The 1044553-nt window shown below is 42.8% G+C and overlaps 4 protein-coding genes across 6 annotated transcripts; 1 reads left to right on the top strand and 3 right to left on the bottom strand.

Moving 5' to 3' along the window:
- Positions 1 to 159468: 159468 nt before the first annotated feature.
- TXNDC9 (thioredoxin domain containing 9) lies at positions 159469 to 184141 on the bottom strand. Its single transcript, XM_082246558.1, has 5 exons — positions 184024 to 184141; positions 172478 to 172668; positions 170160 to 170278; positions 165995 to 166249; positions 159469 to 159609 (listed from the first exon to the last, which is right to left on the bottom strand). Exons 2-5 carry the CDS (start codon positions 172664 to 172666, stop codon positions 159492 to 159494), a joined length of 681 nt encoding a protein of 226 aa, XP_082102684.1. The 5' UTR covers positions 172667 to 172668; positions 184024 to 184141; the 3' UTR covers positions 159469 to 159491.
- A 281-nt stretch (positions 184142 to 184422) lies between these two features.
- Positions 184423 to 279261, top strand: EIF5B (eukaryotic translation initiation factor 5B). 2 transcript variants are annotated; one of them, XM_082244629.1, is made up of 25 exons: positions 184423 to 184706; positions 200200 to 200316; positions 206257 to 206338; positions 212760 to 213411; positions 213537 to 213754; positions 218574 to 218724; positions 221196 to 221294; positions 222630 to 222719; positions 228497 to 228553; positions 233646 to 233711; positions 244001 to 244299; positions 249198 to 249305; positions 252417 to 252527; positions 254289 to 254356; positions 255529 to 255670; positions 255790 to 255921; positions 256063 to 256245; positions 256331 to 256492; positions 256915 to 257046; positions 257145 to 257276; positions 267793 to 267869; positions 271051 to 271215; positions 274908 to 275046; positions 277898 to 278059; positions 278466 to 279261. In XM_082244629.1, exons 1-25 carry the CDS (start codon positions 184672 to 184674, stop codon positions 278571 to 278573), a joined length of 3687 nt encoding a protein of 1228 aa, XP_082100755.1. In that variant the 5' UTR covers positions 184423 to 184671; the 3' UTR covers positions 278574 to 279261. The 2 variants fall into 2 exon arrangements, with proteins under 2 accessions (XP_082100755.1, XP_082100754.1); XM_082244628.1 differs by lacking the exons at positions 184423 to 184706; positions 200200 to 200316; positions 206257 to 206338; positions 228497 to 228553 and having other exon boundaries at positions 212796 to 213411.
- Positions 279262 to 300835: 21574 nt separating this feature from the next.
- On the bottom strand, positions 300836 to 420390 carry REV1 (REV1 DNA directed polymerase). The gene is made up of 23 exons (XM_082247162.1): positions 420141 to 420390; positions 412967 to 413030; positions 410608 to 410740; positions 392834 to 393002; positions 385139 to 385291; positions 380927 to 381597; positions 376531 to 376635; positions 371197 to 371319; positions 367724 to 367901; positions 359235 to 359363; positions 352871 to 353025; positions 351955 to 352074; positions 348185 to 348405; positions 340691 to 340863; positions 333067 to 333169; positions 332323 to 332485; positions 321513 to 321709; positions 317137 to 317364; positions 316561 to 316675; positions 314663 to 314880; positions 312444 to 312591; positions 310429 to 310531; positions 300836 to 301245 (listed from the first exon to the last, which is right to left on the bottom strand). Exons 2-23 carry the CDS (start codon positions 413021 to 413023, stop codon positions 301134 to 301136), a joined length of 3774 nt encoding a protein of 1257 aa, XP_082103288.1. The 5' UTR covers positions 413024 to 413030; positions 420141 to 420390; the 3' UTR covers positions 300836 to 301133.
- A 57675-nt stretch (positions 420391 to 478065) lies between these two features.
- AFF3 (ALF transcription elongation factor 3) lies at positions 478066 to 1016681 on the bottom strand. Of its 2 annotated transcripts, none has more exons than XM_082245997.1 (19): positions 1016457 to 1016681; positions 847215 to 847335; positions 845925 to 846725; positions 649527 to 649563; positions 617781 to 617832; positions 580299 to 580350; positions 558153 to 558193; positions 531938 to 532109; positions 527575 to 528594; positions 523859 to 523974; positions 521803 to 521995; positions 519240 to 519373; positions 514710 to 514773; positions 509633 to 509769; positions 499385 to 499456; positions 494708 to 494801; positions 492020 to 492069; positions 489368 to 489567; positions 478066 to 478357 (listed from the first exon to the last, which is right to left on the bottom strand). In XM_082245997.1, exons 1-19 carry the CDS (start codon positions 1016507 to 1016509, stop codon positions 478233 to 478235), a joined length of 3534 nt encoding a protein of 1177 aa, XP_082102123.1. In that variant the 5' UTR covers positions 1016510 to 1016681; the 3' UTR covers positions 478066 to 478232. The 2 variants fall into 2 exon arrangements, with proteins under 2 accessions (XP_082102123.1, XP_082102124.1); XM_082245998.1 differs by having other exon boundaries at positions 521803 to 521842.
- Between the last annotated feature and the right edge of the window lie 27872 nt (positions 1016682 to 1044553).

Genomic DNA, 1044553 nt, shown 5'->3' with positions numbered 1-1044553 from the left:
GCATCTGCCAGAGGAACCTGTGATCTTGCCACAAACCTCAGTATACTGCTGTGGAGCCGAACTTGTTAAAGGCGCTGCAAGTAGGACTGTGCAAACAGAACAGTCTTGAAGATGGATACCACCAGACTCAGAACCTGTATGCAAAATGGGAGAGAGAACTATTTGTGAGACAGCACAAAATAATTTTCTATGTGCTGAGAAGGAAGGACCTTGTCTGCGTCGAGGCTCCTTCCCTTTCCAAGACTATGGAAGGAACGTACTCACAAATAAACTGCAGCCCATGGACTAACTGGCCCTTTAAATCAACATAAGCAGTGGGAACCTGCTCATCCCCCAGGCCCTGGTCCAAAAGCTTGGCCCATTCAGTTAGGGTCTGAGACACCAGGGCTGAAGCAAAGATTTTGTGCAATGTCGAAACCAGCAATAGTTAACATGGTAAACATGCTGTGTGCCACAGCCTCCGCTTTCCTGTCAGCCAGGTCCTTAAAGGATGGGGATTCCTAGCTTTGTTCAACCTGGAAACAGGAGGGTTCACCACTGGTGACTCCTCGAAAGGGTAACATACAGCAAAACGTTTGGGGGCCAAAAAGGGTAATTTTGGTTGTTCCTATTCCTTACAGAATAGCCTGTCAAAATAAGGCACATAAAGGAAACACATTTGGAGTGTGAGGTGACTTATGCGTACCAAAAGACACATCAGCTGCATCCTCCATTTTTAAAGTCTCACGCACTGCAGTGATAAGTGCGTCTACCAGCTGCTGCGACCATGGAGGAATCATCCTCACTATCTGATAGATCTGGGGGTGTGATATTAAGCCCCCTTAATGGGCCACATCCACGGCGGCATCAGGCTCAGAATCAAATGAGACAGACTGAGCAGGGAAAGGCGGGGGATGCTTCCTCCTGGGCCTTTGCCCACATTCCACCCAGGACACTAAGGACTGCAAGACCACCATCAGTGCAACCATGGAAACCTGAGGTTCCGAGGAATCTGCCACCTCCATAAGGGGGTCAGTGGGGGAGATGTGACCCTGAGGCTCCATAAGAAAAGGAAGACCTTGCAGTGCAAACACAATCTTTTGGCATCACTAAAGGTTCTCCCCAAGGCTCAGGGTACCTATCAGCAGAGAGAGATAACAGGGACCCCAAGGACTCGATCGGAGGAGCACAGAGAATTTGGACCCAGCATCACCATGGACTTCATCCTGTTCATGTGTCCCGGGCACAGGAAGAAGAAACTGAGGAGGAAACTGAGGAGGAAAAGGAGAAGCTTTGGCATACCCTCGAGGCATAGGTCATCTCCAGCATCTCCCGGACTAAGGGAAAATGGACCCGGTAACATCATTGGGCTACACAAACATGGCCGCCAGCTGGAGACCAGCCAGACTAAGGGAAAATGGCTCCTGTGACATCATCGGGCTAAACAAACATGGCCGCCAACCAGGGACCAGCCAGACTAAGGGAAAATGGCCCCCGTGACATAGGGCTACATAAACATGGCCACCAACCGGAGACCAACCAGACTAAGGGAAAATGGCCGCAATCAGCTACAGCATGCTGCCAGGATCTTCCCTGTGCCCTCTGCAATGCTGCACTCTCTGCCAGGGGACCCCCACCTGAAGGTAGGACACACGTTAGGGGAGACTCCGCTTTGCACTCTGCACCAGTCTCTGCACTGGAACCCCCCCTGCACTATATCCACACTGCAAATAGTGGGGCATGCACCTAGGGGTCTCCTACACTGGGACCCCTCCAGACTACCAGGGCAGGACACACTATCCCAGGGCCCTTACAGAGTGGGGAAAGTGGGGGAGACCCCAGGGGTCTCCATTGCATCCTCTGCCCTGGGACCCCCACCAGACCCAAGGTCTAGACAGGGGGGAAAGGAAGCCCAGCTCACTAAGGGATTTTTAAGGATGGAAGGGGGGAACCTGCAGGAAGGTCTGACCATCCCTGGATGTTACCTGCATCCACCCCAAGAAAAATGCCAAAAGGGGTGAGGGGACTGTATTTACATTTCCATGGTGTGGGCAATGGCCAAGGGACCGCTGTGACTCAGACCCAAGCCCGGTCATATGCGACCCTGCAAGACGTTTAACCCATGGGACAGCCTCTGTCTGTGAGGCTATGTCATGGCTGACCTAGTGCGTAGCTGCAGTCTGCACGCGCTCGCTGGCTGGGCTGGGGGGACCACTGGATGTCGCACAGCCCTGCAGTTGACTGTAGATCTCCCGAGAGAAAAAAAACAAAAAAAATTGCTATGGCCAGAGATCCCAGCCAGGAGCCTAGGTCCTTACTCCTGACTAGATCAGTGGCGGAGCTAGACTTTTAAAACAGGGGTGGCAAAGGGGTGGCAAGGTATTATTTTGGGGGGTCAATATACATGCGTGTGTGTATATGTATGTATATATATATATATATATATAGAATATATATATATCTATATAGAATATATATATATATATATATATATATATTGTGAGGGATTAGCTCGGTGGTAGGCGTGGATGACCCCTTGGGGGGTGCGTTTTCCCAGAGAGGTAGCCGACAAGTGCTTGCAAACAAACAGTGTGGTTTATTAAATGGTGTTTTCTTCACCAGGCTGTATGCAGCAAAACATCCAAAATAAAATAAAACAGAAAATAAATCCTTGCCTCTGTGGGCGGCTACCTTCTCACAACTGGAACCTGCCTAAGTGTCTGTCTCCAACCTACCGTCGGGCAGACTTCCTTGTCCTCCAGCGGACACTCAATAGTCCTTTTATAATAGCTTCACAGGGCAACACAGTCCTTTGTTTCTTTCACATCAACAGTTCGTCTTCTCACCTTTGAGACGTATTCACCCTTGGTTACCGTCCCAGGCACACATCACTCCGGGGGGTCTTCTCCCAGGCCCACACATCCTGTCGGGAGGCACACGCTGACTGTCCTCCTGCTCCCAGCCCACATGGCTTCAGGATGCAGCTTCTGGAGGCAGCAAACAACAGGAATTTCTCTGAACAAATTATAGAGCCTTAACTCCCTCATTCTGAACAGGTGAAGGCCTTTCAACTTCCTGCTGGCTAGCTCTGTAGCCAACACCCTAAATTAATTAATGGACTTCTCAATCAGGTGGAAATGTATCTTCTTCCTGTGACTACATTCCCAGATTTAGCTGACTTCCTGTCACATACCCCCCCCTCTTGTTTCAACCCTAGGGTTGGGACACATATTTCCAGGCACGCATGTGTCAGGCACTGCTGACTCACTGATAAGCCTCCTATTATCCTCAAGCTTCCGGATGAAACTGTTTTGTCATCTTCATTGACGGATTTCTCATAAATGCCACACAGTTTGTCTCTCATCTCATATACACATTCTTCAACTGCATTTTTGGCATCATTTTGCTCCTTCTCGTTTCTGTCATCTTCATTGACAGCTTTCTCATAAATGTCAGACAGCTTGTCCCTCATAACCGTCTGTCCAATCCACCATGGAGGACCGTGATCCATAGGCAACTCAATTGGGCTAGTCTTAATGTCTTCAACATTCTTAAGACGCCTCTCTCTGCAATCCATAAATGTTTTCCACAGAACTTTGAGAACCTTTGCTTCACTAAGCTTTGTTCCAAGTAGGGACTCTTGACATCCCTCTGTGACTTGAGTTGCCTCTCCATACAGCTGTACACAATCATTGACTTTTTGTTGTAAAAGGGAATGATCTTCCTTCTTGAGCTTTGCTTGCTCTAAGATGCTGTGCAGAGGATTTTCCAATTGAGACAACAGGCTGTCACACATTTCTTCAAAGTGACCCCTGTTCCTTTTCCCAGAGATATCAATATCATTCAAACATTTCATATTCATAGGCAGATCTGAAGCATTTGCACTCATCAACTTCTTAAACTTTTCGCCCTCCTGAGCGAGTCGCAGTAAAGGCCTACTACTTGATTTGATATTCAGTTTATATTTCTTGCCAAACTCTTCACAGAAGTAGCCAACCAGAACATCATCAACTTTCCTTCCACCAACATAGGGGTCAAAGGCAACAACACAGTTGAACCCAGCGATCTGGGTGGTATCCATTATAGACCTCCTCTCTGCATCAGTGAAGAAGCATGGAACTGCAACACATTCTTTTACAGGTTTCTTCAATGCACTTTCTGCTGAACTATTTGACCGCTCAAGGTCACCTAGTTCTTTTTCTCTATCTGAATTCCACATGGAATGCATCTCAAGATCACGATCAAACTTCTGCCACCCGTCTTTCACCAGTTCCATTTTGGAAACACTCCCTGAAAGGCACTTATTCATTTGCTTCACGTTTTCACCAACAGCCTTAGTTTTCTCCACTAGGTTTTCAGCCTGAACTGAGAAATCACCACATTTCTTACTCAGCTCCTTTGTTTGCTGAAGCTCTAATGATACATTTTCCAATGCTTGAAGTTTTTGAAGGAACGGTTTATTCCAAAGGGGTGATTCAAGCCACGTGTCATCACATTTCTGAGGCTCACTCAGGACAGACCCCAAAACACTGATCCTTTTAAAAACTGCATCAGGCACACTATCCCCTCTTTGGGACAGATCCTCTGTTGCCTGGAATTCCTCTTCCAGTTCCTGCAACGGAATCTTCATCTCTTCTACTTGCTGTTCTAAGGCTCGTTTAGACTTTTCTAGCTCCTGAACGCTTTTCTCAACCTCATCCTTGTAGCTGACCACATGTTCCATCTCTGTACATAGCTGCTTGTTAACTCTTTCTAGTTCAGCCTTGGACTCTAGAGCTTCCTCCAAAGAGCGAGCCAAGAACAGGGCTTTGCTCTCGTTATCACGCGCCTCCGCTTCTGCGCGGTCGCGTTCTTCTGCATATTTTGCAGACACAGTCTTCTCTTCACCAAGCATCTGATCAAACTTCTTTTTCACATCTTCAACACACTGTAATGAAGCAACGCTTTCTTCCATGCGTTTTTTCATATCCGCTATCTGAGCTTGCAATGTTGCGACTTGCTCTGATAGGTTTTTCTTTGCTTCCGCCTCCTCTTTTAATTGTTCCAGGAAGCCATTTTTCTCATCTTCCATTTGTTTGAGCTTTGTGCTAAAACTCAGCCTTTGACACCTCTCTTCCTGTAAGAGTTCCTGCGTGTCTTGCAGCTGCGATTCCAAGATAGAAAAATCTTCCGCAATTTCTCTAGATTTGCTGTCTGCTTGAGAAAGCTGATTTGTAACATTGTCCAACTCAACCTGCAGTCGGTTTGCCTTCTCTGACAGCTTAGCACACAATCGGTCACCTTCTGACACCTTGACTTGCGATTCCAGAAGCTGTGCCTCTACTTTTTCCCTCTTATGTTCACAATCTTCTTTTCCCTGCATAAGAGCCTTCACCTCATTGGCTAGCATCTGGGAATAAGAATGTAATTCTGCCACACAGGCTTCTTTCTCCTTTAACTGCTGCTGGACACGTTGGGCTTCCCCTTTCCAACTTTCACAGTCCGCACGCCATTCATCTACCACATTGCTTAAAGTAGTGAGCTCATACACAGTACTCAGTAATTTAGCCTCTCTTTCACTTTTCTCTTTGTCGCTGAGAGACAATGTCGCTTCCAGAGCAACATTCTGTTCCTGCGACTCCTGCAGGTCTATTTTTGTAGCTCCCAAAGACTGAAGACTTTTTTCCAGCTGATTACGCAACTCCAACATATCAGCCATACTTTGCTTCTGCAAAGTCTGAATTTCAATTTCCTTTTCCATGAGGATGGTATCTTTCTCCTTTATAGTGTCTTGACATTTTTGCAACTCGACCAAAAGAAGAGCAGTGGATTCTTCCCACTGTAACACATGAGACTTGAGTAGTTCATTCATTTCCTGCAAGTTTCTATGCTCCATTTTAAGCAATTCCAAGGCTTGTTCCTTTTCTTCCATTTTCCGTTGCAAGGCATCCAACTCAGCCCTGCACACATACTCGGTTTCCTCCAAACCGATGGCCTCCATTGGCTGCTGGCGTCTCTGTTTCCAGCCTGCCATGCTCTCTTGATGAGCCTTTTGTTGAGCTGCAAAGCTCTGCTGAAAATCCGCATTTGCCTGCTGTTGAGCTGCATTTGCTTGCTGTTGAGCTGCATTTGATATAATCAGATGTTTCAACATCTCCTCCATTTTGAGTTTACTTTTCATCTGAGCACACTGCGTCTCCATAGCAGTTTCATCAGTGTTGCTAGGGACAACAACCTTCCTCTTTAGTAGACTCTCTTTAGGCATGGATGGGGCTGGTTCAGACGGCAACATCCCCTCCATCCATAGAATCCGGTCTCTCATTTCATCTATCTTTGCATTTTTCAGGCGTTTGGACCGCCCCATCTTCAATAACTCCACAAACAAATTTTTCACAGTCCAGCAAACAATTTTCAGACCACTGTCTCTTCAACACATGTAGTTTTTCTCTCTCTTGCAGGATCTCTTTTCCTGCACACACAGTTTGTGCAGTCACTTGCACCAGACACAACAAAGTTCATCAAATAATTTTGAGACCGCTGTCTCTTTAAAACACTTTTTTTTTTTTTTTTTTTTCTGTCAGGATCTTCTCTCCTGCACACATAGATTGTGCAATCTCATGCACCAGACAAAGTTCATCAAACATATGCACTCCATTGCAGGGATCTCTGCTTATGCCCACTGCATACCTCCACCATATGTGAGGGATTAGCTCGGTGGTAGGCGTGGATGACCCCTTGGGGGGTGCGTTTTCCCAGAGAGGTAGCCGACAAGTGCTTGCAAACAAACAGTGTGGTTTATTAAATGGTGTTTTCTTCACCAGGCTGTATGCAGCAAAACATCCAAAATAAAATAAAACAGAAAATAAATCCTTGCCTCTGTGGGCGGCTACCTTCTCACAACTGGAACCTGCCTAAGTGTCTGTCTCCAACCTACCGTCGGGCAGACTTCCTTGTCCTCCAGCGGACACTCAATAGTCCTTTTATAATAGCTTCACAGGGCAACACAGTCCTTTGTTTCTTTCACATCAACAGTTCGTCTTCTCACCTTTGAGACGTATTCACCCTTGGTTACCGTCCCAGGCACACATCACTCCGGGGGGTCTTCTCCCAGGCCCACACATCCTGTCGGGAGGCACACGCTGACTGTCCTCCTGCTCCCAGCCCACATGGCTTCAGGATGCAGCTTCTGGAGGCAGCAAACAACAGGAATTTCTCTGAACAAATTATAGAGCCTTAACTCCCTCATTCTGAACAGGTGAAGGCCTTTCAACTTCCTGCTGGCTAGCTCTGTAGCCAACACCCTAAATTAATTAATGGACTTCTCAATCAGGTGGAAATGTATCTTCTTCCTGTGACTACATTCCCAGATTTAGCTGACTTCCTGTCACAATATATATATATATATATATATATATACACACACACACATATACATATACACACACACACATATACACACACACACATATACATATACACACACTTTTTATAAATAAATGTAAACAAACATTCTAAGCGGTATTAAAACATTTTTAATTAAATCAACAATTATCAAAGTAAACATTATTCTTTTAAGGCCGCACACCGATCACAGGGCTCTGCTCTAAAGGGGGATCTATGGCATATATCCCCCTTTACAGCAGGCTAGGGCAGGTCACCCATAGATCCTCCTTTACAGCAGGCCAGGGTGAGGTGAGGTCCCCTATATAGATCCCCACTAACAGCAGGCCAGGGTCCTCCCCCAGACAGTCCCTCTCAGTCTCTGCACCGACAGGATTGGGTTCGGGAGCTGAGCAGCCAGGGGCAGAAAGCAGCAGACACAGCGGCGGCGGCCATGGCAGAAGCACTGCACGAGGGTGATTAGGGTGTGCCTAGGCACACCCCGTGCGCACGCCTATGAGTAGGGCTGCACAATATTGCCCCCCATCAATGTAGGGACCAGCATGCCCCCCCCATCAATTGACGATGTAGTAACCAGCATCCCAACCCATCAATGTAGTGAATTTGCATCGCATTCGGACACAACTCACACAGGAACCTTTTTTGGGTCCGCAGCAGAATCAGATCTCATGGGTGTTCACACCTATGCGATCCGATTCATGTCCAAACTGACAGTTCGCACTGCGATATGCCAACTGATCTGGGGGGGGGGTCATTAACTTTATATTGACACCCCCAGTGTTTCGCATATGGCAGTGTGAACTGTCTTAGAGTTGAATGTGATGTGGGAACCCGCAGTGGATTTGCAGGGTTCCCGCATCGCATATGTGTGGACCGAGACTAATTGATTATGTTTTTGTAGGGGGGTAAGTGCACTTTGTACAAAATGACTTTATTACCTCAGCTATGTACATGCTAATGAAACATTTAGTGCTGATTCACACTGGTGCGATGGAAGACATTGCATGTGATTCGGGGCGCACTGCTATGCAAATCACATGCAATGTCTTTGCGATGCGAATTCAGCCATACAGATTGTATGGCTGAATTCGCATCGCATTTGGACCAAAGTCATGCAGGACCCTTTTTTTGGTCTGCACCAACATCAGATTGCATGGGTGTTCACATCTAATGCGATCCGATTCCTGTCAGAATTGACAGTTCACACTGCGATATGCAAACTAATCTGGGGGTATCGTTACCTTTGTATTGACACTCCCAGCGATTCGCATATGGCAGTGTGAACTGTCTGCGAGTCGGGTGCAATGCGGGAACCCGCAGTGGATTTTCAGGAGGAGTTATGGTTTCCTTTCCAAGTGTCGGTTCACATTGATTGCACATTGGTGTGATGCGGTAACCCCGCAAATCCACTGCGGGTTCCCGCATTGCACCCGACTCGCAGACAGTTCACACTGCCATATGCGAATCGCTGGGGGTGTCAATGCAAAGGTAACGATACCCCCAGATTAATTCACATATTGCAGTGCAAACTGTCAGTTCAGGCAGGAATGGAATCGCATAGGTGTGAACACCCACGCGATCTGATTCTGGGGCCTGCATGATCCAAATGCAATGCAAATTCAGCCATGCAATCTGTACAATCTGTATGGCTGAATTCGCATTGCAAAGACATCGCATGTGATTTGCACAGCAGTGTGGTGCGAATCACATGCAATGTCTTCCATTGCACCAGTGTAAATCTAAGTGTCTGTAAAAAAAAAAAGTTGAAGTCCTGGAAGCATTAGACATGTATTTACATCTCTGTTTTCAGTCAAGAAATCAACTTCGAACACCACAATTCCTGCCAGTGACAAAAATGTTTTACACTGTCTGACCTGCTGCTGCTGCTCTGGCTCTGCACACAGGTCAGGGTGGTTGGGGGATGGGTGGCTGGCTGGCTGGCTCCTCCGTGACCTCTTCCATTCTCTTCACTCTGCACTCTCTCTGTCTGCAGCATCCGACGATCTCCTGGCTGTCCCCCACGGCATGGATGTGTGGCCCCGCCCCCTCAGCTGAATTCTTCAGGGAGGAGAGGTGGCCGGAGCGCCTGTCACTATTATCATCCCCACAGCTCCAATAAAGCACTCTGATCCCGGCCAGCACCTGACTCTTCTCCTATAGCCGCATCCACCGCCGGCAAGGATCCATTCTTCACTGCATTATTGGAGCACAGATGTCCTCCATTCTGCAGTGCGAGCTGTGTGGGCACCTCCAGGGACAGACTGCTGAGACTCTTATGGGGCCCCCCCTCTGACGCCGCACGAATGGTCAGTCCGCCCCTGCACACAGTCACAGAGAACTTGCTGTACAGCTTGTTCAGCTAATGTTATGGGCATAAGCGAGCGCGAGCGGGGTGGCAACAGGAGTGGCAAGGATGTTGTCTGGGGTGTCAATTGCCACCCCAGCTAGCCCTCTGGCTCCGCCACTGGACTAGATAGGTTAAAACGGATTACCTAGAGCAGGGACGGGGGTTATATACCAAGCTGAGGACGGCCCATGGGTGTAGCCAGGTGTTTTTTGTTCTGCCTAGTCCTACTCCTGGAGGAGGCAATATAACCCAGCAGTTATGATTTATGGAGCGCTGTGTCCATCGATGAATGAAAGAGAAATCTCCTTTAGTGTTTCTTCCTCTGTTATGATAGTCTGCAGTGCTTTGATTATCTTCCGTATCCCTTTTAGTGGTTTGTGGTTACTTGAGGTACATTGTTGTTTTTTTCTCTTTATATTGCAGGAGAGTTGGGGAGCATTTAAAGCAACAGTTATGCTTGTTCTGATGGTTTTGTTGCTGTAAAGGATGGAAGGATTCTGCTAGTACTCTGAGATGTTTATGTCCGTCGTATGAGACCGAGCATATGCGTTGGTATCATGTGGCCTAGCTCTAAATGATAGCTGGTTTAGTGTGTGCCAGTGAGTTTTCTGTATATTTAGGTCTCCAGTTTGTCATCCCTAAAGGATACTGTGGCATCTAGGAAATGTACACAGCAGAATAACCCTCCCTCATCCTCCCTAGCAGAGAATTCCTCCCCACAAGCAGTCCTCCACACGCAGAAAAATTACACAACATCAAAGAGCTCTTTCCCAAAAGAACACACAAACCCCCACAATAGAATCTCTCCCTCTAGCATAGAGCGACTCCCGCCACTTTTAACCCCTGACAGCAGGAACATGCCCTCCCCAGCAAAGGGCTACTCTACACAAGAATCCTTAACCACAGCAGCATAACCCCACTCAGCAAAGATTTCCTGCCCTCAAGACCCCCTCATACTGCAGAAATACCACCCCAACAAAGAGCTCTTCCTCATAAGATCCTTTAGAGCAGAAATCACCCCCTGAGCAAACCGGTCCTCCCCCACCCCAAACAGAATAGCCCCCTAGCAAAGAGCTCTGCCCTACACTAATCACCCCTTTCCCCAGGAAAGTGCTACTCCCCACAAAAATACCACCACAGCAGAATTACCAGCACCTTTCCAGCACAAAGAGTTCCTCCCCACAAAAACTCCCCAACACGGTGCAAAATCACAACCACCCCCACTCTCCACCAGAAGCACAAACCTCCTACAGCAGAACCATTGCCCTTCTACAAAGAGCTACACCCCACAAAAACACCCCACCCCCACACACACACACACACAAACACACCTTCCACAGCATAGTCACTGTAGGCCACGAGATTATTTTTTGGCAGGAGGACAACCCCAGCCTGGGGTTTTCACCAGCCAGAGGAACATCTCGATGTCTCAAGACTGTGCTTCGGCACCTGGATGGTTTATGGTTAATTTTAAATGGGTCTCTATCTGAGATTGCTAAAAAATGTTCTTCTATTCAGGTTGTCTCTATGTACCTATTGTTTCTCATGCAAATGGTTGGCCTAATCTTTTATCTGTCCCTACTGACGTTTTTGCACCTATTGCTTTGCCAGTTAGTTCTTTCGCAGTTTCTGTTAATCATACTATCAGTTCCCTTGTCACTGTGCCAGATCCTTTAGTGGTGCCTAACAATAATGGTATTAGTAAACCGGGAACATGTTTTAAAGAAGTTTGGTCCTGTTATATTTCCTCATTAAGTTTTCACTTACCTCTTTCAGGTAAAGAAAAAATGTGGTAAGGCGGATTTGTAGCTGTGCTGCCTTTACTTCTTTCTTCTAAGGAATTTTTTTAAAGAATGCAGGCACCAAACCTATTAGTGAAAACTTATATTTTGTCTTCTATATTGTCATCAAATAAAGTTGGTTGAGGCGGCCAAAGATAAAAGGTGAAATGAGCAATTATGTTAATAATACACTTAGTATACAGAATAATGCCCGAACTATAAACCACTAGCGCTAAACTATCAAGAATGCACTGATGATGGCTGTGCTAGGCCTAAAACCCTTTGGTAAGCACTGTCAGGAGTTGAGAGGTCAAGAATGGGTATAGAGAGATATAGGGGATGCTGCGTGACAGGGGCAGTCCTTGAGATGTTTCTTCTGTCGGCTGTACATTGGGGCCCTTTAACCACTTTAGCCCCAGCCGCGGCAGATGTACTGCGGCAGGCTGGCTCTTGCAGGCAAAGTCCCGTACATGTATGGTGCTCACCTGGGAGGAGCTAGGGGGCGAGCGCGCGCCGCTGCCGGCATGCTCCTGTCCCCGCGCTCCAGCCCCGCTTGTCAGCTGGGGAGCCAGTGCGTGCGACAGGCGGCTCTGATGGCCGCTGGCCACTCGTGATCTCTCCCCGATGACAGAGAAAGACAGACGGCTGATGTAAACACAGTCGTCCGTCATTCTCCCTGAGATGATCACAGAGACCATGGGATCCTGCTATATAGGATCGTATGTCTCTATGGTCATCTCACAAGCCCAACCCCCCCCCCCCCCCACAGTTGGAATCACTCCCCTAGGCTTACATTTAACACCTTGATCACCCACAGGGTTAACCCCTTCACTGCCAGTGTTATTATTACAGTAACAGTGCATATTTGTAGCACTGATTACTGTAGTAATGTCACTGGTACCCCCAAAATGTCACAAATGTCAGGGGTCCGATCTGTCTGCCACAATGTCGCAGTCCCGCTAAAAATCGCAGATTGCCGTCATTACTAGTAAAAAAAAAAGAAAAACAATAAAAATGACATAAATCTTTCTCATAATTAGTAAACGCAATTACTTTTGCGCAAACCGATCAAAATACGCTTATTGCGGTTTTTTTTTTTTTACCAAAAATATGTAACAGAGAACAAATTGGCCTAAAATGTTAAAAAATTTTGATATTTACATTTTTTTTTTGGGAATGTTATATAGCAGAATGTGAAAAACATATATTTTTTTTTTTTTTCAAAGTTGTCGCTCTTTTTTTGTTTATAGCGCAAAAAATAAAAATCTCAGAGCTGATCAAATACCACCAAGAAAGCTCTATTTGTGGGAAAAAAAGGGGCATCAATTTTGTTTGGGTAAAGCGTTGCACGACCGCGCAATTGTCCGTTAAAGTCATGCAGTGCCGAGTCGCAAAATAGGGCCTGGTCTTTAAGCAGCAAAATCTTCCAGTCTTAAAGTGGTTAAGAAGCATTGGTGCACTTGATGAGGATGATGAACCTGCATGTAGCTAAGAATTTCTATAAAGATGGTATAGTCTTTGCAAAGATGCAAGGTAGATGTAGGACAAGTACAAGGTAAAGGTGCTTCAGCTGTAATGACAGTTCAGTATAGTGGTGGTATGGACTTTTTAAGGGTGCAGTATAGGTCTGAGATAAATGCATTATGAGCTAGATGTACTGGGCATTCTGCTCTCAGCACCTCAGTCCTTGCTAGTAGTGTAAGCGGTGGGCTGATAGCCCTCTCACCTGTCCCCAGGGTACAGCTGTAGACGTTCGCAGCAGAAGGGGTCCCCTCAGTCTATTCCTGAAGCCTCTGGCAAACAGCAGTGTGAGCGGGTGGTAGATTAATACTCCAGCCTCTCTGGGTTTGGGTTGCAGGTGCTGCCAGTGTGGCCAATGATGTATTTGTCAGTGTCTAGTAACTAGCATCAGTTAGTGCCAAAGTGCCTACCACACTATCGCAGGTACACTATAAGTCATTGATCAATGCTATCAAGCACTTGTGTTTAGCTTCCCCACCAAGTGTAGTGCCAGAATAATTTTTCTGATCACTGCTACATTGTTCACAAAACCACAGTGTTAGCAAGATTAGATCTGATCTATGCTAACACTATCAGTTAATTTTATTTCTAGCATGCAAGCAGTCCCTGGAGCCAGGAGCTCTTTTTCCCATAGTCGCCAATTGGTACCTGTAAAGTTAGTGCCCAAAATGTCCAAAGAACAATAGTGGAAAGGCCTACAGGATTCTGAGCATGACAAATGAGAGCAAAGGGGATTCTCCACTGTCAGAATATAACCCTGTAGAAATCAGTGGCACCTTGATAGCTAGCTCAGACGATTGTGAAGAGATCCCTACTAAAGTCAGACATACCTGACCCCATGTTGCTGAGGTGCTAAAAACGCATGGTTATGCCCATATGCAGCAGGGCACAAGTACTAGCACTGTGCTACTTTTTGGTCATCTGGTAAGCACCAGAGGTGTAGTACACCCTGGCCAGGGCCGTCTTAAATATTGTTTGGACCCTGGGCAAACATTTTCTTGGGCCCCAGCCCGGCACCAACCAATACCCCCCCCCCCCCCAGTCCCCAGAATGCAATTTTGCTCTCCGTCTGGTCTGAGGCATACAGTAAATGTCAGCTAGACTCAAAATCAGTTTGCTGCAGCAGATCAGGCAGCAGTTGAGATTGGTTTCAGAGGTTACAGCACACACACGGATCATTGATTAGTTGTTAGAGATTACAACACAACATTTCTGCTCGCTGGCTGGTTGCTAAAGGTTACTTCACATCCTTACCATTCACCTATTAATTGCTAGAGGTTACTGCACATCATTAACGCTCACCCATTGGTTGCTAGAAGTTATGAACATCTTTACTGCTCACTGATTGGTTGCTAGAGGCTACTGCACATCATTACTGCTCACCCTTTGGTTGCTAGAGATTACTGCACACCTTTATCACTCCCTCTCACTGATTGGTTGCTAGAGGTTACTGCCCATCATTACCACATGCTGATTGGTTGCTAGAGGTTACTGCACATCATTATTGCTCAGCTATTGTTTGCTAGAGTTTACTGCAAAACCTTACTGCTCCCATTCACTGATTGTTTGCTATAGGTCACTGCACACAATTACCGCTCACTGATTGGTTCCTAGAGGTTAATTCACATCATTACTGCTAACCTTTTGGTTGCTAGAGGTTACTGCACATCATGTCCGCTCCCTGATTGGCTGCTAGTGGTTACAGCACATCATTATTGCTCACCCATTGTTAGCTAGAGGTTATGGCAAAACCTTACTGCTCCTGCTCACTGTTTGGTTGCTAGAGGTTACTGCACATCAATACCACTCACTGATTGGTTGCTACAGGTTACTGCACATAATTACTGCTCACATATTGGTTGCTAGATGTTAGTGCACATCATTACTGCTCACTGATTGGTTCCTAGAGGTTACAGCACATAATACTGCTCACTGGTTGCTAGAGGTTACTGCTCATTATTACCACTCACGGATTGGTTGCCAGAGGTTACTACACATAATTACCACTCACTGGTTGCTAGAGGTTACTGCACATCATTATTGCTCTCTGATTGGTTGCTCGAGATTGCCTCACATCATTACTGTTAACCGATTGATTGCTACAGGTTACTACACATAATTACTGCTCACTGATTGATTGCTAGATGAATTATGCTACAAACTCACACAGCAGTTGCTTTGCCAGACTAGAAGTGTTGTCTTGCACTGCAGCAGAATTTAACATGTGGCAGAAAAGATGAGGCTAATGATGTCAACCAGCATTACATTCAAAACAGTACTGTCAATGAGCATAGCAAGCAGAGAGGCAAAGATATGTGACTTTAGCAGCTAAAGCAATGAAAGTTCAACTCAGCAGAGCAAACTAGCTCATTCAAATTGCTAATTACAGAACATAGCAGCTGACTGCTCATCCATGCCAACCAGTGTGTGAACATACAGGCATTCCCAGTTATGTTAATAGCAAGCAAACGTCAGTTCCAGCAAGCACATGTTCTGTTTCAGATTGTAAATTTCCCACCACTTTTCTTATCTTTGCTGCCTTAGGAATGTCATTATCTCCTCTATGTGATCCTCCCTCATTCGTTCTCTGCCTCACTCGTTCTCTGCCACTGCTTGTCAGCATGTCTCTCCACTCGGCCAGCTCTGCTGTCAGGCATGGACACCTCCGATCACTGCTTCCCTTTCCCTTTAGCTACAGCTGCATGTGACAGGGAGTAATTGTTTGGATGTTAGGCCCCACAACAATGACAGGACCCAGGGCAGTTTCCCCATTTGCCCCTCCTTACAGACGGCCCTGATCCTGGCCATTTAGACAGCACTTTAGTATTTCATGGTAAAGTGGTGAGTGCAAGCAGTGCAGTACATGCTGGTGAAGTGGCTAGTCCTAGTAGTGTATTGCAACTGCAGCCACCAAGAATTTGAGGTCAAGCCCGTAGAGCCTATAGTAACCTTCCAGAGGTGCTTGCAAACCCTAACTGGCTGTTCAGCTTTTCTTCACCGAAGACCTCCTGTAATTTTGATTGTGGACCAAAGTAATATTTATAATCAACAGTACATCGCCGACAACCCAAATTCATAACTTACCAGGCCATTCATCACAGTTTTTTAATTTAAAACTTTTTGGGGTCTAACCTTTAACATGGACATTACAAAAAGAATGAAGTGCGGTCATATTGTTCCACAACTCGATCCATCATATGCCTGTGTTCTCTGCATCAATACCAGGAAAAAGATATGAGACAATAACGTGTTTTATATATTTCAGTGGCAATACCCCTATACCCTGGGTGACCCTGACTATGATAGGCTCCACAAAATTCAATCCCTCATAAATTACCTGTTCCAGAAATTTGCATATGTGGGGAAAAATGCCAAGTTTTTATTGCCAGGTCCCCTTGTTGGAAAGAGCTCTCCCCACTTTGTTCTACGATGGGTATCTCAAAACAGGAAGCAAGGAGATTGTACCATAGGGGACAAGCAGCAACAAAACCTCACAGAGATTCCAGTCCTTCCTGGTTATAGAAAAACGAAGTTTTAGTTGGAGTTATGTTTTACACTTGAAGAATCTGAATAAATATTCATAAAATCAATCAAAAAGTTCAGTGAATGTCACGAACAGCATATAGTGACACTGCAAAACAGAGCAATGAAACCTTGAACTAATATCCATCCAATAGTAAAGTAGAAAATGAAAAGCCCCTCTGCAATCACCTCGGTGTATACAGAAGTCTCTAACCAAAATGTACATGATCACCAGAAATCTTTGTGAACACACACTCGCAAACCGCTCCAATAATGCCCATCTTTTCTTTGAAGGAAGAAAACTTCTCATTTTTTTTTAAACATATTTTTATTAAAGTTTTTTCCTTACAAAAAAAAAAACAATAACAAACATAGAAACTGATAACATTGCAGATTGACAAGATAGAGCTCACCAAATAAAGTAAAGGAATTGTCACCAATCCAAATGGAGGAGCAAGGCAGCCTACGAGGGAGGAGGGGATAATAAGAAGGCAAGATTTTATACCTGGTCCCCTGAGGGGCCCAGGTGATGACCATAAGCTGCGTCTTATAAGAAAAAGTATTACTCAGTAATCTAAATCAAAATATAAACTTAGCAATATAGATAAAATTACCATTTTCTCTCGGAAGAGGCTAGGGGGAGAAAACCTATTATAACTAGAGACCTGAAAATCTAGTTCAGTGCAAGTAAAACAACCTATGCTCTAGACATGTACAATGGAGATATCAAACTGAGAAGAACAAAGAGGCCTGAAGTCTTCGGTTAATTTACAAGTAATTAAAGCGGAGTTCCGGGCACAGAAATGATTTTTCAACAAACATACCCCCGGGACAGTCAGGGCTAGTACATTCCACAATGGCTAGCCTCTGATCTGTCCCGGTTCGCACTTACCTTTTAGAAGAAATACTTACTTATAAAATTTCTTCCACAGCGTTTCCATCTCTCTTGTGGGCAGCTGAAGCCGGCGCAGTCCTCTTCTGCATCTTCTTCCGCTTCTTCTTCTCCCAGAATGCGCCTGCACCGGCCCCTCTCGTCACTTCCAGTGCAGCGCCGCATTCCTAAACAGCTTCTGGGCATGCCCAGAAGCTGTTTAGCAGGGGAATGCGGCGTCGCCCGGAAGTGACGAGCGGGGCCGGTGCCGTCGCATTGATTCCTGGGAGCGATGACGTTCAGCTCCCAGGAATCATCGCGAGACAGGAAGTGACGGCCGAGCCGCGGCGCTGAGGGAGGAAGTACACTGAGGTGAGTATTTACGATCTTCAATTACAAGGTGAGTTTTAAAAAAAAAAAAACCTAACTATCCAATTCCTTTTCAGGTGATGTCGAACTAGCGGACGGGCACAAAAAATATCGATTTTGTGCCCGGAACTCCGCTTTAAGAGAAAAGGGTAGAAGGAAAGTAGGGAGGAGGGGGTAAAGGGTGCGAGAGATAGGGCAAATCACTCCTCCCGACTTTTTTGAAGTGTACCGAGAGAGTTGGAGGTATCAGCCTTTTGGTATCAATCCATGTAGTGGAAAGAAGACATAAGTGCAATTATTTCCGTGCTGGAGAAAGAATGCTCAATAAAATTCTGCAAACGAGAAAAAATCTTTTGAGTGGGAGCATAGTTTTGGATTTCGGTGTCCAATTTTTCCTTGAATAAAATATCTGTTAAGTCTTTGCGTACCATAGAAACCGTGGGGGGGAGTTGAAACAATCCAAGTTTTCATAATGGCCCTCCTGGCAGCAAGTAAGCATATGTGAGTCCAAGGTGAATTAGTAGCCGTGTCATGTCGGTAACGGGAGTTAGGTTGGGGAGGTTCTCACAGCTGAAGAGGTAGAGGAGAGGGGACTTGCGAGTTGGTGTTGGTAAGATAGATGGAGATTTGGTCCCAAAAGTCCGCAATGGGTGGGCATTCCCAAAGCCTGTGTAGAAACAAGGGTTTATGAAGGCCACACTTAGGACATTGGAGATGAAAAGGTCTGTTTTCTTCCGACGAGGTAAACGGGGCATAGGCTCTGTGTAAAATTTTAAATTGAGTTTCCCTCCAAGATTCATTGATCATATGTTTGCAAGTCCTGAGGTATCCTTGAATAATCTGCTCATTTATAAGAGGGTTGGGGAAGTTTTTACTCCACAAGGTTGTGAGTTTTTTTCCAGGAGAAGAAGACTGGTGTAGCAGGAGACGTTTGTAAACATCAGAGATGGAGTAAGAGCATAGTTGAATAAGATCATCAAGAAAGGAAGAAGAAAATCTCGTGGGCTTGGATGGGCAGTTTGACTGAACAAAGGCAATGGACTGATTATAGTAAAATCTATAGCGGTATAGTAAATTGAATTTCATCATAATCTCTGAAAATGGAAGAGGACTTCCCGAAACAGGGTTAAACCATTGCACAGCAAGTATGAGTGAATAGTCCTTCCAAAGATTATAGGCTGAGTAAGTAGAGCTTTGAGGAAACATGGGGTGACCATGTATGGGGAGGAATCTTGACACAAAAGGTGAAAGCTTGAGCTTTTTTCCTAATCTCTCTCCAGGTGATAACTGTGTCTCTGAAAAGTACGTTGCTACGGAGATGTGAAGGTAGTGAGGACCAAGAAGAGTGAAGTAGGCCGTTAATTGTGTACGGGGACACGCAGTCCATTTCTAGTTGTAAATTTGTATATTTTGAAGAAGAAAGCCGGTCTAGACAATATCTAGTTAAACAAGCGAAGTTATACAATCGAATGTTTGAGGGACCTGCACCACCTTTGCTCCTGGGAAGACATAATTTCAAGAGGCATATATGGGACCTGCCGCCGTCCCAGAGAAAAGATTTAAAGGATTTATTTCGGGCTTGAATATCCTTGTGTTTCAAAAGTAACGGTAATGTCTGAAGTGGATACAGCAGCCGTGGGAAAGTAACCATTTTAATAAGATGGCATCTCCCGAGGAGCGAAAGGGGCAGGGATCTCTAGGTCTCTAGTTCTTTCTTTATTTTAGCAAACAAAGGGGGGTAGTTAAGCTTATGAATAGAAGAGGGATCCCTGCCAATTTTAATTCCAAGGTAGGTAATAGATTGGGTGGCAATAGAAAGTGAAGAGGCAAAGTCAGTAGAGGAGCTGGGAGTCAGAGGAAGTACCTCGCTTTTGTCATAGTTCATCCTTAAGCCAGAGCAGCGTATGAATATGTCCAAATCACTTTTAAGTTGGGTTATGTCTTGTTTCAAGTTGGAGGTAAAAATCAGCATGTCGTCCGCAAAAAGGGCAATACGGACGTCATGGGTACCTATGGGAATACGGTGTAGGGGAGAGACTTGGGCCAGATATCGGGACAGTGGCTCTATAGCCAAATTGAAAAGGAAGCGTGACAGGGGGCATCTCTGTCTAGTTCCTTTATGTAATGGGAAGGACTCTGACAGGAAGGACAAAGTAAGAAGGGAGGCCTTAGGAGAGGAGTACATGTTATGAAGGAAGCGGATGAAGTTCCCTGAGAAGCCCAATTTTGCAAGGACCAGGAAAAGCCATTCGAAGCTGACATTATCGAATGTCTTTTCTGCATCCAGGGTGATAATGGCAAGATCCTCTAAGGGGTGGGTCTGAGCGTATGACAAAGCTAAAAGTACCTTCCTAATATTAGAGGTAGCCGAGCGACCCTTGACAAAGCCAGACTGGGCATCCGAAATTAGCGGTGGGAGTTTCTGAAAGTTGCAGGGCTATGATCTTGGAAAGTATTTTACTGTCAACATTCAGTAAGGAAACGGGGCGGTAAGAGCCTGGCAATGTAGTATATTTGCCCTTTTTGCCAATTAGTTTAAGGTAAGCCTGTTCCCCAGTAGGTAACCTCCTGTTTTCTTCCCACATGCAGGTGAAAACCGAGGATAGCAAAGGCATAATGTCAGGAGGCATAATTTTGTAGAAATCCATAGAAAGGCCATCCGGTCCCCGTGCCTTATTGGGGGAGGATGATTTAGCGACTAACTCAATTTCGGCTTGTGTGGTGGGGGAGTTTAACATACAGTGACTTGTGAAAGTATTCAGCCCCCTTGAACTTTGCGACCTTTTGCCACATTTCAGGCTTCAAACATAAAGATATAAAACTGTAATTTTTTGTGAAGAATCAACAACAAGTGGGACACAATCATGAAGTGGAACTAAATTTATTGGATATTTCAAACTTTGTTAACAAATAAAAAACTGAAAAATTGGGCGTGCAAAATTATTCAGCCCCTTTACTTTCAGTGCAGCAAACTCTCTCCAGAAGTTCAGTGAGGATCTCTGAATGATCCAATGTTGACCTAAATGACTAATGATGATAAATAGAATCCACCTGTGTGTAATCAAGTCTCCGTATAAATGCACCTGCACTGTGATAGTCTCAGAGGTCCGTTTAAAGCGCATCATGAAGAACAAGGAACACACCAGGAAGGTCCGAGATACTGTTGTGGAGAAGTTTAAAGCCGGATTTGGATGCAAAAAGATTTCCCAAGCTTTAAACATCCCAAGGAGCACTGTGCAAGCGATAATATTGAAATGGAAGGAGTATCAGACCACTGCAAATCTACGAAGACCTGGCCGTCTCTCTAAACTTTCAGCTCATACAAGGAGAAGACTGATCAGAGTTGCAGCCAAGAGGCCCATGATCACTCTGGATGAACTGCAGAGATCTACAGCTGAGGTGGGAGACTCTGTCCATAGGACAACAATCAGTCGTATACTGCACAAATCTGGCCATTATGGAAGAGTGGCAAAGATATAAAGATATAAAGATATCCATAAAAAGTGTCATTTGCCACAAGCCACCTGGGAGACACACCAAACATGTGGAAGAAGGTGCTCTGGTCAGATGAAACCAAAATCAAACTTTTTGGCAACAATGCAAAATGTTATGTTTGGCGTAAAAGTAACACAGCTCATCACCCTGAACACACCATCCCCACTGTCAAACATGGTGGTGGCAGCATCATGGTTTGGGCCTGCTTTTCTTCAGCAGGGACAGGAAAGATGGTTAAAATTGATGGGAAGATGGATGGAGCCAAATACAGGACCATTCTGGAAGAAAACCTGATGGAGTCTGCAAAAGACCTGAGACTGGGAGGAGATTTGTCTTACAACAAGACAATGATCCAAAACATAAAGCAAAATCTACAAGGGAATGGTTCACAAATAAACATATCCAGGAGTTAGAATGGCCAGGTCAAAGTCCAGACCTGAATCCAATCGAGAATCTGTGGAAAGAACTGAAAACTGCTGTTCACAAACGCTCTCCATCCAACCTCACTGAGCTTGAGCTGTTTTGCAAGGAGGAATGCGCAAAAATTTCAGTCTCTCGATGTGCAAAACTGATAGAGACATACCCCAAGCGACTTACAGCTGTAATCGCAGCAAAAGGTGGCGCTACAAAGTATTAACTTAAGGGGGCTGAATAATTTTGCACGCCCAATTTTTCAGTTTTTTATTTGTTAAAAAAGTTTGAAATATCCAATAAATTTCGTTCCACTTCATGATTGTGTCCCACTTGTTGTTGATTCTTCACAAAAAAATACAGTTTTATATCTTTATGTTACATAGTTACATATAGTTACATAGTAGGTGAGGTTGAATAAAGACAATAGTCCATCTAGTTCAACCTGTGTAGGTATGTGTGGCTGTAATCATCTCACATACCCCTGAATGTTCTGATCCTTGAGATGTAAGTCTAAGAGTCTTTTGAAAGCCACCATACTACCCGCAGAAACCACCTCTTGTGGTAGAGAATTCCACAATCTTGTTGCCCTAACAGTAAAGAATCCCCCGCGTTGCCTGAGGTTAAAACGCTTCTCCTCTAATCGCATTGTATGCCCTCGAGTCCTCATGCAATCCCTTCGAATGAACAGCTTTTTTTCTAAGCTAGGATCCCCATTAAGATATTTATAAATTGCTATCATGTCCCCCCTCAGACGTCTCTTCTCCAGGGAGAATAAATCGAGCGATTGTAGACGCTCTTCATAGTCAAGGTCCTCCAATCCCCTAATTAGTTTAGTTGCCCTTCTCTGGACTCTCTCCAGCTCCAACACATCCCTCCTGAGGACTGGCGACCAGAACTGGACGGAATACTCCAGATGCGGTCGGACCAGAGTTTTATAAAGTGGAAGGATTATAGTCTTATCTCTGGAATGCATCCCTTTCTTTATGCATGCTAATATTCTGTTGGCTTTGGAAGCTGCCGCTTGACATTGCATGCTGTTTCCTAATCTATCATCAACCAAGACTCCCAGATCCTTCTCCATTTTTGATTCCCCCAAGGGCTCCCCTCCTAACGTGTATTGTGTTTTTATGTGTAGCGGGGTTAAACATGCCTAAAGACACTGTTTGATATGTGGGAAGGAACTAGGCTCCCTCTAGTGGTAGCTGCATGGAATTTCCCGGGCTGTGACTTCCTTTTCACAAGATGAAGAAACTACATCTCCCAGGCTGCTTTGCAAGATCCAGGAACTAGGCTCCCTCTAGTGGTAGCTGCATGGAATTTCCCGGGCTGTGACTTCCTTTTCACAAGATGAAGAAACTACATCTCCCAGGCTGCTTTGCAAGATCCAGGGTGCACGGCTGCACCGCACGGCACTATGGGGGAGGTTATTTAAAGGAAGAGAGAAGCGCGCGAAGGGGGGGGGGCCTTTCTGCGCTGGACTCTGAGGAACCAGCGAGCGAGAGTGAAGGACTGACACTGGATATTGGGCCAGAGCCTTTTAGCCTGGAGGGACGACGTGGAACCGTCCCATCTCAAGCACGAGGCACATTCCTGGAGGTCATACTGCTGTTTGCCGAGACCGGAAGTCATCCGCCAGAAGGACCCCGCGCGGCTGGCATATAGCCAAAGGACTGAGACCGCAGTGGAAGCGCGCGAAGGAGAAACTTCTGTTGGTGAGAGGGCACATGCCCAATAACTGACTTTATCTGCTGAAGAGACAGTTTTATCTACAGATAGCGGTAGCGCAGCAGGAGGTGATAAAACCCCGGGGTTTATCACCATACTCTCTCAGGAGACTCATAGACAAACAATAAGGTCTGTAAAGGAGTCGCCAGAGGCTTATCTCTCTCGCAGAAGTTATTGCTCAGTTACGCAGACACCCTGCGGTGACAACTAACAGCTCGTTGTTTTTTCTCTCTTGATCTTTATTCCTAATCTGGATTACAAATGAGCTCTATTCAATAACCTTGCTAGCGAAGATCAACAAGAAAGAAGAGAACTCTGGGGGAGGGACTCAGATAGGCCCACCTACCTGGTACTGTGTCTAGCTTTAATGCAGGAGGAGTGTGGGGGTATTCTTTTACCTTTTTAAAGCTGTTTTAAATAACCTTTTATGGACTTGTATTGTATTGTATTGTATCTCCCCTATTCAATTTGATACATAGTAAACTAAGTTTGGTTAATTACAATCTTGTGCGTTGTTCCATTGTGTCACCCAGAAGGACTACTATTCAAGAAGGTAACAAGGTATTGTTGCATAGTGAAGTATTGTATTCCAACCTGTGTATCTATTTGATAGTCCAGTCCTATTCTGGGTCAGTTGTGCCTGAGGAGGGATCGAGCCAATTTGATTGGGTTGTTAGGCAGGGTGTAGACCCAATAATATAATCAGCAGCTCCTGCGGGGGTGGTGCTACACGTGGGGGCTCGTCCGGGATTTCTACAGTCCTGCAATACAACCCTCTCAGCCATAGAATCCCCTCCCACGCAGAAATGGATCCTGTCGCTGCTGCTGAGTGGTGCAAGGAAGAGAATGTCATAGTGGAAAATGGCCTGGTGGTTGAAATCAAGGGAGAAGCCTGGACTGAAGAAAAGCTCCTCCCTGTTTTGAGGGCACTATCCACAGACAGGAAATTTTGGGTGATTGACATGAAAACTGACACCACTGTCCCACACACGTATGCACTGTGTGAGTGGAGGAAGGGGGTCCCTGATTATTTCAACGGAAACAGTGTAAAAACTACTGACCAAACAGAACTTTTCCTGATACATCCAGGAGTTCCTATTGCGGGTCCCTCATCCACCACCCCTGGGGTATCCAGCCAAGAAAAAGGTGTCCAAGAAGGGCATCCTGAGTCATCACCTTTGTCGACTTTTAGCTCAGAACTGTGTGCTGTTCTTGGGGAGATTGTGGCAAAATGTAGTAGGGACTCCTCGAGCTATTTGATGACTGGATATAGGAAGCTCCGGACATTCTCTGGGAAACAGCCTGTGCCTTCAGCAGAAGATGGGTTCGAAGAGTGGTTAGATACCGCCACTCAGGCTTTGGAGGAATGGGAGGTACCAGAACAGCACAAGAAGCAGAGAATCACAGAGAGTTTAAGGGGACCTGCATTAGAGGCTGTACGTAATCTAAAGCTTAGCAAGAAGAACTGCACTGCACAGGATTATTTGGACATTCTGCAAGATGTGTTTGGTCGGACGGAGAACGCGGCTGAACTTCTCTACCAGTTGGACCACTGTTATCAAGAAGAGGGGGAGAAGTTGTCCGAATTCATTAAACGTCTGGATAGGATTATCCACCAGATTCTGTTAAAGAAAGGAATAGACCACCGGAAAATAGATGAGACTCGTGCACGACAGGTTCTGAAAGGGGCTCAACCTTTAGATCCCATTGCCATACTGTTACGAACTCGTCGAGATGGCGGCATTCTAGAATACCCCGATCTGATTCGAATGGTCAGAGAGGAAGAGGTTATGTTGGACAACAAGAAGAAAAGTCGGCAGTTTGACTCAACTGCCCGGGTTGGAGTGATAAGTGTGGAAGAGGGTGACTCTCAAGTTGAACTTCTAAAGACCCAAGTGTCTCAGTTGATAGAAATGGTGTCCATCCTGACTGGTCAGGTATCCACTCTACCCAAGGGGAGTATATCGGAGAGGCCAGATGAACCTGTTAGTCTCAGCACAGATCCAGAGCCACGGCCTGCAAGATTGTTAACTTGTTTCAACTGCGGGGGAGTTGGGCATGTTAGAAGGGTATGTCCCAGCTCAGGAAATGCTGCCGCGAAACCTCGCGAGCCAGCGGGAAACTTCAGAGGACACCGGTGAAGGAGTCAACCGGGTGTCCGCCAGTCTTAAGGGACTCCAGAAGTGGTGCAGGATCAGGGAAACTGAGTCAGGGGGTCAGACCCAAATATAATACCCCCAGTTCTAGACTCCGGGTTACTGAGGGAAGGAAAGTCAATGCACACCGGGTTCAGCGGGGGCCCAGATCAAGGAAGAAAAAGGAGAAGAGGGCCAGGGTACAGAGAACTGAATCAGACAACCAGGCTACATCAAGAGAATTCCCAACTAACTTGGTCGGGCCCTCCCCAGTGGTCTCGGTTCAGGTGGAAGGAATTTACACAAGAGCCCTCCTTGACATAGGGGCCCAGGTGACTCTTTTGTATAGAGACTTCTATGATAAATATCTTACCCATCTACCTTTGCAGAAGTTGGAAGATCTGGAGATATGGGGTATTGGGACCCAAAGTTTTCCCTATGACGGGTATCTGCCAATCAAGTTGACCTTTGATCCATCAGTGGCTGGTGAAGCGGAAACCTTCGACACCTTAGCGGTGGTCTGTCCTCGTCCACCAGGGGCCAACAAAAGCTCTCTCATCGTAGGAACAAACACTGACCTGGTAAGGCGCCTTCTGATACAACTGGTCCAGGGACAAGATGCACAGGCGCCAAGGATCCATCCCATGCTACGGCAGGCCTACCAACGATTAGTATTGGAGCAAGAGACCCCCGCAGAAGGAGTTGGACGACTCTGGAAGCTGGATAGAGCAGAAAAGGTCTTACAGCCAGGAGAGGTGGCCTGTTTTAAGGCTTCTGTTAAACTCACATGGCAACAGCCGGGTCCCTTTATTATCTTTGAATCAGGTCAAAAGGAGAGACAGAGAGGGATAGAAGTGATCCCTGAGGTGATCCCTTTGAAGGTGTTACAGGAAAACCGTGGAAGGGTTTTAGTGAGTGTCAGAAACACCTCTATTACACCAGTGAAGGTACCGGCCAGAGTGCTCCTGGGCCAAGTCAACCCGGCTACCCCAGTTGCCCCCATTGATTTCAAAGAAAAGGAACAGGGTGAAGCGGTTATAGAGGAGCTTTGCTCTGGAAACGCTGCCCTCCCGCCGGAATGGGTGAAGAGGGCCAAGGCACAACTTGCTCGATGTAGGGAAATATTCTCTAAGGACGAGTTTGACGTGGGATGTGCCAGGAGCGCTACTCATAAGATCCGCCTGAGTGAGGACAAGCCTTTCAGGGAGAGAGTCCGGCGAGTCCCCTTAGGTGACTTAGAAGATCTACGTCAACAGCTGGCAGAGCTCAAAAAGATCGGGATTATCCGAGAATCCAGGAGCCCGTATGCTTCCCCGATAGTGGTAGTCCGGAAGAAAAATGGATCTTTGAGGCTTTGTATCGACTACCGAACGCTGAACAGAAGAACCATCCCAGACCAGTATACCACTCCTCGAATCGAAGATGCCCTACAGAGTCTGTCAGGGGCGAAGTGGTTCAGTGTGATGGACTTAAAGAGTGGGTATTATCAGATCCCCATGCACCCTGAAGATCGGGAGAAAACAGCCTTCATCACCCCTGTGGGGTTCTTTGAGTTCAATCGCATGCCTCAGGGGTTGTCCGGGGCCCCTGCTACCTTCCAAAGGCTGATGGAGAGGACCGTTGGAGATATGAATTTGATAGAGGTACTGGTATACTTGGATGATGTTATCGTGTTTGGCAGAACTTTAGAAGAACATGAGGAGAGGTTGGAAAAGGTCTTGAAGAGGCTACATGAAGAAGGTCTGAAACTTTCTCCTGAGAAGTGCCAATTCTATCAGTCCTCGGTCCATTACCTGGGCCATATCGTGTCTGAAGAAGGGGTGGCCACTGACCCGGACAAGCTGGATGCTGTTGCTTCCTGGCCGAGACCCACAAATGTGACCGAACTCCGGTCATTCTTGGGCTTTTGCTCCTATTACAGGAGGTTTGTGGAGGGGTTCGCCCAGATTGCCCGACCCCTAAATGAGCTCCTGAAGAATGAAGAAGATGATGTCCCTGAGTTGGTAAAGCCGGCGAAGTCCACCATAGGCCCCCGGAAGGCTAAGGAATCCATCCAGGATCAGTGGACCCCGGAATGCGAAGGGGCCTTTGTCCAGCTGAAGGAAACCCTAACCACTGCCCCTGTGTTGGCCTATGCGGACCCCACAAAACCATATGAACTGCATGTTGATGCCAGCCGAGATGGGCTGGGGGGGGTACTTTATCAGGAGCATGAGGGTCATCTGCGACCTGTTGCCTATGTGAGCAGAAGCCTATTGCCTGCTGAAAGGAATTATCCTACTCACAAACTTGAATTCTTGGCCTTGAAGTGGGCAGTGGTTGACAAATTGAAAGACTACCTGTACGGAGCTGAATTCATTGTCAAGACAGATAATAATCCCCTCACCTATCTGTTGACTACGGCCAAGCTGGATGCAACAGGACATCGATGGTTGGCTGCCCTCTCTAGCTTCAATTTTAGCCTGAAGTATCGGCCAGGAATCGGAAATAGGGATGCAGATGCCCTATCCAGAAGGTTGCATGTTCCACAGGAACCTGCGGAAGAATGGACTCATTTGGCTCCAGAAGGGGTGCGTGCCCTATATCAGGGAACTGAATTTCGATCCCGAGGAGGGTCAAGAGCAGAAGAGATTGGGGTTTCGGCTATCGGAGTACCCAAATGCTACTGCCAGGTGACCCAAGTTGAAGGGGAGGGTTTGCCCCGGCTGTCCAAAAGGGACTTGCGGAAGGAGCAGTTGGAAGACCCTTTGGGAAAACTTCTCTTGGAAGCTCTGGAGATCCAGAGCCCTGAGTTGCTTCTAACTGACTCCCCTCAGGGGGCCCGTCTGTTGCATAGAGAGTGGACCCGGTTACAGATCAGAGAAGGAGTGGCCTACCGGAGAGGTCCATCTGAAGATCTGGAGGAGAAGTGGCAACTGTTCTTACCAGCTAAATACAGAGAGGGAGTTCTGGCCGCTCTTCATGATAATCATGGCCATCTGGGGCCCGAAAGAACCTTTCAGCTTGTCAGGGACAGGTTCTACTGGCCTTGTATGAGGGCCGAAGTTGAAGGATACTGTCATTCTTGTGTCCGGTGTATACAGAGGAAGACTCTGCCACGTCAAGCAGCCCCAATGGGCCATCTACAAAGTCAGGGACCCATGGAGCTGGTGTGCATTGATTTCCTTTGCTTAGAGCCTGATCTGAGTGGCCAGGGGAATGTCCTTGTGGTAACAGACCATTTTACCAGATATGCTCAAGCATTCCCAACAAGGGATCAGAAGGCCTCAACGGTAGCCAAAGTTCTTGTAGAGAAGTTCTTTGTACATTATGGGTTACCACAACGCCTCCATTCTGATCAGGGAAGGGACTTTGAAAGCAGACTGATCAAGAGACTGTTAGATATGTTAGGCATTCAAAAGACTAGAACCACTCCCTACCATCCACAGGGGGATGCCCAGCCTGAACGATTTAACAGGACTCTTTTGGATATGTTGGGGACTTTGAGCTCAGAGAAGAAACAGCATTGGGGCAAGCACGTAGCTGCCATTGTGCATGCCTACAACAGCACTGTCAGTGATGCTACTGGATATTCCCCTTATCGGCTGATGTTTGGAAGGGAGGCTCGGTTGCCAGTGGATTTGGCCTTTGGCATTTCGCCTGATCATACCTCTTCAGCATCGCATAGAGGATATGTGGACCGACTGCGGAAGAGTCTGAAAGCGGCCTATGACAAGGCTCAGGCCACATCTGATCAACGTGGACTGCGGAATAAAAAAAATTTCGACCTAAAAGTTCGGATCCATGACCTGCAACCAGGGGACAGGGTTTTGTTGAGAAACTTGGGTGTCCCGGGAAAACACAAGTTGGCAGACCGCTGGAAGTCCCAACCTTATGTTATCTGCAAGCAACTGCCAAACCTTCCTGTGTACCAAATTCGGCCTGAAGGAAGTGTGGGTCCATTGAAGGCTTGGCATCGGAACCATTTGCTGCCTCTCTCTGAAGCGGTTCGTATGCCCCCTGTGGAAGACTTGTCAGAGGCCCCTTCGACTTCTCGCCGGTCCAGACCAGTTACCAGATCTCAGACGACGCTCCCAGATGAGGGAGAGGGAAGTTCTCCATCTGAAGATTTGGAAGATGAAGAGGAGGTACCCGACTGGTTGTGGTCATCTCAGTTGCCAGAACCCACACCTGCCTCCCTGTCTTCATCTGACTTGGCTGATAGAGGAGCCCTTCGGGCAGAAGCCCCTGAATTCATACCCTTTCATATGCTTCCAGAAGAAGCAGCTGAGGATGAAGATCCTGAGGAGGAGGTTGCACCCTTCTCTGAAGAAGAACTGACCTCTCTTGAACCATCAGGTTCCTCTGTGTTGGAACATGAGGAGGGGGACATTGAAGAATCCTCAGAAGTGCCTGATCCTAGCACCTCTGAGAGCATGCCTCCACGGGAACAGAGGGAAAGGAGAGTCATTCACCCACCTAAGAGACTGACCTATGATCAATTGGGTGAATGTTCGGAAGAAGCTGTTTTTACCTCCAAAAGATCTCCTGACCAGCCTAGTTCCTCCACTGTAGATTTGGTGGGGGACAACCCTAGCTCACCCCCAGGCACAACTGTACAAGCCACCCAAGTTTTGGGGGGTCTGTGAGAGATCATGAGAACAAAGTATTGAAGTAGAAAACGTTTGCATTTAAGTTTGTACATAAGGATATTGGGTTTGGCCATTATAATAAGCACAGTTTTTGATGTTCACAATTTGGTTTACTTTGTGAGTTAATGTTTGCGCACATTTTGTTGCTCTGACCTCACTATATGTTTTTTTCTCTTTCTCACCTTTTGATGTTTTTTTTTCAACACAAACTTTAAGATGTAAGTGTTTAAGAAATTGCAAAGGCACATGTGCTTTTTAAAGGAGCACTATATAAAAGCACTAGAAATCAGCACTATATTAACACTGTAGAAATCACTTATTTGTTTATTAATTGCACTTTATCGTTTTACTGTTGCACTGCTATTAGAATACAAAATTGGATGTATTCAGATTGACTTATTTCAGCAAAATGTTAATGTTTTTGTTGTATAATGCCAACCTATGCACTAGGGTACATACTGTTGACCTCTTTGGGGACCAAAGTTTCTCAAGTGGGGGGAGTGTGTAGCGGGGTTAAACATGCCTAAAGACACTGTTTGATATGTGGGAAGGAACTAGGCTCCCTCTAGTGGTAGCTGCATGGAATTTCCCGGGCTGTGACTTCCTTTTCACAAGATGAAGAAACTACATCTCCCAGGCTGCTTTGCAAGATCCAGGAACTAGGCTCCCTCTAGTGGTAGCTGCATGGAATTTCCCGGGCTGTGACTTCCTTTTCACAAGATGAAGAAACTACATCTCCCAGGCTGCTTTGCAAGATCCAGGGTGCACGGCTGCACCGCACGGCACTATGGGGGAGGTTATTTAAAGGAAGAGAGAAGCGCGCGAAGGGGGGGGGGGCCTTTCTGCGCTGGACTCTGAGGAACCAGCGAGCGAGAGTGAAGGACTGACACTGGATATTGGGCCAGAGCCTTTTAGCCTGGAGGGACGACGTGGAACCGTCCCATCTCAAGCACGAGGCACATTCCTGGAGGTCATACTGCTGTTTGCCGAGACCGGAAGTCATCCGCCAGAAGGACCCCGCGCGGCTGGCATATAGCCAAAGGACTGAGACCGCAGTGGAAGCGCGCGAAGGAGAAACTTCTGTTGGTGAGAGGGCACATGCCCAATAACTGACTTTATCTGCTGAAGAGACAGTTTTATCTACAGATAGCGGTAGCGCAGCAGGAGGTGATAAAACCCCGGGGTTTATCACCATACTCTCTCAGGAGACTCATAGACAAACAATAAGGTCTGTAAAGGAGTCGCCAGAGGCTTATCTCTCTCGCAGAAGTTATTGCTCAGTTACGCAGACACCCTGCGGTGACAACTAACAGCTCGTTGTTTTTTCTCTCTTGATCTTTATTCCTAATCTGGATTACAAATGAGCTCTATTCAATAACCTTGCTAGCGAAGATCAACAAGAAAGAAGAGAACTCTGGGGGAGGGACTCAGATAGGCCCACCTACCTGGTACTGTGTCTAGCTTTAATGCAGGAGGAGTGTGGGGGTATTCTTTTACCTTTTTAAAGCTGTTTTAAATAACCTTTTATGGACTTGTATTGTATTGTATTGTATCTCCCCTATTCAATTTGATACATAGTAAACTAAGTTTGGTTAATTACAATCTTGTGCGTTGTTCCATTGTGTCACCCAGAAGGACTACTATTCAAGAAGGTAACAAGGTATTGTTGCATAGTGAAGTATTGTATTCCAACCTGTGTATCTATTTGATAGTCCAGTCCTATTCTGGGTCAGTTGTGCCTGAGGAGGGATCGAGCCAATTTGATTGGGTTGTTAGGCAGGGTGTAGACCCAATAATATAATCAGCAGCTCCTGCGGGGGTGGTGCTACATATGTTTTTAGTCCCCAAGTGCAAAACCTTACACTTCTCCACGTTAAACCTCATTTGCCATGTCGTTGCCCACTCTGTTATTTTGTCCAGGTCATTCTGTAGGATATCTGCTTCATGTTGTGAAGTTATTGCCCTGCCCAATTTTGTGTCATCTGCAAAAACTGATATCGAACTACTGATCCCGACCTCAATGTTGTTTATGAATAAATTGAACAAGGTTGGTCCCAAGACTGAGCCTTGGGGGACCCCGCTTACCACCTCAGACCAGTCTGAGTATGCGCTGTTTATTACTACCCTTTGGACACGCCTTTTTAGCCAGTTCCGTATCCAAGAGCAAACCCTGCTATCGATACCTGCAGACCTTCTTTTATAAATTAAGCGCTTGTGGGGAACTGTATCAAACGCCTTAGCGAAATCCAAGTACACCACATCCACTGGTCTCCCCCTATCTAGCTCACAGCTCACCTCCTCGTAGAATGTTAGGAGATTGGTTTGACAAGAACGCCCATTTGTAAACCCGTGCTGATTACTGCTGATGATGTTGTTGTCCTTAGCAAACTCTACGATATAGTCCCTTATCATCCCCTCCAGAAGTTTACATACTACTGATGTCAAACTGACAGGCCTATAATTTCCCGGGATATGCCTCTGGCCCTTTTTGAATATTGGAATCACGTTAGCTTTCTTCCAATCCCCTGGTACATCTCCTGTCCTAATACTGTCAGCAAAGATCAGGAACAGTGGTCTCGATATAACTTTACTGAGTTCCTTGAGTACTCTCGGATGTATGCCATCCGGTCCTGGTGATTTGTTTGTGTTAAGTTTATCCAGCCTTTCCCTGATTTCCCCCTCTGTTAGCCATGGTGGCAAGTCCTGTTTATTACTACTAACCATACAGTCATGGTCAGTTTACCCCTCCTTTTCCTGTGTAAAGACTGATGAGAAAAAAGCATTCAGCACGGTTGCTTTTTCAGTGTCCTCTGTAACCATCCTCCCATCATTGTTAATTATGTGTGCAATATGCTCTGCCTTAGTTTTTTTGCTGTTGATATATTTAAAGAATTTCTTTGGGTTTTTTTTTACTATCCTCTGCTATTTGTCTCTCAAAGTTGATTTTAGCCATCTTGATTTCTTGTTTACTTTTCTTATTTGCCTCCTTGTATTGCTCGAAAGCCGATACTGTGCCCTCTAATTTATACTTCTTGAAGGCCAATTTTTTCCCCCTAATAAGTTTTTTGACGCTACAGTTTAGCCAGCCAGGTTTGGCTTTGTCTCTTCTAAATTTATTTCCCATAGGAATGCACTGCAAGGTGCCTTTGCCTAATATGTTCCTAAAGCATTCCCATTTTTCCTCTGTGGTCAGGGATCCCAGGGTTTGGTCCCAGTTTACCCTTTCCATCATTGAGTACAATTTTGGAAAGTTTGCCCTTCTGAAGTTTAGGGTTCTTATGTTCCCCACTTGCCTTGTTATATTGTTATTTACACTAAATGTGATCATCCTGTGATAGCTAGAGCCCAGGTTGTCCTGGACTCCTACCTATGTTTGAAAATGGAAAACGGTTGAATCCTATCACTCAGTACCCAGTGCAAGTGGCCATCATCCCGGTAATTAAAAACAAAGAAGAGGGGTATCCCCAATGGTTTGGGACTATATATGCCACTAATGCACTGAAACAATTTTGACAAAAACACTGTGTATATTGTGACAGGAAGTCAGGTAAATCTGTGGATGTTGTCACAGACAGGAGATACACTTCTGCTTGGGTTAGACAATTCACCAATTACTATAGGGTGTCGGCTGAAAAGGTAGCCAGGACGGCTTAAGGAAGTTGAAAGGCCTTCAGCTGTTCGGAATGAGGAAGTTAAAGCCTCTATAATTTGTCCAAAGGAAGTCTAAGGATTGCTGCCTCCTGACGCTGTGTGAGCTGGGGAGAGGAGGACAGTCAGATGTGTGCCCCCTGAAGCTGTGTGAGCATGGGAAAGACCTCCTGAAGCGATGTGCGCTGAGGAGGGTGAAGAGTGTGAAGAGAAAAACCAATGGATCGTTTCTATGTGAAAAGAAACCAATGGACATTTCCTGTGTGAAGGGGAAATTAATTAAGACTGAAGACTACTCTAGGTGAGGTCTTGGACTATTTCTATGTGAAAAGAAATAAATGAACTGTTTGCTATGTGAAGAGACAAGCAAAGGAATGTCCTCTATGTGAAGAGAAAAGGGACATGTTCAATGGACATTTGTTGTGTGAAGAGAAAAAACATGGACTATTGAGTGTCTGCTGTAGGATCAGCAAAGTTTGCCAGACAGTAGGTTGGAGACAGACTCCGTAGGTAGGTTCCTGTATGTGAGAAGGTAGCCGCCCACAGTGGCAAGGATTTATTTTGTGTTTTATTTTATTTTGGATGTTTTTGACGCTTGCACTTGTGTGAAGAAAATTGCATGAATAAACCAAACTGTTGTTTGCAAGCACTTCTCGACTATCTCCTTGTGTAACGAACCCCCCCAAGGGGTCATCCACGCCCGCCACCGAGCTAATCCCTCACAATATATAAAAACGTATCAATTTTATTACAAAAAGAAAATCAAAAAACATACACGTTGAACATTAGTGTATACCCAACAATCTGGATATACATGGAATTAAAATATGCATGCAATAACAGATGAACAGTGATCCAGAATTGGTCCTGTGTGGTACTTAATGAGCATCTGGGTCAGTATGAAATGTTTGGAATTAGACAATTGGACAACACAATATGAATGTGGTTATATTATGTGATAAGACGTTAACTTACCTGTCATGTATATGCCTGGAGGTAAAAATACCATATAGGAAACAGGAACATAAAATAAGAAAATTTTTTTTTCCATGCGTAGTAAAATGTGCACCCCTGAATAGACATGCAATGGTGCCCGAAGGGGATGTAAATCCTATGCATGAAAAAGGTGAAAGTGATAGGAGGCTTAACCATACGTGAATGTGAAAGGAAGGGAAGTGGAAGAGGAAACGACTGTATAGAGTTACTCAAACACCTGTAGGTTGAGACTTCCGGGGCGGCACAGGTACAAATAAGACTATAATGGTCACAAAATATTTCTATCCCCTATTGTGGCGTAGTTAAATCAATATCATACTGTCTTGGCTATCCACTTAAGGGTGCCATAAAAGTGCCTACGAAGTTACAACCAAAACAGAGTGCAGGTATCATTAAATTGACAATGAAGTATGTGTACCGCATTCTAAGAGAAAAATGCCTGATTCTCATCAGAGGTTTAGCAGTGAAATACAGAGCCCAAGGTGATATTGAGAGAGATATAGTCATAAAAGTCTCTAGTTGAAAGAGTAAAGTGTCGTGACCACCAGCCTCCACTCACCAGTTCCGCTATACAGTGACAAAAGGCAGTAAAGTTATGATGCATAAGTGAGAAGATAGTACTGTCCTGCGTCTTTTGCTGTTTGGGATATGGCAGCCTCTGCAAACATTCAGGATGTGTTGCCAAATATAAGGCGTCTCGTGGGACGCCCGCGCATGTGCAATACAAGTATAATACCTATAACCATCCGGACCTGGACCAATAGGATCCCTTGCAGTTTGAGCGCAGGACCCGCCCCCACCGAAAGGGGAGGTTGGCGCTGCGCTCCAACGGCACCGACGCAGGAAGTGGCAGCGTAACCAACCCGCCCGGAAGTCACTAGGATCCCCGGTTGGGTGGGTATTGCGGCCAAACAAGGGGGGACGTCCGATTGGACGGCGCCCCCTACCTGAGCCGGGGGAACTCACAAGTCAGGGCGAGAAACCACCAGAAACGAGCAGAAATATGCCAGAAGAACAAGAAGAAACATAACAAACATAGAAATAAAACGAGAAAGGGTAACGTAGGGGCTATTGTTTATGCCTGGAGGCTTTATAGCATCCAGGTCCAGTATCCATCATGTTTCCCTTTGTAATAGGATTTTGTTCCAATCCTCACCACGGGGGTTGGGGTGGACTCTATCCAATACAAAGAATTTAGGTCTAGAAAAGTGGCTTCCATGTGTGTCGCGTACGTGTCTCCCCAGAGGGAGGTCCGGGTTGCATTTACGCATACTGGTGACATGCTTATAGATACGTTTGTGAAAGGGAAGCTTGGTTTTTCCAATGTAATAACTGCCACAAGGGCATACAAGACAGTACACTATCCCTGCCATTTTGCAATTTGCAAAATGGGAGGGTTTGAATGGCTTGTCGTTGGGAAGTCTGATGTTTTTTGAGGTGTCTATAAACTGACAGTAATTACAACCGCCACAAGTAAAGGTACCGAACCTTTTACATGGGTCCTTTCTAAATCTACCCACAAATTGGCTTTGTGTCAGATAATTTCTCAAAGATTTGGATTTCCTATAGGTTATGGCTGGCTTTTCCATGACGTGGAGGCTAATGTCAGGATCAATAAGAAGTAGATGCCAGTATTTTTGAATGGTTTTATAAACCAATTGATGTTGATCTGTATATTCTAAGATTATTCGGGGGATGGTGGGTTCTCTCTTAGATTTTATGGATTTGGTTTTATTGCCAAAAAGTAGCTCCTGTCGGGTGTGTGAATTTGCACGGTTAAAAGCCTTTCTAAGGCAAGTTTTTGAATAACCGCGGAGCAGAAGACGTTGTTTAAGGTTTTGTGCTTCAACTTTAAATTGGGAATCGTCATAGCAGTTCCTCCTAATTCGGAGGTACTGACTGTATGGTATTGAACGAATGAGTGGTGAGGGATGTGAACTGGTGGCATGGAGGATAGTATTAGCTGATGTGGGCTTTTGATAAAGTGATGTTTTAATACTGCCTCGGGATTCTTTGGTGATTGTTATGTCCAAAAAATTCACTGAGTATTCATCAGATGTCATCGTGAATTTCAAATTGAAGGTATTATTATTGAGATGTGTCATAAATTCAAGAAGTTGATCACCTGAACCGTTCCATATCAGCAGGACATCATCAATATAGCGGTGCCATGACAATATGTGTCTGGTCCACGGACCCAAGGAGTCGTCCGAAAAAATATGGCGTTCCCACTCCCCCAGGTACAGGTTGGCGTAGGACGGGGCACATGTTGTCCCCATCGCTACTCCCTGTACCTGGAGGTAGTGGGAACCGTCAAATGAAAGAATGTTGTGAGTAAGAATGAACTCTAAACTCCGAATAATAAAATCATTCATAGTATCCTGGGAAAGATCAGACTGGGACAGAATGTAGTAGATAGAACGGATGCCCTGTTGGTGTGGTATCGAACTGTAGAGAGCCTCTACATCAATAGCCACCAACAGGGCATCCGGGGGGATAACTAAGGATTCCAAGATTTGAAGCAAGTGGATCGTATCTTTCACATACGATGGTAAGTTTTCTACGTATGGTCTCAATTTGGAATCTACTAGTTTGCTCAAATTCTCTGAAATACTTCCACAACCCGATACTATGGCGCGACCCGGAGGTTTCTTAGGGTTTTTATGTATCTTGGGCAAACTGTAGAAAGTTGGGACCACCGGATGTTGAGTTCTTATAAAATCCCAAGTCGGCTTGTCCAGGATATTATGTAAATAGGCATGATCCACCAACGAATAAAACTCCAAATTGAATTTGTTAATCAATTCTTTTGATATAGGTTTGTACCATTCCTTATTTCGCAAAATCAGATGACACATCTCTCTATATTGAGTATTAGTGAGGATAACAATATTACCCCCCTTGTCTGATGCTTTTAAGGTGAGGTCATACTGTTCAACTAATGATTTTAAGGCAATCTTCTCGGCTGAGGATAGATTGGACCTAATGGGTGTTAATCTAAGTTTCTGTATCTCCTGAGTGGTTAAGGTGACAAATGCTGCCAAATTGGGATTTGTATTAAGAGGGGGGAATTTATCTGACTTTTTGTAAAAAGTTTGACATTTATCAGCAGTAGACAGATCCTTCGGTGTATCATCAAAGTTTAATAAGGAATCTAAATCGATATTGTCAATTAGGTCCCCGTGATCTTGTACCTCCAATAGAGTCAAAAGGTTGTCTAATGCTTCGTCTTGTTCAGATTTGCGTATAGGGGGCGGTGGAACTTCTGTTTTTTTATTATTCTTGCCTTGGGCATATTGCGATTGCAATAAAACCTTTCTCGCAAAAAGGTGCAAATCTTTAATGATTGAAAATTTGTCCGCCTTTTTATGTGGACAAAAACTAAAGCCTTTAGACAGGAGAGATAGTTGGCTAGGAGTGGTCGGGTTGTCCGTTAAATTGATGACATCGCACGATGCCTCAAGATCCACCGTTGATGGGATCGCATTAACAGGTATAGTTGTATTTTCCAATGTATAGGAAGGAGTGATAGTGTGAGAATTCGTCGTCATCACTCCTGATCCGTTGGCTCTAAAAAACCGTCCGAATCTTCATTATCGGATATTCCTGTATCTATTTGTACTGATGTCGGGATTTGGCGTTTAGTTTGTTTAGGAGTAGGTTCTGCCAAATTTGGCCTATTGCGAAGCTGTCGTATATTTTGGCATTAGTGGAGGATAAAGGGGGACGTGTAGATTGTGTGCCTTCTGCCATGTGTTTTTTAGAGGGGTTTTTTCCGTTAGTATTTGGTGATGTACGTTTCGTTTTTTGTGATTGCCTGGGAATATCTTGTTTGTAGGATGACGACGAAATTGACGAGTTCAAAGATGAATTTGATCCAAATTGGTCTCTTGAGGGTCGTAGACCCCTCTGATTTGGATATCCCTGTCTTTGTGACCATCTATACGCTTGACGGTCACGAAACGCCATACTATCTCTGCAGATTTTGCGCTCTTTTTTACTAATATTCTCGCTTATTGTTTTGTCTAATTGAATTTTTATATTACTCTCCAAGTTTTTTTATCTTGGAGATTCCTGGAAGGGTATTAGCTTTTCATATATTTTATCGATTTTGAGATCAAGACTTTTAATGCGTTTATGATACTCTTCGATTAATAGAGACATCATATTTTTAGAGCATGGCAAAAACAGAGGGGATTGTGGGACTTTGAATGAGTACAGCTAGATATATATGTATGTATAATTGTATTTATGTCATGAATGACCAATGAAATCCCGAATAGGGGACCCATAATGAACTGACATTAAATATATAGTTCATAATTAATAAAATGGCATAAATAGATATAAATGATACATCATATATATGATTGATATAGGTAAGAATAAATGCAGTAATAATATATTCAAAATCATTGTTAATAGATAACAGATTTATTGTGACAACGGATTCTCTGTAGGTACACAATCTTTTAATATACATACATTACTAAGACCCAGAAAATGGGGACCTACAGAGGGCTGACACATGGTTCACATATTAAATTCAAAATTCATAACCTAAAATATAACATGTATCGATACCAATACCAGGTCATATAAAATTCACATAGACACAAACACATTGATAACATCTCCAGAATGATTATTCATAAGAAGCAGATAAAATATGAGAATATATTCTTTGTAGATACATAATCTTTCATTATGGCGGGCTTATAAATGATGACTGAGTAATTGTAGGCTTGACGCGTTTCATGGACCTCCGTCCACTCATCAGGAGCATAAGAACTAAATTGTGTGTTTGGAAATATAAATTTGGATTGTATAAAAATTATGATATGAACAAGGGGGAGGAAGAAATAGATATCAGAGTATACATGGAGTGAACACTACCTTGAGTAGTGTCATGTCTCCAAAAATCCAATCCTAGAGAGGAGGCACAGGGCTGAGCCGAGAGATGCCTGACCCGGGGCTGAGGCATGGACAGCATCCAATAGAATGGGGATGAGCAGCAAAAGAGTGAGAACCCCATGTGAGGGTGAAAGAACAGTAGATGACCAGGGAGTTTTTTCCACGCGTAGTAAAATGTGCACCCCTGAATAGACATGTAATGGTGCCCCAAGGGGATGTAAATCCTATGCATGAAAAAGGTGAAAGTGATAGGAGGCTTAACCATACGTGAATGTGAAAGGAAGGGAAGTGGAAGAGGAAACGACTGTATAGAGTTACTCAAACACCTGTAGATTGAGACTTCTGGGGCGGCACAGGTAGTTAAATCAATATCATACTGTCTTGGCTATCCACTTAAGGGTGCCATAAAAGTGCCTACGAAGTTACAACCAAAACAGAGTGCAGGTATCATTAAATTGACAATGAAGTATGTGTACCGCATTCTAAGAGAAAAATGCCTGATTCTCATCAGAGGTTTAGCAGTGAAATACAGAGCCAAAGGTGATATTGAGTGAGATATAGTCATAAAAGTCTCTAGTTGAAAGAGTAAAGTGTCGTGACCACCAGCCTCCACTCCAGAACCAGAACCGCTATACAGTGACAAAAGGCAGTAAAGTTATGATGCATAAGTGAGAAGATAGGGGGAGCTCACAAGTCAGGGCAAGAAACCACCAGAAAAGAGCAGAAATATGCCAGAAGAACAAGAAGTAACATAACAAACATAGAAATAAAACGAGAAAGGGTAACGTAGGGGCTAGTGTCATGTCCTAATGCCTAGCATAAATCGGACTGATCAGGGATTCAAGGACTATCATCGATCCCAAACCTGAATTGACAAGTGGACTCCATTTAGTGGTATCTTAAGAGTCTTCGGTATTACATCAAAAGGCTTAAACGCAAAACACACATGAGTATATGAACACATTCTACAGTCACATCCATATATAATTAAATATATGAGCACATTTTGTAGCCATCTCCATTTAATACATAGCAATAGCCAGTCAACATAGCTAGTCTTATTAGTACCTGTGCCATCCCGGAAGTCTCAACCTACAGGTGTTTGAGTAACTCTATACAGTCGTTTCCTCTTCCACTTCCCTTCCTTTCACATTCACGTATGGTTAAGCCTCCTATCACTTTCACCTTTTTCATGTATAGGATTTACATCCCCTTGGGGCACCATTGCACGTCTATTCAGGGGTGCACATTTTACTACGCATGGAAAAATCATTTTTCTTATTTTATGTTCCTGTTTCCTATACGGTATTTTTACCTCCAGGCATACCCTAAGTCTTGGACTAATACTCCCTTTATACTTTGCTGACCTCTAGTCATGAGAAATACGTATACATGACAGGTATGTTAACGTCTTATCACATAATATAACCACATTCATATTGTGTTGTCCAATTGACTAATTCCAAACATTTCATACTGACCCAGATACTCATTAAGGACCACACAGGACCAATTCTGGATCACTGTGGTGCCCACAGTCCTGCCGGTTACCATCAACTCTCTACACTATTTTCTTCCCCATTGAACCATATATATGGGAGATTTGGCATTCCCTCCTTCGGTTTTATACAGTTTTAACCAACAGACCAGCTATCCTTCTAGAAGGACTCCCTTTGGTATGTACAGTCACTCTATAAACTATTGACATTGTTTTGAGAAATGGGATTCTCCCTGAATATGTCTTTATCTATATTATACTAAATAGAATGTATCTATATAGGTACTACTTAATGTATTGAACTCTGGTTGACCCCTGAATAAGGGTGCTACACCCGAAACGCGTAGGGTCTGGTCCGGTTCTCTCCAACAAGGGTCCTTAGGAGTCTTCGGTACAGAAACTGGTCTGTTATTGCATGCATATTTTAATTCCATGTATATCCAGATTGTTGGGTATACACTAATGTTCAACGTGTATGTTTTTTGATTTTCTTTTTGTAATAAAATTGATACGTTTTTATATATACACACTGTTTTTGTCAAAATTGTTTCAGTGCATTAGTGGCATATATAATCCCAAACCATTGGGGGTACCCCTCTTCTTTGTATGTTTGAAAATGTGGCAAAAGGTTGAAAAGTTTAAGGGGGCCGAAATACTTTCGCAAAGCACTGTAAATAAGTATATATGCAAGTATAAAGAAACAATATACACAAATTTCCCCAAAGTCCTTATAAAGCTGAAGAAGGAGAGGGAGGAAACCAATCTAGATCCTCCAGTCACCAATGTGCATAGTGGGGAAGGCATGAAATCACCCAGTAGTAACAGCCAAAACTACCAAAAGCCAAAACTACCAGAAAGTCTGACCCTCCTGTTACAGAGCGGTCAAACAGCGCTAGAACATTCAGGAAGCACTTGACATGAAAGATCCCTCTCAGTTCCTCCAGCCTGTAATGACTCCCAGAGTCTTAAATCCCAGGACAATTTAGAAGAAAAACACAAGCCTGAACCACTCTGAAGCTCAAACCGGAATGATACCACCTCAGAAGGACAAAAGCAGGCCAATGGTGTAGTATGTACAAACAGGCGACTTTATTAAAAAAGTATTGCACTTACATAAAATTAGACTCAAAAGGCATGTAAAGTAAAAACCGCTGTGTAGAGAAAGCGTGCTGCACATCAGAGTGCCCGATCCGCCTTACACGTATCATTATACACTTGACATCATCAGAGACGTGGCCGTCGGATGTAAGCACACATTATAAAGCCCCCGGCCCGGAAAGGACACACCCGGAAGTAGTCTACTCCTGCGCTCGACCTAGCCCAGAGCAGCAACCAGCTAAACCGGAAGTGTCAGTCACTTAAGCAAACACAACCCAATATGCTAGAGCCGATCCTTGGCCAGAGAAAACACTAATGGGGCCACAAATCTTACAATCTAAAACATAGCACATCCCAAAACTCAAATACATAAAATGAATTACTATGAATATGGGCACACATTAGGGAAAAAAGCACAATCCGATATGCTGGAGCCAGACATGGGTAAAAGAAGAACGCTAATGGGGACACAAATATTATAGAATGAAACGTAATTCCAAAGCTCATATACATGAAATAAATTAATATACATAAAAAACAATGCCCTACATGCGGCCAGGCTCAAAGAATAGCAAACAGACAAGCCGGAAGTGGCGGTCAATTAAGCCCGCACCACCAATCGATATGCCTGTACCAAATATGAGCCCAAAAAAGAAAACATTAGTGGGGCCACAAAATAAAAATATAGGACATAATTGCAAAACATAAATGTACTTTAAAGCATACATAAAACTAATTCATATGCACCAATCTATATCCTGCGCACAACCAGGCTCAAAAAAAAGAAAAGAAAAGAAAAAAAGGGCCGGATATGGGCAGTTGTAACGCTCCTGAGTTTTTGTAGTAGGCTGGATTTGCAGCTGCAGAATCTCCACTCAGTAGTCATGTAGAGATGTGTTGAATAACCAGATCCAACTCTCCAGACTCATCACTGTGGGCCTGTCAGCTTCAGCATACAGATATACACACACTCAATAAGATGTTCCTGGAGTGATAGGATGTATATGATAGTATGAAGGTGATGTGCTGAAGGGACAGGTGTGAACAGTGACAGAGATGGTAAGCACTTGATAGTAATGTTCAGGAGAGTATTAGATGGTAATAGGTAGAATGCAGATAGGTTAGTAATCGAGTATGGTAACAGGTGGTAAGGACAGCAGATGACAAATACAGGATAGGCTAACCCAGTGCAAGGATAGATGGTAGTAGACTCAAGAGCTAGCAATCTATGTAACAGTGCAGATGATAGAATTAGTATGCATAGATAGTAACAGTCCTTAATGTGCAGCGGTAGATAGTGTAAGTTAGTTTATGGAGGATTCCCCTGTGGGGTACTTATCACTAGTAAGGTTAGTAGTAGAGGGTTCCAGTAGTGAGAGAGTGATCCGGTAGCGAGATACGGGGATCAGTAGCGAGGTTCCCGTCTGTTCCAGGTAAAAGCAAATAGCTGGAGGTTCCGGCAGCAAGACAAGCTTGTAAGCATGTAGACACACAGGCACATTGAACGAACAACGTGAGAGAGAACGCCGGCGATTGAAATAGCCGCTCTGCGGCGCTCGGCGATGACGTCATCCGTCTTAAAGGTGTATGCGTTCCACCTAACTAGAAAGGTGGGACGCATATTGAAAGGAAATGGAAATTAAGGGTACCAGAGGTACCAGAATCTTACAGTACCCCCCCTTAAGGCCGGCTCCGGAAGGCCTATAGCACTGGTTTCTCTGGGTATTTCGAGTGAAACCTTCGTATAAGCCTAGGTGCGTGAACATCAGAGGTATCCAACCAGGTGTCGTCTTGGGGTCCATAGTTCTTCCATCTTATGAGATACTGGAGTCTTCCTCTGTGGATACGAGAATCCAAAATCTCCTTAATCTCATATTCTTCTCCGCCTTCAACTTGTACTGGAGGTGGAGGCAAGATGGTAGGCCTTATTCCTTGATTAGGAACATGGGGTTTCAGTAGCGACACATGGAAGATGGGATGTATTTTGAGATCTGCCGGTAAGGTGAGCTGTACTGCAGCTTTTCCAATGAGTTTTTTAATTGGGAAGGGTCCCAGAAATAAAGGTCCAAGCTTTTTGCTAGGGATCTTTAACCTTAAATTTTTTGTCGATAGCCAAACGAGGTCCCCAATAGCATACTGAGGAGAAGGTCTTCTACGAAGGTCGTAGTACCTTTTTTGTTGACTATGAGTGTGTGAGATAGTGGTATTAAGTAAACCCAGAGAGTCTTTTATTTGGGTAAGATAGTCCGAGGCTACTGGGTTACTTGATGCTAGGATGCGTGGTGGAAGAAGTGTGGGATTAAACCCATAGTTCAAGTAGAACGGACTTTGCTTAGTAGTACTGTGGGTTGCGTTGTTATAAGCAAATTCCGCCAGAGGGAGAAGGTCCACCCAATCATCCTGTAGGTATGATGTGTAGCAACGCAGATATTGTTCTATACACTGGTTGACTCTTTCAGTCTGTCCGTTGGTCTGAGGGTGGTAGGGAGAAGTGAGCTTTCGCTCAATCCGTAATATTTGACAAAGAGCTTGCCAAAATTTGGAGATGAACTGTGAACCACGGTCGGATTAAAGAGTCTTTGGAATTCCATGTAATTTGAACACATGTTTCATCAGTAGTTCCGCTGTTTGTTTAGATGAAGGTAGTCTACGAATAGCGATGAAATGTGCCATCTTTGTCAGGTGGTCCACTGACACTAGAATGGTATTAAATCCTTTAGAAGGTGGTAGTTCTACTATAAAGTCTAAGGACACAACTTCCCATGGAACCTGGGGTATTGGTAGACTGCAGAGTAGACCAGATGGTTTTGTAGTGTCAATTTTGGACCTTGCACAGATGTCACATGAAGAAACAAATTTTTGTACAGACGTCTTCATATCAGGCCACCAAAACTGCCTGGTAAGCAAATTAAGGGTTTTGGTCATACCCATATGTCCTGCCATGGGCACATCATGTGATAACTCCAAGATCTTGGTGCGCACAGTAGGGGGTATGTAGAGTTTGTCGTTGTAATAGAGGAAGCCTTCTGCATCAGTACTTAGTTGTGGTGGAGGTGAATCCAATCCTATACTGTGCAAAATCTCTTCCTTCAGGGAACAAACAACACCAATAATACGTTCATAGGGTATTATAGGAATAGAAGGGATTTCGGCGCAGTTATCTTCGGTTAATCGTGATAGCGCATCCGCTTTTTTATTTTTGTCTGCAGGCGTGTAGGTCACTAGGAAGTTGAATCTTAGGAAGAATAATGACCATCGTACCTGCCGGTGGGAAAGAGTTTTGTTAGTCTGGAGGTATTGAAGGTTTTTATGATCTGTATATATGAGTATTGGTAATTGGGTACCTTCAAGTAGATGTCGCCAATTCTCCAGTGCCAGTTTTATGGCAAGCAACTCCTTTTCACCCACTGGGTAATTCACCTCTGGGCTGCTTAGTGATTTTGAAAAGAAAGCAACTGGGTGGAGTGGTGAAGTATTTGTTGGTCGTTGGGAGAGAACTGCTTCTACTGCCATATTTGACGCATCTACCTCCAGAATATATTGGAGGGATGGGTCTGGATGGCGTAGTATGGGAGCAGAAGTAAAGCTTGATTTTAACAAGCGGAAAGCTCGATTTGCTTCTTCTGACCATTTGAATGGTTTTTTTATACTTGTAAGTTGTGTGAGAGGTCTCACAATAGCAGAGAAGTTCTTGATGAACTTCCTATAGAAGTTTGAAAATCCAAGGAATCGCTGTAATGCCTTACGAGTTGTTGGTATAGGCCAATCCAGAATACAGGATATCTTGCTCATATCCATCTTAATTCCGGTTTTGGATATGATGTATCCTAGGAATAATATTTCTTCTTTATGAAATAGGCATTTTTTTAATTTCACGTATAGATTGTGTGCGAGTAATCTGGATAACACAAGTCTTACATGTTTTATATGTTCAGACAGAGATCGAGAATAGATAAGTATATCGTCCAGATATACTACAACACAGACATCAAGTAAGTCTCTAAAGATGTAGTTTATGAACCTCTGGAAAGCTGCGGGAGCATTACACAACCCGAATGGCATCACAAGATATTCGAATAATCCGTATCTGGTTCTGAATGCTGTTTTCCACTCATCTCCGTCACGGATTCGGATTAGGTTGTATGCCCCTTTTAGGTCCAATTTAGAGAAGTAAGTAGCCCCACGCACTTGTTCAATGAGTTCAGGGATGAGCGGTAAAGGATAGCGATCCTTTATCGTAATCGTATTTAATTGCCTATAATCGATAATAGGCCTAAGACTTGAATCCTTATTGCGGACAAAGAAAAGTCCTGCAGCTGTGGAAGAAGTAGAGGGTCTGATGAACCCTTTTGTCAAATTCTCATCCAAGTATTCCTTGAGATGAGAAAGTTCGTCCTGTGAAAGAGGATAAACATGACCGAAAGGCAATTTGCTGAATCATAATCCCTATGGGGAGGCAACACTTGAGCATTTTTTTCAAGGAATACTTCGGACAGATCCTGATAGCATAGTGGTGCAATCTCATCTGACACCACAGACAGGATCTTTCCACAAGATGGGAGGTTACACGTAATCTCACAATAGTGAGAAGGGAAAGCCAAAGTCCGTTTTTTCCAATCTATGATTGGTTGATGTGTGTGTAACCAGGGGAGTCCCAAAATAATGGAAAAATGGGGTGAAGCTAGTATATCAAAAGTGGTGGTCTCCATATGAGACTCGTTAGCAGTGACAAGGAGTGCTTGTGTCTGGTTGGAGATTGGACCAGAAGATAGTGGAATACCGTTAATGAAACTAACAGAAACAGGTTTAGGTTTTGAAATAATAGGTATTTAATTTAAGGTAACAAAACGTGTATCAATATAGTTTCCACAAGATCCTGTGTCGATCATAGCCTTGGTGGTAATCCTAGTCTGGTCCCACTGTAATGTTAAATGGACAAAGAGATAGGGGTTAGAAAAGGAAGTCGTTAAACCTCCTAGCAAGACATGTGAACACTCACCCTCTTTTTTGCAGACAAGGGGACAGACGCTTATCAAATGATCCGGGGATGCGCAGTATATGCAGAGGTTTCTGGATCTTCTTCTGGCTCGTTCAGTAGTTGATAAAGGTGGGCGTATGGTTCCTACCTCCACAGGAGTAGGGTCAATGGCCGAAATCCGAGAAGGACTAGACAATGGCATTCCCATTTTCTCAGCCTTTCTTTCTCGCAGTCGCCTGTCGATGTTGATACTAAGTTGTATTAAGGCATCCAAGGTGCCAGGTAAATCCGCTCGGGCGAGCTCGTCTTTAACAGCTTCTGACAACCCGAGTCTGAATTGAGTTCGCAGAGATGTATCATTCCACCCTGAATCAAGGGTCCATCTTTTGAACTCTGCTACAAAGTCTTCTACAGGTCTCCTTCCTTGTTTTAAAGCCCTCAATTGAATATCAGCAGTACTCTGCCTATTGGGGTCTTCATATAAACTAGCGAGTTCCGCTAGGAATAAAGAATAGGAGTTGAGAAGTTGATCATTTTTCTCAAAGAGAGAGTCTTCCCAGGCCCGTGGATCACCCGTTAAGTATGAAATAACGGTACAGACTTTAATTTGATCAGTAGGGTATGTACGAGGTTTTAACAAAAAAAGCAATTGACATGCGTTTTTGAATTCACTAAATTTTTTCCGATCACCTGTAAACACTAGAGGAGGGTTTATTTTAGGTTCAGGGGGCTGAGCAGCAGTAAGCCGTGAAAGACGGGTTACCTGCTGTGTCAGAGTCTGATTTTCTTCTTTTACTTCAGTAAGAGCCGGTATTAATGCATTTACTTGTTGTGTTAATTGTGTCACTTGAGTGGGTAATTCTGCTGAATCCATTTTTTGGGTTCGTTCAATCTGTAACGCTCCTGCGTTTTTGTAGTAGGCTGGATTTGCAGCTGCAGAATCTCCACTCAGTAGTCATGTAGAGATGTGTTGAATAACCAGATCCAACTCTCCAGACTCATCACTGTGGGCCTGTCAGCTTCAGCATACAGATATACACACACTCAATAAGATGTTCCTGGAGTGATAGGATGTATATGATAGTATGAAGGTGATGTGCTGAAGGGACAGGTGTGAACAGTGACAGAGATAGTAAGCACTTGATAGTAATGTTCAGGAGAGTATTAGATGGTAATAGGTAGAATGCAGATAGGTTAGTAATCGAGTATGGTAACAGGTGGTAAGGACAGCAGATGACAAATACAGGATAGGCTAACCCAGTGCAAGGATAGATGGTAGTAGACTCAAGAGCTAGCAATCTATGTAACAGTGCAGATGATAGAATTAGTATGCATAGATAGTAACAGTCCTTAATGTGCAGAGGTAGATAGTGTAAGTTAGTTTATGGAGGATTCCCCTGTGGGGTACTTATCACTAGTAAGGTTAGTAGTAGAGGGGTCCAGTAGTGAGAGAGTGATCCGGTAGCGAGATACGGGGATCAGTAGCGAGGTTCCGGTCTGTTCCAGGTAAAAGCAAATAGCTGGAGGTTCCGGCAGCAAGACAAGCTTGTAAGCATGTAGACACACAGGCACATTGAACGAACAACGTGAGAGAGAACGCCGGCGGTTGAAATAGCCGCTCTGCGGCGCTCGGCGATGACGTCATCCGTCTTAAAGGTGTATGCGTTCCACCTAACTAGAAAGGTGGGGCGCATATTGAAAGGAAATGGAAATTAAGGGTACCAGAGGTACCAGAATCTTACAGCAGTAAGACATTAATGAAGCCACTAAACAGTGGAACAGGGCATCATTTAAACAGAAAATGAAAAGTATAATATAAATGGCAATCATCAAAAAACCTAAAGTAAAAATAAAGTCTCTAAAAAAGACATAATGATCGGATAAATAAAACATAAGCTGCCAGATCAACTTATTAACTGCTTGCCGACCGCCACAAGTTCATATACTGCGGCGGTCAGCCCCGGCCAGGCAAAGTGACGTATGGGTACGTCACTCGCCTGCAAGCCAATAGGGAGCGAGTGCGCTCCGCCGGGGGGGGGGCGCTTCCACCCCCGCTCGCTCACTGTGATCCCCGTGCGTGTGACCGGCGGACCCGATGTCCGCCGGTCACTCGCAATAGTCTGTTACAGAGGGAGAAAGGCAGGCGGCTAATGTAAACAAAGCCGCCTTTCATTCTCCCTTGTGTAACAGCAGAGATCATACGGTCCTGCTATGTAGGATCGTAGATCTCTGCTGTTACATGAAAAGCCACATCCCTGCACAGTAAGAAGCACACCCCTAGGGACACACTTAGCCACTGCATCACTAATAAAGTTAACCCCTTCCCTGCCAGTGTCATTTTTACAGTAACAGTGCATATGTATAGCACTGATTACTGTGGTAATGTCACTGGTACCCCCAAAAGTGTCAAAAATGTCAGTCAACGGTCTGATCTGTCCGCTGCAATGTTGCAGTCCTGCAAAAAAAATTGCAGATTGCCGCCATTACTCGTTAAAAAAAAACAATAAAAATGACAAAAATATTTCCCTTAGTTAGTAAACGCAATAACTTTTGCGCAAACCAATCAAAATAGGCTTATTGCGATTTTTTTTTACCAAACATATGTAGCAGAAAACAAATTGGCCTAAAATGTTAAAAAATTTTGATTTTTACATTTTTTTGGGGGAATTTCATATAAAAAATTGTGAAAAATATTGTTACTTTTGCAAAATTGTCGCTCTTTTTTTGTTTATAGCGCATGATCAAAAAATCGCACAGGTGATCAAATACCACCAAAAGAAAGCTCTGTTTGTGGGGGAAAAAAAGGATGTCAATTTCATTTGGGTACAGCATCGCACGACCGCGCAATTGTCCGTTAAAATCACGCAGTGCCGAATCGCAAAATACCCCCTGGTCAGGAAGGGGGTAAAATCTTCCGGGGCTTAAGTGGTTAATGGGACAATTTACATCCCACTCTACGTTCATATCCCATGGAGAGTAAGTCTTCATATCCTATATCCAGCGGGTTTCTAATTTAGAAATTTCCTGCCGGACATGACTCCCTCTCCAGTGGGGGTTGAACTTGTCAATAGCCCAAACCTTGGTGCCAGCACCTGGCGTAATGCTTGGACACAATGTGATTGGGAAAACCTCTTCTAATGTTCCCAAGGTGTTCATTGACTCTCACAGTCAAAGTCCTAATAGTGTGACCTATATATTGTAGGCCGCATGGACATTGAAGGAGATATACCACGTTGGTAGAAGAACAGCTGATAAAAGACTTTATCGCATAAACCTTGGAGGTGGTGGTTGACCGAACTTCACAAAATCTCCTACCAGACAAAGCATTTACCACACACCTCCTACAAGGAAAAAAAAACAGTGAGATTATGAAAGAAAGACACATGATTAGGCTTATCCAAAACATTCAGAGCGATCTGTAAATGCAGAGGTTGAACCCCTCCAAAGACCACTGGAGGAGTCTCAGGCAATCGGGGGCCCAACACCCCATCATTCCTGAGAACTCCCCAATGCTTCTTAAAAATGTGTTTTACATCCCAATATTGTTTGAAATAAGTGGTAATAAAGGAGAAACTGAAACGGTCGGAATCAACAGGGATCTTAGGTTCACTCAACAGAGTGGATCTATCCCATTCTCCCACCTCACCAATAATAGAGTCCAATAACGTCTCATTGTACCCCTTATCCACAAACCTATTTTTTAGCATTAACGCTTGTTTGAAGTAGTCGTCCCTCTCAGAACAGTTGCGGCGCAACCTTAAAAATTGGCTCTTAGGAACAGAGCCCAACCAAGAGGGATGATGACAACTCCCTTGTTCAATAAAACCATTGCGGTCAGTGGTCTTGAAATGAGTACTTGTTACGATAGTGCCATCCCTAACTTCTATATTGAGGTAAAGGAAGTTGATATTTACATCACTATTCACTAACCTCATGTTGTAATTTTATCCCCAATCAATTAACATTAAGGTCCTCAATAAAGTCATCCAGAGATGCCCTGTCATCGTCCCAAAGGAGGTGGACGTCATCAATGTAACACCGCCAAAAGACCAATTGGGGTCTATGGCGGCCATAGATGACATCCTCCTCCCATTTGGCCATAAACAGGTTTGCCATGCTTGGCGCAAACTTTGCGCCCATGTCGACTCCTCTATTTTGCAAATAGTAGGAGCCGCCAAACTAAAATAATTGTGCTGCATGGCAAACAGCAACAAAGACAAAATTAACTGGTGCTGTGCTGGTATAATGGAATTATTCCTACCTAAAAATGACTCCACTGCACCGTGCCCATGTTCGTGGAAAATAATAATGGCAATTACCAGATGAGAGATGCTGCATGAATTGGAGGCACAGGCTGAGAAACTCTGCTGAGCAAAGGGACCCAGCAGCACTGATCCAGGCTATCTTCCTTCACTTGACTGCCTGGTCACTTGGGCTCATGGAACATCCTTTGGTTTTAGCACTAGGGAGCTCAACTGTCCACATCCAATTGTGCTGGCCCTCTTATGCATGAGCCCATCAGCCCCATAAAGTAACCAGCACTTGGTCCTTATGCGCTGTGCTATTGCCTTGGAGACAGGGACCAACAATGTCAGGGGCAGGACAGTAACCCTGGTTGTTTGGCCACTGGTAGTTCTGCCACTGGTCCACAGTGGGAGGATTCCCCCATCCACCTGGAATGTGTAGATGGGGGAGTTGGATCCTATATTTTTTTATTAAAAATTAAAAAAAAAAAGTGATTAATGCATGTGCTGCCTAAGCGCTAAGGCCAGCCATAGATAGCCTTTTGAATCTTGGCAGGTTCAGCAGGAACTGGCTGAGATTTGAACCATGTATGGGCACAACTTGGGTACAACCAGCCTGGTGAATTGTCTTTTGATTTTTGCTAGCGGTTGCTATAGCTGCTAGTGATAATCACTGTTTGTCGGGAGTAGACAATCGCTCGGCAGGAGGGATTCCCCTGTCCGCAGTGTCTGTGTTGACGGTGAAATCGTGCAAATTTCTTTCCTGCAGCCTGTGGCTGCAGGAAAGAAATTTTCACCTTTTGGATCTCTTACACCTGAACACACTCTCGCACGCCTGAACATACTCTTATAAGTTGTGCACACAAAATATATAGAACGTAAATGGTGCCGTGCTCCTATATGCAAATTGCCCTATATCTATTATCCCATAAGTATATAATTATTAAGAATGTCATCAGAATATAGGTCTCCCTTGTGTCAAATGTAAACAAAACATCAAAAATGTCCAAAAAAATTTAAATCAAAGCTTTCCGAATGTCCCTTAAAAGAGAAGTATGGGGGTTTTTTTTATAGCTTATACCTGTTCTGTGTGAGCTGCAAATATCTAAACATCTTTTCAGCCCCCTCAGAATTGCACCCTTTCTGTTAAAATCGAGATAAATACCTGTAGGAGGGGCTACAGACTTTCCTACTGCATCATACCGACAATGGGAGTCTGGATCCACCCACTTTCCTGTCATCTGCTTGATTGACGTCGGCTCTCTGCTCACTCCTGACTCACTCAAGACTTCACAGAGCACGGCTGCTCTCCCCCTCCCTTCTTATCAAGCAGTTCTTATATACAGAAGAATCCAGCAGAGATAGCAGCACTTCAGTAAGAGAGGTAAGAGAAGTCACTGACAGTGCTGTGTATAAGAAACGACTCTACATTTCTACTAATATCCCAGTGAAAATCATTGTTTTTAAAGCAAAATGCACATATGCTATACTGTTTTAGTAAAATGAAATAAAATCAGAGCTAACATTGTGAATTAATCCTTTTATTGAATATCTCAATTTTTGTATCAAACAGGAAAATCTTCCATTCATTTTATAGTTTTATAGCAGAAAGTAAAAAAATATTGTTTTTTTTTCAAAGTTGTTAGTCGTTTTCTGTTTCTAGAAAATAAAATAAAATAAAAACCGCACAATTAAATTAACGCTATGCCGTATCACAAAAGAATGGCCTGGCCAGGAAGGGGGGTAAATCTTCCAGTGCTAAAGTGGTTAAAATAAATTTCCAGGCTCACAGCTGCAGACATCTCAAGTCTCCCGCAAGTTACGGGAGTCTCCCGCATTTTGCCCTGCACTCACGGAAACCCGCGAGCAGATAGCTATACAGTTTACACACACATGCAGGCTATTTGTATATACAGTGTGCATATGAAGGCTTTGTGTAAACAATGATCCCCTCTAGGCTGTATCTCTGCGTACACAGTGTATATTCCAGGCTGTTTTTAAAATAAATCTATAACAAGTGTGTGCTGTGTGGAGAGCGGGAGGTATGTGTGTTGTCTCAGACTCCCGGTGTTCTGTCAGAATACCATACCCTATCAGAATTCCATACCTCCATCATTTCCAGTTGCGGATCAGCTGTGGATTCATCATGAATCAGCTGTAGCCACGTCACAAGTTCTACTGCGCTTGTGCAGAATAGGTAGGGCATTTTGATAACATAGTAAGGGTCAGGCAAAAGTCCTAGTGTGCATACGCACCAACGGGTCGGGCAGCGGGATCTCTGATAACAAACATCCACCCGATCTCCATGGCCCACACTGTTCTGACCCGACACTGCACCGACCCGACAATCCGATCTCCATTCCCCACACTGCGCTGACCCGACAATTAGACAGTGGGCGTGCGCGTGTGGGTAGGGAATAGAATTGTCCCATTGTCGGCTCGGCGCAGTGTATGCCATGGAGATCGGATGGATGTTATAAGAGATGCCACTACCCAATCCGTTGGTGCGCACACGCAGTAGGACTTTGCCTCACCCCCCACCCCCTTACGATGTTATCAAAATTCCCTACCTATTCCGCGCATGTGCACTGCGCCGTAGGAAGTGTGACGCGACTACAGCTGGTGCATGACGAACCTGCACCGGAAATGACGTAGGTAGGGAAATCTGATGGGGTAGGGTTTTCTGATAGAACACCAGCAGTAGATTAGAAGGCACATTGTTTACCATCTGGCCAGGCAGCTTCTGTTTCCTGTGTGAGGTCATATTGCTATGGAAACAGAACCATGTGACCAACATGCTCGTTCACAGCACAGCCACGTCTTCCCAGGGAGGAGGGACAGAGACAAGGGGTGTGTTGCTGAAGATGTATACACCCCCTATGAACTTTTAACCACTTTAAGACCAGGCCTTTTTTTTGACACTTGGTGTTTACAAGCTAAAATCATTTTTTTTGCTAGAAAACTACTTAGAACCCCCAAACATTATTTTTTCTATATATTTTTATATTTTTATATTTTTTTTTCTGAGACCCTATAGAAAAAAATGGAGATTGTTGCAATATTTTTTATCACACCATATTTGCGCAGCAGTCTTCCAAACGCAATTTTTTTGGAAAAAATTCACTTTTTTAATTAAAAAATAAGAAAACAGTAAAGTTAGCCCAATTTTTTCCCATAATGTGAAAGATAATGTTACGCCGAGTAAATAGATACCCAACATGTCATGCTTCAAAATTGCGCACGCTCGCGGAATGGCGACCAACTTTGGTACTTAAAAATTCCCATAGGCGACACTTCTAGGGCTCAAATTATTGCTCTCGCTCTAATAATCGCGGCGATACCTCACGTGTGGTTTGAACACCGTTTACATATGTGGGAGGGACTTGCGTATGCGTTCGCTTCTGCGTGTGAGCTAACGGCGACAGGGCGCTTTAATTTTTTTTTTCCCCTATTTATTTTACTTATTATTTTTGATTTTTACAGTTTTTTTTTAAAAAAAATTGATAATTTTATTCCTATTACAAGGAATGTAAACATTCCTTGTAATAGAAATAGCCATGACAGGACCTTTTTATTGTGAGATCTGGGGTCAAAAAGTCCTCAGATCTCACAAGTACACAAAAAAAGAAGAAAAAAAGAATGGTTTACAAAAAATCAGCTCTTTAAGCCAGTTGCTAGGCAACGACGTTTGGCGTCACTCCGGTCCTCCAAGACCATCAAATCGAGGGAGGGCCATCTTGCCCTCACTCGACTTCCTGTCTAAGAAGATCCGGGACTGGATCATTTTCCCCGCTGCCAGCGAGTTCCGGTAAGCGGGGAAAAGGACCGGGACCCGGCGGGAGGAGGGGGGCACCTCTTCCTCCGCACCGTAAGGGTGATTCGGCGGCGAATCTGCCGATGGGACCACCCTTACCTGACAGCTGTTCGCCTGCTGTTTTTAAAAATACCGGGGTTATGGCAGCAGATAGCGTCAAAGTGATGATGTACATCTGCGGTGTGTGGCCGGTAAGTGGTTAAACAGCAAATGGACAGTTTTTGGGAGCTACAGGAAAGATCAAGTGGACATTCTGCAAAAACAAAAGCAGGTAGGAAAGAAAGAACAACTGATTTGTGATCAGTGTAATATGTGCTAGCTATTTAACCCATCTTATACTTCTCCTGTAATGTCAATCATAAATAACAAAATCCAGCCAATGTCATGTGCAATACAATCCTCAAAAATCCCTAAGCCCACTTTGTGCAAACAAAACTTTCAAGCAGTGTGAATATCCTTTCACTAGATGTTCCCTCACCTGGGGGAATGTGGTCAAGATAAGCCTTTTTCCCACTGCAGGAGATCTTTTGATGCTATTCCAATAGGTAACACAGGATGATCCCTTTGTTCCTAAAATGTATTCTCCACTGAGCCAGAGTAAAAAAATAAAAATAAAAAATAAAGAGTATGACAAAAGACTAAACATAGTGCTCAATCCTTAAAAACCATGCATCCTTATTAACCACTAAAGGACCAAGCCCATTTCTGACACATGTTGTTTACAAGTTAAAATCAGTATTTTTTGCTAGAAAATTACTTAGAACGCCCAAACATTATATATATATATATATATATATATATATATATTTTTTTTTTTTTAGCAAAGATTCTGGAGATTAAAATGGCGGTCGTTGCAATATTTTCTGCCACGCGATATTTGCACAGCGGTCTTTCAAACGCCATTTAAAAAAAAATTTCACTGCATTTAAAAAAAACTAAACCATAAAATTAGTCCATATTTTTGTATAGTGTGAAACATAATGTCACGCCGAGTAAATAGATACCTAACATGTTACGGTCTAAAATTGCGCACACCCGCGGAATGAAGACAAACTACGGTCAATAAAAATCTCCATAGGCGATGCTTTAAAACTTTTTAACAGTTACAGTGGGGATTGAAAGTTTGGGCACCCCAGGTAAAAATTTGTATTAATGTGCATAAAGAAGCCAAGGAAAGATGGAAAAATCTCCAAAAGGCATCAAATTGCAGATTAGACATTCTTAAAATATGTCAATAAAAGTTAGATTTTATTTCCATCATTGACACTTTCAAAATTACAGAAAACAAAAAAATGGCATCTGCAAAAGTTTGGGCACCCTGCAGAATTTATAGCATGCACTGCCCCCTTTGCAAGGCTGAGATCTGCCAGTGCATGGATTGTTCTCAATCATCATCTGGGAAGACCAGGTGATGTTAATCTCAAAGGTTTTAAATGCCCAGACTCATCTAACCTTGCCCCAACAATCAGCACCATGCGATCTTCTAAGTAGTTGTCTAGAAAACTGAAACTGAAAATAGTTGACGCTCACAAAGCTGGAGAAGTCTATAAGAACATAGCAAAGCATTTTCAGATGTCAATATCCTCTGTTCGGAATGTAATTAAGAAATGGCAGTCATCAGGAACAGTGGAAGTTAAAGCAAGAGCTGGAAGACCAAGAAAAATATCAGACAGAACAGCTCGCAGGATTGTGAGAAAAACAATTCAAAACCCACGTTTGACTGCACGATCCCTCCAGAAAGATCTGGCAGACACTGGAGTTGTGGTACACTATTCCACTATAAAGAGATACTTGTACAAATATGGTCTTCATGGAAGAGTCATCAGAAGAAAACCTCTTCTACGTCCTCACCACAAAAATCAGCGTTTGAACTTTGCAAATGAACATATAGACAAGCCTGATGCATTTTGGAAACAAGTTCTGTGGACCGATGAGGTTAAAATGGAACTTTTTGGCCGGAATGAGCAAAGGTACGTTTGGAGAAGAAGGGGCACAGAATTTAATGAAATTAACCTCTGTCCAATTGTTAAGCATGGGGTTGGATCAATCATGTTTTGGGGTTGTATTGCAGCCAGTGGCACAGGGAACACCTCACAAGTAGAAGGAAAAATGGATTCAATAAAATTTCAGTAAATTTTGGATGGTAACTTGATGCCATCTGTGAAAAAGCTGAAGTTAAAGAGAGGATGGCTTCTACAAATGGATAATGATCCTAAACACACCTCGAAATCCAAGGGGGATTACATCAAGAGGTGTAAACTGAAGATTTTGCCATGGCCTTCACAATCTCCTAACCTCAACATAATTGAAAATCTATGGATAGACCTTAAAAGAGCAGTGTGTGACAGACAGCCCTGGAACTTGAAGACTTTTGTAAGGAAGAATGGGCAAAGATACCTCAAACAAGAATTGAAAGACTCTTGGCTGGCTACAAAAAGCGTTTACAAGCTGTGATATTTGCCAAAGGGGGCAGTACAAGATATTAACTTTGCAGGGTGCCCAAACTTTTGCAGACGTCATTTTTTTGTTTTCTGTTATTTTGAAAGTGTAAATGATGGAAATAAAATCTAACTTTTGTTGACATATTATAAGAATGTCTAATCTGTAATTCGATGCCTTTTGGAGATTTTTCCATCTTTCCTTGGCTTCTTTATGCACAGTAATACAAATGTTTACCTGGGGTGCCCAAACTTTCGATCCCCACTGTACCAGGTTAGAGTTACAGAGTAGCTCTTTTTTTTTTAATTATTGCTCCTGCTCTGGCGATTGCGGCAATACCTCACATGTGTGGTTTGAACAGCGATTGCATTTGCGGGCACGACTTCCGTATACGTTTTCTTTCATGCACGATCTCCCGGCGACGGGGGCTCTTAAAATGTTTTTTTTCCTATTTATTTTATTTATTTTTTACATTTCAGCCCAGGTTTTTTAAAAAAAAAATCTGATCACTTTTATGGCAGTCACAAGCAATGTAAACATCCCTTGTGACAGCAATAGGCAGTGATAGTTACTCTATATGGAGGGATCAGGGGTCTAAAAGACCCTAGACCCCTCCACTGCACTTGACTGTATTTAAAATGCTGAAAATTGCATTTTTGAATACTGTCACTTTTTAAATTCAGCGCCTCAGCCGCCAAGTGACGTTATGGACGCCGCTTCTGGGTTACATCATCGGAGACCCAATGTTAAGATATATGACATTTTGTTTATATGCCCTTATACAGCTTATCCATTGATCTACAGTCATATGAATATGTTGTCTGTTTGTTAACCAGGAAGTGTTTAAATAAAGTTGCACTCACTAAAGAAAAAAAAAAAGAGAGAAAAGAGGCAGCAGAGACTGCAGTGTGTGTTCCTGAGAAAACTAAAGCATGGTGCCTGTGTGAGTTTGTCCTCCATCAAAGATCTGCTATAATCCGGTTATCCTATCTCTTAAGTAAAAAATGGCAACAGGTTATGGGCCCAGGAGAGAGGGAACAAGCCGATGGAACAGGCTGCTTTTCGATGGAGATGAGAAAAATTTTGAGCTGTGGGAGACAAAATTCCTAGGCCATCTGCACTTGATGAATCTTGAAGAAACAATTCTGCAAGAACCATCAGAAGGAGCAGACCCTGTGCAAGATAGGAATAAGAATGAGGAAGCTTATGCTGAGTTAATACAATTCCTGGATGATAAAAGTCTATCTCTTATAATGAGAGAAGCAACTGATAATGGAAGAAAAGCGCTGAAAATCCTGAGAGATCATTATGCTGGCCAAGGTAAGCCACGTATCATAAATTTATACACAGAACTAACATCTCTTCAGAAGTCTGAATGTGAAAGTGTCACAGACTATATCATACGCACAGAAACAGCGATTACAGCACTTAGAAATGCAGGAGAGACCCTCAGTGATGGACTGTTAGTCGCTATGATTCTTAAAGGCCTGCCTGAATCATTCAAACCATTTGCAATCCACATAACACAAGGTATAGAAGATATGACTTTTACTGACTTTAAAACCCAGTTAAGGATTTTTGAGGACACTGAAAAATATCACAGCAGCACAAGCACTGATAATGTAATGAAGATCAGCACCCCTGTTGTACCAACAAGGGAGAAAGACATCATTGTCTGCTACAGTTGTCATCAGAAAGGTCACAAAGCCAATGCATGTCCATGCAGAATGAATAAAAGGAAGACACAGTGGTGTAATTATTGTAAGAGCTCCACTCACAGTGAGACATTGTGCAGACGAAAAGCACGAGACAATGTAAAGCATGTAGTGGATGATACAGAACAAACATTTTCTTTTAAAATAAGCGAAGACCAGTTAAGCAATCCCAAAGCAAAAAGCCTGATGGTAGATGCAGGAGCAACATCGCATATTATCACAGACATCAAGAAATTTAAAAGATTTGACACCTCGTTTAGGCCAGAGAAACACTACATGGAGTTGGCAGATGGGAAAAGAACTTCCGGTGTAGCACTCAAGAGAGGCGACGTTGAGGTGTACCTAATGGACAGTAAGGGAAGACAAAGGAGGACATTGCTACAAAACGCATTGTTTATCCCCACATATCCACAAGACATTTTCTCTGTTGAAGCAGCAACAAGAAATGGGGCGTCTGTTGAATTCAGACAAGATGACAGTATTCTGGCCCATAAGAATGGTACAAAATTTGTTATAAAGAAATACAACAGGCTTTACTATTTGAACACCTATAAGGGATGCGATGACAGTTGTTACGGTTGTTATGATATTCAGACATGGCATGAAATCCTAGGCCATTGTAATTACGATGATATCTTGAAACTACAGAAACTAGTAGATGGAATGAAGATCCAAGGTAAGGTTGACAAGTCCAACCTGAATTGTGAGATTTGTATCCAAGGAAAATTTGCTCAGAGTAGAAACAGGGAGCCTGACACCCGTTCAAAATACCCACTTGAACTAGTACACACAGATTTAACAGGTCCTATAGAGCCAGTTGCAAAGGATGGATTCAAATACGTCATAGGATTCACTGATGATTATTCTGGTGCAGTGTTTGTATACTTTCTGAAAAACAAGAGTGACACAGTTCTAGCCACAGAGAAGTTTATCGCTGATACTGCCCCCTATGGGATCATCAAGAGAATGAGGTCAGACAATGGTACCGAATTCACATCGAATGACTTCCAGTCACTACTCATAAAGAAGAGCATAAGACATGAGACTTCAGCACCTTATTCACCACATCAAAATGGAACAGCTGAAAGAAACTGGAGAACACTGATAGAGATGGCAAGATGTATGCTAATAGAGAGCAAAGTACCAAAAGAGTTATGGACATATGCAGTGATGACAGCAGCTATGATTCGAAATAGATGTTTTAACAATCGTTTGAAGCAAACGTCATACAACATACTGACAGGGAAGAAACCAGACTTTTCAAAAATGAAGATTTTTGGGTCAGAATGTTTTGCATACAAACACGATAAGAAAAAGCTGGATCCAAAATGCACAAAAGGAATTTTTGTAAGATATGACAAAAATAGTCCCTCTTACCTAGTGTATTACCCTGAAACTGGCAAAGTCTTCAAGCACAGACTAGTAAAATTCATTGAAAAGGATGTAATCGAGAAACAAACTCAGACTGAGCTGTTGGACAATAATGATGATTTCTATGAGGAAAGGAGGGTAATTCCTGTATCAGGTCCAATGACTAATGAGACCCCAGATTTTTTAGAGGAGATTGTAGAGGACAAAGATGAAGACCATGGTACAAGATACCCTACAAGAAATAGAAAAACTCCTCAGTATTTAAATGACTATTTACTAGAATCTGTTGGTGATGATCAGATACTGATGAACATAGATTACTGCTATAGAGTACATGATGTACCTCAGACCTTCAGAGAAGCTATGGAAACACCCCAGTCACAAAGTTGGTTAAATGCAATGAAAGATGAGATGGAGTCACTAAAGGAGAATGATACCTTCAAATTGACCACACTACCAGAAGGCAAACATTCAGTGGGGGGTAGATGGATTTATGCAATAAAAAGCAATGCAAATGGAGCTGAAACGTACAAAGCCAGATTTGTGGCAAAAGGCTATAATCAAGTAAAGGGAACCGACTACATGGAAACTTTTTCTCCAACTGCAAATTTTACTTCATTACGCATTTTGATGCAAATGGCAGCACAATATGATTTAATCTTGCATCAAATGGATGTGAAGACAGCTTACTTGCATGCCCCAATTGATTTTGATATATATATAGACCAACCAGAAGGTTTTGAGATCACACAAATAATAAGATGACACAAATAAAAAGCTAGTTCTCAAACTTAAAAAAGTCACTGTATGGTCTTAAGCAATCGGGAAGAAACTGGAACAAGATGCTACATGATTATCTATGTTCAAATGCATTTATACAAAATCCTGTAGACCATTGTGTATATGTCAAACAGAACAGAGATGGACAAGCAATATTACTAATATGGGTGGATGATCTCATCATTGCTGCAAGCAATGAAAAACTACTCAATGATGTGAAGTCAACACTAGCGACAAAATTCAAAATGAAGGATCTTGGAAAACTGAGCTATTTTTTGGGCATTGATTTTAGACAGACTAGTGAAACGGTGAAGATGGGGAACTGACAACCTGTATGCAGGAACACTGACCAATACTGTGCAGATGCACACTGACCACCAATGTAAGGGGGCACACTGAGAAACTAATGTTATATGTAGTCCTGACCCCCACACTCTACACACCATATAGTGCTGCCCTCTTCACTCTATATACTGTGTTGTTTGTTGCACAAAAGAAGGGTGCACATTGACTGCTAAACTGCTGGGGGGTTTAATATTGTGCGATGTTTGGGGCTTATTTTTGTGCAATGCTGGGGATAAATTAATGTGCTGGAGATCAATTAGTGTGCTGTGCTCAAGGGTTTATTATTGTGCGTGCTGGGGGTTTATTATTGTGCCATACCATTAATGGGTGTGACATGCTGAGGGTTAACTACTGTGCAATACTGGGAGTTAATTACTGTGCTATACTGGGGATTAAGCATTGAACCATGGCCTGGTCAATAAACTTCTACAGTATGTTATACAGGGGGTTAATTATTGTGGTATTTTGGAAGTTGTTGTGTTGGGGTTATTGCTGAACCTGACACAAGCTGGGGTTATTTATTGCCCCACGTGGGCCTATTTTATTCCCACAGTCTCCACACGTGCATGGTAGGTGTAGGCAAAGCTCCCCCTTGTGCTTCAAGCATTGGCACTCCCCCCACAAAAAAAAAATTGTCTCGACCAGCCCCTGCCAGATCACCAGATGAAAAAAGAAGAAAGCTTTAAAAAAAAAAAAAAAAAAAAGAAAACAAATGCAGCCATTGCATATCTAAGAATTGGTAAGCTGCAATATAATACATGTTTGCTTTTGGGTTTAATTCTACTTTATACAAGTACATGGCAATCGAAACACATATAAGAAATATGAAATTTTGGGGGTAACATACACTTTAAACTTACCATTCGCCATAGATCTAAAAGGTCTGGGGGGAGGTTCTTATTTTGACATATGAATTTTCAAAATTGCCTCCCATTTATATTTTACAAGAGTGATGGATTGGTGCCAACATTTTGACCACTACTTTTTTGTAAAGCTCTGACCTAGTATACTTGTAAGCTTGCAGTTCTAGCGCGAAAGGAATCTTAACCCCACCCCCACACCACCACCAGTATACCCCCATCGCCTCTCTTCCATATCCTCGGGAACCCTAATTTCCCTTCTGGATTACAGGATAATCATTCCACCTCTTCTGCGGCAGAAACCAATATTCTGCTGTTATGCTATGCACTTTCCCAAACTCTACCTGGATAACTGACCAGATCTTGCATAAACTAGATTTCTCTTCTTTAGGTTCACTGCACTTCCTCAAAGTAGCTAATAAACTTAAATCCTTGCCCACTGCTTCACATCCATTTTGAACTACTGGTCTCCTAGACTGGTGGGACATTTTTCCTCTAATAACTATAAGCTGCTGATCACAAGGAAACTTTCCAGGCCTCGTCTGAGTTTTGCTACACCTATGTGAGAAGGAGCTCCAATACTTTCCCCAGAGTCACACACCAAATCTTGAAGAGTCCTTTATCAGCAATAGGTATCAGGAACCCATTAAGGTTTCTGTAGACTTTTGCCACCCATTAATGAAGTGAAAAAAAAACTCCCGCATTTAGACACAGCAATATGTTTTGCACAAACTAAGCAGCTTGGTTAAAGTGGAACTAATCCCTCTTATCTTTTACAGCCAGGGAAGCTGTAATCTACTCTGTTTTTTATCTGCCATTGCCATGGTGCTGTAGATGTGATCAGTTTTGAAAACAAGACATCTGACGACTTGACAGTTCCATTGAGAGCAGAAACAAATGGTATAGTTATCACCAGGGCTGCTGATAACTGGGTACAACTGGTCATCTTGTACAGGGCCCAGCCCCTCTCAGCTCAAAAGGGGTCCCAGGCAGCTGGCAAACCCAACTGCAGCGTCTAATCTACATTCTGTTTCACAGCCTCTTGTCATTCTCTCACAGAGAGACTCTGCTCTGAATGTAAGCTGCACTCCCACTCACTCCACAAGTTTGAATCCTTGTAACTTAGATATTTTACCCCAATGGCGTATCATCCATGTGGGCCCACTGTGCTCAGACCCACACCACACTGCACACATGGAGAAGGCTGGAAGGCTGTCACCACCTGGCTGCTGAGAGAGCTCAGCACCATACCAAAACCGGTCAGATAACAGACATACACTTGTTCTGGGTCACAATGCCTCCCCAGGCCTGAGTTGTAGACAAAGCCCCGCCTCTCCTCTCCTGATGACCAATCAAAGTGGCAACAGAATTGAGCAGCAGCGATGGCAGACAGGAAGAAAAAGTGATGGGGAAAGAAAGGACTGTCCATTAATTGCTGAGAGGGGCAGTCAGGGAACGGAGCCCTTTACTTTAAGTGCCCAAGGTTACCCCAGGTCTTTTACAATCCTTGCAATATCCCCCGGCACAATAAAAACCACGCCAGCTCTTTGCTACAGCACACTAAGCGTGTAGGCAGGTTCCTACTAGCTGGGTCATTGTTAGATAGAGATTCTTGGCTGCCCACATGGGGAAGGATTAATACTGGATCTGCTAGTTTCCCAGGCTTTTTGGGTTCTGCCCTCCACCATGTCCAGCATATAAATTAGATGGAAGGCTAGGCTAAGGGAACCTACCTGCTAAGGGATTTGCCACTAATGGACTTCTGCCTGCAAAGGCAGCACAGGAATATCTAGTGAGGGATTTAAATGCCCTTGACTGTACTGTTGCAGCCTGCAAACTTGCAGTAAAGTTTTGTTAACTGTTTCTGAGCCTGGTCTGAAGTTATTCAAAATGCATGGTTGTACATGGTGTATCTGAAGAACAGGGCCTGCAAAGCACACTGGATACAAGAGGAAGGCCACCACAAAGAGTTTATTCGGCAGGGCAGTTGGAGCAGGAGAGTAGACTCTCCCATCCTTTTCGTTCTCACCTTAGAACCCTTTCTCCACAGCATTAGGCACAATCCAGACATTCGAGGTGTGAGTTCCCCCAACAAAGAATACAAACTAGCTGCTTTTGAAGACACCATTCTACTCTTTCTCACAGAACCACACACCTCACTACCTACCCTACTGCCCCCTCAGACAGTTACCCAATGTCAGGAAATGTTTCCCTTCCACTGGAAAGACGATGCAATAACATATCTAGGCATCCAACTCCTCACCATTTAAAAGTCTTATACCCCAAGAACTATCTACCCATACTGCAAAACCTTACAAATAATTTTAAAAGATGGAATAAACCCATCTTTTACTGGTTTGGCAGAGCAGCCATTTTACAGATGAACGCTCTCCCTTGCTTTACTTTATGCTCTACAAGCAGTGCCAACCCATATCCCCACAGCCTTCTTCCGAAATTACAAAAGTTTATGCACCAAATTCCTCTGGGGAAACCGTAGACCTAGAGTTAGCTACTCTCAACTCTCTCTACCCAAAGACAAGGGTGGGATAGGTTTGCCAGACCTTAGGAATCATTACCATGCCTGCCACCTCTCCAGGATACTAGCTTGGAATATACAAGGACTGGGTTGACCTCAAGTCATCCTCACTTCCCCTACACTCGAAACCCTGGATACTCCCGAAACACATCCCAACTGAAATTTGCCTTCATCCCCTAATTGGACCCACCATTTGATGCTTTAGTGATGTCTGCAGATCCACGTCCCTATCTCCTATACCTGGTCAGCTCACCCCTCTCCGCCTCAACCCAGACTTCCCCCCTGGTATGCACCAACACTTCTTGTATGACAGCTGGCCACACAGAAGTGTATTAGTATATCAATTCTTTACACAAGGCAGATTCTTAACATGAGAAAACCTCCTATCAAGTAGGGATTGACCCTCTACCTCACTGTGGAACTACACTCTACTCTCACACTACATCCGCTTGTTGGATAGAAAATGCAACGTTCAAATAAAATTCACGATTCCTCCTAGAGACACAGTTCCCTATCCAACATCTAATTCTTTTTACAGCAACCACCAGCCCCTATTTCTAATTTTGAGAGGGAAGGAGATTTGGACTTCCAGATCCCCCTTCGCTCACCTCTACCAACCACCTTTCTTACCCCCCTTTTATTTCTTCCTTTTTTTCTCTCCTACCCCCCCCCCCCCCATCCCTGTCCCTTCTCCCTGTACCTTCTCCCAATAGTATCTACCTCTCAATTCTCCTTTCTTTCAACTCCTTACTCATCATGCAGAGAGACTTTCTTACTCATCTCACTTAAATCTTTTGACAAATACAAGATCCACATACTAAACCCCAACAACCCTAGCAACAACTTACTCATTACCACACTTATTCCAAGCTACCCTTTGGGTAATCCTAAACACCCAAAGCGAGTACCTCAATACACCTAATAATCAATCAGAAATCAAGATAACTGATCCTGGGATGATAACGACCCTAAAGAGTCACCTTAAGATCCATCTCAGGCAGGCCCGGACTGGCCATAGGGCAGACCAGGCATTTGCCCAGTGGGCCGGGGCCACCCGCTCCATGGCTGGTTGATAATCAGGCCGCACAGCGGGAGGTAACCGGTGGCCGCGGTCTGGAGGGGGCTGACACAGGCCGCGGCCGCCGCTTTCCTACCACTGTGTGGCTATGCCTGTGTCTCCTCTGGCTGCAGGGCTGAGCTGTGTATCTCTCTCACACAACTCAGCCTCAGAGCCTTCGCTGACAGTTCCCTCTCCTGTCTCTGCAGGGACGCGAGAGGGGAGAGAGAGCTCGTCTGCTCCTCCCGCCCCTCTCCTCCTGGGTCTGCCTCTCCCACACTCCCCAGGGAAGTTTAAACCCAGAGGAGAAGATCTGTAGACAGCCAGTGCCCGAGCCTCAAACCTGGGGTGAGTAAGCTCACCCTCTTTCCTGCCTCAGTATATAAAACTAATGTAAGGGGGGCTCTGTGCGGACTTTAATGTAAGGGGGCCCCTGTGCAGACTCTAATGTAAGGAGGCCCCTGTGCAGACTCTGATGTAAGGGGGCCTCTGTGCGGACTCTGATGTAAGGGGGCCTCTGTGCGGACTCTGATGTAAGGGGGCCTCTGTGCGGACTCTGATGTAAGGGGGCCTCTGTGCGGACTCTGATGTAAGAGGGCCTCTGTGCGGACTCTGATGTAAGGGGGCCTCTGTGCAGACTCTGATGTAAGGGGGCCTCTGTGCGGACTCTGATGTAAGGGGGCCTCTGTGCGGACTCTGATGTAAGAGGGCCTCTGTGCGGACTCTGATGTAAGGGGGCCTCTGATGTAAGGGGGCCTCTGTGCGGACTCTGATGTAAGGGGGCCATCTGCACAGTAAGCAGAGATTAAAAGGGGGACATGATTCCTAGGGGCACTGTAATCATTACAGTGCACCTTTACAGTGCAGTCCCCTTTATATCACAGTATCCCCTGTACACTAGAGGACCTACTCTGAATATCCTGTCACCAGCCGCCCCCTGCAAATCCCCCCGGATCCCTGGAAAAATTGGCTGCCTAGCCTAAAATGCCCGGGCCTATTTTTTTGTCCCAGTCTGGGCCTGATCTCAGGACACATGGGATATTAGTGATAGATCCTAATTATATAACTTGTTTTGAATTTCTTTACGACAAGCTATTATCTCTTTTAGGCTACCTCTCTAATTACGTTCTGCCTGTTATATGCAGTTAATATATATATATACCTCTTTTGTATACTGCTTATGTTTGTGAAGATAATGACCCACATCTTCTCACCATTTATTTTAGGTTTCTGTATTATAATAATAACAAAAATGCAGCGCTAAATATAAAAATAATCTTAAGTGCAATGGCAAAAATTTCATCCAACAGAATGAGAAAACATAACAAAGTGTATAAAAAGTGACTAAAGTCCCAAAAAATAGTGAAAGTCCAAGAAAGGCTAAATCCAAAGGAGTAGTTGTGATATCAATCCTTCCTTCCTGTGACACCCAGGGAATGTGTGAAGTGGGGACACCACAGTACACCAGTGTAGGAAGCAGCTTACCAAAGCGCAGTGGCTACTCAAATAAATGAGAAAGCCTCACCAAGTGAAACATATCACATAGATCTCATGGACTCCAAGAAACCATAGGTAGCGCCGTGGAATGGTTAATTCCTCAAGGTAGCTCCGATGTAAGGGGGCCTCTGTGCGGACTCTGATGTAAGGGGGCCTCTGTGCGGACTCTGATGTAAGGGGGCCTCTGATGTAAGGGGGCCTCTGTGCGGACTCTGATGTAAGGGGGCCTCTGATGTAAGGGGGCCTCTGTGCGGACTCTGATGTAAGGGGGCCATCTGCACAGCAAGCAGAGATTAAAAGGGGGGACATGATTCCTAGGGGCACTGTAATCATTAGGGGCACTCTAATTACGTTCTGCCTGTTATATGCAGTTAATATATACTGTATACCTCTTTTGTATACTGCTTATGTTTGTGAAGATAATGACCCACATCTTCTCACCATTTATTTTAGGTTTCTGTATTACTCTATATTATACTTGTCCTTCTTTACTTTCAATAAAAATCTTATGGGAAAAAAAACAAGTTCCTAGTACCTGCATCAGGCCAAAGCCATTGTTATGGTCACCCCCAACCATTTTTCAGAATGCTTCCTCCACGTGATTCCCAGGTCATAATACCAGCAATTATAGATGGATCATTATGAAAGAATTTTACTCTTGTATTTGTTAATGCGTCCTTTTTTTGGCCAGCCTTTTCGAAGCCTCCACTCCTTCATAACAATGAAAAGATGAAAAGATGTCAGTAATTATTTTATTGATATTGAAAATACAATGAAAACCTAATAAAGCAAAATATTGGTAAAATATAGCAGAATAAATCAGCACAGCTCTTTTAAGCACTTTGTAGCAATGGCAGTGACTGTGCATGTTAAGTAACAGGACATTTCACAAGTGTTGAAAATGTTTGCTATAATTACATAATAGAAATAGTGTCAACACTTTTTACTCTTTGACAGAGCGATTAAGAGTTAGTAGCTCTGTCTGAATGTTATTGCTCTCTGGGTCACCAGTAGGGAGTTACTTTAATGTAACTGTCCTATCTGTGCTAGTAAGGCAATCCTTATCTAGTTTTAAACTTCATGCTGTCGCTTAACCTTTTAACCCTTCAGTTACTTAAAGCGGAGTTCCGGCCTCGGGGGTCAATTTGAGCTAAAAATACCCCCGGGACAGTCAGGGCTAGTACATTCCATAATGGATAGCCTCTGAACTGTCCCGGGTCGCACTTACCTGTAAGGTAAGAAGAAATACTTATCTTGAAAATTTCTTCTCCAGCACTGCCATCTCAGTTGTGGGCAGCTGAAGCCGCAGCGTCCCTCTTCCGTGTCCTCTTCCGTGTCCTCTTCGTGATGTCAGGGTCCCACAATGCACTGCACCGGCCCCGCTCGTCACTTCCGGTGCAGGCGCAGCATCCCTGCACAGCTTCTGGGCATGGCCAGAAGCTGTTTAGCAGTGAATACCGTGCCTGCACCGGAAGTGACGTGCGGGGCCGGTGCAGGCGCATTGATTCCTGGGAGCAATGACGTTCAGCTCCCAGGAATCATTGCAAACTGGAAGTGACGGCACGGGCCGCGGCCGCAGAGGGAGGAAGTGGAAGGAAGGTGAGTATATTTTCTTCTATAATAAGGTAAGTGACCAAAAAAAAAAATCGTCATTATCCATTTCTTTTTCAGATTCGCCTTAGCAAGCGGATGGCCCAAAATCGATTTTATCGATTTTGAGGCCGGAACTCCGCTTTAAGGTTAAAATCTGGAAAACTTAAAAGTCATCCCTTGCAGTGAGACTTGTTAAAGTAGATTTACTAACTCAATCCACAGCTCCCCCATACTGCTAGACCAGTCCCTGCAGTGTCTTCTCCCCTACAATCCAGTAGTCTAATGTCCTGACATCATCAAGTCCAAATTAGGGTTCATAGCCTTGCACAAAATGTGATGACACCAAGAGGCAGCCCACCCCTAGACTAAACAAGCAATTGAACCTTGAAATGTGGGTGTAGACCCACTGCAAGGGATAATTTTCAGGTTTCCCAGAGCTGGGCTTTAATTTCATATAATATATTCACTGTACAAGATAAAGCAGAAAAGTTGATGTGAAACTCCAGCCAAGAAATAGACAGCTGAGGTGTGCAGGGCTAGGGACCCCGGTAATCCCTGAAGACCATGGGGAACTGTTAGATTTTTAAAGAAAGATTATTTATTTGTAAAATTTTATAACAGACTCTTGCTAAATGTGTTTTTTTTTCAGAATTTTCAGGGGGTTTTTGGGGTTTTTTTTTTTTAGAAAAAATAAAAAAGCCAGTGGTGATTAAATACCACCAAAAGAAAGCTCTCTTCATTAAAAATTCATATGGATATAGTGTTGTATTCAAAGTGTGACAGCGGTGAAAGTTGAAAATTGGCCTGGGCAAGAAGGTAAAAGTGCCTGGTACTGAAGTAGTTAAGAAAGCAATTGTTCTCTTTACCGAAACAAAGAGGAAGCTCAAATCCTCACTGATGGCTTCAGCCATTGTTTTAAACTTCCTGTTTTTACTAGTACATTTTGTAATATGGTGAAAAAAGCCCCTAAAATCTGTTGTTAAAAGTAAGCATATTGTTACTGAAAAAAGTAAAGTAAACAAAAACATATAGTAACAGCTTTATCAGATTTTAGTTTGCTTCCTATTGCTTTGGAAACTTTTAATTCACTTGGGTTTTATTTGATGGATTCTATTTCTCCGATATAGGGTTTCCTATGGTTTGTTCATGATCTTGTTCCTATTTTGAGTCTTTTGGTAGTTTTCTGTAATCGGTTTTCGTTTATTAGTCTGGTTTTGATTGTGTGGCTCATAAGTCAGGTGATTTTTTTCGTCTGTCTGTAAGTTCTCCTGGTTTACCTTAAATTGTTAAAATTATTCTGTCATTTTTGTACACTTTTCGATGTGTCCTTAGAATTGGAAAAGATGGTCTTTCCTGCCGTTTCTTTGGATTTTCTGGGTATCAGTTTTCATACATCATCCATGGAATTTAAATTGCCAGATTAAAAAATTGACAGATTGAAGTACCTTATCTCTCTCTTTCTTAGAAGGAAAAAAGTATCAGTAAAAGAATTAAAGTCAAATTTGGTCCTATTAGTGCCGGTTCACACGTATGCGCTTGTACTGTGAATGCGTTGCGTTCTAAAAAGTCTACAATCGCATGTATTTCCAAAATACATTGTATTCGTGATGGTCGTTCACATCTATGCGTGGCGATTCAGATACGAATGTGATGCGATGCTAAAATGGGTCTTGTGCGAGTTTACAGCGCTGCGTTGCGAATTTAGTCTCCATAGACATGAATGTAAATCGGTCTGAACTCGCATATACAGTTCAGATATGTGCAAATTATGTGTACAGTTTTTCCCCTCAGCTCCACCCCTCCTTACTTCCTATTTCCTGTCCATGTGCCATCCACAAACATCTTGGAAACATGGCCCCCAGACGTATTGGCATTGATAATGAGGAGCTGATCAGGCTTGTCCGTGCCAGGCCGTATATATATGGGACAGCCGTATAGCAGAGTACAAAAACAATGCCCTGAAGAAAAGAGGGTGGGAAGAGATCTGTACAAGCCTGAATGAAGACTGGAATGGATTCACACCCCAACTGCAGAAACATAAAGGTAAGAAGATATGTTCTATGGCAGGGGCGTAACTACAGGGGTTGCAGGGGGTGCAATTGCAACCGGGCCCCATGCTCCAGGGGGCCTGCGCAGCTCCCCTGTACACCTGGATAGGAGGGGCAGTGGGGGCAGCATTTAGAGAAATCACTGTCCTCCTTTTTCCTCCTGTAGCTGCAGGAGGAAAATGAAGGAGATTGGTTCCTCTGTATGCTGCCCCCACCACTCCCCCCATCCAGTTCACTTGTGTTCTGCTGTCTTTGCAGGACTTGTAAAAGGGTCCCGCTGTGGGACCATAATAAAGGGCCCCGCAACGAGAGTAAAGGTTCCAAAGATCAGTGGGAAGAGACCCAGGCTTGAAGGGAAGGGCCCCAGCCAGGGGTCCGGGGTCATGGTTTCTTGCACCGGGGCCCTGAAGGTTCTAGTTACGCCTCTGTTCTATGGTACCTGTGTGCAGGGCCACTGATAGGGGGGGACCACCAGCCCTCTTGTAGGGGGCCCGAGCACACAGGGGGGCCCACACAGAGAGGAAGATTAGTGATGGACAACAAATACAGAAATCTTCCTCCAGCACCTGAATCTGATCTGTCCCTCTCCCTGCTATCAGCTTTTATCTGTTGAGAAAGAGACAGTTGTCCCTCACTAATCCCCCACTAATCCCCCTGCCTTGTGTGAGCCCCCATCCCAGCACTTATCTCTGCTCAGGAGTTTATTTGTAAATTGTAACTTTGTTTCTCTCTGATCACTGAGCTCCAACTGCCCAGCCTGTATATTTTTCTCATCTCATCTTCTTTTTTATTTAACATAGTTTTTTTTTTTAGATTTAGCAGGAATTATGCAAGTTATGTTATATTTGTGTCTGCTAATAGCGATTTTGTTGTAATTTTAGCTAAATATATCTTTAATATTTTCTTGGGGGGGCCCTGCCAGGTAGTCTGTACGGGGCCCCGCGACTTCTAACAACGGCCCTGCATGTGTGTATATACTGTATTTATCCCAGACCAGAAATGTTTCATCCCACTGACCACCAATGTAAGTGGCATTCTGCCCATTGACCATGTAATGCATGCTCACATGGGCGACCGCAAAGGGGGGAACATTCCCTGGCCTGCTCTGATCTATAGGTCCTGGTAGATCTATGGGGGCTCTAAAGGGGGATCTATGGGGGCCCTGGTGTGAGGGGGGATCTATGAGGGCCCTGGTCTAAAGGGGGATCTATGGGGGCCCTTGTCTAAAGGGGAATCTATGGGGGCCCTGGTGTGAAGGGGGATCTATGGGGGCCCTTGTCTAAAGGGGGATCACACAGAGCCCCCTTACATCAGAGACCCCCAACACAGAGCCCCCCCTTACATCAGAGACCCCCAACACAGATCCCCCTTTACATCAGAGACCCCCAACACAGAGCCCCCCTTACATCAGAGACCGCCTTACATCAGAGACCCCCACACAGAGCCCCCCTTACATTTGTTGCAGGAGAGAGAGCTTACTTACCAGGGAGGAGGAGAGGAGGGAACTGTCAGCGGCGGTGTGTGAGATACACAGCTCAGCCATGCAGCTATAGGAGACCGAGGCACAGCCACAAAGCGGGAGGTAAGCGGCGGCCCCGGCCTGTGTTAACCCTGTCCAGGCTGTGGTCGCCGCTTACCTCTCTCTGTGCAGCCTGATCATCTGCGAGCTGTGATGGCTGCACGGCGCCCCTGTTGCCCATGGCGCCCTGTGCAGCCGCACAGCTCGCACACCCCAAAGGCCGGCCCTGCATATGACGTCCTGAGAATTCAGTGGTTATACTGGGAGGGTGCCTGCCAACGCTACCCTGTAAAGCTGTACAGCCACTCGATCACTTCTATAGGCAGCTTCCCCCCTCCCCTGCTGCCTTTCTCTGGATTTCTAGTCCAATTGGGGAGCCTGGGACTGCTCCCACTGGTGGCATTGGCTGCATTACACAGAGAGAGACAAATTGACACTTTCTGTGACCCCAGAAACTGAAAAAGTGACAAGGATTTCATCACTTCTGGTTTCGGTGCTTTGTTTATCCCGCCATTAACGGCCCGAGGAGCAGCCCATCAGACTGATCTGTGCCTGATCAGCTGCATTGGAGGCCAGAGGAGAGATCTGGGGTCTAATAGACCCCATATCTCCCCATAAAGAGTACCTGTAACGACCCATGCTATCACAAGGGATGTTGTTCATACCCTGTTACATATTTACATACATAGTCTGGTTGAAAAAGGCACAAAAAAGGCATCCAGTTACACCAATAGAAGGGGAAAAAATTATACAATCCTATATACACAATCCTTTACCCATAATTGATTCAGGGGAAGTCAAAAACCCAATAAAGCATGATTTAATTTGCTCCAGCAGGGGAAAAAATCCTTTCTAATCACCACCAGAGGCAATTAGATATTCCCTGGAATAACTGTACCTAAAGTTAAACATTAGTATTCAGTTATATTATGTGTATCTAGAAAAGAATCCAGGCCTTTTTTAAAACAATGTACTGAGCTAGCCAGAACCAACTCTTGATGGAGTCTTTTGCACATTTTCACAGCTCTTACTGTGAAGAAACCTTTCCTTATTTGAAGATTAAATCTCTTTTCCTCCTGACGTAAAGAGCTCCCCCTTGTCCCCTGTGATGACCTTAAAGTAAATAACTCAAAACCATGTTCACTTTTTGGACCACTTATGTATTTATAAATGTTGATCATATCCCCTTTTAACCTCCTCTTTTCAAGAGAAAATAAATTCAGTTCAGCTAATCTTTCCTCATGGTTGAGCTCCTCCATGCCTCGTATTAGTTTGGTTGCCCTTCTCTGCACCTTCTCCAGTTCCTCTTTTGTGAACTGGTGCCCAAAAGTGAACTGCATATTCTAGATGAGGTATTATGAATGATTTGTACAGGGGCAAAATGATGTCCCTCTCTCTATTGTGATAGCAAAAAAGTTAATTAAAAAAAAAAGGGACAGTGTAAAAAAAAAGTTTAAAATAATATAAATAATATTATTAAAGAAATTGTAAAGTGCCCCCGCCCCCTAGTGCTTACGTGCAAATGTGAATGCATACTCAAGTCCTGAATGCATATGTAAATGGTGATCACACCACACATGTAGGTATTGTGGCATACGTCGGAGCAAGAGCAATAATTTAAGCTCCAGACCTCCTGTGTAACTATAAACCAGTAACCTGTAAAGGCATTTAAAACATCACCTATGGAGGTTTTTAGGTACCGTAGTTTGGCACCGCTCCATGGGCGTAAGCATTTTTAAAGTGTGACATGCTAGTTATCTATTTACTCAGCATAACATCAGCTTTTATATTTTACCAAAAACTGTGTATTACATTGTGTTTGTGTGCACTGGAATTCATTAAAAAATTGCGATTGGAAAACCCGCTGTGCAAATACTGTGTGACATAAAAATTGCAACACCCATCATTTTATTCTCTAGGGTCTCTGCTAAAAAATATATGTTTGGGGGTTCTAAGTAATTTTCTACTAAAAAAATGTAGATTTTTACATATATGTGAGAAGTGTCATTGATTTGCTAGACCATATGAAAAAACAATCTGGGCTTTTGTTTGTTTTTTCGTTTCAATGGTTTTTATTGAAGGTTTTCAGAAGAACATACAATGAAATAACAAACAGTAGCATGTCTTTACCAATTGTCCAGCTGATATCAAAGGAAGAAAATAACACAAAAAAAAAAATTTGGTTTGCAAGCCCCCAATACATACTAAACATTTTTCCTGAGACATCGAAGAAAGCTCCTCTAGCTATACAAAACTTTCCAATTTTTTTAAGGATTGGTATTTACGCTATGTAAACTGTGATTTTCACATAAAATGTAATAAGGTACCACAAACTCTCATTGTCGAGCAAGAAAACAAGTAACAGCAATTCGTGTCAGTATCCCATCTCCAGGACAGGTGGCGCTAGCATGCGCAAGCTCAGCAATTGGGAGTACCCAGTAAGGATACCTACTGAGTAGTAGAGTAAAGAAAAGAAGGAAAAGGAAAAGAGTAGAGATAGAAGGGGAAAAATAAGAAAGTGGACCAGACCCCCCTCCCCGAACCCCACGCTCCCAGGACCCAGGCTTCTGGCTACAAGTCTAAGAGGTACCAGTGAGATTTATGAGCCATGGCTCTTACACTTTATCAAACATATTCATTTTATCATTCAGTATTGCAGACATACGTTCTGTAGTATGGTAAGCAACGGGTTAAGTTGCTGTCTGCAAAATGTTACAATTATGTATATGTCTGGGAGCTGGGTGTGGCTGAAGTTAGTTGCATGCGTGATGTTCAGTGAATAAAGAAGCAACCTGTACAGCCTGGTCTGTGTTAATACACTACACGTTCATTCACCATAATCCAAGATAGTTTGTGCCTGAGCTGTTCGAATGGCAGGGCAGGAGACCTCCAGGACCTTACTATTGTAATTTTCGCAGCCGTAAATATAAACGTGATAAGTCATCTCTGGGCCTTCGTGGCAGTCTCCACCTTGGGACCCAGCAGGGCCTGCTGTGGGTATTTGGTCAAATTAATTTGGGTGAGAGTGTAAATAAAATTATACACCCTAATCCAATAGCGCCGTACCTTGTGGCAGGGGCGGACGTACAGGGGTCGCCATGGCAACCGGGCCCCATGCTGCAGGGGGCCTGAGAGGGCCCCCTGTATGTATAGAGAGGAGGAGCGGCAACCGCAGCTGAGACCGGAGCTCCCCGATCCTCCCGAGAGAGCTGATCGTGATCACATTAGAAACAATGGAAAGTGAAAGCAGAGTGTGTGCTTTGCTCTCTGCCTCCCCCTACAGTGCAATACCCGGCAGGAAGTTACAGGAAGTTACAGGAAGGTACAGTCCGTTTTTAAAAAGGCTTTCTGTATGTATGTGCATTTATGTATGTATGTAATTTATGTATGTATGTGTGTGTGTGTATGTATGTGTGTGCTTATATGTGTGTGCATATGTGCATCTATATATGTATGTGTGTGCATGTATGTATGTGTGTTTATATGTGTGTGGATATATGTACTTATGTGTGCTTATTTAAGGGTACATGCCAGTTGTGTGGGGGACACTTATCAACTAGGAAGCAATGTGTGGTGTGCTTGTCATCTGGGAGGCGTTGCGTGTGCGGGCACCAATCCTGGGGGGGTGCTCTGAGTGGGGAGCTTGTCAACTGTGGAGTGCTGTGTGTGGGGTGCTCATTATCTGTGTGTGGGTTGCTTGTTATATGAGGGGGGCTATGTGTGGGTAACACGTATCAGCTGGGAGATGCCTGTCAGCTTTTTGGGACACATCAACTGGGAAGTGTATGCTGCTTATATATATATATATATGTATGCATTTATATGTGTGTGTGTATATGTGCTTATACATGAGTATGTATATGTGTGTGTATGTGTGTACATGTGCGTTTATGTGTGTGTGTGCACATTACTTTTAATCCTGACCCATATATGTGTACAATCAGAAGTAATTTTTTTTCCAGCTTGTTCATAGTAACAGCAAGAAAATGCTATTCCTCTGAAAAGCGATCCATACTCATATCACTTTTCAGAGGCATTTGACAGGCAGTGAAAAGGCAATATCTTGCTTCCTCACCGCCTGTTTTACCCCCTAATGCAGGGGTGGGGAACCTGCGGCCCGCACAATCATTGTGTCCGCAACCTCCCCCCCCGTGCCGCTGAGCCTGCGTATGCCAGCGGAGCTGTCAGAAGCAGCCGATGGCTCCGTCCTGACAGTGTGAGTCACAGAAAAGCTTCAGAAAAGGGTGGACCCGGGACACAGAGCAGTGCGCCCGAGCCAAAATTCACTATTGTCACACGGATCCTCCTCTTAGCCAATCAGGAAGCGGGTCCAAGACCCACTTCCTGATTGGCTGAAAGGCAAACACATGCCATTGGTCGAGGAGGAAGCGGGAGGACTCGAGGAGAAGCCGCCGCTACAGGTAAGTGCACTGGCTTTCTGCATTGAAAGGGGGCACGCTGTGGTCAGTCTGCATTGAAAGGGGGCACGCTGTGGTCAGTCTGCATGGAAAGGGGGCACGCAGTGGTCAGTCTGCGTTGAAAGGGGGCACGCTGTGGTCATTCTGCATTGAAAGGGGGCACGAACATTGCACTTGCGACCGGCCCTTGCGTTCCGCCACCAGGCTGGGAGGGAAGGGCCCCGTCCGGGGGGGCCTTTATGGTTTCTTGCATCGGGGCCCTGAAGGTTCTAGTTACACCACTGCCTTGTGGCATTTCCACCAGATATGGTACATCGTTCCTTCCTGACCACGGAAATACAACGGAGACGCACCAGGCACATAGGTAGCCAGCCGCGCCGGCACCACATACCACCGTAGAAGCACTTTGTAGTTTGCTTCAATGATGGAAGTATTAAATAATGATCTCAAGGCCTCCTGCGTCATAAGTTGCCAATCGTCCAGCTCAATTCTTTCCTGAAGATCAACCTCCCACTTCACCATATGTCAACTTAGCAGAAGAGTCCGTCAATATATTATACAGCTCAGAAATATGACTTTTAGTCTTATCGAACTTTCGACATAAAAATTCCATGGGGACATTGTCGCTATATCTGAACATTGTGACATGGTGCGCAGGAAGTGCGTGATTTGAGTAAAGCGGAAGGATTCAGACATAGGCATAGCATACTTCTCAATTAATTTCTGTCTTGATAAGATACCCCTATGATCACAAAAATCAGCTATTCGCATAAAACTTTTGTTGGTCCACCATTGGAATGCTCTGGGGGAGAGGCCCGGGGGGAACCCGCCGTTATTGAGTATAGGAGCCAAGGGGGTATGGAGCAATTTAAAGTTATGAGTTTTCGACAATCTATCCCAGGTGGCCAGCGAATGAGATCTGGGCTGGGCATAAAATCGGGGGAACGTTCCTTAGGCGGAAGCCATAGAATATGGGAAACCACTCCGTCAGGGATTGTGCGTGCCTCCATCTGCATCCAAATAGTATGAGGTAGGGTAGAGTGAAACTTTGCCAATTGAGCCAATTGTGTAGCGTAGTAATACTTCAACAGATCTGGCACTCCCAGACCGCCCTGTCTCCTTGGTGCAAACAACGTGCGTCTATTGACCCTAGGCCTCTTTTTCCCCCAGATAAAGGATAACATTTTACCTTAAAATGCCTGTACTGCAGATCTGCTCAGAGCTATTGGTAAGGTGCAAACAAATACAACACTCGTGGGAGAACATTCATCTTTATCGAGTGTAGTCTGCCAAACCACGAGGGAGAGTGAAGCAGCCATCTATCCATGTCAGCTATTAAACAAGTGAAAAGTGGTGGGTAATTTCTGGAGTATAGTGTGTGTAAGGACGGTGTCAAATGAATTCCCAAGTAGGGAAGGGCTTCAGACTGCCAAATAAAATTATAGGATTGTTTTAGGGTAGAGACCGTTGTCTCATCAAGAGATACATTAATTGCCTGTGATTTAGCTTGATTTGTTTTCAAGCCTATCATTGAAAACGTTTTAAGCAGTGCAAAAAAGGTTGGTAAGGGTCATGATCGGTGAAGAGACCAGCGCCAAAATATCATCTGCAAATAGGATGCACTTGTGCTCCCTCTCCCCGCAGAGCATGCCCTTAATATCATTAGAGGTACAGATTTTGATTGCCAGCGGTTCCAATGCTAGGACAAAAAGAAGAGGGGATATTGGGCAGCCCTGGCGAGTGCCTCTTAGGATGGGTATGGGGCCTGAGGTGTATCCCTTCATCATAAGTGCGGCTGTGGGGGAACTATAAAGTGTCCTAAGTAATGTAAGGAACTGAGGGCGGAATCCATAACGCGTCAACACATCGAATAGGTAATCCCACGATAGGGAGTTGTTATGGACATTTTTCTACTCACCTCACTTATCCACTTAATAATCAGTCTAATAAATCTGATAAGTGATCATAACTCTTTTTGCCTATAAAATAATCTTGCCAATGTTGTTGGGGCTATTACTATTAGAATAAATAATGAATGATAACTGCTAAAAAATAAAGATCTTATTTATTTTACAGAAAATAAACTTTAGATGAATCAGTTATGACATAGATGATAAAATCTTAAGAAACAGTGATCTTTACAAATAGTGTTGCAAATGGACAAAGTCACACAGAACCATACACAAGACAAAGGATACATTACAAGATATAGGTTACCCCACACACACAGAATTTCTACGTTACCATCTTGTGTCTTAGTCAGCCTTCAATGCAATAGAGAGAGAATGAGACCCCAGCTGGCCTTTTTATTGACCACAACTATTCACCAAGGTAAAGACACTCCCTTTAGAGTGGGGGGGGGGGGAGAGGGGGTTTTCATAGAATACAGAGTCATCTAAGTCAGGTCTTTCCTGTTCCTTCCCCCCACCAAATGGTCAGCTTAAAGAATGTTAATTAGGTTTTTGGTTCCCCCTCACATCCCCCGCAACTCTTCCAAGTGATTGCCTTCAAGACAGTTCTGATGCTTTCTTGTACAAAAAAGTTCAATATATATTGTTCATTTCAGCTTAGGAATATTAGAATTCAATAATTCTATCACATTTCCCCCTGAAGTTCATTCTTTGAACTTAAAAATTTTGTACCCACCCACAACAGCCCAGAAGGCCCAACCCCCCCACCACCACCACTGCGGCCTCCACTTCTTTTCTTGAACACGACGAAACTCTTTATCTGTTCTTATGAACACATCAACATAGACTTGAGACTGAAAAGTCATAGAAATCCTGGTGTCTCTGAGAACTCACATCCGGACCATGAGTGCATGTGCAACGATGTTTACTCACTCCTCTGCCTTGGAAGAGTGGAACTCCAACATCGATGGCGGGATCCTGGCATCTTTTAACCCCGTAACAGGGGAATGTTGTGTGATGTTTGCAAAGATTGGATCAGCCCGCGAGATGGCACTTTTCAACATGGTTAAGGAAAGTTCAGTCTTGCACCTTTGTCTCAAGCTATGGCATGGTGGTAGTTGTTGCTTCTTCAGGTGGTGGTAGGGAAGGCCTCCGGACAGTTGTGCATGAATACAAAAAGAAAAGAGTTTATGTCAGAACACAGTTATGGGGGGGATCAAGATTGTTGCAGTTGTGTGGCCATTAAGGATTATTAATGTTAACAGGTAAAGCTAAGGTTAAAGCAGTAGGGAGGTTGAGGGATGTAAAATATAAGACCTGGATTTATAGGGATACTCTTTTTTCATTGGTTGTTAAATATGGTTCTGTGGGTTCCCACCGGACTCTTGAAGCTGAGTCGGGAAGAATGTTATAATTCATAACAAATAATTATATGGCTGGTGCCTTAGTTACATTATCTAAGAGAATAGAAGATAGAAATCAAAAGAACAACTTAGAATATTAAACTAGGATAGGGAAGAAAGATAGGTAAGTAATGAAAAATTTGTAAAAGGAATGAAGGGAAGAAAGATAGATAAGTAATAAAAATGAGCAGAAAGGATAATACAAATAAAAATGAAAAAAAAAAATGAAAAATATAAAAATTAAAAAAAAAATATAAAAACTACAGATTTTATGCTGTTCCAACTAAGATTTTTATTTACCACCTTCAACTTTGGATAGTTACAGAGCATTTAATCTGTATTAAAAGAAAAAAAAGAAATTCACTAATACATAGTTGCCCTGAAATCTATTGTTGACTGCACTGAAAAAGGAGAAAAAAACAAAAAGCATTGCAGCAACTACTTTACAAAAAGGGCAACTCCTCTCCCACACTAGTGATCAGCAGTACGAATTTGCAGGTCAGGTACACAGTAAGGAGAGATTAACAAAAAGTTGATCAAAAGAAACGTTTAGAATTTAGGTAAACCTGACTGCACTTAATTACTCCAATTTAGAGGCTTCTCCCGAAAAACAAAAATTCAAAAATGTAGTTTGTTTTTCCTGTAACTTTATATTGTTTTAGGGTCCTCTATTAAATTCGCACAATACCCCACATCGGTCTCCTAATAGTTACCCAAATCAGGACAGCAACAGGGTGGAGTTCACTAAAGCTGTCGCCCTAGGACTGTATATGCCCATTAAAAAAAGTAACCTGAGATATTTGGATTAATCTATTTTGATCTCAAGATATCACCCAAATCATCCACTCTGCTCCTCTTAAGGCATCCTGATCTCCAGCTCCCATGTTACCTCCTCCCAGGCTCACTATCAGGACTGCTCCAGAATCTATAGAAGTCCATACTCCAGTATGTCCAGCCAGCTCCTACCCTCGTCCACCACTAGGTGATCCCTGAAAACTAATTTATTCAGGGAAGCCTACTCTGCTTCCACCAAGAACTTTACCTCAGCCAACTCCATCAGATCATTTCCCCCTGCAGCTATTATCTTTTTTGTACAACCGCCTCCCCTTGGATCATTAACCCTTTAAGTAGGGCCCTTCTAATAATGAATGGCAGAAACTGTGGGCGCTATTCAAATCCTGTTGCCCAAAGTCTAACTACCAAACTTTTAACTCTGCCCCAAATCTCAAAGGAAGTTTCTGTAGGTGTAAAGGGGTGTCATGTTTGATATAAAGTATTTTCTCTGGGGTAATAGGGGTACGTCCCAGTGTTCCTGCTATATCCATGCCAAGGACAAGAGAAGATGTGCAATAGATCCCCGAGGTAGTGTACCCCGCTGAGTATAATTTAACCTGATGCTGAACACGTGCATCATTAGACATTTGATAGCAGCACCAGTGCCCTGGTCTCAAATAATTTTAACTTTGTTTAGGACAGGTTGGGACAATACCTTGGCATCTATGATACATGACCCCTTCCTTTTCCAGAATTGCTGACTCATGATTCTGTCTTATTTCCTTTGACACAACACAACACTTTCCTTTCTCCGGCACCCGTCAATATCAATCATTTGAGGTTTTCCAGACTCATAAACCATCAGAACATAATGGACTCTGGGGTGTAACACTGTAGAGTCGGATAGGATAGTACCCAAATTGACCAAGGTCTACGCACTATGTGCAGTCCCTGCAAACAGGGACGAGAACGGTGCAAATCTGGTTTTGACAGCCATGGAACGGAGTCATCCACCAATCCATATGACTCATAGTAAACTTGGATACTACCCCCACCTGCCTGTCTTTACAAAGTGGAAATTGTCCCACTAAGGAAGAGGTAAACACTTTTCCTGGGTCCTGGAACACCTCTCATTGTACCTGGGTGCTGGACAGAGTAAGTGGGATTTCCTAACCCCTCCACCAACATGTAGCTCCAGACTCTCCAATGTGTTCCTGAGTACCTTCCAGTCAATATTGTTTAAAGCACCCAGTGCCATGCCTCCAGCTCCTGCAGTCTCCATTAAGCCTCTTTAACCTAACTATGGAAATAGTCTGAATACCCGGATTGAAATGAACCTTCCAACATGTACATCTGATTCTTTACAAAGGCTGCACACCTTGTGACCCGTTTGTCAATCCGGTAATCAGACAATGTTATCCTTCACCCATACAACATAAACTGCGTACACTATTCAGATAGGACTCACATGGACTGCAGGAGCATAGTACAGCACTGGGGCACTGGTCTTACTGGCATGCAGGACACGGAATACTAGTTAAGGTACACAAGGAGTCTAGGACAGGAAGGACATCTATGGGCACCAACTGAGGAGAATACAGCATGCCCACACATAACAAAAGTGAGGGCCCTTTGAACGGCCAAGGCACAAAGTCCAAAGCTGGCAACACACCATACAATTCGCATACAATTTTCCCATACAATACTTCTTCAGAGTCACCAAAACCATACAATATGAGGCCAGACCTAAACACTCTCAAATTGGATGCAACCAGGCCGGCCCTTGTACCACATATCCAAAGGTAAATCTAAAGGAAACTGAACAACAAAAAATTGCATAATGTGTATCCAGCTCAAGGAACTTCTGCTACTGGGCACAAACGACCAATATCGAAAAGCCACATAAAAACAAACAGGAAACTTTAAGAGCAGATAGTTGCATGGTGTCACTGGGCAGGAAATATCCTTGAAATACACTTGGGGACACACAGAGAGACTGCTAGGAAGACAAAATTACATTAGCCCTGAGGCAATGAGCTAAGTTTGAAAAGAAAGGACTGGCTGGGTGTGTAACTAATTCAATTAACAGCAGGGTGTGAACCAGTCGTAAACACAATTATATCAGGTATAACAGCAGACCCTTACAAGTTTGGGCATAGAGGAAACATATCTGTAACAGATCTATTCAAACTCTGGACAATTCCAAAATACCCTTACCAATAAATGCAGTAACACTGACAGAGATTCATAACACTTCTTCAACCTAATATAGGTGTTTAGAGTGACAATTATCCACTGCAGTCCTAATCAAATTCTCATCTATAGAACCTAAGTAAGACTGAAGATGACCAATCATATTGTCAGAGGAAATAGGGGATAGCAGACTTTAACTAGTTGGTTTTGCTTATCAGTTTAGGAAAGAAACTCATTAATACCAGGGCTCTACATATGTCGGATCAGAACATACACCACACAAGGTCTAGAACCAAGCACAGCCAAACGAACCAACATCAGAAGCCCCATCTAAATAAACCTAAAAAGAAAATTAAATTTTTATATCAAGTTGTCTCTGAAGGCTGTGATCTCCTTTGGTTCTGAAAACCATGAAACCCAATTATCGAATCTGAAGGATAAAACACCAATAAAAGTTAGAAGTACAAATAAACATTACATTTCTTTTTTCTTCCTCCTAAAAATAAACCGATGGTTAGGTACATGTGACAAAAAATTAGCATATGAAACACACAATTATACAATACATTACATTCCATAAAGAAAGACTTAAACATTTTTCCTAAGTTGTTTTGGAACAGTGCACTTTTTCAAAAACCAAAAATTGTTGAGCTCAAACTAATTACCACGTGGATTTTGTTTATGGTATACCATTAATTCCCCAAAAAAAAATTTTCACCATGGTCAAAAATGAGCAGCTCGTAAAAAAAAAAAATATTTAGGTGGTACCATGTATTCACAAATCACAATACCTTCCCACAATGACACTCTTTAGAACTGTCTCTCTGGAAAACAAAACACATGTTAGTGAATACACATCTCAATTCACTATTACAGAAATTTCACTTTAATGAATTACCAGGCAATTTGCATGACAATACACTCACAGATCTGACTAGAAAGGAGGGGGGTCAGTGGGCTGTCAGCAGCTGTGATAACAAACTTCAGAGCACACAACATATATAGTTCATGTATTTCACAGACCAAACTTATTCTCACAATTATGTTAAAGACAACTTCTAGACACCACAAATACCGGCATGTTTTCTATAATAACCTGTACGTCTTCCTTTCAATTCCTTAAAATCTGTTTGGTAAGTTTGAAATTCTTTCAAAGACCCATCCCGAATCATTTCCTCATTCTCATCCTGTATGGACGCGTTCTCTAATTTAGGATTTTGGAATGGGACCCATGATCTAGGCTGTTCATACTTATTACACCTAGGCCATGTTGCAAAGCGCGCGGAGTACACTTCAAAATCACGTCTCGTTGTCCTATATGGATTTTGTTTCACTACTTTTTCAATGGGACGTGATAGACAGAATCGAGCTATGTGGCCAAATAGTCCACATACATAACATTTTATCTTCTCTAAAGTTGTACAGCGTCTCTTAACATCAGGCTTTGTTTTAGATGACTGAGAATGTTCGATGGCTATGACTGGAATGGCTCCAACTGGATTAGAAGATTTTTCAAATACTTTACAAGATATAGGGGCAATTTTGTGAGAACTCCTACCTTCCATGGATTTATCCCTATTGGTACAAACATTAGGTGTGGGTGTCTCACTAAATTCGGACATAACCAAATCAGTTGCTTTGTTATCCACTCTTTTTGAAGACTGAGCAAGCTGCTCCTGGCAGCTGACAGATAATGATTTTACTTCACTTTCAGCATCCTTCAGTCTTTTTACCAGCTGATGAACTTCTTCCTGTAATCTCTGGTTTTCTATTACTAGGTGGCGGTAGCTAGCATCAGAATTTGACTTAGAAACTTCTAAAGTACTGATGTTACTTTTGGCTATTTCTAGAGCGTCTTTTAGGGACGTGTTTTGCCTTTTCAAATGTTCATGTTGTACAATGCAGATCCTTTGGTGTTTCTGTCACTCCCAATCAGCTATATTCCTTTCAATAGCAGTTGCAAGTGACAACAAGGAAGAGAGGGGCTTATCTCTCCAGTCTGGATTTGCAGTCATCAATTTTTCCCTGATTTTTCCTCTCAACCCAGTAATGAAGCTGTGTATCAAAACAGGTGATAGGGCACTGTTAGTGATGTCCCCACCAGCCGATTCCACGACTTGTTTAAAGTGATTGTAGTACGTCATACAATCTTCCTTTGGTCCTTGGGTCACTCCTGACACCTTGGTCCAAGACTGGGGAGGATAGACTGTTTTAATCATTTGTGCCAACTGCTTAGTGAGTACACATCCTTGATGACTGGAGTCAACATATAGGGTCTTTGGAATATTAGTTTTACTAAGGATTTCATCAAAGTCCCCGTCTCCACAAACCCTCTTCATTATTTGAAGCATATCACCCCAATTTGCATTGTAGCTTGCCTGGATGTCTAGCAGCTCTTTCGCAAATTTAATGGGATCAGTCCTTGGATGGGGGATAACACTCAGAAATCCCTTCATCTCACAGGGAGTCCAAGGTATGTGATGTGTCATCTTTCCAGTGGATCTCCCAATATAATCATAAATGACCTGCTCTCTTACAGGATAGACAGATATGTCATCTGAAAAAGATATTACCTGTTGATTGGTCTTTTGGGGTTGTGCCACAGAATTCCAATAGGACTGAGAAAGATTGTTGCTGCCAGGTGGTGGCACTTTATCTAACTGAAAAGCGTCTTGAAGGGTGGCATTAACAGTTCCAGGGTATACAGGTGTGCCCACATTGGGTGTTACCATTTCCCTGTTAGATTGACACGACACAGGTCCTTGCTGTGGAGTACCAGTCAATCTAGGGCATAAAGGTACATAGGCAGTGTACCCAGTACCAGAACTGCCAGTGTTGCTTTCAGCAGCAGCATTGCTCTTTACCTGCTGTCTAGGGGAGAATGCTGGCTTGCAGTCAGTAAATGGAGGATTACTGTATTCAGAAGGTTCTTCCATCAGAGGGGAAGAAAGTACCCCTTCTGACAGTAAATGATCTTTGGTACTGGGGAGACTGTTCTCCCTTAGTGTCAGCATTCCGTTCCCCTGTCTTGCTGCGCTGTCTCTCTTCTTTTGTTTCAGTGCTTCACAGAAAGAGTCTTTCTGTGATTCATCTAGGGTTTTAACTGGGGTGTCAAATTTAGCAGCAAGTTGTGGCTTTCTCTTCTTATCTGCTGAAAGATGACAATTCATATCATTTTTTGAGTATTTTTCTAACAAGGACCGGGCGATTGCATAAGGCCCTAATCCTGACAAATCCTCATCTTCCCCCTGTTCATAACTGCCACAACTTTGGGGTTGTGACTTGTGTGACAATTTCTGCTTGTCCCTACATTGAAGTGTTGCTTGGAAAGATTTCTCTTTAAATCCCAAAGCAAAAACATTCCCTTCCTCTGCCCTGTTCAATGATTCTAGCATCCATATACTCCAAGCATCTCTTTCATTTGGGCGTGTCATCTTTTTGTAATGAGCATAACACAGCTCCCCCCATGCTTTAACCTTAAATGTACCTCTTTTATAATACTTCTTCCTAGTCCAGCGATCCCAATCTTGAATATATTTTACAACCCAAGGCCCATATTTATCAATCATCTCTTCCTTCGGGGTCAAGTGGTAGGGTTCACCGCGGTTAGACGCCCTCTTTGAAGCGATTTTATTACCCATCCTTACGGATTATGGACCCTGAATTGATTTCCCAACCTTAAGCGGTTGCCCCCCAGAGGTAGCTAATCTCTGGCCAATGATTGGGTTGACAGGTACCGCCCCTGTCACCGTTGCTGCCTTTTTCACTACTTGTCAATATAGAATATTTCCTATGCTGACTATAATCCTTCAAAGTTAGCCTGGAGATTCCTGAACTTCCTGTGAGTTCAAATCCCCCCGTGGACTTTTCTGAAGTATTCCAAAAAAATGCTAAATGTATGACTATTATTTTGGTTATCTCAAGAAAGGTTAGCATAACCCTTTGAGTGCTTGGAGTACATAGGGTAGTTAATAAGGGCACAATTATTTGCAAAACGATTTGTGGCAGTTACAATATATTCAGTGTGACTTAGGCTGGCCACACATGTTCAACTTTCTTGTACAATTCTATTTTAATTATACTGTTCATATCAGTCTCATCAGGGTATTAGTACAGACAAAAAGGTAAAAAGAAATGAAAGTTCTTTAAGAGCTTGCTAGAGCTCCTCACACAACAGGGCACCATCTGTTATGGACATTTTTCTACTCACCTCACTTATCCACTTAATAATCAGTCTAATAAATCTGATAAGTGATCATAACTCTTTTTGCCTATAAAATAATCTTGCCAATGTTGTTGGGGCTATTACTATTAGAATAAATAATGAATGATAACTGCTAAAAAATAAAGATCTTATTTATTTTACAGAAAATAAACTTTAGATGAATCAATTATGACATAGATGATAAAATCTTAAGAAACAGTGATCTTTACAAATAGTGTTGCAAATGGACAAAGTCACACAGAACCATACACAAGACAAAGGATACATTACAAGATATAGGTTACCCCACACACACAGAATTTCTACGTTACCATCTTGTGTCTTAGTCAGCCTTCAATGCAATAGAGAGAGAATGAGACCCCAGCTGGCCTTTTTATTGACCACAACTATTCACCAAGGTAAAGACACTCCCTTTAGAGTGGGGGGGGGGGGGAGAGGGGGTTTTCATAGAATACAGAGTCATCTAAGTCAGGTCTTTCCTGTTCCTCCCCCCCACCAAATGGTCAGCTTAAAGAATGTTAATTAGGTTTTTGGTTCCCCCTCACATCCTCCGCAACTCTTCCAAGTGATTGCCTTCAAGACAGTTCTGATGCTTTCTTGTACAAAAAAGTTCAATATATATTGTTCATTTCAGCTTAGGAATATTAGAATTCAATAATTCTATCACAGAGTCAAAACCCTTATGTATATCTAAGGACAAAAGCAATACCTTACGGGGGCCCCCTCCATCCCAGTTAGAATGTATCGCTGAAATGACATCTATCACTCTTCTAGTTTGGTCCGACGCTTGGCTTCCTGGAACGAAGCCTGCCTGGTCAGGGTGTACATAGCGTGCCAAAAAAAGAGCACAATCTAGTCGCCATAATCTTGGCCAAGATCCTTAGGTCAGAATTTATTAAGGAGATAGTTTTCGCAACTGCCGTGGTCCTTGCCAGATTTCGGGTCGGGAGGACATGTATATATGCTGCATTTTCCTGAACTGGAAGAGCCCCACCCTGGCGGATTGCATTAAAAAAGGTGTAGAGGTGTGGGGATAGAACCTCCTGAAATATGCTATAATATAAGCCGTAAACCCATCGGGTCCAGGTGCTTTGGAGGGGTGTAAACTTTTAATTGCCTGTTCAATCCCCAATTCCGTGATATCCTCGTTCATAAGATCTACGTGGGATTTCACCAAAGTGAGCAAGGAAATATCCTCCAAAAATTTGCCAGCCATCTCCTTATTGTACTGGGTTGGTGTACAATAAAGTTTAGTATAGAAGTCAGTAAATTCTATTCGGGATTGCGGGACAGATTACCATTACAGTACGTAAGCAAAGTTTGGGCAGCGCATAGGGACGAGGGACCAACTTTCTGGCCAGTAGCGTGGTAGGTTTATCTCCCATAATACCTATGCCATTACCATCTTATACGTTTCTCTGCCTGCGTCGCATTATCGTGCTATCCCGGTTTTGCTTTAGCCTAGCCGATACCTGTATAAGCTTGCCGCATATAGTAGCTAAATGGGCCGTCCAATTGATAATGGGGGACGTATCAGTCCAGCGATTCTCTTGAAAAACCATTTTGATTTCCGTTTTCAGCTCCTGAAGGATCAAAGGATCATTCAAGAGGGTATCGTTAAGCCACCACGGGGATGGGCGCGATTTTGTCCACATATCAGAGAGAGTTATCTAGACTGGGGAGTGGTCAGACCACGGGGTCACTAAAATTTTTGCCGAGGTCACATAGGGAGATAACGCGGAGCACACAAAAACGTGATCTATCCGGGAATAGGTGCTGTGCATTTCAGAGTAATATGTATAGTCCTTGTGAGAAGGGTTGAGTTCCTTCCAAGCGTCTAATAGGTCCCAGTCTTGCAGAAGGCGAGCAAGCTTGTTTCCCTTCTTGGGTAAATGTTTAAGCCTGAATTTGCCCAGGATGGATTCATCTAACGTCTGTTCAAGGGGCAGGTTGTTATCACCCCCCAGTATCAGCTGTCCCTGCGCCTTGGAGAGCAGCGTCGCCAGCATATTATGGAAAAATTCCAGCTGTCCCGAGTTGGGGGTATAGTAAGAGATAAGAGAAATCAACTGATCATTAATGTGGCCTACAGCCATAGTTGTGCACAGCCTATTGAATTAGGGTGTGCACCTCAAAGCTCAAACACATACATGTGTATATATACTGAGGGTGTCAGTAGAGCAGTGGACGCTGTCAGTAGGAAAGAGAGTGGTGTCAGGGCAGTGGATGGTGTCAGTAGTTTTTATTTTTTATTATATCTTACAATTTTAGTATTTTTTATAAAATTGTAGGAGCCATTAGGGGGCTTTTGCTGAAATATCAGGGGTTCAAACAGGGGGGATCTGCTCCACACAAGGTTATTAGGGTGTGCCCAGGCATACCTGGCACACCCTGTGCGCACGCCTATGCCTACAGCCATTAAATACCTACCCTCCTTGTCCTTGACTATCGTGACCGGTGTGAATGGCACCTTGCGGGAGAAGCATATGGCTACACCCCATTTCTTCTCACTCCCCGAGGATAGATAAAACTGGGGATATCGAGCGGTGAGATATCTAGGGGCCGAGGTTCTGGAAAAATGGGTCTCCTGTAATAGTAATATATCTGCTTTTTGTTTGTGATAATATAGAAAGGCCTTTGTTCTCTTAGAGGGGGGGGGGGGTTTAAACACTGCACATTATGTGAAATTATAGAGTACCTAGTGGAGCAGACTGTTGACATGGGGGTTTGGCAGAGTACACTCACCTGAATATGGAGAATAGTGTCTCAGTGTCCAGAGGCGGGAGACCAGCCATGCCCAGGATCCAGGAACAACGCGGTGGGGCCGGAGCGCAGGGCCAAGGTCCAAGAAAAGAAAAGACATAATGAAAGATTAGATAGAGAGTGCATAGAACCAAGAGGGTAAATATCTCTTGCGGTCAAGACAACATGTAACATCAAGTAATAACAAAAATGGGATTTAGTTTTTCCCAGTTCCCAATTCTGGGGTCGCCAACGTGAGGTTGCCCTCATCACAGGATAAGAGCAAGGTCACTGGAGTGGCACGTGGTTCCACCTAGGCCTTCAGCTAAAAATGTGTAAACAGGCAAAAGGACCGGGGACAGACACCCAGTTTAACCATGTGTATTGTAGGAGAGCAACTCCGCCGCCAGGGCGCCCCAACCAAGCCCACCACCCGTAAACTTCAGGCGATAGGCCACGGCCCAGGCCCCCCGGACTACAATTTAACTGTGACACTTAAAAACTTAGAAACTTAGAAACTCAGAAGCCTCGCTCCCCCCCACCCCAAAAGGGGTGGAAGAGGGCAGCCAAGGCAGCCGCCAAGTTTGATGTAGTCAGTGCAAGTATTATGGTCAAGTACCAATTTTCGTTCTGAGCAGGTGCGCCCAGAATGAAGGGATGGTCACTGTCCCAATCCCACCTTCCTTCCTCAGCCCCTGTCAAGCTTGTGACAGCGGGCAGGGTGTAACAAAAATTGGACAGAAAAAGTAAAGGCGTAGGAATCAGTTCCTCTTTGGGAATTATTTTGATTGTTCCTAGTGGACGGTGACCCCCACTGGGACCAGATGGGAGACAATGGGCAGTCCGTTTGTACCATGTGGATTCCTCTTTTGTTTGTTTTTTAACCACTTGACCCCCAGGCCAACTCTGACATTTTTGAAATACATGTAAAAATCTGCATTTTTTGTTACAAAATTACTAAGGTACCCCCCTGAAGAATAAAATGGTGAGTGTTGCAATTTTTTTTTTGTCACATAATATTTGGAGTGGTTTTTTTTAACGCAAATTTTCAGAAAAAAAAAAAACTTTAATGAATTTTAGTGAACACAAACACAATATAATACCCATTTTTTGGTAACATATGAAAGGTGATATTACACTGAGTAAAAAGATACCTAACGTGTCACTGGTGAAGTCACGTGACTTTGACGTAACGCGTAGGGCATGGACGGAGGTTACCGGAAGTGACGCTTGTCACGGATAGGAACAGAACGCTCCTGAGATTCTACTGGATGTTTTCAGATAAACTGAGTTTATACTGCACTTTCTTTAATAAATGGTAATACAAATTACACTATGAAAGTATCCTTTTGTACCCCCATGATTATATGGTGCTAAGTGATCTGAGCAGCCTTGGAGAAGAACAGCCAGTAATAGGGCTAACACAGGACAGGAAAAACACATGCTGAGGACATCTAGTGGCAGAAAAGATTATGACTAGGGTTGAGCGAACACGGACTGTATTATTCGTGTTCGTACCGAATAATTGGATTTTTTTTACCCGAACACGGACACGAACACTTTACTGTATATTCGGGGTAAAAATCTGTGTTCGGTCGTTTTATTTCCGGGTTTTGCATGCTTTGGCGTGCTTTTCATGGCGGGCTTTCAACAGCCAATCAACAAGCGTTTAACTGGTGTGCCTAAGCCATCCCAGCCATGCCTACAAATGTATCAGTAGCTGTGATTGGCCGTCTGAAGCATGTGACCAAGTCTTAGAGGCAGCGCCGCTACGGCGTCATTCTGCTGCTTAGATCAGGGAGAGAGCACACATCAACGTGCTGGCTGCTGATTAGGGACAGACAGGAAAAAAAAAAACATTTGTGTCCGGATAGAATTGAGGGACAGGTCGGAGTGTGTTAGGCAGGGCGAGTTGTAGGCATTTTAGGGAGAGAGTCTGCTGATTTTTAGGGAAAGTGTGTTCTACAAACTACAATCGACATTGCTGTGTGGGGTGGGGTCTGCAGTCCCGATCTACGATCTTATAAATCCTGTTAGGGATAGAGTCTGCTGATTTTTAGGGAAAGTGTGTTCTACAAACTACAATCGATATTGCTGTGTGGGGTGGGGTCTGCAGTCCCGATCTACGATCTTATAAATCCTGTTAGGGATAGAGTCTGCTGATTTTTAGGGAAAGTGTGTTCTACAAACTACAATCGATATTGCTGTGTGGTGTGGGATAGGAGATAGGCAGGTGTCAGTGATCCACATCCATTTTGCTGTGTGTGGGCTGCAGTGAACACAATCTTTTTGGGGTGCAGTGAACACAATCTTTGTGGGGTACAGTGAACACAATCTTTGTGGGGTGCAGTGAACACAATCTTTTTGGGGTGCAGTGAACACAATCTTTGTGGGGTACAGTGAACACAATCTTTGTGGGGTGCAGTGAACACAATCTTTTTGGGGTGCAGTGAACAAAATCCTTTTGGGGTGCAGTGAACACAATCTTTTTGGGGTGCAGTGAACGCAATCTTTTTGGGGTGCAGTGATCGCAATCTTTTTGGGGTGCAGTGAACGCAATCTTTTTGGGGTACAGTGAACACAATCTTTTTGGGGTGCAGTGAACACAATCTTTTTTGCCCACTGAGGAGGAGGGAGAAAAGTCTTTTTCTATCAGTCACTGTGTGCAGCATTTTTCCTTCAGCTGTGCTGTGCTGAGTGACTGATCATACACTGCTGTGTTCAGTTCACATGTGCCAATATTGAGTGGTTTCAAAAATCATACACTTTTTTTCTATTCCACTATTCAATATACAGCCTTGGGTTAAAAAAAATTAAGTTGTGGCCTGCAGCAGAACTGAATGATATTTGGGGTTTTTGGGGTTCATCTCATACTTCTGAAGATTTGAGGGTGCTGCCTGTTCCATACTCCCCCCTACTCCTCATCCAGCCTTTTAGGGGTACAAACAATAGTAATTGGGGCCTAGTGTGGTTGTGTACGTGTGATATACATACACTTTTTTTGATCATATTTTCTATTCCGCTATTTAATCAAAAACCTTTGGGGATCAGTTAAATTGGGGGATAGTCTGTGTTGGTACGTGTGGGAGAGATCCACCTTTCCAAGTTTTTGGGGTTCATCTCATACTTCTGAAGATTTGAGGGTGCTGCCTGTTCCATACTCCCCCCTACTCCTCATCCAGCCTTTTAGGGGTACAAACAATAGTAATTGGGGCCTAGTGTGGTTGTGTACGTGTGATATACATACACTTTTTTTGTTCATATTTTCTATTCCGCTATTTAATCAAAAACCTTTGGGGATCAGTTAAATTGGGGGATAGTCTGTGTTGGTACGTGTGGGAGATATCCACCTTTCCAAGTTTTTGGGGTTCATCTCATACTTCTGAAGATTTGAGGTTGCTGCCTGTTCCATACTCCCCCCTACTCCTCATCCAGCCTTTTAGGGGTACAAACAATAGTAATTGGGGCCTAGTGTGGTTGTGTACGTGTGATATACAAACACTTTTTTTGATCATATTTTCTATTCCGCTATTTAATCAAAAACCTTTGGGGATCAGTTAAATTGGGGGATAGTCTGTGTTGGTACGTGTGGGAGAGATCCACCTTTCCAAGTTTTTGGGGTTCATCTCATACTTCTGAAGATTTGAGGGTGCTGCCTGTTCCATACTCCCCCTTACTCCTCATCCAGCCTTTTAGGGGTACAAACAATAGTAATTGGGGCCTAGTGTGGTTGTGTACGTGTGATATACATACACTTTTTTTGATCATATTTTCTATTCCGCTATTTAATCAAAAACCTTTTGGGATCAGTTAAATTGGGGGATAGTCTGTGTTGGTACGTGTGGGAGAGATCCCCCTTTCCAAGTTTTTGGGGTTCATCTCATACTTCTGAAGATTTGAGGGTGCTGCCTGTTCCATACTTCCCCCTACTCCTCATCCAGCCTTTTAGGGGTACAAACAATAGTAATTGGGGCCTAGTGTGGTTGTGTACGTGTGATATACATACACTTTTTTTGATCATATTTTCTATTCCGCTATTTAATCAAAAACCTTTGGGGATCAGTTAAATTGGGGGATAGTCTGTGTTGGTACGTGTGGGAGAGATCCACCTTTCCTAGTTTTTGGGGTTCATCTCATACTTCTGAAGATTTGAGGGTGCTGCCTGTTCCATACTCCCCCCTACTCCTCATCCAGCCTTTTAGGGGTACAAACAATAGTAATTGGGGCCTAGTGTGGTTGTGTACGTGTGATATACATACACTTTTTTTGATCATATTTTCTATTCCGCTATTTAATCAAAAACCTTAGGGGATCAGTTAAATTGGGGGATAGTCTGTGTTGGTACGTGTGGGAGAGATCCACCTTTCCAAGTTTTTAGGGTTCATCTCATACTTCTGAAGATTTGAGGGTGCTGCCTGTTCCATACTCCCCCTACTCCTCATCCAGCCTTTTAGGGGTACAAACAATAGTAATTGGGGCCTAGTGTGGCTGTGTACGTGTGATATACATACACTTTTTTATCATATTTTCTATTCTGCTATTTAATCAAAAACCTTTGGGGATCAGTTAAATTGGGGGATAGTCTGTGTTGGTACGTGTGAGATCCACCTTTCCAAGTTTTTGGGGTTCATCTCATACTTCTGAAGATTTGAGGGTGCTGCCTGTTCCATACTCCTCCTACTCCTCATCCTGCCTTTAGGGGTACAAACAATAGTAATTGGGGCCTAGTCTGCTTCTGTACGTGTGAGATACATACACTTTTTTTGATCATATTTCCTATTCCGCTATTCAATAAAAACCTTTGGGGATCAATTAAATTGCGGGATAGTCTGTGTTGGTACGTGTGAGATCCACCTTTCCAAGTTTTTGGGGTTCATCTCATACTTCTGAAGATTTGAGGGTGCTGCCTGTTCCATACTCCTCCTACTCCTCATCCTGCCTTTAGGGGTACAAACAATAGTAATTGGGGCCTAGTGTGGTTGTGTACGTGTGAGATACATACACTTTTTTTGATCATATTTCCTATTCCGCTATTCAATAAAAACCTTTGGGGATCAATTAAATTGCGGGATAGTCTGTGTTGGTACGTGTGAGATCCACCTTTGCAAGTTTTTGGGGTTCATCTCATACTTCTGAAGATTTGAGGGTGCTGCCTGTTCCAAACTCCTCCTACTCCTCATCCTGCCTTTAGGGGTACAAACAATAGTAATTGGGGCCTAGTGTGGTTGTGTACGTGTGATATACATACACTTTTTTTTGGATCATATTTTCTATTCCGCTATTTAATCAAAACCTTTGGGTATAAACAATTAAATTGCGTGATAGTCTGTGTCGGTACGTGTGAGATACACCTTTCCAATTTTTGGGGCGCATCTCATACTGCCGAGGATTTGAGGGTGCTTCAGTCTGCCTCCTGCCTGTTCCGAACTCCTCCTACTCCTCATCCTGCCTTTAGGGTACAAAAAATTGTAATTGGGGCCTAGTTTGTGTTTGTACGTGTGAGATACACCGTTTTGTAAAATTTGTCCTATTCCGCTATTCAATATACACCCTGTTTGAGTGTAAAAAATTAAATTGCGGGATAGTCTGTAACGGTACATGTGAGATACACCGTTTTAAATTTGTTTGGCGCATCTCCTTCTACCGCCGAGGATTGCAGGGCGCTTCAGTTTGCCTCCTGTTCCCAACTCCTCCTACTCCTCTTCCTCATCCTGCCTTTAGAGTACATAAAATTGTAATCGGGGCCTAGTCTGTGTTTGTACGTGTGAGATACACCGTATTATAACATTTTTTCTATTCCGCTATTCAATATACACCCTTTTAGAGTGTAAGAAAATTAAATTACGGCATAGTCTGTATCGGTACGTGTGAGATACACCTTTTAAATTTGTTTGGCGCATCTCCTTCCACCGCCAAGGATGGCAGGGCGCTTCAGTTTGCCTCCTGTTCCCAACTCCTCCTACTCCTCTTCCTCATCCTCCCTTTAGGGTACAAAAAATTTGAATCGGGGCCTAGTCTGTGTTTGTACGTGTGAGATACACCGTTTTTTTATCCTTTTTCCTATTCCGCTATTCAATATACACCCTTTTGGGGTAAAAAAACATTAAATTGCGGCATAGTTTGCATATTTGACTGTGAGATACATCCGTGCGATACTGTTGTTGTTTTGTTCCGCTATTCAATAAACACCTTTCTAGGGCAAGATCATAAATTACAGAAATATGAGGAGACCATCAAATAGGGGCCGTGGCCTGGGTCGTGGTGCTGCTGGTAGAGCTCCTGTTGCAAGGAGAGGACGTGGTCGATCTGTGCCAGCTACACGCACAAGTGAAACACCTTCCACAAGTGTGAGTAGGCGACAGAACCTGCATCAGTATTTGGTAGGGCATCATGCGCCTCTAGACGTGATGAGGCCTGAAGAAGTACAGGCGATAGTAGATTGGGTTGCTGACAGTGCCTCCGGTTCCTTCACAGTGTCTCCCACCCAGTCTACTGCAGAAAGGTCAGAGTTGGCACCTGCAGCCAATGTCCAACCGTCTTTCACCACACCCCCTTGGAAATCAGGCAAGCAGTCTGAGCCCCAATCCATACAGCAGTCTCTTCTTCTTTTTGAGGACTCTGTCAGCAGGGTTTCCCAGGGCCATCCACCTAGCCCTGCCCCAGAAGTTGAAGAGATTGAGTGCAGCGATGCCCAACCACTTATTTCTCAAGATGAGTACATGCAAGGACCATCGCAGCACGTCTCCGATGATGACGAAACGCAGGTGCCAACTGCTGTGGCGTTCAGCATTGTGGAGACCGACAAGGAGGGCAGGGGTGAAGACTGGGTGGAAGATGATGTGGAGGACGATGAGGTCCTCGACCCCACATGGAATGAAGGACATGCAGGTGACCTGAGTAGTTTGGAGGAAGAGGCGGTGGTCGCACAGAGCCACCAGCACAGCAGAAGAGGGAGCAGGGTGCATAAGCGGAGCGGCCGTGCCCTAGACACTACGCCCGCTACTGCCCAATGCAGCAAGGGAACGAGCGCACCAAAGTCAGCTCAAAGGAGTTCTCTAGCGTGGAAGTTCTTTAGAAAATGTGCTGATGACAGGACACGAGTGGTTTGCACCCTGTGCAATCAGAGCCTGAAGCGAGGCATAAACCTTCTCAACCTGAGCACAACCTGCATGATCAGGCATCTAAGTGCAAAGCACGAGCTGCAGTGGAGTAGACACCTTCAAAACCAAGAAACGTCTCTGGCTCATCCTGCTTTCTCTTCTGCTGCAGTCTCGGCCGCTCCAGCCACATCTGTAGTGATACCGGCACCTGCCACCCCGCAAACAGAGGATCTGTCAGCAACACCACCACCTGGGTCACCAACCATCTCCACAAAGTCCCGTGGAAGCGTTCAGCTTTCCATCTCCCAAACACTTGAGAGGAAGAGGAAGTACCCCCCTACCCACCCGCGATCCCTGGCCCTGAATGCCAGCATTTCAAAATTCTTGGCCTTTGAAATGCTGTCATTCCATCTGGTGGAGACGCACAGTTTTAAAAACCTTATGTCGGTGGCTGTCCCACAGTACGTCGTGCCCAGCCGCCACTACTTTTCCAGGCAAGCCATCCCTTCCCTGCACAACCAAGTGGGGGAAAAAATCAGGTGTGCACTGCGCAACGCCATCTCTGGCAAGGTCCACCTAACTACCGATACGTGGACCAGTAAGCACGGTCAGGGGCGTTATATCTCCCTAACGGCACACTGGGTAAATGCAGTGGCGGATGGGCCTGAGGCGGATAGCAATTTGGCGCATGTCCTTCCACCACCGAGGATTGCAGGGCGCTTCAGTTTGCCTCCTGTTCCTAACTCCTCCTACTCCACTTCCTCATCCTCTACCGCCTCCTCATCCGGACAGCGTAACACCTTCACCACCAACTTCAGCACGGCCAGGGGTAAACGACAGCAGGCAGTTTAAAACTTGCCTGTTTGGGGGACAAACCACACACCGCGCAGGAGTTGTGGAGGAGCATGGAACAGCAGACAAATGAGTGGTTGCTGCCAGCGAGCCTCAAGCCCGGCCTGGTGGTGTGCGATAACGGGCGAAATCTCATAGCAGCTCTGGGCCTAGCCGGTTTGACGCACATCCCTTGCCAGGCGCATGTGCTGAATTTGGTGGTGCAGAGGTTCCTTAAAAACGACCCCGATATGTCAGAGCTGCTGCAGAAAGTGCGGGCCATCTGTGCGCACTTTCGGCGTTCTCACCCTGCTGCTGCTCGCCTGTCAGCGCTGCAGCGTAACTTCGGCCTTCCCGCTCACCGCCTCATATGTGACGTGCCCACAAGGTGGAACTCCACCTTGCACATGCTGCAGACTGTGCGAGCAGCAGCAGGCCATAGTGGAGTTTCAGCTGCAGCACGCACGCGTGAGTCGCTCTGCGGAACAGCACCACTTCACCACCAATAACTGGGCCTCCATGCGAAACCTGTGTGCCTTGTTGCGCTGTTTTGAGTACTCCACCAACATGGCCAGTGCCGATGACGCCGTTCTCAGCTTAACTATCCCACTTCTATGCCTCCTTGAAAAAACAATTTGGGCGATGATGGAAGAGGATGTGGCACAGGATGAGGAGGAGGAGGAGGAGGAGGAGGAGGAGGATGAGGAGGTAACATTTCCAAGGCTTTCAGGGCAGTCATTCGCAAGGGGCTCCTAGGGTGGGTTCCTGCACACACAAACGCCAGGGACACAATTGTCCAGCAGGGGCACAGTTCTGGAGGATGAGGAGGATGAGGAGGAGGAGCTGGAGGAGGAGATGGAATCATGTTCACAGCAGGGTGGCACCCAGGCCAGCTCATGGCCATCACTGGTGCGTGGCTGGGGGGATACAGAGGACACGGACGATACACCTCCCACAGAGGACAGCCTTTCGTTGCCTCTGGGCAGCCTGGCCCACATGAGCGATTACATGCTGCAGTGTCTCCACAACGACCACCGAGTTGCCCACATTCTAACTTGTGCTGATTACTGGGTGGCCACGCTGCTGGATCCCCATTACAAGGACAACGTACCGTCCTTAATTCACTCACTGGAGCGCGATCGCAAGATGCGAGAGTACAAGCGCACGCTGGTAGACGCCATGCTGCTGGCATTCCCACCTGACAGCGGGGCCACAGTGGAAGCACAAGGCAGAGGAGGAGGAGGAGGAGGAAGAAGTCGCCAACGCAACCAGGGCACCGCCAGCACCTCAGAAGGCAGGGTTAGCATGGCCGAAATGTGGAAAAGCTTTGTCAGCACGCCACAACAAACAGCAGCACCAGCAGCTCAGATGGAACGTCTTAGCAGGAGGCAGCATTTTACCAACATGGTGGAGCAGTATGTGTGCACACACCTAGACGTACTAAATGAGGGGTCTGCCCCCTTCAACTTCTGGGTCTCCAAGTTGGGCACATGGCCTGAGCTTGCCCTTTACGCCTTGGAGGTGCTGGCGTGCCCTGCAGCCAGTGTATTATCTGAACGGGTATTTAGCACGGCTGGGGGCGTTATCACAGACAAGCGCAGCCGCCTGTCCAGAGAAAATGTGGACAAGCTCACGTTCATTAAAATGAGCCAGGCATGGATCCCACGGGACTTTTCCGTACCTTGTGCAGAATAGCGATGGATACCGACCTTACCCAGCCATTGTTCTATGTTTGCTCTTTCTCACTATTTTGGGGTGTACCCTCATTTAAAATTTGTGAAAAGAAGCAGTGTTGGCTACCTCGTCCTCCTCAGGGCCAGATTAACGTAGGGGCTATTGGAGCTGCAGCTCCAGGCCCCTACCTTTATATAGGCCCCGGGTTGGCCATATTCACTGTTACCGCTCTTCTGTCACTTGTAAACACAGAAGTCTGGCTTCTATGCTCGCTTCCCCAGGCAGCTCCCTCAGAACCTCCCCACACAGCACGAAGGCCGGACAAGGAGGGACAGTTGCCGATGCATGGATGTGTTTATGGGCTTCAGAGACAGCATCCCATGTTGAATTAGGCATGCATGGCTGCACCCCTCCTCCTCTGGGTGCATGCAAAGGCATGGCCCTTAAGGCCCTTCAAAATCCTCAGCACCAAGCCCATGATGCTCTTAATCCGGCCCTGGTCCTCCTCCACCGCTTTTTCCACCTACACCGCCCATAGGTGTGCGCAGCCTATTGCATTAGGGTGTGCACCCCAAAGTTTAAATACACATGCATGTGTTTGCCTACATGTACATGGCCCCGATACATTACTCTCCCTGCTGGCAAAGAGAAATGGAGCAGAGCAGGTCCGAGGGAGATCTTTCCCATCTCCTCACTGCCAAACAGAGCGATAATGCTATGTGCCCTAGGTGATTAGGGTGTGCCCATGTACACCCGGCACACCCTGTGCACACGCCTATGACACCGCCACATCCACCACCACCTCAACCTCCCTCCTACTCCATATGGGCCTCGTCCTTCAGAGATGAAGAACATTGTTTTATTTTTCTGTTTTTTTTTTTGTTGTTTTAAGTTATTTCCCTATCCACATTTGTTTGCAGAGCACTTGCCATGCTCTTAACTACGTTTTGCTGCCATTTGCAGCACTCTAGCCCTTTCCATTTGTGTTTTAGAGCCATTTTAGTGCCTGAAAGTTCGGGTCCCCATTGACTTCAATGGGGTTCGGTGTCCGGGAAAAGTTCGGCAAAAGTCCGGGACACGGACCCGGACTTTTTTTTAAAGTTCGGCCGAACCCGCCGAACACGGACATCCAGGTGTCTGCTCAACTCTAATTATGACCACTCTAATGATGGGCTAATAATATATGCATTTCTCAAAACATATTGAGGTGAGAAGTTAGAGAGCACAGCTAGGTGCATGCAGAGGTTGAAGAGCACTCTATAAAAATTGTCTCCACACACCGGTGTATGGGATCCACTTAAATGAGCATGAAGGATGTGTCCACATTCAAATTACTATATTTATTAATTTTGTTTTTTTGCATTTATTATTTATTGGAGTTTGCAATGTCTGCACGGTGCACTTTTCAGATGTAAAGGGACACGTTTGTCACACATCAAGGATTTGTTCAATATTGTTTTAATTACATTTATTGTGTTGCAATTTCTAATATTTTTACACTTTGGCACTTTACATGAATTTGTTATGAATACCTTTTTTCATATTTATTGTGATTGAAGTTTATGCCCAATTATTTAGCAATCAGGCTTAATGCACTGTATTCATTGTTGGGATATTGCACTTTTACTGGAAGGTACCATATATATATTGATTGATTTAAGGGTAGCGTAACACTTTCACTCAGTATCTGTATTATGTCAAACTTACCTTAAAACGTAGCCTTCCAGTGACAAGCTGTCACCGCTGACAAGGCTTCCATCTTCACCCGGTCTTCCGGATTCGCAGACTCCGGCTGTGTGCGCGGGAGCCACCGTTTACGGCACAGGACTCTGAAGGAATGGCCCCGGCGGCTGATTTGTCAGAGCGCATGCGCCAGTAATGTCACCTGCTGCATGTACCGTAAATATCTCCTAAACAGTGCACTAATTTCCTCTCGTGGGATTATTTACAATATGAGCTAACACAAATGGGATGACTTTGGAGATGCCATTATGATTTGAATTCAGGCATCCCCCTCAGCCTTAGTTAAGTATGCTGGGGGTTTTTTCCAGACACCATTCTCAATTTTTTTTAGAGGCAATAGACAGGGATGTCTCCTCTCCTCAGCCCTGCTAACTTTGGCCTTGTAACCTTTATCTCTGGTCCTTCGAGATAATCCCAATATAGCAGAAGTCCAATACGCAAGAACTCATTATAAGGTGAATTTATTCGCAGATGATATTCGCCCTCCTAGTCCTTAACAGCCCACTTACCACACTTCCAAATTTCAAAGTACTTTACAGCAGTTTTATGATATATTAAGACTTCAGATTAACCCTTTCAAAATGACAGCCTCAAACCTTTCTTTCCCCGCCAATCTGATCTTTTGCCTTCAATCACATTTTCCCTATCGCTTGGCGATCTCATCTTTATATTACTTAGAGATGACGTTAACTCCAATTTACATATCCTTATTTGTGGCTAACTACTACCCTCTATTAGGCTCCTTAACTTATCTCATGCAGTCCTAACAATATCCTTAACTTTTATTGATAAGTGATTGATAGGGGGGCCTTGTATGTTTCCTGAAGGGAAGCCCATGATAGAAAAGTGCAGGTGGTTAGGAAATGCTGTACTCATGTAAAGCTGTGAGAGGTCCACCGTGCCCAAGGTTGTTCCATTTCTGGAAGAAATAATGGGTTATTTGGGAGAGTTCCTGGATGTGATCTGCGGTGGACGTTTTTACCTTAAGCTCCGGTTATCCTGCTCAAATCCTCTGTCATCCTTGTGAGTACAAGCCCAGGGTCGGCATTATTTACCCCGGTGGTTCGCCTGTCACTTCCGCAGCATGCTCCAAATCCACATGCAGAGCCGCCAGTGGAGGCTTCAGCGGAGAGAGCAGCCGTCCTCCTCTTCTTACACACGTGCCCGGCGCCATCTTGATGTGTCGGCTGGTAGCAACTCTGATATTCTCCCCTGTAACTTGTCAGTGCTCCTGTAGCATGCTCTGATGCCATCCTGGAGCCCTTACCTGAGGCTCTCGCAAACCGAATAGCCATCACCAGCCCCCCCCCCCCCCCCTCCATGGACACGTGGTCTGAAGCTGACCTGTTGGCCAAGTTAAGAGCACTGCTGGCTGAAATAAGGATAGAGACTGCTGCGACATATACTACAGCAGCGCCAGCCCCAGCAGCCAAGAATGGGACCACAATGATCCTGGCAGTCATAGAGCACAGTAAGACCTCTTAATTGATGCACATCGATCACCTGGCAGAGGAGTGCAATCTTATCCGGAGTAATCTGGACAAGATCTGGGGCTGACTAAAGTGGGGTACACACTAGTAGAAAATCTGCCGAAATTCCCGTTCAAGGTAAAATCATCCGATTTGAGGCTAGTGTGTACACAACTTTCAGCAGCCGATGCCAACATTTTCAATGAAAAAAAAGGAGAGACAAACACCAAAATATTTATCGTCCGTCCCCAGACGACCAATTTTCGTTTAATGTGTATGCAGTACGTCCGCGAAAAATCGGATACGAAAGACCGCTCATGATCTGAAGTTGCTGAAGACCCGGAAGTCTAGGAACAAATGTCCCAAAAAAAAGAAAAAAAAAATTGGCCGAGAAATTTTGTGAACATTATGCACTGTCAACTAAAAACAGTTATGACCGCTGAGCATGAGAGAGAAAAATCGGAGGATATTTAGTCTGATTTTCATCAAGTATGTATGGGCCTTAACAGACTGAAACTTGCATCTCTGCCAATGAAGATCTAATAGCCACCCACACCTCTACAATGGCAGATCTGCATCGCACGGTAGATGCCCTAGCAGCCAAATCAGACGCAAAAATCATCTGAGATGCAACAACATGAGGATCCTGGGGCTTCCTGAAGGCAAAGAGGGCGATGCACCAGCAGAGCTTGCGGAATCCTTTTTCAAGGAGCTGTTATGTCTCACTGAGGTGTGAGCAACATATGCAGTAGAACATGCTCATCGTGTGACTACTGGATGCCACACATTCCAGGTAATAATCCTTGCCACTTCCTGGTTAGATTTCTCAACTACCGGGATCGGGACAAAACCCTTTCTGAAGCAAAGAAACACCCCACGCTGTCCTACTGCAATACATCTATATTCCTATTTCCCGACTATTCAGCGGAGCTGCAGAGGAAGAAGAAGACCTTCAATGACACCTGTTGCCGCCTTTGGGAGAAGTATGCTCTATCCCAGCCACCTCTGAATTCAACATTCTGGATCTGCCTGATTCTTCAAATCCACTGCTGAGGCAGATGCATGGCACTTTACCTTGTGGTAAGCCCACCAGCTTCTTCTTTCTCCACTTGTTTTGGCTACAAGAGGACTGCATTTGAGACTCTCTCAGTGTGTGTTACCGACACTGCATTAAGTGAGACACCCTGACACTCAAGTTTCACTGCACATACCAGCATGTTGGTCGGGTCTCCCTCTTCACTGGGTGTGGAAGCCTGTCCACGCCTGTGGATGCCTCGGAGGGAAGGGGTCGGGGTTGTGATATCCTAAAGCCCTGTACACACGTTCAGATAATCGGACGACTTATCGTTCGCATTTTGTTGCATGACACTAACATCGAATTCAACAATGCGTACAAACTGTATGATTTTTGTCGTACAATTCGGGAAAAGCTTCCTGGTTGCTTAACTACGTATCAGATGGTGCAAAACAAAAACAATGGCAGCCAGGCTTTTTCTGTGCTATTTTAGTGTTTCTGATCATGCGCGGTCTTTGTCGATCAATTTTTAGCGGACGCATAGTGTACTGATGAAACGATTGTCGTTCGCGGGGCTATCGTAAGTTTTCCTGTTTGTCCCTTTGGATTTTGTTGGACCAACTGTCGTGATCAGCTGTCGAAAGCTGTGTACTAACGATCAGATTATCGTGCGATCAGGTCGAAAGCGAGTTTTATCGTACGATTATCGGAACGTTTATACGGGGGATAAGTGTGGTACAGTTTACACATTATTGCAGTGCCTGGACCCAGTTATTTCTTCCACTGCTGCTGATCTTTGGCCTGAGATTCAGGAAGGGTGCTTATTTGTCAATGCTTCCCATACTGGAGCTCAATTGGGCGCTTATATTATACCAAGTTTGCTTAGTTTAAAGAAGTGGACCTTGTTGAAGTGTTCTGGGATTTAAAACTGACTAGCCAGTTATGTTGGGGTAATAGCTATGTAGCACTGCCCCTAGGGAGCTGCTGAGATTGGATTCCCCTGGGTTACCCATAGCAACAGTCTGTTAATTTATCACTTTAAGTCCTTGGCTCAGTCAATGAACAGTCCAGGGGATTGGTTTTTTTTTTGTGTTTTATTTGGAACTGGGATGGGAGGGGGGATGAGTGGGATACTCCAACTTAGGAACTATGCACAAATCCTGAGGACAACTAGCTGTATTGGGTGCGGCAAGGCTGCTGCTTCACCTTGCCACTGAAGTGAAGATAAAGAAAGTGAACTCTGTTTTAGGTTACTCTTCAGGGTCTAACTTGGCACTCCCTTTCTTACTTGCTGTTGTGTGCTAGCTCCTGTCCACTGACTCTCACCGGAGTGGTCCCCTTCCTGGGCAGACACCTGTCAAGCTCCCTGGTACTCACGGAAACTGTTTTTCCTCAGGTTGCTCTGCCACTTGCTCCACAGTCAGTATCCTCTTGATCTCCTGGCTCAGCACCACACTTCTGGTCCACTAGGCCGACTGCCTGTGACCACTTTCCACACTGACAGGAGGAGAGACAGCCGTCACCCTCCTCCTGGGACCTGGCTTCCCGCCCAAAGATGCCCTGTCACATGTGCCCTTGGCTTTTATGACCTATCCCAGGATGCACCACTGTTGTGCCCACCCACTGGGACAGCCACAAAAGCCTGTGTGTCACTGGCTGGGTTTCCTCCACTGCCCAACAGGCTCCCCTATTGGATACAGTGGGGACACTCCCTCAGACCAGGTGAAATCACACATGGAAACATTCAACAGGCCTAACCATCGATCAGGCTCTCCTGATAAGCAGGCAGAGCAAAAACTATGCTTTTCCTAGCACCTATCTAGAAGGGTGCTACATCCACCCCCCACCAAAAATGAGCCATGTCCCCATTGGCTCTGGGGCAGCCGCCCCCTACAAAAATCCCTACTGGAAAAACTTAGGAGTATCCCACAAACCTGGAAAGGGGGAAAAGGGAAAAAAATGAATATACATGAATAATTTATGTAGAAAAATATAAATATTTGGTCTGTACATATATGATACAATTTAGGGTGCATTTAATGCAATGCACCCCCCACCAAGCAAAACTTTGCTTAGGTGGGTAAACAACCCCCCCCCCCCCCCAACTAACTACCTCTAGTAGATCTAGGCAATCTGAAAAGGAAGAAAGAAAATTAGACACTTATGCATGTACATAGAAACCACATGTCGAACTGATTGTTTTCAGAGAAGACCCTCCCCGCAGGGGCGGTCTTCTCATCCAGCATCTCTGACTACACAGTACAATAAATCTTGACACGACGCCCAGCACCATTCTTCCAAGATTATCCTGGGCCCTGTCACTAACTATCTATCACTTAGTCCAAGAAGATGGGTGCTTGCAGCATCTCCTTTACTGCAACGTTCAGCACCGTTTCTTCTTCCCAAACAGACTTGGTTGCCGGAGCCTGGACAACCCATAGTCCTGCAAGGGTCAGGAGTAATTTCTTCAGGGGTCCCTGGCACCAGGGCACCCCCTAACAAAAATTCCCAGGATGCTCCGCCCACTCCCTCAGGCTGTCACCCACAGAATTCCGCTATCGGCCCGTTGGTCCTAAAGTAGTCCCATTGGAACTCTAAGAAGATTTGTAATCCAAGATCCCAGCCCGATGGCTCAAAGGATCTCCCGAAAAGCATGTGATAGTTTTTTTTCCCTTTCTCCTGAGAGGGTCAGCACTCTGATGTAAGCCCACTAGCCAGTGGCAGCTGGTGATTTCCCTCAACCCCTTCTGCTAGGATAGAAGGGGAGGGGGGGGTGATAGGAATAGGGTCTAAGCCCCAGTAACAACTGTAGCTTGTCAGTTAGTAGATATAGGCTAGCCAGCCTCAATTGGACGTAGCATGTCCTTTTCAGCAATAAAAGTCTGGATGGGGAATTCGCACCATCTTCCCTTCCTTTTCCTGAATCCTGATCGACCTGGCCTGGCCAGATCCCTCTGGGTGGCGGACCTCCACCTAGTCCAAGTAGATGGCCCACCCGTGGTTCCACTGCGTTTTTTCAGATAAGAACGTTTTCCATCCTGGACTGGTTACGATGTGGCTTGGGGATACAGAGGAAGTCCCATATAGTTTCATCACACCAGGACTCTCTTTTAGCCTCTATCTCTAGCATGACCTCCCATGGAGCATAGGGATAGTCATACCCATACTCTAAGGCCACCTTCCTCTGTATCCACCTCTGCATCCTGGAAAATCTGGGAAGGCTCTTCCGATTACCTCTCCCAGCTGGAGAATATGGGGTCTCCTCTCTTTTGATGAAGGAGGCGTCAGCCTCATTTTGATCCTAAGCCCGGGCATAGTTTTTAGGTGGGGTTAGGTCTGGGACCGGATTAGCATAGGCCTCACAGAACCCCCGATTCCTGGCACACTCTCCTCGCAACACAGAATCCCTAGTCTCCTCATCAGGTGTATCAAGACTGGCTGAACTGCTCCGATCTTCGGACCCACAGTCCCACGCAGTCTCCTCCTCTGACTTCCAAACATCCAATCCCAAAGGACCCAAACCGTTGTTGGAAGCTGGGAGGCCCCACATCAATGGCCCCAACCTCTTTGTCACTGCTCACACCTCCACATGCAGCCCCGGTCACCACTGGCCATTTTCTCCCTTCTGCCTGTAGAGCAGACTTGATCTCTGCTGCTGCAGCTTTTGATGCACCAGGTGGCCGCTCCCCGACCCGCACTACCTGCATGTACCCTGGCTTGGACACTCGGGCCTCCTTCCACTTGCAACCTGGACCACTAACAGTTTGCATGGACTACAGATGCATTAATAGCCTCAGCACTCCTCTTCCTCGGCCCATGTAAGGCCCCGACTCTGCAGCCAACAGGGCGTGAGTGACCCAGGTCTCCCAGGATACATTCAACCTTCTGGGCTGACCTCCACTCTCTTCAGCCCGCAGCAGTAGATTGCCGCAATGCCCGCACTGGCCCCACACTTGCATGCGCATGGTCACATTCAGACACTGAGGACATACCAGGCCCAAATGCTCCATGCCTCCTCCGGTGCACAATGCCAGGCACCATCCGCACCCCTGTATCCCACAGGGTGGATGTCTTCGGCTCTCCGGTCTGCTCCGCAGGTTCTCCGCCACCCCGTGGGACAGCCTCTACTGCGCTTCAGCTCTCTCCGGTACTCGCCATCTTGCTCCTCCACACACGTGTCTCCCTCTCAGCCCCACCCGGCTTCGGAAGTAATTTATGGACTTTCCCTCCTTCTCCGGATTGGCTGTGTGTGAGCGGCGTTCCTGCCCACAACTCTGGACTGGTGGTGGCTCCTCCTGCTAGGCAGAACTTTCCAACGCGCTTTCCTGGGCGGTACAGTAACCCTTCTGATGCCGCTCCATCTCAGCTCAGCCTGCATGGAATTTACTGTAAAGTGGACCATGCTTCTCTGCTTGCACGCATCCGCCACTCTTACTTGTACCAGGGCTCCAACTGCGCCTCCATCACTGAGCAGGCTGACCCTCTTTGCTAGTCTATAAAATTGTACCGCTGTCAGATGCACAGCCAACATTTCTCTTCTTAGCACTTGTACAAGCAACTCACCATACTGTATTTGAAAAATGTCCCACTGTCATTAAATGTATAGTCAACAGATTTCTGTACAGCATCCATTTTACCACTATTCTGGAAGAATATCCCGCTGTCATTGGATGCACGGTCAACGTTTTCCTGCATAGCTCTGGCACACACATGGCCCCCGGTACACTGATCCACGTGTCCTGGGCCGCCATTTTCTCCGTCCCCACTTGCACCATTTACTGTTAAGCAGGCACAGTCCATTTCCACAGTAAGATGCATTTCGCCCGCTCTCCAGCACATCACTTGAGCAGACAATTTGCGATTCTGACAGAAATTCTTTTGTTGCCACGGGCAACCATTATTGTGCATTTGACTCTTCATCCCACTCTCCCTATCTCCTGTAGAGCAGGCCTCACACTTCTCTTGAGCAGTAGAACACAGTTCTTGAGAGAAAAATGAAATTTTCACAAATTTTCTTCAGCCGTTGCCATTAGCAACCATTCTGGTAACCCAGGGCAATATCCTGGATGAGCCCCCAAATGTAGCACTGCCCCCTAGGGAGCTGCTGACATTGGATTCCCCTGGGTTACCCATAGCAACAGTCTTTTAATTTATCACTTTAAGTCCTTGGCTCAGTCAATGAACAGTCCAGGGGATTTGTTTTTTTTGTGTTTTATTTGAAACTGGGATGGGAGAAGGGATGAGTGGGATACTCCAACTTAGGAACTATGCACAAATCCTGAGTACAACTAGCTGTAGTGTGTGTGGCAAGGTCGCTGCTTTACCTTGCCACTGAAGTGAAGATAAAGAATGTTTTAGGTTACTCTTCAGGGTCTAACTTGGCACCCCCTTTCTTAATTGCTGTGTGTGCTAGCTCCTGTCCACTGACTCTCACTGGAGTGTAGCCCCTTCCTGGGCAGACCCCTGTCAAGCTCCCTGGTACTCACGGAAACTGTTTTTCCTCAGGTTAATCTGCCACTTGCTCCACAGTCAGTATCCTCTGGACCTCCTGGCTCAGCACCACATTAGGCCGACTGCCTGTGACCACTTTCCACACTGACAGGAGGAGAGACAGCCGTCACCCTTCTCCTGTTTTCCTGGCTTCCTGCCCAAAAACGCCCTGTCACATGTGCCCTTGGCTTTTATGACCTATCCCAGGATGCACCACTATTGTGCCCACCCACTGGGACAGCCACAAAAGCCTGTGTGTCACTGGCTGGGTTTCCTCCACTGTCCAACAGGCTCCCCTATTGGATACAGTGGGGACACTCCCTCAGACCAGGTGAATCACACATGGACACATGCAACAGGTCTAACTATCGATCAGGCTCTCCTGATAAGCAGGCAGAGCAAAAACTATGCTTTTCCTAGCACCTATCTAGGAGGGTGCTACAGCTAGTTGGCAGAGAGTTTGTTGGGGTAATAGCTAGTTGGCAGGGAGTTAATATGGTGTTTTTACAATTTAGAGTCACATGGTAACCCTGTACAACTGTCTTACATTTACTAATTTTCTCTCTTATATTGTACTCAGTTTTGTGGCATAGTGTATTGTGTGGCATGGCAGCCCCATCTACTGACCTTCCCTGGTACTACCTGCCTGCCAAGGCTCTCCTTCTTCTCCTGACGTTTGTCATTTTTAAATCTTATCCTTGTGTTATTTCTACAATTAAGTAAGGCACTGAAACTGGTCTCATGGAATGTGCGGGAGCTTAACAATGAATTAAAATGTGCCCTAATGTTTAGGTACCCCAATACACACAAATTGCACATCCTTTTCCTACAGAAAACCCATTTACTGGGTAACAAGATCTTGTCCTTTCCGTAGAGCTTGGGTCCAGCAGGCCATTCATGCAATATATTTCAGTTATGCCATTCTTAACAAATCTCTTTCTTACAAGGTGATTTGTGTCTCCATAGACCTGGGAAAAAGATATATTATCCTGTTGTTAGATGTGAGTTATGTACGCCTAGCTCTCATCAATGTGTATGATCCACCCCCTTTTCTTCTGAAATTTTGTACACTATTCAGGGGAGTCTGGGGATCCTTCAAGTTGCGATGGCAATTTGGGCTGGGGATTTCAACTCTATTCTGTAGCCGGCCCTGGACTCCTCGAATCGTCAAAGGAATCCTTCCATAGACCTTGTGCATTGGGCCCAAATCTTTAATTTTACAGAGGTATAGCGATTTACACCCTCAAATAAAATGTACTCCTATTTCTCCTCTACCCATTGGTCCGGGTCTCACATTGATTTGTTATTTTTCTCCTGAGTGGCTTTGGGTCTGATGCGATTGGCTGCTTGCTTTTCAGCCGGCATTTCAGATCATGCCCCGCTGGAGCCGAATGTTGATATGAGGGGCTGCTGAACACTAAAGTACAGGAAGTGGTGTTTAAAAGTGGTGCCCGGTCTTGGGAATTAAACAAAGGTTCTGCCTCCCCTCAAATGGTCTGGGATGCCTTCAAGGCTCATGTATGTGGCCAGTATGTAAAACAGGGCGGGAAGATTTTGAAGTGCAAATTGTTAGATAGAACAAAATTAAGCTAGTGCTGCCTAGGCATTTGCCACCTCCCCATCAGGTTGAGCTGGCCCATGCCCATAGGGAGCTCTCTCTTCACTACACCTTACTCACCCATGATGAATGCAATCCGGGCTGGGAAAGTGTTTGAGGCTGGGGCCAAAATGGCAGATTGTTAGCTAATTTGGTGGCTGAATCTCTAGAACAAACAGTAATTTCTGAAGAGAACTCCAGCTCAGGGACTCCGATATCCGATCCCTCCCTGATTTCACGAGAATATCATATTTATTCATTTTATATTTATTTTATATAGACTTATATATACAAAATATTTTTATATTTAGAGACATCTTTCGCCCTGCTACCATTGGCAAATTCTTCTACTCTACACATCCCAGCCCTCCTTGCCAAGTGTGTGGCGTGCATTGCCTCGTCTGCCCGCCCTGTGTTCCTTCAGCTCCCGTGGGAGACATTCCAGGCCCTGTTTCTTCTCCCAGTGTCAGCAACCATTTCACCATCATGTAAGTTTTGGGGACTTTTAGGGCTTTGCCTCCTCTTTTTTCCCCCTTTCCCTCCCAGTCTTCATTTATCCTCATCTGCCATCTCCTTACATATATATTTTTTATAGATCAGACATCTACTCCTGATGAAGTGGCACAGACAGTCCACGATACGCGTCGAGTTATTTGATGTTGTGACTATATCTATATATTTTCATGCTGTTTATTATTAAGGATTTTGGATGCTGTAATTTCACATACTCCATTACTCCAGGATTTGCCATTTTTGGTTTTATAGAATACTGGAACTGGGAATTCTTACCATTTTTTACCCTGTCCATGCAATATGTCTACATCTTACATTCCATGTTATGGTTTTTATCTGTATGTACATGTTAATAAAATGTATTATTTTTCCCTGTAAGCCGTGTCATGTCTCTCACTCAAAGTCCCGCCCTCTCTCCTTATTTCTATGATTAGGGATGGAGACTTTAAATGAGACGCACGATGGGAGTGTCGTGCGTCTCATTTAAAGTCCCACCTCCCCCCTCCATATGATTTCACAAGAATTTCAATTTTATTTTACTTCCTTGTATTCATTTATTCCTCTACTCACCCTATCCTGCTACATGCCTTGCAGCAACTCTCCAAAGCCTTTCTGCTGACGAGGCCCTAGAGCTGCATAAAACTATTTCTGTCCCTAAAATAGAACAGGCCATTTAGGCTCCCCCTCCCAATAAGCTGCCTGGGCCAATGGGTTACCAGGTGACTGGTACAAACTTTATTTAAAGGATTAACTTCCAGACTTCTGTCACGGAACCATGAACCAGACGTACAACAACAGATAAGTGAAAATAAGAAGGCTTTATTGAAAATCAAGCTGTAAAGCAAAAGTCCAAACGGATGGCGAAACCGAGGCAGAGTCCTTGCGAAGCCAGAGGTCAGGAACCAGGAGGGTAGTCAGACGAAGCCGGGATCAGGAACCAGCAGGGTAGTCAGACGAAGCCAGGATCAGGAACCAGCAGGGTAGTCAGACGAAGCCAGGATCAGGAACCAGCAGGGTAGTCAGACGAAGCCAGGATCAGGAACCAGCAGGGTAGTCAGACGAAGCCAGGATCAGGGACCAGAAGCAGCAGCAGTCTTAGAAGCATGTGAACACAGGAGGACCAAGCAGGGAACTGAAGCCACAGACCTCCTATATATATGAGCTAGGCATCCAGCTCCTCCCAGTGGGAAGGAGGAGCCGCAGGGTGGGAGGCTACAAGAAACCCAGAAACCAAGATGGCCGCCAGCACATGTCAAACGAAGGAGAACAGCAAGAAGGTAAGACCATGACAGTACCTCCCCCTCAAGGGCCCCTCCTCCGCGGAGTAAAGAACGGTTTCTGAGGGAAGCGTGCGTGGAAGGCTCGGAGCAAGGCAGGAGCATGGACATCTGCGGAGGGAACCCAGGAACGCTCCTCTGGACCATAACCACGCCAATGAACCAAAAACTGCACCCGACCGCGGACCAGGCATGAGTCCAGGATATTGCTCACCTCATACTCCTCGCGATTGCCCACTTGGACCGGATGGGGCCGAGGAACCGAGGAAGTGAAACGATTACACACCAGTGGCTTCAACAGGGAGACATGAAACACGTTGGAGATCAGCATGCCAGGAGGAAGCGCAAGGGCATAGGCTACCGGGTTTACCCTGCGAAGCACTCGGAAGGGACCAACAAAGCGAGGCGCTAGCTTGGGAGTGGGCACTCGAAGGTTGAGGTTGCGGGTGGACAACCATACACGGTCTCCGGCCTGGTAGGAAGGAGCAGGCGCTCGTCTGCGATCAGCCTGGAGTCTCTGGCGCTGCGCAGAGACCTCAAGGGACCTCTGGATCTGTACCCAAGAAGCACGTAGGACGGAAAGGTGATCCTCCACAGCCGGAATATCCTGGGGAGAGAATACCTCCGGTAACACGGCAGGTTGGAACCCATAATTGGCCATGAAGGGAGACGTCCCAGAGGAAGAGTTCACCGCCGTGTTCCTGGCAAACTCAGCCCAAGGCAGGAGGTCAACCCAATTGTCTTGGTGATCGGAGACATAGCAACGAAGGAATTGTTCCAAGGCCTGATTGGATCGTTCTGCGGCCCCATTGGACTGAGGGTGGTAGGCCGAGGAGAAGGAGAGATGAATCCCCAACTGGGAGCAAAAGGCGCGCCAGAACCTGGACACAAACTGACTCCCCCGATCCGACACAATCTCCTTGGGCAAACCGTGCAACCGGAAGACCTCCCTGGCAAAAATCGTGGCCAACTCCTGTGCAGAGGGTAACTTCTTGAGAGGAACACAGTGGCACATTTTGGAAAATCGATCCACAATCATGAGAATGACCGTATGGCCTCGGGATGCAGGGAGGTCCACAATGAAATCCATCCCCAGGTGTGACCATGGGCGCTCCCCGGTGGCTATGGGTTGCAGAAGGCCCAACGGAAGGTGCCGAGGGGACTTACTCTGGGCACAAACGGAGCATGCCGCTACATATGCGGCGATGTCGGAACGTAGGGAAGGCCACCAGAACAGACGTGAAACAGCCCAGGACAGCTGATTCTTTCCAGGATGCCCCGCGGTCTTGGAGTTACGGTAGGTCAAAATCTGCTCACCCAGGGGAGAGGTCAGGCTGGTGCGAATGGCGGCCAGGATCTGATTCGGAGGTATGACCGAAGTCGGAATCGACTCCTCCCTGGACAGGTCGGAGTACTGCCGTGATAAGGCATCCGCCCTGATGTTCTTGGAACCGGGTAGGTAGGAGACCACGTAATTAAAACGTGACAAGAACAGAGCCCATCTGGCCTGACGTGGTGTCTCTTGGCCTCAGAAAGGTAGGTCAGATTCTTGTGGTCCGTCAGGATGAGGACCGGAACCACCGAACCCTCGAGCAAGTGCCTCCATTCTTTAAGGGCCTGCACGATGGCCAATAACTCCCTGTCACCAATCTGATAGTTGCACTCCGCGGAAGACAGTTTACGGGAGTAAAACCCACAAGGAAGCAGAGGACCCTCTGGTGTTCTACGCTGAGACAGAAGGGCGCCTACTCCCGTCTCAGACGCGTCCACCTCGAGGACAAAGGGCAACCCAGGGTTGGGATGCGACAGAATCGGAGCCGACACAAAGGCGGACTTTAGAGCCTCAAAAGCTCGGATGGCCTCGAGCGGCCAGACCTGGGAATTACTGCCCTTCCTGGTCAGATCCGTGAGAGGCTTGGCTAGCATGGAAAAGTCCCTGATGAACTTCCGATAATAATTGGCGAAGCCCAAAAAGCGCATTCAGGGTTGAATGCGGTGAAATTCGCATTTCTCAAGCTTACCGAACAGCTTGTTCTCTCGTAACCGTTGCAACACTCGTCTGACATCCAGAATGTGGGTCTCCATGGATTCAGAATATACCAAGATGTCATCCAAATAGACCACCACACACTGCTGCAACAGGTCACGGGAAACATCGTTAATGAATTCCTGAAAGACTGCGGGCGCATTGCACAACCCAAAGGGCATAACCAAGGATTCATAATGACCGGTCCTGGTGTTAAACGCAGTCTTCCACTCATCGCCCGCCTTGATCCTTACGAGGTTATATGCCGCCCTCAGGTCGAGTTTGGTAAAGACCGTGGCCCCTTTAAGGCGATCGAACAGCTCGGAAATCAAGGGTATCGGGTAAGCGTTCTTGATCGTGATGCGATTGAGACCCCTGTAATCGATGCAAGGCCTCAACTCACCGCCCCTCTTTTTCACAAAGAAAAATCCAGCCCCTGCCGGGGACGAGGATTTGCGAATGTGTCCGCGTGAAAGCGCCTCCTTCACGTACTCCTCCATGGCCTCATTCTCCGCTACCGACAGTGGATAGACCTTGCCACGAGGAGGAACGGCACCAGGTTGTAACTCGATGGCACAATCGTATGGGCGGTGCGGAGGTAGGGCAACCGCGCGCACCTTATCGAATACATCCCAGTACTCCTCGTATTCAGGAGGCAACAGAGAGTCCGAGGAAGTACACAGCAACTTGACAGGCCCATGGATGCAACTAGCCCCACACTGCGGTGACCACGAGAGGATCTCGGCTGATCTCCAATCGAAATTCGGATTATGCTTCTGGAGCCAGGGGTACCCCAAGACCACCGAGTAGTGTGGAGACGAAATAACCTGGAAGCGGACCGACTCTCTGTGAATGGCACCAATGGCTATCCCCACTGGAAGGGTCTCATGAGTCACGTGTGGCGGCAGAAGGGGTCTGCCGTCTATCGCCTCAAGAGCCAGTGGAGAACCTCGGGCCTGCAGAGGAATGGAATTGGCGGCAGCGAACACACTATCAATGAACAAACCACCAGCACCAGAGTCCACCAACGCCTGGGTCGTCACTGAGCCCCCGACCCAGGAGAGGACAACAGTGATCAGTGGTTTGTCAACACGGGAAACCGGGGACGAGGAGACTCCACCCAAGATCTGCCCCCGACAGGATCTCAGGTGCGAGCGTTTCCCGGGCGGTTCGGACATGCCAACCGAAAATGCCCACCGAGACCACAGTACATGCATCGACCCTCGCGTCTTCGGAGTACCCTCTCCCCCTCGGACAGGCGAGCAAAGCCCAGCTGCATGGGTTCACCCCCAGCCAAGTCATCCCCAGGAGGTGTGGGAGGAGAGGGAGGCACGGGTGGGACAGCAAAGGTAGGCGCCAATCTGTTAGGAGGCCTCCGCAGACTCCCCTGAGTCTGGTGTCAATCAAAATCAAGAAAGAAATAAGAGACTCGAGCTCCACTGGTAGGTCCTTAGCTGCAACCTCATCCTTCAAGGCATCCGAGAGACCATGAGAGAAAGCAGCGACCAGAGCCTCATTATTCCAGCCCACCTCTGCTGCCAGGGTACGAAACTCAATGGCGTATTCAGCTACGGATCGTGAACCCTGTCTGATGGACATAAGGAGCTTCGCAGCAGAGGCAGCACGAGCCGGCACATCGAATACCCTCCGAAGAGAAGCAACAAAACCGGAAAACTCGGCAACCACCGGATTGTTGTTCTCCCATAAAGGGCTGGCCCAGCCCAAGGCCTTGTCCGAGAGCAGTGAAATTAAGAAGCCCACCTTTGATCTCTCAGTAGGAAAGGCATGTGGCAGCAACTCGAAATAAATGCCCACCTGGTTAAGGAAACCTCGGCACTGAGTTTGCTCTCCCCCAAAGCGCTGTGGAAGGGGGGCAGAACCGGTCATACCCCGAAACACCGCAGGCGCAACAACAGGTGTCGGGGTAGACTCTGGCGCAACAACCGGAGCGGCAGTAGGAGCGGGCCCAGGAGCGACAACCGACCCATCGGCAACGGGAGCGAAATGAGCCGTGCGTTCAAGCAGGGTTTGCAACGCCACGGCGAACCGACCCAACAGGTGATCCTGCTGATCAGGTCTGGCAACCAGCGTGGGTAGCGAGGATGGCCCTGTACCGTCAGAATTCATGGCTTGGTCCTAATGTCACGGAACCATGAACCAGACGTACAACAACAGATAAGTGAAAATAAGAAGGCTTTATTGAAAATCAAGCTGTAAAGCAAAAGTCCAAACGGATGGCGAAACCGAGGCAGAGTCCTTGCGAAGCCAGAGGTCAGGAACCAGGAGGGTAGTCAGACGAAGCCGGGATCAGGAACCAGCAGGGTAGTCAGACGAAGCCAGGATCAGGAACCAGCAGGGTAGTCAGACGAAGCCAGGATCAGGAACCAGCAGGGTAGTCAGACGAAGCCAGGATCAGGAACCAGCAGGGTAGTCAGACGAAGCCAGGATCAGGGACCAGAAGCAGCAGCAGTCTTAGAAGCATGTGAACACAGGAGGACCAAGCAGGGAACTGAAGCCACAGACCTCCTATATATATGAGCTAGGCATCCAGCTCCTCCCAGTGGGAAGGAGGAGCCGCAGGGTGGGAGGCTACAAGAAACCCAGAAACCAAGATGGCCGCCAGCACATGTCAAACGAAGGAGAACAGCAAGAAGGTAAGACCATGACAACTTCACAAGGTGTTTTAGGAATGTTTTGACATGCAATCAATGCCTCCCTCCTTCTCTCAAGCACATAGACTGTATTGCTTTTTCCCAAGCCTGCCAAGGACCCTACACTGTGTGCATCCTATAGGACTATATCCTTTATCAATTACAACATCAAAATTCTTGCTAAGGTGTTAGCTACCAGGTTGGTAAATGTCCTCCCTTACTTATTCAGTATAGACCAAACCAGTTTCATACCGGTCAAGTCAACGGATATTAACTTACACAGAGTAATGACGCACTTGTAGCTCCCTATCTCTGCTTCCTCTACCATGGTACTAGTATTTTTAGGCATAAAGAAGGCATTTGACTGGGCCTGCATGGAAACGGTCTTGGAAGTTATAGGGTTAGGGCCAAACCTTTGCAGCTGGGTTAAAACTCTATACCAGGCCCTGTTGGCAAAAATTAAGCTTGGAGGGTATCTCTCCAAACCCTTTTCTATAGGCCGGGGAATGAGGCAGGGTTGCCCCCTATCTCCCTCCTTAATTGCAAACCTGATGGAGCCTATAGCCCAAGCCATGTAAAACTCAGTTGATATTATAGGTATTGGAGACATCGATGACTTAGTTTTATTTTTTATTTTTTTCGATGACTTTGTTGTATTTTTAAATTACCCTGGTCCCTCCCTAAAGGCTGCCCTGGATTTAATTACATCATTTCATCCACTCTCCGGTTTAAAAGTAAACTGGGAAAAATCCATTATACTCCCATTGATGAGCATAAGCAAGTGGCAGCGGACCCTTCTCTACCCCTTAAATGAACCTCAGTTGCAAAGTATTTGTGCATAGCGATAGCGCCTAAGGTTACTACTGCTCTCTTACTTTTTTTCCCCAACTTCAATCAGTGAAAGAAAGGTTGAAAAGATGGAGCAATCTTCCCTTGTCACTTGTAGGAAAATCCAATCTTAATAAAATGAAATTGCTTCCTTTTCTTTATATATGTCCTACGTCACACCCCGCTGTGGATACCACGGAAATATTTTAAACAATTTGACTCAGCTATGCTCTCCATTTTGTGGGGCTCTTCCCAACCTAGATTAAAATCAAAGGTGCCCCAGAGGCCCGGGACCCAAGAGGGTTTGGCCTGTCTAGACCTTCATGCATATATCATCATATTCATGCTGCCCTACTCACTCATGCCCTATAACTGGATGATAGCAGGCGAAACTAATGCTGCTGTCGTTCTGAAAGATGCATTTCTAAGGTCTTACAAAGCACTTCATAACCTGTGTGATGGTATGCGAGCTGAGGTAGTAGATAATCGGTATATTTCATCTCGCATACCTTCTGTAGTGAGAGACTGAACTGGAATCTGGCCTGGGTTTTTCCAGCCTCTGTGACAGGCTAGGTTCCAGTCCGGAGATTGTGGGTCATCTGAGTCCATGCTCAGGTGGCCTTTAAATGAACAGGAAGAGAGCACAAGAATGCTCTGGCCTGAGACTCAGAAGGGAATCTGAGAGAGGAGCTCTGTTTGGACTTTAAAATAAAAGGTTTGCTTTACCACATGTTTTGTGGGTGATGGGGACCAGCCCCAGACCGTATAGTGAGGAAGTCTACTGTATAGTTTGGCGCCGGACGGCAAGGATTTACTTTACTGTTTTGTTGTTTTTTTTCATATTTGCAAACTTCTGCTAAATAAAGCTGGCAACCCACCAGACTTTAAAGAAATTACCTGCATGCTGGCCTCATTTTCCTGGAAAAGGTGATCCCTGTGAGCTAAGCTCTCACACGTGGTGGACTCAGCGGGCATATTCTAAAGATGGAGGAAATGTTAAAGGCCCTGCTACAGGCCAATGCAGCTCAGCGGGAAAACAAATGCCAAATCGCAGAGGCTGCTACAGCACAAATGGAGGCCGCTGCAGCACAACAGGCGACCCAGCTGGAGATGAATCGGCAGTTCGCAGAGGCTCTGCTGGAGTTGAAAAAAGGGTTTGCATCTCCTGTGCCAACTGAACCAAAATTGGTATGTGCCTCGTACCACCTGCAGAAGATGACACCGGCTGATGATGTCGAAGCATACCTGGCGACTTTTGAGAGGGTCGCTGTCCGTGAAAGTTGGCCAAATGAACAGTGGGCGGGTCTGTTTGCCCTGTTTCTGACTGGATAACTGCAAAAAGCGTATTTTGACCTGGACTCGGATAAGGCCCAGGACTATGAGACTCTGAAGAAGGAGATACTCGCACACATAGGTGTCACCATGGCAGTCCGGGCCCAGCACGTGCATCAGTGGACCTACTCCAGCAGCAATCCACCGCATTCTCAAATGTTCAACCTGGTCCACTTCACCAAAAAGTGGTTGCAACCAGAGACCTTGACGGGCCCCCAGATTGTGGAGCATGTGGTAATGGACCTGTACCTGCGTGCGCTCCCTGCTGCTCTGAGGAAGTGGGTCGGACAGGGGGACCCCAAAACTGCAGCCCCATTGGTGGATCTAGTGGAGAGGTACAGTGCTACTGAGGACTTGGTAAACCCGTCTACGCCCCACTTCAGTGTGTCTAGGGGTGCAAGATCGCCCAGTGGTTCTGGTAAAGCTGGTCCAGGGTTCAAGTGAATGGCGAAACTAGATAAGACTGTTGTTACAGCTAATGAGACTGGAGGCTCTAGGCCTGGAGACTGGCCAAAGACGCCAGGAAGGTCTTTGGGACCCTTAAGAGGACTGGGGGTAGAGCACATAGTGTTTCCGCTGCCATGCCCTAGGGCATATTGCTGCAAACTGTCCTATAAATGATGAACCTATGCAATGCGATTTTGCTTATAGGAAAAGACGCATATCTCTATTTGCACAGGTCGCATATAGAGCATCATGTCAGAGTCGCATTGAAAAACAAATGTGTGTTATTGCAGTGGATGGAAAGCCGCTTACAGCCCTGCTAGACTCTGGAAGTGTGGTGACCCTTGTCAGAAATGATTGTTTAAATCCCACAAAACTACATCCCAGAACTGTTGTGGGGTCATTTGCATCCATGGGGACACTCGGGACTACCAGACAGCGGTGGTTGAGGTTGATATGCCTTGGGGCAGTGTGACCCATTCAGTGGGGGTGGTGCCTTCACTGCTTCATGAAGCTTTAGTGGGGAGGGATTTCCCCCATTTTTGGAGGTTGTGGGAGAGAAAGGGGAGGCTGGTGGATAGAGCTCCATCTGCTGAGGTAGAACAGCTACTGGTTCCCAAACCCTTCCACAGGGTGATCCTAGACCTGACCCATGGTCATGTAATGGGGGGACATCTCGGTATCGAAAAGACCAGGGAGAGAATCACCCAGAGATTTTTCTGGTCTGGGTTGCATGCAGATATCAGGGAGTACTGTGAATCATGCCCTGAGTGCCAAAGGTCTGTACCGTTGCCCCATTTTTGCAGTCCCCTTGTCCCTCTACCAATCATCAAGGTTCCTTTTGAGAGGATTGGCATGGACCTGGTGGGGCTGGTAGTGAAGTCTGCCCAGGGCCACCAACACATTCTGGCAATCCTTGACTATGCGACATGCTATCCTGAGGCCATACCCTTGCATAACACCTCCGCTAAGGCCATCGCCAAGGAGTTAGTCTGGGTGTTTAGTAGAGTGGGAATCCCAAAAGAGGTTCTAACCAATCAGGGCGCCCCATTTTTGTCCAGGATTACCAAGGAACTGTGTAGATTATACAAAATCTCCCATCTCCGTACCTCTGTCTACCACCCCCAAAGATGTTTTGGTTGAAAGATTTAATAAAAACCTTGAAAAGCATACTAAAAAAAAGTGGTTGACAAAGATGGGAGAAATTGGGATTTTTTTGCTCCCATATCATATGTTTCCCATACGAGAGGTTCCGCAAACATCCACAGGTTATTCTCACTTTGAGCTCTTGTATGGTAGACATCCCAGGGTGCTGCTGGATGTCACCAAAGAAACGTGGGAAGGTGAGGCCACCCCATATAGAAGCGTCATAGAGCTTGTCTCCCTGATGCAAGATAGAATCGCTGCGGTCCTGCCACTGGTGCGATAACATATGGAGTGAGCCCAGGAGGCCCAAAGGAGGGTCTATGATCGGGGGGCCAAGGTCTGTGCTTTCACCCCCGGGGACAGAGTGTTGATACTGGTTCCTACGGTTGAGAGTAAGTTCCTAGCCAAGTGGCAGGGTCCCTTTGAAGTTATCGAAAGGGTAGGAGAGGTCAACTGTAAAGTCTACCAACCAGGGAAAAAGAAACCACAACAAATTTATTATGTGAATCTCTTAAAGCCCTGAAAGGACAGAGAGAATTTATTGGCCGCATCCCCGGCCCCAGCAGACCACATACCGGTGACACCTGACGTCCCCATAACAGATTCCCTGTCTGTGGCACAACAAAATGACGTTAGAGGGTTTGTGTTCAAAAATAGACTTTTTCTCCCCCTTACCCAGACTGACCAACGTGATCCAGCATGATATAGTGATAGAACCAGGGGGTCGCGTAAATTTAAAACCATATAGAATCCCAGAGGCCAGGCGGGAGGCAGTTGCAAAGGAAATCAAAAATATGTTAGAGTTGGACGTGATAGAAGAGTCTCACAGTGAGTGGTCGAGCCCCATAGTAATGGTCCCAAAACCTGATGGCACTATCAGGTTTTGTAATGATTTTAGGAAACTCAACAGTGTGTCCAAGTTCGATGCATACCCGATGCCTTGGGTCGACGAACATGTGGACAGGTTGGGTTAGGCCCGCTACATAACAACCCTAGATCAGACGAAAGGCTATTGGCAAATACCCCTAACTGAATTGGCCAAGAAGACTGCCTTTTCCACTCCTGAAGGCTCGTTTCAATACAAGCGGATGCCTTTCGGTCTGCATGGGGCCCCTGAGTCATTCCAACGAATGATGGACAAAACTTTGAGACCACATCGCCCATACGCAGCCGCTTATTTGGACAATGTGGTCATCCACAGCCCAGATTGGGATTCGCACCTGCCCCGAGTACAAGCAGTGGTAGATTCTCTTAGGGAAGCAGGTCTCACGGCCAACCCAAAAAAGTGTGCCATAGGCCTGGAGGAGGCCAAATACCATGGGTTTGTTATTGGTCAGGGACTGGTCAAGCCTCAGACCAATAAGATTGAGGCAACTCAAAAGTTGCCCCAACCGGTAAATAAAAAACAAGTTCGGGCCTTCCTAGGCATTACGGGGTATTACCGACGGTTTATACCCAACTTTGCCACCATTGCCACCCCTCTGACCGACCTAACGAAGGGTAGAGGGTCGGTCATGGTCAAATGGAATCCTGAAGCGGAGGAGGCGTTTCAGAAGTTAAAGCAGGCCCTTTGTGTACTACCGGTGCTGGTGACCCCGGACTTCACAAAGGAGTTTGTGGTACAGAAAGACGCCTACGAGGTGGGCCTAGGTGCTGTACTATCCCAAAACAGAGGTGGTGAGGAGCACCCAGTTGTATACCTGAGCCAAAAACTAAACAAGCATGAAAAAAAACTATGCTATTTTTGAGAAGGAGTGTCTCGCTATTAAATGGGCTTTGGACTCCCTGAAGTATTACTTTTTGGGGAGGTCATTTAAGTTGGTCATTGACCATGCTCCCCTAAAGTGGATGTGTGACAACAGGGAGAAAAATGGCCGCGTGACAAGATGGTTCCTGGCTCTACAGCCCTTTAAATTTACAGTAGGGCATAGGCCGGGCAAGCTCCAAAACAATGCAGATGCCCTCTCCCGCATGCACTGTATGCTTGGGTCAATTGCTCAATCGCAAGCGCTTGAGCAGAGGTGAGGTAGTAGATAATCTGTATATTTCACCTCGCATACGTTCTGCAGTGAGAGACTGAACCGGAATTTACATGAACAGGAAGAGAGCCTGAGACTCAGAAGGGAATCTGAGAGAGGAGCTCTGTTTGGACTTTAAACCGTATAGTGAGGAAGTCTACTGTATAGTTTAGCGCTGGACGGCAAGGATTTACTTTACTGTTTTGTTGTTTTTATTCATATTTGCAAACCTCTGCTAAATAAAGCTGGCAACCCAGCAGACTTTAAAGAAATTACCTGCATGCTGGCCTTATTTTCCTGGAAAAGGTGATCCCTGTGAGCTAATCTCCCACACCTGTTACACCGGAAGCCTCAGTACTGCTTTACATTACTTAATGAAGTCGCTTTTTAAGGCCTGGCTTCTTCTGAACCATACAGCTACTAATCAGTGGTCCCCCCCATAGCCCTTTTATGGTACAATCCTTTTCTGCCAGTTTTTAAGCTTTCAGGACCCTATGGTTTGGACTAGCAAGGGGATCAAATACCTTAACCAGATTTGTGAAAATGGTGCTCTCAGGACGTTTGACTCTCTAAAGGCTCATCTTGCCCTACCAAACTACCATCTATTCTGCTATCTCCAACTGCGGCACACTTTTCAAATACAATTTCAAGGTCACCCGCTCACCTTTGCGGAAACTGGCTTAGAGAGCATGCTGTGGGACAATGCTTTGGGAAAACCTTTATCTACAATATAAAAAGCTCTCCTTCCATCTATCCGTGTTGGCCTTGATACAGCGGGTTAAATAAGTATTGAACACGTCACCATTTTTCTAGGTAAATATATTCTAAAGGTGCTATTGACATGACATTTTCACCACATGTTGGTAACAACCCATGCAAACCATGCATACAAATAAACCAAAACCAATAAGTTAAAAAATTAAGGTATGTGTAATCGAATGGAATGACACTGGGAAAAAGTATTGAACACGCTAACTAAAATGTAATACTTCGTACAAAATCCTTTGTTAGTAATTACAGCTTCAAGTTTGTCTCCTGTATGGAGAAACTAGTCGCATGCATTGCTCAGGTGATTTAAGCCCATTCTTCCACACAGTCTTCAAATCTTCCGTGGACCTCTTCTATGAACTCTGATCTTTAGTTATTTCCATAGATTTTCTATTGGATTCAAGTCAGCTTATTGGCTGGGCCATTCTAGCAGCTTTATTTTATTTGAAACCAGTTGAGAGTTTCCTTGGCTTTGTGTTTGAAATCATTGTCTTGCTGAAATGTTCACCCTTGTTTCATCTTCATCATCTTGGTAGAAAGTAGCAGATTTTTATCAAGAATGTCAGGGTACATTTTTCTTTCATCCTTCCGTCAATGACATGAAGTTTGCTAGTACCGTATTCTGAAAAACAGCCCCCCACCATGATCTACCCACCTCCAAGCTTTACTGTTGGTATGGTGTTTTTGGGCATATGTGCAGTGCAATTTGACCTCCAAACATAGTGTGTATTATGGCATCCAAAAAGTTACATTTTGGAGTCATCTGAGCAGACTATATGTTCCCAGTACAGACAGGCTTGTCTAAATGTTGTGCAGCAAACTTTAAATGAACTTCAATATGCTTTTTCTTCAGCCACGGACTCTTGCGTGGTGAGCGTGCATACAGGCCATGGTAGTTGAGAGCATTACTTATTGTTTTCTATGAAACAATTGTACCTGATAATTCCAACTCTTTCTGAAGTTCTTCACAAGTGGTCCTTGGCTCTTGGACAACTCTTCTGATTCTTATTTTCACTCCTCTATCAGACATCTTGTGAGGATCAAAAGAACAGTGTAGCGCCAGATCAATAAACGTGCATAAATAAAATATATCCCAATATATTAATCAAAGCAATAATGTGATCTGTGCAAAAAGTGTATATATATCAGCACCTTTGCAAAACCAAAAAAACACAAAACCTTCATATACCAAGTGTGTAATCAAAATGATATATCACTCAGTAGTGCACAGCTTAAACAAATAAACAAAATCCTGTGATCAAAAAGCAAAGTCCTTCACATAAATTCCATGTGTGGTAGATATAAATAGACACCTCCGTGCAAATGTGCAATCCCTCCACCTTCAATCGTGGTCTCTCAACTTGTATAAAGACCCAAGAGTCACCCAGGGTCTAAACCAGCATTGTACCCACACTGGGGGGTTGAAAAGGAGATACCGCTCCACAGGGAGAAGGGGATTCATAATTCCTTAAATCGATATCTGTAGACTCAACCCCTACCGGGGAAGTCAACGCTGTAAGAGCCCTGACGTAACGTGTATAGGGGGCGGAGCCTACATGCCGATCATCGCATCTCTTCCTTCTTCCTGTAAATACACAAGCCTGCCTATGCATGCAATGCTGCGTGCTATTGAATGTCAGTGCGGCCAGTTTCTTGAAAAAAATTCCTTGCATATCGCTACAGAGAGCACTAGATTTTCCTTTATTTTTTCTATGGTTTATGTGGCTGGATATGCAGGGCACTCTGCGGGCAGAAGTAATCGCCACCAAAAAGGCAACCTTCTAGGATAAAGAAAGTGGAGAAATCTCCCTAATGTTCTCAAAAGGAGGCTTTTGAAGAACAGACAAAACCAGATTGAGATCCCACAGAGGCAACGGGGATCTCCTCGGGGGAGCCAAATGATGTACCCCCTGAATAAAAGTGCGAATCAAGGCATTAGCAGCCAACAGACGTTGTAAAAAAAATAGCCAAAGCCAACACTTGGCCCTTGATAGTGCCCAAGGCCAACCCGCTGCTCAACCCCTTTTTGTAAAAAGGCCAAAACCCTAGCTATAGAAAACAAGCAAGGGTGCAGCTTCAGTGATTCACACCATGAAATGTACGATTTCCACATACGATGGTAAATCTTCTGAGAAGTCGCCTTCCTGGCCTTCAACAGGGTAGGGATCACAGATTCTGAGAGACCCCTATCTCTCAACACCTGCCCCTCAATAGCCATGCCGTTAAAGCCAGCGACCGTGAAGCAGGATGGAATATCGGTCCCTGGGACAGCAGATCCTCCCTCAAAAGGAAGTCTCCACGGAGGATCGGCAACCATTTTTACGAGGTCTGCGTACCAAGGCCGATGAGGTCAGTCTAGAGCCACCAGAATGACCGGAATTCCTTCCACTGCCACCTGGTGGAGAAATCTTGGCAAGAGTTTTATCGGAGGGAAGGCATGGATCAACCAATACTGGCTTCAAGGAGCCACCAAGGCGTCTGTTGCGTCGGCCAGAGGATCCCGAGAGCTGTCCATAAACCTCTGGACTTTTTTGTTGAGGCGAGACGCAAACAGGGCTACCTCCGGAGTTCCCCACCGGACACAGAGAAGATGAAACACCTCCGGATGAAGGGACAATTCCCCTTGATCCAGCACGTGATGACTCAAGTAATCCGCTTGCCAATTCTCCACATCCGGAATGTAGACTGCGGAAAGAGCCGGAACATTGTCTTCCACCCATACCATAATCTTGGCCACCTCCTTGGCTACCAGTACACTCTTGGTGTCCTCTGATGATTGATGTAAGCCACAGCTGTGGTATTGTCCGATTGGATCCGAACCGGAGAATCGCGTAGTCAATTCGTCCAGTGGATAAGGGAAAGCTTGAATGCTCTGAGCTCCAGAATATTGATCGGTAAGAAAGACTCCTCTGTTGACCAGGTCCCCTGGGCACAGAGCTTCCCCAGCACTCCACCCCAGCCTGACAGGCTGGCGTCCGTGGTGACAACCATCCAAAACAGTGGTAGGAAGGACTTGCCCTGACACAATGCTGGCGACTAGATCCACCAGGAGAGAGCAGACCTCGTGAGTCGTATCATTTTGTCTAAAGACTGCGGATCCCAGTTCCATTTGGCAAGAATCTCCTTTTCCAGAGGTCTCGAGTGAGACTGAGCAAACGGAACCGCCTCGAAAGTTGAAACCATCAGACTTCGGGCTCTCAGGCAACTTCTGAAGTTTTTCCAGGGGAAGAAAGACCCTCGCTAAGGCGGAATCTAGAGTCAGCCCCAGATAATCCAACCTCGCTGAAGGCGTCAGAGTAGATTTTTTTGAAATTGATAGTCCACCCGAATTCCTGAAGGGTCTGAACTGTAATCGACAGGTCGCCCAACAGAGCAGAGTGAGAGTCCGCTCTCAATAGGAGGTGGTCCAGATATCCCAGGATCACAATCCTTTTTTGGCGCAACAAAGCCGATACCAGAGTCAGTACCTTGGTAAAGAGCGGAGGCAAGACCAAAGGGTAACGCCACAAATTGAAAATTCTCCTCTGCCACCACAAAGCAGAGAAATCACTGTTCTACTCCTTCACTAGGCAGAAACAAACTGGTATGCTGGAGCAGGGTGTGTTGGGTTATGCCTATAGGGACAGCCCCCATATTCGTGGTAAACTGTTTTTTCCTGCCTAGTACTACTCCTGTAGGGGGCAGCATAACCCAATGGTCTAAGAAGCATAAGAGCTGCGTCTGTCAATGGACGATAGAAAAATGTAAGTTTATAACTGATAGTAAGTTATGTGAGTCTGTATATGGGTCGGGTTACTGAAGGGCAGGCTGGATGACTCTACAGTGCAGGTCTCTGGTACCTCCCCCTGGATCTAGAGGCTTGTAGAAGCTTCTGGAAGTTAGTGGGTGGAGTCTAGGAGGTCCTGATCTGCATACTTAGGGAAGTCTAACCAAGCCCCAGGCAAAATGTCCTGGCAGGGTGGATGGCTCAGCCCCTAAATATGGGGAAGCCTAGCCAGCAGGGGAGTCAGTTGGAAAATGGAATGCTGAGGAGGCTGTCGGTGGCCCAGGAGGGGATCCCTGGGTCTAGGGGTGTCTCTGCCTCCAGGCTGGGGTTCCAGCTGGCTTGTAAGAATCCTTTCAGCATCCGGTTTGAGAATGAATCTTGCCTAAAAGCAGATGAGAGCAAGGAGGACAAAGTGAGTGCATCAGCACACCCAGGGATTCGCAAGGGGAAAGACTGCCATATGTTGCAAGCTTTCAAGGGACAGCGCTGTGCTTAACCCTTTATCCCTTGCCCTGGGAAATTTTCAGAGCAGCCGAGTGGACTAGGAGACAAGCAGCCAGAAGGGCTGGTAGTACCTGTATGCGGTGGAGCTGGCAGGAGTTCTACAAGAGGAGAGGATATACCCCTGCATGCAGTTTTGCAACATTCTTAACATTTTTCAAAATGGGCTAAGAGCTTCTGGTCTGTAAGAGACTTTGCCACTGATCCAAAGAGACTGGGGAATTCTAGCAAGGAGAGCAGTCCATGAACTTTTCTCTTGACATAGGAAGGAAGTTTGTCCTCATCTGTTTTTCTTTAAGTCAAGTTGAACATCCCATAGTCCCCACACTATATCCAAGTTATTTTTCCCAATAAACCAACAAAAACAACCTGGATATCTTGTGTCTGCATGCAAGTTGGAAATGCATGTTATCTGGCTGTGCAGGATTAGGGGGAGCCAGTAACCAGCGGCTCCTGCGGGGGTAGCGCTACATACGATTTTCCTTTTGATTTACCAAAACCATATAAACATGAGGTCAAACCTAAACACTTTCAATTTGCATGCAATCAGGCAGGCCCCTGCACTACATAGTTGAAGGTAAATCTAAAAGAAATTGAACAAGAAAACTGTAAAGCCAGCTTTAGGCAAAATTATAATTTTAATCACGTTAATGCAACCTATCAATAAAAGGTAAGGCTATTGCCAGGACTGTATGAGATAAGTTAGGGAGCTTAATAGAGGGTAGTAGTTAACCCCAAATAAGGATGAGTAAATTGGGGTTAATCTAATCCCCAAGTAATCTAAAGATGAGGTCGCCCAGCGATAGGGAAAATTTGATTGAAGCCACAAGACCAGATCGGCGGGGAGAAAAAGGTTTGAGGCTGACGTTTTAAAAGGGGTTATTCGAAGTCTTGAAATTTCAGAAAACTGCTGTAAAGTACTTTGTAAATTTGGAAGTGTGGTAAGTGGGTTGGTAAGAATGAGGAGGGCATTATCTGTGAATAAATTCACCTTGTAATGAGTTCTTGCATATTGGACTCCTGCTACAACCACTGGCAAAAATTATGGAATCACCACTCTTGGAAAATGTGTATTCAATTGTTTAATTGTGTAGAAAAAAAAAAATAATCACAGACATGCCTCAAAACTATTTTCATTTAACATTCCAACCTTCTGTCTTTAAGAAACCCTTAAAAATAGAAAACTGTAGTCTATTGCAGTGGTTCTCAAATCCGGTCCTCGGGACCCACTAACAGGCCAGATTTTAAGTATTACCTTGGGGGATGCAGACTAGAATACTGCAATCACTGAGAAGCAAATGAGATCACCTGTGATGTAATTTAGTTATCTTGCAAACCTGGCCTGTTGGTGGGTCCCGAGGACCGGATTTGAGAACCACTGGTCTATTGCAACTGCTTTTACAGATCAAGCAGAGGAAAAAAATTCGGAATCACTAAATCCTGAGGAAAATATTATGGAATTCACAAAATGAGGTTGAAGGATTGTAAGAGGTGCATGAAAGTCAGCCAGCCCCCAGTTTGATGTACTCACCTTCCAGTCTGTCACCAACCAAATAAGACCTGTCTCTTGGTACAAAGAACAGGGGTTTAGTTGACACACATTTGCAAACGCATGTGAAAGCTGCAGAGCCACGTCACGGCACCCTGTTTAAATCTGCAGTCCTACACTCTTAATTTAGTGTCCTCACACTGGAGGCACATGGCCGCTAATGGGTGGATGGGGAACAGGTGAGAGGGAGACAGCCCAACCTCCCCCAACCCATCCCCATGCACGACTGGCTATTGTCTCAAAAAGTTCAAATAATTAGGTTAAAATATAACCATGGTGCAAACTGGAGAAGACCAGCTGAAAAGCATTACACCTCCATCCCCTTGGTGGATGCAGTATATGGATAGGAAGGGATTTTATATATGGGGCATGGCCTGTAAAGCACACTGCCTTTGAAATCCCTTATTTCCTTTGGGACTTTATATGAGACAAGCAGGTCATGCTATTGGTCTCCATCCCTGTATACGGAAAACACTAGGGTCAAATCAAAAACTGCATCCACCAAAAACGCACGAAAATCGCACGGTGGGACTTTAGATGAGGCACCAAGCTGTAAGCAAGGCGTCTCCATCCCTGGTTGCTTTAAACATAATGGACTAGGTGGGACTTTAGATGAGACCCAAGCTGGTGTTGCCCGGCGTCTCCATACCTATAACAAAACACAAAATGAGGTTGAAGGATTGTAAGAGGTGCATGAAAGTCAGCCAGCCCCCAGTTTGATGTACTCACCTTCCAGTCTGTCACCAACCAAATAAGACCTGTCTCTTGGTACAAAGAACAGGGGTTTAGTTGACACACATTTGCAAACGCATGTGAAAGCTGCAGAGCCACGTCACGGCACCCTGTTTAAATCTGCAGTCCTACACTCTTAATTTAGTGTCCTCACACTGGAGGCACATGGCCGCTAATGGGTGGATGGGGAACAGGTGAGAGGGAGACAGCCCAACCTCCCCCAACCCATCCCCATGCACGACTGGCTATTGTCTCAAAAAGTTCAAATAATTAGGTTAAAATATAACCATGGTGCAAACTGGAGAAGACCAGCTGAAAAGCATTACACCTCCATCCCCTTGGTGGATGCAGTATATGGATAGGAAGGGATTTTATATATGGGGCATGGCCAGTAAAGCACACTGCCTTTGAAATCCCTTATTTCCTTTGGGACTTTATATGAGACAAGCAGGTCATGCTATTGGTCTCCATCCCTGTATACGGAAAACACTAGGGTCAAATCAAAAACTGCATCCACCAAAAACGCACGAAAATCGCACGGTGGGACTTTAGATGAGGCACCAAGCTGTAAGCAAGGCGTCTCCATCCCTGGTTGCTTTAAACATAATGGACTAGGTGGGACTTTAGATGAGACCCAAGCTGGTGTTGCCCGGCGTCTCCATCCCTATAACAAAACACAAAATGAGGTTGAAGGATTGTAAGAGGTGCATGAAAGTCAGCCAGCCCCCAGTTTGATGTACTCACCTTCCAGTCTGTCACCAACCAAATAAGACCTGTCTCTTGGTACAAAGAACAGGGGTTTAGTTGACACACATTTGCAAACGCATGTGAAAGCTGCAGAGCCACGTCACGGCACCCTGTTTAAATCTGCAGTCCTACACTCTTAATTTAGTGTCCTCACACTGGAGGCACATGGCCGCTAATGGGTGGATGGGGAACAGGTGAGAGGGAGACAGCCCAACCTCCCCCAACCCATCCCCATGCACGACTGGCTATTGTCTCAAAAAGTTCAAATAATTAGGTTAAAATATAACCATGGTGCAAACTGGAGAAGACCAGCTGAAAAGCATTACACCTCCATCCCCTTGGTGGATGCAGTATATGGATAGGAAGGGATTTTATATATGGGGCATGGCCTGTAAAGCACACTGCCTTTGAAATCCCTTATTTCCTTTGGGACTTTATATGAGACAAGCAGGTCATGCTATTGGTCTCCATCCCTGTATACGGAAAACACTAGGGTCAAATCAAAAACTGCATCCACCAAAAACGCACGAAAATCGCACGGTGGGACTTTAGATGAGGCACCAAGCTGTAAGCAAGGCGTCTCCATCCCTGGTTGCTTTAAACATAATGGACTAGGTGGGACTTTAGATGAGACCCAAGCTGGTGTTGCCCGGCGTCTCCATCCCTATAACAAAACACAAAATGAGGTTGAAGGATTGTAAGAGGTGCATGAAAGTCAGCCAGCCCCCAGTTTGATGTACTCACCTTCCAGTCTGTCACCAACCAAATAAGACCTGTCTCTTGGTACAAAGAACAGGGGTTTAGTTGACACACATTTGCAAACGCATGTGAAAGCTGCAGAGCCACGTCACGGCACCCTGTTTAAATCTGCAGTCCTACACTCTTAATTTAGTGTCCTCACACTGGAGGCACATGGCCGCTAATGGGTGGATGGGGAACAGGTGAGAGGGAGACAGCCCAACCTCCCCCAACCCATCCCCATGCACGACTGGCTATTGTCTCAAAAAGTTCAAATAATTAGGTTAAAATATAACCATGGTGCAAACTGGAGAAGACCAGCTGAAAAGCATTACACCTCCATCCCCTTGGTGGATGCAGTATATGGATAGGAAGGGATTTTATATATGGGGCATGGCCTGTAAAGCACACTGCCTTTGAAATCCCTTATTTCCTTTGGGACTTTATATGAGACAAGCAGGTCATGCTATTGGTCTCCATCCCTGTATACGGAAAACACTAGGGTCAAATCAAAAACTGCATCCACCAAAAACGCACGAAAATCGCACGGTGGGACTTTAGATGAGGCACCAAGCTGTTCCCCATCCACCCATTAGCGGCCATGTGCCTCCAGTGTGAGGACACTAAATTAAGAGTGTAGGACTGCAGATTTAAACAGGGTGCCGTGACGTGGCTCTGCAGCTTTCACATGCGTTTGCAAATGTGTGTCAACTAAACCCCTGTTCTTTGTACCAAGAGACAGGTCTTATTTGGTTGGTGACAGACTGGAAGGTGAGTACATCAAACTGGGGGCTGGCTGACTTTCATGCACCTCTTACAATCCTTCAACCTCATTTTGTGTTTTGTTATAGGGATGGAGACGCCGGGCAACACCAGCTTGGGTCTCATCTAAAGTCCCACCTAGTCCATTATGTTTAAAGCAACCAGGGATGGAGACGCCTTGCTTACAGCTTGGTGCCTCATCTAAAGTCCCACCGTGCGATTTTCGTGCGTTTTTGGTGGATGCAGTTTTTGATTTGACCCTAGTGTTTTCCGTATACAGGGATGGAGACCAATAGCATGACCTGCTTGTCTCATATAAAGTCCCAAAGGAAATAAGGGATTTCAAAGGCAGTGTGCTTTACAGGCCATGCCCCATATATAAAATCCCTTCCTATCCATATACTGCATCCACCAAGGGGATGGAGGTGTAATGCTTTTCAGCTGGTCTTCTCCAGTTTGCACCATGGTTATATTTTAACCTAATTATTTGAACTTTTTGAGACAATAGCCAGTCGTGCATGGGGATGGGTTGGGGGAGGTTGGGCTGTCTCCCTCTCACCTGTTCCCCATCCACCCATTAGCGGCCATGTGCCTCCAGTGTGAGGACACTAAATTAAGAGTGTAGGACTGCAGATTTAAACAGGGTGCCGTGACGTGGCTCTGCAGCTTTCACATGCGTTTGCAAATGTGTGTCAACTAAACCCCTGTTCTTTGTACCAAGAGACAGGTCTTATTTGGTTGGTGACAGACTGGAAGGTGAGTACATCAAACTGGGGGCTGGCTGACTTTCATGCACCTCTTACAATCCTTCAACCTCATTTTGTGTTTTGTTATAGGGATGGAGACGCCGGGCAACACCAGCTTGGGTCTCATCTAAAGTCCCACCTAGTCCATTATGTTTAAAGCAACCAGGGATGGAGACGCCTTGCTTACAGCTTGGTGCCTCATCTAAAGTCCCACCGTGCGATTTTCGTGCGTTTTTGGTGGATGCAGTTTTTGATTTGACCCTAGTGTTTTCCGTATACAGGGATGGAGACCAATAGCATGACCTGCTTGTCTCATATAAAGTCCCAAAGGAAATAAGGGATTTCAAAGGCAGTGTGCTTTACAGGCCATGCCCCATATATAAAATCCCTTCCTATCCATATACTGCATCCACCAAGGGGATGGAGGTGTAATGCTTTTCAGCTGGTCTTCTCCAGTTTGCACCATGGTTATATTTTAACCTAATTATTTGAACTTTTTGAGACAATAGCCAGTCGTGCATGGGGATGGGTTGGGGGAGGTTGGGCTGTCTCCCTCTCACCTGTTCCCCATCCACCCATTAGCGGCCATGTGCCTCCAGTGTGAGGACACTAAATTAAGAGTGTAGGACTGCAGATTTAAACAGGGTGCCGTGACGTGGCTCTGCAGCTTTCACATGCGTTTGCAAATGTGTGTCAACTAAACCCCTGTTCTTTGTACCAAGAGACAGGTCTTATTTGGTTGGTGACAGACTGGAAGGTGAGTACATCAAACTGGGGGCTGGCTGACTTTCATGCACCTCTTACAATCCTTCAACCTCATTTTGTGTTTTGTTATAGGGATGGAGACGCCGGGCAACACCAGCTTGGGTCTCATCTAAAGTCCCACCTAGTCCATTATGTTTAAAATATTATGGAATTACCATGTACTTTGCAGTTCTAAAACTAACATCTGCATCAGATTACATCTGCTAATACGTTGGAAGTTAAAAAAGAGTGCTTGCGCATCTTGGCGAGTTGTTTTACCACCCTGATTGACAAGAATCATGGCTCCAACACGAGAGATGTCAGTTGAAACAAAACTGAGAAAATTATAAAACTTCTTCAAGAATGTAAATCTTTACGGAATGTTGCAAAAGATGTTGGTTGTTCCCAGTCAGCTGTGTCTAAAATCTTGACCAAGTACAAATTAAATGGGAAGGTTTTAAAGGGAAGTGTTCTGGTAGACCAAGGAAGACATCAAAGTGTCAAGATAGAAAACTTAAAGCAATATGCCTTGAAAACAGAAAATGGACAACAAAACAAATGAGGAACAAATGGTCAGAAACTGGAGTCAATGTCTGTGACTGAACTGTAAGACATTGCCTAAAGGAAATGAGATTAACATAGAGAAAAGCCAAAAGAAAACCATCATTAACCACTTTACCACCGGAGGATTTTCCTGCTTTACGTCCCGGACACTTTTTGCAACTTGGCACTGCGTGACTAACTGACAATTGCGCGGTCATGCAACGCTGTACACAAACGGAATTTACGTCCTTTTTTTTCCCCACAAACAGAGCTTCCTTTTGGTGGTATTTGATCACCTCTGCGCTTTTCATTTTTTGCGATATTAATAAAAAAAGAGCGAAAATCTTGCGAAAAAATTGACATTTTCCACTTTGACAGTTAAAAAATATCCAATATATTCAATTTTTGTCATATATTTAGGCCAAAATGTATTTAGCTACATGTCTTTGACAAAAAAATCCTCAATGAGCATATTTTTAACCACTTTAAGACTGGAAGATTTTACCCCATTCCTGACCAGGCTATATTTTGCGATTTGGCACTGCGCTACTTTACCGGACAATTGCGCTGTCTTGCGACGCTGTACCCAAATTAAATTTATGTCCTCTTTTCCCCACAAATAGAGCTTTCTTTTGGTGGTATTTGATCACCTGTGCGATTTTTAATTTTTGAAAAAAGAGTGACAATTTTGAAAAAAAAAAAAATATATATATTTTTTACATTCTGATGTAGCGCCACCTTTTGCTGCGATTACAGCTGTAAGTCGCTTGGGGTATGTCTCTATCAGTTTTGCACATCAAGAGACTGAAATTTTTGCCCATTCCTCCTTGCAAAACAGCTCGAGCTCAGTGAGGTTGGATGGAGAGCGTTTGTGAACAGCAGTTTTCAGTTCTTTCCACAGATTCTCGATTGGATTCAGGTCTGGACTTTGACTTGGCCATTCTAACACCTGGATATGTTTATTTGTGAACCATTCCATTGTAGATTTTGCTTTATGTTTTGGATCATTGTCTTGTTGGAAGACAAATCTCCGCCCCAGTCTCAGGTCTTTTGCAGACTCCATCAGGTTTTCTTCCAGAATGGTCCTGTATTTGGCTCCATCCATCTTCCCATCAATTTTAACCAGAAAACAGAAAAAAGAATAAGTTATTACCTGATAACTCCCTTTCCAGGAATCCTCCAGGACGGTCACATGAGAGAGATGGCTCCTCCTCCTACAGGAAACACAAGCATAGTTAAGTTTAAAAGGCCACCTCCCAGGCTGCCCCACAGTTGTAAAAAGATGAACTGGCCTGCTTAAGCGACTAGCTCAAACTATAATTTCTAAGCATACAATTTGTTAATAGGGTGGGGGTCCACCGTCCTGGAGGATTCCTGGAAAGGGAGTTATCAGGTAATAACTTATTCTTTCCCAAGTCATCCTCCAGGACGGTCACATGAGACCCCAACGATGCATACCTAGGGTGGGACTACTGCCTGGAGCACTTTGTGACCGAAGGATAGATCCTGGGCGGAGACCAGGTCGACCCTGTAATGTTTGACAAATGTCAAATCATTTGACCAAGTGGCTGCTTTGCAGATTTGCTCTGCTGAAGCCCCAGCCTTTTCTGCCCAAGATGTAGATATTGCTCGGGTGGAATGTGCCTTGATGCCGGCTGGTAGACTTTTGTTTTGTCCTGTGTAGGCGGTGTGGATAGCCATCCTGATCCACCTGGCTATGGATGATTTAGAGGGTGCTTCACCTTTCTGAGTACCTCCAAAAAGGACTAATAGGTTAGCCGATTTCCTGATTTCTCTGGTGGCTTCTATGTAATGCAAGATACACCTCTTGACATCCAGGGTAGAAAAAACTTCCTCACCTGGTGAGGTTGGATTTTGACAGAATGATGGAAGGACTACTTCTTGTGTCCGATGGAAATCGGATGATACCTTCGGAAGGAAAAGAGGATCCGTCCTCAAGATTAGTTTGTCCGGAAAGATCTTTAGGAAAGGCTCCTTCATGGAGAGAGCCTGAAGGTCACTCACCCTTCTGGCTGATGTAATTGCCATGAGAAATGCCGCTTTCAGAGGAAGATTCTTCAAGTTAGATTCTTCCAATGGTTCGAAAGGGGCTTTGGTGAGTGCCTGTAGTACCAGTGTTAGGTCCCATGGGGCCAAGCTAAGATTTTTGCAAGGCCTGGATCTTTGTATGGATTTGAAGAATCTCTTCACTAAAAGGATCTTCTCCTATAGGTTTTTCCAGAAAAATCGACAGAGCTGCTGCCTGTACTTTAAGGGTATTTACAGCCAGACCCTTGTCTGCTCCGTCTAAGAAAAATTCTAGCACCGTGCTAATGTCTTTTAGATTTTTGTTGCCGGGCTCCATCTTAAGTCTGTACGTCTTCCATATCTTGTTGTAGATCCTCCTGGTTACAGGTTTTCTGCTCTGGAGCAGTACTTCCGTGACTCTTGTAGAGAGTCCTTTATTTAATAGTATGCTCCGTTCAGGATCCATGCTGCTAGATGTAACGTCTGACTGGAAGGGTGATGTGCTCCCTTTTGGGCCAGAAGGTCTTCCTGAGCTGGCAACATCCAGGGTTCCTCTTCCGCCATTTTCCACAATGGGGTGAACCATGCTCGTTTTGGCCAGAAAGGTGCCACTAGGATTACCCTCGTCCGCTCTTGATGGATTTTCCTGATTGTCCTCAGAATCAGTTGTATCGGGGGAAACGCATACGCCAGGCGAAAGCTCCAGGAAAAAGCTAGGGCATCTATGCCCAGTGCATCTCTTTCCTTGTGTAGGGAAAAAAATGACCTTACTTTTCTGTTGTTCACTGTGGCGAACAGGTCCACCTCTGGTGTGCCCCACTTCTGTACCAGCAGATTGAAAACCTGCTGATTTAGTTCCCACTCTGCTGGATCCAGGTGCTTCCGGCTCAGTAGATCTGCCAGTACATTTACTGATCCCTTTATGTGCACTGCCGAAATGGATAAGAGGTTTGCTTCCGCTTCTGATAGGATGTCCTGCGCTATTCTCATCAGGTGCTTTGAGCGTGTACCACCTTGGTGGTTGATGTAAGAAACTGTTGTCATGTTGTCCGACTGGATTTGGACATGTTTCCCTTTTGCCTCTTGTTGGAATCTGATCAGTGCCTCTCTTACAGCCGCCAGTTCCCTCATGTTTGAGGAAACTTCCTCCCCAGAGTGGCACCAGGTTCCTTGTCTCACCTGGTGTCCTATGTGGGCTCCCCAGCCGAAGAGGCTTGCGTCTGTCGTTATCCTTACCTGTACTGTAGGCATCCAGAGTCTCCCTTGAGATAGTAAACCCTTTTTTAGCCACCAGGTTAGCGACTTTTTTACCACTGGTGGGATCTTTATTAAATCATCCAGTTCTGAGGTCTTCCCGTTCCAGTGACTCAAAAGATGTCTCTGTAGGGGTCTCATGTGAAACTGAGCCCACTGCACTGCAGGGATGGCTGAGGACATGAGGCCTAGGACCACCATAGTTTCTCTTCTTGATATCCGGCGTAAATCTATTAGGCATCTCGTAGCTTCTTGAAGCTTCACAATCTTGTTCTCTGGTAACAGGATTTTTTGTGTCACTGTGTTGATTCGGTAACCCAGGAACACTGTTTCTTGTGAAGGGACTCTGTTTGATTTCTGGGTGTTGATCACCCACCCCAGTGATGTTAGGAAGTCCTCTGTTCTGAGATTTCCCAACACTTCTGCCTCTGATTTGCCGTATATCAGGAAATCGTCCAAGTAGGGAATAATCTGGACCCCTTTTACTCGGAGCACCTGAACCACCTCTGCCATGATCTTGGTAAAGATTCTTGGTGCCGAGGAGATTCCAAATGGGAGTGCCTGGAACTGGAATAGACGTACCTTTGATCCCAGCTTGGTTGCGAACCTCAGAAACTTCTGATGTTTTATGTGTATGGGCACATGTAAGTAAGCGTCTTGGAGATCTAATGTTACTAAGAAGGCATCTTCGGGAAGTAGTGTCCTCACTGAGAAGATGGACTCCATCTTGAACCTCCTGTACCTTACTCTTCGGTTGAGGTCCTTGAGGTTCAGAATTAGGCGATGTTTGCCTGAAGGTTTTGGCCTTAAAAAGACTCTGGAGAAAAACCCTTCCCCTTGATGCGCTAAGGGTATCTCCTTTATTACCTCCTCTTGTAGCAGGTTTGATATGGACATTTCCCAATCTTCCTTTGCCGGTGATGTTCCTGGTAGGGAGGTTACCCGAAATTTGTGAGGAGGGTTTGTCACAAACTCTATCTTGTACCCTTCCTTGATGATATTTACTATGAAACGATTGGTGCAGAATTCTTCCCATTGGAGGAAGAAGAATCTCAGTTTCCCCCTACCGGCCGTCTGGCGTCACTGTGGCTTGCTGACGTTGCTGCTGTTATTCGGGAAGGGGTTGTTTGGTCTACCCTTGCCTTTATTGTATACCCACTTCCTCTGGGTATTGGGTTTTCCCCCCTTGGGTTGTGTGTCGCTTCTCGTGCGACGAAAAAACTTCTTCTGTTTTTCCTTCTTCTTGGCGGGGAATCCTTTTGATTTGTCTGCTGACCTTTCCAGGACCTTATCCAGTTCCTGGCCAAAAAGTAGCTTCCCATCGAAGGGGATACCGCATAACTTATTCCTAGACGCGTAGTCCCCCTCCCAGGTCTTGAGCCAGAGGGCTCTTCTTGCAGAATTTACTAGGCCCGTAGTTCTGGCTGCAATTCGTACTCCTTCTGCTGCTGCTTCTGCCATGTAGGCCACCCCTTTCTCTATCAAGAGGAGGGAATTCTGTGCCTCTTCGCTCCCCGGTACCCTTTCCAGCTGTCCCCTTAGCTGTTCCAGCCAAAAGGACACATTCCTAGCCACGCAGGTATTGGCCATACTAGGCTGAAAGGATGCTGCCCCAGCCTCATAGGCCCTCCGAAGTGTCACGTCGATCTTCTTATCCATCGGATCTTTTAAGTGGCCCATGTCATCGAAAGACAGGTCCGACTTTTTTGACACTTTGGCTAGTGGAGCGTAGATTTTTGGGCATTTGGCCCAAACCTCTACTGCATCGTCAAAGGGGAATCTCTTTTTCATAGCCTTCGGGAAAAAAAGTTTGTTTTCAGGACATTCCCATTCCTTCTTGATGATCCCTTCCAGGGAATGGTGGACTGGAAAGGTACGAGTCTTCGGCACCTGAAGTCCTCTGTATAGTCGGTCTCTTACCGATCTTGTTTCTTCCTCTTCTTGTAGGTCTTCTGTTACATATATTGCTTTTAGAAGTTCCTCCGTCTCTTCCGTTGGGAATAGGTGTCTAGTCACCTTTTCTTGAACCCCGCTGTCATGCCCTTCTGAATCTGAGCTGTCTCCCCCGGGGAGTTCTCCTTCCTCATCTTGGGAGTCTGAATCTGAGGATTCTTCTACTGGCCTAGCGACTGTTTGGATCCTTGTCGTTTTTACGCGGTATCCTGACGTGGATGGTTGGTCTGCCTGTTTCATCCCATCTATGGAAGACTGTAGTGATTTTAGTGTGGATGTGACTTCTTTCTTGAAATCAAGGAAATCTTTCCCCAGCGGCTTGGATTCTTCACTAACAACTTTCTTAATGCACTTGGGGCATAGTAGTTTGTTTGAATCCGTTGGGATTTTTGTCCCGCAGATGCGGCAGTATTTCTTCTTAGGCTTCGCCGATGTGTCAATAGTCTCTGCGGGTTTGAGCTGTAGAAGGAGAGAGCAGAGAGAGACATAAAGCCCATTATTGCCCATCCTTCTGGAGTGCCTACACCCTCACCCTTTTCCCCCTTAAAAAGGGGCCTACCACCGACTCCCCCTATTCCCCCCACTTGGAGAAACCAAGAGGCTCCCCCCCCCCGTAGAGATTTTTTTTTTTTTGGGGGGGGGGGACCCCGGTGTGGGTGATGGAGTTGCCCCCTGCTCTTTCTCTTCCCTCCACTTACCATACTCAGGCTGGGGCCACAAGCAACCGCCTCTGGTAGTAGGGACTGGTCCTCCGCCATTAGGACCGCCTGGAGGGAAGGAGTCCTGCAGCAGCCTGACGTGACAAAGTATAGCCCGCTTGTATGAGTGAATTGGCGCCTTTTTAAACCAAATTTCCCGCCAGGGACTCGTTTGGCGCTTTTTCCCTCATTTCCTGCGCTTTTTCCCACTTCTAAAATGGCCGCCGCCCTACTTCCGGTGGCGGCGCCATTTTAGTTGCGTCACTTCCGCCGCGACGCTGGCTGCTGCAATATGCGCTGGTTACTCCACCGGGAGCCCAGCGTGGAAAAGACCTCTCTTAAGGGTATGGCGTGCGGCTCAGTACGGCCTCCGGCTGGCTGCATGGTCCCCTCATAGGTCGGCTTCTCCTCAGTCCCCTTGGAGCAAGGTAAGCTATTAAGGCAGGATCTCTGGAAATCACCTGACCTCAGGTCTCCAGCTGTGTGTCTGCCCCAACAAGGAAGAGAGAGAAGGGGGTATCTTCCTGACCCCCTCCTCCCCCTAGGAAGTCCTCCTCCTTCGCCCCTATTACTGGCACCAGCCTGCCTGATAGTCTTATCGGCCCAAGCTGGTGGAAAGAGGAGGTATCCCAGGACGCCTGCCCAGGATAGGGGAAATAAAATAACAAACAGGGGATGTTTTAGGGACCATGCTTGCATAAGCAGGACAGGAAACACAAGAACTGTGGGGCAGCCTGGGAGGCGGCCTTTTAAACTTAACTATGCTTGTGTTTCCTGTAGGAGGAGGAGCCATCTCTCTCATGTGACCGTCCTGGAGGATGACTTGGGAAAACAAGGTTACAGTGGGCTAAAGAAAAGCAATCATGGACTGTGAATGACTGGATGAAAGTGATATTCAGAGATGAATCACAAATCTGCATTGGGCAGGGTAATGATGCTGGAACTTTTGTTTGGTGCTGTTCCAATGAAATGTATGAAGACGACTGCCTGAAAAAACATGCACATTTCCACAATCATTGATGATATGGGGCTGCATGTCAGATAAAGGTACAGGGGAGATGACAGTCAACCTTCAATAAATGCACAAGTTTACATTGAGATTTTAGAAACTTTTCTTATTCAATTAGTTGAAAGGATGTTTGGTGATGATGACATCATTTTTCAGGATTGTAGTGCATCTTGCCATAGGGCAAAAGCCATGAAAACTTTCCTTCAAGAAAGACATAATGTCAATGGCATGGCCTACAAATAGTCCGGACCTTAATCCAGTTGAAAATCTATGGTGGAAATGAAAGAAAATGGTCCCTGGGCAGGCTTTAACCTGCAAAGCTGATCTCCCAACTGCAAAAAGAAAATGATGGACCCGGATTGATGAAGAATACTGTTTGTTGATAGGTAAATCCATGCCCCAGAGAATTCAAGCTGTTATGAAAGCCAGAGGTGGGGCAACAAAGTACTAGTAGTGTACTGTAGTGTTTATTTTTAATGATTCCATAATATTTTCCTCAGAACTGATTCCATATTGTTTTTCCTCTTTGCGATTGACTACAGTTTCCTTTCTTTTTTCTTTAAGTGTTTCCTAAAGCCAGACGGTTGGAATGGTTAAGGAAAATAGTTTTGAGGCATGTCTGTATTTATTTATTTTTTTCTACACATTTGAACAATTGAATGAACATGTAGCTGGGATCGGACTACCACATTATACACACACACATACATATATCTGAATGTTTATCGTTATTGTTGAAATTGCCAGTATGCCCCTTTAAGACTGCTTTCAGATGAAGATCGGCCTCTCACAGGAAGTGGAAGAACTGAATTGTGGGAGATATAGTTCTGTACTGGGAACAGACTGTTATCTGGATTTCCAAAGGAACTGTACTCCCAGGGAGCATTGGGGAAGTGAAGGACCATGGGAGAGCCTATAAACCCATCTGCTTCAGTGTGCATGCACTCTTGCTTCCGGGACCCAGTGAGTGCAGACCAGTCTGTGGAGTGCTTATAGACACTGTCAGTGGTTGAGGCCTAGTACACATGGCCTAGCCCGAGTGCGGAGCTCGTCCTCAGCGTAGCAGATGCTGATAGTTACACGGTGATGTCTGAAGGGGAAGCGAGTGGAGGCCAGACAGACTGACTGCGGCAGCCAAGTACCAATCGCTCCCAGACGCAGGAGCGTGGGAGGGCACATCGCCTGTGTTGCTGGATCCTCACATATGGACATCAGAGAACGGAAGGGTGCCTGTGTGAAATCATAACCGCAAGTATAATCCTTTTTTCCATCAACACACTGACCGCAGACAGCATTGCATTTATCACTTCTTTGGGATTACAAATATCACATTGGACAGTGATAAGAGCTCCAACTGCCAGCAAAGACTTAGCAAGGCCTTGCTAGGAGAAGGGGTTTAATATCTGTTGTGCCTTAAAGGGGACATGTCTAAATTACTTTATTGCTATTAGTTAGAACAACTACAGTTTTAGCATAATTCTAAGTTCTTTCTCTAAGTAATAGTCATAACAGTGCTATAAATGTTAACAGTTATTGTTCACATCCCTATCAAACTGTGTTACTATTGGTCTTTGATATTCTCTATTTGCTATTTACACCTATCTTCATATCATTCTGTTGAATTTCACTGGCTTGGTGGGATTCGACTGACTGATAGAGGTATATCTGTCTATCTCAAAGTCATACCTGTTTATCTCAAAGCTACACCTGTTTATCCTTTAAGTAAAATAGCAAAACGTTATCTCATTTGTGTCAGTGTGTTCTTGAAAAGTATATCTGCCATGTCTGAACCTAAAGTGTCAGGTGGGTTGGACTGTTCGCAGGGTCAGGGGAGTGCTGAGGAACACCCATTAACCAGTAGCCCTCAAGGGGGCAGTGCTACAAACATTATCCATGAGTGACGATTCCATACTTTTTCCAGGGGTTGTATTTTGGGATTATCTCAGGAGGACCAAAGCTAAAGGTTCCAAGGCCAAAATGAGGAGGGCTGGGGAGAGGGGACATCCCTGTCTTGTGCCTCTAAAAATCGAGAATGGTGTGGGGGAGGGGGGGGGGGAAGCCAGCATACTTAACTGAGGCCGAGGAGGATGCTTTAATCCCAGTCATAATGGCATCCCCTCTTGTGTTAGCTCATATTGTAAATAATCCCACAAGCGGAAATCAAATGTCTTGTAGATGTCCTGTCATCGAAGAAAGCCAAGTACACTGCTAATAAAAATTAAAGGAACACTTTTTACTCAGAGCAATTAAGTAATTTAAACTGGGATATTGATCTGGTCAGATAAGTAGCAGAGGGGTCATGAATCCGTTTCAGCTGCTTTGGTGTTAAGAAAGTAACAGGTGCACTAGATGGGCAACAATGAGACAATGTCCAAAACACAAATGGTTTTACATTTAGAGGCCACTGAAATTTTTTTCCCTACTCTTTTTTTCTGACTGTTTTTCACTAGTTTTGCATTTGGCTAGGGTCAGTGTCACTACTGGTAGCATGAAGCCATACCTGGACCTTATAGAGGTTGCAGAGGCAGGTAAACCCCTCCAGAATGGCACATCAATATGTGCCATTGCCAGAAGGTTTGCTGTGTCTCCCAGTAGTCTCAAGAGCATGGATGTGACTCCAGGAGACAGGCAGTTACTCTAATGCCCCATACACACGTGCAGATTATCTGCAGACTTTTGTCTGCAGACTTACCAAAACCATATAATATGAGGTCACACCTAAACACTTTCAATTTGTATGCAATCCGGCAGGCCCTTGCACTACATAGAAAAGGTAAGTCTGCAGATAATCTGCACGTGTGTATGGGGCATAAGAGAGCTGGATAGAGCCATAGAGGATCCTTAGCCCACCAGCAGGACCAGTATCTGCTCCTTTGTGCAAGGAGGAACAGGATTAGTACTGCCAGAGCCCTACAAAATGACCTCCAGCAGGCCACTGGTGTGAATGTCCCTGACCAAACAATGAGAAACAGACTTCATAAAGGTGGGCTGAAGTCCTTGAGTGAGCCCTGTGCTCACTGCCCAGCACCGTGGATCTCGATTGGCATTTGCCATTGAACACCAGAACTGGCAGGTTTGCCACTGGCACCCTGTGCTTTTCACAGATGAGAACAGGTTCACCCTGAGCACATGTGACAGACGTGAAAGCGTCTGGAGAAGCCATGGAGAACATTATGCTGCCTGTAACATCATTCAGCATGACCGCTTTGGTGATGGGTCAGTGATGGTCTGGGGAGGCATATCCATGGAGGGACGCACAGATCTCTACAGGATGGACAATGGCACCCTGTCTGCCATTAGGTATCGGGATGAAATCCTTGGACCCATTGTCAGGCTCTGCTTTGGTGCAGTGGGTCCTTGGTTCCTCCTGATGCACGACAATGCCCGGCCTCATGTGGCTAGAGTATGCAGCCAGTTCCTGGAGGATAAAGGAATTTATACCATTGAATGGACCCCACGCTTGCCTGACCTAAATAAAATAGAACCCCCCCCTGGAACATTATGTTTCGGTACATTAGACACCGCCAGGTTGCACCTGTCTGTTCAGGAGCTCAGTGATGCCCTGGTCCGGATCTGGAATGAAATACCCCAGGACACCATCCATCCTCTCATTAGGAGGATGCACTGACGTTGTCAGGCATGCATACAAGCATATGGGGGCCATACAAACTACCGAGTACCATTTTAAGTTGCTACAATGACATTTCAGCAAAATGGACTAGGCTGCTGCATAATTTTTTCACTTTGATTTTTGGGATGTCTTTGAATTCAGCCATTTTTTAGGTTAATAATTTTAATTGCCATCAAAAGATGTGGCATTCTTTGCCTTCATAACACATTACCCAGTCCATATAAGTAGAGATATCCAGCATATTTTTTCCCATTGAGATCTGATGTGTCTTAAAAGTGTTCCTTTAATTTTTTTTTTTTTTGAGCAGTGTATTTTACAGTGGTTCAAGATGTGGCTTAGGTGAAAAACGTTGGGACTATTGTCTCCAGCCTGCGGAGTTGGAACAAACCCCACCTGGTCTCTATGTATTAGGAGAGGGAGATATCTGTTGCTTTGAGTACTCAGGACTTTCCGCAGAATCTTCAGGTCCACATTCAAAAGAGATAGTCACACCAACAATAGTCACATAATGAGCTAATAAAGGGATGATGGGTAATGGCAGCAACAGATGTCAAAAATGGTGCAACACGCTTTGTCAAGTATAATATAGAAATGTTTTTTGAAGGAAAATTCCAAAATTAATGCAACTGTAGTTGTGCTGTTACACAGTTAATATTCTCATTATTGTAGCTGCAATTTACAATAATATATTCTGTGATTTATTTACCATGTATTTTTCTATGGGTAGGTATTTGCTGCCCCTTCTGGCCTTCTTTGGTAATGCTCTTGTTTCTCCTGTGAGCATGATACATCATTTCCTTGTATGTAAACTCCACCCCCTGCTCTTGCTGTATTTCCTGTGTCATAGCTGCTTGCATTTACCTCATGTAACAGGGATTCTTGTATTCCACATGCTAAGCTAAGGAAAGCATCATCTTTTGACCGCATGATACTGAAATCCATTCATTCTGCTGTATTCCTGTTGTGTGATGTTCAGAATAAACCAGCTTTTGGATGAAACCAGTATCGGTGAGTTCAGCTATCTGAGGAGGATTGTCCGCAGTGACCGTATCTGCTTATACAGGCCAGGCACAGAGGTCTCACGAGGGTTAGGTCACTATCACAACAATCCGAGTCAGAATACTTAGTGCAAGACAATGGCAAACCCAAAGGAGTAAAGGTGACTCACAAGAAAGTATCCAGCTGATTCACTGTTGAAGGGATGAAACCAACCAGGAAGGTGCAATAGTGCAGGCGGCTGTGCTGTAATCCAAGCCGTAGCGAGGGTTGTGGAGGGTGGCCTGGTGAGACACAGATCGGAAGGCCAAACTCACATGGTGCCAGGGGGGAGAAAGGCAGGAGAGATAAAAAGCGATGTTGGGTGTCTCCCTGGCCGGGCGTGGGGCCCCTCTGCGATGGATACACAACAGAAAGAGAGCCGGACATGACAACAGACTCTCAGAGGAAGCAGTCCAGAACGAGGAAAGAGCCACTGGCAGTTGATAGCTTGAATCGCTGATGGAATGCAGATAGAAAGGGGGGAAGCAGAAGGGAATTGCTGCGGTCATCTGTTTTCCTGACAACGCATTTCAGGCGAGGTCCTTCCTCAGGTCAGTGATAAGCACAACAGATGAGGTTTAAATAGGGGCTGGCGTGGGCGATATGCCATTTTCTTAAAGAAGCCACAGCTCCTATTCATAAAATGGATATATAAAAGAAGGTGATGTAAAAAATGATATATATATATATATATACATACACACACACACACACACCTGCTGCACAGTCCTGATTGGTTATGCTGATGCCAATGAAAAAAAAAACATCTGTAATGGTATATTGAAAATCAAAATATATGACACAATATAAATGATAAATAAAAATAATTACTAAAAGGAATAACTCATCAGTAAGTAAATAAAAAAAAAAAAAGGGGGGGGGGGGGTAAGGAGGAAAATAATATTAAGCATAGTGAAGGAATTAGCTCACAATCCAAGAACCAATAGCACAAGTACAGAGGCATCTAAACAAAAAGGGGCAGAGGGGCCAGAGACTTTAGGATGCTGTGCACCTCCAGCTCCTCCTTGAGCTCCATCAGGGTTAAAGACGCTAATTTGTAGATTCAAAAGGATTTTTATCTGCATAATAGGAAAAATCTCTCGTTGGTTGTACGGGAGCCTAAAGGTAGGAATTCTATGGCTGCTATCCTATGAGTCCGAATGTCCTTAGCATAATGGATCAAAAAATGGCTAGGAAGTTATGTTTTGGGCAACCATTTTCTATGAGGCGCCAATGTTCTCCTATGCGTTTCCACAAGGTACGCATGGTGTGCCCTACATACAAAAGGTTGCAAGGACATTTGAGTAAATAAATGACATATTCAGAGGAGCAGGTTATGAATTAATTGCTTAATGTCACAATTGTTCCCTGTTCTATCTGTAAAAGGACTGGCCATGTTGAATGAACTGGGATGTTAAACACCCTCGTTTCCTACATTGAAACATGCCAGTTCTATTGTCAAATTAAGATCAGATGTCCATGCTTCTCTCTACCCTTGAGCTTTTAGGTTTGCTGGGAACGATGAGGTTTTTAACCGCAAGTGTTTTCCTTAAAAGTCACCTGAGGCACTGGGGGAAGAGTGGGCCCTAGTTTCAGATCCATTTTTAGTATGTGCCAATGTTTCTTTATTACCTTAATAGTGGATATGTATTTACAATTGAATTCTGTTACAAATCTAAATTCATTTTTATTTGGTCTGTCACCCTTCTTTGAGGATGAGGGGCCCTGCAGAATTTTTCATAGGCCAGATTCAGAGGGATACCCTTTCTGTATGAATTTGTTTTTTAATAACAGACATTGTCATATTCCTCCTGTTTCGCACAATCTTTACAAAGCCATTGGAATTGACCACTGGCGATGTTTTTTTATCCAGGAGGGGTGGTGCCAGCTGGTGTAGTGTAAATATGAGTTTCCATCCATAGGCTTACAATAATTCTTGGTGTAAATAGATCCATTCTCATGGAAAAGTTCTAGATGCAAGAAGACCAAGCTATTCCGATCCATTTTTGTATTTTCTTTGACATTCAAAAGAGAGACTGTCCTAAATGCCTGGGGATCAAATGCCACATCTGACATTTTAGGTTTCATATTGATATGAGCCCTAAAGACAATCTCCAGCTTTTCCTCCCCAAAACAACAGATGCAATCATGCATGGGAATTAATCACTGTCACTTTTTTGTGTGTCACTTACCTCATTTAGCTGTACCTTGCTGGATGTTGTGCCTGTGATGTCATTCCTTCTCAAGGCTGTTTTTAAAAGTGATCTTTTGCTATTCCTGAAACTACAAATCCCATGATCCTTTGAACCTCTGTAGCTTCAGGACTGGCTATAGGCCTGGAAGTTAATTTGGATGGATTTCAGAGTTACTGTGGGCATTCATGGGGGTGATGAAAGGGGAGTAATGAATCGTGTTACCTCCACCCACACTCCATTCATCTCTACAGTGAGTAGTGTGCTGTTTAGCAGGTAGGGAACAAGCAGGAGCTGTACCCTAACAAGCCATCTCCTGGACAAGACATATGCAATCACAGACAAAGGGCACACAATAAGACAGCTCACATGCTCAGGTTTTTTTTCTGGTCAGATTACATTATTTTTATTTTTTTTTAACAAAGAAACCACAAATTCTCTTTTATTATTTAATTTGTTACAGATTGAATTTTCACTTCTTTCTGCAACTGTCTCATGTGAGACTGAGCAAAGGGGACCGATTCGAAGGTCGAGACCATCAGACCCAGGGCCCTCATGCAAGCCTGCAATGAGGACTGATCGGTCTCCATCAGCATCCGGACCGCCATTTGCAACTTCCGAAGCTTGTCCAAGGGAAGGAAGACCCTCGCCAGAGCAGAGTCAAGGGTCAGACCCAGATAAGTGACCCACACGGACGGTGTCAGGACAGATTTGTCTAAATTGATCGTCTACCCAAATTCTTGAAGGGTCTGAATGGTGATGGACACGTTGTCCAGCAGATCTGAATGGGAGACTGCTCGCAACAGGATATTGTCCAGATAACCCACAATAAAGATACCTCGTCGACACAACAAGGCCAGGACAGGACAGGGGCTAGGACCTTGGTAAACACACTGGGAGCTGAGGCGAGACCAAAGGGTAACGCCACAAATTGAAAGTGCTCCTCTGCCACCACAAAGCAGAGGAATCGATGTCCTTCGAATATGGGAACATGAGATACACATCCTTGATATCGATGGAGGCCAGAAAATCCCCCTGATTCATTCAATGATGCCACCACTGACCGAATGAACCCCCTTCGAAACTTCTGCACCCGCACAAAGTGGTTCAGATCCTTGAGGTTCAGGATTGGACACACTTTTCCCTCCTTCCTTGGCACTAAACAGGTTTGAATTGAGCTTCAGAGTGTTCCTGCGGAGGAACTGGCACAATCACCCCTTGAGCCAGGAGATCTCGCACAGCCTCCCGCAGATCCTTCAAATGCTCTGGAGACAGGTGAAGATTTGACTGAAAAAACCTGTCCCCTGGCCGGAACCAGAATTCGATCTCTCGGAACAAATCAGTTCACTAACCAAATTGTCCTGAATTAATGAAGGCCAGGGTTCCTGAAAGAAGTGCAGACGTTCCCCCCCCCCCCTCACCCCTGAGACGGGTGGGGGCGCCCCTTCGTGCTGAAGAGAACTTGTCTGCAGCACAAGACTGACTGGCTTTGGGATTGCCCCAAGACTTATTAGCTCCTCCAGAAGTTCTGAACAGCTTACCTTTTTCTTGCGTCCCGGAGGCACAAAAAAAAAAAAAAGTTTATGAGCAGAAAAAGAGACCCTGCTTAGGTGTTTTACACACCCCCCCCCCCCTCCCAAGTACTGTACGATCTCAGACAAACAGTCCACCTTCCTCTTCCAGCAGCATGGAAAGAAGAAAGGAAATACATGCCCAGGAAGTGATATCGCTTGAGAAAGGTCACACTACCAACATAGCACAAGGGCTACACAAACATGGATGCCCATAAAAAAAAAAAATCACATTGCCCACGGCGAGCCATGCGGTGAGGGATCGACACATGGAGGCCTCAGGAACCACAACAGGGACCAGCAAGCCCAAGGACCAAGGTACCATGTCAAAAAAAAAAAAAAAACTGAGACCGGAAAAAAGGAAAACTAGGTCATCTCCTTCTCTAGGCAGTAAACAAACTGATGTGCTGGGCTCTGGCGGTGGGGGGTTATGTCTGGAGGGACAGCCCCGTGGGCGTGTACATGCAAAAATTTTTTTCCTGCCTAGACCTGGTAGGAGGAAGCATAAACCCACTCAGCTCATGGACATGAGGCTGCGTCTGTCGATGGAGGATAGAGAAATTGTATTTTTGTCTTACAGTAAAATCTTTTTCTCTGAAGTTCATTGACGGACGCAGTCTGTTCTTCATAACAGTAGGGTTATACTGCCCCCTACAGGAGTAGAACACTAGGCAGAAACAGTTCTGGCTATGCCTATGGGCAGTCCCAGGGGGTATACCCCCTCTCCCGGCTATAGGATGTCAGTTTTGTATAAAAGCAGTGTCAGAGAAAACAATACCAACCCAACTCAAAATAGAGGTCCGGATATTGTGTCCGTCAATGAACTTCAAAGAAAAGTATTTTACGGTAAGACAAAAATCCAAATTTTCTCTATCCTTCATTGATAGACGCAGTCTCTGTTCTTCATAACAGTAGGGACATACCAAAAGCAGTGCCTTAAAGATGAGGGGTAGAAACAGCAGAAAATAATTTCCCAAGGCTGAAACATAGCCAAACAGGCAACATACAATTCATCAGATAAACAAAATGAGACCCACCGGAAAAAAACATTAAACACCCTCAAGGGAGACTAAAACACCCTTAAACAGCAGCCTGCAAAACTTTGCGGCGAAAGGAGGCATCTGCAGATGCCAGCACATCCACCTTATGAAACTATGTAAAAAAAAAAAAAAAAAAAAAAAAAAAAAAAAAAAAAAAAGGTATGGACGACCAGGTAGCCGCCTTACAAACCTGAACCACAGATGCCTGGTGGCGAAAGGCCCAGGAAGCACTAAGCACCCGAGTAGAAAGCGCCTTAACAGGGAAAGGTGGAACCTGACCCTTAGTTGAATAAGCCTGCACAACCGTCTGTCTGATCCATCTGGAAATAGTCGCAGCAGACGCACGTAGCCCTTTCCTTGGTCCATCTGTGAGTACAAAGAGCGAATCCAGCTTCCAAAAAGATTAAGTAGTCACCAAGTACACCGATTGCCCGAACCACATCCGAAGTATGTAGTGCAAATTCCTTGGGATGTTGAGGCTTAGGACACAAGGAAGGCAACACAATGTCCTCATTTAACTGGAAACTATAAACCACCTTCGGAAGGAAGGATGGATCTGGACGAAGCAGCACTTTAGCCCTGTGAACAACGCCTCCAGTTCCGACAGCCTGCACGCAGAAGTAATAGCCACCAAGACAGCCACCTTCTGGGATAAGGTAAGCAGGGGAATCGCCCAAATATTTTCAAAGGGAGGCTTCTGGAGAACAGACAACAGCAAATTAAGGTCCCAAGGTGGCAACGGAGGTCGCAACGGAAGTTGCACCGGCAGTGCCAAGTGTCGCACCCCCTGGATAAAGTTACGCACCAGGGAATGGGTGCCTAGTGGCCTCTGGAAGAAAATTGCCAAGGCCAAGACCTGACCCTTGATAGTACTCAAGGCCAATTTTGATCAACTCCCCGTTGAAGGAAGGCCAAGATCCAAGACACTGAGTAAGAGCGAGTGGGAACCCCAATAGACACACCACGCAATATACAACTTCCACGTACGATGATAAATCTTCCTAGAAGTCGATTTTCTCGCTTTAAGCAGAGTGGGAATCACTGAAGCAGACTATCCCCTGTCCTTCAGCACCTGGCTTTCAACAGCCAAGCCAGCGACTAAAGTAGGAGGAAGATCGGCCCTTGAGACAGTAGATCCTCCCTGAGAGGAAGTCTCCAAGGAACGTCTGCCCTGACCAGCTCGGCGTACCAAGCTCAGCGAGGCCAGTCCAGAGCCACAAGGATGACCGAAATCCCTTCCGCCTCGATCCTCCGTAGTCATCTTGGCAGCAACTTGATGGGGGAAAAGCATAAATCATCTGATACGGACCCCATGGGTCCTGAGATTGGGCCACAAACCTCTGCAATTTCCTCTTGATCCGAGATGCCAATAGATCTACTTCTGGAGTGCCCCAATGGAGGCACAACTGCTGGAACACCTCCAGGTGAAGAGACCATTCCCCTGGATCCAAGGTCTGCCGACTGAGGTAATCCGCCCGCTTGCCAATTTTGAACTTCTGGAATGTGACCGTCGGAAAGAGCTGGAACAGAGCGTTCGGCCCATGGAAGGATTCTCACCACCTCCAAGGCCGCAAGGACACTCTTGGTGTCCCCTTGGGGATTGACATAAGCCACAGCCGTGGCATTGTCTAATTGAATGCGCACTGGATAGCCTTGAAGGTACTTCGTCTAGTGGACTAGGCAAAGCAATGATCGCTCTCAGCTCCAGAACATTGATCGGTAACCTGGATTCCTCCAGAGACCCCTTGAGCAGAAAGCTTGCATAGAACACCTCCCCACCCGAACAGACTGGCATCCATGGTGATCACTGTCCAATATAGGGGGAGGAAGGATTTTCCTAGATTGAGCGGTAGGGACCGAAGCCACCATATCAGGGACCCCCTTGGTCCCCTGGCTCAGCTGGATCTGGTTGTCCGGGGAATTTGGATTTTTGTTTAATTTGAGAAGGATTTCCTTCTGGAGGATTCTCGTGTAGAATTGAACGAAAGGGACCACCTCGAAGGACGACACCATCAGTCCCAGAACTCTCATACAAGTCCGAAGGGATGACCATTTGCTGGACAGCAATAGCTGAATCGAAGTCGGAGCTTTTGACGTTTTTCTGGAGGAAGAAACACCCTGGCTGAGAACGAATCCAAAGTCAGGCCCAGATAGTCCAGTCTCATGGAAGGAACCAGGGATGACTTCTAAAGATTCAGAATCCACCCAAACTCCTCCAGAGTTCTCATGGTGATCGCCAAGTTTGTCAACAGCACCGTGGGAGACTCTGCGCGGAGAAGTAGATTGTCCTGGTAACCCAAGACAGATATCCCTCGCTGGCATAACGCCGCCAGGACCGAAGCCAACACCTTTGTGAAGACCCAAGGAGCAAAGGCGAGACCAAAGGGCAACGCCACAGATAGTAATCCTCTCCTACGGCAAAACGGAGAAACCGTATCAAAATGTGAAGGTAGGCATCTTTGATGTCTATGGAGGCCAGGAAATCTGCCTGATGTAGGGAAGCCACCACTGTGCGAATGGATTCCATCTTGAATTTCTGAACTCGCACAAAGCAATTCAGTGCCTTTAGGTACAGGATTGGACGCACCTTGCCTTCCTTCCTGGGGACCGTAAACAGGTTTGAGTAAAAGCCCTGAAAATGTTCCAAAGACAGAACCTGAACTATTATTCCTTGTTGTAACAGGTTCTGTACTGCCCCAAAGAGCCTATAAGTGATCCGGGGACAGTCGTACATTGGAAGGGAAAAACCTTACCGGCAGGTAAAAAACTCGATCTTGTAACCAGACCGTATCACCTCGTGAACCCACTTTGTCTTGTATACGGGATAGCCACAGGTCTGGGAACAAGGAAAGACGTCCCTCCACCCCAGATACGGGTGAGGGCACACCTTCATGCCGAAGGGGTCTTATCCGCAGGTCTGGAGAAACCAGATTTGTTTGCCAGACCAGGGTTGCTTGGAGCCACCTGAGGAGGCTTGAAGGACTTCGATCCTTTATCACTTGGTCCCTAAGGGATGAAAAAAAAAAAAAACCTGTGCGCTGAAAGGAGGGACCCCCGTATAGGACAAGAGTCCTTACCCTTGTTAGCCTGTGAGAGAAAGGTACTCTTAGCCCCCGTTAAGACCTTTGATAATGTCATCAAGGGTAGCCCCAAACAGGCGATCACCTTGAAAAGGTAGATCAGTCAAGGCCTTCGAGGTCTGATCCGCAGACCAGCATTTTAGCCAAAGTATACGCCGGAGGACCCCTGCCGAAAGCGACAGTCGGGCCAATATCGGAGCTGCATCCAGCGAGGCATTGCAAACAAATTGCAGCCCCTGGTCCTTAAGCTCCACAAAGGCAGGGCGAGTTGTACCCCCTCCAGGTCACGGCGTAGTAACTTAGCCCATTCAGTCAAGGTTTGTGACAAAAGGGCAATAGTAAACACTGGTCTTAGTGCAGACCCCGCCAGGGAGTACATATTGCGGGCCACAGACTCCACCTTCCTATCTGCCGGATCCTTAAAAAGGACAGGGAATCCTTCACTGGGATCATCGTAGCTTTATTCAGTCTGGGGACCGGAGGGTCCACCATAGGTGGCACAGTCCACTTTTTAATAAATTACTTCTCAAATGGGTAGTGTCTAGCTATCCCCTTATGCCCCCCCAGGGAACACTTTGGGCAGTCCCATTCTATTTTGACCAGGTTTTCAAAACCCCCAGCCTCCTGGACAGGATCGACAGGAAGGGGGCCCTGAAAGTGACTGGTGAATCCCCCCCCCCCCGATCGATTGTGCGGTCGCCGGCGGCGCAACACCAAATTTAACACACCTGCTCCCCATTCACACCTTAGACCTTGTAACACTACCGAGTCACATGACACCAGGGAGGGAAATTTGCCAATTTGGACATTTTCACTTAGGGGTGTACTCCCTTTTGTTGCCAACGGTTTAGACATTAATGGCTGGGTTGTTTTGAGGTGACAGCAAAGTTAAACTGTTATATAAGCTGTACACTCACTAATTTACATTGTAGCAAAGTGTAATTTCTTCAGTGTTGTCACATGAAGATAAAAAAAATTTACAAAAAATTTGAGGGGTATACTTACTTTTGTGAGATACTGTGAATATATAATTTTTTATTATGTTTGGGGATTCCAAGTAATTTTCTAGCAAAAAAAAAAAAATACAGATTTTAAACTTGTAAGCAACACATGCCAGAAAAAAGGCCTGATCTTTAACTGGTATTTAACCAATACGAACTCTCGCGCCGTCAGGATAAACCACTACATGTTTCGTGATAACTCACGTCCTCTGGGGGTTGGTCCTAGGATATCACAAAACATGTAGTGGTTTAATCCTGACGGCGCGAGAGTTCGTATTGGTCCCTGGTGTTTAGTTAGATGGATCATCAGCGTTAGCTCTCCACCATACTGCCAGGTGACCCACGATCCGAGGAGGAATATTCTGCAGGAACGCTGCGGCTGCATATCATTGTTTGTTCCGCTGACATATGAGGTTTTTACATGTGAGTGCATCCCTTTTTATTTATTAAAGTAATACATTGGTAATGCACTATGGGAGTGTTTCCCCTTTTTATTTCCATGGTTATACACTGAAAAACCCTGTGACCTATGATTGGTTGTGCCCGGAGAGAGTGACCTATGCTCCTGCCTGGCCATTCCACTACATTGGAGGATCTCTCTTTCATATGAGCGTTCAGCCACCTATAATCTAGTGGCAAGAGCTATTTGGTAAAGCCCCGTACACACAACGAATTTCCGCCAACCCGTCGTCCGTCTTTTGTCCAGAGTGTGTGTCTGTTGGTTGGAATGTGCTCTAGACTGCACATGAATTTTCCCACACGACAGAATTCTACTTCAGGAGTGATGTCATGTGTTGGATTGCTTTCTATGTGTTCTTTCATCTCTGAGCATGCCTAGTCTTGCTCATAAGATTTTTCCCCATCGAAATCTGTACTAATGAGACGAAAATCGGACGTGTTTTGACGGTCGACAAAAATTATATAGCCTGCACACCAGGATTTTTTCGGCCGAAAAGTCGGAGTTGGTTGTCGGAAGCAAGTTGTTTGTTTGGAGCTTTTCCGGTCCTGGGAATCTGTTTCAGCCAACACCTTCCTTTGTGGACTTTTTTTAGTGTTAATTTTTTGAACTGCACATGTTAACATCATACTTTGATTAAGTATAGGTATTTGTCGTTCATAATTTAGCGCTACACCATTCTGTTTTTTATTTAGAACTTGTACTATTGTTTCAGGTGTTAGCTGCTTCTCCCTAAAGTGTTTTTTCTGTTTTTATATACTTTTGTTTACACTAATGGTGTAAAAATTCAGCACAACCACAAGGTTTTACCTCTCCCCACCCACTCCCCCTATATTTATTTCAAATAGCATAATTGAAGATTTAAAACCACTATCAAGATCATCATTTTTCTTAGGACCAATTTCCATTGGATGCATTTTACCTTGTGAGTGTGGTCCATGTCCAGAAAGTGCACCAAACCCACAGAATCTAAGTCTATGGCTCGGTGTAGCTAACCTTCAGGAAAGCTGCAGGTGCAGTGCACTGTATCTGTGGATCAGTGTGAAAGCAGCCTAATGGTTAACCCTTTAATAGGTGCTAATTTGCCCATTACAAAAGCTATTAGTCCCAGGGTATGTGTTTAATATACTGACCTTCTTGCAGCTGCTGCTGGGATCACTCTCCAGGCTGCTAGAAAGGATTAAGAATCCTCTGTAGCACTAGCTTCACGATACAAAAATCGGAAGGAAAATGTCATCCGACGAACGATCTGCCGATTTTCGGATTGTTCGTATGGTGCTTTCAACAGCCAATTACGAATTTTCGGACAAAAACTGGATGTGCAGGATGTGGATGTAAAATTTTTATTGTACGTCAACACAACGTCCGATTTGTTTCATTAGTACAGTTTTGGTCCGAAAAAAAAAAAAAAAAAAAAAAAAAAAAATCGTAAGAGCAAGACTAGGCATGCTCAGAAACTAAAGAACACAAAAAACAATTCAACACAAGACATCACTTCTGGAGTTGAATTCGGTCATACGGGAATTTTTGTATGAAAGTAACCTCTTCACTTTCAACATGAGACTAGCATGCAACAAGAAACGGACGACAGATCATTCGATAATCTGATTGTGTGTACGAGGCTTAAGTGTGGCTTCAGGTCCCTCCTCAGCCGCCTGCCCTTTCCACTGCACCCTGAAGCTCTGGGATGGGGGGGGGGGGGGGGGGGTTGGCAAGCCCAGATTGCAATCAATGGATTGCCAACCTCTGGGCATGAGCTTCCCTGGTGTGAAGTCGCTGGCCACATCAGAAGGCTCTGTGGGCCATGGGTTGAGCACTCCTGCTTTGCTCTAACCCAGTGATGGCTAACCTTGGCACCCCAGATGTTTTGTAACTACATTTCCTATGATGCTCATGCACTCAGTGTAGTTGAGCATCATGGGAAATGTAGCTCCAAAACATCTGGGGTGCCAGGGTGCCAAGGGTCACCATCACTGCTCTAACCAAAAACGGAAAAAGTGATTTGTTACATATACATGCTACAGTTAAAAGAAATACAAGCATGCTTTTGATTTCTGGATTTCAATGTTTATTATTTCAAATCTGTAGAAAAAAAAAAAAAAGCTGTAGTTCATCATAAACCTCCAAAGTTCATGCAAGTGCAATGCAAGGTGGCATTAGGGACTAGTAAGGGCTGCTACTGCTGTAAGCATTTTGCTTCAGGACACCTAAAAAAGTACCTGCATTTTATGCACCGCAGAGGCATTCATTTTATTAGCTGAACTAACATTGCCTGTCCATTCAAAACCCTAAAGACCGCAATACAGAATAAGATAACACACCTCATACCACAATAGACTAGCAACTTCTCCAGGTAAAGAATAGTCTTAGGCAGTGTTGCTCATGGCAACCACACTATCCCTTTATTCTTTCCAGTGCAGGGCAGAAAAGTCAATGAAGAATCTGACTGGTTACTCGGGTCAACAGATATTCCCCAAGTCCAGGTTTAAAACCTGTGTTTGATGAATAGTACTATCAGATAGTAGCCCAGCTCAGAAAGGGTCTGCTTTCCAGGTGCTTTGCTGACATTTAAAGCCCCACTTCGGCAAACGTAAAATTTCTCCCTTGTATGGGGTTGTGCCTACACTGCAAGGGTAAGACGCTTGTTTAGTCGGGGGGGGGGGGTGTGGGAGCACTTTTACTTACTAGATCCTCCTCTCCCCCAACAACCTCCCGTGCTCCGGCCATGAAAGAGTGTAATCATGTCCAATGCAGGGCACATTTTAGCTGTCATACATAAAATGTCTCTGTTGGCTGTATAAAACAAAAAAAAAAAAATATGTTTTACACTGAAGGATCGTAGTCAGTTTAGAACAAATTTTCAATGTGTTTTCAAGTGCTGTTCTCAAAGAAATGTTACATTTACAAAGCAGATGAAGTCTGAAAAAACAGAGATGAGTGCTTCTAAAATCCCAGTGATGGGGATAATCATTGCTGGGAAGGCGCAGTCAGGGATTTCAACAACCTAGTCATCATCAGAGTCAGAATCATACATCTTTCCTCGTATAGTTTTCTTCTCCAGTTTTGTGAATTGGGTGCCACATTTCTTCTGACTTTTAAATGGAGGATCCATTAGATTTCCACTAAAAATAAAAAATAGAAGAAAAGCAAATCCTATTTGTTATAAATCTGTGAAGCAGAAAATGGACAATTATTAGAGCAAACATCTAGCAGGCCAAGGGCCCACTCAAATATATTTGTTGAATGAACATGCAATGCATAAAAGACACCCACCATTTATTTAAATGAAGCGAACACACCAGAACACAACCAAAATTGGACCTGTACCACTTTGCATGGCATATGCATTATTGTGTATTGGAATGTGTTACAACTCAGGAGCATAGAATAAATAAATTATTTATATATATATATATATATATATATATATATATATATATACACACACACACACACACATACATATACATATATACCATATACACACACATACACACACTACAGAACAAAAGTTTGGACACCTTCTCATTCAAAGAGTTTTCTTATTTTCATGACTATAAAAATTGTAGAGTCACACTTCAAGAGGTAGTCGCCTGAAATGGTTTTCACTTCACAGGTGTGCCCTGTCAGGTTTAATAAGTGTGATTTCTTGCCTTATAAATGGGGTTGGGACCATCAGTTGTGTTGTGCAGAAGTCAGGTGGATACACAGCTGATAGTCCTACTGAATAGACTGTTAGAATTTGTATTATGGCAAAAAAAAAGCAGCCAAGTACAGGAAAATGAGTGGCCATCATTACTTTAAGAAATGAAAGTCAGTCTGAAAAATTGGGAAAACTTTGAAAGTGTCCCCAAGTGCAGTCACAAAAACCATCAAGCGCTACAAAGAAACTGGCTCACATGCAGACCTCCCCAGGAAAGGAAGACCAAGAGTCACCTTTGCTGCGGAGGATAAGTTCATCCGAGTCACCAGCCTCAGAAATCGCAGGTTAACAGCTCAGATTGGAGACCAGGTCAATGGCACACGGAGTTCTAGCAGCAGACACATCTCTAGAACAACTGTTAAGAGGAGACTGTGTGAATCAGGCCTTCATGGTAGAATATCTGCTAGGAAACCACTGCTAAAGAAAGGCAACAAGCAGAAGAGACTTGTTTGGGCTAAAGAACACAAGGAATGGACATTAGACCAGTGGAAATCTGTGCTTTTGGTCTGATGAGTCCAAATTTGAGATCTTTGGTTCCAACCACCGTGTCTTTGTGCGACGCAGAAAAGGTGAACGGATGTACTCTACATGACTGGTTCCCACTGTGAAGCATGGAGGAGGAGGTGTGATGGTATGGGGGTGCTTTGCTGGTGACACTGTTGGGGATTTATTCAAAATTGAAGGCATACTGAACCAGCATGGCTACCACAGCATCTATTCCATCCGGTTTGCGTTTAGTTGGACCATCATTTATTTTTCAACAGGACAATGACCCCAAACACACCTCCAGGCTGTGTAAGGGCTATTTGACCAAGAAGGAGAGTGATGGGGTGCTGCGCCAGATGACCTGGCCTCTGTCACCGGACATGAACCCAATTGAGATGGTGTGGGGTGAGCTGGACCGCAGAGTGAAGGCAAAAGGGCCAACAAGTGCTAAAGCATCTCTGGGAACTCCTTCAAGACTGTTGGAAGACCATTTCAGGCGACAACCTCTTGAAGTGTGACTCTACAATTTTCATAGTCATGAAAATAAAGAAAAAAAAAACTCTTTAATGAGGGGTGTCCAAACTTTTGGTCTGTACTAATATATATATACATATACATACATATACATATACACACACACATATATACATACATACATGATGATAGGGATGTCCCAAGGCAATGAATATAAAATGAGGGCAACAAGTCAACTGGCCCAAACAACCAAACCAGAATAGGTTATTACCTCATGCTGCAGCCTGCAAAACACATCGACTAAAGATAGCCTCTGTGGCGCAAACATCCACTTGGGAATACTTCATAAAATGTATAGACCGAAGACCAGGTAGCTGCTTTAAAAAAAAAAAAAGGCTTAAGCTACCAAAGCTTAATGACGAATATTCCAGGAGGTAAAGATGGGTGCAATTTTTCCTTTTAAGCCATAACCTTGAGAAATAAGCTGACTGGTCCATCAAAATATGGTAGATTTGGAAGCTGCATGATCCTTTTTTGGAGCCTCAGGAAACCGAGGTAATCCAACTATTGAATAGCAGCAGTCAAGAAACCAGTACTAAGTTGAGGTCCCAGGGAGTCAATGGAGTCTTAACCGGTGAAACACACTCAAAAGCGCCTTGTACAAAGGCAGGGGGAAGCCAGAATACAGCCAATAACATTGTAATAGATAATAAAATAAGCTGCGCTGTGTTAAAAATATGCAGCTAAAATGTGGTATACCAAACCAGCATGAAACATCTATAAAAACAAAAAGTGTAGCGCACTAGCAACAATTAATGTCTGTAAACCGTTATAGAAATTGAAGTCCAAAAAGACGATCATGTATATCAAATCCACCCACGAAGATACATTAATGGATCACTCGGGAGACACCGCCACCACCAGAGAGATTGAAAACTCACAAAATGTTGTTGCTACCACTACAGTAGCACATGAGCCTTACACGTAATATGCCAAGATCAACTCTGGATGCCAATGGAAGAAGTGAACCACAGGTGAACCACAACAGTATCCAGCTGGAAGCTCAAACAGAGCCCATAAGTGGGATCATTGTATAGTAGGTTTATTGAGGCACATCATATACATTGAATTAAAAAGCAAACATTCAGAAGGACTTGCATAGAACGCTGCTGGCGACCTGGAATCGGACAGAATCAGGGACGTCAAGTGCCAATTACATACTTGGATGGTGAAAACCCTCTAGATACATTGTTGTGCTGAGGTTTAACGACAATGGGGAAACCAAAAACTATGCCCTCCTGTCCCATGCCACCAAGGTTTGAGGGACCAGGAACTAAACTGAGAAAATGGAACCGCCTGAAAAGGAAGCAACTATCTTCCCCAGAACCCTCATGCAAAAGCAAATCAAGGGACTGGTTAGAGTTTTGAGCAAGTCCTTTTGATTAAGACATTTATCCAGATGGACGATTACGCTCTCCTGACATTGTCCAGAACAGGCCCAGAAAAGACAGACTTCTGGAGATGGATGGAGTGTGCATCATGTGAGACACACATACGAGCCCAGGAAACCAGATCTTGGTGGACACTGGGAGCCGTAGACAGGCCAAATGGCAGGGTGTTAAATGGAAGTGGTGGTCTTTAACCGCAAATGGTAGAAACCTTTGGCAACGTGAAAAAATTGGAATGTGAGAGGGAGGCCATCACTGACCGGACAAATTACATCCTGAACTTCTGTACCCTTAAAAACGTTAAGTCTCTTAAGATCCAAGATGGGGCTACATCAGCGTTTGGTTTTGAAACCATGAAGTTCAGGCAGGTAGAAACCAAGAAAATCTTTATCCTCTGGAACAGGATAGGAGATAACCGAGAGTTTGAAAGGGGGGTGGATTTTTTTTGTGGAGAAAAAAAAATAAATAAAATATGGAAGCATGAGGCATGGAACTCCTCAACCCCTACATCCCCTCGTCTCTGCCATCAGCGAGACATGGCCTGCTGAAAGGCAATTCAATAAGAGCGACACTGGCAGTAAGAACCAGTGTGCTGGTTACCCCAAGAGGAGAATTTTCTGCCACTGCCCCCACCACAAGATTGGGTGGGGTGTGCTAGAGCCCCGTGCTGCTACCAGCAGGGCTACTTCAGGACACACTTACCATTCCTGCTGCAGGACCCAAGGGGGTCCGATCTTTACACCTTGCAGTGGGCTTTGCCACAAAGGGCCCTCAGGAATTCGACTCTGCAGCTGAGGATCACTGCCCTGGACCCTACCAGCCTCCAAGGCAGTATATCATTCCACAGAGTCCAATGGCAATGTTACAGACTGTCTGTGTGTCCAGAGTGTAGAAAAACCGTAGGCAAGATGATTGAAAAGCCAGTCTCCTAATCCCAGCTGGAAGTGATGAGAAGTAATTTTTGTGCAGAGAGCTGCACAGATACAGCCATCACCAAAGACACTAGCAAAAAACTGAAGGCATGCCTAAGCGGGAGTCACCATGACTAGGAGGGGATTTCCTGTCTTTTTTGTCAGTGTACGATCACCTGAAGGTGGCAACATAACCCTTTCATGGATATGAAGATGATCTGTGTACTGTGATGTACAATAAAGAAAATTCCCCTTCCAGAAAAGTAAAAAAAATTTGTATGCAATAAAACTGTTCCCCATTTAGTAGATACGGTTGGAAAAGTCACAGGTCCACCCAGTCCAACCTGTTTGTGTGCGTTTGTTTTCTCTGCATGTTGTGCTCATTGAACGCAATAACCTTTTGTATCATTGCATTAAAAACATTTAACACTGCCATTTTTTTGTGTGCCAAAAAAAAAAAAAAAAAAAAAAAAAAAAGGAGGACTATACTTCTCATCTACAATAGCCATTTTAAACCAACGCTGACCAAACTAGGTTAAATGTACACAGAGTCTGAACAGAAAAAGTTATGCAGTGTTTAGCAATAGTCTTTCCAATACATCTCCACTTGATGGCAGTGTTCTGATATACTGTATTCTAAAAACGGAGGTGAAATAAGCCTAAGGGTCCTTTCACACGGTCCGCCTCCGTAGGTGGATCCATGCTGCTCAGCAGGGGATCGTAAACACAGATCCCCCGCTCAGCAGGAAGGTGTCAGCAGGAAGGTGACAGCTCCCTCTCCGCTCTGTGTGCGGAGAGGGAGGTGTCAGAGCCCCATGCACCCCTATGGGGGAATCGGATGAGAGCGGACCGCCTGTCAGTTCTCATCCGATTCGATCCGCTGGACGGATGGAGAATAGGGTTGTCCGGATTTCACGGACAGGATCGGATGCGGATGGCAGCGGACATGTCTCCGCTGACATCCGCTGCCCTATAGGGATGCATGGAGCATCCGATCAGATCCGCAAAAAAAAAAAAAAAAAAAAAACAAACTGACAGGCGGATCTGATCGGAGCGATCGTGTGAAAGGACTCTAAAGTACAATAATCAGGCCTTATCATATGAAAGGATAAGTTCACCTTTGGAACACGTATATAGGGTGCGACATATTCAAGCTCATTCTCTTCTCACCCTCCCCCCACTTCCCATGACAGTGGTCAGGGGATCCTCAATTCTCTCCCCTGCAGCTGCTGTCACTTAAAAAAAAAAATATAAAAATAAAAAAAATATGCTTCTCCAATTTAACAAAGGCAAACTATTTAATAGAGTTAAGCAATTGAAAGGAGATTTACTTAACAGATACAAAATCTCACACATGGGTGTAAATCCAGGAATACGCAAAAGTGTTCCAAGATGAGATCTCTGCACAAGTTTTCATGCATGACATATTCCCACATACAATTATTCATTAATATGGACAGCTGTATGTTGCAGCTACTTCGCGGAGGCACAAATATGAGCCCATATGTACAAGGCCTTACCAGATTTGACCTTACCTTTTCCCTATCAAATGGAAAGGTACAGAGGGTTTTTTTTTTTTTTTTTTTTAAACTTGTGTACCATGTTCCGATCTGATTTTATCATTACACTTATTACCATTTGCAGTATTTAAACCTGAGCATGTTTTCACAGGAGGAAATGAGGATTGCCTGTTTATACCTGGGGTCTACCACAAACACACATTGACCTCTATGAATGCAAAGTGAGGTTAAATGAAAACTTCCTCTTGGATACCTAGGCTAGTTTTCCTTTGAATAATAAAATACCATTTTGTCAAATTTTAATAAAATACTTTTGCAGTAAAAAATATATCCAAAATAGTGTTTTCTATAAGAAATATTAATAATTTAGTTTATTAAGCTTAGTTATGTAGCACGAGGCTGTATTTTTTGCAATAATTAAATTTTTGGTAAACTTATTCAATGAATCCCAAGTTCTGCAAGCTGAGATAACATGCACTGCATTCATACAGTCACACGAACTACCAGAAAGAATGAGTCCTTACATTTAGAGAGCCCCTGTCATTTCAGATCCATCATGGCAGCGCCTGTTAGCTGGCATCCACTCACCTGCTGCCGCCATGACCCTCACCTTGTTATGTCACTGCCACATCACCAGCCTTCCCATTAAAGTAAATCAACAGCAGGTTAGAGGAGGAGCCGCTGAGGGACAGATGACAGTTGCCCTTTAAAAATGATTTAAATCAAAACCACCCTATTACCATTTACCACCAAAAGGCAACCCAATTTATCCTGAAACAAAAAAACAAGTATTTTACCTGGATACACCAAGTAGTTGTGAAATGTACAGTTTTACTGACACATGCCAAATTTACAAAATGGGGTTCAAGATTTGTTTTACCTTCAGGCAATAGGGGTTAAAAAAGCACTATAACCATATGAAATATCAAGCGTATTATTTGAAGAAAACAAAACAAGTAAATTACCTGTAGTTAATAATATCACCACAGCCGAGTCTCCACTCTAAAGTCTCTGTGGTGAATTCATCTGTATTCCCTAAATCAGTAAAACCAACCACATAATCTCTGGTCTTCCCATCTTTTACCAGGGCAAGAGTTGGGATGACTTTTATACGCAGTCTCTCACACAGGAACGGAGCTTTCTCCACATTCAGTTTCAAGAACTTGGTTTCAACGTGTTTCTTAGCCAGCAATGCAAGATGCTTGTCCAGTACTTTACATCTGTTTACAAGGGAAAAAAAAAAAATCATCAAAGTATAATACCAAAGTATCAATTCTAAAATTATATCCATTTATACTCTAAATAAAACACAGATAGCATTATTTGTAAAGTAACAGTTTGCACAATATTATGCTAGTTGCAATCAGCTTGTTTCAAAAGGGCCACTAAGGGACTTATGCATCAGTGTGTCCTTGTTAACCACTTGCTGATCGCCCAATAGCAGTTCTACTGCTACAGGGCGGCAGCTGTGCGCAATATACATACATACATATATATATATATATATATATATATATACATACATACATACATACATACATACATACACACACACACATTATATATATATATATATATATATATATATATATATATATATATATATATATATATATATATATATATATATATATATATATATATATATATATATATATATATATATATACATACATATATACATACACACACACACACACACACACACACACACACTGTTCCAAATTATTATGCAAATTCTATTTAAGTCTCACAAAGATAAACCACTTTACCGCTGCTCACTGAGCCTCTACTGCGGCAAAGTGGCGCGATAACGTCTGGCGACGTAGGTCTATGTCGTCAGACGTTATCGCGCCACTTTGCCGCAGTAGAGGCTCAGTGAGCAGACCTACGTCGCCAGACATACCCCTCTCTCGGCGACGCGCGCACACTGCTGGAGGCTCGCTCCCGCTGTATTCAGTCACAGCGGGAGTAGGGCCAGGGGAGGAACGGCGGTGATCACCGCCGCTCTTCCCCGGTCGTCGGGGAATCGAGTGTGGAGATCCGGCCGCTTGTGTAAACAAAGCGGGCGGATCTCCTAAGTGACAGGAAGGGTCAGATTGCAGGATTCAGCAAAGCTGAACCTGCGATCTGTCCCTGTGTCACTCAGTCACCTCCCCCCACACACGTTAGTAAGCACCAGGCATACATTAACCCCTTGATCACCAATAAAAATTAACCCCTTCCCTGCCAGTGTCATTTTTACAGTAACAGTGCATATGTATAGCACTGATTACTGTAGTGATGTCACTGGTACCCCCAAAAGTGTCAGAAATATCAGTCAAGGGTCCGATCTGTCCGCCGCAGTCCCGAGAAAAAAAAAAAAAGACAAAAATCTTTCCCCAAGTTAGTAAATGCAATAACTTTTGCGCAAACCAATCAAAATACGCTTATTGCCATTTTTTTCACCAAAAATATGTAGCAGAAAACAAATTGGCCTAGAATGATAAAAATTCTGATTTTTACATTTTTATTTGGGGGGAATTTCATATAAAAAAAAAGGGAAAAATATTGTTATTATTTCAAAATTGTCGCTCTTTTTTTGTTTATAGCACAAAAAAAAAAAAAAAAAAAAAAAAAAAAATACAGGTGATCAAATACCACCAAAAGAAAGCTCTGTTTGTGGGAAAAAAGGACGTAAATTTCGTTTGGGTACGGCATTGCACCGCGCAATTGTTAAAGTCGCACAGTGCCGAATTGCAAAAAGTGGCCTGGACGTAAGACAGCAAAATCCTCCGGTGGTAAAGTGGTTAAATATTTTGTTTTCAGTTTAACGCCTGGATGGCATTGTGTCTCAGGGCTCTTTTAATCACTGAAAATTTCGGACATCTGATAAATAGCCAGGTGAGCCCAGTTTAAGGAAAAACTACTAAAGGGTGTTCCACATTGTTAAGCAGAGCACCATTTTCATGCAATATGGGGAAGAAAAAGGATCTCTCTGCTGCTGAAAAGAGTGAAATAGTTTAATACCTTGGATGAGGTATGAAAACAGATATTTCACAAAAAGCGTGATCATCGCACTATTAAGAGATTTGTGGCTGATTCAGAGCACAGACGGGTTCGTACAGATAAAGGCACATTGAGGAAGATTTCTGCCACATCCATGCATCGGATCAAGAGAGCAGCTGCTAAGATACCATTACATAGCAGCAAACAGATATTGAACTGCTGGTGCCTCTGGAGTTCCACGGACATCAAGGTGTAGAGTCCTCCAGAGTCTTGTAACTGTGCCTAAACCTACTATTCGGCCACCACTAACCAATGCTCACAAGCAGAAACGGCTGCATTGGGCAGAAAAATAAATGAAGACTAATTTCCAAACAGTCCTGTTCATTGATGAGTGCCGTGCAAACCCTGGATGGTCGGTGGACCCTGTTCCAACAAGGCTGCGACGTCAGCAAGGCAGTGGTGAAGTCATGTTTTGGGCTGGAATCATGGGAAGAGAGCCGTCAGCCCCTTTAGGATCCCCAAAGGTGTAAAGATGAACTCTGCAAAGTATGTGGAGTTTCTGACTGACCACTTTCTTACCTGGTACAGAAGGAAGAACTATGCTTTCCGTAATAAAATCATCTTTATGCATGACAATGCACCATCTCATGCTGCAAAGAATACCTCTGCATTAATGGCTGCTATGGGGAGAGAAAGTCAAGGTGTGGCCTCCATCCTCCCCTGACCTCAATCCTATTGAGAACCTTTGGAGCATCCTCAAGCAAAAGATCTAGGAGGGTAGGAGGTAGTTTACATCCAAACAGCAGCTCTAGGAGGCTATTCTGACATCTTGCAAACAAATTCAAGCAGAAAATGTCCAAAAACTCAAGTTCAATGGATGCAAAGCTGCTATCAAATAAGGGGTCCCATGTTAAAATGTAACGTGACCGGTTAAAATGTTTAAAAAGTTAAAATGTTGTTATAAAAGTTTGATTGAAATAGCTTTTGATTTCAGTAAATTTGCTGCAAACACAACAAATGACAATTTTCAGTTCTTTACAACCTACAAAGTGTTTTAAAACCGACGGTGCATAATAATTTGGAACAGTGCATTGTAAGTTTATATCTTTAAAAATAAAAAAAAATACTGTTATTAGGTTTGTTCAATAAAATATGAATTGTACTCTTAATAGTTAATAACATGTGAATTATGCTGACTTTTTAATTTACTTCAATTGTTTAGGTAAATGAGAAAGACATTTGCATACGAATTTGGAACAGGGTGTATAGTATGTATAATAGATCTATCTATCTATCTATCTATCTATCTATCTATCTATCTATATCTATATCAATGAGAGTGAACAGCACTCAGCCGTCAATTAGTGCAGAGCAATCAAGCCGTCCCATAGGGCCATATATAAAGAAAAAGTCAAAAGGGATTGCTGCACATAAAAGTTTTATTAGACAAGTTCAATCAAACAAATACAAATGTTTGTCAGAAAATGCCCATAATTACGCCTGCAGGGAGTGCGTAGGCAGGCTGCTTCTGCTCTGATTATTCACAGCAGGAGCTGATCTGAGGGTGCCAGGCACTATGTGGCCGGGACCCGACCAGAGTTTCAGAACAGAGCACTGCCTAAACACGGAGGGGCAAGAACTAAAATCCATCTCTTCCAAGTAAAAGCAGCACATACTGTAAAAAATAAAATTAAAACAAAAATAAAAACTGACTAGGCACACCCCACCCTTTAATCACCCTAGATATTTAATCACTTCCCAGCCAGTGTCATTAGTACAGTGACTGTGCATATTTTTAGCACTGTTCAATGTATTATGTAACTGGTTCCCGCAGTCTCAGTACTAAAGCAAGAGAGGGCAAAATTAGTCACAATTCTGCAGAGAAACCAATCAGCTTCCAGGTTTTATTACTAAAAGCATAATTAAACAAGCTGAGGTTAGCAGATAGGTTTCTCTGCAGAAATTGTGAATATTTACAGCTCTAGCTTCAGTAAATAAACCCCTTGGTTTTCGATAATCCGCTGCAATATCGCACTCCTGCTTTAAAAGTCACTGATCACTGCCATTACTAGTATAAAAAAATAAAATATAAGTAAATCTACATGCACATTGAGTACATCAGCAGTAATCTCTGTACAATACCTGAACGTAGAGTCCTTGTAAAAGTGACAGACAACATTTTTACTTTCTTTCACTTCTTGGAAGAAATCTCTCTCACTGGGTATTTCTCTGTATTCACCATGCCCTTTGGACATCCATTCCTGAAGTACAAAGGTATATACAATAAATAAGCCCCAAGCTGTATCAGTATGCAACATAAAGCTAAGGAAGCACATGTGGATCAGTTATTTGATGGTGTCACAGTTTGGTTGAGAGCACAAGCAACTATGACCGTTATAATTCAAGGCTTCCCTAAACGTAATTGTTTTGGAAAAGAGTTAATCAATGGGTTTAGGTTTTGCTTTAGCCCCGGTTCACACTTATGCGAGTGCGGGGTTCGCATGTAATGTCGGAGCGCACTGCTCCTTCATTACATGCGATCGGCTGTGTGGTGCGAGTTTAGCCATAAACTTTGTATGGCTAAATTCGCACCCGCACCAAACTCGCACAGGACCCTTTTTGGCAGCCGCATCAGGATCGGATCGCACAGCGGTTCACAGTTGTGCGATCCGATCCTGTGCAAACTGCAAGATAGCACTGCGATATGCGATCAAACTGGGGGTGCCATTAAGATTACATTGACACCCCCAGCGTATCGCATATGGCAGTGTGAACTGCCGGGGGTGCGTGTGCGATGGGGGAACAGGCTGCGGATTCGCAGCCTTCCCGCATCGCATAAGTGTGAACCGGACCTTAAAGACGGTCTTGTCTCTGCTGACACCCGCTGCCCCATAGGGATGCATGGAGCATACGATCAGGTCCGCCTGAAAAACTGACAGGCGGATCGGATCACCAGTGTGAAAGGGGCCCAACTTATTTCTTGAGACACCAACAAGCCAGGAAAGAATACCTCCCAAATTACCCCTTTTTGGAAAGTAGGCATTCCAAGGTATTTAGTAAGAGGCTTGGTGAGTTTTTTAAGTTGTAATTTTTTTCCCACAATTCTTTGCAAAAATGAAGATTTCTCCCCCATAAAAATTGTCTTTATTACCAAGTTTATTCTCACACACTGTTAGAGCTGCACGACTAATCTAAAAAAAAAAAATAAATAAAAAAAGTAGAAGAGCCTCAAATGTTTATCGACATTGCCATATTAACACAATGTATCATTTCGTTCTTTTAGATGGGGCGATCCGACTTACCGGGGCGACCTCACAGGTCGCGGTGCAGCTCGCACCGCGACCTCGGAGCGGCCGGCACGGACTTCATAACATTGAAGTCAATGCAGGTCGCCCCAAAGAAGCTCCGGACCCTTTTTCTAAATCGGAGCGACTTGTGTTGCTCCTATTAGAACGGGTCCACAGCTTCTCTATGGCAGGCGACCTACGACGACCTGTCAGGCGGCCAGGTCGCCCCAGTGTGAACGGGGTCTAAGAGGAATGAACTTCCGTCTGTAAATTAGGTCCTCTTAAAGACTAAGCCTTTTTCTGACACTTGTTGCTTAAAAGTAAAAATTTGTATTTTTTGCTAGAAAATTACTTAGAACACCCAAACATTATATATTTTTTAGCAGAGACCCTAGAGAATAAAACGGCAGTCGTTGCAATATTTTATGTCACACGGTATTTGCACAGTGGTCATTATACGCCCTTCCAGAATAAGCTGACCACGCTGTAGCCGTCATTTGGCTATGGCCCAGTAAACAAATGTTTAAAGTAGCTGTTATCTGTGGAGGAGTGCCTTTCTACAGACTACGCAAGACACAGGCATGCTGTGCTCTTGCACAGCATGCCTGTATTAACAGCGGAATGACAAGGCGTAAACTGAAATCGACCATGCTAGCATGGATCGGCAGCCATGCTAGCATTGTCCGTTTACTCACAGTATGGGCACAAGCAGGATCAACATGGTAATCAACATGGACAGGACGCATAAAAATAGCAACCTTACAAAAGCATATTATATTGCTTTAATGAAGCAGTAACATTTTTAGGTTCTGACCACAGAACAGTTTTCAACTTTGCAACAGACCATTTTAAATGAGCTTTGGCCCAGAGAAGATGGCAGCGTTTCCGGATAAGGTTCAAATATGGCTTCTTTGTATGATAGGGCTTTACCTTGTATTTCTGGATGGCACAGTGAACTATGTTCACAGTGACTTTTGGAATAAAATACTGGTTTATTATATTTGCAAAATCACTGCATTCTGTTTTAGTGTAAATTTTACACAGCATCCCAACTTATTTGGAATCGTGACCGTATGTTTGTAAATTGAGATATTTGTACAACTAAACATTAACTAAATGACAAAGGATTCCCATGCACGGAGGGCTAGTTCCTGTATAGTCAAAGTCGAGTACCTGTTTTTGCTGCTGGGCCTTCTTTAAAGCTTCTAGTCGCTTTTCCTTTAGCTTCTCCATCTCATCGTCATCTAACTTATCTAGCTTTTCCAACTGAGCATCCAGCTGTTCTTCCATCATCTTGGCAGTCTGCATCAACTGATTCTCCATGACTTTTGCATACATCCCCACAGAAGTGTCAGCTGCCATGTCTAAAACAAACAAAAAGAAAAAATACTAGATTTTTTATGGCTTCTAATCAGGGCTGGCGCAATACATAGTGCTGCCTGGGTCCAAGATTAAAATGTTGCCCCCCCCCCCCCCCCCAAAAAAAAAAAAAATTAGAAATTATATATACTGTTTTCTTCTTCCATAACTCACCACCAGACCGGTCCACCAAACACCTACTGTCTGTCCTCAGTTCTGTCACTACTATGTCTGCCGCAAGCACCGTCCTAGAAGAACCAGCCTGCCCTGCGAAAGATGGAGTGCGCTGATGTTTGACGTCATTGCGCACACCACAATCACGCGAGGAAAGCTCCCAGGAGGAGACGCTCCGCCTCCTCATACTCATTGCACTACAGGTGGCAGCATGAGATGGGGAAATGCCGCCTGTAAACGCGCCGCAAACTGATGACAAAAAAATACTGCATAAAAATCTTGGGTGTCAATTTGTTGCCCCTTTTAAAGTTTTGCCTGGGTCCAATGGACCCAGCGGGACCCATGGTAGGGCCGGCCCTGCCTCTAATTGGTGTAACTGTCAATTTGCATAAAGTAAAGTAACCAGGGCAAGTACTGAAACATACAAGAGACTACAGTATATTGAAAATGACTAGACTAGTATTATTGGTGCTCTCTTTACAGTTCATAGGAATTTCTTAAAGCTAAATTAAAGTTCCAAACAACTGAAGAACTGGCACTAATAGATTATTGTAGCACAACAGGTTTTGAAATTGGAGGAAAGAAAAGTGTCTGTGTAGGCGGTAATAAATATAAAAACCTATGTGGCTCACAGGCCAAAGTTGGAAAGGCCATCACTAAAAAAAGAGCTTTTAAAAAATATAAAAATGAAGGAACACTATCGTTTAAATGTTACAAAGAATAGAACAGCATATGTAAAAAGGAAATCAAAACGACAGATTGCAAAAGATAGGACAAACCACAAAAAAATATTCAAATATAATATTAGTAATAAGGTCAGGTTTGAACACGTAGGCCCTGTACAAGATAATCTAGAATGGGTGACTGGGGACAAAGAGAATGCACATTTTTTAAACACCTTCTTCAGCACTGTGTATACAAGGTCATGGAGGGGCCTTGTTCATAATGGGTGTGGTATTAAAGCCCCAAATGAACCACTATAGCTCAAAATGGATATGGTCCAGAAATATTAAGACAGAATAAAAAGGAGAATAAAGCACCTGAACAGATGGCATACACCCACAGATCCTAAAATAATTGAGCTCTGTTTCAAAGCCATTGTTTCTAATTTTTAAGGACTCTTTGATTGGATAGTACCACTGGATTGGCGTAGGGCCAATGTGGTGCCTATATTTAATAAGGGATTAAAGTCTTTACCAAGTAACTATAGACCTGTCAGTTTAACTATAGGTTGGGAAGATACTGGAGAGTTATTTAAAAGACCACAGATGAGTTCTTGCTAGAAAAAAAATAGTTTAAGCAACAGACAGCATGGACTCCTGAAAGACAGAAGTTGTCAGACAAATCTGATTTTTATGAGGTGGTAAGTAAAACCTTGGGAGAGAGGGGTGGCCGTGGACATGGTATACTTGGATTTTGCAAAATCGTTGACACAGTTCCCCACACACAGCTAATGTGTAAGGTAAAAGTATACAGGCCTGGAAAGATCAGTTTGCAATGGATAGAAAACTGGCTAAAAGACCGTATTAAGATTCTTGCCCTGAGTGGTCTAAGGTGATCAGTGGTGTACCCCAAGGTTCAGCATTGGGACCCTTATTTTTTTATTATCCTTATAACTGATATAGGATCTGGGATTAAAAGTACCATTTCAGTCTTTGCAAATGACACAAAGCTATGCAGTGGAATAACGTCCTCACATGAGGTCTCCAATTTACAAGCCAACCTTAAGGGCTCTTTCACACAGGCGGACCGTTCAGGTGCTCCTGTCAGTTTTTTTGGCGGATCTGAATGGTCCGCTGACATCCGATCCAATCAGTCAAATCGGTCCAGCGGATCAGATCACATTTATTTTTATTTTATTTATTTCAGGTACTTATATAGCGCTGTCAATTTACGCAGCACTTTTACATATACATTACACATTCACATCAGTCCCTGCCCTCAAGGAGTGTACAATCTAAGGTCCCTAACTTACATACATACATACATACATACATACATACACAGTAGGGCCAATTTTATACAGGATCCAATTAACCTACCAGCATGTCTTTGGAGTGTGGGAGAAAACCGGAGTACCCTGAGGAAACCCACGCAGGCACAGGGAGAACATGCAAACTCCAGGCAGGTAGTGTCGTGGTTGGGATTCGAACTAGCTACCCTCTCGCTGCTAGGTGAAAGTGCTAACCACTACACCACTGTGCCGCCCAGTGACGACGGTCTGTTCCCATCCGATTCCCCCCTAGAGATGTATGGGGCTCTGACAGCCGTGTCTTCGCACACAGTGCGGAGAACAGCTGTCATTCTCCTGCTCAGCGGGGGATCGGCGGATGGATCCCCCGCTGAGAAAAACGGAGTCCGTCCGACGGATGGAGTGTGTGAAAGGGGCCTAATGCACCGTTTAACCACAAATCTCAGAAATAAGCCTGGTTTTCAAGTTAAAATCTAGTTAACTAAATTTAGTAAGTTTTCTTGCTGGAAAATTACTTCGAAACCCCAAAACACTTTAGCAGAGACCCTAGAGAATAAAATGGTGGTAGTTGCAATATTTTAGGTCACACTATTTGTGCAGCGGTCTGTCAAACGCAATTTGTTTTTTTTATTTTTTATTCGAGTGTATTTTTTTCCAACAAACACACAACAGTGAGGTTAGCCCATTTTTTTTTTGTGTAATGTGAAAAAGATGATGTTATGAGTAAATAGATACCCAACATGTGAGGCTTTAAAAATGCGCACAATTCTGGAATGGCAACAAACTACAATACTTAAAGTGGCAGTTACCCCTCTGGAAACAAAAAAAAAAAAACAAAAAAAACATGGCTGATCCTGTCACTTCCTGTGTCCCCCTCTGTGTGCTAACCACGATGATGATCATGGCTAATGACCCCTGCTCACAGTGGTCTCCCTGCATGCCTCCGTCATCCGCTGTGTCTCCACTCTGTCCCCTCCCATCCCTGCCTGTCAGCTCGGGAGGCTGTCCGCCCCACTGCCAGCCTCTCTATTTTAAGCTCCCATCCTGCACTGTATAAGTGTTTGATAGAAACAAAAGCATCTACCTTTTTGTGCTGTATCTTCAGGCCGGTCATGTGACTCCTGGCCGCTCCGATCAAGGGTTAAACCGGGAGGGGCTGAGCGGCTAGCTTGGTGGTCACGCGACTCCCGGCTGATGTCAAGAGGGAGAGCGCGGCTCCTGCTGTAGCCCTGGATTGTAGTAGCAGAGCAACCAGGAGTCACGTGACCGGCCTGAAGATACTTCACAAAAAAAGTATTGAGGCTTCTTTTCTTACAAACACATATATACAGTGCAGGATGGGAGCTTGAAAGAGGGGCTGGCAGCAAAGCATAATTTAGGGTTACCCTTTAAAAATTTAACGATTGCCGTTTAGATTTACAGAGGAGGTCTTGCACTTGAATTATTGCTTTCGCTCTAACAATCGCGGTGATATCACACGTGTGATTTGAACAGTTTACATTTGCAGGCGCAAGTTTAGTATGCATTTTCTTTGGCGCGTAAGCACCGAGGGATGGGGTGCTTTAACCATTTCTTGTTTAGTAGTTAAAAAACAGTATTTTTTTGCTAGAAAATTACTTCGAACCCCCAAACATTTTTTTTTTTTTTTTAAAACAGAGACCATAGAGAACAAAATGGAGATTGTTGCAATACTTTTGTCACACAAAAAAATTGAAAAAAATATAATTTTTGGAATTAAAAAAAAGAAAACCATAAAGTTAGCCAATTTTTTTTCTAGAATGTGAAAAAAAAAATGTTACGCTGAGTAAATAGATACCCAACATGTCATGCTTCAAATTGCGCACGCTCGTAGAATGGCGACAAACATTGGTACTTAAAAATATCTCCATAGGCGACAATAAAAAGGTCTTAAAGTTACCAGTTTGGAGTTAGAGGAATACATGCACAGAACATGAACCCCCTCTGATGGGATTTTTTAGGGCAGGAATCAAAACTAGCCAATTACAAATTTTATTACACGTATCTTAGAAGAACGTGACAATGTATAATCAAATAAAAGCTATAGGCTGCAGCAAAACAACCAATTCTACATGTTTTTATTCATGCGGTTATTCTCTATTGTTGTATGGCTCTAACCGGCCAGTATGAATAGACAAGATAAACCTACTTAGTTTGATGTAATATATGGATTGTACTTTGAACCTGATTACATCATCTTTTTTATAGAACAGAATTAACCACTTGTCGACCGCCGCAAGTACATATACTGCGGCGGTCAGCCCCTCCTGGGAAAAGTGACATATCAGTACGTCGCTCGCCCACGAGCCTCTAGGGGGCAAGCGCACACCGCAGGAGGCACGCACCCGCCCCAGCTCGTTACCCGGGCATCCCCGTGCGAGTGACCGGCGGCTCCAATGTCCGCCGGCCACCCGCTATCTCCCGCTGGAGAGGTAGAAAGGCAGGCGGCTGATGTAAACACAGCCACCTGTCATTCTCCCTGGTGTAACTGCAGAGACTATACGATCCTGCTATGTAGGATCGTATGTCTCTGTGGTTACATCACAAGCCACGCCCCTTGACAGTTAGAATCACGCCCCTAGGGATGTTCTTAACCTCTTGATCACTAATAAAGTTAACCCCTTCCCTGCCAGTGTCATTTTTACAGTAACAGTGCATATTTATAGCACTGATTACTGTAGTAATGTACCCCTAAAAGTGTCAAAAATGTCAGTCAGGGGTCCGATCTATCCGCTGCAATGTCGCAGTCCCGCAAAAAAAAAAAAAAATAAATATCGCAGATCGCCGCCATTACTAGTTAAAAAAAAAAATAAAAAATTACAAATCTTTCCCGTAGTTAGTAAGCGCAATAACTTTGCGCAAACCAAAATACGCTTATTGCAATTTTTTTTTACCAAAAATATGTAGCAGAAAACAAGTTGGCCTAAAATGTTTTTTTACATTTTTTTTTGAGAATTTCATATAAAAAAAAAAGTGAAAAATATTGTTATTTTTTCAAAATTGTCACCCTTTATGTTTATAGCGCAAAAAGTAAAAAATAAATAAAATAAATAAAAAAATCGCACAGGTGATCAAATACCACCAAGAGAAAGCTCTGTTTGTGGGGGAAAAAAAAAAAAAAGGACGTCAATTTCATTTGGGTACAGCGTCGCACGACCGCGCAATTGTCCGTTAAAGTCACGCAGTGCCGAATCGCAAAAAAAGCCCTGGTCTTTGAGCAGCCAAATCCTCCGGGGCTTAAGTGGTTAATGCACCATGTAACCTTATACCCCTGAAGAAAAAAAAAGTTGCGGTGGATGTATATCATTACAGTGGATTGTGGATACGTTTGTACAACAATTTGTATCACAACCGCATTTTTTTTTTTTTTTTTGATTATACATTGACACCTTCTTCTAAGATACAGGTCTTAAAAATTTGTATTTAACTGGTTTTGATTCATGCCCTAAAAAATCCCATCAGAGGGGGGCTTGTGTGCATGTATTCCAGACTCACAGGGATGTGGGCATCACTTTCACAATTCAGCAGTGGTTTGTAATATAGTTAGAGGGGGTCTAGGGCTAGAATTATTGCTCTCGCTCCAATGATCACTGCGATACCTTACGTGAGGTTTTAACACCGTTTACATGTGGGCGCGACTTGTGCATGCCTTTAAAACGGTAGTATACTCAGCACTTCGATATCCGTAAATCCAATCTAAGACAGTAACATGTCATTTGCAATCAAATAGCATGTAATCAATTACACATTTTCCTTACAATTGTAATTTCTTCCGTTCCTGTCTGTATTTTCTTGTGTTGTGCGCCGCCATCCTTGCTGTGGTTTCCGTCTGCTGAGCATTGCAGTATTTCCGCCCACATTATGTGTAGTGTTCGTAAATCCCGCGCATGCGCAGTAGACGCCGAAACCAAGCCTCGTTTTGGGTTCATAACCATTTTTGACAGCCACTATCGCCCTTCTGCACAATTGCTCACCTCTCTCTGAGTCTCGCATGAGCACCGGGGCTGACGTCCAGCAGAGGAAATGACGCAGCCCCGGCATGGACCCTGCATTATTCCAAGAGCATCATTAGCTTGCCAGAAAATCAGGGTAAAATGAGCATGTGCGGGTGACGTCATTGACCCGAACGAAATATAAAGAGAACGGCAGACGTGACAGGCAGGAGAAAAGGTTAATGATGGCATACGGACAAATATGATTTATATTGTGCAAAGTACAGAAAATGAGTATACTACCGCTTTAAGGCCATTCGGAGGGCGATGTATGACGTTGCTTTGGTACTCCAAGACCATAGAGTTTATGGCTCCCACTTGACTTCCTGCCTGGGTCATGGACGGACCGGATCGTTTTCCCCACTACCGACAGCTCCGGAAAGTGAGGAAATTGGCCGGGAAGCAGCGTTATCTTTCCTGCCACCCATAAAGTTGATCTCGTGGCGAATCCGCCACTGGGACCGCTTTTATGTGAAAGAGGACTGTCCGCCCTGTAAGAAAATACCAGGGTGGTACAACCACTTACAAGTACGTGATTTCGCGACAAGTGGATAATTGGGCAACTATGTGGCAAATGAGGTTTAATGTTGATAAATGTAAAGTTATGCACTTGGGGGCGAAGAATATGCATGCATCATACACACTAGGGGGAAAATCAATGGTGGAGAAGGATCTGGGTTTTTTGGTAGATCATAAGCTTAATAGCATGCAATGTCAAGCTATGGTTTCCAAAGCAAGCAAATTCCTCTCTCGTATTGAGAGGACTCCAGGAGAGATCATTTTGCCCCTGTACAAATTAGTAAGACCTCATCTGGAATATGCAGTTCAGTTTTGGGAACCAGTTCATAAAAAGAATATTCGGGAATTGGAGAAAGTGCACAGAAGGGCAACCAAACTGATCAGAGGCATGGAGGAGCTCAGCTATGAGGAAAGTTTAGAGGAACTGAATTTATTCTATTAAGAGGATATGACCACTTGCCTTATTGTTGTCTGAGCCCCCGATTGGACAGAATGAATCTCCCTTTCGTCCCGTTTGCCATTATCACCAAAAGTTAACGTAAAGAGTCCAAACATTTGGGTTGCATCCAGAACAGGGAGCAAGGGAAAATCTTCCAATAGGGACACTAGTGATTTTCGATTCCCTCACTTTGGAAGGGTTTCCTCTCACTTTGTTTTGTCTATGGGAAAAATGAAGGAAATTCCTCCCAGTGGGGGAGGTGGCAAAGAAAAAAAACAGACAGGGGTTATAACCCTCCCTTTCGGTATTCAAATTAGGGGGGGGGGGGGGAAGTTTTACCTTTAGTTCTATTTTGAAGTGCTACTTAATGCTATCTTAGCCTTTTTTATTCCTTCCTGCATCCTCTGCATTAGGGTAAATATCACCCTAGTCCCTTTCTGTTCCCATGCTGTATACAGCTGCGAGTTCTTGTCACTGTTGCCAGCTACAGGACGGTTTGTGTAGCTTCCCCCTTTTTCCAGGTTGTAGAGTAGGCTACTGAGGTCTGCTGTTGATTACACTGTTGGGAGGAGGGAGCAGACCTGTAGCTTTGTGGGCCCTTTGTCAATGAACACATACAGCACTGGCTGGGAGGGCGTCTCCTAGCAGCTGCCTAGCTAAAGAGACACCCAGAAACAGACGGGGAGTGAGCAGCCCAAGCCCCACCGCCAGAGAATAAAATAGGCAGTTTTAATAAAGAAGATTCATCATGTCATACAAGTTTGGACCTAATAAAGGGTTTATATCACTAAGTGTATATAACTAACAGTATGAATTAAGTGTATTCAGAACAGTGCTATTAATGGCCATACACTAGCCAAAAAAATTGTTTGAAGATCTGTCATTCGGTCCCTCCATTCATTTGTTTTTTTGTCCAGTTAAGGGGCAAAAATAGAAAAATCGGTTTTAACTTTCCAGAGCTGAAAAATTGAACAGTTTGGAAAATTCTGCCAAACTAACGATAAATTGAAAGGTTAATGGGTTTCCCAACCAAACTGTTCGCACTAGGCATATGTGACAAAATGAATGAAAAACTGATTGATGTGTGTCCATTGAACAATTTATCGATCAAAATTCGGTCATTACATGGTGGCACGATCGTCTGCTCTCACGGCTGAGTGTTCGTTTTTTGAAAACGAGTTTGAACAATTTTATAGTGTATGGCCAGCATAAGTAACCTTTAAATAGCCTTTGGGGCTCCACAGAACTCAAGCCTGCTGTGTTGATAGGCTTTGACTTGAATCAAATCTCAAGTAGTCAGAGCCAAGTGGTCAGTAAGGCCCCTTTCACATGGGCTTTCCGATCCGGTCCACCTGTCAGTTTTTCAGGTGGACCTGATCGGATGCTCCATGCAGCCCTATGGAGCAGCGGATATCAGTGGAGACAGATATCTCTGCTGATACCTACTGCTATCCGGACAGATGGAAACCCCATCTTCCATCCGTCTGGAGCATCGGATAAAAATGGACAGGCGGTCCGGTCTCATCCACTCTCCCATAGAGGAGAGTGGGGCTCTGACAGCTCCGTCTCTGCAAAGTAAGCGGAGACAGACCTGTCATCCGCCTGCTCAGCAGATCGAACCCCGGTGAGCACAACAGAACCCGCCATGTGAAAGGGGCCAAATGGTGGAGACCTCAAATTCCTCAACTGTAAGGGCCGGGACTGTGTTTAAAGGCTAGTGGAGCTCTGTATAGACAGCACATATGGAGAGTTTGGAGCCTTTGAAATACATTTTAGCAATATTATTTTGCACACTTAAAGTGGAACTTTAGTCAGAATATTAAGTCCTGCTAGATCACTTCAGGCTGGCTCTACTAGATTCACTTCAGGCTGGCTCCTTTTTCAGATGTAACAATGTAAAACATTAAAAAGTGCCCATACTGTTTAAAATCCAGTAATACACCATATCACCCTGCTCTGCACATGCTCAGTTGCTCTCCATTTGTCACCACTTTTAGACACTTGCTAAATTTGTAGAGGCCGATCTGCTGACAGCTTAAGGCCCCTTTCACACCTAGCAAGCCGTCGGCGGACTCCATTTTTCTAAGCGGGGAATCGATTTGCCGATCCCCCGCTGAGCAGGCGGATGGCAGCTCTGTCTCTGCGCTGTGTGCGGAGACAGCTGTCAGGTCCCCGCTGGTCTCTATGGGGGAATTGGATGAGAACAGACCGTCTGTCCATTCTCATCCGATCGACGGATGGAAAATAGGGTTTCCATCCGTCCAGATTTGACGGATCGGATGTCAGCGGACATGTCTCCGCTGACATCCGATGCCCCATAAAGATGCATGGGCGTCCATTCAGATCCGCCAAAAAAATGGACAGGGGGATCTGAACGGTCCGCTCGTGTGAAAGGGGCCTTAGAGTCCTTTCACACGAGTACTCCGATCAGATCCGCCTGTCAGTCTTTTAGGCGGATCTGATCGGATCCTCCATGCATCCCTATGGGGCAGTGGATGTCAGCGGAGACATGTCCACTGACACCCGCTGCCATCCGCATCCGATCCTGTCCGTGAAATCAGGATGGATGGAAACCCTATTTTCCATCCGTCCAGGGGATTGGATGAGAGAAGACAGGCGGTCCGTTCTTATCCAATTCCCCATAGAGAGCAGCGGGGCTCCGACGCCTCCCTCTCCGCACACAGAGCGGAGAGGGAGCTGTCACCTTCCTGCTCAGCGGGTATCAGTGTATCAATCCCCTGCTGAGCAGCACGGATCCGCCAACGGAGGTGGACCATGTGAAAGAAGCCTAAAGCAGAATTAAACCCTTCTATACTTTACAACAGAAGAGGCTTGTGTTTTATCTGCAACTGCCATGATGCTGCACGTGATCAGTTATGACACCAGCCATTTGATGGTTTGACAGTTTGAAGACACAAGCAAATGTGACAGTTACTTTCCTGGAATTTCGGGATTACTGTTTTTTGAAACCATTAGTTTGATTAGTTTAATTCCCCTGTGATTTACTACAAGGGATCTGGGCTTCAGCAAAATGGCAGCCTCCAGCAAGAAGAAACAGGAGCAATGCATTTACATCACTCACTAATTTTGGTAGCATAATTATTGCTGTGGAATATATGTTCCTTGCTAAAGAAGATATTCAGGAGGCATACTATATGTCCCTGAATGCATACTGCCCTAAACAGAAGTACCACTTGATACTGTCTTTCAGCCCCTCATTGACTTTGATAGGATGAAGGTGGCAGGGCCGGCCGGTGTTCTGCCAAAAACTCCAATGACATTATTTCCGGTAAGTGTATGCCAGGAATAATTGGCGATTTGGACCACTTGGTGTTTTCATAGAACATTGGCAGCATTTACACGCCGGTAGATGCTAGAATTAGTGCAGATTGTTAGTCCAACCGCTAGCAACAAAAAACATGGCCGCCTCCAAAGCAGCGACAACTAGTGGGCGGACAAACAATCTGCACTAATTATCGCATCTACGGGAGTGTATAGGCTGCTGATGTTCTGTGAAAACACCAAGTGGTGGAAATCTCCAATTCTTCCTGGTGTACGCTCTCCGGAAGTAACGTCGTTGGAGAATTTGGCAAGATGGAGTTTTTAGCAGAACACCGGTGCACTGGTCCCTTTCAGGATCATAAAAATGCAGGATGTGAGGCACGGGGGCTAACCACCCAGCACATTTCAGGCCTAAAGCGGACCATACATTATACAATTTTTTTTATTTAGATTTACCATCAACTATGTAGTGGAAAGGCCTGTCCGATTGCGTAGAAATTGAAAGTGTTTAGGTTTGACCTCATATTATATGGTTTTGGTTAATCTAAAAAGGTTAAAAAAAAAAAAAAAAAAAATGTATGGGCAGCCTAAGGATTGGTGAACTCCAATACACAGTGCCTGTTGCAATGTTTATCATTGGGAGGCCTAAGCCTGCTTAGAACCCCATTGTCCCTTCTTCTAGCTCTGATAGGGTGTGGTGGTCACACCCCAAACTATGGCAGTGCCAATAACAATTCCCCAGTCACCACACTGGCAGACGAATGTAGTAATTTAGGAACAGACCCTTACAGAAAACACAAGGCAGGCCTCGAATGGCGATAGAGTCATCGTAGGCAGCAGCCCCGTACACAGCTGGGATTCAGAAACAAAGCGAGTGTGTGGGGCTGCTCAGGCCTAATGGCGCACAGTGCTAGGCATCCCACCTCCCCCTATAGTGTACCCACACCACCCTGTACCCCATTACCTGCTCTCGGCTCCGCACAACCACTCCCACCAACACAGCACTGTCACGACAACCAAACCGTTCAAACTGCGTACTTGCAAAGACCTCACTGACGTTTCCCACGTGATCTTACATTGGCTCCCCCTATAGGTAATAGCTCACGCGCCGCCATTTTTGTTACTGGCAAATCCTGAGATTTGTTTTTACTTTCTAGAGAGTATTCATTAAATTAACGGTTTTAACTGTACGCATCGATATACAGTTAAATTTTGATTTTAAAAGTAGCTGCAGGCACTGCTGCAATGATTCCTCCTGCAAGAGTACACGTGTGACGGCCATGTTGGTACACCCTAGGGATGCGCACGGACCCGTCATGCAATTTATAAATTCCTCACGCCCTCCATAAACGTAAACAAACTCCGTGTATCCGCTATGCAGTAAATGCGCTGTATTAAAATTTCCACTGCTTCAAATGCATCGCGGTGCGCAATAAACTCATGCCTTTTACTGTTCGCCATTGGCCAAGCATGGCCCCAGGCTGATGACGTCACGCCAGGTTGCCGGGTCATGCACATGCGTTGTGCAAGAATTGGAGAGGCTTGTGGCCACCGTATGCAGCGAGGTGAGAGAGAACCGGGACACAGCGGATCTTGAGCGGACATTGTCATCATGGGGAAGAAACAGAAGGGCAAGTCTGAGGAGAGGTGAGAGCCTGCAGCCGTACATACAGGATCTGCCCTTATCCTGGGATATGTCAGTGAGGGCAAGGCAGAGGCCTAGGAGCTTCGTCCGCCAGCTGTTCATACCATGCAAGAGACACCTTGCTCCTCTGCACTGCCCAGAGGAGATCCCTGTGTCCCCTCTGTATGGCATGGGGGCAGGGGCCTGAGACACCCATCGCTATATGTTCCTGTCCTGAGAGAGGTCTCCTGCATTACCCAGAGGAGATCCCTGTGTCCCCTCAGTATGGAATGGGGGCAGGGGGCTGAGACACCTACTCTAGATGTTCCTGCCCTGAAAAAGGTTTCCTGCACTAGCCAGAGGAGATCCCTGTGTCCCCTCTGTATGGGATGGGGGCAGGGGCCTGAGACACCCATCGCTAGATGTTCCTGTCCTGAGAGAGGTCTCCTGCATTACCCAGAGGAGGTTCCTGTGTCCCCTCAGTATGGAATGGGGGCAGGGGGCTGGGACACCTACTCTAGATGTTCCTGCCCTGAAAAAGGTTTCCTGCACTTCCCAGAGGAGATCCATGTGTCCCCTCTGTATGGGATGGGGGCTGAGACACCCATCGCTAGATGTTCCTGTCCTGAGAGAGGTTTCTTGCACTAGGGAGCTAAATTATCCATCACCAGATGTTCATATCTTGAGAGAGGTCCCGTGCAATACTCAGAAGAGATCCTGTGTCCCCTCTGTTTGGAGTGGGGTCAGGGGGCTGAGACACCCATCACCAGATGTTCATATCCTGAGAGAGGTCCCCTGCACTACCCAGAGGAGATCCCTGTGTCCCCTCTATGGAATGTAGGCAGGGGGCTGAGACCCCCATCACCAGATGTTCATATCCTGAGAGAGGTCCTACCCAGAGGAGATTCCTGTGTCTCCTCTGTATGGAATGGGGGCAGGGTCCTGAGACCCCCATCACTAGATGTTCATATCCTGAGAGAGGTCCCCTGCACTACCCAGAGGAGATCTCTGTCTCCTCTCTGTATGTAAAGAGGGTAGGGGCTAAGACACCCATCACTAGATGTTCCTGTCCTGAGAGAAGTCCCCCGCACTACTCAGAGGAGGTCCCTGTGTCCCCTGTATATAGAATGGGAGCAGGGGGCTGAGACACCCACACTAGATGTTCCTGTCCTGAAAGAGGTTCCCTGCACTACCCAGAGGAGATCCCTGTGTCGCAGGGGGCTGAGACACCCATCACCAGATGTTTAGATCCCGAGAGAGGTCCCCTGCACTGCCCAGAAGAAATTCCTATGTCTCCTCTGTAAAAATGGGGGCAGAAGGAGGAGACCCCCATCACCAGATGTTCAGATCCTGAGAGAGATCCCCTGCATTATCCAGAGGTGATCCCTGTTTCCCCTCTATGAAATGTGGGCAGGGGGCTGAGACACCCATCACCAGATGTTCATATTCTGAGAGGTCCTCTGCACTACAGAGGGGATCCCTGTGTCCCTTCTGTATGGAATCGTGGCAGAGGGCTGGGACACCCATCACTAGATGTTCATATCCTGAAAGAGGGGCCCTGCACTACCCATAGGAGATTCCTGTGTCGGCTCTATATGGAATGGGCGCAGGGGCCTGAGACCCCAATCTCAAGAGGTTCCTGTCCTGAGAGAGGTACCCTTAACTATAGAGAGGAGATCCCTGTGTCCCTTCTGTATAGAATGAGGGTAGAGGGCTGAGACACTCATAACTAGAGGCTCGTATCCTTAGAGAGGTTCCCTGCACTACCCAGAGGAGATCCCTGTATCTCTTCTGTATAGAATGGGGGTAGGGAGTGAAGACCCCCATCACTAGATGTTCCTATCCTCATAGAGGTCCCCTGCACTACCAAGAGGAAATGGCTGTGTCCTCTGTATGGAATGGGGGCATGGGGCTGAGACCCCTATCACCAGATGCTCATATCCTGAGAGAGGTCCTCTACACTACCAAGAGGAGATCCCTGTATGGAATAGGGGCAGGGGGCTGAGACACCCATCACTAGATGTTCATTTTCTGAGAGAGGTTCCCTGCACTAGCCAGAGGAGATCCCTGTGTCCCCCTCTGTATGGAATGGGGGCAGGGGACTAAGACACCCATCACTAGATGTTCATTTTCTGAGAGAGGTTCCCTGCACTAGCCAGAGGAGATCCCTGTGTCCCCTCTGCATGGAATGGGGGTGGTGGCAGGGGGCTGAGACACCCATCACTAGATGTTCATTTTCTGAGAGAGGTTCCCTGCAATAGCCAGAGGAGATCCCTGTGTCCCCTCTGCATGGAATGGGGGTGGTGGCAGGGGGCTGAGATACCCATCACTAGATGTTTGTGTCCTGAGAGAGGTCGCCTGCACTACTCAGTGGAGATCCCTGTGTCCTCTCTGTAGGGAATAAGAGCAGGGTGCTGAGATTCTTCAAACCTCTGAAAGAGACAACCATGCTCCCTGTACTGCCCAAAGTGGATAAAAATCTATGAATTTTTTTTTTTTAAATCAAACAAATCTGTTTTTTTTTTAATTATTTAAATTGGATTTTTTTTTTTTTTTTTATCCAATGTATTTTAATAAAATGCATTGGATTTAGTTTATTCAGCATGAAACTGAGCTTAGTTATGTAGCATGAGGCTGTATATTCTACAATATTTAAATTTTTTGGTAAACTCATTTAATGATTTCAAGCTCTGCAAGCTAAAATAACATGCACTGCATTGATGCATTCACACAATTTCACACTAATTACAAGCAAGAATGACTCCTTACGTTTAAGGAGCACCTGTCATTTCAGATCCATGATGGCTGCGCCTGTTAATGGGCATCCACTCACTGGCTGCCGCCACGTCCCTCACCTTGTGTCACTGCCGCATCACCAGCCATCACATTAAAGTGAATGGGATTGTCTGTAAATCAACAGGGAGCAAGAGGAGGAGGCCATGCAGGACGGAGATGACAGTTGCTCATTAAAAATTAGGATTTAAATCAAGGTGATTTAAATCAAGCCTTTTGGCTAGTGATTTAAAGTGGAGTTCCACCCAAAAGTGGAACTTCCGCTTTAAATATTCCTAACCCCCTGACATGCCACATTTGGCATGACATTTTTTTTGGGGGGGGGAGCGGGTACCTAGTTTTGACAGGTACCCGCTCCCACTTCTGTTCGGAGCGCCACAGCACCCTGAGTGGAAGTTCTCCTCTCCCCCTCCCTCCCTGCAATCTTCTGGGACATGTCAGAGGTCCCAGAAGATTGCCGGCCAATCAAGACGCGCAGCGCAACTCGCACCCGACTGTGAAGCCGCAAACTGTCACAGCTGGGTGCCCACACCAGTGATGCTGGCACCGCCGAGACCAGAGGGAGAGGATCGAAGCTTCGGGCGGCCGCATCGCTGGACCCTGGGACAGGTGAGTGTGTGTTTAATATAAGTCAGCAGCTACACTTTTTGTCTAGTAGCTGCTGACTTTTAATGGACACAGAAGAGGCTGGAACTCTGTTTTAAATTGACTTGATTTAAATCAAATCCACCCTGCCCCTCTATGTAATTGGGCATAGGGTAAGACACCTATCACAGTTATTTATACCCTCTGATCAGTGCACCCTGATCTTTTCCACTGCCCAGAGGGGATCTCTGTGTTGCCTTTGTTTGTAATGGGGCAGGGGAGTTAGACAGCTATCACCAACTCAATACTCTGAGAGATACCCTGGTTCCCTTCCCTGTCTTGAAGAGATCTTTATGTCGCCTCTGTATAAAAGGAGGGCAAGGTTTAAGACCCTTATTACCAGCTGTTCAAAAAGATAGACACCCTGGTTCCCTGCACTTCCCAGATGAGATCACTGTGTCACCTTTTGATGTAATAAGGGCAGGGGGCTAAGACAGGCATCACCGACTTTTTATATTGTGAGAGAGATATCCTGAATTCCTCCACTGCCTAGAGAAGATCCCTGTGTCGCTTCTGTATGTGAGCAGGGGCTAAGTCAGGGCTTAACAAATCTCAGGTGCCAGGTCACCACGACGACCGGAAATGGCATCCTGGTGCCTGTGCTTTTGTCTGGCCATTCACTTTTGGCACCAGGCATGAGCAATTACTATGGCCCAATGCCAGGACTGTCTTTAACACAGCACTTGCTCTGGGCCCAGTCATTGTGGTGGGGCCCATAGCAACTGCCCGCAAATTGGGGGCCCCATCATGTAGCATCCACAACCAGGTCCGGTCACACAAAAGTTGGGCAGCTGTGCTGTGCTGTACCTGTATTCCCCAGCCAGCAGAGAGGGGGCAGGGTCGGGGTCGGGAGCGTCACTGATGCTATGACCCGGGCCCATGCAGCCTGTATGCTCGGGCCTCAGGAGGTCACGGGGTAGAAGCTGAAATCGGAGTGGGAGTTGCAGCTGGCTGCGCCGAAGGCTCGCGTATGGTAAGCATGGCTGGCCAGAAGTCTAAGACCAGGCAGGTGACAGTCCTCCCCATTGCACCAAAATATATCCAAAACCTTTGGAACGTACTGCACTTGGCTTAGTGTTTCTCACATGAGAATGCCCTCCAAAAAAAAAAAAAAAAAATATATATATATATATATATATATATATATATATATATATTAAATTAAATCTGTTTGGAGAAGTATAAGAACAAGGTTTTTATTGATAAAATCCACATGGCCAGAAATTTGGCTTTTGGTACATGCATCCCATTGGCTGTCCTGCTAGAGAAATTTACCATCTGCTGCAGTTTTTTCAGACAGTGTGGCTCTTTATTTGAATGGTTAAGCTGGTCATTGTTGTGGGTTGTTGCTAGCTTTCCTGATACACCCATACACAGTTCTGTGCATTGCATATGAGCTGGACATTGGCTTTTTAAACCGTACTGGTTTTTGTTTTGTCACAGGATGCAGTGCAAGCAGAAGTTTCCCTAGCCTGCCAGGCAACAATATTTTCTGCAGTTTTTTGTGGATTTTATTACAGTGGTGCTTGTTACTTACACTAGTTGTAGAACAAAGTAATGTAAACATTTTGGCTTTCCTTAAAGTGAAACTAAAGGTAAAAAAATCTGTATTTTAGCTGTCCCAAAGGATTTGACATTTTGTGTAAAAGACCAGCAGAGCAGACTCATTTATTATTATTTTTTGTTAAAAGGTGAACTAATCAAATCCTTTAAATGACCAGTGAATTCTATAAGCATGTCAAAAAGGTCTGAAAAGAGCCCCCAAAATTTGATGCGCAAATTCTGGATTGGAAGTGGCAAAAAAGCATGCTACTGATCAGGGGTCGACCGATTATCCGTACGGCCGGTTATTGGGGGCTAATATTCAAATTTTTTAAATAATAGGCATCGTTTACAACCTCACCGATGTTACCGATATTGGTCTCCCCCTGCCGCGGGGACCATCTTTTTGGGGTCCACTATTTCATCGGGCCCGATAGAAGCCTGGACTCAGAAGGTTTGCAGTGCACTGCAGGCCCAGTGCACAGAGGTAGTTTTTGGGTATTCTCTCTCCCTTTCTTTTGCCCAGTCCGCGGAGGCCTGCAAACGTTCAGACAGTCTGACTGAGTCCTGGCTGCTTCTACCCAGATAGGGCAAAGGTCACCACCTCCTTAGCCTCGGACAGTGCATGCCATGGAACAACGAAACTGGACCAGAGAGGACACGCCAGCTAGCAGCCAGGCGGCCCACCCTCAGCAGGTATTCCAGCCACCCAGAGCAGGTAGGGGGGAAGTGCGATACAGGAGCTGCTATTGCTGGCTTCTTTTTCAAAAGGCTAGTTGCCTGGCTGTTCTGCTAATTTGCTAGCTTTACTACTTTCTTAGTTACCAGCCTGGAATAGGTTTCCAGAACAGAAAAGTCCTAATCCAGATCAGTAAGCCAAACTATTCAAGTAAGAGGGGCAGCATGATAGCAACACAAATAACATTTCCATAAGGAAAAGTCAGCAATGGCAGTCTGTATTTCTGGCATGACAGGTTTCTTTTGAGTTATAAGATTTCTAGTAATTACAATCCGGAGACACCCAAACAAATCCTGAGATTTAAATTGCAGGTCATAAAAGAAATATGTACTCTGCTGTTACTGACCTCATTTTAAACATGCTAGTTGCCTGGCTGCCACGCTGATGGATTTACACCAATGTTTTTCAAATCACTAAGCTAAAACAAGTGAAGAGATAAGGATTTCAGAATTTCACACTGATGCGCTTTTGATGCGTTCCCATTGACATACAATAGAAAGTGCCTTTTTGGTAAGCTTTTGAAAAGCTACACGCATGCAGCATAGAGAAGTATTCAAAGTGCTGTGCACCTGCAGTATAAACAGTTAAGCCTCGTACACACGCACCGATTGTTGGCCGTAAATTTTCGGCCAACGTCCAATCGGCCGATTGTCAGCTTGTTAGTATGATGCTTCCGACAACCGACTGCGACTTTTCGGCCAAACACATTCTGGTGTGCATGCTATAAAATTTTTGTTGGCCGTCAGCAGAACAGCCGATTGTTCCTCAGTCAGTACAGATTTTGGCCGACAAAAATGTGATGAGCAAGACTGGGCATGCTCAGTGAAGAAAAAACACATGGAAAGTAAACCAGAACATGACAGTTCTGCAGTTGGTTGTTGTTGGCCGACAAAATTCGTGTGCAGTTTAGAGCACATTTCAACCAACACAACAACACTGGACAAAAGACGGCCGATCGGTCGGCCTACAATCGGTGCGTGTGTACGGGGCTTTACATAGAATTTAATAGGGTATAGTTTTCATACCCTTTTGTCGCCCTGAAAAAGCACAGCAAAAGCGCACCTGTGTAAGTAACTTGTCTCCTAGGTTATTCTGTGACTCAGAAATATTGAATCTAAACACAGCCAGGCAACAAACCTTTTCAGAAGGGGGATTCTATGGCTGTCCTACATATTTCTCTCTTGACAGGTGGGCTTTAATTTAGGAATTTGACTCAATTATATTCTCCTCTGAAATACTGTTATTGTACAAAGGAGGTCCTATCACATTTTAACCACTTCTGGACCAGAAGGATTTGCCCCCTTCCTGACCAGGCCATATTTTGCGATTCGGCACTGCGTTACCTTAACGGACAATTGCGCGGTCGTTTGCAGGAAAGAAATTTGCACTGCGTATGCCTTACGCCTCATGCACACTGGATTTTGAGCTGATCTCCCCTGCATAATAGCCTTTGTCCATGCACACATATACTTTTAGCAATGTTTAGAGGCAGGGGAAAAAATCCACTGCCAGTGTGTCCAGAAGCAGCAGAGTTTTGGCAGAAAAAACGCTTGACAGTGCTAAACTCGCCTAAATGCTAGTTGTGTTTAGTGCTTGAGTGTTAATCCATTTCAGGTGGCCAGAATAAATAATATTCTGGCCACTAAAATGAATAAACGCGCAAGCTCTTGACACCTGTAAACGTGCCTAAATGCTTTAGATACTTTTACAAGTGTCAGGCTTTTTTTTTTTTTTTTTCAGAAAAAAAGGAAATACAAGATTTGGAGAAGGTTGAGGGCAATAGAAAGTAATTATGTAAATACTTGAATGGAATTTTCAAAACCCGAGTGTAGTGGCACTTTATTCATGCTGTTACTGGGTGAGTAATGCAGTTGGTTGTGTAGGTTGTCTTGCATCCTTACACGCAACCACCACCCAAAACTGTTTCATCTTTGTTGTAGCTGCAAGAGAAATCATGTGTTGGCTTGATATACAGGTGCATCTCATAAAATTAGAATATCATCAAAAAGTTATTTTATTTCAGTAATTCAATTCAAAAAGTGAAACTTCTATATTTAGATGCATTACACACAGTGATATATTTCAAGCATTTCTTTCTTTTAATCTTGATTATGGCTTACAGCTAGTGAAAACCCAATATTACTTGAGACCAATAGGAAAAAAAGGATTTTTGATGCAGAAATGTTGGCTTACTGAAAAGTATGTCCATGTACAGTATAGTATGCACTCCATACTTGGTCGGGGCTCCTTTTGCATTAATTACTGCATCAATGAGGCATGGCATGGAGTCGATCAGCCTGTGGAACTGCTGAGGTGTTATGAAGCCCAGGTTGCTTTGATAGCGGCCTCAAGCTTGTCTACATTGTTGGGTCTGGTGTCTCATCTTCCTCTTGACAATACCCCACAGATTCTCTATGGGGTTTAAGTCAGGCGAGTTTGCTGGTCAGTTAAGCACAGTGATACCATGATCATTAAACCAGGTATTGGTACTTCTGGCAGTGTGGGCAGGTGCCAAGTCCGCCAAGTCCTGCTGAAAAATGAAATCGGCATCTCTAAAAAAGCTGGTCAGCAGAGGGAAGCATGAAGTGCTCTAGAATTTCCTGCTAGAGGGCTGCGCTGACTTTGGACTTAATAAAACCCAGCAGACCAACACCAGCAGATGACATGACTCTCCAAATCATCACTGATTGGAAACTTCACACTGGACCTAATTCTACTTGTATTCTGTGCCTCTCCACTCTTCCTCCCTTCTCTGGGACCTTTATTTCCAAATGAAATGCAAAATTTTCCACAGTCCAGGACTTGGCACCTGCCCACACTGCCAAAAGTACCAATGCCTGGTTTATTGATCATGGTATCACTGTGCTTGATTAGTCGGCAAACTCCCCTGACCTAAACCCCATAGAGAATCTGTGGGGTATTGTCAAGAGGAAGATGAGACACCAGACCCAACAATGCAGATGAGCTGAAGGCCGATATCAAAGAAACCTGGGCTTCCATAACACCTCAGCAGTGCCACAGGCTGATCGCCTTAATGACATGCCGCATTGATGCAGTAATTCATGTGAGAGGAGCCCAGACTAAGTATTGAGTGCATACTGTACACTAAATGGGCATACTTTTCAGTAAGCCAACATTTCTCTATTAAAAATCCTTTTTTTTTTTTTTTTTTATTGGTCTTATGTGATATTCTAATCTTTTTAACTAGCTGTAAGCCATAATTCTTAAATTAAAAATAAAATAAATGCTTGAAATGGATCACTGTGTGTAATGAAACCTATGAGTTTCACTTTTTGAATTGAATTACTCAAATAAATTAACTTTTTGATGATATTTTAATTTTATGAGATGCACCTGTATATCACATGCACTCCAGCAGTGAGATGTCACAAATTCTGATTGATTTCTCCATAGTAGAGTACTAAAAGATCACTGGGAAAACTGATGGTTTGTTTATGGTTTTGTGGGGAAGTGAAGACACAAACTGTTGAACAGAGGTCTCGCTGTTTGTACCTCTGAACGATGAAATCCCTCTTTCAGGGCTCCAATCTAGGAGTGCCCATCCAAAGCCAGTTCACATATATTATAGCAAAGGAAAAGCCCTTCTTTCCCTGTGTAGCACCTCCCCTTTTTTTTGTGTGTTTGGTTTTTGTTTTTCCTGCAGAGTATGCAGTGTGTGCGTAACTATTTTGCTGAGGCACATGTAATTATTGCACGGTTTTCTTAGCACTTACAATCCATTTTCTCATGGTATGGAAACACTTTACTCTTCAGATAACCCATCATGCACCACTCTGAAACATACAGGAGTACGATGATAAGGGTACCTTCCTGTAATTGGAGAAAAACCCTGGAAAGACAATGTATACCGATTACTGATATGTGCGATTGCCAAAGCTGTCCTGTTTTGGATATTTCCCTTGTGCTTATTTGCAAAATTATATATTTTGTAGTACTCCTATAACCATTACATCCAATTTCTTATGCTTATTTACTTGATTGCTCATTTAGCAGAGACCCTAAATCCTAAAATGGCGATCGTTTTATGTCACACCGTATTTGTGCCGCGGTCTTTGGGCCTTTTTTTTTTCTATTCAAAAATGCACTTTAATGAATTGCAAATAAACCAAAACACAATTGTTTGCCCCCCTGCCACATTTGCCATGTAATTTCTTTGGAGGGGGGAGCGGGTGCCTAGTTTTGACAGGTACCCACTAAAGCTGCATGATTATTTGTTAAAAAAAATGTAGTATCTCGATTCACCCCCTCAGGATCTTGAGGCCCTGTTCACACCTGAGTGTATTTTAGCTCATAAACGCTCATCTCTGAAGTCTCAAAACGCCCAACAAGCAAAATCCCATTCATTTCAATAGCCCCTGTTCACATATGAGCGTTTTGTCAAGCAAAATGCCTGAAGCTCAAAGTATATGAGCTTCTTTACTTGGTAGATTACAAGCATTTTTGTTAGATGTCAATGCCTGCCTCCAAACACCTGCAAAAAACGCCTGAAAACAATACGCTCAAGTGTGAATGGAGCCTAAAACGGCAAGTTCTCGATTCATACTCGCAGCTGTCAAAAAAAAAAAAAAAAAAAATGAGCCTCCGGCAAATGTTTATCAACACTGTTAAGGCTGCGAGATAACTATAAACACAGTGCTTTACAATGTATCATTTCCTTCTTTTAGATCAAAGGAATGAACTTCCCTCTGGAAGGCTCGTTTCACACTGGGGCGGCTTCAAAGTCGCCAAGCTCTGAAGCCGCCCCGAGCAGTGTGACTTCAGCGTGGCTTGCAAACGACTTCTCTAATAGAAGTCAATGCAAGCCACTCCGAGGTCGCCCCCAAGTGGTGCGGGAACCTTTTTCTAAGTCGGAGCCACTTGAGTCACTACGATTAGAACGGTTCCATTGCACTGAATGGAGCACGACTTGTCAGGCAGTAAAATCGCCTGACAAGTTGCCCCACCGGGACTAAGTGAGCTCAGTTTAAAGTGTTTGTTACCCTAAAAAAAAAAAAAAATCCTGGGTGTCTCCCGGCGACCACGTGACCGCTCGGCTCTCTCTCTCCTCTCCTCTCTTCCCCTCCTCCCCGGCTGACGTCAGCTGCAGTGCTCAGGCCCCAGCCCACTGAAGCTGGCAGCTTGGCAGAGAAGAGAGGCGAGGGATCCACTGATCGCTAGAAGCCGCTGTGATATAGGTACAGATCTGCATATTATTTCTATAAGAAAGGCACAGAAGCACTTAGTGTTATATTACAGAGAAGATTCAATTATTTTGTAGTAGTGACTTAACAACCACTTTACCTCTTAACTGCTTGCCGACCGCCCGCCGCAGATGTACTGCGGCAGGCAGCGGCTCCCAGGCAAATTGCCGTACATGTATGGTGCTCGCTCTGGGGAGTCTAGGGGGCGAGCGTGCGCTCCCGCCCCCGCTCGTCTGCGGGGAAGTCGATGCGTTTGTCAGGCGGCTCCGATTGCTGCCTGACACCCGCAATCGTTCCCCCGCTAAGAGAGGAGGATGGTTGGCTGTTGTAAACACAGCCGACTGTCCTTCTCCCTGGGATGATCACAGAGCCCCTGTGATCCTTCTATATAGGATCGCAGGTCTCTATGGTCATTTCACAAGCCACTCTCCTAGGCTCACATTTAACCTCTTGATCACCAACAATGTTAACCCCTTCCCTGCCAATGGCATTATTACAGTAGCAGTGCATATTTTTAGCACTGATTACTGTAGTAATGTCACTGGTACCCCCAAAAGTGTCAAAAATGTCAGTAAGGGGTCCGATCTGTCCCCTGCAGTGTTGCAGTCCCGCAAAAAAATGCAGATCGCCGCCATTACTAGTAAAAAAAAAAAAAACAATAAAAATTACGGAAATCTTTCCCATAGTTAGTAGACACGATAAAGTTTGTGCGAACCAATCAAAATACGCTCATTGCGATTTTTATTTTTTTTTTCTTTTTTTTTTTTTTTTTTACCAAAAATATGTAGCAGAAAACAAATTGTTCTAAAATGTAAAAAAAAATAGATTTTTAATTTTTTTTTCTTGGGGAATGTCATATAGCAGAATGTGAAAAATATTATTTTTTTTGTTTATAGCGCAAAAAATAAAAATCGCACAGGTGATCAAATACCACCAAAAGAAAGCTCTGTTTGTTTGAAAAAGGACGTAAATTTTGTTTGGATACAGCATTGCATGACCGCACAATTGTCAGTTAAAGTAATGCAGTGCTGAATCGCAAAATAGGGCCTGGTCAGGAAGGGGGGTAAAATCTTCCGGGGCTGAAGTGGTTAAAGACTAAGCCTTTTTTTTTTTTTACACTTGTTGCTTACAAGTTAAAATCAGTATTTTTGCTAGAAAATTACTTAGAACCTCTAAACGTTATATATGACTCTAGAGAATAAAATGGCAATCGCTGCAATCTTTACATCTTTTATGTCACACTGTTTTTTGCGCAGAAGTCTTTCAAATGCAGTTTTTTGGGACAAAATACACTTTTTAATGAATTTAAAAAACCTAATGAGTAAAGTTAGCCCCTATTTTTTTGTATCATGTAAAAGATGATGTTACGCCGAGAATCATAATCTTTGTTCTAAGCAAAAAAAATAGTGATTCTCATTTTATCTAGAATCGTGCAGCTCTAGTACCCGCTCCCCCTTCCTCCCTGCAATCTTCTGGGACACATCACAGGTCATCCCAGAAGACTGGAGCTCTGCCTTTAATTATTATTGGACATCTAAGAGAGAAATTCCAAGACACTCTGATCATCCTGTAAAAATGCACTGATGGTCTCCCAATTACTTTTGGACCAGCCAGTTCTTTGGATGCAGGATTCAAAATGATGCATACAGTTTACTGCATATACCTACTTTTATTTTTATTTTTTTTTAATTTATTGAATTTCTATGGTAAGGTTTGCTGTCATGCATTATCGTGCTGCATTTTCTATCAAAAGCTTCTGAACGCATGTTAACTCATCAGAAAACAGACTTTTCCGGTCATTGCATTTCCCAGATGACTAGCGCCATTATTTCTTTTAACCATTTACAAAGTTTACAATACATCCGTTCTGTAGCATCTGTAAGGAACAAAGTGTAAGTGGGTACAATATGTATTTTTATTTTGGAAGTGAAGCCCGCAGAGCATTGCAACTGCGATCAGTGTGTTGTGGGTGCAATGCACAGGCTCGTGCATTGTTTACATCCCAGCTCCAGGTCTGTATCAAGGTATAGGGCTAGAGAAAATTCTGTATGAACTACGATTGCAGTGACGTTACCAACCTGATTTGGTGTGCTCTGCTGAGTCCCCTTTAGTGTCCATTCACATTGATCCAACTTGTCAGGCGACTTGTCAGCCTGACAAGTCGCGGTCCTCACGCTCCCTCTGTGTAGTACAGGAGCCGTTCTAATAGGAGCGACACAAGTCGCTCCGACTTAGAAAAAGGGTCCTGTACTACTTTGGGGGACCTGGAGGCGACTTGCATAGACATTCATGTTATGAAGTCAGTGCAAGTCGCGCTGCACGCGACTTCACAGGTCGCCCCCTAAGTCGGAGCGACCTAATGTGAACGGGGGCTTACTGCAGTGACAGATGGGGGCTATTGGTATTTTTGTGTTTTTTTTTTTTTTCCCCCTCTTTATGCATGTTGGTAGTTCCTTTTTATATGTATTTTACACTCCTGACAAAGCTCTTGTTTCTTTTTGGGAGCACTTTTTTGGAATTGGATTATGGGGCTAAAGATGGTTTAATGGAGAGGGAGTTTTGAGAACTCCTAGATATATGATGGTCTTATGTTAGCAGTTCAGTTGCTTTGTATGGAGTGATCGCAGAAAATAGGGAGGCTCATTTTGCAGACTCCAGCTTTTGATCTGCTGCTAGACACTTCCATCGCCAAGTGGTTATTTATTATTGAGGTTTCACATTATACAGTAAATAGAGTAAATGAAGAGTAGCCATTGTTTTGAAATAATTGGGCAAAATGTGCTTCTAGTCCATGGCTTTTACATTTCATAAAAAGTCCTTTTACATAAAGGTTAAGTTTTATACCGATAACTTTTGGCGTGTAGGGAAATGCACCCTCGTTCTGTAGTAAAAGAAAATTGCCATGATGGAATATATTGTATAGATGCATTAGGGCTTATGTTAATCTCTGTGACTGGATGACATTATTGTACAGGTAGAGGGAGCACAGGGGACAAGAAGTACCCTGTGATTTTGGTAAGGCGTGCTTTTTTTTGGACATAGTGTAAGTTTCCATGCTTTTTGTTGTTCCCTAAATTTGGGTGTAAAATAAAACCTGGTCCAAAAGGTGGACTATGACTTTAAAAGAGAACTATGGGGAAAAAAAAACCCTTTTATACTCGTCTAGGTGGATGTTGTATTGATCTGATGCTGCATATGTCCCCTGCTAGCTCCACAGTGAGAACTAAGCAATTAAACACCGTTCTAGCTCAGTTCTCCCCTCCTGCGCTGAGCGGAGAGCCTTGACTGTCCGTCACCGTCTCTCTGCTCTGCTCCTCTAGCGTGAACTGGAGTGCTGGGCTGTGGAGGGTTGGGAAGGGCTGGTTCAGGCTCCCAGCGGATCGCTGAGAGGTTGAGACAGGTGCTGGTTTCAAGCATCTGGGTGGATCCTGACCATATGGTTGGGATCCTTCCCAAGCTTGGATTGGCTATGTGACAGTCTTAGCTCGCTGCCAGCTGAAAATGGGTCACAGAAGCGCTGAACGAACTGCACTCCTGTGACCTACAGAAGTACCGCCAAAAAAGCTTTGGCTATATTTCTCCTTTAACGATTGGGTAACAGTCACCTATGTTGCAGTCAAGTGTATTTCTGATATGTATATGCCAATGTCCAGGGAGACTGAATTTGACTGGATAACGAGGTTGTCAATGATTGTCAGCCACCTAATTCTCTAAACCGCTGGTTCCCAACATCCAGTCAAGGCTTGTAACTCTATCATGCTCACAATTAAAAACCTGGCATAGGTTCCAACCTTTTTTTCATGGCTATCCATCTTGTTTAGTTATGCCACATGTAGATGGCAAGGGCCTGCTGCAGTGGGGTTCTACTACCTTTTTTAAAATGACCCTCTAAGCAACAGATGAGGTACAGCTGGGAAATCTATGTAAGCTGACAGTATGGGAAGTTCCCTGTGGCTGACTCAATCTCTTGCAACCTTCTGGAATGCTATATAAACATATGAGGGGCTGTACTTCCTTGTCAGAGGCTGATCAGCAGATCAGTGCAGTCACCAGCAGCATTGCAGAAGCTTTTACAGGTATTTCCCTTGTCTTGTATCTCATCATTGTCAATCGTACAGGCTGTACTACACTGTGAGAAATATCCTATTTCCATGACCAGTATATTGACTTGGAAAGGATATAGGAACACTTGTGCTTATTTGAATTGCATTTTAAATATGTATTGTTTTTATGTTGGTAGAATACTTAATATTCCTTGTTCTATAGTTCCAGATACTTTGTATGCACTTAAATGTCTCTTTATGTAAAATGATGTGTATTTCTTTTCAGAATACTGAAGTTCTCATTTATTTTAGCTATGAGGTATCATGAGATGACAAATTTTTGTTTTTTGAAAATCAAAATAGATGGTTGGCTTGCTACTGAATGCATTCGATCTGCAATCTGCAACATGTTTAGTTATTTCCCTGTGAATTACAAACACTTGGAAGTACTGAATGTGTGGTTTGATGCAAAAGCTTGCTGGGGGAACTTCAGTTTACTTGATTTTTATTTATTTATTTATTTTTGCACTCATTTTTGTTTTTCTTTTAAAAGTGCAAAGGACGACGTTGATCTTGATGCTCTTGCTGCAGAGATAGAGGGAGCTGGAGCTTCCAAGGACCAAAAAGTCAAAGGGAAAAAAAAGAAAGACCGGAAAAAGCAAGAATTTGAGTAAGTATCTCATTATCAGTAGTTTTATATCTGCAAATGCAGAAATGCAAACAATGCCATATTGTGTATCTAAAGCCCAAATGTGTCTTGTTTTTGTTTTTTTTATACATTAGAATGTATTTAAACAGATTTTGTATTCCTTTTGTATTGCTTAGAAGGGAAATCTTCTAATGACATCTGTCTAAAGTTGGCCAAACACTGATTGATTGAAATTTTGGCTGATTGAGCAGGGGCAGGCTGATTTTTGATAAGCGTGCAGGCACGCTTAGGATTATACATGTGCATCTCATAAAAATTAGAATATCATCAAAAAGTTGGCTCATTTCAGTAATTGAATTCTTTTAACCACTTGCCGACTGCCTAACGCCGATCTACGTCGGCAGTCAGCCCCTCACAGGCAAAGTGACGTAGGGCTACGTCACTAGCTTGTGAGGGTCTAGGGAGCGAGCGCGCGCCCCCGGAGGCGCGCTCCCGCGTGGTCACGGACCCCCCGCGTGTGACCAGCGGACCCGATGTCCGCCGGTCACTCGGCGATCGGCGCGGGAGAGGGAGAATGTCAGGCAGCTTGTGTAAACAAGCCACCTGTCATTCTCCTCGCTGTAAAGACACTGATCACACGGATCTAGTATGTAGATCCGTTGATCAGTGTCCTTACAGCTCAAGCCACAGCCAATCACAGTAGAAAGCACGCCCCTAGGGACACACACAGCCCCTCCCTCCCAAATAAAGTTAACCCCTTCACTACCAGTCTATTTTTACAGTAACAGTGCATATATATAGCACTGATTACTGTAGAAATGTCACTGGTAACCCCAAAAGTGTCACAAATGTCAGTCAAGGGTCCGATCTGTCCGCCCCAATGTCGCAGTACCGCAAAAAAAATCGCAGATCGCCGCCATTACGCGTTAAAAAAAAAAAAAACCAACAAAAATGACAAAAATCTTTCCCTTTGTTAGTAAACGCTATAACTTTTGCGCAAACCAATCAAAATACGCTTTTTGCGATTTTTTTTTTTTTTTTTTTTTTTTTTTTTTTTTTTTTTTTTTTTTTTTTTTACCAAACATAGGTAGCATAAAACAAATTGGCCGAAAATGTTAAAAAATTTTGATTTTTTACATTTTTTTTTTGGGGAAATTTCATATAAAAAAATGTGAAAAATATTGCTATTTTTGCAAAATTGACGCTCTTTTTTTGTTTATAGCGCGTGATCAAAAAATCGCACAGGTGATCAAATACCACCAAAAGAAAGCTCTGTTTGTGGGAAAAAAAGGACGCCAAATTTGTTTAGGTACAGCGTTGCACGACCGCGCAATTGTCCGTTAAAGTCACGCAGTGCCGAATCGCAAAATACCCCCTGGTCGGAATGGGGGTAAAATCTTCCGGGGCTTAAGTGGTTAATTTTAATGCTTATAGCTTACAGCTAGTGAAAACCCAAAATTCATTATCTCAGAAAATTAGAATATTACATTTAGTATAGAAATGTTGGCATAGTAGTGAAAAATATGTCCATGTACAGTATAGTATGCACTTTATAAATACTTGGGGGCTCCTTTTGCATGAATTACTGCATCAATGCGGCGTGGAATGGAGGTAATCGGCCTGCGGCACTGCTGAGGTGTTATGAAAGGCCAGGTTGCTTTGATGGTGACCTTCAGCTCGTCTGCATTGTTGGATCTGGTGTCTTTCATCAACCTCTTGACAATACACCACAGATTCTCTATGGGGTTTAGGTCACACAGGCTTGCTGCCCAATCAAGCACAGAGATGCCATGATCATTAAACCAGGTATTGGTACTTTTGGCAGTGTGGGCAGGTGCCAAGTCCTACTGGAAAATGAAATCAGCATCTCCATGAAGCTGGTCAGTAGAGAGAAGCATGAAGTGCTCTAGGATTTCCTGGTAGAGGGCTGCGCTGATTTTTGGACTTGCTAAAACACAGCGGACCAACACCAGCAGATGACATGGCTCCCCAAATCATAAGTGACTGTGGAAACCTCACACTGGACTTCATGCAACTTGGATTCTGTGCCTCTATACACCTTCCAGACTCTGGGACCTTGATTTCCAAGTGAAATGCTAACTTTTCCACAGTCAGTGATGATTTGGGGAGCCATGTCATCTGCTGGTGTTGGTCCACTGTGTTTTACCAAGTGCAAAGTCAACACAGCCCTCTAGCAGGAAATTCTAGAGCACTTCATGCTTCCCTCTGCTGACTAGCTTTTTGGAGATGCTGATTTCATTTTCCAGCAGGACTTGACACCTGCCTACACGGCCAAAAGTACCAATACCTGGTTTAATGATCATTGTATCACTGTACTTGATTGGCCGGCAAACTCACCTGACCTAAACCCCATAGGAAATCTGTGGGGTATTGTCAAGAGGAAGATGAGACACCAGACCTAACAATGCACACGAGATTAGGGCTGCTATCGGAGCAACCTGAGCTTCCATAACATCTCAGCAGTGCAACAGGCTGATTGCCTGCATGCCATGCCATGCCACATTGATGGCAGTAATTCATGCAAAAGGAGCCCCAACAAAGTATTGAGTGCATACTATACTGTACATAGACATACTTTACAATAAGCCAACATTTTTGTATTGAAAATAATTTTTTTTGTATTGGTCTTATGTAATTTATTTTTCTGAGATCCTAAATTTTGGATTTAAACTAGCTATAAGCCATAATCGTCAAAATTAAAAGAAAGAAATGCTTGAAATACACTATATTGTTAAAAGTATTGGGAGACCTGCCTTTTACACGCACATGAACTTTAATGGCATCCCAGTCTTAGTCTGTAGGGTTCATTATTGTGTTGGCTCATCCTTTGCCGCTATAACTGCTTCAACTCTTCTGGGAAGGCTGCCCACAAGATTTAGGAGTGTGTCTATGGGAACGTTTGACCATTCTTCCAGAAGTACATTTGTGAAGTCAGGCACTGATGTTGGAGAGAAGGCCTTGCTTGCAGTCTCCGCTCTAAGTCATCCCAAAGGTGTTCTGTTGGGCTGAGGTCAGGACTCTGTGCAGGCCAGCTAAGTTCCTCCACCCCACACTTGCTCATCCATGTATTTTTGGACCTTGCTTTGTGCACTGCTCCAAATCCTTTGGTGGAGAGGGGATTATGGCATGGGGTTGTTGTTCAGGGGTTGGGCTTGGCCCCTTAGTTCCAGTGAAGGGAACTCTTAAGGTGTTGTCATACCAAGACATTTTGGACAACTTTGTGGGAACAGTTTGGGTAGGGCCCCTTCTTGTTCCAACGTGACTGCGCACCAGTGCACAAAGCAAGGTCCATAAAGATATGGATGAGCGAGTTTGGGATGGAGGATGAATTCGAGCGGAGACTGTGAGCCAGGCTTTCTCATCCAACATCAGTGCCTGACTTCACAAATGCGCTTCTGGAAGAATGGTCAAACATTCCCATAGACACGCTCCTAAACCTTGTGGACAGCCTTCCCAGAAGAGTTGAAGTTTTTTTAGCTGCAAAGTGTGGGCAAACGCAGTATTGAACCCTACAGACTAAGACTGGGATGCCATTACAGTTCATGTGCGTGTAAAGGCAGGCGTCACAAGACTTTTGACAATATAGTGTATATCACACTATGGGGTTGATTTATTAAAACTGGAGAGTGCAAAATCTGGTGCAGCTGTGCATGCCAATCCGCTTCTAACTTCAGCTTGTTCAATTCAAGCTTTGACAACAAAATCTGGAAGCTGTTTAGTTTTCTATGCAGAACTGCACCAGATTTTGCACTCTCCAGTTTTAGTAAATCAGCTCCTGTGTGTAACACGTCTACATAAAATAGGAGTTTTACTTTTTTAATTCAATTACATAAATAAATTTTTACTTTTTGATGATATTCTAATTTTATGAGATGCCCCTGTATATAGTAGGTTCAGTAGTTATGTAGTTATGCTCGGGGGCATTTTAGTACTCTCTGTGCACTCTGGGGCCTATGTACGGGCGTACTGTTGCCCCGCTCCGGCTGGACATACCACAAAACTTTTTTCTCATATTGTATTTTTATACCCAACGGTCACTAACTGTCCTCCCATAGCTCATCAGCTGCAATTCTTGAACACGTGATTGTGTTGTATACCAGGTTTTGACACTATTGTGACCCATTACAGATCACCAACAATTGATTTTTTCTGTACTGTTGTACCAGGAGGGCTCTCTATAAGGGGGGAAAGGGATGGGGAGAGAATAGTGTAGCAGGTTTTTATTAGTAGAAAAAGTTAAAATACAACGCTTGTGCACTCACAGACATTGCTGGTGTTAAGCATTGATACAAGCTCCATGCAAGTCATCCCTTTCGAATCCAGTCCACACCAGAGCCACTGACAGAAGCACAGTGAAGCCAGGGCAGGATTCCAAGTAAGCCGTCACTTGAGTTTCCTTTGACCGCTTGCTTGAAATCCTTCCCTGCTTTAGCAGAACTCCTCCGCCAGATCCTGCACTTTTCAGTGCAGCCACAGAGAAGTTCTTCTGTGCTCTTCCTAGTCCCCCATCTTAGCAGTCTGCAGCATAGAGGTAGACAGAACTCCTTGTACAGATCTTGCTCCTCCCTGTTCAGCTGCGGAACCCCCTCGTCTCTGCCTCCACTGGACGTGCATCATCTGCTACAGGAGTGAAATGGTTTCCATGCTGATCTGCACCTGTCCTTCACAGCTTAAGTCTTAAGTTATCACTAAAACCAGTAATAATCGAATGCGGAGGCAATTATTTCATATTATAAAGAGTAGATACATTTATATAGTCTTACCGATACAACCGACCCTTGCGGGCAACCATAATGCGGCCTGCGGTGAAATTCAGTTTGACACCCCTGTTCTAGATAATTAAAAGGAGTTGCACCTAATCACACACGGACCCTGGGGACATTTATGAAGTAAATTAGCAACACAAGTAGTTGCAAATCAGGCAGCCTCTCCTTTAGCAAAGTCTGTGTGACATGTTTTCAGATGTGTGCGTCAGTATCCCTGGACAGGTAAGTGTGACAGTTTCCAATGTTCAAAGAACAGAGGCATAATTAAAGGACAAGTTTACCATTGGGAATATGTTACATGTTCCACCCGTTTTTAGGGTGGAACATGTAACATGTTCCCAATACTGCAGCGACTGCCTGATCCCCACACTCTGTGACAGTAATACGGTGATAAGCTCCCTGTACTAGTGTGGGTGTGCGGGACTCCGCGCACATGGCCACATTAATTAATTCACAGAGCTCTGTGTGTGAATGAACTACAAGCCCTAACATCCTTTGCGGCTATCCGCTTGTAGTGCTCAATGGGCTATCACGGCACTATGGAGTGCTGTGGTAGTTTATTGATTCTTCCTGTCAGATTATATCTGCTTACCCGTACGGTATGTGTGGGCACACAGATACTCTGACAGATCTGGAGGAGACCTGCATGGCTGCAGTGCTTTACAAAAAAATTAAAAAAATGCTAATTTTTTTTTTTTTTTCCCTGCAAAAAAATGTGCATTTATTATATTTTTTCTAAAAAGTGAACTGATCATTTAAATAATGGTCAAGGTGAGATTTTATTTAGTCGTGAGTGCTACTTAAAAGCAGAAATAGGAAGATTTTTTAACTTGTAATCCTTGTAATGAATCTGTCTTGCCCTGCTCCTATTTAGCATTACCCTGAGACAGGATTGATAAATGTCTCCCATTGTTTTTAAGGTGTTTTTAGATTTTTCTCTTTGGGAATTAGAGTTAACCAAAAAGATATGCATACTTGTTAATCGTATACAGTATGTGGCAGTAACTATTTATTAGCTTATGTTTTCTTAACAAAATTAACATTATTACTGGGCGTAAATTCCAAGTCCTGGGATAGGGTCCAAGCTGCTAAAACGTTAAATTGGCATGTGTTGGCGGTAGGTTTAAAAAGTAATTAGCAAAACCATTTACTAACACTTTTTTTTATTTTGTAGTGAAGACGATATTTTGAAAGAGTTGGAAGAACTATCCTTGGAAACTCAAGGAGGGAAAACCAATAAGGACTCTGTACCTAAGGTATGTTATCTGTAAAACTACTCTGCATGCTCCATATTTTTCTTTGTCATCTCAATAGTTTTTTAGATTAAGGCAATCCTTCCTGGAAGAGTACCCATAACATTCTGAAACTGTAGCATCCAAATGTATTTTTGAATGTATAATAACATGCTTTGTGCTCCCTTATTATTCTAAAGCGGAGTTCCACCCAAAAGTGGACTTCCCGCTTAAATGCTCCCCCCCCCCCCCTCCGGTGCCACATTTGGCACCTTTCAGGGAGGAGTGTTTTTGACAGGTGCCCTTCACCCGTATTCAGGGTGTAACCTGTTACTAAAACAGCAGCCCCAGTTGTGATAGCAGGTGGGGGACCTTCTCTCTGAAACCGTTGTCACAAGTTAAAAGGAGCAAGGGTGTGCCTGTTCCTCCCCTCAGCTTCATCATTTATTTACAGTTCTGTGAATGAGATAACTGCAACTACTGTCAACCATTGTAGATGACTGTAGTTCTCAATGAACTATGAGGGGGCTGGTGAGCGCTCTAGTAGTTCATTGATTCTACCTGACATTCAGTAACTGCCTGCTCATATGAGGTACAGGCTGACAGCTACACTGACAGTCCTGCAGAAGCTTGACACTACACCTACAATCTACTGATCGCTTGTGCAATGCTTTGCCGGCTTCTAATAAAAAATGATAAAAATTATAAACACTTTTTTTTTTTTTTTTTTTTACCTACAAAAAGATTATTTTTATTATTTTTTAATCTAAGGTTAACTTATTTAATGTGAATCTTATGCTACAATCAAAATGCCCATAAAAGGGTTTTTTGCAAAGAAGGTGATATAATGCCTAATCACCCTTGCTTCTGAATGCTGCTGTAATGCAGAGACCTTGTCTGCTGAAGTTTGTTCACAAACCCACACTTCCCAAGTGCTGATCACCTGGTCCCCTGCAGCACTTGGTTGTTCCTCCTGCCACCTCTATACCATTACAGGACGCCGTAGTGGCATAGAGGTCTGAGGGGTGAATCACTTAGTGCAGTGGTGGAGGGCTAGTATTCTAATACTCATGAAAATGTTGGTTTTTGAAGGGATTATTTATTATATTCTTTGTGGGGAACTCCTCTATCTGCATTTTTAACCACTTCCCACCCAAGGACGTACCCATATGTCCTCGGGTTTCGGTGGTTTGCACCTACAGGCATTATCCCAGTATCGTTGTTTGCAGCCGGCGATCCCCTTTCAGGCAGAAGTGATCCGTCTGGCTAATTAGCCATTCAAACACTTCTGTGGAAGGGGGTCCCACCTCCCTAATGCCTCCGCCGCCTCTTCTGGGCTCTCTCGGGTCCTGACTGGAAGCGATGCGGCCGGCAGCGATGGCTGCCTGGACAGAGAGAGAGGAACTGACGTCGTTCCCCTCTCTCTGTCTCTCGGTCCCCCCTGTAAACCGGGAGCAACAAGTATTCGTCACTTCTGGTTCTGCCCCTTTGTTTACCTGGCCGCCAGCGGCCAAAGAATTAGTCGATCGGACCAATCTCAGTCTGATCGGTGGTATGGGGGGTTGGAGGAGAGATTTGGGGTCTATTAGATCCCAAATCTCTCCATAAAGAGGATCTGTCACGCCCTATGCTATCACAAGGGATGTTGTTCATCCTTTGTGATAGCAATAAAGTTTGTACAGAAAATAAATGTATAAAAAAAAAAAAAATGAAAGCGCCCTCTTCCCACTGTGCTTATGCGCGAACGCATAAGTTACTCCCACACGCATTTGAAAGCGATGATCTCACCACACGTGAAGTATTGTCGCGAATGTCAGAGCGAGAGCAATAATTGTAGCACCAGACCTCCTGTGCAACTTTAAACTGGTAATCTGTAAAGGCATTTAAAGTGTCGCCTATGTAGAATTTTAAGCACCGTAGTTTGCGCCATTCCACGGCCAGACGCAGTTTTAAAGCATGACATGTTGGGTATCTATTTATTTGGTTTAACATCATCAGTCACATTATACAAAAAAAAAATGGGCTAACTTTACTGTTTTTTTTTTTTTTTTTTTTTTTTTTTTTTATTATTCATGAATGTGTTTTTTCTTATTCTGTCACTGACAGACACAGCTTAATTCTTCAGACCATTGTATTATACTGTCACTCTTCAGGAGTAGGACTAGGTGGAAACCTCTTTGGTTATGCCCCTGGGGCAGTCCCAGAGGGTATACCATCACTTCCTGCTGTAGGACTTCCAGTTTTTTCTGCCTAGTCAAGACTAAGGACCTGACTCTCTGCTGGGATCGGTGGTCCTATCATTGTTTCCTATTTAAATGGAATTTTTTACTTTTTTTCTTCCTGTGTGAACTACAATCAACTGTTCCTGTGAGACGGCAGCCCTGAAGTCACTAGTAGCCAAAGTAGATATGGCCCTGCAAAGGAGACTTGGCAAGAAGCACCCCCCACCTTCACCTGGATACTCTGCTTGTTCAGATTCTGAGGTGGATTTGGCCACTGCGGACGAGAGTCAGCCCACTGGGTCTGCGTCCACGCACACTGAGTGCTCTAATAGTGAGGATGAGTCCTCTTCCTCTGCAGCCGCTCAGTAAAAAGCGCTTGTGGAGGCCTTGATTGTATCAGTGCAGGAAACTTAAAAGTTGGAGCACTCAGCTGCTGCTGAGTCGACGACGCCGGTGCAATTTGGCACCCACAAATCTTCAAAGGTAAATACGTTTTTTCCCTTTCCTGCCTATTTTGACGAGATTGTCACTAGTCAGTGGGGTTCCCCTAAACGCATGGTTGAAATACCTAAGCGTTTTGCAAGAAGATACTATTCCCTTGAGTAATCTCTTCTGAAGAAACGGACGGTTCCACCTTCAGTGGACTCTCAGGTTTCCAGGCTGAATAAGGCCACACTTTTGCCGGTGGAAGAGGTCTTTAAGGACCCCATGGACAAAAAAGCTGAGGCTCTAGTCCGGGTACCTTTTCACTGTGGCTTGTTCAATTTTAGGACCGGTGTTTTGCTATAACCTTGGTATCCCAGACAACGGAATGGGCTAAGGTTTTGCACCAGGATCTGGGGGGAAGTCAACATCCTGAGCTGGCAGACCTTGCGGATCAGTTGATCCAAGGGTTACAGTATATTTGTGATGCATCACTGGATGCAGCCCCTGGCCGGCAGGATTTCTGTGATGGCGGTGATCCTTCACCGCATGATCTGGTTGAAGTACTGGTCGCTTGACCAGGCTTCTAAAAAGGTACTGACTGATCTTCCCTTTTGCAGGTGACTGTTTGTTCGGTGCCTCTATGGAAGAGATCATTAGCTTACAGGTGGCAAGAGTACCTTGCTTCCACATGCTGCTAAGGGCAAGGAACCTCACCATAAGCGGGATCCCTTCTTTTCAACTCACAAGTGGCCCTTTCGTCCGGCTGGCTAGGAAAAGGGTCCAAGATCCACCTGTAACTTTGCGGGAGGCTCCAAGAGACCCTGGAATGATAAGTCCAAAGCGGGCACTCCTGGTTCCGCAGGCAAGCCTTCCCCTGCCTGAAGGGATGCCCTCACCCGCGTCTGGGGTGGGGGGGGGGGGCAGTCTTCGCTTCTTTCCGCATCTGTGGACCTTGCTCATTCATCACAAACTGCTTCGGTGCTGTTAGAAGATTGGGTTTCGGTCCTTGCCTCCGGCAAGGTTCTTTCCTTCCAACTTACGCCTGTTTCCAGAGAGGCTACAGGGCCTTTACGGAGCAGTGCAGGACCTGTTAGTACAAGGAGTTATTGTGCCGGTTCCAGATCCGGAACGTTTCCAGGGTTTTTATTCAAATCTGTTCACAATTCCTAGGAAGGAAGGCAAGGTTTGTCCGATCTTAGATCTCAAGGCTCTGAACTACTTTGTGCAGGTTCAGAAATTTTAGATGGAATCCATCCGCACAGTAGTAGCTTTTTTTCATCAAGGAGATCTGATGGCTTCTATTGATCTCAAGGACGCTTACCTTAATATGCCAATAATGTCGGGCATCAGCGTTTTCTTCATTTTGCCGTGGGCGAGGAGCACTTTCAATTCATGGTGTTACCCTTTGGTCTCGCTTCATCTCCTCCAGTGTTTACAAAGATTTTGGCCCCAGTTCTGGCCTTGTTACGGCAGAAGGAGATCGTGGTATTGGGTTACCTGAATGATCTGCTTCTGCATGCAGAGTCTTCCTCGGCTCTAGAAGCTGACTTGGAGGTTACGGTGCGAACTCTGCAGGAGTTCGGGTGGACACTAAATTTTCAGCAATCGGCTCTGCCTCTGACCACAAAGCTGGACTACTTGGGTCTGACGCTGGACTCGGCGTCAGCCCAGCTGTTTCTTCCTCAAACAGAACTGCTGAAACTACAGGAGGCTGTTCGGCTCCTGTTGTCCAACCATCAATCATTACTCAGGACTTGCATGCAAGTGCTGGGTCTGATAGTCTCCACCTTCGAGGCAGTTCCGTTTGCGCAGTTCACACCAGACCTTTACAAAGGGAGATTCTGATCAAATGGAACAAGGATCCGCTGTCATTGGACAGTCTGATTCGATCGAGTCTGGGTTCGAGGGAGTATCTCCTATGCTGGTTTCTATCCCCGACCTTCGTCTGGGAAAATCTTTTCTTCCCCTGTATTGGACTGTAATTGCCATGGATGCCAGTCTGCCCAGATAGGGAAGTGTCTTGGGAGTGTGTCTGGACTTGGGAGGAGTCCAGGATGCTGATTAACATTCTGGATATTTGGGCGATCAGACTTTCTCGGTGGACGGATCGTCTGCAGGGGCGCCCTGTGCGAATACAATTGGACAATGCTGTGGCATATGTCAATCATCAAGGGGGCACAAAGAGTGCCCTGGCGGCCCGGGAAGTGGCCGGCATCTTGAGGTGGGCAGAATGATATGTTCCAGGCCTCTATGCTATGCACATTGCGGGGGTGGAGCGGACTATCTCAGTCGGCAGACGTTGGGCCCGGGAGAACGATCTCTTCACCCAGAGGTTTTCCATCAAATTTGTCGCTCCTTTTCGGTGTCTCGCCTGTTGGAGTTTCTACAATTGGGTGTAGATCAATGTTTAGCCCTGGACACCAAGTGCCAGATTTCCGACTTGGCCATTTTTTTCCGAAGGCCATTGGCGGCAAAGTCTTCGGTTCACACTTTTGTGCAGGAAGTTTGCCACCTGACTCCCCTGGTACGATCCCTGGTACCTCTGTGGGATCTCAAATTTGGTTCTGTCGGTGCTTCAAAAGCCTCCCTTTGAAAATGTTCATGAAATTCCTCTGCTCGCTCTGTTGCAGAAGGGGGCTTTTTTAGTGGCTATTACTTCCGCATGTCTCGTGTCAGAGGTGGCTGCCTTGTCCGGTCAGTCACCTTACTTGGTGATTCATAGGGACAAAGTGGTGTTACGACCCTGTCAGGCGTTCCTTCCTAAGGTTGTCTTAGGGTTTCACTTGAACATTGACTTGACATTGTGCTATTGTCTCTATTTCCTAAGCCTAAACATCCTAAGGAAATTGCCTTATATTCCTTAGATGTGGTACGGGCGATCTGGGTTTACCTGGCGGTGACTGAACCGGATAGGAAATCCGATTCTTTGTTCTTACGGATGTACCTCGTAAAGGGCAGGCCGCATCTGCTGCGACCATTTCTAAGTAGATCATGCAGACAGTGGTGCAGGCCTACTCCATTAAGGGTAAAGGTTCCTCCTTTTCCCTGTTTAAGCACATTCTACGAGGGCGCTTAGTGCCTCCTTGGCCTTCCGTGATCAGGCGTCAGTGGTTCAGGTGTGCAAGGCGGCTACGTGGTCGTCTGTACACACATTCACAAAGTTCTATAAGGTGGATGTACTTGCATCTTCGGATGCAGCGTTTGGCCGCAAAATTTTGCAGGCTGCGGTTGCGGAGGCTTCTTGAGGGTGTACATTTTTCCTGGTGGTGAGCTCCAGTTGTTCCTAGTTGAACTCCTGTTGTAACCTGGTTGGCTATGTTAAGCCTTGTTGGGAATTCTGTGTTTGCTGTGTTTTTTCCCACCCCTCATGATGACACTGCTTTGGGACATCCCAATGGTCTGAAGAATTGAAGCTGTGTCTGTCAGTGAACGAAAGAGAACTGGATTTTTGTCTTGCCATAAAATCCTTTTCTCTGAGGTTCACTGACAGACACAGCACCCGCCCCTCTTTTGTGGTTGAGTTATTTGTTCTTCTGACACTGCTTGTTACAAACTGAAAGTCCTACAGCAGGAAGTGATGACATAAAAAATTGAAACAAACACCATTTTATTCTATAGGGTCTCTGCTACAAAACATACAATGTTTGGGGGTTCTAAGTAATTTTCTAACAAAAAAAAGTAGATTTTTACATGTAGGAGCGTAGTGTCCGAATAGGCTTGGGAAGGAGGTGGGTAATTTTATCAACAGTTGCTTGATATATTTTTGACATGTACATGTTTTTTTTTTTTTTTTCTAGGAGCCAGAAACTGAAGATTTTGAAGCTTTTGCAAAGCAGGATAAGAAAAAGAAAAGCCAGAAAGCTAAGAAAGCCAGTGTTGAGGACGATGATGATGAAAATAGCGACGATATGGAAAGCAAAAATTCAAAGCCCAGAAAACCAGAAAAAAACCTCAAAAATCTCTCAGACAGTGATGATGATAATGATGATGAAAGCTTTAATAAGACATCTAAGAAAGGCAGGGGCAAAAACGAGGCCACTAATAGAAAAGGCCGCATTGCAGAAGAAGCTATGGATCGTGGTAAGGAGAAAGCAGACATCCCTGAGGATAGTGATGAGGATTCAGATGAGTTCAGTCAGGGTAAGAAAGGCAAAAAGAAAGAACAGAAGCCCAAGCCTGCTCCTAAAGTAGAAAGTGAGGAGGAAGAGGGGGAGTTCAAAATGAAGACCGCAGCTCAAAAAAAGGCTGAAAAGAAGGAACGTGATCGTAAGAAAAAAGAGGAGGAAAAGGCCAAGCAGAGGAAACAAAAGGAGAAAGATGAAACTGAGGGAGTTAAGAAAGAACCTGTAAAGGCTGAGGTTCCTGACAAAAAGCTAGATGATGTGGCAGCTCCCCCAAAGGACAAAAAAGCAGTAGCAGAAGAAGAGGCAGTGGCTGACGTGGACGAAGGTAATGGTGGTTTGCATGCCTTGTGTTGGATAAGTACTGCAACATATTGCAATATTTTTTGTTTCCTTTCTATTGGCTTCCAGTTAATGTTAAGTACAAAACTAAGCAATGCATTTGTTTTTCAGATGATGATGGTGATAAAAAGAAAAAGGACAAAAAGAAGAAAAAAGGTGAGAAGGAAGAAAAACCGAAAGATAAGAAAAAGAAGGGTCCTAGTTTGGCCACAGTGAAGGTCATGCAGGAAGCTTTGGCTAAACTGAAAGAAGAGGAGGAGAGGCTTAAGAGAGAAGAAGAGGAGAGAATTAAAAGACTAGAAGAGCTGGAAGCCAAGCGCGTTGAAGAGGTACTCATATTGTCACTCCTAACATATGGTATTTAGCAGATTTGTTTATTTTGCTGCAGAAACGTTTTCTCTGTCGTTCATTGATGGACACAGCTCCTGATTCTTCTTAACCATTGGGTTATACTGCCCCTTACAGGAGTAGGACACTAGGCAGGAAAAAGCTTGACTACGCCTATGGGCAGTCCCAGGGGGGGGTATTCCCCCATACTCAGTTTTTTTTCTGCCTAGTCAGGAGTAAGAACCTAGTTCCTTGCTGGGATCTCTGGTCCTGGTAGTTGTTTTCCTTTTAAATTGATTTTTTCTTATCAACTGCGGGACTGGGCGACGGACTGGGTAATCTAGATCCAAAGGGTCCCCCCATTCTGGGTAGCGAGTGTGTGGAGGCCTCAGCTCCGCGCCAGGTCCTTTGCGACATAGCCCCACTGGACGGGGGGGCTGGCCTGCAAGTTAAAAGTCTAGAGAGGTTGCATACAACCCGGCCTCGGCCTGAGTTCCTCCTGGCCAGCAGCCACTCATATTCCAATGGAGCATTGGTCTGTCAGGAGCACACCCTGTTCCTGGTATGGTAAGTAGCTGTCCCCCCTCCACCCTTGGAGGTTTTTGGGGTGGATGTGGGCCCCTCCCTAAGATGGTGGGACCCCCGAGTCCCCCCCCACCGCCCTCTAAAAATTTGGTGGTCTCTAAGGGGGCTATTTCCCCCCCTTTTTTTTTTTTTTTTTTAAGGTGGTCCATTTGTAGACCCTGGGTCAGCTTCTCCCTTGCGGGATTGCAGTTGGCGGCCCTCCCCTGATTGGTATGTTTTTCCGAGTGACCTTTAGTATATAGCGTCCACCGCCCTCCCCTGCTTTATCTGTCCATCAGATCCTGAGTCTGTTTCGGCTTCCACAGACGCGAGTCACCCTACTGGGTCTGCATCCACGCACCTTGAGTACTCAGACAGTGAGAAGGTTTCCTCTGCTCCTCTAGCCGTACATGAAAAATCGCTGGTAAATGCACTGATAACATTTTAAACCTGGTGAAGATGCTGCGTCAGAGACGCCGGTCCCTTTTGGCACCACAGGTCCTCCACTATGGCAGGGGTATTCCCCTTTCCCGCTTACTTTGACAGCATTGTCGCATAACGGTGGGGTTGTCCGAAACGCACCCTAAGCGTTTTGCTAAGCGGTATCCTTATAAGGATTCCCTGCTTAAAAAAGTGGACGGTCCCACTTGTAGTGGACTCGCTGGTTTCTAGGTTAAATAAAGCCACCTTAATTCTGATTGAGGAGTCCTTGGCCTTTAAGGATCCGGTTGATCGGAGAGTGGAGGCTCTGGCCCGCCATATGTTTCACTATGGCTGGTTTGGCTTAGGCTGGTATTTACTATTGCCCTGGTGGGCTAAACTTTTATGCTGGACCTGGAGGGGAAACAGCTCCCCCCTGCCTTTGCAGAGCTGGCAGATCAGTTGATCCAGTGGCTACAGTTTATCTGTGATGCGGCTCCTTTTGATTTTATGCCTCTTTGGATGTGGCTCCTCTGATTGCGAGGTTGTCTGTCTCAGCAGTGGTCCTTCAGCGTCTTATCTGGCTGACAATTCTGGTCAGTGGACCAGACTTCTAAGAAGGCCTTATCTGATCTCCCCTTTGTGGGGGATCACCTGTTTGGAGATTCGTTGGATGACATTAAGGGTCTCAAAGGGGGGAAGAGTACTCTTCTTCCGCAGGCTACGGAGGGCAAGGAGCCCCGTCGTAGACGTGGGCCATTCTTCTTGGCTCCTAAGAGGCCTTTTTCCTCCCTCCAGGGATAAAAGTCCTTCAGGGCCTCCCCGGTAGGTTCCAAGAGGACCTGGTCTGGCAAGCCACGAGCGGACTCTTCCAGACCTGTGGACATGGCTTCCTCTGCATGAAGGGGCGCCCTCACCCGTATCGGGGGTGGGGGGGCGTTTTCGCTGATTTCCAGATCAGTGCACCTCTCTGGTACAGGTCAAGTGGGTCCACAAAGTAATTTGGTCCAGCAACAAGATCAAGAGATTTGTGGAATGGTCTCTGGATCCTCTGGCCGAAGCCGCAGATGCATTAGTGGCTCCTTGGCGTCAGTATCGTCTTATTTATGCCTTTCCCCCTCTTAAACTTCTGCCAAGACTCCTGTGCAGGATCAAGGCAACAAGGGATTCCGGTCTTTTTGGTGGCTCCAGGCTGGCCTTGCCGATCTGGTACGGCTGGTCGCCGATGCTCCTTGAAGACTTCCTCTCAGGAAAGATCTGCTGTCTCAATGACCAATCTTCCATCCTGCTTTACATTTGCTGGTTTTAGCAGCTTGGCTGTTGAAAGCCAGGTGCTGAAGGATAGAGGTTTGTCTGAATTGGTGATTCCTACGATGTTAAAGGTAAGAAAATCTACCTCCTAGGAAGATCTACCATTGTATTTGGAAGATGTTGCGTGGTGTGAGACTTTTGGGGTTCTCCCTCGCTCCTTTTCGGTGGCTCAGATCTTGGCTTTCTTCCAAGGAAGCGCCTGGTCTTGAGTACCATCAAGGGCCAGGTTTCGGCCTTGCTGGTTCTCTTTCAATGTCCATTGGCCACACTTTCCTTGGTGTGTACCTTTATCCAGGGAGCTCCAGGGAACATCAAATGGCTGTAGTCATAACTGATCACATGCGCAGCATCATAACGGTTGCAAATGAAACAAAGGCTGAGATGGCAGCTTCCTGGGCTAAAAAAGATAGGAGGATTTAGTTCTGCTTTAAGGCCCACCTGCCATTCTGCCGTAAATGTGTTACACTGGGGGAAATAGGCTGTCACTAAGCTGTAAGTGGAGGTTAACTGTTGCTGAAGTAAGAATGTTTGTTTAAAGTGGTTGTAACCTTACAAAACCACTCACTGCCAGCCGCTCTTTTTTATCCAGCAATAACACAGTGTGTTTGTTAAAAAAGAGGCCTCTAAATACCTTGCCTCTAAATACCTTTTTTCTATCGTTCACTGACAGACACAGCTCCTGATCATCTTAACCATTGGGTTATACTGCCCCCTACAGGAGTAGAACACTAGGCAGAAAAAAAGCTTGACTACCCCTATGGGCAGTACCAGGGAATATACTCCCACTCTCAGCTATAGGCACTCAGTTTTTTTTCTGCCTAGTCAGGAGTAAGGACCTAGTTCCTTGCTGGGATCTTCGGTCCTGGCAATTTGTTTTCTTTTTTTATTGGATTTTTCTATTTTTCCTGTGAAAATCTACAGTCAACTGCTGGACTAGGCAACGGGCTGGATATTTTTTAAAATCCAGTTATCACCCCAGTCTGGCCTGCGAGCACGCGCAGGCCTCAGCTCCGCGTTAGGCCGGCCGCGACATAACCCCACTGCACGGGGGCTGGCTTGCGAGTTAAACGTCTCGTGAGGTCGCATACGACCTGACCTCGGCCTGAGTCACAGCATTCCTCCTGGCCGACCGCTCCCCATTTTGATGGAGAGGAGGTTCTATCTGGAGCCATGCCCACCCTGTTCCTCATATGGTAAGTAGCTGTCCCCCCCCCCCCCTCTCCCCTAGACAGAGGGGGGGGGGCGTGGGCCCCTCCTCTGGACGGTCAGACCCCCAGGCTCTCCTTCCCATGCAGCGTCCCCCCCCTCTCTTGATGGTCCCTGTGGACACTTCGCCCCTCATCTGCCTACCCCCCCATTCCCCAGGTGCCTGGATGATCAAATTTTGGGAGCAGGCTGTACTTGGTGGGGGCTCCTGCCAGGGCCCCCCTTCCTGCTGGGGTCCTTTTTCAGGGCTCTTGGGATCCCTCCTGGGCCCCAGGTAGCCGCATGGGGCCACAATTTTCTTGTAGCCTGTGTGCTGTAGATTCAACGGCCATATTTGTGTAGCCTTGGTGGCCATTTTCTAGTGGTTTCTCTTGCAAATAGCGGCAGAAATGACTGTCAAGCGCTTCCTTATCCCCTGGTGCTGATTCCTGGATCTTTCTCTTCCTGATTGTCGCATGTGTGTGCAGATAGCCTGGTGCTGTGGTGCCTGATCGTTGGGTGGGGAGTCTGGTGGGGTCCTCTCCCTCTCTTCTATAGCCTTGGTCCTCAACCCTGGTCCTCAGGGCCAGGTTTGCAAGATAACTGAAATACATCCCAGGTGATATAATTTGCTGCTCAGTGATTGCAGTACTCTAGTCTGCATCTCCCCAGGGTAATACTTAAAATCTGGCCTGTTAGTGGGCCCTGAGGACCGGAGTTGAGGACCACTGTTCTATAGGATTGGTTGGTGCTCTGTGCCTGGTGACCTGTAGCAGTGTTTTTTACACTTTTTTTTTTTTTGTGGGTTCCCCTTTTTCACTCATGGAAAAAGGGGAACCCTAGTGTCCTACTCCTGTAGGGGGCAGTATAACCCATCTGTCTAGAAGATCAGGAGCTGTGTCCGTCAATGAACATCAGAGAAATGATTTTACGGTAAGACAAAAATCCCATATTTTCAGATATCTTCAGGCCAGTCACGTGACTCCCAGCCACTCTCCTACTCTTGATCTATGGGCTACAGTGGGATGGGCCAAGATCACCTCATGATGTCAGCCATGGAGGTCACGTTACCGCTGTGCTGTCTGCTCAGCCCATTCTGTGGTAGCCCTTAGATGGGGGGGAGGAGAGCGGCTGGGAGTCACATGACTCGCCTGAAGATATGCATATTACATATAAAAGTTTCAAGCCTGCTTGCTTATGTAAGGTGCAGTTACCTCATAATGTCAGCTTTGTTTTGTCTGCTTTAAACTGATGAAAGGTGAAATCTTGTTTCTATGCATTGCTGCGCTAAGCACTGTGAGAAATACAATTTGATGATTCCTTGCAATTGCTGTCTGTCAGGAACGACTGGAGCAAGAAAGGAAAGAAAAGAAGAAGCAGAAAGAGAAGGAAAGAAAAGAGCGTTTAAAAAAAGAAGGGAAGCTGCTGACAAAATCGCAGAAAGATGCCCGGGCTCGTGCCATGGCTACTCTGAATTTCCTTCAAGCACAGGGTGTGTATAATTGCTGTGTGTAATTCTGACAAAACATTTTTTTTTTTCTTTAAGATTTGAATAGAGTACTTTTAGCTAGGGATAGACTGATAATCGGCAAGGCACTTTCCCCGATATATCGGTATCGGCCCCGGATATTTTTGTGACGTCATTCTGCCCTCTTAGGCCGCCTCCCTCTCCTTGGGACAGCCTTGTCTGGAGTCGGGACTAGTCTCGCGGGAGTGTATCACAGCCATACACCCACCCACAGCAGCCCGGTGCCAGCCAGCCACAGGCACTGTACCAGCGAGCCAGCCAGCCCACCCACAGGCCCTGTACAAGTCAGCCAGCCACCCACAGGCCCTGTACAAGTCAGCCAGCCACCCACAGGCCCTGTACCAGCCAGACACCCGCCACAGGGTGCCAGCAAGCCAGCCATTAAGCATTAAACAAAAATTAACATGTTCAGTACCAGATTTGTGTCAAAAATTTGTCTTTATTTTTCAAAACTATAAATGTACAAAATATCGGCCCATATTGGCCGATACCGATACGTTGTGACCAGAATATCGGTCTATCCCTACTTTTAGCAGTAGTTTTATTTGGTCACCATCAGGACAATTTCCCCTAACTTCCTGTGTAGTCACCAAGATAGCAAGCGAACTTAACCACTTAGCCACCGCCCCCCTGCAATGTACCGTGGAGGTGCGGCCGCTGTAGGCAAAGGATTTACCTGTACGTCCCTGGTTTAGGGCGCGTGTTAGCAAGTCACGACCAATGAATCATGGTTGGGGCCTGCTGATCGGCTGTGTATGTTCATTCACAGCCCAGAGCTCTGTGTTGACATTCAACACAGAGCTCTGTACACAGGGTAAAGCAGGGATGAGAAACTTGGAGATCAGTTAGTGAAAGCAGCACACTGTACACACATTACACATAGTTCAAAACCCCTTAATCTCCATAGATGTTAACCCCCTTCCCAGCCAGTGTCATTAATACAGTGACTGTGTATAGTATTGTCACTGGTGATGTCAGCGGCAGTTAGTTCCCACTAGAGTCCTATAGTGTCAGATCGCCCACCACACTATCGCAGTCCTGTTATTTATAAGTCGTTGATCAACGCATTAGTAGTAGAAAAAAAAATTCCAGTATCCCATAATTTGTCGACACTATATCTTTTCAGGCAAGCCAATCAATATAAACTTATTGTACATTTTTTTTTCAAAAACGTACCAGAATACATCTTGGTCAAAATTTATGAAGAAATGTGATTTTTTTTTTTTTTTTTTTTTACTGCTTCTATACCAAGCCAATTCTGGCATTCCTCTCCTGCATGTAAATATCATTTTTTTGCTAGAAAATTACTCAGAACCCCCAAACCTATTATATATACATTTAGCAGCGATCCTAGGGAATAAAATGGCAGTCTTTGCAATTTTTTTTATGTCACACAGTATTTGCACAGCAATTTTTCAAACATAATTTTTTCGTAAAAAAACAAACACTAATGTTAGCTCAATTTTTTTATAATGTGAAAGATGATGTTATGCCGAGTAAACAGATACATGTCACACGTTAAAATTACGCTTCGTGGAATGGCGCCAAACTTAAACAGTACTTAAAAATCTCCATAGGCTATGCTTTAAAATTTTTTACAGGTTACCAGTTTAGGTCTGTTTGCAGCGATACCTCACGTGTGGTTTGAACATTGATTACATATGCGGACGCGACTTATGTATATGTTTACTTCTGCATGCAAACACGAGGGGACGGGGCCGCTTTAATTTTTACCTTTTTACACCTTCCTTTTTTTTTTTTTTTTTGATCACTTTTTTTTTTTATGTAAACATCCCTTGTCATAGGAATAGGGCATGACAGGTCCTCTTTACAGCAAGATCTGGGGTCTCTAAGTCCCCAGATCTTGGCTCTAGGCTGAAAAACCTGAGATAAAAAAAAAAAAAAAACAAAAAAAAACTATCTTCGCTTCCCACCTAAAAAAAAAAATGGCAGTTTTTACATCAAAACGTATCATAACATTGCGCCCGCCCTCCGAAGGTAATAGCGATGACCGGGGATCATTCAGATATCTCCACTGAAAGCCCAGGATGTCCTATGATATCCAGGGGTATAAAAGTGGTTGAAAACATTTTTTTTTTTTTTTTTATTAGATATGTTTTATAACATAAAGTAAAAATATTAATTTTATTTATTTATTTATTTATTTTTATTTTCTTTCTAAATTTTTGGTCTTATTTTGTTTAAATCGCAAAAAAACAAAAAAAAAAACCCAGTGGTGATCAGATACCAGCGAGAGAAAGCTCTATAGCTTTTTGTGAAAAACTATTTTATATAAATTTTGTTTGGGTACAGCGTTGCATGATCGCGGATGTGTGTATCTACTGTTCACTTCTTAAAACCTTTTCTTTCTACAGACCTGGATTCTTTAGCAAATGAGGTCCTGTGCTTGTTTTACCCTTACTTTGTTTTAACAGGGGTTGAAGTGCCATCTAAGGACGCTCTGCCAAGGAAGAAGCCTGTTTATGAAGACAAAAAGAAAAAGAAGCCACAGCAGCAGACACCTAATAAAGAAGGTAAACCTTATTTGTTCAGTTGCCATATTAGGGCATATATGCACTCACCAGCCACTTTTAGGTACACCTTGCTAGTACTGGGTTTGACCCCCTTTTGCCTTCAGAACGACCTTAATTCTTCGTGGCTTAGATTCAACAAGGTGTTGGAAACATTCCTCAGAGATTTTGGTTCATATTGACATGATAGAATCGCGCAGTTGCTGCAGATTTGTTGTCTGCGCATCCATGACAAGAGTCCTTCAGTTCCACCACATCCCAAAGGTGCTCTATTGGATTGAGAGCTGGTGACTGTGGAGGCCATTGGAGTACAGTGACCTCATTGTCATGTTAAAAAAAACAGTGGTGAGATGATTTGAGCTTTGTGACATGGTGCATTATAATGCTGGAAGGAGCCATCAGAAGATGGGTACACTGTAGTCAATACTTAGGTAGGCCGTGGTGTTTAAACGATGCTCAATTGGTACTGAGGGGCCCAAAGTGTGCCAAGAAAACATCCCCTACACCATTACACCACCAGCCCAACTGCTGCTCACTGGATATTTTCTCTTTTTCATGACATTCTCTGTAAACCCTAGAGATGGTTGTGTGTGAAAATCAGATCATGAGTTTTTGAAATACTCAGACCAGCCTGTCTGGCACCAACAACCATGCCATGTTCAAAGTCACTTAAATCCCCTTTCTTCCCCGATCTGATGCTCGGTTTGAGCTTCAGCAATTCATCTCCACCACGTCTAGATGCCTAAATGCATTGAGTTGCTGCCATATGATTGACTGATTAGCAGTTTGTGTTACCAAGCAATTGAACAGGTGTACCTAATAGAGTGGCCGGTGAGTGTAGACTGTAGGTGCTAATAGTCTGTCAGAACATACTGGCTCACCTTCTGCATCCTACACATAAAAATGTTATAAGACCTCCTGGTTATGCGGCAATCATTTTTGGCTTACACTCCTCAATTCCTGTCAAAGTGTTATCCAAATCTCATGTTGTGGAAGAGTCAGTTGTGTGTGGTGAATGCGGGTTTTTGTGGACCTTGGATGCACCCCAGACAATTTCCGCAATGTAGAACATAATGCAAAGACCTCTAATTAATCTGGAGAGTCCTGTGTGAGACACACAAATAGTACAATTTTAGTACATATAAATATACACAAATCGTATGTTTACAAGTAATAAACTGATGTTCATAATGATAGCAATATAAAATTTTAGGTCTGACGCTACTCCAATGTATTTAAATGTGAATTCCATTTATTTTTTCACTTCAGTAGTATAGTTCCTTCTTAATTCTTAAAAGGATTGGAATGTAAATGGTAAACTGTCCTTATTCCATTCAGAGCCAATAGAGGCAAGCTCTCCAGTCGAAGAAGTTGCCGAATCTCCAGTGCCAGAGAAAGAGGAGACACTGTTGCCAGCAGAGCCTGTTGGTAAGTATTGCATCATTTTGTCCGGGAGGAGAAAAACAAAAAAGTATCTCCCATAGCCTGCTGGTAATTATTTTACCATGGGCATTATAAAGTGAGAAGCACTGCAAAGGATTGCAGCCTTTGAGCAAAAAAAAGTATCGCTTAAGCCACACTTCGCTGCTAGTCCACTGTAAAAGAGTATGTGGCAGTCTCAGTCTCAGCCTGGGGTAGTGGCCTGGTTGGAGCCCTAGCTAAGACTGCCACATACTCCTTTACAGTGGACTGCGATGTGCGACTTATGGGATACACTTTTTTTGCTACATGGTGATGTTTGGAGCTGAGATGAGCTCTGTTACCGGCCAACGCTCCCAGCATTTGGGCGGCACAGTGGTGTAGTGGTTAGCACTTTCACCTAGCAGCAAGAGGATCACTGGTTCGAATCCCAAACACGACACTACCTGCCTGGAGTTTGTATGTTCTCCCTGTGCCTGCGTGGGTTTCCTCTGGGTACTCCGGTTTCCTCCCACACTCCAAAGACATGCTGGTAGGTTAATTGGATCCTGTATAAAAAAAAAAAAAATAGCCCTACTGTGTATGTATGTGAGTTAGGGACCTTAGATGGGGGCAGGGACTGATGTGAATGTACAATGTACATGTAAAGCACTGTGTAAATTGACAGCGCTATAGAAGTACCTGAAATAAATAAATAAATTAGATGAGGACCCACCATAAGCCCTTAGCGCCGCCTATACTTTTAATTTTATTACAGCCATTGAGTTCCTTAGCTTGCTTGCAGTTGCTTCATATGACTTGTGAAATTTTCATTTGTCATTAGTGGAGGACAGCTTGTGATGAAACGTAGGTAGCTCGAGGCTCGTAAGCTAAAGCAGGGGGCCAAAGCTAAAGCAGGGGGCCAATCATGTGTATCTGATGCCCTGCAAATTTGTTTCATACTGTAACATATTTTCTCTTTCGTTCATTGACGGACAGCTCCTTATCTTCTTGACAGTTGAAATATGCTGCCCCCTACAGGAGTAGGACACTAGGCAGGAAAAAAACTTGACTATGCCTATGGGGCAGTCCAGGAGTGTATACTTCCACTCTCAGCTAAAGGAATTCAGTTTTTTTCTGTCTAGTTAGGAGTAAGGACCTAGTTCCTTGCTGGGATCTCTGGTCCTGGCAATTTTTTTCCTTTTCATTGGATTTCCTGCATGTATTGGTGCACATTTATACTGATTGAATACAGTTTTATTACGTTGATTTACAGATTGTTTTATGAATGAGGTGATTTTAGGAAGCACTCAGCACTTTTTATGAGCACTATTATGTGTGTGTCACATTAGAGATCGTATACTCACTTTGATGAAATATTATTTTTCCATTGATTTATTTATTTATTGGATCAGTAACTTGAAGCACATAGCACTTTTTCAACAGAAATTATCTTTTATAAACACCTCCCAAGGAGACACCACAGACCTATTTTATTCAGAATTTTCTAGTCACGTTCATCACAAGCACCTGACATTGGTTTTATTTATTTAATGTTTTTTATACACATTTATTTTTTATACACCTTTTTTTCACCTTAAAGCGCATCACGCTTGTTTAACTGTTGAGTATCAGTATCGGTGGTGCAGCATTAAGGAAATCCACAATACCCTTGACAGCGCAGGAACCACATACACCTTTTGTTATATTACACCCTACAAAATCTCGGTCACTGTGGGTCTTCAGGTCCCCCCTCCCTGCGTGAGGTTATGAGCTGGCTTTTGCCACATGCTCATAAGGGGGGCTTATTGGAGTTGCTGCTGACTGGGTTCTACCTGGTGCGCAACAGGGGGTTGAGCAGGTATCCCCGCTACCCTTGGGGGTTGGTGACTAGGACATGGATGTCCTCTGGGCTCCCTGCTGCAGTTGTTGGGCTGGGGGAGCGGATGGTTTGGCATCAGATGCCCAAACAGAGGGTAGTGGCTTTAGCCACTCTCACTGGGGCTGCCCCACATAGCTCCCGACCAGTAGGCCGCAAAGCCGCGGCCTAAATTTTGGGCCGGATCCGGCTGCATGAGGCGCGGACCTGTTGAAAGCCAGGTGCTGAAAGATAGGGGCTTGTCTGAATCAGTGATTCCTACACTGTTCAAGGCTAGAAATTCTACTCCTAGGAAGATCTATCATCGTACTTGGAAGGCGTACATTGCATGGTGTGAGTCTCTTGGGGTTCTCCCTCGCTCCTTTTCGGTGGCTCCAACCTTGGCTTCCCTCCAGTGGGGGGTTGAGCAGCTCCTGGCCTTAAGTATCATCAAGGGCCAGGTTTCGGCCTTGGTGGTTTTCTTTCTACATCAATTGGCCACACATTCCTTGGTGCGCACCTTTATCCAGGGAGTTCGACACTTGGCTCCTCCAGTTCTAGTCTCCATTGCCGCTGTGGGGCCTCAATTTGGTGCTCTCTGTTCTTCAGAAGCCTCCCTTTGAAAGTCTTCAGGAGGTTCCCCTGCTTACGTTGTACCAGAAGGTGGCTTTTTTGGTGGCTATTCGCGCAGGGTGTCGGAGCTGGCGGCGTTGTCTTGTTGTTCACCTTACCTGGTGGTTCACAGAGATGAGGTGTTTTTTTTTCTTCCCTCTCCGTCGTTCCTTCCAAAGGTCGTCTCTGATTTCTATTTGAATGAGGACTTTGTGTTGCCTTCCCTATGTCCCAGGCCTAAACATCTGAAGGAAATTGCCTTGCATTCCCTGTATGTGTTTCGGCCAATCGGGGTGTACCTGGCAGCGATGCAGTCTCTTTGGAAGTCAGACTCACTATTTGTACTCACTGATGGACCTCAAAGCTTGGCTGCTTCTGCTCCGACCATTTCCAGATGGATCAGACAGACGGTGATTCAGGCCTATTAAATTAATGGTCAGGTTCCTCCTTTCCCTGTTATGGTGCACTCTACTGTGGCGATTAGTGCCTCCTGGGCCTTTTCGTCTTCAGGCATCAGTGCTGCAGGTTTACAGGGCGGCCACCTGGTCATCTGTGCACACTTTCACAAAGTTTTATAAGGTGTCGGCATCTGTGGATGCTTCCTTTGGCCACAAGGTTTTGGAAAAGTCCTAGCAGGAAACACGATGCGCCCTTTTAACAGCGAACAGTGGGGTAAAGGCTTCTTTCCCAAATAGATCCAGTAGCCATTTCTCGACAATTTCTGTGGGGTCATGACTTTCCACCTTTTCTGGCAGCCCCACTATGCGAACATTGTTTTGTCTAAGACGATTTTCACTATCCTTTTTTTTTTTTCACCTGTGCCTGTGCAGGTTTCAGCAATCAGTGGAGGTATTTTGTTCTCAAGATCACTGATGTGGCCTTCAGCAGCAGCTGTTCTTTCTCTTATCTTCTGGAGGTCTTGTGGCAGCAGTGACACCTCCTCTGTCAGCCTCCTCCTAAGTGCTCCTTGACTAAGTTAACTGAAGCAGTGCAATGCTGTACAGCTTGTAAGATTTGACTTGGGGTAGGTTATACTTCTCCCTCTATCATATCTGCAGTGCCTGTCTGCTGATCACTGTCGGGGAGAGACATGTTGTCAAGCTCAGTCCCATGTTCTGTCTCTATACACTGGGATGGGTCAGCTTCTTCCTCCTGGGCTGCAGAGGAGCCTTGCCCCTGCACCTCTGATTTTTTTTTTGTATATAGTAGAGCATGTCTCTGGGGGCATCTTTTTATGACCCTTACCCGCTTTGTTGCCTGTGTCTTTGTGCTTCTCAGAGCCTAATGGTGTTCCTTTGGGCAGTGCATGTGGAATCTCTAGGGCTGTCCCTTCTTGGGTCATCATAGCTCAGATCTGGTCAAGAGTGGTGTCAATGGATTCCTCTGACTACGCTGAAGAGAATGATATCCATATCGCCCGTGCCAATGTCCAGAGGCAGGATTGGTAGCAGGATATTTAGTCAGCAGCTCTGTGAGGATGTTCCACTCGCGTGTCCAGCCTGGCCACGCCCCCCGTACTGTAACAGATAAGTTTGTTGTTTTACCATCCCTAGCCATTCCATAAAGAAGCAAAATTAAAATTCTGCAAGTAGGAAGTGCATGCATCAATTATACATCTAGAACATTGCTTTTTACAGCTGTATCCCTAGCAGTTGGAGCTTTGTGGCAAACCAACCCCCGTATTCCTATGAGCAATTAGTAGAATCGGCTATCCCACTGGCCAAAGAATGTGCAAGAGGCTTGGAAGGAGAAGACAATTTTTGCCATTAACAGGAAATTCCTAAACTTTGCTTGCCAGAATGGCCTGGGATTCTGCTGTAAAAGCAGTCTTTTGGAGGGTGTTGAGGTATAAGCAGACTTTTCTCTGTGCCTGCAGCAAGGTGTTTTGTCTCCTGACCGATTCTGTTTAAATTGGCACAAAGCTCAAGCTGTGTTTGAATTGAAGGAAAGGCAATTTTGAAGTTATCACTTGTCTTCTGGTAAGTTATCTTCTAACTACTAACAGTCTGCAAATTTTGAAAAAATGTGACTTACCAAAAAATGTATCTTGATTATTGAACTTCTAATGATTACTGCAATTTCATCTAGATGGATCATTACATCGCTTTCTTACACAGCTTGTAAAGGTGTTTTTTTAGATGGGTTATATCAGCGTCTCCAGCCTGTGGCCCTTTGCTTGCTTTTATCAATCCCTTGGGGCACTATTCCATCCACTGACACCAACAATGGGGCATCATTATTGTTGCTGACACCAACAATGAGGCACTATTCTTCCAACTGACACCCTTCAAAAGGGCACAATTCCTTCCATTGACACCAACGAAGGGGCACAATTCCTTCCATTGACACCAACGAAGGGGTGCACAATTCCTTCCATTGACACCAACGAAGGGGTGCACAATTCCTTCCATTGACACCAATGAAGGGGTGCACAATTCCTTCCATTGACACCAACGAAGGGGCACAATTCCTTCCATTGACACCAACGAAGGGGCACAATTCCTTCCATTGACACCAACGAAGGGGTGCACAATTCCTTCCATTGACACCAACGAAGGGGTGCACAATTCCTTCCATTGACACCAACGAAGGGGCACGATTCCTTCCATTGACGCCAACGATGGGGCACAATTCCTTCCATTGACGCCAACGATGGGGCACAATTCCTTCCATTGACGCCAACGATGGGGCACAATTCCTTCCATTGACGCCAACGATGGGGCACAATTCCTTCCATTGACGCCAACGATGGGGCACAATTCCTTCCATTGACGCCAACGATGGGGCGCAATTCCTTCCATTGACGCCAACGATGGGGCACAATTCCTTCCATTGACGCCAACGATGGGGCACAATTCCTTCCATTGACGCCAACGATGGGGCACAATTCCTTCCATTGACGCCAACGATGGGGCACAATTCCTTCCATTGACGCCAACGATGGGGCACAATTCCTTCCATTGACGCCAACGATGGGGCACAATTCCTTCCATTGACGCCAACGATGGGGCACGATTCCTTCCATTGACGCCAACGTTGGGGCACGATTCCTTCCATTGACGCCAACGTTGGGGCACGATTCCTTCCATTGACACCAACGAAGGGGCACAAGTCCTCCCACTGATACCATTGATATGGCACTGGACACCAGGACATTTTCTACTCCCTATGACCCTAGTCTGGCCCCCCCAAAGTTTGAAGAAACAGTAAATTTGTTTTTTGTTTAGAAAGTTTGGGGACCCCTGGTTTATATACTTATGTATATTATGTTTGTTGTGTGTAAGTAAAGTGTAATGCTATGTGTTATTTCTGGCTACATCTGAAATATTCTTCACAGACTTTACAGAGACACTTTGTGCGGCTGACATAAATCAGGATAGTGACACAGATAAAGGTACTTAGTTGTAGGCTATTGCATGGCCGTGTGTTTTGCTAAGGTTTTGAAGAGGTTTGCTGTAAGCTTTGCTTGCATTAGCTTACGAAATTTTAGCTTTTGGCTCCAGTTTAGATATCTTATAGTGCTCTAGTAGGTAAGTGAGTGAGTTGCAGTGTGTTCTAAATAATGTAGGCTTGCATCTTGGATTTGTTTGATGCTATGTAGTCATTTTGTGTGAAGTTTTTAGAATATGACCTTTATATGCCTATTATAAATGCTTTGGTTCTTTTTCAGGCATTTTAATACTTGTCAAATTTAGACAAGTAATACTAGACAAATTTAGAAAATTATTTTCTTAACAAAATACATTGTAAAAAAAGAAAGTCTCTTAACATTCGACTGCCAATGGCTAATGCAGTTATATTTTTGCAGGGTTAGTACATTACTTTTTGCTGAACTTGCACATGGACAGCTTTTTTTCTATACTGCAAATTAAATGTAAATATAACAAGAATGGTTATATATTCTATATTTGTTCTGCAATACTATTATTGTATTGACTGAAAAAGCGCCAGTGAATGCTCCATCTTTTACAGACACTACAACTCTTTTCATGCCTGAAAGATAGCAGTTTTATTCTGTGTGCATTATTGTTTGGTTTGATTAAAGCTTTATTGTGCACAAAAGCTTTTATTTGGACACTCTAGAACCTAAATCTTTAGTCCATTGTTTTGTCATATTAAACTGTTTCTAGGTTGAAAAAAGAAAACGGCCTATCTACTTCTAGATGGGGAAACCCTGTAAATGTATTATAATGATTAAGAGAACCTATCAGTATTGAAACAAGGGGGCTACCATTTGAAGGCTTGCTTATGAATTAAGTCACTGACCAGAACAAGTATATATGTATACAATATGCCTGGCATCCGAACACCTGATATGCTTCTTCCCAGGTCACCAAGAAGTGAACAAAGGATAACAGCCCAGGTTCATGCACCTTAATAATAACAAAAAAGTATGGCCAAAGCTTTTTTGGCTGGGGCTTTAGTGAGTGCGGGAGGGGCAGGGCAGAGAGTGGTGACTGACAGTCACTGCTCTCTGCTCTGTGAAGTTCCTGGCAGGGGACAACTGCATCCATATAGGTGAGTATGCATGTTTTGCTTTTTTGTCTTTATTTCCCACACTTCTCCTCCAAAGGAACTCAGTGATGGCAGCTCCCATGTTTCTTTTCTGGCAGGTTCCTTTGGAAAATCAGGGCCACATTGTTTTTTCTCCAATGCAGAAGATGGAACAAATAGAAACCCCAATTATATAATGGCTTCAAATGTATTTTATTGTATTACGTCTCCACTAACATAACGGGTATATATTAGGGATGCACCAAAATGAAATTCTTGGCCGAAGCCGAATAATAATGAAATGCTTGGCCGAAGGCCGAATACCGAACGCGGTGTTTCCCTTTTTTTCCATTTATTTTGCCAATTTTTTCACCATTACAATAATTAAATGGTAAAAATTTGCTTTTTACTATTTTGTGTTGCTTTTCAGATAAATAAATCAAATAACAAAAATACAATTTCAAAATATTTATTTAACACTGAACATTTTTGAACATTCCAGCAAATATTATACAAACAAAGCACAATATAACTTAAAATAAATAAATTAGTAAAAGAAAAAAAAAAAATTTCTGCCATCTTTGAAGCCCTTTTCTTGAATAGCCTACGTTAGGCCTATAACTGACTGCTGAAAGAATGTAACTCTGTATGTCTACAACAACAAATGTGCATTGAATAGTGCAAAAACTGTGGATGAACCCAAAACAAATGAATAACTGTCCTAGACATAAGCCTACTTAGCCTACTTCTTCAGGAAAAGTGTCAGGTTCTTCTTTATGAAAAGTAGTTTCTCTGCTTTCTCACATGAAAGTCGGTTCCTCTTCTCATCGATGACATGAGATGCAGCACTAAACAGTCTCTCATTGTCGGTGCTTGTGCATGGAGCAGACAAGTACCTGCAGAATAGTTGAAAATTTTATTGCAGTTTTCTGACAGTTGCTCATTTCAAAACGAACAATGTCTCCCATACAAGTAGCCTACCTGCGTGCTATCTGTGCCAAGTCGGGAAAGCGGCCTTGATTGGTCCTCCAAAATTCGAGAGGGTTATTACTCCTGGGTATGGGGACTTCTGAGAGATACCCATCTAACTGTTGAGCGGTCGAGCTTGTCCTCTGTCTTGCAAATGGGTTATTCTCTTGGAGGATCTCATCGAACATGTCAGACAGCGAGACTGTGCGCGGCTCATCTGTAGTACGAGCCCGTTTACTCTCTGCGCTGTTTTCATCTCCTGCGCTGTGCATCACCTGACCGTCTCCATCACCTAGCGGCTTTCCCAAATCCAACTCGGCCTGGATCATTTCTCGTGTGCGCATCTTTTTCCCCACATCCAAGTAATGATCTTTATATCGTGGATCAAGCACAGTCGCGATGCAGTACAGGGGTTCTGAGTCCGCCTGACTAAATCGTGTGCTGACAGCTTCTAAGAGCGCACTTTTAGTTGTTTTCACTCCTTGGTCTGTTTCAGCCTCTTTGTTTAAAAGACGCTTTAATGCTGCAAGTAAGGGTATGACGTCTGCCACAGATGCATCAGATGAGCTTATCTCTTTTGTTATCTGCTCAAAGGGGGCGAGAAGAGAGATAACGTTCTCGATTAACACCCACTGGTGTGCGGTGAATGTCGCGGGCAGGTCATGATCTGCTATGTATGTAGCCAAGACTCGCTTTTGCGCAAAAAGGCTTTCCAGCATATAATATGTACTGTTCCACCTTGTGCTCACATCTTGTTGGAAACGTTTTTGTGGCATTCCGAACTGTTCTTGGATAGATTGTAGGCGCGCATAGGCAAGCGGTGAATGTTTAAAATGGCCAACAATTTTCCTGCCTATCACTATCACATCTGCTATACTGCGCTGACTCAACAATCCCTCGTTGACCGCCAGTTGAATTGTGTGTGCCATACACCGTATGCCTTTCAGATTGCTATCTTCCATGGCTTTAGCCATATTTCTTGCGTTGTCACTGACTACCGCATGCACTTTAGATCGGTCGATACGACAAGTGTCAAACATGTTGGCGAACGCCTCGGATATGGCTACAGCTGTATGGGACCCTCTAAACTCTTGTGAGTGAAGCACAATCTTTTGTAGCTTGAAATCTGTGTCGATCCACTGCGCAGTTAAACTCAGCATACTAGTGGGGCTCACATCCGAGCTCCAAATATCAGTCGTGAAGCTGAGGGCTGCAATATCTGTGGCCAAAAGCTCATGGACGTTAGTTGAAACGACGTTATACATCTCAGGTAAGCACACGTCTGAGAAATGCCGTCTACTAGGGATGGTGTAACGGGGCTCAATATGGTCTATAAGCCTGCGAAATCCAACATCCTCTACAACAGAATGGTTGATCATCCAATGCAATGAATTCCATTATCCTTTTAGTAATACCTTTTAGCTTTGGCACTGTCATTGGCAAACTTTTTTGCCTTTTCTAAGAAGTCAGCCACAGATGGAGTGGGTGTCCTAGGACTGGGAGCTACTTTTCTTTTTGCTGCTGCTGTTGCCGTAGCCGCCACCGTGTCTTTCTCGTACTCTGCATGATGTTCGGGGTGTCTTGATTTTAAGTGATAAATTAAACTTGAAGTGCTGTACGTTTTTGCAGATGCACCCCCTCTGGACAATTCAGCAGAACAATGTCTGCAAACGGCCGTTTTTGCCTCTTTCTCTGACACTTTAAAGTGCTTCCACACTGCTGACATGTTTGCTGCATAAAGCGCGCGCCTCTCACTCTACGCGGGTTATTTGATTGCGTCAGTGCCCTGATTACATTGCTGTGTCCCCGGCGGCTGTCGGCTCCCCCTCCTTCCTCACACTGCAGTGTCTGTGTGAGGAAGGAGCGCCGGCGATGAGAGATGATCTCATATGTTTACATATGAGATCATCTCTCATTGGACGGCTTGATCACGTGGTGAATGGCCGCTGTGATTGGCCATTCACCACGATCTGTGATCGGCCGTGTCCAAGGGACACGGCCGACACAGATTCTCCCCGATGCGCGCTCGCGGGAGCGCGTGGGCAGAGTCTTTCTGGGAGGCCGTTTAAAAACGGCCTCCCGAAAATTCAAGTCCGCGCTGCAGCCGTATATAGGCTGTAGCGCGGATGGAAGGGAGTTAAAAACTTCATTGTTCGGCAAAATTTATTCGGCCTATTTACTTATTCTTTATTTTTTTGGCTATTTTCGGCCGAATAATTTCGGTTGCCGAACATTCGGTGCATCGCTAGTATATATAAATGTGATTTATAGAAGGAAGAAAAATGTTTGCTCTTTTACAGGTACCCATTTTCTAGATACAAAGGTGGGGATAGATGTGTGTACTTCTTGATGACCTTTTGGGAAAAGGTGTACTATTTAATTATTCTTGCACCTAGGGTGTAGAGTAATAAAGTAAGGGCCCCATACATCCATTGTATTTGATTAATACCCTGGTAAGAGGTTGGATTAAAAAAGTATTTCCACATCTTTGGTCTCTTTGATATTGCTTATCTAGTGTAGGCTCTATCTAATACCAACTTTGGGTACCAGTTTAGTACTCGTACAGTATATATTACTATTGTTTTTTTTTTTAGTCTGACTTTTTAGGGCTTGTGCTTTTTTTTTTTTTTTTTCTTTTAGCACCTGCTTGGTTAAAACAGTTTCATTGTAGCGGAATTTATCAGTGTTGGCTCGCTATAGACTTTACACGTGTTGTATGGAAATAAGGGTACTCTTAGTTTTTGAAAGAGGGAAAATATACTGCCACAGGATTAAGGAGGCTTGCCATGTCAGGACAGACTTAATCTTCTATATATATATATATATATATATATATATATATATATATATATATATATATTTATATTTTCATTACGATTAACTTTTCCTACCAGCAGATGAGTTAAAAGTTAAAAAGGATGTATTTGGCTTTTATGTTTTTTGTTTCCTTTTAATTGCTTGGATTAAGCCCAGTTCCGTTTTATACTATGTTTCTAATTTATTGATGTCTTTAAAATCTTTAGAAGCAGAGGAGGATGCTGGAGTGGATGACTGGGAAGCAAGAGTCAGTGATGAAGAAAACGAGAAAGGTTCGTGTTTAATTTGCACTAACATTAATGATGTTCTACATGGATTTGCTGTGTGCGCTAATATTTATCATGTCACTGGATATGTAAGACAAGGGTCTTAAAAATATTCTTAAGTCTACAATGTGCGTGGGGAAACTGATTTAGCCATTAGACGTGCAGAGTGCGCATAGAACTGAGATGGCAAACTTTTTAAACAAAAATACGTATTTCTCAAGTCTTTGCAACAGTGGCGCAGTTGACTCTTACCCAGCCAATGTACATAAACCGCCTCCCACCCAGCCAATGTACATAAACAGCCAGGTCGGAGCTTCCCTGTTCAGAGTCAACACATCCATAAGTCCTTCAGACTGCTGCGATTGGCCCTCCCGATCATCCCGATATCTCTGTGTTCACTCCCCCCACTGAGCTCAGCGAGAGCTCAGTTGGGGGGGGGGGGGGGGCATGCCGCAGCCTGTGACAGCTCTTTGTGTAACTGATGATTTTAGTGTTCAGTTACGCAGAGATGACACATATTGCAGCCATCCCCAAACAGTACACCAAGCACCACTGTTCCTTTCCCGGTGCACACCTGTGCCAGCGTCCCGGTGCACATCTGTGCCAGCGTCCGCCGGTGGACGATCAACATCTGTCAGTGTAGCAGTGTTCCACCAATAAATAAGTAAAAAATTCAAAGCACCCCTGTCTCTCCGTGCTCACGTGCGATAACGAACCCACACGTTGGTTCTGTACACGTACGTAAATGTCAGTCGCACCACGCATGAGGTATTGCTGTGAACGTCAGAGCGAGAGCGATCATTTTAGCACCGGACCTCCTGTGTAACTCCAAACTGGTAACCAATAAATGCTTATCCCTATAGAGATTTTTATATACCAAAGTTTGACATTATTTTACAAGTGTGCATAATTTTAAAGTGACATGTTTTTTTATCTATTTACCCGGCGCAACACCATATTTTATATTTTACCAAAAATTTGTCTTTGTGTGCACTGAATTTCATTAAATTGTATTTATGAGTTACAGTGTGTAAAATTGCTTTAAAAAAAATGCTGCGCAAATACCGTGTGACATAGAAATGAGCAAAACACACCATTTTATTCTCTAGGGCCTCTGCTACAAATATATATAATATATATAATGTTTGGTGTTTCTAATTCATTTTCAAGAAAAAATAGAGTTTTACTTGCGTCAGGAGAAGGCCTGGTCTTAAAGTGGAGAATGCCTGAAGGTACTCCTTGGAATTTGGGCCTCTCTTATTCTAGGCTGTGAAAAAGTCTCATGTGATATAGCCATACTCAGGAGGAGTGGCAGAATGTGATTTGGAGTGTAGTTGCAAGTGTGTCTATGCCGTGTGTGAGAAATAACTTGTTATGATGTTTTTGGGGAAAAAAAAACAACCTAATTTTATTTAATTTCTTAATTTTCTAAAGAATTGTGGGGAAAAAACAAATGATAGGCCATCAGAACATCGGGTGTGCTTAACCACTTGCCTACTGGGCACTTATACCCCCTTCCTGCCCAGGCCAATTTTCAGCTTTCAGCGCTCTCACGCTTTGAATGACAATTGCGCGGTCATGCTACACTGTACCCATATGAAATTTTTATCATTTTTTTCACACAAATAGAGCTTTCTTTTGGTGGTATTTAATCACCTCTGGCTTTTTTCTTACAAAAAAAAAGGAAAAAGACAGAAAATTTTGAAAAAAAAATTTTTTTCTTCTCTGTCGCTCATTGACAGGCGTAGTCTTCGTTGATACTAACAACTCGGGTTATGCTGCCCTCTACAGGAGTAGGACTAGACAGGAAAGAAAACATTCTGGCCACACCTTAGGGGCAGTCCCAGAGGGTATATCCTCTTTCTCTGCTACAGCAAATCAGTTTTTTTCTGTCTAGTTAGGAGTAAGGACCTAGATGCCTTGCTAGGATCTTCGGTCCTGGCAGGATTTTTTTCTTAGAAAGATTTTTTAGACAGCTTTTTTTCTCCAGTGTTCCTGTGAGATCTTCAAGCAAGAAAGCTGAACTGGGCTACGGGCTGGATGTTGAGATCCAGGGGTCACCCCAGTTCAGCCTACGAGCGCGTGCAGGCCATAGCTCCGCTCTGGGTCGGCCGCGACATAGTCCCACTGGACGGGGACTGACCCTGCGAGTTAAACGTCTCGCTTAAACGCCAATGACCATGAGTCACGGCGTCCATATTGGTCGACAGCCCTCCCACCCCGGTGGAGAGGGGTACTGTCAGGAGTTGGCGCCCGCCTGGTTCCGGTATGGTGAGTAGTATGTTCCCCCTTTTCCCTCTGACGGGTTTGTGGTGAACGCGGGCCCCTCTCTGAAATGGTAAGGATGGGTCTCCCCTCTATCCTATAACATGTCACAGATCCCCCTATTTGAGTGTGATTTTTGTGAACAAGAAACCAGGAGGCTTGGTTTGGGAGCTGACAATCTAATGTCATTTCAAAACTGTAAAGATGACTGAAGTCAGTGGCAGTACTAGAATATTACTGTGATAGTATAAGGTATCCTACCTGTCAGAAGTGTTCACAGGGCGATGTCTATACATGTATACTGCAGTCCAGATCGCATTCCTCCAGCAAAGGCAGATGCCTTCCGACGGCCCACGGACCGCATACGGCCCGCCAGGGTCCGGTACCGCCGGCCAGGCTGATCACCATTAGGGTAAAGGTTTGTGGGGCCGAGATACTCCCGCAGGCCGCCAGACACGCCGTTATCCTGTACAGGCCGCCGCCATTGTCTGGCAGATCGCACGAGGCCGTCATATTGGCGTAGCCTCGTGTCTCCAGCATGGGGGCGGCCATGTTTGAGGTGACCCAAACACCTCGTGGAGCTAGGGGAGGCACCGGAAGGTGTGCAGAGGGGCGGAGCCGCCTCCCTTTTTTCCCGGGAAGCCAGCCAAAAGACTTCCTGTCTGTTCTAGACAGTGCTGTAACAGGTTGCATTTGAAACTCTGCTAATACATAAGAAAAGTCCAGGCGCTGCTCCCAAAGGACGGTCCCTGGATATGGAACCAACCGACCAATCCGGTCACCTCTAAATGGCCAATAAGTGGTGACTGACCAGGGCTGCCCACCCTAAACATGGGATGAGATCATGAGTAGGTGAAGTAGAAAACAGAGGGTGGCGCTCACTGGCGTCAGTGAATGAGTGCTCTATGGGAGACTATGGAATGTCTCTATAAATGATGTTTATTGAAAACATAACAAATCATAAATGGATAAATGATAAAAGATGATAAAAATTGCCACTACAGCCCCAACATTCCTGACATTCCTAAGTCTCCTAGGATTGCTGTGGGATCAAGGAGAATGTATAAGTTCCAATTAGACCTAGAGTGATGATGACATCCCTCTTGGTGACAACAGGCTGGCAATAAATACCTCGGATGCCGCTCGAGCGCTGATGACAGGCTCAGAGGGGGACACTGTGCGCGGCCGCCGCACGGTCCCGCAGTTGCTGACAGTCCGCCTGTGTGCTGATGTCCGATTCCTCCGTTGCTTCCGTGGTAGCTGGAAGTGACGTGGGGATTGCGTGACCGGAAGTGACGAAGGTCTATAGACAGGAAGTCGGGGCCGATCGCGGATGTAAACAGACTTGCTTTCCAATTGCCGCAACTACATGTTTCGCGCCCTGCGCTTTGTCAAGTTCGCCACCCTCTGTTTTCTACTTCACCTGCATTTGAAACTCTGAGCATCAAGTGGTGAGTAGGGATGCACCGAATATTCGGCGGCCGAACATTATTCGGCCGAAAATAGAAAAAATAGCACTTTCGGTATTCGGCCGAATAAGTCAAAAGGCCGAATAATTTTGTGCCGAACAATAGGGCTGAACGATAGTCGATATGATATCGACTATCGTTCTGTGGCCGTAGGCGATATTCATATCGCCGAGGTCACGATATTTACAGGGGGAAGGGACTCGGAGGAGGACAGGAGGACTCACAGACTTCCGTGAAGCCGGGACACTTCAGCGGTGAGCATACATCCATTACTCACTCGTGCACTGCAGCCCGCCCCACACATTCAGTGAGTCTTACTCTCCTCCCTAGTTTTTTCAATGGCACATTCAGGAAGCCAATCACGCCGTGATTAGCTGCACAGCGAACCAATCACGCGTGCCTGCACACCTGATTGGTTCCGCTGTGCCGCTACTCACGGCGTGATTGGCTTCCTGAATGTGCCATTGAAAAAACTAGGGAGGAGAGTAAGACTCACTGAATGTGTGGGGCGGGCTGCAGTGCACGAGTGAGTAATGTATGTATGCGGCTGTGCTCCTTTCCAGGCTCCTACTAGTCAACCTCCAGCTTCCTACTACCACCACTATGAGAGACTGTCACTATAATCTGATCGAGTCCACACTGACACTGACTGACTGTCACTGAGTAATTGATGTTACCACATTAACCCTGACCTGCCCAGTGCCCTGTATCTGCAATTCAAATTTACAAGGCTGCCTGCATGCTTCCTGATTTCCATTCCCAGCATCCTTCCCAATCCCTACAGTGTCACTAACAGTAACCCTATGGTAAAAGGCTGCAGTGTGCACTGAATCCCATTCCCTACAGTAACATTTAGGGAGAGAGAGAGACATGAGAGGACAAGAGAGAGAGAGAGAGAGACATGAGAGGACAAGAGAGAGAGAGTGAGAGGACAAGAGAGAGAGACACACGAGAGGACAAGAGAGAGGACAAAAAATTGGCAAAATAAATGGAAAAAATGCGAAACACCGCGTTCGGTATTCGGCCTTCGGCCAAACATTTCATTATTATTCGGCTTCGGCCAAGAATTTCATTTCGGTGCATCCCTAGTGGTGAGCCTTGGGGTCTATCTCTCTCTCTCTCGCTCTGTAGGGGTCCCTAAGCAGGTAACACTGAGGGGCATTGTGGCGCTGGGGGTCTGAAAAAAAAAAAAATAAGTTTTATTTTTGTTGGCAATTGATTTTTTTCGGTTAGTATCTGGAATTGTCATGGACCCTGCCACACAGGTACCCCCACCTGTTTCCCTCGAGGGGGCCGCGGAACCCGCCAGTGCACAGAGTATGGATGCATTTACAGCAGTTTTGGAGTCTTTGGTGGCTCGGGTGGAGACGGCCTGTCAGGAACGGGGGTCAAGAAAGCGACCCCCGCCTACCCCTATATCATCTGAGACTTCAGATTCAGATTCTGAGATGGTCATTGCAGCTGCAGGTCCCTCTGCAGGGGCTGTTGTCTCAGGTAAAGTTCCCTCAGACAGTGAGGAGGACGTTCATGCTTCCGCCATAGCACAAGAAGAAGCATTGGTGGACGCACTAGTTGTGGCGGTTCGGGAAACCTTAAGACTTGAGGTTTTACCGGCAGAGGCAACTGAAATGGAAATTCCCTTTGGTACTAGCAAACCCACCAAGACGGTGAAGGTTTTTCCTTTACCCAAGTGTTTTGGTAATAAGATTAAAGAGGAATGGGATCATTCAAAGCGTACCTTTACTATTTCCAAGCGCATTGCTAGACGCTATCCGTTTGAGGAATCCCTCATTAAGAAATGGACGGTACCACCAGTGGTGGATCCACCTATTTCCAGACTGAATAAAGCCACGGTTATTCCGGTGGAGGACGCTTCGTCCTTTAAGGATTCGGTGGATCGGAAGGTAGAAGCGGAGTCCCGCACTATCTTTTCCCTGATAGGGTCAGCCTTTAGACCAGTAATTGTCATTGGTCTAGTTTCTCAAACATTAACGGAATGGGCGAGATTGGTGCGCCAGGACCTGAAGGGGAAAGGTATCCCCCAGGCAACATCTGATTTGATGGAACAGATTATACAAGGACTACAGTTTGTCTGTGACGCAGCCTTGGATGCCACCCCCCTATTAGGGCATGCATCTATGTCAGCGGTAATCCTCAGACGTGTGCTGTGGTTAAAATGCTGGTCAGCGGACCTAGGTTCCAAAAAGACCTTTGCGAATCTCCCCTTTCAGGGGAATCGCCTATTTGGGGCCACCCTAGATGAGATCATTAAGGATGCCACTGGGGGCAAAAGCACTTTTTTTTGCCACAGGCTGCTAAAGCTAAAGGACCTCGTAACAAGCGTGGACCTTTCTTTGCCGCCCATAAAGGGTTCGTTCGCTCTGCTGGAGCAAGCAGGAAGGGCAAAACCCCTCTAGGAGGGTTCAAGAAGCGCTGGTCGGACAAACAAAAGACCGACTCAGCCAAACCTGAAGCTAAGGCTTACACAGCCTGAAGGTGCGCCCCCACCCGGCTTGAGGGTGGGGGGACGTCTTCACCGGTATTCAGAGCACTAGATCGAGCATCGATCACTGCTACCGGTGCGATTCTTCCCTTCCAACATTTAAGTACTACAGGGAGCGGTAGTTACCGTTCCCTGAACAGATCTTTTCCAAAGATTAGTCTCAGTTCCCCACAGGAATCGGATCCGGTTGAGCAGACAGACCAAGGAGCCTCTAGCCGGGTGACTTCGGTCTCCAATGTTCAACCAGGAGAAATCATCACTCCTGATAGGAATCAGGTGTCGGATAAATGTGTGGGAACAGAGAACGATCAGACTTTGTCGGATTGCCTGGGCCAGGTAGCTCTAGGGCAGCCTGGTTCGGATCCAGTCAGGCAATATCAGGGTGATGACTTAGGTCAATCACCAAGGATTTCACCATCTGTGTCTTCTTCAGAGCATCCCGGAGGCGCGGAGATTGGTAACGCGCGCCCACGATCCTCCAGTGGACGCAGCAGACGCGCTGAACGGCCTGTTAAGGCAGTGTCAGCTATTAGAGGTATTCCCTCCTCTCAGATTGCTGCTGAGATTTCTCCGCAGGATGGAGATGGAGGGAACTCCAGTTATCCTGGAAATTCTAAGCTAGCCTCGTCAAGCCGGTCAGGCCGACTTGGACATGCTAGTCGCGAACGCTCCTTGGGAACTCTCAGGGAGGGTCTGCGGTCTCAAGGACCGATCTTCCATTGTGCTTTACAGTCGCTGGTTTTAATGGCCTGGCCATTGAGACCCAGGTACTGAAGGACAGAGGGTTGTCAGCTTCAGTTATTCCTACTCTAATTAAGGCAAGGAAAGCGACTTCCAGCAAGGTCTATTATCGCACATGGAAGACTTATATCGCGTGGTGCGAATCTTTGGGATTTCCTCCACGTACCTATTCGGTGACCCGAATATTGGCTTTTCTGCAAAAGGGGGTTGAGCAGAAACTATCCTTGAGCACCATCAAGGGTCAGGTTTCAGCATTAGCAATCTTCTTTCAGAAGCCCTTGGCTACTCATTCCTTGGTGCGGAATTTCATTCAGGGGGTGCGGCACCTGGCTCCACCAGTCCGCGCGCCCTTACCGCCCTGGGATCTTAATTTGGTTTTGTCGGTTCTGCAGAAACCTCCCTTTGAAAACATCAGGGAGATTCCCTTGCTTACTTTATCCCAGAAGGTGGCCTTCTTGGTGGCTATCACTTCTGCATGCAGGGTGTCAGAACTGGCTGCATTGTCATGCCAGTCCCCATATTTAGTGGTTCATAGGGATAAGGTAGTTCTTCATCCGAAGCCATCCTTTCTTCCAAAGGTGGTTTCAGACTTTCATCTGAATGAAGATATTGTGCTACCTTCCTTGTGTCCTCAGCCCAATCATCATCGGAAACATGCGTTGCATTCCTTGGATGTGGTTCGGGCAATCGGGGTATACCTGAAGGCTACGGAATCGTTCCGTGAAACGGATTCACTTTTTGTGATCACGGATGGCCCCAGAAAGGGGTTGCCTGCATCTGCCGCGACTATCTCCAAATGGATTAGACAGACGGTGGTACAGGCTTATTCTATTAGGGGTCGGAATCCTCCGTTCCCTGTTAAGGCGCACTCCACTTGAGCGCTCAGTACTTCCTGGGCCTTCCGCCATCAGGCGTCAGTGGTCCAGGTATGTAAGGCGGCCACCTGGTCGTCGGTACATACCTTTACAAAATTTTATAAAATTGATGTGATGGCATCGGCGGATGCCTCATTTGGCCGCAAGGTTTTGCAGGCCGCAATTTGAGGAGACCGGTGGTCTACCTCGAGGGTTTTTTTCTGTTGGAATTTCTGTTGAGTCTCATCTTTGATTGATGAGCCTTGAGAACTTCTAGTTGGCACCGGTTGGGCCTTCTAGATTGGATTTTTGATTTCCATTTTCCCACCCCTCATTTGTGGTACTGCTTTGGGACGTCCCGAGTTGTGTTGAATCAACGAGGACTACGTCTGTCAATGAGCGACAGAGAAAAATGGATTTTTGTAAAATCTTACCGTAAAATCCTTTTCTCTTAAGCTCAGTTGGGTTGGGTTAAATTCTCTAAACACTGCTTTGTGACATAACTGATTTGCTGTAGCAGAGAGAGAGAGAGGATATACCCTCTGGGACTGCCCCTAAGGTGTGGCCAGAATGTTTTCTTTCCTGTCTAGTCCTACTCCTGTAGAGGGCAGCATAACCCGAGTTGTTAGTATCAACGAGGACTACGTCTGTCAATGAGCTTAAGAGTAAAGGATTTTACGGTAAGATTTTACAAAAATCCATTTATTTTCTGTGAGTAAATTTTTAAAATAAATACATTTTTCTCCTTCACTGATGTGCGCTGATGAGGCGGCACTGATAGGCTGCACTGATGGGGTTGCACTTATGGGCACTGATGAGGAGGTACTAATATCCCGCACTGCTGGGCACTGAGAGGTGGAACTGAGAGGCGGCACTGAGTGGCGGTACTGATGGGTGGCACTGATGGATACTGACGGGTGGCACTGATCAGCACTGATGGGCAACACCATCAGTGCCCACACTCAGTGCCCATAGTGCTGCTAGTCAGTGCCCATCAGTGCCTAGATGAGCAGGCACTGACTGGCAGCACTATGGGCACTGATGGGGGGCACTGTGGGCAGTTGTGGCATCTTATTCCCCTCTTCTGTAATCAGGGTACTGGTGATCAGTGCCCTGATTACATTCCTGTGTCTCCCCTTAGAGATGATCTCCTATGTTTACATATGAGATCATCTCTCATTGCACGGTCCGATCACGTGGTAAATGGTCGCTGTGATTGGCCATTCACCATGATCTGTGATTGGCTGTGTCCAAGGGACACGGCCAACACAGATTTTCCCTGATGCGCGCTTGCTGGAGCGCGCGGGGAGCCTGTCTCTGGGAGGCCGTATAAAGACGGCCTCCCGGAAATTAGAGTCCGCGCTGTAGCCGTACTTCGGCTATAGCACGGACCGGAAGCGGTTAATATTCAATGATTGGCACCATGACTTGTAGTCTTTCGCATAAAATAAATAATACAACCTGATTTGGATTATTTTTATCAAGGAAATGTAGCCGTACAAATTTTGGTCAAAATTTTATGAAGAAAATGTACTTATTTGCAAAATTTTATAACCGAACCCAAGAAAAACAATTTTTTTTTTCAAAATTTGGTCTTTTTTTTAATTTTTTTTTTAGCGCAAAGAATAAAAAAACCCAGTGATGATTAAATACCACCAAAAGAAATCTCTATTTGTGTGGAAAAAAATGAAAACATTTCATATGGGTACAGTGTTGCATGACTGAGTAATTATTCAAAGCACAACAGCACTGAAAGCTGAAAATTAGTCTGGGCAGGAAGGGGGTGAAATTGCCCAATATTGAGGTGGTTAAAATATCTGCAAGTACAAAAAAATACATTTTGATCCTCCTAGAAATCCAGTGTACACCTGTTTTTTGAGCTGACAACAGGGTGTCTTTTCTGCACCAAATTCCAATCTACGTTATCAGCACTCCCTGCTAGATCACAGCACTTCACCTCTTGCCCAGCCCTCTCTGTCGCACTGCACTTACATACATTGTTTTCTTTTACAGCTAAAAAAATGCTGCCTCGACTTCCAAGAGCCTGCCCACACACTGTGTGTTGGAAAAGGGCTCTTAAGAGATTTAGCCTGGGGTGAGCAACAGCATACTGTGTATACAGATAGAGCTCTATGGAAATGTAGTTCTGGGGGTGTTCCAGCTTCAGGCCACTGCAAGAACTTATCAAGCCTGGTGAGAATATCAAAGGGAGCTGCTCTGGCTAAAGGAACAAGATGACAAAACATATTTAATGCTGGGACGTTTTCAAGAGGGATAAAGGGAGGTTTAGCATTCAATTCGAATAACGCAGGACATGCGCTTTAAAGTAGTGATGATCAGTGCCAGACTGTAACGTTCGTCTGAGTGACACCCCCCCCCCCCCCCCCCCAACAAGGACCTCATTGAACAGAATGTGCAGATATCTGGCTTAATGGTTCTATCTGTTGTTGTTGTGCTCTTTAGACACAAAGAAAGTCCACATAGAAGTCCAGGAAAAAACGAATGACGAGGAAGATGATGACGAGGATGATGAAGATGAGGATGATGAGGCAGAAACTGAAGATGATGAAGAGGAAGAAGAAGGGCAGAGCAGTGAGGATGAGAAATCTTCAGATGAAAAGCCAGTAGAATCTCCGCCTGTGGCTTCCAAACCAGCAGAGAAGAGGCCAGTAAAAGAACAGAGTTCAGATTCGGAGTCTGAATCTGATGATGATCGCACCAAAGAGGAGCGGGCGTATGATAAAGCCAAAAGGAGAATTGAGGTGCTTTATATATTTTTCCTAATCAATGCCTAGCAGAAGCCTTTTTTCTTTCCCTATAAAAATTGCAGCATGCAATCACATTTTGAATTATCTTCATGTTTAGTGTAAAGCTGTGAAGATGGAAATATAGGAACAAAAATTGAGGTCTTATTTTGAAAGGTGCAGGCATTCGCATCTTTGCTTCATTATCAAGTAAATCACTGACCAGACTTTTCAGAATTTAATGACTACAGTGCATTGCGAAAGTATTCGGCCCCCTTGAACTTTGCGACCTTTTGCCACATTTCAGGCTACAAACATAAAGATTTAAAAATGTAATTTTTTTTGAAGAATCAACAAAAACACAATAAGGAAGTGGAAGGAAATTTATTGGATATTTCAAGCTTTTTTAACAAATAAAAAACTGAAAAATGCAAAATTATTCAGCCCCCTTAAGTTAATACTTTGTAGCGCCACCTTTTGCTGCGATTACAGCTGTAAGTCGCTTGGGGTATGTCTCTATCAGTTTTGCACATCGAGAGACTGAAATCTTCTGCCCATTCCTCCTTGCAAAACAGCTCGAGCTCAGTGAGGTTGGATGGAGAGCGTTTGTGAACAGCAGTTTTCAGTTCTTTCCACAGATTCTCGATTGGATTCAGGCCTGGACTTTGACTTGGCCATTCTAACACCTGGATATGTTTATTTGTGAACCATTCCATTGTAGATTTTGCTTTATGTTTTGAATCATTGTCTTGTTGGAAGACAAATCTCCGTCCCAGTCTCAGGTCTTTTGCAGACTCCATCAGGTTTTCTTCCAGAATGGTCCTGTATTTGGCTCCATCCATCTTCCCATCAATTTTAACCATCTTCCCTGTCCCTGCTGAAGAAAAGCAGGCCCAAACCATGATGCTGCCACCACCATGTTTGATAGTGGGGATGGTGTATTCAGGGTGATGAGCTGTGTTGCTTTTACGCCAAACATAACGTTTTGCGTTGTTGCCAAAAAGTTTGATTTTGGTTTCATCTGACCAGAGCACCTTCTTCCACATGTTTGGTGTGTCTCCCAGGTGACTTGTGGCAAACTTTAAACGACACTTTTTATGGATATCTTTAAGAAATGGCTTTCTTCTTGCCACTCTTCCATAAAGGCCAGATTTGTGCAGTTTGCAACTGATTGTTGTCCTATGGACAGAGTCTCCCACCTCAGCTGTAGATCTCTGCAGTTCATCCAGAGTGATCATGGGCCTCTTGGCTGCATCTCTGATCAGCCTTCTCCTTGTATGAGCTGAAAGTTTAGAGGGACGGCCAGGTCTTTGTAGATTTGCAGTGGTCTGATACTCCTTCCATTTCAATATTATCGCTTGCACAGTGCTCCTTGGGATGTTCAAAGTTTGGGAAATCTTTTTGTATCAAAATCCCAGCTTTAAACTTCTCCACAACAGTATCTCGGACCTGCCTGGTGTGTTCCTTGTTCTTCATGATGCTCTCTGCTCTTTAAACGGACCTCTGAGACTATCACAGTGCAGGTGCATTTATACGGAGACTTGATTACACACAGGTGGATTCTATTTATCATCATTAGTCATTTAGGTCAACATTGGATCATTCAGAGATCCTCACTGAACTTCTGGAGAGAGTTTGCTGCACTGAAAGTAAAGGGGCTGAATTTTGCACGCCCATTTTTTCAGTTTTTTATTTAACAAAATTTGAAATATCCAATAAATTTCGTTCCACTTCATGATTGTGTCCCACTTGTTGTTGATTCTTCACAAAAAAATTACAGTTTTATATCTTTATGTTTGAAGCCTGAAATGTGGCAAAAGGTCGCAAAGGGGGCCGAATACTTTCGCAATGCACTGTATATGTTTGCTTTAGCTACTGTCTAGATAGAATCAGGATGGCAGCGCCAGCATATATCTGCAAAAAACTTTTGAAACCAGTTAAGCAATTGCAACAATTGATATACAGTGCCTTGAAAAAAGTATTCATACCACTTGAAATTTTCCACATTTTGTCATGTTGCAAACCGAAACATAAATGTATTTTATGTGATAGACCAACACAGTGACACATAACTGTGAGATAAAATACATTTACATTTTTAGTTGTAACATGACAAAATGTGGAACATTTCAAGGGGTATGAATACCATTTCAAGGCACTATACAGTATATGTATGTTCTCACAGGTTCACTTTAAAGTGACCCTTAACAATATCCTTATTCTTCAAAAATAATCTGTACACATGAAGTACTTAATGTCCCTGTAATCTATTTTTCCATAAAATTGTTTCTTACTATGCTTTTCGGCCTCCTTGTAACTTCCCCTGTGGATGTTACACAGCTCCCAAACCTCTCCTTTTCCCGCTTCTGTTTGTGTACTACATTCAGTGTACCTTAGTTGTCGTCATGTGCACTGTTCTAGAGAGGCTACAAACTCCCTAATTTTATAGTACCCAGTTCATTTCAGGAGCGAGCTAGAGAGGGTGGCTATGTTCCAATGTATACAGTGGGACCATGGAGAACAAACGTAGCCTCCCTCTATCAGGAAGTCAGATCACGACCGCAAAAAAAAAAGAAAAAAAAAAACCTCTGGATATGATGCTGAGCACGTGCAACTTGTTTGGTCGACCATGGCGAGGCCTGTTCTGAGTGCAACCTGTCCTGGTAAACAGCTGTATGGTCTTGGCCACCGTGTTGCAGCCCAGTTTCAGGGTCTTGGCAATCTTCTTGTAGCCTAGACCATTTTTATGTAGAGCAACAATTTTTTTCAGATCCTCAGAGTTCTTTGCCATGAGGTGCCATGTTGAACTTCCAGTGACCAGTATGAGAGAGTGAGAGCAATAACACCAAATCTAACACACCTGTTCCCCATTCACACCTGAGACCTTGTAACACTAACAAATCACATGACACCAGGGAGGGAAAATGGCTTATTGGCCCAATTTGGACATTGTCACTTAGGGGTGAACTCCCTTTTGTTGCCAGTGGTTTAGACATTAATGGCTGTGTGTTATTTTGAGGGGACAGCAAATTTACACTGTTATACAAGCTATACACTCACTACTTTACATTGTAGCAAAGTGTTATTTCTTCTGTGTTGTCACATGAAACAATATAATAAAATATTCACAAAAATGTGAGTGGTGTACTCACGTTTGTGAAATACTGTATATACTGTAACTGTAACCCAACCTAAACTACTTAAGCTGTGTGCATATGAAATAGGTAGGTAGATATATAAATAATACAGGTAGATATATATATATATATATATAATATAATATATACAAGTGCATCTCCTTACAGCGTAATATATTTCAAACATTTCTTTCTTTTATTTTGATAATTATGGCTTACAGCTACTGAAAACCCAAAAGTCAGCGTATCAGAAAATTAGAATATTACATAAGACCAAAAAAAAAAAAAAAAAAGATTTTTAATACAGAAATGGCTTACTGAAAATTATGCCCATGTACAGTATAGTAGTATAGTATGCATACTTAGTCGTGGCTCCTTTTGCATGAATTACTGAATCAATGCGGCGTGGCATGGCGGTGATCAGCCTGCGGCACTGCTGAGGTGTTATGGAAGCCCAGGTTTCTTTGATAGCGGCCTTAGGCTCGTCTGCATTGTTAGGTCTGGTGTCTCTCATCTTCCTCTTGACAATATCCCACAGATTCTCTATGGGGTTTAGGTCAGGTGAATTTTCTAGCCAATCGAGCACAGTGATACCATGATCATTAAACCAGGTATTGGTACTTTTGGCAGTGTGGGCAGGTGCCAAGTCCTGCTGGAAAATTAAATCCGCATTTTCATAAAGCTGGTGAGCAGAGGGAAGCATGAAGTCCTCTACAATTTCCTGGTAGAGGTCTGAGCTGACTTTGGACTTGATAAAACTGTGGAAACTTGACCCTGGACCTCATGCAACTTGAATTCTGTGCCTCTCCACTCTTCCTCCAGACTATGATCTTGATTTCCAAATTAGATGCAAAATTTTCCAGTTTGTAATGATTTAGGGAGCCATGTTCTCTGCTGGTGATGGTCCACTGTGTTTTATCACATCCCAAGTCAACGCAGCCCTCTAGCAGGAAATTCTAGAGCACTTCATGCTTCCCTCTGCTTACCGGCTTTTTGGAGATGCTGATTTCTTTTTACAGCAGGACTTGGCACCTGCCTACACTACCAAAAGTGCCAATTCCTGGTTTAATGATCATGGTATCACTGTGCTTGATTGGCCAGCAAACTAGCCTGACCTAAACCCCATAGAGAATCTATGGGGTATTGTCAAGAGGAAGATGAGACACCAGACCCAACAATGCAGATGAGCTGAAGGCCTCTGTCAAAGCAACCTGGCCTTCCATAACACTTAAGCAGTGCCACAGGCTGATTGCCTTTTATGCCACGCCACATTGATGCAGTAATTCATTCAAAAAGAGCCCCGACCAAGCATTGAGTGCATACTATACTGTACATGAACATACTTTTCTGTAAGCCAACATTTCTGTATTAAGTTTTTTTTTTTTTCTGTTCTTATGTAATATTCAAATTTTCTGAGATACTGAATTTTGGGTTTTCAAAAGCTGTAAGCCATAATCATCAAAATAAAAGAAAGAAATGCTTGAAATCTATCACTCTGTGTAAACCATCTATATAAAATATGAGTTTTGCTTTTTGAATTGAACAACTGAAATAGTTTTATTTTTTTGATATCTCTCTTGATATAATCTGCATAAGTTGCTTTGTGATGTGATTTCGTTAGTTTCAGATACTATTACTAAAGCGCTGCAGTGTGTTTAGGCATAGGTGTTAATTATAAGAACCTTGCTTGCATTTGGCCAGTAAACGTGTTCCTAGAAGTAATCAGCAGTTCGCCAAATGTAACTCATAATTTTGTCGAATCATATTTTTCCCTTTTAGAAACGACGTATCGAAAACCAGAAAACTATAAATTTTCAAGTCCTGCGTGCACCTGTGATATGTGTGCTTGGCCACGTAGATACTGGAAAGACCAAAATTCTAGACAAGGTATACACAATACACATCTCTGCATTTCTGTTTTATGAAACCATTATGAAAGTGACTTTTTTTTTTTTTTTTTATAAATTCTTTATTTTTTTTTAATAGAAACTGTATCACCATTCACATCCATTACAATTCAAACAGTACAGTGCAAGTTATTTGTAGAGCCCATATATCGCACTCCTATTTAAACATCTGTTCCTAATTACAACATTCTGTTGGACTTGTGCCACGTTCGCTGGTGGGCAACCCCATTTCTCGCGGTTTTAGAACCATATTAAACTCAAGGAACTGGTCCAAACTCGCTTTCAGTTTTGGATATGGGATAGGAAGTGAAGAAAAATCTCTCCAATGGGACACAGATGCCAACAAATTGTCTGGAGTTATAACCCTTCTTTACTAAATCCAAAATGAACAAACATTTTCCTTTAGTTCTACTTTAATGTACATCTAAATGCAAATGATGCTGCCTGAAAGACCCTTCATGTCCTAGGGTGACAATGCATACTTGCTGTATTAATATCTTATTCAGAAGCAGCGTTGTCACCCTAGGCTACTCTCCTGATTTTCACTAAAAATACCTCCCCCCTGTCCTCATGCTGTTTTTTTGTTTGCCAGAAGATAGCTGGGAAAGCAGATATCTTTGTTTTCAGATCCCAGTTCAATCCACAGGAAGTTACAGGGACACTAGAATTCTAGCAGGATCAGCGGTAACCTTTCTGTTCTTGCTGAAATTGTGCTTAGCATAAAAAAAAACACAATGCAATACAGCCACAATCTATGGACTGCAGTTTATAATTTGGCTTTAGGTTCCATGCACACTGAGCTTAAAAAAAAAAAAAAAAAAAAAAAAAGCCAATTCCCTTTGCAGAAAGAAACGCTCATAAAGAGCACTTTTGTACAGAGTTTAGGCGAGTTTAGCATTTTTTTTCTGCCAGAAAGCTTCAATCAAAAACGCAAACCAGAAGAGTTTTTTTTTTCCTGCCAGTAAATGCTGTGCACAAAATATGCTTGTTATCGTTCAAAAACCCCAAAAAGGCAAAACTTCTATAGAAGCAGCCATTTTTTTTTTTTTTTAAGCCAGTATGCGTAGAGCCTTAAAGTGATATTAAAATACTAGCTCCCCGCCCACCGTTAAAGGCGGAACGGTGCGGTTCTCGTTCTGGGAGGACGTCCTATTATGGCGCTCCTAGGACACAGCGTGACACTGATCTTGGTAAGAGCCAATGACGTGGCTCTTTACCTATGTGATCGGCTGTGTCCAATCACAGCCGGTCACATGTAAATGAGGAAGTTCCGTTTATCAGAGTGTGTGGCGAGGAGAGCCGATCAGCGGATCCTCCTCAAAGGGGAGCCCAGGACAGGTAATCAGGGCACTGATCATTCGTGCCCTGATTACAGTAAAGAATAAACGTGCACATCATTGACACCAATCAGTGCCCACCAGTGACCTCAATCAGTGCCCATTAGTGATGCCAGTCAGTGCCCAGCAGTGCCTGCTCATCTGTGCTGCCTGTCAGTTCTCATCTGTGCCATCTATCAGTGCCCATCAGTGCGGCATATTGGTGTCTCCATCAGTTTTACCTCATTACTGCTAATCAGTGCAGCCTATCAGTGCAGCCCCATTAGTGCACATCAGTGAAGGAGAAAAAATACTTATTTACAAAATTTACTGAATGAAACTTTGTCTTTTTTTTTTTTTGATAAAAAATAAAAAACCCAGTGGTGATTAAATACCACCAAAAAAAGCTCTATGTGTGCGAAAAAATATGATAAAAATTAATTAATTAAAAATTTGGGTACAGCATTGCATGACTACGCAATTGGTATTCAAAGTGTAAAAGCTGAAAATTGGCCTGGGCAGGAAGGGGGTGAAAGTGCCCTGTATCGAAGTAAAGGTTAAATTATTATTTTTGTTTTAAATAACAAACTTCTTATACTTGCCTACTCCGTGCAATAGTTTTGCACAGAGCAGCCCCAATCCTGCTTCTCTTGGGTCTCTCTCTGGCACTCCTGGCTCCTCCTTTTCTCCGAGTGCCCCGATAGCAACCCACTTACTATGGGAGGCACTCCTGCATGCTCACTCCAGTGCCCTGCTCTGTGTCATTAAGACACAGAACTGAGCTCAGCCCTGCTCCCTGCTCTCTCTCCTCATTGGCTTACTGGCTGTGATTGACAACAGCCTGAGCCAATGGCTCCTGCTGCTGTGTCTCAGCCAATGAGGAGGCAGAGACCTAGGAGAGCAGCTGCTCTCGTGCTGTGGATCGGGTAAGTATTAGGAGGAGCATGTAGGTAAGAAAAACCTTTAACCTTTACAACCACTTTAAGATTACACAAATTGCATCATTGATTTCTACTTGTGCTTGACAAGTGTTTTTTTTTTTTTTTCATTTTTTTATCTGCTTAAGAGAGAGCTTTCTGCAAAGTAAAGGATTAATATTTTCCCTTTCTGCTACCCGATGGCTGTAGCAGCTCCAATGGCTTAAACCCCTTTAGTACACTTTTGGGTGTGTTGCATGCTGGTCCTATGATCAGGTCTTCAGCTCATACTTCCCTGCTGTGTCCTTTTAGCTCCTGTTCACACCTGAGCTTTTTTCAGGTTGTAAAACGCTCATCTCTGAAGTCACAAAATGCCCAACAAGCAAAATTCTATTTGTTTCAATGGGCCCTGTTCACATACGTGCGTTTTGTCGCCTGAAGCTCAAAAGGGTAAATGAGCTTTTTTTTTTTTTTTTTTTGGTAGATTATAATCGTTTTTGTTAGATGCCTGCCTCCAAACCTGCGAAAAATGCCTGAAAAACGCCCAGGTGTGAATGGAACCTCAGTGATGTAAGAATCTTAGGAAAAGAGTCTAATGTAAGGGTCTTGGGTCCTTAGCGTGCAGAGGGGGTTTCTGATGCTGCAGATTGTTTAGCTGATGGAGCTCTTGAATGCAGTGGGTTTTGGTGGTCGGAAGGGCAAGTAATAACCTAAAGAGGGAGAGTAAATTTAGCAGATTTAAAAAAAGTGACACCCTTTTTAATGTCTGCCACCTTTTTTTGCTTGTCATTTTGATGTGCGTTATCCTTCTTAGTATTTTCGGTTAATTTTTTTTTTTTTTCCATTTTCTTTGAAAAGCTGCGTCATACGCATGTACAAGACAGTGAAGCTGGTGGGATCACTCAGCAAATTGGAGCAACAAATGTCCCTCTGGATGCTCTAAAGGAACAGACTAAAATGGTCAAAAATGTAAGTATCGCTTTGGTATAAGACATGGATTTGTTAGTGGTTGCATTCTTAAGCTGGATACACACTATCCAACTTTTGTGGTTAGATTTCCCTTTTCTGTGTAGTGCAAGGGCCTGCCAGATTGCATACAAATTGAAAGTGTTCAGGTTTGACCTCATATTATATGGTTTTGGTAAATCCAAAGGAAAAAGTCTTCAGAAAATCTTATAGTGTGTATGGCCCATTATTCTCTGACGCTGACTAGATTTGAGGCAAAAGTAACGCCTTGGAGTATAAGCCTTTTTCTGACATTTGTTGCTTGCCTTGTTGCTTGCAAGTTAAAATCAGTATTTTTTGCTAGAAAATTAATTAGAACCCCCAAACATTTTATTTATATATTTATTTTTTAAACAGAGACCCTAGAGAATAAAATGGCGATCGTTGCAATATTTTATGTCACACGATATTTGCGCAGCAGTCTTTTAAATGCAATTTTTGGTAAGAAATCCACTTTCTTGAATTAAAAAAAAAAAACAAAATGGTAAAGTTAGCCCAATTTTTTTGGTATAATTTGAAACATAATGCTACCCGAGTAAATAGATGCCTAACATTTCATGCTTTAAAATTATGCACCCTCGTGGAATGGTCACAAACGACGGTACTTAAAAATCTCCATAGGTGATGCTTTAAAACATTTTTAATGTTTACCTGTCTAGAGCTAGAGGAGTTAATGCTGGAATTATTGCTCTTGCTGTAACGATCGTGGCGATACCTCACGTGTGGTTTGAACACGTTAACATATGCGGGCACGACTTGGGTATGCGTTCACTTCTGCGCACGAGCACGGAGGGACAGGACGCTTTCAATTATTTTTTTTCCCTTAATTTTATTTTTACACTATTTAAAAAAATTTCTATTGCTGTCACAAGGAATGGAAACATCCCTTGTGATAGTATTAGGCAGTGACAGGTGCTCTTTACGGAGGGATCTGGGGTCTAAAAGACCCCAAATCCCTCCTTTGCACTTAAAAGCATTCAAAATGCCAAGTTTGGCTGTTTTGAATGTTGTCTTTTTTTTTTTTTAAATCTGGCGCCTTTAAGGCTCCAGTACTCGGAAGTGATGTCATGACATCGCTTCCGGGTTTTTACATCGGAGACCCGATCAGAGCCGAATCTGGTTTTGTTTCTTCGGGCCAGCCGCGGACGTGCCTGCTGGTCTCCCGGGGGGGACTTAGGGGAAAGCTGACTGTCGGCTCTAAACAACGATACTGGGGTGATGCCGAGAGTCCGGAGTCCGAGGCTGCATATTTGCGTTCTGTCGGCGTTAAGGGGGGACTTGCAAGAAAGCCGACTGTCGGCTCTAAACAATGATATTGGGGTGATGCCTCTAGTCCGAGGTCCGAGAGTCCGGAGTCCAAGGCTGCATATTTGCATTCTGTCGGCGTTAAGGGGTTAAAGTCTTAAAGATTACGACATAAATCAGAGACTTTCAATACATACAAACATAATTATAGTGTTACACCTGCACATTTCCTGGTCAGTAGTCCATTCTGCTGAAGTGGAGCTTGCCTTTCTGAACATATTGGGAGACATTTCAGGACTTTGCTATGCAGTGAATCTGCACTTTTTTTAAAAGTTTTTTTTTGGATGATTTATATCGAAGTGGCTAGGAACATTTTGAGACTGGATATTGTTGGCAGTGGTGGAGAGGTTACTTATGATATTGATGTGTTTTATCAGATGTTTTTATCAGTGTGCTCATAGTTGTTGATATTTAATTCAGTTTGACAGGGAGAACATAAAAATTCCAGGAATGCTGATCATTGACACTCCCGGTCACGAGTCTTTCAGGTATTTCTTAGTATACTCTTAGTAGCCATTTAAAAATAAATCTTTACCATGTAGTTCAGTATGTTCTTGTAATAATGACCTTGATGCTGCTTATGTATTTGGAACTTATCTGTTTGGGATAGGTTTAAATCAATCCTTTGCTTTGGCCAAACAGGAACAGCAACAGTTTTACTTACCTACTGCCCTCTTGGATTTGTAATTGGGGTTGTAACAAACAAAAGGAACTGGTTTCTCTCATGTGCCATTCACTCCACCCCAGTAGCTGCTTATGCTTACCTTTCCTTTTCTACTCCACCACTCTGCTTACAGGAGAAGAAGCCCTGTGTAAGCTCCAAGTCACCCTGATTAAAAATTATACAGGGTTAAAGAATAAATAAGCCAAACATTTTATATTCCTGATATGTGCCTGAAAATACCTGGTGTTCTGGCCAGGCCCTCTGCTTTCCTGTCAATAACTGACCACACTAGACATGTGAGCACATGGTGGTCAGTTTCCTGGCTGTGCTGGGATATCGGCCTGCTTCTCTCCAATAATCAGACTTATGCTAAGGGCACACACACACACACACACGCTCACACACACATTCATTGGCAAGACCAGTGTACTGATGTTTCTCATCCTCCAGCTCTCACATAATGAACAAAGATTGTGATCATTTAAAAAAAAAAGAGGGGGAAAAAGGTATTTATAATTTTTTTTATAGCTATACACAAATGTGTTGCCCTTCATTTCTATTTTAAACGGAATGGGTTGTTTTACAAGGTGAGTGTTTACACATACTTTAGGCACTCTCTTCCCACCACTACGTGACAGCGTTGGTGATTGAATGTTTAGGTACCTAGCACTACATTGTAGGAGGAAGGTGAGCAAGTCACATGTCCACACAGCGTATTTCTCTTTGCTTTGGGTAACTTTACGAGCGCTGTGGGAGCGATGGAAAAGTAAGTATAAACCAACTTGGGGAGGATGGAGGAGTGCAGTTAAGAAAACCTGCTGCTTTGCCTTGCTTGACCAAAGCACAGGTCCCTGCAGCTAAACGTTCATGAGAGTTATATCTTCATGGTAAAATGTATAACATAGTTGCGTTGTGTGTGAATGTTTGCTGATCTTGCTGAGAAAATGTGGTGACCATTCCTTTCCTGAGTATAGTTTTCTAATTATTATTCCCTAGTAACCTGAGGAACCGTGGAAGCTCACTGTGTGATATTGCCATCCTTGTGGTAGATATCATGCATGGGCTGGAGCCACAGACCATTGAATCTTTAAATTTACTGAAGAATAAGAAGTGTCCTTTCATCGTGGCTTTAAACAAAGTAAGGACTATTCTTATGTTTTTTTTATTTCTGTCTGTTTGATATAAAGTATGTCTATATACTTGTTGATATAAAACAAAATTATAATTACTCTGCCCTTGTGCGTTGAATGCCCTCAGGTTGACAGATTATATGACTGGAAGAAGAGTCCAGAGACTGATGTTGCTGCCACATTAAAGAAACAAAAGAAAAATACAAAAGATGAGTTTGAAGAGCGTACCAAGGCCATCATTGTTGAATTTGCACAACAGGTAACAACTTCTCTGCTTTACAGAGTTTATGAAAATGATCTAGCTGTTTTTCTTGGTAATACATTTGCATGCACAAGTGATGCTATGTAGCTAGGTTATAAATATAGCCTCATATCTTTTTGTCATTGTGTTTTAATGAAGGGCTTGAACGCAGCTTTGTTTTTTGAGAATAAAGACCCCCGCACGTTTGTGTCTCTGGTTCCTACCTCTGCTCATACTGGAGATGGTATGGGGAATCTGATCCACCTTCTGGTGGAGCTCACACAGACCATGCTTAGTAAAAGACTGGCTCATTCAGAAGAGCTGAGAGCCCAAGTAATGGAGGTAAGGGGCACATAAAATTATACCATGGTTCCTCACATTGCTTTTTTTTTTCCCCACTGAATGATTTATTTCACTCTTTCTCCAGGTTAAAGCGTTGCCAGGCATGGGGACAACCATTGATGTCATCCTTATCAATGGTCGACTAAAAGAAGGTGACACTGTTATTATTCCAGGTGTGGAGGGGCCAATTGTAACACAAATCCGTGGTCTTCTTCTGCCTCCTCCAATGAAAGAGTTGCGAGTAAAGGTAAACTGTCTGAGATCTTTGCTTTGGTCAGTTCTAGATTTTTCCTGTAATTAAGTGGGTACAGTAAACCCCCCTCCATTGCGGGGGTTACATTCCGGACCCAGCCGCGAAAAGTGAAAATCCGCGAAATAGAAAAACCCTATTAAAATGCATTGTAGGCATGTTTTTTTTACTGTCACTGTACGTGTAAAAGCATTTTAAGGTCTTTAAACACACTTTTAAAACAATAGAAACTCATTTCAACACATAAAAGATACTTAGAGACATAGCAAGAGCTATGAAAAACACAAAAATATTTCATTTTTAATGATTTATATAGTAAAATAACATTACAAAAAAAAACGCAAAAACTGAACCGCGATGGAGCGGGGGTTTACTGTAATGCAATGAGTGTAGCTAAAACTTTTCCTTCCCACATTTAGAATCAATATGAGAAACATAAAGAAGTGCCGGCAGCTCAGGGAGTGAAGATCCTCGGTAAGGACTTGGAGAAAGCATTGGCTGGTTTACCGCTGTTGGTTGCTCACAAGGAAGATGAAATCCCAGTGCTGAGAGTAAGTTGTAAATTACATTTTTTTAAATATACAGTTAACCGATGTGGGTTGCCTGGCATCTCATATTGATTCAATTTATATTTCTGCTTATTTTTTAGGATGAGCTCATCCATGAGTTGAAACAGACTTTAAATGCCATCAAGTTGGAAGAAAAAGGTGTTTATGTGCAAGCATCTACACTGGGCTCTTTGGAGGCCCTGCTTGAATTTCTGAAGACCTCAGAAGTGCCAGTAAGTGTCACATCTTTTTATTCCTTACATGACTGTTATTTTAGTCTGATGAGAGTTTAGTGAATTGATTTAATTATAGTTGGTTTATATACTTGTCTATAGTAAGCTTTTTGGCCCATTTTACGTTTCTGTCGGATGCATTTGTTTTAAATATTTTCTTGTATCTTTCCTTGCTTCCTTGAGGTGCTCAAAAATTCTGTTACAGTCTTGTTATTCTGCCATGCACAGGTGGTTAGGACATTGGCAGATTAGCTCTGAATCTCTGCCTTGTCTGCGGTCTGCATTGTTTCAGGGGCACAATCATCCTCCTTCCTTTGTGTCAAGGCAGGAATTCTTTGCAACCATTTCTGGACTGTGAGATCAACTCTCTGGAGTTCTCACAAGACATTGCTTGGGATGCAGATGTGTGGGCACTCTTCTTTCCATCCTCCACTTTTGCTGGAGGATGAGACCTAGGATGAAGAAAGAGGAGGAGAAATAAGTGGAATCCCTTGAGGATCAGGAATCTTCTGTAGATATATCCTCTCAGGAGGAATCTCTGGGTCCAGGTTTGTCTCAGACACATAGGCCACAGTGAGCTTCCTGACAGTTGCAACACACTGAACCTAAAGTGATAATAAAAACTAAAACTTAAAAAAAAAAAAAAAAATGTTTACTAGCCGTCTGTGTCTAATGATATTGCACAAAGCGGTCCCCTGCCTCCTTCCGAGTGCATCCCTAGCAAGCAGGTGCGCTCCTGAGTCAGGCTGTGTGCATCCATAGATGCACAGACCGTGGCCCAGTCATATCCCCTGCTTCCACAGGATTTGACTGACAGCAGCAGGGTCCTATGGTTCCAGCTGCCTCAGTCCCTGTGACCAGAGGAAGAGGGGAGAGAAGAGATGCAGCATTGCACACTTCTCTCAGTGTATCTGGTGAATCCTGGAAGAGAGCAGGGCTGCAGCCAGGGCCAACGCTGGAGAGGAAGTGGAAGTGCAGAAAAAGTAGCGGAACTGTTTTTACCTTAATACATTAAGGTAAAAAACATTTTGACTTTCTAACCACTTTAAGTTGCTGCTTCCTGAATCTTCTTTTCCAAAATTGCCTGGTGTTGTGTCCTGGTGGCTGCCAAAAAAATTTCAAAGCCTTTTCAGTCCACTCTCACTTGCAGGAAATGTACTTATGTTGATTAGACTAACCCGGAGAAGGTTTTTTTGTCACCAAAATAGTTTGCTCATCCGTATTCCATGGAGGGAGAATTCTCCAAAAATTTGGCGTTTGCTGTCTGTTAACAAGAACCCAGTGGATAATGTCCCAGTCACTACATTTGCAACGAATTAGAGGTAGCCCTCTTTAAGGTGTAATTCTCTCCAGTGTAGTGGCTCTGCACCCGGCAGTGGCTGCTGTAGGAGCGTGCCAAGACTAAGGTTTGGGTAAAGCAGATGGTCCAATCCAGAGAATCTGATCCGGAAGATCCGGCCCTATCACAGCTACTGGATGATTTTCTGAGAGTGTCTCAGGTGCCTTGGAGGATCCCATAAAGCCGCTTGCATAAGTGGGGCACTATGTCTGTCCACATGAGAAGGATCCTGTGGCTTAAGTGTTGGTTTACAGAACATCTCTATAAGAAGTGGGGAAGAGTACTCTCTCACCTCTGAGGAAGATGAAGGATACAGCGCAGAAGCTGGTAATGCCTTCAGAGTCCGAGAGGACTTTCATATGCAACCAGTCCTCGGCCTCCAAATAAAGGCCCGCATTCCAATTTCATAAGAATTAAAGCCCCCAAGCCCTCCAGTCACTGGAGCCACATCCTCCTCTCTGTGTAGGGATGCCCCCACTCAATGGCATTTGTGGCTGTTTGGATTGAGGAGATCTGGGTCTGCAGCATGGTATCCAGAAGATACAAGTTGGAATTTAGCTGCTTTTCCCCTTCTCACTTTATCCGACCTTAAGTTCCATGAAAATGAGTCTTTTTCAATGTGGCCCTAGAAAATTTGGTTAATCTGGGATTTCCTGGCATCATTCGAAACTAAGGATGCCAACCTACACATCCAGTCCCGCCATCAGTTTCTGCACTTGCAGTGGAGGATCACCAATAACAACCTTTTTGTATTTATCCTTTGGCCTGCCCACAGGGTGTTACCTGCAGCTCTGCAGTTGCTTAGAACCTGAGGTTTTCCCACAATGGGATAGCTGGATGACGTGCTCCTATGAGAGCAATTGAATGGAAGACTGATGAAAAAATGTCCAGATAACAGAACAAGCACTGGAGAGGTTTGGCTGGGTGTGAAACCATCTGAAGTCGGCCTTAGTGCCAACCCAACTCCTTGAATATTTCAAGTTTAATCTTGATTATGTCTCAGATAGGGTTACTGCTGCTGCAGGGAAAGTGCTAGTCTCTTTGAGCCCAGGTGGAGTCTCTAAGGACATTGGATGGTTCCTCAATTTGAACATGCGTGAAAGTGCTGGGGAAGATGGTAGTTGCCTTCGAGGCAGTCCCCTGTGCACAGTTTCACTGCAGAGCTCTGCAGCTTAATGTCCTCACACTATGGCACAAGAATTGGGAGTCCCTGGATCATCCAATGCATCTGACTTATAAGATCAGAGCATTTCTGGAATGGTGGAAATCCGTGCTGATGTTTGAGGTAGGTTAATCCTTCCTTCCAATGAAGTGAAATGTCTTGATGGCGGATGCCAGCCAGTCAGGGAAGTGTTCTAGAGAACCTCTTGGTCCAGGGAATGTATTTCTCAGAGGAGCAGAAGTTGCTGATCCAACATGCTTTGGGCGGTTCAGCTGGCCCTCTCACGCTGGTCAGTCTGCCTTTTAAGGGTATGGTGACATATATCAACAGTCAAGGAGGAACTAGAAGTCACTCTCCTTAGGAAGAAGCAGACCTGATCTTTTCTTGTACATAACTTCATGTTCTGGCCCTTTCAGCAGGCGGACTTTAACTGTCAGCAGCTGAATTTGGGGAAAGGAGCTCATCTCTGAGGTATTCGAAGAGATTTGCTGTGGAAGGCGATGTTGGATGTGGATTTCTGGGTGTCCAGTTTCAACAACAAACTGAACAAATTTGTGTACTGCACCATGAATCTTCTGGCCATTGGGGTGGATGCACTGGTGACTTCTGGAATCTGTTTTCTCTGATCCATGGCTTATACAAGATACATTTGGAGAGCCTTCTGGTAATCTTAATTGCTGTGGCCTGGCCAAGAAGAACATGGTATGCAAATGTATACGTCTTGGCAACCGAGCTGCAGACTCGTCCCAAATCAGCTAGGCCTGTTGTCTCATGTTTCTGATATTCCATCTTGCCTGACAGGCATTGGCTTTGACAGCGTCCTGAGAGACCGGAACATTTAAGGCTCTGTGATTCCTACGCTTCTCAGGACTAGAAAGCAACCTCCAGGAAGGTGTACCATAGTACTTGGAAAACGTACTATTCATGTGCAATTTATAAGTTACATCCCTAACAGTGTGTAGTGAAGTTGATTCTATATTTTCTCCAGTCTGGTCTGGAGATGTCCTTGGCTTTGACTACCATCAGGAGATACATCTCAGCCTTGGCTATGTTTTTTTGAGACCTGTTGTCTCATTCCTTCCCAAACTTCACTTGGATTATTCTTCTTGTGTGAGCTTCTCTGTCTGTGGGACCTTAACTTGGTCTTGCTGTCTTCTTGCTTTGAATCACTCTGAAAGAATCCCTTGCGATTCCTATGCGCAGGAGCGTCAAGTGTTTTGGCTCACAATGTCTCAGAGTAGGATGCGCTTTCCTGTAAGGAACCATATACATGGTTCTTTATCAAGATACTGGTGTTGAGGCCTCAATCCTCTCTCTCATCTAAGGTGGTTTCCTAATTTCACTTGAAACTTCTTAACCACTTGCCGACCGCTGCAAGAACATATACTGCGGCGGTCAGCCCTGTGCAGGCAAAGTGACGTATGGGTACGTCACTCGCCCGCGAGCCAATAGGGGGCGGGCTTCCGCCCCCGCTCGCTCATGGGCATACCCGCGCGAGTGACCGGCGGTTCCGATGTCCGCCGGTCACTCGCAATCTCCCGCTGGAGAGGGAGAAAGGCAGGCGGCTGATGTAAACAAAGCCGCCTGTCATTCTCCCTGATGTAACAGCAGAGATCATACGATCCTGCTATGTATCCCTTTACAGTTAGAAGCACGCCCCTAGGGAGTCTAATAAAGTTAACCCCTTCCCTGCCAGTGTCATTTTTACAGTAACAGTGCATATGTATAGCACTGATTACTGTAGTAATGTCACTGGTCCCCCCCAAAAGTGTCAAAAATGTCAGTCAAGGGTCCGATCTGTCCGCTGCAAAGTCGCAGTCCCACAAAAAAATTGCAGATCGCCGCCATTACTAGTTAAAAAAAAAAAACAATAAAAATGACATAAATCTTTCCCGTAGTTAGTAAACGCAATAACTTTTGCGCAAACCAATCAAAATATGCTTATTGCGATTTTTTTTTTTTTTCACCAAAAAATATGTAGCGGAAAACAAATTGGCCTAAAATGTTAAATTTTGATTTTTAAATTTTTTTTTTAGGGGGAATTTCATATAGAAAAATATGAAAAATATTGTTATTTTTTCAAAATTGTCGCTCTTTTTTTGTTTATAGCGCAAAAAGTAAAAATCGCACAGGTGATCAAATACCACCAAAATAAAGCTCTGTTTGTGGAAAAAAAAGGACGTCAATTTCATTTGGGTACATCGTCGCACGACCGCGCAATTGTCCGTTAAAGTCACGCAGTGCCGAATCGCAAAATAGGCCCTGGTCTTCGAGCAGCCAAATCCTCCGGGACTTAAGTGGTTAAGCACCCAAAAGAGAAGGGGCTTCATACTTTGAATGTCGAAAAAAGGTGTACAAGAACGTAAAAACCTTCAGCCTTTAGAACCACTTTAAGAGGTCCTATAGGGACAACAAACAGGGAATCAGACTGTTGAAACAAAGCCATAGATTTTAGATAAATGTGAACAGCTCAAACGACATTCAAAGTATAACCAGATCAAATAAAGTAGTGCTGCTTTCACATATGCAAAAACATCTAGTAAAAAATACATAAACAGTGCTCAATAAAGTGCTAGTGCATTAAATTAAGTCCATAAGTTCCATCAAAATTGCCAGTGCTTGATGAGTCTTCTGGTGAATTCAGAGTGCCACTCCGTGCCCCCTCCTGAAATCCCCACTCCCCAACAGTATGATTCAAACCAGCATGTAAAGCCAAGTATATGAATATGACTCCCCTCCTTCTCCGATCTCCGGGTTCCCTGCAAGATGTATTTACGGAAATAATTGATAGGTTCCCATAGCGTGATGTTGTCTCATTTATTTAAAGGTTAAAAAGCAAGTACACTTACAATTTTAAAAGCAATTCCAAGCTAAATGAATGTGGTGCATGCTCCTGCAGCGTGCGTTCCAAATACCGGATCTGATGTCACTCTGTGGTCCCTCATGTTACGTGTTACGCCCCTCCCACTGGGCGTCTTCAGAAACTAGAGACACTTGTGACTCGCTCCTTCTTATACCCAAGTCCCCTCCCACTACACCCAACCTCTTCTACTACTACTACTAAGTCATTTCCTGTTTGTGGTCTGTCAACATTTCCTGTTCTCAACAGGAATTCTTGCAATCTTTGCATAAAGGTGAAGAACCTTCTGTGTGCGACCCCCCCCCCCCCCCCATCCTTATCTGAGCCCCCTCCCATCAGCGAAGTTCATGATAGCCTCGGTTGTATAAGGAACTTTCCCATCCTCCATTGGCTTTGAGACAATCACAGCCAATGAGCGGAGAACAGGGACGGGCTGAGCCATGGCTTTATATGTCTTATGGACACAGAGCTCGGGCGCTAGCACACAGCGGTGCATCCAGGGCAAGCGGCTTTATTTGGGGGCACTGCTCGAGGGGGAGGAACCAGGTGCTCTGGCAGGGGACCTGAAAAGAAGAGAATCGGGGTTGCTCCATGCAGTCATTGCACAGAGCAGTAAGTATAACATGTTTGTTGTTAAACAAGTTTTAGTATCGCTTTAAGGGTCAGGCTGCTTCTAAATTTACTATTTCGTTCATTGACGGACACAGCTCCTGAACTTCTTAACCATTGGGCTATACTCAAAATTCAAAATGACCAGCGCTATGGTTATAACTGTTAGGCGTAAGCTGCCACCAACCTACCCCTGGAGGACCGGGGGTCAAAAAATGGGTAATAGGTGTTGTTGGTGTATGGCTCTGCCTTTTCAAACTGACAATGGGTGCACTGAGAAATGCTAAATTTAGTGTTAGTTACCAATAAATATATAAACTTAGTATATTTTAAGAGAGCATACACATAAAGTAAATATAAATATATAAATATAAAGTGCACCGTGCTTTGGACCAAAATAAGAGTGCATATAGTATCTTTGTGAAGTGCTTAGTGCAAAAATTAAAACTAACCGTACCAGTGTTTTATAAACTTTATTATTGGAAAAGTGCTTATATAGTGCAAATGGTACATATAAAAGTGAAAGTTTCGTGAAGACCTCTATGTGGAGGTGCTATAAGTGCATAATATTCAAGTTCTACTCAAAAGTGTGAAAATATATGTATATGTACCCCAGGTGGGGGTTAAAATATTTGTGAAAAAAGGTATAAAGTGCTGATATTTTTCTAGCCCAATCGTGATTGGCAGTTGCCGCCGGTGTGTGGTTACCGGTTGCTGTGGGGGTGCTGATGGTGCCTATACCTGTGGCCCCCCAACAGGTATGCACTCACCCTTAAATTTCCCCTTAGAGATAGGGGTGCTGGCTGTATGTAATCACAGGTCCTGGGGCTGTCCTGGTATGGTAATGGGATCAGCTGTAGGTTCCTCCCTGGACACCTCCACATAACACCTCCACATAGAGGTCTTCACGAAACTTTCACTTTTATATGTACCATTTGCACTATATAAGCACTTTACCAATAATAAAGTTTATAAAACACTGGTACTGATAGTTTTAATTTTTACACTACTCAGCACTTCACACAGATACTATATGCACTCTTATGCTGGTCCAAAGCACGGTGCACTTTATATTTATATTTACTTTATGTGTATGCTCTCCTAAAATATACTAAGTGTATATATTTATTGGTAACTAACACTAAATATAGCATTTCTCAGTGCACCTATTGTCAGTTTGAAAAGGCAGCGCCATACACCAACAACACCTATTACCCATTGGGCTATACTGCCCCTAAAGGAGTAGGACACTAAAAGTCTGGCTACGCCAATGGGCAGTCCCAGGGGGTATACTCCCTCTCTCTGCTATAGGTATTCTAGTCAGGAGTAAGGACCTAGTTCCTTGCTGGGATCTCTGGTCCTTGCAATTTTTTCTCTTTGGATAGAATTTTTTTCTCCTGTTTTTTTTTTTTCCTGTGAGATCTACAATCAACTGCTGGACTGAGTGACGGGTTGGATAATCTAGATCCAGTGGTCACCCTAGTCTTGCCAGCGAGCGCGTGCAGGCCTCAGCTCCGCACTAGGTCGCAACATAGCCCCACCAGACGGGGGCTGGTCTGCGTGGTAAATGCCTCGCGAGGTTGCATACGACCGGGTCTCGGCCCGAGTCGCAGCATTCCTCCTGGCCCGACAGCTTCTCCATTTTGATGGGGAGGAGGTTCTGTCTGAAGCGATGCCCGTCTGGTTCCCTGGTATGGTAAGTGACTGTCCCCCCCCCTCTCCCACTGGATGGTTTTGGGGTGGACCTGGGCCCCTCCATGAGACGGTCGGACCCCTTGGTTCCCCTCCTTCCCGTTAGGCACCCCCCTCATCGGTCTAGTGGTCCCTGTGGGCCATATCGCCCCCCATTCGCCTCCCCCCCCCTCCTTTACTGATGCTGGGGCAGTTGGGTGGCCTGGTCCACCGTCTGGGGTGGTGGAAGGGTGCTGTGCTGGCAATGGGGGGGGGGGGGGGGGAAGGATGCGATCAGCTGTGGTGGGGGCTCTTACCAGAAGCCCCCCCCCCTTCCTGCTGGTCCCACTTTCTGAGGCCTAGGGATTCCTCCTGGGAGCCTCGTGCTGCCATTTTGCTGTAGCCTGTGTGCTCAATGCGGTGTAGTCTGGCGGCCATTTTGCGGTGGTTTACCATTAAAAATAGCAGCACCCATGACAGTGGAGCCCTGTCAGTGGCAATTTTGGTGATGGGAGCCCCTCCCCACCCCCTGGTGCTGACTCCTGGATCTTTTCATTTCCTGATCGCTGCACTTGGAGTGCAGAATATCCTGGTAGCTGCAGGTGCCTGTCTCTGCTGGGTGGTGAGTCTGGTGGGGTTTATAAGGCGGGGGGGGGGGGGGACTGAAGATACTCTTTTAATCCAAAGTCAGAATGGATAGACCCTCTTAAAGGGGGATCCCTTCATTACTGGGGGCAGGCTCTTATGATGAGCGATTGGAGCAAATGTTTGATGCCATGTGCTTTAGGCATGATGGCATGTTGCAATCATCACTGATGTCCACACAAATTGGGCACTCTTGCTGTGTTTTTGGGACACTGATGATGGGTCAAAGGAACATCTGACTCAGTTGCCCTTCGAGGGACATTGTCTTATTGGCACACTCCTCCTGCCTTAACACAAAAGGTCTGTGGAATTGTTGGGGAAACCTCCATCCTTACTCCATCTTCTATTGCAGTCTTCGCACTTAGGCACTCAGTGCTTGCTTCTCGCTCAGATTCTGGGGTTCACAGACAGATTTTCTCCAGTCCCTCTAGTAACTAGTAAGGTACACAACCAGTAAGGCCAAACACCTGAACAGAACCTCTTCCTCAGTTGTCCCTCAATAGTCGGTTGATAGAACTCTTCCCAAGGGTGTAGCTTTCTAGTCCTGTTTTTAACCCAAATAGGGTCAAGACCTTTGGTTCCCCTCGTCAGGAACTTGCCTATAAGACTGTTACCCCTTTTGAACTTGTACCCCTCCTTAATGAAGAGTTTTCAGTGTTTGAGTAGTGTTAGTACCTTAATGATATTTACTCTTCAGTCCTCTCACTCTTCTGAGTGAACCCTGGACTCACAAGATTGACAGGAATCAACTCATTTGCTGGTGTGTTTCTGCCCATTTAACAAAAACCCAGAAGTACCTGCTCTAAGTAGTGGACCTCATGTCCATCCTTGTGCTTTTTTCTGCCGGCCCCATTGTGGGAAACCCTCCCTGAAGATGCTGTTTTGTTCAGGACTCTCGCAGTCTGAATCCTAGTGTTGGACGTCTCCTTACACCTGCAAGTTTTCTTTGGAAATAAAGTTCATTCAGTCTGATGTGCTCCTCCCAATGATGCAAGCATATTAGATGTCAGAGACTTTTGAGCCCAATCCACAGTGGTGTTTGCCTGCAAAGTTGTAGCTGACTGTCTTATGGACTCGGCAACACAGAACACACACAGAGGGTGGCTAGGTCCCGCCCCCCACTCCCTCCTTACTGGCTGTGATTGACAGCAGAAGGAGCCAATAGCTCCTACTGCTGTGTCTGAGCCAATGAGAAGAGAACCTCTGCATTTGTGCACATCACTGGATTGAGATCAGGCTTAGGTAAGTGTTTTGGGCGGTTGCTTGCAGAAGGTATTTTTTTACCTTAACGCAGAGAATGAATTTGGTAAAAAGACCTTCTGTCTATAAAACGAGTGTAAGTAATTAAGTTACTGTAAGTAAGCTCCTTTGACCTTCAATAGATTAAAAAAAAAAAGTACAAAATCCTATTTTAATTACATTTTTTTGTGTGCTTTTTAATGTATGTTGGTCCTGCATGCAATATTTGTGTGCGATTTTCAAGGAGTAGGGGGCTTTTTTGATTTTGTATGTGCTAAGTTCTATGTAAAGTTTAGGTGATATATGTAGTGCTTTTACTCTGCTACAGTGTTTTTTTTTTTTAAATGCATGGCACAAGAACCCATTGATGATAACCCCACTGTAGAAAACAAAGGTATAAATCTTACCCTGCTGCTTGGGTGCAGTTCAAAGTGTCTAATAGCAATATGGAAGCTGCCTTTATCTACTTGATTCTCATTTTGATCCTGACTTCACAACCTAGTGAGTGGTTGTCCTGGAGCAAGCATGCAACCACTGAAATCTGAAATGTGTGAACAGTTGTCAAACATACTTGCTCCGGGTCAGAGACTCCCTAGGCAGGTTCAGTAGTAACAGGATGACAGTCCTTGAAACTGCACCTTTACAAACCAAGCAAGTGCAGCCCTCTATATATCTGTCAAATGCAGATTCTGTTTAGAATGGTGGAAATCTTGCCTAAAGTACAGGAGTATAAGCTAGGCAGGAGAACTTACTATAGGTGTGCAAGTTTTTTTTTATTTATTAATGGTTCTCTGCTGCTGTTCTGAGCTAAAAGAGCGAGGCTTAAAATGTGGGTTGATAATGATTATTAAAATCCCACTTTATGCTAAAGTGACAGCCAGGTGGATACAGTAAATGTGCAAGTAAAAGTTTCCTAGTTTCTCAATTTTTGTATTTCTTCTTCACATACATGCCATGTGCCATCTGACTTATTTTTTTTTTATTCCTTTAGTATGCTGGAATTAATATCGGACCCGTTCATAAAAAGGATGTTATGAAGGCTTCTGTGATGTTAGAGCATGATCCTCAGTGAGTACCTTGTTGTTTGCATCAGCCGTATGTTTACCAGTACGTTCAGCTTCCGAGATGTGCAAGTTGTTAGCCGTGCAAGTCAGAACATGGAGAAATTCACTGATCATTGTAGCTGGCAAAAACTGGGAAATGTGGAACTATTTGGAAATATGTGTGTGTGACTGCTGTTTGTGGATATATTTTTATTTCTACTGCACTTCATTTAGGGATGCTACTCTGTTAGTTTTAGATGTAAATGCAAATTGAAATCTGGTGAATGCGTTTTCATTTAAAAAAAAAAAAAAAAAGTTTTATAAGTAAATACTTGTATTAATCATACAGTACAGAACTCAAGAACTGATTCTTAGACCATGGGCTAAACGCCGCTATCTTCAGGTGATTGGACACTGGAAAATCTATTGCTATGACCACCTCCCAGTGTTTTCATATAATTCTGCCTACTCTGAGTTGCCAGTTTTTTGCTAGTTTCCTTAGGTGATGGACCTTCTCCAACAGTGTGTGTCTTGTTGAAGATTTTTCTGTTTTTAACCAGATTTCCTTTCCTCCTTTTGTTTGCCATTTCTATCAAGATCTGACTGCTTATTGCTTATGGCTCACTAGCAGTTTCCTGATAGGTTGCCTGCGTGCCTCCTAGGGCATGCAGTGGTGTTATCAGTTGTCAGTACCAGGCCACTGTGATTGGCTCAGGTACCATGTGATCATTGTGTCCAATCACAGTGATCACATGTCCACTAAGCAACTGTCATGAATGGAATCTCCACCAGTCCCCAGTGTCCCTGATCGCCGCCTCCACCAGTCCCCAGTGTCCCTGATCGCCGCCTCCACCAGTCCCCAGTTTCCCTGATCGCCGCCTCCACCAGTCCCCAGTTTCCCTGATCGCCGCCTCCACCAGTCCCCAGTGTCCCTGATCGCCGCCTCCACCAGTCCCATTACCACCATAAGGACTTGTTTACATACTGTTCAGGTCGCTCCTCCCAGAGCATTTGACAGGCAGTGAAAAGGCTTTGTATCGTCTCCTCACTACTTAATTTAAACCCTTGGACCCAGCACTTCATTTGAATGAGCCACGATCGCTGGGTGGTGATTGACAGGTGGTAAAACAGCAGCTCAACTCTTGTTTTACTCTCCCCAACCTTTCATGTAAATGAGCCCTGATGGTGCATCCAGTCACAGTTCTCCGATCATCACCACACCAACCACAGTGTCGCCAAACTGATGTAGCTAGAATCTGTGTTCCTGAATGCCACCACACCAGACCAATGCAGCAAGCAATAGTTTTTCTGACCACCGCCACACCAGTTCCAGTAACACCAGACCAGTGCATGGCAGCAACATTGTTCTTTGTCACCACCACACAAGCCGCAGTGTCACCACATCAGTGTAAGCCAGCAATAGTGTCTCTGATTGCTAACACACTAGTCACTGGTGTCACCAGATCAGTGTAGCCTGCAACCGTATTCCTGATCTTTGCCACACCAGTGTAGTGTTATCTCTGCCTGCTACCTTTACTAACCCTGCCCTGATTATTGACCACATTTATACCGGTGTCTGCCTGCACAGGTGTTCTGTGCATCCGCTTGCTGGAAGTCTTATTCATGTCAATTGCTGCATGGATACAGCCACTGCTCCCAGTGTGACGTGGGTGCCAGTGTGTGTGTCCCCGCATGCAGACAGTGTGCCTTTGGGGACACACACCCACACAGTGGGAGCAGCTGCTGTGTCCCAGTTAACATGAATGCCTGCACAAAGTTGCTCAGAATACCTGTGCATTCTATGTGGGCGCAAACAGTCCTTCCCACGGGCGTGCACTTAAGTATGCTCATGTGAAAGAGGCCTTACATGTGCAGCCGAATGCAGACTATTTTTTTTTTAACAGTGATATGCAATGAAATTTACCTCACTGCTATTTTCTTTCAGTGCATATCTATGGGAAAGGTCTGACTTTATAAAAGAAAAACATTATTATTAAAAATACAAGTCATTTCCTTTTTCACGTGTGTGTATATATATAAATAAAAAAAAAAAAAACAGAAAAAGGATATCGGACTGTACAGGCCAGAAAAAAGAGCATACATCCAATTAGTAAAAATGTTATGTTTATTAAATATCAAACATTAAAAATCAGACAAAGGTGTCAATGCATCCATTTGTACTTAAAAAAAAAAAAAAAAAAGGTATAAATGGATGCGTTGGCACCGTTGTCTGATTTTGAATGTTTGACATTTATTAAACATAACATTTTTACTAATTGGATGTATGCTCCTTTTTCTGGCCTGTACAGTCCGATATCCTTTTTCCCATTCTTTTTACTTGTATACATTATGGATTATGGCCATATATGTTACACTAACTTCCAAATGTGCGTATGTATGTGTGTATATGTGTGTGTGTGTATGTGTGTATATTAGGAATCGACTGATTATCGGCAAGGCTGATATATCGAGGGCCGATATGCACTTTCCCCGATATATTGGAATCGGCCCTGGAGGTTACCGATATTGCAGATATTGTCGTGACGTCATTGCGTATGTTGCGCTGTGCACTGGAAAAGCTTCTGCCTTCTTAGGCTGCCTCCCTCAGCCTCGTCTGGAGTCAGGGAGTCTCGGGAGAGTGAGTGTACAGTGCTGTGTACACAGAGCACAGTGTGTTTAATACAGCTGCCTGGTGCCAGCCAGCCACCCACACACCCACAGGCCTGTACCAGCCAGCCAGCCACAGGCCCTGCCTGTACCAGCTAGCCAGGCACAGGCCCTGGGCCTGTACCAGCCAGACACCCACCCACCACAGCATGCCAGCCACCCACCACAGGTTGCCAGCCACCCACCTAAAATATTAATAAACAAACATGAACATGTTCAGTAACAGATTTGTGTCGGAAATTGTGTGTGTTTTGCAAAACTTTAAATGTTCAAAATATCGGACCATATCGACCGATGCAATTATGCAATGGCCAAAATATCGGCAACGACGGTCGATCCCTAGTGTGTGTGTATGTATGTGTGTATGTGTATATATATATATATATATGTGTGTGTATATGTATGTATGTATGTATATATATATATATATATATATATATATATATATATATATATATATAGTGTGTGTCTCAAAGAACATTCTGTAGTTGGCTGGCAGTTTACACTTGACACATGTTAATATCTCCTTTTTTCTTTAGGTATGCTGTCATTCTAGCTTTCGATGTGCGCATTGAGAGAGAAGCTCAGGAAATGGCGGATAGTTTAGGTGTGCGGATATTTAGTGCTGAAATCATCTACCACTTGTTTGACGCCTTTACAAAATACAGGCAGGATTACAAGAAACAGAAGCAGGAAGAGTTCAAGTGAGTGATATGTCTGCTGTTAAAGCATACTTTAGAAAGATTCAACTGTTAAGGACTAACATTCATTGTACTATTACCACCACTGCATTCTGTGTTCTATGAGCGTGTATATATGTGGCACATTTAGTGCACTGTAGGCATAATTACATACATCTTCTGCACACAAATGAAAGTTTCAGTACACTGTGTCAGTCCTGCTTGCACTATTTTCTTCCTGTAACATGCTCTGACATTTCCCGCTTATGTACAGGAGGTGCAGTCTTGCAGCCAAGGTACACAAGTACTAAGCATTCAATTGCAGTAGAACACAGGCATATGTAAATAAGGTAGACTAGCGGCCTCAAAGCAGCTAATCTGTCTCTAAATTAAATTTTCTGTGCTGCAGCAGCAAAGTTACTTATTATTCTGATTACTGTGGACAAAACAAATGCGTTTCTACAGTTTTTTTAAATTGGCCTCATGGGACTTCATAAATGTTTATAGGAATAAACATAGAGGTTGCTTAGCTTGGCAAATAAGCGCTCTAACTATACAAGGAATCTATACTGATTTATTTGTTTCTTCTTCTAAATATGTTTGCTAAATATATACTATGTTTGTGTATATGTACAGTATCTCACAAAAGTGAGTACACCCCTCCACATTTTTGTAAATATTTTATTAAATCTTTTCATGTGACAACACTGAAGAAATGACACTTTGCTACAATGTAAAGTAGCGAGTATACAGCTTGTATAACCGTGCCAATTTGCTGTCCCCTCAAAATAACTCAACACACAGCCATTAATGTCTAAACTGCTGGCAACAAAAGTTAGTACACCCCTAAGTGACAATGTCCAAATTGGGCCCAGGGTGTCAATATTTTGTGTATGAGGGATGTGAGTGCAGCGCTGCTTTAAAATTATAAATCTATAAATATATATAAAACATATAGAATTGTGCAATAACTTATTACATCTGTGGTGATCTTCAAAGGAATAATATGAAGTGTACAATCATAAAAATCTAATATTTATACACAATGTGTTCCAAATAAATAAATATATAAATAATTGTCCATAAATAAATCTTTCCAGAATGCTGTGACTTTTTCCGATATTCATAAAGTGCTTGAGTGTTCAAAATGTGCAATAAGCGGGGTTTCCCCCTTAAGATGTCTGCTTACCATCAACTGGATGTAATCAGGCATGGAATAAAGGCTTTACACTCTGTTTTTCAATTGGTGAGTGAGGAATATTAGCTGGAACCTCAAGATTCATCGCCCCCGTATCCTCAAAAAGAGAAGCTTTTCATGGTGAAGTTTGTTTTAAACAACACATTTATTGGGTACATGGCGGGGATTTATACTCACAAACAACAAAATAAAACAAGCAGAGAGCGGCTCGGTGGTGTGCTGCTCCCGCAGCATACGATCCTCCGGCCGGGGATCACGTGGTACTCGCTCTACCTATCGCTAGACGCGTTTCGCTGTGACACACAGCTTCATCTGTGTCACAGCGAAACGCGTCTAGCGATAGGTAGAGCGAGTACCACGTGATCCCCGGCCGGAGGATCGTATGCTGCGGGAGCAGCACACCACCGAGCCGCGCTCTGCTTGTTTTATTTTGTTGTTTGTGAGTATAAATCCCCGCCATGTACCCAATAAATGTGTTGTTTAAAACAAACTTCACCATGAAAAGCTTCTCTTTTTGAGGATACGGGGGCGATGAATCTTGAGGTTCCAGCTAATATTCCTCACTCACCAATTGAAAAACAGAGTGTAAAGCCTTTATTCCATGCCTGATTACATCCAGTTGATGGTAAGCAGACATCTTAAGGGGGAAACCCCGCTTATTGCACATTTTGAACACTCAAGCACTTTATGAATATCGGAAAAAGTCACAGCATTCTGGAAAGATTTATTTATGGACAATTATTTATATATTTATTTATTTGGAACACATTGTGTATAAATATTAGATTTTTATGATTGTACACTTCATATTATTCCTTTGAAGATCACCACAGATGTAATAAGTTATTGCACAATTCTATATGTTTTATATATATTTATAGATTTATAATTTTAAAGCAGCGCTGCACTCACATCCCTCATTTTTAAAAGAGCACCAGCACTTTTCACTGCAGCTAGCAGCTTGATGCACAGTACTTTATTTTAATATCCGTAAGCGCAGGGCCCCTTAGTTATACAAATATTTTGTGTAGCCACCATTATTTTCCAGGACTACCTTAACACTCTTGGGCATGGAGTTCACCAGAGCTTCACAGGTTGCCACTGGAGTCCTCTTCCACTCCTCCACGACGAATTCATGGAGCTGGCGGGTGTTAGACCATGTGCTCCTCCCGTTTGAGGATGCACCACAGATGCTCAATAGGCTTTATATCTGGAGACATGCTTGGCCAGTCCATCACCTTTACTCCCAGCTTCTTTAACAAGGCAGTGGTCGTCTTGGAGGTGTGTTTGGGGTCGTTGTCATGTTGAAATACTGCCTTGTGGCCCAGTCTCCGAAGGGAGGGGGGGGGGGATAATGCTCTGCTTCAGTATGTCACAGTACATGTTGGCAATTATGGTTCACTCAATGAACTGTAGCTCCCCAGTACCGGCAGCCCTTATGCAGCCCCAGACCATGACACTCCCACCACCATGCTTGATTGTAGGCAAGACACATTTGTCTTTGTACTCCTCACCTGGTTGCCGCCACACACGCTTGACATCATCTGATCCAAATAAGTTTATCGTGGTCTCATCAGAACACAGGACATGGTTCCAGTAATCCATGTCCTTAGTCTGCTTCTCTTTAGCAAACTGTTTGCAGGCTTTCTTGTGCATCATCTTTAGAAGAGGCTTCCTTCTGGGACGACAGCCATGCAGACCAGTTTGATACAGTGTGCGGCGTATGGTCTGAGCACTGACAGGCTGACCCCCCTCCCCTTCAACCTCTGCAGCAGTCGTACCTCTATTTCCCAAATACAACCTCTGGATATGATGCTGAGCATGTGCACTCATTTTCCTTGGTCCACCATGGCGAGGCCTGTTCTGAGTGGAATCTGTCCTGTTTAACCGCTGTTTGGTCCTGGCCACCATGCTGTAGCTCGGTTTCAGGGTCTTGGCGATCTTATATCCTAGGCCATCTTAATGTAGAGCAACAATTGTTTTTTTTTTTTTTCAGATCCTCAGTTCTTTGCCATAAGGGGCCATGTTGAACTTCCAGTGACCAGTATGAAAGAGTGAGAGTGATAACACCAAATTTAACACACCTGCTCCAAATTCACACCTGAGACCTTGTAACACGGGCGAGTCGCATGACACCGGGGAGGGAAAATGACTAATTGGGCCCGATTTAGACATTTTCACTTAGGGGTGTACTCACTTTTGTTGCCAGCGGTTTAGAGATTGGCTGTGTGTTGATTTAAGGGGACAGCAAATTTACACTGTTATACAAGCTGTACACTCACTACTTTACATTGTAGCAAAGTGTCATTTCTTCAGTGTTGTCACATGAAAAGATATAAAATATTTACAAAAATGTGAGGGTTGTTCTTACTTTTGTGAGACACTGTGTGTGTGTGTGTGTGTGTGTGTGTGTGTGTGTGTGTGTATATGTATATGTATATATATATATATATATATATAATATATTCATTCTGCATTTGACTATATAAAACAAAAACTTTTTTTGCTTTAATTTTAGGCACATAGCTGTGTTTCCATGTAAAATTAGAATTCTTCCTCAATTTGTTTTTAATTCCCGAGATCCCATTGTCATGGGAGTGATTATAGAAGCTGGACAAGTCAAACAAGGAACACCAATATGTGTGCCAACTAAAGGTGTAAGTATCAACCGTTTTGTCACTTTTCATTGATTTTTTTTTTTTTTTTGTGTAAATCTACGGATGTATTTATGGCTGCATCACGTACATTTTATTGAATTTCATTTGAGCAAAATATTAGGGGCAGTCTTTAAGTGAGCATGTTTTTTTGAGACAAACCATGCCTTCTGCCTATATTAGTCATTTGGGACATCATAAATCAACAATTGGGAATCTGCTGTAACTGTAAAGGCTGTAGTGCCTTTAGTAGTAGTTAAAAATTGCATATTGAAATATTTAGAACATAAGAACGATAGATTTATTTACTTATTACAAATATTTATATAGCGTTCTCAATTTACGCAGGGCTTTACATCTATATTGTACATTCACACCAGTCCCTACTCTCAAGGAGCTTACAATCAAAGGTCCCGAAGTCGCATTCATACATACACATACTAGGGCCAATTACCATACTAGACTGTCTTTGGGGTATGGGGGTAAGCTGGCGGTAACCCACGCAGCCACAGGCAGAACATGCAAACTTCAAGCAGTTAGTATCGTGGTTGGGATTCAACTGACAACTCTAGTACTGCCAAGCGGAAGTTCTAACCACTAAGCTACTGTGTCAGCCTGTGCTCGTGTTGCATATGACATAGTATATTCCTTTTGCACACCATACTGGAATCAACCATGTGATTAAAAGGGTGCCGAAACAACTCCTGACTGGTCTCGGTGTACAGCATGGATGGAATACATTGCCAGCACACAGACTCTATTCTTATATAATGCCATGGAAAAGCAGTGTTTCTGGACCGCACAGGGACCCTTCTTCAGGCATGGGAAAAACAAGCTTGTTGGTGTTGGCAATGTATTTCATTTATCTGTGGTGCGCATGAGTCACTTTAGTAGTAATTATTCTGTGTTTTGAACATGAGCAATGCATAATATTGTGGCTAACCTGAATTTAAAGCATCAGAACACTGCATGTATTAGCATAGTTAGTATCTTTGTTTTACAAGAGAGTAATTATTCCTTAACCACTTTACAACCGGAGGATTTTGCTGTCTTCCGTCCAGGCCACTTTTTGCGATTCGGCGCTGTGCGACTTCAACTGACAATTGCGCGGTCGTGCGACGCCGTACCCAAACGAAATTTACGTCCTTTTTTTCCCACAAACAGAGCTTTCTTTTGGTGGTATTTGATCACCTGTGCGATTTTTACTTTTTGCGCTATAAACAAAAAAAGAGCGTTTATTTTGAAAAAATAACAATATTTTTAACATTTTTTTATATGAAATTCCCCCCAAAAAAGATGTAAAAACCAATTTTTTTAAAAATTTTTGGCCAATTTGTTTTATGCTACATATGTTTGGTAAAAAAAATCGCAATAAGCGTATTTTGATTGGTTTGCGCAAAAGTTATTGCGTTTACTAACAAAGGGAAAGATTTCTGTCATTTTTGGTGTTTTTTTTTTAACGCGTAATGGCGGCGATCTGCGATTTTTTTTGCGGGACTGCGACATTGCGGCGGACAGACCGGACCCCTGACTGACATTTTTGACACTTTTGGGGGTACCAGTGACATTACTGCAGTAATCAGTGCTATAAATATGCACTGTTACTGTAAAAATGACACTGGCAGGGAAGGGGTTAATTTTATTGGAGAGGGAGGGGTTAATGTATGCCTGGTGCTTACTGACGTGTAGGGGGGGAGGTGACTGAGTGATTCATGGACAGATCGGATGTCCAGCTATGCTGAACAGTCCGATCTGTCACTCCCTGTCACTATGGAGATCCGCCCGCTGTGTTTACACACAGCGGGCGGATCTCCAGACTCGATCCCCGACGATCGGGTAAGAGCAGCGGCGATCGCCGCTGCTCCTCCCCTGGCCCGACTCCCGCTGTGAATGAAAACAGCGGGAGCGAGCCTCCGGCGGCGCGCAAGCGCCGCCCAGAAGGGGGAGTGTCCAGTCACGTTAATACTACGTGACTGGACGATAACGAACCACTCTGCCGCAGTAGTATTACTGTGAGCGGTTGCAGAGTGGTTAAAGGGATTGTAAAGGCAGAAGGTTTTTTTTTTTTTTTTTTTTTTTTTTTTTTTTTTAATCTTGCATTTTATGCATTAAGATAAAAAAAACCTTCTGTGTACAGCAGCCCCCCTAATACTTACCTGAGCCCATCTTTATCCAGTGATTTTGCAGGAGTGTCTCAGCTGCCCCAGATGCCCCTTCTCATTGGCTGAGACAACAGCGCGGCGCAATTGGCTCCCGGTGCTGTCAATCAGTCAGCCAATCAGGAGAGGGGGGGCGGGACCAGGTCGCGGCTCCATGTCTGAATGGACACAGGGAGCTGTGACTTTGCTCGGGTGCCCCCATAGCAAGCTGCTTGCTGTGGGGTGGGGGGGGGGGGGGCGGAGCTCAACAGGAGGGAGGGGCCAGGAGCACCGAAGAGAGACCCGAGAAGAGGAGTATCTTGCTCACTCTGTGCAAACCAACTGCACACAGCAGGTAAATACAATATGTTTGTTGTTTAAGAAAAAAAAAGAGAGACTTTACAATCGCTTTAAGTCATTGAAGAGGAATATGCAAAGATTCCCTGTCTGCATGAACCCTTTACTCAATTTATGGACTATTGCACACCTGTTAGTTAATTTGTACAATATCCCCATTCAATAGCACTCTGAGGCTCTAATTTATTAAAGCCTAGAAAAAAGTCTGTTTCACCTTCTAGTGAACCAAACAAAGGTGTTTTATTGTTGAATAGCCTTTACATGTAGAAATAGGAGACTGTACACCATAAGCACATCCTTCGTGTGATAGAAGTCTAATGTACTCTGAAAAATGTATGTGACGCATCTTGTACTTTCAGTTTGTAGACATTGGCATCATAACTAGTATTGAAATCAACCACAAATCTGTAGATGTGGCAAAAAAGGGCCAAGAAGTGTGTATCAAAATAGAGCCGATCCCTGGAGAGTCTCCGAAAATGTTTGGCCGACACTTTGAGGCAACAGACCATCTTGTAAGCAAGGTGAGTAATTTGCCACTTAAGGAATAAAAAAAGTTTCTGTAGTTGTCTTATTTAGGCTTTACCTGTATTGAGAGACGTACAGTGGCTGTTTATTGAGTGACTGTCCCCAGCTTCTGTACTACGTATAACTGACCTGGAACAACAATGGCTCAACCAAAGTTAGAGTGAAGCCATATCTCCTGACTGATTTCGTAAATCGCCACAATTATTGTGCGGAAGTGGGAACGGGTATCTGGTTTTGACAGGTATCTGCTCCCCCTCCCAAAAAAAGTGCCAAATGTGGCAGTGGAGGGTGTGAACAAGCGGAGCTTCCATTTTTTGGGTGGAGCTCCACTTTAGGTTATGAATTCCTGTTAAACTATAAAGGCAATGTCTTTTTCAAATTCTTGTTTTGCTTTTGTTTTAGATCAACCGGCAATCAATTGATGCTTTGAAAAACTGGTTTAGAGATGAAATGCAGAAATCAGACTGGCAACTCATAGTGGAATTGAAAAAAGTGTTTGAAATCATATAATGCTTTTAAATGCTGGAACTTGCTTCAGCTGATGTTATCATTTTGTAAAGAAACGAAGATGGAAGAGGGGAGAAACCAAGGATTGAACCTGTGGTTTGGAAGAAAAAAAAAGTAGTTTTAAATTGTTTTCCATGGGAAACCAAGAATTTACACTGGTTTGACAGTGCTCAGTTTTACACCCCCCCCCCCCCCCCCAACCACACACAGTTCCAATGTGCCTGCCCACTATCTTTCCACAACACTCAGATAACTGGCTTCTGTTTTAAACAATTGGCTCAGTTTTTTTACTTGCAAGATTCGCACTGCAGCATTTGACTTTGCTGCGTTCAATTCTGGTTCACTTTAATGTAAAAACAATGAATTTAATGCATTATTTATGCAGTTTGTTTGCCCCGGCACTGTACGTGTTCATTGTTCCCTTGTGCCTACAGATTTTTTTTTTTTTAATATTCGTAATGAAATTTCTCTTTCTGCTTTATGTAAAGCTATGATGTAAATTGTGGTTTGGGCAGCATTTTGGTTGAGACCACAAAGATCCAATGTAATCATCACACAGAGCCAGAAATAAAGTAAATGGACAATGTTATTTGTCTTGATATAATTGGATGTAATTTTAATCATTATGTGCAGCATTCATTGGGGCTTACTTTTGGTCATGTAACAATAAATCTATTTTATGTGCATTTAACTTCAATGAGTAAAAACAGCCCATTCATTTTCTCCAAGCAATACTACAGTATGTGCGCTGAATATGGCATAAGACAGGTTATAACATAGTTGTGTTTAACTGCTAAGATAATACTGCACCCCAGTACCCTGTAAAGTGGCCACATTGTTGCGTATATGTATATATATATATATATATATATATATATATATATATATATATATATATATATATAACACCAATACATTTTCATACTGTCATTTCTTAAAGCGGAGTTCCGGGCACAAAAACTATATTTTTTTTTTTTTTTTTTGTGCCCCTCCGCTAGGTATGCCTCACCTGAAAAGGAATTGGATAGTTATTTTTTTTTTTTTTTTATACTTACCTTGCAATTGAAGATCGAAGATACTCACCTCAGAGTACTTCCTCCCTCGGAGCCGAGGCTCACCCCGTCACTTCCTGCCTCGCTATGATTCCTGGGAGCTGAACGTCACAACTCCCAGGAATCAATGCGCCGCACCGGCCCCGCTCGTCATTTCCGGGCGACGCCGCATTCCCCTGCTAAACAGCTTCTGGGCATGCCCAGAAGCTGTGGAGGAATGCCGCGCCGGAAGTGACGAGAGGGGCCGGTGCGGCGCATTCTGGGACAAGAAGAGGCGGAAGAAGACACAGAAGAGGACCGCGCCGGCTTCAGCTGCCCACAAGAGAGATGGAAACGCTGTGGAAGAAATTTTCTAAGTAAGTATTTCTTCTTGCAGGTAAGTGCGAACCGGGACAGATCAGAGGCTAGCCATTGTGGAATGTGCTAGCCCTGACTGTCCCGGGGGTATGTTTATTAAAAAATGACATCTGTGCCCGGAACTCCGCTTTAAAGAAGTTGTAAACCTCAGAAATTAAAAAAAAAAAAAAAAAAAACGAACACCTGAAAGACAAAGACATAATGAGCTAGTATGCATCGCATACTAGCTCATTATGAAATACTTACCTTAGAACGAAGCCCTGCAGTGCCGACCGCTCAACTGTCTCATGGGTGACCTGTTCGGTCGCCCTTCTTCCGAGTTTGCAGCATCCGGCCATCTGTGCGTGAGCCGATGGTCACGGCACGCACGAGGCTCTGAAGGAACGGCATGTGCGGCCGTTCCTTCAGAGCACATGCACCAGTGATGTCACTGGCTGCATGCAAAGTAAATATCTCCTAAATGGTATAAGTTGCAGAGGAGGGTTTACTTCCTCTTTAAGGTTTCAGGTCTGTATCGGGGGTCTTCATTCAGTGGCTTTGGAACATTATGTCTCTAATGCTGCAGGTATTCAACTAAACAGGTATTGAGACAGTTGAAGATGAACTGATTTGTAAATATAAAAGCAAATATTTCTTTCTAGTCCATTGAGGGACATGGGAAGTCTTTTACCTTCCAATTATACTACCATCTATAGGATTGGACATTAAAGTGTTACTAAACCCACAACAGTAAAGTCCGTCTGTATATGCCGTTAAGCATGCTTGGTATACTCCCTGTGGAACCTAAGGGGTTAATCCTCTGCAGTGTGTAAAAAGGCTGATGGTCCGGTCTTTTCTGATCCTCCCCTTCTTTGAATGCCCCCAATAGATCTGCCAATAGAGCAGAGCTCTAGGAGGCACTCTGCGCATGCTCAGTTTGGTGTGTATTGCTAGAGTTTTTTTTTTTTTTGGAGGGTGCATGTGATCAGCACAGGGCCAATCAGCACTGTCCAGACAGAGAGGGTTTAGGGGTCCTGCAGCCTCATAGGAAAATGAAAACTCCTCCTACAAGCTTTAACAAGTGCTCACCTGGACACTTATAGAAGTCACAAGACTGCTATATACTGCTGATGGGAAAAGGTATTTAGCAGTTTATATTTACAAAAAAAATTGCATTTTAATGCTCTGTGTACTGTGGGAGGCCAGATATAGTTTATGCAGGGTCCTGGGTTTAGTAACACTTTAACAAATTAACTATAGGTATTGAGAGCATGATCATGAATACATAGGGAAGGGAACTCTGTCCCTGAAAGCACTCCCAAGATCCAGGTTTTATTGGTACAATGAAAATCCTACTACTGAATTGTATATCCCAGGACTCAGAATTAATATTCATTACTACATAGATTATGCTGCCACCTTCAGGTGAATAGACACTATCTGGAAAACAAATGCAGGCATCCCCTCCTAGCTCAGCTAAACCTCAGTTTCTCTATCATTCATTAACAAATGCAGCTTCATATCTTCTTAGCCATTGGGCTATGTTCCACCCATCAAGAATAGGACACTATGCAGGAAAAAGCTTTCACCACACTATTGGACTGTCCCTGCAGGCATAACCCCACACACTCTGCTATAGCCCTTAGTTTGTTTCTGCCTAGTTTAGGAGTAGGACCTAGTTCCTTGCTGGGACTTCGGTCTTAGCTGTAATTTTTTTGGAACCTTTTTTTTGTACTTTATTCTTTAAGTAGAGTTCCTGGAGAACTACAAGCATCAGCTGGCTGGGTTTCGGACTGGATAATCGAGATCCTTAAGGTCTCCCAGCCTGGCCAGCAAACGTGAGCAGGTTATAGCCCAGCACTAGGCCTCGCCTCGACAGAGCCCCAATGGATGGGGACGAGCCCCCGAGTGGACCATCCCACTGGGGCGGCGCAAATGACCTGGAGTGCCCCGAGTCACAGCGTACCCCTTGGCTAGCACACCCCCATCCTGGGTGGGATGTGGTCTGTTTGGAGTGGCGCCCACCTGATTCCGTGGTATGGTGAGTAAGTGTCCCCCCATTTCTCTGGCTGTCTCGGGGTGGATGTGGGCCCCCTCTATGGAATAGTTGGACCCTCAGGCATTCTCGGTTCCTCTGGCCTCTCCGGTATACCAAGCCCCCTCCCCTTAGCTGTCCCTCCCCCCATACATTTGGGGGGCTGATATATTGTGGCAGTTCTGCAGGGGGGGGGCCTGGACCATCCGATGCCTTTTATTTGCTGACCCCCCCCCCCCCCGGGGGGTCCTGGATACTGCATGGCGTGCCGTGAGGGCCGCCATTTTGCTGTAGACTTGCCCTGCATTGATGCCAGAATCCCTCGTAATATATGGGCAGCCATTTTCTAAATCTTCCTCAAAGGAATGCATGGGGCGGCAATTTTCTTGTGGTCCACAGTGCAGGACAGCATAGAGCAGGCATCAGACACTCTAGGCATGACCCAGGTGCTTTCACTTCCTGCGTCAGGTCGTTCTTTCTGCTGTACAGATCGTTCCTGCAAGCCTCCTGATCGGTTTGGTAACGTTTTTTTAATGTCTCTTGTGGGTTTCCTCACACACACTGCTACCAGACTATGTTAGGCAGTGTTTGGATCCTCCCTGGATGAGTTGATAAAATGCCTTACTGGTGGGAAGAGTACTCTTCTTCAATTCTCCAAGGGCAAGGCACCACGTGCTAGACAGGGGCCTTTTACTGCTCATAAGCAGCTTTTTCGTACCTTCGGGTCGCAAGAAAAAGGAAAGCCATTCAGGTCTTCTTGGAGTTCCAAGAAGACATGGTCAGGTAAACCGAAGACAGGCCAGTCCGGATCTGCAGACAAATCGGACAGGTTCTTCCTGTACAATCTGCGCATATCGCCAGACTGTTTATCGGATCTCCGAGCGACGGTGCAAGACCTGCTGTCACAAAGGGTGATTGGAACATTTTCAAGGGTTTTATTCAAACCGGTTTACTGTGCCCAGGAAGGAAGGCAAAGTGCGTCCAATCCTGGACCTTAAGGCTTTGAACTTTTTTGTGTGGGTACAGAGCTTTTGTAATGGATTCCATTCGCATGGTAGTGGTGTCCCTACACCAGGGAGACTTTTTGGCCTCCATAGATATCAAGGATGCATATCTACACATTCCTATCTTCGCTGGACACCAGTGTTTTCCCTGCTTCGCTATATGAGAGGAGCATTATTAATTTGCGGCGTTACCCTTTGGTCTCGCCCCCGCCCCCCAGGGTCTTTACCAAGGTGCTGTCTCCGGTGTTGGCATTACTGCGCCAACAGGGGAGTTCGGTACTGGGGTACCTGGACGAGGTAGAGGGCAGACTCTCACCCTGTTGGACGACTTGACTGTCACTGTCCAAACTCCGCAAGAGTTTGGTTGTAATCTCAATTTCAACAGGGTTCGTACGGTCATGAAAATCCTGGAAAAGTCATGGGATTTTGACATGACACTTTCCAGGCCTGGAAAAGTCCTGGAAAATTAGTAAAATTACTAAGTTTTGGAAAAGTCATGGAAAAGTGTTGTGCAACTATTTATTTTTGTCTTGGGGCCCCCTGTATTCTGTGGGAGCGGGGGACAGTAAGTGGACTATTTTCTCTGTTTCGGGTTTAGGCGGATTAATCTGCCGCAGCGCACAGCTGAAGCCTGATCACTGGTCTCTTCAATATGAATAGACCGTGACAGGCTGCGGCGGATTGATCCGCTGAAACGAAGAAATCGAGCATTTACTGTCCCGCTCTCAGGGACGTACCAGCGAGGGGGGGCGCGTGCACTGGGGGGTGTCAGGCCGGTGTCCACGGGGCCGCCCGCATCTGTGTGAAGGAGGTCAGTGAGAATGTCAGTGAGGACTGGAGTCTCGTGTGGAATGTCAGTGAGGACTGGAGTCTCGTGTGCTGGATAGGAGGGGGGTGGGATGGGATAGCTGCATAGAGAGGAATTGAACTTTCATATTCCTCATGTCGCTGAGTGTTGTTACTCCTCCTCTCAGAAGCTGCACTAGTAATTAGTGATGTCCGGTTCATGAACGAATCGTTCTTTTGAATCGATTCTTTTCAGTGAACTGGAGGACTCGGTGGTTCTTCCTGAACGAGTCGGTATGTAACAGTTCAGTATTCAGTGAAGGAGAGCTGCTCTGGGTTGATGGTAATATGATCCTAGAGTGAGGAGCTCAGCTCCTCCCTCTAACCAATCGGCGTCTCCCAGGCCAGCACACTGAAGATCCGGCCAGAAACAAGCTTGTATTGAACCGTTCAGGGAGAAGAGTGGAATCATTTCACTGATTAGTTCAGTACAGCAGTTACTAAATCAAAAGAATGGAAACCTATGAGTCGGTCTCTGTTAGCACAGTACACTAAGAACCGTTCATCACCAGCAGCACATACAGCTGTATAAATCAAAAGCAGATTCTGTGCATGTGAACTGCATTCTGATGGGCAAACTTCACAGTTAACATTGCCAGCTATCAGATCTGTCCGGTTTTTACAGTGCATGCATAGCAATAAAAGTCTAATCTTATTACTGTGGCCGAAGTACCCACACACAGTAGTAAAATCTGATCGTTATTCCTGTGCATAATCTGTAAAACCGGACAGATCTGATAGCTGGCAATGTTAACTGTGAAGTTTGCCCATCAGAATGCAGTTCACATGCACAGAAACCTGCTTTAAATGTATACAGCTGTCACCTGAAGTCCTGAACATGAGAATGCTGTCTAATCTGACAAAGTTTATTGTGTCTGACATACCGTAGGCTTGAGACACCTCTGAGAAGCCAAGAAGGAGTTAAATAAAAAAAAAAACATCCCCAGAGAGCTGCCAAACCTATGAGTCACTCCTCTGATTCAGCTCATTAGAATAGAGTTGAGTTGGAGCTTCAGTTCACTTGCTTGTCAGTAGACTCAGCAAGTGAACCGAAGATTCGATTCAATGAATCGGTTCATTTCAGTGAGTGACTCGAAATGAACCGATTCACTTCAAAGAGTCGAACTTCCCATCACTACTAGGCATATGGAAAGTTCAATTCATCTATATGCAGCTGCCCCATCCCCCTCCTATACAACTTCCTTTGCTGGCCCCCCTAAGTGCTCTTTTAGCCCCCTCCGTGCTCCTTAGTCTGGCTCCCCCAGTGATAGTGCTCCACTATATACACTGTGCTGGACCTTCTATTCCCTACACTGCTCCACTATATACACTGCTGAACATTATATTCCCCATACTGCTCTGCTGTATACACTGTGCTGGAAAACCTATTTTTTACTGTACATATGCTTTTTTTTTTTTTTACTATGCCCCACTGTATACACTGTGCTGGATCTTATATTCCCCTTACTGCTCCGCTGTATACAATGTGCTGGAATTAATAGTTTTCACACTGCTCCAATATTTACACTGTGCTAAACCTTACATTTATTTTAGTAAAAATATGCTGGGTGTGACATGGATTTTCTTCTTATTTAACGTGTATACATAGACATTTCATGAAACTTTAGGTCATGAATATTTACGTGAAGTCATGGAAAAGTCATGAAAAAGTCATGGAATTTTATTGGTTAAAATGTGTATGAACCCTGTTTCAAGAAACCTGCCTTGACACCTTCAATGAGACTGGATTATCTGGGCCTGACTCTGTATTCTGCTTTGGCGAGAGTTTTTCTTCCCCCGGACAAGTTGCAAAAATTGCAAGGGGGTGATCCGGTTGTTAGCAAACTGTACTCTCTGCGGACTTGCATGCGGGCCTTGGGTCTGATGGTAGTAACCTTTGAGGCGATTCAGTTTGTTCAGTTCCACACAAGACCCTTACAAAAGGAGATTCTCCTGAAATGGGACAAGGATCCAAAATCCTTGGATACTTTGATTCGGTTGAGCCGCAACACCAAGTCTGCTCTTCTGTGGTGGCTTCACTCGTCAGCACGTCCTTCCTGCAGTTGTATTGGACGGTAGTAACCACGGACGCCAGCCTGTCAGCTGGGGAGGAGTGCTGGTAGAGCCTTGCACCCAGGGGTCCTGGACGGTGGAAGAGTCCAAGCTGCCAATAAATATCTTGGAGCTCAGAGCGATAAAGCTTTGCCGGAGTAATTGGACGGCTCGTATGCAAGGTTGCCCGGTTCGGATTCATTTGGACAATGCCACGGCCGTGGCATACATCAATCATCAAGGGGGCACCAAGAGTGTCTTGGCGGCAATCCTGGATTGGGCTACAAATTTTTTTTCCAGCCCTTTCCGCCGTGCATATCCCAGGAGTGGATAACTGGCAGGCAGATTACCTGAGTCGTCAGGTGCTGGATCAGGGGGAGTGGTCCCTGCACCTCCTGTGTGTCCGGTGGGGCACACCTGATGTTGACTTTGGGCACTATCAAAGGCCAAGTGTCGGCTTTGGCTGTGTTTTTCCAACGTCCTTTAGCTACGCATGTCCTGATTCATACTTTTATTTAGGGAGTGCGTCATCTGGCGCCTCCGAGGCGATCCCCGTTACCTCCTTGGGATCGGATTTTGGTATTGTCGGTTCTTCAAAAACCTCCTTTTGAGAACATTAGGGAGATTCCTCTGCTTACATCATCTCTGAAGGTTGCCTTTTTGGTGGCTATCACTTCTGTTCGCAGGGTGTCGGAACTGGCGGCGTCATCTTGCCATTCGCCATATTTGGTGGGCCACAGAGATGTAGTGGTACTTCGACCTAATCAGTCGTTTCTTTCTAAGGTGGTTTCTGATTTCCATTTAAATGAAGACATTGTGCTGCCTTCACTCTGTCCTAAGCCCAAGCATCCCAAGGAAATTGATTTGCATTTTTTGGATGTGGTCTGGGCAATTAGTTTACCTGGCGGCTACTGAATCTTTCAGGAAATTAGACTCTCATTTTGTCCTTACCGAAGGACCTCAAAAAGGATTGGCTGCGTCTGCTGCGACCATATCCAGATGGATAAGGCAGACAGTGGTTCAGGCTTATTCACTGATGGGTCAAGTTCTTTCTTTCCCTGCGAAGGCGCATTCTACTAGAGCCTCTTATGCTTTTCGCCATCTTGCGTCAGTGATGCAAGTTTGCAAGGCGGCAGATTGGTCGTTGTGCACACGTTTACAAAATTCTACAAAGTAGATGTGTTGGCATCTTCGGATGCCTCTTTTGGCAAGGCTTTGCAGGCTGCTGTGTAAATGAACTTTTTTTTTTTTTTTTTCTCTTTTGAGGGTGTATGTTTTTTCAAGGTGAGCTCCAGTTAATCCTGGTTGAGCTCCTTGTTGGCTATGTTTAGCCTTTGGGGAATTACGTTGTTTTTCCCCACCTTTCATGACAATACTGCTTTGGGATGTCCCAATGGCTAGGAAGATATGAAGCTGCGTCTTTCAATGAATGATGGAGAAAACTGGATTTTTGACTTTTCTCTGAAGTTCATTGACAGACACAGCACCCGCCCCTCTCATGAGTGAAATGGGGTTATTGTCTTCTAAACACTGCTTGCAGCGAAACTAAGGGCTGTAGCAGAGTGTGTGGGGTTATAACTGCAGGGACAGTCCCATAGGCGTGGTGAAAGCTTTTTCCTGCCTAGTCTCCTATTCCTGAGGGGAGGAACATAACCCAATGGCTAAGAACATATGAAGCTGTGTCTGTCAATGAACTTCAGAGAAAATAATTTTACGATAACTCAAAAATCTATTTTTTTGTGCTGGTATCTTAGGGTAATGGGTGCTTCCTGAATCTCTCGGAGGATCTCTTGTTTTATGGGACTTTGCTCCTGCATCTCCAGGACCATTCTTTGCACCTTTTCCAGGCAGATGTGTTTGTGTTTTTTTTTTTTTTTTTTTTTAAGGTCTGTCACTATGTCCAGCAGGCCAAAAATGTCTGCATACAGGAGTGGAGATGGCCTGTAAGTCTCCCTTTTAGCATTGGATCCTGCAGGCTGTAACCTTGAGCCCTGGTTCACATTAATGCAATGCTAGAAATGCACAAGATAAGGTGCAATACTATTCAATATCTTCAAAAGTGCTCTCATGCAAAGGAAAAATGTTGTGACTTTCTACTTCCACCAGGTGTCACATCTAGGTGCTCTGGACTCTCACCTTAATGAGGTGTATATTGCGCCTATTATCTATCACTTGGTCTCCGATTCGATAGTTGAGGGTTTTTTTTTAAAACCGTTCCGATATCCTGTTATGACCACGGGTGTTTCCTGTCTTGTCCGTGTCTGGGGGGTTATATGCTTTCTAGCGTCCTTGACTTCTTAACGTACCTCGGGCTCAGTAAGCACAAAGGGGCATCATGGTGTAGTATATCAAACCAGTTTATTGTTAAAAAAATAGAGCTGCACTTACATTTAGCAGGTCTTTTGTATGCCAAGATAATACAAATACAGCGTTGGGAGCGCTTCGCTCCGATCTCCAACGTCACTTCCGGTAGTCTGGCGGCTCCTCCTACGCGTTACGTCACATCACGTGACTTCCTCAGGGAGTCTCCCTGAGGAAGTCACGTGATGTGACGTAACGCGTAGGAGGAGCCGCCAGACTACCGGAAGTGACGTTGGAGATCGGAGCGAAGCGCTCCCAACGCTGAGGAAGTCACGTGATGTGACGTAACGCGTAGGAGGAGCCGCCAGACTACCGGAAGTGACGTTGGAGATCGGAGCGAAGCGCTCCCAACGCTGTATTTGTATTATCTTGGCATACAAAAGACCTGCTAAATGTAAGTGCAGCTCTATTTTTTTAACAATAAACTGGTTTGATATACTACACCATGATGCCCCTTTGTGCTTACTGAGCCCGAGGTACGTTAAGAAGTCAAGGACGCTAGAAAGCATATAACCCCCCAGACACGGACAAGACAGGAAACACCCGTGGTCATAACAGGATATCGGAACGGTTTTAAAAAAAAACCCTCAACTATCGAATCGGAGACCAAGTGATAGATAATAGGCGCAATATACACCTCATTAAGGTGAGAGTCCAGAGCACCTAGATGTGACACCTGGTGGAAGTAGAAAGTCACAACATTTTTCCTTTGCATGAGAGCACTTTTGAAGATATTGAATAGTATTGCACCTTATCGTTTGGATTTATATATATGGACATTATGAAACACAGTATTGTATTAATTTTTATTGAAGAAAGCACAGAGCACCTTTGATTGATTTTGAAGAAATATTTATATTGAGTCAATTGGATAGTTATTCATTTTATTTGGAACATAAGCACTCAGCACTTTTTGATATATATAGAGACATATTGGAACCATTTAATTATTTATTTTGTATTATATGTAATCACGGTATATTTTAAGTGACTCACTATTTTTCAGCCAAATAAGAACACAGTTTTATTCAAGGATTATATACTGACTCACAATAGTTTATTAGGCACTTGTATTTTCACTTCTGAAGCGCGCCACAAATACAAATTAATTTTACCTATATAAACTGGTTTCTGGTACCAGCACCGTGGGGCTGCAGTAAGAAGGAAAAAATACACCACCTCAGATAGCGCAGGAACCACCCATACATTTTAAGAAATGCACAAGAGTTTCTGCGTTTCTTTGCATCACATTGCAAAGCAATCGCATGGCATCCATGCGATCTGCAGAGGTCGATGTTCTCTTAATGACACCCCGAAACAAGAGCGCAAAATGCAGTGCGATTGCCAGAATTGCATCGCATGGGTGTGAGCACCCATGCGATGCGATTCAGGTGCAGGGAGAAAAAAGGGTCCTGCAACATTTTGGTGAAGATGCGATTTCAGCCATACCAAATGTATGGCTGAAAACGCACTGCACAGACATTGCATGTGATGTGCACCGGAATGCAGTGCGATTCTTGTGCGAATCACGTGGTGTTTTCCATGCACCAGTGTGAACCTAGGTTCAATGTACAGTTTACCTAGTGATTTTGTTGACAAGGTGCTTTACAGATCCATGGCAGTAATTATTTAGGAAGGTGGAGTCAAGTCTCTGCGGGGTGCGCTGCCATAATGGGTGAAGTTTTGGCTTACTGCAGCAGGGACTGGTGAGTGCCTCTTTTGGAGTTGTGTTTGCCCCCCACTCCTTTGCAGTGTCCCTTCTTTGTTGTGTGTATGTGGTGCAGCATGGCATGGAATCTGTTGTTTTTTTTTTCCCTCTCTATGGGAGCGATATTTAGACTGGCTGCGTAACTGGGTGTGCTACTGCGCATGCATGAGCGCACCGTCTTGTGTCACTTCTCTGGGCTTTACTGCCCACATTGTTTAACAGCATCCATCCCAGCCATCCTGACTTTCACAACTGCTGACTGTGCTATATTCTTGTCACAGGAACACAACACGTAAAAGGGCACTTGTATTTTTGGAGGGTGCTGCCACTTTTAGTGCTTTGGCATAGGCCGACACTACTCTCAGCTGAGAGGACACTTCCCACTGGGTTACAGACCTATTATCCCTTGACAAGCAATGGCTTCTTACAAGCAGAGAGATGGGAAGTAGGGCAGTGGGGGTTCCCTAATTCTCTTGTTAGGTATGTAGTTTCTCTTGTAATGGCTCCTCTCTGGGTCAGATGAGGTTTGAATCCCTGCCCTTAGCTGGTATCTGCACCATTTCAGGGGCTCAATCTTCCACTTCCTTTGAGTTAAGGGAGGAATCCTCTACAGTCATTTCTGGGCTGAGAGATCAGCTGTCAGGAGTTCTCAATACCTTGGTGTGCAAATGTGGGTGCTATCCTTTTCCTACTTCCTTTTTGGCTGGGGGAGGAAGATTTGGAGGAAATGATTCTGGAAGAGGAAGGGAAGGCTGTTGAGAAGCAGGAATCCTCCATAGATAAACAAATTCCATGTGGAATCTCAGTGTCCAAGCGTGTCTCAGGCACAGAAGGCCACGGTGGACTTACTGGTGGATGTGAGTTAACTTGGTTTTGCCAGTGTTGCAGTCTTCTCGTTTTTGAATGTCTCTTAACAAATTCCCTTGTAGCTACTTACACACAAGGTTGTATTTTAATGGCTAGTACCATGGCTCACAGGGTTTCAGAGGTGGCTGTGCTTTCCTGCAAAGAATCTTTCCTGGTCCTTTTATCAGGATGAGGTGGTATTGAGACATCAATCCTCCTTTTTTGCCTAAGGTGGTTTCTTAATTTCAGGACATTGTGTTTCCACTCCTTTATCATACTCTTAGGAATGTGGTTCAGGCTGAATTTTTTAAAAAGTACGACTTTTGACAAATTCTGTTTGCTCTGCCTGAAGGACCTCATATGTCAGACTGCCCTAAATCGTATATGCCTGGAAAAAAGGCAGACAAACCTACCTAGAATTGGTGGATTTTGAAGCAAAGTTCTCTTTTCCAGCCATGTTGCAATGGTTGGGATTCAACCCTAGTGCTGCCAGGCAGAAGTGCCTTATGCCGGAAGCTGGCATCAGATGAGGCCACAATGCATGCCTTGTGTTCTAGGAGGATGGATGTTTTTTCTTTTTTTGCTCTACTGTGTTAAAAAAAAAAAAAACGAACCTATTTTTGCCAGCAACATTTTTTTTAAGTTTTTCTTTTTTTTCTTCTAAACACTCTTCTCTACACGGCGGCTTAAATTGATCAATCCGATTGTAGTTATCTGGCTTGGTTGTGCTCAGCTTGGCTTTTGGAATGCCATGTCCAGGCCCCGTTGGACTGGATGTTGCTAAGATAGCCTGGAAGTGACCTTCTGCATTGGGTGTTTTCCAGACTCCGTTCTGGTGAAAAGTGAGTCAGGAATGCTTTTCAGATCCAGAGTTGTTGGCGTTGCTCTGTCTCTGAAGATAATTTGTAAAAAGGCAGATTGGGCCAACCTCAGGGATGCTACCTGAAGTGCACAGGTTGCTGGGTGCCTTTTTTAAAATTACTAATTTCCTAGCAGTTTCCACCACAGAAGGGGTTTGTACTGTGGAACTGAGCATGGACACCATCCCAGGGATAGACCATTGCACGCTCTTTCCTGCTATACAGTGTTGCGAAACATCTCCCTGCTGTCATGTGATTGCAACATGTCTGTAGACAGGGGTGGACGGGGAAGACAGTTACGCTGCACTGGGTGTCCCCCAGCTCACACTATATTATTGGTTCCGGTGCTACTTTCAGCACACCTACTGACATGGCCAATGACGGCAGCCTGGAATGCTGCTGTCCTCTGCTTACAGAGTCCATTATATTGTTGCAGTCGTCCATAGCTCTGTTGGGTGTGACCAGCTCTCCTGCACTCTTGGCTGAAGATTTTACTACAACCATGCAAGAGTTTTTTTCTTATGGTAATGGAAAAACTGAATTTTTGTAAAATCTTACTGTAAAATTCCTTTCTCTGTCGCTCATTGACAGACGCAGTCCTCTTTGATTAATATCAAATTGGGTTATACTGCCCTCTACAGGAGTAGGACACTAGGCAGAAGAAAACGTTCTGGCCACACCTTAGGGGCAGTCCCAGAGGGTATATGCTCTCTCTCTCTGCTACAGGATGTCAGTTTTTTTCTGTCTAGTCATGAGTAAGGTCCTAAGTTCCTTGCTGGGATCTTTGGTCCGGGCAAGATTTTTTTAGACAAATTCTTTTTAGTTAGCTTTTTTTCTCCAGTTGTTCCTGTGTGATCTTCAAGCAAAGATGCCGGATCTGGGCGATGGGCTGGATATTGAGGTCCAGTGGTCACCCCAGCCGGCCTACAAGCGCGTGCAGATTCCAGCTTCGCGCTGGATCGGCCGCGACACATTTTAACAATTATGCTGGAGCTGGGCGACGGGCTGGATGTTGAGATCCAGTGGTCACCCCAGTCAGCTTACGAGTGCGTGCAGGCCCTAGCTCCGCGCTGGGTCGGCCTGCGACATAGTCCCGCTGGACGGGGACTGGCCCTGCGAGTTAAACGTCTTGCCAGGACGCCTACGACCAGTCGGAAACTGAGTCATGGCGTCCGTATTGGTCGACAGCCCCCCCACCTCGGTGAAGAGGGGTTCTGTTAGGAGTGGGTGCCCGCCGGTTCCGGTATGGTGAGTAGAATGTTCCCCCTCCCCCCCCTGTCGGGTTTTGGGATGGATACGGGCCCCTCTGTGGATGGTCGGACCCTCTTGATCCTAGGGTTCCCCTTCTATCCTATGACATGTTTCACAGATCTCCCTCTTGATAGTGTGATTTGGTGAATAAGAGATACACTCCAGGAGGCTTGGTTTGGGAGCTGACTATCTGATAGTCACTGTAAAGAACTGGCGCTGTAAGAGAAGGAAGCCATGACTGGGGTCAAGGATGGAGACAGGGGCTGGCTTTACTAGTTGTAATAGTCATGTAAAAGGGTGATATAATCAAGCACCTACCCAATGCATAGTGATGCAGCTACATGGACTACCGCCATCCTCCCGCAGGTCGCACGGCACAAGCCGCTGCTATCCTTCCGCAGGCCGCACGATTCAGCAGGCCGCCGCCATCCTCCCGCAGGCTGCACGAGATCCACAGGCCGCCGCCCTCCTGCCGCAGGCCGCACGGATCCCGCAGGCCGCCGCCATCCTCCCGCAAGCCACACGAGATCCGCAGGCCACCGCCCTCCTTCCGCAGGATGCACAGATCCCGTAGGCCGCTACCATCCTCCCGCAGGCCGCCTGAGTTAGCCGCCATCTTTGCGCAGGCCGCCATTTTGGCGTAGCCTGGTGTCTCCTGCATGGGGGCGGCCATGTTTGATATGCCCAGCTACCTCGAGGAGTAGCAGTGGGAGCGCCGGAAGGTGTGTAAAGGGGCGGAGCCGCCTCCTTTACCCGGGAAAACTATTCACAAGACTGCCTGTTCTGCAAAGGACAGCGCTGAGAGCAGTTTGGTAGAAGCTTCTGTGCATCAGGTGGTGAGCCCTTGGGGTCTCTCTCTGTGGGGGTCCAAAGCAGGTAACGCTGAGGGGCGCTGTTGCGCTCGGGGGTTACACATAAAAAAAAAAAAGTTTTTTTTTTTTCTTTTGCAATCTTTGTTTGCTGGCAAGTGTTCCTGGATTAGTCATGGACCCTGCCACACATGTATCCCCACCTGATCCCCTCGAGGTGGCCGCAGGACCCTCCAGTTCCCCACTTACTATTGATGCATTGTCAGCGGTTTTGGAGTCTTTTGTATCCCGGGTGGAGGTGGCCTGTCAGGGACGGGGAACAAAGAAGCGACCCCCGCCTACCCCTATTTCATCTGACACTTCAGATACAGATTCTGAGCCTGTCACTGCAGCTGCAGGTCCCTCTTCTGGGGCTTGTGTCTCGGGTACGGTCTCCTCAGACAGTGGGGAGGAAGTTTCTGCCTCCGCCATAGCACAAGAAGAAGCGTTGGTGGATGCACTAGTTGTGTCTGTCCGATAAACCTTAAGTCTTTAGGTTACACCGGCAGAGGTAGCTGATACTGAAATTCCTTTTGGTACTACCAAGATGGTGAGGGTGTTTCCCTTGCCCAAATGTTTTGGTAATATAATTAAAGAGGAATAGGGTCGTCCAAAACGAACCCCTGGTATTTCCAAACGCATTGCTAGGCGTTATCCGTTTGAGGAATCCCTCCTTAAAAAATGGACAGTACCACCATTGGTGGATTCACCAATTTCCAGACTAAATAAAGCTACGGTTATCCCATTGGAGGACGCTCCGTCCTTTAGGGATCCGGTGGATCGTAAGGTGGAAGCCGTGTCCCGCTCCATCTTTTCCCTGATCGGGTCAGCCTTTAGGCCAGTGATTGCAATTGGGTTGGTTTCACAAACATTGACAGAATGGACCAAGTTGTTACGCCGGGATTTGGTGGGGAGAAGCATCCCCCCGGCAGTATCAGACTTGCTGGAGCAGATGATACAAGGGCTACAGTTTGTCTGTGACGCCGCTCTGGACGCCACTCCATTGTTGGGGCGTGCATCGATTTCAGCAGTGGTCCTCAGGCGTGTGCTGTGGTTAAAGTGCTGGTCGGCGGATCAAGGTTCCAAAAAAGCTTTGGCTAATCTCCCCTTTCAGGGGAATCGCCTATTTGGGGCCACCTTGGATGAGATTATCAAGGATCTCACTGGGGGCAAGAGCACTTTTTTGCCACAGAATACTAGGGGTAAAGGACCTCGTCAGAGACGGGGGCCTTCCTTTTCCGCTCATAAAAAGTTTTTTCGCTCCGCTGGGGCGGGCGATAAGGCAAAGCCCCTTCAGGAGGATTCAAGGGGCGCTGGTCGCGTAAACAGAAGTCCAGCTCTTCCAGAGCTGAAGATAAGACTACTAAAGCCTGAAGGTGCGCCCCCACCCATATCTGGGGTGGGGGGTCGTCTTCACCGGTTTCCGGATCCATGGCTTTCCAGAATCCCGGACAAATGGGTTCGCGAAGATACAAGATCGAGTTTCGATCACTTCCACCGGGGCGATTCTTCCCTTCCAATATCCGACTATCCCCGGATCGCTTAGAAGCTTTGTGGGGGGCAGTAACGGATTTGATGCAACAAGGAGTGGTGGTCCACGTTCCTTGGACAGAGCGTTTTCAGGGGTTCTATTCGAACCTATTCACAATACCCAGAAAAGAGGGCAAGGTGCGTCCAATTCTGGACTTAAGAGCACTCAATCTTTTTGTCAGGGTACAAAAATTCAAAATGGAGTCCATTCGCACAGTAGCGGCCTCCCTACATCAGGGGGATTTTCTGGCGTCCATAGACATCAAAGATGCCTATCCTCACATTCCCATTTACGCAGGACATCAGCGTTTCCTGCGTTTTTCCGTAGAAGAGAACCATTATCAGTTTGCGGCGTTACCCTTTGGTCTCGCCTCGGCTCCCCGGGTCTTCACAAAGGTGTTAGCCCCAGTTTTGGCGCTGTTGCGACAGCGAGGCACATCGATTCTAGGATACCTAGACGATCTTTTGCTTCGTGCGGAGTCTCCGCAGACTCTGTTGCTAAACTTGGAGATCACCATGATCTCTTTACAAGAGTTTGGGTGGCTGGTGAACCTGCAGAAGTCATCTCTGGTTCCCACCAGGAGGCTGTAATATCTGGGTCAAATTTTAGACACATCCCTGGCAAAAGTGTTTCTCCCTGCGGAGAAACTCCAGAAGATTCAATCAACTATTCAGTTGTTACTGTCCGTCAACTGGCCTTCCCTTCGGACTTGCATGAGGGTCCTGGGACTGATGGTGGCCTCCTTCGAGGCAGTACCATTTGCCCAGTCCCATACCCGAATCCTTCAAAAGGAGATTCTTCTCAAATGGAACCGGAATCCCGATTCCCTGGACAATCGGATCCGACTGAGCGAGCGGACCAGGGAGTCTCTGGTCTGGTGGCTTCGGTCTCCGATGCTCAGCCAGGGGAAGTCATTTCTTCCAATATACTGGATGATTGTCACCACGGATGCCAGTCTATCCGGGTGGGGAGGAATTTTCGGCAAATTATCTGCTCAGGGGCTCTGGTCCCTGGAAGAGTCCAGGTTACCGATAAATGTATTGGAACTGAGAGCGATCAGACTTTGTCTGATTCATTGGCCCGGGGCAGCCCGGTGCGGATCCAGTCGGGCAATGCCACAGCAGTGGCTTACGTCAATCACCAGGGGGGCACCAAGAGTGTCCTGGTGACCATAGAAGTGGCCCGCATTCTTCGTTGAGCGGAACGATTTGTTCCAGCTCTCTCCGCGGTATTCATTCCGGGGGTGGAGAATTGGCAGGCAGATTATCTCAGCCGTCAGATTCTGGATCAAGGGGAATGGTCTCTTCATCCAGAGGTATTCCACCAACTGTGCCTTCATTGGGGCACCCCGAATGGGGATCTGTTGGCATCTCGGCTCAACAGGAACGTGCGGAGGTTTGTAGCTCGCTCCTGCGATCCTCTAGCAGACGCGCTGGTCGCCCTGTGGGGGCAGTATCAGCTACTGTATGCCTTCCCTCCTCTCAAGTTGCTGCCGAAACTTCTTCGCAGGATAGAGGTGGAGGGAATCCCAGTTATCCTGGTAGCTCCGGACTGGCCTCGTGGGGCCTGGTACGCCGACCTGATCAGGCTGGTCGCAGACGTTCCTTGGCGACTTCCTCTCAGGGAGGATCTGCTGTCGCAGGGACCGATCTTCCATCCTGCTTTACGATCGCTGGCTTTAACGGCCTGGCTATTGAGACCCAGGTGCTGAAGGACAAAGGATTGTCAGCTTCAGTTATTCCTACTCTAATTAAAGCAAGGAAAGCGACTTCCAGAAAAGTCTATCATCGCACATGGAAGTCTTATATCGCGTGGTGTGAATCCCTTGGCTTCCCTCCACGTTCTTACTCGGTGGACCGAATATTGGCCTTTCTGCAAAAGGGGGTTGAGCAAAGACTGTCCTTGAGCACCATCAAGGGTCAGGTTTCAGCGTTAGCAATCTTCTTTCAGAAGCCTCTGGCTACTCATTCCTTGATGTAGAGTTTCATCCAGGGAGAGCGGCACCTGGCTCCGCCCGTGCGTGCACCCTTGCCACCCTCGGATCTTAATTTGGTGTTGTCGGTTCTTCAGAAACCTCCCTTTGAAAATATCAGGGAGATTCCCTTGGTTACTTTATCCCAGAAGGTGGCCTTCTTAGTGGCTATCACTTCTGCACGCAGGGTGTCAGAACTGGCGGCATTATCCTGTCGTTCCCCATATCTGGTGGTTCATAAGGATAAGGTGGTTCTTCGTCCGAATCCATCCTTCCTTCCTAAAGTGGTTTCAGAGTTTCATCTGAATGAGGATATTGTGTTACCTTCCCTGTGTCCTAAGCCCAGCCATCCTTGGGAGTTTGCATTAAACTCCCTGGATGTGGTTTCGGGCGATCAGGGTACACTTGACTACTACGAACTCGTTTCGTAAGACGTTATCACTTTTTGTGATCACGGATGGCCCTAGTAAGGGGTTGCCTGGTTCTGCCACGACCATCTCTAGATGGATCAGACAGACGGTGGTACAGGCTTATTCTATTAAGGGTCGGATTCCTCTGTTCCGTGTTAAGGCGCACTCCACTCGGGCGCTTAGTGCTTCCTGGGCCTTCCGCCATCAGGCGTCAGTGGTTCAGGTTTGCAAGGCGACTACCTGGTCGTCGGTTCATACCTTTACAAAATTGTATAAGGTTGATGTGCTGGCATCGGCGGATGCCTCTTTTGGCCGCAAGGTTCCTGCAGGCCGCTGTTTGAGGAGACCGTTGGTCTACCTCGAGGGTTTGTTGGGTTTTTCACTTGGGTCTCATCTTTTTGCTCGATGAGTCCTTAATGCTTCTGGTTGGCTCCGGTTGGGCCTTCTGGATTGGATTTTGATTTCCGTTATCTCACCCCTCATTTGTGGCACTGCTTTGGGACGTCCCAATTTGATATTAATCAAAGAGGACTGCGTCTGTCAATGAGCGACAGAGAAAAATGGATTTTTGTAAGAACTTATCGTAAAATCCTTTTCTCTTAAGCTCATTGACAGACGCAGTACCTTCCCCTCTATTTTTGAGTTGGGTTGGGTTAAAGTCTCTGACACTGCTTTGTGACATAACTGACATCCTGTAGCAGAGAGAGAGGATATACCCTCTGGGACTGCCCCTAAGGTGTGGCCAGAACGTTTTCTTCTGCCTAGTGTCCTACTCCTGTAGAGGGCAGTATAACCCAATTTGATATTAATCAAAGAGGACTGCATCTGTCAATGAGCTTAAGAGAAAAGGATTTTACGGTAAGTTCTTACGAAAATCAATTTTTCTCTGAGTCCTCTGACAGTCGCCGCCCACTCATTCAGTCTTCACCAATGGGTATTGACCTCTTATCCATAGGAGCAAGCTAGGAATAAGACTTGTTAGAAATAAAGCAATTTACATACCTGTAGGGGGCTGTCCCACTGGTCCAATACCCCCCTGCTATCTGTATTCCCAACTCAATTTGGTAGCAAGCAGTTAAAGTCCAAAAGAACCTCACTAGAGGGGCAGGGGTGGCGACTGTCAGAGGACTCAGAGAAAGGAATTTTACAAAAATTCAGTTTTCTCTTGTGTCCTCTGACAGTCGCCACCCACTCATTCAGTCTTCACCAATGTGATGTCCCAAAGCAGAGTAGACATCAGGGGTGGGAAGCGCAACTGTCACAAAGGCAACGCAGCACCCAGGTCAGAGAAAGGAACCTTATCTGAGCAGAAAAGTTAAAAACTCTGGGTAACAGAAAAGCTCAACTGGAGCAAACAAAGGGGAAAACAACCCCAACAGACAGGGACAGGCAACGTCCTGTCCCCATCAAGGTACTGCCACACACAGAACTTTGCGGCCAACGGAGGCATCTGCTGATGCCAAAACATCAAGTTTGTAGAATTTGGAAAAGGTGTGCACGGACGACCAAGTCGCTGCCTTGCACACCTGGGCCACCGAAGCCTGATGTCGGAAAGCCCAGAACCCACTCACTGCTTTGTTAGAGTGCGCCTTGACAGGGAAGGGCGGTACCCGTTCCCTAATTGAATAGGCCTGTACAATCGTCTGTCTGATCCATTTTGAAATGGTTGCCACAGACGCAGCCATACCCTTCCGAGGGCCCTCGGGAAGGATGAAGAGAGAATCCAACTTCCTGAAGGATTCAGTAGACGACGGGTACACCCTGATCGCCCGGACTACATCCAAGGAATGCAAAGCAAACTCCTTAGGATGCTTAGGATTCACACAGTGAAGGCAAGACAATATCGTCGTTAAGGTGAAAATCTGAAACCACCTTAGGAAGGAAAGATTGGTTAGGTCGCAAGACCACCTTATCCCTATGAACCACCAGGTAAGGGGATTGGCAGGACAGAGCCGCCAACTCTGACACTCTGCGGGCCTATGTGATCGCCATCAGAAAGGCAACCTTTCGTGACAGCACAGGCAGAGGAATCTCCCTGATGATCTCAAAGGGAGGATGTTTCAAAACGGACAGGACCAAATTCAGGTCCCAAGGAGGTAAAGGTGCTCTCCTAGGAGGAGCCAAATGATGCACCCCCTGAATAAAGGTGCGTATCAAAGAGTTTGCCGCCGGAAAAGGATTGCCAGTGCCGACAACTGACCCTTAATTGTGGTCAGCGCAAGACGCTGGTCCACACCAGTCTGCAGGAAGGCCAGTACCCTCGCCACCGAAAAGGAGTGAGGATGGATGCCCCTGGACTCACACCAGGCAAAAATAAGCCTTCCAAGTACGGTAATAGATCTTACCGGACGAGGCCTTCCTAGCCTTGAGCAGGGTAGGAATGACCACCGATGAGAGACCTCGATCTCTCAAGACCTGGCTTTCAACAGCCACGCCGTTAAAGCCAGCGACCGTAAAGCAGGATAGAAGATCGGCCCCTGAGACAGCAGATCGTCCCGTAACGGGAGCCGCCAGGGAGGCTCAACGGACCAGTTGCATGATGTCCGCGTACCAAGACCGGCGCGGCCAGTCCGGGGCCACCAGAATCACCAACTTCGGTTCCGAGACCAACCTGCGAAGGAACCTGGACAACAACTGAATCGGGGGAAGGCATAAATCAGGCGATACTGATTCCAAGGCACCACCAGCGCATCCGAGGCGTCCGCGCAGGAACAAATAAAAATCTAATAGTGCAAGAAAACACTTTTGTATAAAATAAAGTAATAAAAAACAGAAGAAATGCTGAGACTGTAGCCCCAGCACAGGGATAGCCTATCTTACTCCTAACTAGGCAGAAGACAAACTGAGTTGGGAATGCTGATAGCAGGGGGGGTATTGGACCAGTGGGACAGCCCCCTACAGGTGTGTCTATGTAAATTGCTTTATTTCTAACAAGTCTTATTCCTAGCTTGCTCCTATGGATAAGAGGTCAATACCCATTGGTGAAGACTGAATGAGTGGGCGGCGACTGTCAGAGGACGTTAAGAAAAAACAGATTTCATTATTTAAATAGAGCAGTGCATCTGCACCAGCCTTATATCCGCTACTAATATTCTACAGAAGATTATTAAAACACAAATAATGCATTTTAGAATAATGAAAAACCACCAGAAATGTAAATCAGTTATTTCTTTATTAAACAACTGTGAACACATCACTGTAAAAATCCATAAAACTCTTATAAACAAACATTTTTCAAATAGTCTATACTACAATAAAAGAATCTGGAACACAAATATTTACATGCAATACTGACAAGTTTGGCACTTGAGAAATAAAATGTACAAAAATTATTTATTAAAAGAAATGTAAAATGATTGAAGCTTTAAAATCATGCGTTTTGCAAATACTTAACAAGCACTTATGGTACAGGTAGGCAGGGGATGCCAGGCTCCTCTGCCAAGGATGAGGATCAAACAACTTTTAATGTGCTTCCATATGTCTGCTGTAAAACCACCTGGACATTGTCCAGAATAAAGTCAAATGCCATATTCCAAACAGACTCCACAGACTGCTGCATTAACCTGGAATGAAAAACATTATGGTAGCATAAGTGACAAACTCGGGATCCTTGGTGTGAGTAAAAAATAGCAGTGCACAGTATTGGGCTTTTTGTGTTTAAATCCCAATTTTTTTACATTACAAGTGTATTTCCACTATATAGCAACAGCTCTTAAAGAAATATGACAGGAGTGATGTTATAAATAAAGGATACAAATAGCTGCCTGGAGTTGGGTTGGCACCCATGAACATACAACTCTAGTGGTAGGTGCTAAAACTGACAAAATCTACCAACAACTGTGTAGTGGGAGAAGTCTACCCAAGTAGATGTAATTTAAAGAGGTGGCATTAGAAAGGCCCTCAAAATAAAAAGATGCTGAATTCACATTGTTCCCTGTGCTTGCAGCACACGTGGCAAAGCATGAAGCCAGCCTTACCCTTATTTGATTTAATATCCAAACCCTTCTGCTTTGATTCTGTGCAAAAGTCTCGCTAGAAGTTGCAGCAGAGGAAAGGCATAGATTAGGCGATACTGTTGGATGCACTTTAAGACAACCAAGGATTTCTCTCAGTTAAATAACTCCTGATAGATTTCTACCTCACCGTTCAACCAAAACAAAAACCAACCACAACACGTCGGCAGGGCCGCTGATAAGCTAGTACTACCGGCCCTGTTGTACCGGGCCCGGTGTACTGAGCTCTGCAGGGGGGCCCGGGCAACCTCACAGTCAGTGCAGAATTTTGAAAAAACTGACTTTCTAAATTACACCCCGCTTAGGGGGGATTATTATTACTATTTTCTGGCCCCCTCTATGGTGATCTGTGTTGGTGAGAGTGGAGGGACTTTTTTCATTTTCGGGTGCATGCGCAGTGCAGTGCATTCCATGCCCGGTCTACATGTCCCAGCTGTAAAGTCCCAGCTGGTGGAGTGATCTTCCTTCACTCCGCTCTCCACTCAGTAATCAGACTCTGTGTGAGAGAGATGGAGAGCGAGAGGCAGGCAGCTGACCGCATCTAGGAGGAGAGGGAAAGCTCTCAATGTCCCGCCTTATCTTTTTCCCCGCCGTTGCCCTGGAAATACAGACTCGTGTATGTGTGAGCCAATTCCAGCCAAGCACACAGCAGCTCAGCCTGACAGTCTATTGATATAGGCTTGCAGTACCTCTCCTCGCCATTAGTAGCCGCTGTACAGAAGGGGGACTTTTTTACCAAGCAGGTATAGGCTTCAAGTTCTGAATAGAAGCATTGCCTATGCACATGTCGGTGGCTAAAACACTCCAGGTCTGCCCTCAGCACGTACTGTCAGCATAAGAGAATATGGAAGAAGATGGTGTGAAGGTAACTGTACAGTAATAGAGATGAGATGTTTGGCCACAGAGTTGTCATGAGAGAAGGGGGCCATATTTCAGGCAGTATTTTGTTGAGGGGGGAAGGGGACATTGGAGGCAGTGCTGTGTCCATTCATTCCTAGAAGATGATCCCTGGTAACTGGACATTCACCCTTTTATTGCTGGCAGATGAATTTGAAATGTGTGATTAACCCTTTGTTTGCAGAAGATCTCCGTTTTGGAAGTCATGATTATTAACCATTTCATTGCTAGCAGATTCCTGGTGGAAATGTACATTTACCCCTTTAATAGCTAGATTAAAGGGTTATTCATGTATTTCCACAAGGGATCTGCTGTCAAAAAAAAAAGGGTTAATCGTGCTTCTATCAGGTATCTGACAGCAAAGAAATAGTTAAACATGTCTTTAGCCACCAGGGATCTTATTAGCCTAAGATCCCTGGTGACTAGAGCCATGATTAACCTTATTATTGCTAGAAGATCCTTCCTGGCCTGGTGGCTGGACATGATTAACTATTTAATTGCTGTCAGATCACTGATGGAAGCACATGATTAACCACTTTACGTCCGCTCACAGTAATACTACTGCGGCAGAGTGGCTCGTTATCGTCTGACGACGTAGTATTAACGTCGTCAGACACTCCCCCTTCTGGGCGGCACTTGCGCGCCGCCGGAGGCTCGCTCCCGCTGTTTTCATTCACAGCGGGAGTCGGGCCAGGGGAGGAGCAGCGGCGATCGCCGCTGCTCTGCCCCGATCGCCGGGGATCTAGTGTGGAGATCCGCCCGCCTGTGTAAACACAAGTGGACGGATCTCCATAGTGACAGGGAGTGACAGATCGGACTGTTCAGCATAGCTGGACATCCGATCTGTCCATGACTCACTCAGTCACCTCCCCCCCTACACGTCAGTAAGCACCAGGCATACATTAACCCCTCCCTCTCCAATAAAATTAACCCCTTCCCTGCCAGTGTCATTTTTACAGTAAGAGTGCATATATATATATATATATAGCACTGATTACTGCAGTAATGTCACTGGTACCCCCAAAAGTGTCAAAAATGTCAGTCAAGGGTCCGATCTGTCCGCCGCAATGTCGCAGTCCCACAAAAAAAATCGCAGATCGCCGCCATTACGCGTTAAAAAAAAAAACACCAAAAATGACAGAAATCTTTCCCTTTGTTAGTAAACGCAATAACTTTTGCGCAAACCAATCAAAATACGCTTATTGCGATTTTTTTTTACCAAACATAGGTAGCAGAAAACAAATTGGCCAAAAATTTTTTAAAAAATTGGTTTTTACATCTTTTTTGGGGGGAATTTCATATAAAAAAAATGTTAAAAATATTGTTATTTTTTCAAAATAAACGCTCTTTTTTTGTTTATAGCGCAAAAAGTAAAAATCGCACAGGTGATCAAATACCACCAAAAGAAAGCTCTGTTTGTGGGAAAAAAAGGACGTAAATTTCGTTTGGGTACGGCGTCGAACGACCGCGCAATTGTCGGTTGAAGTCGCACAGCGCCGAATCGCAAAAAGTGGCCTGGACGGAAGACAGCAAAATCCTCCGGTGGTAAAGTGGTTAAACTTCTTGTAGGACCACATCCATAATAAATGATGTCCCGCCCCTAATTAAAGTACATGCTATGCCTACAGCAGCTCTATGGAAACAGTGAAAAAAAGGTGTCCCTAAAAACTTTTTTGGAATATTGGCAACTATGGAATTACTGCACTGCACATTACTATATCACCATCTATAACACACACACACAGGCAGCAGTCAGCAGGTTCACTGTCGCAGTGTGTCACATAGCATGGCTGTTTGGTCATAAGTTAACAAGGTCAGCAACCAACAGCCAATGCTATGTGACACACTGTGACAGAGAACCTGCTGACTGCTGCCTGTGTGTTATCATAATGCTGATAATCTTAACCTGCCAGTGTTGCTGTCTGTTATCAAGGCTTCTTTCACAAGGGGCGGAATCCGCTTGTTTAACGGGGGATCTGTCGGCTAATCCCTCAATGAGCAATGTGGGCAGATGACAGGTCCATGTCCACTCAGCTTATGCAGAGCCGACACTGACACAGCCTGGTCTGCTCTAAGGATGGCTGGTGTAAGCAAACTGGCTGTCTGTATACACCCAACTGTCATCCAATCTGATCCACTAGAGGGGAACAGATCCCCTTCCATTTTGGTTAGCTGATCAGATTGGAGGTAGGTGGGTGTAAATGGACACAAGTTAATTTAGATCCTTCGCTCTATAGTAGTGAATGGAGGGTCAGAGCAGGACCGCCTGTAAAATGGACAGGCAGACCTGATTAGACCTGTTGTGTGAACCCAACCCTAACATTTTCCCTTTAACTGCTTGCCGCACGTCCTCAGTGCATTTTCTGCCGAAGGGTGGTACAACAGGCAGGCTGGATGACATACATGTACGTCATCCAGCCTGTTCCAGGTTAGGGACACGTATGCGTGTGCCTGCTGCTAATCCACTCTATCATTGGCTACAGCCAAATTTTGTAAGCAGGTCCTGGCCAAAGATTTAGGGCGGAGACATGCTGATCAGCTGTATCCAATCACAGTACAATGTCCTGTGTTTACAAACACAGGGCTTCATACACAGATCAGTAATCTGGCTATTTCTTGCAGGGAGAAAAAAAACAGCCAGATCTGTTAGTAAAAGCAGCACATGTTGCACACATGACACTGGTTAGGCACACAGTTAACCCCTTCATTGCCCCTTGATGTTAACCCAGCCATTGGCATTAATATAGTGTACACTATACAGTAATTTAGCTGATCGCTGTTTTGGTGTCACTATTGATGTAAGTGTCAGTTAAGCCAGCCATAGATTATTACAATCTTGCCCAGGTTAGCAGGGACTGGCTAAGGCAGGCTGATTGTACCCAAGTAATAGGTCGACATGGGTACAACCTGCCTGCCTGATTTTTAAATACGATTATGGTTTACGATTATTGTTTCAAGGTGGGGTCTAGGGAGGGGGCCAGGGGTGGGGTTAAGGGTGGGGCTGAAGGGGGCCCCATCAGGTAGGCTGTACGGGGCTCCATGATTTCTATCAGCAGCCCTGCACGTCGGATACACTGCCTTCCCCACTCCATAAAAACCAAGCATCCCAGAACTGATTAACATTCTTAACCACTTAAGCCCCAGAGGATTTGGCTGCTCAAAGACCAGGCCCTATTTAGCGATTCGGTACTGCGTGACTTTAACGGACAATTGCGCGGTTGTGCGATGTTTCCCCACAAACAGAGCTTTCTTTTGGTGGTGTTTGATCACCAGTGCGACTTTTACTTTTTGCGCTGTAAACAAAAAAAGAGCGACAATTTTGAAAAAATAACAATAAAAAAAAATAACAATTTTTTTATATGAAATTCTCAAAAATAAAAAAAATGTAAAAATCTAAATTTTTTTAAATTTTTTAACATTTTAGGCCAATTTGTTTTCTGCTACATATTTTTGCATCAGTACCTAGTTTACTAACTACGGGAAAGATTTATGTCATTTTCATTGTTTTTTTTTAAACTAGTAATGGCGGCGATCTGCGATTTTTTTTTTTTTTTTTTTTTTGCGGGACTGCGACATTGCGGCGGACAGATCGGACCCCAGAGTGACATTTTGGGGGTACCAGTGACATTACTACAGTAATCAGTGCTATACATATGCACTGTTACTGTAAAAATGACACTGGCAGGGAAGGCTTTAACTTTATTAGTAATCAAGGGGTTAAGTGTGTCCCTAGGGGCGTGATTCTAACTGTCAAGGGGCGTGGCTTGTTAGATCATAACAGACATACAATCCTACATAGCAGGATCGCATAGCCTCTGTTATTATCTAAGGGAGAATGACGGACGGCTGTGTTTACATCAGTCGTCTGCCTTTCTCCCTCTCCTGCGTGAGATCGCGAGTGACCGGCGGACATCGGAGCCGCCGGTCACTTGCGCGGGGATGTCAGGGACCAAGCGGGGGCAGGAGTGCACCTCCGGTGGCGCGCGCTTGCCCCCTAGAGGCTCGTGGGCGAGTGACATACCCCTACATCACTTTGCCCAGGAGGGGCTGACCGCCGCCGTATATACGGCGGTCGGCAAGTGGTTAAGGGGGTTATACTTTTAACTTTCAATGTAGGTTATGATACCTAATCCTACTCCCGCAAAATGACTTCAAGAGGGAGCAAGAGATGCAAATTCCCTCTCTCTCTCCCCCTTTCCCCCTACCAAACCCTTGTCAACAAATACTTAAAAGGATTGCCAAAGGTATAATTGATTTAATGCTGTCGACATTTCATACCAACATAATTTCATCGCCATATAAAAACTAAATAACAGACAATCATACCTATCCATTCTTTGAGACATATCCCCCATGGAGACCTATAATTCACCATACTGTTTTATGCTCCTGTCTAAAAGTCTCCTCCGGGGACCCAAGACTCGATAGTAGGGATGTAACGATATCAAAATCTCACGGTACGATACAATTTCGATATTGACCTCACGGTACGATATTTATTGCGATATTGTGGAAAAGCTCATGGTATTTTTAAATAGCTCATGATAGTGTTTGTGATGATAATAGCGAAAAAATACCGACATTTATTCTGCTTTTGCCAGTCAACAGGCAATTTATTGTTGTATTTATGGATCCATGACAACATAAAACACTGATCACATAGTGCTTTTAAAGTGCAAGTTGTAGTCAGGATCATCAATATTCTGTATAGTAATATTTGGTTGCATAACTGATTCTTCTGTGCAATGTTCAAGTTAAGAAGCAGCTAGAACAATTGTAAACAAACAATAGGCAATTCCCTTTAAGTGCAAACAAAGATCAAGTTAAGTCAGGTTTAAATGTGCAAGGCAAATAAAGGCAGCCTTTTAAAACTGGTATTTAGGAACATAACTTAAACGTAAATAAAATAGTCCGTCAAAAAGCCTTTAAAAAAAACACTGACCTATCATTTAGCTTATGTTCACGTTTTTCATCAGAAAGATCAAAATATCTACATTGCAAGAAAAAAAAAAAAAAACGGTTAAAAAAATCCTTAAACTCTGGTCTATGTAGTTAACAATGATTTGTTCCGCGGGACTGTGTTTATTCCTCTTACTTTTTGACGGACACCTGTCCTTTTAATATTGTAACCCAACCACGACGATATTGAGACACGACCACGACGATACGATATCGCGATATCGTTACATCCCTACTCGATAGTAGGAAGAAGTGCATCGTAATAACAGAGGGAGTACCAACATACCTGCTCAATGTTATCTCAGGTTCCCCGTTAAGATATTCCCCATCTTACTCCAACATACTACAGTATACCCTCTAGGATCTCAAAACCCCCATAAATGGTTTCCATGAGTTGCATCACTAAACAACGTATCTGGCAGTTCGTTAATTTTTCTTTGGTTTAATAGTTGTATTTCTATAGACCCAAACACCTGCATACCAGAAGACTGTTCTTGTATACTACACTTTTTATGTTGTACATTGTACCTTCTTTTACTCAAAAATTAAAACGTTTTGGGGGAAAAAAAAAAGATTAGACGATACTGGTCCCAAGGGGCCACCGGAGCGTCTACCAGAGGATCCTGAGACCTGGCTACAAACCTCTGAGCCTTCTGGTTGATGCGCGAGGCCAACAGGTCCACATCGGGGGTCTCCCCACTGGAGACAGTTGTTGAAACATCTCCAGGTGAAGAGACCATTCACCTGGACTTAGGGCCTGCCGACTGAGGTAATCCACCTGCCAATTTTACACCCCTGGAATATGCACAGCAGAGAGGGCTGGAACATATCCTTCTGCCTACCTTAGAAAGCCGGCCACTTCCTTGGATGCTAGGGGTGCCCCCTTGATGATTGACATATGCCCTAGTGGCATTGTCCGATTGAATCCTTACCGGACACCCCTGTGGACGATCCATCCACTGGGACAGGCGAAGCCTGATCGCCCGAATTTCCAGGATGTTGATCGGCCGACTGGACTCCTTGGGCTGATTCCTTGTCCAGGACACCTCCCCATGCGGACAGGCTGTCGTCTGTGGAGACCACCATCCAATACAGTGGAAGAAAGACTTCCCCTATCAAAGCGCCGGGGAGCGAAGCCACCAGATCAGGGAACCTCTTGTACCCCGGCTCAACAGGATCAGATTGTCTAGGGACCGTGGGTTCTTGTCCCATTTGGCCAGAATCTCCTTTTGCAGTTGTCTGGTATGGAACTGAGCAAATGGAACCGCCTCGAAGGAGGAGACTATCAGGCCCAGCACTTGCATGCAAGTCCTGAGAGATGACCGGCGATTGGATAACGGGACCCAAATCGCATGCTGAAATTTCAGCAGTTTTGCTTCTGGAAGAAACACCCGAGCTGAGGCTGAATCCAGAGTCAGACCCAGGTAGTCCAGCTTGTTGGAGGGAGTCAGAGCTGATTTTTGAAAATTCAGAATCCAGCCAAACTCTTGCAGAGTTTGCACCGTGATGTCCAAATCGTCCTTCAGGACAGAAAGACTCTCGCTTGCAGAAGTCGATCGTTCCAGGTAACCCAGTACTGCAATCCCCCCTCTGCCTGAGGAAGGCTAACACCAGGGCCAACACTTTTGTGAACACCCGAAGAGCTGAGGCAAGACCAAAGGGTAACGCCACAAATTGATAGTGCTCCTTGCCTACGGCAAAGCGAAGGAAACGGTGATGCCCGACATCCCATATTGGGATAAGAAGGTAAGTGTCCTTGATATTGATAGAGGCCAGAAAATCCCCTTGAGTCAGTGAGGCCATTACAGTACGAATGGACTCCATTTTGAATTTGTGAACCCGCACAACGTGGTTCAGAGCCTTGAGGTTCAAGATTGGATGGACCTTGCCCTCCTTCCTGTGAACAGTAAAAAGGTTTGATTTAAACCCCTGGAAACTTTCCGACTCTAGGACTGGTGCAATGACCCCTCCAAAGAACCTTGCCAGGGGACCAAAACTCGATCTTCTAACTGGACTGGATCGACTCACGGACCCATCTGTCTTGAATGAAAGAGTTCCACGGTTTAGAGGAGGTCTTGTCTGTAAAGACCTGCAATAGACCACCAAGACAGGGAGGAACACTGACTGGGAGGGAGGGAAGCTTGGGGATGGGATTATGTGTTTGCCTAACAAAAGTAGAGTTACTCAAATAATAATTTGAAAATAAGATGATAAAGTGTAGAGCATTTTGTAGAGAATTTACAGAGGACTTAAAGTCATTGTAAAGTCTCGTTTAAAAAAAAAAAAAACAATAAAAAACATGTTATACTTTCCTCCTCTGTGCCGTTGGTTTTGCACAGAGCAGCCCAGATCCTCCTCTTTTTGGGTCCCGCTTCGTCTTTCCTGGCCCCTCACTCCTGTCGAGTGTCCCCACAGCAAGCAGCTTGGTATGGGGGCACCCCAGCAGAGCTGCAGCTCCGTGTGTCCATTCAGACACAGAGGTGCCATTTGGCCCTGCCCCCTCTGTCCTGATTGGCTGGCTGACTTTGATTGACAGCCAAAAGCACTGCGGTTGTATCTCAGCCAATCAGGAGGGAGAGTATCAAATGGCCGACTCGTGGACATCTCTGCAGAGAGATGGGGCTCAGGTAAGTATTAGAGGGTGCTGGGGCGGCTGCTACACACAGAAGACATTTTATCTTAATGTGTACAATGCATTAAGATAAAAAAAAAACCTTCTGACTTTACAACTCCTTTAAGTTGTTGAAGGCTTGTAGTGGGTATAAATGAATCATGTCAACACAAATACTAAGTCACACATTCTAGTTCTACATTGTGATCATAACAGTTACATTAACCAACTTGGTGTACACTGTGTTTAAATAGGAGACAAGGTACCTTTTCATGTATTTCATGACCAAATCTAGTTTCTCCAAGTCTTTTTCTTCTATTAGATCAGTGCAATATTTCACCACTTGTAATATATCTTCTTCCATAGGATCTGCAGAAAAATAAGCGAGAGGAAAAACAAAAGATTGAAGCCATAATTTCAATTAGTGAGAATAACACTTCAGATTCAAAGCATAGTTGGCTATAGCCAAACAGAAATCTGACTAAAACAGGCAGCGAGGGATCTGCACACCTACTCTGACTTGCCCAATTGAAAAACTTAGTGCTTCCTTCAGTTGGAAGAATTTGTTATTGCCCCATAGGGAAGCCTCACAAGTCAATATTTTAAAGGTGTACTTATCCCAAACTACTTTTAAGGTAATAACTATAGGCCACAAAACTATTAAAATCACAGCTTTTACAGATGACCTGCTTTTATATACAATATATCTACGATGACTGGACTTAAAAAATGGGCCACAACTTTCTCTCAGCTTCAAGTGGATACCCTTTTAATATTATGTTTATCCAGGAAAACAATCAAAGCCAGGATACAGAGTAAAATGATGCCCCATTGGGGCTACACATCCCCATATGGACATGGTCTTATAGGCCTAAGTTCTTTTTCTAGCTGCTTGAAATGTGGAAAGTTATACGCAGATCTGTTTCATGCTTTCCCCTTCCTCCAATTGCTAGATCTTTGTTTTGCTTTACTGGCCAAATGTCATGGCCATCTTCATTGTCAACTCCATCCCCATACCAAAAACCTTAAACCATAATTTGTAAGAGATTAATTGGAATAGAGTTCCAGTCAATAGAAAATACAGCTCTAATTACCCCCAAAAAAGCACAGCTCAGCAAATGGACTTATTTTACTGCAGAGGGATATTCCTCTTTGCAGAGCTCCTTAAAATCTTTGCAGCACCCAACATAATTTCCTGAATTCCATAGGCTACCCTGCAAGAGCCCTCTGCCTACACATCATCCCTGGGCAGGCTTTTTTTTGAGGAGCTGTGGGTGGTGACAGAGGAACAGAGATATTCTGTCATAAGAACACCCTTTCAGGCAAACATCCCTTATCCTTGTGCTGCACTTTGTCTATATGGATATGCCAGAAATGTAAATGAATTCAGTGGCACTGAGGGACACATAACCAAATGTATAACTGTCAGTCCTGACATTCGTGGAGCCACTTGTCAGATCCCGAAGTACTAGGTAATGATGAATTGAGAAAAAGGCAAATCTAAGACATTTTGCAGTTTGAAACCCAGAGCTGGAATGTGCTCCTTCTATTTGATAACTGAAATAACATTAGACTAAAGGTGTGTGAATGATGACAGAACATAAAACACATACATTCATTCCACATCTTTGGCTGACATTTGTTGGATATCAAGAAAAGGAAAGAGAAGATTACAGATAATAGAAAAGGAATGGGTGTAGTTGTAGAGGGATGGGGAGTGATCAGTGTGGGACATTACATTGTCAGAGGAGTCCACTTTAGAGAGTGGGCAGTCTAGGGGGACAGGAAGATACCTCTTTTAGTTAACCTTTTATATTGGGAATGGGGAAGATTTAAACCCAGTTTACCTTAAACATGCAGAGTGAGACGAGTGGATAAAGGAGATCCCCTTACAAAAACAGGGATTAAAGTTCTATTTCTCCAATACATAGGAAAGGTAGGCTGACGAGACCGTTTTGTATATATCAGCATGGAACACATTGCTCAGATTTCTAGGAGCATAAGTAAGAAGAGTCAGTGTATGTATGTTGATTGCCTACTGTGTGGGAATAAAACAGACCTGGTCCTTATGTATTCAAAGTTCCCTAGATCAGTGTTATATCGATTTAAATAATAATAAACTATTAAACAATGTAAGCGTACAATGTCCCCACACTATGTGTTCTGCAGTATATTAATGAATCAGGTGTTATTGCATCTAATCAAGTAACCATAACCAACATGTTCATTCCACACTAACACAAGAAATCAGTGTATATTTTTTAGATTTGGCAGCATATACCAGCAATTGTAGTTATCCACTCTTTTAGCAGGGTTTTCACATCATTGAACTCAATGGCACCAGCCAAGTTGGGTGCTTTTGCTCGGTGGGGATTGCATCCTTCTGTCAGGGATCCTTGGGCATTTGACGTTGTGGGACATAATTCAACCTGAGAAATTAAATATATGTTGATGCTTAGATTTCTGATAATGAAAGGTGTTGCTAGGCCACAAAAGCAAAGCAAAGACACACATTGGTGGGAATAAACAAAGTTCTGCATGTACAGTGCTTGCATGACTCTTCTAAACTTACATGAAGAGGATGCTGGTCCTAATTAACCAATTTGCCGTGAGGGCATACATGGACATCCTCCCATGAATCCTTCTGACTCAGCTGATCACAGATCCGGGTAAAGGGCCAATTACAGCGGCCCTTTACCACACTGACAGCATCAGGAGAGGAGAAGAGAGCCAATAACCGGCTTGTGTTAAAGGGACATCTACCCTGATAATCAGGGTGTCCTGACTATCAGTGCAGTACCAACAGTGCCCATCAGTGCAGCCTCATCAGAGGACATCGGTGAAGGAGAAAAATTACCCGTTTGCAAAATTTTGCAACAAACTATGAAAATGTTTTGGTTTTTTTTTTCAAAATTTTGTCTTTTTTCGCTTGTTTAGCAAAAAAATAAAAAACCCAGTGGCGATTAAATACCACTAGAAAAAAAAGCTCTGTTAGTGTGAAAAAAATTATAACAATTTCATATTGTTACAGTGTTGCACGACCAGGCAACTGTCATTCAAACTGTGACTGAAGCGCTGAAAGCTGAAAATTGGCCTGGGCAGGAGGAGCGTAAAATTATCTAGTAGGCAAGTGGTTAACAAAGGGGTGCAAGGAGTGATCAGTTCTCTGTTCTGTGGTTGTGACAGGTATAGCAAAGCTCTGATCTCTCTGCACTGTTATATCTGTCCTGTTAATTCCTCAGATTGTGTGTGCACAAGGTATATCAGATAGAATACTCTAAACTCCCTCATTCCAATCTGTTACTACAGGAACAGCATCAGAGCACATCTATATTGGAGGGTGTAAAAGGCATAGTTATTAAAGTAGATGCAATCTATTTCTAATTAAGCTTTAACATGTTAATATGATTTCAAAAGTTATTTTCAATATTTTTAAATATGCAGATTTCATTAAAATAATACCTGGCTATACTACCTTAAAAGTTCAAGCACTTCCTATTATAGGCTGACAAGCCTTTGCTGGAGTGAGTGTTCAGAAAGTGGCTGCAAAGAGGCTGCAGGAGTTCAGCAACACAGAAATGCAACAAAGGATGAAAAAAAGGTAAAAAAAGTATTGTTTAAAACAAAAAAGGCAATTTATTATACACAGTGCATAGAGAAAACTAAATGTAATTCAGTTAGGATTTTACATGTACTTTCATGTACTTTAACACTGTCATTTTCAAAACCCTCTAATATAGATGTTTGCCACCAGCTATAAAGTATGTTGTCACCACTGTGCAGAGTACAGGTGTCTACTGCTGTGCCCATCATGTTAGGAATAGTGTGTACTATAAGCTCCATTACTACCTGCAACTCCTCCAGGGTCAAAGGACTGCAGTGAGTGTCACAGAAAACCCGATACAGGTGGTCCCCGGGTTACAAACAAGATAGGGTCTGTAGATTTGTTCTTCAGTTGAATTTGTTTGTAAGTCAAAACAGGTATATTTTGTAAGTGTAGCTCCTGCCAAAATAATAATTGTTATGTTTTTTTGGATAGCATAGGGAAGGGTTAATACCCCTGTACCATTTTTTTGCTGTCTGTGCCCCTGTTCAGAAGATTTCACCTCGCTTTCTGTCCTTATGACAATTGGATTTTGAAAATGTTGGTTTGTTGTGGAAACAACTATTGGTAATAAAGCTTCAGTGGAGAAACATTCTGCCCATTGAAACTCTTACAAGAGTGAATTTCCCTTCCTAGGTCTAGATTTTCTCTCACTTCCTGTTGTCTCCCTCCGTTTATAAGTACAAGTCGTTTGTAAGTCAGATTTTTGTAACCCGGGGACCGCCTGTATAAGGAAAATAGGGAATATGCAATCACGCTAAATATATATCTGCTACATTAGGAAGTTGGTAGGCAATCAATGTTATATTTAGGATAAATGACCAAATGCCTTTACAGATTCATCTTTATAAGGAAAGAAAAAATGCACTTAAAAGCAAGCTCATTGTCTGGGTTACCTGAGATTGCCCAGGATGTATGGCTTCTTGCTTTAGGGTCCCATCTTTAAGCTTCTGTGGGCTCAAACTATATCCAAAGTTTTTAGCTGGGCTACCAAAGAGCTTATTCTTCAAGGGACTCTGTATCTTCTTTACAGGACTTCCTAGATTTTTCTTTCTACTTTTTTTCTTTGACTTCAAAGGAGGCCGTTTTAACTGCAGCAAAGGATTTTTTGGAACTGAAAAATACAGAAATATTACCCCAATGTTAAAATGATTTAAAATATAAGTAATGTCCATATATTTGTGCTATAATGTTTCAAGCCTTTTACTAAAATATGTAATTCACTTGACACAATCAGTCTTTTTTTAAAAAAAATCAGCCATACGGGCTAATTCCTCATTAGTGTAAATCTGAGTTTTGTATTCAGGACGTGCTCTGCCCTGCCTCCGCCCCGCCTCCTCTCAGTGAGCTCAGTAAGGATATAATGCTTTCAGTCCTTTCCATTGGTAATAGTCGTTTTAAAGGGGATTACATAGATCTAAAGTTACTTTAATCACAAATGCAGCATAAAACAATACTTTTTACCTGCCTCTAGAAAGTGTTCATGGTTTGATTTCTGAAGCAATTGAAAGAACGTTTTTTTTTTTCCACAATACTGCAAACCATGTGTTCACTTCCCTTCTCTAGAATATTAGCCCATAGATTTTTTTTTTTTTTTTGTTTAACAAGCTGGCTGAACAAAAAATAACTGAAAGATCCTCACATGGACACCAGTGATGTGGATAAAAGGACCTCCCGCGCTATGCTGTTGTATTGTGACAGCAGGGACTTCCCCTTCTTGTCAGAATACACTGATCAGCGCTGCAGCAGCTGATTGAATGCTGGTTTACCAGCAGGACCATCCGACAGAAGCCGTTTCTGTTGAACAGGTGTAAACACATACTAAAATTCGTCCGGTTCCTGCTGAATTGGCCGAATTTCGATACATGTAAACTTCGCTTTTTTTTAACTAAGCTAATGGTTAGTGACAAAGATGGGATATAAACATTTCTAGCAAGACAGAAACATTATAATCGAGGCACAGCTAATCACAAAAGGCAGATACTAAAAAGGTAAAGAAGGGCTGATACATAAGCCTTGGTAAAAGGTAGTGTTGTGCCGTTTTCTGCCCGGAAAGGTGATTTTTACAACCAAAAAGTCTTAAAGCGATTGTTATTTTTTAACAAAAAAAAAAAAAATGAGACTTTACAAACATGTTATACTTACCTGCCCTGTGTATTGGTTTTGCACAGAGCAGCCCAGATCCTCCTCTTCTGGGGTCCCTCCCTCCTGTTGAGTGCCCCCACAGCAAGGAGCTTGGTATGGGGGCACCTGAGCCGAGCCACAGCTCTGTGTGTCCATTCAGACATGGAACCCCAGCCCGGCCCTTCCCCCTTTTCTCTCTCCATTGGCTGACTGACTTTGATTGACAGCAGCAGGAGCCAATAGTGCCGTGTTGCAGTCTTAGCCAATGAGGAGGAAAGTCTCAGGCAGTCAAGACACTGCTGCAACATTGCTGGATCGAAATAGGGCTAAGGTTGGGGGGGGCTGCTGCACACAGAAGGCTTTTTATCTTAATGCACAGAATGCATTAAGGTAATAAAACCTTCTCCCTGTACAACCACTTTAAGAATAGCAGTGCTAAAAATGTCTAATCAATCATGCCTACAAATCTCTACAAATACATGAATAAAATCTTCAATTTAATTTCCATGACATTAGTCTGTGGAGTCTGTAAGAAACATTTACTGCACAAAAAAGGAGGAACTGAAGGTATACAAGGAGGAATACAATGCGTTACAGTCAGTGAGTAAAGTGTCCAACCTGGTGGAAGAAGAATCTTTACAACATTGCCTTTTATTAAGTGATGCCTTACCAAGTACAGAGTTTGTACCAACATTACTGTCTGACTGCCTGTTCCTTTGACCATAAGCCGCTCTTAACTCTTCCTGAAGATCAGCAGGCAGAGCAGCAAACACTTCTGGATCTACCTGTTAGAACAAATGACACAACTTAATTACATGCAATCAATAAACCCAATACAAAAAAATAAAGTGGCAATGACAGAATGGTAAGTTTTTTAAAGACGAGAAAAAAAAAAAGTGTTGCTTTTTCATTTTTCTAACCTGGACTGCAGGGATGAAAGGGACAATTTGTTTAGTTGCTATGGAGAACACATTTGTTTTTTTTAGATACTGTATCTGATGACCATTAGCATTTATCAAGAACCATCATACAGTATTTAGACATGAATTCACAAAAAAATGTATAAAATTTGGAGAAGGGCAGAACAACCCTGTCCAAAAGGGGTTTAAATCTAAGCATGGAGACATAGGTACCTGTGTATTGCTAAATCACACAGTTAGCTCCCTGTTCATCTGCCTGATGAAATCACCTATAGGGTCCAATAAAATTATTAACTATTCTTGTAGTTGGAAAGGTCAGCCCTCACCTCTGAAAAAGCTGGTAAGGCAATGACATTAATGCCTTCCTCTTCTCCTTGCTCTGACAACTGTGGAATCTGTAAAAGGACAGTTGCCACTGGCTGCTGCTCAGTGCTGGTTTCATCTGAGGCCTCTCTCTTGCTCTCAGCAGAAGGTGGCCTTTGCTGTGCAGCAAATGTCTGCTCCACCTGTTCCCTAATATCTGGAGGTAGAGCTTCCAAGACAGATGGGTCAATCTGCAAAAGAAACATCATCATTGACTAGAAAAACATGTCAAACTATTCAAATCAACAAGCCACACAAAGTTACAATAGGAAAATATTGCCCTATATACACTGCTCAAAATTAAAGGAACACATTTTAATCAGAGTATAGCATCAAGTCAATTAAATTCCTGGAATAATGATCTGGTCAGTTAAGTAGCAGATGGGGTTGTTAATCAGTTTTAGCTGCTTTGGTGTCAATAAAATTAACAACAGGTGCACTAGTTGGGCAACAATGAGAACCTCCAATGGTTTTACAGGTAGCGGCCACTGCCATTTTTTCCCTACTCATCTTTTCTGACTGTTTTTCACGAGTTTTGAATTTGGCTAGGGTCAGTGTCACTACTAATTGTAGCATGAGGCGATACCTGGACCCTATAGAGGTTGTACAGACAGTCCAACTCCTCCAGGATGGCACATCAATATGTGCCATTGCCAGAAGGTTTGCTGTGTCTCCCAGCACAGTCTCAAGAGCATGGAGGATATTCTGGACAGGGCCATAGAAAGTCCTTAACCCATCAGCACAACCGGTATATGCTACTTTGTGCAAGGAGGAACAGGATGAGCACTGACAGAGCCCTAAAAAACTCCAGCAGGCCATTGGTGTGAATGTCTCTGACCAAACAATCAGAAAGACTTCTTGAGGGTGGCCTGAGGGCCCGACATCCTCTAGTGGGTTCTGTGTTCGCTGCCTGGCACTGTGGCGCTTGATTGGCATTTGCCATTGAACACCAGAATTGGCAGGTCTGCCACTGGTGCCCTGTGCTTTTCACAGATGAGAGCAGGTTTACCCTGTGCACATGTGACAGACGTGAAAGGATATGGAGAAGCCGTGGTGAATGTTATGCTGCCTGTAATATTGTTCAGCATGACCGATTTTGTGGTGAGTCAGTGATGGTCTGGGGAGGCATATCCATGGAGGGACCCATAGACCTCTACACACTAGACAATGGCACCGTGACTGCCATTAGGTATAGGATGGAATCCTTGGACCCATTGTCAGACCCTATGCTGGTGCAGTGGGTCCTGGGTTCCTCCTGGTGCACGACAATACCTGGCCTCATGTGGTGAGAGTTTGCAAGCCACTTCCTGGAGGAAGAAGGAGTTGATGCCATTGAATGGCCCCCACACTGGCCTGACCTAAATCCAATAAAACACCTCTGGAACAATATGTTTTGGTTCATCCAACGCTGCCAGGTTGCACCTCAGTCTGTTTAGGAGCTCAGTGATGCCCTGGTCCAGATCTGCGAGGAAAAACCCCAGGACAACATGCATTTTCTCATTAGGAGCATGCCCAAACGTTGTCAGGCATGCATACAAGCACATGGGGGCCATACAAACTACTGAGTACCATTTTGAGTTGCTGAAATAAAATTTCAGCAAAATGGACTAGCCTGCTGCATCATTTTTCACTTTGATTTTCGGGGTGTCTTTGAATTCAGCCCTCTGTAGGTTGATCATTTTCATTTCCATCAAATGATGTGGCATACTTTTGTTCCCAACACATTACCCAGTCCATATCAGTATAGATATCCTGCATATTTTACCTATTGAGATCTGATGTGTTTTCAAAGTGTTCCTTTAATTTTTTTTAGCAGTGTATATTCTATCCTATTGTTAAAGGCAAAATAGCATCAGCACTGGGAAGCACACATATCATTGTAATTCACAATGATATGCTGCTCAGAGAAATGGAAAGTGAAGTGGTGTTGGTCCACCTGGCATTAGCAGAATCAACCCTGACAAACACCAAAATTAAGGATACTCTTTCCCACATATATTTGCAAGTGCTAGCATTACAATGATCAGGTAATATGTAAAGCTAACATGGATTGCCTTATCTCTCCCTTTTGTTTTTTTTTTTTTTCAAATCAAATAAAATTTAATGAACGTTTACCATGGTTTACAAACCACTTACAAAAGTTACTATTAGTACAAATACAAACAATTGCTGGTAGAATTCAAAAGGGTATAAATGGATGAGAGAAAGATTGTTACTTATGAATATTGTATCCTTAAAGGACAATTACCATGATAATAAAGGCATAACTATACAGAAAGAAAGGATCTTGCGTCATGTTTAACATTGTTTAAGCTGTGTATATCTAACATGTCATCTAACATTTCTACAGTGTATGTTGAGACACTAATGTCTCAACATACACTGGATAACATGAACAAGGGACAAGCATTATAAGACTGCCACGGTCTTATTTATGGTAAGAAGATTTGGAAATATCTGCAGTTGGTGTTGTATCAATTCAATCGCCAATCTAAGATTGGTGTTGTAGGTGCTATACCGTAAGTGCTGAGCCAATCACCCCATATTTTCTAAACTTGATAAGACGACAATGTTTGGTATAGGACTGCCTTATCTTATTTGCTTTGTTCTCACTCTTTGTTAATACATAAGCATTCAAGCAGGTCTCCTACTGTCACTTCAATCAGTATATTAAGTATATTTGCTGCAGACAATACTTGTTGATAATACTAGGGCTGTATTTGATTATATTGCCATGCTGTTAAATTGCAAGACCTAAAATAAAAACAAATCAATCCACCCAAAACCTACATTTCTATTTCTAAACAATGCTGGAGAGTTAAACCACCAGATAGTTTCTAAATATGATATCTTATAATGGTCAGGAACACCCAACACTCCCAGGTGGAAAGTAACCGATTCAGGAATTGCAGTAGGGAAATCTCACCATTGGAGTACATAAGTCGTATAAGAAGCCAGGGACTGATTCAGCCCACCAGGCACCACCTGTAATTAAATGATAACTTTTGGATGACCTGGCCCTTTAAAATTTAACAAAACTGTTTTTATTAGTTTTGCATCATTATACAAAATGTTCCTTTTCATTTACAGGTAAAAGGGTACAGCATCTTTTACAAATACAGTATGTTGCCATGGAAATAGTATTTGTAAATTACATTTTAAGACTGTACATAAGTATTAGAAAATGTAAAGTATTTAACAAAAATAAACAATGAAACAATATATTTGTTGGATTTTGAGTAAGAAATAATTGGTGTTTTCGATTGAGGAAAGTACACACAATAGAAGGAAATGCTTTGTTCATTTTTCATGTTAGTGGTTTACAACCACTTTAAAGCTGATCTCCAGGTTTCCTGGCACTTTAAATAGTTTGTTTGGACCAAGCCGGTCCAAACAAACCATTTCTTTCACTAAGTGTTGCACTAGCTTCAGCTACATACAGTACACACACAGTGCTGGGTTTTGGCTGTGAGGCAGAGACTTACCGTCTCACACCCGGAACAAAATAGGAGTCGGTCTGAGCATCGCTCAGCCGCTCATAGTGAACTTTGTATTCTTTGAATAAATATAAAGCTTCCTCTGATTGGCGGAGAGGCAGGCTGATGGCATTGCGCCCTATGATTCAGCTTTTTACAGAATACACAGCTGCCAATAAATGGCTGCGCGCCGCTTGGACCGACTCTTATTTTGTTCCAGGTGTGAGACAGGGAAGTTTCTGTCTCACAGCCAGAACCCAGCACTGTGTACTGTATGTAGCTGAAGCTACATAGAGTTTATACCATGTGTAGATCCAGTGCAGCACTTAGTTAAGGTAATAGTTTGCTTGGACCAGCGTGGTCCAAACAAACTAACTGAAGTGAGAGGAAACAGAGATCAGCTTTAAGGTTTCGGTGGGGTTGAGGGGTATGATTTCTAAATCTCCACCAAGCTTTACATTGGTGATAAAATCAGAATTGGTTGTTCTTTCTATGCTATCAGTTTCTCAGAAGTATCCTTCTACTAAAGAAGTACAGACACATTGAGAATTGTGTTTTTTTCCCATTTACTTTTTAGGTAGGATTAGCAGCCATTAAATAATAAGCAATTATTGAACAATAATTATATGGGAAGATTTCCAAACTGATATTTAGTATGGCAAATTTTGAGGATTATTTTTTTAATGTATTCAGAAATACAGGATAGTATAAATAAACCATTTCTTTAAATGCAATCACTGAAACATAAGGATGACCATAGCATATCTAATATAGCCCAAACAAAAGATAACACAAATAAAAAGCAAATGAGAAAAAAATCATTAGCGAAAGATAACAGTAGCATTGTGGAATAAATCACCAACCTGAGAAGGGGATGGAACTTCAATAGTGAAATTAACTCTTGATTTAACACTAAAAGGAGTGTGCAGGCCATTCTTTTTCACAGGGGAAGATGCTTTGCTGGTACATGGATCTTGGCTGGAAGCGTCACTCTTAGAAGTAATGGAAGTACATGTTCCAAATGCTGATGAAATCTGAACATCCAAAGCCGCAACAAAAACTGTATAATTAAATGAAAAAACAGGTAATATATAAGAAGAGCCATGTAAACACATTTCTGTAGAATATGTGCATCTGTAAACAGGTAAAAGTTTTGTGGCAATATTAAAATGACCTATTGTGCTCAATTTATAAAAACATAGATACAGTGGATATAAAAAGTCTACACACCCCTGTTAAAATGTCATGTTTCTGTGATGTAAAAAAATGACACAAAGATAAATAATTTCAGAACTTTTTCCAAACTAAAATATTGTGGTTGCATACGTGTGCACACCCTCCTATAACTGCGGATGTAGCTGTGTTCAGAATAAGGCAATCACATTTAAACTCATGTTAAATAGGAGTCAGTACACTCCTGCCATCATTTAAAGTGCCCCTGATTTACCCCAAATAAAGTTCAGCTGTTCTAGGTCTTTCCTGACATGTTCCAAGTCGCAAAAACAATGGTCGGCAGAGAGCTTCCAAAGCATCAGAAGATTATCATTGTAAAGGGTATCAGTCAGGAGAAGGATACAAAAGAATTTCCAAGGTATTACATATCATGGAACACAGTGAAGACAGTTCTCATAAAGTGAAGAAAATATGGGACAACAGTGACATTATCAAAAACTGGACGTCACCCCAAAATTGATAAAAAATTGATAAAAAGACAAGAAGAAAACTGGTCAAGGAGGCTGTCAAGAGCCCTACAGAAACAATAAAGGAGCTGCAGGAATATCTGGCTGTGTGGTACATGTGACAACAATCTCCCGTATTCATCATATGTCTGGGCTATGGGGTAGAGTGACAAGACGGAAGCCTTTTCTTACAAAGATAAACATCCAAGCCCAGCTAGATTTTGCAAAAACACATCTGAAGTCTCCCAAAAGCATGTGGGAAAATAATGGTCTGATGAAACCAAGGTTGAACTTTTTGGCCATAATTCCAAAAGATAGGGTTGGCACAAAAACAACACTGCACATCACCAAAAGAACACCATACCCACAGTGAAGCATGGTGGTGACAGTATCATACTTTGGGGCTGTTTTTCTTCACCTGGAACAGGGGCCTTAGTCAAGGTAGAGGGAATTACGAACAGTTCCAAATACCAGTTAATATTGGCACAAAACCTTCAGGCTTCTGCTAGAAAGCAGAACATGAAGAGGAAGTTCATCTTTCAGCATGACAACGTCCCAAAGCATACATCCAAATCAACAAAGGAATGACTTCACCAGAAGAAGATTAAAGTTTTGGAATGGCCCCTGCCAGATTTCAGACTTGAATCCAATTGAAAATCTGTGGGGTGATTTGAAGAGGGCTGTGCACAGGAGATTTTCTCGCAATCTGACAGATTTGGAGTGTTTTTGCAAAGAAGAGTGGGCAAATATTGCCAAGTCAAGATGTGCCATGCTGATAGACTCATACCCAAAAAACTGAGTGCTGTAATAAAATCAAAAAGGTGCTTCAACTAAGTATTAGTTTAAGGGTGTGCACACGTATGCAACCATATTATTTTATTTTTTATTTTTACTTCCCTTCACCAAAAATATTTCAGTTTGTTGTTCAACTGAGTTGTACAGTTTATAGGTCACATTAAAAGGTAGAAAAAGTTTGAAATAATTTATCTTTGCCTCATTTTTACATCACAGAAACCTGACATTTTAACAGGGGTGTGTAGACTTTTCATATCCACTGTACATGCTCAGCATTATCCTGCCAGTAACTCAATGAATCAGTTTCAGAAGATTTCAGTATAAATGTGAACTGCTAAACTTTTTGGCAATTATTTTAATGTATGTTGAAAGAACATACACAAACTGTAAAGTAAATGTTAACTGATGTGTACAGCCTCAGAAAATGACACAACATATTGGGGGACTTATGTAAAATAAATAAGAGGTGATCAAAGAAAGTCCATGAAAAGTCAAAGGGACTTAGGAAAGGGGTGGGTCGCCTGGAAACATGTTGCATGATCTGCCTGCTCCCTAACTCTTTGTAGTGCTCCACCATGTCTGTATGGATCTCTGTGCACCAATGCTGGCTTTGTCAGTGACAGCCAGCCAATGCGAAGATTCAGATTTTAGCTGAGCTTTTCACGTTGCGGTCTCCCCTAAAGCCTTGTGACTGGAGCTATTGCAAGGTTTCCTTCTGTGACTTGCCAGTTAATCTTAATGTTGGCATCTGCAGTTTTTACATGTATATGGTTAATAATTTTACTTTGCAATAAAAACATGTTCAGTTTCACTGATATCCTGCAAGGGTTAATTGCTCCATTACGGTATATCTAGGGGAATAAAAGGAAATATACTTACCTGATCCTTCGCTCCTCCTCGCAGCTAGACTGGTGCCCGCAGCTTTGTGATCCCCACACTCTAGCAGTTTAGAGTCCTGGTAACATCTGGACCCGAGCAGGGTCCATAGCCCCGCTCTGGGCATGAGGATGCAGAGGAACAATCAACCAATGGATTGTAGGGGGAGTGCTGTCCGCTGAGGGAGTGGGGGAGCAGAGGATCAATTAAAACGGTTTTTCCTCTCCACACAAAATAGGTTATACGCCTTTGCAATGCGGGCACAGCCCCACTGCAAGGAATAATTGTTTGTATCTTGGGCTTTAACCAATTCAGCTCTCACACCTGGTGGACCATATGGACCAGAAAAATGTTTACATTTATGCTAGGAGCCTGTTTATTGTGCAACAACCCTGGCATTACTTAGGGTAACAAACGAGGCTTTATTTTTGTGATATGGTCTTGCAAAAATAGGAATTTTGGCTTATCTGTAAATTGTGCACACTTAAATTACCCCAGCCACTCTTATTTATAAGCAAGCAATAAGGAGTGCCCAAGACACAGGGATGTATGCTGTACTGTACACCATGGCAAGTAAATATTCCTATTATCTTATTTGTTCGGTACAGGATACAGGACTTGTTTTCTTAGACCATGGGACATGCCCAAACAATAAACTGAAAAGACATAAGTCCATCTAGTTCAACTTGTAGAATAAACAAGTAGAAAAACTCCAAATACACAATCCTATACAGGTTTACAGGGTTACAAATATCGGACTTACAAACGACTCCTACTTACAAATGGAGGGAGACAACAGGAAGTGAGGAGAAATCTAGCCCTAGGAAGGGAAATTCCCTCCTGTAAGAGTTCTCATGGGAAAAAGGTGTCTCCACTGAAGCTTTATCACTAATCCTTGTTTCCACAACAACCCACAATTTTCAAAATCCAGGGACAGAAAGGGAGGTGAAATCTTCTGAACAGGGGCACAGACAGCAAAACAGGGGTACAGGGGTGTTAACCCTTCCCTATGCTATCCAAAAAACTTAAAAATTATTATTTTGGCTGGAGCTAAACTTAAACAAATGTACCTGTCCCTACTTACAAACAAATTTGACTTAAGAACAAACCTACAGACCCAATCTTGTTTGTAACTCGGGGACTGCCTGTAGCCACAGTGGATACAGAGAAGGGTAAAAAAAATATCAAGTATGATCCAATTTGCTACAGCCAAAAAAAAAAAAAAAAAAAACCCTTACTGATGCCCCTATTCCCTAGATCAACTGCTCCTGGTGTTACTACCTATAAAACTTAACATCAAGTCTTATGGCTGTTACTGTGAACCCACCTTTCCATATTTGGAGGTTAAATCTCTTTTCCTTGAAGCATAAAGAGTACCTCCTTGTCCTCTGTAATGACCTAAAAGTGAATAACTCAATGCTAAGTTGACTATTTAGACCACTTATGTATTGATACAGTGACAAGAAAAAGTATGTGAACCCCTTGGAATTAACTTGTTTCCTGCAGTAATTTGTCATAAATATGTCGGATGTCTGCCCACTAAGCTGCATAGAGTGCTGCACAATGTGGAAGCCCCCATGGAGGGACGCACAGACCTCTACAGGCTATGCAATGGCACCCTGACTGCCATTAGGTATCGGGATGAAATCCTTGGACCTATTGTCAGACCCAAAGCTGGTACAGTGGGTTCTGGGTTCCTCCTGGTGCACAACAATGCCCAGCCTCAAGTGGGGAGAGTATGCAGCCAGTTTCTGGAAGATGAAGGAATACCATTGAATGGCCCCCACAACCGCCTAACCTAAACCCAATAGAACACCTATGGGACATTATGTTTCGGTCCATCTGACGCCACCAGGTTGCATCTTAGTCCATTCAGGAGCTCATTGATGCCCTGGTTCAGATCTGGGAGGAAATACCCCAGGACATTATCCGTTGTCTCATTAGGAGCATGGCCCAACAGTGTCAGGCATGCATTAAAACATGTGGGGGCCATACAAACTACTGAGTACCATTCTGAGTTGCTGCAATGAAATTTCAGCAAAATTTACTAGCCTGGCGCATGATTTTTTCAGTGTAAACATAAACAAAAAAGAGAGGGCGCACCAGCCTAGCGCATTATCCTCAGTAAGCTTTTATTAATAAATAGTTAAAAGTATCTACTCACAAACAAGTGATGTAAATCAGCATATTAGATCCGACTGACAACGTCCATAATGTCCATAATGTTGGAGTCCACTGTCTAAGTCCAGGGAATTGGCTAACGCGTTTCGAGGTAGGACCTCTTCCTCAGAGCCTAGGGGCCATAACTGGACCCATGGTATATATACCCAAAGTCTTTCAAATTAACCTCAAGATTGGGGGAGGGAGTACCTACCCGGTAGGTGTGGCCACGTAGGTGTCATTGACAAGAGCCCGATGTTCATTGAGTTGTCAGTATATACAGACGATAAACAATAATAATAATTATTGCAACAATTCCATGCATAAAAAAATGACAATACCCTACATCGGTGTGCACATAACTTAAAAAACATATATAAAACACGTATAAAGCATGTATGACATGTATGAGACAATAATGGATGGTTGCTTTTAAACTACATAAGTTTTACATAGTGTTAGCAGCTGTATTTGTATCATTCATTAGCATTGATATAGACAAATCTATACCATAGAGTGTTTTGTACAGAACATGCTTATCCAAGGAAGGGAAGAGGAGGGAGGGGGGAGGAGGAAAAGGTTTGCTACTAATCGGTGGTAAAAAATAACAAATAACAATTAAACAAATAACAATTAAAAATTAGGAAAAAGGCATCCATGAAAACAGCCTTAACCACCTCCCACCCAGCCACTGCACATATACGGCCGGGTGGGAGTCTCGTCCTGATCGGCCGTTCTGGAACATCCTTCAGAAGGAGCGAGATTGCGCCGCCACGGGCACGCGCAGCAGCACGATCTCGATGTGCCTGTGTCCCTCAGACACAGAGCAACAAGATGCAGGAGGAGGGCCCTGTGATTGGCCCTCCTGATCACATGATGGCTGTGTCCAATCACAGCCGTCAAGTAATGTAAACACAGCCGTTGTAACGGCTTCGATCTCTTCTCCTCCTGACAGATCCTGTCAGTGAGGAGAAGAAGAGAGGATCTGTACTGCAGCCGGGGGGATCAGTGAGTATTTCTAATTACTCACTGATCACAGGGGGGTCTGTGCTGGTAATCAGAACATTGATTACCAGTGCAGCCCTGGGGGGGGGGGGGGGGGGGGGGTCTGCAACTAGAGCCACCAGGGATGCCCACTCATGACCACCAGGGATGCCCACCCCACCCATAACCACCAGGGATGCCCACCATGGCCACCAGGGATGGCAAACAGGGCTCAGAGAGCCTGCCAGTGGTGCCCTCCCTATCAGTGCTGCCCACCAATGCCATCTATCAGTGCTGCCCACCAGTGCCCATTATTGCCATCTATCAGTGCCGCCCACCAGTGCTGCCTCAGTACCCATCAGTGCCGCCCATCAGTGCCGATCAGTGCTGCCCATCAGTGCCACCTATCAGTGCCCATCAGCGCTGCCGATGCCTATCAGTGCCCACCAATGCTGCATATCAGTGCTATCTATCAGTGCCACATATTAGTGCCCATCAGTGCTGCAGATTAGTGCTACCTATCAGTGCCCATCAGAGCTGCATATCAGTGCCACCCCATCAGTGCCTGTCAGTGCGGCGTCATCAGTGCTCATCAGTGCAGGAAAAAAACGTATATTTACAAAATTTTATAACCTAAACAAAAAACTTTTTTTTTTTTTCAAACTTTTCGGTCTTTTATTATTTGTGCACCAAAAAAGAAAAAACCTGGCGGTAATCAAATACCACCAAAAGAAAGCTCTATTTGTGGGGGAAAAATGACACAAATTTGGTTTAGGTGCAGTGTTGCATGACCGCGTAATTGTCATTCAAAATGGTCTGAGAAGGAAGGGGGTTTAAGTGCCCAGTATTGAGGTAGTTAAATAGCTTTACTCCTACAGCGTGTAGCCTTTGATTACCGGCAGGAATTCAATGGTTACTCGCCACTATATGGCACATGGATGGGTATAAGTATATGTGTATGTGTGGGGAAACAATGTAGATAATGTTATAAAAAGAGAAAAAGGTGATTTGCAGATTGGCTCAATAGACTGTTGTGCTATGTGCACCAACCGATGACCGAATATCGTGGTGCCCAGTGTCCCTCTGTTCGATAACCGGGGGGGGGGGAGAGAGGAGTGGAACGCACGCCATCCAACCTAGAAGGACCGTGTGTTCCAGCTGCGTGACGTCAGTTCCACCGGCAGGAACTGACACATCTGATGACGCTCCCGGAGGAGATGTGCATACCAAGAGGGAGATGTTTACCTAACGTGCATTGGACCCGCCTCCACTGGATGTACGTCACTCCCTCTTCCCATTCTCAGCCATCAGAGCTAACATAACTAGATCTCTGCCCAGCTAAAAATATTGTCTGTAGCAAACCCTAGTCCCCCAATCCTAGTGTGGGAGTTAAATTAAATGTATTATTATTTTTTACCACTGATTAGTAGCAAACCCTTTTCCTCCTCCCCCCTCCCTCCTCTTCCCTTCCTTGGATAAGCATGTTCTGTACAAAACACTCTATGGTATAGATTCGTCTATGTCAATGCTAATGAATGATACAAATACAGCTGCTAACACTATGTAAAACTTATGTAGTTTGAAAGCAACCATCCATTATTGTCTCATACATATCATACATGCTTTATACATGTTTTATATATGTTTTTTAAGTTATGTGCACACCGATGTAGGGTATTGTCATTTTTTATGCATGGAATTGTTGCAATAATTATTATTATTTTTATTGTTTATCGTCTGTATATACTGACAACTCAATGAACATCGGGCTCTTGTCAATTACACCTACGTGGCCACACCTACCGGGTAGGTACTCCCTCCCCCAATCTTGAGGTTAATTTGAAAGACTTTGGGTATATATACCATGGGTCCAGTTATGGCCCCTAGGCTCTGAGGAAGAGGTCCTACCTCGAAACGCGTTAGCCAATTCCCTGGACTTAGACAGTGGACTCCAACATTATGGACATTATGGACGTTGTCAGTCGGATCTAATATGCTGATTTACATCACTTGTTTGTGAGTAGATACTTTTAACTATTTATTAATAAAAGCCTACTGAGGATAATGCGCTAGGCTGGTGCGCCCTCTCTTTTTTGTTTATGTTTACAGTGATTAGTTGACCACCCCGGTCGTAGAGGGCAGCAAGGTCTAGCCATTTGGGGATGCCAAGTGAAAGTCCTGTGACAGAGGGTGTTCGAGAACCAAGTTCTGAGCGCAGGAGCAAGGTGCCAAGCAGCACATAATTTTCTTTTGGGCATGATTTTTTCACTTTGATTTTCGGGGTGTCTTTGAATTCAGTCTGTAGGTTGATAATTTTCATGTCCATAAAACAATGTGGCATACTTTCATTTCTAACACATTACCCAGTCCATATCAGTATAGATATCTAGCGTGATAATTTTCCTCATTGAGATCTGAGGTGTTTTCAAAGTGTATATTGTTTCCATATGTGTACATATGGAAGCACATGGGAATGTCTAAGAGAACGGTGAGCTCATTTACCCCTAGGGTTATTCTGCTCCAGTAGGGTTGGAAACATAGCTTATAATTATACACGAGTATGCTTGGTCTTATCTTATTTATCGATCTGTGTGTTCTGCTCTAATTATCCTTTAGGTTTTGTGTCATAATGGCAATTTATATTTATACATAGATAATTGGGATCTATGTCTTTTTATCTCAGGAAGAATTCTGTGGCTTGGCCCTATGGCTAATATGTCATGTTGATTTTATTGTATGTGGTAAATTTAGGTGGGTATTGGAGCTGTGCCTAAACTTTCTCACTCCGACCCCCCCACCCCATTTTTTTCCTTGTTTTTGAGGAATATGACAGATGTTATTGTTTCGTAATATACATATTATGATATATACAGTTTTTTTTGGTTGTATTGCATTGTATTTCTGTTGTAATTGTCGTTGAAGAATGAAACATTGGCTGTATATATAAAAAGGATACATATGTGGATCTGGATCAAGCAAGCTATTTGCGAAACATGTCAATCCAAAACACCACACAGAAACTATTTGCGTATACTAAACGTATTTCTGTGAATTATTCAAATCAGATCATTTTTAAAATCATGTTTTAATTGTACAATAGTTTTGTTTATATATGTATATGGCCTATTTGTGGAACATTTAAAGTCCCATACTCTTCTCCCCTGCGCCATATGGTTGGAGGGAATTATACTATTGGATCTGACCACTTCCCCCAACACCCTTATAGGGTTGAATGCTGCAGTGCTACACCTGGCCACAAACTGATCTACAAACATATTTTCTTGACGGCTGAGCATATAGCAAGATCGGCTAATTTTCCAAAATCGATAATAAGGGGGTGTTTTGTGGTCGTTGGGGTTTTCCACTTTTCTATTTTTTTATGGCATTTAACCAGCCAGTCAAAAGCCAGCCAAACTGCAATAAAATACTGGATCGAAGATGCCTGAAATCTTTAAAACTCTTAGATTAATGCACCCTTTACAGTCAGGTCCATAAATATTGGGACATTGACACAATTCTAATCTTTTTGGCTCTATACACCACCACAATGGATTTGAAATGAAACAAACAAGATGTGATTTGACTGCAGACTTTCAGGTTTAATTTGAGGGTATTTACATCCAAATCAGGTGAACATTGTAGGAATTACAACAGTTTGTATATGTGCCTCCCACTTTTTAAGGGACCAAAAGTAATGGGACAGATTAACAATCATAAATCAAACTTTCACTTTTTAATACTTGGTTGCAAATCCTTTGCAGCCAATTACAGCCTGAAGTCTGGAACGCATAGACATCACCAGATATCACCAGACGCTGGGTTTCATCCCTTGGGATGCTCTGCCAGGCCTCTACTGCAACTGTCTTCAGTTCCTGCTGGTTCTTGGGGCATTTTCCCTTTAGTTTTGTCTTCAGCAAGTGAAATGCATGCTCAATCGGATTCAGGTCAGGTGATTGACTTGGCCATTGCATAACATTCAACTTCTTTCCCTTAAAAAACTATTTGGTTGCTTTTGCAGTATGCTTCGGGTCATTGTCCATCTGCACTGCGAAGCGCCGTCCAATTAGTTCTGAAGCATTTGGCTGAATATGAGCAGATAATATTGCCTGAAACATTCATAATTCATCCTGCTGCTTTTGTCAGCAGCCACATCATCAATAAATACAAGAGAACCAGTTCCATTGACAGCCATACATGCCCACGCCATGACACCACCCCCACCATGCTTCACTGATGAGGTGGTATGCTTTGGATCATGATCAGTTCCTTTTCATCTCCATACTCTTCTCTTCCCATCACTCTGGTACAAGTTGATCTTGGTCTCATCTGTCCATAGGATGTTGGTCCAGAACTGTGAAGGCTTTTTTAGAAGTTGTTTGGCAAACTCTAATCTGGCCTTCCTGTTTTTGAGGTTCACCAATGGTTTACATCGTGTGGTGAACCCTCTGTATTCACTCTGGTGAAGTCTTCTCTTGATTGTTGACTTTGACACACATACACTTACCTCCTGGAGAGTGTTCTTGATCTGGCCAACTGTTGTGAAGGGTGTTTTCTTCACCAGGGAAAGAATTCTTTGGTCATCTACCACAGTTGTTTTCCGTGGTCTTCCGGGTCTTTTGGTGTTGCTGAGCTCACCGATGTGTTCGTTCCTTTAAGGATGTTCCAAACAGTTGATTTGGCCACACCTAATGTGTTTGCTATCTCTCTGATGGGTTTGTTTTGTTTTTTTCAGCCTAATGCTGGCTTGCTTCACTTATAGTGTCAGCTCTTTGGATCTCATATTGAGAGTTGACAGCAACAGATTCCAAATGCAAATAGCACACTTGAAATGAACTCTGGACCTTTTATATGCTACTTCTAAATGGGATAATGAGGGAATAACACACACCTGACCATGGAACAGCTGAGCAGCCAATTGTCCAATTATTTTTGGTCCCTTAAAGAGTGGGAGACACATATACAAACGGTTGTAATTCCTGCACCTTATTTGGATGTAAATAGCCTCAAATTAAAGCTGAAAGTCTGCAGTTAAAGCACATCTTGTTTGTGTCATTTCAAATCCATTGTGGTGGTGTATAGAGCCAAAAAGATTAGAATTGTGTCGATGTCCCAATATTTATGGTCCTGACTGTATAAACAATATACATTATTACATAGCACATGTCATGTACTAGATTACCTGTCTTATTCTCAGGTAGTTCTTCAGCGGGATTCTTTTTCCTCTGATCACGAAACATGTCAATAAGTGAGCGGGACCCTCCTGGCTTCAATCCAGATTTAAGTGGCGAAGGACTAAAATTAGATATGTGCGCTGGAACCAACTGGTGCATCTGAAGTCCCACCTTATTTAAAACCGAAAGCACACAAATAACAACTGACAATTTCTTCCCCACAAAAGAGTACATATTCTGAAATGTTTCACATTTTGAAATTGTTTTGGGGAAGAGCATGCATGCAGCAGATGAACATGGCTACCTAGAGACTCTGCTCTGTGCCACTTAGGCACTTATTCCCCAATTACAGGATCCTCTGAACCTACACAAATGGACATTATCATGACAGACAACATGATGAAACCCTGAGACATGAACTGCCTGCAAAAATTTAATTTAAAGCAGCATTCTACAGGTTTCTCCAATCTGACGTTGCCAAGATGGTGCCAGAACCCTGGACAATGGGCAAAATTACAATGCTCTCCTCCCCCGATTCAGTTTCTTCTGCACAAATTTATATTGATCGTATGTGAAGAAATATCAACAGCCTCCCATATGCTTTCAGCTGAATTTCTTCGTGACACAGAAGAACTGAGCCATCAAACTAGCTCTCTAACACCATATGAACAACACCATGATAGAATGACATTTTGTATAGCAATGTGAAACAGTATTATAGCAAATGAAATGATGTTGTTCACTCTACTTACCCCCCTCATATCTGATACATTCAACTTTATTGAATGAAACATTTTTAGAACTTCTTTTCCAAATACTTTGGCATTATCTGTTGCTTGTTCTAGGGTTGCTGTCCTGTACAAAAAAAAAAAAAATTTTTTACCCATTATCAAATCAACACAATATAAATTGTACCACACAATCAAAAGAAGATCTGAGATAAAATAACAACTTGTAAGGGTCAATTTTATAATAGACCAGGTTTTATTTAAAAATATGCGTGTTAAAAGTGGTTATCATGTACTTGTATAAAACGAGTATGCTTTTCCCCATTGCTTCATTTGTGTGAAATACTTGGTATTGCTGCCAGTCCCCCTGCTTTCCTTTTTCAAACTGATCAAACCAGGCATGGAAGCACATCTATCCCAGCATGGTCATTTTTCTTCCATTCTACCTGGGAGCACAGCCTGCCTGTAATCCAATGGGCACACTTGTGCTGACACACCCCTTGGACAGCTCCTCACTAGAAAGATTAGTGTACTCCTGTTTCTCTGCCTCCGGCTGCTATGTCACCCCTCCCCTGTAGTATCTACCTCTCTACAGCTCTCTCATCCGCTATGCAGCTGAGAACAGAGGTCATGTGATCACTTGCTAATACCGGTATATACATACACACACACACACACAAATGTTTTGCCCTGCAATTCTATTTTAAACTGAATAGGTTGTTTTGCCAAGGGAAGGGTATATGCATATACCCTAAATCATTTTTTGAGAATAAATGGATTAAGAGGTTTCTGATAGCATGTTGCATATGAACTGGGGACTATAATAATTTAAGTACTACACAGATAAGGAATTCATTTTGTGGATCTTTTGCTGAGTTTACAAACTGCTATGTTTCTGAAAAAAAAAATAGATTTTTGGCCCTGGAATCTTGTTCCTGTTTTTAAACCCCTGACAAAAACAATTACACTGAAGGGATTTAACCAATTCAACACCAGACCACTTCTGACATGTCTCACATAAATGTAAAAATTACTTAGAATCCCCAAATATTATATATTAGACCCCAGATCTCTCCTCTGCTCTTCAAAATAGCTGATCAAACCAAGATCGTTTTGATCAGAACAAGACGGTAATGGCTGGTTTACATGAGGCCGAAACCTAAAGTGACTAAATCCTCATTGCTTCTGGTTTCTGACATTACACAGTTGGGGGGGGGGAACAAAACCAGTTCCTCTGACTCTGTCCCAAGAGTTGGATGCCACCAATCGCATTCTTACTGGGCTCCCTGATTGCATGGGTGAGCCTGGTAAAGGCTGTAATGGGAGGGGCATGGGACCCCCCTCTCCGTCGCCTGTAAAAGTAATCCAGCAGCTTCCTAGCCACTAGAATTACTTTTACATTAACCACTTTAGCCCCGGTAGATTTGGCTGCTCAATGACCAAGCCACTTTTTTCAACTTGGCACTGCATGACTTTAACTGACAATTGCGCGGTCATGCAATGCTGTACCCAAATGAAATTTACGTCCTTTTTTTCCCACAAACTGAGCTTTCTTTTGGTGGTATTTGATCACCTCTGCACTTTTTTATTTTTTGCGATAATAAAAAAAGAGCAAACATTTTGTAAAAAATTTACATTTTCTACTTTGACAGTTAAAAAATAGCCAATATATTAAATTTTTGTCATATATTTAGGCCAAAATGTATTTAGCTACATGTCTTAGACAAGAAAATTCTCAATGAGCGTATTTTTATCCACTTTAAGACCGGAAGATTTTACCCCCTTCCTAACCAGGCCATATTTTGCGATTCGGCACTGTGTTACTTTAACGGACAATTGCACGGTTGTGCAACGCTGTACTCAAATGAAATTTTTGGCCTTTTTTTCCCCCCACAAATAGAGCTTTCTTTTGGTGGTATTTGATCACCTGTGCGATTATTAATTTTTTTTTTTTTTTTTAAAAGAGCGCCAATTAGTTTTTTGCTACATATTTTTGGTAAAAAAAAAAAAGAAAAGAAAAAAATCGCAATAAGCATATTTTGATTGGTTTACCAAACGTTATCGCGTTTACTAACTACGGGAAAGATTTGTCATTTTTATTGTTTTTTTTACTAGTAATGGCGGGGATCTGCGATTTTTTTCCGGGACTGTGACATTGCGGCAGACAAATCGGACCCCTAACTGACATTTTTGACACTTTTGGTGGGACCAGTGACATTACTACAGTAATCAGAGCTACAAATATGCACTGTTACTGTAATAATGACACTGGCAGGGAAGGGGTTAACACTGTTGGTGATCAAGGGGTTAAATGTATGCCTCATGCTTACTGATGTGTGTGGGGGGGGGGGGGGGGGTTCTGTGACAGAGACAGAGATCGCAGGTTCAGCTATGCTGAATCCTGTGATCTCCTCCTGTCTGTCACAGAGTAGATCCGCCCGCTTTGTTTACACAAGCGGGCTGATTTTCTCACTCTTTCCCCAACCATCGGAGAAGAGAGGCGGTGATCACCGCCTCTCCCCCTCCGGCCCGACTCCCTCTGTGTCTAAACAGAGGAGCAAGCCAGGAGTCCAGCAACTTAGGTCTACGTCGCTGGACACAGGGCTACCTCTGTGCCGCAGTAGCAGCACAGTGAGCAGTCCTAAAGTGGTTAAAGGGAATCACGAGCCCTTTAAAACTATATCTCAATCATTGCTGCAGCGATGGCCAAGATATCACAGAGCCGTTGACGGGACCGGAAATTACATCACAGGAAGTGACATCTCGCCAACCAGAATCCAGAAAGCTGAGGAATGAGCTGGAAGGAGGCAAAATGACAACAACAATTGGCTAATACAGGTCTTTCTTGCATCTTGCAAAAAAAGTGTTTTGTTATTATGTAGAGCATGGAATATTCTTTATATAATCAAGAAAAGGGTGCAATACAAAAATAATATTTTATACATTTGTTTGTTCTGTACACAGTAAACAGTGTTGCTCCTAATAATTGGGTTCAAGAAAGAGTGACAGTATAAAATGTTGAAAAAACTGGATTTTTGACTTACAGTAAAATCCTTTTCTCTTAAGTTCATTGACGGACGCAGTTCCTGATGCATATCAGTAGGGTTATACTGTCCCAACAGGAGTAGGACACTAGGCAGAAAAAAAGTTCTGGCTATGCCTATGGGCAGTCCCAGAGGGTACACCCTCTCTCTTCCTGCATAGGATGTCAGTTTTGTATCAAAGCAGTGTCAGAGAAGTAACACCAACCCAACTAAAAATAGAGGGGCGGGTACTGTGTCCTTCAATGAACTTAAGAGAAAAGGATTTTACGGTAAGTCAAAAATCCAGTTTTCTCTATCGTTCATTGACGGACGCAGTTCCAAAGCAGTGCCATAAAATGAGGGGTGGGAACAGCAGAAACAAACAAGTCCCCAAGGCCAAACACAGCCAACCAGGCAACATAGGACTCATCAGAACAGCAAGATGAGGCCCACCTGAAACAAACAGTAAACACCCTCAAGGAAGGCCAAAAAGCCCTCCAAATAGCAGCCAGCTATGCAGATACCAGCACATCCACCATATAAAATTTGGTAAAGGTGTGAACAGATGACCACCATGCAACCTGAGGCACAGATGCCTGTATGGTGAAAAGCCCAGGAAGCACCAAGCGCCAGAGTAGAATGCGCTGAAACAGGGAAAGGTAGAGCCTGACCCTTATTGAATAAGCCTGCACCACCATCTGTCTGATCCATCTGGAAATAGTCGCAGATGACGCAGGCAGCCCATTTCTTGGGCAACCCATGGGTACAGAGAGCGAATCTGACTCATGAAAAGACTGAGTAGTGGCCAAGTACACCATGATTGCACGAACTATATCCAGTGTATGCAGTGCACGTTCCATAGGATGTTTGGGCTTAGGACACAAAGATGGTAATACAATGACCTTGTTCAAGTGAGCACTAGAAACCACCTTCGGAAGGAAGGACGGATCCGGACGAAGTAACACTTGTCTCCATGAACCAACATATAGGGAGAACAACAGGAGAACAATGTCGCCAGTGCCAACACCCTGCACGCAGAAGAGATAGCCACCAAGAAGGCCACCTTCTGTGACAAGGTAGGCATGGAAAACCCCCGAATACTGTATTTGCAAAAGGAGGTTTTTGAAGAATCGACCACATCAAATCAAGGTCCCCAGTTAGTGACGGAGGTCGCACCGGAAGTACCAAGTGTCGCACCCCCCTGGAAGAAGTTACGCACCAGGGAACGGGCGGCCAATGGCATTTGGAAGAAAATCGCCAAAGCCGAAACCTGACCCTTGATAGTACTCAAGGCCAACTTTTGATCAGCTCCCTGTTGAAGGAAAGCCAAGATCCAGGCCACGGAGTAAGAGCGAGGGGGAACCCAAAGAGACTCACACCACGCAATATACGACTTTCTCGTTCGATGATAAATCATCCTAGAAGTCGATTTCTTCGCTTTAAGCAGAGTAGGAATCACTGAAGCAGACAATTCCATGCCCTTCAGCACCTGGCTTTCAACAGCCAAGCCGGCAAAGCCAGCGACGGTAAAGCAGGGTGGACGATTGGCCCTGGAGACAATAGATCCTCCCTGAGAGGAAGTCTCCAAGGAACGTCTGCGACTGGCCTGACCAGGTCGGCGTACCAAGCTCTGCGAGGCCAGTCCGAAGCCACGAGAAAGACCAGACTCCCTTCCGCCTTGATCCTGCGAAGAAGTCTTAGCAGCAACCTGAGAGGAGGAAAGGAAGACAGCAGCTGATACTGAGCCCATGGTGCCACCAGTGCATCTGCCAGAGGGTCCAGGGAGCGGGCCACAAACCTCTGCACTATCCAGTTGATGTGACGCCAACAGATCCATGTCTGGAGTGCCCCAACAAAGGCAGAACTGCCAGAACACCCCTGGATGTAGGGACCATTCCCCTGCATCCAAGGCCTGTCGACTGAGGTAATCCGCCTGCCAATTTTCCACACCTGGAATGTGAACAGCGGAGAGAGCTTGAACAAAGTGCTCTGCCCAACGAAGAATGGCTGTCACTTCCAAGGCCGCAAGGACACCCTTGGTGCCCTGTGGTGAATGACAGAAGCCACGGTTGTGGCATAGTCCGATTGAATGCGCACTGGACAGCGGCAGGTGCCCGGTCCGGTGAACTAGGCAAAGCCGGATTGCTCTCAGCTCCAGGACATCGATCGGTAACCTGGATTCCTCCAGGGACCATACTCCCTGAGCAGAGAACCTGCCGAGGACTCCTCCCCACCCAGACAGGCTTGCATCCATGGAGACAATTGTCCAGTATAAGAGGAGGAAGCATTTCCTGCTTGGGCATCGGGGACCGAAGCCACCAGATCAGAGACTCCCTGGTCATCTGGCTCAGCTGGATCCGAATCTCGAGAGTTTAAATTTTAGTTCCATTTGAGAAGAATTTCCTTCTGGGGGATCCTCCAGAAGGATTGAGAGAAAGGGACCACCTCGAAAGATGACACCATCAGAACCACAGTCTGAAGTTTTAAGAGTTTCTTCGGCGGGAGAAACACCCCGGCTGCGGATGAGTCCAAAGTCAGGCCCAGATAGTCCAGTCTCATGGAAGGGACCAGGGACGACTTCTAAACACACCCAAACTCCTCCAGAGTTCTCATGGTGACTTCCAAATTCATCATCAGCACCGTAGGGGACTCCGTATGGAGAAGTAGATTGGCCAGGAACCCAGGACCGATACTACCTGCTGTTGCAACCGCGCCGGGACCAGGGCCAACACCTTTGTGAAGACCCGAGGAGCAGAGGCGATACCAAAAGGTAACAAACCAATAGTGATCCTCTCCCATGGCAAAAACAGAGAACCCGTTGGTGTCCTGCACATAACGGGATGTGAAGGTAGGCATCTTTGATGTCTATGGAGGCCAGGAATGCCCCTGATGTAGGGAAGACACCATCGAGCGAACCGATACCATCTTGAATTTTTGATTTGCACGGAACCATCCAGGGCCATTAGGTCCAGCCTTGTTGAACCAGATCCTGTACTGCCCCATAGAGCGCCAGCAAGCGATCCGGGGACAGCCGTACATAGGAAGGGAAAACCTTATTGGAGAAACGGATCGGACCTCCTGAACCCAGCTGTCTGGGATCAAGGCCAGCCGCAGGTCCGAGAACCAGCAAAGACGCCCCCCCCCACCCCATATACGGATGAGAACGCACCTTCAAGTCGAGCAGGCCTTCTCCGCAGGCCTGGAAAAAAACAGATCTCTTGTTTGCCAGACCATGATCGCTTAAAGCTACCCGAGGAAGTCTTGAAGGACTTTGCCCCATTGAGCCGAAAAGGAGAGACTCTGTCTGCAACGAGGGCCCTAACCCTTGTTAGCCTGTGGAAGAAAAGTACTCTTCCCACCGTGAGACTCTAATATAAAGTCATCTAGGGAAGCACCAAACAGGCGATCCCCCTGAAAAGGGAGACCCGTTAAGGCCTTCTTAGATGTTTGATCCGCAGACCAACACTTCAGCCAAGTATATGCCGGAAAACCACTGCCGAAACCGACAAGTGACCCAATAAAGGAGCCGTGCCTAGCGCGGCATCGCAAACAAATTTGTACCAGCTGGTCCAACAGCTCCCCCAAGGCAGGAGGGACTTGCTCTTTACAAAGTCACGGCGTTGGAACTTCTCCCATCAGTCAGAGTCTGCGTGGCAAGGGCAATCTTAAACACTGTTCTCAGTGCAGCCCCTGCCAGGGAGTATAGATCACGGGCCGCAGCCTCCGCCATCCTATCCCCCAGGTCCTTAAAGGACGGGGTTTCCTCCACTGGAATAATCGTAGCCTTATTCAGCATGGAGACTGGTGGATCCACCTTAGGTGGTACCGTCCACTTCTTTACCAGAGACTCCCCAAAAGGGTAACGTCTAACGTTGCACAAACAGGACAGAGGGGAACCCAGGAATGTGAGGGTCCGACCATCCCAGGGAGGGGCCCATGTCCACTCCAAGATCCGCCAGGGAAGAGGTGGGAACATTTACTCACCATACCAGGAACACAGACGGGCACCATCTCCTGACCGGACCCTTCGCCGCCGAAGTGGGGGGGGGGGCTGTCAGCCAAATAGGAACGCTGCGACACAGACCTAGACCCGGTCATGTGCAACCTTGTGAGACGTTTAACTAGTGGGGCCAGTCCCCGTCCAGTGGGACTATGTCGCGGCCGACCCAGCACGGAGCTAAGGTCTGCGCGCGCTCGCTGGCCAGCTGTGGTGACCACTGGATCTAAACATCCAGCCCTTCGCCCAGATCTGGCATAGTTGCTTGTAGAACTCACAGGAAAAAATCTGCAGACAAAAAGCTAACTAATAAAAACTATCTACATAACAAAACACTTTTATGCTAGGAGCAAAGATCCCAACAAGGAACTAGGTCCTTACTCCTGATTAGGCAGAATAAAACTGACATCCTATGCAGGAAGAGAGAGAGGGTGTACGCTCCGGGACTGCCCATAGGCGTAGCCAGAAACTTTTTTTCTGTCTAGTGTCCTACTCCTGTAGGGGGCAGTATAACCCTACTGATATAAATCAGGAACCGCATCTGTCAATGAACGATAGAGAAATAATACAGGCAGCTTTACATCAAACAATACATATTTTTTTATAATTAGTCCTACGGTGTATTCACCTTGCTATATTATCGCAAATTCCGTGACCCCCATATTTTGCAGATTCTATGGGTGCTCCTGCTTTTCGCACCATGATCTTAAGTGTGAGTTTTCTTCCCTTCATTTTCACAGACTCAAGCCTTTTCTGGATCTCTTCTGAAAGGTTCATCAGAAAGGCCTCAGCCTCGCTGACCTAAGGACAAAGGTTTTTTGTTAGCATCAGCTAAAATGGTGCAAGGATAATTCACCACATACGCAACTTTGCAATAATTTTTTTAAATATACCGTAATATATATTTTTTATAGCATTTCAAATATTGCATGATCAATGTATGCTAAACAAAAAGAAGTAGTAAGTAAATTGTTTCAATTTCTGTTTCACCCATTGAGGGACACAGAAAGCCTTGAATCTTTGGGCTATAATGCCACCTATAAAAAAAAAAAAAAAAACATAGGCCAGCCTACTTAGACTTATATTTAAACTGCACTTTTATTTCTTTCTTCGGTCAATGTCTACACTGCTGCCGGAGGATACGTCTCCATTTTAAAGCTATCCAAAGTTGTTCTGAGCCTGGCTTTTGGACAGTATCATGTCCAGTTGCAGGGCTAGGCTGGAAGTGACCTTCAGGCACTGGGTTCTGTGGTTTCCAGTCTCAGTTCTGTTAGCATTTTCATGATACAGAGCTGCTAGCATTGCCTCTATGCTTGCATCTTAATATGACACACCTGTGAGGTGAATGAATTATCTCGGCAAAGGAGAAGTGCTCACTCACACAGATTTAGACAGATTTGTGAACAATATTTGAGAGAAACAGGCCTTTTGCGTACATAGAAAAGTCAGATCTTTGAGTTCAGCTCATGAAAAAAGGGGGCAAAAACAAAAGTGTTGCATTTATAATTTTGTTCAGCGTGTGTGTGTATATATACAGAATCACAGTATAAATAAAATAATATGCAAAGTGGTTGGAGGGAAGCTTCAGAATGGCAGCTCCTCTTTAAGGTCTTGTCTCTTACCCTGAGCCTGCATGCTGCCTATCCTTTTTGTAGACGCGACATGTCTGATTGTAGACACACAGGGGAAGGAAGGAGGGATGGGGGCAGTTCCTGTTTTGGGTTCCCAAAATAAAATTTCTACAAAGTCAGGGAATGCTTGCAGCTCGTCCACTGATGGTGCGGACCACTTCATGCTGGAATCACATTGTTTTTTGCTGTTAGAGTCTCTTCAAAGTCTTGGGTCTCTTTGGGTCTGTCAAGTGTAACTGGATCTTCTTCCTTCTTGAATGAGGTTTCTATTATGGTCATGCAGGACTTTATGACTCAAATTACCAGTTATTTAAGACTCTAAATGCAAAAGCCATAGTTTTGCTCCCACTTCCTTCCCTGGAGATTCTGTATTTAATTTACCTGCAGTCTTAGTGGTTTCTGAGCAACTGACCACAGAGACTTTTGTCTGACTCAGTGTCACTCAAATCCTTGTTGGATGAACTCAATGGATTGTCACAGGCAGATGTGGCATGTTGATCTCAAGCAGATGAACCATGGGCAGAATGTCATGATCTACCAGTCTCCAGGAACAATTTGCCATCCTGCTTCTTCCTGGTTGTGGCTTTTGGGCCTGGTTTAACCAGCATGGCTGTTGAAGCCCAGGTTCTAAAGAACATGGGCAACAGAGTTTGATTCCTTTCTTGCTCAAGGCTGGATAGTTCTTAGAAGCTCAAGGGTAGATAGCCCTCTTCCTGCAAGGTCCATCATTGGATGTGAAAAGCATACTTTGCTCAGTGTTAGGTCTAGGGGATTTCACCCTAGGAGTTTCTCTATAATATGGATCCTCTCCTTCCTGCAATTTGGCCTGGACCAGCATTTGGCTCTCAGCACCATCAAAGGTCAGTTCTCTGTTCTTTTCAATCTGTTTCAGAAACTGTTGGTCTATAACTCCATGATTAGGACCTTTGTACAGGGGTCTCTCTTGTGGCTCCCCCTAGTTGGTCCCATGGGATACTGTGAGATCTGATTTTGGTCCTCTGCTTTAGAAGCTGCCATTTAGGTCTTACTCACCAGGTTGTTTTCCCTGTAGCTATCACCTCTGCAAGTTAAATGAACTGCCTTATCTTGCAAAGACGCCTTTTTGGTCCTGCGTAGGAACAAGGTGGTGCTGAGGCCCAGGACTTCCTGCCTTTCATCTTAACCAGGACATTGTCCTTCTAGCATTTGTCCAGCTTCAGTTCATGAAAAGAAAATTTCCCTGGGTGTGGTTTGGACTATCAGGTCTATCTCTCGGCCACTGCTTCCTTCAGTAAGATGGATTTCTTTTTTGTCATTCTGGATGAGCCCCAGATAGGAATCCCAGTTGCTCAGTCCACCATTTTTAGGTGTCTCAGACATCATCCATCTCGCTTATGGTCTCAAGGATCATGTTCCCCTTATTTCGGTTAATGCTCACTCCATTAGATCTGTGAGCACCTCTTAGGTTTTTTTTAGCATTAGGCAACGGTTTCCCATATCTGGGAAACTGTTGCCTAACCGCTACCATTTGATCTTCTATTTACGTGTTCTATAAAAAGGTGGATCTCTTTCTGTCTCTGTTGCCAACTTAGGACAAAAGGGGCATTGGGTCTTTTAACGATTGTTTGCTGTGTTGCCCAACCCTCAGTACAACTGCTTTTGTATGTTCTGAAGGTTTAAGATTTCTTGTGTTTTAAAATGGAGGAGAAAGAAAAAAAAAAATGTTTTTTCCCTGTAAAATCGTTTTTTGGGAGGCCACTGCTCTTCCTACTGCTTTGTCTAAAAACTGAGGCAAACTGGTAATAGGAAGGTTTGTACTCTGGGCTGGCCTACAGTAGGTTTATTTGGCAGTGTCCAAACCTTCTGTAGGCAGCAGTATAGTCCAAAAGTTTGAGACTTCAATGTTCACCAAGAAAATGGGATTTTTGTGTTGAGTAGGACACTAGGCAGAAAAAAAGCTTGACTACACCTATGGGCAGTCCCAGGGAGTATACTCCCACTCCCAGTGTCAGAAGAAATCCAACTCCACAAAGGGGTGGGTGCGGTGTCCGTCACTTAACATCAGAGAAATGGATTTTACGGTGAGACAAAATCCCATTTTCTCTATATCATTCATTGACGGACACAGCTCCTGATCTTCTTAACCATTGGGACATCCCAAAGCAATGTTCAACATGCAGGAAGGGAACAGCAGAAAAAAATTCCCTAAGGCTAAACCATAGCCAACCAGGTAACATGGAGCTTAACCAAGAACAACTGGAGCTCACCTGAAAAAAACACTACCAGGTAAAGCAGCCTGCAAAACCTAGTGGCCAAAGGAAGAATCCGCAGATGCCATACACATCCACTTTATAAAACTTTGTAAAGGTGCGCACAGATGACCAGGTAGCCGCCTTGCAAACCTGCATCACTGACACCTGATGACGGAAGGCCCAGGAGGCACTAAGCGTCCAAGTAGAGTGCACCCTAACAGGGAAAGGAGGAACCTGACCCTTAATTGAATAGGCTTGAAATACTGTCTGTCTGATCCATCTGGAAATGGTTACAGCAGAAGAGGACCACCCCTTCCAAGGTCCGTCCATTAGAACAAATAGTAAGTCTGACTTCCTACAAGACTCCATAGCTGCCAGGTACACCCTAATTGCCCAAACCACATCCAAGGAATGCAAGGCAATTTCCTTAGGATGTTTTGGCCTGGGACACGGAAGGCAACACAATGTCTTTATTTAAATGAAAATCAGGGACAACCTTTGGACCCCACAGAGTCACCAGCACACCTGTAACGTCCGCCAGAGGGTCCAGAGACCATGCCACAAACCTCTGCTCCTTTCTGATGGGATGAGAGGCCAACAGGTCCACCCCTGGAGTACCCCACCGGAGGCACAACTGATGAAACACCTCCAGATGAAGTGACTATTTCCCCTGGTCCAACGCCTGTCGACTGAGGTAATTCGCCTGCCAATTTTCCACCCTTGGAATGTTTACAGCAGAGATGGCTGGAACGAAAGGTTCTGCCCACCTTAGATAGCCCGCTACTTCCTGAGCCGATAGGACACTTCCTTGTGCCCCCTTGGTGATTGACATAGGCCACAGCCGTGGCATTTTCCGATTGAAATCGCACCGGACACCCCTGAAGACGATCCGTCCAATGATCCAGACAAAGTCTGATCACTCGGAGCTCTAGTACATTGATCGGCAATCTGGACCCTCCAGTGTTCAGAACCCCTGAGCAGAATCTTTTCCGAGGATGCCTGCCCACCAGGACAGGCTGGCATCCATGGTGACCACCGTCCAGTACAGGGGGAGAAAGGAATTTGCCCTGGCAAAGTGCCGGAGAACAAAGCCAGATCACGTACCCTCTCGTACCCTGGCTCAGCCGGATCAGATTGTCTATAGACTGTGGTCTATAGACTGTGGATTCTTGTCCCATCCAACCAGAATCTCGCTTTGCAGAGATCTCATGTGAAACTGTGCAAAAGAAACGCCCACAAAGGCAAACACCATCAGGTCCAGCAGCCGCATGCAAGTCCGAAGGGATGACTGCTGGACAACAGAAGTTGGATTGTTTCCTGCAGTTTTTCCAGAGGAAGGAACACTCTGGTTAAGGCCGAGTCCAGAGTCAAACCCAGATAGTCCAGATCTGTGGACGGAACCAGAGAAGACTTCTGAAGGTTCAGAATCCAACAAACTCCCTCAGAGTTCGAAGAGTAATCTCCAAGTTGTCCACCAGAGCAGTCGGAGACTCTGCTGGCAGCAGATTGTCCAGGTACCCTAGTACCGCGATCCCCCACTGAAGCATCAATGCCAGCACCAGGTCCAACACTTTTGTGAAGACCAGAGGAGCTGAGGCGAGACCAAAGGGTAGCACCACAAACTGATAATGCTCCTCTCCCATGGCAAAGCGGAGGAAGCGTTAGCGACCGACACATATTAAAATGTGAAGGTAGGCATCCTTGATGTCGATAGAAGCAAGAAGATTCCCCTGATGCAGGGATGCCACTACTGTGCGAATGGACTCCATTCGGAACTTCTGCACCTGCATAAGGCGCCCTGGGGTCCAGAATTGGACGTACCTTGTCCTCCTTCCTGGGGACTGCAAACAGGTTTGAATAAAGCCTCTGAAAACATTCTGAAGTCGGAACCGGGACAACCGCCCCTTGGCTCAGCAGGTCTTGCACTCCCCCAAAGAGACCCAGTAAGCGGGTAAGTAAGACAGGTGCAAGTTGGAGGGAAAAAACCTTTCCAGGGGGGAAGAACAAACGCGATCTTGTAGCTGAACTGTATGACTTCGTGGACCCACTTGTCCTGTACCAGGGAGGTCCATGGGTCCAGAAACCAGCAAAGACGTCCCCCCCCACCCCACATACAGGTGAGAGTGCCCCTTCATGCTGAGGGAGGCTTATCTGCAGGTCTGGAGAAGCGCACTCTCGGCTTGCCAGACCAGATTCGTTTGGATCCTCCGACGGAGACCCTGAAGAGTTTTGATCTTGAGACCCGGAGGGACGAAAAAACTTATAAGCCGAGAAGGATGAACCACGTCTACAACAGGCTTCTTGCCCTTACTAGCCTGCGGAAGAAAGGTACTCTTCCCCCCTGTGAGACCCTTAATGGTGTCATCCATGGAAGCTCCAAACAGGCGATCCCCTAGGAAGGGGAGATCAGATAAGCCCTTCTTAGAAATATCTAGTCCGCAGACCAGCATTTAAGCCAAATAACATGCCTAAGGACCACTGCCGAGACAGACAGCCTCGCAATCAGAGGAGCCGCATCCAAAGAGGCATCACAGACAAACTGCAGCCCCTGGACCAACTGGTTGGCCAGTTCAGCAAAGGCAGGGGGAAGCTGCTCCCTCTTCAGGTCCCGGCATAAAAGCTTGGCCCGCTCGGTCAGAGTTTGCGACACCAGGGCAATAGTAAAAACCGGCCTAACTGCCGAAACAGCCACAGTTTACATATGGCGGGCCACAGCCTCCCCTTTTCTATCAGCTGGGTCCTTAAAGGCCGGGGACTCCTCAACCGGTTTCATGGTTGCTTTGTTTAACCTAGAAACTGGAGAGTCCACCACAGGTAGGACAGTCCACCTTTTAAGCAGGGAGTCCTCATAAGGATACTGCATAGCAAAACGCTTAGGGACCACAAGGGGGCGTTTTGGACAACCCCACTGTTTAGCGCCAATTTTGTCAAAGTAAGCGGGAAAGGGTACACCCTTGCCGCTCTGGAGGGCTTGTGGGTGCCAAAAGGAACCAATGCCTCCAATGCGGCATTAGCCGCTTCCACTGATAAAATCAGTGCATCCGTCAGCGCCTTTTCATGCGCGGCTACAGGAGCATAGTAATTATCCTCACTATCAGAGAAATCAGGGTGTGTGGACATAGATCCAACAGGGTGACTCGCGTTCGCAGCAGCCAAATCAGATTCAGGATCTGATGAGACAGATGAGGCAGGTGAAGGCGGGGGACGCTTTTTGATAGCCTGTTTCCCCAGGACCAAATCCACCTTGGACACCAAAGACTACAGGACCGCCGTCAGTGCAGTAAGGGATTGTTGGGACCCAGAACAGTGGTCTCCAAAATGCAGCCCGGGGGCCAGATGTTGCCCTTTGCTTGCCTTCATCAGACCCTTGGGCGATTATTCTTACCACTGATACAAGGCACTATTCCTTCTACACCAACAATGGGGCATAATTCCGGTCACTGAAACCAACAATGGGGCACTTTTCCTACCACTGACCCAAACAATGAGGCACTATTCTTCCTACTCGACACCAAAAATGGGACATTATTCCTCCCACTGACACCAACTGCAGGGCTCTATTCTTCCCACTGACACCAACTGCACGGCTCTATCCTTCCCACTGACACCAATGATGGGGCACTATTCCTTCCCCTGATACCAATAATGGGGCCCTATTCCTCAAAATGACACCAATGATGGGAACCTATTTCTCCCAAAGACACCAATAATGGGGCACTATTTCTTCCCCTAATACCAACAATGGGGCAATATTCCTCCCACTAATACCAATGTTGGGGCATTCTTTACACCTATTGACACCAGGGCATTTTCTACTCACACTGGCCAGAGTCCAGCCCCCTCAAAATCTGAAGAACAGTGAACTGGCCCTTTGTTCAGAAAGTTTGGAGACCCCTGCTGTAGAGAAACGCTTATTTTATCTAGATAGCTGCTCTGGGAAATGCAGTCACTCTAAAATGGTAGATTATGGAATCTTTAAAGTAGGAGTCAAAATTTTTAAATTTCCTACCTCATGGGGCAGTCTGCTGTGCCCTTAATGAACAGATAATTCAGCCTTTTTATGGAGAACACAAGCATCTTGCCTCAATACAATGATACAAACCAAACCAAATCAGGCACTGTGAAAACTGTTACTACAATAAAATACAGATTTATTTTTCTTTAGTCAGGCCTATCTCAATACTTGACAAAAAAAAGCTAATCTAAAGAATATTTTTCTCACCAGTAAGATGTGGCATTTGATTTCGCAGCATTATGTACCTGTTTGAAACGGATTCCATAGTTGATCTCAGCAGATACAGATTTTCTTTCCTTCTCTTTTCTAATAGGCCGATCATCAAATCCTCTGCAGAATCGGTACAACATCTGACCTGTTTTAGGCCCAAATTCTTTCTGAAGTTTGGACATTGTAAGATTTTGAAGATCACCACATGTCTTTATGTTTAATGATGCTAATTTGTAATCCATAGACCGGCCAACTCCTAGATAGAGGAAAAGTTCATTCATTAGAGTCTGGAAATTTAAAACACTATGGCACCGCCTATATTTCAAAAGCTGAATAAATGTCATTTGTTAGACCCAATGACCTGCAATAAAAATGGTTGTGAACTGCATTAAAGCTGTATTCCAGTGTAGGCACGCTATAAGTTATGTTCAATGAGCTGTATAACACCTCCTGGGCTTATGTGAAATATTTTCATCCGAAAAAGTTATGGCTCTGCCAAGGATACACTCTGGGCTGTGAGAGAAAAGAACCACACAGACCAGCTATGTCCACTCCTCCCCTCTGCTGCCCATTCACAGAGGCCTTTGTATTTTGTGAATGGGTTCACAAAATACCAAGGCTTCTGTGATTGGGAAGGAGTAGGGGAGGGGTGGACATAGTAGCTGCAGCAACTCTACTGTTAAAGATGCCGAGACCAGTAGAAACTACAGCGATAGCGGTCTTCTGGGAGCTTTAAAAACATGTCAGATGTAAATAATAAAGATAAGTCCAGGGGGTGTCAAGCAACTCATTGAAGTTAACCCATGATGTGTTTTTATTTTTTTTTTTTTACAAAGGAACTGCATTCCTGGAGTTTTGCTTCAAAGTAATAAGCAATCTTAAACAAGTTTCAATCACGAAAATATTGTCCAACATGAGAAATACACATACATACATACATACATACATACATACACACACATATACATATACATACACACATTATGGCAAAAATATGTGGACACCTTTCCACATTTTTAACCACTTAAGCCCCGGAAGATTTTACCCCCATTCCGACCAGGGGGTATTTTGCGATTCGGCACTGCGTGACTTTAACGGACAATTGCGCGGTCGTGCGACGCTGTACCTAAACGAATTTGGCGTCCTTTTTTTCCCACAAACAGAGCTTTCTTTTGGTGGTATTTGATCACCTGTGCGATTTTTTGATCACGCGCTATAAACAAAAAAAAGAGCGTCAATTTTGCAAAAATAACAATATTTTTCACATTTTTTTATATGAAATTCCCCCCAAAAAAATGTAAAAATCAAAATTTTTTAACATTTTCGGCCAATTTGTTTTATGCTACATATGTTTGGTAAAAAAAAATGGCAAAAAGCGTATTTTGATTGGTTTGCGCAAAAGTTATCGCGTTTACTAACAAAGGGAAAGATTTTTGTCATTTTTGTTGTTTTTTTTTTTAACGCGTAATGGCGGCGATCTGCGATTTTTTTTGCGGTACTGCGACATTGCGGCGGACAGATCGAACCCTTGACTGACATTTTTGACACTTTTGGGGTTACCAGTGACATTTCTACAGTAATCAGTGCTATATATATGCACTGTTACTGTAAAAATACACTGGTAGTGAAGGGGTTAACTTTATTTGGGAGGGAGGGGCTGTGTGTGTCCCTAGGGGCGTGCTTTCTACTGTGATTGGCTGTGGCTTCAGCTGTAAGGACACTGATCAATGGATCTACATAGTAGATCCATGTGATCAGTGTCTTTGCAGCGAGGAGAATGACAGGCAGCTTGTTTACACAAGCTGCCTGACATTCTCCCTCTCCCCCGCCGATCGCCGAGTGGCCGGCGGACATCGGGTCCGCTGGTCACACGCGCGGGGGGGGGGGGGGTCCGTGACCACGCGGGGGCGCGCGCTCGCTCCCTAGACCCTCACAAGCAAGCAACGTAGCCCTACATTAGTTTGCCTGTGAGGGGCTGACCGTCGACGTAGATAGTCGTGCGGCGGTCGGCAAGTGGTTAAGTTCATGGGTTTCTAATAAAGAGTACTGGTACTGCTACAGCATACAAGTACATTTAAGAACAATTATGTACTTCAATCCTTGTTGTATCAGTTGGGGGAATGCCCTGTTCTGTTTGAGCCTGACTGTTCCTCTGTGCACAAAGTCAGGTCAATTATGAGCCAGGTCATCTCATACAACTTCAGTAACTAACCCCCACAAATACTGATTGAGCATTAATACCCCTAGGAAAAATTAAAAATCGTTGATATAAAAAATGATTTAACTTCTCACTAAATGAAAAACCTGTACTGATGTTGGAATGTTGGATAGAGAAGAGATCGATGAGAACACCTGTCAGGTTAATATTGGGTTTGTGCCCCCATTAGGGAAATTCCCCTTTTATTTTTCCTGTTTACCAATATCAGTAAAATTAAAAGAATATTTCAAATTTTGGGTTGTCACTGGAATAGAGGGAAAATCTTCCAAAGGGGACCCTAGTTACAGTGACCCTGGTCACAATGGGTCAGGAAGTGAAAGGGAAATCCCCAAAACGGCTAAAGAAAAGGAGAAACAAAATTTGGCAGAGGTTTTACCCTCTTACGATCTTTAGTTCCGATTTAACAATATTCAAAGATGGCAATTAAAACCAGGGTGACATAGTGGAAGTATGTTATCTAGCATGCAACGGATTTTCAGTCTAGTAATTTCACAGAAGAAAATTAAAATCGTTAGCTGCCTCTAATGTCAACTCTCAAAAACAAACAGCTGCCAGCAAACCACCAGATGTTTGTTGTTGTTTCTTGTCCAATGAACACTGCAAAGAAATGTCTGTTAGGCCCCAGTCACACCTGTGGATTTTTGGTGCAGCTGAATGCGTGGAAAACGCCACATAAAATGCCCATTGAGACCTTAGTAGCTACCAAAATAGTTTACTCCATTAACCGCTTAAAGACCAAGCTTTTTCTGGCACTTTTTGTTTACAAATTGAAATCTGTATTTTTTGCTTGAAAAGGACTTCTAACCCACAAATATTATACATTTGTTTTTTAGCAGAGACCCTAGGAAATAAAATGACAATCGTTGCAATTTATGTAAAACGGTATTTGCACAGTGGTTTTTCAAAGACAATTTTTTTGGAAAAAATACACTTTAAGAAATAAAAAAACAAAACAAAAAAACACAATAGCACTAGAATTATTGATCTCGAGCTAACGTTCCCAGTAATACCTCAAGTGTGATTTGAATACTGTTTACATATGCGTGCAAACCTTACATATGCATTCCCTTCTGCGCAAAAGACCCTAAATCTCTTCTATATCTTTAAAAGCAAAAGATCAAAAAAAATTTTCTTTTTTTGATCCTTCGCTTTTTTTTTTTTCTTCCAGCCCGGACCAGAAGTGACGTCAAGGCCATACAGCTGATGAAAGAGAGCTAAATCTTTGATCGCCTATGGGAGCAGATGGCCACATCATCAGATCGTTTCTCGGGCGAACCGGCAGAAACGGTAAGCCCAAGAAACACCGGCGAGAGGTGGGGGGATGTGTGTCCCCCTCCTACCACTTCAGAAACTGTTCCAGCGGCTCATGAGCTGCTCATGAGCTGCTCGGACCCATTAATGAAAAAGCCAGCCGCCTGCAGAAAAAAAACAGTACTGGGGTATGGCTGATATCTTCAGTCATAATTCCGGTAAACCACTTGCAAACCGCAACGTATATGTACGTATTGCAGTTGGCAAGTGGTTAACATCTCACTTTAAAGAAGATAAAATTATAAACATTCACAGAAAAGACAAAATTATAAGTACCTGGTAAAGTAGTGACTAGCTGACCTCTAATAAAATCATCTACTTCTTCGGGTTTTAAATGATACTGTCCATCAGGTTTAGCTTTCCTAGTTGCCATCCTCGCCAGAAGAATGTTAGATCCTGGAAATAAAAATGTAATAATTACTTTGATATATGAATATATATGAAGTCACCAAATTTGAACAAAGCCTAGACTTACTGACGACTGAATGTGTATTGGTCAGACTTACAGAGTCTGACTTGATCATCATCAGGGGAAAATATAGGTAGAAAGGTTGGAAAACCGTGCCTGATTGCAATTACTTTCCCCATATAAGCAGTTGCCAGGACAATGAAAGCGCCTTCCCCTGCTCCACAGATTTCGGGACATCAGTGGATAATTTTTACACACTCTGAACCAATTACTACCAATTCTTAGATGCGATGGCTGCATTGGTTTTCTTTTTTTTTTCTATTTTTATCCAGCTAGCAATTCTGTTTTTTTAACAGCACAAACTCTCCACCATAATTTATCAGTTTACATGAATGAGACAAACCACTTAACACTGGCTGGGTTGATTACAATGAACAGCTTTTATTTATACATGCATGGCTTCAATTTGTCAGTGGTTCTAAATCTGCTAATACATGCAATACTCTCTCTCTCTCCCACTCCCACCCCCACCCCCCAACTGACAACGCTGGTGCTTGCTATTCCTCTTTTGCCTATTCCTCCAGAGTTGTGACTGACTAATACAGGAGGTGTGTTAATAGCCAGATCACAAGGTGAAAATGCCAAGTAAAATAAAACTGATGCAGCCACCACATCTAATGTTTGGTAAGCCTGCAAAAAGTCTATGACCAGCTTAGTTTACAAAAGCTAAAAACAAATCTCTAATTTCCCAGTCACATAAATTATAAGTATATTTATACAAACCCATTCCAACAGAAGCTGAGCACAAAGTTTTCTCTTTAATTTCAGCACGAATAGAACTAGCAACATCATCAGGGCTGAGTTTGGTCTCTGCAAGAATTTCTGTGATATCAACAAGAGCTTCATCACAGCTCACAGCTTCAATGTCATGTGTGTAACTGGTAAATCAAAACACAAAGGATTATGGTATGAATTGCAATGTTTATTGTGTAATGTAAATTATCATCATTTTATTCAATTACACATAGTCAACATATACAGCAACACTTTAAAGAGAAAATTAAACTACTCTTCAGTTCCTAACCTTGAAAAGCTTACAATCTAATGTCCCTAACACAATCACAAAAGCAATCACATAAAGACACTGCAATAAACTGTATTGGTATGAATGGGGATAAGACTTTATACAAAAGATTGCTAGCCAGTCTCATATTGGGCATGGAGAAACCACTGCAAGACTTCTATAAACAATGCTAGTTTTGGGATACAGCAGATTTAATCTTCACACTGTGATGGGATAAAGCCACAACTGCCATTGCTCTTGGAGGATGAGCAGAGATAAGATCCACTTCTAGAATCACACACCAGGTGAAAACAGTCTGTGTTTACTCAGAGTCAGTATATGGTGGGGTCAATAGATTACATCAGGCATGTCCAACCTGCGGCCCAGAACCACAGGCAATGCGGCCCACTGCCCCCTGACAATTAATTTTTTTTTGCTGGGGAGGAAGTAGAGTCAGGGGCACGACCACAGCGACTTCCAACTAACTGTAGGCAGAGGCTGTCTCGGAGAGGAGGCGGGGGGCGGGGGGGCGAGTACCACTGGTTTACAAACAGAGCGGCGATCTCCTGCTTACCCGGCGGCCTCGGTCATACCATGCCCCACCTTCTGGACTGGCTCCTACGATAGATAGCACATTGGTGACGTCTATTATAGAAGCCGGTCCAGGAGGCAGGACTGATCCCCGCTCTGTGTAATCCAGCGGCTCTCCTTTCTCTTCATTGCAGACTGCATTGTATGGGCACTCATTGGTGAGGCTGCATTGGATGGGCATGCACTGGTGAGGCTGCATTGGATGGGCACTGATCAGGCTGCATTGGATGGGCATGTGCATACACTTGTGAGGCTGCATTGGATGGGCACTGATCAGGCTGCATTGGATGGGCACACACTGGTGAAGCTGCATTGGATGGGCATGCACTAGTGAGGCTGCATTGGATAGACACGCACTAGTGAGGCTGCACTGGATGGGCACTGGTGAGGCTGCATTGGATGGGGGACGCACTGGTGAAGCTGCATTGGATGGGCACTGTTTAGGCTGCATTGGATGGGCACGCAGTAGGCTGCAAGTGCCGTGCGATCTCCTAGCTGCCACGGGAGACTTAAGATGTCTGCAGTCAGTGACAGAGCCGCAGCTTTTTGTATGATATGAAATGCACTCCGCCTGTGACAGGAGCCATACAGGAAGCAGTGGCTCTGCTCTCTACTGCAGCCACTGCTTCCTCCAGCAGTACCCGCATTACCCACCAGCAGTAACCGCACCACCAGTCTGCAAAATACCGGTAAGTAGGTATGTTCATTAGTGTGTGTAAATTGTTGCAATATGTTTTTTAATAACTAGTTGTGTTTTGTCATAATATGTCATGCCCTTCTTCATACATGTATGAGTAAGGACATGACATTTTCTGGCTGCCTAAGTCATATGTGCTAGGAGTGCAACTATCCCCAGCACATAACTGTAAATATCTCAGCATGTGCAGTGTTTCTGACCCCTTCCACCATGACCACTTCAAATCACCGAAGGGGTGATGGTGGTTAGAGTGTTCCTTTAATATCCCTCAGAAGAAGTAATCCTCTGTATACTGATTCCAGTATTCCTGATATGGCGCAGGAAGGGCGCGGCAGCGTTTTATTACTTATATACCTTAACTATAGTATATATTTTATATGCGGCCCGAGAAAATTTCTCTACACTCAATGTGGCCCAGAGAAGCCAAAAGGTTGGACACCCATGGATTACATTCTACAGCTCCTTACAGGGGTATTAAAGCTTATTTTTCTTAGGTAAATAAAAAAAAAAAAGGTTTATATTTACCTGCTCTGTGCGACGATATTGCAGAGCTACCCCTTTCCTCTTCTTCCTGTGGGTGTCTCCATAGCAGGCCCTGTGCTATGGGAGCACCCTTGCGGGCATGCCCCTGAGCTGGGCTGTATGTAACTATGGTTCCCACAACTGCCCGGGTCTCCTGTGAAACCAGGAAGTGAAGGGAGAAGACCCGCAGCAGGGCACAGTGCTGGATCGATCAAAGAAGACAGGTAATTGTTGAGAGGCACGGAGGTGTGGGAAACATTATAGGTTTTTAATTGACAGCTAGCAGCTGATACTGTGAGAGAATGACAGCTGGCAGGCCTGGCTGTCTTTGACCATGCTAGTCCCCATAATGGGACCACATCAGCGTTGTTCCCAATCATGTAATAACCATATTAGGCATGACATGGTAATAACTTGCCTTTGCTAATAAACAGCTGCTACTGACAGTCACAGCTGCTGGTGCATTCTTTTCTTCTGTGAACTCACAGTGCAAAGAAAAAAAAATACTTCTTTAAAATAAAACTAAAGGCAACAAAAACCTTTTTTTTCCATTACTTTATTTCATATCGGATAGAGTAAAGGAGGGTTAGAACTATCCGTTTCTTTTTTGCCACTGACATCTGTGTCCCCTAGGGGAGATTTCCCTTAATTTCCTGCCCCCTAGCCAAAACCTGAAATGAGAGGAAATCCCTCCAAAGTGAGGGAATCTTGGGGTCACCAGAACTACTGTCTGTATTGGAAGATTTCCACTTCATTCCTGTTCTAGTGACAACACAAAATTTGAGATTATCTTTTACTTTCACGTTTGAGAACGGTACACAGGACAAAGAGTGAGGGTAAATCACCCTAATGGGGGCTGAGACAGCAATAAAAACATACAAATAATTCTAATCCTTCCCCACTCTATCCAAAACTAAAAAAAAAAAAAAAAAAAAAAGGTTAACTTTAAAAAAGGAGAAAATATAATTTTTGTACTCTGGAAAATCTGTTTCTTGGATTAAACTGAGTGACACAGGTGTTAAAATACGGTTGGGTTATACTGGCTACTACAGTATTAGACACTGGCAAACAAAAACATTGTAGGCCAGTCCAGGAAAATCCCTCCTCTACCCGGCATACCTATGTGGAGGAGTTTTAGGGATAGATTTCAGGACCAATACCGATACGGATATTTTAGTCACAACGTATCGGTATCGGCCGATATGAGCCGATGTTTTGTACATTTAAAGTTTTGAAAAATAAAGACAATTTTTGACACAAATCTGAACATGTTAATTTTTGTTTAATGCTTAATGGCTGGCTGGCACCCTGTGGTGGGTGGGTGGCTAGCACCCCGTGGTGGGTGGCTGGCTGGTACAGGGCCTGTGGGCGGCTGGCTGGTACAGTGCCTGTGGCTGGCTGGTACAGGGCCTGTGGCTGGCTGGTACAGGGCCTGTGGGTGGCTGGTACAGGGCCTGTGGGTGGCTGGTACAGGGCCTGTGGGTGGCTGGTACAGGGCCTGTGGGTGGCTGGTACAGGGCCTGTGGGTGGCTGGCTGTTTGGCACCCTGTCTGTTGGTGGCTGTCTGGCACCCGGTCTGTGGGGGGCTGGCTGTCTGGCACCTTGTGGTGGGTGGGTGGCTGGCTGGCACCCTGTGGTGGGTGGGTGGCTGGCTCAGGGGCTGTGGGTGGCTGGCTGGTACAGGGCCTGTGGCTGGCTGGTACAAGGCCTGTGGGTGGCTGGCTGTCTGGCACCCTGTCCATGGTTGGCTGGCTGTCTGGCACCCTGTGGTGGGTGGGTGGATAGGTGGCTGGCTGGCACAGGGGCTGTGGGTGGATGGCTGGTACAGGGCCTGTGGGTGGCTGGTACCGTGCCTGTAGCTTGCTGGTACAGGGCCTGTGGGTGGCTGGCTGGCTGGTACAGGGCCTGTGGGTGGCTGGCTGGCTCGCTGGTACAGTGCCTGTGGCTGGCTGGTACAGGGTCTGTGGATAAGGGTGGCTGGCTGGCACCAGGGTGCTGTTGGTGGGTGTATGGCTGTAATACACTCCTAACACTTGAGACTAGTCCCGACTCCAGACGAGGCTGTCCAAGGCGAGGGAGGCAGCCTAGGAAGGCAGAATGACGTCACAAAAATATCGGCAATATCGGCCATTTCCTGGGCTGATACCGATATATATCGGGGAAAGTGCATATCGGCCTTGCCGATAATCGATCTATCCCTAGAGGGTTTAGTAGCAAGCAGTACCCAGAGCATGAATCAAACAGAGGGGTAAGATCTTTGCCCCTCAGTGAAATCAAAGGAAAGGATTGTAGTAGAATTTGCCAACAGAACTGGAGGGATTACATGAGAATCAACCCACACTAGAAAGGGTCACCACCAGAGGGAAGCGACTCCACCTGGAAAGGGACATCATACCTGAAGCAAACGAAAAGCTGATAAATGAGAATCCACTAGAAACAGGTGGAACAAAAATTCCCACGTAGAGAAGAAAGAACCACAGCCAGATGTGGTAGTGGGAAGGCCCTTAGCCTCAACACCCCTCACTTGCTAGGTTCAAGGGATAAGAACTGTAATATTGGAAAAACACTAACATCAATGCAGCTTGGACATGAGCACAATATGGCTTCTCCAAATTGCAAAGGCTCTATATTATTAAGACCAACATCAAAGGGGATTAAATGCACACATGAGGTTGAGCTCATCTTACTAGAAGGACTTATGAAGCTATCCACTGCCCCCACACCTGGCTAGCATGATTCTTGAAGGCCCCTCTCATCCGATCCGCTAAAAACAGATGAATGGGGATCCGTTCCCCATCCGTCCGGCAGATGAGATCAGGTGACATTTGGATGGAAACGGACAGGTAGTCAGTTTCCATCTGAACACCCATAAAGGACAGCAGGCTGTGTAAGAGCGGAAATGGACCTGTCATTGGCCTGCTCAGTGGGGATCAGCAGGGAGATCCCCTGCTGAGCGGGCTGATCCACTAGCAGACTGTCAGTGTGAAAGGGGCAGAAGAGGGATGGATTGGACGGGCAACCTGTGTGATCTCATCTCTGAAGCCTGGGACAGTAATGAACCTTTGTGAGCTTTGGTTCCAGATATCTTAAATGACTGATTACAGTCTGAGATGGGATCCCTTGAAACAAAAGGGATCACCTATCTTGGAAAACCAGAAAGCAGCCCAGAGAAAAAGATTCTCCAGTCAGACACCCTCCTAATAAAGGGAAGAATAATTCCCACAAGCCACCTGATGCAGGAAGTGAATGCTCACACCAAAGACTAGCTGGTCCACATAGATATGTTAGACTGCTTAAGCATTAGAGCTGCAATGGCTAGAAAGGGGGCTGAAGACGACCAAGAAGAAATGAAAGAAGGAAGAATCCTTTCCGAAAGAAGGGTTGCCAAACACCCAAAACTCCTGCAATGGAGGTGAGAAGAGTAACCCTATCTAATGGCTAGGGGACTATGTTGGAGTACCCTCACCTACTGGTGACAGTTTTAGTTTTTTTTAGTAAAAGCTTTAAAATATTTATTAACTTTTTAAATTTCAATTTTTTTCATTTGTTGTCAGCCTATAACAACATATATTAATTAGCCAAGTATTAAATTAAAACATTATACCAAAAAATAAAAAAAAAGCCTTACATATCCTTTAGCAATGTAAAACCTCTGCGGACAAAAGTGTATAAAGACTGCACTCAGTACAACTTAAAGAGGAGCTCCAAGCCCCTTTAGAAGGGGGGGGGGGGGGAATACTGTAGCTGCTGAATTTTGATAATAGGACACTTACCTGTCCAGGAATCCAGCGGTGTCATCACCCGAGCCAATTTTTCAATCGGGTGCTGCCATCGCCATCTTTACTAAGGTAAACCAGTAGTGAAGCCTTGTAGCTTCAGAGATGGTTCCCTACTGCGCGCACGCAAACTGCGCTGTGCTGTCTGAATGGGACGGCTGCTGGGGAAGGAGGAGGGGACAGAACTTCCGGCTGAGTTCGCCGCAGCAAACTCACCCTAAAGTGGGCTCAGGTACCTGTCAAAATCAGGTACCCGCTCCCCCACAAAAGGTGCCAAATGGGCAGCGAAGGAGGGGAGAAAGCAGAAAAGCAGAGCTTCCCCTTTTGAGTAGAGCTCCGCTTAAAATAATTTTTTTTCTATAAATCTAAAACAATTCATTACAACAAAGGCCTAAACATGAATAGAACAAACATCTTGAAAGGACAAAATAGGAAACAAAACAAATTTGCTCAGTGATGATCAAATCGGTTATAGGTGTCATTCCAAGGAACCTTTACCTTGCCAATGTTCTGTACAAGGTCATGGAAACTTCTTTGTATGCATCAAAATCATATGAAACAACTTGTAGATCAGGACAAAGCTGTTTAGCTTTTCCAAACATCATTCCATTTTTCACACCAGCCTGCCTGGAAAACAATGATAAAAGCTGACTGAACAGCTACACAAAACAAAACAATATCACTTACTTAAAAGTGTTCTACAGTCACAGTATAAACTTCCATTTTATAACATCAGCATTGTAATAGCAAAGATAGTTATTTTTGGCAATCCAATCAATAAAAGCTTACTTAACCTCCTTTAACCACTTAAGGACCAGAAGGTTTTACCCCCTTAATGACAAGGCCATTTTTTGCAATTTGGCACTGCGTGACTTTAACTGGTAATTGCGCAGTCATGTCCTTTTTTTCCCACAAATAGAGCTTTCTTTTGGTGGTATTTGATAACCTCTGCTGTTATTTTTTGCGTTATAAACGAAAAAAGACAAAGAAAAAAGAGAAAATAAAATTTTGAGAAAAAAATTACATTTTCTACTTTTTCTTATAAAAAATATTCAATAAACTAAATTTCTGTCATGTATTTAGACACAAATGTATTTAGCTACATGTCTTTGATTAAAAAAAAAAAATCTCAATAAGCGTATATTTATTGGTTTGCGCAAAAGTTGTAGCGTCTACAACCTATGGTGTATATACTGGAATTTACGCAGCTTTTACTTTGACTGCCTTTCTCATTTCTTGAAGTGCCAAAATGGCAGGGCAGTACAAAACACCCCCAAATTACCCCTTTTTGGAAAGTAGACACCCCGAGGAATTGCCTGAGAGGCATGTTGAACCCATTGAATATTTAATTTTTTTGTCACAGGTGTTTGAAAAATGAAAAAAAATTTTTTTTTTTTTTTTTACACTTTTACACAAAGTGGTCATTGAAATTATATATTGCTCACGCATGCCAACGGTATATGTGGAACTACACCCCAAAATACAATCTGCTGCTTCTCCTGAGTATGGGGATACCCCATGTGCAGTCTAGCTGCATACAGGATCCCAAAAACCAATCACCGCCTTCATGCTTTCTAAGGGCGAAAATTGTTGATGTCACTTCTCACTACCCATCACTGTTTCGGAGGCCATGAAATGCCAAGACAGCACAACCCCCCCCCCCCCCCCAATGACCCTTTTTTTCAGAAAGCAGACACCCTAAGCTACTTGCTGAGAGGCACGATCAGTATTTTGCTGATCTCGCTTTTTGTCAAAAGTTTTGAAAATCGAAAAAAGAAAAGAAAAACAAAAATACATTTTCCTTTTCTTTCTTCATTTTTCCAAAAAATGAGAGCTGCAAAAAACTCACCATGCCTCTTAGCAAATACCTTAGGGTGTCTATTTTCCGAAAAATGGTCATTTAGGGGGGGGGGGGGGTTTGCGCTATCTTGGCATTTCATAGCTTCCAAACTGTGGCAGGTAGTGAGGAGTGAAATCAACAATTTACGCCGTTTTTTTTTTTTTTGTATGCGGCTAGACTGCCAAAATGTCTCACACAAGTGGTATCCCTGAAAAAGCAGCAAATGTATTTTGGGGTGTAATTTCACATATACCCATGGCATTTTTGAGCAATTTATCATTTAAGTGACAAGTTAAATATGTAAAAAAAAAATTTTTTTTTGTAATTTTCCCAAAACTTGTGGCAAAATAGAAAGTTTTCCATGAACTCAACATGCCTCTCTGCAAATAGCTTGGGGTGTCCACTTTCCAAAATAGAGTCATTATGGGGGGTTGTGCTATCTTCACATTTCAGGGCCTCCGAAACTGATAGGTAGTGAGGAAGTAAAATATTTTATATTTTGCACAGGTTTCGGGAAAATAATCTTTTTTTTTTTTTACTTACACAAAGTTGTCATTAAATTATATATTGCCATGGGTGTATGTGGAACTACATCCCAAAATACATTCTGCTGCTTGAGTACAGGGATACCACGTGTGAGACTTTTTGGGAGCGTAGTCGTGTACAGGACCCTGAAAACCAATCCCCGCCTTCAGGCTTTCTAAGGGCGTAAATTGCGAATTTTACTTCCTCATGGGCGTAAATTGCTAATTCCATGGACTCAACATTCCAAAAATTCCAAAAAGGGGTCATCTGGGGGGTGTTTGAACTGTCCTGGCATTTTATGCCCAATATTAGAAGCTTATGCCACACATCACCCACTCTTCTAACCCCTTGAAGACCAAGCCTTTTCTGACACTTTTTGTTTACATGAAAAAATTACTTTGAACCCCCAACATTTTTTTTTTTTTAAAGCAAAGGCCCTACAGAATAAAATGGTGGGTGTTGCAATTTCTTTTGTCACATGGTATTTGCACAGAGATTTTCAAAATGCAATTTTTGGGAAGAAACTGTATTTTTGTACTTAACATAAAATCCTTTTCTCTGAAGTTCATTGACAGACACAGCTCCATAACTTCTTAGACCATTGGGTTATGCTCCTCCCATCAGCAATAGGACACTAGGCAAGAAAAAGCTTTACCACGCCTATGGGGCTGTCCCTGTAGGCATAACCCCACACACTCTGCTACAGCCCTTAGTTACGTTGCAAGCAGTGTTTAGAAGACAAAAAAACCCAATTTACTTAAAAATAGAAGGGCGGGTGCTGCGTCTGTCAATGAACTTCAAAGAAAAGGATTTTACGGTAAGTCAAAAACCCAGTTTTCTCTATCGCTCATTGACAGACGCAGCTTCTCTTTTAAACAGCAGCCTGCAAAACCTTGCGGCCAAAAGAGGCTTCCGAAGATGCCAACACATCTACCTTGTAGAATTTTGTGTACTTATGCACAGACGACCAAGTTGCCGCCTTGCAAACTTGCATCACTGACACCTGATGGCGAAAAGCCCAAGAGGCACCCAGAGCCCTAGTAGAATGCGCCTTCACAGGGAAAGGTGGAACCTGACCCTTCAGTGAATAAGACTGAATAACCGGATATGGTTGCAGCAGACGCAGCCAATCCTTTACGAGGTCCCTCGCTAAGGACAAAAAGAGAATCTGATTTTCTGAAAGACTCAGCGGCCACCAGGTAAACCCTGATTGCCCAAACCACATCCAAAGAATGCTTGGGACAAAGTGAAGGCAGCACAATGTCTTCATTCAAATGAAAATCAGAAACCACCTTAGGAAGAAAAGACTGATAAGGGCGGAGTACCACCTTATCTTTGTGAATCGCCAAATAAGGTGAGCGGCAGGACAACGCCGCCAATTCAGACACTCTGTGGACAGAAGCGATAGCCACCAAAAATGCAATCTTCGGAGACAATGAAAGCAGACAAAATCTCCCAAATTGAATAGAAAAAATAGTGCAGCGCTAATATTCAAACATGAACAAATAACACAAACAAAATGAGATAAAATTGAGAAAAAATTGAGAAAAAGATGAGTCCATGCAATGCCCGTGAAGTAAGGGTGAGGAAAGGGGTCCTGAATATAACAGTTGGTGCTCTTAGTGCACTGATATCCACCACCTTCTAAGTTGGCCTCTCACCTTAATAACACTTGGATTAAGCATGTAATTCCTCTCTCAGAATGACTCCTCGATAATACATCCTCTTAAAATAGCATAACAGGGAAGCCCCAATCAGAGAACGCTGTAAGCCTGTGACCACTTCCTGGATCAGCTCAACTCAATCACATGTAATGGGGAAACATAAAGGGCAGACCCATAGTGTAATACTGTTAACTTCTTTATTGAAATAGCATAAAAGACAGCCTCTTACTTTTATGTGGATAAAAGCCAGCGATAAAATGACAGATGATCTTGTCTTGGAGAGTCCTGCTCGGACCTCACCAGACTCCAGATGGCAGCGGGTGACGTCGGTAGCTCCACCTTCCCCACCTTCCCCCCGGGGGGAAGGTGGAGCTACCGACGTCACCCGCTGCCATCTGGAGTCTGGTGAGGTCCGAGCAGGACTCTCCAAGACAAGATCATCTGTCATTTTATCGCTGGCTTTTATCCACATAAAAGTAAGAGGCTGTCTTTTATGCTATTTCAATAAAGAAGTTAACAGTATTACACTATGGGTCTGCCCTTTATGTTTCCCCATTACATGTGATTGAGTTGAGCTGATCCAGGAAGTGGTCACAGGCTTACAGCGTTCTCTGATTGGGGCTTCCCTGTTATGCTATTTTAAGAGGATGTATTATCGAGGAGTCATTCTGAGAGAGGAATTACATGCTTAATCCAAGTGTTATTAAGGTGAGAGGCCAACTTAGAAGGTGGTGGATATCAGTGCACTAAGAGCACCAACTGTTATATTCAGGACCCCTTTCCTCACCCTTACTTCACGGGCATTGCATGGACTCATCTTTTTCTCAATTTTTTCTCAATTTTATCTCATTTTGTTTGTGTTATTTGTTCATGTTTGAATATTAGCGCTGCACTATTTTTTCTATTCAATTCTGCATACGGGTGTTCTAGTTTGACCTGAGTGTCCAGCAGCTACAAATTTCTGATCTGTGTTACCGTGCGCTGATATTTCTTTTATTTACAAAATCTCCCAAATGTTCTCAAAAGGAGGTTTTTGAAGAACAGATAATACCAAATTCAGATCCCATGGAGGTAGTCTCGGTGGAGCCATATGACGCACTCCCTAAAACGAAAGTGTGAATCAAGGCATGTGTAGCTAATGGGCTTTGGAAATATATAGCAGACACTTGGCCTTTGATGGTGCCCAAAGCCAACCGCTGTTTAACCCCTTTTTGCAGAAAGGCCAAAACCCTAGCTACTGAAAACAAGCAAGGGTGCACCTTCAATGATTGATACCATGAAATGTAGGATTTCCACGTACGATTATAGATCTGCCTGGAAGTCGACTTCCTGGCCTTCAATAGTGTAGGGATCACTGAATCAGAAAGACCTCTATCTCTCAACACCTGGCTTTCAACAGCCATGCCGTTAAAACCAGCGACTGTAAAGCAGGATGGAAGATTGGCCCTTGAGACAACAGATCCTCCCTGAGAGGAAGTCTTCAAGGAGCATCGGTGACCAACCTTACCAGGTCTGCGTACCAAGACTGGAGAGGCCAGTCTGGGGGGCCACCAGAACGACCAGAATCCCTTCCACCTCTATCTGCGTAGAAGACTCGGCAGGAGTTTCAGCAGAAGAATGGCATAAATCAGCTGATACCAACCCCAAGGAGCCACCAGTGCATCTGTGGCATCGGCCAAAGGATCCCGAGACCTGGCTACGAACCTCTGAATCTTCCAGTTGAGAAGCAAACAGATCAACCTCGGGAGTCCCCCACCGGACACACAGGAGATGAAACACCTCCGGGTGTAGGGACCATTCCCCTTGATCCAACACCTGACGACTGAGCTATTCCGCTTGCCAGTTCTCCATGCCTTGGATGTATACAGCAGAGAGGTCTGGAATAAACTTTTCCGCCCAAGCCAGAATCTCGGCTACCTACCTGGCCGCCAAGACAGTCTTGGTGCCCCCCTGATGATTCATGTAAGCCACAGCCGTGGCATTGTCCGATTGAATCTGAACCGGACAATCTCGCAGATGAGTCGTCCATTGCCTCAGACAAAGCTTTATTGCTCTCAGCTACAAAACATTGATCAGTAGTTTTGACTCTTCCACTGTCCAGGTTTGCTAGGCACAGAGCTTTTCTAGCACCCCACCTCAGCCTGACAGGCTGGCGTCCGTTGTCACCACCATCCAAAACGGCAGGAAAGACTTGCCCTGGCATAGTGCTGGCGACTAAAGCCACCACAACAGAGCAGACTTTGTGTTGTGGATCAACCGAATCAAATTGTCCTAGGACTTCGGAGCCTTGTTCCATTTGACAAGAATCTCCCTTTGTAAAGGTCTTGTGTGGAACTGAGCAAATGGAACCGGCTCGAAGGTTAATACCATCAGACCCAAGGCCCGCATGCAAATCCGTAGAGAGGACAGATTGTTTGCCAACAGCAACTGAATCGCCCTCTGCAACTTCTGCAGCTTGTCTGGGGGAAGAAAGACCCTCGCCAAAGCGAAATCCAGAGTCAGGCCCAGACAATCCAGTCTCAATGAAGGGGTCAGGGCGGATTTCTTGAAATTGATATTCCACCCGTACTCTTGCAGGGTTCTGACAGTGATCGTCAGATCGCCCAACAGTCCGCTCTCAAGAGAAGATCATCCAGATACCCCAGTACCACAATCCCCTGTTGGCGCAACAATGCCAACACTGGGGCCAGTACCTTGGTAAAAACCCTGGAGGCGGAAGCGAGACCAAAGGGTAATGCCACAATGCTCCTCTGCTACGGCAAAGCGAAGAAACCGCTGATGCCCAGCGTAAATAGGGATGTGTAGATATGCGTCGTTGATATCTATGGAGGCCAAGAAGTCTCCCTGGTGTAGGGACGCCACTACTGTGCGGATGGATTCCATCAGAAACTTCTGTACCCACACGAAGCAGTTCATAGCGTTGAGATCCAGGATTGGACGCACCTTGCCCTCTTTCCTGGGCACAGTAACCAGGTTTGAATAAAACCCTTGAAAGCATTTCTGAGAGGGAACCAGCACAATCACCCTTTGTGCAAGCAGATCTTGTACTCTGCCTCTTGTGGATCCCTTAACCAGTCTGGAGTTAGATAAAGATTGGACGGGAAAAACCTGTCCGAACGGTCGAGACCGGAATTCGATCTTGTACCCTGATCTGATCAGTTTGTGAACCCATTTGTCCTGAATGAAGGAAGTCCATGGTTCCGGAAAGAAGCAAAGGATGTCCCCCCCCCCCCACCCCAGAAGAGGGTGAGGGCGCCCCTTCATGCAGATGAGGATTTGTCTGCAGAACCGGCCTGGCAGGTCTATGATTTACCTGACCATGGCTTTTTGGAACCCCCAGAAGACCTGAACGGCTTTCCTTTTTCTTGCGACCCGGAGGTACGAAAAAGCCTCCTATGAGGAGTGAAGGAAGGCCCCCGTCTATGATGAGGCGCCTTATCCTTAGAGGATTGAGGGAGAAGAGTACTCTTCCCACCCGTAAGATCTTTGATCAGTTCATCCAGAGAGTTCAACAACCTCTCTCCTGTAAAGAGGAGATCAGTCAAGGCCTTCTTGGAAGCCTGGTTCGCTGACCAGCTTTTTAACCACACCATGCGTCTAATGACAATCCCCACCTGCAGACACCCTGGCTACTAGGGGGGCTGCATCCAAGGACTGATTACGCCTATGGAGTAGTCCCAGGGGAAATACTCCCCCTCCCTGCTATAGGCACTCAGTTTTGTTGCAAGCAGTGTCAGAAGAAATATAGCCCAACTCAATAGAGGGGTGGGTGCTGTGTCCGTCAATGAAAATCAGAGAAAAGGATTTAATCTGAGAAAAGGAAAATCCAATTCCAAAAATCCAAAATCCAATTTTCTCTTTCGTTCATTGACAGACACAGCTCCGGAATGTTCTTGACCATTGGGTCCCAAAGCAAAGCAAAGTGTCAAACATGAGGGGTGGGAAAAAAACACAGCAGAAAAAAATTACCAAAGGCTAAACTTAGCCAACCAGGTAACATGGAGTTTAGACCAGGAACTGGAGCTCACCTGAAAAACATACACCCTCAAAGAGGACTAGTCCCCTTTAAACAGCAGCCTGCAAAACCTTGCAGCCAAAAGCAGCATCCGCAGATGCCAGCACATCTACTTTGTAAAATTTTGTGAAAGTGTGCACAGATGACCAAGTGGCCGCCTTGCAAACCTGCATCACTGATGCCTGATGGTGGAAGGCCAAGGAGGCACTAAGCGCCCGCGTAGAATGCGCCTTAACAGGGAGAGGAGGAACCGGACCCTTGACCGAATACTTAGGCCTGCACCACCGTCTGTCTGATCCATCTGGAAATGGTCACGGCAGACGCGGCCAACCCCTTTGCAAGGTCCATCCATAAGGACAAAGAGTGAGTGATTTCCTAAACGACTCGGTTGCCGCCAGGTACACCCTGATTGCCCAAACCACATACAGAGAATGCAAGGCAATCTCCTTAGGATGCCTAGGCTTAGGACACAGGGAAGGCAACACAATGTCTACCCCCGCACGCGACCAACGTACAGTTACGTCGAGTCGCGCAGTTGAGCGGCGGGTGGTCGGCAACTGTTTAATTCCTCACTGTCTGAGCCATTTTCATGGGTTTTTTTTGCACGTTAAAAAAATTATTTTAGGCCTGAAGATTAGTTAAAACACACAAACATTACATATTTCCTGAAAGCAGACACTCCGTGAGAATAAAATTATGGTAGTAAAATTTTTTAGGTCACATATTTGTGCAATGGTTTATCATGCGCAAATTTTCAGCAAAAAAAATACACTAAAGTTAATTTTAGGAAGCCAAAGGAGCACAGATCAAGCTCCATTAGCTTCTTCCACGCATCAGAAACCAGAAGTTCTTTAACACTAGGAGAGATCAGCCTTTTACTTTATTACACACATGAACTGCATTTGTTAGTCATTATCATGCAGTAAATGAAGTCTGGCTTTACCTTGCTTCATAACTACAGGATGCAATTTCTGCCAATGACAGCTGTGAGGTATCCAAGTTCATATCATTTTTCTGTGTGGAGATTGGATTGTCCCGTGCACAACTACCCCGGTCCACTCCATTTATTTGGGCAGCGTCTACATTGCTCTGAGCAGATTGCTCTATTGTACTGGGGTTTTCTGAAAGGGCATAGAAATGGTAAGATTACAGAAATAAGATTCAGACTCATGTCTTCTAAACCAAAATATTCAATTATACAGGATGCTGCTTTAATAAAACATTTTAGGACACTTACTTCATCTGAGCACCACTACACAGGTCCACCACAAAAGCCTTCAGCTGCCAGAACACCACCAAGATCCTCAACAAATGACAAGTCAGCAGATTTTTCATTAAGAGAAATCTATACTAAGATAATAGGTGGTTGCCCTATCCAACCTAGTTGTTAGGTTGTCACGCTGATGAAATGGCTTTAAATACTTTCTGGGCACAGGTTTGGAACAAGTATACAGATCAGGAGGTCTCATATCAGTCAGTAACGCCAAAAATACTAAAACCAAAAGACAATAAAGAAACTAGCATGTTTAGAAGATCATCATTAGCCCTGCACCTATCCATCATACAGGGACAGAAAGTGTATGAACTGCCAATTCTGCCCACAACAGGTCGAACAGACTGTCACAAAGTAAGGTATGGCAGGATAAAAGCGCCATAACCTAGAGTAGAGAACACCAACAAAACCAGGTACAATGGAGCTCAACAGGGGCAGTGTGGGTAGATTTGAGGAGAACATAGAATTCCTGTACAAAGATGGAGAAGAAGCTGGGTTAAAAAAACCTTGCTAGCAGAGACTACAAGATATATTGCTATCTGGGATCTACACCATTAAAGTCATTGTAAAGTCTCGTTTAAAAAAAAAAAAAAAAAATGTTTTTCTTACCCCCCTCTGTGCAGTTGTTTTTGCACAGGGCAGCATGGATCCTCCTCTTCTCTGGTATCTCGTTGCTGCTCCTAGCCCTTCCCTCCTGTCGAGAGCCCCCACAGCAAGCAGCTTTGGGGGCACCCAAGCCAACCTGCAGCTCTGTGTATCTATTCAGACACAGAGCTGCTGTTCGGCCCCGCCCCTTCTTTCTTCCGACTGGCTAACTGACATTGATTGACAACCGTGGTAGCCAATGGCACCTCGGATGTGTCTCAGCCAATCAGGAGGGAGAGTCCTGGACGGCCGAGGGACTTGTGGAAATCGCTGGACAGAGATTGGGCTCGGTAAGTATTAGGGGGTGCTGGGGAGGCTGCTACACACAGGTGCATTAAGATAAAAAACCTTCTGACTTTACAATTCCTTTAGGCTGGCCATGGATGGGTCAGATTTTTTCATTCAAAAAAATTGACACTATTTCCCCATCCACACATTCGAGGTGGATAGGGAAATCACTCCCACTGAGCTAATGTGTTCTGACAGCGGGAAGACTTCCCCGCTGTCAGAATACACTGATCAGCTAAAGCCGGCAGCGCCGATTGGCTGGCTGGCATCGTACCAGCTGGTACAAAGTCATCCTTTTAAATCATGTACAAAATGTTTTAAACTTTACAGTGGGTAACAATACTTCAAAAACATAGAATAAATAACACAACGGTGTTTGAAAAAAAAAAAAAAACTGGATTTGTGACTTACCGTAAAATCCTTTTCTTTGAAGGTCATTGACAGACGCAGCTCCATATTCTTTACCATTGGGTTATGCAGCCCCCTACAGGAGTTGGACACTAGGCAGCAAAAATTTTTACCACGCCTATGGGGCAATCCCTGGAGGTATACACCCACTCACCCTGCTATAGGCATTCAGTTTTTTTGCAGTGTCAGAAGAAAATAACCCCAACCCAACTCGTATATAGGAGGGACGGGTGCTGCATCTGTCAATGAACTTCAGGAAAAGGGATTTTACGGTAAGTCAAAAATCCAGTTCTCTATTGTTCATTGACAGACGCAGCTCCAAATTCTTCTTACCATTGGGACGTCCCAAAGCAGTGTTAACATGAGGCGTGGTAAAATAACGCAGAAAAGAACGTAATTCCCAAGGGCTGAAACTTAGCCAACCAGGTAACATGGAGCTCAACCAGGAACTGGAGCTCACCTAGAAAAAACCTACACCCTCAAAGAGAAAAGGTTCTCTTTTAAACGGCCAAAGGAAGCATCCAACACATCTACTTTGTAGAATTTTGTGAATGTTTGCACAGACGACCAAGTTGCCACCTTGCAAACTTGTATTACTGACACCTGATGGCGAAAAGCACAAGAAGCACTCAGGGTCCTAGTAGAATGCATCTTCACAGGGAAAGGTGGAACCTGACCCTTAACGTGAATAAGCCTGTACCACCGTCTGCCTGATCCATCTGGATATGGTCGCAGCAGATGCAGCTAATCCCTTTCAGAGGTCCTTCTGTGAGGACAAAAAGAGAGTCTGATTTCCTGAAAGACTCAGTAGCCATCAGGTAAACCCTAATTTCCCAAACCACATCCAAGGAATTCAAAGCAATTTCTTTAGGATGCTTGGGCTTAGGACAAAGTGAAGGCAGCACAATGTCTTCATTCAAATGGAATGACCAGAAACCACCTTAGGAAGAAACGACTGATTAGGTTGAAGTACCACTTTATCTCTGTGGACCATCAGATAAGGTGAATGGCAGGACAGCGTGGCCATTCAAAAAAGGCTACCTTCTGTGACAGTGTAAGCAGAGGAATCTCCCAAATGTTTTCAAAGGGAGGTTACTAAAGTACGTTGAAAAAACACTGCCAAGGCCGGGACCTAGCCTTTAATAGTACCCAAGGCCAACTGCTGCTCAACCCCTCTTTGGAGGAAAACCAATATCCTAGCCACTGAAAATGAGCGTGGATGCACCTTAATCGGTTCACACCATGCTATGTACATTTTCCATGTACAATGTTAAATCTTCCTAGAGGTAGATTTTCTAGCCTTCAACAGTGTAGGAATCACTGAGTCAGAAAGACCCCTTCAGTGGAGCCATGCCGTGGCAAGGCCAAGCGAGGGAGCTGCGACCTGCACATGCTCGCTGGCCAGACTGGGAGACCATAAGGATCTAGAAATATCCAGTCTGACGCCCAGTCCGGCTGTTGATTGTAGTTCTCGCAGGAACATAACTAGCTAAAAAAAATGTAGACAAAAGGTTCCCTTTTTACATAAAAAAACATGCTAGGACTGAAATCCCAGCAGGGAACTAGGTCCTTATTCCTGACTAGGGAGAAAAAAAACTTCATGCCTATAGCAGAGTGAGTGGGTGTATACCTCCAGGCACTGCCCCATAGGCGTGGTAAAGATTTTTCCTGCCTAGTGTCCTACTCCTCTAGGGGGAAGCATAACCCAATGGTAAAGAAGAATATGGAGCTGCGTCTGTCAATGAATGATAGAGAAATCAGGGTTTCTATTTCTAAATAATTTATAGATTATAACATTATACCCTTTTCTGCTTTGCTCTTCAATATCCTATTCTGATAGTATTCCATCTCCAACTGAGGATTAGCACCTTCACGGGAAGAAACTTTTCCACTCCCTCTATTGCTTGTAACAGCAACTGGTCTTCCTGCAGATTGATGGGAAAAAAAATCATATTAACCATTTGTACATACATTTTGAATATACATGGAAGGGTGGGTCTAAATATTTATCAAATACAGGTAAAAGATAATACTGAAGGTTAATTTGTTATAAATTTATTTAAAAATAAATCTAAATTAATGAATTTTGCTCGTGTAGAAGGTGATTCCTTCTCCAATTATACTATGTAATCCTAACCATGATCAGATCAGCAACAATATCAAACAGTACATATGGCGACTACATTTTTTTAAGTATTTGGTCATTGAGCAACTACCTATACTGGTATTGTTTGGATTGAGTTCACCTGCTGATGGCACTGTGTTGCCGTGGGCTGAATACTGCAGTTCCAGTGTCCACCAGTAGGTGTCTCCCAGAAGCCAGCAGGCTTCTATGATTACTTACACCTGTGTTTAGCTGCCAGGTGGCTATTTAAGGCTGCTCCTCCCTTTCCCAAGTGCGTCACTATTTTGATTGCCCTCTCTTGTTGCCAGAGCCTTGTTCCTCAGCTATATCTATCCTGTACCCCTGCTCCTGTTCTCTGCTCTTGTACCCCCTCTTCCTTGCATCCCTGTATTCCCCCGTTAACCCACCCCTTATATGGTAGACATTTGTAGTAGGGATTGACCGATTATCGGCAAAGCCGATATATCGAGGGCCGATCTGCACTTTCCCCGATATATCAGAATCGGCCCCTGAGGTTACCGATATTGCCGATATTTTGGGAAAGTGCTGTACTGGAGTAATGCCTGCAGCTAGAGGCATCACCCCGGTACCGGCGTCCATAGCCGATGGTCGGCAGTCTTATAATGACAACCGATGCGGCTGAGAAGCCACTCAGCTGTCATTACAAGGAGCGGGAGGGGATGTCCCCCCCATCCCTCCCGCCGCCTTCTGAGGCTCATCTGGCATCCTACCCGCACGGCTGCCGAAGAGAAGACCCGATCAAAGCAGCATTCGGCTCTGATCGGGTCTACATGTAAAAACCCGGAAGTGATATCATGACATCATTTCCGGGTATTCGGCGCCAGATTCCAAAAAATGTGAGCATTCAAAGCAGCCAAACTTGGCTGTTTTGAATGCTTTTAAGTGCAGAGGAAGGGTTTGGGGTCTTTTAGACCCCCAGATCCCTCTACAACAGTACCTGTCAAGTGTAAAAGTAAAAAATACATTTTTAAATGTACAAAAATATCGGCCGATACCAATATTCAATGGCCAAAATATCGGTATCGACAACGAAAATCCGATATTGGTCAATCACTAATTTGTAGATTGCCAGTTGTTGGTTCATTAGTTATTTTTGACTTTGGGGTTGGGTTTTGGTTTGCTGGTATTACCTATGTTTACTGTTTGCTGTGTATGCTTGTTTGTATGTTTTCACTGTTAATAAACTTTCACTTTATTCACTTTAAGGCTATCTACGTTGTTTGGTCTCAGTTTTCATGTGTAGCCAAGTGTCTGGCCTCCCTAGCTGCTGCTGAATCCTGACAGGTATTTTCTTTCAATTAAAAATATTTGAACTAAAAAGCCTTGTAAACATAATATCAAATAATTATTTCAGAAAAAGCAAAAAGAAGATATTATGCAGGTGCTGGATCACATTTAAATCAAACGTGTTTCCACAAGCAAAACGTGCTACTTTTTAGCAGAAGCGTGGGGATGCCATTAATTCCTAATGGTATCCCCACATATGGGAAAACACTGTGTTTTTGGATGCGTCAAAGCACCATGCCATGCCATGCTTCCATGTTTTAAAAAAAAGAAGAAGGTGAGGTAAACTTTTGCCCTGCAGGAAACACAAGCACAGAAGCCCCTTCAAATGAATGGGCTGCTCTTCCCCCACAAATGCGAGACGCACCACCCGCAAAGATGTTAACCTAGAACAACAAGGGTTTAACATATTCACCCTGTAGCTTTGATAGATAAAAAGGACACCAAACATTGCTACCAGAGGAAGAGAGTTTTACCTCCCAGAAAAGTCTTTCATGGGATCTGGTTCTAGCTAACTCAGAAGATTGTTTTAGAAAAAGGGCTAAAAGCAGAAAATATAAAAGGGAAACAGACATTAATATGAAATATCATGTAGAATGTGGATCTCGGAAGTTGTCTGATTGCAACTGGAGAGCAAAAAGGATTTATTTTTCCCTGTTTCATCAAACTGGACCATACCATACCACAAAGATTTTTAGCTTTCTCATATATCATCTGCCAGCTTACATTTCTTAGGATGCAAAGTGTGTGTTTTTTTTAACTCGATTAGTATACTGTAGGTATGCAACTGTAGAAAATGAACATAGTAGCTCACATCTCTATGCAAATTATGGTAAGCAAGTGTTACAAGCTAAAATTGAGGACAATCTATCAACCTGTGTGTGCACCAGGTAGCTGTCCTAAAAAAGATTCAAGATTTCAGGATAAAATGTAGCAATGTGCCAAGTTGTATGTAAACTACCATATCGTTTATATTTCAGCAGATGAGCAGCAGGCTTCCTCCGGCTCTCCAGTTTCATAGTTAGTGAGGTTGAAAAAAAAAAAAAACACCAATCCATCCAGTTCAACCTATGATGAGTGTGTGTGTATAAGTGTTTATGTCAAAAGTACATTGTATACCCCTGTATGTTGTGGTCGTTAAGGTGCCCATCTAATAGTTTTTGCAACAAATCGATACTCCCCGCTGACGCTACTGCTTGTGGAAGAGAATTCTACATCCTTACCGCTCTGACGGTATAGAAACATTTACGCAATTTGAGGTTAAAACGCTTTTCTTCCAATTTTGGCGAGTGCTTTTATATTCCCTTTCGCTGAATAGTTTGTTCCCTATGCTAGGGTCTCCAGTACAGTATTTCTACATTGATATTATATCCCCTCTCAAGCGCCTCTTCTCCAGAGAGAATAAGTTCAATGCTTGTAGTCTTTCCTCATAGCTAAAAATCATCTAGTCCATTTATTAGCTTTGTTGCCCTTCTCTGGACTCTCTCCAGCTCCAGCCCATCCTTCCTGAGGACCGGTGCCCAGAACTGGACAGCATACTTGAGTTGAGGCCAGACCAGAGTCTTGTAGAGTGGGAGAATTATCGTTTTATCTATGGAGTGAATCCCTTTTCAATACATGCCAGTATTCTGTTGGCTTTGCTTGTAGCAGCTTAACATTGCATGCCATTGCTGAGCTTGTCGTCTACTAGGACCCTTAGGTCCTTTTCCATCTTAGATCCCCCCCCAAAGGCTCTCCCCCTAGTGAGTAATTTGAGTTTGTATTTCTGGCACCCAAATGCATTATCTTACATTTTTCAACATTAAACCTTATTTGCCATGTAGATGCCCACCTCATTATTATTATACATGATTTATATAGCGCCAACAGTTTGCGCAGCGCTTTACAGTGTGGGGAAGACAATACAGTTACAATACAATTCAATACAGGAGGAATCAGAGGGCCCTGCTCGTTAGAGCTTACAATCTAGAAGATTTTTGTTCAGGTCTTCTTGTAAAGTTTCCACATTCTGCATAGAAGTTATTGCCCTGCTTAATTTAGTATCGTCCGCAAATACGGAGATTTGAGCTGTTTATTCCATCCTCTAGGTCCTTTATGAATAAATTAAATAGGATTGGTCCCAGGACAGATCCTTGGGGGACTCCACTTTCCACACCAGGCCATTCTGAGTACTCCCCATTTATCACCACCCTTTGGACTCGCTCCTGAAGCCAGCTTTTAATCCAGGTACATATTCTATGGTCCATACCTACGTACCTTAGTTTATACAGAAAACGTTTGTGGTGAACTGTATCAAATGCCTTTGCAAGATCCAGATACACCATATCCACAGGCCTTCCTTTATCTAGATGGCAGCTCACTTCTTCTTAGAAGGTAATAGATTGGTCCGGCAAGAGCGATTTTTCATTAATCCATGCTGATTACTACTATACCGTTTTCATTACTAAACTCTTGTATATAGTCCCTTACTATCCCCTCCAATGTCCTACAGACTATTGAGATTAGGCTAACTAATTCCCTAGTTCCCAGGGATATATTTCAGCCCTTTTTTGAATACTGGGATCACGTTGTTTTTTTTCCAATCAGCTGGTACCATTCCCATCAGTAGACTATAGATAAAAATTAGGAACAATGGTCTGGCTATCACCTGGCTGAGTTCTTTAAGGACCCCCCGGTGTACGCCACCTGGTCCCGGTGACTTATTTATGTTTTTCAAGTCTAGTTCTGAGTCTGTCTTCTGTAAACCATGAGAGTGCTTCCTGTAATATGTTATTAACATTACAGTCTAGGTTACTATATCCCCCCCCCCCAATTCTGTTGTGAAAACAGAGGAGAATAATTTATTTAGCAACTTCGCCTTCCCTCTGTCCTTTGTAGCCAGATTCCCTTTGTCATCCTCTATAGGGCCAATGTGTTCTGGCCTCACTTTCCTACTATTTATATACTTAAAGAAAGTCTTTTTTTTTTTTTTTTACTCTCTTCCGCCATGTGCGATGGTAGGACCAGAGCAGGGGAACCACTAGTAATATGAGAGAAACTTGAAGTTGCCTCTAAACTAACCTTGTGTAGGAGATTGGACCAGCTTTCTCAGTGCTCTGTATCATGGGTAACTTCTGGTAAAGGGTAAGAGCTGCACAGGATAAATCAAAGCCACACTGTTGGTTTCAGCTATATTTTTGGAGCCAGCTCCTAAAGTTTGGTAAGATTTTTACACTAGGGCTAAGACCCTATAGGGTTGGCGATCATACCTGCTGTATTGGTAATGTTGGTCAATTAGGGCCAGCCTCCCTGCTGCAGCTAATTGGAGCATGTTTTCCCTGTAGACCTGGTCTGTGAGTTCCATTGTGACTCAAACACTAGCCAGCTGTACAGCAGGACCATGGTGTGCAGTGGCAGGGAAGTAAGGAAGTTAACTGGTGGCAAATTTGATTTGCCAGGAGGTGAGTTATGAGTAGGGGTGGTTAACTGGGATATGGTAGGTTAACTGGTAAGAGGTGAATTGAAAGGAGGGGAATATTTGCAAGGTAAGCTGCAGGGAGGGGTAATAAAATGCCCTTAGGTGAGCTAAAGGTAGGGAGGCAAGTACAATGACTGGGATGGGTGACATGAAACAGGAAACACAGCATATCTTCCAGTTTCTGGTTGATGTCCCTACTTTCCACCACATTCTTCTAGATTATTTATTATACTATAGGCTAATGATTACCTTTCAAATCTGGTCGATGACGTATGCCAACCGATACAAAAAAGCAATCCATATCCACATGAATAATGCAGTTCTGGCACTTTGGCGGGATAGAAGCACACGCACCTAATAACAAAAGCAGAAGACTATTTTTAATAGGTACATTTTATTTCACAGTGCTTGAACCATAGAAATTGGCCGCCTGTTTAATTTACAACTTCCATAAAGAGGTCCCAGAGTTAGCAAAAAAAAAAAGCTGAAGACATGAAGATTTTCCACTAATTCACAGTATTACCGGTTTCTGCCCAGCCCTATGAACGAATGACGCCGGGGCCAGCCTCTCTTAAATCCTGATGGATGTCATACGTTGTCCTCACAGCTCACTCCACCCATCAGCAAGATCGGTCACCAGCTGCATCCACCACACACAGCGGATGACTGATCACTGTACCGGCTCGCAAAACAAATCACAGCAGGTCACATGACAGTTGTAAACAATGGATGGCTTCCTTTTAGGCCATTCATTGTGTTGGTAGCTGTGATTGGTCATGGTAATCACATGGTACAATGGTAATCACATTGGTCATGGCCAATCACAGCCCATCTGTGCCATGTGATCAGCTGTGGGAAATCACAGCTAATCACAACAAAAAAAACTGAATGAATCAAGTTCATTCAGTAAAATGCTTGCATATAGCAATGAAATTCAACATATTGTGTTAAAAAAAAAAAAAAATCACTTTCCCAGGGTAGTACAATGTTACTATGGTCACATTATATTGCTCTGGGTACAGTGTGTTAAAAAAAAAAAAAAAAAAAAAAGGAAAAAAACTGGAAAAAAAGAGTTCCTTTATCTTCCACAAAATTATGACAAAAAAAATGGCAACTTCACAAAACTCACCTTGCCTCTTACTAAATACATTGGACTGTCTACTTTCCAAAAAGGGGTCATTTGGGGGATATCTGTACTTCCCTGACATTTTTGGGCCTCAAGAAATAAGATAGGCTGTCAGAACATCAATTTTCACATATATACCATAGTTTGTTTTCTACAGACTAAATATTATACACTGATTTGGGTTATGCGTGCACCGCGACTTCGGTGCGACTTGCAGGGGACTTCACATAATGGAAGTCTATGCAAGTCGCTCCGAGGTCGCCCCAAAGTAGTACAGGACCCTTTTTCTAAGTCGGAGCGACTTGTGTCGCTCCTATTAGAACGGGTCCTGTACTACTCAATGGACCGTGACCGACCGCGACTTGTCAGGCTGACAAGTCGCGCTAGTCTGAATGGGCTCTTATTGTGTGAACAAAATGATAAAAATTTAGTTTGGGTACAGTGTTGAATGACCACATAATTGTCATTCAAAGTGCAACAGCGCTGAAAATTGGCCTTTGCAGGAAGGGGGAAAAAGTGCCCGGTATTGAAATGGTTAAAGTGGTTGTACACCTCAGACATGAAATCTGAACAAAGCACATCCTTCTGTGTACTGGTCTCTATTCAAAGCCGAGTGTAATTTCCCTCTGCTGCCTGGTACTTCTGTTATCTGTATGAATCACTTCTGACAGCTTTTCATGACACCAAAAGAAAAATGGTTGTGAGGGAGGAGACCTGCACACAGCTTGTGATTGACAGCCACAGCCATGCATGTTCTTCATAGTGTAAGGAGGATGATGTGTCCCTTCCCCTTAATCAGGTCTCAGATCAGGATCGAGCCCGCAAATCTGCCAACAAACCAAGCAGCTTTCTATGGGGGCAGACCCAGAAGCGGAGAAGCACAAGACTTTACAATCACTTCAAGGAAATTTGCAAATGCATTTTTCAGCAGCAAAATATTAATATTACTACAATCCCAATCCAGTACCAAAATCACAATATGGATATAGCACACACACAATCCCACTAGTTCTCTAGTTCTTTTTTATGGGGGGGGGGGGCTTTGTAACCATAATTAAGCCCTTTTGTACTGTTTTGGCAGATATCATCTCATCTCAGTTATAAACTAGATTTTTAACACTACATGTCCTAAACAAAGGGTTAAACATTTTGACACATTGTAGGTTGATTATTTAGTTAATTTAGTCAGTTTTCTATTAGACCAGATCACAGGGATTTTTTAAGAAATGCTTGCAGTTAGTTATGATACCTTCCCCTAAGAGACATCTAAATGTTTCCGGTTTGGTATGCTGTGTGAATGGGACGCATAACACGGCTTGACAAATTTGTTTGGAATCTAGGAGCCAGCTAAAAAAGCTAGGAGCCAGTTTTTTTTTTTTTTTTTAACAACAAAGCTTTATTTTCAATGACGAAAATAACCGATCTTAAATTTAAACAGTGCAGCAAGGTTGGGGCAATAGAAGATCCAGTGACCAAGAGTAACATATGCCACCTTAGGCCCCTTTCACACGGGCGCCTACGCTAAGCAGAATCCGCATGCTCAGTGGGGAGCTCTCTGCTGATCCCCACTGAGCAGGCGGATGACAGGTCCTGTCCGCTCTGCTATGCAGACACAGCCCATTCTCCTCTTTGGGGCAATCAGATGGAAATGGACCGTCTGTTTCCATCCGATGCCATCCAATCCGATTCACTGGACGGATGGTAAATAGAACCACCATCCGTCTGTTTTTGGCGGACAGGAACGGATGGCGGCGGCTTACCACTCCATAGAGACTGAAGGGTCCGATCAGGTCCGCCTGAAAAACTGACAGGCGGACCTGATCAGAAAGCCCGTGTGAAAGGGGCCATCGGCTGTGTGGCATGGCAGGGCAGGGAGATGATGAAAAATAATATTATTTTTTTTTTTTTCCATAAAAGATTCTTATTGTGAATAAGGGATTATAATGCAAAACAAAAGATCGACACATTGCAAGGAGATTACAAAATGCAATTTTTTAAAGTAAGGCCCCTTTCACACGGTCCGCATTCCGCTGCGGACCGTGCTCTGCTCAGCGGGGATCGATCCGCCGATCCCCGCTGAGCCGGCGGATGACAGCTACGTCTCCGCACTGTGTGCGGAGAGGGAGGTGTCAGAGCCCCGCTGCTCTCTATGGGGAATCGGATGAGAGCGGACCGCCTGTCTGCTCTCATCCGATCCCCAGGACGGATGGAAAATAGGGTTTCCATCCGTCCGGATTTCACGGACAGGATCGGATGCGGATGGCAGCGGGTGTCAGCGGAACGCCCGTGTGAAAGAGCCCTAACACTCTTTTGCAGAATTGCATAAATATGTAGAACACATTATCCTTGAACTTCCAGGAGAGAGCGGTGTAAAATGGGATTTAAAAATAAAAATAAAATCAAATAATAACCACACTCCCTGCACACTTACCTTTAAGCAAGGGGCGCCAGATGAAGACTGCAAAAACTTCAGTCTCTCCACCTCTTGGGAAGAAGGGCGGGCATTGAGATTTGAGAACAAGCAGTGGAAATTCCTTGCACTCCTAGTTACTGCTTGTTGTCATACTCCCGGCCACCACAAGAGGCCACCAGTTCCCCATTGGCAGCATCTCAGTGAAGAAGGCCCAAAAGCCGGGGCCTCAATTTTCGGATGATGCAGTAGTTTGAGCGCTTGGGGGGGGGGGGGGGGATGGGGGCGCAAAGCGACAGGACATCTCCTACAGTGCACCCCAGGCGCCAGGTCACTAATTCTAGTCGCAAATGCGACCTGGTGCCCGGGGATTGTCGAACCCTGGCATAACATATCATATATGGTAGAGTTTTCTCAACTCTAACAGCAAAAGTGACAATAAAGTGCATCTCTGCAACAGTGTCTGCATTTTTTTAACTTAGCCATTTGTGGTTAAAACACCATATGATAACTTCTACACACTACAAATATATTTTCAGACATGTTCAGAAAAATAGAATAAATTGGTCATAATAATATATATATATATATATATATATATATATATATATATCCCTTTAGCTCTTGCATGCAATTAGCTTAACTAAAGCCTGCCAAAGAGGGTTCAAATCTCAGCAGGTTCAGCAGGGACCGCCCGAGATTTGAACCATGTATGGGCAGGCTGAGCGTACCAAAGTTGGTACATCCATCGACTGCCAGTCAGATTTTACATGTAATTATTGCTAGTGGCTGGTATAGCCACTAGCAGTAATCACTGTGTTCTCCCAGTGGAGACAGCTTCCCCGCCTCCCTGCAATGAGAATACACAGGCTCCATGGAAGGGATTTCCCCATCTACACTGACTGCATTGATGGGGGAATCAAATGATTTCCTTTCCTGCAACGAAAGGAAACGTTGGCCGGCTTTACAAGACCAGCTAACACCTTTTGCATATTCTTGTGAGTACAAATGATAGAAGCAACAAAGAAGCTTTATAGCTGCAGGACGATTGAAATATAATTTTCAAAATGCAAATTAGCATACCAGACCTTTTTACAATGCATACATACCTGTTTTCATCTTTTTTAATCTCTCCCGACCAGGGAAAATACCATTACTCTGAGTCTGTAGATCCCGGACAAATTCTGTGAACTCACACTTCCATGTTGCTATATGATGAAGCCGAGAATGAGAATAAAAGTCTGAAATAAAATTAGAGTCAGCCGTTTTAGGCAGCTGCGGAGAGGCCGCCTTGGTAGGCAAATGGATGGTAGTGCTTTTTGTGCTTGAAGGCCCCTGGAGAGAGTGGTGAGCACCATTGAGTTTATTATTATTGTGCAAATATGAGAATGAGGTTGAGTTTAATGCAGTTCTGTGAGGGTCACATGGAACATCTGTGTGCCCACTGTTTGGTTGAAACTGCTCTAAAGTGCAGTCTGTAGTGCCTGCGCTAGGCTTTTCCTGCTGCTGCAATGAGTGAAGTCTACTTGTGAATGAGTTACTTGATTGCACTGAGACATCCAGTGACTTTAAGGCACCATTAGAGCTGCAGCTATGTCCATTGAACACTGTCGTGTTGCCTTTGTGGTTCTGTAATCCATTAACCTGGGGATCACACGATTTTTCATCCAGATCCCAAAGATCAAAATCCTCTTTTTCTTGTTCAAAATTTTCTCCATCCTCTTCTTCTTCCAATTCATCCACTCTATTAAGTTGATCAGTTTTGTCTATTGAATGATTTCTAGAGTGGTTCAACCATGGAGAATTTAAAAAATGATAAAATGTACATATCAGAATTGCAAATACATTTTTATTACTCTACAGTTAATAACAACGTGAACATGTTATTATATGTGAAGCTCTTTTAAATATCAACTATGCAGTCAGCTAATACAACATTGTTATATACAGTAGTTGCATAGGATAAAAAATAAATATCCATCAAGTACAATATTAATTTTAAAAAATAGCCAAGACGTGCTATTTAAAAATCAGGTAACAAACAGTTGGTAGTTTTAAATATTCATACTGTTTTACCACATTTAAATACAAAATCCTTTTATTCTCTCCTTTAAACATCAATGCGTCTCTATATTCTCACATTCAGACAAGACGTGAGGTAGGACAAAACAAAAAAAGTGATAAATTCAGGTGGTTCTATCCATTTACCATATTGTATCATAAAAGATTCTCTCTCTCTGTCCCCACTCAGTTACTCTCCCCCCACTCCTTGCTACACCACATTTCCCCTCTCCACGAATACCATATACTCAGCAGCCAAATTTATCTAGATGTCAATTTCCCTTCCCCCTTACAATGACCCAACTACTACAACCTGGACTATGCCCCATTGTCCTACATCCTCTTTTTCATCTTAAAGCGGAGTTCCGGGCAGAGAATCGTTTTTTTTTTGAACATACCCCCGGGACAGTCAGGGCTAGCACATTCCACAATGGCTAGCCTCTGATCTGTCCCGGTTCGCACTTACCTTTTAGAAGAAATACTTACTTAGAAGTTTTCTTCCACAGCGTTTCCATCTCGGTTGTGGGCAGCTGAAGCCGGCGCGGTCCTCTTCTCCGTCTTCTTCCGCGTCTTCGTGTCCCAGAATGCGCTGCACCGGCCCCTCTCGTCACTTCCGGTGCGGCGCCGCATTCCTAAACAGCTTCTGGGCATGCCCAGAAGCTGTTTAGCAGGGGAATGCGGCGTCGCCCGGAAATGACGAGCGGGGCCGGTGCGGCGCATTGATTCCTGGGAGCTATGACGTTTAGCTCCCAGGAATCATCGCGAGGCAGGAAGTGACGGGGTGAGCCGCGGCGCTGGAGGAGGAAGCTGTCATAGGTGAGTATTTACGATCGTCAATAAAAAGGTGAGTAAACAAAAAAAAAAAAAATAACTATCCAATTCCTTTTCAGGTGCGGCATACCTAGCGGAGGGGCACAAAAAAAAAAAATCTTTTTTGTGCCCGGAACTCCGCTTTAACATGTGCCAAGCCAAAACTCATCAAGAGTATACACTGTGCATGTGTATATTCACTGTGAGGGGGAAAAAAAGGGGTTGGGTGTAAAGGAACAGAGAGTGAATGAAAGGAGGGATTAGAGGAAGTGGGACGGAGAAAGGAAAACCTACTCTCTACCTTCCTCCTCCCACTCTCTAAATAGTAAAATTTGTGTTAATTAATCATTTAGAGACTCTGATTTCACAACACCTGGGGTTATCCCCTTCAACCAATATTACCATTCCTTCATTAGTGACTTCAATAGGAAGATTATAAAATCATTGAACTAAGAAAAATGGGCACCTATGTCCTAAGTGGTGGATAAACCTAGTAAACCGCTGCCCTAGTCAATGGGACACCTATCCCAAGTCTATTCTTCTTCTTCATCTTATTTACCTAAAACTTCTCTCCCATCCTAACTAGTCTTAAGCCCGCCATACATTGATTGAAATCCGGCCAGTCCAGCAGAGATTGGATGAATTTCGATGCATGTATGGACTTGCTGGTTGTACACAGGTCGATCTATTGATCGACTTGTGTACAATCAGCCTGCCGGGTTTTTCCCGAATTATCAGTGTCGTTGGCTATAGCCAGCAACATTGATCATTGTATTCTGCCAGTGGGGGAAAATACAACAGCTCAATGGGAGTGATTAAATGTGTGGATGAGGGAATCGGTTCACTTTTGCTCAACACACAGGCTGAAGGAAAAAAAAAATGAATCATGTATGGCCGGCCTGCTTTAACCCCCCTCCTATTTCTCATTTAAAGTGGCTCTAAAGACATTTTTTTACCTTAATGAATTCCCTGCATTAAGGTAAAAAATAACCCAGTAGTTTGATTGCTGCTGCCCATACACCCCCTCCCCTACACACACCTTTCCCAATCTAGCGCTGTGTCAGTCTGCAGCAGTGCTCTCCCCTCTCCCTGCTCTCAGAGGACACATAAGTAGCAATGGCAGCCACTAGCTCTTCCTGCTGTCAATCAAATTTTGTGAGGAAGGAGCAGGGGGGGGGGCGGGGTCAGGGCCAAGCAGCACTGTGTGTGTTTATAGTCACACACAACCCATCTTGGGAGAGCATCTGCACAAGTGCCCCCATAGCAACTGGCTTGCTACGGGGGCACTTGCAGAGAAGAAAAAACAAAGAGAACCCAGAGGGACCCAGAAGAAAAGGTAAGAAACTGTTCTGTGCAATTTGCACAGAACAGGTAAATATAACATCAAATATAAATAAGAAGCAGCGCTAAATCCTAATAGTGCAATCATGAATAATCATATGGTAAATAACGTGACATGAAAACAACTAAACCTGCAGTGAATAAATTATGAGCAAAATAGATCATTGAAAAAGATCAATTATATGAAAGTGATATAATGAAATGGGTGCAAAAGCCAGTGTTCGGTAAACATAAAAGAAATCCTTTCGACACGTTTCGGCCTGCCCTGGGAAGACATCACCGATGACGTCTTATCGAAGCTGCTGCTAAGCAGCCACCGCCTAACTTGGATATCGGGTTATTTTGTGCTTTTATGACCATTATAATTTATGGTCCATACAATCTGGTAAGAAGCGTATGCTAAGTGTTGGTGTTTGGTGGTGGATTTCATCAAGCAATGTTACTTAAACACTTTTTTGCACTTTATTTTAATATTGAAAAGTATTTGTTCATTAAAAGGACTTTTTTTATGTACACCTAACACTGATATATTTTGCTCATAATTTATTCACTGCATGTTTAGTTGTTTTCATGCCACATTATTTACCATATGATTATTCATGATTGCACTATTAGGATTTAGCGCCTCTTATTTATATTGATCATTTACAACTGGTATTATAGCTAGTTAAGTGGCTGCTTTATAGGTAAATATACACCGTTTATGATTTTAGCCTTTATAACCAACCACTTTAAGGGTCTGCCCTTACTGTTCCTTTAATATAATTGCATATTTCCTTGAATATTCTTTATCAGAATCCTTTATAGATTATCTAATTTTTCTACTACCACTCATGCAAACAGGATATATTGAGGACTGTTTAAATTCAACCCATCGCTTCCAAACTCTATAAACATTAACATAGGAGTCTCTATAGCTAAATTAAAGACCTTACATAAGACAGGTCTGGCCTACTTTCATGAGTCACTCAATGATAGTTGGTAGTTTATCTGGACCTCCAATATTTGGGTATCAATACTTTAGCTGAATCCAACAAATGTGGTATTATTGAACTCCTGTATTTCACTCTTGAGCTGAGATCCAACACACAGTTGTTGACATTACTCACACTTTAAGGTTGAAATCCCGTGTGCCATTTCTTGACCCGGAGTGGGAATTCTCTGTCCTGCATTTGAATGTAAAGTCCAAGCCTTTCTGAACACTAGACTGCTTTGTGTAAAGCTGGTAGGGTACATAGGAAAGGAGGCGACCAGCTTTTATGCTGAAAAAAACAGAGTATAAAGCAATATCAGTGTTTTTCTAAATAATTGGCAACAAACATTGATGTATAATAGACACATTTTTAAGTCTGTGCAAACGGTTTTCAATACATGCCTTATACATTACAATTATATCCATACATAACATTGGTTAAAATCATCCGACTCCTATTATGTTATGGACTTTCTATAAAAAAAGGGGCATAGAACTCCGCATTTACCTGTATCCATATCAAGAAGCTATGTCTCTATCATCTATTGAAAGACAAAGGTTGGGCACAGCGTGTTCCCTTTACGGGGTGCCTGGGTGTTGGCTGCGGCAGCTACACCTCCTCTCATCCTCATTAGGGATGATCGAACGGTTCGGGTCGACCATCGGTTCGGCCCGAACATTGGGTGTTCGAGGTTCGGCCGAATTTAGAACTTTTTGCCCAAAAAGTTCGGAATTCGGCAACCAGAACCGCCCAAAATGCAATGCTTCAGGAAATGGGCTTTAAAAGCCCGTGATTGGACCAGAACCATTAGCAAAAGCCAATTGAGGGGGCAGGAGAATGCTAGGAATGTGATTGGAGTGACTAGGGGGTCCCTAGACCAATCATTAGTGAATACGCCCCCCAGTATATAAGATCGCCCCCGCCAAATTCCTAGCATTCTTATACTGGACATGGAAGAGAGTGGAAGCAGTTCTGTTAATTTTACTTTAAAAGTGTCATTTAGCTATTTTTAGTGTGAGGAAAGGGATATCTAGTATAGTTAGAGTGCTCCTTTACACTTAAGTTAGCTTCAAAAAATTAGTTTCTGTAGGGAAAGTATGAAGTGCCAGGGTGACCGTAATGTAGTGTAGGGGAAACTGACTGCCATGGCAAGCTGACCGACTGACCAAACCCTTCCATACCAGGGTGACCGTAATGTAGTGTAGGGGAAACTGACTGCCATGGCAGGCTGACCAAACCCTTCCATACCAGGGTGACCATAATGTAGTGTAGGGGAAACTGACTGCCATGGCAGGCTGACCAAACCCTTCCATACCAGGGTGACCGTAATGTAGTGTAGGGGAAACTGACTGCCATGGCAGGCTGACCAAACCCTTCCATACCAGGGTGACCGTAATGTAGTGTAGGGGAAACTGACTGCCATGGCAGGCTGACCAAACCCTTCCATACCAGGGTGACCGTAATGTAGTGTAGGGTGAACTGACTGCCATGGCAGGCAGGCAGACCGACTGACCAAACCCTTCCATAGCAGGGTGACCGTAATGTAGTGTAGGGGAAACTGACTGCCATGGCAGGCTGACCGACTAACCAAACCCTTCCATACCAGGGTGACCGTAATGTAGTGTAGGGTGAACTGACAGTGACTGCCATGGCAGGGTGACCAAACCCTTCCATGTCAGGGTGACCGCAATAGAGAAATGATCATTTCTCTGAATAGCTTCGGAACACCATTATGGCTTCTCACCAGCAAGCATTTTTTATGCTGCAGGGGCTGCCACTGTCAGTGCTTTTTTGAGGACATGTTTGATGTCAGACATGACATCTGAACATGTGAATAGGGGGTATATATACACATATATGTCTGAATATATACCCCTAGACATATATAGGTGTGATAGTAGCAGAAATAAATGCTTGCGCTAATGAAATCATTTACAGTAATATATTTCTGCTACTATCACACCTATATATGTCTAGGGGTATATATTCAGACATATATGTGTATATATACCCCCTATACACATGTTCAGATGTTTTGCCTGCCTCAAAAGAACCCAAAAAAATGCCAAAAAAACGCTAGCGTCAAAAAAAAAAAATGCCCAGGTGTGTTTTTGCTGGCATTTTTTGGGGGGTTTTGGAGGCAGGCAAAACATCTGAACTTGTGCACAGTACCACTATACCATAAAAACAAAAAGTGCAGCGCTAAATCAGTGTACAATTAAAATGCTAAAAAGCACGTACAAAGAAAACAAAAAACAGGAGGAAGGGGTAGTGTCCAAATAAATAGTCCCAATGTTAGAGTGCAGGAATGTGAATCCACGTGCGAAATAACTTTCTTCCAATAACACCAGGGAAAAGTGTAGGAAGGGGACACCCTTGTGCTCAGGTATAACAAGCAGCTTACCAGAAATCCGTGGCTGCTCAATTTAATGAGACAGCCTCTCCCAGCTGGTAGTAAAACAGTAGGTCAACCAATATCCAGCTCAGATGCTTCCAAAGCTGACAACCGTTTCCCGTGTGTTGTTAAACCAATCACATTAGTATGTGGTACACTTGGAACTTTTCATTTACTCCAATGAACGTAGAGCCATATGTAAAAAGAAACAGAGGCCCATAGCGTAATCCCGTAAACCAAATAGGTAAAATTTATTAAAAAACTACTTACAATTTAAAAGAAAAAAACAGGCATGTAGTATGCGCCGGTCATGGGTCTAACCGCGGCGTCCCGCAGGTCTCCAGATCAGCATGTAGATAAACAGCCGGCTTCGTTGGGGGGCGTGTGGACGTTTACGTCTGGGATCGCCAACGTTTCGTCATAAGAAAGACTTCTTCTGGGCGTTCATTGGAGTAAATGAAAAGTTCCAAGTGTACCACATACTAATGTGATTGGTTTAACAACACACGGGAAACGGTTGTCAGCTTTGGAAGCCTTTGGAAACATCTGAGCTGGATATTGGTTGACCTACTGTTTTACTACCAGCTGGGAGAGGCTGTCTCATTAAATTGAGCAGCCACGGATTTCTGGTAAGCTGCTTGTTATACCTGAGCACAAGGGTGTCCCCTTCCTACACTTTTCCCTGGTGTTATTGGAAGAAAGTTATTTCGCACGTGGATTCACATTCCTGCACTCTAACATTGGGACTATTTATTTGGACACTACCCCTTCCTCCTGTTTTTTGTTTTCTTTGTACGTGCTTTTTAGCATTTTAATTGTACACTGATTTAGCGCTGCACTTTTTGTTTTTATGGTATTTTTTGAATCACTGTTAGTTGATTTTGTGCCAGCTGCTCACTACTGTTTTCAATCATTTTGTTTTTATCACTTTTAGCGCAGAAATTTTCTTTTATTTATAGCATAACAGTACCACTATACACAAGTTCAGATGTTTTTCCTGACTGAAAAGAACCCCAAAAAATGCCTTCTATTAAACCGGGAGAGAAGCTAACTACCTGTCCTGAAAGAAAGTGTTCTAATACAAACAATCTTTTTTTTTCTGGTTCTGGACATGCTACAGAGCTGAAACTTCACATGTACACCTTTTAGACCCCTCAGATACGAAATCCAAAGTAAAAATCAAAAAATCTTTTTTTTTTTTTTTTTTTTCAATAATTGGCTTTTTTATCAAAAATGACAATTTTTAAGAACTTTTTTTGTGTGATTTTGTGTCTGGGGGGTCTAAAAGGTGTACCTGTGAAGTTTCAGCTCTGTAGCATGTCCAGAACCAGAAACAAGAACATATAGGTGTTAAAGTTAAAGGAGGCTCCCGACCCACATCCCGGTTCTACTGAAAAATTATCTTTTTTTTTTCATGGTTCTGGACATGCTACAGAGCTGAAACTTCACATGCACACATTTTAGACCCCCCAGATACTAAATCCAAAAATCAAAAAATCTCTCTCTTTTTTTTTTTTTTAATTTTTTTCAATAATTGGCTTTTTTATCAAAAATGACAATTTTTAAGAACTTTTTTTTGTGTGATTAATAGTTAATGGGGCATGACCCAGAACCCTGGGCACTTTTTAGGGGCGTTTATTGGGTTTTAGGGCTTAAAAATTGTGTTTTTTGATTACCGAAGTTCGGGTCCCATTGATTTCAATGGGGTTCTGAAATCCGGGCCGAACTTTCGGGAAGTTCGGATGTTCTGGCCGAACCGAACTTTTCAAAAGTTCGATCATCCCTAATCCTCATTACTTGTGGCTCACCACAGTAGACACCTGCATGCACTGTTTGGTTTCACCTATGTGGCATTTTGTAACACTAAGTAATTGTACACCTTGCTGTATTCATTCTTTTGTTCATCGTTCTTTGGACGCTTTTTTTCTTCACCTGTAAACCTTACTAAACCTTAATAAAAATGTTTGAACAAGAAAGACAAAGGTTGGTGATAATAAGCAACCCAAGGTTATACTGCCACCTACAGGTAATAAACACACACTAGGCACAGAAAATGAAGGCCACCCTCCTTTATGCCCCGTACACACGTGCAGATTATCTGAAGACTTTTGTCTGCAGACTTACCAAAACCATATAATAGGAGGTCAAACCTAAACACTTTCAATTTGTATGCAATCCGGCAGGCCCTTGCACTACATAGAAAAGGTAAATCTGAAGACAAAAGTCTTCAGATAATCTGCACGTGTGTACGGGGCATTAAGCTATAACCTTTCCCACTTCACAGCCTGCATTTTATTGAATAGCATCTCTACAGCCTTTTTTACACTAACAGAGAATTTTGTCAGTGGACACATACACTTATTTTTACAATGCTGCTTGCAGGGACTATTGCTCTAATAATAATAAACGTTGTATTATATAGCACCTTTAAAAAGGTAGCTTCTCAAAGCGCTTTACAAAGAAAACACAAGAAATACACGGGATAAAACAAAGGAAAAAGGGACAATTATGTGAAAGCTTGTCTAAGGAAATACGTTTTTAGATTTGATTTGAATAAGTTTAGAGAAGAGGACTCTCTGATGTTCTTTGGAAGTGAATTCCAGAGTTTTGGAGCATAGCAGGAAAAGGGCTCTGTCTCCCCTTATAGTGTGGGGGGGGGGGGGGGCACACAGAAGACTAAAATTTGAGGAGCGAAGGATACGAGTGGGGGAGAGTAGGTTGATAAAAGTTCAAGACAGATAATAGTGCCAAGCCATGAAGAGCCTTATAGGGGTAATATGATCATTTGTACCAGACCTAGTGAGGATTCTGGCTGCATAATTTTGAACATTTTGTAGTCGGATAATAGTGGATTTAGATACACCATCAAGTAGAGCATTTCAGTATGAATAGGAGAGAGAAGCTGCTCAGGTGAGGCTAAGTAGACCGGTGCTGGACAGATCCGCCATCCAGAACTAGCACAAACCAAAGAAGTTGGACCGCACTCGGAAATACGAAATCAAAGATGTCTTTTATTCCTCATAAACGAATCCATACAGACAGTGCATCAAGGGACATGCCAGGTTGACGCGTTTCACGATACAGATGATCGCTTACTCATGAGTAAGCGATCATCTGCATCGTGAACCGCGTCAACCTGGCATGTCCCTTGATGCACTGTCTGTATGGATTCGTTTATGAGGAATAAAAGACATCTTTGATTTCATATTTCCGAGTGCGGTCCAACTTCTTTGGTTAGAGCATTTCAGTAGTCAAGTCGGGAGAACATAAAATGTATGGATCAGCTTTTCAGCTACTGTATGACCTTTAGTAAACCACTGGGCTAAACAGATTGATGTGTATTCAGGTAGGTACTTTTCTTAAAGATATACACCCTTTTAGGCAACATGTCTGGCACCAAATGAAAGAAGCATGTGGCTAATTTTTTTAAGCAAGACCTAATTTGCACTATGAGCAAGGTTGAGTTTGGCAGAAGAAAAAAAAATATGTCTTTTGCCTATGGTTGTGGGGAACCTCTCCAGGGCCCCTTGGGCAGACCTATGGTGTCAGGAATACTCCTATTTACTGCTGTTGTGTTAGGTCTCGTTTTTTTCTTTTTATGTATCGTCTTATTTTTGTCTTTCTTGTGAGCTAACTTCTGTTACAACCTCAATGCTAGCCCCTGCTTGGGGAGAACTTTAGCATGTTAACTACTTGTTAAAAAGGAATAAAAATATTGAAAACAGAAAAAATTGTGCTTTTTGTTTTAAAAATCTCAGTCAGAGCCGGGTTCTTCAATAGTTTTGAAAGCAATGTATTTGGTCAGTCATTGACTCCATTCATCATTGAGACTTCGGAGCATCTATCAACTCGGAGCATCGATCAACTCGAAAGATGTGTATGTACACATCCTCATGTTTCCAGGTCATCAGTGGTTTCTTTGTCAAGGGTAACGACCACAATCTGTTTGTTCCCTTCTCTTCACCTCAGCTCAGAGAGTATTCATAAAATGTCCTCACATCAGTTTTGGATCTTTTAGAGATATTCCAGTCATTGAATACTTGGACGATCTGCTGCTGCAATGGCAGACCCCTCTAACCTTAGACTTAAAGGTCTCATTTGCTATGTAGACCTTGAAGGACTTTTGATGGATCTTGAACTTCGAGAAGTCATCTCTAATTTCTTCATTTAGGCCTTCTCCAACATATCTTTCAGGCCAAGGTTTTCCTGCCCTGGGAGAAGTTGCAAAAACTGCAGCATCAGTGGAGTCCACAGACAAACATGGCTGGTGTACCATGCTCTCTAAAGCCAATCCAGAATGCCCTGAACCTCAATGCTTTGAAGCAGGCAGGGTAAAATATTCAGAATAGGGCATGCATAGATCAAAGGTATACTGATCCTATGGCACTGCCAGGGCATCTGACAGCAAGATGCTAGAAATTATGTGCTTTTCTGCCCCTGCCCTATGACTGATAATGAAACACAGGAAGTGATGCAAGAAAACTGTCAGTCTGAGGTTCTAATGAAGCAAACAGTAACCACATAAAACAGAAAGGTAAATCATTTTTAAAAATTTGTGGCCATGTACCCAGAGAAATGACTGGCATTAGGTGACACACAAATTAAACAAATCCTCCTACATAAGTTGTACCTGTCTATCTGCAGCTATTTCTTATGTAGATCATTCTAAAAACATATAGCAAGGATTTATCTTTAGTTGTAGGAGCAAGGAGCAAGGATCTTAAAGAATTACTACACCCAGGACCCTGCATTCACTATATCTGGTCTTCCACAGTACAGAGAACATGGAAATGTAATTATTTTAGTAACTATAAACTGCTAAATACCTTTTCTCATCAGCAGTATATAGCAAACTTGTGACTTCTATCAGTGCATGGTTAAAGCTTGAAGGAGGAGTTTTTATTTTCCCAAGATTGTCCTATCAGGATGCAGGACCCGTGACCCTCTGTCTAGACAGTGCTGATTGGCCCTGTACTGATCACATGCCCTCTCCCAAGAAAAAATAAATAAATCTCTAGCAATAGAGAGTGAACTGAGCATGTGCAGTCTGACTCCAGTAACTCTGTCCTATCCGGACCTGTTTTGGAGTCAGTGGAAGAAGGAGGATCTGTGCATACAGGATCAAACAGCCTTTTTAAACAATGCAGAGGATTAACTACTTCCACAATGAGTATAACAAGCATGCTTTAATGCATATACACACCGATATTACTGTTGTGGGTTTAGTAACACTTTAAATCTTCACACAGCATCTACAGCTCTGAGCCCTTATGGGAGGGAAGGGACACACCCCCTCCACACAGTACAGACAACAAACATAGCTGTGGATAACAACCCAAGTGCACAACTTTACATTTATCAACATTAAACCTCATTTGCCACATAGTTGCCGGATTTAACAGTGCATTATATTAGGGAAAATAAAACTAAAATACCTCTCTGTAATCCACTCAGGACGTACAACCTTCTCATCTTTCAACTCCTTTATTTTGCTGTTGGGGAGATTTGTGGCAATAATGTGCGTTGTTTTAGAACGGGAATAATAAACATGAAATTGACCTCCATGCAGCATCATTAGATGGCGCAGCTCATCTGCAGTAGGATCTGAAACAAGAAAAAGACACAAAGTTAGTTTTGCTTTTCAACAATGGCCTCTTTTTTTAAGAGAAGTATTGGCCATACGTCTCTTCTGGGTTAAGACCAAATAGTTGTTTTAATCCCACTCCACTCTATCTAAAACTAAAAAAAAAATGCATTGCAGCTGGCCCTGATCCAGAAGCATCACATGGAATACAAAGGTTAGTTTAACAGAGTAAAACAGGATGAGCTAGTATGAATGTTGCCAAGCAACCATGCACTTGATGCAGGCAAAATACGCATAGTACAGAACCCTGAATTGTGTGAAAATTGTGAATGAAAACCTGCAAGAAAGTTCTAGCTGGCTTATAACAGAATTCTACTGGATGTACCTTCGGGATTTGTGAATTAAAAGCTACCTGCAGAGCACCAGCCTATTTTTCAGCAAAGGTCATAATTACATTGTAGTATCAAGGTGTTATCACAGGAGTGGGTTAATTAATTCATAATTTTAATCAGAGCAACATAGTAGCCAGGAGGCATCTTTATGTAGCAGTATTTCCAGCATCAGTGCTGGATATGGGTCTGCCATGGTTACCGCTTACACCAACAGCACATTAAGCCTCGGTTTCCACTAGTGCGGCTACGAAGTCGTGCTACTTCTAGCACGACTTCGTAGCAAAAGTAAACCGCGGCTTCAGTTAGACTTGTCCCTCATATATAGAGGGAAGTCACGCTCAAAAGTAGTACAAGATTTACTTTTGAGGTCGCGGCAACTGAAGCCGCGGCAGTGGAAACGGGCCCCATTGAAAACAATGGGTTTTGACTTGCTGTGCGACTTGACATGTGTCAAGTCGCACCGCAAGTCGCACTAGTGGAAACCGAGCCTTAAGCTTGTTGCCCAAGTGTGAATACTGAGACAATGACCAGTCCGGCATCTTTGGTTTTTAGTTTTATTTTAGGAACTTGGATGGGAGAAGGGAATAAGTGGGATACTCCTCTGGCTCAACTAGTTACAAGAATGGGACACTTGAGAAAAAAAATGCCTTTTAGCACTGACTTGACGCCGGCTGAATGCCGACCAACGCTTACTGACTCCTACTGACTTGCTGTCACTGAACTGAATCTGACCTCTGACACTGTTAGCTCAAAAGTCCTTTTCCACTGCTTTCTCCAGTCCTCCCTGACTGAGGTAGCCACTTGCAATTACTGCTGCAACACTAAACACTTTACACTTCAGGGCCCAACCGCTGGCACCCCCTTTACTCTTCAGGGATAACTCTGGCACACCCTTTTACTGTCACCACTGCCAGGCTAGCTAGCTCCTGGATCCCTCTGACCTTCTCCGGAGTGGTCCCCTCTCCTATGCAGACCCCAGGGGCAGTTTGCAGTACTCACGACTCCGAATGCTTTCCTGAAACTCATCCCCCAACAGCTCCGCTGGTACTCAGCACACTGGATCCTTCTCTGCACCTCAGCTCAGCCCTCTGTCCCCTCAGGCAAGCAGATTCCTCTTGACAGGAGGAAAGACAGCCATCACCTCCCTCCTGGGACTCTGCTTCCTGCTAAAGACAATCTGACATGCGCACCCCACAGACTTATACGCCCTCCCAGAATGCTGTGCGGTATTATCTGTCCTAGGATGGATACAAGCCCTGGTGTGCTATTGGCCAGGTTTCCTCCACTGCCCAATGAGAGCCCTCATTGGGATACAGTGGGGAGACTCCTCAGCACAACAGGCACACCTGGGAGCACATGCCAGCCTTGCTAAACAATATGGCCCTGCTGTTAAGTTAAGCAAGGCCCTACTATAATTTACCTAGCACCTACCTTGGAGGGTGCCACATATATTTTTTTTTTTTTAGTTTTGGATAGAGTGGACAGGGGTTAGAACACCTGTGATTTTTTTGCCAGGAATTTATCTTTAAACTGTTTACAGCCAACATATTGGGATTGATTTACTAAAACTGGAGAAGGCTGGGTAATCACCCGCTTGTTAACATAATAACTGGGGAAGCTCCCGCCCTCTGTCCAGATCTGCAACTCCTACCGCTCCCTGCCCTGCTAATGATGACATCGGTGGCCAGATGAGAGACCCGGGAGAAGACACCACAGGATGATTAGTGCCTCTGCCCTTCCAAAAAGGTACCAAAGGACTGTGCAGTGGAGGCTTACATTAAAAGGGGCACTGTGTTACTAAGGGGCACAAATCATCCTGTGTTAGGGCAATGTGATGGGATGGGGAATTGATGATACCATGGGATGGCTTTAAAGGCGGGACTAAAGGGCACTTCGATGTAAAGGGGCACTGCCGTGTAAAGGGGGCACAAACAGGAGACCCGGGAGAGGACAACACAGGATGATAAGTGCCTCTGCCCTTCCAAAGGTACCACAGTAGGACTGTGCAGGGGAGGCTTGCAGTAAAAGGGGGAACTGCGTTGTGTTAAACTGTGTTATAAAGGGAAACTGTGATGTGAAGGGGAATGGAGGACACTATGGGACTGCTTTAAAGGGGGGGACTAATGTAAAGGGGGCACTGTGGGACTGCTTTAAAGAGGGGACAGTGATGTAGAGGCGACTACTATGTGAAAGGCAGGCTGAAGACAATGATGTACAGGGGGACCATGATGTGTTATAGCACGAACATGAGATTCGGAACTCTGCTGGAAGGAAATGTTGCTGACTGGACCTTTTGTAAATTGTAAGTTAGGACCCCTGATCTATACGATGAGGTTGTGATTTATGTTGCAGATTTTACCTCTACTCTAGTTCCTGAGGAAGCAGGTCGAATGAACTGAGAAACACGTTGAAATCATCTTCTATCAGCCAAAAATCTCTGAGGCGATAATCTATGCCCCACATGTTGTAAAAGCTTTAATAGGAGTGCATGCAGATGTTGTACGTACTACAGTTTTTATATGTATGCAGTGTGCAGTGTATGATGTTTTAATATTATGACAAAATAAATTGAGATTTTCTTGAAGATATGGTTATTTTAAAGTGTTACTAAACCCACAACAGTAAACTCTGTCTGTATATGCAGTAAAGCATGCTTGTTATACATACTGTGGCACCTAAGGGGTTAATCCTCTGATATGTGTAAAAAGGCTGTTTGATCCTGTATGCATAGATCCTCCTCTTCTTCCACTGACTCCAAAACATGTCAGAATAACACAGAGCCTTTGAAGTCAGGCTGCACATCCTCAGTTTGGTGTGTATTTCTAGAGAGGTTTTCTTTTTTTTTTTCTTGGGAGAGTGCATGTGATCAACACAGTGCCAATCACCACTATACATACAGGTCTAGACAGAGGGTCAGGAGCCCTGCAGCCTCATAGGAAAGCTCAGTGTAGTAAGAAAACTCCTCCTACAAGCTTCAACAGAGAGAAATCACAAGACTGATATGTACTGCTGATGAGAAAATGTATTTAGCGGTTTATATTTACTAAAATTATTGCATTTCCATGTTCTGTGTACTGTGGGACACCAGATATAGTGAATGCAGGGTCCTGGGTTTAGTAACAACTTAAGCATGATGTACTTTAAAGTCCCATTTGTTTGATCACTTTGATGTGTTTTTGATCATATAACTTACACAAGAATACAATGCACAAAGTAACAGATGGATGTTTTGTATTGGTTCATAATATATAATCAATAGTTTTAGATACAAGTATGTCTGTATCTTAAGAAAGAGACCCACAGAGGTTTTGGATATTCTGCTATTTTCCTACAATCTACTTTTTTGTTTTAGCTTTGCATTCCCTTTACCCTGAGATAAATGTTTTTTTTTTTGTGTAAAGTATTTGGTTGTGCTAATTATCTAATATTATTACACATTAGATATATCTCATCGAACACAAATTGCAGTGAAATGAGCCATAAACCTAATTGTGCTTTCCATTCCTTCTAAGTTTGGAATGATGTTATATATGCTGAGAGGCTAAATCTATATGGGTGCTTTATTTATGGCCTTTTTCAAACTGCAGACAGATCTTTTAAATAAGTTCAATTACACCATAAATGTATTATGCACATCAGTCTATGAAGGAATATAGACTGAAAGATGACAATGCAACCTAATGTCTGCAGGGAGTTGGCAAAATTACAAATTATGCACACATACAGTTTCTCACAAAAGTGAGTACACCCCTCACATTTTTGTAAAGATTTTATTCTCTTTTCATGTGACAACACTGAAGAAATGACACTTTGCTACAATGTAAAGTAGTGAGTGTACAGCTTGTATAACAGTGTAAATTTGCTGCCCCCTAAAAATAACCCAACACACAGCCAATAATGTCTAAAACGCTGGCAACAAAAGTGAGTACACTCCTAAGTGAAAATGTCCAAATTGGGCCCAAGTAGCCATTTTCCCTCCCCGGTGTTATGTGACTCAGTGTTACAAGGTCTCAGGTGTTTATAGGAAGCAGGTGTGTTAAATTTGGTGTTATCCCTCTCACTCTTTCATACTGGTCACTGGAAGTTCAACATGGCACCTTACGGCAAAGAATTTGCTGAGGATCCGAAAAAAAAGGAATTCTTGCTTCACATAAAGATGGCCTATGCTATAAAAAGATTGCCAAGACCCTGAAACTGAACTGCAGCCCAGTGGCCAAGACCATACAGTGGTTTAACAGGACAGGTTCCACTCAGAAACAGACGTATGAGTGCTGCCAGCATTGCTGCAGAGGTTGAAGGGGGGGGGGGGGTCAGTCTGTCAGTGATCAGACCATACGCCTCACACTGCATCAAATTGGTCTGCATGGCTGTCGTCCCAGAAGGAAGCCTCTTCTAAAGATGATGCACAAGAAAGCCCGCAAACAGTTTGCTGAAGACAAGCAGACTAAGGACATGGATTACTGGAACCATGTCCTATGGTCTGATGAGACCAAGATAAACTTATTTGGTTCAGATGGTGTCAAGCGTGTGTGGCGGCAACCAGGTGAGGAGTACAAAGACAAGTGTGTCTTGCCTACAATCAAGCATAGTGGTGGGAGTGTCATGGTCTGGGGCTGCATGAGTGCTGCTGGCACTGGGGAGCTACAGTTCATTGAGGGAACCAGGAATGCCAACATGTACTGTGACATACTGAAGCAGAGCATTATCCTCTACCTTCAGAGACTGGGCCGCAGGGCGGTATTACCACATGATAACGACCCCAAACACACCTCCAAGATGATCACTGCCTTTGCTAAAGAAGCTGAGGGTAAAGATGAGGGACTGGCCAAGCATTTCCCAAGACCTAAACCCTATTGAGTATCTGTGGGGCATCCTCAAACGGAAGGTGGAGGAGCGCAAGGTCTCTAACCTCCACCAGCTCCGTGATGTCGTCATGGAGGAGTGTATGAGGACTCCAGTGGTAACCTGTGACGCTATGGTGAACTCCATGCCCAAGAGGGTTAAGGCAGTGCTGGAAAATAATGGTGGCCACACAAAATATTGCCACTTTGAGCCCAATTTGGACATTCTCACTTAGGGGTGTACTCACTTTTGTTGCCAGCGATTTGGACAATAATAATTGGGTGTTGAGTTATTTTGAAGGGACAGCGAATTTACACTGTTATACAAGCTGTACACTCACTACTCTACATTGTAGCAAAGTGTCATTTCTTCAGTGTTTTCACATCAAAAGATATAATAAAATATTTACAAAAATGTGAGGGGTGTACTCACTTTTGTGAGATACTGTACCATTATAACTATAGAGTCCTGAGATGGCCCTATGCTCACACCCAGCCAATGAAGATTGTTAGTGTTGGGGCTCATAGTCTCAGCACAGTGGCATCAAATATTTTCACATTAATCATTTCTAACTTAAAGGATTCTTTGAAAAAAAGTGATGTTTATACCCCCCCCCCTCCAACAAATTAATTGGACCAGTGCACAAAAGCAAGGTCTATAAAGACATGGATGAGCGAGTTTGGGGTGGAGGAACTTGGACTGGCCTGCACAGAGTCCTGACCTCAACCCGATAGAACACCTTTGGGATGAATAAAGGCCCGTACACACGTACCGATCGTCGGCATACAAACGTCGGTGGACGAAGGATCTGCCGATTGTACGCGTGTTAGTATGGTGCCTCCGACAGATGTCTGCGCACAATCCGCGGACAAAAGTCTTTCGTGCAAACATGAAAATATTTGTATGCCGACACCAGAACGGACGATTGTTCGCCTGTCAGTACACAATTCGGCCGACAGACCGCAGATTTGCAAGACTGGGCATGCTCAGAAAATAGAAAACACAGGGAAAGTTAACCATTACATGACATCACTTCTGCAGTCGGCGGACAAAATTCTTGTGCTGTCCTTGTGCTGTCTTTGCACTTTTCAGCAGACACCGACATCCCGGGGAGAAAAGAGGAACATTTGTAAGCCGACCATCGGTACGTGTGTACGGGGCTTTAGAGCGGAGACTGCGAGCCAGGCCTTCTTGTCCAACATCAGTGCCTGACCTCACAAATACACTTCTGGAAGAATGATTAAACCTTCCCATAGACACACTCCTAAACCTTGTGGACAGCCTTCCCAGAAGAGTTGAAGCTGTTATAGTTGAAAAGAGTAGGCAAACTCAATATTGAACCCTACGGACTATGACTTGGATGCCAAGTTCACGTGCGTGTAAAGGCAGGTGTCCCAATATTTTTGACAATACATATATAGTGAGGGATAAAAAGTATTTGATCCCCTGCTGATTTTGTACATTTGCCCTCTGACAAAGAAATGATCAGTCTATAATTTTAATGGTAGGTTTATTTTAACAGAGAGAGACAGAACAAAAAAAAAAAAAAAATATATAGAAAACCGCATTTAAAAAAAAAAAAAAAAGTTATAAATTGATTTGCATTTTAATGAATGAAAGAAGTATTTGAACCCTTCACAAAACATGATTTAGTACGTGGTGGCAAAACTCTGGTTGCAATCACAGGGGTCAGATGTTTCTTGTAGTTGGCCACCAGGTTTGCACACATCTCAGGAGGGATTTTGTCCCACTCCTCTTTGCAGATCCTCTCCAAGTCTTTGAGGTTTCAAGGTTGATGTTTGGTAACACGAACCTTCAGCTCCCTCCACATATTTTCTATGGGATTAAGGTCTGGAAACTGGCTAGGCCCCTCCAATACCCTAATGTGCTTCTTCCTGAGCCACTCTTTTGTTGCTTTGGCCATGTGTTTTGGGTCATTGTCATGCTGGAATACCTATCCACAATCTCTTTTCAATGCCCTGGCTAGGGAAAGGAGGTTCTCATCCATGATTTGACGGTACATGGACCTGTCCATCGTCCCTTTGATGAAGTGAAGTTGTTCTGTCCCCTTTGCACAAAAACACCCTCAAAGCATAACGTTTCCACCTCCATGTTTGACGGTGTTCTTGGGGTCATAGGCAGGGGAGGGCTGGCAGTCTTAGGCCTGGGGGAAAAGTCCAGGCAAGTGGCCCATTGAACCACTGAAATGAAGGGCTAGGGACATCCTCAGCTCTGAGGGGTTTAAGCTGGGACAGTGGGACCTGTAGTCCTTCATTCGCTGGGAAGGGGGGAGCAGGGGTGTGTGACACATCCTGAGCTCTGAGGGGTTCATTTTTGGGACCTGTAGTCCATTTTTGGGGGGTTCAGATCCCTAAAAGTAAAGGACCAGTCCAAGCATGAACCCCTCAAAACTCAGGATGTGTCACCCCACCCTCCCAACTAGTGAAGGACTACAGGTCACAGCATGAACCCTGTCTAAAATCGAAGGGTGTGACCTGACCTCCTCTGCTGCCAGCTATCTAAAGGTGTGACCTGACCTCTTCTGCTGCCAGCTCATACTCCACATGACACTATGTTCTAATTCATTCACTGCTCCTGACCAGTGCTGACACAAGGTCATTCATTGCCCAGGGCAAAAATGGCAAACTGCATCCCCCCCTCCGTTTCCCCACTGGGTGAAAAAGGGGATGGGGCTAGTTGTGGTGTAATGTTTGTATATGACAAGCGCTGAAATAGTAGTAAATGCTATGGTACACCACAGGGAAATGAAGAGTTTAAAATCAGTGCACAAACACAGTATAGGGATAACAGTGGCAAGGAAAAAAAACATCCCTGTGTTTGTGGTGTCACCAGAAGGGGAAAAAAAAATGTCCCTGTGTTTGTGGTGTCACCAAAAAAAAAAAAAAAAGAAAAAATTGTCCCTGTGTCTGTGGTGGCACCGAAAGAAAAAAACAACATCCCTGTGTCAGTGGTCTCACTGAGAAAAAAAAAATGCTACTGTGTTTCTGGTATCACTGAAGGTAAAAAAAAAAAAAAATGTCACTGTGTCGGTGGTGTCAGTGTGATAGGCATCTATGTCAGTGGGATGAAGGAGGGGAGCTGCACTCTGAGGTGTACATGGAACTAAAGAGCTCTAGGGCGCTCTAAAGGGAGCTTGTTCAGATGTGCATCTGTGATTGCTTGTGTTTGAGAGGCAGTGAGGGGGCAAGATCACCTCCTCACTGTCCGGTTTAATCCTAAAAATGCTGACCCTTTGTGCTGCAGCCCTGTGCATTGCAGGGCAGTTGTGGTCTAGGCCCATTCATGATCTTATGCCATTCAAGTTTTGCCATGTGTACAGTCCTGAGAGATTGCTTATTCAGCTGGGTGTTTAGGGGTGGTAAAACCATGGCTCAACCACTTGCTTTTACTTCTCCCCACCTGCCTGTGTGAGTCTAAAGGGGTCGGGTGTAAAAACAGGTGGTTGAGCCATTGTTTTACTGCCCCAACCTGTCACATTTATTGGGAAGTATAGTCTGCTGAATGCAACTTGTTTCAGTGCAGTCCCAGATAAGTGCAGTCCCTGATAAGTGTATTCTGACAGGGCTGGGATCTGCTGTCAGAATACAATGTCCCGGCAGGGGATCCTCCATCCACCCCCTTTGCCTGTCAGTGGTAATGTGATCTGAGCTAGTGCATGTGCAGCTCACACCATATTTACACAGTCTACTCTGTGTGCCACTGTGATGCGACTCCCGTGTGTATGCACGGGAGTGATGTCACCGTGGCCTGGCCATTTAAGCGGCCGAGCTTATGAAAACAGGAAGGAAGACTGAGCACAAATTGAATTGCTAGGGAGCTCTGTTTCCAGGCAAGTCTGTCATAATTTGCTAGTATGCGATGCATACTAGTACATTATGACTTAAACATGCAGGGGGATCATTTTGTAACATTTTTATGGGGACTTTGCTACCACTTTTTAAAGGCTGCAGGGCTGTTAGAAGAGATGAAAAATAAGCAGGGATGCAAAAGGTGTTAAGCTGGATACACATACAGTTTTCTTGAGATTTTTTCCTTTAGGTTTACCAAAACCATTTAATATGAGGTAAAACCTAAACACTTTCTCTTTGTTTGCACTCAGGCAGGCCTGTGCAGGGTAAATTTAAAGAAAATCAAACAACAAAAGTTGTATAGTGTGTATATTAGGGCTGAACGATAGTCGATATGATATCGACTATCGTTCTGTGGCCGTAGGCGATATTCATATCGCCGAGGTCACGATATTTGCATAGGCAGGGGGAGGGACTCGGAGGAGGACAGGAGGACTCGCAGACTTCCGTGTTAGGCAGGGACTCGGAGGAGAACTCACACATCCAATCCACTGCAGGCTGCAGCCCGCCCCACACGTTCAGTGAGTCTCACTCTCCGCCCTAGTTTTTTCAATGGCACATTCAGGCAACCAATCACGCCGTGAGCAGCTGCACAGCTAACCAATCACGCGTGCCTGCACACCTGAATGGTTCGCTGTGCCGCTACTCACGGCGTGATTGGCTCCCTGAATGTGCCATTGAGAAAACTAGGGCGGAGAGTGAGACTCACTGAACGTGTGGGGCGGGCTGCAGCCTGCACGAGTGAGTAATGTAATGTATGCGGCTGTGCTCCTTTCTAATCCACCGCTCCAGCCTCCTACCACCACTGCCAGTAGCAGTATATATGTGAAATACAATAAATAATCTATATTAACATGGAGTGTATACAAAAAGGGAAAAGTAGATGTATGTATGTATATGTAGAGGAAAATAAATTATTAATAATTCAGAGGCGATTTATATATTTATATATTAATAATTTATTTTCCTCTACACATATATATATATACATACATACATACATACATAAATACATACATCTACTTTTCCCTTTTTGTATACACACCATGTCAATATAGATTATTTATTGTATTTCACATATATACTGGCAGCACTAATTGTGACGGTACTAACCGTCACTATGTGTGACGGATCACCCTGTCCCTGGATTGTAAACCCCTTTGTGTAATTTTCCTATGAGTTTGGGACATTGCACTTTTATTGCATTTTATTTCCTCTTTATTCATCCTCTGAACAAAGGAAGATGGCAGGACTCATGGCATTGAGTTAATGTAAAGTAATGTTACAGCCCATCCCCTCCCCCCCCCCCCCCCCTCTCCTGTGTGTGGATTCATAATACAGACAATAGCCTGAGCTGAGCTGGGCTGGAGACATCTCTCCGCAGGGGGTGTGCATTAAGACTGCCTGTTTCAAATGTACAAATGTTCAGTTCTCATTGGTTGGTCCTTGTCTCATCCCCCCCCCCCCCCTCCTGCAAGGCTAAGGGGAGTGCCCCTTAGCTGTGTGTAACTGTATGTCTTGGAATGTAATAAACAGTTCCTGTTTTTACCCTCAACTCGGAGCTTTGTCTCGTTTTTGGAGGGGGATTTATTATACAGAAAGCCGTTCGATTGTTTGGGGCTCTCTTTGGATGATTATTCGTATGCTGGTGTGCTACAGGGGTAATTCGTACATGCTGCAAAGGTGGTACATCCACTAAACGGCGGTTTCATTCCTTTTTACGCTGAGGTTCGTAACAATTGGTGGCAAGCGACGAGAACAGCTACCGATGCAGTATGAGGAGCTGAAACGGATTACCCTCAAAAAGTTATTGCAACGTAGAGGACAACCAGCAGGTAATTTAAAGAAAACGAGAGATCATTGCTCAATTGTTGGAGATGGATGCAGCACAAGAAAGGGAGAGAGCTAATGTGACCGGCATCTTGGATTTAACACCCGAGGAAATACAATTTAACCGGGCAGTGCAAATAAGGCTGGCACATTTTGGCCCCAACCCTACAGCTGACATTGTGGAACGAGTGCAAGCAGCGGTAACAGCCCAACTGCAAGCAAGAGGAGCTGCAGCAGCGGAGGCACCCCATAATAATGTGGGAAGAAAGAAGGTACCTTTTGCTGCGTTTAAAACTTTTGTGGAATCTGAGGGGGAGATTGATGGATTTTTGGCAGACTTTGAAAGGCAGTGTACCTTACACAGGGTGCCCACGGACGAATGGGTCACCATCCTCTCTGGGAAATTGTCCGGCCGGGCCAGCGATGCTTTTCGGGCCATCCCAGAGGAGGAAATTATAGATTACCAGGCCGTTAAAAGATGCCCTGTTGGCCAGGTATGCAGTAACGCCAGAAGTATACCGGCGGAGGTTCAGAGAGACCTCCAAGCAAGCGAGTGACTCCTATATGGAGTGGGCATGCAGAGTACACCGTGCAGCAACCCACTGGATGGCAGGATGCCAAGCTGTATCTGGGGAGGAGATCTTACAAGTGTTTATGTTGGAACATTGCTTCAACAAGTTACCTGCCGGGGTCAGAGAATGGGTCCGGGACCGTAAACCCTCCACTTTCCCGAAGCCGCTCGATTGGTAGATGAATATACAGACGCTCGTAAGCTGGATGATAATGTGCCCAAAGCTCCTGCCAGGGTGGAATACCGACAAGCAGCACCCACCAATACTACTATTTACCAGGCTCCAGCACACCGCACCCCGGCTTTGCCTGCAACCGACAGCTATGCCCAGCCACCCCGTTTTAACTCCAGGGATTATTCGCAACCCATCCGGTGCTTTGGATGCAAACAGCTTGGGCACAAAAGGCCGGAGTGCCCGTTGAACACAGCCAACCAGGCGCAGTCATGGAGACGGCCAGCCGGCAGAAATCCACGCAACTACCAGCCTGCTGCTCACTGCATTGAGCAGGAGGAATGTTGGGGCGTCCTCCATGAAGCAGACCCGGTCCAAGCCGTCCACTACTACCATGGCCACAGGCAGCAACAACCTAGCCTCAGACCAATGCTCAAGCCCCGGATTACCAATCTTGGACCACCCCTACCACAGAGAGGGGGGGACTCCTCCAACTCGCAGGCACGCAGATACCAATCCCGCAGTGGGGTACAGTGCTACAGGTGCAAGCAGGTTGGGCACTACCAACGAGACTGTACCCAGAGCAGGGACCAAGCTGCATGGATCCAACCAGGGTCACCCCCTCCAGTAAAGACAACGGTCCCCTACTATCACGCAGAGGCTCCCCCAGTCATACCAATATTCAAACCAACCGAGGTGCAATTGGGTACCCTTCACGAAGCTGACCCAGTGAAAGCCGCTACAGAGAACCGCCAGCACCATTGCCAATCTGTCCAGTTAAACGGAAAGCCTGTGCGAGGTCTCCGAGACACGGGAGCCACTCTCACTTTGGTCAAGCGACATTTGGTCCCAGATGCCGCCTGAACTGGAGGTTCAGTAGTGGTACGGGTAGCAGGGGGAGGGGTGCACCAGATACCCACTGCAAGGGTCCACTTGAATTGGGGTGCTGGGTCAGGTCTGATTGATGTGGGGTTGATACAGGAGCTCCCCACCGATGTCTTACTGGGGAACGACCTAGGCCACTTGACCTCAGCGTTCCTGCCGGTCCAGATCCCGGGCCCACATCACGGAGACCTACTTACATTCTGAGGTCCAGATGCTTGAATGTTTGGATGGAGTACGGTCATATGGGATAGGTTTTGATTTGGGAGGGGAGGGCCATGGCAGATTTACTTGGAACTCCCTGGATTGACTCTTTGGGACTTGTTACCCGACTAATTCAGGCACAGACCAGTTGGAGATCTGGTACCTGGAATTAGTCTACCTTTGGGGGGAAGAGATGTGACGGTACTAACCGTCACTATGTGTGACAGATCACCCTGTCCCTGGATTGTAAACCCCTTTGTGTCATTTTCCTATGAGTTTGGGACATTACACTTTTATTGCATTTTATTTCCTCTTTATTCATCCTCTGAACAAAGGAAGATGGCAGGACTCATGGCATTGAGTTAATGTAAAGTAATGTTACAGCCCATCCCCTCCCCCCCCACTCTCCTGTGTGTGGATTCATGATACAGACAATAGCCTGAGCTGAGCTGGGCTGGAGACATCTCTCCGCAGGGGGTGTGCATTAAGACTGCCTGTTTCAAATGTACAAATGTTCAGTTCTCATTGGTTGGTCCTTGTCTCATCCCCCCCCCCCCCCTTGCAAGGCTAAGGGGAGTGCCCCTTAGCTGTGTGTAACTGTATGTCTTGGAATGTAATAAACAGTTCCTGTTTTTACCCTCAACTCGGAGCTTTGTCTCGTTTTTGGAGGGGGATTTATTATACAGAAAGCCGTTCGATTGTTTGGGGCTTTTTGGATGATTATTCGTATGCTGGTGTGCTACAGGGGTAATTCGTACATGCTGCAAAGGTGGTACATCCACTAAACGGCGGTTTCATTCCTTTTTACGCTGAGGTTCGTAACACCAATCACTTCCTCTTCCTTTTTATAATCTATTATATAACCCCTTCCAGGGTTATATTCTGAAGTGGGCTGCAGCCAACCTCCTTTATATTTCTCCATATAAAGGACGGGTCCCACAATATTGCAATATATATAGTTGGAAAAAAAATATTGCAATATATTTTTTTTCCAATATCGTGCAGGCCTAGTGTATATCCAGCTTTAGACAATGTGTGCGGACTTCTGTGGAATGCCCAGATTTGAGACCTGAGCCTTGCTGATGTGTGAAATGCCAATTTATGTGAGAAGATAGCAGATAGACAAGAACAGCAGAAAGGATAAAGAGAAGGGGGGCGGGGGGATTGGTGTGAGAGCGTCTAATTTACTGCAGGACAGTATCAGTATTTGGGAAAGAGAATATATGTGTAGGAGTGAAGCAGAAGTGTGAAATGACCGGTGTCGCAGGACTGATCAGTGAATGTAACTAGCAAGGAAGGCAGACTGACCCAGGAACAAGATGGCGTTGATAAGACTGGAGAGAGCTTTGTGAAGGAGGAGGGGTGTTATTAAACTGCAGTCAGCAAAAGAGATAAGGCTGAGTTGATGCAGCTCCAGGAGATGGGGAATCCAGACATTGTGCAGAGGGAGAATGACAGTCACTTCTGTCAGTGAGGCAGGAAAAGCAGCTGAAGCTCCCTTGAAACAGAGGAGGAGGAAGATTCTCCTCCACTCTGAATGCTGGGGCCTCGGCCTCACTTTCCTTCTCAGGGCCATGACGTCACTGGTTGGTAGACACTAAGCGGAAGGCGATCCTAGCAACCAGTGCAGACCATAGAGGCCAGCATTGGAACAAACGGTCTCAGCCAGCTGGATCACTCCAAGTAAAGTGGAGCTGCTGCTGCAGTGGCCTTTTCTGGTGCATCAGATCAGCCCAGGGGGAAATTGCCACCGTGCCCAGTTCGCTCCTGGTCATAGGCAGCATTCCTCCTCCAAACAGGGTGAGTTGAGTTGATGCCAAAGAGCTCAAGTTGAAGTCGAAGGGCTGAATCCTATGTTTTATTGCATCAATGGTAAGAATCCCGTGCATGGGAAGATGTGTGAACTTTTGTTTTCTTTTAAATAAAAGTAGGCAGAAAAATCCCTGAAAAAAACGTATTTCTAGCAAGAAGTAAACTCACTGTTTGGCACTACCAATAGGCTACAAAACCCCTAACTTATCACAATATACAGTGCCCTGAAAAAGTATTCATACCCTTTGAAATTTTCCACATTTTGTCATGTTACAACCAAAAATGTAAATGTATTTTATTTTGATTTTATGTGATAGATCAACACAAAGGGGCACATAATTGTGAAGTAGAAGGAAAATTATAAATGGTTTTCAAATTGTTTTACAAATAAATCTGTGAAAAGTGTGGGGGGCATTTGTATTCATCCCCGAGTCAATAGTTTATAGAACCACCTTTCACTGCAATTACAGCCGCATGTCTTTTTGGGGATGTCTCTACTCTCTACCAGCTTTGCACATCTAGAGAGGGACATTTCTGCCCATTCTTTTTTGCAAAATAGCTCACGCTCTGTCAGATTGCATGGAGAGTGTCTGTGAACAGCAATTTTTAAGTCTTGCCACAGATTCTCAATTGGATTTAGGTCTGGACTGTGACTGGGCCATTCTAACACATGAATATGCTTTAATCTAAACCATTCCATTATAGCTCGGGCTGTATGTTTAGGGTCATTGTCCTACTGGAAGGTGAACCTCCACCCCAGTCTCAAATCTTTTGCAGACTCTAAAAGGTTTTCTTCTAAGATTGCCCTGTATTTGGCTCCATCCATTTTCCCATCAACTCCCTGTCCCTGCTGAAGAAAAGCATCCCCATAACATATTTACATAGTAGTTGAGGTTGAATAAAGACATCAGTCCATCCAGTTCAACCTGTACAGGTGTGTGTGTGTCAGTGGCCTGATCATTTCCCTTAACCCTGAATGTTGTGATCTGTGAGATGCACGTCCAAGAGTCTTTTAAAGTAGCCATACTCATATACATACTCATATAAACATGTACAATTGGTTACCACCAACCACATTCTCACCACCCTTACAGTAAAGAACTCCTTATGCAGCTTATGGTTAAACCGCCTCTCCTCTAATCTCATTGTGTGGCCACGTGTCTTCTTGCACTCCTTGAGACTAGATCGTTTTTTACCTATGCTGTGATCGCCATTGAGGTGTTTGTAAATCACTATCATGTCCCCTCTCAGGCGTCTCCTCTTGGTGAAAAGCTGATAATGTCCCCTCCGATTTGTATTTCTTGAAGGCCCTTTTTTTCGCTCTAATAAGCATTTTTACATTACGGTTTATTCACCCTGGTTTGACCTTGGCTCTTCTAAATTTATTTCCCATTGGAATGTACTGTGCGATACTATTGTTTACTAGGTTTCTAAAGCATTCCTATTTTTCCTCCGTGTTCAATGTTTCTAGGGTTAGGTCCCAGTCTATGTTCTCTATTATTGAGCACATTTAACGAAAGTTTGCCTTTCTGAAGATTAGAGTCCTTATATTCCCCTCGTGTCTTGTTGTTCTAGGATTTACTTTAAATGTAATCATCCTGTGATCACTAGAGCCCAAGTTGTCCCGTACTTCTAACATCTGAGATTAGGCCTAAATCCTTCAAAATGAATAGATCTAGCAATGCTTCTTTTCTAGTAGGAGAAACTATCATCTGTGACATGTAGTTGTCCTGTAAGACATTCATGAAATGACGGGCCTTTACTGAGTAAGCTGTCCCTTCTTCCCAGTCAATGTCAGGATAATTGAAGTCCCCCATTACGATGACTTGTCCCTGTTTAGCCGCTATTCCCAACTGTGAAATAAATTCCAGCTCTACCTCCTCGCTTTGGTTGGGCGGCCTATAACATACCCCCACTATAACATGCCACCACCATGTTTCACGGTGAAGATGGTGTGTTCAAGGTGATGTGCAGTGTTAGTTTTCTGCCACACATAGCATTTTGCTTTTAGGCCAAAAAGTTGAATTTTGGTCTCATCTGACCAGAGCACCTTCTTCCACATGTTTGCTGTGTCCCCCACATGGCTGCTCGCAAACTGCAAACAGGACTTCTTATGGCTTTCTTTCAACAATGGCTTTCTTCTTGCCACTCTTCCATAAAGGGCAGATTTGTGGAATGCATGACTAATAGTTGTCCTGTGGACAGATTTCCCCACCTGAGCTGTGGATCTCTGCAGCTCCTCCAGAGTTACCATGGGCCTCTTGGCTGCTTCTCTGATGAATACCCTCCTTGCCCGGCCTGTCAGTTTAGGTGAACGGTCATGTCTTGGTAGGTTTGCAGTTGTGCCATACTCTTTCCATTTTCCCCTGATGGATTGAACAGCACTCCATGAGATGTACAAAGCTTGGGTTATTTATTTATAACCTAACCCTGCTTTACACTTCTCCACAACTTTATCCCTGACCTTCCTGGTGTTTTCCTTGGCCTTCATGTTTGTTCACTAAGGTTCTTTAACAAACCTCTGAAGACTTTGCAGAAGAGCTGTATTTATAATGAGATTAAAATTACACACAGATGGACTCTATTTACTAATTAGGTGACTTCTGAAGGCAATTGGTTCCACTAGATTTTAGTTAGGGGTATCAGAGTAAAGGGGGCTGAATATAAATGCACGCCACATTTTTCACATATTTATTTGTAAAAAAAAATGTGGAAAACCATTTATCATTTTCCTTCCACTTCACAATTATGTGCCACTTTGTGTCGGTCTATCACATAAAATCCAAATAAAATACATTTACATTTTTGGATGTAACGTGATATTATCATTTCAAGGGGTATGAATACTTTTTCAAGGCACTATATATATAAATATATATATATATATATACACACACACACACAAATATAATATATTATATATATATATATATATATATATATATATATATGCATACACACACACACACACACACACACACACACACACATATATACACACACACACACACACACACACACACACTGGATAAATATAAATAAGTAACATACCTGTATATCCATTGACATAAATGGATACACCGTTAAAGATATTAGATGATGTTCCTTCGTTCTGCTGCTGCACTGGGGCGTCCAGACGGAACTGCTGATCTAATTTCTGCACCTTAGCCGAAATATATCCACCCTGGAAAATGAGGGTGCAACATGTTACCATACAGTATGATAAGCAGCATTAAGGCAGCCTATTAGTTTTGAATGCACTGTTTGAGTACAGTACCTTGTTGTAAAGCAAATTGGACAGGTACCTTTTACACACACATGCTTTGTGATGCACTAAACCTTAGGTGTGTTTTTAGCTGCTGTAAAACTGGTTGGGGTGTCAGTCATAACGAATTATCCAACAACGCTCTGTGGTTTGCACTTACCTTGCATTGCAGTAAATGCATGCTTTAACATACCAATGTGAATGGGCCCCTAAAGTTTGGATATAGTAACAAAGAGTTATTAGCTTTACTAAGTTTCTTATTAAGTCTGTTTGCTGTTGAAGTGAATTTCCTCGCAACACCCCCTAGCACACAAGGATTTTAGGTAGAATTTCTACAACATGGACAAAGACAGAAATGAAACCCTAAAGCCTAGTACACACGCAATGATCATCGGCCGACCGATCGTCCGACTTTTGTCCAGAGTGGTGTTTTGTTGGTTGGAATGTGCTCTAGACTGCACACAAATTTTCTCGCTCAACAAAAATCTACTTCAGAAGTGATGTCATGTGTTGGTTTGCTTTCTTTGTGTTCTTTCTTCTCTGAGCATGCCCATAAGATTTTTCCCTGTCGAAATCTGTACTGACTGCACGAAAATCGGACGTGTTTTGACGGAGGACAAAAATTTTATAGCCTGCACACCAGATTTTTTTCGGCCGAAAAGTCAGAGTCGATTGTCGGAAGCATCATATTAATAAGCCGAAAATCGGCAGATCGGTCGTCGGACGAAAATTCCCTGCCGATTTTCAACGCGTGTGTACGAGGCTTTATTCATTGCGCTGATTTCATGGATTCTTGAGTCTTTCATTGATTTTTGAGTAAAAAAAGCAGTGTTTTTTCAGTGCTGGGAGTTTAGCACACAGCACCTCACAGGGATCATGGCTGTTAGTACAAGTCTAAAAATTAAGTAAACAATAAGGGCCTGGTGAAAGGAATTACACAGCGCACATTAATATGTACAATTGTACACACACTCATATTCAAACTACAGCCACCCAATAATGCACACGCAGACAGTAGGGAAGTGTACATGTCTGTTTAAAGCAAGGGGTGTAGATTCTACAACCTTTTAGGAAATGCAAGATAAATCAGGGAGAAGATCTACAAGCCTGTGTTCACCATTGGGTTATTATTATGTAAGTATATACTGTATTTATAGACAAACCTAGCCTAATCAGGAGTAAAAACATAATATGCAGATACAGTGGCATCATATGAAATGAACAGTTTGACTGTGCAGTATAATTTTACTATTAAGGCTTCATGTTTAAGGCAAGAGTTTAGCAGAAACAAAAATTGGGTAAAAAGGCATTGTTTTGCATGCACCTTCACACATTGTAGTTGGTCATTAGCATGCATTAATGGGAGATTGGGCCTAGAGTTAATGTGCATTTATACGTGTTCAGGGGCTTTTGAGTGATTTTTCTGCCTCTAAACTCCTATGTGTGCAGGAACACCTAGGTTAACATGGAGGGGTGTTTAGAGGCAGCATTTTTTAATTCAAGTGTGCACGAGGCCTTAAACTGCACAGTCAGTTACTATTTTACTGTACCACATAAACAATGCTACATACTACATAGTCAATTACACATTGTGAAAAATTATTTCAAGGCCTGTATACATCTTCCTTCTAACAAACCTAGGTTTTATATCCCTGGTGATGATCGAAATAGTAGAATAGTTTAGCGTAATAAATTTCTAGCCTGAATTAATAATCTAACTAATATTAGACAATCATCCAGCAGAAAGATTCTGTCGAGGTCAATGGATATTTGAAAGGGATGAATTGTGTTAGCAAACATTACTGGTGCTACTTATCGAATAGGGGGAACAACAGCGATTGCGGCAGGTTTTCTAATCTGCTCACTTGAATGTACCTACAAACAGATGGTCAATAAGGTTAGGGGCCTCCTATAGGCATGGAGGGGGGCAGCTTCTGTCGGATGGGCATCCTGGAAAACCAGCAGCCGACCGACTCCCAATCAACGATCTCAACCAATGGCAGAGAGCGCTGATCAGAGTGTTCTGGCGAGGGAGCCGTCCGCCTGTCAGAACACAACAGCTCAGCGGGGGAGATCACTATACTAACTTTGCAAGGTAAACAATGATTTGTAGTTGAAAGACCTGATGCTCTAGTTAAGACATACCCAGGCACTCCAGCCATCACTGTTGCTGACATGATTCCTCCATCCTCCTCGACGCATTGTGCAGCTTCTGTAAAAAAAAAAAAAATCTATATATAGATTATATATATCACACACACAAACACACACATTAATCATTTGTCAAAGTACTCTTAAAGGCATAACTTATTTGGATAGACAGAGAAGAGGTATTAGAATCCCTGTAACTTTTGAATTACGGTCTGTGCCCCGTTATGGAAGTTCACCCCCTCTATTTGCCCTTTTTATTCTTATCACCAAAAGTAAAAGTAAATGAAAATCCCAAATTCTGGGTTGACTCCAAGACAGTAATAGAAAGATATTCTTCCAATAAGGACACTAGTTCTGGTGACCCTGGGATTCCCTCAGTGTGGAGGGATTTCTTCTCACTTCCTGTTTAGGCTATGGGACAGGAAGTGAAAGGAAATTTCCCCTATGCGACACAGATGGCAAAAAAAATGACAGGGGTTTTAACCCTCCTTAACCATATCCAAAACATTTGCCTTTAGTTATGCTTTTATTATTTTAATAGCAATAAATTATTAGGTTTCATTTTCTAACAGTGTTATTTTTTAAAAATGTTGTGCTTCCTGCACGCAGGAACAAGTATTCTATCAAACAGTAAAGACTATGGAATACAAGTTCTACAAGATTACACCTTATTCAAGTCTATACCCCTCAGCACGTTGCACTGCCTAAAAATGATAGCGGTTTGCATTTTAACGTGATGCACCGCAACCCTCCTCAGTGCAGTGTTATGGTGTGAACAGGGCACAAAAAGACCAACTGATAGTGGGAATGAGCCCTTAGGAAATGAATCACCAAATACCACATCAGGAGCCAAATCTTACATAGATACTAATTGTATCAAACACACAGGTAACAGTTTAATCTAAGAGGAGACCTTCTTGAGCTCAGCATCTATGATGATAATCTTCCCAACAACATTTTACTGGTAAGAGGTTACGAGATAATTTTCTTTTCTTACCACAGAATAAAAATAACAAAAAACAAAATAATAAATCCAGTTGGCAAAACATATATTTTTTGTAAATCCGGCCAGCATTTGCACTGAATTTCTCTTCATTCTACCTTTTTCACTTATCTCCACCTATACAACGCATTCCCTGGGTTCAGGTGACATTTCAAGCTTTAATTTACAGTAAAGGCATTTGCATTTCTGTCCATTCAATTGAGTCCATTTACACAGCTCCTTACTATTTACTCTCTGGATACAGTAGTGTCCCCTGACAGGACAGTGAAGGAGCAGCAGATGACTGAAGATGTAATACTTCTGCACATTTTTCATTAAGGTAAAAATCCTTAACCCTTAACAACTACAAGTATTCATATGCATTATGTAAACCTGCACAGTAAGGTTTTTGTCAAAATAGATTTGGCAATTACGGTCTTATCTAGTAAAAGTCACTGGCTTGCTCTTACTTAGCGCTGTTTCCTTGAACATCCTGGGGAGTGTTAACAATGGCTGTAACTAAAAGGTCACCCAACCGATTCACTGCATTCCAAAGAAAAGAAAATGCAGAAAAACAAATCACTTACATTTGTTAAATATGTTTTTTATTCCCTGCTAAACTGGCCGAGATTTGATCCATCTATGGCCAGCTTTAGTCCTCTCTGTTAACTTCTGCCTTCTTTGTAGCCTCATTGTGAGAGCAGAATTATCTGTCCATCATCTTTTCTTAAGATAGACAACATATAAAATCCATCCATAAGTATAGGAAACAAAGAAGGTGTGTAGGTCTAGCGCATTATCCTCAAAACATGTTTTATTGAATAGTCTAAAACAGATGTGAATGTACTCACAACAAACCAATGCTTTCATCATAGCTTAGACAGAACATCATCTGCTTAAGTCCATAAAGCCCTCCATAGACGGATCAAAAGAATTTCCATCCATCTTTGGGCAGGCTGGTTGTACTGAAGTCAATCTATCAATCAACTTCAGGACAACCAGCCTGTAGGGATTTTTCATTCGATCACTGCCGGCAGCTATAGCAGCCAGCAGTAAACCTTGGACGGCTGGGAAAACCTCCCACTGTCAGAATACAATTGCACAGCAGGAGCACTCACTGTGCTGATAGAGGAAATTGAGGTATTTTCCTATCTTCATCCAGTTGTTGAAAGAAAGTAAATTGCATAATGCATAGCCTGCCAGAGGATTCAGTGGGCTTGATTTATTAAAGTCAAATAGACTGTGAACTTTGCAAGTACAGTTGCATGTATTTTCCATAGAGCTTAGTGAATGTGGTGAAATTTTACCTTGTAAAGAATATCCAATCGAGTGCAAGGAAAATTAAAAAAAAAAAGACAGCAATTTTACTTGCACATCTGGATGATGGCAATCAGTAGAACTTCACCACACTCATTAGGCTCTGGGGGAAATGAGTGCATCTCCACCTGCAAAGTGCACAGTCTTGTTGCCTTTAGTAAATCAACCCCAGCGTAGGATACTCAAACAAGGTGCTAAGAGGCTTGCAATTCCTTTAACTGTGGTGTCAGACTAGGTTCACATCGATCCAGGTTGTGGTTGAAGAGTTTTTTTGGCGCATTTTTGAACACACGTTTTTGATATGCTTTGCTGGGTTTTTTCTTTTTTGTTTTTTGGGCTAATAGGAAAGTATGACAGTTCTGTTCATGGGGTACAACTTTAATGTGACTTTATACTCTCTTGCACTCCAGTAGCATCAAAGTAGTGCAGGAACCTTTATATATCCAAAGTAGCCTGTTAGGGCAAAGGGCTAGGGTTTAGGACTAGGGTTAAAACTTAGTGCTTAGTGTTAGGGTTAAATGTTAGGGTTAGATCGCTAGGGTTACCATTAAAGTGTTTGTTACACTAAAAAAAAAAAAAAAAATTATATATATATATATATATATATATATATAGCAATCCTGTTTCCTTATAGCAGGTTAAACAGTACAGTGCTTGTGCTGTCTAACTGGCCCCTCTGGAAACTGTAAAAAATACCTGGCACTTCCTGTGTCCCCCACTGTGTGCTGACCCGGATAATCATGGTCTGCCTGCGTGCCTCCATCATCCGCAGCTCTTCTCCCCCATCCCTGCCTGTAAGCTTTGTGTGTCTGTGTCTCTGTCAAGCTCATCCCCGATGCCAATAATAAAATAGTAAAATGTCACTGCCATCCCCTCCCTTTTAAGCTCCCATCCTGCACTGTACATTTGTAAGAAACAAAGCCTTTAAATACCTTTTTGTGAAGTATCTTCAGGCCAGTCATGTGACTCCCAGCCACTCTGCTATTAGTATCCAGGGCTACAGTGGGATGAGCTGAGCATCCAGCTCAGTGGTCACGTGACTCCCGGCTGACCGTCAGAGGGAAAGCTCAGCTCCTCCTGCTGTAGCCCTGAATAGTAATAGCGGAGCGACTGGGAGTCACGTGACAAGCCTAAAGGCACTTCACAAAAAGGTATTTAGAGTCATTATTTCTTACAAACAGTTATACAGTGCAGGGGCTGGCAGCAAGACAATAGTTTAGGGTTACAAAACCCTTTAACCATTAGGGTTAGAGTTAGTGGTAATTGTTAGGGTTAGCAATCTAACCCTAACATTTAACTGTAACCCTAGTCCTTAATCTTAACAAGCTACTTTGGATACAAAGGTTACTTCACTACTTTGATGCTACTCGAGTGTAAAGCCGCAAAAAAGTCACACTCCATGAACAGAACTGTCATACTTTCCTATTAGCCAAAAAAAAAACATGCAAAATGCAAAAAAAATGTAACACTTGCTTTTTTGGTGCAGCTTCATTAAAGCGGAGTTCCACCCTGAAAATTTGTTTTTTTCACTGTACACTTGCTCCAAATTACCTGTAAAACAATTGGATAATTAATTTTTTTTTTTATTTACTTACCTTGTTTTTAAAGAAAATATACTTACCTTCCTTCCACTTCCTCCCTCTGCGGCCACGGCCCACCGTCACTTCCTTCTTGCATTGACTCCTGGGAGCTGAACGTCATCGCTCCCAGAAGCTGTGCAGGGATGACACGCCTGCGCCGGAACTGACGAGCGGGGCCGGTGCAGGGCATTCTGGGACCAAAGAGGACGCCCTGGCTTCAGCTGCCCACACCTGAGATGGCAGCGCTGGACAAGAAATTTTCAAGGTAAGTATTTCTTCTAAAAGGTAAGTGCAACCTGGGACAGTGCAGAGGCTATCCATTCTGAAATGAGCTAGCCCTGACTGTCCCGGGGGTATTTTTATCTAAGAAAAAATTTTCAGACCGGAACTCCGCTTTAAAGTCTGTTACACTCATGGGGGAAAAAAAAGTCCCTGACCCTTTCCAAAACACACACACCAGCTCCGAATGCACAGATGTGAACTTGACGCAAAAGGAAACCAAGTTAAATAGACTAAAGCCTCGTACACAAGCATCGAAAATTGGCCGGGAATTTTCGGCCAACGTCCGATCTGCTGATTTTCGGCTTGTTAGTATGATGCTTCCGACAACCAACTCCGACTTTCCAGCCGAAAAAATCTGGTGTGCAGACTATAAAATTTTTGTCTGCCATCAAAACACGGCCGATTTCGTGCAGTCAGTAGAGATTTCGACAGGGAAAAATCTTATGAGCAAGACTGGGCATGCTCAGAGAAGAAAAAACACAAAGAAAGCAAACCAACACGACATCACTTCTGAAGTAGAATTTTGTCAGACGAGAAAATTCGTGTGCAGTCTAGAGCACATTCCAACCAACAAAACACCACTCTGGACAAAAGTCGGACGATCGGTCGGCCGATAATCGTGGCGTGTATACGGGGCTTAAGAAGAGGACTGAGAAACATTGGCTGAATACCAAATCTCAATCACCCAGCGCTCTGCACTCCAGATATACCATGTGCACAACTATCAATAGGTTAGAAATTAAAAGCTGCCACCCAATATATAAAACAGTATAACCAAGATGCATATCAAAAGAACATAGTCAATTAACCACTTGCCGACCAGTCACTGGGACTGTACTGCGGCAAAGTGGCTCGATTCCGTCCAGCGACGTAGACCTACGTCGCTGGACTCCTCCCCTTGTGGGCGGCGCTTGCGCGCCTGCCGGAGGCTCGCTCCCGCTGTTTTCAGTCACAGCGGGAGTCGGGCCAGGGGAGGAGGAGCAGCGGCGATCACCGCCGCTCTTCCCCGATCGTCGGGGAATCGAGTCTGGAGATCCGCCCGCTTGTGTAAACAGAGCAGGCGGGTCACCTAAGTGACAAACAGTGACAGATTGCAGGGTTCAGCATAGCTGAACATGCGATCTGTCCCTGTGTCACTCAGTCACCTCCCCCCACACACGTCAGTAAGCACCAGGCATACATTAACCCCTCCCTCTCCAATAAAATTAACCCCTTCCCTGCCAGTGTCATTTTTACAGTAACAGTGCATATTTATAGCACTGATTACTGCAGTAATGTCACTGGTACCCCCAAAAGTGTCAAAAATGTCAGTCAAGGGTCCGATCTGTCCGCCGCAATGTCGCAGTCCCGCAAAAAAAATAAAATTGCAGATCGCCGCCATTACTCTTTAAAAAAAAAAAAAAAAAAAGACAGAAATCTTTCCCTTAGTTCGTTAACGCAATAACTTTTGCGCAAACCAATCAAAATACGCTTATTGTGATTTTTTTTTTTTACCAAACATAAGTAGCAGAAAACAAATTGGCCAAAAATGTAAAAAAATTTTGATTTTTACATTTTTTTGGGGGAATTTCATATAAAAAAATGTGAAAAATATTGTTATTTTTTCAAAATTTACGCTCATTTTTTTGTTTATAGCGCAAAAAGTAAAAATCGCACAGGTGATCAAATACCACCAAAAGAAAGCTCTGTTTGTGGGAAAAACAGGACGTAAATTTTGTTTGGGTACAGCGTCGCACAACCGCGCAATTGTCAGTTAAAGTCGCACAGCGCCGAATCGCAAAAAGTGGCCTGGACGTAAGACAGCAAAATCCTCCGGTGGTAAAGTGGTTAATATCCATAAGCAGCGCTGCTTATGGATATTAAATTGACTATGTTCTTTTGATATGCATCTTGGTTATAACGTTAAATAGACTGTAGTGCGATTCTGCAAAACGCACTACAATAAAACGTATAGGTGTGAACCAAGGGTCAAAGGAGATCGGATATTTCTGAATCTTTATTGTCCAACTGACATTGACACAGACATGGCGGGTGGATGTAATTGACGTTTGTGCAAAAATCAATAACAACAGATTGCAATTTAAAAAAAAAAAAAAGATGTAAAAGGGAGAGACGCCGCAGCAGATGGAGGGTATTACCAAATAAATAATAAAGTGTGACAAATGGCTGTGGAGGCCTCTAATCTTCTCACAGCAAAGGGTTGGAGCGATGCAGCTGCCAGCAAAGCCAGAGCACTACAAAGCCTCTGAGAGCAGGATGATGGCTCCTAAATATACCCCAGTGAGTGAGTGTCGTCTAGTGACATCCCCTATGTTATGTGACACAATGGGAGGGGGTGGTGTACACTATCCATGTACACCTTAGAGAAGACACAAAGGAATTGTGAATTAAACTGAAAACAGACAGTATACAGGAGGTCTGACAGATGTAGCCAAAAAAAATCAAGATTTATTACTGTATCAAATTGCAGAGCTTATACACAGTAAATTCCTAGGGGGAAAAAAAAAAGAGAAGGAGCATGAATCTTAGTAAAGAAATGACATGTCATTGTTAGAACACTGCAGCAAGGGAAGTGAGTGGTGAATACAGAAAGCCCCATAGAGATCAGGCAGTGTAAATAAGAGGGGCCAGCTGCATGTCCCAGGCTGTCAGTAGGTCGGCCTGTGCTGAGTCCGTGCAGTGCATGCCGATGTCAGGCCTGGCTAGCCGCTCAGCGGCACTTGTCATTGTTTTTAGCCCTGCAGCAGGCTGAGTGGGCGGAGCCAGGGGAGGATAAGAGGGTGGGTGGGTGTACCCCCCGCCCGTGGTGTCTCCTCAGTAACACAACACTCCCTGAGACAGAGAGAGAGGAGCGGGTCATCCCAGGCCACCTCCTGCAGTATAGCGCTAAGCAGACGTGCTTCTCCGCTCTGCTGTATCATGTGCGCCCCTACCTACCTTACGCACTCCCCTCACACCGTATACAGCGCTCTGACACGTCGGTCAGTGTCGGCTTCAGTGCGCTTACCTTCCTCCCAGTGTGTGACCAGCATTCCCGGAGTGACGGCAGCTGTCACGGTGTGCCGGCCGGGGTCATGGAGGAGAGAGGCCGCCGTCCCTTCACCGTGGTAGTGTCCCCAGCGGCTGGTCCCGGGAGGTGTGTGTCCCCCTTCAGGCAGCGCTTCCTGTGTGTCACTGGAGCTGTCTCTCCCGCCTTCTGTCTGCGCCTCCTACCGGGCCCTGCCTGCTCTCCCTCCCAGCGCTGCTCTTCAACTAGCTTTATTCCGACTCCGCACAACGAACACAGACTCTCTAACAGGCTACATATAAAAACCTAATACACACTATTAGAAAATCATACGAAAATATCTGTACTGGGAATGATCTTTTGATTTTCTGTGCATAATGCCTGCTACACACAATGTTGCATGCTAGTCTCATATTGAAAATGAAGAGTTTACTAAAGTTACGAAAATTCTCGTACGACAGTGCCAACAATTTGGAAGTGATGTAATGTGTTGTATTGTATTTTGTTTTTTTTTTCAATCAATAGTTTTTATTAAGATTCAAATATAGATGAAAAACATAAAATCACATTAACAGAATGTGGAATAAGTAAAGAAAATAACCACAACAAGGTAGAATACTATCCAAAAGTAGATGGTACAGTATACAAGTATTAATATAAACTTCATAAAAGTGCAGATACATCATGTACGTAAATGTTAATACAGTTCATACCGATGCAGAGAGAAGACAAGAGGTGTTGAACCACCCCGACCCAGAACCCTTAGGGGAACAATGTCACTGGGTTGTATTGTATTTTGGAACGACTAATGTACTGATTACATGTATGTACGGAAAACATTTTTGTGCTTGTCCCATGATCAGATAGTATCAGATGAACTGTCATCAGGTTTCAAATGCTGTGTACTATCAGAATATCATACGATCGCTTCAAAAGCGGTATTTTTCATTTTAGATTTTGTGGGGATTTCAGAGACTTGGTTTGACAGCTCTCATGATTGCCTGGCGACCATTCAGGGGTATTTATTCTCTATCTCGCAGAGATAGAGAAGGAAGAAAAGGGGGAGGGGTATGTCTTAAGAATAGTGACCAGGTAAATATGAGAGACGATAAATATATAAATAAGTTGCGCTAAAAAATGAGTAATAATATTGAAAAATATTAATCAAATTGTGAAATAAAGGAAACCAAAAGTGATGGTGATAAACCATACACTAGGCTGTGTGAAACCACAAATGTTCATTAAAAATAAATCCAAAAATCTGGAGTCTGTATAAATCCAAGGTGAAATGGTGAAGCCACTAGGTGTACAAACTTCTTACCAAATGCAGGTAAATAATACGCCAAATCTCAAGATAACAATTCTGGTCGAACAGCTCCAAAATGACTCCTCAGATTTGTATGATGTCTCAGTAGTCAAATGCCAAGTGCATGTAAAAAAGAATAATAACTTCCATAGCGTAATATTGTGTCATCCAGTGATAACAATGATAGTGTGAATCACCCAAAGTGTGTACCACCACCGATGCTAACTGCTTACCAAACATGCAATGAATCGGAGTGAAAAGTGACACCAACACCCTTAGATCCAATCTACTTACTGAAAGGAAGATAGAACTAGCCAGAAGTCAAGAAGGGAGCAACCTAGATTGGCCCAATAAGGTTAAAAGGGACTACCACCAACACCACAGCCGCTTACCAGACAACGGTAAAAAGATTGCCAATATCGGTCTGTTGGGGATGTCCTCCAAAGGTGGCCAGGGTGACTGAGCAAGATTCTCCAAAATGATCCAAAGTAATCCAATGGCAAGGTTATGCAGAAAAAAAGCGCTCCATAGTGTAAAACCATAAATTTAATGATTAAAATAAAGGAGAGCAACTTACAGACATAGAAAATGGATAAGCGTGGGTTTGAATAAGCCGCCAGTCGGCTCTTCTGCCCGTCCTCAGGCTCGTAGTGGTGACGGCGCTTTGTTTTTTCTGCATAACCTTGCCATTGGATGCGACCACTACTGTGTATCCCTGCCGATTGTTTCTCGGATGTTTGTAAGTACCATTCTTTTAATGTAATAAAGATTTATCAGACGGTACTACCCTATGTGAGCCCTTTATTCCCCATACATACCCGTGGATAAACTTAACCTAAGGATAGGGTGACGAGGACTCGGGCAGGCTACAGGACAGGACTCGTGTCCATTGGACCATCCAGGGAGACCGGAGGGGGACTTAGAGAATAATATACCCAAGGCTCGGTACCCCTGTAGGGGTGATTAATTCTGGTGAGTGCGGTCCTGGGGGTGCGGGGAGCACCGAGTGATTACCTGGGTTTTGGGCACCTTTAAAGAAATACATAGAAGCACCTGCACCGGTCATTTTTTTCTGAAAATTGGTTGCACTGATTACTTATGGACTATTCATATATGTGGGATTATCGAGTTTAACCGCTTCCATACAGAGCAGTTACACCCCCTTCCTGCCCAGACCAATTTTCAGCTTTCAGCACTCTCACACTTTGAATGACAATTGCTCAGTCATGCTACACTGTAACCAAACAAAATTTTTATCATTTTTTTCACACAAATAGAGCTTTCTTTTGGTGGTATTTGATCACAACTGGGGTTTTTTTTTTTCGTGATATATGCAAAAAAAGAGCAAAAATTTTGAAAAAAAAACACCTTTTTTTCGTTTCAATTATGAAATTTTGCAAAAAATAAATTTTTCTTCATACATTTGGGCCAAAATGTATACTGCTACATGTCTCTGGTAAAATTAACCCAAATTAGTGTATATTATTTAGTCTGTGTGAAAGTTATTGAGTCTAGAAGCTATGGTACCAATTACTGAAAATTGATCACACCAGATGTACTGACTGCCTATCTCCTTTCTTGAGGCCCTGAAATGTCAGGACAGTACAAATACCAACCAAATGACCCCTTTTTGTAAAGTAGACAGTCCAAGGTATTTAGTAAGAGGCATGGTGAGTTTTTTGAAGTTGTAATTTTTTCCCACAATTCTTGGGAAAATGAAGAAAAATTTTTTTTTCTTTTTTTTCCCACAAAGTTGTCAATTTATAAGCTATTTCTAACACATAGCATGTACACAGCAAAAATTACACCCAAAAATACATTCTGCTACTCCTTCCGAGTATGGCGATACCACATGTGTGAGACTTTTACACAGCCTGGCCACAAAAAGAGACTCCACGTCCAAGAAGCACATTCAGGCGTTCTAGGAGCATAAATACACATAAATTCTTACTACCTATCACACTTTTCAAGGCCCTAGAGCACCAATACAATGGAAAAGTCCACAAAATGACCCCATTTTGGAAAGCAAACACTCCAACGTATATTCTATGAGGCATTATGGGTCGTTTGAACATATCATTTTTTTCCACAGGTTTTTGGAAAATGTGGGGAAAAAATGAAAACTTTTTTTTTTTTTACACAAAGTTTTAAATTTATAGGATATTCCTAACACATAGCATGTACACAGCAAAAATGACACCCCAAAATACATTCTGCCACTCCTCCTGAGTATGGCAATACCACATGTGTGAGACTTTTTCACAGCCTAGCCATATAGAGGGGCCTAACATCCAAGGAGCATCATCATGCATCCTAGCCACTTGCCTAGGCCTATTTTTGACATTTGGTGTTTACAAGCTAAAATCAGTTGTTTTGCTAGAAAACTGCTTAGAACCCCCAAACATTATATATTTTTTTTTAGCAGAGACCCTAGAGAATAAAATGGAGATTATTGCAATATTTTTTATCACACCGTATTTGCGTAGCGGTCTTCCAAACGCAATTTTTTTGGAAAAAATTCACTTTTTTTAATTAAAAAATAAGAAACCAGTAAAGTTAGCCCAATTTTTTTCCATAATGTGAAAGATAATGTTACGCCGAGTAAATAGATACCCAACATGTCATGTTTCAAAATTGCGCACGCTCAAAGAATGCTGACAAACTTTGGTACTTAAAAATCCCCATAGGCGACAATTTAAAAATTTCTACAGGTTGCCATCTTTGAGTTACAGAGGAGGTCTAGGGCTCAAATTATTACCCTTGCTCTAACGATCGCGGCGATACCTCACATGTGTGGTTTGAACACCGTTTACATATGTGGGCGGGGTTTCTGTATGCATTCGCTTCTGCGTGCGAGCTAACGGGGACAGGGCGCTTTAATTTTTTTTTTTTTTTTACTATTTATTTTATTTATTATTTTTTATTTTTACACCGTTTAAAAAAAAAAAAATTGATCATTTTTATTTCTATTAAAAGAAATGTAAATATTCCTCGTAATAGAAATAGGCACGACAGGACCTCTTTTTTGTGAGATCTGGGGTCAAAAAGTCCTCAGATCTCACAAGTACACTAAAAGATAGAAAAAAAAAAAAAATAATAATAATTATAATATAAAATGAAAAAAAAAAAAAAAAAGGACCTTTAAACCGGTTGCTAGGCAACAACATTTTCCGTAGCTCCGGTCCTCCAAGACCATAGAGTCAAGTGAGGGCAAGCTTGCCCTCACTCGACATCCTGTCTGTGAGGATTCGGGACCGGATCGTTTTCCCCGCTGCCAGCGGGTCTGGTAAGCGGGGAAAAGGACCGGAACGCGTCGGGAGGGGGGGGGGCGCCTCTTCCCCCATCCCGGAAGGGTGATCCCACGGCGAATCCGCCGCTGGGACCACCCTTATCGGAAAGCCAACCGTCCACCGTTTAAAAAAATACCAGGGTTATGGCAGCTATCTGCTGCCATAACACCGGTATTTAGGTTTAAACGGAGGACGTAAATAAACCTTTTTGGACTTGGACATGGTGGCTGTATGAAGGGTGACAGGTACTCGGGTACTTTGTTGGGCAGGTGACAGGTACTCTGGTACTGATGAGCAGGTGGCAGGTACTCGGGTACTCCGATAGGCAGGTGACAGGTACTCGGGTACTCTGATGGGCAGGTGACAGGCAGGTGATAGGTACTGATGAGTAATACTCACTGACTGATAGGTGATAGGTGATACTGTACTGATGGGTACTGATGATCAGTACTGATACGTGATAGGTACTGATGAGTACTGATGAATAGTGATGGGTACTGATGAGCAGGCGGCAAGTACTTGGGTACTTCAGGCGTCAGGTACTCTGATGAGCAGGTGGAAGGTACTCGGGTACTCTGATGGGTAGGTGACAGGTACTCAGGTACTCTGATGACGGGTACTCCGTTGACAGGTACTCAAAGTACCCGAGTACCTGTCATCAGAGTACCCGAGTATCTGTCATCAGAGTACCCGAGTATCTGTCATCAGAGTACCCGAGTACCTGTCAGAGTACCCGAGTACCCGTCATCAGAGTACCCGAGTACCCGTCATCAGAGTACTCGAGTACCTGTCATCAGAGTGCCCGAGTACCCGTCATCAGAGTACCTGAGTACCCGTCATCAGAGTACCCGAGTACCCGTCATCAGAGTACCCGAGTACCTGTCATCAGAGTACCCGAGTACCTGTCATCAGAGTACCCGAGTACCTGTCATCAGAGTACCCGAGTACCCGTCATCAGAGTACCCGAGTACCTGTCATCAGAGTACCCGAGTACCCGTCAGAGTACCCGAGTACCTGTCATCAGAGTACCCGAGTACCTGTCATCAGAGTATCCGTCATCAGAGTACCCGAATACCTGTCACCAGCCCATCAGAGTACCCAAGTACCTGTCATCTGAGTACCTGATGGGCTGGTGACAGGCTGGTTACCCGTAGCAACCACAGCTGCAGTTAGGTATGGTTTGCTTTCCACTGCTTGTTCATATCCTGGCTTAACGAGTTGCACTTTTCCTGCATTTAACCCTGTGAAAACTTCCTCTACTACCCTGTTGCCCATAGCAACCTCTCAGAAATTCTCCCCTGTAACTGTCTCTCCTTTTCCACCTCCACCATCTCCCAATACTGCCATTTCACTTCCATCTACTTCACAATCTATTCATAGCCCTGCAACCACTAGCAAGATTCCTGTATCTAAACCTAAAAAGAAAAGGAGATTTTTCCCAACACATACAATTATACCTGTTACCCAGCCTGCTGATCCGGTGCCTGTTTCTCAGCCTGCTGTCCCAGTGCCCGCTGTTCTGATGCCCGCTGTTCCAGTGCCCGCTGATCCAGTGCCCACTGATCCGGTGCCTCCTACTGAGCCTGCTGATCCAGTGCCCACTGTTCTGATGCCCGCTGATCCAGTGCCCACTGATCCAGTGCCTCCTACTGAGCCTGCTGATCCAGTGCCTGCTGATCCAGTGCCCACTGATCTGGTGCCTCCTACTGAGCCTGCTGATCCAGTGCCCACTGTTCTGATGCCTGTTGTTCCAGTGCCCACTGATCCGGTGCCTCCTACTGAGCCTGCTGATTCAGTGCCCGCTGTTCTGATGCCTGTTGTTCCAGTGCCCGCTGATCCAGTGCCCACTGATCCAGTGCCTCCTACTGAGCCTGCTGTTCTGATGCCTGCTGATCCAGTGCCCGCTGATCTGGTGCCTCCTACTGAGCCTTTTGATCCAGTGCCCACTGATCCGGTGCCTCCTACTGATCCTGCTGATCCAGTGCCCGTTGTCCTGATGCCTGTTGTTCCAGTGCCCGCTGATCCAGTGCCCACTGATCCGGTGCCTCCTACTGAGCCTGCTGATCCAGTGCCCACTGTTCTGATGCCTGCTGTTCCGGTGCCCGCTGATCCAGTGCCTCCTACTGAGCCTGCTGATCCAGTGCCCACTGATCCGGTGCCTTCTACTGAGCCTGCTGATCCAGTGCCCGCTGTTCTGATGCCTGTTGTTCCAATGCCCACTGATCGGGTGCCTCCTACTGAGCCTGCTGATCCAGTGCCTGCTGTTACAGTGCCCGCTGATCTGGTGCCTCCTACTAAGCCTGCTGATCCAGTGCCCACTGATCTGGTGCCTCCTACTGAGCCTGCTGATCCAGTGCCTGCTGTTCTGATGCCTGCTGTTCCCGTGCCCGCTGATCTGGTGCCTCCTACTGAGCCTGCTGGTCCAGTGCCCGCTGTTCTGGTGCCCGCAGATCCGGTGTCTCTTACTCAGCCCACTAATCCGGTGCCAGCTGATCCCGTGCCCGCTGTTCCGGTGACCACTACCGTGCCTGCTGACCCAGTGCTTGCTGTTCCAGTGCCCGCTGTTCCGGTGACCACTACCGTGCCTGCTGACCCAGTGCTTGCTGTTCCAGTGCCCGCTGACCCAGTGCTTGCTGATCCAGTGCCCGCTGAGCCACGGTCTGCCGCCCTGTTTGATGTGCCACTGTCTGTTGCCCAGCCTGGTGTGCCACTGCCGGACATCCTGCATGCCGCTGGCGCTCCCTTGCTTTATGTCCAGCTTGCCTTCAGTCCCAGTGTTGGGACGTGTGTTGCAATGAGGGCAGGTGTATCCCTAATGTTACGCCTCTTCAGGAACTTGACCTGTGGGGTGCCTAGACGGCTTCCAGACCCTGGTGGTGGGGCGCATGATCAATTGCTGGACTCTGGTGGCACGCCTTCCGGCAAGTTAAAGGCCTTTGGCCTAGAGAGTGCTAGAAGACCCACAGACATGGAGGGGAGACCTTTTTGGATTTTCGGGGTAGAACCACAATGGAGCGTCCGGAGGCCGCTCCTTAAAGGGGGGGAACTGTCAGGATCAATGTCATTACGTGGGTCACCTGCTGGTGGCACTGTTGTTTCTGGAACTGAGGGGCGCAGTTCCAGGGCCCACCAGCGGGTGTCTCCCAGCAGCTGGACTGTTCTTTTAATTAAGCTGCACCTGAGGACTGCTGAGGGAATATAAGCCCGCCCTTCACTGAGGCTCAGTGCTTCAGTATTTTCTCTGCTAGCCGTGTCCCTGTCTGATCCTGAAACCTGTATCCTGAAACCTGTATCCTGAAACCTGTATCCTGAATGCTGTATTCTGATCCTGTTCACTGATTGCCCCCCCCCCCCAATAAAGAGCACCTGTCACTAGCCCATCAAAGTACCCGAGTACCTGTCACCAGTCCCAACACTGGGACTGGTGACAGGTACTCGGGTACTTTGATGGGCTAGTGACAGGTGCTCTTTATTGGGGGGGGGGGGGGCAATCAGTGTGTTTAGGGTGCACTGTAGTTGGTAACTAGCTGTTACCACAATCTCCTCCTCACACAGGATCAGTGTGTGAGGAGGAGAACACAGTGACAGCTAGTTACCGTGTTCTCTGTTGACATTTGTGACCGGCTGTGATTGGACACAGCCGGTCACGTGGTAAAGAGCCAATTTCATTGGCTCTTTACCTAGATCGGGGATCGACTCTGTCCGAGGGACGAGCCTCGTCCCCGATCGCTGCTCTGCGCGCCCCCGGGGGCACGCATTGCAGAGAGAACAAGCGGCTCGTGCTGGAGCCGCTGATGTGATCGGCTGTGATTGACACAGCCGATCACGTGGTAAACAGCCAATTTCTATTGGCTGTTTACCTTGATCAGGGATGGGCTATGTCCGAGGGACGAGCCTCATCCCTGATCGCGCCGCCGGGGGCGCGCAGTAGCAGCTAGAACGGGCCGACGTCATATGACGGCGGCCCGGATCTAGACAACCACTTTGCCAACGTCATTTTACATGACTCGGTATGGAAGTGGTTAAGAACCAAGTGAACTATTTATGGACTATTTATGTATTTGAGACTCTGATTATTGCTGCTACGTTCCTCTACGGTGGTCTGATTTATTTATTACCTTTTCCATATTTTTATACCTATTGCCAGGTTTATATACAGTTTCCTGTTGGTTTTTTATGTGCCAGTGGATTATATTGTAATATTTATATTATTTATTCGGCTATACCTAGGGGCTGATATAGCTGTTCACCATCACCAATTTTTTATCACGCATTCATTATTTTACTATATGTCACTTTTATCACTGTCAGGGATACCACATGCAGGCATCCAGCAAGGGTGATCAGATCAGTTGGCTGCACCAAGGAATCAGGACCCAGATGGATAAAGATGTAAATAAGTTTATTAAGCAAAATGACACACTCCAATACCAACACCAGTGACCATAAACAAGTAAACAAAATATAAATGATAACAGTACAAAACCCCAATAGAACCTAACAAACTATATACAAAAGGATGGAGCAAACAATAGCAGGACAGGACAGGGACAGGAGACAAGGAAAGCAGGGAGCCAGGTACAGGAAGCAGGGTACAGGGAACAGGATCAGAATACAGCATTCAGGATACAGGTTTCAGGATACAGGTTTCAGGATACAGGTTTCAGGATACAGGTTTCAGGATACAGGTTTCAGGATCAGACAGGGACACGGCTAGCAGAGAAAATACTGAAGCACTGAGCCTCAGTGAAGGGCGGGCTTATATTCCCTCAGCAGTCCTCAGGTGCAGCTTAATTAAAAGAACAGTCCAGCTGCTGGGAGACACCTGCTGGTGGGCCCTGGAACTGCGCCCCTCAGTTCCAGAAACAACAGTGCCACCAGCAGGTGACCCACGTAATGACATTGATCCTGACAGTTCCCCCCCTTTAAGGAGCGGCCTCCGGACGCTCCATTGTGGTTCTACCCCGAAAATCCAAAAAGGTCTCCCCTCCATGTCTGTGGGTCTTCTAGCACTCTCTAGGCCAAAGGCCTTTAACTTGCCGGAAGGCGTGCCACCAGAGTCCAGCAATTGATCATGCGCCCCACCACCAGGGTCTGGAAGCCGTCTAGGCACCCCACAGGTCAAGTTCCTGAAGAGGCGTAACATTAGGGATACACCTGCCCTCATTGCAACACACGTCCCAACACTGGGACTGAAGGCAAGCTGGACATAAAGCAAGGGAGCGCCAGCGGCATGCAGGATGTCCGGCAGTGGCACACCAGGCTGGGCAACAGACAGTGGCACATCAAACAGGGCGGCAGACCGTGGCTCAGCGGGCACTGGATCAGCAAGCACTGGGTCAGCGGGCACTGGAACAGCAAGCACTGGGTCAGCAGGCACGGTAGTGGTCACCGGAACAGCGGGCACTGGAACAGCAAGCACTGGGTCAGCAGGCACGGTAGTGGTCACCGGAACAGCGGGCACGGGATCAGCTGGCACCGGATTAGTGGGCTGAGTAAGAGACACCGGATCTGCGGGCACCAGAACAGCGGGCACTGGACCAGCAGGCTCAGTAGGAGGCACCAGATCAGCGGGCACGGGAACAGCAGGCATCAGAACAGCAGGCACTGGATCAGCAGGCTCAGTAGGAGGCACCAGATCAGTGGGCACTGGATCAGCAGGCTTAGTAGGAGGCACCAGATCAGCGGGCACTGTAACAGCAGGCACTGGATCAGCAGGCTCAGTAGGAGGCACCCGATCAGTGGGCATTGGAACAACAGGCATCAGAACAGCGGGCACTGGATCAGCAGGCTCAGTAGAAGGCACCGGATCAGTGGGCACTGGATCAGCAGGCTCAGTAGGAGGCACTGGATCAGCGGGCACCGGAACAGCAGGCATCAGAACAGTGGGCACTGGATCAGCAGGCTCAGTAGGAGGCACCGGATCAGTGGGCACTGGATCAGCGGGCACTGGAACAACAGGCATCAGGACAACGGGCACTGGATCAGCAGGATCAGTAGGAGGCACCGGATCAGTGGGCACTGGATCAAAAGGCTCAGTAGGAGGCACCAGATCAGCGGGCACTGGATCAGCAGGCATCAGAACAGCAGGCTCAGTAGGAGGCACTGGATCAGTGGGCACTGGATCAGCGGGCACTGGAACAACAGGCATCAGAACAGCGGGCACTGAATCAGCAGGCTCAGTAGGAGGCACCGGATCAGTGGGCACTGGAACAACAGGCATCAGAACAGTGGGCACTGGATCAGCAGGCTCAGTAGGAGGCACCAGATCAGTGGGCACTGGATCAGCAGGCACTGGATCAGCAGGCTCAGTAGGAGGCACTGGATCAGTGGGCACTGGATCAGCGGGCATCAGAACAGTGGGCACTGGATCAGCAGGCTCAGTAGGAGGCACCGGATCAGTGGGCACTGGATCAGCGGGCACTGGAACAGCGGGCATCAGAACAGCGGGCACTGGGACAGCAGGCTGAGAAACAGGCACCGGATCAGCAGGCTGGGTAACAGGTATAATTGTATGTGTTGGGAAAAATCTCCTTTTCTTTTTAGGTTTAGATACAGGAATCTTGCTAGTGGTTGCAGGGCTATGAATAGATTGTGAAGTAGATGGAAGTGAAATGGCAGTATTGGGAGATGGTGGAGGTGGAAAAGGAGAGACAGTTACAGGGGAGAATTTCTGAGAGGTTGCTATGGGCAACAGGGTAGTAGAGGAAGTTTTCACAGGGTTAAATGCAGGAAAAGTGCAACTCGTTAAGCCAGGATATGAACAAGCAGTGGAAAGCAAACCATACCTAACTGCAGCTGTGGTTGCTACGGGTAACGGAGAGGAGAAACTTTGAGAAAACTGGTGTCCAGAGGCAGAAGTGGATTGGTGTGAGTTAGCTGATGCTAAATTGGAAAGATCTGACCAGGTTTGCAGTAAGGCCTGAACAAAACTCAATTTACAACCCCCTTGTCTGATTAGAGAATATACAGCAGTCATGCAATCCAACAGGGCCTCTGGAGAATACACTGAATAATGTTCAATAAAATAGGGTTTATCATCTTCCAAGAGCCACACAAGAGATACCACCTGAGAGACACTAAAAGGAGGAGAATAATCATCACCACCCTTAGGGGTATTAGATAAAGCCAACTCTGCACAGAGCTGAATAAGTGGCTGAATCTCTTTGAACAAAACTCTGCCTTGGTCAACAAACGAGTGGGCCAGACGGATGCATTCCAACAACTGCTCGCTAGTGTAAGTTTTCAAAATTTGGCGACAATATTCCCTGTCTTCTGTTACAAGCAAAGAAAAATAAAAGACCTCCTCTGACTGCATCTTGCAACAACCAGAAAATTCCTAATTCCCAGGTGCAACCGATCTGATCGTTAGTGGCTTCAGTATTCTGTCAGGGATACCACATGCAGGCATCCAGCAAGGGTGATCAGATCAGTTGGCTGCACCAAGGAATCAGGACCCAGATGGATAAAGATGTAAATAAGTTTATTAAGCAAAATGACACACTCCAATACCAACACCAGTGACCATAAACAAAATATAAATGATAACAGTACAAAACCCCAATAGAACCTAACAAACTATATACAAAAGGATGGAGCAAACAATAGCAGGACAGGACAGGGACAGGAGACAAGGAAAGCAGGGAGCCAGGTACAGGAAGCAGGGTACAGGGAACAGGATCAGAATACAGCATTCAGGATACAGGTTTCAGGATACAGGTTTCAGGATACAGGTTTCAGGATACAGGTTTCAGGATCAGACAGGGACACGGCTAGCAGAGAAAATACTGAAGCACTGAGCCTCAGTGAAGGGCGGGCTTATATTCCCTCAGCAGTCCTCAGGTGCAGCTTAATTAAAAGAACAGTCCAGCTGCTGGGAGACACCCGCTGGTGGGCCCTGGAACTGCGCCCCTCAGTTCCAGAAACAACAGTGCCACCAGCAGGTGACCCACGTAATGACATTGATCCTGACAATCACGCAATTCATTAATTTACTATATGTCACTTTAAATCTATTTGTGACAGGTCATAATACCACTATACACCTATTATTCATTTAACCACTTAACCCCCGGAGGATTTGGCTGCTAAACGACCAGGGGGTATTTTGCGATTCGGCACTGCGTGACTTTAACGGACAATTGCGCGGTCGTGCGACGCTGTACCTAAACGAATTTGGCGTCCTTTTTTTCCCACAAACAGAGCTTTCTTTTGGCGGTATTTGATCACCTGTGCGATTTTTTGATCACGCGCTATAAACAAAAAAAGAGCATCAATTTTGCAAAAATAGCAATATTTTTCCCTTTTTTTTTATATGAAATTCCCCCCCAAAAAAATGTAAAAATCAAACTTTTTTAACATTTTCGGCCAATTTGTTTTATGCTACCTATGTTTGGTAAAAAAAATCGCAAAAAGCGTATTTTGATTGGTTTGCGCAAAAGTTATTGCGTTTACTAACTAAGGGAAAGATTTTTGTCATTTTTGTTGGTTTTTTTTTAACGCGTAATGGCGGCGATCTGCGATTTTTTTGCGGTACTGCGACATTGCGGCGGACAGATCGGACCCTTGACTGACATTTTTGACACTTTTGGGGTTACCAGTGACATTTCTACAGTAATCAGTGCTATATATATGCACTGTTACTGTAAAAATACACTGGTAGTGAAGGGGTTAACTTTATTTGAGAGGGAGGGGCTGTGTGTGTCCCTAGGGGCGTGGCTTGTATATTTTGTTTACTATAAGTTGGACCTTGTTGGACCTTGTATAACACTTCACTGCACAATTTTAATACAGTCACCTGCTATTTATTAATTATTAATTAATTTTTACTTAGTCACCTGCTTTTTATATCACTTTATATAATTATTCCTTTCCAGTCACCATTTTTTTAACCGATTTTTTATTAATTATTAGGAGACACACAGCATATATTTATTGCACCTTGGCACTTTTAGAGGCGTAGAGTTTATTACAATACAGTCACCTGCCATTCATACCACTTTATATATTTATTCGATTCCCGTCATCAATTTATTATTAGGAGACACACAACATATATTTATTGCACTTTGGCACTTTTAGAGGTGTTTATTTATCAACAAGAGCACATTGGCAGGCCCATACACCTTCTCTTATTTTACACTATCATTGTTATCACTGGATGATACAGTATTACGCTAAGGAAGTTATTATTCTTTTTTACATGCACTTGGCATTTGACTACTGAGACATCATACAAATCTGAGGAGTCATTTTGGAGCTGTTCGACCAGAATTGTTATCTTGAGATTTGGGCGTATTATTTACCTGCATTTGGTAAGAAGTTTGTACACCTAGTGGCTTCACCATTTCACCTTGGATTTATTTTTAATGAACATTTGAACATTTGTGGTTTCACACAGCCTAGTGTATGGTTTATCACCATCACTTTTGGTTTCCTTTATTTCCCAATTTGATTAATGTTTTTCAATATTATTACTCATTTTTTAGCGCAACTTATTTATATATTTATCTTGTTCAGTTGTTTGTCGCTGTAAGATTCTGGTACCTTTGGTACCCTTATTTCCCATTTCCTTAATATTTATTATAATTTATTACCTTAATAATATACCTATAATATATTACCTTAATATTGCGTCCCACCTTGCTAACTAGGTGGAACGCATACACCTTTAAGAACGATGACATCATCGCCGAGCGCCGCTATGAGCGGCTATTTCAATCGCCGGTTTTCTCTCACTCATTGCCCGTTCAAACCGCATGCTTGACCAGTCTTGTCCTATGCTGCCGGAGCTTCTAGCTATTCCTTTGCCTGAACAAAACCGGAACCTCGCTACCGATCCCGTATCTCGCTACCGGATCACTCTCTTGCTACTGGACCTTGCTACTACTAACCCAACTAGTGATAAGTACCCCACAGGGGATTTCTTCCTAACTAACTTACACTATCTACCTCTGCATACTAAAGGACTGTTACTATGTAAGCACTATTTCTATCATCTGCATAACTTCATAGATTGCTAGCTCTTGAGCCTACCATCATCTACATCATTGCACTAGGTTACTCTCTCTTGTATACTTCATCTGCTGTCCCCTACCACCTGTTACTATACATGATTGCTAAACCTATCTGCATACTACCTATCATCACCTACCACTCTCCTGAATATTACTACTGAGTGCTCACCATTTCTAACGCCTGTCTCTCACCTCTATACTATCATATACATCCTATCACTCCAGGAACATCATATTGAGTGTATGTATATTTGCATAAAGCAGGCTGTGCACGGTGATGAGTCCTGAGAGTTGGATATGTTTGTTCAACACATCTCTACATGACTACTGAGTGTAATGATTCTGCAGCTGCAAATCCATTCTCTAACCAAAAACGCAAGAGTGTTACAGTCGCACTCTAAGTTGCTGCTTACTTTTAGGAGTTTAGCGCAGTTATCCCCCCCTTTTGATATCTAACCTTTAAATATGAGGGACGACATCACAAATGGAGCTAAGGAGGAGGCAGAATCCCTATGGGTAGAACTTCAAAGGGAAGGCACTATGGGGAAAGTAATATTGGGCGTATGCTATAGGCCCCCCAACCTGAGGGAGAAGGGGGAGGCGGACCTCCTATCACAGCTTGGAATGGCAGCAAGGATGGGAAATGTCATCATAATGCGGGACTTTAATTATCTAGATATAGACTGGGCAGAAGGAACCGCGCATTCGTCTAAGGCCCCTTTCACACAGGCGGACCGTTCATATCCGCCTGTCCATTTTTTTGGCGGATCTGAACGGTCCCCCCATGCATCCCTATGGGGCATCGGATGTCAGCGGAGACATGTCTGCTGACATCCGATCCGTCAAATCTGGACGGATGGAAACCCTATTTTCCATCCGTCCAGTGGATGGGATCGGATGAGAACGGACCGACAGTCCATTTCCATCCGATTCCCCCATAGAGATGTATGGGGAATTGACAGCTGTGTCTCCGCACATAGTGCGGAGAACAGCTGTCTTCGTCCTGCTCAGCAAGGGATCGGCGGATCCGCTGAGATAAACTGAGTCTGTTCAACGGACGGATAGTGGGAAAGAGCCCTTAGGCTCAGCAGTTCCTAAATGTTTTGCAGGACAACTTCATGTGTCAGATGGTGAACGCACCGACAAGAAAAAATGCGGTACTAGACCTACTGATTACCAACAATTCTGACCTGATTACGGATATGGATATAGAAATACAGAGCAACTTAGGAAACAGTGACCATAAGTCAATCAGTTTCAGTATAAATCATAGAAGTAGGAAACACAAGGGTAATATAAAGACACTGAATTTCAAAAGAGTCAACTTCCCAAAACTGCGCTCTTTGCTAGACAATATCAAATGGGATAGAACCCTGGGAACAAAGAACATGGAGGAAAAATGGGAGTGCTTCAAGAACATACTAAATAAAGGGATTAGCCAGTGCATCCCAAAAGGGAATACGTTTAAAAGAGCAAAAATAAACCCTGGGTGGCTAAACTCCAACATAAAAATGCATATTAAAACTAAAGAACAGGCCTTCAAAAAATACAAGGCTGAGGGGTCATTGACAGCATTACAAAGAGTGTAATAAGAAATGTAAAGGCGAAATCAAGGTGGCTAAAATAGAACACGAGTGACATATAGCGGAAGAGAGTAAAAAAACCCAAGAAATTCTTTAAGTATATAAATAGTAAGAAAGCGAGGCCAAAACACATTGGTCCCTTAAAAGACGATGAAGGGAATCTGGCCACAGAGAGAAGGCGAAAGTGCTAAATAAATAATTTTCTTCAGTTTTCATGAAAGAATTGGGGAGCTACACTAACCCAGCTTGTAATGTTAAAATAAATAATACACCTCAGTAAGCACCCCCATGGTTACCAGAAGATAGACTTAGAACTAGAGATCAACAGATTATTGGCAAAGCCGATATATCGAGGGCGGATATGCACTTTCCCCGATATATTGGAATTGGCCACTGAGTTACCAATATTGCCGATATTTTCGTGACGTCATTGCATATGTTGTGCTGCACACGTTCTGCCTTCTAAGACTGCCTCCCACGCCTGCACAGCGCATACGTAACGTCATTTCACCGCACGCTGCACACTTCTGCCTTCTAAGACCGCCTCCCACGCCTCAGACAGCCTTGTGTGCACAGCTGCAGTCCGGTCACAGTGCCAGCCAGCCATCCACCCACAGGCCCTGGCCTCAGCCACCAGCCATCCGACCCACAACAGAACAGGGTGTCAGGCCAGCATCCAGCCACCCACCCCACATCAGGGTGCCAGCAGCCAGCCACCCCACAACAGAGTTCCAGCGAGCAAACCAGCCACCCAGATGACACCAAGCCCGTGTTTCAGCACACAGTGTTTCAGCAATCTAGCCACCCACAACAGTCCAGGGTGAGTGACACCAGCCACCCACAACATGGTGACCCCAAGCCAGCCACCCACACAACAGGGTGACCCAAAGCCAGCCACCCACCACAATGTTCCAGCAAGCCAGCCACCCACAACAGGGTGACACCAAGCCAGCCACCCACCTCAGTGTTCCAGCAAGCCAGCCACCCACAACAGGGTGACCCCAAGCCAGCCACCCACACAACAGGGTGACCCCAAGCCAGCCACCCACCACAGTGTTCCAGCAAGCCAGCCACCCCACAACAGGGTGCCAGCAAGCAAGCCACCCACACTGCAAGGCCTCAGCCACCGATCCACAACAGGGTGACAGCAGCCAGCCACCCCACAACAGGGTACCAGCAAGCAAGCCACCCACACTACCAGGCGTCAGCCACCAACTCACAACAGGGTGCCAGCAAGCCACCCACAATGCCAGGCGTCAGCCACCAACCCACAAGGATTCCAGCAAGCCACCCACACTGCCAGGCATCAGCCACCGACCAACCCACAACAGGGTGCCAGCAAGCCGTTTTTTTAACTTTTGTGTGTCTTTCAAATTGCAATGGAGATGGATGAGGAGAGAAAAAGTAAAAGTGTGGTCTGGGACTATTTCTCATCTCAACCTTCTCCAGGAAAAGCAGAAGTGTGCAACATATGCACAAACAATATAAGCATGGGATCAGTAACTGCAAAAAAACAAAAATACGTCAAATCTTTGGGCCCATCTAAGAGTTCCTCATATTGAATTATATCATGCAGCACAGAAAAAACAAAATGAATATCAATGTAATTTTGAAATACTTCCTCCACTATCCCAGGCAACAATAACAGATATGTTTCAGAAAAATAACAGGTGTCACTGTCTAGATTCAGATAGAAGATCCCAACTGCTGGACAGAGTAATCACATAGATTATTGTTACTGATAACCAGCCATTTACAATATTGTCTGACTCAGGATTTACCCGTTTAATGTCCATACTTGAGCCAAGCTACACACTGAAGAGTGAGAAGTATTATTGAACAGAAATGCTGGGAAAGTTTCACCAAAAGGTCATTGAGAAAGTAAAGGCTATGCTGCTACCAGAGAATGTTGGCAACTCACTCTCATTCATGACTGACTGCTGGTCAGGACAAAAAGAGTCAGACGAGTCACTAATGATTCTTACATGCCAATTTATTGACAGCGGATGGACAAAAAGACAATTGGTGTTAAATACAAAAGTGATGTTTCTAGGCATGCTTGAAGATTGGGAATCAACAAAAACTGAGTGATACTTGTGCTACTTCGAGACAGTGGAGCAAATCTGCGGAAAGGAAGGAGCCTTGCTGATATGCCATACCTCAGTGTTATGGCACACAACACCTTCCAACTTTCAAATTATGGTCTGTCAAGCCAAAGAGCTTTGATTGATATATGTTTTGAGAAGCATGAACAGATTAAAAATGTTGTGCTTGCAAATCTTTTGAATCCTCGATACAAGAACCATGCTTTCTCTTCTGATGATGTATTGGCAAAGGCAAAACGATGGCTGACAGAAGATATTCAACAGAAGGTGCAGGAGGTTCCTGCAGAAAAGACAAGTCCAGATCACTATTTTTATAATATGAAAGAGTAGCATGCTGCAAAAATAGAAAAATGTCCAAAAATACGTCAACAAACAGAAGAGAATCTTCTTCATCGTGGTCGAATTGATCAGAACATTTTCAGTGTTTTATTGGGGCCTCATGCGGAGGATTCAATTTCTTCTGAATCTGCAATAATCAGCCTGGATGATGAACTTTATTTCTATTTGATGGAACCAGTAATTGACAGAAGAAGTGATCCTCTTTAGCTGTGGAAAGAAAACGAGGCACCCTACAAAAGACTTGCTTCCCATGCTATAAGATACCTCTCTCTCTCTCTGCTCCCCTGTCCTCTCCTCCTGAGCATGTTTATGAAGAAGTGGCAGCATTATATGAACAAAACAGAAGCCCTTTAACAAGTGACCAGTGACATGCTGAAATGTTGTGCTTTCTGCAGTATTATATTGTTCTACTTATACTGAGTATTGAAAAGAGTAGTGTCCACTCAAATCCACTGTCTAGCTGTTGCCTAGCTTTTTTTCCTAGCAGTTTTGCACTGACTGCAGTAGTTGCAGTGAGTGCCCTACTGCAGAGGTATTCCACTGATTCCAATCCACTGTCTTGCTCTTGTCTAGCTTTTTTCTAGCAGTTTTGCACTGACTGCAGTAGTTGCAGTGCATACCCTACTGCAGAGGTAGTCCACTGACTCCAATCCAATCCACTGTCTAGCTGTTGCCTAGCTTTTTTTTCTAGCAATTTTGCACTGACTGCAGTAGTTGCAGTGAGTGCCCTACTGCAGAGGTAGTCCACTGACTCCAATCCATTCCACTGTCTGGCAATGTATAAAAAAGGGGATTCACTCCAGAAATAAAGAGATTATTCTCCCACTTTACAAAACTATGGTCCGGCCACATCTTGAATATGCTGTCCAGTTCTGGGCACCGGTCCTCAGAAGGGATGTGCTGGAACTGGAGAAAGTACGGAGAAGGGCAAGAAAAATAATTAGGGGAATGGAGGACATCAGCTATGAGGAAAGCATTGAACTTATTCTCTCTGGAGAAGAGACGCTTGAGAGAAGATATGATATCAATATACAAATACTGTACTGGTGACCCTAGCATAAGGAACAAACTTTTCAGAGTAAGGGAATTCAATAAGACACAGGGCCACTCACTAAAACTAGAAGAAAAACGGTTTAACCTTAAACTACGTAAGGGGTTCTTTACTGTCAGAACGGTAAGGATGTGGGATTCTCTTCCACAAGCAGTAGTATCAGCAGGGAGCATCAATAGTTTCAAAAAACTATTAGATGGGCAGTGGGCACCTTAAAGACCACAACATAAAGGGGAATACCATGTACAGTTAGCAGCAAACACACACACATTATGGGTTGAACTGGATGGACTGTTGTGTTTTTCAACCTCACTAACTATGTAACGTATGTCCAGCCCATATACACACTATTAGAAAATCAGATGAAAATAACCGTATTCACAATGATCGTTTGATTTTCTGTGCATAATACCTGGTACAGACAATGAGATTATTGGACGAATGATCGGACGTTTCCTTTTTTTTTTTTTTTGCATGCTAGTCTCATATCGAAAATTAAGAGTTTACTAAAGTTACGAAAATCCTCGTACGACAGAATACAACTTTGGAAGTGATGTAATGTGTAGTAGTGTATTTGTATTGTATTTTTGAACGACGACTGTACTGATTAAATGAAAATCGTACAATCTGGTATCATATGAGGAAAATTTTTGTGCTTGTCCCATGATCGGGTAATATCGGATGAACTGTCATGATCAGGTCTCAAAAGCTGTGTACTAACTATCAAATTATCATACAATCACTTCAAAAGTGGTATTTTTCATACGATTTGCTGATTGTGTGTACAGGCCATTATACACACTATTAGAAAATTGGAAGAAAATATCTGTATTGGGAATGGTGGTTAGATTTTCTGTGCATAATGCCTGCTACAGGCAAAGAGATTATCGGTCAAATGATCGTCCGTTTCTTTTTTTTTTGTTTTTGCATGCTAGTCTCATATCGAAAATGAAGAGTTTACTAAAGTTACAAATATTCCCGTGCAACAGAATAGAACTTTAGAAGTGATGTAATGTGTTGTATTGTATTTGTATTGTATTTTCAAATGACAACTGTACTAATTAAATTAAAATCGTAGAATCTGGTATAGTACAAGAAAATTTTTTGTGCTTGTCCCGTGATCGGATAATATCGGATGAACTGTCATGATCAGGTCTCAAAAGCTGTGTACTAATGATCAGATTATCATACAATTGCTTCGTAAGTGGTATTCTTTTATACAATTTACTAATCATGTGTACGGGGCATTATACACAATATTAGAAAATCATCCATATTCAGAATGATCTTTTGATTATCTGTGCGTAATGCCTGGTACACACAATGAGATTATCGGACAAATGATTGTCCATTTTTAATTTATTTTTTTGCAGACTAGTCTCATATTGAAAATGAAGAGTTTACTAACCTTAGGCTTAGTACACAAGTCCACTTCTGGACTGGAAGGATTTGCCGCCTTAAAGAGGAAGTAAACCCTCCTCTGCAAGTTGTACCTATAGGTAAGCCTATGATAAGGCTTACCTATAGGTACTGTAAATATCTCCTAAACATGTACCGTTTAGGAGATATTTACCTTACATGCAGCCAGTGACGTCACTGGCGCATGCGCTGTGAAGGAACGGCCGCACGTGCCGTTCCTTCAGAGCCCCGTGCCGTGACCGTCGGCTCCCGTGCGCGGGACTGACATCACTGCGGCTCCGGATGCCGCAATCCCGGAAGACGGGCGACTGGACATGTCGCCCGTCATAGAGGTGCATACTAGCTCATTATGTGTTTCTCTTTCAGGGTGAAGAAAAAAAAAAATAATAATATGTGGGTTTACAACCTCTTTAGTAACCAGGCCATTTTTTGGGATTCGGCACTGCATTACTTTAAATGTCAATTGCGCGGTCATGCAATGCTGTTTCTAAATAAAATTGATTTCCCTTTTTCCCACAAATAGAGCTTTCTTTTGGTGGTATTTGACCTCTGTGATTTTTATTTTTTGCGCTATAAACAAAAAAAGAGCGACAATTCTGAAGAAAGAAAAAAAAAAAAACAATATTTTTCACATTCTGCTATATCACATTCCCTCCAAAAAAATGTAAAAATCAAAATTGTTCATCCTTATAGGCCAATTTCTATTCTGCTACATGTTTTTGTTAAAAAAAATCCCAATAAGCGTATTTTGATTGGTTTGCGCAAAAGTTATCACGTCTACAAACTAGGGGAACGATGCCATTTTTATTTATTTATTTTATCAGCGATTTTTAGTGGGACTGCGACATTGGGCGGACAGATCGGACCCCTAACTGACATTTTTGACACTTTTGGGGGGGACCAGTGACATTACTACAGTAATCAGTGCTAAAAATATGCACTGTTACTGTAATAATGACAGGGAAGGGGTTAACCCAGGGGCAATCAAAGGGTTAAGTGTGAGCCTAGGGGGTGTTTTCTACTTGTATGGGGGAGGGACTTGTGAAATGAACCCAGAGACCTGTGATCCTATGTAGAAGGATCACAGGCGCTCTGTGATCATTTCAGAGAGAACAATGGTCTGCTGTGTTTACAACAGCTGACCATCATTCTCTCTCGGCGGGGAGCGATCGCAGGTGCCCGGCGGCAATGGGTGCTGCCAGTCCCGTGGATCGGCATCCCCGCTGCCTAGTGGGGCCGGGCACGCACTGCCGGGGGGGCAAGCTCGCCCCCAGGACCACTCCTGCGAACCGACATACCCATACGACAGTTCACGCACAGTTCACGCAGCCGAGCCAGCCTGCCTCGGTATATCGGCGGCAGGCGGTCGGCAAAGGGTTAAAGTGGAAATTCACTCTCCCAATCAACATTGATTTTTTTTTAATCCTCATGCTGCTAGCATTAGTAAATAGATAGAGAAGTATATTATATATAAAATTTTTTTTTTTTTTTTTTTTTGCATTTCTTCAGTTACTTCCTGGTTTCTTGCCTAGGCAAATGATGTCATACATCCCAGGAGTCTTCAGGAGGGAAGGGGATGGGTTTTCTCAGCTAAGCACATTCTCTTGTATACATTATTGAGCTAAGGGCAGGAAGTAAATGCTACATGAATCATGTGCTCTTAGGCAAGATGGTCACAGCCAGAAATGCTAGGGGTGATTTTCTCAGCAAAATAAAGCATGGAGACATGGATGGATGGGGGAGTTCGCTTTGAATAATAAAAATTAACTAAATAGCGTTTTTGGTTTGTGGTGCTCAGATGCAGTGAAGATCCGCTTTAACCACTTGCCCACCAGGCACTTTTACCCCCTTCCTAACCAGGCCAATTTCCAGCTTTCAGTGTTCTCATACTTTGAATGACAATTACTCAGTCATACAACACTGTACCCATATGAAATTGTTGTCCTTTTTTCACACAAATAGAGCTTTCTTTGGTGGTATTTATTAACCACTGGGTTTTTTATTTTTTGCGCTATGAATAAAAAATACTTTTTCACAAACATTTTGTTAAAAAAAAAAAAAGCATTTTCTTCATTTCTGCAATAAAATTTTGCAAATTAGTAATTTTTCTTCATACATTTTAAAAATTAAAAATAAATCCGTGCTAGGTCAAAAAATAATTATAAAACAAGCAACCACTCAACAGACTATGATATTAGGTTTTATAGAGATATGAGTCTTGCGCTATCACGAATTGATTTATATAAATTAAAAATGTCTCCCTGAGGAGGGGACCTGAGGAAGTCACGTGGTGCCGTGACGTAACGCATAGGGCGTACACCAGAGAGTGACGTGACGGGACAGACGGAACGAGTCCCGCGGCAGATACACAAATAGATCCTGGCAGTTTTAAATGTGAGTGACTACATTGTTTTTGTATTAAAGAGTTTTAACCTACTGCACAATGATGGCCCCTTTATTCTAACGAGCTGCAAAAGTCATTATAAGGAGGAAGGAATAACAAACCCCAGATCGAATAAAGAGAGGGAAGGAACCCCACCTGGCCACCCAGAGGAAAGTGAGGAGTGGAGGAGACACAGGATCAAGGCATATATAACATAGGCACGTTTGATATTGATCTAAGGTGAGCAGTTAGAGCACATAGAAGTGCCAGCACTGAAGAGCACCTGGGTCACTGTTTTGAGGTGTAAGGAGTTCACTAAGCAAGATCAAGAAACAATCGATTGGGATAATCACTTATTGATTGGACATTGTTCTCAGCACAAAAATAATTTTTGTTTAGAGGACTTTTACTTATATATTGGACAATTTAGCACATATCTTCAGTAATTTATTTACTTCACAATTTATGAATTCACATGGGAGTTAAAGTTTATTCATTTGGCACTTATTTAAGCATTTGCACTTTATATATTGATTGATAACACTATTTATTTAGTATTTTGAGCTTACTCACGTTTTATGTTTATCGGAAAAGTATATACATTTTATATCTTTATATACCCACCACGGGGTGTCTCCTTTGAAGCACTTTAAATATTTGCACATTTGCACATAAGGAATGCACGTTTGCACAATTATTTCAAGAGGTAGATCTATGTGATTTATTTATTATTTATATGATAATTTCGTTATTGTATGCTATATACCAACAACATCCCTTCAGTTTATATATATATATATATAATATACTTAACATGAATAATATTTATGTAATATATTAGCATACCATATACTTAGAGATCTCTGAAGCGCAGTACTCCCCCCCAGAATATAGACTATGATATTAGCTGTGAACAATATAAAATTAAAATAAGCAGCACTAAGAAATCGAAAGGTGGATAAACATAAACTGTGCATTTTTTAAATCATCCAGGGGTGTAACTATCGGGGTTGCAGGGGTTGCAAATGCAACCGGGCCCTATGCTCCAGGGGGCCTGTGTGGCTCCCCTGTACACCTGGATAGGAGGGGCGGCCGGGGCAGCAGGAGGAAAATGGAGGAGATTGGTTCCTCTGTATGCTGTCCCCGCCACTCCCCCTATCCAGTTCACATGTGTTCTGCTGTCTCTGGGGCCCCTGTGTGCTCCCCTGGTCCCCCCCCTACTGTGCTGCCTCCCCCCCCCCACCCTCCACTGTGCTCCCTTCCCACTCCTGCCGGCTGGAACCAGCCGGCTGGAGTGGGAAGGGAGGGGTCAGTAAATATGTAATTTACCAGCTCCTTCCTTTTCTGAATGGACAGAGTCATAGTCAGTCACATTGTAAAAAAATAAAATAAAATGATAAAAAATAATACAATTGAAATACCAAAAAATCAAAACTACTGACACCAGTGGGTGAACTTCCAGGATTGCAAAGGTCACACTTGCGACTGGGCCCCAGCATTCCACCACTGTGGGGAGGCCCCAAGATGGCAGGAAGGGGGCCCACTGCAGAACTTGTGAAAGGGTCCCGCTGTGGGTGAGTAATAAAGGCCCCCGCAATGAGAGTAAAGGGCCCCAGGATTAGTGGGAAGAGCCCCAGGCTTGAAGGGAAGGGCCCGGCCAGGGGTCCGGGGGGCCCTTCATGGTTTCTTGCAGCAGGGCCCTGAAGGTTCTAGTTACGCCTTTGAAATCATCTATATGATTAACACAAATAAATGTGCAAAAATAGACAGGAGAGACAGTCTGCTGGGATTTGATACAATCTTGCTTACATACAAGCATGTGTTTGGTGGTGGAGTTCGTCAATTGTGTGAAAGGGGCCTTAAGCCCCGTACACACGAGTCGAAATTGGGCTGGGAATTTTCGTTCGATGACCGATCTGCCGATTTTCGGCTTGTTAGTATGATGCTTCCGACAACCGACTCCGACTTTTCGGCCGAAAAAATTCTGGTATGCAGGCTATAAAATTTTTGTCCTCTGTCAAAACACGTCCGATTTTCGTGCAGTCAGTACAGATTTCGACAGGGAAAAATCTTATGAGCAAGACTAGGCATGCTCAGTGAAGAAAGAACACAAAGAAAGCAAACCAACACATGACATCACTTCTGAAGTAGAATTCTGTAGATTTACCTTCAACTATGTAGTGCTAGGGCTTGCCTGATTGCATACAAATTGAAAGTGTTTACATTTGACCCCATATTATATTATATTGGTAAATCTAAAGGAAAAAATCTACAGACAATTGCATAGTGTGTATCCAGCTTAACAAGCAAGGAGAGTACAAATACCCCCAAAATGACCCCATTTTGGAAAGTAGAAATTCCAAGGTATTTATTAAGAGGCATGGTGAGATTTTTGAAGTTGCAATTTCTTCCAAAATTTTTTTGCAAAATTAAGATTTGTTTTTTCTTTTTTTTTTCTCATAAAATTGTCATATTAATAGGTTATTTATCTCACATGACATATGCATACTTGCAACTACACCCCAAAATACATTATGCTACTCCTTCAGAGTATGGTGATACCACATGTGTGAGACTTTTACACAGCCTGGCCACATACAGAGACCTCCTAGGGACATAAATTACACATTTCATTTCTTGACTCCCTATTACAATTTTGAAGGCCCTGGAGCACCATGACAATAGAAATGCCCAAAAAATTACCCATTTTTGGAAAGCAAACACCCCAACACATAATCTAGGAGGCATAATGAGTCTTTTGAACGTGTTATTTTTTTCCACAAGTTTTTGAGAAATGTTGATAGAAAATGAAAATGCATTTTTTTTACACAATGTTACCACTTTAAAAGATATTTCTAACACATAGCATGTACATACCAAAAATGACACCCCAAAATACATTCTGCTACTCCTCCTGAGTATGGCAAAAGCACATGTGTGAGACTTTTACATAGCCTGGTCACATACAGAGGCCCAACATGCAGGGAGCACAGTCCGGTGTTATAGGGACATTCTGTAAATTACACATCTAATTTCCTGACTACCTATTACACTTTTTGTCAGGGACCGAAGTTGCACGGTGTAAGATTCTGGTACCTTTGGTACCCTTATTTACCATTTTCTTTTCAACATTGCGTCCCACCTTTCTAGTTAGGTGGAACGCATACACCTTTAAGACGGATGACGTCATCGCTGAGCGCCGCTGAGCGGCTATTTCAATCGCCGGCGTTCTCTCTCACGTTGTTCGTTCAATGTGTGCCTACATGCTTACAAGCCTTGTCTTGCTGTCGGAACCTCCAGCTATTTGCCTTTACCTGGAACAGACCGGAACCTCGCTACTGATCCCGTATCTCGCTACCGGATCACTCCCTCACTACTGGACCCCTCTACTTACTAAACCTTACTAGTGATAAGTACCCCACAGGGGAATCCTCCATAACTAACTTACACTATCATCTTCTGCACATTAAGGACTGTTACTATCTATGCATACTAATTCTACCATCTGCACTGTTACATAGATTGCTAGCTCTTGAGTCTACTACCACCTATCCTTGCACTGGGTTAGTCTATCCTGTATATGTCATCTGCTGTCCTTACCACCTGTTACCATACATGATTACTAACCTATCTGCATTCTACCTATTACCATCTACTACTCTCCTGAACATTACTATCAAGTGCTTACCATTACTGTCACTGCTCACACCTGTCCCTTCAGCACATCACCTCCATACTATCATATACATCCTATCACTCCAGGAACATCTTATTGAGTGTGTGTATATCTGTATGCTGAAGCAGACAGGCCCACAGTGATGAGTCTGGAGAGTTGGATCTGGTATTCCAACACATCTCTACATGACTACTGAGTGGAGATTCTGCAGCTGCAAATCCAGCTTACAATAAAAACGCAGGAGCGTTACAGATTGAACGAACCTTAAAAAAATGGATTCAGCAGAATTACCCACTCAAGTGACACAATTAACACAACAAGTAAATGCATTAATACTTGCTCTTACTGAAGTAAAAGAAGACAATCAGACTCTGAGACAGCAGGTAACCCGTCTTTCCCAGCTTACTGCTGCTCAGCCCCCTGAACCCAAAATAAACCCTCCTCTAGTGTTTACAGGTGATCGGAAAAAAATTAGTGAATTCAAAAACGCATGTCAATTGCTTTTTTTGCTAAAACCTCGTACTTACCCTACTGATCAAATTAAAGTCTGTACCGTCATTTCATACTTAACGGGTGATCCACGGGCCTGGGCAGACTCTCTCTTTGAGAAAAATGATCAGCTTCTCAACTCCTATCCTTTATTCCTAGCGGAACTCGCTAGTTTATATGATGACCCCAATAGGCAGAGTACTGCTGATATCCAATTGAGGGCTTTAAAACAAGGAAGGAGACCTGTAGAAGACTTTGTAGCAGAGTTCAAAAGATGGACCCTTGATTCAGGGTGGAATGATACATCTCTGCGAACTCAGTTCAGACTCGGGTTGTCAGAAGCCGTTAAAGACGAGCTCGCCCGAGCGGATTTACCTGGCACTTTGGATGCCTTAATACAACTCAGTATCAACATTGACAGGCGACTGCGAGAAAGAAAGGCTGAGAAAATGGGAATGCCATTGTCTAGTCCTTCTCGGATTTTGGCCGTTGACCCTACTCCTATGGAGGTAGGAACCATACGCCCACCTTTATCAACTACTGAACGAGCCAGGAGAAGATCCAGTAATCTCTGCATGTACTGCGCATCCCCGGATCATTCGATAAGCGTCTGTCCCCTTGTCCGCAAAAAAGAGGGTGAGTGTTCACATGTCTTGCTAAGGGGATTAACGACTTCCTTTTCTAAACCCTATCTCTTTGTTCATTTAACATTACAGTGGGACCAGACTAGGATTACCACCAAGGCTATGATCGACACAGGATCTTGTGGGAACTATATCGATACACGTTTTGTTACCTTAAATAAAATACCTATTATTTCAAAACCTAAACCTGTTTCTGTTAGTTTCATTAACGGTATCCCGCTATCTTCTGGTCCAATCACCAATCAGGCACAAGCACTCCTTGTCACTGCTAACGAGTCTCATATGGAGACCACCTCCTTTGATATACTATCTTCACCCCATTTTCCCATTATTTTGGGACTCCCCTGGTTACACACACATCAACCAATCATAGATTGGAAAAGACGGACTTTAACTTTCCTTTCTCACTATTGTGAGATTACGTGTAACCTCCCATCTTATGGAAAGATCCTGTCTGTGGTGTCAGACGAGATTGCACCACTATGCTATCAGGATCTGTCCGAAGTATTCCTTGAGAAAAATGCTCAAGTGTTGCCTCCCCATAGGGATTATGATTGCACTATCGATCTACTCCCTAACAGCAAATTGCCTTTCGGTCATGTTTATCCTCTTTCACAGGATGAACTCTCTCATCTCAAGGAATACTTGGATGAGAATTTGACAAAAGGGTTCATCAGACCCTCTACTTCTTCCACAGCTGCAGGACTTTTCTTTGTCCGCAATAAGGATTTAAGTCTTAGGCCTATTATCGATTATAGGCAATTAAATACCATTACAATAAAGGATCGATATCCTATACCGCTCATCCCTGAACTCATTGAACAAGTGCGTGGGGCTACTTACTTCTCTAAATTGGACCTAAAAGGGGCATACAACCTAATCCGAATCCGTGACGGAGATGAGTGGAAAACAGCATTCAGAACCAGATACGGATTATTCGAATATCTTGTGATGCCATTCGGGTTGTTTAATGCTCCCGCAGCTTTTCAAAGGTTCATAAACGACATCTTTAGAGACTTACTTGATGTCTGTGTTGTGGTATATCTGGACGATATACTTATCTATTCTCGATCTCTGTCTGAACATATAAAACATGTAAGACTTGTGTTATCCAGATCACTCGCACACAATCTATACGTGAAATTAAAAAAATGCCTATTTCATAAAGAAGAAATATTATTCTTAGGATACATCATATCCAAAACCGGAATCAAGATGGATATGAGCAAGATATCCTGTATTCTGGATTGGCCTATACCAACAACTCGTAAGGCATTACAGCGATTCCTTGGATTTTCAAACTTCTATAGGAAGTTCATCAAGAACTTCTCTGCTATTGTGAGACCTCTCACACAACTTACAAGTATAAAGAAACCATTCAAATGATCAGAAGAAGCAAATGGAGCTTTCCGCTTGTTAAAATCAAGCTTTACTTCTGCTCCCATACTACGCCATCCAGACCCATCCCTCCAATATATTCTGGAGGTAGATGCGTCAAATATGGCAGTAGGAGCAGTTCTCTCCCAATGACCAACAAATACTTCACCACTCCACCCAGTTGCTTTCTTCTCAAAATCACTAAGCAGCCCAGAGGTGAATTACCCAGTGGGTGAAAAGGAGTTGCTTGCCATAAAACTGGCACTGGAGAATTGGCGACATCTACTTGAAGGTACCCAATTACCAATACTCATATATACAGATCATAAAAACCTTCAATACCTCCAGACTAACAAAACTCTTTCCCACCGGCAGGTACGATGGTCATTATTCTTCCTAAGATTCAACTTCCTAGTGACCTACACGCCTGCAGACAAAAATAAAAAAGCGGATGCGCTATCACGATTAACCGAAGATAACTGCGCCGAAATCCCTTCTATTCCTATAATACCCTATGAACGTATTATTGGTGTTGTTCGTTCCCTGAAGGAAGAGATTTTGCACAGTATAGGATTGGATTCACCTCCACCACAACTAAGTACTGATGCAGAAGGCTTCCTCTATTCCCACGATAAACTCTACATACCCCCTACTATGCGCACCAAGATCTTGGAATTATCACATGATGTGCCCATGGCAGGACATATGGGTATGACGAAAACCCTTAATTTGCTTACCAGGCAGTTTTGGTGGCCTGATATGAAGACGTCTGTACAAAAATTTGTTTCTTCATGTGACATCTGTGCAAGGTCCAAAATTGACACTACAAAACCATCTGGTCTACTCTGTAGTCTACCAATACCCCAGGTCCCATGGGAAGTTGTGTCCTTAGACTTTATAGTAGAACTACCACCTTCCAAAGGATTTAATACCATTCTAGTGTCAGTGGACCATCTGACAAAGATGGCACATTTCATTGCTATTCGCAGACTACCTTCATCTAAACAAACAGCGGAACTACTAATGAAACATGTGTTCAAGTTACATGGAATTCCAAAGACTCTTTTATTCGACCGTGGTTCACAGTTCATCTCCAAATTTTGGCAAGCTCTATGTCAAATACTACGGATTGAGCGAAAGCTCACTTATCCCTACCACCCTCAGACCAACGGACAGACTGAAAGAGTCAACCAGTGTATAGAACAATATCTGCGTTGCTACACATCATACCTACAGGATGATTGGGTGGACCTCCTCCCTCTGGCGGAATTTGCTTATAACAACGCAACCCACAGTACTACTAAGCAAAGTCCGTTCTACTTGAACTATGGGTTTCATCCCACACTTCTTCCACCACGCATCCTACCATCAAGTAACCCAGTAGCCTCGGATTATCTTACCCAAATAAAAGACTCTCTGGGTTTACTTAATACCACCATCTCACACGCTCATAGTCAACAAAAAAGGTACTACGACCTTCGTAGAAGACCTTCTCCGCAATATGCTATTGGGGACCTCGTTTGGCTATCGACAAAAAATTTAAGATTAAAGATCCCTAGCAAAAAGCTTGGACCTTTATTTCTGGGACCCTTCCCAATTAAGAAACTCATTGGAAAAGCTGCAGTGCAACTCACCTTACCGGCAGATCTCAAAATACATCCCATCTTTCATGTGTCGCTACTGAAGCCACATGTTCCTAACCAAGGAATAAGGCCTACCATCTTGCCTCCACCTCCAGTACAAGTTGAAGGCGGAGAAGAATATGAGATTAAGGAGATTTTGGATTCTCGTATCCACAGAGGAAGACTCCAATATCTCATAAGATGGAAGAACTATGGACCCCAAGACGACACCTTGTTGGATACCTCTGATGTTCACGCACCTAGGCTTATACGAAGGTTTCACTCGAAATACCCGGAGAAACCACTGCTATAGGCCTTCCGGAGCCGGCCTTAAGGGGGGGGGGGTACTGTAAGATTCTGGTACCTTTGGTACCCTTATTTACCATTTTCTTTTCAACATTGCGTCCCACCTTTCTTGTTAGGTGGAACGCATACACCTTTAAGACGGATGACATCATCACTGAGCCCTGCTGAGCGGCTATTTCAATCGCCGGCGTTCTCTCTCACGTTGTTCGTTCAATGTGTGCCTACATGCTTACAAGCCTTGTCTTGCTGTCGGAACCTCCAGCTATTTGCCTTTACCTGGAACAGACCGGAACCTCGCTACTGATCCCGTATCTCGCTACCGGATCACTCCCTCACTACTGGACCCCTCTACTTACTAAACCTTACTAGTGATAAGTACCCCACAGGGGAATCCTCCATAACTAACTTACACTATCATCTTCTGCACATTAAGGACTGTTACTATCTATGCATACTAATTCTACCATCTGCACTGTTACATAGATTGTTAGCTCTTGAGTCTACTACCATCTATCCTTGCACTGGGTTAGTCTATCCTGTATATGTCATCTGCTGTCCTTACCACCTGTTACCATACATGATTACTAACCTATCTGCATTCTACCTATTACCATCTACTACTCTCCTGAACATTACTATCAAGTGCTTACCATTACTGTCACTGCTCACACCTGTCCCTTCAGCACATCACCTCCATACTATCATATACATCCTATCACTCCAGGAACATCTTATTGAGTGTGTGTATATCTGTATGCTGAAGCAGACAGGCCCACAGTGATGAGTCTGGAGAGTTGGATCTGGTATTCCAACACATCTCTACATGACTACTGAGTGGAGATTCTGCAGCTGCAAATCCAGCTTACAATAAAAACGCAGGAGCGTTACACTCACGGATGAGCACTGATGTGGCATGGATGAGCACCGATGTGGCATGGATGAGCACCGATGTGTCATGGATTAGCACAGATGAGGCATGGATGAGAACTGATTTGGCATGGATGAGCACTGATGTGGCAAGGATGAGCACTGATGTTACATGGATGAGGCACAGATGAGGTATTGATGAGGCATGGATGTGGCATAAATGAGCACTGATGAGGTATGGGTGAGGCATGGATGAGCACTGATGTGGCACGGATGAGCACAGATTAGTCATGGATGGGCACTGATGAGGCACAGATGAGGCATGAATGGGCACAGATCAGCACTGTGGGCTTTTCGTATCCAGCCCACTCGCGCTGCTGCATTGTCTCCCTCCTCTCCTCAAATGCTATACTGATCGCTGTCAGGAGAGGAAAGAGCTGAACTGGACATGCGCCGGTTTGTTGACAAGTGATTGCTCTGTCATTGGACAGAGCGATCACATGGTAAAGGGCCACTGTCATTGGCCCTTTACCTTGATCCGTGATGCGCCGGGTCCTCCGGACCCAGTCAGCAAGTGGTTAAAAACTGGCCAACATTCAGCCCATGTGAACGGCAGCTGGTCCGACAGAAGCCAGCCATTTGGCCAGCTTCTGTCAAACATGCATTCAGGAAAACCAGCAGCCGACCAACTCTCGATCAGCACTCTCAGTCAATGGCTGAGAGCGCTGACCAGAGTGTTCTGGCTGCCCCCCCCCCCCTTCAGAACACAACACCTCTGTGGAGGAGATCGCTGTACTAACATCAGATTGTTAGTACAGTAGCTCCAACCGAAGCTGTCAGTTTTTTTTTTTGGGTTGAATGAAAAAAAAAACTCATGGTGTATACTAGGCTTTACAAAACATTCTGGCACGACAGAATAAAAATTCAGAAGTGATGTAGTGTACTATAAGAAAATCGGACGAAAACGTCCGTATTCGGAATGAAGAGTTTACTAAAGTTACGAGAATACTTGTACGACAATAAAAATTCGGAAGTGATGTAATGTGTTGTACTGTATTTGTATTGTATTTACGGATGACAACTGTACTGATTAAGAAAAAAATCATAAGATCTAGTATTATAGAAGAGAAATTTCTGTGCTTGTCCTGTTAGATAATTTTGCCATTCCCATGTGTTCCTGCAGTACTCGAGCTCTGCACTCATCTGCCACACTTCACAGTCAGGCAGCTAACACACTTACTTTTATGTAAGCAATACGTTTCCAATGTCACTCTTCAAATCCATTCTTCACTGGGCAGCAGCATCGTCATCACTATAAAATTAGCAAGGAGTTAAAATAAAACTAAACGCAAAACTTTTTATATTTTTTAATTTTGGATAGAGAGGAGAGGGATTAGAACACCTGTCAGTTTTTATTGCTGTCTGTGTCCCAATTAAGGAGATTCCCCCTCTCTTTTTGTCCTGTTTACCATTTTCATTGAAAGTGAAAGTAATCGGAAATCCCAAATTTTGGGTTGTCCCCAAAAAAGTAATCGTGCTCAGGGGTCCTGAGGTCGTGAGTTGCGTGCTGATGAAACGCGTCGGGCATGAGATCGCCATTCGCCACTTCCGGCATCCAGAGCGCAGGTGGAACGCGGAAGCAGCGTCCCCTGCTCGGGAATATTGTCTTTTTGAGCACAGATGACCAGATAGACGTGGTCTGCTAAATTGTAAGTTATTGCTATGTTTAATAAAACCGGAATTTTATATACTACACCATGAGGATTCCTTTTGTTGTCCTATCTGTCCTATCAAATACTTGCCTGCTTGAACATCCTTTGTGTACCCGGTGATAAAAGTTCCAAGAGGATTTCCCATTCAATTGCACGGCTTGATTTGACTGCCTGTAATAGGGGGTCAAATTATTCTGGTAAGCAGCTAGTGTGTGTCACAAGCCTTGGTGGAAGCTTACCTGGTGAAGACTGCACTGACCTGCAATAGCAGGGATGATTTCATCCAAAGAAAGAACATTGGTTTCACTTAGGAATTGGGACTTTTTTCATCTACATTATAGAGACTAAAGCCCCGTACACACGTACCGATCGTCGTCATACAAACGTTCGTCTTTTCTCCCCCCGGGATGTCGATGTCTGTTGAAAAGTGCAAAGACAGCACAAGAATGTTGTCCGCCGACTTCAGCTGACTGCAGAAGTGATGTCATGTAATGGTTAACTTTCCCTGTGTTTTTTCTTTTCTGAGCATGCCCAGTCTTGCAAATCTGCCTTCTGTCAGCAGAATTCTGTACTGACTGGCGAACAATCGTCCGTTCTGGTGTCGGCATACAAAAGTTTTCATGTTTGCAAGAAAGACTCTTGTCCGCAGAATGTGTGCAGACAGCTGTCGGAGGCACCATACTAACAAGCGTACAATCGGCAGATCTTTCGTCCGCCGACGTTTGTATGACGACGATCGGTATGTGTGTACGGGGCTTAACAAATATTTACTGTTTTTATGTGTTTATAAGTTAAAACAGACACTTTGGTTCAGTTGGACCGGGATCATTGATATATAGCATATGGTTTTCAATCACTCTATGCACCTCTATGCACACTATTTTGCTTGAGCGTGGTCTATACTCGTTGTTATACCTAAATAAATAAAAATGACATAAATCTTTCCCCTAGTTTGTAGACACCATATGTTTTGCACAAACCAATCAATATACACTTGGGATTTTTTTTTACCAAAAATATGTAGCAGAATACAAATTGGCCTAAATTGATAAAGAAATTAGATTTTTACATTTTTTTTTATTGTGACTGTTATATAGCAGAAAGTAAAAAATATTGTTTTTTTTTTTTTCAGGATTGTCGATCTTTTTTTGTTTATAGCACAAAAAATAAAAATTGCAGAAGTGATCAAATACCACCCAAAGAAAGCTCTATTTGTGGGAAAAAAAGGACATCAATTTTATTTGGGTACAGCGTTGCACAACCGCGCAATTGTCAGTTAAATTAATGCGGTGCTGTATCGCAAAAAATGGCCTGGTCATTAAGGGGGTAAAACCTTCCGGTCCTTAAGTAGTTAGAAAACAAAGGCTTGACAATTTCAGATGTTTTGACTGCACCAGACCATGAGTCTTAAAATGCTGGTTGCCATAGAAATGGTAATATTAGTGGTGTGAGGCCTGTGATGTAGATTTAATATGACAGAAATACCATTCTTACGGCTACATTGACTAATGTAGTAGATTTCTCTATCATTGTTCTTCCATCCATAGCATTCCTAATATAATGCAGGGAATCAGAGGAAAAGAAAGCACGTATGTTGTGTTTTGCAACTAGTTCCCAGCTATAATTTTTCCTAGTTTAGGACAGGAGCTACCACCTGATCCCCTTTACCTTCATTTCTATATTTTCTTTCATATTATTATTATTCACATATTATCCTTGTTAATTCGAGCAAATAGAGCAGAAAAATGGTACAGGAAAAGTGATAAAATATAAATAAATATATATATATATATATATATATATATATAGTGAATGTATATATATATATATATATATATATATATATATATATATATATATATATAAGCCTTTTCAGCAGCTGAATTTTATTTACTTACTGAGTATGCAGCTTCTGTGTCTTTTAATACTTGCCTATGTTCCATTGTAAGGTGGGGCCATCACACTGCCCCAAGTTTGCTGTTTTAGGCCCCTTTCACACATACGTTCCATTTGTCCATTTTTCATCCATCCGTTGACGGATGAAAAACGGACATCCATGCATCTCTATGTAAAAACGGATGACAACGGATGATCATCCATTAACATCCGTTTTCACCCACTTCCGTCAATGTCCGTTTTTTGGAACGGATGAATGCCCTACTTTTCATCAAAAAAATGGATCAGACAAAAAACGGATGTAAACTGACAAACGGTCCATTTTTCATCCGCTTTTGCATTGGTGGTGGATGTAAAAAAAAACGGATGAAAACTGGATGAAAAATGGATGAAAAATGGATGAAAAACAGATAAAAACAGACGATAAACAGATTAAAAACGGATTAAAAATGGATGAAAAATGGATGAAAAAACGGATGGAAAACTGATACATTTTGACGTGACTGATCTGATAAACTGAACGGAAAGCGGCCTCAGGGTGTCTTCTTTCTCTTGAAGCAACCTGTTAGTTAATGAACAATGTCAAAAGACTGTTGACATACCACATATGCTTGCAGTTATGGAGGTTGCAGGGGTAGGATTAATACGCGTTGAGTGCTAGTATATTTCTGTATCAAATGTTGATATATGGAATGAGATACTTTCTGAGACACAGTCTGTGCAAACAGTATGGCTACCTGCTGACTTTGTAGAACCCAGAGGCAGCTTTACTCTTGACAGAAGTTGGATTCAACATAGTTTTACTTATGATTAGGGCAATGCAGAGGATATTTTTTTTTTTTCATTTCTTTTTATTTAAAAATTTAAATGTATAGGTACAAAACATAGGCTTTGGGCATTCCCCAGCTAATAAATAAAACATAGAACTACTAATAACACCTCCTATTATAGAACACACACAAACAAAAGGGGGGAAACACAACATACCTTCCATACGCCTCGCTCTGTCATTATTTTATAAAATCACTTCAAGGGTTGCTGAATTAAAAGGAGATTCATGTTCCCTCTCAACCATCAGGATAATGTGTCGGAAAATTAACTTGTGTTTAGAATCCTACCTGAACAAATGTAATGTGAGTCCCTGCAGAGGAGTAAATTCATTCATATTTTAAACTAAATCTTATCAGGGGGAAATGAATTCAGTCTGTGGACTCCTGATCATCTGTTGTACATTCCGACAAAGGATAATATTTAAAGCGATTGTAAAGTCTCGTTTTTTTTTTTTTGTTAAAAATAAAAAACATTTTATACTTACCTGTTCTGTCCAGTTGGTTTTGCACAGTGCAGCCAAGATACTCCTCTTCTCAGGAGAACCTGAGCCGAGTTACATCTCAGTGTGTCCATTCAGACACAGAGTCATGACCCGGCCCTGCCCCTCTCTCTCCTCATTGGCTCACTGAAGTTGATTGACAGCAACAGAAGTCAATGGCGCCCTGTGCTGCCGTATCAGGCAATGAGGAGGGATAGTCTCGGGCAGCCAAGACACTCCTGCAACATCGCTGGATAGAGATGGGGCTCAGGTAGGTATTAGGGGGCCTGAGGCGGACTGCTGCATATGGAAACCTTCTGACTTTTAGTCTTTCGAAGAGAAAGAAGACAATAACTTTTCTGGGCCATGTCTCTGCAGTAGTAAAACGAAAATAACAGCAGAGCATGGGGAAGTAGAGACTGTCCAGCTAGAGACTATACCATATAACAGTAAACAAGAGGGGGGGGGGGGACATGTCAACTGCACAAATAACAATAATAATTGAAGGCTACTGCTGCAGCACACCCCCAACTTGTTATCAGAAGATACCACTATTTATTAGTCAATAAAGTTGAATGATCTTGTCCTCTGGACCTGAAAAAGACAATGAAGAGAACATGCAGCGACAAACATAGTAAGTTTGTAGGAGGTTTTGAACAAGTATTCAGCATTCTGCCCATGACAAAGTTAAAATAGTCCCTGTAGGTGATAGAGGGATTGTGGTGGTCCTTCAAACGAGAAGCAACACAACCTCTGTTATGCATTAGAGGAAAATCTTAAATATTTTGTATCTGACAGTTATCATTTAAACTTTACCAACCTTTCCATTTAGAAGATTGGGATATTGTTCTTGCAATTTTTTATGGCCTTGCTAAAGGCTGGAATACTCCTTTATTCACCTTTCTCCGAAACAATTGGCAAAATGCTGGACTCATTTTTATTGTTTTTTTTAAAGAACATGCGTCTCAAAGACTCCAGGTGGTGTTGTAAAGTGGCTGAAGTCAGAATGGTTGGAATTTCTGGGACTGAAAAGATGAAAACCAGAGGTATCAGGGGGCACAGCTTTAGGGGAAAACATTTTTTTAAACTGTACAGCATGGAGAGGAGTCTTGTCATATGGCTTTGAGAATGACATGAAAAAATACACAAAACTTTAAATTACAGGTTTGGGTGATGAGTTAAATTTTTATGTGGTGTGACAGGAAGTCAGGTAAATCTGTGAATGTAGTCACAGACAGGAGCTACACTTCCACCTGGGTTAGACAAATCACCAATTACTATAGGGTGTCGGGTGCAGAGGTAGCTAGAACTGTCTAAGGAAGTTGAAAGGCCTTCAGCTGTTCGGAATGAGGAAGTTAAGGCCTCTATAATTTGTCCAAAGGAAGTCCTATTGTTTGCTGCCTCCTGTCGCCGTGTGGGCTGGGAGAGGAGGACAGACAGATGTGTGCCTCCCAACGCTGAGGACGCCTTGGAGAAGGACTGCTGCCTTCTGTCGCCGTGTGGGCTGGGAGAGGAGGACAGACAGATGTGTGCCTCCCAACGCTGAGGACGCCTGGGAGAAGGACTGCTGCCTCCTGTCGCCGTGTGGGCTGGGAGAGGAGGACAGACAGATGAGTGCCTCCCGACAAGCTGGTGAGCATGGGAGAAGACCCCCTGAAGTGATGTGCGCTAAGGAGGGTAAACAAGTGTGAAGACTACTCGAAGTGAGGTCTTGGATCGTCTCAAGGTGAGAAGAGAAACTATTTCTATGTGGAAAGAAATAAATGCACTGCTTGCTATGTGGAGAGACAAGCAAATGAACTGTGTTCAATGTGAAGAGTGTGAAGAGACAAAGGGACATGTTCCATATGAAGAGGAAAAGGGACATGTTAAATGAACTGTTTGCTGTGTGAAGAGATAAAACATGGACTATTGAGAGTCTGCTGTATGACCAGCCAAGTCTGCCCAACAGTAGATTGGGGACAGACTTCATTAGATAGGTTCCAGTGTGTGAGAAGGTAGCCGCCCACAGTGGCAAGGATTTATTTTGTTTTATTTTATTTCGGCTGTTTTGAGGCTTGCAATTGTGTGAAGTAAATTGCATGAATAAAACAAAGTGTTGTTTGCAACCACTGCTCGGCTATCTCTCTGTGAAAACGCACCCCAAAGGGGTCATCCACGCCTACCACCGAGCTAATCCCTTACAGTGGACAACATACTAATGATTTGGACCCTCAAGAAACTGACACTTAATATAATTACTGGAAAAAAGTTCAAATAAAAAAAAAAGAGTGAAAAAAGGGGTGAGAATCAATAATTCCCATAAGTAGAGGTGGGAGCTATCAGTAAGACCATGTAAAAATAACTGAGAATAAAAACCTAATTAAACAAGTATCAAAAATAATATGTTCCAACTCACTGAACTGGCTGGAAAAAGTTTATTGGTTACAAAAACATGTATGAACATGTAGCACCCTCCTAGGTAGGTGCTAGGTTGGTAAAGCTCTATCTGCTTATCAGGGGAGCCTGATTGTTAGTTCTGCCTGTTGCATGTGTCCAGGGTATGATTCATCTGGGCTGAAGGAGTGTCCCCACTATATCCAATGGGAGAGCCTGTTGGACAGTGGAGGAAACTCAGCAAGTTACACACAGGCTTTTGTGGCTGTCCCAGTGGGTTGGCAAAACAGTGGTGCATTCTGGGATACGTCATAAAAATCGGGGGTACATGTGACAGGGCATCTTTGGGCGGGAGGCCAAGTCCCAGGAGGAGGGTGACGGCTGTCTCTCCTCCTGTCAGCAAGGAAGGTGGTCACAGGCAATCGGCCTAGTGGACTGAGTGTGTGATGCTGAGCCAGAAGGATACTGACAAGTGGAGCTGAAGGCAGAGCAACCCAGGGAAAAACAGTGTCCATGAGTACCGGGAAGCTTGCCAGGGGTCTGCCCAGGAAGGGGGACCACTCCGGTGGAGAGTTACTGGACAAGGGCTAGCATGCACGGGAAGTGATAAGGGGGGTGCCAGGTTAGGATCCTGAAGAGGAATTCTTTCAGGAACATATCTTTTACTTCACTTCAGTGGCAAGGTTAAGCAGCGGCTTTCCCACACCCACTACAGTCAGTTGTCCTCAGAAATTGTGCATAGATCAAGTTGGAGTATCCCACTCATCCCTTCTCCCATCCAAGTTCTAAAATAAAACACAAAAACCAAATCCCCTGGACTGTTCATTGTCTGAGCCAAGTCTTAAAGTGATAAGTTTTACAGGCTGTTGCTATGGGTAACCCAGGGGAATCCACACTCAGCAGCTCCCTAGGGGGCAGTGCTACATATAAAACATTGGTACCACACCACACAATCTCGCTCATACCATAAAAACTCAAGCCTCCACATCACTCAAAATCCAGCTATAATAGCCAATGACCATATATTATCAAATCCCATCAATAATTTTCATAACTGTTGTGGGAATAAAGTGACCTAATGATCCTGCAGGGTCATGTGTATATATAGGATGCTCCGGCTCATAAATTAGGTGATAACATTATGTGAGTCCACCATTTAAATGAAGAAAATTAGATCAAAATCCAAGCTTTGATATTGGTAAAAGGAGTAACTCCGCAGTGAATCCCGATATAATGCACATAAAGTTGTATGTGGTGTTACGGAACAGCAGTAGTTTTCAGGGACAGCCTTGGCAATAACTTACTTTGGCAGCACTTTGAATGTGGAATGAAATGCATGGCGGGTCATAGTACCTGCCATGCATGTATGGGGCCGTGGCAAGACAAAAAAAAAAAAAAATTGTTGTATAGAATATAAATATTTCTATTGGTTAAATTACAAGTGTCAGGATTGGTCATTTAAAGCTGAAATGTTATTGGTAATTTAAAAAAAAAAAATATATATATACTGTAACGATTGGAGGATTTTTAATAATCTCAATACCTTGAGGTGACAGTTATTCCCTATATAAGAGAGTGCAGTAACGGTTAAAAAATCAGTCGACAGGAGAGGACCAAGAAGTTCGTCCCTCCCTCCCTCCCAATGTTCCTAGTGTTGTGAGTGGGTGTGTGTTTCTTGTATGGTGTCATACAATGGGTGGTCCGAGTTTTTTGACTGGACCATAGTTCTTGTTACGTTAATGTGTATGGTTAGTTCGAGCTTCTGGGCTGAACTAAAGAAATATAGTTATTACATATAGTTAATAAAGGGCCACGGCCCATCATACCATTGCAAGTCCAGCATTGTTTTTGTCTTTATTTAATTATAAAGTAATATATGTTTAAATTGTTCTGCATGCGGCACCATTATGTTGTGTTTCTTTTTACAATTAGTTTTGCTGTCAGACAGCAACACCTCAATCTAAATTTTTTCAATTATTTTCAATTAAAAAATTGCTTCTCTTTATTGTTCATTGAGGGACACGGGATTCAGAGACATTTGAGTTATACTGTCACCTACAGGAAAATGTGGACACTAGCAAACAAAAAAACTGTGACCTGTTCGGTATATCGCCTTCCACTATTAGCATACCTGAGTGTGTGTGGCTCAGGAAGATGGACACCTTTTCTCTGCTGAGGAAAACTTTACCTATTTTTACTAGGCATTTTTTCAAGATTTTTTTTTCTTTAAACAAGACTTTGCTACACACTGCTTGAGCTAGTCTCTTTATGCAGCTATCCTTATCAGCATATCCTTCGCAATAGCTTTGGAGGCTGTTCCCACACCCTGCTGGACAGGGTGAATTCAGGGCCTGCCTGAAATGTGGCTTATGGGCATTTGACTCTGCATTGTGGCTCTCTGTATACTGTGTTAGCCACCTCTGGTATGAGCCTCATTCTGAACACTCATTCATGAGTAGGCTGAGCATCTGGAGCTACTTCTTTAATTAGAACCTTTGAGTGTCATAACTACCCCCTTTTTCCCATTGGTTTCCACACAAAAAAATAAAATTTTGAACAATTGAGTTCTGCATCAAGAGTGTGGTGTGCACACACTCTGCACTCTGTTCCCACCATTTAGCATGAGACACACAGTTCCACCTTGTTAAGTCCTTGCTGCCACCTACAGTGATCTGGTCACCTCCAGTCATTTGAACCTTTCTTGCTCTCAACAGCCAGTTTGTGAGTACCTAGGGTGTTGCCTGGTGTTCTGAGCAAAGTTGTTCCTGCCAAGCAGGGATCACATTGGATCCCAAACACAAAGTTAGCGGCCCCTCGGTATCTCTATCAGGTTGATCCAGCTCACAATTCACCAACAGTTCAGAGTCAGCCTGCCTTAGGAGCCCAACACTGACAGCCTAGAATGTTGTCCCCTGCTTGAGTTCTTACATTTCCTGATGTCTTCTTAGCTCCATCTGGTGTAGCCCCTTTCTCTGCCTTATCCCAGGAAGATTTTCCTACAGGTATGTAGGATTTCATAGGCCAAATTGCAACTTTGATTTCTGATTCTAACTTCAGGGACTATAGCCGCTATAGGCCTTCCCCTCCAAAATCATTATCTGATCTGCTTGCAGCTTTAGCAGCCTCAGAGCCTTCTGCTGTGGAGACTCAATCTGACGAAGAGTACCAAAAGCCTTTGCAGAATAGTAAATCCCCTAGGAATCACAGGCATCTGCCAAATCTCCAAGCTTAGAGAGACCATTTTGGCTCCTATTGATGTGATACATGTTACCTTAAAAACAAAAAAGAACAGCCTGTAGCTTTTACTAGCACTGTTACTAGCCTGTAAGACTTCAAAAATTCCAATGCACAAGCTTCTCCAAGATGTCCTGTATGGAGACTAGGAAACTCCTGACAAGTCAATCACAGCTTCCAAATGTTTTGTAACCCAATGTCTGTTTGAGTATATTATTAACAAGAAGGCTGTTCCCACTGTTGATCCCACAGTGTCACATCTTCAGAGTAGGGATGGGTTGTGTGTTCGAGTCAAACGTAAGTTCGACTCGAACAACAGCTGTTCGTGTGTTCACTGAACACACAAACGGGCACTCGGCTGGAAATTCGCCAAGCAAAGCATGCACCTGACCTGTATACTTTAGCCCCGGGGTCCTCAATAGGAGGACTCTGGGCCGCCTCCAGACCCACACGGACTTCAATTTGGACCGCCGAAGCGGTCTCCTTCCTTCTGTCATCAGCGGGGGTCAGAATGGAGAGGATCGGAGTGGCTGTGTGTTACACTGGCAGCGCCGCATAATTACAAAAAGCCGAGTTCTTCTGTTTACCCGGCGGAGAGGCTGTCCTACAAAGTCCCGCCTCCTGGGCCGGCTGTTACCTATGATAGACAGAACACTGGTGACGTCTATCATAGGAGCCGGTCCAGGAGGCGGGACTTGGAATGACATCCTCACCGGGTAAGCAAAAGAACTCGGCTTTTTGTAATCATGCGGCACTACCAGTGTAAGACACAGCCACTCCGATCCTCTCCATTCTGCCCCCCCCCACTGATGTCACTGGTCACTCTTCATTAATGGGGGCATGGGTCACTGGTCACTCTTCATTAATGGGGGCACGCACACTGGTCGCTCTGCATTAATAGGGGCACGCACATGGTCGCTCTGCATTAATAGGGGCACGCACATCACTCTGCATTAATGGGGGCACGCACAATGGTCGCTCTGCATTAATGGGGGCATGCACACTGGTCGCTCTGCATTAATGGGGGCATGCACACTGGTCGCTCTGCCTTAATGGGGGCACGCACACTGGTCGCTCTGCATTAATGGGGGCACGCACACTGGTCGCTCTGCATTAATGGGGGCACGCACATGGTCGCTCTGCATTAATGGGGGCATGCACACTGGTCGCTCTGCATTAATGGGGGCACGCACACTGGTCGCTCTGCATTAATGGGGGCACGCACACTGGTCGCTCTGCATTAATGGGGGCACGCACATGGTCGCTCTGCATTGGATGGGGACAAGTTTTGGGGAATGCCTTTTTTTTGTTTGCGTTCTGTATTTGGAATTTGACGGTCACTTTTCCGGACCTCGGAATGAATGGAAAATTTGTAATTGGACCTTTCAAGTTTACATTTGAGTACCCCTGCTTTAGCCAATCACAGCACAATGTACTGTGAGAGCAATGATTGGCCAAAGGCAGAGTGCATGCCCCACTCTATAGAAGGCTGCTGCTTACACGGCAACTGTGTATAGTGTGTGACAATTGAGATTAAGTCATGGTCACAGTTGTGTTGGTGCCTCCCAACGCTTCCTGGAACATAGGCACACTCTAGAGAAGCCAATGTCACACCTGGATGTTGGGTGGAGTGGGGTGGTTTGTGCGTTCGGAGCATGCGTGCTCCTTTATCAGGCAATCTCTTGAGAAGAAGCGTGCATGCTCCGAACGCGTGCACCGCCCCGCTCCACCTGACATCCGGATGTGACGTCGGCAGGCTTCTCTAGAGTATACCCGGGTTCCAGGAAGCGTTGGGAGTCACCAGCGCAACCGTGATGAGATTCGCTCCACGTTGTACCCAGAGCAGATGAATACTGTATTTCCAGATACATGCACTGACATCTCTGTTTTCCTGGGATTTTTTTCATCTGTTTGGAATAAACATACACTTAGATGGCACTGCTCTTTCTTTTTGTTTTGTTTCTGAAGAGTCTCCTCTAGCTCTATCCTGAGCCTGCAGCTGTCCAATGCCAGCAGCTTAGCCAGAGACTCCGTTTTACCATTAAACTTTTATATTGATTGCTCATGCCATTTTTTGTCTTTTTAGCCAGCAGTGCCATGATCTAGAAGAATAGACCCTATACCTGGAGGTGCTCCAGGACCTATCAAATGTGAGGGATCTCATATGTGGACCTCCTGGCCTTCAGGTTTTACAGCAAACTGAACAGGTATGTCTTCTTTTACAGAACTCCTCTGAAGGAATGAGCAGTGGATGCTCTGGTGGCTACATGGAATCAGTACATCTAGAGTTACACTTTTCCTGCCCTAAAACTCCTTCCTCAGGAATTCTGCTCTACAGGGTCAAGATGGAGGGTATTCCAGTGATTCTCATAGCTCCAGACGTGCCCAAGTTTATGTGGTACTCTGACCTGATCAGATTCCTGTCAAATGCTCTGTGGGTTCTTCCAGATTGCCTGGATCTCCTATCCCAAAGACCTGATTCATGGTGGCTGGCTTTAACAGCTTGGCTCTTGAAACCCAGGTCTTAAAGGAAAAGGGGCCTTTTTTGCACATAGAAGACCTATTTGCTTGGTGCGAGGAAAGTATTCTGCAGGGTGTATTCTGACTGTTTTACAAAAAGATATCTTCAAGGGTCATCTTTCGGCTATTGTGATCTTGTTCCAAAGCCTGTAGCATTTTTTAACAATTTTGTACAAGGTACCTCTCATGTGATTCCCCTATATCTTCACCCGTCTCTCTGTGGAATTTGAATTTGGTTCTTTTTGTACTTAAAAAACTGCTCTTCAAACCTGATCAAAGACAGAAGGTAGACACTCCACACAAATGAACTCAGCCACTATATAAAGAGGTAAAGATACAGCTTCATAATTAAGCTCATAGGTGGGGCGAAACATGTCAAAGAAGCATAGCCAGGAGAAGTTCAGTTTAAAGCTGAATCTTTACCTCTCTATATAGTGGCTGGGTTATGGTGTGCAACATTTCTACATTTTGTCTTCCGATCTGTTTCAGCTAGCCTAAATGAGCTTGTTTGAAAATTGGCATCCAATCTGTGCTTTGGACTGCAGGGAGAAGTTTTTGTATGTGTGCACTTAGAACTTATAAGGGATTTTCCCTTTTATACATTTACTAACAGTTTTGCTTTCCTCTGAGAAGCATGTGTCTGAACTGGTAGCCTTGTGTTGTAAAGAGCCTTTTCTGGGCTTACATATAAACAAGGTAGCATGGAGGCTTAGAGCTGTTTTCCTTCATTAGGTGATTTTAGCCTTTAACCCAATCAAGATGTTGAACTTCCATCTCTCTGCCTGGTTCCAGTACATCAGAAGGAGAGTTTCCAAAGTGTCTTCAAGGACACCTTCATGAGAGATGATTTTCTCCGCCCTTCTACAGGAAACACAATCCCATAAACAGGTAAAAGACTGCTCCCACCCCCTCATCCTCAGCTAGTATTGTATTTTTGACCCTCCAAGAAGGCACATTGTACCTTTTCTTGTTTTCTCTGAGGTGAGTAATTTTGGTTACCTGCCCATCTCAGGTGAACAAGTCTGTCTGAGGTGGCCACTGCTTTCATGCACACCTCACACACTTGTGGGGGTCCAATATGGAGCCTGGACATCACCAGCGGTGAATGATGACGCATTTTATAGGCACCATTCAAACACTCCAAGGGCAGCATATTTAAAGTGGAGCCGCTTCCTGAGAAGGTTTTCTTGGGCGAAATGTATTTTGTTAGTGGCAGAATCAGATTCAGCTTCATTAATGAAAGATTTTATGAATTCACTCTTTGAGATCAGCCATCTCAGACCTACGCCTTCTACATCACAGTCACATTCCTCCCCCAGTTGGGCACAGTCCCCTGGCTCTGCAGACTTTGGATACTCAGACTCCAAGCTCCCAAGTGGTTTCAGACTTAGAGAAGGAGGAGGGTTCTCCGTGCTCCTCAGAGAAAGTGAGTTCAAAGAATAAGGGAGGAGAGGCTAACAGGTTCCTTTTTCCTGTTGAAGAAACTAATGATAATAAAATTAAAGGCTATATACAAATCAGAACAGACAGAGGATGTACAGCCAGTTCAGTCAGCTCAGGACTTTATGTACAGGGGGCTTCAGGAGAAGAAAGATAGAACATTTACCATACACCCTGTAAATAAGACTTTGAGAGAAATTATTTTAGAGTGGAAAGATCCCAAGAAAAAAATATTTTGATCAGTTCTGAAGAGGAGATATTTTTCAAATTCCCCAAGTTAGATGCCTCCCTGCTGCAAGTTTCTAAGGATGCTGATCTATCTTTTGAGGACTCAGATCTAATTAAGGACCAGATGGATAGGAAAGCTGAATCTCTATTAAAGAGGGCTTGGGATGCCTCCACTTTATTTGTGGGGCTGGCCCTGGCATCTACCTGCTTGGCTAGGAATCTGGACGTGTGGGTTGGAAGATTGGGTTATCTCCTTTTATCTGACACCCCTTTGGACCAAATTTAGGAGCCTTAACCTCTTGTGACTAAGTCAGTAGCATTTCTGGCAGATGCAGCAGTCGAAAGACACTGGTCTTTCAACCAGAATAAAGAGAATGGGATATCCTCTTCACTTCTCATGAGACCCCTAACTAGAACAAGTGATGTCATGTTGGGAGAAGGCTTTGTTTCAGAGAATGGGAATGAATAGGCACTAGTCCATTTGTTCAGCATATAATAAGGAAAGGGTACAGACTAGAGTTTGCCGATTCGGGTAATTTTATGTCATAAGCCTGCCAAGAGATTGGGAGAGAGAGAGGGCACTAATGTCAGTAGTCTCTTTTCTTGCAGCTCAGCAAACAACTGTGTGGGCACCAGCAGATCAACTTTGCTGATGATTTCATTCTCATGAATTTCTGGTCCAGAAAAGTTCAAGCAAGTACAGGATGATAATCATAACTTCTTGATGTTTTCTCAGACTGAAGAAAAATTATCCTCAGATCTCAATTTGGTTCTACAGACTTTGAAAAATCTGGGTTAGATGGACAACTTAGTAAAATCCAGTCTTTTCTAGTCAGTATACTTTTTGGGTTACAGAATAGCTTAGTTTTTGCTGAAGATATTTCTCACACAAGAAAAAATAGCCAAATTTGTTTCTGCAATGAAGAACGTCAGTCCTCTCAGGAAGCTACTCCAAGACATTCTGGGGCTGATGATGGCAGCCATCCTTGGGGTTACTTGGACCTAGCTGCATTCAAGGAAGCTCCAACGTATTTTGTCTTGACAATTGGGATCACAAGCAAGAATCCCTGGACAAAGTATTTGTTTTTCCAAGAGGGTATTTGCTGGGTCTTTATTGGTGGAGGAATCCTCTAAATTTGAGTTCAGGTCACCTAAGAGACTCCCTACAGGATAACTACAGGTGCCAGTACCTAGGGTTGGGGGACTCTTTCTTGTGGTCATTAGGCTCAAGCGGTCTGGGGTCCAGGTTTGGCAGTCTCTCCTTCCAAATATAGGAAATTTCTTGCAGTTAGGAATGCCTCACAGGTTTTTTTTTATAAATCATTCAGGGTAAAGACATTCAAATGTTTTCAGCCAACACCATTACTGTGGCATACATAAACAAATGAGGAGGTAAAAAGTCCCCTTCTCTGCTAGCTTTATCCCAGGAGACATTTTGTTTTGGGCAGAGACTCACCTGAGATCTTTAAAGGCAGTAAAAAAAAAAAGTGAGAATATTCTGGCAGATTATTTCAGCTGATGCCCAGTGAGGCAGGGGGAATTGGGAGTTGAACTGGGAGGCTTTCGCAGAAATTAAGGCCAGGTAGGGCATGCCCAAAATAGATCTGTTTGCCTCCCACAACATCAGAAAAGCAAATAAGTACTTTCCCTAGAAATATGAGTCTCTGGGTCTGGGGCTGAAGCTCTCACCCAAAAATGTGACTTTGGCCTTGCTTATGCTTTTCCCCTGGTTTTCATTCACCTGCAGATTATCAGGAAGTCATGCAGGAGGAAAGTCAGATGATTCTCATTGGTCTGCATTGGCGGAGGAGAAGCTGGTTTTTCAGCACTTGTATACCTGTCGATCTTCCCTCCATGGACCCTTCCAGATCGACCAGACTTTCTCTTTTATGAGGTGTTTCATCCCAATCCACGTCTCTTCCATTTGACGGCCTGGAGGCTGAGAGGAGGATCCTTAAGGACAAGGGATGCTCAGAACAGGTAAATGATACCATTCTAAATAGCCCTAAACTTTGCACTAGGAAGATACCCTCTCTTCTTGGAAGGTAAAACCAGCTAAACAGAACAATTATGCTGCTACAGTCCTAGATTTTCTCCAAGCAGGATTGGACAAAGATTTGGCAGTCATAAATCTTAGGATGTGGGTGTTAGTATTACTAGAACTAATATTATCAGAGGATTTCCTAGTCAAGAGATTCCTATTGGCCAGGCAAAAATGTACTCCTAGGGTTTTGAAGGCAGTGGCTCCCTGAGACCTATCCCTGGTCTTGAATGCTTTAACTAAGGAACATTTTGCGCCTCTTTCCAGCTGCTCACCTAAACTTTTGACTCTTAAGATGTTTTTGTTGCCCATTATGTCAGTCAAGAGGGTGGGGGGTTTTCAATCCCTTTCCTGTAAGGATCCCTACTTGTGCATTTTAGAAGATAGGATACTTATTAGGCCAGACACTATTTATCCACCTAAGGTGTCTTCTGATTTTCATTCATCTCAGGTAGTAGTTCCTACTTCATTTTGCAGCACCCATAAAAATTGTAAGGAAGTTTAGTTTTTTTGATGCTAGAAGGTGTTTACTCAGGTATTCGGAATTCTCCCATGATTTCATAGGTCTAGCCACCTTTTAGTTCTGTTTAGTGGGTCTAATAGAGGTATAAATGCCAGGTAGCTATAGCCAGGTGGATCTACTAAACTATTTTAGTTGCTTACAAAAGCTTGGGCCAGCAGCCTCCCTAGCGGCATCATGGGTGGAAAGAGCAGGAAAATAATTTCAAGAGCAGCAGTCTGGTCTACTAACCATGCTTTTGTCAAGCATTATCGTGTGTAACTACTATCCAGCCAAGTTTGGTATTTGGAAAAAAAGTTCTGCACTTGTCCCTCCCTAAGGTAGGACTATTCCTTGGTTATCCTCTCATGTAGCTGTCCTGGAAGACTCTTTGGGAAAACCAAGGCTAGTCTTACCGGTAACACTGTTTCCAGAAGTCTTCCAGGACAGAGTCCTTTTTTCCCACCTTGGGACTTTTCTCCCATCTTTACCTATGGTGTGTGGTGGTTGGAGTTTTGAAGGATTGTATTTTTTTTCCCTTGTGCACTTTGGTGATGGTTCTTTCTTTTCTTAATAACTAGGGATGAGTGAGTGGGATGGGGCCTTTTACCTTTTTGTGGGATTGTGTTCCTGAAGAGGGTGGACCATTTCTCATTTACCTGTCCTGGAAGACTCCTGGAAGCACTGTTACTGGTATGACTTACCATGGGTTCCTATTAATGGTCTGGATGTAGTTCATTCCGCTATAAGTTTACTTCGCAGTCACTGCTTCTATTAGGAAGATAAACTCTGTCTTTGTCATATCAGATGGGCCCTGCACAGAGAAACCAGTTTTTCCCTCCATGATTTCTCAGTCACCACACATGGGATAGCTTTGTTTTGTGTATATTTTCATCAATGCCCCTGGACAAGACTGAGGCTGCGCTGCGGGAATACTCAACCTTAAAGTGAAGCTCTACTCTTAGAGATGAACATACACCTACCACACTGGCACCGCAACTGTTCTCCAGTTAACTCTCGATCCCTGTGACAATGTGCACCTTTTCTGTAATCTGCATTTAGGAGGCATTTGCTGAGCTCTGTCCACATCCACCTGTCTAGCAATCTCAAATACAAATACTCCAGTAGTGGAGTGGGCCCCACCGTGTACTGTGCACGGGCTTCACATGTGCACTTAATGTAACTCTCAGACTTTTGTACCTCTGTGCAGGTAGGGAATATTTGCTGAGCGAATCTGCTCCGGTTGCTCTGGGAAAGATGCCACTGGCATAAGGCGTGTTGACAACAGCTCACTATATGCTAGAGGGCATTCCAACTATTACAGGTACAGACTTTAGACAGGCTGCTTATTACACTTCTGTTACCCTAGGTAACCACATGTGTCTTCTCATTACTTTCCTTTACACAACTATATGTCTTCTGGTTACTTGCAATACACCTCTCCTTTTTAGCCACTTCAGACCAGGCAGGGAAAATGTTTCAATATTTTAATGAGAAAAGTGCAAAATGAGCATTCGAAAGCCCAACTTACAAGTGAAAGGTTATTCCTACTTGCCTTCTCCTAACTATAGACTGTATGCTGCCCCTGCATACCTGTAAAGGTGAAATCCAAGCAATTACTCTCCTTCAGAGGCGAACTCCAGTGCTGGTATCTTCAGGACAAACCCCAGGTTCAGATGACTTTACATTACGATAGTAATAGATGGTCTCTTTCTACTCCTTGCACTTATCATTCTCCGTCTTCCTCCTTTATGGGTACTCGATTCCTCTGCGACTCTCATTATGGAGAAGCCCCAAACTCTTTATCCACCAGACAGAACTCTCGTACCGCACCACTGTCAAATGTGCAAACCCAAAATACGTGTACACATATTTGTAAAGAGCATTAAAAAGTGCTAAACAGTGCTATCATTTAAAGTGCTGAGACAATCCATAAAGTGTCTTGTCCTCTGTGTGACCCTTCTTTACCAACTATGGTCCAACAACCTCTAGTGCTCTTCCACGTGTCCTCTAAAGGGTGCTCAATCACTGACAGGCATAGACTCTATTTATCATTAGCAGGTCAATAAACACCAGTATTTAACTCCTTTCTAATTGTAGACTTTACTGTCCTCCACTTGTGTGGTCTCCACAGACCTTTACAGTAACAGGTTAACTCCATTTTCACATGTGATATCAATTCCTAGACTTGATGGCTGCCCCAGCCCTCTCCCTTCTTCTGTCAGTCTATCTTTTCTGCACTGTGGAGGCAGCAGGCTGGATTTCCTCTTCTCCTTTGCCACCAGGTGCCCACCACCGAGGCTGGTAGAGCTGATTTACTGGCCAGCTCATCAGGTGAAAATTGCCATCAAGTCTAGGAATTGATATCACATGTGAAAACGGAGTTAACCTGTTTCTGTAAGGTCTCTTGAGGCCACACAAATTGAGGAGAGTGGAGCCAAAGAGCGGAAAGGAGTTGAACACAGGCATGTATTGATGTGCTTATGACAAATATAGGCAGGCAATACTTGTTGCTGAGTGAGCACACCTTTAGGTGACATGTGGAAGTGAACTAGAGGTTGTTGGACTATTGTTGTGAAGAAGTGTCACACAGAGCACAAGACACTTTGACTGTCTCAGTACTTTATTTGATGGCACTGTTTAGCACTTTTTAATGCACATTACAAATATTTGTACAATATTTGTACATGTATTTTGGTTTGCGCATTTGATGATTTGTTATATATAAATATATATATATCTATATCTATCTATCTATATATATATATATATATATATATATATATATAGTTTACCAATAACAGTAATGTAATGGCAGTGCTCTTTTTTGAATTCATGATTTGCTCATCTGATGTTAGTTTTAGGAATAAGGTTATTCAGGCATTAATTTGGGCTGCAGGCACTTCCCATTTTTTGTGTTGTTTATTAGTGGGCTTGTTAGCGCTTTGCTTGCTGTGTTGCTCACTATTTGGTTGGACTGCTTTTGGTCTTTCCAAGAGCCTCTGAATCCTGTGTTCCTCAGTGGAAGTGAAAATAGGATTTTTAATCCCATAGTAGGAACTTCATCTTGGAGTTCATTGGGGGACACATGTCCCAACCTTCTGTGCTTATGGTGTTACTCTTGGCACTACTTTGTGAAAAGGCATCAGTGCCTAACATTTGGAACTGCAGGTATGCAGTTATGAGACTTTAGGCAGAGGAGTGCCTAGGTACCCTCACATACTTGAAAGTTCACTGCAATATTTTTTGAGAAATTGCAGATGAATGGTACATTTTTAAAGGTACTGCTTAGACACAATAAACATTTTTAGATGTTCACTATAATATAAGTTCAGGTCCACTTTAGGGTGGGCAGAAGTAAGCAGAATGGAGCCGTATTGTGGTTATCAGGGCGATGAGTCACTCCTCAGCTGCTAAGAATGGCAGTGGAGCTTTTTGAGAATCAAAGGTATGTGTCACTATCATTTAACACTTTCATATAGATTTATTACACTTTGGTAGATGCTTTTTGTACTGGGGGATTCGTTAGCAGCCTGTTGTTCCACTTTTGTCTGTTATGCAAACTACTTTCACTCTGTTTCAGTCACTGAGCTATATAAAACAGTTTTCATTTCCTCTTTTTTTATTTAGAGCCTTTTCACACTATGTGTGGTGACTGGCGTTTTTCTACATTGGATCAATGTCAGACACAACAAGGGCACATAGGAAACAATTGTTTTGTATTTGCCCTGTTCACACCATAACACAGCTCTCCTGCTGTAGATGCTTGTCAATGAAAATTTTATTTTGACATTTCAATGAAGCTTGAAATGTGTTAACGTGCATTGTCTTAAGGCAGCACATTAATTTGAATGGTTTGCCTAAGGCACCAAAATGGACCACAAATCATACATGCAGTATTTCCTTGAGCCCATCAAATCACGGGTGTTGCCACATATTGGGCTGCAACACACATGCACTGGGAAGGTGTGTTGGGGTGCCATTCAGCATGAATTGAACTCCACCGCACCAACATCCATTAGCATGTGTTATGGTAAGGTGTATGTTACCACAACAACAGTCCTGTGAATAAGCAGAATAGAGCCATTTTGTAGTTATGGTAGTGACATCACCAAATCATATTCCACAGTTCATGAGGTTACCAATCAGAGGTAGCAGTGCCCTAAATCTTAAATCACTGCAGGCAGAGGAGTGCCTCGGCAACCCCACATACCAGGAAGTGCACTGATATTTTCAGTAGAAATTTAAGACAAAAGATACATTTTTCAGGGCAGTGCTTAACCGCTTGCCGACCGCCGCACGACTATATACTGCGGCGGTCAGCCCCTCACAGGCAGAGTGACGTAACGGTACGTCACTAGCCTGGGAGGGTCTGGGGAGCGAGCGCATGCCGCCGGAGGCGCGCTCCCGCTCCCGCGCGGTCAGGGACCCCCCTGCGCGTGTGACCGGCGGACCCGATGTCCGCCGGCCACTCTGCGATCGGCGGGGGAGAGGGAGAAAGTCAGGCAGCTTGTGTAAACAAGCTGCCTGTCATTCTCCTCGGTGTAAAGACACTGATCACACGGATCTAGTATGTAGATCCGTTGATCAGTGTCCTTACAGCTCAAGCCACAGCCAATCACAGTAGAAAGCACGCCCCTAGGGACACACACAGCCCCTCCCTCCCAAATAAAGTTAACCCCTTCACTACCAGTGTATTTTTACAGTAACAGTGCATATGTATAGCACTGATTACTGTAGAAATGTCACTGGTAACCCCAAAAGTGTCAAAAATGTCAGTCAAGGGTCCGATCTGTCCGCCCCAATGTCGCAGTACCGCAAAAAAAATCGCAGAACGCCGCCATTACGCGTTAAAAAAAACAACAACAAAAATGACAGAAATCTTTCCCTTTGTTAGTAAACGCGATAACTTTTGCGCAAACCAATAAAAATACGCTTTTTGCGATTTTTTTTACCAAACATAGGTAGCATAAAACAAATTGGCCGAAAATGTTAAAAAATTTTGATTTTTACATTTTTTTTTGGGGGAATTTCATATAAAAAAATGTGAAAAATATTGTTATTTTTGCAAAATTGATGCTCTTTTTTTGTTTATAGCGCGTGATCAAAAAATCGCACAGGTGATCAAATACCACCAAAAGAAAGCTCTGTTTGTGGGAAAAAAAGGACGCCAAATTCGTTTAGGTACATCGTCGCACGACCGCGCAATTGTCCGTTAAAGTCACGCAGTGCCGAATCGCAAAATACCCCCTGGTCGTTTAGCAGCCTAATCCTCCGGGGCTTAAGTGGTTAAAGGATAAGTTCACCTTTCTGAATATGTTACATTTTTAGGGTGTAACATGTAACATGTTCAGCATCTGCCCCCCCCCCCCCCCCCCCGTGCAGGACTCCACCTACTTGGCCACATCATTAATTCACAGATCCCTGTGAATCAGTGAACTACTATTTCCGACAGCCTTTGCGGCTGTCATCTTGTAGTTCTCAATTAGCTACTAGGGCACTTGTGAGCACTCTGGGTAGTTCATCGAGTTTCCTGTCATTGTGTAACTGCCTGCTTACCTGCATCAGAGGTACAGCCAGATAGCTACACAGACAGTCTGCATGAGCGTGGTATTATACCCATGATCTGCTGATCGTGGGTGCAATGCTTTACAGGCTCCTAACAAAAAAAAATAATAAATGCATATTTTTATACCTGCAAAAAAATGTGCATTTATTTTTATTTTTTTGTAAAAGTGAACTTATGCTTTAAGCACAATTAGCATTTCTAAAGGCTCATTCACACTAAAGTTTTTCTTTGCGGAGTGCTAAAATCACGTCTTAAGGCGTGTTATATTAAGGCAGTCCAATTATTATGAATAAGCTGCCAGTCCACCATCACAGATGAAATGAAAAAAAAACAATAGATGACCCTTTTTTTAAAATGCAGCACACCACAATGTACATGTATTGTGGTGTTTTGCGTTGGGCTCTACTGTAAAATGCATTGGGGTCTCATTCACAATGGATAGCACTGCAACGCCCCACATATAGAGCAGGAACATTGCCCTGTGTTGTGGTAATGGGTGTGTTTTAGGGTGCATTGTCGCAACACATAAGTGTGAATGAGTTCTAAATGTTCCCTATAATATAGCAAATGTTCGCTTTTTGAGTTCAGGTCCTCTTTAATATGTTACGCAGCTTTTGCTAAGTCTTGTCAAACTGATCATGTGAGTCTAGAAATGGTATAAACTATAAACATGAGATCTACAAACAAATTGTGATTATAGAGTTTTTATTTTTAATATCACATATATAAAAGTATTGTTACAGAGTAATGAACATTTATCTTTTAAATATAAAAGTGCTTCTGGATATAGTAATTAAGGCCCTTTTGTTATATTAATTATCTAGAAAGTGTGCTACATTGGGTTATCGTGTATTGAGAAAACACTAAAGCACTAGGCAACACTTTATTCCTCTTTTCATCAGCATTGAAGACCATCCTATTTATTATTGCACTGTAAACATTTGAAACGTTTCTTTATATAAATATAGTGTTGTCTTTCACTTAAAGTTCCTGTACATTAAATTTAAATATATTTATTTTGTCTTCAAAAATGCACAAATATGGCACAATTGAGTATCGTACTCTGTAAAGGATCTTCAATTAAAAATGACTTATAATAGCTCAATAATGGAAGAAGATGCATTGAGATATAGTAAACCATGTAAGGTTGTATATAAAAGCAATTTATGTATCAGTTCAATGTACTATTTGTTAGTCCCCATTCACACTAGCGTGACATGTCAGGCGACATGGTCGCCTGACAAGTCGCGGTGGGTCGCTCGCCATTGATTAGCACAGGACCCGTTCTAATAGGAGCGACACAAGTCGCTCCGACTTAGAAAAAGGGTCCTGTACTACTTTGGGGTGACCTGGAGGCGACCTGCATTGACTTCAATAATATGAAGTCCGTGCATGTCGCGCCGAGGTCGCGGTGCACACTGTGCACCGCGACTTCACAGGTCGCCCCAGCAAATAGCGTCGCCCCTGTGTGAACGGGGTCAAGGTGGAATGACTCAAAACAGTAGGCAATACCAGGAAGAAGTTTACCTTGAATGAAACCTTGCTGCCAGGCCATTCATTTTAACAAAAATCTTACCATAAAATGATATGTGCATGTAATGTATTTTATGCTGTTTTTTTTTGTAAAGACCTCCCCTGTGTTGACAATAAAAACCCTGAGGTTGCTGCTGGGTACTGCCATCATTGTTGTGATGTCAACAGCCCCAGCAGACTCAGAGCTTCCACTTAATTGACCCTCCTATAATTATCCCCCACCTGCAACATAAAACGTTTTTGGCCAGGTGAAGGGAGGGGCGGAGATGCTGGGCCAGCACAGAGTTTAATTAAATACCCCCAGATAGGGAGAGGTCTATGATGGATAAGGAAGGAGGGGGGTGTGAAAAGCAATTGACTTTCTGGAGTGGTCGGATTTTCTCGCAAGTTTAAAGGCACATTGCAAGTGAATAAAAAATAATTAATGAAATAATTAATAATAATTTATGAAAACACTGCAAATATTTTTTTTTTTTTGTCCGTGCTTTAACCTGCATTTTTTTAAAGCTGGTGAAAGGGTCTCTTTAAAGTATACATAAAATCTTTTTTTATTATATAAGTGATCGTGAGAGGAGAACAATACAATACACATATTCCTGGATGGTTTAAAAGATCAAGCATACATTGAGTATTACTATACAGTAATACACTTTCAATTCACGCATGGGGTTATTAATTATGTATTAGCACAGCTATTTTATATTCTTCTTTCCTCCTCCTTCCCTGTGTGAAGGGAAAGGGAAGGGAGAAGAGATGTAGCACTGTGCACGACTGCATCTCTTCTCCTCTCTCTTTCTCTTCACATAGTGACTCGGACTGTCAATCAAAGAAAGAGAGGAGGACAAAGGGGCGTGTCTAATTCCTTTTGTGTGTCTATGGAACAGGTCATTTTTTTTACCCTGGAGTTTAGTGGTCAATTCTTACAATGTTCAACAGTGAAGAAAGAAAAAAAGTGTCATTGGAAGTAAAAAGAGAATGTTTGTTACATTATTATTGTCCTGAATTTCCTGCAAACCATTACTATTTGGGGTGCATAGAACAGATAATGTCGTGCATTTACAAAATGTAAAAGTTTACCTATCTGCATGGATTTAATATAAAGTAATACCTGGATATCATAATGATAACAAGGAGTTCATGGATTTGCCCAATGCTGGAGAAAGAGAACAGGTATTTAAACAAGTGCTGCCGGTGATGGAACAATGCTCAGTGCTTGGAGTCCTAGCAGTTCAGTGTAAATAAAATCCAGTGGCCAGGAGCTGCTACAATACATGATGTGAACTCTGTTGAATCCAGGAAAGTCCTTGCCGAGTGTATTGAACCAAGTGCTCCATTGAACTGTGCAGTGTGATTGGTCCTATTAATGCATCCAGCTCCTTAAAGAATTCTGTTGGAGGAATATGCAAAAAAATGTCTTGTTTAGAATACAAAAAGAAAAAATATATATCCTAGAATATATCCTACAGCTTTATTTACAATTAGGGGGCTTTACACAAGAGTTAATTGCCCTCTGATTTTTTTAATTTGACAATTGTAACATGCCAGTTAACAATGGTTTCAAAGACACAATCATTCGGGTGATGCTTGAATTGATCTTTTCTAAATATTTATACAAGTAATACTATTTTGAAATTATTGTCCTATACACTTAGACAACCAAAATTAGAAGCACTGTTACATTCATTGAGATACACTAAGTGCTAACTCACTGAGAAGAAATGCACTTTGGAAAACCAAAAGCAGTAAATCTTCTACAGATACACACACACACACACACACAGATTTCTATTCAGTATTATTTTTGTTACATCCCACTAAGACTCTCGCAATTTATTTTAACCATTTAAAACTGTATATTTACAATATTTACACAAAAGTAAGGTAGGTAAAGCCCTCATTTAAAACATTTGGAGCAAAGTAACAATTTTGCTTTCTAGCATAATAGTTCTGAATTAAGCTAATTTTTTCTAGAGCCAAATTTTTCCACTTGAAGGCTCCAAACTTTAGGACCCTGTGTTCTTCCTCCATGTTTTTAGGATTGGTTTGTCCCTTTTGAAACTGTAATTTATATATTTTAAAATTCTCAAATGTCATATGTTTTTTACCCATATAAAAAAGGGACATAGACATTTGACTACCTACATTAATTCTGTAGTGCTACAATTTATGAATGACTTGATTCATATTAGTAAACCGACTTTTGGATTTATAAAATGTATTTACTGTAGGCCTTGTAGTGTCTGCAGTGATGCAACCTCCTTGGTGATTTTGGTAACCAATTTATGGTCAACTTCTCTTCGATTTTATACTTTACTTCAAAGTGGCTATGCACCAACTTTTCTCTCAGATTGTTTCCTCTCTGATATGTTATACTCTGGTGGTCATTTAAAACTATTTTCAGATCCTTATCTTGTGTCAGAATTGCCCAATATTTATTCAGATTCCAGTAGATCTTATCCAACTCTTCTGAATAATTTTCTATGACACAAATTGTATTTTGCCCTCTACCTCTTTGTTATCCAACAGCAACTTACATTTGTTGTTATTTTTTTTTTGCTTGGGAGAATGCAGTTCTCAATTTCTTCTCTGGATATCCCCTTTCTTCTGTAAATACCCTATTTGAGGATCAGTTTATCTTAGACCTCATAAATTGTCCCATTGGAATATTACGCTTTTAACCACTTGCCTACAGTGCACTTTCACCCCCTTCCTGCCCAGACCGATTTTCAGCTTTCAGCGCTCTCACACTTTGACTGAGAATTACTCAGTCATGCAACACTGTACCCATACAAAAATTGTGTCCTTTTTTTCACACAAATAGAGCTTTCTTTTGATGGTATTTGATCAATACTGGGTTTTTTATTTTTTGTGCTATAAATAAAAAAAGACTGAAAATATTGTGAAAAAACGCATTTTTCTTTGTTTCTGTCATAAAATTTTGCAAATTAGTAATTTTTCTTCACAAATTTTGGCCAAAATTTATACTGCTACTTATCTTTGGTAAAAATAACCCAAGTAAGTGTATATTATTTGGTCTTTGTGAAAGTTATAGAGTCCACAAGCTATGGTGCGAATCATTGAAAATTGATCACACTTGATCACACCTGATGTACTGAAGGCCTATCTCATTTCTTGAGACACTAAAAAGTCAGGAAAGTACAAATACCCCCCAAATGACCCCTTTTTGGAAAGTAGACATTCCAAGGTATTTAATAAGGGGCATGGTGAGTTTTTTGAAGTTGTAATTTTTTCCCACAATGCTTTGCAAAATGAAGATTTTTTTTTTTTTTTACAAATTGCCGTATTAACAGGTTATTTCTCTCACACAGCACATGTATACTTGCAACTACACCCCAAAACACATTCTACTACTCCTCCTGAGTATGGAGATACCACATGTGTGAGACTTTTTCACAGCCTGGCCACATACAGAGGCCTAACATCCAAGTAGCCCCGTCCGGCATTCTAGGAGCACAAATTACACATATAATTTCCTGACAACCTATCGCACTTTTGAAGGCCCTGGAGCACCAGGACAATGGAAACCCCCATAAAATTACCCCATTTTGGAAAGCAAACAGCCCAACGTATAATTTTTGAGGCATAATGAGTCTTTTGAATATGTCATTTTTTTCCACAAGTTTTTGGAAAATGTGGAAAGAAAATGAAAACACATTTTTTTTACACAAAGCTGTCAATTTATGCAATATTTCTAACACATAGCATGTACATAGCAAAAATTGCACCCCAAAATACATTCTGCTATTCCTCCTGAGTATGGCGATACCACATGTGTAACACTTTTTCACAGCCTGGCCACATACATAGGCCTAACATCCAAGTAGCGCTTTACACAAAGTTGTCCATTTATCCACTTTAAGACTGGGCCTATTTTTGACACTTGGTGTTTACAAGCTAAAATCATTTTTTTTTTGCTAGAAAACTACTTAGAACCCCCAAACATTATATATTTTTTTTTAGCAGAGACCCTAGAGAATAAAATGGAGATCGTTGCAATATTTTTTATCACACCATATTTGCGCAGCAGTCTTCCAAATGCGATTTTTTTGAAAAAAAATTCACTTTTTTGAACTAAAACATAAGAAAACAGTAAATTTAGCACAATTTTTTTCCATAATATGAAAGATAATGTTACGCCGAGTAATTAGATACCCAACATGTCATGCTTCAAAATTGTGCATGCTCACAGAATGGCGCCAAACATTGGTACTTAAAAATCCCCATAGGCAACATTTTAAAAATTTCTGCAGGTTACTAGCTTAGAGTTACAGAGGTGGTCTATGGCTCAAATTATTGCTCTCGCTCTAACGATCGCGACGATACCTCACATGTATGGTTTGAACACCGTTTACATATGTGGGCGGGACTTGCGTATGCGTTTGCTTCTGCGCGCGAGCTAACGGAGGCAGGGCGCTTTAATTTTTTTTTTTTTCCTATTTATTTTATTTATTATTTTTTTATTTTTACACAGTTTAAACAAAAAAAATGTTTTGATTATTTTTATTCCTATTACAAGGAATGTAAACATCCCTTGTAATAAAAATAGGCATGACAGGTCCTCTTTATTGTGAGATCTGGGGTCAAAAAGACCTCACACCTCACAACTACACTAAAAAAGAAAAAAAAAAAAAAAATTGTTGAAAGAGGAAAAAAAAAAAAGCAAAAAAAAAAGCGGCCCTTTAAACCGGTTGCTAGGCAACGTCTTTTGACGTAGCTCCGGTCCTCCAAGACCATAGAGTTGAGTGAGGGCCATCTTGCCCTCACTCGACTTCCTGTCTCTGAGGATCCGGGACCGGATAGTTTTCCCCGCTGCCGGCGGGTCCGGTAAGCTGGGAAAACGTCTGGGACGCGGCAGGAGGGGGGGGGCACCTCTTCCCCTGCACCGTAAGGGTAATTCCGCGGCGAATCCGCCACTGGGACCACCCTTATCTGAAAGCCGACCGCCCGCCGTTTCAAAAAATACCGGGGTTATGGGGGCTATCTGCTGCCATAACTCCAGTATTTAGCTTTTAATGGCTGACGCATATAGTCGTTAGGCGGTCAGTAAGTGATTGCATGTATATGACAAACAGGTGACGATGACTGATGGGGTGACAGGTGACAATGACTGATGGGGTGACAGGTGACGATGACTGATGGGGTGACAGGTGACGATGACTGATGGGGTGACAGGTGACGATGACTGATGGGGTGACAGGTGACGATGACTGATGGGGTGACAGGTGATGATGATTGATGAGGTGACAGGCGACGATGATTGATGAGGTGACAAGTGACGATGATTGATGGGGTGACAGATGACAATCACTGACGGGGTGACATGTGACGATGATTGATGGGGTGACAAGTGACGATCACTGATGGGGTGTCAAGTGACGATGATTGATAGGGTGACAGATGACGGTGACTGATGGGGTGACAGGTGACGATGTTTGATGGGGTGACAGGTGACGGCGATTGATGGGGTGACAGGTGACGGGCGATGGTCACTGATGGGTGACAGGTGACGGGCGATGGTGCACGGCGGTACTGATGGCAGTCTCTGGTGACCGGTGAACTTTAGGCTATGTTCACATGTGAGCGCAGCGATCATGGGCAGAATCACTGCAATTCTGCCCGTGATCCAGAAATCATTGCAAATGGCGGGACGCCTGTGCGTTGCCCGTGATTTGCAATAGCACCCCAAACGCTGTGCGATGTTGCAGCGATTTCCGCCTGCCGAATCGAGGTAACATCACGCAAACAACGCATGACGCCCCAAAGAAACTCTTGTACCTTTTTTGGGCGTCATGCGATGTTTGCGCGATGTTACCGCGATTCGGCAGGCGGAAATGGCGGCAACATCGCACAGCGTTTGGGGTGCTATTGCAAATCACGGGCAACGCACAGGCGTCCCGCAATTTGCAATGATTTCCGGATCGCGGGCAGAATCGCGGTGATTCTGCCTGCGATCGCTACTCTCACATGTGAACGTAGCCTTATGGGTGTCAATTTCTGGGCACTGATGAGGTGACTGTTGGGTGACAGGTGACATTGGGGGGGGCTGAGGACTGTGTGTGGGGGACCTTTATTTGTGTGCTTTTTACTTTTTACAGGGGTACAGAGCAGTAACTCAATGTTTCTAGTTCTTCTCCCCTCACACTGGAAGCTGTATGAGGAGAGAAGAGCTAGTAACACTGAGTTACTGCTCTTTGTTTACATTTTCTGATCGGCTGTGAATGGATTCACAGCCGATCACATAGTAAACAGTCACTGTCAGTTACTGTTTACTACCGCCGGTGACAGCTGTGTTCCTACGGAACACAGTGCCACCGACATGACCGCGCTGCGCGCTCCCGATCGCGCATGCGCGGTCATCTCCCGGGCGCCTCCATTGTGATCGGCTGTGTCATTGGAACACAGCCGATCACGTGGGAAACAGCCATGCCTATTGGCTGTTTCCCCCCTGCCGGTGACCGGCTGTGTCCCGGGGACACGCCGACACCGGCAGTGCACGGCGGCGCGCCCGCGATCGCGCACCTGCCGTGCATTTACTGGGTCACGTCATATGACGTCCGCCCAGGATAATAGCCGCACCGTCCCGCCGTCATATGACGGCGGGCGGGCGGTAAGTGGTTAAGGAAAAAATGGTGGCAATCATTTTATTGAAATTGACAAATTAATAAAGAGTGAATTTATAGTCTCTAATGGGGTTGACATGCATATTGTAATGCATGTTACTTCAATTATACCACTTCCATTATTACCTATATTATTTTATTAACCTACCTGATTGGGTAAATGAGTCATGAGTGGCTGTAATTGTTGTGCATAGTTGTTGATTGCACATACAGATACATATGCAAGTGTCCTTTAGCACAATACCCTAACTTCCACCTCCCAGCATAGGGAAAACTACCAGTTACTGGGCACAATTCACTAAGCGATATTTTACAGCATCCGTGTATGTGGTAAAATAACACACAACTCTCCTTAAAATCTCGCATGCGTTTGCCTTAAATACCACATGAAACCATGCGGTAGGGTATCGCAAGCATCTGATTTTATGCTTTTCCAAAAAAGTGTAAGGCAGCCAGGAATTTAGTCATGGCTGGTATGACATGGCTTCTCTGTGTTGAAGGCTTAAGGTAACCTATGAGTTGGGTATAAAGCTCCATAATAAGTGGCTTGGATAACCTGAACTGCTTGGATAACCTGAACTTCTTCAGGGCATCATCATCCGTGAATTGATCCAGCAGTGTGCGCTCCTTTAAAAGGACCACTTGAGATCCCCTCCTCGTTCTCCTCTTCTGCATTGCTTTAAATTTCGGCCGAATTTCAAACTTTTTGCTGAAAAAGTTCGGAATTCGGCAACCAGAACCGACCAAAATGCAATGGGACAAGAACTGGGCTTTAAAAGCCTGTGATTGGATCAGAACCATCAGTAAAAGCCAATTGAGGGGGCAGGAGGATGCTAGGAATGTGATTGGAGTGACTAGGGGGTCCAGAGGCCAATCAGTAGTGAATATGCCCCCCAGTATATAAGATAGCCCCGCCATATCTCTAGCATTGTAATACAGGGATGTGGAAGAGAGTGGAAGCAGTTCTGTTACTCCTGCTTTAAAAGTGTAATTTAGCAATTATTAGTGTGAGGAAAGGGATATCTAGTGTAGTTAGGGTACTATTTTCCACTATAGTTAGATTTAATAATCTAGTTTCTGTAGGGAAAGTGTTAAGTGTCAGGGGGACCTAGTGTAGTGTAGGGTTAACTGACTCTGACTACTATGGCAGGGTGACCAAACCCTTCCATGTCAGGGTGACCGCCATAGAAAAAAGATTGTTTCTATTAGAATTGCAGTAGAGCAGGATAGCGGCTTCGCTACTTTCACACCTGGCCGTTTTGTTGCAGGCGTTTATTGAGCTTTTTTGTGGACGTCTTTGGAGGCAGGCATGACATCTGAACTTCTGTGTAGGGGTATATATACACACACACATGTATGTATATATACACATACACATATATAGGTGTGAAAGTAGCAGAACCCTATGCCTGCGCTAATAAAAATATTTGCAGGCATAGGGCTTCGCTCCTATTACACCTATATGTATGTATGTGTATAAATACATATAAGTGTGTGTGTATATATACCCCTATAGTGTGTATATATACCCCTATACAGAAGTTCAGATGTTATGCCTGCCTCCAAAGACGCCCAAAAAATGCCCAAAAAAACGCCTGCAACAACACACCTGGGCGTTTTTGTTGCAGGCGTTTTTTTGGGCATTTTTTGGGCGTCTTTGGAGGCAGGCATAACATCTGAACTTCTGTGTAGGGGTATATATACACACACACATGTATGTATATATACACATACACATAAATAGGTGTGAAAGTAGCAGAACCCTATGCCTGCACTAATGAAATTATTTGCAGGCATAGGGCTTCGCTCCTATCACACCTATATGTGTGTATGTGTATAAATACATATATGTGTGTGTGTATATATACCCCTATACAGAAGTTCAGATGTTATGCCTGCCTCCAAAGACGCCCAAAAAAATGCCCAAAAAAACGCCTGCAACAACACACCTGGGCGTTTTTGTTGCAGGCGTTTTTTTGGGCATTTTTTGGGCGTCTTTGGAGGCAGGCATAACTTCTGAACTTCTGTGTAGGGGTATATATACACACACACACATATATGTATTTATACACATACACATATATAGGTATGAAAGTAGCAGAACCCTATGCCTGCGCTAATGAAATTATTTGCAGGCATAGGGCTTCGCTCCTATCCCACCTATATGTGTGTATGTGTATAAATACATATAAGTGTGTGTGTATATATACCCCTATACAGAAGTTCAGATGTTATGCCTGCCTCCAAAGACGCCCTAAAAATGCCCAAAAAAACGCCTGCAACAAAAACGCCCAGGTGTGTTGTTGCAGGCATTTTTTTGGGGCATTTTTTGGGCGTCTTTGGAGGCAGGCATAACATCTGAACTTCTGTATAGGGGTATATATACACACACACTTATATGTATTTATACACATACACACATATAGGTGTGATAGGAGCGTAGCCCTATGCCTGCAAATAATTTCATTAGCGCAGGCATAGGGTTCTGCTACTTTCACACCTATATATGTGTATGTGTATATATACATACATGTGTGTGTGTATATATACCCCTACACAGAAGTTCAGATGTTATGCCTGCCTCCAAAGACGCCCAAAAAATGCCCAAAAAACGCCTGCAACAAAAACGCCCAGGTGTGTTGTTGCAGGCGTTTTTTTTGGGCATTTTTTGGGCGTCTTTGGAGGCAGGCATAACATCTGAACTTCTGTATAGGGGTATATATACACACACACACTTATATGTATTTATACACATACACACATATAGGTAAGATAGGAGCGTAGCCCTATGCCTGCAAATTATTTCATTAGCGCAGGCATAGGGTTCTGCTACTTTCACACCTATATATGTGTATATGTATATATACATACATGTGTGTGTGTATATATACCCCTACACAGAAGTTCAGATGTCATGCCTGCCTCCAAAGACGTCCACAAAAAAGCCCAATAAACGCCTGCAACAAAAACGGCCGGGTGTGAAAATAGGGGAGCCACTATCCTGCTCTACTGCAATTGTAATACAATCTTTTTTTTCTGGTTCTGGACATGCTACAGAGCTGAAACTTCACAGGTACACTTTTTAGACCCCCAGACACTAAATCCAAAGAAATCTAATTTTTTTTTTCAATAATTTTTTCAATAATTGGCTCTCTATCAAAAATGACAATTTTTAAGAACTTTTTTTGTGTGATTAATAGTCCCTGGGGCATGACCCAGAACCCTAGGCACTTTTTAGGGGCATTTATTGGATTTTAGGGCTTCAAAATGGTGTTTTTTGATTACCGAAATTCGGGTCCCATTGATTTCAATGGGGTTCTGAAATCCGGGCCGAACTTTCGGGAAGTTTGGGTGTTCTCGTCGAACCGAACTTTTCAAAAGTTCGATCATCCCTAATTACCACATGCATTTATATATTTATTTATTTTTGTGAATTGACTTTAATGCCTTTTTATGCGGTATTTAACCAGCCTTTTTGGCGTTTGCATATGAATATTGCATACGAGCAATAGTGAATTGACATTTTCATTATCGCATGCGTTAAGTGGTCACCTGATCATCTGTTTCTTTTCATGTTCAATATTTTTTCAGCTTCTAAGTAACATCTATGTTCGAAGTAATGACTGTTGCTATATTTCCATGGTAATTCTATTCCTTCACTGCTATCCATCTCCAGAGACTTCCAGAGGGTACTGGGGCTGTTAGCTGGTGCATCATCTATTCCTCCAATTCCTTCTCTTACTTTAATATCTATTAACTTTGGTAAGATAGTGTGAAAAAATCATCAAACCATTTAATTAGGAGTTCCAGCCATTTCTTTGTTTATTAAAGGTCAGCAGCTACAAAAAGTGGAGCTGTTGACTTTTAGCTGTTGACCTTTTAGCTGTTGACCTGTCCCACGATTTAGGGATGCGGCCGCCTGAACACTCGGTTCTCTCCCTTTGCTCTCCCGAGTCGCGCTGCGTGTCCTGAATGACTGGGCAACCTTCTGGGACTTGTGACATGTCCCAGAAGATTGCAGGGAGGGAGGGGGAGAGGAGAAATTCTGCTTGAGATGCCTAGGTGGCCTGAGTGGAAGTGGGAGTGGGTACCTGTCTGTCAAAACTAATGACATGCCAAATGTGACATGTCAGGGAGTCAGGAGTCCTTAAAGCAGAAGTTCCACTGTTAGAAAGCTTCACCTCTATGCGTCCTGTCAAAAAATGGCATGCCAAATGTGGCATGTCAGGGGGTTAGGAGTTCTTAAAGCAGAAGTTCCACAGTTAGGAAGCTTCACCTCTCTATGTGTCCTGCTGACCACTTTCACCATAACACAAAACATAAGGGGAAATCTAACAATATTAGAGTTGTCATTAAAAAAAGAGCGGAGTGTCTACCAATGGTGACAACTGTATAATAGGAGAATTCCTTTTATTTTGACAAGGTTTCCTCTCACTTCTTGTTGCGTCTTTGGGAATTAAATTGAAATCTCCTCAATGGGCCACAGGTGGCAAATAAAATCTGACAGGGTTTTTACCCTTCCTTACATACCCACAAAGTTAAAAAAATGATCTACATATACACTTTAACCCCGCTAGCGGTAAACCCGAGCGTGACTCGGGGTAGGAATTTTCTGCTATTAGCGATATCCCCGAGTCATGCTCGGGGTGAATGGCAGAGCTATGCAGACAGCGCAGCGGAGCATCTCTTACCTTATCCTGGCGATCCAGCGATGAGCTCTCATTGCTGTGACCGCCAGCCGAGATCTCCGCCGCTCGTCTGTCGGTAGGAGGACTTCCTAGTTCCGTTCCCTGCAGCAGCAATGCTGCATGGGAGCGGAACTAGGGAGGGAAATTCAAAAAAAAAAAAAAAAAAAACGTTGCACAAAACACATAACACATTCTATATTTTATATATATATATATATATATATATATATATATGCATATATATGCATATATATATGCATATATATATATATATATATATATATACATATATATGTATATATGTATGTATATATATATATATATATACCTATATACACACACATATATATATAAAATTATATTATTGATTCGATTATAATTCATGCGTTATATATATACACACACACACACACACACACACACACACACACACACATATATATATATATATATATATATATATATATACACACACATATATATATATATATATATATATATATATATATACACACATATCTATATAATATATAACACATGAATTATAATCTAATCAATAATATAATTTTATTATATATATTATATATTATATAATAAAATTATATTATTGATTTGATTATAATTCACGCGTTTGTGTTTCAAATTTATCACATCTGGGATATCTACTAGAGTCTTGTTTTGGTCAGGTTTAAGTCAGTAATTACTAAGAATTGTAGACCTATAATACATAACGCCAAATTTCCATGAAAAGAATTGTACCGCTTTTGGTACAGAATTCCTGACAGAATCATACCGCCAGGGAGGTTAAATGAGCTATACAATGTATGGAGTTACAATTGTTCAGCAATTTTTGACATATTATATTTCTGTTATTGCTATATCATGTATTTGTACATTTCTTCAAAAAATGTTTGATTATTTATGTGCAGTTTTCATTTGTACAAAAAATTCAAAATGTTCTGGAAAAAATTGGTTTAAAAAAATATAATATTTTTGAGGCAGGTGTAATGAAAGATGTGAAAATGTAATATTGTAAAATAAGAAGCATTGACAAGAAAGTTTACCAACCTGCATTATCTTTGGCGAGATTATCAGCAATTTCCCAATAATCATAGCTGTGCAGTATACTGTTAGTAATGCTGACATGATTGGCTGCCATCTGGTGGATTCGCTGAGGGATGCTGATAATAGATGTACTTGTTGTAGAGTTGCTCATTACAGAGTTCACTAGAGGACTGGGAGATATGGGTGATGAAGTAATTGTGGTCCTGAATAAAACATAAATACCAATTAGCTATCGTTCTCCCAGTATCTATGTAGTTCACAATTTAATAAAGAATGCACATGTACTAATTAAAAATTGTGATTGATACGTATAAATGAAGCTAGCAGATTTTATTAAAGTAAGCCAGTCAATGAATAGTGTGGACTATGTCATATCCCCCTGATCACTAAAATTGTTTGCATAAAAATCTGAATTATTATGGATTTGCACACTTACAGTTGTGATACATAAAAGGTATGATAATGGAAATGCTTGTGTAAGGCCATTAAACAAGATCCTCAAGTGTTTATTATATGTAGGATCAGCAAAAAGTACCAGGTTGAAATGTCAGTGTAAGAAGAAGTGATTTCCAGAAATACTTTTCAATATATAAATTCCAAGACTATCACTTAGTATTGCAGGTCAATAGAGGTGGTTTAGCTTTAGCGGATTTACGCATGTATTATTTTGCCTAAAAATTAATGTATGATATACATTGGTGTATGTTCCCACAGATGAATAATGCAGCAATGATGCATATACTGTAAATGCATACATGCATTTAGAAGCTACCAACGCGTTACCATAGAAAACGGCCAACCCACAGCGTGACGTCACATCTGGCCCCTGCGTTCCAGCGTGGTTCTTCCTACTTCCTGGATCATCTGAACCAGCTTCCCCATCGACAGACACAGCGCAGGTCGCTATACATGGCTCATCCAGGTAGACTGGCTACAGTATATCCATCATGGTTGCAGATAAGCTCTCTTGTTTTATCCGTGTGAGTTTGCATTTGCCAGGTGTATGTTATCCCTGTTGTTCTTTTTGCCTTATCTAAACATAAAGCCTTGCAGGCCAGGAAAGAATTGGTGTGGGGGTTGGGCAAGCAGGGAGTTCTCCCCCTCATGTACCTTACCAAACCACATGCCCTCAACGTGGGGCGGTACCTTGCAAGGAGGGAACCCCTAGCACCTTGTCCCCATGTTGATGAGGACAAGGGCCTCTTCCTTTACAGCCCTGGCCCAGTGGTTGTGGGGGTATGCGAGTAGAGGGCTTATAGGAATCTTGAAGCCCCCTTTACCAAAAAGGGGATCGCAAGATACCGGCTGACAGCTGAAAGAGCAGGGCAGGGACACTGGTTGTTAGTACACCGGTGGGTGCTGGCTCCCCAACATCCAGCTTCCCTAATCTGGTCACATTTAGAAGTGGTAGTTATACCTCTGCTAAATGTTTCAACTCTTAATGAAAACAATATTTAAATAGCAAGATAATTAATGAATAATTAATGAATGTATTATTTTTGTCAATTGACTTTAGTGTAATACCCATTTTTTTTTTTTTTTTTTTTGGATTTACCATAAGTAATTATCGCATTTGCAGTATTTACTACAAATGCAGTATTTATTGGTAGAGAATTGACAGTTCACCGATTGCATGAGATATTTTGTATAAAACACAAATATCTCATACAATAAGTATTAGTGATTTGGCTCCACTGTTGTCTTGTTCATTCGGGGTAAAGTGACAGGGTCTGGGTAAAGCCACCTCTACCCCAACATACAGATATTCAACTCTCCTGTGCTCCCGCACCACTCTTTGTCCAGCTTGAATATGTATGGAATATAGATAAACCAAGAATCCCTGTTTTGATAGAAAAGTTTGCAGGAAGTATATAAGGGTCTACAGCAGTATGCAGAGGGCTTATTTAGATTTGACTACACACAGTTTATAATTACTATTACAATGTTCAGTTAGGTGATCAGACCTGTGAAAGTAGTTCTCCTCCAGCTGTGTTAGTTTACACCATATTGACACTATGGGGTTGATTTACTAATAGAAAATCGACTGTTTGTGTTACAAGGAAAGTTGCAAAGGAAATTTTCCCCACAGCCTATTTTAATGAGGTGAAACCCTTCTGATATTGAACATTCAATCACGTGCAAGCAAAAAGCTGTTTTTTTTTATTTACCTTGAGTATTCTTTGTAAACTGAATTTTCACCACATTCATTAACCTCTGGGGAAAATTCTATAGCAAAGTGCAACTTCCCTTGCAAAATCAACAGCCTATTTGCCTTAATAAATCAACCCCTATATGTCTAATGTAAGTCCAAAAAATTATGCTATAAGCATATTTGGAATTTGGCGCAGTAGAGTAAGGACTGGCCAAAGAGCGCTCAATTTGACTCAGCTTGCCAGCTAGGAAATATATTGCTGCATGCGCAAACTAATGATCACTGTTTTTAAGCAAGAATTTGCTAGAAATATGTAAAGGTGTATAGCAGTGTGCCAAGAGTTAATTGGGAATTTTGTGTGTTAACTGATAACTAACAGTTAATACCGCTCAACGGGCAGACAATATTGCATTATCTTCATTTGGTTGAAACATTTTCTCTCTGCTCTTTCATCATTTAGAATACTGGAGGAAAAATTTCCAAGTTCTAATCTAGTCACTTACTTTTCCTTGGCATTCCCTGGTGATGATATTCGAGACGTTTTAGATGAATTCTAAGAAATAAAAGAAATGCACACCATTTTACGCAAGTAAGAACTATTATATTTTCACTTTCAGTAAAAAGTGCAAGAAGAATTCAATGTTACCTCTTAATGAATATTCTCATAAATGTACCACAACTTATTTCAACCCAAAAGTGCAAAAAGTGCAAACTCATACCCACTCCATAGATACACTATTTTTACTTTTCTAAACTGAGACTGATCATTTCACTGGCAAAATGTTTTCAAAATGCACAAATTCCTAGTAAGAGACAAATGTTGACATTTTTTAAAGTAGATCCCTAGCCACTGAGCTTCAGGCCCTTCCTTGGATTGAACCTATACACATTAATACCCCAACCTCATACTCAATTATTACCCGCCACCTCCTAGAAGTATGGGATGGAGCCTTCCCTAAATTTCACATCTCCGTCTCATTGGGCCCTATGACCCCCTTATTTGGGAACCCGGCATTTTCTCAAACCTTAACTAAATCAAAATTCTTACTCTGGAAGAAGTTGCCAGATATTGTGCTGTAGCTCCCTACCACATCTGCACTCCACTTTGACTGGAAATCTCCTAGGTTCTGCTACAGTGGGTAGCATATCAACAAGTTGGCTTATTTCTTCATTCAATTCTGAATTGAACAAACCTGTCTATGTACCTGACACCATTTGAGTCCCTTTTACTCCAAGACTCTCCTTGCACGCTCTACCTGATATTTACAACATCATTTTGTCCTTTGTGTATCCTAGTCTCTCTATGTGGAAAAAATGGGCTGCAGAATTGGTTACCTCCTATCCTCAGGAAAAATTAGATAAAACCTTTATATTAACTCACCATTTATCCCTTGCCAGCGGGGCTCACTGGCTCAGAATCCTTTTACACTCATATGAGTGCCCAGTTACTCTCCACTGTGTCTTCCCCTTGGTTTAAATCGGTGCTGGCGATGTTTAGCCCATTCAACTAGAGTCAATTATATTTTTGTAACAATTCCCCTCATATGGTATTTCTTTCAATGATTCCTGGCTCCATTAAGGCAGCCAAGAGAGCCATTCTTAGACACTCTTAGACATTTCCTCACTGCAGCCCATGAAGAGATTGTGTGTCAGTGCTAGTTTGATCAATGTGTTGCAGTGTGCAATATGTGTAGATGTGTAGATTTATTGAGAATCACAGGAATTTAAAGGCCTCATTTAAAACTTTTTTTTTTTTTAATCTCCTTCCCCCTTCCTGTTCTCTTTACCTCGTTATTCCTCCCATATCTCTACCTTCTTAGTCACTACTCTGTATCCTTCCCACCTTGTCCCTCCTCTCTTTTCCTGCAATGTCTGGACATTTATTATATCTCAAAGGGGCTCCATTGGTGAAATTGAGTTCCTGGTTCTGAACACCTGTTTGTGGTGATTATAAAGAGTTCCCTCTCTATTTGTCAGCTTGTTTTATTTATTTCATACATAAGAAAATGTAATGATGTCCTGACATAGGAAAACATGGGCGGAAACTTTCAAAACTTCCTGATGCAAAGAAGCAGAGTCAGGAATTGTGGATGGGAGAGCTTACTATTGGAATATCCACCAGGGATGGGGAGAGGTCTCATAATTCCCTAGATTCAATTATTTCCCAAAGCTAAATAAATCCTAGAAAGCTTTCCACAGATTAGATCAGCAGCTGAGTGGTGAGAATGCCACATATTGAGCACTCCCACTTCTCCCACTAGTGTCACAAGTGAGGTAAGAAATGGTCTGTTTTATCGGAAGCAGAACCAAAAACTCTTTTTCATATAGGAGCAATGAAAAAGTGAAGCTGAACTCTAGGCAGATTGATAATGCAGAGAGACAATACACATACAGTATATACCGTAGACATCTAGCAGATAAGAAAGTATTGCTGGGGAACTCTCTGGACTGGAAGTGAAAATTACAGAGGGCTTCCTATTTTATCTTGATGTTTTGGCTGGAGTTCTGCTTTAATTTGTTCTGTAAACCCCATTGTGCATTTTGTAATTATACCAGTGAATAGAATAAATAAAATAAAAATATGTTGCATGGTCTGTCCACCGCTCCACCATTTTATCCTTGTCCCCTCCTGTCCCCCCTTCTCCTTGTCCCCCCCCCTCGCCCTGCTTCCTTCCTTCTGCATACATATGTTGTAGCACCTACAACGTCTGAGTTTGTTCTACTTGTCATTTTAACTACAGTTTACAGGTTACCTGTTCAACTTGTTCCATCATTCTGGCTGACTGTAGCCCATGTTTTTCCTGTTTGGTAGATACCCGTGAGGTTCCTCTCATCCCCCTGCCTCTTCCCACACGGTATGGTGGACTTGGGTACTGTCCCCTTTTAGTTTAACAATTGGTTGGTTTTGCCTCCCCACCTAGGTACAGTGTGCTCCCTATATGGGGTGCCGGTGGGTTGGCGATGCCAATCACTACTCTCTCGTGACCACCCATTTTACCGCCCCTTGTCTACTAACCCTCACGATTTGCTGTAGTTACAGTTATTGGTCATGCTCTGCTACCATGCTTTGCTTACATTACCTCGCATTATACTGTATGTCAAACGTTGTTACTTACTTGCATTATTCAATAAAATACTTGAAACAAGAAAAAAAAAAAAAAATATGTTGCATAGCAGTTGTTTGTGCCTACCTTAAAATAATCAATGAGTGCTTTAGAATACTTCACTGCATGATCTCTTTTGAGGCGGAACATTCTCCAGTACAGAAGTGCAAGACAACGATAACTGCGAGAATAATAAAAAGATTTATATATATATATATATATATATATATATATAGATTTGGCAATATGCCTGCCATATAGAAAGAAGTTAAATAATGACAAACCATCAGCGGGATGGATTTTGGTGGTGGAAGCATTAGAGAAAGTACTCAAGTAATGCATAGTGATAGAAGTACAACTCTATGTAATAAAATAATGTTTTGTTTTTCACTGTTAATTTTAATGCAAAAGTGTACTCTGGAGCAATGAGTTGAAAATGGAACAAATAGATCCAGATTCACTAAACTGCAATGTCCAAATACACCTTAAAAACAGCAAAGTTCAAGAGTTTGTGAGGGTTAAAAAAATATACTCAACTTATCATTCGCACCTGAACATTTTATTGAATGCACCGATAACAGTCAAAACATTGATGACCAAAAAGTTTTTTACAAGTCAAACGGTTCTTTTTTTGAAAACAATGAAATGAAATCAGAATACAGACATTTACACATATATGAAGGCTGGTAAAACAATACTAAAAATACAGCACACATGCAAAAAATCAGATCATCTGTACAGAGGGTACCCCAACATTCCTACAACTCCTCACCATTGGTCATCACATGAGAGTTGTGCAGGCAGGACAGCCAAGGCTAGCCAGAAGGGGCCATCCGTGGCTGCCACACCCTATCAAAATTTTTTGGGCAGTTCCGCAGCATGTATGTTAACTTATATAATGGTAGGACAGCATAAACTGAATTTTCCCAAGAGTACACCGAGGTTTTCCCTCTTAGCATAATACAAAAGATATGTAATCAACAGCTTAGTGGGTCTGGGTCCCTGCTCATCATCCATAATACCCAGCAGTGCCATCTCTGGGGAGACAGGGAGAGCCAGATGCAATCGATAGATAATTATTTCAAATACCATACCTCCAACAAAAATTGAGCCACGTTGGAGCAACTCCAGAACATATGGAAATAGGACCCTGTTTCTTGCAAGCAGCGAGGGCACTCTGGAGACCTCTGGGGGAAGATTCTATGCAATCTCTGAGGAGTATAATATATTCTATGTAGGAATTTAGTCTGAATCATGCGATGCCTAGCGGAGATCATCAACCTTGTGCCTTCCTCAAAACAGTCCTCCCAGTCCTCACGGTCAAGGTCAGGCAAATCCCTCTGCCATGGGTCCCAAAGCCTGTCCATTCTCGGGGAGTGCGAACTCAGCAAGGCAAGATAAAGGGAGGAAAGGGGTTTAGACATTGACTCCTGGGCCAACAGCTCCTTCACAGGGTCCATTATCAAGGTCAAACCAGTTGGAAATTGAGCCCAGATCGCATGCCTCAGTTGAAGATAGCGAAAGTACATCCACCCAGGCAGACCATGTTCACACCTGAGGGCAGGGAAGGAGCATATAGAGCCCCCGGAGTCATTACCTCAAAACGGGCCCAAACCTGTGGGTCTTGCAGCTTAGTCAAATGCGGTAGATTGAGATTTCCCCATATGGAGCAAACCGGTGACCAACCAGTGGGCTGTGCGAACCTCCCCCGTGCCACCCCCCAAGCCCGCAACATCGCTCTAGTGGGGCGCGAAAGGCCAGGGCATGCACCAAGTTACTAAGTTCTTAGAGGGAGCTCACCAAGGCAACTTCAAGGCAGACCGCCGCATTGCTTAGCAACTGAGAGTACCACCAGCGCACGGTGACCAACACCGCTGCCCAGTAGTTGATCCTATAGTCAGGCATTTGAACCTGTTTTTTTTTCTCACTTTCTTTCCATTGCCATCTCTATTTGAGCAGCAAACTATGCACATCCTGGTAGGTGCTGCCTTTTTTGCGGTTGGCGGGATATAGTCTGCAAAGTGACGGCCAGTCAGGCGTTCTGGGTTGACAACGTCAACAGCGCGACGTCCAGGTCTATTTACAACTACTGATGGCGTCTGGTGCTTGACAAAAATCTGCTCAGCCACCTTCCAGACAAACTCAGAATGAGCAAGAGGCTTGTCACTCTTTGCTCTGTGCAGGATATATGCGTTCCAAAGGCATTGTTCCAGAAGATGTCTGAATATTTTTTTATTATATTTTTTTGCTGTTTGCGCATAGCTGGATAAAATGTCATTGCCTGATCGGCTCTGTCGACACCTCCCATGGTTTTGTTATAGTCTATCATGACTTGCGGCTTCAGCACATCTTTCCCACTTTTTGTGTGCACCATGGCAGTGGAGGTATTGTGAACAGTGCTCGCCATCGCATTGCCATCATCTTACCCTCCTGCCAGGCAACCATTTCTCCAGTTTTTATTTTTTTGTTGGCAAACATAGAGGGCATGTCTCGTCGGTTAGGCCTAATGGTACCATATGCGTCAGTTTTATTTTGTAGCAAAACCTCATATAGTTCCGGGGACGTGTAGAAATTGTCAGTGGTCACACAATATCCCTGGTTCAGCAATGGCTCCAGAAGTGTAAGGACAGATGATGTGGCCATCCCATAGCCGCTGTACCTGGGGTTGAACTTTGTGCCTTTACCGGTGTAAATTACCGAATTCCAGATGTACCCCGTGGATGACTCGCAGAGCATATAGGATTTGATGCCAAACCGAGCTCTTTTGGATGCAATGTATTGTATCCAGCTTAGGCGTCCCTTGTAGGCCATCAAACTCTCATCCACGCTGACGTCCCTTTCTGGCACGTAGGTCCGCTGGAAATTGGCCGCAATAATTTGCCATACGTCCCAGATTTTTTTCTGTTTGGGCGCAGGATGCGTGGCCTCATCAAACTCGTCATTGTTTGTGAAGTGGATATACTTCATAATCAGGGAAAAGCGGTATTCAGACATCACGGTGCCAAAAAACGGAGTGGCCAGTAACTTGTTGGTGGTCCAGTACCATTTCCCCACCAACCCCTGAAGAATGATGAGTCCCAGAACCTGCCAGATGTCCTCTTTCGTCACCGGTTCCCACTTTCTGCTGCTGGAAAACCTGGCATGCAGCGTAGCGGATTGCTGGTCTTGGTAGCGATTCGTCTCCGTGACAATTTTTTCAATTACCTCCTCAGTGAGGAATAATTGCAGGTATGCCAGAGGGTTGTCACGCTCGACATCTACCTTCATCCCAGGTGATCCAGTGAACGGGAATCTTGGGGGCGCTACCTGGTCCGCATCGCAATCAATAGCGCACCAAGTGCGCACATCGCTGAGGTCAGGTGCAGGATCATCGCCGTTGCCACTTGCCAGATCAGTGTCAGACAACAAATCACCCCATGACACGCTATCGCTCAGTTCCGCGAGCACCTCCGTGTCGCTGCGATTTAGTAAAGTGTTTTTTTTTGACACCGTGTTATATTTTTTTTTGGGCACAAATGACAGTATAATGTCAGGCAAGGGGCACTGTAATGTATCTACTGTCAGATCTGAGGTAATCTGAGGTAAAACAGTGCAATCCTCTCAGATTACATTGTATAACCTCTTTTATTTATTTTTACACTTTTTGAAATTCCCGCCCAGTTCCGCTCCCGTGCGCCGCCTCTGCTCGCAGGGAATGGAACCAGGAAGTCAGATGCCGGTCAGCCGGCGATCGGAGCGAAGGACATCGCTGGATCGACGGGACAAGGTAAGTGGATTACCCGGGGAGCTAAGGGGGCTCAGCTGGCACTCTGCAATACTACCCCAAGCGTGACTCTGGGTTACCGCTCCTGACAGAAAAAATTAACCCCGAGTCACGCTCGGGATCACCCCCAGGGAGGTTAAATAACGACGAGGGCAGCCAGACAGGACAGTTCCAAAAGAAGTACAGAAATTTTGGCAGAAATATCATCTTAAGTAAATTAATCCTCCCCATCAGATTCAAGGGTAGAGAGGTCCATAGAGTACATCTGTCTTTCAGTTGGTTCACAGGGGGATCTAGGATAAGAGAGCGAAAGGCAGCGAGATCACGCTGCACCTCAACGCCTAAGTATCGAAACTGGTCCACCCATCGTAGCGGGGTCAAGGCCGCACCTGTCCTAGCCCCTGGATCCAGAGAAAACAAAATAGACTTGGACCAATTTATTCTGATACCGGAAAACCCATCAACCAAATATTGCTTAATTTTAGCAGAAGAAATTGAGCTGTTCTAATTTCACACTTTAAACATATAAAAAGTCTTGTGGCATGGTAACGTGCAAGTACATTTTTTGCACATGCAAAAATTGTAGTTACGATATCGTCTATTAGTTTAGTTAATCAGGTTTAACTGAAAAAGTTACTGTGTGAAAACAGGCCAAAATAAGATGAGCAACCCTCATTTCACTGTTTAGACAAATTCATTGCTTTGCCCCTAAATGTTAAATGCATGGGGTCAGTACAGGACATTTCAGCCAAGTTAGCTAGTTTATTGGCTTTGTTAAGTACTATATACCACCTCCAATTTGAAAATGAAAGACTCTATTAAAAGATGATTGAGTCATTTAGTCGTAAGAGAAAGTAGTTTAAAGTTCAGTAATCATTAACATATACACACTTCATCATCCACCACTCTGTGTTTTTTTTAGCAAATGCATTTAGCAAATACAGGTAGAAATACAGAATGTAAAACAGGGTGGGGGGAATGTACTACAGAAATATACAAACCATAATGCTGTAATTTTCTTATCCAGAGATGATCCACTATGACCTGAATGAGATTTTATTCTTAAAGCATACCTGCAACAAAACAAATATTAATATATAGATCTTACCTCCTATTTTATAGTGGTCTGTGCTTTATAGATATATGTTTTAGTGCAAAGAATATGCAAAAAAGAACATAAATGTTAACCACTTAAGCCCCGGAAGATTTTACCCCCTTCCTGACCAGGGCCTATTTTGCGATTCGGCACTGCGTGACTTTAACGGACAATTGCGCAGTCGTGCGATGCTGTACCTAAACAAATTTGACGTCCTTTTTTCCCCACAAACAGAGCTTTCTTTGGGGGGTATTTGATCACCTGTGCGATTTTTTGATCATGCGCTATAAACAAAAAAAGAGTGTCAATTTTGCAAAAATAGCAATATTTTTAAAATTTTTTAATATGAAATTCCCCAAAAAAAAATGTAAAAATCAAAATTTTTTAACATTTTCGGTCAATTTGTTTTATGCTACATATCTTTGGTAAAAAAATCGCAAAAAGCGTATTTTGATTGGTTTGCGCAAAAGTTATCGCGTTTACTAACAAAGGGAAAGATTTTTGTCATTTTTGTTTTTTTTTTTAAACGCGTAATGGCGGCAATCTGCGATTTTTTTGCGGTACTGCGACATTGCGGCGGACAGATCGGACCCTTGACTGACATTTTTGACACTTTTGGGGTTACCAGTGACATTACTGCAGTAATCAGTGCTATACATATGCACTGTTACTGCAAAATGACACTGGTAGTGAAGGGGTTAACTTTATTTGAGAGGGAGGGGCTGTGTGTGTCCCTAGGGGCGTGATTCTAACTGTGATTGGCTGTGGCTTGAGCTGTAGAAACAGTGATCAACGGTCCTACATAGTAGAACCGTGTGATCACTGTTTCTACACAGGGGAGAATGACAGGCGGCTTGTTTACACTAGCCGCCTGACTTTCTCCCTCTGCAGCGACGATCGCAGAGTGAACGGCGGACATCGGGTCCGCTGGTCACACACGCGGGGGGTTCGTGACCACGCGGGAGCGCGTCTCCGGGGGCGCGCGCTCGCTCCCTAGACCCTCACAGGCTAGCGACGTAGATCTACGTCACTCTGCCTGTGAGGGGCTGACTGCCGCAGTAAATATACTGTGAGCAGTCGGCAAGTGGTTAAAGCAATTTGATGTTTTGGAACATTGCAAATCTCACATGAGTGTATGCAAAGAGTTGGATCCAAACATATGTAAATCCCAGCATGATTCCTGGAGAAAATTGAACAGATGTGTATTCAGGTGAAATCCTTGCTCATATAATGCAGCCTGTAGTCAAATAAACAATATAGTCTATATGTTATGAAGGTGTATGGATGTCCAAGTGGTACAGATGTCCCAGCACATGCAATAGCACTTTGTCCAATCAATATGACCAGTAGGCCAGAGCATTCGGTAAGTATGTATAATAGACAATTGCTATAGAGTGTGGAAAACCTGTAACCACAGGAGAAATTAAGTGGTCCATGGGGCTGAAGCCTTTAAAACTCACACCTAAATATACAGTACCTGCAAATAACAATACTGCAATAATCCTGCAGTATGGCAAAGGTATGAAGGGTACAGTCTAGAACTGCAAAACAAAAAGTTTAAACTACCTGGATACAATTAAAATGTGTGTTACCTTAAATATGTTTTCTATGTGTGTGTGTTCACATAACTGTATTTTTCAAATCATGGTCTCTATCATTTTCATGTACATCTTCCATCAGAAGTACCTGGTTGATCCTGCCAAACACCTTTCTTCCGTGTTCTAAACTGACCACACAAATCACAGAAGCTGATCTGTGTTAGCAGGGTCAGTTTGTACACAGCATGTTGGTATTGGGTGGTCTGCTCAGCCACTATCCTCCCCCCCCTACCCCAGCCATTTACAGCCTGACTCTGGCTCACACCTCCTCCCAATCATAGCTTGCCTCTTGAACACATCCCCTGCTCAAGCACAGCCTGTATCTTGCCTCAAGCTGAACAAACTTTGGAATACAGGCACAGTATGTGTCCTATAACCCTGCCCCCCCCCCCTCTATGAGGAAGAGCAGTTACGGTACCTGCAGGGTTATAACTGGATTAGAAGAATAAATAAACTGCGCTAACTAGAAACAAATATAAGCAGCTAGCACACTAAAACAGACGTGTGTTGTTAAGCGCAATGGAAAAAAAGTACTGTGCAGCGCTAAAAAATATACTATATGATAGCATATATATATATATATATATATATATATATATATATATATATATATATATATGTGAAAAAGCAATAAAGTCCCAAGTAAAATAACACAAATCATTCAAGGTGAAAAGAGTGATCCAAGAAGGACATCTGATCCCAACACCAACAGGAGAGGTAATGGTTAAGCGCTCACCGGAACATGTGGACCCAACTTATCATATGATAAAAGGGTCAGGAAGGCTCATGTATATTCTGCAATTCTTCAAGCTGTAACACCGGATATTCAAGTTTGTAGTCAAGGGGTCAAGTTGAGATGAGTCTCCTCTTTCTCTCCAGATCATATACAGCTGCAAGAAAAAGTATGTGAACCCTTTGGAATTATATGGATTTCTGCACAAATTGGTCATAAAATGTGATCTGATCATCATCTAAGTTACAACAATAGACAATCACAGTCTGCTTAAACTAATAACACACAAAGAATGAAATGTTTCCATGTTTTTTTTTAACACACAATGTAAATATTCACAGTGCAGGTGGAAAAAGTATGTGAACCCTTGGATTTAATAACTGGTTGAACCTCCTTTGGCAGCAATAACTTCAACCAAACGTTTCCTGTAGTTGCAGATCAGAAGTGCACAACGGTCAGGAGCAATTCTTGACCATTCCTCTTTACAGAACTGTTTCAGTTCAGCAATATTCTTGGGATGTCTGGTGTGAATCGCTTTCTTGAGGTCATGCCACAGCATCTCAATCGGGTTGAGGTCAGGACTCTGGCTGGGCCACTTCAGAAGGCGTATTTTCTTCTGTTTAAGCCATTCTGTTGTTGATTTACTTCTATGCTTTGGGTCATTGTCCTGTTGCAACACCCATCTTCTGTTGAGCTTCAGCTGGTAGACAGATGGCCTTAAGTTCTCCTGCAAAATGTCTTGATAAACTTGGGAATTCATTTTTCCTTCGATGATAGCAATCCGTCCAGGCCCTGACGCAGCAAAGCAGCCCCAAACCATGATGCCCCCACCACCATACTTCACAGTTGGGATGAGGTTTTGATGTTAGTGTGCTGTGCCTCTTTTTCGCCACACATAGTGTTGTGTGTTTCTTCCAAACAACTCAACTTTGGTTTCATCTGTCCACAGAATATTTTGCCAGTACTGCTGTGGAACATCCAGGTGCTCTTATGCAAACTGTAAACATGCAGCAATGTTTTGTTTGGACAGCAGTGGCTTCCTCTGTGGTATCCTCCCATGAAATACATTCTTGTTTAGTGTTTTACGTATTGTAGATTCGCTAACAGGCATGTTAGCATTTGCCAGTGTCTTTTGTAAGTCTTTAGCTGACACTCTAGGATTCTTCTTCACCTCATTGAGCAGTCTGCACTGTGCTCTTGCAGTCATCTTTACAGGACGGCCACTCCTAGGGAGAGTAGCAGCAGTGCTGAACTTTCTCCATTTATAGACAATTTGTGTTACCATGGACTGATGAACAGAAAGGCTTTTGGAGATATTTTATAACCCTTTCCAGCTTTATGCAAGTCAACAATTCTTAATTGTAGGTCTTCTGAGAGCTCTTTTGTGCGAGGCATCATTCACATCAGGCAATGCTTCTTGTGAAAAGCAAACCCAGAACTGGTGTGTGTTTTTTTATAGGGCAGGACAGCTGTAACCAACACCTCCAATCTCATCTCATTAATTGGACTCCACTTGGCTGACATCTCACTCCAATTAACTCTTGGAGATGTCATTAGTCTAGGGGTTCACATACTTTTTCCACCTGCACTGTGAATGTTTACATGGTGTGTTCAATAAAAACATGGCAACATTTCATTCTTTGTGTGTTATTAGTTTAAGCAGACTGTGATTGTCTATTGTTGTGACTTAGATGATGATCAGATTACATTTTATGGCCAATTTGTGCCGAAATCCATATCATTCCAAAGGGTTCACATACTTTTTCTTGCAGCTGTAAAAATGACAATTTCAGACAAAACAAACATAGTGTAATTCCGCTTTTACCTTGGCATTCACCTCTGAAGAAATCAGTTGTGATGAAAATAGTCAGGACTTAGCCTTATGCAGCCAGGATTATGTCACAGATTGCCTGATCTGTATACCTGCATTCACTGCCTTTTTGATCCCGGATGTTTGTAAGTGTACTTTTATTCATTTATTAAATCGTTTAAAGCGGAATTACACTATGTTTATTTTGTCTGGGATTGTCATTTTTATATGATCTGGAGAGAAAGAGGAGACTCGTCTCAACTTGACCCCTTGACCAGGAACTTTTCAAAAGTTCGGTTCGACCAGAACACCCGAACTTCCCGAAAGTTCGGCCCGGATTTCAGAACCCCATTGAAATCAATGGGACCCGAACTTCGGTAATCAAAAAACACCATTTTGAAACCCTAAAACCCAATAAATGCCCCTAAAAAGTGCCTAGGGTTCTGGGTAATGCCCCAGGGACTATTAATCACACAAAAAAAAGTTCTTAAAAATTGTCATTTTTGATAGAGAGCCAATTATTGAAAAAGTTATTGAAAAAAAAAATGAGACTTCTTTGGATTTGGTGTCTGGGGGGGTCTAAAAATTGTACCTGTGAAGTTTCAGCTCTGTGGCATGTCCAGAACCAGAAGAAAAAAGTTTGTTTGTATTAGAATTAATATAGAACAGGTTAGTAGCTTTGCTACTTTTACACCCGGCTTTTTGTTGCAGGCGTTTTTTTGGGCTTTTTTGAGGACATGTTTGGAGTCAGGCATGACATCAGAACTTCTGTGTAGGGGTATATATATATACACACACACATGTATGTATATATACACATACACATATATAGGTGTGAAAGTAGCAGAAACCTATGCTTGCGTTAATGAAATAATTAACAGGCATATGGCTTCTCTGCTATAACACCTATGTGTGTATGTGTATAAATACATATAAGTGTGTGTGTGTATAGTATATATACCCCTATACAGAAGTTCAGATGTTATGCCTGCCTCCAAAGACCCCCAAAAAATGCCCAAAAAAAACGCCTGCTGCAAAAACACACCTGGGCGTTTTTGTAGCAGGCGTTTTATTGGGCATTTTTTGGGCATCTTTGGAGGCAGGCATAACATCAGAACTTCTGTGTAGGGGTATATATACACACACACATGTATGTATATATACACATACACATAAATAGGTGTGAAAGTAGCAGAAACCTATGCTTGCGCTAATGAAATAATTAACAGGCATATGGCTTCTCTGCTATAACACCTATATGTGTGTATGTGTATAAATACATATAAGTGTGTGTGTATATATACCCCTATACAGAAGTTCAGATGTTATGCCTGCCTCCAAAGACCCCCAAAAAATGCCCCAAAAAAACGCCTGCTGCAAAAACACACCTGGGCGTTTTTGTAGCAGGCGTTTTTTGGGCATTTTTTGGGCGTCTTTGCAGGCAGGCATAACATCAGAACTTCTGTGTAGGGGTATATATACACACACATGTATGTATATATACACATACACATAAATAGGTGTGAAAGTAGCAGAAACCTATGCTTGCGCTAATGAAATAATTAACAGGCATATGTCTCTGCTCCTATCACACCTATATGTGTGTATGTGTAAATACATATAAGTGTGTGTGTATATATACCCCTATACAGAAGTTCAGATGTTATGCCTGCCTCCAAAGACGCCCAAAAAATGCCCAAAAAAACGCCTGCACCAAAAAAAAAAAACATCCAAGTGTGTTGTCGCAGGCGTTTTTTTGGGGCATTTTTTGGGGGTCTTTGGAGGCAGGCATAACATCTGAACTTCTGTATAGGGGTATATATACACACACACTTATATGTATTTATACACATACACATATATAGGTGTTATAGCAGAGAAGCCATATGCCTGTTAATTATTTAATTAGCGCAAGCATAGGTTTCTGCTACTTTCACACCTATATATGTGTATGTGTATATATATATATATACATACATGTTTGTGTGTATATATACCCCTACACAGAAGTTCTGATGTTATGCCTGCCTGCAAAGACGCCCAAAAAATGCCCAAAAAACGCCTGCTACAAAAACGCCCAGGTGTGTTTTTGCAGCAGGCGTTTTTTTGGGGCATTTTTTGGGGGTCTTTGGAGGCAGGCATAACATCTGAACTTCTGTATAGGGGTATATATACACACACACTTATATGTATTTATACACATACACATATATAGGTGTTATAGCAGAGAAGCCATATGCCTGTTAATTATTTCATTAGCGCAAGCATAGGTTTCTGCTACTTTCACACCTATATATGTGTATGTGTATATATATATATATACATACATGTTTGTGTGTATATATACCCCTACACAGAAGTTCTGATGTTATGCCTGCCTCCAAAGACGCCCAAAAAATGCCCAAAAAAAACCGCCAGCTACAAAAACACCCAGGTGTGTTTTTGCAGCAGGCGTTTTTTTTTGGGCATTTTTTGGGGGTCTTTGGAGGCAGGCAAAACATCTGAAATTCTATATAGGGGTATATATACACACACACTTATATGTATTTATACACATACACATATATAGGTGTTATAGGAGCGGAGACATATGCCTGTTAATTATTTAATTAGCGCAAGCATAGGTTTCTGCTATTTTCACACCTATATATGTGTATGTGTATATATACATACGTGTGTGTGTGTATATACCCCTACACAGAAGTTCAGATGTCATGCCTGACTGTCTGTAAGTGTTCTAAGAGAAACAATCTTTTCTCTATAGCGGTCACCTTGACATGGAAGGGTTTTGTCACCCTGCCATAGCAGTCAGAGTCAGTTAACCCTACACTAACCTACACTACGGTCACCCTGGCACTTAACACATTCCCTACAGAAACTAGATTATTAAATCTAACTATAGTGGAAAATAGTACCCTAACTACACTAGATATCCCTTTCCTCACACTAATAATTGCTAAATGACACTTTGAGAGCAGAAGTAACAGAACTGCTTCCACTCTCTTCCACATTCCTGTATTAAAATGCTAGAGATTTGGCGGGGCTATCTTATATACTGGGGGGTGTATTCACTAATGATTAGCCTCTGGACCCCCTAGTCACTCCAATCACATTCCTAGCATTCTCCTGCCCCCTCAATTGGCTTTTACTGATGGTTCTGGTCCAATCACGGGCTTTTAAAGCCAAGTTCCTGTCCCATTGCATTTTGGTCGGTTCTGGTTGCCGAATTCCGAACTTTTTCAGCAAAATTTTGGAATTCGGCCGAATTTCGTACAGTCAATGTTCGGGTCGAACCGATGGTCGACCTGAACCATTCGATCATCCCTACCCTTGACTACAAACTTAAATATCCGGTGTTACAGCTTGAAGAATTGCAGGATATACATGAGCCTTCCTGACCCTTTTATCATATGATAAGTTGGGTCCACATGTTCCAGTGAATGCTTAACCATTACCTCTCCTGTTGGTGTTGGGATCAGATGTCCTTCTTGGGTCACTCTTTTCACCTTGGATGATTTGTGTTATCTCACTTGGGACCTTATTGCTTTTTCACATATATATATATGATATCATATAGTATATTTTTTAGCGCTGCAAAGTACTTTTTTCCATTATAACTGGATTAGAAAGTGTAAATAATATAAAATGTTCACAATTAATTAAAAGTAGTAGACTCAAATGTCTTAAATATAAAACTCTGGTGATACAATAAATGTTTTGCAAAGGGTTCAGCTGCAAGAAACAGTAAAAGTCCAGTTCCGGAATACAGACCAGTCAGTTGAAATGTTAGAGAGCTCCACAGTAGCGTAAAAACATTGGAAATGACTTCCTCAGAAGATGCAGTCATTATTAAAAGTTGTATTTTATCTCATACTGTGATTGTTTTACCCAGATCTCATTTTCAGGATATTTATTTTCTTAGTTATTTTGCATACATATTTTGTTTTATTTTTATACATTACATTTTTTTTAATTTCTATTTTTGAAAAACATCTAGTTTAAAAACGTATGTAATTTTACTTCAAAACTGCATTCTCTAAGTAAAAAAATAGTACATGATAAATATTTAAATTTAAATGATCAAAATATTGTAATATATTCCCCCCTTGGTTCTTTACACAATGTTTGTATAATCTATATATATGTTTTAATATATATATATATATATATATATATATATATATATATATATATATATTTACACATACTATATATATTAAAAAAAAAAAAAAAAAAAAAAAAAAATATATATATATATATATATACACACAATATCTCACAAAAGTGAGTACACCCCCCTAACATTTTTTTCCCCCCCTAACATTTGTGTAAATATTTTATTATATCTTTTCATGTGACAACACTGCAGAAATGACACTTTGCTACAATGTAAAGTAGTGATTATACAGCTTGTATAACAGTGTAATTTTGCCATCATCTCAAAATAACTTTAAACTGCTGGCAACAAAAGTGAGTACTCCCCTAAGTTAAAATATTCAAATTGGGTCCAAAGTATCAATATTGTGTGTGGCCACCATTATTTTCCAGCACTGCCTTAACCCTTTTGGGCATGGAAGTCACCAGAGCTTTACAGGTTGCCACTGGAGTCCTCTTCCATTCCTCCATGATGATATCATGAAGCTGGTGGATGTTAAAAACCTTGCGCTCCTCCACCTTCCGTTTGAGGATGCCCCACAGATGCTCAATAGGGATTAGGTCTGGAGACATGCTTGTCTAGGCCATCACCTTTACTCTCAGCTTCTTTAGCAAGGCAGTGGTTGTCTTGGAGGTGTGTTTTGGGGTCGTTATCATGTTGGAATACTGCCCTGCGAGCCCAATCTCCGAAGGGAGGAGATCATACTCTGCTTTAGTATGTCCCAGTACATGTTGGTATTCATGGTTCCCTCAATGAACTGTAGCTCCCCGACCTGGCAGCACTCATGCAGCCCCAGAACATGACAATCCCACCACCATGCTTGACTGTAGGCAAGACACACTTGTCTTTGTACTCCTCACCTGGTTCCCGCCACACACGCTTGACACCATCTGAACCAAATAAGTTTATCTTAGTCTCATCAGACCACAGGACATGGTTCCAGTAATCCATGGCCTTAGTCTGCTTGTCTTCAGCAAACTGTTTGCAGGATTTCTTGTGCATCATCTTCAGAAGAGGCTTCCTTCTGGGATGACCAATTTGATGCAGTGTGCGGAGTATGGTCTGAGCACTGACAGGCTGACCCCCCACCCCTTCAACCTCTGCAGCAATGCTGGCAGCACTCATACAGCTATTTCCCCAAAACAACCTCTGGATATGACGCTGAGCACGAGCACTCAACTTTTTTGGTCGACCATGGCAAGGTCTGTTCTGAGTGGAACATGTCCTGTTAAACCGCTGTATGGTCTCGGCCATAGTGCTTCAGCTCTGTTTCAGGGTCTTGGCAATCTTCTTATAGCCTATTCCATCTTTATGTAGAGCAACAATTCTTTTTTTCAGATCCCCAGAGAGTTCTTTGCCACGAGGTGCCATGTTGAACTTCCAGTGACCAGTATGAGAGAGTGAGAGTGATAACACCAAATTTAACACACCTGCTCCCCATTCACACCTGAAACCTTGTAACACTAATGAGGCACATGACAACTGGGAGGGAAAATGACTAATTGGGCCCAATTTGGACATTTCTACTTAGGAGTGTACTCACTTTTGTTGCCAGTGTTTTAGACAATAATGGCTGTGTGTTGAGTTATTTTGAGGGGACAGTACATTTACACTGTTATAAAAGCTGTACATGCATTACTTTACATTGTAGAAAAGTGTAATTTCTTCAATGCTGTCAAATGAAAAGATATAATAAAATATTTACAAAAATGTGAGGGGTGTACTAACTTTTGTGAGATACTGTGTATATATATATATATATATATATATATATATATTTATATATAAAATATAGTTTTACTTTTTCTTATTTTCAAACATACACATACTCAATCTAACATGTTTTCAAAACCTACCTTATCAACTCCACAGTCTCTGAATACATTGTGTATGGAGATTTAGATTCCATTGGCCCATGTTCCATTGCATTCCCACACTCAATAAAGGAAAGAGCTGCTTCTATGTAGTTCAGAACTTTGTCAAATTTATCCATCTTGCAAAAAGTAAAAATATAATCACAGACAATTAAATGAAATTATAAAAATATTTTGTACAGTACAGCAATTAGAATAAGTCAAACCTATTTTTTTTTAGAAAGATACAGCAGGTTTGATTATAATAAAATGTTCAAAAATGATGATCAATACCAAATTAATTTTTCCACTAAATCAAACAGAAACACATTAAATGGTTTTGTTTCCCAACCTCCTTCCCAAACTGAGATACTACCATTAGTCATAAAAGTGATAGATCCAGCTTAAATCTGAAAGACAAAATGTTGGGTGACACAATTGGTGTGGATCTGTACATTGGACATGTCCAATCAGTTCTACACTTATTGGGACGATCTTAAGTTTGGAGAGAGAACTTAATTGGGGGGGAATTTATCAAAACTAGATCAGTCAGAAACTAGAGCAGGTGTGCATGGCAACCAAATCAGCTTCTATCTTTAGCTTTTTTAAGCTTTATGAATAAAAAGGCTGAAACTGATTGGTTGCCATGCACAACTGCTCCAAATTCTAGCTGGTCCAGTTTTGATACATTTTCCTCAGTCCTCAGTGTGGCGTGCTTGGTGTAGATCTTTGTGCGGATCTAGCAATGATTCCTGAATATCTTGAAAAAAAGCTTTGTCATTGGTCACTTACCTTCCTTGTTCCTGTAACACCATGTATCCCCTGTCCAAAGGTGTGCTTCTCCTAAAGGGACCATATAATTTTAAATAACCTACTCCTAGCTTCTAGTGGCTGAGCAATGCTTTTGTTTCCCCTGAACTCCCACCAGTGGTTTCCCTTGCAGCCTGTAGTTTCTCTTGATTGATATGTAAAGTACTGACCTTGGCTTCTACTCTCACAGATTTGTTTGTCTGCCGTCAGCCCTCTTGCATCACTTCCACTCCTGCTTGCAATGGTTAGTCTCTGCAAGTTGAGCAGGGTGAACCTGGTGGTCGTGATATGACACCAGCTTGCAGGAAAATCCATCTCTTCCATCAGGAGCTCTGGTGAAAACCAGCTGGTGCTTAGACTCCACACCTCCAGGGTTCCTACGCTACCTCTTCACACATGGGCTCACTTTATAAGGCTTGTTTCGTGTAAATCACATCATCAGTTCTTACTTTTTTTCAGATTTAAGAAGGCTGGGACCTAGTCAAAAATCTTAAATATTTTGTAACTCATTCAGATTTTCTGAAAATTAGGGGGTATGGTTTGTGTGGATGAGATTCAGAGTCCTGAATTGTTTGGGGCTATATCAGGTTTAATTGGGGAAAGTTTGTTGGCATGCTTTGTGTGGATTTTGTTATGAATTTTAATCTTCTGGTTGGTAGAATTTAGTACCCAGGTTTAGTGACAGGAACATGGCCATACACGCAATTTATTTTCATTTTCTAATTTCTGTTAGATACAATTGTATCTATCAATCAACGCTAAAAAGCAGTCACATACATAGATTATTTTAACTAAAAGATCAATTAACCTAAGTATTCTGATGACAACACTTTCAGTCTGATGGTTAAAAATGTTATTGAAATATGTCAATATTTGTAAGATATGATTATTATATCAGTTAATAAGCTAGGCTATGATCCAAGCAGCCAAAAAGACTACTACAGTGGGTTTTTATGTAAGGCTTGAGATCTAGTCTCAAGAAAAGTACTTAAACAATGGAGGCTTAGAAAAAAAATAATGTGAAAATGCATAGAAAAAATTTACAAGTTGCATTATGTAAAAAATAATAAGTATATGACCAGAATAATGTCAACTGTACAGCACCAATTCTCTTCTGATAATAAAATCAGTTAAGCTCTAGATGGCAGCATAGTCCTGTTTTGTGATGAAATCTTTTATCTGCGTATCTAGGAGTCTGAAATAAACATTTAAATCAAATCTATTTATTATCTGTTAAATGGTAAAGAGGAACAGTTAACACCGCAAAGGAATACTGTGAGAATACAGTTTTTATTTGCCAGGATGCCTACATGTATGGAAAAAATGTCAATAGGGTAATGCACAGAGTGCCTTTACTGAACTCCTTGTGAAAATTTGACTTACCTGCCTGTTATGCTGATCCTCTGCCTTCATGTCAAAACCTTTGGGATCACCTAACCAGAACAAGTATTCATCCATGAAGTCAGGACTTCTGCATATCTGTTTAATGATCAGCATGAAAGCCGGACAGCTAGCTCATTCAGAAGGAGGTCAGTGGTCCAAATATTTATGTCATGACAATAATGATATGTTGCTACATAAAGTTGGGGGGGTACATTTTATGTAGTAACCTAGCATTTTTAGCATGACAAAAACATATATTGCTTTCATTTTGAGAAGATGAAATGACATATGGAGGGTATATCTGTGTGTATTGAATGCAATATCTTTCTTATAATGCAATGGCATGTCTGCTTTACTCACAGATCCCACCACCAAATACATGCCTAAAAACACCCTGTGAAAAATAAAAATTTGTAAAAACAAAAAACTTTAAAAATACTTACTTTAGGCCACAGGTGGTCCCTAGGTAGGTGCTCAAAATCCTATGAGAATGCCCTTCAACCCAGGAATGTAATACTGGGGGTTTTGTGCCCCAATGGTGGGGCACGATGATATCACCCATGCCTCCTGGTAGTATCGGCACCTGGAGCACCTATATAATGTGTAGGGATGTGGCTATGCGGAGTTCGGTTCATGTGTTTAACATGGGAGACTGTGGAAGGTGACTACACTGACAGTTGAAAACAGTGTGGAGGTGGTGAGACTGGGATATGTTGTTGCCTATCTGATACTACCCATTTACATGCAATGTACAAGATGCAAGAAGTTTAAATGTGAGTGGTTTACTTGGATTTGTATAAATGTTTTATGGGATTATTGCACTATTGGAAGCTTTTGTTTTCTCTCACACACATGCGATGGGATGGGACCTGCTGATTGTGGAGTAATACTTACAGGTGGATATTGAACTAAAAGCTTATTTGCCTTTTTATGAGAGTGAAATTCAATCTAGTGAGTGCATTTCCATAGGGGAGACGGCTCTCTTTAATCGCACTGGTGGTGGATATAAGGTGTATTATTCCTGGCTCTACTCACATAGAGAGTTGACTGTCAATCACAAACTTTCCTGAATTGAATCACTTTGAAGATTTATTTTTGATTTATACACCGTTATTTTGAGAGTTGTGTGGACTTTTTTGTATGATTTTGAAATTTTGTAATATTTTGTATTATTTTCACATTTGATTATATCACTTGTAGACACAGGATTGTTCACTGCATAATTGCAGTGTTTACGCTGCTCTGGAATTGATTATTGGTTGGTACACTAATAACAATGTTACAACATTTTTTGGATTTATTATTTAAGTAGCAGCACTGAAATATATAACACTATAGGTGATTTTTGGAATCCAAAGCACAGTGAAATACACAAAATGTTATATATATATATATATATATATATATATATATATATTGTGTATATTTGCATATATAACTGCTAGATAAAATAATATTTTGTAATCTGCAGCTAGCAAATAATTTTCTGTAACATTAATAATTCAAAAATTGCTTTCTTGCAACAATGACAACAGTGTTTAGTGTTTGTAGATAGAAACTGTGCCCGTCACAAATCTATATATATAAACTGCATAAAAGTGAGGTCATCAATAAAGGTGATGGGCCAAGGGAAGCACACATAAGATGGAAGGAGGCAGGGGTAGAGCACCAACCATGCAAGCTATGCATTACAGTTCAGCTGGTTCTTAGTATTCCTGGGCACTCTACAAAGGATCAGAGCCAAAATACAGGCTTTGATGTTGCCTACTATTGAAGGTAACTTTTTTTTATTCCACAAGTTTATTTTCTGACTGACCTATATTTCTTAGGTAACTGTAAATTCTAAATGCAGAATGTATGATTTAAATAAGTGTTACCAGGAATGCAATAAAGTGTAGCTGCTGGTGTAAAAACAGGGTACTGGGTTCCTTATCTCGTAGTCTGTAAAGGAAAGGATCGCTCTTTAGGTAGAGTAGCTGCAATGACCCATGTCCCTTTGGAAGAAATTCTGACTTCTGGTCACATGGCCAGTGACAAGAAGGAACCAATGGTCACACTATGACACCATTTGTAACACCAAGTACTTTACAATTTATATTGTTATTGGCATATTGACCATTCATAGGAATGATCTAATGAACAAGTAACTCTGGGCATATTACACCCTGTATATAAAGCATAATATTTTATGTAATGTAGTCCTAGGTTTATTTCCCACCAGAGAGGCTATATGCAAGGGGTTTGTTCATTTGCTACAATATTTAGTAGTCCAGGAGATCAAGGTTCCTCCTACAGCTTAAAATGTACTGACTGGTTGATTGGCTTCCATCCAAAATGGCCCTTGGCAACTGTGTGTCTGTATTCCATCTGTAGACATTAGATTATAAATTCCTGTTCAGTGTGTGATGGCTGTAAAGAGTTGTGAAATATATTTACCTAATTGGCATTAAATGAATAAGTAAACTAAAATCATCTATTGTATAACCTTACTCAATACTCACTTTACTAAAAAAAAAGCAGAATGAAGTAATCTTGCAATGTGAAATGAGGGAGGATTGTCACCACTGAGACTTGAGGGAAAATTAGTCAGTCCCTCTAAATAAACCAGAGCAGTTCTTTCAAATTGTATATTATTCATTATAATATAAACCCTTCTTTTAACAAACCTCTTATCCTGAGATTACTAAATTAATCTCAGGATAAATTTTTGGGAAATTGTTTAGCAAAAAAACTCAGTGATACTGGCGTTTCTTAAATTTACCACGCTAGTTATAATAGATTTTATAATTATGTTTAGCAGTTGTGCTGATGAAAAGATCATGAACATAAAATGCTACTACAAAATGAATTCAACATACATAATATCTAGAGAAGATATTGTTCTTACCATAGCATCTGCTTTATGCTTTATCCGTTTAGCTTCCTGCATAAAGTAATCGGCATTGTGAGGTCTGCAAAAGAGAATGAAAAGATTTTTGTCAAAAACATATGTACATATGCTGCAAACTATCTTTCTTTCTGTCTGTCTGTCTGTCTAGCATATACAGTTTGTTAGTATACAATTACAATTACAAAATAACAAATGAGTGATGTTCAGGCTATGAATCCAGTATAGACTGTACAATTTGTTAGTATACAATTACAAAATAACAAATTAGTGACTTTCAGGCTATTAATCCAGTATATATTGTACAGTTTATTAGTATACAATTACTATGAATAAAATGAAAAGGCTTTCCAGTAAAAGCAACCCTCTGTAAATTCAGCCCTATGATCAAGCAACTGTCAGGCCTTTTTATTGCAACTAATCTCAGCATATAGCCCTATTGGGAGCAATAGGCATCTGAGCTGTGGCCGAGCAGCTCCTGGTGCTTGTTCAGCAACAACCTTTATCCACTATGGAACCAGCTAATATGTGTTCTAATCTGATAGGGCCCTGCTGGCCACCACCAGTAGCAACTCCATGAGTTCTCCACTTTCTTGTTGAAACTTTAAAACTCCTGAATAAGGCAGTTTCCACAATTCACCTTTAGAATGTATTACCTTTAGAAGATATTGCACTGCCTTTCCAGTAGAGTTACGTTGGCAACAAACTGGAGTGCTAAGACAAGGCAAATTTTCTGGTGGGCTAGGACATATTCCCTGATTTCAGGCTTGGTTTGTGTGTTTCAGGGCAGTCAGAATAAAACCCATGATTGCATACAAAAATACATGGTTAAAAGTTAAATGTAGAAGCTAGAGAGGGGAATAAAGCTTAAAGCTGAATATCCCATGTGTTGCCTCCGCTACCTTTCCACTTGCATCTTCACCTCTGCTGTACTGTATGCAGAGGGGATGGAATAGCAAATCAGAACTCACAAATGCAAATAGTAGGCAATTATGGCAATCAACAGAAATATCCAAACACCAAAGCCATGTTTATTTGTTTGCAATAAAAATGATTTGCAAGAAAATTTTAGCTGGGTTAACAAAACAACTATAAACTAAACCCACACATCTATTTCTTTCCATATTCTTTCATATTTATTGCTCTACATTCTTAGAGCAAATAAAATATTATCTATCTTATTTAATGCACACTTCTTCCTTTTAGATAATTGTATTCATTTTTATTTTCATGTGAAGGGTTTATGTGGATGAACAGCTTCAGAAATTGAACACTGAGAATTTACCACACAATTTACTTATACAAAAGTGGCATTTGCACAGGGCTGGAGAGGAGTGACAGACTGATTTAGCTTTTGGATAGTGTCAAAAAAAAGGCTAAATATAGGCAAATATCCATAAAACACAAAGTAATCTTATTTTTAGTTGTATTTTTTTAACCAAAATAATTCATATATAACACTGGTTAGATTTAAGGCAACTTTTAAGCATACTGTTGCAAAGGGGAAAAAGTATGCTCGCCCTCTGAAATCATATCAGTTTTATGTATGCATAGCAAAAAAATCAACAGAAATGTAACCTTAGAAAAAGTTCACAGTTAGAAAAAGACTTGGATATTGTATGGACTTTGTTTCAGGACCTCAGTTTCAGCCAAATATGTTTACTCATTTCTGTTATTTATTTGCTTGATTATACCTCCCCTGTTAGGTTCCACTCTTGTAGTTTGTGCCACAATGCACCATCTCCTCCTTAATAATAACTCTTAAGCAGGCCATACACGATGCGAATTTCGTATCGTTAGTGTGGTATGTGCAACATGCGATTTTTGTACGACAGCAAAAATTCACATATCCAACATGTTGGGTTTTTCTGAGAAAATTGTCCAAATTTCGTATCATTAGTGGTTGAGTCATGCGATTCCACAAAACAACACACAACTGCGCATGATTCAGAAAAGATCGACTCAGAAGGAAAATAAAAAGAATAACAACACGAACGAGTGTTCGTCAGAAAAAACGTAATAGGTCAAATATTATAGGTTACAGCAAACTCTGTTGAGAGGCTGTGACGAATGGTTGTTCTGTTCGCAAATGCCGCGACCCGATTTTTAACTGTAGGGGGAGTGCCCAGTGGAGGTGTGAAGGTTAAGACAACATTGCATCACTTCCTATACTGGCACAAGAAAATAGTGTTTGGTCGTACGATTTTCGGATCACATTGATGGTACACTCGCATGATGTGCACTAGTGCCGCTTGCGTTTATCGCACGATAAATCCTTTGAAATTCGCATCATGTATGGCCTGCTTTAATAGTGCTGTTACTTCAGTCATTCTTAAACTTGAGGTATCATTATCCCTTTTCCTGCGCTTCATTTCACTTGTGCTTACAGCTGGCATGTTCACACACAAATTTTGACCCTCCATGCAGCTTCTCTCACTCCTCCTATTCCACTTATAGCCAAGAATTTTAAACCTCATACCCATCCTTTTCACCAACATTTTATCCACTTCCCCTTTGGGATTCCCAGTCCAGCTTTACCTTGTTACCCCCATTGTAAAAAACAAAAGTGCTTGTGCCATGAAACCAGTGCCATTCTGTAATACCTTTACAAACCAGCTTCCATCAATGCTGCTCTGACCACACCAACTCCTACTATAAGGTTAGGAAGGCTACCCAACAGTAACATGCATAAGGTCAGAGGAGGCAGGGCCAGTGCAGAAACCATAATCACAGGGAGATAGATGCCGCTCCAGGTGGTAGATAATGATCCAATCTAAGCTGGGTGCACGTCCAGTCCGTGTACCATGGAAACATCGGTTGTATAGAAAATGGTTTAACAGCACTCCAGTATCATCAGATAAAAGTCTTTATTTCTCCATAAACATGACAGCACAATGGACAGATGCCTCAAACAGCAGACGCGTTTCACGAATCAGGTTTGCATATTCATTGCTGAATTAAAGCGCAATGAATAAGCGAACCTTATTCGTGAAACGCGTCTGCTGTTTGAGGCATCTGTCCATTGTGCTGTCATGTTTATGGAGAAATAAAGACTTTTATCTGATGATACTGGAGTGCTGTCAAACCATTTTCTGTACAACCAGTGCAGAAACCATACAAGCTATGCATTACAAAGCAGCCCAGGCTTAGTGGTACTCAGACACTGTAACAATCTACCTCTTTCTCCTGGGAGTTATGTAAATCCAAGCCTTTTGAAATAAACTATCTATATTCTTCTGTACAACCCTTTAGCATGCATGCCCTCAGTGAAACATGGTTGTCAATCTTTGCAATGATTTAAACCTACCGTACTTCCCAAACCATCTCTAGCCCACCCTCCCACCTCTACAAGTTATCACTGCTGTTGCAAGACTTTCCTATACCTTTCCTCACCTCTACTCTGCTTCTTCTCTAATGCAGTTTATCAATTTGCCTCCCATTAATATGAACATCAAATTCAACCTATTTTGCTTTGCACGTCAAACCTCATCTCCCACCTATATTTTTGACCTCTTACATAAATATTCCTAAGACTGTCCTCTCCACTCTTACACCTACTTGTTTATGCCTTCCTTACTCCTATATTCATTCTATGATTTCTTGTCTCAGGTTTCCCTAGGTCTTAATTTTATTCTTTGGTATTGTCTTCCCTGTTCTATTAGACCTGACCCCATCTTTTACATATTAAACAATCCTTCAAAACCCATGTTTTATCCTGTTTATCCCCCCTTAGGTTGTAAGATTTTTTGGGCATGGCTCTAGACATATGTCATACTTTTGCTAATTTACACCACATTTATTTATTTATTTTTTTTGTTTACAGTACTTTAGAAAGAATATTCATAATAGCTGCTCTTTAGACAACAGACCATCCTCAGAATCAATAGCTTTAAGCAAATGCCTTTATTCTAGTAAAATTTTTAAAAATATTAGGCCAGGTAGGGATGGGTTACAGGATAGTAATGAACATGTCAAGAGTTGGAATTACTCAGTTTGCATACAGATTTTCCAGCGTATTTGTCTGGGCTGGTTGATCTCTTTGCTATGGCAAAACAGCAAATAACTATTTCACCATATGGTCCCAGCATTCCTTCATTAAGAGAAAACAAGACCAAATATCTGAACTCGGATATCAAGGATTTTAAGAAAGGCCTTATGATTAAATACCAGGAACAGCACAGTAAATAGCACACAGTTGCCATCACCTTCCCTGTGTGATGAAGAAACCAAATTGAATGACGGCCATAAACAGAATGAATGTGTTGATGGGGAATCAAGTAATTTCTTTCCTTCAACCCGTGGTTGAGGGAAAGAAAATTGGCTAATATATGGTCTGCTTAATTCAGGGTCATCTTCTGTTTAATAGTGGGTAATCAGATCAAACAATACCACTATTATGTAAATTCACAGACCCCTGTTCCCTGTTTCTATAATTTAAGGGGAGCCTTAAGCAATTATGTAGTAGATTCAAATAGTGGATGGATCTAACTATAGATAAAAATAAAATAAAATTGTAGTAGTTATACCCACCTTGTGTTGTCCACAGACTGTTTAGTTTTCCTTATATCCTTATGCCCATTTAAACCAGACAACCACATGTCTGACTGAGGGTCTTCTTTGTAGCTTACAGTGATGTTGCTCTCTGGAGAAATAGGAAGTGACCTCTAAAAAGAAAAGGTATAAATACTAGACTGTTATTTATTACACACAACATACCTAAAGTGCAATTCTAAATAACAAGTAAAATCAAGCAGTAAAGTGCTGGTGCTACCCCAAGAGCACAAGACAAACAGTTAAATGTTCTAGTAGAGGGATGAGTTTAAGGTTAGAGATTAGGCTATGCTTGTAACATGGCAAAAACTGTAGGGATTTATTTGACTGTTAAAATTAAAGTTATAGTTGTGAGAGTCCTGGGGAGAGGTTGTTAATGTTTTGAGCTAATACCAGAGAGTAGGCTAAGTGTAAATTAAAGGTTAACTACTAGGTTTAAGTGAAATGTTAAGGGGCAGCTATATGTAAATCGCAAAAGTACAGTGATTTGGAAGATTGTTACTTTATTATTGTCAGGAGTGAAAAAAAAATATTTTTTTGTCAGAAGCATTGCTCATTAATATTTTACATTTTTTTACCAGCAGATGGAGCATTAGGCTCATTTTCACATTTTTAGCCCCCCATTTTGCTGCTTTGATGTCATGCCTGTTTACAGCTCGAGCTGAAATTTACACAGACAAGTGAGTGACTTATTGCAGTGACCTATCACTTATTGGATGGCTTAGGCCAAAGTTTCAACCAGACAAACGGAAGCTTCAGATCATCCAATATGCTGTCTGTTTAGCTAATCCATAATGCTCTGGTAGTCAATGCTTAAAAAACTTCACCACAGTTATAGTAATCCTTTAAAAGCTTTGTTATTTTAGGGGTTAGCTGAGGTTTAAAGGATTTAGGGGTATGTTTAGTGTTAGTAGTATGATTTAAAGTTAGAGGTAGTCAGGGGAACATTTGGATTTTCACTTGTTCTTGGCTTCAAAATTCTAGTGTTTGGCAACCAGTGTTTATAACAAGCATAACACTTTGCAGCTCTGCTTAAGTCAGAAAGCCTACTCACAGCACTGCAGTCAGACATTTGTGTAATCCACTGCGTTCAGATTTTTGAGAGCTTATCACATGTGGGGTGGGTGGCTTTGCTTCCTGAATACCTGCTGTGAAATATTTTTTTTGTGCTTGACTAAGCTTCCAAGAAGGATTGAGTCTGACAGGCTTTTTGGCAGGGGCAGTCTATATTCTCCACTGCAGATGGTGCTCGACTGCAGCAGCAGTGCAGGTGGGGAAAGAAGTTGAAAGGGAACTGGGTTATTCTATGGTTTCCTTGGTCACAGGGAGGCAACTATTCGATTACATGCAGGAGCCCCATGTGACATGTGGGTCAGGCAGAATCTATTTAGGACTCCGGTTCCCGGGCTCAGCACACTTTTTGCGAGTAGTTAGCGTGGGTAAAGGAACCCCAACGGATAGTGTTAGAAATGGGGATAGATTCCAGAGGAGTACGGACAGTGCAGGGACTACGTCTACCTTCCAGGAAACCTCCACTTTTGGGTATGGACTGGCCAGGCCGCATTTAACCTCTCATGGCAAATGCTGTAGGCATCTTTCATTCCACATCTCATGGGTATACTGCTGTGTCAGCTGTAAGTGGCTCTGGCTAGGTGTGCTCCCCACTGGGCCTGTTGTATTTGTGGAAATTTTCTACAATACACTATTACTACCGAAGTCGGACTGAAGCGTGTTTTCTGCCCAACGCACAACACTGCACTTAACCCACAGGTGGTTGTTACAAAGCAGCTCCACTGAGCCTATAATTATCTGTTTAATACCATTTCTTTATGTGTGAGACAACTAGGAACCTGCAATTTGTGTTTGGGAATATCTCTGCTGTGTAAGAGAAAGGTAAGGTAAAGGGGTTTCCTGGTCAACAGATTAGTAACCGAAGGAACTGGGGTGGACTGGTAAAATACAGTCATGGCTGAATGAAATACTGAAACCCTGAATATAAAGGCGCAGGACCTCAATTTTATTTAATGAAAGTAAAATGGGTTTGCCTCGGCATTCACAATACATACCAATATGTTACAATCTAATATATGAAAGGAGTATCTGAGGTTCATTTGCTATGATATATAAGAATACTCTGGAATAAAGCCAGTTCTTACTCATATGCTATAAAAGTAATACCAAATACTCATTGTTTTTGTATGTAAATATTATGTATGCTTATATGCTGCTAAAAACCCAACAAATAATAATAAATAATGCAACCATATAAAAAGCATGAGGAACAGGGCTCATCCATATTGGAAAAAATACTGTGAATGTCTGTTACCTTTTTTATAACTAAATAAAATGTACATTTTCCTTCCTTTTTAATATTGATGTTCCCCTTTAGTTATAGCTGGAACAGTTGTGATGGCTGCCTTTGATAAGATGTGCTCTAATTACTAGTTACAGCCTAAGACTTAAAAATTCATATCCAGAATTAAAATCTAATAGACATAAATAGGTGTCCCAAAGTTTACATGGTTCCTACAAACTAACCTACCTGATCAACATGTGACTGGCACTCTGGTCTGTGGTTTTGACTGCAAGTCATGTAAGAGTTTAAGTTGTCCCCATCACTTTTTGTTGTGGAAGAGTATCCACCATTTGAAGTTTTAGAGGGTTCGTCAGGAAGGCAAGGTAAAGGTAAAGGTAACAGGCTATGTTCACTTCTTATTTTGTGAGACATGGCATGACTGAAAAAAAAAAAAAAAAAAAAGGTCAATGAATTTTTGTCTGACTTGATGTATCACAATAAGCTGCCACAGTATAAAATTAGTCAGAAATAAATGTGAAAATTAATAAATAAATCACTTGGTGTGCTGCTGCATTAAACCCTCTTAAAAATAAATGTAAATAGAGAATTGATTACAATCCACAATGCAGCTCTTAACATCAATAATATAAAGATCTATACAAAGTGCTGATGTGATTAAATACTGACATATTAAAACAATAAAATAAATCTCCATACACAGTGCTCTCAATTAAGTATACTATATATATATAAATAAATAAATAATGTCCTATGACCTAAGGAGCATGTGCTTATGCTTACCAATTCTGTGATTCCCCCTCCATACTCAGATTTAATGGGTATTTTTCCAAGCCCCCCTGGGAATGGCAAAAGGCAATTGAGGAAGTTAAGTAAATAAAGTAAACAGTAAGTAAATAGGGTAAACTCTCCATCATATATTACCAGGGCCTCCAAACTTACTAAACAAAGGGCCAGTTTACTGTCCTTCAGACTTTAGGAGGGCCAGACTCTGGCTAGTGGGAATAGAAATATTTTCTGGCATCAGTGAGCATAAACAGTGGCCCATCTTTGGTATTTGGGGAAGGAATGGTGCCCTATTGTTGATGTCAGTGCCACATTTTTGGTGTCAGAGGGCTGAATAGTGTCTGATATCAGTGGGATGAATAGTGCACTAAGACCTGGATAAAGGCCACCAAAGGGCCACATCTGGCCCCCGGGGCCACAGTTTGGAGATCCCTGATCTATTGAACAGGGATTACTGTCACCACATATTTAAAAACTCCAAATAAGTCTATTAAGTAAAGTCTACATTAACTAACCAGTATTGTTGGTTGTAAAATTCCAAATAGGCTATCAAAAAATGTAACTAATCCTAATGTAGCATATTGTACATTTTTATGCCAATGCATTTTAGAATTGAATGTTATCATCCAGCTTTGCCTGAGGCGATGACTGTTAGTAGAAGATATAACTAACATATATCTATTCTATGGTATATATAAAAAATGGTTAGAACCCTGATTATTACTGAAAGATTTCTTCTGATACCTTATACCACTTTTATGATCAAATCAACTCTACTCTGTATGCCTGAATTTATAGAAAAGTAGTAGGAACATTAGATTGTACACGGTTTATTGTGGTCACAACATAAGATACATTTTTTTCCTTTCTTTTCAATTATTTATTAACTGTGAGCGAATACATGACTCCCCTTAACATTTCCTTTATGCACTTTTGTCTCCAAGCGGATGGAGCCATCATTGTTTAGACATTATCGAGGGTCAGCATCTACTTTATTAACTGAAATGTTGGCTCAGAGAGATGGTACAATCTGGTGAATCTTGGCACATTTGCAGTTTTTGGCTATGTCTACAAATATTTGACCTAGATCAGACCCTACTCTCACCATGTGACTTGCTATAAAGTTTCAGTCTTGTAGTCTCATCACTAAGGCGGAGACTGAAAAAATGCTTCCTCCTTCCTGTAGCATGTTGGCCTCATCATCTAAGCCGAGACAAAGGCACATGGATGAGACTCGGTATCTGCTTTCTATTGATAGAAGGTAAACGCGTTTTTAAAAGGTATACTGTTGCTATATTATGTGACATGTCAAATTTTTAAAATTTTACTGATAGGTCCACTTTAAGGGGAATGACTGATATCACCTGCTTAATTGAAAGCACTGTAAAATTTGTTACAATTTTTTCTTGGAAATGAATGAACAATAAGAAAGAAAATGAAAGCTACACAGTAAACTTTTATATACATATTTGTCCCACCAAGATGGGAAGCACCATACCTGCTGAGATTTGTGCTGTCTCTGTTAGCCACATCGTAGCTGCCTAGAGGAAATGGTAACCTTTCTCTGTTTTCCATGTGGTTCTTCTTTGTATCCCGAGACTGTTCACGTTCAAACTATACAACATAGACATCTGTTTAAATAATGCAGGGCTACACAAATACTTTAGTATTTTTTCTAACCCCCCTTTAATGTATTACTAATCCCAGGACATTCACTATATCTGGTCTCCCACAGTACACAGAATATGGAAATCCAATTATTTTAGTAAATATAAACTGCTAAATACCCTTTCTCATTAGCAGTATAACGCAGTCTTTTGACTTCTATCAGTGTCTGATTAAAGCTTGTAGGAGGAGTTTTCATTTTACTGTGACTGTCCTATGAGGCTGCAGGACCTCTGACCCTCTGTCTAGACAGTGCTCATTGGCCTTCTGCTGATCACATGCACCCTCAATATATATATATATATATATATATTTATATATATATATATATATATATATATATGTATATATATATATATACATATATATATATATATATAGTCATATTATTTCAAGGGTTTGGGCCAAACTGGGTTCATCCAAACTTTAGCTCATCACTATTCAGGAACAGAGCAGATGAAGTTTCAGTTAAATCATGGCAGTTGAACTTATTCTCTTATTTTAGATTTAGGGTAAGGGGGAACTGTTCAAGGACTTCAAAGATGACGTCAAACACAACATTTAATACAACAGGAACCTTTCTCTGGATTAACCAAAATTTATAAAGATTTTTTTAACCCATAAAAAAACATTTTTAATCTAACCAAGGAATACACTTTCCCAAAACTGTTGTTATTTTGCGAAATAAAACATTAACTTGTTATATTACTAGAAAGTAGATACCTGAATGACATTCAAGGCTCAAGGCAGATATATGACATAAACAGTATTCAAATAGATACATTTATTTTTTAATGCAACTAGTATAAGTCTGGCCACGCATTATAGAATTTTCTTATTCAAATTCCTTAAGATTTACCTTTAATTATGTAGTACAAGGACCTGCCTAACTGCATACTAATTTAAATTGTTTAGGTTTGACCTAATATAATATTTATGGTAAACCTAAAGGAAAATTGTACAAGAAAATTGTATAATGTATGACCAGCCTAAGGCTGCCCATACATGTTCAATATTCTTGTATAATTTTCATTTAGATTTACCAAAAACATTATAATATGAGGTCAAACAAACAAAACAACTTTCAATTGTATCCAATTAGGCAGGCCCTTGCACTACATAGTTTAAGGTAAATCTAAAGTTAAATTGTACAAGAAAATTGAACATCTATGGCCAGCCTTAGGCTTCATATACGCTACAACTCCTAAACTTGAGTTTAGCAGTTTTTGGCGTTTTATTTCCAAAGCTCCTAAACTCAACTCTATAAAAGCCTACAGTATGTGTCCATGTACACATGGACTTTTAGGATTGTTTAGAAGCTGTTGGGGTTAGGGGAGGTTCAACCTCCTTCAATCTACCTCTCCTGAAAACTGAAGAATCGTGCTCAGGATAGGAACATTTTGACTGCCGGCTGCAGAATGAGGCAAAATCATGGCACGCCATTTTGCCATGTTTTGCGTTTTCCCACAGCCGGTGGTCATACTAGGCTATGTGTACATGAAGCCTAAATAACTATATTTCATTACAGTAAAAGCCTCTGCAATCCCTGCTTAGCAGCACTTAGACTTGGAGTATTCGGCAGCACTAGGCCGCAGTCACATGCACCCTAGAGCAAATGAGCTGTAAGGGACATTTTGACAGGAGAAGGGGCCAAAGTGAACAAGGGGATTACTCATTACTGTACTGTGCTGCTGCTGTTACTTTACTGTCCAATCAAAGGCAGAGGATAGGGAGATGATTAGACTAGTGTTTCTCAACCAAGGTGCAACAACACCCTGGGATGCAGTCAGGGTTCACCCAGGGTGCTGCAAGTACGGGGCTCAGTTTGCTCTGGATCAGCAACATGATTTTCCATGGTGCAGGCTGGCTGGCTGCCAGCACCATAACAACTAATAATGCTTTAGGTTTAGGACACACAGCATCATTCATTGCTATGGTGATGGCAGTTGGCACCATGACAATACATTAATCTGTTCCAGGATAGGCGGCATGCAGGGCTGCACCCAGCTTTCTAGAGAAGATGGAAATCTGCTTCCTTTAAGCCTCATCCACTTCCCACCCTCCCATGCCATGCTGCTGGAGCCAAAAAGAAGGGCTCTTATGTGAACAGGGATTTGTGTGATTGCGGGGGCTCTCTGATTGGAGGACTGTTTGGTTAAGGGGATCTTTGGTGGGGAACCTGTGTGACAGGGGGGCCTCTGTGATGGGGGCCTGTGTGTTTGGAGTATTCAAAGATGGCGGGACTCTGAGGTGATGGGGCGACTCTGTGGTGCTGAGGGGACACTAATGTGATGTGGAGGCTCTAATGTGAAGGGGGGACTCTATTGTGTTGGGGGACTCATGTATTGGGGGGCCCCTGATGCATAGAGGTGAGAAAGAGCTAGCGCTCTGGTGTGGGCTGGATAGAGCACCGGCGGACTACAGATATTCTAATGACAATCAGGTTTTAAAACTAAGGGGAGGACGATATGTGGGTTGGGACAAGTGTGAGAAAGTCCATAAAACAATACACTTGAAAAAAGAGCGCGCAGGTTCATGCAGAGCCGTGCGCGAGCTCTGAAACACGTCGTGTGATTCGCCCCAGTCCGTGTGAGGTCCCACAGCGTGCGCTGTGTTCCAGCGTGGTTCCTGGCATCCCAGCCGTTCTTCGGCACCCGGAAGACGGTAGACAGAGGATCTCTTACACAGCATCCATCTGTCTATTCGACTGGTACGGACCCCTCCACCCTCCAGGAGGCCTGGGACCCTCTTCCATCTTCTGACCCATCACCGGACACTACAAGCTTCCACCTTACTTTTAGTAAGAGTACTTTCTAGTGAGTTCAATCACTTATGTTTTATTAGTCTATCAATAAAACTGCTACACTTAGAGGCGCTCTGTTTTTTCTTCTGTTTCCTGATGTATAGAGGGCTCTGATGTATGGGGGGCCTCTAATATGAAGGAACTACTCTGATGTGAAGGGGGGACTCTGATGAGACTGGGGTTCTGATGTGAGGGGGGACCTCTAATGTGAAAGTGTGAAGGAGGGACTCTGATGTAAACGGGGCTCTACTGTGATGGAGCAACCTCTGATGTAATTGGGGGAACTTCGGATGTTAAAGGGGCTTCAGAAATGAAGGTCATTTCATAAAGGCAGGTGTGTGTATTGTCTCAGATCAGATTTCCCATTGATAAGTAACAAATGCATTCTTTCATGCAAACAATGCTGAAAAATGAAAAGAGTTGAGAAACGCTTGACTTGGCTCTGTTGTTGAACTGCAGTTTAGAAAGGTCAAAATGTCGACCTGGCTCTGCTGTCTGAGGAGGCTTTTTATATCTCAGCACTAGATTGAAATAAATACCAATTCTTTTGCAAGTAAAATATCTTCCATACACTGTAGCTGCCTGCCTGAAATGTATCTTTAATTGTAATATTATCTGAAACATATTTCCAAATTTACAGTATTTTTTTCTACACAAGACTGTGGTCAATATAATTTTATTATAAAATTCAGATTAAATGAAAAGAGCTTTTTTGTTCAGCAATTTGCAGCACCATGTATTCCTACCTTACGTTTCCGACGCATTTTTAAAGCAGTGTTATCTATTGCTGGAGATAATTTTTCACTCTGAGATGCTATGAGTGTCTTTTCCATGTTGGAATTGATATTGTGGTTTTCCTGGGACATATTTTGTGGAATTCTGCCCAAAAGATTTAAATCAATCCTGACCCACAGTGATTTGATCTCCTCAATATCCTTTAAGGAGCACACATTATCATTTCTCCCGAATGGAACTAGTGTATAAAACTGTTCTTCACACTCTGGTGCAATGTCATTTCTAGTCCTTGCATTAACACAGCTGTGTGAACTGCACGTATTAGCCCAGGCACTATTATTTCGCCCGCACTCTTTGATCCTGTGGTTATTTTCTGATGGGGAAGCCGAGAAAGTTTTAGAAAGCTGTGATGCATCTACTTCTGTTTCTGTGCCAAGTTCTTCAGGTTGCACGGAAAACTCAGTGACCTCCTTGAATTTCCGGGCAGATCTAGTAATTCGAGTCCGCCTGCGTTGACAGCCCAAGAAACCCAATCTTGGTTCTTTTCTATGAAATCCTTTGCATGTTAACCTATCTTTAGCCTGCTCAGTTATTTCATTCTCGGGGATTCCTTGGCTTACAGAAATCTCATCAAGCTTGTGGCAGTTCAGCTTATCCTCACTAGATGTCCTCTCTGCCCTTCTTGTTAGTTTTCTGCATGCAGGTCTCCTACAAGAGGTGCTTTCAGTAGGAACAGCAAGGACAATTGTAGCAGCACGTGCAACATGTGGAGATGGCTGCAGCTTCACATTTCTGCTTCCATGAAGTGCACAAACTGTTCCCAAGTTTCGATCCTCTCTGATGGGGCTCTGGTCATTCTTGGGATTTGGACTTTTATGACAAATTTTGGCTACTTCTGTGTGGCTTGGCTCTTTCGCATGGATTCCACTGAGATTTAGGCCTTGTGCATGGTTAATAATGGTGCTTTTGTTTGGATTGACTTTATTCAACCATTTATCCAGCTGCCATTTGTTTGAAGTTGCTTGTTTGTGCTGCAAATCAAAAGATTGAAGTCAATGCTTATAATTAATAAATGCAAAAGAAAAGACAATTTGTCATCAAGTAAATCAAAAATGTAGACAACATATACCTATGTATAAGATCAATACCTGCATGTACTTTTAATTCCTTTTAAGGCTCTATTCACAGATTGTGCAACTTGTCATGCAACTTTGGACATCAAAGTTGCATGGCAAGTCATTCCCCATGTTTTCCAATGATAACCATTCATATACAGTGGGGATCGAAAGTTTGGGCACCCCAGGTAAAAATTTGTATTAATGTGCATAAAGAAGCCAAGGAAAGATGGAAAAATCTCCAAAAGGCATCAAATTACAGATTAGACATTCTTATATGTCAACAAAAGTAAGATTTTATTTCCATCATTTACACTTTCAAAATAACAGAAAACAAAAAAATGGCGTCTGCAAAAGTTTGGGCACCCTGCAGAGTTAATATCTTGTACTGCCCCCTTTGGCAAATATCACAGCTTATAAATGCTTTTTGTAGCCAGCCAAGAGTCTTTCAATTCTTGTTTGAGGTATCTTTGACCATTCTTCCTTACAAAAGTCTTCCAGTTCTTTGAGATTTCTAGGCTGTCTGTCACGCACTGCTCTTTTAAGGTCTATCCATAGATTTTTAATTATGTTGAGGTCAGGAGATTGTGAAGGCCATGACAAAACCTTCAGTTTACGCCTCTTGATGTAATCCCCCGTGGATTTCGAGGTGTGTTTAGGATCATTATCCATTTGTAGAAGCCATCCTCTCTTTAACTTCAGCTTTTTCACAGATGGCATCAAGTTACCATCCAAAATTTGCTGAAATTTTATTGAATCCATTTTTCCTTCTACTCGTGAGATGTTCCCTGTGCCACTGGCTGCAATACAACCCCAAAGCATGATTGATCCACCCCCATGCTTAACAGTTAGACAGAGGTTCTTTTCATTAAATTTTGTGCCCCTTCTTCTCCAAACGTGCCTTTGCTCATTCAGGCCAAAAAGTTCAATTTTAACCTCATCGGTCCACAGAACTTGTTTCCAAAATGCATCAGGCTTGTCTATATGTTCATTTGCAAAGTTCAAATGCTGATTTTTGTGGTGAGGACGTAGAAGAGGTTTTCTTCTAAAGACTCTTCCATGAAGACCATATTTGTACAAGTATCTCTTTATAGTGGAATAGTGTACCACAACTCCAGTGTCTGCCAGATCTTTCTGGAGGGATCATGCAGTCAAATGTCGGTTATGAATTGTTTTTCTCACAATCCTGCGAGCTGTTCTGTCTGATATATTTCTTGGTATTCCAGATCTTGCTTTAACTTCCACTGTTCCTGATGACTGCCATTTCTTAATTACATTCCGAACAGAGGATATTGACATCTGAAAACGCTTTGCTATCTTCTTATAGCCTTTTCCAGCTTTGGGAGCGTCAACTATTTTCAGTTTTCTAGACAACTGCTTAGAAGATCCCATGGTGCTGATTGTTGGGGCAAGGTCAGATGAGTCTGGGCATTTAAAACCTTTGAGATTGACATCACCTGGTCATCCCAGACGATGATTGAGAACAATCCATGACACTGGCAGGTCTCAGCCTTGCAAAGGGGGCAGTGCATGCTATAAATTCTGCAGGGTGCCCAAACTTTTGCAGACGCCATTTTTTTGTTTTCTGTAATTTTTAAAGTGTAAATGATGGAAATAAAATCTAACTTTTGTTGACATTATAAGAATGTCTAATCTGTAATTTGATGCCTTTTGGGGATTTTTCCATCTTTCCTTGGTTTCTTTATGCACATTAATACAAATATTTACCTGGGGTGCCCAAACTTTCGATCCCCACTGTATGTGCAACCTAAAGTTGCAGCAACTTAAAAGTAGTTCATGCACTACTTTGGTCTGACTTTCATGCAACTTGAGGGCCATAGACTTCAATGTTAACCCTCAAAGGTTTAATGAAAGTCATACCTGAATGTTATACAATGCAACAGTTGTTCCACGGTTGTCCACTATCACTGGTCAAAGCCAGAGTCGTGTCCAAATTCCACCCATCCAAAGTTGTGTCAAGTTGCATCAAAGTTGCACCAAAGTTGCACTGCAAAGTCAGCGCAACTTTGGAGTCATACAAGTGTGAATGGAGCCTAAGGTTCTGTTCACATTGTGGCCGCTCTAATTGCGGGCAGAATCGCCTCGATTGTGCCCGTGATCCCGAGGTGACAATCGCGGCAAAATTGTGCTGAATTTGGGGTACCATTGGAAATGAAAGGGATCGCACTGGTGTCTCACGATGTTCTGTGATTCGGGATCACCAAGATGTGAACGGAGCCTAAATGAGAGCTCTGACCTACTCCCTAGGATTCCACAGTGCAATGCAGGTGCACGAGTGATCCATAGAAAGGCTGGAAGACTGCATTTTAGAAAGGTGGGGGCTGGTAGGGCAGAGTTCCAACTTGGATCTAGCTTAATCCAACTAGAGCTGGTGATGGTAGGCAATAAATACCCATATATATAGGGCATTTTGGAACAAATCAATACAATGTAATGGCTAGTTTTTCTAAACATTGTATTAGAACATACAGTATGGGGGTTAATTTACTAAAACCGGCAAAATCTGATGCAGCTCTGCATAGAAACCAATCATCTTCCAGGTTTTTTTTTGTCAAAGCATAATTTAACAAGCGTAAGTCAACAGCTGATTGGCTACCATGCACAGCCACACCAGATGTTGTACTTTCCAGTTTTAGTAAATCAACTGCATAGTTTAGAACAGAATGGAACCTTTTGTTTGCTTCTCCATTGTTCTTCTGCATTAGTGCAGAAATGCAGCATTTTACAGCCCAAATTCAATTTAACAGCAGGTTACGGTATATGTATGTGTATATTATTAGATATCTAAAAAAAAAATCTACAGACGAAAAGGACGTCTTTTACACATGCCATAGCCCATATGTAACAAGGTTGCCTAGGTCTTTCATTTTTCATCTTAAAAGTAGTTTTAATATTAACTAACTTTATCTGAAATGAGCTACACTTATTGTTGAGCAGCACAGCTTATAGGAAACATGCGTAAAGTAAACCTGAGCTTTTACTGGTCTCCGTACCAAACTTTTCTTTGAAGATGTAGCAACCTAATAAACTGACGGCAGTTCCCTGATCTGTTATTAGTGAGGTGGCTTCTCTGCAGCAATGCAAAACTTCAGAACCACAAGCACTAACCAGGACATTTCCTACACTTGGTAACGATTTATCACACTCGTATCGCACAGGCACATACTCGGCCAAAGCAAAAGAAAAATACACAGAGATTTTTAATGGCTTGATGACAGAACTCCAAAGAATTCCTTACCTCGGGACTGGTACAGGCAGATGGCGTGCTGCTTTCACTCTCACTGGAACTGCTCTCGGTCTCAGAGTCCGATTCAGAGCTAGTGTCAGATTCACTTGAGCTGCTGCTTGACCCTTTGATGGAGATTCCTGAGGCTGAACTACTGCATTTCTGAGTATCACCACTGGGAGCACTAGAGGGAGAGACAAATTTTATGCTACATTACCCAGTATTATAGTGTTCTCCAAAGTTTTACATACCTTACTCTTCTTTCTACAGTTATAATAGGAAAGTAAATCAGGAAGCATAGAGTATTATGTAAATGCAACATTTGTTTTTCCCACGTTTACTTCTTTAAAGCTGAAGTCCTGGCAGCTGTAAAATCAATAAAAATACAAATAACACATTTACGTATTCCATAAATAAAATTCCCACACTTCAGGAATGATCTTTTTTTTTTGCAAACTTACACTGATCCAGATTAGCTTAATGTAAGTATCTATATCTGATATCCAGAGGGCCAGTGAGGATGCTAAACACTATTGTAGTACTAAGTGCTGCATATCAGTGATGGCTGTGATCTTCTGGGTGCTGTTTCAGCGGCTTTCTCTCTGCAAACTGACCACATCACCTCCATTCAGAGAAATCTTTGTAGTTTTTCAATGAATACAGGGCATTTCCTGCCTGCTGCGTTTGTGAATGAGCCCCTAGTTGCATTTGGCAGCGACACCCCTAGTGCTGCTGCGGCAGCAGCCAAAAAATGTACACATGCTGCAGCAGGAATTAAACCCCCTGATGCTTTTGGTAGGTGCTACTGCCAGTCAGTAGGGACCCATTCAAGTAAATGCGGCACACTCTGCAAGCACCCCACAACTGCATGCTTCTGCGAGGCTTAAGGGGTTAAAGTAGATGGTGAGAAAGCAATACAATGCTGCCTGCTTTTACCCCTTGTTTGCTGTAATGCACAAGATTGCAGGGCAGTTGCAGAGAGACCTCATTCACTTGAATGGGTCATGCTTGGCACATGGGCGTCCGCAGAACTTTTTTCAGGGGGGGGGGCATCATTTTAGGTCACCCATGCTCCGACCCTTCTCAACAATGCCATGAACGGGAGGGGCTTAGTCATTATACTTATTTTGAGTATTTATTTTTAACCACTTGCCGACTGCCGCACGACTATTTACGTCGGCAGTCAGCCCCTCACAGGCAGAGTGACGTAGATCTACGTCGCTAGCCTGTGAGAGTCTAGGGAGCAAGCGCGCGCCCCCGGAGGTGCGCTCCCGCGTGGTCACGGACCCCCCCGCGCGTGTGACCGGCGGACCCGATGTCCGCCGGTCACTCGGCGATCGTCGCTGCAGAGGGAGAAAGGCAGGCGGCTGATGTAAACAAGCCGCCTGTCATTCTCCCCTGTGTAGAAACAGTGATCATACGGTTCTACTATGTAAGACCGTTGATCACTGTTCCTACAGCTCAAGCCACAGCCAATCACAGTTAGAATCACGCCCCTAGGGACACACACCACCCCTCCCTCTCAAAAAAAGTTAACTTTTGCGCAAACCAATCAAAATACGCTTTTTGCGATTTTTTTTACCAAACATATGTAGCATAAAACAAATTGGCTGAAAATGTTAAAAAATTTTGATTTTTAAATTTTTTTGGGGAATTTCATATAAAAAAAATGTGAAAAATATTGTTATTTTTGCAAAATTGACGCTCTTTTTTTGTTTATAGCGCATGATCAAAAAATCGCACAGGTGATCAAATACCACCAAAAGAAAGCTCTGTTTGTGGGAAAAAAAGGACGTCAAATTCGTTTAGGTACAGAGTCGCACGACCGCGCAATTGTCCGTTAAAGTCACGCAGTGCCGAATCGCAAAATAGGCCCTGGTCAGGAAGGGGGTAAAATCTTCCGGGGCTTAAGTGGTTAAAGAGCAAACAGCAGCATTTATTTTTAAAGCATTTGTTAATCTAAAAAAATTAAAAAATTGATCCCGTTCCCTTAAAGCATGTTATACAGCACAGTGCTTTGCTGTGTAATTTGGCCCCTTCTATCACCTAAAATACCTGGCTGATCCTGCCTGGCTTTGTCCTCCCCTCTGTAAACTGACCATGGTATACCATGGCTGCTGAGCCCCTGACACTGTGGTCAGTTTACATGCCTCCGTCACCCGCAACCCTTCTGTCCTCCTCTGTCCTCCCCCCTCTCTCCCTGCCTATCTGCTCCTGTGTCAGTGCCCGCCCCCCTCCCCTCCTGCTGCTGTAGTTTCACTTAAAGTTTCATATCCTGTCTACAGTCTGTTTAATAATCCTGTGTGCCTGTGCCTGTATTTTAGAAAAATAAGGCAACCTTTACAAGTTTTCAGGGTGCCACTCGCCGCTCATGTGACCCGCCGCCTCTCTCCTCCTCTCCCCCTCCTCTCCCCCTCCTCTCCCCCTCCTCTCTCAACTGATATCAGTGAGGAATCCTCGGCCCCGCTCGCTGCAGGCAGCTGTCAGACGGGGAGAGAAGAGAGCTGACGGGTCACGTGAGTGGTGCGCGGCCCTCTGAAAACTGGTAAAGAACGGCTTATTTTTTAAAACACATACACAGACACACAGGATTGTTAAACAGACTAGACAGGATGGTATAAAGTGGCTTAACAACCACTTGAAAGGGGAAGTTGAGATTCCAGGGGGGGGGGGATTTGCCCCCCCCCCCTTGCCCCTACCTGCGGATGCCCATGGCTTGGCAGGTACTACACCCACCAACCATGACAGGGCGTATAACTCCTGCTTCAGCTGCGACATGTGTACACCCCTGGCCACTGCAGCTAAAGGGGTGCAGTTTGGTCTGGGGTTTTATCAACCCCCCCAAACTGCAAATGTAAATGAACCCTTACTGTTCTGAGCCCCCTATAAGGCACTAATGTGCTGTGATTTATCCGTAACATGGGTTCAGCGCAGTGCATCTGCGACTTTCCTTGCTCGCTGCGCATTGCCACAGACTTCTATTATTTCCTGCAGGTGTGGCGCGCTTTCTCACAGCACACCAAAACTTCTGCTTTCAGAAAGTGCACCAGACCTGCAGGATATATTAGAAGTCTATGGCTAAGTGCAGCAAACCTGCAGGAAAGCTGCAGGTACACTGCATTGCATCCGCAAACCACAGCACATCGGTGTTAAAGTAGCCCTGCACTATTATGCCCAGTGCATGGCTTCACACTGACCTGAAGATCTCTTCTTTACTGCTGCTGGCACCACTCTGGAAACTGCTAGCCAGAATAAGAGGTGGAGTGCAGTTGGTGCATGGGACAGGAGCCAGCACTACAGAGAAGGCATCCACTTATGTTCTTACTCCCTACTACAGCTCCAACCTTACAAGTAGTCCATCTGCATTGCACTCTTTTGCTCACAGATGACGGGTAAGGAAGCCCAGACCGAAATCTACCAGTCACCTGGTTGCGATCTACTAGTAGATTACGATCCAGGGGTTGCTGACCTCTGCTGAAGTCAGAGGAGGTAAGAGCTAGAGCTCAGGCAGGACTGAAAGCAGAGCCTTGGATTTCAGTGCAGCAGTGGCAGTGTTGTCAGTCCACTCCAGGGATTTAGTAGATGACTACATTGCTGGTATAAGTTTTAGATATTTTTCAGTACTTGCAGAAATTTAAACAGACAAAACATGGGGAAATGTGCATGTAGGAGAGCTGTGCTAATATGATTTTTTTAGATTTGTACATGGGTGCACTTTAAATGCAACCAGTGTAAGTACTTGGGTCTTGATATCAGCCTCCTGTACACACAGGATGAAAGAGAAAGGGACAGCACTGGGAGCTAATCAGGTGTGATACAAGGCTGTGTTGAAAGTGAACATGCTGACAGAAGGAGAGAGCAGAGGAAGCAGGTAGATGATCTATTTGTGTGTTGCTGTGGTGTCCTTGAGCAATGCTACTGCTTCAGTGGAGGTCCTATATCTGTATGGGTGTAAGACAATAAGGGAACCATTTACAGATTATAAGGAGTGTGATCTACTGTATGTATTTGAGGTTGCAAACAGGTTAGTTAATGGCAAGTATTGTACTGACATTCTAACATGACTTGAAAAGGTATCTTTTTGCAGCAAAATATAATATAGATTCATTTTCCGCTAAGATTCATGCTTTACCTTTTAATTAAATTGTTCTCTTCATTAATATGCTATCTCGGTAACAAATAACCTGATTCTTCAGCAGTTCTGCCGTGTTTTTATAGCTAACCTATATTAGCAGTGTTTTTCACCTCGATAAGATCCATGCTTAGAGCAACTGCTGAAGGGTATAATCTGTGTTTTCCCATGCAAAAAGAATAAAAACTGAACTGTGCATAGCTCTGGTGTATATGAAAACGAATCAAATAATTATACATCAATGTGTATGTATTTAGAAAAAAATGCCCCCACACCACTGCTCTCTTCAATTAAATCAACACTTGTGCACCTCTAAGATAAAAATCAATATCCAAAAGAATGCAAACAATTGTGATGTTGTAGGCTACATTCACACTGGCGATTTAGGAGGCTGCAATCAGCTAGGTGTAGCCACCAGCTCCATTTACTATAATACCAGTTTGCCAGCAAGCTGGTGGGTGGAGTTGCTGGTATTCCATCAGAGATCAAAACTCAGAGGATATGTAAGGTGAGGCAGAATTGAATACAATTAAAGAGATTGTTTCATTTGACATATGTGAGTTGAATTTTATTATTGTAGCAAGGTTTCCTGTGGCCTGAGATGGGTCTGCCATTGTTACCGGTTACCTCCCCAGCCCATGTGAGCTGCAGCCCTGGGTGTGAGAACTGACACATTGACAACTCCGGCATCTTTGTTTGGTTGTTTTATTATAATTTTAGGGGATGGGAGAAGGGAATGAGTGGGATACTCCTTAGGCTCAACTAAATACACTTGGGACTTTATCCAGGAAAAAGTCTGTTAACGCTGCCTTGACGGCAGCCGACGCCAGCCAACGCTCACTGATGCTCAGAACACACTGTAACTTGAATGAAGTGCTAGATCCTCAACCTTGAGTCTAGAAGATCCAGGACTGTAGAGCAATGAGCTACGGACACTGCTGTACCACAAAGTCATTAACTTCCTCCCTTGCCTTGCACTGGCTTGAGGTAGACTGTTGTGAAATCCTGTATGGCTGCAACTCTCAACTACGACACTGCACACTGTTTCTTCAGGGCCCAAACTGCAGGTGCCCCCTTTAACTCTTCAGGGTCCCCTGACCAGGTACTTCCTCTGTCACTTCAGGGTCCTCTGACTAGGTACCCCCTTTACTGCTGGCTGACACTTGGATCCTAGAACCTTCTCTGGAGTGTTCCCCACTGACTCTAGGCAGACCCCCAGTGGCAATCCTCAGTACCTGTGTAGGCTTTCCTGGGACTGGACCCCTCTCGCTCTCCGCTGGTTCTCGGCACGCCGGATGCCCCTCAGCTCACTCAGCATTCTCTGGATTCTCCGGCAGCACCCGAGACAGCCACCTCCTCTGACAGGAGGGAAGACAGCCGTCCTCTCCCTCCTTGGACTCTGCCTCCCGCCAAAGACAATGAGTCATGCTCTCCCTCAAACTTATACCCACTCCCAGAATGCTTTGTGGCAGAATCTGCCTTCTGGGGTAGTTACAAGCCTGAATGTATCCCTGATTGGGCTTCCTCCACTGCCCTATGAGAAGCCTCTCACAGAACCAGTGGGGAGACTCCCCCTTCAGCAGACACACCTGGAAACCATGACACCCTATAAAAAAGAAATCATGGCCCTGCTATTAGGCAGACAAAGCCCACTATACATTTACCTAGCACCTACCTGTAGGGTGCTACACCATATACAAAAAATATGAATAAAGAGTGATCACTAGATGGTTCTCTTCTTGTATCTGTGAGTTCCCACAGCCCAAGCTCTCCAGAGGGTGGGATTGGAGCATTTCGGACCAGGAGGAGGTTTTGTGGCAAGCACTTTCTAATTGTGAGGATTTGATAGCATAGGTGAATGCTACCCCACTCAGGCTATTGGTGACCTCCATAAAAGGTCAGTGGAGGGGGTAATTGTCCAATTTTTTCTCTCATGAGTAGAGGTGTACTCATCATTGACATTGGAGGTGTTCTGTGGTACAGAAGGAAGGGCATATGTAATTTTGATGCACTATAAACTGCTGCTGAAGGTGGAGGTTTTTCCTTTTTGGAGGTAGAGCTAGAAAAACACAGACTTTGAAACATCACAATTGTTTGCATTTTTTTGAATATTGATTTTCATCTTAGAGGTTATCTAAGAGAGAATTGGGGCATTGTTTCTGAATACATACAGGTTCACATTGTTTGTAAAATAATATGCAATTATTTTATTTGTTGTCATTGTTGCTTTTGATATACCCCAAAATGCTGCACATTCCAGTTTTAATTATTTTTAGTTTTTTTTGCGTTATAGGTGTGACGCACACAACAGTGCATGCCGGCTCTATTTAAATATTTAATGGAGAGTATATATTGCACCCTGACACATATTTAAATATGTACATAAAAGACATATAGGTCCGTTTTACTTACTATGTACTTAGGTTTGTAATAAATCAATCGAGTCAAAATATCCAGCTGGGTGAATGTGTGGGATCGCCAATGGCAGACGCACATGGACTGCTCTATGCACCTCCTGAGTATATACTCACTGCTACTAGCTCCTTAATAACTGCTAACCTTGACTTAGCAAGGTCTCCAGAATCATGGATTTCCCCTGAACTGGACACGATGGTCAACACAGATTTAACCACTTAAGCCCCGGAGGATTTGGCTGCTCAAAGACCAGGCCCTATTTTGCGATTCGGCACTGCGTGACTTTAACGGACAATTGCGCGGTCGTGCTACGCTGTACCCAAATGAAATTGACGTCTTTTTTCCCACAGAGCTTTCTTTTGGTGATATTTGATCACCTGTGCAATTTTTATTTTTTGCGCTATAAACAAAAAAAGAGCGACAATTTTGAAAAAATAACAATATTTTTCAAATTTTTTATATGAAATTTTAAAAAAAAATGTAAAAATCTAATTTTTTTAACATTTTAGGCCAATTTGTTTTCTGCTACATATTTTTGGTAAAAAAAATTGCAAAAAGCGTATTTTGATTGGTTTGCGCAAAAGTTATTGCGTTTACTAACTACGGGAAAGATTTATGTCATTTTTATTGTTTTTTCTTTAACTAGTAATGGCGGCGATCTGCGATTTTTTGCGGGACTGCGACTTTGCGGCGGACAGATCGGACCCCTGACATTTTTGACACTTTTGAGGGTACCAGTGACATTACTACAGTAATCAGTGCTATAAATATGCACTGTTACTGTAAAAATTACATTGTCAGGGAAGGGGTTAACTTTACTGGTGATCAACGGGTTAAATATGTCCCTAGGGGCGTGATTCTAACTGTGGGGGGCGTGGCTTGTGATGTAATCACAGAGACATACGATCCTACATAGCAGGATCGCATAGCCTCTGTGCTTACTTCAGTGAGAATGACAGATGGCTGTGTTTACATCAGTCGTCTGTTTTTCTCCCTCTCCTGCGGGAGATCGTGAGTGGCCGGCGGTCACACGCGCTGGCTCCCCAGGGAACGAGCATGGGCGAGCGACGTACCCCTACGTCACTTTGCCTGTAAGCGGCTGAGTGCCGCAGTAAATAGTCATTAGGTGGTCGGCAAGTGGTTAAAAGTGAAGCAGAAGCCATAAATAATAATGTAGGAGGAAGCAAAGACAGGAGGCAAGGGCTGCCAAAAAGGAGAAAATGGGGTCTTCTGTTGCAGGGAACTTACAGATAGATTGTTTAGGTGACTTACAGGGACACTTAAAAGAAAAATTTCAGGTATGGATATTTTATACATAGTTACGTTGGTTCAGCTTGAACCAATATAACAATGCATATATCATACCTGGACAATACTGCTGGAAGCTGCAAATCACTGAAGCAGACACTGCTACTGCAGTGATAGCCATTAGCTTCTGAACGGCTGCCCTGCTGCATCCTGAAAACAGGATGTTGGCCACTCGGCATGGGCACTATTAAAAGAATGCAAAGCCTTCTCTGATTGGACGAGGTGAAGAGCGTGATGTCACCGCTTTTCGCCTCTCCATCTTGTCAAATCAGAGAACGCTTTGCATTCACTCAGCAAGTGCAAAGCATTCTCTGAAGGGCGCTCATGCAGCGTGCCCGGCATTCTATATACCTATGTATACAATATTCCTAACTTGGAATTCTGAGAGAGATGCCAAAGAGTGTAGGCAGAGGTTTTTAGATATATTAAGATGCAAGATACAGCAGTGTAAAACTGACCAGCAGCAGAACAGATTTATTCAGGGATAATAGGCTTTACTTTTATTTTATCAATGGGGATAGGGTGTGAGGTGAATGTGAGTGATATAATGTGAGATGGCTTAGGTGCACACTGTTTTTGAACTTTATTTTTTTCTTTCATGCAATGCTGCAACTTGTTGTGAACAAAAGGCAATTCCAAGAACGGATTTAAAGCTCTACTTTGAGCACCCTTAACATAATAATGCACTATTATACATACATAAAATACATATATCATACATAAAATACATATATCATACATGAAATAAAAAAATGTCACTGACCAAATATGCACCCTGATGTCACCAGCATCCCAGTCCCTTTGCTACATGTGGCTGCAGGATGGGTAATTCCATGGCTACAGCAGAGCCTGTGACAGTTTTCCACGGGTTTGGGCAAAACTGAGTACAGTCTGAACCTTAGCTCAGTCTTAGTAGAGAACCTCATCTTTACCCCTAATCAAAAGCATACAATATGTGCTGCCCTGTCCTGTAAGTAAAATATTGCTATAGGGGTTTACTTCAATGCCAGATTAGAAAGCAATAATAAATTCAAATGAAATTCAGAGCAGTAGAAAAAAAGTGACATTTATTTGATTGTGCTGGGGATCACCCGTTCTTTCCCTTTTCCTACCAGCTTTCACCTTTTTAAAAGGTCCACTTTATATGCATTATTTGTTCTTCCTTAAAACCAATAAAAATGTAATTAAATGTTACATATGCATAAAGCTGATAGGCAAAACTAGAAATAAGTTAGAATTCGTAAAGCTAAACTAATTAAAGTGATTTAATTTAGTATGAATACATCAATTTGATACTTGCAATCCCTAAAGCTTAGACTCGGAAAGGGACAGGACATGGAGCTAGTCAGCTGTGCTGTAGTGCTTAGCCAGGTGCTGACAATGAACAAAATAAACCAATACACGCATAAATAAGATATTTCACCAGTTCATGCGCTGATCAGACAAATTCTCCATGGCTTGCTGTGGAATTTACTAGGATAGACCGATTATTGGCAAGGCCGGTATATTGGGGCCGATATGCACTTTCCCCGATATATCGGTATCGGCCCCTAAACTGGCCGATATTTCCAATATTTTTGTGATGATGTGCCTTCTTAGGCCGCCTCCCTTGCGTTGGACAGCCTCGTCTGGAGTCGGGACTAGTCTCGTGGGAGTGTATCACCCTCAGCAGCCTACTGCCAGCCAGCCACCCACATCCACAGGCCCTGCACCAGCCAGCCAGCCACAGGCACTGTACCACAGTGAGCCAGCCAGCCCCCCACAGGCCCTGTACCAGCCAGCCAGCCACCCACAGGCCCTGTACCTGCCAGTCACAGGCACTGTACCAGTCAGCCAGCCACCCACAGGCCCTGTACCAGCCAGCCACCCACAGCCCCTGTGCCAGCCACCCACCCACCCACTACAGGATGCCAGACAGCCAGCCACCCACCACAGGGGGCCAGACAGCCAGCCACCCACAGACAGAAACATAGAAACATAGAAACATAGAATGTGTCGGCAGATAAGAACCATTTGGCCCATCTAGTCTGCCCAATATATCTGAATCCTCTGAATAATCCCTGGCCCTATCTTATATGAAGGATAGCCTTATGCCTATCCCATGCATGCTTAAACTCCTTCACTGTATTTGCAGCTACCACTTCTGCAGGAAGGTTATTCCATGCATCCACTACTCTCTCAGTAAAGTAATACTTCCTCATATTACTTTTAAACCTTTGCCCCTCTAATTTAAAACTGTGTCCTCTTGTGGTAGTTTTTCTTCTTTTAAATATGCTCTCCTCCTTTACCGAGTTGATTCCCTTTATGTATTTAAAAGTTTCTATCATATCCCCTCTGTCTCTTCTTTCTTCCAAGCTATACATGTTAAGGTCCTTTAACCTTTCCTGGTAAGTTTTTTCCTGCAATCCATGTACTAGTTTAGTAGCTCTTCTCTGAACTCTCTCTAGAGTATCTATATCCTTCTGGAGATATGGCCTCCAGTACTGCGCACAATACTCCAAGTGAGGTCTCACCAGTGTTCTGTACAGCGGCATAAGCACTTCTCTCTTTCTACTGCTTATACCTCTCCCTATACATCCAAGCATTCTGCTGGCATTTCGTGCTGCTCTATTACATTGTCTTCCCACCTTTAAGTCTTCTGAAATAATTACTCCTAAATCCCTTTCCTCAGATACTGAGGTCAGGACTGTGTCAAATATTCTATATTCTGCCCTTGGGTTTTTACGTCCCAGGTGCATTATCTTGCACTTATCCACATTAAATTTCAGTTGCCAGAGTTCTGACCATTCTTCTAGTTTTCCTAAATCCTTTTCCATTTGGCGTTTCCCTCCAGGAACATCAACCCTGTTACATATCTTTGTGTCATCAGCAAAAAGACAAACCTTACCATCGAGGCCTTTTGCAATATCACTTATGAAGATATTAAACAAAATTGGTCCCAGTACAGATCCCTGAGGTACCCCACTGGTAACATGACCTTGTTCTGAATGTTCTCCATTGACTACAACCCTCTGTTGTCTGTCACTCAGCCACTGCCTAATCCACTCAACAATATGGGAGTCCATGCTCAATGACTGCAGTTTATTGATAAGTCTTCTATGTGGGACAGTGTCAAAAGCCTTACTAAAATCTAGATATGCAATGTCTACTGCACCTCCACCGTCTATTATTTTAGTCACCCAGTCAAAAAAATCTATAAGATTTGTTTGACATGATCTCCCTGAAGTAAACCCATGTTGTTTTTCATCTTGCAATCCATGGGATTTAAGATGTTCCACAATCCTATCCTTTAATAGGGTTTCCATTAATTTGCCTACTATTGATGTCAGACTCACTGGTCTATAGTTGCTCGATTCCTCCCTACTACCTTTTTTGTGAATGGGCACGACATTTGCCAATTTCCAATCTTCCGGGACGACTCCTGTTACTAATGATTGGTTAAATAAATCTGTTAATGGTTTTGCCAGCTCACCACTAAGCTCTTTTAATAATTTTGGGTGTATCTCATCAGGACCCTGTGACTTATTTGTCTTCACTTTAGACAGCAATCTTAGAACGTCTTCCTCTGTAAAGACACATGCATCAAACGATTCATTAGTCATCCTTTCAAGTGGAGGTCCTTCTCCTTTTTCTTCTGTAAAAACTGAACAGAAGTATTCATTAAGGCAGTCGGCTAGCCCTTTATTCTCTTCTACATACCTTCCGTCCTTTGTTTTTAATTTAGTTATTCCTTGTTTTAATTTCCTTTTTTCATTTATATATCTGAAGAATGTCTTATCCCCCTTTTTCATAGACTGAGCTAGTTTTTCTTCTGCCTGCGCTTTAGAAGTTCTTATAACTTGCTTGGCCTCTTTCTGCCTAATCTTGTAGATTTCCTTATCTTCATTGCTCTGGGTTTTTTTATAATTACAAAATGCTAGCTTTTTATTTTTAATGATTTGGGCCACTTCTGCTGAGTACCACAGTGGTCTCTTCCTTTTTTTGCTTTTACTGACAAGTCTAATGCAATTTTCTGTTGCCTTCAATAATGCACCTTTTAAGTAGTCCCATTTCTCCTGGACTCCATGTAATCCGTACCAGTCTGACAAGGTGTCAGACAGCCAACCACCCACAGGCCCTGTACCAGCCAGCCACAGGCACTGTACCAGGCAGACACCCACAGCCCCTGTGCCAGCCACCCACCTACCACAGGTTGCCAGCCAGCCAGCCACCCACCTAAAACAGGGTGCCAGCCACCCACCACAGGGTGCCAGACAGCCAGCCACCCACCACAGGATGCCAGCCAGCCATCCACCACAGGGTGCCAGCCAGCCAGCCACACATCACAGGGTGCCAGCCAGCCAGCCACCCACCACAGGGTGCCAGCAAGCCAGCCATCCACCACAGGGTGCCAGCCAGCCACCCACCACAGGATGCCAGACAGCCAGCCACCCACCACAGGGTGCCAGCAAGCCAGCCATTAAGCAATAAACAAAAATTAACATGTTCAGTACCAGATTTGTGTCAAAAATTGTCTTTATTTTTCAAAACTTTAAATGTACAAAATATTGGCCCATATCTGTCTATCCCTAGTATTTATACTCCCAATGCAAGGTCTTTGCAGCTCCTCCTTGTTTCCACTGAGTGGCGGACTATGGTTAGCTCTGAAAGCTGTAGAATGGAGACACCAGCGCACAGTCGTCCTCGCGTAATACTGTTTATTGAAACATAAAACACATAACTTGAACAATTACACTCACATTTCCTATAGTAGTGACAGGCACTTCAGCATTCTCCTTCTTCCCCTCTCCCTCTCCGATGGCCCTCGGTTCGCCCTTCGACCTGTGATGAAGCTCAGACACCGCAATACCGTGCCTGTCAGTCTGAAGCCTCCCCGCCAGGTATCGGCGTGCAGATCCCAGTGCGCCTGTGTACGGAACCGACGGATACTCCCAACTCCGCATGGGCGACACAGCCGCGGACGCTGCACTGCTGGAAGCCTCTCGGTGGATAGAGGGTTAGGATGGAAACAATGTTGTAAAGACAACGCGTTTCGGAGGCAGAGCCTCCTTCTTCAGGGACCACTGCTTCCTGCATTTCTGGGGTTTGCTGATGGGGTTGCTCTTGGGGATGAGGACCTGTGTTGATGAATGTGAAACTCGTTGTGGACTGGGATGGCATCCATTGAAGTGGATCGTATCATCTGTGGTAGACGAAAGGTACTGTACCAGTCTGACAGGCAGATTCAGTGTTTCACAGAAGGGTCTGAGATCCTCTGGCACTTTTAGGTTTGCTGTGTGCCCAAGAGTAGATGCGGACAGGCAGAATGGGAATTTCCAGCAGTACTGAATTCCTTTAGTGCGTAGCAGATCCAATAGCGGGCATAGATCCCATCTATTTTGAAGAGTTATGAGAGTTTATTTCTATTCCTTGATATATAAAAGACTGCGGCTGTCTCTTACGCTGCTTAAAATGTCCTCCTTTAATTTGAAATTAACCAGGCAGCACACTACGTCCCTGGGAGGGTCAGTTTCTCTTCCTCTGGGCCTTAGAGCTCTATGGAGGCGTTCACATTTGATAGGTGATTCAGGTGGTCTGCCAAGAAGATCATTAACCACTTGCCAACCGCCCCACGCAGATTTACTGCGGCATGGCGGCTCAGCTGCGCATAATCATGTAGATCTACGTGATTATGTGCGCGCGGTCTTGGTTAGACACATATTAAACACAGTGGCCGTGATCTTCGGGGAAACTGACAGGAGATCCGCCTGCCTATGTAAACAAAGCAGATGGCTCTCTCCTGTCAGACAGGCACAGTGAGATCGTGTGTTTCAGCTAAGCTGAAACACTGATCTCTGTATACCTTTCACAGAGCCCCCCCCCCCCCCCCCCCCACAGTTAGCAGCACATTTAGGCTTACATTTAAACCCTTGATGACCCCCAGTATTAACCCCTTCCCTGCAAGTGTCATTTATACAGTAACAGTGCATATTATTTAGCACTGATTACTGTATTAATGTCACTGGTCCTCAAAAAGTATCACAGTGTCAGATTTGTCCACTGCAATGTCGCAGTCCTGCTAAAAATCGCTGATCGCTGCCATTACTAATAAAAACAAAAAAAATAAAAAGTTCAAAAATGTATCCCAAAGTTTGTAAACGCTATAATTTTTGTGCAAACCAATTAAAATATGCTTTTTGGGATTTTTTTTTTACCAAAAATATGTAGCAGAATACTAATTAGCCTAAACTGATAAAAAAAATTTGATTTTTAAAGTTTTTTTATTAGGAATGTTTTATAGCAGAAAGTAAAAAATATTGTGTTTTTTCAAAATTGTCGCGCTTTTCTCTTGTTTACATCGCAAAATATAAAATCCACAGAGGTGATCAAATACCACCAAAAGAAAGCTGTATTTGTGGGAAAAAAAAGGACATCAATTGTATTTGGGTATAGCGTCGCACGACTACGCACTTGTTAGTTAAAGTAACGCAATGCCGAATGGCATAAAAATGGCCTGGTCATTAAGGGGTAAACCCTTCCAGAGCTGCAGTGGTTAAAGATGGAAATTGTGGCCTGCATGAGTTGATTTGCCTTAACCGTTTCAGGTAGGCCTCTTACCCGCAGGTTATGGCATCGGCCAGGATTATCTAGGTCTTCTAGATGCCTGTAAAGTCCTCTAACCTGCAAACTTTAAGCATTTGATGTTTGCTGTATTTGCTGAATAGCTGAATCATGGCGAGCTGCTGTTTCCTCCAAGTTATCCATCTGTATGGACATGAATTTTACAGTATGTCATGCCTGAGGTCAGAAATTTCAGCTGCCAGGGTTTCCTTGATATCAGCAGCTACTAATTGGAGATCAATACGATTTAATGGCTGTGCTGCTGGGGTGTCTGCATTCAGAGGCTGTGGGCCACTTCTGTTAGATGGGCTTATGCTTGAAGAGCGGGAGGAGCGTGGGGAGGCCTGTGTAGAAGCTCGGGCCTTGCATGGTTGGGTCCGGAAAGTTTCCTGGATATTACTGCCCAGCTGTGCCTCTGGGGGAGCGAGACTGGGACTTAGGGGGGTCTCTGTTGATTTTCCCCATACCTGTGCTAGTGATTGGCTATTGAGGCAACCAATCTTATTGGTTGCCTGTAAGAATGAGGGGAGGACAGGGCTAGTAGCAGGCTACTCAGAAGTGTCAAACATTTGACTGTCAGAATTAGTCAGAACCAGGCTATGGCAGGAGGACTTGGGAGAATGCTGCGGTTATGCAAGATACCTCTAGGTGCCTGCACTTTATACCTGAACCATTTTTTTGGTAATTTTTATGACCGATTTTCTTTAACTGAGTCTCATAAGAGCAAGGAAGTAGAGATTTACTAATGATTGCAGGTAGAATCACCCCATGATGTTATTTGAGCATTGAAAATAAAAGTCATGTAAAGCTAAACCTGCGAGTTAAAGAAGTCAATTCAATAGAAAAAAATGCTTTGCTGGTATACTAAAGGATATCCTCTTTGTATTTCCTTTAAAACCCTAACTTAGCTAAAAACAATGGAAAGACTGAAGAGAATTTCTTTTGTAGCACTCCAAAAGATTCCTGAACATAAAACATTCATAACTTTCATATACTGAGAGGTTGTAGGTTGTAGGACTTATGGGAAAAAATATCACCAATATCTGACAGTAGATGACAGGTGATTGATATACCAGTGCTTCGTTCATGCAGTGTAATCCAATATATCTCCCCAAGTTAAATATGCCTATTTGCAATTTAATGGAGAGCACATAAACAGTTTAGCAGGTGTTCGCCCCCCCCCCCCCCCGAAAGAGCCTGAGCTCCAATAATATATTTAAAAAGATTCCATCAGCAGTTATGCAGTTTGAAGACATACTGTCCACAGCTCTAATGGATTATTTCAGTCTGCTTGAGCTATTTTTATTTCTTCTGCAATGTCTATCCAGCATAATATGTAGTTCACTGCCGTGCCAAGACATGACTGAAACATCCTAAAATAACTAGAAGATTCCAGTTAGAAATGTATTAATCATAATATTGCCTGACTTGTTTATTTTCCTCAAGCAAAGAAATAATTAATGTGTATAATAATGCCATGATATTAAAAAAAAAAACATATATATATATTATAAAATTATATATATATATATATATATATATATATATATATATATATATATATATATATATATATATATATATATAGCAGGATGTAGCAGTGTGTATATGGTCATTTCTGTAGCAGTAGCCATTTTTAAGAAAATGGTCTTAAACATTCACAACAGAAGCACAGAATCTTAGGTATTTTATTTTTTACTTTCCCTTTCAGCAGATGCTCGGCAGCCAGTTCTCTAATATAATCACATCAGGTGTTTCTAGCCTGTTTGAAAATTAATCTGACCTTAAGCCTAGTACACATGGCCCGAATGTCAGGCAGCATTGGCCGGTTCAATAGAAACCAGCCAACATTAGGCCCGTGTGTACAGCAGCCAGTCTGACAGATTGAAGGGTCATAAGTGAAAAAGTTCTACGAATGGCTGAGAGCACTGACCTGAGTGTTCTGGCAGGGGGGCATAGGCAAGACACACGTGTTTTTGTACTCCTTACCTGGTTGCCGCCACACACACTTGACACCTTCTGAACTTTAATAAGTTTATCTTGGTCTCACCAGACCACAAGACATGGTTCCAGTAATCCATGTCCTTAGTCTACTTGTCTTCAGCAAACTGTTTGTGCGCTTTCTTGTGCATCATCTTTAGAAGAGGCTTCCTTCTGGATGACAGCCATGCAGACCAATTTGATGCAGTGTGCGGCATATGGTCTGAGCACTGACAAGCTGACCCCCCCACCTCTTCAACCTCTGCAGCAATGCAAATACGTCTATTTCCCAAAGACAACCTTTGGATATGACGCTGAGCATGTACACTCAACTTCTTTGGTCGACCATAGTAAAATCACAGGAATAAATAGTAATAAATAAATAAATAGTAATGACTCTAAAGCCAAGCAAAGCAACTGCAAAAAACAATGCACAATAGTAAACAGTATATGTGATACCAATAACGTGCAAAAATTTTCGCAAGAAATAGATAAATATATTCTCCCTTGAGAAAGTCACTTTCTTGCTGTGACGCCTGACGTCACTTACGGTCTTCGGCCAAGACCGGAAGTCCCTGGATTTCACTGGCTTGCCGCTGCCACGCTACTTATATGCTGTTTATACCTTACATAAAATGTGAGTGCATTATTTTTTTTTTTTTTGTATAAACGTTTTATTGAGAGAAATATAAACAGAACAGTATCATCAGGTAGCGAAAGTGAGTTCATTATTTTTACCTTATTCAAATAAATGCTTTTATTAACGTACTACACCATGAAGTGCCTCCTTTTATCGTGGGTTTGAGCTCCAAACCTTACTTAGGACTTCACCCTTTGATGTTGATACTGGCTTTCCAATAAGGACCAGAGGAGCCTGTTTTAAAGGAACCATCATTGGACCCCTATTTCTACAGTGGAGATCTTGTTACCTTTAGTACAAACGCTCATTTTGAGTGTTTTGGAGGTGAGCGGCCATTTCACTCATTTAAGGATTTTAGCTCATCACCACAGTGTAAATTGGTTTCCCGCACCGTAAGGAGTTTCCCGCACTTCCGGAATTATTTCCTCACCAGCACTTTCTTTATGAACTTTGATGTTCTATATGAGCTGACAAACTTTTTTCTACATTTTTTACCTTTATTCTTATTGTCATTTTTTCTCACATATTTTTTCATTTTTACCCAATTACCATTTGAGTGTCATTGTCATAGATTTTGACTATTTATTGTCGCTTTATATAGTGCACTATATTACTTTTTAGTGGGATTAGTCCTATTCTTCCTGCTCCGTATTAGATTTAACCGTTTTTTGAAGTACGGAGCACTTTATTTATTTATTTGCTTATTTATTTATTCTCATCACTTTCTCTTCAAGTGAACCCCCTTCACCTTTTTATCACGCCATATTTGTGTTACCATACACATTGCACTATGCACTTTTTTGGGGGGTTTAATAAAGTTTGGTATTAAAGTGGGAGCCGATAATAAGGCTTATCTAAGGCTTACCTATATGTACAGTAAATATCTGCATGCACTGTTTAGGAGATATTTATTTGCGAAGCCACCATTGACGTCAGCGGCGCATGCGCTTTGAAGGAACAGCATACCTGTGCTGTTCCATCAGAGTCTTGTACCATAAACAGCGGCCATAAACAGTTACATAATTGCGGATATGTGTACAGTAAATATCTCCTAAACGTGCACCGTTTAGGAGATTTTTACTTGCGAAGCCGCCAGTGACATCTCCGGCGCATGCGCTCTGAAGGAACGGCATACATGTGCCGTTCCTTCAGAGTCCTTTACCGTAAACAGCAGCCATTAACAGTCATGTAATTGTGGATCGTCCAATCAAATGACCGAAGCCCGCCAACCAGAAAGGAAGTCCCGGTGAAGATGGAAGCCCTATCAGCGGTGATAGCGTGTCACTGTAGGGCTTCATTTTAAGGTACATTTCACATAATGTGCTAGTATGAGATTAAAATAAAACAACAAAAAAAATCAAAAAACAGTGGTTTACTACCACTTTAAGGTGCTTTCGAGTGCTATAAGGGTAATGCCCTAACCTTTTTAAATCAAATTTCTTTTTTCATTTTTTCTTTTTTTAGTCGTCTAAATTCAGCAAATCAACAGTCATTCTATTAAATTTTGTACGCACACGCAATTAGTAAATAGTGTGAGAATGTATTCTTTTTTAAAACCCAAATGTGCACTTGTTATATAAAAAAAAGTAGATTGTTTGTGATGTATGATTAGATCAGCATTTTTCAACCTTTTCAACACAGTGGAACCCTTGAAATAACTTTCTGTTTTTAGGGAACCCCTGGTAAAATTACTATAGCTACAACTCATGATACATTAGTGTGATGGTCAGTGGGAAGAATGATCCTTACACTTGTGGTTATTTGGAATAATTACAGATAACTTAAAAGATCAGAGAGGCAGAAGTTATTCATTGCTCAAGGAACCCCTTAGCAACCTCTGAAGGAATCCTAAGGTTCCATGGAAATCTGGTTGAAAAACCTTGAACTAGATGAATACAACATCAATTTATCCAATAAGCTAAATAAGGTGTCTCCAAACTTTCAAAACAAAGGGACAGCTAACTGCCCTTTAAACTTAAGGTGGTCGGACTGTGGCCAGTGGGAGTAGAAAATGCCCTAGCTTTGGTGAGAGTCAACAATGTCATAGGTTTGGTGGTCAGTGGGAGTAGAAAAAATTGGTGTCAAAAGGCATAATAGTACCACATCATTGATGTCAGTGGAAGAATTAGCTCACTATCTCTGGTGTCAGTGGGAGGAATAGTGCCTTAAGGGCTGAATAAAGGAAAGCAAAGGGCAACAGCTGGCCTGCAGGCCACAATTTGTAGACCCCTGAGCTAAATAAACATCAACTTTACAGTGTGAAAATACACTTTGCAAAGTGAACAGTCTTGGTAAACAACCCCAACACATATACCTATGAACAAGCTGTCTGTGCTAGTAAAAGATGTTAAATAGTGTAAAATGCAGAAATTAAATTTTATTTTAATCTAACCCTTGTTACTAACAAGATATATACTATAAAAAGCATTGCATCCATCATATGAAAATTATGTTAATGCATTTAACTCAAATCAGTCCGGGAAAACTCAGTACTACATAAAAGGTAATTTCTTTCAAACTGCTCAAATATTAAAGTTTATTTGTACAGAATAAATGGACAAAAAGGGTATTTATATGCACAAAAAAAATACATTGTCCTTGTGCATATACTGTAGGAGTTGGATCATTATAATGCGTGATGGATTGTAGGAACTGTGTAACACTGGGGTTCTGCTGACATAGGCTTCAGCAGTTTACCATCAGCAAAATTGCTCAGTATGTCAATAGGTTTGTTATGCATGGTTTACTCAGAGTAATTGGATATATAAAATTCTTGGTAATACAACTTTTTATGGGAAATTATTATTTCTTTACGTCTGCAAAACCAAGGTGCTGCATTAACAGGATGAGAATCAGTTAAAATGTATTGCATTGTAACCAGGGATATATTTAGAATTCTAAAAGATTTGGGGGTAACCATTTTGGTTTAAAGGTGTTAATTAAATATATGCTTCAAATTAAACAGACAGATTGGTTTTTAAAGTGTACTGTATGTAGAGTTAGAGGTTCTGTGAGGTTTTTATGGCTGTCTGTGTCCCAGTTGGGGAGATTTACCACTGTAATTGCCCTAGCAGCTATTATCACTGTGATGGAAAGCAAGCGAAAATCCCTTCCTGTCAGCGGGGTAGTAATAGATTTTCTTTCCCCGCAAAACAGGGAATAAAATCTAATACTTCCCCTAGTAAAAGCACCTCACACAGTACACGAAAACACTGGCTAGACATGCATTTAATCCTTTGATTGCCCTAGATCTTTAACCCTTTTCCAGCCAGTGTCATTAGTACAGTGGTAGTACATATTTTTAGCACTGATCACTGTATTAGTCCCACTGGTTCCCAAAAAGTATCAGTTAGTATCCGAAAGTCCACCTCAATATCATGACCCCACTATAAGTAACTAAGAGATTGGTTTGACAAGAACGCCCATTTGTAAACCCGTGCTGATTATTGCTGATGATGTTGTTGTCCTTAGCATACTCTACGATATAGTCCCTTATCATCCCCTCCAGAAGTTTACATACTATTGATGTCAAACTGACAGGCCTATAATTTCCCGGGATATGCCTCTGGCCCTTTTTGAATATCGGAATCACGTTAGCCTTCCTCCAATCCCCTGGTACATCTCCTGTCCTAATAATGTCGGCAAAGATCAGAAACAAAGATCTAGATATAACCTTACTGAGTTCCTTGAGTACTCTCGGATGTACGCTATCCGGGCCTGGTGATTTGTTTGTGTTAAGTTTATCCAGCCTTTCCCTGATTTCACCCTCAGTTAGCCATAGTGGCAAGTCCTGTGTATTACTACTAACCATACAGTCAAGGTCAGTGTACCCCTCCTTTTCTTGTGTAAAGACTGACAAGAAAAAATAACTCAGCTGGTTGCTTTTTCAGTGTCCTCTGTAACCATCCTCCCATCATTGTTAATTATGTGTGCAATATGCTCTGTCCTAGTTTTTTTGCTGTTGATATATTTAAAGAATTTCTTTGGGTTTTTTTTACTATCCTCCGCTATTTGTCTCTCAAAGTTGATTTTAGCCATCTTGATTTCTTATTTACTTTTCTTATTTGCCTCCTTGTATTGCTCGAAAGCCGATACTGTGCCCTCTGATTTATATTTCTTGAAGGCCAATTTTTTTCCCCTGATAAGTTTTTTAACGCTACGGTTTAACCAGCCAGGTTTGGCTTTGTCTCTTCTAAATTTATTTCCCATAAGAATGCACTGCAAGATGCATTTGCTTAATATGTTCCTAAAGCATTCCCATTTTTCCTTTGTGGTCAGTGATCCCAAGGTTTGGTCCCAGTTTACCCTTTCCATCAATGAGTACAATTTTGGAAAGTTTGCCCTTCTGAAGTTTAGGGTTCTTATGTTCCCCACTTGCCTTGTTATATTGTTATTTATACTAAATGTGATCATCCTGGGATCGCTAGAGCCCAGGTAGTCCTGGACTCCTACCTCCGAGATTATGTCTGGGTCATTAGTGATCAACAGATCCAGGACTGCGTTTTCTCTGGTAGGGGAATCCACCAACTGTGACATGTAATTATCCAGTAAGGTTTCAGTGAATAGACGGGCCTTCTGTGAGTGTGCAGTCCCCTCATCCCAGTCAATGTCGGGATAATTGAAGTCCCCCAATATGATGACTGATTCCAATTTTGCCACTTTACCCATTAGTGCTAAAAATTCCAGCTCTACCTCCTCCCCTTGGTTAGGTGGCCTATAGCAAACCCCCACAATTACTTTTCCCTTTTCTCCTTCCCTATGGAGTTCTACCCACACCGATTCTAAATCCATGCACATCCCATCCGTAATGTCACTCCTCTCTATCACCTTTATATTGTTCTTGACATAGAGATATACCCCTCCCCCTCTTTTTCCTACCCTGTCCTTCCGGTACACCGAATACCCTTGGATATTGGCCAGCCAGTTGTGATCATGTGCACTGCTCCATGCACACTACAGATCCCTTAGTCCATAATCTCTAGTCCATTTTGGGAGAGAACAAGAAAGGGTGGCTACGTTCTTACATATAATGGGACTGTGGAAAATTAATATACTGTAGCCACCCTCTACCAAGAAGTCAGATCACAGCAGCAAAAAAAAAAAAAAAAAGAATTCAGAGGAAGCTGAAAACAATAGAAGGTCATTTTCTTAAGTTAAGAATACATTATTGAATAATGAATAATAATTTCATTATAAAAAAAAACAGAGTTTAATGTCCCTTTTAACTTCCTGGTTGATACTCAGTGGCGGTAGCTGAAGAAGAGGGAACAGAGAGTGATACAGCAACGTGGATAGGTAATCCCTTGAAAAAGTCACGTGGGTAGTGACGCAACGCATTGGGAGGAGCCGGGTGACGTCACTTCCGTGTTCACGGCCGTAACTGGAAGTAGGGTCTGATACGGCAATAGCGACCAGCGCCTGTTTGTTTTTCTTATTGTGTAAGTACATTACTTTTACCATTAAACTCATTTTGGAAGATACTGCACCATGATGGCCCCTTCTTTATTATCTCTATGACTGCATCCCGAGGCATTTGAGTGATTTATATAAGTCCAGAGATCGGAAGGCACTAAAGAACAAGGGGCTACATCGTCTGGGATCCCACCATCCATCTCTAACAAAAGGAATCAGAGAGCTCTGTGAATACATGCTTTTCTGTGTGTGTATTGAGGTAAGCGGCCATCACACAACATTTTTTTTGGATTTGGTGATTTGGTAACTATGAGGAACACTTCATTGAAGGATCACTATTTATTTGAAGAGTTTTTTGAAGAATACCCATTCCACATATGCATTATTAATTGGACAGTATTATTTATTGCACAAGACTCAATATTCATATTGCACTATTTTCATATTTGGATTATGTGGACACTTATTTTTTGGATTATGAATCATATATGAATTAGTGCAGATTTTTGATTGTTATGCACATTGTCACTTTACAGTGGGGACACTGAATAGGATTGGCTGCTTTTTCCTATTGTATTTGATTCACGTTATTTATTTTTTTGTTATTTTTCTGCACTCTATATCACTTCATATTTGCACATTTGCCATTTTGCACATCTTTATACCTCCTAGTATTTTAGAGTCAGACCCCTGAGGTAGCGCATTGGTCCTCGTTTTTTATGTGGATAGGTAAGTATTACTGGTGCTTTTAAAAGTATAGACAGACAAAAAACAAGGAAAAAATCATTTAAAATAATGGAAAAAAAAAACAAATCTTAAGTTGGTCTTAAAGATCAGAAACCTTACAAGAATTTCACTTTTTTGGATTTACATGTAACATACTGTAGAAACATGGAAACATAGGAGAGTGATGGCAAAAAAAGACCAAATGGTCCATCAAGTCTGTGCCCCCTCATATTTTATATACAGTATATCTATACAGTACTTTGAAAAGTACGTTTTAGGCAGGTGTGAATGAATATTGTAAAGTAGGAATGCTTAGAAATATATTTTTAAATGTTTTTTTTTTATCAAAATGCTAGTGAGCGAACAGAAAAAAAATCTAAATCCAATCAATATTTAGATTGACTACCCTTTGGCTTCAAACCAACTTCACATCTTCTAGGGCCACTTGCACACAGTCTTTGAAGGAACTCTGCAGATAGGTTCTTAGAAAACTAACCACAGATCTTCTATGGATGTAGGCTGCCTCAAATCCTTCTGTCTCTTCATGTAATCCCAGACAGACTCAAGGATGTTGAGATCAGGGCTCTACTGGGGGCAAACCATCACCCCCTAGGACTCCTTGTTCTTTACACTGAAGATAGTTCTTAATGAAATTGACTGAATGTTTAGGGTCATTGTTCTGCTGCAGAATACATTTGGGGCCAATCACACACCTCCCTCATTGTATGGCACGATAGATAATTATCTGCCCGTATTTCTCATAATTTCTCAGCATATTTATCCATCATGCAATACTATCAGGGAGCTGTGAGATTGGCTCCAAATTTATTCTGCCATTATCCTGGAAGTCCTGGAAGTGATGGTGATCTCAACACCATTGGGTCTGTATGGGATTACATGAAGAGACAGAAGGATTTGGGGCAGCCTACATCTACAGATCAAAAGATCTGTGATTAGTTCTACAATGTTTTTAACAATCTACCTGCTGAGTTCCTTCAAAAACTGTGTGAAGTGTACCTAGAAGAATTGTTGCTTTTTTAAGGCAAAAAGGGGTCGCACCAAATATTGATTTGATTTTGATTTCGCTATTGTTCATTTACTTTTCATTTTGTTCATTGATTAAAATAAATTATTAAAACTTCTAATTTTGAAAGCATTCCTAATTTACAGCACTTTCACATCTTCCTAAAACATTACTGTATATTTATATATGTTTTTTTTTTTGTCCCAAACATGTTTAAATCCACTTACTGTTGACTGACTCACTACCTCTGCTAAAAATCTATTCCAAAAATTAACTACTATTCCAGTAAAATAATACTTTCTAAGATTAGTTTTGAACTTTCCTCCTGCTGAGTTGGGGTCATGTCCCCGTGTTCTTGATCTTGGCTTCATATTGAAAATCCTGCCCTACTGAACCTTATTCACACCCTTGATGTATTTAAAGGTTTCAGTCATGTCTCCCCTTTCCTCCAGACTGTACATTTTAATGTCCCTAAGTCTCTTCTGATATGTTTTATACCTCAGACTAGAACTGCACGATTAATCGTTAAAAAAACGTAATTAAACCCCAACTTACGATCATAATTCGTAATTTCTACAATTCATACGGTGCAGAGCTGTTCTCTGCTCACTCACAGCTGTCAAAAAAGAAAAAAAAAAAGAGCCTCTGCAAATGTTTATCAACATTGCTAAGCACTGGGAGATACCTATAAATATGTTTTACATTGTATCATTTCATTCGTTTAGATCAGGGGTGCTCACACTACAGCCCTCCAGCTGTTGCAGAACTACACATTCCATGAAGCATTGTAAAACTCTAACAATCACAGACATGACTAGGCATGATGGGAATTGTAGTTCCTGAACAACTGGAGGGCCGTAGTTTGAAGGCCCCTGTTTTAGATCAAAGGGTTGAACATCGGTCTTTAAATGAGGTCAGTTTAACCACTTAAAGACTAAGCCTTTTTCTGAGTGTTGCTTAAAAGTTAAAATCAGTATTTATTGCTAGAAAATTACTTAGAACCTCCAAACATTATATATATATATATATATATATATATATATTTTTTAGCAGAGACCCTAGAGAATGAAATGGAAGTCCTTGCAATATTTTATGTCACACTGTATTCGCGTAGCGGTCTTTCAAACACAGTTTTTTTGGAAACAACACACTTTAATAAATAAGAAAAAAAAAAACAAAATCGAAACAGTAAGTTTAGCCCAATTTTTTAGTATAATGTGAAAGATGAATTGTGATCTTTATTCTAAGCAAAAAAAAAAATGTGATTCTCATTTTATCCAAAATCGTGCAGCTCTACCTCAGACCTTTCACCATTTTATTATCCATCTCTGGACCTGTTCTATCTTATCAATATACTTTTGTAAATGAGGTCTCAGTAACTGGGCACTGTATTCTAAATGAGGTCTAGCTAGGGCAAAATTGGGCTGTCAGGTTGTCTTTTCTCCTTCTAGTGACTGCTCTAGTGATGCATTTCAGAATTTGATTTGCTGTTCCCACTGCAAATATGCAAAGAATAAGAAGAAATCTTAACATCAATAACATAAATACTACAAAATGAAAATATAATTGTATAACAATCCTTAGCATTTTAGGACATGTCAACACAAAGACTGAACTAATACAGGAGTGGTTATCATTCTAGCCTGTAATAACTTCAAGCACACAGTCAGGTTTATGGCAAAAGTCTATAAATTCCTCAGAACTCGATTGGGTATTGGACATAGACACAGATTTGAAAACCACTCCAAAATTGTAGTGATGAGCAAGTGCCTAAATACCCTGACTAAGTTCACCTCTTTACTCTACTCTGTACTTTCACTTTTACTTACAAGTGAATTGTCTTCTAGTTGCTCTGTGGTTTTGAGTCAAATAATATTTTAGCAACGGAGGCACTTTGTGCTCACAATTTGACTTTGAGTTATATACCGCAGTAAATAAGTCTCCATGCTTCATGAAACAATTTATGATTTATAAAAATGATAAAAGATACCTGTCACTTTGGACTCCGACGGCTTGTCCCTGGGCTGCTGGCTGAGAAAAAACAGACAAGAAAAATTTACTTCACATTCCAAAAAGAAGCTGCAAGATCATCTGACTTCCTATCCAAACACTAAAAAATCAACATTCCAAGATGAAAAGCATAGATGCAGACAGAAGCTTTCTATATAGCATTTGCACTTAGTAAGTATGTCTATGCTTTGTAATATAAGACAGTGGATGTTCTTGAGAATTTACTTTCAGCAAGCTTTCATTGATATTCAAGGCTATTTTGTCAAAGCTTTTTCTAAAAGAGAAAGTATAACAGTACTGTACATATTTTGTTTATTTATTATGGGCAAAGACTATAAAATTTGTAAACATATTTTTCTTTTCTTTTCTTTTTTTTTTTTTAGACAGGTATAATTCTAAAATTTTACATAATAAAGTTAAAATAAAGAATACTAAGTTTTGTGGAGCACTGTACGTTAAACAGTATTTTATTTGTTCATGTTTTGTCTTGCTGCACTGTGCCCATATAAATAATAATATTATTATTGGTAGCAATTTATTGTTATCATGAATATTATTCAGGATTTATATAGTCCACCACTCTGACGAAGTCCCGTAGGACGTAACGCGTATGGGGGGGAGGGGCTGCCTGCCTGACGTCACCCGCTGCCATCTTTCAGCAAGCCGTCTGGACACTTTGCTTTGCTTTATCATCGCGATTGTAAGTGCAACTATTAAATAAATCTGAGTTTTTTTTTTTTTTTAATGGATCACTCTTAGATCTCTACCTTTATTGTCCCCTCTGTATATCTCCTTTTGGGGAGGTTCTTTTGGTGGATTGTGTTTGCTCCTGGTCTTTTGGCTACACGCGTTGGATACAAATTAGTGGCTGGGAAGTTGAGGTACCATATCCATTGAGTGAATACAAAGACAAGTGTATTAAACCTGCTGGTAACACAGAGTTCTAATTTTGAGGTGAGCGTAGTAGCTTGATAAGAGGTGAAAGCGTATCACCTGAAGTGGACTCTGGAGTCATTACCTCACTTGTTATTTGATCTTCTTCTTTTAATAAGGGACTTTTGGGCTCATCTGTTCTCTCTTACCTTTTTTTGTCCACATTGTATTCATATAGAAGTGTTTATGTCTATTGCGCTGCACTTATTCATGTCTTTTTTTAGTTTTGGGTTTGGTGGTTGACCTTTCGGTGTCTAGCTGCATATTTTGTGTATACATTTTTCTGGTTCTTACTCTTAGCGCTGATTGGGTTTGCCTATAGGATTTATATAGTACCAACAGTTTCTGCAACATTTTATAAAATACATTGACACATTACAGTCACAAAGCAAGCAAAAATCTCACACACATAATTGCATGTTCAAAGTGAACTCTGGAGTTAGGCGTTAATCATAGGACAGGTTCTCTTTGCCTCCAGAGGCCATTAACAATGTTGTGAAGCATTTCGGATAGCCATGTGTTGTATTATGGCAGTTTGTTCATTTTGAATGGGCTGTCAACCCAGAACACACAAAAATGCACATGTACTATTCTTGGGAATGCAGTGCAGCATGTGTGGTGTGGTAACATCAGTAATACTCATGGTAATGCAATGCACATATGTAAATGCAGCCAGATGAAGAAAATTATGTAACCTGTTTTAGACTTTATAGGACTGTCCTATCTGTTCTGAAATGATAATATTCTAAATATGAGGAAAACTGAATTAGTGCTTAAATATAAATAACCAAGTTTTCACAGCTGCACTCAAAAGCATGAAAAAAAAAAACCAAATGCCTAATGTACAAATTTTTCCCAATATAGTTGCGCTGTGTAAAATGAATCACCACAATTAAGTAAATTCATAAGTAATCACAATGTGATACTCATATCATTAAACAGAAGTGAAAATAAAACATCACAATTAGGTGAATAGCATAAAGTCCGTAAGTAATAATCCTCATGAGCACTATGTAATTACCAAAACAAGGTGTGCATATGCAAACAGTTCATTCAAGAAAAAATGTGTCCATCATATCTTTCAAACCCAGCGATATGTGACAAGTGAGCCCACCGCCACAGAAACACACAGCCTCTTACTAAATTGCAAAACCCCAAATTATAGGAGGTCTAGCATAGTGTTGCTGCAGCTCCTCCTAGCTCCACAAGCGCTAGGTAACAGAGCCTTACTATTTTATAATGCCACATATGCTAGCAGAGGTGTGCCCACCAAGTTCGATAAGGTGTAGAGTGGATTAATAACTAATATGTCTACAGTGTTGGATTATAAATACTTTGTTCTGATTCTCTAAGCATAATGGTGCCTTGACGTGATCCTGGAAAGTTCACTGAGATATTCTATGTGGCTGTTCAGAGGAGTAACTAGAACCTTTAGGGCCCCGGTGCAAGAAACCATGAAGGGCTTTTACTACGTGCTTCCTTTTTTTAAAAAACAACTTCCTTTGCTGCCTTCTCCAGCTTCATTAGTACAGGTCAGTGCATATCTGTAGCCTCCGCAGCGATGCACGGACCTTCTGGTGGGCGTATCCAGTTTTGGGGGCACCTACATCATGACTGGAAATGATGTTGCCGCTGAGCTTCTGCGTTTCCATAGCAATGGAAGACCATCAGTCTCGGCAGCATTGAATCAGTTCCCTCATTCCCTAGCTGAGTGCAGGGAGTGATGGGAGCAGGGCTGCTGTTAGAAATCACGGGGCCCCATACAGCCTACCTGGCAGGCCCCCCCCCCCCCTGAATATATCAAGACAATATTTTCACTAAAAATACACTAAAATCATTATTAGCGGACACACACATAACAGTGAACTTGTGTGAATTAAACCCTTTTTATTTGTTTTTCACATTTAAAAAAAAAATATGATTTATTTTAAAAATGTTAAAAATGTTTACAATTATTTTATTTTACAATTTCTTTAAATTAAATAATTACAATGTTTTGTTATTTTTTTTAATTTGTTTTTTTTTTACAGGACAGGGGAGTCTGCAGCACTGCAGGTTGGGGGGGGGGGGGGCTGCACAGTGAAGGGTGGGCACACAGGGAGAGGGGGGATCAGGAGCAGGCAGAACAGGGAAGGGGATCAGAGAAGCAATTACAGGAACGATGCCATGTGTCTGTGTCTCTCCCTGCAGTAGCTGAAAGCTGTCAGGAGTGGGAGAAACTGTCTTTCAGCTGCTGTATAGAGCCACACAGGGCTTCCTTCTGTAATTGCTCCTCCGCCCAACTGCACCGATTCCCAATGCTGTTGGGCCCCCCCTGTGTGCCTGGGCCCCCTACAGGAGGGCTGGCGGTCCCCCCCCCTATCAGTGGCCCTGGACGGGAGGAGCAGCTGGAGGGAGGTACAGCTTCCTACTGACTATGGAAGATACAGGCACACTGTACTCTTGCACTGTGTGCCTTTTTCTTCAGTGGGATGACACAAGACGTAAACTGACCATGCTAGCATGGACCGGCAGCCATGCTAGCATGGTCAGTTTACTCTCAGGAGCAGGATCAACCAGGTAATACAGGACTTCGGCAGCCAGAAATGTATTAATAACATAACAGATCACATGTAATCAAGTTAAAGAGCCAGTGCAATTTCTTTATTTATTATTTTTTTTTAGGTCTACAAAAACTCTAAGAGCCGGTTCACACAGGGGCGACTTGTCAGGCGACCTGCTCGCCTGACAAGTCGCCGCAGGTCGCCTGCCATAGATTAGCACAGGACCCGTTCTAATAGGAGCAACACAAGTCGCTCCGACTTAGAAAAAGGGTCCTGTACTACTTTGGGGCGACCTGGAGCGACCTGCATTGACTTCAATGATATGAAGTCCGTGCATGCCGCTCGCACCGCGACTTCACAGGTCGCCCCGGCAAGTCGGGTCACGCCTATGTGAACCGGCTCTAAATATTTTCACTCCTGATTTATTTTTCTTTTACTGTTACAATGTTGTCTCTTTGTTCATTTATAATATTCTTTTCATTCAAATATTTAGTTTGCACCAGTTTACATTTTCTATTATTGAACAATATTTTGAAAAGTGTAAACTATGGTCTCTAATGCGGAACATAAAGAAACCCTGTCTATATGGTAAATCTCGGGGTATACTTGTGTATATTTTGGTGACATTGGGCATAACAGACATTTATTTAAAGTCATAGTTGTTATTGTTAATATTGTGAACGGTTGGTAGGCCGAACCCTATCTGGTGGCAATGTGATAAATCTAAACCCAGTGACTTTCGCACTCAGTCTGAGAGCACTTCGATTGTGGTCCTGCGAGCTGAAAAATCTTTGTGCAGGGTGAGGCTGTGAGAGGCATTGTCGCATACCAGTGACAGCGCGGCGTGGTTTTTACCAGCCATTTGTCACAGGTGGGTGAGGGTGGGTGAGGGTGGCTGTGGTTTGATGCCACATTCATCACACTCCAGATTCTGGCTGCTCCAATTTGAATACATTTCCCTGTTTGATGTTTGTGAGACATTCAGTTATCTTAAGGTTGAACTTCACTCTCCCAATCAACATTGATCATTTCTAATCCTCCTGCTTCTATCATTAGTAAATAGATAGGAAAGTATATCATATTAACTTTTTTTAAACTTTTTTTTTTTTTTTTACATTTCTTCAGTTACTTCCTGGTTGGCCTAGGCAAATGAGGTCATACATCACAGGAGTCTTCAGGAAGGAAGGAAGGAAGGAGAGGAAGAGGGATTTTCTCATCTAAGCACTCTCCTGCATGCATACTTGAGCTAAGGACAGGAAGTAAATGCTACATGAATCGTTTGCCCTTATTCAAGATGGCCACGACCAGAAATGCTAGGGGGTGTTTTTCAAAGAGATTTCTTACCAAAATAAAGCATGGAGATATGGATGGATGGGGGAGTTTGTTTTGAAGATTAAAAATGAATTAACTAGCGTTTTTAATTTGTGGTGCTCAGATGCAGTGAAGATCCACTTTAAATATGAATAAGAAAAACAACATTATGATATTTAGGACAGGCCAGGGGCCAATAGTGTTAGAAAGAACAGCAGCATGTCTCTAATATGTGAGCAATGTCTTTACGAGTAACAACGTTAGTGCAATTTTATAGCATTTTGATGATAAAGTGTCTTTACAATCAAGACCTTTTTTTAGTTTATTTTGAAAGATTGCAAAGAGAAGAACCATATTTCATTACTGATGGCTTCTTATTTGCAAGGGTGATGTCTCATGTTGGTGCTCGCTACTTGACACTGCTGTGCAATTTCCTCTCCAGCTCTAATTTAAACATTTATCCTGCAACATTCAGCAGCACATACCGGTGCTTTGACTTTTATGAATCCCTGTGGATGCTGTGTTCAGGCCATACAGATGAACATGCTCTACAAATAACAACCAAGCACAAAGGTCTATTTATTCACACTTGGCAGACTGAATACAGATTGACTGTCCCGCCTATAAATTTTCACATCATTTCAAACAAGGTAACCTAAGCCAAAAGAAGAAAAAAAGTCATGTCATAAAGTACTGAACACAGTCCGTTAGATTATGCTTCCATTTATTTACACAGGCCATCAGATGGGCTTCTCTCATTGCATTGCCTGACACTGCACAGTTGTACCACAATACAAGGAAGCTTTGTCAGATGTCCCAGGTACCCAGTTTTACACTAACATTTATTGCGCTTTAGATAAATGTAAACCTATGTCATCAACTTGATTTTTAGAACAAAATATTATATTTTACTCTAGGAACTGACCTGGCAAAAAAACAACAACAACAACACGGCAATAAAAGTATAATTGTTGATCCAATCAAATGTTTCATATTCCTATAGCACAAAGGACAGAAACCGATGGGTTTGTATGGGTCAAAACTCCACTTGCTTTAGGCTATGTTCACATCTTGGTGTTGCTATTACAGGCGTTTTTATGGGCGTTTTTTCAGGCGTTTTTGCAGGCGTTTTTTTGCAAGCGTTTTTAGATTGAATAGAGACCAATGGAAAACGCCTGTAATCTGCCCAAAAAGAAGCTCATGTACTTTTTTGAGCGTTGGGCATTTTGCTCACAGCGTCAAAACGCTCAGATCTGAACAGGGGCCATTGAAATGAATAGGATTTGTCTTGTTGGGCGTTTTGAGAGCTGATCCTAGAGCAGAAAAACTCCCCAAAAACGCCCCAAAACGCCTACATGTGAACGTTAATATTTCGAAGAATAACAATGACTAAGGTCAGCAACCAAACAGCTAGTCAATTAAAATGCATGTCTGAAATGCACGTCAAATGCAGGTCAGCAAATTACTTCAATGTGGATGACAGTTCTGAGGTCACGTTTGACCTGCTTAGCATTCTATTTTGTTTGTATGGATGCAGTATGTCCCTTGCACTTAAATACAAAGGCCAGTGCTTGACACCAGCACCCATGTACACAAACCCTAATGAGACCCCAACTTGATCCATCACTGCCATTCTGTGCATACCAGGTGAGTCCCTTTACATCGCAGAACTGATGTATGTGATATAGCCCATTTTTGATATGACAATAGGGTTGATTTACTACAGGCAAATCCGATGTGCACTAAAAGTGCACATGGAAGTACAGACACTGTAGATCGGAGGGGAACATGTAAGGAAAATAAAAAAAAACAGCATGATTGGATGATATAAATCAGCAGAGCTTCCTTTCATTTCAGATCTTCCCCTTAGATGTACAGCGACTGCACTTTCAAGTGCACAGTGGATTTGCCTTTAGTAAATAAACCCCTATGCTTTTTATTTAGCTGTCCACAAATCCTATTCTAGGATCAATAATTTTCTGCCTAACCACATTAGGACTGCCCCCCACACATTTACTGCGGCAGGCTGCCTCTCCTGCACGAACCCAAGTAGCCCTGCATTGGTTGCGTGGTGCTGCGGGGGGGGGGGGGGGAGGGAAAGCGAGTGCGCACCGCCAGCTGCGCGCTCCTGCCCCCACTAGGCAGCGGAGATGCCGATGCACAGGACTTGCCGCCGGGCTCCTGCGATTACTCCCCGCTGAGAGAGAAGGACGGTCAGCTGTTGAAAAAACACCTCTGACTGTTCTTCTCTCTGAAATGCTCACAGAGTGCCTGTGATTCCTTCATTTCAGATCTTCCCCCTCAGATCTACAGCGACTGCACTTCCAAATGCACTTGAAGTGCACAGTGGATTTGCCTTTAGTAAATCAACCCCATTGTGCAATAGCTCACAGCAACCAATTAGACCTTAGCTTGCACAAAAAGATGAAGTTTGATTGGTTATAAGCTTTCACATACTCATTTTACATAAAATGATATATATAAAAAAAGAGTGAATCTGCATTAGGTAACACTTTGGGTTTGATTTACTAAAGGCAAATCGGTTGTGCACTTTGCACCCTGCAAGTGCATTTGCACAAATTTGCCCCAGTATGTAGTTAATGTGGTAAAGCTCTGCTGATTTTCATCATCCAATCATGCTTTTTTTTTTCTCTTGCATCTGATTGGATATTCTTTACAATGTGAAACCTTACCACATTTACATTTACTATGGAAAATTAGTGCAACTGCACTTGCAAAATGCAAAGTCTATTTGTCTTTAGTAAATCCACCCCTATATTAACTAATGCGTGAAAAAAATCCAAACAACTGAGGATAAGCCTGAGGATAAGCCTTCTGTACAGTTGCCCTGTTGGTGATGGTCATGCATCTGAATTCACAATAAAAGACTTATCAGCACCTTTCCACATCTATGGTGGAATCTGTGGACTTTTTGCTATGATGAGCATTTTGCATTAACAGCATCAGCTACTTTATCACCCATTCACTTACATATATTTTTCATATATATATATATATATATATATATATATACAGGGCTTTTTTTCTCAGAGAATGGGTGCAGGAACTCCTCCCTTTCAAGTCACCCCTTGACTCGGCCCCTACCCACCATTAATTTGTTCCACCCCTTACCCACCTCCTAGTACCACCCCTTTTAGAGAAGACAGAACCAAGTATCATTTTGTGGTGCCAAGTATTTTGTATGGCATTTGTTACAATAGACCCTCCAGCAGTCAGCAACAGTAGATCCCTCCCAGCAACGATTGACCCCTCCCAGCAACATAAGACCCACCCCTCAGCCACAATAGATTCCCCACAAGCAACAGAAAACCTCCCTAGAACAATAGACGCTCTTCCTCCACAAAAATAGGTCCCCTGCAGCAACAATGATTTCCCCAGCATCAATAGACCCTCAAGCACATCCCAGCACCCCTTGCCATTACATACATGTAGCTCTGGAGGTGCCGGAACTGCGTTTCCCCACGTTCCTGCTGAAAAAAAGCCCTGTGTATATATATATATATATATATATATATATATATATGCTTTTTATGATTTTGTGGTCCATACATTATTTTGCATTTTATTGCTTAGTACTGCAGTAATTGTGTGGTCCATACAAAACTTTGCACTTTATGTATTGAAGTACTTAGATACTTTATAAGTTGCACATTTTAGCACTGTTATTATGCGATTTTGCACATTTTAGCACTGTTATTATGCGATTTTGCACATAGTTTATGCACTTTATTTTTGGCTAGCACATATGTATATGCATAAGCATTATTGCACTTTATAACACAATCCAACAGTGCTGCAAATTTTTTGCTTTCTTACTAAATATAAATTGTTTCAGAACTTTAATGTTAAACTATGTAAATGCTTATGAGTGTAACAAAACTGCAGGTATTAACTAAAGTCCTCTCCAACTGACCAAAGTTTGTGAGCTCCCTCTCCTGCGCCGGCAGCCTCTCCCCCTTCTTCCATGCGCTGGTCTTTATCTATCTTGATTGGCCCGCACAGGTTAATCATCCCTGCACAGTAGCACTGTGCCAGAAATTGAATCTGAAGCTCAATGTACATTCTGCATTGCCTGTCTCTTCTGCAATTAATTGCCTGCCTGCTCATAAGCTGTTAACTTTGTACTTTAGTTCTAATTTAAAAGGACATATAAAGAAAAACTAAATTCAGTTATGTATCCATTAAAATAATTATTTTTACAGAACATTAACGTATGTGTTTGAACCTGACTTTTGTAATAATTTGGTTTAATTTATACAGTATTCATATTTATGCATTACTCTTCTGTAGTTTGGTAGACAGGTTTGTTTTTGTTTTTTCCCTTATCCACTTCAGCTCTGGAAGATTTACCCCCTTTCATGATCAGGCCGTTTTTTGAGACACGAACTGTGTTACTTTAACTGACAATTGCGCGGTCGTGCGACACTGTACCCAAATAATGTATGTCCTTAATGTAATAATTGTATGTATGTCTTATAATGTAATAATTTATGTCCTTTTTTTCCCTACAAATAGAGCTTTCTTTTGGTAGTATTTGATCATCTTTGCGTTTTTTTTTTGCAATATAAGCAAAAAACAACCAACAATTTAAAAAAAAAATATTTTACTTTATGCTCTAAACCAGTGTTTCTCAACTCCCGTCCTCAGGGCACACTAACAGGCCAGATTTTAAGTATTACCTTGGGGAGATGAAGACTAGAATACTGCAATAACTGAGCAGCAAATTATATCACCTGTGATGTATTTCACTTTTCTTGCAAACCTGGCCTGTTAGTGTGCCCTGGACCAGGGTTGAGAAACACTGCTCTAAACCATATCCAATAAATTTTTTTTTAAAAAAATTGAATTTCTTCATCAATTTAGGCCAATTTGTATTCTGCTACATCTTTTTGTTTAACCCCCCCCCCCCCCCCTCATGCATTTTATCAGTGTTCACCACTTATAGTTGTTTATGGAAAATGTATTTACATTTGGGACATCTATGTAGCAATTCACATGTACTATTAATTTTGCATCCTTCCACATATACAATCATATCGTTTCATATATAATTGTTGGGCAGAAATCACAGATTGGAGTTTTTTTGATGTTTATATTGCTCCTATCTTGAATACACTACATCGTTTTTTGCAGCCGGTCAAAACGTTTTTTTAGAAATCAAGAATTTTTTCGTGACACCGTATACACTTTTTCATCATTTTTTATCATGATTACTTTTCACATTTTTTTACTTCAATGTCACCACTAAAAGGTTTCCCATACACATTTTTTCATTTATTCTATGTTTTTTATATATATATATCTTTATTCTATATATGATAAATGGACCAAAATATTGAATATGGGTTCCTTTACTCTTGATTGTTCCCTCACTTCAGCACTTATCACCAGTATATCTATTGTATTTGATTTATATTTATATATATGGAAAATGTTTTTTGCACAGTGTGTTTAAATTTGGATTTCGTTGGGGTCACTCTGTCTGTGCAATTAAGCCGTAGATTCCCAACAGCTGACCGATTGGATGAACAACTAGTTTGATGACTCCAATTGTTGCCAGCTGTATGTATGGGGTGTATATATGGCCGATGCACATCCAGAGTGAACTTGGTAATGAGTAAGTGACACATCCAGTCGTGAAACGCGTCTACCGTTTTTGTCCTGCACTCACAGTTTTTACCTGTATTTGCCATTTGATTGATGTGGAATAAAGACACTCCTTTTTCTGAATTTTATCGGAAGTGCGGTCATTCCTTTTTGCTCGATGTGATCCTGGATTGCGGATCCGACCAGCACCTGATCCCAGTCTCACCTGGAGCGGTCTCCCCAGCTTGGACTCTGCCTAAACCCCCCCCCCCCCCCCAAGTGTATATTGATTGGTTTGCACAAAAGTTATAGCATCTGCAAACTATGTTTATGGAGTTTTTATTTATTAATTTTTATTTTTACTAGTAATGGCGGTGATCAGTGACTTATAGCGGGACTGCAATATTGCAGTGGACAAATGGGACACCTAACTGATACTTCTGACACATTTTTGGGAACCAGTGACACTAATACAGTGGTCGGTTCTAAAATTATGCACTGTCACTGTACTAATGACATTGGCTAGGAAGGAGTTAATATCAGGGGCGATAAAAGGATTGTGACGAAGTTGGAAGTGACGAAACACGTTGGGGCTGTGGTTACACGGCAACTGGACGGTCATTCAGAAAGATTGTAGGACAATTCCCAGAGTCATTGAAACCAGCGTGGAGGTGTTGAGGACTCAGGGGATCGGATCGATTGGTGTTATTATATGTTAAGCGCTGAATTTATGAATTACATGTGAGTGGATTAGAACTCTTTTTTAAAAATACATGTTTAAATTTGTTACAATATCACACTAGTGTAGCTTTTCTTTCTACATGTTACCTATGGAGTGACTATTAGAGGAAAAGACCAGAGAGGATTCAATCCATCTACAGGATTTCACATTGCACTTTACTTATCAGAGCTTTTGCCCAACCATGCGAATGGGGGGCATCTATAATTTGTGAGTGTCCATCTGATGGGAATGGAAGTTTATGTTGCACAGCAGTGGGTGGGATCTGTGGGGATTTATTTGATTTTCATTCACTGAACTTTTGTTCATCTTACCCATTTTTGGACCTATTTGATTTCTAGTTTTCTTGGACTATGCACTTATCAGGATACTAATATTTTTGGACTTATATATGTATATATATATATTTTCATCATCATTATAGCACTCTGAGAGATGGGAGTACTTGTTTCACATTTTGTTTATATTAATTAATTATTCATCTTTTGCTTACTATTTTTCTCATTTATTTGTGCTGCTGGTGATTAGTTGCGATTTCAATTTATATTTAGATCAAAGGGTTAGCTGTGTGCCTAGCTGGTGCTTCAGTGTAGTGGGGAGGTGCTTTTTCTAGTGGTAGGTTTGGATCGATGTTCCTGCTCTACAGGAACACAGGATCAATGTCTTCTGTACTGATAGAACAGCAATCTGTCTTGTTGACATAGGCAGACTGGCTGTTCCGCCTGTGTACAGAGCGATCAGCAGGTGCCAGCGGACATCGGGTCTGCAAGACCCTCTGATCAGCTACCGCTGATCAGAGTCACAATGGGAGCTAGTTGGGGGGGGCACACACTCGCGCCTGATACCTGGAAGTGCAGGGTCACTTATATATACGTGATCCTGCACAGCCACCCTGTAGCAGTAAATGTGCTATAGGGCGGTCGGCAAGTGGTTGATTAAATGTTATATGTACAGCAGTTGGTTGAATAAAGTAACTTTTTAGGCCAGCTGTGTTTATATTGTAGGATGTTTTTGTTTTTTTTTTTACAGACAGAGCCTCTGCAAATAGCTGTCACTCGGGTAAGAATCCTTTACCAACAATGCATCCTCAGGACCAAGTTACTCCTTCTTGTTAAGGCAAGGGCTTTGAAGCTTTAGCTGTAAATCATACATTTCCTGCAAAAGTTTTATATGATACGTATGCCATAATTCATCATAACGATAGCACTAAAGAGGAGTAAAATGAAAAAGGTAACTACTGTTCTGACAGACTGCTTTTCATAGTGCACCCAGGACAGAGTTCAATCACTGGTGACCTTTTATAAAGTACTAGTCTTCAGCACAATTCATGGACTCAGAACTTGTTACCTTCCCTGTAAAGAACAGAAGGGAACAATCAAAAGAAGATCTCTTGCCTAATGTTGCAGGGCTCCAGGGACTCTTAGAGTAGCAATGACAAAGTTATAGTCATGAGTGGCTTTTCCACAGGTCATATTTCTGTTACCTCTACAGCTGTCGGTTTGCCCTTGTGGTTTCTCTACCATTCTATTGTCAATTAGTTGCTTTGTCCTTTTTCAATGTGGGTGAAATATTTCCAAAAGGAACATTCTAGGTGATTGATTATGTGGCAGATAATTGAAATCGGCTTCTAAGAGAACTAAAAAAGAAAACTCAGTTGAAACTATAGAATGTGGACATTACTGTAATAAATTGTGTTGTATGGAATGGCACGAGTATATCAAGCCAATAGGATTTTTTAAAACTACAATATATACTTACTACTATTTCCTATAGAACAGTGAGGCGACATAATCATTTTTTGCATTTTGCAAATAATTTTCACTGACATCTCATGATCCATCCATAAATGAAAGTACACAAGAGAATACCATTAATTAGTTTTATAATACACTTCTGCGCGTAGTACTTTCTGAATGCCCCCATTCACATGAAATTAAAGTTAAAAAAACACAGGCACACACATTCCATCTCAAAATGAAAATAAGAAGGCGCACCAGCCTAGTGCATTACCGTAAGAAACTTTAAAAGATAATAAAAAAAAACTCTATTATACTCACATAGAGAGAATAGTCACAACAAGCATTAGTAACAAAACACCACCAGATGCGTGTCAGTCAGATAGGTGCACTGACACACATTTTGAGGGACATGTCATCCTCCTCAGAGCTACACACATTCTATCTGCTCAAAGACCACCCCTTACCCACAGCTTCCACAACAAATCCATAAAACCATGAAGGCAGTTGTTGATGCAAAACATATATATATATATATATGTATATATATATATATATATATATATATATATAATTCTTTTTTTAGATAGAAGCTAAAAAGTTGAACCATTTCACAGATTTCCTTATGTATTTCAGGGTATCTGTTGGAGAGGTCCATGAATTTTAATTTCCTGTACCATGTCATTTTACAATTTATTTTATATTATGATGAATGCAACAGAAGGAGTAGGGCACCAAGGAATGTCCATTTTGAAGGAAAAGAGGTTAGACAAGCAGCTTTTTCCAAATTAGATACATTTTGTATCTAACTGCTAACTTTGCCAATCCATATCCTATGAACTAATAGAAAGATATAGAAAAACCTGTTATAGGGTAATCATATCCTTCAATCGACACACTTATCATTGGATAACCATTGTTACCATTGTACCCGATAATAGTAAAAAAAAGTTAGGAATCCCACCTTTACACATCAAATTAAAATATTTTAATGAAAATACCTCATTCAAAGTAATTTCCTGTTTCTTAATGTTGGTGAACTAACATAAACTATATTACCAAAAGAATTGGGCTGCTTGCCTTTATACGCACATGAATTTTAATGGCATCCCAGTCTTAGTCCATAGGGTTTAATATTAAGTTGGCCAAACCTTTGTAGCTATAACAGCTTCAACTCTTCTGGAAAGGCTGTCCCCAAGGTTTAGGGGTGTATCTATTAGAATATTTAACCATTCTTCCAGAAGACCATTTGTGAGGTCAGGCCCTAATGTTGGACAAGAAGGCCTGGCTTGCAGTCTCTGCTCTAATTCATCCTAAATGTGTTCTATCAGGTTGAGGTTAGGACTCTGTGCAGGCCAGTCAAGTTCCTCCACCCTAAACCCGCTCTTCCATGTCTTTATGGACCTTGCTTTGTGCACTGGTGTGCCGTCATGTTGGAACAGGAAGGGGCCATTCCCAAACTTTTCCCACAAAGTTGGGAGCATGAAATTGTCCAAAATGTCTTGGTATGCTGGCGCCTTAAGAGTTCCTTTCACTGGAACTAAGGGGTCAAGCCCAACCCCTGAAAAACAACCCCACACCATAATCCCCCCTCCACCAAATGATTTGGACCAGTTCACAAAGCAAGGTCCATAAAGACACTGATGAGCGAGTCTGGAGAACTGGATTCCGTAACCAATGCAATCGACCACTGTATGTAGTGGTCCACTTTGGATGGAACGTTATATTCATTAAGGGCCATATAAAGTGGAATCTGCTTGAGGGCCCTTTCACACGGGCATTCCGATCAGGTCCACCTGTCAGTTTTTCAGGGGGACCTAATCGAATTGCTCCATGCACCCCTATGGAGCAACGGTGTCATCGGTGACATGTCCGTTGACACCCGCTATTATCTGAACTGATCCTGTCCGTGAAATCCAGATGGATGGAAACCCTTTTTTTCCATCCGTCTGGAGGATCGGATCGGATAGGATCAGATAAAAATGGGCAGGAGGTCGGGGATCTGACAGGTCCGTCTCTGCAAAGTAAGCAGAGGTGGACCTGTCATCTTCCTGCTTAGCGGGGATCAGCGGATCGATCCCCACTGAGCAAAACGTAGTCCGCTGGGCAGAAAGCCCGTGTGAAAGGACCCTAAAGGTGGAAGTGTGCTGCTGTTCAATCAATTGGATTCTGTAACAAGTGCATTTGACCACTGTATATAGTCTACTCTGGATGGTAAGTCAGTCAGTCAGTGTGTGAACAGCTGTCAGTGGAGGATCTCTCACAAGATTTTCTATTTTGGACCCCACACCTATTGGACGCTTTCTGTTGAATTTCCTGTCAAGGACTTTGTGTTTTTAGCGCTGTACAGTGTTATAGCTGCAAAGGGTGGGCCGACTCAATATTGAACCCTACGGACTAAGACTGGGATACCATTAAAGTTCATGTGCGTGTAAAGTTTATTATTGTTGTATCTTCAGTTAAATGTTTTTTTTGTCCTTTGCAATTTGCTTTTAAAATAATAAATAAATAGATAAATAAATCCCTTTAACAATCTGTAGATCAATATTCCTCAGCACAATGCCTCATGTTGAGAGAATATTAGTCTATATTCTCTTTCTCAGCTGGAAGTACGTATACAGCTGGGCGTGCTCCTAGCTGGCTTCTGCTAACAATTTAGAACCAATCAGCATGGTTTCAAATCATGTGATCACCATTTCAGCAATGTCATGATGTTCACATGAGGTTTGTTAGTAAACAAACCTTGAAGGTTGCCACGGTCAGTGTATTTCTTTCTCTGTTCATGCACTTTACACAGGGAACAAAGTGCAATCTTTGAAAAAATTTGTATTATTATACTTGTATTATTTTGTAGAAAATATTTTTTTGTGACTTTTTTCCATTTGTCAGCCTACAAAACAATTACAAAAATATTTAGGTAGGAAAATTAGTCATAGAGTAATTGAAAAGTTAAAGTGCATGTAAACCCAATTCATGAAATTTGACCTGGACACATATATCTGTAGTGTTTACTTATCTCTCTCCAAAGCCTTGAGTCCTGTGTCTTTCTGCTGCTTCGTTCCTTTGTTATCAGCATGAGAACTTCTGACAAGCTCTCAGACACAGGAGATAAAGGCAGCTGGAAATCTGTGTCGGGGAGTTTGCTATAAATAGAATAGCAGAGAGCTGATTTCATAGCACATCTCTGCATGTTTCTTTCTTCCTCTGCCTATGTGGAGGATGTGCTTTTCCTCCAAACAGCTTTTACACTGTGTATGCCATGACTCCCCTCCCACTGTTTGAAGGGGAAGTAAACATTCTAACATGATGTGCACTTTCTAAAGAATACAGAAAGATGAAGACAGCAGATATTCATGTAAAACTTGTAAAAGATAATTGAATGCACATGTAATTTCATAGGTGCAATTTAGTATGTCTAAATGGAATACCTACCCATATGACAACACATGCAGCTGAAGTAGAAAGGCAAAACTCCAATATGTGCAATGAACTTTATTTGCGAGTTTTGACAATAAAAGTTACATTTACAATAAAAACATGGAAACATAATAACTAAGATCAGTGGACATTCTCTTGCATATTAATAAGTGTGATTGTTACATGATGTTAACCTTTAACGACATTAACCCTTGCCTGGGAAAATAAGACTACAGAGCAATACTTATGCCAATGAAGCCTAACAAAGCCAAGGATTTACAGTATATAATGCAGTTGGTATGACAATAATTAAGTCTAATGTTAGTTAATTTATTGATTGGCTTTCTTTCAGGGGTAGGTTGGGATGTTTCAGAGTTGAGCAGATACTGGAGAATCTTATCCACTTTGGTTTGTTGGGCTTCTGACCAGGCAGGTAGGGGGGTATTATAAAAATCTCAGTAGTATTCCAGGAAACAACCCACTATTTCATGGGAGATATGTATCAGATTACAGCTACTAGAGTCTATACTCAAAATATATGACTGTAGTCCAACCTTTTGGGGGGCTCTTGTCAGTATTCTGTTTGGTTTATTGCCCCATTCTTACAAAAGTCTCTTATAAAAGTGACACTAAATATGCAGTAAGGTATCCCAAACGCTAAAACCTATTTAGATTTGCACTGTCCCTGTGATAGGGCCTACCTTGTGAAGCAGTCACAGTTAGTATGTAGAGGTACTGAAATAGGCAGGCAACAGAAAGGACAGCGCTATCTGGGGAGATAATGACCACTAGATCCTTATGAATGGTGAAGACCATTGGAAAGTTTAATACAGTTTATTGGCAAAAAATTGCATTAAAACTTTTAGACATTAAAAGCCAATACAGTACCAGGCTGGTGGGTACAGATGTACGAGGGTTGTTGACCACTTGAATAGGAGTAACAAGGTGGAACAGGCTTGCAAGCCCCTCACACGGAGCCACAGATGTACAGGAGCCATAGTGGTCATTTTCCCCCCAGATATCGCTGTCCTTTCTGTTGCCTGACTAAACATGCAGTGTTTAATTGCCAAACATCACAACACTGTATTTATTTTAATATTAAAAAATCATCTGAGTACCTGATTTAATCATCGCTGTTCAGCAGTCACATGACATTTCCTAGGTCCAGGGAAAGATATGAGGGAGGAGTTTCTAGTACCCTGCTAAAGTAGGCTCACGATCAGCAGAAGACATCTGGACTATGAATCTGTGTCTGCACTGCGTTCATTGGTATCACATGACATAAAAAACTGCTTTCAGAATAGAGAATAACTAAATAATAACAATAAAGTGTTTTAAAGCTTATTAAAAATCTATATTTCAAACCGCCAAAAGGGGGATTCAACTTGAAAAATATATTATAAAAAAAAAAAGAAAAAAAAAATCTATATTTCAAAGCAAATGTTTTTCATGTTTTGCAGTAACATGGTGTAGGCAGAGTTTCAGTTGATTTAGAAAAGCTTTCACTTTGTTCACACCAGCCTGTGTCTATGATGTGTATGTATTCGGACTAACAGGGAGGTGAAGCTTCCATCAATCATTATCTTATATCCCACCCCCATTTGTTCAATTTCCATTTGCAAATTTTACATGCATCCCCTCTAAAAAGGATTTCAATGGAAACTGGAGCATGACCTAAGAGAAAATAAGAGTCATCGGAGGCTGATCTTACACATTGGAGGTCATATTGTTTAACCAGTTCTGGACCGGAAGGATTTGCTCCCTTAATGACCAGGCCATTTTTTGCGATTCAGCACTGCGTTACTTTAACAGAAAATTGTACAGTTGTGCAACACTGTACCAAAAAGAAATTGTTGTCCTTTTTTCCCCACAAATAGAGCTTTATTTTGGTGGTATTTGATCACCTGTGCAATTTTTATTTTTTGCGCTTTAAACAAAAAAAGAGAGACATTTCTGAAAAAAAATATATTTTTCACATTTTGCTATATAACATTCCCAAAAAAAAAAAAAAAAAAAAATTTCATCCTTTTAGGCCAATTTGTATTCTGCTACATATTTTTGGTAAAAAAAAAAAAAAAATTGCAATAAGCGTATTTTGATTGGTTTCCACAAAAGCTATCGCATCTACAAACTAGGGGAAAGATTTATGTAATTTTTATTTATTTATTTTTTTTTTTACTAGTAATAGGGGTGATCTGTGATTTTTAGCGGGACTGCGACATTGCGGCGGACAGATTGGACCCCTAACTGACATTTTTGACACTTTTGTGGGGACCCGTGACATTACTATTACTACAGTAATCAGTGCTAAAAATATGCACTGTTACTGTAATAATGACATTGGCAGGGAAGGGGTTAACCTAGGAGTGATCAAAGGGTTAAGTGTGAGCCTAGGGGAGTGTTTTCTAACTGTATTGGGGATGGGCTTGTGAAATGACCACAGAGACCTGTTATCCTATATAGCAGGATCACAGGCGCTCTGTGAGCATTTCAGAGAGAAGAACGATCAGAGGTGTTTTTTCAACAGCTGACCGCCCTTCTCTCTCAGCGGGGAGCGATCGTGGGTACCCGTCGGCAATTGCGGCCACCGGTCCCATGCATTGGCAACCCCGCTGCCTAGTGGGGATGCAAAAACGCTGCGCCGGCGGTGCGCGCTTACCCCCCCCCCCACAGCACCACGCGAGCGACCGATGAAGGGAGACAGTAAATGTTGCAGTAAATGTGCGGGGGGCAGTCATAATGTGGTTAAGCAGGAGATAATTCATCCTATAATAGGATTTGTGGATGGCTAAATAAAAAGCATAGGGTTTATTTACTAAAGGCAAATCCTCTGTGCACTTGGAACTGCAGTCGCTGTACATCTAAGGGGAAGATCTGAAATGAGGGGAAGCTCTGCTGATTTCTATCTTCCAATCATGTGCAAGCAAAAATGCTCTTTTTTATTTTCTTTGCATGTCCTCTTCCGATCTACAGTGACTGCATTTCCAAGTGCACTTGCAGTGCACATGTGTTGCAAAGTGGATTTGCCTTTAGCAAATAAACCCCATAGTCTCTGCGGTTGGCATGCAGGATGCACCAAATATCTAATGAATTGTCACTGAGGATCATTTTGAAACAACAGAGAAATGAATAGGACAAATCAGACACATTATGGGAGACTTCTAGAAGGGGGCCTAGTACTGCATTCAGATCCTTTCCTAATATGAGGGTGCCTTTCAGGAATGTAGAAAGTGCTCCTCTGTCACAGACTCTCAGGGAACTTATAAAATGTGAGCCAAAATGATCTGTCAAACAACTCAAGCCTTTCAAATCTCCAGGTTCAGATCACTTTACTGCATTTTATTATAATACATTTGCCCCTCAATTGTTCCCCTACCTGGTTAAATACTTTAATGCATGCACTTTGAAAGGTCTCCCCTTAGATATGAAAGACTAATAGAACTGACATCTGCATGATCCCTACACTTTATATACCTGCATTAACAAACCCCCTCATATGACAATTTTTAAACTCTAAAATTAGGCAATACGTAAATCCTTTGGAGTAAATGCTGTGCTACTCTAATAATACACCATATTTGAGTACAAAAAAAAAGGGCTATGTGCTAATACAAACAAGCAATCATGTGACAATCTACTCATAAGTTCATATATTCACATACCATAACTGTAAAAACTCAAGAGTCTTTAAAATATATACAGTCCATAAACTTAAGATCAAGTATGCTCCCAGTGAAAATAGTGAATGAAAGTTCATCTAAATAATTCCAAAGAAAAGTGCTCTGTGTGCATGCATTCTACCAATGTGCATGCTCTCCTTGCTCCCACCAGGGTGCACACTCAGCCGCAGGTGTGGACCCCTTGGGCTTATATTGAGGCAGGTCTACAAGGCTTGTAGATATATGTACCCAGAAGCATGGATTCCCCCTCATTAGGCTAGGTTCAAAGGGAAAACAACATCAAGAGAAAGGACACTGTGTAATACCAATATTAAAAAGACACACAAAAAAACCAAGGTATACACTCACATAGATTATTGCCATAGCCCGGCATGAGGAATGATCTGCCAACTAGGTAATGTTGATGTTGCTGCTGCTCCGCTATTCCTTGGAGCCAGCGTGCATTCCTCTCGGTTGAAGTGACGTGTTGCTTAATCAAAATACCCGCCCGCATTTCGTCATCAAGACGTCATCAGGAGGAACCATCATGATGACGAAAAGCGCAGGGGCAGGCAATTGGGTGGTATCAGAATTGATTAGTAATGACATATAAAATTCTATTTTAATGTGAAGAAGTAAAAAAGGAAATTAAAGCGTATCGGGATTTTCAAGTTGTAGTAACTCTAAACCTCAACTTGACTATATTTAGTTTCCTAATGCATTGCATAATAAACAATTGCCATGTATTTTTTCCTGTGTTCTTTTCATCCTTTGTTGCATCTCAGTGCTGCTGATCGCTTACTACTTTTTCAGCTATTTCCTGACTATATGCACTTAAAAAGAAATAGGGAAATAGGATAGGAAATAGGAATAGGAAAGTATATCATAATAACTTATTTTAAACTTTTTTTACATTTCTTCAATTACTTTCTGGTTTGCAGGCCTAGGCAAATTATGTCATACATCCCAGGATTCTTTAGGAGGGGAGGAGGTGTTTTCTCAGCTAAGCACACCCTCCTGCCTGCATACCTGATCTAAGGGCAGATAGATTTCAGAAAGTAACTGCCACATGAATCATCTGCCCTTCCTCAAGATGGTCACAGCCAGAAATGTTAGGTGGTGTTTTTCAACGTGATTTCTCAACAAAATAAAGCATGGAGACAAGTTTGCTTTGAGTATTAAATGTGTGTAGGATGAGTATTAAATGTGTGTAGGAACAGCCACTTGTAGTTTCCAGCAAGGCACATAGATACATAGTTACATAGTAGTTTAGGTTGAATAAAGACAATAGTCCATCCAGTTCAACCTGTGTAGGTGTGTGTGGCTGTAATCATTTCTCATACCCCTTAACCTTCTTAGCGGTATTCCCGAGCATGGCTCGGGGTTAAATTTCAGAGCCAAAAGCGGTAACCCCGAACCACACTCGGGGTACCGCCAGAAGCATCGCTGGATACTGTAAAAGAGGTTTCTTACCTTGTCACCGGGATCCAGCGATGTATCTCACCGGTATGCGGCGGCGGATCTTCCACCCGATCCTCTCCATGCCCCGACTTCCGTCTCCTGCCACGTGACGTTCGCAGGGGGGTGGAACCGGCGGCAAATTCAAATGTAAAACACACCAAACACACCGATACCATTCAAAATAAAATAAATTCACATTACATTGCCCCCCAGCGCCCTTTCCTGCAGTTTTACTGTACTTTTTATGTGTATATATATATATATATATATATATATATGTATATATACATACATACTTTAACTTTTTTATAGTTTTTTATTATATTATAATTTATGATTTTGTGTCTCAAACTTTATCATACCCGAGATGTTATAAAGAAGAACGCACAGTAAAAAAAAAAAAAAAAATGTAAATAGTTGGTTTGGGCTGCTCATTCTCAAGAATTACATGCAAAATAATGGTACCGCTTTCAGCAACTAAAATCCAAAAGAATCATACCGCCAGGGAGGTTAATGCTCTGATCCTTGATCACATGCAACAGGGTGACAACCAAGAGTCCAGTTGAAAGACAGCTGTCACCCTGTAACAAGACGTGTCCAAACACACACCAATAGGTAAGATACCCAGGTATTCTTTTAATGAAAGCTGCATATTTAAAGAGTTGGAAAATAACCTTATTTCCTTTTAATTACAAAAAGCATAGAGGAGAATGGCATTACCTGTTGACAGTCATCTTCATCACTGCTTAGCTTCAGGTCATCTTCAAGCACTCTAATAGAGACAAACATAAAATTATATGCTTAGTTTATTTTTAAAATAAAACATAAGCAACAGTAATGTTACCAAACAAAACATTCTGCATCCCACTGCAAATGCTCTTGTGCCACTGAGTCTCCTAATTAGCAGCGTGTAAAATGATTATGGTTGGCTTTGAAAAGTTATAATTACCTAAGAAAACAAATGTTGGCCCTGATCTGGCATATGAGGAAATGATTACAGATCAGGCAACATTTATGAACTGCAGTAGGAAACAAAGCTTAATTATGTTTATAGATTGTTTAACAGTTCCATTTACCGTTCTATGCAAATAGGATATTTAAAAGTCTCTGACAAACAATTCAAGTAACAATATAAAGTCCTGTGTGTCAATAAGCTTATGCTTTCTTTAAGCAGGTTTTGCATTCCTATAGAAGTCTATAGAAGAGCAAAATCCACTGAAAGCAGCTCAAATGCAGGTTAGAAGGGGGTCAACTGCAGGTCACATGCACCTGTCAATGAAAATTGAAAGATCTCAGTTTGAATATCTGAAAGTGCCTCAATCTGATGTCAAACAGATGCCATTAAGCTCATTGACCTCAATGCTAACAGATATGCTAAGGACCATTGATGAACTGCTTGCGTAAATCAGTAGTAGTTTTATTGGGTAATATCTGTTCCATTTCCCATTATGTGAATTTCAGACCGATCAGGACTTACCTACCAATACTATCCCTACATCTAAAGATAAATGATTGAATGATTTTTCTATATTTAAAGGCATTGCCAGGTTATGATAAAGTCGCTAAAAGAAACCAAAAAGCCCTCCACTATACCATATACAAATATATGGTATAGAGCCTTTTTAAAAAAAAGATGGTATCTACATGCTTAATGCTTATAACAATCTTCACTAAATGGTGGCCCGTGGTCTGCGTCCAGCCCGAGTCACTGTTCCATTGGGACAGGCCGCTGTCCTGTCAATTAGGAGCCCGCTCAGCCATCCTCATTGGTGTCATCCTCATCAAGCTCCGCATGAACTGCGGGAGGCTGATATCGGAGGGAGTACAGCTTCGGATGGAGGACGGGACTTAAAGTTAACTACCAGGTGATTGGTTGCTAGCAACCAATCACAAGCTGGTTACCAGGAAACATTGTTCAGATCCCACCCTCCTTCCAGAGCTGTCCTGCTTCAGATGTCAACCTCATGCCTCTGGCCATCCATGCGGAGCTGTCCTGCTGCCAATATCTGCTCTAGACTAACGTGCCTTCTGCCTTGTGTAGGTAGGACCTTAAAGAGAACTGTTACTGCTGTGAATGATGTGGAGGGCCGAGGACAGGAATCTGAAGATGGGGGGGAGCGGAGGACAAGAATGTAAAGGGTGAGGGGGTAAGGAAAGGAATGTAAAGGGGGACTGAGGACAGGAATGTAAAGGGGTAATGGGGACAAGGACAGGAGTATATGAGGAAGGCAGTGCATGAACCACACCGGGATGCAATGGATAAAGAAGTCAGGTGAACATCCAGTATAGAAAGGGTTAACAGTTTATTGGTATTGGTATTGATAACCGAAAAACAAAGTACATAAAATGCTTACATCTCCCTGGGCTGGAGTGGACAAGGGCACTTGGCAGCAAGCAACACGAGTGCGAGGAGGTCAGTCTCCCAGGACCGCTGAGTGGTGTGTGCACAAAGCCGGAAACCAGCCAGCGCGAGGATGAAAGGACTCTGTTGTAGTTCCGGAGCGGTGACATCAGCCAGACAGGCGCCACTTGCACTTGTGTTGCTTGCCCCCAGGTGCCCTTGTCTTATTTGCAGAAACATACAAAAAGTAGTCCCTGAAGGGTCAGGGAAACTTAAATTACGCTGCTCCAAGCTGGTTTAGCGCTCACGTAAACATGCAGATTTTTTTTCATGAAGATGGATGGAGCCAAATACAGGACCATTCTGGAAGAAAACCTGATGGAGTCTGCAAAAGACCTGAGACTGGGACGGAGATTTGTCTTCCAACAAGACAATGATCCAAAACATAAAGCAAAATCTACAATGGAATGGTTCACAAATAAACATATCCAGGTGTTAGAATGGCCAAGTCAAAGTCAAGACCTGAAACCAATCGAGAATCTGTGGAAAGAACTGCAAACTGCTGTTCACAAACGCTCTCCATCCAACCTCACTGAGCTGTTTTGCAAGGAGGAATGGGCAAAAATGTCAGTCTCTCGATGTGCAAAACTGATAGAGACATACCCCAAGCGACTTACAGCTGTAATCGCAGCAAAAGGTGGCGCTACAAAGTATTAACTTAAGGGGGCTGAATAATTTTGCACTCCCAATTTTTCAGTTTTTTATTTGTTAAAATAGTTTGAAATATCCAATAAATTTCGTTCCACTTCATGACTGTGTCCCACTTGTTGTTGATTCTTCACAAAAAATTACAGTTTTATATCTTTATGTTTTAAGCCTGAAATGTGGCAAAAGGTCGAAAAGTTCAAGGGGGCCGAATACTTTCCCAAGGCACTGTATATATATATATATATATATATATATATATATATATATATAGCTATATACAGTATATATATTAACCTCAAGAAGCCTGTACTTGGCATAAAAGGTGTAGGAAAAAGAGTTTTATTCAAGTGTGTCCCCAAGGCAAGTGTGTCTATCAGAGCAAGCAGTTGTTAAAGTGCACTTACACAAAGTCATAAAATAAAGTACCAAGTGTCTCGGTCCTCTTAGCAATTGAAAATGTACAGTAACTGTTTATAGCATTTTCTGCTGTTATCTGTAGTCAATCGTATTGTGTCCACAGTTGTATTGCAGTAAACTACAGTATACAACCAAATTATAATTTGATTAATAATCACTTTCATAGGAAATTCTTACTGTATAGCTGTTGTATTAACTCTACACAGTGCTACTGTGGCACTGTCTACCAAGCATATCTGACATAAAACATCAATGCTAAGCAACCATTTCAGTGAAGCATGCCACATCATATTATATAAATAACACCATGTCATTTTAAAATAAGTGATGGTTTATTAATGGTTCAGTAACCTAGCAAAGCCCTGTTCATTTAAAAACATCCAGTCTAGTTTTAACATGAAAATCGATTTTGGAATTCCTTTAGATGGGGACCTGCTCAATGTAAGGCTGTTGTTGTAAAAGCAAAAAAAAAAAAAAAATCCTTAAATGTTTAGTATATACTGTAAAAGGGACAGGCTCAACTGGTAGTTGCAGCGGCAAACTATGCATGAGTCAGGGACACCCAAGAACATACCAAGCAGGTTTGTCCTGCACATTTGTTTTTTTTTTTTTTGTATTCTGTCAGCAGTCAGCCTTTTTACCCAGCAGCAGATTCCCCACAGCAGAGAGAGCTAGAGAGCCCCTGAGCATCAGTCAACTATATATAACTCTTTATAACGCTATAAAATCATGTAGACAGCTAAGACTAATAAGGTCTGGCTACCAGGTAATATAAGAACCTAGTAAAGGAGGCTTTGTTCTACTCAAAACTCTATAAAGACTCCATGCTCCACGACACTAGACATAATATATTATGATTAAAAAACAAAAAACAAATTTGTTTTCCTTATTTCAGTCATGAATCCTGGAGCCGTTCACAATATACTGTATATGTGAGAAACCTAGTTGACACACACAGACTACAATCCTGCCAGCCAGTGCCTTGCATAACATAAAAATTAAAGACATAAGGCTTGATTCATGAAGAAGGATTCAATACAGTTAGTGGAAGTAGCCAAAAATGATGATTAATGTGCTGCACTGCAATAACCACTGGAGATTACAAACTGCTGCTGGAAAATTGCAGAAAAGACTCAGATGAACCTTTTGTTAGATGCAAGATGTAACTATTGAAATATGAAATACTGTTAATTTATATTTTCCATAATTCTGGATACATACAGTGTATATATATATATATATATATATATATATATACCCACCTGTAATTGAACCTGCAATGTGTCAAATTTAAGGGTTTAGGGATCCATTCTTCCAATTACTTAGAGGAATCAGAGACACAATTTACACTACCTGAGCCCCCCCCCCCACCCCACCTACCACCATAACAAAAAATATAAACCTGTATGAGCTGGTTTCAATCCTCTGTTGCTGTATTTGACTTTTTTTTTTAGAAAATGATGGTAACATGTTAAGGATGAATGATCTTATAACCGGAGGGTCTAGAATAATGAGGACACAAGCAACATGACCTTGCTCCAGTTACATTCCACTGTATAAAGAGAACTGTAGACATAATATTGTTACAGGGCACAAGAATTTTGTTTAGTTTTAGAATCTATGAGGCACATTTTCCATCTTCTAAGTTCTGGAAAGTGTCTACACAATTACATGTGTTTGGTTTGGCTATGTCCCAGATTCTGCATGCATTTCATTTTTTTCTTTGCTCTGAATTAGCAATTTTTCTGTGGAATAACACAGAGGCTGAACAACATAGTAATGGTATAAACAGAAAGAGGATTTTTTTTACTTTATTGAAGAAGAAAAATACCTGAATTTTTTTTTGTTTTTTTAAGTTTATAGTTTTCGTAAAAAGTGGATTTGATATTACAACAGTTTTACTTGGTTCCATTTTGTTATTAACCACTTGCCGACCGCTCACATGGGTGCTACTGCGGCAAAGCGGCTCGATTCCGTCCAGACGTAGACCTACGTCGCTGGACTCCTCCCCCTGTGGGCGGCGCGTGCGCCCCCGCCGGAGGCTCGCTCCCGCTGTATTCAGTCACAGCGGGAGTCGGGCCAGGGGAGGAGCGGGGGCGATCTTCGGGGATCGAGTGTGGAGATCCGCCCGCTTGTGTAAACAAAGCGGGCAGATCTCCTAAGTGACAGGCAGGGTCAGATTGCAAGATTCAGCATAGCTGAACCTGCCATCTGTCCCTGTGTCACATGGTCCCCTCCCCCCACACACGTCAGTAAGCACCAGGCATACATTAACCCCTTGATCACCAATAAAAATTAACCCCTTCCCTGCCAGAGTCATTTTTACAGTAACAGTGCATATTTATAGCACTGATTACTGTAGTAATGTCACTGGTACCCCCCAAAAGTGTCAAAAATGTCAGTCAAAGGTCCGATCTGTCTGCCGCAATGTAGCAGTCCCGCAAAAAAATCGCAGATCGCCACCAGATTGCCGCCATTAAACAATAAAAAACAATAAAAATTACATAAATTTCCCGTAGTTAGTAGCTGCGATAACTTTTGCGCAAACCAATCAAAATACGCTTATTGCGATTTTTTTACCAAAAATATATAGCAGAAAACAAATTGGCAAAAAAATTTTGATTTTTACATTTTTTTGGGGGGAATTTCATATAAAAAATGTGAAAAATATTGTTATTTTTTCAAAATTGTTGCTCTTTTTTTGTATATAGCGCAAAAGGTAAAAATTGCACAGGTGATCAAATACCACCAAAAGAAAGCTCTATTTGTGGGGAAAAAAAGGACATAAATTTAATTTGGGTACAGCATTGCACGACCCCGCAATTGTCTGTTAAAATAACGCAGTGCCGAATCGCAAAAAATATGGCCTGGTCAGGAAGGGGGTAAAATCTTCCGGTCTTAAAACGGTTAAAAATACGCTCATTGACAATTTTTTTGTCAAAGACATGTAGCTAAATACATTTTGGCCTAAATATATGACAAAAATTGAATATATTGGATATTTTTTAACTGTCAAACTAGAAAAATATTGTTATTTTTTCAAATTTTTCACATTTTTTTATTATTATTACAAAAAATAAAAAGCGCAGAGGTGATCAAATACCACCAAAAGAAAGCTCTGTTTGTGGGAAAAAAAGGAGGTAAATTTTGTTAGGGTACGGCGTTGCATGACCGCGCAATTGTCAGTTAAAGTCGCACAGTGCCGAATCGCAAAAAGTGGCCTGGACGTAAGACAGCAAAATCCTCCGGTGGTAAAGTGGTTAAAATAGTTTTGCAACTGTCTTTTTCTGTCCATCCAAAACTGGAAATCCATTTTTGGTGCATGGCAACTAGTTGAATTACTTACCAAATCATGTATTTTATTTCTTGGGAATTTGAGTGGTAAGATCTTTTCTATACTTCCTGGCTCTGTTTCCTGCACTTTGGCATCTAACTAAATTTGAAATCTAGAATTTTATAGGAATAAAGAAGCTACTTTGTAAGGGTTTTGGAAACTAGAAACTAAAGACTAAACATCTTGTTACCATCGCCCTCTACTGATTTAAAAAGTCAGAAGGTAATTCAGGTCACCCACAGCTACCTAAAAAAATGTTCGTATTAAATGAATTGGCCCTTTAAATGTTTGCATATTAATTATTTACCATTCAAACTAAATTTATGTTAAGAATTGTCTGCTGCCGAATGTCTGGCTGGATAGAAATACAAGCATTCATCTGGAAGAGGATTTGGGAAAACATGCTCCTCCCACTCAGTCACACCCACATCTGCAAATGTTATGTTGCTGTGGAGGAGAGGTAATAAATGCATTTCACAGCATCACTGGACATCAGAAATATGACTCAATTTTTAAGGCTTGTAAACCCAAAAATTGTCTGTGCTACCCAAAAGATAAACAATAAGTGATAATATTATATTATACTAAATCACTGCTGTTTGTTCCCACACCAAACGTAATATGTAATATCCAAAGTGCAGTGCAACAATACAAAACAAAAATAATTTTTTTTTTCTATTTTTTTAATTCAACTGATTTCAGAGAGCAATGAATATTTATTATTTACTCACTGAAATCAGTTGAATGAAGTGAATTTTTTTCTTGTTTTATATTGTTACGCTGCAATGTTACATACATTACATTTGGATGTCAATAGATCAACTATGTACAAGCATTAAATGTTACAGTGAGTGAGGAGCTTGGTGAGAACAAGCATAGTTTTTAGCTCATCAAAAAGGTGACCTAAGCTTTTGAAAAATTACATCAATAATGCTTTTCTTTCATCTGGCACGGAGGTGCCGTAGCAGTTATTAAATATGTTGTACACCATTTATTTTCCATGAAGATTCTAACTCTTGCTGATCCAATGATGACAGACTCGAAAGATGCAGAATCTGTCAAAGACACTGTTTGTGCTTACTTAGGTTATTTTAGAAATTTCTCTGGCTTGTGGAGATTGAATCAGTCCTTTGACTGAATCCTTCAATGATTCATGGAGCCGTTTAGTTATCCAAGACTGTGTTAAAAGTAAACTGATGCATGCACACGACATTATTTGTCTGCTGTCAGGCAGATAGTGTGTGATTAAAGTGTCAGACTTCAGCTCACATCATTTCCCAACCTCTGCTCCTAACTTTATTCATAACTAAACATTTTTTTTTTAAAGGACATCTTTGCAAAAAGATAAGCAGACTGTAGAAACGCATGCCCGTTCCAGTGTCTTAAGAAGCAATATATGCTGAAAAGTAAAACAATTGGAATGACAGCAGGCAGTATGTACCGGTGCAGCATGCAGAGGGTGTAACAATAGGCATTATGTGCAGAAGAGAAGTACAAAGGGTATGACGGTATGTGTATGAATGGAGTGTAGACGGTATGACTAGACCAGACCAGAGGGTATGGCAGTTGACAGTATGCTCAGTAAAGAAGTACAGAGGTTGAAACAGTGTGCAGTATGTGCTGGAGAGGAGTGCAGAGAGTATGGCAGCAGGCAGTATATATATAGAAGGGGCCTGAAGAGGGGGCGTCAGTAGGCAGTATATGCAGGAGAAGAGCACAGAGGGAATGACAGTGGGCAGTATGTGCAGGAGAGGAATGCTAATGGTATGACAGTAGGCAGTTTATAAAGAATTGGAGTGCAGATGGTATGACACAGGGAAGTATGTGCAGAAGAGGAATGCTAATGGTATGGCAGCAGGCAGTTTGTAAAGAATTGGAGTGCAGATGGTATGACACAGGGAAGTATGTGCAGAAGAGGAATGCTAATGGTATGAAAGCAGGCAGTTTGTGAAGGAGTGGAGTGCACATGGTATGACAGGTTAAAGCATGTGCAGTAGAGGAGTGTGGAATGTATAACAGTGGGCAGTATGTGCAGGAGAGGATTTCAGAAGGTATGACAGTTGGTAGTATATGTAGGAAATAAGTGCAGAGGGTATGACAGTGGACAGTATGTGCAATAGAGATGTACATAGGGTATGACGGTGGGCAGTATGTGCAGGAAAGGAGAGCAGAGTGTATGACAGGCATCAGTATGTACAGGAGAGGCCTGCCGAGGGTATTACAGCAGACAGTATGTGCAGGAGGGAAGTGCAGAAGGCAGTTTGTGGAGGAAAGACATGCAGATGGTGTTACAGGGGGAGGTAGGTGCAGGAGAGGAGTGTGAAGGGCATGACGGTGGGCAGTATATGTAGAAAAAGAGTGTGACGAGTATGGCAGCAGGCAGTATGTACAGGAGAAGATTGAAGAAGCTATGACATTTAGCAGTATATGCAGAGGGTATGATCATGGGCAGTATGTGCAGGAGAAGGAGTGCAGAGGGTATGACAGCAGGTAGTATGTACAGGAGAGGCCTGAAAAGGGTATGAGAGAAGACAAAATGTGCAGGAGAGAAGTGTAGATGGTATGATAATGTTATCGCTGTCACAATTGTAATGATACAATACACCACAATAACATTAAGCATCACATTAAAAATGGCTATGAATGCAGATGACTTGTTCTCTGGACCTAAAAAACGTAAAGAAACATCCAAACATATTTCTATAAGTCCATAAGGGCAGGATGAAGTCTCATATGAGTCTTCTGTTCTGATCTGACACAGCTGAACAGTCCATGAAGGCATCGGGTCCCTTTTGCCAAAGATGGGGTGGCTTTCAAAGTCTCTTAGAGGTAAACCTGAGAAAGTTTCTCTGGTTGGTTGAAAGAACTTCTTGACAAGTCCATACTTAGAAGGCTTTACATTTGGCTTGTGAAGAAATAGATGTTTGAACATGATAACTGGGGAGACTGTTATTAAATGAATTTCTCAATCTATTCTCTGTTGGCAGGATTCCAGGTACAATGTTTGAACTGTGAGTAGCATCACCCTGGGTCTCGAGAGATCAAATTATAGCTGAGTTGCAGATTAGGCTAAAGCCTAACTCCAGGCTTTCTTTTACATTAAATGGTTCATTTTGGGCAAGAAGACCCAAATTAACTATTTCCTTTTCTAAGTGATGTGGCTGTTGTGAGAACTGTATCATACTGTATGTAGCATCAGGTACATACACCATGCAGTGCTGTTTTTCCAGCATCAAGAGACTTCCCATCTTCTGCCAGAATAAAACTGAATCAGGATGAGTGCCTCTCACCCATTTCAGGAAGCCTTGTATCCTCTGATTTGCAGAGGTGGAGAGGCAAGAGGATAACACCATAATATAAACCTCGGCCAATCAGAGGAAACCTTGTACTCTTTGATAAAACTGCTTCTTCCGAATGGCTGAGAAGCACCTTTCTTTTCCAGCAGCAGACAGGAATGTTTCTGAGACAATGAGAATACTCAACACTGCATACTGCATGTAGCTGATGCTACATACAGTATGATACAGAATTCACAGTAGCCGCATCTCTTAGTAAAGACTTAGTTTGTTTGGGCCAGCTTAGCCCACACAACCTATTTAACACTGTGACATAAAACCTGGAGTTAGGCTTTAATACTCTGTTGAAAGATTATAGAATCAAACCCTTTGGAGCTATTGCTGGAATTCTATGATTGAAAGGACATCACTGTTTTGCAGTTGTGTGAAGTTGTGAATTTACTGAAAAATATATATATATATATATATATATATTTATATGTATATATATAAATATGTAGCCAAGCCTGGACTACCATATATATATATGTTGAAGATATATATATTAAGACACAAAATATAGAAAAGATGGGGCTTTCAAGGCCAATAGGAGGAGGAGGATAATATATAACACAAAATGTATTTAAAATGTAACTTTATTTAACATATTAGTATAAAACTAGTACATCATAGAGGAATAGTTCCCATGTATGACATATATAAAAACAAAGCAAACAGAAACGCATGTGTAGAAATATATTCCCAAATGGGAATGCCGATACTTGGTATCAGGAGATGATGATAAGGTCTCTGATGGAGCACGGACTAAGGGTCCCCAGCAAGCCAACGTGTTTCACACAAGGCTTCCTCAGGGCCAGAGAGACCAAGACAGACCGATATTTCCCAATACGAATCAGATCATGGCAGGCAAATCGGGATAATGGGCCAAACAATCAGGTTATCCATAGATAGTGATGACACAGTAATCATCATACGACCATATTAACAATGTGGTTCTGTAGTTTTCAATAGGAGGATGTGCATATGTGCATACTCGCACCTATGTTGAGATTCCCATTAACTTGGACCGTAAAGGCCTGGATGGCTACTCAGTCTATCATAGTAACAACTTACAGTAAAGGTACATGGGAACATCTCATTAGGGTAGGTGTATCCAAATATCCTGTATCCTGCATAGGACTATAGGTTTCAGCTCCAAATCCTCCAATCATATTATGAGGCAGGTATTTGAGGGGACAACAATTTTACACTTTTACATTGTAGCAAAGTGTAATTTCTTCAGTGTTGTCACATAAAAAGATATAATAAAATTTATATAAAATATCCTTTCTCAAAGGGGAGGTCTTTTGTTACAGTGTACCATTGGTAACTAATAAACACCAGTTGCAGTTGGCTCATCTATAGTGGAGGAGGTCAGACAGGAGGAAAACTAAATACTATTTCCTCCAACTTCCAACTTAAAACCTGGGAATGGGGGGGGGGGGTAGATTAGTTATTTAGAGTGACTAGTCACCCTTATTCTTGAACTGATAAACATTAGTATTATTGTAGAAGATCACAGTATTAGTAGATTCCTGGTCACTTGTTGAAGGTTCAGCCCTGGGGCTGTGTATAGCAGTTTAAGACATCTCACTGACATTGCTGTAAGAGGATTCTCTGATGTAGACTTAATCACTCATGAAGTCCTGTTATCAGAGTTAATACCTGTTTCGAGTCTCCATAGCATCAATTTTGAGAGGTGAAAGGGTGTCTTAAATTCTAGTTTTGCAAGCGCTCACACTGTTTGAACTCCGAGCTTTGAGCTTCTAACTGGAGCAAGCAGCACCGATAATAAGCCAACCTAGATCATTCTTTTGAGTGTAAGAAGATAACCCTTGTGCTGTTCTTGTATCATTGAAAGGTGGTGTGTAGTTCGTAGAATCATACATATAACTCATATCTTCTGGTACAGTAGTCACCACATTGTAATTATTTATTTGATTGTGCTTGAATGAAGAGGAGAAATTCCTTTTAAGTCTGACATAATGCATTCTTCAGCAGGTTATATTTTCTGTGTTTTATATTGTGCCAGTACATGTGTTTAGTGTGTATGACAATACCCTTTAAGTCACTGTGTCAGTACTATGAAATGGCAAATGAATGATTACTTTGGTCATCTAAAAGCATATATCCTGACAGCTTTATTTAGTTGATGTCAAGGAACCACCCAAACCAGATATATTTTAGTACTGTTTTTTTTTTTTTTTATCTGAAAGTCCTTTGTGATGTAGTTCACTACATTTAGATATACTCATTTGAGGTGACATGTCATGGCTCTGATCTAAATCCTCAGTGTAAGGCTTATACATTCATGTTGCTGCTAGATTCTTAGCACTTAACTGTAGCCTTCCAGTCTCTGGAGAAGTACTCTGTGGATACACAACATCTGAAACAAATGGTATGGTTTCAAAAAAGAAAAACTCTTGAATAGGACAATAATGGAGGGTTACTAAAACTGGAGAGTGCAAAATCTGGTGCAGCTCTGCATAGAAACCAATCAACTTTTAGGTTGTATTGTCAAAGCTTAATTGAACAAACTGAGGTTAGAAGCTAATTGGCTACCATGCACAGCTGAACCAGATTCTGGGTGCTCCAGTTTTAGTAAATCTCCTCCTAATAGTTTGAGTCCTCCTGCTTTTCTTCTCGCGGGTAGTGGGTATCGCGGGTAGTGGGTAGAATTCCCTTCTTTCTAACAAAAACAGCATTTCTAGAGTTTTTGTATTTAATCAAGAGATTTTTCTGTTCTTGAAGATGGGGGGCATGGCATGCTCAACTTGAACATTGAGAATTTTGCTAAATCTTTAATGAACTTCGAGAAGAAGAAGAAATGAGGAAAGAAAACTTAATGAACAGAATGACCAGTGCCAGGAGGTTTTGAAGTGATTTGTTGAGCCAAGTTTAATAAGGTCTGCAATGGCACAAGAATAGCTGCATAGGGTGTTAGTAGCTTGGGTAGGTAGATAGGTACTGTATCTGATGCAGCAGGGTGACCTGTGTTATTGATTGATGTAGTTTCTCCTGCTGGTGAATGTATTCTGGGCTGGTGCATGAGTTGATAGCATGTGCGTCTACCTCTACCTGTGGAAAAACTTGTACTTTTGTTTGGGCATGTGTATCGGTAGGCTTGCAATTCTGCTTTGTCAACTGGTTCTGGATGCTTCCCTCTCAATGCAATAAGCTTCCACGTTTGCTGCTTCTGAGAGGGCAGTTATGAGTTGACTACTTAGTAATGACAGCTGTGAGCAGGATCATGTTGTGATTGCTGTGAGTAGGGTGCTAGTGATCTTGAGGGTTGTTTAGAATGCTTGGAGGAAGTTCAGTTGCAAGATGCAGTTTCAGCAATTATAATTTCCTGTTCTCTGTCCATAACTTGGCCTCCAGGAATATGCCTTTGTTGGCTAAGAACTGTAAAGGTATTTAGCTCTTGAATGGATGCCTTTGTTCTGATACTTGATAGAAGAGAAGAATATATTTCAAACATACATGGAAAACTCCAAACATGCCCAGCTTTCCTAAATTATGGAAATATTTGGCTCTAATGAGTGAGATCAAACACATCAAGAAAAATGCAGCAAACTATAATTTGATCCTCAGTTACCTAGAAAAACAGAGTCATTTCTACAGAGATCTTACTTAGAGTGTAGACAGTGACTATGAACTTTCAGTGACAAAGGCAAGTCTTTTCAGCAGATAGAACAGAGTTTGTTGAAGTCTTTAAAAATCTGTCTTCTTTTTGTTTTGTTTCAAATATTCATGACACCTAGATTGAGTCTGTAGGGATAGTTTAGCCACTTGCTGTCATGGTCTTACCTTCTTGCTGTTCTCCTTCGTTTGACATGTGCTGGCGGCCATCTTGGTTTCTGGGTTTCTTGTAGCCTCCCACCCTGCGGCTCCTCCTTCCCACTGGGAGGAGCTGGATACCTAGCTCATATATATAGGAGGTCTGTGGCTTCAGTTCCCTGCTTGGTCCTCCTGTGTTCACATGCTACTAAGACTGCTGCTACTTCTGGTTCCTGTTCCTGGCTTCGTCTGACTACCCTGCTGGTTCCTGATCCTGGCTTCGTCTGACTACCCTGCTGGTTCCTGATCCTGGCTTCGTCTGACTACCCTGCTGGTTCTTGACCCCTGGCTTCGCAAAGACTCTGCATCGGTTTCGCCATCCGTTTGGACTTTTGCTTTATAGCCTTGTTTTTCAATAAAGCTTTCTTATTTTCACTTATCTGTTGTTGTACGTCTGGTTCATGGTTCCGTGACATTAGGACCAAGCCATGAATTCTGACGGTACAGGGCCATCCTCGCTACCCACGCTGGTTGCCAGACTTGATCAGCAGGATCACCTGTTGGGTCGGTTCGCCGTGGTGTTGCAAACCCTGCTTGAACGCACGGTACCCCAGGCCACGAATTCTGACGGTGCAGGGCCATCCTCACTACCCACGCTGGTTGCCAGACTTGATCAGCAGGATCACCTGTTGGGTCAGTTCGCCGTGGCGTTGCAAACCCTGCTTGAACGTACGGTTCATTTCGCTCCCGTTGCCGATGGGTCGGTTGTCGCTCCTGGGTCCGCTCCTACTGCCGCTCCGGTTGTTGCCCCAGAGTCTTTACCGACACCTGTTGTTGCGCCTGCGGTGTTTCGGGGTATGTCCGGTTCTGCCCCCCTTCCACAGCGCTTTGGGGAGAGCCAACTCAGTGCCGAGGTTTCCTTAACCAGGTGGGCATTTATTTCGAGTTGCTGCCACATGCCTTTCCTACTGAGAGATCAAAGGTGGGCTTCTTAATCTCGCTGCTCTCGGACAAGGCCTTGGCCTGGGCCAGCCCTTTATGGGAGAACAACAATCCGGTGGTTGCCGAGTTTTCCGGTTTTGTTGCTTCTCTTCGGAAGGTATTCGATGTGCCGGCTCATGCTGCCTCTGCTGCGAAGCTCCTTATGTCCATCAGACAGGGTTCACGATCCGTAGCTGAATACGCCATTGAGTTTCGTACCCTGGCAGCAGAGGTGGGCTGGAATAATGAGGCTCTGGTCGCTGCTTTCTCTCATGGTCTCTCGGATGCCTTGAAGGATGAGGTTGCAGCTAAGGACCTACCAGTGGAGCTCGAGTCTCTTATTTCTTTCCTGATTTTGATTGACACCAGACTCAGGGAGAGACCTTCCTTTAAGGAGAGTCTGCGGAGGCCTCCTAACAGATTGGCGCCTACCTTTGTTGTCCCATCCGTGCCTCCCTCTCCTCCCACGCCTCCTGGGGATGACTTGTCTGGGGGTGAACCCATGCAGCTGGGGTTTGCTCGCCTGTCCGAGGGGGAGAGGGTACTCCGGAGACGCGAGGGCCGATGCATGTACTGTGGTCTCGGTGGGCATTTTCGGTTGGCATGTCCGAACCGTCCAGGGAAACGCTCGCACCTGAGATCCTGTCGGGGGCAGATCTTGGGTGGAGTCTCCTCGTCCCCGGTTTCCCGTGTTGACAAACCACTGATCACTGTTGTCCTCTCCTGGGTCGGGGGCTCGGTGACGACCCAGGCGTTGGTGGACTCTGGTGCTGGTGGTTTGTTCATTGATAGTGTGTTCGCTGCCGCCAATTCCATTCCTCTGCAGGCTCGAGGTTCTCCTCTGGCTCTTGAGGCGATAGACGGCAGACCCCTTCTGCCGCCACACGTGACTCATGAGACCCTTCCAGTGGGGTTAGCCATTGGTGCCGTCCACAGAGAGTCGGTCTTCTTCCAGGTTATTTCGTCTCCACACTACTCGGTGGTCTTGGGGTACCCCTGGCTCCAGAAGCATAATCCGATTTTCGATTGGAGATCGGCCGAGATCCTCTCGTGGTCACCGCAGTGTGGGGCTAGTTGCATCCATGGGCCTGTCAAGTTGCTGTGTACTTCCTCGGACTCTCTGTTGCCCCCTGAATACGAGGAGTACCGGGATGTATTCGATAAGGTGCGCGCGGTTGCCCTACCTCCGCACCGCCCATACGATTGTGCCATCGAGTTACAATCTGGTGCCGTTCCTTCTCGTGGCAAAGTCTATCCACTGTCGGTAGCGGAGAATGAGGCCATGGAGGAGTACGTGAGGGAGGCGCTTTCACGTGGACACATTCGCAAATCCTCGTCCCCGGCAGGGGCTGGATTTTTCTTTGTGAAAAAGAAGGGCGGTGAGTTGAGGCCTTGCATCGATTACAGGGGTCTCAATCGCATCACGATCAAGAACGCTTACCCGATACCCTTGATTTCCGAGCTGTTCGATCGCCTTAAAGGGGCCACGGTCTTTACCAAACTCGACCTGAGGGCGGCATATAACCTCGTAAGGATCAAGGCGGGCGATGAGTGGAAGACCGCGTTTAACACCAGGACCGGTCATTATGAATCCTTGGTTATGCCCTTTGGGCTGTGCAATGCGCCCGCAGTCTTTCAGGAATTCATCAACGATGTTTTCCGTGACCTGTTGCAGCAGTGTGTGGTGGTCTACCTGGATGACATCTTGGTATATTCTGAGTCCATGGAGACCCACATTCTGGATGTCAAACGAGTGTTGCAACGGTTACGAGAGAACAAGCTGTTCGGTAAGCTTGAGAAATGCGAATTTCACTGATCCCAGGTAACCTTCTTAGGTTACATCATTTCCGCTGAGGGGTTCTCCATGGATCCTGAGAAGGTTTCGGCTGTCTTACAGTGGCCCCAGCCCAGTGGTCTTCGCTCCCTGCAGCGCTTTTTGGGCTTCGCCAATTATTATCGGAAGTTCATCAGGGACTTTTCCATGCTAGCCAAGCCTCTCACGGATCTGACCAGGAAGGGCAGTAATTCCCAGGTCTGGCCGCCCGAGGCCATCCGAGCTTTTGAGGCTCTAAAGTCCGCCTTTGTGTCGGCTCCGATTCTGTCGCATCCCAACCCTGGGTTGCCCTTTGTCCTCGAGGTGGACGCGTCTGAGACGGGAGTAGGCGCCCTTCTGTCTCAGCGTAGAACACCAGAGGGTCCTCTGCTTCCTTGTGGGTTTTACTCCCGGAAACTGTCTTCCGCGGAGTGCAACTACCAGATTGGTGACAGGGAGTTATTGGCCATCGTGCAGGCTCTTAAAGAATGGAGGCACTTGCTCGAGGGTTCGGTGGTTCCGGTCCTCATCCTGACGGACCACAAGAATCTGACCTACCTCTCTGAGGCCAAGAGATTGACACCACGTCAGGCCAGATGGGCTCTGTTCTTGTCACGTTTTAATTACGTGGTCTCCTACCTACCCGGTTCCAAGAACATCAGGGCTGATGCCTTATCACGGCAGTACTCCGACCTGTCCAGGGAGGAGTCGATTCCGACTTCGGTCATACCTCCGAATCAGATCCTGGCTGCCATTCGCACCAGCCTGACCTCTCCCCTGGGTGAGCAGATTTTGGCGGCTCAATCTGGTGCTCCCTCTGGGAGACCCAACGGCAGATGTTTTGTGCCTGAGGAGTTGCGCACTCGGTTGTTGCGAACCTACCATAACTCCAAGACCGCGGGGCATCCTGGAAAGAATCAGCTGTCCTGGGCTGTTTCACGTCTGTTCTGGTGGCCTTCCCTACGTTCCGACATCGCCGCATATGTAGCGGCATGCTCCGTTTGTGCCCAGAGTAAGTCCCCTCGGCACCTTCCGTTGGGCCTTCTGCAACCCTTAGCCACCGGGGAGCGCCCATGGTCACACCTGGGGATGGATTTCATTGTGGACCTCCCTGCATCCCGAGGCCATACGGTCATTCTCATGATTGTGGATCGGTTTTCCAAAATGTGTCACTGTGTTCCTCTCAAGAAGTTACCCTCTGCACAGGAGTTGGCCACGATTTTTGCCAGGGAGGTCTTCCGGTTGCACGGTTTGCCCAAGGAGATTGTGTCGGATCGGGGGAGTCAGTTTGTGTCCAGGTTCTGGCGCGCCTTTTGCTCCCAGTTGGGGATTCATCTCTCCTTCTCCTCGGCCTACCACCCTCAGTCCAATGGGGCCGCAGAACGTTCCAATCAGGCCTTGGAGCAATTCCTTCGTTGCTATGTCTCCGATCACCAAGACAATTGGGTTGACCTCCTGCCTTGGGCTGAGTTTGCCAGGAACACGGCGGTGAACTCTTCCTCTGGGACGTCTCCCTTCATGGCCAACTATGGGTTCCAACCTGCCGTGTTACCGGAGGTATTCTCTCCCCAGGATATTCCGGCTGTGGAGGATCACCTTTCCGTCCTACGTGCTTCTTGGGTACAGATCCAGAAGTCCCTTGAGGTCTCTGCGCAGCGCCAGAGACTCCAGGCTGATCGCAGACGAGCGCCTGCTCCTTCCTACCAGGCCGGAGACCGTGTATGGTTGTCCACCCGCAACCTCAACCTTCGAGTGCCCACTCCCAAGCTGGCGCCTCGCTTTGTTGGTCCCTTCCGAGTTCTTCGCAGGGTAAACCCGGTAGCCTATGCCCTTGCGCTTCCTCCTGGCATGCGGATCTCCAACGTGTTTCATGTCTCCCTGTTGAAGCCTCTGGTGTGTAATCGTTTCACTTCCTCGGTTCCTCGGCCTCGTCCGGTCCGAGTGGGCAATCGTGAGGAGTATGAGGTGAGCAATATCCTGGACTCACGCCTGGTCCGCGGTCGGGTGCAGTTTTTGGTTCATTGGCGTGGTTATGGTCCAGAGGAGCGTTCCTGGGTTCCCTCCGCAGATGTCCATGCTCCTGCCTTGCTCCGAGCCTTCCACGCACGCTTCCCTCAGAAACCGTTCTTTACTCCGCGGAGGAGGGGCCCTTGAGGGGGAGGTACTGTCATGGTCTTACCTTCTTGCTGTTCTCCTTCGTTTGACATGTGCTGGCGGCCATCTTGGTTTCTGGGTTTCTTGTAGCCTCCCACCCTGCGGCTCCTCCTTCCCACTGGGAGGAGCTGGATACCTAGCTCCTATATATATAGGAGGTCTGTAGCTTCAGTTCCCTGCTTGGTCCTCCTGTGTTCACATGCTACTAAGACTGCTGCTACTTCTGGTTCCTGTTCCTGGCTTCGTCTGACTACCCTGCTGGTTCCTGATCCTGGCTTCGTCTGACTACCCTGCTGGTTCCTGATCCTGGCTTCGTCTGACTACCCTGCTGGTTCTTGACCCCTGGCTTCGCAAAGACTCTGCATCGGTTTCGCCATCCGTTTGGACTTTTGCTTTATAGCTTGTTTTTCAATAAAGCTTTCTTATTTTCACTTATCTGTTGTTGTACGTCTGGTTCATGGTTCCGTGACACTTGCTGAATCCACTGGCAGCTTTTCGCTTCAGAAAGACACAAGAATTGAGTCCAAGGTAATTTTACTTACGAAAGGTGCAATACAAATATTTTTTTTCTGGTCTTTTGAATTTTTAATAGACAAGGATGTTCCTAAGTCCTGTCTCTGCAGTGGTGAAGTTAACCTAACTGTACAGCAGGGTGAGACAGGGACTGTCTAAGTAAAGATGGTGCTAATGTGCACCCAAACAAGAGGGGAAACAAGGGAACATACCATGGGTACCATGCTAAGACTAACACTAAACCAGAGTCAGTTGAGATGAACCTCATACATTGTTCACCAAATAATTGTGAGAAATTATCCAAATTGCACTAAGGACTGGGTGCTAAGAGGTTGACGCAGATACACTGGTTAAGAAAAGGGAATTACACTTGTGCTAGGGACTGGCTGCTGTGAGTTAACTCACATGCTGGTGACCAGCCACTGAGGGGTAAGTGCAAATAAATATACAAACAGTGATATGCAAAAAATAGAGAAAAGATAGGGCTTTGCGGGCCAATGGGAGGAGAAGAATCACAACCACACCACAAATAAAACTAAAAAGATAATTTTATTGTACATCTTTAAAACCATACATGAGCATGTGTGCCCATGTCAAACATAATTAAAATAAATGCATAAGGTCACAACGCAGAAATACTTTCCAACAAGGGAGAGCTGATGGGGAAGTATTTCTGCATTGTGACCTTATGCATTTATTTTAATTATGTTTGACATGGGCACACATGCTCATGTATGGTTTTAAAGATGTACAATAAAATTATCTTTTCAGCTTTATTTGTGGTGTGGTTGTGATCCTTCTCCTCCCATTGGCCCTCAAAGCCCCATCTTTTGTCTATTTTTTGCATATTACTACTTCGGGGTATCGGCCTTACTACAGGGCATTTTTGTGTCTATACAAACAGTGCATATAAACATCAAGTATGTATTGTTTTTTCAGATCCTTATCTGTGCTTCTCCTGAGGAAGCAAGCTCTGTACCTCATGAAACACGTAGAGAAACAAATGGCACAGATTGTCTGAGATTCTTTGTAAATGTTTATACATTGATACGTATACTATTTATGTATTTTTTACTGTTGGATCTTTTTGGAAACCAATCATGATATGGTTTTTATTGTATGTGATGTCATATGTGATTTCAAACATAGGCATTTTTGTGTTTTTAACTTGTTGGTTATGTCTGTTCAAAAGTCCCGTGGGCTTTGATTTTTGTGGGTGTTTGCACTATTTGGGACTAAGACACACCTCGATCCCATATATACCAGCTCTCCTTTTGTACATTTCATAATTGCTGTTAAACACCAGGCCCTCTTTTGCTGATACATATGGGTGATTTATATATTTCTACATTGGTTATTGTAACTTTTTGAATTAAAGGGCATCTCTCTGAAGCTCAGCCTATTCCACCAGATACTCTCCCTATCTCTACAACTATTAAGATCCTCTTTTGCTTGATTGAAGAAGTTTACATCTAAGGCTCCATGTACACGGGACGCTGGAAATGGCCGTTTAGGAGCAGTTGGGCGTTTTTTTCAGAAGCCCCTGAACCCATCTACATGTTATCTTATCTGTCCATGTACACCAGGTCGTTTACAGTCATTTGCAGGCAGTTGCGTTCAGGGACTGTTTTTAGAACGCAATTATTTTCGTTCGAACGTGTGTTTCCCGGCGTTTCAAATGCACGAACGCGTCCGATTGCGTCCGAACGCGTCTGAACGCGTCTGAACGCGTCCGAACGCGATGACCCGCGTTTAGCGTTCGCGTTTTTCCATTTTAAAGGGGAATAATTTTTTTGACCTCTAGGAACGCTTCTAAACGCAAACGCCCGCAAACGCCGCTAAACGCGGGTACAAACGCGACCGAACGGACGTTTCAAACGTCCTAAAAATTCCAGCATTCAAAGGGACTTTTAACAACGTCCCGTGTACATGGAGCCTAACATGGATCATTATCAAGGTATGAGCTGGGAACAAAAAATGTGTGGGTATCAAACCAAATATAGTGGTTCCAATAGCTCTTCTACTGACAACTTGTTGGCATGCTCTCATGAGATGATGAGTTTGTTAATTGCTGGGTATAGGAAGATGTTGGTAGCTATTGATGTAGACATTAATGAATTATGCACACAACATGTCAACATCACCAGTCGACCTCTATTCAAGGAGAAAGATGTTGAACTGACTCTACATTTGGATAGGTTCAACATGGAGATTTTTAGAAACAAAGATCAGAAATAATTTTTGGATAAGAGAGCTTTCTGCAAGAGTACCGCCTATAAATGGCAGTCTCTTCCTGGAAGACGACATCCCCATAGGGAATCATTTAGAGGAGATGTGTCTGATAGTGATGTGGCTTCCGACATTGCCTCCGTACAATCAACTTCCTCTATAAATAGAAATCAAGGAAATTTGTCTTTTACATGGCAAGGCCATAAATGCCCCAACCTAGAAGACACTAATGCCAGAGCAGACGACTCAAAAAGATGCCTAGCCTCTGGGACAGAGAAAACGACTCCAGCTCCCTCAATTGCTATTAATACAAAAATAAGTAAGTCAGTTAATAATCCGACACAGAGTAACATCTACTTCTGTAACCTCAGGTGCAACGTCCTCCTCCCCAGGTACTGACGCAACATTTTTTTAACCCAATCTGGAGAGCTCCAATCCCAATCGAATACGAGCAATGGGGGTACTGGAGCAATATGCATACAGATCCAATTAGAGGGTAGACCAATGACCACCACCGGTGGAGTTGGTGCTAGTCTCGAAATTATCAATCTCTCATCCTATGCTCTTACAGATTTGGATAAGCAATTGTTATCAATGGGTCTTCGTTTTTGCCCTCGTATGAGTTTTGATCATTTTGAAGCTATAAAGGATGTAAACTTATTTGTACGTAATCTGTTGTTAAAAGTAATCCATTCCAAACAAAGTGTTAATGAATCTTTGGATCCAAAAACCAGCCTTAGGAAAATGTCTAATAAATTCCCTACTACACAAAACAATCCAAATTTGGCTATCTTTCTCAAACACGTAACTGCAGAAATAGAAAAAATTGAAATCAAAGAACACAGCAAATCCAACTTAACCTCTGACCAACAGAGAGCAGTTACGCATCTCATGGATTCTAAGAATCTAGTTATCAAGCCCTCCAAAAAGGGGAGCAATATTGTTGTAATGGATACTGAGCAATATCAAAATATGTGCCTTAGGGTATTGTCCAATACTAATCGGTACAAGCCCATTGAGGCAGATAGAATCCTCAAAATCAACATCAAATTCTACCACTTGGTGGATTCAGAGCATAGAGGTGGTATCATTTCCCAACAGATTTGGGAGTTTATTCAAACCCCATACTCTTGTGAAGCTTGTTTCTATACGCTTCCCAAGACGCACAAAAATTTACTTGCCCCTCCGGATCCGCCTATTGTCTTGGGCAATGACTGTATCAGGGAGAATGCCTGCTGATACATTGATTCTATTCTACGTCACTTTATTTTGACTATCCCTTCATATCTATGAGATACTGTACATTTATTGCAACTGTTGGAGGACATTTAGGTTCCTGCCTCAGAGTTGCTAGTAACTGTTGATGTAGAGGCATTTTACTGCAGCATTCCATATGCTGAAGGTACAAAGGTTGTAAAATCATTTCTGTCCCAAAGAGATTGGAGAGAAGGATGTTTTCATGAGTTTATGTTAAATCTCTTGCACTTAATACTGTCCAATAATGCATTTTGTTTGCTGGCTCCCACTACCTCCAGGTGCAGGGAGTGGCCATGGACAATTGTTGTGTGCCCTTCTATGCCAACTTGTTCCTGGGGGGGTGGGAGAATGACATTTTCACCAGCGATGGTTTTTCAATGTACCTGTGCCATGTTTTGTCATAGCACAGGTACATCGATGACATTTTCATTGTTTGGGACGGTGATGAAAAACTTTTACTTGAATTTCTGACCAAATTGAATTCATACAGCTGGAATCTACAATTTACGATGACATACGATCAAATGTAGGTTCTATTTTTAGATATCACTGTCCAGAAGGACAATGAAGGCAATATGTAAGCCTACGGCAGGCAACACTATATTGCATGCCATGAGTGCTCATGCAGCTACGCTTATACGATCCATTCCATATGGACAATATCTCTGTCTCAAACTTAACTGCAGCAATATTGATGTTTTTGAAACTGAAGCTAATCTTCTAAGAGACAGACTTCTGGCAAGAGGATATAGTAGGAAAAGCCTCATTAGGGCTTACAATCGCACTAAAACACAATCGAGAGAATCCTTATTGTTCCAAAAAAACCCCAAATACTGTGAGGTTCCTTACTCTGTATAATGCCCAACATACATAGTTAAAAAATATTCTACAAAGACATTGGTATCTACTGATGCAGGATCCCATTACATCCAGATTTGTTTCTACACAACCAACCTTGGTATTTAGATGAGCTTCGTCACTTAAATACAAATTAGTGCACAGTTATTTTCCAGGACCAGATTTGAAAACCCACCCTTTGAAGGGTAAATGTGGCAGATGTGCATATTGCAAATTCATTAATACTGACAAAAACATTATCTTGCCCAATGGGAAAAAAAATTTCTCCCAAAAATTTGTAAATTGCCAGACTGAAGGTGTAGTGTACCTCATGACCTGTGAATGTGGAGCCTACTATGCAGGAAAACGTTTAGAAAATTTGGAAGACGTATTTATGATCATAAATATGCAATTGAAATTGGTGATCTTTATACCCCCCCATAGGAAGGCACGCAGCCCAGGTCCATGCGTACAGCCCATTCAAGGTGCAACTCATAGCTTTGGAACACATTCCACAGGATCTGCAGGGGGGGGGGACTGGGATAGGCACATCCTTCAGAGTAGTTGCCCATTCACTAAGGGCAACTACTGCTCCAGGATTGAATGATTCCACATCGTTTAAGCCTTTTTTACCTGTCTGATTGATTTTATTGAATTCCTGTATTATATATTGTAACATCATTTATGTTGTTTTATGTATTTATGCATTGTATATTATGTGTTTGAAGTTGTGAAATTTATGTGTTTTTTTTTCCTCATATTTTATATATTTTTTTCTCCCTTTCCCCTTGGTTGTGCAACTTTTTCCTCTGAGAGTTGCAAGCCCCCTTGGCCTCATGAACGGTTGGTAGATTTCTTGGGTTTTCTCTCCCTTTCCATCTTTTTTCACTCCAAACTCGGGGTGTCCCCCAGCTGCTCATGGTACCACAAGTCCCCAGCTGCTCATGGGACCACATGTCCCCCTCCGCATTGCTCCTGGGGGCAGGAAGGGTTGGCATCACATTTGCCTATTTTTGGCATTTCTGCATGATTGATCCACCAATGTTAGTACCAATGTTAGTACCTCCAGTCTCCATTGCGGTGGCTCTCGCTATGCGCAGCTCATCTGGAGACTATACTCATTGGCGAGGCTGCAGCCTGGTTAGCTTTCGGCTGTTTTCGCCACACATGTTCTTTTTTTTTTTACCACTAGGGGATCCGGTTTGTGGATCTATAGCTGTTGACGAGCAGCTCCATCATGCGCATTACTGCGCAGGAGCACCCGCTTGTGATCCCGGTGGATGCAGCTTGATGATACATCAGCTGCGTGCCGTCCTGGCAGCTATCTGCATTCCAGCAGCCATGGCTCCTCTGAAGGACATTCTCTTTGCTCTTCCTAATTAACCATGAGCCGTATGGTGGTTTCCCCTCATTGTGATGCTGGAGGGGAGATTCTTGCTGATTGCAGGGGCTGTATAGCCGCCTGTCTGCCTCCAGTCTTTTACATCTCCTTCCAGAATTCTGTGGCATGCTGCCTGTGTTACCCACAATACCAGGATTCTATGGTAATACAGTATTACAATTCTGTGTGACATTTACCAGATAAGTTTCACATGCACTATGCATACATACTTGATGATTATATACTCTGCTTGTATATTTTTTAATTGCACCTTTTTATATCACATGCACTTTATTCACAGCAGCTCTTTTTGGTTTTGGTCACTTTTTATACGCACCCCCTCTCTGTAATACACTTAGTTCAATATATTTAGAATGGCCTTTTTGAACTATTTTTATCTTATGCACCTAATCCCAGTCAATTGGGGTAGGCAAATTCTTTATTACATTTTTTTTATTTGATTTTCCCGTAACATATTTGCATTGCTCACTTAATCTCTGTAATGACTAGGCTCTATAGTCAGGGCACCAGTGTACACTTCATTCTTCCTTCGATAGTTATTCTTACATGACTTTTTATGCACTTCTCGTTCCCTTTTTTCTTTCCTTTTAACCTTTTAACCTTTTCCTTTCACTCTGTAAGCATGTGATTGACCTGACACATTTTTATCCCTCACCTATTCTCAGTAAAGACTAGATTCTATAGTCAGTGCACCTTTGTACACCTTACTTTTCCTTTGACAGTTATTCTTATATGACTTTTCGTGCACTTCGCCTTTTTTCTTTCCTTTTTACCCTTTGATTTCTTAGATTGATTAGGTTTTATTTCAGTTCCAGGATCCTACACAGACAGACCATTGGCCTGTGGGGCGGTCTGGGGGAACCTGCTTTCGGCTTGTTGTCCTCCCCTCCTCAACTCCCAGGGGGGGGGGGAATTTGTGGACCAGTGGGTTTCCTCATCCAGGGTGACACTGTGAGCCATTTGGACAATTGACCAAGTGTACTAGGCTATTCATTATTCATTGGTTATATGTGAAGTTTCAGACAACTATATTAATTGTAAGTCCGGCTATCAGTGTCAAAATGTTTACGAAGGTCGAGAGAAAGCAGAAGGAGTTGCTGTGATCTTTGATGTGCATAATGAGTGAGGAGAATAGCGCGTCGGATGTTATCCGCAGGCTGACATAGGGACACGAAACCCACTTGAGCTTTATGAATCAGGGTATCAATGACCTTGTTTAGACGAGATGCAAGTATTTTAGTCAGTAAATTAAGGTCGACATTCAATAAGGAAATTGGGTGGAAATTAGCCCAGGATTGTGTATCTTGGTCTGGTTTTGGTATCATTACTATGTTAGCTTCAAGACTGGCGGGAATGAGGATAGCACCATCGCAAAGGCTGTTGAACACAAAGGTAAGGGGTGTAACGACTATATCAGGTCGTTTTTTTATAAAAGAGGGCAGTGAAACTGTTTGGGCCCTGGTGTTTATGAGCCTTCAGCTCCTTAATGGCCTGACGCACCTCAGGGTAGGCAAATTAATGGAAACCCTATTAAAGGATAGGATTATGGAACATCTTAAATCCCATGGATTGCAAGATGAAAAACAACATGGGTTTACTTCAGGGAGATCATGTCAAACAAATCTTATAGATTTTTTTGACTGGGTGACTAAAATAATAGACGGTGGAGGTGCAGTAGACATTGCATATCTAGATTTTAGTAAGGCTTTTGACACTGTCCCACATAGAAGACTTATCAATAAACTGCAGTCATTGAGCATGGACTCCCATATTGTTGAGTGGATTAGGCAGTGGCTGAGTGACAGACAACAGAGGGTTGTAGTCAATGGAGAACATTCAGAACAAGGTCATGTTACCAGTGGGGTACCTCAGGGATCTGTACTGGGACCAATTTTGTTTAATATCTTCATAAGTGATATTGCAAAAGGCCTCGATGGTAAGGTTTGTCTTTTTGCTGATGACACAAAGATATGTAACAGGGTTGATGTTCCTGGAGGGAAACGCCAAATGGAAAAGGATTTAGGAAAACTAGAAGAATGGTCAGAACTCTGGCAACTGAAATTTAATGTGGATAAGTGCAAGATAATGCACCTGGGGAGTAAAAACCCAAGGGCAGAATATAGAATATTTGACACAGTCCTGACCTCAGTATCTGAGGAAAGGGATTTAGGAGTAATTATTTCAGAAGACTTAAAGGTGGGAAGACAATGTAATAGAGCAGCACGAAATGCCAGCAGAATGCTTGGATGTATAGGGAGAGGTATAAGCAGTAGAAAGAGAGTAGAAAGTGCTCATGCCGCTGTACAGAACACTGGTGAGACCTCACTTGGAGTATTGTGCGCAGTACTGGAGGCCATATCTCCAGAAGGATATAGATACTCTAGAGAGAGTTCAGAGAAGAGCTACTAAACTAGTACATGGATTGCAGGAAAAAACTTACCAGGAAAGGTTAAAGGACCTTAACATGTATAGCTTGGAAGAAAGAAGAGACAGAGGGGATATGATAGAAACTTTTAAATACATAAAGGGAATCAACTCGGTAAAGGAGGAGAGCATATTTAAAAGAAGAAAAACTACCACAAGAGGACACAGTTTTAAATTAGAGGGGCAAAGGTTTAAAAGTAATATGAGGAAGTATTACTTTACTGAGAGAGTAGTGGATGCATGGAATAACCTTCCTGCAGAAGTGGTAGCTGCAAATACAGTGAATGAGTTTAAGCATGCATGGGATAGGCATAAGGCTATCCTTCATATAAGATAGGGCCAGGGACTATTCAGATATATTGGGCAGACTAGATGGGCCAAATGGTTCTTATCTGCCGGCACATTCTATGTTTCTATGTTTCTATGTTTCTATGTTTCTATGACTCAGTGATAGGCGCACCCATGGCATCACATTGTGTTTACGATAAGGCTGGTAGAGAAGATTCAGTTAAAAAGTGTTAATATCTAGTGAGGGACGGTTCTTCAGAGCTGAGTATAATTTGAACAGATGATGTTGGAACTCATCAAGAATTTTGACTGGGTCTCACGGGGGCATGTGAGAAGACATAGCTCACGGAGTTCCTGACATTAATCCTCTAATATTATCCTTTGCCCCCCTGATTCCCTTATTTTGAGGTCTGATCTTTCTCAGGGGGTTCCCCTGAGCCTTCTGCTGCCTCTTGCTCCTGATTACCAGAAGTCCTGGACCGTGGCGAGAGCTCCGCTCCACCGGAACATCATCCCTTGCCATCCTGCCTCTGCCTCACACCATTGGGCCCCAGCTCGCCTCCCGGAGGCTCTCTTACCTACCTGCCACGCAATCCTGCCTGTATTTTTTGCGGGGGACCGCGAAAAACGGAGATCCGGATCGGGGCCTAGTTACAGGCTGAAGCAGCGGCCTTTCCTGAGGCGGGAGCCGATCGCAGCAGCGCCTCGGCGGACGTGGACCTGGTAAGCGGCTGTACCCCATCCTTTGCCCGCTACTCACCCTAGACTGATCCTTATTTTGGGCCCTCCCTGTCTATACCATACATGTCCCGATCGGGTGCTGCTATGACTGGTGGGAGCAAGCTGAAGGATGGCTCTGTCCCTGGCTCGGCCAGTCTTGATGGTGCCGGCGTGGGGACTCCGCAGCACTCATCCCGGGGCCCTGACAGGAAGAATTTTGACTGGATTAGTGGTCCTAATTTGGAATCTAGCTTTGAGTGAGAAAGCTGAGCACCCGGGAGCAATAGATTTAGGTTTATTGGCTAGCATTGAACCAATTTTGTTACCATTAGCATAGAATTTTTGCTTGGTCCAACGGAGCTGGTGTTCTGCTGTATCCGTTAAACATAGGTCAAGATCTGCTCGGAGGCTCTCAACCCTGTCACGATTCGAACTGGATGGAACCTGTTTCAAAAGGACTGTGGCCGCATCCAGTTCAGATTCTAAGCTTGCTATATGCACTAGCCTCTCCTTCTTGCGTTTGGGAGCCCGTTGTATCAAATGGCCATGAATAACAGCTTTATATGCTTCCCATAAAGTTATGGAAGATCAAACAGAACCTGAGTTAAGAGTAAAATACTCAGATGACTTAACGCAGAGCTCTTCCACTAATGTAGAATGGGACAGAAGGGAGTCATTAAGGCTCCAGGATGTAAGTGGGGGTTAAATGCAGAAGAGATCTGCATGTAATCAAGAAAGTATCATGGTAAGACCAAGGTACAGTCAAGATAGAAGCAGAAATGATTTGGGGAAGAAATTGTTTTTGGGTGAACACATGGTCTATACGAAAGTAACTAGTGTGTGGGTGAGAATAGAAAGTATAGTCTCTTGCGATTGAGTGGAGTTCCCTCCAGATATCCTCAAGACCATATCAATCCAGACTGAGACAGACCTGAAGAGGAACGATCAAGTCTAGGATTGAGGACCATATTGAAATCCCCAATGCGACAGAAAAGGGATCTGTCTCTTATTAGGTGCTTGTTTGTATTTTTAAGGTTGAATATAGTTTTATTAACAAAATTGCAGATGATTACACAAACAAGCGCTCAAAAAGAATGAGCACAAATACACAGGTAAACTATTAGTATAACATTAGGTAAATTGCAAAATGAAAAATGCACAATAAAAGGGTTCTATATCCTGAACAAGGAACTGTTTGTTTGTTTGTTTATGCACAGTCAAGGGCTAGCAAAAAACAACCTTGATATTATCTAAAATTATTGCGAAAACCAAGAACACTGGTGTCTTTTATGGCACCGACCAGAGCATAAGACTTTAGCGCAGGGTCAGGAGACCCGTAATAGACCAATTCACAAAAACATTAATGGAAAAGAGAAGAGCAGAGAGTATATATGAAGATGAGGAGGTAAAAGGTGGAAAAATTAAAGAAAGAGGGGTAGTGGCGAGTTCTCTTGACTTTTAGAAGGTAAAGTATGTGTTTACAGACTTAATCTTTTGCTCAATTCCTCCGATGAGAAATAGTGCATCCAAATGCTCCAGAGTTGAATACATTTTTCCCATCCATCAAGCTCTTTAGCCCACATATCCTCCAAAAGGAATTTGTCATTTATTTTGGTCACCCACAGAGATAAGGATCGTGGGATGTATTCTTCCAGTATCTAGAGATTAACTGTCTAGCTATGGAGAGAAAGAATCTAAGCAGACTAGATTTATGGGATCTAACTGTGCCTTCACATATAAATTTGGAAGATCTGTAACCAAAAAGGGCGAATTCGGTCACACTCCCACCAGATGTGCAAGTACGTTCCTCTCTCAATGCGACAGCACCAGAATCTGTCCGTGGCCATTGAAAAAATCCAGTTGATAGTAACCGGATCACAATACCACCTGAATAGGAGTTTATAGTTTTTCTCCTGAGCGTAATCTGAGATAGGTGATTTATGGGTAAATAGAAATGCAGTATGCCAATCTTCAGTAGGAACCTCAGTCCCCAGCTCTCTGGATCACAATTTCGTAAATGTAGGCAATTTACTATGTGTGTGAGCCAATATTGATAGGTAGATCGCTGATATAGTGTGGCGGGGCACCTCTGGAAGGATACACATGCTCTCGAAATCCGATAGAGGTCTGTAAATCGAAGGTATGTAACGACTTACAACAGGCAGAGAAATTAAATTTCGATAGCCAATTTAAGGAAGAAGAAGAGGAATCAGGGTGAGTTACGAAGATTCCAAGAGACGCATTCACATAAGAACGGGCTGTAGGCTAAGAGGATCTATCGTATGAACCAAAATTTAACACATCTCTACTCTCCAGGGGGGCTGAGTTGTCAAATAGTGGAGTCAGTGGGCCCTGGTCGGAGGAGAGTGAAAAACTCTCTTTCCTATGGTACCAGATTTGGAGCGCTGCCACCATCAGAGGAGAGAGAGTAGCCAAGGATTTAAGCAAGGCACTGTGGCCCCATAACAATGCTCGAAGGTCTAGGTCTTCCTCCACTATAGTAAATGCTTTAATTGGGGGATGAGGGAACCATTCCAGCAGGCAAGATACTATAGCTGGTGCATTATGTACTTTTTGAAATCGGGTGGACCTGTCCCACCCTCTGATTTAGGATAACAGAGACGTTTATGTTGTAATCTGGTGTGGCCACTGCGCCAAGTGAATTGAATCACCAGGGAGCGAAGAGAGCGAAAAAAGGTGGAGGGAAGTCCGATTGGTATAGCCTGAAGAAGAAAAGCAGTTTTGGGTGTATATACACCTTTAGTACGTTAATTGGGCCGAACCAAGAAGCACTAATTTCCTGCCAAGATTTAATCGACCTTCTAATTTTCGTGAGAAGTGGGCTATAGTTGAGAGCGAATAAGTATTGTAAACGTGCTGGGATGGAGGTACCCAAGTAGGTAATGGCTTTGCATTGTGAAAAAAGGGGAGGACAGCGCTCAATAATTTTCTGTGCGTGAATCTAATTCTAATCAATTATTCCTAATAGATAAATAAATAAATAAATATATATATATATATATATATAAACCACAAATCACGAAAAACAATTACATAAACCGAATAGGTTTCCCCAAAAGTGCTTAAACTTTAAAGTGATTGTGCATATAATAAATTTAATTAACTATATAGTCCTTATAAATTAATATTAAATATATAGTCATATTGTATTTCCTCCATAATAGATGGGATACTGATGTATGGTTGAGTGACATATAGAAAAAGATCATCCGCGTAAAGCAATCATTTGCAGTGTGCTGATGGGCTATGTATACCGTTAATGGAAGAGTTGGACCTAATAGCCTGGGCTAGGTGTTTAATAACAATGGCGAAGAGTAGGGGCCACAAAGGACAACCTTGTTGAATTCTGTTTGTTATCCAGAATCTTGTTTGTATTTTTACATACACTTTTGAATAAATCCTGCTACACCATTGGCAACTTGGCACCTCTTTCTCCCCCTCCCCTTCTTATGTAACTCCTAGGGTAAATTCTTTAACTGTGGTTTTCCCTGCAGGCTAAACAAAACACTACAGAGACTCTGTAACTTTCCTACAGTTGCACCATAGGCAAATAGCTAAATGGGAGCTATTTTAAGCACCATTATTTCTACTTCTGTTCATTCAGTCCTAAAATTTTCACAGCGCTGCCAGGCAGCAGTCAGCCCAGGGACCTGACTTTTTTCTACAGGAGAGAGAGAGGAATTGGAAATTGGTAGGGATGCCCTCTAAAAATCATCTCATTATTGTTATATCTGAGATATGAGCAGTGGAACACTTAACTGCCCTGACTGAGAAATACCTTGAACAATTCAATAAAATTTGGGACATTTCCAGTTTCGGTTCAGCCCCCACATCTAACCCTACCTCTACGCAACTCTTCATTTCATCTTAACTATATATATATATATATATATATATATATATTCTTAGCAGGTCATCTTTTATCATGCTGTGTGAGATACATGTTGGTAGCCACAGGCAGGTACCTATATGTAGACTCAATCTTTTTCACTGTTACACATTTGTTCCTTTTACAGCTCTTTTCTCTTTTCATGTTTTGCCTTAAATATTTCATAGGTTTAAGTCTGGTATTCCACTGTATAATGATTTCTGGGCTAAACCTGCCTGTCTGTGTTACAGTCAGGCCAAACTTCTCAATCTGAATGTATGTATCAGAATATATGTATACTTCTATATCATTATAACATGTGTAAGATGGTATTAACCTTATGTATTATACCCACGTTACCTCTTTAATCTTTAATAACAAAATTACAACATTTAAACAAAAAAAAGTATCCAGCTTGATGGGACTTCTCCTTTTGCTATGAAGTTAACTTTTGCACATATCAAAGTCTACCTGTTTTTTGCCCAAATTTATAATATACTAGCTATAAGATAACAGGTATCTAATAAAAGTATTTTTACAATAAAAATCCATCATCAAATTTAACAAACATTTTATTTTTACACATTTATCATCTTTCATGTGTTCCAATATCTTAGCTATGTAAATGTCCATAAAAACTTGTACGGATTCTGAAGAGAGGTCTTTACACAGAACTATGAAATGTATAACCTTTTCAGAATGGCCAGAGTTTCCTCTTTCTACATATCCCTCCAGATGGCAATACAGCTCTTCCTTACAGTTCACATTTAGTTGTTCAAAAGAGCAATTATATCATACTTTGTAAATGCTGTGGCAGTAAAGTACCATGTAGTAGGAAATTATCTTGCTGAGTGCTTGCCAGGTTTTCTGATAACTCTTTCAATGTATGCCAAGACATAATTATCTCTTTGACTAAATCATCAAAAAAAGCAGGGCAATCGTGACATTTATATCTGCTGATAGCCCATTATACCACCAATTTATTGGAGGTATCAAAGCCATTGACATTGTGTTTTCCTTGCAATGCCTTTTTCAAATACTCTTCCTGGATATATGACAAGGACCAAATAGTTTTTGGTCAACATAAATATGATATCTGGGTACTACAGTAGACCTGCTAATGCATACTACACAGGAAATCTGACTATTGAAGTGGTCACTGATGTCAATGACAACTGTTGCTACGTATTCACACAGAATAGAATAGGGTTATATCTTAAACCCTGTCGATTCCCAGTAGAATTACCAAATTCGTTAAATCAAGCAAACTGCTACAAAACTAATGTACTAATCAGTTAACGTGTCACTAAACCCAAATCATAAAAAAACTATCAATAAATGCTGCAGTGGCGGCTGGAGCTCAAAATTTTTGGGGGGGCGCAAACAGAAAAATGTAATAGGCATTGCTTTGCGGCAAAAAATGCTGTAAAAAATTGCGTGACTTTGAGGTCGCAAAAGTGGGAAAGGGGCCTTCAGTAATCAAGGTATAGTGTGCCCCCTTTCAATGCAGAGAGACCAGCGTGCCCCCTTTTAATGCACAGTGACCAGCGTGCCCCCTTTCAATGCAGTGACCAGCGTGCATGCCCCTAATGCAGAGACCAGCATACATGCCCCCTTCAATGCAGTGACCAGCGTACCATTCCCCCAATGCAGAGATCAGCGTACATGCCCCCAATGCAGTGACCAGCGTACATGCCCCCAATGCAGTGACCAGCGTACATGCCCCCAATGCAGAGATCAGCGTACATGCCCCCTTCAATGCAGTGACCAGCATACCATTCCCCCTAATGTAGTGACCAGCATATGTGCCCCCAATGCAGAGATCAGCATACATAGCATACATTCTCCCATCTGATTGTACAATCTCCTTTATATCTCCAATCTGATTGGGTACAAGGTAGTTGGATTGTTTTGGTAAATCTAAACGGATTGTATAGTGTATGGGCAGCTCTCTAGATGGTGTGGTGATATATGTGACATGACAGGGCCTCTATAGTTACAGAATAGCACCTGAGTCAGCTCTCACCTTCCTCCTCCCAGGCTCTCAGCTCCCCGGGGCCGCTCCTCCTCACACTGCCCAGGAACTCCTCCAGTAACGGGCACATCCTGTGGTCCAGGCGCTGCGGACAGCTCTTCTCCCGGACATAGGCTTCCTGTGCAAGCTGGCAGTGCTCCCTTAGCTCCCTGGGCTCCAGCAGCCTCAGCTCCCCCAGCAGGGACTCCCTCTGTCCGGCCGTCAGCTCGTCCCAGAAGCGCAGCAGCTGCTCCTGACCGGCCTCTTGCACCCGCCGCCGCTCCATCCGCCCGTTACTATGGGAACCGCACACGCCGCTCTCCCTGGCCTCCGTAACCCGGGTACCCTCCGCTCTGGGGTCACTATGGACTGGAGACCGGAGCCCGAGGCTAAGACAGCGGCAGCTCGCGGCTTCTCCGGCATGGAAATGTCTCCTCAGTCCTCGGCTCCCGGCTCCTGGCTCCCACCTCCTCTACCAGCCAATTGCATTGGGTTTGCCTTTCGGCCAATCAGGAAGCACATATCGGACATGCTTCCTGATTGGCCAGGAGGAGGATCCATGTGACAATAGCGAATTTTCATTTGCTATTGTCATACAATGGGTGGGCTCAGGGCGCACTGCTCTGCGCCCCGGGTCCACCCTTTGCATCGCCCTATTAGAGCCTCTGGATCTAATCAGGTGATGCAAAAAAAAAAAAAGCCCATTAAACTCCACGCGTCCGACACCCCTGCGTGAAGATTAGGGGGCCGTACGCATGGATGGGGGGCGGCGCCCCTGCGCCCTCAATAGACCGGCCGCCACTGAAATGCTGTATTACATGCTGTTAATACTCACAAAAAAAAAACGGGCTAATTCTGCTGTTCTCTATCTCCCTCTTCTGTCCAAGTCCCCAATTAATCTATAAATTTAGACCTAGAGCAGTGTTAGCAGTTTTGCACATGCTTAGTTTTCAGTGAGTTTCTATGCTGAGCATTTCCTCCCTATCATATCGGAGTAGCCCATGTTATTATAGAGTCACACATGTGGGTGTATATACAGTGGAAAATAACAGCCCACTCTCTCCCTGCTCTTCCATGCCCACTAACCAGCTAAGCACAATAGGGGGCGGGATATTACATGTACTGTAGATTGATGGAGGCTTTACTCTTATTCTAAGACACAGGCTGGAGGGGCGTGATACAGCCTGTGACTTGCAGAAATCCGCCCACACCATGTCATTGTCAAAAAATAATAAAGATTTAATTTCAAATCTATATTTGTATGACAGGTTAAAACCATTTATTGATATTAATTATTTATTTTTACTCTGTATTTCAAAGGCTGTTTTTTTCATTTTGAACATGTGACGAGTAGCAGAGGACTAGAAGCTCCTCCTGCCACTGTTTCCCTGCAGACAGGCTGAGAGAGAGCTGGGTAATGTGACAGTCGTATATCGATTAGGAAAAGGTACTTAGATGTTGTTTTAATTAAAATAATTACAGTGCCATCATTCATATACAGAAATAGAAGGGACGATTTAAATTAAACAGTGTGTGTTTCGAATCACTTTTAGTCTGTTTATGTCTCTGCTCTTCAGTGCATTGTAAAATTTTGAGGCCTTAAAAATATTTAGGATACTGCAGTATAATGCATGAGAAGCACATTTAACCATCAGACAATATATATATATATATATATATATATATATATTTTTTTTTTTTTTTTTTAAAGAAAATACAGTGAAAAAGAAAAACACATTTTAATAAAGCGTATGTTACCCCCAAAGTTATTATTTCATAAATGTGTCTGTGCTTCCTTCTAGGGGTATATTATTGTAGAAACCAAAAACAAAACAGAGGGCGCATCGACCTAGTTAATTATCAGTTATCAAAAACATAACTTTATTAATATAAAAGCTGGTAAGTATTATACTCACATAGTGACAGTTGCATTAAATCTCATCACAAATAACAGCACCATCCAGTCCACAGTATATCATAATCTGTGGCAGGACAATTTAAGATCCTATAGGCTAATGCGTTTCAAGGACTAACCTCTTCCTCAGAGCCACTATTTGTAGCCTGTTCAAGTTTTATTTCCTCCTTTTATTAGAAATATCTGGTGATCCTGACAGTCCATCATCTTTGCTGTTCTAATCTGACCAGGGCAAGCATGAAAGCATATCCCTGCTGGCACGGTAAGTCTGCATATCAGTGCCTTTCTGTTGGACTCAAAAGATGCTGTGCCAATGTAAGGCATGCCTGTATCTCTGTGGTCGGTTCAGCCAACATGCCCCCTCTGTCCAGACTCGCTATTTTGACATACTGCAGCAACCAGCACTCATGGTCAGACTGCATTCTGGAGCACAGTAAACATAGGCTGCATTTTGAATAGCAGCATAAAAAAAATACTTCTCCCAGGTGGGTGACAATAAAAAGTCCTGCCTACTTTCTAAACTTACACGCCTCTTTAGCGAAGAGGAGATGAAATGACTGCAGAATAAAATTTAATTAAAAAAAGGTAAAAACATTTAATAATTGTAAATATGGTAACCAAATGTTTCGTGATTGTTTCAATGCATTTTACATTTACTTTAACACACAGAAATACAAATCAAAACATGTTAAAACACTCAACCATGTTTTTTTTTTAAAAAAACTCTATCTAAAGTCAAAACTTTTTTATATTGGTTAGAGTAGTTACAGAGTACAATAAAAACCTGATAATTGCTCTAATCCTTACTGCTCTATTCTAATATAACATATGCTTCACCTTTAGTTATGAGTATGGGTGATTTTCATAAAAAAAAATTGGTGTCTTTTTTTCAGAATTTAAATATTCTTTGTAATTAAAAAAAAAAAATACTTTATGTAGTGGCTACCATAGTAAAAGTTGGACTTTAAAAGTAGTCAAGAGGAAAATACTAATTGAACGTCATTACATCATGAAACTGTTTAAAAGAACCTTTTTTTAAATTTATTTGACATTTAATATGAACAACCATTTTGTAAAAATACACATCAGTTACACAAAATTATAGGCTTATAAGACTTACTGTACAAATGCAAAACTAGGATAAATCACGACACCTATATTTATCAGACAGATCAATTAAAAGTGTTCAATACATCTTATCACTAAATCCTGAAGAAGCTGCAGAGGACTGTGAAATGCATCACAAAATATGGGTGTTGGGATGTATCTTATTTTTGCTTTTGTGATCTTTACAATAAGGCTAGGTTCACATCTTCTCCTTTCCTGCGTGTCGTGTTTGCACAGGCAGTGCAGCCAATTCATTTGAATGGGCTGCTGTACCTGTGGAAAATGCAGGGAAAAGGTCCCTGAACCTTTTTCCAAAAATCACCTGCAGGGCATCTGCTGCAGCACTATGTAGTTTCACACATCCAAAAACATGCTATGGTGCCATTTACACACATTCCTGTGCCTGCAATAGTGTGAACCTAGCCTAAGTCTTATCTTACGATTTTAAGTAACAGATATGTATTTTATGAAATGGGTGATCACTTTTAATGATAAATGAAATAAAATACGTTTTTTTTTTTTAACACATCCATAATGTAGTGGCATCCAATTACTATTTTCCTCTTGGATACATTTAAAGTTCTACTTTTTCTGTGGTAAGTTCACATATAGTATTTTATATCTTTGTGATGGTACCTTTGAGGAAATAAACTAGACCATTATGTGGCTTCCACTCTCTATGTATCTGCAGTCTTATTCATTGTGATGAATTGAAAAAGAAAAACAAAAAACCGAGGCACTTACGATGTTTGAGCTGAACAATCAGCTGGGCTTCTGATCTTCAAATCACTGTGTTCTTGGGGAAAAAAAAAGGAAGGATTAATATCTCAAACAAACCCAAAATATGAACTGATAATTTATTACATTTACATTTTTTTACTATGTTCTGGGTGGTGAAATATAATGCATCATTTGTACACGCAGCAGTATAATTAAATTTAAAGGAAACATGCCATGAGACAAGTAAGGAAACTGTCATTACTGACCTCTCCTTCTGAAAATGCTAGGTACATTGTCTTCATGTTTACACTCTAGCTTCAATACTTTGAGTCAGTTTCAGCATTTCAACCAGACAGCTAGCATTTTCAGAAAAGGGACAGCAATGACAGCCCCCATATTTAATTCATGAGTGGGTTACTGTAAAAATGTATCTAAAGCCTAAAACTTGTTTTTTTTAATTTTGGATAGAGCAGGGAATTGTTAAAACCCCTGTCAGTGCTCTTAATGTTCCATTGGGCAGATTCCCATTCACTTCCTTTCTTGTAGATCTCTGCAATGTGAAGGAAATCTATTTTAGTCAGCAATAATTAAACAGATAGGGTTTGTCTCTCTAATGGGGGCCAGGTAGCAATAAAAACCTGAAAGGGGTTCTAATCCCCTCTATTCTATCCCAAACGAAAAAAAAAAAGTGTTTGGCTTTAGAAACAATTTAAGTACAATTTTTCAATTAAGAGCCTTTTTTTTTTTTTTTTTTTTACAAAGCAGTGAATGTGACATTTATGACAATGATGAGGTCCAATGAACCTCAAAGAAAGAAATTTACTAAAAACAATGCACCCTCTCTTCTCCAAAATGCACAACTCAGTGACAAGAGTTTATTTAAAATCCTTGTGTGTGAGAAATTTCATAGAACATCCCCATCCAGCTCAAGCAGACTATCATAAATCACATTACAACATACCATAGACCCATCAGCAGAAGTCTTGCAAACCAGAGCACTAACAGACTTTGTAACCAGCATTTTAACCATAGAATTTTAAGAAGGCACCATTGTAACATTACTGTTCCATAAACCTCTAGCAGTGCTTAACAGGCCCTAAAGTTAATCTAAACCTAAAAACAAAAAATGTATACATTGTAGCTTACAAATTCTTAGATGTGGTTATTTTAATTTTCTGTTATTAGGCTTTTTTCCCCCTTTATTTCCACTAGGTGATCTGGTCAGTAACCCACTTCGTGTATATATGTTTTAACTAAATGAATAAACACAAACAATAAAACAGCCATCACATTTAAGGGTTGGAAAGCTACAATATATAAAATCTTTGCTTTTGGGTTTAGATACGCTTTAATTCATGTTGTAATTGGCTGTCATAAAGCTATCTAAAGCAAAACACATTTGCGTTTGGTTCTGTTTGACCTGAAACTTCCCTTTTCACACATGCCAGCTCTCAAAATCTACACATAATTCATAAATCATGATATTATAGAACTACATACATACAAGTTTCTATTTAAAAGCATAAGAAAATACCGTTCACTTAGATACCAAAACCCCTATATTACATGGTGCGGAATGCTGATGGGACACGTTACTCCTTCCGAGGAAGCCCTACATCAATTCTACATCATGTTTACTGTCTATCTAATTGTAATTTAGTTCTGTGCAATAATATGTCTGTTGTTGAACTGTAAAATAAAGTCATCAGCAAAAATTTTGATGCAGTTCAAAAACTGTCACTTTTAATCCTGTTTATTTTACTGTATTGCAATATCTTTTTTTGTAATGTTTTTCCTGCACTGTTTTTTTTTGTTTCATGAAAATGATACTAACAAAATAATTACGCTTATTCTCTTAATCTATAAACTGTAAATTAAATCTTGCTCTAATAGTGTATTCAATAGTGTAAAAAATGTGCAATAAAATATATAGTACAAAAACAATGGATAAACATATTGTGGGGAATTAGCTCGGTGGCGGGTATGGATGACCCCTTTGGGGGGGTTCGTTACACAGGGAGATAGCCGAGAAGTGGTTGCAAACAACAGTTTGGTTTATTCTTGCAATTTACTTCACACAAGTGCAAGCCTCAAAAACAGCAAAATAAAAATAAAACACAAAATAAATCCTTGCCACTGTGGGCGGCTACCTTCTCACATACAGGAACCTACCTACGGAGTCTGTCTCCAACCTACTGTTGGGCAAACTTTGCTGATCCTACAGCAGACACTGAATAGTCCATTTATTTTCTCTTCACACAACAAATGTCCATTGAACATGTCCCTTTTCCTCTTCACATTGAACATGTCCCTTTGCTTCACATAGAACACATTCCTTTGTTTGTCTCTTCACATAGCAACCATTCCTTTGCTTGTCTCTTCACATAGCAAACAGTGCATTTATTTCTTTCCACATAGAAATAGTCCAAGACCTCACCTTGAGTAGTCTTCACACTTTTTACCCTCCTCAGCGCACATCGCTCCAGGAGGTCTTCACACTTTTTACCCTCCTCAGCGCACATCGCTCCAGGAGGTCTTCACCCATGCTCACACAGCGTCAGGAGGCACACATCTGACTGTCCTCCTCTCCCCAGCTCAGACAGCGTCAGGAGGCAGCAATCCTTAGACTTCCTTTGGACAAATTATAGAGGCCTTAACTTCCTCATTCTGAACAGCTGAAGGCCTTTCAACTTCCTTAAGCCGTCCTGGCTACCTTTGCAGCCGACACCCTATAGTAATTAGTGAATTTTCTAAACCAGGTGGAAATGTATCTCCTGTCTGTGACTACATCCACAGATTTACCTGACTTCCTGTCACAATATATATACACAATTCTTAAAAAGAATAAATATATATATGTATAAAATATGTGCATGTGTGAAATGAAGCTGCTGTGACTCTAAGAAAACCTTAGGAACAAATATACAACCAAAATTAAAACAGCGCTAGCATATAATCATCAAACCATTCCATATAAAATTGACATCATAATAATGTGAAATAAATAAATAAATAAATAGTCCTTTTAAAATTAGTGAAATATCCAAATAAAGTGCTCCAGTGCAGAATAATAAATATTAAAGGTGCTCCAAGGTGATGGTGACCCCTCTTGGTTCCCCACTCACCGCAATGTCTGATTAAAACAGCTTGAATATATGTGTTGCCCAGAGCCTCCTTTCATGGACTATCACTCTGTATCACTGTGTCTCCTTAGGTAGACGTAGGTGAAGTATTCCCCTTCTTATGCTAATCCTCAGGAGCAGATTGAGGAGGATAGATTTTTTTTCAGTGCTATTCTGGTTTTTTTTGTTATTTCTTTCCTTGTGTCTCTTCTCTTTCTTATTTGATGGCAGATCGGACCAATTTGGCTTTGGCTTTAGCACCATCAGACAATTCTTTCCTCTTCCAGAAACCAGCACCTAGGATGGACACACGAGCACTTTCTGGAACTAAAATTTGATCCCCTCTCCATAGCAGTCCATTTCTGGGTACCAGTATAGTTCCAGCAGGATGGGGAGCACTTACTGTGGCTTGTCTCAGAGCGGTAAGAAGGTCAGACTGTAATAGTAGAAAGTTACCTTGGGTTAAGATGGTGACGGGTACAAGGATTTCTTATTCTTGGAACCCGGTCGGTACGTTATATGGAATGTAAATCTGGGAAAAAAAGTCCCCACCTTGCTTGGCGAGGTCTCAGGCGTTTGGCTGTCCTCAAATACTCCAGGTTCTTATGATCCGTGTAGATGAGTATGGGATGTGCCGCCCCTTCCAATTGATGGCAAGGAGTTCCCGATCCCCTACATCATAGTTCCTCTCTGCAGGACAAAGCTTACGGGAGAAGAAAGCTACCGGATGAATCAGGTCTTTGAGACCTTGATGCTGGGAGATGACTGCTTCTACTGCGATTTCTGAGGCGTCTACTTCGAGGATGTAAGGCAGGGCGGGATCTGGGTGGCTGAGGATAGGAGCAGAAGTAAACAGTTCCTTCAGGACTGTAAATGCAACTTGTGCCCTTGGGAGACCAGTGGAAGCGGGTACCTTGTTTGGTGAGCAGGGTAATAGGGGCGATGATGGAAGAGAACCCCCTGATAAATTTCCTGTAGAAATTTGCGAATCCTATGAAACGCTGAATCCCCTTTTTATCCACTGGTGCGGGCCAATCCAGGATGGCGGAGACCTTCTGAGGGTGCATTTTGACCCCTTCAGAGGAGATTATTAACCCGAGGAATTGGATACACTGCTGTTCAAATTTGCATTTCTCTGGTTTTGCGTAGAGCCTGTGTAGCCGGAGTCGGTGGAGTACCTTTTTAACGTGTTCTCGGTGCTGGGCCAGGGAGGAAGAGAAGACCAAGATATCGTCCAGGTAGACAATTACAAAGATGTCCAGGTATTCTCTGAAGATGTCGTTGACGAAGTGCTGGAAGGTGGCCGGGGCATTGCAGAGCCCAAAAGGCATCACCATATTTTCGTAATGCCCGAATCGGGTGCGGAATGCTGTCTTCCATTCATCCCCCTCCCTAATATGGACCAAACTGTAGGCTCCCCGCAGGCCGAGCTTGGTGAATACAGAGGCGGTTCTTAGTCTCTAGAAGAGTTCAGGAATCAAGGGTAGGGGGTACCGGTTTTGGACCGTAATTTTATTTAACTCACGGTAGTCCACACATGGCCGAAGTGAATGGTCTTTTTTCTCCACAAAAAAGATCCCAGCTCCTGCCGGGGAAGTAGAGGGTCGGATGAATCCCTTCTCTAGATTCTCTGTCACATAGTCTTTAAGGGTACCCAATTCTCTAAACGATAAAGGAAAGATACGTCCGAAAGGGATCTCGGCCCCCGGAAGCAATTCAATTGGACAATCATAGGGGCGGTGGGGGGGGTAAGGTCTCAGCCCCCTGTTTACTGAAGACATCCAAGTATTCATGATAAGATACTGGGACAGAGGAACGTATCTCTTTATCAGCGTCCATACAGAGTAGGGTGCTAGGAGCACTATGGCGTACTGGCAGGCAATGATTCTGGCAGTAAGGGGACTGGAAATTGACGTCTCCAGAAGTCCAATTAATCTGCGGGTTGTGCGCCTGCAACCAGGGTAACCCCAGAATAACAGGAAACAAGGGAGAAGAGATGGCATCCAGGCACAACAACTCCTTGTGCCCTTCGAGAGTGGCCACAGGCAATGGAGGGGTTTCTTGGGTTACTGGCCCAGACTTGATGTGGGACCCATCCGCTAGGAAGATGGAGAGTCCCTGCGACTTGGGTCGAAGTGGGATGCGTTGATGAGCAGCAAAGGTAAGGTCAATGAAGCAGCTGCATGCCCCGGAATCAATAATAGCGGTGACCGGGATCGGGCCTTCTGGGAGCTGGAATGAGATGTAGAGAGCCAGGTGAGTGGTATTGTTGACAGAAACTGGATAACTTAAGGGGGATATAGAAAGACACTTACGCTTCTTTGCTGGGCATGAGCGTACAAAGTGTCCGGCCTCTCCGCAGTACAGACACAGGTTGTTCTGACGTCGTCGTGAGCATTCTTCTGTTGATAAGGAAGGACGCATAAGCCCAAGTTGCATCGGCTCTGACGTATCTGATTCAGGAGTAACCAGAGCAGTGTTGCTGGAACGGGCACCGGAAGAGAAGGTGTGGACAGGATTAGGAACCCGTGGCAACATCCAGACTGGGCGGGTCTGCTGCGTGGACCTCTCTGCTCTACGCACGCGGAGCCGGCGGTCTATCTGTATGGCCAGGGTGATTAATGCCTCCAATGTCTCGGGTATACCCACTCGGGCCAGTTCATCTTTCAAGTTTTCTGAAAGACCCAGGCGTAACTGATGTCGCAAGGCTGCATCGTTCCAGTGAGTGTCCGTACTCCAACGCCTGAAGTCAGTGACGTAATCCTCTACGGCTCTACGGCCCTGTTGAAGTGAAGTGAGCGCGGTTTTTGCGGTAGCACTGCGGGTCTTCGTATAACTGCGCCATTGCGTTAAAGAAAACCGACATGGAGTCCAGCTGGTTACTGCGCTCTTCAAGCAGGCGGTGAGCCCAGGACTGAGGTTCACCTTGAAGCAGGGATATGATGAACCCCACTTTGGTTGCTTCCAAGGAGAAGGTTCAGGGTTGCAGGGAGAAGTACAGCTCGCAGGCATTGCGGAAGGCTCTAAACTTGCTCCGATCCCCAGAAAACCTTTCCTGCGTAGGGACCCTTGGCTCAGGAGGCAGCATCACCACCGTTGGACCGGAGGGATTCCCGGAGGGAGCCATGGAAGCAGCAGAAACTGTAGGGTCCGTGGAGGGGGTTAGGGACTGAACACGCCCCTCCAACTGGGTATAGCCCTCTTGCAGGGACTTAACGGCTTGGGTAAGGGCCGCAAGGTGCTGGCAGATGTCGTCCATAGGAGAGGCTCCTCTAGCAGGCTCAGTCATGGCTGTGTTGTACTGTCACGGGGTAACGTGGCAGAGCCTGACGTAAGAGGAGTGGCTTACTGGGTAACTGGCGTGGCACAGGTTCACCAGAGGCACGGAGTCTAAGAGTTAGCCGGTTTTCACCAGGGCCCCAGATGGTGGGGATGGACTTGGCTGCTTGCTAACACCAGGTCGCGGCCCCCCGGATTCCCTGGGAGAGCCAGGAACAGGACCAATAGCCGGTAGCAGGTAAACAGATCAGGACGAGACAGGAGGATAGACAGGACAAGCCAAGGTCAGGGCGGGCAGCAGGTAATCAGAAGCCAAAGACAAGCCGGGTCAGGTAAACAGGAACAGCAGATATAACAGGCACAGGATACAGGAGAGCTGAAGACAACACAGCAATCACCTAGAGTGACAGCTGTGTTTAAATAGGCCGTTTTGGCGCCAATTTGGCTGCCTCAAACTACACTGAGGTAGCCTCGAACTCTGCCGAGGTAGCCTCAAACTTCCACCAAGGTAGCTTCGAACTCTGTCAAGGTAGCCTCGAACTCTACCAAGGTAGCCTCGAACTCTACCAAGGTAGCCTCAGCGTATGCACATAGGCGTTCGCCGGTTAGCGACGCCAGTGCGCCTGCGCAGGGTATTGAGTCCCTGACAGTGGGGCAGGCAGTTGAAAAAGCGGAGAGGAAGGTGAGTGCACAGACAGGATATTAGCATGCAAACATTGTTTATTACTAAAAGCAGAGGCACATTTAACACTTCTATACTAATATTACCAAGAAGTGCATTGTTGTATACCTGGAAACACAACAACACCCTCCTGAAGATAGCAATGTCCAATCATAGGTTGGAATACTGTCAAATCTCTGGACCATTGGCAATTGGGTTCTGAACTGTGTGTATTAGATCAGTTGCATTAGGAATTTAGACCACTTGTCATCAGTGCAGTAAGTGAAGTCTTACATCTTGGATGTCCTTGTCAGATAATGCAGATTAATAGTGGAAGTATAGACTGGAGATCTTTTCTTATTCCAGCAGGTTTGCAATGGGTTTACATTCACAATGGTAATTAGGGTAATAAATGCAGCATAGTTCAGATTCTAGTTGCTGTTGATCTAGAAGTATAATGGAACAATACCAAATGTATGTGCAGTTCTTTACATGGATTGATGGCAGTTTGTTTACTGAACTTTATTCAACTTGCTGGCAAGTGACTGTACTATGACTGGTGCAAATTTTTCTTTAAAGTGTATGGATGTAGCAATGAGTATCTTGTCTCACCTACATCAAGTGTTGGTTAATAGAGGGGAGGGGAGGGTGTAGGTGTTTGGAAAGCTATGAATTCAGTTATAACAAACTTGTAGTGCAAATTCAAGGTCACACTCCCTTTTTAGGTGACACCTTCAACAAGCCATGTCAGCCATAGCTGTTTTTTTTTTTCAACCAAGAAACAGTGACAACCATACATGTATCACTAGAGTCAGAGAACAACATTGAGTACTAGCGAGATAAATATACTATTAGGCCAACTCTCTACCTTAATCTGTCCAGCTATCTCCTACCCTGGCTGCTTTTAGGTGATCCCTGAAAACCTAACTCTTCAGGGAAGCCTATTATGTCTTCAACTAGCCGAACTTTTATCACTTCCATCAGCTCAGTCCCCCATTTATAACCTTTTGTACCACTTGTACCACCCTAATAGATGTTAAGCTCTTATAAGCAGGGCCTCTTAATCCTCTTGTATTTTACTGTATTGTAACTGTACTGTCTCCCTATATATTGTAAAGCACTGTGCAAACTGTTGGGGCTATATAAATCCTGTATAATAATAATAACCCCAGGAAGAAGTACTTTCCTTCCTAGTAAAGTAGTAGGAGGTACTTTATCGAGATATCTTTAATTAAGCATTTGTGTAATTTAAAAAAAAAAGCATGTGACTGTCCTATGACAGGTGCAAATTTTGCTTCATGGTGTAAGGATTTAAGGATGTAGCAAGGATTATCTTGTCTCACCCACATCAAGTGTTGGTTAATAGAGGGGAGGGTGGAGGTGTTTAGTAAGCTCCGAATTCAGTTATAACCAACTTGTAGGGTTTTGTGTGCAAAGTCAAGGTCACACTTGACGCTAAATAAATCCTGTATAATAATAATAATAATAATAATAATAATAATAACCTCAGTAAGAGGTACTTTATTTTTTAGTAAAGTAGTAGGAGGTACTTTAGTGAGATATCTTTAATTGAGCATTTGTGCAATTAAAAAAAAATAATAATAATAATTTCCATGAAATTGAATGATTTATACCCTCCAGGTATAAATATAGTGAGACCCCCTACAGCCCCTTACAGACAACATCATAACCTTGATCTTGCTGCTCACATGATCCAATTAACCTAAATCTATAAAAAACACAAAAAATGATGAACTAAGGTTTGTCTGAGGACTTTCTATGCAAAATATGCAAGTTGCCTAAATATGAACACAACTCCTACTAAAAATTACACATAAAAATAGAGAAAATACTGTTGTGTTTGATTGTAAATTGTCTTCAAATCCTAAATTAACCTTTGTTTACACGGATTTCACATAAAAGTGAGTCTGAAGGGCAGCGTGTACAGCAAGCTTTTACAAAGCATTTGCAAAGTTATAATCATCTGAAACTGAAGAGTATCAGCTTCTAGTAAATCTCTGTAAATAAAGGAATATCAATGTGTGTTCATGGGTGACAACACTTTCACATTTAATTGGTCAGCACCTTAGTAAGGTTTAGGGTTACTGAGCCCGAGAAAGGGTTGGGGGGGGGGGGGTGAGCTTGAGGGTGGCAGTGCAAAAATGTCCACCTCAGGCTGCACCTGACCCCAGCACGCTCCTGTGTGTATCGTAAAAAATATAACTGAATTGGTATAAGGGTGCTATTTCAAACCAGTGTACATTCTTGTGTAAAACAAGAACCCAATGTACTTTGTAAATACGCCTTTATATACATCTTTTTTCCTAAGGGGAAAAGTTTAAGCAAGGCCACGAAGATTAATTAGCACTGCGATTTAAAGTTACTTTATAAACTTGGTAATTTTATTTCATTTTAAATCAATATCTGAAATCCATGTCTTTTTATGAAACAATATGAATCAGCATGTAATCCACATTGCATTTTAATGATCAAATACATGAAATTACTGCCCATGTTATAAATCCAGTTTTACAACAGGCTGCATTCTAAATTAGTCATTATATCAACACAGTGTAAGAGGCCTTTATATTTACAGCTAAATTCCTATTTTTACGTTACACATAAACAAACTTTAAATTGGCCTTAAAAAGTGAATGTGTTATGGATGGGGCTCTTATATTTCTCTTCACTTTTTAATATCCACAGAAAGTAAACTGCGTCTTCATCCCAGGGAATAATAGCTCATTCTGCTGATTCTTTATTGTTGTTTACCAAAGAAATTTCCTACAAAAATTGCACAAGAAACTTGTTCCTCCCAGGCATTGTGGTTCACAGAGATATAGTATATCTACGCATATGTCATTTAAAATAGCCTGGTTTTGGTTTGGTTGCTACCATGCAAGTCATATTTTTCACATATTACATTTTTAACTCAAATAATATAACAGGCTATCATTACAAAGAAAGACTATCAAAGTTAGTGACAACATCAGAATGCCCTCTCCACCACCCTTGTCTAGCCAGGCTGTCAATAAAAATATAACTGATAATAAATAAACATGACTTTTCCAAGATAATTAGGAACACCCTGCTTGACTGGGGTCTTTCTGCATATAAACATGGTGGTCTTTACCTCACACAGCCCCATTATATGTGTTAGTGATTCAAGTAGAACCTATAGTTGCAGTGCCTTTGTCCCAACAAAACCCAGGAGCTGAGGGAGTAGGGGGACTCTCTCATGTTACTATATAGAAAAGTACTATGACGTGTAGCACTACCCCATGAGCTGTTGAAGTCAGGGTTCACCACTGCTGCACATCCAGTCATACAGAATTTCCTTCTTTCATCAGGACACCGAAACCAGTCTTTGGCTTGTTTTTCTTGTAGTTTTATTAGGGGATGATAACTTGGATGGGATAAGGGATTATGGAATGCCCAGTGTGACAACAATTCAACTTCAGGGACACTTCCTTTCTATTTACAGACTCCTCTTCTTCCTTCCACCTGCACAAACTTTGTTCCTCTTCACACAGCTTCTGCTGGTTCACTCCTGAGGGAACTGACAGGTTTTTGTCAGTTCAGCAACAGTCCAATACAGGTAGAATCCCTTGGCAAAGCAACATCTAAGGAATGAACAGCATATCACACTTCCTTCTCTTTCCCTGTGGCCACTGATCCCAGCTCCACTACTTGCAGAACATGCTAGCTTGCCAGCCTGCCACCAGCTGCACCCGGCTGCTTCTCTCTTCCCAGTGCTCCTGAATGACACGCACATGGAGATTACCCAGAGCAAGATTAGATGAAGAATTGGCACACTGCTGTCTTCAAGAGAGCACTGGCAGTCTCTCCCCTTGACTGTCCCTGCACCGTGCTGATCTACTCACTGTCTCTCCTCATTCTCTCTGCTGCCTCTCTATCCTAAATCCCTCCAACTGCCTCCTTTGGTGGGATCCTTCCAGGTCAGTCTCCCAAGCTCCAGCTCGAAGTAAACCTACCCCCAGTAAGGGTTCCCTCAAGGGCCACAGGCAGCCTCCCTCAGCACTGCTTCTCTATCTTCTACCTGAACTCCCCTGCTGGCATGGCTCATGTCTATTTAAGGGCTTCTTTGGCTCCCTGCCAGGCCCCCAACCTGGGAATTGGCCAAAGGCCCCTAAATATTCAAGACAACCCCTCTTAGCCTCCGCCAACTATTGTCTAGAACATTCTCCAACATTTTAGAAACAGGGGGGGGGGGCACCAGAGAGCTTTCAGGATGAGTCTTCCAGCCATGGCCTCTAATAACCCTGACCCAGATTCAATGACTCAGGTCTAATCTGGAGCCAGACTATGTTTTGCCTGCACTACACATCTAGTAGCACACACTAGAGGGTGCTACGGAAGGGTAGGATAGAGATGAGTTTGATGAAATGTAGGATAGGGAAGAGTTAGATGCTGGCTGTTGGAAGATGTGCCCTGGATGACAACGAAAAATTGATTATACCTAATACCAAGTCCAGACAAGAGTACAGCTTTGTTACTGCTGTTAGCAATGATGATAAACATATGCAATTTGTATGCCTGTCTGTGTAACAGTGTGCAAAATTCAGTAATAATTTTATGTTTTGCTAATGGCTAATGGCAAAAGCAATAGCGTACAAGTTTGGTTGATCAGGCTTGGTAATTAATATGCACTGTGAGAATGTGACTGGAAAGGTGGATAGGAGAAACATTTCTGCAAGGATGCTGACATATTAATAAAAGGGTCCCCGGAAGTACACTGTGTCTCCAAGTTTATTTTACTAATTAAAAGCCAGGAATGGGTTCTTAAGTCTAATGAGTTAAAAAGTTGGGCAAGTTCTCTGGTAAACATGGCATCAGATATTTAACATGGGTGGTTAAGTGCTTGTCTGCAGCTCATGAGGAAGCCAAAGCTAAAAAAGACTGGAAATCAATAAAGCTGAGTTAACTGCTTGCGGCCCACCCACAGTAGATTTATTGCACAATGCAATCACAGACACAGAGTTCTGTGTTTACAAAAACACAGAACTCTGTGTACTGTAAACAGTGATCTGGCTGTGGCAGGGAGAAAAAACAGCCAGAAAGAAAGTAAAAGCAGCACACATTACACATAATACGCATTGTTAGGCACACAATCAACCCTTGATTACAACTAGATGTTAACCCTTTCAAAGCCAGTGTTATTAGTACAGTGTCGGTGTACAGTATTATCGCTGTCCACCATACTAGTGTCACTAGCAAAGTCAGTGTCAGTTAGTGACCCTCCCAGATAGTGTCTCTTAGCGTCAGATTGTCCACCACCCTATCACAGTAACACTACAAGTCACTGATCACCACCTTGACAGTATAGCGTCTATAGCTGTGTAAATTCTAATATACATGTAGCAGAATACATTTTGGCCTAAATTGTTGAAGAAGTTAGATTTTTTGATTGGATATGTTTTATAACAGAAAATATTGTTTTTTTTTTTTTGTTTTTTTTTTATGTTTTTTAAATTATCTTTTTTCATTTATATTTTAAATAATAAAAACCTAGTGGTGATCAAATACATCCAAAAGAAAGCTCTATTTGTGTGAAAAAAAAAAATGATGAAAAATTTAATTTGCGTACAATGTGGCAGCAGAATTTTGTAAGTGAGACCTTTTATTAAAAGAAATTATAGCTCCATAAACACAGTTGCCTACACAGGGGTTTCAGATCCACCCAGGAAAACAGATTCACTAAAAATACCAAGCCACTTCTTTCCTTCTTCAGCAGCACCACTGCTCCTCTTACCAGTCCCTCCGAATGTATCACCCAGCTCTCTGGCTCTCTTGGCTCACTTTGCCTTCATTAATGCACCTTGCTGCTTGGAGCTACGCCTGGCCTCTAGATAGGGGTTCTCCTGACATCCTGAGCTTTCTCACTCCTCTGAGACATAGATTCCATTGTCCCATAGACTCGCCTGGTTGTCACAGCTTTATCCTAGACCCTGTCTTAATCTCCAAGGCTGGCATAGCTGCCTCAACTCTCTGAGCCTGATGGACATAGAATCCTTCCCACATGTAATCCAGTCTCTGGAATAGAGCAGCTTAGTCCCTAGATAGGATCACACACATGTCTTCTAACGGGACGGGAGCACACCTCCCTCCTGGCTGGAGCCCTGAGCTATGACCAAGCTTTCATTATATCATCATATATTTTTTATGTGAATTATCAATATGCTGTAAAGAACCTGAAAGTATCTGGACTTTACTGGTTCCAGCGAGGAACGACCACATAGAATTTATAAAAAATGATTTTTATTAGAGCTGCATGATTAATCGATTTATACAGAGCAGAGCTGTTCTCTCCTCACTCACAGCTGTCAAAAAAAAAAGAGCCTCCGGCAATGTTTATCAACACTGCTAAGGCTGGGAAATAACTATAAACACAATGTTTTGCAATGTATCATTTCATTCTTTAGATCAAAGGAATGAACTTCCATCTGTAAATGAGGGCAGTTTAACCACTTAAAGACTAAGCCTTTTTCGGACGCTTGTTGCTTACAAGTTAAAATCTGTATTTTTTGCCAAACATTATATATATATATATATATATATATATATATATATATATATATATATATATTTATTTTTTTTTTTTAAAAAGAGACCCTAGACAATAAAATGGCAGTTGTTGCAATATTCTATGTCACACTGTATTTGCGCAGCGGTCGTTTAAACACATTTTTATGGGAAAAAATACACTTTAATGAATTAAAAAAAAAAAAAAAAAACAGTAAAGTTAGCCCAATTTTTTTGTATAATATGAAAGATGATATTACATCGAGAATCGTGATCTTTATTTTAAGCAAAAAAATTGTGATTCTCATTTTATCCAGAGTCGTGCAGCTCTAATTTTTATAATAAAATATGTAAAAAAAGACAGATGAAAACAAGAGCTCCCATGTCCGGTGCAATTGGCCTATTTCTAAGCCAACATCATATTAGAAGTACACCAAAGAGGTCATACTAATCAAACCATTGAAATTTGAAGAGGCGCTGTAAAAACTCATGCGTTTCGCCTATTTGGTATTAAAAAGTGCAGCGCTAGAAGTGAATAATGAATAATTCTTGCACTGGGGCCCTGAAAGTTCTAGTTTCACCTCTGTCTCATGCTCAGATCCTGCTTACCAGATAGCCAGTGACCCCTTTATTAGAGTGGTCAATCTGCACTTGTGTGTATTCCAGCTCACCAGCATAGACAATGAAACGATCACCCTCCAGCATAAATCACCATCCGGTATAGAGCACAGCCAGAGATGGATGTCAATATTCTAAATTCCAAATACTCAAAAGCTCCAGATAGGTTTAGGCAGTTAGAACAAAGATGGCCACAATAGTGTAATACTTTTTGTTTCTGTCCTGAACAAAACTTTTTCATTGTCCTGCTTCTTCTGGCATGACTCGCCTATTAGCTTCCTCTGGGACTTATAATCTTAATTGCGTAGATAGCAAAGTGGTGCATCTCCTGAGCAATATAGCCTGGAGATGGTGACAACATATATATGTAGCAGGTTTTCCAGGCATTGGGCCTGATGTGGGTTTGCCATTGTTACCGGTGACACCTTCAGCCCATTTACGCTGAATACACAAGTGTGAGATTGAAAACAATGACCATTCCGGGATTTTTGGTTTGTTTTGTTTATTTGATAATGGGATGGGAGAAGGGAATGAGTGGGATACTCCTCTGGCTCAACTAGGTACAACTGGGACACTTTGCAGAAAAATGCCTGTTAGCGCTGTCTTGACGCCAGCTGGATGCCGACCAACTCTTGCTGGCGCTTAAGAAAAAACTGACTTGCTGAACTAGTGCTTGAACTTGACTTTTGACACTCTAGTTAGCTCAAAAAGTCCTGGACTGTACTGAGAATTGACTCTTGACACTCTGGTTAGCCCAAAAGTCCTGTAAACAGCTCCCCTCTAGCCCTTCACTGACTGAGGTAGCTCTTTGTAACTGCTTGTGCTTGCTGCAACTCTCAACAATGTACACTGTACACTGCACGCTGTACACTTTAACTCTTCAGGGCCCTCTCACTAGGCACCCCCTCTGAAATTCAGGGTCCTCTCACTAGGCACCCCCTCTACACTTCAGGGTCCTCTAACTAGGCACCCCCTCTACACTTCAGGGTCAACACTGGCACCCCCTTTTCAGCTAGCTTGCTCCTGGATCCCTTGGACCTTCACCGGAGCAGTCCCCTGTGCTAGGCAGACCCTCCAGGGGCAGTTTACAGTACTCACAAACTGGGAAAGCTTTCTTGAAACTGGACCCCCTCTGCTCCGCAGGTCCTTGGCACACCGGATCCTCTCTGCAGCTCAGCCCAGCAAGCCGCTCGGGACACCTGATCCTGCTGACAGGAGGAGAGACAGCCGTACTCTCCCTCCTGGGACTCTGCTTCCTGCCAAAGATGCTGCGTCATGCGCTCCCCTCAAACTTATACCCACTCTCAGAATCCTGTGTGGCAGAATCTGCCTTTCTGGGGTAGATACAGGCCTGAGTGTGCCATTGGCTGGGTTTCCTCCACTGCCCAACGGGAACCCTCTCATGGAGCACAGTGGAGAGACTCCCCAGTCTCAACAGCTACACCTGGGAGACATGACAGCCTAGCTGAAAATCATGGCCCTGCTGTTAGGCAGCTAAGGCCCACTATACTTTGCCTAGCACCTGCCTTTTAGGGTGCTACATATAGTATAACATGGAATGCTTAAAGCAGTTGAACAGGTGACAGATGAAAAAAGATCAAAGTTCTGATTTGATGCTAGAACCTGGGGTCTATTTAGGTTTCGTGCTGCCCTAGGCCTGACTAAACTTAGGCACCCCCTAATTTAAATATGACCCACCCCTTCCTGTAAAGGCCACACCCCTTCCTGTTTATGATCCGTATTGTCATCTGTAAACCACAGACCACAACCACAGTCTAACAGTGCCCATCTGTACAGCGTCATCAGTTCCCATAAGTTCAGCCTCATCAGTGCCCATCAATCAGTGCAGCCTCATTACTGAAAATATTATTGACATCATATACAATTAAAAGTCTTAATTGTATATGATGCAATTCAATATGCTCACTCAAGGACAAAGATGTTTAAAGAAATTAAATGATGTTGTTGACATGATCCCTGCCATACCTGGGGATGGAGGAGGGTAGGTGGAGCATTACGCTGCAGTGCCACAACTATGAGCATTGGCGGCCGTCAGGCCAGTTGTAATAAGTGTGGTCGGCGGCCTGCGGTCTGTCTGAATGTCCTCACTGGCCGGTATTATCATACTGGCAGATAGCAGTGTGACCGCTTTATGGGGCGACCAGACTGATTTGCATCCTGGACCCTGCTCTCCCGCCCAGTTCCCCCCTTAAGACTGGCACTATACTAAAAGTGTAGCTCAAGCCGGCGGGGTCCCTTTTGGTGTGGAAGCCAGGAGAAGGCTGGGTTTGTTTTGTGCGGGGTGCAGCTTTTTTGCTGCCCCCCTGCAAAGTGCCACCCTAGGCCTGGGCCTTGTTGGCCTAGGCCAAGATACAGCACTGGCTAGAACTTTAGGCTCCATTCACACCTGAGCGTATCGTTTTCAGGCGTTTTTTGGGTATTTTTCATGCGTTTTTTTGGGGGGCATTTTTTCAGGCGTTTTTTTGCAGGTGTTTGGAGGCAGGCATTGACATCTAACAAAAACGCTTGTAATCTGCCAAAAAAGAAGCTTGTGTACTTTTTTGAGCTTCAGGCATTTTGCTTCAGGCAACAAAACGCTCAGTTGTGAACAGGGGCCATTAAAATGAATGGGATTTTGCTTGTTGGGCGCTTTGAGACTTCAGAGATGAGGGTTTTACGAGCTGAAATACGCTCAGGTGTGAACAGGGCCTTAGATAGAAAGCAGGTAGAACCAGAGGATCCCAATTAAGACAGGAGCACAAGTGTATCCCATCTCAAGAACCAGAACCCAGGGGCACAAAGATAGCAAGATAGCAGCAACCGCCATTAGAGTAGTAGCCTCTGCAAAGTTCAATAGTTTGATTAGTATGATCTCTTCGGTGTACTTCTAATATGATGGTGGCTTATGCCTCGTACACACGTTCAAATAATCGGACGAAAATAATCGCTTTCGACTTGATCGCACGATAATCTGATCGTTAGTACACAGCTTTCGACAGCCGATCACGACAGTTCATCCAACAAAATCTGAAGGGACAAACACGAAAACTTCTGTAGTACGATAGCCTAGCGAACGACAATCGTTTAATCAGTACAGTATGCGTCTGCTAAAAATCGATCGACAAAGACTGCGCATGATCAGAAACACTAAAATAGCACGGAAAAAGCCTGGCTACCATTGTTTTTGTTTTGCACCATTTGATACGTAGCTAAACAACCAGGAAGCTTTTCCGGAATCGGACGAAAAAAAAATTCTTCGTTTATATGCATTGTTGAATTCAATATTAGTATCATGCAACAAAATGTGAACGATAAGTCGTCCGATTATCTGAACGTGTTTACGAGGCATTAGTAATAGGCCAATTGCACAGAATATGGGAATATGGGAGCCTATGTTTTTATCTGTCATTTTTTATATATTTTGTGAAAAAAAAATTTCTTTTAATTGTATGTGGTCATTTCTCGCTAGTGCCGGTAAAGTCCAAATTCTTTCAGGTTCTTTATAGTATATTGTCTTAATGGATGTGGTACCACCACAAACAGCCATATAATCTTTCTGGTTGTTTCGTGAATTATCAATAGTTATTTTCCTATATAGTGGTAAGTATCAGGTAATTGCAACTGTCATTTTTTTGACACAAATGCAAATAAAAAGTGCAATATTATATTTTCACACGGAAGACTGGAATGCAACCACTTGGGGATTAAATTCAAGAATCCCAATGGGAGGTTGCTGGATCGCAGACTGTCGAGGGCAAATCACTTGCATGTGGTCACTACGTGAGAGATTACACGTGAGTGGATTCTAATCGCAGGATCCCCCTCTGGGGCTCTCGCATTGAATCACTGAGCAAGTGCATTTGGAAGGTGAATGCAGCCTAAGGGCTCTTTCACACGGTCCGCCTCCGTAGGCGGATCCGTGCTGCTCAGCGGAGATTGATCCACGATCCCCGCTGAGCCGGCAGATGACAGCTCCGTCTCCGCTTGCAGTGCGGAGAGGGAGGTGTCACAGCCCTCACTGCTCTCTATGGGGGATCGGATGAGAGCGGACCGCCTGTCTGCTCTCATCCGATCCCATCCGATTCGATCCCCAGGACGGATGGAAAATAGGATTTCCATCCGTCCTGATTTCACGGACAGGATCATATGCGGATGGCAGCGGGTGTCAGCGGACATGTCACCACTGACATCCGCTGCTCCATAGGGCTGAATGGGGCATCCGATCAGATCCGCCTAAAAAACTGACAGGCGGATCTGATCGGACCGCCCGTGTGAAAGAGCCCTTAAAGCGGAGTTCTGGCCTCGGAAAAGTTTTTTCAATAAAAATACCCCCGGGACAGTCAGGGCTAGTACATTTCATAATGGATAGCCTCTGAACTGTCTCAGGTCGCACTTACCTTTTAGAAGAAATACTTACTTTGAAAATTTCTTGTCCAGCGTTGCCATCTCAGGTGTGGGCAGCTGAAGCCAGGGCGTCCTCTTCCGTGTCCTCTTCGGTCCCAGAATGCCCTGCACCGGCCCCACTCGTCACTTCTGGGGCAGTCGCGTCATCCCTGCACAGCTTCTGGGCTTGCCCAGAAGCTGTTTAACAGGGAATGACGCGCCTGCACCGGAACTGAGGGCCGACAATTATTTTTTCTGTCAATGCCTAATGTACCTCCAGCCACAGAATACTACATTCTTTGCTGTCAGGTAAACCCATGTGAGCTAATTTTTTGGGCCTATACTGGCCGACACTTACTTCTGTATCCTGTCAATGCCTAATGTACCTCCAGCCACCAAATACTAAGTTCTTAGATGTCAGGTAAACCCATTTGGGCAAATTTTTGGGGCCAAACTGGCCGACACTTACTTCTTTATCCTGTGAATGCCTAATGTACCTCCAGCCATCAAATACTATGTATATTTCCAAAAAGTTGCAAGTGATGACACCAAAGACACCAGCATAAAGTCTCGTAGACGCGTTTCACACATACATCTTGTGCTTAATAATTACAATGACTGTAGCTGACTATAGATCTTAAATAGACCGCCCCAATGAAAACAGGTGTACCGGGGGCGGTAACAATCAGCAGTTGTGCACAACTCAATTAATCACCTGGCCTCAGCCCCATCCCTGGATGTGCGGCTAATTCTTTTCCTACAAGTGTTCCCACGGAGGCGGGCTGGGGCCAGCACTCTATTGGATATCCTATCTCCTGGCAATCACCACACAATATACACCTGGAGCAGTGTCTTTCTTTTCTTCAGCATCAAATACTACGCTCCTAGCTGTCAGGTAAACCCATGTGGGCTAATTTTTGGGGCCCCCTACTGGCCGACACTTACTTCTGTATCCTGTGAATGCCTAATGTACCTTCAGCCACAGAATACTACGTTCTTAGCTGTCAGGTAAACCCATATGGGCTAATTTTTGGGGCCTTTTATGGCCGACACTTACTTCTGTATCCTGTGAATGCCTAATGTACCTTCAGCCACAGAATACTACGTTCTTAGCTGTCAGGTAAATGCATGTGGGCTAATTTTTGGGGCCTGGAATGGCCGACACTTACATCTTTATCCTGCGAATGCCTAATTTTTCTGACTGGAATTGAAAATCAATGGGTCTGTAAAGGTTCCGCCAAATTGTGGAATGGATGCAGACCCATTTTACAGATGTGTGAATGGACCCTATATGTATTAGACATGTATTTACCGACTGCTGTCAGTTCTGGCTGATTTATGAAAAAATATATATATATTTTTTTCTGTAAAAAAAAAATTTAGGGCAACTTTTTCAATTGCAATACTTCTGTTATGACATTGTCATGTGCTGGGACTATTTGTGCACAGCTAGTACATCTTTTGTGGCTGCAAATATGACCTAAAGGTTTTTAAAGTTCGCCTCCCATTAAAGTCAATGGGGCCCGCCACGAATTTGCGGTTCGCAGACTTTTGAGAAAATTTGCGGCTGACGTTCGTGAACCGCCCCGGCCGATGTTCGTCCATCTCTAGTCAGGAGGGCTCCCACCTTCCCTGAGAGAGAGAGAGAGAGAGGCTGCAGTTGGCAGCCAGAGCTTACAGGTCTGCAGGAGGCAGATGTATTCCGCAACAGCGCAGTAGGAAACTGATCCCAAGGAAGCTACAAGGGAGCTTGACCAAAGGACTCTTGTATTGGTCTGAGGAGAAGACCTAAGGCCTAGGCGTGAGGCCTGAAGCAGCCATATGGCATGTGAGTAAGCCAGGAGGTTGAATTTAACAAATATACAGTAATGGTGGAACCACTGCGAGGGAAAATTGCTGTTTTGTGAACTTTCTTTATGCCTTGCCGTGCCCTTAAAAATGCAGTCTGAACTGGCATTACTTCTTCAAATCGTATGCACCACTTGAGTTGAATTGCCCTGAAATATATATACAGTATCTTACAAAAGTGAGTACACTCCTCACATTTTTGTAAATATTTTATTCTATCTTTTCATATGACAACACTGAAGAAATTACACTTTGCTACAATGTAAAGTAGTGAGTGTACAGCTTGTATAACAGTGTAACAGCCAAACGTGGCCCAACATTTCAACTTAGAACATGACGGAAATCTGTCTTTGGTATCGGTCCGAGTGATCGAACGTGTGGTTGCTCCTACAAGAGGGGGTGATGTATTCCGCCTTTTGTGTAAACGGGAGGTTTTCTGGATACACAGGCTCCAGACCCGTTTACCTGGCGGTTTGAATTTTGAATGGGATGTTACCCACTTCTACTCACAATAATGATTTAGATATGTATTTATATTCTTTCTTTGGGGTACATACATTTTACTATACACACAAAGGGTTTATTTATATCCTATATGTGTGTTTGGAACATGTTCTTTGATCGGTCATTCAGTGTCCCTATTTGTTTCTTCTTTTTCTTTTTCTTCTTTTTTTCTTCTCTTTTTCTTCTTTTTTCTATTCTTATTTTCCTTGGAATGAAAACGTTCCCTGACGTGTGTTATCATCCAGTTTACCTCGTGACCTTATATATATGTATTTTATTATAGACTTTTTGATATTATGGTCACGTATTATTGTGTTCTCTATATGGCCGTGCATACATGTGCACGATGTGCACGGTGTTTTGTACGGTCTAGAATGGACAAGTATCCGTATGCATGTGTCTCTGGCCATGTGTTTGTCTGGATGACATATAGGTTTATGGACGTTTGAAACCATTGATACAATGTATACTTATAAGATTTTTTTCTTTTCTTTTCCTCAAAATTTTTCCCATGCTCGTTATTTCCATTGGATTTTATACCTGGTCTAGATCCATATGAGATAAGTTCTATATGTAGCTTCCACTATCTTTAGTACAGGCTTATATATATGCCTTTAGTTGTATTTCTCTTTGTGGTATGCAGCAGCTTGTAGGCTATGTATCTGTGTATATATATGTATTTGCTAATATGCCGATATTGACCAACATGACTATTATGTCTATTTACCTATTCATTTCTATAAAATAAGGTCTGGAATTTTTACATATTTGACTAGATATTTATATACATATATGCGAGTTTTTTGATTGGGCGGATTGCGCTATGCATGTGAACACAGTTGCAGATATGCTACCCAATGGATGGGGCCATACGATATTGAGGATATCTTTATATATACATTGTATTTTTCTTCATATTTTTTATATACGTTTTTGTAGAATGGGAGTGTTGTGTATGTATGTGTAGTCGCATATACTACTATTCTATGCGTACTATATATATGCATATATACCTGTTTTTTGGTTTCAGATTTTTTTTTTTTTTTTGTCATTCCATACTATGGTTTTTTCTTTATCTATTTTTTGTCCCCCTTTTTTGTTTCTTTTTCTTTTCCTTTTCCTTGTCTTTCTTCTTTTCGTTTTTGATTTTTACCAGTTTTTATCCTTTTCTTTTATACATATTTTTTCTTTAATACTTCTATTGCACAAGATACATACGTTTGTTTTTTGTGTTTACAAGTATAGAATTTTCTGCTATACGCATGGATAAAGGTGAAATAGAAACAAACATACAATTCCTGTTGGTTCTTTGTGTGCCCTTAATTGGGATTTATTATCTGCAGCTGTGTGGGCTCAATAAAGCACAATCTGGGAGGTACATGTCAACTGAAATGTCTTTTCCTCTATATATAGCAGTGTCATGTATTGTATAAGCATGGTTACGACTAAGCGGAAGACTCCGTGAAACGCGTCAACCGCCGTGCCTTTCCTCTTTTCCCCCCATGTCTCCGACTGCCATGGTCTCATTTTGGATGATTTTATCTTTTTGTCTACAATAAAATTTGGAATTTATTTTTGCATCTTCAACCGGTTGTGCGGCTTTTTGTGCTCTTCCATTTAACAGCCATGAAGTGCCATTTCGAACTTCCAGTGACCAGTATGAGAGAGTGAGAGTGATAGCACCAAATTTAACACACCTGCTCCTCATTCACACCTGAGATGTTGTAGCACTTACGAGTCACATGACACCGGGGAGGAAAATAGCTAATTGGGCCCAATTTGGACATTTTCACTTAGGGGTGTACTCACTTTTGTTGCCAGCGGTTTAGACATTAATGGCTGTGTGTTGATTTATTTTGAGGGGACAGCAAATTTACACTGTTATACAAGCTGTACACTCACTTTTTTACATTGTAGCTCATTTCCTCAGCGTTGTCACATGAAAAGATATAATAAAATATTTACAAATTGGTGAGGGGTGTACTCACTTTTGTGAGATACTGTATATATATATATATATATATATATATATATATATATGGACATGGCGATATACTAACACTAGCCTATGGATATTATATCCTTTTCAAAGAACTATCGCTATAAATTCCAGCCCTCTAGACACTACCAATTTTATCTTGCCCATCTATGAATAATGTCTGGAATACGTTATGTGGATTTTAACTGAACTACAGTAAACATGTAAGATAGATAAGCTTGTAAATCCACCTGTTAGGTTTCTGAGTAAGTTTACCTGGACTTCACCTCTATATATAGTATATAATGGGGCCTTCTTACTCTATGATACATGTATTAATACTTAAATATTTTACATCTAGATAGAATAGACAGATCACCTGCTTCTATAGTCTCACCTCTGGTTGGCCTACTTAAACCCCTGTGTCCGCCCCCCAGACTGTTTTCACTAGGGACTAGAAGAATGCTGCAGAAATATAAGCCATATGGATTCACCTCATGTTATTACTATGTGGATAAAAAAAATATGTGAAATGATTTGCACTAATCTCTAATTTGTTTATTTTATTTTAAGAGAACTTTGTTTGTACCCCTACAATCCAATGGTCCTGAAGAAGCTACCTGCGAAACACGTTGACCATCTATCGGACAGGACCACTTGTACTTTCATATTCACCATTTGTATTATTATATTTCTCTTGTCTGTAGTGTAAACGTAGGGAACACACATACAACATTGTTAGAGGGAGGATATCCCTTCCCTTTTGTCATTCCTATGTTGGATTGGGTAAGGCTTCGGCCATAGGGCCCGCCCTTTTAAATATATTTCATGTTTTATATCAATTATTCTAATAAATTTAAATTTTATTGAAACCATTATTGTACATTTGTTTCATGCTGTGCCTTTAAAGCCCATTCTATCCACAAATGCCTCTATATGAGAACGCCTGCTCTTTTTCTTCATTTTTACTGGGAAGTTTTACACTTGCAGAGCACTTGAAGCCCAAATTCTAGTTGACACTTTTCCAATTTGTAGCAAATTTCCATGGCAAGTCTCTAGCAAGAGCAAAGTTGCAGTGGTGAGTCTACAGCAAGAGCTCTCTCCGGGTCACAGTTATCCCTGTGGTGGGATGACTATTGCCCAACATAACTAAACCAGAACTTGCAGCAGACTTGCAGAATTTTTGCAAAGAAAGTTGATCTGGAGTCATGCAATATGGACTTGCTCCAATTGTGCAACAAACTTGCAAAGCCTGGTAAGTCTAGCAATAGCTTAGCAAGTCATTTTAAAACTTGCAGCCAAATTGCTTGCTATCTGTAAGGGTGTCATTTTTAACCAAGCTTTACTGTTTCTGCAGTAGAGGCCAATGACCTGGCTGTGCAGTTTGCATAACGAATTCACTAAAAAGAGTTACACATTCTTTAAAAGGCTTTTACTGCTTGCAGGGGATTCACAAATTTAAAGTATACATATAGTTTAAATCTTTGAAAATTTTGAAAGAGTGTATCCCTCTAATTGACACTTAAAGGACACGGTCCATTTACCAATTTTTTCCTTTTAGGGGCTTTCTTTGCCTTTTTCTATTAAAAGAAAGTTTAGAGAATATTGATGATGATTACGATTGCGGGGTTTTCAGCATCTCCCTATCCATAGCAACACAAATGCTTACCTCCAGCCTCCTAGCTATCTCAGCTGCTCTGACCCTGCATCTGCTTCTAGACAAGCTATCACACACATCTAGCAAGTGCACACTTACTACTAGCTTGCAGCCATACGAATTCCTTGGGGAAAGAAGAGCCCTAAACTTTTGCAAACACAAAATTAATAAGGGTTGTACACACCTGCACAATCAGAATTCTGGCTTCTAGCAAAAAATGGATCCAGGATAGGAAGTCTCTGGACTCCAGGACCATACTAGGATTTAATATTCTCAGAGGACACGGGACAACTCTCTACCAAACACGTATCCTAGAGTCCCTCAGCCTGTGTGAATGAGAAGCCCACAGCACATGCTGCAGAACTGTTCTCATACTCTGTGAAAGGATTTGTTACTATTACAAATAGATATAAAAAGTAGAAGAGGTTTAAAATGGTTCTAATGCCGGAAGTTATTTTTAACCTTAATGCATTACCTGCATTTAGGAAAAAAATCTTCCCCTAGTTGCCCCCCTCCTGCCCCTCCCAGTCCTCCTAAAGTCCTACCTGAATCCTGGATCATTCCAGTGCTGTGCCCATCTGCAGCAGCGCTGGTTTTCTCTCACCCCTCTCACAGGGTCAGAGACAGCAGCAAAAGCTGCTGTCAATGAAATAATGGGAGGAGGGAGCAGAGGGGTGGGGGTTGAGCTGTGCTGCATATGTCACTAGACGCACTCAGCCCAACTCGGGTGCGAGTCCACAGGTGCACCACCATAAGAAGTGCCTTCCTACGGGTGGAGGGGGCACCGAGAAAAGGAACAGCCAGGAGCGCTGGCAGAGGAACCCAGAGGAGGAGGTTCTGGGCTGCTCTGTGCAAAACCACTATATAGTGCATGTAATTATAACATGTTTGTTGTTTAAAAAAATATATGCATTTGCAATCACTTTAAATGGTTTGTTAAAATTCTGGGTATCATAAGTTCTTCAGTTTCAGTGGCAAATTCCTCTGGACCCTGCACTTGATCCCACAAATGGCTTAATTTATGATAGCAATGTAACATGCATGAATTAATAAATGTATGCAGCACAATGCTCAAGTGTCAATTTCTATAATCTTTTAACATTACATAAAAATCTTCCCATCAAACGATAGACTGTTTACTTTTCCTCATAGAAAAGGGTGAGATTCTTTTACCACCCACCCTGGAAAGGAAAGTAAACTGAACAAGACAGGCAGCTTATTCATCTTCAAATAAATAAAATGTTAGACATTTTATTGCCTGTTCAGTAGATACAGTATCTATCATATACTTTAGTTTGTCATCCATCAGTCATTCTACAACTTGGCATAGTAAACTTTAATAAATAAAAGAGACCAGTGCTGTGCAGTGTGGTCATTATATTTGTTCCACTGGCCACTGACAGTTACCAAACATTCTAGTTCATCTTTATTAGCTGTGCAGTTTTTTAAATTATATGTCAGCTATATTATAGTGGAGGCTGAGACACTTGTTTTCCAATTGATGCCATTCTTACCACTAATCAACATGACTTACTCTTTTTACATTGACTCTTTTGCTAGTATTCTTGACATATAGGGGACTGAATTATGGTCTGAATATAGGGAATAGTTCTAATCAGGGCTTTTTTTCTCAGAGAATAGGTGCAGGAATTCCTCCTTTCCCAGTCAGCCCTTTTCTCTGCAACTACCCACCTCTGAGCACCATTCCTTAGTCCCACCCCCTACCCACCTCCCAGAATACAGAACCATGTATGATTTTGTGGTGCTAAGTCATTTGTATAGAATTTAGTAATGATAACACGAAAAGCAGTAAAGTAGATCCCCAGCAGCCAGTAACAACCGTTCCTCCTAACAACAATGGACAACCCACAACAAAATTTTCCCCCTAGCAACAATAGACTCCTGGCAGCAACAACAGATCTCCCCACAGCCAGCATCAATAGACCCCTCCCTGTCAGTAGGTCTCTACAAGCAACAACTAACCCCCCTAGCAATATAAGATCCACCCCCAGCAACGGTAGGTCCCCCACAAGCAACAAGAGACCTTCTCAGCAACAACAGACTCCATGCAAAAATAGATCCCCTCCAGCTAGAATAGATTCCCCAGCAGTGAACATCAATAGACCCTGCAGCACCCCTCCATAGCACCCCTTACCATTACATGCAGTCTGTGCTGGAGGTGCCGGCACTGCGTTCTCCCGCATTCCCGCTGAAAAAAAGCCCTGGTTCTAATGGCCTGTTGTGGTAAACCCCAAAACTTTCAGTACTGAAATGTTTGACCCTTCCAGTGACATAGGTAGACATGACAAAAGTCTGTATTATGCTGTACTGTAGCCATAGATGCTGACTGACAGCATAACACTGACTTGTGTCATGTCTACCGTGTGTTTTGCAGATCATGCCTCCTTCCTATGAGTACATCATGTTACTAACTTCAGCCCCTGCTAAGATTTTTTTTTTTAGTAAATAATGCTCTTAAGCTGGCCATACATTAGTTGAAATTCAATCAGTGTGTAGCCATCCCCATTCAACAGAAGCTGATCCTTTGACTGATTTCTGTCAAAGAGACATGTTGGTGCTTACTGTAGTATTTATTCTGCATATTACTCAAATAATGTGGCATTCATTGCACATTTACTGGCAACCTTTACTTAGGAAGTGAGCCAAACATTAGTGGCATACCTGTGTTTTGCATAGGAAGCACAAGACCTGTGGAATTCTGACACTCCGTTGGAAGGTCATTCTTGTTTCATATACTATGCAATATAATAATCTTTAATTTACTATTATAAAAAAAAAAAAAAAAACAAGGAAATGCAGAGAATATGATTTGACTTGTTCTGAGCCACAATAAGCTGGGAGTTTTTTTTTTTTTTTTCATCATAGTAAAGTCTGAATTTTTAAATGCAGTTAGAAAATAGTCTGTAGCATGTAAAATGAATATAATATAGATTGCGAAAAGCAGATTATATCCAAAACAACTCAGATGAGAAAGACTGAGAAAAAACATAATTAAAATGTACCAAACTTATTTAAACCATAGATCAAATGAAACCAATACAGATAAATAAGTGGTTTTATATATACAGTATGTAACTTAAACACTATTAGATACATATTTCTAGAAAATAGTTTACATTAACTAATCATATTTAAATAAAAAGAAAAAGACGGTTTTTAAGCACTGATTCTTGGACTGTGTACTACATCAATATCTTTCTCATCCTTTACTGTTAATAAAGATTTTTTATAGAAGAGATAAGTGCTGATTTACATCATCCAATCCTACTGTATGTAAGCAAGAATCCTACTGTATGTAAACAAGAATGCATTTTTTTTCCATTTTCCTTGCATATGATAGGGTATTCTTTGTAAAGTGAAGCTCTGGAGCAATTGCGTTTTGCACAGTTTAATTGCACTTTCAAAGTGTGCAGTCTAATTGCCCTTAGTAAATGAACCCCAATGTTGCTCTTAGTGTACATTTAATGGTATGGTAATCCTAACAATATGTTCTTGCAGTGCAGTGCTGTGAATAAAGTGTCACTTTCCAATACATTTTTCAATAAAGTTGTAAAAAAATATTGGCACATAGTTGCTGTTTTACAAATACCTCAACGGTGATCTCAGCATAAAAAAAAAAAACGATTTAGTCGCAAGGAGTGTAAGAGGACACAAGGCCATACAATGTGATTAGAGGAGATGCAATTTAACCTCAGGCTATGCAAGGGGTATTTTACAGTAAGGGCAATAAGATTGTGGAACTCTCTTCCACAAATGGTAGTAACTGCGAGAAGTATGGCTGCTTTTAAAAGACTCTTGGACATACACTTGGCACTTGTGACACTGCAGTGATGGACTCTTATCAGGCTGCATTGATGGACACTGATGAGGCTGTACTGATGGGCACTGATGAGGCTGCATTGATGGGCACTGGTGAGGCTACATTGATGGGCACTGATCAGGCTGCATTAATGGGCACTGGTGAGGCATAGCTCATGGGCACTGATGAGGCATAGCTGACGGGCACTGGTGAGGCTACAATGATGGGCATTAATGAGGCTGAGCTGATGGGCACTGGTGAGGCTGCATTGATGGGCACTGATCAGGATGCACTGATAGGCACTGGTGATGCTGATGAGGTTGCACTAATGAGCACTGGTGAGGCTGAGCTGATAGGCACTGGTGAGGCTGCATTGATGGGCCCTGGTGAGGCTGCATTGATGGCCACTGATCACGCTGCATGGATGGGCATTGATAGGCACTGATGAGGCTGAGTTGATAGGCACTGGTGAGGCTACATTGATGGGTACTGGTGAGGCTGTATTGATGGGCACTGGTGAGGCTGCATTGATGGACCCTGGTGAGGCTTAACTGATGGGCACTGGTGAGGCTGCATTGAGGGGCACTGATCAAGCTGCATTGATGGTCATTTATAGGCACTGATGAGGCTGAGCTGATGGGCACTGGTGAGGCTGCATTGATGGGCAATGGTGAGGCAGAATTGATGGGCAATGGTGAGGCAGCATTGATGGGCACTGACAAGGCTGCATTATGGGCACTGGTGAGGCTGCATTGAGGAGCAATGGTGAGGCAGCATTGATGGGCACTGGCGAGGCTGCATTATGAGCACTGGTGAGGCTGCATTGAGGGGCACTGATGTAGCTGCATTGATGGGCACTGATGAGGCTGAGCTGAAGGGTACCGATGATGCTGCATTGATGGGCACTGGTGAGGCTGCATTGATAGGCACTGGTGAGGTTGCATTGATGGGCACTGTTGAGGTTCCATTAATGGGCACCGGTGAGGCTTAACTGATGGGCACTGGTGAGGCTGCATTGAGGGGCACTGATCAAGCTGCATTGATGGGCATTTATAGGCACTGATGAGGTTGAGCTGATCAGCCCTGTGAGGCTGCACTAATTGGCACTGGTGACACTGTATTGATGGGCACTTATCAAGCTGCATTGATGGGCACTGATGATGCTGTACTGACGGGCACTGATGAGGCTGCATTGATGGGCACTGGTGAGGCTGCATTGATGGGCACTGATCAGGCTGCATTGATGGACACTGCTGAGGCTGCATTGATGGGTACTAATGAGGCTGAGCTGAAGGGTACCGATGATGCTGCATTGATGGGCACTGGTGAGGCTGCATTGATAGGCACTGGTGAGGTTGCATTGATGGGCACTGTTGAGGTTCCATTAATGGGCACTGATGAGGCTGCATTGATGGGCACTGATGAGGCTGCTGCTTCTTATAAACTTTGATTGCATCATCACTTGCCTGCTGCCTGGGTGTCACACAGTGATGATGCCACACACAAGACTATATGTATCACCTCATGGATTGCAGTCCTTGCCCTTGCGTTTGTGCTCCAAGGTGCATCTCTGCTAGCAGTCTTCTGTTCATCCATGTATGACCTGGCTTGACTGATGACTCTCCTGGCTCTCGACCATGCATCGGCAGACAACCCCGCATTGGTAGACTACCCTCTTCTGGACTCGACCCCGACTTGGATAACTACCCGCTTCTGGACTTGACCCCGGCTTGTTCCTGCTCTCACTTTCTCACTCTTGCTGTGCGTTTATTGTTGTTTGCTCCAATAAACTCCTTTATTTTACCTGCATCCCCCTGTTGTCAGGTTTCTTGGCACCCTGACAAAGCCTGCCAGCCCTCCCTTGTCTGTAATCATATGTTATATTCCAGATACTGTTCACATGTGCTCTTGATGAAGATGCTCAAACATTCAAAATGCTTTAACCTGACATATGGGTATTGAAATAAATCTATGAACTCTGCTTTAAAAAATACTGGAATGGTGCTATACATGTTTTTGATGCATATTTAATAAATTTGTTGATAGTATATAAAAAATAAAAATTTCTGTTGCATCCCTAAAAAGTCCTTGGCTACAATTTATTGTGAAGTTCTATATTTTCAAACAGAGCCCAGACTCAGTGGTATCTGTGGGCCTCTGCCAGCACCAGCACTGGAACTGCTGGCTGTCAGTGACAGCTGGGATCCAGCACTAAGACAGTAGCTGAAATGCTCAGCTCCTGGGCTTCAAGCACTTTCACAGGTCACCCTAAAGGAGTATGTTCCAACACGGGCTGGCAATTAGACTGCAATATGTTACTATAAGAAATGAACTGCTGTTGCACAGCTGCATGAGGGGATCTGGATTAGATCTTAAGTGATTTTGCTGATTATATGCATCAAACCTATGGAGGTGCACAAATTATGTAAACATCGTGTTGTAAAAAGTTTTTGAAAATGCATTTTTTTTTGCTTACAAACATTTGTTAAGTTTTGCTTTAAAAAATTCCTGCACAATGCAAAATGTACATAAATAAAAAGTATATGTAAAGGAAGAAACAAAAACAATAAACAGATATACATTAAGCATGATGAATCTATAAAGGTTTTAGATCAAAGTCTAAAATCTAAAGCTCTGCATGTGTTATAAAAGAATGGGATACCAACATGTCCAGTATGACAGCATAAAAAGCACAGAAGATGTATAGGAACATTTGGTACCCATCAAAAAGCATAGCAAAGAGTGACTGACTCATTTCTTAGTTCTACCCTGACAACTGAGCGATCAAACACTACTGATCGTTCAGTTCTCCCCTCCGCTTTGAGCAGAGAGCTTTGATTGTCAGTCAAGGACTGGCTCAGGCTCCCAGCAGTATGCTGAGAGGCTGAGCCAGCTGCCAGTCCAGGCATCTGGGTGGATCCCGACTATAAAGTCGGGATCTTTCTCGAGACTGGACTGGCTGAGTCCCGTCAGCTGACAAACTGCATGCCTGTGATCCATAGGAGAGGTGTAGCCAAAATAGTTTTTTTAATATTAATTTTTAATATGTCAGGGTAGAGTACAATTGCTAAAAGGTTTAATGTACAGCTTTGTAACTTAAGCAGACTTAGGGAGCAAAAGGCTTGAGGATTCAAGTGAATAATAATATGTTATTGTAGAATTTGGTGCCAATTGTTTTTGTTTGTGACTTTATTTTGCCCCAAACTAACATACCAGTTTCCTTTTATTCAGACTTGCAGTCCCAGTTGTGCTGCAATGAAAGACGTCAAACTAAATCGAATGGACGCATTCAGAACATCTGCCAACAACCTACGTACAATATATGCAATGAAATATATATGAAAAAAAGATTCTTACTTGGACTGCTAAATCCCATGCCACTGTGATCATTATCCTGTAACGAGCAAAAAAAAAAAAAAACACATTTTCTTATTACAAGAACATATATCATTTTCTCACTTATGTGCACAGTAAGCTCCCTGTTTGAGTTCTATGTTTATTCTAAATTCAAAAATGTATACAATATTATTTCAAACTGATTTTTTACTATAATATTATTAGTAATAAACTAATACATTTCACACCCTTGATACGTAATATCAACAACATAGCAACAGCTGTCTCTACCAAATCCATCAACCGTCAATAGAGGAGGTCTGTAATTAAATTCTTAATTTTATTTTAGTTAATTAATAATACCCTGGGTATGTTTATTTTTTCCTATTTTTAGAAGATAAAACAAAAGATTTCCATTTTAAAAAGTACAATAACTTCCTACTAAAGTTTGGATCAAACTTTTACATTTTAGGCTGCATACACACTTATCTGTTTTTAGGTACATGCATTTTCTATAAAAACAGACGCATGAAAATGCATGTTGATATGTGCTCACACACACATTGCAAAGCACTTTGCATTGCATGATAACATTTGAATGTGCATTGACGTACAGTGACATGCAACATTTTCATGGAAAGTACTTTTAAATGACAAGCTTGACTGGGGCAATAAATCATGTCTTGATGAGCTAAAGTGCACTATAATGTATGTGAAATACACAGAGCACACCTCTTAATGCAATATAAATGCACATTAATGCATCCAAAGAGCATCAGAGCGAGCATCAAAAAATATGAACTGACAGTCAGTGTTGCAGCAACTGACGTAACCATTGACAAGATTCTAACAAGCACATAAAAATGTCTAACAACATTAAAAACAAACTTGTAGCAAAAGGAATATGCAAGTTGCCTTTACTGGTGCATATGGTGCATAATACTGTAGTCTGTTCTTCTGATCCTGGTTTCACTGCCTGGTAATTCACTGAACTTTTATAAGCATTCAAGCTGCAGCTTGTTACAGGTCAGTAACCCAGTAGCCACAGAAGCCAGATTGGGATAATAGCTCTGGAATATGTATCTTTTAATAAAGGTCCCTTAGTTCCCTTCCAATATGTTCCATTTAATTTGTGATAGGAATCTGGCTGATGTGGAGTAGTGCTTCATCCATATGTGTGTTGCTGCAGCAGTCATGTGTAAACCCCATGAAAATCTCCCACTGGCAGCCACTCTGCAGGTGGTTGAACTCTGAATAATAATTTTATAGAAGACAGAGCACATAATACACTAAAATCATTATTAGTGAATAAAAACACAACCCATTTTACAAAATTCCTACTAAATATAAAAGCTAACCTGTATTGAGTTAATCAATAACCACTATTTGTACATTTTAGATTGCGCCTTTTTGCGAAATGGTGAAAATCGAACATACGCAAAAATGGAAACATCCAAATTTCTCTAAAAATCTAGAGGTTTTCATTGTTCCCTTACAGCTTTCAGAGTTTGTTGAAGACCCGTCCAAACCATATATTTTCTGAAAGAACATGACCTATATAATAAAAAAGAAGGTGCTTCGGATTTTAACGCCCTGAAATATTTGCGAAAATTTTACTAAATTCCTGCTAAATTCCTACTAAATATAAAAGCATAACCTGTATTGAGTTAATAATTAACAAATATTTGTAATTTTAAATTACTCCTTTTTGCAAAATGGTGAAAATTGAATGTAAGCAAAAATGTTAATAACAACATTTCTCAAAAAATCTGAAGGTTTTCATTGTTCCCTTACAGCTTTCAGAGTTTGTTAAAGACCCACCAAACCATATATTTTCTGAAAGCATAGGACCAGTAGAATAAAATGAAGATGCTACTGATTTTTAAGGCTCCACGATATTTACGCAACTGTTTACCAAAACAATATTTTCACTAAAAATACACTAAAATCATTATTAGCAGGTACAAACACAGCACATTTTACAAAATTCCTATTAAGTTCCTTCTAAATATAAAAGCTAAACCTGTATTGAGTTAATAAATAACAAATATTTGTAAATTTTAAATTGCGCCTTTTTGAGAATAGTGAAAATCAGACATACGCAAACATTTCTATAAACATCTGGAGGTTTTCCTTTTTCACTTACTGCTTTCAGAGTTTGTAAAAGACCCCCAAAACCATATATTTTCTGAAAGCACATGGCCAGTAGAATAAAAAGAAGGTGCTACTGATTTTTAAGGCACCGCAATATTTGCGCAAATGTTCATCAAACCAATATTTTTGCTAAAAATACACTAAAAGCATTAATTGGATGGAATTATACATGGCAAAATGTACAAACTTCCTACTAAAGTCCTACTAAATATAAAAGTTAAACCTATATTGAGTTAATAAATATTTGTACATTTTAAATTGCACCTTTTTGTGAAATGGTGAAAACTGAAGGCACGCAAAACTGTAAATAAAAATAATTTACTCCGGAGGTTACCATTTTTCACTTACAGCTTTCAGAATTTGAAAAGACCCCTCAAACCATATATTTCTTGAAAGCACAAGTGTTCTAGGATTTCGTTGCCCAACCTTCTGGCTTTGCTGGATGAGTTTGCCGTTTTCTCAGGCCTGCATATCAATCCTGCCACATCTAATGCGATGTCAGTTACTTTGCCTCCTGAGGATGTGGTGGCCCTTCAAGCAGCCTTTCCTTTCAAATGGCACCCTGCTTTACCCTACCTGGGTGTTAAACTATCTCCTACATATGAAGGTCTTTATGCAGTTAATTATCCGCCTCTCTTTCGCCACTTGACAACCCTGCTTTCTTCTTGGTCTCACCTTTCCTTGTCTTGGTTTGGTAGGATCACAGCCGTTCATATGACCTATCTTCCTAAACTATTGTACTATTTCCGTGTGTTACCGTTTCCGATCCCCTCTCATATCTTACGTATTCATCAACGCAAGATTCTGAAATTTATTTGGGGTTCTTCTAGACCCCGTATTAATAAACGCGTTCTGTATGCTCGGAGGATTTCTGGGGGGTTCTCGGTTCCGAATTTGAAGGCATACTACACTGCGGCGTCGATAGCCCCTCTCTCTCATTTACACGACACGTTCCAATTGCCACTATGGGCCACGATTGACCTGGTGGATGCCAGCCCAGTCCCCCTTTCTTCTATCCCTTGGCTCCCTCCTAAATTTCGACCGCCGGACTTGCGCCCTAGCCTCCTTCACTCTCTCCGCCTCTGGGACTCCGTCAAGTACTCAGCCAATTTGATTTCACCCCACTTACCTTTACTGCGTCTCTTCCCTTGCCCTATGTTTCCACCTGGTCTTGCTAATCCACGCGTGTTTTCATGGTGGACTGACCATGGCTTTGTGGACGTCCACTCGTTATTTACCCCCACGAGGATACTTCCTTTTGGGGCCCTCCGCTCCTTGCACGATATACCTTTGCGGGAACATTTTCGTTATATGCAACTCCATAATTTTCTTCAGCAACTCATTAAACATAGACCTTTACCCTATATGCTTACGCCATTTGAAAGCCTCTGTAGGGCACGGCCCCACTCGCCGGGACTCATATCCCTCCTATATGCCTCCATTATTGCCTGCGATACACCACCTTTCACGGTCTATCACTCTAACTGAGAACTAGAATTGGGGGGCGGGTTGGACAGGGAAGACTGGCGGCACATGACGGCGGCTCTCTCTAAGTGTTCCCGAAATGTCTTGATTCTGGAAAATGCTTATAAGGTATTTTACCGATGGTACTATACTCCGGCTAGACTGGCTAAATTTATACCCGCATATTCCCCCCTGTGCTTCCGGGGATGCGCTCAGGAGGGGACCATGGCACATATTTGGTGGACATGTCCCAAGGTGCGCAGACTGTGGATTAGGATTTATGCCTTGCTCCGTAATATTTTTCAAGTCACCCTGAAGAAGGACCCGTATGAGGCACTCTTGTGTAAACCTATACCTGACTTGACTCGTACACAACGTCAGTTGGCTCAGCATTTGTTTACAGCTACGAAATTGACCATTGCCCGATCTTGGAAGACCCCGATGCTTAGTTTTGAGGTGGTCAAGAATCGTATGATTGATATTCTCATTAATGAAAAGTTGACTGCGATAGTTTCTGATTCCCACGCTAAGTTTCTTAAGGTGTGGGACCCCTGGATATCGACCGTTGCCCCTTCCAGATTCCAGACCACCCTTCTCTCTCTTTAAATGCCTCCTGGACGCACGCCCCGCAGGTCTCGTTCCCCCCCTTCCTTTTTCCCACCCTTCTTTAGTCTTCCTCCATTGTTGTTTCTCTCTTTGTTTGTCCTACTTTCTCACTCCTTCTTTCTCTCTTTCCTTTGTCTTTTAATGTTGTTTTCTTTCCTAGCTTGGTACTCTCAGGCCCAGCCTCTGTTTGCTCATTGGAACGTAATAGAACTTTTCCTTTTGATAGTCTTCCTGTATTGTGAAACACTAGGGGACTTTAGGTCCCTATCTATGCATTTCCGCTTGTTGATACTCATTATTTGGTCCGTGATGTTTCCCGGTTGGCTCCCGCCCTATGTCTGTATCATGTTTTGCTGCTATCTGTTCCCCTACGTTCCATTTTCTTTTATCTAATTGTACACGTATACCATGTTTTTGATGTATGTTTATGCCTCTTCTCAAAATAAAAACTTTTGTACAAGAAAGCACAAGTGTTCATCATATCACTATTTCCACTAAAATTTCCCTAAAATTACACTAAAATCATTAATCGTGCACATAAAGAGGAGTACCTGAGTGTTATCTGAGTGTTACCTGAGGAGTACCTGAGTGGCACCTGAGAGTCTGTGAGTACCTGCGACTGACTGTGCTCTGCGACTGACTGTGTTCTGTGACTGACCGTGACCTGCGACTGACCGTGCTCTGTGACTGACCGTGCTCTGCGACTGACCATGCTCTGTGACTGACCATGCTCTGTGACTACCTGTGAGTACCGGTGAGTGTCTGGGAGTACCTGTGAGTGTCTGGGAGTACCTGTGAGTGTCTGGGAGTGTCAGTGAGTGTAGCGGAGTACCAGAGGGTGAGAAAGCACAGTTAGGAAGCTAGAAACCAGCCACAAAGGAAAGGAAATCACTGAATCGCCATTAGCTTAGATTAGTAGGTACAATGCCCGGCGAGTGTGGAGATGCGATTTGGTGTACATCTTGTGGTATGTATACATTCCTTGATCATGCGATCGAGGGCGAATACAAATGCACAAAATGTAAGCTTGGAAGCTCAGGTCCTGAATCTAGGGAAGCAGCTGGCAACACTGAGATGAATGTCCATACCGAAGGAGAGCGGGGATCGCACCCGACAGGGGCAGGCTGGGGCCTGCACAGAGGTAGGCGGGGAAACGGAGGTGCGGGCATCAGAGCAGAGTAGATGGGTGACAGTTAGGAACGATAGAAGGGAAAAAGGCAAAGAGGCCGATCCTGGGCTGGAGCACCCCAATAAATACGCCCTGTTGCGTGATGTTGGGTAAATCAGTCAGGGACCAGCATTGCTGGAGCAGAGCGACGCCCCTAGTTGCCGGGGGAAGAACTCCTCCAGTGAGGCCGGGAAAAAGGGAAAGGAAAAACAGGTGCTGGTGGTAGGGGACTCAATCATTAGAAGGACAGACAGTGCAATCTGTCACAAAGACCGTGAGCACCGAACAGTCTGTTGTTTACCGGGCGCTCGGGTTCGGCACATCACGGATCGGGTGGACAGATTACTGGGTGGGGCTGGGGAAGACCCAGCTGTCATGGTACATGTGGGTACCAATGACATAGGCAGAGGAAGATGGAGAGTCCTAAACGATTTCAGGGACTTAGGCGCTAAGTTGAGGAGTAGGACCTCCAAGGTAGTATTTTCAGAAATACTACCTATACCTCGAGCCACACCAGAGAGGCAGTGGGAGATTAGGGAAGTTAACAAGTGGCTGAGGAGCTGGTGTAGTAAAGAGGGTTTTGGGTTCCTGGCAAACTGGGCCGACTTCTCAGTTGGCCATCGGCTCTTTGGTAGGGACAGATTGCACCTAAATGGGGAGGGTGCAGCCGTACTGGGTGAGAGGATGGCCATAAAGTTAGAGGGGTTTTTAAACTAGGTGATGGGGGGAGGGTACAGATGTAGAATTAGCCAGCGGGGAGCAAGATTCAGAGGGCACAAATGGGGACATTAGTGGTAGGGTGTTTAGAGTACCTAAATCCAAGGTGGGTATGGGAAAAAAATCACAAGAGCAGCCTAAAAACAACATCAAACGAGGATATATGCAACCGGTCAAAATTACGAGGTTTGTATACCAATGCCAGAAGCCTGGCCAACAAGATGGGAGAGCTGGAGCTACTGACGTTTGAGGAGGACTTAGATTTTGTGGGGATAACAGAGAATTGGTTCGACAGCTCTCATGATTGGATGGCGACCATTCAGGGGTATTCCCTTTATCACAGGGATAGAGAAGGTAAAAAAGGGGGAGGGGTATGTCTGCATATTAAGAACAGTGTACAGGCAAATATGAGGGATGATATTAATAATGGAGATATGGACGAGGCAGAATCCCTATGGGTAGAACTTAAAAGGGAAGGCACTATAGGGAAGGTAATATTGGGCGTATGCTATAGGCCCCCCAACCAGAGGGAGGATGGGGAGGCGGACCTCCTTTTACAGATAGGACTGGCAGCGAGGATGGGAAATGTCATTATAATGGGGGACTTTAATTATCCAGATATAGACTGGGCAGAAGGAACCGCGCATTCAGCCAAGGCCCGGCAGTTCCTTAATGTTTTGCAGGACAATTTTATGGGTCAGATGGTGAACGCACCGACAAGAAACAATGCGGTACTTGACCTACTGATTACCAACAATACAGACCTGATCACGGATATAGAAATATGGGGCAACTTAGGAAACAGTAACCATAGGTCAATTAGTTTCAGTATTAATCATAGTAATAGGAAACACAAGGGTAATATAAGGACACTGAATTTCAAAAGAGCCAATTTCCCAAAACTGCGCTCTCTGCTAGAAAATATCAAATGGGATAGAACCCTGGAAACAAGGAACACAGAGGAAAAAATGGGAGTGCTTCAAGAGCATAATAAACAAAGGGATTGGCCAGTGCATTCCAAAGGGAAATAAATTTAAAAGAGCAAAACTAAACCCTGGGTGGATAAACTCCAACATAAAAATGCATATTAATACTAAAGAAAAAGCCTGCAAAAAATACAAGACTGAGGGGTCATTGGCAGCATTCAAGCATTACAAAGAGTGTAAGAAGAAATGTAAAGACGAAATCAAGGCGGCTAAAATAGAACACTAGAGACATATAGCGTAAAAGAGTAAAAAGAACCCTAAGAAATTCTTTAAGTATTTAAACAGTAAGAAAGCGAGGCCAGAACACATTGGCCCCATAAAAGACGACAAAGGAAATATGGCCACAGAGGACAGAGAAAAGGTGAAAGTGTTAAATAATTTCTTCTCTTCAGTCTTCACAAAAGAATCGGGGAGCTACACTAACCCAGCTTATAAGGCTAAACTAAATAATACACCTTAGGAAGTACAGCTATGGCTAACATAAGATAGACTTAGAACTAAACTAGAGAAACTTAACATAAATAAATCACCGGGAACGGATGGCTTGCACCCGAGGGTTGTTAAAGAGCTCAGCCAGGTGATTACCAGACCATTATTCTTGATCTTTAAGGATAGTCTACAGACGGGTATGGTGCCAGCTGATTGGAAAAAAACCAACGTGGCACCAATATTTAAAAGAGGCCCAAGATATATCACGGGTAACTATAGGCCAGTTAGCCTAACATCAGTAGTCTGCAAGATTTTGGAGGGGATGTTAAGGGACCACATACAAGACTTTAGTAATGAAAACGGTATTATTAGTAGTAATCAGCATGGATTCATGAAAAATCGTTCTTGCCAAACCAGTCTATTAACCTTCTACGATGAAGTGAGCTGCCACCTAGATAAAGGTAAGCCAGTGGATGTGGTGTACCTGGACTTTGCAAAGGCCTTTGACACCGTTCCCCACAAACGCTTACTGTACAAACTAAGGAAGGTAGGTATGGACCATAGCGTGAGTACCTGGATAGAGAACTGGCTCCAGGGGAGAGTACAGAGGGTGGTGATTAATGGGGAGTACTCGGATTGGGTGGGTGTGAAAAGTGAGGTCCCCCAAGGTTCTGTCCTGGGTCCAATCCTGTTTAATTTATTCATAAATGATCTAGAGGAGGGGATATCGAGTACAATCTCAGTACTTGCGGATGATTCTAAACTAAGCATGCCAATATCTTCTGTATGCAGGATGTGGAAACCTTACAAGCGGATCTGAACAAAATAATGGGGTGGGCAACTACATGGCAGATGAGGTTTAATGTTGAAAAATGTAAAGTAATGCACTTGGGCGTTAGGAACACGAAAGCAAGCTACTCACTAGGGGGAAACCTCTGGGTGAGTCTAGGATGGAAAAGGGGGTACTGGTGGACAACAGGCTTGGCAGTGGCATGCAATGCCAAGCCGCTGCAAGCAAAGCCAACATAATACTGGCATGTATAAAAAAGGGGATTCACTCCAGAAATAAAAAGATTATTCTCCCACTCTGGTCCGGCCACATCTGGAATATGCTGTCCAGTTCTGGGCACCGGTCCTCAGGAAGGATGTGCTGGAACTGGAGAGAGTCCAGAGAAGGGCAACAAAAATAATTAGGGGAATGGAGGGCATCGGCTATGAGGAAAGACTACAAGCACTGAACTTATTCTATCTGTAGAAGAGACGATTGAGGGGGGATATGATATCAATGTACAAATACTGTACTGGCGACCCTAGCATAAGGAACTTTTCAGAGAAAGAAAATACAATAAGAAATACAATAAGATTCGTGGCCACTCACTAAAACTTGAGGAAAAAAGGTTTAACCTTAAAATACATAGGGGGTTCTTCACTGTCAGAGCAGTAAGGATGTGGAATTCTCTTCCACAAGCAGTCGTGCAGGGAGCAGGGAGGATCGATAGTTTCAAAAAACTATTAGATGGGCACCTTAAAGACCACAACATACAGGGGTATACAAAGCACGGTTAACAGCAAACACACACACACATCATTGGTTGAACTGGATGGACTAGTGTCTTTTTTCGACCTGACAAACTTTGTAACTATATGTAATAAAAGACAACATAACTTACACAATTCCTGCTAAATTACTACTAAAGCATCATTCACATGTGGAATACTAAAGTGTATGCTCACAGAGGGCCATGTTTACCTGCACAGGGATGCACAGGTGTTCAATGCATCCCCGTACAGGCAGTCCCATTTATGTCAGTTGGGATGCAATGGCTGCACAGGCATACCTGCTGTTTCCAATCTGACATCCGTGTGGGTGTGAGTGCATGACCCCAAACGCAGACAGTGTGAGCTCAGGGACATCCATGTGGACCTACATGGATGTCAAACTGGGAGCAACGGCTCTGGTCGTGCCATTGCTCCCTCCCAAATTACATCAATGTGACTGTCTGCACAGTAACACACCTGTGCATCCTTGTAAAGGTATGCTATGTATGCCCTGTGTGAATAAGGCCTCAGGCCCTTTTCACACAAGCAAACCGATCAGGTCTGCCTATCCGTTTTTCAGGTGGGCTCAATTGGACCACCCATTGTTTTCTATGGAGAGGCTAATGAAAATGGACATGTGTCCATTTACACCCGCCTGCATCTGATCCAATCCAATCCAGTCCAGTCCCATTCCCCAGCCATCTAACAGATCGGATCAGAGGTATCAGATAGAAATGGACATCTGACTGCATCAAAGAGAACAGCGGGCTGTGTCCATGTCTGATCTGCCTGACAGAGTCCACTCCATGTTTTTTTTTTTTTACTTTTTACATATTTTTACAATTATATATTTTTATTTATTTTTTTTGGGGGGGGGGGGTCTTTGGTGAGATATTAGAGGTCTAAAAAGACTCCATATCTCTTTTTTGAGACCTCTGCATCAGTGGGGTGGACGCGGACCTGTCATCTGCCTGCCCGCTCCATGTTTTTTTTAATTTATTTTTTATATTTAATCTTTTTATTATTGCTGAAAATTACAAGCACTGCATTACATATCATCAATACGTTCCAACAGTACAAAACAGTCACCTGGACTTCACATATATCCACGACCGTAATCAAGAAAAAACAATCCAAGCAATAAACCCACCCAAACCCATTTCTGTGTTAAAAAAAGGAGAAAGAAAAGAAAAAAAAAAAGCCCCCCCAAAGGTCCCCCTTCAGGATCACTATGGAGGAAACCAGTTTCAAGTCTATACACTGTACTAACTATTAAGTAATGAGGCTCCTTCTTCCGATGCCATAAACCCATCCCAGCCCCCCCAAAGTAAAGTAAATTTCTCATGCTGATGTCTGGATGCCCAAACGAAATCCTCCATCTTCTTGATAGCTTCTACATGCGCACCCAACTCGAGACCGTAGGGGGGGACTTCTGCCTCCAGTATAAAGGTATACAGGTCTTAGCTGCACTAAGAAGATGGCCAATAATGCCTTTTTGGAAAACTGATGTCGGGAAGTCCGCAATATTTAGTAAGAAAAGAGCTGGATCATTTGGGATCATATGTTCAGTAAATATCTGGGTAATCCTATGGGTAATCCTACGGACTTCCGACCAGAAGTGTGTTAATCGGGAACAGGCCCAAAAAATATGGAGCATAGTTCCCTCTGCGCAATTGCAACGCCAACAACACTCCGATACATCCGGATAGCATTTGTGCAGCTTTACCGGTGTATAGTACCATCTAGACAGAATCTTAAAACTCGTTTCCTGTAATTTAGTATACCTTGAAGACTTTAATGTTAGTGCAAGCATATTCTTAATCTGGGCTGGCGAGAATGTTCGACCTATCTCGATCTCCCATTTACGGACCCAAGGTAAAGCCGGTTGTAGCTGAGGGACAACTAGTAAACCATACATAAAAGGACAGAGTGCCCTTCTTCGGGCCCTGTCTAGTACAATATTCCTCAAAAGCCGTAAGTGGTCGGATAGAAGATCTTGGTGGAGAGAGTGATCTTAAAAAGTGACGAAGTTGCAAAGCCTGCCATAATGCTAGAGCATAGGGACCCTGTACTTCTGTAAGCTCTGATATAGCAGGCCATTGATCCTCTATCAAAAATGCATTGCCCGGAAAATGCCAGTTCTGCGCAAATTCAGAAAATGGCTAGATCTTAAGCCTGGCTCGAATTTAGTGTTACCTAAAATTGGATAGAGTGGGGAATCCTTTGAGAATAGCCTCTGTTTCATTCGAGTTGCCTCGCACGATCTCAGTGTTGCACCCATCAAAGGATGTGCCTTCAGCGCCGAGGGACATTCCCCAAATATCCAGGGGGCCCCACTCAGAGCCACGGAGGTCTGGGCTTGTTCTATCTGAACTGATAATTTTGTGCTATGATGGCAGCTCCAGTCTACAACTCCGCCCAGATGAAAGGCTTGGTAATACTTCCTGATATCTGGAAGAGCAATCCCTCCCCATCTCTTCGGGAGGCTCAACCAGTGTTTTGCTATCCGCGGTTTCCCATGGGGTCAGATAAACTTAAGAAATTGGGTATTTACCTGATTAAAAAGCTTCAATGGTATCTGTAACGGAAGCGTTTGAAATAAATACAGAAATTTTGGTAGAATACACATCTTTAATAAGTTACACCTCCCGAACCACGAGAGGAGTCCCCTCTGCCATTTCTCTAACAATGTTTGCGTCAAGGCAAGGAGTGGAGGAAAATTAAGGGCAACCAGTTGACTCAGCTTAGGTGGTATATTAGTGCCTAGATATCGTATTGCATGCTCCGGCCATTTAAATTTGAAATTCTTTTGGAGCGACGTTCAAGAGTTTCCCGTATGTGTCAAGTTCTTGAAGTAGACTCGGTAATGATACCATTGGATTCGTTAACGAAAACAGCAGATCGTCTGCATACGCCGAAATTTTATGTTGCACCCCGCCGACCGGGATACCCCAAATATCCGGATGTCTGCGTATCATGCACAAAAAAGGTTCTAAGGCCAAGGCGAATAAAAGGGGAGACAGAGGACAACCCTGACGGGTCCCGTTACTAATAGGAAAAGATTCTATTTTATTTATTTATTTTTTACTTTTTACATTTTTTTTACAATTATATTGTTTTATAAACTGTATATACCTGTATATATATACACCTGCACACCCCCCCCTCCCCTCAGCCTGACAGCTCGCTGGAACTTAGTGGCAGAGGAGGGAGGAGGAGGCTTCTTAAGGTAGCTGCAGGGGATCAAGTCTGCGGGGGGGGGGGGTCGGATCGGGTGTGGGGGGGATCACTGCTGGGGGGCAAGAAGGGGGATGAAGGGGATAGGAAAGAAGAGTGGGGGGAGCAGTTTTAGGTGACAGAAAGTGGGAGGGGGGGGAGTGGTAAGGCTGGGGACAGGGAAGCGGCAGCATTGGAGGAAGTCACATTTTAGGTTAATAGCTTTGATCAGCAGATTGTAATCCACTGTTTGGAGTTATAGAATTGTTCAGCAGAGTCTGCTGAACAATTCTGTTATACAGTTAGGTCCATAAATATTGGGACATCGACACAATTCTAATCTTTTTGGCTCTATACACCATCACAATGGATTTGAAATGAAACAAACAAGATGTGCTTTAACTGCAGACTTTCAGCTTTAATTTGAAGGAATTTACATCCAAATCAGGTGAATGGTGTAGGAATTACAACAGTTTGTATATGTGCCTCCCACTTTATAAGGGACCAAAAGTAATGGGACAGATTAACAATCATAAATCAAACTTTCACTTTTTAATACTTGGTTGCAAATCCTTTGCAATCAATTACAGCCTGAAGTCTGGAACGCATAGACATCACCAGAAGCTGGGTTTCATCCCTGGTGATGCTCTGCCAGGCCTCTATTGCAACTGTCTTCAGTTCCTGCTTGTTCTTGGGGCATTTTCCCTTCAGTTTTGTCTTCAGCAAGTGAAATGCATGCTCAATCGGATTCAGGTCAGGTGATTGACTTGGCCATTGCATAACATTCCATTCTTTCCATTAAAAAACTCTTTGGTTGCTTTCGTAGTATGCTTTGGGTCATTGTCCATCTGCACTGTGAAGCGCCGTCCAATGAGTTCTGAAGCATTTGGCTGAATATGAGCAGATAATATTGTCCGAAACACTTCAGAATTCATCCTGCTGCTATTGTAAGCAGTCACATCATCAATGAATACAAGAGAACCAGTTCTATTGGCAGCCATACATGCCCACACCATGATACTACCACCACCTTGCTTCACTGATGAGGTGGCATGCTTTGGATCATGAGCAGTTCCTTTCCTTCTCCATACTCTTCTCTTCCCATCACTCTGGTACAAGTTTATCTTGGTCTCATCTGTCCATAGGATGTTGTTCCAGAACTGTGAAGGCTTTTTTAGATGTTGTTTGGCAAACTCTAATCTGGCCTTCCTGTTTTTGAGGCTCACCAATGGTTTACATCTTGTGGTGAACCCCCTGTATTCACTCTGGTGAAATCTTCTCTTGATTGTTGACTTTGACACACATACACCAACATCCTGGAGAGTGTTCTTGATCTGGCCAACTGTTGTGAAGGGTGTTTTCTTCACCAGGGAAAGAATTCTTTGGTCATCCACCACAGTTGTTTACCGTGGTCTTCCGGGTCTTTTGGTGTTGCTGAGCTCACCGGTGCGTTCTTTCTTTTTAAGGATGTTCCAAACAGTTGATTTGGCCACACCATTTTGCTATCTGTCTGATGGGTTTGTTTTGTTTTTTCAGCTTAATGATGGCTTGCTTCACTGATAGAGATCTTTGGATCTCATATTGAGAGTTGACAGCAAGAGATCTCATATGCAAATAGCACACTTGAAATTAACTCTGGACCTTTTATCTGCTCCTTGTAAATGGGACAATGAGGGAATAACACACACCTGGCCATGGAACAACTGAGCAGCCAATTGTCCCATTACTTTTGGTCCCTTAAAAAGTGGGAGGCACATATACAAACTGTTGTAATTCCTACACCTTTCACCTGATTTGAATGTAAATACCCTCAAATTAAAGCTGAAAGTCTACAGTTAAAGTACATCTTGTTTGTTTAATTTCAAATCCATTGTGGTGGTGTATAGAGCCAAAAAGATTAGAATTGTGTCGATGCCCCAATATTTATGAACCTGACTAAGTTCATGGTCATTGAAGTGACCATGAGCTTAAAGCAGAGGGAGAAATTAGGTCTGTATGGCATACGGACCTGGCCAGCTGCAGGCAGTGCTGTAAATCTAAAATAAAAGACCAAATGGTCCACCCTGCGCATATGTGAAATAAATTAATTAATTAGTTAATTAATAATGTGAAAAACTTAATAAGTGAAAAACTCCTTAAATACTGTAGCTGCTGCTCATCAACAAGTGAAAATATGTGGGTATATATACAGCGCTAAAACAGTGTCAATATTCCAATAATCTAAAACAATAAAACTTCTAATGAACCAGTGACATGCATATACATGAATAAATAAGTGTCCAAAAAATATAAAAAATTGGCAAAAAATTAAAAATATAAAAAATATAAATATATAAGTGCAGTGTCCAAAGATAAAGTTCTGTGCTAAAAACACATATGTCCACTGTGAAACTTCTTTAGTGCAAATAATTGTACAGAAAGTGCTCCCAACTGTGAGTCCACAGTTGTCTTTGATGACGCCCACAAGGAGGGGAGAAACGCGTCACTTCCGGTACAGTGGAACGCAAGCGGAAGTAGCGTTGGAACGCACGCCGCTTTCCACATCTAGGAGGACGGTAGGAACACTATCCACTAGACGCTGGGGATATTCTTATTGGTATTAAGGCTTGTTAATATCTTGGAAATGTGAGTGTATTTCCTACAGTTATTTGATCTATTAAATTATACTTTATTGGAACGTACTGCACCATTGGTTTTTTGTATGCTTATTTGCATATCCTTATGGGGAGACTATCCTGAAGGCACCCAAGCTCATCCACTTAACCTAAAGCCTTCTAGACCCCAAGACCATGAGGTCTTAAGGGGTCCACACCATCTGGTAAGTGGACTCACGTGTGGGGAAGAGGGCACGTGTGGATCTAATCCGTAAACCACTTGGGAGCACTTTCTGTACAATTATTTGCACTAAAGAAGTTTCACAGTGGACATTTGTGTTTTTAGCACGGAACGTTATCTTTGGACACTGCACTTATATATTTATATTTTTAATATTTATAATTTTTTGCCAATTTTTTATATTTTTTGGACACTTATTTATTCATGTATATGCATAAGTCACTGGTTCATTTGAAGTTTTATTGTTTTAGATTATTGGAATATTGACACTGTTTTAGCGATGTGTATATATACCCACAGTGCTGTAGGTCTGTACGCCATATGGACCTGGCAGTAAAAGGGTTAATGTAGTTCTTAGAATATATTTGAGCATGATGGTCACTAGTTGTTCGGGAGAAAGGTAATTGAGCAAACTGGCACTGATAAAGAATTATTTGAGAACCATGATGATTCTTGAAAGACTAAGTGCTCTGTGCCTACTGGCTGTGGAGAGCAGTGTCCTCAAGATGATACAGTTTTTTAAGTTTAAGCAGAGTTCCACCCAAAAATGGAACTTACGCTCATCTGCTCCCCAGTGCCACATTTGGGACATTTCAGGTGGGAGGGGGGAGCGGGTACCTGTTTTTCATAGGTACCCTTCCCCACTTCTGGGAGACAGTGCCGCGGCGCCGTCCCTCCGAGGTTCCGTCCCCTTTTTTTTCTCCCCAGCGCAGAGCCAATGAGAATGTGTAGCACGCTTCGCGCATGCGCGGTAGGTAATCGGCTGTGAAGCCAAAAAAGGCTTTGTTGCTGGTTTCCCTTAGAGTGAAGGGTGGCGGCAGCATCCGGCAGTCGGTCTGAAAATCGGCTGGGGTGCTGACATCGCGGGCTCCCTGGACATGTAAGTGTCAGCAGCTACAGTATTTGTAGCTGCTGGTTTTTAATTTTCTTTCCACAGATGGAACACCGCTTCGCGCATGCGCAGTAGGGAACTGGCTGTGAAGCCAAAAGGCTTCATTGCCAGTTTCCCTTAGAGTGAATGGTGGAGGCAGCCCTCGGCAGCCGATCCAGAAATCGGCTGGGGTGCTGACATCGCGGGCTCCCTGGACAGGTAAGTGTCTATATATTAAAAGTCAGCAGCTACAGTATTTGTAGCTGTGGTTTTTAATTTTCTTTCCACAGATGGAACACCGCTATAAGTAAGGATTTTGCAGATGTGTAGTGCAGAAAGAAAGACTTTTTGTAAATATTGTAGTGTGATACATTACTGTGATGTATGAACTGCCAGTTCCAATTACCTGGGAAATGTGTACTCTTACAGCCAATAAAATAGAGAAAAAAATCAGACAGGTGTCTTCTTCTGATGTTTTTTTTTGTTTGTTTATTTTAGTTTAGTTTATTTTGTTTATTTTAGATCAATCATTTCAGTTCACTTTTTTGTTTGTAATATTTACTACCTTAACCCAGGGGTCTAAGTCAAGCACTGGGCCTTCTAAAGTAACTGATAAAGGAAAAGGAATTGGCAGCACTCCAGGTTGAGTCAAAATCCAGATTTATTGACTGGACATTAGCAATGATTAAGCACACAGTCAGTGTGTGAAACGCGTCTACCTTGTCACGATTGTCATAATTTGGATGTCCAGTCAATAAATCTGGATTTTGACTCAACCTGGAGTGCTGCCAATTCCTTTTCCTTTATCAAGTTTTCACGGAGGCGAGCCGGGGCATTCACCGGTGTGAGTCATCAGGCAATTACACCACCTTGAGCAGTGAGTCCTTGTCTCTTCTAAAGTAATTACCAAGAAATATTGCATACTTTTATAGGATACATGTAATATATTACTATGCTTTCTTAAAATGTCTTTCAGAAGTTTAGTCACCTATTCTACGTTACTATCCAATTATCTATGTAGCACCCAACTCGTTAATACATTACTGTATGCGTCAAAAGGTAACAGATATGCATCCCTATGGGGAGGAAGATAGACCCTTTCTGCCATTTCAAAGTCATGTACTGTCACTTTTTCCAAACCCATACTCTCTCAGTTTGCCAATAAAATGTATTTTGGATCAAAAAATTGCAAAACAATTGGGAGATTATTTATTTTTACTCCAAGGCAATCCAACAATGTCAAGTCTATATGAGTCTTTTTGGGTTGCTTGGATGGAGCAAGATAAAATAAGATTGCAGAGACCATTTGCAATATATAATTCCTTCGAAGTATGTTTCACATCCAAAAGCAGTGTTCCACCTATTTTTGTATTTATTAAAAGTCAGCAGCTACAAAAAGTGTAACTGCTGACTTTTAATCACTTGCTGACTACCAGCAGTACATATACTGCGGCAAGTCGACTCTGTCCCACGAAACGACATAACTGTACGTCATTTCATGGGAACGCTAGTGGGGGCATGTGCACGTGCCGATTGGCTACAGGGGGAGCCAATCAGCGGGTTCGGTGGCCATGATTGCAGCGGGCACCTGTGATTTCTCCCTGTGGAGACAGAGTGGCAGTCTGCCGTTGTAAACATGGCAGACCACTGTTCTGTCAGTAATGAACACAGGTATCCTATGTGCCTCTTATTAAGGAACACAGGTCTTTGTGTTCATTCAGCAAGTCCATCCCCCACACAGTTAGAAAGCACCCCTAGGGACACTTTTAAACCTTTGATAGCCCCAGGTGTTAACCTCTTCCCTGCCAGTGTCATTAGTACAGTAACAGTGCATATTTTTTTAGCACTGATTACTGTAGTAATGTCACTGGTTCCCCCAAAAATGTAAAAAAATGTCAGGTGTCCAATCTGTCTTCAGCAATGTCGCAGTACCGCTAAAAATCACTGATCGCCGCTATTACTAGTAAAAAAAAAATAAAAAATTATAAAAATTACATAAATCTTTGTAGCAGAATACATATTGGCCTAAAATGATAAAAATTTCAGATTTTTAAATTTTTTTTTGTTGGTAATGTTTTATAGCAGAAAGTAAAAAATACTGCACTGTACTGTGTATATATGTATATATATTTATATATACTGTATATACTGTAGGCTTTGTTACAATCTATGTTTAAGTAAAGTTATAAGTAATGTTTATTATGATATATATATATATATATATATATATATATATACACATATACTCTACACTAAAATCTCGGATAAAGTAAAAAATGTTAATGTAATAAAAATACATTTCAATATATTTAAGAGCTCATGTTGGCAGGCATTTTTTTCAAATATTTGCTAGTCAAATAGCAGGATGCATATTGGGGGTGGAGCATTGTGGTGTGTGGGCATGGGACATGCAGGCTGGGGATATTTAAGGCTGGAGACTCAGAGATATTCCTGGGTAACAAACTGTACCTACCTGGTGGTGGATACATTTGGAGCTGAACTCAGAAAGAGAGGAATGAGTACCCTTTTATACACTGTGGGATTTTACCCACTTTTTGGCAACAGACTTGTCTGTGTCTTGGATACATTTTGTAGCTGGACATTGGAGATATTTTCCTATCCTGGAATATTGTGTAAGGGCATAATGGAAGTGTATGTTTGAGGAAAAAAAGGTTCTGCCAAGAAATGAACAATATTCACTCTTCGAAGTGACATAGGATAAAGTGGGTTATTTTTCATCCATCCACTAGACTAGCCCATCTATTCCTTTTGATTCATATAATGTAACTTTTCCTTTTTCTCTACAAATATTTACATGTGTAGCATCCCTAGCTAGTAACTTACTCTGTGATGTCCCCTTTTTGGGAATTTTTGCATGGCCATATCAACGAAAAATTCTCAATTTTGTTTTCCTTACCAAATTATAATACCATGGTATCCTAGTAAATTTGATTTTGCCTCTCCATATGTATGTGTTGTTGTGACTAATTTATATGTTTGTATTGATATAGATGTCCAGCTTCCTTGCTCCTCCTGAGAAAGTAGATATTTGGTCTAAGAAATGTATAGAGGGTTGTATACCTTCCTGCTTCAGTGGTTTCCAATGTGACTAGAAGATAACATGACCAATAATAGTTCAATATAGAGGCAAAAAAACAAACCTGAATGATCAGAGAAATATGATTGCTTCTGAGTTGCTGAAATATAAAACCATTTCTGTTATGATATAATGTATGTATCTTTTTTATATAAATACTGATAGCTTTTAAGGAATAGCATATGCTCACCAATTACATTTTTAGCTGAGTTTAGAATAAAGTGATATTTTAAATAATTACTTTGTTTGGATTTTTGTACTTCAGAAAGTCCAATTTCTTTGTTGTTGTTCACTGGGATGTTGGTACGTATATATATATATATATATATATATATGATAAGTTGACTAACCCATACATACATCTCCATAAATTATGTTTACTTTATATGGATAATCAATCAGTTGAAGAGGTAATATGGGGACCACCTCTATCAGTTTTGTAATCAATGCAATCATTTGGAAAATAATTTCCACCAAATACCGGAATCTTTCATATTTGTTTTGGAGACACAGACAGCAATGAAAACATGAAAATCAAGATCCACCTCAAGCTTAAGATCTCTTAACCACTTGCCGACTGCCGCAAGTACATATACTGCGGCGGTCAGCCCCGTGCAGGCAAAGTGACGTATGGGTACGTCACTTGCCTGCGAGCCAATAGGGGGCGAGCGCGCGCTGCCGGAGGCGCGCTCCCGCCCCCGCTCGCTCACTGGGATCCCCGCGCGTGTGACCGGCGGACCCGTTGTCCGCCGGTCACTCGCAATCGTCGGTTACAGAGGGAGAAAGGCAGACGGCTAATGTAAACAAAGCCGCCTGTCATTCACCCCTGTGTAAGTGCAGAGATCATACGATCCTGCTATGCAGGATCGTATTTCTCTGTAGTTACACAAGCAGCCACATCCCTGCACAGTTAGAAGCACACCCCCAGGGACACACTTAACCCCTCCTTCTCCAATAAAGTTAACCCCTTCCCTGCCAGTGTCATTTTTACAGTAACAGTGCATATGTATGGCACTGATTACTGTAGTAATGTCACTGGTACCCCCAAAAGTGTCAAAAATGTCAGTCAAGGGTCCGATCTGTCTGCCGCAATGTCGCAGTCCCGCAAAAAAATTCGCAGATCACCGCCATTACTCGTTAAAAAAAAAAAAGACGACAAAAATCTTTCCCTTAGTTAGTAAATGCAATAACTTTTGCGCAAACCACTCAAAATACGCTTATTGTGATATTTTTTACCAAAAATATGTAGCAGAAAAAAAATTGGCCTAAAATGTTAAAAAATTTAGATTTTCCATTTTTTTGGGGGGAATTTCATGTGAAAAAATGTGAAAAATATTGTTATTTTTGCAAAATTGTCTTTTTTGTTTTTGTTTATAGCGCACGATCAAAAAATCGCACAGGTGATCAAATACCACCAAAAGAAATCTCTGTTTGTGGGGAAAAAAAGACGTCAATTTCATTTGGGTACAGCGTCGCACGACGGCACAAATGTCCGTTAAAGTCACGCAGTGCCGAATCGCAAAATAGGCCCTGGTCAGGAAGGGGGTAAAATTTTCCGGGGCTTAAGTGGTTAATGATCGGCCACCCAAACCAAAAACAGGGATTCCTCTAAACAATGAGCACAAGCAAAATAATACACAAAATCAAATGCAATGCACGATCCTCAAATTATTGTAATCCTAAGCATCATTTGGTTTATTTTCAACATACAAACTACATATTGGTGTTAAGAAAGAATTACATAAATAATCAATCCAATACAAATTACCTTGAAATAAGGTAAATAATACATTTCTATCTGACATACGCAGATTACTAATATTAAATAAACCAGATGATATTTTAACAATATATCCATGTTAAATAGAACACTTTAGAGTATGTAGTCCAGGAAAAAAAGCTACAACAGCAAGCTTTTTATTCCTTATCAAAAAATAAAAAGTTACAGTATATATATATATACACATATATACAGTACATATATACATTTTATACATTTTACTTAGAGTAAGCTAAGAATGTATTTGTAAAAGAGGAAAAGCTAACTAAAAATAGGACTTGCTTATTCTGGCTTTAATTTGAGATTCTATTTATATTGGCTTAGTAACCAATGCCTACAATACCAGCTTACCTAAGCACAATTCATTGTAACTACATATACAGCAATATTAGCACAGTCAAGTACCTGTGTCAGTACTGTAGGGCATCGTTAAATTGAACTGCTGTTCACTAAAAGACTTAATGATGGATTTAATCGTTGTAAATTAGAAAAAATGCCTGTGGCATTTACAATCTCATTTAAAATATATATATAAAAAGTGCAATAATTCAATAAGGTCTGTTTCATGAAAGGATCAGACTCTAAATCACTGAAACATTAGTGACATAGAAGCTCTCATTGTAAATGTTAAGACCTTACAGTAAAGTTCAGCAAGAGATCATTCATAAAAATGGGCACAGCTGATAATATAGTACCTCTATAAAAAGGGTGATTTGCAATATAGCACTACTTATTATTAACACTTCACAATAAGACACAAAAATCCAATGGCAATGACAAGAGTAGGTAACCTAACTTTGAAGATCTCAAATGAGGAGCGGGGGGGATAAGTTCCAAGAAACAGGCAACAAGGTTCCTAACAAAGTAGCATGAAGCACTCGGCTTAACTTATTACCTCAGGTCAATCAGGTAAATCATCAACTTCAACCCTGCAGTGCATGATGAGATGCAAGTCTACAAATTCAGTTGGATAATTTCTTAGATTATAAAGTCCTAATTTACATTGACAATCAGTGTAGTGCCCCCTACATCGATTACATTGATTTTTTGTCAATCAGTGTAGTGCCCCCTACATCAATTACACCAATGACCTTCACAAAGACCACCAATCTAGGGGTTGCATTATTCCCACCGACCACAACTGTAAGGGGGAGGGGGGGGCATTCTTCTGTGCTGTGCTATATGTTACATGCTCCAAACTATTGCACTCAATACTATGTGTTGTACTTTACATTCTCCAGAACCTCAGACATTGGGCGTACATGTTCATACTCCACTGCTGCACTCTGTGCAACTGGCTGTACATAAAATACTTCAGACATGCTGTAAATGACATTTTCTGGATTAATGCACTCTGAACACAGTGACCGACATTACATAATTTGAATCCCATCCAGGACACTGCCTGCATGGAGTTTGCATGTTCCCCTGTTCCTGCCAGTGTTGCCAGTCTCAATTACTTTTTTACTGTCAAAACATGGAAAATGTACTGAACAGAGCACATTTTTACTGACATCCTGAAAAATGACAGGACCTCCTATTAAAAAACTATGACAATTGATGTTTAAAAAGTATAAACAATATGTAAACATTATCTAAACATTACCAATATTCATAATAAACAGGCAAAAAATTTGGGGGAGCATACCCATGTATTTCCAAAGCTGCTGCAGCTATGAACCAAAAGACATGTATATTAAAAAAGAATAGCGCGCAAATGCAAAAGAAATTACTACCAAACCTGAAGAGAGTCCATAAACCAATCCATTACCAATATTCATAACAAGTAATCTGCTGGCTTTATAATTAATAACTCAAAACAGAGTGACAACATTTGAGCATGACTAGAATTATGAAAGACTTGGGGCACACTGGGATAACACAGAAAAATAAGTTCTGCGGTGTGCGTATCACACCATGGCGAATTATATGCGCAGCCAGATTTTGCCTAACAGTAAAGGGGCCTAAAGGAGGATCATTAAACCAAATGTATGCCTAGTTGCTGCCTACACAGTGCACATTACCTGCAGCTGTTCCTGGCTTCCTCTGGCCTGCACTAAATGCACCTGATCCTAAGAGCCTCTGCCTCACACTACCTGCAGCTACTTCTGGCTTCGTCTTGCAACTGCTCCTGTATGCCTCTAGCTTGCTCTACCTGTAGTTTTTTTCCTGGCTGCTTCTATCTGCGGTCTCCCCTTCCAGTTGTAATGAGATTTCCAATGCATCCCTATGACAGTCTAAAGTGATTCCAAATATTTACCCCTAGTTGAAAAATAAAATCCCTAACACACAAATACACCTACAATTGTTCCATCACATTTTTATTATCCAGAACAGAATCTACAGAAACGACACCTGCTGTGACCCCTAAATTATAGAGAATATTGATAGTGACATCTAACCTGTACTATATGTAGATTCTACTGTACAGCGATAAACCAATCACAAGGTGTCTGTAAATGAATATACAATCAAGGTGTACTGTATATACAGGTGTATTACTGTGCCCGTAGGGCTTGCTGTGTGATGACTTGTTGGGCCTCCTCTGATTATCTGCAGACAGTCAGTTAGGGGCAGTTCACACATCCATCCTTACTCCCAGTGGCTTGTTATTCAATGGACAGTCCAGGGGGTTTGGTTTTATATTAATTGTGGAACTTAGATAGGAGAAGGAAATAGTGGGATACTCCAACTTTAACTATCGACAGTTGATAAGGACAACTCTCACTTGGCCTCATCACCAGATTACTTGTGGAAGCAGACACACCACTTTAACCATACTGCCACTTGTATGGAGGAGATAAGTCTTCTTGCTCTTTCTAGCAGCAGACTTGATGCAACTACATTATCTTCAGGGCACTCTCTAGCATTCCCTTGACCATCCACTGACTCTTCTAGCTAAAGGGATGGCCCTCACAGGACATGCCTCATGACACAGACTTGTACTCACTATATGCAGATTAAGATTCTTTTACAGTGTCTTCCTTTGGTAGGCAGAAAACAATATAGATTTACCTAGCAATCTCTCTGGTAAGCAGAAAAGATCCAAAGCTATACTCTCTCTCTAGTACCTACCTAGGAGGGTGCTACACATGTATACTGACTTTACTATCACCTGCTGTACTGCATAATCATGGAAGGCTCACCAGTCACCATCATCTCCTGTCACTGCAAGGTTTCTGAGTCTGCTACCAAAAATTTTGACATAAAGTCAGCTTTGGCCTCCTGACCATGTCCGCCCTACTACAGCCCTGTCATCTATGCACTTCCCCAGCTCGGTAACTCTGTGTACAGGTGTGGGCGGGGCCAAGTGTCATCTGGAGGGCGATGTCATTCTCTGGAGAGCAGAGGTGTGTTTAACCCTTCATCTCCAGGTACAACCAATGCCAGGATTTCAGGACGCCCTGTAGAGCACTGAGACCTGGCTTGGGCTTAGACTGTTAATGCAGCTCTCACCTATACGTGAAAATATCCGATGGGGCACTGGCAAAAGGTCCACACTTTGAAATAGGAAGTTCCACTTCCTCCTCTGACTGAGGCGGAGCAAGCATGTGGTTGGAACTTTAGCAGTGGGAGGGAGGTGGAGCATTAGCAGTGGGCAGGGGCAATAAAGAGAGTCAACTGGACTGTGTAAGATGGATGGATCATTTGACACATCCATCTCCTTGCAGCAGTGTTTTTACTGACAGTTTATATCCGCAACAGACGTGTAAAAAAATCACAGATTTTTGCAAACTCTCTGTGAATTTACAGACGTTTGGCAACACTGGTTCCTGCATGGGTGTCCTCCAAACTCCAAAAGACATGTTATTAGTTTAATCATCTCCTGGCTAAATTAGGACCATATATTTATGCATATGTATGCATGTGAGGTAGGGACCTTAGTTTGTAAAATACTTGAAGGCAGAGACTGATGTAAATGTACAATGTGTAAAGCACCATGTAAATGGTTGTCACTTTATAAATACCTATAACAAATAAGTAGTTATTATTTTATAAGTAAAACAACTGTTTGGGGAAAAAAACTATTATTTATGAACAAAATCAAAAAATTAAAACACAAATGTCAAAGTTCTCCTACATAAAAAAATTAACCTACAATAAAGTATTACTGTAAAATAGGTTATACTGAAGAAAAAAACAAAGTACCAGTAATAAATGTTGCAATTGCAACAATCTCTGTTTAAAGTGATTGTAAAGGTTTATTTTTTAAATTTAAAATAACAAACATGTCATACTTACCTGCTTTGTAGAATGGTTTTGCACAGAGCAGCCCCAATCCTCCTTTTCTCAGATCCCCCACTGGCGCTCCTGGCTCCTAACCCTCACCCCCACCCGCTGAGTTCTTCCTCGCTCTTGAGCCCTGCTCCATAAGACACACAGAGCTGGGTTCAGCCCCACCCTGCACTCCCTTGCCACTGGTTCTGATTGACAGCCAATGACCCCAGCTGCTGTATCTGAGCCAATGAAGAACTAGAGAGCCTGAGACAGCCTCGGCTCTCGTGCACATCGCTGGATGGAGATCAGGCTCTGGTATGTATTTGGGGGTTGGGGGGCTGCAGGAGGAGCTGCATGCAGAAGGTTTTTTTTTACCTTAGAATGCAGTAAGGTAAAAAAAAAAAAAAACTTCGGCCTTTACAACAATTTTAATTCTGAGTTCCCTAATACTCTCTGTATTTCTGTTTACAGTAAGTAAACTGTGATGATCCATGAAAGGCCTAATGATTGCTGCTAATGATCTAAGTTACAGACCCTGTTTGTGTTATAAATATTGAAACTGTTTATTTCCTGGCAAGCTAATGGCAAAAGCCTCAGTCAATAAGCACATAAAGAAGAACTGGAGATCAATAGAAGAACTAATTTAACACAATTCCAAAGAAATATGTGCCACCTAGGGACTCAACAGATACCTTTGTTATATGTTAGTCCTGATGTGATGCCTGACAATAGACATAGAAAATTAATATTGTTCGTCTCATCTTTCTTGTTATGTATAGATATAGGCTACCCACTGAGGACTACAGGTGAGATAATGAGGGTAAGGATTACTGCCAAACTATACAGCTCACATTCATTAAGCAATCACATGCTGCTTTGGGCCCTTGAGAACAATGGGTTTAATTTAATGGCTTCCAAAGCTTGAGAAGCAAGTGTGTGGTGCCTCCTAACTGCATAATCTCAACCCTGGAGGAGCTCACTGCTTGTCTCTATAATATTTTATATTCACAGACTGACACAACCAAGAAAATAAACAGTGCAAAAATTACTCATAATGAGATAATATATATATATAAAAAAATGTTTCCATGCTTTGTTTAACCACTTACAGAATATGTGTGCAGCAGTGGCTAAAATACATATATTTCCGATTTATCATTACCAAGTATACCATGGTTTACTAAATAGGATTGCCAGAGATTATTTGATTTTAAATCAAGGAACATATGTTGTTTATTAGCTACTGTCAATATAAAGGTCCTTGTACAAAAATAAGAGTGAATAAATGAAATTATTACAGTACCTGGCTACAGCACAAAAATCAGATTCCACCTATCATGCTGCTAGTGCAGGTTAGAAAATTAAAATAGAAACAACTAATTGCTTGGTCACTCACATTGTTCCAGAAGGTGGCCCATAAAAACCTTATAGCAAGGTTCTGGAGTTATGAGCATAGGCATAATGCTTGTTGTTGAACCTGGAGGCTAGGATGTCCACATCTGAAATCCCTCATTTCTGACAAAAGAGATTGAGAAGAAGAGATGAAGGCCTCATTCCCCTTTGTCCAGGCAGTGACGACTGAGGTAATTCACCCTCCAACATGTTAGACTTAATTATGGTAAGGCTGCCTGGTTCCTGGTACCCCCCTGGTGATTTATATAAGCCACAACTGTGGCTGTGTCTGATTGTACCTTGAATGGATGACCTTAAAGAAGTCTGGTGATTTCAACACTGTAAGCTTCAGGATGTTGATGGGGATCTTGGCTTCTTTGGGTGACCATATCTAATGAACTGTGAGAGATTGGAACACTTCTCTCCAGCCTCTGAGGCTGACATCTATTGTTCTGACCCTCCATGAGCATGGTAGAAACAACATTCACATTATCAAGGCTGGATTGGAAATCCAACAAGCAAGGGAGGTCCTTGCTTGCCTAGAAAGAAGCAAAGGGAGTCTAAGAGAAGGGGCATGCTCATGTCATGCCAACAAGATGTTTCGTTGGATAGGCCTTGATTGGAATTGGGCAAAGCAGACAGCCTTAAATAAGGCTACCATTAGGCCCAGAACTCTCTAAGAGAATCTCACTGAAAGATGTCTCATTTAACTTAATATTCAGCTATGAGTTCTTAGGGAGAGGATTTTGTGTAATGAAGACTTTTGCCTGGGCTGTGTCCAGGATGAGGTCTAAGTATTCTAGGTGAAGAGAAGGTTGGAGAACAGACCTTTGAAAGTTGATTACCCAATCGAAAGCCTGAAGCATCTGAATAGTCCTATGGATGTTTGCAGATAGTTGAAGAGGAGTCTTTCTGACTTCTTAGAAGTGCAAGAACGTGCAAGTACCTTTGTGAATACTTTTGGAGCAGATCATTGGTCAATTGTCGAGCAACATATTGTATGTGTTTGTCTGCTACCACGAAGTGTAGGAATCACATCCTGGAAGTCTACTGATGCTAAGCCTTCGCCTTTACTCAGAGGGACAATAATAGGCCTTGCAGATTACATGTGAAAGTTTGAAATGTGACTTGGTACTTAATTAGAGATTTTAGGTTCAGGATAGGATGAATACCCCTATTGGTTTTGATACAGTGAACAGTTTCGAATACTGTAGAATCCTGTGAACCAGAAGCATTACTAGAACTTTCAGGCCCCCGATGCCAGAAACCATGAAGGGCCCCCCTAACCCCTGGCTGGGGCACTTCCCCTTGAAATAATCAGTTATAAGGTAAATATATATATATAATCTCATATACATCATATACATATATACAGTGCCTTGCGAAAGCATTCGGCCCCCTTGAACTTTTCAACCTTTTGCCACATTTCAGGCTTCAAACATAAAGATATAAAACTGTAATTTTTTGTGAAGAATCAAAAACAAGTGAGACACAATCATGAAGTGGAATGAAATTTATAGGATATTTCAAACTTTTTTAACAAATAAAAAACTGAAAAATTGGGCGTGCAAAATTATTCAGCCCCTTTATTTTCAGTGCAGCAAACTCTCTCCAGAAGTTCAGTGAGGATCTCTGAATGATCCAATGTTGACCTAAATGACTAATGATGATAAATAGAATCCACCTGTGTGTAATCAAGTCTCTGTATAAATGTACCTGCACTGTGATAGTCTCAGAGGTCCGTTTAAAGCGCAGAGAGCAACATGAAGAACAAGGAACACACCAGGCAGGTCCGAGATACTGTTGTGGAGAAGTTTAAAGCAGGATTTGGATACAAAAAGGTTTCCCAAGCTTTAAACATCCCAAGGAGCACTGTGCAAGCAATAATATTGAAATTGAAGGAGTATCAGACCACTGCAAATCTACGAAGACCTGGCCGTCCCTCTAAACTTTTAGCTCATACAAGGAGAAGACTGATCAGAGATGCAGCCAAGAGGCACATGATCACTCTGGATGAACTGCAGAGTGAGGTGGGAGACTCTGTCCATAGGACAACAATCAGTCGTATACTGCACAAATCTGGCCTTTATGGAAGAATGGCAAGAAGAAAGCCATTTCTTAAAGATATCCATAAAAAGTGTAATTTAAAGTTTGCCACAAGCCACCTGGGAGACACACCAAACATGTGGAAGAAGGTGCTCTGGTCAGATGAAACCAAAATCAAACTTTTTGGCAACAATGCAAAACGTTATGTTTGGCGTAAAAGCAACACAGCTCATCACCCTGAACACACCATCCCCACTGTCAAACATGGTGGTGGCAGCATCATGGTTTGGGCCTGCTTTTCTTCAGCAGGGACAGGGAAGATGGTTAAAATTGATGGGAAGATGGATGAAGCCAAATACAGGACCATTCTGGAAGAAAACCTGATGGAGTCTGCAAAAGACCTGAGACTGGACGGAGATTTGTCTTCCAACAAGACAATGAACCAAAATATAAAGCAAAATCTACAATGGAATGGTTCACAAATAAACATATCCAGGTGTTAGAATGGCCAAGTCAAAGTCCAGACCTGAATCCAATCGAGAATCTGTGGAAAGAACTGAAAACTGCTGTTCACAAACGCTCTCCATCCAACCTCACTGAGCTCGAGCTGTTTTGCAAGAAGGAATGGGCAAAAATTTCAGTCTCTCGATATGCAAAACTGATAGAGACGTACCCCAAGTGACTTACAGCTGTAATCACAGCAAAAGGTGGCGCTAAAAAGTATTAACTTATGGGGGCTGAATTATTTTGCACGCCCAATTTTTCAGTTTTTTATTTGTTAAAAAAGTTTGAAATATCCAATAAATTTCGTTCCACTTCATGATTGTGTCCCACTTGCTGTTGATTCTTCACAAAAAAATTACAGTTTTATATCTTTATGTTTGAAGCCTGAAATGTGGCAAAAGGTCGAAAAGTTCAAGGGGGCCGAATACTTTTGCAAGGCACTGTATATATATATATATATATATATATATATATATATATATATATATATATACAGTATATATATATATATATATATATATATATATATATATATATACAGTATGTATATATATATATATGATCTTTTGGAGAAAAAAAAATAAGATCAACCGCAAGTAATAAATGTGTGAGCCAGCGAGCTCCTTATAAATCCAGTGGGGTGTCCGGTTATCCCGTAGTAGTAAGAACACAGTCCATTGGATACAGGGGAGGAATATATTTATCCAATGGACTGTGTTCTTACTATTACGGGATAACCGTAGCAGTTGCGGTGTACCCCTGTATGTTGTGGTCTCTAAGGTGCCCATCTAATAGTTTTTTGAAACTATCAATGCTCCCTGCTAATACGACTGCTTGTGGAAGGGAATTCCACATCCTTACCGCTCTTACAGTGAAGAACCCCTTACGCATTTTAAGGTTAAACCGCCTTTCCTCTAGTTTTAGTGAGTGGCCACGTGTCTTATTGTATTCCCTTACTCTGAATAGTTTGTTCCTTATGCTAGGGTCGCCAGTACAGTATTTGTACATTGATATCATATCCCCCCTCAATCGTCTCTTCTCCAGAAAGAATAGGTTTAGTGCTTGTAGTCTTTCCTCATAGCTGATGTCCTCCATTCCCCTAATTATTTTTGTTGCCCTTCTCTGGACTCTTTCCAATTCCAGCACATCCTTCCTGAGGACCGGTGCCCAGAACTGGACAGCATACTCCAGATGTGGCCGGACCAGAGTCTTGTAGAGCGGGAGAATAATCTCTTTATTTCTGGAGTGAATCCCCTTTTTTATACATCCCAGTATTCTGTTGGCTTTGCTTGCAGCGGCTTGGCATTGCATGCCACTGCCAAGCCTGTTGTCTACCAGTACCCCCAAGTCTTTTTCCATCCTAGACTCACCCAGAGGTTTCCCCCTAGTGAGTAGCTTGCTTTCGTGTTTCTAACGCCCAAGTGCATTACTTTACATTTTTCAACATTAAACCTCATCTGCCATGTAGTTGCCCACCCCATTATTTTGTTCAGATCCGCTTGTAAGGTTTCCACATCCCGCATAGAAGATATTGGCATGCTTAGTTTAGTATCATCCGCAAATACTGAGATTGTACTAGATATCCCCTCCTCTAGATCATTTATGAATAAATTAAACAGGATTGGTCCCAGGACAGAACCCTGGGGGACCCCACTTTCCACACCCGTCCAATCCGAGTACTCCTCATTAATCATCACCCTCTGGACTCTCCCCTGGAGCCAGTTCTCTATCCAGGTACTCACCTTATGGTCCATACCTACCGTCCTTAGTTTGTACAGTAAGCGTTTGTGGGGAACAGTGTCAAAGGCCTTTGCAAAGTCCAGATACACCACATCCACAGGCTTTGCTTTATCTAGGTGGCAGCTCACTTCATCGTAGAAGGTAAGTAGATTGGTTTGGTAAGAACGATTTTTCATAAATCCATGCTGATTACTACTAATAATACTGTTTTCATTACTAAAGTCTTGTATGTGGTCCCTTGACATCCCCTCCAAAATCTTGCAGACTACAGATGTTAGGCTGACCGGCCTAGTTACCCGGGATACACCTCGGCCCCTTTTTAAATATTGGTACCACGTTGGCTTTTTTCCAATCGGCTGGCACCATACCCGTCTGTAAACTATCCTTAAAGATCAAGAATAATGGTCTGGCAATCACCTGGCTGAGCTCTTTAAAGCGGTAGTATCCCGCTTTTTGACACTTTTACCTACAGGTAAGCCTATAATAAGGCTTACCTGTAGGTACAAATAATATCTCCTAAACCGGCACGGTCTAGGAGATATTTACAGTGCATGCAGCCGCGCATGCATGCGCTCTGAAGGTCCGGGGGACCTTCAATTAAGTTGCCGGGAGCTTGCCGGAAAAATCACTCCCGCGCGCATGCGCGGGAGTGACGTCATCGCGGCTCCGGGCAATCATCGCGCCTGAGCCGTCTCTTCCGGCCAATCAGCGCGCCGGAGCCGCCGAACCCGGAAGAGGCGACGAGGGACCATGGCAGCGCCCGCAGCGATGTCCGGGGGTCCGTGTCGGGGCTTCGTTTTAAGGTAAGTTACACATAATGGGCTAGTATGCGATGCATACTAGCTCATTATGCCTTTGTCTTGCAGGTTTTTTTTTTTTTATTTTTTTTTTATAGAGTTTACAACCGCTTTAAGAACCCTCGGGTGCAAGCCATCCGGTCCGGTGATTTATTTATGTTAAGTTTCTCTAGTTTAGTTCTAAGTCTATCTTCTGTTAGCCATGGTGGCACTTCCTGAGGTGTGTTGTTTAGTTTGGCCTTACAAGCTGGGTTCGTGTAGCCCCCCGATTCTTTTGTGAAGACTGAAGAGAAGAAATTATTTAACACTTCCGCCTTTTCTCTGTCCTCAGTGGCCATATTTCCTTTGTCATCTTTTATGGGGCCAATGTGTTCTTGCCTCGCTTTCTTACTGTTTATATACTTAAAGAATTTCTTGGGGTTCTTTTTACTCTCCTCCACTATATGTCTCTCGTGTTCTATTTTAGCCGCCCTGATTTAATCTTTACATTTCTTATTACACTCTTTGTAATGCTTAAATGCTGCCAATGACCCCTCAGTCTTGTATTTTTTGAAGGCCTTTTCTTTAGCACTAATATGCATTTTTATGATGGAGTTTAGCCACCCAGGGTTTAATTTTGCTCTTTTAAATTTATTTCCCTTTGGAATGCACTGGTCAATCCCCTTGTTAAGTATGCTCTTGAAGCACTCCCATTTTTCCTCCGTGTTCTTTGTTCCCAGGGTTCTATACCAATTGATATTTTCTAACAGCGAGTGCAGTTTTGGGAAATTGGCTCTTTTGAAATTCAGCGTCCTTATATTACCCCTCTGCTTCCTATAACTGTAATTAATACTGAAACTTATTGACCTATGGTCACTGTTTCCTAAGTTGCCCCGTATTTCTATATCCGTGAGCAGGTCTGTATTGTTGGTAATCAGTAGGTCAAGTACCGCATTGTTTCTTGTCGGTGCATTCACCATCTAACCCATGAAATTGTCCTGCAAAATATTTAGGAACTGTCTAGCCTTGGCTGAGTGTGCGGTTCCTTCTGCCCAGTCTATATCTGGATAATTAAAGTCCCCCATTATGATGATTTGCTGCCAATCCTATCTGTAAAATGAGGTCCGCTTCCCCCTCCTCCCTCATTTCTGGGGGCCTATAGCATACACCCAATATTACCTTCCCCACAGTGCCTTCCCTTTGAAGCTCTACCCATAGGGATTCTGCCTCGTCCTTAGCTCCTTTATTAATATCATCCCTCATATTTACCTGTACACTCTTCTTAATATACAGACATACCCCTCCCCCTTTTTTACCTTCTCTATCTCTGCGATAAAGGGAATACCCCTGAATGGTCGCCATCCAGTCATGAGAGCTGTCGAACCAAGTCTTAGTTATCCCCACAAAATCTAAGTCCTCCTCAAACATCAGCAGCTCCAGCTCTCCCATCTTGTTGGCCAGGCTTCTGGCATTGGTATACAAACCTCTTAATTTTGATCGGTTACATATATCCTCATTTGATGTTTTTAGGCTGCTCTCTTGATTTTTCCCCATACCCACCCTGGGTATAGAATCTCCGAACACCCTACTGCTAATGCCCCCATTTCTGCCCTCTGAAACTTGCTTTCCACTGGCTAATTCTACATCTGTACCCTCCCCCCCATCACCTAGTTTAAAAGCCCCTCTAACTTTTTGGCCATCCTCTTACCCAGTACGGCTGCACCCTCCCCCATTTAGGTGCAATCCGTCCCTACCAAAGAGTCGGTGGCCGACTGAGAAGTCGGCCCAGTTCTCCAGGAACCCGAAACCCTCCTTACTACACCAGCTCCTCAGCCACTTGTTAACTTCCCTAATCTCCCGCTGCCTCTCTGGTGTTTACAAGTTTCTTGTTCTTTGTATTACTTCTTTTCTTAGACTTAAGACACATATACTCAGTTAGATCTACACTTAGTAAATTGAACATTCTTAGCACCTAATATTGCACATTCTGATTGCATCACCTGGTTGCTCTCAGGCTAATTAACAATTTACACCGACCTACATTATTAACCTATTTAAGAGAATTTGGAACATTTATTATGTACTTTGCACCTAGTTATAGTACACCTTATCCATTTATTTATTGTTTTTAGATTAGCGCAGCACTTTCTCCTTTTTTAACATTGTTTTATTTGACATTAGGAATTTGTCAGAATTGGTGTTTGCGGCTTTTCTCATATATATTATATATATATATATATATATATATATACAGTATATATATATATTTTTTTTTCTCTATTAAGTTGATAGCACGTGGGTATCCCCCCTTTCTTAACTTCCCATTGGCCTTTGCGACCCTGGTATAGGGTCCCCTATGTGATGAAAATAAAATTAAATAAAAAAATGCATTTTTTTTGTAATTGTAAAAAATGTAAGGTACGCTCAAGCACATAAAATCCCCCCCCCCCCAAAAAAAAAAAACAGTTGACCCTGCCCCCACACACACACATGCACATAAAAACGTAAACATTCCTATAGAAAATATACGGCACTGAAGTTTGTGGCCATTTCACAGGCATGAGCAAATTTAAGGTTTAACATGTTGGGTATCTATTTTTGGTAATATTGTGTGACAATATTGGAACTAACACCATTTTATTCCCTAGGGTGTCTGTTTTCAGAAAATGTATAATGATTTGTGGGTTTTATTTAATCTTATGTAATGATTTTTTAAACATGTGTGCAAAAAAAATACAAAAACACCTAAGGATAAGTTCACCTTTGGGAACATGTTACATATTCCACCCGTTTCTGGGTGGAACATTTTCCTGCTCCTGCAGCTGCTTGGCGATCTGAGCCCTCTGTGTGACAGCTATACAGGGAGAAGTTTCCCAAACTAACTATCACTTTTTGGAAAGCACTCAGCCATGCAGGGCTCTACCCACCCAGCTGTGTCATTCATTCTGTGAATGAATCAACTACAAGTACCGACAATGAACTACCACAATGCGGTTGAGCACTCTAGTAGTTCATTGATTCTTCCTGTCAGTGTGAAACTGTCTGCCCATATGATCTATGGGCAGACAGCTTACACTGACAGTCTGCAGGATTCCTGCATTACACCAGCGATCTGCTGATCGCTGGGGCAATGCTTTTTGGGCACCTAAAAAAAAATAGTAAATGCACATTTTTTTCACCTGCAAAATAATGCTCATTTACTTTAAAAATTTTTTAAAAAGGTTAACTTATCCTTTAACGTAGTGGACACCAGAGCTTGATTGGCTGCTCAGTGTGTACTTGTACTGAGCACCCAAGTTCTTCCATGTGGCCCCGAGCCTTATTTACTCACTCAGCGCATGCGCATCTACTGACCGTTAAGAGAGTCCTATACTCCCCATTCCCGACGAGCACCCAATCGGTGCTCGTCACACTGCAAGGTCTCTCCTCTCCCTACTAGTCCCTGTGTGCAGTGCTGGAGACAGGCAGGTGGGTGAGTGGTAGATAAACAGGGCAATGTTAAAAACATTACAAGTTTAAGTTGCCATAAAGCCCATTTTGTTTTTAAAAGTCCCAGACATTCCTAAAGATTCAGATTCAGATTTAAATTCGGTTTTGGTTAAAATTATTATTTTTTTAAATTAGGACAAGTAGATTGGCATGATGGGCAAGGAGATTGGGACCCCAATTTAGTCTTTTGGACAAGTAGTTTTTTAAAACATGTCCACACCCCTGTTTTAGTTACACCACTGGTGTCAGTAGGACTGGGAATAGTGTCAGTCAGCAGAGCAGTGGACATTGTCAGTATGGCAGTAGACTTTGTCAGTAGGGCAATAGACAGTGTCAGTAGTTTTTTATTTTTATTTTAGATATTTTATTTTTGTTTTTATTTTTTACCAACTCATTTATTTATTTACAATTTTATTTTTTACATTTTTAAGGAGCCCCATTGGGAGGTTATGGTGAAATATCAGGGGTCTAAACAGAATGATAGCTGTACAGAGCTTCCCGTTTATTTTCAAACAGAAGCATAGTAAACACGATTTACTATTCTTCATTTTTGAGTGGGCACTGCAGCGATCTGTGTGTTCATTCAAATGAAGGGGCTGGTAAATGATATACTGTATTTACTCCATCCTGAAAGCCTCCCCCGCAGCAGGCAGGAGAGGGGAGGGGAAAGCCGGCAGCGCTTCTGGGTGAGGGAGGACTGAATGTCAATGGGAGGGAGAGGAGGGAAACCTGGCTTTCAGCTTCTGCAGAAGAAAAATTGAGGGCATTAGTTTCTCTATATGCCAATCCCGCCTCCTCTCCTATCCAGATGTAGAACAAAATATAACAGGGGATCCACCTGGGCCCCCTGAAGCATGGGGCCGGGTCACAATTGCAACTCCTGCAACACCTATAGTTACACCTCTGCTTTGAACCTTTTTTCCAGAGATATTCAAACAGAGACCACTCCCTTGGACGAGAGATGGTTTAGGGCAGTCTGCAAATCTGACTGTCCATGAGAAGATTTTGGTTGTTTGATAGAAGAAAACAAAATGTCTCCCCACTCTTAGAAGTGAGGTTGTACCTTCATTGTGTGGAGAATTTCGGGATAAGCTTGGTAGGTTCTAGTTTAAAGTCTTGTGCGGAAACTGATGGGACAATCCTGTGACAGCTTTGATACTTCTGTGACAGCTTTGATGAATATGTCAAGTGTCTCATCGGACAGACATCCTCCTTAAAAAGGGCATATGTGTGAGGCAACACTTAAAAGCTGACCAGGCTTTTAACCATTAGATGCACATATGGATAGACATGAAAGCCATACTTGTGTTATGACTTGCTGTAGGGCATCAACACAATAGAGTGTCAACAACTACTCTGCCAATGTTTGGTCCCAGAAGACAGGATTCTGCAGGTTTTCATTACACTAGTCCAATTAGCTGCAATCTAGAAAACAGAAATAGCAGCAATAGCTGATTGCAGAGCTGGGCCTGCAAGGTTAAAGAGAGCATTTAAAAGAATCTTAAACTGCCTGTCAGCAGAATATTTAAATAAAGGAACATCTTCTATAGGCCCAGTATGATGTTTAAGACGGAGACAACAGGTTCTACTACCAGAACAGACCACTTTTTAGGATAACCCATAAATCGACTAATCTATTTGTTCATGAATGGTATCTTAGTATCCAAGGAGGCATAGCAAGATGAAGGAGAATCAAGTGATACTATGCTGAGGCTTTTTCGCACAGCAGAAATGAGCATACCTACATCGAGTGAAACCATACCATCAAACATATAGGAACCTAGTGTAGGGAAATCATGCGCAGCCTCCTGTAACACCGCCCCTGGGTCCCTTTCATTGCCTTCAATGTCTTGCCTTCTGACTGAAGTAGAGATGGTAGGGGTGGAGAATATTTAGAGTCTAAATATATGGGTGCATTTGACTAACTGCAGGCATTGCACTAAGTGCTGAGGCAAGCGCCCAGCCTTTAACCCTGGGTCTATGAATATCCAGCCTGTGTCCTGTATTGTACAAATAAAATAATACATTTAGACTGGAGTTTCACCTTCAGAATGGCTCCTTGTAAATATAATAATCCTAAGACAAATAATTACTGCACATTCCCATTATTTATTCTTTCTTTAGTTATTTTTCTTGAAAATGTTATCATATATAAGGATTTAGTATAGAATATGGAGGGGGGTAACATGAATTCACAAATATTTAATATCAACAATATATTGTTTTAGCACTTAAATAAAAGTAAAAGATACGTAAAACATATATATGAATTTCTTTGTGCGCAACCTACATTTATGATTATTTAAACTCTGTTCTTGGAATCATTCTGTCTACTTCAGCTGCTGAGTAAGACCACTGTTTAATTAAAAGATCAACTTTGCAGGGTTTCTATAGCAAGCATTATTTTTCTGCCAAGGTTAAAATCACAGGAGTATGCAATTTCTCATTTTTCTTTTTGCAAGCTATCTCTCATTTAGGATCTTAGTTTAAGCTACTTTGCTAGTCAGTGGTATCATCCTGGGATTGTCTGCTCATCTTATTGTACAATTTTTAGATGTCTTTCTATTAAAATAGTATTTATACTACGCAATAAGATGTATTTTTTGAGACACTCCTGCTGTTTATTTAATTACTTTTGTGTTCACATTAAATATTTTACTTTTGTCTGGTGTGATTTATTTCAGGAAGTATACAAGTTTCTGCTGCAATTGCAATGTGTCTCATCTTCTACCCATCATAGTGAAGTTCATATGCAGGGTCTTTATTTATCTCACAGCGGGAGTTCTGTATCAGAGCTTATGACAAAGGCCAATAGCTGCTTTGTGCTTTGTGATGCAGTTCTGTTGGTGTGCTGCAATGGAAACTAAGTCAATATGATAACATTTACAGATTTCTAGTTTCTCTGCCTTCTTCCCCACAGAGAGCCTTTCATTTATAATTTTTACCTTCATGCTTGCCTACCAATATAACTCTTCTTTTCAAAATTGTTGAAAAAAACAGGATATTTTTTTTCTGTATATTACAAGACATTTAACTTACTGCTGTGACTGTCGATAAAATGTAAAATCTATCCTTAGCATACCGCATTAGGTTTTTTCGAAGGCAGTAGAAGAGGAAAGTAGGGAAAGAAAAAGAAGAGACGGGAAGGTTCAAAATTAGATAGAAAATGATCTGCTGTTTATATAGGTGGATGCATAATAAAGTCATTTGTCCAACCAGCTTTATCAACCTAAAAAAAAAATTAAATGGCTTTTTAGTCAGTCCTTCCAATGACCAAGAATTAGGAGAATGAGCTGAGTGTTTGGTCCAATTGTAAGTACGGGGATCCCTGGGTTACAAACATCCGACTACAAACAACTCCTACTTACAAATGGAGGGAGACAACAGGAAGGGAGAAGAAATCTACCCCTAGGAAGAGAAATTCACTCCTGTAAGAGTTATCATAGGAAAAAGGTGTCTGCACTGAAGCTTTGTCACCAATCCTTGTTTCCACAACATGTGCAAGAATAATAGAAATCAGCGTAATCGATAAAATGTGAACAAGACAGCTATACCAAAACGTTATCACTAAAAAGTAAATAATATGCAAATAATAGGGGTACAGCGCTAAAGTGAAAGGTGCTGCAAAGGTGCTACTATAAATCAAATGATTATGGTGCAAATAAGGTGCCAGCAATATTGCATAAATATTATTAAAACCAGGTGAGATTTCAATATATATATATATATATATATATATATATATATATATATATATATATATATATATATATATATATAATAGATGAATACATAAATCAATAATAGAATAATAAATAATTATCCAACAATATTCACTCTGTGCAAATCAGCGAAATGTGGTGCAAAACAGGTGGAGTGGATAAATTAGTGCTGTAGAAACAAGTCCATCCAAATGATCCGCTGTCCAAATACGGCAAATAAAGTGCTTGACTGGGGTTCCCACACTCAGTGCTTGTGTCAGCACCATATGGATGGCCTCTCACCTTATCAATGTTTATACGAAGGCAGTGTATCCTGCTAAGGGGTTAACCCACTAGCAATGCTCCTTGTGGGGATAGCTGGGATGCCAACGTAATAGCCTCAGCACATAACGATGATCATGCAAAAAAGTAACAAGAAATCTAATGCTCTCTGTTTAGGTAGCCTTTATTACACACAGATAAGTTAAATAACACGCCACCCCTACTGAGGAAGTCGTGACGTGTAAGCATATGACGCAACGCGTATGGGGACGAAGACCTCAGACGAGTTGCGGCCCGGCAGCATGGCTCCTCCAGAGGCTTTGATATGTTCTGTCAGCTCCCACAAGCTGTGAATTGTGCCCAATATGTGAGTGTTATTTAACTTATCCTACTTTATTTGCTGTATTTGCACAGCGGATCATTTGGATGGACTTGTTTCTACAGCACTAATTTATCCCCTACACCTGTTTTGCACCACATTTCGCTGATTTGCACAGAGTGAATATTGTTGTTATTATTCTATTATTGATTTATTTATTCATCTGTTTACATATATCTAAATCTCACCTGGTTTTAATAATATTTATGCAATATTGCTGGCACCTTATTTGCACTATGTCACTTTGATTTATAGTAGCACCTTTGCAGCACCATTCACTTTAGCGCTGTACCCCTATTGTTTCCACAACAACCCAACATTTTCAAAATCCAGTTGTCACAGGGACAGAAAGTGAGGTGAAATCCTCTGTACAGGGGTACAGACAGTAAAACAAATGGTACAGGGGTGTTAACCTTTTCCTATGCTTTCCAAAAAACTTAAAAATTATTCTTGTGGCTGGAGCTATACTTAAAAAATGTACCTTTTCCAACCTACAAACAAATTTGACCTAACAACAAACTTACAGTCCTTATCTTGTTTGTAACCTGGGGACCGCCTGTACAGCTTATACATTCACTGCGTGGACAAACAGCTTCCTGCCATCATTGGTTGTTATGAAAGGAACAAGTGTCTGCACCCGCTGCATCTTTAGCAACCAATATTATCACCTAGCCTATTCACTTACATGACTGGAAATCTAATAATTCCATACAGCCTATTAGAATGCAATATTTACAAAAAAGACATAACCTTTAGAAATGCCTCAATATTAGTGTAAAAATAGCACAAATATAGACCAACAGGGCATCACAATAAATCCTCTTACTGGTATAAATCCAGTCAAGCACCCTGCTGCAAGAATTTCGGAACACAATATGCGTGAAGCAACATGCTAATGTTCATTTTGGTAGCAAATTTCGATTTCGTTTTAGTTACAGTCTTTTGACTACAATGCCATTTTAGTTTTAGCCATATTTTAGTCTTTTGCCTAAAATGCTATTTTAGTTTTAGTTGTATTTTAGTCATCTTAATTGTTTTTGTTTTAGCCTCGGTTCACATTACTGCGGCTGCGGGGTTCGCATGTAATGTCGGAGCGCACTGCTCCTTCATTACATGCGATCGCTGTGCGGTGCGAGTTTAGCCATACACTTTGTATGGCTAAATTCGCACCGCACCCGCAGCAAACACGCACAGGACCCTTTTTGGCAGCCGCATCAGGATCGGATCGCACAGCGGTTCACACTTGTGCGATCCGATCCTGTGCGAACTGCAAGATCGCACTGCGATATGCGATCAAACTGGGGGTATCGTTAAGATTACATTGACACCCCCAGCGTATCGCATATGGCAGTGTGAACTGCCGGGGGTGCGTTTGCGATGCGGGAACAGGCTGCGGATTTGCAGCCTTCCCGCATGGCATAAGTGTGAACCGGGGCTGAGTCATATTTTAGCCGACTAAAATCTCCAGTACATTTTAGTTGACTAAAATCTCAAGCATTTTAGTCAACTACAAATCGAATAGGTTTAGGTTTATTGTACTGTATTATTTAAACATTTCTCCAGAATTTCCAAATTAATTATATACTCCTGGGGTAAAAATCTAATATGTTATTATTTATGATATTAAGGAGGTTTGAACATGCACTACAGACACAGATTTAGCAATTGTGATATATAACATCTTTATAAAATAAAAAAACAAGTTTCATAAACAAACAAAAATATTGCTTTTTGACAAACAAAAGTGCAACTTTAAAATACAAAAAAACGCAAAAAACAGTAAACTCTATTAGCTGTATTGTCCTCACACGTATTACCTGAAAATATTACCAACATTAAATATTAAGAAGAAATATTAAAAAGTCCTTTTTTTAAATGTTTCTCTTTCAGCAGCTTTGTAGATGCCCCTTACTTATGCTTATGAGGTGGTGCAATATATGTTTAAACTTTAACCACTTACCCACTGGGCACTTAAACCCCCTTCCTAACCAGACCAATTTTCAGTGCTCTCACATTTTGAATGACAATTACTCAGTCATGCAACACTGTCCCCACTTGAAATTTTCATCCTTTTTTCACACAAACAGGGCTTTCTTTTGGTGGTATTTAATCATACTTGGGTTTTTTATTTTTTGTGCTATAAATGAAAAAAGACCGAAAATTTTGTAAAAAAAATGAATTTTTCTTCGTTTTGGTTTTAAATTTTGCAAATTTAGTCATTTTTCTTCTTAAATTTTGGCCAAAATTTATACTGCTACATATCGTAGCTACAATACATATTAGTAAAAATAACCCAAATAAGTATAACTTTTTTGGTCTTTGTGAAGGTTATAGAGTCTACAAGCTATGGTACCAATCATTGAAAATTGATCGCACCTGATGTACTGACAGCCTCTCATTTCTTGAGACCCTAACAAGTCAGGACAGTACAAATACCCCCCAAATGACCCCTTTTTGGAAAGTAGACATTCCAAGGTATTTAGTAAGAGGCATGGTGAGTTTTTTGAAGTTGTAATTTTTTCCCACAATTCTTTGCAAAATGAAGATTTCTTTTTAAAAAAAAATATTTTTCACAAAATGGTCATATTAAGAAGTTATTTCTTACACACTGTATAGGCATACTTTCAACTACAGTAAACCCCCGCTCCATCGCGGTTCAGTTTTTGCGGTCCCGGGATATTGCGTTTTTTTTTTGTAATGTTATTTTACTATATAAATCATTAAAAATGAAATATTTTTGTGTTTTCCATAGCTCTTGCTATGTCTCTCAGTATCTTTTATGTGTTTAAATTAGTTTCTATTGTTTTAAAAGTGTGTTTAAAGACCTTAAAATGCTTTTACACGTACAGTGACAGTAAAAAAAACATGCCCACAATGCATTTTAATAGGGTTTTTCAATTTCGCGGATTCTCACTTTTCGCGGCTGGGTCCGGAACGTAACCCCCGCAATGGAGGGGGGTTTACTGTACAGCCCAAAATACATTCTTCTACTCCTCCTGAGTATGGCGATACCACATGTGTGACACTTTTCCACAGCCTGACCACATACAGAGGCCCAACATCCAAGGAGCACCGTCAGGCGTTCTAGAAGCAAAAATTACACATATAATTTTCTGACGAGCTATCACTCTTTTGAAAGTCCTGGAGCACCAGGACAATGGAATTACCCACAAAATGACCCAATTTTGGAAAGAAAACACCCCAACACATGCTCTAGGAGGCATAATGAGTCTTTTGAACATGTCATTTTTTTCCACAAGTTTTTCGAAAATGTGGAAAGAAAACCAAGACGCGTTTTTTTTTTTTACACAAAGTTGTCCATTTATAAGACATTTCTAACACATAGCATGTACATAGCAAAAAAAATGACACACCAAAATACATTCTGCTACTCCTCCTGAGTATGGCGATACCACATATGTGACACTTTTCCACAGCCTGACCAAATACAGAGGCCCAACATGCAGGGAGCATCGTCATTTCCTGACTTCCCATTACAATATTGTGAGACACTGTAGGGCACTGATAAGCATTGTAGTGGCACTGATATGGCATGGAAGTGGCCCGGATGAGCACTGACATGGCATGGATGTGGCACTGATGAGCACTGATGTGAGATGGATGCGGCACTGATGAGCACTGACATGGCATGGATGTGGCACTGATGAGCACTGATGTGGCACGGATGAGCACTGACGTGGCATGGATGTGGCACTGATGAGCACTGACGTGGCATGATGTGGCACTGATGAGCACTGACGTGGGATTGATGTGGCACTGATGAGCACTGATGTGGCATGGAGTAGCCCTGACGTGGCATGGATGTGGCACAGATGAGCACTGACGTGGCATGGATGAGGCACAGATGAGCACCCTGACGTGGCATGGATGTGGCACAGATGAGCACTGACATGGCATGGATGTGGCATTGATGTGGCACGGATGACCACTGACATGGCACGGATGACCACTGAAGTGGCATGGGTGTGGCACGGATGAGCAGTGACATGGCATGGATGTGGCACGGATGAGCACTGACGTGGCATGGATGTGGCACGGATGAGCACTGACGTGGCATGGATGAGCACAGATGTGGGATGGATAAGCATAGCTACATAGTTACATAGTTAGTGAGGTTGAAAAAAGACATCAGTCCATCCAGTTCAACCTATGATGTGTGTGTTTGCTTTTAACCGTACATTGTGTACCCCTGTATGTTGTGGTCTCCAAGGTGCCCATCTAATAGTTTTTTGAAACTATCAATGCTCCCAGCTGATACGACTGCTTGTGGAAGAGAATTCCACATCCTTACCGCTCTTACAGTGAAGAACCCCTTACGCATTTTAAGGTTAAACCGCCTTTCCTCTAGTTTTAGTGAGTGGCCACGTGTATTATTGTATCTCCTCTCTCTGAATAGTTTGTTCCTTAGGCTAGGGTCGCCAGTACAGTATTTGTACATTGATATCATATCCCCCCTCAATCGTCTCTTCTCCAGAGAGAATAAGTTCAGTGCTTGTAGTCTTTCCTCATAGCTGATGTCCTCCATTCCCCTAATTATTTTTGTTGCCCTTCTCTGGACTCTTTCCAATTCCAGCACATCCTTCCTGAGGACCGGTGCCCAGAACTGGACAGCATATTACAGATGTGGCCGGACCAGAGTCTTGTATAGTGGGAGAATAATCTCTTTATTTCTGGAGTGAATCCCCTTTTGTATACATCCCAGTATTCTGTTGGCTTTGCTTGCAGCGGCTTGGCATTGCATGCCACTGCCAAGCCTGTTGTCTACCAGTACCCCCAGGTCCCTTTCCATCCTAGACTCACCCAGAGGTTCCCCCCCTAGTGAGTAGCTTGCATGGATGTGGCATGGATGAGCACTGAGATGGCATGGGCGGACTCAGATGTCGCACAGATGAGGCACGGATGTGGCACGGATGAGGCATGGATGAGCACGGATGTGGCATGGATGAGCACGGATGTGGCATGGGTGGGAACGGATGTGGCATTGATGAGCACTGAGGTGGCATGGGTGGGCACGGATGTGGCATGGGTGGGAACGGATGTGGCATTGATGAGCACTGAGGTGGCATGGGTGGGCATGGATGTGGCACGGATGATGCATTTATGAGGCACGGATGATGCATGGATGGGACACAGATTAGGCATGGATGGGGCACAGATTAGGCATGGATGGGGCATGGATGAGGCATGGATGGGGCATGGATGAGGCACTAATTGGGCACAGATTAGACATGGATGGGTCATGGTTGAGGCAGAGGAGGCGTGCAGCTGCAGTTTCTCTCCTCTCCTCGCACGCTGTACCGATTGCTGTGTACAGCGTGCGAGGAGAGGAGAGAAATGAACCAGTTTGTTGTGAAGTGAACTCTCCATCATTGGATGGAGCTATCACGTGGTAAAGGACCGCTCTCATTGGCCCTTTACCATGATCCGTGATGCGTCGGGTCCCCGGGACCCGGCGAGCATGGACAATCCCGTGTGCGCACCCCAGGGGGCGCGCGGGAGTGCGATTCTGGGAGGACGTCCAAGTATGCCCTCCCAGAACTAGACAACCACACTGCAGCCGTCTTTCGACCATGGGTCGGTCGGAAATCGGTTAATGTGCTATTATTACAGGCTCTGGATGGAATTGAGTTGCCGATTTAGAAATGGCCATCAGAGTAGTGTTAATTTTTATGTCAATTTTCAATTTAGTTTTAGTCATATTCTTTTGACTAAAATGTAATTTTAGTTTTAGTCGTATTTTAGTCTTATGACTAAAATGCCATTCAAGTTTTAGTCGTATTTTAGTCATCTGAATTGTTTTATTTTCATTCTATGCACACCTCCTACTCTGGGGGGGGGGGGGGGTATGCATTCTAATCCATAACTCACTGGACTACCAGGAATTGGCAAAGTTGTCAGACCCAGAGGGCAGGTATATATTTTTGTATTGCAAAATGTATTCTCGTACTTATGTGCTGGCGGTGATCTATATCCCTCCTCCCTTTTCATTGGATGTGTTGAGGGAGCTGGTGAATTTTGTATTAGATAAACCCTCTGCAATGCTGTTTGTTATGGGAGACTTCAATGGGGTTTTGGACCCCTTCAAGGACAGACACCCCCCTACTAGTGTAGGGCTGGGTACACGTGGTACCCCCTTGGCTCGTTTCCCTTTATCGTGGGTGGATGTCTGGAGGGGGAGAAACCCAGTGGCCATCCAGTTCTCATGTTATTCCAAGATGCACGGGACACTGTCACGAATTGACCTATGTGTAGGGACTGCCCACTAGTTGGGCGTAGTATCTAAGGTACAATATGCCCTGCGGGGGTCTCGGATCACTCGCCTCTGATCTGTTGGATCGGGGTGAGACCCGAGTCCTCCCTGCCTAGACGCCCTGGTGCCTGAATGTATATTGGCTGAAATTACTTCCACCGGGTAGTAACATTGAAAGGTCAATATCTAATTTCCTCCGTGATAATGATCTATATCCTGACATTTTGACTCAATGGGATGCATTTAAATGCTATTTAAGGGGAGTATTCATTGACAAGGTTAATAGGGTTAAGACCTCTTCCTGGGAGTGGGAGGATCTTCTGACCGGCCATGTCCGGGAACGTGAAGAGGAATATATAGAGCAGCCCACAGACGCCTCTAAGGCGGCGTGGTTGTCGGTGCAGGATGCTCTGACCAATCTTATTTCTTCTAAGGCTGAGAAGAAACAATTCTTTTCTAAGGTAACTTTCTATGAGAAAAGAGAGAGCAGACTGGCCGCCTCTTAGCTAAAATTTTTAATGTGCGCCCAGCGGCACCTATTATAGGGGCATTGAGGCTACCAAATGGTGGATTGTCTAACTCTCCTGAGTTGCATCACACCCCGGTCAGGTTATATGGTATGGGCTTGCACCAGGTGCAGCAGTGATAATGGTGATCTGATCCATCCCATGTGGCGGTGCCCAAAGCTCCACAGGTTTTGGACGTTGGTAGTTCAGACCATTAACAGTGCTTACCAAATATCAATACCAATTGACCCAAAACCCTGTTTACTTGGCATGGTGGAGGAATAATAATAGATAAAAATTCAGCGCAACTGTATAAAATAATATAATAGAAAGCTGCTATGCACTAAAGGATCAATAAACCAAAAGTCCCAATAACAAATATATAACAAAAAGTGCAGCGCTATCAAATATGGATTATGAAGAAGATATCGAGGAGAGCAGTCCACAGGTGAAAATTATGGTGAAGCATGCACAAGATATAAACATTCAGTGCTCTTCAATGTGCTGGTAATCCTCCACCCAGTCTCATTAGCCTCTCACCTCACACTTAGCCCCTGTGTCACCAGACGGGCTAGTAAGACAAACTTTCTCCAAGGATATCACCAATATAGATCAAATCAGTATTCCTCTTCATCAGAAGATAAGGCTCACAGGTAACAGATCACAGGTCCATAAAGCGGGTCACAGGTCCATAGGAAAACAAAGGTCCGGACATAGTGCATTACCGCAATAAATTACTTTATTGAACATAGCATAAAATCATAAAAATTACCTTGTGAAGCACTATACAAGTGCATGTGATGAGCAGATTGTATTACACACAGCGGTCTCGACCGCAATGGATGGCGGGTGACGTCACCGGCCCCTCCCCCTTCGCACGCGTTACGTCCCACTGCACGGGACTTCCTCAGCTATTGGTAAGGGAGAAGGACAGGGCTACTTATAGTCACTCATAGCCATCAGACCCGGAAGTGCAACCAAGAGAACACCTCAGACAGGAAGTGAACACCTCAGACAGGAAGTGAACCCTTCACACAGGAAGTGAACCCTTCACACAGGAAGTGAACCCTTCACACAGGAAGGGATACTCTGTTGCCCCGGGGACAGCCAAATAAACAATGAAGACGCCAGGACTCTAAATGCAAGCTACAAAGCAGATATACAGGAATCAACTGGCGGTGATCACCTTCTATGAGCACATATAAACATATTAAAATAATGGCTAATTGCATATACATAACTGATCAGACCTGCTGAATCAAATATAATATTTTAAAATTTTAAAAGCCAATTACTTTTATAAAATAGGATTTCATGGGCTGATCTCAACTGAATAGTTTTAGAAACACAACCCAGAATCTGCGGGAAAAAAGGGGCCAGGACCTCAAAACCAGCCATCCATATAACACAAATAATACACCACATACAAATCGGTAATAATGAAAAAAATAATAAATAAAATAGGATTAATATATATAAAAATAAAAATAAAACAAAAACAAAAATGCAAATACAGATACTAACGGTCAGAAATAAAACAGTTTAGATCGAACTCCACGTTAAGACCTCTGGGGGCAGACACCTTAGTTTCGTGAATCCAAAAAGATTCACGTCGGCTTAACTGGCGTATAAAATTCCCTCCTCGCCAGTGAGGTTTAACGTGTTCGATGCCCCAAAATTTAAGACTACGTGGATCACGGTTGTGGACATTCCGAAAATGTCTTGACACACTGTGTGTTTTTAAACCCTTTTTGATATTACTCACGTGTTCTCGGAGCCTAACTTGTAGTTGTCTGGAAGTCCGCCCTATATACTGCTTGCCACAGCCGCATTCTAACATGTATACGACTCCTACACTAGCACATGTTATGAGACTTCGGATGGTATATGATTTATTAGTGGCAGTCGCAGTAAAATCTTTGCGTTTTTTGCAATTGGTTTTAGAGTGCCTGCATGCCACACATCTACCACATGCATAAAATCCTGATAAAAACAGAAAAGATCTGTTTTCAACAGGAATCGGAGGATCCACAACACCAGGGGCTATACGGTCCCTTAAGGTGGGTGCCTTCCTATAAACAAATTTGGGTATCTCAGGGAGGGTAGGACCCAGTACTCTGTCTTGCTTTAAAATGGACCAGTTCTTTTTGACTATTTTTTCTAACTTCTTATGTTGTATATTATAATCAAATATGAGTCTGTATTGATTAATTTCAGGAAGATGGTCAGCACTGGGTTTAGGAGCCACCAGTGTATTTCTATCAAGCTCCTTTACTCTGACTACCTCATTGGCCAATATGTCCCTATCATAACCTTTTTGCGCAAAGCGTTCTACTAGTACCTCTGCTTGTGACAAATAGTCACCTTCAGTGGTACAGTTACGCCGTAATCTGACAAACTGGCCTTTTGGAATATTGCAGAGCCATGAATGATGATGGCAACTGTCGAGCGGAATATACGCGTTTCGATCAGTTGCTTTGAAATGGTTCTGCATCTTAAAATGGTCATTCTCAATAGAGATCTCTAAATCCAAGAAGACAATTTTCTCACTACTCATATTCCAGGTCAGAGAGATGTTTTTATTGTTGGCATTCATTTTGTTCATGAAGGAATTAAGGCCACTGGTATCTCCATCCCAAATAAGTATCAGGTCATCGATATACCTGTGGTAGCACAATAATTCAGGGGGGCGGCCACGGAACACCACCTCCGACTCCCAGTGGGCCATAAATAAGTTGGCCACACTGGGAGCGAAACGGGCTCCCATGGCAACCCCCCTCGTCTGAAGATAATACTGTCTATTGTACCAGAAATAATTTCTGGATAGACAGAAAGTAAGACTTCTACACAAGAACCTTTTATTCTTCCTGGGTAAATCAGAAGTTTCTAATGCCCAATTCACCGCTGCTAAAGCCTCTTTGTGACTGATGATAGTATACAGTGAACTTACGTCCGCTGTAACTATTATCGTTGATTGGGTACAAGATAAGGATTCCAAGATTTGAATTACATGTTTTGTATCCTTAAGATAGGCCTCTGTTTTAATTACCAAGGGCTGCAGGAAAACATCAATGTATTGCCCAAGCCTCGCCGTGACCGAGTCAATCCCATTTACAATGGGACGACCTGGAGGTCGTTCTGCGTTTTTGTGGATCTTGGGAAGACAATAGATAATAGGTGTCCTGCAAAAAAGTGGGTCTAGATACTGAGACTCCTTCTTGGTCAACACACCCCTTGCTCTCCCAAGGAATACACTCAGGATGCTAATATTAGGGTGGCAGTGTCTAGGACATTGTTCCAGGCTCAGAAACTCATTTTACAACACTGGACTTCTCAGTCCCCTCCAACGCTGGAGATGTGGGTACACAACACGGGAGCCACTCTGAGCTGTGAACGTATGATTTATCAGCATAGGGGAGTCCTACATAGATATGATAGGATCTGGGGAGGGTGACTGACGACTCTGGGTTTAACCCCTGCTGATTTGGTCGTGGACAGATTATTGCAGTAATTTTTATGGAATTCTTGTTTAGACCTTTCTAGGATGGTGGACGGGAGTGGGGAGACTGTGTTCTACATGCTTTCAAAATGTTTATTTAGTGCGGGACAGTGGTTATCTGTATATTGTGATGCTGACATGTAGTTGAATTGGGATGGAACTCTTCAGGAAATGTATAAACTGTACAATGTATGTTATTTTTTCTTTCAATAAACTTTGTTTCTGATTTTAAAAAAAAATGTCTGACACCAACTGCCACTCCAGACATAGATGAAACAGAATTAAAATACTGTAGCTTTCTAAAAAAAAAAAGTCAAGTCAACAGAGTTCAATACAATATAGCTGTCAGCTGCTGGTGTGACCAGAAACGTGTGGACTGCCACAGAGAATACCAGGCACAGATACAGTGTAAAAGAATATCATTTATTTAAAAGATAAGTGAACAATATAAATGTAAACGCACCTCCAAAATGCCAAACTGAGTAAAACAAAACAGAAAACCAAACAAGAGGGAAGTGTTTGGCGCTGCCAATATATGTGTAATAAATTATGTTGTTATTAAAATGATATAACTGGTGTGTTCTTATATGATAAAAGTGCAGTAGTGTAGCAAAAAATCACATAAAACTCATAATCATATGAAACAGCATTGAATAAATATAAAATATATAAAAACACTGTAAAATGGATAAAACTTGGTGCCTCTCAAGTGCAGGTGAGAAAAGTGATGTTGTGATACGTACAGTATGAGCGGTAAGCACCACCCAAACTAAAAGGAGAAAGAAAATGTGCCCACGATGATTGAAGTATACAGATGTATATAAAGTGAGCAAAAATAAATAAATAAATAAATATGGTGCAGAAAATCACTTTACAGTGAAACAAGAACAAAACAAATCCTCAAAAAGTATAGTAAATGTGGCAAAAGGTATTGGAACCCAGCTGTGTGAATAAAGTGAACAGTGCCAGGAGGTGATCGACAAAAGGTATCAGCCTTAAAAGGTTCCGAGAGAACGTGAAGAAGTGATCAAAAAATGTAGTGAACCAATAAAAAAGTGGTGGAAAAAAATACACAAATTCAAAGTGTATATATATAAATATGAAATGCCTTAAAAGAAGTATATTGCCAGAGAGAAGAGAGGAAAATATATATATATAAAGTCCTCAAAGCCAAATATAGTTAAAACAGTCCAAGGTTGTAATAATAAGTGCCATGAAATTCTGGTGCCACGGGGTGGATAGTTGTGGTGTAAAATAATCAGGTGCTCCCCTATGCCGTGGGTCCGGTGCTCCCCTTTCTAGTAAATACCGAGCTTACCAGAAAGATTTCCCCACACAGGGGTGGAATGCAGGTCAATATTTTTAGGGATCGCTCCCAAGGAAGGGGGGTCCGGTCGCCTGGTTCACTTAACACCTGGTCCACTTTGCTCAATCCCGTCACCCGTGTCCAGAATGAGTAGTATATATGTTATGGATGTCCCAACCTTAGTGCTCCATAATGGCCATCCCAGGACATATGCAAAGAAAATGCCTCCAATAGGGAAGTAACGTTTAACAATCTTTATTATATCCAAGTAAAAACGGGTACTCACATAAGTGGCAGCAGAAATATGCAATCATATGCTATAGGAGCCGCAAGGCCCTCTTTAGAGGTGTAGCGGTGAGCGGCGTTTGCTCCACCGATCGGATCTGCGTCCCAAGCCGGTACAATAAACCAAAAGAGAGAGCAGGTGGGAAGGGATCAGGCTGCAGGGTCAAGATCAGGGTTCAGGATACAGGATAGCAGGTTAGGAGCTCAGGGAGATAACACCAAGGCAGGAATGAAGAGCATGGACAGGGTTTAAATACACATCCTGCAACAAGCATCAGGTGATGACTGATTACATGAGAAGATCTTCTGGCTGCTGAGAGACATCAGTGGTGCTGCTGGTGGGCACCGGAACTGCAGACTATGGATCGGGGAGCCACAGTGCCACCAGCAGATGAGCTCTTTCCTGACAATAGCATAAATCCCATTCTGGGCCTCAGAGTGATTTGGGTGTCAATGCAGGACAGTGTTTACAGAAATGATGCAGCTAATCAAATGATCTGAATGATGTGGGGTAGGAGTGCAAAAATATTTGTGATATTTTAGGCAGACCCTCCCAGCTAGATTTCTACATGCAGTCACATTTTCATAGGGTCATGTTTTACACTGATAACCAAGATAGTTTTGTACAGCATGAAATCATGGTTCAATAGAGACAAATCATGATGTAGCTCTTATTTGTAGCTTCCTCAGGAAGGGTAATGTGTCCCATCAACTATCTGCTGCTCGTAATATGAGAGTGTCTAGTCAGTCGATAGTTATTTTTTTCTACATTCGTGTAGATTATCATTGATGTAACTTTATCAAAGCAGGATTTGTGAAATATGACTGGAGTTTGGTCCTGGCAAAGATCCCCAGACAGGAACATTGATTGTTCCTTAAAGCGGAGTTCCACCCAAAAGTGGAACTTCCGCTTTAGGGAGTCCTGACCCCCCCGACATGCCACATTTGGCATGTCATTTTTTGGGGGGGGGAGCGGGTACCTAGTTTTGACAGGTACCCGCTCCCACTTCCGCTCGGAGCGCCGCGGCGCCCTGAGCGGAAGTTCTCCTCTCCCCCTCCCTCCCTGCAATCTTCTGGGACACGTCAGAGGTCCCAGAAGATTGCCGGCCAATCACGGCGCGCAGCGCGACTCGCGCATGCGCAGTGGGTACCCGGCTGTGAAGCCGCAAACTGTTACAGCCGGGTGCCCACAGCAGTGATGCCGGCGCCGAGGGAGAGGATCGAGGCTTCCGGCGGCCGCATCGCTGGACCGTTGGACAGGTGAGTAAATGGCTGGAACTCCGCTTTAATGGCTTTACAATGTCTAATTACAGCTAGTTATAAAAACAACATACCAAGGAATGTTTTTTCCCATCTTTTACGACATCCATTAGCGAGCTCTACCCAATGGATGTTACAATACCCAATTACAATGGCTTAATTAAAGTCTTTCAGGCTTCACCCATTTTGGTCCAAAATGTGTTTATTCAACTTGAGCTGCTTAATACATACCTTTCCTAAAAAATTTAGGACCTAGGCGTTAACATGCTGTGATGGAAATGCAGTAATGTGATGTGCGATAGGCCACATTAAAAGGTCTCTGAATATCAGGGTTTTCCTAAGTAATGTTACTGCTAGAATAGTTAATGGCCATGGTTACAAGTGTCATTAGCAGGCTTGATACTGGGCTAAGGTCATCAGCTGAACAGCTTAACCCTTTGAAATGATCACTGATTATCAAATTAGAGAGCCAAATCACCAATCCCTACTCATTATGAGGTCTTTAGACCTCATTATCTTCACAGGTCTCCTTAGTGACACTGGGGTATCTATGTAGGAAAATCAAGCACTTCTTTTCATAACTATTGCTTTTTCTTTTTTTGCTTGGAATACAATATTGTGCAAGGAATCTCTTGAACAATGAAGCAGGTTCTAACACTCATTTAGAACATGGTAGCACTATTAGTGGGGTTTCCAATAGAGCAGGAATTTTGTTACTGGATAATAAATAAAATGTATTTTTTTCAAACTTTCTTTTTAGAAAGTTATTCCATTTTTTTTTTTTTTATTAAACTGCAGTTTAAAAAAATACAGATGAACTTTGATGAACTACTATGAGCCACTCAGTTCAACTTTTTAAATAAGCATAAAAGTGAAAAAATGTAGTCCTCTTTTCTTGAAGTCCCCCAAATAGCAGAAATAAACCGAACGGTTAAGTGTGTAAACCTTTGATAAATCTAGTTCACACTATTGTACAAACATTGAGAGGGAAGCAATAACCACAGGAGCAAAAAACCTTATGTGAGTATTTTGTTTCTGGCAATCACTTACTGCAGATTACATTAGTGCCAAGCTAATGATCATTTCAAGATCTCAGAAATAGTTTCAGATGTGATTACACGTCTAAAGCAATGACTTGAAATATGGTAATGTAACTCTGGAATGGAAAGTAAACACAGTAATTGTATTTTCTTCCTTACCCAAATAAATAAGTAAATGAAACATATAAATAAGTAATCAGTCTTTTCCTCTGTACCCAATGTAACCTTTTGTTCAAGCACATAACAGGCAGACCGTTCAAACGGGCAAGTATGGCACACTGCAAAATGTACTATACTCATAAGGAGATTAATGCATTTAAATATTGCCTTAAACATTTGTAACTTGCAATTTGCTCAGATTAAGTAGCCAGACAAGTCAACACACCTAATAATCTAAAGATACCTGTATGCTTAATATTTTGGCTAAGTTTACACTAGCTTCAAAAGCAGGCATTTCTTAAGCAATTTTGAAGCTCCACAAACACCTGTCAAAACTATAAGCATCGTTCTCATGGTCACAATAGCATCATGTTCCATTGCGCCCCATTGCATTGTATTAAAATTGACATGACATGAGTTGTTTGCCAGGCTTTATCACTCTCCAAAGGCTTCCATTGATGTAAATGTAAATGCACTGCAAATGTGTCCCAAACGCCCCTATGGCATTAACAGTGCATTTGAGATGCATTTAGATAGGGTTACTAGCTGAAATAATACAAAAATCTATAAAATAGAAGACCAGCATTGAGGGGGCCTATTCTCTAGTGATAAGACTTGTGCAGACATATCCCCCTCCTGCACAGCCAGTCACTGGGAAGATCAGTGTATTGTTGTTTCTCCAGTCCTAGCTCTCTAAGCTCCTTAGGCAGCTGAGAACACAGATTTTGTGATCAACAAAAAAAAGGTATTTATATATTTTTTAAATAAATTCACAAATATTTTGCCTTTAATTTATATTTTAAGCTGAATGTGTTATTTTACAAGGTGAGGGTTCACATTAACTTTAAAGAAAAAAAAAATGTTTTTTTTTTTTTTTTTACTGCCACATGAATGAGGTCCAACTTTTGTTGAGTCAGTATTAAGACATAACCTGACCATGAAGACAAAAGGACACTGCAAGCAACTTAGTCAGGGAATCTGGGGATGGATCCAAGGACATTTCCAAGTCAACTAATATAATTTGTTGTATAGGGAAGTCAATTATTAAGAAATTGAAAGAGTATAGCATGGCTGTAAATCTATCAAGGACAGGTCGTCCACCAAAATAAAGTGACTGTCCAAGAAGACTAGTGAGACTAGTGAAGGAGGCCACCAAGAGACCAATGACAACTAAAAGCAATTAAAAGCACCAATGCCTGAGATAAAGGGGACTATGTATGAAGAAATTGTTTCCCTGGGGTTTTCCAGTCACAGCTTTACGGGAGATCAGCAAAAAGATAGCCACTGTTAACTAAAACTCACGTGACCACATGATTTAAAAGTTTGCCAGAAGGCACATTAAAGACTATGAAATAAGCTGTAAGAATGTTCCATGGTTTGATGAAACTGTAAAAGATAATTTTGACTCTTAAAATAAATGTTTTTATGTTTGGCATCATCATGACCATATATCATCATAAGCATATCATTCCCACCATAAAGCTTGCTGGTTAAACATTGTGCTGTGGGGATGGTTCTATGCACCCGGCCCTGAAGGTTTGTATAGGTAAGAAAACCCCAGAAAAAACTTGATTCAGCCTTCGAAATTTGTTTTGGGGCTATAACCCCAAGTGTGAAAACAAGAGTGCGAAGGCTCCATGGGGGCACTAGACAGAGAGAAGGAACCAGGAGCACCGGCGGGGGACCCGAAAAGAGGAGGTTCCGAGCTGCTCTGTGTAATTCTATTGCACAGAACAGGTAAGTATAAAGATGTTTGTTATTTTAAAAAACAGTTTCTCCATTACAATTTCTTTAATGCTTGTTCTGACTCAGAAAATTAGGATGATATAATGCTATGCCTATAAGGATGACAACCTGACAACTGGTATTTTCAAAAGGAAAAATCACCAGTGGCAGCCAGCATAATTTTCTCAGTGCAGGTTTCCCTAGGCTATCTAGAAGTACATAATATATTTCCTGTAGGAAATAAAGAATACTATGTCAGACACACACACACAGACACACACACACACCAACAAGGAGCTTATATCAGACTGCACTGTGAAATTAAAAATGCAATTAATTAAAGAGCAGAGCAGAACAATAGAATAATTTATTGATCTTCCAGAATTCCATGATTGGCCTACTGTTTGTATAAATGATGAACTAAATCTGGAAAATATTGATAAATGGATTGCTTTTACAATTTTACAGAAAATCATTATCAGTAATTGATGGTGGACATGGGATTGCTTTGACACTGTATAGCATATCCAAATGAAGTGACAAACAGCTTCCAAGAAAAGCATTATGTAGCGCTACCCCCATAGGGTCTGCTGGTGAATTTGGTCAACTCCCACCCTGCACAGTCAGGCACACAGAAAAAAAGCAGTCCTTGCAGCTTTATTTGTTTTTTTAATTTGGGGAAATTAACTTGGATAGGGAAGGGTGCATATGGGATGCCCACTTGATGAAAAGAAATCGGTAGGGACCTAACTATTTACACTCCTGTATATACAATCTCTTCTCCTCAGCTTCCAGCACACACACTTGCTTGCAGATTATCACTCCCATTACCAGCTAGCACTGATGTGAGGGTCTGACACTGGCTCAGTCACACCCAGAAAATGCCCTTTGCAGGCAGGGGCAGCAGGCCCTAATGGTGTAGCAAAAAATTTGCAGTCCTTAGTGCTAGCAGTCCTACATGTGGCTACTGCTCCCAGTACGACCTCTTCAGGCACTGCTAGCCCTCCTGGCTGCAGCTGTCCCTTTTCACAGCCCATTCCACCACAGTCCTCCTAACTGGTATGACTGCTCCATCCCAGTCCTCTCAGGCATGCCTCCCAGTCCTCCTGACTGTGTGTCACACAACAGCCCTCTTGGCTGTTCCTTATTTCTCCCAGGAGACTTGCCTGGCAGTGTTCTCCTGCTGTCTTCTCCTTATTCCCATGCCTCCTGTCCAGGACACCTCAGCGTGTTTTGAAAGGGTCCTGTCCGCACCTGAGCCCAGGCCCAAAGTCACACCCCCCCCTCCCCAGACTGGCTAGCTGCCTCAAAGGCCACTGACAGCCTAACACTCCATCTCCAACTTCCACCCGAACAACTCCTCCACAGCTGGGTGACCTTGAGTATTTGAGGGGGCCTGCCCCCTGCCAAACCAACTTGATAGAAATGGGGGGAGGTCTTAGTGATGCTGCCAGCATTGATATGATTTTCTTTCCTGTAAATTTGCATTTATTAGAAAAGTAGAAACATTTTTTCCAGAGTGGTAGAGTACAGTAAAGCCATCATGTTACAATCATCACAGTTACAAAAAGGCAAGTAAAGAATTAAACATTTAGCAGTCTCTGGAAACATAAAAATGAAAAAACTGTCACTCTAGGCAAGATTAGAGATAACAAATCCGGCAGTGGAAAACCATAGGTGAGGTACCTGGTTGCTACATGAATTTAGACCTGTCCTGCTCAGTAGATCAAAAAGGTATAAAGTAACAACACACAGAGCAATAGCCTGTGGCCCTGCTTTAACCACTTAAGCCCCGGAAGATTTTACCCCCATTCCGACCAGGGGGTATTTTACGACTCGGCACTGCGTGACTTTAACTGACAATTGTGCGGTCATGCAATGTGGTACCCAAACGAAATTTACGTCCTTTTTTTCCCACAAACAGAGCTTTCTTTTGGTGGTATTTGATCACCTCTGCGCTTTTTATTTTTTGCGATATTAATAAAAAAAGAGCGAAAATTTTGCAAAAAAATGACATTTTCAACTTTGTCTTTTAAAAAATATCCAATATACTCAATTTATGTATTTTTTTTTGGCCAAAATATATTTAGCTACATGTCTTTGACAAAAAAAAATTCAATGAGCGTATTTTTATTGGTTTGCGCAAAAGTTATAGCGTCTACAAACTATGGTGTAAATACAGAAATTTACGCAGCTTTAATTTTTGACTGCCTATCTCATTTCATGAAGTGCTAAAATGGCAGGGCAGTACAAAACCCCCCCAAACTACCACTTTTTGGAAAGTAGACATCCTAAGGAATGTTCTGAGAGGCATGTTGAGCTCATTGAATATTTCATTTTTTTGTCACAGGTGTTTGAAAAATGACTAAAAATTTTTTTTTTTTTTTTTTTACACAAAGTTGTCATTGAAATGATATATTGCTCACACATGCCATGGGTATATGTGTAATTACACCCCAAAATATATTCTGCTGCTTCTCCTGAGTACAGGGATACCACATATGTGGGACTTTTTGGGAGCCTAGCTGTGTACGGGACCACAAAAACAAATCCCCACCATCAGAATTTCAAAGGGCGTACATTTTTCATTGCATTTTCTCACTACCTCTAACGGTTTAGGAGGCCCTGAAATGTCAAGATACCACAAAACCCCCCCAAATGACCCCATTTTGGAAAGTAGACACCCCAAGCTGTTTGCTAAGAGGCATGGTGAGTCCATGGAATATTTTATATTTTACCACAAGTTTTGGGAATATTACTATTTTTTTTTTTTATTTTTTTTTTTTACACAACGTTGTCACTAAAAGATAAAATTCTCACACATGACATGGGTATATGTGGAATTACACCCCAAAATACATTCTGCCACTTCTCCTGAGTATGGGGATGCCCCATGTGTGAGACTTTTTGGGAGCCTAGCTGTGTACAGGACCGCGAAAACCAATCAACACTCCCAGGTTTTCTAATGGCGTAAATTGTGCATGTCACCTCTGCACTACCTGTCACAGTTTCGGAGGCCCTAAAATTCCAAGATAGCACAAAACCCCCCCAAATGACCCCATTTTGGAAAGTAGACACCCCAAGCTATTTGCTGAGAGGCATGGTGAGTCCATGGAATATTTTATATTTTGCCACAAGTTCCGGGAAATATATATATATATATATTTTTTTTTTTTTTTCACAAAGTTGTCAGTAAATGAAATATTGCTCACACATGCCATGGGTATATGTGAAATGACACCCCAAAATACATTCTGCTGCTTCTCCTGAGTACAGGGATACCCCATGTGTGAGACTTTTTTGCAGTCTAGCCGAGTACAGGTCCCCGAAAACCAGTCCCCACTTTCAGGCTTTCCAAGGGCGTAAATTGTTGATTTCACTCCTGACTACCTATCACAGTTTCGGAGGCCCTAAAATTCCAAGATAGCACAAAACCCCCCCAAATGACCCCATTTTGGAAAGTAGACACCCCAAGCTATTTGCTGAGAGGCATGGTGAGTCCATGGAATATTTTATATTTTGCCACAAGTTCCGGGAAATATATATATATATATATATTTTTTTTTTTTTTACACAAAGTTGTCAGTAAATGATATATTGCTTACACATGCCATGGGTATATGTGAACTGACACCCCAAAATACATTCTGCTGCTTCTCCTGAGTATAAGGATACCCCATGTGTGAGACTTTTTTGCAGTCTAGCCGAGTACAGGACCCCGAAAACCAATCATCGCCTTCAGGCTTTCCAAGGGCGTAAATTGTTGATTTCACTCCTGACTACCTATCACAGTTTTGGAGGCCATGAAATGCCAAGACAGCACAACCCCCCCCCCCAAATGACCCCTTTTCGGAAAGTAGACACCCTGAGCTATTTGCAGAGAGGCATGTTGAGTGTTTTGCAGATCTCACTTTTTGTCACAAAGTTTTGGAAATTGAAAAAAGAGGAAAAAAAATGCATTTTCCTGTTTTTTCTTCATTTTCCAAAAAAAATTAGAGCTGCAAAATACTCACCATGCCTCTCAGCAAATAGATTGGAGTGTCTACTTTGCAAAATGGGGTCATTTGGGGGGGGTTTGTGCAATCTTGGCTTTTTATGGACTTCAAAACTGTGATAGGTAGTAAGGAGTGAGATCAACAATTTACGCCCTTAGAAAGCCTAAAGGTGCGCATTGGTTTTCCGGGTCCTGTACGCGGCTAGACTGGCAAAAAGTCTCACACATGGGGTATCATTGTACTCAGGAGAAGCAGCAGAATGTATTTTGGGGTGTCATTTCACATATACCCATGGCCTGTGTGAGCAATATATCATTTACTGACAACTTTGTGTAAAAAAATAAAAAAAAATAAAAAAAAATTTTTTCCTCGAAACTTGTGGCAAAATATAAACTATTCCATGGACTCACCATACTTCTCAGCCAGTAGCTTGGAGTGTCTACTTTGCAAAATGGGGTCATTTGGGGGGGTTTTGTGCCATCTTGAAATTTCAGGGCCTCTGAAACTGTGACAGGTAGTCAGGGGTAAAATCAGCAATTTACGCCATTAGAAAACCTGAAGATGTGGATTGGTTTTCGGGGGCGCGTACACAGCTAGGCTCCCAAAAAGTCTCACACATGTGGTATCCCTGTACTCAGGAGAAGCAAAAGAATGTATTTTGGGGTGTCATTTCACATATTCCCATGGCATGCATGAGCAATATATCATTTAGTGACAACTTTCTGTAAAAAAACAACAAAAAAAAAAAAAATAATAATTTTCCCGAAACTTGTGGCAAAATATAAAATACTCCATGGACTCACCATGCCTCTCAGAAAAAAGCTTTGGGTGTCTACTTTTCAAAAAGGGGTCATTAGGGGGGTGTTTGAACAGTTCCGGCATTTTATACTCAATCTTATCCACACATCACCCACTCTTCTAACCACTTGAAAACCAAGCCTTTTCTGTGCCTTTTTGTTTACATGAAAAAATATTTATTTTTTACTAGAAAATTACTTTGAACCCCCAAACATTATATATTTTTTTAAAGCAGAGGCCCTATAGAATAAAATGGTGGATGTTGCAAATTTTTTTGTCACACGGTATTTGCGCACAGATTTTCCAAACGCAATTTTTGCGAAAAAAATACATTTTTTTTAATTTATTGCACAAATACACTATATAATTCCAATTTTTTTGGTAAAATTTAAAAGATGATCTTATGCCGAGTTCATAGACACCTAACATGACATGCTTTAAAAATTGCGCATGCCTGCGCAGCGACAAAAACGTATGTACATTTTTGAAAACCTTTAAAAGTCTCTACAGGTTACCACTTTAGACTTACAGAGGAGGTCTACTGCAAGAATTACTGCACTCGATCTGGCGATCGCGGCGATACCTCACATGCATGCTGCAATTGTGGTTTACATATGACACTAGACCACCGCTTGCGTGCGCCATTGCGCGCAAGCACCGGGGGTAAGGGGGGGGGCTCAATTTTTTTTTTTTTTTTCTTTTTTCTTTTGCTTTTTTATGTTATTTTGACACCTTTCCTTTAATTTTTTTTTTTTTAAATCATTTTTATTGTTATCATAGTGAATTTAAATATCCCCTATGATAGCAATCTGTAGTGACAGGTACTCTTTTTAAAAAAAATTGGGGTCTTTTAGACTCTAGATCTCTCCTCTGACCTTAACGCATCTGACCACACCAAAATTGGTGTGATAAAATACTTTCCCAATTTCCCAATGGCCCTGTTTATTTCTGGCGAAACAGAAGTCATAAAATGCTCGTAGCCTCCGGCATCTTAGGCCATAGAGATGATTGGAGCCATTCTCATCTCCAATTAGCTCTATGGTTAGATAATTGAACCACCGGCTGCACTCTCGGGTTAACCGGTGGGACAGGAGAGCCAGAGAAAAACCATGGAAGGCTGCGGAAGGCGGCGGTGGGGGGGGGGGGAGGCCCCTCCCACTGCATGTAAAAGCAGTCTAGCGGCCAATTACCTGCTAGAATTGCTTTTACATGTAAGCCGACCGCTGGCTGTAAAAAACGATACCAAGATGATGCCTAAATCTGCAGGCATCATCCTGGTATAACCACTCAAAGTCCAGCAACGTACCAGTACATTGCTGGTCCTTGTTTGGCATATAGGTTTTTTTTTTTTTCATGCAGCCTGTGGGCTGAACGGAAAAAAAGAGAACCTATCAGAAATCAGCACAGGAATAATGCGTAGTATTACTCATCATTAACCGCCCAAACAACCACCCACTGAATTTAATGATGGGTATACACGACACTATCCACGTATACCAAAATAGGATTTTAACTGCAGTGCTGAAATCAGAAAATCACCACAGCTGCTATCAGCAAAGGTATCCATATATGCTGAGCACAAACGCTGTTTGTGTCAGAATATATAAAATCAATGCGTGGTAGCCGACGAGGGACCTGCAAGAGAAACAGGTCACAAAAGAATGAAAAAACAAACAAAGGACATTGAAAAAAAGTATAGTAGGAAGGAGTAGAAGGACATATAAAATGACTGACAACAACAGTTTTTGGATCTTCATCATTAACCGCCCAAACAACCACCCACTGAATTTAATGATGGGTATACACGGCGCTATCCACGTATACCAAAATAGGATTTTAACTGCAGTGCTGAAATCAGAAAATCACCACAGCTGCTATCAGCAAAGGTATCCATATATGCTGAGCGCAAACGCTGTTTGTGTCAGAATATATAAAATCAATGCGTGGTAGCCGACGAGGGACCTGCAAGAGAAACAGGTCACAAAAGAATGAAAAAACAAACAAAGGACATTGAAAAAAAGTATAGTAGGAAGGAGTAGAAGGACATATAAAATTACTGACACCACAACAGTTTTTGGATCCTTTTATTTTTCTTTCTAACTGTTCCTTTACTTCTTGATTTGGGAGGGACTGCGATCATCTGCGATCTTCTCTTCCAGCTTGGGTCTCTCAAAATGTCGATGGACATCCAACATCCTTCGAGACCCTGTGTTTATGTGCCCTACACTGTGTCGTGCTGTACCCTACGCTAATAATCCACTAGTGTATGGTAGCGCTCGAAACATTCCCCGATGCAGAGACCAGGTTGGTCAGGACATTTGGGACAATAATAACGGGTGTCAGGCCTAAATCCGCGCTTGCTACAGACACGACATCTTCTTTGGGGCCATCTTTGGGTAGGGGTACTCGGGAGGACATGTGAAAAATGCCTCTCATGCAGCCGGCTCACTGCATCTGGAAGGGGAAGTTGGGCAGGCATGCCTCCTGGGTACAGGTAGGCAAGGATGATCTCTTCCTGGAATTCCCGGAAAGATCCAGTTCGTCCTGACGCCCTGTATAGGACAAAGGCGTTCAGCATAGCCAATTGGTATAGGTAAACAGACACTTTTTTGTACCAGCGTCTGGCTTTACGGGCAACTAAATACGGCGCCAAAAGCTGGTCGTTAAGGTCCACCCCTCCCATGTTAAGGTTATATTCGTGGACACAGAGGGGTTTCTCCACAACGCCAGTTGCCGTAGGAATTTGGATCGTCGTGTCTGGGTGAAGGGAGGACAGAACATAAACATCCCGTGTATCCTTCCACTTCACCGCAAGTAATTTGTCCGTTTTCAAGCAGGCTCTCGCCCCCCGACTAAGACGGGAATCTACAAGCCGTTGGGGGAAGCCCCGGCGATTAGGTCGCACGGTGCCACATGCGCCAATTTGTAAATCAAGAAGGTGACTAAATAGTGGCACGCTTGTATAAAAGTTGTCCACGTACAAATGGTACCCCTTTCCGGATAAGGGTGACACCAAGTCCCAAACGATCTTACCGATGCTCCCTATGTAGTCTGGGCAGTTGGGGGGCTCCACACAGCTATCTTTTCCCTCATAGACCCGGAAACTAACTGTATAGCCTGTGGCCCTGTCACACAATTTATACAGTTTGACCCCGTACTTGGCACGCTTGCTGGGGAGGTACTGTTTCATAGCAAGGCGGCCAGTAAATTTAATCAGGGACTCGTCAACGCAGACAACTTGTTCGGGGGTAAACAAGGCTGCAAACCGCTGATTGAAGTGGTCTATGAGGGGCCGAATTTTGTGGAGCCGATCGTATGCAGGGTCTCCCCGAGGACGACAGAGTTCATTGTCGCTGAAATGCATAAATCGCAGAATTTGCTCGTATCTCGTCCTGGACATAGAGGCAGAGTACATGCGCATATGGTGAACTGGGCTAGTGGACCAATATAGCCGCAATTCACTCTGTTTAGTTATGCCCATGTGGAGGGAAAGGCCCAGAAAGATCTTAAATTCGGAAACCGTTATAGGTTTCCAGCCGAATTGTCTGGCAAGGTGTGAATTTGGGTTGGCGGCGATGAACTGTTGTGCATATAAATTTGATTGATCCACAATAGATCTGTAAAGATCTTCCGTGAAGAACAGCTCAAAAAAGTTCAGGGGCGTAAAACCAGCTGTCTCCACGTGGATTCCAGGTTGGGCGGTGAATGGGGGAAGTACTGGCGCTGTAGTATCAGTGGGTTGCCAATTAGGAAATGCCAGCGCATCAGGGAGGGCACTATGGGCTCTACGGGCCTGTCTTCGAATACGCGGTGGCTGCGGGCCACTACTTGTGCTAGCCACCGCACCAGCTTCAACTGCACTTAGGGGACTCGCCACGTCACCAGGTCTTACTGCAGTGCTGGTTGTACTAGGTCCAGGTTGTACTAGGCCGCTGGCGCTTGCCAGGTCGCCAGAAGGATGAGCGGCACTAGTACCCACACTCTGCTCCATACGAGCACCCTGCGATTCCTGCATCACAACAACTTCAGAATGGGGTCGGGTACGCCTGGGTCTAACAGGGACCCATCTGTCGTCGGAGCTATCTGTCAGGGAGCCGCTGCCGTCATCAGGTTCATATACTGACACTAATTCGGTCATTGTAGCTTCCCCTTCGCTATCAGATGACTCGGTCAGCATATAACTGAGAAGCTCTTCATCCCTGTACGAACGTTTGGTCATTTTGGCAACTAAATTTACTCGTACAGTGATGCGACTCACAGGTAATAAAAGCACCTGGTTGTCGAAGATTATTTCAAGCGCTACAAAAAAAACTGCTAATGCTAGCAGGGATCAGGCCTGACTCTGCTAACACAGCGGTTTTGTGTCTTGTGTTTTTTTGCAAGTGACAGTAATCTATTGATTACTACACTTGCCTGGGTGAAAGGGTTAAACGCAGGTGCTGGCCGGAATCAGTACTGATCGTGCAAACACCGCGTTTTGGGAACCCTAAACTATGGGGGCGCTAGTATAGTTCTGATCAGATCAGATATTGATCTGTTCAAACACTATACTAGAAATGGAAGTGTAGGTGCGTGCGTGCGTGCGTGCGTGCGTGCGTGTGTGGCAATCAAGGGGTTACTTCTAAACTATGCGCTGGGGATCTGGGGGGGGGGTGGCGGGGACCCTAAACCTCCTTTGGGAAAGAAACTAGCTAGCTAGCGCAACCTCAAGTCACAATGACACCAATACAAAATACAGTAAAAACAGTATATTATGTGTGTATTAGTGCTAATGTGACAGAGGGTGTAGGGGTTAACGGGATGTGATCAGGGGGGGATCAGGGGTTTAAATCTTTATTGGAAGGGACTGGCGGGTATCCTAAGGATAAAAGGAACGGTGGCAAGCGCTAAACCTGGTCACAAGTCACACTTATACGGGTATATAGAAAATGCTATATACTGTATACAGTGTGCGTTGTGGCAGGGGGTGTAGGGGTGATCAGGAGGGGATCAGGGGATTAAATCTTTATTGGGCGGGTGGGGGGGACCCTAAACCTGCTTGGGACACAAACTTAGTCGCCTGCGCTAATTCTGATCACAATGACACTAATACAAAAATACAAAAACACAGTATATTACGTTTGTATTAGTGCTGATGTGACAGAGGGTGTAGGGGTTAACTAGCGGTGATCAGGGGGGGATCAGGTGGGATCAGGGGCTTAAATCTTTATTAGGGGGGGGTGGCGGGTAATTCAAGTGGAAAAAGGGGGGTCGCAAGCGCTAGACCTGACCACAAATCACACTTATACGGGTATATAGCAAAATGCTATATACTGTATACGGTGTGTGTTATGGCAGGGGGTGTAGGGGTGATCAGGGGGGGGTCAGGGGCTTAAATCTTTATTGGGCGGGTGGCGGGGACCCTAAACCTTCTTGGGACAGAAACTTAGTCGCCTGCGCTAATTCTGATCACAATGACACTAATACAAAAATACAATAACACCGTATATTGCGTTTGTATTAGTGCTGATGTGACAGATGGTGTAGGGGTTAACGGCGGTGATCAGGGGGGGTTCAGGGGGGATCAGTGGGTTAAATCTTTATTAGGGGGGGGTGGGGGGTAATTTGAGTGGAAAAGGGGGGGTCGCAAGGGCTACACCTGTTCACAAATCACACTTATACAGGTATATAGGTATATGCTATATGCTGTATATAGTGTGTGTTGTGTCAGGTGCTGTAGGGGTTAATTGGGGGGGCGATCGGGGGTGAAATGTGCCTATCTAACTGTGTGTGGGTGTGCTTGGTGCAGTACTCACAGTAAGATGTGCTCTCCTCTCACGCTGGATCCAAAAAGACCGTTGTGGGGGGAGGGCACATCTCCTCTAAGCCTGTGTTTACATTTCACAGGCTTAGAGGATGATCTGATTGGGCAGGACCGATCAACAGGTCCAGACCAAAAATGATTGGCCTGGACCTGATGACTGATCGGTTCTGAACCCAATCGAGTCATCATCGGCGGCGGGGACGCGCGGGAGCGCGCACAGGGCCGGCAAATTGTGCTGACGTAGGCCTACGTCAGTTTGCCTGGCCGGGGCTGAGTGCCGACGTAGATCGTCGTGCGCCGGTCGTAAAGTGGTTAATAACACATCAAAAAGCTACACTCATGCTATAGAACCAACAATAATATGAAGAGAGAAAAAGATTGAAAGAGAAGAAAATGTAAGAAAGATAGAGAAGAGAAGGTTGGCAAGGAAATGCAGGGAGACATAGGGGGATAGGATGACAGCTTTCAGACAACTTGGGCAGGGCTTCAAAACGGGCCTGTGGCTCACAAATTCATTCATATGGGGAAAGTGTATTGTTTAACTGGGCCATAAGTGCTTCTGGCTTGTGCCACCCAAAGGCATATTAGTCAAGAATAGTCCAGGGATCGCCTGTCAAGTATCTGTTTCACGGACCCCAGACCTTTTCAAACACCTTCATCTTTTCATTTAAAACTGCCACAAGAATTTCATTAACCATAAACCAGGAAAACTTATGTTTAAGCTGATCAAATGGAATAACAGTTGATCTCCAGTCTCCAGCTATGGAGATTCTGGCAGATATAAATATAAAAGTAAGGAGTCGTCTCTGGTTTTTCGAGGCTTTATTAACCTTGCAACCCAACAGGGCACATTTGGGTGATTTAGTTAGATTGATTTGAGTAAAAGAAAAAATTAAATTATAAACTCTAATCCAAAATCGCCTCACCTTGGAACATTGCCACCATATATGGTATGTCATTCCATCCTGACCGCAGCCTCGAAAAGACTTCAGAGAACCTCCCGGGACATTGGTAGCCAATCTGATCAGCACCATGTACCACCCTAAGAGAATCTTATAATTTGCTTCTATAATAGAAGCATTAATGAGTGATTTTAAAGCTGTCTGAGCAATCGAATGCCACTCCTCAAGTTCAAGGCTTTCCTGGACGTTTTGCTCCCATTTGACCATGTAATCCTGTTTGGTTGAGGTATGCATTTGAATATTATATAGTTCTGATATATCACCCCGAACCTTATCACATTTATGACACAGATATTCCATGGACGACATAGTCGCAAGACCACTATTGCGAGATAAAGTATGTAAATAGTGCTGCAATTGAATGTACTGAAAGTGTTCTAAATCTGGCATCTGGTATCTATCTACTAAGATCTGTTTGTTTAACATGCCCCTATGGTCACAGAAATCTGCTATACGCAAAAGGCCTTGATTGGTCCACCAGTCAAAAGTGGGGGGGGGGGGGGGGTGAGGCCCGGGGAGAAGTCTCTATTTCGCAGCGAAGGAACCAATGGGCAATGAGGGGACCTACATGTATGTGATTTGGAAAGTCTATCCCAAATGCTGAACGAGAGGGAGAGAGAGGGACATAGAATTAGGGGCTGATTCCAAGCCGGTAACCACATGGTATGGGAAATTGCCCTTGTTGGACAAGAGTATGATTCCATTTGCATCCGCAGTGAATGAAATCTGATAAGTTGGGCTAATTGTGCTGCATACGTAGTAATATTTAAGCAGATCAGGGACTCCCAGACCCCCCTTTATTTCAGAGTACATAGTGTTCATCTATTCCCCCCTAGGCCTCCTGTCCCTCCATATGAACATGAAAAGTTTTCTTTGAAATGCTAACAAATAGGATTGAACCAAAGTTATTGGTAAAGTATGGAGGAAGTATAAAATCCTTGGAAAGATATTCATTTTTATAGAGTGCAGTCTGCCAAACCACAACGAAAGACGGATTTGCCATCTGACCAAATCTGCTGTTAGGCGTTTATATAGTGCTGGATAATTTTGAAAGTATAAAGTATGTAAAGAGGATGTCAGGTGTATGCCTAAGTAATGGAGAGCCTCAGGTTCCCAAGTGAAAGTTTAAGGGCTTCCAAAATATTGTCCTGTGGGGAGAGATTTAATGCTCATGATTTTTCGTGGTTCATTGTAAGGTCAGAAATCTTTGAAAAGGGCTGGAGTACTGTATATAGGTGAGGGAGGGCGGTAATAGGTGTAGAAACAACCATTAGGATATCGTCTGCGAAGAGCATGCATTTATGCTCTCTGTCCCCTTTATATCCCCTTTATATCCGGACATTCACAAATTTTATTAGCTAGTAGTTCTAGAGCCAACACAAAAAGCAGTGGAGATAAAGGACAACTCAGGCGAGTCCCCCTTTGGATTGGAGAAGGGTGTGAAGGGTAGCCCTTGATCGCATTCTTCATTTTCAACTCCTTTTTAGTTCACTGTTGCTTTATTGACCTTTTTATTTCTTTGTAACACCCTTTTTCTGTATATAATTTATTTGCACCACTTTGACCTTTTCATTATTAAAACATATTTTGAAAAGTGTTAAAACTGTCTCTTACCCGCTAACGCAAACTCAAAGATTCTCTGTCTCTTCAAGAGTGCTACTGTAGTATAAATCTCTGAACATACCTGTCTGTGGCGACAGTGTGTTACAGACGTTTATTCTAAAATCATAGTTGTTATTTCTAAAATTGTGAGTTTCCTCCTTCTTGGTAAAAAGGTGGTGGTAGCAGTTTAAAGGGTGAATAACTTAATTAACTTAACCCAGTGAAAATCACTCTCAGGCGGCTGACACCTAGATTGTGGTCCCGTGCACTGGAAAATCTTTGTGCAAGGTGCAGCTTAAAATGGCATTGTTACGTAAGTGACACCTTGGTGTGAGATTGGCCCGTCCTTTGTCACGAGTTGATGAGAAGGGCAGGGTTCTGATACCACGTTTTATCAAGCTTGTTAATGAGTTGCTACATTTTCTAAAATGATGGTAATTTCATGTCCATGTGAAGGAACTGAATTATGCACTGTATTTGTTGTTTTTTCAGATGTACTGTAGGTTAACGTGTTGTAGCTGACCTTTAATCAGCATCCTAAAGGTTAATAAGAAATTGTTCTGTGGTTTACAGCTTTGTAGAATTAGAGGCATCTGAAGGTTATTATGTTATATCCTTTGCAAACAAGACTGTATATAAACGGTGATTATGCTTGTAGCTTCAAGCAATAAAATCACAACTGCTGAGAATAATGTAAATACCAGAGGTCCCTGCACTGCATACTTCATTGAAGTTAATAAGTGCGTGTCATAGACTGAATTACTATTCCCAGCTGAGCGCGTGGAACAAAGCACAATAAAAACGATTTTTAACAAAACCACAGAGATAAATGATGTTCATTTTTGATAAATGTCTAAGCAGTTAACAAAAAACAGGTTATTATAGTGCAGGAGTTATTCTTTCAAGTAGTTTGTTTACTGGAACCCTATTTCTTATTTTAATAAGCTTTCAAAATGTAAATTATATGGGAAAGGCTTATTAATCTGGAAAACAACTCCTTTAAATGTAGATTTTTACAACAGATTAATGAAGTGTCTGCTGCAGATAGTTAATACATGGAAGTAAAATCTTATTATTGTGGTTGTATCTGCAGCTAAAATAGCATACTATTTTTAAACAATGTACAAAGGGTTTATACCCAAGGTGAAAGCTTCATGAACACCTTAATCCTCATCATGGACTGTGGGATTTTGCATTTTATTAGGAAGGAAAAAGTGTGGTAGTAAAAGTTGTACAAGCAACAGAGATAACTGCAGCCTTGAGAGGATTGTGAAGCAAAGACCGTTCAAGAATTTGGGGAAGATTTATAAGGAGTGGACTATGGCTGGTGTCAGTGCTTCAAGAGCCACCACACACAGACGTATCCTGGACATGGGCTACAACTTTTGCATTCCTTGTGTCAAGCCACTCCTGAAACAGAGAAAACGACAGAAACGTCTTACCTGGGCTAAGGAGAAAAAGGACTGGACTGTTGCTCAGTGGTACAAAGTCCACTTTTTGGATGACAGTAAACTTTGCATTTCATTTGAAAATTAAAGGTCCCAGAGTCTGGAGGAAGAGTGGAGAGGCACAGAATCCAAGTTGCATGAGGACCAGTGTGAAGTTTCTACAGTCAATGATGATTTGGGGAGCCATGTCATCTTCTGGTGTTGGTCTACTCTGTTTTATCAAGTCCAAAGTCAGCGCAGCCCTCTACCAGGAAATTCTAGAGCACTTCATGCTTCCCTCTGCAGACCAGCTTCATGAAGTTGCTGATTTCATTTTCCATCAGGACTTGGCACCTGCCCACACTGCCAAAAGTACCACTACCTGGTTTAATCACCATGGTATCACTATGCTAGATTAGCCAGCAAACTTGCCTGACCTAAACCCCAAAGAGAATCTGTGGGGTATTTTCAAGAAGAAGATGAGAGACACCAGACCCAACGATGCAGATGAGCTGAAGGACACTATCAAAGAAACCTGCGCTTTAATAACACCTCAGCAGTGCCACAGGCTGATTGCCTCATGCAATGCCATATTATTGCAGTAATTCTTGCAAAAGTAGTCCCGACCAAGTATTGAGTGCATACTATACTGTACATGGACATATGTTTCAGTAAGCCAACATTTCTGTGATAAGATTTTATTGGTCGCATGTATTACTTTAATTTTCTGAGATACTGAATTTTGTTTTTTCATTAGCTGTAAGCCATAATCATCAAAATTTAAAGAAAGAAATGCTTGAAATATATCACTCTGTGTGTAACATATCTATATATGTACCAGGGAGCAGACTACAGCTATTTGACTTTGCAGGTTTGCCTTCTGGCATCCCAGACTGTCTCTGTATCCCCCTAGTGCTGGGCTCCGATTACTTGCTTCACACTTCTGAGCCTAGAGGAGAACATTGTGGGAACTGTAGTCTTCTGAGCAGACATCGCTGAACTGCTTAACTGTCCATGAACTACACCTCCCAGCAGGCCATCTGCTCCAGGGGAGAATGGGAGAGACTATAAAGTGATCTGCTGGGCAGGCCCATGCTCTCTTGCTTACCGGGTCCTATCAAGGGAACAATCTCCCATCGCCGTGTGAGAGGGCTGCAGCCTACTACGAGGTGCACAGACTTCTGCAGCTCCAGGCTAAACGGGTCAGATAAAGTGAATAGGGAGGTAATTAGCGCTGCCAGATGTAATCACACAGTAAGTAAACGGAAAAAAATAGGGTGTGGTATGTCATATGAATAAAATTAACCAATATTTTAAAAAGCTAGTATGTGGTGCAATGCATAAATGCCCAATCATAAATATTAATAAATAGATAAATACATATAATAAATATGTGCAAGTATTGTGACCTTATAAATAAATAAATAGATATATCATATAATAAATCAATATTCCGAAAACCAATATATGATATAATGCACAGGTGCTCAATAATAAATATGAATAATAAATAATGCAGTAAAATAAGTGCAAATTGGTGACAGTGACCTTATAAGTATAAATAAATATTAATATGAAAAAGTTAATAATAAATAATGCAGTAATAAATAAGTGCAAATTGGTGACAGTGACCTTTAAGGTATAAATAAATATTTATATGAAAAAGTGACCATTTGAAAGGTGAATGATAAATCAATTAATAAACAAATTGAAAATTATGGTGAACAAAAATACACGTGAAAACTAGCCAATATGCTAGAAGTGTTGGCTAGTTTTCACGTGTATTTTTGATCATTCGTTAGGAAGTTACCAAAGTTCCCAGGATTGGTGAGAGGACATCTGCCCAACTTCCAGCCACCAGTCACTATCATATCACTTTAAACACTGTATACAGACACCCTATACCAGGATTGCTGAAAGTCTTGCTATAAGTCAGAACTAATTGCTTGCCTTGACTGTTCATCACTGTCCTACACTTAGGGATCCTTAGTCTTTGAGCTCCAACTGCCGGTGAAGATCACTGCAAGGCCTTGCATTCTGAACATTGCTGCCCTACTGTTCTTGAAGGGGACATATCACTAATACCTATATTACCTCATCTCTCTTTAGGATCAAGGGTATTAAAGGCCTACCTGGGGTTCCCCATTAGTAGTCATGATATCTACAGCATTCAGTATCTCTTTTATTTGAGGAATATATTCATTCAGAGTCTTTTATTGTGTACATTGATATCACTTGACTTTCATTTTTAAAAGTTTTATAGTTGTCTTGAGAACTATTTCAACCTAGTCTTGGCAGTTTATCCAGGACTTGGCTGACCAATACCTTTTGAGTTTCATTGTGTCAGTGTTTTATTTAAAGGTGTACACAACATGTCTGAACCTAGAGTGTCAGGAGGGTTAGAAAGTTCACAGGGTAAAGGCTGCACAGAGGAACATGCAATTTCAAGCAACCCCCAAGGGGGCAGTGCTACATATAAAATATATGAGTTTCACTTTTTGAATAGAATTACTGAAATTAATTAACCTGTAACTGATTCACCTGGAAAATGTGCTTATCTTAACTGATACACCTCTAAAATGTGCTTATCATCACTGTGCATGGACACAAAGAGTAACTGTCGAAAAAGGACAGCAAAAAGGGTCTACCTCTAGAGGGTGCACTACCCCTCAAAATAGTACAAACATGCATAGATAGAATTTAAAATGTGGTTGACATCAAATCATTCAGCAGAGAAACTGGTTTTATTATGCTTAAAAAACCATATAACAGAAAAGGCTTTAAAAACAACGCACATAATGAACACAGATCTAAACAAAGCCCCATATATATTTTACCCCTCCAAAGTAAACATGTCATTTACTTTGCGCTTTTCCAGAAAGGGATGTATAATACCACCCATCGGATATTTACCAGTCCACTCCGTCATATAACATATAATGTAAATTTACTTGTAGACTGTGGAAGGGGTTCTGTTTCTCTACACCAGGGAGCACCAACCTAAATGCGGCATTGTGAGTGATATCAAAAGCACAAAAAAAATGGCAATTCACTTAATGATTAAAAGAAGAAAACATGTAGTAGGAGATGATGGCTTGACAAAGAGGCAGATGCTTCAAAGCGCATAACTATGACGCCTAGAGCATCCTTAGCATGTGATGTCATTTCCAGGTCGATTGCTTGGAAAGAAAACACTACCTGGTCTGTAGCTGTTTATTCAGATGCTATTTATAATTTTTCCAGAATAAATGCTTAACGTCCACTACCCTTAGATTGGACACTCTTCTGTTCTTTTTTGCTATTTAGAGATTCCTTCAGTCTCCTTGATTTGCTGCATCAAGGTGTTTTGGAAGATTTAACCATCATGGCACAAAAAGGACCTATTGGGGGGGATTTACTAAAACTGGTTCACTCAGAATCTGGTGCAGCTGTGCATAGTAGCCAATAAGCTTCTAACCTCAGCTAGTTCAATTAAGCTTTGACAATAAAACCTGGATGCTGATTGGTTTCTTTGCAGAGCTGCACCAGATTTTTCACTCTCCAATTTTAGTAAATTCCCCCCTTGTATCAATTTATGGACCAGTTTTATGGACTTTTGCTGAGCCCCTATATGTCAAAATAGCACAGGTCACTGGGGAAAATACCTGTTCATCCTGAAAGAAATTATGTGTCCTTGTACTGGACAAAGGATACAGAGGAGTGAGTGTTGTTACTTAATAAAAGAAAGTGTGTTACTGGCAGGGTCAGCAGGTGAAAATAAAGAGGAACAAAACCTGAAAAAAGCTAACAATTGTAGCCATCACACCTCCAAACTGGTTTTGTTTTTGGGTTTAGATACACTTGAACATCCAAATTTATTGTCAAACACTAGTATAAAAGAAACATACTATAGTGGTGAAAAATAAAGGTGTATTTAAAGCGGAGTTCCGGGCACAAAATCGACCTAATCGATTTTGTGGCCATCCGCTTGCTTTGCTTCACCTGAAAAGGAATTGGATAGTTAGGATTATTTTTTTTTTTTACTTACCTTGTAATTGTAGATAGAAATACTCACCTTTTTTCACTTCCTCCCTCTGTGGCCTCGGCCCGCGCCGTCACTTCCGGTTTGCAATGATTCCTGGGAGCTGAACATCATCGCTCCCAGGAATCAATGCGCCTGCACTGGCCCCGCTCCTCACTTCCGGTGCGACGCCGCATTCCCTGCTAAACAGCTTCTGGGCATGCCCAGAAGCTGTGTAGGAATGCGGCGCCGCACCGGAAAAGACCAGAGGGGCCGGTGAAGGCGCATTCTGGGAGAAGAAGACGCGGAAGAGGACGCAGAAGAGGATCGCGCTGGCTTCAGCTGCCCACAACAGAGATGGCAACACTGTAGAAGAAATTTTATAAGTGAGTATTTCTTCTTGCAGGTAAGTGCGAACCGGGACAGATCAGAGGCTAGCCATTGTGGAATGTACTAGCCCTGACTGTCCCGGAGGTATGTTCATTGAAAACATTTTCTGTGCCCGGAACTCCGCTTTAACAGATTATATTTGCTCTTTTTTTGTCTTTTTGACTGGGCATGTGAAAAGCCTGTATCCTTTGAGCTAATATTTTGTGCTAGAAGGTGTTCTTTCTCATATCAGAGAGTTTAAAGGTATTAGCTTTACTTTCTACTTGGTAAAATTTTGTCAGCAGGAGAGGAAGTAAGAGTTCCCAGAAAAAAATAATTTGGTTTGACAAACACTGTAAAAATTTAATAAGAACAAATTGTATTATCCCAAGCTGTAATCTAAAAATTAGAATTGAGTGGCAATACAAAAACAAGAAACGGTACAAGGGAAAGATATCAAAATTAAACGTTTTAGTCCACACGATATAAAAATGTGTACATTCCCTAGTCAAAAATCTATCTGCAGTACTATTGATATATTGTGACAAAGTTACCATCCCCCTCCCCCCAGACTGGAGCACTACAAATATCATTTGCACTATTCATGATTGCCTAAATAGATGAAAAACGTATAGGGGGCAGAAAACAGCCTCTTATAATATGAAAGTCAACAAGGTGTACAACAATGTTGGTAAATATATTGTTCATATACAGTTGAGACACATCCTGAAGCATGGAGCAAAAGCAAGCTAAGCAACAATGTCAATATGAAAGCATGCACTTAAGCACAACCACTCTTCCGCTGAGCAATGTCAAGTGCTTTATATGGAGACTTGTATTAAATATTGAGCCCAGGCTGACCCTAGTGGTCCCATTGTTTGATTGATAGGAAGCCTGATAGAATACCTGGGTAAGTACGTACAGTAGATGTCACTTGTATATCAGTTGCTTTAATCATTTTAGATACCGGTGATGTGTTACTATATCTGGAGGAATTCCACATTTAGGAAGGCAACTTGTTGGTTGCTATTGACGTAAAATTGTTCTATATTTCATTTCAGCACCAAGTAGGTCTGAAGCCTGTTAAACATATCCTGGTACTTTATGGAAAGAAAAGGAAAATCATTATGATCTTATTCTAGAGATGTCACAAGTTCACAACTTATACTCCACTGCAACTTTTTTGTTTTTGTAGAAAGGTATTATCACCAGATATGTAGAGACAGTGCAGGCTCCCTCCTATGCTTGCCTGCACCTTGGTTGGTGGGAGCAACAGCAGGCACATGGCAGGGAGGAAACTGAGCAACACATTACTGTCCGGTTGCACTACATCAATGATGTGCTGGTGATATGGAGAGGTACAAATTACAGGCTTTCATTAAGAAACTCTATTCTAATCCAAAAAATATACATTTCATTTTTACAGCAGATCTAAATGACATGCTGATTATATGTGACTGCTTTCTGTATGCTTCATGTCAGTTTTTAATCTGCTCGGGCATTTCTGAATAGTGCAAGATAGTATTTGGAACTCTGCACTATAGGGGTGAAAACGCTGTCACAGTATTTTAATGGCAAAATGTATTTATTTATTTATACTACGTGAATTAATAAAGTGAAATTTTGATACCTCTATAGCATTTCTCATCTTTGTGTTATATGGTCATTTCAGTTCCGGAAATGTTTGTATTATATAGTCACAAAAATTATTAAATATATAAATTATACACACACAATTATAATATTATGCATATCCTGAGCTAGTGATATTTTTTAATATGTTTTTGATAGAGTCTGATTCGTGTCTGTTGCCAACACAGATAGTTTTTAGCTAACAAGCACTGATAAACAAGGTGTATAGAATGCTTAACCACATATGGACCGCCCACCGTGTATTTACATCGCTACTTTGATGTTAAATACCAGGGTTATGGCAGACCCCGGTATTTTTTTAAACGGCGGGCAGTCCGCTTTAGCATAAAAGTGGTTCCAGCGGCGGATTCGCTCCCAAGAGCACTTTTATGGGCAGCGGAAGAGGTGCCCTCCCCCCGCCCACCCCCTCTCGGTCATTTTCACCGCTTACCGGAGCTGTCGGTAGCAGGAAACCTATCCCCCTCTAGGCAGGAAGTCAAGTAAGGGCAAGCTGGCCCTCACTTGACTCTATGGCCTTGGAGGACCAGAGCAACATTATGCGGCCCTAAAGGGCCCACTTTTTTTTTTCTTTTTAGTGTAGATGTGAGATCTGAGGTATTTTTGACCCCAGATCTCACATTAAAGAGGATCTGTCATGCTTATTTCTATTACAAGGGATGTTTACATTGCTTGTAATAGCAATAAAAGTGATCAAAAAATGTTTTTTAAAGGGACAGTGTAAAAAAATAAATAAATAACATTTAAAAAAAATAAATAAATTTAAAGCGCACCGTTCCTCTGAGCTCCCACGCAGAAGCAAACGCATACGCAAGTCACGCCCACATATGTAAACAGTGTTCAAATCACACATGTGAGGTATCGCCACATTTGTTGGAGTGAGAGCAATAATTCTAGAACTAGACCTCCTCTGTAACTCTAAACTGGTAACCTGTAGAAATTATTAAAATGTTGCCTATGGAGATTTTAAAGTACCAATGTTTGTCACTAGTGTTGAGCGAACACGGACTGTATTATTCGTGTTCGTACCGAATAATTGGATTTTTTGTACCCGAACACGGACACGGACACTTTACTGTATGTTCGGGTAAAAATCCGTGTTCGGTCGTTTTATTTCCGGGTTTTGCATGCTTTGGCGCTCTTTTCATGGCGGGCTTTCAACAGCCAATCAACAATCGTTTAACTGGTGTGCCTTAAGCCATCCCAGCCATGCCTGCAAATGTCTCAGTAGCTGTGATTGGCCGTCTGAAGCATGTGACCAAGTCTTTATAAGTTCGAGGCAGCCGCAGCGGCGTCATTATGCTGCTTAGATTCAGGGACAGAGCACACATCAACGTGCTGGCTGCTGATTAGGGAAAGATAGGCAGGAAAAAACCATTTGTGTCCGGATAGAATTGAGGGACAGGTCGGAGTGTTTAGGCAGGGCGAGTTGTAGGCATTTTAGGGATAGAGTCTGCTGAATTATATAGGGTCAGTGTCTTCTACAAACTACAATCGATATTGCTGTGTGGGGGGTGGGGTGAATCTGCACTCAATCCTGATCTACGATCTCTTCTCAATCCTGTTAGGGACAGAGTCTGCTGAATTTTAGGGAAACTGTGTTCTACAAACTACAATCGATATTGCTGTGTGGGGGGTGGGGTGAATCTGCACTCAATCCTGATCTACGATCTCTTCTCAATCCTGTTAGGGACAGAGTCTGCTGAATTTTAGGGAAACTGTGTTCTACAAACTACAATCGATATTGCTGTGTGGGGGGTGGGGTGAATCTGCACTCAATCCTGATCTACGATCTCTTCTCAATCCTGTTAGGGACAGAGTCTGCTGAATTTTAGGGAAACTGTGTTCTACAAACTACAATCGATATTGCTGTGTGGTGTGGGATTGGAGATAGGCAGGTGTCAGTGATCCACATCCATTTTTCTGTGTGTGAGCTGCAGTGAACACGATCTTTTTGGGCTGCAGTGAACACAATCTTTTTGGGCTGCAGTGAACACAATCTTTTTGGGCTGCAGTGAACACAATCTTTTTGGGCTGCAGTGAACACAATCTTTTTGGGGTGCAGTGAACAAAATCTTTTTGGGGTGCAGTGAACACAATCCTTTTTGGTGTGCAGTGAACACAATCTTTGTGGGGTGCAGTGAACAAAATCCTTTGTGGGGTGCAGTGAACACAATCTTTTTGGGGTGCAGTGAACAAAATCCTTTTTGGGGTGCAGTGAACAACATCCTTTTTGGGGTGCAGTGAACACAATCTTTTTGGGGTGCAGTGAACAAAATCCTTTGTGGGGTGCAGTGAACACAATCTTTTTGGGGTGCAGTGAACACAATCTTTTTGGGGTGGAGTGAACAACATCCTTTTTGGGGTGCAGTGAACAAAATCCTTTTTGGGGTGCAGTGAACAAAATCATTTTTGGGGTGCAGTGAACACAATCTTTTTGGGGTGCAGTGAACACAATCTTTGTGGGGTGCAGTGAACACAATCTTTTTGGGGTGGAGTGAACAACATCCTTTTTGGGGTGCAGTGAACAACATCCTTTTTGGGGTGCAGTGAACACAATCTTTTTGGGGTGCAGTGAACACAATCTTTGTGGGGTACAGTGAACAGAATCTTTGTGGGGTGCAGTGAACACAATCTTTGGGGGGTACAGTGAACACAATCTTTGTGAGGTGCAGTGAACACAATCTTTGTGGGGTGCAGTGAACACAATCATTGTGGGGTGCAGTGAACTCAATCTTTGTGGGGTACAGTGAACACAATCTCATACTGAAGGTTTGAGGGTGCTGCCTGTTCCATACTCCCCCTACTCCTCATCTAGCCTTTTAGGGGTACAAACAATAGTAATTGGGGCCTAGTGTGGTTGTGTACGTGTGATATACATACACTTTTTTGGGATCATATTTTCTATTCCGCTATTTAATCAAAAACCTTTGGGGATCAGTTAAATTGGGGGATAGTCTGTGTTGGTACGTGTGAGAGAGATCCACCTTTCCAAGTTGTTGGGGTTCATCTCATACTTCTGAAGGTTTGAGGGTGCTGCCTGTTCCATACTCCCCCTACTCCTAGCCTTTTAGGGGTACAAACAATAGTAATTGGGGCCTAGTGTGGTTGTGTACGTGTGATATACATACACTTTTTTGGGATCATATTTTCTATTCCGCTATTTAATCAAAAACCTTTGGGGATCAGTTAAATTGGGGGATAGTCTGTGTTGGTACGTGTGAGAGAGATCCACCTTTCCAAGTTGTTGGGGTTCATCTCATACTTCTGAAGGTTTGAGGGTGCTGCCTGTTCCATACTCCCCCTACTCCTAGCCTTTTAGGGGTACAAACAATAGTAATTGGGGCCTAGTGTGGTTGTGTACGTGTGATATACATACACTTTTTTGGGATCATATTTTCTATTCCGCTATTTAATCAAAAACCTTTGGGGATCAGTTAAATTGGGGGATAGTCTGTGTTGGTACGTGTGAGAGAGATCCACCTTTCCAAGTTGTTGGGGTTCATCTCATACTTCTGAAGGTTTGAGGGTGCTGCCTGTTCCATACTCCCCCTACTCCTAGCCTTTTAGGGGTACAAACAATAGTAATTGGGGCCTAGTGTGGTTGTGTACGTGTGATATACATACACTTTTTTGGGATCATATTTTCTATTCCGCTATTTAATCAAAAACCTTTGGGGATCAGTTAAATTGGGGGATAGTCTGTGTTGGTACGTGTGAGAGAGATCCACCTTTCCAAGTTGTTGGGGTTCATCTCATACTTCTGAAGGTTTGAGGGTGCTGCCTGTTCCATACTCCCCCTACTCCTAGCCTTTTAGGGGTACAAACAATAGTAATTGGGGCCTAGTGTGGTTGTGTACGTGTGATATACATACACTTTTTTGGGATCATATTTTCTATTCCGCTATTTAATCAAAAACCTCTGGGGATCAGTTAAATTGGGGGATAGTCTGTGTTGGTACGTGTGAGAGAGATCCACCTTTCCAAGTTGTTGGGGTTCATCTCATACTTCTGAAGGTTTGAGGGTGCTGCCTGTTCCATACTCCCCCTACTCCTAGCCTTTTAGGGGTACAAACAATAGTAATTGGGGCCTAGTGTGGTTGTGTACGTGTGATATACATACACTTTTTTGGGATCATATTTTCTATTCCGCTATTTAATCAAAAACCTCTGGGGATCAGTTAAATTGGGGGATAGTCTGTGTTGGTACGTGTGAGAGAGATCCACCTTTCCAAGTTGTTGGGGTTCATCTCATACTTCTGAAGGTTTGAGGGTGCTGCCTGTTCCATACTCCCCCTACTCCTAGCCTTTTAGGGGTACAAACAATAGTAATTGGGGCCTAGTGTGGTTGTGTACGTGTGATATACATACACTTTTTTGGGATCATATTTTCTATTCCGCTATTTAATCAAAAACCTCTGGGGATCAGTTAAATTGGGGGATAGTCTGTGTTGGTACGTGTGAGAGAGATCCACCTTTCCAAGTTGTTGGGGTTCATCTCATACTTCTGAAGGTTTGAGGGTGCTGCCTGTTCCATACTCCCCCTACTCCTAGCCTTTTAGGGGTACAAACAATAGTAATTGGGGCCTAGTGTGGTTGTGTACGTGTGATATACATACACTTTTTTGGGATCATATTTTCTATTCCGCTATTTAATCAAAAACCTTTGGGGATCAGTTAAATTGGGGGATAGTCTGTGTTGGTACGTGTGAGAGAGATCCACCTTTCCAAGTTGTTGGGGTTCATCTCATACTTCTGAAGGTTTGAGGGTGCTGCCTGTTCCATACTCCCCCTACTCCTAGCCTTTTAGGGGTACAAACAATAGTAATTGGGGCCTAGTGTGGTTGTGTACGTGTGATATACATACACTTTTTTGGGATCATATTTTCTATTCCGCTATTTAATCAAAAACCTTTGGGGATCAGTTAAATTGGGGGATAGTCTGTGTTGGTACGTGTGAGAGAGATCCACCTTTCCAAGTTGTTGGGGTTCATCTCATACTTCTGAAGGTTTGAGGGTGCTGCCTGTTCCATACTCCCCCTACTCCTAGCCTTTTAGGGGTACAAACAATAGTAATTGGGGCCTAGTGTGGTTGTGTACGTGTGATATACATACACTTTTTTGGGATCATATTTTCTATTCCGCTATTTAATCAAAAACCTTTGGGGATCAGTTAAATTGGGGGATAGTCTGTGTTGGTACGTGTGAGAGAGATCCACCTTTCCAAGTTGTTGGGGTTCATCTCATACTTCTGAAGGTTTGAGGGTGCTGCCTGTTCCATACTCCCCCTACTCCTAGCCTTTTAGGGGTACAAACAATAGTAATTGGGGCCTAGTGTGGTTGTGTACGTGTGATATACATACACTTTTTTGGGATCATATTTTCTATTCCGCTATTTAATCAAAAACCTTTGGGGATCAGTTAAATTGGGGGATAGTCTGTGTTGGTACGTGTGAGAGAGATCCACCTTTCCAAGTTGTTGGGGTTCATCTCATACTTCTGAAGGTTTGAGGGTGCTGCCTGTTCCATACTCCCCCTACTCCTAGCCTTTTAGGGGTACAAACAATAGTAATTGGGGCCTAGTGTGGTTGTGTACGTGTGATATACATACACTTTTTTGGGATCATATTTTCTATTCCGCTATTTAATCAAAAACCTTTGGGGATCAGTTAAATTGGGGGATAGTCTGTGTTGGTACGTGTGAGAGAGATCCACCTTTCCAAGTTGTTGGGGTTCATCTCATACTTCTGAAGGTTTGAGGGTGCTGCCTGTTCCATACTCCCCCTACTCCTAGCCTTTTAGGGGTACAAACAATAGTAATTGGGGCCTAGTGTGGTTGTGTACGTGTGATATACATACACTTTTTTGGGATCATATTTTCTATTCCGCTATTTAATCAAAAACCTTTGGGGATCAGTTAAATTGGGGGATAGTCTGTGTTGGTACGTGTGAGAGAGATCCACCTTTCCAAGTTGTTGGGGTTCATCTCATACTTCTGAAGGTTTGAGGGTGCTGCCTGTTCCATACTCCCCCTACTCCTAGCCTTTTAGGGGTACAAACAATAGTAATTGGGGCCTAGTGTGGTTGTGTACGTGTGATATACATACACTTTTTTGGGATCATATTTTCTATTCCGCTATTTAATCAAAAACCTTTGGGGATCAGTTAAATTGGGGGATAGTCTGTGTTGGTACGTGTGAGAGAGATCCACCTTTCCAAGTTGTTGGGGTTCATCTCATACTTCTGAAGGTTTGAGGGTGCTGCCTGTTCCATACTCCCCCTACTCCTAGCCTTTTAGGGGTACAAACAATAGTAATTGGGGCCTAGTGTGGTTGTGTACGTGTGATATACATACACTTTTTTGGGATCATATTTTCTATTCCGCTATTTAATCAAAAACCTTTGGGGATCAGTTAAATTGGGGGATAGTCTGTGTTGGTACGTGTGAGAGAGATCCACCTTTCCAAGTTGTTGGGGTTCATCTCATACTTCTGAAGGTTTGAGGGTGCTGCCTGTTCCATACTCCCCCTACTCCTAGCCTTTTAGGGGTACAAACAATAGTAATTGGGGCCTAGTGTGGTTGTGTACGTGTGATATACATACACTTTTTTGGGATCATATTTTCTATTCCGCTATTTAATCAAAAACCTCTGGGGATCAGTTAAATTGGGGGATAGTCTGTGTTGGTACGTGTGAGAGAGATCCACCTTTCCAAGTTGTTGGGGTTCATCTCATACTTCTGAAGGTTTGAGGGTGCTGCCTGTTCCATACTCCCCCTACTCCTAGCCTTTTAGGGGTACAAACAATAGTAATTGGGGCCTAGTGTGGTTGTGTACGTGTGATATACATACACTTTTTTGGGATCATATTTTCTATTCCGCTATTTAATCAAAAACCTCTGGGGATCAGTTAAATTGGGGGATAGTCTGTGTTGGTACGTGTGAGAGAGATCCACCTTTCCAAGTTGTTGGGGTTCATCTCATACTTCTGAAGGTTTGAGGGTGCTGCCTGTTCCATACTCCCCCTACTCCTAGCCTTTTAGGGGTACAAACAATAGTAATTGGGGCCTAGTGTGGTTGTGTACGTGTGATATACATACACTTTTTTGGGATCATATTTTCTATTCCGCTATTTAATCAAAAACCTCTGGGGATCAGTTAAATTGGGGGATAGTCTGTGTTGGTACGTGTGAGAGAGATCCACCTTTCCAAGTTGTTGGGGTTCATCTCATACTTCTGAAGGTTTGAGGGTGCTGCCTGTTCCATACTCCCCCTACTCCTAGCCTTTTAGGGGTACAAACAATAGTAATTGGGGCCTAGTGTGGTTGTGTACGTGTGATATACATACACTTTTTTGGGATCATATTTTCTATTCCGCTATTTAATCAAAAACCTCTGGGGATCAGTTAAATTGGGGGATAGTCTGTGTTGGTACGTGTGAGAGAGATCCACCTTTCCAAGTTGTTGGGGTTCATCTCATACTTCTGAAGGTTTGAGGGTGCTGCCTGTTCCATACTCCCCCTACTCCTAGCCTTTTAGGGGTACAAACAATAGTAATTGGGGCCTAGTGTGGTTGTGTACGTGTGATATACATACACTTTTTTGGGATCATATTTTCTATTCCGCTATTTAATCAAAAACCTTTGGGGATCAGTTAAATTGGGGGATAGTCTGTGTTGGTACGTGTGAGAGAGATCCACCTTTCCAAGTTGTTGGGGTTCATCTCATACTTCTGAAGGTTTGAGGGTGCTGCCTGTTCCATACCCCCCCTACTCCTCATCTAGCCTTTTAGGGGTACAAACAATAGTAATTGGGGCCTAGTGTGGTTGTGTACGTGCGAGATACATACACTTTTTTTGATCATATTTCCTATTCCGCTATTCAATAAAAACCTTTGAGGATCAATTGAATTGCGGGATAGTCTGTGTCGGTACGTGTGAGAGAGATCCACCTTTCCAAGTTGTTGGGGTTCATCTCATACTTCTGAAGGTTTGAGGGTGCTGCCTGTTCCATACTCCCCCTACTCCTCATCTAGCCTTTTAGGGGTACAAACAATAGTAATTGGGGCCTAGTGTGGTTGTGTACGTGTGATATACATACACTTTTTTTGGATCATATTTTCTATTCCGCTATTCAATAAAAACCTTTCTAGGGCAAGATCTTAAATTACAGAAATATGAGGAGACCGTCAAATAAGGGCCGTGGCCTGGGTCGTGGTGCTGCTGGTAGAGCTCCTGTTGCAAGGAGAGGACATGGTCGATCTGTGCCAGCTACACGCACAAGTGAAACACCTTCCTCAAGTGTGAGTAGGCGACAGAACCTGCATCAGTATTTGGTAGGGCATCAAACGCCCCTAGAAGTGATGAGGCCAGAACAAGTTGAGGCGATAGTAGATTGGTTTGCTGCTGACAGTGCCTCCAGTTCCTTCACATTGTCTCCCACCCAGTCTACTGCAGAAAGGTCAGAGTTGGCACCTGCAGCCAATGTCCAACCGTCTTTCACCTCACCCCCTTGCAAATCAGGCCAGCAGTCTGAGCCCCAAGCCATACAGCAGTCTCTTATTCTTTTTGAGGACTCTGTCAGCAGGGTTTCCCAGGGCCATCCACCTAGCCCTGCCCCAGAAGTGGAAGAGATTGAGTGCAGCGATGCCCAACCACTTATTCCTCAAGATGAGTACATGCAAGGATCATCGCAGCACGTCTCCGATGATGACGAAACGCAGGTGCCAACTGCTGCGGCGTTCAGCATTGTGGAGACCGACAAGGAGGGCAGGGGTGAAGACTGGGTGGAAGATGATGTGGAGGACGATGAGGTCCTCGACCCCACATGGAATGAACGTCATGCAGGTGAACTGAGTAGTTTGGAGGAAGAGGCGGTGGTCGCACAGAGCCACCAGCACAGCAGAAGAGGGAGCAGGGTGCAGAAGCGGAGCGGCCGTGCCCTAGACACTACGCCCGCTACTGCCCAACGCAGCAAGGGAACGAGCGCACCAAAGTCAGCTCAAAGGAGTTCTCTAGCGTGGAAGTTCTTTAGAAAATGTGCTGATGACAGGACACGAGTGGTTTGCACCCTGTGCAATCAGAGCTTGAAGCGAGGCATGAACCTTCTCAACCTGAGCACAACCTGCATGATCAGGCATCTAAGTGCAAAGCACGAGCTGCAGTGGAGTACACACCTTCAAAACCAAGAAACGTCTCTGGCTCATCCTGCTTCCTCTTCTGCTGCAGTCTCGGCCGCTCCAGCCACATCTGTAGTGATACCGGCACCTGCCACCCCGCAAACAGACGATCTGTCAGCAACACCACCACCTGGGTCACCAACAACCATCTCCACAATGTCCCGTGGAAGCGTTCAGCTTTCCATCTCCCAAACACTTGAGAGGAAGAGGAAGTACCCCCCTACCCACCCGCGATCCCTGGCCCTGAATGCCAGCATTTCAAAATTATTGGCCTTTGAAATGCTGTCATTCCGTCTGGTGGAGACGCACAGTTTTAAAAACCTTATGTCGGTGGCTGTCCCACAGTACGTCGTGCCCAGCCGCCACTACTTTTCCAGGCAAGCCATCCCTTCCCTGCACAACCAAGTGGGGGAAAAAATCAGGTGTGCACTGCGCAACGCCATCTGTGCCAAGGTCCACCTAACTACGGATACGTGGACCAGTAAGCACGGTCAGGGGCGTTATATCTCCCTAACGGCACACTGGGTAAATGCAGTGGCGGATGGGCCTGAGGCGGATAGCAATTTGGCGCATGTCCTTCCACCACCGAGGATTGCAGGGCGCTTCAGTTTGCCTCCTGTTCCTAACTCCTCCTACTCCGCTTCCTCATCCTCTACCGCCTCCTCATCCGGACAGCGTAACACCTTCACCACCAACTTCAGCACGGCCAGGGGTAAACGACAGCAGGCAGTTTTACAACTTGCCTGTTTGGGGGACAAACCACACACCGCGCAGGAGTTGTGGAGGAGCATGGAACAGCAGACAAATGAGTGGTTGCTGCCAGCGAGCCTCAAGCCCGGCCTGGTGGTGTGCGATAACGGGCGAAATCTCATAGCAGCTCTGGGCCTAGCCGGTTTGACGCACATCCCTTGCCTGGCGCATGTGCTGAATTTGGTGGTGCAGAGGTTCCTTAAAAACTACCCCGATATGTCAGAGCTGCTGCAGAAAGTGCGGGCCGTTTGTGCGCACTTTCGGCGTTCTCACCCTGCTGCTGCTCGCCTGGCAGCGCTGCAGCGTAACTTCGGCCTTCCCGCTCACCGCCTCATATGTGACGTGCCCACAAGGTGGAACTCCACCTTGCACATGCTGGAAAGACTGTGCGAGCAGCAGCAGGCCATAGTGGAGTTTCAGCTGCAGCACGCACGCGTGAGTCGCTCTGCGGAACAGCACCACTTCACCACCAATAACTGGGCCTCCATGCGAGACCTGTGTGCCTTGTTGCGCTGTTTTGAGTACTCCACCAACATGGCCAGTGGCAATGACGCCGTTCTCAGCTTAACTATCCCACTTCTATGCCTCCTTGAAAAAACAATTCGGGCGATGATGGAAGAGGATGTGGCACAGGATGAGGAGGAGGAGGAGGATGAAGAGGTAACATTTCCAAGGCTTTCAGGGCAGTCATTCGCAAGGGGCTCCGAGGGTGGGTTCCTGCACACGCAAACGCCAGGGACGCAATTGTCCAGCAGGGGCACAGTTCTGGAGGATGAGGAGGATGAGGAGGAGGAGGAGCTGGAGGAGGAGATGGAACCATGTTCACAGCAGGGTGGCACCCAGGCCAGCTCATGGCCATCACTGGTGCGTGGCTGGGGGGATACAGAGGACACGGACCATACACCTCCCACAGAGGACAGCCTTTCGTTGCCTCTGGGCAGCCTGGCACACATGAGCGATTACATGCTGCAGTGTCTCCACAACGACCGCCGAGTTGCCCACATTCTAACTTGTGCTGATTACTGGGTGGCCACGCTGCTGGATCCCCGTTACAAGGACAACGTACCGTCCTTAATTCACTCACTGGAGCGCGATCGCAAGATGCGCGAGTACAAGCGCACGCTGGTAGACGCCATGCTGCTGGCATTCCCATCTGACAGCGGGGCCACAGTGGAAGCACAAGGCAGAGGAGGAGGAGGAGGAGGTCGCCAACGCAACCAGGGCACCGCCAGCACCTCAGAAGGCAGGGTTAGCATGGCCGAAATGTGGAAAAGCTTTGTCAGCACGCCACAACAAACAGCAGCACCAGCAGCTCAGATGGAACGTCTTAGCAGGAGGCAGCATTTTACCAACATGGTGGAGCAGTATGTGTGCACACGCCTACATGTAGTGAATGACGGGTCTGCCCCCTTCAACTTCTGGGTCTCCAAATTGGGCACATGGCCTGAGCTTGCCCTTTACGCCTTGGAGGTGCTGGCGTGCCCTGCAGCCAGTGTATTATCTGAACGGGTATTTAGCACGGCTGGGGGCGTTATAACAGACAAGCGCAGCCGCCTGTCCAGAGACAATGTGGACAAGCTCACGTTCATTAAAATGAACCAGGCATGGATCCCACGGGACTTTTCCGTACCTTATGCAGAATAGCAATGGATACCGACCTTACCCACCCATTGTTCCATTTTTGCTCTTTCTCACTCTTTTGGGGTGTACCCTCATTTAAAATTTGTGAAAAGAAGCAGTGTTGGCTACCTCGTCCTCCTCCTCAGGGCCAGATTAATGTAGGGTCTATTGGAGCTGCAGCTCCAGGCCCCTACCTTTTATATAGGCCCCGGGTTGGCCATATTCACTGTTACCGCTCTTCTGTCACTTGTAAACACAGAAGTCTGGCTTCTATGCTCGCTTCCCCAGGCAGCACCCTCAGAACCTCCCCACACAGCGTGAAGGCCGGACAAGGAGGGACAGTTGGCGATGCATGGATGTGTTTATGGGCTTCAGAGACAGCATCCCATGTTGAATTAGGCATGCATGGCTGCACCCTTCCTCCTCTGGGTGCATGGCAAGGCACGGCCCTAAGGCCCTTCAAAATCCTCAGCACCAAGCCCATGATGCTGTTAATCCGGCCCTGGTCCTCCTCCACCGCCGCTTCCACCTACACCGCCCATAGGTGTGCGCAGCCTATTGCATTAAGGTGTGCACCCCAAAGTTGAAATACACATGCATGTGTTTGCCAGCAGGGAGAGTAATGTATCGGGGCCATGTACCTGTAGGCAAGGAGAAATAGAGCAGAGCAGGTCCCAGGGAGATCTTTCCCATCTCCTCACTGGCAATGCTATGTGCCCTAGGTGATTAGGGTGTGCCCAGGCACACCCAGCACACCCTGTGCGCACGCCTATGTCACCGCCACATCCACCACCACCTCAACCTCCCTCCTACTCCATATGGGCCTCGTCCTTCAGAGATGAAGAAGAACATTGTTTTATTTTTCTGTTTTTTTTTGTTGTTTTAAGTTATTTCCCTATCCACATTTGTTTGCAGAGCACTTGCCATGCTCTTAATTACGTTTTGCTGCCATTTGCAGCACTCTAGCCCTTTCCTTTGGTGTTTTAGAGCCATTTTAGTGCCTTAAAGTTCGGGTCCCCATTGACTTCAATGGGGTTCGGTGTCCGGGAAAAGTTCGGTAAAAGTCCGGGACACGGACCCGGACTTTTTTTTAAAGTTCGGCCGAACCCGTCGAACACGGACATCTAGGTGTCCGCTCAACCCTATTTGTCACCATTCCACGAGCATGGGCAATTTTGTAGCATTACATGTTAGGTATCTATTTACTTGGAATAACATTATCTTTCACATTATAGAAAAAATTGGGCTAACTTTACTGTTAATTTTTTAAAGTGCTTTGAAATGTATTTTTTCCCAAAAAATTGCGTTTGAAAGACCGCTGCGCAAATACCGTGTGACAAAAAATATTGCAATGACCGCCATTTTATTTTCCAGAGTCTTTGCTAAAAAAAAATATATATATATATATATATTGTGACAGGAAGTCAGGTAAATCTGGGAATGTAGTCACTGAGAGGAGACACATTCCCACCTGCTTTGAAAAGTTCACTGATACTATAGGGTGTTGGCTGCAAAAAGAGCCAGCAGGAAGTTGAAAACCATTCAGCTGTTCAGAATGAGGAGATCAAGGCCTCTATAATTTGTCCAGAGAAAATCTATTGAGTGCTGCCTCCTGTCGCCGTGTGGGCTGGGAGAGGAAGGCAGACATACGTGTACCTCCCGACGCCGTGTGGGCATGGGAGAAGGACTGCTGCCTCCAGAAGCTGTGTCCTGAAGCCATGTGGGCTGGGAGCAGGAGGACAGTCAGCGTGTGCCTCCCGACAGGATGTGTGGGCCTGGGAGAAGACCCCCCGGAGTGATGTGTGCCCGGGACGGTAACCAAGGGTGAATACGTCTCAAAGGTGAGAAGACGAACTGTTGATGTGAAAGAAACAAAAGGACTGTGTTGCCCTGTGAAGCTATTATAAAAGGACTATTGAGTGTCCGCTGTAGGACAAGGAAGTCTGCCCGACGGTAGGTTGGAGACAGACACTTAGGCAGGTTCCAGTTGTGAGAAGGTAGCCGCCCACAGAGGCAAGGATTTATTTTCTCCATATGTGAGGGATTAGCTCGGTGGCGGGTGTGGATGACCCCTTGGGGGGTGCGTTTTCCCAGAGAGGTAGCCGACAAGTGCTTGCAAACAAACAGTGTGGTTTATTAAATGGTGTTTTCTTCACCAGGCTGTATGCAGCAAAACATCCAAAATAAAATAAAACAGAAAATAAATCCTTGCCTCTGTGGGCGGCTACCTTCTCACAACTGGAACCTGCCTAAGTGTCTGTCTCCAACCTACCGTCGGGCAGACTTCCTTGTCCTACAGCGGACACTCAATAGTCCTTTTATAATAGCTTCACAGGGCAACACAGTCCTTTTGTTTCTTTCACATCAACAGTTCGTCTTCTCACCTTTGAGACGTATTCACCCTTGGTTACCGTCCCGGGCACACATCACTCCGGGGGGTCTTCTCCCAGGCCCACACATCCTGTCGGGAGGCACACGCTGACTGTCCTCCTGCTCCCAGCCCACATGGCTTCAGGACACAGCTTCTGGAGGCAGCAGTCCTTCTCCCATGCCCACACGGCGTCGGGAGGTACACGTATGTCTGCCTTCCTCTCCCAGCCCACACGGCGACAGGAGGCAGCACTCAATAGATTTTCTCTGGACAAATTATAGAGGCCTTGATCTCCTCATTCTGAACAGCTGAATGGTTTTCAACTTCCTGCTGGCTCTTTTTGCAGCCAACACCCTATAGTATCAGTGAACTTTTCAAAGCAGGTGGGAATGTGTCTCCTCTCAGTGACTACATTCCCAGATTTACCTGACTTCCTGTCACATACCCCCCCCTCTTGTTTCAACCCTAGGGTTGGGACACATATTTCCAGGCACGCATGTGTCAGGCACTGCTGACTCACTGATAAGCCTCCTATTATCCTCAAGCTTCCGGATGAAACTGTTTCTGTCATCTTCACTGACAGATTTCTCATAAATGCCACACAGTTTGTCTCTCATCTCATATACACATTCTTCAACTGCATTTTTGGCATAATTTTGCTCCTTCTCGTTTCTGTCATCTTCATTGACAGCTTTCTCATAAATGTCAGACAGCTTGTCCCTCATAACCGTCTGTCCAATCCACCATGGAGGACCGTGATCCATAGGCAACTCAATTGGGCTAGTCTTAATGTCTTCAACATTCTTAAGACGCCTCTCTCTGCAATCCATAAATGTTTTCCACAAAACTTTGAGAACCTTTGCTTCACTAAGCTTTGTTCCAAGTAGGGACTCTTGACATCCCTCTGTGACTTGAGTTGCCTCTCCATACAGCTGTACACAATCATTGACTTTTTGTTGTAAAAGGGAATGATCTTCCTTCTTGAGCTTTGCTTGCTCTAAGATGCTGTGCAGAGGATTTTCCAATTGAGACAACAGGCTGTCACACATTTCTTCAAAGTGACCCCTGTTCCTTTTCCCAGAGATATCAATATCATTCACCAAACATTTCATATTCATAGGCAGATCTGAAGCATTTGTACTCATCAACTTCTTAAACTTTTCGCCCTCCTGAGCGAGTCGCAGTAAAGGCCTACTATTTGATTTGATATTGAGTTTATATTTCTTGCCAAACTCTTCACAGAAGAAGCCAACCAGAACATCATCAACTTTCCTTCCACCAACATAGGGGTCAAAGGTAACAACACAGTTGAACCCAGCGATCTGGGTGGTATCCATTATAGACCTCCTCTCTGCATCAGTGAAGAAGCATGGAACTGCAACACATTCTTTTACAGGTTTCTTCAATGCACTTTCTGCTGAACTATTTGACCGCTCAAGGTCACCTAGTTCTTTTTCTCTATCTGAATTCCACATGGAATGCATCTCAAGATCACCATCAAACTTCTGCCACCCGTCTTTCACCAGTTCCATTTTGGAAACACTCCCTGAAAGGCACTTATTCATTTGCTTCACGTTTTCACCAACAGCCTTAGTTTTCTCCACTAGGTTTTCAGCCTGAACTGAGAAATCACCACATTTCTTACTCAGCTCCTTTGTTTGCTGAAGTTCTAATGATACATTTTCCAATGCTTGAAGTTTTTGAAGGAACGGTTTATTCCAAAGGGGTGATTCAAGCCACATGTCGTCACATTTCTGAGGCTCACTCAGGACAGACCCCAAAACACTGATCCTTTTAAAAACTGCATCAGGCACACTATCCCCTCTTTGGGACAGATCCTCTGTTGCCTGGAATTCCTCTTCCAGTTCCTGCAACGGAATCTTCATCTCTTCTACTTGCTGTTCTAAGGCTCGTTTAGACTTTTTTAGCTCCTGAACGCTTTTCTCAACCTCATCCTTGTAGCTGACCACATGTTCCATCTCTGTACATAGCTGCTTGTTAACTCTTTCTAGTTCAGCCTTAGACTCTAGAGCTTCCTCCAAAGAGCGAGCCAAGAACAGGGCTTTGCTCTCGTTATCACGCACCTCCGTTTCTGCACGTGCGCGTTCTTCTGCATATTTTGCAGACACAGTCTTCTCTTCACCAAGCATCTGATCAAACTTCTTTTTCACATCTTCAACACACTGTAATGAACCAACGCTTTCTTCCATGCGTTTTTTCATAACCGCTATCTGAGCTTGCAATGTTGCGACTTGCTCTGATAGGTTTTTCTTTGCTTCCGCCTCCTCTTTTAATTGTTCCAGGAAGCCATTTTTCTCATCTTCCATTTGTTTGAGCTTTGTGCTAAAACTCAGCCTTTGACACCTCTCTTCCTGTAAGAGTTCCTGCGTGTCTTGCAGCTGCGATTCCAAGATAGAAAAATCTTCCGCAATTTCTCTAGATTTTCTGTCTGCTTGAGAAAGCTGATTTGTAACATTGTCCAACTCAACCTGCAGTCGGTTTGCCTTCTCTGACAGCTTAGCACACAATCGGTCACCTTCTGACACCTTGACTTGCGATTCCAGAAGCTGTGCCTCTACTTTTTCCCTCTTATGTTCACAATCTCCTTTTCCCTGCATAAGAGCCTTCACCTCATTGGCTAGCATCTGGGAATAAGAATGTAATTCTGCCACACAGGCTTCTTTCTCCTTTAACTGCTGCTGGAAACGTTGGGCTTCACCTTTCCAACTTTCACAGTCTGCACGTAATTCATCTACCACATTGCTCAAAGTGGTGAGCTCATACACAGTACTCAGTAATTTAGCCTCTCTTTCACTTTTCTCGTTGTCTCTGAGAGACAATGTCGTTTTCAGAGCGACATTCTGTTCCTGCGACTCCTGCAGGTCTATTTTTGTAACTTCCAAACACTGAAGACTTTTTTCCAGCTGATTACGCAACTCCAACATTTCACACATACTTTGCTTCTGCAAAGTCTGAATTTCAATTTCCTTTTCCATGAGGATGGTATCTTTCTCCTTTATAGTGTCTTGACATTTTTGCAACTCGACCAAAAGAAGAGCAGTGGATTCTTCCCACTGTAACACATGAGACTTGAGTAGTTCATTCATTTCCTGCAAGTTTCTATGCTCCATTTTAAGCAATTCCAAGGCTTGTTCCTTTTCTTCCATTTTCCGTTGCAAGGCATCCAACTCAGCCCTGCACACATACTCGGTTTCCTCCAAACCGATGGCCTCCATTGGCTGCTGGCGTCTCTGTTTCCAGCCTGCCATGCTCTCTTGATGAGCCTTTTGTTGAGCTGCAAAGCTCTGCTGAAAATCCGCATTTGCCTGCTGTTGAGCTGCATTTGCTTGCTGTTGAGCTGCATTTGATATAATCAGATGTTTCAACATCTCCTCCATTTTGAGTTTACTTTTCATCTGAGCACACTGCGTCTCCATAGCGGTTTCATCAGTGTTGCTAGGGACAACAACCTTCCTCTTTAGTAGACTCTCTTTAGGCATGGATGGGGCTGGTTCAGACGGCAACATCCCCTCCATCCATAGAATCCGGTCTCTCATTTCATCTATCTTTGCATTCTTCAGGCGTTTTGAACGCCCCATCTTCAATAACTCCACAAACAAATTTTTCACAGTCCAGCAAAAATTTTTCAGACCACTGTCTCTTTAACACATGTAGTTTTTCTCTCTCTCTTGCAAGATCTCTTTTCCTGCACACACAGTTTGTGCAGTCACTTGCACCAGACACAACAAAGTTCATCAAATAATTTTGAGACCGCTGTCTCTTTAAAACACTTTTTTTTTTTTCTGTCAGGATCTTCTCTCCTGCACACATAGATTGTGCAATCTCATGCACCAGATAAAGTTCATCAAACATTTGCACTTCCTTGCAGGGATCTCTGCTTATGCCCGCATCCTCCACCATATGTGAGGGATTAGCTCGGTGGCGGGTGTGGATGACCCCTTGGGGGGTGCGTTTTCCCAGAGAGGTAGCCGACAAGTGCTTGCAAACAAACAGTGTGGTTTATTAAATGGTGTTTTCTTCACCAGGCTGTATGCAGCAAAACATCCAAAATAAAATAAAACAGAAAATAAATCCTTGCCTCTGTGGGCGGCTACCTTCTCACAACTGGAACCTGCCTAAGTGTCTGTCTCCAACCTACCGTCGGGCAGACTTCCTTGTCCTACAGCGGACACTCAATAGTCCTTTTATAATAGCTTCACAGGGCAACACAGTCCTTTTGTTTCTTTCACATCAACAGTTCGTCTTCTCACCTTTGAGACGTATTCACCCTTGGTTACCGTCCCGGGCACACATCACTCCGGGGGGTCTTCTCCCAGGCCCACACATCCTGTCGGGAGGCACACGCTGACTGTCCTCCTGCTCCCAGCCCACATGGCTTCAGGACACAGCTTCTGGAGGCAGCAGTCCTTCTCCCATGCCCACACGGCGTCGGGAGGTACACGTATGTCTGCCTTCCTCTCCCAGCCCACACGGCGACAGGAGGCAGCACTCAATAGATTTTCTCTGGACAAATTATAGAGGCCTTGATCTCCTCATTCTGAACAGCTGAATGGTTTTCAACTTCCTGCTGGCTCTTTTTGCAGCCAACACCCTATAGTATCAGTGAACTTTTCAAAGCAGGTGGGAATGTGTCTCCTCTCAGTGACTACATTCCCAGATTTACCTGACTTCCTGTCACAATATATATATATATATATATATATATATATATATATATATATATATATATATAATGTTTGGGGGTTTTAAGTAATTTTCTAGCAAAAAATAATGATTTTAACTTGTAAACGACATGTGTCCGAAATAGGCCCGCTCCTTAAGTGGTTAAAGTGTAAGTTCACCTTTACATAAACTCTATAAGGTGAACATACACCGGACCCCCTTCCTCACCCCCCCCCCCAGTCCCGCTGACCTTGGGTCTCGCGATCACCTGCTGTGAGACAACAGGTTGCCACTTTACCGGTCCAGGGATTTGAAATCATGATTCGCACCACATCCACATTGGTGAGTGCGGCCACAGCTGTGGAGTCTCTTATTCCCCTCCTGGGAGTCTACTGACAGTATGTCCTTCCACATCCGGCATCCCCACTTGCTGCCCAGCTCTAGTGCATGGCATGTGTCAGCCACTGCAGCGTCCAGGACAGTGTTCCAGGGACATCCTGCCATTGAGACCTAGCCATTGGTTTCCATCCCGGCACTCATTACTGTCCATTGAGACATCACAGAGGGCCACTACATTGCAGGACATCACGGGAACACATTTTATTGCATCGGGGAGGCAGGTCGGGTTTTACCCGGAGAGATCACTTCGTGGCTCCTCCTCAGCCCTGGGTTCCTAGTATGTGCAGCCTCCTTCAACTGTGTTGTTATTATGATGGATTGTCAGCATCATTTTTTACAGAGTGACTACAGCCGTTCACAGTCTACGTAGGAGTTTTTATTGACTTTTTAATTGACTTATTATTAAACTGTTTATTTCTATGATTGATTGCATCCATCTTGTGGGACTACAAGTAACAGCCAGTAAGTATATGATTCATCACTGAGCTGTATAGATTCACTTCCCCCAGCGCTATTCATAGAGGATTTGTTGTTGTTTTTTCTGTGCAGTGGAACCTAATTGGTATTCCCCATGTTCCTCTCAGCTGTGGGTGGGTGGGTTTGTTTCATTTTTTGATCCACTATCTAGCGCCGATGTATTTGGTTATTTATTTAGATTTTAAATCCTAACGGCTTTCTCTCCTCTTCTCCAGCGCTGGCAGGATGGGCTAGGCGGGTTCTGATTGGTCAGCGCAGTCCATATGACGGTCCCGACCAATTAGAATGTTCCCTATCCGTACATGCAGAGAGGTACATTTAGGACAGGGATCCTCAAACTACAGCCCTCCAGCTGTTGCAGAACTACACATCCCATGAGGCATTGTAAAACTCTGGCATTCACAGACAGGACAAGGCATGATGGGAATTGTAGTTCCTGAACAACTGGAGGGCCATAGTTTGAAGACCCCTGATTTAGGAGATTAGACCGGTAAAGGGGCGATCTGATGTTAGGACTCCAGATCAGCGGGACCGGGGGGGAGGGGGGGTATGACATAGGGGGTATAGTGTAATTTCACCAAAGATGAATTTACCCTTTTATAAAATTAAATTAAATCATAGACTTTTTTTTTAAACCCATGGTGAAGCAAGTTTGAACTGGCTTTCTACACTTTATTTGTGAAAATGCAATTTCCAACCGTTGTTCCAAATGAAAGTTATGGCAGGGTTTCATACTGAATATGAAGCTGCATAGGCATGGTTTGGTGAATAATTCAGCTTAGAATAGCAGAATGTTATTTCTCTAGTGTATTAGTCTCCAGTTGCCCCAGAGGAGCACAGGCATAAATAGAGCATTTTTGTTACGCTTTATTCATGTCAGCGGGGTTACAATGCCCTCTGAAATGAAAAACTGGGTCACTTGCCAGGTACTGTCTTGCATGAATGTGTTTAGACTGGACTGGTTGGGGGGCGTGGCCGGCTACTGATGTGAGAGCAGCGCGGTCCCGGAGCTCTCTCCTGCTTGCCCTGATCCTTCAGTGATCCTGTGGAACCCCGAGCCGCTACTCACCTGATTCCGACGCCCGTGTACTTCTGATCCCTCGGTGCATCAGCGGAGATGGTGAAGATCGGTCCCCCTGGTCCGGAGGCGCCTGGATCCCGGCCGTCGGCCTCCCTCCTCGAGCGGTCCCAAGATGGCGCCGGCCCGCCACGGAGCTCGAGCCAGCCAGCTGCTGCTGCACGATCCTCGCAGCCATCCGCCTCTCTCTCCCACGGAGGTGGTTCGGAGCCTGACGACTCTTCCTCCCTGCACCGGCATGAGACTGTGAGTGACCTTCTTCTTTCCTCCCCCCTAGACCCCGCTGCTGAGGCAGGGGTGGGGGTAGATAGGCCTGAGCCATCCCTTGCTGCCATCATGGATGCCATCCGCCATTGTCAGGCCTCTCTCACTACTCAAATTGAGTCTGTGAGGATGGAGATGTCATTCCTGAAGCAGGATGTCCATAATCTCCGCCATAGGGTGGGCAACGCGGAGCAACGTATTGGCGACCTGGAGGATGCCCACCGCCCCTTGCAGGCCTCTGTGTCTGATTTACAGAGGGGTCACACGGCCACCATTGATAAGATCACTGACATGGAGGATCGCCTCCGACGTAATAACCTCCGCTTTCTGGGATTCCCTGAGGGGGCGGAGGGAAAGACCCCCGAATCATTTATGGAAAAGTGGCTCCTTGACACCTTTGGGAAGAATGTTTTTTCACCATTATTCGCCATTGAACGGGCGCACAGGGTGCCGCTGCGCCCCCTGCCACCAGGGGCGCCACCCCGTCCTCTTCTCATTAAACTTCTGCATTTCCGGGACAGGGAGGCTGTGCTACGGGCCTCCAGGGAGTAGGGCCGTGTCTCCTACAATAATAATGCTATCTCCATCTTTCCTGACTTCTCTGCAGCCACCCAAAAGCAGCGGGCCTCCTTTATGGCAGTTAAGAGGCGGCTGCGTGATCTGCAGTTACCATATAGTATGCTTTATCCTGCCCGTCTCCGGATCATCTCTCAAGGCAAGGCTCATTTTTTCCAGGATCCTCGGGAGGCTGCGCACTGGGTGGACTCCTTGGGCCGTGGCTCTCCTGGCCGCCAGGACCGGCGGTCTCCTCCTAGATGAAAGACTGTTTGTCTGCTGATAGTATGGTTGGGCTCTGGGCTCGTCCTGGTGCTCCTCATGGACCCTCTCTCGCCTGATTGATTTTTTGGGACAGATGGCTATTCCCTTTTTCTGGGGGTCGGGGTTCCTATTTTTCTGTTTTTTCTGATGGGCATTTTTGGGGTGGGGGGGCTCCCCGGGTGGGGGGGCTCCCCCCTCATCTCTTTCCTTTTTTATTGTTTTTTCTCGTTTGTCTACTACAGGACGAGCAGATCCACGTTTCCCTGCATTTGACTTCCTTTTGTTGTTATGGGCTACAAAGCTCTCAATTGTTGGGGTTTGAGGGCCGGGTGGGCTAGGGTGGGGGGAGGGGGTGTTTGTTACTATTGCCATCCGCAACCTGCGGGTCTAGGCGGGTTTTTTCTTTTTGGTTTGTTTGTTTGCACCATTTTGATCCACAGGGTCGGTACAGTTTTTTCTTTTTTTGTTTCTGGGGTCATGCTCTCTCCTTATGCGATGCAGTTGATTTTGTTTACTATGTTACTGTGGTCACTTTTTTTATGTCTTATGTGTACTCCTTTTTCTGGGCTCCTCTCAGATGCTGGTTGTGCCTTGGCCCTTCGGGGTTTGCCTGTTTTTGGGCTGACCTACGGGGCGCTAACGCTGATTGTTGGTATATTCCTATGTCTACTCTACGTATAATCTCATGGAACGTCAGGGGGCTAAATTCTAAAGTGAAACGGTCTCTGATGTTTGACTATTTAAAACGCCATAGTCCTCACGTTGTTTTGTTACAGGAAACACACCTCCAGGGGTCCAGGGTTATGGCCCTTAAGCGGGCACACGTGGCGTATGCGCTACACTCTACCTACTCTTCCTATGCCCGAGGCACGTCCATTTTGATTGCCAAATCCGCTCCAGTCACTATTAAACATTTAAAGACGGACCCCTCGGGGTGCTTTGTTATCCTTGTTATTGAATATTTAGGTAAACCTTATACCCTGGTGAATGTTTATGTCCCCCCGCCGTTTACTAAGTCATTCTTTGACCGTGTTTTGGGTTTGGTTTTGGAAATGGCGGAGGGCCCTCTTATTATGGCGGGTGACTTTACCACGGTCCTCGACAATGCTTTGGACCGCTCTGGGGCTGCTTCTTCCCAACATACCCCCCTGCGCTCCTACTTAGACAAATTGGACCTCACGGACGCCTGGAGGTGGAAACATGGGGGGATTACTGAGTTTTCTTGTTATTCGAGCTCACACCACACTCTATCTAGGATTGACCTCTGTTTACTCTCTCGGGAACTGCTGGGTCCGCTCTCGGGGATCAGGTACCTCCCTCGGGCGGTATCTGATCACTCCCCTTTGCTGGTGGACCTTGCTTTGGGGTCCCCACCTAATTATAAATTGTGGCGACTAAGCCCTCTGTGGCTGGCGGACCCTGCGGTGACTGATCAGGGGCTCACGGAATTGAATTCTTTCTGGGCGCTCAATGGACGGGAGGGGTCGGCACTGCTGACCTGGGACGCCTTCAAGGCCACTATGCGGGGCACCTTCTCGTCTGCCATAGGCCATGCTCGGAAGGCGCGTCAGACCAAGTTGGTTGACGCCGAACGGGCATTGCATACGGCTGAACGGCAATACTCTGACGACCCCTCCCCTCAGAATCACGCCGCTTGGCGGGCCAGAGCCCGTGATTTGGATCTCGTCCTTATTGAGCGCACCCAGAAAAAACTGTTATATCAGAATCAAAGAATTTTTGAACTGGGGGACAAAAACAGTCGCTTGTTGGCCTACTTGGCTAGGCCGGATTTTCAACCTTGTATCATTCCCCGGGTCACCAACCAGGCCGGTGTCATTGTAGAACAAACTCCTGCTATTCTTCATAGTTTTGTTGAATTTTATTCCTCTTTATACCGCACCCAGGCCCATTACACTATTATCGAACTTGATGATTTTTTATATGATATTGAATTGCCCGCATTGTCGGTCGACCAATCTCGCTTCTTAGACTCCCCTTTGGCCACAGAGGAGATTGACAAGGCCATAGCTACGTTTGCACATAATAAGACACCTGGCTTGGATGGTTTCCCCATTGAATGGTATCTTCACTATAGGGAATTGCTGGTCCCCCATTTGTTGAAAGTGTTTACTTGTGCTCTGAAGGAAGGACGTCTGCCACCCTCCATGACGGAAGCCCTTATAGTACTCATCCCGAAGCCGCGCAAGGACCCTCTTCTCTGTGAATCGTACCGTCCGATCTCACTTATTAATACAGATGTGAAGATTTTGGCCAAGGTCCTCGCGAGGAGGCTGAATACGGTTGTCACGGACTTGGTCGGGGCGGACCAGTCGGGGTTTATTCCTGGCCGGTCTACCTCGATCAACTTGCGTAGACTTTTTACCAACCTTCAGACGACTCATGATTCTGTGGGGGCCAGGGTTGTGGTGGCCCTGGACACTCACAAGGCTTTTGATTCAGTGGAGTGGCCTTATCTCTTGGAGGTATTGGCGAAATTTGGATTCGGACCGGGGTTCATAAAATGGGTACAACTTCTATATTATCTCCCTCGTGCCCGTATCAGGGTCAATGATTCCGTGTCTGACTCCTTTCCCATTTTTCGGGGTACTAGGCAGGGGTGCCCGTTGTCCCCGTTACTTTTCGCCCTGGCCATTGAGCCTTTGGCTGCGCAGATCCGCCAGTGTGCGGCTGTTGCGGGCTTTGTGATCAATGGCTTGGAGGAAAAGGTTTCCTTGTATGCGGATGATATGTTGATATATCTAGCGGATCCACATCAATCCCTCCCCACTCTATTGTCCATTATTGATCGCTTCGGTCACTTCTCGGGTTTCCGGGTGAACTGGAGTAAATCTACTCTGTTCCCCCTGGATCCCCAGGTTCTGCCCCCTTCTCTCGCATTATGCCCTCTCCAGGTGGTAGATCGGTTTCGATACTTGGGGGTTGACGTTCAACTTCCCTTGTCTCGTTTCCTCCCCAATAATTTAGATCCCTTGGTTGCCCGACTTAAATCTTCTTTGCAGCTCTGGTCCCAGCTTCCTCTCACGGTTTTGGGTAGGATCAATATTTTTAAAATGATGTTCCTTCCTCGATTTCTGTATGTGTTGAGTCACTCCCCGATATATGTTACCAAACGTCGTTTCCAGGTCATCGATTCGCTCTTCACTTCATTTATCTGGGGGGGTCGGCCGGCACGTGTGGCCAGAGATGCGTTACAGTTACCTGTATTAGCGGGGGGACTGGCAGCGCCCAACCTACGCCTTTATTATTTTGCCTCCCAGTTGGCACACGCACATTGGTGGTTCCATCCCGAGGACAATCATGCTGCGGCGGCCTTGGAGGCGGCTATTTTCACGTCCTATGAATCTCTGCAAAATTTGCTGCACCGTAGATCTACTATGGGCAGGCCGAACACTGCACTTATCTCGGTCACTCTACGCGTTTTTGCGGCTACCGCATTGGGTGAGGCCGACCCTCCGGGGTCGTACTCCCCTAATGCCCCCCTTTGGCACAATCCTCGGTTTCGGGAGTTTTTCGGTCGGGACGACGGTATTTTTTGGGCCCGTCTTGGGGTGAAGTCTGTTGATCACCTGTATGTCCGGGGAACCTTCCGGTCCTTTGCGGACATGCAGTCCACTTTTGCTGTACCATCTACGGCTCATTTTCGCTACCTCCAGCTGAGACATGCGGCGGCTGCGCAGTTCGGCCTCCGGGATGTCTCGCTGGAGCCATCCCCCTTGGAATATCTCCTCTCTGACTCTTCACATGAGAAACTGGTCTCCACATATTATCGTAGGCTTTTGCATTCTAAGTCTAAGCGCTTGGCGGTGGTTGAGTCCCAGTGGCGTGAAAACGTCCCGGACTTGACGGAGGAGGTTTGGCATGACGTCCTTCCTGAACAAATCCCGGTTGTAATTTCCTCCAGGGATAGAGTCATACAATTAAAATTCCTGTATAGGGCTTACTACACTCCCCTGTTCCTTCATAAAATTGGTACATTATCCTCCCCTCTCTGCTCTAAGTGCTCTGATGGTGTGGGATCCTTCTTTCACATGTTTTGGGAATGTCCCCCTGTCCGTGCCTTTTGGTCAGGGGTGACGGCCTTTATAACTGATATCTCTCAATTGTCCAATGTCTGTAGCCCCCTTCGTTGTCTCCTAGGATATGTGGATGATGAGGATGCTCCGGCTCGCACGAAACTATTGCTGCGTTTGCTCTTTTTCTATGCTAGGAAAGCTATTGCTCTCCGTTGGAAATCTTCCACACCCCCTGACGTTCCATTTTGGATCTCTATTGTTAATCAGGCTCTGCCTCTGTATAAACTGACGTATGAGGCCAGAGGATGTCCGAAGAAATTCAATAAAATCTGGTCCTTCTGGGTAGACTCTGATCTTACTGCCTCCTCGGTGTCTGACGCCTCCTAGGCGATGTCTACAGTGCCTTCTTTTGCTCCGCATGTGTCGTTATATATTGCTTATAATAATGTGTTACCCCCCCTTTTACCACGATTACTGGGTATTCTCTGTACTGTGGTTTTATTTTGTTAGATGATTGGAGAGGATGCTTTGTATGTTCTGTATCCTCTCTTTTATGTTGCACTGCCATTTTTCTTTTGGTGTACTGTGTTTTGTTTGTTTAATAAAAAACCTTTAAAAAAAAAAAAAAAGACAGGACTGGTTACATATGTTAAAGCTTAGCATCCTTCTATGGGTTTGAAGAATTTCATATAACACCTAGAGTATAAGCTTTCTCAGGCCCAACACAACAGCTGCAGCATGGCTTTGAAGCTTCATTTATGTACTGACAATCCCTAAACTGGGGCAGAGAACGGAAGTTGAGCCTGACTTGATTAGGTAGCATATAAAAAAAATTAGCCTACATAAAGGATTTTCAGTATTCTGTGACTATATATAAGCTTGTTACATTGAAATGGTTGTAAATACTCACATATACCGAGTGAAGTGACCAGTTTCAGGTGATACACAGAGATTACAAAAAATCCCCTACATAAATTGTACCTGTTCATCTGCAGCCTCTCTCCTCTACATCCTCCTAAAACACACAGATCAAAGGCAAGGGATTAGGATCTGATGTCACACACTGCATAGAATAGTGAAGAGAGCTCTGTGTAATCTGATACCTGAGTGAAAGGAAAGGCTACACCCCCTTCTATACACTCTCATAGGAAAATATGTACAGCTGAGACTGTCAATCACCTGCTGAGTGCTGGAAGGGGGCAGGGCCATCACCCAAGATTATGTGGTGTCCAGTTCAGCAGTCAGAAGTGAGTCATGCAGATAGCAGAGGGAGGAGAAGTCAGAGAGGACCCCAACTCAATGCTTTGGATTTAGACAAGTACACACTATAGAGAGAAATGGTTTTTTTTCAGTTTTCATGTCAGAGGTTTACATCCACTTTAAGTGAGACTAATACAGTCGTAGAGAGTCAAAGCCAATAACGTCTGCTATGTGGTCATGCTAGAGTTTCTTTCTATGCAAGCATCCATAGACGTGCGCAGAGGGTGTGCCAGGTGTGCCTGGGCATACCATAATCACTATGTGCAGTGCTGATTCCCCCTACTGCCCGGGCTTCCCCGTGTTGGCCCTGCAGTGCTGCTGGCTTCCCTCCTCTCCTCTCTCCCCAGCTTCTGCTTCAGCATGGAGAGCGGGGAAAGGGGCTAGTAAATATTTCTGGATAGTAGGCTCTAACGAGCAGGGCCCCTCTGATTCCTCCTGTATTGAATTGTATTGTAACTGAACTGTCTACGCTCATGTTGTAAAGCGCTGCACAAACTGTTGGCACTATATAAATCCTGTATTATAATAATAATAATAATATGTAATTTACCAGCGCCTTCCTTTTTCTAAATGAAAACAGTGAACAGACTCACTGTGTTCATTCATAACTGAAGCATAGTAGGCTGTGTTTACTATGTTTCAGTTTGTGAATGAACAGGAAGCTGCTTAGCACAGAGCACTTCCCATTCATTCACTGTTCATGCAGCTGAGGCTGCAGAGAAAAGCATGTGTGTTTGAGCTTTGGGGTGCACACCCTAATGCAATAGGCTGCACATGCCTATGCAAGCATCTATTGTTTGACATACAGTATAGCAAACAGCTGAGCAGAATTCTCATCCACTTAATAAGTCATTGGCCTCATTTTTCTAGTAGAGCTCCAAAGTGCAAAAGTCGAACAGGTAAAAATACAAATTATATTTATAATGCTGTTCAACCTTGCTTTTAATTCTTATGTCTTGCCCCACTACTTAGCCATTATGGTAACACTGCTATTCACTATTAAAGTTTTACTTCAAGTGTCTCTTGTCACTCAATGGACTATAAAAGAGCATTATCAAATCTCCTTGTGCTCCCTCCTCCTTCTGTAAGCTGCTTAAACATAATTTGGCATACAGTGGCCCATGAATGGTAAATTGGCAGCATTGTGCAATACAATAGAGGCTGGTTTGTTCTCACTTTCACTCTTACGATGGCCACGGATCAACAAATATTTTCCGATATGAAAATAACATCTAGGAGATATTTTTATCCTCAAATGAGCAGCTTAAGCATAAGCACCCACTACTGGTAGCTCATTTAACATGTGAATTCCTCCCTCTACTTCACAGCAGAAAGAAGGATGCCTACTGTTGCTGGAAGATCTACCTGCATGATAATGAGCATCTATGACAACTGTAAAGGCTCATTATGACCCCCGGTGGTCAGAAACAGCCCAATAATTACAGACAAAGCTCAAAATTGAAAGCAAGCATCACTTGTAATTATCACCCGCCTCAACTACATCTACTTTTAGTCTAATTTCTGCTGCACAGGGGACTGTGGTAAGGTTGAGTAAAAAAGATTTCACAGTTTTGCAAGCTTTTTATTATTATCCTGGCCACAACAGCAGATTTTCTGGTTCGGCTGCTTCAAAGCTATTAGGATGACCACCTAAGCTTCTCTTCTATTTTAGAGTCCTCTGAGTTTAAGCCCTGAAATTCACTTTTCAAATCCTCCAAAAATCTATACTTAAATTTATCTGGGACCCAATCCATCCAAGATTTAATAGAATGACCCTTTACTGCCACAGGCTTAATGGTGGCCTTTGGGTTCCCCGTCTTGGTGTGTTACTATGAGGTGCCAACTATTGCCCCATGTCAAACAGGAAACTCCTCGTTGGTTTCTTTTGGACATGCTCAAATGCGACTCTTGGGATTCTTTCAAATACTTGGAGCGACTTATTTCCACCCACTTCCCCCTCCTGAGTATTGTGAGCTGCCCCTGGTTCCCTCCTGATGTGGAATCCCTAGTCAAATTCTGATGGTGACTCAGTAAGGGTTTTACTGATGTATATATTTATTCCTCGCGTTTGGCATATTTCCTCCACATATTTCTGCCCCTGCCAAAGAATTTGTATTTTTTAATATTTTTATTTTTATTTAAAAAAACGCCTCAACCTCTACCACCTTGACAGCCTTTGAATGCAGATGTCTGATCCCCACTCTCCAGGCCTCGTTACATTGATACATGCTACAATCCACTCCTCTACAACATACCCTAAGACACGCTGTATGCTTCGCTGGGAGGAAGATCTTAAAAAGTCCCTTTCTGATGAAGATTGGGGAGCTATATGGGAGACTACGGCAAAAACTTTTCACAACATATTAGCCATAGAAAGCTCATACAAAGTGCTTTTCAGATGGTATCTTACCCCAGCTCGAAATGCCACATTTGCGCCCCCCAATACACTCTGAGTTGTTTCTGAGCCTGTAGGAGGGAAAGCATTATGCTACATATTTGGTGGGCTTTCCTGAAAGTACATAGCTTATGGATCTGAACCTTTACCTTAATCCATACCATTTTGGGCTGTAACCTATGCAAAAACCCAATAAAAGTGTTACTGAACATCACACTTGAGGGAGTTTTGAGCCCAGAAGCGAAGCTTATCACTTATACATTCATGAGCATTATTTTTCTCAGTAAACTATGGTAACTGCTACTTTACCATATGCAATTATAATTTTTTTGTTCTTTGATGTTTTTTTTTTTTTTTGTCCACACAAGTCTCCTACCATGTTGTCAAACAGATCTACCTTTTGACCTACCTAAATGTGGCGCTTAACATTTCTTGTATTCTGCACTGTGACATTTTGTCATAGGGTCCCTGATTTTTTCCTATATTTAAAATGGTTAATGCAAACAATTGAACAAGACAAAAATTTAACAGTATTTAAAATGCATTTTATATGGGCTAAAATAGGTTTTATATTTCTAGGTTTTTACTATTATGCTGGATTATCATACAAATACAGTAGAGATATTAGTAAATTACTTTTTATTTGAAAAAAAAAAAAAAAATGTGATGTTATGGAATTCATATCTTAGACACTTCCATCTCCAAAATCTTCTCAAACTATTGATGCGCAGAACTTGTCACAAGTCATCACAGCTACAATGTAGTTGGCCTAAAAATTGCAAAATGCATGACAAAAGTGTGAGAAGTTAAAAAAGATACAAAATAAGGTCCATTACTCAATATATGCATTTATTAAAAAAATGATCTAAGTAGTTATCTGCTGTCCCCTGCTGCCACAGCTTAGTAGCACAAGCAATACTGACAAAAACTCAAAGGTCCTTCTTTGCTGCAACTTAGCTTAGAGTTTCTTTGCACATTCTTTTTTTTTTAAAGCTAGAAGAGAATAGAAAGTGATTTAGGATAAAATATTTTGCACTGTACAAAATGTGGCTTAAAACATACAACTTACAAGAACATATAGCTGATGAAAAGATTTTCACAGGTAACTCAGACTTTCACCCCCATAAATGCTAGTACTAAAGTAACTGTCATTGGGCACAATAACCTCATGTTACATTCCCAGTCTATCCACCTGCTGTGTTTATCATGATTCCTTGCTTTCATACATTTTACATTATGTAAAATTTAAGTATTTTTAAAGCCAATTTTTTTTTTTCATTTTTGGTACAGAGGGGAATAGTGAAAATCCACATCAGTTTTTTTCTGCCATTTATGCTTAATCAGGGAAATTTTACTTAAATGTATGCCCTGTAGGCATAACAGGACGTGAGAGGAAATCCCCACTCAGAGTTGTAATAACAAGTGTCCCCATTGTAACATTTCCCCTCTATTGCTGTACTGGTGGCAACAAAAGATTTTGAATTCCCCCATCACTTTTTTTTTCCATTTATAATGGTCACTAGGAGAAATAGTAAAGGCAAATTTCCATAGAGGGGACATATACATCAATAAAAATCCAATAAGGGCTCTAATCCTTGTCTACTCTCTCCAAAACTACATAAAAAATATGTTTAAATATTCTTTTAGCCAGGGCTTTGTTCAGGGGGAACATGGGAAATGCAGTTTTGGCACCTCCAGCACTGAATGTATGTAATGACATTGGGTGCTGGAGGGTCTATGATGCAGGCTGCTGGGGGGTCTATTGTAACTGGTAGGGATCTATTTTTGCATGGTGGTCTATTGTTGCTAGGGGGCATCTTATGTTGCTGAGGGGTCAATTGTTGCTGGGAGGGATCTATTGTTACGGGAGAGTTCTATTGTTGCTTGCTGCTGTAAGATCTATTGTTGCTGCCAGGGGTATGTTGTTGCTGGGGTGGATCTATTGTCTCTGGGTTGGTATTTTTTCACAGGGGGCCATTGTTGCTGGGGGGGGGGGTATAATGTTGTGTGAGGGATCTATTGTTTCTGGGGGATCTATTATTGATGGGGATATATTGTTGCTGGGTTAGGGTCCTTTGTTGCTAGGGGGATATATTGTTGCTGGGGGGGGGTCTATTATTGCTGGGGGATCTTTTGTTGCTGGGGTGGGGTCTATAGTTGCTGGGGGAGTCTATTGTTGCTGGATAGATCTATTATTGCTGGGGGGATATAGTGTGCCTGCGATGGGGGTCTATTGTTGCTGGGGGGAGATATTGTTTCTAGGGTGGGGTTTATTGTTGCTGGCTTCAGGGGACCTATTTTACTGCTTTTTTGTTATCGTTAACACATTGCGTTATGTTACAAACTACTTAAAGTGGAGTTCCGGCCTCAAAAACATTTTTTAGATAAAAATGCCCCCGGGACAGTCAGGGCTAGTTCATTGCAGCAATGATATTCTCTGAACTGTCCCAGGTTTCACTTACCTTTTAGAAGAAATACTTACCTTGACAATTTCTTGTCCAGCGCTGCCATCTCAGGGGTGGTCAGCTGAAGCCAGGGCATCCTCTTCAGTGTCCTCTGCGGTCCCAGAATGCCCTGCACCGGCCCCGCTCGTCACTTCCGGTGCAGGTGCATCATCCCTGCACAGCTTCTGGGCATGCTGTTTAGCAGGGAATGACACGCCTGCCCCGGAAGTGACGAGCGGGTCGGTGCAGGCGCATTGACTCCTAGGAGCGATGACGTTCAGCTCCCAGGAGTCAATGCAAGCAGGAAAAGACGACGCGGGCCGCAGCCACAGAGGGAGGAAGTGGAAGGAAGGTAAGTTTATTTTCTTTAAAAACAAGGTAAGTAAATGAAAAAAAAAATCGGGATTATCCAATTCTTTTTTAGGTGATTTTCAATAAGCAGATGGGCCAAAGTTGTTTTTGAGGCCGGAAATCCGCTTTAACACCACAAAATAATTCTTGGTTCTGTATTTTTTAAAAAGGGTGGGCCTGAGGGGTAGATATTGGGTGGAACCAAGTAATGGTACTTGGAGGTAGGTAGGGGGCAGATACAAGGGGTGGCTTAAAAGTTCCTGCACCTATTCCCTGAGGAAAAAAAGCCCTGCTTTTAGCAAAAAAGAGTTGAGACTTGCTTGTTTTCAGTAAGACTTTATATAAGTGGGCATGTCTAGGAACACACATAGAAGGGCCAATATGTCTCTTTGAAGCTGTGTTCTGAGGTAAGTTGTACACCCTGTGATTTGTACACCCTTAAATTACATCTTTGAATACATTCTGTTATAAGGGAGTCATTACAACCTAATAGAATATTGTAGAAGTGCTTTACCAATTCAGACCATGCAATAACAACTCTTTTTTTTTGTATTTTACAATTAAATGTTGTATGGCACAGTTGAAGATAAACCATCTAGGAAGCCGTGAGAAAAAATATCATCCTGATATGACTTCAGCAGAAATAACTCTGATTGGCTTTAGTGGGTTACTGCACTAACAATAAGCCCGACCCAGACTTAAAAAGGCCTAGAGCAACGATAGCGCTGAAGTGCAGGCATAAAGTAACTGTGTTAGGTTTGAAATCAATCCCTGTGTCCTTGTAAAGATCCCTGGATGACAGATCCCAGCTACACAGAACTTGACTTTCTTCTGAATTGAATTAAGGCTTATCTCTCCTGGCTTACTCAAAGACATGTAATTGTCAAAAGGTCAGCATCCTGAACAGAAGCACCAAAAAAGCCCAATCAAGACAAAAGCACCTGTCTCAAGTAGGTATAATAGCCATTGGTTGCCTATTTCCAATGTGTTCTGTATGGAATGACATTAAGTTTGAGACTGACGTTCTCTGAGGCTACAATTATCTAAGGCTACAGTTGTACAGATTTTTATTTTAGCAAACGTAAAGCTTGTTGTGATGAGAAACATGACTCAACATGCCCCATGATCACTCCCTAATGCTGTCCATTCACTAGCCGAAAAATTGGCTGAAAAAAACTGTGCATATTAAACTAATTCAACAATATAAAAAAAACGTATTTATAAAGAAATTCAGTGAATAACTGTTCATAAAAATTCAAATCATAAAAGAACCCAATGATCCTCACGTGTTATTGCGTGTCCATCCATATGCCCAATTGACACAGAAAAAAAATTATGAACAGCAGTGCACTTATGACAGTCGAATTAACGAATAGTCCATAGAAAAAGATTATAGGGTGATCCATGAATTTCAAGAAAAGAAGAAATAAGCCTTCTACCAAAATTCTTCCCAATATGTGATTATAAAGTAGCTCGTGAGGCAAGAGAAGTGTACAAATTGCCAACTCACCAGATGTTGTTGATCTTTCTTGCTTTATAGCAGAGCGATCCTCCTGTCTCCTTGGCTAATACTCCAGAGAGTGTGTATCATGCAGGGACAAGAACGGAGAGCGGACTTCAAATAGTGTAATATCGTTTAGTAGTTATTGCCAAAATGCAGGCTATAAGTACTGGGTAACAGCAAATCAATATTCTAAAAGCCACTAATATCCCCATGCGGCTTCCTGCATGCGTTATGGAGATCGGAGCAGTGAGTGGTATGCAGCAAACAACGGCATGCATTCCACCTATGCCATGTGACGTCACCGCGTGCCATCCATTCTTACGCGTTTCGTCATCAAGTATGACGTATTCAGAGATTCAGTCTCTGAGGTTTTTCTATGTCGGTTGGGCATATGGATGGACACGCATAACACATTATGATCATTGGGTTCCTTTATTGATTGAATTTTTGTGAACAGTTATTCACTGAGCTTCTTCATGTAAATATGTAAAACATTTTTTATATTATTTGAATTTGTTTAATATGTACAGTTATTCACTTTAGTAATTTATGGTGCAAGCGCTGTTGGTAGCATGAATTAGGCATGCTATTTTTATCATATCTCCTCATGTACATGTCAAAATCGAATAGCTAAGCTGTTTGATATACACAGTATATATATATAGCATGCAATTATCACATAGACAATGCTGTAATCTTTTCAAGTCGATTGAATGCATTTCAGTTGTGTCAACAATAAACCTAATTTTTGCCACCTGGGCAGTGTGATAAAATGAGATCTAAAAAAAAAACGTTGATCTTGGGCAAAGTAACCCCATGTGTGGGCGCCATGAAACTGAAATCTGCAGAATGTCATATTTTACTAGAGATGCGTTTCTAACCATGAGTTACAAAAGGATTGCCTTCTGGCTTGCTGCTGAGCATGACAGATCATCTGTTCTATAGATACTAAAGTAACAGCAAAGCCAATGATATAACAATGTGATATAGTACACTATAAAGATGGCGTTATATATAGATCTGACACGGTATTCAAAAATAATATCTTTGTGTGAATTATTACATTTATGTTGTACATTCGTAAGCTGAACCTTTCTAAAGCAAAGGTCACTGGGTTTACCTCAGATAAATAGAAATCCACAGGCAGACTCTGTGCAATCGATAGAGGTAGTAAAAATCTAAACTGATAATGAATTCTTGTTCAGCTTGCACAAAGCTTGGAGTTGTTAGTATTTACTAGAAGCCACTGGAGGATCAGATATTTCAGGAGGATATTGATTTTGCCACTGATGTGTGACTAAAGGGATAAATAAACTGCTCCTGGGGTCAACTGATCCATTCATCTTTTCTGACAATTTAAAAGCGGAAAAACAAAAACAAAACAAAGTTTGCTGATTTAATGCTACCACTACGAATTTATAATCGCTGATTTTGTGGTAAAAGAAACGCAAGAAGTCTAATTTGATTATATTAGCAAACCGTGGTTAGATAAGGCTTTACAGCCTCAGTAAATCCAATAGGAGAACTGGCTGTTATAGTAGAGTTAAAGAGGAACTGCAGTCTGCTCAAATAATTTGTAATAAAAACATCTTTGCCATTCTGAAGCTTCCCTCTAATCACTTGCATATTATTTTATAAATACTGTGATTCTGTACTTGCCTAATATAATGCAGAAATCTCCCTCCACTAAGTCTGGCTGCAGCCATTTTAACTGTGGGCAGCTGAATCTTCTGACTGTTCACTTCCTGGATTTACAGACACACAGTGTACACACACACACGCACACACACACACATATACAGACACACACACATACATACAGATAGACACATTCACACCACTGCTTGCCTGCACATTTCTCCTCTCTGGATGAATAGATCTCTGCAGTCTCCTGTTATCTCTGCCCTCATCCAGCCCCCTCCAGCTCTGTAGCCATCATTGGATTTCCTATGATTCACCCCCCTCCCTTACTGGCAAACTCTCACGAGAGTGAGAGAAAGAGCTGTGCATAATTTTATTAGCCTAATCTTTTTACCAGACAAGAAAGGGAAAGTGGGCTCTATAAGGTATTAACTGGCAGAAAAAAAAAATGTATGAGAGAGCAAGAGTGATAATTTAAATTTAACGCACCTGCTCCCCATTCACACCTGAGACCTAGTAAGACTAACGAGTCACATGACACCGGGGAGGGAAAATGGATAATTGGGCCCAATTTGGACATTTTAACTAAGGGGTGTACTTACTTTTGTTGCCAGCGGTTTAGACATTAATGGCTGTGTTTTGAGTTATTTTCTGGGGAGAGCAAATGTACACTGTTATACAAGCTGTAGCCTCACTACTATACATTGTAGCAAAGTGTCAGTGTTGTAATGTATATGTATGACTTTGTGTATGGCCTATTTAGCCCTTTTCAGTTTGAATCACTGAACCATTCAGTTTAGACTACAGGCAGTCACTGTTTATATCAACGGTCCTCTTATAGTAGATCAATATTGTTATTTTTATATATTATATAGCACTAATGCATATAACTGCAGTGGTTATATAGTATATCAAATTAGCCTTTGCCTCAGAAGAGCTTGCAACCTGATTTCTTTACAGTAGTCATAGAGTCATGCCCTTTGAAGTAAAAATAAAACCATGTTTTAGTTTTCAGAGATGTTGCCTGGTCAAGTCTGCCTGAACGATCATCTAAACTCAATCCCCTAGGGTCCTCTGCAATGACCTGTTGCCAGATTGGTAATATTAAATCTTAACTCCAGGTACAGATTTTTTCGCAAAGTTACATTGATCCAAATTGGACAAATGTAAGCATGCATATCAATAAAAAACAATAAATACAGCGCTGAAATTATTTCCAAACATGTATCAACAAATCCACCAATGTGTAAACATTACAGTGCCTTGCGAAAGTATTTGACCCCCTTGAACTTTTCGACCTTCTGCCACATTTCAGGCTTCAAACATAAAGATATAAAACTGTAATTTTTTGTGAAGAATCAACAACAAGTGGGACACAATCATGAAGTGGAACAAAATTTATTGGATATTTCAAACTTTGTTAACAAATAAAAAACTGAAAAATTGGGCGTGCAAAATTATTCAGCCCCTTTACTTTCAGTGCATCAAACTCTCTCCAGAAGTTCAGTGAGGATCTCTGAATGATCCAATGTTGACCTAAATGACTAATGATGATAAATAGAATCCACCTGTGTGTAATCAATTCTCCGTATAAATGCACCTGCACTGTGATAGTCTCAGAGGTCTGTGAGACTATCACAGAGAGCAGAGAGCATCATGAAGAACAAGGAACCCACCAGGCAGGTCCGAGATACTGTTGTGGAGAAGTTTAAAGCCGGATTTGGATACAAAAAGATTTCACAAGCTTTAAACATCCCAAGGAGCACTGTGCAAGCGATAATATTGAAATGGAAGGTGTATCAGACCACTGCAAATCTACGAAGACCTGGCCGTCCCTCTAAAATTTCAGCTCATACAAGGAGAAGACTGATCAGAGATGCAGCCAAGAGGCCCATGATCACTCTGGATGAACTGCAGAGATCTACAGCTGAGGTGGGAGACTCTGTCCATGGACATCAATCAGTCATATACTGCACAAATCTGGCCTTTATGGAAGAGTGGCAAGAAGAAAGCCATTTCTTAAAGATATCCATAAAAAGTGTTGTTTAAAGTTTTCCACAAGCCACCTGGGAGACACACCAAACATGTGGAAGAAGGTGGTCTGGTTAGATGAAACCAAAATCGAACTTTTGGCAACAATGCAAAACGTTATGTTTGGCGTAAAAGCAACACAGCGCATCACCCTGAACACACCATCCCCACTGTCAAACATGGTGGTGGCAGCATCATGGTTTGGGCCTGCTTTTCTTCAGCAGGGACAGGGAAGATGGTTAAAATTTATGGGAAGATGGATGGAGCCAAATACAGGACCATTCTGGAAGAAAACCTGATGGAGTCTGCAAAAGACCTGAGACTGGGACAGAGATTTGTCTTCCAACAAGACAATGATCCAAAACATAAAGCAAAATCTACAATGGAGTGGTTCACAAATAAACATATCCAGGTGTTAGAATGGCCAAGTCAAAGTCCAGACCTGAATCCAATCGAGAATCTGTGGAAAGAACTGAAAACTGCTGTTCACATACGCTCTCCATCCAACCTCACTGAGCTCGAGCTGTTTTGCAAGGAGGAATGGGCAAAAATTTCAGTCTCTCAATGTGCAAAACTGATAGAGACATACCCCAAATGACTTACAGCTGTAATCACAGCAAAAGATGGCGCTACAAAGTATTAACTTAAGGGGGCTGAATAATTTTGCACGCCCAATTTTTCAGTTTTTTATTTGTTAAAAAAGTTTGAAATATCCAATAAATTTCGTTCCACTTCATGATTGTGTCCCACTTGTTGTTGATTCTTCACAAAAAATTACAGTTTTATATCTTTATGTTTGAAGCCTGAAATGTGGCAAAAGGTCGAAAAGTTCAAGGGGGCCAAATACTTTCGCAAGGCATTGTAAATAAATGTGATAACCAGTTTCATTTGACTAAAAGCTTCAATACAAAATAGTGTAAAATCATAATCTTAAAAAGTCCAATATTGTGCAAAAATTTCCACCACTGCGTGGGGGAGATTTACTAAAATTGGAGCCCATAGAATCTGGTATAGCTGTGTGTAGTAACCAATCAGCTTCCACATTCAGCTTCCTCAAAGAAGTTTTGACAAATACACCTAGTAGCTGATTGGCTACCATGCACCAGATTCTCTGGGCTCCAGTTTTAGTAATTCTCCACCAGTGACCTTTCAAACATTCAGAAATTGCCCGAAGTGCTCCCTCCTCCATGCTGTGCCAATGCACTTTCCAGAAGTGCATGCCTATCCTGAAATAGATTAGGCAGGATAATTCCATTTTGATTTATGTGATTCCAATAAAGATGGTGTTCACATCTGTCCTTTAAAATAATGCTTATTCTACCTTTTGCTCCTCAGCTCCAGATGGATATATAAATGCCAAAAGAAGACTCAGTGTGATATCGTGTACACACTTTAATTAAACACAATAATGTTAATATACTAACATTAAATTAACTACAAGAGCCCACTAGAGCACTAGTTAGGCAGATGAATGAACTATTGCCAGCATCAGGTTCCGCCCCCAGGGGAAGGTGAAAAGAGCAGTATATTCTCCTCCATTGTCAGAATACACTGACCAGCGTTGCAGCTGATTGGTTGCATGCACTGACCAAATGAAAATTTACCAACATTCCTGTTCGAAGCCAATTGTTAGATCAACTTCTCTCTAGGGGGAATGGCCATAGGTTGATTGAAATTCATCCGGTCCCAGCTGAACAGGCCACATTTTGATCCATCTTTGGCCACCTTTAATCTTACAAGATGAAGTTTTCTCACACAACTGAAAAAATCAGATGAGTGGTATGACATTCTCCTTGGCTCTTTTTTCAGATAGGGTTATGCAGGGTTTCACTCAAAGGTAGGGAGATTAAAGGTAAAAAGCTTCTGTTGTGCTGCCTCTGTACAAAACCCATAATAATCTGGTAATACTGTGTTATGGGTGCCGCCTAATAAATGTTGATTTGTAAAACAATCGCTTTATATAAATAGGAAAAAAGACAGGAAAACAGCTTAAAATTCCAAAAATAAAAATGATCCAAAATCATTATAGTTTCTTTTAAAATGAAGTGCTACAATACTTCATAAAAAATCTTTAAAGTAAATAAAAGAATAAATGAGGCTTTCATTCGTACTCTGACTCCTTTCTGATTTATACATTTAAACTTACATATACCCTAGAAGAAACCTTCAAATGTTAATAAAGGAAATTGTAATTTAAATATATCAGGGGCTAAAATTCATAACCGGAGCATGAAAAGTCTGAGCCTGGCTGTGGGCATTTAGGAAGATTGTGCAGCTGTAAGCGTCAATGTGTTTTATGCTGATAATAGCAGAGAAGTAATGAGACCTGTAGAAAAGCACCATCGAATAAGAAAGACTAATCCTCATGTTTTTATACCAGTTATAGCATCTGAAAGGACATTCTAAATAGGATGAAAATGGGCACAATTAGTAAACCAGATTTATGCTCACTACTATGAAATCTAGACTGCTTTACTTGTTAATTAATTTATAAAAATGGAAATCATAACATGTTATAAACATTATATAGTAATTCAACAGTATAATTTTGTATGCATTATATATAGAAATAAAGAGAAATACAATAGTCAATTTTAAGTAAGGGTTTATATACTGTATGACAGAAAAATATATTTTAGGGTTTTATTTAGAGACTTACAAAGGTCTTTAAAGACTCATCCTTATATTTACTGCTAATTATTCAGAACCCTTTCCTGCTTGATAAAACACAATTACATACTGGGAGAATGTAATCTGCACACTTCATCTGACCAAAGGAATACATTTCCCTTACAATAAACTTAAATGCACACATGAAAAAACTGTATAAAAAAGTAAAATGAAGATATTTACAGTATTAATTAGGAAATCCACATTTTAGATTGCTGTCCACTTGGGAACAGTAAGAAATAATGGAAACGTACTTCCTTAGATAGAACTGTAAAGAAAATTTGTTTGATGTAACTCTTATGAATATGTGTTAATGTGTGTGTGTGTGTGTGTGTGTGTGTGTGTATATATATGTATATATATATATATTATATATACAGTATCTCACAATAGTGAGAAGTGAGTACACCCCTCACATTTTTTTAAATATTTTATTATATATTTTCATGTGACAACACTGAAGAAATTACACTTTGCTACAATGTAAAGTAGTGAGTGCACAGCTTGTATAAGAGTGTAAATTTGCTGTCCCCTCAAAATACCACAACGCACAGCCATTAATGTCTAAACTGCAGGCAACATAAGTGAGTACACCTCTAAGTGAAAATATCCAAATTGGGCCCAAAGTGTCAATATTTTGTGTAGCCATCATTATTTTCAAGCACTGGCCTTAACCCTCTTGGGGATGGAGTTCACCAGAGCTTCACAGGTTGCCACTTGAGTCCTCTTCCACTCCATGACGACATCACAGAGCTGGTGGATGTTAGAGACCTTGCGCTCCTCCACCTTCCATTTGAGGATGCCCCACAGATGCTCAATAGGGTTTAGGTGTGGAGACATGCTTAACCAGTCCATCACCTTTACCCTCAGCTTCTTTAGCAAGGCAGTTGTCATCTTGGAGGTGTGTTTGGGGTCATTATCATGTTGGAATACTGCCCTGCGGCCCAGTCTCAGAAGGGAGGGGATCTTGCTTTGCTTCAGTATGTCACAGTACATGTTGGTATTCATGGTTCCCTCAATGAACTGTAGCTTCCCAGTGCCAGCAGGACCCATGCTGTCCCAGCCCATGACACTCCTACCACCATGCTTGACTGTAGGCAAGACACACTTGTCTTTGTACTCCTCACCTGGTTGCTGCCACTCACGCTTGACACCATCTGATCCAAATAAGTTTATCTTGGTCTCATCAGACCACAGGACATGGTTCCAGTAATCCATGTCCTTAGTCTGCTTGTCTTCAGCAAACTGTTTGTGGGCTTTCTTGTGCATCATCTTTAGAAGAGGCTTCCTTCTGGAATGACAGCCATGCGGACCAATTTGATGCAGTGTACATGCGTGTGGTCCAAGCACTGACAGGTTGGCCCCCCACCCCTTCAACCTCTGCAGCAATGCTGGCAGCACTCATATGTCTATTTCCCAAAGAAAACCTCTGGATATGATGCTCAGAGCATGCACTTAACTCCTTTGGTCGACCATGGCGAGGCCTGTTCCAAATGGAACCTGTCCTTTTTAACCACTGTATGGTGTTGGCCACCATGCTGCAGCTCAGTTTCAGGGTCTTGGCAATCTTCTTAAAGCCTAGGCCATCTTTATGTAGAGCAATACTTCTTTTTTTTTTCAGATTGCAATCCTGCAATTTTTGGAGATACCTGTGGAACCTAGAGAACGTCGTCTCCTATCACACGATATTTATATATACTAAGGATATTCTCTTAGGCCTCTCCCTTGTGTTGTAGGAGAGAGCTCATTATATTTTATAGTATGAGGAGATATTGCATCTGTTTTTTGTATTGATTTTATATAATATTTTAATGATGTTCAAATAAATGTATATTTTTTATATAAACATTTGAGTCTGTTTTTCCCGGGGGTTATGAGTGGCTACTTTTAAAGCCTTTTTCTCCTATCCTTCATTTTATTTAAATCTATATGTGGATGTGGAGCCACTAAACAATTGAGTCTTGTCTCATTTCTTTTTGGACCAGGTGCCAATGATCATCAATTTCATATGTCGGTCCAAACACAGTCATTAACTGAAACAGTAACAGCTGTGTAGGAGGCCTAAAACTGGGTAAGGAACAACCAAACTCTGCTACTAAGGTGGGGTTCTGGAAGACAGTTTCATGTCACAGGTCATACACCATGCGAAGACTGAGCACAGCAACAAGACCCAAGGTAGTTATAGTGCATCAGCAAGTTCTCTCCCGGGCAAAGATTTCAAAGCAGATTGGGGATTCAACATGTGCTGTTCAAGCTCTTTTGAAGAAGCACAAAGAAACAGGCAGGACCGTAAATGCAGTGGTCGGCCAAAGAACCTTAATGCAACAGATAAAGACCATCATGCTTACAACATCTGAGGATGTCCAGCAGTGCCTTCAGGCCAGAATTGGTAGAAACCAGTAGGATCCAGGTACACCCATCTACTGTCTGGGGAAGTCAGGCCAGAAGTGGTCTTCATGAAAGAATTGCAGCCAAAAAGTCATACCTTCGACATGGGAACAAGGCTACGCAACATACCTATGCACAAAAACAAAGGAACTGGGGTGTAGAAAAATGGCAACAGGTTCCCAAACTCAGTCCTCAAGTATCCCCAACAGGCAATGTTTTGGGTGCTTTACTTATATAAAATAGCTCTTGTAAATACCAAGCCATTGACATTGCATTAAAGCTATGTAAGGTGAAGGAAAGCCTGAAAACATGACCTGTTGGGGGTATTTGAGGACTAATGTTGGCAACCACTGTTGTAGGAGAGTGATTTAGAGGAAATTATTACAAATTATTGTAATCAGTGGGGTTATTGATACATTTAAAGAACCTAAATACAAACTAATATCAAGCTGCTATATGACACTGAAACTGTTATCTAGTAGAGATGGGCCGAACGACCCCTTGTGTGTTTTTGCAGCAAAACTTTTGAACATAGCAAAAGTTCAGAACCGAATAATGAACCCCCATTGAAGTCTATGTAACCCGAACTGGAAAAATGAAAAGTGCTAATTCTGAAGGTTTATTTGCAAGTAATTGGGCATACAATGGTTATGGGGGCCCAAGTACTGCCCTGGGGGACATGTATCAATGAAAAAAGTTTGTAAAAAACATCATTTTTAAATGAGCAGTGATTTACTGATGCTTAAAGTGAAACCATAAAAATGAGAAATAATAAAAATGAAAAATTCCTTTAAACACATTGCCTTGGAGGTCCTCTTAGTCTGCATGTAAAGTGGCACAACTGCACTGTGTATAGAACCTACTGCAGCAATAATGACATTTATAAGACTAAAACCATATATATATATATATATATATATATATACAGTATCTCACAAAAGTAAGTACACCCCTCAAATTTTTGTAAATATTTTGTTATATCTTTTCATGGTCCAACACTATAGAAATGACACTTTGCTACAATGTAAAGTAGTGAGAGTACAGCTTGTATAACAGTGTTTATTTGCTGTCCCCTTAAAATAACTCAACACAGCCATTAATGTCTAAGCCGCTGGCAACAAAAGTGAGTACACCCCTATATGAAAATGTCCAAATTGGCCCAATTAGCCATTTCACCTCTCCGGTGTCATGTGACTCGTTAGTGTTACAAGGTCTCAGGTGTGAATGGGGAGCAGGTGTGTTAAATTCTGTGTTATTGCTCTCACTCTCTCATACTGGTCACTGAATTTCAACATGGCACCTCATGGCAAAGAACTCTTTGAGGATCTGAAAAAAAAGAATTGTTGCTCTACATAAAGATGCCTTAGGCTATAATAAGATTGCCAAGATCCTGAAACTGAGCTTCAGCACTTTGGCCAAGACCATACAGTGGTTTAACAGGACAGGTTCCACTCAGAACAGGCCTCACCCTGGTCGACCAAAGAAGTTGATTGCACGTGCTCAGCGTCAAATTCAGAGGTTGTCTTTGGGAAATAGGCTTATGAGTTCTGCCAGCATTGCTGTAGATGTTGAAGGGGTGGGGGTCAGTCTGTCAGTGCTCAGACCATACGCCTCACACTGCATCAAGATGGTATGCATGGCTGTTGTCCAAAAGAGAAAGCCTCTTCTAAAAATGATACACAAGAAAGCCTGCAAACAGTTTGCTGAAGACAAGCAGCCTAAGGACAAAAAAAAAAAAAAAGAGCCTCCCGCAAAAGCCTATCAGCATTAGTCTCCCACTGAACTGTAAACACAAATGATTATATTGTATCTTTTCTTTCCCTCTGCCGGAGGAAGGAAGTTTAACCTCTTAAAGACTAAACCGTTTTCCTACACTTGTTGCTTGCAAGTTAAATCTTTTTATTTTTCCTAGAAAGGTAGTTAGAACCCCTAAACATTTATATATTTTTTTTTAGCAGAGACCCTGCAGAATAAAATGGTGATTGTTGTAAATTTTTATGTCACACTGTATTTGCGCAGCAGTCTTTCAAACGCAATTAATACACTTTAATGAATAAAAAAAATAAATAAATAAAACAAAACCGTAAAGTTATCCCAATTTTTTTTATAATGTAAAAGATGTTACACAGAGAATCGTGATCTTTATTCCAAGCAAAAAAATCGTGATTCTCATTTTGGCTAGAATCGTGCAGCTCTAATATGTACATAACATTTTTATTTTGTGAAAAACAGCTTGGGGAGTCTGTATGATGAGGCCACAATTTAGTGCACTTAGAACAAGATTAGAGATTTTTTGGATAAATTCTTGCGTTTCTTTCGCAGGCTTTGAATAGAAGTAACAGGTGCGGAAAAATTGGGCTTTGGATGTAGGTGGTGCCTTCACACCATAACCCTATAGAGGCACTGTTCATGAATCAAGTAATGCCTGTGCATCATCAAGGAGCAAGTGGCTGACGCTGAGTTCAAAAAATTCAGCTGTTTCCTCCATGACTGATGCTGGGGCTATGGCAGGAGTAGCTGTGGACAAGGAGGCAGAAAAAGCCACTCTGGCAGCTGTGTTGGACTGTACACTAGTCTCTAGCCTCTCTAGCCAGTCCACCACCTCCTCTGCATGATGTGGCTGGAAAGCATGGGCAAAATCACTCAACAAAGGAAATGATACATTGCCTGAGGACCAACCATGTCTACCTTTGCCTGTTGACACAGACACTGCTGACCCCCTCACAGTGTCATTGGAACATCTGCCTGTCCTTGTTGGCCTCCCAGAAATGATGCGGGGGGGGGGCTTATTAACAATATGTAATAAAGATGGCAAAATGTGTATGTGGAAGCACTTTAATCAATGTAAAGTGGCGTTTGGTGCACTTTAACTTGAGTACTCACTACACAGACACTACAATATACTGCACTGACCCACTGCAATATACTGCGCTAAACGTGCACTAATGCACCAGAATATACTGCATTAAACCTGCACTAACGCACAGCAATATACTGTGGTAAACCTGCAATAATGCACTGAAATATAATGCGTTAAACATGCACTAATGCACCGCGATATACTGCGGTAAACCTGCAATAACACAGTGAAATATACTGCGTTAAACATGCAGTAACACACTGAAATATATTGCTTTAAGCCTGCACTAACGCACTGCAATATACTGCGGTAAACTTGCAGTAATGCACTGAAATGTACTGCGTTAAAGGTGCACTAATCCACTGCAATATACTGCAGTAAACCTGCAATAATGTACTCAAATATAATGCATTAAATTTGCAGTAACACACTGCAATATACTGCGGTAAACATGCACCAATGCACTGAAATATACTGCGTTAAACGCGCACAAACACACTGCAATATACTGCAGTAAACCTGCAATAACGCACTGAAATATACTGCGCTGAATGTGCAGTAATGCACTGAAATATAGTGCATTAAATGTGCACTAACGCACTGCAATATACTGCAGTAAATCTGCAATAACACACTGAAATGTACTACGTTAAAGGTGCACCAATGCACTGCAATATACTCCTGTAAACCTGCACTAAAGCACCATATTATACTGTGTTAAATGTGCAGTAATGCAGTGCAATATATTGCGGTAAACATGCACTAATGCACTGAAATATACTGCGTTAAATGTGCAGTAATGCACGGAAGTATGCTGCATTAAACCTGCAGTAACACACTGAAATATACTGCGTTAAACGTGCAGTAACACACTGAAAAATACTGTGGTAAACCTGTAATAATGCACTGCAATAAAATGCGGTAAACCTGCAATAACGCACTGCAATATACTGCAGTAAACGTGCAATAATGCACTGAACCATACTGCAGAAAACCTGCCCTGACAAAATAAAATGACACTAAAGTTAAAATGAACGCTCGGATGACACTCACTGCACTATCACTAGATTCAGACTAAACTGACACTAAGTAAAAATGAAAGGTCGCACTACACTCATACTGCACTATCACTAGATTCACACTAAACTGATACTCTACACTCACAATAGAATCACAATAGCCCACTATAGCACATTATAGCACACTAACCCACTAGTAGCACTGAACAGAGCCCTGTTCTATCTCTCTCTCCACATCAACATTACATAGTAATGAGAAGAATATTTTTATAGTGTGGGGTGGGACTAAGAGCAATAAGCCATGATCGGGTAGAGTCATTATGACAGTGTCCAAACATGGCTCTGACAGTGCTATGTGCCCTGATTGGGGAAAGCTTTTATTGCTTCAGCCAATCAGGGCTTCCAAAGCACTATGCGGTGGCGGTGTGCATTGTGGTCGTTCAGGGGGCCGAACAAACGGTCGAACACCCTGACAATTGGGATGTTTGCCGAACTGGCAAACAGCCAATGTTTGGCCCAAGTTCATGCTCGGGCCGAACCTTTCACCCAAATCTATTATCTAGTATGATCCTCTTTATATTTCCACCAGTGTGGACAAATGGGTACAGAATACCATACCTGATTGGTCATGCCCAAAACATAATACTTTTGTATTATAATTCATTCATTAACCACTTGCCGACCACCGCAAGTACATATACTGCGGCGGTCAGCGACGTATGGGTATGTCACTCACCCGCGAGCCAATAGGGGGCAAGAGCACGCTGCCAGAGGCGCGCTCCCGCCCCCGCTCGTTCACTGCCATCCCAGCGCGAGTGACCGGAAGCTCCGATGTCCGCCGGTCACTCGCAATCTCCCGTTAGAGAGGGAGAAAGACAGGCGGCTAATGTAAACAAAGCCGCCTGTCATTCTCCCTGGTGTAACTGCAGAGATCATACGATACTGCTATGTAGGATCGTATGTCTCTGTGGTTACATCAAAAGCCGCACCCCTTTACAGTTAGAAGCACGCCCCTAGGGACACACTTAACCCCTGGATATCTAATAAAGTTAACCCCTTCCCTGCCAGTGTAATTTTTACAGTAACAGTGCATATGTATAGCACTGATTACTGTAGTAATGTCACTGGTACCCCCAAAAGTGTCAAAAATGTCAGTCAAGGGTCCGATCTGTCCGCCGCAAAGTCGCAGTCCCACAAAAAAACGCAGATCACCGCCATTACTAGTTAAAAAAATAAAATAAAAATCTTTCCCTTAGTTAGTAAACGCAATAACTTTTGCGCAAACCAATCAAAATGCGCTTATTGCGATTTTTTTCACCAAAAATATGTAGCAGAAAACAAATTGGCCTAAAATTTTTAAAAATTTTGATTTTTACATTTTTTTTGGGGGGGGGGGGGGAATTTCATATAAAAAAATGTTAAAAATATTGTTATTTTTTCAAAATTGTCGCTCTTTTTTTGTTTATAGCGGCAAAAAGTAAAAATTGCATAGGTGATCAAATACCACCAAAAGAAAGCTCTGTTTGTGGGAAAAAAAGGACGTCAATTTCATTTGGGTACAGCATCGCACAACCACGCAATTGTCCGTTAAAATCACGCAGTACCGAATCGCAAAATAGGCCCTGGCAGCCAAATCCTCTGGGGCTTAAGTGGTTAAAGCCCATTTTAAGTCTTGCATCTTTTTTTCTTCCTATGGTGATGTACTGCTCATGTTATGTTTTTACCTGACTTGGAAATGCCTTAAAATGTTTGAAAGTTAAAAATAAAAAATACTGCATTGTCTCTTTAAAATTAGTTCAATGTGATCGTTCATATCTGTATTTTGTTTTTGGCTGCAGATGCTCTGCTTTACCTGGTTGAACCTGCCTGTGCCACTCCTACAAGTAAAGTGACCACGGTAGCTTGGCAGCTGATCCATGCTACCGTGCTCAGTTTATGTCTTGTGTCATCCCGCTAAAGATACAGGAGCACTGTTCAAGAGCACGGAGCACCAGTGCAGAGCCGTCCCCCTGCCCATCCCTGCTTTCGGATGGGAAAAGGAAAAATTACATCTGCTGCCTTATCTGAGAGAGTTCCACTGCCATGGAAATGCAGACACTGGGTGGCAACGTCACTTCCAGTCCTGACGTAAATGCCCTGACTATGAACACGCCCACTGGCAAGTCCACACGTTGCTTTGGAACTGAGAGTGATCATGTGACCTGCAGTCACGAGACTGCACAGTTCAGTAAGGGAAATTTAAAAAAAAAACATCAGAGCATCACAGCACATTCAATCGTAATTTGATTTGCTGAAACATGGTGTTAGTACTAGCAAGGTTTACAACCTCCATAAAGTATGTTTTTAAAATTCTTAATGCTGGCATAGATAAGTAAAGGCTATAGCCCTCAGCACAGACACCCTTCTTTGCACACACTTGCATTGCGGAGAAAGAATGAAGTGCAACCAAGAGAGGAATTCCACTCAGGTGTGGATGTCAATCAGGAATCAGGTCCAGGTTCCGGCCCCGGCTCGTCACCGCATAAACACAAAAAGTCAAGGACTGGCTGCGCACTGTAGATTCCATCCATAAAAGTCCTTTATTCCATCATATTGGACAAAAAAGCACCAGGAGTTACTATAAAATGGTACAGTTGGCGTGTTTCACACTAGGAGTGCTTTATGATTATGATTAAGCAATCCTAGTGTAAAACGCATCAACTGTACGGTATTATTGTAATTCCTGGTGTTGTTTTCTCCCATGTGATGGAATAAAGGACTTTTATGGATGGAATCTACAGTGTGCGGCCAGTCTTTAACTTTCTGCGGAGAAAGAATGGGATGTGACTCCATAATGCTTTTGTATCAGAGTCTTCTTGTTCATTAAATCTATAACACAGACAAGTCCAACCTCAATCATAACATTTTCATGTTATATTTGCATAGAGTAGGGAATAGTTAGAACCACTGTCACATTTTTATTGTTGTATGTGACACCTTACAACACTATGATTTATAACAAAATTGTAAATTATGATTATGTATTCTGCCTAGTGTAATTTAGATTGCAACACATTGGGGTAATCCAAAAATACATGGGAATCAATAAGTATGGATCTGGTACTATAGTGACTGACATTATATACTTTGTGCAGCAACCAACTTGTCAGTCTAGGTAAAGTAGTAAAAGACAATAAAATAATTGAGAAAACTCTTATCCTGCACTTTAATGGATGAATTAAATTGTGTCAGACAAGAGAGATGGCAATTTGACTTTTGTCCTATATTTTATATCTTCCAGTGGATCTATACTTTTGCTTAACCCTCTGGGCTAGAACAGAGAATTAGGTGTCTGGAGCCATTCTAGTCAGTTCTTATTATGCTCTTCAAACAAGAAAAAGGTAAGCACTGTAGTATTTCAGGATATGTTTTATTTGTGCTAATGGCACATTTTCCATCAGGCTTTTTCTGTATTTTGTTTGTGAAGCCAAAAGGACTAAGAAACACATTGCAAATAATATAAAATGTCTAGCTGCCTTCAATTAGATGTAAAAAAAATCACTTAAGCTTCTAAATTATTTTAATAAGAGGGAATGTCTGTTGAATGTTTTTCTGATAAACCCATTTTTTTCTCCAAAGAAAATTTTCTATAAAATACCAAAAAATAAATTTTTGCTTTATAAAAATGAAGTGGTATGAATAGAGGTACTTTATTTTACTGTTACTCCTACTACTACTCCTATATGACATTTCTACTATGTGTTACTGTGGTCTGTACTCAGCGTGTCACTCATTTATTATATTTTTCTCTTTTTTTACATTTTTGTTCATAGATTTCTACACATGACAACCAGCACAATTCCAGCTAAGGAGGGTGTAGGGTGTGCTCTGTTTGGGACACTTTGATGGACAACTTGGTCCTTAAATAAAGGTTGGGTTTGTTATATACTAATGGATATAGTATATCGATTCTAAATACATATAGTATTATACATACATTATGGATACAAATAGGGAAATAGGATAAAATGACAGGAAAATGAAGCAAGATGGAGAAAAAAAATGGGGTCCTCTCCAGGCTAACACACTATCACTCTAAACCAAATGTTTAACACACGGGCTATATGTTCGGTCTTGGTACATACCCTCAATTGGGTCCTAGCAAATTGCATTGATGATCCATCTTGAAGAAATCTTACACCAAGGGATACAAATTTTAATTTATGTTGTCAGGATTATTGGGGAGATTAAATAAAAGAAAAAGTGAATTATAAAAAGCCATGTATATTCAGTTCTATACAGAGAAATTCTGAACAGCACACCATCCATCTTGTCTAGGGGCGAGTGAAAGTTCCTTTTTAAACAAAATGTCTCTTACAAAAAGGTCTTATATTTTCAACGGATAGTTTTGTTTTTTCTTTACATCGTAAATACTGAGGCCCTTTTTACATCTCATCAGATAAGAGTCAATTAGCCAGACACCATACCAAATACTGATGACCATTATGCTTACAATCTTATCTGTGTATAACAATGAACAATAGTTAGTTCTATTAGATTCATTCAAACTAAGTTTTAAAGATACATTATAATCATGTGTGAGAAAATATTAGCAATAATTATGTGTGAAGCATATACATTGTTCTAGGAGTGTATTATATACCATATTTTGGTTTTATATTCTTGCTAAAGTAATAATCTTACTTAGATGAAGCTAAGTACTAATTCCACTTAAATTGCTTCACTTATAGGATAGGGAGTGTTTATATAAGATTTGTTTCAGTCTTGGCTAGGTCATATAAATCCTACAAGCCAGACGCTTTTCTTGGCAGCATATGACATGGCCAAGTGATTTAATTTCTGTTACCCAGTCTAGGTCATAAGGTTATCTATAAAAGAAATAATGCAATTGTATTCTATATACTGAATCTAACAGTAATACAACACTGCCCCCTTTGGTGACTGCTACTAAATGTAAATATATGGTATCTGGGTATAGTATACGGTTAAATCAGTAATTTCCAATCTATATATATATATTGTATTAATAATATATCCTTATTAAATGGCGTTACAAGGTTCAATCCTTACCTAGATACATTATGGAGATATTAGATGGACACGTATGTACCATGAGAGTATGGACAGATTTTTATATTGTTTTTATGATTATTCTTAAATGAAGAACTTATCATATAATTCTAATATCCAATATACTGGATGACTAGCAGAGGTGTCGCCCAATGACCTCACCAGTTAATGAATAAGTAATCCCAGGTGCACTAAACAAATTAAGAAACAAATGTTCAAAAGTTCATGGATGGTGTCTGGGTTGACACCAAAAACATATGCATTCAAATCCAAACAAGTGCAAAAACTATAAAAAGTCTTTCTTTTCAAATTGGAGTGAAGGTAAGGGAGTGTTGGGAGGTGGGTGGGGCCTCGTCCCAAAAATAGTGATCCAAAGTGGTTCTCAGTGACCTGGTATACACATGTGAACACCCAGTGTTAGGAGTGGACTCTTACCACAATGTGGAGAGATGTGAGCATGTACTGTGTTATGTCCAGAAGTCCCAACTGATCAAGCTGACAGGGATGGCTCTCGGAATGGACCGGATCAATCAGCTGCTTCCAAAGTGGGGGGGGGGATCTGTAGGCTTCCAAACAGGGGAAGATGCCAAGAAAGATCGTACCCAGAGAAGAGAAGAGGACTATAGTGCATTACCTTCGGCTTTATTTATAAATTGAATGAAGAGACACTTACACAATCCAGACGAAAAGACAGCAAATACAGGATGGTCACGGATGTCTGCAGTACCAACCTGGACCTATGACAGCACGGCTGGCTCCCCCCGACGCGTTTCCACTAACAAGTCGGCTTCTGGGATTGGAGCTGCAGCCGCGCTGTCTTCATCTCTCATTTAAGTGTTGGCAAGTGGAGACTTCCGGTGCGGCCTCGGCGGGGACTCGGAAGTGCAATGACGCACTTCCGGTTGCGGAATTGGCCAATCATAGTGTGTTCCTCCGAAGACCCGGATGTGCAATGACGCACTTCCGGTTACAGAGTCGGCCAATCGTAATCCATTACTTCAGAGACCCGGAAGTGTTGCGATGTCCTTCCGGAGTCTTGCCGGGCCAATTACAGCGGATGTCAACAAAGCAAATAGTAGGTGATACCGAGGTATCAAAAAAAGGGAAAACACTTTACCTACTAATGCATCAAAAGTAATCTAATGTAAGAAGGTAAGCATTGTGGCCATGTCTACCCTTCTTGACAGCTAAGAGAAAATATTTTTATTAAAAGGCAAAAAATATGTAGTTAAAAAATGCTGATATTCACAGTGAAAAAATTCACTGATAATGGGAATAAGCAATTTTGGAAATTTTTGGAGGATAGATCATAAATGGCCACAGATTGGGCTAAAAACTACAAAGCCAGTATGTGGACATATTATGTTTATGTTATTAAAATATTAAAAAGCGTTAAAAAAATTTATGAAAAGATTAAAAAAATTTAAAAACTTTTTTAAAAAGGTTAACATTATATAAAACGTGAAAATAAAAGTGTTGGTCGAGGTGGATCACAATGGAAATCTCCATCCGCCAACTGGTATATTTAATGACAATACATGTAGAAATACCAAGTTTTACAATATGTAAAAAAATCTAAACACCAGATTTTGAAAAGGAGAATAATGATGAAAGGAGAAAGGCTTGGCTGAAAGGGAACAGTAACTAAGAAAGAAAGTGTATATCAATCATAAGAGGGACTAATCATTATTTATATGGGCATTAATGTCCCACTCTACATTCATGCCCCAGGGCTGATAACACTTTAGTTCGTGAATCCAAAACGTTTCACGCCTGGAAATAGTCCTTTTCATATCACTCCCTCTCCAATGGGGGGAGTAGCCTTCAATCACGACGGCTTTCAGTTGTGAATAGCTTTGATTATGACATCTGTCATGATGGGCTGAAAGGCTGTGTCCAGGGAATCCGATTTGTATGTTGGTAAGATGCTCCCCAATTCTTATACTTGGGGTTCTAATCGTTCTTCCAACATACTGCAACCCACATCCACAAGTAAGGAGATATATAACTCCCTTGCTTTGGCATGTGACAAAGTTTTGGATATCGTACTTTTTCTTAGTTACTGTAGAGTTAAAAGTTTTAGTTCTCTGTGTTTTTAACTCTTTACATACCCGGCATTTTTTACAAGGAAAAAAGCCTTTAAGATTGGAAAACATTCTAGGGATAGCAGGCTTCTCAACTGGGGTAGGGGCAATCAGGTCTTTCAAACTCCTGGTCCTCTTGTATATGATGGGGGGTCTTTCAGGAAATTTTGGTCCTAGGATTCTATCTCCCTTAAGGATATGCCAATACTTACGGAAAGTCTTGTTAACCCATCTATATCCAGTGGAGAAGGAGGTAACAAAGGCATATTCGAATTTAGAAAAGGCGCCATTTTGTTTGGGTTTAGGGACCACTAACTCTCTTTGTGGTACATCTTTGACTTGAAGGATGCTTTGTTCCAAAGCGTCTTTCTTGAATCCTTTTTCCAGGAATCTATCCTTCAGTATGTCGCTCTGAACCTTAAAGTCATGAGAGTCCGTACAATTACGGCGGATCCTCCTAAACTGACTGGTGGGGACCGAGGATAGCCAATTCGGATGATGGCAGCTATCAAGGGGGATAAACCCATTCTTATCCGTGGGTTTAAAAAATGTCCTAGTGCCAAACTTGCATCCTATCCTATAGATGGTAAGGTCTAGGAAATTGATGGAAACCTCACTGAACTGATAGGTGAGGCGAATGCCCCAATCATTACAGTTCAGTCGTTCCATAAAGAGTTTGAGGGAAGGGGTGTCACCCTTCCACAGCAGTAGGATATCATCTATATATCTCCTCCATAGGAAGATATTAGACTCACGGTTGTCATAGATGTTGCGGTCCTCCCATAGTGCCATAAACAAATTTGCAAGGCTGGGAGCAAATTTTGCTCCCATCGCCACTCCAGTCTGTTGCAAATAAAAATTCCCACCATAGTAAAAATAGTTGTGCTCCATTCCGAACTGTAATAGCTCCAGAATGAACACTTTTTGTTTGAATGGAAGGTCAAAATTGTTGTCAAGGAAGGTGCTGACAGCTTCATATCCCATTTGGTGAGGTATGATGGTATACAGGGATGAAAAAGGATTCAAGAAAGACGCTTTGGAACAAAGCATCCTTCAAGTCAAAGATGTACCACAAAGAGAGTTAGTGGTCCCTAAAACCAAACAAAATGGCGCCTTTTCTAAATTCGAATATGCCTTTGTTACCTCCTTCTCCACTGGATATAGATGGGTTAACAAGCCTTTTCCGGAAGTATTGGCATATCCTTAAGGGAAATAGAATCCTAGGACCAAAACTTCCCGAAAGACCCCCCATCATATACAAGAGGACCAGGAATTTGAAAGACCTGATTGCCCCTACCCCAGTTGAGAAGCCTGCTATCCCTAGAATGTTTTCCAATCTTAAAGGCTTTTTTCCTTGTAAAAAATGCCGGGTATGTAAAGAGTTAAAAACACAGAGAACTAAAACTTTTAACTCTACAGTAACTAAGAAAAAGTACGATATCCAAAACTTTGTCACATGCCAAAGCAAGGGAGTTATATATCTCCTTACTTGTGGATGTGGGTTGCAGTATGTTGGAAGAACGATTAGAACCCCAAGTATAAGAATTGGGGAGCATCTTACCAACATACAAATCGGATTCCCTGGACACAGCCTTTCAGCCCATCATGACAGATGTCATAATCAAAGCTATTCACAACTGAAAGCCGTCGTGATTGAAAGCTACTCCCCCCATTGGAGAGGGAGTGATATGAAAAGGACTATTTCCAGGCGTGAAACGTTTTGGATTCACGAACTAAAGTGTTATCAGCCCTGGGGCATGAATGTAGAGTGGGACATTAATGCCCATATAAATAATGATTAGTCCCTCTTATGATTGATATACACTTTCTTTCTTAGTTACTGTTCCCTTTCAGCCAAGCCTTTCTCCTTTCATCATTATTCTCCTTTTCAAAATCTGGTGTTTAGATTTTTTTACATATTGTAAAACTTGGTATTTCTACATGTATTGTCATTAAATATACCAGTTGGCGGATGGAGATTTCCATTGTGATCCACCTCGACCAACACTTTTATTTTCACGTTTTATATAATGTTAACCTTTTTAAAAAAGTTTTTAAATTTTTTTAATCTTTTCATAAATTTTTTTAACGCTTTTTAATATTTTAATAAAGTCGAGACATAATATGTCCACATACTGGCTTTGTAGTTTTTAGCCCAATCTGTGGCCATTTATGATCTATCCTCCAAAAATTTCCAAAATTGCTTATTCCCATTATCAGTGAATTTTTTCACTGTGAATATCAGCATTTTTTAACTACATATTTTTTGCCTTTTAATAAAAATATTTTCTCTTATCTGTCAAGAAGGGTAGACATGGCCACAATGCTTACCTTCTTACATTAGATTACTTTTGATGCATTAGTAGGTAAAGTGTTTTCCCTTTTTTTGATACCTCGGTATCACCTACTATTTGCTTTGTTGACATCTGCTGTAATTGGCCCGGCAAGACTCCGGAAGGACATCGCAACACTTCCGGGTCTCTGAAGTAATGGATTGCGATTGGCCGACTCCGTAACCGGAAGTGCGTCATTGCACATCCGGGTCTTCGGAGGAACACACTATGATTGGCCAATTCCACAACCGGAAGTGCGTCATTGCACTTCCGAGTCCCCGCCGAGGCCGCACCGGAAGTCTCCACTTGCCAACACTTAAATGAGAGATGTGGACAGCGCGGCTGCAGCTCCAATCCCAGAAGCCGACTTGTTAGTGGAAACGCGTCGGAGGGAGCCAGCCGTGCTGTCATAGGTCCCGGTTTGTACTGCAGACATCCGAGACCATCCTGTATTTGCTGTCTTTTCGTCTGGATTGTGTAAGTGTCTCTTCATTCAATTTATAAATAAAGCCGAAGGTAATGCACTATAGTCCTCTTCTCTTCTCTGGGTACGATCTTTCTTGGCATCTTCCCCTGTTTGGAAGCCTACAGATCCCCCCCCCACTTTGGAAGCAGCTGATTGATCTGGTCCATTCCGGGAGCCATCCCTGTCAGCTTGATCAGTTGGGACTTCTGGACATAACACAGTACATGCTCACATCTCTCCACATTGTGGTAAGAGTCCACTCCTAACACTGGGTGTTCACATGTGTATACCAGGTCACTGAGAACCACTTTGGATCACTATTTTTGGGACGAGGCCCCACCCAGCTCCCAACACTCCCTTACCTTCACTCCAATTTGAAAAGAAAGACTTTTTATAGTTTTTGCACTTGTTTGGATTTGAATGCATATGTTTTTGGTGTCAACCCAGACACCATCCATGAACTTTTGAACATTTGTTTCTTAATTTGTTTAGCGCACTTTGGTAATGTTTCATATATTACTATTTTTCCACGTTTAATTCATATTTCAGTGCTGCTTTCACTTCACCTTCTATTACTTTTAGGTTTGCGCACCTATTTTCTTTCACAATAAGTAATCCCAACCAATGGGGATAAAGTTCCTCCTTCTGGGTTTAGCTTATGGTAATTTTACTGCCCTTTTGTTCAACACAATATAAAAAGGGAAACCCAGATGTAATAGGGCACACACATTACAACAACAATCATTACACTTCCAACACACACGCTACTTACATCCATACATATACTCATCTATACATACTCCATCTTGCTCCACCCTTTATCTGAAACTTTGAAGGACGCCAGATGAAACTCCTCCCTAACTGGACACCATTTTGGGAAGGCAGCCATCTTAAGGACTCTGGTAACGACCATTTTAAGCTAGCAGCCATCTTAAGTGTGGAAAATATACCTTGCTGTTTATCTGATTATTATTTACCATTGTTCATTTCCTTCCTTATATGTTTTAAATTTCATATTTAAGGGTAACGAGATTACAGTCCCAGCCGTATGAACCATATTAGATTTTACTCTAAAAACTGATTTTTGTTTTTATTCGTTTTCATTAATATCAAGTTTAGCACAATATTGGCGATTTAGTCTCCCGTTTTGCATAGCCTGTTCTCACTCCAACTGCAGCGGAGTGACTGTTGGCTGTGCAATTTGCAGACAATTGTGGTCTGATTATATAGAACACTTATCTATGGTTTCTACTATACCTGGGGAAAACGTAATCTTGCTTTCTTTTTAATTTTATCATTGAACTACATATCACATTGCATTTATCGTTTTTATTTTGTATTTTATGTAAAAGTTATCTCTTTGTGTCACCTCAAGTCTAACCCTTATTGTGAATATATGTCTTGTGAATAAATATACTTATTTATTCCCTACTGTAGACTGCATTCACTAAGATTGGTATATGCTGTTAAAAAGAAATGAATCGATTAAAAAGAACTTGTTACATATTGATTTATGGAAATAAGTTGAGATTCTCCTAACTTACAGATCTTTGCTTATTTACATAAATAGACACTGTTATATCAGAGCAGTATAAATATTCTGACAATGTCCCAGGCTCAGAGTTCACTTTTTTAACAGATGATTTACACAGGATGACCATAATGATCCTACCACTAGCAAGCATCCTGCAATACTGAACAGGTGTGGTCAGTACTTCCCCCAAGGGCTCCTACTAGTCAATGTGCTGACAAACTCAGACATTCATCTAGTTATTTTGGTGATGGGTGGTTTTACAATTCTCACCTGCTTTAATACAGAAGCATTTGCAATTTTCTCTTCCAGGAAACATATTTTAGTTAATATCCCAGCTGCACGGATATCAATTTTTTATCAGTTGTAACAGGAGGTGTTAAAAAGATCAAAGTACAGTACAATGATAATCCGTAATTAAGAATGCTGTGACTATAATCTATGTTAACAATACAATATAATATATAACAATATAATCTATGTTAACAATGTCACCTCAAGTCTAACCCTTATTGTGAATATATGTCTTGTGAATAAATATACTTATTTATTCCCTACTGTAGACTGCATTCACTAAGATTGGTATATGCTGTTAAAAAGAAATGAATCGATTAAAAAGAACTTGTTACATATTGATTTATGGAAATAAGTTGAGATTCTCCTAACTTACAGATCTTTGCTTATTTACATAAATAGACACTGTTATATCAGAGCAGTATAAATATTCTGACAATGTCCCAGGCTCAGAGTTCACTTTTTTAACAGATGATTTACACAGGATGACCATAATGATCCTACCACTAGCAAGCATCCTGCAATACTGAACAGGTGTGGTCAGTACTTCCCCCAAGGGCTCCTACTAGTCAATGTGCTGACAAACTCAGACATTCATCTAGTTATTTTGGTGATGGGTGGTTTTACAATTCTCACCTGCTTTAATACAGAAGCATTTGCAATTTTCTCTTCCAGGAAACATATTTTAGTTAATATCCCAGCTGCACGGATATCAATTTTTTATCAGTTGTAACAGGAGGTGTTAAAAAGATCAAAGTACAGTACAATGATAATCCGTAATTAAGAATGCTGTGACTATAATCTATGTTAACAATACCCTTTAGCAGAAAATCTCAAAAAAAATCTAAATTGTGTTTTAATGACCAAATGAAAAAGTAAGATGTTAAAAGAATCAAAGAAAGAGGCAGTGTGGCGAGGCAGAGAGGGTAGGGGGTGGGGGTCCACTGAGGACTGACATAAATGGCTCTTTAGCCAAACAGATTGGCTTAGATTAAACAGTCAGAGAGACAGGAGCAAGTGGTCAAAGTCTCTAGGTAAATAATTTTCAATCTCGGGAATCCAGACCAAACTTACACAATAGGGGAGATTTACTAAAAATGGTGCACACTGAATATGGTGCAGCTGTGCATAGTAACCAATCAGCTTTCAGGTTTTTTTGTCAAAGCTTAATTGAACAAGCTGAAGTTAAAAGCTTATGGGTTAGTATGCACAGCTGCGCCAAAGTTTGTGTGCACCCGAGGATAGGTCCACCACACATAGAAGACCATGCCTAGGGTCTAGAAGCATCTGAAGCACAATCCCAACATTAAAGGGGAACATCTCCCCAGTTGTTATGGGACAATCTACTAACACATAATTAGTTTAAAGGATAAGTTCACCTTTTATAACATGTTACATGTTACACCCATATTCAGGTTGTAACGTTATAAATGCATCACCCCTCCCCCCCCGTTATCCCCGCTGTGACAGCAGACCGGGGATCTTCTTCCCAGTGTCTGCTGCCACAATTCCAAAAAGATGCAGTTATGCGGGGCTCCGCCAACCCTCATTCACAGTCCTTTGTGAGGAGAAAACGAAAAGGTTTTCGTGGCTTGTAGTTTTCAATGAACTACTACTGCACTGTGGTAGTTCATTAAGTCTTCCTGTCAGAATGTATCAGCTTCCTCATATGAGGTACGAGCAAGCCAATACACAACAGATCTGCAGGAGACCTTCATGGCATCAGCGATCTGCTGATCACTAGTGCAATGCTTTAAAGGCTCCCAAAACAAAAAAAATAAATGATAATTTTTACCTGCAAAAAAATGTGCATTTATTATTTTTTGTCAAAAGGTGAGCTTATCCTTTAGGATTAGATTTTTATAGCTGCTGTGTTTATTGGGCAGTGGTGCATGGTATACCAGATCTGTCTTTAAACCTTCTTGGTCTGTAGTTTTGCTGAGATTTCTTTCTTAGAGCTTGACATATTGTAAAGGTTTGAAGGGCATTTGTTTTAGTTTTCATTAAAATACATGTATGGGGAAATGACTATCCATCTAATTTATTACTGTAATGTGGAGATGAGCAAAATTCAAAAGTAATAGCAATAATTTCAAATGACTTAGAATAAATACAGACATAAACTACTGAGTTTAGCTCTGCTCTCACAAAATAGCAGCTTTATTTTTGGACACTAAACAGATCATTAACAAACTACTCAGAAAATGTAGCAACATTTCAATTTAATGGTTGATAAGTTACTAGTTTTTGCTGATATGGCCACTGATCTCTCTGGTGATTTTGATGATCTCAACAAAAACACATTTTTTGATGATGTGAAAATATTATATGGTGGTAAACACTAGGGTTCATTTAATGGGAAGTCAGATGGCTCATATAGCAAAGTTAAAGGCACATTCCATATTTTGAAAAAAAAAACAACAATATTACATGTACCTACAAAATTAAAAAAGCTAATTTATTATTTTTTTGCATTGGAGCCTGCAATGCAATGCAACTGCAGTCAGTGCATCACAGGTGAAATGCACAGGCTTCTGTAGACTCTTGTCCCAGGTCTAAACTTACCATTACAGAGCTGGAGAAAGAAATCAATGGGCTACAAGTGCTATGACATCACCACACGTCTGCTCATTTAAGTCCATGTGTCCCTCTGCCATGGTGGCAGATGGGATTTGTATTATATCCATTCACAGATCGTATGAATGGATCTGGGAATGGATGGTGTGGCTGCGTGGTTTATTAGTCACTATTGGGAGTAGAACCCTGCAATTCACGTAGGAGCATGGGGATGGGGGCAGAGGATGTGACCATGTTACCTTATTTTATGTTAGGAGTGTAACATGAAACATGTACTAAAAGGTGGAACTAGACTTTAATTTTCACTTTAAAAATTGTATGCTTATTTCGATTAGTAAATTAGGTGAAGCTGTGTTCTCTTCAATCATCCAATTAAGAGCAGGTAAACTCCTGGCTTTTTTTAACTTCCCTTGCACATGATTAGGTACTCAGAGTAAATACAGTTTCACCCTATTTCCTAAATGTCCCTATGTTTCTTGTGTCTTTAGAGTAGGGATCGACCGCTTTTATCGAGGGCCGATATGCACTTTCCCCAATATATCGGTAGGTGGCCGATATTACCAATATTTCCGAAAGTGCCTGTACAGGAGTGATGCCTGCAGCTAGAGGCACCACCCCAGTACCGGCGTCCATAGCCGATAATCGGCTGTCTTTGTAATGACAACCGATGTGGCTGAGAAGCCGCTCGGCTGTCATTATAAGGAGCGGGAGGGGACGTCCCCCCTCCTGGCGCCTTCTGATGCTCGCCCGGGTCTCCCGTCCCACCGGGAGACCCGGTAAACCAGCCAGCACGGCCCCCATAGACCCGATCAAAGCCACATTCGGCTCTGATCGGGTCTCCATGCAAACTTGGCGTTTTGAATGCTTTTAAGTGAAGATGAGGAGTTTAGGGTCTTTTAGACCCCCAGATCCATCCACAAGAGTACCTGTCAAGTAAAAAAAAATAAAAAAATTTAAATGTATGAAAATATCGGTCAATATCGGCCGATACCGATTCGCGATGACCAAAATATCGGTATCAGCAATGAAAAAACGATATTGGTCAATCCCTACTTTAGAGTAAGAATTTGTGTGTATTGTTAAAGAAAACAGATGTTCCACTGTTTTAGTGAACATTTCTTTTTTTACGGTCTATCTTTTTTTGTCTAATTTATAACCACTTCCATAAAGGGCAGTAACACCCCCTTCCTGTCCAGACCAATTTTCAGCTTTTAGCGCTGTTGCATTTTGAATGACAAATACGCGGTCATACAACACTGTACCTAAAAAAAAATTATGTCATTTTTTTTCCCACAAATAGAGCTTTCTTTTGGTGGTATTTGATCACTGCAAGGTTTTTCTTTTTTGCTAAAAAAATAAAAAAAGACCAAAAAGTTTTTTTTGTTTATGTTATAAAATTTTGTAAATAAATACGCTGTTTCCTGCACTGACGAGCACTGATGAGGCCACACTGGCAGGCACTAATGAGGAGGCACTGATGGGGTGGCACTGATGATGAGACACTAATATACAGCACTGATGGGCACTTATAGGCGGCACTGATATGCAGCACTGATGGGCACTGATATGTAGCACTGATATGCAGCATTGATGGGCACTGATAGGCGGCACTGATGGGCACTAATAGGCGGCACTGATGGACACTAATAGGCAACACTGATGGGCACTGATAGGTGGCACTGATGGGCAATAATGGGCACTGGTGGGCGGCACTGATAGATGGCAATGATGGGCACTGGTGGGTGGCACTGATAGATGGCAATGATGGGCAGAACTGATGAGGAGGGCACTAAAATTCTCCCTGAGCACCGATTGGCATCCCTGGTGGCCATGGGTGGGCATCCCTGGTGGCAATGGGTGGGCAATCCAAGGTGGCTCTAGTGGCATCCCCCAAATGTTTGCACTGATAATCAATGCTCTGATTACCAGCACAAACCCCCCCTGTCAGGAGAGCTGCCGATCAGCTCTCCTCTACTCGCGCCTGTCAGGTGCGAACTGAGGAAAACCGATCAACGGCACTTCCTATTTACTATGTGACCAGCTGTGATTGGACACAGCTGATCACATGGTAAAAAGTCTATGTCATAGGCTCTTTACCGGGATCGGAGATGCGGTATGTCAGAGTGACACACCACACCACCGATCGCCGCTCTCGCAATCCCGCTGGATGTCATATGACGCCCGGCCGGGATGGGAAAACCACTTTGCTGCCGTTATTTTACTATATGACGGTCAAAAAGTGGATAAAAACCCATTCAGTAGGTTTGTTCTCTAGGGAAATTTGTCACTTTCCTATTGGCTAAGACTGGATTCACACTACTGCAATCCGATTTTGATCTGATTTTCAGGTGTGATTAGGTAGGGCTTCTTGGTTTCAACTTGGTCGTGGTTTGGATATGGTTCAGAAATTCTATGGGGCCAAAATTGTACTGGAATCACACCAAAGTAGCAAAGGACCCTTTTCCAAATCCGTGCCATGCTATGCTGCATTGATGTGAACAGGCAACATTGAAAACAATGTGATTTCCATTGTCATGCGAATCTGTGTGACTGAAATCAAATCTGAAATCGCACTAGTGTGAACCAAGCTTAACTATTATTGCCTTTTTTTGCGCATTTTTGGCACATTTTTCCTATAGTCCATAACATTGATAAAGTGCAAAACAAGAACAAATGTCTGCCTTGTTTGGCGATATGTATGTAGTAACATTTAACATGGTCTCTCTTTTTTGATACCACAGATTTGTTCCAGTTTGGCAGGTGTGTTTGCTTTTTTAAACTAAACATATGCTATTTTTTATGAAAACACTGCAAAATAGACTCCAAAAATGGTAAATGTGAAAATGGTATACAAATCTTAGTGTATTTATTCTTACTAAATACATATTTCAAGTCAAGTTTTGAGTCTTGAGGGTCAGGATAGTAAAAGAGATCTGAAATCTCTTTCATACCACACAAAAAAATATACTAAAGTTTGTAAAAATAATTTTCATGTTGCTCAGAACCTAGCTGGAATACTGTTATGCCAGATAATTGCATTGTAAGAAGTTCATATCCCTTGGCTTAGTATGCTTTGATATGTGCTTGTATTTTTATTGTAGAAATCTTCTAATACAAGTTCAGCCTTAGGCTTCAGAGTGTGTGTGTTTTCTATTTTATCTCCATTAATAAGCTAAATATTCCTTTGAGGTCCAATAGATCTGAAAATGCTGATCTTCGTACAGTATGCACACATTTCCGGTACAATACCGCTTTTGTATGTTGTTGCTAAAAGAAACGCAGAACATATTATTCGGGACATGTCACTAACACAGGACGAAATTGAACATTTCATTGAACATTTCAGAATTAAGTTTCAAAACTTTCACTTATATTTTACATTAGAGACCAAAACTTTAGATTGCATCTGCAACTCTCAGCTCAGCAAAGCAAATTATCCAGTTCATTTTATTTCTTTTAAGATGTTGCTTTCTTCTTTTTGCATGCAGAAATATGTATTTTATAGAACAAATCATCCCATTAGGCTGCCACAAATGGAAATAGGCTATGTATTATTTAACAACAATGATGCCTCCTTCTCACATCATAGGTAACTGTTATAAATTAAGTACTATGATTTTTAATTTACTCTGTTTTGCCAGTGAACAAAGCCACACGCCGTTAAAATGCTTGCAAGCAAGCCACTCTTGGTTTAATCAATCACACTACTTATTCTTTATCTTTCCCTTACATTTCGCTGCCAGACGTGCACAAGGGATTTCTTACCTACTGCCAGCCATACACTTTAACACAAAGTAATTTAATGAAAGTGATGTATCATTGCTGGGGAAAAAAAGATAATATTAATTTAATGGCATAAATGCACAGCCTTTTTTCCTCAACTACTTCAAATTGGCTTCCAAAATGATCTATTTGGCATGTTTTTATATATACAAAAACAATATACATTTATGTTCAAGAAGGAACAGTAACAGAAAATCTTCGATCAATGTTTAGAGTAGTGAAAACAAATTTGGCTACTCTTGAAGAAGCCGGCAGTAAATTCATGTATACATTTCTATGTAATAAAGTGGTAAGATAATATAGCTAAGCATCAAATGCTTCGTCCTTCAATGGCAAATAATTTACTGAATTTTAAAAAAGGATTGTAGATTGTCACACAAGTTACAAACATAGCGCCTTGAAACATAATAGTTTTAAAAAAGTGGGACTTTTGAGGCACAAAATGTGTTCTATATAATAAAAACATATTTTATTAGTTCATCTAAAATATAGCATTTGTATTTAAAAATCTTTTAAATAGCATTATACACAATCATAAAAATCAATATTGACAGTATGATATATCTTGTTCACATATAATGATCTTAGAGGTTTGACGTGTTTCCAGGACCTAGTCCACTTCCTCAGGAGCCAAAGATACACAATTTGTACAGCAAACAATTTGGATAGAATAACAATCCATTAGTAATCACTTTTCATCAATAGATTTTTAACCACTTGCCGACCACCTGCTGCAGATATACTGTGGCAGGCTGGCTCAGCTGCACGAGCTGCCCTACCTGTGCGGCAGTTTTCGGGAGTGCTCCTGGGGGCGCGCCCGTCCCCACTAGACAGCAGGAAAGCTGATCCACGGGGCCTGGCGCTCGCGATTGCTCCCCATGGAGAGATAACGACGGTCTGCTTTTGTAAACACAGCCGACCGTTATTCTCTCTGGAATGAACACAGAGCGCCTGTGATCATCCTATTTAGGATCACAGGTCTCTGTGTTGATCCCACAAGTCCCTCCCCCATACAGTTAGAAAACACTCCCCTAGGCTCACACTTAACCATATGATCGCCGCTGGGTTAACCCCTTCACTGCCAGTGTCATTATTACAGTAACAGTGCATATTTTTAGCACTGATTACTGTAGTAATGTCACTGGTCCCCCCAAAAGTGTAAAAAATGTCAGTTAGGGGTCCGATCTGTCCACCGTAATGTCACAGTCCCGCTAAAAACCGCAGATCGCCACCATTACTAGTAAAAAAATAAAAAAAAATGACATAAATCTTTCCCCTAGTTTGTAAACACAATAACTTTTGTGCAAACCAATCAAAATATGCTTATTGGGATTTTTTTTTTTTTTTTACCAAAAACGTGTAGCAGAATACAAGTTGGCCTAAATTGGCCTAAATTTTTATTTTTTTTTTTGGGAATGTTACATAGCAGAAAGTGAAAAATATTGTTTTTTTTTTCAGAATTGTCACTCCTTTTTTGTTTATAGCGCAAAAAAATTTAAATCGCACAGGTAATCGAATACCACCAAAAGAAAGCTCTATTTGTGGGAAAAAAAGGACATCAATTTTATTAGGGTACATAGTCACAATTGTCAGTTAAAGCAACTCAGTGCTGAATCGCAAAAAATGGCTTGGTCATTAAGGGCGCAAAACCTTCCATTTCAGAAGTGGTTAATGTATACCACCACCCATTGTATTGACATGTCTGTCATGTGTGTGCACAAACCCATGAGAATGGGAACATGGATCAACAGCAGAGTGAGAAGGAGACTTCCCCATACCTATACCAACCCCCCCAGGATAATGAGACCCCCCACAAAAACAGGAGAAGAGTTCATAGACATCCCATAGTGGCTGCTTTACATCTATGGGATGTCTATGAACTCCTGTCTGGTTTTTGTGGGGGGGGGGTCATTGGCCTGGGGGGGGGGGGTACAGGCATAGGGGGGGTCTCCCTCTGGCCCTGCTGTTGAACCCTGTTCCCTTCTTCTTGCCCCTTCTCATGGGTTTGTGCACAGATAGGGAGAATATAATGGGTGCTGGTATAAACAAATATCTATTGATGAAGAGTAGGGTTGAGCGGACACCTAGATGTCCGTGTTCGACGGGTTCGGCCGAACTTTAAAAAAAAGTCCGGGTCCGTGTCCCGGACTTTTACCGAACTTTTCCCGGACACCGAACCCCATTGAAGTCAATGGGGACCCGAACTTTAAGGCACTAAAATGGCTCTAAAACACCAAAGGAAAGGGCTAGAGTGCTGCAAATGGCAGCAAAACGTAATTAAGAGCATGGCAAGTGCTCTGCAAACAAATGTGGATAGGGAAATAACTTAAAACAACAAAAAAAAACAGAAAAATAAAACAATGTTCTTCTTCATCTCTGAAGGACGAGGCCCATATGGAGTAGGAGGGAGGTTGAGGTGGTGGTGGATGTGGCGGTGACATAGGCGTGCGCACAGGGTGTGCTGGGTGTGCCTGGGCACACCCTAATCACCTAGGGCACATAGCATTGCCAGTGAGGAGATGGGAAAGATCTCCCTGGGACCTGCTCTGCTCTATTTCTCCTTGCCTACAGGTACATGGCCCCGATACATTACTCTCCCTGCTGGCAAACACATGCATGTGTATTTCAACTTTGGGGTGCACACCTTAATGCAATAGGCTGCGCACACCTATGGGCGGTGTAGGTGGAAGCGGCGGTGGAGGAGGACCAGGGCCGGATTAACAGCATCATGGGCTTGGTGCTGAGGATTTTGAAGGGCCTTAAGGGCCGTGCCTTGCCATGCACCCAGAGGAGGAAGGGTGCAGCCATGCATGCCTAATTCAACATGGGATGCTGTCTCTGAAGCCCATAAACACATCCATGCATCGCCAACTGTCCCTCCTTGTCCGGCCTTCACGCTGTGTGGGGAGGTTCTGAGGGTGCTGCCTGGGGAAGCGAGCATAGAAGCCAGACTTCTGTGTTTACAAGTGACAGAAGAGCGGTAACAGTGAATATGGCCAACCCGGGGCCTATATAAAAGGTAGGGGCCTGGAGCTGCAGCTCCAATAGCCCCTACATTAATCTGGCCCTGAGGAGGAGGACGAGGTAGCCAACACTGCTTCTTTTCAAAAATTTTAAATGAGGGTACACCCCAAAAGAGTGAGAAAGAGCAAAAATGGAACAATGGGTGGGTAAGGTCGGTATCCATTGCTATTCTGCATAAGGTACGGAAAAGTCCCGTGGGATCCATGCCTGGTTCATTTTAATGAACGTGAGCTTGTCCACATTGTCTCTGGACAGGCGGCTGCGCTTGTCTGTTATAACGCCCCCAGCCGTGCTAAATACCCGTTTAGATAATACACTGGCTGCAGGGCACGCCAGCACCTCCAAGGCGTAAAGGGCAAGCTCAGGCCATGTGCCCAATTTGGAGACCCAGAAGTTGAAGGGGGCAGACCCGTCATTCACTACATGTAGGCGTGTGCACACATACTGCTCCACCATGTTGGTAAAATGCTGCCTCCTGCTAAGACGTTCCATCTGAGCTGCTGGTGCTGCTGTTTGTTGTGGCGTGCTGACAAAGCTTTTCCACATTTCGGCCATGCTAACCCTGCCTTCTGAGGTGCTGGCGGTGCCCTGGTTGCGTTGGCGACCTCCTCCTCCTCCTCCTCTGCCTTGTGCTTCCACTGTGGCCCCGCTGTCAGATGGGAATGCCAGCAGCATGGCGTCTACCAGCGTGCGCTTGTACTCGCGCATCTTGCGATCGCGCTCCAGTGAGTGAATTAAGGACGGTACGTTGTCCTTGTAACGGGGATCCAGCAGCGTGGCCACCCAGTAATCAGCACAAGTTAGAATGTGGGCAACTCGGCGGTCGTTGTGGAGACACTGCAGCATGTAATCGCTCATGTGTGCCAGGCTGCCCAGAGGCAACGAAAGGCTGTCCTCTGTGGGAGGTGTATCGTCCGTGTCCTCTGTATCCCCCCAGCCACGCACCAGTGATGGCCATGAGCTGGCCTGGGTGCCACCCTGCTGTGAACATGGTTCCATCTCCTCCTCCAGCTCCTCCTCCTCCTCATCCTCCTCATCCTCCAGAACTGTGCCCCTGCTGGACAATTGCGTCCCTGGCGTTTGCGTGTGCAGGAACCCACCCTCGGAGCCCCTTGCGAATGACTGCCCTGAAAGCCTTGGAAATGTTACCTCTTCATCCTCCTCCTCCTCCTCATCCTGTGCCACATCCTCTTCCATCATCGCCCGAATTGTTTTTTCAAGGAGGCATAGAAGTGGGATAGTTAAGCTGAGAACGGCGTCATTGCCACTGGCCATGTTGGTGGAGTACTCAAAACAGCGCAACAAGGCACACAGGTCTCGCATGGAGGCCCAGTTATTGGTGGTGAAGTGGTGCTGTTCCGCAGAGCGACTCACGCGTGCGTGCTGCAGCTGAAACTCCACTATGGCCTGCTGCTGCTCGCACAGTCTTTCCAGCATGTGCAAGGTGGAGTTCCACCTTGTGGGCACGTCACATATGAGGCGGTGAGCGGGAAGGCCGAAGTTACGCTGCAGCGCTGCCAGGCGAGCAGCAGCAGGGTGAGAACGCCGAAAGTGCGCACAAACGGCCCGCACTTTCTGCAGCAGCTCTGACATATCGGGGTAGTTTTTAAGGAACCTCTGCACCACCAAATTCAGCACATGCGCCAGGCAAGGGATGTGCGTCAAACCGGCTAGGCCCAGAGCTGCTATGAGATTTCGCCCGTTATCGCACACCACCAGGCCGGGCTTGAGGCTCGCTGGCAGCAACCACTCATTTGTCTGCTGTTCCATGCTCCTCCACAACTCCTGCGCGGTGTGTGGTTTGTCCCCCAAACAGGCAAGTTGTAAAACTGCCTGCTGTCGTTTACCCCTGGCCGTGCTGAAGTTGGTGGTGAAGGTGTTACGCTGTCCGGATGAGGAGGCGGTAGAGGATGAGGAAGCGGAGTAGGAGGAGTTAGGAACAGGAGGCAAACTGAAGCGCCCTGCAATCCTCGGTGGTGGAAGGACATGCGCCAAATTGCTATCCGCCTCAGGCCCATCCGCCACTGCATTTACCCAGTGTGCCGTTAGGGAGATATAACGCCCCTGACCGTGCTTACTGGTCCACGTATCCGTAGTTAGGTGGACCTTGGCACAGATGGCGTTGCGCAGTGCACACCTGATATTTTCCCCCACTTGGTTGTGCAGGGAAGGGATGGCTTGCCTGGAAAAGTAGTGGCGGCTGGGCACGACGTACTGTGGGACAGCCACCGACATAAGGTTTTTAAAACTGTGCGTCTCCACCAGACGGAATGACAGCATTTCAAAGGCCAATAATTTTGAAATGCTGGCATTCAGGGCCAGGGATCGCGGGTGGGTAGGGGGGTACTTCCTCTTCCTCTCAAGTGTTTGGGAGATGGAAAGCTGAACGCTTCCACGGGACATTGTGGAGATGGTTGTTGGTGACCCAGGTGGTGGTGTTGCTGACAGATCGTCTGTTTGCGGGGTGGCAGGTGCCGGTATCACTACAGATGTGGCTGGAGCGGCCGAGACTGCAGCAGAAGAGGAAGCAGGATGAGCCAGAGACGTTTCTTGGTTTTGAAGGTGTGTACTCCACTGCAGCTCGTGCTTTGCACTTAGATGCCTGATCATGCAGGTTGTGCTCAGGTTGAGAAGGTTTATGCCTCGCTTCAAGCTCTGATTGCACAGGGTGCAAACCACTCGTGTCCTGTCATCAGCACATTTTCTAAAGAACTTCCACGCTAGAGAACTCCTTTGAGCTGACTTTGGTGCGCTCGTTCCCTTGCTGCGTTGGGCAGTAGCGGGCGTAGAGTCTAGGGCACGGCCGCTCCGCTTCTGCACCCTGCTCCCTCTTCTGCTGTGCTGGTGGCTCTGTGCGACCACCGCCTCTTCCTCCAAACTACTCAGGTCACCTGCATGACGTTCATTCCATGTGGGGTCGAGGACCTCATCGTCCTCCACATCATCTTCCACCCAGTCTTCACCCCTGCCCTCCTTGTCGGTCTCCACAATGCTGAACGCCGCAGCAGTTGGCACCTGCGTTTCGTCATCATCGGAGACGTGCTGCGATGATCCTTGCATGTACTCATCTTGAGAAATAAGTGGTTGGGCATCGCTGCACTCAATCTCTTCCACTTCTGGGGCAGGGCTAGGTGGATGGCCCTGGGAAACCCTGCTGACAGAGTCCTCAAAAAGAATAAGAGACTGCTGTATGGCTTGGGGCTCAGACTGCTGGCCTGATTTGCAAGGGGGTGAGGTGAAAGACGGTTGGACATTGGCTGCAGGTGCCAACTCTGACCTTTCTGCAGTAGACTGGGTGGGAGACAATGTGAAGGAACTGGAGGCACTGTCAGCAGCAAACCAATCTACTATCGCCTCAACTTGTTCTGGCCTCATCACTTCTAGGGGCGTTTGATGCCCTACCAAATACTGATGCAGGTTCTGTCGCCTACTCACACTTGAGGAAGGTGTTTCACTTGTGCGTGTAGCTGGCACAGATCGACCACGTCCTCTCCTTGCAACAGGAGCTCTACCAGCAGCACCACGACCCAGGCCACGGCCCTTATTTGACGGTCTCCTCATATTTCTGTAATTTAAGATCTTGCCCTAGAAAGGTTTTTATTGAATAGCGGAATAGGAAATATGATCCAAAAAAGTGTATGTATCTCGCACGTACAAAACCACACTAGGCCCCAATTACTATTGTTTCTACCCCTAAAAGGATGGATGAGGAGTAGGAGGAGTATGGAACAGACAGCACCCTCAAATCTTCAGAAGTATGAGATGAACCCCAAAAACTTGGAAAGGTGGATCTCACACGTACCGACACAGACTATCCCGCAATTCAATTGATCCTCAAAGGTTTTTATTGAATAGCGGAATAGGAAATATGATCAAAAAAAGTGTATGTATCTCGCAAGTACACAACCACACTAGGCCCCAATTACTATTGTTTGTACCCCTAAAAGGATGGATGAGGAGTAGGAGGAGGAGTATGGAACAGGCAGCACCCTCAAATCTTCAGAAGTATGAGATGAACCCCAAAAACTTGGAAAGGTGGATCTCACACGTACCGACACAGACTATCCCGCAATTCAATTGATCCTCAAAGGTTTTTATTGAATAGCGGAATAGGAAATATGATCAAAAAAAGTGTATGTATCTCGCACGTACACAACCACACTAGGCCCCAATTACTATTGTTTGTACCCCTAAAAGGATGGTTGAGCAGTAGGAGCAGGAGTATGGAACAGGCAGCACCCTCAAATCTTCAGAAGTATGAGATGAACCCCAACAACTTGGAAAGGTGGATCTCACACGTACCGACACAGACTATCTCGCAATTGAATTGATCCCCAAAGGTTTTAATTGAATAGCGGAATAGAAAATATGATCAAAAAGAAAGTGTATGTATCTCGCACGTACACCACCACACTAGGCCCCAACTACTATTGTTTGTACCCCTAAAAGGATGGTTGAGCAGTAGGAGGAGGAGTATGGAACAGGCAGCACCCTCAAATCTTCAGAAGTATGAGATGAACCCCAAAAACTTGGAAAGGTGGATCTCTCTCACACGTACCAACACAGACTATCCCCCAATTTAACTGATCCCCAAAGGTTTTTGATTAAATAGCGGAATAGAAAATATGATCCAAAAAAAGTGTATGTATATCACACGTACACAACCACACTAGGCCCCAATTACTATTGTTTGTACCCCTAAAAGGCTAGATGAGGAGTAGGGGGGGTATGGAACAGGCAGCACCCTCAAACCTTCAGAAGTATGAGATGAACCCCAACAACTTGGAAAGGTGGATCTCTCTCACACGTACCAACACAGACTATCCCCCAATTTAACTGATCCCCAAAGGTTTTTGATTAAATAGCGGAATAGAAAATATGATCCAAAAAAAGTGTATGTATATCACACGTACACAACCACACTGGGCCCCAATTACTATTGTTTGTACCCCTAAAAGGCTAGATGAGGAGTAGGGGGAGTATGGAACAGGCAGCACCCTCAAACCTTCAGAAGTATGAGATGAACCCCAACAACTTGGAAAGGTGGATCTCTCTCACACGTACCAACACAGACTATCCCCCAATTTAACTGATCCCCAAAGGTTTTTGATTAAATAGCGGAATAGAAAATATGATCCAAAAAAAGTGTATGTATATCACACGTACACAACCACACTAGGCCCCAATTACTATTGTTTGTACCCCTAAAAGGCTAGATGAGGAGTAGGGGGGGTATGGAACAGGCAGCACCCTCAAATCTTCAGAAGTATGAGATGAACCCCAAAAACTTGGAAAGGTGGATCTCTCTCACACGTACCAACACAGACTATCCCCCAATTTAACTGATCCCCAAAGGTTTTTGATTAAATAGCGGAATAGAAAATATGATCCAAAAAAAGTGTATGTATATCACACGTACACAACCACACTAGGCCCCAATTACTATTGTTTGTACCCCTAAAAGGCTAGATGAGGAGTAGGGGGAGTATGGAACAGGCAGCACCCTCAAACCTTCAGAAGTATGAGATGAACCCCAACAACTTGGAAAGGTGGATCTCTCTCACACGTACCAACACAGACTATCCCCCAATTTAACTGATCCCCAAAGGTTTTTGATTAAATAGCGGAATAGAAAATATGATCCAAAAAAAGTGTATGTATATCACACGTACACAACCACACTGGGCCCCAATTACTATTGTTTGTACCCCTAAAAGGCTAGATGAGGAGTAGGGGGAGTATGGAACAGGCAGCACCCTCAAACCTTCAGAAGTATGAGATGAACCCCAACAACTTGGAAAGGTGGATCTCTCTCACACGTACCAACACAGACTATCCCCCAATTTAACTGATCCCCAAAGGTTTTTGATTAAATAGCGGAATAGAAAATATGATCCAAAAAAAGTGTATGTATATCACACGTACACAACCACACTAGGCCCCAATTACTATTGTTTGTACCCCTAAAAGGCTAGGAGTAGGGGGAGTATGGAACAGGCAGCACCCTCAAACCTTCAGAAGTATGAGATGAACCCCAACAACTTGGAAAGGTGGATCTCTCTCACACGTACCAACACAGACTATCCCCCAATTTAACTGATCCCCAAAGGTTTTTGATTAAATAGCGGAATAGAAAATATGATCCAAAAAAAGTGTATGTATATCACACGTACACAACCACACTAGGCCCCAATTACTATTGTTTGTACCCCTAAAAGGCTAGATGAGGAGTAGGGGGAGTATGGAACAGGCAGCACCCTCAAATCTTCAGAAGTATGAGATTGTGTTCACTGTACCCCACAAAGATTGAGTTCACTGCACCCCACAATGATTGTGTTCACTGCACCCCACAAAGATTGTGTTCACTGCACCTCACAAAGATTGTGTTCACTGTACCCCCCAAAGATTGTGTTCACTGCACCCCACAAAGATTCTGTTCACTGTACCCCACAAAGATTGTGTTCACTGCACCCTAAAAGGATGTTGTTCACTGCACCCCACAAAGATTGTGTTCACTGCACCCTAAAAGGATGTTGTTCACTGCACCCCAAAAAGATTGTGTTCACTGTACCCCCCCCAAAGATTGTGTTCACTGCACCCCACAAAGATTGTGTTCACTGCACCCCAAAAAGATTGTGTTCACTGTACCCCCCAAAGATTGTGTTCACTGCACCCCAAAAAGATTGTGTTCACTGTACCCCCCAAAGATTGTGTTCACTGCACCCCACAAAGATTCTGTTCACTGTACCCCACAAAGATTGTGTTCACTGCACCCCAAAAAGATTGTGTTCACTGTACCCCCCCAAAGATTGTGTTCACTGCACCCCACAAAGATTCTGTTCACTGCACCCCACAAAGGATTTTGTTCACTGCACCCCAAAAAGATTGTGTTCACTGCACCCCAAAAAGGATTTTGATCACTGCACCCCAAAAAGGATGTTGTTCACTGCACCCCAAAAATGATTTTGTTCACTCCACCCCAAAAAGATTGTGTTCACTGCACCCCACAAAGATTGTGTTCACTGCACCCCAAAAAGATTGTGTTCACTGTACCCCCCAAAGATTGTGTTCACTGCACCCCACAAAGATTCTGTTCACTGTACCCCACAAAGATTGTGTTCACTGCACCCCAAAAAGATTGTGTTCACTGCACCCCAAAAAGGATGTTGTTCACTGCACCCCAAAAGGGATGTTGTTCACTCCACCCCAAAAAGATTGTGTTCACTGCACCCCACAAAGATTGTGTTCACTGCACCCCAAAAAGATTGTGTTCACTGCACCCCAAAAATGATTTTGTTCACTGCACCCCAAAAAGGATTTTGTTCACTGCACCCCAAAAAGGATGTTGTTCACTCCACCCCAAAAAGATTGTGTTCACTGCACCCCAAAAAGATTGTGTTCACTGCACCCCACAAAGGATTTTGTTCACTGCACCCCAAAAAGATTGTGTTCACTGCACCCCAAAAAGGATGTTGTTCACTGCACCCCAAAAAGGATTTTGTTCACTGCACCCCAAAAAGATTGTGTTCACTGCACCCCACAAAGGATTTTGTTCACTGCACCCCACAAAGATTGTGTTCACTGCACACCAAAAAGGATTGTGTTCACTGCACCCCAAAAAGATTTTGTTCACTGCACCCCAAAAAGATTGTGTTCACTGCAGCCCAAAAAGATTGTGTTCACTGCAGCCCAAAAAGATTGTGTTCACTGCAGCCCAAAAAGATTGTGTTCACTGCAGCCCAAAAAGATTGTGTTCACTGCAGCTCACACACAGAAAAATGGATGTGGATCACTGACACCTGCCTATCTCCAATCCCACACCACACAGCAATATCGATTGTAGTTTGTAGAACACAGTTTCCCTAAAATTCAGCAGACTCTGTCCCTAACAGGATTGAGAAGAGATCGTAGATCAGGATTGAGTGCAGATTCACCCCACCCCCCACACAGCAATATCGATTGTAGTTTGTAGAAGACACTGACCCTATAATTCAGCAGACTCTATCCCTAAAATGCCTACAACTCGCCCTGCCTAAACACTCCGACCTGTCCCTCAATTCTATCCGGACACAAATGGTTTTTTCCTGCCTATCTTTCCCTAATCAGCAGCCAGCACATTGATGTGTGCTCTGTCCCTTAGCTAAGCAGCAGAATGACGCTGCTGCGGCGGCTGCCTCGAACTTATAAAGACTTGGTCACATGCTTCAGACGGCCAATCACAGCTACTAAGACATTTGCAGGCATGGCTGGGATGGCTTAAGGCACACCAGTTAAACGATTGTTGATTGGCTGTTGAAAGCCCGCCATGAAAAGAGCGCCAAAGCATGCAAAACCCGGAAATAAAACGACCGAACACGGATTTTTACCCGAACATACAGTAAAGTGTCCGTGTCCGTGTTCGGGTAAAAAAAATCCAATTATTCGGTACGAACACGAATAATACAGTCCGTGTTCGCTCAACACTAATGAAGAGTGAATACTGACAGATTGTTATTTTATCTAGATTGATTGCTGTACAAATTATGTATCTTTAGCTCCTAAGGAAGTGGACTAAAGCCAGGAAACATGTTGAGCCTCTAAGATGTGAACAAGATACATCATACTGTCAATATTAATTTTTATCACTGTTTATAATGCAATATCAAAAGCTTTTATGTACAAATACTATTTTTTAGATGAACTAATAGGATATATTTTTAATATATAGAACAAATGTTGTGCCTCAAAAGTTCTACTTTTTTTTATACTATTGTGTTTTAAAGCGCTAGATTATTTTATACTTTGTAAATTATACATTGTTTTGACAAGTGACAAATAGATGGTGCACCTGACTTGCTTTTTCCAAATTTTCTAAATTGGCTTATTCACCATTACTGCTTATTTTACAATTATCGCAATTAATTGTTCAGGATTATAGGAGAATGGGGTTGCGCACATGCAGAAAGACTGATGTAAATCCTTTATAGTCTGCTTTGCATGATATAGGCACCTGACTCTCACTTACTTGATAAAAATCTCCCAGAGTAAGCAGAGAGGTAAAATGTGTTTGTTTTTTCCTGCTTTTCAGCATTCAACACACTTATGTGTGTGTCCTGCGGGGATATCCTGTAGTATAGGCTGGTGGATAGAACTATAGCACACCTACTGTGTGCTATAGTTCTATCCACCAGCCTATACTACAGGATATCCCCGCAGGAAGATTTTTTGCCTAATAAATGTAATAAAAGAAGGTATCATGTGGTTGATGCTCTAATCAAAAACCTTTATTTTTAAAAATTTAAATGGAGTACATCCTTACTAAAAAGTGTCAATGGCAGTGATCACGCAGCCTCCCAGCCAGACAATCACATAACTCTCCTTTTCTTATTTACAAACCTCTGCACATTCATTGTACTTCTTTTAAGATGTTGGACTTAGACTACAGGGGCCCACTGTATAATCTATGGGGGTAGCTTTAATAAAGGAATGAAGTCAACCTGATTTTAAACTACCCCTAAAGTCCTAAAGCTTACTTTATTGTTTCCAAGTGTGCCTGTTACCACTGCATCAGAAGATTACTCTGTTGAATGCACAGTCATTCAGCATGGCAGAACATCATTGTGATACCATATATTTTACTCCTTGCACTTTCTGCACATTCCATGTGAGCAGCTTCAAATGTAACAGTACTTTTATATAAAAATGCAGCATACAGTACATCTCCAGCTCCCCATGTCAAAAATGATATAGCCATGTAGTCCTTAAATCCACTCTCTTTGCACTGCCCTGTGCAGTGCGATACAGTAATTTATTCAGAAAGTGTGATAGATGCCTTTGCTGTACTGTGCATGCATGGTACCTAACTCAGTGAAATTATTGGAGGAGTCATCTATAGAAGTAAAAGCAGTCAATAAGAACAAGAATGATGAGTAGATATTTTAATATAAAAGACAGTGTGGGGTATACAGAAGTTGTCTCCAGGGGATTGTATAGGTATAAGGGGCCACAGAGGTATCAGTGTAAGGTACAGGTAAAATCATTCCATAATGGGCGGCTTATGGATGTCATCAGTCCCAAGAGAAGGATAGAAAGGCCCAGGCATGCCGATATATGTAATGGCATACCTGCTAGACCTGCTGTAAGGCACCATCCACAGGCAGCTTAACTAATATGTAGCGCTACCCTCGCAGGAGCCGTTTGAGTATATTTGGTTCTGTACTCTGCCTCTTAACTGCAAGAACCATCTCAGCCCCTCTGGCACACCTAGCGGTAATGTTAGTGGAATGCCACAGTAAATGGACACAAGTCGTACTGAACACAGAAAAAATGTTTACTGTGAACTTGCTTCAAGAATGAAAACAGACAGTAACAATCTTATTGAGTAATAGGCAAAAAATATATGCGTGAAGTAAATCAAACTACAATAACAAGGACTAGAGGTTATTAGCGAAACCCCAAGGATAATATTCAACTGGTTTCAGGAGACTCCTCAAAGTAAATAACCCAGAGAGCAGAGGTAACAACACAGAAATTACAAATTGTAGCAAGGATGATATTTCAATAGATTAACTACCAACTTTACTTAAACTGGGCTCTATGAGTCCAGGCAGGAGGAGGACAGAGGACTGATCTTGTTCTTTATGTCAGTTCTCTCCCTTCTATGCCCCAGCACCACAGTCCCAAATAACCCTGTTGACACAATACCTGATTAAGTGCACTAAATTACCCCTCAAAGCCTAAACCCACTGATTTAGCGACGTCCTGAATGTAGATAGGGCCTGTGTGTGTTCGCTTAAACATTGTGAGTGCACTTGTCCTTTTAGTAAAGTGAACAAAGAGTATCAGGATAAGCAAAGCAGGCACTTTAACTGCTCAGCAAAGTGTAAGAGCATAACAGGTTCTCCGAATTAGGTGAGGCCAAAAGATAGTACTGGTGCACTGTTCTGGCTTAGGGAAGACTGGGCAGGTGCCCTCCCACCAATCCTGTGACAGGAGGCTCCAAGGGGAAGATATCCTGAGACAGATTCTTCAGGTTATCCGACTGACCATGTAGTCACTGGAACACCACCTGCTGTCAGGCACGCCTGGAGATGTACCCAGTGTCCTCTCTTAAGCCCTGGATGTCCGCTACCATCCATCCTCCCTGGATTGGCCAGCTCACCCTGCAAAGGGAGAAACAGAGGAGGGAGCTGAGTGGGTGGCCGTGTCTGTGAGTGATTCTCACTCACTGCACAAGGAGAGAAGGAAAGGGAGGGGAGCAATTCCCCCGCAGCTGCTGACAGGCTGTGTGTCCCTGTTAATCTGCCTCTGCTTTTGTAAGTCTCAGGCTGCTCGGGAGATATTGGGGCCATGGACGGGCTGAGCAGCACCTGCTACACCCCCCCCCCCACCAAAGAACCTTTGGTCCTCCAAAGGCACTAAAGTCCTAATCCTGTTACATGCTTTTGTCATACATGAGGAGAAAAACAAGTTAATGCACACAGAGCAGCAAATATGTAACATTTACATGAACCATAGCTCAGACACAAACAGCTCATTTCATGACACAGAGTTGACAGAGGAACCTCCCCCCCAATTGTCATAAGAGGGGAGGCTGTCCTGTCTACAGACCACCTTAATTGGAATGGCCCAGCTGGATGTGCCAGGGGAGAGTCTGGGTCAATCTCCACCAAATCTGAGGTGGGGAGATCAGGCACTTGAAGTGACCTTTGGGAGGGGAGAACAACCTCCTCAGAGCTTTCACCTAGAATATCGTACATCAGTCTCTTGGGTGGGCTGGGCTAAAAAACTCTAATCTCTCTCTGCTCTTCAGGTTCAGAGGTTGTAGGCTCACTGGCCCCTTATTCCTCCACATCAACTTCAGCTTCTTCCTCCTCAACGAAAGAGTGGGAGTCCAGAGGATCTGCTGCTGGCAGGGAAGATTGAGAGACTTCCAGGTCTTCCAGGGGTTGACTATGAGGCACAAATTCTTGGTCATCTGAGACAGCTTGGGCCTTCTCATAGGCAGCCTTTAGACTTCACCTCAGGGGATCCACAAACCCTCTGTGTGAAGTTGCTGAGGTATGGCCTAGGAATGTGCAGAAGACTAAGTCAACAGGCAGCCATGCCTCCAATTAGAACATCAGCCAATTAGGAGAGAAACCGTGGCATCATTTGCGGTACTGTTGTAGCCATGCACAATGGCTGCTACATGCTTGCTCCATTGCTGCTTCTGTTTTGAAGTCTGCAGCCTCGGGCTGTAGCGGGAGATACAGGGTCACGGACAGCCTGAGCCGCACCCGCTACAAATAGGACACAGAAGTTTAATCCAATGCAATGTTACTTAAGATAAAAGCAGTACAGAGGATGTTTTTCCAGTCTGTTGAAATGTAGGAAGACAATGACTTTCCTAGACGACGTCTTTGCAAAGAACTGAAATATCTTAGGGAACATGAGAAAAACATGGAGGGTCTAGCTAGGACTGCCCTTTCTTTTTTTTTTTATAAATTCAATGTTTATTGAGAAAGGAAAAAGGGCATACAATATAGGACTGTCCTTTCTAACACAAAACAAGAGGGGTGGAACCTCACACTACAAACATGTTGTACTGGCACCACACTACCACTAGGTCTAAGTAGACACCAGAACAACTGGCGTAGCTTCAGTGGACCATGCGGCCTCCCTGGCACAATCGGTTTTACACACAGGAAGGGCAGTGGGGACGGCATATATAGGAACCGACCCCCTCCATTTTCCTCCTGTGGCTGCTAAAAATCTGCTTCTCCTCTTCCCCCTCCGGCTGGCATTCAGCAGCTATAGGAGAAAAATGGAGGGGATTGGTTCCTGCATATGCTGTCCCCACTGCTTCTCCTGTCTAGGTTACTTTTTTTCCACTGCCTGCACTCCTTGTGTTCTCCCCTGTCGCCACCCCCACAGCATTGCCAGTTTCCCCCCTCTCCTCTCCGGGCAGCTGCTGCAGGGGATGTTTCAGAATGGAGAGCGAGGAAGGGGCTGGTAAATATGTCATTTACCAGCCCCTTTCTCTTCTGAATTAACAGAGTGAGTGATTGGTACTGATAAGTCACTCTGTTCATAACTGAAGGATAGTAAACATTGTTTACTATCCTTCAGTTTGTAAATAGACAGTAAGTTCGGTACAGTGCTACTCCTGTTCATTCATTCTGTGCAGCTGTGGCTGCAGAAATAGAGATTGAGGATCTCCTTTATCTGTCTCAAAAGTGAGACATCAGGGGTCTCCTTAGTGACCAAAGCCCCTCAATAGGGTTGCTAAAAAAAAATTGTAAAAATTAAAATAATAAAAAAGTAAAAAATAATAATAAAATAAAAAAACAGACAAATAAAACTACTTACTGACACTGTCCACTACCCTACTGATCACATCCTTTGCCCTACTGACAAAGTCAAATGCCATACTGACACGGTCTACTGCTCTACTGACTGAAACCATCCATTGATCTACTGACACCAGCCTCAGCCCTACTGACATGTCCACTGCTTTACTGACACTGTCCACTGCCCTACTGGCACCGTCCACTACTTTACTAACACCATCCACTGCCCTAACACTGTCCAAGGCCCCACTAAAACTGTCCATACACTGTCCACTGCCCTACTGACACTGTCCACTTTTAAGGTAGGCTAATTTTATATTTTTACAGTGACATTTGTTTTATTTTATTTTTCTAAGCTTTCCTTACTATTTAGTTAGGCCTTGCTAGTTAACTTTTTTTAAAAAAATTAAAAAAAGGGCACCAAGCCCCGGTGAAGGTAAATGTCCCCAGGCAAAGAATGACAACAACAAAAACTGTATAGAAGTTTTTTCGTATTCATACCCTATCCATAACTAACACTTTAGTCTTCCCAAGAGATTTGCTTCCAGAGTTATAGGAAAGAAACCAAGACTGCAGGCATTATGTGGCCTCCCTCACTTGATAACTGGCTCAGCTCTTCCTTTTCCATCATGTAAGAGGCACTTAAGTCTCTGAGGAACATCTGAAGAGAGATTTTATTGTACACACAGAGTCTGGCTTTAACAGATTAGACAAATTGGAACTAGGTGAAAAGTGGAAAATCTATTCATGTGTCCTCCCAGTACGACCCCTGACAAGCAGTGACCAGGCTAACATTGCTCAAAGACCTGCATTGCATCCTTTGAAACAACAACCTGCCTTAAAAACACCATTACATTTCAAAGTGTTCTGAGACCCACATGTAGGCAGGTAGCCTGCTGTATGTCTAGCTAGCACCTGGCTGCCCAGGTCAGGGGTAAGGGGTTAATGTCTTGCCGCCTTTCCCTGGTGTGTGGCAGGCTTTTGTAGGAGTCCAGCTTCCCTCCCGTGTTCTATAAAACTGAAGAGGTCCAAATCCTAAGGAAGCTCCAGCAAACACTTGGGAAAGCACATGGGGAACAAACGCTTAAAACTTGATGGTCCACTCTGTTAGAGCACTGCCAAACATAGTCTTTCCTCTAAGAAACCTGCCAGTGCAGGTAACCTGGGGCAGCCTCATTGAGGTTCAGTTAGGAATGGGATGTTGTTGAATGTTGTACATGTTCTGCCAAGTTTACATTAAACATTTATTCAATTGCTCAGAACCGAGTCTGAATTTATTCAAGGGATGCATGTGAAGGTTTGGCATATCATCGAAGAACTTGGGTCCTTAATCACAATATGGGGTATGTGTAACATTACTATGGCAGAGGTTCATGAGTAACCGCAAGGAGAAACAACAACCAGTCATTGTCGTGGTACATGGTTCGGTTACGGGTTCTTTGGTAGTGGGAGAGTTGTATCCTGACTCCCTCCCTAGCTGTCTGTCTCCGTCGGTCATCGCGAGTGGATTAGCATTATGAAGATCTATGGCGTGGTCACTTAGTATGGGAAGAGAAGAGTTTAGTGAGAGCATGTATTAGATCTGCACTATGTGCTCGGCGGGACCCCATTCTGTTGATGGGAGTAAGGTAACAGAGGTACGGTAACTGGTGGAGTGGGCAGCGACTCAGCCTGTCCCTTCAAATGCAACACATATATCAGTACAAGTGTGTAGGACATGGGATAAAGAAGCTTAAGGAGGAATTCCATGTCCTGGGTGCTGCACAAGTGTGGCTCATCTCTGAGTTCAAAGACCGCCTTAATGTTTGACTTTTTACATGACCGCGGCTCCTGCCTGGTTCCTGGGCATGGGTGAGCCTGTTTTCGGGCGAAGTATTACCCCACATGCAAGGGTTAATGAGGTTCAATACCTGGCGTTGCCCAAAGAATCTACCCTGAGGTGGAGTCTGTCATGTGACCCTTGCTTGGTGCCCAATGCAAGAGGGAAACCTGGAGGATGTGGTGGACAACCTGCCTACCCTCCCTTACACAACAATGTAGCCCAGCCTTGGGAATCCATTGAAAACCTATGGGTTGCCAAGGTTGCACTTAGGGAAGCAAAGGAGTCCTAAGTTATAGTAGCTTCTCACCATCATAGCAACTCGCATAGGCACCCTGAAGCTCAATCATATGCTCTTAAACAACTCTAAAATCCCTAGATCAGTTGGAAAGAACCATGAGTTCAGACTTAGATGGATCTTTTGAATTTAAAGAAGTTCACATTGTCCCCACACTTCAAACTCTGCTGAGACAAAAAGCTTTGAGTGAATTATGCGCTGACAATACGTTCCCTATACATTCCTCATAAGTGAAGTGCTTACTTTCTCTTCTACTTTTTTTTTGGAAACTAGGCATCTTTTTTTTCAAAGTGGTACATAGTCCCAAATTGTATTTACAATATTTTTCTAAAGACATTTGGGGTTATTTACTAAAGGTAAATATTGCCAGAGCTTACTGAATGAGGTGAGGCTCTTCATTATCCAATCATGTCCAAGCAAAAATTCTCTTTTTATTTTGCTCACACATGATTGGGTAAGCCTTGAACCTCACCACATTCACTAAGTGCTGGGACACAGCAGAACTTTTTTTTTAATTTTGAATAGAGTAAGGGAGGGTTATCACCCCTATCAGTATTTTTTGCCATCTGTGTCCCATTGGGGATATTTACCTTCTTATCCTGCCCCATAGCCAAAACAGGAAGTGAGAGGAAATGCCTGCAAATTAAGGGAATCCCCTGGGCCCCACAGGTTACTAGAGCTATGTCCCAATTGGAAGATTTCCCCTCTATTACCATTATGTTTCTGGTGACAGCCCGAAATTTGGGATATATTTTTTTACTTTCACTTTCAATGATAATGGTAAACTCCTCCCCCTAGTGCTTTCTATTGGCTAAACAAAAACGAATGAATCTGTAAAACGCTTGTAATAAGCTTTGAAAATACTTGTAATAGGCTTCTAAAACGCTTGCAAACAGCTGCAAAAACGCATTAAAAATGCCTGAAAAACTCCAGTAAATCGCTACGCTCAGGTGGGAATGGAGCCTTAATATATTCACCAACATGCAGTAAAAGCACTTTAACCTTCTTAGCGGTATTCCCGAGCGTGGCTCAGGGTTAAATTTCAGAGCCAAAAGCGGTAACCCCGAGCCACACTCGGGGTACAGCCAGAAGCATCGCTGGATCCTGTAAAAGAGGTTAGTTACCTTGTCACGGGGATCCAGTGATGTATGCGAGCGGTATGCGGCGGCGGATCTTCGGATCTTCCTCTCGATCGTCTCCGTGCCCCGGCTTCCATCTCCTGCAATGTGACGTTCGCAGGGGGTGGAATCGGCGGCAAATTCAAATGTAAAACACACCAAACACACTGATACCATTCAAAATAAAATAAATTCACATTACATTGCCCCCCAGTGCCCTTTCCTGCAGTTTTACTGTACTTTTTATGTATATATATATACATACTCTATATATATATATATATATATATATATATATACATATATATACATGTATATATATATATATATATATATATATTTATATACGTATATATATATATATATATATACACACACACAGTATATATATATATATATATATATATATATATATATATATATATATATATATGTATACATACATACATACTTTAACTTATTTATAGTTTTTTATTATATTATAATTTATGATTTGTGTTTCAAACTTTATCATACCCAAGATGTTATAAAGAAGAACGCACAGTAAAAAAAAAAAAAAATATGTAGTTGGTTTGGGCTGCTCATTCTCAAGAATTACATGCAAAATAATGGTACCGCTTTCAGCACCTAAAATCCGAAAGAATCATACCGCCAGGGAGGTTAAAGAAAGTCCTCATTCACCTCTGTACTGATAACCATTGTAGAGAAATTAAATTTCAAATTTCACAATACAAGCGCTGAAATTATTGAATGTTATTTTCTATAACAAAATATCTTGGCAGGCTGCCAGCCTTCTAATGTAAATGACAAGCAGATGTGTTGAGGTTTTTAGAAACCCACTAAAATATGACTTTAGAGTCTTTGTTGTGATCTTTGAAAATACATTTTTTTTACATTAAAAGCAGCTAGAGATGTTGGTGTTAGCTTTATATAAGGCTCCATTCCAGAGGCGTAACTAGAACCTTCAGGGCCCTGATGCAAGAAACCATGAAGGGCCCCCCAGACCCCTGGCCGGGGCCCTTACCTTCAAGCCCAGGGCTCTTCCCACTAATCCTGGGGCTCTTTACACTCGTTGCATGGCCTTTTATTACGGTCCCGCAGCAGGATTCTTTCACAGGTTCTGCAGTGGGCCCCCTTCCTGCAATCTTGTGGGCCCCCTTCCTGCAATCTTGGGGCCTCCCCACAGTGGTGCAATGCCAGCGTCCGGTCGCAAGTGTGACCTTTGCGATCCTGGAAGTTTACCCACTGGTTTGCTACTGGGCCCCCTGGAGCATGGGGCCCGGTAGCGATTGCAACCCCTGCAACCCCTGTAGTTACGCCCCTGCTCCATTCACACCTGAGCGTACTGGTATTGTGGACAGAATTACAAATGGTACCCCAAACACATTGCGATTTTAATAATATGTAAGTTAAACCGCACTAATGCTAACAAATTAATATTAATAAAAATATTTAAAAAATCTATGTGAGCAGCAAATTCAAGTGTGACAACACCCCAAAACAATAAATATAAGAAAAGTCACGCTAAGTGAATGAACTAAAATAAAGAAGTCCACATAAACATGTAACATAAAAAAAGTTTGTGCAGTCCAATAGTGAAGGGTAAAACAGGCCAAGCGAGAAAATCCACAACTGATTAATATTCCGCTTACCAGAATCAAATGAATTTAGTGCAAATTAACTGATCAAATTTCCGCCAGGTGTGATGATGACAGTAGATGATCCCAATAACAAGATATAATTCTGTGTGAACCGTTGGATGTGGTGTGTTGATGGCATCAGAATGCCTCAAATGCAGGAAAATTATTATGGACCATGTTTAGCATGGAATGACAAAAAAACATGACATAGAATAAAACCCTAAAAAGATATAGTACAAATTAAGAGGGAAAATGTTGCACTCACAAAAAATAGCAATAGGTTGTAGCACCAAGGAAGAAAACGACCACCACTGTGCTAAACCACAACTTGTATATATACTCCTTACCAGAAAAAAAAAGAGAGTGTGCATTTAAAACTTCCAGAATGAAGGAAAGACCTGCAGCGAAGGATCCTAGACTCTTCACCCGGTGAGGGATTAACAGAAGGGGAACTCACCACTAAAATGGGCCACCACCACCAATATCAATACTCCTTACCAGATGTAAGTAAGGAAAAAGCCAGTGATTCCAAAAGGCAATCAGATGATTGTAGAGTCCAGGGGAAATCTAGCAACCTCCCAATATCCCACAGCAGATACCAATGGATGCAGATCAGTGAAACCGCAATCATAAAATAAAAGATAGAAGCACCATAGTATAAAACCAGACAACTATTTTATTATAAAAATGAAAAAGCACTCACATGAAAAACAAAGAATCGCACCTTGAATGTACAAAGAGCAACAGCTGCCGGCCGGTCGGCTTGCTGCTCGCACTTCCTGGACACAAAGGGTAACGTCAGCACGCCATGACCCTTCTGTTAATCCCTCACCGGGTGAAGAGTCTAGGATCCTTTGCTGCAGGACTTTCCTTCACTCTGGAAGTTTTAAATGCACACTCTCTTTTTTTTCTGGTAAGGAGTATATATACAAGTTGTGATTTAGCACAGTGGTGGTCGTTTTCTTCCTTGGTGCTACAACCTATTGCTATTTTTTGTGAGTGCATCATTTTCCCTCTTTATTTGTACTATATCTTTTTGAGGTTTTATGCTATGGCATGTTTTTTTGTCATTCCATGCTAAACATCGTCCATGATCATTTTCCTGCATTTGAGGCGTTCTGATGCCATCAACACACCACATCCAACGGTTCACACAGAATTAGATCTTGTTATTGGGATCATCTACTGTCATCATCACACCTGGCGGAAATTTGATCAGTTAATTTGCACTATATTCATCTGTTTCTGGTAAGCGAAATATTATTGTGGATTTTCTCGCTTGGCCTGTTTTACCTTTCACTATTGGACTGCACAAACTTTTTTTATGCTACATGTTAATGTGGACTTCTTTATTTTAGTTCATTCACCTTTATCACTTAGCACGACATTGTGATTTTGCCATGATTGTTGAGCGACAAAATGCACTAAAATTGCGGCAAAAATTGCAACGCAAAACGCACCTGGCGCTGTGCCAAGATTTGGTACATGAGCTTCTTTGATACATTCTTGGAGCGGAGGGAGGCCAATTCAAATGAACGGTGCCACTACCAAAAATTACAAAAAACAAAAACATAAAAAAACTAAAAAAAAAAAAAAATGCGGTGCAGCAGGTGTCGCTGCAGTTCATTTAGGTGTGAATGGAGCCTAACGCTCTTTTACTGCTTGTTGAGAATATTTAAATAATTCAGTGGACCTGAACTCAAAAAGTTAAGATTTGCTGTTTTATAGGTTACATCTAGAAATGTTCATTGTGTCTAAGCAGTAACCCAAGCTGTTAACCTTTTGGCCTAAATTACTCCCGAAAAATAGCAGTGTACTCCTGTACCAGATGGATTTAAAATTTCACATGAAGGTAGTACTGCTTCTGATTGCTGGGCTTACAAGGTTTAGAGTGAAACTTGGTGATGTTACTGTTGTGCTTCTCAATGTTCTCCTTGCTAGAGAGAAGGCTGCACCTGTAGTGCAAGCATTTCCCTGCTTCTGCTTCAACCATTGCACAGTAGGGAAGTATACCATATTTATTATTTTTTGGAAAAATTACCCATTAAAATCACTTTAAATTCTTTGCCATTTGCTTTCCTTTTTTGGAGAGAGCCTCTACAATTCAGATCTTTTTTTTAAAGACTATATTTGATATATTTGATAAATTCTGGGGTTGTACATCATAATTCAAATAAAAATAGAATTTAAATGAATAGTTGTATGGTACAATTTAGAGATGACCTTCTGGGGGAATCCTTTTCACCCCATCGTTTAGACTTCCAAGTCTCCTTCTCTTTTCTTGTTTCTTTTTTTTTTTTGTATCAGGCTATTTGTTTTTAATGCAACAAAGAAAACCATACAGGGCCAATAATCCCAAAAGTCACTCAGCCAAGCATTATAGTTTACTAGCCTTATTTTATTTTGGTTTTTCTACTCTCCAGTATAGCATGAAACATTTGTTATCTTGGAATTAGCTTTTAGAGGGAGTACAGTGATATATTTGTTGAGGTCTCAACTTGTGAGCATTTTGATAAATCTGTTTTCTTTAGGCATTTTTCTCTTATCCTTCCTTCCCTTTGATGGTGTAAACTTGTTTTGATTACCAACATGCATCATTTATTCCTGCTGGAAATGTAATATCTTTGGAAGCTAAAAGTGAAAAAACATCTTCAGACAAAAATAAAAGAAATAATCAAAAAAAGTCTGTTTCCAGTCAAACCCAATTGTTTTCCTATAATTATTTCCTTGTAGTTTAAAATAGAAAATTAAACTGGTTTCTCAAAAGCCAACTTTAAAAAGGAAGAAGCGTTAATTTGGCACGAATTAATGCATAGCAGTAAGTAACAATGGAATTCATTGTTGCTAATAGCATATTAATATGCTGTAATCATTTTAAATTGAACATTATTTTTTTCATCATTTACACTTTCTTTTTTTGCTGGATTGTGAATATATCATTTAGCTTCTGATGGTATTATGATAATGAGGTAGTTTCTCTTAATTTCCTATTTCAATAGCTATGACTTGGGCCGTGTGCTCTGATGTGCTGCGGGGAGGAGTAGACGCCTGCCGTGCTTTCTGCCAGGGCCTTGAAGCAGTGCATTAATGAGGCACTTTGCTAATATGAGTGTACATCAGGCTTATAACCAGAGGAAAGAGGCATACAAAGAGACAGATACATTCATTAATTTCATGAACTGTCATTCCTAATCTTCATCCAAACGATTCCCATAGGAGCCAAGGCTTGATGCTTGTATAGAAAGAAGTATTTTGCTTACAAAAATACACATTTTTCAAAACATATACAAACATGAACCTGTATTTACCAAGACCTTGTCATCAGTTCTAAGTTTAAAATATTCATTTTTTTTTTCTACAGAATAAATAGTACACCCCATTTTTTTCATTTCTTGTTTAGTTACAAGCTTTGCAACGTTGAAAGGATCCTACTAATTGCCACCCTCTTTTGCTATGTCACCACTCTTTGCAAAGCCTCCAACTGATACAAACAGTTCTGACAGCAAGAGTCGCTTGCAGATATTAAACTATTATGAAAGATTTTTCATCCTGCGCTTCTAACAGCTTCAGAGAGACAGAGCTTCTAGAGCTGTCAGGGTCACAGTTTGCAAAGAACACTGGGATTTTAAAAAAGAAAGCCCAGCACTGGCTTATTTATTTTTTTAAATTGTGTTAATCTAGTAATTAAGATGTTGCTAATACTTATGGTGAAGGCGGTTTGTGTCTCTCCTCCAAAGCTACAAGGCAGTTTAACCATGGATAGTTTGTTACTTTCAGAGGTTGCTAAACACTGCCTCTGGAAGCAGCAACAGTCTTTGCTATGGCCGCATACAGTGGGTGCAAGCAGAGTTTACAACCGCAGCAAATGCTGGTCACAGCTAAATTCCAATGTGGATGTTGCCTTAGTCATTCAGGTTTCTATATAACATGCCAGTTTCTGGCAGTTTCTGGAAGTGATACATATAAAATATGTATATGCAGTAACTAAAATGTACCCGATTCAAATGTAGCACCCTCTAGTATGTATGCTAGATGTAAGATAGGTTTCTGTTAGTGAAGGCACATTTATTTAGCTCAGGACTAAGCCTGAGCTCTGAATCTGGGTCAGAGTTCAGTGACTCAGGGCTGGATGACTCATCTGGCAGTTTTCTCTGGCACTTCCCCCTGGTCTGGAAGTTTGTAGAAACTTCCACAGCTGGAGGATGGGAGTATAGAGGGGCTGGTGTTCATCTTTTTGAGGTCTCAGCCAATCCCCAGCAATGGGCTAGAAGGGGGCAGAGCTTACTTCATAAATAGACAAGGGCCATGCCAGCAGGGGCAGTCGGTGGAAGATGGAGATATAGTGCTGTGGAGACTGTCGGTGGTCCACTAGGGTGCCCCCTAGTCTGGTGGGTGTGACCTTGGGCCGGAGCTAGGGTGCTGGAAGCATCCTGATAAAAAACATGGAGGAAGTCTTTCCTGGAGGCATGGGAGCAAGTGTGAGGATAGTGTGAGTACAGCAGCACTACTGGAGACTTACAAGGGGGGAGACTACCACATGTAGCCAGTTCTCCCTGAAGACCGCGTTGTGCCAAGTCTTCAATCTCTTCCCTGGGGGATCTCCTGAGAGCCAGCCGGATGGCCTGGGGAAAAGTCAGCCCGGTGGGCTGGTGAGAGACTGGAGGGATAGTGAAAGGGGCAGGTGCAGTCAGCTGGTTGGCAGTGCCTGAAGAGGTGGTGCTGGGTCCAGCAGCCACAGGAGGAGTAATGCAAACTGATCATTGTCATTTCTACACAAGAGGCTTCAAGTACCTGCCTGCAAAGGGCCATTGCTAAAAATCTAAATGTGCCTGTCAGGTATCCAAAGAGTGCAGCTGGGAACTGCAAGCAAGTGTGTGCTGGACAAAGAATGTGGAGCTGTATTAAGACTGTATATACAAAATGTATATAGTAAGAGTTTTCCTGAAGATGTTACTGACGTTATGCTGAAGTCAAGTGGGTATCCCATAATTTCCCATCCCTTTCCAAGTTATTAACCCTCAATAAACCACAAAAACAAAGCTGCAGACTCTTCTCTGTCTCTGGATTGCCTGTGAACATTTGGTGTACCTGGCTGTGGGGGGTAGGTGAAAGTCTAATTATTGCCACACACGAAATCACAGTGTTAGGGTTTAAGTTTTGACAGAAAAAAAACTAGGTGCCCAGTCTGTTTGGGACCAAGACATTAAGGTCAATAATCCTGCCTGTATACATGGGGTGTCATCTACAGGAGGCATCACTGGTATTGTTTTCATAGTAAGTATGTACACTGTATCTTCCCATAAAGTATGGTTAGATCGGTCACTGGTCGGCAATCAGCAATAAAAAATTGTATTAGGGTTAGAGTGTAATTGTGTGCTAGAGTACTAACAATTATGGTAACATAAATTATTGTGAGGTACACTGCTGGCCCTCTATTCCTGACAACTTCTATCTATAGCACTGATCCCTAGTAGCTACTGGCTATCTTTACAGCTCCCTCTACTGCCTGTCCTGAATTTAGACATGTTAATATCAATGACAATATTGTCACATCAGACACTGGCCAGGTGCCACAGAGAGGTTGTCAGGGGACCCCATCACATTTTTCTATTTTTTTCTATGGGACTTCGTGGTCTGTAGTTATGCCTCTGCCCTAAAGTTTTACTGAGGTTGCACCAATCCAGATGCACTGTTTCTATTGATGTATTGGATGACAGTACAAAGTTGATTGAAGAATCCAAAGGCAAAATAATAAAGCAGTTAAGCTAGGAGTGATTTTTCCATAATGAAGAAGAGGTCCATAGCCTTAAAACACTAGCAAAAAACTGAGGACTCACGGAGTGGGGGTAGGGTTATTGGGGGGACCCAAAGGGGGCATGTCCTCAAAGGTTTGCCAGTGTCCTATCTCCTTAAGACACCAGCCTATAACCCAGGGTCTATGAGAATGCAGACTGTCCTTTACTGTATGAATAAGATGTATAGTTCATGGAAAGCCTAAACGAGGTGATGGGATTCCAGTACTGTAGAGAAGCATCGCACCTTAGGAATTCATCTGCTCTCCTAAAAAAGGAAAAAAAGATTCTGGTACCTGAAAGTACCTATCTGGGGCAGAAATGTGAAACACAATGGCAGAAGTTGTGCAGTGACAGGAGTATCCAGGCAATGGAATTTCACCTCACCAGGAGAGACTCAATGGAAACCACATTGCTCACTACTGAAGGAAGGAGCCATTGTGTGATCAAAGAGGTTCATGGAAGAGTAATATTAATTAGGGGATAAAAGACACTGCCAGTGCATTATGCAAACCACCCAAGACCTCTGTATCCTTCATGTAACTCGTTTTGTTATGGCATTTCCCAAGCACCTTGACAAATTGCAGGTAGCTACCTTAAGACCCATGGTTGTTTATAAAGCTCTTATGTAATGTCTTTTACAAATGATTAAAATGTGTTCTCAGCTGCAAGTACAGGCAGTCCCCAGGTTACATACATCTAACTTACAAACGAAAGGAGACAACAGGAAGTGAGAGGAAATCTACCTCTAGGAAGGGAAATTCACTCCTGTAAGAGCTATCATGGGAGAAAACAATCCTTGTTTCCAAGGCAACCCAAAATTTTCAAAATACAATTATCACAGGGACAGAAAGTGAAGTGAAATCTTATGAGCAGGGGCAAAGACTGCAAAACAAACATTACAGGGGTGTTTACCCTTCCCTATGCTATCCAAAAAACCTAAAAATAATATTTTGGCTGGAGTTACACTTAAAAAATTTACCTGTTTCAACTTACATACAAATTCAACTTATGAACAAACCTACAGAACCTATCTTGTTTGTAACTCTGGGACTGCCTGTTCTCTGATTTATTGGTCCTTTTTGACTACATGGAATTATTTCAGAGGACTTAAAGTAGAGTAAGGCCCCTTTTACACTTGTGTGACTTATCCTGCGATTTGGGACTGTAAAGTCGCATGACACGTCGTACTACATGATTTCCAATGAGTACCGTTCATATCTGTGCGATTTCAAGTTGCAACGACTTCAAAGTTGTCCTAGCATTACTTTGGTCCGACTTTGATGCGTTTTGAGGTCCATAGACATAGGCATTGGTTCAAGTTCAGTTAAATCGCAGCAAACAATTGCGGTAAAATCGTGCGCCTTTTAAGCCTTTAAGTGTGAAAGGGGCCTTAATCACATAATTCCATACCACCACTCAGGTACATATTGCTATTCTCAAAACGTAAAAATTACTGGGCCTACATTTTTACAAGCTAGAATTTAGGATCACTAAGAATAAATAATAGAAGCCATAGAAATATAGCAAGTAGCAATGGCAGAACTACCAGGGTCGCAGCAGTCGCCATCGAGACTGGGCCCTGGAGTTCCGCCACTGTGGGGGGTCTGTCCGTTTTGGCGGTGCTACTGCTCCTTTTGTTCTGCCGTGCGGGGAGTGCGGCCAGCCGCTGAGGGGAGGCTGAGCTGAGCACTGGAGTCTGGAGCCCCACCTATCCTACCCAGAGAAAGAGAGAGAGAAGCCGTGTAGGGAGTCGGAGGCGGGCACTGAAAAAATAAAAGTCAGCTGACCAGCTGACACCAATAGAGTTAAGGGGGAGGAGCTCTCCCCTCTGCAAGGAGACCCTATGATACAGAGGCATGTGTCATTAATGCTGAGGGGAAACCGACTGACTGAAAAAGTAAGTGACAAATTGCTAGTCCAACTGATCCCAAACTCCACCACCTCTGCCTCTTACTGATCCCACCCCCCAAAGCAGGTGTAATATCCACTCACATTGTAGGAGTTCACTTTCAGCGTGCAGGGTCCGCCGGGCTGTATCGCTTCCGCAGCGGACCCTGCACGCTGAAAGTGAACTCCTACAATGTGAGTGGATATTACACCTGCTTTCATCTCACATATGATATACTACGCAATGGAGGCTATTTTTTGTTGCAGCAAATGAGGAGAATCGAGCCACACAACACAAGAGTGTGGTAAGCAATTACACCTAGTGGGGATCCACGGGTTGCTATTCTCTTACTGTATAAGTATCTTACTGAGCACTTGATGCACTGGCTCACAGCAAGCACTAAAGCACTTTGTATTAACCAAGTGGTGACACTATATGGTTCCATTGAATGCACTATATGCACTTTTATGATGGTATGATTTTAGTGCTAAAAACGCATTGGTTTTAAGACGGATTGCTTTTAAAATGGATTGGTTTTAAAACGCACAGCACATGTTTTTAAAACACACAGTTTTAAAATGCACAGCACACATTTTATCTTTACGCTTAAAAACGCACAGCACACTTTTTTGTGGTAGCGCCTGGCACCAACAACTTTGCACTTTCCCATTTACATACTGCCTCAGTGGCAGGTTGGCGGCAGCTCACACCACCATTTTTAAAGTTTATTATCAATATACTGAAAACTCCTTAACGCTGGCATTCACCCTCAACCCCCATTTGGTAGGTAGGCTTTGTCACCTGGGTCTGTTTAAAAACAAAATATTCATGTATGATTTGACCTTTATGGAAATGCAAAATTCTCAAGAAAGTGAAAAGATACCTTTAGAATTTTAAATGCTACTGAATTCTTAAACACATTTTATAGCTATGCATATACCACAAATATATGTACGGTACCTATAATTGTTGAACATTGCATGATAAATGCTCAAATCCTGTATTTACACAGTGCTAGTATTGTAGTAATCCAAATAAATATAAATGTTGCATAATAAAGTGTTATGTCCCTTTCATATGGGCTCACCGCCCGACGGAATCCATTCTGCTCAGCGGGGGGTCGATCCGCCAATCCCCGCTGATCAGGCGGATGACAGCTCCGTCTCCACTCTGTGTGCAGAGACAGAGCTGTCAGATTCCTGCTGTCCTGTATGGGGAGATCGGATGAGAACGGACCGCCTGTCCGCTCTCATCCGATCCCATCCGACCCAATCCTCCAGACGGATGGAAAATAGGGTTTCCATGCATCCGTATTTCACAGACAGGATTGAATTGGATAGCAGCGGGTGTCAACAGAGATGTCTCCGCTGACACCCGCTGCCCCATAGGGATGCATGGACCATCCGATCAGGTCCGCCTGAAAAACTGACAGGCAGATCGGATTGGATCACCCGTGGGAAAGGGGCCTTAATTCAGACAGTGGTAGAATTTTAGGACCAAATAAATATGAACAAAAAAAAACACAGATTCTGTTTAATGTCTTTAACATAGAATTCTAAATGCAAAAAGCACACATTACCATATAATTTCAACTAATTTCAGATTATAATGGAAATATATTTAGCCTGTGTTGTAATGGCAATGCTCTGAAATACTTGGGCAATAGCACCATCATAAGACTAATGACAACTATCCAACAGCTGCTACCATAATTACGGACAGATTTAATCCATTAACAAGCTCTGGACTTGTTTAAAATTAAATACACAGATGTACTGCATTATCATATAAAATTGTGCTTATTATTAGGGGGTTCTTAATTTACACAATGGTTAAATTCTAGGAAATGCACTTGTAATTAAGATTTAGTATCACTTTGTCTTCTATCAAAAACAATTGAAACAGCTTTAGTAATGTTACATGTGTATAACATTGACCCTACTTACACTTTATACATGACATCCAATAAATTAATTTAATAAACTAAAGCTAAATTCCAGACAAAAAAAAAAAGCATAGTTAGGTATTCATTTAAAATGATTCTATAGGTGGGGGATTTATTACAAATGGAACGTGCAAAATCTGGTGAAGCTCTGCATGGAAAAATCTATTAACTTCTAGGTTTTATTGTCAAAGCTTAACTGAACAAGCTGGAGTTAGAAGCTGATTGGCTACCATGCACAATTGCACCAGATTCTGAGTGCTCCAGCTTTAAAAAATCTCCTCCTATGTATTTTCATATACAGTACATGTGAGTACCAAAATCAGATTCAATATCAGGATACTAGATGATCAGAGCACAAAGGCTTTGTAGAATGCAAGTCTAAAACAGGGAACATGCTTTTAGGAGGAGTGAGCACAGCGTTGACTTCAATGTTCTATATATCTTTTTTTGTCCGAAGAGAGCATGGTGGGCCCTAGAGTGAACTGTATTACATAAAGCTGAGCCCAGGTAGACACAAAAACTTCTATGATGGTACTTAAGTGTTTATACCTGGGGAAAGTACTGTATATATATATATATATATATATATATATATATATATACACAGTCAGGTCCATAAATATTGGGACAACGACACAATTCTAATTTTTTTGGCTCTATACACTACCACAATGGATTTGAAATGAAACAAACATGATGTGCTTTAACTCCAGACTATAGCTTTAATTTGAGGATATTTACATCCAAATCAGTGAAAGGTGTAGGAATTACAACAGTTTGTATATGTGCCTCCCACTTTTTAAAGGGACCAAAAGTAATGGGGCAATTGGCTGCTCAGCTGATCCATGGCCAGGTGTGTGTTATTCCCTCATTATCCCTTTTACAAGGAGCAGATAAAAGGTCCAGAGTTAATTTCAAGTGTGCTATTTGCATTTGGAATCTGTTCAACTCTCAATATGAGATTCAAAGAGCTGTCACTATCAGTGAAGCAAGCCATCATTAGGCTGAAAACAGAAAACAAACCCATCGGAGAGATAGCAAAAACATTAGGTGTGGCTAAATCAACTGTTTGGAACATCCTTAAAAACAAAGAACGCCCCGGTGAGCTCAGCAACACCAAAAGACCTGGGAGACCACGGAAAACAACTGTGGTGGATGACCGAATAATTATTTCCCTGGTGAAGAAAACACCCTTCACAACAGTTGGCCAGATCAAGAACACTCTCCAGGAGGTAGGTGTATGTGTGTCAAAGTCAACAATCAAGAGAAGACTTCACCAGAGTGAATACAGAGGGTTCACCACAAGATGTAAACCATTGGTGAGCCTCAAAAACAGGAAGGCCAGATTAAAGTTTGCCAAACAACATCTAAAAAAGCCTTCACAGTTCTGGAACAACATCCTATGGACAGATGAGACCAAGATCAACTTGTACCAGAGTGATGGGAAGAGAAGAGTATGGAGAAGGAAAGGAACTGCTCATGATCCAAAGCATACCATCTCATCAGTGAAGCATGGTGGTGGTAGTGTCATGGCGTGGGCATGTATGGCTGCCAATGGAACTGGTTCTCTTGTATTTATTGATGATGTGACTGCTGATAAAAGCAGCAGGATGAATTCTGAAGTGTTTCAGGCAATATTATCTGCTCATATTCAGCCAAATGCTTCAGAACTCATTGGATGGCACTTCACAGTGCAGATGGACTATGACCTGGAGCATACTGCAAAAGCAACCAAAGAGTTTTTTAAGGAAAAGAATTGGAATTTTATGCAATGGCCAAGTCAGTCACCTGAACTGAATCCAATTGAGCATGCATTTCACTTGCTGAAGACAAACCTGAAGGGAAAATGCCCCAAGAACAAGCAGGAACTGAAGAGGCCTGGCCTGGCCAGTAGAGGCCTGGCAGAGCATCACCAGGGATGAAACCCAGTGTCTGGGGATGTCTATGCGTTCCAGACTTCAGGCTGTAATTGACTGCAAAGGATTTGCAACCAAGTATTAAAAAGTGAAAGTCTGATTTATGATATTTAATCTGTCCCATTACCTTTTGTCCCTTAAAAAGTGTGAGGCACATATACAAACTGTTGTAATTCCTATACCATTCACCTGAGTGAAAGTAAAGCTGAAAGTCTGCAGTTAAAGCACATCTTATTTGTTTCATTTCAAATCCATTGCGGTGGTGTGTGGAGCCAAAAAGATTAGAATTGTGTTGATGTCCCAATATTTATGGACCTGACTATATATATATATATATATATATATATATATGTATATATATATATATATATATATATATATATATATATATATATATATATATATTCTTCACTTTTTAAACTGGCCATACATGGATTGAAATTCGGCTGGTTCAGCAGAGACGGGTTGCATTTCAATCGATGTATGGGCACCCTGGTTGTACACAAGTGGATCTATCAATCCACTCATGTACAAATAGCCTGCCAGGTTTTTCCTGAACGGTTATTTCCCCCAGCTATAGCCAGCAACACCAATCATTGTGTTCTGCCGGCAGGCTCCCCATGCTCCCCATTGGCAGAACACAATAGTGCTGTGGGAGGGATTCCTCCATCAACACTGACTGCGTTGATGGGGGAATCAAGCAATATTTTTTCCTTCCACCCATGATGGAAGGAAAGAAAAGTAAATAATCTATGGCTTGTCTTACTTCCAGTGACTGTTACTACAGTAAAATATAATAGGGCTGACCTCCATCTAAGAATTCTAGTTGTCAGGCTTCAGGTGTCAGGAACCTAGAATAAGCATGTAAATTATAAATTCAGGGTAAATTCATAACCCCTTACTGTTCCATTTCAGTGCCTCAGAAAGTACTGAAACCATCGCAAAATAGCATTTGCAAACGGGGGCATCAGCAATACCATTCTCCATATTCTCTCACTACAGATTTCCTTTAAAGCTGCAAAAGGACACACAGGGGGAGCAAATGCCTAGTGCATTACCCAAGGTTTATTGGAGAAACCAAATAGCCAAATTAATGCTCACAAACAACAGAAGTAATATGCAATACACTCTCTGATGGTCAATTAACGTAGTGAGGGATGACCACACAATTGGTGATGTTGGCAGGCTAATGAGGAAGGGGATGTGTCCCTAAAATGCGTTAGCCTGCCAACATCTCCCATTGCGTGGTCATCTGTCGCCATGTTGACTGACCATCAGAGAGCATTTTGCATATTACTTCTGTTGTTTGTGATTATTAATTTGGCCATTTGGTTTCTCAAAAAAAAAACTTGGGTAATGCACTAGTCGTTTGCACCCCTGTGTGTTCTTTTACAGCTTTTTGGCTGGATACCCCTGTCTGAGGAGGGCTGCATATCCCTGAGGTTACATAGACCGTGTGTCTACCCAGAACTGGCAAATGTCTTTTTGAGCACTGGACAAATGTTTTGTTTTATTGCATGTTTCCTCAAGAGACCATAAAAACTCAATAAGCCAGCAAACTCACCCCCATCTTAGGTCAAAGTGTCCTATAATTATTTTCAAGTACTTTCTTTCCAAGTACTATTTTTTTTTTCTGGTTATAAAAGGGAGGTTTTGTCATCACTCTGATGGGTGAGTAACAGCCACTTTCAATTTGCTTTTATCATTGCAGGGCCTACTTGCACGCAAGTCCCAAAACACCTTGCACTTCTACCTCTTCTTGCAGCTTGCATAGCATGCAAAAGGCTATAAGACCATTCTCTACATGCTGATAGGACAAACATGTCAATCATTTTTAGTATGCATTAATAGGAGTACTACCAAAATAATGTCACCAGAAGAAACACCCATTAGCGTCATGGGGATTGTCATTTCGTCACTATTGTAATCTGGAGAACTACAGGGGGAAAACAACAGAAAATAGCTGTGTGATTCTGAAAAGCAGAATAATGACGGCAGTCCCATGACCATCTATCATAGATAAGTAAAATAAATAAACTAGGGTTCTGTTTAAGTGTCATTTAAACATACAGTAGGTGACGTAACATAACATGCACTTACATTATGGTCTTTGATTTAATTTCCTTTGTGCATTATTGGGTATTTAAGTAAACACATGTACTCCCCAATTACTATCCTTCACTTTGCTGTGAACAGCCACTACTCTAGTAAAAACATGTGTGTTTGAAAGTGCTTTACCACTAAAAATAATTACTGTACATTTATGGTTGTTAGATTATGAAGGTGGTCATGTATGGATGCAAGGAGGCTGCTTTACCGAAGGAGTTGGGAATTTTTCACTTAAAAATTGTAAATATTCACTTTAATTATCCAGCTGTTTAAAAAACAAATTCCATTTCACTTTGAATACCCATTCATGTACAGATGCTTTTCACATTATTGGATGAATTAAATAAAGATTTTTATCCTATTTAGTATGTCAGACCAGTTATGTTCTACAATTTAGCACTATGAAACCAATGGGAACTTTGAGATGAACTTTGGTGTAATATGGTGAATTTGTAGCACTTACCAGTTGCAACAACAATTGTCTGTATTTTTTTGATAAACCCTGTAGCTCCATATATTATTCCTCCTTTTTTTAAACTTTGTTCCTCATTGTACTGTAGTTGGGATTCCCTACAAACCCTGCTTCACAGAACTATGGGAGCAATTCAACAAAGCATCTGTGACACTTTTTTGGTATTAAGGCCATATTCGACAATCCTGCGTAAACATTCATGAAAGCTGTGAGACAGTTTTCTTGCTATTTCCAATGCAGTTTTTATGTGACATACTTTTACATTTTGGCATTATAGCTGCAACAGAATCATTAAAGAATATGATACCCCAACATTTCATATTCCTGATATGTGCCTGCTGTACCATGTACTTGTGTTAAAAAGTATCCTGTTCTCCGTATTGCTTCCTTTGTGTGAAATTCCTGATGATACACCCAGTGCCCCTGCTTTGTTATTGCAAATTGACCACACCAGGCATGACAGCACATCCCTCCCAGCCTGGACAGTTTTCTGGCTGTACTGGGAGAACAGCCTGCCTGTTCTCCAATGATCAGACTTGTGCTGACATGCCCCTCCCCCTGCACAGACCTTCACTGGGAAGATCAGTGTACTACTTTTTCTCCACTCCTAGCTCCTTATTTAGCTGAGAACAGAGCTTATTTGATCACTAACAAAAATAATGTGTATATATATATATACTGTATATACACAAATGTTTTGCCTTTCATTTATATTTTAAAATGAATGTGTTGTTTTACAAGGTGAGGGTTCACATATGCTTTAGGAAAAACCACTATAAGAAAAGTGGAAGTAATATGAGTCACCGTAGGTGTGCGCAGCCTGTTGCATTAGGGTGTGCCCCCCAAAGCTCAAACACACATGCCTTTCTCTGCAGCCTTAACTACACGGAGCAGTGAATGAATGGGAAATGCTCAGTGCTGAGTGGCTTCCTGTTCATTCGCAAACTGAAGCATAGTAAAGTTTACTATGTTTCAGTTATGAATGAACACAGTGAGTGAGTGTGTTCACTGTGTTCATTTAGAAAAGGAAGGGGCTGGTAAGTTACATATTTACTAGCCCCTTCCCCCACTCTGCATCCGAAACATACCCCACGGCAGCCAGAGGGAGGAAAGCCAGCAGCACTGCGGGGTGAGGGGGCCAACAAAGGGGGGGGGGGAGCGTAGGCAATAGGGGGAATAGGCACACCCTCTGTGCGCGCATATGTGAGTCACACATATAAGCATTGGGCCGAAAACAAAATTCTGTCTGAGGTGATTCTGCAACAGATTCATACACACCTTACCGACAGGTACATGAATCTGTCAAAGTTGCCTAATTCATTGCATGAAAGGGAGACAGATTTCTAATAAGTATCTATATGTTTTATTTATTCCAGGGTATGTGTTCTATGTCTTCCATTTACACAGGTAGTTCTGGATGTACAGCTCTTGACAACTCGAATTTATCAAGATTTGCTTTAGGCCCCTTTCACACTATCCGTCCGTCGGACGGATTCCGTTTTTCTCAGCGGGGGATCGAGCCGCCGATCCCCCGCTGAGCAGCAGGAGGACAGCTGTGTCTTCGCGCTGTGTGCGGAGACACAGCTGTCAGTTCCCCATGCATCTCTATGGGGGAAATCGGATGGGAACGGACCGCCAGTCCGTTCTCATCCGATCCCATCTGATCCCATCCGATCCCATCAGCTGGACGGATGGAAAATAGGGTTTCCATCCATCCAGATTTGACGGATCGAATGTCAGCTGATATGTCTCCGCTGCTATCCGATGCCCCATAGGAATGCATGGGGGGACGGTTCAGATCCGCCAAAAAAATGGACAGGCGGATCTGAACGGTCCGCCTGTGTGAAAGGGGCCTAAAAAAAACAAAAAAAAAAAAAAACACTAACCTTCTCCTGTAGTGGTGTTTTGTTTCTGCACAAATTAGAGACTTGTTACCCCGTCTCTGATTCCTCACTAGCATGAGAACTACTACCAGTGAGGAAGCAAAGGTCACTGAGGAAGGTGTCAGGTACACCTCAGAATTGACAAGATAGCAACTGTGACATGGCCCATTGAAATAGTTGCATAAAATTATAATTTGTATGGCTTCAACCATTATTCAAAAATTAGGGGGAAAAAAACTCTCATAGCATATGCAAACTGTAGTCAGTTATATTATTATAATATATATATTATTTTTTACTTTAAATGGCAATTTTTTTTTAAAGGAGACTTTAGGTATCACAGCGATTATTATTAAGTTAATAAATACAAAAACCATTATTATTTACAAAAATATATTTAAGCTAAAAATAGGACATTAGGATAAAATTTATAATTACAAGTTAACTAAAAGTTATAATTACTTTTATAATGTATTGTTATTATTTACATAATAACCCACAAATAGTAGTATTGTTATTATTAATGTATTCTTCCTATTATTGCAGGTATAATTACTTTTAGAAAGAAAGTTATAAATAATTTTAAATAAATTTACAGTAAGTGCTTAATTGCAAGGTATAATCTAAGTGGACTGCCAGAAGCATTTATTTTTTTCCCCCTTTTTCACATCCTTGATCTTAGAATTGGGGGATATCTGCCTATCCTAATGGGAATAATGCATATTAGAGCTGCACGATTCTGGATAAAATGAGAATCACAATTTCTTTGCTTGGAATAAAAATTACGATTCTCGGCGTAACCTCATCTTTTACATTATACAAAAAAAATTGGGCTAACTTTACTGTTTAGTTTTTTTTTTCAGTGTATTTTTTCTAAAAAAAACTGTGTTTGAAAGACTTCTGCACAAATACAGTGTGACTTAAAAAATTGCAACGATTGCCATTCTATTCTCTAGAGTCTCTGCTAAAATATATATAATGTTTGGGGGTTCTACGTAATTTTATAGCAAAAAATACTTATTTTAACATGTAAGCAACAAGTGTCAGAAAAAGGCTTAGCCCTGGTTCACATATGTACGATGACAGACATCGCATGTGATTCGGAGTGCACTGGGGGTGAATCGAGATTGTGATTTTTTAACTAATAATCAATGCAGCTCTAATGCATATACTTATTTTTTTTGTTTTTTATATGATGGCAGCGCTTTAGATGGGTTTGTGCGGTCTTTGTAATCCTGAGATTTACCCTTTGAGATGGATGGCTCTCATACTGTGATGTAAAAGGACATTTGGTCCCATGATGCTACTGTAAGTGCTATGTTGTAGGATTGCTTTAAACTTATTTGTAAGTATTTTTAAAAAATATACCTAAAATGTTGTTGTCATCCTTTTACAAAATGGCACTTTATCCCTGACGAAGATATTTAAAGCGTAGCTCTGCCCACCTTTGCCATGTAATTTTTTTGCGAGGAGCAGGTACCTAGTTTTGACAGGTACAGGCCATCTATTCTGCTCAGATTGCCTAGGTGATCTGCGCAGAAGTTCCCCCTTCCTCCCTGTAGTTATCTGGGACACGTCATAGGTCCCAGGTGACTGCTGGACCATCCAGGACAAGCAGCGCTAATTGCGCATGCGCAGTGTGCACCCGGCTGAGAAGCTGTAAGCTGTCACAGTCAGGTGCCCACAGTTAAAATGCTGGCGCCAGGGAGAGAAAAGGGAGCACATCGCTGGATCGTGGGACAGGTGAGTGTGTGTTTATTGAAAGTCAGCAGCTACATTTTGTGTAGCTACTGACTTTTAATAAACATAGAAACGACTGGAGCTCCACTTTGCAATTAAAGATTTAAAACACCTTGGATTTCCTATTCTATGGAACAAGCTGTCAATTAAGGACTATATGGTTGTACAGTGTAAACTAGTTCTGAGAGTACCGCTTTAGCTCATTAATACTATTTAATAAGAATTTATCATTGTGAACCTTTTGCTACTATGGATTTTATGGTATTGTACTAAAGCTTATTCCTTTTATATATATTGCAAAATTCCCAGCATAGGTGCTGGCTGTGGGTCCCCCTGGGTCACCGGGTGCAACAAAAGTACCTTTGAGCATGTTTCTCTAAGTGTGAGCATTAAGACAAGAACCAGTCCAGTATCTTTGGGTTTTTAGGTTTATTTAGGAACTTGGATGGGAAAAGGGATGAGTGGGATACTCCAACAAGTAAACTATACACAATTAGGCTGGTACTCTAGGAAATGCTGCTTAACGCTGGTTAACGCTGGCCGGATGCCTCTTAACGCTGACTTGACGCTGGTTAATGCTGGCTGAATGCCTGTTAACACTGGCTTGACACTGTGACTTTGCTTTTGACTGTCAAAGTCCTTTTTTAGCTCCCTGAGGTAGCTGACTGTACTCTTTAACTGCACTGCTGAACACTTCAGGGCTCACACTGGACCTGTACTGCACTGCCGAACACTTCAGGGCCCACACTGGCATCTCCTTTCACTTCCCTATCTTCAGGGCTTTGAATACTTGGCACACCCTTTCACTGCCAATACTACTGGTTAGCTGGCTCCTAGATCCCCTTGACCTTCTGGAGTGGTCCCCTTTCCTAGGCAGACCCCTGGGCAGATCTTTAGTACTCACAATACTGTATTTCCTGAAGACTTCTGCACAGCAGCTCCACTCAGTCAGCAACACTCTGGATCCCTCTCTGCAGCACAGCTCAACCTCTGGTCCCCTTAGGCCAACTGCCTGGACCACCTTCACTCTCTGACAGGAGGAGAGACAGCCGTCATTTCCTCCTGGGACTGATGCTCCCGCCAAAATACACTCTGTCACATGTTCCCTCAGGATTTGTTTCCAATCTCAGGGTACATTGCGGCAAACCCCGCCCACTGGGACAGTAATAAACCATGGTGTGCAATTGGCTAAGTTTCCTCCACCGTCCAACGAGATCCCTCATTGGATACAGTGGGGAGACTCCCCAGACTCAACAGAAACACCTGGAAACATGTGAGGAGGAGAGACAGCCGTCATTTCCTCCTGGGACTGATGCTCCCGCCAAAATACACTCAGTCACATGTTCCCTCAGGATTTGTTTCCAATCTCAGGGTGCATTGTGCCAAACTCCTCCCACTGGGACAGTCATAAACCATGGTGTGCTATTGGCTAAGTTTCCTCCACCGTCCAACGAGATCCCTCATTGGATACAGTGGGGAGACTCCCCAGACTCAACAGAAACACCTGGAAACATTTGACAGCTAGCTAACAATTCAGCCCCCCCTGATAAGCAGACAGGGCCATATATGTATTTACCTAGCACCTACCTGGGAGGGTGCTACATATATAAAACTATTTTCCATTGGTTGCCTTAAAAATCCCATATATCAGCTTTGTGGTCATAAGGATGCCACAGGGTTATCATAAAGAGGTAAGTATGTATCAAAAAAAACTTTCTTATAAAATATCCTACAATCTTCATATGAAGCAAAAGTTCAAAAGCCAGAAAACAAGCGTATAATACAAATAAGATCAATATATCCTTCTGTGCTACACAAGACAGTGTAGACTAGCAAAATCCTATTCAGTAGCTCAACACTTGTAGCTACAGAATACTCAGCAATAAAAGTCCCATTGTTTTAAATGTTGCCTGTCCACACCTGAGAATTCAGGTATCGGTTGCTAGACACCTGTCACTTGAAAACGTTCAGGAGCTGCTTTTCAGGCAGATTTGGGCATTTTTTGGCCTCACAGAGTTTAATGGGAGCACCTGAAAAAAAGACATCATTGGTATTTCAGACGCTACCATAATAAAATTCTATGAGGCCAAAACCGTGCAATTCAGCCCCAAAGAATTCCCTGTATGGCCCATTGCTTCTAAAATGCACAAAAAAACACATAACAAGCCTTTAAAATTGCCTGAATAAGCTACGTTCAATGTGAATGTAGCCGAATCTTGAAAATGTAACAATTTTTCTTCTGTCTTTTTGTTACAATGTGTTACTTCCATAATGTCAAGTGTTTTACAAGAAATGATGTTCATATTTACCTCACAGATAAGACTATTGCATAAATTATTTTGTGCACCTGCTAAGCCAGCATTGTATAGCTTGCTGCCTGAATAGGTATGTTATGAATCCTGAACCATCAGTACATCGATAAAACACAATATTAACACAGCACGCTTATACTGAATAAATAGTTACTGGGCACCATGGGAAGCCAACAAAAGTATGGGATTACAGAGTGAGAAAGATTATTGTTAGCATTTCATATTTTTTACATACTAATGCCTGGACACAATTCCCCACATACATGCATAACGACTTCTGCTATGCAAACAGATCTTAGCATGTGTTCTGATTATCAGTGAAATGCAGATTTGAATGAAAACTAGGACAAACATGTTATTATAAAGATAAGAACCTTTCTTCATGCCCAATTAAATACTGTCACCAAAAGAACCTGACAACCTCAAGAAAGACATATCTGTATGTGGATAAATTTAAGAAGGTTAATCTATTCTATTTCAAGCAAGATTCACGGTGTCATGAAAGAGCTCATGAATTTAGATGGGAATCCACTTATTATCCAGAGATATTCTTGTGTAGAGGAGGTAGATGTTCTAATTTTCACACTCTATTTTAGTGTAGTTCAATCACATATTTTCCTTTCAGCAGTTATGGTTGAATTTGAGCAATGATGCCCATGAGATTCCAAAAATCCTTTGGTAATTTACAGCTGATAGGATAACCATCCAGTGATTTCCAAAAGAAGTATGACTGACAAGGTAAATCACTCACCAAGAACCTTACAAGGTGAGATATTTGCCTGTTATGGTCTTAAATAACACACTGACAGGATCTTTCCAAACTATCACAGTTTGCTGCTCAGGATCAAGTTGTATGGGTCGAAAAAATACACCAATATGTAGAAAACATTTTGTTAAAATGCAGCCTGAGTTGCTCTAATGGAACCACCGATTCTGCCAATGTATTGCTTATTTATTATCTCTTTGTGACTTTAATCCCCAAACCAGGTGACTCTAAAATGCAGCATCTGATAGTTAAAAGATTTCTTCTCAAGAATTTTGTAAGTGTGTCCCTATAAATTATATATAATGTATAAATAAATAATTGTTGTGACTGTGTTGCTTTATATGTTTACTGAGTTTTAAAAAGGCAAAATGGAATGGTCAGAACTTTCTCTCCTTCTAGACATATTGAGGAATATTGAGGTTTATTTACTAAAACTAGAGAGTGCAAAATGTGGTGCAGCTCTGCATAGAAACCAGTTAGCTTCCAGTTTTTTTGTCAAAGTTTAATTAAAGAAGCTGAAGCTAGAGGCTGATTGGCTACCGTGCACAGGTGCACCAGATTTTTCACTCTCCAGTTTTAGTAAATCAACCCCATTGTCTCCAAATCAGCCTCAGCTATCGTTGAGGCTATCTATCTCTCTGCAGTAACTGAAAGGTCGTCCTAATGCATGGGCACTGGTCAGAGGCCCCAAGTGCATGGGGGACCTATGATGGGTCAGCTAATAAGCGGGTACAGCTGGGTCTCTTTTCCCCCTGTCTAGGCCCAGGTCCCCTCAGTTCAGAAGGGGGGCCCCCAGTTGAAAAGGAAATCAGTTCATGGACAGGAGGGGATGATCAGTGTGGTAGGGGGCAATTACAGCCAGCTAAAAAAAGCTAGCTTCTCCTTCTCTCCTTCCTTCCGGCTTTCATTTGCAGCAGAGAGAGTCACACAGGGAATTGGTACCTGTAATTGCCCCCCTCCCACACTAATCACCCCCTTCTGTCCATGATCCAATCTCCCTGCTGCCCCCCCACCCCCCCCCCCCACCCCAGCAGCGCTGCTGGCTTCCCTCCTTTCCTGCCGGCTTTCAGCAGCTTAATTTGGGAACTACAAAAAGATTTGCTCCATTAAAAGCCCCCCCAACCCTCGCTTTCTTCTCTCGAGGATCTCCTTCCCCCTGCTGCCTGAGTCCCCCTGTGTTCCACCTCCTGCAGCACTGTCAGCTTTACCTCCTCTCCCTCCTGCCAGCTGCTGCAGGGGTATAGGGGATAGCTAAGGGATGGAGAGCGGGGGAAGGGAACAGTAAATACAGTATTGCATATTTCTAAGCGCCTTCCTTTTCTGAATAAACACAGTGAGTGATCGTTATCACTCAAAATATTCATAATGATGTGCTAAATGAAAGGTAGCCTGATTTGCAATAGATGTGCGCTTCTTTTCTCATACATCTGTTTGATAAATTCCCCTGTCCAAATTTTCCCTGGCTCAGCCATGCACACAACTGACAAATGTGAAGACATATAAATTTACATTGGATATGTAAGTATACATATGAGTATATTTTCAGTTTAATGGAGGTTTACAGGGATAATACAGATGTATAATAAACAAGCCACATGGCATTGCAGAAATGTCTGGCACCAGCACTGATTGGATTTACATGAACATGAGACTCTTAATGAAAGATTAATAAACTTAGATTTGCAGTGTATGAACATCCGCTGTTATGAATGCTATCTACATATAGTGTTATTTGACTATTAGGTGTTAGCTCGTGTCATCTATCTCAGTAGAACTACTCCCTGTTTGAATCTATTCTAGGAAAGCTGTCAGCATCTTATTGCTGAAAAATGTATCTCTGCTATTCTTATTACCAGAATCCAAGAAACCATCACTGTACTGTTTGCTAATGTGAATCATGCCCTAAGTGACAAGAAGCAAACTTGCCATATGGGCCTATATTAATGGAGACAACTTCTGTGAAACAAAATTACACTGAAGAATAAGATTGTTGCATGAAAAAATCATAGAAAAAATGTTGACTCTTACATTCTAGCACAGCAGAAAGATTGTATACTTAATCAAGATAGGTCCTTGGTGAATTCAAAAAATTATGTGATTATGTTTGGGTTAATTACAATTCATAAAATAAAATGTATAATAAATGCTGAATACATTCAACTAAAACCTCATAATTTTGCATAGTAGCCTATACACTATATTACCAAACGTGTTGGGACGCCTGCCTTTTTACCCACATGAACTTTAATGGCATCCCAGTCTTGGTCCATAGGGTTCAATATTGAGTTGGCCCACCTGAGTTGGCTTACAGTACTAAATATATGGTTACATAGTTAGGTTGAAAAAAGACACAAGTCCATCTGGCTCAACCAATAAGAAAACTCAACCATACAATCCCATATACAAAATCCTATACCCGCAGTTGATCCAGAGGAAGACAAAAAAACCCAGCAAAGCATGATCCAATTTGCTACAGCAGGGGAACAAAAATTCCTTCCTGGTCCCCCGAGAGGCAATTGGATATTCCCTGGATCAACTTTACCTATAAATATTAGTACCCATTTACTGTATATTTTGTACACCTAGGAAAGTATCCAGGCCTTTTTCAAAGCAATCTAGTGAGTTAGCCAGAACTACCTCTGGAGGGAATCTATTCCACATTTTCACAGCTCTTAAGGTGAAGAAACCTTTCTGTATTTGGAGACTAAATCTGTTTTCCTCTAGACGTAAAGAAGGCCCCCTTGTCCTCTGTGTTGACCTTAAAGTGAATAACTCAACACCAAGTTCACTATATGGACCCCTTATGTATTTACACATGTTGATCATATTAATCTCCTCTTCTCAAGGGAGAATATATTCAGTTCCTCTTATCTTTTCTCATAGCTGAGCTCCTCCATGCCTCTTATCAGTTTGGTTGCCCTTCTCTGCACTTTCCCTAGTACCCCGATATCCTTTTTAAGAACTGGTGCCGAAAACTGAACTGCATATTCCAGATGAGGTATTTCCATTGATTTGTACAGGGGCAAAATGATATCTCTCTCTCTGGAGTCCATGCATCTGTTAATGCAAGAAAAGACTTTGGAAACCGCAGTTTGGCATTGCATGCTATTATTAAGCTTAGGATCTACCAGATCACCCAGATCCTTCTCCGCTATGGATTCCCCCAGTTCTACTCCCCCTAGTATGTGTGATGCATGCATATTCTTAGCCCCAAAGTGCATAACTTTACATTTATTAAAATTTTTTTTGCAAAATCCAAGTATACTACATCTACAGCCACCCAAGGTTTTACTTACCTCCTCATAAAAAGAAAACAGGTTTGTTTGACAACTTCTGTCTTTCATGAATCCATGCTGTCTGTTGCTTAAAATATTTTTTTCCAGCAAGAACTCATCTATGTGGTCTTTTTTTAAACTCTCCAGTATCTTCCCGACTATAGAAGGTAAACTAGCAGGTCTATAGTTACTTGGCAAAGACTTTGACCCTTTTTAAATATAGGCACCACATTGGCCCTATGCCAATCCAGTGGTACTATTCCAGTCCCTAATGAGTCACTAAAAATTAGAAACAAAGGCTTTGAAATTACAGCGCTCAATTATTTTAGAATGCGTGGGTGGATGCCACCTTCCAGGCGCTTTATCCACCCTTATTCTGTCTAAATATTTCTGGACCATATCACTTTTGAGCCATTGTGGATCATTTGGGGCTGTGTCAATACCATCCTCATTATGGTCATGAGCTCCCCCATGCTGTTTTGTATACACAGAGCTGAAGAAAGTATTTAATAAATTTGCCTTCTCTTTGTCCCCAGTCACCCACTCCTGATTATTTTGTGAAGGGCCTACATGCTCAGACCTAACCTTTTTACTATTAATATATTTGACAAATTTTTTGGGGTTTGTCCTACTATCTTTTGCAATCTGTTGTTCATTTTGAATTTTGCGTCCTTGATTTCCTTTTTACATATTCTGTTATATTCTTTGTAACAATTAAACAATGATAGTATTCCTTCATTTTTATATTTTCTAAAAGCTCTTTTCTTATTATTTATAGTTTTTTTAACTTTGGCCATGAGCCACATATTTTTTTATTTTTAGCCTTTTAAACTTATTGCCCATGGGAATATACTTTGAAGTGAGTTTGCATACAGTCTTTTTGTAAATTTCCCATTTCTGTTCTGTGCTCATCAATGCCAATATTCCCTCCCAGTCTAAATCTTGGAGAGCAGCCCTCATCCTTGGAAAATTTGCTCTCTTAAAGTTAAGTGTTTTCATATGTTTTCATATTTTGTGTATGTGTTTTTTGGTTACAGCTAACAATAAATTAAACTATATTTTAAATGATATAATAATTAATTTCAAAGGGGTTCTATCAGGTTGAGATCAGGACTCTGTGCAGGCCAGTCAAGTTCCTCCACCCCAATCTCACTCAGTCATTTCTTTATGGACCTTGTTTGTGCACTGGTGCTCAGTCATGTTGGAAAAGGTAGGGGCCATCTCTAAACTGTTCCCACAAAGATGGGAGCATGAAATTGTCCAAAATGACCTGGTATGCTGATGCCTTAAGCGTTCCCTTCACTGGAATTAAGAGACCAGGCCCAACCCCTGAAAAACAACCCCACACCATAATCCCCCCTCCACCAAATTATTCGGATCGGTGCACAAAGCAAGGTCCATTAAGACATGGATGATCGAGTTTGGGGAGGAGGAACTTTACTGGCCTGCACACAGTCCTGACCTCATACTGATAGAACACCTTTGGGATAAATTAGAGCAAAGACTGCGAGACAGGCCTCCTCATCCACGTCAGTGCCTGACCTCACAAATGTGCTTCTGGAAGAATGGTCAAACATTTCCATAGACACATTCCTAAACCTTGTGGACAGCTTTCTCAGAAGAGTTGAAGCTGTTATAGCTGCAAAGGGTGGGCCACCTCAATATTGAACCCTACGTACTAAGACTGGGATACCATTAAAGTTCACGCGCATACGATGGTAGTGTCCCAATACTTTTGATGATATAGTGTACTTTCATACTTGCTGTACATTTTTCTATGGCATTCAACTATAGTTTTACATTTCCTTGAAATAATTTGTCTAAACAAATTAGGTATAATGCAAACAAGCATTGTCATGGCACGGTACATTAACTCTATGCTGCATGTGAACAATACATTTGTAGAATATAGTAGGTAGACTGCTTGTGTGTTTTGCAAAGATTTTTGTCCAGTGTAAATAATGTTGAAGTTTTTTGTATACTCCTTTATAAATAGGTATGTAAACATGATTTAACAGATAACTTTTAAGAATGTATAAACTGAAGGATTATGGTAAGGTGGACCAAAAGAACCAAAAAACCCTCCACTGAACTAGTGTGAAGAGCATTTGCATGCAGGTCTCACTTCCATCACAATACCCAAAACAAGGGTTTTTTTCCCTCATTGTAGGAAAATTGGTAAAGCCATGCAAATCCTTGCCTTATGCTCCTAGTACAAATGCAGTGATATGTAAATAAGAAAGTATGAAATAAGAAACCTCACATTATAACTTTTCAGGGAATATATCTGGTGACTCCCCAAGTTCTAGTTCATAGAAGTGTTTTTTTTTTCCATGCACTGCATTGATGATGGTTAACAAACCTGAAATAGCTGTATCCAGTTTGTAATTACCGTAATTACTCTATAATTTTAGGCCATGTCTGTGCTATAAAGAAGCATCCCTGCATGTACAATTGACCAAGAGGCAAAAATGAATGATTTGCATGGCTCCACTCACTATCTTAAATTGAGTATTAATATCCTTATTTGTTTAATTGATTATGGAAAAAGATTTGCAGATACCTTCTATCCTAAGAAGGCTCTACCATGCTTCAAATGATAAAAAGTCAAAATAAGTCTCCTTTTTGTGGATATGTTCTGAATTTCCCTATTTTATCTTCTCCATTTAAGCAAAAATAGGTCCAGCACTTCAAATAATAAGTGTGCCAGTGCTTGTCATACACATGCAATTTTCAGACAAACATATACACAGTAGAGAGTCATATATGTATACTGATTTACACACTTCTGTCACATTGCACAGCCAAACAGATTGTGCCCATATTTCCTATCTCAGCTTTGCAACTTCTTGTGTCACATACATGCTCAATGGACAATAAATCAGTATCATTTTCCAGCAAGCAGGCAGGTGACACAGACAGCTGTAAACCTAAAACATAATAATGGGTGTGCAATCTGAATGTTACCAATGTTGCAGGGGTCTGTGAATTATAAGAACAGCTGAAAAGACCTGCAAATCCTATGGCCTGAAGAGCAGTACACATGCACAGATTTTTATTGGTTACTTAACTGTTTGCCCAAAGTGCCATTTCAAATCCTGCTTTACCACAAAATTAAAGATATAAGCAAAATAAAGAACTAAACACGTTAGAGGATCATATTATTATTCATATAGTCTTTGTTTACTACCTTTTTGATCAAACAAACACTTTACAGAAAATGCTGTCTTTATATGTAACAACCTTTTGCGCCACAATAAGGATTGGAGAAAGGATATAATTCCATTTTAACTTGAACATGCATAGAGAGATTATTTTTTAACCAAGACATATTGTGGTTAAAACACCTGCCCCTCATCAAATAATGTGTGTGTCCAGATCCTACTGCTCTCTACTGGACGCATTCAGTAATGTACAAACATATAGTACAACTATCGTGCACTGCATAAAACAGGCAAAAAAGGGAGCATACTGTTAAATTAAAAAAATGTACTTACCTGTATATTTCATCTTTTGGAATACAGTACAGGACACAGCCTGGATATTCATAGACCCTGGGTTATATTAAACTACCTTCAGGTGATTGGCAAATGGTCAAACTTTTGGACGCATACCCCTTGAACATACCCTCTTAACCTTTATTAGTAAGCAATGCAGAGTACACTGGAGCAGAGGGGATGGTGGCCTATGTTCTGTAGTATACTCCAGGATAACTTTGCAGGTAAGTCAAAATGATCTTAATTGTACAGCACAGATCATAGTCTGGATACTCATAGCCCCCGGGACATCCCCAAACAATGAATATCAATTAGGAGCAACAACACGGCAAGAAAGAGCATGCTAAAGGGCCCTACAAAACTGAAGTGCCACTGAAAGAACCTCTGCAGAAACCTGGACATCCACCTGGTAGGATGTGGAAAATGCAAACTGAAGACCAGATGGTGGTCTTACAAAGCTGAGAAACAGACACTTGAAAGCGGAATTTCCAGAAATCCCATTGATCTGCTGGCATGAGCATGTAAGGATACTCAAGGTACTATACCCTATAGAGTAAAAGCTTATACAATGTTATCTTATCCACCTGGCAATAGTGAACATGAATGCAGAGTGCCCTTTTCAAGACCCTGTTGGCAGGACCAAAAGAGAGTCTGTTTTTTATATGGAGGCTGTGGATTTGCTGGGATGCTTGGGAGAAGGGCACAAGGAAAGAAGGACAATGTCTTCACTAAAGTGGAAGGCTGATACCACCCTAGGGAGAAAGATAGTGTTTTGAACATAAGACTACTTTCTCTTTAGGAAGGATTAGGAAGTGCTCCTTACAAGATAGGGCCAGTAACTCTAAAACACATCTGATAGATGCAATAGCCATCAAGAAAGCTACTTTGCAGGAGACATCACCCAAGGGTTGTTCCCTAATTCAGAGAGAACTACCCTTGGGTAGTTCAAAAGTAGTTGCAAAGGTGGTTTTTGCAGGGCAGAAAGGACCTGTCTGAGATCCAAAGGAAGCACAGGATGCTATAATGGGGGTTGGATCTATAAAAAAACCTTGTATAAAAGCTTTTACCAGTGAGAGAGAAGCTGAAGACTTTTGGAATAGGACGGAGAAGGCCACAACCTTAGAGCCAAGTTTTGTCATTTCCGAAATGCAAGAAAGCCAGACTATGAGGCACTGAGTAACCTCTGGGTTTGAAATGCCTTTGTTCACACCTAGTGAAAAAGGATCTCAAGGTACGTAGTAGATTTTTCTCAAAGTGGCTTTTCTGCCATTGAGGACTGTGGTAATGACACATATAAGGTACACCTATTCTTCACCTGGGCTTCAACAGCCATGCCGGTAGAACAAGTGACTGAAAAGCAGAATGCTACAGGGACCTTGGGACAGCAGGTATAGTCTGTTTGGCAGGGGCCAGGGGTCTTTTCCTAGCAGTTTCAGTGTATCTGTGTAACTGAGCAAGTTTAATGCAATGATTCCTTCTTTTCCCCATTTTCAGAGCAGTCAAGGAAAACTCCACACTGGAGGTAAGGCATATATTAACCTGAACTGTTAATAGTATTATCTGAGCATTGGATGACAGTGCAATAGAATCCTTGGTCCTGGCCACAAACAGGAGTAACTTGCTGAACCTGGAGGACAGGAGGTCCACATCTAGGGTACCCCATTTCTGATATACAAGATTGAAGATGTTAGCTGTAAAGATCATTCCCCTTGGTAAAGGCAATGACAACTGAGGAAATCCACCTTTCAATTACACAGCTCTCCTAAGGTATGAACAGCAGAGATTGCAGGCCAGTGCTTTTCCATCCAGGAGATAATCAGACTTCCTTCCTTCAAGGCTGCCTGACTCCTGGTTCCCCCCAATGATTGATATAGGTCACTGTCACGACATTGTCTTTGTCTTGATCAGGGGTCAGGCTGAAAGACCAGTTGCTATAGAAGTAGCGGAACTACCACCACTCAGCAGGAAAGGTACACAGGCAGTCACCCTGGTGAATGACGTGGGCTCACCTGAGGTGTGGAGTCTAAGTACTAACCGGTGTTCACCAGAGCTCCTGATGGTGGAGATGGATTTTGCTGTGTGCTAGTATCAGGTTGCAGTCCTTGGAATCACAACACCAGGAGGTGAGCAAGCCGGAGTCCAGCAGGGGATAAGCAGGTAGGGATCAAACAGAAGCGTAGTGAGTAAACAAGCAAAGGTTGATGACAAGTGGTTGCAGGTTGGGATTAGACAGAAGCATTGTCCAGGAACAAGCCAAGGGTCGATAACGAGTGGTAGCAAAATATGGACAGCAGCAGGGAAGACAGGAGCGAGATACTGGCTAGAGAGAGCACAATATTCTTGCAAACAGAAAGTGCAGAGACATGGCTTAAATCAGGAAGTTTATGGGAGGAGCAAAGAGTTCAGGGTTCAAGACAAACAAGGTTCATGACAGGATCATTCAAGGAATCATCCTGGGAATTGCCCAACGTTCTAGGTAGCTCGGCAAGAAGAGACATTGCCTGACACAGCAGAAGTTTCCGGGTTTAAATCCAACCCCTGACAGTCTTGTTGCACCCAGATTGGGTGTCCCTGAAGCAGGAGGGTGCAGTGGTGCATACTCAAATTTATTGCTCTGAGCTCCAAAATGTTAATGAGGAGCTTTGCTGTGAACTGTGAGAAACTAAAACATTCTTCCCCAGCCTGTGAGGCTGGCATCTGTTGTTGTCACCTTCAGTGAAGGTGGGAAAAATTACTTTACTATTTCCAGTGCTGGATTGGTAATCCACCAAGCTATGGAGTTCATTGCCTGGCTGGAGAGAAACATAGGGAAGTTGAGAGATGGAGAGTGTTTGTTCCAGGCCAAAAGAATATTGTTTTGGAGGAACCTTGAGTGAAACTGAAAGAAGATAACAGCTTCATGGAGAATTTCACAGAGGGATGCCTATTTTAACTTAACCCATCTATGCCCCAGGGTAAAACATTTCATTTCATTTGGTAGTAAGTAAATGGTAATGATATCTCCTGATTTTTTTTATTTTCAAAGGTTTTTTATAAATTACATTTTTTTTTAAATGTCGCTGTATATTTCTTGCTATTATCATTACCTTCCACCAAAGAACAACCCAAATCAAATTCTCCTGCTCCTGATGATCCAGCGATACCACAAATGTGTTAGCTAGTTGTTATTTGTACCCGTAGTACAGCCCAAAACAATAGTGCACATTTTGCTTTTTTTTTTTAATTCTACCTAAAACACACTGACACTAACTGACACTGATACTAATTTAAAAAATAAAAATCCTGTCCAAAATATACTGACATTGACCTTTTCCCCTGACCTTTATCCCCGACCTTTAATCCTAACCTTGATCATAACACTAACCTTGGCACTGGCCTAGATCAAACCTTTATCTATGTATTTTTATTTTGTATTTTTTTTTTTTGATTATTATTGTCAATTCATTTTTATACACACTTTTTTTTTTTTTTTAATCTGCAAGGAGAAAGAGAGATACAATGCATCCCTCTCCTCTATTCACAGAGGAAAAACACAGGGGCAGGCTTTACCCATCACAGGCTATCACAGCGATCAAGTGACCCGGATTTAGGAGTTCCGGGTTCCGATCATTAGTACAGGGCCCGGGGCTCTCTTTGAGATCTCGGTCTCTGTACTGGGAAGTCAACATGCAGCGTGCTCCCAGCACAAAGAGAGATACACAAATATGCGGCCCCACGGAAAAAAGCCCAGGCTGCATATTTGTGTTACGTCAGTGTGAAGGGGGTTAAGATCCAAGCATACAACCTTAAGCTGGCCATACATTGATTGAAATTTGTCCAGTTTAGCAGGAAGCGGCCGAATTTTGACACATGTACCCCTTTGACAAAGTCAGGAAGTGACAAAACATTAGGGCGTGGCTACACGACAGACTGAAGGAGTGATCGAGGTGAGCAGGGTGATTCATCTGGCCCCATGGTCTTTATGTACTTCACGCTGCAGCATCCTGGACTAGAGTGAGCTCCCCTATCCCTCTCATTTGTTTATTGGATGTATATATGCGCTTGGCAAGTTAAATACATGTACGGCCATTATATATTGTTTTTGTGGATTTAATAAAGTGTTTTAATGGTATTGCACCAGTGGGGTCCCTCTGTTATATGTTTTTTCCACATGGTTTGGAGCTAAGGATTATCCCCCAACCTTCTGGTTTATATGTCTGCATTGCCTTGGTGGAACACCACAGCTAACAGTAATATACACAGCGAAATTTGCCTTATCCACAAGAGTGGTAGGCAACAAATGAGGGTGAGTTGCTAATCTGATGGGTGTGGAGCACATCGGTGGTGGATCTAATTTGGGTGTCACCTTTTTATTAGCACTGGAATCTCACAAGATCATTTGGTTTATCATGTTTATAGAAGTTATTTTTTGGATTTCATTTTTTGAACTCACATTTATTCACAGAATATTTAGTTTTTTGGATTCTATACCCAACATTCATATTGTGGACTTATTTTCTGGGCACAGTTTATTGATGCACCATTATTTGATTTGTTGATTTATTCATTGTTGATTTATTGAGGATTGCTTTTATTTTATTTATTTTGTGCGCAACTAGTGTCATGGTTTTCTTTCACTATTTTCAAATTGATTCATCGATCGACTTGGGTACAACCAGCTTGTCGGAAATTTGGCTATGGAGTACTGCCGGTGGCTATAGCTGCTACCAGTAATCACTGTATTCTGCAAGCCAGTAAGGCTGCCTGCACCCCTCCTGCTGGCAGAACACAATAGCACTGCGTATTCTCACATCAACACTGTTGATAGGGGGAATCGAGAGATTTTCTTTCCTTCCACCCACGCAGTAATAGTTGGTTGCAGGGCTGGATTTTTGACCATGGCCTGGACCTATAAAGTACCCTGTGGCTAACTACATGCATTGTGCCGAGGTAAGCACCCAAGCAGGATTCTGTGAATTTAGTAACATTAGAGGCGGCCCCCACAGCATGGGGTCTGGGTACAGTGCCCTAAGTTTTAGCGAGGTTGCACCAATCCAGATGCGTAGCTTTCACAGTATAAGGCAGTGAAGAGGTTGATTAAAGAGATGAAGAATTCAAAGTAAATAGGAACTGGTTTTGCATAGAAGCTTCTCCATAGGGGAGAAGAGTTTTATCACAAAACACAGCAAAAAAAAAAAATAGGTCTTGCAGAGTGAGGTGGGGGTTATAGGGGTACATGTAAAGAGGTATGTTCAAAAGTTTTTCCAGTGTATAATCACCCAGGTAGCAGCCTATAACCCAGGGTCTATGAATATCCAGCCTAAGCCCTGTCCTCTATGATTAAGATACTCTTTTATGCATGGGCATCTTTCAGCATCTCTTCCTAAATGATGGATAATGGATTTTGCATACCCTTCCAGAGCCCCATTTATACAGTACAATGAGGCAACCCTTCATAGTGATAGACCAATAACAATGTTTAGGGGAATAAAAGGGACTGGGCAAACTCCCGTACCACTTGGACTTATCAAAACTTTGCCTCTTCAGAAAAGCTCTGCATTCAGAACAGCTTCCTCAGTGGAAGAACTAAGTGAAATGTCCTACCCTTCTCATTCAGAGCATTAGATTTACTAATAAATTACAAGTATTTTAAATAACAGTCTTGCTTTCTATAGAAAAGCCGTAACATTAGCTTTGTTCTGCCAAGTCTGATTCCAAAGGTTAGCCTCAATAGCCTTAAAAAACAAATATATCACAGAATGTGCCAGTGATTTTCTAATTAATTTAATACAGCCTTCCATTTTAGAGCATAGAGACAAATATTTTTTTCCTTTAATCCTGCTTCAGGATGTCTAACACCCATCAGTGTAGTAATTAAACTATATGTCAGAGCAGAGTAAATTAAAGTGTTGGCCATCTCTAATATAATTTAAACGTATTGGGTCACATGAAAATGGAATGCCTTCTAGAAAATACACTTTGAATGCATTTTCTCCAGACAGGCTGGTGCCGGCTTTCATTTGAAAGTTATCTGTTTTCATAGAAAGGTAACCAAGAGTGACAGGGAATCAGATCTCAGACGTTTCTTTGCTCTTCTTTTTTTCTTATTCTGTTAAATTGTTTTTGTGTGGTGCTCTGGAGCTGAGATTCCAATATCTGCAGTAAGTTATGAGAGTGTCAAGTAAATGAAGCAAGTGTTATTTAAATGTCATGGCACTTATATACTGCTGTGTAATCCATGCTAATTAAAAGTGTGATAGAGCAGTGCTCAGGGAATGTGCTACCATGATGGATTGCTGTTTACAAAAGCTCTTGTACTGTTGCCCCGGCTATGTACCCTAAACAAATGCAAATAGAATTTTTAAAAACCATTAGAAACACATCTAATTTTCATTTTCATTATTTATTTAATCAAGGTACCACTGAGTAATGAGCTAAGAGTAAAGTGTACTTTATGTCTAGCTTAGTAGGGTCAGACTGGTTGTTAAACCTACCAGAGGATCCTTTGGCTGGCCCTGATCTGAACTGAGCTCCTAAGTATGAATTTCATAAAAAATGTTGAAAAACATATTTAATTATTTTCTAATATCTCAGAGTCAAGAAACAAATATATGAATTATAGAAGGTATTGTGTATTTATAGTATCATTTCAAGCAGAATATATCCTCTAAATTACTCTATGGAGTATTAATAGCTAAATAACTCAAGTCTATAAGGTGTATGAATCATATGGATGATAATACGGGCCTGTCAAACCAACCCATCTAGGGATAATTTTAGAACAGGCTGGAAACCACATTTTTTTGCGCTTTGAATATTTTTGCCAAGGCGCAATAGCAACATGGAACAGTGTGTTTTTTACTATGTTTCAAGCAATAGGAATAATATGCATTTAAGTTACTTTGTGCAACCACATATGTAGCATTTATAAATTCCTTCACCGCACAATAGGTATCTACAGGGAGTGTAAAGAGCAGCAGTGTTCATAAAGATCTGGAATGCAATGACAGTACTTTGTGCTACTGCCTTAATATACTTTCAATTATTATATGAAGTGTTTTGAATAATAGCACTAATAAACAATATTAGCACATTTTCTACAAAATTCAAACCCATAGGAGCATATACAGTAAGAATTGACAGGTAAATATTGATGTTGCCTATAAATGTACTACTAAGAACCTAAAACAAGCTTGTAAGAGCCAAAGACATACCTCTGCTTGACTGAGGTTGGCAAATGTTTCTGTTTTCTCATCCTGTAATTTGTCTGAATCAGCCATATTAGAAAGTCCCCTTGGCAATACTATGCTCAGTTCATTTGGTAATTTCAATTTTGGTGACTCATTTGGTGCCTGATCCTGGCCATCCATTGGACGTACATATGCTGTTGGCTTTTGCTGAACAGTGTTTAGCTTGGACACGATTAAAGCAGGGAAGTTCTGTAAAGAATTTAGACTATTTGTATTCTGGCTACAAGACTTCTTTTTAATGGGTAGATCCAAGTCTATGTTGCATTTCAGTTTCGAATGTGTTATCCTTCTACTGAGGGATTTGTCAAATCCACATATTAACAAGTTGCGTTGATGTTCATTATTTGCAGATGATTCTGGACTTAACATGAATTTTTTGCTTTTGTCAATGATGTGTTTTTGATTTCCACACTTAAAGTCACTACTGGGAGTAATCTTTCTTTGGTCAGTCTTGCCTTCTACCTTCTGCCCCTCCAAGGAGTGTCCAGCTATTTGCCAGTTCATGTTGGCTTTGTTGTTCAGCTGTACAGGTGTTGCTGAAGATGTTATACCTGTTTGCACAGTGTGACAAACCAAGTAATGGCTTTCTATGGAGTTTTGAGGAAGATGGTCCTCTGTCTTCCCAAGGGATAGGTTTCCTGGATCGGTCTTTGGAATGCCAACAAAATTACTTTGGTGGGATCTTTCTGTTAACAGCTCCCTAATTTCATCATAGCTTCCAAGTGTGCTTTGGATACGAGTTGAAAGCTCATCTCCTTTGTTAGTCTGAAAGAGTAAAAATCCAATAAATACATAGCACATTCAAAATTCTCATGACAATGTGTAGCTACTAGATGAGATACCAAACAATGCAAAAACAACATGGCTTACAAAAATGTGCTCCAGCAATTTCACTTAGAAAAGTTGATTGACAGGTGCCTTACTGGATGAATGACATCATTAAATGTCTGATATCAACAAAAATGTGAACAGACACCCCCCCCCCCCCCACACTCCCACTTCCTTCTAAATAACCAAACTATTCAGTAAGCAAATGGGGATCTAACAAGAATATCAACATATTAGAAAACCATTAGCAAGCCTATAAACATGGCAGATCTTCCCAATCACTTGCTGGGTGGTGTAAATGGTAAGATGGGCTCTTTATTAGCATGTACAAGCATATGGTGGAAGCAACACTAGGTCAGACAAACTAAAGTAGGATAATCCTAATGTAGGTCCTGAATACACATATTACAGTACAATACATATTACCTTGTATGGCTCACTGAAGAGGGGGTAATTGACAAGAAAAATATCCTCACTTGGCTGGACTTCTTGACTCCTCCTTTCCCATTCCTTTCTGCGCAGTACACTTTTATCTTGTTCATACCCACTGTAAAAAAAAATAAAAAACGCAACATTAGCTTGCAAAGTTTTGAGCATAAATATGTGGACAGAATTCTGAATACAGAAATAATAGAAGCACAAATTTAATTGCAGCATCCCAATAGAATGCATAAAATGTATAATCAACGCTGAACGGATGTGGGTATGATTGTTCAAGAATCAAACAAGCTTGACTAGTGTAGAACAGATGTCACTATAAACCTGGCTGAACGGTCAACCCACCACCCACTTGCACCCTTTCACCTTTACCTTATCCCAATAATCGAGACAACACAGTGAGTGGAATAAAATTGGCCATAGCAGCCCTTTTATTAACCAATTCCAAATTAAATTAACATAAAGGAAAAAAATATTCCTTAAAACAGAAACGTCAAAAAACAGTTAAAGCTTTTGTTGGTCTTTGAGGCCCCCCATTTAATGTTCAGATAAATAATACACTGCGGGCCCACTTAAACATACTAGGCCTCCAGCCGCAAAACGCCAGCTCTGAGACAACACTCTACCCGCAGTGTACCCATTTTACCTTCCAGTCAAACTGACATCAACTGGAACGTCCCAGAGGGAACCTACCACCAGTGGGTCCCGAACCATTACCTTGACTTAAAGGTTCTTGCACCTGCCAGCAAAGACCAACAAAAACACCACAGCTGCCACGACATCCCAGGCAAACCTGTCAAAACAAAGAAAAAGAACAAACCCCACCAAGAAACCATAACAAATAAATTTGGAACATTAGGGAGGGAGGGACGCTGCTTCTACCGAGTGAGGGGAATTTTTGGCGCCCCAGCAGATTCCACCTCTTCCTGCCTGCCAGCCCCACATTTCCAAAGCTAAGCCTCAACAACCTAGCCCCCCCCCCCATATACACACCCTGTATAAACTGGTGCCTACTTAATTAACCCCTACCACTCCCCTGTCCACCTAGTCATGCTGGCCCTACACTATTCTCTCCGCTCCTGCTCCGGGCCTTACTTTCATGTTTTGAAAGCAAAAACACATCATTTACACGTTCTGAATTTGATCCTGGTACAGAGGGGCATTTAGAATATACAGATTAGTCATAGTAACTTGATTGGTAGGCTTGTTTCTAAGGCCTTATGCACACTGGATGTTTTTACAGTTGCTCCAAGGGGTCTCAGCTGTTTTTTACAGCTTGAAATCACCTCTCCACATTTATCTATGTGTCCATGCACACACATAGGCTTTTAGGAGCTGTAAGTGGCATAGGCATATTCAAGCTGCAAAAAAAAAAAACCCTGGAACAGGAGCGGTACAGCTGTAAAAATGCCTGACGCAGCTTTAAGCCATGTCAAGCGTTTTTCAGCTGTAGTAACTGGATTTCGGAGTGGAAAATAGAAGAAGGTGGAGAAACATTGCTTAATGCTAATGCGGCTAAACGTGTATTAACGCTAATGCAAACCACTTTTAGAAGCGTGTTTTTACAGCCACTTTTTCCTGGCATCGGTACTGGCTTTGCAGCTTGTTTTTTTTTTTTAAATGCCCTGTGTGCATGAGGCCTAAAAGTAGAGAAAATGAGAAATCACATAGGAGCTACCCCAATAAACTAGTCTGAATATTCTTTTTTGTTTTTCTTTTTAAACATGTCCTAGGAAAACAACTACTATATGTATAATTTCTATTTTAGGGCCTGTGTTGATAGGTTCTGTTTTACATTTCGGTATAAGTCTGAGACAAATGTCAGTGTGATGCCATCAACACAAGCCCAAGGCCTGGTTACACAAGGCCTCAGTGTGCTCCATGTTGTAGCTTCCTGCTTACCGTCTCTGAATATGTAACAGATAAAGAACAGAAATACAGACACTTATGGACTGCATCTCCTAAACCCTCACTGCCACCATTTCCTTGTAGGCATTTGTTTATAGCCAGTAGTAAGAGTAATAATACTAACAGAGTTCAGGGAGATGTGCTTGGAATAAATACAAAAACCTAAGTTGTATTACACGCTTCTATATTAAACTAAATGTATTACTTCAAATTGTTTTAAATAAGATCCTTTTCCACATTCTTCACTACATACAAATATATCCCTGCAGGTAATATTTAGATTTTGTTCATTTCCAAACATAAGCTTCTCCTTACTAGGCAATATTTAGAAGAAGTGCATTAATCCACAGAAACAATTCTATGTGTTAATGACCACAATATTTCTTTTAGTGCTCTCAGGCATTTAAAGATTATGAGATAGTACAAAATGTAAATCACAAGCAGATATTTCCTCATAAAATGTCCTCAGCATGATCTACGTGAGGCTGCTGTCTTTTTGTGGTGAATCTCTTATTAGCTCATTCCCTGAAGAGCTGTTCAAACTGCGTGTAGCACTAGATTTCTTTACAGCCATGCTTCTGTATTGTGATCTCTGGTAATAAGCCAAGTCGTCAAACTACTCCCTAATCAATCCCCTTTTCTCTGACTGATGTGACATGAGCACAAGTTCGGAACATGAAAAATGCATGGGGACTGAATTGTGTCGCTGCACATCTGAGTGATTGCGATCAGAAGAGAAGGAAATGTGGAGGTTATTTAACTGAAGGAATAGCAAAAAAGTCTGTGATTTATCTACACCAAAAGCTGTTTATGTTTGATGGGGCTTGATATTTTGCATGCTTCTTCTGAATGTCACCTGGAGATGCAAATGCACTGTAACGGACATCTTAAACTACTTGCTTCCTCAGTTTAACCTCACCCTTGTCTTTATTAGGGTTATTACTATCCTTGTTTATTCAATCCTCCATTTTTCCCCCAAGGAAAGTTCAAGCATAGCTTAAAGTGTTAATAAACCCACAGCAGTACAATCAGTCTGTATATGCAGTAAAGCATGCTTGTTATTAGTGATTGACCGCTATTGTTTTTTTACCGCCAATACTGATACCAATTTTTTGGTCATCGGATATCGGTATCTGCTGATATTGACCGAAATTTTCCGACGTTAAACTTTTTTTTTTTTAATGTCTACAGGTACTTTGATGGAGGGATCTGGGGGTAAAAGACCCCAAACCCCTCTTCTGCACTTAAAAGCATTCAAAACAACAAGTTTGGCTGTTTTGAATGCTGTAAGTTTTTGAATTCGGCGCCGCCAGTACCCGGAAGTCATGACATCACTTCCGGGTACCCGGCGATGCCGAAATTCATAGAAATGGAGACCCGGTCAGACGGCGGCGGTGAAGGTAGGATTCCCCGGTCTCCCGGTGGGATGGGAGACCCGGGCGAGCCGCGGAAGGCGGCGGGAGGGTGGGGACGTCCCCTCCCGCTCCTTGGAATGACAGCAGATCGGCTTCTCAGCCACATCGGTTGTCATTACAAGACAGCCGACCGTCGGCTATGGACACCGGTACCAGGGTGACGCCTCTAGCTGCAGGCATCACCCCGGTACATGCACTTTCCCAAAATATCGGCAATATTTGTAAATCAAAAGGCAGATTCCGATATATCGGGGAAAGTGCATATCGGTCCTCGATATATATAATCGGTCGATCTCTACTTGTTATACTCACTGTGCAACCTAAGGGGTTAATCCTCTGCATTATGTAAAAATGCTGTTCAATCCTGTCTTCTCTGATCCTCCCCTTTTTCCACAGTCCCCAATCCCTATGATAGTATGGTGCATTGGGGTCACTTTGCACATGCTCTGTTTAATGTGTATTGCTAGAGAGTTTTTTTCTTTTTCTTGGGAGGATGTATGTGATCAGCACAGGGCCAACCAGCACTGTCCAGACAGAGGGTTAGGGGTCCTGCAGCCTCATATGACAGTCAGAGTAGAAATAAAACTCCTCCTACAAGCTTTAACCAGACACTAACAGAAGTCTCAAGACTGCTATATACTGCTGATGAGAAAATCAGTTTATATTTACTGAAATAATTGCATTTCCATGTTCTGTATACTATGAGAGACCATATATAGTGAATACATGGTCCTGGGTTTAGTAACACTTTAAGTTTTTCTGTGTATACCTACAATTTACCCAACTACATGCCATTCTTGGAAATGTTATTTACAACAATGTATAACTGGTATTAGTTTAGGACAAACTCTAGCTGCAATAAGCAAATTTTTAATAAAAAATGCATAGGAATGCACAGGGTGCCATTACTTTGACACACACTTTTCATTGGTCAACATTGCAGCAACTTCTGCACCGACCATTGCCAAAGTGACAGCACACCACATACCACAAACACAAACTGTTGGCTCCGCTTATACATTACATTCTACAGACTGCTGAACTATATTGACTGTACATTATATTGTACATACATACCTCTGGCAAAGTACTGAAACATAAAAGCTTTGAATATCCAACTAAAACAGGGATTGGTAATGTGAGAGTCACGAGAGAAATAACTCCAATAAAGGTTTTTATTTTAGGAAATCCAGGCGGTAAAAGCAAGAAGTGAAAATGAATGACATATGGCTTAAAGTTGTTGTAAAGGTAAAAGTTATTTTTAGCTTAACCACTTAAGCCCCGGAGGATTTGGCTGCTAAACGACCAGGGGGTATTTTGCGATTCGGCACTGCGTGACTTTAACGGACAATTGCGCGGTCGTGCAATGCTGTACCTAAACGAATTTGACGTCCTTTTTTTCCCACAAACAGAGCTTTCTTTTGGTGGTATTTGATCACCTGTGCGATTTTTTGATCACGCGCTATAAACAAAAAAAGAGCGTCAATTTTGCAAAAATAACAATATTTTTCACATTTTTTTATATGAAATTCCCCCAAAAAAAATGTAAAAATCAAAATTTTTTAACATTTTCGGCCAATTTGTTTTATGCTACATATGTTTGGTAAAAAAAATCGCAAAAAGCATATTTTTATTGGTTTGCGCAAAAGTTATCGTGTTTACTAACAAAGGGAAAGATTTTTGTCATTTTTGTTGTTTTTTTTAACGCGTAATGGCGGCGATCTGCGATTTTTTTTGCGGTACTGCGACATTGCGGCGGACAGATCGGACCCTTGACTGACATTTTTGACACTTTTGGGGTTAGTGACATTTCTACAGTAATCAGTGCTATACATATGCACTGTTACTGTAAAAATACACTGGTAGTGAAGGGGTTAACTTTATTTGAGAGGGAGGGGCTGTGTGTGTCCCTAGGGGCGTGATTCTTACTGTGATTGGCTGTCTGTTGAGCTGTAGGGACACTGATCAACGGTTCTACATTGTAGAACCGTGTGATCAGTGTTTTTACACCGAGGAGAATGACAGGCAGCTTGTTTACACAAGCCGCCTGACTTTCTCCCTCCCCCCGCCGATCGCCGAGTGACCGGCGGACATCGGGTCCGCCGGTCACACGCGCGGGGGGGGTCCGTGACCGCGCGGGAGCGCGCCTCCGCGGGCGCGCGCTCGCTCCCCAGAGCCTCACAGGCTAGCGACGTAGACCTACGTCGCTCTGCCTGTGAGGGGCTGACTGCCTCAGTAAATATACTGTGAGCAGTCGGCAAGCGGTTAATGCATGCTCTGCGATAAGGTAAAAAAAACTTTGATTAGTAGCTCCGATGCAGCAGGACTTACCTGAGCCCGATCTCGATCCACGATGTGCACATCTGCAGCAGCTCTTCTCCCCACTCTAAGGGCATTTTTCCACTGCAGGGTACGGATGGGTTTGGCTCGGTTTGACGCTTTTCCACTGCATGGTACCGCATGGTACAGGTTAGAACGGTTCGGTATGATTTGGTACAGCGGCGCTTTTCCACTACATGGTACGGCGTCGGTACGGCTCACTTAAACAGTACCACCTCGGTTTGGATTCCAAGCAGGCCGTACCGATACCATATCCCACAATCCTTTGCATGCAGCATTGATTGTTTGTCACTACTAGCCACTGATTGGTCAGAGAATCGTTGTAATCCCATCCACTTAGTACTAAGTACTACAACAGTGGAAAAGCAAACCGAGCCAAGTAGAGCCTATACAGTGCTGAAAGGTCCTGACTCGTACCACGCAGTGGAAAACCAAACTGAGCCGAGCTGGGCCAAGCAGTGCAGAGTGGAGCCAAGCCGGTACTTGCAGTGGAAAAGTGCCATAATAAGTTTGGCTGAGAGCAGCAGGACCCATTGGCACCTGCTGCTCTCAGTCAAAATCTGTGAACAGAGAGTGGGGGGGGGCAGGGCAACCTGGACTGTGTGTCTAAATAGATGCAAACAGACCAGCTTGGGATTGAGCACACACAAGTGCCCCCATAGGAAGCTACTTCCTATGGGGGCCACTTGATGGGGGGAGGAGCCAAGAGTGCTGGTGGGGGGACCCAAGAAGATGAGGATTGGGGTTGCTCTATGATAACCCATTGCACCGAGCAGGTAAGTATGATATGCTTATTATTTTAATTAAAAAACAATTAAAGCTTTACTATCACCTTAATGATGTGGAAGAGGAACAAAGAAATATTGAGTCAAAAGATGAAGACTGAAATAAAATAATAATAAAAAGGAATAAGATAAAATTGGACAAGGGATAAAAAGCCATTAAAGTGATGGAGTGCCATAGAGAGAGGCATATGGCAGAGGGGTGGTGTTAGGGATTGTGGTGGATCTGCTGTTTCTCCAAAAAGTGCCTGGTCTTCATTATTGGTACAGATCAAAGTTGACTGGAGAACAACAACTACAATGTGGTTTGCCTGTTGACAGCTGACAGTGCAGGCAAAACCAAAGCAAACATTTAGATTGTCATATTGACTTTTGCATTTCTATTTTGTTTCTGTTGTCCTGATATGGAAAGGTGAGCATTGTCATTCTTGGACTGGAAGTGTGTTTCTGGCAGAATCATCAGGTTAAAATAAAGGATACAAAACTTGAAAGAAACATAGAAGAAAACTAAGGCCCCGTTCACATTGCCGCGATCCGACTTGGGGGGGGCGACCTCCGAGGTCGCGGTGCGAGCAGCGCGCCGCGACCTCGGAGCGGCCGCCACGGACTTCATAACATTGAAGTCTATGGCGGTCGCCTCCGGGTCGCCCCAAAGAAGCTCCGGACCCTTTTTCTAAGTCGGAGCGACTTGTTTTTTTTTTTTTTTTTTTTTTAAAGCCCGTAGTGTGTGCAACACACTCAAAAGACTCCACCCGGTGCATAAAAAAGTGCACACACACAAGGTGAGAACACAAAAAAGCACAGGGTGTGCGAAATCGAATGGTCTTCCCTCCAAAGAGGTAGGACCCGAAAACCTCAATCCCCCGGGGCGCAAGGCTCCTGACAGGGACATAAGGTACTCATGGTCTGTCTGGCCGAAACCAGACCGACCCCGTTCTTCAGGGGGACTGCCGAAACAGCCCCCACCGAGTACTAAGTAGGGCTCCCCCGAAGGGAGACCCCATGGGAGAGGGCGAACTAAGCCAAAAGGCCATATCCACCCCCTCCCAAGACTTAAGGCTGGGCCCGAGGACCCACACGTGTCGCTCCTATTAGAACGGGTCCGCAGCTTCCCTATGGAAGGCGACCTGTGAGGCGACCAGGTCGCCTCACAGTTCGCCTTAGTGTGAACGGAGACTAAGTCAGCCACCATATCTAAAAAAATAGTAAGCTACAATATTTAGAATTTTTTAATTGTAATGGGGATACACTTTAAGGCAGTCAGAGAGAATAAATACAAAATTAACTATGATTTATAACCAAGGAAAACTGAAGATAGCAAGAGTTAAAGGATCAGATTAGTTGAGTTCCAGAATACCAGTATGACAAAGATGCAGTGCTGAATATCTGCCAGTGAATGGTTACGTGCATGCCTAGACACAGCAGGTTTGGGCAATCCACCAAAAGAATACAAATCAACAGGGGCAAGGAAATTAGCTGCCAGAGATAAAAGTAGAAAGCATAATAATATTGTGCAATCAATAAAAACACCATATACCCTACATACTAAACTTCATAAACTTACAGTACATGGTGCATAAGAGAATGACATATTCACTATTACTATTAAAGTAAATTAACCTCTTGTAAATAATCCCAGTTTAACACTTTCCCAAAGTTCAATCTTTATTAAAAGTTTGTACTAAAGGGCTGTCATAATTTAAGGATTTCTAGGACAGCATGAGCTACAGTAGCTCTTCTACTGGATTGGACCACACGGGTCAAACTTCGCACCGCACATGCATCAGCGAGCCTTGGCTACCCATGACCTGGTAACTGGTGTTCCCTCCTTGAACTACTTTTGCTAGGTTCTGACCACTGCAGAGTCAGACCAGTAACTTCCCAAAGTAGTTGCAGTTTAGGAGATGCGATGACCCAGTCATCTAGCCATTACAATTTGGCAAAAGTTGCCAAAGTTGCTCAAACCCTTACACTTGCCCATTTGTTCTGCGGGCTGAGCCGGGGGGCAGGGTGGCAGGAAAGAAGTTGGAGCCGGAGGCATGGCCACGATAGTCGCCAACTAACTGTAGGCGGGTGGGGGGGCCCAGGGCCGACCCTACCATGGGTCCCGCTGGGATTCCTTGGAGGGGAAGGGGGGGGGGGGGGGGGGGACAAGTGCCGCCAGATTACACAGAACAGGGATCTCCCGCTTACCTAGCGCTGCCACTTTCATATGAAGTCCCACCTCCTGGACTGGCTCCTATGATAGGGAGAACACTGGTGACTTCTATCATAGGAGCCAGTCCAGGAGGCGGGACTTCATATAACAGCGGTCACCCCGGGTAAGCCAGTGACTCTCCTCTCTCTGCATTGCAGGCTGCATTGGATGGGCACTGATCAGGCTGCATTAGATGGGCACTGGTGAGGCTGCATTGGATGGGCACTGGTCAGGCTGCAATTATGGACACTGATCAGGCTGTATTGATGAGCACTGATGGGTCTGCATTGGATGGGCACTGGTCAGGCTGCAATTATGGGCACTGATCAGGCTGCATTGGATGGGTACTGGTGGGGCTGCATTGGATGGGCACTAATCAGGCTGCACTGATAGGCACTGGTGAGGCTGCATTGATGGGCACTGATGAGGCTGAGCTGATAGTCACTAGTGAGGCTGCATTGGATGGACACTGATCAGACCACAATGATGGACACTGGTCAGGCTGCATTGGATGGGCACTGGTGAGGCTGCATTGGATGAACACTAATCAGGCTGCATTGATGGGCACTGATCAGACTGCACTGATGGGCACTGATCAGACTTCACTGATGAGGCTGAGCTGGTAGGCACTGGTGAGGCTGCATTGATGAGCACTGATGAGGCTGCACTGATGGGCACTAGTAACGCTGCAATGATGGGCACTGATCAGGCTGCATTGGATGGTCACTGGTGAGGCTGCATTGGATGGGCAATAATCAGGCTGCATTGATGGGCACTGATCAGGCTACACTGATTGGCACTGGTGAGGCTGCATTGATGGACACTGATCAGGCTGCATTGGAAGAACACTAATCAGGCTGCATTGATGGGCACTGATCAGACTGCACTGATGGGCACTGATGAGACTGAACTGATAGGCACTGGTGAGGCTGCATTGATGGGCACTGATGAGGCTGAGCTGATGGGAACTAGTGACGCTGCATTGATGGGCACTGATCAGGATGCATTGGATAGGCACTGGTGAGGCTGCATTGGATGGGCACTGGTGAGGCTGCATTGGATGGACACTAATCAGGCTGCATTGATGGGCACTGATTAGACTGCACTGATGGGCACTGATGAGGCTGACCTGATAGGCACTGGTGAGGCTGCATGTATGGGCACTGAGCAGGCCTGCACTGATGGGTGCTGATGAGGCTGGCCTGATGGGCACTGGGAAGGCTGTATTGATGGGCACTAGTTATGCTGCATTGATGGGCACTGATCAGGCTGCATTAATGGGCACTGGTGAGGCTGCATTGATAGGCACTGGTGAAGCTGCATTTATGGGCCCTGGCAAGGCTGCATTATGGGCATTGGGCACTGGTAATGCTGCATTGGATGGATACTGATGAGGCTGCATTGATGTGCATTGATGAGGCCGAGCTGATGGGCACCCATGAGGCTACAATGATGGACACTGATCAGGCTGCATTGGATAGGCACTGGTGAGGCTGCATTGGATGGACACATAAGGCTGCATTGATGGGAACTGATTAGACTGTACTGATGGGCACTGATGAGGCTGACCTGATAGGTACTGGTGAGGCTGCATGTATGGGCACTGAGCAGGCCTGCACTGATGGGTGCTGATGAGGCTGGCCTGATGGGCACTGAGAAGGCTGCATTGATGGGCACTAGTTATGCTGCATTGATGGGCACTGATCAGGCTGCATTAATGGGCCCTGGCAAGGCTGCATTATGGGCATTGGGCACTGGTAATGCTGCATTGGATGGATACTGATGAGGCCGAGCTGATGGGCACTCATGAGACTGCATTGATGGGCACTGGTGAGGCTCCATTGATGAGCACTGATGAGGCTGCATTGATGGTCACTGGTAAGGCTGCATTGAATGGACACTGGTGAGGCTGCATTGATGGTCACTGGTAAGGCTGCATTGAATGGACACTGGTGAGGCTGCATTGATGGGCACTGATGAGGCTGGCCTGATGGGCACTGGTAAGGCTGTATTGATGGGCATTGGTAAGGCTGCATTGGATGGGCACTGGTGAGGCTGCATTGGATGGACACTAATCAGGCTGCATTAATGGGCACTGATGAGGCTGATCTTATAGGCACTGATGAGGCTGACCTGATAGGCACTGGTGAGGCTGCATTGATAGGCACTGATTAGGTTGCATTGATGGGCACTAATGAGGCTGCATTGATGAGTACTATGCAGGTTGCATTGGATGGGCACTAGTGAGGCTGCATTGGATGGGCACTGATCAGGCTGCATTGGATGGGCACTGATCAGGCTGCATTGAATGGGCACTGATCAGGCTGCATTGGATGGGCACTGGTGAGGCTGCGTTGGATGGGCACTGATCAGGCTGCAAATGGGCACTGATAAGGATGAACTGATGGGCACTGATGAGGCTGATCCAATGGGCACTGGTAAGGCTGCATTGATGAACAATGATCAGGCTGCATTGATGGGCACTGATAAGGCTGCATTGAATGGACACTGGTGAGCCTGCATTGATGGGCACTGGTAAGGCTGCATTGAATGGACACTGGTGAGGCTGCATTGATGGGCACTGATGAGGCTGGCCTGATGGGCACTGGTAAGGCTGTATTGATGGGCACTAGTGATGCTGGATTGATGGGCACTGATCAGGCTGAATTAATGGGCACTGGCGAGGCTGCATTGATGGGCACTGATGAGGCTGGCCTGATGGGCACTGGTAAGGCTGTATTGATGGGCATTGGTAAGGCTGCATTGGATGGGCACTGGTGAGGCTGCATTGGATGGACACTAATCAGGCTGCATTAATGGGCACTGATGAGGCTGATCTTATAGGCACTGATGAGGCTGATCTTATAGGCACTGATGAGGCTGACCTGATAGGCACTGGTGAGGCTGCATTGATGGGCACTGATTAGGTTGCATTGATGGGCACTAATGAGGCTGCATTGATGAGCACTATGCAGGTTGCATTGGATGGGCACTAGTGAGGCTGCATTGGATGGGCACTGATCAGGCTGCATTGGATGGGCACTGATCAGGCTGCATTGGATGGGCACTGGTGAGGCTGCGTTGGATGGGCACTGATCAGGCTGCAAATGGGCACTGATAAGGATGCACTGATGGGCACTGATAAGGCTGACCCAATGGGCACTGGTAAGGCTGCATTGATGAACAATGATCAGGCTGCATTGATGGGCACTGATAAGGCTGCTTAAATGGGCACTGATGAGACTTCATTGATGGGCACTGGTGAGGCTGCATTGATGGATACTGATGAGGCTACATTGATGGGCACTGGTGAGGCAGCATTGATTGGCACTGATCAGGCTGCATTGATGGGCACTGGTGAGGCTGCATTGATGGATACTGATCAGGCTACATTGATGGGCAATGGTGAGGCAGCATTGATGGGCACTGATCAGGTTGCATTGATGGGCACTGGTGAGGCAGCATTGATGGACACTGATCAGGCTGCATTGATGGGCACTGATCAAGCTGCACTGGTGAGGCTGCACTAATGGGCACTGGTGAGGCTGCACTAATGGGCACTGATCAGGCTTCACTAATGGACACTGATCAGGCTGCATTGATTGACACTGCTGAGTCTGAGCTAATGGGCACTAATGATGCTGCATTGATGGCACTGATGAGGCTGCATTAATGGACTCTGATCAGGCTGCATTGATTGACACTGATGAGGCTGAGCTAATGGGCACTTGTGAGGCTGCATTGAGGGGCACTGATCAGGCTGCATTTATGGCACTGATGAGGCTGCACTGATGGGCACTAATGAGGCTGCATTGATGCGTTATTTTTGTTAAACTATTAACATTAAATTATGTTACCACATTGTATTATATTTGTCTTGTTTCATAACATCAATATCCATTATAAGGTGTTCATGGATGGTGAGCTGATTCAGTGGTTTAAAGGGCCACTTGACAGGACTTGCCACCAATGCCTAAGGCTGTCAGCCCTCCACTGTTGCTGCCTAATATATCCCATCCACTTTCACATGCCATTGTTATGAGATGATTAATTCACTTTACCTGTCAATGATCATAATGTTATGGTTGTTCAGGGTATGCAGTATCTCACAAAAGTGAGCACACCCCTCACATTTATGTACATATTTTATTATATCTTTTCATGTAACAACACTGAAGAAATTACACTTTGCTGCAATGTAAAATAGTGAGTGTACAGCTTGTATAACTGTGTAAATTTGCTGTCCCCTCAAAATAACTCAATACACAGCCATTAATGTCTAAACCGCTAGCAACAAAAGTGAGTACACCCCTAAGTGGAAATGTTCAAATTGGGCCCAAAGTGTCAATATTTTGTGTGTCCACCATTATTTTCCAGCACTGCCTTAACCTTCTTGGGCATGGAGTTCACCAGAACTTCACAGGTTGCCACTGGAATCCTCCTCCACTCCTTCATGATGACATCACAAAGCTGGTGGAGGTTAGAGACCTTGTGCTCCTCTACCTTCCATTTGAGGATGCCCCACAGATGCTCAATAGGGTTTAGGTCTGGAGACATGCTTGGCTAGTCCATCACCACTCTCAGCTTCTTTAGCAAGGCAGCGGTCATCCTGGAGGCGTGTTTGGGGTTGTTATCATGTTGGAATACTGCCCTGCCGCTCAGTCTCCGAAGGGAGGGGGATTGTATTCTCTGAGCACTGACAGACTGACCCCCCACCCCTTCAACCTCTGCAGAAATGCTGGCTGCAGTCATACGTCTATTTACCAAAGACCCCCTCTGGATATGACGCTGAACATGTGCACTCAACTTCTTTGGTAAACCATGGCGAGACCTGCTCTAAGTGGAACCTGTCCTGGTAAACCACTGTATGGTCTTAGCCACTATGCTGCAGCTCAGTTTCAGTGTCTTGGCAATCTTCTTATAACCTATGTAGAGCAACAATTCTTTTTTTTCAGATCCTCAGAGAGTTCTTTGCCATGAGGTGCCATGTTGAACTTCCTGTGACCAGTGCTTGGTAACACAAACTGCTAGTCAGCCAATCGCATGGCAGCAACTGAATGCATTTTGTCATTTAGACGTGGTGAGGACGACTTGCTGAAGTTCAAATCGAGAATCAAAATGGGGAACAAAGGGGATTTAAATTACATTGAATGTGGCATGGTTGTTGGTGTCAGATGGGCTGGTCTGAGTATTTCAAAAACTGCTGACCTACTGGGATTTTCAGGCACAACCATCGCTAGGGTTTACAGAGAATGGCCCGAAAAAAGAGAAAATTTCCAGTGAGCGACAGTTGTGTGGACGAAAATGCCCTGTTGATGTCATTTCAGAGGAGAGTGGGCAGACTGGCTAGAGTTGATAGAAAGGCAACCGTAACTCAAACCCCCCCTGTTACAACCAAGGTATGCAGAATACCATCTCTGGTATATATATATATATACAGGCGGTCCCCTAGTTACAAACATCCGACTTACAAACGACTCCTACTTACAAACGGAGGGAGACAACAGGAAGTGAGGAGAAATCTACCTGTAGAAAGGGAAATTCACTCCTGTAAGAGTTCTCATGGGAAAAAGGTGTCTCCACTGAAGCTTTATCACTAATCCTTGTCTCCACAACAACCCAAAATTTTCAAAATCCAATTGTCATAGGGACAGAAAGTGAGGTGAAATCTTCTGAACAGGGGAACAGACAACAAAACAAATGGCACAGGGGTGTTAACCCTTCCCCATGCTATCCATAATACTTGAAAATTATTTTTTTGGCTGGAGCTAAACTTAAAAAACATACATGTTCCGACTTACAAACAAATTCGACTTAAGAACAAACGTACAGTCCCTATCTTGTTTGTAACCCGGGGACCGCCTGTATATATACAGTATATATATATATATACATACATCTCTGGTATATACTGTATATGTGTGTGTATACATATATATAGATATTAGTTTATATATATATATATACACGTATATATATACACACGTATATGTATGTATATATATATATATATATATAAAGTACAGTAAAACTGCAGGAAAGGGCACTGGGGGCAAGCTAATGTGAATGTATTTATTTTGTAATGTATCAGTGTGTTTTACTATTTGAATTTGCTGCTGGTTCCACCCCCCCTGTGAGCGTCACATCGCAGGAGACGGAAGCCAGGGCACAGAGCATCGGGCGGAAGATTAGGCTGCCGCACATTGCTGAGATACATCGCTGGATTCCGGGGACAAGGTGAGTACCCTCTCTTACAGGATCCAGTGATCTCCTTAGCGGTACCCCGAGTGTGGCTCGGGGTTACCGCTAATGGCTCTGAAATTTCACCCCGAGCCACACTCGGGAATACCGCTAAGGAGGTTAATCTCCTCTTTTGAATAAGAGAATAAATTCAGCTCAGCTAATCTTTCCTCACAGCTGAGCTCCTACATGCCTCCTATCAGTTTGTTCGCCCTTTTCTGCACTTTCTCCAGTTCCCCGATATCCTTTTGTGAACTGGTGCCCAAAACTGAACTGCATATTCTTTTTGCAATAAAACACATTTGAAGGATACATACATTAAGTGACCCCAGGAAAGGCCCTAAACCATCAGGAAATACAGCATCAGTAATAGATCATGTAAAGTGCAGGGGCGACCTGTTTGGAACACCCAGAAATGACAAAATCAGCATAACTTAAAATGGAATATAGGGGATCGCCTCTCCTGGATCAAGCTGCCACCATGAATGCAATGGATATAGCAGTTTTATGAAATGCATATTCTAGATGAGGTCTTACTAATGATTTGTACAACAAAATTATTTCTCTCTCTCTCTCTCTGCCGTAATACAAGAAAAGGATTTTGCTCACTTTAGAAACCCCAGATTGGCATTACAAGCTATTATTAGGCTTATGATTTTCCAGAACACCCAGATGCAGTTGTAGAAAATGTATTATTTTCATCCGACCAGCCAATCAGAAACTGGCAGTAACATGTGTATGAAGTGAAGGCTACTTCAGATAGAGTATATAGGTATGAGGGTATATGGATATCTGCACATGCATATAAATTATCAGTTAGACATATATGGTTGGCGTGTATTCATACTTAAATAATAATAGGAAGAGCTTGAGATTCTGAAGGGTCTCATCGTTTTTTTACATATTCAATTTTAATATGTATAGCCTGTGTGACCTATCATTCATCTTTGGGACTGTCAATTTCTCGAGAATAGAACCTAATTAAATGCATCTCATTAGATGCAATTCAATTCATTGGGCTGTGAAGTGAATAGGCAAGGCAACACCAACAGAAGACCATGTTCCACTGCTATTAGATTAGAACAGCAAAGAAAAGCTACAGTGGGCACATAGTAGAAAAACTTTGCCCAGACTAAAATGCTGATTTATGCTTCAACATACAACTTGTAGGGTCAGAGTTTGGCATAGACTGTGTGGATGCATCATGTCTTCTGTCCCAATCTTCAGGGCGTGATGGAGTAATGGTTTAGGTAGTACAGGGCCGGATTAAGAGCATCATGGGCTTGGTGCTGAGGATTTTGAAGGGCCTTAAGGGCCGTGCCTTGGCATGCACCCAGAGGAGGAAGGGTGCAGCCATGCATGCCTAATTCAACATGGGATGCTGTCTCTGAAGCCCATAAACACATCCATGCATCGGCAACTGTCCCTCCTTGTCTGGCCTTCGTGCTGTGTGGGGAGGTTCTGAGGGAGCTGCCTGGGGAAGTGAGCATAGAAGCCAGACTTCTGTGTTTACAAGTGACAGAAGAGCGGTAACAGTGAATATGGCCAACCTGGGGCCTATATTAAGGTAGGGGCCTGGAGCTGCAGCTCCAATAGCCCCTATGTTAATCTGGCCCTGAGGTAGTATACCATTACTCACCTATAGTGATCTTTAGTTAGACCTCATTTAGAATACTATGTCCAGTTTTGGAGACTTCATCTACAAAAAGCTATTGATAAGATAGCACAAGTCCAGAACTTAACATGTACAATCAGGAGGAAAGAAGGGAAAGGGGAGATGTGGCTGGAACCTTTAAACACATCTAGGGGGTGAATAAGGTTCAAGAGGGCAGTATTTTCAATATAAAACCAAAATCAAGAGCACAGGAACATGATCTCAAACTGACAAAAGGAAGGTTTAAAGCTAATCTTAGAAAGTATTATTTTACTGAAAGGATAGTTGATGCTTGGAATAAACTTCCAGCAGAGGTAGTGAGACAGTCAACAGTTAATGGCTTCAAACATGCTTGGGACAAATATAGATCTATACTCAAACTATAACGAGAAGGGCGGAACACCTCCCTGAATGCATGCAAGGACTGTCCTCCTTAGCCGACCTGTCAGCCCACACTATGCAACATAGACACAATTTAGCGACTATAACCAAACCTCTCAGAAACCACCACATCCCCTACCGCTGGAATTACCCTACCAATCTGATAATAACCAAAGGGGAACTTGACTTCCTAGTTACTACCTTAGCAGAAGGTAATTGTCTACTTGAGGAGTGGAATATCTTGACTCCAGAAGAGGAACAGATTCAAAACCCAGCTAACTCCCCTTCTACACCCCCTGATTGAAAAAAAGAGCTAAACACATAGACCCTGTAATGTCCTTTTCTTTACAAAACACTTATAGCATGCTCCTGTAGTTCTGGCCGGTGACCAATAACTGTTTATCGCTCCCCCCAAAGTTAGCGGAGCCATACTGCCGTTTTACTTGTGCTCAAACTAGCAAATTTCTGTATTTTTTCTTTCTACCTTGTTGTTGCTTGAGGTAATTGTAGCCGTATTAGTGCACTTGCGACAGAGACAATTGAGTACTGTCCGTGATACTTTTTTTATTTGCACTAACATACAATTTTTCAGGACAAGCTTTCGGGGTATGTCCCCTTCATCAAGATCCAAGCAGTACTGATCCACAAAATGTTAGCAGCATGGTAAAGAAACACAAAATCTCTGAGCCAAAGAAAAAAAAAAAAAAAAAAGGAAAAAAACCAAACAAACATAAGTTTAACTGGCATGGTAATAAAACTAACTTGATTAGTGAGATAAGATAGAGGGAGAGTTGAAGACAGGGGAAGGTGGGGGGGAATAGTCAAGGAGGGGGTCGTAAAACTGTAGGATAATGAGAAAGGAAACCCATATCTAAGTTTAAGCTGTTATTTTTTGTGTCAAAAAGAAGTATCATTCTTAGTTCAAAAGTTTTCCTTTCCTGCATGGTTCTGAAATTCCCTTTAAGAACTAAAACATTGAGGTCTTCTATAGTGTGGTCCGGTTGTGAAAAATGATGTCCCACAGGTGTACAGAAACTATCTTCTTTATGTTCCTTGATGGTATGTCTGTGCAAATTCATCCTCGCTTGCAACTTCTGTCCTGTTTCGCCTACATAAGATCCTTTGCTACATCTTTTGCATTGGATGAGGTACACAACATTACTGGAGGTGCAGTTGTATGATCCCATTATATTAAAGGTCCCATTTGTGTGTGTGTGACACTTTTAGACAGATTGATCTGGTTGCACAGTTTGCAGCGTTTTTTATGGCAGGGTTTGCTCCCATTATTTGCTATAATCAGAATGAAGTTTTCTGCTGATTAGTTTATGTCTGAGGTTGGGTGGTTGTCTGAAAGCCAGTATTGGGGGTTGTTGGAATATTCCTTTCAGAGTTTCATCTTCTGCTATGATGGGTTGTAAATCTTTGATTATCTTTCTTATCCCATCTAGTCCTGGATTGTATGTGGTGACTAGAGGCACACGGTTATTTGTTTTTTTCTCTTTGTATTGGAGAAGATTTTCCCTTTGGGTTTTCAAGGCTGTGTTTATGCCGGTGTTGATGGTTTTGTCTTTGTAACCTTTCTTACGGAAGGAGTTTGCTAGTGTTCTGAGATGTTTATCTCTGTCTTTTGGGTCTGAACAGATTCGGTGGTATCTGATGGCCTGGCTGTGTATGATGGCCCGTTTAGTGTGTTGGGGGTGAAAACTGGAACTGTGGAGATAGCTGCATCGGTCAGTCGGTTTCCTGTATATCGAAGTATGAAGCTTGTCATCTCTGATGTATACTGTGGTGTCTAGGAAGTTAGCATGCCTGCTAGAATAATCCATTTTAAGTTTGATAGATGGGTGAAAGGTGTTGATCAATGAAAAAAATTGTTTGAGATTTTCCTCACCTTCTGTCCATATGATGAAAATATCATCAATATAGCGATAATATCTGTATGGCTTATGTTGTATGTTGTTCAGGAATTTGTCCTCCAGATCAGCCATAAATAAGTTTGCATACTAGGGTGCCATTTTACTTCCCATAGCAGTACCCATACACTGGAGATAGATGTCGTTATTGAAAGTGAAGTAGTTGTGTGTAAGAATGAATTTGATGAGCTGTGTAACATCCTCAGCACTGTATTTGTGGTTTGGTGAGGATGATAAGAATCTGTGACATGCAGCCAATCCATCCTTGTGAGGAATGTTACTATACAGCGATTCTACATCCATAGTGACTAGAAGTGTATTTGGTGGTAATTGTTGTATATTGTTAAGCTTGTTAAGAAAGTCAGTAGTGTCTTGAAGGAAACTCACAGTATTCATGACTAATGGTTTTAAAATATTTTCTACAAGGCCTGAGATATGTTCAGTAAGTGTATAAGTGTATTCATACCTGTTATGATGGGTCTGCCTGGATTTCCTGGCTTGTGAATCTTGGGCAGCATGTAGAAGTCCCCAATTTCTGGATTATCCGGAATAGCATTGATAAGTTCTGAATGTAGGTGAGTTGGTGTAGTTTTAATGAGACCTTTTAATTGCTTAGTAAAATCCTGGGTTGGATCATAATCCATTTTTTTATAGTAAGTAGTATTTGCCAGCTGCATCTGGCCTTCTTGTATATATTTGTTTGTATCCATCACAACGACTGCTCCGCCTTTATCTGCTGGTTTGATGGTGATGGCCTGATTATTGCGCAAATCGTGTATAGCTCTTCGCTCCAGTGGTGAAAGGTTGTATAACGTTTTCTTTTGCTGGGTGGATATCAGGGATGTAACTCGCAGTCTGAAGCTGTCAATATAGGTGTCCAGTTTGGGGTTGCGTACACCTGTGGGACATCATTTTTCACAACCGGACCACACTATAGAAGACCTCAATGTTTTAGTTCTTAAAGGGAATTTCAGAACCATGCAGGAAAGGAAAACTTTTGAACTAAGAATGATACTTCTTTTTGACACAAAAAATAACAGCTTAAACTTAGATATGGGTTTCCTTTCTCATTATCCTACAGTTTTACGACCCCCTCCTTGACTATTCCCCCCCACCTTCCCCTGTCTTCAACTCTCCCTCTATCTTATCTCACTAATCAAGCTAGTTTTATTACCATGCCAGTTAAACTTATGTTTGTTTGGTTTTTTTCCTTTTTTTTTTTTTTCCTTTGGCTCAGAGATTTTGTGTTTCTTTACCATGCTGCTAACATTTTGTGGATCAGTACTGCTTGGATCTTGATGAAGGGGACATACCCCGAAAGCTTGTCCTGAAAAATTGTATGTTAGTGCAAATAAAAAAAGTATCACGGACAGTACTCAATTGTCTCTACCTTGTTGTTAAAACTGTTATTTTCTTCATACTAACAACAAACTGTCTTTAAGCTCTTTCAAAAACACAGGACAATTTGTTCTTGTTCTATTTGAACTGCACAACAAAACCTTCCAAGCCTCGGGAATTCGCATACCTATAGGACACAACTCCACACTATCTGATAGATCGTCGAAAGGGTAAGGCCGTCTCAATTCCACTGTCTATTCAAATACTACCTGAGTTCACACTGAGCCCATCACTAGCTATACGAAATTTATTTTAAGGTAACATCCTTGAATGTTAGCGGTCTGAACAGCCCACCAAAGAGACATATGCTTTGGAAAGAGGCACGCATCCAAAATTGTGAAGTGCTCTGTATACAAGAGACATACCTTAAAGCATAAAACCATCCAAACCTTATGAATAACCAATTACCATATGCATATTTTTCCAATGCACCTTCTAAAAAACAAGGATTTGCGATTTTCATCAAGCATACGGTTGCATTTAAGCATATTATAAACTACTGCAACAAAGATGGAAGATACATCATACTGATATGTGAAATCAACAATGTGGCATACACCTTGATCAATGTATATGCACCAAATATTAGACAGATCACCTTCTTAAACAGGCTGTGGAAAAGGGCTAAACCATTATGCACGTGATCATGTGATCCTTTGTGGGGACCTAAATACAATCTCAAACCATCAGATGGATCTTTCTCACATCTCAAACACACGCTTATTGAGAACAACCTTGGCAAACTTCTCCCAATCAGCAAACCTCTTTGATGTTTGGAGGTGTCACCACTCCACAAAGAGGGATTTTACCTTCTTCTCAAAGGCTCATCTATCATACTCCAGAATAGATGTGTTTTTAACAGACAAATTCCTCTTACAGCATATTACCAAATCAGAAATAGGGTTCAATTACCTGGACCGACCATTCCCCTATTTCAATTACAGTGGGCAATCAAAGCTTCTCCTCCCAAGCAAACAGGTAGAGAAACAACACTCATCTTTTCATGGACCCTGTAATTTCAGCAGAAATTGGAGAGTCTCTAGAAGAGTACTTCAGATTGAACGACATTAATGAGGTGGATCCTTTCGTCCTCTGGAACGCTCATAAAGTGTTCATTAGGGGATTACTAATAAAAAAAGTGCATTGATGAGGAAGCGTAGGAGGCAGCAAATGGAGAAAATCTTGAACGAAGTCAAAAACCTAGAATCAAAACAAACAATCTTCTTCAGAGGCCATTGGCAACCAATGGTCTCAAGCACAAAATGATCTACGTGCTTTACTAATCTCACAAAACACACGGAATATACGGTACGTAAAATTAGAGCTAATTTTTATACCCATTATAACAAGCCAGGCAAATTGTTAGCAAACCAAACTGAAGATAGAACAATCAAACAACGTATTCCGCATTTGTTTCACCCCACTTTAGGGACTAAACGACTGAGCCCTAAAGAAATGCAACACCACAACCAACCCTCAAGCTAATTGAAAGTTTCCTAAACAACATATCTCTTCCTACACTACAACCTAAAGACTTGAAGTTTTTAAACTCCCCATAATGGAGACTTTCATCCCTACCACTCAATAAATCTCCAGGCCCTGATGGGTATTTAGGGATGATCGAACTTTTCAAAAGTTCTTTTTGACCAGAACACCCCAACTTCCCGAAAGTTCGGCCCGGATTTCAGAACCCCATTGAAATCAATGGAACCCGAACTTTGGTAAAACACTAAAACACCATTTTGAAGCCCTAAAACCCAATAAATGCCCCTAAAAAGTGCCTAGGGTTCTGGGTCATGCCCCAGGGACTATTAATCACACAAAAAAAAGTTCTTAAAAATTGTCATTTTTGATAGAGAGACAATTATTGAAAAAATTATTTAAAAAAAAAAAAGAGATTTCTTTGGATTTAGTGTCTGGGGGGGGGGGGGGGGTCTAAAAAAGTGTACCTGTGAAGTTTCAGCTCTGTAGCATGTCCAGAACCAGAAAAAAATGTTTGTTTGTATTAGAATTAATATAGAACAGATTAGTGGCTTCGCTACTTTTACACCCGGCTTTTTGTTGCAGGCGTTTATAGGGCTTTTTTGTGGACGTGTTTGGAGGCAGGCATGACATCTGAACTTCTGTGTAGGGGTATATATACACACACACATGTATGTATATATACACATACACATATATAGGTGTGAAAATAGCAGAACCCTATGCTTGCGCTAATGAAATAATTAACAGGCATATGTCTCCGCTCCTATCACACCTATATATGTGTATGTGTATAAATACATATAAGTGTGTGTGTATATATATCCCTATACAAAAGTTCAGATGTTATGCCTGCCTCCAAAGACCCCCAAAAAATGCCCAAAAAAAACGCCTGCAACAACACACCTGGGCGTTTTTGTAGGCATTTTTTGGGCTCTCATTACTTTCCCCAAAGTTAAATCTTGCACATTGGAGGGAATACGGTATTATAAACGTATCAGACCTTAAACAACAGGTTAATTTAACAACGTTGTCTAGGGGTGCGCATCTTCACTGGTCTCACGATTCGATTCGATTACGATTATCATGTCAACGATTTGATTAGATTCCGCGATGCATCACGATGCATCACGATTACTGCCCCATGGTTTTCATTAAAAAATTCAAGCAGTCAGAAATTGAAAAACTATTTTTATTTTGATCTGCTCTTAAAAAAAGGTCACTTCCCTGCATATTGCAAAGTTTGAACATCAAACATCAGCCTGTGCTAAGTTAATGGAGCAATTTACTTCAGAGGCTCTCAATAAAGTGACGTACAATCTGTGCGCATGCATGTCAGTGATGAGCAAAACCATAAATCATACAAAAAAGGTATCAATGAAGGATTTGTGAATCTATCACTAAGACATAAACCATAATCAATGAAATAATAATAAAATATATTATAATATATTATAGATACAAAGGACACAAACTGCTACAACAAAACAAATGTCCCCAAATGTATGCCATTTCATTAATTATGGTTTGGTTTATGTCTTAGTGATCGTCGATTCACAAATACTTCATTACCTTTTTTCATGATTTATGGTTTTGCTCATCACTGACTCACACATGCACATTGCACACACAGTCACTTTATTGTTTAAGTCGATTATAATTTGCACATAAATTAACTGATGCAGAAGATACTGTCAGTGTGCCAGTGTGTCTGTGTTTACACAAATGATGACTACTGTGCAATTGTGCAAATTGTCTCAACATCTGAGCAAAGTGAGCAGTAAAAGTCTGCTTCTCGAACATCTTCATTATTTCTTCTGGCTGTGTCATGTCAACAACATTTGTAATAGTATTTGAAGACTTAGACTAGTACCTGATTAGTGATGAGTAACGATGACAGAGTCACTGCAGATTGCAGACGCCTGAGCCAAGGAGGACTGGGGGGTGGGGTCTGGGACACTCACTCAGGGGTCTCCCTCTGCCCACAGAGGCCTGTGTGAGGAGGACGGAGGACAGTGGACATGGACACTCGCTGGAGGACAGAGGACACTCACTGGAGGATGGAGGACACTTGCTGGAGGACGGTCAGGACAGACAATCGCTGGGGGAGGAGGAACAGAGCGCATGTGGGAGCCGGGGATGTTCGCTCTGACACTCAAGTCTCCCGCAGCAGACTGTCCGAGAGTAGAGATGACAGTCCTCACGTGCCCGATCCCGCCAGGAAGCCGACACTGCACTCCGGTAATCACAGGCAGTAAGACATCTCCCAATCTGTGCAGCTGCTGATCGGGAAGTGTCTCAATGCATGTGATTAGCGGAGTGCAGTTTCGGCTTACTGGAGGGATCAGGCACGTGGAAACTTGAACACACCGGAGTCCATCTCTATCCAAGAGTCAGGGACACTCGCTCCTCGTGTCTCCTCCTGCAGCGACGCCAGGTGGCTAGGAATGACGTCAGCGGGAGGCGGGAAAAGAGGGCGCGGCTAACGACCACAAACAAATTGTAAAGAGCCATCGCTGTGCCTATGCCAGTCGCAGCATGGATGCAGAATCGCAGGTGGCTAAATCGCGATGCATCAATGCTACGATTAAATTCAACACCCCTACCGTTCTCAGAGTTATGCTCTAAATACTCATTACCTGCCAAATAATACATAACATATGCTAGAGCAGGGCTTCCCAAACTTTTTTGGGCCGAGACCCACTTCTGAATACAGCTATTTTTCGGGACCCACTTGCTTGTAATTGAATATTGTTAAGCGCTACAGAATTTGTTGGCGCTATATAAATGCAAATATTAATGCATATTTTAAAGGGAGGGGGAAGTTAGGGCATAAAATTGGCACAACATGGCAATAAGTGTTAGGGGCATAGAGTGGCACAACATGGCAATAAGCTTTAGGGGCATAGAATTGGCACATGGCACGAAAAAAGGCATACATTTTGCAAAACATTGCATAGAAATGGTTACTCACTGAATGTAGATTCTGACGGACAGAAGTGCTGTGTCCCGCTCTTTCGTCCACCAGGCACCACACGTGATGCAAGTGATGCAAGGGCTGTGGACATGGTGCAGGAGATGCAGGGGCTGTGGGCATGGTGCAGGAGATGCAGGGCTGTGGACATGGTGCAGGAGATGCAGGGCTGTGGACATGGTGCAGGAGATACAGGGCTGCGGGCATGGTGCAGAGCTGTGGGCATGGTGCCGGAGATGCGGGGGTGTGGGCATGATGCCGAGGATGCAGGGCTGTGGGCATAGTGCAGGGCTGCGGTCATGGTGCCAGAGATGCAGGGCTGTGGGCATGGTGCCGGAGATGCAGGACTGTGGGCATGGTGCAGGGCTGCGGGCATGGTGCCAGAGATACAGGGCTGTGGGCATGGTGCAGGGCTATGGGCATGGTGCAGTAGATGCAGGGCTGCGAACATGGTGCATAAGATGCAGGACTGTGGGCATAGTGCAGGACTGTGGGCATAGTGCAGGAGATGCAGGGCTGTGGGCATGGTGCAGGAGATGCAGGTCTGTGGGCATGGTGAGGGGATTCAGGGCTGTGGGCATGGTGCAGGGGATGCAGGGCTGTGGGCATGGTGCAGGAGATACAGGGGCTGTGGGCATAATGCAGGAGATGCAGGGCTGTGGGCATGGTGCAGGAGATGCAGAGCTGTGGGTATGGTGCAGGAGATGCAGGGCTGTGGGCATGGTGCAGGAGATACAGGGGCTGTGGGCATAATGCAGGAGATGCAGGGCTGTGGGCATGATGCAGGAGATGTAGGGCTGTGGGCATGGTGCAGGAGATGCAGAGCTGTCGACATGGTGCAGGAGATGCAGGGCTATGGGCATGGTACAGGGGATGCAGGGCTATGGGCATGGTACAGGGGATGCAGGGCTGTGGGCATGGTGCAGGAAATACAGGGGTTGTGGGCATATTGCAGAAGATGCAGGACTGTGGGCATGGTGCAGGAGATGCAGAGCTGTGGGTATGGTGCAGGAGATGAAGGGCTGTGGGCATGGTGCAGGAAATACAGGGGCTGTGGGCATAATTCAGGAGATGCAGGGCTACGGGCATGGTGCAGGAGATGCAGGGCAACGGGCATGGTGCAAGAGATGCAGGGCTACGGGCATGGTGCAGGAGATGCAGGGCTGTGGGCATGGTGCAGGAGATGCAGGGCTGTGGGCATAATGAATGAGATGATGGGCTGTGTGCATGGTGCAGGAGATGATGGGCTGTGGGCATGGTGCATGAGATGCAGGGCTGCGGGCATGGTGCATGAGATGCAGGGTTGTGGGCATGGTGCGGAAGATAATGGGCTGTGGGCATGGTGCAGGAGATGATGAGCTGTGAGCATGGTGCAGGAGGAATCTGTCTTGCCCATCCCTGAGGCGTCTTCCATTTAAAAATGGCGCCGCCCGGCCGCTGCGTCACTGCGCATGCGCCGCCTGCCCGAACGTGTACGGGCCTCCCCAAGCGGTGGTGACGGTGCATGCGCAGTGGACATGGCCGGCCGCAGACATTTTTTTTTTATGGAAAGGCAGCGGCTCCGGCTTCCTATAGTTTGATCGGGTCCGCTCAGCGCGAACCACTCAAACTGACCTCGCGACCCACAGTTTGGGAACTCCTGTGCTAGAGTATTAAGCATCCTGTCCTATACTAGGGCACAATACCTCTCAATACCAGAATCATTGAGGTCCTTGTGGTTTCCCACAGCCTTTCCAAAAAAAGGTATAACGCTAATATGCAAATTGCTGAAAAGGAAAAAAATTTTTGACAAACCACCACAGTTAACCAAATGGGAAACTGATCTAAAACTAACCATCATCCATGACCCTTGGCTTAAAGCCATAAAACTTCTCACACACCAAATGCTAAAACTTCAGAGAGTCAGCACAAAAAATACATTTAAGATGGTACAAGACACCATATACACTAGCAAAATTTATGAATGGTTCCTCCAACCTCTGTTGGAAAGAATGTGGGCAAGTCGGCAACTTGACCCATATGCTATGGTTTTGCACCTCCCTCCACAGTTTTTGGGCAACAATAGTAAGACTTATAGCGGAAGCCACTGGGGTTCTCAATAAACTAAGAGCTGAACAAGCTTTACTAAGCATAAACTTAGACATATACCCACCTCTATACCGTACTATAGTAATGCACATATTATATGCGTCAAGATTAGTAATAGCATGTAAGTGGAAATCCAGGCTGACTCCATCACTGGGTGAGGTGATAAGCCTAACTGATGCGTCGTATGAATATGAAAAAAATAATGACATACAAAGAAGGCAATTACACCGGGTTCAATAAACACTGGAAAATTTGGGAAAATTTCTCTAAATCAAAAAGAAGGGTCACACAAACTACAATACATACCTAATACCATCGATGTCCAAATAATATTATTTTTCTTGACCTATCATACAGCTACCACTCTTAGAGCTGGAAACTTTAAACTTGTCCGTAAACTTGTAGGCAATCTTGGAAATTTATATCTAAACAGAATCTCAGATGTTTGAATATTCATGCATCTATAGTTGCAAAAAGCTTTATAATATTTCATGTACAACAGTTTTTTCATTCTTCTTCCTTTTTGTTAAGAGACAGTGGGTCTCTAATGTTTGTATCTTAATATATACTGTATTTTCTGGCGTACAAGACTACTTTTGAACCTCAAAAAAATCCCCCAAAAATGGGGAGTCGTCCTATACGCCGAGTATAATATCTCCAAGGTAACCTAAGTATAATTATTACAGGTAGATGTAATCTCTCAAGACGCTGGCAGTGTGGGAATCCTGTACCGGTATACCGTATGTACCGTAGCTTCGGCTACATACAGTGTACCGCGATGAGCCAATCAGGGAGAGCGATGTATTCTATTATTGCATGCAAAGCCTGCTCGGATTGGCGGAGTAACATCAGCCCGCCTCTCTGACTCTGCCAATCCGAGCAGGCTTTGCATTCAATAATAGAATACATTGCTCACTGTGATTGGCTCAGCGCGGTATACTGTATGTAGCCGAAGCTACGGTACATACGGTGTACCGGTACAGGATTCCCATTCAGCCAGCGTCTTGAGATTACATCTACTGGTATTACTTATACTCAGGGGAGATATTATGAGAGATTACATGTATTACAGTACTTGGGGTACCTTGGAGATCTATGAGAAATCTGATGTTTTTCAATGGTGTTGCCTTGCTTCGGAAGGGGGGTAGTCTTATACGGTGAGTATAGCCCAAAACCTATGTTTTAACTTGAAAATTAGGGGGGTCGTCTTATATGCCCAGTCATCTTATACGCCAGAAAATACGGTATATAAAACCCAAAAAAAGTAATTGAATAAAGGACTAATGGTTGACGCCTATAAGAACGAGCTTAGGGCTAAACTCAATGTATACTAGAAAAGTCAGAATTTGCAAGCAACTTTTGCCGCCTACATCTCTGGGTCTAATAACTGTTCTGATATACTTAATGAAGGTAACCTTCGCTTATGCATTTTATCATCATGGCTCAGGTTTGTGACAGGTTTACATTAGAGATGCTTTTTAGTGCATATGTCAAAGAGAATTAGGTACAGTATATACGATACATTACATTCAAAACTGACTTTTAACTGGCATTGTCATTTCCATCTTCTTTACTGAGCAATTTATTGGTGCCAGTTTCATTTTCACACGCTACAAAAAACGATGATGGATTGAGACTCGCAGTGCTAATGACTTATAGCAGCCTCTTCTATGTGACAGTGTTAGGTTTCACAGGGGGAAATGCTTCTTCTAATGAAATGTAAAACCACTGTGCACTTAGAACATGGTGTCACTCCTTAATGAGTTGTGGCTTGATCAATAATGCTGTGCAAAGAAGGAGCTGCAGCAACGCAATACTGCGAAACAATTTACAAGATAAAAAATACACCCTGTTTTTAAATCAAATTGTTAATGGCAATGTGTACGTACATATTATCCTGTTTATACATAGAGACCGCTCAGGGTAAAGCTATTACTCAGATTTACAACTGTCACTGTGATTGAATAGAATGTCGCAGCTGAGCCTAAACAAGAGCGGTGACTTGAAAAACTCTTGGAGAGATAAAGTACACTGAATGTTTTTTCTTTTTACAGTTTACCTCAAGGCAAGAGCTTACAGTGCACATCAATCTGTGACACAGACCTGAGAGGAGATGGATGTTTACTCTCAGTTTTTTATCCTGCATCAAATAAATTACTTTCTATAGCAGAGATACTGTGCTGTAGTTCTAACAATGTTGTTTCTAAAACTTTCACTGTGAGAGTGATATAAGCACCTCCTGAAAAAATGTAGTGTATTCTCAGGGACTGGTGCAACTAGGATTATGGCCAATAATAAGTTGACCATGCATGTACAATTTGGACCTCTTCTTCTTGGAGTCTGCACTTTGAAAACCCAACATGACAAGAAAGGCAGTCTTGGCAGTTGCTGACTACCCAATTATTCTGGGGTACAATATATTTGACCTTCAATAATTACATGATTCAACTATAATGCTACAATTTAGTGAAACCCCCACGCTAGCGGAGGGACTGGAAGCACAACTTTTTTCCAAACCCAACACACAATACCCAACATATAGACTCCTTCAAACGATATGGGATAGAGCCAAACAGCTGCAAAAAGTACTCGGATACACTAGTTACAGCCCGATTTGGGACAATCATACCTAACCTGAACTTATTAAATTACAGCATGAGGCCAGGTGGCACACCCTGGGAGCGACACATCTCAAACACATTTTTGACAATGGTGTATTGTTATCATTTACACAATTACAGTCTAGATTTAGTATTCCCACAAACATGTTATTCTACTATATGCAGGTGAAGCACGTTATATTGGCCCAGAAATCACTAGAGAACATAGAGCTCTCGCCTACCCCAGTCATTTCTCTTATGCAACAATCTAGCTTCACCAAAGGCTTTATATCTAACTGTTACACTACCCTCTTGGGAGTATACCTAGAGATGTTTCCTAGTTTGGCCTGTGACAAATGAGAGAAAGATGTAGGGGAAATACCAGGGGAACAATGGGAAGAGGCCCTAGAAACTATTTGGTTATGTTCACTAAATGTCTCACAAGGAGTATCTCAGCTATATATACTTCTTAGGGTTCACCGTACCCCGCTCAGGCTCCACTCTATGAGTTTACACCAGACGAGACATGCAACAGGTGTGAAAGGGATGTAGGTGATTTGATCCATCTGCTGTGGAGACATTAGAAACATCACTTTTATTGGGGGACAGTAGTCACTACACTTAATACAGCACTACAGATATCCATTCCAATTGAACATAAACATGTGTTAGGCATACTTGACACTGTTACTCAGGATACGTTTTTGAGAGAAGCAGCACCAAGGGCCTTTTTCCAGGCCCATAGACTTATACTTATTCACTGGATCTCACCTGATCTCCCCACATCTAAAATGTGGCTTGACAAGATGGGCAATGTATTGTGCTTTGAAAAACTTATATAGCAGCATAGGGGCACCCCATCTAAATTCAAAATGGTGTGGGGCAACTGACTAGCTACTCTGGCTTCAACAGATTTAGTAATGGAGAGATTAATCCTCTGAACTTTACATTTGCTGGGGATATTCGCAATTTGGTAGAAGGGTTAGCATTGTTCATTCCCTTTTTTTTTTTTTTTCTCCTCTCATCCTCTTACTTCCTCTTACTGTTTTTCTGTTCATGCTTTGGGCCACGGGTAGCACTGGAGGGGGAACATTGATGGGGAATGGTTAACTTTGGCATATCTGTGTTACTTGTTATCTTTTACCTGTTATGTATTAAATGGTGATCTTTGTAAAACTTTGATTGCACTAGCTACTTGTGACTGTAAGGTGACATCTCATTAAAATTTCTTACTTGATTTAAAAAAAAAAAGAATTACATGATTCATCCGGGCTGTTAGATACTCTAGAGAATATATACAGAATGATTATAAGCTGAGATCTTGCTCTAAATATAACTCTTAAAGCGGTAGTGAACCACGGCAGAGTTAAAAAAAAGAACACCAGTAAGGCAACTGCATAATGTGCTAGTACGCATCGCATACTATCACATCATCAAATACTTAACTTAGAATGAAGCCCTAGACATCTTCCCCTGGTCTTTCTTCCGGTTTTGCGGGCTCTGGCGCTGTGAGAGGCTGGAGCTGTGATGACGTCACTCATCTGCCCTCAGTTCTGGCACGAGGCTCTGTTTTCAATCTATATTTATTGAGTAACAATTTTAAATAAACATAAAACTGTAAGAGCCGGTTCACACTGAGGCGATCCGACTTCGGGGGGGGGGCGACCTGTGAAGTCGCGTGCACAGCAACTTCGGCGCGACTTGCAGGGACTTCACATAATGGAAGTCTATGCAAGTCGCTCCCAGGTCACCCCAAAGTAGTACAGGACCCTTTTTCTAAGTCGGAGCGACTTGTGTCACTCCTATTAGAACGGGTCCTGTACTACTCAATGGCGAGCGACCGACCGCGACTTGTCAGGCTGACAAGTCGCCTGACAAGTCGCGCTATTTTGAATGGGGTCTTATACAAAGGTGATCTATAAATCGTAGAAAAAACAACAGTTCTCAAATCTCTAATAAACACTACAATATTACAGTGTATATGATATTTGACATAAAAACACCCCACATGGACCATTACGCCTATGTAATAGAAGTTAATTTTAATACTAGTGGAGTGGAAAGGCCAATACCGAAGTATAAAATAAATGTTTTAAACAGTTCTCGTTATTTGTCTTAAAAAAGAATTGGACACATCCCAACTTCTTAATGCCAGGAAGAGTTAGTGTATCTTGGTCCTTAACATCTAATATCGAAACTAAGGGGGGTGTGAATAACAAAATACAAAAAATAAAAAAAGGGGAATATCCGGGCTCCGTCTTTGGACAGGGCTCGACAAACCCCAGGCACCAGGTCCTCATGGCGACCAGAAACCGGGTTCTGGCACCTGAGCTTCCTCCAGCCTTTTCACTGCTGGAACTCCTATTGCTGTCACGTATGCTGCTAAAGTCTGCCATCTGCCCTGATGCCTAACATTTTATGTCTGAGCAGCAGATCCTACAGCCAGCACAAGAAGCCTGAAAGCTGTACTGCTCGTCAGGCCAATTTATCTCCACCAGAGAGGTTAACATCAGTACAGGCCCACCCCTCTAAGATGATGTCATTCCCAGGCCAGGGAGCTATAGCAGTGCTGGAACAGAGTGCTCACTGCTCCCTCTGTGCAACAAGAAGCCTTAAAGCTATACTACTTGTCAGGCAGAGCTATCTCCGCCCGACAGGTGAAAGTCTGTTCCGGCCTGCCCCTCTAAGTTGATATTCCCACTCCCAGGCCAGAGAGAGAGAGCAGCATGGCGTGGAAGTGGATTGTATTGGATGTAAGGTACATTAAATATGTTGCTATGTTTACTGTTTCATGCAACAATGCTTAGCTAGTGTTTATGGGTTTACACTTTTCCTGCAAAAGACTTCAAGTCATATACAACCTAGAGCTCTGTTTTGTTCCCAGGGAAGTCCTGGGCAGACTGAGCAAGATGCTAAAACTGCAGCATGTAGGATTTTTTGAGGGTGCAGCTAAACCCATCATGCCTATGAAACAGAAACCCAAATGGTCTGGATTTTAGGTACGGTTTCTAATTTAAAAGAAAGTGCTTAAGATTGGGGGGGGGGGGGCTAGTTTGGCATTTTCACCCCAGGATCAAATGACCTTGCTACAGTACTGCAGCAGAGCCAAAGTTTCTCTCCACACACTGCCACCCCCGTGCCCCCTCAACCAGCAGACCCGCCACCACCGTGCAGAAAGACTCCCCTCTCCACCAGCCAATCCATGTGCACGGTCCCACCCCTCCTCCTTCCCACCAGTCCCCGTGCACCCGCTATAGACAAGCAGGGAGGTGAGCAGAGCCCAGGCCACGCAGCAGGCCACACACACCACAACACACACATCAAAAAACCTCAGCCCCAACAACTTCAAGTGTCAAATCCCTACACCCTGAGAGGCCCAAAGGGACAAGCATCCCCTTAAACAACCCAATGTGAAATCGCCCCACCCAGCAGTATGCCCGCCTCCAGTACCCTCCATGTGCAAATTCAAGATCTGCCATCTTTGTCGTCTAAACAAAAGCCCTGTTAGTAACAAAAAAAAAACTGGCTCCTAACTTTTTTAGTTGGCTCCTAGATTCAAAGCAAATTTGTCAAGCACTGGTTTAGGAGATATTCATTTTACCTACAAGCAAACCTTATTATAGGCTTACCTGTAGGTAAAAATCACAATGCGGGCTTTACTATGGCTTTAAACCTATTCTACAACTCTAATTAGGAATGCTGGCATACAAATCTGTTGGTGTGTGTGTCTAAATTTTGGATAGCATATCTCACAAAAGGGGACCATCCTGTAGTTTGAGAACCACTAGTTTGAACCATATATGAGTTCTAGTTCTGCTGACAATCTCCTTTAGGTTAATGTGCAGAGTACACAAGACAGCAAATTTCTCACACAGAGCCGGATTAGTCAATAGGCAGAGTAGGTACTTAGACTATGGACTCCACATCATTTAAGGGCTCTGCGACAACAGATCAAAATAATATTGATCTGATCTTGAAAGAAAATTTCAATGAAACTTTCTTAGGGTGGAGGAACTTGACTGGCCTGCACAGAGTCCTGACCTCACCCGATAGAACACCTTTAGGAAGAATTAGAGCAGAGACTGCGAGCCAGGCCTTCTCGTCTAACATCAGTGCCTGACCTAACAAATGCAATTCTGGAAGAATGGTCAAACATTCCTATAGACACATTCCTAAACCTTGTGGACAGCCTTCCCAGAAGAGTTGAAGCTGTTATAGCTGCAAAGGGTGGGCCAACTCAATATTAAACCCTATAGACTAAGACTGGTTTGCCATTAAAGTTCATGTGCGTTTAAAGGCAGGTGTCCCAATACTTTTGACAATATCGTGTCTATGGTAAGCATGTCTCTTTAAGAACGCCATGTGTTTAATTCAAATGCTGTATTTAGGCAACTCTTCCCCTGGCCACCCCATCCCTTTGATTAAAGCAGTATTAAACCCAAAAGCAAGCATTTGTTACACTGCAGCTTACTAATTCTTAGATGTGGAGGCTGCATTTGTATTCTTTATTAGGCTTTCTTTCCTTTATTTTCATCTGTTTGTTTTCATCTGTTTGATTTTTAGAAGAATAAGCTCTTCTGCTAAAGTAGCAGTTCGATGATTGAGACAAAACATTTAACACTGACAGGGGTGCTTACAATGGTCAGCTTTTATTAATTTATTTAAAATCTTTATTCCAAAAACAAAAAAAACAGTTTGATGTAACTGCTTAAAAAGTGTTAGATGGAGTTTGGCTTCACTTTGTTAGTATATTTAAATCTGCTAGTGCAGATTTCTAACACTAGCCCCCAGATTAACAATGCTGTTCAAAGGTGTCTCTGGTGCTCCTTCATCCAGAGTGTAGGCACTTTATTACAGGAAGAGTTTTCCTGCCCAGATCATCAGGTGAAAGAGAGGGAAAAAAAACCTTAAAAAGAAATGAATGCAGCCCTCACATCTAAGGATTGGTAAGCTGCAAAATATTAAATTTTGGGTTTAATGCTGATTCAAGCTTTTAACCAGTTCCCGACCGCTTACATTATATTTACTGCAGCAGGCTGGCTCGTACAGGCAAAACGATGTAGGTCTATGTTGCTCGCCTGGAAAGGGGCTAGGGGGCGAGTGCGGTGAAGCTGGCGGCTCCGATTGCCGTCTGACACCCGCGATCGCTCCCCACAGAGAGAGAAGGACGGTAAGCTGTTGTAAACACAGCTGACCGCCCTTCTCCCTGAAATGATCACAGAGCTCATGTGATCCTTCTATATAGGATCACGTCTCTGTGGTCATCTCAGAAGCCACACCCCCCCACAGTTAGAATCACTCCCCTAGGGTCACATTTAACCCCTTGATCACCTATACTGTTAACCCCTTCCCTGCCAGTGTCGCACAACCGTGCAATTGTCCGTTAAAGTAACGCAGTGCCGAATCGCAAAATAGGGCCTGGTAATTAAGGGGGCAAATCCTTCCAGTCTTAGAGCCGGTTCACATTGGGGCGACCTGTCAGGTGACCTGGTCGCCTGACAGGTCGCCGTAGGTCGCCTGCCATAGAGAAGCTATGGACCCGTTCTAGTAGGCGCGACACAAGTCGCTCCGACTTAGAAAAAGGGTCCGGAGCTTCTTTGGGGCGACCCGGAGCGACCGTCATAGACTTCAATGTTATGAAGTCAGTGCCGGCCGCTCCGAGGTCGCGGTGCGAGCACAACACCGCGTCTTGTGAGGTCGCCCTGGCAAGTCGGATCGCTCAAATGTGAACCGGCTCTTAAAGTGGTTAAGGGAGTAACACATTAGAGAGGTGCAGTTCCCAGGCAGGGACTTCCAGTATGTATGTTTTGCTGAATAAATATTTGTAAATATAATTGAAGTCAATAGTGTATAGGCCTTTTGGGTGTGGGGTCCCCCTAGGATAGACAGCTTAGGCTCAATAAACGTAATGACTAGATTCCTATACTATAGTATTTTTACCATGTTTGTTTAGAAAAGGTATCACATCTTTCTTTATAAAAAAAAAAAAAGAATCCACCTTAAAAACAAAAAATTAATTTTGGCCGCATTGTCTACACTGATGGAAAGGACAAAGTCTTCCATTCCCTTTGTAAAAATGTCATATGAATGCAACCACTTAACGGTTCCAGCATTTTTTGACACACTGGAGTAAGGTTGGGGACTGGATTGGTACCAAATGGGTTGGCATTAGACATCTATTTTATGTAACTGTTTTAATGTAAACAAAATGAATCAAAAATTGAGAAAAGGTATTTTTAGTCCATAAACTCAACATGATTTAACGCAGAACTCCAAACAAAATTATTATTATTATACAGGATTTATATAGCACCAACAGTTTGCGCAGCGCCTAGCAAAATGAAGGCAGACATTGCAGTTACAATACAATTCAGTACAAAAGAAATCAGAGGGCCCTGCTCGTTATAGCTTACAATTTAAAAAAGAGAGGGTCAATTAATACAAAAGGTAATATATATATATATATTTTTTAAATTTGCTGTGTAAAAACCCACATGAGGTATATGCCACTTTTAAGCTAGCTGCCCCTTCTTTACTACATGCAAAATTATTCATGCCAGATAATATAGCTTTCACTATACTTCCAGCACTGTCACTATGAGAACTGCAGCTCTCATACACAGCACCTGTACTGTCGCTTAAAGCGGAGTTCCGGCCACAAAATCGATTTTGGGCCATCCGCTTGCTTCTAGCCACCTGAAAAAGAAATGGATAATTACGATTTATTTATTTTTTTACTTACCTTGTTATTGCAGAAAAATATACTCACCTTTCTTCCACTTCCTCCCTCTGCGGCCGCGGCCCGCACCGTCACTTCCTCTTTGCAATGATTCCTGGGAGCTGAACGTCATCGCTCCCAGGAATCAATGCTCCTGCACCGGCCGCGCTCGTCACTTCCGGTGCGGCGCCTCATTCCCTGCTAAACAGCTTCTGGGCATGCCCAGAAGCTGTGGAGGGATGACGCGCCTGCACCGGAAGTGACAAGCAGGGCCGGCGCGTTCTGGGAGAAGAGGACACAGAAGAGGACGCAGAAGAGGACACGCTGGCTTAAGCTGCCCACATCCGAGATGGCAGCGCTGGAGAAGAAATTTTCAAGGTAAGTATTTCTTCTTGCAGGTAAGTGCGACCTGGGACAGTACAGAGGCTATCCATTATGGAATGTACTAGCCCTGACTGTCCCGGGGGTATTTTCATTGAAATTTTTTTTTTGTGGCCGGAACTCCGCTTTAAGGCTCCATTCACACCAATGCGTTTTTTTAATATATGCTTTTTGCAGAAACACAGGACATTTTTTTTTAACATGAGTTACTATGGAACACGTTCATGTCAATGCGTTTTTGGGCCTCTGCGTTTTTGGAAAGGGTCAGGGACTTTTTTTAAAGGCAAAACAGTGCTTTAGTTGCTTTTTTGGTTCAATAGACTTCAATGGAGAAGCAGCAGAAAAGCATGTAGTGCGTTTTGATCGCAAGTTTGCCATGATTTGCATTTTGCACTTTTAAATCTGCCCAATAACAAATTTTACACAAAACAGCATAAAAAACACAAATTATGGTAAAATTGCAGCAAAATCGCTGTAAAAACATGGAAAGCACAGCAAAAAGCATTACAGAAACGTTCAGTCTGGGTTCACACTATTGCAATGCGGGAACCAGCACGGTCTCCCTTTCAGGCAGTTCACACTGCCCTTTGCGAACCGCTGCGGATGTCAATACAAAGTTAATAACACCAACCAGATCGGTTTGCAGATCACAGTGCAAACTGTGGATTCGGACAGTAATCGAATCACGTGGGTGTGAAGTGAACACCCATGCGATCCGATTCCAGTGCAGGAATAAAAAGGTTCCTGCAGCATTTTCGTGGGAATGCAATGCGAGTTCAGCCATTCAAACTGCATGGCTGAATTTGCATTGCGCAGGCATCGCATAGACATTGCATGTGATCTGCACAGACATGCATTATCTCTGTTCGAAATAATGTGAACCCAGGCTCAAAAGCAACATGCATAGGTGTGAATGGAGCCTCAGGCCCCTTTCACACATACGGTCCGTTCAGTTCATCAGTTCAGTCACGTCAAAATGTATCAGTTTTTCATCCGTTTTTCATCCGACTTTCGTCCGTTTTGCATCCGTTTTTCATCAATTTTTCATCCGTTTTTCATCCATTTATCATCCATTTTTCATCCGTTTTTGCATTGGTAGTGGATGTAAAAAAACGGATGAAAAATGGAAAAATGGACTGTTTGTCCGTTTACATCCGTTTTTCGTCCGAATGTGGTTTTTATTCCGGACATTGACGGAAGCCGATGAAAACGGATGTTAATGGATGATCATCCGTTGTCATCCGTTTTTACATAGAGATGCATTGATGTCCGTTTTTCATCCGTCAACAGATGGATGAAAAATGGACAAACGGACCGTATGTGTGAAAGGGGCCTAAAGCTTCATTCACACTTGAGCATATTGATTTGCATTTTTCGGGTGAAGCTTTTTTTTTGCAGCAGCAGCATTTTACAAGCTTTTAAAGCTTGTAGACGTGTATTACAAGAGTTTTACAGCTTCAGGCATTTTTGTTTAGCCAAAAGAAAGCACTAGGGGTAGGAGAGGGAGAGGATATTAGGGGTGGAGAACTGCTATTTGAGCATTTTACAAGCATTTTTCTGCTCAAGTCAGGCATTTCTATCGAAGTCTATAGGCCCGTACACACGTACGGATCGTCGTCATACACACGTCGGCGGACGAAAGATCTGCCGATTGTACACGTGTTAGTATGGTGCCTCCGACAGCTGTCTGCACACAATCCGCGGACAAGAGTCTTTCTTGCAAACATGAAAATTTTTGTCTGCGGACACCAGAACGGACGATTGTTCGCCTGTCAGTACAGAAATCAGCCGACAGACCGCAGATTTGCAAGACTGGGCATGCTCAGAAAATAAAAAACACAGGGAAAGTTAACCATTACATGACATCACTTCTGCAGTCAGCTGAAGTCTGCAGACAAAATTCTTGTGCTGTCCTTGTGCTGTCTTTGCACTTTTCAACAGACACCGACATCCCGGGGAGAAAAGACGAACGTTTGTATGACGACGATCCGTACGTGTGTACGGGGCTTATGAGGCAAAAAATGCTTGTATTCTGCCAAAAAGAAGCTTGTGTACTTTTCTGAGCGACAGGCGTTTTGTTTCAGGCGACAGAACGCTCAGATGTGAACAGGGTCCATTGAAATGAATGGGATTTGTCTTGCTGGGCGTTTTGGAACTTCAGAGCTGAGCATTTTACAAGCTGAAAATTGCTCAGGGGCCTAAGCGACAGTACAGGTGCTGTGTATGAGAGCTGCAGTTCTCATAGTGACAGTACCCTCCTCTTCCCTTGCCCATTCACAGAACAATTTTGTGAATAGTTCCCGAGTAAGTAACATTTTTTTTTTTTTACACAGCAGATTTTAAGGAAAATGTTTGCCTGGAGTTATGCTTTAAGTGCAAAGGGAACTGTTTGTCCAATAAAAAAAAAATGCATGGATTACTCACGCTAACAGTATATTTCCAAGTGACATGGCTTAATTCAAATGCTTTAATTAAATGTTTGCCTTAGAGAAGCTCAGAAATAGTTTACTCTTTGCTACAGTAATTTCCAGAGCTAATAGAAAGTTGATTTTATTTATTTGATCCATTCAGTAGAAAATGATTCCTGGCTGGATTTTTGTAATATATTTTGGTCTGAATCTAACCAATAAATTATGCTTTGCCAATAAACAGTTTTTTTTCATCCGTCTGGAGGATCGGATCGAATGAAAACGGACAGGCGGTCTGTTTTCGTCCGATCTCCCATAGAGGACAGCGGGGATTTGACAGCTCCGTCTCTGCAAAGTAAGCGGAGATGGAGCTGTCATCCGCCTGCTCTGCGGGGATCGGCAGATCCATCCCCGATAAGCAAAACGGAGTCCGTCGGACGCACCGCCCATGTGGAAGGGGCCTCAGGCCCCTTTCACACGAGCGTTCAGTTTGTTTCATCAGTTCAGTCACATTTAAAAAAAAAAAACATCAGTTTACATCAGTTTTTCATCAGTCTCTCATAAGGTTCTTATCAGTTTTACATCTGTTTTCATCAGTTTTTTTGCATCCACTACCAATGCAATAACAAATGCAAAATGGACGGTTTGTCCGTTTACATCTGTTTTTCATCAGTTCCGTTTTTTTAATGGAAGAAAAATAGGGCTTTGATCTGTTCCAAAAAAACAGATGTGGACAAAAAAGGATGTAAATGATGTAAATAGATGATCATCAGTTTACATTCGTTTTTCCCGTAGAGATGCATTGATGTATGTTTTTTATCCGTCTAACGCGTGGATTAAAAACGGACGCATAGAACGCCCGCGTGAAAGAGGCCTTGGTTTCTGAACAGTGTTTTTTTTTTTAATTTACAGTGATTTTTTTTAAAGTTGAGAGTAAAAATATGAACATGCTTAAATTCTCTGTTTCAAAACAGGCCTGTGGTCCTCTGTTCCTAGGGCTGGATAAATGCCATCCTTCTACTTTGGCATAGTGCATTCTTCCTAGGCATGCCATTAATTAAACAGAGCACCAAAGACACATTAACTATGCCTTTGGTGCACCAGATGCCAAATATATATTCTTGTTAGTCCCTTTAAAGAGTGTCAGAGCAAGAAAAAAATAAAAATAATTAAAGGTTCCTCCTTTGTGGCATTCTGGTTTTAATATGGATTACACTTGTCATTCTGTAATTTGCCATGCTATAGCCTTGCCTCTGCTGCAACTCTTGATCTCTTTAAATTGTATGGCTTTGTCTGAAAGCCACCTCCCTTTACCACTTCTTGTTTCATAAACTTCATCCCTGACAAGCTGTGCTTTCTTGCACATTTTGATCATTTCAGCTCCTAGACTTTGAGTCCAAAATGTCAGTGACAGCTGGTAGTTCCAATGTAAAACTGTGATATTGTTTTAAAAAGCTACTAATACAAACAGGTACTATCTCGGCACCAATTTAAAACAGCATAAGGCCCCTTTCACACATACGGTCCGTTCAGATCCTCCTGTCAGTTATTGAGGCGGATCTGAACGGATGCCCCATGCATCTCAGGATGTCCAATCCTGTCCGTCAAATCCGAACAGATGGAAACCCTTTTTTTTTTTCCATTTTCCATCTGTCTGGCGGATTGGATGAGAACGGACAGGCGATCCATTCTCATTAGATTCCCCATAGAGGACAGCGGGGATCTGACAGCTCTGTCTCCGCACACAGAGCAGAGATGGAGCTGTCATCCGGCTGCTCAGCGGGGATCGGCGGATCGATCCCCGCTAAGAAAAACAGAGTCCATCGGCAGAACGGACATGTGTCAAAAGGGCCTAATACATTCAAGTGATTAACAACCTGCCCTTTCTTTTGAGGTTACGTTTTTGCAGAAAAAAGGCATTGCTGATATAAAAACGGATGAAAAACGGATGAAAAACTCAAGTAAACTTCATCTGTTTTTTTTTTTTTTTTAAACATGACTGAACTGATGAAACGATTGGTCTGCATGTGTGATGATTTTCAAACTTCACCTTTCTATAGGGTGGATTTTCTTCTTTTTAAGCATATTGCTCTTGGGAATCAGTTTTGCAATGTGTTTGAATAAAGTCAGTTTGAAACATTCTCATTTCTGTTCTGTGTTCATTAAAGTATATGAAATTCTCACCTTGTAAAACAACCCATTTAGTTTAAAATAGAAATGAAAGAAGGAAAAACATTTGTACATATATACTGTATAATATATAATAATATATTGTGACAGGTCAAGACTCTGTCACGGTGAAATTGGTCATTTAAAGGACACAGAGTGTGCACATTGGCTCTGTGCAGGACTACAGAGCATAGATGTGCAGTGTAGAAAACAGCTGTTGCAGCCTTCTCCAGGTTTTGGTAGTCCTGAAAGGGGCTCTGTAGTTTGGAGATTTCATAGTGTCTTGGGAGGGACGGAATCTCCAACTCTGTGTCCATGTTTTGTTGATGACCAACTGGGTGTGTGCTCAATTGCACACAGCCCTTATAATGAAGGTTTAGGAAGACATTAGGGCTCCCAGTTGGAGACTGCTTCATCCAACAGACAGGAGGTCTGTTCATGGGGAGTCAGGAGGACTCCAATACTCTCTGGAAGTCAGTGGCTGCAGGTGGCAGCCAGAGCACGTGTGTGTGTCTGAGGAGACAGGAGACGGCCTGAGGACCAAGGCCACAATGAAGCTGTCAGCTTCAGAGAGTCCATTGTCTATGTAACCAGCACCAAGAGCAGAGGTACTGCTACAGCGAGAGAGCCAGGTGGGCTAGAATTTTCAGTTTGATATATATTTACTGGAGAAGAACCCCTGCGTGGGAAACTATGTTACGGACTGTTTATTTTTGCCTTTTAATAAAAATGGGCTGCCATGCCCTTAAACCGCAGTCCTGACTACAGTGAATAACTGGAAAAACGCATCTGCCACTGAGCTAATGGTCCCCCATGTTACACTATATATATATATATATATATATATATATATTTATATATATATATATATATATATATATATATATATATACTGCTCAAAAAAATTAAAGGGACACTTTGAAAACACACCAGATCTCAATGGAAAAAAATATCCTGCTGGATATCTATACTAATATGGACTGGGTAATGTGTTAGAAACAAAAGAATTCCACATCATTTAATGGAACTGAAAATTATTAACCTACAGAGGGCTGAATTCAAAGACACCCTGAAAATCAAAGTGATAAAAAGGATACAGCAGATTAATCCATTTTGCTGAAATTTCATTGCAGTAACTCAAAATGGTACTAGTAGTTTGTATGGCCCCCACATGCTTGAATGCATGCCTGACAATGTCGGGGCATGCTCCTTTTGAGACGACGAATACTCCTGAGGTATTTCCTCCCAGATCTGGACCAAGGCATCACTGAGCTTCTGAACAGACTAGGGTGCAATCTGGTGGCGTCACATGGACCAAAACATAATGTTCCAGAGGTGTTCTATTGGATTTAAGTCAGGCCAGCGTGGAGGTCATTCAATGGTATCAATTCCTTCAGGAACTAGTTGCATACTCTCGCCACATGAGGCCGGGCATTGTCGTACACCAGAAGGAACCCAGGACCCACTGCACCAGTGTAGGGGCTGACAATTGGTCCAAGGATTTCATCCCAATACCTAATGGCAGTCAGGGTGCCATTGTCTAACCTGTAGAGGTCTGTGCGTCCCTCCATGGATATGCCTCCCCAGACCATCACTGACCCACCACCAAACCAGACATGCTGAACAATGTAACAGGCAGCATAACATTCTCCACTCTTTCACATCTGTCACATGCGCACAGGGTAAACCTGCTCTGATCTGTGAAAAGCACAGGGCACCAGTGACGGACCTGTCAATTCTGGTGTTCAATGGCAAATGCCAACCGAGCTCCACGGTGCAGGGCAGTGAGCACAGGGCCCACTAGAGGACATTGTGCCCTCAGGCCACCCTCATGAAGTCTGTTTCTGATTGTTTGGTCACAGACATTCACACCAGTGGCCTGCTGGAGGTCATTTTGTAGGGCTCTGGCAGTGCTCATCACAAGGAGCAGATACCGGCCCTGCTGATGGGTTAAGGTCCTTCTATGGCCCTGTCCAGCTTTCCTAGAGTAACTGCCTGTCTCCTGGAATCTCCTCAACACACTTGAGACTGTGGTGTCAAACCTTCTGGCAATGGCACGTATTGATGTGCCATCCTGAAGGAGCTGGACTGCCTGTGCAACCTCTATAGGGTCCAGGTATCGCCTCATGCTACCAGTAGTGACACGACCCTAGTGAAAAACAGTTAAAAGGGATGAGTAGGGGAAAGAAATTTCAGTGGCCTCACCTGTAAAACCATTCTGTTTTGGAGGTTGTCTCATTGTTGCCCATCTAGTGCCTCTGTTGTTAATTTCATTAACACCAAAGCAGCTGAAACTGATTAAAACCCCCCTTTGCCACTAAACTGACCAGATCAATATCCCTGGAGTTTAATTGACTTGATGCTATGCTCTGATTACATTTTTTTAAGTGTGTGTGTGTATGTATATATATATATATATATATACACACACACACATTGTAAATACCTTTTTCCCCTTTTTTTATAAGTGATCACGTAATCTCTGTTCTCAGCTGCATAAGGAGCTCAGAGAGCTAGTGGAGGAGAAACAGCAGTACACTGATATTCCTAGTGAAAAGCTGTGCAAGTCTGATCATTGGAGGAAAATAAGCTGAGTTTTCAGTACAAAGGAAGCAATACAAAGAACTCAGCCCTGCCCTTGCTTTTAATACAAGTAAATGGTACAGCAGGCACAGGAAAATTAAATGTTGGGTTGACATATTCTTTAATGACAGTATTTCTTCCAAGTCTAAGTTCTGGAGAGCATTCCTTAGCATTGGAAAACTGTCTCTCTTAACATTAAAGAGGAAGTAAAGCTTCCTCTGTAACTTGTACCTATAAGTAAGCCTTCTAATAAGCTTACCTATAGGTACTGTGAATATCTCCTAAACATGTACCGTTTAGGAGATATTTACTTTGCATGCAGCCAGTGACATCACTGGCGCATGCACACTGAAGGAACGGCCGCTGGTGCCGTTCCTTCAGAGCCTTGTGCCATGAACGGCAGCTCCCGCGTGCATGTGCGGGAATAATGTCATCGCAGCTCCGGCCAATTTAGATGGCCAGAGGACACAAACCTGGAAGGAAGACTGGGTATAGATGGATGCCGTGTGAACAGTGAGCGGGCGGCGCTAGGGGGGGCTTCGTTTTACGATAAGTATTTCATAATGAGCTAGTATGCGATGCTATACTAGCTCATTATGCCTTTGTCTTTCAGGTTTTTATTTTTTTTACATTTTGGGGGAGGTTTACAATCTCTATACGGGCCAATCATAGTTGTCTGTTACCAAGCATGCTGAATGGAAACGGAATAGTCTGAATCCAGTCTTAGTGTTTTGTCTTTCCAGTATTTGCTTGCTGTTTATAACATAAATTGAAAAAAAATGATGTTACTGCCACACAGATTTTCTGTTATATGAACATTATTTTACATTACATTCAAATGTGTATGATCTTGCATACTAGCTAAAACACAAAAAAGGGAATTAATTTGAACTTGCATAACCTGCTACAGTGAGCTCTGTACTTGGAATACGTCACACAAAGCACGATAGCTCCAGATCCCTTGAGCAAAGTGGTGATTACCGCAGTGTAGCAGAAAATAAATACTGAAGAGATTAAATTTGACTGTGGCATGTCAGCCTTTTTATTTAATGTTGCCTTATCGCACAGCGAAAATGCATCCTTGCTCACATACTGTAACTGCTTGCAAAAACCCCAGCAGCATTTGAGATGTATTTAATAGCCCCTTGAGATTATACATGCAAAAATACTACATTAAAATGTTTAATTGGCAAGCAGTTTACAGAGCAACTGTAAAAGCAGCAGGGACAATTTACATATTGCTCAAGATGGAATACATACTGCATACAGTAGTAGAGTGGCAAATCAAGCAACAACAGATTTGCATATGTTTTATGAAATTATATAACATAAACAGATCACTGAAAGGCACTTCATCTTATAATGTTTCGTGAAATAAAATCTTTGGATGCTGGATCCAAAGACAAATCAGGGAATCTTTTTAAAGGCAACAGTCTCATGATAACACATACACATTATTTATATATATATATTTATATATATATATATATATATATATATATATATATATATATACTCACCGGCCACTTTTAGGTACACCTGTTCAACCCAGTACTAGCAAGGTGTACCTAATAAAGTGAGTCTATATACACTGCTAAAAAAAAATGAAAGGAACACCTTGAAAACACATCAGATCTCAATGGGGAAAAATCTCATGCTGGATATCTATACTGATATGGACTGGGTAATGTGTTAGGAACAAAAGGATGCCACATCGTTTGATGGAAATGAAAATGATCAATCTACAGAGGGTTAAATTCAAAGACACCCCGAAAATCAAAGTGAAAAAATGATGCATCAGGCGTCGGGCATGCTCCTAATGAGACAACAGATGGTGCCCTGGGGTGTTTCCTCCCAGATCTTGACTAGGGCATCCCTGAGGTTCTGAACAGACTGAGGTGCAACCCGGTTCCATTGGAGGGACCGAAAAATAATGTCCCAGAGGTATTCTATTAGATTTAGATCAGATATATTGGATTTAGATCAGACGAACATGGGGGTCAATGGTATAAATTCCTTCATCCTCCAGAAACTGGCTGCTCTCACCACATGAGGCCGGGCATTGTCATGCACCAGGAGGAACCCAGGACCCACTGCACCAGCATAGGGTCTGACCATGGGTCCAAGGATTTCATCCCAATACCCAATGGCAGTCAGGGTGCCATTATCTAGCCTGTGTAGGTCTGTGTGTCCCTCCATGGATATGCCTCCCCAGACCATGACTGACCCACCACCATGCTGAACAATGATACGGGCAGCATAACATTCTCCACAGCTTCTCCAGACCCTTTCACATCTGTCACATGTGCTCAAGGTGAACCTGCTCTCATCTGTGAAAATCACAGGGCGCCAGTGGTGAACCGGCCAATTCTGGTGTTCAATGGCAAATGCCAATCGAGCTCCACAGTACTGGGCAGTAAGCAGAGGGCCCACTAGAGGACATCGGAACCTCAGGCCACGCTCATGAAGTCTGTTTTCTGATTGGTTAGAGATTTTCACACCAGTGTTCTGCTGGAGGTCCTTTTGTAGGGCTCTGGTAGTGCTCATCTTGTTCATCCTTGAACAAAGGAGCAGATACCGGTCCTGCTGATGGGTTGAGGATCTTCTACAGCCCTGTCCAGCTCTCCTAGAGTAACTGCCTGTCTCCTCCATGCTCTTGAGACTGTGCTGGGAGACACAGCAAACCTTCTGGCAATGGCATGTATTGATGTGCCATCCTGGAGGAGTTGGACTGTCTGTGCAACCTTTATAGTGACACTGACCCTGGCCAAATGCAAAATTAGTGAAAAACAGTCAGAAAAGATTATAGATTAAAGAGTAGGGAAAAAAAAGTCAGTGGCCTCCACCTGTAAAACCACTTCTGTTTTGGAGGTCATCTTATTGTTGCCCATCTAGTGCACCTGTTAATTTCATTAACACCAAAGCAGCTGAAACTGATTAATAACCCCCTCTGCTACTTGATTAACCAGATCCATATCCCAGGAGTTTAATTGATTTGATGCTATCCTCTGATTAAAAAGTGTTCCTTTAATTTTTTGGAGCAGTATATATATATATATATATATATATATATATATAGCTAAAATTCTAATTATAAATTCTATTTTTTATAATCATTGTTAATATTAAAAAGTGGTACCTAGGAAAAAGAAAATAGGGAGAAAAGGAAAAAAGTGAAAGAAAAAGAAATCAATTGTGTAATCAATTCTCCTTTAGATCTGAATGTTTCATTTATCTGCCTAAATCACTCCAATTTAATTCTTTAAATATTTATTTCAAAAGAAAACTACTTTAAAGCTTTTATGTACCTTTATAAAGCCTCTATTATAAGCAACAATTGCTTGTTTCTAACTTCTATGTAGCATGGTAGTTGCATAGAACTAAATATACAATGCTCAGCTTCACACTCCCTGGAGGTCATACGGTAAGATGTAACTACTTTCATAGTTTTCTTTAAGGTATTCAATATTTTTCTTCCAAGTCTAACATTAATCAATACATAGTTAATAAGTCAGTTACTACCCTTAACAGTATGACTGATTTCTAACAGCATTTTATGATCCCTGGCCTCGTTTATGTCTGGGCTTTTAAAGTGTATATAAAGGCCTTTTTTTGCTGTAAAAAGAGTGGGGAAGAATTAAGACTGCACCCACCCAGTTATTTTGCTGTCCATGCACCCACTGGAGAGATTCATCTTTGTTTTTGTACTGGTGACCATTGTAGATGGGACAGAAATGATGAGAATTCCAAAATTTAGAGCTTCTCACCAGAGAATATCCTGCAATTGGGATACCAGTTCCTATGACAACTCTCTTTTATGGGATGTCTGTTCCCTTTAGAAAGACTTCTACTTATTTCCTGTTACATCCATAGGGTGGGAAGTGAAATGGAAATCTCTCAAGCAGAACAGAGGCAGCAAAATGTAACCTAAGAGCAGTTTTAGGTCTTCCCTGCTCAAAATCTAAAATTGGAAAAAATGTAGTTTTAAATGCACTTTCAAGCAGAATTCAAGCCTAAAGCTAATATTCTTAAAAATGTTTTCTCCCCCTTCCCCACACTTATCCTGCCTACCCTGTGTATAAATGATCTGTATACTTACCTTTTTTTAGCCCAATCCAAACCAAGTCACATGATCTTGTAGCTTCAGCTCCCCTTTATCAGTGAGCAGTGGCTGTAGGAGAGAGGAGGGAGAGTCGACAATGGTGGGCTATGGGAATCTTTAGATGACATCAATGCTCCCAGAATTCCCTGCTGTTGGCCAGAGCTCCGTGACACAGGGGTCATGTGTTCGGGCCAGACCAGTCTGAAATATGGTAAGTATACAGATCTTTTTTACTAAGGGTAAGCAGGATAGATGGGAGGAGGGGGAGGAAACACTTTTAAGAAGAGTTGGTGTTAGGCTTGAATTCTACTTTAGAAACTGCAAATAAGACACATTTTACTTTTTTTATTGGAAGATTAGTAGGTAAGATCTGTGATAGGAATGTGGAAACAATCATTCAGCTTCATAATATCATTCTCCTAAGCCATGTAAATATAGGTTTGACTATTGTAAGAATATTGATGTGAAACTGTATTATGATGAAGGTGAACAGTATTGTGACTGCTCGAATGTGCCGGATTTTTGCCTACTAAAAGAAAAAGTTTTCCAAAAACCATCTCTTTTAATTTTATATATGTGGGTGTGAGTCTCGCGCTGTCTTGAGGATTCTAGATGGGGGTACCCTTAATGCTGCGTGTACCAGTTACTGTAAACCATACAGTTATAAAGTGGTAAGGGGGGGGGGGAGAGTACCGCGCTTCAGGGGAAATTTCAGCATAAATTAAATAAATAAGTGTATTGTGATAATTGTGTGTATAAAAACAATATTGAAAAGTGGATATATTCCTATATACTGTGGTGTAGATTCTCCTTTAAATTTCTAATGGTATTTGTGTAGTGTCTCCTTTAAAATATAAATCTCTAATAAACAATACATCTAAAAATTCATTGTTTTCTCAAAAATGGATCTTATAAATGTAAGGTGCAAAAGTGCATAAACATTTAATCAAGGTGCTTATAGTGTTCTCTATATTTATCCCAAGTGTTTGAAATAATATCCATAAACAATGACAGTAAAGTGTATTTTGTATTTTGTATTTGTGGATGCTTTGAGCACTTTACACTTTACTGTCACTGTTGCTGTTACAATGGAAAGTGGATTTGTTGGATACCAAAGACTGTCATCTGTGAATAACTGGTGAATTATGTTATGACCTTTAATGCTTGAGAAATAGAAGAGCGACTGATAATATAGGAGCACTTCTAGTATTCATATAAAAAATAATAAAAAAAATGAGGGGGGGGGGGCACCCTGCCATGTACCATTAATAACAGTATATAATTGGAAGGTAATTTAATTTACTTAAAGTCTTGACCTAGCTATCATGAGAAAATCCAATTTAAAATATCAGATCCTAAGCCAATGACTCCTAATACAGTAGTTGTAAGTTAAACCCCCTACTGTCCAATGCCTTCCTGGCATTTGGTGACAAATTTTAAAAGTGGGTTATTACCCAGTGTGTTAGGCACATTCTGCGTACAGTTATCTCTTACAACAGAATGCAATATAAAACCTTTAATCTGGGCATATGGTTGATCTGACTTTTCTACTAGGAAAAAGATGTTCTGCATAGAATGCAGAAAAAAGATAGGTATTTGGGTTGGTAAGTATGAGACAGGGAGGCAATTAATTGGTATGATCATAGATTTAGAGTCTATTCACACTAGCGCGACTTGTCAGGCGACTTGGTCGCTCGCTCACCATAGAGTAGTACAGGACCCGTTCTAATAGGAGCGACACAAGTCGCTCCGACTTAGAAAAAGTGTCCTGTACTACTTTGGGGCGACCTGGAGGCGACTTGCATTGACTTCAATTATATGAAGTCCGTGCAAGTCGCGCCGAGGTCGCCCCAGCAAGTCGTGTCGCCCCTGTCTGAATGGGCTCTTAACATTTTTTGTTAATATTCAGTGAAAATATCACTACCGTGCAGTGTAAATAAAAGGTGATGCCAACGGTATCTACAGTAAACAAGAGAAACAAACATATGTTATATGTTATATGTTTGTTTGTCTTGTTTACTGTAGATATCGTTGGCATCACCTTTAATTACTCAAAGTCAAATAAATCTCCTTTCTTCCCCATTCTGATGCTTGGTTTGAACTTCAACAAGTTGCCTTCACCACCTCTAGATGCCTAAATGCATTGAGTTGCTGCCATGTGAATGGCTAATTAGTAATTTTTGTTAGCAAGCAATTGAACAGGCGTACCTAAGAAAGTGGCCGGTGAGTATATAATTGTTATATGTGGTGAGCTTTAACAGGAGGTTTTCACTTTATTATAATCACATATTAGTTATAAAAAGAAACACTACATCCTTGCAACTCCATTTGAAACTGTGTGGTAAATCTAAGAAGCTTTCAGGACATTGGCATAGATATCATAATTCATGCATAAGGTAGCTTCTAATGTGAAAGATACAAGAGATCTTGGCAAAAAAAATGAATGAAGAAAAAAAAAAGCAATGAAAGTCACAGGAGACTGGCTAAGAGTAGTGTTTTCTGAGGTCAGGTAGTTGAGTATTTGTCACCCGCAATGTTTTGTCATTTAAAAGTTGTTATTCACATCTGTAGGGTTGCAAGAAACCCCATGTTGGGATCAGTCAACCTTGAGATAAGCTTGTGGAAAATGTTTCTGTCTCCATGAAGGCCTTTTAATGCTGGTCAAGGTTAAAAAGCTTTACTATACATTGTATGAGTAGTAAAGTAGATCTACGAATAAGTATGCTTTACCTAAAGGGATATGGGGTGCTTCTGCAAATAATAATATCCAGGGCTTTATTTCTCAGAAAAAAGGTGCAGGAACTCAACCACGACCCTGTGTTTGCAAGTGATAGCGATGAACAGGGAGCAGAGGGCCTGAGCCAAAGGTGGTGGAACCAAGTTCCACCAAGTTCCAGCTGGAAAAAAAAAGCCCTGAAAATATCTCTTTTGGAACCACACTATACTTGCCCATAATTTGTCCTTAGGATTTATGCAGTCTTCTGGAAAAGTACCCCAATCACAGGAGTGGGGAGTGCATAGCCTGGGAAATCCTGTCTATAAAGTCAATGTTATTTCGGCATTTCCAGCAAATAATAATAATAGTAAATAAATTAATAATAGTAATTTCAAATAACATTTAATTGCTTAATAGGTGGCTAATGCAGCAAATATATTTACAGTATATATAATAGCAGTGGTTGTACAAGAGGTACTGATTCGTAGTATTTTTGTCATGGTCTGATGGTGTTGACAACCCATAAACAGCATCACAAATAGAAGAAACTTGACAAGTTTATAAACTGTAAGAGTAATAGAAAAAGAAAGAACAAAGGAAAACACAAGCAATAAAGCAAAGGAGCAATCAATAAGTAAATGATTTGCTGCCATCAGCGGTGTCAATGCAGGATACCTGGACACTTTGTGGTAGACAAGTTCTACACAATAAATCTGTCAGCTTCACAATTTATAATGGCTTACAGCTATATTTTACCGACAAAATATATGCTATTAAACACACATCTCTACAATAGTTGGTTATAGGTATATAGTATTGTTCTTTGAGCTTCCAAAATAGTAAGGTAGAACTTGAAAGAACCTTAAAGTGTCAGTAACATTTTCTTCCAGCAGAGCTCCGAGTCTAATGTTTGTGCTGTGACCCAGATCCTTTATATCACAGCCCCTCCCCACCCCTTACTTTACAGTTTCCCCTTTACATCAGTGTCATCAGTCCTTCCCTTTAAATCAAAGCTTTGTTCAAATCATATTCCCCCCTTTACACCACAGCAACCAATTTTAAATAATGGAACATCCTTCTTCACATCACAGCAGCCCCCCCCCCCCCTCTTTACAATACAACCCCCCTTTCGTTACCTCACCCTCTTCACATCGCAGCCCCTTTTTCCATTACATTACACACCCCCTTTATATCACAGTCCCTCTTTATGTTACATTACAGCACCCCTTTACATCACAGCCCCTATTTTCAATACAGCCCCCTTTACATTACAGCCCCCTCTTTACATTACGGTGCCCTCTTTACATCACAGCCCCCTTTTGCATCAAAGTCCCCCCCATTTACATCACAGTCCCCTTCACAGTTACCTTCTCTGCATTCCAGTCTCCTTCACAGCCCTCTTTCTTTGCATCCTAGTCCCTGTCACAGCTCCCCTTCCTTGTATCCTTGTCCCTTTCACAGCCCTCTTCCTTGTATCCCAGTACCCTTCACAGCCCCCTTCCTTATATCACAGGTTCCTTTAACAGTCCCTTTTCCTTGTATCCTAGTCCCTTTCACAGCCCCCCTTTCTTGTATCTGAGTCAACTTTACAGCCCCCTTATTTGTATACAAGTCCCCTTCACAGCCCTCCTTCCTTGTATCCTTGTCCCTTTCACAGCTCCCTTCCTTGTATCCCAGTCCCCTTCACAGTCCCCTTTCTTTTGTCCCTGTCCCCTTTAACAGTCCCTCTTTCTTGTATCTGAGTTTCTTTCACAGCCCCTCTTTCCTGTATCTGAGTCCCTTTCACAGCCCCTCTTCCTTGTATCCTAGTCCCTTTTCACAGCCCCTCTTTCTTGTATCTGAGTCCACTTCACAACCCCCCTTCCTTGTATCCTAGTCTACTTCACAACCCCCTTTCTTGTATCCTAGTCCACTTCACAGCCTCCTTACTTGTATACAAGTCTTCTTCACAGCCCTCCTTTCTTGTATCCTTGTGCCTTTCATAGCCCCCTTCCTTTTATCCCAGTCCCCTTCACAGCCCCCTTCCTTGTATCCCTGTCCCCTTTAACAGTCCCTCTTCCTTGTATCCTAGCCCCTTTCACAGCCCCTCTTTCTTGTATCTGAGTCCCTTTCACAGCCCCTCTTTCTTGTATCCGAGTCCACTTCACAACCCCCCTTCCTTGTATCCTAGTTTACTTCATAGTCACCCTTAGTTGTGTACCAGTCCCCTTCACAGCCCCCTTCCTTGTATACTAGTCCTCTTCGCAGCCCCCCTTCCTTGTATCCTTTTCCCTTTCACAGCCCCCTTCCTTGTATCCCAGTACCCTTCACAGCCCCCCTTCTTGTATCCCTGTCCCCTTTACCAGTCCCTCTTCCTTGTATCCTAGTTCCTTTCACAGCCCCTCTTTCTTGTATCTGAGTCCCTTTCACAGCCCCTCTTTCCTGTATCTGAGTCCCTTTACCAGCCCTCTTTCTTGTATCTGAGTCCACTTCACAGCCCCCCTTCCTTGTATCCTAGTTGACTTCACAGTCACCCTTACTTGTATACCAGTCCCCTTTACCAGCCCCTTTCCTTGTATCGTAGTCCCCTTCACAGCCCCCCTTCCTTGTATCCTTATCCCTTTTACAGCCCCCTTCCTTGTATCCCTGTCCCCTTCACAGCCCCCTTCCTTGCATCCCTGTCCCCTTTAACAGTCTCTCTATATTGGCTCTAGATTACAATTTCCAGACAATATAGAGGCCTGAAAAATCTATTTTCATATCCATTAACAAAGCTGAGTGTAGTTTCACAGCCCCTTCCTTGTATCTCAGTACCCTTCACAGCCCCCTTTCTTGTTACCCTGCCCACTTGACAGCCCTCTTCCTTGTATCCCAGTCCCCTTTAACAGCCCCTCTTCCTTGCATCCTAGTCCTGTTCACATCCTTTTTCTTGTATCCGAGTGAACTTCACAACCCCCCTTCCTTGTATCCTAGTTCACTTCACAGCCCCCTTACTTGTATACCAGTCCCCTTTACCAGCCCCCTTCCTTGTATCCTAGTACCTTTTACAGCCCCCCCTTCCTTGTATCAATGTTTCTTTTACAGTCCCCTTCCTTGTATCCCTGTCCCCTTCATAGCACCTTCCTTGTAGCCCTGTCCCCTTTAACAGTCTCTCTATATTAGCTCTAGATTAAGATTTCCAGACAATGTAGAGGCCTGAAAAATCTATTTTCATATCCCTTAACAAAGCTGAGTGTATTTTTACAGTAGGATTGTAGTAAAAAAGCAGTGATGTTATTAGTTGACATCAACTCAAAGTTGGATAAATGGACAGATGTGAAGACCAGCCACAAGAAGCAATATTCTATTTTGGCTATCAACTTCTGGTGCATGCCCAGGCAATGGGTGCATCATTGATTCTGGTTATTAAAGATGAACTTAATTCAAACATTAACATTTTGCGATAAGTGAGCTTTTTGATACTAAACATTCTATTGGTTACCTCATCCATTCTTACAGTGATTATCTCAACCAGTCTAAATTCAGGCCTTTTATCATCATTCTACACATCTTCTACATTCGGTAAAACATAAAGGCATTATTCCACCTGCCTATACATTCCATGTAAATTGTAAATGGCAGAACATGAACATAACAGAATTTGCAGACCTGGCAGAGAAGGACAAGCATAATTTGGTGGAATTTGTCTTTAGTGTTTATATATTACATAGACATAGGTATTGTTCAATAGCAAAGCGTGGGTGGTCTAATTTTTATTTTCTTAGAATTTGTGTTTCATTTATATACAAAAAGTAAATTATGTATTTATCTGTACAAACATGTATTTTAAATTCTCTTCATGTAATATTACCTTGAGCTGTATGATTTCAAAAAGTTTACAGCTCATTAACAAACATTTTAGGGGAATTTTATTTGTACAGAGTGTTTCTTGTCCACTACACGGCTAAGTACTACTCTTACATTATCATTTTCCTAATAGCATCTGGTCTTTAACTGTAACATATAGGAAGGACAATCAATAAAACACTATAGATAGAACTTTTTTACACAAAAAGCCAGCTATGATCAAACGCTAAGGGCCGGATTTAACTCATTGCCACTAATAGGGTTGCAGACTTTATCAATTACCACTACACCCCTTTTACATACAGTATAACATGTTAAAATTTCTGGCACAAAGAGTTATGTTTTGGCATTTGACAAAAGATGCATACTGTATAGTAAACAATGAGGTTCTTCTTGTCATAAGCAGCTAAAAAGGAAAGTAAACCTGTGACTGTATAGAGGACACCCTTGGGTGCATCCTCTTACTATTACCCTGCCCACCTGCCTACCCTATACACCACTGCAGCCCCCTAAAACAATGAACTTCTGGCTATGAGACAACAGTTGAATGCTCCTTACTCTAACTCACAATACAGTGGTCAGTTCAATATTATCCTTCCAAAGGACTGTCACAGGGATAGTGAGAGGAATGCGTAGGCCTGCACAATTTTGCTTATGACTTTTTATGTAATTGTAAGGGTAATCCCAAAACTCACGGGTTTCAGTAACATTTTGACTGCTGAAGACAGATTGAAAATTATATTTATTTAGACAAACATGTAGATAAAATGACATGTTTGGAGAGCAAGTCAATCACATTACATTCTGTTGGCTTAATGAACATTGCTCTACCTGACTTATAGTTTCTAATACACTTTTATACAGTAAAGTGGGTGGAACCTAGCTTTCTAATTTCTTTTGAAGTCCCATCTGGTGACATTTTGGAGTCTTTTGGTATGCGGACGGCCATTCACATAGATGTGTGACTTCCAGTTTCGTTCCTTGAACAAATCTTTAAAGACTTGAGATAGCAATCTTGCAAATGAAGGGCTGAATACAACAGCTGCTCTAAAATATGATTTCTCACACAATATATATCCAATATATCTGCTTAATCACAAATCCATGCCCGATAATCATAAGTAAATATTTGATAAACAAAATGGCTGCTTCCCTTTTCCTCATCATAATGTTGCTTAAAAATAAAGTTACACATACTGTATATTTTATATAATGCCTAGCTTTGTGCATTAGAAAAGACATCTGACACTGAAGTCACTTAGGATTGTGAAAGTTTATATTCCTATTTCAATTTGGAAACAACTACTCAAGGCTTAGCACAGTGCCGCCAGGCAACTGTGTTTTTGGTTTATTGTACCATTGTCTTGAAAAAGATGGGATCACACCAAAACACCTGTTCACCATGTCAAGGGGATAATCTACAAACTGGATGCAGTGTCAAGGATATGCTGTTTTGACTCTTGTAGAGTTGGTCTTCAAGAAGTTCATATTTACAAGCTGTACCTGTTGCACCCAGACCCATCAAATTACTGTTATATTTAATGATTCACTTGGGCAATATGTATACATGTCATCATAAACATGATAGTTCTCTAAAATGAACACAGATGTCATAAATCATACTGGCACAACAGTAAAATCAGTCTGTTTATGCAGTATGCTTCCTATACTCACTGTGGAACTTAAGGGGTTAATCCTCTGCATTGTGTAAAAAGGCTGTCCTGTCTTCTCTGATCCTCACCTTCTTCTAGTGTCCCCAATTCATCTCTGGATAATACAGAAGGTAGGGGACATGTTGTACATGCTCAGTTTGGTGCGTATTGCTAGACTTTTTTTTTTCTTGGGAGAGTGCATGTGATCAGCACAGGGCCAATCAGCACTGTCCAGACAGAGGGTCAGGGGTCACGCAGCCTCATAGGATAGTCAGAAGAGAATGAAAACTCCTACTACAAGCTTTAACCAGACACTAAAAGAAGTCACAAGACTGCTATATACTGGTGATGAGAAAAGGTATTTAGCGATTTATTTTACTAAACTATTGCATTTCCATGTTCTGTGTACTGTGGGAGACCAGATATAGTGAGTACAAGGTCCTGAGTTTAGTAACAATTTAAATGCTTCAAGCAGTATCATAGGTTCATCCAATAAAAATGCAGTAAGTTTTAAAACTTTTACCATTTTTTTTTTTACCGTTTTACAATACCAAGAATTTAGGTAAGGTGATGATTTCAGTCAAATTCATGGCAAACACATTGGAATGGACCATTTTAGAGAAAGGAAGTGACTAATACTCATGAATATAACCACACACACACAGCAGTTATTAAAAAAGAATGTTTCAGGATGAAAACAAGGGAACTTTTATAGCTATAAGGTTTATAGAATTGAAAAAAAATAACACATTTCCTTCCAGTGCAACCTATGTGTGTATCTAACAATTTCTAAAGCCCTGAATATTCAGCTTTCTAAAGAAGACATCTGCAAATGTTTGTAATATTCTCAGCTAGTACAGCTTGCAGGAAAGGGAGTTTCACATTTTTACTGCTCTTACAGTAAAGAACCGTTTTCACAGTCTAAGGTTATACCTCTTTTCTTCTAACCTCTTGTAACTTCTGTTGGTGACCTGTTTTTGAAGTCAGTGACCCAGAGTAAGGACATGTTGTGGCACAGATAAATATGTAGACGCTCTGGGGCAGTAAATCAAGTAGTAAAAGAAATGGAGGAGGACAGTCCAAAAATATGCACCTTCAAAAAAAGGTCAGAAAGAAAAGTTTTCATATTTGTATCGTGACAGGTTTCTTGTAAACGTAACATCAAACAGTGGTTCATGACCAACATTTTTTTAAGATGCTACAATGCTCATTTTGTTTTGGAGGGGGGTAATAGAGAGCAATACTTCTCTTAAATCACTTTCCCATGGCAGATGATGCCTCTGGCCTTCTCTGCTGCCTAGGAATGTGATCAGGTCCTCAACCACATGGACTTGTAAGCAATGACATTGGCCAGAGTGGTGACGAAATTACAAAGTGAACATTGTAGCCTTCATATGCTCAGGCGCCCCAACCATCCCCCCCGGTGACCCCCACATGTATTGTTTCTTGACAGCCTGGAGTTGGGCTTTAAATCTTACAGTAAGCATAGCAAATAATTACTAATATGAATTATACTAATCATGTAACAGATTTAGGTAACTCCATAGCATGTAAGAAAAGACACAAAATAGTAATGTAGAGTATATTTGCAATAGCTTATGTTTATATATATATATATATATATATATATATATATATATATATATATATATATATATATATAAATCCTGCTCTGAAAAAGAATGACCCTGCCCTCCAGAAAAAAAAGCAAACAAAGGATTGTTGAGACACTATGATATACTGTTACCAACAGGTAGACAAATGCCATCACTGCAGGGCTTCAGGGAGCCTTCTCCTTATGTTCACCCAGCTGTCATTTAGAGCCTTCTTCATGAATTATTCTTATTCCAAATATTAAACCGAGCAACCCTCAATGCTTTTCTATATAATTTTATGCCTTTTTATGCTACCATTGTATGCTTTGTGATAAATGTTGAAAAGGAAAGCCAACATCTGAGGATGGGGTTGAGCTCCAGTTCAATTTTTCTTTTATAGACCCAACAAAGCAAAACTATAGGCAAGGTCATGCCCACCAATTTATTGGTAATATTGCCTTGAATAACACACCATACCCAGAACCCGTCAATAAGGGTATGTATCATTTTATTCCTATGCTTATATAGTAGTGTCACTGTGATGATAAAGGGGTCTGACAACTCTATAACTGTGTGGGAAGAATAGGGAAATCCTGTTCCACACATTGCCATGCTCATTTTCCAAAAGTCAGTAACAGAATAGTCAGATTTAAATCTCATGTCTATATTAGGCAGCAGAGAAAAAACATTGAGGAAAAAAATGATACAGTTTAGGATTAGGACACATTGCCACAAGGAAGATCATTTAGATAGAATGCAGGTGGATCATTAAACCTCTAGCAGCATCATGTACAGTATTTAGCAGAATCTGAAAAGTCTCTTATTGCAGCCCTATGGTAACATTGTGAAATAGTCTGTTGAATGATTTAAATCGGATACACATCTTTAAGTCTGTTTTTTTTTTTTTTACCTGAGACTAAACTTTAAAACGTCCCAAGCTGTCAACTCTATCCATATTCTATAACTCCTGCTGTGATAGAGTTACCATCACAAAAAGTGGATACACTAATTTTTAAGAAATTAACAACCAGTTAGAAACCAAACACACCTACATTGCAAGGTTCGAAGAGCTAATGTAATACAATGGACCTTCTAAGTGATATGTGCATAATACCTACTTCTACATCACTCCCATAGGAGCTTTTGATTAGGTGAGGGTTGGCTCCGCAACTAGATGGTCAACAAAAACTGCTACAATTAGCAGCTGCAGCTCTTGCTTACCATTAAAACTTCTGTAGCACTAACCCCAGAGGGATAGCTGAGAATATGCCCAGGTCTCCGTTGCTAGTTCAGAGCCCGACTGCCACAGACACAGGTCCATGCACACCGAGAATACAGGCTAAGCCTAAGGGATGTATTTTTGTAGATTTTATTGCAAAATTTGAGCCAGGAGGGAATCCAGGTGCGGACTGCCACCCAGCTTCCAGATGACACTCTTCACTGAGGGAGACAAAAGATCCTTCTCCAGGCCAGAACCCCAGGAGAATGCCCTGCAGCTAAACTCCTTTTTTCTTTTCCTCTACTGAGGTCCAAACTGCAAATCTTCTCTCACACTAGCTGCTTCCCAGGGGCAGCAGCCCCAGGAGAACTGCAACCCTCCCTGAAGAGGAAAGAATACTCTGAAAAGGCCTCCCATATATTTGTCACCTTCCTCAGTCACGTTCTGTGTGCCCCTTTCCAGGGATTGGCCGAGGTCTGAATATTATTTATAGCTGAGTGTTTATCCCTCGCAGTTTTATTTTCTGGAAATTCCCTCCAGAAACAGGCTGGAGTAATCAATCACACTAACTGTGAAACCCTGACCAGACCTAGAAACAGATCACTACTCTAATGAGTACATTGGAGCAAAAACAAAATAAATAAATAAATGTTTAACTTTTTGCCAGGGCGCTACATTTTTAGGAATGTTAGTGGTCACTTTTTAAAGCCACGGAACACTTAATTATTACCAACGTAATAAAGCAACATTTCAAGGCCACTAGGGACCTCTTCCTCAGGCAGCAGTGACAATCACTATGACTGCTGACTGAGGAAATGGTTTCTAGTAGTCTTGAAGCGTCACTTCCTTCTTTTGGTGACATTAAAGCCGAAGTGCAGCCAAAATTAAAAAATCAGCACAAGGGACATAACTATGCCCATCCAGTCTCTCTAGTCCTCCATTCATAGAAGCCATACTACAGTTTCAATTAATGAAACACGATTGATAGATGGAGGGGACATACCTATCAATCACCTGCCCATCAATTATTCTTAGATCCTTTTTAATTCATAGCAGTTGTACTACCAGCTTCAATTAATGGACGAGCAGGGTGGGAAGGGCCAGCATGGTTATCCTTTCTTGATGAGAGGCTGTGAAAGCCCCTTAGTGGTATTAACCCTCGCAGCACTGGAAGGCTATGGCAGCGAGGGTGAGGGAGGAGCATGGTCAGAGGAGGTTTTCAACTAACAGAGGTATCGACACAAGAGACACATCCTACTGACTGTGCTTAGAGTACCCAGGTGAAATATAACTTGTTCTTCTCAGGAAAAATGAGGCCTTCATTTGATAATAAATGATAAAGGACATCTGACTTTTTATTTATCTATGTTAGTTGTACATCTTTTGCCATTACTATGTCTCACCAGCAAAAAAAAAAAAAAATCCCTTTAATAAACTCTGATGTTCACAGAAATATCCCATGTTTATATAATATTTATTTCTTGCACTCATAGGGCCAAGAAACAATAGTGCACATTTTGCTCTTTTATCCTACCTAAACACACTAACGCTAACACTAACATGACATACAAAAAAAACTGTTGTCCCAATGACGACGTTCCGTAGAACTAAGTGTAAGTCGGTATAGTGGTAGTGGTGACGTCCTATCGTCTGTAAGGACGCCAGACGCTGTGTGTAACCGGTTTCTCTATTATATCCTTCATTCTTGTAAGTACCTGTCTATACCAATAAATTGTTTTTTATGAATGTCTGCGCAATAATTTATTTCCTCCTTTTCATGAGTGACACAATGAGCTGGAGTGTGGATTACTATTAATAAGATGTGGTTTATCCATCGATACCGAGAGCTTGGATTTGCTAAGAAAGTGTCATCCCATAGATGCTTGCATTGAAAAATCTTCAAAAAGACTGTGTTAGACCTGCAAAGGTCGATCCATCTGGTAAGAGGCAGATCTTCTTTTGTGTGCAGTGGAGCACGGTGTATTTAAATAGGTGCACAATTTTATACAGGAAGAATCACCTCTGAATGGTTGTTGGGAATATATACCTGATCACACTATCTTGTGCATAGGCCTTTTTTCATCTATTTATTTAACCATGGATTCACTTTTGGTTTAGTTATTTCACTTTGTTTGTGAAAAACACCCTTTTTTAATTGATGCACTGTTGTTTTAGATAAGCGCATTTATTTTCTATACATGGTATTTTCTATTGTTATGTGCAATAAATTTAAGTGCTGCTATTCTCATTTTTGTTTAAATTCATATATATGTACACAAAAAAGTATTACACTGCGCTTACTGATCCAAAAAAAAAAAAAGCCGCTAACACAGACAACTGACAGGTAAGTTGATACAAAGCATAAAAATATATATACGTGCAGCACTAAATAATAGGTGAACCATGACAGTTCACCGTAGACAATCAAAATGATGAAAAGATCATATCAGTTCATATATGAACAATTAAATTGAGTGATAAAATACAAACCCAAATCCAAAAAAGTTGGGACACTGTACAAATTGTGATTAAAAAAGGAATGGACTAATTTACAAATCTCATAATCTTCTATTTTATTCACAATATAATATAGATAACATATCAAATGTTGAGACATTTTGAAATGTCATGCCAAATATTGGCTCATTTTGGATTTCATGAGAGCTACATATTCCAGAAAAGTTGGGACAGGTAGCAATAAGAGGCCGGAAAAGTTAAATGTACATATAAGGAACAACTGGAGGACCAATTTGCAACTTATTAGGTCAATTGGCAACATGATTGGGTATAAAAAGAGCCTCTCAGAGTGGCAGTGTCTCTCAGAAGTCAAGATGGGCAGAGGATCACCAATTTCCCGAATGCTGCGGCGAAAAATAGTGGAGCAATATCAAAAAGAAGTTTCTCAGAGAAAAATTTGAAAGAGTTTGGAGTTATCATCATCTACAGTGCATAATATCATCCAAAGATTCAGAGAATCTGGAACAATCTCTGTGCGTAAGGGTCAAGGCTGGAAAACCGTACTGGATGCCCGTGATCTTCGGGCCCTTAGACGGCACTGCATCACATACAGGAATGCTACTGTAATGGAAATCACAACATGGGATCAGGAATACTTCCAGAAAACATTGTCGGTGAACACAATCCACTGTGCCATTCGCCGTTGCCGTCTAAAACTCGATAGGCCAAAAAGCAAGCCATATCTAAACATGATTCAGAAGCGCAGGCATTTTCTCTGGGCCAAGGCTCATTTAAAATGGACTGTGGCAAAGTGGAAAACTGTTCTGTGGTCAGACGAATCAAAATTTGAAGTTCTTTGTGGAAAACTGGGACACCATGTCATCCGGACTAAAGAGGACAAGGACAACCCAAGTTGCTATCAGCGCTCAATTCAGAAGCCTGCATCTCTGATGGTATGGGGTTGCATGAGTGCGTGTGGCATGGGCAGCTTACACATCTGGAAAGGCACCATCAATACTGAAAGGTATATCCAAGTTCTAGAACAACATATGCTCCCATCCAGACATCGTCTCTTTCAGGGAAGACCTTGCATTTTCCAACATGACAATGCCAGACCACATGCTGCATCAATTACAAGATCATGGCTGCGTAGAAGAAGGATCCGGGTATTTAAATGGCCAGCCTGCAGTCCAGATCTTTCACCCATAGAAAACATTTGGCCATCATAAAGAGGAAGATGGGACAAAGAAGACCTAAGACAGTTGAGCAACTAGAAGCCTGTATTAGACAAGAATGGGACAAAATTCTTATTCCTAAACTTGAGCAACTTGTCTCCTCGGTCCCCAGACCTTTGCAGACTATTATAAAAAGAAGAGAGGATGCCACACAGTGGTAAACATGGCCTTGTCCCAACTTTTTTGAGATGTGTTGATGCCATGAAATTTAAAATCAACTTATTTTTCCCTTAAAATTATACATTTTCTCAGTTTAAACATTTGATATGTCATCTATGTTGTATTCTGAATAAAATATTGAAATTTCAAACTTCCACATCATTGCATTCTGTTTTTATTCACAATTTGTACAGTGTCCCAACTTTTTTGGAATCGGGTTTTTATATATATATATATATATATATATAGTAAAGAAACATTTCGCCTGCATACATGGGACATGAAAAGTTAACATCCAAGGTGATAAAGGTGATCACAGTGGCTGCCAGATCCCGACACCATCAGAGGGGGTAAATTTTGTGCTCACCAGATAATATGTACCCAAATTACAATACAGCATATAGGTCAAATGAGGCTCACATATTGGATCTTGGATTCCTCTGGATGAGACTGTAATACATCACAGTCTCAGATCTTCAAAAACGTATGAATTCTCTTTCTTCTTCCTGACTATTTTATTGTCTATGGTGACATTTATATACCACCCAGTTCATCTTCCTGCGATTAGTATACTCACACTAGCTGGTTTCACTGCAGGTATCAGTCTTCGTAATATTTAAGATAAACAATCCTTTTGGACCGATGCCCACTGTTTGCAAATGTTGGCCTATAGTTTGGCAGTGATTCTTAATATACAGAAAGGTGCCCTTCACATGGTGTTTTAAACTTCTGTACTTAAAGCGGTAGTAAAGTCTGCTTTGTGAATTTTACCTACAGGTAAGCCTATAATAAGGGTTACCTGTAGGTAAAAGAAATATATTCACCCTGGATGGAGCTGGTGACATCATCGGCACCTGCGCTCAGAAGGTCCAGCATACTATGCCAGACCTTCAGAGCACTGCACTGTAACCAAGGGCTCCCACGTACATGCACAGCTGTGACGTTTTCGCGGCTCTGGCCACTCACACAGCCGGAGTCCACAAACCCAGAAGGAAGTCCAAGGGCAGATTAAAGCCCTCTTAGTGGTGACAGCATGCTGCTGGAGGGCTTCGTTTTAAGGTTGGTATTTCATAATTTACTAGTATGCAATGCATACTAGCACGTTATGTTGTTATTTTGCAGGGGAATTTTTTTTTATTTTTTATTTTTTTATTATTGCAGTGGTTTACTACCACTTTAAAGTGAACCTGTGCCCAGATTGTACAGATCAAAGTATTATCATTTTAAGAACAAGAAGTAAAACACTTTAATACAAGCCCTCTTTTACCTCTGCAGCTGCATGCATTGTGGAGAAATTCATCTTCTAAAACTCAAGGGACTTCAGGCTGTATGGAGAAAGCCTAAAATACTAGATTGCTAGTCTGGTAGTAATTACAAAAGGTACAGGTACAGAATAGCGATAGAAAAAATGGGAGATACTTACAAATGTTTATTTCCTATACTGCATATTAATTACAGTGTACACTTGCACAACATTTTATATATTGTCAAGTGAATAAAATTTCAAATTTTGCAGAATTTGTCTACCTTTCTATCTATTCTAGAAAACTCTTTCTCTCTCCCTGTCTTTCTCACTCTATTTATCTATTTACTGTATACACACAGTAAATGTATATTTATTCCTTACTATCTGATTGTAAAATGACAATCCTTTCTATAATGTATGGGGTACAATAAGATTGTGTTTTTCTATCCTTTGCACTGGCTCCATAAAGTGCAAACGAATGCAGCATTTACATGTAAATCCATCAGCTTTATTCTTTTTTAAGCAGCGCTGCATTTGTCCAGCAGCTCAGGAAACACTTTGGTAATATACATTTGTTCAGAGAAACATCAATGGCGAGCACTTAGCAGAGCACACAGTGAAGATACTCTCTGGGGAACATGATACTGTACTGAACAGACTGTACCTGTTCTTTTTCCCGTTTAGCCATGTTACAATATCATAATTCTACATTTACAGCAGCGATGTAAATCATAAACTGTAAATTGCGTCTTACTGCCTCTTTATAATGGAAATCACTGTATCCAAAACAATTTTGCGCTTACCTTTGTGCTCTGACACTGGTAGACATTTGATATATAAACTATACTAGCGTTGTTAAATAAGAAACTAAGTGATACGGAGAGATAACACTAATAGCTGTTTGAGTAGTGCATTTGCTGTGTGTGGGGTGAAGATGTAATTACTCTGTATTTATGGATATAGCTTTCATAATCGACTTTCACCTTGAAATCAACCTCTGAGGCTTGCCATTTAGTGAACTGTCTCTGTTTACACCTGCTATGTCAGCTTCCTTTATTGTTAGAGAGATGTTAAAACAGCAATCATCTGCCTGCAGAATGTGCCTCAAACTGCACTAGCAATTGCTAATTAGAAGAGAATGTTTACTTTACATCCTGTTCTAGTTTCATATGTGACACGCCATCAAACTGCCTAATTAAATTGGCCATACCCTTTCATTCAAAGCAATGTCTTCAAGTGGCACTGAGCCTAAAAATGCAGCTACTTTTACCATCCAAGATCCGATTGCAGATCCATTTGCTTTGGCACATGGCATAAAAACCACACGACAAATGAACTTTTAACATCTTCAGCATTACGTTCCCACATTTACATGATAAGTGCCAACAGTAATACAAAACATCCTCATCACAAATCACATCAGCCTGCTAATTACAAAACAGACAATTCACTTTATCATTTAGAATACACTGGCATTTTATTGTTTCTATATAGGTAATGCCAGATGGCACTGCCAGTGGTGAAAAAAAAAGTTTTCTTTCCAGAAATAGTGAAGATGAGCTGATGAAATGCAATGTGACGCTCCTTTTAGGTGATGGATAACAATGTGTGCTGGTACAAAGCATTGTAAATAAACCTATTATGGCTGCACGAATGATAAATCCATTTGATTTCCTAAAAAGAAGCAAAGGAAAATGAGCTCTTACCAAACATAAAGGGATCTTCAGCTCCTGTGATATAATGTATGCCATTCTGAAAGCTGGAAGATGTAAACAATCCTCCTTTGAGTGTCTTGCTGCGTGAGCACACATGCATAGCACAACAGAAAGCACTTATATAAATAGGGCAGCCACTGCTGACAGTGGCTACGTATTGCTTGGCTGATCTCGGTTATGTGACATGCGCCTGCAGCTCTACCCTTGTACTGAACAGAGAAAGCTGCAAGTATATCACCATCATCACAACACATACAGGGCTAGCATGCTTTCGTGTATGCTGGGATTACTACACCAACTGTAATGCGGTGCATTTATTTTAAGATTATTTTTTTTTTAGAATTTATCATCTGCAATAAAAAGGAAAATGTAAAAATAATAACAATAAAATTCTGTTGAACACTGCAGCAATTTATAGGAAGACAATGTAGTTGTGCCTTCTGTAAGATGCATGTTGAAATCTGTATTAAATGATGTTTAAAGCAGAATACAATTTTATGATACTGATATTGTACAATATAATAAAATATAATGTGTAGTACCCTCTAGTTTAGTGTGCTGGGTTGACACTTAATACGCATGCGGCTCACAGCAAGGGTCCAGTGCGTCCCTATTCTTCGTTTCAGGTACGAATCAGGCCCGAATATTCGCCTGAATTCGGACCTGAAATGGAGCCAAAGACACACAGAACCCCTCTGCTATCCGCTCCGCAACCACTACCAAGATGTGTGAACCAGTTCCACTGAGAGCTGGGCACACTCTCCTGTCATGGGAATTGGATGCAGGGAAAAACACGCATCCAATTCACACTGATGTGAACCCAGCTTGAGTGTAAATAACTGTAGTGTAGACACAGTTTGCCTGGCTGAGAGCCAGGCTGGGTTGAATCAGAATCAGAGGCTGGATGACTCATCAAGCAGTACCTTTGATACCTCCCCCTACTTGCTGGAACCTTGGAGAAGCTTTTAGAATAATGGGTGGGAGGTTAGGAGGAGCTGCTTGGAGTATTGAGGAGGGCCCCAGCCATTCCCCAGCAAGTGGGCTGGCAGAGGGCAGGTACCTCTTTGGGTCATGCCAGCAGGGGCAGTCAGGTGGAAGATGGCGATGGAGTGCTGAGGAGGCTTTTGGTGGCCCTTAAGGGTGCCTCCTAGCCTGGGGAGGGGGAGTGACCTCTGGCCTGGGGCTCGGGTGCTTGAGGGACACTCTACAACACACGGATGAAATCCTTCCTGGGGACAGCTGTAGCAGGTCAGCACGTCGAGGAGGTCTCCAGGAAAAGTCAGCCAAGTGGGCTGGTGAGTGTGCAGTCTGGGAGGACTGTGAAGTCAGTCTGGGAGGATTGAGCAGACGTTAGCCAGGTGGGCTAGTGAAAGCGGAAGCAGCAGCCAGGCAGGCTGGCAGTGCCTGAAGAGGTGGTGCTGGGATTAGAAGCCACAGGAATGTAAGCTGGACACTGAACTTTGCTACACAACCAAAGAGGCCCGCGGTCACTGCCTGTAAAGGCTTTTTGCTTCAAAATCTGACTTTTGCCTTTTTGTCGGATTAACTATCAGTGTGCCAGCTTGGATATCTGCAAGAAAGTGTGCTGAAGGAAGCAGAGGAGTGTATGTAGACTGTATATAGGAGTTGTAAGAGAAGAGAAGTAGGGTATATACCACAAGCGCTGTTTCTCATTCAGATTTTTGTAAGTGTTTTTCTGAATAACTGTGCGTTAAATGGTTCTGTCTTTAACCTGGAGACACAGTCCATCTAAGGCAGGGTCCATTCCCATCAGAACTGTGGTAATACATTGTGGTTATGTATACTGAAGATTCATGGGCTTCCAAGTTGTTGTTAACTATCCCTGCATGTGTGACCCATTTACTGTATGGTACCTGGATTCACAACAGGTTCTGTGTCACGTTGGTAACTATTGGTATCTGAATATCCCTGTCTTCATTTAACTTTTAAGCACTTGAATTCAAGCACTTTTTTGGATGTTGTATTTTATCTGGACACCTTTTTGGTCGTGATTATGTGGACATTTTTTCATCTCTTTTTTCATAAACTTTATAGTTTTTTATTGATTCTTCATGAATGTGTATATATGATCAATAAATATATATATATTTTCAAGCGCTGCACTTTTGTTTATAATTTGTTTATACAATTATTGGTTGATTGTAGTGCCAGCAGCTTTGATCTTCATTTTATATTCACTTTAAAGATACTAAACACACACCCTGTTTAATCTACATTGTCCTTTCTGTATCTGTATGTGGATGATGATGCTGTAATAAATGTAATTAAAAAAAAAATCTTTTTTTAAATGTATATATGGCTGTCACATGACCCAGCGCTTTCCCAGCCTGTCTGCAGGGAAACATAAGCAGAAGGAGCTTCTAGTCTTCTGCTGCTGGTCACATGTGCATTAAAAAAACTGCCTTTGGAGTGAAAATAAATAATTAATATCAATAGATGTTTTAAATTGTCATACAAATATACATTTAAAAACACATCTTTATTATTTTTGGCAATAACATAATGTGGACAGATTTCTGCCAGTCACAGGCCCCTCCAGCCCGTGTCTTAGAATAACAGGGAGGTGAATCCTTTATCAATCTACATGTAATATCTCACCCCATTGTGTTTAGCTAGTTAGTGGGCATGGAGGAGAAGGGAGGGAGTGGGCTGTCAATTACTACTGTGTATACACCCAGCTCAGATGTGATAGGGAGGAAATGCTCAGGGTAGAAACTCACTGAAAACAGAGAATGTGCAGAGCTGCCAACACTGCTCTGCAAAATCCCTAGATGAATTGGAGACTTGGATAAAAGGGGACACGATTTTGCCACGATATTGACTGGACTTGAAGAAATGCCTATGTCTATGGACCTCAAATTGCATCAAAGTCGAACCAAAGTAGTGCAGGGACAACTTGAAGTCGCACAGAACTGAATGGTACTCATTGGAAATCATGGAGTATGACTTGTCATGCGACTTTGCAGTTGCAAGTTGCACAAGGATGAAAGGGGCCTTAAATTTATTGTAAAGTCTTGTTTTTTTTTTCTATTAAAACAAAAAACATGTTATACTTACCCCCTCTGGTCAGCGGTTTTAAACAGGGCAGCCCGAATCCTCCTCTTCTCAGGTCCCTGGCTGGAGCTTCTGGCCCCTCCCTCCTGTTGAGTGCCCCCACTGCAAGCAGCTTGCTATGGAGGCCCCCCCCGGAGTGAGCTGCAGCTCCATGTATCCATTCAGACACAGAGCTGTGGTTCAGCCCCCTCTTACTTCTGATTGGCTGAGTTTGATTGACAGCAGCAGGAGCCAAAGGCTCAGCTGTTGTGTCTCAGCCAATCAGGAGGGAGAGTCCCGGACAACCGAGGCCTTTGTGGACATCGCTCGATAGATGGGGCTCAGGTAAGTATTAGAGGGGCTGGGGGAGGGTATCTTATTACATAGAATGCAATAGAAGACATTGGGGTAAAAAACCTTCTGCCTTTACAATCAATTTAAAGTAGCTGGTGAGAGACAAGAACTAGGATATTGGGAGGAAGTTTCTCACAGTAGTGCCTTAAGCTTTACATTTTGCAGCTTACCAAATTACCACCGCTCACCGTGGAAGATTAGGCAACTATGGTGCGTGCAAAATGCCATGACCCAACCATCTCTATAGGTTTCAACATGACACCCTTCATTCACAGTGTACTAATGCAGAGATTGGCACTGACAGGGCTTTTATTACTGCCCTGTCATCTCCAACTTGTCACTGTTAAACACAGAAGCCGGTAGAGGAAGTTTCCGGAAAAACTGACTTCCTTTGCTGGCTCGTGTTTACTAGTGTTGCCTCTTCAGAAGCTCAGGCCTTGCTGCTCCTCCTGCAACCCTCACCAAGAACTTCTCCCTGGCATTCTTGGGTGAGCGGTGGGAGAGCTCTGTACTTTGTGGGGGGCTCTGAGTCCTTCACCCTGTGTGATATGCACTCCTGAGCACTGCACAATATGCATTCCTGCACACTGCTCAATACACACTCCTGAGCCCTGTTCCCTGTGTGATATATACCCCTGAGCCTTGTGAGTTTTGAACCCTGACCGCACCCACTATTTAGTGTAGTGCACTGAACAAGTAGAGGGGATTAGGTTGAGTTGGTGTGTGTGTGTGTGTATGTGTGTGGGGGGCTGCACCTATTTTCTGAGAAAACAAAAACTCTTGGCACTGCTATCGGAAACCTGCCCAACCTGGAGAAGAGACAAAGAAGACCCTGCTGTGTCATCTGCTTGAAGACTTTGAAAAAAAGTATTAAAACAATAAAAATAAAATAAAAATACTGAGGGGGATAATGGAACCCTGAGTTGGTTTTTAAGCATGGTTGCATTGGCAAATATCATTCAGTGCTTGGGTTGGGACTTATAGGTGGGGGCTCATATACATTAAAGCATTTCTATGGTAAAAATGTAAAATCATACATTCATTTCCACATTGTATTTCAATTATTGTACCCTGCTCCTATTACTCTGAATGATTTGTAATTTAATTCTGAAAAGATCCCAACACATTTACTTCCTTGAAATCTGTGACACATACTCACTAAGCCTTGTTGATAGGCACTGCTGGGTCTCAGAATTGACAGAGCCTGCTTTCTGAACTACAGAGAAGAGGAGTTTCAGGAAGCAGAATCAGTACTTGAATCACTGCATGCAGGCAGCAAGGTACCATGGGATATGTAGTCCTTAGAAATCGAAATTAAAGTGGTTGTAAAGGTAGAAATTTTTTTTTATCTTAATGTGTTAAGATAAAAAGCCTTCTTTGTGCAGGAGCCCCCCTCATAATTTCCTGAGGTCCATCTAGATCCAGCGATGTTGCAGAAATGTCTCAGGTGCCCGGGACTCCCCTCCTCATTGGCTGAGACAACAGCACGGCGCCATCGGCTCACACTGCTGTCAATCAAAGTCAGTCAGCCAATGAGAAGTGAAAGGGGGCGGGGGTGGGCTGCGGCTCATTGCCTGAATGGACACAGGGATCTGTGGCTTGGCTCGGGTGCCGCCATAGCAAGCTGCTTTCTGTGGGGACACTCAACAGGAGGGAGGGGCCAGAAGCTCCAGCAAGGGACCCAAAAAGAGGAGGATCCAGGCTGCTCTGTGCAAAACCATTACATAGGGCAGGTAAGTTTACCATGTTTGTTATTTTTAAGAAATAAAAACTGAGACTTTAGTAAAAGCATACAGGGAATCCAGGAAAATGTGGAAAGAGGCATGCAGACAGGCAGCACTCACAACATGAAATTATATTTTTCAAGGAAGCTTATATTTGATGGTCATAAATAACTGGATTTTTAACTTTCTGTAAAATCCCTTTCTCTTAAGTTCATTGATGGATGCAGTTCTCTCTGATTCATATCAGTAGAGGTTTTACTGCCCCCTACAGAAGTAGGACACTAGGCAGAAAAAGTTCTGGCTATACCTATGGGCAGTCCAGGAGGGTACACCCTCTCTCTTCCTGCATAGGTTGTCAGTTTAGTATCAAAGCAGTGTCAGAAAGTAACACCAACCCAACTCAAAATAGAGGGGCGGGTACTGTGTCCATCAATGAACTTAAGAGAAAAGGATTTTACTGTATGTCAAAAATCCAGTTTTCTCTGACGGACGCAGTTCTCTCTGATTCATATAAGTAGGAAAGTCCCAAAGCAGTGCCACAAAATGAGGGGTGGGAACAGCAGAAAAGAACAAGTCCCCAAGGCTAAACATAGCCGACCATGCAACATAGGACTCAGCAGAACAAAAGATGAGGCCCACCTGAAACAAACAGTAAACACCCTCAAGGAAGGTCAAAAGTCCTCCAAAACAGCAGCCAGCAAAAACCCTGGCGGCCAAAAGAGGCATCTGCAGATGCCAGCACATCCACCTTATAAAATGTGGTAAAGGTGTGAACAAACGACCAGGTAGTCATCTTGCAACCTGAAGCACAGATGCCTGTATGGCGAAAAGCCCAGGAAGCACTAGGCGCCTGAGTAGAAAGCGCAGAAACAGGGAAAGGCAGGACCTGACCCTTAAGTGAAGAGGCCTGCACCACCGACTGTCCGCTCTACCTGAAAATAGTCGCAGCAGACGCAGACAGCCCAGTTCTTGGGCCATCCATGAGCACAGAGAGCGAACCTGACTTACGGGAAGACTCAGTAGGCACCAAGTACACCTCGAGTGCCCGAACTCCACCCAGAGTATGCAGTGCACATTCCGTAGGATGAGATGGCAACACAATGTCCTCGTGCCAGTGAACACTAGAAACCACATTCGGAGGGAAGGACGGATCCGGACGAAGTACCACCTGGCCCCATGAACCAACATATAGGGAGAACGACAGGACAATGTCACCAATGCCGCAGTGCCGCAGACCCCCTGCGTGCAGAGTGACCGCAACCAAGAAGGCCACCTTCTGTAATAAGGTAGGCAGGGGATACCCTCGATCCTCGCCAAAGGAGTGTTTTGAAGAACCGACTGTACCAATCAAGGTCCCAATTGGTGATGGAGGTCGCAACGGAAGAACCAAGTGTCGCACCCCCTGGAAGAAGTCATGCACCAGAGAATGGGAGGCCAATGGCCTGTGGAAGAAAATTGCCAAAGCTGAAACCTGGCCCTTGACAGTACTCAAGGCCAACTTTTGATCAACTCCCCATTGAAGGAGGCCAAGAACAGGCCACTGAGTAAGAGCGAGGGGGAGCCCAAGGAGACTCACACCACGCAATACATGACTTTCTCATATGATGAAAAAAATGGCTGAATACTACCCCCCCCAAGATGGCCGCCATCACAAATGCAGACAAGACTACAACAAAATGGCGGCCCACGTTGTCCAGCGAAGCAATAGGACCCCACAGGGAGACCTCCCACCAGGCCTACTATCCCATCCTGCCCTGGAGGGCCCGACCGAGGCCCCCCCACACCATCAACCAATTTCGGCGAACGCCGCACCCCCCGGCCCCCCATGAGGCCTGCACACCAGGCCCCTGCCGCAGGTAGGCCCAAACAGCCCCCCACATGGGAGAGGAGGGGGGTCACAACAGGACAGAGGGAAACCTTGAAGTGTGAGGGTCCGACCAACCTAGGGAGAGGGCCTGCGTCCACCCCAAAATCCGCCAGGGAAGAGGGGGAACGTTTACTCACCATACCGGGTAACACAGGCGGGCGCCATCTCATGACAGGACCCCACGCCACTGGAGTAGGGGGGCTGTCGGCCAAATAGGAATGCTGCAAGATCAGCCTAGACCCTGTCGTGTGCATCCTGGCAAGACGTTTAACTCGTGGGGCCAGTCCCCGTCCAGTGGGACTATGTCGCGGCTGACTCAGCGCTGAGCTACGGTCTGCACGCTCTTGCTGGCCAGCCTGGGGTGACCACTGGATATAGGGATCCAGCCCGTCACCCAGCCCGGCCTAATTGCTTGAAGATCTCACAGGAAAAACGTTCCAAAGAAAAAAAGACTAGCTAAAAAAAATACTTTTATGCCAGGACCAAAGATCCCAGCAAGGAACTAGGTCCTTACTTCTGAAAAAAGCAGATTAAAAATGACATCCTATGCAGGAAAAGAGAGGGTGTACCCTCCGGGACTGCGACTCCTTGGATGTAGAGTAACTTGGTTTGAGAATGTTTTGCAAGACAAGCAAAATTTGTTTATAAATTTTGACTTGATAAACAAGCTATGTCTTGAAATACAAATAGCGTCATGTCACAACTTAGTATAAAAGAGAAGAGAGGAGCGTCTAAGTGTAGCAATATGATTACATTTAATGAAGGTACAACATTTAGCAACTCACTGGTTGATGATTAAAGAGGCACATCTAAGTATGGAGACACCTGGGGGAAAAGCTGTCCACATAGACCATCCTCCGCACCGTCATTCATGTCATCTCTTCCACACTGCGCTCCATGAGCGCTTCAAGCCTCGCTTTCAGATCGCTCTACTACAGGGTAGTCTTCCTGGTCACAATTGCAGACTGACAGCGGTGAGAGCAGGCGCTGCGGAGAATGGTCTATGTGGACAGCTTTACCCCGGATGCCTGCATTCTTAGATGTGCCTCTTTTAATCATCAACCATGTGAGTTGCTAAATGTTGAACCTTCATTAAATCTAACCATATTGCTGCACTTAGAGGTGCTTCTGTTCTTTTTTTATACTCTGTAGCTCTTGCTGGATTTTGCTTCTAATCCCCTTGTGGAGGCTGCCATTTGTGGATGGACATTTTATGGTTACACAACCTATCACATTGACTTATGAATAAATGGTTGTAGAATGAATCATATAAGTTTGCATTATTTCTTATGGGGAAATTTGCTTTGATATGAGTGCTTTAGATTACAAGCACGTTTCCGGAATTAATTATGCTCGCAATCCAAGGTTTTACTGTATTGTTATTACAATGCTAATATTAAAAAGTATATGCTGTGACCATAGATTTCCTTTAACATAGTTTTGTTGCAAAAACTAGAAAATTGCTTACTGTGTATGTGTAAACCTTTTTATTTTTATTTTTTTTATTACAAAATCAAATGTATTTTGAATGCTGTTTAATTGTACAGCAAAACTAATTTGTCAACGGCTACATTTATCAGAGCACTATGAAGGGAAAAAATGATATGTAATTACCTCAATGAATGTGACTTTTGAAAACATGCCTTTAAAAGTTCCTGTTATAGTGTAAAAAAAATATATAGCTGAATGAAAGAAGTGTCATTTGCGAAGCATGGGTGTACAGCCAATTATCATTACAAAACACATTTTCAACTGCAAATAAATGTTACGTCCATTAGAACAATTAGCACTAACCATTACCTTACAATTTTGGGCACTTATTGATTGATAGGTTTATGCCCTGTTATTAGCAAAATGTTTCTAGAAGATTTGTGCTATATAGGATACAGCTAAATAATGAGACAGCTATGCAGCAGAGCATGCTAACTAAAGGCCAACTAAACAGCTTCTATATCTAATGGAATTTATTGTCTTTTAGCAGAGAGCAATGGTATAATAAGAAAAACATTGCACAGCGGGGCATATCTTCTTGTATAATTTTGTTTATGATATGTAGAGTTCATAGCAAATTCGTTCAAAGATTTTGCATTATATGATTACAACATTGCTTTGAATGGGAGTTATGTAACAAAAGTGCATCCAATGGTAGATCAGGCAGAGTGTACATAACACAAGATGTTTAAATAGTAGTAAGATTCAAGGAGCATACAGTAGGGTTGTTAATGGAAGTAGCTTCAAACTGGATAGTATTTTTGTCAATCTACAATAACTGGGGAGATCCTAATGTAAATTTTTTATTTGGTAAAGTAGAGACAGTATAATTAAAAATAAGCTTATCCCAGCTAGTCACTAAATAATGCTTAGTAATAGAATTTTGGACGGGTTCTATAATTAGGTTCTATCCAGGGAAGAGATAAAAGGTTTATTTTGTGGGATTCTGTTGGATATGAACCCATAGCTTATAGGCCTAGTTATAAAACCATTCAGAGAAAAATTAAGTTATTTTGTTATGAAGCAACAGACAACCCATCTCACAATTCAGCTTCCTCTGAGTGTTCCATAAATTTCTCAGTGATCCATTCTTTGGAGCCAAAAAAAGGACCGCTTTCACGATGAACCTGAGCTGCATTTTCTTCTGCATCACTCAACCTTTTTTATACATATCTACAGCTTTAAAAACATTGATTTCTGAATACTATCATGGGAAAAGTAGGGGCATGACAAAATATATTGCATTACTAGGAGAGTGTTGGAGATACAACAGCTTTCAGCTTAGCCGATTAACTGCAGTTCACAAATAGGACACTAGATGTCGCTAATGCTCAGTGATATGCTATGCATTTTCTATGATGTGTTGTAACTGTACTGTGCTTGTTGGTTATCTCTTCCTGTCTGTGTTTTCCTCACCATGAGAAGGTGACATCTTTGCCATCTGTGGTTATGTTCCAATAAAGAAGCCAGTTCCTGTTACTCCACAATGTCTGATCTGAATAGACTCCGCTGCACCCAGTGATCGCACTCTGCAACAGGTTATGGGCCCAGGATCCGGATAAAGTCTCATCATGACCAGGTGCGGCCCAGGCAGAACAAAGCCTCGAACGGGAGACAGTGTGACTGATGCGGAGATCAACATAAGGAAGGTTTTCAGTGACATCTCCTATAGACAAGTAAGACTGTTTAAATATAAAGGAGGGAAAAATGGCCAGAAACTCAGAACTTAAACTCTCAGTGGCCAAGCTGAACAATGGCAATTATCAGCTATGGAAGTTTAAAGTGGAAATGCTATTATCTAGAGATGACTTGTGGGAGGTTATGACTACAGAGAGGCCACAGGAAAATAATCAGGACTGGGACAAGAAAAACAGACAGGCACGGACCACCATAAGCTTACTAGTGGAGGATGATCAGCTCATACATATGCACTATAAGGAACAAGGCGAAAGGCATGTTGGACATACTGAAAAGACTGCATGAAAGATCCAGTTTAAACAGCAAGCTGTTTCTACTGCGGAAACTTTACAAAATGAGACTTAGCAGAGAACAGGACATGCAGGAGCATATAAACGCAATGCTGGAAGTGATTGTGCAACTCAGATCAATCGGGGAGAATATAACAGACAGCCATGCTGTAGCCATGTTGTTATGCAGTTTGCCCGATACATATACTGCACTGATCAATGCACTGGAGACACGACCTGAGACAGATCTGACGCTAGCATTTGTAAAAACCAGGCTTATAGATGAGTATCAGAGAAGAAAGAAATTAGTGAATGACTCCACAGAAACCGACACCAAAACCGCTCCTCAAGTTACAGACGCAAGGTTACACAGGAAAGAGACCAGAGTGTGTTTCAGATGTCACAAACAGGGACACATAAAGAAAGACTGTACTATATGGAAAGCAGAGCAAAGAAGACAGCGTTCATCTTATGCTAAACAAAAGGTCAAAGCCATAATTAATGATCCATGGGAAGGAAACTGGAATGCCACATTTAAAGCGACAGGCAACCATTAATGTCAAGGCTGGTGCATCGATTCAAGGGCAATCAGTCACATGACGAGTGATAGAAGTTTTTTTCACAGAACTTGATCTGAACAACAAAGAAACTATTTATCTTGCAGATGGAAGCAAAATACACGTAGAAGGATATGGGCATGGAACCATTTTATGCCCTGAAAATGTGGGACACAATCTAGCCATACCAGTGAAAGATGTGCTTTATGTTCCTAATCTAGAAGGAGAACTCTTATCTGTGAAGCATCTAACAGCCAGAGGACTCGCTGTAAAATTCCAAGGTGACAAGTGTTCAATCCTAAATGGCAACCAGACAGTAGCAAGTGCCAAGCTGGATGATCATCTATATCACCTCGACACAGTGAAGGAAAAGGTGAGACTATGTACACACAAGCACAATGACTGTATACAGATATGGCACAGACGTCTAGGTCACAGACACCCAGAATGCATACAGGAACTACAGAGGAGGAATCTGGCAAGGGATCTAACAATATCCCCTTGTCCAGTTACTGTTAAGTGTGAATGTTGCATTAAATCCAAAGCTACAAGAGCAACACTTCCCAAAGTCAGTCAAAAGAGAGCTTCAAGACCACTTGACTTAGTTCACAGTGACGTGTGTGGTCCCCTAAACCCACCTACACCTGGAGGCAAAAGGTACATAGTGACTTTCATAGACGACTATTCAAGATACAGTCACCTACCTAATGCAACACAAGAGTGAAGTTTTTTACAAATTACAAGACTATATAATAAAGACCAGTAACAAGTTTCAGAGGAAGCCTCTCATACTTTGGAGCGATAATGGAGGTGAATTCACAGGATGTAAGATACAAGAGTATTTAAAACAGAATGGAATAGAACATCAAAAGACAGTCCCATATACACCAGAACAAAATGGAGTAGCTGAAAGAAAGAACAGAACTCTGACTGAAATGATCAGATGTATGCTGACAGACTCTGGACTACCACAAAGATACTGGGGTGAAGCAGCTATGACAGCTACATATTTGCAGAACAGACTTCTTTCCAGAACAATAGAAAAAACTCCATATGAACTTTGGCACAATGAGAAGCCAAATGTAAAACACCTAAGAGTTTTTGGATGCAAAGCATTCATCTACATACCTGAAGAAAAAACGCACCAAACTCCAAAACAGAGCATTTGAAGGTATCTTCATTGGATACAGTGACAATGTCAAGGGTTACAGAATGCTTAATCCCAAAACAGACAAGGTTACCATTAGCAACAGCATAACATTTGTTGAAGATTTAAGTACTGAAGAGCAGACACAAGAAGGCTCAGACACAAAAACGAGACGTTCAACAAGAGAAAACAAAGGTAAACCACCTGTACGTCTCTCATACAAAGCAAGTACTGCCAGTATCAATGAACCTGCAACCTGGGAAGAAATATCTCAGCTTTCAGAACAAGAAGCAAGTAAATGGATAAAGGCTGCTGATGAAGTGATAAAATCCATGCATGACACTAAAACATGGATACTTACAGAGCTACCACCCGGAAGGAAAGCCATAGGCTGTAAATGGACTTTTAAAGTGAAATACAATGCAGATGGCACAATTAAGCGATACAAAGCAAGACTAGTAGCCAAGGGCTATTCTTAAAAATACAGAGAGGACTATGACGAGACATTTGCACCAGTAGACACTACAATACGGACTTTACTGACAGTAGCCGTCACAAGGAAAATGCAAGTGAAACATTTTGATGTGAAAACCGCATTTCTACATGGCGAGCTAACAGAAGAAATTTACATGGAACAGCCGCCAGGGTTCAAAGATGAACAAAGGTCAGACTTAGTGTGCAAACTTTGCAGGAGTATATATGGTCTAAAGCAAGCAGCCAGAGCGTGGAATATAAAAATAAATTAAGTTCTTGCACATCAAAACATTCTGAGGAGTAAAGCAGACCCCTTCTTATACACAAAGAAATTGGCAGACAGATGGGTCTATATGCTTATTTATGTGGATGATATCCTGATTTGCTTTGAGCAAGAAGGAGATGAAGCAGAAATACTAGAAAAACTAAATCAGAACTTCAACACCAAAGACCTTGGCAACATAAAGAGTTACCTCGGCATCCAGATCGAGAGAGAGGAAGATGGCAGATTTCTTCTGAACCAAAGACACAAAATACAAGAAATAATTGAAACATTTGGAATGGAAGACGCCAAACCAGTAAAGTCTCCTATGGAAACCAACTACCTAAAGGAGATGAATTGCCAAGATAACCCATTACCTACTAATACTCAATACAGGAAGGCAGTAGGGAAATTGCTATATCTTACCACTGCTACAAGGCCGGACATTGCAGCAACTGTTGGAATCCTATGCAGAAAGGTTTTGATGCCAAGTCAAAAGGACTAGAATGCTGTAAAGCAAATCATTCGCTACCTTAAAGGGACTTCGCACTACAAGCTAAAGTTACCAGCAAGTGATGAAAGCACCTTAACAGGATATGTGGATGCTGACTGGGCAGGAGACACCAGCGACAGGAAATCTACCAGTGGATACTTATTTTTTCTGTCAGGAGGTGCCATCAGTTGGACTAGTAAAAAGCAACTCTCTGTTTCACTGTCGTCTACTGAAGCAGAATACGTTGCTGCAGCGCAGGCAAGCCAAGAAGTTATATGGCTGAGACAGCTATTAACAGATTTGGGTCTACCACAGTTGGGAGCAACAGAAATCTATCAGGACAATCAAGGATGCATTGCACTTGCGTGCATGGAAGGAGTTAATTCAAGAACCAAGCACATTGATGTAAAGTTCCACTTTCTTAGGGATCTTCAAGAGCAAGGTCTTCTTGAGTTGCTTTATTGCCCAACCGAGGATATGACAGCAGATATCCTTACAAAGCCTCTGACCGCTGAAAGACACTCAAGGCTTACAAAGAAGATGGGTTTAATAGACTAAGCCTTAGCTGTTGAGAAGGGGTGTTGGAGATACAACGGCTTTCAGCTTAGCAAATTAACTGCAGTTCACAAATAGGACACTAGATGTCGCTAATGCTCAGTGATATGCTATGCATTTTCTATGATGTGTTGTAACTATACTGCGCTCGTTGGTTATCTCTTCCTGTCTGTGTTTTCCTCACCATGAGAAGGTGACATCTTTGCTATCTGTGGTTATGTTCCAATAAAGAAGCCAGTTCCTGTTACTCCACAATGTCTGATCTGAATAGACTCCGCTGCACCCAGTGATCGCACTCTGCAACAGAGAGTGCATCAGGGGTTCCTAAACATCCAAAAATCTGTGGGACTGCCTGAGATTTAGGTAGGTGCTAGAAGACAGTATAGTTTTTGGGTCTTTCTGCTTCCCAGGAAGATTGCCAGGTACATTTATTTTGCTCTCTGCCTACCAGGGAGCAGGATTAATTGGTAGGGTCTGCTCATGGTGCTCAAGTGCAGCTCAGCTTGTCTGAATGTTTCACACTGGTCCAGTAGAGAGGCATATTGGACAGTGGGATGAAACCTGACAAGTAAGGGCACAGGCATTGTTACAGTCCTGGTGATTGGCAGAGTAAAGTGCCTCGGTGCTTGCTGGGTGACTGTGTAAATGCCAAACGTACATGTGCTCAGGGTCTTCAGGGGGAGCGCTGGGTCCCGGAGTGCTCGGGTAGTCGACTTGAGGGCCTGAAAGTCAGATAAGAGCTAAACCTTAATGTCCTGCGGAGCTAAATAGAAGGGAGACACTGGAAAGAATCTGATTCTGCCTCCAGTGAGTACAGATCTGTGTCATGGGGCCTGTCATGTGAGGGCCATCTCTTCAGTGGAAGAATCAGTGGATGGGTGTCAGTCAAGGGGATGCTAGAGCATCCTGAATATAAAGTAGTTGCATCAAGTCTGCTGCTATAGAGAGAGAGCAAAAAGACATTATTCTTCAATACAAGTGGTAGTATGGTAAAAGCAGTGTGTCTGCTTCCACAAAAAACCTGGTGAGGCCAAGTGAGAGTTGTCCATAACTACTTCAGTTGGAGTATGCCACTATTCCCTTCTCCCATCCAAGTTCCAGCAATAAATACAAAACCAAATACCCTGGACTATTTATTGAGTAACAAGCAAATGGGAGTAAGGGGGGATATATGTGAAAAACCCCCAGCAACTGTCTGCAGGTAATCAGAGGGAGGCCTAATAAGTCAACACACAGCAAGCCCTACGGGGACAGTGCTACATTAGTTTTGGGTTATTTCAGAGTTCCATTTAACCAAACTGATAGCCAAACATACGCTGACAGTATATTAAAAGTGTTGTGAAAAATGAGATTACTTTTGCAGTAATGTGACCACTAGATTGTACTGTGCAGTGTGCTAGGCAAGGGCTCTGTGTGTAGAGTAGTAGCAGTGTTCTATCATCTGATGTAACACTAGCAAGGCTAGGGAAATCGGTATCGTACTGAATGAAGGGAGCTGCTAGTAATAACCAAGAATGAGAACTGGTTGTATACAGGGCTGCTGTTAGAAATCATACAGCCTACCAGGACATAGATTTATCAGTCCCAGCTGCACAGAATGAATGAATAGGAAGGAAGTTTACTATGCTTCAGTGATGATTGGACACAGGAGTGATTGGTACCGATCGCTCACTGTGTTCATTCAGGAATGGAAGGGGCCAGTAAATTACATCACCCTGTGTGCCCGCAGCAGCTGTTAGCGAGAGAGGAGGGAAGTCAGCAGCGCTGTGGGGGGAAAGGGGCACACAGGGGGGCCTGGACAGCAGATGGAAGGAGCGCATGTGCTAGAACCAATCCCCTTGCAGTGCAGCCAGAGGGAGGAAGAGGACGAGAAGCTGGCAGCACTGCAGTGGCAAACAAGAGTATCAGTGTCTGCAATAAGACAGTAAAGCCAGCTCTCCTGCTCAGCAGGTGCCTGGACCCCCCTTTTGAACTGATAGGGCCCTGACCCAGTACAACGCTGGTTGTATAGCCTGTGTCAGCATGCATCCCTCTAGGGCAGTGGTGGCCCAGCAATGTTGTTAAAAATTCAATGTGCACATTAAAATGTAACCCTATAACCAAAAGAAAGATAGAGACAGTGGAACTGGCAGGATCAACTTGTAATTTTGACAGCAAAGAAAAGCAGAAGTTAAGAAGAACTTCCCTCACTGAAGGTGAGATGCTTTTTAATTTATAATATTCAATATTTTCTTTGTCTTTCTTTTAATATTTCATGTTTATTATATAAAGTCAGCAGGTGGCATTTAAACTGTCAAAGATGCCAGCATATTATTTACATAATAAGCATGCCATCTTTATTGCATCCTCAGTCACATCAGCAGAATATGATGGTGTATCTACATTTTTGGCTATACAAGGTCTTGCATATAGCAACCTATGAGTAAGTGCTTGCATAGACCAAAAGGTCAAAACAACAGGATGCGTGATAGGTTTGTGCAACCCCAAGCTGTCATACTTCATAGGCTTATGTAGACTATGCAAAAATTAAGCCCTGGTAATGTAAGGCTACTGGTGAGGAAATATACAAAGAATCAGTGTTAATTTCATCAACGAAAACACTTGTTAAAATTTTCGTCAGCTGCATTTTTACAGTGACGAAAACAAAATAAAAAGTACACCACATTTTCATCCGATGACATTTTCATTAACAAATAAAAAGGAAATGAAAATGTGAGGCATTGACATTTACCCTCCTGAACTATCTTCCGGGTTTCCATAAAGCTGCTTCCGCTCCAAGTAAGCAAGCGACTGTGCAGCCAGCATTACAGGCCTCCGAGTCCTCAGACAACCATCCAGAGCAGCACTGTGCATTACTGACCTCCCGAGTCCCAACAAGAGTCCCACTCCCAACTCACGGCGACAACTGTCCAGAGCAGAGAGCACCCACTGTGCGTACATTACAATTACAGGCCTGAGGCCTCCCCTCAGACCACCATCTGTCCAGAGCACTGTGTGTGCACAACAGGCCTCCTCTGACCACCGGCATCCAGGGCACTGTGCATTACAGGCCATCCCTCAGACCTGAGACCACCATCCAGCACTGTGAAGCATTACAGGCCTTCTCTAAACACTGGCATCCAGGGCACTGTGCATTACAGGCCATCCCCCAGACCTGAGACCACCATCCAGCACTGTGAAGCATTACAGGCCTTCTCTAAACACTGGCATCCAGGGCACTGTGCATTACAGGCTATCCCTCAGACCTGAGACCACCATCCAGCACTGTGAAGGATTACAGGCCTCCTCTAAACACTGGCATCCATGACACTGTGCATTATAGGCCAATCCTTAGACCTGAGACTACCATTAGGCACTGTGCAGCATTACAAGCCTCCTCTGACCAGTGACCACTGACCACCGGCATCCAGAGCACTGTGCATTACTGGCCAACCCTCAGACCTGAGACCTCCATCCAGCACTGTGCAGCATTTTAGGCCTCCTCAAACCACCATCCAGAGCACTGTGTAGCATTACAACCACCCTTCAGAGCACTGTGCAGCATTACAGTCATCCTTAGAGTCAGACCACCATCCAGAGCACCGTGTAGCATTACAGCTACCGTCCAGAGCACTACAGGCCTCCTCAGACCACTGTCTAGAGCAGTGTTTCTCAACTCCGGTCCTCGGGGCACACTAACAGGCCAGGTTTGCAAGAAAACTGAAATACATCACAGGTGATATCATTTGCTGCTCAGTGATTGCAGTATTCTAGTCTGCATCTCCTCAAGGTAATACTTAAAATCTGGCCTGTTAGTGTGCCCCGAGGACCGGAGTTGAGAAACACTGGTCTAGAGAACTGTGTGCATTACAGGCCTCCTCAGACAACTGTCCAGAGCACTGTGTGCAATGCATTACAGACCTCCTCTTCAGAATATCCATGTCCACAGCACTAGGTGCATTACAGGCCACCTCAGACTGTCCATGTCTAGAGAACTGTGTGCATTACAGGCCTCCTCAGACCACCATCCGAAGCACTGTTCAGCATTACAGGCCTCCTCAGACCACCATCCAGAGCAATGTTCAGCATTAAAGGCCTCCTCAGACCATCCAGACTGGCTAAATTTATCTGAGAGTTTGTTTAAACCTTAATACCATAAATAATAATATGATATCAGACTTTTTTACTCCAGGAGTATATGAGTTTGGAAATTCTATAGAAATGCTTAAATTATGCATCACAATTTAACTAAACAATTTAACTAAAGATTTTAGTTATCTAAAATGATTTTATTCGACTGAAATGTACTGGGGAGTTTAGTCAAATAAAATTTGACTAAAACAATTGCAGATGACTAAAATGGGACTAAAACTAAAATGGCATTTTAGTCAAAGACTATGACTAAAACTAAATCAAAATTTGATTCCAAAATTAACACTGCAATGAATACAGCAGGCCAGGAAAGCTTGTTGAAGGAGTTTTAGAGAGCTCTGGGATTCTTAGGGCTCCTATAGCATTAGTATGGGCATTAGACTCACATTAATGAGCTTTAGTATGGGCATTAGACTGGCATCAATGAGGTTTAGTGTGGGAGTTAGACTGGCATTTTACAAGCGTTATTGACGAGTTAAAAATGCTCCCCAAACACCCTATGCGCAGTTTTGAAGCGTTTGATGAGCGTTAAGGCATGTTAAAACTGCTCCACGTTTGAAAGTGACATTACAGGAAATAAACTAATTTTAAGGCTCCCGCAACCGCACCACAAACACCTGCTAGAGCATTTGCAAAGCGTTTCTATAGCCTTGAATGGGAGGCGTTGAATGGCTTCAAACGCCTCCTGATTCACTCATTAGGAAGGCTTAGGAAGTGGAGTAGGCAAAGGGGTTAATTTACTGAAGTCAAATAGGCCTTTCGCACTGCAAGAAAATTTCTTTACTAATTGAAAAGCCTATTTGCCTTTAGTATAATCCCAATGCCTCTTAAAAGTGCATTTTCACATTGTGTAATGAACGCCCACTTATGTTTTCAAGGTGGAGATACTGAACATTATTCTGATGAGATAATTTTCAAGGAAGAATGCCATGGATGACACTCAAACACTATCTTGTCTGTGTTTTACTTTTACAGCTTTTATGTTATGTTTCCAGAGCATTGTAAAGCCTAAAAAACAAATCTGTGAAATCAACAGTAATGGGTATTATTATTGCAAACAATGCACAATAAAAAATCACTCACGTTTTGCTTGTTGCCAGGTTAGAACATTTACATAGCTTCTTAAAGTTATCAAAAGTCTACAAAAGATGTTTGCTTAGACACAGCTTACTCTAGCGTTTTCGCATGCACGTAAAAATCTGAAACATTAAATAGTGTAGATTACTATACTATAAAAATGCATTTAATATAATATATAATATAACTAGAATAAATGCATATAATACTCATCAATCTGCTGCTCTGCTTTGCAATGTGAACCCTGTCAGAAGGATGAAAACACAGACTCAGATATTGATTAGTTGTTTGCCTGCAATATTGGATTTGACCACAAGATGGAGCCGGTGGTAAATTTACAGTTTTGCAGAAACTAGAAAGGTGTTCACCTTTAATAACACTTCCCATCATTGTCCAGTTTAAGGAAAGTAAGCAGATGCATCATGGGGAGTCCAGACTGCATCTTAGAGACTGAAAGAAGGAACCAGCTATCAGAGCACATGTTGCACTAAAACTTGTATCCACTGTAATATTTGGGGGTGTTTAGCTTGAGTGCAGAGCCTACCAGTGAGCTTAGTCCACGCAGTTGTGCCGTTTAAGGGCTTGTTGGCCCACTTTTATTAAAGGAAAATATAAAGAAACATAAGTCCAATAACATAATAGTTGCCCATGCTGGGGTTTCAGCTTTCCACAGCAATAATATAAATGAAAAATCCAAAGCCACCTGGCTCTCTAGCAGCACCGCTGCTCAGGCTTTAAGCCTCGACCCTCTTGGCCATCTAACAGAGTTCCTGTACATCCACTGTACCTCATTTAGCACACTTTCTCCAGCTTCCTTGCTGTTCCAGCCCAAAGGCTCACCATCTACTCATACCATGCAGACATGCACCCTTCTCCCTTGCACACCAGGACTCCTCGGGAGGGTGGAGCCCAGAACACTGGTCCTGTCTGTCTTATAAGGCCCAGATCCACCTGCACAATCAGTGTGCTGGCTGTTCCTAAGACCTGGTCCCAGGATTGGAGATTTCCTCCCACCCAGATCGCTTGGAAATCTCCAGACTCCAGGTCCCCAACTGGACTTTATGCACCATAGGGGAAACTGCAAACCCAGTCTTTTCCCAGTAAAACAGTCCTCCTGGAGCTTTTCAACCTGCCTGGTTGATAATCCTGGGAGAAATACCTGCTCACCACTAGTTGCACTGCCACACCACTTGCATCCCCTAAACCCAGCATCGCTGGTGAGAAATACTTATCGCCATCTACAGCCTAGCTTGTTCATTGTATTTCTGGATATTTCATATATTGATTATATGAATCTGTATTTGTTTTTTCTCAATAGTTTCACTCCACCATGTTTTTTTTAATAAAGCTTCCAAATTACACTCAGTCTTATTGCAGAATAGGAGGGTTTAGCTGCATGTCGAGCTTCACACAGCGAAACGTTTGAGGACAGAACACTCCTAGTCCAATCGTAACCATCTCACTAAAGCCTATAAATTACAATCCAGAAAAAAAGTATGCATCTAGTTATTAACTATAAGAATTATATAATCTTCTTCAACAATGAGGTTTCCTATTTTGACAAAAAGGATCCTGCGAGTAACCTCTTAATGATAAATTAATAAATTGCTGCAGACACTCCACTTCTCATAGCAGTGTAAACAAATCAATAAAATGAATAGTGCTGCGCAAAAAAAAAAAAAATATATATATAGCACGTTATTGGCTGAAAAAGCTTTCTTCGCTACCAATTGGTGAGACTGTCGGCTGCCGGTACATACTAACAGGCAGACGCGAACGGCGTCTCCCACTATACCACCACGATATTGTCGCTTTTCCCGGATGGATTCTTTTTACTGATATGGCCGTTTGAAAGTGCATGTTATGCACTGTTACATGTGAGTGAGATTGTCTACTTTTTTATGAAATAAAAGTTTTATAAGGATTTCATGCACTATTGTGAGCTTTCTATTTATACATGATGCTGCATTGAGGGATACGGTATACCAGCCTTGGTTATCTTGGATGAGAGGAGTCATAGGGATCCGGATGGATGTTTACTAAGATCTATATATATATATATATATATATATATATATATATATATATATATATATATATACGCCCTATTGTATATATTTTAAAGGTGAGCACCCATTCAAAAGGGGGTGCACGGTTGCTGTTTCACTGTGACACTCTGGTCACTCACCATTGGGAAGCACTAGCCACCTTTAGTTGGCCGATTCACTGTTATAGGACTATTTTTTTAGCACAATTATTCACGTGGATTATTTAATTATTGGACTTCCTTTGCAATTTTTGCACATATAAACTGTTTGCACATTTTTTTATATATACTGGATTTTATTATATATTCCTTTATTGGCACCTTTTCTGCATTTGCACTTTACTATTTTGCACTGCTGCATATCTATTGCATATATTTATTATATATATGTTTATTATTTTGGCACTGATTATTTTTCACTGCTTGACAGTTTTTCATGTATATATTTTTTTGCACAGCACTATTAATTTTATTGAGAGGTTTCCTATTTTGTTTATTGTTAAGTTAAGTATTATTACCACTTGCCGACCAACCACTACAGATATACGGTGGCAGGTTCCTGCGAATCACCGTACCTATATGGCGGTTCACAGGAACGATCCTGGGGGTGTGCGCACGGCCATTTGCCAGTGGGGAAGCTGATCTGCGGGGCCCGTGGCCGCGATTGCCGCTGAGCACCCGCGATTGGTCCCAATGGAGAGTGAACGGCGGTCTGCTATTGTAAACACAGCAGACCGTTGTTCTCTCAGCAATCAACACAGATTTCCTGTATTCCTCCTATTTAGGAACACAGGTCTCTGTGTTGATTCCATAGCCCCCCCCCACAGTTAGAAAACACCTTCTAGGCTCACATTTAACCCTTTGATCGCCCCTGGGTTAACCCCTTCCACAGTACAGTAACAGTGCATATTTTTAGCGCTGATTACTGTAGTAATGTCACTGGTCCCCCAAAAGTGTCAAAAATGTCAGTTAGGTGTCTGATCTGTCCACTGCAATGTCGCAATCCTGCTAAAAAGCGCTGATCGCTGCCATTACTAGTAAAACATAAATAAATAAATAAAAATTACATAAATCTTTCCCCTAGCTTGTAGACGTGATAACTTTTGCGCAAACCAATCAAAATGCTCTTATTGGGATTTTTTTTACCAAAAATATGTAGCAGAATACGAATTGGCCTAAAATGGTGAAAAAATTTGATTTTTAATTATTTTGTATTGGGAATGTTTATAGCAGCAAGTGAAAAATACGTTTTTTTTTTTTCAGAATTGTCGCTCTTTTTTTGTTTATAGCGCAAAAAATAAAAATCGCACAGGTGATCAAAATTCCCACGAAAAGAAAGCTCTATTTGAGGGCAAAAAAGGACATCAATTTTATTTGGGTAGTGCCGAATCGCAAAAAATGGCCTGCTCATAAAGGGGGGGGAAATCTTCTGGTCCAGAAGTGGTTAAGTTAACTATACCATCCAACCATAATTCAGTTTGCTGATGTCAGACCAGTCCAAAAGGGATTCAGATTGGTTGGTATTATTAAAACAGACTGCTATTGTAAAATTCTGTTTTTTACCAACAAATTTAATGCAAGTGCCCTGAATCTTTCATCAAAATGACAATTCTTAAAGTGGAACTACACTGCATCTGAGCACTACAAACCAAAAACACTATTTACTCAACTTTTAATGGATAATACATGTAGCATTAACTTCCTGAAATACATTTGCCCTTAGCTTAGGCATGCAGGCAGGAGGCTGAAGACTCCTGGGATGTAAGCCTTGCCTGGGCCTGGACATAATGAAGTAACTGAAAAAATGTAAAAAAAAAGTTTAAAGAAAGTAAATATGATATACTTTCCTATCTATTTACTAATCCTAGCAGTATAAGGATTAAAAATAGTCGGATTTGCTGGGACAGTCCAGTTTCTCAGTAAGCTGTCCCACCACGGCTGTGTTCCTGGATCCTGGCTGTAACAACAGCTACAGTGTCTTTTGTTCTTAATAAATACATTGCTACTAAATAAATAGGCCGCCGCTAAGTAAATACACTGCCAGTCCGAATCCCCCCTCTGTCTTCACTCGTGAGTGCTCTCATCAATCCTAGAGTCCAGGCAAAGTCTGCCGTCACGTAAAAAATCTAACATTAAGACAGTTCCTTGACTTAGAGATGAGCCTTCATTGTGTGCAGTAATAAATTACAGAGTTGCTCTGAAAAATGCTGTCCTGTGTCACTACACACTATAACTTGGTAGATGTTGCATTAGGAGGAAGGTGAGCCTGCGCCCACTCCACCAGCCCAGTGTACCTCTGTTACCTCCCAGTAACATAATGTGGTCCCGCCATGCACATATCGCGGACCCCAGTTGCTCCTGGAAACTGACTGTGAGGAAAGGAGCCAGATATTGACTCCCTCGCTACCGGAGGACATGTCACCCTTACCAGGTACCACACCTAACAACTGGTTGCCTGTGTTAGTGCCTGGTTAGTCATAGCAACTATATTCCTTTTTCTTGTCTTGCCGGGTTAACCCTTTTTGTAATAGCTGAGCTTAATATCCTTCTGTTCTTTACAGACCCTGGTTCTTTTGGTACGCCAGAACCACCATGCACCCCTTTGAATAACTTCAGACCAGGCTCAGAACAGTTGATAAAACTTTATTTGAAAGTTTTTTAGTAATACAGTCCAATGTGAACAGAGTCCATTTCCTAACCCTAACTACAATTAAATGGCTGCCCAGGCATACCTCTGCAAGGTAGTAGTCCACGTTGGTGCAGCCTTTCTTCAGAGCATCACAGCATATGCAGTCGAGCCCTGAACCTAGACTTCTCCCATATTTATATCACTGTTGAGTAGGCTGGATCCAAAAAGCCCAGAAACTGAGCACACATACATAACTCTACCCCCCCCCCCACCCCACCCCTACAGCCTGGGCCAGCCATTATCTAACTAAAGCAGAAATAACCTGTCTACAAGTGTAAGATCCAGGAATTTATTCTGAGGGAGGTGGTAAGGTGGTGGAGTTTTGTGGGATGCCATGAGAGACATGTATTCAGGGACATAGAGAAGAGTGTGAACATGGCAGGGACGAGGAGTGAGAGTTGGCTAAGCTTGGAAACTGAGCACAGATGCATAACTCTCCCCCCTGCCCTACAGCCTGGGCCTACATTATCTAACTAATGTAAAAAAACCTGCCTTCAAGTGTAAGCCCCAGGAATTTATTCTCAGGGATGTGTGTTGGGAGGTGGTAGGGTGGTAGAGTTTTGTAGGATGCCATGAGGGACATGTGTGCAAGGACATAGGGGAGAGTGTGAACGTGGCAGGGACAAGGGGTGAGAGACGGCTGAGTCTGCAGGAGATGGCAGGCTAGTACTGGAGCTGTGTGCCTGCAGCCAGCTTCAGACAATCATAGGCAGTGAGGCATTTCCCGGCCTGCAGCTGCACATATACACACTCCCTATGGTTTGCAGTGTGCAGGTTCGGCTTCCTGGGGGGTATGATCCGAACACGCTTAAACCCATCATTACTGATAATGATGCTGTCAAAATTTGACTCTGTGCACCCTCACAGGGCACTCTAAGACATGAACTGCGTTACTGGAAGTATGGAAAATTGTGGTCGATGATATAAAATCTCTCAAACACACGCCCAGCGCTGGTGGTCACTGTGAAATATTAAATTACCTCTTCATCAAATTATGTGCAAAAGATGTATGATGCAACAATAAATATATAATATAATACCTAATTAGCAGCCGCTGTAAACAAAAGAAAACTAAATACAAAATAAAGTGCAGCTAATACTGTGTCTATACACAGGACGAATCACACTCAGCAGCGCTGTACCCAAAGCAATCCACTCTGAGTCAATGAAGGTAAAATCATAAATCAATCAATTAAATGAATGCAAGTGTCCAAGTGATACAAAAAAGCAGTCTCTACTAATCCCCAGTGCAGTATTTGCTAGCAGAGTGACATGGAGTCCATGATATTATATTGAATCCACAGTGGTACTTCAATCAATGGAAAAGGATGGATCCACCACCATACCTCCAGTGCTCCCCTCTAGACTTAACACTCACCAGATAGAACAAGATCAGAAGCCTTTATATCACTGCCTTTCAGTTGTCTCCCCAATCCACTGGTTATCCGATAGCGGTCACTGCAGACTGTAACTTCCTGTTTCTCTTGCACAGCTTTCCAATAGCATGTGATCAGATACACCAATAGGAAAGACAAGAGTAGGGCTCGGATAGTGTGATATCGTTTTGACTTCATTTAATTGATTGATTTATGATTTTACCTTCATTGACTCAGAGTGGATTGCTTTGGGTACAGCGCTGCTGAGTGTGATTCGTCCTGTGTATAGACACAGTATTAGCTGCACTTTATTTTGTATTGCGTTACTGGAAGGATCACCAGGTGAAAACAGAGGGAACAAAGCCTAAAAAAGGAAAACCAATGCAGCCACCACATCTAATGATTGGTAAGCTGCAATATATTACATTTTTGGTTTAATATGTGCTTTAAAGCTGGACAAAGTGATAATTACATTGTATCGTTAAATTGGTCACAGAGAATGACCATACTCATTTGAACAAGTTGATCAATCTCACAATGCCTATTGGCCCAGCTTTTGTCCTAACAGAAACATTCTGGCAGCTTTCCTATTTAGGGAATGGAGGGAGGGTGTAGATGCACACAAATGGTCCTGGCAATGGCTAACTTTTTTTGTTTTGTTTTTACCTGTCCAATTTTATTTTTCTAATAAAAAGGTTGTTTGGAGCTGTCCATAGACATCAGACCATCACCCAATCTGTAAAAAATTACCAGGTTGGGAGACTAGCTTCTAATATATATGAGCACCTTTATCATAATAAAAAAAGGTTATTTGGAGCTGTCCCATAGACATCAGTTCATCACCCAATCTATGAAAAAAAAGACCAGGTTGGGAGACTAGCTTCTAATATACATGAGCACCTTTATCATAATATTGATTATAAGTATTATGAGTAAAAATATACCATTACAGGCAAGCGATTTCCTAGAGTGGGGCATATACAACATGCTTTTTGACCTATAATACATTTTAAATGATGTAGCAACTCCTTACAAAGAACATGAATGTTGGCCAAAAGGCTAAGTTCTCCCTCTAGTACATGCATATGACCTTCGCTCTGATAGTTATAGACCAGTAATCAATACAGTTTCTTTGTTTACCATAAAACAGCAATATGAGTTTGGCAAATCATTGGATCTACACATCAGAAAGCATAGTCCCTGGTAAATTAGGATCCATGGATGTGCATGAACTTGTATATGTCCGCTAAGCAAACTCTTAGTAGAGATTAAAAGGCCAGAAAAACTAAAATATCCACGTCACATCATATTACTGGAAATGCACACTGTGTATAACTAATTCTTAAAATGATCATTATCAACACAATTTTTTTTTTTCCAAAAATCAACACAATTTAAAATAATTCTAAAAGCTAAAACAACTGTTGTTTCTCCCCAAAAAAATAAAATAAATAAATAAAAGCAAATTGTTTTATTTTGTATGCAACCATTCTGGTTCATTTGATGCAGTTACATTTAAAATACTAGAAAAAGAGAAAGAATGACAAAAATAAACTGCAGAATAAGAAGTTTCTATTAAAACAAACAATATTACCAATACATATCATTATAAAAAAATAAATAAAAGTTTAAATATGCCTGGAACCTACTTGATTTCTTAGCAATCCATCCTTCAGAGGGAGAAATGTACCATGTAAACAGTGTAACAATCGTTTGTATGAAAGCCACATGCTGTTTATTGAATGTGCAGCTGCGATGGACTGAAAACTGAGCCATCCTGTTAACTGCCACTTGCATCATCCATTTACAGCCTATGGGAATTCTGTACTGTACAGAAAACTGAACAGTGACTCAGTATTACATGGGATGACACAAGTTCCATTATGGAATTTCAAACAAGCGGGGACTGATTTAATTAAACTGAAGAAAAGGACACAAACAAAAACATCAAGCCGTTTCACCTTTCAATTTCTTGAAATAATTAATTAATCTGATTTGCTATCATGTGTAAAAAAAAAAAAAATTTCTCTTTTCTCCACCTTAAGGGCCAATGCATGGTAGCACAGTGGCTAAATGGTTAGCACTTCTTTTTAGCTGCCCTAGGGTTGTTGTTTTGAATCCCATCCATAGCACTACCTACCTGGCATGTTTCCCCTAAACCTGCGTTGGTTTCCTCCCACACTCCAAAGACATGCTGGTAGGTTACTGGCCCCTGTCTAAATTGGCCATATTACTGTATATGTATGAAGGTGAGTTAGGGACCTTAGATTGAGGGCATGGACTGATTTTGCATATATGCAAATGGTCAGTGCTATAAGTACCTGTGACATTAAAAATGTGGCATTGCAATAATACATGGTAAAGGATAACTAAACCCAAGAAACAAATGTAAAAACTTTCAGTACCAGCTCTGAGAAGTGAGGCCTGCATTAGTTTCCACATTTTAGGCTAAAAACATTTTCAGCCTATACAGAATATCGCTGTTGATCTTGCCAGAAATGCAGAATCATTGTCACTTCCTGTGAGTTGAACTGGAAGCAGTAAACAATGTCTGTAACCTAATTTCCCAATCCCGCTTGTAATGAAGATGAACAGACATATCCTCACTGGGTGACCACCATGGCTCCCGCAAAGATACAGTGGAGGAGTGAGCTTAGATAACTGAAAAAAAAAAAAACTGAAAAAAGAAAACCAATATAGCCACCACATGAATGATAATCTGCAATATATTACATTTTTGTTTTGGGTTCAGATACACTTTAAAACATGCGTTTTGGTGTGTGTTACCGCAACACAAAGGTGTGAATCAAGTGTAGCACAATTCCCAGCCATTTTGCTGGATATGGGTCCCCCTGTGTTACCGCTAGCAACAACAGCACATTTAGGCATGTTTCTCCAAGTGTGAGCACTGAGACAATGACCAGTCCAGTATCTTTGGGTTTTTGTATTTATTTTGTAACTTGGATAAGACAAGGGATGAGTGGGATACTCCTTGAATTGAACTATGCACAATTTAGCAGGGACACTTGAAAAACGCCATTTGGCACTGACTTGACGCTGGCTGGATGCCTATCAATGCTGGCTTGACGCTGGTTAACGCTGGCCGGATGCCTGTTAACGCTGAACTGACTTGTGACTACTTTCTGATTAAAGAAGTCCTCTTTGAGCTCCCTTAGTAGCTACTTGTATACTGCTGCACTGCTGAACACATCAGGGCCCACACCAGCGCCCCCTTTCTCTCAGTTATCTTCAGGGCATAGACACTGGCACCCCCTTTCTCTAAACCTCCTCTACTGGTTAGCTGTCTCCCGGATCCCTTTGACCTTTTGGAGTGGCGTGGCCCCCTCTCCTAGGCAGACCCCATGGCAGTTTTAAGTACTCACAACACTGTTTTTTCTGGAAACTTCTGTCCAGCAGCTCCACTCATTCAGCAACACTCTGGATCCCCTTCCTGCAGTCCAGCTCAACCTCTGGTCCTCTAGCATGACTGCCCAGGACACCCTCACTTGCTCTGACAGGAGGAGAGACAGCCGTCAGCCTCCTCCTGGGACTCTGCTTCCCACCAAAGACCCCCTGTCACATGCTCCCCTTAGGCTTATATCCAATCCCAGGGTGCATTGTGACATACTCCGCCCACTGAGACAGCTATAAACCCTGATGCGCTATTGGCCAATCTTCCTCCACTGTCCAACAAGAGCCCTCATTGGACACAGTGGGGAGACTCCCCAGACTCAACAGACCACACCTGGAAAAACATAACAACTTCACTAACTGAATCAGGCCCCCCTGATAAGCAGACAGGGCCACATAGATGCTTTTCCTAGCACCTACCTAGAAGGGTGCTACACAAGCTTAGGCTAGTTTTAAATGGGTGGCCAGGGGCCCTTAAAAAAAAGGTGGTTAAACTGTTTTCAAGACCCCTCAACCATCTACCTAAAAGCAGACATGGCAACCCCAGGGGGCTGTAGGAGATTTTATTTGGCTTGCAGAGTTTGACAGGGGGCACTTCCTGCAAAAACGCAGTAATTGGCATCAATGGGACCACGCTTAAACTTGTGGCTGAGATAGCCATCTGAGATTTTGGACTTTGCTAATAGCTAAATACACAGATGAAATACAACTGTTTTATCTGCCAAGGATTTGTATTTTTGTCCATCCAGTTCTACAATTTACACAGCTCTTTGCATAACACAGTCCTGCCTGACAATGTAGGGCTTGTTTACACTTGACTAAATTTCTAACGCTTGACAAATGCTACTATAGCGTAAGTATGGGCGTTAGACTCGTGTTAATGAGCTTTAGTATTGGTGTTAGATTCGCATTAATGAGCTTTAGTATGGGCATTAGATTTGCGTTAATGAGCTTTAGTATGGGCGTTAGAATAGTGTTTTACAAGCATTAATGAAAAGTTAAAAATGCTCCCCAAAAGGCCTACAGCAGTTTTGAAGCATTTGATAAGCGTTAGGCTCCACAAATGCCTATTCCATTACAGGAAATAATCAAATCTTAATGGCCCAAAACGGCACTGCAACTGCCCGCCAGAGCGTTTGTGAAGGGTTACCATAGACTTGAATGGAAGGCGTTGAAAGGCTTCAAATGCCTCCTGACTTGACATAAGGCTTCCATTTTGAAACGACACAATGCTAACGCTTCATGTTTTGATAGTGTAAACAGAGTTGTGTTCTGTCCATTGTATCATTTGCATAGGCGTTTGAGGGGCATTTTTAACGCCTCCTAAACACCTGTTTTTAATGCCAGCGTGAACTTAGCCTAAGGAAAGCTAATCTTTGACTGGACAGTGAAAGTAGAAGCAGCACACTGATGAGATCATCTCTCTGTCACTCTGCTCTCTCCTCCTATTAGTCTTCTCCTCGCACTGTAGCATACCTGGCTAGTTGTTGTGCTCTCTCAGCTTTGCTGTACAATTGATTGCAAGAGGCTGATACCAAGTCAAAGTCAGGTTCTTAAACAGCCCCCATTTAGAAAACTACATTTAATAATGCAATAATGATTACATGCTACATTAGTTTGTATACTCTATATCTGCCTGGAGGTCTGCTTTGTATTGGACATATTTTATCTGCTCAATGAGCCAAGGACTATACAGTGGGACAATCAGCACTCATCTTTTATCGTCATTGCTGCTCAAAACTGATAGAAAGTCAAAGTGAAAAATGTGGTAGCTTTCGCTAAATACATGTTAATCTTTCCAATACTTTAAAAAGATAGCTTGATTTCTTCTTTTACATTTAGGAGTGGGCTTTTGCATCCCAGTACGAGGAGCCATTGTCTAGTCGCCACCAAACGACACCAGCCACAGAGACATGCTGTACTATCAGTTGTACCACAACTTGCAGCTAATTAAGAGGTCTGATAATGAGGTTTGAATGATCAAAAGTAGGAACAATTCACAATTTTCAAGACTAGAAACAATTCACCAAGAGTGGGAAAACGTCACAAAAATGTCCAGGGATAAATACAAAAGTATAAAAATTATAAATGATATATAATATAATATATAATATCAATAGGACAACAACATTTCTCCGAAATATATAGCTAAACACCTGTAGTATTTTAACAGTAATTAACAGAACTGAACTATATTTACCTGTAGCACCCTCTAGTGTGCTGCTAGAGTTAGTGCAGGCAAATTTAGGTTATGACTCATGGTTAGTTTGTGAGTCAGAAATTGGGTGAGGGTTACTGCAGGTCAGGCTGCATGGCTCCACAGAGGGAGGTCTCTAATACCTCCCACTGGATCTAGAAGTTTGGAGAAACTTCTAGAAGTTGGTGGGCAGAGGCCAAGAGGATCTGACCTGCATAATTGAGTGAACTTGGCTAATCCCCAGGCAGAATGTCCTGACAGAGTGACCATCACATCCCTTAGTGCAAGCACCACATAAACACTAATAAACACTGATTAGGCACACATTTAACGCTTTGATCACCCTGAATGTTTAATCCCTTCCCAGCCAGTGTCATTAGTACAGTGACAGTGCTTTTTTTAGTACTGATCACTGTATTAGTGTCACTAGTTCCCACAAAGTGTCAGTTAGTGTCAGACTGCCCACCATACAATCACAGTCCTGCTATAAGTCGCTGATCACTGCTGCCAAATTTAAAAAATTTCCAGTATACTTATCAATATATACAGTATATATATATATATATATATATATATATATATATATAAATCAATATATGCATAATGGCCTAAATTTATGAAAAGAAAATATATATAACAGAAAGTAAAACATTTATATATATATTTTTTTTTAATTTTCAGGTTTTTTTTTGTTAATAGCTCAAAAAAAAAAAAAAACATATGGTAATCAAATACCACCAAAAGAAAGCTCTATTAGTGGGGGGAAAAATGATATAAATTTTGTTTGTGTACAGCGTTGTGTAATTATGAGTTAAAATATCGCAGTGCCAAAAAGCATAAAATGGCCTTTGTCATGAACGGGGGTAAATCTTTCGAAGGGCAGGTGGGTCTATGAAGACAGTTTTAAAGAAGAAGTAAAGTCTTATTTTTTAATTGTACCCAGGGCTAAGCCTATAATAAGACTTACCTGTAGGTACTGTGAATATCTCCTAAACTTGCACTGTTTAGGAGATATTCAGAGTGCATGCAGACGGTGACGTCATTGGTGCATGCACTCTGAAAGTCCGGCCTTCAGGGCCCATGCTGTAAATGTGCCCATGCTGCATGCGCGGGAGTGACGTCATTGCTACTCTGGCCACTCACAACCCTGAAGAATCACCGGGGAAAATGTCAGCTATCTCTGCAGTGTGCGGGCACCGCTGGAGGGCTTCATCATAGGGTAAGTATTTACACGTATCACACTGAAAAAGTGCAAAATTTAAAAAACACACTTTACTTCATTTGTAAAAGACTTTGTAAGGCTTTGTACCAAAATCAAATTTTAGTGTTGTTTTAAACAGGACAAATTACAGAATAAAATACACACTTTTTTATGTGCATTAATATTATTCATGTTTAAACTAACACTGCTCAAAAAAATAAAAAATGCGTTTCTCTATTGTTCATTGACAGACACAGCTACATATTCCTCTTAACCACTGGGTTATGCTGCCCCCTAACGGAAAAGGACACTAGGCAGAAAAAAACTTTACCACGCCTATCAGTTTTCTTCTGCCTAGTTTAGGAGTAGGACCTAGTTCCCGGGTGGGACTTTGGTCTTAGCTTGTTTTTTTACTTTAAAGGGAACCTTTGTTAAAATTTTCATTTTTTAACTAGTTATGTTCCTGGGAGGACTGCAAAAAAAAAAAGCCGTACTGGGTTTCGCACTGGATATCCTAGATCCGTAAGGTCTCCCAGTCCTTAAAATTATTGTGACAGCACAATATTCACAAAAAGAAAGCTTTGTTTGTCCTTAAAAAAAAAAAAAATGTACATTATGTGTTATGTTGTTATATTAAGTAATGAAAAAAATTATCGCCGAATAGGCTCATAGCAGAAGTTTGAAAATTGCTCTGGTCTATAAGGGGTTTAAGAGCCGAAGTGGTTAAATGCTGACTCCCTAGCTGCCTATTCTTACCTTTCCCGCTGTTTCATTCACCCACAGGAGAAAAGAGAAGGCACATGTCTAAGTTTCAAGTGGCTCTGGTCAGAAATATGACTGTCTAGCCACCCTTATGTGAAAGCACTGGTGCCTGGCAATGGACTACTCAGGCACCCAGTGCTGCATTTAGGGAAGAGGAGGAGAGTGACATGTTCCCCATACTCCCCATACTCCCCATACCTGGAAGTAGCAGGTATTTCTCTTTGCTCCAGGTGGGAAAATAGTGTGGCAAGGCAGAGAGGGGAAGGCAAGTATTTGCATTCACAGATGAATCCTATCAGTGAAAAGTTTTTTTTCCCTCTGCCTATGTTGGACAGTCAAGTCTTTGATGTAAGACGCAAACATGAATGTGCGCTATTCTACACTAAGGCAAATTCTAAACTAACCTCATCCTCCCTGCAGAACTTCCCATTTGACTTTAATGTTAAACAGTTTGAGCAGTCCACAGTAGAAAGGTCTCTGTAGAAAAGAGGCAGCTAGGGATTAGGAATGTGAATTAAAGCCCATCTGCAGGCAGAACAGAAAAATACTCTTGGGCGCTCGTTTTGTCTAAGGAAAAATACCTACCATATTGTATGCACTAACAGACTACCTCAAGCCATCCAACTGGTCCCCTGCAGCCTCCTTTCTAAGCTGCTTTCGGCCATGGTTGTAAACTTGCCTGCATTCTACGTGATGACGTCAAGGGACCACTCACAGACCAGAGCTTTGGGCCTATTCCTCTAGTCCTGGGGTCTTCAAACTATGGCCATCCAGTTGTTCAGGAACTACAATTCCCATCATGCCTTGTCATGTCTGTGAATGTCAGAGCTTTAGAATGCCTCATGGGATATGTAGTTCTGCAACAGCTGGAGGGCTGTAGTTTGAGGATCCCTGCTCTAGTCCTTAGACCAGGGGTCTTCAAACTATGGCCCTCCAGTTGTTCGGGAACTACAATTCCCATCATGCCTAGTCATGTCTGTGAATGTCAGAGTTTTACAATGCCTCATGGGACACGTAGTTCCACAACAGCTGGAGGGCCGTAGTTTGAGGATCCCTGCCTTAGACCGAAAGAGCATTTAACCCTTACAGTGTGTCGGTGGGGCACTACTGTAATGGTAGATTTTTTCTAATTCCTGGAGTTGGGCTTTGAAGTTTGCAAAATCCTGGCAATATATGTAGTAGAACTGTTTTTTTTTTTTTTTTTTTTTTTTTTAGTGATAGTGTGGTGATAATAAAAATTGATTACTGCATTCCAATTACATAAAAAAAAAACAGGAGCTGTTCAGTTCCAGGCTTAATTATGGGTGTACGGAGCTATTCATTTTACTCAGTTACTGTCATGCCAGCATTTATTAGATCCTTGCACTCCTCACATTGTCTTCATTTCCCGAGAGGAACATTTCAAACTGTTAGAACGACAACAAGTTATTGTATTGAGAGATTTTTAACTGTGAATCACTGAGATATAATTAGCAATTATTTATACACAGTGGTGCTTTAGCAGCCACTGTACACTGTGGATGTTTTGCCTTACATTATTTAAATTTGGAACAGCTTATCAGTAGAGCCTATAATACACACGTAATGCTAGCAAACAAACAAAGGAAATGATTAAAATGATTCAGGAATTAAAAGACAGCTGTCAGTCACTCCTACGAAAAGGTTCTATTAAATGCCATTGCTGTGGGTAAAAAAAGCAAATATAGTAGTTGCTTCATATTTATTGTTCCCCGCACTTCATTTTAGGATATCATAAAGTTCACATAAAGCTGACATAAACCCTCTCAATAAAAGCCATCACATGCACAAACCCTTCTTGCCAAAGGGAACAATTGGGGTCTAAAAGTTGATCTCTGCATTCTTAAGCCTCATACACACGCACCGATTGTTGGCCGACCGATCAGCCGTCTTTTGTCCAGTGTTGTTGTGTTGGTTGAAATGTGCTCTAGACTGAACACAAATTTTCTCGGCCAACAACAACCAACTTCAGAAGTGATGTCATGTGATGGTTGACTTTCCGTGTGTTTTTTCTTCTCTGAGCATGCCCAGTCTTGCTCATCACATTTTTGTCTGCCGAAGTCTGTACTGACTGAAGAACAATCGGCCGTTCTGGTGACGGCCAACAAAAATTTTATAGCATGCACACCAGATTTTGTTCGGCCCGAAAAGTCGCAGTCGGTTGTCGGAAGCATCATATTAACAAGCCGTCAATCGGCCGATCGGACGTTGGCTGAAAATTCACGGCCAACAATCGGTGCGTGTGTACGAGGCTTTAATCTCACCATTTAAAGGGTTTATCCATACATGGATGCCAAAGTCTGTTTCTGAACACTTATTAGTACTAACCAGGAAAATGTATGGGTCCCATGGATCAGTTCATATGGATGCTATGTGAATCATTGAGACACAACAAAAAATGCTTTTGCATTGCTCATTATGTCTATGTACCTTATTCCATGCTTCAGCAGGCTCCCTCCGGCAGTGCATCGGCTCCTTGCAGCCTCCTCTCTAAGCGGCTCTAGGCCACGGTTGCAAGCTTGCCTCCACCACATAAAGTGCAGGGTAATAGACCTACATTCTACGAGATGAAGCCAAGGAATCCCCTATAGATAGAAGCTTCGGGGAAAAACAGGAAGTGTTCAGGAAGCTGGGGATAGGGTTAGTATTAATGCCTGTTCCTCTACTCCCTAGACATACAGTGGGTACGGAAAGTATTCAGACCCCCTTAAATTTTTCCCTCTTTGTTATATTGCAGCCATTTGCTAAAATCATTTAAGTTCATTCTTCTTCCTCATGAATGTACACATAGCACCCCATACTGACAGAAAAACACAGAATTGTTGACATTGTTGCAGATTTATAAAAAAAGAAAAACTGAAATATCACATGGTCCTAAGTATTCAGACCCTTTGCTCAGTATTTAGTAGAAGCCCCCTTTTGATCTAATACAGCCAGGAGTCTTTTTGGGAAAGATGCAACAAGTCTTTCACACCTGGATTTGGGGATCCTCTGCCATTCCTCCTTGCAGATCCTCTCCAGTTCTGTCAGGTTGGATGGTAAACGTTGGTGGACAGCCATTTTTAGGTCTCTCCAGAGATGCTCAATTGGGTTTAAGCCAGGGCTCTGGCTGGGCCATTCAAGAACAGTCACTGAGTTGTTGTGAAGCCACTCCTTCGTTATTTTAGCTGTGTGCTTAGGGTCATTGTCTTGTTGGAAGGTTAACCTTCGGCCCAGTCTGAGGTCCAGAGCACTCTGGAGAAGGTTTTTGTCCAGGATATTCTGTGCGGGAAAACCTCAGACCAAACAGGAATAAACATAACCACCAATTGTGCTCAACTTCCGTAAAACTAAGAGGGGTATATGCTAATGCCAGGAGCCTAGCTAATAAAATGGATGAGTTGGAAATATTAGTACATGAGGAGGACATAGACATTGTGGTAATAACAGAGACTTGGTTCGACCCCTCACATGACTGGCTGGCCAATATCCAAGGGTATTCGGTGTACCGGAAGGACAGGGTAGGAAAAAGAGGGGGAGGGGTATGTCTCTATGTCAAGAACAATATAAAGGTGATAGAAAGGAGTGACATTACGGAAGGGATGAGTATGGAGTTAGAATCTGTGTGGGTTGAACTCCATAGGGAAGGAGAAAAGGGGAAAGTAATTGTGGGGGTTTGCTATAGGCCACCTAACCAAGGGGAGGAGGTAGAGCTGGAATCCTTAGCACTAATGAGTAAAGTGGCAAAATTGGGATCAGTCATCATATTGGGGGACTTCAATTATCCCGACATTGACTGGGAAGAGGGGACTGCACACTCACAGAAGGCCCGCCTATTCACAGAAACCTTACTGGATAATTACATGTCACAGTTGGTGGATTCTCCGACTAGAGAAAATGCAGTCCTGGATCTATTGATCACTAATGACCCAGACATTGTCTCGGAGGTAGGAGTTCAGGACAACCTGGGCTCTAGCGATCACAGGATGATCACATTTAGTATAAATAACAATATAACAAGGCAAGTGGGGAACATAAGAACCCTAAACTTCAGAAGGGCAAACTTTCCAAAATTGTACTCATTGATGGAAAGGGTAAACTGGGACCAAACCCTGGGATCCCTGACCACAGAGGAAAAATGGGAATGCTTTAGGAACATATTAGGCAAAGGCATCTTGCAGTGCATTCCTATGGGAAATAAATTTAGAAGAGACAAAGCCAAACCTGGCTGGCTAAACCGTAGCGTTAAAAAACTTATTAGGGGAAAAAAATTGGCCTTCAAGAAATATAAATCAGAGGGCAATGTATTGGCTTTCGAGCAATACAAGGAGGCAAATAAGAAAAGTAAACACGAAATCAAAATGGCTAAAATCAACTTTGAGAGACAAATAGCGGAGGATAGTAAAAAAAACCCAAAGAAATTCTTTAAATATATCAACAGCAAAAAATCTAGGGCAGAGCACATTGCACACATAATTAGCGATGATGGGGGGATGGTTACAGAGGACACTGAAAAAGCAACCGTGCTGAATGCTTTTTTCTCGTCAGTCTTTACACAGGAAACGGAGGGGTACACTGACCATGACTGTATGGTTAGTAGTAATACACTTGCCACTATGGCTAACAGAGGGTGAAATCAGGGAAAGGCTGGATAAACTTAACACAAACAAATCACCAGGCCCGGATGGCGTACATCCGAGAGTACTCAAGGAACTCAGTAAGGTTATATCCAGACCACTGTTCCTGATCTTTGCTGACAGTATTAGGACAGGAGATGTACCAGGGGATTGGAAGAAAGCTAACGTGATTCCGATATTCAAAAAGGGCCAGAGGCATATCCCGGGAAATTATAGGCCTGTCAGTTTGACATCAATAGTATGTAAACTTCTGGAGGGGATGATAAGGGACTATATCGTAGAGTTTGCTAAAGACAACAACATCATCAGCAGTAATCAGCACGGGTTTACAAATGGGCGTTCTTGTCAAACCAATCTCTTAGCATTCTACGAGGAGGTAAGCTGTGAGCTAGATAGGGGGAGACCAGTGGATGTGGTGTACTTGGATTTCGCTAAGGCGTTTGATACAGTTCCCCACAAGCGCTTAATTTATAAAATAAGGTCTGCAGGTATCGACAGCAGAGTTTGCTCTTGGATACGGAATTGGCTTAAAGGCCGTGTCCAAAGGGTGGTAATAAACAGCGCATCTGAGGTTGTAAGCGGGGTGCCCCAGGGCTCAGTCCTAGGACCAACCTTGTTCAATTTATTCATAAACAGCATTGAGGACGGGATCAGTAGTGCGTTATCAGTTTTTGCAGATGACACAAAATTGGCCAGGGCAATAACTGCACAGCATGAAGCAGATATCCTACAGAATGACCTGGACAAAATTACAGAGTGGGCAACGACATGGCAAATGAGGTTTAACGTGGAGAAGTGTAAGGTTTTGCACTTGGGGACTAAAAACATTAAAGCACAATACACGTTAGGAGGGGAATCCTTGGGGGAATCAAAAATGGAGAAGGATCTGGGAGTCTTGGTTGATGATAGATTAGGCAACAGCATGCAATGTCAAGCGGCAGCTGCCAAAGCCAGCAGAATATTAGCATGCATAAAGAAAGGGATGTATTCCAGAGAAAAGACTATAATCCTTCCACTTTATATAACTCTGGTCCGACCGCATCTGGAGTATTCTGTCCAGTTCTGGTCGCCAGTCCTCAGGAGGGATGTGTTGGAGCTGGAGAGAGTCCAGAGAAGGGCAACTAAACTAATTAGGGGATTGGAGGACCTTGACTATGAAGAGCGTCTACAATCGCTCGATTTATTCTCCCTGGAGAAGAGACGTCTGAGGGGGGACATGATAGCAATTTATAAATATCTTAATGGGGATCCCAGCTTAGAAAAAAAGCTGTTCATTCGAAGGGATTGCATGAGGACTCGAGGGCATACAATGCGATTAGAGGAGAAGCGTTTTAACCACAGGCAACGTGGGGGGTTCTTTACTGTTAGGGCTACAAGATTGTGGAATTCTCTACCACAAGAGGTGGTTTCTGCGGGTAGTATGGTGGCTTTCAAAAGACTCTTAGACTTACATCTCAAGGATCAGAACATTCAGGGGTATGTGAGATGAGTGCAGCCACACACACCTACACAGGTTGAACTGGATGGACTATTGTCTTTATTCAACCTCACCTACTATGTAACTATGTAACTATGTAACTTGGCCGCATTCATCTTTCCCTCGATTGCAACCAGTCGTCCTGTCCCTGCAGCTGAAAAACACCCCCACAGCATGATGCTGCCACCACCATGCTTCACTGTTGGGACTGTATTGGACAGGTGATGAGCAGTGCCTGGTTTTCTCCACACATACCGCTTAGAATAGAAAAAGTTCTATTTTGGTCTCATCAGACCAGAGAATCTTATTTCTCACCATCTTGGAGTCCTTCAGGTGTTTTTTTAGCAAACTCCATGCGGGCTTTCATGTGTCTTACACTGAGGAGAGGCTTCCGTCGGGCCACTCTGCCATAAAGCCCCGACTGGTGGAGGGCTGCAGTGATGGTTGACTTTCTACAACTTTCTCCCATCTCCTGACTGCATCTCTGGAGCTCAGCCACAGTGATCTTTGGGTTCTTCTTTACCTCTCTCACCAAGGCTCTTCTCCCCCGATAGCTCAGTTTGGCCGGACGGCCAGCTCTAGGAAGGGTTCTGGTCGTCCCAAACGTCTTCCATTTGAGGATTATGGAGGCCACTGTGCTCTTAGGAACCTTAAGTGCAGCAGAAATCTTTTTGTCACCTTGGCCAGATCTGTGCCTTGCCACAATTCTGTCTCTGAGCTCTTCAGGCAGTTCCTTTGACCTCATGATTCTCATTTGCTCTGACATGCATTGTGATCTGGAAGGTCTTATATAGACAGGTGTGTGGCTTTCCTAATCAAGTCCAATCAGTATAATCAAACACAGCTGGACTCAAATGAAGGTGTAGAACCATCTCAAGGATGATCAGAAGAAATGGAAAGCACCTGAGTTAAATATATGAGTATCACAGCAAAGGGTCTGAATACTTAGGACCATGTGATATTTCAGTTTTTCTTTTTTAATAAATCTGCAACAATGTCAACAATTCTGTGTTTTTCTGTCAGTATGGGGTGCTAAGTGTACATTCATGAGGAAGAAGAATGAACTTAAATGATTTTAGCAAATGGCTGCAATATAACAAAGAGTGAAAAATTTAAGGGGGTCTGAATACTTTCCGTACCCACTGTATCAAGCATATAACACTTTCAGTTCCCTGGAGCCCTACTGAAAGGGTACATTTTTTTTTTAATTTGTGGAATTGGTCTCTGAAGTAATTGAGACATCATAGCAAGATAAAAACCAACTCCCTTAGTGTCACTGGTCTTTATTAATATTAAATATAGGCAGTCTCCTAGAAAGTTGGGATACCAACTAAACTGGTCAGACTGTATCTATCTCCCATTGCTCCTGAGGTGGCGCTCCCTACATCTCTTTCTGAAGGATGGACTTTTTCTTATACACCTGGAATGAAGCTCCTTTAACTTGAAGCCTCATGAGATTGAGCTGACTTTTATGTTTCTTAACCACTTCTGGACCGGAAGATTTTCCCCCTTATTGACCAGGCCATATTTTGCGAATCGGCACTGTGTTATTTAACGGACAATTGCGTGGTCGTGCGACGCTGAACCTAAATAAAATTGATGTCCTTTTTTTCCCACAAATAGAGCTTTCTTCTGGTGGTATTTAATCACATGTGCGATTTTTTATATTTTTTTGCGCTATAAACACAAAAAGAGCGACAATTCTGAAAATAAAAACAAGATTTTTCACATTCTGCTATATGACATTCCCAAAAAAAAATTTTAAATATCTAAATGTTTTAACATTTTAGGCCAATATGTTTTCTGCTACATATTTTTGGTAAAAAAAAAAATCACAATAAGCCTATTTTGATTGGTTCGCGCAAAAGTTATTTTATCTACTAACTACGGGAAAGATTTAAATAAATAATTTTTATTGTTTTATTTTTTTTTACTAGTAATGGCGGCAATCTGCGATTTTTTGGCGGGACTGAGACATTGCGGCGGACAGATCGGACCCCTGACACTTTTGGTGGGACCAGAGTCATTACTACAGTAATCATTGCTAAAAATATGCACTGTTACTGTAATAATGACACTGGCAGGGAAGGGATTAACACAGTAAGTGATCAAGGGGTTAAATGTGTACCTAGGGGCGTGTTTCTAACTGTGGGGGGGTGTGGCTTGTGGAATGACCATAGAGACTTGTAATCCTATATAGAAGGATCACAGGGGCTCTGTGATCATTCCAGCCGACCCGTCCTTCTCTCTCAGCGGAGAATGATCGCGGGTGTCAGGTGGCAATTGGAGCCGCCTGCCCGCTGCATCAGCTTCCCCGCTGATGAGCGGGGGCGGGAGCGCGCCGCCGGTGGCACACGCTCGCCCCCTAGCTGCCTCCAAGCGACCGATGTAGCCCTACGTTGGTTTGCCAGGGAGAGCCACACTGCCGCAGTAAATATGCTGTAAGCGGTCGGCAACCGGTTAATAGTCATCTACCTAATGGGCTCCTAGCAATATGAGTGACATTCAAACCATGCATATATGGTTGGTCCCTGTATAAATATGTGTGTGGACATTTCTCTGTAGTACTATAGATTACAGTTTAAATCCACCTGGAGACCTCAAGATAATGTGCGAGCCATATATATGCGTTCTCGTGGCCCCTGTAGACGTCTGTGTGTGGACACTCCTTTTCTAGTACAGATTACAGGCCAAATCCGCTTTGAGACACCGCTGCTCTAGTCTATGGATATAACCACTATGCTTGAAAGATTTTACCAGCTAAGGGCCCTTCTTGTGATTCCATATGTGTGTTGAGGATTGCTCTATCTTTCCAATTATATATGAAGCCGTTGATGAGCCCTTCCTGAGTGTGATCTGGAGGATCTATAATTGTAGTGCTTTCATGGATGAAGTGGATGACCTAGTATATTTATGATTTATCACTCTACAGCTGTTTCTATTCACTCAACCTATTCTCTTTATGCAAGCATTCAAGAAACTGTTTTTTACAGATCAGCTGTGGAGCTGATCTGTGTCTAACTGTTTGCATACGTTTTTTACCTTTTGCTGCTGTAGGTCTGCTGGCACCTGTGGTTCCACAAGATTGCGCTCTGCTCTTGCTGCACTGACTTAGCATCTATGGGTATCGTCCGCTTCACCTGATGGTTAATATACCTTCCTGCAACTTCCTGTCCAGCCTCCCATGTGTGTCCCTTCCTAAATCCCACTCAGACAAATTTCTGGTTGCTTGAGCAACATTTGTTCCTGAGCCCCTTCTGTGCAATCATTCCTAGCCTAACTTCTCGTGGACTGATCTCTTCTGTACCGACTCAATTAGTTCTCCTGATTATGTTTATCTGCTGCCCGACCCTGACCTTGGCTCGTTATCCGACTCTCTTTTTGCTCCATCCATCCAATCCGTGCCTGCACTGCGTTTTTGGGTACTGTCCTCGTGAGCCGGATGAACCTGGGGGTCGTGACCTGGGGCACGCAGCTAAGTCCAAACTCCCTTGAAAGGGTCCCTGGCAGAGCACCAGCTGGCCCTTAGATCCCACGCCCTGGGGGATCCTGTGTCATCTGCTCGCCTGTGGGCTCACACCACTAGTACCGTGACACTGTTACTTTGAGGTAGCGCCACCACTATTCCTACGTGATAATTACATCTTTGTCCTTTTTTTCATGTTACTAATGCCTAACATGCTCATTATAAGCAAGTGTGTATGTATATATATATATATGTATACAGTATCTCACAAAAATGAGTATACCCCTCACATTTTTGTAAAAATTGTATTATATCTTTTCATGTGACAAACACTGAAGAATTGATACTTTGCTGCAATGTAAAGTAGTGAGTTTACAGCTTGTATTAAAGTGTAAATTTGCTGTCCCCTCAAAATAACCCAACACACAGCCATTAATGTCTAAACTGCTGGCAACAAAAGTGAGTACACCCCCAAGTGAAAATGTCAAAATTAGGCCCAATTAGCCATTCTCCCCGGTGTCATGTGACTCATTAGTGTTACAAGGTCTCAGGTGTGAATGGGGAACAGGTGTGTTAAATTTGGTGTTATCGCTCTCACTCTCTCATACTGGTCACTGGAAGTTTAACATGGCACCTCATGGCAAAGAACTCTCTGAGGATCTAAAAAAAACAATTGTTGCTCTATATAAAGATGGCCTACGCTATAATAAGATTGCCAAGACCCTGAAACTGAGCTGCAGCATAGTGGCCAAGACCATACAGTGGTTTACCAGAACAGGTTCCACTCAAAACAGGCCTCGCCATGGTCAACCAAAGAGGTTGAGTGCACATGCTCAGCATCTTATCCAGAGGTTGTCTTTGGGAAATAAATGAGTGCTGCCAGCATTGCTGCACAGGTTGAAGGGGTGGGGGGGTCAGCCTGTCAGTGCTCAGACCATACGCCACACACTGCATCAAATTGGTCTGCATGGCTGTCTTCCCAGAAGGAAGCCTCTTCTAATGATGATGCACAATAAAGCCCGCAAACAGTTTGCTGAAGACAAGCAGACTAAGGACATGTATTATTTACTAGACCAAGATGAGACCAAGATAAACTTATTTGGTTCAGATGGTGTCAAGCGTGTGTGGCGGCAACCAGGTGAGGAATACGAAGACAAGTGTGTCTTGCCTACAGTCAAGCATGGTGGTGGGAGTGTCTTGGCTGGGCTGCATTAGTGTTGCCGGCACTGGGAAGCTACAGTTCATTGAGGGAACCGTAAATGTCAACATGTACTGTGACATACTGAAGCAGAGTATGATCCCCTCTTTTCGGACACTGGGCCGCAGGGCAGTATTCCAACATGATAACAACCCCATACACACCTCCAAGATGATCACTGCCTTGCTAAAGAAGCTGAGGGTAAAGGTAATGGACTGGCCAAGCATGTCTCCAGACCTAAACCCTATTGAGTATCTGTGGGGCGTCCTCAAACTGAAGGTGGAGAAGTGCAAGGTCTCTAACATCCACCGACTCTGTTATGTCGTCATGGAGGAGTGGAAGAGGACTCCAGTGGCAACCTGTGAACCTCTGGTGAACTCCATCCCGAAAAGGGTCAAGGCAGTGCTGGAAAAAAATGGTGGCCACACAAAATATTGATACTTTGGGCCCAATTTGGACATTTTCACTTAGGGGTGTACTCACTTTTGTTGCCAGCGGTTTAGACATTAATGGCTGTGTGTTGAGTTATTTTGATGGGACAGCAAATTTACACTGTTATAAATGTACACTGTTATGCAAGCTGTACACTCACTACTTTACATTGTAGCAAAGTGTAATTTCTTCAGTCTAGTCACATGAAAAGATATAATAAACACCCGTAAATCACTCTTATTTCACAAAAATGGCAACAATGACTTTGCCTGAAAGTTTCTGTAACAAAACCAGACAACGCTGTCTATGGCAGACAGTTATATTCATTTGTGTTTTAAGGCTGGGAGCACATCGGCAATTTTTAGTCACTTGATCGCACAACTAAAGCTGCTAACAATCACATCCATTGGAACACATAGCAGGCAGTGCAAGCAAGGACATGGGTAATTTTAATGGCTGATATTGATCGCCGGACAGTAGCATATGCTCCAAATTTGTTTGTTAGATACTATATATATATATATATATATATATATATATATATATATATATATATATATCTATACATATCTATCTATCTATATATATCTATATATATACATATATATATATATATATATATATATATAGATATAGATACATAGGATGCATTCATGTATTTTCCTCACTAGATTGATCATTTTGGTTAGAACATGTTTGTAAAAGGTATACCTTTGGTTTTTCGCTTGTGTTCTGTGTCTTTAAAATTTCTTTATACATAATAAAATATGTTTCTTAAGCAGCTGGTTACATAAAAATTTACACATATTTTATTTTTTTTTATAGTAGTGGCCCGAATGTGTAGTATAGTTTTTTTTGTTAGTTTATCAAAAAAACTTAATAGAGATTAATTACAAGTGTTTGGCTAGATGGTACATAACTCCCGTGAGAGCTCATCAATGTCAACCAGAAAAATCCCCACTGTGTTAGAGAGGGTGCAATTTTAGGGGCACAATGGGGCATATATGGTGGGCGTGCCCAAAGATAAAGGAGTACTGGCAGAGTGCAGCAATATATAAAAGAAATCATGGACACAGAGATTGCCGATGATCCATGGGCATGCCTATTTCATAATACAAACAACTCAATAGGACATTACAGGAAAACGGTAGTGCCACACTTTTCAAACGCTGCAAAATGGCGTGACACCACCTGGGAAAAATGGGTACGATTTTCAAAAAATGAGGAAATATGTTGAAATGAAAGGAGAATATAAGAAGTAGGAGGAGAAGCGAACTGGATTAGGACAATAATGGAAGAGAGAAAGTGTGTGTGGCAAATATAGCTGGGGGGGGGGGGGGTAGGGAGAAGGATGGGAGGGGGGCGTTGGTGGCAATGATGGTATAACAAGTGTGGTACTTTAAATGTATTATGGTGTAGTGTTTTGTTACCAAATGGTAAAAATAAAAAGAACCTCTGTCTGATAACAAATAGTATTAGGACCTAATTTAATAAAGTGCTAGTTCACCTAAAAAAAAAAAAAAAATAATTTAGGGCATGGACTTTGAGGTTTGTTCACAATATTGGTTGTTGTTCTTTTTATGCCCCCTAGATCTAAATGAAAAATGAATGTTTACATTTCCCGGAGTTGGTCTTTAAGAATTTCATATGCTACCTTAAGACTTTTTAAATATATGCTTCCTTATGCTCCTCTGCAATCAAAACCAATCAGAGTTCCAATAATGCCTTTGTTCATTAACATGGGTAGATTATTGAACCCACAGTTAAAACTAAACTAAAAAACGTTGCATGTGTTTTAAATTATGCTGTTCAATTATTTGAAAAACACAGTATGCAACTTTACCTTCTGACAACTTTTGTTGTGATGCTCAAAAGGTTGCAAAAAAAAAAAGAAAACAGAATTATCTATCAAGGCAATGCATTAATGATTTGTAAAATACAGCAATCAGTATTGATCAAGCAGTTATAGTTTGCTGCAGTCAGATCAGTAAAGGAATGATTGCTGATTAGTGACAATGTTTCAACAACCTGGACATCCCACTGCTTTACTAATAAGCTTGATGGTGTCTATAATTATGTATTTAGGCTTGTTCCAAGTAAACAATATTATTATTATAAAGAGAGGGGGAACAAGATAGCATTAATATTGATTGCTAACTATAGGTTACTGCACTGTGTACACCTGTCTTGCTTACTGCATCACTTTATGAAATAAGCCTATATATATTCCAGTAAAGAGATTGCACTGAGTCTATCTTTACACATCAGCTGCAAAATGTTTAGGAATAATATGTCACACTCATGACTAGAAAAACCTGCTTCAGTATACACTGTATGTGTGTTTGGCCTTATAATTACTCATTTAGGTATATATCTTCTTGCTGCTAAATAATATGAACTGAAACAAAACTAAATTTACACTATATTACCAAAGTAATTGGGACACCTGCTTTTCCACGCACATGAATGTTAATGGCATCCCAGCCTTAGGCTGGCCATACACGATACAATTTACTTACAATTTTCTGTACAATTTTCTTGAAATTTACCTTCAACTATGTAGTACAAAGGCCTACCTAATTAGATACAAGTGAAAGTGTTGTTTAGCTTCAAACTCATATTATGTGGTTTGTGGTATATCTAACAGAAAATTGTACAACAAAAGTTGAACATGTATGGCCAGCCTTAGTCAGTAGGGTTAAATATGAACTTAGCCCAACCTTTGCAGCTATACCAGCTTCAACTGTTCTGGGAAGGCTGTCCACAAGTTTTAGGAGTGAGTCTATGGGAATGTTTGACCATTCTTCCAGAAGCACATTTGTGAGGTCAGGCACTGATGTTCACTAGAAGGCCTGGCTTGCAGTCTCCACTCTAATTCATCCCAAAGGTGTTTTATCGGGTTGAGGTCAGGACTCTGTGCAGGCCAGTCAAGTTCCTCCACGCCAAACTCGCTTATTCATGTCTTTGTTGGGAAACTTCCTGTGAACTTCACTTCTGGCTTGGTCTCTTACCACATAAGACCAACCCAGGGTTCCAGATGTATTAGCTATAGGGTACCTGTTGTATTAATGTATTGTTGTCTATAATCTGTTTTTAATAATTAGTGACTAGTGTTGAGCGAACACGGACTGTATTATTCGTGTTCGTACCGAATAATTGGATTTTTTGTACCCGAACACGGACACGGACACTTTACTGTATGTTCGGGTAAAAATCCGTGTTCGGTCGTTTTATTTCCGGGTTTTGCATGCTTTGGCGCTCTTTTCATGGCGGGCTTTCAACAGCCAATCAACAATCGTTTAACTGGTGTGCCTTAAGCCATCCCAGCCATGCCTGCAAATGTCTCAGTAGCTGTGATTGGCCGTCTGAAGCATGTGACCAAGTCTTTATAAGTTCGAGGCAGCCGCAGCGGCGTCATTATGCTGCTTAGATTCAGGGACAGAGCACACATCAACGTGCTGGCTGCTGATTAGGGAAAGATAGGCAGGAAAAAACCATTTGTGTCCGGATAGAATTGAGGGACAGGTCGGAGTGTTTAGGCAGGGCGAGTTGTAGGCATTTTAGGGATAGAGTCTGCTGAATTATAGGGTCAGTGTCTTCTACAAACTACAATCGATATTGCTGTGTGGGGGGTGGGGTGAATCTGCACTCAATCCTGATCTACGATCTCTTCTCAATCCTGTTAGGGACAGAGTCTGCTGAATTTTAGGGAAACTGTGTTCTACAAACTACAATCGATATTGCTGTGTGGTGTGGGATTGGAGATAGGCAGGTGTCAGTGATCCACATCCATTTTTCTGTGTGTGAGCTGCAGTGAACACAATCTTTTTGGGCTGCAGTGAACACAATCTTTTTGGGCTGCAGTGAACACAATCTTTTTGGGCTGCAGTGAACACAATCTTTTTGGGCTGCAGTGAACACAATCTTTTTGGGGTGCAGTGAACAAAATCTTTTTGGGGTGCAGTGAACACAATCCTTTTTGGTGTGCAGTGAACACAATCTTTGTGGGGTGCAGTGAACAAAATCCTTTGTGGGGTGCAGTGAACACAATCTTTTTGGGGTGCAGTGAACAAAATCCTTTTTGGGGTGCAGTGAACAACATCCTTTTTGGGGTGCAGTGAACACAATCTTTTTGGGGTGCAGTGAACAAAATCCTTTGTGGGGTGCAGTGAACACAATCTTTTTGGGGTGGAGTGAACAACATCCTTTTTGGGGTGCAGTGAACAAAATCCTTTTTGGGGTGCAGTGAACAAAATCATTTTTGGGGTGCAGTGAACACAATCTTTTTGGGGTGCAGTGAACACAATCTTTGTGGGGTGCAGTGAACACAATCTTTTTGGGGTGGAGTGAACAACATCCTTTTTGGGGTGCAGTGAACAACATCCTTTTTGGGGTGCAGTGAACACAATCTTTTTGGGGTGCAGTGAACACAATCTTTGTGGGGTACAGTGAACAGAATCTTTGTGGGGTGCAGTGAACACAATCTTTGGGGGGTACAGTGAACACAATCTTTGTGAGGTGCAGTGAACACAATCTTTGTGGGGTGCAGTGAACACAATCATTGTGGGGTGCAGTGAACTCAATCTTTGTGGGGTACAGTGAACACAATCTCATACTTCTGAAGGTTTGAGGGTGCTGCCTGTTCCATACTCCCCCTACTCCTCATCTAGCCTTTTAGGGGTACAAACAATAGTAATTGGGGCCTAGTGTGGTTGTGTACGTGTGATATACATACACTTTTTTGGGATCATATTTTCTATTCCGCTATTTAATCAAAAACCTTTGGGGATCAGTTAAATTGGGGGATAGTCTGTGTTGGTACGTGTGAGAGAGATCCACCTTTCCAAGTTGTTGGGGTTCATCTCATACTTCTGAAGGTTTGAGGGTGCTGCCTGTTCCATACTCCCCCTACTCCTAGCCTTTTAGGGGTACAAACAATAGTAATTGGGGCCTAGTGTGGTTGTGTACGTGTGATATACATACACTTTTTTGGGATCATATTTTCTATTCCGCTATTTAATCAAAAACCTTTGGGGATCAGTTAAATTGGGGGATAGTCTGTGTTGGTACGTGTGAGAGAGATCCACCTTTCCAAGTTGTTGGGGTTCATCTCATACTTCTGAAGGTTTGAGGGTGCTGCCTGTTCCATACTCCCCCTACTCCTAGCCTTTTAGGGGTACAAACAATAGTAATTGGGGCCTAGTGTGGTTGTGTACGTGTGATATACATACACTTTTTTGGGATCATATTTTCTATTCCGCTATTTAATCAAAAACCTTTGGGGATCAGTTAAATTGGGGGATAGTCTGTGTTGGTACGTGTGAGAGAGATCCACCTTTCCAAGTTGTTGGGGTTCATCTCATACTTCTGAAGGTTTGAGGGTGCTGCCTGTTCCATACTCCCCCCTACTCCTAGCCTTTTAGGGGTACAAACAATAGTAATTGGGGCCTAGTGTGGTTGTGTACGTGTGATATACATACACTTTTTTGGGATCATATTTTCTATTCCGCTATTTAATCAAAAACCTTTGGGGATCAGTTAAATTGGGGGATAGTCTGTGTTGGTACGTGTGAGAGAGATCCACCTTTCCAAGTTGTTGGGGTTCATCTCATACTTCTGAAGGTTTGAGGGTGCTGCCTGTTCCATACTCCCCCTAGTCCTAGCCTTTTAGGGGTACAAACAATAGTAATTGGGGCCTAGTGTGGTTGTGTACGTGTGATATACATACACTTTTTTGGGATCATATTTTCTATTCCGCTATTTAATCAAAAACCTTTGGGGATCAGTTAAATTGGGGGATAGTCTGTGTTGGTACGTGTGAGAGAGATCCACCTTTCCAAGTTGTTGGGGTTCATCTCATACTTCTGAAGGTTTGAGGGTGCTGCCTGTTCCATACTCCCCCTACTCCTAGCCTTTTAGGGGTACAAACAATAGTAATTGGGGCCTAGTGTGGTTGTGTACGTGTGATATACATACACTTTTTTGGGATCATATTTTCTATTCCGCTATTTAATCAAAAACCTTTGGGGATCAGTTAAATTGGGGGATAGTCTGTGTTGGTACGTGTGAGAGAGATCCACCTTTCCAAGTTGTTGGGGTTCATCTCATACTTCTGAAGGTTTGAGGGTGCTGCCTGTTCCATACTCCCCCTACTCCTAGCCTTTTAGGGGTACAAACAATAGTAATTGGGGCCTAGTGTGGTTGTGTACGTGTGATATACATACACTTTTTTGGGATCATATTTTCTATTCCGCTATTTAATCAAAAACCTTTGGGGATCAGTTAAATTGGGGGATAGTCTGTGTTGGTACGTGTGAGAGAGATCCACCTTTCCAAGTTGTTGGGGTTCATCTCATACTTCTGAAGGTTTGAGGGTGCTGCCTGTTCCATACTCCCCCTACTCCTAGCCTTTTAGGGGTACAAACAATAGTAATTGGGGCCTAGTGTGGTTGTGTACGTGTGATATACATACACTTTTTTGGGATCATATTTTCTATTCCGCTATTTAATCAAAAACCTTTGGGGATCAGTTAAATTGGGGGATAGTCTGTGTTGGTACGTGTGAGAGAGATCCACCTTTCCAAGTTGTTGGGGTTCATCTCATACTTCTGAAGGTTTGAGGGTGCTGCCTGTTCCATACTCCCCCTACTCCTAGCCTTTTAGGGGTACAAACAATAGTAATTGGGGCCTAGTGTGGTTGTGTACGTGTGATATACATACACTTTTTTGGGATCATATTTTCTATTCCGCTATTTAATCAAAAACCTTTGGGGATCAGTTAAATTGGGGGATAGTCTGTGTTGGTACGTGTGAGAGAGATCCACCTTTCCAAGTTGTTGGGGTTCATCTCATACTTCTGAAGGTTTGAGGGTGCTGCCTGTTCCATACTCCCCCTACTCCTAGCCTTTTAGGGGTACAAACAATAGTAATTGGGGCCTAGTGTGGTTGTGTACGTGTGATATACATACACTTTTTTGGGATCATATTTTCTATTCCGCTATTTAATCAAAAACCTTTGGGGATCAGTTAAATTGGGGGATAGTCTGTGTTGGTACGTGTGAGAGAGATCCACCTTTCCAAGTTGTTGGGGTTCATCTCATACTTCTGAAGGTTTGAGGGTGCTGCCTGTTCCATACTCCCCCTACTCCTAGCCTTTTAGGGGTACAAACAATAGTAATTGGGGCCTAGTGTGGTTGTGTACGTGTGATATACATACACTTTTTTGGGATCATATTTTCTATTCCGCTATTTAATCAAAAACCTTTGGGGATCAGTTAAATTGGGGGATAGTCTGTGTTGGTACGTGTGAGAGAGATCCACCTTTCCAAGTTGTTGGGGTTCATCTCATACTTCTGAAGGTTTGAGGGTGCTGCCTGTTCCATACTCCCCCTACTCCTAGCCTTTTAGGGGTACAAACAATAGTAATTGGGGCCTAGTGTGGTTGTGTACGTGTGATATACATACACTTTTTTGGGATCATATTTTCTATTCCGCTATTTAATCAAAAACCTTTGGGGATCAGTTAAATTGGGGGATAGTCTGTGTTGGTACGTGTGAGAGAGATCCACCTTTCCAAGTTGTTGGGGTTCATCTCATACTTCTGAAGGTTTGAGGGTGCTGCCTGTTCCATACTCCCCCCTACTCCTAGCCTTTTAGGGGTACAAACAATAGTAATTGGGGCCTAGTGTGGTTGTGTACGTGTGATATACATACACTTTTTTGGGATCATATTTTCTATTCCGCTATTTAATCAAAAACCTTTGGGGATCAGTTAAATTGGGGGATAGTCTGTGTTGGTACGTGTGAGAGAGATCCACCTTTCCAAGTTGTTGGGGTTCATCTCATACTTCTGAAGGTTTGAGGGTGCTGCCTGTTCCATACTCCCCCTACTCCTAGCCTTTTAGGGGTACAAACAATAGTAATTGGGGCCTAATGTGGTTGTGTACGTGTGATATACATACACTTTTTTGGGATCATATTTTCTATTCCGCTATTTAATCAAAAACCTTTGGGGATCAGTTAAATTGGGGGATAGTCTGTGTTGGTACGTGTGAGAGAGATCCACCTTTCCAAGTTGTTGGGGTTCATCTCATACTTCTGAAGGTTTGAGGGTGCTGCCTGTTCCATACTCCCCCTACTCCTAGCCTTTTAGGGGTACAAACAATAGTAATTGGGGCCTAGTGTGGTTGTGTACGTGTGATATACATACACTTTTTTGGGATCATATTTTCTATTCCGCTATTTAATCAAAAACCTTTGGGGATCAGTTAAATTGGGGGATAGTCTGTGTTGGTACGTGTGAGAGAGATCCACCTTTCCAAGTTGTTGGGGTTCATCTCATACTTCTGAAGGTTTGAGGGTGCTGCCTGTTCCATACTCCCCCTACTCCTAGCCTTTTAGGGGTACAAACAATAGTAATTGGGGCCTAGTGTGGTTGTGTACGTGTGATATACATACACTTTTTTGGGATCATATTTTCTATTCCGCTATTTAATCAAAAACCTTTGGGGATCAGTTAAATTGGGGGATAGTCTGTGTTGGTACGTGTGAGAGAGATCCACCTTTCCAAGTTGTTGGGGTTCATCTCATACTTCTGAAGGTTTGAGGGTGCTGCCTGTTCCATACTCCCCCTACTCCTAGCCTTTTAGGGGTACAAACAATAGTAATTGGGGCCTAGTGTGGTTGTGTACGTGTGATATACATACACTTTTTTGGGATCATATTTTCTATTCCGCTATTTAATCAAAAACCTTTGGGGATCAGTTAAATTGGGGGATAGTCTGTGTTGGTACGTGTGAGAGAGATCCACCTTTCCAAGTTGTTGGGGTTCATCTCATACTTCTGAAGGTTTGAGGGTGCTGCCTGTTCCATACTCCCCCTACTCCTAGCCTTTTAGGGGTACAAACAATAGTAATTGGGGCCTAGTGTGGTTGTGTACGTGTGATATACATACACTTTTTTGGGATCATATTTTCTATTCCGCTATTTAATCAAAAACCTTTGGGGATCAGTTAAATTGGGGGATAGTCTGTGTTGGTACGTGTGAGAGAGATCCACCTTTCCAAGTTGTTGGGGTTCATCTCATACTTCTGAAGGTTTGAGGGTGCTGCCTGTTCCATACTCCCCCTACTCCTAGCCTTTTAGGGGTACAAACAATAGTAATTGGGGCCTAGTGTGGTTGTGTACGTGTGATATACATACACTTTTTTGGGATCATATTTTCTATTCCGCTATTTAATCAAAAACCTTTGGGGATCAGTTAAATTGGGGGATAGTCTGTGTTGGTACGTGTGAGAGAGATCCACCTTTCCAAGTTGTTGGGGTTCATCTCATACTTCTGAAGGTTTGAGGGTGCTGCCTGTTCCATACTCCCCCTACTCCTAGCCTTTTAGGGGTACAAACAATAGTAATTGGGGCCTAGTGTGGTTGTGTACGTGTGATGTACATACACTTTTTTGGGATCATATTTTCTATTCCGCTATTTAATCAAAAACCTTTGGGGATCAGTTAAATTGGGGGATAGTCTGTGTTGGTACGTGTGAGAGAGATCCACCTTTCCAAGTTGTTGGGGTTCATCTCATACTTCTGAAGGTTTGAGGGTGCTGCCTGTTCCATACTCCCCCTACTCCTAGCCTTTTAGGGGTACAAACAATAGTAATTGGGGCCTAGTGTGGTTGTGTACGTGTGATATACATACACTTTTTTGGGATCATATTTTCTATTCCGCTATTTAATCAAAAACCTTTGGGGATCAGTTAAATTGGGGGATAGTCTGTGTTGGTACGTGTGAGAGAGATCCACCTTTCCAAGTTGTTGGGGTTCATCTCATACTTCTGAAGGTTTGAGGGTGCTGCCTGTTCCATACTCCCCCTACTCCTCATCTAGCCTTTTAGGGGTACAAACAATAGTAATTGGGGCCCAGTGTGGTTGTGTACGTGTGATATACATACACTTTTTTGGGATCATATTTTCTATTCCGCTTTTTAATCAAAAACCTTTGGGGATCAGTTAAATTGGGGGATAGTCTGTGTCGGTACGTGTGAGAGAGATCCACCTTTCCAAGTTGTTGGGGTTCATCTCATACTTCTGAAGGTTTGAGGGTGCTGCCTGTTCCATACCCCCCCTACTCCTCATCTAGCCTTTTAGGGGTACAAACAATAGTAATTGGGGCCTAGTGTGGTTGTGTACGTGCGAGATACATACACTTTTTTTGATCATATTTCCTATTCCGCTATTCAATAAAAACCTTTGAGGATCAATTGAATTGCGGGATAGTCTGTGTCGGTACGTGTGAGAGAGATCCACCTTTCCAAGTTGTTGGGGTTCATCTCATACTTCTGAAGGTTTGAGGGTGCTGCCTGTTCCATACTCCCCCTACTCCTCATCTAGCCTTTTAGGGGTACAAACAATAGTAATTGGGGCCTAGTGTGGTTGTGTACGTGTGATATACATACACTTTTTTTGGATCATATTTTCTATTCCGCTATTTAATCAAAAACCTTTGGGGATCAGTTAAATTGGGGGATAGTCTGTGTTGGTACGTGTGAGAGAGATCCACCTTTCCAAGTTGTTGGGGTTCATCTCATACTTCTGAAGGTTTGAGGGTGCTGCCTGTTCCATACCCCCCCTACTCCTCATCTAGCCTTTTAGGGGTACAAACAATAGTAATTGGGGCCTAGTGTGGTTGTGTACGTGTGATATACATACACTTTTTTTGGATCATATTTTCTATTCCGCTATTTAATCAAAAACCTTTGGGGATCAGTTAAATTGGGGGATAGTCTGTGTCGGTACGTGTGAGAGAGATCCACCTTTCCAAGTTGTTGGGGTTCATCTCATACTTCTGAAGGTTTGAGGGTGCTGCCTGTTCCATACCCCCCCTACTCCTCATCTAGCCTTTTAGGGGTACAAACAATAGTAATTGGGGCCTAGTGTGGTTGTGTACGTGCGAGATACATACACTTTTTTTGATCATATTTCCTATTCCGCTATTCAATAAAAACCTTTGAGGATCAATTGAATTGCGGGATAGTCTGTGTCGGTACGTGTGAGAGAGATCCACCTTTCCAAGTTGTTGGGGTTCATCTCATACTTCTGAAGGTTTGAGGGTGCTGCCTGTTCCATACTCCCCCTACTCCTCATCTAGCCTTTTAGGGGTACAAACAATAGTAATTGGGGCCCAGTGTGGTTGTGTACGTGTGATATACATACACTTTTTTTGGATCATATTTTCTATTCCGCTATTTAATTTAACTGGGCCTCCATGCGAGACCTGTGTGCCTTGTTGCGCTGTTTTGAGTACTCCACCAACATGGCCAGTGGCAATGACGCCGTTCTCAGCTTAACTATCCCACTTCTATGCCTCCTTGAAAAAACAATTCGGGCGATGATGGAAGAGGATGTGGCACAGGATGAGGAGGAGGAGGAGGATGAAGAGGTAACATTTCCAAGGCTTTCAGGGCAGTCATTCGCAAGGGGCTCCGAGGGTGGGTTCCTGCACACGCAAACGCCAGGGATGCAATTGTCCAGCAGGGGCACAGTTCTGGAGGATGAGGAGGATGAGGAGGAGGAGGAGCTGGAGGAGGAGATGGAACCATGTTCACAGCAGGGTGGCACCCAGGCCAGCTCATGGCCATCACTGGTGCGTGGCTGGGGGGATACAGAGGACACGGACGATACACCTCCCACAGAGGACAGCCTTTCGTTGCCTCTGGGCAGCCTGGCACACATGAGCGATTACATGCTGCAGTGTCTCCACAACGACCGCCGAGTTGCCCACATTCTAACTTGTGCTGATTACTGGGTGGCCACGCTGCTGGATCCCCGTTACAAGGACAACGTACCGTCCTTAATTCACTCACTGGAGCGCGATCGCAAGATGCGCGAGTACAAGCGCACGCTGGTAGACGCCATGCTGCTGGCATTCCCATCTGACAGCGGGGCCACAGTGGAAGCACAAGGCAGAGGAGGAGGAGGAGGAGGTCGCCAACGCAACCAGGGCACCGCCAGCACCTCAGAAGGCAGGGTTAGCATGGCCGAAATGTGGAAAAGCTTTGTCAGCACGCCACAACAAACAGCAGCACCAGCAGCTCAGATGGAACGTCTTAGCAGGAGGCAGCATTTTACCAACATGGTGGAGCAGTATGTGTGCACACGCCTACATGTAGTGAATGACGGGTCTGCCCCCTTCAACTTCTGGGTCTCCAAATTGGGCACATGGCTTGAGCTTGCCCTTTACGCCTTGGAGGTGCTGGCGTGCCCTGCAGCCAGTGTATTATCTGAACGGGTATTTAGCACGGCTGGGGGCGTTATAACAGACAAGCGCAGCCGCCTGTCCAGAGACAATGTGGACAAGCTCACGTTCATTAAAATGAACCAGGCATGGATCCCACGGGACTTTTCCGTACCTTATGCAGAATAGCAATGGATACCGACCTTACCCACCCATTGTTCCATTTTTGCTCTTTCTCACTCTTTTGGGGTGTACCCTCATTTAAAATTTTTGAAAAGAAGCAGTGTTGGCTACCTCGTCCTCCTCCTCAGGGCCAGATTAATGTAGGGGCTATTGGAGCTGCAGCTCCAGGCCCCTACCTTTTATATAGGCCCCGGGTTGGCCATATTCACTGTTACCGCTCTTCTGTCACTTGTAAACACAGAAGTCTGGCTTCTATGCTCGCTTCCCCAGGCAGCACCCTCAGAACCTCCCCACACAGCGTGAAGGCCGGACAAGGAGGGACAGTTGGCGATGCATGGATGTGTTTATGGGCTTCAGAGACAGCATCCCATGTTGAATTAGGCATGCATGGCTGCACCCTTCCTCCTCTGGGTGCATGGCAAGGCACGGCCCTTAAGGCCCTTCAAAATCCTCAGCACCAAGCCCATGATGCTGTTAATCCGGCCCTGGTCCTCCTCCACCGCCGCTTCCACCTACACCGCCCATAGGTGTGCGCAGCCTATTGCATTAAGGTGTGCACCCCAAAGTTGAAATACACATGCATGTGTTTGCCAGCAGGGAGAGTAATGTATCGGGGCCATGTACCTGTAGGCAAGGAGAAATAGAGCAGAGCAGGTCCCAGGGAGATCTTTCCCATCTCCTCACTGGCAATGCTATGTGCCCTAGGTGATTAGGGTGTGCCCAGGCACACCCAGCACACCCTGTGCGCACGCCTATGTCACCGCCACATCCACCACCACCTCAACCTCCCTCCTACTCCATATGGGCCTCGTCCTTCAGAGATGAAGAAGAACATTGTTTTATTTTTCTGTTTTTTTTTTGTTGTTTTAAGTTATTTCCCTATCCACATTTGTTTGCAGAGCACTTGCCATGCTCTTAATTACGTTTTGCTGCCATTTGCAGCACTCTAGCCCTTTCCTTTGGTGTTTTAGAGCCATTTTAGTGCCTTAAAGTTCGGGTCCCCATTGACTTCAATGGGGTTCGGTGTCCGGGAAAAGTTCGGTAAAAGTCCGGGACACGGACCCGGACTTTTTTTTAAAGTTCGGCCGAACCCGTCGAACACGGACATCTAGGTGTTCGCTCAACCCTATTAGTGACGTGACTATGATCACGATTTTACTATGTGCAAATAAAGTTTTATTTTACTTTATCTTCACTATTAATTCAATAACTGCATTTAAAGCCCCGATGGGGCCATTTTTTCCATGTTCTACAAAAGAAAATCAAAGGTTTTACAAGGTGAGAGATTGGGACTCCACTGAATAACTTCTCTGAAAGTTGGGTCCCCAACTGAGACAATCTTGTTTGCAGACTTTGTTAGGAGCTCAAACTCCTAGATGCAGAAATCTGCATCTGTATAATATGACAGAGAAAGCCTTCTCTGTCCACCAACTTGTAGAGTCTGTATCTGGAGCTTTGAACAGCTTTTCTTTGACATCTGTTATAATAATTATTGTGAAGAACTAAGACCACCACCGATAGCAGGTACACACTATCGACAGGCTGCTTGTAACTCCTTCATTACTCTAGGTAACCACTTCACACTATTTAATTCTACACCAATTTCCTTATACCCCAATGTGATAAGACCCACTTGTTAACCTTGCTACCTGTATGTGTGCAATACACCTCTTTAGTAAATTCAGACCAGGCATTGGCAACCAAAACAAGAACATTAAAAGAAGGAGGAGGAGAACTTCTTTTTATGTTCTAGTTTTGGTTACCCTGAATCAAAGAGGACAGCAAGGCTTTTGTGTACATTTTGGTGGTTCCAATTGGTGAATACCTATAGTGGAACATTTGGTGGTTCAAGATACTAGAAGAGTTTATTTATTTTCATCAGACTGGACTGCCATGAAGAGCAACATACCTGTAGCGCAGATGTGGTTTACACTTAACAGGCATGGACAACATTTAAATACTTTACTTGGCAAATGTGCAAAAAAAGACATTTCACAGTCCAACAGGCAAGGCATGATTTTCCTACCTCCCTACTCCATAACAAGCAACAATCTCCATAAACTCTGTTCTAACTCCAACTCCCACTCTTTGCTGTGCCAGACCACTGACCCAATTTATATCTCACAGGGTAAGGGGACGGGACCCAGAGCAGGACCAAAATTCCCAAAGTTCCGGGAAAGGCATTAACTCCTAACCTCCTGGCCAGGACAGCAACTATCCAACTATTTTAACCTACATACAAGCCCCACTTCTTCCTCATACCACTTATTTCCGGGATTTTAAATCTCATCTATAATCCCTACTGGCACACAGAGATACTTAAGCCATGAAAGGCAGTCTTCTTGATAACTATCTATCAGAATATACAACATTTATCAGAGTAACTCAGAGAATTAGTCAATCTGGTGACAAAAGACACATTTGACATGCTCTGGACTAATGCTTGGGAAGTGGTGTGCAAAAAGTGCGAAAGTCACTCAGAAAACATGCAATAACATTTATATCCAGACTTCCTTATACACTCTCTCCTCAAACTGCACACTTAACACTAGAACTGATTTAAAGACTTCTCTAATAGGTTCGGGTAGTTCAACATCAAACATTGAAGATTGATAACATTGGGGTTAGAATCCCCAATTGCCTCCTCTTCCACTTGCTAGCCCCAGGTACACACTTGTTGGGGTATGGCACTTTCCTCCTCCTTCACAGATGCAGAGTCTATTTCAAAGACTTCTTTGCACATAGATACTTGCATCAGGCTCTAAGTCACCAACCAACCCACTAACAGTTCCTGATATCTCACAGTGATATATCATTGAGGGCCTTCCCAGCAAGCTGGTGGTCAAATGGTCAGTGGCCCAATACTCCTCTCTCAAGGCCTCACTATACACAGAGGTACCCTGATGTTTTAGTGGTAGTTGCAGGTCTACTGCTTGTAGTTGTAGGCAGTTGGTCTCCTTATAGGTGTAACAAGTGGCTCAATCCACCCTCAGCACACTTGGTAGCTCTGTGTCTCACAGCCTAAGGAGCAGAACTGTAAGATTCTGGTACCTCTGGTACCCTTATTTTCCATTTTCTGTCAATATGCGTCCCACCTTTCTAATTAGGTGGTACGCATACACATTTAAGACGGATGAAGTAATCGCCGAGCGCCGCAGAGCGGCTATTTCAACCGCCGGCGTTCTCTCTCACATTGTTCGTTTTAACCGCCTGGTTAGTTCGTTCAAGCCGTCTGGGAAGCAGCCATACTTGATGTCACTCGCTCCTGTATCTCGCTACCTGAACTAGTTTCATTACTGATCCCGTATCTCGCTACCGGATCACTCTTGGCTTACTGCTTTCACTCTCTATCCCTGTGCCTGTGTCCTGCCTGTGTGTCCACATGCTTACAAGCTTGTCTTGCTACCGGAACCTCCAGCTATTCTCTTTTACTTGGAAACAGACCGGAACCTCGCTACTGATCCCTGTATCTCGCTACTGGATCACTCCCTCACTACTGGACCCTTCTACTACTAACCTTACTAGTGATAAGTACCCCACAGGGGAATCCTCCATAACCTTTCTTACACTATCTACCTCTGCACATTAAGGACTGTTACTATCTATGCATACTAATTCTATCATCTGCACTGTTACATAGATTGCTAGCTCTTGAGTCTACTACCATCTATCCTTGCACTGGGTTAGTCTATCCTGTATTTGTCATCTGCTGTCCTTACCACCTGTTACCATACTCGATTACTAACCTATCTGCATTCTACCTAATACCATCTAATACTCTCCTGAACATTTCTATCAAGTGCTTACCATCTCTGTCACTGTTCACACCTGTCCCTTCAGGACATCATCTTCATACTGTCATATACATCCTATCACTCCAGGAACATCTTATTGAGTGTGTATATCTGTATGCTGAAGCTGACAGGCCCACAGTGATGAGTCTGGAGAGTTGGATCTGGTTATTCAACACATCTCTACATGACTACTGAGTGGAGATTCTGCAGCTGCAAATCCAGCCTACTACAAAAACGCAGGAGCGTTACAAGAACGTCTCCACAGTTGCTACATTTAATTTAAGCATGGACGGTGAGAGATATCTTCCCAAGCTAATTCAAGTCAGCCATGCAGTTCTTACCTCAGCCCGATGTTGAAGATAATGTTCCTGCCCATCAATTATTCTATAAGAGTTCAGTTGAACATGCTATGATCTGTGGACCAGCCAAAAGCCAAGGTTAAGGACTAAACAGCAGCACTGCTGAAGAGAGGTGGCTTGGTATTTTCTGTAAGCTGTTTTGATGGTGAAAATCCTCTCTGTGGGCAACTGTTTTGTGAACTTTGAGTTTGTTTAATGAAAGTGGGCAAACAAGCCTTAAAACCACAGTTTGAACGGGCATGGACTCACTAAAAATGATTCTACCACCGAGATAACAATCCCCCCCATATTACAATATATATATATAATAAATTAGTCCACTTACACTACAATAGAAAAATTAACAATACAATTGCATTTCATAGAGTGGCATGCAATTTGATATGTTGACCAAAGTGTCATAAGACCCTTCTTGTAGCAATGCCTGCCTGCATTTAATATGTGTTCCTATCATTTGAGCAGACTTTACTTGAGCATCTTTTGACACTGGAAAGTGTTTGTTTGGACTCTGTTTAAATTATTAACAAATCAGTTACAGACGAAAGCCAAGAGGCAAAGCAAGTGTACGTAAGAAACATAAAAAGACTTCAAAATGTAAGGTTACTAAATGTAAGCTTACTAATGTTTTTTTTTCACTTCCGGAACAATTATAATTCAATAGAACCCCTGCCTAATGCTGACCATACATATTCATCTTATTGTTTTAGGAGTTCATTGTATTTAAATTTAAATCAAATTAACAAATATTATTAATTTAATATTTTAATCCCACATTATTATTACAGTGAGTAATCAATCAAAGTATGTGTGCAACCATCATCAAAATCAATTTCAACCCAAAAAATTACAAAAGATGAGATTTTTAACTATAGGTAATTACAGGGCTTTTTTTCTCAGAGAATAGGTGCAGGAACTCCTCCCTACAGAGTCACCCCTTGTCTCTTCCCCCTACACACCTACGAGCACCGTTCTCTTCATTCCTTCCCTTTTAGAGAATAGAGAACCAAGTAACATTTTGTAGTGCTAAGTAATTTGTATGGAATTTGTTAATGATAACAAGAAAAACAGTAAAATAGATCTAGCACCTCCTATTTACAATAGATCCACCTCAGCAACAACAGACTCCCAGCAGCCAGCATCATTAGACCCTCCAGTATTCAGCAACATTAGATCCTTCCCTCGATAGTAGATCCCCCCAGCAACAATTGACCCCTCAGCAACAAAAGATCCACTTCCAGTAACAAGAGATTCCCCACCAGCAACAATAGACTTCCCCAGCAACAATAGATCCCCTGCAAAAATAAATCCCCTCCAGCAACAATAAATTCCCCAGCAGCCAGCATCATTAGACCCTCTAGCAACCAGCAACAATAGACCCCCCCTCAACAGTACATCCCTCCTAGCAATGATTGACACTCTAGCAACATAATACCCATCCCCAGCAAAAATGGGTCCCCCCCACAAGCAACAAAAGACCTCCCTAGAAACAATAGAACCCCATCTGCAAATATAGATCCCCTCCAGCAGCAATAGATTTCCCCTAGCAGCCAGCATTAATAGACCCTCCAGCACACCCCAACACCCCTTGCCATTACATACATTAAGTTCTGAAGATGCTAGAACTGCATTCCCCTGCGTTCCTGCTGAAAAAAAAAAGCCCTGGGTAATTAATTGATATTTGGACCAGTAGATAACTATATCATTAAAATAATCAGATATTTTCAGGCGAATTTACAACTGCTGTGATATTAAAAATAATTTTTGATATCTAATTTGGTAAATGATTGGAATAAATGGTTGATTGGATTATAAATACATGCATGTATGATATTCAATATGGATGAGTAACGCATTGCTGCTAGTGAATCTGACAGGATCTTATAGATTTGTGGCTGCAGATAAGGGTGGAAAGTGTCTAACAAGCCATTAAAAAATCCTCCAGACGTAGTGACTGCAAAATAAGTAGAAAAAGGGAGGTCATCATATATTGGAGGCACCACACAGTCTGCTGTCATCACTCATTTTCCTAAACCAGAGGGAATATGTTTCATTGCTCATAAGTTCCAAAATATAAGCAGTGGGGAGATGAGAGTTTTTCTTAATAATACAGGCTATGAGCTGCATGTGGATACAAACTGGTGATCGGGACGATGCTCTGGTGTCAGAAAATCTAACACTGTCCTAGCCATCAGCTGGTCCATATAACCTACAGCCACGTCAGTGGTAAAGGAATTAACTCTCAACTGATGTGGTATCGACCCCAAAGGTAATTGGTCGAGGGGAAAGAGTCCATTGCACAAAGGTACCTCTACAAACTAGGTAGCAAGCAACCAAGCATGGTAATTTGTCTGAAGCATGTTTGAAAACACAGCGGTTACTGAATGTTCAGAGCGCTCCCGCCACTGTGTAAAATGATACTGCCCAATGGGTAAAGTTTATTTCTTTTTCTCTCCCTTTATTTTATAGCAAATGATCAATATTGCTGTATTTCGTTTTCTCACCTGTTTTTTTTTTTTGTGAATTTTACTTTTGTATATATTTTCTTGCACTGCCTGCCTAGGCATATTAAATATAAAAATAACAAGATGGCTTCCTGTATACTAAGCTAAGAATTCAAAATTCTTATGAAGATTGTTGCATTATATTACTAGTGCCTATATGCTCGGTTGTAAGTTTGCTGCTAATAGCTATGAGAATGCATTGTTTGGCTGCCGAATGAGTGCTCTGTAGTTGCTGCGGGTGGCTGGCAGAGAACGTAATGGCCAATCTGACTCTGTATCTGGTAGCCTGTTAGCTGAGAAACTGCAGGTGGTGTCAAGCTACCAAGCTACCACGAGCTGTGTGTCTGGTGTGTGTGGGTAGTGGGAAGGTAAGAGTGCACAGGGATTTCCAGGGTAGCTTGGGAATCATCTACCTGCTACACGACCCTTAAAGTTCTCTCAGTTGTATGCAAAATTTATATCTGCCTGGTTTCTGTCTGTTCCACAGTCTTGTTTGACCTTCCCAGGGCAAGCTCTCTCCACATCCCTCTTCCCCCACACAAAGATCAAACTCTGGTTAGCATGTTGCCATGGGTGTTATTTCTTGACAAAATATATTACCAGAAAAAAATCTATGAGTTAGGTCTGCTCATAATGCTCAGTGTGTGATTCATCTGGTCTAGGGAGTGTTTCACACTGGTCCAATAGGGAGGCATATTGGACAGGGGAGGAAATCTGACCAATGGGTAAACAGGCTTTGATACAGCCTCTGTGATTGGCACAGACTGGTTGTCTCAGTGCATTGTGGGGTGTGGTATAAAAGCCAGGAGCACATGTGCTGTGGGGTCTTTGGCTGGTGAGCAGAGTCCCGGAGGGAGGGTGGCGGCTGCCTCCTCCTCTGTAGCAGTGGCAACCAGTCACAGACAGTCGGCCTGGGGACCAGACGGAAGGAACTGAACCCAGAGGTCCATGAGAGCTGACTGAAGGGCTAGAGACATTGGAAACCCTCGAAAAACAGTATCGTGAATACAGGGGGTCGTGTCTAGGCGCCTCACCTGAGGGGGACCACCCTGGTGTAGGATAGTCAGAGGACGGATGTCAGCAAGTGGAGTAAAAGAGGGTACTAGGTGTGTATCCCAAAGATAATTCATCCTAACAAGTCATCTACATAGAGACTTATTCTTAAATTCATCTAGGTGGCAAGGTGAATCTGCAGCCTGGCTGCATCTTCAGACAGGAGTCCTCATCTACTGTGAATAGTTCAAGTTGGAGTATCCCACTCTTCCCTTCTCCCATCCCTAATTTAAATAAAACCACAAAAACAACTACATCCCCTAGACTGTTCATTGACTGAGCCAGAGAGTAAAGAGTTAAATTGTGCATGCTGCAGTTTTTTTTTTCAAATTCGACTTTATTGAACATAAAATAGAACATAGTATACAAAATGCGTATAGAGGTATAGCCAGAGATGTATAGTAACGAAGTAGAACTACTTAAGTACTGTACTTAAGTACCGAAATGCGGTATCTGTACTTTCCTAGAGTAGAATTTTTTTCTCCTACTTCTACTTTTACTTCACTACATTTTTTCGATGATTTCGATACTTCTACTCAAGTATTTTTTTTTTGTGCTGCATAGTTACTCGTTACTTTTAAAAAAATTACCACTGCCAGAACAGTAGATGGCAGGTTGCATAAAGCTCAAAAAAATGTGTATAATGTCATTTGTAAATCAGCGCATACGAAAATAAAGGCTGTGTATAATAAAAGCTGCTATACCAAATCTTTCCAATAAAAAGAAAATATGAAACAAACAAATAAATGATGCTACAGCGCTTAAAGTGCATCAAGAAACTACTAACAAACACCGGTTAATCATTTGAATAAATCATTTGAAATAATAAAAACAATATGATGTTCATACTTTTGACTTCTTTCTTTAATAACTACATAACACAGTACTTGTACTTCTACTTTCAGTACTTGAGTAGAAATTTTTTTTCAAAACTACTGGTACTTTTTACTTTTAGTACTTAAGTAGCAAATTTTTTGAAAAAACTACTTGCAATACTTAAGTAAAAAAAATGTTGAATACTTTAGTACTTCTACTTAAGTAACTTTTTCTGCGAGCACTTCCACTTCTACTCAAGTAATTTTTTGATCGAGCACTTGTACTTTTACTCAAGTAGAAATTTCGAGTACTTTATACAAGTCTGGGTATAGCACATCAGCAAGAACCGTGATAAAGTGCATTCAGAAAGTACAAATGCCAAAGAACTGAGAGATTCATAATACATACGAATGCATAACGTAGAGGTTAAGGGGCCTAAATACAAGGCAACACACAAGTATGGTAGCAAAAATCAGCAGGAAAAGCAAAGTAGCATGTGTACTGGAAACCAAAACCATTGGATTCATACGCTTAAGGTGGGGTAAAGTGGAGTAGCTGTATATGTAAGGAAGGGATACGGGACAGGGGGAGGGAAAGACGGATAGGAAGAAAGGGAGAGGAGTGAAAACGGAATATGGAGTGAGAAAAAGCCAAGAGGAGGACTATAGAAAGGGGAGAGGGTCTACAGGTAGTGGTGAAGGAGAAGGGATGCGAGCAACCAGTGCGGGTGACCCCGTCTCCAGTCAGGCAGTGTCCGATGGGGGGGGTAGCGCTCAAAGCCTGTCCCTCGTCTGACAGTACAAACATATTCCAACATGCCCATGTTTTGGAGTATTGCTCTCGTTTACCCTGTGCGGAGAGGCATGCTGCAGGGGATCCCCAGGTGAACAATTCAGCAGTCCTCAAGGGGGCAGTGCTACACTTGCTATCCATTGCTTGACTTACAGGCAGCTGAGATAAATTTGTCCAAATTTTATTATAAATATTGTACTTAGAGGCGCTCTTCTGTTTCTCTCTTTCTTCCATACAATGAAGTATCAGCTCCTGGCACTGAACATTAAGTCTGGGTAAGTGTATGCTACTGGGGATGAGGGGTTAAAATATAACTATAGGCAAAACCTTTTTAGTAGCTTTGGATAGAGTGGAGGGAGATTAGAACACCTGTCAGTTTTTATTGCCGTCTGTGCCCCTGTTAGGGAGATTCACCCTATTAGTCATGTTTACCATTATCATTAAAAGTGAAAGTAAAAGAAAATCCCAAATGTTGGGTTGTACCCAGAAAAGTAACAGAGCGAAAATCCTCCAATGAGAGATTCTCTTTGCAGGGATTCCCTCTCACTTCCTGTTTTGGATATGTGACAGGAAGTGAAGGTACTGTATATCTTCCCAATGGGGCAAAGATGGCAACAATGAACTTTACAGGGGTTATAACCCTCCCTTACTCTATCCAAACAGATTAAAAAGGTTTTGTCAAACCTCCTTTGTCCTAAATGAGGTGTACATAAAGGTGAAAACTAGGGGGGCTGGAAAATAGTTAAAATGCACATATTCGCCAGGACACTACAGATCTTCAATTACATCCAAACCTTTATTGAAGAATCATCTCATCACAGAGGACATAGTGCAATGTTTTGGAGCCATGCAGGACCCCTTCATTAGGCATGTGAAAATATATACAGCAGTACAACAGTATTTAACTACTTTCCTACTGGGCACTATAATCCCCCTCCTGCCCAGGCCAATTTTCAGCTTTCAGCACTGTCACACTTTGAATGACAATTGTCCGGTCATGCAACACTGTACCTAAATTACATTTTTATAAAAAAATTCACACAAATAGAGCTTTATTTTGGTTGTATTTAATCACCACTGTTTTTTTTTTTTTTTTTACTAAAAGAAAGAAAAAAATTCTGAAAATTTTGAAAAAAAAATGTCAATGCATTTTGCAAATAAGACATTTTTCTCCTTCACTGATGTGCGCTAATGAGCTGACACTTATAGACACTGATAAGGCGGCAATGAAGGGCACTGATAAGGTGACGCTGATGAGGAGGTACTAATATGCCGCACTAATGGGCACTGATATGCGGGCACTGATGAGCACTGATAGGCAGCACTGATGGGCACTGATAGGTGGCACTGATGGGCACTACTGATGGGCACTGACTTGCATTACTAATGGGCACTGGTTGGGGTCACTGATGGGTACTGATTGGAGCCACTGTTGGCCATTGATTGGTGTCACTGATGTGCACTGATTGGTGTCACTGATGGGCACTGCTGGGGCTTTTTTGTAATCAGGGCACTGGTGATTGGACACAGCCGATCACATGGGTAAAGAACCAGGTCATTGGCTTTTTATCAAGATTGGGGTCATGCTGTGTCCTAGGAACAAGGCGCGGCCATAATTGCTGCCCGCCCCCATGGGCGCATGAGAGTGGCCATTCTGGGGCACCATCATATGGCGTCATCCCAGAATGAATTGAAGTTGTCGCCGGTTCCACCCCCCTGCGACATGACGCTCGCAGGAGACGGAAGCCGGTTCTCACAGCATCGGGCGGAAGATCCGGCCGCCATATGCAGCAGGGACACATCGTGGGATCCCGGGGACAAGGTAAGTAACCTCTACCAGGATCCAGTGATGCTCCCTGGTGGTAGCCCGAGTGTGGTTCTGGGTTACCTCTTATGGCACTGAAATTCCACCCCGAGCCACACTCGGGAATACCGCCAGGGAGGTTAAGGCAAATATTATGGCTTATTTCTATGCCCCTAGACCAGGGGTCTCCAAACCATGGCCCTCCAGTTGTTCAGGAACTACAATTCCCATCATGCCTAATCATGTCTGTGAATGTCAGAGTTTTACAATGCCTCATGGTATGTGTAGTTCTGCAACAGCTGGAGGGCCGTAGCTTGGAGATCCCTGCCCTAGACAATATGAGCATATAACCCATGATGTTTGTGAGGGTCGGGGTGCAACACTGCTTGGGTATAATTTACAGCAGCCTGAAATTGGGTTTCATCAACGAAATCCTTTAGGCTTCTTTTTCAATGTATTGTTGTTGCCAATGTCACATCTGTTCTTTAGGCTTTGTTTGATGTGTACAATTTAAATCCATCCAGGTGATAAATGGGAGAGACAAAGTGCAGAAATAAAACACACTCACATTCATTTACTTTCCCATTGACAGATTGCAAGATCATCTTCAGAAACGTGAACCTACAATTACCTCCTACCATTTCAGTAACTGGATCATTTTCCAGACTCCCAGAATCACTTTTTTAGATGTTAATATGAGACTTGTAGAAAATCGTACACAGAGGTACTGTGAAAATGTGATTGAAGTATAATTATCCAGATACTCCGTGGCAAGCAGAATAATGTAAGTGAGATATGCTAAACCCAAGTCTGCAGTAAATTATTTTTGGTCTGACAAAATTGTGCCAGTTATAATGAGTTTGAAAATTGGTTTCCCTTAAGTGGTCTTGTGGGAAATACTGCAATAAAAACACAAGCACTCTTAAACCATAAGTCTTTTGGAGATGAAATGTGAATATTATGTCAAATTGGTAACTTTTTTCTAAAATACTACTAGCTAAACAGTTCATTTGCTTTTTGTTTAGTTTGTTTGTCTGCAGATATCAGACAAATTAAGTTCTTGAGAAAGTTTTAGCGTTGTAAATTGATCTCAAGTAGCAGAGAGGTCTCTCTTTAGTAAACAGCTATTTCCCCAAATCCCTATCCTGTATAGAAGAATTATGTCTGGGCTGAAGCAGTTGGCTGCTCTGCAATTATTACACTAAAAACAATGCCCACCGTCTTGAACATATGCACACAGCCATCTGTTTTGGTTTATTTTCAGTTGCCCTCATATGTCTTACAGAACCTTCGAAACAGGGCTGCTGATAAGGCAGTACAACCAGTCATCTTGTACTGGGCCCTGGCCCCATCAGCTAAACATGGGGGCCACGGCAGATTTATTGTTATTCTGCCAAAATGAATACATGGATTTTACTAGACCACATCCTCACTCCTAATGCTCAGGGCTTAAATTACATTTCCTTGGGCCCCATCAGGTTAACAGAGGGGCCCAGGAGGTGGGAGCATAGGAAAGACTTTTTTTCCATTTCAGGATGTAGGCAGATAAAGTCAATGCTGCTTTTCTGCTGCACCCCAGGGGACATAGGTGGGGTATAGGAGGAGTTGGGGGGCCCCCTGACTATTTCTAACAGTGGCCCTGCTTCCAAACTAGTAAATAGGCACATTGTGATATCTTTACATGGTGCAAATAGTACAGTGCATTACAATAGTTATAAAATGAAAGATATAAATATGCATAGCTCCCAACTATCCCTGATTTCGAGGGACTGTCCCTGATTTGGAACAAAGTCCCTCTGTCCCTCTTTCCTCATTTGTCCCTCATTTTGGTCTGATCTTTATAGTTCTTTATAAAATGCAAAAGTGTTTCCCGGTGCTAAACCTTTCATCCCATTTCTAAATTACTGCATTTGCAAAATTCAAAAGCCCATATAAAGGAATAGTGGTTGCAAAAAGGGTACTTTTGGGTTTAACTAATCATTTTTTTTGTATAATTCTCCTTTAAGGGGATGTGGCAGGGTGTATGTCCTATGCCTACATAATTTTGCTAATAGGTGTCCCTCATTCCGATCTCAAAAAGTTGGGAGGTATGAATATGTACTTTGGGCCCAAACAGAGATATAAAAGGTCTGCAGGCTTCATGTCGAAAAGCGTCAGAAGATTTCCTTGACTTAGACAGTGGACTCCAACAGTATGGACGTTGTCAGTCGGATTTGATATGCTGGTTTACATCACTTGTTTGTGAGTAGACATTTTTTAACAATTTAATAATAAAAGCCTACTGATGATAATGTGCTAGGCTGGTGCGCCCTCTCTTTTTTGTGTGTTTTTATTTACAGTGTCAAGTCGACCACCCCGGTCGTAGAAGACAGCAAGGTCTAGCCATTTGGGGATGCCAAGTGAGAGTCCCGCGACAGAAGTTGTTTGAGAACCAGGTTCTGAGCGCAGGAGCAATGTGCCATGTCTGAATCTGACTAGCACCTGCGGTAAGCTTACAGCTGTACTAAGCCTAAAACAAAAAAATATATATTGCACCTTACCAATCCTTAAATGTGGTGGCTGTTTTAGTTTTCTTTTTTCTTTTTTTCCTTTATTTCACAAGGTGATCCGGCAAGTAACACATTTCCTGTCTTAAAGGATAAGTTCACCATTGGGAACATGTTACATGTCCCCCCCGTTTTTAGGGTGGAACATGTAACATGTTCCCACTGCTGCAGTTGCTCACCATTCCCTCCTCTTCCTGTGACAGCAGTACAGGAAGAAGTTCCCCATACTAGCTGTCATTTTTTAAAAGCAGCGCGTCTGTGAGGGGGTTCCGCCCACATGGCCACGTCATTCATTCACACAGTTCTGTGTGACCTACAAGCCCTGACATCCTTTGCGGCTTGTGGCTTGTAGTTCCCAATGAACTGCCATGGTGTTGTTAAGCTCTGTGGTAGTTCATTGAGTCTTCCGGTCAATGTGAAACTGCCTGGCTGTACGATGTATGGGGCAGACAGCTTACATTGACAATCTGCAGGAGACATGCATGGCATCAGCGCTCTGCTGATCGCTGATGCAATGCTTTCCAGGCTCAAAAATAAAAAATAGTAAATGCACATTTTTGTGCCTGCAACAAAAATGTGCATTTATTATTTTTTAAAAAAAAGTAAAACTATCTTTTAAAGTAGATGTAAACTCACATATACCCAGTAAAGTGATTAGCCTCAGATGATACACAGAGATGAAACAAATCTCCCTATGTAAGTTTTATTTGTATATCTGGTGTCTTCAGCTTTCTACACTGTTTAGAAAGTGAACATCGTGTTAGAATTTTTTCTTCCTGTTTCAGCACTCGGTGTGGAGTCTGGGCATACACTGTGTGCGAGCTGTTTGGTGGAAAGGCACACACCACCCCTCCACATAGGCAGAGTAAGTACAAAACATGCAGAGCTGTGCTGTGAATAGACCAGCTCTCTGCTAACATATCTCTATGCACCCACCCAAACACAAATGTCCAGCTGCTTTTATCTTCTGTGTCAGAGAACTTGTCAGAAATTATTATGCTGATAACAGAGGAACAGAGCAGCAGAAAGACACAAGACTTAGGGCTTTGAAGAGAGATAAGTAAACACTACAGATACTGTATATGGGTCCAGGTCAGATTTCATGAATGGAGTTTACATCCATTTAAAGGGGTCATCACTCTGGATGAAGGCGCAACGGAGACACCTGTGGACAGCAACATTCCCAATATGGGGAGAGGGTAGTGTAATATGTCCAACAGATTTAGATGGACTTAGCTAACAAAGTAAAGCTAAACTCTAGCTAACACTTTTTAAGCAGTTACAGCAACAGTTTTTTGTCCTCTTGTTACATAAATGAATAAAAGTTGACCATTGTAATCATTCCTGTCAGTGGTAGATCGTATGCCTCATTCCTCTAACTGCCAATTTTGTTGGACAGCTTTGTCTGTTAACCACTTAAGCCCCGGAAGATTTTACCCCCTTCCTGACCAGGGCCTATTTTGCGATTCGGCACTGCGTGATTTTACCGGACATTTGCGCAGTCGTGCGACGCTGTACCTAAATGAATTTGACATCCTTTTTTTCCCACAAACAGAGCTTTCTTTTGGTGGTATTTGATCACCTGTGCGATTTTTTGATCATGCGCTATAAACAAAAAAAGAGCATCAATTTTGCTAAAGTAACAATATTTTTCACATTTTATTATATAAAATTCCCCCCAAAAAATATAAAAATCAAAATTTTTTAACATTTTAGGCCAATTTGTTTTATGCTACATATGTTTGGTAAAAAAAAATCGCAAAAAGCGTATTTTGATTGGTTTGCGCCAAAAATATTGCGTTTACTAACTAAGGGAAAGATTTTTGTAATTTTTGCTGTTTTTTTTTTTTTAACGAGTAATGGCGGCGATCTGCGATTTTTTTTTTTGCTGGACTGTGACATTGCGGCGGACAGATTGGACCCTTGACTGACATTTTTGACACTTTTGGGGGTACCAGTGACATTTCTACAGTAATCAGTGCTATACATATGCACTGTTACTGTAAAAATGACACTGGCAGTGAAGGGGTTAACTTTTTTTGTGAGGGAGGGGTTAAGTGTGTCCCTAGGGGCGTGCTTCTAACTGTGATTGGATGTGGCTTGAGGTGTAAGAACAGAGATCAACGGTCCTACATAGCAGAACCGTGAATTCTTACACAGGGGAGAATGACAGGCGGCTGTGTTTACATTAGCCGCCTGCCTTTCTCCTGCTGTAACGGACAATCGCGAGTGCCTGGCGGACATCGGGTCCGCCGGGCACACGCGCGGGGGGGGGGGGGTCCGTTAGCGAGCGGGAGCGTGCCTCTGGCGGCTCGCGCTCGCTCCCTAGAGCCTCACAGGCTAGCAACGTAGACTTACGTCGCTTTGCCTGTGAGGGGCTGACTGCCGACATAAATAGTCGTTAGGCAGTCGGCAAGTGGTTAAAGGAAGTTGAAAAACAACAGACCTAGTGACTAGATCAGGAAATACAAATTAAGGAAAAAAGCCTATAAAAGAAAACTAATCCAGCCATGACATCTAAGAATTTGTAAGCTGAAACTTTGGTTTACTATCGATTTAACCCTTTCGCTGCCAAAGGCGATCGTTATACCCTTTGCATGCGTTAAAAACACATTTTATGGAAATTGGTCACTGGAAAACCAGGTAAGTATACTTGTAAGTATATGAAATACACGTGCCAACATAATATAAATTAGGAGTTAAAAAAATTAGGCCTGGGGATTCATTTCCAATCCCTAAAACATTATATATATAGTCTTAAAAAAAGACCCTGGAAAATAAAATGTTGGTAGTTGCATTTTTTATATCATACTATATTAGCACAGTTAATAGTTTATGAAACCTATATTTTAGTGTAGCACTGTCCCCATAGGAAATGCGATGGATTTTTGACCTTAGATCCTATGCATCCCATGGGTTGAAAGTTGATCGGGACATAAACTGTCTTTTGGATACAAAATAGACAGTTAATCCCTTAATTTCTCTAGGATTTCATTAGCTTCTCCTCCTTTTTTAAAATGTTAAATTGATTTTATCAAGTATATATACATTTTTATTATTATTTTCATTTGAGATATGGCTTACATCAGCACATGCAATTTTATTTATCGCATTTGTTTGATGTGACCAATCTCCCCATATTTTGTATTTTTATTTATGATGAACTTTTAATTATGGGATCATGATTCAGCATCATTAACTGGGGAGCTGGTCTCTTTCAGTGCTGCAAACACAACTTTTTATTTTATTATTTATTTTAGTAATTTCATATGTCTTTGTAAAATATAATCTTTATGGCTGCATAAGGTTGTCTAAGAATGTTTTATGCTGTCATTGTGATATACACGATAAAACATAATCAATTTTTTTTAAATCAGTTTTATGTCGGCATAATACACTGCTGCGTCCCCATTGCAGTTCGTTTTTCTATACAGCCACATCTTAACTGTTGAGATATTTCTGGGACTACATTTTCATGGCAGTTTCATTATTTCTAGTTGGGCTGTTCATGATCATTTTCATGATTCCCAAAATACTTCTTACTAATCAATTTCATGTTGGTTTGTAATCTTGTTGTGTCCCCATTTGGAAACAGCTATACTATAAGGTTATATCTTAAAGCGGAGTTCCACTCAAAAGTGGAACTTACACTTTAAGTGGTCCTGACCCCCTAGCATGCCACATTTGGCATGTAATTTTTTTTGGGGGGGGGGAGCGGGTACCTAGATTTGACAGATACCTGCTCCCACTTCTGCTCGGGCCACCTAGGCGGCTCAGGCGGAAGTTCTCTTCTGCCCCTCCCACCCAGCAATCTTCTGGGACACGTCACAGGTCCCAGAAGATTGCCCATCCATTCAGCATGCGCAGCGCGACTCGCGCATGCACAGTGCGCATCTGGCTGTGAAACCGCAAGCTGTCACAGCCGGGTGCCCACACTAGAGATGCCGGCGCCGCGGGGAGAAGACGGAGAGAACCGAGGCTCCTCTTGGCCGCATCGCTGGACCGTGGGACAGGTGAGTATGTGATTATTAAAAGTCAGCAGCTACACTTTTTGTAGCTGCTGACTTTTAATAAACACGAAAACGGCTGGAACTCCGCTTTAACCACCAAGCTATTTTCTGGGACTACATTAAGATGGCGGTTTTACTGTTTCCGGTTTGACCATTCATGACTATTTCTGTAACTCTTAAAACATGGCCGCCGTAGTATGTCCGGCGACACTAATCAGTGGTCAACTGTACGCAGCCTTGAGGAGACTATTTATATGCACGCACGTCAATATCACATGACCCCTTGATAATGTCCTTTTGGATGAAACATGTCAGAGTGGAGATTTTGGTGTTTACTTTACGTGGCTGCTCGATTCTGGGTCGACAGTGGCTTTTAGATGTGAGTGTTAAGATTAACTGTCTGTTACACTGTTTATTTACCCTTTTACAATAAAAATACTACACTATTGGAATCTTCTCCTTGCTTTCTGGTGAGCTTTGTTTATTTAGTGGTGGAAGCCCCTGAGGAGACATCCTGGGAATTCCTATGCTCCATAAATCCACGAGTAGGCAATATGCTGACCAAGGCGATCATACTGCTGTAGTGGCAGTCACTAATTTTGGTGTTTCCATTTTGTACATTGGTATTGGGAGATCACTGAAGTACTTTTGAGAAGATATACATCACTTTTGGTGTCATCAGTTTGCACATCTTGATTGAACTTTTACTTTTATTGCTTTAAGTTTGGACTTTAATAGTGCACATATGTGATTTGTTTTAGGGCACTGCACTTTACACTTTTTTAACTGTCCCCATAGGGCTTGCTGTGTGATGTCTTCTCGGACCTCCTCCAATTACCTGATTTATTACAATAAATGAATAATTACAAACTGCATGAGAGCCACTAAAATACCTCCATCCATATAAATAATGAACTAAATAGGGGGTTTTACATTTAGGGGTTTAGATTTAGATTTAGGCATTAAACCTGAAACCAAAAATGAAATATATTGCAGTTCACCAATTAATAGACGGGGTGGCTGCATTCGTTTTCTTTTTCTAGGCTTTTTACCCCTCTGTCACCTGGTGATCTTGTCTGCCCCCCCCCCCCCCCACATGGATGAAGGAGCACAGAGGGCACAGCAGACAACAGCAATGTCAGTCTGTGGGGGAGGGTAGTGTTAGATGTACTAGCAGATTTAAATACATTAGCAAATTAAAGGTGGACTCCAGGTCACACTTTATAATCAGTTACAGCTTTTTTCTTTTATAATCTTTATAATCCATTATCAGTTTTTTTTCCTTTATAATCCTTATAATCAGTTATCAGTTTTTTCCCATTTGGGTTAAAGGGTTTACATAAATAATGAAATAAAAGATGATCATTGTAAACACCCCTGTCAGCAGTAAATGGTTTGTCACATCCCTATAAACTGGAAGAGAGCTTGCTCTTTTAAAAACACCAGACTTACTGGTTGGATCACCAGATGAAAATAGAAGAAAGAAAGCCTAATAATTGAATGCAGCCATCATATCTAAGAATTTGTAAGCTGAAATATGAATGATAAATGTTTGCTTTTGGGTTTAATGCTGTTTTAAGATACTGTGTAGCATAAAGAAAATATTTCACGTACAATATATTCATTCAAATAACAGTAGCAGTAGAAACGTGACTGCATTGCAGCTTCTGCTCTGCCACCATGTAAGATGCGATGACATGTCAGATGACTTGATATGATCTGAAATGAATCAGTCACTATTTTTCAGTCAGCATTGACCAGACTGCAGAATCTTGAGATGAAAGCAGGAGCTAAAATTAGCAGGAAGATGAGGTCATTGCAGGACCCTTGTAGTGTCACCTGTATTTTATTCCAGGGATGATGTATAAGTACGATATGACAGGCAGGAAAAAACATTTGTACTCCATATGCTTGTGAAATGTCATGAATGAAAATACACTACAATATATTTTTATGGTGGAAAAACTAGACATCAACATTTCTGACTACTACAGTATATCAGAAACTACATTTAATCAATTGTAATTACCAAAATCATTTTACTGATATATTCTCTACCTAGCATTCCATGTTCAAAATAATTCTAATGTATACATTATTTTGACTCAGATACCTAATGTACTGTATTATTCATATGATAACTGTGCAGAATGCAGAGCCCACCGGCACAATATAATGTATAGCTCATTGTCCACTTTGATTATGATAATTATTATGTACATACAGGTCTGAGCACCACTGACTTCTGTGTATCCTCAGTCCGTAGAGGGAATTCTATTGCTCACAAGTCTGTTGTTTGTTGCTTCTACATTGGCAATTTCCATGCCCCAGGTCAACTGAATTCCAGCTCATCCTAATTGATCACATAGTAAAGAGCCAACGTCATTGGCTCTTTACCCTGGTCGGTGATGGGCTTTGTCCGAGGGACACAGCTTACTGCTGATTGCTGCGCTGTGCACCCCTGGGGGCAGGCATGTGTGGCAAGAATGGGAAGAAATCATATGATATCCTCCCAGAACAAGAGAGGTCCCACCCAGCCGTCATTGTACCATAGGCCAGGCAGGAACCGGTTAAGCATTAAAGTGGTTGTAAAGACTGAAGGTTTTTTTATTTTCATGCATTCTATGCATGAAGGTAAAATACCTCCTGTGTGCTGCTCCCCTCACAGCCCCCCTAATACTCACCTGAGTCACCTCTTGATCCAGCATGGTGCATGGAAGCCTCGGCAGTCCTGGGTCCCTCTCTCCTCACTGGCTGAGACACAGCGGTGGGAGCCATTGGATGCCACTGTGGTCAATCACAGCCAGTGAGCCATCGAGGAGAGATCAGGGGTAAGGCCGAGTCGCAGCTCTGTGTGTCTTATGAACATATACAGTGCCTTGAAAAAGTATTCATACCCCTTTACATTTTCCACATTTTGTTATGTTACAACAAAAACATAAATGTATTCTATTGGGATTTTATGTGATAGACTAACACAAAGTAGTGCATAGTTGTAAAGTGAAAGGAAAATGATAAATTATTTTTAACATTTTTTACAAATAAATATCTGAAAAGTGTGACGTGCATTTGTAATCAACCCTCTTTACTCTGATACCCCTAACTAAAAGCTAGTGGAACCAATTGCCTTCAGAAGTCACCTAATTAGTAAGTCCACCTGTGTGTAATTTAATCTCAGTATAAATACAGCTGTACTGTGAAGCCCTCAGAGGTTTGTTAGAGAACCTCAGTGAACAAACAGCATCATGAAGGCCAAGGAACAACCAGACAGGTCAGGGATAAAGTTGTGGAGAAGCTTTAAACAGGGTTAGGTTATAAAAAAAATATCCCAAGCTTTGAACATCTCACGGAGCACTGTTCAATCCATCATCCAAAAATGGAAACAGTGTGGCACAACTTCAAACCTACCAAGATATGGCCATCCACCTAAACTGTTAGGTCGGGCAAGGATAGTATTAATCAGAGAAGCAGCCAAGAAGCCCATGGTAACTCTGGTGGAGCTTCAAAGATCCACAGCTCAGGTGGAAGAATCTGTCCACAGGACAACTATTAGTCATGCACTCCACAAATCTGGCCTTTATGGAAGAATGACAAGAAGAAAGCCATTGGTGAAAGAAAGCCAAAAGAAGTCCTGTTTGAAGTTTGTGAGAAGCCATGTGAGGGACACAGCAAGCATGTGGAAGAAGGTGTTCGGGTCATATGAGACTATAATTCAACTTTTTGGCCAAAAAGCAAAACGCTTTGTGTGGCAGAAAACTAAAACTGCACATCACCCTGAACACACTATCCCCACTGTGAAACATGGTGGTGGCAGCATCATGTTGTGGTGATGCTTTTCTTCAGCAGGGACAGGGAAGCTGGTCAGAGTTGATGGGAAGATGCATGGAGCCAAATACAGGTCAGTCTTAGAAGAAAACATGTTAGAGTCTGCAAAAGACTTGAGACTGGGGTGGAGGTTCACCTTCCAGCAGGACAACGACCCTAAACATACAGCCAGAGCTACAATGGAATGGTTTAGATCAAAGCATATTCATGTGTTAGAATGGCCCAGTCAAAGTCCAGACCTAAATCCAACTGACAATCTGTTGCAAGGCATGAAAACTACTGTTTACAGACGCTCTCCATCCAATCTGACAGAGGGTGAGCTATTTTGCAAAGATGAATGAGCAAAAATGTCACTCTCTAGATGTGCAAAGCTGGTAGTGACATCCCCAAAAAGACTTGCAGCTGTGATTGCAGGGAAAGGGGGTTCTACAAAGCTTTGACTTAGGGGGGCTGAATACAAATGCCCCCCACACTTTTCACAGATTTATTTGTAAAACATTTTGAAAAGTATGTATCATTTTCTTTCTACTTCACAATTATGTGCCACTTTGTGTTGGTCTATCACATAAAATCCCAATAAAATACATTTATGTTTTTGGTTGTAACATGACAAAATTAAGAAAATTTCAAGAGGTATGAATACTTTTTCAAGGCACTGTAGAGCGGGGCTCAGGAGCAAGCAAACACCAGTGCCCCCTTAGCAAACGGTTTGCTATTGGGGGCACTAGTCAAGAGGGAACAGCCAGGAGCATTGGCAGGGGACCCCAAAAAGGAGGGTTGGGGCTGCTCTGTGCAAAATCATTTAATAGACTAGGTAAGTTGCTTGTTATTTGTTATTTTTATTTTTTAAAATCGAACCTTTAATATTAGTTTAAATATGTATATCATCCATAGGTGCAAAAACATGTGACTAAGTCTATATGATATGGACACAAAGAATAAAAAGAAAGGGGTGCTTTTATAGCCCCCCTTTCTTTATGGGATGGTGGCAGGGGAATAGTAACATGTCAGCTATAGATGTGGTACAGTAGGTTGAACTTTTGACCCAGGTCAGGTCAGGGTCTTTTGTCTTTCCCGCTATCTGGACAGTATCCAGGGGAATTTCAGCTGGAGTTCAGCTTTCCCGCCCGTTTATTGGCTGTCTCTGGGCAGATTTGAGTGGGGAGCTGTTTTCCCGCTCAGGTATCCCAGGCTCACACAGCTGTTCCAGCTCAAACTGGTTCCCAAAGGGGGCTATTTAAGAGGCGGCCGCGGGGCTCCGGGTCACTTCACCCTGTCAGGATTAACAAAGGCGTTCCCCTCCCTCCCACCCCTTTTGTCGCGGCTCATAGTTATTATTATTGGCTATGTACTGTCGCCCAAGTTGGTTATACTTGGGTGGATTTCCTGTTTCTCTGCAGTAAAGTAGGTGCTGTTGGATAATGTTGGTGAAAAGTTATAAGTGATGTTTGGCAACCTGAGCCGTCTGGCTAGGTTGTTTGATGTAAATCTATTTTGTAAGTGTAAATACAGTTGAAAGTATTTATTGTATGTTAAAGCTAATAATAAAACAAGCCGCGGCCTTTTTATGTCCAAACCAACATTGTGTGGTCTATTTTTTAAAAAAAAAAAAAAAAAATATAAATATTTATAGTTATAATGTATAGAGCTTATGCTGAACTGTAGAGTGGTTATTATTTATTTATTAGGCAAATTGGTTTTATCTTATTTAAAGAAGGGAACATCCTGCCTACCATTCCCATACAAATGATCTAGGAGAAGTCCTTACATCATTGGATCACAATCATATCAAATGTTTTATGGACTTAGTCACATGTTTTTGCACTTATGGGTGATATATTGTACATGTTTAATGTGTTTAAAGGTATAGCGCTATAACAGTTTTGTATTTAGATGTTTACACAGCTGTATTTAAGTATTTTTAAGTGCTGCTGTTCAGTTCACTTTATTAAAAAAAAAATTTTTCACATTTATTTTGCATTTCTTTTTTATTTTCTGTTACCCTTTTTTCTGTTGTGATTAACAGTAAGGATGAGCTATGCTTTGGGTCAAAGTGAATCCTTAGAAAACTGTCATGTGACAGCAGGCCCAAACATCTGCAGCCTTGGAGTTTCCCCCCTCGCAGCCACATGTAATGTAACAAAGGGGCAGAGATGCTGGTGACATCATTGACCTAATATGGCCACATGGTGTTATTCGGTCATTAACAACTTTACCTCATCAGTAAGTAACAGTACTCAACCACAGCAAAATAAGATAAACCAGGGCTGTTATATTAAAACAACAAAGAGCTGCCATCAAAAGAATAGCAGGTAATGGAACTAGTTTTGGAACGGCTGAAAACAAGCTGGTATATGGCCTTACAGCATAACTCCGGGAATGATCTTATATTTTTTTTACAAACCTATATGGGGCCAGATTGACTTGATGTAAGCATCCATATCTAATATCTGCAGAGGACGCTGAAAAATCATTGTAGTAGTCAATGCCACATACACTGAAATCTGTGATCTTTCTGGTGCTGCTCCAGCAGCTTCCTTTCTGCAAACTGAACACATGGAATCCCTCGCTTGCACCACTGCCATTCACAGAATGCCTTGTAATTTTTTTTCTATGAATGCAAGATGTTCTCTGACTTTACAAGGTGGAGATTAGGGCCAGGTGACATCACAATTTCTAACTCTTCCAATCAGAGAACACTTTGTATTCACTGGAAGAACATTGAAGGTGTCCTTTAAATGGCAGTGATCCCAGCAAGCGACTCCCGAAAGATCAGCTTCTGTCAAGCAGAGGGTTGGCGACAGGACCAACCACAGTCGAAATTTCAGCCGATTTAGCAGACATTGACCAAACTTTAAACAGTGTATGGCCACCTTGTGACAGGGAGAGTCCTGAAAATGGTTTACTTCACTCCCAGGATGTTGACGTCAGCCGGGCAAAGTCTTTTACAGGAACACAGCAGAGAGACTCCAGATGTGTTGACCAGGCGAAGGCAGGAAAGAAATGAACAAGGCAAGCTAAATAACCAGAAGGGTCTGGCTCCAGGCAGGACTGATGAGCAGATAACCATAACCAGGTGAGCCACTGAGGAAACAATGAGTGCTGACAATTATCCGACAGCTGAGCAGCCTGAGCACAGAGAAGAGAGCTGCTGCGAGCCCAGCTCTGACATCACCTCCTGCTGTACGATACTATGACAGGCCCAACAGGGACAGGGGCTTTTGAAAGGGATTGCGGGCTAGCCTCTTGCATACTGACTATGGGCCCTGGCTTTTGAGGGGGCTCTATTCTTGGGAGGTGTGTGTCTGGGGGACCCTTGGAGTGGAATTGCTTCGGATCTGGGTCCATGTCTCCCTGAAACACACAGACTCTGGGAACCTAGGACCTGGATTCAGATTTTTTAGATTCAGAGTCTTTATGTCCAAACCAGCAATGGCTATTTCCCCTGCTCTTAGAATGTAAGACTCAGAGCAGATGTTAATAAAATCAGTTCAAAACAACCGAATGCTGGGGTCTCCTGCTATAATCTGTTTAGTAAGGTGTTATGTGTTTATTGTTAACTTGTGTGCCTCCTAGGTGTGAATTACATTGTTTCTGTCTGTTGGCTAATCCGCCCAGAGGTTCCTACATAGTGGGATTAGTCTTGTATGTACTTTAGCTAATTTTCGAACCATTGTGGGATGTTTATATGTTTATGGTAATGTCTAATGTACTCTGTGCATCCAGGGTTGTTGGCTGGTTGCGGGATTGTCTGGGCACTCGCTGACTAATCAAGGCTTGTTTAAGTGACTAATTCCCAATTAGCGTACTGTTTATGCTTATGTTGGCTGTTTCTTAGATTTACTAATTTTCTAAGATAATTTGATCAAGCATGGCATATATTTTGGGTGAATTTACAATAAAATCAGTTCCAGTTTGCACATAAGCTAGTGTCTAGAACTTGGGTGCAATATTCTGATATAATAACTGGTTCCTGGTTCCAGACTGGAGGAAGCTGTATACTGACGAACGCACCCAAAAAGGGTGTCAAACAGCCACTCACTTTTTATCTGCTCTGAGTCTCACAGTCTAGGAGGGGTGAAACAGTCATTGCTGGTTTGGGCACAAAGGCCCCAAATCTGTATCCAGGTTCTAGGTTCCCAGAGTCTGTGTGCTTCAGGGAGATATGGACCCAAATCTGAAGCAAGACTACTCCAAGGGTCCCCCAGACACACACTTCCCAAGAATAGAGCCCCCTCAAAAGCCAGGGCCCACAGTCAGTAGGCAAGAGGCTAGCCTTAAGCCCCTGTCCTGGTTGGGTCTGTCACAGATCCTTTCATTCTCAGTGAGAGAAACTGGCAGGTATTAGGCCTGGTTGGTTGATGATGAGGGACCTGTCTTTCTATAGTTAGTAGTCTTAGTGGTAGCGTTTATTGGTGGCCTTTCCTCACTGCATTTGTAAATACTTTGCAGCCCCTAAATAAACCGCACAAAGATTGGATTTTTATGGAGACTGCTGTGTTCACATGTGGACATTTGTTCATAGTGTGAGCTCATATTGGGAAGCTGGACGCACTCTACTACCAATCCCTAGTTCACAGGATATTTTCACATACATTTCAATCTTATTTGACAACTGACAGTGATAGACTTGTATAATTGTTATACCTTGCCAACTTTTTGTCCATGTTCTCACACTATGTACAGAAGCTATCATCTGGGTACCTATTTGAAAAGGTCAGTATTACTATGTTGCCATGTCTTTTTTTTCTATAATATGGAAAAATTGTCAGTTTAGAAAGCTGCTCTTAGCAATCTCATTGTTTTTTTTGCCATATTTGAAGGAGAAAATGACCCAGGGTAATCTCTCTTTTATGCTACTCTAAAGCAAATAGAACCTATTATTTTCAAAGAAGGGAAAGCCAGGGAATGTTTCTGAAGATGATGTGCTTTTATTTATGCTTCTTTTATTACTATCTATTTATATAATCTCCCTTTTCTGTTACCATTTTTCACAAATCTGTTTACTTTGTAAAACTTCATTAACTTCACATTGGTAATAAAATTGTCAAGTACAAAGGTATGACTATATACAGGGTTAGTGTTTTCAAATAAAGACAGTAATTTTTTTATATCAGACATTTATTGACTTTTGAACACCACTATCCTAAAGAGTATTATTACAGTTTTTCATTTCCAAAACTGACATAATGGGGTTGATTTACTAAACCAGGAGAGTACAAAATCTGGTGCAGCTGTCCATTGTAGCCAATCAACGTCTAACTTCAGCTAGTTCAATTAAGCTTTGACAAAAAATCTAGAAGCCAAAATTTGAGCAAAATAAACGTGTTTGCTCTGTTCAACAATACAATGAGGTTACAGATTAATTTACACTTTGTATGCAGAGATACACAGTTGCTATATTGTTATACCGTAAAAGCTTGGAATGCAAGCATAATTCAATCCGGAAACATGCTTGTAATCCAAAGCACTCTTATATCAAAGCTAATTTCCCCATAAGAAATAATAGAAACTCCCCATAAGAAATAATAGAAACTCAGATGATTCGTTCCACAACCATCTATTCGTAAGTCCTTCAGTTTATAGTCCATTTAAAAAGATTATAGGAATGTGATTGTTGTGTAACCATAAAATGTCCATCCACAAATGGCAGCCTCCACAAGGGGATTAGAAGCAAAATCAAGCAGGAGCTACAGAGTATAAAAGAGAAGAGAGGCGCCTCTAGCAATATGGTTACATTTATTGAAGGTTCAACATTAAGCAACTCACATGGTTGATGACTGAAAGAGGCACATCTAAGAATGCAGGCATCCGGGGTAAAGCTGCCCACATAGACCATCCTCTGCACTGCCGTCAGTCTGCAGTCGTGCCCAAGGAAGACTACCCTGCATTAGAGCGATCTGAAAGCGAGGTTTCAAGAGCTTGTGGAGTGCAGAATGAAAGGGATGATGTCGATGGCGATGCGGAGTATGGTCTATGTGCACAGCTTTACCACGAATGCCTGCATACTTAGATGTGCCTGTTTTAATCATCAACCATGTGAGTTGCTAAATGTTGTACCTTCATTAAATGTAACCATATTGTTACACTCAGAGGCACCTCTTTTCTCTTTTATACTCCGTTGTGACGTGATTTATATCAAGACATCGCTTGTTTATCAAATCAAACTTTGTCAAAAAATGTTGCTTGTCTTGCAAAACGCTCTCAAACCAGGTTACTCTCAAACCAAGGTTTTACTGTATATCCTTTTATGTTAAACTAAATGTATGGGGTGGTATGGGGCAGTGAATGATGTCAGTATGGCAGTGGACACTGTCAGTAGAGCAGTGGATGGTGTCAGTAGCTTTTTTATTTTTATGTATTTATTTTTTTACAATTTAATATGTTTTTTTGTTTTTGGGGGGGGGGGGGTGGGGGTAGTAAGCAGTAGCGAGGAAGTAGTTTTTATTATTTATATATATATATATATATATATATATATATATATACAGTATATATATATATATATATATATATATATATATATATATATATATATTTTACAATTTCATTTTTAATAATTTTTTATTAAAAATGACATGACATCTCCCCTTTGAGACAGAGAAAGGGACTGAGGACAGAGATTCCCCAGTCTCTTTCTCAGCAGCCTCAGCATTGAAAATGAATGGACAGGAGACAGAGGCTCCTGTTCATTCATAAACTGAAGCAGAGTAAACAGTTTACTCTGCTCAGTTAACACAGGACACAGGAGCTTTCGGTAGCGAACGCTCACTGTGTCAACTTGAGAAAAGGAAGAAGCCTGTAAATGTAAATGACATGTTTACAGGCTCATTCTTCGGGCCCCAATCCTGACACATCCCCCCCCCCCCCCCCCAGCAGCAAGGGAAGCCGGTTGAGGGGGACGAGAGGGAGCGGCAGAGGAGAACAAGGGGACGGAGGAGTGGCCGGAGGAGCTTGGGGGGGGGCAGAGGAGGACACAGATGGGGGTCGGAGAAGGAGGACAGGGGGCCAGAGGAGCACACGTGGATGTAGGAGAAGAACACAGGGAACAGCCGGGGATCGGTGCGGCGGGAGGGACGGATGTGAGCACCAATCTCCCGGCATTGCTTTTCAGCTGACAGCTGTGGGAGGGAGAGGAGGAGAAGTGGCAGGGATAGCCATGCAGCACACACAGATGATACACCACTGATTCTGCTTTAACCGCTTGCCGACCGCCGCACGACTATTTACTGCGGCAGTCAGCCCCCTACAGGCAAACCGACGTAGGGCTACGTCGCTCGCCTACGAGCCTCCAGGGGGCGAGCGCACGCCCCCGCTCGTTCACTAACATCCCCGCGAGAATGACCGGCGGCTCCGATATCCGCCGGTCACTCGCGATCTCCCGCTGGAGAGGGAGAAAGGCAGGCGGCTAAATCTAAACAAAGCCGCCTGTCATTCTCCCTGATATAACTGCAGAGATCATACGATCCTGCTATGTAGGATCGTATGTCTCTGTGGTTACATCACAAGCCACGCCCCCCCACAGTTAGAATCACGCCCCTAGGGATACTTTTAACCCACTGATCACCAATAAAGTTAACCCCTTCCCTGCCAGTGTCATTTTTACAGTAACAGTGCATATTTATAGCACTGATTACTGTAGTAATGTCACTGGTACCCCCAAAAGTGTCAAAAATGTCAGTCAAGGGTCCGATCTGTCCGCCACAATGTCACAGTCCCGCAAAAAAAATCGCAGATTGCCGCCATTACTAGTAAAAAAAAACAATAAAAATGAGATAAATCTTTCCCGTAGTTAGTAGACGCAATAACTTTTGCGCAAACCAATCAAAATACACTTATTGCGATTTTTTTTACCAAACATATGTAGCAGAAAACAAATTGGCCTAAGATGTGAAAAAATTTAGATTTTTACTTTTTTTGGGGGGGGAATTTCATATAAAAAATGTGAAAAATATTGTTATTTTTTCAAAATTGTCGCTCTTTTTTTTGTTTATAGTGCAAAAAGTAAAAATCGCACAGGTGATCAAATACCACTAAAAGAAATCTCTATTTGTGGTGAAAAAAAGGACGTCAATTTCATTTGGGTACAGCGCCGCACGACTGTGCAATTGTCTGTTAAAGTCACGCAGTGCCGAATCGCAAAATAGGCCCTGGTCTTTGAGCAGGAAAATCCTCCGGGGCTTAAGTGGTTAAGCCACCTTATAAATTCGAATGTCTCTTGAAAAATATATTGGTAAGATATTTGCGTTTGAGTTGCTGTGGCTAAGCCTTACTGGTTCCCACTTACCTGGTATATTTTTAAAACTATTTTACAATATGAAGAAAACAACAAGTGCTAGAACATAAAAAAGTTGGTCGGAAACCCCAAAAGCCCACAACTGCCAATTATGGCAGGGAGATCTCACTGTTGTAATATCCAAGACTGGGACTGATTCAACAAAACACACGTCACCTATAACTAAAATACTGCCATGTTAATAAAAGAGTCACACAAAATATCGCATCAAAGTATAGTACAACATTTAACACCAATTTCTCCTCTTTTTTTTTCCTCCATGATGCATGTACCTAGGTCATTCCCATAACATGCAACTGCCGGAATCCTTCCTTAGACACGGATATCCAAACCTAATGCAAAGAAGCATCAAAAAGCACACAGGTTTATATTTTAGAGATTTCATGCTAGGTCTTAATGTTTCCTTTACTCACCCTGAGGTCTTCTCCTCTCAAAAAAAGCTGAAGCCTACATGAAGCTTGCTTGTGGCAATAACTATCATCCATTATATTTGTGGAACACCTGGTCGAGGTTTTTGTTAGTGCCTATGGCACAATCACTCCAAAAAAACAAAAAAGCAATCCTGATGTGCTCTTTTCAGTCTTGCGCTGCTTGTAGATCTCTATATTTAGTATAAGGCCACAAACATTTGCATGTAAAATGTGTATGCAAAGGTATCTGCTCAAAAGCTAACATCTGAAAGTATACCTGATATACTACATATTGCATTGTTCTGGAATAGTTTGTTTTCCAAACATGTGTCTGCATAATAATACTGACCCACAGGCTATAATGAGGAAGATCATTATACCCTTCCGCGCTATGAACAAAAAAATAATAATAACTAAAATAATCAGTAAACCCCCCCCCCCAAAAAAAATGTGAAAGTGACACGGTTGCTGTATGTATATAACCAAAATGAATATCAAATACAGAAAATACAGTGCTAAAAACAAATCGTTTGTAAATAATTCATTGCTGACACAAAAGGATGCACCGTAAAAAATTGAATGAAAAAATTTAGCTAATGTCAAAAGCAATACAAAGTTCAAAGTTCCCTGAAAAAGTCTTTTAGAGACGAAACGTTGGGAGTGGAGACTGAAGAGCTTTGGATCTGTGTCTCTTGAGCAGTGGAAGGATTGTGGAAATTTGAGCGGATGGCCACCTGATTGCTGCATCCTGCTGCTGCATACACTCTGCATAGGAAATCTTTTGATGTGCCTGTTTACTTGCAGTCTATGTCAGTATTTTTTAGTGTCTTTAACCACTTCCGGACTGCCTGCCACATATATACTGCAGAAAGACAGTCCGGCTGCACAAAATTACATACATGCATGTGATTTTATGCACGGGATTTTGGGGGCTGGAGCGCCGCTCGTGCTGTGATACGACACAGCAGAAGCCAATCAGCAGGTCCGGTGGCCGCGAAGGCTGCCGGTACAAGCCAACCATTTGGCGGAATGACAGAACGGCAGTCTGCCTTGTTTACATAGCTGTTCTGTCAGGGAGGAAAAGAGAGATCCTGTGTTTCAGCTAAGCTGAAACACAGATCTCTCTGTTCCTCTAGTACATCCACTGCCCTCACAGTTAGAAAGCACTCCCTAGGAGCACACTTAACCCCTTGATTGCCCCTAGTGTTAACTGCTTCCCTGCCAATGTAATTTATACAGTAACAGTGCTTTTTTTTTTTGCACTGATCACTGTAGTGATGTCACTGGTCCCCAAAAAGTGTCACTATGTCGCAGTCCCACTAATTACTGCCAACATTACTTATAAAAAGAATAAAAAAAATAAAAAGTCCATAAATGTATCCTATAGTTTGTAGGCGTTATAACGTTTGTGCAAACCATTCAATATACACTTATTGGGATTTTATTTACCAAAAATATGTAGCAGAATATATATTGGCCTAAACTGATAAAAAAAATTTGATTTTGTTACATTTTTTATTGAGAATGTTTTATAGCAGAAAGTAAAAAATAGTTTATAGCGCAAAAAATAAAAGCCACAGAGGTGATCAAATACCACTAAAAGAAATATCTATTTGTGGGAAAAAAGGACATAACTTTTATTTGGGTACAGTGTCGCACAACTGCACAAGTGTCAGTTAAAGCAACGCAGTGCCGTATCACAAAAAATGGCCTGGTCATTAAGGGGTTAAAACCTTCCGGAGCTGAAGTGGTTAATTAAGTTTTCCAGTAGTTATCACACCATTGGAGGTCTCCTGTGCTCTTTTTATGTAAACATCTGGGGATTTGTGTGAGAGAACAGGAAGTAGGGGATAACAGCCTAAAGCAGAATTCCACCCAAAAGTGGAACTTCCACTCATTTGCTCCCTCCCCCCCCCCCTCCGGTGCCAAATTTGGCACCTTTCAGGGGGGGAGGGGGAAGTGGGTACCTGTTTTTGACAGGTACCCTTTCCCACTTCTGGGACACAGCACGGTGCTGTCCCTCAGAAGTTCGGCCCCCTTTCTCCTTCTCTCGCCGCCAGGCCGAATGGAAAGCACAGCGGGCTTTGCGCATTCGCAGTATGGAACCGGCTGTGAAGCCGTAACACTTCACTGATGTTTTCCCTTGGGACCAATGGCGGAGGCAGCACCTGGCAGCCGATCCAAGAATCGGCTGGGGTGCTGACATCGCGGGCTCCCTGGACAGGTCATTGTCTATATACTTTCATTTTTTTTCCCCAGCTGGAACACCTCTTAAGTATCTGACATAAGCCTGCTTTGCATAATCTCTTCCCTGATAGGCATATGAGTCTGGTAAGTGCAACCCTTGATTGTGGTGGAGGAAGCACTTTTTGATGTAACTAATTCAAGCACCTGGGAAGAAATACTTGGAGCAAACTTTGGGCTACAATGGACTTCGTACTGCTTTGTACATTTGTTGAAAATTTTAACAAATTTTTTTCACAATGGATTCTTTTGTCATTCTTTTGTCATTTTGATATGCACATTCATTTGAAGAATGGATTATGACAGCACTGATTTATTTATTAACTATATGTTTGTAGCGCTCAGTGGTGGCCGGGTGTGTTGGGGGGGCCGAACGCATGGAGTTCATAGGGCTTTTTTTTTTTTTTTTTTTGCATCACCTGTTTAGAGCCAGAGGCTCTAATAGGCTCCAGCAACGGGTGGACCCGGGGCGCAGAGCAGTGCGCCCCGAGCCCACCCATTGTGTGACAATAGCGAATGAAAATTCGCTATTGTCACACGGATTCTCATCCTGGCAAATCAGGAAGCGGGTCCGATACGCACTTCCTGATTGGCAAAAGGAAAACCCCATGCCATTGGCTGGGGAGGAGGCAGGAGCCGGGAGGACTGAGGACTTGTGGAGACGCTGCCACACCGGAGAAGCCGCGAGCCGCCGCTGCTTCCACCTCAAGCTGACCGACTCCGCTCTCCATTGTGTGCAGGACTTTCAGAAGGCCCAGGTAAGTCACCGCATCTGTCAGTGTGTGTACTTTCCCCATATGTGTTTGCTGTACACCATCAGCCAGTGTTTGATCGATGCAATATTTATAGCCAATCATCTGTGCTGTACTGTTCCTGTCAGCGTGTGCCCCGATCAATGCAATACTTTATGCCCACATATATCAGCTGTACTACATCTGTCAGTGTGTGCACCCAGATCTGTTCAAAGCAATACTTTACCCCAGAAATATTTGCTGTACAGTACTGTCTGCCCTGATCCATGCAATACTTTACCCAAATATATCTGCTGTATATTGCATCTGTCAGTGTGTTCCCCAACCAGTGCAATACTTTATACTCAAATATATCTGCTGTACTGTACATGTCAATGTGTGCTCTGATCTATGTGATACTTCACCCTAAATGTATCTGCTGTACTGCATCTGTCGGCACGTGCCGCAATCAATGCAATAGTTTACCCCCTTATATTTTCATTATTACCCAACTTCTGTACTGCCTCTATCCCTTTGTGTCCCTATCCATGGATTACATGATACCCAAATATCTCCACTGATCTGCATCTGGCAGTGTGTGTGCCCAGATCTGATCCATGCCATATTTTATCATACTGCATGTGTTTGCTGTACTGCACCTTTCATTGTATGCCCAAATCAATGTGAAACTTTACCCCAGCAGGCGTGAAATTAAAAATTTGAGAGGGCCTCAAGTGTGGCCCTCAACACCTTCAGAGAGCTACACAATAAAAGCACAGTTTTGCATCTCAACACCCCAATTTTTGGTCTTACTGCATATTTTTCAATGCAACTGAAGTCATTGAAAAGGGGCACAATGATCTCTGCATTGAAGGGGGCACGCTGGTCTCTGTGACTTGAAAGGGGGCACACTATACCTTAATTACTGAAGGCCCCTTTCACACTTTTGTGACCTCAAAGTCACGCAATTTATTACAGCGTTTTTTGCTGCAAAGCAATGCCTAATACATTATTCTGTTTGTGCCCCCCCCCCCCAAAAAAAATTTGAGCACCAGTCGCCACTGGTAGCGCTGTATTTTGTATATAAATATAATGAGGAAACTGTATATGTGGACATCTGATTGGACAGCTGTAAATCACTCTTATTTCACAAAAATGGCAACAATGACTTTGCCTGAAAGTTTCTGTAACAAAGCCAAACAGCGCTGTCTATGACAGACAGTCATATTCATTTGTATTCTAGGGCTGGGAGCACATGGGCAATTTTTAGTCACTTGATCACACAACTAAAGCCGCTAACAATCACATCCATTGGAACACATAGCAGGCAGTGTAAGCAAGGACATGGGTAATTTTATTGGCTGGTACTGATTGCAGGACAGTAGCATATGCTCCAAATCAGTTCTATCAAGAGCGATTGCAGCAATTTTTTTTGTTCATTGAGTGAGAGGATGCATTTATTCACAACTTATAGGCTTAAAGGATAAGTTCACCTTGAACTAAATAAATAAATAAATGCACATTTTTTAGTAGGTGAAAAAGTGTGCATTTTATTTTTTGTAGGAGCCCGGAAAGCATTACACCCAGGATCAGCAGATCACAGGTGCAATGCAGGACTCCTGCAGCTGTCTGCCTGTACCTCTTAAGCCCCGTACACACGTAGCGATTGTCGGCCGTAAATATTCGGCCAACGTCCGATCGGCCGATTGTCGGCTTGTTAGTATGATGTTTCCGACAACCGACTGCGACTTTTCGGCCGAACAAAATCTGGTGTGCATGCTATAAAATTTTTGTAGGCCAACAAAGAACGGCCGATTGTTCGTCAGTCAGTACAGATTTCGGCCGACAAACAGCAGATGAGCAAGACTGGGCATGCTAAGAGAAGAAAAAACACACGGAAAGTTAACCATCACATGACATCACTTCTGCAGTCTCCTGCTGTTGGCAGACAAAATTTGTGTAAGTCTTTAGCCCTTTTCAACCTACAGGACAGCACCAGACAAAAGACGGCCGATCGTTCGGCCGACAATCGGTGCGTGTGTGTGGGGCTTTACAGGCAGGAAGTTACACAATGACAGGAGGAATCAATGAACTACTAGAGCGCTCAACAGCGCCATGGTAGTTTATTGAGAATTACAAGCCATCAGCTTCAAAGGCTGTCAGTACTTGTAGTTCATTCATTCACAGATTTCTGTAAATGAACGAGGCTCTGTGTGAGCAGAGCCCCGTGCAACTGCCCTGTTTTCAAATAGTGACTGCAGATCCCCGGCTGCTGTCACATGGAGAGGGGACCAGGGAGTGGCTGCAGGACCCGGAACTTGTTACATGTTCCACCCTAAAAATGGGTAGAACGTGTAACATGTTCCCAAAGGTGAATTTATCCTTTAATTAACATTGGGTGTACCAGTGAGAATCAGCATTTTTGTTTTATACAGTCAAAGAGAGAAAATACATTTGGAAGGATTGGGAAACAGAGATTTCGGGCACAGGAGTTTTGTTAAAAAGATTTCTTTTATTCAACACAGAACTAAATATTTTAAAATCATAGAAAAATACAGGCAAATAATTGTGTATTAAGGACACAGTGAGACCACACAACAATGGTCTATGTTGTACAATATCTCAGTGCATAGAACTTATAAAAGTCGGTTTACATACAGTTCAAAGTACAAGATCATTAGTAGTCATATAATCCTTGGAAACGTATTGCTTGTTATCAGAAGAACCGCCGACGGACACCCAAACAGTATGGTGCCGGTCAGCAGGGTCGACTGAAAATATAAGTTAACATTCACCATGTAATATATGACCTTTGCTCGACATGTTTCGCTTTCTTAGACAAAAAAGCTTCATCTGGAGCATATCATTTCTTTTGTCTGTGTGAGAAATAACAATATTTAGATAGATTACATATATGTGTTACCTTATTTTCAGTATGTTATAATTACAATTGCATATCATTTATCTTTCCTTTTAATTACATATAATCGTCTTACACATCTCAGATAAGTCCTTCTATTTTTGCAATATCAACACAATATAACATTGGGTCTTAAGTTGCATTCAGACACTAGAGGAGTTTAGGGGAAAGAACGGAGGTTGCCAATAGTGAGTATATGTGGGGATCCATGCTGTAATTATAGTATAAGCATATATATCCTATTTATATACCTGGTAAATGGACAGAAAAATGTATACATACCTGTACATATAGTAATCAGGCACATATCTCAATTTCCATAGAGAATTCTTTAACAAGGAGGACTGTGCGTTTTGGGAAACTCAAAAAGGCAATGTATAGTGACATAGTAGTGAGGGTAGTCACTCCATGTCTCATATCTGGGGGGATGAGAGCAGAAAAATAATGTTTCTCAGAGTAGTAAGCGTTTTAATTCTATGATATCACTTTAAGGGAAAGCCCATAGGAATGCCAAACCATAAGCTCAAGTGTTCTAAAGTGGTAAAGTCTGTATGCCTACTGCTTGTTATAAGAGTGTGTAAGTACCTATAGAGCCCATAGAACATCTGCCCTAAAAGGGGGGGGGGGGGGGGGGGGCAACAGAAAAAGACACATAGTCATTCTGGACCGTAAGAGAAGACAGGTGCCATACGTTTATAAACGATTATACACCAACATACAGAGTTTACCCATTCGTATATGGGCTACCCCTATAGTAAAATATATATCATGTATACTGATTTGCTTCCACACACATATGTGAATATGTGTGTGTAATCAATTTCGTATCCGGCCCACCCTCCTCTATAATAGTAGGGGGATGACCAGGGTTATATATGCTTAACAGCCGACATACAAGCAGAGGAGACACGCTCCCTACATTTAAGCTCTGGTCCTTCCTAAGTTTGGTGAGCATTGCTAAGGTGTCTGTGTATGTTTGGAACTTTTGTACTGCACAGCGATCTATCATCTTGGGTGGCACTCTATATATATTTACTACTAGGTTTACTACTTATGTTTATTCTAAGTACGCTTTGCATGTACTCATCTTGGACCTCATGTAGCAACTGCTTATCTATATATAACCCTGGTCATCCCCCTACTATTATAGAGGAGGGTGGGCCGGATACGAAATTGATTACACACACATATTCACATATGTGTGTGGAAGCAAATCAGTATACATGATATATATTTTACTATAGGGGTAGCCCATATACGAATGGGTAAACTCTGTATGTTGGTGTATAATCGTTTATAAACGTATGGCACCTGTCTTCTCTTACGGTCCAGAATGACTATGTGTCTTTTTCTGTTGCCCCCCCCCCCCCTTTTAGGGCAGATGTTCTATGGGCTCTATAGGTACTTACACACTCTTATAACAAGCAGTAGGCATACAGACTTTACCACTTTAGAACACTTGAGCTTATGGTTTGGCATTCCTATGGGCTTTCCCTTAAAGTGATATCATAGAATTAAAACGCTTACTACTCTGAGAAACATTATTTTTCTGCTCTCATCCACCCAGATATGAGACATGGAGTGACTACCCTCACTACTATGTCACTATACATTGCCTTTTTGAGTTTCCCAAAACGCACAGTCCTCCTCGTTAAAGAATTCTCTATGGAAATTGAGATATGTGCCTGATTACTATATGTACAGGTATGTATACATTTTTCTGTCCATTTACCAGGTATACAAATAGGATATATATGCTTATACTATAATTACAGCATGGATCCCCACATATACTCACTATTGGCAACCTCCGTTCTTTCCCCTAAACTCCTCTAGTGTCTGAATGCAACTTAAGACCCAATGTTATATTGTGTTGATATTGCAAAAATAGAAGGACTTATCTGAGATGTGTAAGACGATTATATGTAATTAAAAGGAAAGATAAATGATATGCAATTGTAATTATAACATACTGAAAATAAGGTAACACATATATGTAATCTATCTAAATATTGTTATTTCTCACACAGACAAAAGAAATGATATGCTCCAGATGAAGCTTTTTTGTCTAAGAAAGCGAAACATGTCGAGCAAAGGTCATATATTACATGGTGAATGTTAACTTATATTTTCAGTCGACCCTGCTGACCGGCACCATACTGTTTGGGTGTCCGTCGGCGGTTCTTCTGATAACAAGCAATACGTTTCCAAGGATTATATGACTACTAATGATCTTGTACTTTGAACTGTATGTAAACCGACTTTTATAAGTTCTATGCACTGAGATATTGTACAACATAGACCATTGTTGTGTGGTCTCACTGTGTCCTTAATACACAATTATTTGCCTGTATTTTTCTATGATTTTAAAATATTTAGTTCTGTGTTGAATAAAAGAAATCTTTTTAACAAAACTCCTGTGCCCGAAATCTCTGTTTCCCAATCCTTCCAAATGTAATTGATCAATTGAAGATAGGGGCACACCCTAAATTGGATACGTCATGGCCAAGATGGCTGCTATCTGTGGACACATGACTTGTAAAATAAAAAAGAGAGAAAATAGCCATATGCCCACAGTGTGTGTAAACAGCCACGGCCAGATTTGTACCCTAGCAGTTACATGTGAATAGACTCTGACCAGCCATGGACGCAGTTTGCGTCCACAGATGGCGTTTCAGTTTGAATGTAAACTGTTCACAGCTAATTGTCCAATTGTATGCAAACATAGCAGAGCGAAGCGATATCAGCTGATTTCATGTAGTTATTTTGGCATACATTTTTTTCCTTTAAAGCCTTGCAAAACACAAAGACAGTAATGACAGCCTTGAGATTTCTCTTAGGTAAGCTTTCTTTATAATACTTTTTCAAACAGATATCGTACAGAAGCATAGTCATTAAAAGATTCACCTCCTTTTTTATGTTTTCTTGTTGTTGGACACATTGTACAGGTAAAAATGTAGAATGTAATGTTCACTAGCAGTAAAAAAAAAAAGACGCTGAAACCTTAAATAACAGCAGGATAACAAAAAGGCCTCATGCACAATGGACGATATAAAAAACACCAGTAGCATTAGATGTAGAAAGTTGTAGCTGTAAAAGGAGTACCGTTTTCAGAGTTTAGAGCGTTTTTACAGCTGAAAATCTCCCACCCACTTGTTTTGGGTTTTTTTCCCAGCCAGAAAACGCCCCTGCCAAAAACTGATAGGAGCCTATGTGTGCATGGATACATAGGATAGCATGCTGGGGAGTTTACTGGCTGCAGAAAAAAATGCCTGAAGTCAAAATAAGCAGCTGTAAAAACGTCCAGTGTGCAGGCACTGTACAATGTCCAGTGTAACAGTTCAGTTCCATAAACTGCAATATTTACTACATCAGGAAACAGGAAACATGACCCTTGACCTTTTGCAGATGTTTTTGGAAAAAAGTTTTCGATAGTCTATAACCATACATAAATGGAATCGCTTGATTGTGCAACTGCCTAACTAACAATTATCCATAAGGAAATAAATCAGTATAATGTGGGATACAACAATGTTTCTTTGTATTAGGCTACGTTCACATGTCGGCGTAGCGATCGTGGGCAGAATCACAGAGATTCTGCCCGCGACCCGGAAATCATTGCAAATCGCGGGACGCCTGTGCTTTGCCCGTGATTTGCAATAGCACCCCAAACGCTGTGCGATGTTGCCGCGATTTCTGCCTACCAAATTGCGGTAACATCGTGCAAAAAAAATCACGGGACGCATGACGCCCCAAAGAAGCTCTTGTACCTTTTTGGGCGTCATGCATCCCGCGATTTTTTTTGTGCGATGTTACCGCGATTCGGCAGGCGGAAATCGCGGCAACATCGCACAGCGTTTGGGGTGCTATTGCAAATCACGGGCAACGCACAGGCGTCCCGCGATTTGCAATGATTTCCGGATCGTGGGCAAAATCGCGGTGATTCTGCCCGTGATCGCTATGCTGACATGTGAACGTAGCCTTAAATAACGGCAGGGATCACACTGAGGACAAAACATTTTACAGCTGTGTCCTTCTACCATTTAATAAATTGAAGTGTTACTAACCCAGGATCCTGCATTCACTATATCTTATTTCCCACAGTACACAGAACATGGAAATGCAATTATTTTAGTAAATATAAACTGCTAAATACCTTTTCTCATCAGCAGTATATAGCAGTCTTGTGACTTCTATCAGTTTCTGGTTAAAGCTTGTAGGAGGAGATTTTATTCTCCCCTGATTGTCCTATGAGGCTGCAGGACCCCTGACCCTCTGTATGGACAGTGCTGTTTGGCCCCGTGCTGATCGCATTCACCCTCTCAAAAAAAATAAAATTCTCTAGCAATACACACCAAACTGAGCATGTGCAGAGTGACTCCAAGGCTCTGTACTATCAGCAGATGGACTGGGGACAGTAAAAGGATCAGAGAAGACTGGATCAAACAGCCTTTTTACACAATGTGGAGGATTAACCCCTTAGGTTCTACAGTGAGAATAACAAGCATGCTTTACTGCATATACAGACTTATTTCACTGTTGTGGGTTTAGTAACACTTTAACCTCCCCCCGTCCGCGCTACAGCCTATATACGGCTGCAGCGCGGACTCGAATTTTCGGGAGGCCGTTTTTAAACGGCCTCCCAGTGACACGCCCCCAGCGCGCTCCCGCGAGCACGCTGCGGGGAAAATCTGTGTCGGCCGTGTCCCTTGGACACAGCCGATCACAGATCGTGGTGAATGGCCAATCACAGCGGCCATTCACCACGTGATCTGGCCGTCCAATGAGCGATGATCTCATATGTAAACATATGAGATCATCTCTCATCGCCGGCGCTCCTTCCTCACACGGAGCCTGCAGTGTGAGGAAGGAGGGGGAGCCGACAGCCGCTGGGGACACAGGAGAATGTAATCAGGGCACCGATCACCAGTGCCCTGATTACTAAAAGGTAAAAACACACACACAGTGCCCCCACATCAGTGCCCACAGTGCCCGCCATCAGTGCCCCCATCAATGCCCACAATCAGTGCCCATAGTGCTGCTAGTCAGTGCCCATCAGTGCCAGCTCATCTAGGCACTGATGAGCACTGACTGGCAGCACTATGGGCACTGAGTGTGGGCACTGATGGTGCTGCCCATCAGTGCCGCTCATCAGTGCCACCCGTCAGTGTCCAGTGCCATCCGCCAGTGCCCATCAGTGCCGCCTATCAGTGCCCATCAGTGCCGCCTCTCAGTGCCCAGCAGTGCCACCTGTCAGTGCCCAGCAGTGCCACCTCTCAGTGCCCAGCAGTGCCGCCTCTCAGTGCCCAGCAGTGCCGCCTCTCAGTGCCCAGCAGTGCCGCCTATCAGTGCCCAGCAGTGCCGCCTATCAGTGCTCATCAGTGCCGCCTCTCAGTGCTGCCTCTCAGTGCCGCCTCTCAGTGCTCATCAGTGCGGCATATTAGTACCTCCTCATCAGTGCCCATAAGTGCCACCTCATCAGTGCCCATAAGTGCCACCTCATCAGTGCCCATCAGTGCAGCCTATCAGTGCCCATCAGTGCCGCCTCATCAGCGCACATCAGTGAAGGAGAAAAATTTATTTTCAAAATTTACTCGCAGAAAATAAGAAAAACTTTTTTTTTTTTTCAAAATTTTTTGTCTTTATTCTTTTTTTTTGTAAAAAATAAAAAACCCAGAGATGATTAAATACCACCAAAAGAAAGCTCTATTTGTGTGAAAAAAATGATAAAAATTTCATATGGGTACGGTGTAGCATGACCGCGCAATTGTCATTCAAAGTGTGACAGCGCTGAAAGCTGAAAATTGGCCTGGATGGGAAGGGTGTTTAAGTGCACAGAAGGCAAGTGGTTAATAGCTGTAGCCCAAAGAGTTGGGATTAATTTCCTTTTCTGACTCTTTGCCGTAGTGCAATGAGCCAGACTAGCACATAAGGGATAGAGATTTTGCAGCAGACCCTGTGACAAGCTAGTCGCCAATAAAAGAAAAGGCCTGGAGGTGGATAGCAACAGTAGGCGGAAGGCCGGACATGACTAGGTTAGCAGTAAGGCTGGGAGTACTTCAGGGGTTAAATAAACAAAATTTGGAGTGGACACAAGGTCAGTTTTGATTGGAGATGGATAGGGTGGGGAAGGGTGGAGTCTTTGGTGGAGAAAGGGTAGTGCTGGGGGTCCTGGTAGTCATTTGGAGCAGGACGGCGTGGAACTAGCTTCTCCCTCCCTCCCTTGGGTTTTTGGGTTTTGTAATGCTTTTCCTCCTTGGGAATTGTGGTCCGGGGGCACGCTCCGGACGGGGTTAGGACTAGGGGGGGCAGGTGTAGCCTGGGATTGTTGGCTTGTGAGTTCTTGTCATAGCAGTGGGCAGGGGTCTTAGGGTCTTGGAAGGCTTTTATGGTTTTAAAAGGTGTAAAAGGAAGGGTGGGGCCCATCTCAGGTATGGGTGTGCCTACCTTGGTAACACTTTAAGATGGTAATGGCTAAGAGTCATTTGGCTATATCGAGGGTATCTAAATAGTAATAGTTCTTGAGCCGGTGCGGTTGCGGCTGAGGGCCTTGGAGTCTATTTTGATGGTAGATACAGCCAGTTGGTTAATAACTTGTCTTCCAAGACCCTAGACGTTGATGAGGTTAGTTGACAAGGTTAGTCACTGTACTGATTTTGGGTCATTACTGTTCAGTTAGATTAAACAATTTATCATGTAACAAAAATTTTATTTTGTTTAATAAATGGCTGCTATGGCCTTTCTAACCCAAGAAGTTGTGGTGTTTGTTTTACTGAGTAAATGGGGGTTGGGTTGTCAGGTACAGCAGCCGTAATATTGGCTATACCTCACACATCTTTCTTTAATATCTAATAATCACCCATGTATGCTCAGGCTAGCACATATTAGGAAATACATAAGTGAGTTTGCTTGTCTGTTGCGCTGTATTCACCCGGGTGCAGAGGACCATACAGCATTAATTTAGGCATTTGTTTGCGCATTGGGAGCCGCATTGAGGTGCTAGCAGGCAACATACGTAAGTGAATGGAGATGCAGCAGCTGGAATTTGCCAGGTGTCTAGGTGCTAATTTGGTACCCTAAACGCACACTGTCTGCAATTCATAGCCCCACAGCCACCCCTGCTTCCTTTTCAAACTTGGATGTACAGATGTGTTCATATAGCTGCTGCATCTCCCTTTTATGCCGCTCCAGATACGTAAACAGGTGCCTCATTCATGCTATACAGGTCTCAGCGCCCGTTTGAATATGAGGTGCTAAAGGCAACACAGACAGGTTCTTCACCCCTCCATGTTTTTTTTTTTCCCTTTTACCTTTTTCACATGATTATCCACAAAAAACATACTAGTATTCCCTTCAAATTCAGCAGTGTTCTATTGCTCTGCTACTGTGCACCCAGTCCCACACCACCATCTTCTTCTCAGTCAGCACTGGAAGCTGGCTGTCTTTTCCAGGCTTTTCCAGGCTGGGCTCCTGATAACACCCTCAACTCGTGTCATCAGTTGACCAGGAGCAAGAACTAGGAATAGACAGTCAGCCCCTTGATGATGCAATAAATACACTGTACAGCAGTGGTCCTCAACCCTGGTCCTCTACTAACAGGCCAGGTTTGCAAGATAACTAAATTACATCACAGGTGATCTCATTTGCTGCTCAGTGATTGCAGTACTCTAGTCTGCATCTCCCCAAGGTAATACTTCAAATCTGGCCTGTTAATGTGACCTGAGGACCAGAGTTGAGGACCACTGCTGTACAGTACTCCATTACCTCCGGGGATGCGTGGCGTGAGCATTCCTAATGCTGTCGGCAGCTGGCGACGGTATTCTCGTCCTGGTAGAATCCTGGAATTTTAGGGAGGTTCCCCAAAAAAGGTATAACAAATAGGGGGAAAAGTGAAATACCAAAAAAGTGGCTAGTAAGTGTGAAGGACCACTTACAGGGTCTGTGTTGATAGGCTTTCACTATGCAATCACCCTTTTTTAATTCGCACTGCAACCGGCTCGCGAATATGTTAACTGGCTTCATTAAAAGTCGGTCTGGTTCATATGCTATGAGAATCAGATGCGGTTCAAAATGTATCCAATTTGCATATATGTGAACCGAGCTTTTGACTTTGACAGGTGCAGTTGACCTGAAGTTGACCTTCTTTTGACCTGCTTTAATGGGGTTTTGCATTCCCATGGACTTGTGTAGGAATGCAAAATCCTCTTGAAGAAAACAAAAGTCTGTTGACAGTGGCCCTAATACATTATCCTGGGACATCATTTTTATTTTCTGTTTGTCATGACAAAGGGCTCATTCACATGGGCACCTGAACTTCAGCATTAAAACGCATATACAGTGCCTTAAAAAAGTATTCATACTCCTTGAAATTTTCCACATTTTCTCATATTACAACCAAAAATGTAAATTTATTTTATTGGGATTTTATGTGATAGACAACACAAAATGGCACATAATTGTGAAAAGGAAAGGAAATGATAAAAGCCCTCAGAGGTTTGTTAGAGAACCTTAGTGAACAAACAGCATCATGAAGGCCAAGGAACACACCAGACAGATCAGGGATAAAGTTGTGGGGAAGTTTAAAGCAGGGTTAGGTTATTAAAAAATATCCCAAGCTTTGAACATCTCATGGAGCACTGTTCAATCCATCATCTGAAAATGGAAAGGGTATGGCACAACTGCAAACCTACAAAGATATGGCCGTCCACCTAAACTGACAGGCCGTGCAAGGAGAGCATTAATCAGAGAAGCAGCCAAGAGGACCATGGTAACTCTGGAGGAGCTGCAGAGATCCACAGCTCAGGTGGGAGAATCTATCCACAACTATTAGTCATGCACTCCACAAATCTGGCCTTAATGGAACAAAGCTATTCTTGAAAGAAAGCCATATAAGAAGTCCTGTTTGCTGTTTGCGACAATCCATGTAGGATACACAGCAAACATGTGGAAGAAGGTGCTCGGGCCAGATGAGACCAACATTTAACTTTTTGGCCTAAAAGCAAAATGCTATGTGTGGCAGAAAACCAACACTGCACATCAACCTGAACACACCATCCCCCACCGTGAAACATGGTGGTGTTAGCATCATGTTGTGGAGATGATTTTCATCAGCAGTGACAGGAAAGCTGGTCAGAGTTGATGAGAAGATAGACAGAGCCAAATACAGGGCAATCTTAGAAGAAAACCTGTTAGAGTCTGCAAAAGACTTGAGACTGGGGCAAAGGTTCACCTTCCAGCAGGACAACAACCCTAAACATACACCCAGAGCTACAATGGAATGGTTTAGATCAAAGCATATTCATGTGTTAGAATGGCCCAGTTAAAGTCCAGACCTAAATCCATTTGAGAATCTGTGGTGAGACTTGAAAATTGCTGTTCACAGACGCTCATCCAATCTGATAGAGATTGAGCTATTTTGCAAAGAAGAATGGGCAAAAAATTCACTCTCTACATGTGCAAAGCTGGTAGAGAAATACTGAAAAAGATTTGCAGCTGTAATTACAGCAAAAGGTGGTTCTACAAAGTATTGACTCAGGGGGGCTGAATACCAATACACGCCACACTTTTCAGATATTTATTTTTAAAAAATTTTGAAAACTAGTGATCGACGGATATCGTTTTTTTTACCGTCGATACCGATTTTTCGGTCATCGGATATGGGTATCGGCCGATATTTTCGGACATTAAAAAAATTATTTGTCTACAGGTACTGTGGTAGAGGGATCTGGGGGTCTAAAATACCCCAAACCCCTCCTCTGCACTTAAAAGCCTTCAAAAGGCCAAGTTTGGCAGTTTTGAATGCTGTAAGTTTTTGAATTCAGCGCCGCCAGTACCCGGAAGTGATGTAATGTCATTACATCACTTCCGGATACTCGGCGGTGCCGAATTCAAAGAAATGGAGACCCGGTCAGACCGCGGCGGTGAAGGTAGGATGCCCGGGTTGCCCGGTGGGACAGGAGACCCGGGCAAGCCACAGAAGGCGGCGGGAGGGGGGGACATCCCCTCCCGCTCCTTGGAATGACAGCCGAATGGCTTCTCAGTCGCATCGGTTGTCATTACTAGACAGCCGACCGTCGGCTATGGACGCCGGTACCGGGGTGATGCCTCTAGCTGCAGGCATCACCCCAGTACAAGCACTTTTCCGAAATATCGGCAATATCGGTAAATCAAAAGGCCGATTCCGATATGTCGGAGAAAGTGCATATCGGCCCTCGATATATCGGCTTTGCCGATAATCGGTCGATCTCTATTGAAAACCATTTATCATTTTCCTTCCACTTCACAATTATGTGCCACTTTGTGTTGGCCTATCACATAAAATCTTAATAAAATACATTTACGTTTTTAGTTGTAACATGACAAAATGTGGAAAATTTCAAAGGTTATGAATACTTTTTCAAGGCACTGTACTTTTGTACACGTCTAAACACAGAGCCATATACACAGCTGCATCCAGAAACATTTCATGTTTAACGGTCTACAAAAAAAGTAGATTTTATGCATGTGCACTTGCAGTTGCATATAAACACATATAAATATGTGTATGTGCAAAGTTAATAAAAGAATTGTACGCATCTAAGCACTGTAGTGTCTAAACACATCAAACCATGTCTAAACATGTGCACTTTAGGTGCGTACTTTATGCAGGATCTTCCGCTAGCTCTGCCGGCAAGAACCTCTGTTCTGTGCAGAAAATACGCATATGCCCACGTGAATGAGCCCATAAAATACACATACATACACACAGCCTATCTAACCTTACATCTAACCCTACATTCCACCAAGCTGTTGTCAGCTAAAAAAAATCTTTTAGGATGATGAGGATAGCTGAGATCTATACAAGTAATAGTATTGTGACGTAGTAAACCAGCTTTCATATGCACAGCGTCCTCTGCTGGCTGACATCAGGAACTGCAGGCATTCTTTGCACAGCACATTTCTTTGCAGCCACACCAATGGCATTTCTAGAAGTCTATCTGCCAGCCCCTAGGGCTGCTAATTCCTCTTCTGCCAAGGAATAGTAAGGCTCCCAGCAGCGTAATACGGAAAAGAAACCACTCACAAAGCTTTTGTACTGTATAACACAAGAAGCATGCAGACTGACATAGCAGGCACTCACCAGAGGTCATCCAAGTCCCATTCTTGCAGAAGAGCAAAGTCAAAGCTGTCCATAGCTGTGCTGGCCACAGTCCTCCTCACATGCCACCAGTCCCCCTCACAAGGTATGAGCACTTTCTTGCTCCCTGCTGAACAGTGCTCATGGACTGAGTGGTACCTTGCTTGCACTTTCTTGTGGTTTGAGATGTAGCACACAGTGCTGATGCTCCTGTCTTGCTGTTAGCTGTGCTCAGTCTTTCTGTGCTTGCATTGAAGCTCCCAGTCCCTCCCTCTCTCCCTATGCTGAACTAGAAGCTGCTGCCAGACTGCCAGGTACGACCTATCAGCATCTTATCCTCTAATGCCTCTTCATGTGGAGAAGAGCAACACTTCATTTATTGTATGGAAGCTAGACGGGAAAAAGTACTCAACACACTTTTTGGTTACTGTATGATAAAATGTTCTAGCAATGGCATTACTGCACGTCATGGATTTATCTTTTTTTTTTTTGTGTGTGTCTAGCAAGAGACACGCTTACATCTATACCTTTGAAATATACATTATAAATTCTACATCCTGAAGAGACACAAAAGGCATTGAATTTATACCACTGCATATGTATAAAGACACTGCGGGGGGGGGGGGGGGGGTTATTTAATGGGAGAAGTGGATGCTGCCGGCATAACTACTTCCCCTGGGAGAACAGGTGCAGTATGGATCATTTTAGAGTTCATGGCATTAACATGTGCGGCATCTACCTTTTTCACTGATCTGTCAGCAAATTAAATGATCAGCAGTTTTTTTGTTGGAAGAAATTGACTACACAAGAAATGACTACATAACCTAATACTATATAGAGCATGTGAAGGATGCAAATCTACACAAAGACCTCATACTGTTCTAGCAAAAGGTCAGATCATTTGTAGATCATTTCTTTGAAAGTAAAGGTTTATTGATTACAAGTTTTTTACAGCACCATTACTAAATAAACACAAATCTGCTGCACTAGCTACATAAAAAGATATCCTAAAATTTAGCTGCAATATTGCAGGATAACAATATAAACATAAGGGGTAGTTGTGGTGCAGTGCTAAAATAAAATATCTAAAACTCATTGAAAGTCCAAAACCACAAAAGTCCATATGAAACGTCCAGAGAAGGTATTGATACAGTAGTGCACGTATATATCAAAGGCATGAAGAGACCATCACCAACACACGATCACACTGTCTCTTACCCTCCAACATGGACCCTCACAACAAGGGTCAAATCAGTGGTGTATTTAGGTTTTGTGCTGCCCTAGGCCTGACTAAATGTATGCACCTTCTAATTTAAATAACATACCGGCAGGTAGCAATGTGATCGCTTTATGGGGGTGCCAGACTGATTTGCCTCCTGGACCCTTCCCTCCTGTCCAATTTGCCCCATAAGACTGGCACTATACTAAAAGTGTAGCGCAAGCCGGTGGGGACCTTTTTTGTGCAGGAGCCAGGAGGAGGCAGATTTTTTTTCAGTGCGGGGTGCAGCTTTTTTGCTGCTCCCCTGCAAAGTGCCGCCCTAGGCCTGGGCCTTGTAGGCCTAGGCCAAGGTACAGCACTTGGTCAAATACAACATGGATAGTAATCTAGTGTTATCCCCAGCAGTAATAATCCACCTCTAGGGCTCTCTCAGGCATCTCCACTATAGCTTCATAGGTCTCATATAAAAATAGAAGAGACACTCCTCAGTGTAGAAATTCCAAACATATTTATTGTAGAATCAAAAGAGTAACACTCTTATTATGAAGGTTTAAAATCTGCATCCCTTGGTAAAAATGTCTGTCATTTTCTGACACACAAGATGGCCGCCGTGTCCCAGCATGTAGTCACCTTACACTTCTCCAAGCCTCTCTATGCGTTTCGTCATCAAATGACGTCGCCAGGGGCTTTTTTATACAGCACCAGCGCTTTACATAATATACATCAAGAAGCTTACATTATAAGGTCTCTATCTCACATGCATACATATACAGAAACATTTAGACAGGAAACAAGTATTCTACCAGCATGCCCTTGGTATTTTGGAGGAAATCAGAGTATCAAGAGAAAACCTATGCTAGCACAGAGAGAGCATGCAAACTCCATGCAGATAGGGTCCTGACCAATAGTTTAACCAGGGACCCCAGTGCTTAAAGGTAGCCAGTGTGCTCAGTGCACTGCACCATGGCATTCAGGAGAGGAACTTTTAAGCAAAAAAAAATGTATGATTTGCCTAAACATGTGTAAATGTGTCTAAATGTTAGAGGCTTCATGTACACATAGGGGTTTATTTACTAAAGGCAAATCCACTGTGCACTACAAGTGCACTTGGAATTGCAGTCGCTGTAGATCTGAGGGGAAGATCTGAAATGAGGGGAAGCTCTGCTGATTTCTATCATCCAATCACGTGTAAGCAAAAATGCTGTTTTTTATTTTCCTTGCATGTCCCCCTTAAATCTACAGCAACTGCACTTCTAAGTGCACTTGTAGTGCACAGTGGATTTGCCTTTAGTTAAAAAAAAAAAAACCAGCCTATATTGACCGTCGGCCATGGGAAAACGCTGCAAAAACAGAGAATCAAAGTGATTAATACATGTGACTTTACAACCACTTTATTGTAGCTGCTAGTGTTCATGTGACTCCAGTGACTTGTAGCGGCTAAATCAGTAGCTACTTATGGCATCCATCGCAGCTGCTAGTGATCATGACACACTACTAAATTGTATCAACAGGACCACCAGATTCAGTGGTGGTGATCAAGACATGGCATTTCATGGCAGTAGAATCACCAGCTTTAGTAGCTACTCATGTTATTCAATGCAGCTGCTGGAGATCTTGGCACACCAATGACTTATTAGCATCAGAATTACCAGCTTCAGTAGTTACTTATGTTATCCAATGCAGCTAGTGGCGATCAAGGCACACCAAGGTCTTTTAGGGCTTGGAACTTGTGTCAATGACAATCAAGTGTTTGCAACCCTAAAAAAAAAAAAAAAAAAAAAAAAGATCCTGTTCTCTAACGCATGTTTATATAGCACAGTGCTTGTGCTGTGTCATTTGGCCCCTTGTATCATATAAAATACCTGGTTGAGCCCCTGTATACTAACCACCCTGGTCAGTTTACATGCCTCTGCCATCTGCAGCTCTTCTCTGTCCCCCCCCCCCCACCTCCCTGCCTGTCAGCTGTGTCAGTGCCACTCTGCTCACCACCCCTTCCCTTCCTGCTGCTTAAAGAACTGTATCATAATCATAAAATCTCCTCTGTTAGATAACATTATGTGTCCCAGTGTTTGTGCTATATAAAAAAATAGCGGATTTCTTCCTTATTGTAGAGCGCATTTCGGCGCTCACGTAACTCCTCGTCTCTTTTTTCCTCTCCTCCCCTCCTCTCGGCTGACATCAGCAGGAGTTCTCGGCCCCTCCAGCTGTAGTTGTCAGCCCAGGAGAGGAGAGAGGCGAGGAGTCACGTGAGCGATGATGAGGCGCTCTGAAATAAGGTAGAAATTGGCATATTTGTTATATAGCACAGACACTGGGACACATAATGTTATCTAACAGAGGGGATTGTATGATTATGATACAGTGGCTTTACAACAACTTTAATTTGAAAGCAATTTTAGATGCTTCTGAGATCATTCAGATTTCATTGAAATGTATATTTGACCTGCAATTGATCTCCTTTTGATCTTCTTCACGCAGGTTTTGCATTCCTGTAGAGCTGATTTGGAATGCAAAATTTGATTGGAGTGAACAAAAGCACATCAACAAAAGCTGATAATGTAATCACTAATCCACTAGTCTTAGCCAAACCAACACACCATTCTCCGTTCGACAGTGTCCCTGCTTCTGACTGGTAGAAGCAATGGCATGCCCCTCAACAGGTTCTGCAACAAATCATTACGGAGAAGACAGCAATAAGTATTACACTATTGCTGCTCAAATGCTGTTTGGTACATTAACCACTTAAGGACCGCCCGCCGCAATTATACTGCGGCAGGCAGCCCCTCCTGTGCAAACCGACGTAGGTATACGTTGGTCACGTGCCTGCAGCTAGGGGGGCGAGCGTGCTCCCGCCCCCACTCGGCAGCAGGGACTCCGATGCACGGGGCAGGCGGCTCCGATTGCCGCCTGACACCCGCAATCGCTCCCCGCTGAGAGAGAACGGTTAGCTGTGTTTACAACTGTGTTTACAACTTCTATACAGGATCACAGGTCTCTGTGATCATTTCACAAGCCCCTTCCCCATACAGTCAGAATCACTCCCCTAGCCTCACATTTAACCCCTTGATCACCCACTAGGTTAACCCCTTCCCTGCCAGTGTCATTATTACAGTAACAGTGCATATTTTTAGCACTGATTACTGTAGTAATGTCACTGGTCCCCCCAAAAGTGTCAACAATGTCAGTTAGGGGTCCGATCTGTCTGCCGCAATGTCGCAGTCCTGCTAAAAATCCCAGATCGCCGCCATTACTAGTAAAAAAAAAACAATAAAAATGACATAAATCTTTCCCGTAGTTTGTAGATGCGATAACTTTTGTGCAAACCAATCAAAAAATGCTTATTGTGATTTTCTTTTACCAAAAATATGTAGCAGAAGACAAATTGGCCTAAAATGTTAAAAAAAATTTATTTTTTTATTTTTTTTGGGAATGTTATATAACAGAATGTGAAAAATATTGTTTTTTTTTTTTTTTTTCAGAATTGTCGCTCTTTTTTTGTTTATAGCGCAAAAAATAAAAATCACACAGGTGATCAAATACCACCAAAATAAATCTCTATTTGAGGGGAAAAAAGGACATCAATTTTATTTAGGTACAACGTCGCACGACCGCGCAGTTTTTTGTTAAGTATCGCAGTGCCAAATCGCAACAAATGGCGTGGTCATTAAGGGGGCAAATCCTTCTAGTCCAGAAGTGGTTAAGGCCCCGTTCACACCTGAGCGATTTTCTGCTTAAAGCTTGTAGCTCTAAAACAGTCAGCAATAAAAATGCTATTCATTTCAATGGCCCCTGTTCACATCTGAGCATTCTTTCACCTGAAGCAAAACGCCTGTAGCTCAAAAATCTCCTTTTTGGCAGATTACAAGGGTTTTTGGCCCATAGACTTCAATAGAAAAGCCTGACTTGAGCATTTTACAAGCATTTTGTCTCTCGTTTTCCACTCAAACAGCAGCTCTCCACCCCTAGTTTCCTCTCCCTCTGCTCCTCCTAGTGTTTTCTGTTGGCTAAACAAAAATGCCTGAAGCTGTAAAAACGCTTGTAATACGCCTCTAAAACACTTTAAAAATGCCTGCAAAAAGCTGCAAAACCCCAGTAAATTGCAATGCTCAGGTGTGAATGGAGCCTTAATGCCCAACTGAAGTCTCACACCTTTTTTGCTCCTTATAGCCCTGTACAACCTCCATATTACGATTTGAAGGATAATGATAAGGAATGACTGAAATTTAAGTGAAAATCAGGAGATTTGAGGGTGCTTTTTGATGGTGTTTAATGATGCAATGGGCTTTTATTGCTTTGACTGTAAAGGATATATCCTACATGTCATGGCAATCAAAGGGTTAAAACAAGCTATTTACTTGTAAATTATGTAACATCACCAACTCCCTATTCCATACCCTACATATCAGCTAAAATAAACCTGTTCCATTGTTCTGAATTATTTGCCATACACCATACTGTTTTTTAATAAAACTTCTTTGCATTTTTAACCATTAAACAAAAACAGCAGATTGCATACTTATATAGATAATTAAAAAATAATAATGTGTGTTTTAAAAAAATGTTGTCCACACAGGGGCTAATATAAGAAAACCTGAGCAACAGATCTTGGAATGAAAGTGGTGGTGTTTCCTATGGCAATCTATCAAATACTTTTTTACTTTTCAAAGTGAATGAAAAATAAAAACAAATGTATTGCTATGAGGAAGAGTTCTAATCTGCTCCATTTTCATCACTCCAGATTAATGTTAAAATAACTTTGTAAGAATATCTGTGTCCATTTTTAGGTGGCAGGTGTACTGTTTACCCGTGCGTATCAACATACACATAGAGAGAAGAAGAAGTAAGATGGCATTAAATAATTTGCATTGTATTTGGTGTGCAAGAACATCTCTGTGCATGCAAATAAACACAAGGTCTAGTGACAATTAGAGGTTATATAAAACAAGAATGTGAGTTAACCACTTTACCACCGGAGGATTTCACTGTCTTACGTCCAGGCCACTTTTTGCGATTCTGCACTGTGCGAATTTAACTGACAATTGCGCGGTCATGCAACAACGTACCCAAATGAAATGTATGTCCTTTTTTCCCCACAAACAGAGCTTTCTTTTGGTGGTATTTGATCACCTGTGCGACTTTTACTTTTTGCGCTATAAACAAAAAAAGAGCGACAATTTTGAAAAAAAATTTTGAAACAATTTTCACATTTTTTTATATGAAATTCCCCCCAAAAAAATTTAAAAATCAAAATTTGTTATCATTTTAGGCCAATTTGTTTTCTACTACATATTTTTGGTAAAAAAAATTGCAATAAGCGTATTTTGATTGGTTTGCGCAAAAGTTATTGCGTTTACTAACTAAGGGAAAGATTTCTGTCATTTTTGGTGTTTTTTTTTTTTAACGAGTGATGGCGGCGATCTGCGATTTTTTTTGTGGGACTGGGACATTGCGGAGGACAGATCAGAACCTTGACTGACATTTTTGACACTTTTGGGGGTACCAGTGACATTGCTACAGTAATCAGTGCTATACATATGCACTGTTACTGTAAAAATGACACTGGCAGGGAAGGAGTTAATTTTTATTGGTGATCAAGGGGTTAATGTATGCCTGGTGCTTACTAACGTGTGTGGGGGGAGGTGACTGAGTGACACAGGGACAGATCGCAGGTTCAGCTATGCTGAATCCTGCAATCTGACCCTGTCTGTCACTTAGGAGATCCGCCCGCTTTGTTTACACAAGCGGGCGGATCTCCACACTCGATTACCCGACGATCGGGGAAGAGCGGCGGTGATCATCACCGCTCCTCCCCTGGCACGACTCCCGCTGTGACTGAATACAGTGGGAGCGAGCCTCCGGCGGCGCGCGCACGCCGCCCACAAGGGGAGGAGTCCGGCGACGTATGTGTACGTCGCTGGACGATAAATAACCACTTTGCCGCAGTACAGTCAACATGACTGGTCGGCAAGTGGTTAAACATGTAATATATTCTGGGAGCAATGGAAATAACTTTGATTGCTTTTGCAAGATTTGCTAAGTGATGACACGGTCACATGGGAGTAAAAAAATGAGTGACAAACAGCAATAAATGCATGACATAGAATCCAACCCTTTCCCAGTCTGGCCAAAACTGAAAAAAAAGAAGATTAGATTCCAGTTCAATTTTTTCTCTGAATAAAATAAAAAAACATTATATCCCAAGTAAGGTGCAATTTGTGCACTATGTACATAATTATGATTGTAACCTTTTCATAATATATTTATATAAGATCAGGGCACAGGTAAATACAGGGTCCCTTGCAGTTAATAAAGTCCAAAAGTCAACAACAAGCATCCAGTAACAGAATGTGCATTTACATGGAAACATGATACAATAAAAGCCTATTTTGTGGTCATTTTCCCTGAATTCAAAATGTAATTACACATTTTTCAAAACATCATATGCTTGAAGTTAAGACTGAAGTCACAAAGCCTGTGAGACACATAATTATCTCATGCATATTCTGATTGTAGATCACATTCACCTTCATCATATGGGTAGGTTAGAGAGTAGGAGGAGGAATAATTATTTAACAGTACTTGGAAGAATAAGATTGATGAGCATGAAATGGGTATGTATTATGGCAAAAAAATGTATTTGTATTTCTGTATTTAAGACATAATAAATAGGATACGCTGACTTTGTTATCATCAAAGTAACAGATTAAAAAAATGTAAATAAACGAGTTCTTTAATTTATGCATGCAATTTTTTTAAATTTTATTTCAATTTTGTTTTTCAGATTGATACCATGCTTTGAATATAAGTTCCTATGAAATAAATAATTATTTCATTGATATATACATAATAAAAAAAAACAAAAAAAAAACTAGTAAATAATATAAATGGCAGGAACCAAAAAAACAATAATAATAAGAAGAAAACAATGGCGAAGAATAAGGCTTCATTAAAAACAATAAAAAGAGACAACGGTTTCTGGAAAAAAAGTATGAAACAAGTTTTGTTATGAAAGGATATGGACATTCGTTTTTTTGCACTTAGCAAGCCTTTGAGTTCTTCAGTTGTTTGCTATTTCTACATACCTTCATTTGCCACCATCATTTATAACACCATAAACTTATACATTGGTTTTTCTGTGACCTATGACAAAAAAAAGGTTGAAGTGTATACTTTGAAGAGCCATTTTCTGATAGGCTTTACTATGCAAAATCAAGTCCGGCCATGTCATTCATATATCTCTCAAGACAAGTTAACTTAAAAGCAGAAAGATACACACTATTTTTACTCTGCTCATTTTCATGTGGATATATTTCAAGATCTAGATTCAATTAATATCTGCTTTTATAATCAGTTGACATTTTATTACAGGGTTTTGAAACCAAAATGCATTTTCACTTTCCTAATAATAATTCTGCTTTTTATGTCATTATGAGACATGACAGCCAACAATTTCAGTGGTTGATTATGCATCTTTCAGTGTTACGTTATGCATCTAAATAAAGTAAGATAGAGAGACAAAAATATAGCAATTTAGGCATATTTCCACAACAGTAATTGTAAATATATTGCATTATATATGTTTTATAAATTAATGAACTATTATATTTTCATTATGTAAGGAAATAAAATGATGCCACTGCTGCTTATGAAGCAGACCACCAGATCTGCTGGAGCTGTTCAGGGTGCTGATTTCAAAGAATAAAGTTTCAAGCCTAAAACACAAATGTTAATCTTCCTTTGCCAACATTTGCAGAAACTGCTGCAAAGTATGAACAATTTACACGTATAAACAACTTCCCAATGTAGAAGCAGTAAATAAAAAGTTTGCCCAAATATTATCTCCATAGACCTGGGTATTCCCTCACTGGGTGCTTTCAATCTCCTTTTGTACAGAGGCCACGTCAAAGTCATCTCTCTACCTTTTTTGCGACAGCCTGTCTGCATATGTTAAAAGAAGGGTCCTGCAAAAGATGAGACTGTTGACTTTTAAAAAAAGTCTGAATTTGCACATCAGCACAACATAATACTGTTTAATCTGCTTAGGAATGATGTTTTAGGGAAAGAAAGAGTGTGCTTGAAACAACTGATGGGGCAGATTATGAGATACTACTATGTTTATCTATTTGGAGATTTCACTTAGAGGTTCACTATAAAATGCTTACAAAGAACACTTGAACTTCTTGTTTGATTAGGATAAAAGCCAATTTCAGGCAGTTGATGTTAAATGTTTGCTAAGTAGTGTTTTCTGTCATCACATTATTCAAGCAATTTTGTCTGGTAAGATAATCTTTTTATATTTCTTAGTATTGCATTTTAATTATTTGCGTAAGCGTTATTAATTAACCTCCTACACAGGTTACTGAGATCCAATGGGTTTCTTTTTTTTTTTTCCCACCAATATTTTTTGTTCAGAATAGAGTGGGGAATTGGAATCTCTCACAGACTGCTGTTGGTTTTTTCCACTAGGTAGTATTTATTTCCATTGCTGGTTGGGAGAAATGTTTGATTGCATGATTTTTATGAAGCATGGGGAAGGGTAAGAACATCTGTCAGCTTTTTGTGATTGGCTATGTCCTGCGTTAGTATTAATGGTGGAAGTCTGCACGGACAAGACATGTCAGGGCGCTACCGCATGCTGAATCAGATGTGACGCAAGCATGATAACCCAGACGTGACATTGTGCATGGTTAGTACAGCCACAAGGTGGTGAGATGCTGGAAATCTGTCTGAGATATGGGAAACTGGCATACTGATGGATGAGTGTTTGATAGAAGGCGATGTTTTATTTAACTTTTGTGAGTGATTTTTTTTTAAATAAGTTATTTGTTGTTATGTTACGGGACAATTGTGGGCCTTTATTTTTTATAGACGAGTGTTGGATGGAGAGTCTATAAGGAGATGTGAATGCCTAAAGCAGAAAGATCTTGGTAAAGCTGGGAGTTAATTTTCATAATTTAAAGCATTATATGGCAATCATCTTTAATGTGAGGCATTGATTTTTGGTAAGTTTATTCAATGTACACTGTGGGAGTGGTTGTCACGAGCACTGCATGAAAATTGGTATTTATCATTGAAGATATATGGACACTGTTGGTGACTTTTAGCACACACTTATGTATTTTTTTAATTTTTGGACTATTTATGTTCCTTCTCCACTGGAGAAGGAAATTGCAACCCACTCCAGTATCCTTGCTAGTGATCGACTGATATCGGTTTTTCGTTGCCGATACCGATATTTTGCCCATTGCATATCGGTATCGGCCGATATGGGCCGATATTTTGAACATTTAAAGTTTTGCAAAATAAACACAATTTTTGACACAAATCTGTTACTGAACATGTTAATGTTTTTTTATTAACATTTTTAACAATGCACTCAGTGCAAATTAAACTGCTAGAAAAAAAGCTAGACAACAACAAACAGCTAGACAATGGATTGGAGGAGTCAGTGGACTACTGCTACAGTAGTGCACTCACTGCAATGATTTTAAATTACTAACTGCAGTCAGTGCAAAACTGCTAGAAAAAAAGCTAGACAGTGGGGAGTCAGTGGACTACTGCTGCAGTAGTACACTCACTCACTGCAATAATTTTAAATAACTACTGCACTATTGCAGTGACTGCACTGCAGTAGTGATTTAAAATTATTGCAGCAGTGAGTGGCGCACTACTGCAGCAGTTGTCCACTGACACCAATCCACTGTCTAGCTTTTTTTCTAGCAGTTTTGCACTGCCTACAGCGCAGCGCAGTCAGTGCAAAACTGCTAGAAAAAAGCTAGGCAAAAGCTAGACAGTGGAATGGATTGGAGTGGGGTGGACACTAGTACTATACTACTACACTTTCAATACTCTTAGTTTAGTAGAACAATATTATAGTGCAGAAAGCATAACATTTCAGCATGTTCACCAGTTAAACGGCTTCTTTTTTTTTTTTTTCATAAATTGCCGCCACTTCACTAAAAACACGCTCACTTGGTACCGAGGAAGGAGGAGCAGAAAGGTATCTTCTAGCATGAGAAGCAAGTCTTTTGTAGCCTGCCTCATTTTCTTTCCACCACTGAAGAGGATCACCACTTCTTCTGTCAATTACTGGTTCCTTTAAATAGGGATGAAGTTCATCATCCAGGCTCATTATTGCAGATTCAGAAGAATCCTCCACATGAGGCCCCAATAAAACACTGAACATGGCATCTATTCGACCACAATGAAGTTTCTCTTCTGTCCTTTGTCTTTTTGGACATTTTTCTCTTTTTGAAGCATCCTGCTCTTCCACATTAGAAACTTGCTCTTCTTGACTTTTCTTTTTGGCAGGAACCTCCTGCACCTCCTGTTGAATATCTTCTGTCAGCCATTGTTTTGCCTTGGCCAATACATCATCAGAAGAGAAAGGATGGTTCTTGTATCGAGGATCCAAAAGACATGCAAGCACAACATTTGTATTCTCTTCATGCTTCTCAAGACGTTTGGCTAGGCTGTCCCTACATGTTTTAGTGCCATGTGTGTTGGATCCTTCATTCTCTTGAAGAAGCATCTTCAGCACTCTCACACATGGGATGACAGATGAGTCGTAATGACTCACCTCTAGTGTCACTTCCTCTATAGGGAGGAGGGTCTCAATGACATTGGCTACAATGTCCCACTGATCAGCAGTAGGGCAAGAATATCCTCCAAGTCCATATTCTCCTGAATATATGGTAAGAGCTCGCTTCTGCTCCAGCATTCTTTGAAGTATGTGAAGTGTGGAGTTCCATCGTGTTGGAACAGCGTTAATCAAGTTGTTTTTGGGTATGCCAAGGTCTTCCTGAATGCACCTCAGTCGCTGCTTGGCAAGGATTGAATGGAAATGGCCTGCACACTTCTTCAGCATGCTAATTATGTAAGTGAAAAGCTCTCTGGTTTGACAGACCATCATTTATTTTCCAAGTTGGAGGGTGTGTGCCATGCAACTGAGGTCTGACGTTTCAGCAAGTCTCATTCCTTTCACCATGTTCGCTCTGCTGTCTCGAAGCACAAGCATCACTCGGTCTTTGGCAATTCCCCATTCTTCTAGCATGCCTAGAAACATTTCTCGAATGTACTCCCCAGTGTGGGATCCTTGCATCACTTTTGTATTCAACACCAAATGCCTTCTTGTCCATCCGCTGTCAATGAAGTAGCATGTAAGACTCATTAGTGATTCTGTTTGTCCTGACCAGCAGTCAATCGTGAATGAGAGTAAGTTGCCAGCATTCTCTGGTTTCAGCATAGCCTTTACTTTCTCAACGACCTTTTGGTGAATCTTTCCCAGCATTTCGGTTCGATAATACTTGTCACTCTTCAGTGTGCTCCTTGGCTGAAGTATGGACATCAACCGCTTAAATCCAGAATCAGACACCATTGTAAATGGCTGGTTATCAGTGACCATCATCTCTGTGATTACTCTGTCCAGCAGTTGGGATCTTCCATTTGATTTTAGCCACCTGTTTTTTTCTGAAACATATCTGTTATTTTTGCCTGGGATAGTGATGTTTCACTTTGTGATTCATTTTGATTTTTCTGTGCTGCATGATAAAATTCAACATGATGAACTCTTAGATGGGCCCAAAGATTTGACGTATTTTTGGGTTCTGCAGTTATTGATCCCATGCTTACATTGTTTGTGCACGTTTTGCACACTGCTGCTGCTTTTCCTGGAGATGGAGATGAGAAATAGTCCCAGACCACACTTTTAATTTTTCTATCTGCATCCATCTCCTTTAAAATTTGAAATACACTACTGAAACTGAATATAGGCTTAAAAAAACTGGCTGTCTGGTACACTGTGGTAATGAGTGGCTGGCACCCTTTGGTGGGTGACTGGCTGGCTGGCTCCCTTTGGTGGGTGGCTGGCTGGCTGGCTGGCTTCCTGTGGTGGGTGGCTGGCACCCTTTGGTGGGTGGGTGGCTGGCTGGGACCCTTTGGTGGGTGGGTGGCTGGCTGGCACCCTTTGGTGGGTGGCTGGCTGGCACCCTGTGGTGGGTGGGTGGCTGGCTGGCTGACACCCTGTGGTGGGTGGGTGGCTGGCTGGCTGTCACCCTGTGGTGGGTGGCTGGCACCCTGTTGTGTGGTGGGTGGGTGGCTGGCTGGCACCCTTTGGTGGGTGGCTGGCTGGCACCCTGTGGTGGGTGGCTGGCTGGCTGGCTGACTGGAACCCTGTGGTGGGTGGCTGGCTGACTTGTACCCTTTGGTAGGTGGCTGGCTGGCTGGCACCCTGTGGTGGGTGGCTGGCTGGCTGGCTGGCACCCTTTGGTGGGTGGCTGGCTGACTGGCACCCTGTGGTGGGTGGGTGGCTGGCTGGCTGGCACCCTTTGGTGGGTGGCTGGCTGGCTTGCTGGCTGGCACATTTCTCTAATGTACTCCCCAGTGTGGGATCCTTGCATCACTTTTGTATTCAACACCAAATGCCTTCTTGTCCATCTGCTGTCAATGAAGTAGCATATAAGACTCATTAGTGATTCTGTTTGTCCTGACCAGCAGTCAGTCGTGAATGAGAGTAAGTTGCCAGCATTCTCTGGTTTCAGCATAGCCTTTACTTTCTCAACGACCTTTTGGTGAATCTTTCCCAGCATTTCGGTTCGATAATACTTGTCACACTTCAGTGTGCTCCTTGGCTGAAGTATGGACATCAACCGCTTAAATCCAGAATCAGACACCATTGTAAATGGCTGGTTATCAGTGACCATCATCTCTGTGATTACTCTGTCCAGCAGTTGGGATCTTCCATCTGATTTTAGCCACCTGTTTTTTTCTGAAACATATCTGTTATTTTTGCCTGGGATAGTGATGTTTCACCTTGTGATTCATTTTGATTTTTCTGTGCTGCATGATACAATTCAACATGATGAACTCTTAGATGGGCCCAAAGATTTGACGTATTTTTGGTTTCTGCAGTTATTGATCCCATGCTTACATTGTTTGTGCACGTTTTGCACACTGCTGCTGCTTTTCCTGGAGATGGAGATGAGAAATAGTCCCAGACCACACTTTTAATTTTTCTATCTGCAACCATCTCCTTTAAAATTTGAAATACACTGCTGAAACTGAATATAGGCTTAAAAAAACTGGCTGTCTGGTACACTGTGGTAATGAGTGGCTGGCACCCTTTGGTGGGTGACTGGCTGGCTCCCTTTGGTGGGTGGCTGGCTGGCTTCCTGTGGTGGGTGGCTGGGACCCTTTGGTGGGTGGCTGGCTGGGACCCTTTGGTGGGTGGCTGGCTGGCACCCTTTGGTGTGTGGCTGGCTGGCACCCTGTGGTGGGTGGGTGGCTGGCTGGCTGACACCCTGTGGTGGGTGGCTGGCTGGCTGTCACTCTGTGGTGGGTGGCTGGCACCCTGTTGTGTGGTGGGTGGGTGGCTGGCTGGCACCCTTTGGTGGCTGGCTGGCTGGCTGGCACCCTTTGGTGGGTGGGTAGGTGGCTGGCTGGCTGACTGGCACCCTGTGGTGGGTGGCTGGCTGACTTGCACCCTTTGGTAGGTGGCTGGCTGGCTGGCACCCTGTGCTGGATGGCTGGCTGACTGGCACCCTTTTGTGGGTGGCTGGCTGGCACCCTTTGGTGGGTGGCTGGCTGACTGGCACCCTGTGGTGGGTGGCTGGCTGGCACCCTTTGGTGGGTGGGTGGCTGGCTTGCTGGCTGGCACCCTGTGGTGGCTGGCTGGCACCTTGTGGTGGCTGGCTGGCTGGCTGGCACCCTTTGGTGGCTATCTGGCACCCTGTGGTGGATGGCTGGCTGGATGGCACCCTGTGGTGGATGGCTGGCTGGATGGCACCCTGTGGTGGGTGGCTGGCATCCTTTGGTGGGTGACTGGCTGGCACCCTGTGTGGTGGGTGGGTGGCTGGCTGGCTGGTACAGGCCCAGGGCCTGTGGCTGGCTAGCTGGTACAGGCAGGGCCTGTGGCTGGCTGTCTGGTACAGGCCTGTGGGTGTGTGGGTGTGTGGATGGCTGGCTGGCTGGCACCGGGCAGCTGTGGGTGGGTGTATGTATGTGGCTGCGGTGGCAGTGTTAAACACACTGTGCACTGTGACTGTACTGTATGAGAATCACTCACTGTCCCGACTCCAGTCCAGACTTCAGTATGTGGCCGCGGTGGCTGTATTAAACACACTGTGCACTGTGACCAGGGCCACTGATAGGGGGGACCACCAGCCCTCTTGTAGGGGGCCCGAGCACACAGGGGGGCCCACACAGAGAGGGGGATTAGTGATGGACAACAGAAATCTTCCCCTAGCACCTGAATCTGATCTCTGTCCCTCTCCCTGCTATCAGCTTTTATCTGCTGAGAAAGAGACAGCTGTCCCTCAGTAAGCCCCCTCCCTGTGTGGGCCCCCCTGCCAGCAATGGCTCTAATGTTAGCTCTGCTCCTGAGTTTATCTGTAACTTTATTTCTCTCCCTTTGTCTCTTTGATCCCTGAGCTCCAACTGCCCAGCCTGTATATTTTGTTCATTTCATCTTTATTTTTATTTAATAAAATAGTTTTTTTTATTTTAGATTTAGCAGGAATTATGTGAGTTATGTTGTATTTGTGTCTGCTAATAGTGATTTTGTTGTAATTTTAGCTAAATATATCTTTAATATTTACTTGGGGGGGGGGGGGGCTGCCAGGTAGTCTGTATGGGGCCCCGGAATTTCTAACAGCAGCCCTGACTGTGACTGTAGTGTACACTCACTGTCCCAACTCCAGAACTCCAGACGAGGCTGAGGGAGGCAGCCTAAGAAGGCAGAAGCTGTCCCAGTGCGCGGACGCGATGACGTCACAACAATATCGGCAATATTGGTAACCGCCGGGGCCGATTCCGATATATCGGGGAAATGCACATCGGCCCTTGATATATCAGCCTTGCTTGTCGATCCCTAGTGCAAACTAATCAAAATACGCTTGTTGCGATTTTTCTTGGGTAATGTTATATAGCAGAATGTGAAAAATATAGTTTCTTTTGAGAATTGTTTCTCTTTTTTTGTTTAAAAATAAAAATCGATGAGGTGATCAAATACCACCAAAAGAAAGCTCTATTTGTGGGAAAAAAGGACATCAATTTTGTTTAGGTACAGTGTCGCACGACCGCGCAATTTTCCGTTAAGGTAAAGCAGTGGCGAATCACAAAAAATGGCCTGGTCATTAAGGGGGCAAATCCTTCCGGTCCAGAACTGGTTAATATAACATTTTTAGGCAGACTGGCCCTTCTTAAATGACATATGGACTCACCAATCCACCCTAATTATCCCAATTTACACTAAACAATGTTGCATTAACGTTAGTACAAAATGTTTGTTAATAAATCATGTTTACTAAGCTCAGCTGTTAGCTTCCTTTTTATGTGTTACAGTTTTGTGGATGAACAGTTTCCTTTATCCTCCTACGCATTTTTCTAAGTGTGTATCTATTTGCGTTTTGCCTAATTATGCTTAGACTGGGTAATTCATCAGGCTCAGTCCTTAAGAAACTATTCTTTGAGTGTGTACAATTCCCATTCCAGAATTAAATTATACAATATCTAACAAGAGTGTTGTGTATTCAATTTTTTTGGTGATTTGCAGCCACAGTTCCTTTGCCCCAGCATTATGTTTTGTAATTGCCAAGCTGCGCTATGCTTCTGCTTTTGAATATTCTAGCAATTTTTCAAGTAAACTGGCACCCCCCCCCCCCCCCCCCAACCTTTGCGAAGACCTGCACCGGCACGGCCTGTGCTTTCAAAGTCAGCATGTCGTCTGGAGTTGCCTGAAAAAAGAACTGCAATCTCATCCTAATTAAAAATGTCCCCAGGCTAACACTACAACGGTTCAGACAGGACATTCTTTACCAGCATCTCTGCTCAAGCTTTATCTGTATCATTTTTCTCATCATGAAACTTCCTGGAAAATAAAAGAAAAAAAAAATCTTTGCAGTTATTTTCTTTTTTTCGTGCACAGATGCTCATTTGTACTCAGGGAACATCTTGGGCCTTTTCCATCTCAATTCATTCTGTGTTATTCCTCAGCCCTTTGAATCAGTTTCTTTTGTACAGCGCGAACTGAAAATAGAAGTATTACATATGGTACCAAAGCAGCAATCTGCTAAGGCGCTCTCAAAAGGGCAGGAAGGACTATTAGTCGGTAGACCCTAAAATGTGGTAAGATTTTCATTTTGTTTCTCATGACTGGTTTTATTTTTTTTTTCTTGACACTGAGTAAGGATAATTTATCAAAGGCAGTGATGTGCTGTACATTTTTTTTGAAGAGTAAGTCAGTTTTTATATTGCTTTACGCAGTTGTGTCACCTTTGCAGTGAGTGTGAACAAAATCCTTTGAATGTGAAAATGGGTCGGTTAACCAAGTAAATTGTTTTTTTTTTTCTATAAACTCTTTTTATTAGGTTTTAATACAGTACAACCATATAGACAATACAACAACAGTCTTCCAGTCACAGGCATTGAACCCACGCAGGGGCACAAAGGCAGATGTATTATAAAGTAGCCCTTAAAGCCCCTTTCACACGGGCTTTCCTATCAGGTCTGCCTGCCAATCAGGTCCGCTGACACCCGCTGCTATTTGATCTGATCCTGTCTGTAAAATCCAGATGGATAGAAACCCTATTTTCTATCCGTTTGGAGGATCGGATCAGATAGGATCGGATGAAAATGGACAGCCGGTCCGTTTTTATCCGATCTCCCATAGAGGAAAGATGGGATCTGACAGGTCCGTCTCTGCATAGTGAGCGGAGACAGACCTGTCATTAGCCTGCTCAGCGGGTATCAACAAATCGATCTCCCGATGAGCAAAATGTCCGCTGGGCAGAAAGCCCATTGGAAAGGACCCTAAGACTGTAGTACCAAACTAACAAAACAACTAAAGAACCACCTTGGAACCAAGTAAATTGTTATTCCACCTACACGTACTTCAAGATGTATGATATGCCAGGCAATTTTGCCTAGATGTGAATAATATGTCATTAATGGAAGTTTGACATAACCCATTGATTATTTTTTAAGGAAAACTATGAGGGAAACTATCAAACAAGGATATTTTCCTTTAACATTCGTACCAGGACCAGTGACCCATGTCTCTTTCTTTGGTATTTGTCATCGAATATACAGTATCTCACAAAAGTGAGTACACCCCTCACATTTTTGTAAATATTTTACTATATCTTTTCATGTGACAACACTGAAGAAATGGCACTTTGCTACAATGTAAAGTAGTGAGTGTACAGATTGTATAACAGTGCAAATTTGCTGTCCCCTCAAAATAACTCAACACACAGCCATTAATGTGTAAACCACTGGTAACAAAAGTGAGTACCCCCCCTAATAGAATATGTCCAAATTGGGCCCAAATTGTCAATATTTTGTGTGGCCACCATTACTTTCCAGCACTGCCTTAACCCTCTTGGGCATGGAGTTCACCAGAGCTTCACAGGTTGCCAATGGAGTCCTCTTCCGCTCCTCCATGATGACATCACGGAGCTGGTGGATGTTAGAGACCTTGCGCTCCTCCAGCTTCCATTTGAGGATGCCCCACAGATGCTCAATAGGGTTTAGGTCTGGAGGCATGCTTTGCCAGTCCACCACCTTTACCCTCAGCTTCATTAGCAAGGCAGGGGTTGTCTTGGAGGTGTGTTTGGGGTCGTTATCATGTTGGATTACTGCCATGTGCCGCAGTCTCCGAAGGGAGGGGATCATTCTCTGCTTCATATACATATTAGCATTCATGGTTCCCTCAATGAACTGTAACCCCCCAGTGCCGGCAGCACTTATGCAGCCCCAGACCATGACACTCCCACCACAATGCTTGACTGTAGGAAAGACACACTTGTCTTTTTACTCCTCACCTGGTTGCCGCCACACACGCTTGATACCATCTGAACCAAATAAGTTTATCTTGGTATCATCAGATCATATGATTTGGTTCCAGTAATCCATGTTCTTAGTCTGCTTGTCTTCAGCAAACTGTTTGTGGGCTTTCTTGTGCATCATCTTTAGAAGAGGCCTTACTTCTGGGACGACAGCCATGCAGACAAATTGGATGCAGTGTGCAGCATATGGTCTGAGCACTGACAAGCTGACCCCCCATCCCTTCAACCTCTGCAGCAATGCTGGCAGCACTCATACGTCTATTTCCCAAAGATGACCTCTGGATATGAAGCTGAGCATGTGCACTCAACTCCTTTGGTCGACCACGGCGAGGCCTGTTCTGAGTTGAACCTGTCCTTTTAAACTGCTGTATGGTCTTGGCCACCGTGCTGCAGCTCAGTTTCAGGGTCTTGGATACCTTCTTATAGCCTAGGCCATCTTTATGTAGAGCAACAATTCTTTTTTCAGATCCTCAGAGAGTTCTTTGCCATGAGGTTCCATGTTGAACTTCCAGTGACCAGTATGAGAGAGTGAGAGCAATAACACCAAATTTTACACACCTGCTTTCCATTCACACCTGAGACCTTGTAACACTAATGAGTCACATGACATCGGGGAGGGAAAATGGCAAATTGGGCCCAATTAGAACATTTTCACTTAGGGATGTATTCACTTTTGTTGCCAGCGGTTTAGACATTAATGGCTGTGTGTTGAGTTATTTTGAGGGGACAGCAAATTTACACTGTTATACAAGCTGTACACTCACTACTTTACATTGCAGCAAAGTATAATTTCTTCAGTGTTGTCACATGAAAAGATATAACAAAATATGTACAAAAATGTAAGGGATGTACTCACTTTCGTGAGATACTGTAGATCTAAAAGGACTCCCTGACACCCAGATTACTGTGGTGATTTTCTGTTCCATCATCAGCATAGGAAGTGAGGGTAACAAAAACATGGCAAAGACTCTAACCCTTTCTCGTTCTATTAAAAAAAAGGCTGGGAAAAAAATTATTAAATAAATAAATAAAATATAATAAAAAAAAGGCTATGGATCAACATTTAAGATTTAACTGCTTGAGTACCATTCTGTAAAACCTCTACATTAACAGGTTATTTTTCAGTTTCCAGTTCGGTGATTCTTTGACTGACAATTACTTTGTCATGCAACACTGAACCCAAATGAACTCTTTATCATTTTTGGAGACATATATGGCTTTCTTTTGGTGGTATAACCACTTTTCTTTTTTGTTATATGAAGGAAAAAAGTCCAAACATTTTAAAAAGAAAACTGTCTGCCTTACCGTCTATTAAAATAAAATGCCAGGAAATTATGAACACCTCCAAAATTGTGAGTTTTTACCATTACCATTACTACTGGAGGTAACTCCTTTTTATTGTTACCATTGGAGGTAACTCCTTTTTACCATTACTATGGGAGGTAACTCCTTTTTACCATTACTATGGGAGGTAACTCCTGTTTACCATTACCATTGGAAGTAACTCCTGTTTACCATTACCATTGGAGGTAACTCCTGTTTACCATTACCATTGGAGGTAACTCCTGTTTACCATTACCATTGGAGGCATTTACCATTACCATTTACCATTACCATTGGAGGCAACTCCTTTTTACCATTACTGTTAAAGGTAACTCCTTTTTACCATTACTATTGGAGGTAACTCCTGTTTACCATTACCATTGGAGGTAACTCCTGTTTACCATTACCATTGGAGGTAACTACTGTTTACCAGTACCATTGGAGATAACTCCTTTTTAACATTGCCATTGGAGGCATTTGCCATTACCATTTACCATTACCTTTGGAGACAACTCCTTTTTACCATTACCATTGGAGAACTCCTTTTTACCATTCCCTTTGAAGGTAAATCCTTTTGACCTTTACCATTGGAGGTAACTCCTTTTTACCATCACCATTGGAGGTAACTCCTATTTACCATTACCATTGGAGGTAACTCCTTTTTACCATTACAGTTGAAGGTAACTCCTTTTTACCATTACCATTGAAGGTAACTCCTTTTTACCATTACCATTGAAGGTAACACCTTTTTACCATTACCATTGTAGGTAACTCTTTTTTACCATTTCCATTGGAGGTAACTCCTTTTTATCATTACCGTTGGAGGTAACTCCTGTTTACCATTATCATTGGAGATAACTCCTTTTTACCATTACCATTGGAGGTAACTCTCTTTTTACCATTACCATTGGAGGTAACTCTATTTTACCATTACCATTAGAGGTAACTCTATTTTACCATTACCATTGAAGGTAACTCCTGTTTACGATTACCCTCTGGCTGTTACTTACACCAGTGCTGATGGAGCATGAATGTTTCTCAGACATTTTTCAACAAAGACATTAGTAATAATGCATTCAGCAGAATCATTGTGATGAAAAGATAGGTGTGTTTGAAATAATGTTTAGTACAGATTGATGATGAAAAATAGTTTTTCTGCTGGAGCACAGATTAGAACATTTCCTTGCAAGGAAAACGGTTTGTTTATGAGAAGTGAAAGGATGTACACTTCAATTTTGTCTACCTAGTTTAAAACCAATCTCAGATAAATACCTATTTTATATGGAAAGAGATAGACAAACAGACCTTCTGTTTTCAAATAAATAACTTCATAGCATAAAAGAATATTCTGAAACAACAAAGGTGTTAATAAATCTCTGGGCACGATCTTGCAGTCTCCATGCTCCACTTGTTCTCCTTTTTTTGAAATTGCAGTTTTTACTATATTAATACTTGGGTATGCTGAGCAAACAAAATGTACTTTCAAGTATGTTGGAGATTATCCAGGAACGCTGCCTTCAAGTTGATTTTTTAATATCTTTACAAAAAACAAAGTTTGGTAATGGGCCAAATTTTTTATTGTTCTTAGCCATTTGTTAGCAGTAATTTGAAATATTGTTGAAAAAGCAAACATTTAGCTATTTGTACAGAAGAATCAATGATTCTGGACATCTAGGGAGCAAATTAGACAAAAATCACTACGTAAGTACTGTGTTCAATTGATATGTGTGCGGTTATGACATTTTATGAAATTGAAAATAGGGTAACAAATATTAAATAATTCACCATGTGATTGTATTTGTTTCTTCTCTAGATGAAAATCTAATAAAGAGTAAACAATCAATTATTTAATAAAAAAATACAATGCACATGCTGGAATCTTTCATAGTAACACATTAGGGCCTGTTCAATGAACAGTGAAGGGACCATAGCTGTAATTGAAAAGTGCCAGACCCAGCTTGCAAAAACCTGCTTCTCCTGCTGCACGCTGCCAAAAAGTTAATAAATATACTGTGCATACTATGCTTTTACAGCCCAGGGTTCTTTTACAAATAACCCTATGGTGACGTGGTCACTTTGAAAGCAGGAGCTGAAAAAGGACTGGGCCTGGCAGCAAGAGGCAGAGTTTTTATTTTAGTTTCTCTGACCCACAGGGCAGTGAGTCTGCTAGGACCCAAAGGAGTATCAGGCCAGCCAGAAAGATGACACTGCCAGCGGGTCCGGGCCAGAGCGAACCCGGGGAGTGTGCCGGGGGGGGGGGGGGGGAAATCGATCCCGATCCCCCTGGCCGCCCTGCCCTCTGTCTCGACCACCCCCAGCAGTCTGCCCCGCGGCAGAGCAAAGTGTTTCTTCAGCAGCCCTTGGATCTTGGAAGGCACCATCCCGAACGCCTGCCTTCCCCTTTCCATTCCCACCCTACAAGTGATGCCCCGGCACCCCCCGCCCGCACCCTGTGCTCGACGGCGTGCGGCGCCCCTGGACAAGAGCCTCCCCCCACTTCTGGCTGGTCGCATCGGCTACGTGGCTGATCCTGCCAGTAGCATACGCTTGTCTCAAAGATTAAGCCATGCACGTGTAAGTACACACGGCCGGTACAGTGAAACTGCAAATGGCTCATTTAATCAGTTATGGTTCCTTTGATTGGTCCATCTGTTACTTGGATAACTGTGGTAATTCTAGAGCTAATACATGCCGATGAGCACTGACTCCCAGGGATGTGTGCATTTACTGGACCAAAACCAATACGGGGGCCTGGGGCCCCTTCCCGGGCAGCTTTGCTGACTCTAGATAACCTCGGGCCAATCGCATGTCCCTGTGATGGTGAAAATACATTTGGATGTCTGCCCTATCAACTTTTGAATGGTACTTTCTGTGCCTACCATGGTGACCACGAGTAACGGGGAATCAGGGTTCAGTTCCGGAGAGGGAGCCTGAGAAATGGCTACCACCACCAAGGAAGGCAGCACTCCCAACTCGGGGAGGTAGTGATGAAAAATAACAATACAGGACTCTTTCCAGGCCCTGTAATTGGAATGAGTATACTTTGAATCCTTTAACGAGGATCTATTGGAGGGCAAGCAGCCGTAGTAACTCCAGCTCCAATAGCGTATATTAACCATTGGGTATACTGGGATGATGCCTGCACCAACAGGCATCATCCTGGTATCATTCTTTGCAGCTGGCTATTCTGTACAAGGCAGAAGTGATCTGAGTGGCTAATTAGCCACTCAATCCCTTCTGTGTGTGGCGGAAGGGGGTCCCACCCCCCTCCTGTCATTGCCGCCGCCTCTCCCAGGTTATCCGGTCCCATTGCGGAGGCCACGATCGATGCGGCCAACGACAATGGCTACCCTGTACATAGAGAGAGGAACTGACATCATTCCCTTCTCTCTGGAAACTGGGAGCTATAAGCAATTTGTCACTTCTGGTTCTGCCCCTTTGTTTACCTGGCCACCAGCGGCAAGAGAAGCAGCCGATCAGACCGATCTCGGTCTGATCGGCTGTATGGGGGGCCAGAGGAGAGATTTGGGATCTAAAAGACCCCAAATATCTCCATAAAGAGGACCTGTCACAAGGGATGTTGTTCATCCCTTATGATAACAATAAAGTTAATACAAAAAAAAAATGTGTAAAAAAAAAAAAAAAAGATTGTTTATATACAAAATAATTAAAGCGCCCCCGTCCCACCATGTTTACATGCAAATGAGAACGCATACATTATTCCCTTACGCATATATAAACGGTGATCGCAACACCTGTGAGGTATTGTCACGAGCATCAGAGTGAGAGCAATAATTCTAGCACCAGATCTCCTGTGCAACTCTAAACTGGTAACCTGTAAAGGCGTTTAAAGCATTGTCTATGGAGAATTTTAAGCATCGCAGTTTGCTGCCATTCCATGGACGGACGCAATTTTAAAGCATGACGTGTTAGGTATCTATTTACTCAGTGTGACATCATCTTTCACATGATACAAAAAATTCGAGCTACTTTTACTGTTTTTTTTTTTTTTTTTAATTCATTAAAGTGTTTTTCTTACAAAAAAATTGTGTTTGAAAAACCGCTGCGCAAATACTGTGTGACATAAAAAATTGCAACACACTATTTTATTCTATAGGGTCTCTGCTAAAAAAAAATGTATAATGTTTGGGGGTTCTAAGTACTTTTCTAGAAAAAATCTAACTTACTTTGTAAAGGGAAACCATATTCATGCCCCTACACACAATACATGAGTAAGACCTCAACTTAATAAATGAGTTCAGTTTTGGACACCGGTACACAAAGAGAAAATCATAGAACCAGAATAAGTGCAGAAAATGGTAAATAAATTAGTAAGGGAAAAACAGGATCTCAGCTACAATATTGATCTATCTAACCTGAGAATAGACTTTATATTAGCATATAAATGGTGCATATAGTAAACAGTTTTACCTTTAAGGTCAATACAAAATATACAAGTGAACTTTTTTGTGACAAGAGGAAAAAAGGTTTATCCTCTGCGTATAGAAATGGTTATTTACCATAAAAGTAGGGAAATGTGGACTAGCCTTAATCAGGAGATGGTTCTAGCTGACTCTGTAAAACAAAACAAAAAAAAAATTAAGAAAAACTGGATATTTTTTTATGTCCAAAACATAAATAGCTACTGATATGACTGATTTACTAATATACTGATTTATGACTGTAACATTATGGAATCTTTTTTTTTTGTTTACAAAATATTTTTATTGGAAAGTCATATTAGAATAACACAAAGATCAGTACAACAATATAAAGATCAATGTAGTAACAGTACAATATACAAAATGGATATTTGCATACATTAAAGAAAAAACAAAGGCATATAAGGGTATGATAAGAAATACCCTGACTTATACAGGATAATGAGTAACCATGTATATATATGGAGGCAGGTCAAGCATATCAAATCACCACAGTTCCCAGTGTTAACTGCAAAGGGGATGGAGATCCTAATACGGAGGTTGCTAACAGTTAAAGTTATCCCACACATCCCATTTAGTATGGAAAACTGGCATATTTCCCTGAATAGAATGCAGCACTTTTTCTGACATTTTAATGTTGTCCATTCTGGAGACTACCTGCTTCCAGGAAATCAAGTCAGATATCCAATTGAAAGCTATCATCAAATGGACAGAAGAAATAAAGGTGTGGAATAATTTGGCTTTATGGGGGGGGAGCCCCCATGATGTTGGCATACAAAATGCACATACTTGGCGTGAGGGAAATATCAGAGTCAGTTATGAGCGGTAACAATTGACCCACTTTTCTCCAGATGGGCTGAAGATGGTCGCATCCCCAAAATATGTGCAAAAACGTACCCTCCTCCGAGCAACCTCTGAAACACCTAGGAGAAACTGAATCATAATAAGTATGAAGCAAAGAGGGGGTAAGGTACCACCTAGTAATCAGTTTAATTGGTGAGTTTCTACTTGTGGATGATCTGGTACCAGCTCTCATATTTTTGATCATGCATCTCCAATCCAGAATAGAAAAGGAGCAACTCATTTCCTCCTCCCACCTATGCATGTATTTGTGTTTCTCCGGCAAAGAGGACTTATTAATATGGTTGTATATCAGGGAGATTAAGCCCTTGCCCCTAGGGAAGGAGCAACAAATACTTTCAAAAGGGGTGTAGGGGGGGAGTAGGGTTAAGGAGTGGTTTAAGTTGAAGAATTCTCTAATGACATCATATTGGGCACGTTCGGATTCTGGTAGTTTGTATATTGCCAGGATTTGGTCAAAGGAGATAGAGCCTAGTAGGGAGACCAGACCCTTCAGAATCCAGGGTTGAAGATGATCTCTATCTATGGGGAAAGAGAGTGAGTCAACCTCTGACATAAAGGTTGCCAATGGGGAAATCTGGAAGAGCATGGAACACAAATCTTTATATTTATGCCATAATTGAAGTAGATTATAAACAATTTTATTAGATTGAATGTGATTTTTTAGTGTGTTAGGTTTGGTCCAAAGGCTTGCTGGTAAAGAGTATGGAGCGATTGAGGACTTCTCAAACGAAAGCCAGGGAATATCATTCCCATCATAATGCCATTGTGCAATTTGTATATATTTTGTTGCCAGGTAGTAGGACCATAAGTCAGGTAGGCCCAACCCACCCAACTCTTGTGGGGCATGTGAAACCTGTTTATTAAACCTAGGTTTTCTACTATTCCACACAAATCTGGAAATCTCCCTCTGGAACCTCATAATGTGTGATTTAGGTATAGTAACTGGGAGTGCTCTAAAGAAAAAAAGGATTTTAGGGAGAATTACCATTTTCACTGCCGCCACTCTGCCCAGAAGTGAGATATGGTGCGAAGACCAAAATTGAAGCAGGGCTCCTAGTTTCTTAAAAATAGGGGGAATGTTAGTTATGTATAGGGATTCAAAGTGGGGGGTGATTAAAACGCCCAGATATTTAAAGGATCCAGAGCACCAAGAGAAAGAAAAACTCTCCCTAATGGAGGTCTGCATCCAAGGAGGCATGTGAAGTGGCATTAGAGAGCATTTGGAGATGTTGACCCCTAAACCCGAAACCGATTGGAATTCAGCTAATTCAATTAGTACATGTGGCAGGGAAATATGAGGGTCCGACAGATATAAAAGAACATCATCCGCATATAGACTAAGTTTATACTCATCACTATCTTTATTATACCCCTTAATCTTATGGTTATTTCTAATTGCGCAAGCCAGTGGCTCAATGGCAAGCGCAAAGAGCAGGGGGGAGAGGGGACACCCCTGTCTGGTGCCCCTGTTTATAGAAAAAAAGTCAGAGTTGCATCCTGGTATATGGACCCTTGTTTGAGGAGAATCATATAAAGCCTTAATACCGTGCACAAAATTCCCACCTAACCCATATTTTGGCAAGAGGTTTTCCATATATTCCCAGCTGACATTATTAAAAGCCTTGTGTATATCCAACCTGACCAGGCAAGTTGGTGATTTCGTACGGTTAGCGTCATGGACGATATTGGCCGTGAGTCTTATATTATCCGTTAGTTGCCTTCCCGGTATAAAACCAGTTTGGTCAGGTGCGATCAGTTTAGATATGTGTTCTGCAAGGCGATTGGCCAGAAGTCTACCAAATAATTTGAGATCATTATTCATGACCGATATGGGTCGGAAGTTCTGTGGAAGTGTATGGTCCTTTTCTGGTTTGGGAATAAGGGACATGTTCGCTAGTAGCATCTCATTTGGAAAATTACCACCCTGAAGGACCCAATTGAATAGTTTAGTTAGTCTGGGGGTGAGAGTTTGAGAAAAGGTTTTATAATAAGATGCTGAAAAACCATCCGGGCCTGGGGCAGTAGAGGTTTTAAGGGATTTAATGATTTGTGATACCTCCTCCTCTGAGCATGGAGCATCTATCTTTTCCCTATCTGTCTGAGATAGGACTGGAAGATGTAGTTTGTTGATCCAAGATTCAAATTCATCTGCTGGTAATGTGGAGGGGTTAGATAATAAATCTTTATAGAACTTAGTGAAAACATCTAGTACTTGTTTGGGATGGGAAACTACTTTACCGTTAGGTCTCCTTAGTGTGTATACATGAGTAGACCTAATGTTCTGGGCTAATTTTCTGGCAAACATGGATGAGGGAGAATTACTATGCAGGGTGAATCTGGCCTTGGACCATCTAAGAGATTTTTCCGTATCATTAGTAAGGATCTCGTTTAGAGCTTTTCTTTTGGAGT

This window comes from Pelophylax lessonae (genome assembly GCF_965119305.1).
Source record: "Pelophylax lessonae genome assembly, chromosome: 2".
NCBI classification, from domain to species: Eukaryota; Metazoa; Chordata; class Amphibia; order Anura; family Ranidae; genus Pelophylax; species Pelophylax lessonae.
The sequence above is the reverse complement of the archived record's forward strand: the minus strand, read 5'-3'. Positions and strand labels throughout refer to the sequence as shown.

Coding starts and splice junctions, on each gene's coding strand:
- EIF5B (XM_082244629.1), top strand. CDS start 184,672: ATGGGGAAGAAACAGAAGGGCAAGTCTGAGGAGAG. Junction 228,554..233,645: donor GGATAGTGACACAGATAAAG/GTACTTAGTTGT, acceptor TAAAATCTTTAG/AAGCAGAGGAGGATGCTGGA. Junction 252,528..254,288: donor AGACTAAAATGGTCAAAAAT/GTAAGTATCGCT, acceptor TATTTAATTCAG/TTTGACAGGGAGAACATAAA.
- AFF3 (XM_082245997.1), bottom strand. CDS start 1,016,509: ATGGACAGCTTTGACTTTGCTCTTCTGCAAGAATGGGACTTGGATGAC. Junction 489,568..492,019: donor CCAGGGAATGCCAAGGAAAA/GTAAGTGACTAG, acceptor TGTTTTATTCAG/GACCACAATTACTTCATCAC. Junction 478,358..489,367: donor TCTCGCCAAAGATAATGCAG/GTTGGTAAACTT, acceptor TTCCTCCAACAG/AATTCTTTAAGGAGCTGGAT.
- TXNDC9 (XM_082246558.1), bottom strand. CDS start 172,666: ATGGCAGCTGACACTTCTGTGGGGATGTATGCAAAAGTCATGGAGAAT. Junction 170,279..172,477: donor AGGCCCAGCAGCAAAAACAG/GTACTCGACTTT, acceptor TTTGTACTTCAG/GAATGGATGTCCAAAGGGCA. Junction 166,250..170,159: donor TACAAGGACTCTACGTTCAG/GTATTGTACAGA, acceptor CCTTGTAAACAG/ATGTAAAGTACTGGACAAGC.
- REV1 (XM_082247162.1), bottom strand. CDS start 413,023: ATGCGTCGAGGAGGATGGAGGAATCATGTCAGCAACAGTGATGGCTGG. Junction 385,292..392,833: donor CCTGAGTGGATTACAGAGAG/GTATTTTAGTTT, acceptor TGTTTTTTTCAG/CATAAAAGCTGGTCGCCTCC. Junction 332,486..333,066: donor ATGTATCAGATATGAGGGGG/GTAAGTAGAGTG, acceptor GTTTTAAATAAG/GTGGGACTTCAGATGCACCA.